The sequence below is a fragment of the Lissotriton helveticus genome, chromosome 1_1 (assembly GCF_964261635.1).
Source record: "Lissotriton helveticus chromosome 1_1, aLisHel1.1, whole genome shotgun sequence".
NCBI classification, from domain to species: Eukaryota; Metazoa; Chordata; class Amphibia; order Caudata; family Salamandridae; genus Lissotriton; species Lissotriton helveticus.
Window position 1 is genome coordinate 847,593,850 of NC_136057.1, and position 1,153,433 is coordinate 848,747,282.

General features: G+C 45.4%; 2 protein-coding genes and 2 long non-coding RNA genes across 11 annotated transcripts in view; 2 read left to right on the plus strand and 2 right to left on the minus strand.

Moving 5' to 3' along the window:
• Nucleotides 1-8,015: 8,015 nt before the first annotated feature.
• Nucleotides 8,016-142,755, minus strand: LOC144770964 (uncharacterized). 3 transcript variants are annotated; one of them, XR_013599075.1, is made up of 8 exons: nucleotides 142,559-142,755; nucleotides 83,022-83,110; nucleotides 36,023-36,067; nucleotides 35,554-35,628; nucleotides 20,737-20,772; nucleotides 13,532-13,970; nucleotides 10,759-10,974; nucleotides 8,016-8,428 (listed from the first exon to the last, which is right to left on the minus strand). It is a non-coding gene; the product is annotated as an uncharacterized LOC144770964 (long non-coding RNA). The 3 variants fall into 3 exon arrangements; XR_013599078.1 differs by lacking the exon at nucleotides 83,022-83,110; XR_013599073.1 differs by lacking the exons at nucleotides 35,554-35,628; nucleotides 83,022-83,110.
• Nucleotides 142,756-230,115: 87,360 nt separating this feature from the next.
• On the minus strand, nucleotides 230,116-309,550 carry LOC144818027 (uncharacterized). Its single transcript, XR_013607018.1, has 3 exons — nucleotides 309,457-309,550; nucleotides 237,569-237,728; nucleotides 230,116-230,798 (listed from the first exon to the last, which is right to left on the minus strand). It is a non-coding gene; the product is annotated as an uncharacterized LOC144818027 (long non-coding RNA).
• Nucleotides 309,551-309,625: 75 nt separating this feature from the next.
• GNPTAB (N-acetylglucosamine-1-phosphate transferase subunits alpha and beta) lies at nucleotides 309,626-851,864 on the plus strand. Its single transcript, XM_078675067.1, has 21 exons — nucleotides 309,626-309,905; nucleotides 374,052-374,137; nucleotides 393,681-393,800; nucleotides 398,689-398,730; nucleotides 403,227-403,432; nucleotides 423,041-423,105; nucleotides 460,590-460,724; nucleotides 514,980-515,141; nucleotides 531,721-531,900; nucleotides 539,889-540,059; nucleotides 564,478-564,601; nucleotides 570,670-570,873; nucleotides 607,048-608,171; nucleotides 669,344-669,543; nucleotides 687,331-687,550; nucleotides 706,861-706,974; nucleotides 719,317-719,402; nucleotides 746,741-746,839; nucleotides 785,857-786,024; nucleotides 824,095-824,185; nucleotides 849,479-851,864. Exons 1-21 carry the CDS (start codon nucleotides 309,777-309,779, stop codon nucleotides 849,554-849,556), a joined length of 3,804 nt encoding a protein of 1,267 aa, XP_078531193.1. The 5' UTR covers nucleotides 309,626-309,776; the 3' UTR covers nucleotides 849,557-851,864.
• A 100,767-nt stretch (nucleotides 851,865-952,631) lies between these two features.
• SYCP3 (synaptonemal complex protein 3) overlaps nucleotides 952,632-1,153,433 on the plus strand; it is a 1,302,221-nt gene continuing 1,101,419 nt past the window's right edge. The window contains exons 1-3 of one of the 6 annotated variants that reach the window (XM_078675094.1): nucleotides 952,632-952,907; nucleotides 1,086,340-1,086,855; nucleotides 1,117,059-1,117,206. In XM_078675094.1, the coding sequence (XP_078531220.1) occupies nucleotides 1,086,571-1,086,855; nucleotides 1,117,059-1,117,206 (433 nt within the window). In that variant the 5' untranslated portion in view covers nucleotides 952,632-952,907; nucleotides 1,086,340-1,086,570. Of the gene's footprint in view, nucleotides 952,908-1,086,339; nucleotides 1,086,856-1,115,072; nucleotides 1,115,139-1,117,058; nucleotides 1,117,207-1,153,433 lie in introns of all 6 variants that reach the window. The other 5 variants (XM_078675093.1, XM_078675124.1, XM_078675114.1 and 2 more) reach the window with 5 other exon arrangements.

Sequence of the window (1,153,433 nt, forward strand, 5' to 3'; positions counted from 1 at the left end):
TAATGTCAAAGCGCGCAGTTCAATGCGGGCCTGCTTACTCGCCCAGATTACACGAGTCACTAATGATGTCAGTCTGCGGAATACTTCAGTTGAAGGCGTGATGAGTATATTATTAAAAATATATAGAAATTTTGGCAATATAACCATTTTAACAATAGCTAGTCAGTCAGCTAACGATAAGGGTTGCTGCTCTAAAGGAAAATTCGTATTGTGAGAGTGTATGGTGTCAGTTAGTGGTATAATGAGGGATTTTGCCCAGTTAATCTGGAGACCAGATTGCCTCCCGAATTTAATACATTCCCGCAACAAAGGGGCTAAATTCTGTTCCGGGTCCCGCACGTATAACATCATATCATCTGCGTACAAAGAGATATGTAATGGTCGCTGTGGAAATTGGAGAGCAGAATAATGATGTCCCTATATGATTTTACAAGCCAACAGTTCAAGCGCTATTGCAAATAGCAATGGGGACAGCGGGCACCCTTGCCTTGTCCCCCTTTCTATTGACACATTATCCGAAATGTAGTTGTTGACTCGTATACGTGCTGTTGGCTTGGTGTACAGTATTTGCACCCATTGCAGAAATATAGGGGAAAAACCCATCCTCTGCAGCACCGCGTTTAGATACGGCCATTCTATAGAATCAAATGCTTTGGCAGCATCCAACAGAACCGCGGCCACCCTGGTGTTTGGGATTAAATAATGGGACAGTGCGAAAAGTGTTCTGGCGTTGTGCGCTGTTGATCTTGTAGGGATGAACCCCGACTGATCAGGTAGTATCAAGTTAGTCATGAGGGGCTGTAATCTAGTTGCTAGCAGTTTAGCTAATATTTTGGTGTCTACATTAATTAGTGATAGTGGTCGATATGAATCACAGCATTCTGGGGTTTTAGTTGGCTTGAGAAGGGCAATTAGAACCGCTTCCCTCAAGGTGGGAGGGAGCAACATCTTATCATATGCGTCACCATACATTGCTACTAGATGTGGAGCTAATTGGTCTACAAATGCTTTATAAAATTCACATGTAAACCGATCTGGGCCCGGGGCTTTACCCTTGGGGAGCGATTTGATGATCTCTGTTACCTCCTCAACAGTAATTGGTAGGGACAAGTACTCTCTCTGTGCATCTGATAACCACGCTATCATGACGTCTGCTAGGTACTCCATACCTTCGGAGGTTGAGGCAGTGGGCTGTGATTTGTACAACGCTCCATACGTTTTCATGAATTCCTGCAGTATGCCCTGGGCGTCATTACCCGTACACACAGTGTCATCTCTGATAGTTAGGCCCGTCTGTGGAGCGCAACCCTCACACATTTTAGAAGCTAACATTTTACCAGGTCTATCCCCTTCTCCGAATGACCTTGCAATAGTGCGCCTTGCTATATATTTAAGTTCGTCTTCCACATACGACTGGTATTCCGACATGACAACCCTAATGTCCCCCAGTACTTATATACTAAGCTGCCTACGGATATCTTTCAAAATTCCTGCATTTGTACTTGTGCAAACTCCTCGTATTGTAGCTTTAAAAGCCTCTCTCAGCAAGCTAGGGTCGTCAGTGGTGGATTAGTTTAACAGAAAGTAGTCTGTGATGGCAGTGTTGATGGTGTCCACGTATACAGAGTCTAATAGTGCCTTCGCATTAAAACGCCAACTATATGGGGGTGGTGTGTGATAAGGTACATTGACGGATAGCAGTACTGGGTTCTGATCGGACCATGTCCTGGGTAAGTGCTTTATAGCCCATGTCCAGAGCACTGTGTCATCGGTCCCTATCCAGTAATCTGCGCTCGACCAGCTGTTGTGCTCTTCTGATGTGTGTGTGGCCTCCATACGTCCCGGATTTTTGATCCTCCATATGTCGTTAAGATGCATTTCCGACATAATATCTTTCAATTTACCCATTGCCTTTCGATGTGGCTCCATAGTTGAGCCCGATCTGTCTGTGTGTTCATCCAGTACAAGGTTAAAATCCCCCCCCCCCCCCAAAATAAAGTCCTGCCTGTTAGTCCAAGCAATTTCTGCCAGATTGCATGATAAAAATCAGGGTCCTCAGTATTTGGGCCATATGTGTTTATGATTGCAATCTGCTGTCCTCTAAGTGTACCTGTAACAATAACGTACCTCCCCTGTTCATCAACTGTGGTAGCTTCTACAGTGAATTGTGTCCCCTTTTTTATTAAGATAGTGACCCCTCTAGAATATGACGAGTATTTTGAGTTATGAGTAGTCTCTGCCCATTTACGTCCAATGTGAATAACAGAGTGTGGCGCAATATGCGTTTCCTGTAAAAGGGCAATATCAATATGAAGCCTGTCAAGATATGCAAACATTTGCCTAATTTTCTTGGGGTTATTAAGCCCTCTGACGTTCCAAGTGATTAGATTCAGGTGTGTTGGCCTCGACTCATTAGTGGCAATTAAGTTAGATAGAGAGACATTTTGCAGTACACTGTAAGTGTCGTCATTTGCACTACCCCGAGGTTAGACATTTTGTGTGGAAAAGTATTGGCAACAGTATATATCACATAATCAGTCTGGATCTTTTCGATGTGTTTTAAGTACCATAGTCTGCATAACAGTTTCCAACTCCCTCCCACCCACTTCAGCATCTCAATTATGCCAAAAACAGACCCTAAAGTAAAAATACAACCAAACAAACTGCATGGAGAACACCCATGTGGGGGTCCACTAAGTGCACACAACTCCATCCAACGTAGTGGATGTGGTCAGGACTACATCATTAATGCAGATTAAACATTACCTAAAGGGGTGCTCCTGGCAACAAATCAAACATTATGTGAAGCAACTTATTAAACTTCTCAAAGCATCATTACCCTCCTGTTCACAATTGCAAAGTGGTCAACCAGGACTGATTCCCATATGAGAAATGTCATAGTTCACACACCCAACTACTCAGGGCTCCCAGAATCAAATTATAGGTGCGCATACAGCCCACTTTCCAAAGGGTATCTTACTACCGGCCAGCAAGCTTTATTGACTTCACAGTCCATTTTTATATATCTTATGGTAGATCCACTTCTAAAGTACTTTAAAAGAAATGAAATGCCTTCCCGGTGCACGTCAAGTTCGTAATGTTCAACCCACCCGCATCCAAGGAGTCAAGGGTACTCTATACATTACCACTACATGACCATCCTCTCCAGTCTCTTCTAAACAATAATGGTGGGTAGTCACATGAGGCTTGATCCATCTGGTTGCATGCGTGTGAAGTTCGCACTGTGCAGCAGAAAAAAAAAGGATTTTGGTTTTGCAGCAACTCCTTTACCAGTGAATTCTATTTCAAGTCTTGGTTTCGCTCATCTCTTTTCTGCTCTTTACGCTTATTAACAATTTTCTTGGCGAAGTCCTGAGCCGCTTTTGGTGTTTGGAGAGTCGTGGAGCGACCTTCCCATGTCACTTTCAAGCGAGCAGGGTAGAGCATTGCATACTCTATATCAAAATCACGCAATTTCTTCTTGGCTGGAGCGACTATTGGTCTCGGAGGTGCGCCTGGAGGTGGGCGTGGGGCCAGCGATCGGTGAGCACATTCCACTATAAGGACCGCTGAAAAATGGTCTGCACCAAATACTGAGAGAAGCATCTCCTCCACATACGTTTCCATCTGTCCTGTGTTGGTGGATTCTGGAATACCCGCAATCCGTATATTATATCGACGAGATCTTGCTTCCAAGTCTTCAGCTTTATTTTTTATGACCTCCAACAGTTTCTCCATTCCTGTACATTTACTGGTTGTAGCATGTGCTTCATCCACCACTGCCGCAATACGGTTCTCAGGTTCATCCAGGCGCTCCTCTTGCTTGTCTAGCTTCACCAACATGTTGTCTACTCGCTGAGTGAGGGTATCCAGCTTCCCATTGATATCTTACAGACTTTTTTGAATTGCCTGAAGAACATTATCCATCGCGTTACCAGTTGTGGATTCAGTTTCAAGTTCAGTGTCAGAATGGGCAGTTGCACCCTTCGTTTGTCTCCGGAATTCAAAAGAGAGTTTGGATTGCTGTCTGTCCGGTTTACCCATGGCATTGATAATTGGCACTCCAGAGTATGATAAGGGACGTCTTAGTGCTCCTCAATCCAAATGTAGCGCTATATGTAGTTTGCTCCTCTCACAGAAGTGGTTTCTCGATCCCTAGTTTTGCCTACCTCCATGTATTACAGTATTTCAGCTTAACTGGTGGTCCATTAGCAACGGGAGCAGCACATTCATATAGAGACAGCGTTATCCAGGACAGCCCACAGATTCACATTGTTAGGTACAACCAAAACTCCAACCGCAGTCTGCAGGCGTCGTTCGTCAGCAGGTCACTGAAGAAACACATTATGACCCACATCGCGTATCTTAGGAATAGCAGTTCACATCTTGGAATCTATGTGCTCTGTGTGTGGTCTGCACTAGTTGAACTAGTCAATGGCATTTAATTCTATGGGCTCCAACCTGGCACCAGAACAGCGTCGCTCCAGAGCAGCAGGGGTCGGAACTCTGGGTCCTTCAGTGGGTACCCGGCCCACTTTAACACTCCCACCTGTGTCGGCAAATGTAACGCAGGACTTGCCTCCCCCCTACCCAGTAGGCGTACCTCCCAACTATTTGTGCAGGACAACAGGTAGGATCGCCTACCGCTGTGTTGCACTAATGATTCATATACATTAGTGTTAGACCACAGCTATTAATGTGTTTTTCTGCCGGCCGCCATTTTGTAACTGGTGGTTCATGTTATTGCGGCTTGTTTTATTGTTAGTGCGCCGATCTGTACACATAACAGCCGCCGCTATCCTCTGCCCAGTGTTGTAGCTGGCTGTCTTGCCGCAGCCTTCAGCCACTTTCACTAATAACTCAGCCAATATTGAAGCTTAATTATAGTTCAGGGCGACGCCATTTTGCATCGCTCTTTCGTGCCATCTCTCCAGAGGTCACTCGTAATGCTGCCACCATCACCCCAGATAGTGACATCTCACTTCTGCACAGTATGGGGCTTAGATATAAAATTCTGCTTTCTCTGCTAATTTAACGCTGTCGGCACCAGCTTCTCACGCACTCACGCACCGCATTGTAATAGTCATGTGCAGTTGTAGTTCAGAGCACCACCATTTTACATAGGACTGCTGCACCGCACTGCCGGGGCGCACATAAAAATGCTCTTGCTGCCTTCCTACTGGGTAATACCTCCCTCCTGCTCAGTACAGCGTCCAGAGAATGTCCGTAGCACATGTGTCACTTTATCGCAATTTCCGATGTTGCAACACAACTCCCAGTGCTTATCTGCCGATCAGGTCCCGGACTGCCGTCATGTTACGCGACACCATACTCTCCGGGCCAGTCGTCTACAGGCACGATTTCACAGCCTCCTCTGCACCAGATCGGTTCCTAGGTCCGCTTACTGTAATCACCTCCTCTTCCGATGTCCATTGCTGCCTGGATCTTTCAATTTGGCATCCGCAGAAACACTGTTATTACCGATTAATGTGCCAGACCGGTGGAGCTGTCTTAGCAGGCAGCCATACCGCAGTGCGCCCTCTAGCGCCCCGGGGAGTTTAAATCTAGGAGGATAATTCACACATACCAGCAGATTATTCTCTCTTGACCCAACCAGGTAAGACTATATGGACAGGGAATCTACTGCACAAATTCCGTATATGGCATTTGGCCTATTTCTAGTGCTACAGACTGTAGTATCTGCAGAGGCATGCTAGGCATACGCTGTGCCATCTAGGTCTTGTGCACAGTATGGAGATGAGGTAGAGCAAAGAGCTTATGTACACTGCACCTCCTCTTTGGCCAGGGATTGATACTATATTACGTGAGAATGTCTAGATTTCTTTATTATGTTATTGGTGTTTAGTTGTTCAATGGTATAATGTTTGATTTGCGGCTTAAAGCCTGGGCGTCGGTGGTTCAGATGCCGCCAGTAGTCCCAGGTTTTACAGTTTGTTTCAAGAGACAATATTTGTGGTATTCAAATACAGTAGTAGATAGGGAAGTATAACATATACACACAACTTTAACACTCATATTGGTGAATTACTACCTCAGGAGGGCAGGAGAAGGCAGGTTTCTGGGTCAGATCTTTTCTTTTGTGTATATATCCAGTTTCCCTTGAACTCTCCATACACAATGTTCTTTTTTTTGCAGAGTTTTATATAGCGCGAACTTGACCCGAATTGGGTATCAGAGCGCTTTACATAGCACCAGTTATTTTACATGAGGACGCACATTCATTTTTGTTAGGCATGGGGAGATTAAGTGATTTGCCCAGAATCACAGGATGTTCAGCGTCATTGCCAAGACTTGAACTCAGTTCCCCAGATTCGAGGTCGACCGCCCTAGCCGTTAGGCCAACTCCTCTCCCCGGGAACCCTCAATATTCAGAAAGGCTTTTGAAGTAACTCATAAGTTATCCTATCAAGATATATCCCATTGAAGTAATTAGTGTGAATGCAGGGTTGAAGAAACATAGTAACTCACCCCAAGGCATCTTTGCAGGTCCACCCTGAATGGAATAACAGAGGAGCTCCCACTGGGATGTCACAGTACACAAAATCTCTAACAGTGATCTCTCTGAATAGGTCCCGCTTTTGGGACCTTATAAGTATTTAGTTATGCTGCACAATATCCTTGGTGCAATAATATCAACTGATGCATGGCTAAAAACGTATAAGGTCCCAAAGGCGAGACCTATTGGCTATGCCAATGTTTTTTTTATAATGGGGCTGGCATAAATAACAGGAGGGTGAAGGTTAATCAGTCAGTTATATAGGTAGTTAGTGAGAGTGATTTTCGAGAGTAAGTCAGTGAGGGAGAGTCGGTTAGTGAGAGAGTGAGAGAGTTAGTCAGTTAGTTAGAGTGAGAGAGTTAGTCAGTGAGAGTGAATAAGAGTAAGAGAGTGAGTTAGTTAGTTACTGAGTGTAAGAGAGTGAGTTAGTGGTATAGTAAGTTAGTGAGAGTGAGTCCGTTTTTTTGTGAGAGTGAGTCAGTCTTTTGAGAATAGACAGTTAGTCATTGAGAGTCAGTTAGTGAGAGAGTAAGTGAGAGTCAGTGAGAGAGAGTCAGTGAGAGAGAGTTAGTGAGAGAGAGTTAGTCAGTGAGAGAGTTAGTTATTGAGAGAGAGTGAAATATTGAGAGAGAGTCAATTAGTCAGTGAGAGTGACTCAGTCAATTAGTTAGAAAGAGTGGTACAGTCAGTTAGTGATAGAGTGAAAGAGTCTGTTAGTGAAATTCTGTCAATGAGAGTGAGTGAGTGAGCCAGTCATTGAGAGTGAGTCAGTTAGTTAGTTAGTTAGTTAGTGAGAGAGAGTGGGTAAGTTTGCCATTGAGAGTTAGTCAGTAAGAGTGATTCACTGATAGTAAGTTAGTGATAGTGAGTCAGTCAGAGTGAGTCAGGTAGTTAGTGAGATAGAGTGGCAGAGTAAGTCATTGAGAGTGAGTGAGTGTGTGAGAGAGAGTGGGAGAGCCAGTCAGTTAGTGAGAGAGAGTGGAAGAGTTAGTTAGTTAGTGAGAGAGAGTGAATCAGTTAGTGAGAGAGTCTGTCAGTGAGTTAGTGAGAGTGAGTTTTTGTTAGTGAGAGTCTGTTTGTGAGAGTGAGTCAGTGAAGTGTTTGAGAGAGTCTGTCAGTGAGAGTCTGTAACTCATAGTTTGTACAGTGTGTGAAAGGCACTGAATAATTGTTCCTGGGTGCGAGACGTTGCTACTTATGTATATGTAGACTTATTGGCAGTTTGTGATGTAGTAGGAGAGTGATCTATTGAGTGAGATTCAGCTGGAGATAGAGATAGTTATTGAGAGACCTAGTTAGTTCTTGAGTTCTAGAATGTGAGATCTATTTAGGTAGAATATGTGAGTAAGTTATATAGATTTTTTTTGTTTCAGATTTTAATAGATGAAGCTAGAATTTGTGATGTAGTTAGTGAGAGCAAGTTAGTGAGAGAGTTAGTGAGCTAGTGAGAGGAAAAAATAATTTAATGAAAGTGTTGTTTTGCAAACAAATAGGCAAATGAACATAATTTATTTTTGTAATGAGTAACAGCCGTAAGATTTTTTTTTTAAAATGTATTATCATAATTTGTAGATTGCAAATTTTGTACGGTAATTGTTTGCAGTAACTATTTACTTTGGATTGTCAATCATGGCAATTTACAACATTTCTTCTGGTGAAATATCTTTCAATATTTTAATTACTATCCCATTGCAAAATATAACTTCACATGTTTGTGGCAAATGGTGCATAAGATCATCCGCTAAGTCTTCCACATCTGTAGGAATCATAAACCAATCCATGAGAAGTTGATTGCTTATCTCCATTGATTGAAATGTTTCTGTGTTTTGTAATAACAGTACTTATTTCTCCTTCCGTCTTTTCAATGCCATATATTTATATTTTGATTGCGTCTGGTGGTGGTTCTTTTACCTGTGAAGTGATGTAAAAGTAAATATTATTTTTGCTGTTATAAACTTATTCCTTTGTAAAAGTTAGTTTTATCTAAACTTAGACCTCGATTATGATGGCGGACGGACCTGTGTCCGTCCACCACCCCCGAGGTGGAGGGACCGTCCGCAGGGGGGCAGCGGCGTTCCCTCCATGCCAATTAGGATGTGACCGCCACCCTGGCGGTCACATCCCGTATCGTTAACATTGCTGCGGGTGCTGCTTGAAGCAGCACCCGCCGCAATGTTAAAAATGCATGCTTTGCATTTGCATGCACAAAGCGGCAGGCACCGTGCGGTGCCTGCCGCTTTGTGCATGCAAATGCAGGGGGGTACCATAGGTACCCCCCATGTGCACCCCCACCCCCCCTTCACCCTGGGGGCCCGCAAGGGGCCCCCAGAAGCAAAGGTCCACATGCTTTTCCACGACGGAAAAGCCGCCGCGGAATAGCATGTTTTCACACACATCCTAATTTGGCTGACGGTGTCTTGCAGACACCGCCACCAAATTGCGGTCAACACCCCGCGGATCAGCTTCCACTGGCCCGGAGGATGCGGAATCACCGCAATCATAATCGACCCCATAGTTAGTGAGATAGAAACAGTGATAGTTATTAATTGTGATAGAGAGAGTTTATTAGTTTTTTACTGTGCAAGTGATATATGTTTGAAATTATGGATTGTGATGTAGTTGATATATTGTTAATTAGTTATTGAGAGATTTAGTTAGTTATTCTTTGAGTAAGAAAGAGAATGAAAGAGTGATTTTTCGATAGATTTTGAGAGAGAGTAAGAGAGTTAGTTAATGTGTGAGAGATTTAGTGTTTTAGTTAGTGAAAGGAGAGAGTTATTTATGGTGTGAGTGATTGAGTGAGTTAGTAAGGTAGGTATTGATTGCGATAACTGGTAAATTAGTTATTTACTTATAGAGTGTTTGAGTGAGTGAGAGACAGTTTGTAATTTAGATTTATTTTTATTTTTTAGTAAGTTATTTAGGGCCATATGTATCAAAAAGTCATTTTGCGATTCTCAAATAGCGATAATTTGCAAATCGCTATTTGAGAATCTCAAAATGCTATGTATGTAGGATTTGCAATACATTTTGCGAATCCTACATATTCCTTAATTGCGAATCTCAAATTGTGATTCGCAATTAAGGAATGCCTCCCCATTCATTCCTATGGGCCTAGAGGCCCATAGGAATGAATGGGAAGACATTCTCAATTTGCAATTAGCAATTAGCGAATCGCAAATTGAGAATGCAATTTCAAGGGTGCAAGGGTGTCAAAAGGACACCCTGTTGCACCCCTGAAATAAGCATGGGTGCACATGTGGCGCACATACATGCCTTAAGGGTATGTATGTGCTTCACATTGCACTTTGAAAAATTCAAAAAAGTGCATTTTTCACAGGAATCGCAAATTACCACCAACTTGAAGTTGGTGGTAATTTGCGATTTCTTGAGGCCAAATTGCACTTTTTTGGTGCTTCTTACATTGCATTTAAGGAATCGCCAAATTTGCGATTCCTTAAATGCAACTGCAAAATAAGGAATCGCAAATTTTGTGATTCGTTATTTTGCACACAGATGTGCCTCATACATACCACAAAGCAAAATTGCGATTTTTCGGCAATTGGCCCTTAGTGATCGAGGGAGTTAGTTACTGAGTTAGTTAGTGATAGAGAGAGAGTGAGAGAGACTTATTCAGTAAGTTAGTGAGTTATTGACAGTGAAAGTGAGTTAGTGATATTGATAGAGCAAGTTAGGATGTAGTTTTTTATGAGAGAGAGAGAGTGTTAGAGTGCTAGTTAGTTACCCCTGATAGATGGAGTCATTATATTGTGAGACAGTGACAGTTTGTGCGAGAGTTAGTGAGTTAGTGAGAGATATAGCTGTTTATGTAGTTTTTTAGAAAGAAATTTCTTAACTTTTTTTAGTGCAATTGAGAGATACTTACTGAGATAGGTAGTGAGTTATTTCGAGCTATAGTGAGTTAGTTATAGTGATAAAAATAGACTTAGTGATTAAGTAAACTAATTAGTGAAGGACAGCGTGTGAGAGTTAGTGAGTTAATGAGAGTATCTTTGAGTCTGTTATGTATTTTTTGTTAGTGATAGAGTTAGTGAGTGATATGTAGCAAGTTATTTATTGAGATACCTGGATTTAGAGTTAGTTTTATAAAGAGAGAGTTCTGTAATTAGGTAGCAATATAGATTATTATTGATTTTGTTAGTAAGAGCAAGAGTTAGACATAGAGTTAGTGCTACCATACTATATGTAGGGTTTATTATATTTTTAATTGTTATACTTACTTGCATTTGGCTGTGTCATGTTGTATTCAAGAATTTTGGGCCATTGAATTCATGTACAGTGACATGTGTTAATGTCACGTATTTTTCAATTTTTATCTCAAATTCGGTTGCCTCTCGCTATAATGTAACCTTCACAAAATCCGTGGCATCTTTTATGGTTATAGATTTTAGGCTAGTTTTTTGTCCATTGATGAAGACTGTTTTTATTTCTTCTCCCTGAAACAAAAAATACATAGATAAAGAGTTAGTTCTGTACTGATTTATTTTTTGAACGTTGGTGAGAGAGTTAGTGAGTTAGTTAGAGCTACAGGGAGTTAGTTAATGTAAGTGATATTTAGTATGTGATTTGGTTTTTGAATTAGTGAAGGAGAGAGTGTAAGAGTTTGTGAGTTAATGTGAGAGGGTTTGATTTAGTTATTTATTGAGCGTTAGTGATATAGTTAGTTTTTGATAGGAAGTGAGTTTGTTATTGAGAGAGAGGGATTTAGAGTTAGTATTTTTAAAGAGAGTTATTTTATCACTTTGTGTTATAGGTTTTTATAGATTTAATTTAAAATAGTAAGAGTTAGACAGATATCCAGTGATAGAGTTAGTGATACCCGACTTGGGGGTCGATTAGGATGGCGGACGGACAAAGTCTGTCCGCCATCCTGTCTGGGGCAGGGACCATCCGCCACAAGGGCGGAGGTACTGTGCCCTGAATTAGGATGCACCCGCCACAGTGGCGGGTGCATCCCGCATTTTTAACATTGCGGCGGACAGTCCTGAAAGCACCGTGCGCTGCAATGTCAAAAATGCATGTTGTGCGTTTCACAGCACAACATGACAGGCACTGCGCAGTGCCTGCCATGTTGTACTGTGAAACGCAGGGGGGTACCATTGGCACCCCCCATGTGCATCCCTCACCCCACCCCTTCACCCTGGGGGCCCGCAACGGGCCCCCAAAGCAAAGCCCGTATGCCTTTCTCGGGGCAGCAATGCCGCCACGGAAAGGCATCTGCAGCCCGCCATTGTAATATGGCTGGCGGTGTCTGGAAGGCACCGCCAGCCATATGAACCCTTTTCCACCCCGGCCGCAAGGCGACCGGGGCGGAAAAGCGGCGGACAGTGTTTCTGTCCGCAGCGGTCCACCCCGCCATTGTAATATGGCGGGGGGAATTGGTGGCGTACGGGCACAGATGGTGGACTGATCTCCACCACCTGCATGGCGGTGGCGATCCGTCCGCCATCCTAATTGGCCCCTTGGTTTTTATAGCCTGATGAAGTTTGAGATATTGTGTTTTTTATATAATGGTTGAGGCATATTGATAAATGGCAAAGTTTTGTGGCGGTATATATAAAAGGGTGTAAAGCTATATATTGAGATGTTTTTTTCAGTATTTTATTGGAAATTTGCAGTGAGCTAAAACTATTAATTTTTTTAGAAACTTGTATTTTGACTGCTACTGGGCGATATTTAGTTAGAAAGTTAGTGATGTAGTTGGAGTTATAGGGAGTGAGGTAGTTATTGTTTGCGATATTGATTAATTGATTTAGTTAATTAGTTAGTGAAGGAGAGATTGTGAGAGTTATTGAGTTCTTAATAGCGTATTTTTAAAATTATTGGTATGGCTACACTTAGTTATTGATATAGAGTGAAAACTTTAGTGTGAGGGAGGGATTTATAGTTAGATAATGAAAGTTAGATTTTTTTACATAGTTAGTGTTATACAGTTTTTCTATTTAGTTAGTAAGAGTAAGATTTAGATATATATTTAGTGTTTGAGTCTGTGATAAATGAATAGAAATGTAGTGTGAGATGAAGGATAGAGATAGTGTGTTTGAGGTAAAGGTAGAGGCAGATCGATAACTATAGAAGTGTTTTGTAGGTATATTAAGAAGGGGGTATAGGTATATTTGAAGTGTTTTTAAAATTAATTTTTGGGGGGAAGAGGGTGAGAGAGAGCCGTATATAGAGTGATCGACAGAACTAAAGATTTAGTTATTTAGTGATTTTGTTTTGAGTGCTTTTGACATTTATATGTCGAGTGAGAGAGTTAGTGAGTTAGTTAGAGCTTTAGAGAGTAAGTTAGTTAGTGTGTGTGATATAGAGCCAGTGATTTTGTCAATTAAGTAGTGAAGGAGAGAGTGTGAGACTTAGTGATGTACTGATTGAGTTTTTTCAAATTAAAAATAGAGTGTTAGTGATAGAGTTACTCAGTGATAGAGAGTGAGTTAATTAGTGCGAGAGAGGGATTAAGTTCTATTTATTTAAAGATAGAGTTAGTTTATTGATTATCGATATAGATTTTTAGTGATGAAGTTAGTTTGAGCAACACTTAGACAGACATTTAGTGATAGAGTTAGTGATACTTAGTATTAGAATTTTATTGTGATGAATGTAGAGATAGTGTATTTAAGGTAAAGTTTGGGGGCGATCGATAAATAGTGAATAAATGTAGTTGTATGTTAAGAATGAGCTATAGGTATTTATTGTTATGTTTTTCTAAGTATTTAGAGGTAAATGGAGTGAGGGCCATATATTGAGTTATATACAGATTGGATTTAAATATATAGAGGCAGAGAGAGAGTTAGGGGGAAAGAGAGAGTGCCCTAGATATTGTCCGATAGAGTTACTATAATAGAGAGTTATAGAGAGATTTTGTGGGGGCTTATTAAAGAAATAGGGTTTTGGAGATAAATGATGATATTGATTGTGTCAAATTTGGTTTGGGTAAAAGTAGAGGAAGAGTGAGTTAGAGGTATAGTAAGTTAGAGGGAGGTTGATACTTACTTCAGCATTTGTCCCGCAAACAGTCATAAGGCTTTTCAAACTTGCGTCTTTAATTGCCTTTATTGGTGATGCTGGTGGTGCAGGTGGTTGCAATATTTTTTCTGCTTCTTTCACCATAAATTCTGAGAGTGGCATTGCAGGAAATTTTGAAATTTTTGTTTGTTTGGTTAGTATGATTGTATTGTTTTTGTTTAAAAAATTGCGAATTTGTATACCATTGTTTTCCTTGGTTTGATTGTAAAATTCTTCATGGTAACATGTTGCTTTGATATTTCCAGTTGCATCTGCTAACCCCAAATGATGCACAACTTTGTTGTCCTGTTTTTTCATTTTTGTAGTATGTTTTGGGTGAACACTGTATAACGTTGACTCTGATTGGCTTTTGATACGGTTTGTTGTCTTCTGCTGGCTTATTAATGATTTCTTGAATAGTCATCATCTGAAATGATAGAAAAAATTTTAGTATTTTAAATTGATATCCATAAAGATTTATGATCACTATAATAGCATTCTAATGTTCCATAGCTTTGTAATATTTTATTTGTGTATGTGATCTAATAACGTTTGGTAGTTTGTTGTGTAACTGTCTATGATTTGTTTGCATTGTAATTGTAGTTCTATGAATGTTAGAAGTTCAGCAGTTTTTGTTCATTTTGTTTTTAAATCTACGTTAAATTCTCCCATAATGATATATTTATAGCTAGGGTAAAAGTTAGTTATGTTTAGGATTGTTTGCAATAGTGCATATATTCATATATATGGTGGTTTGTATACTATTATAAGTAGGTCATTAGTATTATTAATAAGTAATGTAAAATGTAAAATGTCAATCCCTTGTTGTGTTTCATAAATAGGTAGAATAAAAATCTCCCTTTTGTAGTAAATTACCATTTCATGGTTTGTATTTTATGTATGGTATTTATAAAATATTATATGATGATATTGTTCTATTGGAAAGTTGTGTTGGGTGGCTTTTTGTAGTGTTTATTTCTGTTAAGCAAATAATGTCTGCTTTTAACATGTTTTTATCGGATAAAATTGATTTAAAATGTTTTTGTATATTGTGTGCGATAATATTAACATGTGTACTGTATGTTCCTATTTGTGGTACAGATATTTCTAGTTGCATATGTGTCCTTAATCTTTGCATTTCATCATTTACTTTGTGATGTACTATAAATCTTTCCTCATTAAAGTTTTGAATATATATGTTTCCAATAGATTTTGCTCTGCTTAAAGCTACATATTGCAAGTGATGAATTTTACTGTTATTAATGTGTATATGAAGGGGTTATATAGTTTCACCTTGTGTCCTCCTATGTATAGCTCTTGCAGATGCTTGCCATAATGGAAACTGTTTGCGTATAATAGTTATACATTTCTTAGTGAATTGAAAGTGTCTTGCTATAGGATTTATTGGTGTCCATGTTGCTGAAATTTGTGAGTGATATAAGTGTTTATTTTGTTCTCTTGTTATTTTCCCAACAGTTTGATTATTAAATTCAACCCAAACAATAAATGGTGTATTATTAATGATTTCAACTAACTGTACTAAACCTGAAGCTCCATTTGTTAACCCATCATTAACATCAACAATACAAGTTAAATCATATCATAGTTTTAAAGCTATTTGTAATGTGTGTGCAAGTCCCATTATTTTTGTAGTATCTTTTGGTAATTGTTTTAGTATTGTTTCTATTACTTTCTCAGCAAGATCTGAACTGAGGGTATATTTAGCTATTGTTGTGAAAACGGGACATTGCGGGCTATGTTGTACTAAAACTTTATTGCTGTTGTCATTTACTTCAATATTAGTTGACATTATATATGGTATTATTTTGCTAAGACTGTCATCTGGTTTTATTTCATGCTATTTTATGTCTGAAATATCTTGTTGTATATGTTTCCCCCCTCTTAATCTCTTCGGTAATTCTGCAAAATGAAGGTCATTTTTTTGTCGCAATATTTTTGTTAGTTCAAATAGTTTCAAATGTTCTACCCATAAGTTAGTACTTAACGGTCCATATTATTATTTTCCTTCTTCAAAAATATAGCTGTCGAAAACTGGTTTCAATTGATAAAAGTCTCCAATAGCTATAATTTAAATCCCTCCAAAAGGTTGATTAGATGCTTTTTGTTTCTTGTAGCCTGGTATGTATTTAATTGAACATATTTCTCCCAACCATTGACATTTCATCAATAATTACAACTTTAACATGCATCAGTTGACTTTTCAGAGCCGTTCGTTGTTCATGAGTTAGCGGCTTATAATTTAAACTTTGTGATACAGGTATTTTAAAAGTGCTATGTAGTGTTTAACCATTAATAATAAGTGCTGCTTTGCCTGTTGGAGCTGTAAGTAATATATAAATATTGTCTGGATTTTCACCTGCTTTTGTAATATAATAACTTACTATTGTTTGATATAGTGCAGCAATTAGAAAGCTCTTTCCAACTACTGCCCCTCCTGTGCAAAATGTATAGCATGGTGTTTCTTAAATTTTTTACCAGTGCAAATGATGGTAAACAAAATGTAATTGTTCCTCGGTTAAATTATGCATAATGTATAGTATTTTTCATCTGGCAAGATGGAATTAGTTAGAGTTTGTTCTTCAACAATGCTTCTAATACAAGTCATATAGAATTTGCTGTTCATTATTGTATCCCTCATTGCCAGCTATTTCAGAAGGGATTGTTATTGGTGATAGAGGCGTGTTATTACTATTTCATTGTTTATTTCAGTATTGCATTCTGCAATCTCCCCATTACATTTATTATAAATATTAAGATGCATATCTACAAATTATTTTACTCTCTTCTCTCCATGGATAGTGATGCATTAATATTTCTCTATAATAATTTTCAGGGTCATTGTTTTTGTTAAATCTGCAGTACATATAATTTTAGTACATGTGCATTTAGTTAAGGTATGGTTAGTGTATATGTGTATATTTACTCCCTCATCTTTTTTGTTTTCTATTTCTAGTTCTGCCTCATCTGAGCTGTAAAAATTTGTTTCTGTGAGCAAGTTTTCACTGTCATTTTTATCTTTCCTTACTTTACTCTTATGAATGTAATTATAATCAGATGCATAATCAGCTAATGTGCATTGTTCAAATGCTTTTGGACGTTTGCTGCATTTTAGTATAATATTATCACATTGGATGTTAGCTGATGTATCTGGTAATGCATTTATACTATCTATATCTCTCATTAAATAAGTTCTTTTTTCTGGAGGGCTAGTATTAATAAATACAAATGAGCGATAACTTTTCCTTAATGGAATTTGAAGTATGAGGTATGCAGCTTCCTGACCACTTATTTCTGTACTGTTTAGGAATTTGTTTCCTATGTTTAAGTTGTTCTTTAACATTAGCATTGTAATTTACTTACTTATTTAGCAGCTTGTGCAATTAGTTTGCTCATTCCTCTTTGTGATTTACTAATATATGAAATAATGTGTACAGCACAAGCATAAGCATCCACTATAAACTGTCAGTCAATGTTTGCTCTCCAAGCTTCTAAAATAGTACAATTATAGTTATTAATAAAACATTCTGCTGGTGTTCTCTTTAAGAAAAGTGTTGTTTTTTCAACGATTGATCTTATACAAGTAATATATTGCTTATTATCCATTTTTATTACGTCTAAGAATTGTGTAAAATCTAGTGTATTAAAATCAGGATTATTCATAGCTTCATGGATTATTTTGATTTTTTCTTGCCACTCTTTATCTGTTTCGTCATGTGTTAAAGATTCTAGTACTATAGTGTGTAACATTGGATATGTAGGATATTGATATTTGCATGTCCGTTTGTTTTTCCTTCTGCAGTTTTTGGTGTGCCCATGCCTTTGTAGAGATATTAAAGGTTGTATTTCTGGCTGTTGTGATTTACTACATGTGATATATTTATCAATAAATGTAATTACTTCCTCTACGGTTTCTACACCGTATTGTGGTGCATTTTCAATCCATAGTAATGCATGTATATGTGGTAAACCTCTCGGTTGAAATTCTACTCTATAGAAGTAGTAAATTAATTTCCCAATGGGATTATTGTTATGCATTAAAATGCAATTAAATAATGTCCTAACTTGATAGTCAAAATGCCTTGCACATGTAATAGGATCTTGTTGAATTAATTTACACTTTGTTTCCCAAGGCATGTTTTGAAACTCTTCTTCTGTGCATTCCTTAATTTTTCTACTCTTAATAGTACATTTATTAAATGCCGCCATTTTGTTTCTACAGCATATAAGGTAAGAAAAAAAAGTTGGAATTTTAAGCTGTCTTATCATAGCAAACAAATCCTTATTGCAATTTTCCCAGTATGGTGGGGAACTGTGGATAGTTTTTAAAATGGTGTATCCTTCACTGTACTGTAAGACATTTTCTAAATTATACTTTGTCTTTTGCAGTAATACATTTACCATTATTAAAATGTTTCCTTCGTGAAATGTTAATTTTACCTTGTATTTGTTTAATGTGCAATTTTTTCAGCTTAAAGAAAATAAATATTAGTTATTGATTTTGCTACTCTTCTATCATAACTTCTTAATTCCCATTGACATATTGTACTATAATGTACAGGTGCATGTCTATCTTTATTGTTAGGTCTTCTCTCACCACTAAAAATTGTTGGGAAAGCTAAAAATTCTGAATTTTTGTCTTCATATAAACCTTTTGGTGTGTTATGTTCAGCAGGTGCTAAACTTTGCTAACAAAGGGCCCCAATAGGATGACGGGCGGATTGCCCCCGCCGCCATCCGCAATACGCCCGCCATCCGTGCACAAATGACCCCCCGCCATATTAGAATGGCTAGGGGGGTCCGCCGCATTTCCGCCCCGGTCGACTTGCAACTGGGGCGGAAAAGGCTGCAATATGGTGGCGGTGTCTTTCAGACACCGCAGCCATATTACAATGTGCCTTTAGCCACCACGGAAAGGCATGCAGAGTCTGCTAGGGGGGTCCGTTGTGGGCCCCCAAGGACTCCAGGGGGGCGTGCACATGCAGTTCCATGAACAACATGGCAGGCACCGCGCGGTGCCTGCCATGTTGTGCATGGAAGTGCACAACATGCCTCCCTAACATTGTGGCGGGCGGTGCTGAGTGCTCTGCCCGCCACAATGTTAGGGATGCAGGATGCGCCCGCCACTGTGGCGGGCTCATCCTAATGGCAGGCACGGGACCCCCGCCCTTATGGCGGGCGGTCCCTCTATACGATGGTCCGCCCGACATCCTAATGTGCCCCATAGTATCTAAATTTCCAGCTTTTATGTTGTTGGAAGTATCTGAAGAATCATTTGTTTCGGAAGTTTCACTGCAATCGTTTATTTGAGGTGGTATATACTCCCAATCAGGATTAACAGTGACTCCATATTCATTAAACATGTCACTATTGTTTGATACCCATATAGCAGTTTGTTTTACTTTATTTGGCCTAACATTTTCGAAATGTGTGTATGATTTGTACGCTAACTTCCTTTTAAATTTTACAGGAATTGTCATGGTGTATTAATTTGCCTTGGCAAAATGGTTACGGTTGTCGTAACATCTGCAGGTACATTAACAACGGCACCCGCTAAAGATTTTTGAAACCCAAGTGATAAAGTTCTAATTTGTAGGAATGGAATTCTTGGTGAACTAATCTTGCTTCTAAATTATGTAAATGTAATTCCATTGGCACATTTGGAAAATTCATCCCATTTAAATGAGAACATGGTGGTATTTTATCTTTAATAATGTAAGTAAAGCAAGTGTTACAAATATAATTTGTTTTGTTTTGCTAATGTTACATTGTATACACTTTCCCCATGTCAATATAATACGGGTATTCTTCAAAGAATTTTTGTGCCATAATTGATTACAAATAGTACAAATGTACTCTGGACCATATAATATTTCTTATGCAACTTCCTAATTACATTTCTAAATGTTTGTGTGTTTGTTTGCTTGGGTCACTTCTTTTTAACTACATTGTGTATGTTATGCTCCGCACGCCTTTTTTTGCTGGAAACTAAGTTGTCTGCTCTAGTAATAGTGCTTTTTCTTTTTTGTGTGTTTGGTAATAAAGCATTGCCTACACTATTAATATTTTTGGGCTTGTGTTTTGTTTGTATTATAGATATTTTTGTTGGTGACAGATGTGAATCATTATTCTTATTGCCACCTGTTTTATTTTCTATTATTTCTATATGTTCAGTAGCAGTGATTATTGTATCGATACCTGATTTAAAAGATACTTGTGTTTTATGTACCAATAGGCTTATTACTCTGATTAATCAGTTTTTTTTGTTATTTCTAACTGCATTTTGTAGAGTAGTACTTATATCTATTGGAGTTAATTCAAAGGCAACACATCCCTCATATGGAACTTTAATGCAGTGTGCAAGCTTTAAAATATAGCCCATTACTCCTACAAAAGTTTGGATTTCAATAGTAATGCATGTCCCATTAGGGTGCGGCATGCCTTGGTTATTTCTGCTATGTGAATCAAACATAAAGTATGTTTCCATATATTTAAAAATTGAAGCAACATACACACTCATACAAAGTAGTATGCCATAATGCCTATTTATAGTTAAATTTAACCCCTTGCATGCTGATGATGGCCCCCATCCGTCATGCACTACGGCGCTCGTGTGCTGATGACGGCTGGGGGCCGTCATGAACCCGCCCACTCGCGATTCACAGGCGCAGAGTCGAGGCAGCGTGCAAGGGGTTAATGCCGATTTAATATCTGGATATAAAGTATCAAAAGATTGTAGAACGTTACCATAATAAGGTTTCTTTAGCGTTATTGAATATATGTTATTATAATGTTCTATATATTTAGGTAAGTCATCTGGATGTATAAGCATTTCTTTGTTATTGGAATGCATTTTTATATATAAATACATCTCCAAGGTTCATTATATAATGTAAATCGTTTGAATTCCATGTAGTAACCGATTTGTAAAAGCTATGTAAAATGGCAAAAGTACTATTTGGTAGGCATTATTTCCCCTGTGAATTGCTACTAAATCTTTAATGACCTTGATGATAATTAGCTTGCAAACTGTTATGCATAGTGTATGTATTGGTGTTATGGAGTAGGTATTATAGACAGTTTCTGTTTATATTTCCTCTGCTGAAAGAAATGTGTCTTTGTAGTGAATACTATCCCCTTTTTTCACTGCGTGCTATTTTTTCGAAATCTCTTACCTTTTTGGTTGTTTGCGTTTCGCCCAACAAAGGAATCTGTATAGAAGTAAAAACAACGTCATGAAGATGCACATTTGTTGTAAATAGATCATTTTTTAACATACTTTATTAATGACCGTAATATCAAAGTCAGTGCAAGGAACAACATGAATAGACAGTCGTTTTGGACTTACAGAAATTACAGCAGATATATGTCATGAATCTGCCCTATTCCTTCCCTAATGGTTACCAAGAAACAGAGGATAAATGGTATCAGTAGGCAATGTAAGTAGCCAGCCATTGCAGGTATAACGGATAAATCTGCAGCATAAAGTAGTTATATTTCCAGTCAACATGAACAACAGATTCAAACTATGTCCCCTCCCACCCTAACCCACCCAATCCCTGCTCCTGGTCGGTCGAAGTCTACATTGGTCATTAGGGTCTGAAAGGGGGTGCCAGCAATGCGGTGTTAGGGGAGTCCGCAGTGAACATGGAACGTGACTTGTAGGTCAGGGTCCCGAAACCCATCATGAACGAGTCGTATTCTGACTCAGTGTATTATGGGGTCGGAGCATCCCCTGGGGGCAGTAGGTCAAGCGATTCAAACTCATGTAGCATGATCTCCCAGTCAATGGAAATGGGTTGTTTTCAAAGGCCCCTTACTTCTTCTCTATGAAGGGCTGCACCTTCTGCCTTTCCCCATTGTACCATCTCATCTTGCCTGCTGGATAATGTTGGGCATCTAGGGGATTTCCATCTCATGGTGAGGGCTCTAATTGCTAATATGAGGGCCAAGTCAGTGAACTTCAGTAGTACCTTCTGGACCTTCGAGCGTCTGCGGAGGCCCACGAGGCAGGACAGGGCATCATCCGATAGAGGAATATGTGTGACTTCAGACAGCGATTGACGAACCCCCTCACAGATTGTTGTAAATAGATAATGATGTAGCATAAATTTACAGTGTCTCAGCAGGTGTCTTTTTTTAGAATATATATAAGTGCTTTACAATAAGTAATAGTTATATATTAGAAGACTAGTTTAAAAAATAAGTGTATGTATATTTTTGTGTGAAAGCGTAAGAGACGCTAAGCTTAATAAGTTTTGTGAAGTTTAATAGGAGCATTGTAGCATAATATAAAATAATATTTAATGACAGGCATAAACAATAGGTACTCCCTTAGAAACCTTATAGGTGTTCTGCCAGAGATATTGTATTAGCCTAAATATTTAAGCTGTGCTGTCCATAAGTGTGTATCATGCTAAAAAGATCTAAGAAAGATACATTTTAGGTTTTCTGTTAGCGTCTATATATCACCAAAACATTATGTAAAACTCAATGATCATATTTAAAACGTATGAACAATAAATAATGTCTTACTTTTTTTTTGTCCTTTTAATGCTGTTATCTTTTATCTGCCCGTCCCAATGTTTGTTTGTGATGTCCTTTTATATTTTGGTGTGGCTACAACTAACATTTGTTCAGTTAGTGAGAGAGTTAGTTATTAAGTGTTAGTCAGTTAGTGAGAGTTAGTCATTCACTGTGAGAAAAAGTCACTTAGTTAGTGAGAGAGTTAGCCAGTTAATGAGAGAGATTGAGAGTGTGAGTAAGTTAGTGAGAGAGCGAGAGACGTTTAGTTAGTGAGAGAGTTTGTAAGTTATTGACAAAGAGGGATCAAGTCAGTGAGAGAGAGTTAGTCAGTAAGAGTTAGTTAGTGATACACAGTGAGTCAGTGAGAGAGTCAGTTAGTGATAGAGAGTGTTAGTTATATTGCACGAGACAGAGTTAGTCATTGAGAGAGTGAGTGTTTTGTATGTTCCTAAATTATATAGGTGCTATAAGGCACTAGGACTTCCTTCCCCATTAGTTAGCTATACGTTTGTGATTTGTTGTGGAGCAATTTTACTCAGAGTCCAAATGCAATTATTTTGCGGCCTAATGTTGGTATTGTTAGCCTGCTGACTTTGCATAGCAGTTTTTACAGCTGGCAGTAAACACAGAGGATGATGGCAGGAGTATATGTTGTGAATACCAAAAATATAGGTATTAATTAGGTATGCTTTTGCATTCATTTTCAGTGTTTACCTATCCTTTGTAACCCTATCCTTTGTAACGTTAGTTTTCTTTTAGTAAGCATTTTGTTTAGATAGAGACAGAGGCAACAGATAGATGCAGTGTGAAAGAAAGAGGTAGAGAGACAGATCAGGCTACGAATAGATAGAGTGAGACAGAGATAAAGACTGGGAGAGGCAGAGATGGATAGAGGCATAGATTGATAGAGGTATAGATTGATAGAGATAGATTTAGACAGATAGCAGAAGAGATAGATAGAGCCAGATACATTTAGAGATAGATACAGAGTTAAGGACAGGGAGAGAGAAATAGATACAGTAAAAGTGATAAAGAGGCATAGATAGTTAAATACAGGTAGTGACAGAGACACTGGAGAAGTGTGGCTCACTGGTTAGAGGAGGCAGACCTGGAAGCAGAGGTCAGCCCGGGACCAGGGTTCAATTCCCGGCTCGGCGGGGTCTTGAGTCCTAAAATGTCCATGGACTCGACAATTCTCGCTCCGGTGCCTACTCAATTCACGGGTTCACACTCTGCGACTCTGGGCAATAGCTTGCTTAATCTCCACAACGGCCCCTCGTGGCGGGATGCCTGGCTTTCACCTTGCAGATACCCAGCCAGGGTTATCTCACAGGGGAATACCAGGACGGGTTCCCTAAGCAAGCGCTTAGAAACCGCTTGGTGATTTGCGCTATATAAATTCCTGTACATTTACATTTACATTTACATAAATACATGGACAGACAGATAGAGGCTGAGGTAGGTATTTTCAGAGATAGAATGATGCAGATACAGATAGAGAAACTGATAGAAACTGACACAAATAGAGGCAAATAGATAAAAAAAAACACACACCGAGAGAGTCAGATAGAAATAGGGAGAGACAGCCAGGCTGTTGCTGACACAGATATAGTTAGACCAAGATAGTTACACCATAGTTACACCATAGTGCAAGGGTGCCTGCGTTCCAGGGGGTGCAAGGGTTTCTGTGTTGCAGGAAATCATCTCTGCAATGCAGGCACCCTTTCACCATTACGCAAGGGCATTTGTGTTAACGCTAGGTAACTATTTTTAGCGCAAGAGAAAACACAGGGGTGCACCGTATTCTTGTAAATGTGGTGAATTCCTGCGTCTTGACATGACACAGTGCAGCACTGCAAAATTGCTTACAGTGCTGCGCTATTTCCTAGTAAATATGCCCCATAGAAAGGAAAACGCCTCCAATGATTGTTTTTGGAAGATGTCCCTTCCTGCACAAAAACAATCATGCCAACAACACAGACATCCTTGCATTATGGTGCAAGGGTGCCTTCGTTGGCACAGGGCTGCTAATTGTGTATTGGCTGAAATGACAGGAATGCACTGTAAATACAGTGCATTCCTGCCCTTTCTAATTAGCACAGGGCAGCCCTGCGTCAATTCTTTGTAAACATGCCCCATAGTTTCCACAAAATATTTTCAGCGCAAACAATGTCTTGTGCTGCAAAAAGGTATGCGTAAAGAAAACTGAAAAACGATATGTCCTCAAAACTGGTGTTTCCGCACGCAATAAAAGTTACATACAATCCTAGTCTGCAAGTAGGGTGCTGTGTGTACGGGTGGTCCACCCACAACCTTGCCTCACTTCACAAACAAATCTTCACCGGGTTGTCTAGCCACCCCTTCCCATCCCCCCCCCCCCCACAATATTCTGAGAGCGCGGGTAAATCCCAACTAGCTCTAGCCTAAGAAGTCCAAATAGGCGCACTAAAATGGACATATGACTTGAGCACATTCCGTTCGGCACAGAGAGGTGCGGAATGGAGGAATGGACGGACATAGTATAGGATGGCTAGCCGATACCTGAGATGGGCAGATGGCGACTGCAATACGCAGAGAGACCCGGGGACTGCCAGACTAATCCGCGGTTGGCGCCTTGTATGGCAGAGGAAGCCAAAACCAGATTGATGTTGTCTGGGGCAGTCCGCTGTTACCGTCTACGCACAGACGGAGGCAGGCAGATGTGTAGACATCACCATGGACGGACAGATAGACAAACGAAGCATTGGGCAGACACATGGGACTCAGGACGGAGAAGGATCCTGCGGCCGCGCCTCCTTCCTGCCAGACTCGGCCCCGTTGGCGGCATCTTCGTTTGCATAATACCACGGCGGCTGCCAAGCTGAGATGGCGTTGTTTGTGGACAAACTGACTTCTCTGTTCCTGCTCAGTGTGTGTAATTAGACAAAGCTGGCCAGCATGCGTTACTCGAGGAGACACCGCGGCTGCACTGCATGAGGTTGACGGACAGGGCAACGGGGGTGTATGAGGGGCAAGTGGCAGGGCACGGCTGGATAATATGAGTGTAGGAGGGTGAATTGTCAGGACAAGACTGGGGAATAAAGGCGCCAGAGGATACTGGCAGGACACTGTCCGTCTGGGGGATGCATGAGGGTGAATGCCAGGCCAGGACAAGCTTGGGGAGTGGCGACGTGCAAGAACACGCGCGTGCCTCCAGCTAAAAGTGGGAGGGTTGAGGGGAGCACACAAAGCGTTTCCCTTGCGGGAGCGAGCCAGGGGCACCATGTGTTTGCAAGTTAATTACAAACATATGGTGTCAAAGCTCACTTCCGCAAGGGAATCGCCAAACATGCATGCGTTGCCATTTAAAGCAGTGCAACGCGTGCACGTTTTTGGGACACAAACTGCATCGATGGCTAAAGGTATTTTTCCTATGCAGCGCATGCGCGCTGCGTAGGCAAGACCTAAAGAGGGAAATGGAGAGAGAAGGAGAGAGACAGAGTGTGGAGGGAGATAAAGGGAGATAAAGGGAGACAAAGGGGGAGGGAGATAGAGCGAGGGACATAGACTGAGATTGAGGGAGACATATGTTAATTTAGAGAGATAGTTGTAGAAAGGTAGTTACAGAAAGAGAGGGAGACTGTGAGAGAGATAGAAAAAGTGTTATGGGCAATTGTGTTTTTTTGTCGCTTAGTGGTTGTATGTAGACACAGTAAGGGACTTGTCTCCTACTTTATGTTTGTTTTACAGTCCCAAAAGTGATACTTATTGGCTATGCCAATGCTTGTATGTGCAGTGGCTCTGTGGCTGCACATTGATCAGATGAGAGTAATGTAAGCTGCAGTATACTTCAGATTTGTGGCTGCTGTACACTGGTAATGTAACACAGAGAAGATTTGAGCCCTTATTAGCGTGACTGTTGGCGAAATGGAGACTTGCAGTTAATAGGGTGTATTTCATTGTTCCCCGAGGCAGCATCATATTGTATAGTTAGAGACAGGTAGTGACAGAGACACATAAATACATGGACAGACAGATAGAGGCTGAGGAATTTAGTGTCAGAGATAGAATGAGGCAGAGACAGATAGATTATATGTGCAGTGCCTCTGTGGCAGCACATATGACTAATTGAAGCAATGTGCGCGCTAAGGGTGCTGTGCGCTGACACATTTTTAGGTTTCGACCTGGCGAGGGGCACGCAGTGCCCCTCCCAGATCGAAAACTATTGTCTACAGTAGGGATGTCGGCACCGCCTCTGCCTCTCATTGGCTAGCTCCATAAATGGAGGCTAGCCATTGGGAGACAGAGGTTGTCAATCGCGCTTTCTCTTGAAAACGCGATTCGGGGGCGTTTCTGGTGCTTTTTTTAAGCCCCGCCCCTTTGTCCCGGGCCGCGCTGCGATTGGCTGCCGGCCCGGGACACCCCCGTGACGTCATTCCCCGGGCCGCGCTGTGATTGGCTGCCGGCCCGGGACCTGACTTGTTGCCGTCTGCAGCTCATCATGGGAAGACGCTGGCCTGCGGTGTCCCCTTGTGTATTCATCTGTCACGGCTGGGTGGGTGGCCAGGTGGACCTATTGGGCGTCAGACCAAAAGCTCAAATGAGTTCTCCAATTCAGACGTAGTTAAATGTTGATATTTGCGAAGGGCAAAATATGTCTGCCGTCGTGAAAAATTGGAAGTCATCCTAACCTCTCTGGACGACTGTCAGCACCACGACCCTAAAACGTCCCAAAAAACAAAGTGTGAGTGGCGCTTTTTAAAATAACATACTTGCTGAGCAGGGCCAGTGTTGGCTGCCCTACAAATGAGGAAGGATCACAAGTAAGGAAGGCCCTTTCTCTCTACAAGACGTCAGGCCCTTCTTGACAGCCCCATTGCGTGCACAACTATCGCTGTTTTGCTGTAGTCATGAGTTTTCACGGTGGTTCCCTTTTTTTCTTCTTTCCGAAATGATTCTTTCTGAATAGTCTTTTGTGAGGGGGGGGGGAGGGGGGAGTTAAAAAAAAAAGTGAGGCTTTGCATTTCGGAGCCACATACTTGACCTTAAAGCATCACTCTTCGACTGCAGCTTCTTTCCGCGGCGCAACTGGCGTGGAAGGACAAGTTGATCTGTCATTCTACTCAGCCTTCGCCTGCCTGTATTAGTTCAGTGTGTGTGAACCCCGTGCTGCCTGCCCTACCCATTTTTCATGGAGGTCCGTCAGGAGGAGTACCTTGTGGGTGTGGTAGGGAGCACATTTGTCTCCGCAGTGGGACATGATGTGACCTGCATAATAAAGCTCTAACTGAAAGGCCAAGCTTGGCGAGCTACTGGTGTGGAGATTCTTGCAGCCGTACACTAGCCCAATGTCATTCTCGGAACCCTTCCGACTTTATTTCTTACAGTTTAAATGTATTCATATTTTTTTGTAGAAGGAGCGGCCCAGTGCTGAATGCCACGCTATTGGAAAAAACCCCTCAGAAATAAACATGTTTGCACTGTTTGTTTCAAGTATGCTCTTTTAATATTCAGTAAAGGATCGTTTTTTATTGGGTTCTTAAATTAAAATGTGCACCTATAAGATTAAAGTGTTTGTAATACATTTACATTTGCTCATCAAACTGCGCAGTATTAGAAGACACAATTTGACAGCACACGAGCCCCCCCCTCCAAAGCATTCCCTGTAGACTTTTTTTTTGCCGTTCACCATTACGTCTAGTTTTGCTCTTGCTTGCCCATTACTGTTGTGCCACTGTGTCTGTCACATTCGTTTTTGAATTAATGTACTTTGTTTCTTACATTATTTACCCCGGCTTTGTGTTTCAGCAATACAAAAGGATCCCTGAGATACCTTTAGAACAGAGTTGACACACACCATATGATACACTGCCTCTTAATTTGTACCCGCTTGTCAAAATTGTATCAAACGTGCATTTGAAATATACGTTTTTAGGTTTTGCCTAGCAATGCGTACGAAGTACGCATGCGCTAGCAAAACCTCTTGAGTTCTATGTCGGGTGATGACCCGCCTCTGTCTATCATTGGCTAGCTCCATAAATGGAGGCTAGCCATTGGGAGACAGAGGCTGTCAATCGCGCTTTCTCTTGAAAACGCGATTCGGGGGCGTTTCGCGGTGGTTTTTTAAGCCCCGCCCCTTTGTCCCGGGCCGCGCTGCGATTGGCTGCCGGCCCGGGACACCCCCGTGACGTCATTCCCGGGCCGCGCTGTGATTGGCTGGCCGGCCCGGGACCTGACTTGTCTTTCTAGTTTACTATTTTATCTTCCTTCTTTGCGCCCATTTCCCCTAGTGCTTGAAGTTTAAATATAGAAGTGCAGGTACTCATCGTTTTACAGTACTTGTTTGCACCCGAGAAGCGCTGCTGCTCTCCCATTAAAAGGTTTGCACCACTGCGTAGTTGTGCTGGTAGAGTGTCCCTTTTAAATTTGTGCTGGTAGAGTGTCCCTTTTAAATTTTAAGACGTTCGTGTACTTGGTACGCCCCAGTGCCTGTCCATTAAAGGCACTGTTTTTCACTCCTCTCTTCTGTGTCTGTGCCTGTCTCTCGCTTCTCGGCTAAGCCACCCCACCTCCTCCGCCCACTCACCTCCCTCCTCCTCTCCCCCTGTCTCCGGCTCCCCCGGGCTCCGGCGGGTCAGTCTCTCCACGGGTTATTTATGACCCTTCACCCGGCGGCGCTGCGGCTCCGGGGCCGCCGCCAACAGGAGCTGTGGGGCGCTCTGGCATGGGGCCGTGAGGAACGAACGAACGGTGCCCAGGGCAGCGACCAGCAATAGCGAATGCGAGAGAGACCTAGGAAGTGACGGGGGCAAAGAAAGGGATAAGTGGAAAGGAGAGTAGGAGGTAATGAATCAAGATTCGTGTCCCTCGCAATACCTGGCCCCACCCGTGGCCCACTCCTCTTAGTACCTGCCCCTGTCCATCAGCCGTTTATTCGCACGCACGCGCCCCTCCTGCTCGGGGCAGCCATTTCCATCACTTCATTCAATTCTTCTCCACATCACTCTCCACTCTCCAATGACAATGCCATTTATTTATCTGTTTTCAAAACCAACACATAAATACAAATTTTGTAATTTACAATGCCAATAGCTCTAACTTCTCCAAAGGCGAAACCGTTGCATTGTAAATGCTTGTTATTTATAGACTGTAATAGATTAAATGGGAGAGCACTTGCAGGCGCTACACATGTGACTACACGACCAAACCTTGAGCCTTTGCGATGCCTGTCCTGAGTAATGTGTGAGTGGGGGCTTCTGCCATTGAGTGTTTGGGAAGGATGGTAAACATGAGCTGGCTGGAGCTTAACGTTACAGGGCAGCACATGCATTGTGGCATTTGTGCACAGGGAGTGCAAGAGAGAGGGAGGTCTGTTTGATCTAAATGTTCCCAGTTAGCGTTTTCTGCAGGACAAAATAGTTTTTTGGGCTAATGGTGGAATAAACCCTGGATGCCAGGGTAATTTTGATAGCGCAGCGCACAGGGGTTGCACTGTGCAGCTTGCGCTACAGGCGGTAGATATAACAGACCGACTGTCTGTGCCTATTGTAAGCGTACCATAATTGCACTACTGCCTTTTATGTCTGTCTGATGTAAGCAGTTGCTGTTTTCACTTTAATAGATGTTTAATTACTGTTTCACTGTTCATTAAATAAAGTGAAAGTTCAAAAAGTAACCGCTAATACAGACGAACAAATAACAATATATATATATTGACAGACTGGGCAAAACGCCAAGTAATTAACTAATAAAACCCAATCAAGACATAGCCGTGCGTGAGTGAATAAAAATTGGCAATATTTCCTAGCACACGCCAAACGTGTGTTTCTTCCAGTAAAAGACAAGCACGAGTGAATAAATAATGCTTACATTTTGAAGCCCACAGCTAATGTTCCCTTGGTCTTTTATATAAATACAAGTTAACAAAACAAGCACGTGTGTGGCGTGTGCTTGGAAATCTTTCCCTTGTTGATTCACTCATGCATGGCTAATTCTTGAATTTGTTTTATTCACAGTAAAAGAAAAGCTGTGCACGATTGAATAATTAATGTATAAATTTCAAAGCAGATAACGAACGTTACCTTGGCCTGTGGGAGAATTCCCCCCAAACCCCCCCCACCCCCCAAAAAAAAGAACATAGTGCGCGAACGACAGAGTGAGTGACTAGCTAATAAAAACAATTATTTAAAAAACGTGCAAAGGCTTTGAAAGCAAGTGTATCTAAAAGCACATTTTAGTAAGGCTAAGGCTTTGAAAGCAAAGCGGATATAAAAGCACATTGACTAATGGCGATATTTTCAAAAAGTGCGAATATAAGGCTAAAATCTGCAAAAAACTTCGGAATTGTTAAAGTACATTGAGAAGTGCATTAACTAATGATGATAAGTGCGTGCGTGTGTGCGTGCGCGTGGTCGCGGGAGTCTGACTAAGGGCGATATTGTTAAACAATGTGAATATAATGCAAAAATTTGCCAGCAATGCGGAATTGGTAAAGGACATGGAGATGCACATTCAATAATGGTGATAACTGCATGCGTGTAAGCGTTCGCGGGGACGCCGGAGGCTTCTCCTTTTCAAAGCACTGTTTTCACTGTATCATTCTATTTGCACCTTTTAATTTAGACTGGGGGATGTTGAGCGGTTTCCTTCCCGGAATGGGGTTCCTAATTGAAAAATGTTTTGGGTGGGGCTCACAAGATACCCTTTGAAGTCATAACAACTGATGTACGAGTTACTTACCTTAGGTAACAATGTATCTGGTAGAGACGATTCTAGCCGCAGATTCCTTAACGTAGAATTATCCCCAGACGTGAGACTGGACCCGGGAATTTTTTGCCCAGCATCCCTGCGTGCCGGGGGGACGGCATCACACGACTCCCCCCAGGCGTCGTCTGCATACGTGACGTCAGCGAGGTCACATAAGTCCCACCCCGGCGTGCCTACATCAGTTTTCTTCGAAGAACTTTTCCGCACCGCAACGCGGAGACATCAGACAAAACTGTGGGATTATGGGAACAGTGTGTGAAAGAGCAGAAAAAGTGGAAGAAAGATGGTGACGAACAACACCATAAGGACCAGTGTCAACACTGCAGCAGCCAAAGGCAGGGAAAAGAAAAAGAACAGAGCACAGCCCTGAGCAGCCGCCCTGCCAGGATGTAGACAGCCCACCTCTGGAGACAAGGAACACATGCAAAAATGTCACGACAACCTACAGCAGGACTACAACCCCAACCAGGAACAATGAAGGGGAACTGGTGGCAAGACAAACAGGAACGACAATTCTCCAGGGGAACCCCAGCACAGAGTGCGACAACCCCCCCAAGGAACAAGGGGAATGGCACGGTGAGATGACACCAACCCAAAGGGTAGCAGAGGGACCAGAACCCTTAGCAACCAAGGGGAGAGGGAGGGGGGGAGAAAGAGAAGGCAAGCCATAACCTGGACCAAGGCAGAGGGGCACAGGAGAACATATAACCCCATCCTCCCAGTGTCGAAGAGGAGGAAGGAACCAGAAACAGAACAAATCGTCCCGTTAAAAGAGCAAAAGAAAGCACTCGCAGAAGATACAGTCACCCACTGGGAGGTGAGTGCAGAAGACCAAGCCAAAGGCCCTCGTAGAACGGGGAGGAAGGCGGGCCGTGAAGGAATCTGCGGTTAGAATCGTCTCTACCAGACACATCGTTACCGAAGGTAAGTAACTCGTACATCTGATAGAGACTACTAGCCGCAGATTCCTTGACGTAGAATAGATACCATAGCCATACCCACGTGGAAGGAGGTCTACGAAAGGGCCCCGCTGACCTGGACATAACAGAGGGCCCCACAGGGGACCAGTCCAATGGACAAGGTGAGGAGACTCATCCCCGCAGGCAAGGGGAACCCCCACAGCAGAACGTCACCGTTCCCACGGGGGGCAGGGGAAGAAGAAAAGGGGAAAAGAGGAAGCCCATTCACACTCAACAGAGGAAACAAGGCAAGGCAAGGGGAGGCCAAAGCACCCCACGTCCTTACAGGGCTACAGAACCTCCATCCAAGGCCAAGGCAAGGAAGAGGAAGAAGATCAAGGCCCCAAGGAGACAAGGGAGAAAGAAGGAAGAGCAGCCCGGGCTCCCTCCCACCAGAACCCTGGTGAAGAACCTCCAAAAGATGATCCACGGGGAAATGGACAGCCGGATCTCCCATGCGCAAAATTCCCACCCTCTGTAGGGCCCCGCAGCGGAAAAAGCAGCTCCTCCGTGGGCAACTGCTGCAAATTAAGACGGCCATACCCTAAACCAAGCGGAGCGGGAAAGGGCCAGGCCCGGAAAGGAGAAAGAGGCGCCGAAGAGTGGGGGACCTGTGGTTCTTCTGGCGAAAATGAGCCGTCTTTCGATGACGTCGAGGAGAAAGCCACAACAGGGCGACCGGTCTCCGGCGAGGACAACACCAGCAGGCGCCCAACCTCTGGGGAAGAGGGGGCGTCCGAGGACGAATCCACCACCTGACGCATGTCTGGAGGTGTAGAGTCCGCAACCTGGAGCAGGGCGTCGTGGTCGTCCAACACCACAGGAGACGCCGGACAGGCCTCCACCCCATCACACGGCACAGGGGACCGGGGCTGGAGCCGAGGTGGTCAAGGGACGGTGCCAGAACAGCACCGACTCGACCCCCGACGAGGCAGCCGCCTGCGTGGAGGAACGAGAAGCACATGGAGAGCGACAAGGAGCCCCCCGCCAGCCTCAACCCATGGGGGAACGAGAGTGGTCCGCCGACCACGATGGCGGTGCCAAGGCTTACTCAACCTCCGGCGAGGCAGCCGCCTGCGCGGAGGGACGGTGGGCACCCGGGAACTGACAAGGAGCCCCTCACCAGCCTCGACCCACGAGGGGACAAGAGGGACCCGCCGACCCCATAGCCACCGCTGAGGCCGACTCATCCTCCGACGAGGCAGCCGCCTCCGTGGAGGGACGAGAAGGGCCTTGGAGGGACGAGGGGTCCCCCATCAGCCTTGACCCATGGCGGGACAAGATGGGTCCGCCGACCCCTGTGGCGCCACCAGGGCCAGCAGCTGCCGGTGCCGTAGCAGCATCACCTCGCCTCAGACAGAATTGCCACCTGTTTAAAGGGCCGAGTGTGGCACCGGGATGCGACCCGAGCCCCAGCGACCTCCCGTGACACCACAGGGAATCCCGCAGGAGTTTGCAGCAAAGCAGAGGCGCCGTTGTCTGAAGGAGGGACCCCCGAAGGGCCGCACCCCAACGGCACCACATCCTCCGAGCCTGGAGCGGAACCAGTCAGCGCCGGGGCCGAAGCCATCGACGACGACGCGGAAGGCCCCGCATAGCACAAGGGATCCGTCGACGTCCCAGGAGGTGAAGGAGGAGGAGGAGAAGCCAGCGAGACCTGCAAAGCCGCCACATATGTCTCCATCTGGGCTCTCGCGGACCCCTCACCGGGAAACGGTGGATAGGGGGACGATATGCGGGGCCGCCTCACCCGCGGAGAGCTCACGCCCCCAACAGGCTGGAAACCAGCCCTCGGGGACAAACTGTGACACTTACCAACAGGGGAGCGACGCTCTTGCGGCACAGGAGAGGGATGAGGACGACGACGATGACGGCCGCTCCGAAAACCTTCCGCAGAAGCAGGGCGAGGAGACGAAGCCGATCTGTACATGCGAGCCGAGAGAAGTTTCATCCGGCGTTCCCGCCGTGACTTTGGCTTCATCCATTTGCATGCCTCGCAATCAGTGGAGCCGTGATCCTCCCCGAAGCACCACACGCAAATGAGGTGAGGGTCAGTCGCTGACATCAAGCGTCCACAAGACGAACATGTCTTGAAGCCCGAAGGCATCAGCGCACTGTTCCCACAACACACAAAACATCGTAAGGAAAAGGCCTAAACAGGCCCAGAGCACAAACCTGATCCGCGTTGCACGCGGAAAAGGAAAAAAGTGATGTAGGCGCGCTGGGGTAGGACTTATGTGGGACTTATGTGACCTCGCTGACGTCACGTACGTAGACAACTCCTAGGCGGAGTTGCGTGATGCCGTCCCCCAGGCGCGCAGGGATGCTGGGCAAAAAAATTCTGGATCCAGTCTCACGCCTGGGGATAATTCTACGTTAAGGAATCTGCAGCTGGTAGTCTCTATCAGATATAACTATTTTGAATTCCCTTAGTGCTGTCCTTTGAACGCAAGCATTTATATGCGCTTTTATTATAGACAGACAATAGCGCTGTTGGCTGCTTTTTGAATCAGCATTTTACTGTAGCAAGTTTTGCAATCAAATCTGGATTCCGGCAAAGGGAAAGGAGTGCGGGGAGGAGCGGCACGAGCGGAACCATTGTAAGCGGGTGAGCTGCTTTCTGTTAATTGAAGTAGTGCTGCCAGGAGGGGCCGACCGGAGGAGCTAAATTATAAAATAGGGAGTTACTGGCGGTCGGAGGGGCGCAAGCGGAGCCGTTGGAAGCGGGTAAGATGAGTTTGGGAGAAGTGAAGTAGTGCTTTCATGAGGGGCACTACTAGAGGACCTGGAATATAGTGAATGTTATTGCCGCACCCGTAGAAGTAGAGGATAATCTCGAGTGACCATGGTAAGGGAGACAATGGGTTTGGTGTGCCGGACTGTGCGGGGCTGGGAGAAGGAGCGTTACGGTTGGATAGTAGGAGCACGAAGTGTGTTCAGGGAGAGGAAAAATTATGGGGGGTGAAATTTTGTGTTATAGAGAGTGAGAGAGATACGGCAAAACTGAAAATAATTGTGCAGATCAACATTTTGGCAAAGTGAAGGTGTTTTGAAAAAATGGGCCGACCGGAGGAGCAGGATTTTCGCCAAGTGAGGAAGCTGAGCTGTTGGAAGCAGGTGAGGAGCTTCTGGGAGAAGTGGAGGAGTGCTGCCAGGAGGGGTCGACTGGAGGAGCAGGATTTCAAACCAAAAGGATTTACTGTTGGCCGGAGGGGCGTCAAAGGAACCTTTGGAAGCGGGTGAGATGATTTTTGGAGAAGTGGAGGAGTGCTGCCAGGAGGGGGTCGACCTGAGGAGCTGAATTTTCGCACAGCGACTACGTTTTGGCAGGAAGGATGCGAGCGGAACCGCTTGAAGCTGGTGACCTGGATTTCAGTTAAGTGAGTTCTTCCAGGAGGCTTGGAGCGGAGAAGCAGCATTTGAACAAAGCGACTTACTGCCGGCCGGAGGAGCGCTTGCGTGGTGTACTTAGTGAAACTGTATAGAGTGTGTAATATACAAGGCATTGGTTTGCAACAAAGTGTGGTGAAAGTAACAGGATTTCCAGAGGGAGATGAAAGCAGGAGCAGCAATAAGTGAAAATGTAGAAAACGCTCAGGAGGTTGGTTTTAAAGATAGAGCAAGGTGTCAGCAACTGAAATATTTATGTTAAACTTCATTAAAAATGCTACTTTAAAGGAGCGCCTGAGGTAGGTGTTGTATATTTTTCGCAGTGCAAATGTAATACAAAAGTCCCAATAGTTCTATCAGGAAGGTACTTACAAGATTTGTTGTGTGGAGAGTACGGTCTAATCATTTTCCTGTGTTAGCGACGCTATAATTTCTCCCTTCTGAAATCTGTGATTTGGGCATGGGGTAAAACAAGTACAGTTAAATTGTGCAGATGCTCTTATTTCGCTGTATTTGAAAGAACATTTACTAGATAATAGTGAGCTCATTAAGTGAGAAAATAAAGGATGAGTATATAGTGGAGGAGCCAATAGTTTTGATTTGCTAGCGATTAAGTAAGTTATAGAGATGAAAATACAAAGTAGCGCATCAATGAGAGAAAATGTAAATGTTTTAGAGCCTATTCGATAAAAGTGACCAAGTCATTGGAGAAAGACAAATGTAAAAGCAAAATTTATATCAAATTATATAAAAGTAGAGCGTGAGCCTTAAGGTTAATTTTTATTATGCGTTAGAAAGGTTTCCCCCAAAATGTGCATTGTTATAATTTAGATGTACTTACTGTCTTTGTTGTGACAGCGGCACAGACGATATTCTCAGTTGAAATCTGTTGTAGGATGAAAAAGAAAGACGTACTGTTACCACGATGAATTGACTGTTTCCTTGTTTTGTTCTAACATATATATTGTACAGATAAGGTGTTGTATAATTTTGACTAAAACCACTCCAATTGTGGCTGCCCGCGGCCACTGCAGGAGGCCACTCAAGAGGGCAGCCCTCTAGTGGCATCGGGCTTCCCACACCCCCCTCCTGAGGGGGCAGGAACTCTGGTGGAGTCCCCTTCCTGGGCGCGGGCAGTGCAGCGTCATGTCCGGTGCGGGTGGCGGGGTGAGGGGTATATAGGTCCCCCGTACCTCGCTGACAGCCTCTTTGTTGCACCGGACATGCCGTGGCCACTGCCTCGCTGGACACGCCGTCTCCCACCCTACCGCTTACCCGGCATGGCTGGTGGCAGGAAGTATGGTGAGAATGTTGTGATGTTGTACTTTTTCCGTTGCAGGCGGAGTTACAGGGCGATCTGGAAGCAAATTGGTACAGAAGAGTACCTCTGCACGGCACATAGGGGTGCCAGAGCCAGAGTCCAGGAGCCTCATGGGAGGTTCCTGGAAACCGTGTCGGCGCCTCGTTAGACCTTCGGGCGGTTGTGGGCCTTAACAACTGGGGGCTTGCCTTGCTACGCTCTGCCCTGAAAGGGGCGTGAGTAATAAGGGACAGGTGTCACGTGATGCGGGAGGAGGATCACCAGAAGGGGCAGCACAGATGGGGTTCGCCCCAGTGCTGCTTGGCTCATCAGGCGGGCAGGTGGCGAGAATGTTGCATGCCCTTGGATCGCCCGTAAGATAACCCACCATTGTATGTAATAAACCTGCAGCATTTTTCCCAAAACAAAATCTGTGTGGTGTGTACTTATTTGCATACATGCTATGAGCCTGGGGGTGGGGAGTGTTGCCATGATGGTGCTATACTGTATACAGACTGATACTTTAAATATTAAATACACAGTAATGAGAGACATATCATGCAGTGGGAAACCAGCTGCTAGTTACATAATATCTACTTACAAGAAATGTAGTCGACTGAAAGTTCGAAGCTTAATGTTGTCTTTTCGTCCAGTAAGGAGGTAATGTTTTGAAGAGGAACTGCGTGTGTTAGGTGTTTGAATGCGAACAAAGAATCAAACGTTAAGTCGAGACCGATGTTCAGATAAGATGGAGCTAGACGTGGTGTGAAAGAGCTTGGAGTGCGAAAGCTTGCATTTGAATGCTAATCGCTGTGTTTTTTTCCATGTGACTGAGTCAGTTGTTAATGTGAGCTGCATCTGCGGTTGTAGATGTTCATTTAGGTTAGGTGCTAGGCGTAGTGTGAAGTACATGTTAATATTCAATTCTATGTGTATTTCTTTATTGTACATTACGTAAGCATTGCTGACATTCCACGGCGTGCACCTTTGAGGAATGTTTCCCTTCAAAGGTGCATCGCTCGTCGTACATGTTTCCCTGTGACTTCCAACTGCTGAATGCCCCATTCAGCGGTTGGAAATCACAGGACAGAGTTGTACTCCAGTGGTTATGCTGTATTCTTGAAGCTCATTAAACAACGTTCTTACTTTGATCCAACGTTTCTTCACTGCATTACTCTTCATTAATAAATGAAGAATTTGTCTTCTTCACATTTGGCGACGAGGGAAAAAGCAGCCTTCCACCAATCTTGTGCGACCTTTGGCGAAAGAAAAGAGCACCTCACCTTCCATAAACCTGCGTTGGTGTATCGGCGAAATTCCGGAAGAAAAACGGAACCGGATGAGTAAAAGGTGAATTTAATACATTTTCAGGCGTTTCCAGTTCCAAATTGGCTTCAGTTGCTGTCACTCATGACGTTCAGATATACGTCACAGCAGCAATCTTGATTCACGGAGAAAACGAGAAGTGCCGCGTCATCACGCTTCATAACGTGATCACGTCCCGGCGGCCATCTTTAATCCACAATAACAAGCTGTTTCTATGACAACACTTCTACGATCGGGTCATACATCGGAAACAGCTGTTTTCTTCGTCGATACACACATCAATGGGTAACAATTTTGAAATAAACCAAGCGCTTAATATTGAATCGCTACTTTCAGCATAAATTTTTCTTTTTATTCCAAAATTAAAGGAATTATTAGCGGTTTATCTCCACAACAAAGCCTATTAAGGAATTACTCTGATGTGCAAGTCCTACAGGGAAAAATAAAGACCTAAGGTACAGTCATCAGTATATTTACATTTATATCAAACGTATAAGACTCATATTAATTTAGAATTTACATTATAATTTCTATAATTTTTGGGATAACATGGCAACCAATCAACAAATAGTCAACTTAAATCACTTTCTTCCTAACCCTGGCAAACCCAAAGAAACGTGAAAGTTGTGGTTCAAAAGTTTTGAAAGCTACTTAATTGCACTAGGTGCAGATGAATACTCACCTAAAAGGAAATTAGCTATTTTATATAGTCATTTGGGAAATGCAGGACGACAAATCTTTGATAACCTTCCTCCTTCCCTCCCCCTCCAGGAAATTGGATGGATGGAATGAATGTACTGATGCGGTCTTGAGACTTAATAGAAAGTTTATAGAACAACCCAGTGTCATGTTGGAACGATTCAATTTTATGAAGAGGAAGCAAGAACAACATGAGTCTGTGGAGGAATTTATATCTGCACTCAGAAATCTTGCTGCAGACTGCAACTCTGGATCATATTTAGATACTGTGCTTAGGGATCCGTTTAAATCTGTGCTATCATAAGAAAATTCAGGAAAGAATCTTAAGTAGCCGTGATCCATCCCTATCAGAAGTAATAGATATGGCAAAAAGTATAGAAAGGTCTATTATTTAATCAAAATGTATTTCCGAAGGAAACACTTCATCTTTACAGAATGAGATAAATGTTAATGCTGTTTATTCTAGGAACAAAGTCACTAAACCTTTTCAAAAAAAGGTTTATTCGTTTTGCTACAGATGTGAGTCTAAAACGCACCTTGGAAATAGCCCAGTTTGTCTTTCACTGGGCAAAAGGTGTACATTTTGCCATAAAATTGGACACTTCCACACTGTTTGTAGAAACAAAAGAGTGATTCAAGTCAGCGCAATTTCCTCCTTAGAAAATAATGAAATTGATGCTTCATGCATTGAATCCTCTTTAGAAAATATTAAGATTAATACTGTTGATATTAATACTGTTGATACATATTCAAATGCTTTACAAAAGAAAGAAATACTTTCTATTGACTTGGTTGAAACATCGCCTAATGTTAGTCGTGTTAAAGATCCTACTTGTGAAGTCCATATTGATCATCTTCTCTTAGACATGATGGCAGATTCTGGAGCACATGTGACTATCATATCTGATGTTTTGTTCAATACTCACTGGTCCTCAAATGTACATTTACAACCTTTAGACATCATTCCCAAAGCATATGGTGGTAAGGAAATAGACATGGTAGGCTGTTTTTTAACTAAAATTACATGCTTGGGTAGATGTTTATTTACAAAAGTTTATGTAGCCATTGATGGGAAATGTATAGTTAGTTGGCAGGACCTTGCTAAGATGGGACTCAAATTAGTTCCTGGTTCGGATTCTCCTGTTCAAATAAATGAAGTTTCCATCTCTACTATACATAATATTGAGAAAACGGTGATTCATGATATAATTTCTGAATTTCCAGAAGTCTTTAATGACTCTGTTGGGAAAATCAGAAATTTTGAACAACACCTTAGTAGATTCAAGCCCAATGCTATTCCAGTCATTCATAAATTAAGAAATATTCCACTTAATGTTAGAGACGATTTAAAAATGGTTTTAGAAAAAATGGTGTCTAAAGGCATTATTGAGTCAACGGATTCATCACTTTGGGTCAGTCCGATTTTAGAAAAGACTCCAGTATTCGCCTATGTGCGGATCTTCGCTCTTTAAATCAAAATATATTAATTGACTGTCACCCTTTACCGAAAATTCAGGACTTACTTACTGGCATCTCTGAGTCGTCAAGTCTCTTTACACTTCTTGACCTCAGAAGTGCCTATCATCAAATCCCACTTACTAAGTGTTCGTCAGAACTTACCACATTCATCACGCCTTTTGGAGCATTCAAATATTTAAGGCTCCCCTTCGGGTTGGCATCTGCGGCGAGTGTCTTCCAGAAATTCATGGACACCATTTTTCAATGCGTCCAAGCATACCAGGACAATGTATTAATACATTCTAAAACCCAACATGAACATATCCAAATATAAGGAAAGTCTTATCACGCTTTAGGGATGCTGGAATAACTTTAGGTGAAAAGAAATGTATATTTTTGTAAAGGAATTAGATTATCTTTGGCATTCAATTTCTGCTGAAGGAATTAAACCCAAGCATTCACTTGCTCAAACTATTTCAAATGTTCCCATTCGTAAAGATAAACATTCCTTGAAATCTTTTTTAGGTCTGACAGAATACTATTCCAGATTCATTCAAAATTATTCTCAACTTGTGCAACCTCTTCAGGTTCTTCTTAAAAAGGATGTGAAATGTTTGTGGTCTCAAGAATCAGATTTAGCATTCAATCTGGTAAAAAAGGTTTTTGTGGAGGCACCAGCTTTATCTTCTTTCACTCCAGGATTGAAATGTAAAATTTCTGTTGGCACCAGCCAGAAGGGTTTGGGAGCTGTGCTTTGCCAATGGAATGGTGCTAAAGAGAACACCATTGGCTTTGCATCAAGATCTCTCAGTGGTGCAGAATCCAATTATAGCACCATTGAGAGAGAAGCCTTTGCCTGTTCTTGGGCTGTAGAAAAATTTAAAACTTACATTTGGGGCTCTCACATTACACTTTCAAGTGATCATAAACCCCTGCTACACCTTCTCAACGGGAATGGTACAAGGAAGGCATCTGCTAGACTTGTAAGAATCCTATCTAGACTCCATGAATACAACTTCACCATACAACACATTCCAGGAGGTAGTAACTTAAGGGCTGATGCTCTTTCAAAGTTGCCCCAAGAAAATGATAATGATGAAAATGTTGATGATATAGAATGTGTTGTAGCTTCTATAGAGGAGTTGGTTCTGTCACCTTTTTCCATTTCAGAATCTGATTGGATCAAAAGTTATTCTGATGATGCAGTTTTGATGGCTGGCCAAAGGTACACTCTCTTCCTGCATCCCTGAAATCTTATGCACAAATTTCTGAGGAGCTTTCCATCATAAATGATGTAATTTTCAGAGGTGACCAGTGTGTTCCCCCTTCAAATTTTCGGAAAAAACTGTTTCAAGCAGCTCATTGGGAATTGGAGGCACGTCGAGAAAATTGAAAGAACACTTTTGGTGGCCAGGCCTTGACAATGATGTTACACAGTGAATAAATACTTGTGACACATGTTTAGTGTCAGATAAACACTGGAAGACTTCTCATCTACCTTTACATAGTGTTCCTTTTCCAGACGAAGCTTGGGGCAAACTGGCCATTGATTTATGCAGGTCTGTTTGAAATTTTACCTCATGATAAACGTTATATCATATCACTCATTGATTATCACTCAAAATGGGTTGAGTTTGAATTTTGTGAAAGTCCAAATTCATCCTCAGTTGTTAGTTTTTTAGAAAAATATTTTCTTTCTGAGGGTTCTCCTAAGGAGATTGTAAGCGACAATGCATCTCATTTTTGCTCTTCAATTGTACAAGAATTTCTGAAGTTACATGATGTTAAACATCTCAGAGTGGCACTTTATTCACCTTCATCTAATGGTTTAGTTGAAAGGAAGAATAGGTTCCTCAAAGAAGGTATACAAACCGCTATTTCTTGTAATGTAGATGTTGAAAATTTTCTGTAAAAAAAGTATGGTCATATTTGGTTACTCCTCATTCCACAACAGGTATCTCTCCTTTCAGATTGTTAAAAAAAGGAATCCTAATGGGAACATATGCCCATCTTGGATTAAGGACTTATCTGCCAACAGTAAATCATGTCTAGCTTGTCATGATAAAGACATTGTTGAAAAAATGTGTCAAATCAACATAAGGTTAAAAAAAGGAACTTTGATTCTAAAGTATTACTTCTTTACAAACCTTTAGAGTTGGTGATTGGGTCATGATCAAAACTCATGACAGGGTCAAAAAAGGTATGTCTAAGTTTTCTCTTCCCACACAAGTTTGCAAAATTTCCAAGGGTTCTCTCTTTCTTGATAAAAAGGGGTGGTGGAACAAGCGAGTAATTGTCAAACTTACTCCTGAACAGGCTAACAGGGTGTTTAAAACACCTTGATGACAGTTCTTCTTGTTCTTATTTTCCCTCTGGATCACTTTCTGATAATGTTTCTCAACCTGTACCACAGGTGTTACACACTCCAGATGATACAAACTTACCTGGTTTGGATCATATTGTTGATTCTTTTGTTGCCTCCAGTCCATCCACTTCCTCTCCCACAACTTCAAATAGAGTACACAGAAATTGTTCTTTTTCTTCACGATTTAAGGATTACTATTTGTCATAACTCATTTTTGTGTTTCATTTGTGTTTTTTATTCTTTCTTTTGTTTGTAAAAAAAAGGAGATGATGTGAAGTACATGCTATATTCAATTCTATGTGTATTACTTTAATGTACATTACGTAAGCATTGCTGACATTCCACGGCGCGCACCTTTGAGGAATGTTTCCCTTCAAAGGTGCATCGCTCGTGGTACATGTTTCCCTGTGACTTCCAACTGCTGAATGCCCCATTCAGCGGTTGGACATCACAGGACAGAGTCGTACTCCAGTGGTTATGCTTATTCTTGAAGATCATTAAACAACGTTCTTACTTTGATCCAACGTTTCTTCACTGCATTACTCTTTATTAATAAATGAAGAATTTGTCTTCTTCACACGTAGATAAAAGTACCTAACTCGGTTCTTTTTCGGGTATGTTGTCGGCATTTATTTGTGGAATAATTATCCCTTTTTAACCTAATTCTATGTGTGTTGTAGTTACGTGTCTTTTTGTCCTTAATGTAGGGTAAACTTTTTGAATTAATTTCTACAGAGCGCAAGGTGGACACAAAGGGATTGGAGCCCTTCCCTGTTCACCAGTAGTACAGTAGCACAATTTGTTTTTGTATGACAAATGCACATGTACATTAAGGATGTATTTGGTGAAAGCGTAAATATTTGATGTCATTGTTTCAAGCCTTAACGTTTAAATTGATGATTTTTTTAAAGTACACTAGAAGGGCTTACTCAGCCACTCGTTATCTATTGTACATTAATCTATCCATGCACTCAGTATTGCATCCAACGGCTGACCTTTTCTCACAGTCAGCTATTCACCCGGAGAGAGACAGACAAACACATACGCACACACACACACATTCACTCGTTTAAGAAGCAGGTTTGCTTATAAAAACAGTTCGTCCCATTGGCATTGTCAATTTTTATTAAAATGGGAGTTCAAGCCAGAGCACGCAGACAACGAATTGCTAGAAAGATAGAAATGCCTTTGTAATGTGATTTGAGTCCCAGTTCTGTTTAGTCACCGAAAATACGTGCTTTTCTTTTACACACGCACACACACATACACTCGCCAATGAAGAAGCAGGGTCGCTTTTAAAAAGAGCCCGTCCTATTGGTTTTGTCATTTATTATTAATATGGGAGTTCAAGCCAGAGCACGCAACAAATTGCTTAATAGATAGAAATGCCTCCTTAATTTGATCTGAGTCCCAGTTCTGTTTAGTGACATAAAAAAGTGCTTTTTTTACCGTTTATGTCGTTGTTTGGTGTGTCCCCACACTATTTTAAACGATTCAGCTGCTTGTTTCCGGAGACAGCCGTGCACGTTAGAAAAAGGCCATGCTGCTGTCTTACAAATTATCCTTGTAACAAATAATGAATGACAGGAGATAGGTAAGTAAAAGCTTGTTTAATTGTTTATTGCTTTTAGACCCCCCCAAAAATATCTTACAGTTATATTTAAAACTGCACAGTACTGTAATGAGCTCGGCCGAGAGTCACCTTGTTTCCTGGGTAGTTTTTCACATCCTGCATGCAAGATACTAGCAAAATGGAGGATCAAATAAGAAAGAGAAAGAATGTAATGCGAAATGGCTGATGAATGTCAAGTGGGAGAGTGATTTAGCGAAAAGAGACAGCGAGAGGATAGAGAATAAAGGGGTGAGAGAGAAAGAAGGGTAGAGAAAGCGAATATAGGGGAGAGAAATAGAGGGAGAGAAAGGGTGGACAGAGAATAAAGAGTGGAGTGTGAGAGGAGAGAGAGTGAATTAGACCGGGAGGAGAGAGAGAGAGAGAAAAAGAGTGTGGGGAGAGAGACAGAGGGAAGACGTGATGGTCTAAAAGTATCAGCCAAAGTTGACGTGCCCTGTGCGAGATTTAAAAAAAATCCCCCAAAACAGCAGACTGAGTAATGCTGTGGTTGTGGCGAGTGATATTGTTGTGGCACTGAGTGATGCTGTGGTGGCACTGAGGGATGTACGACATTACAACGTGTTCCATTACAACGCGTGCTTTCACAACGCGTCCCTTACAACGCAAGTCGTTACCACAACTTGCGTTGGGGGCGGATTGAGAATAGTATAATTTACTATTCTAACACCAGTCCCCGTGGACACTAGGGAAGGTGTTGGAATAGTAAATATACTATTCTTAATCCTCTAGCGCCCTCCAGCGCAAGTAGTGGTTACAAATTGCGTTGTAACGGACGCATTGTGAAAGCATTGCGGAGTAAAATCCGCGTTGTAAAGGATGTTCCCCGGCGCTGAGTGATGCTGTGGTGGCCCTGAGTGATGCCGTGGTGGCAGAGTGAAGCTGTGGTGGTGCAGAGAGATGCTGTGTGGTGGCCTTGAGTTATGCAGTGGTGGCCATGAGTGATGCTGTGTGGTCAGCCACGGCCGGCAGTGGGAGTACCTGCAGGGCGGTGACGGGGGGAGGGGGAGGGGCAGGGTGGTGGGTAGTAATGTATGGATTACGGAGTTTTACAGGTAAGTAAACATTTAAATAAATAAAACGGATTTTGTTGCGCGCACTGCATCGCATTTGGGATGCAGTGCACTCAACGAAATTCGTTTTATTTGACTAATGTCGATATTTCAAAACACACATTCACTAATGCTGATAACTGCGTGCATGTATACGTGCGTGGGGACGCAGGAATTTGCTCTTTTCACAAAGCACATACTTGTGCTTGTGGCGCGTGGATGCGCACTCCTGCAAGCCGTATGCCGCCACAAGCATGAATATGTGCTTTGTGAAAAGAGCTGCACAACGGCTAAAGGTCTCCTATGCAGTGCATGCGCACTGAGTAGGCAAGAGCTAAAAAGGAAGTAGGTGCTGTCATTTCTTGGTACTAGGAGACCGGATATAGCTTTGGTGAAGGAAACGCACTTGACTAAATTGGAATGTGAATAGTTGAGTAGTGAATGGCTAGGCTAAGCATGCTATACATTTCCTACTGTTACAAACCTTAGTCACAGGAATAAAGGAGTGGCAATTTTAATCCATAAAAGTATCCCTTATACGTTACACCACACCTGGTCAGATGAAGCAGCTAGATATATATTTTTCAAACTGCAGATGTGAGACACATACATCATACATGGGTCAGTATATGCCCCAGTAGGTGACAAATCGGACTGCCTCTCCAAAGTGGAAAGACTGCTTTCTTCTTTTGGCAATAAAAAAGTATTGACCTAGGGAGACTGGAATGTCACACCAGACCCAATCTTAGACTAATCGGGTAAACCAGACCTCACACTCGTTAAAGATAGATCCTTCCTAAGGGACCTAATTTCTTACTGCGCCCTCGCTGACCCTTTAGCAACTTCTGCATCCCGGAGAGAGAGATTACACCGTTACCCCATACTAGAATTGACTACTTCCTAACAAAGTCTACTCTTACTACATGTGCTAGAGGCATTAATAATACCTGGAAGTGTATCCAACCTTGATCTGGTGGAGTTAAGACATGACTTAAACTTGGTTGCTCCACCTCAAGGCATGTGGCGCATGAACGTGCCCAAACATTGAGATTCCTTGGATAAAGAGAGGCTCCTCGCTCATGTCCAAGGTTCTGAGTAAAGCTGAAGGTTCGGATCAATCTTCATATATGCTATGGGGAGTGGGGCAGGCCTGGTTTAGAGGTGAGTTAATGAGACATTAGCCCAAAAAATTAAAGAATCTAAGAGACTATGATGGCCCGCGGTCAGACATATTACATCTGCTTATGCCAGTACTCCTACCCCCAAAATCCTAAGAGAAGGAGCTAAAGTTTATGCTGGTCAGGGCGAGAGGAGATGTTCAGAATTCATCAAAGACATTATGAGAGGGGCAAGAAGGCAGGCCACTTGCTAGCTGCCCAACTTAAACATGTGGACGCAAGTAGAACAATCCCTCCTATTCGTGATGGTAGAGCAGAATTATTGATGAACCCAGTCAACATCATTAAAGAGTTCCATGATTTTTATGAGAGTTTGTACAAGGAGAAGATGGGGCCCAGATCATAGGGAATGCATTCCTGGCCAGACTACAGATACAATGGCTGACAGTAAGTGAATCTGACCCATTGGAAGCATTAATTACAGAAGGCGAGATAGCCCAAGCAATTTATGACTGGGTGAAGACAGCTATCCTGTAGAATTCTATAAAATGACCAAACCTCTGGTCGTACTTCTATTAGGTGAGGATTTTTGAGAAGTGTTAGAAGTCCTCTGACTTTAATAAAGCTTGGATCTGATTGATTGCCAAGCCTGGAAGGGGCCTGCAAGAATGTTCCAGCTATAGGCCAATATCGCTTATTAAAGTAGATGCCAAGATATTGCCAAAAATATTGGCAACTCATTTGAAAACATACACTTCCTTCTTATTTCATCATATGCAAGTAGGATTTGTCTCATGGCATTCCTCGGATAATCACTTAAGGCTTCTATTTCATACACTTTCTTAGGTAAAGGGCGATATAGAGAAAGTGTCCACTGTCTATATGTTGAGAAGAGGTGGAGTGGGGATATCTATTCTTATCATGGGTAGAATGTCCATTGAATGTAATTTTATAATTTGGATACAGTGGAAATATCATGCACCCTCCGCATTGGTTAACTATGTGGGGGTTATATTTAGTCTTACTTACTTGCCCACTATCACCCTTATTGTTTTATAGACACTAGAACCACTAGCCATTCCCATAAGACAGGATAAACACATCTGTGGGGTGATGACGGTAGAGGGGGAACCAAAAGCGTTACTTTTCACTGATGACATATTGATGATGTTATTTCAACCTACGAGTTTGGCAGTGGCATTAAGGGACCTGATAGACCATTTTGCGAGATTCTCCGGCTACTGTATAAATTGGTTCACATGTGAAGCATTACTGTTGACATTGAATATGACTCAGACATCCCTGCATCACCTGCTGTTGAAGTAGGAATTTTTTTGTTGAAAAACTCAGGCATCTACCTTAAAAGAGGTTCGGTTGATATGGTGCAAGACAACATCGCCCCTCTCACTGACAAGACGAAAGCAGACTTCAAATGAGGAGTCGCCATAATCTCTTGGTATGGGGAAAATTAAAAGGAATGTGATGCCCAGGTTCAGCCGCCGATCCTCCAGGTCACCTCCAAAGGGATAGATATGGGCATTCGTGCATTCATAAGGGGAAATGCCCATGATGAATTGCACGCTGCAACAAGAATGGGGGGACTATGTTTCCCACCTATGGAATGTTACTACATAGCTGATCAATTGGCCGACTCCGAGTACATGATTAAAACTTCCAGAGAAACCCCAAAATGGGTCCATGTAGAAATGTAAATTTTGAACATGAAGGTAGATTTGATGGTGTATTACTCACATCCAATGGATCATCAACCCGGTATTACCGTCCTCTCGTGGCATGTGGAAGAGGGCACATAAACTAACTAGAGGACTAGAATTTCTTCATTCTAAAGCACCGCTCTGGCACAATACAAGAATCAGAATAGGGAGCAAAGGAAATTAGTAGACTTCATGGAAACACAACAAGATACAGTGTTAAGATGATCTGATCAACCAAGGTTCGATTAAGACATTTGTAGATTTTCAGTGCTCTATAATCTCCCCTCTACACAATATTGGAGATATATCCAGTGTCATGAATTAGGCACATTTAGCGAGACTACAGGTCCCAGAATGCTTGGTGTCTAGTCTGTTCTCACTTTCTTCTGCTTTCCTTTCCCGGCATTCTATATCTGCTTCCGTGAGTAAGCCCTCGGTGCTTGTCACCTGTGGTTGGCCGCTTCTCTGAATCTGGACCTTTGCTGGAGAAGACAAGTTTGTTTACAGTCCTAGAATCCCGATTGCCTTCCTTTTCACGCGGGGTTGCCGCGCTTCTTGGCTGTGTCTTGCCGAAGGCGTTTTGACCTTTTGAGCCGCGCTGAAAGCCGCGCTGAGAGCCGCGCTCAGAACGCTGTCAGTGCGGGAGAAGAATCGAATCCAGAATTCCTTAACCTCGAGTAATTACGTTTTATTGGAACTGAGACTAGCGGTGGGCTAGCATTGGGAGAGAGCTTTTTCTCTTCTATTTTTCGTTTGATTAACATCTTCCTGTTTTTTGGGGCCGAACATTTTGATTTTCTCTGAGCTGTTGGGAGGCTCGGATTTCTTACTTGAAAAACACTGCAGCAAGAACTAGGACAGTTCGTGTTGAACTTCCAGAGCCTACATTACACTAAGATAAGTAGTGTTCTTATTTGACTGTGAGTGACTACGGAGACAGTATCCTTCTCATTCTTGAACTGGGGTTCTAGGGCAGTTCCCTATTTCTTTTGCTATTTACTTTATTTTTCCTATTTTTGCCCTCTTTCTGATGGAATGACTGTGGAAGCCTTGTTATGTAAGTGTACTTTAATATTATAGTATATACATATAGAGGTGTTATTGACCTCCAAGGAAGAGTGTGATTTTCGTGTCTTTGTGTCTCTATACAGGAACCAGTACACAGATCCACGGCTTGGTGTCTCTCCTGTTGCCGAGCCCTGTAGATGGTTTAAGGCTGCCAGCCCTTTATGTTTTATTTATCCACTTTTCCCCTTCCCTGGGTGAGGTCCTCATAGGCGAGTGTTATATTAAGACTCACTTGGGGTGCCGCATCTAGGGAGGAGAGAAACTAGCAACTACATCGCTCCCACTGTACCTGAAGCTTAAGGTTAGTCAATCTGTATACATCGTGACAGAGTGGCAAGCCCACGTTCTAATATGGCCTGAGCGATGGACACTAACACGGTCCTTACTTCTATGCTAGGGACCCTTAACGCATTACGAGTAGAGGTAGATGCAGTAAGAGTGGAGAATCATGATATGAGGAATGAAATGAGTACTCTTCGACATGAGGTAGCAGGAATAGCACGATCCAGTCCCACCAGTTCTAGAGGAGCCCATTACATCAGGGAAGCCACGTTACCTCCTCCTCTTCAGTCACAAACCTCCGTTACACAGGGAGTTCACGGTCCTTCCACTATTAATGTCATACAACCAGTGCAATTACCATTGGCACCCCCAGAAAGGTTCTTAGGGGATCCTAAGAAGTTCAGTACATTTCTGGGACAGTGTAGGTTGCATTTTATGTGCAAACCCACTGTCTTTCCTGACGATCATTCCAAGACGGCCTTTATGTTGTCCTATCTAGGGGGTAACACGGCTAGCTGGTCGTTTCCTCTGATTGAAAGGAATGATCCAGTCTTGAATGACTTCGAAGAATTTTGTGAAGAAATGAGGAAGCTTTTTGATCGCAAAGCACACATGCTATCCTTAGATAGAGAGCTGATTACGCTTAAACAAGGATCTCAAGACCTGTTGTCTTATATAACACATTTTAATCGTCTTGTTGTTGAAACTGATTGGCCATCCAAAAAGAGAGTCTCCTTGTTTTACCAAGGATTGAAAGGGGAATTGAAGGACGTTCTTGCCCAGGTGGTGACTCTGCCGACTACTTGTGAAGAGTTAATAGACCTCACTGTTCAACTGGATCACAGACTGCAGGAATGTAAAGGCGACAAATATCGACACGATTTCCGTTTCCCCACATCCAAACCGAGTGCAGCATCAGAAAGCGCTCTTTCCACGGATACCACAGAACCCATGCAAGTAGGAGGCATAAGAGGGCCTTTGAGTTCGGAAGAGCGTACTCGCAGACGGAATCAGACACTCTGCATGTATTGTGGAAAACCCGGACACTTTATCAAAGATTGCAGAGCAAAAACTAAAGGTGCAAGAAATCTTCCTGCGGTAGAATATCCTGTCAATGCTTCGGGAAACGAGAATGCTCAAGCGAGTCCAAGACCCCTTGTTTGAGCCATTGTATGGAAAAAGAGGTCTACCACGCTGTAGCAAACACTATGCAACCTGCTGTGCCCCATATGAATTTATGTGTCACCATCAAATGGCCAGGGGAAACACCTGTGATGGTACATGCAATGCTGGACAGTGGAGCTACGGGCAATTTTATAGATCTTCAATACGCTAAAAGATTGGGAGTCCCGTGTATCCAGAAAGAAACACCCGAAGCTGTGAAGGCGGTGGATGGGTCTGATTTAACATCTGGACCAGTGTGTTATCATACCCGCCAGCTGGTTATGCAAGTAGGACAAAACCATTATGAACTCATTTCCTTTGATTTAATTGATGCTCCCCAGTTTAAATTAATACTGGGTATGCCGTGGTTAACGTTGCACGATCCTGTAGTGAAATGGGCTGCTCGTACCATCACCCTAAGTTCTGATTACTGTGCTGACCATTGTACCCTTCCCTGCTTTCAGGAGGAAATTCGGATGGAAACCCCTGCAAGTACTCTGGCAAGCGGAGGGAGGTCCTTGAGCGTGAACGCTATCTCTACCCTTCCTGAGGTCTACAGGAGGTACCAGGATGTCTTCAACGAGAAAGAAGCCAGCAAGTTACCCCCGCACAGGGATTATGACTGTGTGATAGAACTAGAACCGGGAGCTAGCATTCCATGCAGCAGGATTTATGCCCTCACGGAGGCAGAGAACATCTATCTTCAACAGTACTTGAAGAAACTTTTAGAATCAGGATTCATACCTCCCTCTACGTCCCCAGTCTCGTCACCTCTGTTCTTTATTCCGAAAAAAGAAGGGGGCTTGCGAACATGTATTGATTACAGAGCCCTCAACAGAGTCACCAGAAAGAACAGGTATCGTCTCCCTTTAATACCTGTTCTATTGGACCAGCTGAAAGACGCTAAAATCTTTACCAAGCTTGACTTGCGTGGTGTGTATCATCTTGTGAGGGTCCGCCGTGGAGATGAATGGAAGACCGCTTTCCACACTAAATATGGGCTCTACGAGTACCAGGTCATGCCTTTTGGCCTGTGCAATGCCCCTGCAGCATTTCAATTTTTCATGGATGAGGTGTTAAGGGGCTTGCTGGACGTTTCATGTATCGTCTATATAGATGATATTCTCATCTACTCTGCCACACGAGAAGATCACGTTAGGCATGTGATGGAAGTGTTGGAAAGGCTGCAACAACATGAGTTATTTGCCATATTGGAGAAATGCCTCTTCCATACCACAGAAGTGGAATTTCTTGGTTACATAATCGGTCCGAATGGGCTACGAATGGATCACAAGAAGATTCAAACCATTATACAATGGGAATCTCCTTCTTGTGTGAAAGCTTTGCAAAGCTTTCTAGGCTTTGCGATCTTTTATCACCGGTTCATTCAAGGTTTTTCTAACATCATCCAACCTTTAACTCATCTATTGAAGAAGGGAGCGATCTTCAAATGGACGGATCCTGCTGAACAGGCTTTCCAGGCTTTGAAAGCCTGTTTCACTACTGCACCTATCCTACGCCACCCAGATGCAACTCAGCCATTCGTGATGGAGACTGATGCCTCACATTATGCTATTGGAGGCATTCTATCGCAAAGAAATCCGGACACGGGCCAACTTCATCCAGTAGCCTACTTCTCCCGGAAATTGTCCTCCAGCGAGATCAATTACAGCATCACGGATAAGGAGTTGTTGGCTATAAAGCGGGCGTGTGAAGAATGGAGACATCATCTTTTGGGGGCTAGACACACCGTTGAAATCTATACCGACCACTGTACTCCTTTTCTTGAAAAGTGCGAAGGCGTTAACACCTCGCCAGTTGCGGTGGTCCTTGTTTTTCTCGGATTTCGACTTTGTAATAAAGTATCGCCCCGGCCCTCAAAACGGCAAGGCAGATGCCTTATCAAGACCGGAATCGGTAACACGGGATCAGCCTTTGGAGGTAGAAGATCCCCCCTTCCTTCTTAACAAGGCAACATTCAGTCCGTCTGTATCCGCTATTACATGTCCCACAGAATTCTTGAGACACGTCGAAGAGAAAAGCGACTTGGTAGATGCACCCTCCTGGATAGCCAAAGAACCCTTACAGAGGATACTAAAAGGCAGACTTCTCTTCAGAGACAAACAGTTGTATCTCCCAGATCATGAATTACAGAACCAAGTTCTGCAATGGACACATGATTCCTCTTTGAGTGGACATCCAGGAATCCTCAAAACGTGACAGACTACATCAAGGTACTTTTGGTGGGAAACAATACGGAAAGACATTGAAGAGTACATAGCCAAATGTCCTATCTGCAGCCAAGCTAAAGCACAACACCAAAGAAGCAGCGGATTGCTACGTTCTATACCGGTACCTCCAGCTCCATGGCACACGGTATCAATGGATGTTATCGTAGAAATGCCTCTCAGTTTCGGCAACAACACTATTCTAGTGGTAGTAGACCATCTCACCAAGATGGGTCATTTTATTTCACTGACCAAGTTACCCACATCAGGAGAATTGGCCTTAGTCTATTTGCAAAATGTGGTACGTTTGCATGGCATTCCCTCTGTTCTTATTACAGACAGAGGAACACAGTTTACCTCTAAATTCTGGAATGCTCTGTGTGAGGTTATGAAAATCGATGCTCGATTGTCAACGAGCTACCACCTGCAGACGGATGGTAAAACGGAAAGACTAAATCAGACACTAGAGCAGCATTTGAGATGCTTTACACTGCAACAGGAGGAGGAATGGAGAACGTTGTTGTGGATGGCAGAGTTTGCCTACAAAAACACGACTCATTCTTCTTCAGGATGCTCGCCTTTTTTTTGTCTTTCTGGTTATCACCCCAATTCCCTGCCTTTCGAACAGCCATGTCCTTCTTCCCATCCTACCATACAGCATCATCATGAGCATCTACTGTCTGTTTTACAGGATGCTAAAGAGCATTTGGCGGCAGCCAGAAACCGTGATAAAGCACAGGCCGACAAGAAGAGAACTCCTGAGCCAGCTTATTCAGTGGGTGATAAGGTGTGGTTGAGTACCAAACACTTGAAGCTTAAGGGAAATACTCGTTTGGAACCTAATTTTGTGGGTCCATACCCCATCATGGCCGTGGTTAATCCGGTAGCCATGAAATTGAAGCTGCCTTCTTCCTGGCACATTCATCCCGTGTTCCATGTGTCCCTGTTGAAACCATATGTGCAGGGTACCTGGCCGGTAGCCAGACCGCAGCCTTTGGACATAGAAGGGGATGTCGAGTATGAGGTGAGAGCTGTACTCGACTCTAGAAGGGTGAGGGGTGCTTTGCAGTATCTGATTGACTGGAAGGGGTATGGACCTGAGGAGCGCTCTTGGGAACCACTCACTAATTTACATTGTCCTGGGTTGTTGAGACGTTTCCACTCCAGGTACCCTTCCAAACCTGGTGGACCGCCGGGACGTCGGTCATTGAGAGGGGGTTCTGTCACGAATTAGGCACATTTAGCGAGACTACAGGTCCCAGAATGCTTGGTGTCTAGTCTGTTCTCACTTTCTTCTGCTTTCCTTTCCCGGCATTCTATATCTGCTTCCGTGAGTAAGCCCTCGGTGCTTGTCAACTGTGGTTGTCCGCTTCTCTGAATCTGGACCTTTGCTGGAGAAGACAAGTTTGTTTACAGTCCTAGAATCCCGATTGCCTTCCTTTTCACGCGGGGTTGCCGCGCTTCTTGGCTGTGTCTTGCCGAAGGCGTTTTGACCTTTTGAGCCGCGCTGAAAGCCGCGCTGAAAGCCGCGCTGAGAGCCGCGCTCAGAGCGCTGTCAGTGCGGGAGAAGAATCGAATCCAGAATTCCTTAACCTCGAGTAATTCCGTTTTATTGGCACTGAGACTAGCGGTGGGCTAGCATTGGGAGAGAGCCTTTTTCTCTTCTATTTTTCGTTTGATTAACATCTTCCTGTTTTTTGGGGCCGAACATTTTGATTTTCTCGGAGCTGTTGAGAGGCTCGGATTTCTTTCTTGAAGAACACTGCAGCAAGAACTAGGACAGTTCGTGCTGAACTTCCAGAGCTTACATTACACTAAGATAAGTAGTGTTCTTATTTGACTGTGAGTGACTACGGAGACAGTATCCTTCTCATTCTTGAACTGGGGTTCTAGGGCAGTTCCCTATTTCTTTTGCTATTTATTTTATTTTTCCTATTTTTGCCCTCTTTCTGATGGAATGACTGTGGAAGCCTTGTTATGTAAGTGTACTTTAATGGGGGGCGTGGCTAAGCACGCAATGGCGGAGGTCGCACTAGGGTAGAGCTCCGTGCCAAGCTCCCCTTCCCTGAGCCGATTCTCCGCCACACTTCACCGTAGCTGCCCGAAACTGCAGGCGGACCCCCCCCGGAACACTTCTCGGCAATCTGGCCGACTTTCACCTTGGGGCTCCGACGAGGCTGACTCCTACGGCCCTCCTGTGGGACCTGCTGCCTCCCGGCCGGCGGGGCAATCAAGAGAGGACGCTGCTCGGGCCCAGCACGCAGGCCCCGGCGGCAAGCCTCACCGCGCTGACTGCGGCCCCCTGGCCGACTGCCGCCGAGCTGGACACACCCTCCGGTGGCCCCGAAAACACCTCACATGGTTGCTGGACGCCTGCGAGGGGCCCGGACTGGGAGAGGAGCGGATGCCCGGCTCTCGCTTCGCGGCCGCCACACGCCTGATGCCCCGTGAGTGGTGCGAACTCGCTTGGTTTCCTGGCGACACACCTGGGGCAGGCAAGACACGGAGGACACCACTGGTAAAGCGCTAGTTAGATGGTGGACCCGGCTGCCGGGGGCTCCTCGCCGGGATGCTGAGCTGAGACCGGAACCACCCGGTGATTCCCTCTCGCGCCTACCGGCGTAGCGGAACCCGCGCGGGGTGGCCGCCTGGGACTTGCGTTGCGGGCCCACTGCTCGCGGAAGGGCTGCCCCGCCCCCCCACTTGGTCGCCACACCACAATCGACGGCAGACTGGCCGGCCCCCCGTGACGGAGGCCCACAACAGTGCGCTCCGCACCGGACTCGCCTGCGGGCCCCCCGCGGGGATAGCGGCTGCCTGGGGGACGGAAGCCATGCGAGAGGCCGCGACCTGGGCCTGGACCTGACTACCGGATCTGCCCGCAGCACCTGGACCCTTTGGGCCCACGCGCCGCACTGGCCCCCCCGGCCTCCCGCTGCACCTGGGGCGGAGTGGTGAAATTGCGCTGGGAGAGGGCGAGAACCCTCCCGACGGACCCTCCCCCGGCCATAACGACGACGGCCCCGGCCAGATGGGCGGGTGTCGGCCGACGGCCCCCCCGCCTGACGGTGGCGTGATCCCGGAAGTGCTGCTGGAGCGGCCCAGGTGGAGGAGCTGCTGGCCGGGCGATCCTGTCCATGTCCGGAGGGGAAAATATAAAGGGGGTAGACCCAAATGGTCACTGAGACCTGGGTAATCAAGGTACTGAAAGAGGGGGTCTCAGTGTAGAAACTATAATTACACTTAGTTACTTTAGAAAGAATTCATCAAAAACAAGAAATGAAGCCTCATTGTTTTAATTCACAATGGGGGACAATATAGCAAATATACTAACACTTGGTTAGAGCATATTATAGGTTGTACAGTGCCCAGAAGGGGGGGGGAGTGGTGATGTGAGGAATGTGTGGTATAGGATTGTGACAATAAAATCAATGCGGTATCACAGAATACATTCGTGTTTCAAATTACAATACAAAGAAGGAACAAAAGACTAGTAGTTCACAAAAGCGATGTAAAAGACTGTCATACTCCAATAGAGCAACCAATGTCAAATGTGTATATGGAGTTGACGTGAAGGGAGACGTTGTCGACGTTTCGACCCTCAAAATATCGCAGGGTTAGTTGAGCCCTTGCAGTGGGGTCTTCATCAGGACAAGGGACTGGGCAGGCAACCGTTATGATTGGCGCTCTATCCTTGCACAGCTTCCGTCATCTTGGATATGTGGATAGTTTAGTGAGGGTGAATTAGAGCGGCGGAGGGAGGGGCCAGCCCTGGGGCGGCGGACCGGTCGATTTCAGCGTCGTCCAACTGGATCGGCGTTGGTGCGAAGATATGGGTGGTTCCAACAGCAGTACATCTGTTGACCAAAAGCCGACTTGATCGGGTTTCAATCTGCACTCGCGTCTGAAGTGGCGCCACTTCAGACGCTGAAATCGACCGGTCCGCCGCCCCAGGGCACATTTGACATTGGTTGCTCTATTGGAGTATGACAGTCTTTTACATCGCTTTTGTGAACTACTAGTCTTTTGTTCCTTCTTTGTATTGTAATTTGAAACACGAATGTATTCTGTGATACCGCATTGATTTTATTGTCACAATCCTATACCACACATTCCTCACATCACCACTTCCCCCCCCTTCTGGGCACTGTACAACCTATTATATGCTCTAACCAAGTGTTAGTATATTTGCTATATTGTCCCCCATTGTGAATTAAAACAATGAGGCTTCATTTCTTGTTTTTGATGAATTCTTTCTAAAGTAACTAAGTGTAATTATTGTTTCTACACTGAGACCCCCTCTTTCAGTACCATGTCCGGAGCGGTGCGGACCCGCACCGGGACTGGTGGCGCCCCGCCGAAGGGAAAAACAGACAAGCTGCTAAATAAAATGGCCACCGACCAACTGACTGCGAGGCTGGACAACATACTAGCGGCCATGGAGCGCATGTAACAGTCGCTCCAACAGACCAGGACTTCCCTAGAGTCCAAAATAGACGGTGTCGCCGTGGACCTGACCCACCTAAGGGATGACCACAGGAAACTGTCCGATCGGACCAAGATTCTGGAGGGTACGGTGAAGGAGATTGAACCCAAGGTCGCCCAGACGGACAGGCAAGTGCTAGACCTACTGAACAGAGTGGAGTTCCTGGAGGATCGGGCCGAGGACGCGGAAGGGAGGGCGAGACGCAACAACATCAGGCTCGTGGGGGTCCCGGAAAAATGGGAAGGGAACCACCCTGCCCAGCATGTTGAAGACTGGCTTAAGACCCTGCTGCCCGAAGGCACGCTATCACCCTACTTTGTAGTGGAGCGAGCACACCGAGTGCCGACGAGGCCCCACACCACCGGCGCTAACCCGAGGCCGTTGCTCTTCAGGATACTGAACTATAGGGACCGGGACACGGTGCTGCGGGAAACCAGACGCCTCGGCGAAATCCGAATAGACAATGTCGTGATAATGTTCTTTCCCGACTACACTGTCCAAGTGCAACGTCAAAGGCACAACTTCATGGAGGTAAAGCGGAGACTCCGCACCGCAGGCCTTAAATATTCCCTGCTCTTCCCGGCAAAACTGAGAGTGGTGGCAGGGGACAAGACCCACTTCTTCAACACCCCCGAGGAGGTCAGTGAATGGCTGGACGAGGGCACGGACACGGCACCCAGACAGGCACGGGACGGTGAGGCGAGGCCTAGATCGCGCGGGCCACGGCGCCGCCGCAGAAACAAAACACAGCAGTCTCAGCGCCCGGAGGAGGGGTCGCGACACTCTCCCCCGATGGACCAAATGCTCCAGGAACAACAAGATGCGCTCCAGAGAGTCTCCCAGTTGAGTACTTCGCCATCCCAGGAAGCGGCCCTAGTTGACGGACAACAGACAGTCCCTAGCGATGACGACGAAGCCGTGTATGGGATTCCGAACTCTCAGATTTCAGTGGACCTGCCAGACGTCACACCGCAAACTGCTGACCTATTTCATTGACTCCGTAAGAGTCATCTGTGAGGTAGCTGCCATGGCGGGGGGGATGGCGGCAGGAACTGACTGGACGCTGAGGCGCGGCTGATGCCCGATGCTGCTGGGGGCGCCTTCTCCCCCCCCCCTGCCTGCCGACTGAACAGTGGACAGCTGGAACAGTGAGTACTGCCCCAATGGCACTGATGGACACAGGGTGTGGTGGCGGTGGGGTTGTCTTTTGGCCCGTACTCATCCTATACCACCTCTGACCGCAGGCCACGGTCAATGGGGGGCCATTCCTGCCAGGGGCCCGGGAAACGCACCACATTTCATTTTACCCTTCCTCTGCTGGGGCCGGCTTGGGCGGGGCCCCCCGTGGGCCGACTGGCGCCACGTTCCGGAACGCTGATGGTGGCTGCCAGTTGACTATCTCATATGGCTCAGGGAAGGATCTTGATCCCCTTCCTTGACTGAACATCTGAACTGCCGAGACTGTGCTTAGCACACGTTACCCCCTAGACTAGAAAGGTTGTCCCTCTCGATCGAGAGTATGGACGGTGGCCCGTTTCGCCACTGCCCTTTTGGTATTTTATTGGGGTTCACCCACAACTGGTTATTGTTGTTCTTTGTTTTTCCCCTCCCTAATGTCTTCCTGAACATTGCTGAGTGTACTGAGGGGGGTGGATGGGGGAGAGTTGGAAACAGGGATGAGGCGGACCTTGGTGGGGCTGCTGCTCATAGATGTGGTGGGGGGGAGTTCACACTGCTAGAATGTCTGCGATAACGATCTGCACCTGGAACATCAGAGGCATGCACACACCAGCGCGCCGCTATCAAATATATTCCTACTTGAAAAGGCAGCAGGTGCACATTGCACTCCTGCAGGAAACACACTTGTGCGGGGCGGAGGTGGCTGCGCTGCGTCGTAGATGGAGGGGACAACTGTATGCCACAGTGTACTCCTCGTTTGCCCGTGGGGCGCTACTGTGGGTGAGACCGGGCACTCCCTTCACAATGTCAGATGTCCTCACAGACCCGGAGGGGAGGTATGTATTGGTGAGGGGCCGCATGGATGGGCAACCAGTAGTTCTGGCGTCCATTTACTCTCCGAACACGGACCAGGGGGGCTTTCTGGCGCGCATATCGGAGAAGCTGGCACCCTGGCATGGTGTCCCCTGGATACTGGGGGGAGATTACAATACGGTACTGGATCCCATGTTGGACCGCTCGGCCCCACCCAGGCCGGACGCAACGTCTCTAGGAGCCACGAGAGCACTCACACAGTGGGCGGCACAGTGGGATTTAAAAGATGCAAGGCGCGCACACAACCCCAACACCATGATATACTCTTATTACTCAGGGGCGCACGCGCTACATGTCCGCCTCGACAGGTACATGGTGTCATCAGAAATGCTGCCGCACATCACTGATTCTCAATACCTTGGCCGGACACACTCGGATCATAATCCACACACGCTGCACATGGCCTGGGAACGCCCACACCCGCCCATCCCCACATGACGTTTACAACCTGCCCTACTGCCAGATGCCCCCTTTCGAGACTCCCTGCAGGCCTGCGTAGCACAATACTTCACAGAGAATTCGGGCACAGCGTCCTCCCCACGGGTAGAATGGGACGCCTTCAAGGTGGTGATACGGGGACACTGCCTGGGCACACAGGGGAGTATGCAGAAAACACTAGAAGCAGATCTACGCAGGGTGGAGGCGGACCTGCTCCGCCGGGAGCAGGAAGCGGTGGCTGGGACAGGTGACCACTTGAACGAGGCCCGAGTGGACCATGCGGCATTACTGGAACGACTGAGACACATCAATTATGCGGCCCACTCGGCGCGCGTACACCAACACAGCGACAAGCCCGGGAGATTGCTGGCCTGGCTAGTCAGGCAGGAGAACCGCACGGAGCCGGTGTCCGCCATCCGAACAGTTGAGGGAGAGATAGTGTACACACAGAGTAAGATACACCAAGCTTTTGTGGGGCACTACCAGGCCCTGTATAAGTCCCAGTTGAGGGTCTCCTCGGCGTCCATTTCAGATTACCTTACAGATGTACAACTGCCTTCCCTTACGAACGCGCAACAGGGGGACCTAGGAACACCATTCACCCAGGAGGAAATGCGCGAGGCCATTTTCGCCCTATCCAATGGCAAATCCCCTGGCCCGGATGGCTTACCTGCCGAATTTTTTAAAGCATGTTCGGACACATTGATCCCGGAGTTGCTCAAGGTTTATAACGCCGCGATCGAGGACTCGGCGCTCCCGGACACGCTTAATGAGGCCAGTCTGGTCTCGCTTTTGAAGCCAGGCAGGGATGAAACATGCATGGGGTCCTACAGGCCTTTGGCCATGTTGAACACTGACTATAAAATCTTCACCTCCTTGTTGGCCCGACGCTTGGCCTTAGAGGTCCCAAACCTAGTGCATGATGGCCAGAATGGTTTCATGCCAGCAAGGAGCACTTCCCGTAACATACGCCGCCTCTTCCGGGTTCAGGAAGCCGCCACGTTACACTGGCCGAGATCGGGGTGTCTAGTTTTAGACCTTGAGAAGGCTTTTGACTCCGTGGAGTGGCCCTATCTGGGGGCGGTGCTGGACAGATTCGGCGTGGGCGATGCTTTCGCGGACATGGTCGGACTGCTTTACCAGCGGCCCAGTGTCCGCGTGAGGACGGGCAGGTTGCTCTCGGAGGCGGTGCGGGTACGCAGAGGCACCCGACAGGGCTGCCCCCTGTCACCCCTTCTCTTCTCTCTGGCCATTGAGCCCCTGGCGGCACTGTTGCGGGACAGGGGAGCAGAATGGGGGATCCCGCTGGCTGACGGGGTGCACACAGTTTCGCTTTAGGCGGACGACCTGCTGCTGTATGTGCGGGACCTCACCGCGGTACCGGGCGCGCTGTCAGACATTTTCCAGACCTTTGAAGAAGTATCGGGTCTCAAGGTCAACTGGACTAAGTCCGGAGTGTATTCGTTCAGTCCGGACCTGCGGGAATGTGATGTGCACCTCGGAGGCACTTGACTCACATGGTATCCCACCACGTTCAGGTACCTCGGAATGTATATATACAGGGACACGCAAAGCATACTGGAGGGCAACCTGGTGCGCGCTATGTCCTCGTTGCGGGCCCAGATGGCCTTCTGGAAGACTCTGCCACTGAATGTGCCCAGCAGGATCGCACTATCTAAAATGATAGCCCTGCCCAGGCTACTATACCACTTTGCAAACATCCCACTGTATGTCCCCACAAAGATATTCCGTGACCTGGAATCAATGCTCCGCAGCCTGATCTGGAACGCTGGGCGCCCCCGCGTGGCACTGGCGAAGCTGTACTCCCCGACTGCTGAGGGAGGGCTGGCAGTCCCTAACATGGAGCTGTACTACCTGGCCGCACAGCTACAATGGGTGACACACTGGCTTAGCGGCTCGCACCTTGACGACACGGCTACCGCTGACTATCAATGGACCCACTCGCAGGTCTGCACCTTGTTTCACCCCCTGACCAAGGGACCCCGCCCTCTACCCCTGCACGTGGCTGTGGCCCGTAAATGCTTCATCTGTAGCCTAAAACTGACTCAGGAAGTCAGGCCATATGCCCCTGCACTCCCCCTGATGGGCACCCCCCGGAGGGGTGGAACGGTGAAACCACGTATTCTGGAGAGCTGGACTGCAACTGGGGTGGAGACCATGGGCGACCTCTATGCGGATGGGGCCATGCTCCCATTTGCGGAACTGTCGGAGGGCACGGGTCTGCCGGCGGGGCAATTCCTGCTCCACGCGTCCATACTGCGGGCATATACGGAGTCCTCGGGGGATATCCAGGATGAGCCACCGATTCACCACCTAATGCAGTACCTGCATGTTATGGGCAACGGCTCCCACATCATTCGCTGGCTGGCACAGGCCCTCCTCATGCACACACAAAGACCCACACAACCGATTAGGGACAAATGGGCGGCCCACCGCGGGAGGGATTGGACGGATAAGGAATGGAACCTGGTTCTGGCCAGCCCCGTGAATATCCCACGTAACTCCCGCTTCCGGACCATTCAGTTGTACATACTGCACCAGGCATATTTATCGCCAGATAGAATCAACAGATACTTCATGACCAACACTGCCGCCTGTCCCAGATGTGACCTGCTAGGCGCAGACATCTTACACATGCTCTGGCACTGTCCCTCTCTAGTCACATACTGGGGGGAGGTGACATCTCTCCTGACACATAGCACAGGCCCGGGGTTACCACACACGTGGGAGGCTTGTATTCTTGGGCTATACCAAAGAACCAAACTCAATAAGACACAAGCTCGGTTCTGGGATCTAGGCCTCATCACAGCCAAACGACTGCTCACTAAACACTGGAAATGAAGGGAACCGCCAATCCCCAAACACTGGTATGCATCCTTCACCAACTGGGCTAGAGCAGAAAGCACGGCACTACACCGGGAGGAGATAGCGGGCTTAAGGCAGTTCCCGATAGCACAACTCTGGGACAACATCCTGAGGTCCCTCCAGGGGGAGGGCACGGCCAGAGGGCTCTTATAGAGACCGCTGCGTATGGGATAGCACTGCTGGGGTAGTAGTGACGACGACAGGGATACAGGCTGTATCCCCCCCCACGACACCCGCCCGCCGGAAGCGCTGGAGATGTGGCGCCTGCGGCCAGTAGGCAGCCCGCCTCCCCCCGGACGCCCTGAGCAGCGGCTGCGCCATACGTCCGACATGCTGGCTATGGGCACGGACGGCCATCCACGCGAAGACTCACTAATCCACAACGGATTGAAACATACTCCCGGCCCCTCTCCGTGGCATCGCTCCCGCAAGTACACTCTCCCCTCCCACTCCCCATCCCACACATATCCCCATGTTCATTGTTTCGGACTCTTGTTTCCCAAACATAGCCATGACCTCCTTACACGCCACACCTGGAAGATGTACCTGGACACATGTCCGGCCACGAGACCGGACGCGGGTGGCGTCCTTCGAGAACACAGCGTGGCTATACCGTTCATCCGTTAGGCTCTTCACACACTCTGTCGACAGCCCGAGGGGCCCCACTGCTCTCAATGGCTGTCGCACACTATGACAAAGGCAGACTGTGCACATGCACTGCTAACCCCTACTCCATTGCCGTGCCCCCAAGGACTGACGCTCCGTTCTGTGGGTTTCAGTGTCATGGATGCCGGAAAAATACGCGATGGCGCAGCTAAAATTTGGGACATATCGATGAGAACTGATCTGTTTTGTTTGCAGAGTTAAACTGTTTACTTATAGGAAAAAAATGAAAAAATAAGACGTCACTTGCAGACATAACTGTATAATGAGCGCATGTGATACGTAAAATGTAATTAAAGTCTCATTCACTGAGGGTACAATAGATGGTACGGTGCACCTTTCTCTACACTCCCCTACCCTCACGTTACATCGAAATGTTGCAGCCGGCCCACAGGGTTGTAGGCTTCGCTATATGTACTGCTCTATTGAATAATAATAAATGTCTTTAATAAAAATTAAAAAAAAAATGTAAGTGTACTTTAATATTATAGTATATACATATAGAGGTGTTATTGACCTCCAAGGAAGAGTGTGATTTTCGTGTCTTTGTGTCTCTATACAGGAACCAGTACACAGATCCACGGCTTGGTGTCTCTCCTGTTGTCGAGCCCTGTAGATGGTTTAAGGCTGCCAGCCCTTTATGTTTTATTTATCCACTTTTCCCCTTCCCTGGGTGAGGTCCTCATAGGCGAGTGTTATATTAAGACTCACTTGGGGTGCCGCATCTAGGGAGGAGAGAAACTAGCAACTACATCTCTCCCGCTGTATCTGAAGCTTAAGGTTAGTCAATCTGTATACATCGTGACATCCAGCTATCACAGGTACAGGTATTGAAGACAAATTGGGGAAGCCGCACATCATAATAGCACTGTCACCCATGCATAAATACATATACGTACGGAAAGAATTTAGGTAAACCATATCAGGCGTCCCACTCGCATCTAAGAGACTGAGCTTTCTCACATGAAACGTCATATAAACTGCAAATATGGTGGCAAACTCATTTTAATGACAAAAGCAGGGTTGCTCTATTAGAAGAACATTATAAAGGTTTGAGAGAAGCCTGGTTAAAATATAGCTATTTAAAACGTTTACATTGTTGGCATTGGTCTCTATATAAGGCCCCCATCTGACACCATTCTCGATGCTGGAGATAACAATGGGGGGGCATTGTCCATATCCAGTGGGAATGTATGAAGGTGGAGGGATACCGAAAACAGGTGTGGGACAGATTGAATATGGAATTATAGATGACAATACATTTCAGGATAAGATTGCCATCCACTTGACACCTCAGTCTTCCCTCCGATATCTTTCCACGACAGATGATGGGTATCAACAACTTTAGCAACAGCTGTGGTTTGAATATTATGGTGGTTTGAATATCATGACACTAGAAAACAAGCGCAATTCCATCCTACCAACAGTGGCCGTAGGTCTTGAATGAGATAGCACCGTATGAAACACTGATATGCAAATCAATGATTGACTACCACAGTTTCAGGCAGTGGGGGGAATGCATAATTACTATTTATAACTCATTATACTCAATTATTCTGTTTTTCTTTCATGAAACAACGTCATCTGCCTCAGCAGCATCTCTTCTCCTCCAGTTCAGTTGCCCTTGCACCTAGTTCCTTGACTCCCTGGCACAGTTGATCAACGTCTGCTGTCAACAAAGTCAAGGCTTTAGTTGGTCTTTTGCAGACTTCCAATAGATCCTGCTGTAGGTCCTATGTCAATTCCATCCTTAAATCTTGCAAGAGCCCCCACAGGGAGTCCTGCCCTCAGCGTGTTCCCCTGCGTTGCCATGGCATCAATGGTTGGGAAGGAGGATCTATTTTTCTCTCCAGAGTGCAATATTGTGCAGAAACTTCCAGTGTCTTTTTGTCCTGTATCATAGGGCTTGTATGGCATTAACACTTCTGCTGCATCTGTCCTCACCTAAAGGGTTTGTCTGAGAAAATAGTTCTCAGTTGGGAGCTAGTTGCCCGTGTGAAAAAGGTCACAAAATGGGGTTTCCATTCAATTTCATCTCCCAGCTTCTCTTCCAGGTTAGCACAGCATACCTTTTTCCTCTTCCCACGCTCTTCACAGCTGCAGGATTTAATACTGCCCACTCCCATCCAAATCACCACCCTGCATTGTTGCTTTTGCAATTTGAGTTGAACCACTGGTTAGGGAGACACCAGTTCGGATTGGAAAACAATCAGAGTCAGGAATAGGTTGCATCACCCTCGAAACGCCCACTTGGCAGTGCTAAGAAAGATTGGGTGCAACAACTTGGTAAGATTGGAACTGCCTAAAATCAGACCGGTGAGGCCAAGAAATCTAATGGATCCAGAGGCTAGATGGAGGACTCCTTATAAGAGAAAATTGGAGGAGAATTTAAAGGACCAATGTGCTCATGTTGCTTCTGTGGGGTGAAGGAGGTCGGTCAGAGTAGGGAGAAGAGTTAACAAGAAAAGAAGTTCTTACCTCAAGGGTCAATAACCCTCCCCAATGGCTTATGCTAATGATCCACATTTTTGGTCCCCTGGGGGTTGTAGCATCTTGCCAGCTTGAGTATTCATCAATAACAGCACACAAAGAGTAGTTATACAGGTCTTTATTCCTCTGCCTGTAGGTCAGAACTCAACATTTTAAGCCTGCCTTCAACTCATCTCTCCAACGCTTACATCACAGGCCTAGAATGTACAGTGGGAACCAAAAGAGTTCCAGCGTTCTTTTAATTACAAGATACTACATCTCTCGCTTTGTTAAATAAAAAGTTACAACTTTTCCAAACAGATAAATAAGTAAATAAATTTAAAACACAAATAATCATAGATATACAGGCAATTCTTCTTCTTCAATTGAGTGTCATGGAGTCAGAATCACACGTCCTGATCGGGTCGCTGGAAATCGGGAACTGGCAGTCAAAGTGGCAGTGATCTTGACAAGTGATGTGGAATTATCAGTAGACAGTGACCTCAACAGTCTGTCGGAACCCAGTTTCTACATTGACATTGATGTTTGGTGAGTGATGGGCCAAATGTCGAAAATGAGAGGAATCTCTTGTATGGGGTTTCCCAAGATGTTGGGCAGTCACCATATGTCCTTTGATGTTAGTGATGGTAAAGGGTTCAGCCTCAAAAGGCGGATCAGACTTTCTATTTCTATGTTGTCAGACAAGCACTCGATCTCCTCTTGTAAAGGTGACATATTTTACATGACGTCATCTACCACCATATATTTTCATCTTCTGTTTACAACTAAAGACTGTAGCATGAATGTCTTCCTCATTCTTGGATCTGAGATTGGTCCAGTGAGACAGCTTGGTCGTCATGGTTTGTCCAAATATGAGATTTGAAGAGCTTTCTCCTTTTGTTGAGTGGGGGGTTAAACAGTAGGCTAGACGAGTAGTGTTCAAAACAACTTTGAGGTTGAGGTACTCCAATGCAGCACAATGAACCGCTTTCTTTAGAGTACTCACAAACCGTTCTACGAGATCACTGGCCTGGGCCTAAAGAGGAGTGCTTTTTTGATGCTTCATATTGAAGTGATTTGGAAAGTCTTTGACTTCCCGACTATTGAAAGGTGGGCCATTGTCTGATTTTAAGATTTCGGGTACACCCCATGTCTCCAAGTTGCCATCTAATTTTTGAATAATCTTTTCATGTGTAGTGGATAAAAGGTCTTATACCAATGGAAAATAGGAGTATTCATCAACAATAACTAGAAGATGATGTCCATTCTCAAAAGGATCAAAGAAATCAATAGCAATTTTCTCCGAAGCATGATGTGCCAATTCTCTCATGTTCAAAAGGTACTGAATAACTTAAGATGAAAGACAGCTGCATATGTGACAAGTCTTAAAATCGTTTTTGACCATTTCATCGAGATACTTAAACCAGACTCCATCACGGAGAGCTCTCTTAGAGGCAACTATTCCTCGATGTTCTTCATGGGCAACGTCAATTGCTTGTTGTCAGAGACTTTCAGGAAAAAGAATTTTGTACCTCACAGAATTAGGACCTCTTGAGTCACTGAAAGTACATCTTTTACATTTTTGAACTTAAAATACTCACTGTCATTAGTGATAAGTCCAGAGTGCTGGTTCCACGATTGATGAGCAGTAAGGTCTTTTAACTTTAACATGTCACTATCTTGGCTGTGACGGTTCCAATTCATTCTAAAGACATAGTAGCTGGTGTGCTTGATTTGACAATAAAATTGTTGTAGGCCTCCGCTGTCTTAGATGGGTTACCAGGGCATTGCAATGGCACTCTTGAAAAATAATCAGCAGGATTAGGATCTTTCCCTGAACGATGAAGAATTGTAAAGTTGTATTCTTGTAACCTCAACCCCCAATGGCAATTCTAGGAGGCATTTTGGCTTTGGAATTATAGAATATTTTCAATAGTGCTTGATGATCAGTCATTACTGTGAAGGGCTTTCCGTACATAAACACATGGAAATATTCGAAAGTCCAGATCACTGCCAAACTTCCGTTCTCAGGTTGCGAGTTAGCATGTTCCAGATTTTACTGGCCTATGCCACAATATGTCTCCATGAATTTGGCTGCCTGTTGTGCTGTGCAAGGATTGCGCCTACCCCGACAGGGCTAGCATCAACTACAACCTCTGTAGGTAGTGTGGAATCAAAGTAGGCCATTTCACTGGCACTCTCAATGGCTTGCTTGATTTTTTGGAAGCTCTTCTCACATTCATGTGACCAATGAAAAGACACGTTATTTTTGGTTAGTTCTCGTAAAGGTGCACTGACCATAGCAAAGTCTTGTTCTAAAAACAGTAACTGGCCATTCCAAGAAATGATCACAACATAGAAATGTTGTGTGGGGGATTTACAGTAGACTATGCTTTTACTTTAGCTGGATCTAGTTTCATACCCTCAGCCAAAAAGACATGGTGAAATATTTTTTCTTGTGTAATTCACATTTGTCAGCAGTCAGAATTAAGCCTGCATCTTTTAGCAAGGAACGTACTTGCATGAGAGCTCTGTCATGCTCTTTCTGTGTAGCTCTGAAAACCAATATGTCATCACTATAGTTAAATGCATTTTCTACAGGCCGTATGATACATCAAATGAGGTCTCAGAAAAGTCCTGCAGGAAAGGATGTACCAAAATTCAATCACTTGAAGCAAAACAAAGCAATATGCGTAGAAAAGTTTCTAATGTAACTGGATTTTTCTACAAGTTCCAATTGGTAATACCCTTTATTTAGGTTATCGAAAGAAGAACGTCACACCATTCAGCTGAGTTATCATATCAGCAATGTGCGGACCAGGATGTCTCTCACTCAATTGCTTGTTGGCCTGACGCATGCCAACGCATATGCGTACAGTTACTTCACTGTCTCTTTTAATCACTATTATAATGGGAGAAACCCATGGTGTCGTACCAGTGGAGCGTTCAGTGATGTCATGTTAAAGCAACAAATTACATTTCTTTTCAACAGCTTTTAGCAAGTGAAACGCAACATGTCTATGTCTTTGAGCAACAGGACATACATTCTCATTTATGTGTAACTTTACTTACATTGTTTTGAGTTTTCCTAACCCATGAAATGATGAAGTAATTTGACTTACAATGTCACAATGAACATTTATATTGTAGTTCAATGATATCAGTACCATATCAGCAGAAGTGTTGAAACTCAGCAAACAGGCACTTAAAGTACATGAATAGGCGCTGTTAGAAATTCAGGTCTCTGGTTGGCAGGGTTGTACCCCGTCCAAGTAGGGACTCTTCCTTCTAGTCAGGATAAGTGGATTTAACTTCTAAAATAACCCCTGCTCACCCCCTTGGTACCATGGCCAAAGCAAGCAGGCTTATCTCAGAGGCAAAGTGTAAAGCATTTGCACATAACACGCAGTAATACAGTGAAAACATTATAAAGACACCACACCTGTTTTAGAAAAATAGCTAATATTTATCTGTTAAAATAAGACCAAAACGATAAAAATCCAACATACAGTGATCAAAATAGGAATATTGAAAAAATAGACTTAAAACACAGTTCCCTGAAGTTGCTAGCTTTGTCCGGGGGCTATCACTGTCATGAACACACAAATCCAACAGTTGAGGCTGAACGCGAGGTCAAGTCCCAGCTACGGTGTCAGGAAGAGCCGCAAACAGTACCTTGGAAATGCAGGGCGTTGTGGACCTTGCGAGTAGCTCTAAAGAGGCGGCGTCGGCTGGCGTCGGTCCTGGAGGTCGGTGCAGGAGTTCTGAGGCCCTTGAAATCAAACACATTGTAATTCAAACCCCATTAGGCTGAAGTCAGGAGCCCCAACAGGCATCGAGGCTGCAGTACGAAGTGGAGCGGTCCAGCGGGCAGTGCCCTCAGGTCGCGGTGCAGGCAGTGTCTCGTTGATGGCATCCAGCGGCGTTAGTGAGTCCACGGTTGCTGTGCAAAGTGTGGCGGTACTCTCTGCGGTGCAGGCAGGTCAAGGTGCAAGCAGCGGTGTCATTATTGCCAAAGCGCTATAGTCAGTGGACGATCTGGAATCAATGGCGCTGGCATCGGTGTGCCATGGCTGTGGTGTATGATGGGGCGGAGCGTCGAGTAATGTACGAGCAGTGCCCCTTGGCCATGGTGCAGACAGTGGCGTCGATGTTGACGTGGAGCATCGTCATCAGGGATGTTAGGCAGCTATGTGAAGGGAGGTGATACAAAGTGCAATGCCCTCTGGTCACAGTGCAAGCAGCGGCTCTGTGGCGGTGTCAGGGGTCGCCGTCGGTGAGACTAGGGTTGCGAGGTGGTGCTCTTGGTGATGCCAACAGGTCACAGAGCTGGCAGCGGCGTTGTTTGATGGTGCCTTGTTGCTTTTTCTTCTGTTGCAGCACAAAACACACAATTCCCAGTGCTGGTAGCAGATAATCTTGAAATCTTTGCTGTTCCTGAGACTTCTTGAACTGGGGCCAAGCTCTACCTCAAGTCCTTGGAGAAACTCAGGAAAATAAGTTGTAGAAAGTCTAATCCAGTCCTTTTACTTCCCAAGACAGAACCAGTCACTGCAGGCCAACACAGCAAAGCACACAGCAAAGTGGTAGTTTCTCCTGACAGCTTCCCCAGCTCTTCTTCTTGGCAGGTTCCTTAGTCCAACAGAGTTCTAAAGGTTTGGGGTCAAAGCCGTAATATTTATGCTACTTTTTCCTTTAAAGTTTTAGGCAGCAACTCCCTCTTGCTCAGTAGAAACCAGTACTGACCTCCCTACTCCAGTTTCACCACAGGAGGTGGAGACAGCATTGTGCAGAGCAGACACAGCCTATTCAGGTGCTCCTCCCACCACTCTAAATGCAGAAAGGTCTATTCAGCCTGGTTATGAGTCACCCGGGAAAGGCAGTATATACCTTAACCCTGCTTGTGACTGTCATGAGTGAATGCTCTTGTCACTGCAAAACCAGACGGTGAATACACAAACAGGCAGAGGGACACAGGATAGTGAGGAAGGAAAAGCCCCCTAAAAGTGGCATTTTTAAACACACAATTTAAAATCCACCTTTACTAAAAGATGTGTTATTAAATTCTGAGCTCAGGGAGCCTAAACTCTATTTCTCTATATTTTCCCAATTGAAAATTACACTTATAAATTGTTACAAGTTAGCTCCAATGTTATTCTATGGGAGAATAGTGAAAAATGAAATGCACAGTATTTCACTATCAGGACGTGTAAAACACATCACTACATGTCCTACCTTTCACATACACTGCACCCTGCCCAATGGGGTACCTTGGGCCTACCTTAGGGGTGCCTCATATGTAAGTAAAGGGAAGGTTAGGGTCTGGCAAGTGGGTCCAGTTGCCAGGTCGACATGGCAGTTAAAACTGCGTGCTGGCACTGCAGTGGCAGGTCTGAGACACATTTGAAAGGCTACTTTCGTGGGTGGCACAACCAGTGCTGCAGGCCCACTAGTAGCATTTGATGTACAGGCCCTGGGCACATCTGTGCACAATACTAGGGACTTACTAGTAAATCAAATATGCCAATCAAAGGATAACCAAACTTAAATGAACTTAGTTACTAATATATTTTATTCCCCTTTTAAGCATTTTATGATGTCGTTTTTAAATTACAAAAAAGATGTAATTTTTAGCCTTTAATTTTGCTGCTGTCATAATGATCCTTTCTTGCGCTAAAACACTGATGCTCTTTGACTGACCAGTACTGCAACTGTAGATAGACTGTGAATGTTTATTTATAATGTCATGTCTTATTTGTATTGTGTGTTTGTAATTGTCTTGTTTTACGATGTACTTTGATGATTTATAGTGATCGAAATAAAGTTCTTGATGATGGATAACCAATCATAACACAATTTACAGTAGGAGCACTTGCACTTATCACTGAATAGCAGTGAAAAGGTGCACAGAGACACTAAGTCAGCAAAAACGAAGTCCAGCATACCATCAAAAACAGGAGGTCAGAAAGCACAAAGACTGGGGAAATACCCCAAAAGATGGCAGGTCTGAGAGGTGCTTGTACCACAGTTTTCTTTTGTTTCATTGTGGCTACAAATGAACCTTGACTTTTAAGAGCGTTGAGGCAGCCAATTTGTATAGTCTTTGACTTTGTAAGTTGTGGTAACAGAGATAATTCTTAATACTGCTCCTTAACCCCTTCCATGCTGATGACGGCCCCCGGCCGTCATGCATCACGGTGGGCGTGTGCTGATGACGGCTGGGGGCCGTCATGATCCCACGCACTCTTTAAAACGGCCGCACAGCGTCAAAATTCGCGCCGCATGCAAGGGGTTTAACATGATTTTTATCAACGCACGGCTGTCAATTATGAATGGCATCAAACACCCATTTATCTTTAGAGTGATCTTCAGACAATGTTTGAGCTTCTTTGGTGCTTTTTCCTGTTGATTTTTCTTTGCTTTGGATTTTTCCTCACATTCGACTAGTCCCACATGTGCATGCCTTTTTTAAGTAAACACCGGTATAGCACAATTATCATTATCACTTTCAGTAGAAACTGATACTGAGGAACTCTTTGTCGATGATATAGACAACTATCAAATTCATTTGGTGTTGATTTGCCTCTGTTGATGTGACTGCTTAGGTTTGTGGGAGTGAGTCTAACATTGCTGAGCTAGCGTTCGGTTGGCCATTTTGTCTTCACGCTCTGACGCGCTAACTTTTCTCTTTGTCTTGAACGTCGTCACAAAATGGGTCGCTTTACCACAGCCAATGCATATCTTTCCAATGGCAGGATATTTACCTTTGTGTGGAAATGTCAGTCTACATCTGTAACACATTTTCTTTTTATGTGAAGAGCTACACTTGTATCCCTGTACTTGTACCTTAGCTTACTTTTCATGCTCATAACTGAGGCACTTTGAGCGCCTCTGGCCTCCACATCAGTTGCTTGATGATCAGCACGCTATTCAGTGTGAGCAGGCTTGAGAGCTTGCTCCAAGCTCAGAGTTTCCTTCAGCATCCGTTGTTGTAAGGAATCTGACAGAGATCCATTGATTACTCTGAGGCGGGTAGCTTCCTCATCATTAAGTTAATTGAATTTACAGTGCTTCTCCGGAGCATCCAGTCTCTCAACAAACTCATCAATGGTTTTACCTGGTCTCTGGCACTCTTGTCTGAATATGTATCTTTCAAAATCCACATTTGGCCCTGGGTTAAACCTGACATTCAAGTCTGTTTTGATTTGTTTGTATGTCACTTCACCTTCTTGTGGTATCTTTTTCATGGCTTCTTTCACTCCTTCACTAGCCATGGTTCTCAGATACTTTATAATCTTTTTATAATCTGTTTCATCTATTGCATCTATGAAATCTTCAACTGTCTCTATCCATGCAGTCCATCTATTGCCAATATTGTGTTTTTTGGCAGTATCAAACGCAGTTGACAGTTATAAGAATGCAGCAGCTGTATATACATTGGTGGACAGTAGTGGTCTCTCAGGCATTTCCTGTGGAACTCGGCATGACAGAGCTTCTCTAGCACCTCCTGATGTGCTGGCTTTGGGGTCAGCCTTAATGACTTTTGGAACTTGGATCTCGCCCAGGCCTCCATCGGAGCTCTTTATGTTATGGCTGTCTACGGAGTTGTTCTGGGCTCCTATGCGGCAGCTTGGGTTATGGGCCCCTTTGTCAGGGGAGAACTCCAAACGCACAACCTCTTTCTGGGGCCACTCTGTAGCACGTTGTGGCATGAGGATTCATTAATGGTTCCGGTAAGTAGATAAATCTTTGTACGCTGCAAGTCCATGAAAGCAGATAGCATTGGTTGGCTTTGTGCTTAAATGTTTATTCACAAACATCTGGTTAATCTCTGCTTCGTAGCACATGAATTTCAATTTGATTTGTGATGAAATATTGCTGAGCTCTGCTTTCATCACCTGGTTGCATCCGCCTTTAGTGTTCCTACTCCGCATAGTGTGTTGCATTAATTTGCGCAGTGGCACTGTGCCTTCTATTTGCGTCCGTTTCATTCAGTTCCTGGCCACCGACACGTAGACTTTCAATGTTTTCTCTATCTTTAAGCATTTTATACAGGCTGGCATTGTGCTGAGACTCCACTGGTGCCAGCTTCGATCCTGCACTGCAGCACATGTGGCATACACGAGCAGTTTGCTGAACCACTTAGAGTTTCAAAGTTTTCTCTATCTTTAAGCATTTTATACAGGCTGGCATTGTGCTGAGACTCCACTGGTGCCAGCTTCGATCCTGCCCTGCAGCACATGTGGCATACACGAGCAGTTTGCTGAACCACGGCAAACGTTCTGGAAGAGTGCATTCAGTGTACGAGCTTTGTATCCCCTTATCTCGTCACCAGTTGTAGCATCCTGACAGCCCAGATACTCGCCAATAACCAAGCCACACACAGAGAGTAGTTGTACATGTCTTTATTCCACTGTGTGTGAGTCAGAACTTAACATTCTAAGCCTGCCTTCAACTCATCTCTCCAACGCTTACGCCACAGGCCTACATTGTACAGTGGGAACCAAAACAGCTCCAGCGTTCTTTATTCACAAGAGACTACAGGGGTTTCTGATCATTAGGCATATGGAGGTTGGTGTTTCCTGCATTAGGTTCATGCATAACTAGAACATCAGATATAGGGCTAAGGGAAGGGCTCAGTTGGTTAAGCGTGGTATGGGGGAAGTGTGAGTTTTTAATTTGGGTGCAGGGGGCGGAAGTAACAGAGACTATTGCAGCAGAAGGCACACAAACATACCTATAAAACCCACTTTCAAATCATCTCTTAACATAAAAGGCCTTAACTCCTCAAGGACACAGGAGCATCAGTAGAGATGCATCTGAAAAAATGTTCCAGTTATCATTCTCCTCCAGGTGCGCCACCTAGTGTAGCAGGAGGAATTCTGCATGTGCCACCAGCTTTACCCCAATCAGTTTTGGTATTTTGGGGACTGCAAGTCGGCATGGGTTAACAATCCTTTGTTAAGAAAAAAATATATTTTGTGGGGGAAAGCCAAAGTTAGAAGAGACAGCGGTGCATTATGTTAGGGTCCTTACACTTTCCTTAACCTCTATACCACAGATGCAGCCAAGGAGGCATTCTTGAAACAGTGCAAGAACAATTGGTAGAAGTGGAAGGGGACCTAGTGGTGGGTGGAGAATTCAGCTTGGCTCGGGAACCTGAGCTGGACCAGTCCCACAAGACTTCTTGAGATGCTGGAGCCATGAAGGCCGACTCAAGAGGGAAGTGGTGGAAACGGGTCTAGTGCATACATGGAGATACTTCCATCCTGTTGTCAGAGATTATTCATTCTACTCTCACACTCGCTTCACTTACTCATTCATAGACTACATATTTGTTTCACACTCACTTCTACAGACGCTTCTCGGGGTCTAAATCTCAGATGTATCAATCATGCCTATGTTGGAATCTCTGGACAGGAGTAGATGCCCAGTCAAGGTTTCACTGAAGATTGCAGGTGGGAATTCTTTGGCACTCAGTTCATACCGCCTCATTAGGGAAAGAGATTGAACAATTCTTCAAGCAAACATGTTCTGCTGATTCATCTCCAATAACAGTCTAGGATGCTTTAAAAGCAATGATTTGGGGAATGGTCCTCAACATAGAAACAGGTGTAGCAAAAGAAAAGCGAATCGTGGAAGTTAGCCTCACAGCTGAACTCAAAACCTAGGACAAAGAATCCCATATAAAACAGTCAGTATCTCAAGGCAATGATAAACTCTGGGCCCACAGAACCAACAGGTTGGCAATTGCTCTCTTGAGGCTGGGTAGTTTTTTCTTTGGGGAGAGGCACAAAAGGGCCCCCACTTAGACAGGAAACTGCAGTATCTGAAGGTATCAACAAATATTGAAGAGGTGAAAACATTGGATGGTGCATAGACAGTTCAGGAAAGAGACAAGCAGGAGGCATTTACTGACTTTTTCCAAGCCCTTTATTTGAAAGGAAAGGAGGACGACCAGGAAATACTGGACTATCTGGATAGGTGGCATGTCCATCTCTCTGAGTGGATATAAAGGAATCCTTGGAGGAAACTATTAGTGAGGCAGGGGTTAGTGAGGCTCTAAGAGCCATGCCCATATGTAAAGCACTGGGACCAGTCAGGAAATCTGTTGTCGTTTCTAAACTCTTTCTGTAACTGGATAAGCAGATTCCAGCTCTCTTTAACACTTTCACACATTATACAAGCCTGACCCCACCATGTGTGAGGTGGATACAGTGGTAATCCCCAAACAAGGGAAGAACCCAGATGACTGCAACACAGGTAGACCTGTAGCACTCTTAAACACTGACACTGAAATATTTGCAAAAAAGCCCACAGTGTAGATAATCTGTTACCAGACCTTGTGGATCATAATCAGGTCTGCTTCATAAAGCAGAAGCAGGTGAAAATTAACAGCAGGAGATTATTCCATCTGGTGAAGAAGACCACCAGAACAAAAATACCTGCATTGCTTTTCTTGCTGGGTGTGGCTAAAAAAAATGATCAAGCCAGCTAGGGCTTTCTATGGGCATCCTGTATACAAAAGGGTTGAGAATGAGAGACTGGATTCGGGTGGAGTCCTCCTCCCCAACAGCATCAATCCTCAAGCTTGCCCATCAAGAGGAAGGGTTACCCACACTCCCCACTAATTTTTACACTGTGGAGCCCCTGGGAATGAGTGTAATGGCCCAATGAAAGAACAATGAAAGAACATAGGCACCCTATTTTGGAGAAAGACCAAAAGTTCAATCTCTGCTGAAAAGTTCTTGCTGATGACGACTGACCATGAGGAGTCTCTACCAACAGTTCTCAAAGAGCTGGAGTATTTTGAGAAGATCTCAAAGTTTATGATAAAAAAAACTGCCAATCCTTAACTTGACCACACCTCCAGAAGTTGAATCCAAGAGTCTGTCGTCAACACCATTCTGTTGAGAACCATGCTCAGTCCGTTATTAATAAGATATATATGTTAGAAAAATGGAGAAGTGCCAATAGGCTGGCCCTCCAAAAACAGATATACAGCAATTTAAGGGGATGGCGGCCCCTCCATATATCATGACTGGGGTGGATAAATGTTTTAAAAAACGTATGTACTGGCCAGAATTCGCTACAGTTTCCAATCACTTCCAGTAAGCAATACTCTCTCAGAAATACAGTCCATGCAGAAACCCTTGATGAAGTTTGCATGAAGAGGTGGCAGGCCTAGAGTAGTGAGAAAGATTCTAGTGGCAGCAAGGAGCAGAGGGGGCTGCATTCTCAGATTTGCTTCAGAACTATAGAGAAAATACTCTCTGGATTATTTCAGAGTGGACACCAAGGAAGAGTGAGAAGAAATGTCTCTTCATAGTGTGGAGCACTCTCTGTGGGATTTGGTATGGTTGGGGAGCGAAGGGACAAAGCCTATGAAATGTCTATCTGGCTACCCGATGAAAATTGTACTGAAAGTTTGGGATGGAAGCGCTGGGAGAGCATTCATATCTTCTTTACCTTTTCCATTCTCCATCACAACCAAGAATTTTAATCAGTCACGGGAAGTAGAAGCCTAACTGGAAGAAGGGGGGGAGTGGAACCCTTATGGATTTGTTCTATCAAAGTCAAATCAAGTATTTTGTGCATTGTAAGGCAGACTATGGGATACTGACATCACACATGCTGCAGTACTACCAGTTACGACACTAAGCCTTCAAAGTCAGCTACCAGGGACTTAACCCAATTCAAAAAGCTTATTTGGACACACGTAGGATTTAGGGGCCTCAACCCAACATTTACCACATCCTACAGTTGATTGAATCAATGAGCAAGTGGCCTTCCAACATTGGCGGGATGGGGTTGGGTGGAGGGATAGGGGATGAGTTAAGGGGGAGAGACTCTGGGCCAACATTCCCAAAATGTTTACAAGTATTCCTCACACCGAATCAGTGTCCAAAGTTATATACCAGTGGTTCATGACACCAGCTAATCTCCACCGCATGACCCGGTCACTATGGACATGTGCAGTTTTTGGTGTGAGGATAGCGGATCTGTGATACATACTTGTGGTCTTGCATGGTTATCCAGTCTTATTGGAAAGCGGCTCTGGTCCACATAAATGGTGTGTTGGCGTTCCCAATCCTGAATGGTCTGACGATAGCAATCTTGAGATTGGGATCCTAATTTCCCCAAGAGTGGAGTTCACAGGATTGGATCTGTTGGTACACAAGCTTGAGGAGGCGAGGCAGTTCATAGCACTGCTCAAGAGGGAGCTGCCATGCTTTGCCCAATGGTTGAAGAAATTGTGGAAGCTTTTAACATTGAAATTACTAACTCATAACCTATGTCAGCCCAAACGTAAATTCATGGTGAAACGGTCCCTTCTGACCCATCAATTCTCAAAACAAGAATCGGTCTGCTAGGCTGAAATCTCTCCAGTAGTCCTAGTAAGGCAGGGGGGCCGTATTGCTGATGCATCCTTAAATCCCACGTACACTGGGGATGGGGTGGTAACTTGTGATTCCACACTGGTCGGTCAGACAGAGTGTAACAATGTCTTTCAAGTCTTTAAAATCATTGAATGATAATACTGTTGCACGAATGTGAATTTACCTTGAAAAAACAAAGACAAGAGGCGTTTGGCAAAACAGTTACAGAGTCGGGCCTGAGGACTGTCTCAATGGTACACTCGAATTGAGCGCCATTATATACATTTCTTTGAGCATAATAAAACAATTCATAGATGCTTTTTAGGAAGAAGAATGTAGGCCTAGTCATGGAGTCATAAATTACTATCACCTGATAAATGCAGGCGGGTCTCGACCTTGTGTGGACATAATGAGGGCCAGTGGGTAATGTATCCAGATGTCCGGCATGGGGAGCGCATGATCACTGCATGTGATGTGTGTACTGTGCCCAAATTGGCTGTGTGTTCCTAACTTCATGTGGCATCTAACGTTATGGTGTTTTGTGAATGCACACCCCTTCAGCCATGTGCGCTTTATTGAAGCTAATCTCTCCGAGCCATTGTGGTGTTGCTTCCTATCAGTGGGACTAATCTGGGTATTTCCTGTTTGCGCGTTTGTCCTGCTGGTTACATGCCACCCCACCTGTGATCTGTCAATTAGTTGCCTCAAGCCTAGATCGCCGGGTCTGCCTGACCATGTATTTCTGACATGGGGTTGATGGAGAGGTCATATCAGGGGATTTCGACAACAGTGATTTGATTTCGTTTTCATGCACACATGTAACGCTCCTTACATTGACATCAACTTTTTCAATATTAACATTATCTCTGATTCTTTTTTGAGTTGACATTTGTGATTACCGGCTTGGAACTCCTGCACCTTTTTTTGGGTAGGACCGCAGAGTAGAGGGGGGAGTTATCTAGTATGTGGCAGTTATAGGCTGCATAAAAAAGGTTTGTACCTTTTCTCATGTACAATTGAATTTTTTTTAATTTGGGCTCTTGTCCGACATGTATGGTTGACATATTAAAATCAATAAAAAGAAGTTGAATTAAAGCCACCGAGTGGTCCTGCAGCACCAGGAAACATAGATAATCCCAATCCAGTATGAGGACTTCATCCATCACTTCAAGGGTGGTCGTCTCATTACTACAAACCCCTGGACATCAGGACTGGTAGTTACCTAGCAGATGGTTATTGCAGTATATGCTGACAACTAAGATTTGGGTGCGATTTCGTTTAGAAATGAAACAGGAACACATCACTTGAATAAAAAGTACGGTTGAGTGTGGTAACTCTCTGGGAAGTCTTGTCCTGAGAACTATGGAAAAAGTAGGACTGAAATTATCTGTTTCAGAGTATAATATAGGAAAGTTACCAGACATAAATAAACATTTATCTCTAACTAAATGTTGACAATTTTATTTGAAAATGGATCTTCAGTTTCCTGATGCATGTACGGTCTATCAAGACATGGAGGATTTTTTAAATTAATTACCACCATATCGCACAATGAGAAATAGTTTCTTATAGCAACTTTGACAACTACCCAAGAAACATAACTACTAAAGGAATGGAAATCTCTCCAGGTGCAACCTTCTTAAAGTGCAATAAGCCTTTGTGCACATACTTGGTTAGATTACCAAGTACAGGATCTCATAAATTGGCACAGAGCAGTTTATAAAGATGCTACCTAACCAGTTATCTATGCTGAAACAGCTATAAACTGGTCAGTAATAGCAGTAACACGAACCTCAGAAAAGGTCCCAACTGGCAGTTGTATATCAAAAATATATTTTCATTTATCTTGAGTCAAACCCTTGAATATTTGGTAACTTTTGTGTTCCAGTATAAATAACCCCAGTGTTTTCATCAGAGTATAAGAAAAGGCAAAACGTATCTAAAATGATCAGATTAGTCAATGGGAATTTGATATTCACCACTTACTTGGAAATTGCTAGAAATATTTAAATCAAATATTTCCCCTTTTGCTTGTACAGAAGTGGAGCAAACTTTTAATAAAAATGCAAGGAAGGCATACAAAATGTAATAATAATTAAACACTTTACCAGCAACAGGGAGCACCAAAAAATAGCTATGTGGAAGTTTGAAATCAACGTGACAAATTGCTGCAGAGAACAACGCCCCAGTGGAAAAAAGCAAATGAAGTTTATGTTCCACGGTGATATCATGCATGTCTGCATTGAAACACTGACAAAGGTGAATTTATTAAAAACATGTGTTTGGAAAGAATGACAAATCAGGACCATATTTATCAAGGGGTTGTGTCTCTTTTGCACCACGCAACAGGGTGCAAAAGCAACACAACCCTTAAGATTGAATTTATCAAGCCTCGCAAGGACACCTTGTGTGGATATGAGTGGCTTGATAAATCTAGAGTAATGCAACGCAGAGCAGATCCCCAAGGGAGGTGTCCCATGGATGGTGCGGGGGTGTGCCCATGTAAAACCCCTGGATTTTGACGCATTCCCAGCTTTATTATAAGTGGTTCATCTGGAATGTGCGAAAACAGCTACACCTCCCCTGATGAGGCATCAGGGGATATGTTTAGTTTGCCTCGTTTTTTCCCCTCTTTCTTTCATAGAAAGTGGAAAATGCCTCGGAGGATTGTTTTTGGGCAGGAAGGTGCCACTTCCTGAGCAAAAACAATCCAATGGGGCCTGCGATTGGGATGAGAACATCACCCTCTACCATTCTGAAAATCTTGTCTTCCTCACAGAAACCCCCCTCCTTGCACTGGAAAGGGAACCTGGATGATACGGAGCATTACAGATTCAGAGCTGTGTGTATGATTGGTGCGATTTGGTATAACATTACGCATAGAAAAGTCACGCTATAATCTTTCACTCTGCTGCCACCTAGGGCTGAATGGGTAGAGCAGTCTAACTCAAAAGTGATGAATGCAATATATTCATTTATTCAATCCATATTAGTGGTTTTGACTCTGGAGTCATTGCATTCCATCGATTTAGGCTTTCCATATTACAGACAGGGACCATCCACATGCCAATCAATGTGGACCCAGACGTTAAGCCAGATTCAAGCACTTCCACACATGAGTCTTGTGGCGTCTAACTGTTCCCATAAGCATCGCAGGCACACCCAGATGCAGCTCATGGGGCATGCTGCATCACAAGGACTCTCGGGCTCTGGTGATGAAGACCAAGGAGCCTGAAACACACAGGAGGTTGCTGTTGTGCCCGTTCAGGGGGCCATTCCCTACCAGTTTCTGTTGAAGCGCCCTTGTTAGGGGTAGAGGGGAATATGTAACAGCGGCACAGACGAGCTACTAATTATGATGAAATAGAATGCATCACTCAGATGTAAGAAAGTTACTAAAACTGGACTGCTAAGATTCATCTGAATGGTTGTCTTTCTGAAGAATGGGGGAGGGGGGGGGGGGGGTGGAGGAGCCCTTTTCCAGTATGCCATTGATCATTTTATATACAAATTACAAGTTAGTACAGCATGAGTCACGCCACTAACTGAAATTAAGAAAGTGAGGACTTACCCAACTACAAACCCGGCAGTGTAAAAAAGAAGAAAACCCTACTGCCGACTGTACGTCAAGCAGACAGTGTAGATGACACAGAAAATAAAAAAACTATAATTGCCTTCCAAACTACTGTGATGTCCAATCACAATGTTATATTTTAAAAAAAAGCAGAGGCGAACATAAGCTTGTTGAAATAGAAAAGAAAGCAATTCCCACTTACCATCAGGAGAACATAGACTCAGAGAGACATTGGAGCCTGGTCATGGTACTAGAGGCTTCACCATGAAAGCCCCGTAGATAGTGACAGACAAGCCTTCTTTTTTGAATGAAGCATAATTTAATCAAATAGGTGACTTGTCTCTCCAGTGATGGTGAATCCTTCTCAATAAATTGCTTGAGTACTTTGAGCTGGGAAAAGTTGTTTTATGAATCAGGAAGCGAAAGCAATGCGTAGTGATACTATTTGCCTGAATGTCTTCAATTAATCAGAAATGTGATAAAAATCAAAATGTTTTACCCAATCCAAAAATGTCAGGGGAAGAAGTCAAAGGTACTGACAACAGCTTGAGTGCACTCAAATTAAACTCATTCACAAATAATACCCAATATTCAATGGTATTCTTACTTGGTGTGCACTCCCTAAAGTGGTTCCACCCTGCCACCAATTCAGAAAGAAAATGCAAACTAGAGCAAAATGTTCTAGACAGGATGTGCACTACCTAATACACTCATACATGCGTGTGTATTAGCAATTCATCAAAACTTATTGGAATTTTTCACAATAGAAAAACAATATTGTTCATTAATTAACATCATATCTATACCGCGTGAGTGCTCAAAAATAAACCATGAACCAAATCCAACTTGTTGATGTGCTTTTTTTTTATTTGCACGTGTAATGTAGATCTAAATCAAGATAAGTTTCAACAGTCCGTTGATCAGATCATAAACAAAGATGTAGGACTTGTTTCTCAATCCCAATGCATTTCGGGTGTAACCAACACCCTTCTTCAGGGGATCTCTACAAACAAATATATCACATTTGTCTCACAAAAATAAAAATAAACATTGCTATGTGGTTAAAACATGAAATGACGTTGAGTGGTAGACCTATATTATCCAGGGAGGTTCAAAGAAGAAGCGTAAAGTAAACTCAAAATGAACAAGTTAGTCAGTGGCCACGATACCAGATTACTGTGAGTAAGGCGATACTCGAACATCAAAGCTTGCTGAAAGTAAAAGTTCCAAAAGTACCAGTTCACCCTGTGCATTAAAATAAGAAAGAGACACTGTGCCGACAATCATGCATAACGAGTATATCTACCTAATCAGGGTCCAATAAGGGACTGTATCCAGACCCAAAGCTGGTCAATCGTAATAAACCAAAGAAAGCCAGTAGGACCAAAGGGATACAACCTGAGTAATAACATTGGCAATATACACATATCAGGCAAATAAACTGTAGTGCAAAAAGGAGTAAGTGACATTAAGAACACAAAACTCACCAGGCATCCAAATACGCCGCAAATGGCCGTGCCCTGTACTCTCCAACGAGCTGAATAAGGACAATGCCAGTCAAGCAGGAGATGTTAAGCTGTAAATGATATAGACCAACAGGTATAAGCTACAGGAAATTGCAGTGAAAGAGAGCAATGTGCTAAACACAAAGAAACTCAGCAAGCGTAAGGAAAAACACTAGTGGGGTTCCTAATGAGTCAGTCAATCCAGAATGCTACTGCGAAGTAGAAGATGGTTCTGAAAAATGATGAAAACTCTTTACTACAATGCTACAAATCCAGCCGTACACATGCAGAGTAAATGTACCCCCATGTTAAGGAACTTACGGTTATCATCGACCACTTTCCTTGTCCAAGCCAGACACCAAAGTTCAACCACCAGGCTATGGAGCCTTCGACATAAGTAAGCTCTACCACAGCAAACGCTAACCTGCTGCGTGCGCGTTTCACAAAAATAAAAAGAGGACTCTGGTTCGTTTCTATCAGAAAAGTGGCGGCCATATTTGAGAAGTGTAGATCCTACTGAGTGATTCAATAACGGATGCTCATTTAAAAATATTAAAATGCAAGACGAGGCGCACATAAAAAATATGATGAACTGTAATCACTAAAGAATATGAATCCTACTCGATAGTACAATAACGGGTGCTCACCCGAAAGTTTACAGAAGAAGTGCACATGAAAGTTATGGTGAACTATAAACACTTGAGTAGTGCAAGAGTGCTTACCCGACTAGAATCAAGTGTAGTAAGTGAGAAGAAGTAGAAAATATGGACTAATAGCATCACATGTTCTCAACTGTATAAAACAGTCGGCTGGATGGCAAATTGTCTGAATCGTCATGAAAAATAGGAAACAAATATTCACAGTCATATACAGCAATATCACAATCAATACGTGATCATGCCATCAGTGGCACCCTGTAAGACCTAGCACCATTGGTGTGGGTCTCCCTTCCATTTTTGCTGTTGCCTCATGTATTTTTGCTGGTGTTAGATGCTTTGGGCACTGTGCCACTGCTGTCCAGTGCCACAGTGCAAGTGCTCCCTATTGTAAATTGATGTATTAATCAGTGGTTCCATGTTTGGCTATTTGGTTTACTTGTCAGACCCAAGTACAGTGTACTGAGTGTGCCCAGGGGGTGTAAATCCAAATGCTGCTGGTGGGCTTGCAGCACTGGTTGTGCCACCCACAGAAGCAGCCTTGTAAAATGTGTCTAAGGTCTGCCATTGCAGAGGCTGCATGCAGTCTGGTACTGTCATGCTGACTGGGCAAGTGCACCCACTTGCCAGTCCCTAAACCTTCCCTTTTCTTCATATCAGTCACCCCTATAGTAGGCCCAAGGGCGGGGTGCATTGTAAGTATAAGGTAGGACATGCCCTGGTGTGTGTGGCATGTCCTAATAGTGAATTACAGCCATTTTCGTTTTTCACAATTGCAAGGCTACCAGTTCTCCATAGGCCAGAATGGGCTGTTAGAATTATTACATTTTATAATCCTAACTGACTCAGAGAACATGATAGAAATTCGAGTTTAGTATGCCTGTACTCAGAATGATAAAATGCATCTTTTAGTGAAGTTGGTTTTAACATTCTGTGTTTGCAAATACCACTTTTAGAAAGTAGGTACTTGCTTGCCTAACCTTTCAAGCCTGCCTCTGGTAGGTTGTGTATTCCTTGTCTGGAGTTTGTGAGTGACAGGGCTGGGGGATTCCAAGAGACAGGATGAGTCAGCCCAGTGGTGAATAGAGAGATCTGCATCTAGATGGGAGGAAGGAGTTGCACCTGGGACCTGAATAGGACTGTGCCCGCCCCCCACAGTGCTGGCTCCACCCCCTGTGGTGTGTCTGATGTCTCTGCCCTGCACTGTGAAAGAAAAGAAGGAATCATGTCAACAAAGTGCTCCAGGGCTGTGCTTTCCCTCCACAATGCTGGCTCCAGCTCCTGTGGGGCGTCTGATGTTTCTGCCCTGCACTGTGAAAGGAAAGAAGGAGTCAGGTAAACAGAGGGCTTCAGAACTGGTTTGGACTGGGCAAAGGCCCCTCTCCCCTCAGAGAACAAAGGATTTGGGGGTATAAATATTGGGACCCTGATCCCATGAATTTAGATCACTTTGGACTACAAGAAGAAACCTTTACTGAGGAGACGAACTTGAAGAAACTGAGGAGAGACTTTTCCCTAGCTGAAGTGCTGATTGGCCTGCAGTGGTTGCCTTCCTGCCAAAGGAAGGAGAAAGGAACTTTGTGTACTTTGCTTTCAACTTGTGAAGGATCTCCAAGGGCTTGGAAAAGAGCGTGCCTCCTGTTGAAGTCTCAGGGACAACAGACTTCAACCCCAGCTCCCCAGAGTTCTGTTGGAAGTGCCTGCTGCTGTTTTGGGTCTCCTGAGGAACTGCATGTCGCAGGGAGCTGGAAGTGCGACTTATCGAGAAGAAGCGTGTCACCTTCGCTGTGCCAGCCGTCGCAACTCCAAAGGAGGGTGTCGCCGCTGGAACTGTCGCACTGCATCGCATCCCCGGAGAAGCGTGCCGCATCTGGAAAAGCTTCACGTCTTTATTTCTTTGTACTTGAACTTTGCCGCATTTCCCTCACTGCGACATTGCTTGTCGTGAAAGCGCTACGCAACCTAAGGTACATTGACACAAAGTGTCGCATTTTAACCCCTTCCACGCTGATGACGAGCTGGGCTCGTCATGGCATAGCCTCCTCGTACGCTGATGACGAGCCCAGCTCGTCACGTAAAGTGCGCTTTAAAAAATCTCAGCGTACGAGCGGAATTCCGCCCGCACGCATGCGGTTAAGAACTGAACTAAACTAAGCTAACTCTACCATCTTGAAGTAACAGTATTGTGTATTTTTGTCGTTTAATGGTCTAGTGGTATCTCTATATAAAGTATACTTATTTTTTATATAAAAACCTTGTGTGGTGTCCATCTGTAGTGTTGTCACTGGCTTACTGTATGTGTCACAAATGCTTTACGCATTGCCTCTGAGATAAGCCTGTCTGCTCGTGCCAAGCTACCAAGGGTGTGAGCAGGGGTTATTTTAGGAGTGTAATCCCCTTATCCTGACTAGAGGCAAGGGTCCCTATTTGTCACAAGTACCTACCTATGCCAACTAGCGACCCCCAAATCTAACATTGGTCGTCAGCGGTGAGGATTCTGGACTTGCATTTGTGACTCATGTACAGTGATTGGTGAACACTACTTAGTGAGTGCAGACCATAACGCAACCACATACTTTTTGGTAGATTCGTTTTTGAATTTTCTATTTTTGAAAGATGCCTGCTTCAGTTGTAATAGAAAGAGCAGAATTCATAGCCTCTATTGATTGTGAATGGGAAGAAGAGAGGCTAGAAAGCTACAAAGTAAAACACCTGAAGTACTTTTGCAAGAAATTCAATGTCTCCACTTCTGGATTCAAAGTAAAGGAGGAGTTCTACAAGGTGCTGAGGGCCTGGGTAGACGCAAGGAAAACTCCTGAGATTGAGGAAGAGGATGACCTGGCAGTTGTACAACAGGAAGAGCCAGTGGGCTCAGGAGGAAGGAGAGTACCTTCCGCCCGGCATGTAGCAATGCTTCTAACAAAAGTCTGTCTCCAGAGGAGTTGGAGGACAAAGAGAGATCATGAAGGCATGAAATGGAGATGACCAAGTTCAAGGTGAATAGGCAACTGGAAATAGAAAATAGGAGGTTGGATATAGAGGAAAAGAAAATACAGTTTGAGCATGAAAACGTTTTGAGGGAGTTGGAGTTTAAAACCAAAAGTTTGGAGGTTACTCCCTCTGGTGGCAGCGTACCATCAGTGTCTGTGGAGAGTGGAGTGTATATTCCCAAAGATGTGGTAAAATAGTTTTACAAAAATGATGATATTGGTCAGTGGTTCAGAGCCTATGAGGTAGCCATGTCTTTCCACCGGGTCCCTGAGAGAGATTGGGGAGCGGCGTTGTGGGGAAGGTTCCTTTGTGAGAGGCGGGACACACTGTTAGACTTGCCTTCTGAAGTCCACAATTCATACAGCCACATGAATGATGAACTGATGTCTGGATATGGTTTGACCCCTGAACTCTAAAGACAGAGGTTCAGGAAATGCAAATAAATAGAAAACAGTACCTGGGTTTAATATGTAACTTTCTTTTGCAGAGCATTGGATGGTTGGGTGAAGGGCAGCAAGGTTCATGATTTTCAAGGTCTTTTTGATTTAATTGCATGGGAGCACTTGTCTGATAATTGTTTTCCAGAGCTGCACCAGCATCTGACAGATAGCAAGCTGTCTAACCCTAGGAAGCTTGCTGAGGAGGCAGACCGCTGGGTGAGCACCCGGGTCCACAAGGGTCACATGGGAGACTCAGCCATGGGTGGGCAGGGTCCCCAGCAGAAGAGTGGGGGGGACAAGGGTAAACAAAAGGAGTTCCGCAAAGGGCCCCAAAGTAGTCCCCAAGGGAACCAAGGGAAAGGTTCCCAGTCTCCCCCTGAGAGAAAACAAGGGGCCCGACAGGTAGTCCTGTTCCCCAGGGCCCCCATAAATGTTACAAGTGTGGCGACCTGGGTCATAAGTCGAATAATACCAGGTGCCCCCTGTTTGGTAAACCAGCACCCACTGGTGCTCCGCCCCGGCAGATGGCTAGTGTAGCCTTGGGGGAGGAGATTGATGTCCAAGGTGGGTGGGGTCCTGCACAGATGACCCTTGTCTCTTTAGGAGACTGTGAGATGGTCTCAGAAGCTCAGCTGCCCAAGAACACTAAGAAATATAGGCAGTGGATGACCATCAATGGCCAAAGGCTGGAGGCTCTTAGAGATAGAGGAGCCAGTGTGACAGCTGTCAGGTTTCACCTGGTGTCTCAAGAGTAGATCATCCCTCATGCATTTTGCCGAGTTGTTGCCGCCGACAACACAGAGACCCTTTGTCCAATGGCTCAGGTTCCCTTTGAGTGGGGGGGGTCTCTGGCACTCTTCAGGTAGCTGTGAAGCCTGCCATGCCTGTTGACTGTTTGTTGGGGAACGATTTGGAGAGCTCCCCTTGGGAAAAGGTGGAGAAGAGTACTCATTTGACAATTGTTGGACTGCCTGACTAGGCATGCGTGACCACCCGGTCAATGTCAGCCAGTAGGGGTTTCTAAGAGGACCTGGTGCCTGAGAAGAAGGCCCAGGAATCTGCCTTAGAGAGAAGTGGCGGGGGCACGGGAAACCGGCCCCCAAAGGTCTGCTTCTAGGGTTGGGGTTGGGCACACGGAGTAAACTGCTGCTGTTATTTGCGAATCCCCCTCCTTTTGATGCCCTTGGTCTGAACTGCGGATTGGATTCCCCGTCTCTGCAGGTGGTAGTACATTCATGTTGCGTCATTCCTTAGGCCTCCTGCAGACGGTGAGCGCAGAGCAGTCGAGGGGGGGGCTCTTGCCTCGTGTTGCCTTGTGATTACTGGCCACTTTGGGCATCGTCAGTGTCCCAGAGCTTGCTTTGGCCGGCTGCAGGCATTTGGCCATGGGTAAGCCGGACAACAAACAGCCGAAGCTGTCCTTTGACTCCCTGGCGGCCAAGAGAGGGTCGCGGATTGCGCAGGATGCGGGGGGCTCCCGCTCCCCCTCTGCTGTTTCTGACGCTGTTCCCCACCCTGTTGCCCCTGACTTTCAACAAATGATGCAGGAAATGAGGCAGGGGTTTGCAACTATAGTGGACAAAGTGGATAAACTGTTGCCGCGGATGGATGCAGTGGTGCAAAAGATGGACGTTCATGAGGAGCGCATCACAGCGGCGGAGCAGCGTATTTCTGACCACGATGACACGACGGCTACCCACACAACACAATTGGAGCGTATGGACAATGTGCTCCGGGTCATTGCTGCGAAGAATGAGGAGTTGGAGGCCAGAAGTCGTCGCAATAATATACGCGTGGTAGGTGTGCCGGAGACGACCAATGTGGGTAGGATGGAGACTTATGTGGAGAAGATTCTGCTTGGTGCGATTGGCTCGGAGGCCTTCTCTAAGCAATTCATCGTGGAGAGGGCGCACCGTTCCCTTGGGCCGCGACCTGCCACCGGAACCCCACCGCGGCCGATAATCGCCCGTCTCCTGAACTATCGGGATCGAGACACGGCTTTACGGGCGGCTCGCACCGCCCGCACACTATCTTCTGACGGGGTCAACTTTTCCATCTTTCCGGACTTCACACCTGTGGTACAGGAACAGAGACGTAAGTTCCTGGATGTGAAGAAGAAGCTTAGGGAGCTGCAGGTGGACTATGCCCTATTGTATCCTGCCAAATTGCGAGTGACGCATCAGGCGAAACAGCATTTCTTTACAAATCCGCAACAGGCGGAGGACTTCGTGAAGCGGCTTAAAAGGGAGCGTGCGACGAAATGGGGATGATGGGCAGGAGGGATTCCATTCGGCCAACGAAGATGAGTGATGCTGCATAATGACTGGTCGATGTTCGTACATTGAACCTCTATGGTCCCGCCATAATGTCTCTCCCTCTCCTTTTTCTGCTGCGGAGAACTGCGGGATGGCTTTATCGCGTACTGCCTGAGGACACTGGAAGAGCGCTGGACTGCGGTGGTAATGTACTCCAGGCACCCCCCCCACTACCTGGGCCGTGCCTACTTGTGACATGAGGATCAAAGGCGAGGTGTGGGGGGTGGTTATGTGCGCCTCTAGATTACACCCTGAAGGGTATTCCCCATTGACTTTGGTGCTTCTGGTGCAAATGTTGTGTTGGGGGGGTTTTGCTGCGGGAGGGTGGGGGCGTGGGGTCCTGGCATGTTGGGGTTGCTCAGGTGGGTGGTGGGAGGACGCACTTGTGCTAAAGTGCGATGGGCCCTTGGTGCTGATTCTTGTTGCTTTACTGTTTGTTACACTGCTGTGATCGAGACTGCATTTCTGAACCGTGGGTTTGGACATACTTGTGCCTTACCAGGCCCCACTTGTTGTGTCATGATATGGCATGGTCTTGTGCTTTGCACTCGGATCCGTCCCTACTACCAGAGGTGGTGGGTTGTTGCTGGGTGTCTGCTGAGGGGTGTGGTGTGGATGCTTGCCCTGGGTGCCATGCACTGCTTGCACTGTTTTTGGTTGGGGCCTTGTGTTCTGCTGTAGCGTGTACCTGGGGTGTGCTGGTTTGGGGTTGTCGAGTTGAGGGGGGGGTTCTTGCGGGGTGTTTGTGGTGCAGATTGGGTGCAGATGAGATTGCATAATGTTTCCTTACTATGCTGTTCTTCGCCTGGGAGGCGGCTTTGGTGCATGAGTGGGTCTGTGTTGATGGTTGGCTACATGGATGATGGCTGACGGCACACTGGATAAACTATCAATCGTGTCCGGGAATGTGCGGGGCCTTAACGATGCCAGGAAGTGTAGAAATGTGCTGGCGTACTTGGATAGACATCAGGTGCAGATCGCTTTTTTACAGGAGACACATCTGCGTCCAAGGATTGACCCTAAATTTGCTAATCATTGGGCCTGTGTTCGGAAATTTTCATCATATTCGTCCTATGCTCGTGGGACTGCTGTGTTGATTACAAAAACGCTTACTTTCCAGGAGCTGGGGGAGAGGTTGGATCCTGATGGGCGTTATGTGATTTTGTGGGGTAGACTGGGTTTAGATACTGTTGTGCTTGTGAACTGCTACGCGCCGAACGTTGACACTCCTGACTTCTTTATTACCCTCTGGGGCCACGTCATTGCCGTAGACGCCACACACATTATATGGGGCAGTGATTTTAACATAGCGCTGTGGCCTGTGGCGGATAGATCTGACGGGAGCAGCCAATATAACACTCAAGCGAGGGACATCCTACGGGGCATAATAGAAGATGCTGGGCTGGTGGATAGTTGGAGGTTTACACATCCTGACAGCAAGGAGGGCACGCACTTCACTACACACGCACGCACTTGGGCACGATTGGACTATTGCTTTTTGTCACGAGGGCTTAGCGTGGGCATACACAAGGTGGAACATCTCCCCAGGACTTACTCAGATCACTGCCCAGTTAGGGTTGTTGTGACGATGCCGGGTCTCAATAGGCCGCGTCCCCCCTGGAGATTGTTTCCCTCAGTACTGTTGGATCCCATTTTCAAGGCAGAGCTGGGGGAGGAGATAGAGGCGTTCTTTCCCCGGAATAAGGGATCAGTGGATAGTGTGGAGCTGCTTTGGGAGGCGTTTAAAGTGACGATTCGAGGGGTTACGATCTCTAAAAGCTGTGGGGTACTCAGAGATATTGTTAAAACCATAACGACACTGGAAGCAGACTTAAAAGACCTAGAGAACAGGATGATTACGGATCCGGACCCGGAGCTTCGCCATGCGTTTAGGGGTAAACTATCGGACTTTGAGGAGGAGGCTGCTAGGGAAGTTAAGTATAGAGGGAAGTATTGGACTGCTAGGAAATACTGCGAGGGTGAGAGGCCAGGTAAGGTACTCGCTGCGCTCACGAGACACCCACGTTTTAGCACTGGGATCCTAGAACTGGTACTGAAAGACGGCACCCGCTGTCAAGATGCGATAGGGATTCAGAAGGCCTTCATGCACCACTATGAACAACTGTACACTTCACAACAGACGGGGGAGGTCAGATATGGGGGCTTCCTTGACGATCTTGCATTGTGTTGGCTTTCTGATGGCCATAGAGCATTTCTCGGAGGTCCCCTGGAAGTGGAGGAAATAAGAGACGCCATAATGTCTCTGAGTAATGGGAAGGCGACGGGTTTGGATGGACTCCCTGCTGAGCTCTATAAATGTTATATTGATATTATGGCCCCGGTGCTTAAGGAGGTCTTTGAGGAGTCCCTGGAGGTAGGCATTCTGCCGGGGTCGATGAGAGAAGTAGCAATTACATCCCTATTAAAACCTGGCAAGGACCCTTTGGACACAGATTCTTACCGTCCCCTGTCGCTACTCAATTGTGACGCAAAGATTTTAGCAAAAGTACTAGCGGCGCGGCTGTCTCTGCTTATGCCCACTATAGTGCTTCCGGATCAGTCAGGCTTTGTACCGGGGCGTGCGACCACCCATAATCTTCGTACTCTATTCTCTTTGCTTCCAACTATAGCTCCTGAACTCCCTGTTGCCGCGGTTTTTCTAGATGCTACGAAAGCATTTGATTTGGTTGAATGGCATTACCTAGTCGACATCTTGTGTAGAATGGGCTTTCCCAAGATATTTATTGCATGGGTGAAATTACTGTACACCCAACCAGTAGCCAGAGTGGTGGTTAATGGAACTCTCTCCCCTCAATTGCCTATAACGAGAGGTACCAGACAGGGCTGTCCTCTTTCCCCACTGTTATTTGCTATCGCCATAGAACCGTTGGCGTGTCGAATCAGGCAGTTACATAAGCATAGTGCGTTTAACTGTTTTCAACGCCAAATAGGTGTGTCACTGTATGCGGACGACATCACCTTATATGTGAAGGATCCGCAGGTGAATCTCAACCCGATACTGCGGGAGCTTCTCGTTTTTGGCGGCATATCCGGTATACACAAGAACTGGAAGAAATCACAATTCTTCCTGCGGCTGTTGAGAGATTTCAGCTGGATTACCCCCTGGAGTGGTGCGATACCGATCTTCGCTATTTGGGTATAGTGATTTCACTGGATAGGGAAGAGACGATCAGGCTCAATTATGGAGTTGCTATCACTAAGTTGGCTGACAATGTTACGCGATGGATGTCTTTGCCACTTTCTATGGCGGGCAGGGCTTCATTGGTGAAAATGGTGGTACTCCCACGCTTCCTGTATCTGTTCCAAAATGTCCCATATTACCCCGGCGCCTATTTTTTTAGGCGCCTTCGGTCGGAACTCCTTAGATTGTTCTGGGGGGGCAAGCAACCGAGGGTGAAGTGGTCCACTTTAACGCTGCCTTATGACAAGGGGGGTTTGATGTCCCGGATTTTGAGGTCTATTATCTGAGCGCTCAGGCGCACTATGCCTATCATTGGATGCGGCCCACGCCCTTTATGCCGCAGATAGCAGCTGAAGAATGGATTGTGCATCCCCTCCCACTGGAAGGTATGGTACTGGGGAGAGTCAGTGATGTGGAAACGCAGTCCACCACGGTAACGTGCACAATAGATGCATGGACTCGAATTGCAAAAACTCTGGGGCTCATGCTGCTTTACTCACCGGCATTGCCACTTGCGTATCACCCGAAACTGTCACTGCTACAGGAGGCTGGGTTTCAAGCCATGTGCAAGCGGAACAAGGTACTCACATGGGGCGACCTCTTTCTTGAGGGCACTCTTCGTACAAGAGATCAATTCTTCCGTGGGGAGCGACCCTCCCCCTTGGATGTTTTCTATTATGTGCGACTTCGACAGGGGCTCCGCGCTTTGCTGCCTCAGTTCCCGGATTAACCTGGGGTTGCCTTGCCACTGCATGCCCTGCTGATGTCTGATGGTCGACATCTGGTCTCGAAGATATACAACACCATTAGGACGCAGCGAGATACTCCGTCTAGTCATGCGCGTGAACAGTGGGCTCTTGAATTAGGTGTCGATATCACTGATGAACATTGGGCCTATTGCTGTGGCGTTACTGTCAATATCTCGTCTAGCTGTCGATTAAAGATAATACATTATAAATTTGTCCAGAGATTTTACTATACTCCGGTTAGGAAATTCAGGTTTCGCCTGGCAGAGGATGATAGATGCGCTCGTTGTCGGGCAGAGGGGGCTGGTTTTCTTCATTTGGCATGGGAGTGCGATACGGTACGTGCCTATTGGATCCAGGTTCACGATGCACTGCTCATCATGACTGAGAAGGCTGTGACGTTTGATCCCCTGGTTATGCTATTGGGATACACGAAGGACATACCGGTGCCTTTCCGCAGGTTTGCAGATGTGGCTTTATTACTAGCGAAACGTAGGATAGCCTGTAAATGCGGTAGAGGCAGGGCTCCGAAATTCAAGGACTGGCTGGATGATATGATGTATTGTCAGGATCAATATAATGTATATGCTGACTTGCTGCCTGTGCGGTGTAGGCCTACAGACTTTTGGAGCCCATTGCAGGTTTACTGGCTGACCAGAACTGCGCAAAGTGAGGACTCTGATGGTGATGGCCGGGATGGCGTGCTGTAGGGATGTCCTCTTTGCTGACTTTCCATCGCTGTGATTGCAGGGCATCCATTGTCAATGTGCGCATTGTCTACACCGGAATGCCGTGATGGGTATGCAGCAGCTACTGACTACTGACACCTGGCGAGTTTCTGGACTGCTGCTGTCCACTGTGTCCCTAATATCGTGTATCTGCCTGAGATTCCTGCTGACTGATGGGGGTTGTCGATATTTACTGATGCTGTAAATTGTGTGCTATACTGTGCTGGGATCCTATGGCTGTACTGTCCTCCTTTTTACACACCGTGACCCTATTGTGCAATGCTACTTGCCTTTTATGCTGACCTGTACCGCCACATGCAATGTGTATTGTACAGTGTGAAGAACGTTCTCATTCCATTACTGATTCTAATATTGTGCCTGCTTTTCTCGTACCCAATCGTATGTGCACCACTGTATGGTTTTTGCTCTAATAAAGGTTTAAAAAAAAAAAGAAGATTTTTCCACCTTAGTGAAGAGAACTCCCAGGAGTAGGGTAGTTCTCCCCACATTTCAGCTGGAGGGGACACGTGTTAGACCTGGCACCATTGGCGTGGGTCTCCCTTCTATTTTTGCTGTTGCCTCATGTATTTTTGCTGGTGTTAGATTCTTTGAGCACTGTGCCACTGCTGTCCGGTGCCACAGTGCAAGTGCTCCCTATTGTAAATTGATGTATTAATCAGTGGTTCCATGTTTGGCTATTTGGTTTACTGGTCAGACCCTAGTACAGCGCACTGAGTGTGCCCAGGGCGTGTAAATCCAAATGCTGCTGGTAGGCTTGCAGCACTGGTTGTGCCACCCACAGAAGCAGCCTTGTAAAATGTGCCTACGGTCTGCCATTGCAGCGCCTGCGTGCAGTCTGGTACTGTCATGCTGACTGGGCAAATGCACCCACTTGCCAGTCCCTAAAACTTCCCTTTTCTTCATATCAGTCACCCCTATAGTAGGCCCAAGGGCAGGGTGCATTGTAAGTATAAGGTAGGACATGCCCTGGTGTGTGTGGCATGTCCTAATAGTGAATTACAGCCATTTTCTTATTTCACTATTGCAAGGCTACCTGTTCTCCTTAGGCCAGATTGGGCTGTTAGAATTATTACATTTTATAATCCTAACTGACTCAGAGAACATGGTAGAAATTCGAGTTTAGTATGCCTGGACTCAGAATGATAAAATGCATCTTTTAGTGAAGTTGGTTTTAACATTCTGTGTTTGCAAATACCACTTTTAGAAAGTAGTTACTTGCTTGCCTAAGCTTTCAAGCCTGCCTCTGCTAGGTTGTGTATTCCTTGTCTGGAATTTGTGAGTGACAGGGCTGGTGGATTCCAAGAGACAGGATGAGTCAGCCCAGTGGTGAATAGAGAAAACTGCATCTAGATGGGAGGGAGAAGTTGCACCTGTGACCTGAATAGGACTGTGCCCGCCCCCCCCCCCCCACAGTGCAGACTCCACCCCCTGTGGTGCGTCTGATGTCTCTGCCCTGCACTGTGAAAGAAGAGAAGGAATCATGTCAACAATGTGCTCCAGGACTGTGCATTCCCTCCACAATGCTGGCTCCATCTCCTTTGGAGCGTCTGATGTTTCTGCCCTGCACTGTGAAAGGAAAAAGGAGTCATGTAAACAGAGTGCTTCAGAACTGGTTTGGACTGGGCAAAGGCCCCTCTCCCCTCAGAGAACAAAGTATTTTGGGGTATAAATATTGGGGCCCTGATCCCATGAAATTAGATCACCTTGGACTACAAGAAGAAACCTTTACTGAGGAGAGGAACCTGAAGAAACTGAGAATAGACTAGTCCCTAGCTGATGTGCTGCTTGGGGGATTGGCCTGCAGTGGTTGCCTTACTGCCAAAGGAAGGAGAAAGGAAATTTGTGTACTTTGCTTTCAACTTGTCAAGGATCTCCAAATGCTTGGAAAAGAGCGTGCCTCCTGCTGAAGTCTCAGGGACAACAGACTTCAACCCCCAGCTCCTCAGAGTTCTGATGGAAGTGCCTGCTGCTGTTTTGGGCCTTCTGAGGAATTGCGTGTCGCAAGGAGCTGGAAGCACGACTCATGAAGAATGTTTCCGTCGCTGTGCCTGCCGTCGCAACTCTGAAGGAGGGTGTCGCTGCTGGAACTGTCGCACTGCATCGGATCCCCGCATCTTGATCGCATCCCGCATCTGGAAGATCTTCACGTCTTTATTTCTTTGTACTTGAACTTTGCCGCATTTCCCTCGCTGCGACATTGCTTGTCGTGGAAGCGCAATGCAACCATCTGTAGTGTTGTCACTGGGTTACTGTATGTGGTCACAAAAGCTCTACACACTGCCTCTGAGATAAGCCTGTCTGCTCGTGCCAAGCTACCAAAGCGGTGAACAGGGGTTATTTTAGGAGTGTAATCCCCTTATCCTGACTAGAGGCAAGGGTCCCTATTTGTCACACATACCTACCTGTGCCAACTAGAGACCCCCAAATCTAACACACCCCATCATGGACCAATGGTGACTGACAATGCAATGCTTGCTTGAAGGTTGAAAATGTTGTATGTGCCATACAATGATAGGTATCCAAAGGCTGCCTCACGAGTGGTGTGCTTTCAGAAATCCGTGCAGAATACATGTCAATTCCCTTAACTAAGTCTTATTTTGAGTTAACACAACTTATTCTTAGCATGAAGTGTACCTCGTTATGGAATCAGTAAATATGGGAAACAATGGAATTCAACAATACATAAGAATACAGTTCAAGTATTGGCACAACCTTACATTGGAATGAATACATGCCATGTTACAGATGCTGTAATTGTATAATCCACACAAATCAATGGTAAATAGAAATACAAATACAAATGAATGCCATTCATACTGTGGGCTATACTATTTGGTGAAAGTAAGTAAAACTCAATTAGAGCTAACTCAAATAAGAAGTGCTGTAAGTTACCAGTATCACCTTACTTCCTAGAATCCAGCTTGTGCGTATTTAATGACTGATAGCGGGTGCACTTCATTTGAGCTCCCAACTGCACCTCCGCTCCCTTTCTTCCTTTAGAGGTTTGGGATCCGCTAAATGGCATATTCAGAGCCTGACCCTTTTTGAGCACCTCTTTGTTGACAAGTAATACTCAGCTGTGAATTTTCAAGGGGCTTAGGGGCACCCTCTTGTATTCCCTGGCCCTGAGGGATATGATTGACTGAGGAGCTGCATACTGCGAGCCAAAAGAGAGCACTGTGCTACATTGGTGTTCCTCAACTCACAGACAGGGTCCCTCTTTAACAAGAGACATAACATTGAGACCAAGGGCCCCGGGCTTTCTCCGTCAACAATGAGTGGCAATTATGGACTCTGAAAGTGTCCTTCCCTCATTCAGAGATGAGTTTTTAAGGCACAGAATGTAGAAATACAAACTAAATTCTTGGCTACACCTCATGGGAGATATAAGAAAAAGAGTGGACAAAAACATATTTTTAAATCCAGGGCACCATCTTCGTGATCTTGGACAAAGAAAAATTGAAGCATGAATTTACGAATGGAAAAAGGCAGTGTTGAACTCAATCGAAGTCTTGCAAAATGATACAAGTACAAAGACCGGTAGTGCAGAACTTGGTTTGAAAGTGGTGTGGGTGAAGTTGGAGGAGGTGTTTGTTAGAGAAAATCCAAGGTAGGGCAGAAGCCTAACAAGAAGCCCTAGATATGTCAACTCTTCTGTGCAGCATGTGCAGGATATTAAACAATGCGCAAGTGTCACCACCATAAACCTGGAAGCAAGAATAGAAACCAAGATTTGTGTCCTAGGGATCTAGGTTGTGGTATGCGATTATGATTTTCAGACAATTTTGGAGAAGTGTATTGGTGTCCTCAAGGAGGACACGCTTTAAGTAACCATGCTGCAGTGCTAAGGGAATATTATCTGCCAATGAAGCCCACTAAAACAAGTGAACAATTAGAAGGTACACTCATTTTGAGAGTGAGATCGATGACAGGAGGGACAGCCTAATGCAGGCAGCTATGTGAAAGAAAGGTGCGAGATTTAGGGATTAATAGATCCTTCTTTTACTTGCCCTGTGACCCTAAACATTACTGAGGAAAAGGGCCATGTTAAAGATTAAAAAGAGTTTAATAACTTTGGGACTAAAGTGTATCTATTCTGTTTGATTGGAAGAGTTCTACTGACACATACCAAATCTTTCCTTGCTGATAGAGACTAATAAAGCCTTCTTGGATGATATTAAACTGAATAAAGTGTAATCTGTAGAGTACTTTCGATTCCTTTCAGGGGGCATTATCATCTGAGTTTTGTGGGTTCCTAGTTGAAGTACACCTTACTCTCTACCAAGACCCATCCTGAGGCTGCTTCAATAAAGGAGGAATATGTCCAATTGTAAGAGCATCAGCGAATATGCCTTCCTTTAGGGGCACTTTAATCAGCTGCAGCATAATTTACTGAATATCTCAAATGTATTATTGAAGAAGACAGCAAGGATAGTGTCTCCCTAGTAGAAGCTTGGGTTTAAGTTGTTTATATTTGTTTTCAAGATAGTTCTCATTTAGAGTAAAGCTAGTCAAGGCTTTTGTGTCTCTTGCATTTAATGGGGATGTTTGAGGTAAGGAGTCAACCATTAGAACAGAGTTCTTAATGATTTTGAGCTTACCAGTGAAGTAGTCTACAAATTTGTAACATTACCTCTGTGATTATTGATAGATGAATTCTATGGGGCAGCCAAATTGAGCTTCACCAGATTTGAAAGTTCTTTGAGCCAGTTTATAGTGTGTATTTTAGATCGGAAGAAGATGGCCATAGTGGAGATTACCTTCAGCTTGTGAAGGTTTATAAAATAATTTAAGGTTGAGAGTTACTTAGGGGCCTTTGAAGTTCTCCACAACCTTTCCAGTTTCCTGAGGCCTTTTCTTATTTTGAATAATTTGTCAGAGAACCATGGGTTTCTTCTGTTTTTTATAGACTTAACTTTTCTATACACCTCATTTCATGGGTTAGACGCAATTAAGTATACTTCCTTTGAAACAGCTCTGTTGTAGCTGTCAAAGGATTCAAAGACATCTTTAGAGATGGAGGTATATCTATTTATGTTATCGAGTGCCACTGAGCCCTGAAGATCAGAAATCCACTTTAGGTTCCTTTTCATTTGAGTGACAGAAGGTGAATGTGCCTTAGACAGAGGAGAGGAAGACTTTATTAGGAAATTAACCAAAAAATTATTAGACCAATGCTCCCTAATTGAACTTAAACAGTCAACTCTTTCTACATTGTAAATTACTAGATAGAAGATTTCCCCTTTACAGTGGATAGGGAAATTGGAGACTTGATGGGGGTTGATATGAAAGATATTTTTTTGGGCTTGAGTGTGGCTTTCTGATGGATGACTTCAATTATTATTAAAACCTCTCAGGTAAATATTTAGACATAATAACTGTTGTTCCCTTACAAAAATAGTAAAGCCATTAATGAAAGCTTTGTTGGCTCTAGGGGTGAGGTATACTAAATAAAAGTAGCTGGATCTGTTTGGAGAAATTTTCAAGGCAACTGAGAGGATTTTAAATGACTAAAATGTTTTTGAACAAATTATAACAGGCTGCAACTTGTCACTGGAAATTAGTGCCACCCCACCACTAATGACTTGTATCCTGTCTGTGCTCAATATTTGTAACCAGGGGTAACTACAAAGTCCAGGATGAGCTGCTAGTGAGTACTCAACCAAGTTTCAGAAGATTAAATCTAAATTTAAGGTTGACAGGGCTGGCTTTAGCGCCAATGGCACCCGGTGGGATAATGTTTGTTGGCGCACCCCTCAATGACCGCCTCTGCCACGGATTCCCTCACTGCCATCCCTTGACAGTGCCCCTTAAATCTATAACCACTCTCTCTCAGATGCCTTTAATTAGTTTTATATTTTAATCAAACAAGGGAACCCGAAGTGTAACCAAGGACCCTGGGTATCAATTATTTTAAAGAACAATGGTCCTTAGAGGATACGTATTGAGCAACAACAAAATACAATATAGACCTAAATGGGTACTATAATAGTTACGATGTCCAGCCGGACACCGAGTTCAATATGTAAATAGGAATAAATATTTACTTGGATGTTTGAATGAGGAAAAAATAAGATGGGGTGCAGTCCTGCACCCGATCTGTGAACCAGAAGAGCAAAACAACATTCAACAAAAAACATAAACAGAGAATAACAGGCAAAGTTTCGAGCTAATGGAAGCTTGTGTTAGAGATACAGTGAATCAAGCTATCCAATTATAGTGACCATATCGAGCATACATAATAGCAGTAAATGGCACTATTTAACATGTCGACGGCGTTTCGATCCTAAGCTCATTAGTTAATAGGGATCACCATCAGGACTAAACAATTGAATTGCCTGATTTTTACCACACTGCCTGTAGGGACAAGACATGGGAAAAAGAACAACAAGGAAACTGTCAACAACAGTTATTTCCAAGCATTTAACACCTTCACTGCGGCGGCTATTCCGCCGCAGTGCTACGGGTTTTAAGAGGCCGCGCGGTGGGCGCATGCTGGTGACGGAACCGCTCCGTCACCAGCGTCGGTTGAGCTGTGCTCGTGACGGAGCGGTTCCGTCACGGCCCGCCCCGCTCAATAGAACCCTCAGCGCAGGCGTGGAATTCGCGCCGCGCATGAGCGTTCTATCGAGCTGGGCGGGCCATGACGGAACCGCTCCGTCATCAGCACAGCGCGATCGCGGCTGATGACGGAGCGGTTCCGTCATCATGTGGTAAATAAATAATTAAATACCTGATCTATTTTTGACTAGATATACAATAACAGATAGCTCAATAAATAAGAGTCAAGATTCGAGGTAGCTGGAGTTTGCAGGTTTTAATACAGCATAAAGGACAGCAACAGGACAACCTGCACGGGAATAGGATGGCAGGGCCCGGCAGCTGCCGGGGCAGGATCTGGGATGAGCGCGCTAACTTTAATAACAGTGCACAACATATATATACTAAAACAATTGCATTAGAGTTCATACAGTAGGCGTAGCAGTGGGCGTAGTTAGTAACAGTCGCGAAAGATAAGGCTGAAGTGGGTGTAACAAGAGGCGTGAACAGGGCGTATACATAGACATGTGATGCAAACGTAACAGAATATGTCATAAATGGGGTGGAAACATGGAGGGGGCTACCTAAGGAGCCGGGACCTCTAACCTAGTGGTGCGCGCAAGCTGGCAATGACGTGTTACTAGGAGGAACTGGGGGCTATGACTTCTGTGCTAGAAGAAGAGACTGAAGTCTGGAGAGTCAGAGCGACATGTACCTAAACACTATCTAGTATCTGATGTTTAGAGAACATATTGATAGAATCCAAAAGTTATCAGGGTAAAGGCTAACAGACTCTAAGACTGGTGCATGCATTATTCTACATGTAGTGCGTGTTGAGGAATATTAAATGACCATTAATACAGTATTTCTCTTACATGGAGACATAAAAGCTAGACTGTGACGGAAACTATTGATGCGATTCAGTAGCTTAGGAATGCAGAGAAGGAGAGCTGGACTGATAACTAGAATCATAACATACTCTTGGCAGACTGGCAGGCAGAGCCAGGCCGAGCCGGGCACTGTGAGGCAGGAAGTAAGTGAAGGGTCAGGGATACAGGTGGGGGCTGTATCGCTCCTTGGAGAGGGTTCAGGAGACAGGAGCTGAATCTGAGTCCGGGCCCTTTTGAGGCCTAGAAACGGGGACTTTTCAATGAATTAACGTGCACACTGTAAAACGTGGCAACATAACTTTACATAGGCCTAATACTCGTAGCTTTTACGAGAACTGGAAACTGGCATACTAGAGTTGGACACAACTGTAATTGCGTCTTTAATCGATCATAAGGGAATACATATGCATATTAATCATGCACATATAGCATAAGATGGGGAACACGTAGGGACACAGAACATGGCAAAATTTACTTTTCCACATTCCCTCCTTGTCACTACGTTTCCATCAGGAAACATCTATATTCATGATACCATCTATCATTTCATACAGTATCATTTGCTCGTCTCGAATTGTCTTGGAACGGGACCTAGGACGGGACTTGGGACTAGGAATACAAGATGTAGCACAAATGCCGCAAATCGCAGGGCCACATTGTATACAGAGGCAGCAACTGAATATGATCGCTACTGCAATACCTAGAAATGACAATACTTTCCATCCCCAGGCAGAAATTATACTCCAGAACCAACCGGACCATGTCCAGGTGCCTGGATTCTGGTGTAACTGATGGGCAATTTTATGAAGTCTGGTTATAGCTGAATAAACAGACGGTGCGTTATTAGGAATGAAAATGCAGCAACTAGATCCGATGACTCTACATGCTCCTCCTCTATCGGCCAGTATGACGTCAAGAACGAGACGATTTTGGAGCACGACAAATCTCATAGCAGATTGCTCTTCGGTTAAGTTACCTAGAGCAGAAGTAGTCTCATTCACTACTGCTTCAAGGGTTCTGGTTAACCTACGGATTAACTTACTATTCTGGATAGGTCCTATAAAGAAGAAGAAACCTCTATTGAAATCTGTATATTGTTCTAGAGCAGTTTCAGTTTGATCGACAATCGGGGACTCGATCTCCCTTCTATGTCTAATGTGTACTAGATGTGTGTTTCTATGATAATCAGATGGGGCTAGAAAAACTGGTGGCAGTAGGAAGGCAATGTAACAGGTTCCCTCCCAATCGAGGGGCAGACGAACATATGCGGTCTGACCACAAACAAAATATGAATGACGTGAAGCTTTGAAAATAGATTTCCCACTGTCACTATACTCGACAATAGTAGTACAATCACTATGTCCTACATGTACAGAACCATTATTTCTGACACATAATTCGCCTTTGACTGGTAGTACTGAAATAGCAGGTAAGTCTGGAGTAGGATCAGACTGAACATTCAGGACCATAAAATTCGAAGAATAATTTCCCAAATTATAAACTTCATTTTCTAGATCTAACCCTGTTCTGTGGGGAAGACCTTGCTTGTCTGGAAAACATGTACTGTTCAGAAGGGACATATCTGTTGAGGATGACGTTAACATGGACCATGCTCCACACGAACCATTATGTGAAAACGGATAAGGAAACAGTGGCAGAACTCCCTTCGGTGTCTGGAAAGGGGGGAGTCGACCACACACCCAACAATTAGTGGCATTGCTGGTCTGGTGTGAATAATGTAACATACAGATAAATGTATTGTTGCGCATAGCAAGACGATAGGATAGCTCGTGAGGAGGCAGATCACTAAACGTGTGCTCTACTGTAGCATTAGAAAACTTATTTACATGCGGAATTGGAAAACATAAATGAAATGCATAACTTGTGCAGGTAACCATCAAACTCAGAAACAATATAAAACTTAGAAAAACGATACATCGGATTGAGTTTTGACTAACTCTCTCACTATGGGGGTCTATCTCATACATGTCAGATACCTGTCTAACCGTTTCACCCGAGGGGGACTTAGACAATTAAACTGGCTGACTTATTTTACTAGACCGGAGCTTACTTTTATACTCCTGCTGCGGAGTTTTCTCTAACAGGGAGGGCTTTGAATCAAAGTCAATAGCGGGACAGTCCTTGAGAATAGGGCAATTTTTAGACTCGGAAGTGTCTGTAGAAGTATCACTGAACGTTTTAGTTCTTAGTCCATGAAATTTCTTGACGTGAGACAGGTGCACCCAGCCTTTTCTGCCTTCCAACTTCACGGCCGTGCGGGTGGTCAGAAGGACTAACTTCGGCTCCTTCCAGCGAGGCTCCAGCGGACTTGAACGATCAAAGTTCCTGATTAGAACCAAAGTGCCGGGAAGGACCTCGTGTGGCTTGACTTCAGTATTGTCGGGAAATGCAGCGGCAACCTGTGAACGACAAGAGTGTAGGGCAGACATCAAGGAAGCTAGGTAATCTGTCAGCATATTACTAGAAACATCGGTAATACTTCGGGGTCTAGGTGTACCCCACATGTTCGGGGGGCGGCCGAATACAACCTCATAAGGGGACAGACCTGATCTGGAGTGTGCGACCATGCGCATATAAAACAAAGCAACTGGCAGGGCAACTAACCAGTCTACACCTTTTTCTTGACAAATCTTGGCAATACGGGTTTTCAAGGTTTGATTATGTCTCTCTACGAGACCGGCTGCTTCTGGATGGCGTACACAATGGAACTTCCACTGGTACCCTAACAAAAGGGAAACGTGCTTCATGAGTTCAGATGAGAATGGCTGGCCGTTATCAGAATACACGACCCTAGGGAGTCCATAGCGGGGGAAGAATTCACGAACCAACTGCTTGGCAGTGGTCGCGGCTGTATAATCTGGGACTGGATATGCTTCTGTCCACCTGGACAAAGCGCATACAACTACAAGGACATACTTGAAACCTCGACATCGCTCCATCTGAATATAATCCATCTGGAGGACTTCAAAAGGGTGGTCAGGAGGCTGGAATCCACCTTGTTCCACCGGGACACTTTTACCTGGATTGAATTGACAACATATCATACAGGTACGGACTTTCTGCTTGGCTGCAGCTCGTAAATGCTTGTTGAACCAAATGTTCTGGATACTGTCTAGCATGGCTTTTTCTCCTAAATGTGCAGGACTATGTGCGGTATTGATAATGACTTGAACCATAGAGTCGGGGAGAAACCATGTGGCCTTTCCCTTCGTCACCCATCCCTGATCTGTCTGGACCCCTCCTTGTTCGGACCATTTCTTGATTTCTTCAGGAGTAGCATGTGACTGGATATCTATGACATCTTGAGTGGGGTCCTTAACTGTCATACAAGTAGTCTGTTCTAGAGTGGATGTCGGTGTCTTGTTAACTGGAATGTCTGGTGTCTGTGCTGTAAGCTTGGCTGTTCGATCTGCTAGATCATTTCCTTGAGAAATAATGTCTGTGACTTTCGTATGTGCTTTGCACTTCATGATAGCGATAGCTGTCGGTAAATGTATTGCATCTAACAGAGCTTGAATAAGGAAACCATGCTAAATCTTGGTTCCATGAGAAGTCATGAAACATCTCTCTTGCCAGAGCACTCCAAAGTCGTGTACAACTCCGAATGCGTAGCGTGAATCTGTGTAAATGTTAACTTTCAGGTTCTTGGCGTGTATGCAGGCTTGGGTCAGAGCGACTAGCTCTGCTGCTTGAGCGGACAGGGTGTCAATACGGTGTGTCTCTATAACTTCAGTGTCAGTAGTCACTGCATACGCGGCTACTAGTTCTCCTGTACTTGTTCTCATACATGAACCATCCACATAAAGTGTCAGGTCGGGCTCAGGTAATGGAATATCTGTCAGATCTTGTCTTGGCTTTGTCATGGTGTTAACTACTTCCACACAATCATGTGTGGCAGGATTTGAAGTAACTGACAGTAACAGTGTAGCAGGATTCAGAACATTGCAGCGTCTGATTTCTATGTGTGGCTGGAACAGTGTCAGTTCATAACCTGTTAAACGTGCAATTGTCAAGTGCTGAGTCTGTGTTCGGTTTAAAAGAACTTCCACGGAGTGTGGAACTTGTACTGTCAGGGAATGTCCTAATACTATGGAATCACTGTGTCTGATAGCTAGTGCTGTGGCTGCAACTGACTTGAGGCACGCAGGCAGAGCCTGGGCTACAGGATCTAATGTGCTCGAAAAATAAGCACAGGGCTTGTATTGTCCTGCTTGATCTTGTGTAAGAACAGATAATGCTGTACCTTCACGTTCTGTGACAAAAAGTGTAAAAGGCTTACTGTAGTTCGGTGTAGCTAGAACAGGAGCTTGGCATAAGGCTTTCTTCAACTCATTAAAACTAAGTGTATGTTCAGATGTCCAAGGGAGGACAGTCAATACGGCTGCCTCCTGTGTCGTTAACTGTATCAGTGGCTTGGCTAGAAAGGCATACTGAGGAATCCATTGTCTACAATAAGAAGTGAGGCCAATAAAAGCACGTACCTCCTTCTGGGTCTTGGGCTGAGGAAGACTCGCTATTAACTGGATACGGTCAGGTGTCAACTGCCTACCCCTCTTGGACAGTAAGTGGCCTAAGTAGATCACTTGCTGGACACAGAATTGAAGCTTCGAAGGGGACACCTTGTGCCCCATCTCGGCTAGGAAATACAGAACTGTAAGTGATGCTCGCTCGCAAGCACGTTCAGAACGGGCTGTGATCAGTAGATCATCGACATACTGGAGCAGGGCAGTGTCAGTTGGCATGTGAATATTGTCTAGTTGTCTCTTAAGTGCTTGACTGTAAATACTAGGGCTTTCTGTGAAACCTTGAGGAGCTCGTGTGAATTTATAGCTCCTTCCATTTAAACAAAAACCGAAAAGGTACTGGCTGTCTGGATGAATGGGGACACTGAAAAATGCATTCTTGAGGTCTATTACTGTGAAAAATGTAGCTTCAGAATCAATAGCTGTCAACAGGGATGAGATATCTGGAACAACTGGGTACTGGGGAATGATACATTTATTGAGTTCTCGAAGGTCAATCACTAATCGATATACTGGGGGTGCATTTGGATCAGTACGTTTCATGACTGGAATGATAGGAGAATTACATACATTGGAGTCAGTTTCTACAACTACTCCTTGAACAATGAGCTCGTCAATAATTTTGGATAAGGCTGCTACAGCCTCAGGTGGCAATCTGTACTGTCTAATTCGTGGCAGGACTACACCTGGTTTCAGAGTCACACGATGGGGTGTGATTTGCATAAAACCAACATCAGTTGGACCTTGTGCCCATAGATGCTGCGGAACATTAGACAATCTCGGATCAAAATCTCGTAAAACATAGTGACCCTTGAAGTCACGCAAAAACAAACGTATTCCCTCTGGGGAACAACATATGACTGCACCTAATTCTTTCAATGTCTTAATACCTAACAAATTTTCCGGACATGATTTCGTAAGTAACAGGTCAGTAGTTCGGGACAATGGACCAACTTCTAGTTACTGGTTTGGATATCTCGTTAACTATTGGCTTTCCTGAAAATCCAAGGGAAACATTTCTAGAGCCTGAGAGCGGAGCCCCTGGAACCTCGTCATGACTGATGGTAGTCCTACTTGCCCCTGTATCAATCAAAAACTTTCTGTCTTTCCCTAATACTTGACTGTGAACATAGGGACCCTCTTGATCTACAGGAATCTCGATGAGAGGCAAGCCTACCTCCCTCTCTAGGCTGTTTCATGAATACGCTTGATACTCTGGATACTCTGTCTGGGCATACTGGTACATCTGCTGTGTAACATGCTGTGTTGCAGCAATAGGCTGCGGTGCTGGAACTGTCTGTTGTGCATTCTGTGGCTGAGAAGTCTGTGAAACGTGTTCTTGTCTAGGCGGACGTGGTCTTTCTTTAGTTTTACCAGTGGCTATATTGTGTTTCAGAACTGCACATTCGTTTATAAAATGACCTGGCTGTTTACAATAATTGCATGTCCCTTTAACGGGAGCTGCAGGATGACTGGCTTGATTCGGACCCCTCTTCTGACTGTCTTGAGGAACAGATTGTGCAACTAGTACTTTCATTTTCGTGTCTTTCATACGTCTTCTCTCGTGTTCTTGCTCTTCTCTGATTCTATTCTGGTGGTACTGGAGCATCTGTAACATCTGGGACGGAGTACTAGCTTGCCAGGTACTTTCAACTTTCAAAACTCGATTCTTAACTTGTGGACTTGAATTCTCGACTAATTTAGTAACAAAAAGATGAGGGTATGACTCGCTACTCGTCTTTAAACCACTGTTTATGATAAAACATTTCTCGAACCTGGAATAAAAATCACTAGTGTCTTCGTCTTGTTTCTGTTTACAGGCTGAGATTGCATCCCAGTCTTCCTTTTTAGTGGCCAATAACCTAGGCAAAACTTGTATCAATAATTCTGGTAATTCTTTACATTTGTCTCCAAGACCGGTACCTGGTACTCGTATCTTATCTTCAGCTTCTAGAGCTGTCCAATCGATCTTTTTCTCTCCCACCTCCCAATCTTTTTCCTTGAGTTTTTCATATATGCCCGCAGGCAACAGGACTTTTAGCATTTTAATAATATCTGGATACGTGTATTCTCCCATACGGAGCATGTCTTTTAATTCTCGGTGAAACCCTGCTGGATCTTTGTCGTGACAGGGAATTAACTTCTTCATTTCTAAGAGTTCCATCTTGGTAACTGGGGTGTAAACAAATACTCGTTGCATTTCACCACCCGCTGTCCTAACTGGGTGTACTTCTCGTAACGGATGCTGTCTGTCTATGTAAAACGGTTTACTTTCTGGAGGTGAGACATGAACAAAATGCGGGTTCAGAAACGTTCTATATTTGTGGCGCTGTTCTAGAATGACACTAATTAAATCGGTACCTAAACCTTTCCATCTATACTGGAGTAACTCGTTCAGGACATCAGGTAACGGACCTGGATCAGAATGTTGACCCTCATACAGTGTAATGAGGTGCTGGATCATATACATACCCACCAGTCGCTGCTCGGCTGGGGGCAGTTTCAGAAACATTTGTGCCACTATTTCGTCTGGAAAAGTGGTAGAATCAGTAATCCATCGGACTGCTGATCGGGCTAGTTCTTGTTCATGCATGGTACTAAGTTCACTATAACCGACTCGTGATTTCAGAATTTGATAGGTAGCTTGAAATACTTGTTCTAGAGAGCCTTGTTCTGGTGCTGGAAGATGAAAGACTTTCTTGTGTTCTAGGCGTAAATGTCGGTCTGGAAATCTAGATTTACCTACATACGCTATTCTGGCGGAATTCTCGTCGTCTACCTCTTCAGTAGGAGAGTCATTTTCTTTCTCGCTTCCTAGAGCTTCTTTGCGTTGTTCGTGTAACCTTATTATTTCTTTGCGTATTTTCTTGTACATACTCTCTATACTATTGAGTGTCTTGTGCTTACCCTCGGCTATATTATCACTCCACTTTGTCAGAATTTTCATTTCGTTCGGATCTTTAGTCGGGGAATCTTGTTCCCTAATTAAACAATTGATCAGAAACTTTAATAGCATGAACTGGATCTCAGATTTCCTGAGAGACATGACTTCACCAATACTTTCTGGATCTTGTCCTGTACGGATGAAACGATACATTCTGTCTAGATCTTCTTTCATATTCGGTAGGGTGACCAAATACTCGGACACCTGCCTTATATGTACGGAATATATAACCATACTATCCTCGCCTGGGACTGGATCATAACAGCATTCAGTAAGAGCTCGCCTGATTTCTGCAATGGACTGATATTTGGGCGTACGCTGTAATGCACGTTCATGTAACTCGACTACCCCTAGACGTCTATTTGGCGGCGGGGTACCAGGAGGACCTCCTCCCGCGGCCCCTGAACTGGAATCGTCGACTGATACTCTTCGTGCTGGCAAAGTGACTGATGTGGCGGGTACTTGTAATGTAGGCTGAACCGGGGGTACCGTAACAGGTGCTGTAACGGGTGCCCCGGTGACTGGAGGACCATGAATTACATTATTTACAGGAGCTGGCGGAACAGGATTTGCATATTCTGGGACTGTGTCGTCCAAATAGGATGAGAGAAAAATATCAGCTGCGGTCGGTTTGTGACGTAGCTTGGTCGGAACTAAGGGTGGCGGGAAATTACTGGATGCCTCCGGGGTTGCTTTTGGCAAGCCCTCGGCAAGAAGAGGATACATACCCTTAATGAGGGCATTTCTCTGTCTGTCTGACTGTTCGGTTTTAACTCGTTCACCTATTTCGATTAATTCCCTTTCTTGGGCTCTTTCTAAGGATTCTCTACTTAATTCTGACTTTCTGATTTCTTTTTCGGTTCTTTTATGAGATTCTTTGCGCCATAACTCTATGGCATCTTTCTGTGACTGTCTGGCTTTCTTTTTCCATAATGCTTCTTCTACTCGCATGATGCACTCGGCATCCCATGTACCCGATACGGGCCATCTATACTTTTCTTCTAACTGTTTGGTGTACTCCACCCATAAATCTAGATATAATATGGCACTTATGCCATGCTTATGATACATAAAATGACCTGGACTGTCCCTAGGCGGGACAGGAACTGCTTCTTCTAACAGACCTTTTCTAGTTCTTAACTGACGTAACTTGGAGAACAGAGGCATGACGTAAACTGGGATCTGGACACAGTACAATACACAATGAACACAATAATGACTTGAGACTGATCACTCATACCACGACATTGAAAACACACGACATAACATTAAAATAACAGTTCGGACAGAATACTTGAAAACAGAAACACATGAATTTCTCGAGACTAGAACTTACTAGAATTACTAGATGCACTGCTGAAACAGTACGAAACATACCGGTCTCATAAAGAGACACGTCAGGACCCGCATCCACCTAGGTGGACACTTCGTGTTGGATTTGCGTACCCAAACCCACGGACCAGAGACAAATTAATTGACCCTGTCTAGATACTACCCCAGCAACGGTACTCACCGGGCAGCAAGAACGGAAGGCCTCGGACTGGACTGGACTGCTACGACGACGGACGGACGAACTTCGGACTTCTGTTACGGGTGGGCCTCCGGGTACCTCGGACCTTGGACTCTCGGCTTGGGCTCTGGTCGGGACTCGCCGCGTTCCTCCACCGCCTCGTCTGGATGCTGGACCGCAACCTCCGTCTCCTCCGTGGGCCTGAGGGATACTTGAAGCAGAAATATCTGCACGTGCACGGTATGGTTCCGTCACGGCTGCAGAGGATCAGGGGGCTTGCGTGGCTTCACCGGCGCGTGGGGAAAGGGCAAGTCCCTATTCGGGCGCCATTATGTGGTAAATAAATAATTAAATACCTGATCTATTTTTGACTAGATATACAATAACAGATAGCTCAATAAATAAGAGTCAAGATTCGAGGTAGCTGGAGTTTGCAGGTTTTAATAGAGCATAAAGGACAGCAACAGGACAACCTGCACGGGAATAGGATGGCAGGGCCCGGCAGCTGCCGGGGCAGGATCTGGGATGAGCGCGCTAACTTTAATAACAGTGCACAACATATATATACTAAAACAATTGCATTAGAGTTCATACAGTAGGCGTAGCAGTGGGCGTAGTTAGTAACAGTCGCGAAAGATAAGGCTGAAGTGGGTGTAACAAGAGGCGTGAACAGGGCGTATACATAGACATGTGATGCAAACGTAACAGAATATGTCATAAATGGGGTGGAAACATGGAGGGGGCTACCTAAGGAGCCGGGACCTCTAACCTAGTGGTGCGCGCAAGCTGGCAATGACGTGTTACTAGGAGGAACTGGGGGCTATGACTTCTGTGCTAGAAGAAGAGACTGAAGTCTGGAGAGTCAGAGCGACATGTACCTAAACACTATCTAGTATCTGATGTTTAGAGAACATATTGATAGAATCCAAAAGTTATCAGGGTAAAGGCTAACAGACTCTAAGACTGGTGCATGCATTATTCTACATGTAGTGCGTGTTGAGGAATATTAAATGACCATTAATACAGTATTTCTCTTACATGGAGACATAAAAGCTAGACTGTGACGGAAATTATTGATGCGATTCAGTAGCTTAGGAATGCAGAGAAGGAGAGCTGGACTGATAACTAGAATCATAACATACTCTTGGCAGACTGGCAGGCAGGGCCAGGCCGAGCCGGGCACTGTGAGGCAGGAAGTAAGTGAAGGGTCAGGGATACAGGTGGGGGCTGTATCGCTCCTTGGAGAGGGTTCAGGAGACAGGAGCTAAATCTGAGTCCGGGCCCTTTTGAGGCCTAGAAACGGGGACTTTTCAATGAATTAACGTGCACACTGTAAAACGTGGCAACATAACTTTACATAGGCCTAATACTCGTAGCTTTCACGAGAACTGGAAACTGGCATACTAGAGTTGGACACAACTGTAATTGCGTCTTTAATCGATCATAAGGGAATACATATGCATATTAATCATGCACATATAGCATAAGATGGGGAACACGTAGGGACACAGAACATGGCAAAATTTACTTTTCCACAATCAGCACCGAAGGGGTTAAGCATGTGTCAGCAAGAGCATACACCATTGAACAGTGACTTCTGTGGGATCTCATTCTAGAATAATTTTCATAAACATAAGGACATGCAACAATAAGGTTGTGACTTCTGTGTTTTCTCTGTCTTGCCAAGTAAGGCCAGTTGATCCATGCGATTCAAAAGAGAGGAAAACGAATTTGCTAGCGGTGATGGGCTAAAATGCTGTGCTGTGCACATGCACGGATGGCGAGAATACTATAATTAGAAAAAACGATAATTAGAAAAAACAGGTGTTTCGAGGCGTGCTGACGGCGAATAAAGGGAAAATACGGCAAAGTGGAAATACTTAATTTGGCACAGTGAAATAGTTTCTATGGGGCGAGAAAAAGAGTGCAGGCCTAAGTTAATATCTAGAATAGTGCAGAAAGGGTTAAGCAAAGAACAGACCTCTGAGCGAAGAATTGAGGGGTTCCAGGGCGAGGTAAAAAAAGGGGACTCGATGGCTTGAACTGTAATTAGAGGAGTAAGCGAGCGGATAATTGAGGCCATGGGGCGGTAGTCCCGATTGGCGTATCATGGGGGTTGCGAGGATTTACCTTGAAAGGAGTCCAAAACCGGAATGGTTAAAGCGCGGATCCAAGGATTGAGGAGCCGGTCCGGATATTCGAGGGCTCAGTGGGCTGTGGGGGAATTAGGAAGGGATTAAGGATGTGAGCACAGCGGTGCGTGTGGCCAAGGGGGTGTGGACAGAGTACATCATTACCTTTAAGTAGTCACAAGATTACAACGTCAGCGGTGCATCTTGGTAGGGTACTCGTTGCACCATGAAGGTAAAAACGGATTATTGCCAGAGTCAGCGATGTCTCCGAGGGGGCTGTAGGGAGACCGGGGCGTTACTAATTAATCAAATTAGGGAAGACAAAAGCGTGGCACACGAGAGAACCAAAGTGGTTCATACCTTGTTATCAGCCTGCAGCATGAGTGCTGTGGTCCATACGCAATGGCAGGAACTGGAAATGACGTGTGAAGCGTCATTAATGAATAGTTTGGGCGCCATCTTGGGTGAGTGTTAAGTGAAGATAGAAGAAAGACTAACGTGCAACTGAGGGCATGTGTATGAGAAATTGTGCCGTGAAGGGAAAAAAGGGTGAAAAAAATGTGAAAGTACATTTTAATTAATATCTTCAGCATTAGTTACTATTGTAGCAGGAATAAGTCATACTTTAAAAAAAAAAAACTTACTTATGTAACATATATTTATACGTTCTGTTAAACATGTCGATCTTATTGTTAGGTAGTATGGCCGTGGCCAAAAGGTAGTCAATATAGGGCACTGCTGAAAAGTTGTATACTGGCCAAGATTCATTGTTCATTAAAATCCTATTAAGGGCAGACAGCTTTTTCAAGGAAGAGATCTTTGGCGGTACTTAGAGTAGCGTTGTCCAATCTTCACTCTTGTTGAGACCGCTCCTGATGGTGTCAAGCAGAATTATAGATTTCAACTCCTCTCTGTTCAGTAGTTTGGCCATGTCGCCGCCTCTTTGTGGTAATTTCAGTATTTTAAGAACTGTCCACTTGACATCGTCCTCACTGTGGTTTGCCCATGTGAAGTGCTCGACCAGGGGGGCATTTGGTGTCCTGCACTTAATCCTGCTACGATGCTGACAAATCCTTGTTTTTATCTTCTAGGTTGTCTGCCCGGCATACAATTTTAGACAAGGATATTGAATTAGATACACCACATTACATGTGTTGCAGTTTGAAAATGCACTGCTGCTCACAGTTACATTATTGAAAGTGAAGGATTTTCCTTCAATGGTATACTCGCAAACGTTACATGAGCCACATTTAGAGTGGCCACCCAAGGGAGCAAGACCCCAAAGTGTTTCAAGTGTCTTATGTGTGCTAGGGTTTGGAAGTGCTGCCCTACCCAAATGATCTTTCAAATTGCGGCTTTTGCGAAACGCAAACAACGGTCTTTCAATGTTTAGGGTACCTACATTTAGTATAGGCCAATGTTGGAGTATAGTTTTCCTTATTCTGTTTGAGACTGGCGAAAATGTGGTAACACATGCAATCCTATTGCAGTCTTTTTTGGGTTTAGGGCTTAGAAGGATGTCCCTGGGACAATACCAAGCTCTCTTAGATGCGTTCCTGACTATTCTCTTTGGGTAACCAGTCTTTTAATTTGTTAGCAAGAGTATTGGCTTCTCTGAAGTAGTCCTCTTTGTTGCGCCTTATTCTTAAAAATTGAGAATAGGGAAGAGAATCCCTAAGGGCCCTTGGGTGGTTGCTGGAATAGTTAAGCAGCGTATTCCGTTCCGTGGGCTTTCTAAAGAGGTGAGTAAGTAGTTCACCTTCAGAGTGAAAGATAGTGAGGTCCAGGAAAGCTATGGACAATTTGTCAGGGGTGATGGTAAATGAGAGACCTGCACAGTTATTGTTAAGCCAGTGTAAAAAGAGATGTAAACAGTCAATGTTGTGGCGCCAAATGACAAAAATATCGTCAATATATCTACGCCATAGGGTAATGCCAGAGAAAAAGGGGTTGTCAGTAGTGAGAATTGTAGATGTTTCTAGAGAATCCATGAACAAAATAGCCAGGTTTGGGGCAAAAAAAACACCCATAGATGTTCCTTTGATTTGCTGGAAGAATTGGTTTTCAAATGTAAAGAAATTTTTAGTTAGGTAGAGTTCAAGCAGTTGGAGAATGAATAGTGTGGGAACAGCATGGGGAAGTGGCCTTCTGTCTAGTACTCTTTGAATGACAAGTAATGCTGCAGTCTGGGGAATATTTTTATAGAGGGACTCCACGTCCATGGTACACAGTAAGTCAGTTTCAGGATTGTATGGGTTGTGTTCGACAAGATTAATCATTGACATACTGTCCCTTACGTAGCATGAGGTTGAAGGTACGAATTCTTTGATAAAGTAGTCTACGTACGACCCCAGTGGTTCTAGGACAGAGCCACAGGCAGACACTACAGGTCGGCCCGGAGGGTTACTGGAGTTCTTGTGGACTTTGGGAAGTGTGTCTATTACTGGGGTGCGTGGGGATACGACATTAAGGAATTTGCATTCCTTTTTTGTCAAAAAACCTTCATTAACTGCATCTGTGGTAATTTTGCCAATCAAGTGCTGTAGTTCTTTCGTGGGATTTCCTGGCAGTCTTTGATAATGTTCAGTATTGGATAGTTGCCGAAGAATCTCCTCCTTGTAGGCGTTTCTATCCTGTATTACTATTCCGCCTCCGCAGACAAAGGAGACGGAATAGTAATACAGTGTCAATTATTTCTGTCATTCCTTGTCAATAATTTCTTTCATATTTCCCCTCTTCCTTCCTATGCATGCAAGGAGAAAAATAAATAATTAATAGCCAAATGAAAAGAGAAATACAATAGCCAAAAATCACCCGACTAAAATGCTCCTACATTCTATCCCTTCAAATGCGGAACTAGGAATGGCAGGAAAAAAAGAGAAACATATACACACACAGAAATGTAAACATAAGAGCACTCTAAAGACACATCAGCTCAAGTGGACGTAGAAATCACGAACTAACGTTATAAATTGCTCAGAGAAAATCAAGTATTACCAGAGTATAGCGCTGCCCCTGACAATCATATTCATATAAATATTTTTACACAACAACATTTGTTGAAGACCATTAGTATGCTTTAAAGGGATGTATTCTTTGCTCTACTTAACGATGAATTAAAAAGAAGTGAAACGTCTCTTGGCAGTGACACTGTAGATAACAGCTCCTTCAACTTTATATAAAGATAAAGGCTAGTACTGTGAATTGGGAGATAGAAGGCAAAGGGCAGTTTTATGTCAGGCCGATGTATGCAAGCATTGAATACCAACATCGGAGACCTATTGGAACATTCATAGTGCAGGTTTCCTAATAGTGCATTGAATATAGTTGGATTTGAAGTATTTGATGATACATTTTAAAAACTGCTCTCCTTCCGTCCTTGCCTCCAGGCATGTACCCACCTACAAATGCAGCGCTGCTTAATAAGGTAGTGACGAGCAGGCAGCGAAATGTCAAAAGGCAAGAACGACGAGGCACAAAGTCTGTATACCATTTGCAAGATGTATAAAATAACTTTATACTTCCTGTTAATCAGAACCGTTTTGCTTTGTCGTACGACCACTACATTTCTGAGACCTTATAAATACACCAGCTGGAAATCGCTTTCCTTTTTTGCATTGTTCATAGGAGTGTGGCCTCAAGAACTAGGAATATCGTCAACAGGTAAGTGTACCTCTTTTCCACAAAGTTATGTTTTTGCTAACTGATTTTAGGAGCCACATGAGATCCACGGATCGTGCTGCTCAAGGCAACTGAGTGGCCTCTGCAAATAGTCACTCTGCCTGCGCTCATTCAGCAGGGTCTGTGAAGACCTGCTGTTCGAGTTCGGCGAGGCGTAGTATGCTGCTTGAAATAAGACATGCTCCATTGTTTTCGTATTCAAGTCTTGTGTCTCCATTGCAGGCAAAACTGAAATAACACCCTATACTGAGCCATAGATTATCTCCTGAACCACACCTTGGTGAATCCCTGCTGAGCTGAGGTGCCCACACCTCTCTAGACATCACGTGACCATGATCTCTTCTCCACCTAGGGATCCCTTCAAATCACCCATGCCTAGACCCATAAAGGATCCCTTTACCCTACATACAGACTATTTTGTGTCAGCCTCCACAGAAACTACACATATCAGGGTAGGACATTCTACAAATCCTAACATTTTATTTTATATTTATTTTTCTATTTGTACTTTGTTGGTAAAGGTGCAAGTTTGTTTAGTTAGAGGGACCCATGGAGAGGGGTCCATGAATGAATACAGTCACGCAGAGCTGGGGCATCCACCTGGGTTTCCATATCATGGTGTCAGCTCTGCACTGGGACCACAGTACATACAAGACCTAGCTCACGATCAGATCCACACATTAGCAAAGAAGCAGCCTTGGAAGCCAGGTGAGAGAGAGGCCAGAGTGCTTCATAGAGCATGGATTTGGGCAGGTCCGCACAGTATTTTGGTGATGTATGGAGAAGCTGGTATTGGGTAATCAGCTTCCTTGATGAGCTGACGCAATGACTGCTGCACAACTGAGACCTAGCTGAGGGTTGGGCCCACGTGCCACTGTATATATACATTTAGAAATACTTTTTACGTCCAGTTACCTTTTTCTGCCTTCAAACGCGTAGTATAAAAAATGTTCCTCAGTGGCAGATCTGTAATTAAGTTAAAATAGCCTTGTTTTTCCATGCGTAGGAAAGAGGGCGTTCACTTTATGGTGCTCGTCTCTTCCATTTCAACAATGCACATGCGAGTATTAATTATGCATAGGGTTCATATCTATTGAGACAAGATTCACAGATTTGGTACTTTGCCTGCTTAGTTTACTGAGTGCGGTGCGCTTGAAGCCACACTGGAGGTATGCCTACAGACCCTCCCTGATTTCTATACAGATGCAGTAACTGTTTAGTACTGCTTTTACATCTACATCTTCTGTATCTTTTATACTTTCGGTCGGGCAGAGCTTTGGAAGCTCAGGATATTGCATCACCAGGCTATGGAAAAGAGTAAACATTTTTCAATGGATCCTTGATGGTGCATGCATCTAGGCACCATCATACATCAAGAGACAAAGAGGAGGAAAAGGGTGCAGTTAGAAGATAGAAGGTTGATCCAGATCCTCCTCCTGCTTTATCTCAGCCACAGATTCAGACTTTGATCGAATCACTGACAGAGGTCTTACAGAGATCCAGGCCCACCTCTCTATTGAGGTAGCTATAAGGTACAATTCCACTGTGTGCTCACCGTCTTCAGTTTCTGGGGGGACAGATCTCCTCTCATATTCTCTCCTGAATATGTGTCAAAAGAGAACCTGGAGCCTAAGCTGGTGCAGAGAGGTAGGTTTAAGCAGTTTTCAGACATGCAAGCACGTTTCAGATACTTAGTGCATATTCTTCATTTTCAGATGGAAGAGGATATGCCTATTTACTTCTAGGCCTTGTGCTTATTCGTGTGTGAGGGATTCGCCCCGACCCAACCCAAGATGGCCGCCGGGCTGGACCCTACCAGAAGTGGAGTTGGCGTTCCAGTCGTCCACAAACAATCAGGCCGTGCAACGTCCGCTTTGTGGACACAAATGGCCGAGTATGCAGAGCCGATGCGAGAGGAGCAGGAGCGGGAGACGGATGACCGAGAGGAGAACAGTGAGGACGCCACGAGGAGGAGAGACCGAGGAGAAGACGCCGACAAGAGCGAGGAGAACAGCGAGGACGCCACGAGAAAGAGCGACCAAGCCAAGGACGTCGAAAATAACCCCAGAGAACGCGAGCGAGACCGGCCCCCTGAGGGAACCAGAGGAGGCGGGATCTCACGATACCACGGTCACCGGGGACCGTGGCAACAGGCGAGTGACGGGGGAGACTGGGAATTTGTTTAAAGGGTGGTGGACGGGCCGCCTGAGCACCTCACTGCGTCGCTAGCACGATACTCCCTCACTTAGACACTCCACAGTTAGGGACCGGTATATGGTGTGCACACATCCCCTTCCCTGAGTGAACAGAGTGAATCCAGAGACCCTGACGCTTGTGTTTTCTTTCCTTTCCTTTTCTCCATCCCCCCCCCCGGTTCTGGAGGCCGGTCCACATCCTCAACTCCGTGAAGCCAAGCCCAACCCGGAGAAGGGATCAAGAGTCAAGACCTTGTTTGGGACACCTATTTCATTTGCACCTGACTTCCCATGTAGTACATGGACTATAGTTTGTTTCCTTACTGATGCAGTGACTGTACAACTGAACCCTTCGTGCTTGTGTGAAGGGTGTTACTTTGTTCATGAGCCAACCAGAGCACGTAAAACCAAAAAAAAGCAATAAAGCTGGTAAACCCTACCCCCAGACTCGCTCATATCTCCATTTACCTAGGGACCGGGACGGAATCCCCGACATCGTGGTAGCAGGGGCATGACTGCACCAATGTCCCCTGGTTCTGTATTTGATTTGCCATTGGAAGCCAGCATTCAGGGATTTCAATATTCTAGTCTCAGTAGCGTAGAAGATAAAGAGTGTATGGCAGTGGTGGATGATCCCAGCCTATCTCCAAAGGGTTCACCCTTATGTCTCATCTGACGAGGGTGGGGAGTGGCACTCTGCTCTCTCGAGACTCAAGAACTTTGCCTTCCAGTTGTGCTCATCCAATTGAAGAGAATTGGTGGTAGTATTAAGGGCTTTGATGCATATTGCCCCTCAGCTTCAGCAACGAGCTATGTTAATAAGAACAGACAACACTGCTACGTTGGTGTACATAAAATAGGAATGAGTTTAGCGGCCCTAGCATCTCTATCTTTTTATGATAGCTTGTTGAGCAGAACAAAACCTTTGTGCCTAGATGCATCAAACTGAATTGCATTCGCAAATTGTGCTAATCGCAAAATTCGGCCGTTTGCGAATGCAATTCATTGTTTTGGGATGCATTACACTTTTTTGCTTTTTCGCAATTTATTTGCGATTTCTTAAATTGCGATTGCCTTTCAGAAATCGCAATTTTACGAATTCTTAAATGCAATGCATGATTATTTTTAAATTGCGAATTCGCAATTTGGAAGGGGTAAATTAGCATGAAGTTGAACTTCATGCTAATTTACCTAAAACTTTCAAACATGCAAATGTTACATATTTGAAAGTTTTAATTTACACACACACATGTCCTTGGGTCATGTGTGTGTGTAAATTGATCTTAAAGTTAAATTTCAGGGGTGCAGGGAGGGGTTCTTTGGACCCCCCCTGCACCCTTGAAATTGCATTCACATTTTGCGAATCGCAATTTGAAATTCGCAAAATGTGAATGCCTTCCCATTGATTCCTATGGGCCTTTTGGCCCATAGGAATCAATGGGAAGGAAATTAAATAGAACACAAGTTTACGCTGTTCACCCGTGAAGTCCGCCTCCCCCTCTGAGGGCTGTGCTATGCCCAAAAAAATTTAAATAAGGCTTACCTCCACATCTTTACCAAGTGCTTCTGACAAAGTCGTACCCACATTGTCACAGTATTCCTTCAACATTGGGCAGGTGGAGAGGAGGAGCTTGGCGGGCATCCGTGATGGCCGCGTGAGCACAGCGCTCTCCGGACCCCCGCCACTCCTGGCATGATATCCTGAACATATCCTGACTCTTCACGAGGATTTATGTAGAGGACGCTGGGCTGATCTTCCTGTGATATTTGGAAGTCGATTTGGACCCGGGCGCCGAAGATACGGCGATTCGAACTTTCGGGGTCCGCCCTCGGGGTACGCCCGGGACTGGGTGAGGCTCTCTGGCCGTCTTGGAGTTGAACAACAACGGCAGGGGGATTGGACTTGTGGGTCCCCCTCTTAAGTTTCGGTTTCGATTCTGCCTCAGACTGAGACATCTGGCCGGGGAGTCTGGCCTGGGCTGGTGCTGGCGCACGGTACGGCTGTTGGGCCTTTGGCTGGCTTATTCTCCTTTCAGGCTGGTCCTCTCCTAGTGGTACCCTTGCAGCGGCCTTTTGGTCCCGACGCCCTGTTTTCCTGTGGCCACTTCCATCGGGTCGAGTGAGTCTCCTGGCGACGCGGTTCCCGTCATGGCGGGCAGAGGGGACCGAGAGACACGGAAGACCAAGACGCCCCTGCGTGGGGGCCCGGTCCAGTCTAACGTTATGGACCGTTACACCCATGCAAAGGGGTCCCCCGGAACCGCCCTGCCTGGCTCAAGTGCGGTTGACCACATCGTGGACGCATCAACGGAACCGTCCCTGCAGGACATCATGGGCGCCATTTCTGGCATGAAGGAAACGATAGGTCAACAATATGAAGCTTTGGCCCACAAAATCGACACCGTGGCCATTGATGTGAACTTGATTCGGGCCGACTTATCTAAAACCAATGAGAAGGTGAAGTCATTGGATCTCAAGTCATCCAGCCTCACGGCAGACGTCTCGGAGATACAGACAGAGATTGGCAATCTCCGTAGGGTGAACGATTTCATGACCCGGCGCTTGGAGGACTTTGAGAACAGGGCACGTCGCTGTAATGTACGTGTGGTTGGCGTTCCGGAGAATCCAGAACCGCACTCTGTTGATCTCCTGGTTGAGGACCTGATCCAGAACTACCTCTCTCCGTCGGGGCTGAGTAAGTTCTTTGCAGTGGAGCATGCCCATCGAGTTCCGGGAGGCCAGGGTAAGCCTGGCGCCCCGCCGAGGCCTATTGTTGCGAAACTCTTCCACTATAGGGATCGGGACGCTATCCTGCAGGCATCACGCGTGAAGGGCCCGGTGGCCTTTGAGAATGCCACGGTGAACTTTTATCCGGACTTTTCCCAACAGGTGCAGAAACAGCGTATGGGTTTCCGTGGAGTCAAGAAGCGTCTCCGGGACATGGGACTGCGCTACGCTATGCTTTTTCCGACCAGGCTGCGAGTTGAGTACAATGAACGAACCCTTTTCTTTGATCGGTCTGATTCTGTGAATGACTGGCTGGACTCCCTGCCGGACCGACCTCCTGCTGCTGAGTCCGCCGCCCACCCGGGTGGTGCTGAGGGTGGTGTAGAGAGCTGAACTATTTGTTTATGCCCGGGTCCTCGTGTACAGTAACTTTTTCTGGGACTCTTTGCCTAAGTGCCTCTGCTGTCTGAGTGTTTTCTTTGTTATTTTTCTTGTTGGGGTGGCGGGTGGGTCAGAGCCTTTCCTCCTCTGGGGTCTTTTTGTAGAATGGGGGTTCTTGGGCGACAGGCACACTGCATGTTGGGGTGGCTTTTTGGCTTCTTGCAGGGGTGCAGGGTGGGGGGTGTTTTCTCGATTGTTGGGGGGTGGGTGGATGGGAAGTTTGATGTTTGTGTGTTGTGTTCTCAAGGCGATTTTATCTTGCTAATGATGTTTTTGATGTCATGCTCATTGGAGGGGGGTTGCGGCGTTGATGTGTGGGGTGGGGGGTAGCGGGTTGAGGTTTATTTCGTGGAATGTTAATGGTCTGGGGGATCGTATTAAGCGGGGTGTGGTGATGCGCTGTATACGACGTTTGTCTCCGGATATTGTTTTTCTACAGGAGACTCATTTGGTTGGTAATACATGTCGTGCACTGAATAGGTGGGGCTACCGCCTCGCCGCACATTCGGGGTTTACCACGGGTTCCAGGGGGGTGGGTATCCTTGTTCGGCCTTCCCTCCCCCTAGCTATTGATGATGTGATCCTTGATGATCGGGGGCGTTACGCCGTCCTCGTGGGTCGCTATGAGGGCCGAACCCTTTCCTTGTTTGCCGTTTATGTGCCCCCCGGTCTACAGACCTCTACCTTTTCTGATTTGGGCCGTGTGTTGTTGGACCTCCCTGATAGTATTCTCTTCATAGCAGGTGACTTTAATTCTGTGCTCTCCGGTCTACATGATCGTCACCCCCTAGGGACACCCCATTGGCCCAACAGTGGCTGGGTGGGTTTCTGGATACGTTCGGCTTGGTGGATTGCTGGAGACTTATGCATCCTACTCAGCTTCAATACACTTTCCACTCTGGGGCCCACGGGAGTCTGTCTAGACTGGATTACTTCCTGATGCCTGCGGCGCAGTCGCCAGCGGTTCGTGAGATTAGACACCTCCCCCGGGGCATCTCTGATCATTCCCCGCTCTGGCTTTGTTTTGAGGTGGGGGTGGAGGCGGCGGGCCGGGTGGCTCCTATCAACCCATGGTACCTCACCTCCCCCGAGACCCGCACTCTCTTGATTAAGTCTTTGGACGAATATTTTTTAGACAACGAGGGGTCCGTCTCCTCTGCAGTGTCCCTGTGGGAGGCCTTTAAGACAGTGATTCGCGGGCAGGCCCTTTCCCTTATTGCTGAATCCAAAAGGGCGAGGAATCGGGAGGTGGTGGTCCTTGCGGGGGAGATTGCTGACATAGAGGCTGACCTAGAATCGGGTGTTACGTCTGGTAAACTCCACGCCCTGGGTCTGAAACAATTTGCTTACAGGTCTTTGGTCACTGATGCAGCTAAATTGATGTTTCGGGAGCAACAGGGTCGTTTGTACGATGTAGGGGATAAAGCGGGTAAATTATTGGCATGGTTGGATAAGAAGGAGAGGGCGAATCGTGTGGTGCCTGTGATCCAGACTTCGAATGGTGTGGGAGTGACAGACCCGATTGGAATAGTTGAATGTTTTGCGGATTATTTTTGTGTGGTTTATACCCCTGTGTCTGAACGGGATGTTGATGACTCTCGCCTTTTGTTGCGTGATATAGCTCTGCCCAGTGTTTCCGATTTAGACAGCATCTCTTTAGAGTCCCCTTTCACTACAGACGAGATAGCGACGGCCATTCGCTCACTCCGTTCGGGTAAAGCTTTGGGCCCGAATGGATTGCCAGTTGAATTGTACAAGCTGCGTCCTGATAAGGTGGCGCCTTATCTTCGCACCATGTTTTTGGAATCCCGGGAGCGGGGTATTCTCCCATATGATCAGCGTCTGGCTACGATAGTTGTTATTCCCAAAGACGGTAAACCTCGAGACCTTTCTTTGTCTTACAGGCCCATTTCCCTGTTAAATGTTGAACCCAAGGTCCTGGCTAAGCTCCTGGCAACCCGCCTCTTGACGGTCATTGGTGGCTTGGTTCATCCGGATCAGTCTGGATTTATCCCGCATCGCAACACGGCTCTTAACCTACGTCGTCTCCACGGAGCAGTTGCGAGGGCGGGGCTTCTGACAGAGCCGGCCATTTTGGCTTCGCTAGACGCCTCGATGGCCTTTGACACGGTGGAGTGGCCCTATCTTTGGGCAACTCTTGAGAAATTCGGTTTTGGCCCTGAGTTTATCGGTTGGGTGCAGTTGTTATACACCGAACCCTTGGCACAGGTGGTGGTAAACGGTCGGGTCTCTGTCCCCTTCTGTCTTGGTAGGGGGACCCGTCAGGGGTGCCCCCTGTCTCCAATGCTCTTCGCGCTTGCTTTGGAACCGTTGGCTGCGTGGCTTCGCTGGGAACCTTCACTCAAAGGGATCCGTTGGTCACCAGATTTTGAAGACCGGGTTTCGCTTTACGCGGATGACATTCTTTTATATCTTACTTCCCCGCGTAAATCTTTAAATGTCTTATTTGACGTTCTTACTTCGTTTGGCACTAATTCGGGTCTGGTTATTAATTGGGCTAAGTCCTGTGTATATGTTCTCTCGGGTGTTTTGCCCCCATTACCGGACAGGTTTCCTATCCAGGTTGTCCGCTCTGGCTTCAAGTATTTGGGGATCTTTATTACGCTGGACTCCTCACTCCGGTTCGAGCGTAACCTCCTCCCCCCGCTTCTTCGACTGCGACTGGATGTGGCCCGTTGGCGTAAGCTACCCCTGTCTCCTCTGGGCCGGGCTGCCCTTTTTAAAATGATGTCTTTGCCGCGATTCCTATACGCGCTTCAAAATTTTTATGACGACATTCCCGCTACCTATTTCCGGGAGATCGAGAGTCTTCAAAGGCAACTGATCTGGGACGGACGTCCACGTATCGCCCTTGCGAAACTTACCATCCCTTGGTATGACGGGGGCATGGCGCTCCCCGATATCAAGAGATAATATTGGGCTGCCCAGCTGTCTGCCATTAACCACGCAATGTATTCCCCGGGTCGAGATCCGGCCTTTGAGATGGATAGACTCCAGCTGCCGGGAGGGAATTTTAATAGGGCGCTTTATTCCAGATCGGCTGGGCGCCTTCTTGCGGGCCCGTCCAGGATCGCAGTCAATGTGTGGCGCGCCGCGAATGTGAGTTTGGGATGGGAGAATCGATTGACAATGGCGACCCCGCTATTTGCTTCCGAACGATTGGGGTGTCTCTGGTTTACTAAGGGCTTTGACCGCTGGGATATGATTGGGATATGTAAAGTGGGTGATGTCTGTGTGAAGGGTAGAGTGAAGTCTTTCCAGGCCCTTAAGGCAGAATATGACTTGAGTGATAGGGAGTTTTTTCGATATTTGCAGGTCCGGCATGCCCTGGCCTCAGTTCTGACTCCTGATGAGACCCTGCCCGAGTCCTCCCCCCTTGAGGATCGTATACTGGATGGACACTTGCCCGATAGCACTATCTCCCTTATTTACAAGAAATTGATTAATAATCGCGCTGACTTATTGGTCCGACTTAGGGAGGTTTGGGTCGGTGACGGATTGGACTTGGACGACGAGGATTGGTAGTCGGCGCTCTCTTCTCCGAAAGAGGTCGCCATCCCCGCCCATCTCCGTTTGGTCCAACTTAAGATCCTCCACCGGGTATATGTGACTGGTCCGCGTCTGGTTGTGATGGGTTTCTCCCCGGATGGCTTATGCAAGCGTGGTTGCGGGATGAGTGCTACATTTCTACATATTCTTTGGGAATGCCCGGTGGTAGCAGCCTACTGGATTGATGTGCTTGCGGTGATGACTGTTGTTACTGGTATTACCCTGCGGCCTGAGGCCCGACGATGCCTGTTGAACATGTGGGAACCCACCGACTATTCTGTAGTCCAGACCAGATGGGCGACCTTGGGATACATGGTCGCGAAGCGAGACATTGCGCAACTCTGGGGCGCATCCAGGCCTCCCGCAGTTTCAGTGTGGGAAGATAATATGGACTGGTCCATGTTCCGAGAGAAGACTGTTTATGTGGCTAGGGGCAGACCCAGGGCGTGGACGAAGATCTGGGGTCAGTGGAATGCATATCGTGGAGATATTTGTACCCCTCCCTTGGTTGACACTCCCGATGTTACCCTGTCTCCCTAGGCTGACATTCCCGAATAATTTTTCATTTTGTTTTAGGATTTCCTGTCCTCCCCGCTGGCCCCCCCCCCCCGGCCATGCCGAATTTCATTGATCTGTTTTTGTCCTCCTGATTAGTTGCTTTCCCCTCCGCCTTCTGGGCTGACTTGACTAATGTGCATTCGCCTTGTTTAGTGTTTGTTGTTTTTATGATTAGTATAAAATTGTTCTGTCCTGTCCTATGCTTCGAGCGATAATTGGTATATGTTCTGTGCCTAGCCACGGGAATGATCGTTTGCTATTTCTGTTGTGCATTGCAATTAGCGGCCAGCCCGTGTGGTTGTAGGCCCATATCTGTAACTCTTATTTTATTGCTCAATAAAAGTCTTTAACCCAAAAAAAAAAAAAAAACATTGGGCAGGTGAAAAACATGTGGATGTCATCCGCCTTGTGGGTGCGACATCTTGCATCCCCTCTTCCCCTCATTTTGGATATCTTAATCGGATTTAATTAAAGGGTATAATTTTTCTAAAGATACTTGCCATAAGGTTTGCAGCTCTTCATCTGGCAAGCACTTCTCCCTGACCACGTAAGGAGGATCCAGCTTTCTGTCTGCGGCAGCAAGAAGATGATTGTCCCAGAGAGCTATCTCCTTTTTTCTTGGATTTGGATCTTGGAGATCATCCTCCATTGCATTGTCTGCAGGAAATTGCCAGTGTTGGTTCTTACACCAAGTTGAGATTTGGTAGTATTTAAATCTGGAGAGCCTGTCCTTTGTTAAGTTCTTCCAAGTATCCCAGGAAGCACAGCTATTTCCTTCAACTAGGTCGCCCCAACGCTGAAACCCCGTCTCTTTCAAGGGTTGAGATAAGGCATCATTCAGGAATTCAGGAGTGGCTGGAGAATCCCACACAGGGGCCCACTCGCTAAAGTAGGGAATACCTAAAGTAATACGGCAGTCAAACCATAATTTGGCAGCAGCGTATAAAACCTTCAGGCGGACTTTTAAAAAAAAATTTGAGGCGCCGAACTTGTACATAAAACCCACAGCTGGACTCTCCTGCAATATGCCCTTGAACATGCGACCAATCAAATATCATCTGGTCTGGATAGGAGCATCCTATTGTTCTTCAGTTGGTATGCCCAGCAATATAATTGTAGGTCTGGTAAGCCCAGGCCTCCATGTGCCAACTTCGTCTAAGCTTTTTCCACGATAGTCTGATCCCCTTACCAGCCCAATGAAAGTAGAAATCCTTCCCTGAATTTTATTTAGAAGGTTCTTTTCAAAAGTCAGAGGGATATTATTAAAAAGATAATCGAACTTGGGCAAAACACACATTTTGACCAGGTTTGACCTACTATAATGTGTAAGTGAAAGATTCTGCCATCTCTTCAAAAGAATATTAACCTCCTTAGAAACTCCAGCTATATTTGTTTTGGGGAGTTCAGTTAGCTCTTGTGTGATGGTTATTCCTAGATACCTTAACTCCTTTGAGACCCTGAAATCCTGCACATCTGAGTTCCAAGTCATAATCTCGGTCTTATTACTGTTAATCTCATAACCTGACATTTTTCCAAAGAACTGCACTTTCCTGAACAAACTGGGTAGAGCTTGATTGACATTAGCCATAAAAGTATCAAATCATCCGCATATAGTGCTAATTTCCTTAAAAACCCATTCATCGAGAAGGGGGAGATTTCTTTGTTTAGCCTTAAACTTTGAGCAAAAGGCTCTATGTATAAATCAAAAAAATAGGGGACGACGACAACCTTGTCTGGTGCCAGGCCCTATTGATATAGGAGCTGAGAGTTTACTGTTTACTAAGATTTGGGCTTGCGGTTCACTATAGATTTTCCCAAGAAGATCTCTAAAGAAGCAATAAAACCCAAAAGCTTCAATATACTGAAAGAAGCTTGTTAAGTGGACGTCTTAACATCTCCATGGCCTCTACTACTCCTTTATGCCTTTCCTTTCTTCCAATTCCCAGTAGAGAGATTCTCCTTACAATGAAAAGTGTAAGTCGCCATGATAGCTCGTTTTTTCCTCACATTGGGTGACTGCCCCTACTTAAAACAATGGCATACAGAGTCTGATTCCGATGACGGTGGGACCGCCACCAACAGCCCGCTAGTAGTGGTCCCACCGCAGTCATAATAATGTTTTCCGCCTGCCACATTAGGATGGCGGGCGGATGGGTGGCGGTCATAGAGACTGACTGCCACAGATTTGACGGGCTCAAGCCCGTCAAACTATTGGAGGGGAATCCAATACCTACAATGGTGGCGATTATGATGTCCCTCCCCGGCAGCCGTTTCTTGGAGGCTTACCCGCCATGAAAAGGCTGGCAGAAAGGGACATTTAGGGCCCGTTGCATGCCCCTCTTCCCCCCTGGCTCTTCCCCCCTGGCTCTCAGCTGTGGGTGCCCCCCTACATATGCCTGTACAATGGGCATGGTGCCTGCCACGTAGTGCAGGGATATGTGAAGTGTTCCCTTTTTGTACTGCAGCTTGTGCTGCAGCCAGCACCATCCGCCGCAATACGAAACATAGGCATTACGACCGGTGTGGTGGGGGTCGCATCATAATACCTATGGCGGGACCACCGACAGCCAGTCGGGCGGTCCCATTAAAGAAAGGATGGCGGTTGGACCTTCGTCCGACCACCATTATAATTAGCCTCAATGTTCCAAAGGGTTTCTTTTGATAGATCCTTGTCCTTTAGTGAGTCAAGAGCTGTCCCGTCTGTCTTTAAAGAGACTTTATCTGTCTGCATGGAAGTTGAACGGAGGAGTTTGTAAAATATCTCGTCTTCCTTAGCAGCTTCTATCCAAGAATCTCAAAGACGTTCTACTGATATTTCTCATGATCATCATTCCTTTGTTTCAAAATCATGCTATACATCACTGTACCTGTGAGAGTAGTAGGATTTTACAATTTCTCTAGGATAGTTTTGATATGGACTTAGCAGTGCCTGCCCTTGTAGTTCAGTGGGCAGTGTGTTTTCCTTTGGAAGGTGGCAGGGGGATTAGCTAACATGGATTGAATTCATAACTTTTGAAAGCCTTTGCATTGCAGAGACATGCTACCAAGTCATCAGTTGCATCTTGGGATCTATCGCTGATTCTTAAGGCTTCACAACTCCCACCCTTTAAACCATTAGAGGAGATACATGTCAAGATTTTGAGTTGTATAACGTGTTTGATAGTCTTCATCTCAGCTTAAATGCTTGTTGAGTTGCCTGCTCCTTCAGTTAGGATGTCTTTCCTGGCAGAATTGTTTTGCAGGTAGGGTCCAATGTTGATCCTACAGTGATTTCTAGCTTTCATACTGAACAAGAGACACCATTGTCTTCCTTTTTTCCCTCATTCTTATTTGGAAGAAGGGGAAAAGCTACATCTTCTTGCATAGCTAAAGCAGTTCATGTTTTCATCTTACATATAGTGGAGTATACAATTTGGGACAGTCTTTTTCTGAATTTTGAAGTCTTTTAGAAGGGTCAGAAATCTTCTTCCTCTACCCTGCGCTGTTAGATCAGGCCTGATATCTCCTTAGCCTGTAGGACACAGGGAGGCCCCTTCTGTGGTTCCATTCAAGAGTGATCCACTCAAATAATACCAAGTTTATGGGCAGAGGGTGGGAGAGCTTTTCTTCAAGACCTTTATTGAGCTGCTGCTTAGGCCACTTACGAGTCTGTTTCTCTTTACAGACTGGATGTAAGAGCTTTAAGAGCCATGGAGACTAGAACCAGTGTTTCTGCTGGTTATGGCGCTCTTTGTATAGCTCTTATTGTATTATGCATGATTAAATAAAACGATGTGTGTCATTAGAACAAGAGTGGTATATTTATTTTTTTGGAATAAGTTGTGATATACTGCTTTGATCTACTCTCAATTCTGTAAAGACTGGTACAAGGTAGGGTTGCGGAGGTAATGCCTTGATTACTTACTAGTTAGAAGGGCCACTGGAATTATGCAGCGGTGGAGGGACAAACTATGCTGCAGGGTTAAAAAAATAATGCAGGAAGACATGGCAAATTATGTGGCAAAATGCAGCACATTTTGTGATAGTATTACTTCATTATTTTATCATTTTTAAACTTGCTAACACAGTCTGGGCATTGGTCGCACCTCGTTAGTACCAGTTCAACACCCAAATTTAGCAATAAGCAACAGAAAGGTGACCAGTCAACCTTTACTTTACTTGTGGATATGTAGAGCGCAAGCGAATCATCCCCAGAGGGATCTCTTGGCGCAAAGGGTCTTCTGCTGCACGGCAACATGTCATTTCATTATTAGTAACTTTGGAACCGATTGAGCTAGGAATACATTTTTTTTAAACCTGCAGATTCTGCGGAAAATGAAGGATTATGTGGCAAATTCACAATTATGCGAAAAATGCTGCGGCCGCACAATCGTATATTTTCAGTGGCATTGCCGATCTTTATCCCAGTTCTTACATTCCCACCCTCTGGCCTCTTGATACAGCATTGATCCACAGTGCTTGGAGGCAACAGATTACATGAAGGGTCCCTAGGTGGAGGATTTTTGCTACATCACGTGATGTCTGAGAGAGGTGTAGTACACCTTGTTCCTATATGTACTGAGACAATGGAGGGTAAATGGAGTAATGATGTTTACAGGTAAGTAATCGGGACAAAACATGAGTTACTATGAATGGATCCTAAAGACATTGTGGTTACAGAGACTGACTAGCATGCAACATCTTATGTTAAAGTGTATTTGTTAACAAAAATACTAGAACTAGTTGTAGGAAGCTGAATTCTATATGGTATACCTAAAAGAGGAGTATAGTACAAAGAGTCCAGGTATTCCCTTATGAGTGGTCAGGGGCTGGCTCTAGGAATCCCAAGGTGCTCCTCTAGGGGGCAGTGTGGTCAAGCAGCCTTAGGCTTATCAGAGAGGAGTGTTAGATATCTGCAAAATACTCATGCAGTCAATAAATGATGCACATGACTCAATAAGGAGATCCACACCAATTTATAAAACTAACACATATCTTTATATATATTTAGACACCAGAATCAATACGATCAGGTAAGTACGTTTTGCAAGAGTAATACTTTTTAGTTTTTAAAGTCAACACTCAAAAGCAGTCATTTTAGCCTGTTGAGGAAAAACAAGTACTCTATTCAAGTTCTTTACAGTGACTTACGGGATCAATCTTCTGGACTTAAGGTGAGTTTAGGGCAGGGTTCAAGGCAGCACCAAAAGGCCACACCATGCGGCACAGGGGCAGGCGGGTGCAGAGGTGCAATACAGCGTTGGATGCTCAATGTTAGCTAATGGGGATCGGTTCGATCACAAAGTGGCTGCAGGTGGGGACTGAGAGGCTAGTCTAACTGAACTTACCAGGGGGGTCAGGTCTTGCAATGTTATGGGATGTGGGGACACCGTTGGGCCACTTCTCCTTTCGCTGGGGGGCAGTCAGGTGTAGAGGTGCTTTGAACTGTCGGGTTTCTTCATCCAGAAACACACACGGTTGAGGGGGTCTGCACCCAGAGGCTGCAGGCAGTACCGGGGAGTTCATGAGGGGCAAAACTAAAGTGGACTTTGTCTCCTGAGGGTTTGGTGACCACGTTGACACCATTGGACAACTTCAACTCGGGCTGGGGGGCTCGGGTGCAGTGGTCCTTGGTAGTGTTGGGTTTGTGGCTGGTCCAGAGTTCTGCAGTTCTTCTTGGGGTGCCTGCAGAATGCAGGAGGCAAAAGACACACAACTGATGGATGGAATGCAGAACAAATCAAAATATTCACCTCCAGTCAAGAGATCTGGGTTGAATCCATCATTATTTTGCTCAGCATGCAACCCCAGTTTAGACCTGGCCATATGCAAATCAGTATTGGTCCTGTGCCTCTTGGGAAAAGTCTGAGTATACTACAGGGGTAACCCAATTAACCAATAGGCCTTTGGGTATGTAACACAATTGGGAAAAGTCCAGCCCGAACTGCCAAGCCAGGTCCTCCTTGGACTGGAAACAAGCATCCAAGGACCGGTTTTGGGGTTTCACCCCTCATCAGCCAGGATAGCTTGAATCCAGTGGCACAGTGAGCCCAGAACCCATGTCTGGACATACCCGGCGCACATAGGGTGAGGAAGTAAAAGACACACGATTGATGGAATACAAACAAATCAAAACATTCACCCCCAGTCAAGAGCTCCGGGTTAAATCCATCAGCTCTGCTGCTCCATGGGAGTCCCTGAGTCTTTATTGAAGGCAGGCCGTATACCCAGACTTTGAAGGTACAACAGAATGCAGGACGAGATGACTTTGATGCAATTCGGTGGGAATAGAAGACAGGCTGGCACACTAGTGCCAAGTCAGTTGCTTCTTCCTCAGTCTTTGCTTTCACAGCTCTTCAGTGTTTTTCTTCTTTGTAGGTCCACAGGATCTGCATTTCTGGTGCCAGGGGCATCCTGAAATACAGGATTTAGGGGTGTTAGGAGAGTGTAGGGTAGTAGGCAATGGGCTATATATATTTAAAGAATTATAAAGCGCGCAGCTACCCAACAGAGTTTCCCGGCGCTGAGCAGAACAAGGCGCAAGCCGAGGTAGCAGATAGTAGAACAGAGAGGAATTATACTTAGTTGTAAAGAAAGGTCTTTAGCTTCTTACGGAAGGTTAACAGCGATTGACAGATCCTAAGTTCCAGAGGAAGGGAATTCCATAGTTTAGGTCAAAGGTAGAAAACAAGCGGCTTCTCATATGGCCTCTCATACGAATAAGCTGGACTTTGGCAACAGAAAGAAGAAAGAGCTGGCTGATCTCAACTGATGAGTGGGTTCGTGAGGTTTGGCCAGGCTTTGTATATAAGGGGGTGCCATGCCATGCTTAGCTCAAAACATGTAACATAAGGCCTTAAATTCGATGTGCTTGTTCACCTTGAGCCAGTGGAGTTGATGAAGCAAAGGTGAGACAGAGGCGTGTCAAGGCAATCAAAAAAGAATGAGCTGTAAACAGTGGACGGAGGCTTTATCAGCGCCCAGGTACAGTACATTGCCATAGTCAAGTCTGGAAATCACCAATGCCTGTATTATGATTCTCTGGGCTGCAGGTGGAATTAACCAAAGAATTTGTTTTAGCCACTTGAGAACCCACAAAGCAAGTTGCAGTGACTCCAGACACTTGGGCGCTGAGGGAGAGGTTGTTGTTAATAGTAAAACCCAAGTTTTTAATCTTACGGTTCGGAGCAAGTAAAGGTCCCCAAGTGTCAGGCCAATAGTCCTCTGTTTTAGAACCGTTCAGCTTCAAAGCGTACTGGACATCCAAAAGGAGATATTACGCAGTCCGAGCAGGAGCAAGGAAGGGTCCTGATGCTGAGCAGATGAAAGAGAAAAGATGATCTGGGTATCGTGTGCGTAGGAAAAACTGGTCAGTCCCGACTCTTCTGCAATGTCCGCCAGAGGGCGAACATAAAGATTAAAAAGCAAAGGGCTTAAAATCGAGCCCTGCGGTGCTCCTGACATTAATGTTACTAAATTCAATTTAGTGGTATGTGAGAAGACCTGAAACAAGCAATCTTTTAAAAAAGAAATCAGCCACCTCAAGGCCACACCTACAATGCCTGAGGCTTCAAGACGTTCCCCCCTAATGGGGTGTGAGACCGTGGCAAATGCCACATTTAAGTCCAATAAAATTAAAGCTGCCGTACCACCGCAGTCAAGCTGCCACCTAAGATACTCCGAACACCAAGCAAAGCCGATTCGGTACTGTACCCAGAACGAAAACCCGACTGTGATGGATGAAATAAATTGTGCAACGCCACATGCGAGGAGAGTTGGGGGTTGATATGTCTTTCGAAGACTTTAGAGAAGGCAGAAAGGAGGGATATAGGGCGGTAATTTGACCAGCAAAGAGGATCGAGGCCGGTCTTTTTCAACGAAGGGAGCACAAGAGCATGTTTCCAATTCAGAGGCTACTGACCCCTGGGGTCACTACGCCCCTTATATGACCACTTTCTCTGGGAAGTGAGCATAACCCTGTCACAGAGTTCCTAAGTTTGCCATCACCAAGATCGCAGACTCTGAAAAGAGGACTACACTCTAGGTAGCCCACCCTAGGGGTGGTACTGGCCTGGGGTGGACACGCCTATCTCTCTAACTAAATTTCCCGCCTATTCCAGGTGCTATAGGGCTCTGGACAAAGGGTGGGCGGCATCCTCTCCCGTGAGGGAATCCAGATTTGCATACCAAAGACGATGGAAGCTTTGACTCCACCTGCCTTGGAATGCAAATCTGCAGGCCATCCTGTGGGAGGGGTGTGAACACCCTCTGCCCAAGCAGGCTTTGATTCTGACCTCCTAACAGCAAAGGCTAGTAGTTATCAGGAAGCACCTCTAAGGAGCCCGGTGCGTACATGTATTAATAAATCCAACACTGGAATCAGTGAGGGCTTAAATAATACGAGATGTTTGATACAGTGGTGGCCAGCATAGTTCGCGGGTGGCGGGGAAGGTGCAGGGGCGAGGGGAGTCGAGGTGGGGGAAACGGTGCACAATTAAAGAAATATATATATATTTTTTTTTTAAACACTTACCTCGCTTCACCGGGTCCCGGGTCTCTGCTCTCCTCGTCAGACAGGCACAGGAGGTACAGCCAGGCTCACCAGACCAAACACAACCCTGCAATGCAGCAATGTGATTGGTGAGCACCCAGGCTCCCCTGACCAATGCAGTGTTGTGATTGTTTTTGAGGGTTCTGGTTCGACGCTCAACCAGGGAATGGGGTCCTGAGGTTGTTCTGCGCCTGCATGGAGAACGGGGAAAGTGTGCATGACTGGTTTGGGTGGCCTGAGAGGGCTGACCAAACAGTCATAGCGCACTTAGGAGTGGGGAAACCACTCCTACCCTGGCCTGCTTCGAGAGCACTCCACACCACTGGAATCAAGCTAGCCGGGCTGAAGAGAGGTGTTACCTCGAAACCGGTCCGGTCCTCGGATGCTTGGTTCCGTTCTGGGAAGGACATGGCTTTTGTAGTTCGGACTGGACTGTTCCCATGGGGCAACAGGGTCAGAGCTGATTTGCATATCGCCATTGTCTAACCCAGGGTGGTGTGGAGTGCAAAAAAACGATGGATTTGGGCCCAGATCTTTTGACTGGGGGAGTGTGTGACATTGATCCACATTCAGTCCATCACTTGTTGTTTTTGCAATTGCCGCCCTAAGTGCACTGGGGATGCCCAGACGTGGGTCCCAGGCACTCCACACCACTGGAATCAAGCTAGCCGGGCTGAAGAGAGGTGTTACCTCGAAACCGGTCCGGTCCTCGGATGCTTGGTTCCGTTCTGGGAAGGACATGGCTTTTGTAGTTCGGACTGGACTGTTCCCATGGGGCAACAGGGTCAGAGCTGATTTGCATATCGCCATTGTCTAACCCAGGGTGGTGTGGAGTGCAAAAAAACGATGGATTTGGGCCCAGATCTTTTGACTGGGGGAGTGTGTGACATTGATCCACATTCAGTCCATCACTTGTTGTTTTTGCAATTGCCGCCGTAAGTGCACTGGGGATGCCCAGACGTGGGTCCCAGGCACTCCACACCACTGGAATCAAGCTAGCCGGGCTGAAGAGAGGTGTTACCTCGAAACCGGTCCGGTCCTCGGATGCTTGGTTCCGTTCTGGGAAGGACATGGCTTTTGTAGTTCGGACTGGACTGTTCCCATGGGGCAACAGGGTCAGAGCTGATTTGCATATCGCCATTGTCTAACCCAGGGTGGTGTGGAGTGCAAAAAAACGATGGATTTGGGCCCAGATCTTTTGACTGGGGGAGTGTGTGACATTGATCCACATTCAGTCCATCACTTGTTGTTTTTGCAATTGCCGCCCTAAGTGCACTGGGGATGCCCAGACGTGGGTCCCAGGCACTCCACACCACTGGAATCAAGCTAGCCGGGCTGAAGAGAGGTGTTACCTCGAAACCGGTCCGGTCCTCGGATGCTTGGTTCCGTTCTGGGAAGGACATGGCTTTTGTAGTTCGGACTGGACTGTTCCCATGGGGCAACAGGGTCAGAGCTGATTTGCATATCGCCATTGTCTAACCCAGGGTGGTGTGGAGTGCAAAAAAACGATGGATTTGGGCCCAGATCTTTTGACTGGGGGAGTGTGTGACATTGATCCACATTCAGTCCATCACTTGTTGTTTTTGCAATTGCCGCCCTAAGTGCACTGGGGATGCCCAGACGTGGGTCCCAGGCACTCCACACCACTGGAATCAAGCTAGCCGGGCTGAAGAGAGGTGTTACCTCGAAACCGGTCCGGTCCTCGGATGCTTGGTTCCGTTCTGGGAAGGACATGGCTTTTGTAGTTCGGACTGGACTGTTCCCATGGGGCAACAGGGTCAGAGCTGATTTGCATATCGCCATTGTCTAACCCAGGGTGGTGTGGAGTGCAAAAAAACGATGGATTTGGGCCCAGATCTTTTGACTGGGGGAGTGTGTGACATTGATCCACATTCAGTCCATCACTTGTTGTTTTTGCAATTGCCGCCCTAAGTGCACTGGGGATGCCCAGACGTGGGTCCCAGGCACTCCACACCACTGGAATCAAGCTAGCCGGGCTGAAGAGAGGTGTTACCTCGAAACCGGTCCGGTCCTCGGATGCTTGGTTCCGTTCTGGGAAGGACATGGCTTTTGTAGTTCGGACTGGACTGTTCCCATGGGGCAACAGGGTCAGAGCTGATTTGCATATCGCCATTGTCTAACCCAGGGTGGTGTGGAGTGCAAAAAAACGATGGATTTGGGCCCAGATCTTTTGACTGGGGGAGTGTGTGACATTGATCCACATTCAGTCCATCACTTGTTGTTTTTGCAACTGCTTCGAGAGCAGAGCAGCCCCCCCCCCACCCTCAAGGAGGCAGGAGACATAAATGATGATAACTCTGAGTTATTATCATTTTATGTTCCTTCTTCATCCCATTGTTAAATGCAGTGGGGTTACCAAACATCTTTGGGTTCAGCGAAGCCATCATGTAGCTGGGGAACTCGTTTTCATCAGTGATCAGTACATGTTTTAACAAGCATTGGAAATGCAATCGGGCTCGGATTTATTTGAGTTTGAGCTAATGGCATTGTAAATGGCAATGTGTTTTCGCCATGTGTTATGGAGTGTGTGCATGTGGTGTGTAGTGGAATTATGTGAGTTAGATTGGAATTGTAGCAATGGTGGCATGCTGTGCTTTACATGAATATGTTTAAAAGTAAAGTGTACCATACTGACATTGCTACAATAGTTAATTGTGGATGCGTTAACAATTGATGCATGCACTGATGGCTGGTGGTGTGTTTGTGACTGCCTGTAGAAAATGTGCACTGATGGCTGGTGGTGTGTGTGCTTGGTAAAAGACTGCACTGCCGCCTGGAGGTGTGTGTGGCTGGTGGAAGGGTGCACTGACGGCTGGTGGGTGTGTGGTTGGTAAAAGCGTGCACAGATGGCTGATGGTGTGTGTGTTTGGTGAAAGCGTGCATGATGGTTGCTGGTGAGTGCGCCTTGTAAAAGAATGCACTGACGGCTGGTGTTGTACGCCTGGTGGTGTTTGTGGTTTGTGAAAGCGTGCATTGATGGCTGGTGGTGTTTGGCCCTGGTGAAAGCGTGCACTGACGGCTGGTGGTGTGTTGTTGTGTGTGTGGTTGTGTGCACCTGCTCCACCAATGGTAGCTACGCCTACACCACACTGGTACCACTGCACCTGCTCCACCAAATATACTTACACCACACCGGTACCACTGCACATGCTGCACCAATGATAGCTACGCCACACTGGTGCCACTGCACCTGCTGCACAATCATAGCTAAGTAACACTGATAACACTGCACCTGGTACACAACGCCATCTACCACACACTGGTGCCACTGCGCCTGCTGCACAATCCTAGCTAAGCAACACTACCACTGCACCTGCTCCACCAATGGTAGCTACCACTCACCGGTACCACTGCACATGCTGCACCAATGATAGCTACGCTACACTGGTGCCACTGCACCTGCTGCACAATCATAGCTAAGCAACACTACCACTGCACCTGCTCCACCAATGGTAGCTACCACTCACCGGTACCACTGCACATGCAGCACCAATGATAGCTATGCCACACTGGTGCCACTGAACCTGCTGCACAATGGTAGCTACCACACACTGGTACCACTGCACCTGCTGCACTCATAATAGCTACACCACACTGGTGCCACTGCCCCTGCTCCACTAATGATAGCTACACCACACTGGTGCCACTGCACCTGCTGCACAACTGAAGCCACCGTCTATATAAACACAGCTGTAGTCAGTAAAGAAAACCAGATCTGCATGAAAAGAGGAAACGCGAGACACAGAACAAGCTCGAACACGCGCCACTCACTGCAGACTGGTGAACGCGCCCCGACCATCTGGATTCTATTACGGCGGCACCCTGACAGCTCCTAATTGAAATTTATAACACTCCCCTGCGCGCGAAACCACACAGATTATGGCGGAAGTGCCCAGAATGATTTACACATGGCCTATTGCGTGAAGGCTACTAGAAAGACAGCACAGCGAAGACGAATCACTATGCAGATGGCAAAAAAAAGGACTGAAAAAGCTCGCGCACTGAGGAATTTTTCCTGCAAGATTCAAAAGCCCTTAACAAAAGGAGCTCGGAGCTCGGAGCTCCGCCCCCTGCTGACGCTGGGGGGGCGTAGGCCGAGCCCTAAAAATGGCTTTCCTGATCACATGAAATGCCAGTAATGGAACTGACCAGCACAGGGGCATATCTGCTTATGCAACTATGCCCTCACTTGTAATATCTTGCCATAGGGCTGTAAGGCCTGCTGGAGGGGTGACTTGCCTATACCGCTTGCAGTGTAGGCATGGCACACAGGTTGTGTGCCAAGTCTTGATTTTACTTTTCCCTGCACCAAGGCATGCAGCCTGCAGTGGCAGTTTGCAACAACTTGGTGTGGGGTCCCTTAGGGTGGCACAATTCGTGCTGCATCCTTTAGGGACCCTCTTCAGTACCCCAGGCCCAAGGTACCAAGGGTACCATTTACTAGGAACTTACCAAGGTACAAAAGAAATTCCTAATTGCCTAAACAATTGCACAGTGCTGGGAAAGAGATCTGGCACTCACTGGGGACCTAGTTAGCAGGAACGCAGTGCACTTTCATCCACAATCACATCAAATAACAGGCAAAACGTGGTGGTGACCACGGCAAAAAGGTGCACTTTTTTACAACAGTCAAAACAACCAGTTCCATTCGTAATGGTGTCCAACATAGTCAGAAAACTAACTTCTATTGAATAAACGTAAGATTTATAGCAAGTTTACCATTATCAAATATATTACCGATCGAGGAAATCTGAACTCTTCACCTATATCTTCTTCGCATGTCTGAAAGTGTTTGTAATCTCAGCTGCAGAACTTTGGAATTCCGAATACACGATCTAAATTCCGACTGGCTATTCAGACGTCTTGAATAAAATCTGAAGCCTAGGTATTGATTTCTATGTTGGAGAAATTCGACTAATCCTCATTAGATATGTTCTCATATCTGTCGATCCGTATTAATCTCTCTTGCAAGTAACGACTACAACAACCCAACAGCCTTGACCTGTAGCATCAAACTGAAGCAACAACTCCACCATGTGGTCAGATCACAATAACAGATTTTTATACGGAAGAAGTGTGCAGAACGTACACTTGAAATGTAGTTGTGTTTGTTTCCCTTTATAAGTATATACAATTGCCAGACAGACTCCACTTGGGAAAAAATCAGTGAAAAAAAGGCAACCAGAGTGAGGAAAAAAGAGAGTTCTATGGGGAGCCTGAAACTGAACACTGAAACCCTTTTTCTTAGAAAAAAGGTTTTTTTAAAAGATATAAATGTTAGGTATGTAAAATTCATGGTATCTGGAACCTGAATAATCCAAATTCGAAATCTCTCCCACATATACCCACCTTTATAACTCACACGTGATTCCAATGACAACTGGAGCAAACTAACACCCTTGACCAAGGCATCAAAGTGAAGCAACTGCGCCACCCACAGGGAGGATGACGATAACGTATTTCTCTACGCAAGAAGTGGGAACATTACATGATAGAATGCGGTGCATTTCGCTTAAAACCTGGATACAAGGTCCCGTGCATATCACATTTCCATTTGCCCACCTCCAGCGGCCAAAAGACCCGAGCAGGGTCTTCATTTGTTGGTCTCCTATCCCAGTCCCAAAGTGCTTTCATGAGTGTGTAAATTAAGCTCATGAGCAGATTTATTTTGTCTTCAGAAATGCATGTAGGAAATATCGGAAGACTAATTAATTGTGAAGATCCTTTAGCACTAACAGTATGTCGGACAGTTATCACTTCCATGTCCCAAGCAGGGCCTGTCGTCTGAGCTTGAGCCGTGGCCGCTATTCCACACCATGTGCTGCTGACTTGTCTACAGTGTGGCGAGAGCTGTTTCCTCCCAACGCACATTCTGAGTCAACGGCGTAGCTAGAGCTTGTGGCGCCCGGGGCTACCCTCAGATTGCCGCCCCCTACTTTGCTGGGGAAAAAGGACGGTGCGCACTTGAAAGATGTCCGAGTCTCCGAGAGACACGTAGTATTGCTGCCAACAGTTTACTCGATCATGCAAGTTACATGCACATACATGACACGGTCATTGGCAAAGCCAATAGCTCTGGCGAAATACGTGACCTATTGGCTATGCCAATGGTTGTTTTTTTTTTTTATAGGCACTGTGAGATCAAATGATTTGCCCAGAATCACAGGATGTTAATTGCAACCACTGGCAAGCTGCTAATATATAAAAGTGGTGGGGTTCCTATAGAATTCCAGGAGTGAAAATACCAGGAGAATGCAGCTCAGCAATTCAACTGCATCACGGAAAAACAGCAGCAGTGTAATTTACTAAAGGGAATGTTTTCTATCATCTACTATTTCCATCCATTTCCAATCAGTATGGCAATGGGTAACAGGGTCTACAGAATGAAAAGTGGGTCCACGTGAGACTAGATTAGCTGGAAGTGGAGAATATTCCCTAAATACTATTATCTGTACATAGCTGCCAAGGTTTCAGATTGCCATATGTGACATTTTCATAATTTCAGTGAAATTATGGGTGACATTTCAACGACTATGAGTGACACTTTCTGGCGAGCAAAATCATGCAATGAAAACGAGGGAAACTTATAAATATGAGAAATTATAGCAATTTGAGCAACAAGAAACTCCAAGAAGTTCTTGAAACTGCCACAGAGCACCAGAAATGGAAGGGCATTAACACTAGTGCTCCCTCCTGTAACCTGACAAAGGTAACAACACTACTAAAGTCAGTGGCAGGCTGGCTGCCTGACAAAAACTTTGCAGAGATGCATAACCTTGAGAAAGTTTGGAACTTCAGTAGGCAGACCTAATTAAAATGATGTATTGGCTCGTTAGCTACACAACGTATTCATCAAAGTGACCAGGGTAGCCCAGGTTGAAATTCAGGCCGATATTCCCACGGTGGATTTTGTATTTTCATTTATTTTGCTCTGTATTCATGACAGAGTATTGATGGACAACTTAAAGAATATTTAGTGTGTCTGTGTCTTCTGTCTGTGTTTCAAGTTTTCAGTGATTATAGAATTTGGTTGATAATGCTTTAAAAGACTGTCTGTAAACTCTGGTGGCCCTGCATGCTAAATGCTTGATTCACATGCTATTGGATCCCATCTGCACCGTGGGATTAAGTCGATGCCGGTCCACCTCACTTCCTGGCTGTCCTGACAGCCCTGTTACATCAAGGGAAGCACGCACTGCTCGGCAACACCTCGGAGGCCTCATGGCGACAGGGGCCGCAAGTGAGCCTGAGGCAGAGGCTATTGATTTATTTTATTTATTTATGCGGTTTTTATATAGCGCGGTCTTTACCCGAAGCATCAGAGCGCTTCACAATAGGACCAGTAATGATACATGAGGAGAAAATGAAAAGTGAACAAATTACAGATGCTGACGTTAAGTTACGAGGTAAAAGTGACAATTGTGAGCAAACAAAATTTATGAGGCAGCAAACAGTGCATTACAGGAGGAAAAAGTGACATGTGTGCAGGTTACAAAAGAGTACAACGTACAATTAGAGGTGTAATACTGCAATATATGCTAGAGACACTCAAGCACCAGAAGTGTGCCCCACATTGCAGTACTGTACTGGAACCCTCGGCTGCTATTCTCATTGTGCCTGCCTGCGGCGAACACCACTCACCGCACTATGGAGCTATCAGGTTACACTTTGACCTTTGAGTCATCTGCTTCTGCCGTCAACCCTGCTGGACAGCCAGCGAGTGCAACCCACCTCACCCCCATCTCATACCACCTAGGACTCACTCAGCTGGGGGGCGAATGGCATTGCTGCCTGGGAATGCTTCTTGCAGCATCTGCCCCGATACAACGCGGCTGGTGCAGATCGGCCCACAGCTGAGGTCTGACTGCGGCCTTGTTTCCATCGGCTCCCTGAAGCACAGCGAAGGCAACACTGTGCCTCCCTCCTGCCATCATTGCCCACCGGAGACCCTCCCCCTCCCCTCTCCCCCCCCCCCCCGCACTACTACTACTTTTATCTCCTCATGCTATATCTGCTCGGCTAGGAAAATGAGCAAAAGTAAAACTGCAGGAATGCCGGAATCCTGAGTACAGTGAGCAGTACAGATAGGCTCCAAATTAATAAATTAGGGTTTAATTCATACTAAAATGCAACTCACAATCCTCATGACGGGTAAGTCCCTGTGCGCAGGGGCCCGGTCCGGCCCGGTCCTTGCTGATCATTCATGCCTCGCCCTCAAGCACACTAACATGATGCCGCGCGGCCATGATGCTGACCAGTCAGTGGTCGGAACGATCCGACCCCGGCCCTGCCACTTCTTCTCCAGCCTCACTTTCAGTTCCAGAACGGACGTGAGGTCACATCCGACCCCGGTGGCGCCACAGAGCTGCCCATCTGCACACGCAACGAGTCACTGCAGATTTGCTACATTGTAGCAGAGCACCAAGGCACTGAGAGCTTTTCTTTAACTCTTACTTGTCTGAGCCTGGCAAGAAAACTTTGTGCTGCCTGGGGCCCGGATCGGCCGGCTGCACGGTACACAGCCAAATGACAAGGCACCAGTCTGTGCTAGAGTTCGCCGCGGCCGCAACGGGCCTCGGCCTCCAGTCAGTCAGTGCCGGCCGCCTCCAAAAACGTGCCGCCTGGGGCGGACCGCCCCCCCCCCCCCCCTACCCCCCTAGCTACGCGGGTGAACAGTTGTAATGTAAACTGTACACGAACATCACGTACAATGTGACAAAGACTATTTCCGACATATAATCGGTTATTTCTTGAAGGCTTTTTTTTTTCACTTTAGTGCTCTCCATTATATCATTACATTGAGACATGTTGAAAGTATTTAAACAGGCTGGCACTTTTACGCACCCCAAAGTCCCTGGCGACACTGCCAGGAGTCAACCAAGAGGTGTCACTTTGTCATGTCCCATGTATTTGTGAACAATATTGGTGTGTTGTACGTCGCGAAACATTCATTTCTTTCAAATCCACAAAATAAGGTTTTTATATATCTCAAACCTGGACTGAATTCCTTGAAACTAGTCTTATTGGGCCCTTAGTCACAGTGAGGCGAAATTAAATAAAGTGATTTGCATAGGATCACACAATTTGATCAAGTGGAGAATCTGGACATAATCCCAGGTTTCCTATTTTGTATATTTTTCATTTGAGCCGCTGGAAGATTATCTTATTTTGCGTCCAAAGGGCCCTGCTTTGTGTTCAATTATTTCAGGAACAAAATTGCCACACTATATTCAACAAACACAAGTATCACATGTCAAGGAGGGTGGTGCTGTCCAGCCGGAGGTGTTGAGCTATCCCCTCTATCTCACATACTCTGTGAGTCTCTGGTGCTTTCCAGAGTTTCCCTCACTTGTGGGGGTGGGAGTTTGGATGGGTAACAACTGTTTGGTGCCTGTTCTGGGGGTGGGTGGGTTGGGGGGAGAGTTGGGGGGGTTTGATGTTGCAGGGGTCTGTCAGTGTGCCACTAGGGTTGTTGAGGTTCTGTTGTAGCTATAGATTTATCAATGGTGGCTAAGTTGGAACTGAAATGTGTTACATGGAATGTGCGGGGGCTCAACTCCATGAGTAAGAGGTATAAGGTGCATGCATATCTAGTGCGCAGGGGGGTTCAGATAGCCTTTCTGCAGGAAACGCATTTGACTCTGGCGGAGGGGCGTGCGCTGCAGCGGCATTGGAGGGGGCAACTTTACTACACAACCTACTCCGCTCATGCTAAGGGGGCGTTGATTTGGGTTCGGGCGGGCGTCCCCTTCCAGCCCATAACGACGGAGATTGACTCGGAGGGGAGGTTTGCAGCGGTGCTGGGGAGATTGGATGGCCGGGACGTCACGCTTTGCAGTGTTTATGTCCCTTATTTTGACCAAGCCGCGTTCTTCTCGGCGTTGTCGAAAAGATTGGCGCCTCTGCTGATCGGTACGGTGTACATGGGGGGGACTTTAATTCGGTGGTGGATGTGGATTTAGATCGCTCTCATCCTCCCCTGGCTCAGTCGGCGGTGCGCAGGGTGGCCAAAGACCGGAGGGCCTGGCAAGAGCATTAGGGCTTCCTGGACGCCTGGCGCACGCTCCATTCCAACGATAGGGACTACTCGTTCTACTCCGCACCCCATGATCTCCATGTCCGTCTCGACACCTTTCTCTGTACTGCTGGGGCCCAAGAACTAGTGCGCAGCAGCGAGTACTTGGCGAAGACTATCTCAGACCACAACCCTTGCTTACTCACGGTCCTCTGGTCTAGACAGCGGCAACCGATTCCCACGTGGCGGCTGAACCCGCTGATGCTGGAAGACCCGGTGTTCCGCACGGAATTGCAGGAATGCCTTGAGCGCTATTTCCGGGAGAACGCGAGCACCGCAACTACCAGAGCGATTGAATGGGATGCCTTCAAGGTGGTGGTGCGAGGCGCGTGCCTCTCCTCGTCGGCCGGGGTACGTAGGACGCTGCTGGCGGACGTGGAGCGGGAGGAGGACTCGCTTCGGCGGGTGGAGAAGGCTAGCCACGCGGCGGGGAGCGATAGGGAGGATGTACTGGAGGCAAGGGAACGAGTAGCCGTCCAGGTGGAAAGGCTTCGCTGCCATGACTACCGGGAATATATGGTTCGGGCCCACGCTGAGAGGGACCGAGCCGGATCACTGCTGGCGTGGCTGGCGAATCCTCACTTTGGGAGCGCGCCTATTCTGTCCCTAGCCACACCTGCCGGGGCGCTGGTTCACTCCCAACAGGAAATTAATGACCAGTTCCTGGCTTATTATTCGGAGCTGTATCGATGCAGGCTGCCCTTGCTCCCGACGGGTTTGGATGCCTTCTTGGAGGAGGCCCAGCTGCCGCAGTTGGACCCAGAACAAGGGAACGCCCTGGGTGCTGCTGTGACGCAGGGGGAGATTAGAGCAGCGATTAAACACATGGCTCGGAAGAAGACGCCAGGGGGTGATGGTCTCCCGGTGGAGTTCTATGCTGCATTCCTGGACCTTCTGGCGCCACAGCTGTTACAGGTCTATGGTGAGGCGTGGGAACTGGGCAGGCTGCCGGAGTCAGCGAGGGAGGCGATTATTGTGCCGTTGTTGAAGAAGGGCGGCCAACCCACGGCGAGAACGGCATACCGTCCACTCTCGATGCTCACTGTGGACTATAAAATACTGAGCAGGATCCTAGCTACGCGACTGTCGACTCATATGTGTTCCCTCGTCCACCCGGACCAGGCGGGCTTCATTCCCACGCGGAATACCTCTGCGTGTATACGGCGCCTGCTACGGGTCATGGATGTTGAGGGGGAGGGTCCTCCGACTGCGGCTGTCCTATCAGTAGATATCGAAAAGGCGTTCGATAGCGTGGAATGGCCGTATCTGTTCAGTGTGTTGCGTCGGTTCGGGTTGGGAGACGGCTTCGTCCGCTGGACGCAGTTGTTATATGCTTCCGCTACTGCCAGGGTTCGCACGGGCCGTACAATATCTGCGGCATGTGCGGTGACGAGGGGTACTAGGCAGGGCTGCTCCCTGTCCCCGCTTCTCTTCGCATTGGCGATTGAACCACTGGCGGCGCGGGCGCGCCAGGGGCGGCACTATGAGGGGGTACTGCTGCGTGGTGTTCGACACCACATCTCTCTGTATGCCGATGACCTCCTGTTGTACTTGGCTGACGTGACGACCTCGGTGCGGGGAGCGCGGGCCTTGCTCCGAGAGTTTGGCGAACTATCAGGTCTCTGTGTTAATTGGTCCAAGACCTGCCTATTCCCCCTGACTCCCCGGTGTGCACAACCCGCAGACCTTGAAGAGCTGCGCTGGGAGCCGGAGTGTATGCCGTACCTCGGGGTCCACATTTATCATACCCATTCGTTCCTGTATGAGGGAAATGTGGGCAGAGCGCTGAGGGGCATCAGGGGCAGTATTGGATTCTGGCGTACCCTCCCCCTGTCTGTGGCCGGACGAATAGCCTTACTAAAGATGGTGGTCCTCCCGCGCTTGCTCTATTTTTTTTGTACACTACCGGTGCGGATCCCGCTCTCCTTCTTCCGGACTTTAAGGTCACTGGTGATAGGATTCATATGGGGCTCTGGCAGGAGGCTCGTGGCTCTCTCCACTCTACTTCGATCGCGGGAGGAGGGTGGGCTGGCTGTGCCGGATTTTGAATGGTACTACCTGGCGGCACAGCTGCAGTGGCTCACCCAGGCTGTGGCGCGGGAGTTTAGGGGTCCGGACGGCCCGCATGACAGAATTGTGCAGCGCCATGTCCTGTCCTTCATATTGCTCCAGCAGGGACTTCGCCTGGACCAGTTGTCTCTGGAGGAGCGCACCTTCCGCCACTGCTGGCTTCGTAGTCAGAAACGGGCAGGTATCCACGTTCCATATGCGCCGGAGATCCCCTTAGGCATGTGCACAGCCTTGCCGCACGGCGGGGACTGGTCGGGGCTAGCCACTTGGGAAGACTGTGGGCTCCACATGGTAGGAGACCTGTACAGGGATGGTGTCCTGCTGTCGTTTTCCGACCTGCAAGAGGCATTTGATTTACCAAGAGGTGACTTCTTACTCCATGCGGCTTTGGTCTCAGCGGTCCAGAGACGCTGGAAGAATGGTCGGGTGGAACCGCCTACGTCCTTGGGCTGCCAGTACGTTGTGATGGCAGCTGGCACCTTTAAGGCTATTACTTGTTTATATAGGAGAATGGCGCTAGATGCCCCCCCCCCCCTGGATAAGCTGCGGGAACGCTGGGAGACGGACCTAGGCCGACAGATACCGGAGACTACTTGGCCCCAGCTTGTGCGCCGGGCCTGGAAGGGCACGCGCAACGTCCGGTTCCAATTGGTCCAATACTTCACACTCCATAGAGCGTATTGGACACCGGCTAAGATCCAGCGGGTCTTCGGTGGGGCGCAGTCGGTGTGTCCCCGTTGTAATTCGGAGGGTGCTGACTTCGGACACATGTTTTGGGCCTGCGCGGGGCTTGCTTCATATTGGGCTGATGTTGTGGCCTGCCTGAATGAGATCACGGGACGTCAGGTTGAAACTGACATGGGGGTTTGCCTTCTACTCTGGTTCCCGCACACCCCAACCTCGAAGGTTACCAGTAAATTCTTCGACCTGGGGCTGATCCTGGCCAAGAGGGAGCTCACCCTACACTGGGAATCTAGGGGGGGTCCCAGCTTCCTGAGATGGCGGGGATGTTTTCAGCAATGGGCATCTAGTGAAGGGACTCTCCGCTTACAATTGGTCAACCGCGCAGCTAATGATAAAGCACTAGAAACAGCCAGGGCGTGGTGCGCGCTAGTAGCGGAATTACAGTCAATGTCAGAGTCAATGTCAGAGGTCGCGGAGGATAGTGAGGAGGAGGCGCACGCGAACCAAGGGGAGGAGATGGCAGCGGGGAGGGCGGGGACACCTGCGGGGGACATTGCATGCTAGGATTGCACACCTGCTGGCAGTCGGGGAACTGGATAATCACACCAAGGGTTGTGGAGATGGGTTGGGGCTGCGGGCACGGTCCTGCATGGCGTTTGGGCCTCACCTGGGCGTGGGAACTGCTACTTGAGTATTCAGAGGGGACACCTACCTTTTCATGATGAGTCATGATGCACTGTAGGACTGATGTTGGTGGCACACTGACATGGGGGGTGGGGGTAGAGAGGGTGGGGGTGGTGGGAAAGATAGGGCACTGATAAGTGGGGCATAATGTTTGATATATTGTTCTGTAACATGCAAATGGGGAGCCTGCTATCATTTGTTTGTTTGTTGATGTGAAAAATCAATAAAATTTTGTTTAAAAAAAAAAAAAAGTCAAGGAGGGTGGTTGGATTGCATAGAATCCTTGCCTCTGATCTTTTCTGGCTCATCAACCACCACAGGATGGACGCTGAGCCAGAGTGAGGTATTCAGCCCGAGCCGGGTTCGATATTTGCTTGGCTGTCGATCTCTATGAACTAGGCACAATCAAAGCACGAGCTCCCAGCTGCTTCCACCTGGCTCCATTTCCTCAGGTTTTTATTAATCAATGCCAATGTTTTTTAGCAAACAGCAATGTACAATGTACAAGTGGCAAATTCCGGGACTGCTTTTTTACATTATAGATATGGTTAGACAAGACCCACATTCTGTTGTTTGTGCAAAGATAAAGGAGCTTTAAAAAAACATAAGACTGAGGGGAAAAATCTAAGAGCAATTTATGATCTATATGGAATGGGGGATGAGTCATATGGATGAAGGCTGGACCAGAAAACAGTACCACTTTATTAGCAAAGAAAATGCTTTTCTGCTGGATACCTGTAATAATGTGATTCTGAAGCCCTGGCAATGTTTTTGCCTAACTACAGGTTTACTACACTTGCAGCGGATTCCACCATATGCTGCATACTTTGAAGATTTTTTAAAAATAAATGTCTCTACTTTAAATAGATAAATGGTTACTGAAAAAGTTTCCCAGGGGATCCCTAGGGAGGTCAACCTGAGCTTAATGGTTTGTCAGCTTTTAGTAGGTGACTATTGTATTCAGTTGCAAAACAGGTTTTATTTGGGTGAAACCTTGGCCCAGGTAGTATTAATGCATGTTAAAATGTAAACATAATGCTACAGAAAGTGTTTCAAAATGCTGCACGATTAGCCTTGAATTGCTATGTAATTTAGTCAAACCTGCTTCATTATTTGATACTCCATTGCTCCGTCATCTAATGGCCCTACGTTCATTACTCATTTGCTATCAAAACTCCCAACACTCTAGTATTCCAATGTGATGCAGTTACGACTATGCTCCTGATCTTCACTTTATCAACAAAATATTGTGTAAAACACATCGAGAGACATAAATATTGTATCAAAAATATTGCGATGATAAGAATATTGTGGGACAGGATATAGAAGGTAAGAATATCTTTTTGTTTGGCATTTTACATATTTTGTTAAAGCAGTTTTACATAATATCTAATTTTTTCAGTTAATTAGATAATGTTATAATATTTTTAGTAATGTAATCAATCATTTTAACAATACAGCAATATATTATTTCACTTGTCAATTGAATAATTGGATGATTGTTTTAGTTACTGTATTGTTTTTAGTTGGATATTGCTTATGGATTCTGTTTGTGTTTTCGTTTAATCATTAATTTTATAGTTTAATTTTATATTTAAATAATCCACATCGTTATTTTTTCGATTAATTTGTTTTTGTGGTTGGTTGGAAGTTTAGGTCAATAGAGTAGGAAGTATTTTAAATGTATCTTTTTACATTTTTTTTCATTTTCTTTTTATATTTTTATTAAGATTTTTTTACATAAGCAGCACAAAATCACATGACATATTAAGCCTTGAGGTTTAATCCAGTCTTTTTAACAATCTAAAAAATAGCTAGATTAGCATCCGGCGAGTCGCACCGCAGGCATCTAACTCCTGCGTGCACCCCCCCACCCCCCATTGTGCAATCCTCGCCAGGGTATAATAAAGAGCGAAGATATTTTTATAGTGCTGAGCTTGAAGCCCTGCCGAGCAGACAACCGTCTGACCCAGTTCTAAGGAGTCAGGAAACTTCTCCGGTTCTACACCCAACTGTTCCGCCCATTTACCCGCATCTTGCTTAAACACTACTAGTTCAGCATATATTGATTTTATAGTGCAGTTCCTACCATCTCTAATAACATCAATAACTTTGATTTTACCAAATGCATTAAGTCGCCCAACCTTCTTACTAAAAAAGCTTTGCAACTGCAGAAATTTTAAGAAATTACTCCTTTCGAGGCCAAACTCAATATATCACTAAATTGACGGATACCATCCATTCGTATTAAATCCCCAACATTCCAAACCCCCGTCCCGCCCACTCTACCATAATCACATCAGAAAATATTCCAGGAAACATAGGGTTTTTATACAGCTGAGTATAATAGTTGATCCTCCCAAGGCCAGTCTTCTTATGAAGTGCAGCCCAAATTTTGAAAGCTGCGAGCAAAGTCTTACATTTTGTCTTCTTCTAATAGCTGGGCTCACTAAATTTCATAAAGCAATTCATTGTTTGTTCGCCAAGCAATAACTTGTACACATCCGGAAGCCCTGCTGCGTCCCGGAGGTAAGTAGAGCACGTACCAAACAAAATACTCATATGTTGGAGAGTCGCCACCCAGTAATATGTTTTAAAATCAAGGACAGCAAAGCCCCCTCTTTCCCTAGGCAGTGACATGAACCTAAGGGCCCTCCTTGTTTTCCCTTGCGCCCAGATAAACCGGTTTACTATATTCTCCAACGCCGCAAACCAGTGTTTTTCAAATTCTAGAGCTATTGCCCTAAACAAGTAAAGTATTTTAGGTAAAACACAATTTTTACCACATTGCAGTGGCCCACTAATGACTTATGTAAATTATGAGATCTGTCAAAATCAGTTTTTGCCTTTCTAATTACAGGCTCAATGTTTCTTGCAACTAGGTTCCCCAGTTCCGGCGTGATAGCAATACTGAGATACACAGCTGAGTCTGTTACTCGCGGATCGACCATAATAACATGCCTGTTCTTGATTATCTGATTTTTTAGCTTGTTTATTGCATACCCAGAGAATCTGCCAAAGTCATGTGCTACCACCTCCACAGCACCTAGCACAGTTGAGGGATTCGCAGTGACGATGGCAACATCGTCCGCGTAGGCCAATACTTTGGTTTCCCAACCCTGGCATACAATAGGTTTAACTCCATTATTGGCCTCCAGTAGTCATATTAGGGATCTATATACATGGCAAAAAGGAGAGGGGAACACGGGCAGCCATGTTTTGTCCCTCGCTCAATAAAAAAAGGTGCGGTATAGCCCCCATTCAATCTCAGCCGAGCTGGTGGTGCTCTATACAAGACCTGAATGGCTTCAATAAACCCTCTCCCGAGGCCACACCATTTCAAAGTCTCCCATAGAAAGTCCCAGGAGACCCTATCAAATGTCTTTTCGGCATCCAAAAGCATAGCAGCCATAGGGTCCCCTGAGACCTCTGTTGCATCAAGGAGTGTTATTACTCGGCGAATATGCTGTGTTGTTCCCCTCCCTGGTATAAACCCATGTTGACAGCGGTGAATTATTTTCCTAATAATATAATTTAGTCTTGTCTCCATAGCTTTAGAGAATATTTTAACATTGCAATTTAGAAGAGTTATTGGCCTATATTACCCAGGTTCCTGGGTGGTTTGTCCTTTTTTTAAACAAATTACAATATCTACACCCGCCCATGACTCAGGAGCAGAGCCACCCTTTCGAGCTTGGCAGATAACATAAACCAAGTCAGGTCCAATTATATCCACAAAAGTTTTATAACACTCTAGTGGGATCTGATCTGTACCAGCAGCCTTCCTAGATGGTAAACTTTGCAATGCGACAATTATCTCATCCTGAGTCAGCACGGCCTCGAGAGTCTCCTTGTCGAGAGTCAACCCTCTGCAAGGGGATTTTGCTTAAATACTCCTGAATTAAACTCTGCACCTTCGGGGGTTCCTTGCTATATAACCATTGATAAAATTGATGGAACACCTCCCGAATTCCAAATGAGTCAGACGTTATACTCTCACTATTATTCATGATTTCAGGAATCTCCCCTGCAGTGCTCTTTTTTCTTTAATCCACCCCCTCATCTGAAGCACATATTGTGGATCTTTTAAAAGCCCCCTTTCGAAGGTCCAACCCCGTTCATGCCTTACCCCACCAGTGAGAGCGACTGTAAGAACTAAAGGGTTATGGTCCGAAAATATCTGGGGATATTTCTCTATCCTAAACATTGAAATAAAAAAATGTGACACAAAAAAATTATCAAGTTGCGAAACAGCCTTATGGGGTGCCGAAAAAAACGTACTACCGAGATCTTCGGATTTTAAATAAGGCCATGCATCAGTAAGTCCATTATTCCTGACTAAGTTCGTAAGAGCTTTAAAAACCCTTCTTTCCAGACCGGAATATCCACCTCCCAAGATACCCCAAAGCCCACCCTGCCCGTTGATATTAAAATCCCCACAGACTATTACAGGAGTGGGCCAAGTTGTAAGTTCAGTATCCAAAAATTCAAGAGCCTCAGGATCATCACCGGTAGATCCATAAACAGAGCAAATTGTGAATATTTCACCTCCCAATGAGCATTCAACCATAGCCCAACGGATGTATGACGTTACAACGCATGCTTTTACCACGCATGCTGTTACAACGCAAGTATTACAACGCAAACCTTTACAACGCATTACACTTGGGGGTGCTGGATAGTGAATAGTTTAATTTACTATTCCAACTCCAGTCCCCGTGGACACTAGGGAAGGTGTTGGATAGTAAATTAAAACTATTCCTTATCCTAGAGCGCCCCCCAGTGTAATGCGTTGTAATGGTTTTCGTTGTAGTACATGCGTTGTAACAGCACTGCGTGGTAAAAGTTGCGTTGTAAAGGTTGCATATCTAGCCCAACGGCTCCATCTATCAGCTAAGTTTCTTTTAACCTTTATATCCCTCCTTCGAGTGAGAATAGCAGCCCCTCTTGTACGAGTACCTTGCTTGGTATTTACCATAAGCTTATATCCAAGCTGTTCCAGAATACTGCCTCTAATACCCTCTATATGGGTTTCTTGAACACAGAGTATATCAATTTGCAGAGTTTTAAATAGGATTGCAGCCATTTGCCTTATGCCTTGGTCATTTAACCCGCAGACAGTAATTGAAGCAATTCGCAGACTCATTGTACTATGTTTTAACAATTCCGACGAGAAACCACCATAATTTCAGTTTTAATTCAGCGGAGATTAGTCTTGCAAAACTCATTTTCGGCCCATTCCCATAGCTCTTCGTAAAGATTTCCCTCCACGTGTTCTACTGTGCAATATTGTGCTGTGCCCTTACCCACCCCCTTTTGCCCCCTCCCCACTCATAAAACCACCCCCAACCCCCTACAACCCTTACAGGCATACAGGTCAAGCATGACCTATGTATTACAGCCGATCTCACATCTCGGGTCGCAGCAGCCCCACTCCTCCCCGAAGCCCCCTAACACCATATAAACCCACACCCATTTGCCATCCACACCTAGAAATATAAAAATAAAAGAAAGATAGGGGGTTAAACCTGCACAGATATAAGCTTCAGGTCACCACAGCACAGAAATCTAATTCAACATCAAAATCAATAATCATTCATCAGTCGTACCCCCGTGGGATATGCTGCCCGTTCTGCTTCTCCCCCTTGCATCTTCTACTCAGTAATATATTCTTGTGCCTTGATTCGGGTAAAAAATGTGCACCTTCCCATTCAGGATAACCATGAGCCGGGCGGGGAATAACAAAAATGCCTCACAGTCCAACCCCTGAAAGGGAATTATCAGCTGCCGGAGTCTCCATCTCCGCTCGACCGTGGTATGGCAAATATCAGGCAGAGGGAAGAAAGTATGACCCTCAAAGGACCATTTAGAGTCTGGTCTCGCTCAATCAATTATGGCCTGTCTTAGAAGGAAGTTCCCGATATAGATTAAAATTGCTCTGGGTCGCTCCGACTAACAGCGTTGGTCCTCCGAGTCACTGGAAAGCGTTGTGCTTGTTGTACCTCCATCTCCCAGTGGGCAAGATCGGGAAAGGCTCCTTTCAGCAGAGAGACAACAAAAGACATAATGATTTCCCCTTCCACATTTTCTGCCAGACCTAATAACCTTACATTGTTCCGGTGTTGCCTATTTTCAAAGTCTTCAAGCTTCCAGCACAAATCCAAGGATTGCTTTTCCTGATATTCCTTGAATACCTGAAACTTGCCAGCTTCCTCCTCCAAAGCATCTTTACATTTCTTAATTGATTTAATTTTAAAATATTTTATGTATCATTTTATAATGATTTGTTTTGTGCTTTTAGTTTTTAATAATTTATATAATTTGTTTAAGGAAATATAGTGTTTTTTTGTTTATTTTATTTATATGCAATTTATTTGATAATAATTTAGGACAGGGAAAATTAAATATAAGCTTTCTAAAGTTTTATATTTTCCCTACTGTTGCTTGAATATTTTAAAGTGTATATCTTTACGTCATGTTTATAAGTTAAAAATTATTTCTATATTTTTAAATGTAATATTACTGTTTAAAGCCAAGATATGTTTTAAAATTAATATAGTGTACAATAGATAAAATTCAATATACTTACCTGTTCTTTGACAATAATGTGGTCTTCTATATTTTGGCAATATTTTTGACCTTACATCCAAAATATATAAAGTTGATGTTTGTTTCCTCAATAATGTTTTGGTGCTATTTTTGCTTTTGATACTTTTTTATCTGCAATATTTCGTCAGACAGCCTGATATTCAGGGACAGATGCCTTGCAAAAATGCTTCTCACGCAAAATTCACCATATTTCACCACAGTTGTGGAATCACTGTAGCAAGACAGCACAGGAGCTTGGGAACAACAAAAATGTCGTGAACGCAAGCAGTGGCTGTTCGCTGCTCTTGTGTTTTTGGCACTGCTTTTTTGCGTGAAATGTGTCCTCCTCTCCAAAACGATATTGAGGATGCATTTTGTATTTAAATATAGCGCTATGTGCCAGATTTGTATTTCATATAATTACGCGTAATGTGAGCAATTTTTGGGGGGGATTTGCAAAATTAGTTATTTAGCACCAACCTAGTGAAAAGCGGGGGTGCTCAGTGTAGGGTGAAAGACACAGTCACTGCGAATGGAGGTAGCTGGCTTGGTTGTTTAAATCAATGCTGTTTGTAGGCCATAGGTTCTAGCCCTGGCAGGAAAGGTGTCTGGGTAATGTTCCTGCTTTACAGTTCTGTATTTAATCCGCACATTACATGCCGAATTTGTTGATGGAGGTGTTTTTCCATCAAAGACTGACAGCATGAGAACCACTGAGTATGGAAATGATAAGGTATTTGGCCAGCAGGATGGATAACTCACAAGTTCGAGTCCTCATCATTTTTGAGCTTTTCAAAGTGTTTTCATTGGGGGATGGGCATGTTGTGGAGGTTCAGTGAATCTGCTCTTTTTAGGTCTCGCCTAGCGACGCAGCACATGCGCTGCTCATGTAGCGAGATTTATTGTTGTGGCTTTTGCTTGCGAAGGGGGACAGGAGATGTGTACACATACGGCGTTGCTTCCCACATCGGTGTTCAGACATGCACGCTGGCCGGAGGTGTGCTCGCTGTTTGACCACAAGAGATGTGAACGCGTACGGCGTTGCTTCCCACATCAGTGTCCAGAGACGCATGCTGGCCGGAGGTGCGCTCGCTGTTTGAGGACAAGAGATGTGCACGCGGCGGCGCTGCTTCCCACATCGGCATCTAGACATGCACGCTGTCCGGAGGTGTGCTCAATGTTTGAGGACAAGAGATGTGCACGCGTACGGAGTGTTTTTTGCTGCTCAGCAGCGGAGCTGCTTCCCACACCGGTGTCCAGACACACACGCTGGCCGGAGGTGCGGTCGCTGTTTTATTATTAGCGAAGTTAGCAAGCACCTAATAAACACTCCCTGCAGCTCAGCCATGGCTTCCCGGTTGTAAGAGGCGACAAAGCGGGCTGGCATCCATTTGCGAACAAGTTTGTCACACATTCAAAGGAGGTCGTGTCACCAAGATCGAGGGTCTAAGGCTCAAGATCCAGGAGACCTTCAACGTAAGTGCAAACCGGCAGAGGTTCTTCTACCGTAGGAAGCAGGTAACAATGCCCGCCAAAGCAAAACAAAATCATTCAGGATCTCGGAAGCATGCCCTGGTTTGAACAAAAAAATACGTTTACAAATACAAAAATTCCTTTCTTTTCAGAGAGCTCCAAAACATGAGCCGCTTTTCTCTGACATCTCGACGGCAGTATCCTTTTCAACAAACACAGTATGCAATGACGGGGGCAATCCCTACGGTGCACTGGAATGCAAGAACGTGTTAACTGCTAAAAACTCCAGTGTTGCACAGACCAGTTACAGTGAATATCGCTCCACCAGATAGCAATATTGCCCGCTCTCCTATGTAAGTGTATCGCATCTATTTGCTATTTTTGTACAGACAGCAGGAAATCTTCAATAAGCATTCATAATTTGTAGCTGAAATACTGCAGATATCCTTGCATTGAATGTGAAAGTTTTGATTAAAGTGACTTATTCAACACTTGTTCAGTTGTCTACATATTTGGCTTCATGCATGCATCCTGCGCTGCAAGTGATATGATATGATATAGCATATTTATAGCGCGCACTAATACTCGAGAATGTCCTGGCGCGGGCGAGCTGGGGCAGAAGGGAAGGTCAGTTAGATGGTCAGACTAAACAGATGCGTTTTAAGGCGTTTTTTAAAGCGATGAAACTCTTGAGTCGACTGAAGATCTATAGGGAGCGAGTTCCAGGCTGCTGCGGCTTTAACACAGTGGCTGGCCTCCCATGCGGACTCTGTGGAAGCGCGGGACAGACACCCGGCGGAGGGAGGCAGATCGCAGAGGCCGGTTTGGCACATAGAAGGCAAAGCGCTTCCTAAGATAAGTAGACCCGTGTCTATGTAGGGCCTGGTGGGCCAGGGTGATAGCCTTAAACTGAACTCGCTGCGCCACTGGCAGCCAATGCAGAACCCGTAAATGTTGCCTAGCACTGGATCGACTTGCAGCATTGTGCAAGAGTCTAGCCGTGGCATTCTGTATCATTTGAAGTTTTTGCAACAGATAGCCAGGTAAGCATATGAAGAAAGCATTTGCATAGTCTAGCCGCGAGAGGATTAGAGCACGAGCAACTGCCTCTTTGGCCACTCTCGGGAGCAGGGGGAAGATCCTTCTGAGTATTTTGAGGGTTCCAACACAGACCCCAGTCAATTTTTTAACATGGTAAATAAACCCGAAGGTCCTTGCTGAACCACACCCTCAGATTTTTTACAGGTCCGTCATCAAAGCGCGGGCAAGGAAATTGGGACGGCCAAAGAGATTGTCTGAAGTCCGAGGGAAACTGGCCGTACAGGAGAACCTCAGACTTGTCCTCGTTGCACTTCAAAGAGGCCTGGGCTAACCAGCAGAATACTGATGCTAGGCATGACTGGGCGATGGTAATGTCCAGATCCGGGCCCTTCCATGTGAATAGCAGGTGAGTATCATCATCATATGCTATCACTTTAGCACCAAGCTTCTCCGCAAGATAAACCAGAGGGGATAAGTAGATATTAAATAAAAGGGGGCTCAGAGTGGAGCCCTGCGGAACCCCCGTAGCAAGGTTCCTAACCGAGGAAGAACAGGAAGCCATACAGACCTGCTGCGTGCGAGAGTCCAAAAAAGACTTGACCCACTCCCAGACAAGGCCAGAGATACCAACAGCAGAAAGCCGAGCCAGAAGCAGCTGGTGGGGCACCGTATCGAAGGCGGCAGAGAGGTCGAGTAAAATCAGGGCTGCCCTACCGCCCCCATCCAGACACTCCCTGATTGCCTCCAACATCTCCACCAGGGCCGTCTCCGTACTATAGGCAGATCTGAACCCCGACTGAGCTGGGTGCAAAGCACCTGAGGATTCCACAAAAGTCTCAAGCTGCCGAAAAACCACTTTTTCACAGACCTTGACCAGGGCTGGTAGTAGCAAAATCGGCCGATAGTCGGCAGGGACCGCCGGGTCCAAAGAGGGTTTTTTTAGAAGAGGAAGCAATTTCGCTTGTTTCCATTGTGCTGAAAGCAAGGCGGTCTGAAGGGAAAGATTCACAATGTCAGTGACAGCTAAACAGACCTCCTTGGCTACCCCAGCTAATACTCGAGCCGGGTACGGGTCAGCTGGTGAGCCCGACTTTAGGGAATTGAGGATGGCCAGAATGTCTGCCTCAGCTGCGGCTGTAAACGAGGTAAGCTGATGGGGAGCCGCACACAGCGAGGAGGGGGGCCCTGGGGAAGAAGGCCCCTCAATTCTAAGATGCGAGCCCTCACTGTCCTGAATCTTTAGTATCTTGTCTACAAAAAAAGTGGATAACTCCTCACACCATTGTTGTGAAACAGGGAGCACCCTTTGATCAGCGCCGGGGGATAGGAAGCTTTTAACAATAGCAAGGATTTCCTTGCCATTGTTTCGAGCCAACGCAATCCTCCCGGCGAAGTAGTTGCTTTTGGCTAACCTAATGGCCATGTAGTAATTCCTCTGAGCCAAGCGCAATGAGCTCTTGGCCGACGGGCAATACTTCTGACGCCACTTCTGTTCAAGTTTTTTGCACCCCAGCTTTAAATCCCTGAGCTGATTAGAAAATCAGGGCTGCGAGGGGAGAGAGCGCCGGTTACGACCATGCGTGGTTTTAGAGCTGGCGCTGACCCCCTGACTAATCCAGCGCTCAAAGTTATCAACCGCCCCCTCTAAATCGGAGGCGGGGTTGTGCACAACTGACAAAGGGCCTGCCTGCGGACCAAGAGAATCTAATCAAATGGTGGTCCGACCAGGTCACAGGCTCAGGCTCCTCTACCTTAATGGGAAAGTTAGTGCAGACCAAATCAATGAGGTGGCCGCCCACGTGAGAGGGCGATTCCCCGTATTGAGTCAGCTGCGCCAGGCCCAGGGAATCCAAAAGAGATCCCGCATCGCGGGTTGCTGGGGTGTCCAAATGAATATTAAAATCCCCAAGGAGGAGAAATTTAGAATAGCGGAGGGCACGTGGTATAATGATATCGTCCAGAGCCTTAAGAAACGCTCCAGAGGGACCCGGCGGACGATACACCAGAGTACCACCCAGTGTGAAGTGGGGTGAGAGGGTAAAGGCGAAGTCCAGGGCTTCTCCCCCCTCCCAGTCGCCAATGGCTGCACTGGTGAAAGACCATGTATCCCTGAACACCACTGCCGTCCCGCCTCCTCTCCCACTGCCTCAATCCAATCTAACAATTTTGTAGCCCCTCGGGACTGCAAACTCCACCACCGAAGCACAGGACTCATTGAGCCATGTCTCCGTAATGAAGAGAGCGTCCAGTTTGGAGTCGGACAACAGCTCGTAGATGTCTGCTGCGTGCTTGACCATTGAGCGCGCATTAATGAGCGCTGCCAGAATCCTGGGCACACCAAGGTCGAAGGTAGAGGGGGGCGACAGGTTGGTGTGGAACTGGAATTTACAGAGTGGGCAGCCTCTTGGGGGACCGTGACCGACATCCCACTGAGTACAACACGTTCCCTTTAATACTAACAGGTCGTCGTGAGTGTAGACAATCTTCCTGTAGGCCGGATCCAGCACTGCTCGACCAGAGTGGCTGGCGCTGGTCGCGGCCGGGGCGCGGACGGGCGCAGACGGGCTTGCCTTCGGCGCGCCCGCTGCCCACGTCCGCTGTGCGTCCAGACAGACATGTGCAATTTATGCCCAAGCCCCTTCCCCAGCTAGACCACTGCCTACGGTCCCGCCGGGATCTGGGACTCACACAAGATGGCGCCCTGCCCTCCACAACAAACGGCACAAAGAGCCGCGGTGGACCGGGGCAGGGGGAGCGTCAGGAAGGTAAAACTATTTCAAAATAGCGCACAATATTTAAAACGTTAAAAAAGTACAAGCAGTTTAAAATGCAGCTAGCAGCAAGGAGAGGAAGCAGAAGAGAAATCCCGACCATAGAATGACTCGCAGTCTGCCCCAAACACACGAGCGGATAGCGAGGAACTGCCACCACCCTTGTATTACCGTAATGAGGCATAATTTTAGCTGTGCTGGCTCCTGCTGATGTCTTGTAGACTTTAACTTTAAATCAGTTAGTGGTACCAATGGCAATCTTTTGTTGGAGTGTATTGCATTTTTAGGTCTCGCCTACGCAGCACGCATGAGCTGCATAGGAAAAAGACCTGTAGAAATCGCTTCGGCTTTTCAGCCAAAAACATGCACGCATTGCTTTCAATGGCAATGCGTGCACGTTTGGCGATTCCCTTGCGGGAGCGAGCTTTGGCAACATATGTTTGCTCGCTTCCACAAGGGAACTGCTGTGTGTTCTGTCGCACTCCCCCCACCCCTCCCACTTGTTAGCCCAGTACTGTTTCACTTTCGCGACCACGGGGCCGCGTTTGTGTTTCAGCGCTTGTTTTCATTTGCCAGTGTAGCACTCCATAATAGTACATCGTTTTGCAGGCTATTTTTACCCATCTCTACCTCACTCCAGTCGCTGCTTTGCCTCCCTCCTACCACCGTCATATCTTGAACTGTAGATCGCCCGCTCCTCTACCTGTCCTTGTTTGGTCTGGCCCCGTTGCTTTCCTTACTGCCTTCAAAGTGTTATAAAATTGAACACTGCCGACAAAATGCTCGGTATACCACATGATTGAGGGGTTTTATTATACAATTTTAAATATCACAATCTCGATCCAACGGTATTGGAGCACTTTACATGAGCACCAAATCATAGTACACCGGGACACATTCATTTTCTAGGCACAGCGAAGTTAAGTGATTTGCTCAGATTCACAAGATGCTGAGCTGAAGCCCAAATTGGAACATGGTTCCACAGTTCCAATGGTGGCAGCTCTGCCCCGACACCAAATCCTCTCCCGTACTGGTCCAAGTAGATAAATGTGTGGATTGAGCACAATTGACCAGTTGTTTAAAACATTTTCAGAATACTTGTGGAGAAATTGTAAAAAGGCTCATAATTTTCAATACATACTGTACATAATTGCAGCCAGCTTAGTCTTTAAAACTTGTGTTCTAATGCATATTGCTTTCAGTGTCTGTGACCAGAAGTGGTATGACTTTATTCAAGTCTGGTGGTGGCAAGGAGAACACTGCTGACTCTTCACTAACACAAATGGCACACAACTTATTGTGCTTTCTACAAACTGGCGATATCTCGATCACACTTTGTTTTGTGTTTCTGCTGAGCGAGAGAGGGTCCCTACAGGTACCGTACGCAGCCTTAAGATGCCACGGGAAGAGCAGCTGGCCAAAAATACACCCCAGGTAACCTTTGCATGGTTTCAGTAGTGCGTCCTCGAGATGCAGTCAGTAACTAACTGCGTATTTGTTGAGCTTAGAAATAAAACAAAAAGGGTAGGGGCAATTAAGTGTTCAGTATGACCTAAAAAATGAGTTTCATTACATACATAACTGCCCTAAGGGTAACTTATTGCCAAGAGGCTGGTAGGGTCACGGTGGGGGAAGTTGCAGTCGCATATTGAGCTTATGACTGACTCTTCTCAAGCCACAGACCTTCTAGAGCTTCCAACTGCTGCAAAACGGTCAGCTGGACCAGGCCTCATTTGCCCTCTTCACCAGGCTGCCTTTATCTATGCCCTTGCAACCTCATGTGGCCAGTATCGTATTGGGAAGACAGGCAGTCGGGCGATGGGGCCAATGCTTCAGGGTCACCTGTCGGCCGTTTTTCTAGGGCCTATGTAAACTGGCCCACAGATGCTTACTGTCTTCCCCGGTCCCCATCAGACCACTGTAATATGTCGCCAGTATCATGGGCCCTCCTTGCCATGCTGTCAAACTGAGGATGGGGGCCAGATGTTGTTCTGGCCCTAGGGCATTCTCACCTCGTCCCCCTGCCTGGTGTGACCCGCCCGGTCCAAAAGCAGTGTAATTCCCAGGTTGGGCCATCACTTTCAGACCACGGTGGGCATGAATTGGGTGGGAGTGTGCAGGGGCCTCACGGGGGTGGAGGGGGGGATTCTCACCGAAGCTCCCCTGCAGCAGCAGTGTGCTTTTCTTGACCCCCCCTTTGCAGGTCAAACCCTGAGGCTGTATCGGACAGGGGAGGGGTGAATGAGAGAAGTGGCCTTGCTAGGGGCCAGGTGTTGTCACCTCTTTCCCAGTGTTTTTTAGGCCTGGGTGGGGAGTATTTGCATAGGCCTCGCTTTGAGGTCACTTTTCCCAGAGGAAGGACAACATATAATGTAACTTTTTATGGTCACGGAGCTGCTGATGTTGCAGCTGAAGAAGTACTCTCAAGTTCTGGAGTCAGCGCAAATCCAGTGATTCTGAGCAAATCACTTAATCTCCCTACATTACGTAAAATTAATTTGATCTTGTGCCATGTAGCTGGTCCTCATGGTAATTGCTCCAATGCCTTTGGCCCGAGTTCAGCTATAGAAAACTACAAAAATAAACAAGCATTGGCATAGCCAATAGGTCGCGCTTTTGGGACCTTATAAGTGTTTAGTTATGCAGCACAATATCCTTGGAGCCACAACATCAACCGTTGCATGGCTAAACACTTATAAAATCCCAAAGGCGAGAGCTATTGGCTATGCCAATGCTTGTGTTTAAAGCTGTTATGCAACTCAAAGCTTGTTTAAGTCTAAATTGAGTTAACTTGCTGCATGTTTTTTTGTAATTTCGTCTTATAACCTGTTTTCCATTTGTTGATGTTCTAAAAGTGAATTTTGTTAAACAGTTGGGAGCAAAGAAGAGTGTCACTGCCAGAAATGTAAAATTAGTATTCTCACTGAATTCTTGTGTTATTTTCTTTTTGTGTGCCAGACCATCTCATACCGGCAAGCAAAGTCTATTTTTGTAATAAGCATTTGCAATGCAATAGGTCTCGCATTTGCGAGAGTTTTAGCTATTGGCATTATAAATGTACCTACGAGCAACAGGATGGCGAGGGGCACGAAAACGGCCATGTAGCTTGAGCGAGAAACCGGAAGTCACCGGTAGCAGCTCTGAGGGAGGAGCTACAAGATTAGCCACGCCACACTACAAAAACAGGGCCGCTGGCAGGCACTCGAAAGGACCAAACTCTCTGCTATTCCAAAAACCGTTAGACTAGACAAGCTAAGTTGTGAGATATTCTTAGACAGATTTTAAACAGTTTTAAACTGCACCATTGTATCAGTTTTTATCAGTTCTGAACTGCACCGATAACGCGTCTGTTAGCATTGCTTTTTAATTACATTGTTGAAATTGCACTGTTGAAACTGAACTGAATCTGAGGGGTGAAAGTAAAATTGATTCAGAATTATGGGCGGAAGTGTACATACGAGCATCAGGAGGGCGGGGGGCACGAAAACGACCAGGTAGCTTCATCTCGAAACCGGAAGTCACTGTTAGCAGCGCTGAGGGAGGAGCGACGAGATTAGCCACACCACATTACAAAAATGGGGCCGCTGTGCGGCCGCGAAGCAGGCGCGCCTCTGGCAAGCCTGTCTGTACCCGTCCACGCCCGAACCAGGCCAGAAACCCTGGTCCTTCATTGTCAAACAAAAACCCACCCCTAACATATTCAAAAGATAGTCTTCTAAACATAGCAGATGCACAAAAACAAGACATGCGCTGTGTAAAAGCATCTCCTACCGAGCTGGAAGGCCCATTCTCATGCTGTCACTGCAAATGGGGAAGTCAAGATTTATATGTCCAAAATTTACAGAAAGATGCAAACCCCAACCATAACACCCTGCCACTGAACTGCATCTATTTCAACTCTTGCTCACTCCCCAAACACAGCATTGAGATCTGGGAAACATTAGATGATTTAAGCCCAAACCCGGCTTTTGTCACTGAAACATGGCTAGATGACAATAACACTCATGATATCGTTTCTGCCCTACCACTTGGCTACAAAATACTAAGACAAGACAGAAAGGGAAAGAAAGGTGGGGGCACCGCCATCTTTTTCAAAGAGCACCTCACCTGCATCCTTATGACAGTCACTCAAACAGGCACACACAAGATCCTAGCCTTCTCAGTGTTTAAGGGAGAATATAAACTACTTGGAGGAGCTGTCATCTACAATCCCCCTGGCTACCATCCTGGCTTTGGCACTAACTTATCATCACAACTTCTCCCCCTCTGCCTAAAACAGAACCAGTTCTTAGTTATAGGTGATTTCAATATCCACTATGAAAACCCCACCAACCCGGGGGTCAAACACCTGGAAAATGACATGGCAATATTGCAACTAACCCAGGGGATCACCAAACCAACCCATGTGGCTGGACATATGTTAGATCTGTTGTTCTCTAATATAAAAACCATTAATGTTTATGAGATTAAACCACTACCTTGGACTGACCACTCCCTAATCTCTTGCTCCTTCCCCTATCTGATAAATCATCCAAGGCCGAAACAGTGCAGCTGTCAGGAAAAAGAGCCTGGAATCAAATCACTGTGGAGTCATTCTCCTCACACTTTTCCCACTATGACCCGCCACTCCTTTTCCTAATTCTGTTCACACATTAGCCGAACCCTTACAACAAGAGACTGAGAAAACAATTGATCAGTGCGCCCCCAAAATCAATAGTAAATCCACTAATAAAACTGTGGAGGCTGTCATGTTCAAAAAACGTCTGCCTGTTGCTTTGCCATCCTTCGCTCTCTAAGGAAAGTCCTGCCCCTCCTACCTACTTGTGCCCGTGCTCAAGTGGTTAGATGTACCATCCTTAGCAGGCTGGACTATTGTAATGCCGTCCTGCTCGGGTCCCCTGAGTTCCTGTTGGATAGACTCCAGAGGGTCCAATCAGTGGCTGCTAAATTGGTCCTGGGGCTTCCGAGAAGTTCTCATGGAGCATCTGCACTGGCAAAGCTGCATTGGCTTCCTATAAGGCAGACGATCCATTTTAAGGCCCTCTGTATAGTGTTTAGGGCTCTCCATGGAGCTGGCCCAGCTCCTTTGCAATCTAAATTTGCCTGGTATACCCCTACTAGACAGCTTCGATCCTCTGACGCTAAATTGGTAGTTGTTCCCAGATTCAGGAAGGTTAGAGCCGGTGGCAGATCCTTCGAAGTGACTGCCGCCAGACTATGGAACACTCTTCCCATCGAGATTAGGCATATTAGCGAACTCCTCCCGTTCAGAAGGAGGATAAAAACTTGGCTATTCCCCTGCTAGTCCGCTTCCCTCCGGTCTCTTTTTCTCTTAGCGCCAGGATGCCTGCAATGGTGATAGTTGCGCTTTATAAATGCTTAAAATAAATAATAATAAATAAGATAGCAAAGACAGACAAAAATATCTAGTTGAATTAAAAAAATTATCATTGCGCCCTAAAAAACGCTAAAACGAATTACTAGACAAAAAGGATTGAAGATAATGGTAGCTCATCTATAGAAATCTACAGAGTAATCCGTCAACTTTGCAAGCCCACCAGTGTGTCCCAAACTATGGCACCCACGATTGAGAACTGTGAGCTACTTAATAATTTCTTTACAAAGGGACCAAAATTTACGCATTCTTTAACAATCTCCCAGAGGACGATATAGACTGGGAAAATATGGCACCCCATCCCCTAGCTCAGGTCCATCTGGCCACTCTGACCCCCTTCTCAGAAGAACAAGTAGCTAAAGCTATGACTGAGGTGAAAGCAGGATCGCCACTTGATCCCTGTCCAAATTTAATCTTTTCCCGACTAGTGCCAGCTCTATGCCCAGATGTCACCAAAGTTTTTAACCAATCCCTAGAGCTAGCCTCCTTTCCAGACATTTGGAAGGAAACAGTGGTCTTTCCTCTACTAAAAAAATCAGGCCTGAAAATCTACGATCCAGCAAACTATCGACCAATCTCCCAACTACCTTATTTGTCCAAAGCTTTGGAGCGATTGCTCAATAGACAACTTACCACCAACCTATTGGACCTCTCGCAGACTGGCTTTAGGGCAAAACACAGCACCGAGGCCACCTTACTTGCGGTATCTGATAACATCAGATCTTTAGTTGATCAAGGCAGAGCCGTAGCTTTGATCCTTTTGGATCTTACCACGGCTTTCGATACTGTATCTCATAACAACTTACTATGAATCCTCCCCGAAAAAAGGATTATGTTCAAAAGCCCTGTCATGGTTCGCATCTTTCCTGAAAAATCGTACCCAAAAAATACAAATGGGATCTTGCTCCTCCTCCCCAAAAAGCATTAAATACGGAGTTCCACAGGGAGCCTCCCTAAGCCCCACCCTTTTTAATGCATATATCTCCTCCTTGGCAGACATTAGCAGGAAATGGGGCTTTGATATCTCCTCATGCGCCGATGACACACAATTAATAATCACCCTGGTTGATAGCCCAACCAACACAGATACTAAGAGCAACCTAATCAACTGCCTCACTGAAATCGCAGGCTGGATGACTGAGCACTGCCTAAAACTAAACGCTGGAAAGTCGGAGATTTTTCTTTTCAGGGGAGCGCATGCAATTTGGGATAGCAGCTGGTGGCCCCAAGCACTAGGCACCGACCCAGAACCCAAGCATGCTGCAAAAAACTTGGGCATTATTGTTGATGGTGCCCTATCTATGCAGGATCAGGTACGCACGCTGTGCAGAAAAAGTTTCGCCACATTGAAGCTTTTCAGGAGGCTTTTCCCCTGGATCCCCTTGAATTGCAGGAAAATTGTGACACAGGCCCTTTTCCTGAGCAGGCTGGACTATGGAAATGTGCTTTATGTTGGCATGGCAGAGTACCTTTTTCCCCGACTCCAGGTAGTCCAGAACGCTGCCGCTAAACTGATTTGCAATAAAAACAGATACAGCTCAGCTTCTTACTGCATAAAGGAGCTACACTGGTTGCCGGTGCGCCAGAGAGCCACATTTAGCTTCTTTGTTGCGCACACAGAACTCTACATAAGAAAGGCCCACACATTCTGCAAAATAGAATGGAATTCCACGTTCCGTCACGCAACCTGACATCGCGCCATCAGGCCCATGCAACGGGCAAACGTACAACCTTGGTCAGGATGTGTGACCGATCCTTCTCCAAGGCAGCTGCGGTCCTCTGGAACGTCCTCCCACTTGATTCACGCCTGACAGAAAGAAGCTAAAAACGTTCCTGCTCTCCGGATACTGACCCCCTATTCAATAACCCAGAATGACCCACATGTCTTCTCACTGCATTGCATTTGGTCCTAGCGCCGTGATGTCCTTTGGGATGAATGTTGCGCTCTACAAATACCTAAAAATACAAATACAATGCCTTTTATTTATGTGTTGCTTTTTAAAACAGTTAAATAAAAGGCATTGTTGTTTACAATGCCAATAGCTTAAACTCTCGCAAATACCAGACCTATTACATTGCAAATGTTTGTTTTTTTATTATGTCCACTACAGCAGTCATGCTTTCCTGTAAAAAATCTAAGAATGCAGTAGAGTGTACTTTTTAGGTCCCACCTAGCGTTGCTGCGCACATGGGCAGCTCGCTCAGCGAGATTTAATGCAGATGAGTACTTTCGTACTTTCTGAAAAGGGCTTGAAGCCCGCCCCTTATTCCCATTTGCATTCGGCACCGTTTATGTTAAACGGTGGGTTGCAATTGGGAATAAGGTTTCCAGGGCGCCTTCTTTTGGTTTTTTGTCCGGCTCTCTCATTGGGCCGAACAAAAAAGGAGACATGGGGATGCATGTTTATTTTTGCATCTCGCTTTCACGTTAAAGTGAAAGCGTGATGCAAAAATAAACAACTGATGCCTGGCCAGCGATTGTTTACTCTCTTCCTCACTCCCGTGTTACGTCAGAGAGCTCTTTCCATTTGCTGTTGTGCGTTAAATATATAAACATTGCAGTCCTATGATATCACCGCTTGCTTGCTTCCAGTTCTATTTCTTGGTGGTGAAGTTCCCCTTCTTCTAACTTTCAAACCCCTGTGTGCATAGAGCATGCGAGAGTGGCCACTGTGGAGGAGCTATCTGTGAAGCTTTTCAGCAGGAAACCTCATGGAGAGTTTCTTGCCGTGAAACGCTCTCTTTCATACAGAGATGATTGCTAGGCTGCTCTCTTCTGCATATAGTACCGTTCCTCTACCAAAGTCCTATGTAAGTAAGCCTTCCGCTTGCCGTTTACCTTTGTTCATCGCCCCCTGCCTGCATGCTTTTTCACCATGCTTTTAAATGTACTCTTGTTGTGTTAGCAGCATTTCACTGTTGTTGTCAGCAACCCTCTGACCCCCTTCCCTCTGCCCTCCTCTTCCCCCACACCCGCCCTCGCTTGAGTTTCACTGCAGTCAGAATCCAGGCATGTTCCTTCTTTTCTCAGCATGCACAGGTCTCCCTGGTGTCCACCCTCTAACTTCCATGAGGCGCCTCTCTGGAGTTCTACATTGAAATACTAGCAAGCGCTAAAACACGAGACACCAATCACTAGGAGCACCTGCCGTACTTCAGACAAGGATGAGGTCTAACGGCTAGACTGCCGACTTTGGAGATGGGAAACCAAGATTCGAGAATCGGGGTCAACTATACATCCTGTGATTCTGGGCAAATCACTTATTTTCCCCGTGCCTCCCAATAACAAGCATTTGCAATGGAATGGTCTTGCATTTACGCGAGTTTGAGCTATTGCTATTGCAAATGACAATGCCTTTTATTTATGTTTTAAAAACAAAAACAAAAATAAAAGGCATTGTAATTTGCAATGTCAGTAGCTCAAACTCGCATAAATGCAAGACCTATTACTTTGCAAATGCTTGTTTTACATTGCTATCTATATGCGACTGAAGATCCTCACATTTCTTTCCATTGGCATCATCACTAAGCAAATAATCTGTACGCGGTCGCCACTTGAATAATATAGCATTCACAGTCTCTAGGACTGAGAACCACTGGCTAAATAACATAGGCCCTTATTATGATGTCGGAAGGAAAGCCATCCGACAGCTCGTCCAAGGCTTTCCACCTATCATAGGTATACGTCCGACCGCAGTATTTTGATATTGGTGGTCGGAGGGGAACCCGCGGGAGAATTCCCCTCCGCTTCTGACAGGCTCACAGAGCCTCATCAGGGCGGCGGGCTGAACTGTAATCCCAAAAAAATGACAGGGGTGCAGGGATGTTTGAAAACATCCTCTTTTCTATTGCAGCTTGTGCTGTGGACGGTTTCCGGCCGCCACACAAGCTACAATAGAAAAAGTGATGTTTCTAACTGCCCGTAGGGCAGTCGCTTCCTAATTCTGCAGGTGGAACTGCCGACTAATAGTTGGGTGGTTCCATTCCCGCTACATCATAGTAGGGACCACAGTTGGGAAGACTCTGTCTTTGATGTTACACAAAGCACAGAATGATAAATATTTGCAATTTAGTTCCCGCACATAACAAAACAGCGCAGCAGAATGGACTACAAAGTCAATAACATTCTTCATCAACTCTGAAGATTGTATGATTTCAGCAAACCATCTAGCAAGTGGCAAGGATCTCTTACAGGGAAGCACTCCAGCTCAGGTATTGATTTTGACACGTCATCAAACAACTTTTTCATATACGTTGCTGAATCATTGCACATACAAATAAAATCACTCCAATCTTTATTGAACTTGGTAAGAACGTTTTGCAGCAGCATTCAAAGTGACACAGTGTTCTCTATTTCCCAAATGTCTGGTGTCATGTTTACACCACTATCCCAGATGATTGGTGACAGCACTCTATTCACATATACCTGTCAATATACCCTGCACTCAATGTTTAAAGTCTGGGGTGTTTGGCAATTCACTTACTATCAATATTGACTCGTGAGAAAAGGGGGCTGATGTATCAAAGAGTTTCACCCATTCTCTGTCTGTGGGTTAAATGGTAAATTTTGGGAAAGATTCTTATGAAACCACACATTTTACTTCAGTGAAAGAATCAAACGTACCTAAAATATCAAATATGCGTGGCCACTACGGCTCTGTCTTAAGGTCTTTGCCCAACAGCAAGAGAGTTAACAAACTGTTGAAATAAGTCTATCTCTTTTAGATAGAAAAAGTGGCAGGACTATTATTTCGAGAAATAAGAATTCAAAACTGTCACCCTGGTGTATTCTTATGTCTTTAAGGAGCTTCAAACGGTCAGGGTGACCACACTGCTTTTTGAAATATTATAGTGCCAATACATTAATAAGTGGTTCACATTCCACATGCACTATATGTACCCTTTAATTGTAGAGACAAAGGGAAAAAAAATAGAAATGGGGGCAAGAAGAAGAGTGGCAGTAGTAGAGGCAAGATAGAAAAACTTGGAAAGATGGAAGTGAAAAATGAATGACAAGTATAAGTTAGAAAAAAATACGAGTTAGTGATGGCTGTGGAAGTGAGAAGGAAAGTTGGAGTTGAGCAAGAGTGACTGATTTAGTTGTGAAAGAATGTAGGTTGGTGTGTGCGCCCCAGTTGAAAGTCATTAGGATATAGCCATTATGAAAACAGCCTATTGTCGGCCATCCAACTGTGCTGTACTGAAGTGGATAATACATTTTGTATCAATGGGAAGGGCAATAAACTGTTCTCTTTTACAGCAGCCTGTTGCTACTTAAATTTGACCTAATCTTAACCAACTCAATTGGTCTGTTTAAAGTTTATCTTTTAAAGATTCAGGTCTGTATGTCCACTAATTCTCAAACTAGAGAAAAAATTGAGCTACGTTTAATTAAACATTTCTAGCGGGTTTATGGACCTATGGCAATTCCAGTTACATCCTCTTCCAACGTCTGTGGTTTCTGACAAAAACGTACGAGTTCTGTTGAAGCACGAATTATCATTTGGTCTTTAGATCCAAAAGGTATGGTCCACTGGCTTCCTCAAGCTGAAGCTCTTGAGCAAAATGATTTGCTTGTGTGTGTCCTTTCCGATATGGGGTACTCTAATGCTATCTACTAAACCAGCTATATCTAAATTTCAATGCCTCGATTAACTGTCTGTAAGGTTGGTGTGCAGTTTACACATATGGGATTCTGTTTCAGAAGCCTGAGAATCCTTACCAGCCAAGCAAGGCTCACTGGACTGTCTGTCAAGCCAACAACCATATCTTTCTGTTGTGCATTGTAACTCTTAGATCTAAGCCAAAATTTTGAGATCAATTAAACATCTTTATTTACGGGCCACTTGCTTCAGAAGCATATTTTCGGGAGGTAGACCCTTATGTCTTTTTTCATCTCAGCAAAGGAACTCCCTACCAATCGAATAGCACAGCATTATCTATTTTCAGCGTTTCAAGTGAGCCTTGAAAACACCTCTTGTTAGCTTACTTTTTTTCTTTTCCTGCTCCCTTGATTGCTAGTGACAAGGTGCCATCTGGTAAACATGTCCTGTCAAAATAATTAAATGAATAAATAATGTGGGAGCTTTTTCAGGAGTCCCAGGGCATTCAGGAGGTTACGGGGCTTAGATTGTGTGAATCAGATTTGTTTACCACTAATGTTCCAAGGGTTAACTCTAATATTGAATCCAAAACTGATCACCAGGTACACGCCCTTTACAATTGACTCTCAGGGTAGCAAAGGAGAGTAGGCCAAGGCTTACTTAGTGAGATGGCCAGCCTTGGGTACTCAGAACGCAACAAGTACCAAACAGAAGTTAATAGATCGTGCCCAGTGAGCACTTTGTTTTTGGAAATGAAAAGTACTTTATTGCCATTCACCCAACTAAAACAACTATTCACCCAACTAAGAAAAGACTGGCATAATTCATAGAGGGTAATTCTTTCGGGCACTAATTTGAACAGTACCCAGCAGTTCAAAGTGAGAGTTTCTGGTGGTAACAATACAATAAACACACAAAGGGTAATGCAAGGGAAGCTTGCAATTTATTTAACAACAAATATTGTGTGGTTAGAATATTGTGTCAAAAATGTAGAGGAACATTAACCACGCAATGTATTCCCCGGGTCGAGATCCGGCCTTTGAGATGGATAGACTCCAGCTGCCGGGAGTGGATTTTAATAGAGCGCTTTATTCCAGATCGGCCGGGCGCCATCTTGTGGGCCCGTCCAGGACCGCAGTCAATGTGTGGCACGCCGCGAATGTGAGTTTGGGATGGGAGAACTGACTGACAATGGCGACTCCGCTTTATGCTTCTGAACGTTTGGGGTGTCTCTGGTCGACTAAGGGCTTTGACCGCTGGGATATGATTGGTATATGTAAAGTGGGTGATGTCTGTGTGAAAGGTAGAGTGAAGTCTTTCCAGGCCCTTAAGGCAGAATATGACTTGAGTGATAGAGAGTTTTTTCGGTATTTGCAGGTCCGGCATGCCCTGACCTCAGTTCTGGCTCCTGATGTGACCCTGCCCGAGTCCTCCCCCCTTGAGGATCGCATACTGGATGGACACCTGCCCGATAGCACTATCTCCCTTATTTACAAGAAACTGATTAATAATCGCGCTGATTTATTGGTCCGACTTAGGGAGGTTTGGGTCGGTGACGGATTGGACTTGGATGACGAGGATTGGCAGTCGGCACTCTCTTCTCCGAAAGAGGTCGCCATCCCCGCCCGTCTCCGTTTGGTTCAACTTAAGATCCTCCACCGGGTGTATGTAACTGGTCCGCGTCTGGTTATGATGGGATTTTCCCCGGATGGCTTATGCAAGTGTGGTTGTGGGATGAGTGCTACATTTCTGCATATTCTTTGGGAATGCCCGGTGGTAGCAGCCTATTGGAGTGATGTGCTTGCGGTGATGACTGTTGTGACTGGTATTACCCTGCGGCCTGAGGCCCGACGATGCCTGTTGAACGTGTGGGAACCCACCGACTATTCTGTGGCACAGACCAGATGGGCGACCTTGGGATACATGGTCGCGAAGCGGGACATTGCGCAACTCTGGGGCGCATCCAGACCGCCCGAAGTCTCGGTGTGGGAGGATAACATGGACTGGTCCATGTTCCGAGAGAAGACCGTCTATGTGGCTAGGGGCAGACCCAGGGCGTGGACGAAGATTTGGGGTCAGTGGAATGCATATCGTGGAGATATTTGTACCCCTCCCTTGGTTGACACTCCCGATGTTACCCTATCTCCCTAGGCTGACGTTCCCGAAAATTCTTTCCTGTTATTTTGGGATTTTCCTGTCCTCCCCGCTGGCCCCCCCCCCCCGGCCTTGCCGAGTTCCATTGATTTGCTTTTGTCTTCCTGAGTAGTGTCTCTCCCCTCCGCCTTTTGGGCTGACTTGATTAATGTGCATTCGCCTTGTTTAGAGTTCGTTGTTTTTACGATTAATACAGAAAATTATTATGTTCTGTCCTATGTTTTGAGCAATAATTGGTATATGCTTTGTGCCTGGCCTCGAAAGTGATCGTTTGCTTCTTATGTTGTGCGTTGCTATTAGCGGCCAGCCCGTGTGGTTGTGGGCCCATCTCTGTAATTTTTATTTGATTGCTCAATAAAAGTCTTTAACCAAAAAAAAAAAAAAAAAATGTAGAGGAACAAAATATTGAGAAGGTAAGTGCAAACAGGTAAGTGTAGATTTACCATTCTTACCTCAATGCACATTGAAGATATATATATATATGGGAGAAGCACGAGGCATGGGGGGAGGCCAAGACCAGTGGACAGACAATATCCTGCTATGGACAAGATATATAGATGACCTTTTTGTCGTCTGGCGCGGTAGTAGAACCTCGACTGAGGAGTATATTGCTGCGTAAACGACAATGTGTGGAATCTCAAATTTACCAGTACAATAAGTGACACCAGTGTTTACTACCTAGATCTGGAAGTTTATGTTAATAGGGGAAAGATTCAAACCCGTTTGTATAGAAAACCTACAGCGGGAAATGCTGCTTTGCATGCAGCTAGCCATCACCCCAAATGTCTTATTGCAAACGTACCCTTCGGCGAACTCTTACGCCTGAAAAGAAACTGCTCGGATGAGGAGGAGTACATTCAGGCGAAGGAGGAGGCCAAAAAAAGATTCCAGATCAGAGGATACTCCCACAACATATTGAATGTTGCTGTGGAGAAATCCAGGAAATCCAGGAAAATTCGGAGAGAGGAACTTTTGGTAGTTAAACCTGTGCAAAAACGAGATGAGATCCCCAGAATGATTACAACCTTCAATGTGAAGTCAGGAAATATCATGCACATTTTTCAAAAAAATTGGCATATCCTGGGCACTGATGAAATAATGAAAAAAGTCCTTCCAGAGCGACCAGTGATAACGTATAAGCGTAGCCAATCACTGGCGGACCATCTTGTACATAGTCATTTTACGTCCAAGAAAAAGACTGTCCAACTCTCAACTACAAAAGGATTTTTCCCATGTCGAGGCTGCAAGGCCTGTAAAAACAGTAAAACAATTCAAACGTACCCAGGTAGAACTGATAAAGATGAGCCAGAGAGAATAATAAAAAAATTACTTAATTTTAACTCTGACTACACAATTTACTGCCTCCTCTGCCCATGCGGAAAACGCTATATAGGTAATACTATCAAACCCACACAGATGCGAATCCTCGAACACATGCGGGCAATTGCGAACAAAGATAAGTCGTACCCTGTGGCACGACACTTCGCAGAGCTCCACCAAAGCGACAGGGACCTGCTCAGCTTTTATTGTATAGATCAGGTGGAGCGTACGAAAAGAGGAGGTGACAGGGTAAGATCACTCCGGACACTGGAGTCAAAATATATCATCGGTCTTAAAACAATGGTTCCCTGGGGACTTAATAACAATGAAGAGATGTGGGTACACCTTTAGATCTGTAATGATTCAGTAACAGCATTGATAATAACATCTTAGAATGCAAGAATTTAATCCTGTGAACACATACCTGTGTAATATAAATTTGAGCACTTTAACTGTTCCTTGGACCTAGATTGCCCATTCAGGGCTTAATTGAAAAATGTCCTTACTAGGAATTGAGATATGCCCATCCAGGGCAGCAATTAATTCAAGCGAGGCAAGAAGGAAAAAAAAAAAAAATGGATATGATGTAAAATAGAATATTACCAATTCTTAGCCTTGTCGAAGTGCTCAACAAAATTGGTCTCAAAAAATACGCAGAAATAATGAATGAGTAACTTGTTGCTACAATTGTTTTTAATTTGCACCCAAGCACTTTATTGTACATAGCGCCGTTTGAAAAATACACATCTGTTTGCTTATTTGCACTCTAAAAGATGGGCACTTTATTCGCCCTCTGAATCACAAACGAACCGTCATTGATGTTGTTGATGGAAATGTGAATAGTGGCTTTAAATGGCGCTTTGTATTTTTGCACTGGTTAACACTGACGAAGCCTGTTGGCGAAACGCGTCTGTTGTGGGGGTTAGGGGCTTGAATTAAAAAGTATCACTACGATATCGCTGTGCTGGTAATTTTTCTAGCCTGATTGGAGTGGATTGTGCGATAATATATATATATATATATATATATATATATATTACCTACTGGCGGTCGCCAGTAGGTATATATAGTTAGGATTTTTTCTCTATGGGTTTTTTGAAAATTCTATGTCTAATAACTTTGCCGTTTGTGGACGGAATTGGCTGAAATTTTCAGGAAAATGGCACATTTTGTTTCTGAGCAGCCTTTGAAAATTTGGGGGGGGTTCGTCAAGGGGGGGCTGAGAAAAAAGGGGGGTCCCAAAACGCGTTTTTCCCATGTTAATTTCCATAGGGCGGTTGGCCTCACTTTTAGCCCGAACGGCTGAATGGATTTGCACGAAACTTGGCAAAATTGTAGGGACTGGTAGCCCGATGTGCCTTTTGTAGGTCTCAATATATGTGCTCCAGTGGATTTTGAGAAATTAACGTTTAAAAAAAGATATATATCTGTAAGCGCGGACCAGGCAGCGGTCTGGTTCGCGGACTTTTCGCGCAACGGAGCTTTGTGAAGCGAAGCTGATTGGTTCTCCGGCGTCTGTCAACATTCCAAACAGTCCGTAGCGGCCGCCATCTTGTCTCTCGGTAGGATCGAGAGACAAGAGGAGGCGAAAGCGAAGGGGCAAATGACCATAAGGGGGAATAGTAGATCCTCGCTGACCCCCTAGGTTTGATGTGGAGGTTTTAAAAGGGACCCGCGGGGCAAAAAAAAAAATAATAATAATAATCGAACGGCTGAATGGATTTGCACGAAACTTGGCAAAATTGTAGGGACTGGTAGCCCGATGTGCCTTTGCTAGGTCTCAATATATGTGCTCCAGTGGATTTTGAGAAATTAACGTTCAAAAAAAGATATATATCTGTAACAGCGCTCCGCTTCGCGTACTTTTCGCGTTACGGAGGTTTGCGAAGCTGATTGGTTTTTCGGCGTCTGTAAACATTCCAAACAGTCCGTAGCGGCCGCCATCTTGTCTCTCGGTAGGATCGAGAGACAAGAGGAGGCCAAAGCGAAGGGGCAAATGACCATAAGGGGGCATAGTAGATCGTCCCTGACCCCCTAGGTTTGATGTGGAGGCTTTGAAAGGTTCTCGCAGGGCAAAAAAATATATACCGTTTTTTTAGTTTTTTTGCGTGGAGTGCGCTCGGTTCGCGAACCGGGAAGCGTTCTGGGGAGCGTACTTTCTTGAAAATTAGTGAAAAAAGTTAGAGTACAATAATAATTGTGAGTGATCAGATGTAGGGTAGCTCTGAGAAGAGCTTTTGGGTTTATGGTACATTTAGGTACTTATAAGTAGGTACCAATGCACATTCTTAAATTCAGAGTGAAAACTCTGTTGCCCTCATCTGAGAAGTGAACTCCATCTCCTCTGTAGATATCTTGCATGTAGTAACGCAAGTTATTGTTGTACAGGGAGCCCATTCCATGGTCTCTCATGTAAGCTGAAACAGATTTGTTTACATGCTTCCTCGATTTCGCAATTTGTGGACAAAATTGGTTCGACCACCTCCATTTCTGTCTTTGGCATAATTCAAAGCAGATCAGTGTGCATAAACACGAAAATGTTTTCACTTACCACGTACTTGACATTCGACAGCTTATGATATTTGCTATTAAAAAACCATTGAAATTCACTGAAAAAACCATAGGTTATAGACCATATATAGTTAGGAATTAGCATTTACAAAACCTTGAAAATTCACTGAAAAAACCATAGGTTATAGACCATATATAGTTAGGAATTAGCATTTAAAAAACCTTATTTTACTCACACAAAACCATTGAAATTCCATATATAGTTAGTTGCACTAACTATATATCGCGCACCCGCAATCCACTGCTGATGATGTCACATATTACATCATTCATGACATGGTCAGTGACATCACTGATGACATCACTGATGACATCTCAAATGACATCACTGATGACATCACTGATGACATCTCATTTGACATCAATGACCACATCACTGATGATATCATTCATGTGACAATACAATGCATCTCCTCACATTTTAATATAACCTCTGTTTCACCCAGTGTTAAATACAGAGTATAATTTTTGAAACCATTGACACACCAATACTAGTTACTACATACGCACTCACTGATTCCTACGTCTACACACACATTCACTCATTCACCCATACAATCATTCATACATACAATCACTCATCTTTACAACACTATCATATGCAGTCATACACCTATACAGACACTCACACTCTGCCACTCATCCATGGAGTTACTCACACACCTAGTCAGTCCTGTAAAGAATCAATCACACTTCCATTTTCTTGTCTATACAGTTAAACATAGAGCACCTTACATTTTCAAACATATACTAACACATACTTACTTTCTTATACAATCATTGATACAAGTACACATTGATCTGCACAGAGTCACACACCTCCCAGCCAGCCACACACACACTCAGTCTCCCATACAAATACTTGGATAATCAATCAATAACCCATATAGTTAATCATATAGCTACTGATCAACACATGCAGCAGTTTACAGAACAACAGACATAATGATGCACAAATTAAGACAGTTTAGTCACTAACCCATGCACTCAGTGAGACACATTTAATCACTGACTCATACATTCAGTCATGCACCTACTAAATCCTTCGTCCAGACACTTATACATCTACTCATCTATGTAAAACATATTTAAACTTTACAGAAACACACAGTCACTGGATGATGTCATCAGTGATGTCATCAGTGATGTCATTTGAGATGTCATCAGTGATGTCATCAGTGATGTCACTGACCATGTCATGAATGATGTAATATGTGACATCATCAGCAGTGGATTGCGGGTGCGCGATATATAGTTAGTGCAACTAACTATATATGGAATTTCAATGGTTTTGTGTGAGTAAAATAAGGTTTTTTAAATGCTAATTCCTAACTATATATGGTCTATAACCTATGGTTTTTTCAGTGAATATATATATATATATATATATATATATATATATATTCACTGAAAAAACCAAAGGTTTCAGGCCTGTTATAGTTAGAAATTAGCATTTAAAAAACCTTGGAAATTCACTGAAAAAACCATAGGTGTCAGGGGTGTTATAGTTAGCTGGACATTTCACGCGAAAAAAAACACAGAAATGTCACCGTTATAGTTAGTTCAGCTAACTATAACTTGCGCCCCTGCAATGCACTGCTCATGACGTCACATATTACATCATTCATGGCATGGTCAGTGACATCACTGATGACATCACTGATGACATCTCAAATGACATTACTGATGACATCACTGATGACATCATTCACGTGATAATCTGATGGACTTCCTTACACCCTAATATAACCTTTGAAACACCCATTCTAAAATACAGAATTTCAAAGGTTTTTTAAATGCTAATTTCTAACTACAATATACCTATAATGTTTTTTAAGTAAATGTTAAAAACACGTATACTTTTCATAGTGAAAACAAACTTAACAGTAGTCTTTTATAACTTATAAGTATGGCTCCTGGTTTTATGGTATTTATTTTTTGGGCATTTCCGTCTGTATTTATCCATATTTTTTTTAAATAATTGTATCTGTATTTACCCATATATATTTTGGGTTTTGTGAAAAAATCAATGTGAAATGAGTATATTTCCACATTTATTTGCCTGATAAATATGCACTCATAGCTGAAGGACTGACCGTTTGCAGTCATATAAACACTCTTAGATGATAAACTATACACAACCTTGATATTAAAATGTGAATGTTTTCTTATACGAGCATATATATTGCTCTTTAAGGCTCTTTACAAAAATTATTTTATTGTTTTAACCCTTTTACTTTTAGAGCGACAGACCTATTGGCCTAGTACTCATCATTGACAGCATTTAGAATTGCTCAAAAAAATAACCCAATTTCCGTTTTTATCCACATTTTAAAATAAATACAGAGAGGAAAATAAATACTTTTCTGTCGATATTTGTCTGTAAAAATCAGAAAAACGGAAAACAAGGAGCCCTACTTATAATTTAACAATGTTTTCAACTTAATTAGCAGTAATAAACATATAAGTGAAGTAAAAGTATGACGCAGCACCTATAATACCTGACTTCGAACAACAGCGTTCAAAGTTCGATTCCCAACACCAGCAGCATCTTAGCCCACCACTATCTCACTGTGGGTAACACCTTGCTTAATCTTCCCAACGCCCCGAGCGCCGGCACACCTTTCCGGGGGTAGCTTTACGCTTTACAAATGCTGGCATTTTTTTTATTTAACAGTATAGTTATGACAAATATTAGCACATTTTTTTTCTTCAATTGTGAACAATATTTTTTTTATGTCCTCTATTTAGATGGTTTTAATCATGAGAATGCAAATGACACAGTTTTCCGGGTAACAGTTTTTAAACTCTCCAACGTATGTACATATTAAGCACCTTATACGTGTTACGATGGAAATCGAAACCTTTACAGCTTCACAGTTTGTAACTTTTCCCAACACGTGCACAAGTTAAACAATTAAAACGTGAGCACGTGTAATCTATAAAACGTGACATCTAAATGGGCGGAGCCGCATCTTCCTTCCATAGACTAGTCAATAACCAAAAACTATATAAACCATACCCGTTGTGCGATTAGTTTCTTTTTTGCAAGTTATTTCTCCGTCCCATTCTGTGATGCAGGTTCCCTTTTCTAGCGTCGGATTCTTGTTTTGCGTCAACAAAACATATTCCGGAGTTGTAAATTGTTTGATTATGGCATAGTAGATATTTATAATGCGTAGCTATTTGTCAATATTTAAACATGTATATGTAGAAAAAAGTTTTTTGCATGTGTTTGCCTTTTTTTTCTGTAACGTCATCAGCTTGTTTTCAGTAACAGACAGATTACAGCAAACATTGCTCCTTTTCTGGCTCCTTTGAGCCCATATACTGTGACTTTGTATATTATAATATTGACACTGTACTTGACCTCAGAGGTGTTGGTGACCCGTCGGCCTAAAACCCTAAACATTTACAATTAACGTCACCACCCTCCAGTTGTTAGTCTGTTTTTCCGTGGGGATCATATATGTATATTATAATTAAGACTCCCGGTTTTCCGTTTAAACTGATTTTTACACATAAATACAGACGGAAAAATATTTTTCTTATGTCTGTATTTATAAATAGAAATGGAAAAATACGACCAAACCGGAATCAGAGAATTGTTTGGCAAACTGTGCTCCAGCCAAGTGGTTGCCTCGCAGCTCTTCCTGATTTCAGTGTGTGCCTACCCACATCAACACCTGCTGGGGCCATTAATCTTTGATTACGCGCAGGAAATTCGTTCCTATGAGGGTCTTGTATTGACCTCTGGCCTGCCCTCCATAGCCCTTTTGTTTCACTGTTTGCTCTTTATGGAGGTTGGTGACGGCGCTAACGAGTTGATTGCAGGATAGATTGTGAGGATCGGCAGGGTTACAAAGCATTCTAAAACTCCTTCAATCCTTTCTTTTACCTGCGGCATCAGTTATTTTCTTTTTTTTAAAACTGCTTATTGGAAGTGTGGCAATAATAAGTCATTAGCCAAATGGTCACTGAGTCTTGAAATCTTATTTATTAAAAGCAATACACAATATAGCCTATAAACAATAATTACACGAAAGATGGTAAATTGAATTATGTTAATATTCATAGCATTGTCCTGTAAGTCTGTGCCTTCCCAAACCCTAAAATAAACAATGTTTATGCTTGAGCCCATACAATGAAGTAACTGATACGTAAGGATTTGTTCAAGTTGACAGAGTGGAAGCCTGCGAACAAAACATTTATATGGCATGGCATTAGTTCTTAAAGATTCTGAAACTGTCATTTTGAAAATAAATTTCATATTCTACCAATGCCCCTCAGTAACGTTTTTTCAATGGCTGCTCCCTAAAAGGACAAAAAATACTTTCTGCACACCGAGTACTTCTGCTAAAGTAACAATCATAAGAACTTCCATTTTCCTGTTGAAGCTGCTCGTGTGGTTTTGCAACCCTTTTATCCTTAGAAATGTTTGGATTTAAACGGATACATCTGTGTTTTTCTAAATGTTTCGTTGGTAATAGTTGATTAAGTCTTGCTCCGTTCTAACCATTTACATTACGGCATGGTATGGGCCTGTAAAATCCAATTGATTTCCCCCTAAAACGTGTCTCATTGTCATTTGGATCCTTACAAGTAATATTAGGAGCTGGATAACATGGAGCATATGCTGTATAATTTTTGCATTTCACTGGTTCTTGTGTTGTGTAACTTGTTTCTGGATCTTTGCAAATATATTGTCCAAGCCAGAGCTCCTCGCACTTAAAGGACTCTGTGGCTTCAACAAGCGCTAAAATGAAACTGAAAAAGCATAAGAGTTTTAACACTGCCCACATCCAGGCGATCGCCACGATGTACTGTGCTAGGTATGCAAGCACCACCGATCTCCTTTAAGCTTCTGGTCAGTCAGCCACAACGTGCCATTATAAAGACCCCTTCCGACGCAAAAGCTTCTGAAGTTGGTGCAGTCCGTGTGCTGAGCCACTGTACGCGGGAGTGGAGGGGAAGAAATAAATCTATGAAGCCTTAGATGCACTCTAATTGTTGTCGGAAATGTATGATACTACACTCTCGCTTCAGGGCGGAGTCAAGGTCTGGTGTAGGAGAGGTAGGGTCGGTGCAGAGCTTTTGATTACCTCTCGGCACTCCTATGGAAGACTGGGAAGCGCTACAGACAAATTCCTGACCAGTGGCCCTGAGTCACGTTGAGAAACAAAAATAAATCTTTTGAATGTGACTCGAAAAGGGTTAAAAAACCAGCAGCATAAACACAGTAGGGGAATTCGGTCAGATTAACATTCGGATCCTTGCAGGCCATAAAACGAAACTTTCCACCCTGACTTTGGTTGGCGTGAAGAAACACAGCAAGAAAACAATAGCAGAATGTAAACATTCCTGTGAGGTGCATCTTGCCAGAGACAGCCAGGGCATATCTGTAAACTCTTTTCAAAGTTAAATCGGGTTTTGTCCACTGTGGCCGCAGTTAAACTGCGTGATATAGCGTACTAATGCACCGAAAACGTCTTCAACAAACAGAACTTTGTCTTCTATATTCAGTAAAAGGTTCAATGCTACTAGGCAGTAAAAGGTAAAATAAGGCAAATGATACACGTCTAAGGGCCAGGCTCTTCAATGCAGAGACTGTCTCTCCCTTCTGGAAAATTGATTTTGCATTAGCGAAGGAATTAGTTGAAAAAAAGGGATTCAAAAGATGCCAGCTCATGTGGGTGTTGTTCATTATTTCAGGCTTCAGAAGTGTGATGGAAATAGACCCCAGCAGGACTAATGCAGGACCTTTAATTTCTGAGGTGTGCAACTTTATTCCCACACCAGGCAGATGATTTATTCTCAAAACGGCCCTACCCATATGGGAGATCGTGGCGAAAGGCGGATATGAGAGAAAGGTGTTGGCATGACACTTTAAAGATGATAGGTGGTCAAAAATAAGAGCCCGCTGCCTCAAAGGAAGTTGTTTTCTCGCTCAGCTGTGGACAGCAACTTGCACCACAGAGCATGCTGCAGAGAGGTGCATGGAACTGGCAATAAGAGCAAGGAGGCACCCAAAATATCTTAAATTATCAAGAACGCTGTCAGTTCTTTCATGCCCTCTTTGGCCAGGTCACTGACAGTGCACAGGTGCACTCGTCGAAATTTTAAATGTGTTTACATCTAATAATCTTATCTAGTGACATAGTGTTTCCAATATTGTAACACAGCAACAGCTGATAAATGTATTGTATTCACTTAATTTGGCGTATATATAAATATAGCTGAACCTATAACAACCGTGTGCACTGTCTATTAAAATAAACATGGAAAAATACTAGCTCCAGAGTCTGATCTTGCTTGCGCCAAAAATAAATGCAGATATATACAGATAAATGACCAAAAAATAAAAATGGATAAATACAGACGGAAATGGTAAAAAAATTAAAACCATAAAACCGGGAGCCCTAATTATAATATTAACAGTCATTGTGATCTCAGAGGAGTTCATGACCCGTCTGCGCAAAGAGTAAAGATATATAAGCAACGTCACCAGCTTCTGGTTTTTAGTCTGTTCCCCCCTTTTGATCATATACTGTGAAAATGTATATTGTAATTTTCACAGTATAATGATCTCAGAGGAGTTTATGACCTGTCGCCATGAAGATCAAACTTTTCGACGTCCCGGAGAAAAGAAGCTCAGAAAATAATTACCGCTCAAAAGTATTTCATTATGGATCTTCTGTTCGTTAGATAACTTTATTTTCCTTTTCTTTTTTCTGTAACAACGGTGTCATTCGTTATATTGTATTAGATTGCCCTATTGTTACAGAAGAGGAATTGGAGATTTGTTGGCGCCATTACGAACCATTATAACGTACTTGTTCAGATATTTTTTCAGTGAGCATATTTTACGAAATTGCAGTATAAAAATATAGCTTTCATACATACTTTGTTACTTATTTGATAAACCCTACATTTCTGAATGTTATTTTCTAATTTCTTTTCTTCTCAGTTGTGGTTCCTATTCACGTTCTCCCTATAGAATATATAGGACCCGTACTGTATATTATAATAGTACTATCCTATATATTCTTAAATGAGTATGTGATTTGTTAGAGGTACAGTGTGTGACCTCTAAGCACAACGACAGAGCATTCCTGAATTCTACAAAATACAAATTTGAAAAATGGTAATGCATACATTTCTATCTAATATGAAATCATTTGTGTTTAACTGTTTTTTACTTGTTCTTCTGACCTCATATAATGTATTTCAGGAGTGTTTATTATAGCACTTCTTTTCTACTTTATCTGAAAGTAACTGCCCTCTTATATTATCAAGAATATGGGGCAACACTTTTACAAACTATAGCAGAAAAAAGGAGGGTGTCGCCATGCTTAACTGATGTTTTATGAAATTCCATTTTTATTTGTCACCCTTTTCATATATACAGCTTCAGTTTCCGAAGAAAGTTTATTTGTAATCTATATATATATAAAAACGTCTGTCTGTTTGTCCTTTATGCATTACTACACCATTCATCCGATCGCCATGAAACTTTGGGAAGTTGTTGAGTACACTCCCGTGAAGGTTTCTGGCATCATTTATTTTAAATATCGTCCCCCCAGGGCCCTCATAATCTTTCGAATACTGATGTACGCACTAGACGGAAAAACAAAAAATCGTGTATCCACAAGCACTCGAATAAATAAATAGAATTAAAACACCATTCATCCGATTGCCATGAAACTTTGGGAAGTTATTGAGTACACTCCCCCAAAGGTTTCTGGCATAAACATTTTTAAAATATCGGCCCCCCAGGGCCCTCATAATCTTTCGAATACTGATGTACGCACAAGACGGAAAAACAAAAAATCGTGTACCCACAAGCACTCGAATAAATAAATAGAATTAAAACGACACTTTGAAATGTTTACCATATTAAAATGAATAAGTTTCAATAACAATGACATAATGTAAATTGAATGTTATCATAACGAGTTTCCTTGAATTTCCTTTCTTCGGAGATCGCAGCAACGCGCGACGGGTAAGCTAGTTGCTAAATAAAAACAGCTTTAAACCTAGACTGAAATTTTTGCTGCGCATCCACACATTCCAGTCAGAAAAGTAAACACCACATTATAAGTAAATAGTGCTCCTGGGAAGTATCCCACCCGCAAACCTGATAAAAAGAAGACCGCAAGACATTGTTATTTTTCCATCCTGATTTGTACACCCTACGGCAATTATATAAATGGCCCTTAAAATATATAAAAAACTATTTTCACCTTCACATTCCCTGTCCACCACCTTGTGACCACTGTACAAAGTTAATAGTGTTCCTAACCTCCCCTCTACTAATTTGTTTTCCCGTACTCCTTTGGAAGTACGTCACAAAATGACTAACAACAGTGAACCGTTTCCACCCACTAAGGAGCAAACTTGTGCTCGGAACACTTTAGACAATAAAATGTCCATGTTGTTCCACAGAGGAGGAGGGAATGGCTGCCAACACTTCTACTTTGAATGCTTCACAGCCAATGAACATTAAGCTTCAGAAGGTCCCACTTGGAACACCTTACCCAATGAAATGTCCCTAATACTCCGCGGACAGGGAAGGAATCGCTGACAACATTTCTACTTTCAATGGTTTACAGCCAAGGTTAAGCTTGGGAAAATCCTCCTTGGAACACGTAGAGCAATCAGATGTCCCTCCTACTCCGCGGTGAGGAAGTGAATGGCGGCCAACACTTCTACTTTAAATAGTTCGCAACCAATCAATGTTAAGCTCTGGAAGCTCCTCCTTAGAACACGTCAGCCAATCAGATGTCCCTCCTACTCCGCGGAGAGCAAGTGAATGGCTAGCAAAACTTCTACTTTCAATAGTTCGCAACTAACCAAAATGAAGCTCTGGAAGTTCCTCCTTAGAACACGTCAGCCAATCAGATGTCCTTCCTACTCCACGGAGGAGAAGGGAATACCTAGCAACACTTCTACTTTCAATAGTTCGCAACCAATCAACAATAAGCTCAGGAAGGGCCTCCTTACAACATGTGAGCCAATTAGATGTCCATGCTACTCTACGGAGGAAAAGTGAATGGCAGGAAACACTTCTACTTTCGATGGTTCACACCTAATTAAAATTAAGCCTGTTGTTAGAACACCTCTGCCAATTAAACGTTAATTTTGTTCCGAGCACAAATACAGAACACACCCTCCCACATATTAATACATTTCCTTTAACAAAGTGACTCTATTCGTAACACTGCATAATAAATAAACATTATTCTACATTACATTAAAGAAAGGCCGCAATACAGCGCATTGTTGTTTTCCCAATATAATTTCCACAGCCTACTGCACCCCCCCTCCCAAAATGAGTGAAGCCCCGGGACTGCGGGGGGTCCCAGCGCGCCCCCGCTATTATTTTTTTAACAAATACCCCCGGGACCTATTTCCACAGCCAACTGCATCCCCCCTCCCAACATAAGAGACCTAGCCCACTCAGGGGCCTCATTAAAATAAAACGCAGGAACCCGCGACCCCTGCACCAATTGCGCCGTTTTTTTTGTTTTGTTTTGATTCTTTTTTTTGGGCTCTGGGGGTCCTTCTGGGTCCCCCTGAGCAGGCCTAGGGGGTCAGGGTGTTTCTACCCTGCCCCCTTCTCTTGTTTTATACCTTTGTTTCTCAGTTTTCTGGCTGCCAACACTTCCTGGTTTGGAGTGCTGGCAGTCAATCACAGTGAAGCTCGCGCACGCGACTTAGGCTCTGCCCAGATATCGAAACTTTTATTTTTCTAATTTCTCAACAACTACTGAACAGATTTACACCATTTTTAAAAAGCACTACTTTTCTGCCAAATTTGAAGTAATTCCGTTCAGTAGTTACTGCTGTCGCCTTGCACAAAGTTTCCAATGGGAAATTGATTTTTTTCACTCTTATTTTTGGAATTTCTCAAAAACTACTGAACGGATTTACACCATTTAAAAAAAAGGTCGCTTTCTGAACCAGGCTCTACCTTTCTGCCAAATTTGGGGTAATTCCATTCAGCAGTTCGGGCTGCAGCTCGTCGCAAAATTTCCTATGGAAATTAACATGGGGAAACGCATTTTGGGACCCCCCTTCTTCTCAGCCCCCACTCGACGAATCACCCCCAGACTTTCAGGATAGGAGCTGACCTGGATAGACTTTTTTGGGGAAGAATTTCACAACGATTCGCCAAACGACGCCAAAGTTATTAGTAAATCACAAAAATGTTTTTCCTTTGGAAACTAGGTTCTAACTATAACTACCTACTGGCGACCGCCATATATACATACATATATATATTCGAACCGGCTTATACACGGGACCCTGCTCAATCGAAGGTCGGCGACCCAATCGAATTATCCTCTCGGACTTTGTCTGCGAGTTTGCTGTAACTCCGGAAGGAGTAGGACGTCTGACCCCCACCAACCGGAAGAAAAACCTAACAGTGAGCGGAGAGACTGGTCGGAGCGCAACACTGCTCGGGCTCGGGCAGGGAACCGGAGGAAATCGAAACCCGGTGAGATATAGCGCCTGACCAAGTAAGCTCGTTAACTATTTTGGTGGGTGAGCGGCGGTCCGTGTCTGAGTGCTACTTACCCTGGCTGGTCTCTATCCCAGAGCGAGGTGAGGCGACGGAATGCAGAATATATAGCTGTGTTGAATTCGAACCGGCTTATACACGGGACCCTGCTCAATCGAAGGTCGGCGACCCAATCGAATTATCCTCTCGGACTTTGTCTGCGAGTTTGCTGTAACTCCGGAAGGAGTAGGACGTCTGACCCCCACCAACCGGAAGAAAAACCTAACAGTGAGCGGAGAGACTGGTCGGAGCGCAACACTGCTCGGGCTCGGGCTCGGGCAGGGAACCGGAGGAAATCGAAACCCGGTGAGATATAGCGCCTGACCAAGTAAGCTCGTTAACTATTTTGGTGGGTGAGCGGCGGTCCGTGTCCGAGTGCTACTCACCCTGGCTGGTCTCTATCCCAGAGCGAGGTGAGGCGACGGAATGCAGAATATATAGCTGTGTTGAATTCGAACCGGCTTATACACGGGACCCTGCTCAATCGAAGGTCGGCGACCCAATCGAATTATCCTCTCGGACTTTGTCTGCGAGTTTGCTGTAACTCCGGAAGGAGTAGGACGTCTGACCCCCACCAACCGGAAGAAAAACCTAACAGTGAGCGGAGAGACTGGTCGGAGCGCAACACTGCTCGGGCTCGGGCAGGGAACCGGAGGAAATCGAAACCCGGTGAGATATAGTGCCTGACCAAGTAAGCTCGTTAACTATTTTGGTGGGTGAGCGGCGGTCCGTGTCCGAGTGCTACTTACCCTGGCTGGTCTCTATCCCAGAGCGAGGTGAGGCGACGGAATGCAGAATATATAGCTGTGTTGAATTTGAACCGGCTTATACACGGGACCCTGCTCAATCGAAGGTCGGCGACCCAATCGAATTATCCTCTCGGACTTTGTCTGCGAGTTTGCTGTAACTCCGGAAGGAGTAGGACGTCTGACCCCCACCAACCGGAAGAAAAACCTAACAGTGAGCGGAGAGACTGGTCGGAGCGCAACACTGCTCGGGCTCGGGCAGGGAACCGGAGGAAATCGAAACCCGGTGAGATATAGCGCCTGACCAAGTAAGCTCGTTAACTATTTTGGTGGGAGAGCGGCGGTCCGTGTCCGAGTGCTACTTACCCTGGCTGGTCTCTATCCCAGAGTGAGGTGAGGCGACGGAATGCAGAATATATAGCTGTGTTGAATTCGAACCGGCTTATACACGGGACCCTGCTCAATCGAAGGTCGGCGACCCAATCGAATTATCCTCTCAGACTTTGTCTGCGAGTTTGCTGTAACTCCGGAAGGAGTAGGACGTCTGACCCCCACCAACCGGAAGAAAAACCTAACAGTGAGCGGAGAGACTGGTCGGAGCGCAACACTGCTCGGGCTCGGGCAGGGAACCGGAGGAAATCGAAACCCGGTGAGATATAGCGCCTGACCAAGTAAGCTCGTTAACTATTTTGGTGGGTGAGCGGCGGTCCGTGTCCGAGTGCTACTCACCCTGGCTGGTCTCTATCCCAGAGCGAGGTGAGGCGACGGAATGCAGAATATATAGCTGTGTTGAATTCAAACCGGCTTATACACGGGACCCTGCTCAATCGAAGGTCGGCGACCCAATCGAATTATCCTCTCGGACTTTGTCTGCGAGTTTGCTGTAACTCCCGAAGGAGTAGGACGTCTGACCCCCACCAACCGGAAGAAAAACCTAACAGTGAGCGGAGAGACTGGTCGGAGCGCAACACTGCTCGGGCTCGGGCAGGGAACCGGAGGAAATCGAAACCCGGTGAGATATAGCGCCTGACCAAGTAAGCTCGTTAACTATTTTGGTGGGTGAGCGGCGGTCCGTGTCCGAGTGCTACTTACCCTGGCTGGTCTCTATCCCAGAGCGAGGTGAGGCGACGGAATGCAGAATATATAGCTGTGTTGAATTCGAACCGGCTGATACACGGGACCCTGCTCAATCGAAGGTCGGCGACCCAATCGAATTATCCTCTCGGACTTTGTCTGCGAGTTTGCTGTAACTCCGGAAGGAGTAGGACGTCTGACCCCCACCAACCGGAAGAAAAACCTAACAGTGAGCGGAGAGACTGGTCGGAGCGCAACACTGCTCGGGCTCGGGCAGGGAACCGGAGGAAATCGAAACCCGGTGAGATATAGCGCCTGACCAAGTAAGCTCGTTAACTATTTTGGTGGGTGAGCGGCGGTCCGTGTCCGAGTGCTACTTACCCTGGCAGGTCTCTATCCCAGAGCGAGGTGAGGCGACGGAATGCAGAATATATAGCTGTGTTGAATTCGAACCAGCTTATACACGGGACCCTGCTCAATCGAAGGTCGGCGACCCAATCGAATTATCCTCTCGGACTTTGTCTGCGAGTTTGCTGTAACTCCCGAAGGAGTAGGACGTCTGACCCCCACCAACCGGAAGAAAAACCTAACAGTGAGCGGAGAGACTGGTCGGAGCGCAACACTGCTCAGGCTCGGGCAGGGAACCGGAGGAAATCGAAACCCGGTGAGATATTGCGCCTGACCAAGTAAGCTCGTTAACTATTTTGTTGGGTGAGTGGCGGTCCGTGTCCGAGTGCTACTTACCCTGGCTGGTCTCTATCCCAGAGCGAAGTGAGGCGACGTAATGCAGAATATATAGCTGTGTTGAATTCGAACCGGCTTATACACGGGACCCTGCTCAATCGAAGGTCGGCGACCCAATCGAATTATCCTCTCGGACTTTGTCTGCGAGTTTGCTGTAACTCCGGAAGGAGTAGGACGTCTGACCCCCACCAACCGGAAGAAAAACCTAACAGTGAGCGGAGAGACTGGTCGGAGCGCAACACTGCTCGGGCTCGGGCAGGGAACCGGAGGAAATCTAAACCCGGTGAGATATAGCGCCTGACCAAGTAAGCTCGTTAACTATTTTGGTGGGTGAGCGGCGGTCCGTGTCCGAGTGCTACTTACGCTGGCTGGTCTCTATCCCAGAGCGAGGTGAGGCGACGGAATGCAGAATATATAGCTGTGTTGAATTCGAACCGGCTTATACACGGGACCCTGCTCAATCGAAGGTCGGCGACCCAATCGAATTATCCTCTCGGACTTTGTCTGCGAGTTTGCTGTAACTCCCGAAGGAGTAGGACGTCTGACCCCCACCAACCGGAAGAAAAACCTAACAGTGAGCGGAGAGACTGGTCGGAGCGCAACACTGCTCGGGTTCGGGCAGGGAACCGGAGGAAATCGAAACCCGGTGAGATATAGCGCCTGACCAAGTAAGCTCGTGAACTATTTTGGTGGGTGAGCGGCGGTCCGTGTCCGAGTGCTACTTACCCTGGCTGGTCTCTATACCAGAGCGAGGTGAGGCGACGGAATGCAGAATATATAGCTGTGTTGAATTCGAACCGGCTTATACACGGGACCCTGCTCAATCGAAGGTCGGCGACCCAATCGAATTATCCTCTCGGACTTTGTCTGCGAGTTTGCTGTAACACCGGAAGGAGTAGGACGTCTGACCCCCACCAACCGGAAGAAAAACCTAACAGTGAGCGGAGAGACTGGTCGGAGCGCAACACTGCTCGGGCTCAGGCAGGGAACCAGAGGAAATCGAAACCCGGTGAGATATAGCGCCTGACCAAGTAAGCTCGTTAACTATTTTGGTGGGTGAGCGGCGGTCCGTGTCCGAGTGCTACATACCCTGGCTGGTCTCTATCCCAGAGCGAGGTGAGGCGACGGAAGGCAGAATATATAGCTGTGTTGAATTCGAACCGGCTTATACACGGGACCCTGCTCAATCGAAGGTCGGCGACCCAATCGAATTATCCTCTCGGACTTTGTCTGCGAGTTTGCTATAACTCCGGAAGGAGTAGGACGTCTGACCCCCACCAACCGGAAGAAAAACCTAACAGTGAGCGGAGAGACTGGTCGGAGCGCAACACTGCTCGGGCTCGGGCAGGGAACCGGAGGAAATGGAAACCCGGTGAGATATAGCGCCTGACCAAGTAAGCTTGTTAACTATTTTGGTGGGTGAGCGGCGGTCCGTGTCCGAGTGCTACTTACCCTGGCTGGTCTCTATCCCAGAACGAGGTGAGGCGACAGAATGCAGAATATATAGCTGTGTTGAATTTGAACCGGCTTATACACGGGACCCTGCTCAATCGAAGGTCGGCGACCCAATCGAATTATCCTCTCGGACTTTGTCTGCGAGTTTGCTGTAACTCCGGAAGAAGTAGGACGTCTGACCCCCACCAACCGGAAGAAAAACCTAACAGTGAGCGGAGAGACTGGTCGGAGCGCAACACTGCTCGGGCTCGGGCAGGGAACCGGAGGAAATCGAAACCCGGTGAGATATAGCGCCTAACCAAGTAAGCTCGTTAACTATTGTGGTGGGTGAGCGGCGGTCCGTGTCCGAGTGCTACTTACCCTGGCTGGTCTCTATCCCAGAGCGAGGTGAGGCGACGGAATGCAGAATATATAGCTGTGTTGAATTTGAACCGGCTTATACACGGGACCCTGCTCAATCGAAGGTCGGCGACCCAATCGAATTATCCTCTCGGACTTTGTCTGCGAGTTTGCTGTAACTCCGGAAGGAGTAGGACGTCTGACCCCCACCAACCGGAAGAAAAACCTAACAGTGAGCGGAGAGACTGGTCGGAGCGCAACACTGCTCGGGCTCGGGCAGGGAACCGGAGGAAATCGAAACCCGTGAGATATAGCGCCTGACCAAGTAAGCTCGTTAACTATTTTGGTGGGTGAGCGGCGGTCCGTGTCCGAGTGCTACTTACCCTGGCTGGTCTCTATCCCAGAGCGAGGTGAGGCGACGGAATGCAGAATATATAGCTGTGTTGAATTCGAACCGGCTTATACACGGGACCCTGCTCAATCGAAGGTCGGCGACCCAATCGAATTATCCTCTCGGACTTTGTCTGCGAGTTTGCTGTAACGCCGGAAGGAGTAGGACGTCTGACCCCCACCAACCGGAAGAAAAACCTAACAGTGAGCGGAGAGACTGGTCGGAGCGCAACACTGCTCGGGCTCGGGCAGGGAACCGGAGGAAATCGAAACCCGGTGAGATATAGCGCCTGACCAAGTAAGCTCGTTAACTATTTTGGTGGGTGAGCGGCGGTCCGTGTCCGAGTGCTACTCACCCTGGCTGGTCTCTATCCCAGAGCGAGGTGAGGCGACGGAATGCAGAATATATAGCTGTGTTGAATTCAAACCGGCTTATACACGGGACCCTGCTCAATCGAAGGTCGGCGACCCAATCGAATTATCCTCTCGGACTTTGTCTGCGAGTTTGCTGTTACTCCGGAAGGAGTAGGACGTCTGACCCCCACCAACCGGAAGAAAAACCTAACAGTGAGCGGAGAGACTGGTCGGAGCGCAACACTGCTCGGGCTCGGGCAGGGAACCGGAGGAAATCGAAACCCGGTGAGATATAGCGCCTGACCAAGTAAGCTCGTTAACTATTTTGGTGGGTGAGCGGCGGTCCGTGTCCGAGTGCTACTTACCCTGGCTGGTCTCTATCCCAGAGCGAGGTGAGGCGACGGAATGCAGAATATATAGCTGTGTTGAATTCGAACCGGCTGATACACGGGACCCTGCTCAATCGAAGGTCGGCGGCCCAATCGAATTATCCTCTCGGACTTTGTCTGCGAGTTTGCTGTAACTCCGGAAGGAGTAGGACGTCTGACCCCCACCAACCGGAAGAAAAACCTAACAGTGAGCGGAGAGACTGGTCGGAGCACAACACTGCTCGGGCTCGGGCAGGGAACCGGAGGAAATCGAAACCCGGTGAGATATAGCGCCTGACCAAGTAAGCTCGTTAACTATTTTGGTGGGTGAGCGGCGGTCCGTGTCCGAGTGCTACTTACCCTGGCTGGTCTCTATCCTAGAGCGAGGTGAGGCGACGGAATGCAGAATATATAGCTGTGTTGAATTCGAACCGGCTTATACACGGGACCCTGCTCAATCGAAGGTCGGCGACCCAATCGAATTATCCTCTCGGACTTTGTCTGCGAGTTTGCTGTAACTCCCGAAGGAGTAGGACGTCTCACCCCCACCAACCGGAAGAAAAACCTAACAGTGAGCGGAGAGACTGGTCGGAGCGCAACACTGCTCGGGCTCGGGCAGGGAACCGGAGGAAATCGAAACCCGGTGAGATATTGCGCCTGACCAAGTAAGCTCGTTAACTATTTTGGTGGGTGAGCGGCGGTCCGTGTCCGAGTGCTACTTACCCTGGCTGGTCTCTATCCCAGAGCGAGGTGAGGCGACGGAATGCAGAATATATAGCTGTGTTGAATTCGAACCGGCTTATACACGGGACCCTGCTCAATCGAAGGTCGGCGACCCAATCGAATTATCCTCTCAGACTTTGTCTGCGAGTTTGCTGTAACTCCGGAAGGAGTAGGACGTCTGACCCCCACCAACCGGAAGAAAAACCTAACAGTGAGCGGAGAGACTGGTCGGAGCGCAACACTGCTCGGGCAGGGAACCGGAGGAAATCTAAACCCGGTGAGATATAGCGCCTGACCAAGTAAGCTCGTTAACTATTTTGGTGGGTGAGCGGCGGTCCGTGTCCGAGTGCTACTTACCCTGGCTGGTCTCTATCCCAGAGCGAGGTGAGGCGACGGAATGCAGAATATATAGCTGTGTTGAATTCGAACCGGCTTATACACGGGACCCTGCTCAATCGAAGGTCGGCGACCCAATCGAATTATCCTCTCGGACTTTGTCTGCGAGTTTGCTGTAACTCCCGAAGGAGTAGGACGTCTGACCCCCACCAACCGGAAGAAAAACCTAACAGTGAGCGGAGAGACTGGTCGGAGCGCAACACTGCTCGGGCTCGGGCAGGGAACCGGAGGAAATCGAAACCCGGTGAGATATAGCGCCTGACCAAGTAAGCTCGTTAACTATTTTGGTGGGTGAGCGGCGGTCCGTGTCCGAGTGCTACTTACCCTGGCTGGTCTCTATACCAGAGCGAGGTGAGGCGACGGAAGGCAGAATATATAGCTGTGTTGAATTCGAACCGGCTTATACACGGGACCCTGCTCAATCGAAGGTCGGCGACCCAATCGAATTATCCTCTCGGACTTTGTCTGCGAGTTTGCTGTAACTCCCGAAGGAGTAGGACGTCTCACCCCCACCAACCGGAAGAAAAACCTAACAGTGAGCGGAGAGACTGGTCGGAGCGCAACACTGCTCGGGCTCGGGCAGGGACCCGGAGGAAATCGAAACCCGGTGAGATATTGCGCCTGACCAAGTAAGCTCGTTAACTATTTTGGTGGGTGAGCGGCGGTCCGTGTCCGAGTGCTACTTACCCTGGCTGGTCTCTATCCCAGAGCGAGGTGAGGTGACGGAATGCAGAATATATAGCTGTGTTGAATTCGAACCGGCTTATACACGGGACCCTGCTCAATCGAAGGTCGGCGACCCAATCGAATTATCCTCTCGGACTTTGTCTGCGAGTTTGCTGTAACTTCGGAGGGAGTAGGACGTCTGACCCCCACCAACCGGAAGAAAAACCTAACAGTGAGCGGAGAGACTGGTCGGAGCGCAACACTGCTCGGGCAGGGAACCGGAGGAAATCGAAACCCGGTGAGATAAATCGCCTGACCAAGTAAGCTCGTTAACTATTTTGGTGGGTGAGCGGCGGTCCGTGTCCGAGTGCTACTTACCCTGGCTGGTCTCTATCCCAGAGCGAGGTGAGGCGACGGAATGCAGAATATATAGCTGTGTTGAATTCGAACCGGCTTATACACGGGACCCTGCTCAATCGAAGGTCGGCGACCCAATCGAATTATCCTCTCGGACTTTGTCTGCGAGTTTGCTGTAACGCCGGAAGGAGTAGGACGTCTGACCCCACCAACCGGAAGAAAAACCTAACAGTGAGCGGAGAGACTGGTCGGAGCGCAACACTGCTCGGGCTCGGGCAGGGAACTGGAGGAAATCGAAACCCGGTGAGATATAGCGCCTGACCAAGTAAGCTCGTTAACTATTTTGGTGGGTGAGCGGCGGTCCGTGTCCGAGTGCTACATACCCTGGCTGGTCTCTATCCCAGAGCGAGGTGAGGCGACGGAAGGCAGAATATATAGCTGTGTTGAATTCGAACCGGCTTATACACGGGACCCTGCTCAATCGAAGGTCGGCGTCCCAATCGAATTATCCTCTCGGACTTTGTCTGCGAGTTTGCTATAACTCCGGAAGGAGTAGGACGTCTGACCCCCACCAACCGGAAGAAAAACCTAACAGTGAGCGGAGAGACTGGTCGGAGCGCAACACTGCTCGGGCTCGGGCAGGGAACCGGAGGAAATCGAAACCCGGTGAGATATAGCGCCTGACCAAGTAAGCTCGTTAACTATTTTGGTGGGTGAGCGGCGGTCCGTGTCCGAGTGCTACTTACCCTGGCTGGTCTCTATCCCAGAGCGAGGTGAGGCGACGGAATGCAGAATATATAGCTGTGTTGAATTCGAACCGGCTTATACACGGGACCCTGCTCAATCGAAGGTCGGCGACCCAATCGAATTATCCTCTCGGACTTTATCTGCGAGTTTGCTGTAACTCCGGAAGGAGTAGGACGTCTGACCCCCACCAACCGGAAGAAAAACCTAACAGTGAGCGGAGAGACTGGTCGGAGCGCAACACTGCTCGGGCTTGGGCAGGGAACCGGAGGAAATCGAAACCCGGTGAGATATAGCGCCTGACCAAGTAAGCTTGTTAACTATTTTGGTGGGTGAGCGGCGGTCCGTGTCCGAGTGCTACTTACCCTGGCTGGTCTCTATCCCAGAACGAGGTGAGGCGACAGAATGCAGAATATATAGCTGTGTTGAATTCGAACCGGCTTATACACGGGACCCTGCTCAATCGAAGGTCGGCGACCCAATCGAATTATTCTCTCGGACTTTGTCTGCGAGTTTGCTGTAACTCCGGAAGAAGTAGGACGTCTGACCCCCACCAACCGGAAGAAAAACCTAACAGTGAGCGGAGAGACTGGTCGGAGCGCAACACTGCTCGGGCTCGGGCAGGGAACTGGAGGAAATCGAAACCCGGTGAGATATAGCGCCTGACCAAGTAAGCTCGTTAACTATTGTGGTGGGTGAGCGGCGGTCCGTGTCCGAGTGCTACTTACCCTGGCTGGTCTCTATCCCAGAGCGAGGTGAGGCGACGGAATGCAGAATATATAGCTGTGTTGAATTCGAACCGGCTTATACACGGGACCCTGCTCAATCGAAGGTCGGCGACCCAATCGAATTATCCTCTCGGACTTTGTCTGCGAGTTTGCTGTAACTCCGGAAGGAGTAGGACGTCTGACCCCCACCAACCGGAAGAAAAACCTAACAGTGAGCGGAGAGACTGGTCGGAGCGCAACACTGCTCGGGCTCGGGCAGGGAACCGGAGGAAATCGAAACCCGGTGAGATATAGCGCCTGACCAAGTAAGCTCGTTAACTATTTTGGTGGGTGAGCGGCGGTCCGTGTCCGAGTGCTACTTACCCTGGCTGGTCTCTATACCAGAGCGAGGTGAGGCGACGGAAGGCAGAATATATAGCTGTGTTGAATTCGAACCGGCTTATACACGGGACCCTGCTCAATCGAAGGTCGGCGACCCAATCGAATTATCCTCTCGGACTTTGTCTGCGAGTTTGCTGTAACTCCCGAAGGAGTAGGACGTCTCACCCCCACCAACCGGAAGAAAAACCTAACAGTGAGCGGAGAGACTGGTCGGAGCGCAACACTGCTCGGGCTCGGGCAGGGACCCGGAGGAAATCGAAACCCGGTGAGATATTGCGCCTGACCAAGTAAGCTCGTTAACTATTTTGGTGGGTGAGCGGCGGTCCGTGTCCGAGTGCTACTTACCCTGGCTGGTCTCTATCCCAGAGCGAGGTGAGGTGACGGAATGCAGAATATATAGCTGTGTTGAATTCGAACCGGCTTATACACGGGACCCTGCTCAATCGAAGGTCGGCGACCCAATCGAATTATCCTCTCGGACTTTGTCTGCGAGTTTGCTGTAACTTCGGAGGGAGTAGGACGTCTGACCCCCACCAACCGGAAGAAAAACCTAACAGTGAGCGGAGAGACTGGTCGGAGCGCAACACTGCTCGGGCAGGGAACCGGAGGAAATCGAAACCCGGTGAGATAAATCGCCTGACCAAGTAAGCTCGTTAACTATTTTGGTGGGTGAGCGGCGGTCCGTGTCCGAGTGCTACTTACCCTGGCTGGTCTCTATCCCAGAGCGAGGTGAGGCGACGGAATGCAGAATATATAGCTGTGTTGAATTCGAACCGGCTTATACACGGGACCCTGCTCAATCGAAGGTCGGCGACCCAATCGAATTATCCTCTCGGACTTTGTCTGCGAGTTTGCTGTAACGCCGGAAGGAGTAGGACGTCTGACCCCACCAACCGGAAGAAAAACCTAACAGTGAGCGGAGAGACTGGTCGGAGCGCAACACTGCTCGGGCTCGGGCAGGGAACTGGAGGAAATCGAAACCCGGTGAGATATAGCGCCTGACCAAGTAAGCTCGTTAACTATTTTGGTGGGTGAGCGGCGGTCCGTGTCCGAGTGCTACATACCCTGGCTGGTCTCTATCCCAGAGCGAGGTGAGGCGACGGAAGGCAGAATATATAGCTGTGTTGAATTCGAACCGGCTTATACACGGGACCCTGCTCAATCGAAGGTCGGCGTCCCAATCGAATTATCCTCTCGGACTTTGTCTGCGAGTTTGCTATAACTCCGGAAGGAGTAGGACGTCTGACCCCCACCAACCGGAAGAAAAACCTAACAGTGAGCGGAGAGACTGGTCGGAGCGCAACACTGCTCGGGCTCGGGCAGGGAACCGGAGGAAATCGAAACCCGGTGAGATATAGCGCCTGACCAAGTAAGCTCGTTAACTATTTTGGTGGGTGAGCGGCGGTCCGTGTCCGAGTGCTACTTACCCTGGCTGGTCTCTATCCCAGAGCGAGGTGAGGCGACGGAATGCAGAATATATAGCTGTGTTGAATTCGAACCGGCTTATACACGGGACCCTGCTCAATCGAAGGTCGGCGACCCAATCGAATTATCCTCTCGGACTTTATCTGCGAGTTTGCTGTAACTCCGGAAGGAGTAGGACGTCTGACCCCCACCAACCGGAAGAAAAACCTAACAGTGAGCGGAGAGACTGGTCGGAGCGCAACACTGCTCGGGCTTGGGCAGGGAACCGGAGGAAATCGAAACCCGGTGAGATATAGCGCCTGACCAAGTAAGCTTGTTAACTATTTTGGTGGGTGAGCGGCGGTCCGTGTCCGAGTGCTACTTACCCTGGCTGGTCTCTATCCCAGAACGAGGTGAGGCGACAGAATGCAGAATATATAGCTGTGTTGAATTCGAACCGGCTTATACACGGGACCCTGCTCAATCGAAGGTCGGCGACCCAATCGAATTATTCTCTCGGACTTTGTCTGCGAGTTTGCTGTAACTCCGGAAGAAGTAGGACGTCTGACCCCCACCAACCGGAAGAAAAACCTAACAGTGAGCGGAGAGACTGGTCGGAGCGCAACACTGCTCGGGCTCGGGCAGGGAACTGGAGGAAATCGAAACCCGGTGAGATATAGCGCCTGACCAAGTAAGCTCGTTAACTATTGTGGTGGGTGAGCGGCGGTCCGTGTCCGAGTGCTACTTACCCTGGCTGGTCTCTATCCCAGAGCGAGGTGAGGCGACGGAATGCAGAATATATAGCTGTGTTGAATTCGAACCGGCTTATACACGGGACCCTGCTCAATCGAAGGTCGGCGACCCAATCGAATTATCCTCTCGGACTTTGTCTGCGAGTTTGCTGTAACTCCGGAAGGAGTAGGACGTCTGACCCCCACCAACCGGAAGAAAAACCTAACAGTGAGCGGAGAGACTGGTCGGAGCGCAACACTGCTCGGGCTCGGGCAGGGAACCGGAGGAAATCGAAACCCGGTGAGATATAGCGCCTGACCAAGTAAGCTCGTTAACTATTTTGGTGGGTGAGCGGCGGTCCGTGTCCGAGTGCTACTTACCCTGGCTGGTCTCTATCCCAGAGCGAGGTGAGGCGACGGAATGCAGAATATATAGCTGTGTTGAATTCGAACCGGCTTATACACGGGACCCTGCTCAATCGAAGGTCGGCGACCCAATCGAATTATCCTCTCGGACTTTATCTGCGAGTTTGCTGTAACGCCGGAAGGAGTAGGACGTCTGACCCCCACCAACCGGAAGAAAAACCTAACAGTGAGCGGAGAGACTGGTCGGAGCGCAACACTGCTCGGGCTCGGGCAGGGAACCGGAGGAAATCGAAACCCGGTGAGATATAGCGCCTGACCAAGTAAGCTCGTTAACTATTTTGGTGGGTGAGCGGCGGTCCGTGTCCGAGTGCTACTTACCCTGGCTGGTCTCTATCCCAGAGCGAGGTGAGGCGACGGAATGCAGAACATATATATATATATATATATATATATATATATATATATATATGCTCAAGAAACTCAAACCAAAGCTCCGGTGGTCTCTCAATAATCAGGGCGCTGCCGAAGAAGAAACGAGAACCGACCCAGTTTGCAGGTGATAAAGTTGTTTTTTATTCACTTCTATCCGCCATCAGCATAACGTATCGGCCTGCCCAGAGGCCTTGATCACACAACGCTAATCAGGGAACAGAGCATTTTTAAAGTGCAAGTGCAAAGAAAATCAGTTACGTGATTGGTTGCCACATAAAGTCCACCCAAAAGACATAGAAAACTCATTCCCAACAGAAGCTAAAATATTGCATCTTGAGGATCCAGTCCTTTGTAAAAAAAAGTGTTATTTCATATATATACATTTAAATACATTGTATGCGATAAAAAACGCTCACATGATAAAAAAGCATATCTACAGCATTATAACACTGAACAAGGAACAACCAAACAACTATGGCTCAGTTAGCGCTGTGTATTACACAGCGTTATTATCCTATTTACAAAGTGGGACATCCTCATAAAATATAACCCAAGTGGGTAATTTAATTGAAATGATGCTGCATTAGAGGGTGAGTTTAATTTACCAATATATTACGGGCAGCCCATTATGTGCAAAACCACAACATAGTGCAGAAAAATAGGTGATTGGTGCATTCAATATAAAAGAATCACTTCCTTTATAAAAATACATTAAAACCATATTTAAAACAATATGAAACACTGTACTGTGCCGGAGGAGAACAAAATAAAGCCTGTAAACCTTCCCCTGAAATAAGATGTTGATACAGTTAAAGGGGAAAGAAAATGAAGAAGAACAGCCAAGCAAAATGAGAAGGTAGTGACCAGGACAAATATGGGAACTATAGGCAGGTGTAAAAATCCTCACTGGCGTTAAGGCCAGAAGGATTCTTGCTATCTAGTTCCACTATATACCTAGTCTCCAGAGCCCGTAAAATAGCCTTGCAATTTCCGCCCCTCCTCAAAGGTGGAACCGCGTCAATGACAAAGTATTTCAACAATTGACTCTGGCTATTGTGGAGATCTTTAAAATGACGTGCAACCCGGTAAGGCGTGTCACCGGTGTGGATGGCCCTTATGTGCTGGAGTATCCGCTTGTGCACCTGCAGCTTTGTACTACCCTGATATTGCAGGCCACACGGACACTCCAGCACATACACGTGATGTCATTTGAGATGTCATCAGTGATGTCATCAGTGATGTCATTTGAGATGTCATCAGTGATGTCATCAGTGATGTCACTGACCATGTCATGAATGATGTAATATGTGACATCATCAGCAGTGGATTGCGGGTGCGCGATATATAGTTAGTGCAACTAACTATATATGGAATTTCATTGGTTTTATGTCAATAAAATGTCCAGCTAACTATATATGGTCTCTAACCTATGGTTTTTTCAGTGAATTTTCAAGGTTTTGTAAATGCAAATTCCTAACTATATATGGTCTATAACCTATGGTTTTTTCAGTGAATTTCATTGGTTTTTTAAAACCTAATATCTATAGCTGTAAAATATATTCTTTATTACGTGACGTATCACGTAGCCACGTGAGACGCCTCATGGCGCGTCGCATAACCGTGACGTATCGGCTCTGCAGCGCAAACAAAACCCGTAACGTAAGCGTGCCGGAGCACGCTTACAGATATATATATATTTTTTAACCTTAATTAGACAAAATCCACACGTGCACATATCTTGAGGCCTTGCAAAGGCACATCAAACAAACAGTCCCTACAATTTTGCCAAGTTTGCTGGAAATCTATTCCCTTAATTTTTTTTTTACTGTTTCTCTTGGTTTTCCCCTTGTTACGCTTACCGGGACGCTATCCGGTACGCGAACCGGACGCTCCAAAAACACAAGATGGCGGACTCCCGTTACGCTGCCGGTTAGCTGCCCGGTTCGCGTACCGGGAAGCGCCTCTACCGCGAAAAATCGCGGGGGACTTTAATATCCCCCTCATCAATCCTAGGGGGTCAGGAGGGGTTTACCTTGCCCCCTTTCCTTCATTTCCCCCTTCTTTTTTCACCACATCTTGTCTCTCGAACCTACCGAGAGACAAGATGGCGGCCGCTCCGGACTGTTTACAATGTTGACAGCTACGCTGCCGGTTAGCTGCCCGGTTAGCTGCCCGGTGAGCTGCCCGGTGAGCTGCCCGGTTCGCGTACCGGGACGCGCCTCTACGGCGTAAAATCGCAAAAAAAACTTTTTTAAATTTTTTGCCCCGCGGGGCACTTTAATATCCCCCTCATCAATCCTAGGGGGTCAGGAGTGGTCTACCTTGCCCCCTTTCCTTCATTTCCCACTTCGTTTTTCACCACATCTTGTCTCTCGATCATACCGAGAGACAAGATGGCGGCCGCTCCGGACTGTTTAGAATGTTGACAGACACCGGAGAGCCAATCAGCTTCGCTTCGCGAAGTTCCGTTACGCGTCAGGTACGCGAACCGGGGCGCTAACCGGAGCGCTGTCACAGATATATATATTTTTTTAAACGTTAATTTCTCAAAATCCACTGGAGCACATATATTGAGACATAGCAATGGCACGTCGGGCAAACCATATCTACAATTTTGCCAAGTTTCATGTAAATCTATTCAGCCGTTCGAGCTAAAAGTGAGTCCAACCGCCCTATGGAAAAATGAATGGGAAAAACGCGTTTTGGGACCCCCCTTTTTCAAAAATCCCATAGGAAAAAAATCCTAACTATATATACCTACTGGCTATCGTATATATATATTATCTACTGGCGATAGCCAGTAGGTATATATAGTTAGGATTTTTTTCCTATGGGATTTTTGAAAATTCTATGTCGAATAACTTTGGCGTTTGAGGACAGAATTGGCTGAAATTTTCAGGAAAATGGAACATTTTGTTTCTGAGCAGCCCCTGAAAATTTGGGGGGGTTTCGTCAAGGGGGGGCCGAGAAAAAAGGGGGGTCCAAAAACGTGTTTTCCCATGCAATTTTCCATAGGGCGGTTGGCCTCACTTTTAGCCTGAACGGCTGAATGGATTTACACCAAACTTGGCAAAATTGTAGGGACTGGTAGCCCGATGTGCCTTTGCTATGTCTCAAGATATAGGCTCCAGTGGTTTTTACGAAAATTAACTTTGAAAAATATATATTGGGCTACATTGGGCTATATATATGTTGGAGCCCAAATGTAGCCCAATGTAGCCCAATGTAGCCCAAAGATGGCCACCAGAGACAAAAAAAACAAATGTAGCCCAAATATCAGCCAGATGTAGCCCAACTATAGCCCAATGACAGAATGTCCCAGAGTGTTCTAAAGAACAACTAGAGTGCTAACAGTCCTACTTATTACAAAGGTATGGCACACCTGAAGCCATCTTGATTGGAATAAAGTGGTAACTCTTAAAACATTTAATTTAAAAAGGAACAAAATGAGGGGGTTCATTTTGCCATAGAAAGTATGATTAGCGAATATATGACGAAATCCCGCATGTACTATTAGGCCGCAAATTAAAATAACAAAAACTTTTAGAACGAATATGCCTTTAGCATACACTAAACAACTAAACTACCCTAAACCCTAAAACACTACCCCCAGCATGACCCTACACTACACAAACAGTACAACACTACCCTAAACCCTAAAACACTACCCCCAGCATGACCCTACACTACACAAACACTACAACACTACCCTAAACCCTAAAACACTACCCCCAGATTGACCCTACACTACGCAAACACTACAAAACTACCCAAAACCCTAAAACACTACACCCCAGCATGACCCTACACTACGCAAACACTACAACACTACCCTAAACCCTAAAACACTACCCCCAGCATGACCCTACACTACACAAACACTACAACACAACCCTAAACCCTAAAACACTACCCCCAGCATGACCCTACACTACACAAACACTACAACACAACCCTAAACCCTAAAACACTACCCCCAGCATGACCCTACACTACGCAAACACTACAACACTACCGTAAACCCTAAAACACTACCCCCAGCATGACCCTACACTACGCAAACACTACAACACTACCCAAAACCCTAAAACACTACACCCCAGCATGACCCTACACTACGCAAACACTACAACACTACCCTAAACCCTAAAACACTACCCCCAGCATGACCCTACACTACGCAAACACTACAACACTACCCAAAACCCTAAAACACTACACCCCAGCATGACCCTATTTATTTATTATTTATTTATTTATATTCCTATAGCGCGCATGAATCAGCCCCGAAGGGGTATCTCCGCGCGTAGCTTCTGTATGAGTCAGACAAACTTTATTGAGCAGATGACAGAAAGGGAAAAATAAAAGAAAAATTAATCTTGTGTGAACAGGTATGTTTTTAGTTTTTTTCTAAAGGAAAAGAGGTTCGAAACTTGTCTCAGCTGAGGTGGAAGGGAATTCCACAGCAAGGGGCCTTTAAGAGAGGGTGCTCGGCCACCCTGTCTCGCTCTAGTAACTTTGGGTACATGTAGCAACATGACGTTGCTGGATCGTAGAGCACGTCCGGGAGAGTAGGGAAAAAAAATGTCTTTTAGGTATTTGGGACCGGACCCATAGATGCACTTATGCATAATGCAGCAGAGTTTAAAATTTACCCGTTGTTGTACTGGAAGCCAGTGGAGATGGGAAAGGAGAGGGCGGGACGGGGTACGGGGGGGGGCATTCAGGATGAGTCTTGCCGCGGTGTTCTGCACCACCTGCAGTCTGCGTAGTTGTTCATGGTTGGCAGAGATGAGTAGACCATTGCAATAGTCTACTCGCCCAAGGACAAGTGCCTGTACCAACGTTTTCCTGTGGGTGTTTGGCAGGAAGGGGAAGATACGCCGTAGAAGACCAATTGTTCGGAAACACGTTCCCGTGACTTGGCTGACATGATCTTTTAGAATCAGGGTTTGGTCTAGGCGTACTCCCAGATTTTTGATGGTCTGTTTGGGCGCTGGGACAGGTCCTAGCTCAAGTGGCCACCAATCCGGGGACCAGAGCAAGGTGGCCCCTCCAAACAACATGACTTCCGTTTTAGTCACATTGCATTGGAGGAAGTTCTGGGCCATCCAACCTGCCACAGCTCTCATGCCATTTTGAAAAGATTGCATGACTGCAGGTGTTATAGTTTGGAAGGGAAACAACAGCTGAGTGTCGTCAGCGTAAGAGATTGGGGAGAACCCATAAGATCTTATAATCTCCGCCAAAGGGGCCACATATATGTTAAATAACGTGGGGCTCAGACATGAGCCCTGTGGCACACCCTTGGTAAGCTTTCTGCAGACAGATTTATGGGAGCCTAGCTTGACACCTTGTTGTCTGTCTTCAAGAAAGCTTTCAAGCCACGCAAGGGCGGTCCCTTTTACTCCCACTCCCTTCAGGCGGTCGAGAAGGATATTGTGCGACACCGTGTCGAAGGCAGCGGACAAATCCAATAGCACCAGAATCACTGAGCTCCCCCTGTCAAGTGACATTCTGATGTTATCTGTCACTGACAGAAGGGCTGATTCGGTGCTATGGTTGGGCCTAAAACCAGATTGTGAGTGGTCTAGGCCGCCCGCTGCCTCGATGTAATTGGACAGGTGTACGTTAACATATTTCTCGGCCAGCTTGCTGAAATAAGGCAGAAGGGAGATGGGCCGGAGGTTGGAAAGCTCCGTCCACGGGAGAGCCGCGTTCTTGCGGATGGGGTTCACCACCGCTCTTTTCCATTCAGTTGGTACTTTTCCCTCTTTAAGAGACTGGTTAATTACATCCTGAATGTGGGGGGCTAACAGGGTACTGAGGGAGGTTAAGGTTTTGACTGGGATAAGGTCATCCGGCGACCCAGATTTTACTTGGGTCATTAATGTATGTAGCTCTTCAGTGTTGATAGGAGGAAATGTAGTCAGCGTGAAGTTGATGTTTTCGTTGGGGGAGGAAACAGTCAGAGTATCACTATTTGTTTGGGATACTAGAATTTTATCATAGATGGATTCTATTTTATTTTCGAAGTATAAGGAGACTTCTTCACATAAACTTTGTGAGAAGTCATCTGGACTTACACAGGCCAATGGTTTTACAAATGTTTCAAGAATCCTGTACAATTCTTTAGGAGAGTTGCCGGCTTCTATGAGCTGTTGGCAATGTTATTTTTACGGGCAGCTTTGATATGTTTGTAGTAGTTGGCTTGAGCTGCACGATGTGCCTTTTTGTTATCCTCAGAATGTGATTTTCTCCATCTCTTCTCTATCCTCCTGCATTCTTGCTTCTCTTTTCTGAGAGCCTCGGTGTACCATTTTTCCTGTTTGGCCACAGGGAATTGTCTAAATGTTTTCAGGGGGGCAATTTTGTCAATGGCTACAGTTAGAGATTGCTGAAACATAGTTAGCCTATGTTCTACTTCCTCAGTATCTTTAGTATCGGGTTTTTCCCACACTTTTTGTAATGTCTCCAGTGTGAGTTTGTGCCACTGTCTGCGTATAGTGGGGGGTAGGGATTTCTTATGGGGACCTTTGTTGACTTTAAGAATAGTAAATTGTAATAAAAAATGATCAGACCAGTTGACTTGGTTAGGTTCGTGACACAATATATTGTCGAAGTTAGTGTATATCAGGTCGATGCAGTGTCCACCTTCATGTGTGGGACCCTGATTCTTTTGTGTAAGACCAATGGTTGTCATATCAGTAGACAAACTTTTGGCCCCGGTGGAGTCAGGTTGGTCGGTATGAATATTAAAATCTCCAAGGAGAAGGAAGTCCTCATTGGCCCGTATGTGTGGGCCTAACATTTCTAAAAGAGATGTAGAAAAACTGGGGCATGGAAGTGGTGGTCTGTATATAAGTGCTCCCTTACTAGTCTTTCTGTTAGGGAAGGTAATTCTGAAAACCATTATTTCCATTTCTTTGCAGCATTGTTTGTCTAAGATGTCTAGTTTGAGGTAGTCTTTATAAATTATAGCAATGCCGCCGCCTATTTTTTCGGGGCGATCAGAATGGTGAAGTTTGTATCCCATAGGTACTCCCAGGGTAATGGCAGATGCCGTGTGGGGCTTTAACCAAGTTTCAGTGATGAAACAGATATCTGGAGTCAAGGAGTGTATTAAATCCCAGATCTCAATTTGGTGTTTGGGCATCGATCGAACATTAATAAGGATACAATGCATATCATTAAAAGACATATTAGGTTTGTGAGAGTCAATAAATGTCATGAAGGAATAATGGCATTTTTTACATGAGAAAGGTCCTTCGAAGCAGGGTCTGTTAGCCTCTGTGTAGCAAGGGGAGGTAAATTGCCTTAATAGTAGTAGGGAGGAAGCCTCATACCTGATATATTTATCTGCATGAAGTGGCGCCATGGTATAGAGCTGCCGCCCCGTCGCCTCGTCCTGTCGCGGACGGGCGCAGACGGGCAGCTCTTAGGCTGGTCTTCGGCTGAAATGAGGCTGCGCGCAATCGCTGCGCGCTTCCTATGAGGCGATGGCTAAATAGCCCCCTGCTGACAGCTAGAGCGCTGACCGCTCCCGGAAGTGCCTGGCCCTCACCTGTCCGCCCTCCGCTCAACGGTAATGAATTACCGAGTCGGACCGAGGCGGGCAGGAAGTGGGATCGAGACCAGCACTCCGGTGAGGATTAAAATAAGTATTAAACTATTGCAAAGCGCTAATCGCTAAAAACGAGCACCAATCGTTTTAAAAATGACAGTGATTTAAAAAGCGGCAATGTTGGAAAATGCTCTGTCTGTCACTCGAAAGTTTCCCTTCTTGTCCAGCAAGCTAGCGGTGTGAAGACACTGCCACCGTCTTCTCCCGCAGCTGCGCTGTAAAGAGGCTCTGCCTAAATAGCCCCCTGCTGACAGCTAGAGCGCTGACCGCTCCCGGAAGTGCCTGGCCCTCACCTGTCCGCCCTACGCTCAACGGTAATGAATTACCGAGTCGGACCGAGGCGGGCAGGAAGTGGGATCGAGACCAGCACTCCGGTGAGGATTAAAATAAGTATTAAACTATTGCAAAGCGCTAATCGCTAAAAACGAGCACCAATCGTTTTAAAAATGACAGTGATTTAAAAAGCGGCAATGTTGGAAAATGCTCTGTCTGTCACTCGAAAGTTTCCCTTCTTGTCCAGCAAGCTAGCGGTGTGAAGACACTGCCACCGTCTTCTCCCGCAGCTGCGCTGTAAAGAGGCTCCGCCTAAATAGCCCCCTGCTGACAGCTAGAGCGCTGACCGCTCCCGGAAGTGCCTGGCCCTCACCTGTCCGCCCTCCGCTCAACGGTAATGAATTACCGAGTCGGACCGAGGCGGGCAGGAAGTGGGATCGAGACCAGCACTCCGGTGAGGATTAAAATAAGTATTAAACTATTGCAAAGCGCTAATCGCTAAAAACGAGCACCAATCGTTTTAAAAATGACAGTGATTTAAAAAGCGGCAATGTTGGAAAATGCTCTGTCTGTCACTCGAAAGTTTCCCTTCTTGTCCAGCAAGCTAGCGGTGTGAAGACACTGCCACCGTCTTCTCCTACACTACGCAAACACTACAACACTACCCTAAACCCTAAAACACTACCCCCAGCATGACCCTACACTACGCAAACACTACAACACTACCCTAAACCCTAAAACACTACCCCCAGCATGACCCTACACTACGCAAACACTACAACACTACCCTAAACCCTAAAACACTACCCCCAGCATGACCCTACACTACGCAAACACTACAACACTACCCTAAACCCTAAAACACTACCCCCAGCATGACCCTACACTACGCAAACACTACAACACTACCCAAAACCCTAAAACACTACCCCCAGCATGACCCTACACTACGCAAACACTACAACACTACCCAAAACCCTAAAACACTACCCCCCAGCATGACTCTACACTACGCAAACACTACAACACTACCCAAAACCCTAAAACACTACCCCCAGCATGGCCCTACACTACGCAAACACTACAACACTACCCAAAACCCTAAAACACTACCCCCAGCATGACCCTACACTACGCAAACACTACAACACTACCCAAAACCCTAAAACACTACACCCCAGCATGACCCTACACTACGCAAACACTACAACACTACCCAAAACCCTAAAACACTACACCCCAGCATGACCCTACACTACGCAAACACTACAACACTACCCAAAACCCTAAAACACTACCCCCAGCATGACCCTACACTACGCAAACACTACAACACTACCCAAAACCCTAAAACACCACCCCCAGCATGACCCTACACTACGCAAACACTACAACACTACCCTAAACCCTAAAATACTACACCCCAGCATGACCCTACTCTACGCAAACACTACAACACTACCCAAAACCCTAAAACACTACCCCCAGCATGACCCTACACTACGCAAACACTACAACACTATCCTAAACCCTAAAACACTACGCCCAGCATGACCCTACACTACGCAAACACTACCCTAAACCCTAAAACACTAGCCCCAGCATGACCCTACACTACGCAAACACTACAACACAACCCTAAACCCTAAAACACTACCCCCAGCATGACCCTACACTACGCAAACACTACAACACTACCCTAAACCCTAAAACACTACCCCCAGCATGACCCTACACTACGCAAACACTACAACACAACCATAAACCCTAAAACACTACCCCCAGCATGACCCTACACTAAACAACCACCACAACTCTACACTACACTAACACAACACTACACTACACAACACTACACTACACTACACAATCACTAACCCACGAAAAAATTAACACAAACCCACTTACCTCTCTCGTCATCGTGGTTTTCACAACGCAAATGCATTTACCATACATGCCTTTAAAACGTAATTCTTTGTAAAGGCATGCGCGATAAATGCACATGCGTTTTGAAACAATGCGGGATAATGGTATGCGAGGTCAATGACCTTGCGGGATAATGGTATGCGGACTGAAAGTCTGCGGGATAAAAAATGCGGGAAAATGGCTGCAAACCATGATTAGCAGCAGACTTCCCTGGTGAGCACTAGCTTTACTACAGTGATCTAATGAGCAACTAGAGTGCTAACATTCAGAATTTATGGCAAATGTGTGACACATCTGAATGCCTTCTTGGTAGAACCAAAGTAAACAAGCATTGAAAATGCAATAGATCTCGCCCTCGTTTAAGTTAAAGCCATTCTGTTTGTAATGAGGTGGCTTTTTAGCTTTGCTTTTATTAGTGTTTTTAAAACTTTCATGTAAATAACATGCATATGTATGCATATATGTATATGTATGCATGCATTTATATTTATATAGATATGCAGATTATATATGTTTATATATGTATATTACCTACTGGCGATAGCCAGTGGGTATATATAGTTAGGATTTTTTCTCTATGGGATTTCTGAAAATTCTACGTCTAATAACTTTGGCGTTTGTGGACGGAATTGGCTGAAATTTTCAGGAAAATGGCACATTTTGTTTCTGAGCAGCCCCTGAAAATTTGGGGGGGGGTTTTGTCAAGGGGGGCCGAGAAAAAAGGGGGGTCCCAAAACGCGTTTTTCCCATTCATTTTTCCATAGGGCGGTTGGACTCACTTTTAGCTCGAACGGCTGAATAGATTTACATGAAAATTGGCAAAATTGTAGATATGGTTTGCCCGACGTGCCTTTGCTATGTCTCAATATATGTGCTCCAGTGGATTTTGAGAAATTAACGTTTAAAAAAATATATATATCTGTGACAGCGCTCCGGTTAGCGCCCCGGTTCGCGTACCTGACGCGTAACGGAACTTCGCGAAGCGAAGCTGATTGGCTCTCCGGTGTCTGTCAACATTCTAAACAGTCCGGAGCGGCCGCCATCTTGTCTCTCGGTACGATCGAGAGACAAGATGTGGTGAAAAACGAAGGGGGAAATGAAGGAAAGGGGGCAAGGTAGACCACTCCTGACCCCCTAGGATTGATGAGGGGGATATTAAAGTGCCCCGCGGGGCAAAAAATTAAAAAAAAAATTTTTTTGCGATTTTACGCCGTAGAGGCGCGTCCCGGTACGCGAACCGGGCAGCTCACCGGGCAGCTCACCGGGCAGCTAACCGGGCAGCTAACCGGCAGCGTAGCTGTCAACATTGTAAACAGTCCGGAGCGGCCGCCATCTTGTCTCTCGGTAGGTTCGAGAGACAAGATGTGGTGAAAAAAGAAGGGGGAAATGAAGGAAAGGGGGCAAGGTAAACCCCTCCTGACCCCCTAGGATTGATGAGGGGGATATTAAAGTCCCCCGCGATTTTTCGCGGTAGAGGCGCTTCCCGGTACGCGAACCGGGCAGCTAACCGGCAGCGTAACGGGAGTCCGCCATCTTGTGTTTTTGGAGCGTCCGGTTCGCGTACCGGATAGCGTCCCGGTAAGCGTAACAAGGGGAAAACCAAGAGAAACAGTAAAAAAAAAATTAAGGGAATAGATTTCCAGCAAACTTGGCAAAATTGTAGGGACTGTTTGTTTGATGTGCCTTTGCAAGGCCTCAAGATATGTGCACGTGTGGATTTTGTCTAATTAAGGTTAAAAAATATATATATATCTGTAAGCGTGCTCCGGCACGCTTACGTTACGGGTTTTGTTTGCGCTGCAGAGCCGATACATCACGGTTATGCGACGCGCCATGAGGCGTCTCACGTGGCTACGTGATACGTCACGTAATAAAGAATATATTTTACAGCTATAGATATTAGGTTTTAAAAAACCAATGAAATTCACTGAAAAAACCATAGGTTATAGACCATATATAGTTAGGAATTTGCATTTACAAAACCTTGAAAATTCACTGAAAAAACCATAGGTTAGAGACCATATATAGTTAGCTGGACATTTTATTGACATAAAACCAATGAAATTCCATATATAGTTTGTTGCACTAACTATATATCGCGCACCCGCAATCCACTGCTGATGATGTCACATATTACATCATTCATGACATGGTCAGTGACATCACTGATGACATCACTGATGACATCTCAAATGACATCACTGATGACATCACTGATGACATCTCAAATGACATCACTGATGACATCATGACACACCAATACCAGTTACTACATACGCACTCACTGATTCCTACGTCTACACACACATTCACTCATTCACCCATACAATCACTCATACATACAGTCACTCATTATTACAACACTATCATATGCACTCATACACCTATGCAGACACTCACACACTGCCACTCATCCATGGAGTTACTCACACACCTAGTCAGTCCTGTAAAGAATCAATCACACTTCCATTTCCTCATCTATACAGTTAAACAAAGAACACCATACTTCAGTGACATCACTGATGACATCTCAAATGACATCACTGATGACATCTCAAATGACATCACTGATGACATCATGACACACCAATACCAGTTACTACATACGCACTCACTGATTCCTACGTCTACACACACATTCACTCATTCACCCATACAATCACTCATACATACAGTCACTCATTATTACAACACTATCATATGCACTCATACACCTAGTCAGTCCTGTGAAGAATCAATCACACTTCGATTTCCTCATCTATACAGTTAAACACAGAACACCATACTTTTCACACATATACTAACACATACTTACTCTCTTATACAATCACTGATACAAGTACACATTGATATGCACAGAGTCACACACCTCCCAGCCAGCCACACACACACTCAGTCTTCCATACATCCACTCATTCTTCAATATGTAAAACATATTTAAACTTTACAAAAACACAGACACTAGATGATGTCATCAGTGATGTCATTTGAGATGTCATCAGTGATGTCATCAGTGATGTCATTTGAGATGTCATCAGTGATGTCATCAGTGATGTCACTGACCATGTCATGAATGATGTAATATGTGACATCATCAGCAGTGGATTGCGGGTGCGCGATATATAGTTAGTGCAACTAACTATATATGGAATTTCATTGGTTTTATGTCAATAAAATGTCCAGCTAACTATATATGGTCTCTAACCTATGGTTTTTTCAGTGAATATATATATATACGAAGACAACCACCGAATGGAAAGCAGTTCAAGGACACAGAGGGGATTGCTTCAGGAATCCTTTAATCATGTGTTAAATAGCAGTGTAATGCATTTCAGCTTCACAGCCTTCTTCCGACGCCACTCTTTAATGGTTTTCACCTTCTCCCTCCTTTCTTTTGATATCGCTGCGGCGCTCCCATTGGTGGGAGAACAGCTGACCCTGCTCCTATTGGGACGTCTGTAGTCAAATGTCAGCCTACAGCTCCCAGCATGCACCAGGGTAGTATTGGACTGCAGCAGAGTCAAGTTACGCCCAATTGAGCGCTGTGTGTGCCTCGCAGAAAGGGGGGGCCATGTAGTGGCAGGTGCCAACCGTAGATCAGGTGTCCAGGATTCCCTCCGCTCCCCAACGTCCAGCCACAATCGTAGAACAAACCGGGCCGTGAAGTAAGGTATAATAAACTCACTTCCCCGTGAAGTCATGGTCTACCGCTGGCAGCGGCCACATGAATGGCCCATTTTCATGGCGGTCCTGGGAAGAATCAATCCCTTGATACTAAAAGTTCAGTGCCAGTCAAACTCCCAGGACTCTTGATGGACGGGTCCTTGTAACACGCTCCTGGCAGAGGTGGAAACATGCGAAGACAACCACTAAATGGAAAGCAGTTGAAGGACACAGAGGGGATTGCTTCAGGAATCCTTTATTCGTGTTAAATCGCAGCATAATGCATTTCAGCTTCACATCCTTCTTCAGACGCCGCTCTTTAATGGTTTGCACCTTCTCCCTCCTTTCTTTTGATATCGCTGCGGCGCTCCTATTGGTGGGCGAGCAGCTGACCCTGCTCCTATTGGGACGTCTGTAGTCAAAATATATATATATATATATATATATATATATATATATATATATATATATATATATATATATATATATATATATATATATATATATATATATATATATATATTCCAAGGCTAATCTCCATCTTGCGAGGCAGATTATGAGGCGACACAGCGGGGCTAAAAAGGTTCACCATTTTCATTTATTTACATTTAGGCATGACGCGTTTCGGAAATGTCCTTTATCAAATGCCTTTTGGTAAAAAGTTGCCACTGGAGTCTGCAGTTCCGATGTTGCTTTTCTGTGTATGCTGCCATCTCACTAAAGTAGTTATGGTCATCTGGAAATCACGGCACGGAGTCACCTGTTGCCCTGAATAGGACTACATCATCCAGCATGCAGTGTTTCTCTCATGCTGGCTTGTGGCTCCGTTTGGTCGGTTTGTTTGTTCCTCTCCCGTTGGAGACCCGACCTGCAGCGCTTCCAGGCAGGAACTGCCACACATGTTCTGGGCTATGAGGTGTGGTGTCCATATATATATATATATATATATATATATATATATATATATATATATATATATATATATATATATATATATATATATATATATATATATATATATATATATATATATATATATATATATATATATATATATATATATATATATATATATATATATATATATATATATATATATATATATATATATATATATATATATATATATATATATATATATATATATATATATATATATATATATATATATATATATATATATATATATATATATATATATATATATATATATATATATATATATATATATATATATATATATATATATATATATATATATATATATATATATATATATATATGAGACGAACTCCGTAATGCCCCAAATGCAGCTTCAGAACAAAAACGAAAACCGGACCCAGTTGGAAAATTGCATTTTTATTTTATTTCATCCTCGTGCAGAAAAACACGCCGCCATGACGCGTTTCGGGACCTCTGCCCCTTGATCACATCACATGGTCTGGCATTCTACCAATCAATTTAAAGTGCAAGTGCTTCATCAGCTGACCTCCCAGCCTGTGGACATAAAAAACAGACTTCAGCCTGGTCCAGGAAAAAATGCACGATACATTGCATGTAAGATTTCAGTGCATACATTAATCAGTCATGGTCCATCTGTGCTATTAAACAACACGTATACGTAAGAGATCAAACAGTTAAAGAAAATTATTGCTTTTTCAACACATGTTGACTCTTTGTCCTCATGTCACCCTCACGCATATTCCCATTAATTGAATTGATTCCAATATAAAATCAATTAAAAGAATAAAATGACACTGTATATTGCATGTTAAAATCATGACTAAAAAATATACATTCCATTAATTCTGTGCAAATTCGCTCTGTGATGTGCAAATTACGCAAATGGGAAAAAGCCTAAGTATATTGCTGAGGAATACATGTTTGAGGACCATTTCTCAAAATTGAGCCCAAGTGGGCATACCAACTCCTGTCACCACTGCGTCGACACTGCTGTTTACTGAGAGAAAGCTTCTAATGCACTCTAAACCGCTTTAACTTTTTCTTTAAGTCTCAGTGAATAAACATTACTTCCCAGAAGTTAAAAGTAACACTACACCCATCACCATAAAGAATTATTTGTTAAAAAGCCATCTAATGTTCGACATTATTTCATGTATATACAGTCTACTCAAACTTCATTACAGTACAGATGTTTTGCTGATCAAAAAACCCCCCACAAAATTGTCATATTTAATACAGACACGAATGTAAATCTTCAGTTTGGTTCAGGCCATTAGGAGTTTTTGAATTGAGCTCTAAGATGTATCGAGTCTCCAATATTCTAAGCCAGGCTTCCCTATCGCCCCCTCTTCGAAGGGGCGGAACCATATCTATAGCATAGTACTGGAGACACCCAGTGTCACCCCCGTGGCATGAATTCACGTGTCTAGCAACAGGGTAAGTCTCATCCCTGTTGCTAATTGCCCTTAAATGTTGAAGAATGCGCTTGTGGACCTGCAGTTTCGTGCTGCCCACGTAACGCAGATCACAAGCGCATTCCAACACGTAAACTACAAAGTCTGATTTGCAGGTGATTTTCTTTTTGATGCTCATCACCTCGTCACTGAAAGGCGTGGTATAGGAAGTACGGTTTTTCCCTATCCTACATGCCTTGCAGATAGCACATTTAATAAAGCCCTTACTTTTCCCAAGCCAGTTGTCATCAGCCACTTCAGGACTGCTGCTCACCAACATATCGCTCGTAGATCTGGCCCGACTGTATGTTATCGCTGGCCTATCAGCTAAGATCCCCCCAAACACCGGATCTCCCTTGATGACCTGCCAGTTCTTGCGGATTATGTTGTGTATCTGTTTGTGCTGCCGGCTGTAAGCTGTTATCAACCTAGGCTGACCAGACTCCTTGTCTTCTCGTGCTTGTGTTGGTTCAACATTGGCAATCATATCATGCCCAGAGGGTTTGTTGGCACGTCTTATTGCCCCTTCCACCATTTCTCTAGAGTACCCTCTCTCCACAAATCTTTCCCTGCTTGCACTCTGATTTGGAATGGTGATCGAGAGACACTAGAAGAGAATATTTGCATACTCAATCAACAAAGTCCCTGAATTCAATTCACGCACCACATCTACAAAGACATGATCAACTTTTTAAGACATTCTTATTCAGAATAGTGATACTGGTTTATCTACATCAGTTTATAAGAAACCAACTGACAGAAATAACGCACTGCATTTCTCCAGTTTTCATCCTCCAACTTTAAAAAAACATTCACCAGTATCTCAATTAATTCACATCAAAAGAATTTCATCTAATGATCCACAATAAGATGCAACCATACAGGAGCAATTTGATAGATACATTGAACAAGGATACCTGTTTGATATATTGGACTCAGCAAAGAATATTGTCACTTAAAAACATCGCAAGGATTTATTGTTGTGCTAAAATGTTCTCATCAATCATCTCAGATCAAAAGGAGTATCTTAAGGAGATGGGAAATTCTTGGTCAAAGGGAAATCTCTGGGTGTACGTTATGGCAAATGTGTAATTGTGTTATTTTATACCTTCAATTCAGTCATGCACATTGTTTGTCTACACAACTCAAGGATTAAAATAAAAAAAATAAAAAATAAATAAAAAATTATAAGTAGAAATGGATTTCCACACTAAAAATTGAACGTTCACAATCTTTCATTATTGTTCTAAAACGTAAAGACTCCTCTTCACACAATCATATGTTAAAATTTCAAAGACATTTTTTTTTCTTTGAACAGGTATCATAAAACATCACTTTATGAATCAATTACCATAAAGTTACACCGACAGTTAATAACAAATCATCACATATTACATAAACATAACGGTATCATATACATTGAAATTATTTGACGAGAAAAAAGGTTAAAAAAAAAGGGAACAGATAATCAATACAATTACAATATAAAATACTATTAAATTCTTTTCACAAACCCCCTACCACTGTGGCCTTAAGATTCTCCCGCCACTATTTATCTAGATCCAAAGGTCTTTCTTTTATATTAGTGGTGCAAAGAACAGTAGCAGTAAAATACAGATATCTGTTGCTTCCTTGACCTTGTTTGGATTCTAAAACATTTAAGAATGCGTCGACGCGTTTCGGTGTTATATCACTGGATGTTGTAACACCTTCATCAGAACATGCCGTCTCTTTGGGGTCACCGGCTTCTAGACTTATTGTTTAAAATCTCTGTATTGAATATATAGGGAGAGAAACAATATCACTATTACGGGGATATTTTGTTGATTATTCAGTGTACAATATATTCTTTATTACCTCCAGGAAGTCTTTGAAATTTTAACATATGATTGTGTGAAGAGGAGTCTTTACGTTTTAGAACAATAATAAAAGATTGTGAACGTTCAATTTTTAGTGTGGAAATCCATTTCTACTTATAATTTTTTATTTTTTTTATTTTAATCCTTGAGTTGTGTAGACAAACAATGTGCATGACTGAATTGAAGGTATAAAGTAACACAATTACACATTTGCCATAACGTACACCCAGGGATTTCCCTTTGACTAAGTTGTCACTGTACCCTGTTCCCTGGTGTCAGTGGGGTACTCTCTCTCGAGTTTACTTGATGGGAAATTCTTGAACAGGAAGTGGATTCTACCATGGTGTTTATGGATAAACCACTATTCGCACATTCACGTGCAAAGAATTTCAGAGAACAGGAAGTGGATTCTACCATGGTGTTTATGGATAAACCACTATTCGCAAATACACGTGCAAAGAATTTCAGAGAAATTTGAAAACTAAGGACTTAAAAGATTCACATACTCATACAGGCATGAAGAAAAGCTGGAACTGTGGTCAATGTGGGAATGTAATTATTGGTAAAACATTTTTATATCCTCACACGAGGAAAAGCATTGTGTTGAAACACTCCTCAGATTGCAACACTGAAGGAGTGATTTATGCAATCAAATGTCCTTGCAGATTGACTTATGGGGGTCACACTTCAAGAAAAATCAATATTGAATAGTTGAACATAAAAGCATGATACGTACAAAAAATAGTAATTCTTGCTTAGCTGCCCATTGGATTAACTCTCAACACAAGATACTACCGTTACGATTCACTATTCTAGAGAAGATCATCACACACACAAACATAGATCCACACATTCAATTAGCTCGTAGGGAAACCTTTTGGATTAAATATTTGGGGACTCTTACTCCAAAAGGTCTCAATGATCACTGTGAAATGTGTTTCCTCTAAGATACTGTGTTATCCTGTAACAGTTGCAGATAAAATGTTTATATACAACTGTTCTTTTTCTACTTCTGTGTCTGCATCCACTGAGACATCACTGACCCAAAATCACACTAGATAGGGATGAGGCCACTTTCGCAATTACATATACGTTCGTTTTAGTTTTCTGCACTTCTGTCCTTGAGCCGCCTGTGTCGAAACCGCATATTATGTACTTGAACCTCTCTCAGGACCCCGGTTTTGTTCATAGTTGAACCATCATGTTCATGTGGTTTGAACCATGGTAGTTGCATCCTTTGAGGGGGTGTTCCTATGCATCTACACTTATTGAATGATGCACGAACTGCTGTCATTCACTTACATCGATGGTTTACGGATGTTTACATGAGTATAAGGTCACATTCACAATAGTTTTTTGTTTATTTTCTAAACGTTTATTTGACAATTTTGTCACATTTCGCACAAGTGTGAATGTTGTTTCACTCTGAGTTACAGTAATTTATAACGTTTTCTGAGTTTGAGATCCGAAATCCAGGGGGGTTCCTCTAGGTTTCAAAATAAAGGGACGCTGTACATATCGCTGTCATGACGGTAACACGTGCTTTCAGACGCTGTTGCACCAAACTCTGGTGAGTGAGGTCGGTTGTTTCTCTGTTTCTGAAAAGCAGCATAAATTCATATTCTGGGCATTTTAATAGAGTTTATATCTAGTTTTTACAGACTGCCACTCAAACAAGTAATTGCGGCGCACATGAAAGGTAAGGTACCGCAAAATATTTTCACAAAGTTTTTTTAATATGGTTGCATGTCGGTCCTAATAACGTGCTCTCACTTACATGACAAGAATCGTTTCACATCTATTGTAATTCGGAACGTTTTTTCAATCAATTACTCAGAGGTACTCATTAACTTGTTTTTGGGATTTTTGAATTTGGCACGGTACGCACTTAAATTACAAGGCAGTGCAGCGTCATACCTGGTGTTTAGACTCCTTAGTTAAACATTAGGAAACCATTATGTTCACTTCACTTGGACAACATGTTTTCAATTGACGCCATTGCATTTTTTGGAATAGCACCAGACATTCACTATTTTTTGCACTATTTAGTGAAATAAGTTAGAACACTCCGATTACACAGTTGTTCTTTTTAAGCACATGTTAGTTCAGTAGCATGACACATGTTTGGGGAGAGGTTGCTCGCAGTGAGTGCTGACTAACTCTGGGCAAAGCACTACGCTACGCTTGCGTAGTTTGCAAAGTTTGCGCTACTTCGCACTATGCAAACTGCACGTAGCACAGTGCAAACACGCGTAGAGTAGTGCAGCGGTCCTTTTTTGCTTGCTCGCGGTCCTCAACGCCAAGTTGGCAACCGCGAGCAAGCAAAATGACATCCCGGCGAGACTTTTTCCTCGTTCGCGATCAGCAACATCAATTTGCCGATCGCGTGCGTGGAAAATAAACCTCCCGGCGAGATTCTCAATGCGGGGAGGTCAGATTTCTCATTGCGACCGCTCAAGATGAGAAACTACCAGTCCGCTTTGAGAAAGCTGCCGCTCGAGTTAAAATCTACTTGAGCGGCAGTAAAAGACAGCTCGCACTGTGCAAGATGCCGTCTTCAATGATTGCACAGTGCAGACAAGCATCCGGCACTGTGCAATCATTGCGAACAGGGTACTATGCAGTTCGCGTAGTGCTAAGTGTAGCTTGCGTAGTGCGAAGTGCACTTCGCGTAGCTTCGCATAGCGCTACTACGTGAACTACGCCCAGGGTTAGTGCTGACGCTGATATATCTGCATCTGATGTATCCCACATGTCATATTAGAACCTAAAAAGTCGTTGTTTCTGTTTTGTGTTCCGGCGGGAGGCCACGGAAGAGTTGTTTTACATTTCTGTTGGTTGAACAAAATTATTATCCCCCTGAAGAAGGGTATTAACCCGAAATGCATTGGGGTGGGGAACATCCTTTACAACGCAACTTTTACAACGCACGACCATTACGACACAACTTTTACAACGCAAGTTATTACAACGCATTGCGCTCGGGGCGCTCTAGGATAGGGAATAGTTTAATTACTATCCAACACCTTCCCTACAGTCCACGGGGACTGGAGTTGGAATAGTAAATTAAACTATTCACTATCCAGCGCCCCCCAACGCAAGTTGTTGTAACGACTTGCGTTGTAAACCTGCGTCGTAATGGCATGCGTTGTAAAAGCATGCGTTGAAACGTCATACATCCATTGGGGTTGCTTGACAAACCTGCAATATCATCACAATTGTTAAAAGCAATGCATTTATTTTCATGAATGTTGTCACTTGCATGATGTAAATATCATTTACATTGAAATTGCTTAGATATAAATTTGTTATAAACAAAAACTGATTGAAATCATTTTAGTTCTAAAATTGTAATGTTGACACCTTAGGGACTCTAGCTGTCCACTGTGAGCAGGAATGAAGTTTCTCCGCATCCTATTTTTCATTGTCCTTTCCATTCTTGCCACTTGGGGGAACGGGGGTACATCAAACGCAAAAAAGGTGATGCGAGGAATGCTTGCAATTTGTCTAATCACTCCAACCCATCGTTCTTTTGCTTACCATGCCACCTCAATTTGGACCGGGATCCGCTCGAGAGATCCAATATGGGCGCTAACTGTGGTTGAGAGGCTATGACGTCCGACAGACTAGTGTTGATGGGGGCGGAGCAAGGTGAAACACCGCCTAGCTGCAGCGTTGAAAAGAGGAAGCGCGAGGAGGGAGACGCCGACCAGGGAAGCGACCACAGTGAATATGTGGAGTGCCAAACAGGAAGTGACTTGATGCAGGGAACCCTGGCTTGGGAAGAAGATGACAAAATCGGCAGAGGATGACACGTTCTGCTACGCCGGAGGGAGACAAGAAGGAAGCAGTAGGTGGCCACAAGAGCACCAACACAACACAAACAATCCCAGCAGTCTGACAAGAGAAAAGACAATCTGGACACTACAGCCACGGCCCTGGAGACGGTTCGTAGCCAGAGGCAAGTGCCAGAAACCTTAATCATACAGAGGTGGAGGTGGTGGGCTAAAAGAGAGAGGGGGAAGAGTATCAACATGCCTTGAATATATTTGAATGGCAGTACAAAGTGGTGATGGAAACTACACAGGGTGGTTGTGTATAAAGCAGCAAACACTGTAAAGTGGTGGTAGCACGTACGCTCATCTTAGACAAGGTTTCGCCCTACTAATTTGATACTTGTGGATTTTTCCAAGGGTATCCATGCTCTGAGACTGGCAGCACGGGGAAGAGAACTGTCCTTGCACAAGACTAAGGAGGACAGCGAAGGCTGGGGAGCAGCCTTTTCTGAAGTGCCTCATTCATACTTTTATCTCAATCCAAGACTTGCTAAAACCCAGACGCAATAAAAATAATTGGGAAACCTTTAAACCTCATCCCTGGGTCCTTCCACTTATAACAAGTGGGTTCAGCAGTGGGATAAAGTGTGTCTGTCACCATGACACAACACGTTCCACTAAAGGACCTGATTACGCAATTAGGAGAGGTGCAACAGCACCTGCTGTTAGTTGTTGATCAGCAGGCCCAAGCTGTCCAACAGGACCGTGAGACATTCCAAGAGTTCTTAAAAGGTCAGGCTGAACTTTTGACCAGTAATGAGCAGGTCCAAACATGGTGATTTTGAGGCTAACGGATGCTATTATTAGCACAAGGTGCATCCAAATGTTCTGGGTACCGTGTTGCAAAAGTATCAGGAGGAAGACGACCCGGACTACTAACTTTGAACCCATCGTCTTAACGGCGGCTTGGCCTCTTGAGAAGTAGGGGCAGTATATAGCAAGTCCAGTGAGCTTTAGGCCGCTAATCAAGCAGACAGTCCGGCAGGAACAACGTCCCATGAGGATATTAAGAAAGCTATCAGGGAGAGGTTAGGGTGTGACCCTGAAAAGTACTGGGCCAAGTTTAGGAAGGAGAAGTGGTCCACAGGGGAATGAATGAATGAAAATATTTATAAAGCGCTACATTCACTCCAAGGAGCATCTTGGCACTAGCGGAAAGCCTTCATGAGGTCTGTAATATACAGCAGCGGGGGAGTCAAATTAAAAAACGAGGATCAGATGAGAGAGAGCACCATGTTGTCAGGGGCAGTGAAAATCCATGTTTTTAGCAGTTTCCTGAACAGAAGTTCTGATTGTGCCAATCTTAGCTGGAGCAGTAAAGTGTTCCAGGCTTTGGTTCTTAGTACAGCTATGGTTTTTCCTCTTTTAGTTTTCAAACGATAGCTGGGGCTGCTAGAAATTACCCGAAGATTACTGCAAAAGGCGTTGTGTGGAATAGGGGCGTATTCTGGACCTAAGATATGTCCGCCTTGATGCCTTTATGGCTGTATATGTGAATGTTAAAACTTTAAACAGGATCCTTTTATGAACTGGCAACCAGTGCAGGCGTTGGAGTGCTGCAGCTGAAGGGGATCCCCTGGGAAGCCGGAACACCAACCTGGCTGCTGCATTCTGGACCACCTATAGTTTTTTTAAAACAGTCTTATTTACTCCTGCATACAAGCTATTGCAGTAGTCCAAATGCGATAAAACCAGTGCAACAGATACTGCCTTCCTAGCATTCATAGGGGGTAAGTCTAGGAACTTTCTCAAAATCTTTATGGTGTGGAAGCACATACCTGCCACTGCAGGTGCTTGCCTGAGGAATGGGATGGATCAAACTTAATCCCCAAGTTCCGTACTGTATCTGCAGTATTTGGAGGTGGAACCATATTTGCATGCCACCATTGCTGGGCGTGAAAAGGTTGGCTTTCCCGAACAGCATGATTTCAGTTTTTTGACTATTACATTTCAGATGATTAAGTTTCATACAGGTCATGACTGCCGTTAGGCAGTGATGGAATTTCTCTTCCGCCACAGTAGAATTTTTGTCTAAGGTAAGAATGATCTGTGTATCATCTGCATATGTAATGGCTTCAACACCAAAAGAGTCCATTAAAAAAAGCAGAGGGGTCATATAGAGGTTAAATAACTTTGGGCTTAAGGATGAGCCCTGTGGCACCCCTGATGATAGCTTTTTTTTCTGTGGATTGTGGCAACCAATGGTAACTATGTTACGTCTGTTTTCTAAAAAAGATGAGAACCAGGAGAGCGCCTTATTGGTAACGCCGCAAGTCACAAGCCTGTCTCTCAAAATGTCATGAGAGACCATGTCAAACGCGGCCGATAAGTCCAACAGAATCAGTACTGCATCCTTGCCCTGGTCTAGGGCAAACTTTAGGGTTTCCGTAGTATGAAGCACCACTGATTCTGTTGAATGTCCAGGTCTGAACCCAGATTGTTTTAGATGTAAAATATTTTCTTTCTGCAAAAGTAATTTAGTTGCTTGTTAGCCAACTTCTCGACTATTTTACTCAGCCATGGTAACAATGAGATTAGTCTGAGATTAAAGAGGGTGGTAGGGTCCGCGATTTTCAGTTTTTGCAGGGATTTTACCGCCGCAATCTTCCAATTATCTGGTACCCTAGAGGATTCAAATGAAGAGTGGACTATTTGATTTATAGTTGGATTTATAATGTCCACAAGTGCATGTAGTACTCTTGGAGAGGTCAAAGGGTCAACCTGATTTACAGGAGAGAATGGCTTGCCTAGACTGTTCCATACAGATCTCTTGAAAACAAGGGAATTCTCCTGTAGCCCCTAAGGATATTGGCTTATTAGCCAAGAGAGTGGTCTCAATAAAATCTTTCCTCAGGTCAATGATTTTATTCTCAAAAAATTCTGCAATTTGATCGCATAAACCTTGTGATGGCTGGATTTCCTGGTCTAGTATTTTTGGGTTCACATAGTATTTCACGATGTTAAAAATTATTTTCTGATTTGCTGCTGCCTGGTTAATTTGGTTAGAGTAGTATGTCTACTTTTCCACTTTTATTTGATGATGGTAGTGTCGAAGGGCTGCTTTAAAGGGAATAAGGTCCACTGATTTTAGACCCAAGGGCTCCCTATTACCATATATGGGACCTGGGGAACCGAAGGCTTCAACCCAATACGGCCACTACACTGAAAAAGCATATCTTGAACAATCATTGATGCCTTACCTATGAGTGCACAAAATTGGGTCAAACAGCATCCCAACCTTACATGCACAACCACTGTGGAACTTGTATGCGCTTTTCATTGATCCCCAGAATTTAAAGCCAGTCCCAGTCTGACTCGACCCCCTTATAGAATAGAGCACCCGTAGTCCTCGAACCTCCAGCCAGAGTTCCACAGGGAAATAGTGGTCAGGGTCCACAGTGATTCCATTGTGCTGAGTGGGAACACATTGCCCATCAGTGTCCTCAGAGGGCCACAGAAAGTAGGGTACACCAGGGGTCAGATATTCCAAACTGGCAGTTGCCAGAACCAATACAGGAAAAAATACACCTTAATGGTAAACCCCAACCGGCCCTCTGTGATACAGGTGTCTAGTAGTGGTAACAGTTATCGCACCTAGTATGAGAGGAGCAGAAAGTAGAGTGGAAAAATGGTACAATTGGAGAAAATCAAAATAATGGCGAGGTGCTGTCATAGTTAGGGCAGCCTACTACCAAATGTGTAGACCAACACTGATAATGATATCAGTGAGTTAAACAAGAGTTAAATATGGAACCAAAGCACTCTCAAACGTATATATTAACCCCTTGCCTGCGCTGAACGTTCCGTGCTGGTGCAGAACGTTCTATTGCGCGGGCGGGGCCGTGACGTTCAACGGACGTGCGCAGCACTACCGAGGTAGTGCACGTGACGCCCGTTGAAGGTGGGCAGCACTCAAGGGGTTAAACAGGAAGTGAAATGTCCAAACAAAACAGACTTGCATAACAAGCACAATTCCTCATTTAGTGCAAAACATATGTAAGAGTTTGATTCACAAAAACATGTAATTTGTTACATATGAGTTGTCAGGCTTGTATTCTTCAGGAAAACGTACAGCCAACATGTTTTGTCACTTCATTACTTCTTCAAGACTGGAGAGTGTTTACAAAAGAACGTTTTTATTTGTACAAAGCATTTACAGTAACTGTCAGAAAAGAAAATACAGAAAAGCAGATAGACTAATAGCCCAAATCTGGGGAAAAAGTGTGGAAAAATATGTATATATCCCACAAAGCAATGCTCCAAATAAAAGGAGTATTTTGAAACAAAAATGCAGCAGTGTACTTTACACAAAGAAGTGTCAAAGTTGACTTATCGCAATATTTCTAAGAAGAAACAGACATTCAAGTGTCGTGGTCCTATACCACAGAACTTTACAAATAGGAAACCGTCACCCAAGTATATGAGACAAGTTTCTAAGTCGATGGAAGGTGAACATTAGTAGAGTGATGTGCCCATGTGCTAACCTCATTTAACCAAAGGTTAGAGTAGGTATGAGTAAATAACCCACCTAGAAGAAATGAAAAGATATATATATATATATATATATATATATATATATATATATATATATATATATATATATATATATATATTTCAGAATCCAATCACTCATCCATGGTACGCTGAAGTAGTCTTTCTAGTCAAGAAATCCTTGTGGAAGGTAAAGAGCTGAGTTTAACTGGAGAAGTCCAACAGAGAAAAGAGAATCAATATGGAACAGGAAAAGCACTGCCAAAGAGCAAGAGTATTGCCAAAAAACAGAGGGTGTATACAAAATAAGCGAAAGTTAAGTTTCTATGGGTTATCGTGGTCAAAGAAGTAAGTGGCTGAAAATAGCGCTAATCTGTTGTGAATTGACAAATAGAAATGAGTGGTAGGGCGATTTATCCCACAAACGAGAAATCACCGATTGTTCAATGAGACGTATTGAGGTGAAATTTCTGGTTAGGCTAGAGGGGAGGCCATGGTAAGCTCCACTGAAAAGTATATATAAAAAAGAGGAAGTTACACATTCCTATACCAAGCATATTTGTTGTTACCGGTCTAAAAAATGGAAGCATCAGCGAAAAGTAAAATCAATAGTAAATCAAGCAATGCATTGACTAGTACTGGCGTTGCTGGTGTAGGATATTGTATAAGTCAACGCTAGTCTGTTCATCAAGCTATATGCCACCCTCTCTTTAATTGGGTCATTGCATAGTCCGAACCATCACTAGTCGGATCGTGGAAATATGTGCGACCCTCTACAATCAGGGAACAGCTCACAGTGAGAGTACAAAAGAATAAACATTAGTTGCTGTGAAGAATGTTTAAGTAACAAAATCCCTGTTTCTCTATGATTTTTCCTGAGAGCCATGTGTCCGTGCCACCCTTCTTCTCTGCGGTAAAGTATAAGAATGAAGGTGGTATTGGTGGTGATATTTGAGAACACGTTGTGCATCGGCAGCAAAACTTAAATAGGTGTGGCGCTATGCCGGTCCTCGTCCAAAAGAGGCCTCTAAAGTAGCGGCCATATTTGAATGATGAATTAGGCTGAGCCTTATGTAAAAGAGAAAATGATGCCATCGTTAGTAATTAGTAACCCTGGTGAACAAAAAATAAAAAATACGATGTCTATAAAAAAGGATACAATTGATTGTCATTTGTTTCCTCAGTCGAGAAATGGTGGTCTGCACATTTTTAAAAGAGAGGGTGATGAGAATAACATACCAGATTGGACTTTTGCCAGAAGTATAAGAATGTGAGTAAGTCCTAGGGGTGACTGCGTTCGGTACACAGTAATATTTGACTACAAGTCTCACCCACGATGGTAAATCATTAATGGTTAAGTATCAGAAAATATACGCAGTCTAGTAATGTTCAGCTGAGGAAACAATATGCAGATAGGCCAGACATTGGGTCCTCATGGCTCAATCAATGCAGCCAAATGAGGACCTGACCCAATTCCTCAGCAGGGTGAAAGAGAAATGGATTCAAGAAGTAAGCCAAGGTTGGGAAGTAACAGGAGAAAATGCTGAGTTGTTTTATAATGTCGCAAAGAAAGGTTTACACTCTGATGTGTAAGATAATTTAGACAACATAGTGGAATTAGGAGCCAAACCTTGGATAGAGATACAGGCTCACAATATATTTTTGTAAAAAGAAACAGGAAAAAGAGAGGAACAAGCCGGAGGTTACGAGGAAGGCAACAGCCAAGTTAGTACAGCAAAAACTAGCAATTAAGGGAGCAGCAGAAGGGTATGTAGTATCTGCCACTGCTCAGATGACTGTGATATCTGTGGGTCAGGTCCCAGAGATTGCCAACAACAGTACCCTCAACAGCAAAATGATGTTAGGGCACAAGGAAGTAGTAGAGGAGGACAAAGAAGGGTAGGACAAGGTTGGATAGGCCCTCAGAGGATAGATCAGACATGCCATTATTGCCATAACTATGGGCATTTTATTAAAGACTTGAGAACCAAGAGATGGGATGAAGAAAATGGAAGAGCAGGTATACAATCAGCCAGGGAATGCATTAATGCAACCACTGGCAAATCCACAAATAATATATGTACCCCAGCCATCAACAGCTCGCTTGAAAAAAACCTCTAACTGTAATAAGAGAAAGATAAGTAAACACCATTTTCAGGATAAGATAAGAAACAATTAGTAAAAAGACAAACTGACATTTTACCTCTGTCCTTGAACAGACAGCAAAAGTGGCAATATAAAAACAAGATTTAAAGTATTCCTTATTGCTCATTCATTTTCTGAATGAACAGAACACCTGTTCCTTGCAGCTTAAGTTCACTTGCCAGATAGGATGAGTAGGCGCTACAAAGAGCTCGACCTTGCCATAGCGAGTAGACAAGTAGATTTTTCGAGGCCAGCACTGCAAACACTCAAACGTTAAAAGAAAATACACTTTGTTCTTGAAACACAGCCACATTTCGTTTAAAGGCAAATGGGTAGGATTTTTAAAAAAAGTTTACTTTATTTAAACCCAATCACTGGCATGTTGAAATGCTGACTCCACCGGGCCACCATCCCTGTGGTGGCATCCAAATGGAGTAAAACAAAATTTGCGATCTACCTCATTATGTTCATGAGGTAGGTGCAATTGTGACCCACTCTAACTAGTGAATTTCAAAAACCAACCTAATAGTACATAGTTTGGTTCACTCAATCTCATTGGATTCCTAAAATCTTGGTGAGTAATTTTTTGCGAATCCTCAACTGGACATGTCTAAAAATTAAGGGCCATATGTATCAAGCTAATTAGCATTCGCAAAGGCCGAAATTCTGCGAATTTCGGCCTTTGCGAATGCTAATTAGATAAATGGTATGTATCAAACATGTTTGATGCAAAATAAGGAATTGCAAAATGTGCTATTCCTTATTTTGCGATTGCACTTAAGGAATCGCAAATTTTGCGATTCCTTAAATGCAATGTATCAAACAAAAAATATTCAAAAATTGCCATTAAGGATTCGCAAATTACCACCAACTTCTAGTTGGTGGTAAGTTGCAAATTCTTTTCAAAAAGCTTTTTTTTCAAAAAAACAAAGGTGCCATATGACGCCCATACATGCCCTTAGGGCATGTATGTGCGCCATATGCCCCCAAATGTCTTTTTCAGGGGTGCAGCAGGGTGTTCTTGAGACACCCCTGCACCCTTGAAAAAATTCCTAATTTGCGATTAGCAAATTGCTAATCGCAAATTGCACTTTCATTCCTATGGGCCTCCTGCCCATGGAAATGAATGGGTAATTTGCGATTAGCAATTTGCTAATCGCAAATTAGGAATGCTAAGGAATCGCTATTGAAAAGCGATTTTGTACATACATACCGTTTTGCGAATTCCAAATAGCGATTCCTTAAAATTCGCTATTTGGAATTCGCTAAACGGAAGTATGATACATATGGCCCTAAATATGATACTCAATACCAGGCTTTATAATAAAGACTGACAAGCATTTTAATCAAACCAAAACGTTATTTAAAGATTTAAATGATTACAGAAAGCAAACAGATGTCTCAGATCAGTCAAATAGTCATTTAAATCAAATAATAGCATGATGCCCAGAACAAAATGCAAATGGAAAATATAATTCAGCTCAAATAAAACGAGTCATAAATCAGAGGTCAGACTAATGTAGAGTCGTCTCCTAAAGCTCAAGGCAGAGTGAGCCCAACACCCTCAGGAATGGGCTTCTTTTATAATGCAAAATACAATCAAACTCATAGATTAATACATTTATATTAAAATTGTTAGAAATTAGTTTTCTGGTTGGCAGAGGTTTGTACCCTGTCCAAGTAAGAGCCACAATCCTAGTCAGGGTAAGTAAGATACACACTAAATGTTAGCCTGTGCTCAACCTCTGGTAGATTGGCACAGAGCAGGCAGGCTAAACTTAAGAGGCAATGTGTAAAGTATTTTTGGAAGGCCAGGGTCAACAGCGAACTCCAGTGGCCGCACCTCTTAGTTACTTTCCCGTTGTTAATAATGATGAAGTCATAATTTGGTGTGCACAAACTGCTACTGCACCTGCTTTTGAAAGATGCAAACTGCAAAGCAGATATATAGCAATTGTGAACAAATGGAGTGGTGCACTACCCCCAATCAACTGTTTCAGTAACAACGAATGGTCTCTTTTCTTTTTTGAAAATTTTTCTTTATTAGGTAATCCAACAAATAGGTGCAATAAGCCTCAGCCAACGCGTTTCGTTCAAAAGGACTGAACTTCGTCAGGGCGTTTGTTTGTATCAAAAGTTTGCGTGGAAATACGAAGTAGAAATAGTCTCCTTGTAGGACTGGACCATGTCCGAGTAGCGGGGAGGTCACATATATAATGGCAACTCCAAGGCAAGAAAGAGCCTCCTTAATAAGGGCCCAAGTGATGCGTCTGGAGCCGTAAGCGACCTGTGCTCGTTCCTCGTACCGCCTCAAAGTATTTTTGCACCACACAATGACAAGACAATGAAAACCCCTCAAAAAGGCTCCACACAAGGTTAGAAAAATAGATTATAATGTTAGAAATAAATCAAGACCAAAATGACAAAAATCCAATATGTAGGAGTCGTGAAATGAATTTTGAAAGATTAAAGGCAGAAATAGTGCTGAGAGGTAATAAGCACCTAGTCAGGACAAAGTCAAGAGTTCAGGACGCCCACGATGAAGCACAGGCCACTTACAGAACACAGGCAGAGTCTCCTGAGCAAAGTACCTTAAACCTTGTTGCAGCACGATATGGGTCAATGATTCCTACACAATGGAGGTGTTGCAATGGATTTCTCCACGCAGCTGTGAAGATGTCTTGGGTCAGTTGAGCGAAGCGCAGGTTCTGAGTGCAGTTGTTCTGAAGGCGATGCACTGGGTAAATCCATGCTGGAGGGAATAAAGAATGTAGGTGTTCTTCTCAAATAGGACATGCAAAACATAAAAGTACATGGCCTACCTTTTACTTACACAGCACACTTCCCTATGGGCTACCTAAGGCCTACCTTAATGGTGACTTCGGTGTAATAAAAGGCAGGTTTAAGGCTTAGCCAAGGGTTTTAAAATGCCATGTTGAAGTGGCAGTAAAACTGCACACACAGGCTCAGCAGTATCAGGCCCGAGACGTGTTTGAAAGGGCTACTTGTGTGGGTGGCACAACCAGTGCTGCTGGCCAACTAGTAGCATTTAATTTCCAGGCCCTGGGTATATGGTATACCACTTTACAAGGGACTTAGGAGTAAATTGTATATGCCAATTTTGTATGCACTAATGTTACCATGTTTAGGGGAGAAACAAATGCACTTTAGACCTGGTCAGCAGTAGTAAAGTACTCAGAGTCCTCAGGCCAACAAAAAGAATCACCAAAAAGAGGAGGTACGCAGGCAAAATGTTTTGGGGAAGACCACCCTAAGGCTGATAGGTCTAGCAAAAATCATACAGATTGCACCAATCAGGTTAAAGAAAGAACTAACAAGTTTCTGAAATCACATTATTCAGCACTATCCCACAGATTCACACAATGCAGTTCCCATACCTGGTGCTTTTCAGGCATCTACAACAGTTATTACAAACAGACAGAAATAGAAAGAACACTGTGTGCTGAAAGATGGCTACGAGCAAAGTTGTCATTTTGAATTTGAGGCCTCCATTGACTAATGTTAGTATACGCGCAATTCGCTCAATGTTATATCTTTATTTCAATTAAATGTACATTATTTTGTGGTGTTAATGATACTTATGCATACAACTATAAAACTCTACATCAACACTCTTTAAACCAGTTTCCTCTATTTTCAGCTTCCTCCAACTCCTTCATTTACCATACATTTTGGATCTGATGTCTTCTAGCTTATAATTAGGCTGTATGGAAATCGGTTAAAACCGACTGTGCCCGACGGTGCTCCGGGGGCTTCTCCTCTCGAGGATCGAGTGCTAGATGGTCACATCCCGGAAAAGACTACCTCCTTAATATATAAGAAGCTGATAAATAATATGGATGACCCGTTGGAACGTGTTAGAGCATCGTGGGGGGCAGATGGATTGGAATTAGACAATGAGGACTGGGTAGAGGCAGTCTCCTCCCCTAAAGTGGTTGCAGTTCAGATGAGGCTCAGATGGTGCAACTTAAGATCTTACATAGGTCATATATCACAGAGCCTAGACTAGCACACATGGGGCGTGCGGTGAGCGGAGAATGTAGAAGAGGTTGTGGAGAACTTGGCACTTTTATGCATATCCTTTGGCACTGTGAGGGGGTGCAGAACTTCTGGGCAAAGATACACGATGAGATGAAAGAAGTACTGAGAGAAGAGATACAATTGGAGGCCCGAAGATGTATAATAAATATATGGAAACCCGCGGATTTGAACAGGTATCTGAAACAGTGGGTAACGCTGGCATGTATGGTGGCGAAGCGGAATATAGCTCAGTTGTGGGGAGCCAGCCAGCCACCCCGGATTACTAAATGGGTTGAAGATTTAGATTGGTGTATGTTCAGAGCAGTGTACGTGGCCAGGGGTTGTCCGGAGAAGTGAGGAAAGATATGGGGGGCTTGGAATAGTCATCGTGGTGAACTGTGCACACCCCCGATGCGGTAAACAGAAGCAGAAGCACAGGTACCCCCGTGATCCCAAATGTTATGCATATTGTAATACATGATTTTGTACGAATGGCAAATTGAACCTCATAATGATGACAATTCTTGTTCACCTGATGCTATTGTTTGTATTGTTTCCTTTGTTTTTCAATAAAAAGAGTTTTTTTTTTTTTAAATGACTGTGCCCGACAGTACCCTACCGGATGAAAATCCACTGACCCGGTTTAAACCGAGCGTCACTGATTTTTTTAGTTGTTGCGCTTTTTGCCCACTTGATGGAGCCAAAGCATTACAAACCATTGGCCTGCCTGTGGTGGCCTGGAGCGGTGTCAGGGGAAACTGCTTCTGCACATGGGGAGTCGAGGTGTGAATGGCCTAAGGGCCAGAGCAACACCAGGCCCCCTGCCTGGCTCAAGTGGGCGAGAGGAGCTGTTGTGGTCTGCCGTCTGTCTGACTGCGGCCGCACCCGAGTACTTCACAGGTTTTTAAAGAGACCATTTACTTAACGAGTAGATAAATTGTTTTCTTTCTAAAGCTAAGAAAATGTGCAGGGAATGATGACGTGCCCGCCGAACCACAGCCGGGTCATGGATGAAGGACTTTTCATTTAAAGAACTTAAAGAAAGGCACTACTATCCAGCCCGTCAGCCGAAGTACCGTCATACCCGGCCGAACCCATCAACAGAAGCAAACATTGCTTGCAAACACAAAATGGTGAGCAGAACCACATCGAAAACTCAGCAATAGGTGACAAGAGAAAGTTTTCTCCATTAAAGATTCACTTTTTACTTTCTTCACGTGAAACTCAATTCAGAAGACCAAAGTGTAATAACAGCTACCTTCCTGACTAAGGTGAGATCGCGCATTGTAGGCGCCCAAATTGCACTATTTGCAGGAAGCAGCTCATGACCCATCAGCAAACGGCTGGTGTTAAATCCTCTGCTGTACATTCAAAAGGACAGTAGGAAACACAACCAATCAGGATTAGCGCACCACAAAACTAGGCTACTTCTAATTGGACACCAACGTTGGTTTGTGGGTAGAGCCTTTAAAAAAAAAATTGCTCGCCACATGAAAGACAGAGTAATTCTTGAGGCGTTAGGTGTTTAAGGACCTTGTTAGCTCCCCGAATTGTGTTCATTTATAAAATGTGTTGCTCTTCAAGCTACCTCAGAACCCCACGAGGTGGAATACAGGCTTTATTTTTTCCGGCAACATCTCACTGCTCCTCAAAAAAGTTGCATGGGCAGTTATTTGCAAGTGCTTAAGATGGTAACTTAAAGAAAACTACAGCTGCCAGGCATCATTAATGGAAACAGACGATGAACTTCTTCATTGGAAGTGTCGTCTCTGCTACATGTATACTGTAGCTACAGAAACCATGTTGGGTCATCATGATCTGCACCAAAACTGCCCATTTTGTCCACCTTCCTGCAGTGCAATTGTTGTGATATTTAGCAGGGTGCTTAGCTTTGCTAGATGAGTACCAGGGAGAAAAAACACCTTGGAATGCATATTGTTTTGGACCTGGCCGCAGATCTAGCCTTCTTCCAATCTATAGACTTTGGGTACAAAATCGATATGATGAAAATTATTATATTTGTTCGATTTTAGTCTGTTTTCCATTTTACATTCCCGGAACACACAGGACAGTATGGTACTGTAGTCTATAATTTGGCATCATGTGAAAAAACTTTGTATGAATTACCTAGAGCCCCTTTCACATCATTATGATGATGTAAGAATTAGTTTGGGGGAATTTATAGTGTTCTTGTATGGTGATACAAGTGATCCTTTGCAGGAATCCCTAGAGGGTTTGTATCATGATGCAAATTATCCTTCAATGGAATAACTAGAGTATGTGTAAGATGATGGAACTGTTCCTTTGTTGCCATTTCTAGGGTGCTTGCTTGATGTGTAAGTGATCCTTTGCTAGAATCAGTCAGGGTATGTACATTTTGAACATTTATGGTATTGCCTGGGTTTTCCTGTATGAAGGCCACATTGCTCCACAAGTGACTAAGAATCATAAGCAGGCCAGGGGCAAATGAGGGAATGTTGCCATTCTTATTTTTAAAAAAGGGTCCCAGAAATGTACATCTTCCAAATGCAACAGCTAAATTGGATGTTTAATTTCGGACATAGAGCTGGATATAAACTTGTCTCGTGCCAGGTCGTCTTGGCCAGGTAGAGGATGGCTTAAGTGATTTCGACGGGGGACAGACCTGTGCTTGGACACCTGTTTGGTTGGATCACAATCACTGGGGCTTTAAGTTAGGGGATCCGGATACTAGCTCCTCTAATGTGTTTTAATGATGGAGAAGCACACTAATGCTATGATCATCATCTTTCATCCTGCTGAGAAAAAGGAACATCCTTGCTGACCGATGAGAGTTACCAGTTCCTGCCCATCGTCCAAACCTCCATCCATGTTTCGAATGAACATTACTTGTGTGCCCTGATCACATGTAGATCATTGGTGTGTTTTTGTGTTCTGTTCATCTAGCACCTGTGATGGGGAGAGCATTGGAGTGCAGTGAGTTGGTTGTTCCGTATGTGGTGAAAGTGATGGCCCATTTGGACTGTACCAAAGAAAATGTGCTGGCCGTATCTGCCTGACAGTGTGACTGGCACCTTCAGCCCAGGGGAGCAAGACTTCATGGTATATCTCTTTTGCCTTTTATTTAAAAAATAATAATAATTGTAGTTAACATAAATAAAGACCGGTACATTTCTACTGCCACATTCCCTAAAGAAAACCTTATTTAAAAAATTAATTGCAATGCTCGATTACAGCACCATTTCAATCAATTAAAACCTGGGCCAACTAGAGACTTTACATGATTGAATACACAGTTACAGCTAGGTGCTGTTGCTCAGAGCAATAGAGAGCCATTAAAGTTTCTAATATAGTTCTTATGCTCTAAAGGTGACTGCACCAGCCTTCAATCACCAATCACCAAGTCAATATGGGCAGAGGTAATATCTTGAAAGTGAATGGGAATATGCAGGCTGTAGGAAATGGGAACGTAAGTGTCCGACCGCGAGAACGAAGAAATATTAATGTGACCCAAGCCATAATAATAACGTATTGACATGTATACTGTATGACCACGTACAGATGGTAGATTTAGAAAAGCGAGATTCAATAATATCACATCGTCCGGTTTTATGTCGATGGTCACACATAGCAGCACCTGCTGAAAACATGCGCCTCACCGGTGTTCAAGGAAGGTGCTACTTCCATGCAGATCTGACTTTCATTTTTACTTTCCCTGTTTTCAAAGTATAGGGAGTCCAATTCTATATGCACAACACAGTCAAGTCTCATACGCACAGCACATCCATTCCTGGGGTGGGATCTCTCTGGGGGACTAGCACCTACGCACACTGGGCTCATGAGCGAATCTCTCTTCCAAATATCAATTCACTTTAATACCCATACAAATGGTAGCTTGTTTTATGTGGCAAGTCATACCGCACTTCTGCAGTTTCTAAGTGAAGTACACTTGTATTTCAGACACCTCGCAGTCGCAATAGACCTCACGCTCCATTCACGTTAGAAGCCACTGCAGTATTATATAGTGGGAACTCGACCCAAAGGTATTGGAGCTATATGTGAGCTGGGGGGGGGGACCCATATTTAGATATTGGCTCCTATGGCAGAGGCGGCCAATGGTACCCATGCGTAAACAACGCAGAAAATGCAATATATGCGTAGTCAGCCATTCCTTCGAAAGACACCAAATGAAGTGCCAAACTGCGCTTTGCGCACACAACACGTGTGAGGGCGCTATATCGATGATACAATGCAATGCAACACTCTCTGAGCAGGAGAGGGGTAGCGACTCTGTAACACAGACTGTAACTTCCAACTGGCTGAGTGACCAATTCACGCTTTCATTTAAAACAAGCATTTGCAATGCAATAGGTCTCGCATTTACGCGAGTTTGAGCTATTTACATTGCAAATAACAAGGCCTTTTATTTTTGTTTTGTTTTTAAAACATAAATAAAAGGGTTTGTCATTTACAATGGCAATAGCTTAAACTCACATAAATGGGAGATCTATTGCATTACAAATGTTTGTTAAATCTGAGCTGCAGAATCAAAGGACAATGGAAAGTATTTCATGACTACATTAAGCGTCTGAAATGTAGAGCAGTATACAATTTCTGAAGAAACATGGAAAAAGCAATAATAAATGTTCCATAAACACCTGTAAAACACTGTTTCAGTTGTTATTTATGAAAATGAGTAACCACTGAAAAGCACTGCTTTTTTGAGGTATTGAAATCACTGGAAAACACTGAAAAACACCAACAGAATTTCCCAAAATAGAAACTTAAAACAGGAAAGCCTATAATATTCCTGTTTTCTTTTTCTTCTGCTTGTTGCTGACAGCTTCATCGTACACCCAAAATCTGACCCTCCCTTTAATGAAAGGCATCTAACACTCATTACGCAAATTAAAATAATTTCTATAGGGTTAATATAATAATAAGATTCCTTCTCCTATATTTCCAAACCACTCACCAATCCTTAAGAACCGATTCCCAATCGCACTGAACACTGAGCTAACTCCCTTTTATGCACCTGATTCTTCAAGAAACTTCACCTCATGCAATGTTAGTGATGCTTGAAATATAACTGTTAATTTGATTACTATTATCAGGTACATACATTCAACAATGTTGTACACACAACATGCGGCAGATTCCAGCTTCCTCAGATTAATAACAACAGAAGGAATCATAGCATCGAATATATATATCCTAATACCTTATCAAAGCTATGTTTGCTTCTTTTTCGTTTTGTCATCCCTCTTACTAAATTCATTCACGTGATTGATGCGTGTAAAACGAAGTTTAGTAGCACAACTCACTCAATTACGGGGGAGTTTAAAATAGCCTGTTCTATCATACACATAATATATCTAATTCATAATGGGTTCTCGTCCAGTGAAAATCCTATTGTTTGCCATGTAATATTCTTCACAGACACTCAAACCCACTACTTTTGCCATTGTGTTCTGTTTCCTTTCACGTACTATACACATTTACCTCTTTCATAACTGGTCAAGACTGAGACTTGGGATAACCTTTGCATTTCCAACCTTCTCTTCTTCCTTTTCTAACTAAACTTCTCTCCAGCAACTTTCCACTGAATGTCGCCTTCCGTTCATTGAGCTCTTCCATGACCTCATTCTCACCTCTATTTAATCTGCATATAAATTGATTAACAACATTGTTAGTTTGATAAGTTTGTGTAAGGTATGCGATGTATCTAGACATAGTCCCATGCTTTTGCTTCTATAACAAGAATGAAATACTCTAACAATAAGCATCTTCTCCAAAGAAACATCATAATTTGAAAGATATAATTCTATAAAATCATGTTGATAGAATAGACATATAAAGACAGTGCATGTCAAGAGACAGTTAAGGGGAAGGTGATGGTATGGCACCCCCTCAACAGCAGATGCAAGCAAAAATGTGCAAAAATAAAAATCACATCCTTCCATGAATTTCAAATATTCATCTAGCAATCTAAAAATATAACATTTTCTGTAAAATGACCTACCGAGTTATCTCTGTGCAACGACACGGTATCTAACTTCTTTCATCCATTGTGGTCTTGTTAATTTTTTTTAAGGCATGCCCAACTGAAGTGCTAAATCCCATTAGTAAGTCAACTATGAATATTAATACCATCACCACCACCAAACTGTAATAGTAAAATTTTGCAACACATGTTCTTGCTGTGTTTTTCCGACAAAAAATGTATAATAACAATTACAAAATAAAATCAAAACCTGATAACTAAAATTTAAGGTGCCTAAACCAACACAACTTTTGTTCCTTTAAAAGTTCAGATGTCATTTAGTTCATAAGTCAATGTTCGAGGAACCTAAAATATTCAACTGGATACCTAAAGGAAACCCTAGTTATTAAATTGGATACCTAGGGTACAACACAAAACAGTTTCTGACTTCAAGATTTCAGTTTGAATCTTGGTTCAATATTCCATGAGGAAATTATTCACAGGTGATTGTTTTAGCTTTTAATCAGTTCATATTTATGGACGTTCTTCAAAAATGAAATGAAAGTCTATCAAATCGATGGTTTCTTCATCTGAATGTTCTGATTGTTGGACATCAACTAGATATGGCCATTCAGGAGATGCATACTTTCTATTACGCACTCTTAATCTCTGACCTTTTGACCTTTGGTTGATCACTATCACTGTTGCCTTGCTCTTCCTGCTCTGTTTCCTCTTCTAGTGCCTATGTTCTGTACACTTTTTTCAATATTCTCTTCCTTCTTCCATGTGATACACTCTTCCAACCGACGGGCTTACGACAGGCTCTGATTCTCAGTGCTCACTTCCTTCTTTATATTCATTCTCAACCACTGCTGGTGACCTTACTTCATTTGCCACAAGTTGAGGACTGTTTTTGATTTAATCATCTTCTCCCCTCAGCAGACAAAGACTTGTCAAGGGATCAGGAGATAGGAATCTTTAATCTCAATCTCTGCTTCTCTCCATGGATTTGAGACTTTTAAATATCCTCACCTTGATCTTGACCCTGTAGCTCTAGAACTTAATCGGTCAGGACTTGCTGACAGTCATACAGGCTTAAGTTGTGCTTCATCTTCTTCAGAGCCCTCACTCTGAGATGGGGGTTAATTTCCGTGAATCAGTGGCTGTTGTCACCACTTCTTCATCAGCTCGTTTCACCCTCTTTGAGTGCGACGGTTAAATCCACTGTGGTAATCTGGCACATTTCACAGCAGTGTTGGTCACAACGATCATCCGACGCAGCCCCTTCCAACAAGGCTCCAAATAGGTCTTAAAAACGTGCCTTTTAACCAAAATCCAGTCTCCTGGATTGAGGTTGTGGCACTGCTCCTGCACCACTAGTGGTACTGCCAAGTCGACCTGATGAGAGATAAAACGTACCACATCAACCAGTCTTTAGCAATTCTCAAGAACAATATTGTCTGTGATATTTATGAGTGCAGTTGCAGGGACAGAAGGGATTCTCATGGCTCTCCTCATCAAAACTTACTGGGGGAGAGTCAAGGTATTTTACGAGGTGTACTTCTGAGGTTCAATAAGATAAGTGGGAGTGCATTGGGTCACTTGAGTGAAGTGGAGGCGCAGCCCTTTGCAATTCTGGGTTTTAATGTACTGTTACTTGCTCTAAACCTCATGATGATTCTGGTCTTTAACTACATTGGAATCTCTGGTCAATTCTCAGGTCTGTACAGAGTAGATTCATGATATTATTCTTAAGATGGGCCCCACGATCCATTAAACTGATAGTATGTAATGCATTGCTGATACAAACGTTCAGCTCTGGACCAGAAATAGGTGTCAAACCAATATTTTTGAAATGTGAGACTCATCCCATACATCCCAATATGAGTAAGACCATTGAATTGTTGGACCATTGCATGCAACAGAAAATTGGGCTAGCACCTGCCTGTTATCATTTGAAACCTAATTGTCACTTGCATCTTTGATGCATCCTGTCTCACCCACTTCTAATTTCTCCTTCTCTGTTTTTTTGCTTTAGAGTTCTCTGAGCTCAACGAATGTCTGAACTGTGTCGAGAACATACTGGTCACATTGTCACTGTCAGTTTTACAGGATTAATCTAGATGAAATGAGCTGGAATTAAGAGCACAATAATTTACCACCTGATCAGCGTATTGATTGCCCAACGTGACCAGGTCATTGCCACTCTTGTGTGCAGCGCATTTCACAAAATACATTTCTCTAGGTAAGTGCAATGTTCCAAGACGATTTCGTATATGCTCCCCATTATGCATAAGAGAACCAGAGGAAGTCATAAGACGTGTTTGTGACCGTAACTGTCCGAAATCATGGACCATGCCAAAACCGTACTGGCTGTCAGTGTAGAGTGTAACACTCAAATCATTAGCCATAGAGTATGCTCTTGTTAAGGTGAGCAATTCAGCTATTTGGGATGATGTTACACTGCTCAAGTAGGATGCTTCAGCAATGCCAGATGTGGTCACAACTGAATATGCTGCTCTCGATGTTCAATAAGAGGCTTTCAGACAAGATCCATAATCAAATAATGTAAAATCTGCCAATTTAAGTGGTACATCCAGTATGTCTGGTCTTGATTTGGTGCAGGATTCTGTGAAACCCACAAAGTCATTGTCAATATTATCCTCATCATCATCATGGAAAAAGTATTGCAGGATTCAGAACATTACAGCTTTTGGTGGAAATATTTTCAGCTGCCAAGATTATTTCAAGCTTTGTCAAACGTTGTCATGTGCTGAGTTTGAGAACGAGTAAGTACAATTTCAACCGAGTGAGGAACCATCACAATAAAAGTGTAACCCATCACAATCCCCTCACTCTGCTGGAAGCCAACACAGACCGCTGTGACAGATTTGAGGCAACCAGGAAGTGCTACACAACAGGATCCAGTGTGGCAGGGGAAGCAGAGGACCGGGGTAGGTGTGATGATCGGCACTCGGGAACCCTGAGCACGCCTGAGCGCTGCACCTCTGCCCCATCCCAGGGGGAACCACCACTACCAGTCTTAGGTTGGACAGCCAACCCAGAGACAAGTAGATATCACTTATAGCGCACCTTTATCAACACAATTGTGGGGTAGGAAGAGTCACCCATTATTTCTGTCTTGAAGAAGCACCACAGAGCCTTCTGACCACTAGGGGCGTGAAACATATTGACTAGAGTTTGAACCTAACTAGGGTACGAATGTCAAGCTACTAGGGTACTTTATGACCCTATTAGTAGCATCTAACCGATCAAGGTTTTTTAATCTGACAGGGGAGTCAAGTAATTAAAGGTTTTTAGCGATATCTCTAATCAGTTTTATCTCATATCCTAAAACACTTAACACCACCCCACTCTTTCTTGCACTCATCATATGGCAATCGGAACAAAAGATCTCTGCCAAAGTGACCCTTCAGGGGACCCGGAGTGCAGTGCAGCACCGGTCCAACAAGGAGCAACAGCCCTCGGAATGTGTGAGGGCAACATTATACAGTCTTGTTGACTGTCACTCTATATGTGCCCAATCTTTGTTTAAACTGTTCAATCTGGCTATATCTCTCCTTTCTCCCTACTAGGAACAGTGACCCCAGTTGTTGTTGGTGACCGCTCAGCCCTCCACAGGGCTTGGTCGCCCCACTCACTGCTGCCGCTCCTGCCTGCCTTTGCCGCCTCCTGCCTGCAGATTCCTTCGCTCGCTGCCCGCTGCTCCTGGGAATTTCCGGTGCTCCTGGGAATTTCCCGCTGCCCGCTGCTTCTTGGAATTTCCCGCCGCTGCCTCCCTGCGGCCTCGCCCCCCTGTGATTCCATTCGCCGCCCCGCTCCCGCCACCCAGCTGCTCCTCCCTCCCGGCTCCTTACTTATGACGCCCCCGCTGCACCTGCAAGTTCACCTGCCTACGAACCTGCCCCGCACCCGCCAAGACAAACACCAGCAGCAACCACCTCAAGTGCATCCTGATCAACACCCGCTCCGTCCACAGACACACCGTGGAACTCTGGAACCTCCTTGACGCTACATCACCGGACGTCGCCTTCCTCACGGAAACCTGGATGAACGCCTCCTCTGCACCCGACATCGCCATCGCCATCCCGGACGGGTACAAGATCATCAGGAGGGACCGCATCAACCAGACCGGAGGTGGCATCGCCATCGTCCACAGGAACACCATCCGCATCACGACCGACGCCAACGACTCCTTCGCCGCAGCCGAACATCTCCACTTCCAGATTCACACCGACCCTAAGATGACCCTCAGAGGCACCCTCGTCTACAGACCCCCGGGACCACGCACACAATTCAGCGAAGACATCACAGACTTCATCAGCCCGCACGCCCTCCCCTCCACTGACTACATCCTCCTCGGGGACCTCAACTTCCACCTGGAGAACAACAAGGACCGCAACACCACCGCCCTGCTGGAAAACCTCGCCAACCTCGGACTCAAGCAACTGGTCAACACCCCCACCCACTACGCCGGCCACACGCTGGATCCCGTCTTCTCTTCCAGCAAGTACATCACCTTCAGCCACGCCACCGGACTCCACTGGACCGACCACAGCTGCGTCCACTTCAGCTTCAAAAGATCCACAACCCACCACCACCCGCAACAGGTACCTCACAGGAATTGGAGCAAGATCACCGCAGACCAGCTCACCACCTCCCTCAGCCAGAGCCCACCCGCCAACACAACGGACCCCAACGAAGCAGCCCGCAACTTCACACAGTGGCTGACCGCCTGCGCCGACGACCTCGCGCCACTAAAGAACCCTCCCAGCAGACCCAGAAGCAAGAAGGCATCCTGGTTCACCGACGACCTCAAGGACTCCAAGAAGACCTGCCGCACCCTCGAGAAAGCCTGGCTCCTCGACCGGACCACCGACAACATGACCGCCCTCAAACACGCTACCCGCAAGCACCACCTGCTCATCCGCACCACCAAGAAGAAATCCCTGAAGGAACGACTGGACAACAACGCCCACGACAGCAAAGAGCTCTTCACTATCGTCAAGGAGTTCTCCAACCCCCAGCACCGGCGCCAACGACATCACTCCGTCACAAGACCTCTGCGACTCCCTCGCCTCGTTCTTCCACCGCAAGATCGCCGACATCCACAACAGCTTCGGCGCCCCACCCACGCACCCAACCGTCAAACCAACGCCCCCCACCGCCACCCTTCGCACCTGGACCACAGTGACCACCGAAGACACAGCCCGCACGATGAACACCATCCACTCCGGATCACCGACCGACCCCTGCCCACACCACGTCTTCAACAAGGCCGACTCCACCATCGCACCCCAACTCCGGAACATCATCAACGCCTCCTTCAACACCGCCACCTTCCCGGAGAGCTGGAAGCACGCCGAGATCAGCGCCCTCCTGAAGAAACCTACTGCGGACCCCACCGATCTCAAAAACTTCCGCCCCATCTCGCGCCTCCCTTTTCCTGCTAAAGTCATCGAGAAGATCGTCAACAGACAGCTGACCGCCTTCCTCGAGACGAACGGATCCCTCGACCCCTCGCAGTCCGGCTTCAGAGCCAACCACAGCACCGAGACCGCCCTCATCGCAGCCACCGACGACATCCGGACCCTGCTCGACAAGGGGGAAACAGTGGCCCTCATCCTCGTGGACCTCTCCGCTGCGTTCGACACGGTCTGCCACCACACCCTAGTCCAGTGCCTCAGCAACATCGGTCTCCAAGAGAAGGCACTGGAGTGGATCATCTCGTTCCTCGCCGGAAGAACACAAAGAGTCCGCCTCCCACCGTTTCGCTCCGAGGCCACCGAAGTCATCTGCGGCGTCCCGCAAGGATCTTCACTCAGCCCCACCCTCTTCAACATCTACATGAAACCTCTCGCAGCCATCGCACGCCAGCACAACCTCAACATCATCTCTTACGCCGACGACACCCAGCTGATCCTCTCCCTCACCAGAGACCCCGACACCGCCAGAACCTGCCAACACGAAGGGATGAAAGACGTCGCCGAGTGGATGAAGGACAGCCCCCTGAAACTGAACTCGGACAAGACGGAAGTCCTCATCCTGGGATCTTCGCCCTCCGCCTGGGACGACTCCTGGTGGCCCCCAGCCCTGGGCACCGCACCCAAGCCAACCGACCACGCACGCAACCTGGGCTTCATCCTGGACCCCTCCCTCTCGATGACCAGACAAGTCAACGCCGTCTCCTCATCGTGCTTCAACACCCTGCGTATGCTTCGCAAGATCTTCCGCTGGATCCCGACCGAGACCAGGAAGACTGTCACCCAGGCACTCGTCACCAGCCGACTGGACTACGGAAACGCCCTCTACGCCGGAACCACAGCCAAGCTACAGAAAAGACTCCAGCGCATCCAGAACGCCTCCGCCCGACTCATCCTGGATGTCCCCCGACGCAGCCACATCTCCAGCCACCTGAGGAACCTGCACTGGCTCCCCGTCGACAAGAGGATCACGTTCCGGCTCCTCACCCACGCACACAAGTCTCTCCACGACCTGGGCCCCAAGTACCTCAACGACCGCCTGACCTTCTACACGCCCACCCGCCAGCTACGGTCCACCAGCCTCGCCCTTGCAGCCGTACCACGCATCCGAAGAGCCACCGCCGGAGGAAGATCCTTCTCTTACCTGGCTGCCAAGACTTGGAACTCCCTCCCCATCCACCTTCGGCTGACCCAGGACCATCTCGCCTTCAGGAAACAACTCAAGACCTGGCTGTTCGAGCAGTAGCATAACCCTCCCCCCAAGTGCCTTGAGACCCTCCCGGGTGAGTAGTGCGCTATACAAATGGCATGATTGATTGATTGATTGATTGTTGTGTTTTGCTGAAAAGTAAGCCACAAGCAGTTTCACTTCTTTGTAGGTCTGTGCCTACATCAAACCAAAATTTAACAAAAAAATTAAAAGGCAAAAAGAAACTGACTGATTTGTGATTTGTGTGTTTGAGATGCTTGCAACCTGGATTTTTTTCCTAAAGGGATAGGATTGGAACTTCCAACAGACGAACATTGAAGCAAGTAGCACCTGTATTGATCAAAAATGATGCTGGGTTGGTCCAACGTGTATTGCCATTAAAAAACTATTGAGAGGCGGATAAAACGGGGTGATTGCCTTGCCTGATAAACAAAAATACTATTGGGCGGGACAGCTCAATATTGTTAATCACTAAGTTCACCTTCCTCCAGAGGAACCAGCCTACCATATGGACAAACAGGTCCTATAACCGGGAGGACACCGTAGAGCCATCTGTGGCAGACCACGCTGCAAGTCTTTCCCATATCGGAAAGCAGTCACACTCACCCTTTGGCACATGGCGCTGAATGCACTGGGTTGGTGCAACAGAATTACACAAGCCACCCTCCAATGGGACATTGCAAAACTGGGCACAATAGGAACACACTCAGGTTTTAACAAAAAATTGAATCTAATTGGCCTTTCCAAGGTGGAAGACCTTTGGACACGGGAAGGTGTGATCCCGTTAGCTGAACGGCAAAGTGAGTTTCATCTAGTGCCTACTGAAACATATCCTTACTTACAAATTCGACATGCACTGCAGAAGGTGTTGCCGCGGGGGGAAGAGCTCCCTGAATCATTGCCACCAGAAGATAGATTGTTAACTGAGTATATGCCCTGCAAGGCAATCTCCCTCACTTATCAAAAGTTAATTAATAACTCTCTTTACACTCTACTACACCTACGCAAACACTGGTAGAAAGATCCTGGAGGCCTGGAGGACGAAGGGTGGCTTGAAGCACTGGCGTCCCCCCGAGAGGTCACCATAAGATCAAGATTTTGCTTAGTGCAGCACAGATCCTAATATGCATGCACAACCATGGTAAAGATTGGAAGGGCGACATCCGCATTATGCCACAGAAATTCTGGTCACATAGGTAGATTTTTTTAAATGCTTTAGGATTGACCAACCATAAGCAATATTGGGAATCAGTGGTTAATTGTTTGAATGATGTCTCTGGGGGGAACATAGGTGCTTCCGCAAAATGGTGCCTTTTAAATATCTAGGATGCCACTGACCTCACCTGCATGGATTTTATGGATGACATTGGGATTGATGATAGTTCAGCATAACATAGCGCGTCTATGGAGGGCAGGCTAGACAACATTTGGAGGACTGAAGGCGAAACATGGACTGGTGCATGCTGGCAGAGAGGGTGGTCTATGAGAGCAGGAGCTGCCCAAATAAATGGACCAAGATATGGGTAAAGTGGAATACTCACTGGGGAGAAAGTGGGACTCCACTGGAAATACCGGTGGTGATGTAATGGGCTCGGATCATCCAAGACTCGAGACGGTTTTGTGAGGCATGGAAGTGGAGGGAAGAGGGGGCTGTGGAGTCCTAATGGTTGGAGGGAAACTGATCTTGTCTGACAATGTCTCTGTGCTACAGTGCTTTCCAACTTGCGTTTCTGTGTATTTGTTTGCCCTAAATCCAAAAAAAGCTATATAAAGAAAAACGGAGACTGGGTGGCCATTCACTTCACTTTCTACATATGGGTCATTCTCGTCTACCTCCAAGACTGGAACATGCATACAATTCTCCTCCCCCTCAAACACTGTCATTGCGATTTGTTAAGGCCAAGACTAATGGGACTTTCCAAAGCAGCAAGAAACTGGGAAAAACTTCCATTAGTTATTAAAGGGTCTGCTGAAATCTAGGACCATGTTGAAAATTAAATCCCTCAGTTTGCACATTTTGATTCCTTATTTGTGGCTTGTCGCATTTTTGCATTGCATGGTCTCTGATTCTGCATGTTTTCATAGAGGTCAGTCAGGTTGGGGCTGCTGACTACATCACTCCATTTCGAACCATTACATTCATATTCTAAAACTGAGAATTCACCTGAGCATCATTCAGTACTCTAATAGGATTTTGTCTACACTCTCAGTTCCAATGTCCAGTCTTGTTTCAAATATGGCATAGGGTGTGATTTTTCAGGGTGCTAATGCTCACATTCACATTTGACTTATCAAAGAAACCTCTGTCTCCTTGAGGAATAACATTCTCTGCTGGTGGATACTTACCACCATCGCGAACACTTACTCCTTGCAATCCTATATTCATACTTGGAATGGAATCAAGATCCAAATCTACCATTGATAAACTCATCCACCCAGTAATCTTTCTCTGTTTGACCTCCTGAGTATCACTACAATACTTCTCAATCTTCAGGATTCAATCCACAGATTTTGTCTGGCAGCACATCACATTCTGATGTATTTGGGAACTAATGTCCAGGTGCAAACCAAGCATAAACAGCAAAACAAATCCATTAAGGCCTTCATGAGCTGGGTTTTCTATTATGCTGTCTATCTGTGTGAGAAGTTGGCCTGATGTGCAGTGTTCACTATTCTAGTGATCACTATATATCAGTCCAAACAACCCTTATTGATGATTGGTTGTAAGTCAACCTTATAGACCAGCTATCCTAGTAGCATGGATACGAGCAGTCTAAGGCTAAGACTCTAGAGGGCGTGTTAAGCCAGCTGTTTTACCATCACATTACCCCTTGAACACCCAGTGAAAGGACACCACACAAGTTGTTATGAAAATAAACAGTGTATTTATTTATAACAAGACTACCCTGGCTCTTTATGAGACAGGGAGCTAAGCACACAACAAAACTCTTACGAAAATACTTTTAAGTTAGCACGTTACACAAATGCCCGAGGGGCACGAAAAACCATATACGCTAAAAGTGGAATGCGAATTACTAGCAGGTAAGTAACAGTTCTAATAGGCTTTGGAATCGCTAGGACTGGACTAGGGAATCGTTAGATTACTACTAGGAGGCCCAGGGGACTCGGGTGCAGAGTGTGCACTCTCACGCGGGATGCGGGACAAAGTCTATGGAAGCTAGAATTCACAAAGTTAGTGTTCACGGGCGAACCCGACCTGGTGGGAAGAAAACGACAGTGGATCCTGACCCTTGGATAGTGAGGCTATGCTGGGACACCGGAGTGCCGAAGTTACCTAGCCCAGGGGCTGCAGCTGCATAGGTCTGAAAAGACGTCGGGGATCTCGTTGCCGGACCAGGAGCCTGGAAGGAAGAAGTTGCTGGCAGGCGACCAGTGAAGGAAAGTTCGATGGATCCAAGCCTGGATCAAGGAAGAAGAAAACCTGAAAGCAGAGGGGACCAAGTTCTTGAATCACTAGCCAGTGATTAAGTGGGCACCAGGATGGCACCGGGCGAAGTCACCGCAGTCAGGTGAGTGGGCGCTGCTGGGCTCTGCAGTCTCTCGGACCAGGAGGCGTTGTCGGCGACCAGGATGGAGGTGCGAGCTGTCCCACGAAGGATGAAGTCGTTGGCGTCGAAGTTACCCAGGATTGGGCAACAAGCCTTGGCTAATTCAAGCCCACGCGGTGGACTCAAAATGGCGTCTTGAGTGGACCAGGAGGGTCCGGGGTGCTCCTCTTCTGGAAGGGAGCAAGGGCCAGTCTGGAGCAACCAGATCAGCAGCAGAAATGTCGTCGGGCGTCGTCAGGAAGGCCACAAGCCAACGGGCTAGTAGCCAAACAACGCGGTGAGCAGCGGAAAGCAGAAGGGCCCCACGCAGATCGTGGAGATGCTGGGGGGCTGCACTTCGGAGCTGGAGCTGCTCAGAGTCGGGGCTTCTCGGACCCCAAAGCACTCACCAGTAGATTACTCGGCGGGCTTGCTGGAAAGAAGTCGTGCAGTCTTGCAGATGGCCGGTCCCTTGAGGTCTCGTCGCACCCACGGTTCTCAGCTGGGCTGTAGAGGTGGGTAGAGGTCAGAGGTGCCAGGGAAGCCGGTTCTCGTCGAGCTGGGCAGTCGGATTCCGGAGGAAGGACTTACAGCAGACCGCAGTGTTCTTGGATGGTGCCTGCGGATGCAGGGTGACTACTCCTTAGTCACAAGGGAGAAATCTTAGGAAGAAGTCTTGAGTTCCTTTCGCAGAAAGTAGTTTCAGGATTCGAAGATGATCTGATTTGGAAGGGGGCCAGTCTCTACCTTTATCCTGTAAAAAGGGGCTGGCACGCGACTAAGTCCTGCCCTATGGGTGGGACTAGGAGGGGGGTGGTTACACCCACTTCCTTGGCGGGCTTTTCCCCAGCACAGGGTCTGGAGTGACCCTGGAACTGGTTCCAGCCAGCCTATGCACAGTGAGCACCGGGGTGCCACGTGCAGTCACCTTCCTCTAAAGCCCTGCCTACCTACAATACACAAAACCCTGTCTGGGACGGTGCTGGCACCGCCCCTGGCAGGAAACCCTTTGTCCTTATCTCCTGCTCTGGGAGGACTCCCAGCAGCAGGAGGGCAGACTTGTGTCTCGGTGGCAGCATCCATTTTGTGGATGCTAAGCGTGGAGAGGTGTGGCTCACTGGTTAGAGGCGGCAGACCTGTAAGCAGAGAACGGCCCGGGACCAGGGTTCAATTCCCGACGCGGCAGGGTCTTGGACCAGGGTCAATGGACTCGATAATTCTCGCCTCAGTGCCTACTCTAACTAGGGAACACACTCGGTAACTCTGGGCATTAAGCTTGCCTCATCTCTACAACGGCCCCCCACAGATGCCGGGGATGCCTGGTTTCACCCTGGAGATACCCAGAAAGGGACCATCTCACAGGGAAAACCAGGACGGGTTCCCCAGCGGTCTACAGCGCCAGGACACTCGGGTAGAGTAACAGTGCGCTTTACAAGTATCCAACATTTACAAGTATCCAACATTTTAACCGGGTTATAGGCTACATGCATGCCGTGTCCCTCTAGAAGGGTGGAATGCTAACCCCGTCGCCAGAATTGGCGAGGGGTTAGTATTCCAATTCGTATGACACCTTACTCGACATGTTTTGATAAAGCGATACCAGAGTTGGCACATAACCGCGAGGATTATAATGCACTTAAGAGTATATGGTATGCGATATCATGGAAACGGCTAAGGGATGGGTCCCGAAAGCCGCAGACAGGCTCAGCTCATGCCAGAGCACCATCTCACACGATTCCAAGCACTCTGCCTTCAGGATTGTTAAGGCCCGCTATAGGAGTGACTGATAGGAGATCTGTGTGTCCATTTTTAGGGTTAGATATAGGTATACTATATCTAAAGCAAAGGGTGAGTACACCACCTTGCCCCAGCTGTCGTGCAGCCAGTTGTGTCAGTTTTAGTTAGTCAATCCAGGGGTGGCATAATACATGCTTCAGCCCCTGGGAGACTTCTGGGTGCACCTCAGCCCTGGGTACAGGGACTTGGAGAGGGCCCAGTGCCAATTCAGTACCTGAGTACAATTTGGGTAGAGAGAACAGCTAGGCTGTGGGTCTGATTAGCAGGCCCACAGCCAGGGAAAGTCGTAAACCAGTGCAGCAAAAAGCAAAAATCTGGGTGATCATAGGATTGCAGACCCTACTCTCCTACATGACCCCCCCCAAACTTTGGGACAATAAGCTAACCTTGACCAGGTGAGTCTTCTTGCTCTAAGTGGAAATACCTGGAGAGCCCATCAGCATTGCTGTGATCAGTCCCAGGTCTATGCTCCACTGTAAAATCCATCCCCTGTAGGGAAATGGACCACCTAAGCAGTTTGGGGTTTTCACCCTTCATCTGATTTAGCCACAAGAGGGGCTTATGGTCTGTCTGAATGGTGAAGTGAGTGCCAAACAAGTAGGCCCTCAGCTTCTTCAGGGCCCAGACCACAGCAAAGGCCTCCCTCTCAATAGCTGACCAATTTTTCTCTCTGGGTGTCAACCTTCTACTAATGAAAGCAATAGGCTGATCATTACCATCAAAATTCAGTTGAGACAGAACAGCTCCCACACCCAACTCAGAAGCATCTGTTTGGACAATGAATGGCTTGGAGTAATCTGGACTCTTGAGGATAGGTGCTGTGCACATGGCCTGCTTTAGGTCATTGAATGCTTTCTGACAGCTTGCTGTCCACTGAACTTTCTTTGGCATCTTCTTGCTTGTCAGGTCATTAAGGGGGGTCACTATGGACCCATAATTTCTGACAAACTTCCTATAGTACCCAGTCAGGCCCAAGAAAGCTCGAACCTGAGTCTGGGTGATTGGAGGAGTCCAGTCCTTGATGGCCTGTATCTTACTCTCCAGTGGCTGAACCTGGCCTCCACCTACAAGGTGGCCCAGGTATACAACCTGTGACTGCCCTATCTGGCACTTGGTGGCCTTGATAGTGAGGCCTGCCTTTTGCAGGGCCTCTAACACTTTCCTCAGGTGGACCAGGTGATCCTCCCAGGTGGAGCTAAAGACAGCAATATCGTCAAGATAAGCTGCACAGAAGTCATCCAGCCCAGTGAGGACTTGATTCACCAACCTTTGGAAGGTGGCAGGTGCATTTTTCAGTCCAAAGGGCATTACCACAAATTGATAATGCCCTCCAGGGGTAGAAAATGCTGTCTTAGGTTTGGCTTCCTCAGCTAACCTGATTTGCCAATACCCAGCTGTCAAATCAAATGTGCTTAAGAAGTTGGCAGAAGCCAATCTATCTATAAGCTCATCTGCTCTTGGTATTGGGTGGGCATCAGTCTTAGTGACTGCATTGAGGCCTCTGTAGTCTACGCAAAACCTCATCTCTCTCTTACCACCCTGGGTGTGAGGCTTTGGCACTAGAACTACTGGGCTAGCCCAAGGGCTATCTGAGGGCTCAATGACTCCCAGTTCCAACATTTTCTGCACTTCAGTTTTGATGCAGTCTCTAACATGATCAGGCTGTCTGTAGATTTTACTCTTGACAGGCAGACTGTCTCCAGTGTCAACATCATGGGTGCACCAATCAGTTTGGCTGGGTGTCAGAGAGAACATATGTCGAAAGGATTGCAGAACTTGCCTGCAATCCTGTTGCTGATGTTCAGTGAGGCTGCCACAAAAGACAACACCATCAACTGACCCATCATCAGGATTCTGAGTGAGCAGGTCTGGGAGAGGGTCACTCTCTTCCTCCTGTCCCTCATCTGTGGCCATGAGCAAGCTCATGTCCTTCCTGTCAACATATGCCTTGAGCCTGTTAACATGGAGCACTCTGAGAGGGCTCCTGGGAGTTCCAAGGTCCACCAAGTAGGTAACCTCTCCCTTTTGCTCAATGATGGTGTGGGGCCCAGACCATTTGTCTTTCAGAGCTGCTGGGGCCACCGGCTCCAGCACCCACACCTTCTGTCCTGGCTGGTACACAGTCAGTACAGCCTTTTGGTCATGCCAAGCTTTTTGAAGTTCCTGGCTGGCCTCAAGGTTTTTAGATGCCTTTTCCATATACTCAGCCATCCTGGAGCGGAGACCAAGTACATAGTCCACTATGTTGGTTGCAGGCTTTTTGAGAGGTCTCTCCCATCCTTCCTTCACCAAACACAGGGGTCCCCTTACAGGATGCCCATACAGAAGCTCAAAAGGGCTGTAGCCAACCCCCTTCTGTGGGACCTCTCTGTAAGCAAACAAGAGGCAGGGGATCAGGACATCCCATCTTCTCCTAAGAGGTTCAGGTAGTCCATGAATCATCCCTTTCAGGGTCCTGTTGAATCTCTCAACAAGCCCATTGCATTGTGGATGATAGGGTGTGGTGAACTTGTAGTTCACACCACACTCTTTCCACATGGCAGTCAGATATCCTGACATGAAGTTTGTACCTCTGTCAGAAACGACCTCCTTAGGGAAACCCACTCTGGAGAACACTCCAACTAGGGCTCTTGCCACTACAGGGGCTGTAGTGGTCCTAAGGGGAATAGCCTCAGGATACCTGGTGGCATGGTCCACCACCACCAGTATAAACTTGTGTCCTGATGCTGTCTGGGGTTCCATTGGACCAACAATGTCAATCCCCACTCTTTCAAAGGGAACCCCCACCACAGGTAGTGGTATGAGGGGGGCCTTTGTTGTGCCACCTGACTTACCACTGGCTTGGCAAGTGACACATGAGCGACAAAACTCCTTGGTATTCTCATTCATATGGGGCCAGTGAAAGTGTGAGACAAGCCTGTCCCAAGTCTTTGTCTGACCTAAATGACCTGCAAGGGGAATCTCATGGGCCAAGGTGAGAAGGAAACCTCTCAGAGACAAGGGGATGACCAGCCTCCTGGTTGCACCAGGCTTGGGGTCTCTTGACTCAGAGTACAGGAGTCCATCTTCCCAGTATACCCTGTGGGCACCTGTGGCATTCCCTGCAGCCTCAGCAGCAGCCTGCTGTCTGAGGGGTTCAAGGGAAGGGCAGCTCAACTGTTCCTTCCCCAGGTCTGCTCTGGAGGGTCCCCCTGAGCCCAGAAACTCAACTTGATCAAGTTCAAGCTCTTTAGGCTCAGTTTCCCTCAGCTCTTCTAGATCAGCCTCCTCAGAGACTTGATCCTCAACCTGGGGCAAGGGGGAAGGCAAAGCCTTACCCTTACTGCTCTTCTTCTTGGAAGGTGTCTGGTCCATAATTTCAGGATCCAGCACCTGTTCAGTGGGGCATCTTCTGGCCTGTGACCTAGTCACAGCAAGCACATGTGCTGGCAAGCCTAACATCTCCATGTGAGTCCTCTGCTCCACTTCTGACCATTGTGATGACTCCAAATCATTGCCCAACAAACAATCAACTGGGAGGTCTGAACTGACTACAACTTTCTTTTGTCCCTTCACTCCACCCCAGGAGAAAGCTACAATTGCCACACTATGACTAGTAGTGACATTGCTGGCATTGGTCACCAGGAAATCAGTACCTGGCATGATCTGTCCAGGGTCCACAAAGTTAGGTGTCACCATGGTGACACTGGCACAAGTGTCCCTATAGGCCTGAGCCATTTTGCCATTAATCAAAGGTGTCTGCCTGTATTTGCCCAAAGTATTGGGACTTATTTCAGGGGACATATCCATATCCCCTGTACAGACAAGGACAGCCTGAGTGAGTGTGCCAACTAAGTTGTCAGACCCCTCAGTACCCAAGGTTAACCCAACTAATGCCTTGGGAGTGACACTACCACTACTGACTGTACTAGGGGGTGCAGTTGCTTTAGGAGCTGTAGTGGCAGGAGTTTGTCCTCCTCCTCTTTTGGTGCACTCACTAAACCAGTGAGATTTACTTTTGCAGTACTGGCACCACCTTTTTGACTGGCCTTCTTGAGTCTTCTTCTTCTGGGAAGCCTGACCCCCACCCTCTTTGGTTTGTTGGGGACCTGGTGAAGACTTCTGGTCATTTTGCTCATTCTTAACATTACCCTTCTGGTCTGCTTTCTTCTGACCACCCTGGTTCTGGTTCTGCTTGATCCTTGTCCTGACCCATTTGTCTGCCTTCTTTCCCAATTCTTGGGGAGAGGTCAAATCTGAATCAACAAGGTGCTGGTGCAGCAACTGGTTCTGACAATTGTTCAAAATTTGTTCTCTCATCATTAGATTATACAATCCTGTGTAATCTGTAACCTTGCTACCCAGCAACCAGCCCTCCAAAGCCTTAGTGGCACAATCCACAAAATCAGACCAGTCCTGAGACTGAGTTTTCTGGGTGTCTCTGAACAGCAACCTGTACTGCTCAGTAGTTAAACCAAACCCATCAACCAGTGTATTCTTCAGGACCTGGTAATTGTTAGCATCCTCAACTCTTGTAGTGAGGAGCTTATCTCTACCTTTACCATCAAAGGAGAGCCACAGTATAGCTGCCCACTGACTCTGGGGAATGCCCTGCACAGTGCAGGCCCTCTCCAGAGCAGCCATCCATTTCTGGATATCATCCCCTTGCTTAAAGGGGGGCACTATTTTAGTCAGGTGTTTAGTATCTAAACCCTTCTCTCTATCTCTTGGGAGATTGCTGCCACCAGTGGGAGCTAGCCCACTCATCTGCTGCTCTCTTGCCAGGGCAAGCTTCTCTTTGGCCAGGGCAATTTCTTCCCTTTCAATCCTCAGTTCAGCTTGTCTCATCCTAGCCTCATGCTCCCTTCTCTGAGGGGAAGTAAATCTCCTCTGTGGAGGGTTCCTTCTCCCCTGAGAAGAGGCATTAGAGTGCAGAGATCTATTGGAGTCCCTAGAAAGAGATCTATCTCTCCTAACTCCAAGGTTAGGCCCACTTCGGGTTAGTACTGGGGGGCCCCCAGATCCTAGCCCAAGTAAGTCTAAGTTGGTCCTAGTTAGCCTTCTGACTACCTCAAGACCCTTGTCTACCTCATCCCCAGAGAGTACCTCCTGATCCTCCTCCTCAACTGCTGAATCAGTGTTGGGGAGGTCTGGATCCCCAGAGGTTCCCTCTAAGGCTGGCATGCTCTCATGTAACTGAGAGAGCTTTCTGGCATCATATGTCTCTAAGAGACCTATCAGAAAGGGAATGGTGGGGTTAGACCCCTGCTTCAGTTTCCTGGAGACACAGATTTGTCTCATCTCCTGAAAACTGAGAGCTGCATATCTTGAAGTGACCTGTGGAGGGTCAACACTGACCAGGGGAGTCTCAGTAGAGTCCCCCTGAGTCGACATGCTTTTCTAGTGAGGTGTAAGTGGTGCACTTACCTACACTATATGTTTGCCTACTGATCCCTTGCTAGAGTTGTAGTTTAGGGTGTGCTAGGCCCTAGGAGCTACAACAGCTGGTTCAGTAGAACTCAGAGTATTCTAAGCTAAGTTATATGTACCTTTAGTACTTATGTGATCTTTCACAAGATATTCTTAGGGCATGTGTGGTAAAACAACAGCAAGCTCAAATCCCAACCGCTGCTCACCAATGTGAGAAGTTGGCCTGATGTGCAGTGTTCACTATTCTAGTGATCACTATATATCAGTCCAAACAACCCTTATTGATGATTGGTTGTAAGTCAACCTTATAGACCAGCTATCCTAGTAGCATGGATACGAGCAGTCTAAGGCTAAGACTCTAGAGGGCGTGTTAAGCCAGCTGTTTTACCATCACATTACCCCTTGAACACCCAGTGAAAGGACACCACACAAGTTGTTATGAAAATAAACAGTGTATTTATTTATAACAAGACTACCCTGGCTCTTTATGAGACAGGGAGCTAAGCACACAACAAAACTCTTACGAAAATACTTTTAAGTTAGCACGTTACACAAATGCCCGAGGGGCACGAAAAACCATATACGCTAAAAGTGGAATGCGAATTACTAGCAGGTAAGTAACAGTTCTAATAGGCTTTGGAATCGCTAGGACTGGACTAGGGAATCGTTAGATTACTACTAGGAGGCCCAGGGGACTCGGGTGCAGAGTGTGCACTCTCACGCGGGATGCGGGACAAAGTCTATGGAAGCTAGAATTCACAAAGTTAGTGTTCACGGGCGAACCCGACCTGGTGGGAAGAAAACGACAGTGGATCCTGACCCTTGGATAGTGAGGCTATGCTGGGACACCGGAGTGCCGAAGTTACCTAGCCCAGGGGCTGCAGCTGCATAGGTCTGAAAAGACGTCGGGGATCTCGTTGCCGGACCAGGAGCCTGGAAGGAAGAAGTTGCTGGCAGGCGACCAGTGAAGGAAAGTTCGATGGATCCAAGCCTGGATCAAGGAAGAAGAAAACCTGAAAGCAGAGGGGACCAAGTTCTTGAATCACTAGCCAGTGATTAAGTGGGCACCAGGATGGCACCGGGCGAAGTCACCGCAGTCAGGTGAGTGGGCGCTGCTGGGCTCTGCAGTCTCTCGGACCAGGAGGCGTTGTCGGCGACCAGGATGGAGGTGCGAGCTGTCCCACGAAGGATGAAGTCGTTGGCGTCGAAGTTACCCAGGATTGGGCAACAAGCCTTGGCTAATTCAAGCCCACGCGGTGGACTCAAAATGGCGTCTTGAGTGGACCAGGAGGGTCCGGGGTGCTCCTCTTCTGGAAGGGAGCAAGGGCCAGTCTGGAGCAACCAGACCAGCAGCAGAAATGTCGTCGGGCGTCGTCAGGAAGGCCACAAGCCAACGGGCTAGTAGCCAAACAACGCGGTGAGCAGCGGAAAGCAGAAGGGCCCCACGCAGATCGTGGAGATGCTGGGGGGCTGCACTTCGGAGCTGGAGCTGCTCAGAGTCGGGGCTTCTCGGACCCCAAAGCACTCACCAGTAGATTACTCGGCGGGCTTGCTGGAAAGAAGTCGTGCAGTCTTGCAGATGGCCGGTCCCTTGAGGTCTCGTCGCACCCACGGTTCTCAGCTGGGCTGTAGAGGTGGGTAGAGGTCAGAGGTGCCAGGGAAGCCGGTTCTCGTCGAGCTGGGCAGTCGGATTCCGGAGGAAGGACTTACAGCAGACCGCAGTGTTCTTGGATGGTGCCTGCGGATGCAGGGTGACTACTCCTTAGTCACAAGGGAGAAATCTTAGGAAGAAGTCTTGAGTTCCTTTCGCAGAAAGTAGTTTCAGGATTCAAAGATGATCTGATTTGGAAGGGGGCCAGTCTCTACCTTTATCCTGTAAAAAGGGGCTGGCACGCGACTAAGTCCTGCCCTATGGGTGGGACTAGGAGGGGGGTGGTTACACCCACTTCCTTGGCGGGCTTTTCCCCAGCACAGGGTCTGGAGTGACCCTGGAACTGGTTCCAGCCAGCCTATGCACAGTGAGCACCGGGGTGCCACGTGCAGTCACCTTCCTCTAAAGCCCTGCCTACCTACAATACACAAAACCCTGTCTGGGACGGTGCTGGCACCGCCCCTGGCAGGAAACCCTTTGTCCTTATCTCCTGCTCTGGGAGGACTCCCAGCAGCAGGAGGGCAGACTTGTGTCTCGGTGGCAGCATCCATTTTGTGGATGCTAAGGCTCTGTCTGACTTTTAACCGGGTTATAGGCTACATGCATGCCGTGTCCCTCTAGAAGGGTGGAATGCTAACCCCGTCGCCAGAATTGGCGAGGGGTTAGTATTCCAATTCGTATGACACCTTACTCGACATGTTTTGATAAAGCGATACCAGAGTTGGCACATAACCGCGAGGATTATAATGCACTTAAGAGTATATGGTATGCGATATCATGGAAACGGCTAAGGGATGGGTCCCGAAAGCCGCAGACAGGCTCAGCTCATGCCAGAGCACCATCTCACACGATTCCAAGCACTCTGCCTTCAGGATTGTTAAGGCCCGCTATAGGAGTGACTGATAGGAGATCTGTGTGTCCATTTTTAGGGTTAGATATAGGTATACTATATCTAAAGCAAAGGGTGAGTACACCACCTTGCCCCAGCTGTCGTGCAGCCAGTTGTGTCAGTTTTAGTTAGTCAATCCAGGGGTGGCATAATACATGCTTCAGCCCCTGGGAGACTTCTGGGTGCACCTCAGCCCTGGGTACAGGGACTTGGAGAGGGCCCAGTGCCAATTCAGTACCTGAGTACAATTTGGGTAGAGAGAACAGCTAGGCTGTGGGTCTGATTAGCAGGCCCACAGCCAGGGAAAGTCGTAAACCAGTGCAGCAAAAAGCAAAAATCTGGGTGATCATAGGATTGCAGACCCTACTCTCCTACAATCTGTAAATCTGCATTATTCTCTCATAATAAGTATGTATTGATTCCTTGGGCTCTTGTGTGGCCCTCATCATTTTGGACCAGTTGGAGGGAGGGGTTTAGAGCTGACTGTTGTGATATCTGACAAAAGGTTCAGGGGAAGGATCACCTAAAATTATGCAATCCAGCGCATTAATTTTGGGTTTACAAACAGTAGAAAGTAAGCAACCATAGATCATTAAAGAGAATAAAGAAAAGATAAAGAAGCCCTTCAATTGAGAAGCAATATTTTCATGTCAAAAAATTATTATTTATTATACATAGTACAAAAAGAATTTTCTAAAAACAGTTATGCTCAAGAAACAATGCTGGTATACAAAAACACATATCACAACCAAACAAGTGGCAAACATAAGACGTTACATGTTACAGTGAAGGAACAACATAAACATAAATATAAATAATGTGTCCTTATTTAATTTGGCCACAAAAAAGCGTCAACAGCGTTTTGACTGCTGTATTAATATGCGGTCATCTTCAGGACTCACAGTTTTACTCGAGCGTTATATATCTGTACAGTAAGAAAATAAAATTATTTTAATATTTGTACATGTGTATAGATAGACTTCTTCGAAGGAAGAGGCTTCAAGGGCAGGAAAGACTGAACACCCCGTGACAAGTCAGTCAAGAAAAGAATCAAGTCAGCCAACACCAAACCAGGTGCAACTCAGAAAAAATAATAACTGAAAAGAAATAAAGGTCCGCCACCTAGATGCAAAAATTTCTAAATAGAATCACCTTCATAAAACATATGGACCAATCATACAATGATCGTCAACCCCAGGAGTTTCTCAAAAAGGTACTGGGAAAAAACAGAATATTACATATTTAATAGCGTTGATGATTCAGAAGAAAATTCCAAACCATCGACTGCATACAAACTTACTTTCAAAGGCGGATTAGGGACACACTGTATCCTGGATTTTAAATGGTTTCTGTCCGTGATGTCACTAGATCACCAATTTGTACGCCCAATCAATCGGCTAAAAATAAGAGAGAAGGAACTACATAATGCACGATTGAGGAACTAAAAAACACACAGTACTACTAGTGTGATTCTGGCCTCCTTCATAATAGACCAAAAAATGTCATAAGTTTCACATAAATAATTAAGTATAGACCCTGCGCAATTCACTTGGGGCAACAGTGGTAGTCAGATATTCCCATTGTACAATCAGTTGGGTACAATGTCCTATTTGTATCAACATCTTGAGTCTATGCGGACACCAGAAAAGCCCGTCCGCCTTGGACCAGGTAAAGTTCAATGTAAAAAATAAATGTAGGCGGTAACAGAACTCTGCACAGTACAAACATCACAAACGCCATCGCTGATCTCATAAATGGCAAACAAGGCAGACCCATTCACACGCGAAAAAACTACATTTGTAATTAAGCCGGGAAAAGCCTGAACTATGTTTGGAGTGGTATTTCTACTTACCCGCTCCAATTCAATATCCGCAAGAAGTCGCACAGTATGGGGGTTCAACCCGCTACGTTCCCGCCGGCCGTATTGCCGGAAATAAATCGGTCGTGTCCTGGGCCAACAACACTAACGAGGGGCAAAAACGGCGTGGCAAAAGGGCGTGTGAGATCGCCATCTTGAAGTGGTGCAAAAAGGTTTTTAAATACACTATCCTCTCTGCACTGGAGGGAAAACCTTGTAAAGAGGTCCCTACACTGAGACCAAAATAATCAACATTTATAATTAAGCCGGGAAAAGCCTGAACTATGTATGGAGTGTTATTTCTACTTACCTGCTCCAATTCAATAGCCGCAAGAAGTCGAGCAGGATGGGGATTCAGCCCGCTATGTTCCCGCCGGCCGCATTGCAGGAAATACATCGGTCGTGTCCTGGGCCAACAGCACTAACAAAGGGCAAAAGTGGCATGGCAAAAGGGCGCGTGAAAGCGCCATCTTGAAGTGATGCAAAAAGGTTTTTAAATGCACTATCCCCTCTGCACTAGAGGGAAAACTTTGTACAGAGGTCCCTACACTGAGACCAAAATAATCACCAAACAAACCAGGTAAATAAAGAGTAAAAAAGTGTTTAAACGTGTTTAGACAGGTATGTACATTGACAAATATCGAGTGAAAATTAGATTAAACCCCCCTGTGTGACCATGAAAAGATCAAACGGGTCTACAGCATGAACATCACCGGAGCCCTGTTAGATATACAATGCTAATACAATGACGACCTATCTGCATACGTGGCCAATACAGCTAGTATAATTTAAATTGTACCTAGAAAGCACTTTATTAGGCCCAAAACATAACATAGAGTATCAAATGAATCCATCTTGTGATAAGCTGCCGAACTATATATTGTCATATACAGTCAAAAATTCTTAGCGCACACATGCGGAGATTTGAAAACAATTAACGGAAAAAGAAGAAATTTGGAAAGAATATCTTATACACCAACATTCCCCAACTTGAAGGGATTCAGGTTATCCAGAAGGTCTCGGATTCTCGCACAGCTCCTGTGCCAGTTCCTACAGATTTTATTGTTGAGTTGTTGAGGATATCACTGACACGTAATTATTTTGAATTTGACGGACAATATTATTTACAGATTAAGGGTACTTCTATGGGGGCTTCCAATACCCCAAACTTTGCTATTTTGTTTGTTGACGACTTTGAACAACGATTTATTTTTGACTGTACTAATAATCCTTATTTTGACAGCGTTCGCCATTGGCGACGCTACATTGACGATATTTTTTTCATTTGGACTGGAACTAATGACGACTTGGATTTATTTCTCAATTGGCTCAACTCCTGTTGACCTGACCCTAAGTTCACTGGCAATTCTAGAAAAGATCAGATTGATTTTCTGGATCTTACAATCTTCCCAAATAATGGCAGCCTGTCTACTAAATTGTTTACTAAGCCCACAGCACGTAACACCCTATTGGAGTATTCCAGCAATCACCCAAGAGGGCTCAGAGATGGCTTGCCATTTGGGCAGTTTCTGCGGATACGTAGAAACTGTTCTTTTAAAGAGGACTATTTCTGTGAGGCAGAAATTTTGGCCAAGAAGCTTCAACAACCCGGCTATCCACGGAAATTTATAAAAAGATCCATGAAACGAGCTTGGTATAACCATCGCGAGTTTCTGCTCGCTCCTAAGATCAAGAAACAGACAACTCGCATACCTCGTGTGACCACATTTGGGACACGGAGTGACCAAATTTCCGGCATTATTAGAAAACATTGGCCCTTGGTTCTCTCTACCGGAATCACGCAAGAACAGCCTCTATTTTCCTACAAAAGAGGTAAAAACCTTTGTGATCATCTGGTCCAAGCAGCACTACCGCGGACAGAGAGCCCTAATCTAACATCTTTGTGGGACCTCAATAATTTAACAGGACATTACAAATGTAAGGAGTCTGACAGGCTGCTATGGAAAGAGAAAATTGGGGAGTATAAGATTGAGATTAAAAGGGTAAAGGCTGATCACTTCTCCTCTGTAATCTGTAACGCTTCTAATAGCTCTAGAAGCATATTTAACATTCTGGACAGTCTTATCAATCCCGACTGCTCCAAGAATGTAATTACACCCTCGCCAGAACTCTTCGAGAACCTGGATGGGTTCTTTCAGAATAAGATACAGCTGATAATTGACGATCTTATGAGTGGTCAGCTAGCTGCAGGGATTCCTGGCCTGGCGACAGATTGCACTATCATGCACGAGGTGGACGTCTCAGAGGAGGCTGTCAGCGACTTCTGTGACCAAGCCCTTGAACCACTCCGTGGGTTTTCACCCCTTACTGTGAAGGAGTTTGACAGCTTGGCTCAGGGCATCTCCTCTGGATCTCCCCTTGACCCAGTACCACATAAGATCTGGAAAGAGCATAATGAAGAGTTGTTCCCCGCCCTACGGCTGATCGTGAACCAGTCACTTACCAGTGGGGTGGTTCCTCCTCAATGGAAGCAAGCTTTAATCTCCCCTTGCTGAAGAAGCCTTCCCTTGATCCCGAATGTGCTAAAAACTACAGACCTATCTCTTTGCTACCGTTCCCGGCTAAAATTGTAGAACGGGCTGTTAGTATGACTCTCTCTTCCTATCTTGAACATCACAATCTGTTGGAAGAGGCTCAGTTTAGTTTTCGGCCAGCTCATGGGACCGAGACAGCTCTGTTGACCGTCATAGACGAGCTTCAGAGGCGGGCAGACAGGGGACAGGCAGCTGCATTGATTCTGCTTGACCTGTCTGCCACCTTTGATATGGTCAACCATGGGATTCTGTTGAGAAGGCTGAGTGAGAGTGGGGTTAGGGGCTCTGCCTTGTGGTGGTTCTGCTCCTTCTTACAGGACTGACATCAGGCAGTATCCCTCCCCCCCTTTCAATCTACCTTTTCCAAGGTGCTGCATTGGGTACCTCAGGGCTCAGCTATCAGCCCTATTCTTTTCAATGTGTACCTAAAACCTCTGATTGCTGTTATCAAGGCATATAATATCGATATCGTAAACTATGCAGACGATACTCAGTTGATCTTGTCATTTGACGGAGAGGAGGCAACTATAGTGGAAGCTTTTCACAACTGTTTGCAGGACACGGCCCGCTGGCTGCAGGACAACTCGCTACAATCCAATGCAGGAAAGACTGAAGTGATCTTCTGTGCGGCTAACAGGATTTCTCCTCGCCTTCCTAGCAACTTTTGGCCTTCGAGTACTGTGTCCTCAATTGAGCCGGCTGCCAGGGTCCGCAACCTGGGCATTATATTTGAAGACAAGCTTACTCTGGAAAGTTAGGTTAAAAAGACCACTTCCTCCTGCTTTGCGATCATCAGATCTCTCCGAAAAATGTTCCTACTACTTCCCTCCCAGGTGCGTGCACAAGTGGCCAGATGCACAATTCTCAGTAGGCTTGACTACTGCAATGCTCTCCTACTGGACTCCCCTAATTTCCTGTTGGACAGATTGCAAAGAATACAGTCGACAGCGGCCAAACTAGTGTTAGGCTTGCCTAGAAGCTCCTCGGCATCTGCAGCCTTAGCTGAACTTCATTGGCTCCCCTTGAGACAGAGGGTTAACTTTAAGTCTCTCTGCCTTGTTTTTAAACCCTTCACGGGTGAGGACCTGTGCGTATGCGCAAAAAATTCAACTGGTACACCCCGACAAGAACACTGCGCTCCTCTTCGTCTAGACTAGTCATGGTTCCAAGGTTTCGTAAGGTCAGATCAGGGGGCAGATCATTTGGGGTGGCAGCTGCAAAATTGTGGAATAGTGTCCCTTTGGAAATCAGGCAACTCAGAGAGATTCTTCCCTTTAGAAAAAGGGTAAAAACCTGGCTGTTTCCCAGGACCTAGTAGCCTATCCCGGTGTCTTGCACTCGCTCCCACTTGAGTTACGTTTCCAGAGGCAGGATGCCTGCTAGGTGATAGCGCGCTTTATAAATTGAATAAATAAAAAATAAAATAAAAATAAATGCGGCGGATGTCTCGTGTGGTACAAGTATGAACACACAACAGTTCATCCACAAAAACATTAAGTATGAATTATGAGACTTCTCAAATTGCAACACAACAAATGTTGTGTATGCAATTTGGTGCCCTTGTGATCTGATCTATATAGGTCAGACCACTCAAAAGATAAAAAGTAGACTTGGGCAACATAAGAGCCGAATTCGATGTCAAACTGAGAACGCTCCTCTGGTGGCTCACTATTTAGAGCCTAATCATGCACCCAGTGACATGCGCTGGCAGGTGATTGAAGTGATACACATTTCAGCAAGGGGTGGGAGTATTGTAAATATTTTTAACAAAAGTGAATGCCGTTGGATATTGAGATGTGACAGTGTAAATACTGGGCTTAATTCAATGGAGGAGTGTCATTCTGTTATAACTTGCTGAAACGTTTCAATATTTAAGTATCTGGTTTATAGGCTTCACTTTTGTTGCACACTGCCACACATTTTTCAGCTGTGTAATATTGACATGTGAAAATGGTTCACAATTGATAATGCTGCTATTTCGATAAATAGTATAACCTCTGAACATCTGTTGTATATATATCTGATAGATTTACTTTTGTCTAATATTTTCCTTTTGTTCTATTGATAATGTTATACAATTGACTATGCTGTCACTTTGATATATGCTTTCCGTGGTATGCCTTTTTGTAACTAGGCCTCTTCGATGGAAAACGCTTTTTTCAAGTTTACAGCTTTTCTCCCCCTTTTCCTTCTTTTTTTAAATATTATTTCCAAATTTCTTTTTACTTTCCGTTAATTGTTTTCAAATCTCCGCATGTGTGCGCTAAGAATTTTTGACTGTATATGACAATATATAGTTTGGTAGCTTATCACAAGATGGATTCATTTGATCCTCTATGTTATGTTTTGGGCCTAATAGAGTGCCTTCTAGGTACAATTTAAATTATACTAGCTGTATTGGCCACGTATGCAGATAGGTCGCCATTGTATTAGCATTGAATATCTAACAGGGCTCTGGTGATGTTCATGCTGTAGACCCGTTTGATCTTTTCATGGTCACACAGGCGGGTTTAATCTAATTTTCGCTCGATATTTGTCAATGTACATACCTGTCTAAACACGTTTAAACACTTTTTTACTCTTTATTTACCTGGTTTGTTTGTTGATTATTTTGGTCTCAGTGTAGGGACCTCTGTACAAGGTTTTCCCTCTAGTGCAGAGGGGATAGTGCATTTAAAAACCTTTTTGCACCACTTCAAGATGGCGCTTTCACGCGCTCTTTTGACATGCCGCTTTTGCCCCTTGTTAGTGCTATTGGCCCAGGACACGACCGATGTATTTCCGGCAATGCGGCCGGCGGGAACGTAGCGGGCTGAATCCCCATCCTGCGCGACTTCTTGCGGCTATTGAATTGGAGCGGGTAAGTAGAAATACCACTCCAAACATAGTTCAGGCTTTTCCCGGCTTAATTACAAATGTAGTTTTTTCGCGAGCGAATGGGTCTGCCTTGTTTGCCTTTTATGAGATCAGCGATGGCGTTTGTGATGTTTGTACTGTGCAGAGTTCTGTTACCGCCTACATTTATTTTTTACATTGAACTTTACCTGGTCCAAGGCGAATGGGCTTTTCTGGTGTCCGCATAGACTCAAGATGTTGATACAAATAGGACATTGTACCCAACTGATCGTACAATGGGAATATCTGATTACCACTTTTGCCCCAAGTGATTTACGCAGGGTCTATACTTAATTATTTATGTGAAACTTATGACATTTTTTGGTCTATTATGATGGAGGCCAGAATCACACTAATAGTACTGTGTGTTTTTTAGTTCCTCAATCGTGCATTATATAGTTCCTTCTCTCTTATTTTTAGCCGACTGATTGGGCGTACAAATTGGTGATCTTGTGACATCACGGACAGAAACCATTTAAAATCCAGGATACAATGTGTCCCTAATCCGCCTTTGAAAGTAAGTTTGTATGCAGTCGATGGTTTGCAATTTTCTTCTGAAGCATCGACGGTATTAAATATGTAATATTCTGTTTTTCCCAGTACCTTTTTCAGAAACTCCTGGAGTTGACGTTCATTGTATGATTGGTCCATATATTTTATGAAGGTGATTCTATTTAGAAATGTTTGCATCTAGGTGGCGGGCCTTTATTTCTTTTCAGTTATTATTTTTTCTGAGTTGCACCTGGTTTGGTGTTGGCTTACTTGATTCTTTTCTTGACTGACTTGTCACGGGGTGTTCAGTCTTTCCTGCCCTAGAAGCCTCTTCCTTCGAAGAAGTCTATCTATACACGTGTACAAATCAGATATATAACGCTCGAGTAAAACTGTGAGTCCTGAAGATGACCGCATATTAATACAGCGGTCGAAACGCCGTCTACGCTTTTTTGTGGCCAAATTAAATAAGGACACAATATTTATGTCTATGTTGTTCCTACACTGTAACATGTAACGTCTTATGTTTGCCACTTGTTTGGTTGTGATATTTTATCTGTATACAAGCATTGTTTCTTGAGCGTAACTGTTTTTAGAAAATTCTTTTTGTACTATGTATAATAAATAATACATTTTTGACATGAAAATATTGATTCTCAATTGAAGGGCTTCTTTATCTTTTCTTTCTTCTCTTTAATGATCTATGGTTGATTACTTCCTACTGTTTGTAAACCCAAAATTAATGCACTGGATTGCATAATTTTAGGTAATCCTTCCCCTGAACCTCTTGTTAGGTGTATTGACTGATTGTCCATGGTTCAGGGTTGTTGGACAGCCCTTGTGGTTGTTGATGTTGTGAGATCTGAGCTGCAAGTTAGCTGCATGGGTTAGCCGCATGGGAGGAGTGATCTACGTCTATGATTATGGTGAATGTAGGAAACTGGGTTTATGTTGCAGTAACCCCCCGTTTGCACCCTTTAAAAAAAAAAAAAGTTTGGACCAATTCAGTTCTTTGTCTGGGAACTTCAGTTTTAAATGTTCAGTCATTGCCCTGTATTTGATCATAATGTCAGGAAATGGACCATTTTGGGCTGTTCTTAGTTCTGGTTCTTGAGTGGGCCAATTCATCTCTTTGTACTCTCTCCACAAATTCCTGGGAATGACAACCTCAGTGTATTCAAATCTTCCAAAAACACCTTCAACACAGTCACAATCCTTTCAATATTTTCCTACCATTTCACCGGCTCTTCTCTCAGATTGGGAACGTTTTTGTGAATGAAAGAAGTTCATATCAACACCGAGCATATGCACATAGGCTCCTCCATGCACTTCTGTCAAAGATAACTTGGTAGACACTCTAATCTTCGACTCACTTCCACTAATCCTAATCTTCGACTCCCTTGCACTAATCTATTTCCCAGCTTCATCTGATAGATTTCATACACAAGTTTTAATTTCTTTTTAAATTGATAGCCTACTGTTCTCCCAGTCTTCATTCTCTTGGGTTCCCTCTCAGGGCCAGAATGCTACCATGCATTTAATTCTTCAAATTGAGCAGACCTAGCTTGGGGCTTAGTTACAAATATCACTTGTCTCAAATTCTCAATCTTTTGACCGTTAAACGTACCATTGAAGGGAAGTTGTATGCTCTTGTCATTAGAGGTGATCCTGTTCCAGTACCTAACCCACAAGCGTGTAAACCCTAGTTGAGCGCATTGGCATAGGGAGGTGTCCCTTCGGGTGGCAGATTCTCTCCCGTATAAATGGAAAGGGCAGGTTTCTTAAGTACAATTCCCCTTTTCCTCTAATGAACTCACCCTATTCAATCATGTATTATAAAGAGCAGCATTTAAAAAATCAGTGATAACTAACCAATCCTAGCGTGCACCAAATAACATAATTAGCCTACCACAATGTGGATCACAATATATTCAACCAATTGCAGCTAGTCCCGATCAACGTTTAACCAACAAAAAGAGTATCTACGGTCCCCCAACAATCAACCAAGGAATCGTAGTGTGACTTCACCGGGATGTGAAAGTTCAACACACATAACACACTTAGGGGGTCATTAGGATGTTGGGTGGATCGCCACCGCCCGCATGGTGGTGGCGATCCGCCCGACATCCGTCTCCACCCGCCACCCATTTCCCCCGCCATATTACAATGGCGAGGGGGACCACGGCGGACGGTAAGACCGTCCGCCGCTTTTCCGCCCGGTCGCAAGTCGAGCGGGCGGAAAAGAGTTTAATATGGTGGTGGTGTCTGCTAGACACCGCCATCCATATTATGATGGGGGCGGACACATGCCTTTCCGTGGCCGCAGAAACGCATGCGGGAATATCTTGCAGGGGCCCGTTGCGGGCCCCCAGGGATTCTGGGGGTAGGGGGTGCACCCCTATGGTACTCCCTGCATTTCAATGTACAGGGGGGTACCTGTCACGTTGTGCATTGAAATGCATGATGTGCATTTTTAGCATTACGGCGGGCGGTGCTTTCAGCACCACCCGCCGCAATGTTAAATATGTGGGATGCGCCCGCCAGTGTGGCGGGCACATCCAAATGGCCCCCACAGGACCCCCGCCCTAATGGCAGGCGGTCCCTTTTTACGTTCCTAATGTGCCCCTTAAACATTTGTTGTCTGCTTTACCAAAACGAAAAGGGACAGTCAAATCTCTTCTGAAAGAAATCACACAAACAGGGAAAGCATGTTCTTAGCCAGCGGTAACCTATTGTGGATTAATATGTTTTACTCATGTGCACCAAAGAATAAACAGTCATCAATTTAAATTAATAAGCACTGACAACTAGACCTTTAGCAAATCCTTTTCATTGTGTGACTGTGGAACTTCACAACACAAACTTTAACTTCAGCAGAAAAGTTACGAGAAGAAGTTTACATCTCAAGGTCTTAGATTTCCGACAAAAAATTATAATCAAACCTTACACAAAAACATTTAATAACAAAATATCAACACCACATCTATAATAAATGACACATAATCAATGATGACAAATAAATCAACAGAGAACACAATTTGTAAACACTGACAGTTCAACTAAAAAATTAGACAAAAACAATGAAAACCGCAATACCCAAAACTCCTACTATTCCGCCAATCAGAGCTGCATAGCCAAAGCACTCGCAACTAGCATACATTTTTATTGATACCAGAAACCCAAACTACAAATCACACAAAACACTGCTCAACATGCAATACTTTGCTTTCAATAGCACACTCTACCACAACATATCACCCTACTTATACTCACTTCTCCTTACTTCACGGATCAGCTTTGGAACACTGCCATTAATCCAAACAGGACCATTGGAATTTGGGAACAGAGAATGAATTAGGGCAATTTAGTGTCTGGTTCTAATTAGCCGCAGTATGCAGATCCACTCTCTAACCTGGCAGGCCCAGTTTATATCCATTCAGGTTCTGTTTCAAACCATCTAGGTTCAGTCTCCAAACATCCTTCCGCTACCAGATCTGTTTTTTTTCTAATTAGTCCATTTAAGGTGCTTTTGACAGAGTAGGCGTGTTAATTCCCTTTGGATTTTTTTGCCCTTCGAATGGACTTTTCCAACAATTAGATATGATACTCAATGAGAATTCCAACATAAATGAAAAGCACATTAGGTTTTACAATAACAACTGATAAGTGTTTTAATCTAACTATGAATATTTACTGAAAGAGTTAAAACATTACAGAAGACAAATAGATGGTTAGAATCAGTCAATTGGTCAATTAAATCAAATATTACTATAGTGCTCAGAATAAAATGCAAATGGTCAAATAGCAAAGTGGAATACAGTTCAGCTTAAATACAATGAGCCATAAATCAGAGATCAGACCAGTGTGGAGTTGCCTTCTAAAATTCAAGACAGAGTGAGCCCAACATCCCAAGGAATGGGCATCTTTTATAATGCAAAATACAATAAAAACCATTGATGAATACAGTTATATTAAAATCATACAGATTGAACTAATCATGTTAAAGAAAGAATTATACATTTTCGGAAATCACATTAATCAGCACTAACCCACAGATTCACATAATACAGTTCCCAACTCTGGTGCTCTTCAGGTACCCCAAAAGTTAGTACAAAGAACAAGAACTTCACATGAGAATCACACCCTGGTTCCAATAACCGAAGCCTTAGAAATATTCACTCTCAACAAAACATTGTGCTATAGAGTCCTAAGGAAAAGAAACATCATTCTGTACCTATGCATGCCAAATTTCCCAGGTCCATGTATGAGTTCAAAATTTGCGAACATTCGTGACAAGAATTTCCAATTCTATTAAGGACATGGAGGCGAGGATTATGCTTCTCAATTTTCTTTACTGAAAATTCTCAGCAACCAATCAGAAAAGTAAAAAACAAAGTACACACTACAATACCCATAAACCCCAGTGGGTATCACATGGTAACCATAGAGTAGACCCCTATATAAGGAGCATAAGAGAATACTACATCCTCTTTCTTTATGTGAAATAACAGTTAAGCCCAAGAACTACACAGTCTGATATCTGGCAACAACTGGAAAGAAAATCCATTCTTCATAAAGAAATCCACAGGCCAACGGGCAACAATGAAGACTTGAAGTCAGCTTCAACTTCAAAGATGAACGACAGCAAACTTTACTTGAGATCAGAACCTGAAATGTAAAGATAGAGCCGTAATACCACACTCCCAGGAAGAGAACTAGCATAAGGGAAGGGTAAGAAACAGCAGAAGGATACATTGCAGTATATAAACAAACTCAAATCAGACATCCCAGTACTGAATTATGGGTGGGATAATCCTCGCCTCCGTGTCCTTAATTGAATTGAAAATTCTTGTCACGAATGTTCGCAAATTTTGAATTCTATGTCAGGACCGGAGGCTGCGATTATGCTTGTTTAAAGCTGCGCCACCACAAAGATGCAACATTGACAATAGGTTTGTAATAAAATGTTTTAAATGTAGAGTCAGAGGACCAATCAGCTGTCTTCATAATGTCCATTAAACTGACTCCCACATAAAAGGCCTTGGATGCCATAGCGCCACGAGCAAAATGAGCACCAAATCTGGAAACATGAATGCCTGCTTCGCCCATGAGCCAGCGCACCCATCTTGCTGGTGTAGCTGGGGTCACTGGGCGAAAAGGCTTCTGCAAAGCAATCAACAATTGACCCGCCATATCTTGACATAAACCTGCATTAGTCACCTCATAATGGAGACATCCCAAAGCTCAGAATATTTAGAACAGGGTGGTTATACCAATTGGATACCTCTGATTAATTTACATAACAATGGATGCTCACCAAGAGGTTTGCCCTCAACGGCCACGTGACCCGCTGAGACAGCTGACCGGAAATTATTGACAGTGCGATAAGCAAGGCCTGAAGCAGCTAAGGATGCCAGGAAGTTCACTACCAAGGAGACATCTGCTGCAGCGTGATCCACCTCCCGTTGAGAGCACCAATCACACCAACATTTCCATGCTGTAGCATAACGTTCATGTGTGTTGGGGGACCAAGCTTCGCTGATAAATCTGGTAGCTTCTCTCAAAAGGCCTGGGATTTTCCAGCGATCAACCGAAATTCGCCAAGCGACCAGCATGAGTTGACCTGATGTTATCAACGGATGCGGAGAGTGGAGAGGATCTAACAACAGATTCCACCGCTGGGGTAGAAGGATCGGAACCGCACATAACATCTCCAGAAGAACCGGAAACCACGCTTGAGCCCTCCAAAGAGGAGTGATCAGAATCAATTCCGCCTGATAACATTTAGCTTGGGCCAGGACCTTCGGAATCATTACAAACGGAGGGAAGGCAGAGCAAAGCGCTGGAGGCCACACATGCAGAAAAGCATCCGTGGCTAGAGCCTCCGGATCTGGACGCCAGCTGAAGAACACTGGAATCTGTTTGTTGAGTCTAGAGGCAAACAGATCTATCAGACAAGGGCCCTACATCCTGTTCAATAATGGGAATACTCGAGGGTGAAGCCTCCAGTCGCTGAGATCCCCGAGATACAGGGAATTCCAATCGGCAACCTGGTTGCTTCACCCTGGAAGGTACTCTGCCATAACAAACAGCTTGTTCTGAAGGCAAAAATGCCAAACGTATTTTGCAATCTCCCTAGAAGTTGGGACCGGGTCCCGCTCAACTTGTTCACATAACGAACCGCCGACACGTTGTCCATGCGGAGAAGAATACAACAATTCGTCTGACGGGGTGAGAGGCACCGAATCGGAAAGGAACCCGCCAGAAGTTTCAGGCAATTGATGTGGAGAGTCAGTTCCTCCGGAGACCAACAGCCGCGTGTGGATGGTTGACCGCACCAGGCTCCCCAACCCCACCGACACACATCTGGAGTGTTGCCGAACAGTCCTTGTCTGTTCCACGACTCCATATGTTCCAGCCACCACAACATCTCCCACCTCGCCTCCTCTGAGAGAGGAATCTGATCGGAATACTTGAGGCCTTTCTGGAGATGACGTATCTTGAGCTGTTGAAGTGCTCGGTAATGAAGGGAACCCGGGAAGATCGCTTGTATAGAAAAAGCTAACAACCCGACGATCCAGGCTACAGACCTCAAGGACACAGTCTGCCTGTTCAAAATCAACCTCAACTCTCTCTTGATTGCTCTGATCTTCTGAGTGGGTAAGAGGAGTTAACAAATGAGTGAATTGACTAGAAAGCCCAGAAACTCCACAGACTGAGAGGGGATCACACAGACTTCTGAGGGTTGACTAAGAATCCCAGATTCTGTAATAGATCTATGGTCCAAGCAAGATGTTGTAATACCAGACGAGGACACTGACCCATGATGAGAATGTCGTCTAGATAAATGATGAGGCGAACACCTCTGGCACGAAGAAACTCGACCACAGGCCTCAGAAGTTTCGTGAAGCACCAAGGTGCTGACGAGAGGACAAAAGGAAGAACTTTGTACTCGTACCAAATTCCCTGCCATTGGAATTGAAGATGCGACGATGAGGTTTGCAAATGGGCACTGACTGATAAGCATCTTTCAGATCCAGGCGGACCATCCAGTCCCCTTCCTGAAGGAGATCGGGAAGAAGATGTGTAGTGTAGTTCCTATATTCCCAATAGGCTCTGCGCATTGGAATAATATAATCAGCAGTGTAGACGTAGGACTGAGGTCAACTAGGTCTCTACTGACTATATTAGACTTAATTAGTTTTGCCCGCTAGCTCAGAGGTCACTAGAAACTTTCTCGAATGTTCAGGAAAGAGTTAACTCTCCTGATTTAGACAAGAAGGGATTAGTTTCTGACAACCGCATAAACATGACAACTTTGCTCCCTCAGAATAAAGAGTATATCTCTAGAGTTGAGTGAAAACAATAGACGGTTATTTCACTCAGTCAATCGTGCATACTTACTTTCACCAGAGTGCAGAGAAATAGAGAGACGGGCGTTTTCAATAAAAGGTGTTATTTATTGAGCCGTCTTCTTTCTCATGCAAGAGAAATGAATTGCCACAATTGCAATACTTATCATGAAGTAAAGTGCGTACAGTAAAAGGAGTATTATAAAATAATACTGTAAAAGCATTGATATGGTTTCTTAGCCATATGATACTTTAAAACGGATAAAATATATACATACATAAAAACATTGACTAACGTACTCAACTGGTGCTTCTAAGATACGCCTACCCCGGTGTACCTGACCTATGCCTAATACTTGGGAAGGAGTAAGTAAGTTGCAGTTTAAGTTAAGTTGGTTGTTGCCAAGAATCTGAATCAAGAATTCTCTTAAGGATTTAGTCAGCTCCGTACCTTGGTAATAGAATGTAGGAGGTCTTGTATCACTCTCTCAGGACTCGATCTCCCAGCAACCCGCAAGGGTGACTGGAAACACCGGAGCTGGAATTTTCTCGGCTGGAGAAAAAGACAGCGTCTTTCTCAGTGCGTCAAAGGGGGAGGGGCGGCTTCCTTCGGCTCTCGCATCAGCTGGGCTTCGGGTAAGTAGATAGCCGCTCTGCTCCAAACCACCGTGTGTTTGCTTAAGGCAACGTCGGTATATTTATAACTGGAAGGTGCCGGGTTTGACGTAAGGTTGGACATAAGAAGTCACTGAGAACTAACAGTTCTTTCTGGACTCCAGGAGTTCTTGTGCAAATCAAAACAAAACAGGGGGATTTCCCGGGCTGCTGGAGGCTTGGTTTGTTTAAAGAACGCGTTGTACTTTCTAGGAGTGTATGGGAGTATCCTTGCCGTATTTGGACCGCATGGGCTATTACTAAATACGGATATGATTCTTATGCCTTTATAAGGATATTATTTGTTATAACCATATAAGGGCATAACTCGGGAATATCGAATTAGGGTCCTAGATAGAATCACAACAGATGGATCCCCTCCATCTTGAAGTGACGATATACAACCTGTCATGTTTCGGCGGGTTGCGGTTCCTGCCGGGAGGCGGAAGAGAAGACGCTCCGTATCGTTTACAAAGTCGGCTTCTCACGCACTTCCGGTCCATCGGGAGTCAGCAGTCTAGCTGTACTCCTGATGCTGGCAGCGACATTAGCGCTTCTGGGAGAAACCACTTAAAGACCCGTGGTTTCCACCCGCTGAGCGCTTCGGATTCCGGATTCGGTGATCCTCCACCGAGAAGCGTTTCCCTGCTTGCTTTCCTTCGGACATCTGCTGAACTCCAGGTATGACTCGCGCTGTTGCGCGCCCCTGTTCCTGTCCCTTGTCTTCAGCAGCGTGAGGGCTTTCCCTGTCTAGTCACGCTGGGGACGCTCTGCCAGCAAGCTGCTTACCTCCTCCCCTATTTGCGCAAAAGGGCATGGTTTTGTTCTCCTTTCCGCGCCAGTAGGCGTCTTGCTGACAATTTAGGGGCACATTGGTACGCCCTGAACTACACCGCGCTGGAGCGCGTTTGTTTTGTTTTTCCTTTCCGCGCAAGAAGGCGCCTTGCTGATTTTGTGGGGTATAACTACACCGCGCAGGAGCGCATTTGTTTTGTTTTCCTTTCCGCGCCAGAAGGCGCCTTGCTGATTTTGTGGGGAATAACTACACCGCGCTGGAGCGCATTTGTTGTTTTCCATTCCGTGCCAGTAGGCGCCTTGCTGATTTTGTAGGGGCACATTGGGGACGCCCTGTACTACTTAACTACACCGTGCTGGAGCGTATTGTTTTGTTTTCCGTTCCGCGCCAAAGGCGCACTTGCTGATTTTTCCACGCCAGCTGGGACAACCATACGTACTTCTCTCCAACCCACGCAGGAGAGCTGATTCCTTGTTTACGCCTGATGACTTCCTCCAGAGGTACATTCCTTGCTTGTGCATCAAAGGAGGAGTAAGGAAGGGGCTAGGTCGTCTGCTTGTGTTTTGTTGTAACAAGGGTTCTTATTTCTTCCTTTATAGTGATCCGTATACACGGCGGTCCCCAAACAGAGGGAGGTTCCTTACCAAGTTATCAAGTACATTCCAGCATTCTTTTGGCTTCCTTCCCCATGCCCATCAGCATCCTAACCTGTGTATAGCTAGCTTGGGGGTAGGTGGGTCCAGAGGTGGTGGCTCATGTCGTCTCTGCAGGATTACTTCGCAAGTCACAGGTAAGACTTGTGAGGCCCTTGACAGAATCCGAAGCCCAAGGATAACATCTTGCCCGGGCGACATGAGCGACTCCGAAGTCACCCTGCAGGACATAGCTGCTTTGTTAGCGGGGATCCAGGCAGAAAACCTTAGCCTCTGACAAGACATGGTAGCCTTGCAAGGACAGGTGGCGGCTGGTGCTGCTAACCCTTGGGGTAGGCCGTCTGTCGTGACCCGACAGATAGGGCGACAGGACATGGGGACACTAGGACCCTGTGGGTCATGAGGGAGGTGACCAGGTCACCGGACACCACATCCGGTCAAGGACAGGAAGGACAGCAGATTGACCAGGACGAGCACCAGGACAGACGTGCATGTAACCAGCTCCACGAGTAACCAATAAACAAAGCATTATATAACTAACCTGTGTCCTGAGCATGATGTGCTGACTGGCACCCACTGCAGAGAACACGACAACTGGCAACGAAGGTGGGAAGCGGATCGACGCGTGACGACCGCCATCGTGAAGAACAAGGTGCCCACCGTGGATGAGCGGAGAAAGGCAAGGGAGGGGAGATATCAGCGCGGGAGCCCACCCCGACTGCGTCTACAACAACTGAGGCCGATCACGGTAAGCGCAAAAGTGAAGCGCGAGTCCAAAGAGAGACGCGCGCGCGTTCGAACAAAGGCGCGAGATCTCACGAGAACAGCAAAATCTCGGCGGCCATTACCAGATCAGGCGGCTGGGGCCAATCACAGAAGAGGAGCGCTAAGGAGGCCATTTTAGGATCAGGAAACGCGAGATTTCGATCGCGAAATCTCGTGAGAAGAGCGGCGGCCATTTTAATAAAAGGACATAACAAAGAAACAACATAGAAACCAACAGGGCGGCCCTATTAAGGCCAGGCAAGACAGAAAACAAGCAAAATAGAAAGGAAAAAGAAGAGAATAAAAGGAAAAAGGACTAAGAAAGCCCAGAAGAGGCCAAATAAAGTCAAACAAAAGAAGAAACAAAAGAGAATAAAAGGGAACAAGCAAGATACAAGGTAAAGACAAGAACAAAGACAAAAAAAAATAAAGGGACTAAGACAGCCCAGAAGATGCTAAATAAAGTAAAACAAAGGAATAAAAGAAAGAGAAAAGAAGACAAAAGGCAAACAGAAAGAAAAGAGAAAGGAAAGAGACAGTAAAAAGGATAAAGAAGGAAAAGACATAGAAAAACAAAATAACAAGGAAAGGAGACAAAAGGAAAGAAATGAAGAAGATGAAAGGAAAGAAAACAAGCGGAAACATAGAACAACACACAAAGAAGCGACAGAACAAAAAAAAAAAAGAGAAAAAGCACATAAGGGCAAGAAGGCAAGGATGGCAGACGCAAAGCCCAGCGCACAATACAGGAGGCCACTGCCATTCAACTTATCGGAGCCACAAATTGGAATAAAGTGGGAGAAGTGGATCAGACGGTTTGAAAGATATATGGAAGCAACAGATGTAACAGACGGAAAGAGATTAGGGTTACTGCTGAACTTAGCAGGGGATGACGTCGAAGAACTTCTGGTGACGCTGCCAACAGATGAAACAAAGACCTATGAGAAGTTAAAGAAATGCCTAACGGCCAAATTTGACCCACAACGGAATGTTCACTTCGAACGATATACATTTACTATTGCGTGTCAACAAGTGGACGAGACACTGGATGACTTCGCAACAAGGCTGAGAAAATTGGTGACACATTGTGAGTTCGACAAGTTCGACAACGAACAAGCAATAAGGCTACGGATCATTGAAGGCTGTTGTGACACAGGATTCAGGGCAAGAATACTAAAAGAACCGACCTCATTGGAAAACATCCTATCACTGGCGAGAGCAGAGGCGAGAGCAACAGAACATGCCAAAGAAATGGAAAGAGGGAAGAACGTCGAAATCGAAAACACACACCTCATGACAAACAAATATCTCACAGGCCGGTGGAAGAATGACTGGAGGGAAGAAACAGAGGGGAGACAACCTGAAAGAACATGCTACAGGTGCGGAATGGAATTTCCACACAGAGGCCCGTGCCCAGCGTTTGGCCAGACGTGCTAAAGATGTAATGGAAGAAACCACTACGCCAGCATGTGTAAAGGCATACAATTAAGAGATGACAGAGGAAGAACAGGAAGACAACAAGAGTCGACAACAAGACACGTCAGGTATGTCGACAGAGAAAGGAGAAGTTCATCACGAGGGTCAGGCGAAGAAGAGGACGAAGAGAAAGTGGAAAGACTATACCACATGTCGGTGGTTCACACAGAACTGAGTGGGGGAGACGAAAAAGGAGAAACAACACACCCAACAGGCAGAAGCACCCAAGAAAAGACGGACTTGTCAAAGATAGGAGTAGGAGCACATGAAGCGGAATTTGTACTGGACAGTGGTGCAACATGCAATGTCATGTGTGCATCAGAGTACGAGAAGATGGAAGCCAAGCCGACACTGAGAGCGTCTAGGGTGAAGAATTTCACCTGGGGGTCAAAGGAACCGGTAACAAGCCTGGGAAAGTTCACAGAGGAACTGAGGCATAAAGACAAAAAGAACAAAGAGGACGTCCATGTGTTGAAAGGCGATGTCCCAGGACCATGCCTGCTGAGCAACAGCACCGCCCAAACAATGGGTCTCATAACCATGACATATGACACAGAAAAAATTAAAGACACACTGAGAGCAAGCAACGAGAAGACGCAGGGACCAGAGAAAGAGGAAGAGAACGAAAAAAAATCACTGAGGGAACAAACACAACAAAGGGCGGCCGTAGAAAGAGAGGAGACAACAGAGATGGCGCCAGCTGGCCCACACCATTGGGCACACGGCAAGGAGCTAGAAGGAGACGAAGAGAGGCTGGCAAGCGGAGAGCAGAAGGAGGACAAACAACAAACAGAAGCAGAAGCTGATGGCGGAGAACAGCGACCAAAGGGGGAGTGCAAGGGGACAAAGAGACTAAGTGATGAAACGTAGGATTCAGAGACTGGGGAGGCGGTCGACCAGATACATGGACTCTCTCTCTCTCTCTCTCTCTCTCCCTCCCTCTCTCTCTCGCCACAACGATGAGTAAATGCTGTAAAGGGGTGAGGGGGCGGAACTGATCAGTAGAACTGTACTATGAACATTTGTTTGCAACAAAGGGGGAGATGTCATGACCCGACAGATAGGGCGACAGGACATGGGGACACTAGGACCCTGTGGGTCATGAGGGAGGTGACCAGGTCACCGGACACCACATCCGGTCAGGGACAGGAAGGACAGCAGATTGACCAGGACGAGCACCAGGACGGACGTGCATGTAACCAGCTCCACGAGTAACCAATAAACAAAGCATTATATAACTAACCTGTGTCCTGAGCATGATGTGCTGACTGGCGCCCACTGCAGAGAACACGACACCGTCTACTCCTAGAACCAGGCAGGAAGGGCTGATCCATCCGCCTACGTTTACCTTTGATGGTGCTTCCAACCCTGGTAACCCTGACAATACCATTCAAGTGATAGCGCCACACCCTGTCCAGTTGGCACCACCTGAATGCTTCTACGGCGATAGTACCAAGTACAGCGTTTTCCTTCACCAGTGTCACCTCTGCTTCATGGCACGAGCAGCGGCCTTTCCTGACGTTGCCTATAAGGTAGCATTTATACTCTCCTACATGGGAGGAGACGCCGCTCAATGGTCCATTTCACTGGTCGAGAACGACGATCCCATGTTGTATAACCTTCCTGTCTTCAAGGAGACAATGAGGCGAATGTTCGCTCGTCATACCTTTGTGGAGGCTGCAGACAACGAGCTGCTCAACCTTACGCGGGGTAACATGGAGCTCCTTCATTATATCACCACCTTCAGCAGACTAGTGATTGAAGCACATTGGCCCGAATCCAAGAAGGTGTCGGTGTTTTATAGAGGACTGCGTGATGAACTGAAGGACCTGATCGCACAGATGCCTGAACCACCGGATGAAATCGGGCCTTTCATCGACCTAGTTGTGAAGGTGAATTACAGACTGCTGTGGAAAAGTAAATTTTGCCATGTTCTGTGTCCCTACGCCTCATCCATCATATGTTATGTGTGCATGACCAATATGCATATGTTATTCCCCATGTCCGATTAATGACGCAATTACAGTTGTGTCCACCTTTAGTATGCTAGTTTCCAGTCCTCGTGAATACTACGAATATCAGGCCTATGTAAAGTTACGTTGCCACGTTTCTCAGTGTGCACGTTATTCCATTATAAAGTCCCCGTTTCCAGGCCTCAAAAGGGCCCGGACCACAGATTCAGCTCCTGTCTCCTGAAGTCTCGCTGAGGAGCGATACAGCCCCCACCTGTATCCTCGACCCTTCACTTACTTCCTGCCTCGCAGTGCCCGGTGCAGCCTGACTCTGCCTCTGAGTCTGCCAAAAGTATGTTATAGTTCCAGTTATCAGTTCAGTCCTCCTTCTCTGCATTCCTAAGCTACTGAACTGCATCAATAGTTCCCGTCATTGTCTAGCCTATGCGGCTCCACGTTAGAGAAATACTGTATTTAATGGTCATTTAGTATTCTTCATCACACACTACATGTAGAATAATGCATGGTCCAGTCTTAGAATCAAGTTAGCCTTTCCCCTCATGACTTCTAGTTTATATCAACATGTTCCCTAAACATCAGATACTAGATAGGGTTTAGGTACAAGTCGCTCCGACCCTCCAGACTTTAGTCTCTGCTCCTAGCACAGAGTTCATAGCCCCCAGCTTCTCCTAGTAATACGTCATTGCCAGTTTGCGTGCACCACCAGGTTAGAGGTCCCGGCTCCTTAGGTAGCCCCCTCCTATGTTTCCGCCCCATTCATGACATATTCTGTTACGTTTGCACCACATGTCTATGTATACACCCAGTTACACCTACTTTTACTGTTATCTTTCGCGACTGCTACGCGTCACGCCTTCTGCTCCACCCACTGTTACGCCTACTGCAATGTAATGCTATGTGTTCGCGCTATGTATATAAGTTCATGTATTGTTATTAAAAGTTAGCGCGCTCATCCCAGACCCGGCCCCAGCAGCTGCTGGGTCATCCTATGCAGGTTGTCCTGATCCTGTCCTTATGCTGTAATAAACCTGCAGAAACTCCTACTACCTCGAATCTTGACTCTTATTTATTGAGCTATCTGTTATGATATATGCCTAGTCAAAAATAGGGTATTATTTATTTATTTACCACATAATGGCGCCCGAATAGGGACTTGCCCTTTCCCCACGCGTCGGTGAAGCCACGCCGACCCCCTGACCCTCTACAGTCGTGACGGAACTCTTCTGCGCAGTGGCAGATATTTCTGCTCAAGTATCCCTCAGGCCCACGGAGGAGACGGAGGAGGCGGTCCAGCATCCGAACGAGACGGTGGAGGAACGCGGCGAGTCCCGACCAGAGCCCAAGCCGAGAGTCCAAGGTCCGAGGTATCCGGAGGCCCACCCGTAACTGAAGTCCGAAGTCCGTCGTCGTCAGCCCAGTCCCGTCCGAGGCCTTCCGTTCTTGCTGCCCGGTGAGTACCATTGCTGGGGTAGTATCTAGACAGGACCAATCTAAATTGACTCCTGGTCCGTGGGTTGGTGGTACCCAGACTCACAAACGAAGTGTTCACCTAGGTGGATACGGGTCTTGATGCGTCCCTTTATGGGACCGGTATGTTCCGTACTGTTACAGCAGTGCATCCAGTAATTCTAGTCTGTTCCGTTCTCGAGAAATTCTGTTCTGTTTCTCAAGTATTCCAGGTAATATTCTGTTCGAACTGTTATGTTATGATATTGTTTAATGTAATTCCAATGTCGTGGTATGCCTGAATTGTTTTCCCAATTGTTATTGTTCTTCGTGTATTGTATTGTGTTCCGATTCAAGTTTACAATGCCGCTCTTTTCAAGATTACGTCAGCTAAAAACTAGAAAGGGTTTATTAGAAGAAGCAGTTCCTGTCCCGCCTAGGGACAGTCCAGGTCACTTTATGTATCAGAAACATGGCATAAGCGCCATATTGTATCTAGATTTATGGGTAGAGTATACCAAACAGTTAGAAGAAAAGTATAGATGGCCCGTATCGGGTACATGGGATGCCGAATGTATCATGCGAGTAGAAGAAGCATTATGGAAAAAGAAAGCCAGACAGTCACAGAAAGATGCCATCGAGTTATGGCGTAAAGAAGCGCATAGAAGAACCGAAAAGGAAGTCAGAAAGTCAGAGTTAAGTAGAGAATCCCAAGAACGAGCCCAAGAAAGAGAATTAATCGAGATAGGTGAACGAGTCAAAGCCGAACAGTCAGACAGACAGAGGCATGCCCTCATTATGGGTATGTATCCTCTTCTTGCCGAGGGCTTGCCAAAAGCGACCCCAGAGGCATCCAGTAATTTCCCGCCACCATTACTTCCGACCAAGCTACGTCACAAACCGACCGCAGCTGATATTTTTATTTCGTCCTACTTGGACGACACAGTCCCAGAATATGCAAATCCTGTTCGCGCTCCGCCAGTCCCTGTAAATCAGGCACTTCCCGCCCCTCCAGACACCGGAGTACCTGTTACGGTACCCCCGGTCCAGCCCGCCATACAAGTCCAGCCTACATTTCCATTTCCCACTCTGCCAGGACGTAGAGCCTCAGTAGACGACTCCAGTTTAGGGGCTGCAGGAGGAGGTCCTCCTCAAACCCCGCCGCCACACAAGCGTTTAACGTTAGCCGAATTACATGCACAAGCATCACAGCGTACGCCTAGATATCAGTCTGTTGCAGAAATAAGAAAATCCCTTGCCGAATGTTGCTATGATCCAGTCCCAGGCGAGGATAATATGGTTTTATATTCATTTCGCGTAAGAAAGGTGGCCGAGTATCTAGTCACCTTACCGAATATGAAAGAAGATCTAGACAGAATATATCGTTTCATCCGTACAGGGGATGATCCAGAAAGTATTAGCGAGACTATGTCTCAAAGGAAAGCCGAGATCCAGCTCATGATATTAAAGTTCCTGATCAATTGTCTAATAAGAGAACAAGATTACCCGTCTAAAGATTCCGCCGAAATGAGAATCCTGACAAGGTGGAGTGATAATATAGCCGAGGGTAAGCACAAGACCGTCGGTGCTATGGAGAGTATGTACAAGAAAATCCGTAAAGAGATAATAAAGATACACGAACAGCGTAAAGCAGCACAAGTAAGCGAGAAAGAAAGTATCTCTGATCCCGAAGAAGAAGAGGACGAGAATCCCGCCAGAATAGCGTATGTAGGAAAATCTAGATTTCCAGATCGCCATTTACGCCTAGAACCCAAGTCTATTTTTCATCATTCAGCACCAGAACAAGGTTCTCTAGAACAAGTATTTCAAGCTACCGATCACATTCTGAAATCACGAATCGGTTATAGTGAGTTAAGTACCATGCACGAACAAGAACTAGCCCGATCAGCAGTCGGATGGATTACTGATTCTACCACTTTTCCAGACGAAATAGTGGCACAAATGTTTCTGAAACTGCCCCCAGCCGAGCAACGACTGGTGGGTATGTATATGATCCAGCACCTCATTACTCTGTATGAGGGTCAACACTCTGATCCAGGTCCGTTACACGATATCCTGAACGAGTTACTCCAGTACAGATGGAGAGGTCTAGGTACCGATTTAATTAGTGTCATTCTAGAACAGCGTCACAAATATAGAACGTTTTTGAACCCGCATTTTGTTCATGTCTCACCCCCAGAAAGTAAATCATTCTACATAGACCGACAGAATCCGTTACGAGAAGTCCACCCAGTCAGAGGGACGGGTGGCGAAATGCAACGAGTGTTTGTATACACTCCAATCACAAAGATGGAACTTCTTGAAATGAAGAAATTAATTCCCTGTCATGACAAAGATCCAGCAGGGTTCCATAGAGAATTAAAAGACATGCTCCGTATGGGAGAATACACTTACCCAGATATCATTAAAATGTTAAAGGTCCTGTTACCCGCAGGGGTGTATGAAAAGCTAAAGGAAAAAGAATGGGAGGTGGGAGAGAAAAAGATCGATTGGACAGCTCTAGAAGCTGAAGACAAGGCTCGAGTACCAGGTACCGGTCTTGGAGATAAATGTAAAGAATTACCAGAATTATTGATTCAAGTTTTACCCAGATTATTGACAACTAGAAAAGAAGACTGGGATGCAATCTCAGCCTGTAAACAGAAACAAGACGAAGATATTAGTGATTTTTATTCTAGATTTGAAAAATGTTTCAGTATTAACAGTGGTCTCAAGACAAGTAGTGAGTCATACCCTCACCTTTTCGTTACTAAATTAGTCGAGAATTCAAGTCCTCAAATTAAAAATCGAGTTTTGAAAGTCGAAAGCACCTGGCAAGCAAATACTCCATCCCAGATGCTCCAGATGCTCCAATACCACCAGAATAGAATCAGAGAAGAGCAAGAACACGAAAGAAAACGTATGAAAGACACGAAAATGAAAGTGCTAGTTGCACAATCTGTTCCTCAAGACAGTCAGAAGAGGGGTCCGAATCAAGCCAGTCATCCTGCAGCTCCCGTTAAAGGGAACTGCAATTATTGTAAACAGCCAGGTCATTTTATAAACGAGTGTGCAGTTCTGAAACATAACATAGCTACTGGTAAGACTAAAGAAAGACCACGTCCGCCTAGACAAGAACAAGTTTCACAGACTCCTCAGTCACAGAATGCACAACAGACAGTTACAGTACCGCAGCCTATTGCTGCAACACAGCATGTCACATCACAGATGTACCAGTACGCACAGTCTGAGTATCCAGAGTACCAGCAGTATTCATGAAACAGCCTAGAGAGGGAGGTAGGCTTGCCTCTCATCGAGATACCTGTAGATCAAGAAGGTCCCTATGTTCACAGTCAAGTATTAGGGAAAGACAGAAAGTTTTTGATCGATACAGGGGCAAGTAGGACCACAATTAGTCATGCCGAAGTTCCAGGGGCTCCGCTCTCAGGCTCAAGAAATGTTTCCCTTGGATTTTCAGGAAAACCCATTATAAATGAGATCTCAAAGCCAGTTACTCTAGAAGTAGGTCCATTGTCCCGCACTACTGATCTGTTACTTACTAAGTCATGTCCAGAAAATCTATTAGGCATTAAGACACTGAAAGAGTTAGGTGCAGTCATTTGCTGTTCCCCAGAGGGAATACGTCTGTTCCTACGTGACTTTAAGGGTCACTATGTATTACGAGATTTTGATTCCAGACTGTCTAATGTTCCGCAGCATCTATGGGCACAAGGTCCAACAGATGTAGGTTATATGCAAATCACACCCTATCGTGTGACTCTCAAACCAGGTGTAGTGTTACCACGAATCAGACAGTACAGATTGCCACCTGAGGCTGTAGCAGCCTTATCCAAAATTATTGACGAGCTCATGGCTCAAGGAGTAGTTGTAGAAACTGACTCCAATGTATGTAATTCTCCGATCATTCCAGTCATGAAACGTACTGATCCAAATGCACCCCCAGTATATCGATTAGTGATTGATTTACGAGAGCTTAATAAATGTATTATTCCTCAGTACCCAGTAGTCCCAGATATCTCTTCCCTATTAACAGCCATTGATTCTGAAGCCACGTTCTTCACTGTCATAGACCTCAAGAATGCATTTTTTAGTGTTCCTATTCATCCAGACAGCCAGTTTCTTTTCGGATTTTGTTTAAATGGAAGGAGCTATATGTTCACACGCGCTCCTCAAGGTTTCACAGAAAGCCCTAGTATTTACAGTCAAGCACTTAAGAGACAACTAGACAACATTCACATGCCAACGGACACTGCCCTGCTCCAGTATGTCGATGATCTACTGATCACAGCCCGTTCTGAACGTGCATGCGAGCGAGCATCCCTTACAGTTCTGTATTTCCTAGCCGAGATGGGGCACAAGGTGTCACCTTCGAAGCTTCAATTCTGTGTCCAGCAAGTGGTCTACTTAGGACACTTACTGTCCAAGAGGGGTAGGCAGTTGACACCAGACCGTATCCAGTTAATAGCGAGTCTTCCCCAGCCCAGAACCCAGAAGGAGGTACGTGCTTTTATCGGCCTTACTTCTTATTGTAGACAATGGATTCCCCAGTATGCATTTCTAGCCAAGCCACTGATACAGTTAACGACACAGGAGGCAGCCGTATCGACTGTCCTCCCTTGGACATCTGAACATACACTTAGTTTCAACGAGTTAAAGAAAGCCCTATGTCAAGCTCCAGTTCTAGCTACACCGAACTACAGTAAGCCTTTTACACTTTTCGTTACTGAACGTGAAGGTACAGCATTATCTGTTCTCACACAAGATCAAGCAGGACAATCCAAGCCCTGTGCTTACTTTTCTAGCACATTAGATCCAGTCGCCCAGGCGTTGCCTGCGTGCCTTAAGTCAGTTGCAGCCACCGCACTAGCTATCAGACAAAGTGATTCCATAGTTTTAGGACATTCCCTGACAGTACAAGTTCCACATTCCGTGGAAGTTCTTTTAAACCGAACACAAACTCAGCACTTGACAATTGCACGTTTAACAGGTTATGAATTGACACTGTTCCAGCCACACATAGAAATTAGACGCTGCAACGTCCTGAATCCTGCTACATTGTTACCATCAGTTAATTCAAATTCTGTCACACATGACTGTGTGGAAGTAGTTAACATTACGACAAAGCCAAGACAAGACCTGACAGACATTCCGTTACCAGATCCTGACCTGACACTTTATGTGGATGGTTCATGTATGAGAACTAGTACAGGAGAACTAGTCGCCGCGTATGCAGTGACTACTGACACCGAAGTTATTGAAACACACCGTATTGACACCCTGTCCGCTCAAGCAGCAGAGCTAGTTGCTCTGACACAAGCCTGTATACACGCCAAGAACCTGAAAGTTAATGTTTATACAGATTCACGTTACGCATTCGGAGTTGTACACGACTTCGGAGTGCTCTGGCAGGAGAGAGGTTTCATGACTTCTCATGGAACCAAGATTCAGCATGGTCTCCTTATTCAAGCTCTGTTAGATGCCATACATTTACCGACATCCATTGCTATCATGAAATGCAAAGCACATACGAAAGTTACTGACATTATTTCCCAAGGTAACGATCTAGCAGACCGCACAGCCAAGCTTACAGCACAGACTCTAGACATTCCAGTTAATCAGACACATACTCCAGATCCGACTACATGCATGACAGTTAAGGACCCTACACAAGATGTCATAGATATCCAGTTACATGCTACTCCCGAGGAAATCAAGAAATGGTCCGAACAAGGAGGGGTCCAGACAGATCAAGGATGGTTAACAAAGGGTAGAGCCACATGGTTTCTCCCCGACTCTATGGTTCAAGTCATTATCAATACCGCACATAGTCCAGCACATTTAGGAGAAAAAGCTATGTTAGACAGTATCCAGAACATTTGGTTCAACAAGCATTTACGAGCTGCAGCCAAGCAGAAAGTCCGTACCTGTATGATATGTTGTCAGTTTAATCCAGGTAAAAGTGTCCCGGTGGAACAAGGTGGTTTCCAGCCCCCTGACCACCCTTTTGAGGTCCTCCAGATGGATTATATTCAGATGGAGCGATGTCGAGGTTTCAAGTATGTCCTTGTAGTAGTATGCGCTTTGTCCAGGTGGACAGAAGCATATCCAGTCCCAGATTACACAGCCGCGACCACTGCCAAGCAGTTGGTTCGTGAATTCTTCCCTAGATATGGACTCCCTAGAGTCGTATATTCTGATAACGGTCAGCCATTCTCCTCAGAGTTAATGAAGCATGTTTCCCTGTTGTTAGGGTACCAGTGGAAGTTCCATTGTGTACGCCATCCTGAAGCAGCCGGTCTAGTCGAGAGACATAATCAGACCCTGAAAATCCGTATTGCAAAAGTTTGTAAAGAAAAAGGTGTGGATTGGCTAGTAGCTCTGCCAGTTGCTCTATTTTATATGCGCATGGTCGCACATTCCAGATCAGGTCTGTCCCCGTATGAGGTCGTATTCGGCCGCCCCCCTAACATGTGGGGTACTCCTAGACCCCGAAGTATTACCGATGTTTCATGTAATATGTTGACAGATTACCTAGCTTCCTTGATGTCTGCCCTCAACTCATGTCGTTCACAGGTTGCCGCCGCCTTTCCAGACAATACCGAGGTGGCACCGCATGAAATCGTTCCAGGTTCCCTTGTGATGGTCCGGAATTTTGACAGATCAAGTCCGCTGGAACCTCGTTGGAAGGAGCCACGTCAGGTCCTCTTGACCACCCGTACTGCCGTCAAGCTGGAAGGCAGGAAGGGGTGGGTCCACCTTTCTCATGTAAAACTTTTCAATGGATTGAAACCCGTTTCTAAAAACATTTCCAAGGAGTCCCAGGATTTTAAAGACTGCCGAAATATTGTTCCTAAGGACTGTCCCGCAAAAGACATTGTTACAACCCCTTCCCTGTTAGAGAAAACTCCGCAACAGGAGTATAAGCAAAAACTACGGTCTAGTAAGTCAGTCAGTTTGATTGTAAAGGTCCTCCCCTAGGTGAAACGGTTAGATTGTTTCTGACATGTATAAAATAGACCCCCATAGTGAGAGAGTCAGTAAAAACTCAATTCAATGTATCGTTTTTCTAAGTTTCATATTATTCATCAGCCTAATGATTTCCTGCACCAGTTATGCCTTTTTCCTATATTTTCCAGTTTCTCATGTAAATAAGTCTGCTAATGCTACAGTAGAGCACACGTTTAGTGATCTGCCTCCTCACGAATATTCTTACCGCCTCGCTATGCGTAATAATTCATTTATCCGTATGTTATATTATTCACACCAGACCAGCAATGCCACTAATTGTTGGGTGTGTGGTCGACTCCCCCCTTTCCAGACACCGAAGGGAGTTCTGCCACTCTTTCCTTATCCTTTTTCACATAATGGTTCGTGTGGAGCATGGTCCACGTTAACGTCATCCGCAACAGATATGTCTTTTCTTAACAGTACATGTTTCCCAGACAAGCAAGGTTTCCCCCACAGAACCGGGTTAGATCTAGAAAATGAAGTGTATAATTTAGGTAATTATTCGTCGAATTTCATGGTCCTGAATGTTCAGTCTGATACTACTCCAGACTCACCTGCTATTTCAGTACTACCAGTCAAAGGCGAATTATGTGTCCGTAATTATGGTTCTGTACACGTAGGCCATAGTGAATGTACTACTGTTATTCAGTATAGTGACAGTGGGAAATCTATTTTTAAAGCCTCACGTCATTCTTATTTTGTTTGTGGTCAAACTGCATATGTTCGTCTGCCCCTCGATTGGGAGGGAACCTGTTACATTGCCTTCCTACTGCCGCCTGTTTTTCTAGCCCCACCTGACTACCATAGGAATTCCTTCCTAGTACATACTAGACACAAGAGAAATCTCCCGATTGTCGATTATACTGAAACTGCCGCAGAGCAATTCATTGATATAGATAAAGGTGTTTTCCCTTATTTAGGCACAGTTGTAAATAGTAAGCTAATTCGTAGGTTAACAAGAACCCTTGAAGCAGTAGTAGATGAGACTGCCTCCGCTCTAGGTAACTTAACTGAAGAGCAATCCTTTATGAGAATTGTCGTTTTACAGAATCGTCTCGTCCTTGACGTCATACTGGCCGATAGGGGCGGGGCCTGTAGAGTCCTCGGATCTAGTTGTTGCATTTTCATTCCAAATAACGCGCCGTCTGTTTATTCAGCTATAACCAGACTCCATAAAATTGCCCATCTGTTACATCAAGATCCAGGCTCCTGGACATGGTCCGGTTGGTTCTGGAATATAATTTCCGCATGGGGATGGAAATTCCTGTCCTTTCTAAGTATTGCAGTAGCGATCATATTTAGCTGCTGCCTCTGTATACAATGTGGCCCTGCGATTTGCAGCATGTGTGCTACCTCTTGTATTCCTAGTCCTAAGCCCCGTTCTAAGTCCCGTTCCAAGATAATTCGAGACGAGCAAATGGTACTGTATGAAATGATAGATGGTATCATGAAAATTGATGTTTCCTGATGGAAACGTAGTGACAAGGAGGGAATGTGGAAAAGTAAATTTTGCCATGTTCTGTGTCCCTACGCCTCATCCATCATATGTTATGTGTGCATGACCAATATGCATATGTTATTCCCCATGTCCGATTAATGACGCAATTACAGTTGTGTCCACCTTTAGTATGCTAGTTTCCAGTCCTCGTGAATACTACGAATATCAGGCCTATGTAAAGTTACGTTGCCACGTTTCTCAGTGTGCACGTTATTCCATTATAAAGTCCCCGTTTCCAGGCCTCAAAAGGGCCCGGACCACAGATTCAGCTCCTGTCTCCTGAAGTCTCGCTGAGGAGCGATACAGCCCCCACCTGTATCCTCGACCCTTCACTTACTTCCTGCCTCGCAGTGCCCGGTGCAGCCTGACTCTGCCTCTGAGTCTGCCAAAAGTATGTTATAGTTCCAGTTATCAGTTCAGTCCTCCTTCTCTGCATTCCTAAGCTACTGAACTGCATCAATAGTTCCCGTCATTGTCTAGCCTATGCGGCTCCACGTTAGAGAAATACTGTATTTAATGGTCATTTAGTATTCTTCATCACACACTACATGTAGAATAATGCATGGTCCAGTCTTAGAATCAAGTTAGCCTTTCCCCTCATGACTTCTAGTTTATATCAACATGTTCCCTAAACATCAGATACTAGATAGGGTTTAGGTACAAGTCGCTCCGACCCTCCAGACTTTAGTCTCTGCTCCTAGCACAGAGTTCATAGCCCCCAGCTTCTCCTAGTAATACGTCATTGCCAGTTTGCGTGCACCACCAGGTTAGAGGTCCCGGCTCCTTAGGTAGCCCCCTCCTATGTTTCCGCCCCATTCATGACATATTCTGTTACGTTTGCACCACATGTCTATGTATACGCCCAGTTACACCTACTTTTACTGTTATCTTTCGCGACTGCTACGCGTCACGCCTTCTGCTCCACCCACTGTTACGCCTACTGCAATGTAATGCTATGTGTTCGCGCTATGTATATAAGTTCATGTATTGTTATTAAAAGTTAGCGCGCTCATCCCAGACCCGGCCCCAGCAGCTGCTGGGTCATCCTATGCAGGTTGTCCTGATCCTGTCCTTATGCTGTAATAAACCTGCAGAAACTCCTACTACCTCGAATCTTGACTCTTATTTATTGAGCTATCTGTTATGATATATGCCTAGTCAAAAATAGGGTATTATTTATTTATTTACCACACTGCAAGAATGAAAAACCGAGAAGGCAAAAGGAAGCGACAATCGGTTTCTGTCGTACAAAGAAAAGCCTAAGGAAGAACCGACGACTTCCAACGTCGCACCGGAACCTATGCAAATAGGTGGTATCAGAGTGCCTCTTACCGCAGAAGAGAGGGAGAGACGGAGAAAGCAGAACCAGTGTCTTTACTGTGGCAAGAACGGTCATTTCGTGAGACAATGCCCGGTGAAGCCAGGTTGAGCAAGAGGCAGGAGACCTTTTGCACTGCCCATATCCCGAGGGACCAAGTCGGGAAACGAAGAAACCTAGTAGACGAAGGGGTTCAGCTACTGGGTTGTTCCTTTGATGAGACCGCGACCCCTGCCTTTTTTCGGGGCACTCAGCATCTGGGAGTGGAAGTTGTCCTGCGAGCACTCACCGGCCAGGAATGGCATGTCACCGCACTACTAGACTCAGGAGCAACCGGCAATTTCATTGACACCCGGAATATGAAGAATCTGGGAATGAGTGCCGTGCAATAGGCCAAACCCGAAACCGTCAAGGCAGTGGATGGTGCGGATCTCACCTCCGGCATTATTCGGTATCAAACCGAGGAAGTGATCATGACCTTTGAAAACCACCACTCCGAGGACAACTCTTTTGATGTTATAGACGCACCCCAATTTTGAGTGATCCTAGGTCTACCTTGGCTAGTACACCATAACCCATGGATCGGTTGGGCGTCTGGAAGCATGTCCTCGACTCTGCTGTATGCACTTCTTCTTGTTACACACCACCGGCGTCTTTCAGAAACCAAGCAGTACGGGTTCATGCGCTGCCCCTGACTGGAACTGGTGCGGTATCTCATGGCGTTGTACCTTTACGACTACCTGGATCTCACGGCCGTGTTCGACAAGAAAGGAGCAAACACCCTTCCTCCTCACCGCTCTTTCGACTGCAGGATAGACCTGATTCCTAGCTCCACGCTTCCTTGCAGTCGGATATACTCCCTTACTGAGAAAGAAAACGATCACCTCCTTTCTTATCTGGACGAGTATCTACGTAATGGCTTCATACGACACTCCAGATCACTGGTATCCTCTCCTCTCTTCTTCGTGAAGAAGAAGGAGGGTAACTTGAGAACCTGTATAGACTTTAGGGCCATAAACGCCATCACTGTAAAGAACAGGTATCCGCTTCCTTTGATCTCTAACCTGTTGGATCAGGTGAAGAACGCCACCATATATACCAAACTGGACCTAAGGGGAGCCTACCATCTTGTCAGAGTCCAAAAGGGTGACGAATGGAAGTCCCCATTCCGAACCAAATATGGGTTGTTCGAGTACCAGGTCATGCCTTTCGGACTCTGCAACGTCCCAGCAGCGTTCCAGTTCTTCATTAATAAAGCACTCAGTGAATACATCAACCAGTACTGCATCGTGTACATCGATGATATCCTGATCTATTCGCAGACCACAGCCGAACACATTCAACATGTCAGAACCACCCTACAACAATTAGAACTGCACGGTCTATATGTGAAACTAGAGAAGAGTGTTTTCCATGTCACGGCTGTTGAGTTCTTGGGACACATCATCACCCCCGCAGCCATCCAGATGGACAACAAAAAGGTGGAAGCTATCATACAATGGCCATCCCCGACCAGGGTGAAGCAGGTCCAGAGGTTCCTAGGTTTTTCAAACTATTACCATTGTTTCATCACCGAATTCTCCAGTATAGTGAGCCCCATCACTAGGCTGTTAAGGAAGGCAGTCCAGTTCTGTTGGGATGCCACAGCAGAACAAGCCTTCCAGGTACTAAAGGACAAGTTCACTACGGCTCTGATCCTGGTACATCCTGACTCCGAACAGCCATTTGTGGTGGAAGCGGATGCCTCACAAGATGCCCTGGGTGGTGTGCTCTCACAGAGAAACGTCGCAACGGGTCTACTACATCAGGTGGCCTTTTTCTCCAGGAAGTTGCAACCAGCTGAAAGAAACTACGCTGTATCTGACCGGGAACTGCTGGCCATCAAAACAGCGTTTGAGGTATGGCGTCACTACCTAAAAGACGCCAAACACCCGGTGACCATCTATACCGACCACCGGAATTTACAGTTCCTTCGCTCAGCCCGTGCATTGACCGCCAGACAGCTCCGTTGGACACTTCAACGAGTACAACTTCATCATCACCTATCGTCCGGGCATAGAGAACGCCAAGGCAGATGCCTTATCCCGCTTAGACGAGGACGAACATACCACACCACTGGCTAAACCAGTTTCAATCATACCTGACGGTTGCTTTCAAGGAGGGGTCTTGTCGTCAGCCTTCCTGACTCAGTTGAAGGAGTAGATCAGAAGGACGGATCCTGCTGTCTTGGTGAAAGAGCATGAAGGAATCACCCTAAGGAACGGCCTCATGTACAAAGGGGATCGTTATTTCCTACCATGGGTTGCCAATCAACAACAAGCCCTGTACTGGTGTCATGCTCATCCATTGTCCAACCATCCGGGTTATCATAAAACCCTGGACTTGCTACAAAGGCACTTCTGGTGGCCTGCCATGGAGACTGACGTGCACTCGTATGTAGCTCGTTGTGCGATCTGTGCACAGGGAAAGAACATGCCCGGTTCTTCTGTGGGTCTGCTACATCCCATTCCGGTTCCTCCCTACTCTTGGCACACCCTCTCTATGGACTTCGTGGTGGCACTGCCCTCTACCACATGCGGTTACACTACGATCCTGACCATTGTTGATCACCTTACCAAGATGGCGCACTTTGTACCGTTGAGGAAGCTGCCTTCCGCGACAGAACTGGCTGTTGTTTTCCTGCACAACGTCGTCCGTATCCGTGGACTACCATCAGTGTTGATCACAGATAGGGGTCCTCAGTTCGTGTCCTGGTTCTGGAATGAGGTCTGCGCAGCTCTAGACATAGACGTCTGCCTGTCGTCGACCTATCACCCACAGACCGACGGTCAGGCGGAAAGAACGAATCATACCATGGAGCAATACCTGCGCTGTATACTACTGGCAACAGATAAGGAATGGGGGGATGTACTGCGGATGGTGGAGTACACATACAACAATAATACCCACTCTGCTATAGGCATGTCTCCTTTCTTCTGTCTCCAAGGGCAGCATCCACATACAGTGCCATGGGAGGAGAAGTCAACTTGTTCCTTACCCTCCATACACGAGTACCACACCATGCTCCGCATCCTCTGGCAACAAGCTCGCTCTGAACTAGCAAAGGCCAAAGAAACCTACAAACACCAAGCTGATCGACATCGAAAACCAGAACCAGTCTATGCTGTAGGGGACAGGGTGTGGCTCTCCTTGCGCAACCTCAATGTGCATGGTCCCAAGAAGCTGCTGCCCCGCTTCGTGGGTCCTTTTCCCATCGAGCGAGTGATCAATCGTGTTTCCATGAGGCTCACTCTGCCCTCGCACATGAAGGTGCACCCTGTATTCCATGTCTCCCTTCTACATACTGTTCACCCCAACTGTGTCGCCTCCGCTCCTCCTGCTCCCATCCTTCGGGATGACCATGTGGAGTACGAGGTTGGGGCTATCCTCGATTCCCGCGGGACCCGGGGTAGGCTCTTCTATTTGGTTGACTGGAAGGGTTATGGTCCAGAGGAGCGGTCCTGGGAGCCCTTGTCTGTTGTGCGCAACGCCCCCGTTTGATTAGGGCCTTTCATCTTAGCCATCCCTTCCACCCACGCCCTGCCACTCCTGTTTGAGGCTTGGGTGGGGTGGGGGCTGTGTTTTGGTGGGGGGTGCTGTCATGTTTCGGCGGGTTGCGGTTCCTGCCGGGAGGCGGAAGAGAAGCCGCTCCGTATCGTTTACAAAGTCGACTTCTCACCCACTTCCGGTCCATCGGGAGTCAGCAGTCTAGCTGTACTCCAGAAGCTGCCGGCGACATTAGCGCTTCCGGGGGAAACCACTTAAAGACCCGTGGTCTCCGCCCGCTGAGTGCTTCGGATTCCGGATTCGCCGATCCTCCGCCGAGAAGCGTTTCCCTGCTTGCTTTCCTTCGGACATCTGCTGAACTCCAGGTATGGCTCGCGCTGTTGCGCACCCCTGTTCCTGTCCCTTGTCTTCAGCAGCGTGAGGGCTTTCCCTGTCTAGTCACGCTGGGGAAGCTCTGCCGGCAAGCTGCTTACCTGCGTCCCTTTTTGCACTGAAGCGCATGGTTTTGTTCTCCTTTCCGCACCAGTAGGCGTCTTGATGACATTGTAGGGGCACATTGGTACGCCCTGAACTACACCGCGCTGGAGCACATTTGTTTTGTTTTTCCTTTCCGCGCCAGAAGGCGCCTTGCTAATTTTGTGGGGTATAACTACACCGCGCAGGAGCGCATTTATTTTGTTTTCCTTTCCGCCTCAGAAGGCGCCTTGCTGATTTTGTGGGGAATAACTACACCTCGCTGGAGCGCATTTGTTGTTTTCCTTTCCGTGCCCGTAGGCGCCTTGCTGATTTTGTTGGGGCACATTGGGGACGCCGTGTACTACTTAACTACACCGCGCTGGAGCGCATTGTTTCGTTTTCCGTTCCGCGCCAAAGGCGCACTTGCTGATGTTTCCACGCCACGCTGGGACAACCATACGTACTTCTCTCCAACCCACGCAGGAGAGCTGATTCCTTGTTTACGACTGATGACTTCCTCCACAGGTACATTCCTTGCATGTGCATCGAGGGAGGAGTAAGGAAGGGGCTAGGTTGTGTGCTTGTGTTTTGTTGTAACAAGGGTTCTTATTTCTTCCTTTACAGTGATCTGTATACACGGCGGTCCCCAAACAGAGGGAGGTTCCTTACCAAGTTATCAAGTACATTCCAGCATTCTTTTGGCTTCCTTCCCCGTGCCCATCAGCATCCTAACCTGTGTATAGCCAGCTTGGCGGTAGGTGGGTCCGGAGGTGGTGGCTCATGTCGTCTCTGCAGGATTACTTCGCAGGTCACAGGTAGGACTTTTGAGGTCCTTGACACAACCCATCCCTTGAACTCTCTGAGTTTTAAAACAAGCCTGGATCCACCCCCCTTCTTCTGTACTAGGAAGACGTTGCTGACAAAACCTTGGGGATGACGAACAGTCCGCACTATGGCTCCTTTTTTCAGGGGAGACTCGATCTCGCTGGAGATGAATGCCTGATCCTGATGGGAAAAAAACATCGGACGAGGGGAAAGAGTTTGCGAGGGGGAATGAAAAAAACTCTATTTTGTAACCTTGCACTGAATCCAGGATCCACGCATCCTGCAAGATCTCTTGCCATTTGTAGAGATAAAACTGGATCCTGCCCCCCAACTGAACCTCTGAAAAAGGAATCAGGCTCACCTGAAGCATTGGCATCACGATGACCTCCTTGGTTACCACCATAGCGTCCCTTTTTGTTGTAGTTGCGGGATCCACGTGTTGGACAGCCGCGGCCCGTGGAGGGAGTTGTGGTGGGGCAGGCAGGCGGGGCGGGGATGGGGCAGGGTGGGGTTGATAAACACCGGAAAATGGAAGATTGCAGGTAAGTAAACAATTACAATAATATTTACTTACCTGCAATCTTCCATATTCCGGTGTTTATCATCCCCCACCCTACCCCTCCCCCGCCTACCTGCCCCACCGCAACTCCCTCCACGGGCCGCGGCTGGTGTTGGATAGAAGTTGGCGGAAGAAATGGAGTCCTGGTACTTTCCCCGTTGTGAGTTATAACCTCGCTGGTTGCCTTGTTGGTAACCTTGGCCAAACGACCGCCCCCGATGTCGTCCGGCCCGTCTAAAAACCGGACGAAAAGCTCGCTTTAAGGAACCTTGTGCCTTGTCAAGGCCACTGAAGGTAGCAACAAATTTTGTCAACTCTCTCAAAAAAGGTTGACCAAATAGAAGACCCTGCGCCAAAGGGCCTGACTCAGAGGAAGACAACTCCGCCAATTTAGGGTTGAGTTTCATTAGAATAGAGCGGCGGCGCTCACTGGACATGGCACAGTTGGCAATGCCCAATAGACATATGGCACGCTGAGCCCATCCAATTAAATCATCAGGATTTATTATCTGCCCTGAAGCTTTTGATTTGAAATCCAAATCCAAGATTTTTGTTAGGGGGGCAGTCAAATCGAGCAACTTATCCTGCCAGGACCTCCATGCACGATCTATACCTTTCTTTGGATCTTTAGGGTATTTCTTTAGATATGTAAGCATGGAAGGATCCACTTCCAGAGTATCTGCCACCTTGTCTGCCAAATCAAAACGTGGGCATTCGAACGCAAAACGCGCTCTGACATCTTTATCAAAAGGTTGACGCAAGTGGGATTGTACGTAGTCAGCAACCTCAGTAGAGGGAAGCCATGAGGAAGAATTTGGATGGACAATCGCAGTAGGATCAAATGTCAATAAATTAGGATGAGAGGGAGCGTCCACAAACCTCTCTTTGCGTTGTTTCTTAGCGGGGGGAGGAGAAGCCTCCGACTCAGATGTCGTACCAGAGGAGGTATTACCATCATCTCTGCGAGGCGAGCTAGAAGAATTATCTTTGGTTGAAGAACCATAAAAGTGGTCAGAAGACAAGGTTTGAGCTAGCTTCGCAAAATCCGAAGAATGCAGGTTTTTAGACCTTTTACCACCAGAAGAAGAACGGGACGTTGAGCCAGGAACCCAGCCCTGCTGCAAGGCATAATTACATAAGTGGCGCTTTAAGGGTTCAATAGCCCTGACCATAGCCTTGTTAGCAGAGTGCTGGACTCCCACATCCAGAGCCTCGACGAGCTCATGCTCCAAATACCCATAGAGCTCCTCCTCAAAATAGTCTGTTTCATCATAAAAATAGTCAGATATTTCAGGCACTTTTAAGTGACAAATATATACCCACAGGAGAAAAAATTGAGACAATAATCACTGTTTGCGGTGCAAACACCCTTAAAGGGAATGACAGCAACAAATAAAGGGGAGTGGCTAACCCCAGGCAAGCCAAGCAACACTGGAATGCAGAAATTCCAAAGTGTGCACAGATATTTAAATGTGGAGGGGGGGATTGCCCAGCAATTTCACTCTAGGCAGAGCCTATGCCAAATTATACAGCCCAAAGCCCTACAGAATGACTTGGGCATCACTGGGAGGCTGGCAAGGTTCGTGGGTACAGAGCAAGAAAAGCGCTGCTCCTGCGCTCCAGAAATACCGGTAAACAATGTGGAAAAAACACCCAGTATCAAAAATGGCTGCCGCGCATCCGCGGAACGGCCGAAACCTATACCAGAAAGAGGACTGCGCAGTCTCGAGACCGGCGTCCTTGCTCCCCGTCTCCCACTCCACAAACAAGATTGCGGGCACAACGCACCCGGGAACAGGGAGGCAACCAGCACTCCCAAAGGCATGAGCAGATTGAAAAACACCCACTGCTGCAAATGCGACTGCCAGAAAGCCTTGACAAGCGCAGAAAGAAACAGCGCTCGCGGTCGGAAGACTCGGAACGCTTCCGACCAAGCGCACACACAGAAATCAGCCTCCGCTGTAAATGCGGACAAAAGGCAGTGGAAACAAACGCGGAAAGCAGCACAATGAACAGAGCGCGAGGGAGCGCAAAATGAGCAGCAATCAAAGAGCCAGGAGCGCGGAAGCCCCAATCAAAGCCGCAGCACGCACAGGACCACAGCAGGCAAAAGCACAGGTAAAAGCAAACAATACGAGCGCATAGAGCGATTAGGTAGAAATAATAAGCATCATGAATGTACAGGAAGAGTAAAGGTAATGCACTTAACTGGCTGCGGAGCAGCAAAGAAAGAGGATGTAGTTTTCTCTTATGCTCCTTATATACTACTCTATGGTTACCATGTGATACCCACTGGGGTTTATGGGTATTGTAGTATGTACTTTGTGTTTTACTTTTCTGGTTGGCTGCTGAGAATTTTCAGTAAAGAAAATTGAGAAACATAATCAGAGCCTCCGATCCGGACATCGAATCCAGTTTGTTCTTTGAATGATGGGACTTGTACTCTTGTTTATTTCATCATAAAACCAGGACTACAAGTCCCGGAATTCAAAGAAAATCACTGGACTGGAGCAGTACACCCCACATGGACATGGGAAACTTAGCAGCTATGTGTACTTGTGAAAGCGACATTACATCTCAACACATTATATACAAGGTTACTTGGTGCAGAAATTGTCTGTGTGTAAGTGAGACAGAAATCAAAAGATGACTGTGGGCTGAAATACGCAGGCAGAGTTGCCATTTTGAACTCGAGGCCTACATTGACTAATGTTAGAAAAGTTAATTCCATCCTTGGATTATGGTTCTATTATTTTCCACGGCAAAGACGCGAACATTCTTGACGACTTTGAAATAAGGACATATAAATCCGTTTTTAGGATTCCTAGATATATTAGCCGAGCCAATATAAGACTAGAATTTGGTCTAAAAAGACAAATACTGGCCCGACAATCTACATTTTTAGAAACATTAATGTCATTGTCTCGTGCTGAAGAGGGTTCTCTTGCTAATCAGTGTTGGCATGAGATGATGAGAAGTGAATATGCGAGTAGTTGGCAAATATATTTAAATGAGTGTCTACGTAATTTTGATTGTCCAAATCTAGAAGACGAAATTAGGAGTCAAGTGGTTTATAAAAAATTAATTAATCAATCAGCCATTTTATTGTCGAGTATAATAGATAAAGATGAACTTAGGGAAAAAAAACACTTATGGTCAATGGCAAATTCCTTTGGTAAACTGGCACCCCAACCATATTTGCTGTTACATTTAAAACCCTTAATTAAGAACAAATTTATGCTACTACGGTTTGGGAAATATCCGACTAAAGACAGAATTCCAAAATGGGAAAATAAGTGGCCCTCTAAAATGTGTAGGTTATGTGGTTCTTGTGAGGAAACCTTAGTGCATATAGTAACTTTATGCCCCAAATTGTTAGAAGAGCGGAAAACTATATTAAAGTCTATTTTTAATTAATTGGGGGCAAGATCTTGTAGAAACGCCATCATCTTATGTTTAAATGGAGCCACCACCCGTCTTATTTCCCGATTTGTTAAGTTTGTTTTTATAGCTGATGACCTCCAGCTCGTTTTTGACCTTTCCTCCTCTTCTCACGCTCTATCCTTTTTTCACTCCACCATGGCTTTTATTTCTGGGTGGATGAGCGCCAACCACCTCAAGCTTAATCCAGATAAGACTGAGCTTGTTCTGATTGGCGGCTCATCCAGCCCCTGGTCCTCTGCTTTCTGGCCTTCCATTCTTGGCCCTCCCCCCACCCCCGTTCCCTCTGTTAAAACTCTGGGCATCAAGGTCAGACAGGACCTGTCCATGCATGGCCAGGTCAGTGCCGTGGTGTCCTCCTGTTTTCTTTCCCTCCGGATGATCCGGAAAATCTCTCGCTTTTTCTCTCTTGACTCCCTTAAGATTATTATTTTTGCCCTCATCACTTCCCGCCTCGATTATGGTAATAGCTTGTTCGCTGGCATTCCTGCCTATGAAACCCGCCGCCTACAAGCTATCCAGAATCAGGCTGCCCGTCTTATTTTTCACTCGCCCAAAACCCATCACATCACCCCCGTCCTTAAATCCCTTCACTGGTTGCCCATCTTGCAGAGATCCCTGTTTAAATTGGGGTGCCTTGTTTACCGGGCCCTTGACCACTCTGGACCGGCTTTCATCAATTCTCTGATCTCCCTTCACACCCCTGCCCGCACTCTTCGTTCATCGTCTTCTGCCCTTCTCACTGTTCCCCGCTTTCGTAAATCTCGCACTGGTGGAACCCGTTTTTCTGTTCTTGCTCCCCGGTTCTGGAACTCCCTCCCTCTCTCTATGCGTTCGATTCCTATTTTTTCTCATTTCCGTAAAGCGCTAAAAACTTTCCTCTTTGCCCTGGCCTACCCCCGCTAACCTCCTGGCCCTGTCTGTCCGGTTCTTTAGAGCTCTCAGCGCCAGGAAGCCGTTTGGCCATCGCGCGCTTTACAAATATTTTCATTCATTCATTCATTCATTCATTCATTCATTCATTCATTCATTCATTCATTCAGCTGAAAAGAAACTTTGTAATATTGACAATTGAAGTGAAGATATTTACGATATGAAAATTATATAAAATGCTGCAATCTATTTCTTGGGTTATGCACCAACAACCGTAGTTGTTAGGGTTTGATAGCCCAAGTGTACTGTTGCTGTTTGTTATATTGTTATTAAATGGTTTTAGGGATAGTGCTAGCATCACTTAAATTAGAATAGTTAAAGTCTGCTTAGCGGAAACACACACGATCTCTGAGGTTTGAACGATTGTATTCTACTACGATTTCTATTTCCTTGTCTCTGTTCACATTGGTATAAAGTATCTTTTAGACTAATGTATGGTATATTGTAAATCAAGTTGCCAGCATTAAGCAGTTTATTTTTGTTGCTACAGTCTATTATTACAAATGCACTTTATTGCTAACGTCGTTCCTTTTTTTTTTTTAATTCTTTTTATTAAAGGATTTTTATATATTTACCTCCCACTGGGACACAGAGGGGGCGTGGAACAAATAAACAATACAGCATAACCATGGTATATTCATACAATACCTCTCCATATAACAGACATAAAGTGAAATAGAACTTTTTCTTCATAACAAAATATAACATTAGTCACAATTAGAATTAGATCGATATCCTAAAACTTATATATTAATTTGCTAACCTTTTATGCATTAAGTATCCAGTAGTTGATACAGAGTGTATACAGTTTATATACAATTATATACAGAAGCGGTTTATATACATTTTCTATATACATCATCCTTCTTCCTTCCAATTCGTTATGGCCTCCCATATTTTCAAACCAAGTTTCCTCGAGTTTTTCCCCCTTCTTGAGTAGATTGCTCTTTCTAAATTATATATACTCAGCAGCCTGGCTAACCATTGCTGAAATGATGGTACCGTTTGATCTAACCATGCAGATGCTATACATAGTCTATACACTGCCATAGCAATGAAAATACAATATTTCCCTGCTTCATCTTCATTACTACCATCTGTGCCTAATAATATAGTCACAGGTGTTAAATTAACAACTAATTTTAAAGCCCTTTGTAAGAACATTTCAATTTCCTTAATTAATATGACTAAATTTGGACATGTTGCAAACATATGAATAGCATCCGCATTTGTACTCATACACCTGGGGCAATGTATACCATTTGTCGCTCCCCATTGTGCTAATTTAGCCGGGGTATAGTAAAGCCAGTACAAGGTCTTGTATTGCTGTGCCTGTAGTGATACAGAGCACAAAATATTTATCCCTAAGTCTAATGAATCTTTAAAACATTCTTGTTCTATACCCAACTTCGCTGCCCAACTTTCCCCCCATTTGGCCATGTCATCTAATCTATGCTCATTTAACTCTGCGTAGAACCTTTTAATAGTGCAATCTACTCCACTCTCTATTATTTCTAATATATTATTTTTTTCAAATCCTCCCGTCCCCCCTCTTTTATTCTGTAGGAAACTTCTTACTTGTAGGTATTTAAAAAAATGACTTCTTGGCAAATTAAATTTTTTCTGTATTATTCCAAATTGTTTCATCCCTTGTGTCCCCATAATGTCCCCCATTTTTATAACTCCATTTCGAAACCACTCTCTATATATTGAATCAGAAAATATATCTCGCGGAAATGCCATATTATCGTATATCCTCGTATACCTATTGAATTTACCCAAACCAAATTTTTTCATAAACGCCTTCCATAACTTATGAGCTCCAAACAAAGTCTTAAAGCGTGTTCTTTTAAAATATGCCGTGTCAAAATTTTTCAAAAAAATATTCTTGGTTTCTTCACCCATCAAAATACCATATATTGCTAATGAACCCAGATGATCCTCTCCTTCTGCTTCGGCTCCACCTATTAATCCTATCATATACTGCAGAGCAGCAGCCCAGTAATAAAGCTTAATATCTGGTAGTGCCCAACCCCCTCTTTCACGTGGAAGTGCCAGAAATCTCGCCGCCCTTCTAGTCTTGCCTTTGGACCATATAAACTTATTAATCATGTTCTCAATCTTTTTAAACCAGGCATTATCAAACCATAGGGGGATTGTTCGAAAGAGGTATAAAAATTTTGGCATGATAAGCATTTTAATAATGTTTACTCTTCCAACCAAAGTAAAATGGAGATTATTCAATCTATCGAGCTCACCCCCTACTTTCTGTATGATAGGATCAATATTTAGCTCTACTACTTTTTCTAGAGCTGAGGTTATAGTTATTCCCAGATATGTTCCTGTCAGTGCCACCCTAGAATCCTGACATAGAGCCTTGTCGTTTTTTATAATTTGTGTTTTTCCAGTGTTCAAGGAATACCCAGACACTTTCCCAAATTCTTTTGCCTCTTCTTCCACATATCTTATAGCCTCTGCGGGTGAAGATGTTATAACCGCCACATCATCAGCGTACGCCAAAATCTTGGACTCCCCCCTGAGTGTGACAATTGGGGGGATGTGTCTATTTAACTCCAATTTTCTTATTAGCGGATCTAAATAAATGGCAAACAACAGCGGGGAGCATGGACACCCCTGCCTTGTGCCCCTATCAATTTTTACTTTGTCCGTTAACCCCGCATTGATTCTAATTGCAGCGCTCGGGTCTCTATATAGTGTCTTTATCGCTGTCAAAAAACCGCTGCCAAATCCCACTTTTTCCAAGACACTCCATAGATATACCCATGACACCCGGTCGAAAGCCTTTTCAGCATCCAATAATAGTACCGCAAATGGATCCCCATTGGCCTCCGTCATGTCCATAAGTGTAATTAATTTCCTTACATGATGCGTAGTCCCACGCCCTGGAATAAAACCGTGTTGGGTAGTAGTAACTAACGGTGTTATTACACTGGCAAATCTAATTGCAAGTACCTTTGAATAAATCTTTGTATCTGTATTCATAAGGGTAATTGGTCTGTATGACCCTGGGTCAGTCGGTATTTTTCCTTTTTTGAGAATAACCACAATTTCAGCCTCAGACCAGGTATTTGGTATTGAGCATCCCTTCTGAGCCTGTTTAAAAGTATACAACATATCTCCTGCCAACTCCTCCCAGAAGACCTTATAAAATTCTAACGGGATTTTATCTGGGCCAGCAGCCTTTCCTGATGGTAAACTCTTCATAGCTGCTTTTACTTCCTCTAATTCTAACAAGGTGTCTATCCTCTGTTTCTCTGTTTCATCCAGCTGTCCCCCCTCATAGTCGTTCAAATACTCCATTATATCTTCATGATCTTTTATTTGATTCTCAGAGTAAAGCTTCGTATAAAAACTTCTGAAGACTTCCCTTATTTCTTGTACCTTAGTTACCATCGTCCCTGAGATATCTTTTATTGCTTTAATCTCACCAAGAGATGTCTTCTGTCTGGTTCTAGCAGCTAACATTTTGCCGACCCTTTCATTCAGCTCATAGCAGTTCTCTCTATTCACTGTATATTGTTTCGCAGCCCTTTCTGCTATGTACTCTTCTGCTGCCGTTCTTAGTTTTACAAGTTTCATATATGTAGAATCCATTGGATCTCCATTATCAGTTTGGTCTGTCCTAATGGTTAGTTCCTCCTCTGCCAACAACAACTCCCTCCTTATCCGCTCAGATCTTTCTTTTTCCTCTTTCCTTTTTCTAGCCCCAAAGCTGATAGTCTCACCCCTTACTCCGGCCTTAAAACAATCCCACACTATCCCAGCCGATGCTGTTTGTCTATTTATGCTCAAAAATTCAACTATCCATTTTTTCATATGGTGGATATATGCATTCTCCACGAGGAGTGCCCTTTCAAATGTCCAGTCAGAAGCCTTCCTTGCCACTTTCATACCCTTCAAAGTGACGATGAGAGGGTTATGATCCGAAAAAAGCCTTGGTATCCTTTCAATCTCTGCCCCCTCCATACGTTGGGTACTAATTAAAAAATAATCCAATCTAACACTTATCCTATGAGGCGATGAATAGTATGTGTAACCATCTTGTCCCGGGTTAAGAGCATCCCATACATCTAATAATCCATTATTCCTAGCTAGGTTATAAACTGCTTTAAAAACTCTTCTCTTCCTCCCTTTATATTTAACTGGAGGTCCTAACCCCAACCCTCCTGCTCCATTAATGTTGAAATCACCCCCTATCAATATAAAGGGTGCCCAGGTCGCCAACTCTATGTCAATTTCTTCAAAAATCTCCGGATCATCCCCTGTAGACCCATAGATAGACCCCAGAGTGACCCAAGTTTCTCCAACCATACACTCTACTAGAGCCCATCTACCCCATACATCCTCCCATTTTTTCCTAGTGCATATATTTCTTTGTTTTGCCATCACAGCAACCCCCCTATTCCTAGTGCCCTGCCTAGAGTGTGCTATGACCATCAGGCCTAACTGATCTAAAAGCCTGATTTCAGATACCTGTATATGTGTTTCCTGCAATATTAAAAAATCCAGTCTTAGTTGTTTGATCAAGGCTGCCGCCTTCTGCCTTTTTACCCTATCATTAAGACCACATACGTTCCATGTCATAATACGAATACTCATCCTGGGTTTTTAACAAATATAACCATAATTTTAATCATTTTAATCAAAAAAAACTTAACACGCTTTGTTGTCACGACTTTATACCACACAGATATTTCTTCCATTTCATTAATCTTCTTATTCCTTAATACCTCTTGCTTACTATGTTTCCAAATTCCTCCATGTTCCTTGCCCCCCCTGTGCCCCCCACCCCTAAGCCCCGCCCCGACTGGCCCACCCCCCCTACAGGCAAATAGGTCCAAGGGACCTATGTGTGACAGCTGTGTCTGCTTGGATCCCGCGCCCCCCTGCGCCCCCCGCACCTGTTGTTTACTGTCCACTGGCAAAAAAAAAAAAAAAGAAAAGGGAAAAAGATGTGCAGATTATTACTATCTTTCTACAAACTAAAAAATGCTAAACTGCTCTATTTCTGCTACAGCTTTTCTTAAAACTATATCCTAGAACCTACTATCTTTTTGCCAGTACATCTACCACCAGTTCGCTATCAGCGTGTGCTTGGGATTGTGGGTGAGTGTGTGAATTCTTTTCTTTCAACCATTCCAAAAATTCAGCTGCCATAATTTCTGAATGGAAAATTTTAAATTGGCCGTCTCTTACCACCTTCAATCTGCTAGGATACAGTAGATATGCCTCACAGCCAATTCTCTGGAACGGAGTTATTAACTCCCGCAATCTCCATCTACGCTCTACCGTCGTGTGACAAAAATCAGGTCTGGCGAAAAACTCTACCTCCTGATATCTACATTTTGTCTGTGGCCTTGCTTTCGCCATAATCTCTTCTCTCAAAAGATAATTTCCCACATATATTAAAATTGCTCTGGGTTTACTTGAGCCAGCCCCCTTCCTTTGTACAAATGGGAATCTGTGGGCGCGTTGAATTTCTGACTCCCAATCCCAGCCTTTCAAATCTGGCAATGCCCCCTTAAGAAACTCTATTATGTAGGCTCTGATGTCTTTTCCTTCTCTTCCTTCCGGAATACCTAGGAGTCTAACGTTATTCCTCCTCTGTCTGTTCTCAAACTCTTCAAGCTTCCATAAGACATCACTGTTAGTTTTTTCCTGATCTTGTCTAAATTCCTTCCAACCTTTCATTTCATCTTCCATATTCCCTGTTCTTTCTTCAACTTCCGTGAGTCTCCCTGATAATTCTGTACATGCCTTACTTACTTCCCGAAGGGAAGTTTGTATTTTTTTACTTTCCTGCCTGGCTCTCTGACTCTCTACCCTCGCCTCAATTTGGATTTGCTTGAGCATTGTGAAAATCATTTCAAGCCCCTTAGGTGAGTCTTGGCCTCGGGAATGTGACTGATTGTGAGTCTGGATATGAATCTGTGTCTGAGTCTGAGTTTCAGATTGCCCTTGCCTAACCCCCTCCTCATTCATCCGTGAAGAGCCCATGGTTTCATCTAGGCCACCAATACCCTCTTTATACATCCGGGATGTGGCTGCGTAATCCCAATCTAGCCTTTTTGCAACACTAATAGCAGCTGGACTAATAGACCCTTTCGCTCTTCTCCTTTTTTTGGTCAGGACTTTTGATTTACGTTTTAAAGCTATATCTTTGATAGAATCTGGTGTGGTGGTAGAGCCTACTCCTAGCCCTGACAGTGTCTGGTCGCTCCCCGATTCTACAATAGAGGGATCCGATCACCTCCCCCAACCGCCCCCACCTCCTCTCCTTCCTCTTCACCCTCGTTGACAGAAAAAAAGCATTCGTCACTAGGAGAGCCAGTTATGGTTATCAGTGCGTTAGGGTCGCTGGTAATCATATCCTTCCTGTTATTAAGCCCAATATCCCCGTTGTGATTAACATTACCATCGCCATCGCCATCACCATCACCATTTCCGTTACCGCCTCCTTTTCCAACCCCCCCATGCGAATGAGCATTTCTACTACCCTCTTGATTACTTTTCCCTATTGCGGGTAGATTGGTAGCATTCAGATTATGGATATTGAGGCTGTTTTCCCCCTCCCTTATCACCTCAGTCAATGCCTCTGTTATAGTCTCTGTTAAAGTCAATATATTGACTGCATCTGCTCCGGGAGGTAAAGCGCTCTCCTTAGCATTATTTATGGCTCTGTCCTCTCTCGCACTTCCAGTAACCTTATCGGTAACAGTGGCCACCTCGCCCTCTTTTACACATCCTCTTGTATCCTTCTCCAAGTCCTCTTTCCTTTGCTGAGGTAGATTTCCTTGTGACATTTCAGAGTTTTTATATGCTTTTCTACTCAGAATAGTCATATTTTCTGTCTCTATCTCTGTCAAATCGCCGGGTATCAGCAGGGTGCTATCTACCCCTTTCATAAGGGCGCCGTGTTCAGGGTCAGGGTCAAGGTCAGGGTCACATTCAGATACAAAATCCGGATGACCTATCCTTTCTGGATGAGCTATGTCCACATTAGTGTCAACCGCCACAGAGCCGGCAACAGCAACAGGGAAAAATGCCTCCAAAACTAATGGCTGTCTCGAGTTCCCTTGCTCTATCAATTTCCCTTTATTTCCTTTAGTCACCACAGCCCCTTTACTTTTCTCTTTCTCTTTCTCTTTTTTCTTTGATTTCTCCCCCGCACCGCTGCCGGTCTCCTTACTTCTTACCGCACTCCTTCCTTGCTCAGTAGCACTGACCTCCTCCTGGGTCCGTGCCGGTTTTTTTACGCGAAGGTTTGCTGCCGGCGCGTCAGACTCACTCCGTGCTGCTTTCTCCTCTCGCAAAGCTTTCGAGATCTTTGGCGCCATTACACGCCAAGCAACTGACAGCGCTGCTGCTGCCAAACTCTGCTGCCGGAGACGCCGCTGCCGCCGTAACTGCCGAAACTGCTCCCTCCAGGAATCCGCCTTCACCATCAGCTGACGAGCATTGTCCAATGCACGGGTCAGCGCTGCATCTGCCGCCGGGAAGGTTAGTGCCTCCGTCAATGCCTGTGTGAGCAACCACATCGGCTGGCTTTCTCCTCGCTTCTATACTTTCTTTTTTTTAAAAATCTGCCGCACCTACGCCAGTGCACAATGTAATGCAGTCCGATAGTATTTTCTACATCTTCTGCCGTTTTCCACCGTTTTCCGCCGTTTTCTGCCGATCAATCACCACATTGCTCTACCCAGGAGCAGGGAGCGGCAGGGAGCACGTCCTCCACCTACAGACTGTCAGCGGCCATCTTGCCTCTGCTAACGTCGTTCCTATTGCAATTCTACTATGGTTGGTTGTGTTTTTTATGTACCCTTCACTATTCTAAAGTTTCTAGATATATTGACAACTTTAGCTGCTAGCACAATGCACTTTAGTTTCCGCTGCTAAAAGTTTACTAGCACAATTGCACTTTATTGCGATAGCTGTTTTAAATGTTATTTTATTGGGCATTTTTTATCTTCACAGTTCCCATTTTTATAAAGTCTTTCTCAGAGTAATGTATTGTATACTGTAAATTATAGCTGCTGGCACAATGCACTTTACTTTTGCATGCTGATCATTTGCAGTTAAATAAACTATGTTAGGGCTTAGTTGTAGATTTTTGTTTAGTTATGTACACTGTAGCTGCTTATTTTTTAACCTAATTTTATTTTGCATATGTATGTTGCTGATTGTAATGATTTTAAGTAACCAACAAATAAATATTACTTACTTAATGTTAGCATAAGCACAATTAGCTCATATATTTATTCAATTACACGTTCATTTTGTTTCGTCATGTTAATGTTATTATGCATAAAATTATAAAACACTACATCAATAAGAACCCTAAGGTGTAGAGGGAATGGTAAGCCCCTAGCCAACACCACTAAACGAAACATGCAACAAGTTAGCAATGTGGACGTTCCATATTTGGAACACGTGTTAATCAATATTAGTTGCTCACATTCAAACGAGTATGTGGATTCTACATGAAGCTATAGTAAATGTGTTTTAATGTTTTTTTTCTGGCTTAGACTAAACTAAGCCGCATTTTATAAAATTGCTGCCATAACACGATCTTCCTGCTAGCGCACTGTACTTTTTAATTCATTCACAACTACGCACCAGTATCATGCAGATTATCCAAGCAATAGGGCTTCCACATAATGTTTTGGGCAAAATAAATGTAAATATAACAAAAAGTCACCATAGAACTTATATGTTTTCGCTGTAAAAAACAAATATGAAGATGCTATAATATTGGCCAATTGCAGTGGATACTTAGGCTCTTTTCTTTTAAATAGATTTCAGTTCGAGTGTAGAGGAAACATAACTATTTTCAAATCCGCTGATAACATTACCGATACCATTAGTGAGCAGCGGGTAGGCTAAAAGATAGTTTCAGACACCGTCACCAGGGCTTATCATTATAAACCGCAAAACGGCCGTTGGGCTGAGATGACAGCACTATGAGGCATGTGACTGGTGACTGTACTAGAGATCCATTCAACACTAGACCGAGCTGTATTAACAGCGAATCTGAGCGGCAGCCATGTTGGGTGAGGAGAACCTCAGCAGTAACCTACAGGGTGATTTGTCGTGTTACGCTACACCAAGATGGCGCGTTCCGTCCCACCCCACGGTCCTGTTTCACGGATGTGAACGCCGGCTTCGGTGATGTCCGGCCATGGTGCTGAGCGCGCTGCTCAAGCTGCTGCAGAGACAGACCTACACATGTCTATCCCACAGGCATGGGCTCTACCTTGGCTTCGCGGGGCTTGTGCTCATGATCGTGTCGGCCCTGCAGTTTGGAGAGGTGAGTGCAGATTCAGCTGACGGGGCATGTGACAGAGAGTACTGACCAAAGCCTTTAACAATACTGGACTCGGGACAGGTTATCTTTACTGGAGACCTTATTTACAACTCGGGGCCTTCCGTTTACATGCTTTGCTATGTGATACAGTTGCTTTAACTGAACAGTCACTACAACTCCCAGACTGCAGTGGTTAAGTGTCAGCCGAGGGCAGGAGACAGGACGTCCAGCATTCAAGTGCGATCTAGCTACCCAAATTATCGAACGCATGGATCGTAATTACAACAGGGGATAGGGAACCGCGGTTACAAGTCGGATGGAAAGCGTGCCTACGACAGGACATTGGGTGCTGATCATCAGATATAGAATGTCACAGGGCAGGTGTAAAGTATAAATCCTCAAGATGAAAGAAAGGCCATCAAGATTTATTTTGACACCGATATACATAGTGAAGCAGACAACGACCAGTCTTATCTCTTTCTCCAAGCGACGACTCAAGATTCCAGTTACACGTATGAATGTAGAACACCCAGAGAAGCACGCTCCGTGGAAAGCTAACAAAATACATGTAATACATGTATATACCTATTTACAAAAAACAGGGGAAGAACGCGGAGTATGCGAGCTACGAGTGTTTGGGTAGGGCAGAGGACAAGGGTGTCCTGGATCAGGGAATAAAGTCATGTATGGACTAAAAGGGAGGGGGATGTAGAGGAAACTCAAGGTAGGTCGTAGGTCCTGGAAAGTCAGTGTACAGAACGGTGTAGAAGACAGTGGGGTGCATGTTATGATGGTATACTATAGAGTAATGGGGCAGGCGGGGCTTTAAGTGGGCAGGTCTCAGACCATGTGATAATAAAAACAAAGCATTCGCATATGCGAAATCTGTTGGGGTTGTCAGTTTTTTTTAACATGTCTATACATCCCAGTTCAGCTGTTCATTATGAGCTGTAAGATTATAGAAGCTTTTCCTATTCATACCCAGCATATACAGTAGGAAGAAGATAAAGAGTTAAAAAAAGGGCCCTGGATCAGGGGATTACAAAAGCTGGCAATTAAATTTAATATACAATGTAAGATTTACGAAGGCATGTAAGTTTTATTCAACTCTGCCAAGCGTGGAGACATGTTTCCAGCTGTAATTCGGTTACAAAGTTAGATATCAATTAAATATTTGACATGCTGACAGGGACTCTGGTATCACTACAATTGGCTTGAGGCGTATGCATTATTGACAACGTGACAGATTCTCTAAAACAGATAGACACACACCCAGGTCTGCAGCTGATTACAGAATATTTTTTGTGTTTGTAGCAAAACTAAGATGTTTGCATAAGAGCGTAAATCTGCTATGTGGACATGCCTTTATTGATAAAACGTGAGCATGCACTCCGTATTTTCAAACATATCCTGCCGTCTCTCCCCTAACATCTGATTGCACGAGGCAGTTTATCCAATTAACTTGATGTTTGTTTGATTTGAAGTGGGCAAATGAATGCCGATCTTTGTCTCCATTTCAGGTTTGATTAAAAAAAAATACACTTACTTACATGAGACTGGAGGTTATTATTTGTGTTTAAAGAAAAAGAAAATACCCAGCTTGAAAAAGAACTCAGATTGTAAAAATGTAAAGTATAAATAAAAGCTAATAACTTACAGATTCTGTCAAGCAGTTTATTAAATGTGGTAAAGTAGTGGTGTGTGAAGTTGGCAGTTAATGCTGCGCTGGAGGATGGTCCCCTGGGCCTGTCTGGAGCAGACACAATGGAGGGATTAACATTATGAGGTCAACATGTAAGGGAGGGAGGGAGGGTGCTAGCAACTTATTTTATTATTTTATTTTAGTGTTTTATAGAGCGCGAACTTGGCCCGTGAGGGTATCAGCGCGCTTTACAGATATATCATGGTGTACAAACAAAGTCCAAGGTGCAGAAATAAACAGAAACTGTACAAAGGGATGGGGATGGGGAGGGGCAGGGGTGTGGGGACATAGGGGATATTGGGGATACAGAGGTAAGATCGTAGTCATAATTAGATTCAGTAAAAAATTAAACAGTGTGGAAAGAGCGCCTGCGAGGAGAGGAGACTGCCTACAGATGCACTTGTATGGAGTGCTAGATAACAAATAAAAAAGTACCTTCTAAAGTGTGTAGCCAGTGGAAGGACACTGCCCTCTAGCTAGTGACTGGAAGCTGTACTTGGGCCATGCTCCTCAGTATGGATAGGCAAAGCACCGCAGGAAGACATGCAAAGTGAAGGCGAATGACATGCTGAACAATCGTAAGCATGGAAATTAGAGAAACATTGTTTCAAACGAATGGTAAGTAAAGGTAAGTAACAGGCCGGTTCAAAGCCCCTTTTAAGATTTTTTTTAATGCAAGATATTTTACAAGCACAAGCGCTGTGCAGGCGATACCTAAAAACGACTGAAATAAAATCCTATCCGACTCTGTATTCCTGCCCTTAAGTTTACTGGGAAAAAACTGATAGATTTCTCAACAATGACTAAAAACCCTTTTGCTATTGTATTTTATCAATCCCATACTTGTTTATCATGATTTACTGTAAAAACCCTTTAGGTATTGCATGTCATCGATGCCATACCGCTTTACATATCACGTTTTACTTCATTTTGCTTTCACCAGATTTTTTATCATGAATCGTTTGATTTGCATAGGACATACTTTGGACTGAGTCGCCTCCTGGTGTCTGAGTGCGTTGGTGGGTGTTTATGACAGTGCACAGTTGAGACTTCTGAAGCAGAAGGCAATGTGAGTTTCACACAGTGATTGTCACTGGATCATGCTCAGCAAATCCTTAGCCTCTTAGTGAAGCAATCAAAGCGATAGGTTCATATGATATAGTGGTAACTGTGAAATATGCAGATCGAGGATTTCAGATTAGAAGTGGGGAGAAAAAGGGTGTACGTGTCTAATATAGGGTGACCAGATTTTCAGAATGAAAAACCGTGTTGGGCAGAGGCATAGAAATGGGACTAAATGTCCTATTAGGCCTCAGGGCTTATTATATACAAATATATGTATATAACATTATATATTTTTGTTTTCTTTAAAAAAAATCCACGTTACCTCCTGTTCTGCGAAGAGCTCCAGGGTCCGGCTGTGGTGGACCTGGCCTTGCCCAATAGCCCCTGCAGTCCTGATTCACACCTCATTAAATCCTGCTGTGCTGCTTAAATGAGGCAAGCAGCACAGCAGTAGAGTTTAAAGAAGTGAACTTGTCCCCGTTTCTAAGAGGGCCGGTCGACATGTGAGCCTGCATAACTGTGATTAACGTGCAGGTTCACCCTACCCTCCCTTAAAAACCGGGACATTTCTTTAAATAACCCAGGCACTCCCCTAAAACAGGGATATTTCTTCAATTTGGAGAACAGTGTCGGACACCGGGACATTTCTCCAAAAACCACGACAGTCCGGGGAAATCGGCGACGTCTGGTCACCCTAGTCTAATAGATGAGAGACTGCAGAATAATGTAGTGAGGAGAGAACCCGCTCCACAGAACTTAGTAATGTCTAATACACAGTGTGATATTTTTAGAATTGAAACCTTTTTAAGTCTAATTATTCACAACAACATTCTTTTGTTATCCTTTTAGCCCACACAGCTGACAAGCATTGGCAAATTCAATAGGTCTGTCTTGTTTTATGATGTGTTTGCTTCTGTGTTTGGATGCAATAACTTAAAACTCGTAGAGAGGCACCCGATGACTTGTCAGGGGGCACACTCTGTTAAGAACACCATTTTAGTTTACCTATTTTTTTTTTTAATAAATCTTTTTATTTGCAAAAATAAACTTGGTAGTCGGTACACACAGGGATTGCAGTTGTTACAGTGTTGCATTTACAGATTCTTATACAAATGTCACAGCTGGTGTCATAGCATACAAGGTGTTAGCAATACATGAATCAATAAAGGCGTTAATGGTTCGTCAAGGGAAGGGACAAGGGGAGGTTCACACAGATTGCCACGGTACTCATTCCATTTTGATCAAACTGCCACCCACTTCCGGGGGCAACCCCGGGCCACATAGACTGTCTTTTCTTGTAGCATGCACCAGTCCACGTCCTTCTTCCAAGCAATGAGTGTTGGAGGTGTTACCGCTCCCCATAGGCGTGCTATATTACGTTTTGAAATTGTAAGTTCCAGCGTCACCCATAGTCTGCCTTTCGCGGACAGATCTGTGGGTTCCCAGATGTTCAAAAGGCACCTCTTAACTTCGGGCTGCAATTCAACCCCCCAGACAGTACGCATACAGTTGTGCACCCGCTTCCAGTAGGCTTGTATTAAAGGGCACTCCCACAATATGTGAAGGGACGTCCCCACCTCCCCACACTGTCTCCTACAGAGCCCGTCCTCACTCCTGCCCGTCACTACCAATTGGGTGCCAGAGATATAGACTCGGTGTAATATTTTCAATTGTATCAGTCTCAATTTTGCTGATATTGCTACTTCTTTGGGAGAGGAGAGCGCTTCTCTCCACTCTTTGTTAGTTTACCTATTTTGAGCCACACCAATAATTACAGAGACCAGGCCTCTTGGAAAGGATTCCTTTTTATGCCTCCTTGGCCACTCCCTTATTAGAAACCACCCCTCCTCATTGTTTTCATCCCAGTTAAAGCACTTAGGACAAGGGTTGTCTCGTAGATGCTAAGGGACCCTATGTCATGTAATTAAATCATAGATATGTATAGTGTAATTAAATCATAGATATGTATAGTGTATTTGGTCAAATTCTCATGTGTGACATTTTCTGTCAGCGCCCTCTGGGATTTTTGATCCAATATATTACAACTTTAAAAGTGGAATGTTCAACTTACGACATGTTGTTGCCTAAAACGTTGGGACTGACTGAAGGTGTTGTGTCACACATGACGCAGTGCCGTTCCTAGCTTTGCTGATTGGGGAGCTGCCCGGTGCCTGGTCAAGATAAAGGCACAGCACAAAGTAGCCTCACAATACTCTGTGTATGGCACAAATGATGTAATAAAGGAAAAGCAAATATTTAGTACCGGTACTAGAAAGCACTGGAACTAAAAGTTGAGAAGCATTTTCTTTTTCCTTTCCAGAAAAACCTTTTAGGTTCTGCTCCGTGCCTTTCATGGTTGGACGCAAACTGCTGTTGTAAAAAGGAGCTCTGTCAAAAACTAAAGTAATTGTAGATACCAAGGGAGGATTTGCAATCTTTGCTTTGAAAATTCTTATCATTTGTGGAATTCTTTGCTCTTTATCAGAAAAATCTAGGTATCTATCACGATATTATCCATACTATCTCTAGTTAATTCACTGGAAAATAACTTTTGAATTTCCTGATAATTACTACGAGTCCATTCTTCTTAGTTCCAGTCATTACTGTGTGTGATTGTCCTATATGGAACACACATGAGACGGTCCACATTAGAATTTCAGAAGTGAATGGTAAACATTGGTAAAAGAACAATGAATGCCTATTACTCACAGAAAAGGTGGTGGCAAGTAAACTCTCCTACCATGCAATGAGATCATCAGTCTGTGGCTAAGCGAGGTTGTGATATGAATTAGTATCTCAATTGTTGGCAAAAGGGCATTGTACCAATAATTAGGCATCAGAAGGGGACCCACAATTTTGTATAAAGGGTCAGCTAACACAACACATGTTGGTATTAATACTGCAAAATTAGGTGGCATCAGCCTTACAACCATCCACCCTATTTAGAGTAGGTGGTTGTATGGCTTTGCTTTTTAGTGTGTGTCAGCGCATGTATATCCTGACAGTGACAGATAGTGGAAAAAGAAAATTGTCTCCTCCCACCAGACCATTAGATTTTTTTTCTTTCAGAAATAAACCCTTGCTTTGAGATTTAGTTTTGAAATTAAAAAAAAAAATTTGATGGCCAGCCTTCATGTTTGATCTAACCTCACGTCAAACTTTTCCTATATTGACATAAACTGCCATGAAAGCAGTTCTTGCCAGTGTATAGAGATGTCTGTGGGGCTCACGAACATCTCTTAAGTTTGGCAGCCGAGTGAGGACAGTAAACTTCTCTGCCACCCTGTCTACTTTTATTCTGTCTTCCAAACCCTAATTCAAGCACTCTGTCTAGAGTTGCACAGTGGGCAAAAAACAATGGTTTGCAATGTTACCCCAATGGATTGCCAGTGGTTACAATATTTGCATTTCTCCCATTACCTTTTGGGCGTTTGATGGGCAGTAGTAAACCTGGAAACCTGAGCAGACATAACTTTCCAAGCCTACTATTGCCTATGTTTGTGAATTCTAAAAAGTATTATTTGTAGCCATTCAATGAGTAATTCTTTGGTTCTAGATTTGATACTTTTTTGGTAAACTGGTAACTATATACATTTAAGTTCCTGATCCAAAAAATGAACAAGTTCAAATATGTTTGTGAAATCCGTTGGCCAGAAAAACAGACACAGACATAGCAGCCCGATGCCAACTACTAAGCCAATAATGCATTTATTTGAGAAATGTCATTCTTTTTAGTTTTTGATTTTTATAAAGTGAGTGGAGCAGATTGAGATTTGTGTGAGGCAAATAGCCACTGCCCTGAACAGAAGACATTTAACTTAATATATTGCTTTAAACTTGTTCACTCTGATCAATATGCAGTCCAACACTTCAATTCTGTGCGGCGAGAAGTGCGTATGGGCAGGAGTATTATCACCTTCAAAACAACTCTTTAGAGTTCAAGTATATACAGAGAAGAGATCAGTCTTAGACCATGACTTCCTGATCTTTGTATAGTAGTTACTGTCTGGAATATTCTGATATTCGTTGTCCAAGGAGAGATAACCCAAGGGTTCATCGCTAGAGAACAAGTTTAAATTGAAGTCTTCAGTGATGGACAGTCGCGGCTGGTCCCGCAAACGAGTAGTGGGACGGGTGTACAGAAGGGGAGAGGGGGTAAGACCTGGAGAAAAAAAAGGAGAAAAAAAATCACTTACTGGCTGGCTGGCCGCCCGCCGCCTCTCTTCCGTCCTCTTCCTGGATTCTGCTGAAACAGGAAGCAGGATAGACCCCCCTGAGCAATGCAATGTATCTTTGTGATTGGTCTGAGCGCTGTGGGTCGTCTCTTGGGGAATGGTAGCCTGGATATGTTCTCCGCCTAGGCTGTAATGCAGCCTGGGTGTAGAACATGCTCAGTGCGCAATAATGCTTGGACAGCCCCAGAGGGCCAGCCAAACATTCATGCACACATAGAAGGGTGTCACCACTCCCCCTCCTCCCCCCGCCCCCCTCCCCCGGTGCAGCCCACAAAACTGCCCCACCACAGAAAAATAAAATGATAATAACATCGCATTTTCATTTTATTTTTCCTTTTTTGCCGTGCTGAATTGCATTGGGGCGCTCCTCCGATTTAGCGAGGAGCCGCCCCTGGTGATGGGAAGGAGTCTATCTCCATAAGCTGCTCTCAGATCATATAATTTCTCTGTAAATTCTTTTATTATCTTCTTATTTAAAGTTGTTGCGAGAGTATGGCCCAGGCTGCAAGAGGCAAATATTAACAAATTATTTTGAACTGGCTTGTATAGTGGCAAGGGCACATTTCCCATACATATGAATCCCTAGTAGGTACTTTTAAGTCAAGACCTTCAGAAGCCCATGTGGTGAACATTGGCTATTCCAGTGAAAGGAAGAACCATGAAAGGTCTCAACCTTTTATTTAGGAAAGCCAAACTTAGAAAACTGAATCATGATCTAGAAGAAGAAATAGGAGTGCCCAGACTTAGCGATAGGAAGCTAATCTGGGTGAAAAAACGGAAAAGAGATGGCTTTACTTACACAAGTTCTGTCAGTGTAAATGCCAACATAAATATTGGCAATATGTGCACAGACTATTAAATTATATGAAGTCTTTCTATTGAGCAGATCGTTTCCCCCCTTCTGTGACATCCCGTATTTAACCTGCAGGAGATTACAATTACAAAATATGATATTAAAGTCATTTTAAAAACACTTTGTAACAATGGTGTCTTGGGCCAAATGGTGTCCTGGCCCCAATCTTTAAGGATAATATTGGCTTATGGGCAGAGTTGTTAACAACCGCTGTATTCTATTTCTTGTTAACAAATAAAATCCAAGATAGTTGCAAAGTTCCTTTCTGGTTCCCATTTATAACATGCATTGGCATAGCCAATTGGTCTCGGCTTTGGGACCTTATAAGTGTTTAGCCATGCAACAGTTAATGTTCTTGCACCAAGGATATTGTGCTGCATAACTAAATACTTATAAGGTTCCAAAAGCTAGGCCTATTGGCTATGCCAATGCTTGTTTTATTTGTCCTCCCAGGGGCCTCGGTATAAAATGACCGCTAATCAGGGGTATGTCTCAAATATGTAACCAGCGGATTAAACGGAAATCACTGCAGTAGATGCATTAGCAAAGTTAGTTATTTCCTCAGTATTTTTTCTTGCTGCATACAGACAGATCCATATGGAACAGTCCTTTGCATGGGCTGGGATAGGGGTGGAAGGGCATCGTCGGGGGTGGGCAGGGTGTTATACAGTGGAGCCTCACAGAAGAGGGGCTTAAAAGAAGAGAACCCAGATGTGGGGTTAGAAAGAAGGTATGGGGAACAGGAGATATATTGGGTTGGGGGAAGGGCATGAATAAGGAGGGGACTATAGCAGGGCACTATAAAAAGAAGTAGGGGGACTGATAGTATGCAAATGACCTCCTGACGTCACGTGCTGAACGTGTCCCGGTGTCAGAAATTGACACCGGGACATGTTCAGCATATTTCCGTGGGGCCCAGCTTCTTGGCAGGGGGGACGGCGTCCACCCTGTGAAAAGAGTGGGGGGATGCCGTCCACCTGCGTGGACCCCCGACTCGAGCCCTGGACTATAGGGAGTAATGATGGATGGAATTTATTAGGGGTAGTGAAAAGGGAGAATGTGGGGCTGAAAAGGACAAGGACAGGGTCCAAAGAAGAGTAGAAGGGGGATGAAGGGAATGGGACTAGACCGGGTAGGGAGGGAGGAGGGATTGGGTTATTGAGTGAGTAAGATAAGAAGAGACTGAGAACTAGGGATCAAATGCTTGGGGAAGCAGAGAGAGGGGACGAGGGTAAATAAGCAGGGATTGAAAAAAAAGGGGATGGATGTGAGATGTACACTGGGTTAAGAAGAGGGTGGAAAAAGGGTGAAGAGGTGTTTGGGAGGGGGAATGGTTACAGAGAGAGCTAGAAATGATTAGGGGCTCTGGATAGGGTTAATGAATTGGAGTGGACTTGAGAACAGGCTGGAACGGGAGGGGACCCAATGGGTGGGTCAGACAGAAATGTGAGAGAGAGGAAAGGCATGGCTGAGATACTCCAGTGGGTATAATTAAGAAGAAATAGGAGGAGAGACGTCCACAGGAGTGTGGGAATTAGGAAGCTGTTAGTATTAACGTGTATAGTTCGCAGAATGTGGAACGGTGGGGAGAAGATTCCAGGGGGGACAGCTGGGAAGATGAGGACTGGGATGTGTAGGGCTATGTGAGGTACTGGTGGCAGTTTGCATGGCAACTGAGTTAATAAATATCTTACTTGCACCAGACATCACCTTTTTATTGGGGACGAGCGGGAACTACTGGAAAGTAAATGCAGATGTTTTTGACAGTTTAGCAAGAGCTGCGGAGAGGGGCCGAGCTTTTCATTTAAGACGAGACGGAAATGAATAGAACAAGAGAGCAGTTTGGGGGACTGGGGAAGGAAAGTGACTACTGAGGGAGAAAGAGCGGTGAGGCTTTAGTAGAAGACTTGAGGTACGTGCTGATGAACTGAGGGAAACGGGAAGGGGGTACATTGGCAGTGACAGACATGGGGTGTGCAAAGGGGAAGAGAGTACTGTAGAGTAGATCGGAAAAAGAAATATGCTTGCAAGTTTATTTAGATTTGAAGTTTCCACCATTCTGTATGATGCAGGAAGGTAATTGGCCTTTTACCTCAGTTAAAAATATCCAGGCAAATAATCTAGTGAAGTAGACTAAACCAAGATGGAACTAGTACCAAACAATGCAGTATCAACCAAATAAGCAGTAAAGTTAGCAAAGAATGTACCTCTACATGAAAATATCCAAGCAGTCCGGTCGAGATTAATCACAGCTCATCTATGGTATTGCTGAGTTAATGTTGCAGCCCAAATGAACACAAAAAGTTACCATCAAGTTGCTTCTGTGGTCAAGAATGAACAAGCATTGTCCACGTGACGCGGGAAGCTTGTAGTAATGTAAAAAAAAACACGCTAGTGATGCACGCGCACAGCAGCCAAACACGCTAGTGATGCGCGCGCAGCAGCACCAAAAAGTTAGTGATCGTGGAGACAGATGGCAGCTGCTCGCGTGCACGCAAGCAATAGACCACCAAAAGCCTTGGCAGCACTTTTAAAACCCCGATACTAAATGTCTCGCAGCGCATGCACGCTGGCTCAGCGAGACCTAAAAAGGGTCACATACCCTGATCCGCCAACTATAGATTAATAGCCTTACTGGATATAGAGGAGAAATGGTTTGCCAAATCCTGCTTGCACCACATCTGGAGGATTGGCCCGGAAATAAAAATCCGATACCCTTCTATCAAATGTTCTTCCAAATAGGTGGTAGTACACAGGACAAACTACTGACACTGACAGTGCTTAGCCAGGGATCTATTGCCAACCACCATGTGCAACCTCCTATAGGCAGCCATTATTGAGTATTAAACAGAGCTTGACAGTATAGACCGGGGTGAATTATGGGGAAAGTTGGCAATCTGGAACTTTTCTCTCAGGTCTCTTGAATGCATCTATAAGTCAATACTCAATTTGGTAATAATCAGACTAGCCCCTGACATGATATATACGTAGAGGATTAACCTGTTCAAAGGTTTGAAGTGAGGCTGTGTTGTAGCCCCAGTGCTCTTTAACCTGTATATATCAGACTTGAGCGCAGCATTCCTTCTAACCTAAATTGTTCGGCCATTAAGTGAATATCCTGCAGTATGCAGATGACACTGTGCTCTGAGAGCAGTAGTTGGCATCCAGAGGAACCTCAATATACAGTGAATACAGGAGAAATCGTACCTTGAGCATAAATAACAAAATAAAAGTGACTCTCTTTGTAAGTTATCCAAAAAAAGTTAATTGGTAAAAAAAGTAATTGGTTTTTAAATGCCAGTCACCTAAAACGCCTTAGTAAATATAAAATCTCAGCTTATGGTTAAACGAATGGGGTGAGTCTAAGTGGAATCTGAATGGTATAAAAACCACAGCAGTAGCCTTAAATGCTTCATTCGCACAACTAATTAGTAAGCTGTCATGTCCATTGCTAACCTCAGCCATGCAATTGAATAGGAGCAATCTCATGCCCACATTATCATGGTCAGACAATTTTCTACAGGGAATTGTCAAAATGGCAAGATTGGACCCAATGCCTTTCCTACAAACTTTTTTCAGACTCCCATATAGTGCAACACATGCACAAATTTGTTTGGAATTTAATCTCCACAAATAAAAATACTTATTGAGCATGCTCTTTGTATAGCTTACTGTTCAAAATTACAAGAGGCATCCGAAGGGTTATTAACCGCATGCGCGCTAGCGGTTTTCCCGCTGTGCGCTGGGTTTTTAAAAAAACAGCGTTACATGACGAGCTCAGCTCGTCAGCGTACGACAGGCGTACCTCATGACGAGCTAAGCTCGTCATCAGCATCGAAGGGGTTAAAACAACTATTGTAGCAAACCATGAAGTACCTACTGAACACAAATACTTGGAGACATTACCTAGAAACCTCCTAAATAATTCTGCATTGTAAATCCATGTGGTCGACTGCCACTACAACAAACTAAAAGACTGGTAGTTAAACAAGCAAAAATAATATCTTTTGCAGAAGACTGTTCCGCTTTTTCAAAAAAGGAAATCCACTTGGATGGTTAGGCAAACGTTCTGGGATTTACCACTTGGCATTGAGAAGAAGTGGAGGTTAATCAGAGCAAGGCTATCCTAGTTACCAATGAAGGAGTTTTGCTATGGCCGCCTAAGAGGTGAAATGGAAATTACATGCAGATATTGTATAGCGGACAGATATATGCATTTGCACAGAATTACATGTCTGGGGAGATAACTGCTAAGACCAGCCTTTCTTCGGTTTAACATCAGGTGCTGCGCCACAGGTGTGAAAGCATGCCTTAGTGATGTTGACGCCATAACGGCCTGTTTTCTGAAATCCTGGAGACAAGTTTTCTATCTGAATAAGTTAAGGCCACAGAGGGTTTTTATTTGTTGAGATGAAATTCTTTCTTAAAGTTAATATTCTATGTTTCAATGATTTAAGATAATTGTGATATATATTGTGTGGGCACAGCTGGATACAGATAGTGCAACGATGGAGAAACATGCCCACTAGGAAGACGGTGGTTTGAACCATATAGATACACGGGCAAGGTGACTAAATGATTCTGTATACAACGTTGGGCATTTCCAGGTGCATTAATATCAAGACCCATATGGGTTGGTGTAAGATAATGATGCAGGGTAGATCAAGTTGTTCACAGAGCTGGATGGACAAATAAGGAATATTAATATGACATATAGTGTTCCCTTACAAGTTGTTGAAACGTCACAATTGACTCAATCCATTAATATTCTTGATTACAAAATTTTATTAAATTGAACAATCAATATCACATAATTCGAAAGAATAGATGCATAAGGCAAAACAATCGATGACAATATCACACAGTGCAAAAATCTATAGTCTGTCATGCTATTGTCCAGGACGGACAATGAAGAGATAACAGTAAAGAATCGAAGTTCTGCCATTGGAAATGTGTCTTAATGACTTTTAAGGGAACAGTGTCACAGTCCTGAAATAGCACACATCAGTGACTCCATCGGCAGAGGTATGTAACAAGCCCACCCATTAGCATTTATGGCTGGATAGCAACTATTGTTGGTTGCATTCTGTTATGTCTTGTTTGTTCACTTCAGTGAAGGGGGCGTGGCTTGGACGCCGACCGGGATGGCAGCGTGAGCGATCAGCTCCGCGCCGGATCCCGCTATTGATCCTGAAACTCACACAATCGGTGCTCCCTAAGGCGCGGTTTCACCGCACGAAGCACAGCAGGAGCGGAGGTGAGAGGCTGGGGGCCTGCTGGAGACCGAGCGCTGCGCTGCGGGCTGCTCCCAGAATTCGAAGGAGCCGGGCCGAAACAAAGGAAGATGGCGGTGCCAGGGAACTAAGGGGACGGCTATCGGAATGGGGAAAGACCCGAACGGAGCCGGAATGCCAGAGACTGCTAACTGCGGCAAGTGAGGCGGGGGCTTCACGAAAGGACTTTCCAGCGCTGGGCAGGAGACGCGAGAGGTTCTTACCGCCCCAGGGACAGACGAGCGCGGCGCTCATCCCCCCGCCCCCTGTAATGGCGGCCGAGTGAAGAGCGATCTGACTTGGGATCCGACATCTCCATCAGGCGGCTGCCGGGGCTTCTGAGGACACGGCCGGAAACCATTTGGGGAAGAACGGAGCAAGATTGCGGGTCCGGCCGCTTGCATAGGGGACGCGGATCACTAACACTGGTCCCACACGCAACTATAAGCGCGGACCCTGGTCGCGAACGAACCCGGGCTCTAACTGCCGAAGGAAAATGGCAGCTGCCGTATGTATTGAGAAACGATGCTAGCCCAGCACGAAGCACTGGCAGTGGCTGCGGGGGGCTGATGATGGGCGGTGATTACTACAGCGCTGAAGGGCTCACTGTGTGGTGGTAGCGCCGAGTGAACATAAACGGCGCAATACCCGTGGACGGGTAGCATAACCAGCTAGGGAGGACACTCGCCTACTTTATTGAGATCACATTGCTGGTTGCCTACATCTGAGCTGGACGCTCCCTGGACCTTGGGGTGGAGGTATAGCGAGACCGCACAGTAGACGGCCAGAAACTGTGGGGGGAACCCCTGGATCAGGAGCGCTCCGGGGGTGCGTGGGAAGGGAAGAAGATATACAGACAATCTTTGGCTGCGGAAGCTGGGCCCTTGCGCTGAACACGACTGGGCCCCGCTGGGAGGCATTAGCGAGCAGTGTTCCCGTGACAGGGGACCAGCATAACCCTTCGAGGCAACCCCGGGGCGGCGCTCGAGGAGGCCGAGATGGGCGCTACTGGTGGCGAACCCGGTATGAAACAAGGTCATGACGATGCGACCGTCCTGATCCAAGATGGCGGGGCCCATGCCCCCTCGGACGCATCGGCCCAGGAGCAGAGGCTGAATCGGCGACTAGACAGCATATTAGAAGCGATAACTGCGACGAAGGACTCGCTCCACCAGGACATAGCGCAGGTCGCTACGGGGCTGGGTCTCCTAAAGGCGGACCATGCCAAGCTCTCAGACAGAGTAAAGGACAATGAGCAACTACTGCGGGAGCTGAAGCCGGCGGTGGTAACTGCAGAACATAAACTGACCGATATCCTGGGCCGTTTGGCAACACTGGAGAGACGTGCGGAAGATGCCGAAAGTCGCAATCGGAGGAATAACGTGAGGGTAGTAGGCCTTCCGGAAAAAATTGAAGGGGACGACGCTGTGGCCTACATGGAGAACTGGTTTAAAACGGTTGTAGCACCGGAGGGCCTCTCTCCCTTCTTCTCCCTAGAACGAGCGCACAGGGTCCCGGCCCGCCCACCCCAGCAGGGCCGACCACCTAGACCGATGGTGGTTAAACTGTTGCACTATAAAGATCGTGACCTCCTAATACAGAGGGCACACTCACAAGGCCCTTTCCAAGTGGACAATAACAAGGTTACGGTCTTCCCGGATTATACACAGGAGGTCCAGAGAAATAGAGCGTCCTTCCTGGCCGTGAAAAAAGAATTGAGGGAAGAAGGGATTCAATACTCATTGCTCTTCCCGGCCAAGCTAAGAGTGATCCTAGATGGGAAAACACAATTCTTCCAAACCCCGTATGAGGCTTGGTCATGGCTTGAGCTTTACCGTGCTGGAACGGACCGCACTGGCAAAAGCGGAAGGGAAACGCAGAAACCGCTCCAGATAAGAAAATCACAGCGCATCCGTAAACGGAATAAACTCAAGAAAGCGATGCGAGATGCACAAATGGCGGCGGACAGGAAGGGTGCACTAGCGGCAACAGCGATCATCACGGGATCACAGCAAGAGAAGACATCGGAGGGATCGGACTCTGACGAAGAGGGAATGAAATCTGGAGGAGACGAGTCGGAAGCGGAGAGCTCGAAGGGACCAGCGGTCACCCCACAGACTTCAGATGGACTATTTAACGAGTGACTTCTCAGAGACATGACCAATTCTGACATTCATATTGGGGCAGTCTCTCCAGATGCTGGACGAACTATCATGAATGGGGCTGCGACTGCAGTATGGGATCGAGGGCGCGGGGTGGGAGCTCTGCTGGCCCTGGATAGGCGCTAATTCACCCTCTTGTGGCCCTTAAGGCCTTCTGTGGTGGAGACCACAGATTAGTGTAATGTGTGTTGTGTTACGAGTTTGGAACGGGGCTGAAGCTGGGTTATTAAGTCCTGTCCTGGGGAGAGTGGTTTGGGGAGTTTTATGGGGAATTATGGAGGGGGGACACAACTGCTGCGATGTGGGGGATAACGGGTTGTTGCTGATCCTATGCGGAGACGACTACTATGGGGACGTTACCTAATTTGAAATGCATTTCATGGAATGTCCGTGGACTTCGAACGATGGTGAGATGTCACAAGGTGCATGCCCACTTGGTGAGGCATGGCATTCAGATTGCAATGTTGCAAGAAACTCATTTGACCAAGAAGGAATGCACTGCACTACAGAGGAGGTGGCGTGGGCAGGTGTTTGGTACCACATATTCAGCGTTCGCCAGAGTGGTGCTGATATGGATAAGGGCGGGGATACCGTTTCAAGTCATGAACCAGCGGATAGACCCTGAGGGTAGATGCGTGGTGGTAGAGGGGAGGCTATACGGTCGAGAGGTGGCCCTATGTAGTGTGTACGCCCCCAATGCTGATCAGGCCCATTTTTTTGATAAACTAACGAGCTCGCTAGCCCATTTCCTGGCGGGCCCCATCATAATGGGAGGAGACTTTAATTCGATCACTGATGTGGAACTTGATAGATCGCACCCACCATTGGCCGATTCAACAGTGCGCAGGTTAGCCACTCACAGGAAAGAATGGCAAGAGAGGTGGGGACTGATAGATGTGTGGAGAGAGCAGCATCCTGAGACTAGGGACTACTCCTTTTTCTCAGCGTTACACGCATTACACGTCAGAATAGACTCGGTCTTCTGTAGTGGCCCCTTAGCTGCCATGATAACTCACACGGAATATTTGACCAGGACAATCTCAGATCATTATCCCTTATTGGTATCAGTGCAGTGGCAACAGGTGAGATCAGCGGTCCCCACATGGAGGCTGCAGCCTTGCACGCTAGAGGATCCGGTGTTTAGCGACACGGTCCAACAGGGCATTGAACACTATTTTGGGGTGAATGAGGGCTCCGCGGCCACGAGATCGATAGAATGGGATGCGATGAAAGTGGTGGTGAGAGGCGTATGCATGGGCAGGTTCTCGAATGCGAGGACATCAGTCTTGAATCATTTGGTAAAGGCTGAAGAGGTGCTAAGGGGATTAGAGCAGCGTAGGCCTGAGCGACCGGAACTACAGGAGCAATTGCTTGAGGCTAAGGAAATGGTGGCGAAGGAAACTGAGCGGCTGCGGTGCTATGATTATAAGCTGTACACCATCAAGGTACATGCGGAAAGGGATAAAGTGGGTACGCTCCTTGCCAAGCTCGCCAACCCGGAGCCTAGGGGGTGCCCGATCATGAGTATAAAAACGGAGACAGGGACATAGTTTACTCGCAATTAGCGGTCCTAACACGCTTTAAGTCTTATTACACAGGTTTATATGAATGCCAGTTAGAGGTGGAGGTTTCTGAGATAGGTGATTATTTGGAATCTGTCCCTCTGCCGGTGCTGGATGACGAGGATGCGGAAGACATAGGGGGACCCATAACGCTGTCAGAGATTAAAATGGCCATTAAACAGATGGCCAGAAACAAAACGCCTGGGGTGGATGGCCTACCAATTGAATTTTATGTAAAATGTATCGATATATTAGCACCCAGGCTATTGATGGTGTACTCGGAAGCTGGACAGAGGGGACACTTGCCCGAATCGATGAGGGAGGCACTAGTGGTTCCACTGCTGAAACCAGGCAGAGAGGCATTGGACGTGACATCCTATCGGCCCCTGTCTATTCTGACGGTGGATTATAAGATCTTAAGCCGTATCCTGGCCACCAGACTACTGCCATACATGACCAGACTAGTTCATAGGGACCAAGCAGGGTTTATCCCTACCAGGAACACATCCATGAATATACGCCGGCTGATCCAGATACTAGAAAGTGCCAGGAACTCACCTCATAGCCCGGTGGTATTATCAGTTGACATCGAAAAGGCTTTCGATAGCCTTGAGTGGCAGTACCTGGATGAGGTGCTGGTGAAATTCGGCATAGGTGAAGGTTTTAGGAGGTGGACGAAGGTTCTCTACTCCTCTGCTACAGCGAGGGTACGACTGGGGTCGGTAATATCCTCGACTTACCCTGTGCTTGGGGGGACGAGGCAGGGGTGCTCGCTATCTCCCTTGTTGTTCGCATTGGCGATGGAACCTTTGGCAGCATTGGCAAGATCAGGCGCCATATATCAAGGGGTAACACAGAGAGCGAAGTCGCATTACATATCACTGTATGCGGATGATCTGTTACTGTACCTAGCCGACTCCGGACGAGCCCTGGAGGGAGCAGTAGATATGCTATCTAGATTTGGTAAGATGTCGGGCTTAAGGTGAACTGGGCTAAAACCTGTGTTTTTCTGTTGCAGGAAGGCACACCGTGCCCCCCCCCCTCACGTTGGAGGTGGTTTGGGAGCCCTCCAGCTTCACTTACTTAGGCGTCCGCATATATCACGAGACCGCAAACTTGTTAGAGGGTAATGTGGGGCGTTGCATGCGCGCGCTGAGGGGTTGCATGGCCTTTTGGGCGTCCCTCCCCTTATCTGTGCTGGTCCGAGTGGCACTATTGAAGATGGTGGCACTTCCGCGGCTGCTTTATTATTTCCAGACATTGCCGATATGGATCCCACAGCGTATGTTTAAAGAACTGCAGATGATGGTGACTGGCTTCCTGTGGGGCCACGGACGGCGCAGGGTGGCGTTGAGTACCCTGACTAGGCCCAAGCTCGAAAGGGGGATGGCAATCCCCGATTTTGAATTATATTATCTGGCAGCACAACTGCAGATATTGACGCAACATGTAGCCAGGGAATTCAGGGGACCAGACCACGAACGAGGGTTCGGTATCCAGCGGCATGTCTTGTCTTACATAGTCATGCAACAGAAACTAGATATGAGGGACCTCACGATGGAGGAAAAAACACTCAGGCTCTGCTGGAACAGGAGTCTGAAGAGGGCGAAAAGCACCCGGTCGTATGCACCAGAGATCCCACTGGGGATGCTGACTGCGCTGCCGCATGGGGGCGATTGGTCCCCGTTATCCGAGTGGGAGGAGTTGGGATTGCAGATGGTGGGAGACCTATACTTTGAGGGGACACTGGTCCCCTTCCGGACGTTGCAGGAACAGTTTGGCCTGCCAGACGGGAATTTTCTGCTGCACGCAGCAGTGGTTGCAGCGATGCAAAGGCACTGGAAGGGAGGGCTGGCTGAGCCGGAGACGACTATGGCATGCCAGTACGTGGTTATGGCTGCGGGCACTACCAAGGCGGTGACCTGCCTCCATACTAGAATGTTACACGAGGGACTGGAACCGCTATTGGCGCTGAAGGCAAGATGGGAGGACAGTATAGGTAAGCCCATACCGGACACGACCTGGGGACATATTTTGAGACGAACATGGAAGGGCACGAGGAACGCCCGATTCCAGCAGGTACACTTCTTCATTATACATAGAGCTTACCTGACCCCGGAGAGGATTAAGCGGTACTTTCGGGTACATGACGCCATGTGCCCGGGGTGCTTGGCGCCTGAGGCTGACCTGGATCACCTGTTGTGGGGATGTCCAAAGCTGGGGACATACTGGCCTGAAGTGGGGGAACTCCTGAACATGGTTACGGACAGGGAAGTAGATTTCGACATGGTGACATGTCTGCTGCTCTGGTTCCCTCACACAAAGAGGACGAAAATCACAAGCAAATATATCGACTTAGGACTCACGTTGGCTCAGAGAGAGATCACCTGGCACTGGAAATCTAAAGAAGGCCCTTCAGTGAGGAGGTGGATGAATGAGCTGTTGAAATGGGCCGGTTGCGAAAGTATTCTTAGGATGCGACAGGCTGCCAAGACTGATAACGATAAAAGCATGGAAATGGCGAGAGCATGGGAAATGATAGTTCAAGCATTACGTGATTACATGTTAGAGGATGAGGATGAAGCACAATGAATGACAAGGGCTCCATGAGGCGTAAACGAGCAAAAGTTACTCCCGATTAGTGGCGTGCTCCATTACTACTACAGATTACATACACCCACATCAGCAGCAGTTGGGGAGGGTGGAGGGGAGAAGGGAGGGTCTGATAGGGGTAGTTAGGCACAGCAACACAGTTACGGAGGGTGCTGGGAGATGGGACCTAGGGCTGGGTCACAGTACTAGGGCCCCCGGAGGTCTAAGGCAGGAACCCGGGAGGCGAGATTAGTATATCCCCAAGATAGTCACCACAAGAGGAAATGATAGGACTACATTGCAATAGGGGCTACACACTGAAATTACCTCTGCAGGACGTTTGGTTGTGATTGGTGATGCATAGGGGGGGTGGGATTTTAGGGGGGTAAAAAGCGGAAACCGAATAGTGTTGTTAACCAACCACCCACGTGAGGTGAGCACTGTGACATCTTCTTGCAAATATTACCTGGCGCGCCGCCCGACCTCCGGGATGTGGGCTAAATGGCTGTGTACGATTTCCCTGTCGCCTATATGCTTTGTGATGTCGTAAGTGTACTGGTTGACCTGTTCTGAGGTCTTGTTTCTAATTCTGCAATAAAAACAACTTTAAAAAAAAAAAAAGATTGTTTGTTCACTTCAGTCACTTGCCAATCAAAGTCATTCTCTGAGTGACCACCACAGTTATAATATCGCTCCAAAGGTGCTGTGTTAACTCTGCATCTGCTCCGATTTATGTGTTGACAGAATCGTTGTTTTTCCATTTGTGTGGCTTGACCTGTCAAATAAGAGAGTAAACGATGTGAATCGCTTATGCTGAGCATTATCATTTGATTAAGATAACCTCTACAGATTCATTCAATATGCACACTGAAGATATTTAAGTTTTTAAATATTTCAAGGGTACACTTTCAGAATTGCCCTATAAATCTTATTGCATAATTTGGTCCTCTGTTTTTAAAACTATCAATGGGGAGAGCACCATAAGACACTTTTGCCATCCTGGCGCGCTTTTTTCACTGGCTCTGTCAGACTTGTTACCAACGTTTATGCCCTACCACTTATAGGAGTCACCAGCCTCCACTTATAGTGAGGGCAACTAAGTGCATATGATGGCTTGCGACCGTTGGAGGCCAGTATATTCTTGGTGGGCATGTCCTTTACTGATGATGTTCTTAAACCTCATGTACTATTGCACTGAAACAGAATAAACCGCCGCTTGAAGACTTTTCTTTTGTGTGCTTTGCCTATGGGACCTTAAAGGCTGCAAAAACGGAACCCTGACCTCTGTTGGATATCATAGTCTGCTGCCGAACTTGGGGCAAGCGGATTCCTTCGGCTTTCTTTCCGAGGGGAGACGGGCGGGACTGCGAGGCCCAGAAGTCCCAGCGCATCATCACCACCGCGCACCTGGCGCTTCTTCCTGCCCCTCCTCCCTGCTAACTCGACCCACTTAAACACCTTGCGGCTCCCGTTACATGGGCGCCGCTTGAAGACTTTTCTTTTGTGTGCTTTGCTTATGGGACCTTAAAGGCTGCAAAAACGGAACCCTGACCTCTGTTGGATATCATAGTCTGCTGCCGAACTTGGGGCAAGCGGATTCCTTCGACTTTCTTTCCGTGTGGAGACGGGCGGGACTGCGAGGCCCAGAAGTCCCAGCGCATCATCACCACCGCGCACCTGGCGCTTCTTCCCGCCCCTCCTCCCTACTATCCTGCTCCTCCCTCATTAGCTATTTGAGTCACGCCCACTACGCAACCGCGGGACGCGCGCAGGCTAAGCCCGGGCTAAGCCCGAGACAAGGGCGGGCCCGTTGTAGCCCGTTTGAGCCCGGGAGAGACCGGACCGGGCCACCTCTCTGGGCCCTCCCTGTTGGAAAAGCACACTTAGCATCCGAGTGTTCCGTCTCGCCAGGGATTCAGACACGCCAGGATTAACATACCATGACATCAAGGGAGACACAGAGTAAAGCTACGGCTACGTCCATCATGGCCACAGGTACTTTGGATAGCTTTCTTATCAGAGCTAACACTGTAGTAAATAATGAACTCTCGGCCTTAGAAAGACAGCTAGCAGATGGCATTGAAAGCACTAGCCACCCTAAAACATTAATCGTAAATACCGCATCCCCGGAGATAATGGAGGCTTCTCATCTATCCCTTTTGGATAGTATAGATCAAACAATTGAGTCTGTCCTACAACAGCTAAGGACTTCCTCAATTTCCCAATGTGATTCTCACCAGTCTGCACTTGAAGTCACCCCTCCTCCACTATCTGATCCAGCACTGATTCAGAGTGAAGGGAGCGAACTAAACCTATCTCATGTACGCGGTCTTCGAGAAGGTGCTATTCCTAAAAGGAAAAGAACTAGACAATCTAAGGCGGTTAAAAGGGCGATACTGACCATGTCCCTAGTAGTGTTGTTAACTTCCCTGATACCTTGGAACCCTCTTCTCTCACGACTGTTAACGAAATTGTGACTCCATTACAGCCTTCCCAATTGCCGGTGTTAGGGGAGGCGGGTCCATTCATTTTTGGTGAAGGGTCTTGTGGAGGGGGGGGGGGGGGGGGGATCAGCCTATATCATTTATTGCGAATGTGTTGCAGAAGCTTCTAGAACCCATTATTGTGCGACTCGATTGTATTGACACTAGACTACAAGCAATTGAAAATGTCACTGGGAATATGAAGGAACAACTAAGAACTTTGGGTAATAGCTCCGGTGCAACAATAACGAGTGTGGGGAGTTCTTCTCGCTCTAATCTAGTTACTACCCCAGCCACAGGACTTACTATATCACCTACGATAATAACTGTACCTATAGTTACTCCTCCCACCCCTGCCCCCGTGCCCCCTCCGAGGAAAGTTCCGCCAGTGCCATTAGTGCAGAAATCAAAGTTACCTGTGACCACAATCCCACCAACGCAAGAAAAAATGCAATCCAAGATCGGCGACTGCCCCGCCCAGAACATTTCCATCTTAAATCGGTCACACATAGTCAATCTCCCTCCTGAGGCGGCAGCCCATACTGTAATCCTGGACGGTGTACCGGAACTTTCTAGCTCTGTACCAAAACCCTTGGATTCCTTAAGAAACAAGGTGATTAGCTGGTTAAATATCCATAGGCCTTTGCCGCCAAATTTAAGAGGGAAAATACTAATGGTCAGGCGGGTTCCTTGGGTGGGGCATACAAGAAAGGAGATCAATGGAGATTGCATTTTGGTAACTTTCAGAGGTTCTCAGATTGCCCCCCACATTACCAACTGGTTGGGCAGTCTGGGAAATACTACTATCCAACTGCTATCATTGTCCTTTTTTATTCGCCTAGAAACCACAATTTGCATCCTAGGGTCAATGATGGTTGGACAAGGGTGGGTTTTGCCATTGATGGTACTAGGTATAGGCCCCCACGACAGGAAATGGCAATGCAGAGTAACTATTTGCATCCCAATAGGTATAGTTGTCTCGAAGAGGTGGATTGACTGCACCGAGATGTATGTGAGGGAGGAAGCGATAGGGCGGTGCTTTCTGCAGCAGTCCTAGAGACTGCTCCGGATATCACTGATAGTGAAAACTCTCCCGTTGTCCTTGTGTCTAATGGCCAGCCGAGTATTACTACTTTAGAATCCCCCACACATTTTCCAAAAACCGCTCCTAACTCCCATCCATTAAAAATTCTTTCCTGGAACATAGCGGGGCTATGTAATAAATTGGCCTGCCCTGACTGGGTGTCATATATTGACTTAAATGACATATGCTTGTTCCAAGAAACATGGGCACGGGAGGAACAACATCGTTTGGGATTCGTCTCATTTTCAGTTGCCGCTAAATGGGCGGGAAAAGGTCGCCCGTCCGGGGGGCTAACAATTTGGGTGGCAACCCATCTGGGCTGCAGTGTCAAAACCATGGACACAGCCACAGATGATGTCCAGTGTTTAATTTTGGAATGGCCGAATGGATTCAGATTGGCAGTGGTTAATATCTATTCAAGACCTGTGAGTGCCTCGTCTGAGTCTGGAACCATTGAGGAATTATCCTCCTTTTTAACCAACATCCCTGAGGGTCTTATGTATGTGGTGGGAGGTGATTTCAACTCCCAGTTTGAACCACTTAACGGTCTGTTAGATGCCATAAATCAGGAGGAGGATGATGCTTGGGAAATTCCTCAAGTATCAGGTCCCTCAGCAAGAGCATGGACTCCCCTAGCTCTACAAATTACTTCACTGATGCTGACCCATTCGATAAGGGCGTGTAACGGGCGCTCAAAGTCTGATACACCACCTGCCTATACTTTCAATCAGTCAGGGAGGAGGGCACGCCTTGACTATATTTTTGTGGAGTGCAGGGCTTGGAAAAGAATTCTAGATTTTAGGGTTACACAGAGGGGGGAGAGCGACCATAACCCATTAATCCTAGATCTTATAATTCCGGGTCCTGATAGGGGCGCTCTATCGCCCCAACCTGACATTCCTAACACGTCCACTCTAACAAGTAACAGACGAAGGGTAAGATGGGACAATTTGGCTAAAAATCCCAACGAGTTAGCCAAATTGTATACCCAGATAATCCCAGTATTGGAGGATGCTGCTGTACTAACGGAAGAGCATCCTATGGACTCTTTTCATGAAAAACTGGGAGAATTACATACTGTATTATTAAGCACCATAAAAGAAACTCTCAATCCCATAGGACCAAGCAATGGTGGGCTTCACAGGAATCCATCCTGGTATAATAAGGCATGCAGGCAGGCGAAAGGTGACCTCCTAGAGGCTTTAAAGCAGAATAATAATAGGGACCTCATAAAAGCCAGGAGACAAGTATACAGGAACCTTATACGTCATGCCAAGGACGAATGGGAAAATGAGAAATGGGTAAATTTAACCTCAGCACTTGCGGTCAAAGATGCACGTAAGTTCTGGTTAATTGTGAGCACTGGCTCCTCCGAGCCAGACCAGGCAGTAACATCTAATATTGCTCCTTAGGTATGGGAACAACATTTTGCCGACCTCTACAAGGAAGATACCCATGGTACAAATGCCCACATGCCGGATATAGTAAGCACTCTGGCCTCTGACCCGCATGACTTCAGGTTTTCCTTAGCTGAGGTCCGTGCGGCCATAGCTAAGCTCCCTACGGGAAAAGCCCCAGGGCTGGACAAGGTCCCGGGGGACCTTTACAAACCGGAACCCGAGATATGGGCCCCTTATCTTAAAATGTTTTTTAACGCAGTCCTCGGGGGAATGGCACCTCCCAATACCTGGCTGGGAGCCGAGCTGGTCCCAATCTTCAAGAAGGGATCACCTCTCCTCCCACTCAACTATAGGCCAATCAGCCTAATAGATGTATCCCAAAAACTTTTCTCAAGGCTGATTTTGGACCGTCTTTTAGATTGGGTTGAGGACTTAGAAATCCTGAGTGACTACCAGGCAGGCTTCAGAAGGAATGTATCCACCACTGACCAGATCTTTAGATTAAACATGCTCTATTGGAAAGTGGTCCAAGTCCAGGGCGGTTCGCTTTACACCGTTTTCGTTGACCTCCGTGCGGCCTTCGATTCGGTCCCACCGGGGAAACTTTGGAGCGTATTGAGGGATTTAGGCATTCCAACCCCCCTCTTAAATATTTTACTTCGCCTCCATTCACAGAATTTCGCGAGGATAAGGTGTGGGAGACATGGTATTTTGTCTTCTAGCTTCTCCGTTGGCAGGGGGGTAAGGCAGGGTTGTGTTTTGGCACCAACCCTGTTTTGCCTCTTTGTCAACGGAGTAATCAACCACTTGAACTCGGTCCCCAACAGAGACGCCCCAAGGCTCGCTGGTGAAGGGATCTCTGCGATTATGTTCGCAGATGATACCCTGTTGCTGGCTAAGACACCAATGGGCATTCAGCGAGTCTTGGATGCATTTGTCTCATTTTGCTATGATCGGGGATTAGAAATTAATAAATCCAAAACGAAGTTCATGATTTTTAATTCACCGAAAACATCCCGCCCGAATCCTGCTATAGGAGGTGTTCGTTTAGAGAAAGTCCACACGTGTGAGTATCTGGGACTAACTCTAAATGAGGATATGACTTGGGTACAGCATCAGATCAAAACCCAATTAAAACTCTCCCAAAAAGCAGGAGGGATCCTTAAACTTCTGAAGCAAACTGCCTCTAAACCTATTTCCTCCCCCCTTGAAATCTACAAGATGCAGGCACGGGGAGCGGTGACCTATGGTGGTGAGCTATGGGGCTACAATTGCAACCCCGAAATCGCCACTATAGAAAACAGGTTTCTAAGGCAGCTGGTATCCCTGCCAGCCAGCACGCCCCTACTTCCCCTTAGGATGGACCTGGGACTCAGACCCCTCAAGGAAGAATTGGGACTTAAACCTCTTACCTTCTGGAGACATCTCTGGGTAACACCGGAACTTGCCAGCTATAGGCGAGAGCTTGCAGAACTTTTAAAAACAGCAAATGTTTGGAACTTGCCCTGGCTGAAATACATTAGGCAAGAATTCGATAGCTTAGGATGTCCCTTATTATGGACTAATCCTGAAGAAGCGTGTAGAGGTCTATCCCGGCGGGAATTGGTTAGCCTGTATTATGATAAAAATATGTCTGCCTGTCTAAACAACGCCAAAACTGGAACATTGCAAGATCTTTTTTGGGTCAAAAGGACTTCTATAAACTGGAATCTGCTTTTGATATTATCAGCCCTAATGGCCATAGGAAGCTATTTCTCCAATGGAGATATGACTCCCTACCGATAAGGGCCTTGACCTCACGCTGGCATCCTAACGCCCCCAGAAATTGCCCTGCGTGTAGCGCTGAAATTGAGTCGGAGTTACACATGGTTTTCTTTTGCCCTTCCTATAAGATTTCTAGGAAAAAGTGGATCATTCCTATCTGCAAAAACCTGGGCATTAGGCAGTGTTCTCACTCCTATCGAATATTAAAAACTGATTTGTCGCCAATAATTGTTTTTGCGGTCACGAAATTCCTGGCGGCCATGTGGAATACCAGAAGAAAATATTTGGAAAAATTATATGCAATATAGTTGTGTAATTGGTCTAGGTGTTCTGGGGTCTGTGATGATATGAGCCCTTTTCTGGGGGATTGCGCTATGATTTGTTGTTTAATAATGTTTTTTACAATAATTTTAACATTAATGGAACTTGTTTTCCTTTTAACCATTGTAATGGTATACGATGTATTTTATTGTGCATTCTTTTATGACATTTTTTATGTCGAAATAAAGATGAAAATGAAAATGAATTTGTATACCTGAACACTGGACCTCCAAAGAGTAGCACGGGGGAACAGTCTTGGCTAACTTCAGGACACAGTAGAGTGTTTACAAGTCAAATACAGTACAAAACCTCAAATGGCAAAATAAACTGAAAGTAAGTCTTTAAAAATTAATAGATTTTGTATTGACCAAAAGAAAAGCAGGATAGTTAAAATTAAGTAACACAAAAAATATAGAAGGTCCAAGCTCCTTTTTTGCCAGTGGCACGTCCCCAAATACGATTCAAACAGTTATGTGGCACAACGTTATAAATCCAATAACACAGATTCCTATGGCCAGCATTATCCTATGGGTAACACTGAAAACCTCAGAAACCTTTAATCTCTGGTATTCTACTATGGTCCTTATTTACAGGTTAAACGTACCAGAGAGAACAATACGAAGTATCCCTGATGCTATGATCCGTCAGATGTTTGCTCAAAGTTTTGGTCAAGCAATAACTACATTTGTCCAGATTTCCATGTTGGGATTGACAGTGATTAGCAAAAAGGCTTGGTAACGAAGACAGACCCAACGTTCCACAAATGTAATATTCTTCAATTATCCAGTTAACTGAACCCTGGGGCGAGAGTTGATTGTGGAATCATCCTGAACTGAGCATGCTGGGTTGGCAAGAGCAAAACTCCAATCAATCTGACATCTACAGTTGTTATTGTTATTATTGTTAATTTAATTTATAAGGCGCAACAGCTACCCAAAAAGGGTTTCCTGGCGCCAACCAGAATGAGGAACAGAAACCAGTTAGAAGATTATTGGATAAAAAGCCAAGTTTTTAAGTATTTGCGAAATTAGACTTACACAGTTTCATTACGAATGGATATGGGAAGAGAGTTCCATATGGAGGGACCAAGACAGGCGAAAGATCGACCGCCCATCTGAGATAGTCTAATTCTGGGCACAGAGAATTTCACTTGAGCGGATGAGTGGAGGAGACAAGAAGGCACATAAGGAAAAATCAAGGACTGCAGATAATGGGGGGGCACTCCAGTTTTGATTTATAGCCCAGGACTTTGTACTTAATTCGGTTCTCCACCCTGAGCCAGTGAAGATAACGCAGGTGGCCAGAGATAGAAAGAGCTCTAGGAACCTGGCATAACAATCTAGCGGCAGAGTTCTGAACCATCTGCAACGTACGAATCACCCCCTTGTTAGTCCCCAGATAAAGAATGTTGCCGTAGTCCAGCATAGAGGTGACAAGGGCCTGGACTGCGGTTCTCTGGGTATGATCCAGCAACATCCAAATAATATTTTTAAGCCATTTCAGGATGGTAAAACATGTAGCAGCCACCTTAACTGCTTGATGTTGCATAGTTAATGAGTTATCGATGATGAAGCCTAAGTTATGAACCTGGCGGGAGGGCTGAGGAAGAGCACCCATTTCACTAAGCCAATACTGGGGACCCCAAAGACCTTTATTTTCCCCCAAAACCTCGGTCTTCTCTCCATTGAGTTTGAGACAATTTGCCTGCATCCACTAAGCAATTTTACCCAAGCCCAACTGGAGGGGGTGGGGAAGTCTCAGCCGCCCTCCCCACTGAGAGAGAAAAGATAATCTGGGTGTCTGCGTAAGAGAACAAAACCAACCAAGCTTCCTCTGAAACATCAGCCAAAGGTCTAACGTATAGCTTAAATAATAGAAGGCTAAGAATGGAACCTTGAGGTACCCCATAATGTGAAGAATGGGTATCGGAACTGGCAGTTCCAGAGCCTCATACAGTTGTTCCAATCAGTCACTTCCTAGTAGACACCTGCTGTTGAACTTGGACCTCTCTGTAGGGTCATCTCCAAACTTTTTTCCCTTAACGCTCCTGTTTTCTAAAACCGTTTTTGTTGGCCTTCAGAACTCTGCACACTTTGCCATTGCTAACAAGTACTAAAGTGCTTGTGCTCTCTCCCCCATAAATATGGTGAGATTTACTTATACCCAATTGGCATATTCAATTTACTTGTAGTAGTAAAGTGGTGCTATATGTACTCAGGGCCTGTATATTGAATGCTATTAGTGTGTCTGCCGCACTGATAGTGCCACTCACTTAAGTACCCTTTTAAAACATGTCCAGGCCTGCCATGGCAGCCTGCAAGTGAAGCTTTAAACTGCCTTTTTGACCTGACAAAATAAACCTTCCTTACTCACGAGATGTGAAGATCGAGCCGTTAAACCATTTTGGCAGGTATGATGATAGATGAGCGCTGCATAGTAAATGTTACTATCGGTTATTGATAAATAGATGAAAAAAGTGAAGGCAGTAAAGCATAGTGGGAGCAGCTCATTAGTCTTAAGGTTATACATACGAGTGGATAATTTGATTTAAGGGTTAAAGAACAGCAGGAGATTTAATATCGTGTTTGAGGTAAAGAGGGCGGCATACAACAAGGAAGGTGTATATAAGCGAACAGGGTAGGGCGAATTAAATAGTGGTAAAGCTGCTGCATGTTGGTCTAAATAACTCGAGTTACGCAGCTTTGAGAGACACAAGTAGGATATGGGAGAGAATGAGGGAGATTATAGTCTATAATTATTCATTTTTTGATGTAAGCACATATGTATTTCTATTTTAATAATTTCATAGGTGATATAGAGAGTTATGAAATAATAAAAATGTACAAATATACGTAGAAGTGAACACTAATGGTGAACTGTTTCACTTGTAGCCACCCCTGAGGAAGGACTCATGTAGTCCGAAATGCATTGGGTGAAAATAAAAGAACATGCCAAGAATGAATTGTGCTTCTGTCGTGTTTTTGATAGAGGTCCGGATGGTCACATCATCAGCATTTGAAACCTTGAAAAAAAGCATGATCCATCATGTGTGGAGAAAATGGAGTTGAGTTACAAAAGAGGACCTTGTAGAGAAGCATTGACGAACTGAATGAAAAAGCGATTAACTTTAAAAGAATGATTATTGGTTTATAAAGCTGTGCTACTGGTTCAGGGGCGTGAAAGTCGCCTCGTTCCCTTTTGAAAATAAACCTTTTGCCAGGCCCAAATACAACTTTTTAATGCACACAAAACGCCCTTAGGGTAGGACCTAAACTACCCATAGGGCAGGGGCAGTATATTTAAAAATTAGGACATGCACTTTAAATTTTTGCATGTCCTGGGAAACAGAAACTCTTTAATTAGTTTTTCACTACTGCAAGGCCTGTCTCTCCCATAGGATAACATTGGGTTACTTTTACATTTAATATGGGTTAACTTTCAATTGGGAGATAGGAAAATTGAGTTTGGTCTCTAAAGAATTGTTATTTAAAACCATCTTTAATGGCAAAGTTGGTTTTTAAGCCACACTTGGATAATGCAACTTTTAGAAAGTTGGCCTTTTCTGTCCCTAACCTTTTGGTGCCTGTAGCCTGTACCCTGGGTCACATGACTTGGTGGAGCTGGCAGCTGCTTTTTGAGTATTATTCCCATACCGTGAGACAAAGGTGGGAGTAGGTGTTGGCAAGATGGGCCATCTCTGACTAGATTGGGGCGGACAGAGTTGTCACCTACTACACTTGCACATCACAAAGACCCTGACTCAGCACACTGACAAGGGGTTTCACACTAGCCTTTTGTGCCCCCAAACAAGCTGGGGCCATGGCAGGGGGACAGGAAATTTCGGACACAGGTGAAGTTGGATGACTCTAGAAGCTTCTCCCAATCTTTTTCTAAATGGGGGCCATCCTATTAGTTTCAGAGCACTACCAGCTCTCCTACCATGCGGAGCCATTCTCACCATTTAAAATCATTCGGGCCTCACTTTTTATTCATGCGCAGGCTACCGCCATGCAGTGTTTACTTTAATAAGACGCATTCCACACCGCTGCGTTTTGCACTTTTTTTATTCTGGGCTATCCGCGTATTTTTATCAGTCCTTTCCACACGTGTCACTTGCATGTCGCACACCCATTCATAATGGGCCACATTACTTTCGTTTGTTTCTTTGACCGTCGCGCTGTGGGTCATGCTTATAGCTGGTCTGTTTTTCCTCTACCGATGGACGCTGGTTTTCCCCTGATTGACTCTGGATATTTAATTCATTTATAGCTACAGTCACATGCTTTAGCCGTCCTGTGATTGATCGATCCCTGATTTGCATGGATTACCTTTCACTGGCTCAGTGAGTTATTGTTTTGAATTAGAACCCTCACTTTTGTTTTCCATTCACTATGGAACATATTGCTGAGTCACCTTATCTCTACAGGTGTCTTCTCACTCTTGCCGCCATTTTCTGTGAGCAACGGAGCTTCATGTTTCTCTACCATTGATTAGTGAGAACTCTCCTTTTCACTCATGGTAACTATAATAGTCCAACCCGATTTATGGGATTTTGTTTAGTCTTTTTTGAGTATTAGCTTGGATATGACACTCCATCCCTTGTACCTACATAACTATTGGGGTCGAAACGTCGACATCTGAATATTGCCAGTCCTTTCAACAGTACTTACTTTACTGTGAACCTCGTGCTACATGGCAAAACTATACATGTACTTTGTACTAAGATGAAAGTGTATTTGACCACCTGTTGCACAGGCATATGAGGAATATATGCCTGAACTGCTTGTGATGTTCTGTCACCAACTTTTAAAAACGTACTTCACTACCCCACCAAAATCACAGCCCCCCCCCCCCTTTTCCTTCTCCACTTGGGGCACGGTCATGTTGAAAATATGTTAAAAATTTATGCTTTGCAAAACAACGATAATTTTCAGTGTGATTAAATAACACTGATATACCTAGAATGTTGTGTTTGCACAAATGTATTTTATTGTTATTTGTTTGACACTTTTGATGTTATAATACTGGGACCACCACATTGTATACTGTCTAGGACCCAGGTCCCAGTGATTCCGGGTTTACCCTTTTCCTTAAACAGACTACCACCAAGGTGCCAGAGGACTAACCGGAAAAATCGCAGATATTTCACATACGCAGCGGGCTCCCGCTCCACACTGTCTACAGTCGGGGCCTCAGCAAGTCGGTGGCTGCCACTGGCCCCCTCACTCGCCACATGATCCTTCTGTTGGGTGCCGCCATGCGCTTGCGGGCACTTCAGGTGCTGGGTGAGATCCCGAACATCTCATTCTCCCCACTGGCTTTTTCCATGCCCTGCAGGCAGTCAGACGCCTCCTATGCTTACCAGCAGGGGTGCCCTCGACACAGACAGCACTCTCCCCTTAAACCACCAACAACAAGGCGCCTGCACACACGGGCTCACCTGCTCGTCGCCTATATTATACTGCTGGCCCTATGCCCCAATCATAGATGATAACAACACAGACTCTGGTTGTTAGTGGGTAGAACTAGCTCAGGGCACGTGCGTCCGGCCCCTTTTATTGTCAGGGTCACATGTTCTGTGACGCCTGTGGTGGGTGGGTGTGGGGTGGAGTGTAAACCAGCCCTCTGGGAGTGGCTGGTACATAGAAACACTAGATCAGTGACCAGCAGGTCACTACACTAGCCAATCAAGACCAGTGAGGGCAGAGTCTGTCAGAGTTCCAAGCCCCTATTAAGGATGGAGACAGCGCGGTCGCACAACCCAAGGAATGTATTTCTCCTATGATCTTGGAGCCCTACATGCTAATACTCACCTCTTGGAGGAACCGCTGATTAAAAAAACTGGACAAACAAGGTCTTATAAATCTTAGCCCTCTACTCCCCTTACCACTGGAAAGACCTTTGTCAGCCTACCCCAGTGGAAATTTCTCCCAACCTACTATCAAAATCTAACAACGAAGAGCTTTATGTTGCGTATCTCAGCACATTATAGCGGCCTGCCCAGAGAATTTTTATACAGTAAATCTGACCAGACCTCAGAGCAAAGAAGTGGGGAGGGGTTGCAGCAATCATAAAAAAAAAGCACTTAAAGTTCACAAAATGTACCTCCTAACCGGTCTTAATGGGAGAAAATATGGCAATCAGATTAGATTCTCCCTCCTCCCCTCTGATATGCATGATCTCAATCAGAACTCCTGGCCATACGCCCCAGTTTCCATCACTGCTGACCGACTCGTTATTAGCTCTGGCCATAGACTATGCTAAAATTCTTCTTGGTGATTTTTATTTATGTTTAAATAAACCAAATGGCGGCTACACATCACCTAATCTGACCACTTTAAATTTCGCCCCAGCAGGTGTCCACAGCCACTTATATGAAGGTCCACAGCCTCTCGAATCAAGGTTCCACACTCTAGATCAGATATGGTGTCTCCTATCTGTTACCCTTTGCACTTGGTCGGATCACTATTTAATTAAATTTAGGATGCATGTCCCCTATTTTAGGAAGCCATCTTTCTGCCCTGGCACTCTTTTCCGTAACTGAAAATACTTTAATCTCAATGCCTTTTGCAATTCTCTGCACAGTCCCTACCCTCCCAGGCTGAGCGCCTTGAGAAGTTTGAGGGGACTTTTTCAGATTGGCTCAGAGAATCTAGTGATACGCATGCTCCTCTGCGTAGGACAAACTCCATTTGTTGCCATGAGACATCTAAATAGTTTTCAGAGGACCTTCAACAAGTCAAACTTGCTGTGCGCCAATCTGAGCGAACGTGGCGCAAAACCTATGCCCCTGACTGAAGGGATGTTAAGAGGTTTTGTAGAGCGCTTAGCTGCCCAAGGGCTTCCCAGCGCTAGGAGACCGATTACAATGCAGAAGTTAGAGAAGGATTAGTGATACTGGTGGAACAGCCAGGTTTTAATCAATTTTCGGGAGGGTGCTTCTGTTTCCAGAAGTCTAGATTCACGTAGGATACATTTGTTCTACAGCTGAAGACCTATAGGAAACTAATTAGGGCAGCTAGTTTCACCTACTTAAATGAAATTGTAATCTTGGAAAATTAAAGTAGTATTTGAAACAGTATCAGTCCTATCCAACCCGGACCGCTTAAATACTCCGGTGGTTCCTACACAAGATTTGTGCGATGAACCAAACGGGTTTTCAGTGAAAAAATGTGTACAAAGACCGTATCCCCTCCTATTTCCCCTTTTAGCCCAACTCCCTTGGAAAATTGCAACCCATATCACTTTAAAGTATTTCCATCATTCAGTAGAGATGCTCTGTCGAAGCTGTTGGCAAAGGATAAATCTGGCTTCCTTAACAACATTTTCCCCCCTTCAATGCCAAAGGCCATCTTTTCAGAGTTTCCTGATTTGGCGATTGGTATGCGACACCTTCTCCTTGAGTCAGTGATTGGTTCCCCTTACTTTTAAAGAAGCAGTAGTCCTCCCCATTTTAAAAATGGTTGGAAATGATCTCTCCATTGATTCTAAAGGACTATCGCCCAATTTCCCTTACATAGCCAAGATTCTGGAGGCCCATATTTTCCACCATCTTTGCTCCTTCCTTGAAGGTACCTCCTTTCTGAATCCCCTTCAGGCAGGATTCTGTCCTGCTTACCGTACTGAATCCGTCATACTTAACATTATTGATGATGTGCAAGTGGAGGCAGACAAAATTCAGGGTTGGACCTGGTCCTTCTGGATCTTTCAGCGGCCTTCAACACAGTGGATAATGACATCCTCCTCATCTGTGTTGAGGCCACCACCCTGCAGGTTTGCTCTCTGGATTGGATAAAATCCTTCCTATCAGACCGATTGCAACCAGTACGTCTTTTCCCGTTTTGCTCATCCAAAGTTGATCTTAGCTGCAGACTACCTCAGGGCTCCTCTTTATCCCCCTTCTATTCATTTGTTACACCTGCCTGTTGGTAAACTCCCTGCAAAGGCTTAAAGTAAAAATATATAACTATGCCGATGACATGCAGCTCATGTTCAACCTCGAAGATACTCCTAATTCTACTGAATTATTTCTGAAACACTATGATCATCATCCGGGACTGGATGAATTGCTATCCGCTAAAATGTAACTCTGATAAAAACCGGAGGTTGTGATGGTCAAAAACAAACTGCATTGCTGGAGTCTTTCCGTTTGACCTCAGGAGCTGGGCTCCCCTCCTTCTCCAAAAAAAAAAGCAGTTAAGAGCCTCTGCATACTTGTCGATGAAGATCTTTCAATTCAATGAAGCTCCATATTTAGAGCAGTGGCTGCTTCCTGCTTCTTTCAGCTCCGTAAAATAAAAAAACAGAAAATTCTTCTCTGTTGTGGCCATTACTCAGATGGTAATCGCACTTGTGATGTCCTTATCGATTACGCCAATTCTCTGACTCAGGCCCTTAGAAAGGCCTAAGTAAAAAGACTGCAGCTTGTCCAAAACTAAGCTACCAGATTGGTCTATCAACTACCTAGCTTGTTATGTTCCATATAGGTACCCTAATATAGGCTCAGGTCGTCACCTAACCTTTCACCTATATTCTCCCAACCATTACACTACATAACAGTTCTTAGTACTGACCTTTTACCAGGTTACGGTAATGTCCAAAGATGACATGGGGTTTTCTCCGAAAAGCTTGAGCCGTATTCATTATGCATGAGGATTTTTGGAATCACAGAAGGACAACAGGCCTACCATCTCCTGCATAAAAACAATGTACAAGTTACTTCCTTCTGTCATCCCAGTCCAACATTACACAGAAAGTTATATCCCCAGGGGGTAAACACTTGGGTATATATACACCATCTCTTGCTAAGGTAGTCAGAGGAGAAAAGGACTTCCATGCCGACACACTGACGCGAGACGCTGAGGCTCCAGCAATCAGACACTCCAGCTCTCAGTGGTCTGACATCCCTTGTGAGGTATCCAATTCGAGACCAAGACGGGGTCCCACAGTCTCTCACTTCAGGTAATGGGGTTGACTTTATCCTAGAGGGATTCTTGGCTTTACGCCCACGTACATGCTAGGTGCACTTAGGTACATCTAGTTAGGGACGCATCGTAGGAGTATGCATTCTACTGGCATGTATTTTATATACTTGCCTGTATTCAATGTTTTAGCATGATGGTAGAAATCTGCCATCCTTTTACTCTGTTAATACTTATTATCATTTATATCTGTTACTGTCTAATAGTTGTTTCAGCATACCTATTTTACACTAGAATGACACTGGTTAAATAAATACTTATTGGAAAACGTCCCCACCGTTTATTCTGTGTATCTCTCTGAGACAAAGTGAGCCTGAGTGACTAGGCGACTAGTTGCACTGTTTCCACGATCCCTGACGGGACAGGGTTGTCATGTTGATAGTTGCCAAGAACTATTCTCTCCTTGGTAAGAGGAGTGTCTAGTGGCACTGTGAGCTAGCTGGTATACAGGCTGACACATCCTGTAGGGGTGTCTAGAATCAGTCTGATGCCAATCCTACAGTATATGTTGTCTAAACGCGCAGAACCTATATAGGTTTATAGGAACTACACGACAAGATACTGCCACACTAAACCTTTGTAAAAGGACCTGCACTGGCTTCCAGTTGCTCAGAAACCCCTGTATGAAATGGGTTGTTTGATCTTTAAAATCTGCCATGGTAAAAGCCCCACTTTTGTGTCTTCTGTGATACGGAATTAGGTCCCCAGGTGCAATCTCAGATCAGCACACCACAAATTTTTAGAGGTTCTCATATTGAGGAGGAAATGACGGGGGAACCAGGTTCGCTGTGCTGGCTCCTGGTGTTTGGAATTCATTTCCAGACAACATGAGTCACTACCTCTTACGACCATTTTAGAACCCTGCTCAAACATCACGTAACTTGACGGAGTAAGACATCTGCCTCCATGTGGTTTCCATCCATGAAACTATAGGAATTCCTCGAGAAGCATTTATCGTCTCCATGTGTCTTTATCGCCATTGTGCGAGCGCATTGAAATTTAAAGAGCCTACTCTGGAGGCTGGGAATTGAACACGGCGATTCAGCAACAACCCGAATAACAGACCCCACATCAAAAAACGTTTGTGATTCTAAAAACCACCCGATAATTTTTAGCCTGAGAGTTTGAATCAGTCTGTGGAGGCGTCGAAATTTACAAGCTCCGTGTGCAGGAAGTTCGTGTTTCCGGGCAATACAGGCCCAATCTGCCATATTGCTGAGGCCCTTGTATATCGGTCTACTATAACACAAACTGCAAACTTAGCAGATTAGAATTGTGCACGAATTGAAGCAGCAATTCTATTTTAACCACCATATGGATCCCCACAGTGTGAAGTGCTAACCACTGTGGAGTGAATCGTTGTCTTATTTCACTTTGTTAGAAAGTTGTAAACTGTCTTGAGAAAGGCGCTGGCCGCCGAAACGCATCGACACACAACTTATTCACTCATGTTCACGTATTTTTTATGTATATATACTTTCTAAGGATGGTATATTTTTAATCATTGATGCAAGATACATGTATAATTTTTTATGTGACTGTAATACATTTTGTTACTACTTAGAAACTGTTCTGCTGCCAGTGTTGGTCTTTATAATATTGTCTGATATTTTGAAATACTGCCTAGGTATTGTTTTCCTCATGATCTTTAAAATCTGCCATGGTAAAAGCCCCACTTTTGTGTCTTCTGTGATACGGAATTAGGTCCCCAGGTGCAATCTCAGATCAGCACACCACAAATTTTTAGAGGTTCTCATATTGAGGAGGAAATGACGGGGGAACCAGGTTCGCTGTGCTGGCTCCTGGTGTTTGGAATTCATTTCCAGACAACATGAGTCACTACCTCTTACGACCATTTTAGAACCCTGCTCAAACATGTGTTTTCAGACAAGCCTAGTACTAATCTGCTTTGTCACTCTGCTGCTAGTCCTTTCAGCACCATGAAAATGGTTGATGAATGTGTGCTTTAGAAGTTCTGTATAACATAACAAGCTAGTGGTGGGGGCGTGAGGAGGAAGCAGTCGTAAGCAACTAAGGTAAAGACACAAAAGGCATTCGGAGTGGAGGTGTGGACAACAAAACTGGATAGCAGAAGTATGGTTGGCTGAGGTGTGGGCAACAAAATTATGGACAGAAGCATGGACTGCAGCGCTGTGGTGTGCTAGACGAGGCGTTGACGGGCCTGTGGCTTAACCATCAGAGAAGCACCCAGTAGATATGAGAGATGTATTTGTTTTGTTATATCTTTTTTTGCTCATTTGTAATGAAAGAGGTACATCCATTCAGAGATGTATGCAGCCCAGATAAGTGTAAAGTGCTTATGCAGCCCAGCAAGGGCACAGTTTTATAAAAGGTGCAGCTAAGGGGAAGTCAGGGCAACAGAGGCACAAGTAAAGGTAAACACCAAGATACGTGCCGCCAATCAACGGTGCAGTTTGTAGAGAAACAGGGTGGGTGCAACCAAGCAGAGGTCCTGCCTAGTACAACTACAAGCAGATGGAAGTATTACTAAACCAAAGGCAGTATCACACCGAACTAGTAGGTGATGTTAAATGCACGCATATATGCATGAATCGGAGATAAAGCAAACAAACCTATGAACAATCTGAGGGACAGACAAGGAGATGAGCAGGCAATGAAGACATGCATTCTAGTAGAGCTGGAGCCAGTGAAGAAACAGCTAACTGTAACGCTGCTTGACTGTATCTTCACTGAATACAGCTCTACTAGAATGTACCTCTTCTGCCTGGACCTTCATTGCCTGCTTGTCTGTATCTTCACTGAATACAGCTCTACTAGAATGTACCTCTTCTGCCTGGACCTTCATCGCCTGCTTGTCTGTATCTTCACTGAATACAGCTCTACTAGAATGTACCTCTTCTGCCTGGATCTTTATTGCCTGCTTGTCTGTATCTTCACTGAATACAGCTCTACTAGAATGTACCTCTTCTACCTGGATCTTTATTGCCTGCTTGTCTGTATCCTCACTGAATACAGCTCTACTAGACTGTACCTCTTCTACCTGGATCTTTATTGCCTGCTTGTCTGTATCTTCACTGAATACAGCTCTACTAGACTGTACCTCTTCTGCCTGGATCTTTATTGCCTGCTTGTCTGTATCTTCACTGAATACAGCTCTACTAGAATGTACCTCTTCTGCCTGGACCTTCATTGCCTGCTTGTCTGTATCTTCACTGAATACAGCTCTACTAGACTGTACCTCTTCTGCCTGGATCTTTATTGCCTGCTTGTCTGTATCTTCACTGAATACAGCTCTACTAGAATGTACCTCTTCTGCCTGGACCTTCATTGCCTGCTGGTCTGTATCTTCACTGAATACAGCTCTACTAGACTGTACCTCTTCTACCTGGATCTTCATTGCCTGCTTGTCTGTATCTTCACTGAATACAGCTCTACTGGAATGTACCTCTTCTGCTTGGATCTTCATTGCCTGCTTGTCTGTATCTTCACTGAATACAGCTCTACTGGAATGTACCTCTTCTGCCTGGACCTTCATTGCCTGCTTGTCTGTATCTTCACTGAATACAGCTCTACTGGAATGTACCTCTTCTGCCTGGACCTTCATTGCCTGCTTGTCTGTATCTTCACTGAATACAGCTCTACTGGAATGTACCTCTTCTGCCTGGACCTTCATTGCCTGCTTGTCTGTATCTTCACTGAATACAGCTCTACTGGAATGTACCTCTTCTGCCTGGACCTTCATTGCCTGCTTTTCTGTATCTTCACTGAATACAGCTCTACTAGAATGTACCTCTTCTGCCTGGATCTTCATTGCCTGCTTGTCTGTATCTTCACTGAATACAGCTCTACTAGAATGTGCCTCTTCTGCCTGGACTTCCATTGCCTGAACGTCTGCTTGTCTGTATGCCGCTCTAATAGAATGTACCTCTTCTGCTTAGGCCTTCATTGTCTGCATATCTGCTTCCAGTAGAGGTGGGGTGGGCAGATGTACAAGGAGCAGTGGCCTAACTAAGCTGAGGTAAGGGTGGCCGCAGCACATACAGTCCAGACTCTAGACAAACAGCCAAGCGGAGAGCGTACAAGCAACCAGCAGTAACAGAAGCAGAAATTAAGACAACAGATGTACAGCATAGCAGAAGCATTTGGACATAAGGGAGGTACAGGATATATGCTGATGTTGTTCATACATCGGCACTGACTCCGAATTTAGCTCTCTGGAGTCTGTGACAATAAAAGAAAGAAGCCTCAGGCTCCAAGATCAACAACTTTAACTGTGAGCTCTGTACGAGCGCCTCTAGTGGTGGAAGGAGGTTTTGCAGCCCTACTCTAGCATGTCTGCTATCAAACTTGACAGCAGAGCTGCACTGGAAGCAAGCTATACCCGACAGCTGAATCCTAACGGGTGAAACCGGTCTTGGTCTGCTTGTGTTCCGGTTCAGGGAGGATGTGGCACTAAAGGCTGAACTGTTTCCTGTTAGAGCTGGGTCAAGACTGATATCATCATGGCTGGGTCCGAACGGAGGTGGCATTTTGTGCAAAATTACTGGAATACGGCCTGTATAATTAACAGTGGCTGACATTAATTCAAGCATTCCTGTCATATCTTGTTTTGTGTGCTGCTGTGTCGTAGGCAGCAGATAAAGCGGGGACAACACACACTCACTCATGATAAAGCAGTCCTGTTTTCACTTTTTCTCACCCAGGACTCTCTCACACACTTGGTCACCCATGCACTCACTATCTCACCGACCGCACTCTCCAAGCGGCTCACTCAAGGCCCTCACTCTTGCTTTCATTGACATCGACACATGGATTCACCCATTCATACCAGTTTACCCACGGGCCACGACCCTCTCTCATATCAAGACCTGTATACTTTCAGGAACACTCACCAGGTATCCATTTATACACCAACTCACCCTTAACATGCACTGATTCGCTCTGTGAGGCCAAAGTGCATCCACTCACTATCTCAGAAAACACCCCCCCTCCCCACCCACCAGTCATGCTCTCAAGTCAATCCCTCTGGCAAGTAGCCCCTCACACCAGCTCACTCAAGATATCACTCAAGTATGCCTATCAACACACTTGTGCATTCACTCACTGTCTCTTCAAGCACATAGAAGGCGTCAGGTGATTGGCTGGCAGAAAGATAACACAATGATGACAGTAGATCAAAAGAGCCTGGATTCACATGAGTTGTGTAGTTCAAAAGCCCGTCTCAACAAATGTGCCTTCGCGTTCCGAAAACATCCGAAGTCAGTAAGGAAAAGCCTTGTGAACCGAGTGTTCTGCCAGTAAAAAAACAAACTATGAATCCGTTGTGGATTCACTGAGAGATGAGTTGCTCTGTAGAGCGTGAAACAGTGTAATCATTAGTTAACATAAAGATTACATCCGAACTGAATTGCAGTGTCCAACTCTCGGCCTGGTTATTGGAACTACAGGGAGAGTGAAGGAGACTGGTGTTTTTGGAGGGGGTGGGTTGTTTGCACTGAGGATGGAGGGGAGTCCAATGATAGTGGCGCATTCCAAATGAGATGAACGCTCCAGATTTACAAGGTAAAAGATTGGACCTCAGCCACCGCCTGCTTCCTTAATGTGTCTCCGATCAGCTTTCCACACAGACTCTGAGATAAGATTTGTCTCGCAGAATGTGATCACAAGGGCCTTTCTAGGACAGCACAGTTAAGGCACATTGCAGTGATTTAAACTTCAAAGAAATAATATTGTACCAGGAGTTAACAAAAAGTGGCAGAATATTAAAAATTACCCGGCAAACTACAATGAAAATCAGCATGACCCGTAAAGAATGAATATCGGTCGATTGGCCAGAAAACGCCCCGGACGGACCTATCCGACATACAGGAACACTTTCAATGTGCTTTGGTGCAGCCTTAGAGTGCGATAAGGGACTTTCACAGCCTTAGAACCCTTATGACGCAGCTCACACTGCAATCGTTTGACTGAACCCTTTGAGGCAGCAAAAAGGCTCTGCTGAGACTAAAAACCCAGCGCAATGTAACCACGGACGTTTATAGCTCCAACGACAATTGTATACTTTGGGCTTTGGCTTTCGTAACTTTATTAATGTTATTTTTCATTCAGTGAATAATCTATCACAGCGCTTTCACCAGTGATCCGCCTATCCCGGCTTCTCTCTGCTGTGCTGTTTGGCTCTTTGTTAAAAGGTATTTCACGTCCTGCATGAGAATGGCATTACTGTGGCATCGCTTCAGGGATTAGGGTGCGCTCTGACCTGCTCTGTGCCGCGGCGCACCTTTACCTGGGTGCAGACCTGCTCACCGCGCCCTGGTGCAGACAATGCGTAGCTCCCATGGAGGCAGTCCTGGCTGCCCTGGGGGTCGGGCATTCGTGAAAGGCGGCCGTCGGTCTGTCGTTTAGCAAGTAACTCAGCCTGCCTTTCAAACCAGGGTGGAAATCCGCCTCTAGGCAAGTGCAGCGAGTAACTGCTGCACCGCCCTTGCTGGGGGGTTCAGTGGCATAACAACTTGCAAAATACCTCCCACCCCCCCTACACTCCACCGGGCTTAAAGTACATGGAGGGGGACCCTCCTCCCTGGCCCACCACCTACCGCTTTTGCTGAGGAAGACCCTAGACCTTGGGGGACCCCGCTCCGCGGGGGCTGTAGGGGCTTTTGTTAGGCGGGGTGGGGGGGGGGGAGTTCTTGGGGACCCCCCTTTTCCTTTCTTGCAAAGACTGCACTCACTCTGCGCCGCATCTTTGTGAAGCACAGTCACTGCACCCTCTGTCAGCTTCTTGTGCCTGTGCGTTAGAAATGGGGTTTCTGGTTGGCTAGGTGTATGCACGTAAGCCAAGCAAAACCCACCACTCTCCTCAGGGTAAGGCAGTTACACAACCAAGATAATCCCTGCTCACCCCCTTGGTAGCTTGGCACAAGCAGTCAGGCTTATCCCAGAGGCAATGTTTAAAGCATTTGCGCAACACACACACATACACGCCCACCAGTGACCCAATAAATACACCACAAAAGAGACTCGACAACGTAGCATATAAAAATACGTATCTGTATTACATATAAACAAAGACCAAGGCCACATAAACCAATAATCCCCCTACCAACTAGGCAATTGTCATCACATCTCAGTTAGTGCAATAAGATAGACATATATTGCGCACTTCATAAAAACATCATGAAAGACCCCATTACTGAGCATATCATACCATCACATTATAGGTTACTCGTTATCCTGACTATGCAAGTGTGGCGGATCAGAAGGAGGGACTGAGACAACTGGACTGGGTAAACGTGGTTTTATTTTAATAAAGGTCTTTTTCTTTCTCTGGGACTGTCTTTCCCTCGCTAGGGTAGTGGGATCCAAAGTGTCGGCTAGGGCGCGGAATCTGCGGGGGCTTGTTCGTCGCCTTTCTTCCTCTTCGGGCGCTTCTCCACTTCGGTCTCGTGCCGGGTCCCAACGCCACATGCGGGAGATAAGAAATGGCTATTAGCGGTCTGTTTGTTAAGCGAGTACCCAGGGGAGGTAACCCTTGTGTAAGTGAGGACACCAGTGGCTTGCACTATAACTCAGACGGTGCACGACTCGTGAGGGGCAGGTGAGGAGAGGGAACAGGCTGGGGTGAGGGACGGTGAGGAGGACGGGAGAATTGGGTGACAACAACAGGGCTATGAACACGGCTATTTACACAACTAACGTCGTCCCAGCCAACCTGATACCCGGTCACGCACCTGGGTGAGCCACACTCCTCCGTGGGTGTGGCTGGGCGGTGCTTGGGAACGTTGGCATCCAGGCACAGCTGCTCTTGGTCTTGGCTCCTCGGGGACGTTCTTCCTCGGCTCCTCCGTCTCTTCGGTAACTCCGCTCCGACCTCCGTACTCCCTCCAGGTGTCGAGACACACCTTCCTGTGTTCTTCCGGACTTTTGTTTCCGCCTTCCAGTGAGGGTGGGTATCCGTCCTCCAATCCGATTCCTTGACCAAACAGAGTGTCAGATGGGGGAGTGCCCTCGTCGTCAACCTCGCCTTCCTTAAAGGCACAGTCTTCCCTAGAGGCGTGTTCTTGCTTCCACCACGCATCGGACTCGGTTTCCCATGTCTCCTGGGGCGATGAAACAGAAGAATTATCATCGGTAAGCTTCCACCAGTCTTTCTTTTCCTCTGTCCCGCCACCCCGCTACAGCAAGGCATACAATGACATATCCCTGTGAACATGAATTGCAGCATGTAATGCAACATGATTCATTCCTACTGTGCATGCCTGAAAAATGCAACCATCCAAATACACATCATTACACCAGGATACAAAAATCAGCAGTCCTCTTAGGAAGGGAAACACACAGATCACCAGATATCACCATAAGCATATGAGGCATGATAATTGTGCACATCCGGCAAGTTTTGCCTGCATACTCGTTATCCTGATATTACTAGAATCAAAACGATAGGCATCACAAAACATTAGGGCATGAAATGTGGCAGTAATGAATATGATACCCATGAGGCAAACACAGCCATAGGACACCGGTCCTCCTTTAATAATAGAAATACGGTAATATTCTGAACCTAGCTGAAATAAGCATACTTAAGCATGAACCATAGGCCACAGGAACTCCTGCACGCCTACTCTGTGTGACACTGTGATTTTAGAGACCCTCCAGGCAATCCGTTCCCATTCAGGGTCCTCCGATGAGGACTCCCCGTCAGTACAGTCAGGCTAATACCCCACGAAAGGGGGGAGCCACACTCACTGCCCACATTGGCGTGGAGACCTCCACTCGTAATGGCTGGCTGCCCACGACCATGTGGTGCAGCTACAGCAACTCGATATCTCCATGCCCCGGTGTCGCAAGGTTTCCTTAGGTTTGGGCACAGACATCTGCCTCCTGTGTCTCGTTGGAGATCCACAGTACCCTCTACAGCATGCTCCCTGGGGAGAAAGGGAACACTGAGGATACTAAGGGGAGACCTCGCCAGGTCCTCCCCTCTCCAACCAAAACTGGAGCGGCCGCTGCCAGACTGACAGGCGAGGTACCCACCAGGCCAGCAGAGTACCTCCGATGCAGCTAGGGTGACCACCCGTCCCTAAAGTTCACAGACCGTCCATAAATTGGACCTCACGTCCGTTGTCCGCGAGGATCCCTTTTATGGACGCCTTTTGTCTGTAATTTCGGGCCTTTCAGGGAGCAGAGCTGTTCCCCTGCGAGAGGCCTCAGCCCCCTGATGGGGCGCCTCACACTCCTCCTCGGAGCACTAGAGCAGCCCCACCCCGCCTATTGTCATTCTGTCTGCGGCTAATAGCCACATATAGAATGACAATGGGCCAGTCTGGGCTGTGAAAGCATGTGGTGGCCTCATCCAGCCTTGATCTAGGGCAGGGCATTCTGCCACATGGAAGTGCAAAAACGCCCATGCTGCTTCTACCTGAGAATCCAGTTAATCAAACGAAGGCGGTGAAAGAAGTTAAAAAGAACGGGTTATAGTTCTTTCAGAGTCTCATCCTTTTATAACTGACACATCAATATTATATTCAAGGAAGCCTTGGTTGCTGCTTTTTTATTCTATGCAGCTAACAACCATTGACAAAGCCAATAGTTCTGGCTTGTTGGAGGTGTAACGTTACTTGTTCTAGGTGTAACATTGTTGTATTATATATCTTGGTGCAATGACAGATAGACAGACAGACAGACAGTCTGGCAGCATATTATACCAAGCACAGATTTTTAGCTCGGGTGTTTTAAGCAAAGCCCTTAATTACATCAAACACCCCCTTTGGAGAGACCCCCCCCCAGTTTTTTCTTCCCACTTAAAGCTCTGGAAACAACACCATGTCACAGACGCCTCACGTCCGGGCACTGTGCATCATGCACGACTCATGCCTTTCACTTTTTCAGATTGCCTACGTGCAGGGGCATAGTGAACCCTCCCATACCCCACCCCACTCCTTGCTTTAGGAACTACAGCGAGGGTGGAATTCTTGATGGGTCTCTTCTGTCTGCAACTCTACATACCAAGGCTCAGCTCATAATTAATGTGAAAAGGTGAGTTAGTAAGGGATGGGTGGGTGGATGGATCAGTGAAAGGATGGATGGATGAGTGAAATGATGGATGGATTCATGAATTGATAAGGGAAAAGGTGAATGGATGACCGGATGAGTGAAAGAGTGGATGTACTGCTGGATGAGTGAGTGAAGGGGTGGGTAGATGGACAAAATGATGGAATGATGAATGAAGGAGTGAAGGGGTGGATGGATGAGAGAAAGGATGGATGGATGAGTGAAAGGATGGATGAGTGATAGGTTCAATGGATGGATTCATGAGCGGATGAGTAGATGGACGGATGGGTGGGTGGATGGAACGATGGACGGCTAATTGAAAGGGGGATGAAGAGAGAAAGGGAGGATGGCTAACTGAACGGGTGGAAGGATGAGTGACTGGTTGGATGAAAGAGTAAATGAAAGGATGCCTGGATAGGTAAATGGCTGGATGTATGAGTGAGTGAATGGATGGATAGGTGGAAGAATTGTAGTGTGTTTATCTAGGAACCTGAATCGATATTTCTATTTTACGCCCTTGTCCGGTTATAAATCAATAATATCCCTACAACGGCATAAAAACCCTATTCATAATTCAGTCGTAGCACATGCTGTCACATTAAGCAAGCCTACTCCTCCAGCCCCCCTAGAAAGCACACCGAGTTCTCTAAACAAACCAAGCCTCCAGCAACCTGGGAAAACCCCATTGCCTTTGTTTTGATTTCGTCCGAGAACTCCTGTAAAGCACTGTAAGAACGACCAGTTCTTTGTGACATCTTTATTGACGTCTTATGTCCAGCCTTACGTCAAACCCGGCACCTTTCAGGTATAAATATACCAATGCTGCCTTAAGCAAAGACACGGTGGTGGTGAATCTGGAGCAGCTATCTACTTGCCGAGAGCCCAGCTGATGCGAGAGCCCACGGACGCTGCCCCTCCCTTTTGACGCGCTGAGAAAGACGCTGTCTTTTCTCCTGCCGAGAAAATCCAGCCCCGGCGCTTCCAGCTTACCCTTGCGGGTGACTGGGATATCGAGTCCTGAGAGAGAGATACCAGTCCTCCTGCTTTCTATTACCCAGGTACTGAACTGACTAAACCCTTAAAGAGAATTCCTGAGTCCGATTCTTGGCAAAACAAACTTAACTTAAACTGCTACTTACTTACTCCTTCCCACGTATTAGGCTTAGGTCAGGTACACCGGGGTAGGCGTAGTTAGAAGCACCAGTTGAGTACGATTAGTCAATGTATATATGTATGTATCTGTTTTATCCATTTTAAAGTATCATATGGCTAAGAAACTATATCAATGCTTTTACAGTATTATTTTATAATCCTGCTTTTACTGTACACATTTTACTTCACTATAAGTATTGCAATTGTAGCAATTCATTTCTCTTGTATGAGGAAGGAGACTGCTCAATAAATAATACCTTTTATTGAAAACGCCCGTCTCTCTTTTCTCTGCAATCTGGTGAAACTAAGTACGCACTTTTGACTGAGTGAAATAGCTGTCTTTTGTTTTCACACAGCTCTAGAGATATACTCTTAATCAGGGAGAGCAAAGTTGTCATGTTTTATGGTTGTCAGAAACTAATCCCTTCTTGTCTATCCAGGGAGGTTAAACTCCTCCTCGCTTATTCGAGAAAGTTTCTAGTGACCTCTGAGCTAGCTGGCAAAACTTAAGTCTAATATAATCAGTAGAGACCTAGTTAACCTCAGTCCTACGTCTACACTGCTGAATATATTATTCCAATGCGCAGAGCCTATTAGGACTATAAGAACTACACTACATGGCGCCCAACGTTTGGTAAGGCGATAAATCTAACGCAAGACGTTAGAGTAACTCAGTAGTGCTTTTTCACACAGACCCTTTCTCCCGTAAATACTCCAAAGACGTCTGGAGTGGGTCAAAGGTTAAAATCCGCCGGAACTTAGTAGGAAGAGATTCCTATGTATGGTTTTTGGTTTATTCAACGTTGAAGGATACAGTGTTCCAAAATATTGTGCACCTAATCTTTGTTTCCTTGAAACTTGATCTGCAACAAAAACCCTTCTGTCAGTAAAATGTCAGACGGTGAAGAAGAAAGGGAGGCAGCTAGAATAGCAGCTCAACTCCTAGAGGATGACAATAGTCTCCTGCAGACCGACCCGAATGCTATACTCATTCCGGTCAACATAAGAAAAACTATAACTCTTAAACTTATAGAAAATGGACTAACATCGAGAGGTGGTACAAGCATATTCGTAATTGAGGCACATGAATATCGGCAGACAGAGGTATTCTATTAATGGCTAAACTTTCCAGCAGCAAACGCTGTCACACACGAATTCCACTATTACAAAATAGAGGAACCTCCGGATGAATACACTCCTTTCGAGGAGGTTGAAATCCCATTAAAATACCAAGAGCACCTGCTCTGGTTTAAAGGCGCCCTAAAACATACTAATCACATCCCCAGGCTCGGTCCACTAGGTAGACCAGGAGCAACGTGGCCGGTTCTAGCCAGCTACACACCACACCCCGACATAGAAAAAATGTCAGACCGAGAACTTTTAGCACAGCTAAAACAACTTATTAAAATACATAGACAATTAGTCCAATATGTAATGCGGACTTCAACAGTCCAACCAGCTATTAACATTCCACAGCTGACCCCTCATCAGGGAAACACAAACAAAATAACACCACAGAACATACAGTCATGTCTAGGTAAAGTACCCATAAAACGGGAACAAATTCCATTCTGGTTAGCACAAAAAATCACTCAAATTGAGGCAGTATTTCCGGATACTACCCCTATTGAGAAACACAGAATTCTGACTATCTGTCTTCCAATGGGGATCGCACCACATGTGGAGGACTGTGACACTTGGGGCACAGTCTTTGCTTCCATTTACACAAAAACACATAGTGTTCCGTCTATGGCGATAATACCAGATGTGCTAAAACAGATTCAAAATGAATACGGTCCAGAACCTGCTTTAACTCTGGGTATGAAATTACTGAAAGCATTCAAGCAGGTCTCAGCTTTATTATTATCCAACATAAAAGGAGAAGCAGCATCTGTGGCGATCCGCCAGAAATTGAAAGAAACAGATATAGCAGAACAACCATTTGAACTTGCCAGAATCATAGAAAAATCCTATGAAGAACTAGGAAGAGATAGTTTGGGTGGGAAACCAGTAAAACCCCAACTAACTGAAAATCCTGAAAAGATATTTATCAAAAATAATCTAAACACTCCAAAAAAGAGCTGGGATGGAAATAAACAATCCACTCCCAAAGAAAAAAGATTCCAGTCCAGAGGAAGGTCTCCTCGGCGGAGAAAAAGATTTCCGGACCAAGGACACAAGTCTCCCCAGAGGGAGCCCTCTGAGAAAAGATATAACCTTAGAAATAGGGATAATTTGAAGAAACCTGATAGATATCAAGATATTGATACACGTCCCTCTTGATCTTTTCAGACTTCCTCGCAGAAATCGGAAAGAAGAGGACGGTCAGAACAAAGGGAAGAGCACGTCAAGTCCAAAGACCAGGAACCTGCTCATCAAAGTAAAAAATTAAAATTTCCAAAAAAGAAGGTAGCCCGTATTAAAGTAATCAAACATGCCGAGGATCCTGAGGACACAGCTGAAAAACGGAGAGTGGGCTCAGACAATGCTAGACAGCGCAGCAGAAGTGAGCATAGCTCGCAAGATCCTGATGAATCATCTGGAGACAGTGGACACGAATGAGTACATTCAGGTGGAAACTGCAGATACCAGAGTTAGCAAACCTCATAAAATATACGAAATAACATTACGTATAGAGGGAGATAAGACTAGGAAAATAAGGGGTCTATTTTGGGATAACCTTTCAAAAGGCTATGACATCCTTTTAGCTGAAAAAGACTGGCCACCAGAGTTTGTCAGGGAGTGCCCTCATGGCGAAGAAATGATTATGCCTGCCTTCTCAAATCATATTCCAATTCATAAAAAATATACACTTGCAAGAAAGTATAAAAACCATGTAGGATGGGATGAGGACTCTCTTCCTCACAAAATCCAGTTAAAATGTCAACCAACTGCACAGAGGCAGTACCCAATTAAGCAAGAAGCTAAAAAACAGATCAGGGAGATCTTAGATCAACTTGAATTCCAGGGGGTGATTGAAACATGCACCTCACAAATGAACAATCCTTTGTTTTCTGTCTCCAAGCCAGACGATTCATATAGTCTAGTTTTGGACTACAGACATCTAAACTCATGTTGCAAAACTTTTGCAGTACAAAACTCACATAGTGCAGCACTAATGAATAACATCGTGCGCAAAAAAAACAAAACAACATTAGACATCTCTAATGGATTCTTTTGTCAAAACATAGCACCTGAAAGCAGGTATTTGACCGCTTTCTCAATAATGGGCTCGCAGAAAAAATTCTGTCGACTCCCACAGGGGTTCAAGAACAGCCCAGGATTATTCTCAGCAAGAGTAACAGAGTTACTACAAATGTATGATGATGAGGCATTATCTTATGTCGATGACATCTATCTAACAGATGATGACTTGGATACTCACTTGAAAAGAGTGAACACCATAATACTTGGGTTCGCAGCAGAGGGTTACAAATTCAACTTTAAAAAATCGCGAATTGCCCATCTAACTGTCCTGTTTATAGGATATGAATTATCAAGTGAAGGCAAAAGCCTGGCAGACAATTTCTTAGAAAAATGCGCTGTAATCCAAGCACCAAAAACGCTGAAAAACTTACAATCAATTCTAGGTTTCCTGAATTTCGGAAGAACTTGCATTCTAAATTATGCAGAGAGGGTTAACCCTCTCTACGAACTAATAAAACCAGATTTTAAACCAATCAATTGGACTCAAAAACACACAGAAATTTTGAGATCATTGCAAACAGACATGTTAGCTAAAACAAAATTGCAAACACGCCATAACACACGCAACCTTGTAATCCGAGTCATCCCAGGAAGATGCGGATTCACGTACCTAACCTGTAATGAGGGAGAAATGGTACCAATAGCATACAAATCACATTTGTACACAGAAGCTGAAAAAACATTGTCTTGCGGAAAACATTGTAAATGCGGTTCAAACAGCTGTAGCAAGAGAAAGAGCCCAAGCCCAAGGCAGACGGATTACTGTTTTAACAGCAGAATCAGCCTTTGAGGCATTAACAAGCCCATGTAATTTAACTACCGTGGCATTAGATCCAAAATGGATACAATGGGAAAATTCTCTTGATACAGACAAAGTGAAATACTATTTTGACCCAAACATGAAAAAACTGAAAAATCTAACATATGAAAAAGAATATCCTCTGCCAATCGACATTTTGCCCATACAACAGTACGCCTGTGTAATATATACAGACGGATATGCACAACCCTCGGTTTGGGGAAAACAAGCCTATAACGCTACGTGCGAGATTATTAAATGCGGGTGGCGCGGAGGTAAATTGAGACCTCTGGTAACAATGTCACAATCTGTAAAAGTTATGGGGTTGAGTGCATTACCACAAGTGTAAATGCATCCCTGCATATGGGCACTCTGTCGTGGTTCGTTGTAATTAAACGTCCGACTCCCGGTGAATATGGTTAGAAAATGCTTATTTGATTTCAGATGTTTAAATTATATTTGCAGGCTTTAGACTCATAGGTTCTCAGTTAAACAAATGTTCAAATATTATCATAATTCATGATTGATGATGAAACCAAAATTAGCCATATTCACCGGGAGTCGGACGTTTAATTACAACGAACCACGACAGAGTGCCCATATGCAGGGATGCATTTACACTTGTGGTAATGCACTCAACCCCATAACAGTTTCCTCGACGTACCCAGACAGTTACGTCACCTGCTGGAGCACCTGAAAATTATCTGAACCTCAACACCGCTCAACAAACATCCCTCCATTAACCCTGGCTGTGCGCCGTGCCTATTAATCCTCCAATATCAACAATCTGTAAAAGACAATTCAGATCAACAAACTGAACTAATAGCTTTGAAAATGGCGCTCGATATTGCCGATCGCGAATTCCCGACACTAATAGTGTGCGATTCGCATTACTGCGTCAAATCATACAATAATGACTTGCAGAAATGGGTTAAAAATGGTTACAAAGATGACACCGGTGCCACAATAAAGCAAAAATCGCTTTGGGAACAAGTAGTTCTTTTACAGAAAGAACTACAAAAGACTCACGTGATACATTCACTGAGTCATCAACGTGATGGCGTTCATGTTGCAGAGAATTAATTGGCTGAGACAGCCACAGCGGAAGCAACTAAACCGGATTCCGTAGCTACAAAAAAGCGTTCAGAAAAATACATAGACGGGGAAACCATGCTGGCGGTAAAAACGTCATCAAAAGGCGACTGTGCAGCATTACCCGTGAACTATCCACTCAATTATACATACGTAATCGATGCAAACTCCGTTCCATTTGCTCAAATCCCTGGAGTGGGGGATAGGGTAATTCCAAACACGAACAGGAGAGTCTTGTTAATAGCAGACGCACACATGGGTGAGGGTCTAAGACACCTTAAAGTGAAGGAATCTCTGAAAGAATTGCAATCAATATACTGGTGGCCTGGAATGAGCCTGCAACATCACAAATTTGCAATAAACTGCCCAGACTGTAACAGAGATCGCAGTGGCGAACCGGCCGGTGTATTGCCATGGCTCTTCGTTTAGACAGGATAAGGCTATCTATATGCAACACCCAGTAGGAAAAATGCGTCGTATTAATGTTTAAGACTAGATTCACTTAAAAATGCAGACACCAGCTCTCGGCTGACGCCAGAACTGTTATAAAAGATTCGCGAGTCTATATCGGCATATACGCAATTGGCATGCTACATTCTGACCAGGGTCCTGCTTTTAGCTCTCGAGCTTATAAAGAGGCCATGACCAGCATGGGCATTGCGTTGCGGTATTCTTGTCACTTCCTTCCTGAGGGAAACGGGATGGTGGAAAGAAAAAACCGAGACATATAGCGATCTATAACGGCAAAGGTATTAGGTTCGGGGGATGGGTGGGTCAAACATTTAACAAGTGTCCAACATAGTCTTAATAATCTGCCAAGAAATTCTCTAAAAGGTTTTAGTCCGTACGAACTATTGTTCGGGACTAGAATGCATATCCAGGACCTTGATAGTCAGACTTCAGTGGTAGAAGGAAAATGCTTTGATATCAAAAATCGTTTGGCTATTTTACAGGACTTAAAGGAAACAAGAAAAGACCTGAGCAACATTAAGGGTAAAACAGCAGCCAACAGCCACTGAAGAGAAACCACCTGTCCCAGCAAGGCCTGTCTGGATTCCAAAGATTGGGGATCTGGTCAGAGAGAAAATCGCGGTGAAGAAGGAATTTGGGCCTTCTTACAGAAAAGCAGTACCTGTCTTAGCTATCAACGGAACAAGATCAGTTGTACTACCGCCCCTTGCTGGTAAAAAGGAGAACCGAGTTGTATCCATCGACCTGGTTAAACCACAATCATGTGGCCAATAATAAGTAGTAGGCCAAGTGGACTCCCAAGAAATAGCAGAACACCAAAATTTGCTACAATACAAGAGGTTCAAACTGAGAGACCAATCACATTTGATAAACCTACAGTGAATCAACAAGGACTATGCAACAAATCCATGGAACTTATGCCTCTTAAAACCCAAATTGCAACAGCTCGTCAAGAAACACCAGTCTACAACGATGTAGCATCAGACTATGCTAATGAATCAAAGAAAATTCCAAAAGCAAATGAAAATCTGGAAGCGATTCCAACAATTGACAGAACTGCATCAGGCTACTTCATCAATTTCGATGACTTTTCTGAGGATCCAAGCGAACCTGAGGAACAGCCAACAAAGACTCTTAAAGACAAAGCAAAAGAACTCTTTCATCAACTCAAAGAAACCTATCTGATTTCTCCATGGATTGAATTTTGGTTTGTGCAAGGTGTACTTTTCCTCCTGCTTTGACTCATCATGGTACTGTGCTTGGGACATTTCATTGAGGGAAAATATAGTACAATGGACACAGCAAGTCAGAACATCAACTTGGTCCTAAAGCCACACAAGTCTTCACACATCGAGAAAAGAGAACTATCATCAGTAAATTTCACAGCCAATCCAATACCCGGTGGGGTAGCTTGGGACAAAACAGATTACGAAATGTATGGGCCGGTCGAACTCTTGAAGTATCCACATCAATTCAAGGTTTCATTAAGTGACTTTGTAAAACCGAGCACATTCTCTGAGGATTGGGACTTTGAAAGTATTAATGATATGATGTCAGATTTGGTTATGTCAGCAAAATTTACAGAACATGATTATTTACAGGGGTCATCAAATTATGAACAGATGTACTGCTACAATCACTATGCTAACCATTATTTGCATAAATCTGCTCAACCTAGAAATGTTTTTAATTATAATCAATGGGAACATTGTGCAACTCCACCAGAAGGCAGTTCAAAAACATTTTATGATAAATTCCCATACTTCTCAGGGTTTAACACAAGTGATGCAGAAACGTTTTATTTCAAACTGTTAAATAAGACAGGAATGAAAACCATGCGGACAAACACAAAATTAATCTATTCAGAATTTTTTTTGAAAAAATGAATACATTTGGTTTTGATTTTTGGAAAAATAACATTGAAACAAAAACCATCTGGGGTACCAGAGATTGGCAGGTCCAAGGTATAGAATCATTATTTAGAGCCTGCATGATCCCAGAACAAATTATATTCTTGAATGACACCATTCAACTGACAACCTGCCTTGGCCTAGCCAAAATTAAAGACTTAAACAAACCGTCTATTCCAAAGCCAACACCTGACAGTAATAGCACTACAGATGTTGAGATAGACGTATCCCATATTTTTAACCAAAACAGAACACATCCTGATTGGAAAAAATGGTTGATCTGGCCCACAGACACAAATAACTGTCAAGATAGATTCCTGAACAAAATACAGGGGTTCAAATTGACCAGGCCAGACCCTAGATATTCCCAGAGACAACATCCAGGGATACTTACAACGTACAGTGTAGGAAAACTCTGCCTCGAATGGCTACAGACATCCACACTGGCAGAAATTAAGCAACACTTGACTTTACTTAAAGAAGGTGCTGACTTGCGTGATTTCATAATGGGACCACGCAAACAGCGTCAAAAACGTTTCATAGCGGCGAGTATATATGCGGCATACAACGAAGCTTGGAAAGAAACGCAACTTGAAACAGCAGAAAAAATACGAGAAATTGACCGTATTAATTTGGAAAAATCACTTTCTGTTGTGGACAATGGGTTAATGACTCTGTCTTCCAGAATATATTCACTGGACAGTATTGTATCATCTGCTATTGATATAATAGAGCAGGACTTACTGATGTTACAACACGGTCAGTCCCAATTACGTTCTATTGTACAGCTTGGCTGGACGTTACAAAATCTGCGTTCAGGCTACGTGCCCTGGCGTTTAATCAACACAACGTCATTATTCTCTATCTTTAACCTTACTGATACACAAATCAGCTTGGCACAAAAAGGAGCGGAATATACAATTCTGAGCATTGAAAAACTTGAGAGATTACCATTGACAATGTCAGAACGACCTGTCATTGAATGGATAATACACGGAATCATAACTATTCCGATAACGACTTTCCAATTTCGATACTGCCAAGAGTATATACAAGCAGGCCAGTATGAAAGGTTGGGTAAAGGATACATTAAGTCATCATGGAAATTACCTTACACACACACATGTTATAGTGAAAAAGGACAGAATGTATTTCTTAGTGGTGATAATTGTAAAAGATCACTAAGTGGTATACTTCTGTGTCAGGGTATAAATCTACATGGGGCCTGTGAGGGGACTTCAAATAACCTTTCATGCCACCAGCATGGCACACCTGCAACTCGAATAGAGCCATTTTTTAGACGGCTTTCTAACGGGAGCTACATTCTAATAGTGGACCACAGATGTTGTGGCTTGGTGCCAGGAAAAGCTTATCTCGTAAGCGTCTCTTTCATGGTCACTTGCTGTATGCAAGTATTGTATCCGAACAACACTCCAGACAGGGAGGGAAAAATTGGGCCCATTTTGAATATCTCTTCTATTCGAATTGATACTTTAAGCAGAATGAAGTCTGTTCTTCTACAGACGACTGTGCCCTTGACGTCATCAAAAGAAACGTATGATCTCCAAGTTGCAAGGACATCGGCAGAGATACATGAACTTTTATCGACAAATTGCCCCTTACATTTCACGGAAATGCTAAGCCAAATCTTAAACATGTCCGATACGAATGGTATCCCACATGTATTTAAGACAATTTTTTTGGGACTGTTAACACCCTTCAAAGCAGTCCTGGGCATCTTTCCTAATTTTGTCCATTCGGTCTTTGGCGGCCTTCCACTCCTGTTTGGACTCGTAGCAGGCATTTTATTTTTGATTCTCCTGCTTCGTTATGGCAAGCCATGTCACAGGCAAGACTCCAGCAACAATGGAAGAAACGATCCTAGCTATACGCTATCGGGACCGCATAACTAAAGTCCTTGGATTAGCCCGGCTAAGAGATCTGAGTATGACCTGGTTTCTTTCATTCAGACCCATCTGGCAGAATTGTATCTTACCTGTGTTAAGATGTATGCTGTGCGGAGAAGAATGCGTGTTAGACGTCTGTCTCACACTACAATCAGAAGTACCATTGGATACAGATACCTTGCTAAGTCCTGTAACGACTCATGCATCGTGTTGTCCCCAGCGGTTACCTATCCTGATGACGGCATTCGTGGAAACTTCACCACTGCGATTAAAGGGTAGTGAAGTGCAAGATGAGAGCAGCATCAACCAGGCACGACCTTCTGTGAGCAATGCTGATCAATACATCACTGAAAGCAATCATGCTCAAGACTGCCTGATAGCGGAGTTTTCCAACTTGGTCGAACTTTCACCTGAAGCGGTAAACTGCTTTTTTGAAAGTCTGTCTGAAATGATGTTCTCCCCCGAACAGAAAGAATAACTTTAAAGCAAACAAGTACACAGCGTTCCCTGAACTCTGAATTTGGCCTTCGGCTTTGAAAAACAAAAGCTACTGAAAACATTTGGAACTATTTTTTTCTTCTTCCCCTGAAAAACGAAAATTTTTTTTTTCCCAGATTCCAAAATATTTACCTTTTTGGCACTTGTACTCTGCTTAAAGTAGAACTATTCTTAGAGAACAGAGCTTCTATTTTTAGGAACTCTAGAGACAATATATTACCTCAGCCTCTAGCATATTTACAAATAATTGTATTTATGTGTGATGAAATGGTCTCGCACTTCTTTTCTGTATTAAGAGCCATTTCATGTGTAATTTTCGCAAAATCATTCTGCTGATATATATGCATACTATTTTTATGAATGATTACTCTGCTTGAAAAACGTACAGTACCTATACTCATTTTCATGTATTTCGCATACACCATTTCAAATGCAAAATATGTATTTTGGGGTGGATCGGTATACACGTGCACCTTTAGATATGTTTACTATTGCTTAGTTTTTAGTAATGATGGACATTAATTTGTGTAGTGTGTTTATCTAGGAACCTGAATCGATATTTCTATTTTACGCCCTTGTCCGGTTATAAATCAATAATATCCCTACAACGGCATAAAAGCCCTATTCATAATTCAGTCGTAGCACATGCTGTCACATTAAGCAAGCCTACTCCTCCAGCCCCCCTAGAAAGCACACCGAGTTCTCTAAACAAACCAAGCCTCCAGCAACCTGGGAAACCCCATTGCCTTTGTTTTGATTTTGTCCGAGAACTCCTGTAAAGCACTGTAAGAACGACCAGTTCTTAGTGACATCTTTATTGACGTCTTATGTCCAGCCTTACGTCAAACCTGGCACCTTTCAGGTATAAATATACCAACGCTGCCTTAAGCAAAGACACGGTGGTGGTGAATCTGGAGCAGCTATCTAATTGCCGAGAGCCCAGCTGATGCGAGAGCCCACGGACGCTGCCCCTCCCTTTTGACGCGCTCAGAAAGACGCTGTCTTTTCTCCTGCCGAGAAAATCCAGCCCCGGCGCTTCCAGCTTACCCTTGCGGGTGACTGGGATATCGAGTCCTGAGAGAGAGATACCAGCCCTCCTGCTTTCTATTACCCAGGTACTGAACTGACTAAACCCTTAAAGAGAATTCTTGAGTCAGATTCTTGGCAAAACAAACTTAACTTAAACTGCTACTTACTTACTCCTTCCCACGTATTAGGCTTAGGTCAGGTACACCGGGGTAGGCGTAGTTAGAAGCACCAGTTGAGTACGATTAGTCAATGTGTATATATATATATATATATATGTATCTATTTTATCCATTTTAAAGTATCATATGGCTAAGAAACCATATCAATGCTTTTACAGTATTATTTTATAATCCTGCTTTTACTGTACGCAATTTACTTCACTATAAGTATTGCAATTGTAGCAATTCATTTCTCTTGTATGAGGAAGGAGACTGCTCAATAAATAATACCTTTTATTGAAAACGCCCGTCTCTCTTTTCTCTGCAATCTGGTGAAACGAAGTACGCACTTTTGACTGAGTGAAATAGCTGTCTTTTGTTTTCACACGACTCTAGAGATATACTCTTAATCAGGGAGAGCAAAGTTGTCATGTTTTATGGTTGTCAGAAACTAATCCCTTCTTGTCTATCCAGGGAGGTTAAACTCCTCCTCGCTTATTCGAGAAAGTTTCTAGTGACCTCTGAGCTAGCTGGCAAAACTTAAGTCTAATATAATCAGTAGAGACCTAGTTAACCTCAGTCCTAAGTCTACACTGCTGAATATATTATTCCAATGCGCAGAGCCTATTGGGACTATAGGAACTACACTACAGAATGGATGAATGAGTGTACGGATGGATAGGGTGAAAGGATGGATGGATAATGTGTGGATGAGTGAAAGGGTGGATGGAGGGATGGATGAGTGAAATGATGGATGGATGGAAGGATACGTGATGGATAGGTTTGTAAATGGTTGAATATGGACATGGATGGGCACACACATGGAAGGACAGAATGAATGGTGAAAGACTGAATAATGGATGAAAGTATGATTACACATTGTAAGCCGCATTATCTTAAGCAACATTTTCTATACATTAACTTTCACGTTTATATGAGTTATTGTCTCTATATGTGTGTGATGTAATGCACTCCGACACCCTGCCATACATACGTCGAATGAGTAGTGCTATAAAAGAAATTAAATACACATGAGAGAAGTTCTATGTGAAGATGAGGGGCACCATTGGAGTGTGGTAGCATGGCCCAAGTGGCCGGACCGAGCATGGGGCATCTCCCTGCGAGCTGGAAAAGTGGGGTTGGGCATTTTTGTTACCTCAAAAAAACCTGCACTTTTGCTTAAAGCTGCGCGCATACAGAAAAGCCATGAAGTGCACAATTGTCTCAACCTAATACAAACTTATTTTCACTGGAACTTAAGTGGTGGTCTATTTACTTACTTATATACTATGGCACAACCTCCTCTGATGTGTCTGTAAAACTTACCTTTTGTCCTGAATTTTGACCTACTGTCCTGAAATGTTGTCTTTAATTTTGACCCTTTGTCCTGAATTTTTACACTCACTGTCCTGAATTTGCACCCATGCCAGTTGGTCACCCTAGATGCAGCCTCAACGTCAGTGGGGTTCCTGCTCCTGGCTCATGCCCCTCCTACCTGGGGTTTCCCTCGCGGCTGCGATGGGTCTTTGGAACTGCAGGGAAAGGGGCCGCTTCTCTCCACGTTGGGGGTTGCTCCCAGGGGCACTGGATCGGCAGAGCATGAGACTCTGTGGTGCCACTTGAGCTGCCAGGGGCCTCGATGACTCAGAGTGATGAGTCGCTTGAAGTACTCTCGTTTCTCTCGCACCAACAGGAGCTGGGCTCGCTCCCCCAGTACAAGCACTCTCCACATGTTAAATGCTGACTTTAAACCAGCGCTACTCACAAGCTCAGAGGCCATAACGCGCTCTCCATGCGCTATTTTGAGGGTTCAGGTCTGCCAGCCTCAGAACCCTATGAAAAGAGGCCTGCCTACAAACCCCTGGAGAGCAATAGGGGTACCAAAAGCCGGCTGCAGGCAGGCAGACCTGCGCAAGCGTTCTTGTAGCAAAGTGGCAGTCCTTTTCTCAGCCCAACAGGCAATTAAGTCCAATGGTGGCTCCTCCTTGCAGTCCTCTGGCAAGGTGCAGCATGATGAGCCAGCAGAGTCTGGTTACAAGTCCCACGCAGCATCTAAAAACATGGGGTCAGAGCCCCTGTACTTATACTCAAAATGTCTTTGATGTGGAGGTCACTTTAAATGAACTTTAGAAGTACTCAACACCCCCATTTAATACCAGTCCTGGCTCCAGACACACTACAGAGGGGTGGAGACAGCATTGTGAGAGGACTGGCATAGCCCTATTCCGGTGTCGGTGACCACTGATCCCACCACTGTAGCTCAGGAAGACCCATCAGCTCATCAGGATACGCAGGGCACAGCTTAGCTCCCTTTGTGCGACTCTCTTGAGTGAATGCACAAACGGGCCCATCAGTCCATCCAAACCACACGTTAATTGGATTCAGGCTGCAAAGCACAAAGAGTCATAAGCACATAGAATTGCACACTTTCAAAAAGTGGCAATTCTAAAATAGTAATTAAAAATCCACCTTCACCAATAAGCAGGATTTATCACCACTATTCCAAACATACCAACACTACTACTTTCAGATCAGAAATTACCTCTCAAAAACATATTGGGGAAATACCAATGCAATTCTATGAGAAGAGCAGGCCTCACAGCAGTGAGAAATCAAATAGGCTGTTTGTACCAGGACAATGAAGGTACATCTCCTACCTTTTACCTACATATCCTACCTTTTACCTACATAGCACTCTGCCCATTGGGCTACCTAGAGCCTACCTTAGGGGTGACCTATATGTAGTAAAAGGGGAGTTCCACACTTGGCAAGTAACTTTAAATGGCAAGTCACTGTGGCAGTAAATTGCGCATGCAGGCCCTGCAGCGGCAGAAGCCCGAGACAGGTTTGAAAGGCTACTTCTGTGGGTGACCCAAGCAGCGCTACAGACCCACTAATAGCATTTAATTAACAGGCCCTGGGTATATGGAATACCACTGTACATGGGACTTACAGGTAAATTAAATAAACCAAACAGGTGTAGACCAATAATACCAAAAAGTTTGGGGATTACTCTGCAAAAAGGGCCAGGCCCAATACATTATCTATAATACGGTGTGGCCGCAGAGTCAAAGTGATCCCTAATTTGTGTGGGACCGCGTCACCATGTGTTGTATCCCTTTAAATGTGTTACATTCATATACATGTATTACTGTAATAGCATGAATTCATTTGAACGACATGAATGCTCACATTCTGTTACCCTGGTTTCTACCTTAGTTCAGTGAGGCATTCTGATCTTGGATTCCTGACTGTACAGCTGTGTCTCCAGTTGCTGCTGCCTGCCCTTCGTTGGCTTGTCCCCATTATCTAGTCAACATGGAATAAACTTCCTTCTACAATACCTCTTCTGTTCTGTGGAGTGACATTTCTCCACTTCACTTTTACAACACCATGTAAATAACGGCCTGCACCCTTGAGGTCGCTTTGGCCTACATGTAGCGATGTTGCAATCTGTTTTACAGAAGGAACTACACAAGGGTGATGGCGCGAGATTACCAGTTTAGGATATTTCTAAAACACCATACTCACCTGGGCACATAAACATACACTCTTTAAACCGGTAATCTATTTTCCTGCCTATCAGGAGTTTATTTTCTTTATTATGATTTACACCTGTATACCATAACGCTGCCGCTATAACCAATACTATACAGACTGTAGTAGGACGTCATCTATTACAATGAACCTATGTAAAGACTTCCTGTTATGCCGGTATACTTTGTGTAATCAAGTCAGTTTCACTGATGAAACGCGTCACGGCGAATTAAAACTTTGGTACTACTCTGAGTGCGAGTGCTTCTTTGAGAAGAATTTGTGGAAATATCATATATCATATATATATATATCATATATATCCACTACTCACTTTTCTTTGTATGTCATCTGCTGCCAACAAACTAGAGCGGACCCTAAAGTAAGTGCAATTATTGCAGTTTATTCACCGCATCAACAGATCTCCCCATAACATGTTTCGGCAATCGCCTGCCTTACTCACATGACAGCCTTTGGGATTCACTTTGCTGAATTTAAAGTGCTAGTGCTGTTACATTTACCGATGGACATTGAAAAAAAACTTTCAATAAGTCTTATGTACCTTCAGACATTGTCACAATTGATTGTTATTATATGCTTAAATGCATATTTTCAAATTACTTGAACAACCTCTTTGCATTAAAACATTGGAATTGTACATACATTTTAGTCTATATGGCTTTATCCTTTGTTCTTCACCAACCATTCTTAGCTTAAATGCATTAAAAACCAGGTGCTCAAGTTTTTTCTTTTTACATATTGCTTTTCCCTTATCCATCAAATCTAAACGTTATTCAATTATTATGTGTACCATAAATAGAAACTAAAATACCCAAGTGCATGTGCAAAAACGGAAGACCTAAAATCCCTTCCAATATATAAAGTGCAAGTGATGGTTAAATCAATATAATATAACCTTGAGTTTCCATAGTCCATATTCATATTTTCTGTTTGTACTGACGTGATGTCTATAACTATACATTGAAAACATATTCATATAGGTATGGCTATTGGGTGCAAATATTAACATGTGCAAATAAGCAATTTTATGTGGAGGGATTGATAGATTCATTATGCGATTAATTCCCATGTTTGCAAACATAGACATAAATATGTAATTTAAATAATCATATAAATATATAAATACATATATCTTAAAATACAACTCAATCATAAAATTCATCAATGATAAAATATTCCATAAAATTGCTATGTAAACATTCCATGTACATTTGATAGAATATCAATGCCTCCAAGATTCTATGAGAATTTTCCAGTATTTAAAGATCTATTTTTACCTTGATAATAGGAGATTCGTTCAATTTTGAATACATCATGATTATGATATAGTTGGCATTCAATTGGAGACAAGATTTGATTTTGTGCTTGAAAAGGGTTTTAATTCATTGGCTCTATTAAACATATATATTTCATAAAGGAAATATTCATAAAACATACTCCTATAAAATATATGGTTTTCATAAAAAGGTGTAGAGATCCTCGCTAGTATTTAGACCTCCCGGCTATATATAGGGAATATATATATATATATATATGTGTGTGTGTGTGTGTGTCTATGTGTGTGTATATATATATATATATATATATATATATATATATATATATATATATATATATATATATATATATGATGTGTGTACATAACCATAGTAATTCAGCAGTTTTAGTTACCTGAGCTAACTGTAATTCACTTCTTATGGCCTCACATATTACATCACTCATAATGAGGTCAATGACATCAGTGATGACATCTCAAATGGTATGTTAGTGACTGTATGGATCTGTGAGTGGTTTTGTGGGTGTGTGGCTGGGTGTGTGAGTGACTGTATAGGTGTATGAGTCACATTATGGGTGTGTGAGTGGCTGTATGAGTTTGTGAGTGGATGTGTGAGTGGCTGAATGGGTGTGTGTGTGTAGAGAAGACAACAAGACTACAAAGAGGTAAATCTCCACCAAACAAGTGTTCTTCCTCTTAACTATATGAAGTAAGTGCTTATTTGTTTGGTGGAGATGCCCTCCTATTCCTCAGCATCAAGAATGTATCACCAAAAACAGCAGGAAACATGCGGGGGCCTCTTGTTAAGCTGTCCATCCTCCTGGCAAAAGGCGGCAATACCTTTGCATATTGATTTGTGGGGCACGGCGGGACCAAACAGGTGGAGCTTCAAGTGATTTGCACAGTTGCCTACTCATAGTAATTTAAAGGGAGAGCCATAGACTCTGCTCTCACCTGGAGAGGCCAAGAAAGAACCCACTTGTCGCAGTCACTACAGATTGCGCTCCAAAAGATCACTAATGCATTCACCTCCACCAAGGATTTCAGATTGTTGTTCAGTGTGGGTTTGCCTAGAAAACACATTTGCTTTGCCTTCTTCAAGCACAGAAAGTTAGCATCATTTGTCCTTTCTGTAAATTATGTGACAGTCCTTGCCGGGGTACGTGAAGTGTGAAAGGAAAAGTTGCAGGACGTGTTTTTTTTTTGTAACTAATAACAAAATGTAAATAACTGTAAATGAACTGTACCCATTCAGCAGCTGGGAAAGCAAAATGAAGTACATGTTTTTTTTTGTAATTCTGAAGTATGATCGGAAGAAAGATTTTAATATGATCAGAGTAATCAAGACACTTTACTAGTGACCCAGTAAAAGAATTGCATTCTTTAAATGACAGCGCACTTCCACAAAAGTCTTTATTTATATTAAAATATCGCCTGCCTTCTATCCATGAAAGCTAGGAGGGTCGTGAACGTTTGTCATGCTAAAAAGTGGGTTGTGGTTGTAAAAAGTTTGAGAAACACTGATCTATAGCAAGTAAAGCCTCTTTGAACAAATTGAAACATTCTTGCCTTCTTTCTGCTAGGTCGTCCTAGAATGGAGCCGGGACCAGTACCATGTTCTGTTTGACTCCTACAGAGACAATGTTGCGGGCAAATCATTTCAAACTCGGTAAGATTGCTTTTTTGTCAGCTGCACCTTTCTGGCCTATACCAATAACTTCTGCCACCTGCATTTCTGAGTTTTCTGGACCCGGAATTATGGTTCTGCAAACTCCAGACTGGATAATGCCAGCTTTCGAGACCCTAAACCCTTTAACATGCTGTTGTTCACAGCACCGCTTGGCCCTCGTCTGCAGCAGCACAGGAGGAGCAGACAGAGCTGCATACTGCCCTTATGCCTTACCACCTCTCCACTCCCCACTCTTTCATGACCCACCTGCCTTCCTGCTGACATTTCGTGTTTGATCCCTGGAGGCAGAAAACGTCAGAGGTTTTATCCTCAGAATTGGGAAGAACTGCATGGTGTTGCTAGGTCCCATGTATTTAGCCCCTGTTCCAAGGAGAAAAGTTATAATCAATGGCATTTGGTTTGAGAATACCAACCGAAATTGGAGATTCCGTTCCCATGGTATACTCACACCAAATTCTGACACCCTCATAATGAGTGCCTTAGTTTCATCTCCGCCTTTGCCCCATTATTATGTTTAGTACTCTGTCTCTTTCCAATGCTTTGGTAAATAATTACATTAGTTTTTCTCCATTCATTTGCCACTCTTTCAGTTATTTTCTCACTCCTAAACTTTCCATTACAGGTCTTTAGTATAAGTCTTGGAGCAGTTCTGCTGCAATGTGCACATAGCTTTGTAATTCAGTTTCCTTTTAATTATTTAAAGATATGTAAATTATGTTTTAAATTGCTTGAGTTAAAAGAAATGTGTTCTTCAAAGGAAATAGGGCCTGCTGTACGTACAGGAAGGTCACACATGGCAGGTGTAATTTGACACCTACTTTCTGAAACCAGCCTATCATTAGTGAATGCAAATTATGTACTAATAACCTATTGCATATTAGTTGTCAGGTCACAGTTTGCGATTCCTCTGATATCCGTGTAGTACTACCGGGTCGAACCATCGACACCCCCATCCCTTGGTTGTTTCTTTGGTTCATTGAATGTGAAGCATGTGGTAACATTTTGTCCATCAATTGTTTCTTTTGCATATGTTGGTCTAAGTGGGAAGGGTATGCCCAGACGTGGGTCCTGTGCTCACTACACCACTAGATTCAAGCTAGCCTGACTGATGAAGGTTGATACCCTGAAACCAGTCCCAGGATGCCTGTTTCCGGTCCAGGGAGGCCCTGGCTTGGCGGTTCGGGCTGGACTGTTCCCACAAGGAACAGGGTCAAGACTGATTTGCATATGGCTGGGTCCAAACTGGGGTGGTTTGGTGAGCAAAAGAATGATGGATTTAACCCAGATCCTTGTGACAGGGGGTGAATGTTTGCATTGTTCAGTATTCTGTCCATCAATTGTATCTTTTTGCACAGTTTGTGTACAGTCTTGTCTGAACAGAAGTTTAAAGATCTCATCAATCCTGGGCTACTCAGTGTCTGTAAACATTCTTGTATATAATTATATATGTACACTTCCTCACTAGCACTTCATCATCTGCGCTAAGATTCAATGTATATATTCCATCTGATTGTTCTACTCAACAGATGAATGATACATCTGTGATAAAGAGAAAATAGGCTTTGGTTGTTTAATTTTTCCTGTGCTGCACTGTTTGTGATGTAACAGGTATGTCTAACATACATGTATGATTTTTTTCTGATTACCTTAGAGCAACAGAGTAGGTAATCTCACAAATCAGTTTTGATTATGCATGGTTACCCTAGTTTCCTTGGGTAGATAAGGTTGTCCTTGTAAAACTTACATACATTGGAGTCGTTGTGTTCATGTGAACACAGCTAATGTGAAGAAAGGTTACTACCCTCTTTTATTGATCCAGAACCTGCTGAATAGTATTTATTTCGTAGACCAATCGCTAGTTTATGGAGTGGTCAATAGGCTCTGTGCAACTGACTTCTTTAAGCCTCGGGCTTCCTCCCTCTGCTGACACAGGCACATGGTGTCACCCAAACAGCCATGCAGCCAAGAGGGCTGGCCAGAACCAATGAGAGATTTGGTAGGTAGGTGGCTTCCCACTCTTAGGATCTTGTAATATGTCCGTAGTTATAAAGAAAGGCTGTGTACTCGTGTCTTTGTGGTGCGCCTGCAGAAGAAGGCACGCTTTGTCGACAAGTCTAACATCTCTCTGCAGTGTGGTTCACTTGCAGTGTGATGTGTGGATGCAGGCGGGCGGTCTTAACAGCAGTGGTGATGAGCAGGACTTGATGTAGACCTTTCCACCTGGATTGAAGCAATGACCTTTACTGATGCACTTTTATATCAATCAGTCAATCAATCCGCGAATTGTGCGGCGTGTTACTCACCTGTGAGGGTCTCACAGTACTGGGGAGGTAGGGGTTGTGCAGCTATGAGTCAGCCGAAGAGCCAGGCCTTGAGGCTCTTCCTGAAGGTGTGCAGAGTCTGGGGGAGCATCTGATGCTGATCGGGAGCTCTTTCCAGGCCTTTGTATGTATCCAGTTGCCAGCTTACTGACTGTGGCAGGCTTCGGTTGTGCTGATTTATAGTGCTGTTTGGACCTCAGAATGGATGCTGTTAAGACAGCAGATCAGTTATTTGCAATAATTTAGAGTCACATGATCAGACAGGTGTTAATCAAGGAAAGCTGGCTACACTGGTGAAGGGACGGGGAGAAGCATGAAGATTTCATAGAAGCTCAACGTAATCTTGTGGGTCCTGGACATTAGGAATAAAGGTGGGGCATCCCGCAATTGAAGTCATTTTCATCAAATATCTTACACATAGTGTTTTTAATTGTTCTAGTAAATCATTCTGCCTTCCCTGAGTACCCTGTGATAAGTGCTGTCGAAATGGTATCGGATTGCTAAAGCTAGGTACATTTCCTGAACTACTGATAACACAAAATGAGTTCATTGTGCCTTCTTATCTTGAGCAGTATTTCACAGATAGGGGGAAAGTCTAGGATCATTCTTTTGATCGCCGTGCTATCATCAGCTCGGGCACAGGAGTATGCACCTATAGAACATATAATCAAAAACCCAACACAAAGGTAAGAGCAGTACCAGGGAATTTGAATGGAATATATGTGAATATGTACAGAGTGCCCCCAGGGGCAGGATGGGCAGCTTGTGTAGTTTTGGTGCTCCTTCCAACATAGTAAGCTTAGCAGACAGCACATAAGTGACAGCGCAGTTGAACAATCGAGGTTAAGTAAGGTGCAGGCCGGTGGGTGTTTACAACACGGATCATACCATCTTGAATGAAATGTGCAACACCATGACAAAAACTGACCTGATTCAGTAACAGTATTTTAGGAGCAGCCACTTTTTATTCTTGTCATTCCACAACCCATCCGAATGCTTGAGATACCTGTACCTTGTCTAAACTATGTTTTCACTTTCTGATCTTGCTGCTGTAGGGCTGTGAGATCCGGCGTAGTAAGCGTGAGAAGTACCTTGGGTTCCCTACTGGGTTACATCAGAATCAGGAGCCAAAGCGGAATTTTTAACAGCTTTATTAGCAAGTATTTCCGTGAATACTTCATCTTGGGTAGATTGGTGGGCAGCACGCATATCAGTGTCTACCTCTCTTGGCAGTTGAAGAAGTGCATTAGGCATTCCTTTTTCACAAGACCCATTCTTCATCAGAGTACCTGCAGAGGTAAAGAAACATTCTTCATATCATAAGCCTACAAAGTCATGAGCAACTAATGAAGGCATATTTTGAATCTGGTGTATTAGTAACATTTTTCTCAGTAGCTACAATATATGCATGCATAAGAGCAATTAGTTCATCAACTCATGCAGAATGTATTTTTTTTTTAATTCTTTTTATTGCAACAAACATAGGGGGAGGTCCGCACAAACAGAAATACATTTGTCACATATGCATCATTGGAAAACACAGTAGATACAGCAATTGTCTGGTATTAGACATTTCGAAGCAGTACAGGTAAGCAGCAGTTTACAGTACAATTTGGTCGTCAATGGGCGTGATACGAGGGGGCTCACACAGTGTACCTCGGTACTCATTCCAGTTGGACCACACCACCACCCATTTCCGGGGACAGTCCCGAGCCACGTACACTGTCTTTTCGTGGAGCATACACCAATCCATATCCTTTTTCCAGGAATTAAGAGTTGGAGGCATCACTGCCCCCCACAGCCTAGCAATATTACGTTTCGCGATTCCAATCCCAGGGTCACCCAGAGTCTGTATTTGAAGTAAACCTCCGCTGCCAACATTGTTGTGTAAAGTGCAGACAATGTATTCAGCATCCTGCTTACCATAATTATTTCTAAGGCAAGAAACAGCAACATAATATTCAATTTCGCAGTTTGGCAGAGGTGCATCAGTGAGATCAGTGCAGGGCTTTGTGAGGTGGGCAGTGGTTAGGATACATCCTTGAGGTTCCCCATCAGGGCTGTGGAAAACATGGAGGCTCGGTTAAACGCAGGACGTTTTTATCAAGGTAATATAAGAAGTATGATACAACAATGCTTACTAACTTTACAGCAGTAGGTGTTACGTTTCAGTATGAAATAATGGTGCTACCAAATTATGAGGCACAGCAACATTAAAAGGTGATACTAAACAACAAGGAGGGCATCAGCCGGTCCAGTGCTCAGACTTGAAAGCAGGCCTGCTGCTACATCAATGAGAGCAGTAGAATAAGAAGCAATTGGTTCAACTCGTCACAATAGTCCCGAGTCAACATACCGTGCAGGAGGCATTTATTGGTGTTCAAGATTTTCCAGTTCTGAATTGTTTGTAATTGAAGTTCTTTAAAGGAGCGGCTCAGGCGTGGCAAATAAAACATTGTATGCATAATGTGGTCTTGTAATGAAATGAAAGGTTTCTTATAGTCAAGCAAACCTAAAGTAGGGTCCGAAGATCATGCACTTTTCAGAGACATAAAGGTTTGTTTGGCTTCTGTGGATAGTCAATAATCAAAAGAAGAGTGTCTAGGGAGGTTTAGACCATCCTTGGGAGCACAAAAAACAGCCACATTGGGATGTGGATAGTGGCAAAAGGTTAGGGGTATCTTTTTTTTTTCTTTCAAAATCCAAAATGTTTCATTATTTTAGTGTAACCTAAAATCCATTGCTGGCAGTAATCTGCTGTTCCTAGAAGAGTCCTGGTTTGAGGTAATTACTGGACGGGATAATTTACAGATAGATTGAAAACAATCACAGACAGGAACCTCTCTCTTGCAGAGATGTTGTGACCTAGATATGAAACACGGGACAGAAGAATTGCAAATTTCCCCTACAGACTTTCAGCACTCACGTAGCTAGTTTAGTGAAGAGATGGAGGAAATCACTTTTGCTCTGGTCTTTGGAATCGGCCCCACCAACAAATCGATTCAATGAATCGGGGTAAAACCATATAAGAAGACCGAATTGTCTAAATTCTTCTTAAATGCTAATGAAAATATTGAGGGTGACTCTATACTCTCCTGGAAGCTGAGTCCTCATCATTTGAGTGCTGCTCGTTGAGAACACAAAAATGAGTAGGTTCCCAGGGTTATGGGACGAAAGAAAAAAGCAGACAGAAATGGTGACAATAGTAAAATGGGGCTGTGCGCCACAAGAGGGTAATAGCAAGCTGTGGTGCAACAGAGAAACTGGGAAAAAATAACTGCATTAATGGGTTGGTGTAGGAAATCGAGTTTTTGATTGCGGGGATGAAAACCCAACTCCAAGTAACGACCACAATCCTTCGATGGGTTAACCAAAAAAGTCACTAAATGAACCTGTGCTTAACCCACTTGTAGTTTGGCACGGAAGCATTCCGTTTTTTTACATAGAGGCACTATGTAAAGTATTTATTCAACACTAGCAATTAAACCTTAATAAAGTTAATACCTATTACAAGGAAAATTACAAACCAATTAAAAGAAAATAGAGTACTATTTAATAAATAAAATGATACCAGAAAAACAAAATCCGATCTGTAGAACCAAATATGTGAGAATTTCAACATTTTAGGTAGATATAGCATTTAAAAGCACAAAGTGCCAATCACCGTCATCTGGTCATCCTATTCCAGAGAAAGGTTACAAGTTCAGGCTGAGCGCGGGACAGAAACAGCGACCAGGTTAGACCCAGCTGAAAAAGTTATCTTCTCAAAGTCTGGCACAACGCACAGGTCGAGGTCTGTGAAGAGAACCAAACTTCAAAATGTTCCCTTTTTAGGTCTCGCTTGCGTTGCAGCGCATGCGCTGCTCGCCTTGGCGAGATCTATAGTCGCTGGTTTTCTGTCCGGCTTCTTTGGAAGAAGTTTGCGTCCACCCTGCCTCTCTTAGGCCCCTCCCAATCACCTAGCATTGCAGTGCATTCACGCTGCGTCTCTTCACGTTGTGTCCATTTATCTATGTATTTATGTTCGAGACAGAAATCGCTGTATTGCTCATGCCTGCCGATAGGAAGTGAAGGACTGGGCATGCGCGAGCTGTCCGGACACAGCATGGGAATGCACCTGGACAGGACATATGCATGCGCTGCTTTGCTTTAATTTTGCAAAGTTCCCTGGGCGTTTCCTGTAATAACAGCCTCTGAGCAGAACGCGCGCATGGCGCACTTTCACTTTCTTTACTCCTTGCGTCTCCACTGCTTTAAAGCTTCAAATACAAATGAAGCATTACCCCACAGTGTACTCCTGTTCCTGTGGATTTCGGCCCGCTACTCCGACATGGAGCACTCCTCTCTAACACACTGCCCCAACCCGCTGACTTCCCTGCCGTAGCACATTAATGCCGTTTTCTGACCCGATCCAGAGCGGACCTTCCTTTCCCGGCCCCTCTCCACGTTCGATGCCTCACTACGGTGCTCATTTCGGCACTTCCAGCCGCAACTCTGTGGGCCTTCAGGGCCTTGCCATGCTTCCCTCCTTCATTGCTGCACCTCCCGTCAGGACTACATGGAGTCTCCTTCAGAGTCCTGCCCCGCTCCCCTCAACCTTCTGCATCGCTGCACTGCCTCTCAAGCTTCCCGCCCGCTCCTGATTCTCGCATTCGTGGCAGTGTCTTCCATAGTGATCTGATTCACGTAGACATTACAGCCTGACACGCCGGTTTACCCCTGCATTCCTTGCACCCCCCCTCTTGTTTTCACTGGTACAGGCTAGTTCCACAGTTGTCGATGGGTTTGCCTGGAGGCACGTGGCAGCAACAGCGCCCCTTGTTTCTGGTTTCAACAGTGAAGCGCAGGTACCAGGTCCTCTGTTTGTTTGTCTGTCACCACATCTGGGTTGGCGGTTCACCAGATGCACGGCAGTCAGATCTAGGACGCTATGGACTAAACGTGTCACTTGCTCTCAGTAATAGGCATCTATAATCCTTCCAGATGTCAGTCTCAATGGATGCAATAGAGCCATAGGGAGGTGTTTGTTGCCTTCAGTGATCAGTTTCTTCATCCTAAAGTTGCCACATATTAACAGGTCTAGACACGGCGGAAAGCTGTTCTTCTCTCCTAGCAAGGCCCCTACATCCCAAGCCATAGCATCTTATGATGTGGGAACCTCACAATGACCCAAGGAGGACAGGCTCCCCACCGAAATCCCGGATCCGTAGGTGAGAATTTTCACTCTTAGCATCTGCACTGCTCCATCCCTGCAGCACCAGTCTGTAGGAGGAATGGGGCAGAAGAACTGACAAGCCCACCCCATCAATCTTACCATTATCCTGCTCTCTACTCCCCACTCCTCCCCCCAGCTCACGTTCCTTCTTCCTCAGGATGTTAAAAAGCTCAGTGGTACCATGCATCATCACAGCTCTACTGAGATACACAGAGATTCTCAATCTGCGACTGGTTACTGCAATTTATATGACATCATTTTCTACACGCTCATCTGTTGAGTAGTTTATTGGCTTGACATTTCCTCCAGTGTTTTTAACCTCCACCTATCGTCTCCCATGTGTGTTAGAAAATACTTTAGCTTTAAAGTGCAAAACCAATAGTGTTAAGAAAATTTGTGACCTTGAACCATCTGAATAGTTCTAAACTCTGATGCTCCTGGCATTCTCATGGAACTAGACAGAATGATGCATAAAAACAAACCAACCTTACACTATAAACAAGCATTTGCAATGCAGTAGGTCTCGCATTTACACGAGTTTGAGTTATTGACATTGCAAATGACAATGCCTCTTATTTTTGTTTTTTAAACATAAATAAAAGGCATTGTCATTTACAATGCCAATAGCCCAAACTTGCGTAAATGCGAGACCTATTGCATTGCAAATGCTTGTTTCTTGTGGAGGAGCTTTCTGTGAAGTTAGCCAAGGAGTCATTGGGGGTGTCTATTGAGGATCAGGACTCACTCCAGCAGAGGCCAGTAGCCAGGCTCAGTCAGGGTCAGTTGCAGAAGGTCAGCTGGGTAGTTGCAGGGAGGCCTCTGGAGCTAGTTGTGTCCCTGTAGCTTGGAACAGGAAGTCAGCCTATAGACCCTTTGAGTCACTCAGGTTAGCCTGGGATGAAGGAGGCAGCTTCAGTCTTCCTTTCAGAGGGCAGGACAGGCTGCAAACAGCAGGGCACATCTCTAGTAGTAGGATGACTGTCCTCTGGGGAACAAGGCAGTCCTACTTCTGCAGTGTCCACAAGTCCAGGAGAGTACTGAGTAGTGACTCTGGGGGATTTATGTTTTTACCTGCTGCCATCCTTGATTCCCTATACTATCCCCACATCTGGTTTTGGAAAGTTGTTCCTTTCCGCTGTGAAGGCTCCAAGACATCTGGGATGACAAAAGACTAGTGTCAGGTTCCTTTGTGTGTGCTGGAGGCAAGCCCTTTGAAGTGTACGTTGGGCAAGGCCTGACAGATGAGCCTATCCACTACACCCAGGTCTCATTGTTTACTGTCTGGGGCCCAATACAAAATCTTAATGGCCCAGGCATCTGAAAACTTCTAGAAGGCTTCAGAAACTTGTGGGCAGGAAAATGTCAACTTTCTAAAGTGGTATTTTCCAAATTCCAATCTAAAATTCGACTTTGCCATTGAAGAGAATTTTAAATTACACATCCCTTGAACCTAAAAATCATATTTCTACCTGCTGCCAATCCAAAGTTAGCAATTATTAATGTAATAAGGCAACCCAATGTAAATCTGTTGGAGGAGTAGGCCTTACAATAGTGAATAAGGAAATTCAGGAGTTTTTCACTACGAGGACTTGTAAAACTCAACCCACATGTTCCACTTTTTAAGTATAATGCACCCTGGCCTATGGGCCTTTAGCGGCTACCATATGGGTTTACAATTGTTAATTGTAATCCGGTCAGTTTTGGTAGGGCACACTTCCACAACTTTATTAAACTCAGAATTTCTAGCAGTGGCTAATGCATTATGGTCCAGAGGGTTTTTGTTGTGCCCAGTTTGCCTTAGTGACCAACTGGTCTCAGATTTCTCTTGGCATAGTAACACAACAATGAATTCATATCAGCTCATTTGGTATTGTTGCATTAACAGTTTGCAATTTTTCACTAGTATCTGGGGAGTCTCTTGAATATTGATGGAACTGTCTACTAATTTTCAGAAGGCCGTATGAGGATTAGGGGGTATTTATGGTGACACATCACCCCTCTCTGAGACCAAGATACTGTCTTAAGCGTTAGAAGGTATCTTGGTGGGTCCGAGAAGGGGAACTAGAGTCACCACTGTGATGATCAAGTAGAAACACTGTTTGCCTGCTGGGGTGTGGCTCAAGTTCCCGGTTTTTCATCCCTTCGTTCAGAAATTTCTTACAGACCATCCCAGGTAACAGTTAGACTCTGCACTTTCAAGCCTCAAGCCCACTCTTCAGAATGGTGAGGTTCTGATCGAGATTGCATTAGTGGTGACAATTAGACTGTTATCAGTTCAGTCTCTGCTGTTTCTAGGGATGGCTGCACTGCTGTTAATCACACTGCTTGCTGCTTGTGGTATTTCGGTGTTCGCTTGAGGCCCTTCAACCTGTGCTGACCCAGCTGGGGTCCATTTGGCTGTCCCATCAGCTAGTGCTGTGCTACCGTCAGACGCTATCTTTGGTGCGATGGCGGCTCCATCAACTGGAATGGCAAAACATACAATAGTTGTGAGATCCTTCTCTTTATCTTGCTAGGTATCATTAGTGATTTGGGTGAAAAGGTTTGAAGGAGGCATTGCAGTGGGGCTGCAAGCTTGAATCCTCTATCCCTCATGCAACTATTTGTTGGCATAATTTCTCTTAGGTGTTTTTAAGACCCCTCATTAGAGTTTCTTGCCAGTGTGTATGGCTTACTTGTATCAATTCAAGAAGGCCAACCACTGCTCAGGTGAGATTTTGTCTTTGGGGTCCTTTATCCTTTTTTTAAAATGATTTAGTTGTTTAATTTTAAAGGTACCTTCCTTGGGGGATTACCTGTTTTTATTGCACTCCATGCATTTAGACCAACTCATTATAAATGGTCCGTGCTTCTTTCATACTGGTTGAATATGTGGGTGGGTGGGGCAGGGTTGACTCCCTCTAGCTGGAACCTTCTTCTGTTTTGATTCTCACATTTCCATTTTCCGCTGCCATACAATCACTTTTGTCAAGAGAGGAAATATTTAGTAGTCTGATACATTTTGACACAGTTCTTTCCCAAGTAGAATATGGAAGAGGGGTTCAGTGTAGGAGAGGGGTCTTGCAGCTTTCTGTGCCAGCTCAACCATGAAGCTATGCTCAAAAGTGGACTTGTGCTTATCCAAGGCCTCCTGGCAATTGGATCACAACCCACAGACGATCCAGGACAGCTGCACCTAGGTGGATCTCTTTCATCATTGCTCATCCAGAAGGGTCTGCTCTAGGGACTTGAGCAACCACTCCTTCCCCTCTGAGCCTCCAGCTCCAAATATGTGGATTATCACTCATGCATTTATCCCCCAGTTCCCGGGATTTCCTTCTTTCTTGCCCATCTATTTTCTTCCTAGTGTCTCCTGACGATTTATATCCGAAACTGAAAGTTTAATCAATGAAGGTAAAAAGGACTACTCTTTCAAAATGGATTGCTTACAACTCTCTGGCCTCCACCTGAAGTCCTCAAATGAGAAACCTCCATTTTACTATGGCATCTTGAGTTGTCCAGCAGAGGCCGAGTTCAGCTCCAGTCACTGCTTCCTGCCAAGTCTGTCTCCTGTATAAGTTGAGCCTGTAAAGTGTTCATTGCATAAATTAAAAGTCTGTGATTGACAGAAATGTCAGCTATGGGCATCTCCATATGCCCTTAATTGAGACAAGGGAAGACCAATGTGTGTTAATTTCAAAATATTAAATATATCGCATTCAAGTGGAATAAGTAGATCTCTTATTCTTCCAACTACAGCTACCGTTATGTAATGTGCTCAAGCGTTAAATTAAAACATCTGGTTTATTGTTTCATCATGAGCCTGGCAAAAGCCCAAACAACGTGATGAAGGGAATGGCTTGAGCCAGCACATACTACCCACAGCGAATTTATCAGGGTATTTGAAATTTTTTCTGTCAAACACGCCGAAGGTGATAGGAGAAATGCTTGGAAATAGTCTAATCCACTGGCAATATCCTGGGCCATTGTTTTTTGGCCACTGTGACACATGCTAGACAGAGGCCCATCTTATCAAATCAGTACTGACCCTCCTCCTCATGGGAGCAGTCTATCCCTAACTGCCAGGCGAGGCCCCCTCCAGAAAGAAACACAGGGAACCCCAGACCATTTTCAGCATTATCAGGTCTTGTCAATGAGAATATAGCTGGATCCTGTGGCACAGCGGCAAGGGACTCATGTCTGGGCATACCCTTGACCACATTGGGGCATTACATAAAACACCCAAAAGAACTTTTTCTATGAGGGACAGGATCAGCATAAAGTGGGCCTCTGTGTAGAACGATATAGTGGGCGAAAACCTTTAGCTTAGGATGCTGTGGCATAGGGGGCAAAGGACCGACGTCTGGGTATCCCCTTGCTCTCTCTGTGGGTTACATGAAGCACACAAAACATAATGGGTTGGATGCTTGCAAATAACTTAAATCACTGGCAATTATTTTAGTGAAGCAGTCCAACCCATTATTTTTCGCCCACTGTGCCATTCTAGATGGAGGCCCACCTACACAAATCAGTACTGACACTGCTCCTCATTGAAGCAATCCATCCCAAACTACCAAACAAAGCTCTCTCCAGAAGGGCACACAAACAGTCAAGATTGTCTTCAGCCTTATTAGGCCTCATCAGTGTGATATAGTTTGGATTCCGTGGAACAGCTGCAAGGGATCCACGTCTTGATTTTACCAATGATAACTTAAGGCATTACATAAAACACCCAAAATGACTGTTCCAAGGAGGAGCAGGGTCAACATAAGGTGGGCCTCTGTATAGAACGACACAATTGCGGAAAACCATCGTTTGGAATGTTAGCTTGAGAGATTGCCAGTCGTTGAGACAATTTGCAAGCATTCTTCCCTCGCCTTTTGTGCGTTTTGATTCTTGTGACAAGCTGTCTAAGCACAAGATCCATTTTATTTCTTGTGCATTTTTAGTGGTATGCTATGGGCCTAAAAAAACACGTTCTCAAATAAAAACTGCATGCACCGTGATTATACTTTTTTCATCAAGTGGTTATTCCTGAAAAGGCTGTCTTGTAGTATTCTCTTCTACCTGCTCTCACCCTCCTATGTTAAGACAGTAAAATTAGCACTGTGTGCAAATATTAAATAGAGGTAACAGAAACCTTGCATACTGTAAACATTATTACACTTGTGTTGCCTTCTCTAGCAGTGTACCTTATTTGATCTTTAAACATCTTGGCCTATGGCACTTTGTTTAATGAACTACCATTACTGTTCCCGTAATGCAACTCCAGCCATATTTTAGTTGGAACACTCCACTCATTTTCACCTTCCCACTGTAACCTGGACTGAATAAGCCTAGAATTCACAGAAGGTGAATGTCAGAAGACCGAAACCAACCGGAAGGATAATAATAAAGAAACATTTTCTGTAGATACAGGGAGTGTAGAGGGGAAGATATATTCCAAAGGCCCTCACACATGCCTTGATCACACCCATACTAAGGAAACTTATAATATGACCTAGCAAACCACAGGCCTTCATGTGTTGTAAAGGCACTCAAACCCATTGTCTCCAGTAAAGTATCCACCCACTTGGAAACCAAACACCTGGTAAGCGAGTTCCAATTAGGCTTGATATCCATTAGTGGCACAGATACCATCCTAATAAACTTCAGGGAACAACTCCTTAATTTTTGTGATTAGTAACACCCCATGCACTTATTCTTATTAATCTCTCATCAGCTTTCAACACCACTGTTCGCCATGTACTCATAGAAAGACTTTCTGCATTGGATGCCATCGGTGACACTGGTTTGTGTCACTTCTTTGTTGCTATGCTGTATATATCAGGTCAAACTTAGCCCTTTCCTCTCCAAAACAGCTAACATCATGTGTGGGGTCCCTAAAGGCTCATCACTGTCCCTCTGATGTTCTGTATTTACTTGGCTTTCTTCTCCGCCACCCTAAACTCTTACAAGCTGTGTATCACATTTATGCAAAGACTTGGCTCCACTTCAAGTTCGAATAATAAGCTGACCACATATTCAAACTGGCCCATAGCCTTTCGCAGGCACATTGTGTTTTTTAAATACTCCTCACACACTAAAAGGGTCCTTGGTGTCATGCTTCATCATAGGGGTTATCGCACCCCTCTACGGAGCGCGGCGTGCTACTAACCAGCGGATACGCGGGAGCACTTGATGGTACCACTACGTGTAGTGTGTGAGGGTGTGACTGGTAGGATCAGGAGTAGATGATTAGTGAGTGTTAAAAAATACATGGCAAGTGAGAACTACAAGAATTAAATTAAACCTCCCTGCTGGTATTATTAAAAACTAAGAGGTGGAGGTTTGATGCATTTAATGTAGGGAATACTATGTATGGTATTATACTGTTTTATGTGAGTAGGGTAGGGATCTGTGTACCCATCCTGAAGAAAAAGCAGCACACTTCGAAACATGCTGACACAAATACACACAGGAGGTTTTGTACATTAAATACATCAAACCTCCACCTCACAGTTTTTATTAATACCAGCAGGGAGGTTTATTAAAATTCTTGTAGTCCTCACTTGCCAGGTATTTTTTAACACTCACTAATCATCCACTCCTGACCCTACCACTCACACCCTCACACACTACACATAGTGGTACCATCAAGTGCTCCCGCGTATCCGCTGGTTAGTAGAACGCCGTGCTCCGTAGAGCCCCTATGATGATCCGTATAACCCCTATGATGCAGCATGACACCAAGGGCCGTTTTGGTGTGTGAGAGGTATTTAAAAAACACGATGTGCTTCCCACCAAAGTATGAAACACACCCAACCCAAGCCCATATCTTGTTTCGCCTATTTCTTGTGGGCGGATTCCATTTTGTTTATTAAGTTATAGTATGGGGAGATTGAATCCGCTCCCTGTGTTCGGCCGGACACACTACCTCTCCACTCCCTCTTTTGGTATTTAAGGAACAATTGGCTATGCCTTAATTGTGACAAAACAGAATCCTTCCATGCAGTCAAGTCAGCTCCCTTCCCTTTACTGTGGCCTGCAGAACAGGTTACCCGCAACAAATCCTGCGAAGGTGCATGTTTTGAGTATACTCTTTGAAGGGGTCTTTTACCCCTTATAAAGACTTGGCCAAAAGACGGCGTTCCACCACTTTTGTCTTTTTACAAGTTGGTTCTACAGATGCTCCATGGCTCGCAGAAAATCACCTTTTCTTGGCCATTGTTAGTTCCACCTGGACTAATGCAACAGCTTAAAAAGTGGCCTATCAAGCAATTCCGTGTCTACATTTCAGAGAGTTCTAAATGTTGCTGCTCTCCAACTATTCTGCTTAAACCATCATAACCACATCATCCTGAGCCTGCATTTTCTCCACTGGCTCTGCTAAAGAGAGAACTTCAAAACACCTTCGCTTGTGCATAAGCTGCTCCATGGTCGATCAATAGACTACCTGGCAGAACTTTTCGCCCTATACCAATCACTCAGACACCCGAGGCCTGCTAAACAACAGCTATTGTGGATCCTGCTCTACAGACTCAGAAGATCTGGTGGGCATTTTTCCAATGCCTGCGCCCCTCTTTATAGAACTCCTTATCTACAAAATTGAGACTGGAAAGTGACTACTACCAAATCAGAAGTCTGTCAAAGACTTGATGTTTCACCCAGGCATTCAGATACTCACCAGAACTCACTTCTTCCCTCATTCCTTTATTAATATTTTCCACAACAAGTCAACACTGTTTGTACAATATTGGCTCACCCACACTGCACCCTCGGTCCCCTTTACCACCCAGCACCCTGGACCCTAGGAGACCCCACTGCAGTCCTAAGTACCTATGCTCAGAATATCCCTAGAACAGTCACTTGTTGATTCTCAAGTTAGGTCTGCGTGCTAGTTGGATTCCGTTATGGACGCCATCAGTTCCTGTTACATCCCTGCTCGTTCAAAGAATTCCTCCATTTTGTCATCAGTCCGGATCTCCCTCACCTGGTGTTCTTCCGCCAGTGCCCAAGCCACCATGTACCTGCTACACTGTGCATAAGTAGATCCTCGTGGGGACAGCCATCTAATAGCAATGCTATTTGCTAGTGCCAGCCCCAATTATACAAATTTACAGAATACCTTGCAACCTTTCAGGCTCTCTATAAAATGTAGCAGACCGTGCCGTACTATGTTCTCTATACGTATGTCAATCACCTACCGTAACTAGCGGGTAACCATGCTCCAGTAAGCTGTCAGGTCTGGGCCTTCCCATGACATATGCAGAAAATCAGCTTCAGGCCTCTCACATCTAGGACAGGCACCCGATCTGGTCTTTTATATTCCGTTCAGTCTCTTTGATGAGAGATAGGTTCCACGCAAAACATAAAAATTTGCCAATTTGAAGCATGCATTACTAGAAATCCCTCTCACCAGTGCACAAGCCCTCAACTAATCGCCGTCCACCAGGGATTCACTTAGGTTCGCCATCACACCCCTGTTTAGCCACCAACTGGGCCACTAGTCTGTCCAGCCGCAGTGCCCTAAATAATACAATAATGAGCCCTCGGTGGCTCCACCATTTAAGAGTACCTCTAGCATGGGCCGCAGGGCCTGTGGGAAACTAGGATAGATGTCACTGGCCATTTTCCTGCGTTTGACAGCGTGTAAGAACTGCCCACATCCCACATTGAATGCTTTATGTGCCTCCTCAAATGCAATGCGCGTCTCACCCGGGTACAGTTTCCCCAGTGTTTCACAACCACTCTCGATCCACGCTGTCGTAGACATGACCTCCCTGATCTGCAAAAGGGGCCTCAACCAGCACAGCGGGAGGTGCTTTGAAAAGGGGGCCTGGCGCAAGACACAACGGATTACCAGCTCCCTGTCTTAACCAAAAAATGGTTAAGAGAACAAGGTGACCCCAGTAGTAAGACCCGGGTAAAGTATGATACTTATGCAAACAGTGGTCTAAGAAGAGGCCCATGGTGTCCTCTGGCAGCCTGGGCTGAATATTTGACAATAGATTAAATCAGTTAAACAATTTCGTTAGGAGTCCTCGGAGGACTAGACTATTTAGAATGCATTGACACAAGGTTTTAAGGTTGTTATGACAACAAATGTATTCTCTTCATAAATTATCTTATCATATACTCCCTACGTAGTGTCAGGTGCTCACAAAGGGCTTTAGAAGAGCGTGAAGTGAAGGTGTATAGGTGACATTTTAAAAATACATCGCATTGGACAACAATCTTAGTTTTCAAAACTCCACAATTAAATTAAAGCGATAATGGAGTTTTTGTTGGGAAGGTCGACGGCATTTCGATCTCAAGTTACTGAGATCATCATCAGGACGTGAGCCTATGAGCACTGACAATCCAGTAAAAGGTTGCAGCGTATGGAGCTGTCTTTTGATTAGTAAGGAACGAAGGATGGCAGTGCTATTCCTGCTAGCGTGGTGAGGAAGAATTAACTTGTTCGCAAGTGCGTCCTGGGGCGTGATTTGGGTTGCCCCGCATGGGTCAGGAGAAGGGGACGGATGATTGGGGAGGACCAGCAATGGTCTGGGCGTTGGGCGTTGGGCGTCTGGGCGTAGGAGTGGATCCCTTTAAAGGGATTCACTCCTAGATGGAACCGGACAACTCCGGTACTCCCCGCAGAATATCTCTACAGAATCACAAGGTAATGGTGTGTGAATGAATGGAGCTTTCACCACAATGTTGATATCCTTGCAGGTGTTGTAGCTTTCAGATACCCTTCAGATGTTTTAGTTTTTGACTGTGTGCGGGTGTAGGTCTTCACCAAGTGATGTATATGATGTATAAGATTCTTGTGCTGTTTTAAAGTCAAAAGTGGAGTCTCTAGTTGACAGTTGGTTTAAGATTACAAATTGCCTATTCGGATTTACATCTATTCTAGACTTATGTGCACTTGGCTGTATATGATGACATGGATTACTCCTGTTGTTTTTCTTTCTGATTTGTTTCTCTGAGAGCAATACACAAGCTGTAAACCAAACTCTCTTGAGTTTCCTTCAACACCGCCACCTTCCCGGAGAGCTGGAAGCACGCCGAGATCAGCGCACTCCTGAAGAAACCTACAGCGGACCCCACCGATCTCAAAAACTTCCGCCCCCATCTCGCTCCTCCCTTTTCCTGCTAAAGTCATCGAGAAGATCGTCAACAGACAGCTGACCGCCTTCCTCGAGACGAACGGATCCCTCGACCCCTCGCAGTCCGGCTTCAGAGCCAACCACAGCACCGAGACCGCCCTCATCGCAGCCACCGACGACATCCGGACCCTGCTCGACAAGGGGGAAACAGTGGCCCTCATCCTCCTGGACCTCTCCGCTGCGTTCGACACGGTCTGCCACCGCACCCTAGTCCAGCGCCTCAGCAACATCGGTATCCAAGAGAAGGCACTGGAGTGGATCATCTCGTTCCTCACCGGTAGAACACAAAGAGTCCGCCTCCCCCCGTTTCGCTCCGAGGCCACCGAAGTCATCTGCGGCGTCCCGCAAGGATCTTCACTCAGTCCCACCCTCTTCAACATCTACATGAAACCTCTCGCAGCCATCGCACACCAGCACAACCTCAACATCATCTCTTATGCCGACGACACCCAGCTGATCCTCTCCCTCACCAGAGACCCCGACACCGCCAGAACCTGCCTACACGAAGGGATGAAAGACGTCGCCGAGTGGATGAAGGACAGCCGCCTGAAACTGAACTCGGACAAGACGGAAGTCCTCATCCTGGGATCTTCGCCCTCCGCCTGGGACGACTCCTGGTGGCCCCCAGCCCTGGGCACCGCACCCAAGCCAACCGACCACGCACGCAACCTGGGCTTCATCCTGGACCCCTCCCTCTCGATGACCAGACAAGTCAACGCCGTCTCCTCATCGTGCTTCAACACCCTGCGTATGCTTCGCAAGATCTTCCGCTGGATCCCGACCGAGACCAGGAAGACTGTCACCCAGGCACTCGTCACCAGCCGACTGGACTACGGAAACGCCCTCTACGCCGGAACCACAGCCAAGCTACAGAAAAGACTCCAGCGCATCCAGAACGCCTCCGCCCGACTCATCCTGGCTGTCCCCCGACGCAGCCACATCTCCAGCCACCTGAGGAACCTGCACTGGCTCCCCGTCGACAAGAGGATCACGTTCCGGCTCCTCACCCACGCACACAAGTCTCTCCACGACCTGGGCCCCAAGTATCTCAACGACCGCCTGACCTTCTACACGCCCACCCGCCAGCTACGGTCCACCAGCCTCGCCCTCGCAGCCGTACCACGCATCCGAAGAGCCACCGCCGGAGGAAGATCCTTCTCTTACCTGGCTGCCAAGACTTGGAACTCCCTCCCCATCCACCTTCGGCTGACCCTGGACCATCTCGCCTTCAGGAAACAACTCAAGACCTGGCTGTTCGAGCAGTAGCATACCCCTCCCCCCCCAAGCGCCTTGAAACCCTCCCGGGTGAGTAGTGCGCTATACAAATGGCATGATTGATTGATTGATTGAGTGGATACTATTTTTTTAAATAAAGAAGGAGCCGGAGCGGTACCTGAGATCCGCCATTACAAATGTGCATTACTGTCGTTCATTTAGGAGGAATATTTACGTGGTCAGCCCAGCAAGCCACTTTTTGTTTTGTATACAATACTTTCACAGTTTAAATCTTCTTTCACCACTTTTGTCATTCATGCTGTTTTTAAGCTTTACTGTTGCAGGTACCTTGACAAGATCCACAATTTGACATTTCTTGGAGAGATCGATAGTTCTTGGAGGGATTGACAGCCCTAAGTGTATGCTTTTTTATCCCAACGTCGCCTTTGATTATTATATCAAGATATAACTGAATCTGAAAAGAGAATTTTCTTTTGAATATATTTTACAGTTTCCAATAAAAATATTCCTAGTTTGATATTTTCTCCTGTTTTAATGTTTGTTTTTGGTCTGCAAGGATGTGTATGCTGCACCATTTGGCAACTTTATTAAACTCTAAACTCCGGGTTTACTTTCTTGTCTTGTGACTGTTCTAGACTGTGCCTGCCTATGCCAATCGATGTGGTGTACACTTGGGTCAATGGCACGGACACTGGCCTGATGAAAGAACTGCGGGTAGTGCGAGAACAGATGGAGGAAGAACAGAGACTACTGAGGTAAATCTTTTGGCTACAGCACCCTTATTGTTAATGAGCCTTTGGGGAGTTCTGACAAGAGAGGTAATGCAAAAATTCAGTATCAAAGTCTGGTTTGCTTCTCAGTGTTTTCAGTTTCTGCAATGCATCCCGGCCTATCTTTTCTCCATTCACGATGTAGTAATCTAGTACATCTCAAAGAGGCGAAACACCAAATTGGCACACATAATCAAAATACAACACATGGGAGATGTTCTTTAATTCAACTCCTCGATGCCCTGTTTGGTGTTTTTAGAACATGGGTTCTAGCAAACAATATCCCGGGGCCCGAAAGGTTTGGTCTTTGGTGTGACCGAGGGCCGCACTGATGGTCGAATGAGGAAATGGGGGATGTATAGTTGGTGTAGGGTAAGCGAAGGATGTATAACTAGTTGCTGAACTGAATTGCACAATATGGAACCAGAGACCTGAGGTGAATCCCGGCTTCCCCACTTCACCAAATTGTGTGATTCTATGCAATGGTTTCATTTCAATTTCTTCATTATTACATATAAGAGGACCTCTCAGTATAGTACTTCAGGATGTATGCCGTACAAAACCTTCTCCTGTGTTTGGATTTAATCACTAATGGCATTGTTGTCAGGTTGGGGGCGAGGGGAAAGTGATTGTTTCTAAATTCATGTTTGAAAACTATCACTTAAAAAAAAATACTTGTGAATGCACGACTGAAATCTGATTTACTAGGGTGAAACTGTTCTGCAGGTTAATGAAATACACCTTTTGATTTTTGTAGAGACTATCCTATTTTTACACATTTGTTGTCTTTAAAAATGAAGTTGTTCTTAAAGTGAAGGGGTGCAGTACACTAGTTACTCCCTTTCCAGTGGCAGCACCTCTGCTAAGGTGTAGGCGCGTCGCCCCACTGCTTTAGGAGAAGTGTAGCGGAAAAATAAAATGATAATAACTTTGTTATTATCATTTTATTGTTCCCTACGGGCTGGGCTAGGGTTATGGGGGAGGAGTGGTTTGCCCACTCAAAGTGCGCATGACACCTTGGCCGGCCCTCTTGCGCTGGCTAACCGTCCTGCGCACTTTGCATCTTCCTCACCAGGCTTGCTTTACTTTGCCTGGTGAGGGACATGCAAAGCCTCCTAGTCCCCGTCTGAGCACCAAACCACGGCGCTCAGACCAATCATAATGCTGCATTGCAGCGTTGTGATTGGCTTAGAAGAGGTAGACTGTGTGCTTCCTGCTGCCTTCTACTACTAAAGCAGATGAGAAGGCAGCTGAAGGGACTGAAGGGGAGAGCTGGCCAGCCACAAAAGGTAAGTTGATTTTTTTTGTTGTCTCCTCCCTCCCCCGGCCTGCCACCTCCGTGCCCTGCCAGCTGTTACTGTCCCTTTCCTTACCTGCAATAAACCTTTAAATAAATTAGTTTTATTTATTCAACATTTTTTTAATGTTTGTGCTGAATCGAATAAACAGGCGGGCCCGCATGTAAAGGTCAGGAGGGCCACACTTTGAGTATTACTGTTGAACGTGGTTTATGTGGACAGCAAATAACCATTGCGGGGAGCAAAACATTTAAAACTTTTTAATGAGCTTGCTGCCCTTGTACGATCCTCCTCTAGCTAATTCAAGCTCTCATGTTTTAACTACAAATTTATGCGAATTAATAAGGTTTCTGTGATATTTTTTTTTAGCGGGTTGGAGAACACAACACCCCACACTTCCACTTATGACCTTAACGTAACCTCTGTTGTGCTCGTGGGATGGCCTTTTGAGTACAAGCACGCGTGACTGGAATGATACATTGTTAAAGGTAGCTTGCATTGTTGCCATATTTCTGAGAGAAGAGTCAGAAAACATCATACTATATTGATGGATAAGCCATTTTTTTAATCTAGTTTGGGTTATCTAAGAACCCATCCAGACTATCTTTCTATGTTTGTTTGGCACTTTAAAGTCTACCATCCACTTTACATCAATTGTTTTGCATAATTATGTACAGGCCCGGCTCCAGGAATTTTTAATTGGGTGGGCCAAGGACGCATTTGGGTGGGCCACTGCGGGCTCGATTTGTCGCAAAAATGTCTAGGCAGGCCTGCTTCAGGGCCCTCCTTTACCCCTTCTCAGTCTTTCAAGGCACAGTAAAACTCACTCTTTTCCAAATCTCTTTTTAATGTTATCACTCACAAAAAGTGTTTTTTCTATGTAATGATCCTTTGATGGGAAGAGGAGGTTTCTGAGGTGGGAGTATCAGGCAAGTGACACTTCTCGTGCTCCCTCTGTGTGAGCCTTCAGAGAGAATCCCTCTTCATTACTACCTCCACCTGACCACGGACTCTTCAACGCACTCCCTTACAAGCTTGATTAGCCACTATTCCTCTCCAGTGCACCTTATCTCACAGATGACCTTGGGCTCCGCCCCATGTCAGGCACCATCTCCCGGTAAAAACATTAGTAAAATCACCTTCATACTTAAAACATTGATAGAGCAATAAATATAATTAGCACGCACTTTAAAGTATGTTCCACAGTGGCTTTTATGGCCCGACTGTTAATTAAATATACAAAAACAGAAAGGCCATGACAGGGCCGGCTTCAACGCTTATGCAAAAGTCTTTTTTGGCGCTGCACCAAAAACCTCTTTCTCCATAAATACCTTTACTCCCCCTCATGACCTCCTCCTTAGACTCCCTCACTACCACCCTCTACCAGTGCCCCTCATCTCTCTCCAGCTTCCCCCTCCACCCCATGACCTCTTCCTCGGATTCCCTCACTGTCATCCTCCAACAGTGCCCCTCATCGCTCCATAGCCCCTCCCACTACCTCCTCCTCGGATTCCCTCACTGGCACCCTCCACTAGCGCCCCTCATGTTTAGGTATCCCCTCTCTCATATGCATTTAATTTGTTGTATAACGCTGCTCATATCAATGTAGTGTGTGTCAGTACTTTACACCACGCACACACTTACAGAGACAATGAATCATGCAAGTATGTAAATCAGTCTACAGGGAATGTCACATAAGCCAATGAGGATTACAAGGTGTAGGAATCATAGGTCATCCATTCTGGTGGGTAGTATATTTTAAGAGGGTTTGGTCTGGGGAAACACAACCTTAGGATTTAACGAGTATTCCATGGGGGTCAGCTTTACTGATAAAAATGTATATCTGCCCAAACATACTCATTTTAGCAGCATTAGAATAATGAAAAGACTAGGGAAGTTCTAACTATATCACAAAACAAAAAAAGCGAAGTTCTAATTATACCATTCATGTTTGTTTGCAGCTCTTTGGTGGCAGTTCATTGTTCACTGCCTTTTGTTAGGATTGTAACTTCTGAAGTAACACAAGGATCTCTGTGACAAAGGCAGTAACCCACTGAGCTATCCACATAAAATACAGTGTGTCTGCATTTAAAAAATACTAACAGACAAACGATTGCTCTAAAGCAGGATCATTAATCACCAACTTTATCTGGGCATTGCCATTTTGTATTGTTTTATTGTTGACCAGCATCGGCTATGATGAAATGATAAAAACTGTTTAAATGAAGCACATACGAAGTATGTGTCCTGCTGGGCCTGTGCAGATTTTAAAAAGAATTTTTTTTGTAACACATTCTCTTACCTACTCCATTAGTCATACGTTGTGTCACAGCCTTATGTGATAAGCAGCTGCAGGGGTCAGGGGGGACTAGGAATAAACAGACCAGTTTTCCCCTGCGCTGCATAGAAAAAGAAAATCAACACAGCAGGACAGTAGGCAAAGGTTACCAAAGGTTACTGTTGTCAAATAAAGGATTTGTCCCCTTTCACCCTGCAGAGATGAAGGGGGTGAAAAAAGTAAACAAAGCCTAGTTAACTTGTTAATGGTCTTTTAAAGACCTGTTAAGTACTTTGGTGCGGCTGCTATAATCTTAAACTGTCTGTGTGCGCCCGGGAAGCTGTCCCGGGCTGACACACACGACCTGTGCGTTGCACGCCTGCCTTCAAGCCCTCACTGCGAGGGCCAAGGCTCCTGTTTGGGTGGGCCAGGCTTATCTTTGGGTGGGCCGGGCCCACCCGCTAGAACCGGGCCTGATTATGTAAATATGATGAAGACCTTCAGCGAGATGAAGCTGTCAAGCTCCTGACTGTAAGCCACAGCTGTGTACTCTCAGGTAGAGTTAGTCAAATGCTGCCATCTGGCCTCTGCAAGAGGTAATGCACGTGATACAGTATTGTTTGCAACTTGTCTCAATCGATCAAGAAGCCTTGTGAAAGTGGCTGTTACCTTTAGCAAACATGTTTGCTTGCTTGACTGAGCCCCGGCCATAAAACCTGTTTCGGCAAAGGTTCGTTGTTTAGTGGCAAACCTAATCCTGAGTACTGCATAGTAGGCATGTTAACAAACCTACACAAGATGCCATATAAAATCACAAGTAGCAATACGTCGCCAGCATTCATGTACGTATGTGTTGTATTTGTGAAGCACAACAGAGTCCGTGTACAAGAGAGAGGTTTAAGATTATAATCGGGTGCTGGGAAGGCGCTCGGATGAAGGAAGGATGGAATTTACTCGACACAAGGGGCCAGCAGGCATGGGCAATGGAAGGGACATGTCTTTAATAGAATCGCTGTAACATTTCAGGCACCCCATTTGGTAAAGCGGTGCTATATTTTTCTTTTCAGCATCCTTGTTTGAGATCCACAAGTTGATTTTCTAAGTAGGTGACATTGTAGAAAATATTCATGCCCGATAATTTGTCTTATTGCTTTATCGCATTGAAGAATGGCGATTTTTATTGTGGCAGTCTCTTCTGCACCCTGGTTTCATTTATTTTGCAGAAAGGAATCTAATGACTGTCTCTGTACTCCTAGTACTACACATGGTGAGATTTGTGTTTTTTCGTTGTTTTTAGAGAAAGTCTTGGAAGGAATGCAACAGAGCCAACGAAGAAAAGGTAAATATATTGGTAACTATATCCTAAGACTGTTTGTTGTAGTATGAAGGAGCTTTCACCTTTAATCACTAGATGCACAATGGTGTAATCCAGCACTTTAGCAAACAACAATTTGTCTCGGCTGAGACAAGGAATAGAGCAGCCTTTCTGCTGCTGTTACTTCAATTAATTGTGCAAGTGTACGAACGAACGGAGAGTGAGGCGTGCCGGCTTGTAGTTTCCTGGTTGATGGTCATCAACCAACAGCCAACCAACATGCTGACTCGGAATGGTGAACCAGTTTACAATAATATACACATCTTGAACTGTTTTTCGCCATCAGTTATTTTAGACCAGGGGTCTTCAAACTGTGGGGCGCGACCCCCAGGGGGGGCGTGGAGTAATACAAAGGGGGTCGCGCACTCCCATTCACACTTCTGCCCAGGCCCATCGAACTTTAATGGCTTCAGCCCCCCTGCTCCCTTCGTGTGTCTCAGCCGGGCTGCTGCAGCTGTGGGCTTGGCTGGGCAGTGTCTGGAGTCTTATCTCCGGCACTCCCGAGTTTTTGACAGGTCGTTAAAGAACATTTGCATATTTACTTGCCTTTCTAATGCTTACGAAGGCTTCATTCTTTTCTTCAGGTTCCAGCTTTCCTTGAGCCCCCACTCTGCCTATTCCTTACATTCAAACAGTTCTATGAAACACAGCTGTGAATAAAACTCCAGGAAGTTAAGAATGTCACCCTAGCGCTCAGAAGTGACAGAAGGGTGAAATAGCGCTGTACAAATAAGTGAATAAATGTTCATACAGACTTCAAGTCTCGTGAGCAAATCATTGAGGGATTGCACAACCTTTCCTTTATCTGAGGTCATTAAAGAGAGAGCCATTTAGCAGGGATCGTGTGCAGTAACACTTATTTTACATGGTGTTTATTGATAGTGCTTGTCTGAAAACAGCACATAAGCAAGTTGTCCCTTAATGAAACAACTTATCTGTGTATTTGTAAAGCACCAATATCCCACCTTTCATCTAATTCCCAGGGGTTCATATATCTTAAAAGGTTTTTTTCTGTACACAAAGTGTTTTCCACTTTTGCCAATTTCTATTATAAGAATAATTTATCTTATAAAAACATTATATGCAAGTCCCATTACATCTCGGCACTCCAACTTGTGAGAATTTGGTCCGGTGGAGGGGGGGGGGAGGGGGGTTCGCTTCTGCCTCCCAAGCAGCATCAGATGCTGCCCTCTTTAGTGACTATCAGCGCATTTCAAAATGAGCTCGCATGGGAGAAAGCGGGGATTCCCATTTTGGTGTGTAGTTGTAGAAATGTATACATGACTTTGGGCTCAATATGTATGTTCCGATTTTGGTGTGTAGTTGTAGAAATGTATACATAAAAATGCATGAATGATGGATGCAGGGTGGGTGCATTAATGATTGTTGGATGGATGGGTGGATGCATGAATGAATGATGGATGCAGGATGGATTGAGGGTGGATGGGTGGATGGATGGGTGGATGGATGGGCGGATGAATGAATGATGGATGCAGGGTGGATGGATGGGTGGATGGATGGATGGGTGGATGCATGAATGAATGATGGATGATGGATGCAGGATGGATGCAGGATGGGTGGATGGATGGATGGGTGGATGGATGGGCGGATGCATGAATGAATGATGGATGATGGATGGGTGGATGGGTGGATGCATGAATGAATGATGGATGCAGGATGGATGCTGGATGGGTGGATGAATGGGTGGATGCATGAATGAATGATGTATGGATGCAGGGTGGGTGGGTGGATGGATGGGTGGATGCATGAATGAATGATGTATGGATGCTGGGTGGGTGGATGGATGGGTGGATGCATTAATGAATGATGGATGCAGGATGGATGCAGGATGGATGGATGGATGCATGAATGAATGATGTATGGATGCAGGGTGGGTGATGGATGGATGGGTGGATGCATGAATGAATGAATGATGGATGGGTGGATGGATGGATGGATGGGTGGATGCATGAATGAATGATGGATGCAGGATGGGTGGATGGGTGGATGCCGGAATGAATGATGGATGCAGGATGGATGGATGGATGGGTGGATGCATGAATGAATGAATGATGGATGCAGGATGGAAGGGTGGATGGATGGATGGGTGGATGCATGAATGAATGATGTATGGATGCAGGGTGGTTGGGTGGATGGGTGGATGCATGAATGATGTATGGATGGATGCAAGGTGGTTCGGGCTCGCTCGCTGCGCTCGCTCGCTGCGCTGCAATATGCAAATTAGTTTACGTCCACCACTTTCAAATGTCACCAGCCGCCCCTGCCGGTGGATGTGCTGGAGTTGTAAAAATTTTAAAGCACTGAGTATGTAGGCTTAGGGAACTGTTTGTTAACCTGCGGCATTGGCAGAGCCATGAATCCATGCTTTTTGCCCACTCCTGCTCTGGGACCAAAACTTGTTGCGCTGCCTGGACCAGAGCTGGAGTTTGATGAATATGCAGATTTAGTTATAAATTCTTGGTGGAGCGAAGCAAAGGAGGGTGCAAGTTCCATAACTGTGCGGCCTGCACCAAAGCAGTGAGACAGACAATTCATGCCTTCCTGAACTAGGGAACAATAAGCAGAATGGCACATACCAGTCCGACCCGTAAGCTCCGTGAGGAGAGATGAGAGGATGAGACAGTTAGGTGCCAGTACGGAGCACCGGAAACCACCTGCTCAAATTAGGCACTGGTGCTGAGGTAACAGGGGAGAGGGACGTTGGTTCAAGAAGGTGTGGAAGAACAAAGGGGAGATGTGAAAGATGAATGGGGGACTGGAGAGTTGTAAGATACAAACAGACAAACATTTGAATTAAGAGACTTGAGGTGAATGGGAAGTGCTGAGGAGCACAAGAAGTGACGGGGCCAGAGAGGCGATGAGATAAATGCGATAAATGCGAGAGTCTGCTAGAGATGAGGGCAGTGAAAATACAGAATGGCAAGGGGTGATTAAAGGTGAAGTGAGAGGTTGCATGGGGAGAGTTCAGATGTTGTAAAAAGGGGTGAAAGAAAATGGCCTGCTAAGTGAGAGAGGGATCCAGGGTTGGGAGACGAGAGAAGAGAGGGATGGAAGGGAGGGGGTGAGAGGAAAGCAGCATTGGTAAACCGCTTAACTCTGCACAAGACCGCCAGGGTTTTAAGTTACCCCTGCTGCTCATGGCCAGGGCCAAGTGGGCTTCTAATGTAGCAGCATGTATTCCTGCAGAGTGGAGTGGCCTTCACAAAGTTTGACTAGACCTCATTCTGATGTTAATTGCTGTATTTTGGTTATAAACTGGTACTGATGTGGTGAAATCGTTCCTCAGTGTTACTGTGAGTAAAAAAAGTCAAAATAATGAAGCAATGCTATCCCAAAATACGCAGAATAACATAATATTATTTACGTTTTCTTCCCACACAATTTAGCCAAACCTGTCGCGTAATTTGGTCCTCACCTGCCCAATAATTCCAGTAGCCCGGCCTACAGGTTTAGACATTTTTGTCAGGAAGGGGTCCTCACACCTGAAAATGTTGAAAGGGGGGTCTCGGCATCCAAAAGTTTGAAGACCTCTGTTTTAGACGGTGCAAAAAACGCAGAAGCACCCTTGAAGTGTAGTCACACGATTCTTTGCTTCTGGTTTTAATGATGGAAAACAGAAAATGATTTTCACTTGTGATCCCTCTTGAATATGAGGGTCAAGCTAACCGCATTTAAATATTAAATGATCCCTGTGTCACATGATCTGACCCTGTGGAGTGGCGCGAGTGCTCTAAGAGAGTGTGTTTGCAGCACTGCAGGAGGCTGTAGCAAATATGACCATGATAGATGTGAAGCAATGTGGGCTATACCTAGGTTCAGGAGGTAAACGTATGGAATACCAGACACCAGCACTAGGACTTAGCCTGGCCAAAAGACTCATTGCGATTCGCTAAAAACGACCAGAGATCCCGAGGTTTGATATGTGGGGTAAAGAGGTGACTGAATGAATATTAGTGGAAGAATTGTCTAGGGACCGTGCAATCCTGAAACTTGAAGCAGACCATGAGAGATTGAAAGCAATGCATTGATCTATGTTGGCGCTGTGTGACTCATGTCGCTTTATAGTATTCTACATATCTATTCGCATACACGAACATCATTTGATTGTTATTGATTTGCGAGTGCACGCTGTGCCCTAACAGGCCTGGGTGTAGGTTTGCACCATTTACACTTCTGTTCTGTCTGCTTCTGATACTGTCTTTTGCCATTGTGCTAGCATGTGGTTTTTTGAAATCCAAAACAAAAATAACATGTTCAAATAATCTTTAATGCTTTTGATTTCAATGTCAACTCATATCTAACACCTTAACAGAAAATCATGAGCATTGTACTAAACAGTACTTCATATAAAAATGCCCTGTTCTTCTGAAAAATTCTCATTTAATGATTGGAGAACTCTGATGTTAACTCTCTTAATGTTCTATTTAATCTATTTTTAGTGAGAAACAACTGGAGTGTCTCTTGACGCATTGCATTAAAGTGCCTATGCTTATATTTGATCCGTCTCTGCCATCCAGTATCACACTGAAAGATCTTCCATCCATTCAGCCTTCGTTTCATTCGGCTTCTAACATATTCCATGTGGCTAAACCGAAAAATCCTTCCACCAATGTAACCGTGGTTGTCTTTGACAGACACCACCAGGGTAAGAACTATATATGTCTTTCTCATAACTGTAATATTCATTGAGTTCTAGCTATGCAAGAGGCATAGTACAGTAAAAACTGTGAAACAAAAGATTTTGTGTGTATTGGCAATGCTAATTTAACATAATCCGGTTTGTAGTTCTTTGAAACAGTTTTGTAGAAGGATTCTGTATTAAGACAAATCAATGCAACATCTTTACCCAACTACCTCTAACTTGCTGGTTGTTTAAATGAGTTCTTATGTACTTTTGTGAGACCAACATTAATGACGGTCAGCCTCAAAGATCGAACCCTTATTCTGGATTACAAAATTACCCTAATGCCACCGATTTCTTCTTTTATGGAGAGCATCATTGGGAAGCTAAACAACGTACAAAGTATGTATACTTTCTCCTCTTAAATAAAAGAGCAACAATGCTTTAATGTTCTGTGCACTGTAGGCCAGGTAACCGCTCTAAAATAATTTTTGGAGAGAGAAACAGGCAGGAATATATCAGGAAAGAACATAAGAGTCCCTGTGTTATTTTATTTCAAGTTAGTGTTGCCTTCCTGTCACCCACAGTAGCCAACTTCTAGAAAGCCCCGGTATATTGAGACCCACTGTTAAAGCTTTTATAAAATGTATTTTGAACCACATAAAATATGCTATCGTGAGCTAATGGATTAATTCTTCCAGTTCTGCCTCTCCCCTGATAGGCCCTTCAGTTGTGTACCATACCCCTACACCTCTGCATCTCTCTTCAGAGACCTGGATGATAATTTAAGTTCGTTTATCTTGACCTAAACTGCAATCAGTTAGCTTGTCATTTTCTTGTGGGATAACAAGCAGCTGCAGTTTTGAGTGATAAGCTGATACAAGTTTCAAAGCAACTCCGTTTTTTGCTAGGAGAGCTCTGACTATGTACGACATAAGACCCAAAGAACTATCCTAAGGAATGCACCATTTTCACCCTTAAACATTCCCACAGTAATGCTGGTGCACGTTTGTAAGTAGTCCTTACCAGTGCTCTGGAACCTCTTTCAACTGCTGACTATCTTTTAGAAATAAAATCTCCCAAACATTCCAAATTATTCCACATCCAATTCTACCCTGAAAAACTTGGAACACAACTTTACATTTTAGATCGTATATATCTGTGTGCATACATTTCTTTAAACTAAGGAACTATCCTACGTAGCAGGCAAGCTGACTGTGTTTGTGTCCCAGTCTTCACACCCTCTTATAATCTTTACAGTACTCGACCCTTACCACCAAGTTACTCTGGTGGGCATTTGTGAGCAGCCCGCTCCATTGTCGAGGGCTAGACGTCAAGTAGAATTCTTGATTCTTACTTTGACTGCGCCGAGGAATAGACTAGGCCCTTCAGCAACCAATTTGCTCGTCATGGATTTCTGTACATGACTGGAGCTTGGGGTCTGCAGGAAGGAGGCCTGAGTCTGGAGAAGAACGCCAGGTGGCATAAAAACCTTGTTGAGGTGAGCCTATAGGAGAATGTCCTTAGGCAGGGTGGAGGATTTGAACTGGAGCTCCAACAGAATGTTTTCAAGTGGAAGAACAAAGAGCTGCTACAGGAGCATAGAACTGTTGTGAAGCAGGATCTATGACTGTGATGCAACGCAGACAGACAGGTAGTTATGAGTCTCCTCATATACCAACCAGACAAGAAGCAGGAATCAGATAGTGAAGCTTACAACGATTGGTGAAAAACATATAGTAAGAATGGCTATCAGCCATCTTGGTTCATAAGATACTGGCATCCTCTTCTTGCCACATGATAGAACTAAAAAGTGCTGGTCAGAATATGGTGGCATATATGTAACACCTTCTTAGCTTTAAACCCTTTTCATTCAGTTAAAGGCTATCCAAACCAGTGTTTCTGCATTATCTGCCAGTAGTTCAAGGGGTGCTCTAACCCCAACCCCTGCGCTTGCCCACTTGCAATACAGGAAGGCAAGTTAAACGTTCAACTCTGCATTGGAAAGAAACGCAGCAGCTGCATTTCCTTAAGGTAAGGGTTCATTTTCCTGATTTGCAAATATGGCATTTAGTGCTTCTGAAACTAACTTATAACTCATATAACCCAAACTGGGTGCTTTCTTTGGTTTGGAAAACTAGTTACCCACTCAAATGAACCCACATGCGCTTGCTCATTCAGCCCACACAGATGAATTATTTTATCTCATCCTGGCCGGCTCTACTCTATACCCCCCAGCTATTGTCACCTACATAAGTGCTTTTTCCTGATCAAAGTTCTTGGGCTCAAATTTGGAAAGAGTAGCAGTCATGCAGCTCCACATAATTGCACTGTCTGTCTCACTGCCAGCCTCAGAAATTGATCTTGTTTTTCCATCAATTTAAATACTCTCAATCGAGTACCACCATAACCTGATTTTCATTGGGTCTTGCTGAGGAGTCTATAATCTTCCATCACTATTCTCTTATTTCTCAACCTGCTTCACACACATTAGTTCATCAAATATTCTCTAAAGCTTGTGCTAAGGTAACCTCCAGGTATCTTGCTTTGGGACCCCTAGAACTCTGATGTGAAAGCTCCCCACCCCCAGAGAGGCCAAAACCTGAAACTAAAGTGATTAGAGCATCCATTGCCTGGTCCTCAAAAGATTTAGTCTCAAACAAATTGGCGACCAGATCCTTCACCTGACACTCAATGTGTACTTTGCTCTCTGCCCTGTCTGTCTTTGCTCTACTACTAGTATGCTTCCAGACAGGCTCGCCAATATCTTTTCTAGCTCCTTCAGGGTCGACTTAATGATTACAATCTCTTTCTTCAGGTCATTGTGGAGGGCATGTATATAGTTAATTAGTGTTGGTTTGCCCAGCCTCATAGGCCTATTCTCACTAAGTATTTGAAATTGCGTCCACCCTTCGATGTTGCTTCCCAAGGCTCATAAACTAACTTTCTGTTTGCCATATCTGCCTAAAATTGAGAGCCTTATCAATTTGGTCAGAAGTCCTGCCAGCACCTATCTCAGTAGTGCCCTCAGTTAAGCTGGAGTGAAAACCACAGGAAGAGTCCGGTACTTCAACTCTGTTCCTCAGCAGCAGCTTGCCTGCAGGTCGACTTCTAAGATGCCCAGTGCCAAGTGGACCCTCCCACCTCATTGGAAATGGACATTCCGAGCCAAGAGAATAATGCTTTTCTACTCCTCCTTGTTTCCCGGCCCAGGCTCACCACTGCACCAGCTTTCCACGCTGTGGCTTCGGATAAGTCTGATCTTCTGTAGTGGCCTGCCGAGCTGTCTTCTGTAGGTGGCTCATGGGCTGTTCATCTCCTCTCACTCGGGGGATCGTAAATCTGAATTAGCCACCCGTGGCTCTTTCGTCAAATGCCCTACTGCACCAACAGTAGGCCTTTTAGATGGAGCTTTGTCAGCCTCAGACCAGTCCTATCTGCCTACACAGCTCTTTGGATGAGTACCCAGAAAATGAGCTGGGCGTCCCTGTAGCTCGCACCCTGGGATAGTGCCTACAGTGCTTTCAAGCAGACCAGAAAATGGGAGTTAAGTTGGGGACTACTGCGGTAAGCCGCCATATTGAAGCTTGTTTGGTCCCTCCAATGCCCCCTCATTGTTTAAACCAAATTGTCTGTTTTTTCAACACTAAACTGCAATTGGGTACAAGTTATTGGTAGTAGAGCGTTACCATTTGGTGTTCTCAGCATTAATTTAGACTGGCTCCAGCGAAGACATGTACTATGGTAAGAGAACAAAGTTGAAATAAACACATATTTATTTCAAATTCTATCCTAGTTCTTGTGAGGCAATCCATTTGTCTATTCTGCATCTTGTTAACTTTAACTTAATCTTTGTTAGCGGGGATAAATGTATGTACTTTGGGCTAAAATGCAGCCGCCTGACTACTCACATTTTGTCAACTTGGACAATTTCCTCTAATTTTACTAACTGTCAGGGTTTCTTCATATTACAAGCCACTGGCCTAAGATGGTTCTATCCGATAACGGGCAACACAGGATGTGGTTTCATTCTTTTGCTAGTGAAACCACTTTAGCAAGCTGTAAACCTCTATCAATAGATATGCGTGGAGCTGCTGTGCATTGCTGTAGTTCTACCACCTGATCTTCTTTGAAAAACACATTTTAAGTGCCTGCACTTGCAGTTACCTCTAGAAGGGAAAGTATAGAGCTGTAGATCTATGGTACGATATGTCCCTTTCAAATTAAATTGGTTCAAAAGGCAATGCACAAGTGTGCTGTTGCCTTCGGAATTCAGTTGAATTTTCCTGCTGCATCCTGGGATTTGTATGGTACCTAGAGCCAAATACTCCACTGATGTTGATAAGCCATTTCTGAGTTGGAACGCACCTCCCTTGAGGATACTAGGGAACAGTACATCGGTCTGGAAATGGTGGACTAGTACTAGAATTCTCAAACACTGTGAAAGGGAATGATTGGAAGACTTTAGGTTTTAAATCGGTACCACTTTCTGTAAACGTATGGTTTAATAAGATTGTACAGCTTCTGTCAAAAAACACTCTAGTGATAAAAGGAATTAGAAGGAAAATCAATTTGGGAACCATTCTGCAGCCTTCTCCTACCATTAGATCTCAAGTGCTGGTAGGGAAGTTTGTTCATTAACCTCTGGTATCGTCTCTTATAGAGGGAATAAATATTTCTTCGAAAGAAAGGTTTAAAGAAAAGATTGACAAAGCAAACTATTTGTCAGTTCCACCAAACAGTTATTTTGTGCTGCAAAGAAAAAAATCGGAACTGTCTTCAGTTCTCTCCTGATGATTTGCATTTCTCTTCATTGAGTCGTATATGGGCCATATACCTTAAGTTTTCATTAACAAGAACATGGTCATCCTTTAAATTTTGTTCAGACTACACAGTTTTCAAACATTTATTATTATTTTTCTGAGAGGAGAAACCGTAAACAGCACTACATCGAACAGGCAGCAGAAATAAAACATTTACATCATTGCATAATTCAACAATCCGATGCTAAAAGGTATTGTCTCCACGTTATCCTATATTTTTAAACTGCAGTGTCCCCACCATATATACTGTGTCTTATGCTATTTACATGGACAACCATGTGCCTTATAACCGTTCATTCTGCTGCATTACAAATATCTATTCTTTATGTCTACGGGGTTCAGACGTGATCCAATGTCTGGCAATATCACGTTTCGCCACCAGTATGTACACTGCCACGAGGTGACTAGCATCCGTACCATCTATTCCCTCTTGTTCCACCCGCAATATGGCATACTTAGGGTCACGGTATAAGGGGTAACCCACTAGTCCACTTTAGGTGGTGTATACTGCCAACTAATAACGGGTCATTTATAGGCATGTCCAAATCTTCATGGCAGTGCAGGCTTGAGAGGTCTTTTTTCTTACCCATAGACCAGAGTCTGGTGGGGTAGTAGTAAGTGTAATGAAAGTACTTAAATTGAATCCTCAATAATTTGGCCAAAATGCTAAGGCATCTGGCTGCCATTTTGATCTCTGTCCACCTATTATTGTCATGAAGACCAATGTCCGCTTGCCCTCATTCCCTGAGATGCAGAGGAGGGTCTGGTGTGTTTATCACTGGGGGTCTATGTATAAACAATATGCCTTTCTTTCTGAATGGTTCCATTACAGTTTGGGGATCTAGGGTGTCGTAGTTGTAAGCATCACAAACATCTAGAGACGCAATGCAAATTCTTCTTTTAATTTAGCAAATGTTTTAATATGTCCACCCTCCCACACATCTCTCATACGTGAGATGCCGATCAAGTGCCATGGCCCAGAGCTGGTGAGACACGAGACAACCAGGTACCCCTCCATAAGAGGGCTTTCCTTGTGATCATCTTGAACCATTTAATGTGTTTCAGTGCCCACTGCCAACAGGCCAGGGGAATTCATGAGGGTGCCGGCATACCCCTGAGAACAGAGGTGCCATTTAGGATGGCATCCAAGGTCCAAGTTTGTAGGAGAATCCCTTATAATTCTGGTCTTGAGTATCTCAATTTATCCAATCATTGCTAAGTTCTAACTGCAAGGCCCAGTAATATAGGTAGAGGTCTGTTATACCAAGCTCCCCGTCATATGGAGCTTGGATGCACCTGGCGAGAGCTACTTGGGGTATGCTGCAGATTTTTAATAAAGAAGGTACAGTTTACCAGAACTCTGATATTCAACATTTATCAAAATATCACCAATATTGCTTTGATAACTCCTTGATTACCACCTGCATTACTGCCAGCTATGAGGAAAACGCGACTTTTCCAATGCCTTTTCCGAAGGAATAGCCTTACTAAAAGGTTTCCCTAGTATCAAAGATGCAGCCATGCAATCTCTGTTTTCTGACCAGCTTCTTGTTGATTTGGATATTGAATTACAAAATAACTGTTCCATTATCTTTTATCAAGTTTACCTCCAGTTATATTATTTACTGCTAGCTTTTTTAGAGAAGTCTGTAGTTTCTTCTTTCTGTGAGCTGTACACTTCCCCTATCCAAACCTGAACCCGAAGTTTGGATAGCTTTTCTTGATTCATTATTAAATCTGTGACCGAATCTCTCTTCAGCGACCGGCGGTAAGTTAGATGGTGATTCGAGAGGAGAAGCCTAGGAGAGAAGGTGCGTCTTTGTAGCAATTACAAAGTGTGGTATTGTCCCTCCAAGCTGGAAGGGAGCAATTATTAAACCGATACAAAAAAGAGGTAGACAGAAGTCCTTAATAATTTTCACCTGCTAAGCCTCCTTTACGTTGGGACCAAATTGTACTCAAATATTATCCTCATTTCACTTAACAACTGGATTGAGTGCACTGATATGTTCCCAATGGAACAAGACTGCTTTAAACAAGGGTATTCCACTGTGGATCATTGGCTTAGCTATGGGCCCTGGGGCAAAAGGAGATGGAGACTTCAGGGAATCTGTTCTGTTGTTCTGTCGACTTTAGCTCGGCCTTCGATTTGGTTGATCGAAGTATCCTGTGGGTCAAGATACGGCAATTGAAAATACCCTCCAGCTTGTTTGCAGTTCTACAGGAATGGCACTCACAGAATTGGGCCCAGGTGTAGCTTGATTGAAAGGGGCACCTCTTGAATAGAATGCCTCTAGAAAATGGGCTACGGTAGAGCTGTGTCCTGGACCCACGTTTTTTTCTGTTTCTTGGTGTACTCCCTGGAACGCTTGTCTCAACCAGCTCTATCACTCTAAAAATCGGGGGCAGGCATAAATTGTGCCTCCTTAATGCAGATGATTTGGCTATTTTGTACTTGACCCCAGTAGAACTACAGAGGAAATTAAATAGTTTTAATAGATATTTTGAAGACGATAAACTCAAGGTAAACATGGAAAAAAACTAAGATAAAAACGTTTGGGAAAAACTTGGCATCTCGGTAATAGGATGGTGTAGGCGGTATCCTCGTACAGATGATAGGTCAGGGTATGTTCTCAAAAAAATTGACCTGCACTCTACATAATGATTTAGTGGAGACGCAGGCCGGCAGTATGTTTGGAAGGGGATTTGCAGGCCTGGAATTATTTGGCCTACAAATCAACCCTGCAATTTTGGGGCAAACTTTGGTGTTTGCGGGTTCAAAAGGTATCAGTCCCTTGTGCTAATGAAATTGTAAAGAGTGAAGTCAAATGGGCAAGGCAGGTTAGAAATAGACTAGGGGAAATCACTGCAGCCCTAAAAAGAAATGTAAGTTGTCTGAGGCCTCTCGGAAGGTGAATTAAAAGAGGCCTGCAGAAGAGCGTCTGGGTTGTATGATTTAGAGTATGTAAGGAGGAAGCCCTCAGTCAACTATATGTTTGAATCCTGGGAAAATCAGAGAGCATTCCCGTACATATCAACACTCCGAGACACTCCGATACGGTTATTATCGTAATACTAGGTTGCTCTTAATTTTCGGTACCTAAGGCCTGAAAGGTTTGATGCACTTTTGGATACTGAAAATAACTGCAGGTGTGGATTAAGGTATCAGAATGTTAATGTTAATCTTTTACTGGATTGCCTTCATTTCAATAAGATTCGTTATCTTATTTTAAATCCCCTTTTTTCATAATATGATCTAAAACATCGCAATGAAGCACTTTTGAATTTTTAGATGTAGCTTGGGCCTTAGCGAACTCTTTAAAAATAAGTTTGGGCTAACAGTGTGATTATTGCAGTTCCGAGATTTGTTGGGACTCTCGATGGCACATTTTAGGATTGAGAGCAAGAATGGACATATAGAGATGCACATTCTTTTAAGATTATTTTTTGTTTGTGGATCTGTGGGAATCATTAACAGATCTGGTAGAACTGGATTGTTATTGGATTTGTTATTTTTAATGAATCATTTTAATGTGTATTATTGTATTATGTTTTAAAGGCAAGGGTCTAAACATTAAAAAAAATTTCAACTGACATAAAAAATGAAATTCCTGTTTTAGTGCTTATTTCTGCTGAAGTTTATATTCCTAGTGGAACCTAGCCTCCTTCAGATCCTATCCCTTATCAAAATGGGAAAGAAGTTTTTTCATATTCTCCACTTAAGAAGCAAAATGTGAGCAGTGATGTATGTTTTCATGTTTCTTACGCTGAATAGGAGCCTTGGCATGATAATAAGCATTTTAATTTTTTTAAATGTCTACGGAAGTAGTTCCATTGAATTAGCTTCATCTTTTTAAAACTAATTCTTTAGGGTTTTGAATTTTGTGCACTGTTTACTTATAATGGTGTATTCACTGAGCAATCCGTTCACGTGGAGGTATCTTCAACTCAATTTTTGTGTTTTATGTATGATGGTGTTTTGTGTTTTATGTATGCATGTTGTGAGGAAAACCGAGGTAGATCTCAATATGCCTCTCATCCTCCAACTTCTGTTTTAGTTTGCGCGTCTATTCTCCTCTCTGCTTCCTCCCGTTGAGTAATCTAGGATAATGTTTCACTTCCTTCCATAAAAGTTTGACTTGTAACCCTAAAAGAAAGCATTAGTACTTACAAACTGGCTAAGTTCTAAAGTAAAATTAGATTTCATTGTTCTTTAGGGTGTCTCATTTTTTTGCTGTGCTGTTGTTGAATGAATTACTATTTTATAAAGCACAAACAAATACCCGAAGGCGTCAAGGCGCTGCAAACAGTTCCACTATCTGATAAGAGCAGAGAATCTTCATAGGTCAGTTTTTACAGGTCTTCAAGGCCTTTCGAAAAGGTAGATGTGGTTCCACACAGGAGATAAATGGAGGAAGAGTATTCCAAAGCTTAGCCGCTGCGACTAAAAAAGCCCTTCCTCCCCATCGTGACCTCCTATATGTGGGAACAACAAGCAGTGTTTGTTAGCAGACCGCAGTTGTCTAATGGGGACATATCATTGAAAGATATGCCTGATTCCCTCTGCTCCTGAATTATGTAATGCCTTGTGCACAATGCACAGGGCTTTAAACAGAATTCTTTTTTTCTGCTGGGAGCCAGTGTAATTTCTTTATGACAGCCGATATTGAATTACATTTAGGAATATCTAGGACCAATCTTGCTGTCACATTCTGCACTGGTTGTAGTTTATTGATGGAAGCCTTATTTATATCTAAGTAAAGGGCATTACAATAATCCATCATGGATAAGATCAATGCTACTGCACCTTGCTTCCGTGCCGCCAATGAAGGACACATAAATATCTTTCTACGGGTTCTTATGACCCAAAAGCAAGATGTCACAATCCTATCAACTATGACACCAAGATTCCTTACTGAATCAACTATGCAGGGACATGATCCCAGCATTTCAGGCCCCCAAGAATGTGTCATTGGGGATGCTGATTTCCAAATATTAGAACCTCCGTTTTGTCCCTGTTTAACTGAGGATAGTTGTTTTCCCTCCATAATGCCACTGACTTCTTGCGGTAGTTAAAATTGGCAGCCGTGGCCTCTGTCTTTGGTACTAGACACAATTAATTGTGTGTCATCTGCATAGGATATTATCTCCAACCCAAAGGATCTGACCAGTGTAGCCAATGGGGAGATATATATTAAAGAGGGTGGGGCTCAAAGAGGATCCCTGTGGAACTCCACAAGAATTTAAAGATAGGATCCGAATTGAATTGTCCATCTTGGCTTTTTGTATTCGGTCAGGAAAGAAGCTAGCAGCTTCAGGGCCGAATCTGTTACCCCAAATTCCTGAAGCCAGTCAACTAGCTTGTTTGGAGAGATGGTATCAAATGCTGAGGACAAATCCAATGGAATCAGCAGCACTGTTTTCCCTGCATCTACCAAGGTGCGGATATTATTTACCGCAGTTTCCATCCCATGGCAACTTCTAAATCTGTAATGAGGGGGATCCAGTAGCTGCTGTTGCTCCAAATACATTCTGATTCGTGCATTCAGATGTTTCTCCAAGATCTTAGCAGGAACCGGAAGTAAGGAAATGGGTCGATAATATTTAAATTCTGTAGAATCTAGGTTGTCTTTTCTTAATAGAGGCTTTATGACTGCTTTTTTTCAATGTAGTAGATAGCATCCAGAAGTGATGCCCAAATTGAGCGTCGCTGTAAGGTGAGGGACAATGATCTCCATACCTAACCTCATCCCCTTTGGGGAGCAAGGTTCCAACGGGGAATCTGAATTAATCCCTTCTAAAAACTGGTCTCTCTGTTCGTTTGAAAGAGGGAGAAAGGCAGATAGTGTTCCCTTCTCATGTTAGGAGAAGAGCTTAGAAAGGACAGATGAATATTCTAATCCGAGTTGAGAAGCTTGAAATGAAGATTCTCCAGGGAGGAATGCATTTTTACAATCTTTGAGTGGAAAGAGTTAGCCATTCCATCACAAAAGACCTGTGAGCTCTTGTGCTGTGATGGATAGACATGGGAGGGTTTGATAGAGAGCTAAGTAGACTAAAAAGATCTCGAGGAGATTTGAAGGATGATATCATCTGAGTACAAAATGATGATTTTTCTGATTTATTAGCTAGTTTATATTCCAGCAGCCTAGCTTTGTGCTTTCTTTTCTCCGATATGTCATAATGTTTACGTCAGATGCATTCTTGATGGTGACAGGATTGCTTAAGTAACTTAAGTTTTTCTGAAAACCAAGGGGATGTCGGCTTTTTCCTACCTATGTATACTTCTTTAAGAGGAGCAATAGAGTCAACTGCTGACCCAATCCAGTTTGAGTATTCTGTGACTGCCAGGTTAGGGTCACTATATTCTGTCCATTGGTATTCCTTAAGGGCTCGAGGGAAGGCTTCCTCGTTAATATGTTCCCCAATGTGGTCCTTGCTTTGTCAGTCTTGAAGCAGCATGCTAGTCTAGAAGCGGCATGCTAGTCTAGAGCACTGTAAAATCATGTCTGTATGTAGTTCAGGATCTTAGCTATTGCATGTCTTGGGGGTCTAGTGGGAACTGAATGTGCTCTCTCCACTACAAAGTAATTGGATATTTTTTGTGAGCCACACTGCTCTAACCATTGTTTCAAGTGGGCTGCCATGTTTTGGCTCTCTGTATCCTCTAGCAAGCCATCCACATGTACATAATTGCCCCTGACTGCAACTTAACGCCTTCCGCCTAGTATTCTAGAAGGAGCAGTAATATCTTTGCTACATCTTTAACTTGTTTCTGCAAATTGTTGGTGTTCGTTGTAATTCTGCTAGTGCACCCTCAGTTTTCTTCACTCTTTCGGCAAATTTGCATTGATCCTTTCTCAGGAGGCCTGCATCAATCGCCACCATATCAGTTTTATGTACTAACTTTCTCAGCTGTTAACGATAACCATTAAGCTCCTATCCAACTTCTCTTGCGTGATGATTTGTTCTGATGTCTCATAATTTTTTTTCGCCAAGTGGATTTCCCCCGTGCTTCTGGCGTTCCTGTGTCAGGGCATTGTCTTTCTGTGATTTTCTCCTTCCTTGTATTTCTTGATTATTAGACTCCTCACCTACAGCAATTCAGTTTATGGGCATCTGATTGGTGTTACACTGGTAGTCAACTAATGCTTAATATGCAAGTGTTATTCATAGGAAAACAAGATAATGAGGAGCCCAAATGATGGGTGGTGCATTACAAATTTCCCGTCTGCTTTTTCACTGACTCCTCTTCTATGGGAGAATAAAGTCAACTTTGAAGCCCGAAGTCTGTTGTAACCTTTCATAGTGGTCATATAATTGCTTCTACTCATCTGAGTATCCCAGCTACCACCTCAAGCATGGTAGATGAGAAAGTATATAGTGCCTTTGGTTCGGAGCAGGGGAGGCCCTCTCTGTTCACGTATCCATGCTAACGCAGGAGCACTGTGTCAGTGCAGATCACATCTCATTTTCTTTACTGACACTCCACTTGCCCGCACCTCACTCCCTTGTTTTACCTTCGGGTCCCCTAGCAGATTATTGCAGTACCACGTCAAGTCCCCCAGCTCACAGATATCTCCGCACACTGACCACTCTGCGTACAAACCTGTCTTTTCACCAGGACCTGGCTTCATACTTTCAAAGATGCCATCTTTAAGGTTTCGGCAGCCGGGTATATACCTGTGAGCTGCTGCCTACTGAGATGTCACTTCTTCCACCTCTCCTGCATCGTGTCGTTTAGCTATGAAGGACCTTGGCAGCATCACAGATGTCCCGAAAAAGAGATGATTCTGGATCGCAGTTAGTATTAGTGGGGACCGGCAAAGGGATCAGTCAAGAACATCTCACTACATTGGAGTTCGCTAGCTCTATCTTTTCTTGATTCTACTACTGAATTGTACCAGTGTATGCACAAATGGGACTGTCTCTGGGATGTCCAAGTCTAGAAGAGGTACAAGACTGCCCGCTGTAACTGATGCTTGTAGCACTGAAGATTGATCCACTCTCATTTCTGTTTGGGAGCAGTCCTGCTTAAAGAAGTAGCCCCTTGTCACCACAAAAGGCAACCATGGTTTATGCACGGATTACCTCATTCTCTTGATGGAACATCTAAACCTTAACCGTTGTCTGATTATGGATGAAATATCCACCTCTGTGCTGTTCTCTGGCCTTGCATCTATTGAAGCAAATCTCAGTCACCCATTACCTGATGTGGTTTCGGAGGTGGGACAAGGACGGGGTTGTGATGGTGTACAGACCAAGGCATATGTCTAGGAGCTACGACCGTCCAGTAATGCCCAAGAGTAATTATAAGTCTTGAGAATACATTTGAAAGTTGGCTAAAAAGGCCTTTCTCATTAACGGGGCTCTATCCCTAAAAAGAAAAGTTATTTCTTCGTATGTTTTTGTATTCTTTTATGAACATTTTGTATTCGTATATAAGGTCTTTATCTTGGCTTAGATGTCTCTTCAGCAGGGCTCAGTTTGGAGGTTCTGAAGCTGGTGTATGATGATGAAGAAAAGCTAGCAAGTCCCGATTTTGAGAGATACTTCTTGGCAGCTGCAGAGACACTGCTTTTTCTTAGTTCACTGCCCTCTGTAGCAGCTACATGTACACATTGAATGGGTCTCATTGGAATCTGGGATTATTGGGGATAGGCGAGAATCCAATGCTTATATTAATACTCGAGGTTTAGTTGGCTCGACGTAGAAGGAACTCGCTGACGTGTCTAGTCTGGTACTGCATTGCTCACCATTGCTGCCTTTATTCAGTATTACTTATGAGGTTTAAGTTATCGTCTGAAACGTTAAAGAAGAGGTGAGTGTGGTGACCTTTGGAGACTTTTATCATGTGGACATTAATAGGCAGCACACCCACCCAGATCCAAGTAAGCCAGAGTTGTAAAAAATACATGAGAAATAATGTACAACCACTTGCCATCCCACTCTGTTCTACTCTTGGAAATAATTAGCAACTAGAAGTCTTTAAACAGCTGGAATTTGTAGATCCAGCAGTTGAAGGCTGGTGCTGGACATCTGTGCGGCCGCGGCACAGTAAACAATATAAAAGGCAATCGAAACAGTACTTTGATATAAGTATTTCAGACTAAAAATAGACATGCACTAGTTTACGGGCTAAAAACGGAATTGCTTAGTTACAGGTACAAACTTTTAGGTTTTAAATCATTCCTCAATTTTACTACATTCCTAAAGTAACAGATTGTTTTGAGATGTCCAAGTAGTAGGTGTTCATAGCTATAACATTTTGCTTTAAGCTTCAAGCTGTCCATACATGAGACTTTTTATTGAGTAGTATGCTGCTTGCGTGGGGAACTTATTTCTGTGCTTCTCGCGCTGCTCTGATCTGGTTTGAGGGACAGATCACACATTTATGGTATAGAGGCTATTCTTTCACTGCCTGTGTTTAAGGGTAGAGCGATACAAAAGGGGATGATGGACGGAGCGTTTGTATAAATCAAACACTCACCCCCAGTCAACTGATCTGGGTTTAATCCATCACCATTCTTTAGTTCACTCAGCCACCCCAGTTCAGACATGGCTATATGCAAATCAGTCTGACCCTGTGCCTTATGGGAACAGTCCAGCCCGAACTGCCAAGCCATGTCTTCCCTGGACCGGAAACAAGCATCCTGGGACCGGTTTCGGATTCATAATCCTCATCAGCCAGGCTATCTTGAATCCAGTGGCCAAGTGACTCACGTCTGAGCATACCCTGCCACACTTAGGGCGAACAAAGCGATACAAAAGGGGATGATGGACGGAGCGTTTGTATAAATCAAACACTCACCGCCAGTCAACTGATCTGGGTTTAATCCATCACCATTCTTTAGTTCACTCAGCCACCCCAGTTCAGACATGGCTATATGCAAATCAGTCTGACCCTGTGCCTTATGGGAACAGTCCAGCCGAACTGCCAAGCCATGTCTTCCCTGGACCGGAAACAAGCATCCTGGGACCGGTTTCGGATTCATAATCCTCATCAGCCAGGCTATCTTGAATCCAGTGGCCAAGTGAACAAGGGACTCACATCTGAGCATACCCTGCCACACTTAGGGCGAACAAAGCGATACAAAAGGGGATGATGGACGGAGCGTTTGTATAAATCAAACACTCACCCCCAGTCAACTGATCTGGGTTTAATCCATCACCATTCTTTAGTTCACTCAGCCACCCCAGTTCAGACATGGCTATATGCAAATCAGTCTGACCCTGTGCCTTATGGGAACAGTCCAGCCCGAACTGCCAAGCCATGTCTTCCCTGGACCGGAAACAAGCATCCTGGGACCGGTTTCGGATTCATAATCCTCATCAGCCAGGCTATCTTGAATCCAGTGGCCAAGTGAACAAGGGACTCACGTCTGAGCATACCCTGCCACACTTAGGGCGAACAAAGCGATACAAAAGGGGATGATGGACGGAGCGTTTGTATAAATCAAACACTCACCCCCAGTCAACTGATCTGGGTTTAATCCATCACCATTCTTTAGTTCACTCAGCCACCCCAGTTCAGACATGGCTATATGCAAATCAGTCTGACCCTGTGCCTTATGGGAACAGTCCAGCCCGAACTGCCAAGCCATGTCTTCCCTGGACCGGAAACAAGCATCCTGGGACCGGTTTCGGATTCATAATCCTCATCAGCCAGGCTATCTTGAATCCAGTGGCCAAGTGAACAAGGGACTCACGTCTGAGCATACCCTGCCACACTTAGGGCGAACAAAGCGATACAAAAGGGGATGATGGACGGAGCGTTTGTATAAATCAAACACTCACCCCCAGTCAACTGATCTGGGTTTAATCCATCACCATTCTTTAGTTCACTCAGCCACCCCAGTTCAGACATGGCTATATGCAAATCAGTCTGACCCTGTGCCTTATGGGAACAGTCCAGCCGAACTGCCAAGCCATGTCTTCCCTGGACCGGAAACAAGCATCCTGGGACCGGTTTCGGATTCATAATCCTCATCAGCCAGGCTATCTTGAATCCAGTGGCCAAGTGAACAAGGGACTCACATCTGAGCATACCCTGCCACACTTAGGGCGAACAAAGCGATACAAAAGGGGATGATGGACGGAGCGTTTGTATAAATCAAACACTCACCCCCAGTCAACGGATCTGGGTTTAATCCATCACCATTCTTTAGTTCACTCAGCCACCCCAGTTCAGACATGGCTATATGCAAATCAGTCTGACCCTGTGCCTTATGGGAACAGTCCAGCCCGAACTGCCAAGCCATGTCTTCCCTGGACCGGAAACAAGCATCCTGGGACCGGTTTCGGATTCATAATCCTCATCAGCCAGGCTATCTTGAATCCAGTGGCCAAGTGAACAAGGGACTCACGTCTGAGCATACCCTGCCACACTTAGGGCGAACAAAGCGATACAAAAGGGGATGATGGACGGAGCGTTTGTATAAATCAAACACTCACCGCCAGTCAACTGATCTGGGTTTAATCCATCACCATTCTTTAGTTCACTCAGCCACCCCAGTTCAGACATGGCTATATGCAAATCAGTCTGACCCTGTGCCTTATGGGAACAGTCCAGCCCGAACTGCCAAGCCATGTCTTCCCTGGACCGGAAACAAGCATCCTGGGACCGGTTTCGGATTCATAATCCTCATCAGCCAGGCTATCTTGAATCCAGTGGCCAAGTGAACAAGGGACTCACGTCTGAGCATACCCTGCCACACTTAGGGCGAACAAAGCGATACAAAAGGGGATGATGGACGGAGCGTTTGTATAAATCAAACACTCACCCCCAGTCAACTGATCTGGGTTTAATCCATCACCATTCTTTAGTTCACTCAGCCACCCCAGTTCAGACATGGCTATATGCAAATCAGTCTGACCCTGTGCCTTATGGGAACAGTCCAGCCCGAACTGCCAAGCCATGTCTTCCCTGGACCGGAAACAAGCATCCTGGGACCGGTTTCGGATTCATAATCCTCATCAGCCAGGCTATCTTGAATCCAGTGGCCAAGTGAACAAGGGACTCACGTCTGAGCATACCCTGCCACACTTAGGGCGAACAAAGCGATACAAAAGGGGATGATGGACGGAGCGTTTGTATAAATCAAACACTCACCCCCAGTCAACGGATCTGGGTTTAATCCATCACCATTCTTTAGTTCACTCAGCCACCCCAGTTCAGACATGGCTATATGCAAATCAGTCTGACCCTGTGCCTTATGGGAACAGTCCAGCCCGAACTGCCAAGCCATGTCTTCCCTGGACCGGAAACAAGCATCCTGGGACCGGTTTCGGTCTCAGACGTGAGTCCCTTGCTCACTTGGCCACTGGATTCAAGATAGCCTGGCTGATGAGGATTATGAATCCGAAACCAGTCCCAGGATGCTTGTTTCCGGTCCATGGAAGACATGGCTTGGCAGTTCGGGCTGGACTGTTCCCATGAGGCACAGGGTCAGACTGATTTGCATATAGCCATGTCTGAAATGGGGTGGCTGAGTGGGCTAAAGAATGGTGATGGATTAAACCCAGATCAGTTGACTGGGGGTGAGTGTTTGATTTGCTCAAACGCTCCGTCCATCATCCCCTTCTGTATCGCTTTGTTCGCCCTAAGTGTGGCAGGGTATGCTCAGACGTGAGTCCCTTGCTCACTTGGCCACTGGATTCAAGATAGCCTGGCTGATGAGGATTATGAATCCGAAACCGGTCCCAGGATGCTTGTTTCCGGTCCATGGAAGACATGGCTTGGCAGTTCGGGCTGGACTGTTCCCATGAGGCACAGGGTCAGACTGATTTGCATATAGCCATGTCTGAAATGGGGTGGCTGAGTGGGCTAAAGAATGGTGATGGATTAAACCCAGATCAGTTGACTGGGGGTGAGTGTTTGATTTGCTCAAACGCTCCGTCCATCATCCCCTTTTGTATCGCTTTGTTCGCCCTAAGTGTGGCAGGGTATGCTCAGACGTGAGTCCCTTGCTCACTTGGCCACTGGATTCAAGATAGCCTGGCTGATGAGGATTATGAATCCGAAACCGGTCCCAGGATGCTTGTTTCCGGTCCATGGAAGACATGGCTTGGCAGTTCGGGCTGGACTGTTCCCATGAGGCACAGGGTCAGACTGATTTGCATATAGCCATGTCTGAAATGGGGTGGCTGAGTGGGCTAAAGAATGGTGATGGATTAAACCCAGATCAGTTGACTGGGGGTGAGTGTTTGATTTGCTCAAACGCTCCGTCCATCATCCCCTTTTGTATCGTTTTGTTCGCCCTAAGTGTGGCAGGGTATGCTCAGACGTGAGTCCCTTGCTCACTTGGCCACTGGATTCAAGATAGCCTGGCTGATGAGGATTATGAATCCGAAACCGGTCCCAGGATGCTTGTTTCCGGTCCATGGAAGACATGGCTTGGCAGTTCGGGCTGGACTGTTCCCATGAGGCACAGGGTCAGACTGATTTGCATATAGCCATGTCTGAAATGGGGTGGCTGAGTGGGCTAAAGAATGGTGATGGATTAAACCCAGATCAGTTGACTGGGGGTGAGTGTTTGATTTGCTGAAACGCTCCGTCCATCATCCCCTTTTGTATCGCTTTGTTCGCCCTAAGTGTGGCAGGGTATGCTCAGACGTGAGTCCCTTGCTCACTTGGCCACTGGATTCAAGATAGCCTGGCTGATGAGGATTATGAATCCGAAACCGGTCCCAGGATGCTTGTTTCCGGTCCATGGAAGACATGGCTTGGCAGTTCGGGCTGGACTGTTCCCATGAGGCACAGGGTCAGACTGATTTGCATATAGCCATGTCTGAAATGGTGTGGCTGAGTGGGCTAAAGAATGGTGATGGATTAAACCCAGATCAGTTGACTGGGGGTGAGTGTTTGATTTGCTCAAACGCTCCGTCCATCATCCCCTTTTGTATCGCTTTGTTCGCCTTAAGGGTAGAGCATTTTTCAGTGATTTGGAAGATGCCTAATGCAAATTAATATCACAAGTGTCAAGGCCTTGAAATATTTGGGCCATTATTAACATGTATTTGTAAGCGCCTGCCTGGGGCCTTGAATTAGGGGTAAAACACTAGGGTTTTGTGGTTATAAATCGGAAGCTTAATCTCATTCCTAAATGTCGATCATATTTCCTACTGTGTATGTAATTCCCATGGTGCAGTATATGGCATGGCAGGGGTTTGGTTTGTTTCAGTTTACAGATATATGTTCTCTTGGATGACTGTATTGTTCTTGTTGGTAAGTTCCACTGTTCACCTGTAAGTAAGTTACTTGAAGGGTTGTGTTAGCTGGGTTTTTGATGATGTCCAGAAGGTAAATTGGCACTTTAGTTGTTTTGTTGTGTTGTAAAAGTAGAAATAAATAAAATGACTGTTCAGTCTTTCCTCTTTACCAGTTTATCTGCCTGCCCCTACACACCTGTATGTCTGCTGCCTTTATGGGTTTTAAATCTGCTCTCTTCTGCAGCAGTAGTTCACTTCCTTTATTCCAGAAAAAAGAAAAGAGTCTTAATTGAGCAATTTTGTACTAGAAAGTGATCCATGAAGACAATGGAAGTGTTTTGATGTTTACTTCATCTCAGATTACCACTGCTGCAGCAAATGAAGATTATGTATAAAACACGATGAAGAGAATGTATTTTTGTCCTGTGAATCCAAAATCGAGGTTGTCGGCTACAGTTAAGGATTGTAAATGTAGTGTTGCCATATGTCTTTTCATAACCCTAATTCTCTGAAAGGTGATCAATGGATGATGGCTGACCACGCTGCAATTGTAAATTAGATATGCTTATTCTTGTTTTTGCTTTGCTTTTATTTGTAGCTGAAGCTGCACATTCTGGCGTTTCAGTGGACAACATCAAGCAGACAGTATGGAGAGGATACATGGTATGTTTGTGTGTATTTTCTATTTTAAAATAATTAATTTATATTAGCGGTGGGCGTAGTTCTCGAAGTAGCGCTACGCCTAGCTACGCGAAGTGCACTTTGCAAGCTACGCGTAGCACTACACGAACTGCGTAGTAGCATGTTCGCACTGTGCAAGATGTTGTTTTCAATGATTGCACAGTGCGGACAAGCATCCGGCACTGTGCAATCATTGAAAACAGCATCTTGCACAGTGTGAGCTGTTCTTTTCTGCTGATTGAGTAGATTTTTACTCGAGCTGCAGCTTTCTCAACGCAGACTGGTAGTTTCTCATCGCGAGCGGTCGTGAGCATGCACGACCACTCGCAACGAGAAACCTGACCTCCCCGCGTTGAGAATCTCGCCGGGAGCTTTATTTTCCATGCTCGCGATCGGCAACTTGATGTTGCTGATCGCGAACAAGGAAAAGGTCTCGCGAGGATGTTATTTTGCTTGCTCGCGGTCGCCAACTTGACGTTGAGGACCGCGAGCAAGCAAAAAATGACCGCTGCACTACGCTACGCATGTTTGCACTGTGCTACGTGCAGTTCGCATAGTGCGAAGTTGCGCAACCTACGCGAGCGTAGCGTAGTGCTTTGCCCAGGGTTACTTTATGTACAAAAAATCTTCTCCCTACATGAAGACTTAAATCATTATGAGCTTACGGTTCCTCTGAATCCTTTCCTCCTCATTCAGAAACTTGACAATTTGATTGTGGATAAAACACTGTACCTGTGAACTTATTGAGAAATTATATTTCAAAGAAAAGAAACTGCCATGTAAAAAACCATACCAATACCAAACGAAAGCTTATTAGTAACACTCCTTAGGTATCATGATAAAGATGGTTAATCAGTAATAGAGTACCCTGTTCAAATAACATCACTACTGAATCACCAGATGAAATGCATCAGATAATAAACCATAAAAAATACCTTCCGAAAATATGTAGTCAAATGCCTTAAAATTCTCCATAGTCTTTGCTGTAAATCAAGTGTTTTTGCGAAATTCCAAGGCCTGGCTTTCTAGACATTCTTTCTCATTTTGAACAGTCCCCTCTTGAGGAATTAGTCTCAGCTATCCAGAGACTCATTTGGATGAGGTACTTCACTTCTGTTTAAAAGGAATGCATCCCTTACGTTCTTCGCTGTATTGCTTACTATCTTAATAGAGCATTTAAGGTATGCAGGGTTTCATGTGTGTTTCTAAGTCAGCAATTGGTAGATCATACTATTGCCTCTACTCGCCCTCAACAGAAAACATCTTACCTGGTCTGTCACAGACTGTATAAAGCCTAAGAATGAGCATTATGCTAAGCACAACATTTACAAAAAAATCCTGCTTCACTCATGGACATCCTTATTATTACTTTTGATTGATTAGTGCCAGTATGCAAAAACTCATCTGCATTAAAAGGCCTGGATTAGAGTCCCCTTAAGGAAACATTAATTCAGGCATCAATTAAACTTAGATTTTTAAGTTGTACATGTATTTTTTTATGTCTAGTCACAGCCGAGACCTTTTGATATTACAAAATATCTCGTCCGCCGAAACGCGTCAAGGCTTCATCCATGGAATGACTGTAAAGAATATATATATATATATATATATATATATATATATATATATATATATATATATATATATATATATATATATATATATATATATATATATATACCTACTGGCGGTCGCCAGTAGGTATATATAGTTAGGATTTTTTCTCTATGGGATTTTTGAAAATTCTATGTCTAATAACTTTGGCGTTTGTGGACGGAATTGGCTGAAATTTTCAGGAAAATGGAACATTTTGTTTCTGAGCAGCCCCTGAAAATTGGGGGGGGGTTCGTCCAGGGGGGGTCGAGAAAAAAGGGGGGTCCCAAAACGTGTTTTTAACATTGAGTTTTCCATAGGGCGGTTGGCCTCACTTTTAGCCCGAACGGCTGAATGGATTTGCACGAAACTTGGCAAAATTGTAGGGACTGTTAGCCCGATGTGCCTTTTGTAGGTCTCAATATATGTGCTCCAGTGGATTTTGAGTAATTTAGGTTCAAAAAAAGATATATATCTGGGCGGAGCCTAACCACACATCTGATCTGATTGGCTGTCAGCACTTCATCCAAGAAGTGTTGGCAGCCATCTTGGGACCAATATACATGATAGCACCTCATTAAAAAGCATTGTAGTTAATAGAGGGTTTTAGGACTTTAGTTACATTATAAATCATTTGTTGATGGTACCATACTCGTTTTAGGAATTGTGGTGGGTTCTAAGGTGATTTTACCATGTGAAAAAACCTTCTGCTGTGATATCATGAATATTGTTTGAAAGAAAACTAATATCTCATGATTTTCCCACAGTGGTTTGGAAGGGGATCTATAAGCTAAACTGAAAGCATATTTTCTGTAAATTCACATTATCTTTCTCAGTCATGTGAAAATGAAGTCTGACATTCTCAGTAAAACATGTACATCCAACAAGGACAGAGACTGTCAGTTGATTCCTTTGTGTTCTACTGCAGCCTCCTAGAGTGTTCTAAAGAACAACTAGAGCGCTAACAGTCCTACTTATTACAAAGGTATGGCACACCTGAAGCCATCTTGATTGGAATAAAGTGGTAACTCTTAAAACATTTAATTTAAAAAGAAACAACATGAGGGGGTATATTTTGCCATAGCAAGTATGATTAGTGCTGCAGAATGAAAAATTAGGGCACATTTTGAGTGACTTCTCAAATCCTTTTCTATTTCATTAAAACATTCTGACATGCAGTCTCCCAAAATGGCCACCAGAGACAAAAGAGCCCAAATGTAGCCCAAATATCACCCAGATGTAGCCCAAGTATAGCCCAATGACAGAATGTCCCAGAGTGTTCTAAAGAACAACTAGAGCGCTAACAGTCCTACTTATTACAAAGGTATAGCACACCTGGAGCCATCGTGATGGGAATAAAGTGGTAACTCTTAAAACATTTAATTTAAAAAGGAACAAAATGAGGGGGTATATTATGCAATAGAAGGTATTATTAGTGCTGCAGAAAGAAAAATTAGGGCACATTTTGAGTGACTTTTCAAATCCTCTTCTATTTCATTAAAAAATTCTGACATGCAGTCTCCCAAAATGGCCACCAGAGACAAAAGAGCCCAAATGTAGCCCAAATATCACCCAGATGTAGCCCAAGTATAGCCCAATGACAGAATGTCCCAGAGAGTTCTAAAGAACAACTAGAGCGCTAACAGTCCTACTTATTACAAAGGTATGGCACACCTGAAGCCATCTTGATTGGAATAAAGTGGTAACTCTTAAAACATTTAATTTAAAAAGGAACAAAATGAGGGGGTATATTTTGCCATATGAATTATGATTAGTGCTGCAGAAAGAAAAATTAGGGCACATTTTGAGTGACTTCTCAAACCCTCTTCAATTTCATTAAAACAATTCTGACATGCAGACTGAAACATGCACTTTGAATACCAGCAGCAGACGTCCCTGGTGAGCAGTAGCTTTACTACAGTGATCTAATGTGCAACTAGAGTGCTAACATTCAGAATTTATGGCAAATGTGTGACACATCTGAATGCCTTCTTGATGGAACCAAAGTAAACAAGCATTGAAAATGCAATAGATCTCGCCCTCGTTTAAGTTAAAGCCATTCTGTTTGTAATGAGGTGGCTTTTTAGCTTTGCTTTTATTAGTGTTTTTTCAACTTTCATGTAAATAACATGCATCTGTATGCATATAAGTATATGTATGCATGCATTTATGTTTGTATTTATATAGATATACAGATGATATATGTTTATATATGTATGTATATATATATATTCACTGAAAAAACCATAGGTTATAGACCATATATAGTTAGGAATTAGCATTTACAAAACCTTGAAAATTCACTGAAAAAACCATAGGTTATAGACCATATATAGTTAGGAATTAGCATTTACAAAATCTTGAAAATTCACTGAAAAAACCATAGGTTATAGACCATATATAGTTAGGAATTCGCATTTACAAAACCTTATTTTACTCACACAAAACCATTGAAATTCCATATATAGTTAGTTGCACTAACTATATATCGCGCACCCGCAATCCACTGCTGATGATGTCACATATTACATCATTCATGACATGGTCAGTGACATCACTGATGACATCACTGATGACATCTCAAATGACATCACTGATGACATCACTGATGACAACATCCAGTGACTGTATGTTTCTGTAAAGTTAAAATATGTCTTACATATTGAAGAATGAGTGGATGTATAAGTGTCTGGATGAAGGATTTAGTAGGTGCATGACTGACTGTATGAGTGAGTGATTAAATGTGTCTCACTGAGTGCATGAGTTAGTGACTAAACTGTCTTAATTTGTGCATCATTATGTCTGTTGTTCTGTAAACTGTTGCATGTGTTGATAAGTAGCTATATGAGTAACTATATGGGTTATTGATTGGTTGCCCAAGTATTTGTATGGGAGACTGAGTGTGTGTGTGGGTGGCTGGGAGGTGTATGACTCTGTGCATTAATGTGTGAGCAGTTGATTCACTAGATGTATGGTTTCAAAAGTGCATGTGGAAACAGCTGTATGGGCGGTTGACTGTGTGCATGAGTGTATTGGTGAGTGAATGGATATCTCAGTGCTACATGTCAAAGTAAGTACATATGTAAAACACAGTACATGTGAGAGTTGACATATATAAATAACTGTGCATAAGAGCCAGTGAATGTGTGAGTGGCGGTATGGATCATTGTGAACTTGTATCAGGGATTGTATAAGAGAGTAAATATGTGTTAGTATATGTTTGAATAAGTAAAGTTTGTATAACTGTATAGTTGAGGAAATGGAGGTGTGATTGATTCTTTGCATGACTGACTAGGTGTGTGAGTAACTCCATGGATGAGTGACAGTCTGTGAGTGTCTGTTTACACTGATTGTATCTAAGGTTATATTAGAGTCTGAAGAGGTTCATCGTATTATCACATGAATGATATCATCAGTGATGTGATCAGTAATGTCAAATGAGATGTCATCAGTGATGTCATCAGTGATGTCATTTGAGATGTCATCAGTGATGTCATTTGAGATGTCATCAGTGATGTCATCAGTGATGTCACTGACCATGTCATGAATGATGTAATATGTGACATCATCAGCAGTGGATTGCGGGTGCGCGATATATAGTTAGTGCAACTAACTATATATGGAATTTCAATGGTTTTGTGTGAGTAAAATAAGGTTTTGTAAATGCGAATTCCTAACTATATATGGTCTATAACCTATGGTTTTTTCAGTGAATATATATATATATATATATATATATATATATATATATATATATATATATATATATATTACCTACTGGCGGTCGCCAGTAGGTATATATAGTTAGGATTTTTTCTCTATGGGATTTTTGAAAATTCTATGTCAAATAACTTTGGCGTTTGTGGACGGAATTGGCTGAAATTTTCAGGAAAATTGCACATTTTGTTTCTGAGCAGCCCCTGAAAATTGGGGGGGGGTTCGTCCAGGGGGGGTCGAGAAAAAAGGGGGGTCCCAAAACGTGTTTTTAACATTGAGTTTTCCATAGGGCGGTTGGCCTCACTTTTAGCCCGAACGGCTGAATGGATTTGCACGAAACTTGGCAAAATTGTAGGGACTGGTAGCCCGATGTGCCTTTTGTAGGTCTCAATAAATGTGCTACAGTGGATTTTGAGAAATTAACGTTTAAAAAAAGATATATATCTGTAACAGCGGACCGGGCAGCGCTCCAGTACGCGTACTTTTCGCGCAACGGAGCTTTGTGAAGCGAAGCTGATTGGTTCTCCGGCGTCTGTAAACATTCCAAACAGTCCGTAGCGGCCGCCATCTTGTCTCTCGGTAGGATCGAGAGACAAGAGGAGGCCAAAGCGAAGGGGCAAATGACCATAAGGGGGCATAGTAGATCCTCGCTGACCCCCTTGGTTTGATGTAGAGGTTTTAAAAGGGCCCCGCGGGGCAAAAAAAAAAAATAATAATAATAATCGAACGGCTGAATGGATTTGCACGAAACTTGGTAAAATATTAGGGACTGGTAGCCCGATGTGCCTTTGCTAGGTCTCAATATGTGTGCTCCAGTGGATTTTGAGAAATTAACGTTCAAAAAAAGATATATATCTGTAACAGCGCTCCGCTTCGCGTACTTTTCGCGTTACGGAGCTTTGCGAAGCTGATTGGTTCTCCGGCGTCTGTCAACATTCCAAACAGTCCGTAGCGGCCGCCATCTTGTCTCTCGGTAGGATTGAGAGACAAGAGGAGGCCAAAGCGAAGGGGGAAATGACCATAAGGGGGCATAGTAGATCCTTCCTGACCTCTTAGGTTTGATGTACCATTTTGCCAAGTTTGGTGTAATTCCGTTCAGCCATTCAGGCTGTAGACGTATGTAAATGTCCTATGGAAAATTGCATGGGGAAAACACATTTGAAAGTGTTGAAATTTAGAACCAATTAAAATGTTACTTTGGTTTTGTATTTGTGTGTGATGAAAGTTAATTGGCTATGTATATATGTCAAATGAGAGGAAACCACAGCCATTTTGTGATACTACTGTCTGAGGTACATTTGTGAGGAATTTTTGGTGGTGAATTTCTGGTGTTTGATTTACACAGTACTAACACTTCTCCTACTTTTAAAAAGGTGAGTTGTTAATTTGTAAGGGGAACTATGTTGTACACTTGAAGATAATTTGAAAAATGTTTTCTGTTATTTATTTGCAGTCCTTCTGTTATACTAAATACTTGATAAAGTTAGTTTTATATTATGTATTACTAAAAACGATAAATGAAAGTGATTATTTTTTTCTGCAATTTACAGCAAGCAATTTCAAAATAAAATGGCTCACAATGAAGAGACCGTGGCAATTTCTTTTGAATTGTCCACTACATTGATTGAAATTGAGAGCACCAATAATGAAATATTGTCACAAGGAGGAGATGACGTGTATGATTCCATTAGATTGATTGAAATGGACAGCACCAATAATGAAATATTGTCACAAGGAGATGACTTGAATGATTCCACTACATTGATTGAAATTGAGAGCACCAATAATGAAATATTGTCACAAGGAGGAGATGGCTTGTATGATTCCATTAGATTGATTGAAATGGACAGCACCAATAATGAAATATTGTCACAAGGAGGAGATGACTTGAATGATTCCACTACATTGATTGAAATTGAGAGCACCAATAATGAAATATTGTCACGAGGAGATGACTTGAATGATTCCACTACATTGATTGAAATTGACAGCACCAATAATGAAATATTGTCACAAGGAGGAGATGACTTGAATGATTTTTTTGATCAATCTGTTGATGGCGAATTTATCGAATGTTTGGAGACCATAGAGTTACAAGAATCATCATTGCAGACTTTTCATGAGGAAATTGCTGATGAGGACATGTTACTAGTTCTTTCAAATTTAGAAAATTCTGAAGAATAAATTTATATTTAGAAATCAAAAATTGTTTGAGACATTATTCATTTTTATTTTTAATTTATGAGGTTGTAGCGAAGTGATTGTAGTATAAAATGAGACTTATAGTATAGAGTGCAACATTTTTATGTTACATGGTAAGTTTACTCATATTTACTTCCCTTCTGCCACTATATTATCTCCAATGTGTATTTGACATCTCTTCTTCATCTCCGGCCTCCTTTCTCTCACTGTGTGTCTCCGATGCATCTTATCGCTGCTATTTTGTGTAATTACAGAAGAGAGTAAAATAAAATAGTTCGGAACGTGAAAAGGGGGCAAAGTAGAGTACCCCTCACCCCCTAGGCCTTTTTAGGCGGTCCCAAAAGGATCAGTTTCTGCTTTCCTGAGAGATTATGGTATGAGTTCCATATACCACAATAATTTGCATTACAACATGCAAGATATCTATCTCCTATTACCAACTTTGAGATATTCGCGCTAAGCGCGAATATCTCCAAAAAGTAACACCTGCCCTGAGCAGTTCTTAGCCATGTTATCCAATGGGAGGTGGATAACATGGCTAAGAGCATTAGCTCGGTAATGCATGAATATCGCTGACTTTTTAGCGATATTCATGCATTGCGGCCGTTTATTATCGCATTTGCGATAAACCTTGATAATAGCAAGGTTTATCTTCGATAATTTCTGACGATGCTTAGCGGTAAAAAATTCGTTGGTAAGCATCGTTAGCAATAAATATCGCTTAACTTTGGTAATATGCACCAACGTCTGTTAACGTTCGATTCGAAGGAAATGAGGAAGTGTTGAAAAACATTGTCTGCGCCATCTTGCCTTTTTTGAAATGCCACACTTTTGTCGTGCACGGCAGCCATTTTAGATGCCTTGACCAGACCCACTCTCTGCATGCTGTCGATTCGTAGCATGGCTCCCCACCCTCGCAAGCATCTTCCCCAGGCACTGGTCACCCCCGCTCTCTGTCTTATGCATCGGCAATAAACCTCCCCCCATCTGCGCTGCTCTTCCCTGAAAATCACACTCTGTGCCCGCCCGACACCTCCCTTTCGCCCTATTCACTACCGCACCCTCTGACACTCTTCTTCCTCTGTGTCCGATTGTCCAGGCTATCACCTAGCCCTGCAGATGTAGTTTATGGCCCCAGCTGTAAAGAATCACCCCTCTTCAAAGGAGTTATAGTAGATCAAGGCCCACACCCGATGAGATCCGTCACACCACACGTGTTCCTACTATCTGAAAACCATCCTGTATTGTGATTGGGGAGGGGACCGAGCCTGAAGCGGAAGATTCCAGGAATGACTCTTTGTACATCAAAGTTTTTACAATTATGTGTCACATTAAAAATATATAGCACTCCAACAAAGTAGTAGGAATATAAAACTTTAATAACATATAAATATATACAACAAAACAAAAACAGTAAAAACATTTAAACAACGACGAGACCGTGGCAATTTCTTTTGAATTCCTGATGAGGACATGTTACTAGTTCTTTCAAATTATGAAAATTCAGAAGATGTTGCCTGGGGGTGGGTCGTCAGTAGCAGTCTGTTGTGCGAATAGTTCCAAGGCAGCAGAACGCGCTGAAATCTAGATGGCACGAAAGTGATGTCTAGTAAGTTGCCGCCCAGCAAATAACGGCGTGGGGCGTTGCGGGGGTGAGTGAGTCCAGTAGGCACCACAGCTATTCTTACCGGCATTGCAGAATTACTGCTGGGGACAATGCCTGTGCTGTAGCAGGGTCACAGCAGAAACAAAAAGGATTCTGTTGAAGATGTTGTTGGTTTTCAATTTGAATACAGTTCTGGTGTCAACTGCTATGCTAATGTAGTGGTTAATGTTTTGTTTTCTCTAGAAAATGTAAAAGAGGGGGAGGCAGTCCAAAGTTCCGTTAAAAGGGCAAAGGAAAGGATCGGTGGTTTGAACTATCAGTCAAAAAGGGGAGGGGGTGCAACAATTTTTCCTACCGGGTCACACTGTGCTTTCACCGGAACTGAGGTCTGCAGGATTCTAGTAATTCAAAGTGAGGCTGGCGCCAGCATGGGAGCGCCGACGTCCCGCGGATACAGTTTCGTCACTCCACGGGCGATCATGGCAGTCATTCCCCATCGGGGGTCGGAGACTCCCGCGGCTCCTCTAGAATCTTCAAGGTCGTGGAGGACTACGGTGGTGGAGTCAACCAGTGACCGGGCCATTTCTTTATGCTGGGCCCGCTCTTGCCAGGTCGACCGCCATTTTGAGAGTTCGGTAGCTACTGGCGATCGCGGGGTCAAATGAGCGGACGGGCTCCACCCTGCCGGGCGAGACGTTGCAGCATGGCCACAGTAGAAGAACCCTTTTCCGGGCGCCTGGAGCGCTGAGGGTGCAGCTGGGAAGCCTCCACCTGGGGAGGCGGGAGAGGCCTGTTTGCACCGTCTCTCCCTCCCAGTGCACCCCACGGCGTCTCGCTTGAGATTTGTTATGGCCGGACCAGGCAATGAGGACGAGGGGGGGGGGGGTCGGAGGCATGTGCAAGACATCCCCCCCCAGTGTTGTCGCAGCCATTATTCAAGAAAGAAGAAGTGTCCCGTCCGTCTTCGGGCCGGGCTTCCGGTAGATGTCGGCCGGACGCCCCTGGCTCTGGCCCCATGAACGGGTTTCTTGGTTTATCGGCTGCAGCCGGATCCCGTCAGCCTCGGCCCCCCGACCGTTGGTGGCCAGACCGGAAGAGCATGTGGCGGGACTACCTGAAACTGTCAAGGGCCACCGCGGCCGGACTGGGAGAGAGAGGGGAGGGTCGAGGAGACATTCCCCCCCCCTGCAACTGTTCAGCGTTGTAAAGGCAATCCCCTGGCCAGGTCCCGCTGGCCTCGGCCTCTCCTCCGGCTACACCCTACGTTAGGATCTCCTGGCCGAGGCGTGGCAGCAGGACCCGCCTTATATGGGCTGCTCCCGGCTGGGCGTAGCCGCAACCCTGCCCCACCTTGGAAGTTTCCAGAGTGGGGGCGGATGTTCTACTGACTTGCATTTTCCCTAGTCTATCGATTTTTTTTGGCGTGGCAGGCGGTGGGACAGCGAAGGGTGATTTGGTTTCTCTTACTGTTTTTCTGGTCTCTCACCACTGGCATATTTTAACGTTTTCTTGTTTCTAGGACATTAATAGGTTTTATCATTACGTTATGTTATCGTTTCTTTGTTCGTTGTTTAATAAAAGTTCATGTTCATCAGTGGCCTACTGATTTTCGTTTTCCTATTCTTTTCTTTCCAGGTTGTTTCATGCTAAAGTTTCTGTTAACAGGATACAGTGATCACTTCGTTATTATTGCATATGTCCTTTTCACTAGGGGTGCTCTCTGGTCGGGCCACATGACGTATCTCTAGTAAATGGTCCGGGTGAAACAGGTGCATCAATCAGTGGGGAGTAGATAGGCATGACAGATTACAACGGGGGAGAAAGGTCCGCATTACGTACCCTTTCACTATTTGCAAAGATTTTCCTACGTATATTTGCAAACAGGGAATACCTCCAAAAAGAACCAATTCCCAAACAGTCAATGTTTGGGGAAACAATCAATCAATGAGGAACGAAATAGGCACGACGTGTTAAAGGTTTGCGTTACCTACCCTTCACTATCTGCAAAGGGAGAGAGAATATTCCTATTCTTCCTCGTTTGCAGGCAGAGAAGATTCTTAAGAGAATCAACTTCGAACAATTCAATGCTCGATTCAAACAATCAACAAGGGGTACTGTGAACACAAATGAACGCCGCTTATGTACATACACATTGGTATTATCAACAGGTTGTACCTAATGTTTCTATTTTAGGGAGGTCAAAAAGAGATCCCATTAGTGGCCTACTGATTTTGCTCGATTCCTTTTGTTTTTTTACACGATTTTTCGCTATCTGCAAAGACTAAACAGAGTATTGCGACTCTGTGCTTGTTTGTAAATAGAGAATGAACCAAAGAGAACAATCAATCAAATGGAGAGAGAAGCAGGCACGACGGATTACAACGGGGGCAACGGGGGCAAAGGCCTGCGTTAACTACCCTTCACTATCTGCAAAGAGAGAGTACTCCTAATAGAAATGAGGGGTGGGGGGCAGCATTCAAAGCAGATCAGTGTGCATAAACACGAAAATGTTTTTACTTACCACGTACTTGACATTCGACAGCTTATGATATTTGCTATTAAAAAACCATTGAAATTCACTGAAAAAACCATAGGTTATAGACCATATATAGTTAGGAATTAGCATTTAAAAAACCTTATTTTACTCACACAAAACCATTGAAATTCCATATATAGTTAGTTGCACTAACTATATATCGCGCACCCGCAATCCACTGCTGATCATGTCACATATTACATCATTCATGACATGGTCAGTGACATCACTGATGACATCTCAAATGACATCACTGATGACATCACTGATGACATCTCATTTGACATCATTCTTGTGCTAATACGATAAACCTCTTCAGACTCTAATATAACCTTAGATACACTCAGTGTATACAGACACTCACACACTGCCACTCATCATGGAGTTACTCACACACCCAGTCAGTCATGCAAAGAAACAATCTCACCTCCATTTCTTCAACTATACAGTTAAACACACCTTACTTATTGAAACATATACTAACACATGTTTACTCTCTTATACAATCCCTGATACAAGTTCACAATGATCGATACAACCACTCACTCATTCAGTGGCTCTCATGCACAGTTATTTATATATGCCAACTCTCACATGTACTGTGTTTAACATATGTACTTACTATGACATGTAGCATTGAGATATCCATTCACTCATCAATACACTCATGCACACAGTCAACTGCCCATGTAGCTGTTTCCACATGCAGTCTTGAACTCATACACCTAGTGAATAAACTGCTCACACATCTATGCATAGAGTCACACACCTTCCAGCCACCCCCACACAAACTCAATCTCCCATAGAAATACTTGGGCAACCAATTAATAACACATATAGCCTCTCGTATAGCTAATGATCAACACATGCAGCAGTTTACATCACAACAGACATAATGATGCACAAATTAAGACAGTTTAGTCACTAACCCATGCATTCAGTGAGACACATTTAATCACTCACTCATACAGTCAGTCACGCACCTACTAAATCCTTCATCCAGACACTTATACATCCACTCATTCTTCAATATGTAAGACATATTTTAACTTTACAGAAACATACAGTCACTGGATGTTGTCATCAGTGATGTCATCAGTGATGTCATTTGAGATGTCATCAGTGATGTCATCAGTGATGTCACTGACCATGTCATGAATGATGTAATATGTGACATGATCAGCAGTGGATTGCGGGTGCGCGATATATAGTTAGTGCAACTAACTATATATGGAATTTCAATGGTTTTGTGTGAGTAAAATAAGGTTTTTTAAATGCTAATTCCTAACTATATATGGTCTATAACCTATGGTTTTTTCAGTGAATATATATATATATATATACATATATATATATATACATATATACATATATATATTACCTACTGGCGGTCGCCAGTAGGTATATATAGTTAGGATTTTTTCTCTATGGGATTTTTTAAAATTCTATGTCTAATAACTTTGGCGTTTGTGGACGGAATTGGCTGAAATTTTCAGGAAAATGGAACATTTTGTTTCTGAGCAGCCCTTGAAAATTTGGAGGGTGTTCGTCAAGGGGGGGCTGAGAAAAAAGGGGGGTCCCAAAACGTGTTTTTAACATTGAGTTTTCCATAGGGCGGTTGGCCTCACTTTTAGCCCGAACGGCTGAATGGATTTGCATGAAACTTGGCAAAATTGTAGGGACTGGTAGCCCGATGTGCCTTTTGTAGGTCTCAATATATGTGCTACAGTGGATTTTGAGAAATTAACGTTTAAAAAAAGATATATATCTGTAACAGCGGACCGGGCAGCGCTCCAGGACGCGTACTTTTCGCGCAACGGAGCTTTGTGAAGCGAAGCTGATTGGTGCTCCGGCGTCTGTCAACATTCCAAACAGTCCGTAGCGGCCGCCATCTTGTCTCTCGGTAGGATCGAGAGACAAGAGGAGGCCAAAGCGAAGGGGCAAATGACCATAAGGGGGAATAGTAGATCCTCGCTGACCCCGTAGGTTTGATGTGGAGGTTTTAAAAGTGCCCCGCGGGGCAAAAAAAAAAAATAATAATAATAATCGAACGGCTGAATGGATTTGCACGAAACTTGGCAAAATTGTAGGGACTGGTAGCCCGATGTGCCTTTGCTAGGTCTCAATATATGTGCTTCAGTGGATTTTGAGAAATTAACGTTCAAAAAAAGATATATATCTGTAACAGCGCACCGCTTCGCGTACTTTTCGCGTTACGGAGCTTTGCGAAGCGAAGCTGATTGGCTCTCCGGTGTCTGTAAACATTCCAAACAGTACGTAGCGGCCGCCATCTTGTCTCTCGGTAGGATCGAGAGACAAGAGGAGGCCAAAGCGAAGGGGCAAATGATCATAAGGGGGCATAGTAGATCCTCGCTGACCTCCTAAGTTTGATGTGGAGGTTTTAAAAGGGCCCCGCGGGGCAAAAAAAAAAAATAATAATAATAATCGAACGGCTGAATGGATTTGCACGAAACTTGGTAAAATATTAGGGACTGGTAGCCCGATGTGCCTTTGCTAGGTCTCAATATATGTGCTTCAGTGCATTTTGAGAAATTAACGTTCAAAAACAAGATATATATCTGTAACAGCGCTCCGCTTCGCGGAGATAAAATTATATCTGTATTACCTAGCTGTTGCTAACACCAGTTAGCGACGGCTAGTAGGAGATAGCGACCATCTTGGGCCCCACTTTGCATGTGAGTGATGTTTATCACTAATGACATGCAAAGTGGGCATGCCAAGATGTTAGCGACTGGAAACAGTCGCTAACATCGCTATCTCCTATTATCAACTTATGGAAATATTCGAGATAAGCGCGAATATCTCCAAAAAGTAACAGCTGCCCTGAGCAGTTCTTAGCCATGTTATCCAATGGGAGGTGGATAACATGGCTAAGAGCATTAGCTCGGTAATGCATGAATATCGCGGAGTTTTCAGCGATATTAATGCATTGCGGTCGTTTTTTATCGTATTTGCGATAAACCTTGATAATAGCAAGGTTTATCTGCGATAATTTCTGACGGTAAAAAAATCTTTGCAATGCATCGTTAGGGATAAATATCGTTTAACTTTGGTAATATGCCCCAACGTCTGTTAACGTTCGATTCGAAGGAAATCAGGAAGTGTTGAAAAACATTGTCTGCGCCATCTTGTCTTTTTTCAAATGCCACACTTTTGTCGTGCACGGCAGCCATTTTAGATGCCTTGACCAGACCCACTCTGTGCACGCTGTCGATCCTTAGCATGGCTCCCCACCCTCGCAAGCATCTCACCCAGGCAGTGGTCACCCCCGCTGTCTGTGTTATGCATGGGTAATAAACCTCCCCCCATCTGCGCTGCTCTTCCCTGAGAATCACACCCTGTGCCCGCCCGACACCTCCCTTTCGCCCTATTCACTACCGCACCCTCTGACACTCCTTTTCCTCTGTGTCCGATTGTCCAGGCCGGTCCTAGGCTATCAGCTAGCCCTGCAGATGTAGTTTATGGCCACAGCTGTAAAGAATCACCCCTCTTCAAAGGAGTTATAGTAGATCAAGGTCCACACTCGATGAGATCCGTCACAGCAGAAGCGTTGCTATTATCTGAAAACCATCCTGTATTGTGATTGGGGAGGGGACCGAGCGTGAAGCGGAAGATTCCAGGGATGACTCTTTGTACATCAAAGTTTTTACAATTATGTGTCACATTAAAAATATATAGCACTCCGACAAAGTAGTAAGATTATAAAACTTTAATAATTTATAAATATATACAAGAAAACAAAAATAGTAATAACATATAAACATTTTTAGGGAAAAACAACGAAGTAGCGGTCGGCTGTGCGAACAGTCCCAACGCAGCACAACGTCCAGATTTCCGGCGTGGGGCGTCGCGGGGGGTGGGTCATCAGTAGCAAACTGTTGTGCGAATAGTTCCAAGGCAGCAGAACGCGCCGAAATCTAGATGACACGAAAGTGATGTCTAGTAAGTTGCCACCCAGCAAATAACGGCGTGGGGCGTCGCAGGGGGTGGGTCATCAGTAGCAAACTGTTGTGCGAATAGTTCCAAGGCAGCAGAACGATGGCACCAAGGTGATGTCCAGTAAGTTGCCGCACTGGTTTTGGTATCCTACAATGCTGCTCCGAATAACGGCGTGGGGCGCCCCGGGGGAGGCGGCGTGAACGGGCCTCTCCAGGTGGAGTCTCATCTGTTGTAGTGGGGCGCCCCTTTACCGTTTCAGTTGCCATTCCGTCCGTTTTTGGTCCACTGTGTTAAAAGCCGCAATTCAGCTGAGTTGCGCCCACTCTTGCGGTGCAGCGATAGGCGGCTGTCACAGGACTCTCAAAATGGCGGCAGGCTCTTTCCTTTTTGGGCCTGGTGCACTGAAATGGCCCTGGGACACCTTGGAAATCGGACGCTTGTCTGCTAGGTCTTGGACCCCATTCTCGAAAGCGTCCCATCCGCCTTGAGAATTCATCAAAAGTTTTGGGGGCCCCGACTCCTGCAGGCTTCTGGTGGGGAGCGGCTGCCATGATTGCTCGCGGAATGACCACGACGGAGCTACGAGATGGTGGTGCTCTCATGCTGATGCCAGTTTAGTCTGAAACATCCAGAAACAAGGTGGGGCTTTCATCGTTTGGGGAAAAAAAAAAGTTTTCATCCAATGAAAAGTGTTGTTTTTAGGTCATATGATCAAGCCTTCCATCATTAGGAAACCAAAAGTAAAATGAACCAATGAAAAGTTTTATAAACAAGTCACATGACCTGTTATGCGGCATAGGGTATAAAATGCGGAGAAAATACGTTGGCACGTCAGGCGGCGTCAGTAGCGGACTGATGTGCGAATAGGCCGAAGGCAATACAACGCGTCAAGATCCGGATGGCACCGAGGTGGTGTCCAGCAAGTTGCAGCACTGGTGTGGCCATCCTACAATGCTGAAAGTCGGCGTGGGGCGCCCCGTTGGCCTGTGAGTTTGCGTCAGTAGCGGACCGATGTGCGAATAGGCCGAAGGCAGCACAACGCGCCAAGATCCGGATGGCACCGAGGTGGTGTCTAGTAAGTTGCCGCAGTGGTGTGGCCATCCTACAATGTTGAAAGTCGGCGTGGGGCGCCCCGTTGGCCTGTGAGATGGCGTCAGTAGCGGACCGATGTGCGAATGGGGCCAAAGGCAGCGCAACAATATTTTCTGACTGACACCACAAGGCGCTGAGATGCCAAGATCCGGATGGCACCGAGGTGGTGTCTAGCAAGTTGTGGCACTGGTGTGGCCATCCTACAATGGTAAAAGTCGGCATGGGGCGCCCTGTTGGCCTGTGAGATGGTGTCAGTAGCGGACTGATGTGCGAATGGGGCCAAAGGCAGCGCAACAATATTTTCTACAATATTTTCGGAGTAGAAGACACCACAAGGCACTGAGATGCCAAGATCCGGATGGCACCGAGGTGATGTCTAAGTTGCGGACTGATGTGCGAATGGGGCCAAAGGCAGCGTAACAATATTTTTTGTATGGAAGATACCACTAGGCGTTGAGATGCCAAGATTCGGATGGCACCGAGGTGATGTCTAGCAAGTTGCTGTACTGGTGTGGTCATCCTACAATGCTGAAACTCTGCGTGGGTCGCCCCATTAGCCTGTGAGATGGCGTCAGTAGCGGACCGATGTGCGAATAGGCCGAAGGCAGCACAACGCGCCAAGATCCGGATGTCACCGTGGTAGTTTCATAGTTGAGAGGCACTTCATCTGCAGTGGGGCGCCGAGATCCGGATGGCACCGAGGTGATGTCTAGCAAGTTGCTGTACTGGTGTGGTCATTCTACAATGCTGAAAGTCGGCGTGGGGCGCCCCATTAGCCTGTGAGATGGCGTCAGTAGCGGACTGATGTGCGAATGGGGCCAAAGGCAGCGCAACAATATTTTCTGAAGAGAAGACACCAAAAGGTGCTGACATTCCAAGATCCGGATGGCACCGAGGTGGTGTCTAGCAAGCTATGCAGTTGAGTTGTGTGCGCACTTGCGGAGAATAGGTCGAAGGCAGCATAACAATGTTTTCTGAATAGAAGACACCACAAGGCGTTGAGATTCGGTTACCACCGAGGTGATGTCTAGCAAGTTGCCGCACTGGTGTGGCCATCCTACAATACTGCTCCGAATAACGGCGTGGGGTGCCCGAAGGGGGGGGGAGCCGGCGTGAATGGGCCTTACTAGGTGGAGGCTCGTCTGCTGTACTGGGGCGCCCCTTTACCGTTTCAGTTGCCATTCAGCTGAGTTTTGGCTGCTCTTGATGCTACAGCGACAGGCGGCTGCAAGAGGACTCTCAAAATGGCGGCCTGTTCTTTGGATTTGGGCCTGGTCCACTAAAATGGCCCTGGGACACCTTAGAACTCGGACGCTCGATTTTTTTTTCCTTTCCTGTACATGCAAAAAAAGGTAAATGCCCGGTACGTTACACGCTTCATCTGCCACGATGAACTCTCCAGAGGAACCGAAAAAAAATATAGTTGTGGTAACTATAACATGCATCGTCATATGGAGAGGTGGCACCAATTAATTATAGTGCTGCATAAAAGAGAGATTTGGAGGAGAACCCCTGACCTGCTAGTACATTCATCAAAGAAGTGGCACTGAGAGCTTCAGAGGCAAGGGAAACGGTCCCAAATATTTAGAAGAACTTTGGAAAGATTAAAATGACATGTTTAGATTGTGGCAAATTAATTTCATGTGGACAGATGAGTGTTACTCTAATAAATACAGCATATGAACATCATCATAGTCGATGGTTGGTAGAGACATTTTGACTATATCCTGGACCTGCCCGTCCTCGCCCAAAATGGCGCCGGAATAAATGGGACTCGCAACTCCTTGTTGTGTACTGGTTGCAGAACCTTGAAATCACGAGATACGTATGCAGTTTTGAAGCACATGGCGGGCGGGGACGAGAATTGATTGAATATTTCGACATCCCTATTGATATTAAGTTCTGATGTGTTATTGATTACTGTACTGTTGAAAGTTCGAATTAACGTCACCCATGGTACTTGCCCGCAAATGTATATCTAGATAATTTTATTGTAACTGGCCCTGTCGTATTTTAATTATAAAATGTACGTCCACCGATTCCGTAACTGTTAGACACCTTAGTTCTTGCAACCTAATGGCCCGCCCGTTACGTTCCTCTACAGTGTAAATGTCTATTCATCATATACGATTACAGTTTGCTCTGTGGCAGGCCCACGTGGTTATAGGCAAGTATTTGTATAATGAAATTTTCACAATAAAGGTTTTTAAAAGAAAACATGGTAGTAGTATATACATTGGTAAAGTTTTTAATAATAGTGACTGTTTTAGAATCATTAAAAGGCAAGTGAAATAAAGCAGACCAATTACATGAAGGGTAAAAGGTATAATACGAAGGAACGCAGTAAAGATAAATGGTCAAGGGCTGTTGTGTTTTCTATTCCTGCAACATAAAGTGATCGATAAGAATCTCATATTCAGGCGTATCGGCGACTAAGACAGCAGGTCGACCCTCTTTTGCTCAACGGCTCCGTCATGGGACGAAGAAACGCTCTTTTTCTCGAAAAAAGAATATATTTTACTTGCAGGACAGTTGTAAAATTTCCGGGAAAGTACATTAGCCTGGAACATTATAACATATATTTAAGAAAAAATAATGTTCGGAAGTAATGAAAAGCGTAATTTTTAGGTCATATGACCAAGCCTTTCATCGTTACAATAAGAAAAGTAAAATGAACCAATGAAAAGTTTTATTAACAAGTCACATGACTTGTTATGCTTACGTTACGCGCTGCGCGCCCCGGATGACTTCCGGATGCGCTAACGCGGCGCGTCATATGACGCATTACGCGACAACGCAGGTACAGAATATAGTCAAAATGTCTCCACCAACCAGCGGTCGGAACACAACCCCTTTCAGCAGGCTAAATAGTTCTGTTAAATGACAACAGAAGGGACAGGCAACAAGAACCATCAGTCAAAGAGGGGAGGGCTAGTTCTTCTCTACCGGGTTACATTGGGGCGCTACCGGAACTGATCGAATTGGTAGTCTACAGTGTTTCTGGATGTTTCAGACTGAAGCTGGGGTTAGCATGAGAGCAGCACCATTTTGTAGCTCCGTCGTGGTCATTCCGCAACCAATCATGGCAGCCGTTCTTTATCGTTATTTTGGGCGGGGTGGGTGGCGGAGCCGAGCTGTTTTGCAGCCATCATTGTGTGGAGTTCAGTTCATCTCACTAGTTTTGTATTTGTCATGAGGGGTTGTTCCTAATGTTTCTATTTTAGCGAGGTCAAAAAGAGATCCCATTAGTGGCCTACTGATTTTGCTCGATTCCTTTTCTTTTTTTTTTACACGATTTTTCGTTATCTGCAAAGACTAAACAGAGTATTGCGACTCTGTGTTTGTTTGTAAATAGAGAATGAACCAAAGAGAACTAATTCTAAAACAGTAAATACTTGGATAACAATCAATCAAATGGAGAGAGAAGCAGGCACGACGGATTACAACGGGGGCAAAGGCCTGCGTTAACTACCTTTCACTATCTGCAAAGAGAGAGTACTCCTAATAGAAATGAGGGGGGGGGGCACCATTTAAAGCAGATCAGTGTGCATAAACACGAAAATGTTTTCACTTACCACGTACTTGACATTCGACAGCTTATGATATTTGCTATTAAAAAACCATTGAAATTCACTGAAAAAACCATAGGTTATAGACCATATATAGTTAGGAATTAGCATTTAAAAAACCTTATTTTACTCACACAAAACCATTGAAATTCCATATATAGTTAGTTGCACTAACTATATATCGCGCACCCGCAATCCACTGCTGATCATGTCACATATTACATCATTCATGACATGGTCAGTGACATCACTGATGACATCTCAAATGACATCATTCTTGTGCTAATACGATAAACCTCTTCAGACTCTAATATAACCTTAGATACACTCAGTGTATACAGACACTCACACACTGCCACTCATCCATGGAGTTACTCACACACCCAGTCAGTCATGCAAAGAAACAATCTCACCTCCATTTCTTCAACTATACAGTTAAACACACCTTACTTATTGAAACATATACTAACACATGTTTACTCTCTTATACAATCCCTGATACAAGTTCACAATGATCGATACAACCACTCACTCATTCAGTGGCTCTCATGCACAGTTATTTATATATGCCAACTCTCACATGTACTGTGTTTTACATATGTACTTACTATGACATGTAGCATTGAGATATCCATTCACTCATGCACACAGTCAACTGCCTATGTAGCTGTTTCCACATGCACTCTTGAACTCATACACCTAGTGAATAAACTGCTCACACATCTATGCATAGAGTCACACACCTTCCAGCCACCCCCACACAAACTCAATCTCCCATATAAATACTTGGGCAACCAATTAATAACACATATAGCCTCTCGTATAGCTAATGATCAACACATGCAGCAGTTTACAGAACAACAGACATAATGATGCACAAATTAAGACAGTTTAGTCACTAACCCATGCATTCAGTGAGACACATTTAATCACTCACTCATACAGTCAGTCACGCACCTACTAAATCCTTCATCCAGACACTTATACATCCACTCATTCTTCAATATGTAAGACATATTTTAACTTTACAGAAACATACAGTCACTGGATGTTGTCATCAGTGATGTCATCAGTGATGTCATTTGAGATGTCATCAGTGATGTCATCAGTGATGTCACTGACCATGTCATGAATGATGTAATATGTGACATGATCAGCAGTGGATTGCGGGTGCGCGATATATAGTTAGTGCAACTAACTATATATGGAATTTCAATGGTTTTGTGTGAGTAAAATAAGGTTTTTTAAATGCTAATTCCTAACTATATATGGTCTATAACCTATGGTTTTTTCAGTGAATATATATATATATATATATATATATATATATATATATATATATATATATATATATATATATATATATATATATATATATATATATATATATATACATATACACACACCCCCAAAGCTTCGCCAGACACTGACAGCGCCTCCAGTTACCGTTTTCAACCGGAAAAGAATGACGATGAGTAGAACCCAATTTGGTGCCAGAACAAAGGTGCCTTTATTAGTGCATAATTCTGCTCAGCATGACGCGTTTCGACTGTCTCCACAGTCTTGATCACATGATGTGATTGTTATGCCACAAGTGAGATATAAGTAGTAAACACAAAGGGCGGACCATACCTTCCCGCCCTCCACATGTCATAGGTTAATTTCAAGGAAACAAAGAAAAGACTGAAGACAAAATGATAGCCCTCTGTCTAAAAGATGAATGAAACTCATAGTGAGTAAAGATCATACATAATTCACCATAAGAATATAAATGTGCAACAAATCGCAATGGTCATGTATCTGTACATATAAATAAATATGTAACATCATAAAACCATATATTGATAAAATCACATAAAAGATCTTGCGTTTCCTTGTTAAAAAACCCTTAATTGATAAATCCCAAGTGGGGGTTGGAATAAAGTGCTGCTACAAGGATTACAAATCCATATGTAAACTTATTTTCCATATACATCACTAAGAGTGACAAGGAGCAGTTATTGCTATATAGTGCAAAATGTGTAAAAAGTGCAAAAATTGAATGAATTGATTAAAATTCATATTAACATAGTATAAAAGAGAGGAGCCCCTCCCTTGCATATCAGTTGTTTTTAGATCAGCTAAAACCTTTGTTGAGCTAAATGGGGTCCTACTTGGTTGTTATTATAAGAAACTACGGTATTATTCTATATATATTGTACCCTGGTATTAAGGTTTGCCACCTTTCGTTCGTGTGCTGTTCAACTGTGTGGGCACTTGGAGCGTATATATTTAGGGCGGCTGCCCAGCCGCTGAACATGCACCATATATACATATACATACATACATACAGGGGTGGGAGCACACCGCTTCACCTCCACAGCACGGTTCCCCCCTGGCATTATGGTAAATGCAGTCTCATGTTACTTGCTTTGCTTAATATTTACGAGTGTTTCGCAACAGTTGGTGCAGATAGTGCTGATCTCTAGACATGTGTTTCTGGTTCTTTAACCGTCATCAGTAGAGATTACAGGCTTCAAATTTGGAGTTTGCTGAGTAGGCTGCCAAACATCACAACAGGTCAAGTACCTCTGACTGGCGCGCGGGTACTTCTTCCATGAGCTCGTCAGCTCAATGACTCACAGGAGTACTTTTAAAGAGGAACAGGGGTGGGAGCGCACCGCTTCAACTCCATAGCAAGGTTCCCCCCTGGCATTATGGTAAATGCAGTCTCATGTTGCTTACTTTGCTAAATATTTACGATTGTTTCGCCAGAATTGGTGCAGATTATGCTATGGTAAGTGCTGCAGTTAGGGGGTGGGGCCTCCGCCGCGATGCCGGCTTTATTTTATTTATATTTTACAAGGGGGGCTGGGTGGCCTACCTTACTTTTTATTCATTGCCCCCCCATCCCTCAGGGCCCCCCTCCCCCTCCCGAGGCCAATTTCGGCCACAGGGACCCCATCCCCTGGGGCATGACCACATTCTGCTTTTTAAAAAATATATATTTTTAAAGGAGGGTGGCTGCATGGCTCCCCTCCTTAGGCCTCTAAAGGCCTTGGGGACCCCATCCCCCGGGGCTGTGACTCATTAAAAAAATATATATATATTTTGAGATGGGAGGGCCGCGTGGACCCCTTCTGGGCCACTTCTGGCCCTGGGGACCCCATCCGCTGGGCCAGCCCTTTCCGTTGGGGACCGTGGGGTGAGCCCCAATGTCCCCACGGTCCCGCCTCCTGCAGGAGCCGGCATTGCTTTTCCACACGGAGAGCTGCTGACATGCAGCTCCCCTTGTGGAAAAGCAATCTGGTTTGGATTTTGTAAGCGAGAGCAGGAAAACTGCTCTCGCTTACAAAATCCAAATCAGTGTTTGCTATGACGGGGCTGGAGCCGCACGGCTCCCGACCTGCAATAGCAAACAGCAGTGTCCCGGGGTGGGCACCCCAGGACACTGCAGGAGCCGGCCCTGGGGCCTGGCAATCCCCAGGGCCATTGTGGGCTCCAAGAGGGGGGCCGCGCGGCCCCCCTCCCAACGTGTTTGAAGCCCTGGGGAGGTGGTGGTCCGCAATGGACCCCAAAATTTAAATATACAGTGCCCCTGGGGATGTGGTGGTCCCGGGGGCTGCGGGGTGCTGCATGCCCCCGCTACTCATAAATGAAGCCCTGGGGAGGTGGAAGTTCCCAGGGCAGTGTGGGGGGGATTTGGACACACCCACCCATATTTTTCAGTGCCTCTGGGACCTGGCCCACCAGGGGCCTTAAATACAACGAAGCACAGGAGCCCGCATTTCGTTTTCTTTTTTCTCGGCTGGATTCGCGACCCCAGCGCGAATTCAGTCGATTTTTAAGAAAAGAAATATCCTTGTGGGACCCCCTGAGCAGCCTAGGGGGTCATGGATATCTAAATCTTTTCTTTTTATAATTTCTCAGGAACTACTGAACGTATTTATTCCATTTAACAAAAAGGACTCTTTATGAACCAAGAGCCACCTTTTTGCCAAATTTGGTGTAATTCCGTTCAGCAGTTCGGACTGTAGCTTTCTCTAAAGTTTCCTATGGAAATAACAAGCGGAAAACATATTTTGGGACCCCCCTTATTTCATTGGCCCCCACTTGACGAATCACCCCAACACTTTCAAGACAGGAGCTGACCGGAGCGCCCACTAGTTTTAAAAATTTCTCAAAGGTTCGTCAAAAGGCGTGAAAGTTATTGAGAAAACAAAAAACACTTTTTCTATGGAAACTAGGTCCTAACTATATATATATATATATATATATATATATATATATATATATATATATATATATATATATATATATATATATATATATATATATATATATATTCACTGAAAAATCCATAGGTTTCAGGGGCGTTATAGTTAGATGGACATTTCACTCATACAAAACCATTGAAATTCCCCCATTATAGTTAGTTCAGCTAACTATAACTCGCGCGCCCTCTATGCACTGCTGATGACGTCACATATTACATCACTCATGACATGGTCAGTTGATTTCTAAGGGTTTTTAAATGCTAGTTTCTAACTATGCCTACAAAGGTAGGACAATTGAAGAAAGAAGAAAAGACACACAGAAAGAAGAAAAAGAAATGCAGAAAGAAGCAACAGAAGTCCTCAAAGACGAAGAAAAGTGCAGGAAGAAGGAAGACGTGCAGAAAGAACAAACAGAGGAGCAGAAAGAGGCCTTGTTGCAAAATCATCCTGTACCCTCAACTTTTCCAGATGGGTACTGGTAGTAACTGACTATGACTAACCAGTCCTAGAGCCAGTGCTATGCTAAAAGACACTTAGAATACAGTTAAAACATCTACATACACTAGGGAGCACTATGCTTTGGGGTACCCCTGTGATTACCATGGCCTCCTCTGTAAGACCCTAGTACATAATAGGGCTGGGGCAATAAAACTACGTCTTAAAATGTGCCACAGGGGACCCCATCCCCCATGGCCTGACCACTTTTTTATACATTTGGAAGGGGGCCGCGTGGCCCCACTCCAGGGCCACTGATGGCCCCAGGGACCCCATCCCCCGGGGCTGGCCCTCTCCGTTGGGGACCGTGCGGGGTCCCCAATACCCCCACGGTCCCGCCGGCTCCCCCTGTCCTGCGGGAGACAGCATTGCTTTTCCACATGGGGAGCTGCTAAGATGCAGCTGCCCGTGTGGAAAAGCAATCATCTTTGGTATTTGAAAGAGAGAGCAGATTTCCTGCTCTCTCTTCCAAATGCCAAAGCAGTTTGGTATGGCAGGGCGGGAGCCGTGAGGCTCCCACCCTGCCATAGCAAACTACACTGTAGGAGCCGGCTCTGGGGGGTGGCGGTCCCCACAATTCAAAGATTGCCCCCGGGATTTGGCCACCTGGGGGCTGATTATTAATGAAGCGCCGGAGCCCGTCCTTCCTTTTTTTTTTTTCGCGGCCGGATCCGCGTACCCTGCGCGGCTTTTGACGATTTTTAAAAGTTCTACAGAGGCACAAGATGGCTGCCAACACTTCCTGGTTTGGAGTGTTGACAGCCAATTAGCATACAGCTCGTGATCGGGAGGGTGCGCGGATCCTCTGTGGCCATAGATATATAAAGATTTTTACTTTTGATTTTCTCAGCAATTACTGAACAGATTTGCACCATTTAACAAAAAGGGTTCTTTCTGAACCAAGAACTACCTCTTTGCCAAATTTGGGGATGATTCCGTTCAGAAGTTTGGGCTGTAGCCGTGTCTAAAGTTTCCTATGGAAAATTGCATGAGGAAAACACATTTTGGGATCCCTCTTTTTTCTCGGGCCCCGCTTGCCGAATCACCCCAAAACTTTCAAGATGGGAGCGGACCGGAGCGGGCCATAAGTTTTGAAAATTTCGCGAAGATTCGTCAACCGGCGCCAAAGGTATTGGGAATAGAATGTTGCAAATTTCCAATGGAAATTAGGTCCTAACTAGAACTACCTACTGGCGACCGCCAGTAGATAATATATATCCACCACACCCCCCCACTTATAGGGACTTTTAGACAACACTCTTAATCATTTGGTCTGTTATTCAGTTATTCACTTTTTTCTTTCACCGACTACAGCATAGGGTAGTGGGTTAACCCACTTCAGCTATTGGTAAACTTGACTGAGAGTGACTTCATTTTGCCCTGTCCACAAGGGGCGCATCCACACACAAAAAGGTTGCCTCAAGTGGCAAGGATTTCTATAGCCTTGTGTGCTTTTTGAATCCAAAAAAGTAGCTTGTTTATTCTCAATGACTCCTCTTGCTTCTCTGAATATTCCTTTTTTTCTACCAATTTCTCTTGTTTGTGTTTATTGATAAGGTGATTTGAATTTTTTTTCTAGAAATGCATTGATAACTGGTCTTTCCACTTTTTTTTTTTTGTAAAATTTTTATTTTCAGTTTTGGAAAAACAAGTCACACACAAGAAATTCACCAAGGTGCAATACAATTCCTCTCGGGAGGGCACAATCTGAGGACATAGAGCATTACATTTTTGTAACAACATAGGCAAAGCCAGGTCGGAGTGTAGGCAGATAGCTGTAGGTGCTCAATGCAATAGTTCTGTTGATGGGCTTGTGCATCACACAGCAGAGCCTGTATGTCCATAGATCGACATGTCCCAATCAATCAAGCTATAGATCCCTCTCTATGTACCTCGGTGAATCATAAACCAGTAAAACAGAACTCCCCCCCCCTCCCATTCCCTCCCCCCACGGTGGCGACTCATTCAATCCAAATCACCTTCTGGTAACAAGACTAGACCTGAAACAGATGTAGTGACCTCAAGGATGCAGGGCAAACAGCGGACGGTAAGCCCTTAGATAGGAAAGTTACCAGGGGACCCCACTGAAATTGGAAGTTCTTGAAGTTACCAAGGAATATGTCCGCCATTCTCTCCAAACTCAGAAGCCTCCACAGTCGGGCGTGCCACAGCGAAATTGCCGGTGCCTCTTTCTGTTTCCAGGCAGCTGCCAGTGTAATCTTGGCAGCACCAAGGCAAAGCCACAAAATCGTCTTTTCTGCCCTGGTCTGGTGCTCAAGGCCGGGTTCTCGTAAGCCTAGTAGGACGGAGGCCATAGAATCCTCTATGGGATACTGAAGAATATCCCTAATGTGTGAGAGGATCTCCTCCCAATAAGGCCGAATCATTGGGCAGTCCCACCAGATGTGGCGAAAGTCCCCAAGAAACCCACATCCCCTCCAACATTTATCGGAGGTGGCCGGGTAGAAGCGATGGAGCCTGGTCGGGCATAAATACCATTGCATAAGAGTCTTAAGGTGGGCTTCCCTGAGGTGAAGCGAATGGTTAAACGCCGTCAAATCCCGCCACAATGCTGACCATTCAGTGTCTGAGATATCTCTCCCCAACATCTCTTCCCACTGCTCCATGTATCTAGGCCTAGGCGAGACTGCTGATTTAAGCAAGAGCTGATACAGGAAGGAAATGACTCCCTTCATTGCAGACGTCCGTAGTAGGAAAGCCTCGAAAGGGGAAGGAGGTCTCGTAGCTGCTTCTAGCACACCCGAAGACGTGGCCCAATGGAGCAGTTGTGCATGACGATATTGGTCAGTCTGGGGGACCCCATAGTCCCTCATGCAGTTAGCAAAAGTGAGGGGTGCCTGACCATGGAACAGGTGGGTCAGGGCCCTACAGCCTCCCTCCCTCCATGCGTCAAAAGTCCCCTCTCGATGCGCCGGTGGGAAAGCTGGGTTGTAGTGCAAGGGCGTGAAAGGTGAGGGGAACGTAGTCCAACGTTCGTCCCCAGCAAGGGGGTCCCACACCTTCAGTACGGTACCCGTAGGTGTACTTATATAGGCGTTCAAGGGACGGTCCTTCTTAGGCTTCCAAGCCAGATCCCATACCGATCTTCCCGCCACACTCCGGTCCATGTGCAGCCAATGTTTCTCCGACGTTTGCTGCGACCACTCCACCAGGACCCTCAATTGTGCCGCTTTATAATAAAGCTGGAAGTCGGGAAGTCCCACTCCGCCCTCGGACCTCGGCCTACGCAATAGCGCAAAGGACAAGCGTGCACGGCCCCCTTGCCACACAAATCGCAATATCTGCGACCTAAGACGCCGAAAATAGTCGCTGTCCAAAGGGATAGGCAGGGCCTGAAATAAATACAAATATTTGGGGAGGAGAACCATCTTCACAGCATGGATCCTACCCAGCCAAGACAGAAATTTAGGTTTCCATCTTTCCAATTCGGCTCGAGTCTTCGCTAACAAGGGGGGGGGAAATTGGGCGCGAATAGTTTGCCCACAGTCGAAGTCAAGTGGACCCCCAGGTAGACAATCGAACCATCAGCCCAAGCTAAGGGTGTCAGAGTGCGCACGCGTTCCATCTCCGTCTGCGATAGAGTAAGATTCAGGATATACGATTTGCTATAGTTAACCTTGAAGCCGGCCACCTCTTCATAGTGCAGCAATGTCTCCCTAATACAAGGTAGCGAACATTCCGGTTCCGTGACAGAAAGAAGTACGTCGTCCGCGAAGAGCGTGATTTTATGTTGCACTCCCGTGAACGGAATGCCCCGAATGCCCTCATGGTCCCTCACCGCCACCGCTAAGGGTTCGATGCTCAGCGCGAACAGGAGGGGGGAAAGGGGACACCCCTGCCTAGTACCTCTGGTATGCGGGAAGAATGCAGACAAGTGGCCATTGACCCCCACTCGAGATCTAGGACTGCAGAAGTTAGCCTTCACCATGGTGATGAACTTTTCCGAAAAGCCAAAGGCCGTCATCGTATGAAACAGGAAGCACCAGTCTACACGATCAAACGCCTTTTCGGCATCCAGCCCCACCAGGACCGCCGGTATGCGAAACCTGTCCGCTTTTTCAATTAGATGTACAACTCTGCGCGTATTGTCGTGAGTCTGGCGCCCCTTAATAAACCCGGACTGGTCAGGATGTATGATCGCCGGCAACAGATCCTGCAGTCTATGCGCCAGGATCGCCGAATATAATTTCGCATCCAAGTTAAGGAGCGCTATGGGGCGAAAGGAGGCACACCGGGTGGGGTCTTTCCCCGGCTTCGGTAAAACCGTTATAACCGCCTCGGCTAGGGAACCCGTCGAGGAACCGGACTCAGCCATGCCGTTAAAAAGGGTCACCAAAAAGTCACAAAGTTCAGTGGCGTACGTCTTATAAAAACGGCAGTATAGCCATCCGGCCCAGGGGCCTTGTGTAGTTTCAGGTTCTTGATAGCCTCGAGCACCTCTTCCCTGGTAATCGGTGCCTCCAAGAAGTCGTTCCACTCTTTGGACACCTGGGGGAGGGCCAAGCGCTGCAGATACTCCCTCTGAGACCTCGCGTCCAGCCTGTCTCCAGCATAGAGGTCCGCATAAAAACGGCCAAAAATGGCCGCCTTCTCCTCATCCCGGTGATGCATCCCACCCGCAGCATCTCGAATCCCTCCGATATATTCACGTTCCCGCCTATCCCGTAGTTGATGCGCCAGGTGTCTTCCCACCTTGTTCCCGCAGGAATAAGATTGCCTTCCTAATCTTAATAGCGTCAGTTCGGCTCTGTTATTGTAATGGGCTCTCAATTTCCCCCGAATTGCGGTCAAAGGTCGGAGGGTCACTCTAGAAGGGTTGAGCTTGTGAGCCTGTTCAAGTTTCGCCAATTCGGTCTCCAGATCCTCCCTGTCCTTGCGCCTCACTCTATTAAGATTCGCATTGAGGCCCAAGCATGTGCCCCTGATGGACGCCTTCAATGCATCCCAAGTATTAGAGACCGAGGTGTCCGACACTGGGTTCAGCTCGAACAATTCCCTGATGGCCTTTCGCAGCGCCTTACTAGAGACATCATCCCGCACCACTGAGGCCGGGAAGTACCATTTCCGCTTCCCATCACCAGGTGATGACCACCGGAGGCTAAGCACCAGTAGACTGTGGTCAGACACCGAGAGCGGAAGAATGACGGAGTCAAGGACATCACCTCTAAGTGCCTGGCTAAGGAAAATGTGATCCAGTCGGGAATAAGAATGATGGACATGTGAGAAAAAAGTGTAATCTCGGGAGGTAGGATGGAAGAAACGCCATCCGTCCACCAGCCCCAGCTCACCCACCAACTGCTGCGAGGAGGGAGAAAACACCCCCGTGTGTGCCCTATGGGTCCCAGAGCTATCCACAGTCGCATCCCACACCAAGTTAAAGTCCCCCAAGAGGAACAGGTTCCCTTCCGCAAAGTCACCCACTCTTTGCAACAAACCTTGCAGAAATTGATTTTGACCAGCGTTGGGGAGGTACACCACTACGAAAGTACAGAGCCGCCCTCGAACAAGCCCCTTCACCATCAGCCAGCGACCATCCTTATCACTACAGACGTCATTAGGTTGGAAGTGCAACGTAGAGCGGAATAGGAGAGCCACCCCCCTATGCTTTGTGGACGCCGAAGACCTGTAGATAAGGGGATATGCCTTATGTCGAAGGCGCAGCTCGTCCTTACGCGCAAAATGGGTCTCCTGGAGCCCCACAACATCCAACTGGTGATCAGTCACATATTTCCATACCTTCTGCCTCTTCTGTGGCGAGTTCAAGCCCTTAACATTCCACGTCCCTATACTAACAGGCATGATGATCCCACAAACTAGAACTCTCTGTAGCCATCTCTGGAGCCCCCCACCCCACAATCGCTAATCCATCGGGCAATAGTAACATTGAGAAGCGACCCAAAGACCCCCCCCACGCCCCACCATACTGACCATCAGCCTCCTTTAAAGCCGCCAACACCCCTACCTGCTCCCCACAAGCCACACTCGCACTCCTCCATTCCCACCACACGCGCCACATACCGCTCCAGTCGCCACCAACATTTCCCACCCCAACCCCCCCAACAGTCAACCCCCCCCCTGAAAGAAAAGGGAACAGTGATAGAATACACAAAACAGAAGCAGTGAGGATAATACTCATCAGTCCCAGTAGTCCAAAGTTCGCGAAGATCCGTCCACTCTGGAGACAGGTTAGGGAGATCAACTCGGTATCTCCCAAGGTCATGGTCCGGGGATGCGCTCCTTCACTTGAAAATCATGTACACAGACGAGGATGTCAGGGGGGGGGGGGCCCTCCTCTCCTGGGCAATCCAACTCGATGTACTCTATCCATTCTAATTTCCCGCATATCCTCCTCGTTCAAAATCTGCAGAAACAGTTCCTGTACGTATTCACGCAGGTCTCCCGCCTCGCCATCCCAAGGCACTGCCCGAATGCGGATGTTATTCCGACGGGATCGGTTTTCCAGGTCCTCCGCGTGGGACTGCAGGTCCAAGTTCTGGTCCGTGAGACGGATGATATCCTGTTTGAGTAAGTGCACATCATTGGCCACATTCAAATCATGGTCCTCTAGAGTCGCCACTCTCTCGCCAATCCCATCCACGTCTCTCCGTACCTCCCGGAGGTCGGACGCCAGTTGCGCGCGAAGTTCGGAGATATCTTCCTTGATGGAGGCAAAAAGGTCGGTCATAAAAGCCTTGGTAGCCGGGGCCTCATCGTCCGATAACCTCGATGAGCCACTGGCCCCCGGGGAAGCCGGCTGCTGCGAGGACTTAGATGCTCCATCCTTCCCTACACGCCCCTTGCGTACTGTGTTAGACATAATGCCGGGCAACCCCCTTCCGGGCGAACCTCTCACCAGAGACTCTCAAAGGCAAGCGTTATGGGAGCACCGGGCCCGCAGGCGTAGCTACTGTCCCCTCCGAGCAGCTCAGAACTCTCCCCTCTCCATCAGGCAGGAAGCCCCCAGAGTACCCTCGAGTGCCGAGACCCCAGCCGACAGATCTGCACCAAAGCCAAGGGTCAAGGAGCCTCCAGCCACCGATATTAATTCCCAGAGGGGATGGTGCAGAAGGGCAACGCAGTCACCAGCAATCCAGGCGCAGGCGAGAGCCACCCAATTCCAGCAAGAAAGCCGGACAAAATGGCCCCGATACGTGCCCTGCCCAATTCGCCTCCAGTCCTCGAGGCGCCGACCCCCCGTGTTGCCGCCAATCCGTCACTAGTCCAAAGCAAGGGACCGAGGCCTGCGCGTTCCCAGCCTCAGGGAAAGCTGTGAGGTGCCGCCGGTCCACTCAGACGTTCCACGCGTATCAAAGCCGGCGTCCAGCTACCTCAGATCTGCATCTCTCCCAGGCCTGCGTAGGCGGCACGACCGTGATCAGCGTGAGGAATTATGCCGCAGCTATCCCCAGGCCGCCTCCACTCTGCTGGCGGCCGTGTCGTCGTTAAGCTCTCTTACCAGGCCCGGGCCACTGGAGCGCTTCACACGCCTCCCCTCTATGCCAGGGCGTAAGCCCACTCAACGGGCTCTAGCCCAACAGCGTAACCCCGATGTGCGCAGCTTCTGTTATGCGCCAGGAGCCTCCACCGCCCCTCCGGGCCTGCTCCGCGGGGCCTCTGTGCTCCACCGAATCCGGGCCCCCTCCACTCCTCGGGCCGAAAGTGCCAGACACCTCTGAGGCTCTCCGGGAGGCTGCACCGCCTTCCGCTGGTAGTACGGCCAGTCCCCGTCAGCTGGCGCAGGGGGAAAACCCCGGATGGGCAGCGGGCGGGCCCCTCTCCGCCGCCGCGGGCACCCCGATCCACCGGCCGGCCCTCAGGTTACGCGAGGCCGGGGACCCCCAGGCCCGCAACGTCGCCGCTCCTGCAGCCGCCACAAGCGTCTCTACGCCCCGCTGATGGCACCGGACCACTCCGCTCCGATTCGGAGACCTCCGCCAGCCTTTTGGAGCCAGTCCGCTCACTTAGCACCGAGCTATCAGAAGCTATGCTGGATCGACGCCGGAGAGGCTCGGAGAAGCGTCCTACTCCGACGCCATCTTGGCCACGCCCCGTCTTTCCACTTTTTAATTAGTACATTAGCCTTGATAGATATATTTGTTTTAATTATTTTGTTTTTAAATAAAACCTTAATTCATAAATTATAACCTTTGCTTTTTGCATGCAGTTCCTTTACTGAATCTATCAACCACTAAATTGCTGTCCCCAAACTAATTATCTGTACCAAACAAAGGTGTTGTCCTGTGATTATTTTTACATTTTGCATTTTCTCTTTCTTTCTACAAGCAGTACCCCAGGTCGACTAATGCAGTGCAGAATGCTTCCATAACATTTACATACACACTACATAGTTAGCAACATTGCCTTAAATATTCTTGTTGTTGATATTATCATTCTTGCATATTGATAATTTGAACTTGATATTCAGACACACAAGCCTGCAAGATATCTGAAAAGCATTCATCTCAACAAAAGATATGTCCCTCTCTTTGGTAGCAATGTCTTGCACAGTAGCAGAGCCAATCCTTCCATCTTGGGAGTCGACTCAAAGGTAAAGGCAGTCATTGGACATCCACGTCAGCAAGGAAGCCTCTTGCTAACACAAAACGACGACTTCACTCCTACCCTTCCTTGTGTGCTGCCTCAGTAAGGAAATGATTTTCAAACCATACAGCACAGTGGTAGAACATCACAAAGGACAGATGATGGTGATCTTACAACATTGATATGCCTGAAGTTCAGTTCCCCTTCATGGAATTTAACTAAGAATATCCAATCATTCCTTTGTAGTCCTGCTTAAAGAAGAAATAAAATTCTTGTCAAGCAGTTGAGCAAGGCTTTACACACCAGAAAGTCAAACGGATACACCTCTACTATTTCCTGGCACATAGAAAGGCCCCAAGCCTGAATACAGACCCTTAAATACTAAATAAATGTGTACAAAAGTACGAATTAACAATACTAATAATTTACCAGATATTTCATGTGCCACATGAAGGAATTTAATGTGTGCAATAGATATTCAAGGTACTTATTTTTCATTCCATTTGCAAGACAATATTAAAGTTTTATATTTAGTATTTGGCTTAGACAGCTATCCTGCAAAGTTCTTATCTTTGGTCTAACATTGTCCAATTGTGTTTTGTTCAGTTAGAAGGCCATGGTGGCAGCAAATCTAAACTAAATGGTAATTAAATATTCAATATGCATACCTGAGCAATTGGGTAACCAGGCTGACCGCTGCTCTCTCTTACTGCAAGATGTGGGACTCCTGATCAACCTCAGCAAATGTATTTGGAATCCAGGGCCGAAAATAAATGTACTTGGAGCCACCCTGGACAAAAAAAGGTTTTTTTCATTCCGAGGCGGGGCTTTCATCTATCCTTGCTATTCCTAATCTTTTTGTCTGTATATGAGATAACTACAGCAGTCCGCAGAAGATCAATAGAGCCAGAATTTAGAAAACTGGAAGACAATCTGAATTGGTCTTTATAGTCTCCCCCATGGTAAAGTCAACCAAAGAATTTTCTGAAACTCCTTCCCTTCTGGCAATAGTTCCCATCACAAATAGTACTGATAGATGCTTCCATTATGTGATAGGAAGCCCACATGGTGAAAGCTCTATATCCAGGAAATATGGCCTCAGAAGCCTCTTATTGCATTACCTCCTCAACCAAATTCATACTATCAAAAGAACAAAATATGACAACGTGGTGTTACTTTAACTAAATTGTAGGAAATCGGTAGAGCTCCTTGTCGGTCCACACTTTGAGCTGGTTATTTTAAGAACGCAATGGCTGAATTCTAGCTTTTTCAGCTGTTAATGGTTTTAGGAATTTTTCCTAGACAAGACAGCACTTCATAGGCTGCTTTATTTAAAGGTTGTCACAGATTTCCATATGAATTTGTCCATGATCTTGGTGGTGATCTCCTGCCAATCTGTCTCTCCCAGCATGGTGAAATTTTCATATGCATTCAAGTACAATAAAAAGACAAAAGACCCTATTTGACCTATACATTTACAGACTGAAATATACTAACTGAAAATTACCCCATCCCATGAGAAAACAAAGAAAATAAGATAGTGTTATGCAAGGAGAAAAAAAAGAAGAAAAGAGGATTAGTCCTAGATTGCAACTGCAAAGAGTGAATGCATTCAGTTCTAAATACGTTACATTAGCTCATTATATTCCCAAAAATATAAAGTCCATTAATCATGAATACTTAACTTGTTTCAGGTAGTAATCCAGGTTTTTTTTCTCAGATAGGTCTTTTTATTGTTTTATTCCAAAAATGATTCATATTTTTGAATGCAGGAACTTCCATGTTTATCAACCAAAAACAAAATTGATTGTTTTGTGCATTAGGTTGTGACAAAGATATCATCCCTATCCAGTAGTGTGAAGGCTCACTGAAATAGAAATAATGCTACTACGGCTGTGCTGAGAAACAACCTGATAACCGAGATGTGTCCCTATCCCACTTGGTGATCTACACATGTTTCTCTGAGTATTTTTGCATTCCCTCTAGTGCCAGAGTAGTATCTAGAAGCAGTAAAACTGACGCTAAAACTATGACGTTAAAGGCAAGTGATTTTGTTTTCTAAATGGTATTTGTAGTTCTCCTTCAAGTGGATTGAAAGAACTTTGTTGGTGAATGATACTGTGGGAGCTGGCTAATTATCAGTCTCAAAGTGGTGGGTTTGTATTTCCTAGTGCAGCTTCTTTGAAAATGTTATATGAAAACACGTTTATGAGAGACCTGTGCCAATATCCTAATGATTATGGTGAAGGTACTCCTCATGGAGAGCTACGCTTCAATTCAAAAGCCTTCATACAAGAATCTGCCTCTCTTGCGCTAAAATACCTACACTGGCTACCAACCAGAAAGCACATTATTTTCAAGGCTCTGTCCATCGCATTCAAAGCTCTCGATAGAACTGGCCCGGAATTTCTAGAGCAGAGTTTCCAATGGAATACTCCGATTAGACCATTGCAGTCTGCCTCAGCAAATAATCTGGTAGTGCCCTAATACAAAAAGGCTGTTTGGGGCCTGTAGAAACTTCTTGTTAGGCACAACCAGACTTTGGAATTCCCTTCCCATGAAATCCTTTCCCCTGAAATACGAAATTGATCTTTAAACGTTCAGGAAGGTGCTCAGATTGTGTCTTGTAACCAGTAATTGTCCTCAATGCCCACTCCATCTCTCCAGACAGACCAAGGAAAGAAACACCTCACATCCCTAAAGAATCTGCTGTGACTTCCAGGGTACTTCCTTAAGGCACTTTGCTGCTGGCAAAGAAGGACCAAATGACTCTAGTGGACTCTAAATAGTTATAGATGTACATTTTTATCAGGGGCTCAACCTGGCCATAGGAGGAGGGTATGCTGTCGAGATGTATTTAATTGTAACATTTACTTTTCTTTTACTCCTGCTGCCCAAAGTTTCCATAATCTACCCATGTGGTCTTTACACACTTTTTGAACATTAGTGGGCACTCAATAACTGATGGAAAAAGGTTTTTTAGTTGCAAAAATGAGCATACAATATCATTTAAATGAAATAGTCATCCCAGGCTTTTGTTTTAACCTTATATTTCAAATGTGTACTTTACAAACCATGTGTTGCAAATATCCCATGGCCTCTATAGCAAGAGCAACCGTACAGTCCAAACTTCCCCACTCCACTATTCTACATATGCAATACACATGAAGTTCTTCCTTGGAAACCCATAGTTCAAATAAAGTGCCAGGATTTATGTATGATCAACTGTAATGTGCTGTAATTAATCTACATCAGTTTCTTTTGCTTCTTGAATCCAGTCGAACCAACTAACCGTGTTGTGTAACTGGTATGGATCCACGTAGAGTTGAGACATAATGCATCCCCATCCGCCTTCAGTTCAACCATTAAATGAGCATTTCCAAATAGGATTCAAAGGAAATCCATAAAGAGATAAACTTAATCTCCAGCATGTTGCTTGTGGGGCAAATTCCCTATCACTCCAAATCTACAGTTGCAGCATTTTCTTTTTTTATAGCCACCCTTTGAACACCTCTTAGAAATTAGTGTATGCATACCTTAAGATGCTTTGTGAGATAATTGAGGCCTAGATTCCGCAATCTAACTTCAAATGGCATTTTAGGGCTGCTTTTTCTGAAAAATAACATGTATGTGGTTTAGTGTTCAGAGATAAAAAATAAAACAAGAGGATAGGAGAATTGGTGTAGGTTACTACACAGTATAAAACTGTTGCTCCCTCTGCCAATTATATTCCAAAATTACTTTCTGTTTTTTGTGTTGGATTTCAAGACCCAAGTGATTTTCCTTTTTTAGCCATGGTGAGTCTGGTAAATGTATGTTCATGAGTGAACATCACATCTAATATCGCCGCACTGATATTACTCTTTTTTTTCTTGTAGACTACTGACAAAGAAGCTCCTGGTTTAGTCTTAATGCAAGACTTGGCATTCCTCACAGGATTTCCCGCAACATTCAAAGAAACTGAACAACTGAGAGCAAAACTACCTGATAACCTGTCCTCAAAAATCAAACTTGTGAGTATGATTCATAGCTCTGCAAATTGACAGTATATTATAGCTATGTTGTTGATTTGGTTGTTATCAGGGTGTTACTCGGCTCATGTTTACATCAATAGTGCACATTAGACATAACTATAGTACCTGCATATAGACCACATACTCCAAGCAATACAGTTGAATTGGCATTGTCACCTACACAACACATCCACATAATCTGGGAAAAAACGCCTCCAAACATAACCGCATAGGCCGAGCAATGTTAAGTCCGACAACTCTTCAGCATAAAACAAACTGCAGTGTCTTACACCCCCACATCAGTGCAGCTGATATCCACACATTTCCCCAACTGGGTTTATCCGGCTACTATTCAAATTAATTCAACTAGCTATACATTTGTCTTCTCTTATTTAATCAACCGCTGCCAGTATAACCCTCCTCTAACCGTATGAAACACAACCACATACAATGTCTGCAGGCCACTTTGACTCCAGCCAACAAATACCTCAGAGTCATAACACAGAAAACTAGATAATGAAAGTTTTGCTTGACCATACAGATTAACAGAGCAGTTCTACATGTATTCAATTTCACTCTCCCTCATTAAGTATTTCCTTGTCAATATACAGCATATGGGGATCCTCCGATTGTTAGTACATTGTTTTCATTTTTCAATAATTATCCGTTTTAAAAGAGGATTCACAACAATTAGGGTGTTGTTCCTTCTTTAAAATGACAAACATATTTTCTTTTCGAAGTATGGTATTATTTTATCCCCAGTCACTCTTCTTTGATAGGCTTGAGATGTCAGGCAGGAAAGATGGTCGAAAACTTTGCAAGGCAATTTTCGAAAAGAGAACGCCTAATCACATTTAAGGATCCATTCTTACCATGGCCCCTGTTACGAATGCTTAGCTTTCCCACCTCAATCCTCTTTCTTCTTCTTCTGTAGGGATTGGTGCTGTCTTTTATGAGCTAATCTGGGTGCACCAATGGAGTTATTTTTGCCATGGGTGTACTTTTTTGTAAGCATTGATCTTGCCTACTGCTGTTTCACTCTGGTTTAAAGGCGCCTCTTGTTTGGGTCACATATTGGTATTTGACCACCAAAGCCTGAACTTGCAGACAGCAGAATCGCCATAAAATTCCTACATTCAACATGTTCTTAGAAAGAAAGCTGAAAAGGTCCTTGCTCTTTTAGGAGAAGTCTTTGAGATTTATACTGCCAGGAAGTTCCATTTGTTGTTGTATGGATCTTGAAGAAAAGGAAAAGGAAATCTCCTGTTCGAGGCATATGAGCTGTAGATCGTATACTTGTGCATAGATCGCCATCTGGTGTCGGGCTCGGATGTTTGCACTTCGTTTTTGTCTTGGAAGAAGTCTTTGTAGTTATAAGGTAGGCGACTCCTCCTTAGGACAATAGTGCGCATGGGCATCCACTCCATCTCCAGATGTGTTTGTTTCCGCCATCGGGTTCGAACCTTTTTGACGCGCAATCATTACCCCTGGACAGTATTGTTTCGATCATGGGTTCCCCCTTCGACGCACATCGTTGAAACCCAACAACTTCGATCGGGAGCTTCGACACGTGCCGCAAGGCCTACCCGCGCTGACCACACCAGCAGTAGATGGAACGGACTCCGTTTAAAAAAATGCCCCGGGTGTGGTGCTAAATTTCCACACATAGATCTACACGAGGTCTGTTATCTGTACCTTTCCCCAGAGCACAAAGAAAGTAGCTGCGAGGCCTGTCGATCATTCCAATTGAAGAAGACGATTCATGACCGTCGGGCTCGACGTCACGGGAGGAGATGCAGCAATAGCCCGGTGCCAGACATCTTCGGAGAAGAGTGCGAGTCCCATCAGCACAGCGCCGAACAAGAGGAAGAAATCTCCTTGTCTGAAGCCGACGACTCCGACATGGAAGAAGACTCGCACATCACTCCAGGTCAACGAACTGTGAGTAACAAGCCCCAGGTCACCGAAAAACCCACGAAGGCTCCCGTATTACCTTCGCCCTCGGGCCTAGGGAAACACCAAAAACATGGTTCAGATGCCCCGGCTAAGCAACCGAAAGACAAAGTCTCCGGCTCTGGTTCAAGCCGTCCCCACGGTACCAAAACACCATCTCTGGCACCGAAAACCGGGCCCGATGCTTCGATACCGGCACCAAAGTCATCTTCGGCACCGAAAGACTCCTACCCGAAATCTCATAAACCGAGGATTTCGGATCCGGCAATACCTAAGCCCAAATCTTGGGAGCCGAAACCAAAAGATAAGCCTTCGGATCCAAAACCTGAAGCCAAACCTTCAGAACCGAATGTAACAAAAGACAAGCCTTTACACAAAGCTTCGGAGCATAAACAACGTGCACCAAAGGATTCGGAACAGAAAAAACAAACTACTCCTCTTAAGGCTTCAGAGACTATCCATAAAATACCCTCTGAAAGAACTAAAGAATAGGACATACCAGCTAAAGAACTTCGCTTACAAGAGTCAATGGATCCCAAGGAGAAGAAACTGCATATTGATCCAACAACTGGACATCTTGTAGCAACCCTTCCTAAGAAACGGAAATGGGACATTTCAGGGGAATACCATATACCTCTCAAAAAGAAGGATATGGATACTAGCCCCTCTCCCCCTTACATACCTCCCTCTCCTCCACCTGTTAATCCCAATTTACTAATATCTCCATAAAACTCACCACCACCTCATTTCTCCCCTAAACCACAGGAAAATAATGACACAGATGACAATGGGGCTGGGGACAGGGACGGGGATGGGGATAATTGTAATTGTAATTGTAATTGTAATTTATATTTATATAGCGCTTTATCACCAACGGTCTCTAAGCGCTTGAGAGAGGCAGCAGCTTTGAGTAATTGATTGGGAGACAGTACTTACTGTGAGGCCCAAGCTTCCTTATAAAGTAGGGTCTTTAGTTGTTTCCTAAATGGGAACAGGGCACGTTCCTTTCGGATGCCAACAGGGAGCCTGTTCCAGATCCGTGGAACACTGATGGAGAATGCTCTGCCACCAAGGGAAACCAGGCGGGAGCGGGGCAGACTAAGAGCCTGGCCTCCAAGGATCGAAGTGCTCTGGTTGGGACATAGTTGGCTAGGCTATCTTTGATATATTTTGGTGCCTGGCCAAAGATGGCTTTGTGTGCGATACAAAGTCCTTTGAGTTTTATACGTTGCCTGATCGGCAGCCAGTGGAGTTGACGCAAAAGGGGGAGGCATGGGTGCAGCGGGGGACCTTGAACACCAGGCGAGCCGCATCGTTCATAATAGTCTGGAGTCTGGCCAATTGGTAGTCTGGTAGCCCTAAATAGACTGAATTACCATTATCCAACCTGGATATGATGAGTGCTACTACCACTCGTTTAAGAGTATTCAAGGTAAGAAGGGGGGCCAGTTTCCTCAGTTGCCTTGGCAGGTTTGAGCAGACACCCACAGTAGTCGAGACTTGCAGCGCCATAGTTAATTTGTCATCGATCTTAATGCCTAGGCTTTTTACTGCCGAGGCTGGCTCGGGGTATTTACCCAATTCATGTGGCCAAAAGAGGCTGCTCCATGGGTTGGCGACAGAGGTGACAGCCAACACCTCCGTCTTATCTGGATTGATTTTCAGAGAGTTGGCAGTCATCCAATTAACAATGTATTTAAGAATATTCTGAACTCTAGTATGGGCTAATGGGGAGTTATCGATCTGGATAATAATTTGGGTGTCGTCCGCGTAATTATATAGTTGACACTCCATCTGATTCAGTGCCAGTAGCAGTGGTTGAAGGTATGCATTGAACAGGAGGGGTGACAACGCGATCCCTGTGGGACTCCGCATGGAAGTGTGCCCGGCCTAGACCATAATGACCACAACACCATACCACAGGACCCAGATCCATTGAATGATTATGATAAAGCATCAGATAATAGTAATGATCCAGACCTATATCTCTCCAGACCATCACCACCTGATGATGAGATTGGATTTGCACATCTTATCAATAGGGCTGCTATATCATGTAGTGGAATTACACACTGACCCACTAGAGGAGGATTTCCTCATGGAAACATTTGCTCTATCCAAACATCTTCTAAAACATTGCTAATGCTAAAAAGCATGCTAAAGTACACGAATGAAGTATTCAAGGACCCACTTAGAGCAAGAATACTCACCCCAAGGGTTGATACAAGAATTGATAAAAAATATAAAGCTGCTCCTACTGACCCAGTTTATATTCAAGGTCAAGTGCCCCTGAACTCCCTTGTTGTATCTAATGCCCGCAAGCGAGCCAATTCACAAGCCACAGGTGACGCCCCTCCTCCTTAAAGGAGTCAAAGCTTATAGACACTTGAGGCAAACTAATTGCGTCACAGGTCGCTAATAGTTGGCGTATTGCGCAAGTTCTTCTAGCATGCTATGACAGAGCGCACTATGACGAACTAGAAAAGCTAATACAGCATTTACAAGATCAATACAAGGGTAAAACCAATGACCTCATTCAAGAGGGTAAATTAATTACAAACACCTCTATAAAATGTGCACTAGATGCCGCTGATTCAGCATCCCGTGGCATTAACACCAGCATTTTGCTACGCCGCCATGCTTGGCTTTGAGTCTCCGGTTTCAAGCAAGAGGTACAGTCAGCTATACTAAACCAGCCTTTTGACCGACAACATCTTTTTGGACCAAATGAAGATTTCTCATTAGAAAAAATGAAGAAAGATACAGAAATTTATGGGACCCCCAAACTACCCTCTAACAGAGGCTCCTTTCATCGCTACTTTTATAGGGGTGGCTCCAAAATAATGTCATCGGAGAATACCGCCTCTACTTACAAAAAGCAAAATAAACCTTTCTCCTCCTGAGGATAATATCGAGGAAGATATAGAGGAAACAACAATAGGGGAAGAGACAAAAATAATTCCACCCACACTTCCCCTGCAACCAAGCAGTGACTTCCCCACCCCTGTTACCCCCTGACCATTCCGCTCCTATCTGGGGATGCCTATCACGGTACCTACCTGTTTGGAATTCCATTACAACAGACAAGTGGGTAAGACAAATTATCCAGTATGGTTATTGCCTGGAACTCACTGATACTCCATCAAACATTCCTCCCAGAGAACGCCCAATGTCAGCAGAACATCTCACTCTTCTCAAACAAGAGGTTCTCTCCCTGTTACAAAAACATGCAGTAGAGCCAGTCCCTTTGCCTCATCAAGGCACAGGAGTGTATTCACTGTACTTTCTAATCCCAAAAAAGGACGGCTCTCCCAGACCAATACTGGACCTCAGGCCATTAAATCTATACATTCAGTCAGAACACTTCCACATGGTCACTCTCCAACAGGTACTCCCACTACTTCAACAAGGCGACTTTCTGTTGACTTTGGATTTAAAAGACGCCTACTTTCATATTCCCATTCACCCCGCTCACAGGAAATACCTCAGGTTTGTGATAGACAGCCAACACTACCCATTCGGGGTGACCACAGCACCCAGAGGCTTCACCAAGTGCCTCGCAGTAGTGGTGGTTCTCTTACAAAGACAACATATTTCTATGTTTCCTTACCTGAACAACTGGCTCACAAAAGCCAAGTCACACAGCAGCTGTGTTCAACACGCATACAAAACAATCCAGTTGCTTCACACTTTGGGATTCACAGTCAACCTCTCCAAATCCCATCTCCAACCGTCCACGACACAACAATAGCTAGGAGCTACAATAAACACTTCAATAGCACTAACATATCCCAACCCAGTCAGAATAAGCACCATGCAAGCCCTCATATCAAAATGTCAGCCTCAACACTCATTACCAGCTCAAGTGTTCATGCAGTTAATCGGATGATGACCTTTTGCATTCTCATTGTCCCTTACGCAAGATTCCAGATGCGTCCCTTACAGGAGTGTTTGGCACGTCAGTGGAACCAGGCTCAAGGTCAGCTAACCGATCTGGTGTTGGTAGACAGCTGCACACAACACTCTCTGCAGTGGTAGAACACTCAAAACCTTTCCAAAGGGCGGCCGTTCTTCGACAAGGTTCCACAGATAGTGCTAACAACACAGGCATCGCTCACCGGCTGGGGAGCTTATTTTCAAAATCCTACCATTCAGGGCATGAAGACCTCTCAACAAAAACTCCACATTAATTATCTGGAATTGCTGGTGACCTTCCTAGCGTTAAAATCTTTTCAACTCCACCTCGTAGGCAAAGCTGTCCTGGTCCATAAAGACAACATAACAACAATGAATTACATACAAAACCAGGGGGGGACACTCTCTGCAGATTTCACACCTATCTCAGAGTATGCTTTGAGATAGGCACACCTATCTCAAAGTATGCTTTGAGATAGGTGTAAAAGCTGCAGAGTGTGTGTCTCCCACCCCACCCGTTGTTTTTGTATGTAATACATTGTTGTCATGTTGTCTGTGTGGACCATGGGCCATTCCACAAAACATATACCTCCTTGCAGAACACCTCTCAGGAGTACACAATCAGATTGCAGATCTGCTCAGTCGTCAAAGACAGCAGATCCATGAATGGGAACTTCATCCTCAAGTTCTGCTTCCATTCTTTCAAATGTGGGGCCACCCAGAAATAGACCCGTTCGCAACACACCAAAATGCCCAAGCTTCGCATCCAGGTATCCACACCCATTGTCCAAAGGCAATGCGCTATGGATGAACTGGTCAGGAAAATTTGCTAACGCTTTTCCGCCTCTCCCGCTCATTCCGCTAGTGGTTCGGAAGCTCAAACAGCATTCCCTCACAATGATCCTGGTTGCACCAACATGGGCCCGACACCCATGGTTCACAACCCTCTTGGAACTATCAGTAGTTCTTCATCAAAAGCTATGTCTCTCACCCAAGCTTCTCACTCAGAACCAAGGAGAGATAAGGCATCCAGAGCCCAGTCAACTCAACCTTGCAAACTGGCACCTGGAATCTTAGAGTTTGGCTACCTCTATCTCTAAATTAGTTACAGTGGCCGAGTTGCACGGCCCTCCCCCTAATAAGCGAAGAAGGAAGACGAGGGGAGGTAAGGGTAAACCTAAACTTTCCCATTCCGATTTTGGAAAACCCACTAAGTCCGTTCCAGTTCCCGATAAGTCTAGAGAAGTTATGGGTCCTGCTCCTATCCTTACAAATAACCTGCCTACTCTACTGTCCCCAGTTGTCCCCCAGGGGAACCTAGAATTCTTACTCAGATCTCTGCTGCTGCCTATCAGCGAGAGTATTAAGAGAGTGGAGATCAGACTCACTATCCTTGAGGCTACACTAAGTAGTTTGAATTCGCAGGTTAATACCCTTGGAAGACCCCCTGAGACTATGCCCCTTCCCACCCTGCCCCCTACCTTACAACCCCCCTTAGCTATCCCAGGACCAACTGTGGTGACTTCTGCCACCCCTCTTTTGCAACCCCTTATGGCTAAACCAGCTCTCCCATTCCATAGTAAAACTATCATTCCCCCACTACAATCCTCAGGTACAATTCCCCCAGTTATAAACCACAATGGGGCTGTAAATGGTGACTGTATTCCACCCCCTTTACCAGAGAAACCTGCCCCTAGAGTTCGGAGACCCGACCTTCCCCCTGAGGCTAACGACCTTATGGTGGTTATGGCCGGGGTTCCCCCCCTTGAGATGGGGGAAGGTGAGAATTTCTTCTCACTTAAAAACCAAGTAATTAAATGGTTGAACTGGAATATACCTCTTCCTGCATATTTTAATAATGAAATCGTGATGGTAAGAAGGGTACCCTGGCTGGGCAAGACCAGGAAGTCAATAGTAGGGGATAGTATTTTGGTGAGTTTTAGAGACCCAAGGACTGTTCACTACATCTGCTCAGGGTCAAATAGATCACCTGAATCCACCATTCGGACCCTGCCAGTATCTTTTTTCTTCCCCCCTGTACATATGCATCGTGACCAAGCTCAGGACAAATGGACAAGGGTTGATCGGAGGGGTAGATTTTGTGGGTATTCAGCCCAACCTGTTTTTCAACCACCTCTGACACCCTTCCTTAATCATAATTGTTTTAATTGTCTGAGTGGCCTCAATGGCGTTGATTGACTGCCCACTGCTGTAGACCCCAATATTTCTTCTTTTGTTAATGAGCCTACGGTAATGTCCGACAGTAGCCCTATTCCTGTCCATGATCATGTAATGTCTCAATTTGCCCCGACAATTCCCATGGCTTATCCAGTCTTATTGGACTATCTACCTGTTAATAACGTTTTAATTACCACAGTACCAGCGCTTATTCAACCCCCCTCCTGTTCCCTTGGTTTGAAGTTTGTTAGCTGGAATGTTGCAGGGTGGAGTAGGCAATCGGCATCTCTGGGGTGGAATGAGATCCTCACCGACTTTGATATTTTATGCTTGCAAGAGACCTGGGCAACTGCTGATATTAAACTTGATGGGTTTGTGTCTTATAATAACCAGGCAATAAGGTCAGGTATGGGTAGGGCTAAAGGGGGGTTAGTGATTTTTACATCAGTTAAACTCCCAGTATGTTTGATTTCCTACCTCCCTGTGGGACACCACTCCCAAATTCTAATACTAGAACATACTAAGGGCCATGTTTTAGTGGTGGTCAACCACTATAACAATCTTTTCAACGCCTCAGATACCTCAGTGGCGGAGGAGCTGGGCCCTATTTTGAGGAACTTGCGGAATGATATCAGTAAACCAATTGATATCATTTGGGGTGGGGACTTTAACCTCCGTACTTGCCCATACTCCTTTACTAGAATTTGTGGATATGATGGGGATAACGGGGAAAACAGAGCTCATTTTGCACATACTCCCCATGGTGACTCCCTTAATTCCCTCGTGTTGAACTTGGATCTTATGATCCATCCCCCGGCCTTAGATGCGGATGGTAAGTCTGTTCCAACTTTTGTGGGACCCAACTCGTCTTCTGCCATTGATCATCTACTGGTTTCTACGCATCTTACTCCACATTGTACGGTTCCCGTTGTCACTGATCTTGGAGGTAGCGACCACCATGCGATTACCATGCTTATTTCTGCATGGGGGCCTCTTGCTGAGAATGATTATTTGGTAATAGAAGATGTTACCCCATGTAGACAGAATGGATTCCGTATAAAGTGGAATTTGGATAACTCCGAAAGGTTGCAAGCTCAAATTATAAAAGAGGGGATCGCTGAAATTCATAGTTGCCTACATCCTGAGGCCCTTAACGGGTGCATCATAACTAACTTTGTGGCACTCGGTATTGCTGTAAAAAGATGCCTTACCATTACTAAAGCCCGAATTAGGAACCAAAACGTGGGTTGGTTTGACAGCCTATGTACTCAATCCCTGCGGGAACTTAAGCTGGCCTTAACAAAACTCCCGAGAGACAGGGAGGCCGTCAAATTACTCAGGCTTACCTACAAAAATAATCTCGTACGTAGGAAGCAGGAACTCAGGGAACTTGCCTGGGATGCCCTGAACCAAGCATCGGTGTTACGGGATAGTAGGCTTTTTTGGTCCACGGTTAACAGCCCTTTCCTTGTCAATGAAGTGTTTCCCAAACTGTCAGCGCAGGTCAGCGAAGCCAATTGGGTTTCCCATTTTTCTGGTATTTTTAACCCACCCGGGGGAGATTCTGTCGGCCCTACTATTCCGACGTCTGTAACAAAGATACCTTTGGATATTACCCTATCAGAGGTGGTTATTTCCTTAAGCCAGAGCAAAGGAGGAAAGGCACCGGGACCCGATGGGGTCCCGGTTGATCTGTATAAATCTAACCCCACTCTCTGGTGCCCACTCCTGACCCAGGTGTTTAATGCATCAGTCCTGGAGAATACCCCCCCCCCCCCCACGTGGAGTGAATCCCTAATTCTACCAATTTATAAAAAGGGAGATAGAGGCGAGGCAAAGAACTACCGCCCTATCTCCCTTCTTGATTCCTCCCTGAAGATTATGAGTAGGGTTCTCCTGATAAGGTTGGAGGAGTGGGTTGAGGAAAACAATATCATGGCTGAATCCCAATTTGGTTTTCGCAAAGGTCTGGGGACAAAGGAGCAGTGCCTCAATCTTGACCTCTTCATAGGGAAATACACGAGAGCGAAACAAGGTTCCCTATTTCTCTGTTTTGCCGACCTTTCGAGCGCCTTCGACCTTGTGGACCATAAACTCTTGTGGTCCACTTTACTGGCCATGGGCGCCCCGCCGGCAATCATTCACTTTCTGGCCCGTCTCTATAATAAGTTGTCGGCCCAGATACGCTTTGGTTCGTCGGGTGAATGTACTGAGAAGATTAGGGTTAAGTCAGGCATAAGGCAGGGCTGTGTACTGGCCCCCCTGTTATTTTCCCTCTTTATTAATTCTATTGAATCAGAACTTAAGAAGGTCCAGGCAGATTCCCCACAGGTTGGTGGACTCCCCGTACCAGTTCTGCTTTATGCCGACGATACGGTGCTTCTCTCACGTACTCCTAATGGGCTACAGAAACTTATGAATACTTTTTATAATTTTATTAATGATAGGAAATTGAAAATAAATAAAACCAAGACTTTTATTATGGCCTGTGGTAAACGGGTGAAGTCTGTTACGCCGTTCCATTTTAACAATCATAATATTGAGGTAGTGGATAGGTTCTGCTACCTCGGTGTTACCTTTAACAATAAGGGGACTTGGTCCCAGGAGATCTCAAATGTTAATGGTAGAATGGCCAAAAGCTCATCTGGTATTTTTCGTTTTGCTGCAAAGCTAGGGAGCCGCCGTATACCTGATATGGTAGACATTTACAGGCATAGATGTGCGTCTATTGCCCTGTACGGCTCTGGTATTTGGGGTTATAGTCAGCATAGGGTACTGCAAAATACCGAGAATGGGTTTCTTAGAAGATTGCTTTGCCTACCTCCTTCGGCACCTACTGTATTGTGCCATAGTGAGGTCTGTTTGAATTACCTGATTGATCTGACGGGATTAAGACCTCTTATGGTATGGAGGTCAACTTGGGCAAAAGAAGAGACCACTTTTTCTAGGAAGATTATCACCGATTGTTTGAAGTTGGACAAAGCCCTTAAGATTCCCTGGCTAAGTTATGTCTCTTCTACTTATGGCGATGTATTTAATTTCGACATCATTAAGGATCCCTATTGTGCCGTTACTTTATCAAAAAAGGAACTTAAAGATGTTTACATACAAACTAAGTCTGATATGCGTAGGTTAAAGAGTATTACCATGTCTACCTATGTATTCTATCATACCTTTAAACTCGAAGAAAAGGGCATGCCTATGTATTTAAAATCCATAACTAAGCAGTCCCATCAGTTTGTTCTGACACGATTCAGACTTGGTATTGTTCATAACTTAGTTGCCTTCCCTGAGATGAAACTTCATAGCCATTCTCCTTGTCCCTGTGACGGTCAGACTAGGCAAAGTACTCTGCATTTCATGCTCATCTGCCCACTCTATATGCATCTTCGCCGTCTCTATCTCAGACCTATGTTTTTAAGATTTTCAGTGTATACTATTACCCAAGCCATGGAATTGTTATTTGCACTTGACTCTGCAGACATCTGTTTTTTTACTGCTACCTTTTTACTCAAAGCCATTTCTCACAGGAAAAGTCTGGTGTTTTAACTCTCCGAAATTCTTCATTGCTGAGCTTTTGCTTTTATTTTAATGTTTGTATTGTGATTTACTGTACGCTTTTGTGATTGTTTTTAATAGTTGAATAAAGCTTGAAATGATGATGATGACTAGAACATGCTAAATGTCCTCCTTGGAGATTTTATTATTGTCCAGGTGTTCAGGTGTGAGTGCAAGCTGAAGAAAAGAGTGATTGCTAGCCTTCTTGTTGCATCCCAGCTGAAAGAGTGACCGAGGGGTTAGTTTGGATAAAAAGCTTCTCCATGATAAGAAACCCCACTTGCTGTATGATGTTCTAGGAGCCCAGGTCCCTACCGCAACTGCACATTTTTCAAAATGATGGAATAAAACCTTTAGCCAGGAGTCTATCTGTTTTCAGAAAGTTCTAGAGCCAAGGAATTCGTGTGGAACCTATAACTAGTGATTTAAGACCAGATAAACGAACTTAAAATTACAGATGGAGTTGGAAATGGAGACTCTTTGGTGCTATAATACAGGGTGACGAGGGGCATTGTGGGCATATGTCAACAAGCATTCAGGGGTGGTATGCTTTAGTTTTCTGTATATCAAAAGCTGTGAGCATTTTAGGTATGGATAAACCTCCTTACAGAGACACACCATAAAAGACTTTACATACAAACTGGCTGGCTGTATGAGGTGCAAAACCTCTAGAAGGCAAGGTGACGATGGACCTTCAATTAACCACGGAGTCCTTTCTCTATCAGAGCCTCAGTACACTTTAAAACTTCTTGCCATACCCAACCCAACCTCTTTGCTTGAGCTATTGCCTGTGCCAGACTCCTGTTCCTTAAAGCAGTTTGTCTGCTGAAGCATTTACTCTCCCAGTTCATAAAAATGTATTCTCTTGCACTGATTAAATCAGGGGCAGACGGACACTATATGGCCGAGCGTGTATTATGTATACACCACACACGAATTACAAACAATAACCATTTGCTGGTCAAAAATATAAAATAAATATTTTGGTCACTGTCACAATTCTCTTCCAAACATAATTAAAGACAAAAACCCTGTTACTACTCATCTTTGAAATATATATTGCTCCAAAGATGTATTATAACAATTCATTCTAACAATTATTCAATACAAGAAAAAAAGGAATATCTTTTTACAAACAATATAATTACCTATACATAACAATCTGTATAAATTAGCAGAGAAATCAAAAATATAAAATCCCACCTCATATCCATCCACGGCCACTCAGACCTAATGGGTGTGCCATGGAAAAAATCCATACATGAGGGCCAAAAATTCAAACGAGGTAATAAGATTGTCATTACATGTTTATGCTGTTTTACTCCTCCCACTGATTTAAGCTGCTTCCTTCATGACTAAATCAATTCATGTTTAATGTATGATTAGGGCTCCCGGTTTTATGGTATATATATATATATATTTTTTTTTTTACATTTCTGTCTGCATTTATCCATATTTATTTTTTGGCCATGTTATCTGTATTTATCCAGATTTATTTTGTGTGTTGTGTATAAATTAAGTTGTAAAACTGTACATTTGCATATTCATTTAACTGCTAGGACACTCGCTCATACTTTGATGTCTGTTATGATTTAGGTAGTTAAGCTAACAAATATTACGTAACATTATATTCACAGAATATTAACATTATACAGGGCACAAGTCCTAAAAAAAGAAGTGGGGGGGACTAACCTAATTAATCAGTATGCAAGTGGCATCGCGGCGCTTGACATCGCGGCCCATGAGGCGCGTGACATCACAGGAATCGGCATCACAAGAAGTGACATCCGATCTTAAGTCCTCACATATATGTTTAGCAGGTCTATCATGAGTATATTTGAGCACATTTCGTGTATATTTGTAAACCCTCTGGATTTAGGCAGAAGATTCACACTTTTGTAAGCTTCACATAAACTAATGTTGCCTTTTGTCAGCGTAAAGCTTCCTCTACCCATAGTGCTTTATAAGAAAAAATGTTGACATTTAAATTATTACAACGCCTCCTCAGGGGTAGTAAGCGCTATATAAATGCTATTTATTTTGTGCAAATACTGGGAAAGAGCAACACATCTGACTTCTTACAGTGCATGCATATCTCCTAAACTGAGCCTGAACAAAGTGAAAAGCTGCCTCTCTTAAGTATGTGTGAAGTGCTAACAAAATGTGAGCCTTTGTTTCCCCTCTCCTGCATTTGCTTCAAGGTGTGAGACTCCAGACCGCTGCCAGCCAGGAGACTCGAACAAAAGGAGGCCAGATCCTCCTCAAATTCAACCTCTGTTATGGACCCAGCAGAAGTAAAAATAAGAAAGCCCCGTCCCGTCTCCGCCTGCACGTTGTTGCTCATGGAAAGCAGATAACAACGTGCAGGCACTGCTGAAACTGTCCTCGTGTTTGTAAACTACACCGGGACGAATTCAGCATCTTTTCAGTGGGGCCAAACTTCTTGGCAGGGTGGACGCCGTCCACCCTGTGAAAATTGTGGGTGGATGCCGTCCACCCGCATGTACCCCCGACTCGTGCTCTGGCATTATGCCGCTAATGTATGTTGACATACACCATTATTTAAATACATTTCCTCCTGTTTTTACGTCTCGCGACCTATCAATGCGCGCAAGCGCATTGAGCGGAGCGAGAATTCAAGTGCTCGAAATCCTAGTGAAACCAAGGGTTTCTTGCGCTGCTGTTTTCATTAGGTTCACGTGAATCACGTGAGCAAACAAGCACGCTCATCAGCCTCCCTCTTACTCGTACTTTCAGTTTCTCCCGCCCCCATCCGGCCTCTCTCCAAGCGCATTGCGCTTTCGCCACACTTCTCCTCCCTCGCATTCCCACCCCCCCACCAGGCTCTCCCGCCCCCATCCGGCTTCCCTCAGGCATTCCGCCTGCCACACTTCTCCTCCCTCGCATTCCCACCCCCCCCCCCACCAGGCTCTCCCGCCCCCATCCGGCATTTGCTTTGCTTTCTTGTTTTTTTTGTTTTTTTTTATCGTGTCAGCACGTTAAGTTTCGCTTTCACCTTTCACCATCGCCGGCTTCCCTCAGGCATTCCGCCTGCCACACTTCTCCCAGCGCACGGCTACTCCATAGAGTGTCCCGGCGCTTTTATTAACAATCTTGCACTTTATCAGAAACAGGGCATGCCGTTTATCAACAATGGCAGTGGAAACGAGAGTAAAACGATAAATCTTACAGATGGCTTTTACATGACAGAAACTGACTGGCGGATAAAGTCTGTAGAGCTACAAGAGGCTACGAATGAAGTTGTTTACTTCAATGGGAGGTACATTTTGCCCACAAGACTTCAGCACATGCTAATACGTCCAGGCGGCTATTTATGCCTGTTCGGTACATCACACAATTGCTTTGTTGGCGTTGACTAGATACACATTCAAACAACGCTAGAGTAGTGCTGCTGTCAAGCCTACAACAGGTCGTTCCTGTTTCCCTGATCAGTCCTTAGCAAATCTAGTCCCCACCCTCAGCAGCGTCTCATTGAGTAAAGTTATCGCTTGTGTGTGTTTGGGCCGGTGAGGGGCTGTTAGCCGTGTGTGTTTTGGCTGAGGGAGGGGGCAAACATCCTGAGTTCGTTTACATTGCGACCGACATCCGTATACTAATTTGTCAATGATTTCTACTGTCACTGGAGAACAGACACCAGCACTGATAGCTTTGAGATGCAGTCTATGTATATGCATAGGTCCCTTGCGCACGCCAGTATACATACATACATACATACAGTGTCTGCCATTTTCACTTGGGCGCGCGCGCACAAACTCCATCCCTCTTGATCAGACACGTTATACGCCAGAGCTCATAGCCAATACAGATCCGGTTTTCAAGAGGCACCATTCGCAGACAATGTTGCACAAACCCTCTTTTTCAAGCAAAGAATACACACGCGGACATTGTATTGAGTATTTACTACTAGTGTTCTTCGGAATTCAAAGTCAGCAATGCCCCAAAATGTTACTCGCCTCAATTTTTTTCTACATGGAAGACTTCACATCCGACTAAATAAATCTCTTGGTGTCTGCTACTCTTACGTAAGCAGGAAACTCCTGATTAAAATGATAGCTAGCCCCAATGCTGATCTGACTACTCGTGCCCAGTGTCTGCTCAGCTTTTGTACTGTGTGGATTCCACATGCAATAAATACACTTTCAGGACCCAGCGATTCATCCAATCATTTATTCAGATGGATCTGTGCTTTTGTCCCTGCACGGTAATCTGGTGTTCGGCTTTGTGCTATACAAATACCACGTACACGCATTGAGCTGTTTGCTAATCTCAAGTAAATTTTTTTAATCTACTTTGAGGGACGTAAAAGCGAAACCGCATGATATCTGGCTATTACCTCTGTGAACATAGAACTGCCCTCATTGTTTAAATAACAAGCATTGGCATTGCCAATAGGTCTCGCTTGTGGGACCTTATAAGTATTTAGTTATGCAGCACAATATCCTTAGTGCAACATCATCAACTGTTGCATGCCTAAACACTTATAAGGTACAAGGTTTAGCCGTGCAACAGCTGATGTTGTTGCACCAAGGATATTGTGCTGCAAAACTAAATACTTATAAGGTCCCACAAGCGAGACCTATTGGCTATGCCAATGCTTGTTTTTATTTCCCAGGCTGTCTATCTGCTCAGCTGTTAGGCTAAAATTTATGAAAGACAGCTCTGAGAGTCATTTAAAAGGAGCACCATGTTCTGTATTTATCCACTTTTAAAAATAAATGCAGACAGAAAACACATTGTTTTATGTCTGTATTTATCTGTAAAAATCCGATAAAACTGAAAACAGGGAGCCTTATTTATGACCAATAATATTCCTCCTGGTCACAGAGTATTGTAGGTTCATTATACATTGCTACCTTTAAAAGTGACCTACATGGGCAGCAACGTAATCTGGTCAAAAACATCTCGGAACTATTCAATTCTCAAAATCCATGGTTAGGCGAGTACTGTTTCCATGACCTCCTTCTGATCATGGTTGTTCATTAAAAAACTGTTCTTTCTGATCATTCACTCAGCTTTTGAACAGGCTCTGTGTACCTTTGCTTTAATGTTTCAATACTTGAGGAAATCCGTGCAGATCTCCTTCATAAGCCAACTGGGGTGCAGGATCTGTTTCTTCAGAGTTGAGCATCCGTTGTCTCGATTGTTCATTTTTTTTAACCACAAAAGTGTTATCTTTCTCATTTTATATAATACATATTTAATGAATGTCTGTATTGCCTATCTGGTTTCCACCCCAATTTAATCTGTTCTAGTGAACTCATTGTAATGAATGCAGAGAGATCCGTATTGTTGTCAGATCTTGCTGATCCTAGAATCCCTACTCAAGGATCCACCGTAGTAGTGCCTTGAGATGAGGATTATGATATTGGGGCAAGCTGGCCGTACTTATGGTAGAATTGCCATTGCTGGCGGTAGGCAGCCCCTCTGTCAGTGTAAAGCAGAGTCAGTGTCTTTGGAACCAGATTGATTGGTGGAGCACATTCCAGTGGAAGTAGAGCGATTGTTGGAAAAGGAGCCAACTTAGGCCGCAGTGCCAAAGACGTTAGCAGCCACAGTGTCTCCACTGTTGATGTGGAAGCTGCGTCAAAGGAACTTAAAATTCTGCAGGCTATCTCTGAGGTAAGACTGATCCTGTCATTACAGAGATTTATCTTTGCTCGTTCAAGCATGAAAACGTAACTTATGTTATGTGTATTTGTATGGCGCACACCTCACCCAGGAGTGTATCCTGGTGCTGAAGCAGGACCAGTGTGGGCCAAGCCAGGGTTGGGACTAGGTGACGAGCCGGGTCTTTGGTTTCTTGCCCATTCAAGAACTGAGGAGGAGATGCTGATGTGCAATGGCAGGTTGTTAAAGGCTTTAGGGGCAATGATAAGTTTTGGTCTTTCTCATGGTGTGTCATCTGGTCATTTCCTGATGGACGAGGGTTTGCTGAGTCTTCTGGCAGTTTACAAAAGAACAGGGCTGTTTATTCAAAATCCCCTTCCAAGAGTGTGAGTTCTTCATCCTAAGTGACTCTTCAGGAGTTGTAGGGCCTGATTGTTCAGATGGTAGCTCTCACCAAGAGTGTCCCTTTCCATCATCGGGGGTCCTCCATAAAAAGATAAAGCTTGCTTCAGAAGGTGTGTCAAGATGCAGACTCACCAAAGAAGGAGGCCTTTGTTTTGGCCTCCTCTGGAAGGTCGCTTATTTGACCTTCTAGAAGTAGGTTTCATGAACTGCTGGCCAGATAATGATGGGCTGGTTTCTTTCTTCTTGGCCCCCACAGGGCCGATCTAGGCTTTTGATGGTAAATCTCTAAGGTGGAGAGCCGTGTAAAGAGACAACACATTCGAAGAGTACTTCTAAGGCCAGTATTCAATCATTCGCAAGGCAATAGGAAAAGATGATCTTGGGATAGTTACATCTCTTTGTCGATGTTAAACCAAAGTGGAATTTAGCTAGCTGGATTGCTGATGTGCTGCGGACATTTTTGCGTCTCTAATGCTGTTAGTTATCGGTCCTCTGGGTAATGGGTTAATCCTGGTTATGTTTTGCAGTGTGAGGGGGTTGCTGGGGAGAGATTCTGAAAATATTAAAATAAACTTCCAGCTGTAGAATTCCAGATGCTTTGAAGGGGCTCTCAAGAGCTGGACGTTTCCAGGCGAGTTCTCTCTCTGTCTGTTTGCCTGTCAGAGAGTACTAACCCTTGCTGTAACACTGTCTGCAGACCTTACCTCCGGGGTTCCACTAGATTCACCCTAAACTTATTGGTAATCAGTCACAGAATTCCAAGGTGCGATGCAAAAATATCACATTTCTGTACATTTCCAGTAAGAGCAGAAATATGAGGTAAGCACGTTCCTACCCAAGAACAGAGAATATTAAATGAGCCGTCGGTTGGAGAGTATTGATCTTTGTAAATAATCTAGAAATTATTTGAACCGGTGACCACTGAAGAATAAGGAAAGAATAAAGAAACCACTACATTTGTGTTAGACATGAACTTGTATCGACTAATTCCAGCACCCCGCGGTGCCAGCAGTAAAGATATCAGCCCTGAGTCCTCTTGTCCTTTCACTTTGGGTCCTTTAACTCTCTGCCCTCCCAGCTGGTGTCAGAGGTCACTCAGATCACCGGTAACATGCATGGCAGGCGCCTGTGCTTGCGTATGTTTGCGCTTGCAGACACGTGCATTGGGATGTAAAGCGGACAGAAGTAGTATGCATTTCGTAATTCTATACTGCAAGCATTCTGCGGGTTTCCGTGCTCTGTGGTGCCAGTGTCCTTTCAAACGGTTTCTCTTCTGCATCCATTGACTTTGTAGCAGGCCTGGTCTCGGGATCACACCCACGTGTTTATATGTCGGTGATCAGCTAGGCACGGGTGGGGGGGAAGATCTCATCAGGGGGTCGCGGCTCCCGCCAAAAGCCTCCAGGTTCATCCCAGTGCTCGCTTGACCCCCTAATGCCAACACTCCCGGCGCCGTGCTCCGGCGCCGCCCTTCAAAGGGATGCCGAGAGTGTGGGTAAGCGTGGGCATGCACGCCAACATTCCATAGCCGGGAATAGGATTTCTGACGTTTCAAAAATGCCAACTAGGACAATGACATCATTGGATTTGACCTTTCACACCGGCGCTTTACGAACATGTTCAACCAAGTCTATATAAGGGACAGATCTCGCAAATGAGTATTCACGACTCACGTTACAAGGAGATAGATTTCATCTAGCCGGAAAATACGGGTAAATGAGATAGCTCGGTGGGTGATATGCGCGCTGCCAAAAAAGTGCCATCCCAAATAGTTGAATTGAATTTAAGCAACAACTTGAAAAATAGTTATTTGATGAATAATAAGTTAGAACTAAAGAAACTGTCCCCGTAACAGGGAATTACCCTTGTTTTTTGGTCGAAGCCTACCAGACAGGGCAGCTGTGTTTGCTAAGAACATCTTGAGGACATTCATGAAGCTGAACTAGGAACATGCATTCCACCCTTGGCTTACCATGCATTGGCTTTGTGGTTTGTAGCTCATATTTTCTGTCTTTCTATTTGCTGACTTTATTTGCTATAGACTATCTAGCTTGAGTTAGTCCCTCCCGTTGCCAAACCCTGTTTAATGCATTCTTGAGGAGCCTGCTTTCTGTAAACAGGCCTTTACATCTTGTTCTTATTTTGTTATATTTGCTGTGCATTCAGACTGGGGTAAATGTCAAGCTCTCACTTCAGAGGGAGCTTGGTGTTTATTTTTCTTTCTCTGACTTCAATGTGAGACCATTTATGTGACCATTCTGCTGTGTATCCATGTAAGGGGAGAGGGTGTAGATTTTTTTTGCTAGCACACAACAAAAAAATGAACTGTGCTGATATTTCGGAATAAGTCAGAATTAGTACAAATGAAGCACATTTTTTTGTTCTGAAGTGTGGTGGAACAAATATTTGAATACAATTAAAATGCATCAATACACGAGGTGCAGACATTTGCACACATCATTTAGGTGCAGTAAAGCTGTATTTCGGTGCAAATGTAATGGCCATTTCAACTGAAAAAGTGTTGTATGTAATGGCAGTGAGATACCACACCAAGCATACTCCACACTACACCACCCCACTCTATGCCCTTCCACTCTATGCCATGCCACACCATTCTAAGGCACCCACACTCAACTTTACAACACTACTCCACTCTAGGCCCCTCCACTCCACACCTTTTTATATATTTATTTATTTATTTTCAAAGTTTTATATAGCGCGAACAAGATCTTCACAGATATCAGAGCGCTTTACATAGAGGGGTACATGAGGGAACATAGTCAAACAATAAATCGATAGATCATACAGTACAGATAGGTGGCTGCAAAGCCCATCACGTGAGTAATAAGACAACTCATACAAATAAGTAAATGGGTCAAGCATGTAGTACAAATCGGTGCAGGGTGTTAACAGAGTTCGAGATAATAGATCAAGTGTATTTAGCCATGAGGATAGCTTTTACTTCTTTTTTAAAGAGTGTAGTGGAAGAGATAAGCCTGGTTTCGGGAGGGAGTGAGTTCCAAATCCTAGGCGCCAATCCTGAGAAGGAGCGCTTGTATGTTTTTTCCTTCCTGAATCTTCGAGGTTTCAGCAGAAGATTGTTTGTGCCTCTCGTGTTTCTAATTCCCCCAGAGATTGTCAGTTTCTGAGCGAGGTAGCCGGGTGAGTTTAGGTGTACCGCCTTGTGTGTCATGCAGGCGATTTTCAGATGTATTCTGGCTTCAAAAGGCAGCCAATTCAGGGATTTCATGTCAGGGGTAATATGGGAGTGCTTTTTTGACCCAGTGATGAGTCTCGCTGCAGCATTCAGAGAAGCTCTTAGTGGTGCGGTTGTAGTTAGGGGGTGTCCGCAGAGGGCGGTGCTGCCGTATTCAATACGTGGGATGACTAGTGCTTGTACTGCGGTTTGGAAGTCTTTGGCTGGGAGGTAGGGTTTAAGTTTCCTCAGAGTATTGATCTGGAAGTTCGCTCTTATCTCACTCCACTCCAATTTATCACACTCTTCTCCATTGTACCTCAATTTACTGCACCCCACTTTGCTAGAATCTACCCCACTCCAATCTAACCCAGTCTGCTCTACTCCACTGCAATCTGCTCCACTCCACCTAGTCTCTCACGTCAGTCTGCCCCCCTCCACTACAATGTACCCCACCCAAATGTACCCACCCCACTCTACGCAACTTCACTCTACCTCACTCCAATCTCCCCCACTCCACTACAATCTACCCACTCCACTCAATCTGGCCCGGTCAACCCCGCCTCAGTCCAGTCTACCCCACTCCACTCCATCCCACTCCATCCCAATCTGTCGCTTTCCAATTCACACCACTCCAATATACCCCGTTCACTTTGCCTCAGTCTATTCCAATTTACCTCATTCTAATCTCCACTGCAATCTATCCAGCTCCTCTCCATTCTAATCTACCTCACTCCACTCAACAACACTTCACTCTACCCAAATCTGCCACACTCCAGTTCACTCCAATGTACCTTGACCCCACTCCAACCTAACCCATTCCACCCCACTCAATCTAACCCGATCTACGCGTCTACTACAATCTACCCCACTCCATTCTACCCTATAATCCCCCCTATCTAAACACTCCACTGAACCCAACTCCACTCTTATCTACCCCAATCCACCCCACTGCACTCAACCCAGATCTACCCCACTCTAAGATACCCCAATCTATTCCACTCAAATCTACCCCACTCTACCCCGTCTAACTTTATTCAATCTACCCCACTCTAGTCTACCTCCCTAATCTACCCAGCTCCCTCACCCCAATCTACCCCACTCAACCCCCACTCCAGTCTATCTAACTCCACTTTACTTCAATCTACCACACTCCAAACTTCCTCACCCCTCTTCACTAACTTTTAGTCATACCGCCACACTGGTGTACAACATGGCTAAAAGACATTGCCAAAGCCAGTAACTCTCGCATAGGCAAGGCCTATAGGCTTTGTCAATGCTGGCTGCTTCTGTCAGTAATTGTCTCCCTTCCAAACCCTCTCTCGCCATGACCATGTGCCTTCTGCGTTCACAACAGCATAAGACTGCATGGTAAAGTGGTTCCGACATAGGCTGACGCTACACTGATTCACAATTCGACCATGAGAATTGTAATCCAGATGGTAAACATTTGGCAGCAAACGGTCATATATACATTTTAACCCCTTGTGTGCACGCGTCACTGAGGGCGTGTGCGGAGGACGGCCCCCGGCCGTCCAAACCCCGCCCACTCATTAAAACCCAAGCACCGCATCGGAATTTTCGCCGCGGTCAAGGGGTTAAACTGGATTGCAAATATGGCAAAAAACTTAAAAAATGTTATTGTGGAAAATGATCGCGCTTTTTAGTGTGTTGCATTGTTTTGCAGCCCTAAATATGTTTTTTTTACACTGGTTCCTAACAATTGATTACTGATGCGTCAGGGACACAAAACTGCTTGAAAATATAATATATATATATATATATATATTTATTTATTTATTGTAACTGAGTTTTATATAGTGCGAACTTGACCCGGTATCGGGTATCAGAGCACTTTACATAGCACCAGTTGCGTTACATGAGGACACATTCATTTTTGTTAGGCACAGGGAGATTAAATTATTTGCCCAGAATCACAGGATGTTAAGCGTCATTGCCGAGACTAGAACCCGGTTCCCCAGATTCGAGGTTGACCGCTCTAGCCGTTAGGCCAACTCCTCTCCCCGAATCAAACCGATCAGCATAATTCTAAGATTGTGTGAAGAAGCAATTTTTTTAATAGTTGGCTTTTCCATTGTCTGGGCAGACTTTAATGATTTGTTTAGATACTCGGCATGTAGTGCATGCCATACTGAGACCAGGGCCATACCCTGCGCAGGGTCCGATTGGCAGAGCGGGCAGTCGGCCATCGCCCTAGGGGCCTATGGCAAAAGTCAGCTGGAGGGCTGTTTTTTTCAGCGCTAGATGAACTCCCATTGGCGCTCAACCCGAAAGACTATTGCAGCTTTCGAGCTAAGGTCAGTGCTCATTACAGTGGCATAACACAAAATGATGGAGCCCCTCTTTAAAATGTGATGAGGCACAGACCCCATCCCACCCCCCGCCCCCCTTCCTTCCTCCCCCTATGCTGCAGGTGGCCTGCCTAGGAAAGCAGAGTGACTTTCCCGAGCGTTTACCTATTTCTTAGTCCATGCCCTCTGGCTTTGGGAGGTGAAGGGACTGTTCTGTTTCAAACATTTACAACGTTGCCTCATGTAGTAATGTGAGCTGAGCCAATGTTCTGTAAAAGAATGTGTCTCCAGAATACTGGGGATGTTGTGTTTTAAGAAAGGAGCAGTTGGAGCTGAGCAGAAAAGAAGAGACCAGCTGCTCCAAGGGGTCATGGAAATAAAGCTTTCTTTAACGGCATTCAGATGGCTCAGTGGGTTGTGTAATGCTCACTGCAGGGACCAACTCCAAAACAAGGAACCCTGTGGCCCACCCGCGCTGTGGGGGGAGGGAGAGGGGGCTCCTTTTCGCCCTTGGCTCAGTATAACCAAGCTGAAATTACACAATTAAAGATGAGCCCGCATTAATGAAGATTGTTTTCTTCCTCTGCTCTATCTAAGCATTAACTGATTTGTGTATATATTATAAGTCACCTTTTGTTTGTTTATTAAAAACTACAATATCCTTATCTCTTTAACCATTTCTAAATGTTGTTCTTGATTGCTGCCACTAGGTGGGGCGCTTAGCTTGTGTATTGTGATATCACTTACCAGGGAAATATTCTACCTAACCTTTTGACTTCAGCTACAACTTTAAAGCCAGCAGATCTTGTCTTCGTAAAGCACACGCGCCGAGAGATGTATCTGTGAACACATTGACATAAGTCGCGCAAACATGCCTGTAGAAAGACAGGCTGCACGGCAACAGACAACACACCCAAAGACACCAAGTAACCAGAACTCCAGTGCTTTATATCCCATACACATTCATTGTTAATAATAAATGCCGTTACCCATGCAGTGCACAGAGCCTAGCAGGCACACGGGTATTATATATGCACAGACTTCCATCCAACATGCATCCGTGCACACAAAGCACCAGGTTACGTTCACCAAAGCTAACATGCCGTCATCCTTGCATACAAATCCAACCAAAGCGACCCACACAGACAACTCTTAGTCCGACACCACACAAGTAGGCCCAGATGAAGAGTCCGGGTGGAGCGGGGGACATGTGCGGAAGGACACACGGACGCGTCACTGTGCTCCACGCCCACTTTATATGCCAGTCTCTCTGGGAAGTAAATCATTTCCTGGGTGGAGAACGTATCCCTTGGCCTCTTTATGGAGAATGAGTTGTTTCTGGGTGGGGAAGGATCCGCCTGCATGCCCGGGCCGTCTTTGGGATACCCACGTCAGGGGAAGCGTGCTGTGCCCTCGGAATCCCCCAGCCCACCCTGCCTCTCAGGTTTAACGATCCACACACAGCACTGAGTGACTGTCACTTGTCAATGTAACTAACGTATGTCCCCATTTTCAGTAGGAGGCTGCGAGCCAACGTTACTTTTAGTACTAGGCCTCCCAGCATGTGCAGGTAACAAAGGGTGTGCGTTCGTAGGTCCCACCTCGTTGCCACAATGTAAGCCTAACCGGTGCGTAACATGTCTTGGTGCGCGTTTCATGCTATTTTGCGTTCACCAGAAGGGGCCATTGCTCTCCTTTGCAGGGTTGGATTGGATTGAAAATCGGACCAGGCACGCAAAAAAGAAACGGCCCACATTTGCATAATGCCTTTCCTCAAATGACTGCTTCGGTGTAATCTTATATAAAACAAGCATTTACAATGCAATGGTTTCGCCTTTGGAAAAGTTAGAGCTATTGGCAGAGCTCAGCAGACATCAATTACTACCACACACACACACACACCCAGAGCCACACACACACCCAGAGCCAGCCACACACACACACACACACACACACACACACACACAGACACACACAGCCACACACACACAGCCACACACACACACAGCCACACACACACACCCACCCAGAGCCACACACACACACACCCACCCAGAGCCACACACACACACACACACACCCACCCAGAGACACACACCCACCCAGAGCCACACACACACCCACCCAGAGCCACACACACACACACACCATGAGCCACACACACACACACACACACACCAAGAGCCACACACACACCCAGAGCCACACACACACCCAGAGCCACACACCCCCCCAGAGCCACACACACCCCCAGAGCCACACACACATCCAGAGCCACACACACATCCAGAGCCACACACACACACACCCAGAGACACACACACACACACACAGAGACACACTCACAGACACACACCCCCAGAGCCACACACACAGACACACACCCCCAGAGCCACACACACACACCCAAAGCCACACACACACACACCCAGAGCCACACACATCCACCCAGAGCCACACACACCCACCCAGAGCCACACACACCCACCCAGAGCAAAAGCTAACTGCGATAAATGTTGACATAAATCATGCAAACAGTCTATTCAAAAGAGGCAGCAGCTGAAGTGTGACACCCGGTTATCTTGTTTCCCGGCGCACTGTGCTAATTAACTCAACACAGTAGTGTGGTTTCTAAGCAGGCAAACACGGTTGTGGGCCCAGGTATACAGAGAAGGTTTCCAGTATGCTATTTTCGCATTTAAAACATATGCTACAAAATGTAAATAGATGCATGCTAATCAATATGGATATTTTATTTTTGGTCTGTGATGAGGAGCAGTGTGTGAATGTGTGAGGTAACAGGGACCCCCTGGTGCTAATAGCGATCCTGGGTCAGGGTGAGAAGTGTATGTGAACTAAAATACCCAGGCATGCACAAAAAGTACTAGCTTATTTCGGTGCAAGACATGATGTCTACAAAACCATTATACAAATATTTTTAAATTAAAAATTGATTTTAATATCTCAGGATCTATACACAAAATGTACTATGATAAAACTGTATATTCAATGTTGGAGGTTAGAACAACCTTAATACATGATTAACACTTAAAAAGGAATTTTTGAACTTTAAACAATATAAAAAATATGAAAAAGGGATGGTTTCCTGTTGACGCGTTTCGACACGTGGGGCTGTGTCTTCTTCAGGACTGTACCATCAAAGTTCTGTTAAAATGTGGCGGGGCATGGGGCCACAATCATAAAAATTCTTTTCGGATATTGAGGTACGCTGTACACGAAATGAGGGTTTGTTCATTCCTTTTTGTAACGTTCTTAAGGAGCGCTGATTGTGCCGTGCTTCATGCGCAAGGTTGCATATCAAATGAAAGCTGTTAGCCGTGCGTTTACGGTCGATAGGTGTTGTGGGACTTGTAGTTTGAGTAGACCCGCCCGTTGGTGAGGGATAAATGCTGCAAGAAATATAGCAGGCTAATCGACAGGAAGATGCGATGGAGCGGATAGGTGGTCAAAGTCAGGGGCCAAATGAGAACTTCCGGAAGATGACCAGACTTGTGCGGTGTCGGTAACAGCGTTCTCTCTCATGTAGACTGGATGTAGCGTCCTCGTTTGTTTGATGAAGAACCCCGGCGCACCGTGCTAATTAACTCAACACAGTAGTGTGGTTTCTAAGCAGGCAAACACGGATGTGGGCCCAGGTATACAGAGAAGGTTTCCAGTATGCTATTTTCGCATTTAAAACATATGCTACAAAATGTAAATAGATGCATGCTAATCAATATGGATATTTTATTTTTGGTCTGTGATGAGGAGCAGTGTGTGTCACCTGCTGTGGATTTTGTATGCACAATTTAGCTGCTTTGCCACCAGTCACACGTAAAACGATCAGAGCTAGAAAGTAGCCAGCCCAGACATGCAGAATCTTTAAAAGCATGATTGGTAGCACTGCCCTGGGTTTACGACAAAGAGGCACTGCAATTTGTGTTGGCATTTCTAATGTTAAAATATGAAGAGTTGGTGCTCACAGATAAACAAGCCTCTCCGTTAGCAGCTTCTAGTTCTGAAAGCAGGCTCAATATTTGAAACATGGAATATACAATACATTACAACTAAATAATGAAAGAAATCACAGTTACCTGTTGGAGCTCCTTGGCATATAGGGAAGCCTTCGCTTGAACTCCCACTAGCACTGGACAGTACCTGCGGCCCGTCATCTCCGCCACGGTCAAAGTCTTGGGGGACAACAAGGCAGTCATCAGGCAGGAGTACATGAAGACCTAAATGAAGTTAATGAAAGTCGGACAGGCCATTAGCACGTAGCGATACGCTGTTGCCCTGGCAACGAATAACCCGCCATAGCAACTACAGTTGGCTTGAAGCTCTTTTTGAAAGGATGTTGTACCTGCTTTTGTCTGTTTTCATGAAAATCAGAAGGCGCATGCTTTATCGGAGATGACAGCTCGAGGTCAGATGGCTTTGGGAGATTTAATCAAAATGCGGGCTTGGCAAACTGCAGGGCCAAATTGTTTCAAACCTAAAAAGCAGCGCCTAAATGGAAGGTGGCATGCTGCATGCCGAGACACCTAGTAATAAGGCTCGAATGCCTAGAGAGAAATCCATAGTTCTTAATGATAGTGAGCAAACGGAAAGTATTTATTTATGGAAGAATCAGTGCATGGGTCATGGCGCTACAAAATACGTGAACAGGATCCTGTGCCGTCTGGTGGAAACCTGAAGTAAAATCCTATTGTGGAAACTGTTGTGTATTGTTAGCGATTTCTAGCGCCTGCCAGTGCATAAACAGCGGTGGTTAAACAAAGTAACTTGCAGCGGAATCTCTGGGTCATCGGGATAGCTCCTGAATAAATTGTCGAGCAGCAGCCATCTTCGTAGATACCTAACAGCGCGCCCTTTGTGAAATACAATTGTCCATTCATGCGGGTTTCGGAGAAAATGATACAGATCAATGCCATTTAAACAAAGTGAAAACAAAAGTTCTGAACTGAAATCCTACTGTTAAGTATTGTGAGCGGTTACTAGCGCCTGCCAGTGCCTAAGCAACTGTAGTTAAACAAAGTAACTGGCAGCGGAGTCCGGGGTCATCGGTATAACTAATGAATGCATTGTCGGGCAGCCGCCGTTGCCGTGAATACTTAACAGCGTGCCTCTTTTGTGTGCCAGAGTGAGATATAATTAACCATACATGCGGGTGTAACCGGCAAAATGATGAGACCCGTGCCATTTAAAACGAGTCCTAAATTATTTCTCAACTGAAAGCTAATAATGACCCCGAGGGGTGTGTACGGGCCAAAACACTCAAAGTCTAAGAATACCTAACTCGTCTAAAGGACTTACCCGAAGCGGCAGGGCGCTCCTCTCCGAATGGTGAGAACGAGCCGCTTCAAACAGGGCATCTATTTAAGTGAGATGGGATCATGCTGGGCGCCGCGTGACGTCCCGCAGCAGGCAGCAGCTAAATGCCTGCCGGTTCTCGAGTCTCTCTTCACAGAAGAGAAAAGACTTGTGGGTGAGCCGCTTCAAACAGGGCATCTATTTAAGTGAGATGGGATCATGCTGGGCGCCGCGTGACGTCCTGCAGCAGGAAGCAGCTAAATGCCTGCCGGTTCTCGAGTCTCTCTTCACAGAAGAGGAAAGACTTGTGGGTGCTCGTAATATTGGTTAGGTATTAAACTGATAGGTGTTATCAACTGTATCTTAATAGCGCTGGAAAACTAAGATTATCCGAGCAGATGGACATCTGAAGGTATGGTTTGATTAGTAGGGTATTCGTGGGCACACGGACAACGGGAGGGGGTGTTAACGGGCACACGGTGGGAGCGGGTCGGGTCTGCGTCCTCACAGGGAGGGCCGTCCGGCTGGTGTGACGAAGGATGCCGAATAAAAATAAAAAAAAACGCCCACCGCCGCATGACGTGGGCAAAAAGAGAAAAATTTTACGGAACGCCCACGAATCGCCTCGGACAATGACAGACAAATCTCTGTTCCAATGGCTAGCCTCCATTTATGGAGCTAGCCAATGGAACAGAGAGGCGGGACAAAGGCCCCATACTGTAAACAAAAGTTTTTGCCTGCGCGAACGCTGCTGCGCAGCGGATCGCCAGGCGAAACCTAAAAAGCGGGGGTAAAAAAAATGCACACATTAGTTTATACTGCTGAAACACACCTGGAAACAAGTGAGGCCACTTCTACTCAGGCCCCCTGCCCCCGCTCAGTATGTTCACACGTTAATGGGCCGGCCAGCGAGACAAAGGGAGTGACACCTCTGCCTGTTGCTGAACCGGGGGTGGGGGACCGGCGGTGTTGGTGGCGGTAATGAGCGCCCATCTGCCTATAGAAAGGCCACTCAGGTACCCACTGGGCCGCTGGCTGTTCGAACAATAGAGACAGCGCCCAAATCGGCCCCCAGACTGCTAAAAAAAAGCAGCCCACAGCAGGAACTCGGACACTGGCCCCTCGGGCAGTGCCCGAATGCCCACGGTACCAATCTGACGCTGCTCTCTTGGGGTCCTTGACATGCTGCTTCCAAGCCGCCCTGTTAATGCACAGCACCAAGCTCTGGTGCGTCCCCCTGCTCGGCAGCCAATGACAGCAGCTGCCGTTTCAGTGTTTCCCTGTAAAGTTCTACACTCTACACAGCTATTGAGTTTCATTAATGCACTGACTTCATGCTAACAGGACACACCTTCCCGCTTTAGGGTGTAATGGAGAGTCCCTGGCTGTGCTGGCTTACTTTCACAATGATCTCTTTATGATTAGGTTATCAACATGCTCTTTATTCTGATTTACCGTAACGGGTATTGATGGCTGTCGTCTTACAGTGAACCTGAGGCTGCACATACCAAACAATGTCTTCTTGTTGATGGACAGTGGCACTGCAGTCAGGGTTGTATCTTATTGCAGCAGATCTGCCAAATCTATGCCTGGCCAGGGGTGCTTCACGGCTCAATGCAGAAATTGTTAGATATGTGGGAGCAGGAACGTCCACCTGTAAGCATGCAGTGTTGTGAGTGCAGAGTGTTGTGTGTGTGTGTGTGTGTGTGTATGTATATATATATATATATATATATATATGTGTGTGTCTATCATCTCCTTGTGTTTGCTTTGTGTGCTCTAAGTTGGCAGGGAATGCCCAGACGTGGGTTCCTTGCTCACTTTGCCACTGGATTCAAGCTAGCCTGGCTCATGAGGAGTGTCACCCCGAAAACGGTCCCAGGATGCTTGTTTCCGTTCCAGGGAAGACCTGGCTTGGCCGTTCGGGCTGGACTGTTCCCATGAGGCACAGGGTCAAGACTGATTTGCAAACGGCTGGGTCTGAACTGGTGTGGGGGAAGTGAGCCAAAGAATGATGATTGATTCAACCCAGATCTGTGACTGGGGATGAGTGTCTGAAAAGGTTCAGCGCTCCATCCATCATCTCCTTGTGTTTGTTTTGTGTGCGTAAATACACATGTATATATGTATGTACGTGTATGTTTAGTGAGAGAGAGAGAGGCATTACTGAGATTAATTTAATTTCTAAAGTGCCAGCCTTTTGCGTTAGTCAGATCTGCATCACTTTTCACAGGCTTCTCTGACAGAATACAATGTTTTCATTTTCAGCCTTGAAAAAGTCTTGCATTCATGTACCCCAGAAGGCCGAAAAGAAACAGTTAACCTTTTGTGATGTGTAAATTACCTGAAATTAAAGACCTGTATGTTCCCTAAAAAGGCATCGAAAGACCTCAAATGCATAGGTAAATTGCGGTATGTTCACATTCTGTGCAGTCAGAGGGAGAGGTGTGGCGCCGCGGCCAGGGCGACTGACGCTGGAATCTGGGGATCAGCGTTCGATCCCCGGCTCCGGCGGCAGGTTAGCCCAGCACCATGTGACTCTGGGCAATAGCTCGCTTAATCTTCCCGACGGCCCCCAGCGCCTAGAGACCCTTACGGGTGATTGTGCGCTTTACAAATGTGGACTTTACTTTACTTTACTTTGTGCAGTGGCGCTGGAATACAAATTTGGTTGTTGCATCACATTGATATAATTTTTAAAGGGAAGGGCCCGAACCTGATTGGTAATTTATTTTATTTTCAATTTAGTTTTGTTTTTACAAGTACAAATACGGCTCAGTCTTTCAGTACCCAGTGAAAGGGATAGACCGGCATGCAGTTCTTAAACCTCAAGTTTCCTAATCACGTTGGTTTCATAGGTTTGACAATGCCGTGGGTCCTTTAATAGAAAAATCACCATAATTGTATGTAAAGGGTGCTGAGTGAGCATTCAAAAGTTCTCTCCAAAATAGGAGAGTAAGTGGGCAGCTGATAAGATTTTGAGTGTGACCTTTATCTTTGCACTTTGCATTTAAGTGTCCTATTTCCCAGTGCTTCCATTTACTTGTCCGGAACCTTGCGCTTCACATTCCCTCATGAGGTATTACATCAGACTCTTCCTCTAGAGTTACTACAAACTGATATAATATAGCTTTTCCTTCGTTTTCCAAAATGTTTGTGGTCCACGAAGATTTCCACTTTTACTCATTTCTTCACGTCTTTTAACAATAGAGTACAGGGAGGGGCCGGAAGAGAGTATTACCTACCTAGCCCTGCCTATCCTCCGTTTAGTCAAGACAGACCCAAGAGGCAGGATCTTGAAGTGAGGGTCAGCCACAACTGCAAAATCCCAAACAATCATATCTTCAGAGATTCACCTCCGTGCAGCCCAAGAAACTAGCAAGATGGACCTCCGCCTCCCCTAGAAGGCCACAATCTCCTTGCAGGTCCACCACTTAGGCCAAAAATCAGCATGAGCTACTGCATGTCTGGGGCATCTGTACTGGGGTGAATGTTTGACATTGTTCTGCTTTCTGTCCATCAACTGTTGTTTTTGCAATTGTCACCCCAAGTGGGACGGGTATGCTCAGACGCGAGTCCCGTGCTCTCTATGCCACTGGAGTCAAGCTATCCAGGCTGATGAGGGCTGAAAGCCCGAAACCGGTCCTTGGATGCTTGCTTCCTGCCCAGGGAGGACCTGGCTTGGCAGTTCGGGCTGTACTGTTCCCATGGGGCACAGGGTCAAGACTCATTTGCATTTGGCTGGGTTCAAACTGGAATGGCATGGTGAGCAAAAAAACAAGGGATTTAGGCCCAGATCTCTGTACTGGGGTGAATGTATGACATTGTTCTGCATTCTGTCCATCAACTGTTGTTTTTGCATCCTGACCACCAGGCAGTGTTTATCTAGAGGACAACAGCAGGAGCAGTGTGCGCTCTCATCAGTCGCTATTATTAAATTAGTTTAAATCTTTTGTCAGGCAGCAGGGGAATCGACAATTGGAGGGCACGTGAAAAAGGTAGAAGATAAGTTAGGTTAGAGTCCTGAAGAGGAAATCAAAGTGTCTTGCAGAAGGAGTCGAAGAAGTCATCCCAAGAGTCATCGGGTGAGAATGAGCCACATTAAACATGTCTTTCGAATTTTCTGCTCCACCATGAATGTAGACAGTCCGGTAATAGTTTGTAGGACCGGGGCAGGGAGATTCGGATTCTGGTATCACTACCCACAAAGGATTGAGGCATTGTATATCCCTTTTTAGGTTTCGACCTGGCGAAGGCACGCAGTGCCCCGACCAGGGCGAAATCTTTTGAGTTACAGTATGGATGTTCGATCCGCCTCTGTTTCCCATTGGCTAGCTCCATAAATGGACGCTAGCCATTGGCAAACAGAGGCGTCCGTCATCCTGCGAGGCGACTCGTGGGCGTTTCTGAGACTTTTACTCATCCGGCCCCTTTTGTCACGTCAGTGCGGCGGTGGGCGGGGTTTATTTTTTGTTTCTGCCAAGCTTTTTTTTTGTCATTCCTCCGAAGATGGCGGCCGGGCAGTAGCCTTCATGGCGTGGTCCGCTTGTTTTCAGAGGTAATCAATGCTACATCCCTTGCCTATTAGTAATTAATGAGAATCCACATAACGCAAGCCAGAACTAAAAACCATTTGTTGTAAATGGGTTACACGTGTACATTTCCGCGTTGCGCTGTAGGTCTGCTGGGGGTTTTTGCCTGACTCCGTGTTTGCTGCTCTGCCGGGAGCTGGGGGTGTAACTCGGAAGAGGTCACGAGGTGGCGGGGGCATTACTCATGCAGTCTCCCACGGACGGGTGCAGTGTGTGCCGAGTCACGGCCCCGCCTCGCCGCAGAAGTGAGGAGAGGCGTCGGCCGTCCTGCTCTCGCACCGCAGTCTCCTCGGCCTTCACCCTCGCCCACCCCTGTGCCCCCACCCCCACTCTCCGTCACCCCCTCTCGCTTCTGCCCAGCCCTGCTTCAGTGGCCTGGTGTTGGCATCTCCGTCTCGAGTAGTCAGCGCTCCACACGTGAGACGCACTTCATCTAGAAATCCCCCCAGGAGCGGGACACCCCCACCACCCCCGACTGCGTGGCTCCCGCCTTCACTCTCAAGAACAGCCGGAGGAATCCCCAGCTGCACTCCCGCTAACACTACGGCACGGATGCATGTCTTTACTTTGACTGAGAGATTTTTCCGAGTGCTTGTGGACTGGTGTGAGCTTGGCGGTGGGGGCCAGCCTGAGTGAGGCATTTCAGACTGTACGCGACTCGGGGGGCCCCCAAGAGCGCAGTTGCGCACCCTGCTTCCCGGGTGCATTATAGTAAATAAATGCCGTGGGGATGGTCGTCACACAAATCCTTCTTCCTGACCCTGTCTGCGCGTGTCTCTTTCTCCTGGTGTCTGCCAGTATCCTTCGCGTTGTGTTTTCACTGTAAGCCCCCCCAGTCTGAAAAGGACGGGGCTTACAGCGAAAACACAACGTCATGGTGAGTGCTTGCTCCGTTCCTCTCCAGCTTCACACTATGATGTCAGATCAGCCCTCTGGCACTATCAGATTCCCCCCACAGGCCTGCCCAACCCTGTCTCACTTGGGGGCATAGTGTTCCTAGTGTATGAGAAGCATACCTCTCTTGAGGCTTCGATGACCCTGTGTCCGAGAGATGCACCTCTCTAGCATAAGAGCATATCAGATGTGAGGGTGGCATCCCGTCACAAGGAACTTACCCAACTCACATGAGGGTGGAGGCACTCTGAGGCATAAAAGTAGCAGAGGCCTGATTGTGAACTACGTGTTCCAAGGGCACCGTGACTTCACAGGAGGTATCTGCAAACACAGCCTCGTTAGCCCTGATTTCACTTGGGCCAGTTGCTCCTTGGTATAGGTTCATTACTAATAATAACCCTGATTTCACCTGGGCCAGTTGCTCCTTGGTATATGTTCATTACTAATAGGGTGCTTGGCTTTTTTTTGGGCAAACTCGACCCGAAGGTATTGGAGCGCTTTACATGTGTACCAGTTACGTTACACAAGGACACATTTACTTTTGGTAGGCACATGGAGATTAAGTGATGTGCCCAAAACAACAGGATGTTGATACAACGTTGAGGCTCGAACGTGGTTCTCCAGCTCCAAAGTTGGCAGCTCTGACCGTTAGGTCACATCCTCCCTGTCAGTGCTTCAAAAGCAGTGAATGCAAGCTCACACTACTTCAGAAAGCAATTCCATCACAAAGGAAGTCCTCCTACCAAACTCTTCGGTTCAAAGAAGGAGCTGGTTAAGAAATATCAGAGAGCCATTCCTCTACTTTTGGAAGCCACGAGTCTACTTTACTGAAATTTGCTGTTACTGCACCTATTATCTCCTCAAATGGTTACAGTAATATGTGCTTAGTGGGGCTCGCAGTGTGTGGGGGGGCTCGCAGTGTGTGGGGGGGCTCTGTGTGGGTGTGTGAGGGGGGCTTGCAGTGTGAGGGGGGCTCGCCGTGTGTGGGGGGGGCTCTGTGTGGGGGGGCTCTGTGTGGTTGTGTGTGTGGTTGTGTGTGTGTGTGTGGGGGGGCTCTGTGTGGGTGTGTGGGGGGGCTCTGTGTGGGTGTGTGGGGGGGGCTCTGTGTGGGTGGGCTCTGTGTGGTTGTGTGTGTGGTTGTGTGTGTGTGTGTGGGGGGGCTCTGTGTGGGGGGCTCTCTGTGGGTGTGTGTGTGTGGCATTTGCGAGAGATTAAGCTATTGGCATTGTAAATGACTGCCATTTATTTTTCAAAACCAACACATAAATAAAAATGTTGTCATTTACAATGCCAATAGCGCTAAACTTTTGCAAAGGCGAAACCGTTGCATTGTAAATGCTTGTTAAAATGTTGGAGTTCAAGAAGCAGCAGTATCGGCACTGTGAGAATCTGAGCCTGCCAGCTAGCTTCAGCCCATTATCTTGAAGTGAAGTTGTGTACTGCCTTGTGAACGATCCAGGCCGCTTTTCTCTAGCTTCAACAGGGAGCCAATTGAGAGTTAGATTCACAGGTATAATGGTGTTGTGTTTTTGGTACTAGAGACCGAGCGTGCTGCAAGCATGTAGTGCTGCTTTCGAAGGGGTAAGATGCACTTTGGGAAGTCTGGTCGGGAGAGAATTGTGCTGTAGCAGGAGCCCGTTTAGATAAGACCCTGTTTACCATCACACACAGGGCTGATCCCCGCTGTACTTCATCCAGTAGGCCAATGGACCTTGGATGTCGAATCTGAGAAAATCAGGAGCAAATCATCACATAATTATTAATCAGTTTTGATCGAAGTTAAGTCAATAATGATTTTTTAAATACATTTTTAAGGGTTTTATTATTTCAAAGTGTAGTAATTTATCTCTATTTAAAATCATGATTTTTATTCATATTAGTCTCGTAATAATTCATCTTTTACATAATTGCTAAAGATATAATGGTTCAGTCAGTCAAAATACAGTGCGTTAAGTATGTTCCACAAAGGAAGAAGATCCCTATTCTATCAAAGGGGCAAAAAGGTGTCCGAAGGAACTCATAAAGAGTTGAGATTCGAAGGAGAGTGAGAAGAACATGAAATTCAATAATATTCAAAATCAATTATCAATCAAAAAAAACTTCACATGAAGAGAGGTTCTCGAAACTCAGTGGAGTCTGAAAGCAATAAGGAATAAGGCAGGGAAAAGTGCACAGTAGCAACCACAATCAACAATGGAGTCTGGAAAAAGGCAAAAAGAAATGAAGGAATGGCGTTAACCTATTCTAGGAAGATGTACTATAATAAACAGTCTAAATCAATGTTGCAATTAATGTTGCGTCTTCTCCTCCTCTCGTCCAATCATCTTTGAGGGTTCTTCCCGGGAACAGGTTCACGCCTCAGTTTCTCACACGGGATACTATAGCGTTCAAACAGTAATCTTTTAGTATTCAACTTTGTTATTTCTTAATGCAAAACCATATAAGGTTTCTTTATTCTAAACATCCCTTCCAACGAATGGAACTCCATTTCCATTCTTCGAATGAAGCAAATGAGGTTTTAGTGAAAAATGGAAGATGTAAAAACCGGAACATTTGTAATAATGAAAGAACATTTTCTTCAATATTTAATCTGTGGGAAATAAGACAAGTATGTTAAAACAAAACACATTCAAAATATATACTACTTCTATGTGGTCATAATTCTTCTAAATAATACATTCTAAACAGGCATTTTTGAACTCTACTTGATAGAAGAAGAAACATTTTGCAGAGCTATGTGTGATATTGATTTAATAGAACATGATCATGAAAAGGTCAAGAACTTACCATTCAGAGTGTGCCTCAGCACATATTTATCGAACCTCTTTCTAACCAATGCTGCTTTAAACAGTTGCGAGACCTACCCTAGTATGTTTAAGTGGGGCTTTCTACTACATTTGCACTATTAAAATAGGCATTTTTGTGCATTTTAAAATCTGCACAATATTAGACGTGTCTTTACCGTATGAATTTAAGTTTTGCGAAAAACACCTCATCAGTTGCAATACGGAATGCTTGACAGCACCAGTGATTGGACAAGAGTCTAAGATTCTGTTCTGAGTTAACTTAACCTAAATTAAATTACGGCTTTTTCCGTTTTTCTCTTCCTCCGTCTTTCTACATTGGTTGCAACCCCCCTTTGTCTCGGGGACCGTCTGATGAGGACATATAAGTGTCTGTGCCCTGAAGAGAGTGCCGGTGGCTCCCACCGGCTCAAGTTAAGCACCGTGTAATGTCTGTCGAACATAAACCGGACACTGAATCCAGTATGCCGATGGTAACTAATACCCGTGGCAGTTCGGGGAGGAAGCGAAGAAGGTGTAAATTTATGGTCCTTTATAAGCAAGGTGTGATTTCCAGCTCACGGTCACACTGTTCCCGACCTGTAAGCAGATCTCCCAAGGCGAAGTGTTTTCAGGCGTGGTGTCATGGCGCCGGGGTTGTTTGAGGCAATGTACATTTCTGCGGGTCGCGGGACAGTTCCATGGCATGATTTGCTGCCAAGTGTTTGTCAACACGTTTATTATATCTCGGCAGGCTCCAGGCTTCGTGTTTTGGTTCTTAGCATAGGTGACTGACATTGCACCGAGTAAGGTGATGACGGGACACTCCAGAGCGGTGAGACGACACAGGGTCATGGAAGGTCGTCAGCGTCGAATGGAAGCCTCTACGGTACATGTTTAATTTGCTAATTAGCCATTGACACTTGCTTTTGTGAAGCAGCTCTCTGAAATGGCCCAGGTGAATTGTACAACCGTTTACAGAACTTTTTATTAAGTAAATATTAGAAATTCTAGGTCACTCTTTTGGTTCTTGTGTTTTCCCGACAGAATGTCACATTACCCGCGTTAATTGAGGATGAGATATTTCACGCAACAGATACTGACATGCCTCTAATATGATATGATGTGATGGACGGCTCCAAGGCCTTGGCAACTGAACTTCAACTTGGCAGCAGAACTGGGGCAGTTGACCTTTTTCTCGTGCCTCAGTAGGCAATTCATTTGAAATCAGATATTGTAATGCTAAGTTCTGAAAACAGCACTTCGAATGTAAATAATAATGGTGCCAATTTATGACATACTTAGTAATGAGTAACCTTACACCCCTCCCTTGACCTCTATCTTCACACTAGTGTATAGCTCTATTAATCTCGAATATCGTGAAACAAGCATTGGGGACAGGCAGCCAGCCCAGAAACAAGCTTCTTGGGGCCTGTGCCCCGCCCAATACCACGAGCACCACATACCTGTTGCCTGGCTCTGCCCACGTAACCCCCATATTAAATCATACCTGGCTGTTTTTAAATGATGTATTTGTGTTAACCGAAGGGACAGCGTGCACGTAATATGTGCCATGGTCTGCCTAAAACATTTTGTAGCTTTACTGACCATACACTTCCTAGTGCTGTGGAATAAAGGGTAGAGGCAACCTTGTCAACCGTTTACCATCAGAACCAACCACCAACTGCACTCTCAACAGCTTGCTGACCTTTAGACAATCTAGGTATTTGATGATGATGACCTGTTGTTTGTATGTGCTCTGCGATGTGAGGGGTTAAGAACAATTTAGGGCCCTATTGCCTGATTTGGTCTGTGCATGATGTGGTACTTTGAGTTAAATTCTCTGTGACAATCCATGCAGATTTGAGAATTACCGCAGTAGTTAGTTTTGGGATTACTCATAAACGTTTGAATTTTTATACCAAATTTATTTCAGCCCTTACTAGATTTCACTAGACTGTGTTAGAATGCATTGAGAGACCAGCTACGTACAGTTCAGCATTCAGCACCCTGTGTTTACCAGAGTCGTGTTGTGAAGCAGACTATATTTCGAAGTAACGGGAGCAATATATAGTGCTATGAACAAAGGTCCCCGGACTTTGTATGTATATCATAAACCCTGAACTGCTCAACCTCTACAACCTGGAAGCAAAGAATGGATTCCTGGTACTTCCGACGAAGTTCTCCCTACAGCTTAAGGTGACTAGAAACACGACGGGATGATCCCCGAAGACGAAGTTTGCCGGATAAGCCATAAATGAGGGCCCCTGGTGCTATATTATGAGAGGGTATGGCATGAGCGTTATTGCCTTACCAAAGCTAGTGCTTGGGAACTGGAGCAGTGTGAATAAGATATAGTGTGCTCAATGCAGTTGCTACTCAGTGTATACTGAGAGAGCGACATTCGATTAAGGACATCTCTCTAGATACTTCCCAACATATGATTTATAAACTGTATAGTGTGATGCATGGAGACCGCCTTAAATCTGTGTCATCAGAAAGGTTCTAAGATTGGTGGTGGCCTTCCGGCTGTGCTTTCAACCAGGAAGTGGAATTCTCGATATAAACACACCCAAACTCTATTATGGTATTTATGCATTCCTTTTTGTAACTGAAAATACACATAAATGAGAATATACAAGTGTCCAGTGTGTAGTAATGCAGAGACGCAGTACAAACATGCTTCTCCAATTCTGAAGATGAACCCATACATTAAAGCGCATTTTAATTGTGGCTTTACAATAACATCTTAATATTTCGATTTTAAGCTTTAGTTTGGTTGACACTGGCTATCTGTGGGGGATAATTAGTCCTTTTTGGGGCAAGGCGAGCAGATTCAAGTGAAGTGTTAGCCCCTCGCTTCCTGCCCAGGCAAGGCCATCAGCCTGCAGATGTATGTAGATGGGTAGTCAGACACACCTATCCTTCCTATGTAGTCGCTGTCTAGAGCCAATGCACAAAGTGTAGCTGTCACCCAGCCCAGACGTGTGTTGGGGACAGGCTGCAAAGCACACAGAGTTATAAGCACAGAGAAATGTCCACTTTCTAAGACGAGCAGGAGCAGAGACCCGTAAGCAGTGTTGTTTTGGAATGCTTCTGATAGAAGAAGGAAAATAACAACAGAGACTTGTTACTCTCCATCACATTCCGGTTCCATGTAAGGGACTGAGTGACAACGCCCAAAAGAATATTTTGCTATTGAAAATAAACTGCTTGGCACTCCGATAAACAATGTTCAAGACCAAGTACTGGTCCTGAGGAGAACACCCCAGCATGATGGGGCTCGAAACGCGTTGACTGCAGCTTAAGTAATAGGATCTACTGGGTGTGCCACAAGAGAATAATTTCCATCCTTTTACTCTGCAAGGACAACACCCTTTAAAATTACTATTCCTTTAGCATTAGACATGGGCAGGATAGTAGGAAAAAGCCTCTGTGAACAAACTTTTAGTGTCCGCCCAGTGCATATTACAAATAAGGACTGGTCATTTGAAATTTATTTCACAATTTATGATTATTTCATTTGCTCACTGTTATGTTTAAAGTGTTTTGCATTCTATTGTGCTGCATTAAGAATTGTTTATTCATGATTTGTTTGTAATTATAGAAATGTTATTTCAAAAAAAGTGTTGCCGACAAGATGACATGAAAATAATGGTTTAATCTTGTTCTTTAAAAATTCTGAAATAAGAGTGAAATAAAACACTCAGGCCTTTGAATTGAATTTCTACGGTCTTGGTTTCATTAATGTGTCATAAAGAACCTTTCTGGACATCTCATATGTTATATGGTATGTTAGTGGTCCAGTCCAGAAAGTGCAAGGACCCAAGCCTTCTTTGTTTAAAAAAAACACTTTCTAAAAGTGGCATTTCCACTGGATGTAGATGGTGGTTATTGTACATGCATATCCTCAGTTAAAACAATAAAAATGATTTAAACCATAAAAGAGGCATTTCTAAAATAGTAATTCTAAATCCAACTTTACCAGTAAGGATGATTTGTCATTACCATTCCACACATATGAAACATGACAAAGCTACTCCTCTCTGATCAGGAATTACTGCTTAAAAGTGCATTTAGGTATTCCCAATGCTAGCCTATGAGAGGAATAAGCCTCACAGTAATGAAACACGAAACAGACTGTTTGTCACTACCAGGACATGCAAACATTGAAGGTGCATGTCCTACCTTTTACTTACATAGCACCCTGCCCATTGGGTTACTTAGGTCTTACCTAGGATTGACTTATATGCAATAAAAGGGGAGTTTAAGGCTTGACAAGTAGTTTGAAATGCCAAGTCAAAGTGGCAGTAAGCACACACTCAACACCTTAAGCGTTTGGCTGGCTGCTTAAGAACACAAATCCTTTGCCACAGTTCTCTCTACCACGAAATAAACCCATTTATACTACAATACTTCCTCAAAGATTCTATAGGTTGATGAAGACTCAATTGCTTTGATCCTTCAAAATATGTCACAATTCATGCTGCGTTCCTTACTGCGCCACAGGCACTACTGTAACAACTACCCTGAAGTCACATTAAATCCTTTTGCAGGCCACATGCCTCCAGGAGAAGCTTGTTGGCAGGTTTGGGAACAGCAGATTGCACCTTGGCAGGTTTGGGGACAGGGGCCTACCTTCACAGTTCATGGGGAATTTCTGGTTTACTATGTACTACATGGTTTACTATGTACGGCACTAGTAGCCCAGCACGACCCTGTAATCAACATTTTTAGGAAACAGTCTCTTCCTCTCCTGACTGTAGCCACCTAAATCTAGCTAACTTAATCTAACAGAAGGGATACACTCCTGTCTCTCTTTAGGGCTGCATATCTTTTCTTTTCTTTACGGCTCTCCTGTGATGGCACTGGAAGGATCTATTCTGTTACTCATACTTGCTTCTTTTTGTAGATGCTTGGCATCACTTTTACCAACTTGTTCTTAAAGTTCAATTTAACTCCACCCTACCTTCTAAAAGTAGTGCTTCCTGGGTTTTCAGCCACTTTCTCAGCCTACAGTCTACAACTGAGAATATTCAACAGTACATTCAAGGCATTATACAAACAAAACCCTCTGACGTCACAAGTACCCATTACAGATGCCTGTAGGGAGAACACTCACACTCCGACTTCAGGGCTGAAGACTACCCTGTTCTGGATGGATATTGGCTATGCAACCGTAGGCTCACTTAATCTTCTGTGTGTTATTCAGTAGCCCTGCATTCATAAGGAAGGACTCGGGCACAAAGGTGTGTTTCTTGAAAGTTCTGAGACTAAGATGGCTATTCAAAGAATGCTTGTATATTATAAGTGTAAGTGGCATTTGGAAAAGATGTGGCGCGGTGACTGACTCCGGACTACTGGGTTCATGGTTCGATCCCCGATGCTGGCGGCAGGTTAGCCCAGCACCATGTGACTCTGGGCAATATCTTGTGTAATCTTCCCGGGACACCACTTCGGAGGTAGCTATGCGCTTTACAAATACTGGTATTTATTTATTTGGAAGATATAATATTTTATTTTGCAAAAAGTTCCCTTACTGAGGCCTTTTTCCATCTTGTTTGTTCTATCTGAAGAAGGTGTTTGGCAACTGGGCCTAGTAGGCACCATGGCTGAAGAGTGTTGTATTTTTACACTGACTCCAGATGGTGTAATATGATGGTGTGATATGCAGCAGCCACACTTGTCTTGCATCTCAAAAAGTATCAGCCATTTCTCACCTATCGCCAACTCCTTCCACAGGCTTCTATTAGAAAATGCACAAAACTTGAGCTGTTTTTCTTGACTTATAAAAACCCTGAAAGAATGCCCTCCAAATCTTCAAGGAAACCTCCCAGAACTCACTGAATAAATACTGAGATTTAATGAACCATTACCCCCTAAGCACTTATAACCCCACGCCTCCAGACATGCAAAAGGGATGACAGACACTTCACAGTTCAGGCGTCTATCCTGTGAAACAAACCAATGGTGTCCAAGGGTGCTAGGTGCCATTTTGTCTATCTGAACCCTGAAAGTCTACCTATTCTCCAGTATTGAATCTTTCATAGATTTACACGCTTGTATCTTCCCCGTTGTCATGGTGTGAGTCACACGGTAAAGGAAATAAATAGCAGTAAAAGAAAAAACTGCATAGATACCATAGAAAACGATAGATTTTGGTATCCCTGTACCATCGTTATGTGGACCAAATGCCAGTCAATGAGACGCCAGCCCTGAGATCACAATCCCCAGCAGAGCCATCATACGTCAGATTTCCACCCACCTTCGTGTAAGGAGTCTCACTGAGCTTTGCTCAGCTTGTTCCCTTGGATGAACTTTTGACCTGTATTTTACAGCATTTCCTTCTGGAACTGAGGTATTCTTTTTTTTTTCCTCAGTTTACTTCAAAATGTCTGAAAGCTCTAAAAAGAGGCTGTTCAGACCCTGTAGATCTTGTGGGAAGGACAGGCTCTTTTCTGAGGACCCCCACAAAGATTGTTTATAGTGTCTCCATCCAAAGCAGGTCCCTAAGGAGTGCAAACGCTGTAGGACACTTTCGGCAAAGACACTTAAAGATAGAGTGGCACGTTTGTTGTTGTGGCTCCAAAAGAAAAAGGCCACTTCAGAATCTGACTCTGAGGATGATTCTAAGGCTCATTCCTCTTCAAAACGCAAAGGAGAGCCTTCTGAGGCAAAATCTGATTTGAAAAAATAAAATTAGGTAAATCTAAGGACAAGGAACTCATCTTCCTCCTCACTGTCAAATACCCCTCTCAAAAAGTCCTCAGAGACAAGGGCTCCGTCGTCAGATCCGTCAAAGAAGATAAGAGTATCTACAACCATTTTGTCTATGAAGTCTTCGACGATGACAGTTACAATGACAACAGCCTAGTCGACGGTGATTACGAAGATGACACTGTCGACGGTTGGGCGGTTGACAACACCGTCAATAACGGAGACGACACTGTCGACGAATATTTATTTGACACTGTCGTCGGGTCGACGACAACTTTTAAATATCCAATGAAAAGATCGCTGACGACGATCTCTATTAAGAGGTTGCCACCGTCAATGGGCTCATCGACCAAGAGATCGGGCAATTCAGAACTTACTTCCTGGACAAAAATTTCCCTGCTTCCTCCTTCAAATCTTCTTGAGATGCAGGAGTCTGAAGAGAAAAGTCCATATGGGGTTGCATACAGTCCCTCCCAGCTGAAAATTAAGTCAGGACACAGATGAGGAGGAATTTCAAGAAGTGCAGGAGGATTTCTCTTTTAAAGATCAACCTCTATCCCGGGCAAAAAGATACAAGTCTTTTTAACAATCCTACAACTATGAGGAGGAGGAGGAGGCGAACGCCTCTAGTGTCAGAGAAGAGCTTATCCATGCCAATATCACTGGTATCAAATTTCAGGAGCATGATCAACGATTACTATTGTCGCTTCGCTGAACTTAATGCCTCTTCCTTGGACACTTCAAGTAAGCCGCAACCTGTCGCGCAGGCTCCGATTGTGAAACCTCCGCCTCCAGTGTAGAAGGTGCGCACTCCAAAGGTCATTACCATCAGGGATGACTTTGTTGACTGCGAGGTTGAAGACCAACCTGAGGAAGGAGAACTGATCCAAGACGATCCTACAGGCGACGAATGGGACCAATACATTATCCCATCTTCTCCATCGCAATCACCCTCTCCAGAGACATCTCCACCAGATGACATCCTGGGATTCCTTGTCCTCATGTAAAAAGCTTCTAAGAGGTTCGATCTTCCTCTTCCGATTAAGGAAACGGAGTGTTTCCTATATGATTTCAAAAAATCTTCTAGAAAATCAAAAAGGACAATTCCCATGGTAAATTATATATGGGAGGAGGGATTGAAAATTATGAGGTATCCAGCCTCTGTCGCAGCCTCGGTTCCCAGAATAGAAAAGAAATACCGGGCTCCCGAATCTTCTCCGGCATGCCTTATTGGTCATCCCCGACTAGAATCTGTGGTGATGCAAGCAGCACAAAGACGATCAAAAGTTCCATCAGCTACATGTTCAGCTCCTCCCGACAAAGAAGGGAGAAAACTCGATGGAGCAGGCAAACGCTTTGCAGTCATGGCAGCAGCATCTATCAAAGCATCAAATGCGCTCGCCATAATTAGCCGCTTCAACAGGCAAATATGGTCGGATGTAGCTCCTCTATTATCACATCTGCTGGAGGATAAGAAGGAAGAGGCTACACTAATTCTACTGGACGGGGCTAGAGCAGCCTCAGAATCCATAGACATAGCCATGGATATATCAGCAGTGGCTTTCAGACAAATGGCAGGAGCCATAGCGCTCCACAGGCAAGGATGGCTTAAAGCTACCTTGTTCAGTCCAGGAGTGCAGGCCAAGATAGTCGATATGCCCTTCGATTGAGAACATTTATTTGGCAGCCACATGGACGACGCCCTGCCGGTATTAAAAAAAGATACAGATACGGCGAGGGCATTAGGTTCACTGCAAACACATTGATTTCAATCCTTTCGTGGCAGAGGATCAAGAGGACACTATCAGCAGAGATAGTCCAATAGATACCAGCCGTACCATCAGCAAGGGTATTCTCAGTTTTCAAACACTCAGCAATTTCGATCCTCAAATACTTCTTACCAACAACAGTCCAGACGAAAGCCATCTGCTAGAGGAAAATTACAGGACACCAATCGAAGACGGTGACAATTCCAAGGCGCCAACCACCTCATCATTCCACAACCTCCATCAGACCCATTACCTCTCTTCCTATTACCACCAATGGCTGTCTATAACATCGGACAGGTGGGTGCTAGACATAATCAGTCACACCCTAGAGTTCCTCTACAAACCACCAGACCGTCCTCCCATTCACAGAAAACAGCAACATCTCTCGGCACTCAAGGTGGCAATTCTGTCTTTTCTTATAAAAGGAACAATAGAGGAGGGTCCCTCTTCAACAACGAGGGAAAGGATTCTACTCACATTTTTTCCTCATACGGAAAAAGCAAACAAACAAATGGAGGCAGGAAATGGATCTCAGAGGTTTAAACAAGTTCATCAGGAAACCATCTTTGCGTATGCTATCTCTTCAAGAAATTCTGATGATGCTGAGCAGAGGGGAATATATGACCTCTTTAGATCTTTTAGATCCATATTCCAATCCACGTAAGATACATACGGTATCTCAGATTCACGGTGGCAGGGCGCCACTACCAATTCAGAGTGTTGCCCTTTGGTCTCCGATCCGCCACAAGAGTGTTCACGAAATGCATGGCGCAGGTCACAGCGTATCTGAGGCAGCAAGGTCATCTGATATATCCATATCTGGACGATTGGTTGATAAAGGGTGCTTCGTACCAAGACACTTGAGAATTCTTGGAATGTTGCATGAATCTCTTCCACTTTCTGGGGTTACGAAAAAACATGGACAAATCTTCTCTAATTCCGTCCCAGTCTCTTCAATTTCTAGGAGCCTTCTTGCTAACAAGCGAAGCAAAAGCGTATGCTTCAGAGGAACGCATCCGAAAGATTTTGAAGCTGACTTCACAACTCAAGAAAAGAAAGTCCACTTCAGTAAGGATATTCAAATCCTTGTTGGGGATGATGTCATCCTGCATCCCCTTAGTTCCAAATCGTCGGCTTCACATGCGGCCTCTACAAGAACTTCTCAACCTTCAATGGGTGCAACATCAAGGCTCCTTCGAGGATCGGATCCGCATCAATCCTCAAATAAAGGAAGCACTGTCATGGTGGGGAATAAGATAGAACTTATCAGAAGGTCAAATCTTTGAGCCTCAATCTCCCAGTTATATAATGACAACAGACGCTTCCTTGAAAGGATGGGGGAGCGCACCTCCAAGACCTGGAAATTCACGGACATTGTAGCAAGCAAGAGGCTCAATTGCACATCAACTTATCTTATTGGAGTTAAAGCGGTGTTCTTGGGCCTCCAAGCCTTTCTCCCCAGGATTCACGATTCACCAGTACTAGTCAGAACAGACAGCACAACAACAATGTTTTATCAAATAAAACAAGGGGGAACAAGATCAAAGCCCCTATCATCTCAAGCAATTTGGAAATGGCTTTGAGTACTCAATATTTCTCTGCAAGTTCAACATGTTCCCGGAATTCACAACATAAGAGCAGATTCGCTAAGCAGATCAGCAAGTGTTGGTCATGAATGGGAATTGAATCAGGATCCACTCATTCGAGTTTTTCGCTTATGGGGCACTCCAGCTCTGGACCTGTTTGCCAATCGAAACAGCAAAAAGTGCAAACAGTTTGCAAGCAGATTCCCTCAGCCAGGATCTTGGGGGAATGCTCTTCAGCTTCGTTTCGCATATGCATTTCCCCCATTTCCACTGATCCCAAAGGTGCTCAGAAAAATGAGATCAGAACCATGTCACTTAATTCTGATATCCCCTCTATCTTCTTTTGGCATGCCCATGAATTGCCATTTGTTCGTAGTTGTGCCATTTAGAAATACGGGGTTTTATTGGTGCATTGGGTCTGATTCTTGCATCTTTATGTGCTTGGGTCACATCCAGGCGATTTCACTCATTGTTGGCTTGCGTTAGCCATCCCAATACATCCGCGGTTCCTCCTGGTCATCCTCATCAGCCTTTTTTTTTTGTAGGCTGACAACATCGTTTTAGGCTTTCAGGCCATTTTCACTGAGCAATGCTTTGTTCAGCACCTGCAAAGTGGCAATTTCTGTCTGGTAGCTGTTGAGCTATGCCAATAGCTCTAACTCAAATAAATGTGAGACCTATAGCATTTCTAATGCTTGTTTATACATATAAGGCACCCCTAAGCTAGGCCTTGGACAGCTCAGAGGGCAGGGTCCAATGTATTTAAAAGACAGGACATGTACTTTTAAGTTTTACGCGTCCTAGTAGTGAATAACTCTCAAATTCATTTTTCACAACTGCAAGGCCTCTTCCATAGGATAACACTGGGAATACCTTATTACATTTAATAAGTGTAATTTCCAATCATGGCGAGATAGACTTTTCAAGTTTGGTGTCTCTGGAATCACAGTTTAAAACAACAACTTATGGTGAAGTCTGATTTTAAATTGCAGTTCTGAAAATGCCACTTTGAAAAAGTTGAAATGTTCATACTTTAGCCATTTGGTGCCTGCTGCCTGCCTCTGATACACTTCTGAGGAGGATGACAGCTGGGCATTGTGTATTCCCCCATGACAGCTACACACATGTGGGTCCTGTCCACACCCAAAGGGATGCATACCCTCTTGTAGTGAGCCTGGAGCCTGGGTAGGAAGCGAGGACCCATGTGCACTTCAAAGGCTTGTCTTTGAAGTCTCCCTCTCTTCAAAGGCACAACTGGTATAAGTACTTCGCTTCACTAAGCAAATCCTGCATACATGGTGTCTAGCTGTTGCTGAAACATACAGTGAGGAAGAGAATGCATACTGCTACATATTGTGATATCATAAATAAAAAAGTGAAAAAGACTACTGTTGCTTTTGATGCCAACAAAAAGCAGTTTGTGTTGTATTGATGACCACTGAATGCATATACGCTTGTTCATAAATTATGAGCCTTGAGAAAGCCCAGGTCCAAATGACCTTGATGAGTGAACCACGTGTCAGCTGGTGAAGCTTTAGCAAAACGCTATTAAAGTCTCCTGACAAACAAGGATGCTATCACTGTATTGAAATTCACAAAGGGCTTTTTTAAACAAGGATCAAAAAATAAAAAACATTCCTCCAACAAGGATTTGAGATCTCGGTTTTTTCAACAAATAATAAGAGAAGGAGAGGTCTATTCTCAAAATCAGCCCCCACAGTTCTATTTTTGAGGCTGGGAAGGACCAGTTCCTCAAGTGAGCCCCTTCACACTGATCTACATTGATACTGGGCATTACTATCCGGGCCTGGGATCCCTTGACCTTACTAAACTGGTGGCAGCCAAACCCCCTTGTAGTAAGCCTGAAACCTGGGCAGGAAGGGAGGAGCTCTGTGCACTTCAAAGGTTTGTCCTTGAAGTTTCCCTCACTTCAAAGGCATAACTGGGTATAAGTACTGGACCTAAGACGCAACTACTCCAGTACACTTCTAGACCTATGAAGACTCTGCCAGGAAGGACTGCTGTGCTGCTGAAAGACTGCCACACTGCTAGACTGCTGCTTTCCTGCACTGCTGCCTTGCTGTGCTGCCCTGCTGCCTGCTGTTACCCTGCCTGGGTGAGAAGGACTGGACCTGCATCACTTGAACCCAGAGTGACTCCAAGGGCTAGCTTGCTGGTCTCCTGATCTGAAGTCTCAGGGCCATAAACAACTTCCACTTACCTGCTTCTTCACCTGGACTCTGCCATCTGCGAGTTTGCCCTGCCAAGTGGTGCCACCCTAGCCATGGGCCCTTGGAAGTGAGGTTAAAGGTGCTAGCTTCAGCGTTGCAGGGACTAGAGCTTGTGCATCACTCCTGTTGCGTGACCAGAACCGGTGCATCACCTCTGCTGCATGGATTGGCCCCAACACATCGCCTTTTCGGACCCACAACTGTACAAGGTCTTTGCATCGTCGTTGGCAGCATCCTCGACGAGACTGATGAATTTCCACATCGCAGCTCTTGGTTCATTGTATCGTTTTGGCTGTTGCGCGCATCTTCGACATGGACACAGCGAGGATGAAGGTACTTATGCTCAGCGAGTCTCACGGAGTCACTATATCCGCCCGTGCCTCTACGTGGTTGGCCTGAACTGTTGACTTTCTCCCGGTGTGGCGTGAACATATATCCCAAGTAAGAGCTTATTTCTTCTAAGTGCTATTTTACAGTTTATTCTCTCAAGTTGTACGTATTGGAAGTTTGATGCTTTGGCCTTGTTTGATTGTTTTTAATGCTTTCAGTGCTCATGATGGAATGGCTCCGTCATGAGCACCTGTGCTCATGACGGAACCATTCCGTCATGTGTACAGGTGCACAAATCCCTCTGTTGCAAACAGCAGAGGTATTTCCTTTTTTTGGGGGGCCACGGGAGGTGGGAAAGAGCTTCCCCAACCTCCTGAGGCCTGTTTCTTATTTTCAATGTAATGATGATCCCGCGCATGGCGGGCTGTTGTCATTACATTTAACTTAGTTTCAGTTTTAATGTTTCGGTGCTTGTGGGGCTATCTCAGCCCCCCGAGCACCAAAACACTTGGGTGCTGTATTTTTGGAAAGGGGAGAAGCTCCCCTTTCCAGTGGTACCCTTCTCTAGTGGATCCCTGCTGGATAGGGAAACGTTGGGGGATCCACGCAAGCCATACCTCACTGGACTACCCAGGGTGTCTAGTTTTCAGAAATGTGTGGGTTTGGTAGGTTTCCCTAGATTGCGCTGAGTCCGGGGCCAAAACCCAGGTGCCCCCCCTTGCAAAACCAGGTCGTTTTGTAGGTAATTTTGATGGTTCCACCATGCATTTTGGGCCCTTGCATGTCGCGGGTTCTTGACCCACCCACACAAGTGAGGTACCATTTTTAACAGGAGACTTTGGAGGATGCGGGGTGGGTGGAAGTTTGTGGACAACACAGATTCCAGAATTTTCCATCACAGAAATTTGGTTTTTTTTTTTTTTTTTTTTTTTTTTTTTTTTACAAAGTTTGAGGTTTGCAAGGAATTCTGTGTAACAGAACCTGGGGAGAGACACACAAGTCACTCCAATCTGGATTTCCCTGGGTGTCTAGTTTTCAAAAATGTATAGGATTGCTAGGTTTCCCTAGGTGCCGGCAGAGCTAGGGTTAAAAATCTACAGCTCAGCACTTTGCCAAGAAAGGGTCAGTTTTCACTGTAAACATGTGGTGTGTCCACATTGCGTTTGGGCCGTTTCCTGTCGCGGGCACTAGGCCTACCCACACAAGTGAGGTATCATTGTTATTGGAAGACTTTGGGGAAAGTGAGGTTGGTGGAAGTGTGTGGATCCACACAGATTTCAGAACTTTCCATCACAGAAATATGAGAAAAATGTTGGGGTTTTTTTGGACGAAGTTTGAGATTTACAAGGAATTCTGGGTAACAGAACCTGGTGAGAGCCACACTAGTCACCCCATCCTCGATTCACTGAGTGTCTAGTTTTAAAAAATGCATAGGTTTACTAGGTCTCTCTAAGTGCCGGCAGAGCTATGGTTCGAAATCTACAGCTAGGCACTTTGCAAAAAACGAGTCAGTTTTCACTGTAAAAATGTGGTGTTGTCCACATTACATTTTGTGCTGTTTCCTGTTGTGGGCACTAGGTCTACCCACACAAGTAAGGTACTGTTTTTATCGGAAGACTTTGGAGAATGCGGGGTGGGGACGCGGGGGGCGGAGACTTACCTGCGAAGGAGTTAAATTAAGTTCTGTTTTTCTAACTTGGTGTGGGATCTTTTTGTGTGGTGTTTTCACTGTTTTACTGTTTAATATGTTGCACAAATGTTTTACACATTCCCACGAAAGCTAAGCCTGCCTGCTCTGTGCCAGGCTATCTGACAGTAAGCACAGGTTAACTTAGGGTTTGCTGTTTCTTAGCCTGACTAGGATTGTGGTTGATGCTTTATTAGGGCTCATAACTGAGCCAACCTTCAACCCAATTTCTAACAATCTTCTTAAGTTTGTCATTACAGAAGACTTTTGACAATTGTAACAGCAACCTTCCTCCTGCTCCACAGCCGTCCACCACATCTACTTTTCACCTTTTGTACTCTATACAACTTTGTGTTGCACTTGTCCCAGCAACCTGCTTGAAGCCCTAGCAAAGCAGTGGGTTATCAAGTTAGTTCTCTAACATGAAGTGTGGTCCAGACTTTGTTCACCACTTTTTGATTGCCAGGGAAGGTGGATGATTCTTCTATTGTACAGTTTTGCGAGTTGAGGTAGTACGCTCAAAAACAACGATTCCATCCATCCTTTTTCGGTCAGTCCCGATGAGGTGTGATGTGAAAGCACTTTTAAAAATACAGCACCTCTGCTTTCTCATTAGTCAATTTCGGAAACTGTGATTAGAAGTTATAGAGGGTTGTTTTTTTAAAGTGCCTATTACAATACTTTATTTCTCTCTACTTCATATCCTACCTCAGAAAAGGAAGTTAATCTACTGAGAGCTAATGTTATGGGTCTGCTATACGGATTTGTGTTGGTGAATAAATAAATACAAGCAAATTCTTTTTGCTGTAACTATTTTGGTTAGTCTATGGCCTCGCCCAGTTTTCTACCTAACTTTTTGGGATTTGCTGTCCAGTCTATTTTCACATTATTTTTTCCTTTTGACCTGAACTGTTGGGCTAATGTTAATGTCAGCGCTCTTGTCTGCACCTTACCATTGCCCCCACACCGCATTTATTTGCCATTTATTTTCAGAAACACCTCTAATTGTTCTGTTGCTCATCCATTTGAACATTCTAGTCTGTCCTGCTTCCTGTCACAATACGGTTTAGGTTTTCAGTGAAGAACAACATTTTGCAGATTTTGTTTTTGTTTGCGGAAAGTTCCCCAGTATATTACTGAACAATGTATGCTTGCGTAAATCTGCGCTATGATCTCTGAACTTTGCGCCTATGAACTGCTCCCTACAACCAGTGGCACTCCCACAGGTTCTCCCCCATCTGTTCGGCCCATCAACTGCCCACTCTGTCCTGTGCATCTAGCATTGTTCGCTACGCACAAGGCCCCCCTACCAGTCATCACATGCCACTGCACTTGGCACGCAGCCGCTCTTAATCCCCGTCCGCAGACAATCTTAATGGTATCCCATTCCAAAACATTAATTCCGTAGTGCATGCCCCAGCACAAGCAAACTCCCTATATTTGACCCTTTTGCATTTTGTTCTCTGTTTTCTTTATTTCTCATTACAAAATCCTTCCCTATGTATTGGTGTGGTATCACTCACAAAATTAGCTACTAACACAGTATGGAAAACACTAGTAGTGGCTGCTACCGGATGGTGGTAGGGGGGTTAATCAACAAAAAAACACTTACCTTGGAACAGCGGACGCCACCTCCTTTTCCTTTCTGCAGTCCGGCAGCAGAAGGAAGCACCCGGCACACAGGCTCTCCTGAACCAATCACCATGCTGCAATGCAGCTTGGTGATTGGTCTGAGCGCCGTGGATTGGTGCTCAGACTGGAACAGGGAGCCTATGAATGTTCCTGACCAGATTGTGTAATGCTTCCTGGTAGGAACATGCAAAGAGCGCATGAAATGTCTGGTTGGCCCAAGGGGGCCGGCCAAACAGTTCATGCGCACTTTGGGAGTGAAAACCATTTCTCCCGTGTTCTAGCGAGCTCGCCCCACACAGCCAGTTGACTGCATGCAATAGGAAAAATAAAATGACATTAACAGTACGTTATTGGCATTTTATTTTGCCTTTTTGCGCAGTGGGGCAATGCTCCTCCGACTTAGCGGAAGAGCTGCCACTGGAACATACTTGCTATAGGCTGGACCCTGCTGGTACTTTCTTAATGACATATGTACTTTTCACTTCCTACTTGTACTTCTCACTAACCGTTCATGATATGGATGCTCTTGGTAATCACCATGCTTTATTATACCTGCAGAATGTAACTATGTAAACGTAAACATTCAATAAAATATTACAAATATATGGGGCACCTGTGCAACAGACTCTTTACGAAATACAGTTCACTGTATCGCTTAGATGTTATGTCCTTTATTAACTGGCTTTATTTTAATGCTTTCTTCCACTTTAGTAAGCCAATCTCAACTGTCAACAACTAGTGCTATTACAAAACATTTTTGATCTCCGTATCTATACCCTTTTTGCCCTCGTCCTTTCTTCCCTCGTCCTTTCTTTTCCTCCTAACTCCTGCTATTCTCCAGACATCTCTGAAGCACCTCTTACGTTCTTATACTTTCCTCGTCCCTCTCTCTCCTGCTCTCACTTTACCCTGCTTGCCTTCCTTTTCCCTCTTCCCGCCTCTTGATCTCCCCTTTCCTATTGCACATCCCCCCCTCTACAGTCCTTTCCCATCTGTTTGCCCCTTCCTCTCACCCTGCAGACCAGCAGGGTGAGGAGACTGGCACAAGGAGGGACAAAGGGCAGGACAGTTTGGAATACTCGTAAGATGACGACTAAAACAAGCACTCAGGCAGTGGCTGCTGGCATTACTGAGGTGCGAGGGGCGGGCGAGCAACTGGGTCGGTGCACGCCTGGACAAACAAAAAAAACAGTTAATTAAAAAGAAGGCACTTACCGGATCATGAAAGCCGTCTTCCTCACTCCGGACCTCTTCTGTTGGGACTGCAGTGCAAGCCCCAGAAAAATCCCTCGACCAATCCTGGGCTGTTCTACCAGCATGTGAGCAGCTCCCTGATTGGTGGGAGCAGCCTGCCTCAGTGCTCCCCAGCGTACTAGAGGCCTGCACTTGTTCTGAACCCAGCTGTCTTAAAACAACTAAGTTGAGAGGTTTCAATTGCATATGTCTGGTTTGTCATTGCAAGACAGCAAGGCAAAGAGTCTCTCTCTCTCTCTCTCTCTCTCTCTCAAGATCTTCTCTAACGATCTTCTCTAAAGATCTTCTCTAAAGATCTTCTCTTGTTGTGTTTTCTTGCCTGTAGTTGCAGTTGTATTCCGAAGCCAGCACAGCACTCCTTCAGCTCAACAACCCAAGGGGATTCCACGAACTGAGCCAACAGGCCAAAAAGAACATGACTATTGATGGCAAGGAGTTAACTCTCAGCCCCGCCTACTTACTGTGGGATCTGAGCTCTGTCAGCCAGGTATGTGTGTTTTTACAAGACCCTAAATTCTCAAAGTGAGCAGTACAAGTTTCATACTGATGGCAGGTGAAAAAATCTGAAAAAGAAAAAAATGAAAACGGTGCCCTTCTTTCTGACAAAAGGTAGTGCACTGGAGCGTAATGGTTTCTCATGCCTGGGACGAAAAAACTATTTGTCACAATCAGCACTACTTCTCCCTCCTACGGCCACTTGATAGGCACTTTCTTTTTAAAATATTTTTATTAAACATGGTGACAATAATTCAGAAATTACCGATTGATAATAGTGATGGTTACTCACATCATGGTACAGTATACAGAGATCAGCAAAGCAATTACATTAATTAGTCACATCTCTGTCCATACCTCTGCGTACTTCCAACTCCACCACTGGGGATATACACATGTCACCTCGATAAACATTACATTTGGTCCATTTTGCTGTCCCATTTTTTCGGGCACCCCGGGGTTATGAAAACTTCTTTCTCTGCAATCATGCCTCTGTCTAATTCTTTCATCCATAGAGATGTGGAAGGCGATGCGACCCCCCACCCCACCCCCTCACCAGTCCCCTCTTCATCAGCGTGTATCCCAGCATCACTAGCTGTTGTTCGATTTCAGTTAGGTCGGTGGCTGCCCAGATGTTTAATAAGCCCAGTTGCGGTGTCAGCCCTATCATCTTTCCCAGTGCAGTCTGTATATGATTTGTCGCTTCCTCCCAGAAGTGATGAACAGCCGGGCACTCCCAAAGAATATGATAGAAGGTAGCCGGTTGTCGGACGCCCTTCTAACAGAGGTCGTCCTGTCTTACGCCTATTTTAGCTAAGGTTATCCCTGTCATATAGGACCGATGCAAAATCCTAAGCTGTATCAGTCTAAATCTAAGTGTGATGGCTGCTTCCCTAGGTGACATAAGGGCCGATCGCCAATCCTCCTCATCAATCGATCCCAAGTCTCTCTCCCACTGCTCCTTAGGCTTGCCAAAGCTATCAGGTATATTATTACTAAGTTTCTTGTACGTTAAAGATATGGCTTAGGAGTGTAGTGGCCCATCTAGCAAGCGGTCTTCCAGTGGCGATGAGTCCGGTATGTCCTCAAAGCTTGGAAAAACTGCTTGTAAGGCATGTCTTATTTGCAGGTATTTAAATACCTCCCCTGGAGCCATCTTGTAAGGCCTCCGGAGGTCCTCAAATGTAAGTATTGAGCCCTTTTTAACCAAGTCTTTAAGCACTGATATTCCAATCATGTCCGATCTATCAAACCCTTGTTGATAGCACAGCATGCCCAATCTTTGAGTATACCACAGTGGTGTCACCTTGATGAGGGTGTTAGCCCAGCCCAACAGTGAATTAGCGTGGTGCCAAATCTTTATCGTGTGTAATGTTGGACCGATGTATCTCTTTTTCTTAGTGTGGGAGTATAGGGCCCCCAAGTAGCCCGAGCTGTCTGTCTGGTACCTATCCAGGTCATAGGCCGGGTCAGTGAGAAGTATAGCTGATGGTTCACAGCCACCAGCTGTGAGGCCCAAAGGTGCAGCTTGAGGTCTGGCATCGCTATTCGTCCGTCGTACCAACTTTTCGTGAGTTTTTCAATGCTACCCTAGGGGCCCTGCCATCCCACAGCAGCGTTCGTACCTCCCCCTCCACTGCTGCAAAGTATGCGTCTGGGACTCGGTTTGGGCTGTTCTGAAGGATATACAAAAAACGCGGGAGTGCCAGCATTTTGAAGAATCGCTCGGCCCCTTCAGAGATAAAGGTAATGACCTCCAGTGCTTCACGTCTGCTCGCAGCCTAGCCAACTGGGGTGCCAAATTACGACGGTAGGCACTTTCAACCCATTCATTGATGAATACCTACCTTTGTGATCCAGTGGTTCCAAGCCAAAGCTCACAGTAATGTCAAGTGTCTTATGAGTGATCTACGGCATGTACTTAAGCAAAAAAGAGAATTCTCACAATATCATTGAACTAACACAGCCAGGGCTTCTAGCTAAGAAAAAGAAGTGTAACAAATGTATAAATTAAGACACACTTAAGGTAACGGAGTATATATATATATAATTCTTTTTTTCTTCGCGATGAGGAAGATTATGAATCCGGGAGGATTCTAACCTTTGCCCGAAGGTTTGACGGACCCAGAAAGCAATTAAACCTACAAGCACCACAAGAAGTCTCATCAAGGTAGACATCTGAATCGGAGATAGAGGTCTCTGCAGGTGAACGAACAGCGCAGAAGGAAAAACAAGTGACACCGACTTTTTTACAGGAATACCAACTAATAAGACAGGTTAAGCAGCGACCAGTGGCACGGACTCACCCTCCACAGAGAGAAAGAAGAGAAGGAAAACAAGGAGGGGAGGAAAAAGAAAAAGTCTCTTCACCAGAACTGAGGGTGACAAGGAGCAAGCGTGGGGCCAAACGGAAGTAATGGATAAACAACCAATTGTAAATCTGTCCAGGAGGCAGCTAACAATGGACGAGGAGAAAGTTTTAGAATTAGGTCTCACATGTTGCCCGACAGCGGAATTCAATTATGCTAACGTGCGCATTGACCTTTACAGATTCGTAAAAGAAGCTAAAGCTAAGAAAAATACACCTCCTTCATCCTGCGAGAGCAAAACCACAGACTAGTGGTGTGACCTTTGAATCCACAACAACGGGAGCAGACATAGGAACTTTAAAAGCTCTATGGAAATTATAAATGGATGAGAGCATTCCAGAGGAAATGGACATGATTGAATTTCTTGAGGAAGCAGGGGTATCCCAAGTAGGAGCAACTAGTAATATAATGATGTAATCAAGGACAATCCCTCAGACTGCATACAATGCAATAGACACATTTCATAATATAGTTATAAATGAACTGAAGAAATTACAAGCAAAAGGCCCTAATTTTACGATAGAAAATATTTCAAGGGGACAATGCAAGGCAATAATGGACCTAAAGAATTATGAAAATCTGATGATAAAAGCATCCGATAAGGGTAGGAACGTTGTGTTGATGGAAAAGAGAATGTATCAAAATGAAGCATTGAGGCAACTTTCAGTGAGCGATTGCTATACAAAAATCACAAGAATGATGTATGAAACAAGCATCCAGGAGTTTCACAAAATATTGGACAAATGAATAAAACAAAGACATTTTGGGTGATATGGACTATAGATTTATCTATTGTGAAGTTCCAGAACTACCAACGTTTTACCACCTACCAAGGTGCATAAATGCTCGAGGAATCCGCCGGGACGACCGATTGTCTCATCTGTGAACAGTCTGTTGGAGAATGCCTCGCTACACATCAACTGCTTTTTAAATCCCCTAGTGAAGGACTTTAGCTCCTACGTGAAGGATACAAAAGATTTTTTGCGTATTATTTCAAACATAGAGTGGGAACCAGACATGATTCTAATAACACTAGATGTGACTAGTTTATATACTAGCATAAAACATGAAAAGGGATTGGAGGCAATAAAATTCTTTCTACAAAAAAGTATTATGGTCACAATCTGATGTTGTTGGAACTCATTTCCTTTTGCCTTAGGAATAACATTTTTCTTTTCGCAGGAGAGAGGTACCACCAAGAGCAGGGGACTGCAATGGGGACGTGCTTCGCCCCCAGCTACACAAATTTATTTGTGGGATGGTGGGAGAAGCACGTGGCCTGGGCAGGAGAGAATGACCAATGAATGGACAGGGTGGTGTTGTGGGCTCGTTACATAGACAACCTCTTCATTATTTGAAAGGGGTCAGAGGAAGAAGCTAGGATCTATGTTTCAGCCCTCAGCACCAATGAATATAACCTAAAATTCACTGAATGTATCAGCAAAACAGAGGTGACATATCTGGACCTACTGGTTTACATCAAGGACAACACCCTACAAACCACACTGTATAAGAAGCCAACGGCTGCAAACAGCACGCTACCCGCATGCTGCCTCCATCCGAAAAGTGTGATAAGTGGGGTCCCCTATGGGGAACTTGTAAGGTTAAAACGGAGCTGTTCAACCGAAAATGAATTTGAGAAATTGAAGAACAAAGCCTTTATTTGTATTTGTATTTGTATGTGGTATTTATAAAGTGCGAGCTGTTGCTCCGGAAGGAGCATCCTGGCGCTAAGGGAAGTCCAAGACACAGCTGTGAGCACTATATGGCGTCCATTACATAGGCAACAGGTAAATAAAAAATCCAGGTTTTTAATTGTCTCCTGAAAGGGCTTTCTAAATCCATGAGTCTAAGTTCTTTAGGCATGGCATTCCAAGCTTTAGAGGCCAAAACAGTAAGGGTTTCCCCCCCCTTAGTTTTGTAATGAAATTTAGGGATGGTGATGAGGTTACAACCTACTGATCTCAACACTCTGGTAGGATTGTAACGGGTGTATCTTCTTGAGAGATACCTGGGGCCGATGTTTCTAAGAGCTCGGAAGGTGGTCAAAAGGATTTTAAACAAAATCCTCTTGTGAAGAGGCAACCAGTGTAAAGTCCTAAGGGCTGTGGATGCGAAAGATTTTCTGGGTAATTTAAGTACCAGTCTAGCAGCAACGTGTTGGACGCTCTGCAGTTTTTTTAACGTAGCCTTTTTAACCCCTGCCATATGACCATTACAATAATCGAGACGTGAAAGTATGAGGGCCACTGCCACCGCCTTTCTTGATTTGGTGGGAAGGAAGTCAAAAAATTTCTTTCGAGATTTTATAATGTTAAAGCAACTTCCCGCCACGTTCCTTACATGATGGTCGAAGGACAATGCGGAATCAAAACAGACACCCAGATTTCTGGCTACTTCCACCGAATGGGGCGGTGCAGGGGTACCCTCTGGCCACCATTTACTTGGGCTGAAGTTGACATTTTTACCCATGGGCAATATTTCCGTCTTGTTATCGTTACATTTCAGGTGATTATTTTCCATCCACAAAAAGACATCCGTCAGGCAGTTCTGAAGATTCTGTTCCGCATTTGTAGAGTTCTTATCTAGGGATACAATCAATTGAGTGTCATCGGCATACAATGTTACTAGTATCCCATATGATTCAATTAAAGTGATGAGGAGCACCATGTAAATATTAAATAACAATGGACTCAAAATAGAGCCTTGCGGAACTCCAGAGGTGACCTTTTTTTCGTTAGAAATGAAGGGGCCCAATGAAATGGTTTATGATCTCTCGGATAAGAACGAATTTATCCAGTCAAGGGCAACCTCTGTAATACCTATTTCTCTCAACCTCCCAATCAATATTTTATGGGAAATAGTGTCGAACGCCGCCGTTAGATCTAGTAATATCAGGACGGCGTTTTTACCTTCATCCTGTAAAAGTTTGATGAAGTCGGTGAGTTCGATGAGGGCCATTTCAGTTGAGTGCCTTGGGCGAAAGCCCGACTGCTGAGGATGAAGAATATTATGCGTTTCGACAAAGTTCCTTAGCTCTTGGTAGACCATATGCTCTGTTATCTTTCCAAGAACTGGGAGGAGGGATATTGGACGAAGATTAGAGAGGTCAGTAGTAATTTTGTTTTGTTTTTTCATTAACAGTTTGACTTGCTTTTTTCCAGTCGGGGGGACAGTACATGAAGGAAGTGAGGCATTGACTAGAACATTTATACTGGGGTTAACTACGTCAATTATCTGGTGCAGGATCCGTGGGGGACAGGAGTCAGAGGGCGCCCCTGATTTGCTGGCCATAATGGCTTCGCGGGTTTGTAAAAGAGAAACCGGTTTAAACATGCTAAAAGTGTGGGCTTTTATCTCCGTAGTGTCACAGTGGCCTTGCATAGAAGGCAAAGGGATGGAAGGGAAATCCCCCTGTAGAAGTTTGATTTTCTCCTCAAAGTAATCAGCAATCTGGTTGCAAAAACCTTGAGACGGCAGTATTTCAGACTGGAGGGTTTTCGGGTGTGTGAAGGATTTCACTATGGAGAAAACAGTTTTTTGTTTTTGTTGGGCTTCTTCAATAGCTTAGGAGGTTTAGAGCCCGGGGGTATACAGAAGGGAACTTAAAAGGGGCAGAGGAGAAAGCAGGCAAGATAGAGGCAATTTGTTGTTAGTAAAATCTGAATTGCAGAAACAAACTCAGTACGAGCAAGGGACATTCAGGATGATAACAGAATACACAACTCGATCACCTGAGGTCTTTCAAATCCTTCAAAGGAATTGGAAGATTTTGAAAGCAGACAACGTAGTGGGCCCCACTATATCTGAGAAAACCATTGACATACAGGAAGGGATCTTCTTTAAAGGACCATTTTATAAGAAGTCACTTCTTAAAAATACCAAAAAAGAAAGATGTGATCACAGGCATTTATCCATGTAAAAATTGCAAAGCCTGTAAAAAAGTGAGAAAATAAAGGAAGTTGAAATTCCGGGAAGGTAACAAAAAGGAAAATCAACAGATTTATGAACTGCAATACGGAGCTCACATTTTATTGTCTAACCTGTCCCTGCTTATTAAAATACGTTGGAAGCACCATTCATCCAGCGAAAAAAAGAGTTCTCGAGCATATGCATGCCATAAAAAACCGGGATAACACTTATCCCGTGGCACACCATTTCCAAGAGAAGCACAAGTCTGATCTAAGCCTTTTGAAATTCTTCTGTATAGATCAGGTCTCCAGATGTGAGAGGGGAGGGGACAGAACGAGGAAGTTAGGCAGTTGGAGTCCAGGTACATTGTGGAATTACAAACAAAAACCCTGGGGGGGTCTGAATAATGAGGAGGAATTGTGGATTCACATTCCATAAATGAAGATCAATTTTAATTCATGCAGGAGGGCACATGCAAAATGAGAATAAGGGTGTGTATGGAGAAACATGGCAAAGGAAGAAGGTAAAATGCAAGCATGTTTGAAGAAGTCCTAGAATTAGGGTGTATATTCAGAAAGATAATGAGCGGAACTAGTAAAAAAGAAGAAGTCCCAAGAAGATTGCCCATCCAGGGCGTGACTGTGTAAGAGGAATACATTTATTGTGCTGTAAAGTGTCTGTTTTTAGGGCAGATATTCAAGGACTTTAAAATTCCTCGAGTACTGACAGGTGCTAGAATTTCTTTGAAGTTTAGAGGAATTCATATGTTATTAGGATGACATGGTGAGTGGGCACCGCATCTGCCAATGAAAATTAGTGTGAATCTAACACCCCCTCAGATTCCCACTGTTTCGCATGTGGTATCGTAGTGTCTTTATTGTTGAGGCAACCTTAGTTTGTAGAGTCTTAAAATGTGGAATGCAGAACCCTACTCAGAGAAGTTTGCTAGGGTTGGAATGTCGGTGAGTGAGTTATCAGTTGGCAGCCTTTGTGTGTGGCTTGTGTACCTCTGTATTAAATAAACTATTTTGGTACTTCTACTGCCGCCTCCAGTAGTGCTTCTCCTTCTGTACAATGGCGACAAGAATGGGATACATACTAACACGTGTACAAATGCCATGTATTTCTCGCCATTTTTATCCTTCTAGAATTCCTCATTTATCTTTTAACAATTTAGTTATGCCTCCTTATCATTATTCTCCTGATGTATTTCATTGCAAAACTCAATAAAAATTTCAACACAAAGCACAGTGGAGTTTTCATGCCCTTGCAAGTTTGCACGTGCCCTTGGAGAGCGACGATATTATCAATTTATGCTTAGGTTCAGTATTGAGAATGTTAAAGATGAGCTTCATAAGAAAGATGACCCAAAACTTGACAAGGTCTTATTGGTGGAAAAACGCATAGAACCCTCACTAGCATGTGTGGAAGTCATAAAAAAGGATAATGTCACAGTGGTAGGTATGAAAGTGCAGTCCGTGAACAAAGCAGTTAATAAAAGCACCAAAGGTCCCTGTACAACGTATGCCAAGAAAACTGTCAAATGAAGTGTTTCAAATGTGGAAGCAGTTCTCATCTGGCCAACAACAAGACTTGCCCTGCTGTTTCTGTTAAGTGTCGCAATTGCGGAAAGATGGGACACTATGCTAAAATACTGCAAGACCCAACAAAAGATACCATATTATAAGCTGCATATCAGACCATTGGCTTATGGTAGCCAACCCATAAAGCTATTAGGGTATTTCCTGGGTGAGTTTGATTATAAAGGTCGCTTGGCTGCTGGGAAAATTTACGCCTCATGCAAAGGGGACAGTAAAATAAGCTGGTTCCATCAGAAGGATCTGCAAATCAGAAAGTAACGAAAAAGAAAAATAATTTTGATGTTAGACATGTCACCTCTATAACTAAGGTGAAAGTGGGGGATACAGTGAATGTAAAATATCCTCAAAAGGCTGGCATCATGAAGTTCTTCTTATCGTTCAAGGTTGCCCAGTTATTTCACAGTGCAGTTAAATTTGAGGACAACCACATTTGAAATCATTTCTCCTGGTTCCACTGGTCACTAAATCCCTGAATGGGAGAATGTTCATAGCCCTTAAGTAAGGAGAAGTAAAAGGGTTGTGCGTCCTAGTTTTATGAAGGATTGTGTTTAGATATGTTTAATGTACAACTTTTCTATGTATATTCTTTTTGTGTCTAAGTTTAGTATGAGGGGAAGGTGTGTCGAATTGTAGTGTCTTTATTGTGTAGGCAGCCCTTAGGGGTTGATTACGAGGTAGTTCGGAAAGGCTCCAAATTGGATTCGGTACTGCAGAGTCCGATTCGGAACCAGTTTTTCCAACTGATTCGGAAAGCTTTCCGAACGACCGATTGCAATGTCCTGAAAGCGTTCGGACTGTCCGAGTCGGTTCCGGATGGCATTCTGAGTAAACTACTCGTTCAGAGCCTATTCGTACAGGTCGAAGGACCGTGTTTCTGAACGATTACGATGTCCGATTTGGACAGCCTTTCCGAATCGGTTGCTTCGACACGGATCGGCTGTTGGAATCTGTCTTGGTGTGCACTAAGCCTTCACCAGAAGCCTTCCGAATGGGTCCTGTGGGGGTACCAAAGGAACGCCCTCTTCAGACCATGCACAGTGTGGCAGGTACCAAGGGTTGCCCACCACAGGGTGCACGATTTTCCCACACCCACCCCTTTCTTCAATGCGAGCCTGTGTATTTGGTCAGAACACAGGCTCCCATTGAAGTCAATAGGAGTCTGACTGAATGGTATTCAGAGCCATCATAATCGGTCGGTCGGACTCCCTGTATCCCATTCATTCGGAAACTATTCTGAGACCAATTCGGTCAGAATGCTTTCCGACCAACATCGTAACCGAGCCTTTAGTATAAGCCTTAGTTTGTAGAGACTTACAATGCGGAACCCTGCTCTGAGAAGATTGCTAGGGTTGGAATGTCAGGGAATGAGTTATCAGTTGACAGCCTTCATAGATTGGATGTCTCTCTGTGTACCTCTGTATTGAGTAAACTATTGTGGTACATCTGCTGCCGCCTCCAGTCGTGCTTCTGTACACCACACTTCTGCTGTATGGTTCCTACAGGCAGGAGAGTGGTACAGAACAGATGTTCAAGGAGCCTTATGTAGAGGGAGTCAGACTTTACTGCCATGGAACAACCACAGCAAGCAAATTTTTTTGAGAACTAATAACTTCCCTCTTTTTAACACATTTTTCACACTAGATTATTAGCCACATTTAGACTATTTTTGCTACGGTACATGCAGATTGGTCAAGGAGACAAGAGTTATAGGTTGGGTCCAAAAACTTTTATTTACTATACAAAGTATCTCCAGTGCGCGTCCTTTGGCACGGGATGCACACTGGCCGTGCTCAAGCATAGCCTGGGCCAAGGGCAGGCCGGTCTTGCATCAGTCATCACCAGAAAAAGCCACAGCAGGGCCACACCCCCCCCGGCTCTCACCATAAAGTTTCCTACTGTTCCTGCTCTCTATATGTCAGTCAGACTGCCTCCTGCTACCTTCTCTGTCATCCTAGCAGACCCTGTGCCTATTTAAAAGAGAGGTCAGCTGGGCATAGGGGGCAAATTCATTGAGGCGTCTGTTTTTATTGAGTACACCCCGTGTGGGATTTGCCGACGAGTAACTAGTGCACATACCCTTCTGCTTTCCACTCTTGTCCATTGGCTGTTGTTTCTGGACCATTGGAGCCCTGCACCAGGAGATGTACTAGCTTTCCTGGACGGCCAATGAATTGTTCTGACACACTCTCTTGGAGATGGTGAGGCGCACAACTCTTCCTTCTAAGTGGTATTGTGTTCCACATTTTCTGTTATTTTTGGAGACTGCACCTCGGGGACTTTGAAAGAGTTGTAAGCCATGTCTCAATTGAGCTGAGTCAACTATTCACTCGTCGCCCTTCTGTCTTTAATGACCTCATTCTTTGCTGGGGAATGTGTAGCACAAACTTACCTTATCTATTTTATTATTGTTATTTTTATTTCATTAGGAGGGGCTCTTAAAGGGCGAAATGTGGCAACTTTTTATTTTACTTTGTCTGAATCTTTGGCTTTTTATTAGAATTCATACTGGCTGGCTGGGCTTAGACGAGTCTTTATTCATTGTAACCCTCGTCATAATTTTTCCATTTTACAGCTTGACAATTGGTGAGCTATAGACGTTCACAGTTGATTATTCTTTCTCATCTTTCTCCCTGAATGGTTTACTTCTTTCTGCTCTCTTTTCTTGATGTTTTTTCTTCTTCTTAAACTCTCACATACATTTGTAGTAGTATTATATTGATTTATATATTGTATCCTATTGCCCTTTGTCTGTGCTGATCTTTAAGTTGTTTTGTTGTACTTTATTGTTCACAAATGGGCAACAGGTAAGCTGTAGCGGGCTCTCTTGGGCCATAGAAGACTAAAAAAAAAAACCCAAGCCATGCTGTTGAGAACTGTACCCTAAAAGAGATTGGTACCCTGATTGATGAGGTGGAATCCCTTATTAGCAAGGGTAAATCGCAAAAAGGTGCTCCTAAAATCACCCACTTCTACAATAAACATGATAAAGATCCTCCATCAGCTCTGCCTACTATGCGTGTGTTGTCCTCGTCTCCTAAAGGTACTCCTTATCCTGTATTGGCTTCTATTGCACCATCCCCCATATGCAATGCAGTCCCTGCACTCACTAGTTCTCCAGTACTATGTAGTAATAGATTTGCAGTCCTCCAAGAGTAAGAGACTGGCCAAGCTTTACATTCCTTAATCCCCTCTGATCCTGGTAGCAACCCTGCACCACTCGTTCTGGACCACATCTCAGCACAAAAACTATTAGATAATATGACGATGATGAAAGATTAGACCCTTAATATAAAATCTCTGGTCTCGCAATTACCTTTGACCGACCAGTAAAATCTACCATGTTCATCCTGCATGAGGAATACCACCCTGTGTAGAAGTGAGCTATCTTATCTGCCTCACTGTTGCAGGGACACCCATAGTCTACGGGTTCACAAATGAGGATCGACACTGGAGTGGAACAAAACACAGGTTTATTACATCTCATGAGATGAGTCTCATCACTCAGACACTGCAAGTGCCGGAGGGAGGGGGCTAACAAGTACACGTTCAAACATGGCATTTATACTTTTCGATGCCTCGTGAAACAGATTGAAACCACTTTGTCATTGTTACATAATGCTTACACAACCCCTTTGTATAATGCTTACATGCTGAACTGTTGTATCCTGATAAACCCTTACCCACGTCATCTTTGTAGATAGGCAAGAGAGTTTACCGGCGTTGGTGGGCAAACAGATTAGACATCTATAAACGTAGGCCCTTCGGCAGGACTGTTTATTTTTACACACAAGCATTATAAGTACAACCAGCTTTCAGTAAACACGTAACTTCTGACTTTATGAAAGTCCATGCAGAAACACAAAAATGGGGGCTGGTAGACAAAATAGAAGAGGAGTAAAGGCTAACTTAACAGAATACATTTTTTTACCGTTCAACACCCTCTTCAGAGGATGTTCCTATCCATAGTCCCAGTCAGACATCTCAGGTTGCTCACCTTATTCCAAGGTTGCCCTACCAGACCAACTAGTGTGCAGCAACACAGGGAGAGCCTTGTACCCCCCCCAGTGTCCATAGAACTATTAGTAATGGATCATCGCAAACTTATCCATCCCCCTCTTGGCCTAGATCAAGTGTACTTCTGACTCTGACTAGACCATGTGATTTGCAGTCCCTTTCCTCTTCTTTATTGCTTAATCATGCTCTACCTATGCTCAATCCCAATTTAACTCAGCCAAATGCCACTGGATCCATGGTTAATGTGCCAAAGATGAGCCCTATGTCCTTTGAAGTTAACAACTCCCTTCTCAACAAGGTCATTTACTGGAATCGAATTCAATGGGAGTGTCTCTCTATCATTTGCCCAGACATCATTAGGGTACGCAGGATGCCAATGAGACATTCCCCCTGGATTGCATTTGTTTAGTCCTTGCTAACAAATTTCTTGTCTAGGGTTTCATCAGTCGGGACTTGCGATCCATAGCCATCATGCGATCCCTAATACAATTTTAACACGAAGGACAGACTTACAACCACCTGGCCTGACTTCTAGCTATACACCCTCTTGCTGGTATCCAGCTCCTGTTGTCTCTAATAAGAGAAGGGCAGTTAAAGGGCCTAGTATAGCAAACAATTTGAATCTTTTGGCTGGAATGTATATTCTCTCTGGCCACGTTTGCTAACGATGACTACCTCCCTTTGTCATAGCAAACAGATCTTAGTTAATCATTTGTCTTTTATTAGGCTCTTGAACATTATTTGTTCGGATCTTCTAAACCTCGCCTGCACAAACCTCCTAAATTGTCCCCGTGTTATGAACAACATTGCCGTAGGGACATGTTGCACCTCCTGAGGATGATTAAAGATCATCATATAGTTGTTGTCCGTACTGCCATCCAAACCTAGAAGAAGATTCTTACAGCCAAAGAGTGTAAATGGGAATCTGTGTGGCAAGACTTGCTTGAAGCTGCCCAGGGCAAGCAAGAGGCGCTATCTCTGGTGGGTTATAGCCCATGGCCACGCTGGTGCTAGTTCCACCAGCAGCCTGAACAGAGCATTTCTCAACTCTATCTGCGAACCCTTCTAATGACCACTCCCCTTCTGTCACTCCGCAGGTTGATTCTTTGGCGTGTAAAGATTTGTCCTTCTCTCTGCTAGATTCAGAACAGGCAATCAACAGCTTTCAACGAGGGAAGGCTTGTGGACCGGACGCTATCCCAGGCAGCCTATTAAATAGGAGCTCGACATTTGGGACCCTTACATCAATGGCCGATCAAATGAAATCCTTAAAGGTGCTGATCTTCCCATAACTTTGGCTTGGGCGCATAATATCCCTATATTCAATGGGAGAGAGAAACAAACCTAAAAACTACAGGCCAATAAGCCTCTTTGACAAACTCCCAGTTCTTTGTCAAACTTCAGGAGTGATTTGAGAAAGCTAAAATCCTGTCTCCCTTCCTAGCTGGATTCCATTGCAAGATTAGTACCTTAGATCAGGCCGTTATTTTGCTTCTTATCGTATGGGAATATACCATCTTATCTCCTCTCAAAAACTCCTTCTGATCTCCAACTCCTCTTAAATAAGTTTGAGGACTTTTGTGTATCAAGAGGTCTGGTATCAACTCGCAGAAGGGCAAGCTCATGGCATTTTCACCCCATATAAATTCAAGGTGCCAGCTAACTCTTGGCCTGATCCCCCTCGCAGTCTTTTTTGTGCACCCCAGGTTCTTAAAAGCAGCCTGATTATTCCTCACTCGGCTAGCATTTGAAAAATGCAGAAAACGTATCAAATTCAGGCAACAACCCCGTCTCTAAAGGTGTATAGAGCCAAAACACAAACTGCATTGTTTTATGGCGCTGACTTATGGGGACATTCAAATACCAACTTGCTAAAATCAAAAGAGCTTAATCTCCTTAAATCTTTGCTCAAATTCTCCTAGTCCACTCCCACTCTTCCTATTATCTTTGATAGTGCCTATAAAAGCATAGACTGTCTTGATGCCTTAAAACTCCTTCTTTTTGGATAAGACTTTGGTCCAATCAAGAATTGGACTTGTACAGAAGGAATGTCCTTGAAATTAGGAACCTTGATACAGGCAAAAAGATTAAGTAGTTCAGTCATCTTAACAACTGTTTTGCAAAACTGGGTTTGTGCTATTTTTATATCTCTCCTGAATTTATCACCTCCCATTCTAAGACTATCTTAAAGACACCTTACTGGAACTTCATAGTGGACAAGTGGCACCACTCAACTAATCTTACTTCCTTGTCACTTCTATTTGTGTCTTGTAAACCGGTCCTTAATTTTGAGGGTTACGTCGACAATATTACCCCCCTCCCCCCATTAGCTAAAAGCCTTTATATCCTCGTCCTTTTTGGCAGTCTGGCTTTGAGAGCCTTTACCAGGATCGCTCCATGATGCCCGCTTGCAAATTATGTGGCTACAAACGTGAAGATATTGATCACTTTATGTTCCTTTGCCCACTTTTTCTGTGCCCTTGTTGCAAATGAATCCGCCCCCTATGCCTCACTTTCAGAATTGACAGATTTCAGGGGGCCTGTATGATCCTTACAACTGATCTCTCAAGGTTTGTTGTATTTGCCTTTAGCAAATATCTTCTTGTGGTCTGTTCTTTAACCCCTTCCATGCTGATGACGGCCCCCGTCCGTCATGCATCACGGTGGGCGTGTGCTGATGACGGCTGGGGGCCGTCATGATCCCGCCCACTCTTTAAAACGGCCGCACAGCGTGAAAATTCGCCGCGCATGCAAGGGGTTAAGATCCAGGCATTTCCTAACAGATCCCAAGTGTGCATTTTAATCCCTGGTGGTCATACATGTTTAGCGCATTTATGATTGGACATGTATAATGGCAGGTATCCTGTTGAACCTGAATACTATATATTCAAACATCCCTGACCCTGAAAGGTCAGGATTCTGACATCTCTTATATTCACCTTTGCACATTTCTTAACCACTGGGTCATTACTATGTGGCTAATTGAGACCTTAACTCTGCTGCCTACAGTGGCTTTTATGAGTGCCAGGCACTTTTCCAAGTCATGTCCAAGTCCTTAGAGTTAACATCATAATTGTTGAAGCACATAGTGGAGCCGGTATTGTGGTTTCTGTCCTACTTTTTTGCCTTTTTACTCAAGATCATAGCCCACCTAGCCACTGTGTACTGGTCCCTGGGCGCGTATCCCCCAACGATGTTGCCATTAGCTGTATACTGCTTTGAAATGCTTTGTACAAATTGAGGTGTTAATTGCATAATTATTTTTGTGTGCCCTTTTTAGAGTATATCTTATTAACGCATAACCATTTTTTTATGTTGATGTGCCACTATGCATTTTATCCTAACTCCTTTTTCATTTTTCTTTGGCTACTACAGCAATTTACTGCTGTAATCTGTGCCTTTTAATCACTGTGATATTTATTTACCCATGATTGCTACCAAATATGTGTTTCTGCATTTATCTTGTACTTTTATGGCCTTATGGCCGAAATAAAGTTTTACTACCACTACAAAATATGCACATATGGTTTTGCTCAATTGATCACCAAAAAGATGACTGGACAGACCTACGCCAGGCTTGTCACAATGGAGGCAAATGTAATTTGGTTTAAATGAGCAGTAGTTTTGAAGCATACCCATTTAAAGATTTAAAAAATATCTGGGCTAAATATAAAATGTGACAATCACCTCAATGTTATTGCCTGTATAAGGAGATGATTCGTTTTATCTCCAGTAGCTTAGTAATTTCTTTTCCTGCTGCCATTACCAGATTCATGAACTATCTGTTGCCTTTTGAACCTTGTTCTAAACAACATTTTAGTTGAGGCCAAGAGGGTGCAAAAAATCATATGACAACCCCAGGCATTAGTATGGAAAACACTTTTGGGATAGCTAATACCCTTATTCTATATGCATGGTTTGAAAAATGAGTCCTTCAGTGTACAAACCATTTAACAGCTAGTATGCAAATTTTCAGAACATGCATTTTTAGGGTACCAATAAATAATTTGTTATTTTCCTTACAAAATACCAAAAGTTCACAGAAACCAGAAATACTCCTAAATTGATTAGTTATGGTAGCCCCTGGCCAATATGTCACTCACAGTTGCACTTTACTGAAAAAAGCGTACATTCGTGGAGGAAGATTGTTGTAGGTGGTTCCACATTATCTCTCAGCACCAAATGGATAATTTGCCATGAAAACTACCTCTTATAGCTCTTCAGTCACATCAGTCACTCATACTAATTCACAAAATTAATTTAAATAGTAAGCCTTCTTGAAGTGTATTACTTTTGACTACTTCTACTTTATCAGCAGCTCACATCTGAGATCTACTGAAAATGTCTACACTGCTGTAATAAAAACACATTTCTTTTAAGCAGAAAAAAAGATAATATTGAAATCCAATCAACTATTGACAAGTTGTAATTATGTGTGGTAGTTTAAGTTGTCAATAGAACCTTTTAACAAACAGAAATCATTTCAGTTGAACAACTTTGCCATTGTAAAGATATCAGTTATCACTCTTGGTTATAATGTTTGGACAATCTGTCTCCCAATAAATGACAATGGTTATCACAGTTCCTTGTTTGCTGTACCCTCTCAATTTTCACCATTTGGCTATTACTGGCAATTTGACTTTAATCTTCTCACTCATTTTGTGCTTTCAAAAAGTCTAAGCAGGATGAAGACATTTCACCTAGCCGATTTGAAGACAATGAGGAGCTGAGATATTCTCTGAGGTCAATTGAGAGGCATGCTCCTTGGGTGCGACATATCTTCATCGTTACTAATGGGCAAATCCCATCCTGGCTTAATCTGGACAGCCCACGCGTGACGATCATAACCCATCAGGTAAGAGTTGGGAATGAAGATACAAAGGAAGAAAGACTGGCCCCTTTTATTAAGCATTGCTATTTGAATATATGTGTGTGTTTTATCACAAGACATTTATTTGTCCAACTCAGAGTAAAGAGGCTGTTTACATGGGAAAGATAATTTGTAAGTTGTGTGCCTGGTTGCTGTTATTGTGCACTGAGATGCAGAACCTTGAAGCATTTTACTATGCAGAGGCTCACTGTTCCATAAGGAAAGAGAAGATTTGAAAGTTGCTCAACATTCTTGGCATGGCAGGGGCACCGTGTGTGTTTCACTATAAACTTTAAACTGCTCAATCAATATACACAATTTTCTATTGGAGGGTGTCCTATTCTCCCCAGATGCTGAATGTTGCATTTTAGGTTTGTAATAAAGAAATGTGAACGAAAATAGAAAGGAAGTTTGGCAGTGAAAAAAAAACCAAAACAATAAAGGCCCACCTGTGGACTAGTCGTTTAACGAAACTTTGTTCTGAGGTCCTTTTACATAAAGGAAGATTTTGAAGAAAACTGCAATCGATCAGAACTGTTAATGCAGTAAGCTGGATTGACAAGAAGTGAAAGTTATGGCAAAGTTAAGGTGTTCCGAAAATGGGTGAAAAAATAGGATTGTTTTGTATCAAATATAAAATATTTTCATAAATATCTGTGAATGGCAAGTAGGACTCTTTATAATAATCACACTATATCCCTCTTTACGAATGGCCTAGCTGAGGATGCGATCATTATTGCCTCTTACAAGTTCAGCTCTCGAAAATTGTACAGATTTTGGAGCCTTCTGCACCAAAATCCAAATGTACCAGATTTACTGGGCATTTCCCCCAGTATATTTCTGCATGCTCGGCCTGCAAAAATGTATTTGGGGAATATTCGGGGGATGTGTTAATACAACGCTTGAAATTATGATTGCGAGAGAGTTCAAATCTTAGCTACAAACTGGAGAAGACGCTATACAAAATTACACTTAATTTTTCCATATTGTGCCTATGTTTGATCATTTTGTTTAGTAATGTTAATCTTTCAGGATGCTTCACTAGCCTACATATTTATGAACAAAAACATTCATTTTTTGATCTTTTTTGGCGGATCCAAAAACATGCATGCATTAAAAGAACAACTTTGCATAGTATTCCCATGGCACCAAATGCAGAATGAGGGGGCCTCTTGACTTTCAACAATGCATGCAATTTTATGTGCTCCTCGACCAGGATCGGCCTAGTTGAAAGTATGTAATGAATTAAGCAAGGTAAGTTCGCTATGAAACTCGGCAGAATACGTACCTTAAATGTCACTGATAACTGCGCACATTATATCACATGTATGTTCTGGCCCTTCATGATCTAGGCACAGGTGAGTAATCACACTGAATGACCATCATGCAAAGAACTACTCCATCGAGGACTGCCCTCTGAGGACTCCCTATTACCGGTGTGACTGCTCATGTGTGACGGCTCATGTGTGACGGTTTACTACAGTTCTTCATTGAGCAATTAATATTCTGAATCTGGCTGTACCATGACAAATGTTTTTCGTCCCTCTTAAGTTTGGTAGGGATCAGAATTGCAACATCAAACCACAGGCCATGTAACTCTTGCATATTGTCCTTCACGTCCTGGTGGTACATGAGTAATGAAATAGGTGTATGGAAAAAGCAATAAAGTTTGTTTAAAAAAGAAAAAAAGTTCTGGTGGTACATAAGTCACATAATTATTAATATCCCAGTTCACATGAACTCTCTGGACAGCAGTTAAAAGCTGTTTATTCTAGGCCACAACCCTTGATGTCCTCTCTGTTAGATTTGAGCCTTTCAATCCCATCAAAATAGTACCCAATCCTTTCGTCCTCCAGGGCACTTGCACCTCATACCCACCTCAAGTAATGTAACTTTCTCTTCAGTGTAGTCAGAGGAGTCTTGCAGACCCTTATTTGTGGCCATAGTTAAATTCTTACTCTGGAAAGGCCCATGCTCTCGCTTCCATTTCTCTTTTTTTCTGATTTCTTTCTTGTGCTAAAGCATGCATACAGAGAGAAATCGGTATTGGCTGTGTATTTTTTTTCTTCTGCTTTGGTAGCATTGTGCGCCAATACGGCTCTTCACCTCCAGCCTACGTAATCTAGCTTGTCTTCAAAGAGTGCTGAGCAGTGGCCAGGCTCCAAAATGTAGCTTCCTCCGCAGCCTGAGTACCCGCAAAGGACTATGCCACACACAGAGCTTAATAACTTGTCTTTATTCTTCTGCGTGTAATCACAAACTCAATATTCTAAACCAGCTTACAGTGCATTCGACGCTAACACTTATGTCCCCGTTCTAAGGAGATTATATCTGCCTGTAAAACTCAATTGTGCTTTAGAAGTGGATTTTCGTTTCCACACGAAGGTAAATGTTTTGCTCTTTGACAAATTTGTAAAGGCTGTGGGAAGGAGAACCATTTTGTGACGGTTTGCAAAGTGAAGGAAAAGTGTGTGCGTCATGGCACAAAGACAAAATGGCTACTAAAAGGTTCCAGAAGCAATGCTCAACTTACACCCACAAGATCAAGTGGCGACATCAGTTTAGACAATTTGACACTGAACAAAGTTGATCGTCGTCTAAATCATTGTCAAACACTTCTTCTATATCAGTATCACGTGAAAGAGAAGAAAATTACTGTGCCATGGTGATGTTTACCTCAGAAAAGCATGCACATGTTGGTTTGGTCGCTTGTGAAGAAAAATGTCAGTCAAAGAAAGATCGAAATGCCAAAGCACCAAAGTCATTCAAACATGGTCTGAAGATTAAACTGAAAAAAATGGTTATTCCACACCTTTAATTAACGACAGTGGTTCATCGATAAACATTATGCCTGTGGAGAAATACAATGAATTAATTCCATTACAACAACTTACATATTCAAAAAACAAAGTGTAAACATTGGCTGCATCAACGTCATGGTTAATCTGTAATCATGGTTAATCTGTAGCAACAATGAAACTCAAGAAAATGAAGGTACAATTACCCATCCATGTGCTTCAAGGCCCAGTGCCTCTCTACTCTGTTTCAGCACAGCCACTGATATGGGACTGATTTCTGTGAATTAAACATGAATGCTCACCATGAAATTGTAAGTCAGTTCTTTTTGCTATTTCATGATTGGGAACAGCTTAAGACTATGAAAGTGAAGTTGCATATTAATGAGAACGTCCGACCTATTGCTCAAGGACATAGACAAATTGCTCTTCATTTGCAAGAAGCTGTTGAGAGAGAACTTGAATCATTACTTAAGCATGATAATATTGTGCGTCCCACTGGTCCAATGCCACCGGTTTCTCTCAGTAGTAGTAGTACCCAAAAAGAACAGTGAAGGATCTGTACACATAAGCGCTGACATGCGTCAAGCTAACAAGGCAATTGAACGAAAAAAACTTCCAGGTCCACACATTGCTGATACGATAACACAATTAAATGGTGCAAAGGTCTTCTCTCGAACTTGAAAAGGATTGCAGGTACATTACAATCTTTTCTACACATGTTGGTCTGTTGCGATACAAAAGACTACGTTTGGTTATCATCCTCTACAGACCTGTTTCGAGACCTCATTCAACGCATCATAAGCCTTTCATGAATGTGTCCAATTGCAGGGATGACATATTGGTTTTTGGAGCTGCACAAAAAGAACACGATAAGCTCTTGCACAAGTATGAAGTTTACTTGCTGAACCAGGTTTGACTTTGAATGCAGACAATCGTGAGTTCCATAAGACAAAGCTAAAATTCTTTGGCCATATCTTTTCTGATGGGGGTATGGCATCAGATCCTGCTAAAGTACGAGCGCTGACAAATGCTGATCCCCGCAATGACTCGTTCATGTCTTGGCATGGCCAGTTACTGCTCCAGGTACATACAAGACTTTGTAAGTGATCGTTTGAGAGACCGGACGAGAAAGAATGTTTAATTCCATTGGTCACATGAATGTGAGAAAAGTTTCAAAAAAGGTAAACAAGCCCTTGAGAATGCTACTACAATGGCATATTTCAATCTGAATCTGCAGACAGAGGCTTTTGTTGACACTAGCCCAGTCGGGTTAAGCGCTATCCTTGCAAAACACACTGGACACCCGAATGCTCAAAGGCATATTGTGGCAAATGCAAGTAGAGGTTTCTCCCAAACAGAAAGTACTTATTCACTACATGAGAAAGAAAGCTTAACTGTGGTATGGGCTTGTGAACATTTCCATGTATTCCTGTACGAAAAACCTTTTATGATGGTAACTGATAATCAAGCTTTACTGACTACATTTGGAAACTCGAAGGCTAAAATGCCTCCTTGCATTGAACGATGGGGACTACGGTTACGAGAACTTGATTTTACCCTTGTGCATCATCCAGGAAAGGATCAGAACCCTGCTCACTACTTTTCCAGAGTGTCTATACAAGGCCACAGTACTCCATCCAAGTTAGCTGAGTTCTACATCACTTTAATTGTAAATTCCAATACACTAGCTGTCATTTCGTTATCCCAGATAATTAGTACCACAAGCACATGGGAAAGCTGAAGGATATAATTGGTATCCGTCATGGCATGAACTCGCTCGACCATTCACCAGTGATGGTGAATATGAAAAGTACAAAAATGTCAAGGATGAACTGTCCTTAACTCAGGAAGGAGTTATATTACAAAGGTCAAGAATCATGACGTCTGAGACACAAAGTAATAGAGGTTGCGCATGAAGGACAGTGTGGAATTATTGCCACAAAATTATCTCTCCGAGACAGAGTCTTGTTTCCTTACTTGATGACTGGGTTTAAAAGGCATTAAAGTCCTGTCATTTATGCAACTGCCTTTCTATAAAAACAATTCACTACACCTTGAACATGTTGGAACTTCAAAAGCATGCATGGGAGAGAATAGCCATTTACTTTTTCGGTCCACGTCACAGTAGATATCATCTACTGGTATTTATGGATGAATACTCACGATGTCCACTGCTTAACCCCTTCCATGCTGGGCCGATTCTGCTCCTGTGCTGCAGATTTCAGCGCAGGTGTGGTCATGACGGCCCCCAGCCGTCATCAGCACACGAGCACTGTAGTGCATGACGGCTGGGGGCCGTCATCAGCATGCAAGGGGTTAAAGATCTTACATCTACAACTCAAGAACAAGTAATTGAAAAACTAGATGTCATCTTTGCGACATGGAGTGTTCCAGCCATAGTGAAGTATGACAAGGGCCCGCCTATCAATAGGTGAGAGTTCAGAGATTTCTTGGAGCATTTGAAAATAAAGCATCAAAGAGCACACCTCTGTGACCACAGCCAATGGATACGTTGAGCATTTTATGAGTACGCTAAATAAAGTAGTTCACTCTTGAGAAGCTCAATTTGAAAGCTGAACTGAATTCTACCTTGAGAGCTTATCATTCAACACTCCACTCAACCACAGGTGAAAGTCATGCCACTTTGATATTTGGGAGAGCAGTGAATATCAAGTTACCTCAATGGAGCAACCAGAGAAGGAAGGGTGAGACGACAACTCAGGAGAATGATTTTGTTAACAAGCAAAAGTTGAAAATGTATGCTGACAAAAGACATTGTTTTTAAGAGAGGAGATCGAGTGCATGTACGACAAATGCTGAAGGGAATATCTGATAGACATTTTGATGTATATCCTTTCCATGTGGTGTCTTCTAAGGGAAACATGGTGACTGCCCAGCACCCTGGGAAGTCTATTACTCAAGGCGCAACTCCTTTCAGCCACTTGGCTTACATTTCATGCATTCTGGGCACCTCCAGCCTCCATGTCTGCAGCTTGTCTATCGGCACACTCTTCAGCTCTGGCAGCCATCAACACTCGTTCCAGACTAAGAGTTTCTCTCAGCATTCATCGCCTGAATTCTCAGATTCCTAGCTTCTTCATCATTAAGTTAATAGAACTTATGATGTCTGAGTCTCTCCACAAATTCATCAGTGATTTTCCCAGCTTTCTATCGTTACTGGTTGAAAGTGTATCTATTTTAATCAAAATTTGGCATGGGATTAAACTTGAGATTCAACACTTTTTTAAATCTGACAATATGTGATTCTTCATTGGTTCATGGCATTCTCTTTATGACTTTGTTTACACTAGCACCAGCAAGATTTTTAAGATACTTGATAATCTTTGTTGTCAGCATCGATGAAATCATCAAATGTCTCTATTAAAGCTGTCCATCTATCACCAATATTTAGCTTATTGGTGGTATAAGAATGGTGGTGGTGGTTTCAGGAAAGTGGCAGCATTGCAGACCAGTGTGGAACTTAAGGGCATAGCGTCTGGATCGCTGTGGCTTGGTTTATGTGACTCAGCAGCAGCAAGGACTTGTTATGTGCTGGCCTCAGGTGCATCATTGATTTCTGGAAACGTGATATTCTTTTCTGCCAGGTGAAGCATTTCACTATTCCAAAGATATTCAGAGACTGCGGTGATAATCGCACATCTGCAGACACAACCTCTGTTATTGACCTGTGTTGCGGTGCCTGGTGCTGAGGGCGTACCAGCTCACTTCTGGTGAGTAAATAACTGTTTTATTCTTAGACTTTTTTTTCATGCTCTGACTTCACCACTTTCTAATTGTAACGTTATTTTGTACTTTGTGATTATCAACAACTGCTCTTTGAAAACCTGGTTTTATCTGCCTTTAGCGTTCATGCTCCGGATTACATATGACTGTATTGCGTAGCAGTGCAGTACCTTTACGTATGATGTGACCAGCAGGTTTTCAGTCATCAATCAGATCTCTTTGCAGTTCTTTCCTAATTTTTATCTTCTTTAAAGCGGTTGGAGTTATACTTTGACTCTACATTCGTTAATAGTCAGTTCCTTATTTTGACTGCAACACACTTGGCACGCACAAGCAGTTTGCTTGGACCATGGTAAACTGTCTCGGAGAGCACTGTCGATCTTCGGGTAACTTATTTTCTACCTCGTTGCCAGTTCACCTCCTCAGCCTCTGTACCCTCAAAGGACTACACCACACACAGGGCTTGGTAATACACATCTTTATTTCGCTGCATGTACCCGCAAACTCAACATTCTAAATAAGCCTTCAGTGCATTCTGCTGTAACACTTACGTCCGGTTCTGTAGAGTCCAACTGGAGCCAAAAGGGTTCCATCATTTCTAATTCGCAAGACACTACACAAAAACACCCATATTCTACCCCTCTCCCTTAAGGACCAGTTCTCCTTCATGTCACATCATCTCTCCACATAGGGGCCCCTTTCACTAGCATCTGATTCTGCTTAGGCAACACGTCTCTCTGCTCCCTGGCTCCTCTTGCTGCGGCTGTGATTTGTCACTCTCTCTGCTTTCCACCTCCACTGCTGTCAGGGCTTGTTGCGATGGGTGTCGTCATGATCACTGGCTGCAGGTATCTTTTCTGAGTGGGAGCAAGTTCATCCTGATACAGTTAGTAGACACTCAGTAATGGGATAGCAATCTCCGCCCAGCTCCACTCTAACACACCCTCCTCAATAGAATAAGATCCAATGTAGGAATGTATCCTGCAGGACTCTAGGCTATGCCACTCCACAAGTGCATATTTAGGTATTTGTACATTTTGAATTCAAAACATTTTAGTTTAGACATATGGAAAATCTTTGAAAATCTCTCCTAAACAGTGAGTTAATGCTCCAAGAACCCGCACTAGGACAGCCATATTAATTACATTATGATGTCTTTGATAGAGAACTGATTTTACAGATTTTTTTTTCTTTTTGACCTCAGATTTAGTAAAATGGACATTTCCTGAGCCACTTCCTGAGTCCTATCTACAGTGAATGCCTAGTTTTTCTTGGAGTCGGTGGTCTTGTAGAAAAAAAACTAATATTTGTGATTATTTATTTAAAATATGCAGTTTAACAATTATGCATTCTTCTTTTTAAAATATTTGGATAACATTGTTCGAATGAAAGAAAGCAACGTGTTCTAAAAGTTCTTTTTATTGTGATCAGGATATTTTCCAGAATGTGAGCCATCTGCCAACCTTTAGCTCTCCTGCTATCGAGACCCACATTCACCGCATTCCCGGCCTGTCTCAGAAGTTTATTTACATGAACGATGATGTCATGTTTGGGAAGGACGTTTGGCCAGATGATTTTTTCAGTCACTCCAAGGGTCAAAAGGTAATGTGCATTTTTAACACAAAGTAATCTTGGAACTTTGCAAGATAATGTTTGACTTAACTTAACGCACCGTTTGGTTTGCAACTTCTGTAGGAAAGAATTGTAAAAACAACAGATTTTTTTAGGTAATGTTATTAAACTACTGGTATTCGTTTGACTTCGCACAAACTTCTAGCTTTATAGCACAGGCTGTATGCAGTGCTGTTATGTGTAGCAGAAGCAATCTTTATAAAAATAAAACAAATCAAAGCGGGTGGATGATAAAACATAGGGATACATTTGTATTCACAATAATGTGGTGTGAAAATGTTTCACTACATTGGTAGCCAATGGGATCTGTCCCCCTGTTTGTTTCCAAAAGCTTCCAACACTCATAGGACATTTGACTAGAAATTAGGCAACTTATAGATATTTACTGTTAGATCTGGGGGTCTCTAGTTGGCAGAGGTAAGTACCTTAGACCAAGTAGGGACCCTTGCTTCTAGTCAGGGTGAAGGAATACACACAGTAGACAACCTCCGCTCTCCCTCTAGGTAGCTTGGCGCGAGCAGGCAGGCTTATCCCCAAGGCAATGTGTATAATATTTTCACTTAACACAACAATAATCCCCAATCCACCACAAACTGAGACCACACAGGTAAGTATATTTTATAAAAATATATATCTTTATCTAGTTGCAGGCAGTAAAAAGCAGTAATACACGATAATCACTTCTTCAGGTAAAGGTTGCACTTAATCTCAATGGTTGCAGGTATGTAGGAAGTCTCTTAATAAAAGATAGTCTCAAGTCTCTTGTCTCAGTGTTAAAAATAATACCTTGAACTCATATCACATCAGCTCTATAAAAATGAGCAAAATCTAGCAATGCCATAGGTGAATTACTCCAATGAATCAGCCCACAAAGCAATGGGCCTCAAGCGCTGCAAGCGCGCCTTACCCGCGGTGCGGGGAACTCCTTGATGCCAATCAGCGTGTCCTCGCGCCTCAGGCGCACCGCGCCGCTCAGAGCTTACTCGCTCTCAGCCCCGGCCGGTCTCAGCAGCCTCTCCGCCCGCTCTCAGTCCTTCGGGAGCGGCGGGGAGCAGAGACGGCAGGCCGGGGGCTGGGACACTTCAGGGTTTCCCTCGGCGGGGTCGGGTCAGTCTTCCCCGGTCCCGGCGGTGATCGGACGGCACTTGCAGAGGTCCCGGTGACGGGGACCAATCCTGTCGCGGCGTTTGGGGCGAGCCTCTCTGCACACCCGGGAGTCAGCCAATGGCAGTACGGCTCCCGGGACAGGCTCCCGATGACGCTCCGCTCCTCAGCCAATCACGGCACAATAACACTGATGATGCTGCGCCGCACGGGCCTATCCCGTCGTGGCGTTGGTGAGGGGGCTCGGCTCCTCCAACCAATGGGAGCGCGGCGGCTTCGTTCTTCGGCCTCGCAGCTCCGATCAGGACGGCAATTTGAAAAGAGGTTTTCTGGCCCCGGGCTGCGGCGGTGATCAGGCGGCAGATGGTTTTCGAGGGCGTCGATCACGGAAAGACGCCCTCTTGGCCTCACAACCGTTCTTGAGTAGATTCCACGAGGGGAGGCACCACAGACCTCCGACCCTCGCTGGGAATGTGCCGATGAGCACACCGATCCCTTCTTACACTCAGCAGTTCAGCACCACACGCTCCAGGTCCGAAATAGCACGGTCTTGTAGCAATTCTTGGCAAAGCTTTAGGAACCATTAACCCTGGGTTCCCAACAGGAGGCCAGTCTTCTCAGGCCCTTGGAGATTCAGTGAAGACACAGCACACAGCAAAGTCTTGGCAGTTTCAAGCAGGTAGGGTCACAGCACACAGCAAAGTCCCTTTCTCCTCCTCAGCTTTCAATTGCAACAGCAGAACAGGTCAGCCCTTATAGCACACAGCAAGGCAATCTTCCTTTAGTTCTCCAGCAGTCCTTCTTCCAGCAGAGGTTCCTTCTTGATTGTAGAATCTTAGAATCTAAACTTCTGTAGTCAGGGGTCCTTCCCTTATACCCCTCACAGTCTTTGAAGTCTTTGTGCAAGTGGGCCCTGAGCCCGGTCTAAACCAGTTCTGGGGGTTGCTGGAGCACTGAGGTGTTTCTGGTTTTCTTCTTCCTGTCAGCTTCAGGGTCAGAGGTGACAGTTGGCCGGCAGGAGGGGGAGCCAGCATGGTGGTCAGGCAGGCACAGCCCGGCACTATCAGGCGCTTCCTCCTCCCCCTTCCCTGGCAGCAGAGGCTGCCTTTCATCCACGGGCTGACCCCGACCCCCCTCCTCCAGGGGCTCTGCAGCCCCTGTCACACCCAGACCAGACAGTCAATCCACAAACAGGCCCAAGCACACAGAAAGGTTTAGACAAGAGAACAGCCACTTTCTAAAAGTACTATTCTCAAACACAGGATCTAAAAACAACCTTCACTAAAAGATGTGTTATTAAATTCTGAGTTCAGGGATATCTTTCACTTATGTCCCATCTTGTTCCTATGAGAAGATAGGCTGGGATCCATTGGGACCAGCCTCCCCCATGTTATTCTATGGAGCAAGATAGCCTTACAGCAGTGAGCGCACAAAATGGCTGCTGCCCACTACCAGAGCATGTGACCTGCACTAGTACATGCTCTACCTTATCCATACACTGCACCCTGCCCAGGGGGGTACCCTGAGCCTTCCATCGGGGTGACTGATGGGCACAGACAGGGAAGGGTTAGGCCCAGCCAGTGGAGACACTGGCTAGGGGGACAGGGCAGTCCACTGACTGCACACAGGCCCTGCGCTGGCAGGCCTGAGTCACCTTTTTAGGGCTACTCATGTGGGTGGCGCAATCTGCGCTGCAGGCCCACTAGTAGCATCTGTCATCACCAGCCCTGGCACACATAGTGCACTTTACTAGGGACTTCATGGTGATGCAAATATGCCAATCAGGTATATTTAATCAATATGGCAATTTACAGAGGGAGCACTTACACTCTGGCACTGATCAGCAGTGGCAGAGTGTCCAAAACATCTAAACCAGCAAAAACGAAATCCAGCACAGCATCAAAAATACATGAGTCAGAGGCAAAAAGATGGGGGAAAAACCACGCCAAGGGTGTCAGGTCTAACACGTGTCCCCTCCAGCTGAAAGTGGGGAGAACTACCCAACCTCTTGGGAGTCCTCATCACTAAGGCGGAAGAATCTGGACAGACCATCAGCATTGGCGTGTTCTGTACCAGGGCGGTGCTCCACCGTAAAGTCCATCCCCTGTAGGGAAATGGACCACCTCAACAGTTTTGGATTCTCACCCCTCATCTGCATTAACCATCTGAGGGGCCTGTGGTCGGTCTGAACACGGAAGTGAGTCCCAAACAGGTAGGGCCTCAGCTTCTTCAGAGCCCAGACCACAGCGAAAGCTTCTCTTTCAATGGCACTCCATTTCTGTTCCCTGGGGATTAGCCTCCTGCTAATGAAAGCCACTGGTTGGTCTCCGCCCTCATCATTGATCTGTGAGAGTACTGCTCCCACGCCTTGCTCTGAAGCGTCAGTTTGCACAATGAACTCACTGGAAAAGTCAGGTGCCTTAAGCACCGGTGCTGTGCACATGGCAGCTTTGAGGGTGTCAAAAGCAGTTTGACAGGCCTCAGTCCAATTCACCTTCCTGGGCTGATTCCTAGATGTCAGCTCTGTCAAAGGGACCACAATAGTGCCATAACCTTTGACAAACCGTCTGTAATACCCGGTGAGACCTAAAAAGGCTCTCACCTCAGTCTGGGTCTTGGGGGGCTCCCAAGCCAGAATGGTATCAATCTTCGCCTGTAGGGGCGCCACCTGGCCGCTCCCCACCTGGTGTCCCAAGTACACCACCGATCCCTGCCCTATCTGGCATTTACTGGCCTTGATAGTGAGGCCTGCCTTCTGCAGAGCCTTCAACACTTCAGAGAGGTGTTGCAGGTGTTCCTCCCAAGTGGAACTGAACACAGCAATGTCATCCAGGTAGGCTGCTCTGAATTGCTCCAGCCCCGCCAGTACCTGGTTGACCAATCTCTGAAATGTGTCAGGGGCATTTTTCTACCCAAAGGGCATGACACGGAACTGGAAGTGCCCCTCTGTTGTGGAAAATGCTGACCTCTCCTTGGCCCCCTCGGTTAAGGCAATCTGCCAGTACCCTGAAGTCAAATCAAAAGTGCTCAGGTACTGGGCAGCTCCCAACCGATCCACCAGCTCATCAGCTCTGGGGATGGGGTGCACGTCAGTCTTGGTGACCGCATTGAGCCCACGGTAGTCCACGCAGAACCGGATTCTGGGGTGCCACCTGGGGTAGCAGCTTTCTTAGGCACTAAGACCACTGGGCTAGCCCAGGGGCTGCTGGAGGGCTCAATAACCACTAGCGCCAACATCTTGGAAACTTCTTCCTTGATGCTGGCTCTGACCTTGTCAGCCACCCTGTAAAACTTCTGTTTCACAGGCAGACTGTCTCCAGTGTCCACATCGTGGACGCACCACTTGGTGACACCTGGGGTCAGGAAGAACAGGGGGGCGAACTGACCCAAGACTTGGCGACAGTCCTCCTGCTGCTCTGGGGTCAGGGTGGGGGAGAGGACCACACCATCCACTGACCCATCTTGCTCCTTGACTGCCAGGAGGTCAGGGAGAGGATCACTATCCTCCTCCCCTCCAGCATCTGTAGCCATGAGCATAGTCACTTCAGACCTCTCAAAGGGGGGCTTGAGGCGGTTCACATGTAGCACTCTCAGGGGCTGCCTGGGAGTCTTCAGGTTAACCAAATAGGTAACCTCGCTCTTGCGCTCCACCACCTCATATGGCCCAGACCACTTGTCACGGAGCCCACAAGGCTCCACTGGCGCCATCACCCACACTTTCTGACCAGGGTGGAACTCAACCAGAGAAGTGTTCTGGTCATACCACCTCTTCATTTCCTCCTGGCTAGCCTCCAGGTTCTCTTGAGCGAGCTTCCTGAAGCGCTTGGTCTGGTTGCGAATGGCCAGCACATAGCTGAACACATCCTGAGGGGTTTTCCCACGGGATTTCTCCCACCCCTCCTACACCAGAGTGAGAGGCCCTCTGACAGGGTGGCCATACAGCAACTCAAAGGGACTGAACCCTAAGGATTTCTGAGGCACCTCCCTGTAGGCAAACAACAGGCATGGTAACAAGACGTCCCATTTCCGCCTCATGGGCTCTTCCAGGCCCATAATCATGCCCTTCAATGTGCGGTTGAATCTTTCAACCAACCCATTTCCTTGAGGGTGGTAAGGAGTGGTGAATTTGTATGTCACCCCACACTCATCCCACAGGGACTTCATATACCTAGAAATGAAGTTTGTCCCCCTGTCTGAAACCACCTCCCTGGGGAACCCCACACGGGAAAAGATCCCCATCAGGGCACGGCCCACCACTGGGGCGGTGACTGTCCTGAGCGGGATGGCTTCCGGGTACCGAGTGGCATGGTCCACCAAGACCAGGATAAACCTGTTGCCTAGGGCTGTCTTGGGGTCCAGGGGCCCAACGATGTCGATGCCCACCCGCCCAAAAGGGGTGCTCACCACAGGAAAGGGTTGGAGGGGTGCCACGCACTTCCCTCCGCTCTTGCCACTGGCCTGACAAGTCTGGCAAGATTTACAAAAGGCAGAGACGTGCTTCTTCATCTGGGGCCAGTAGAAATGGGTGACAAGCCTGTGATAGGTCTTGTCTTGCCCCAGATGTCCTGCGAGAGGCACGTCATGAGCCAGACCCAGTAGGAAGTTCCTGAAGCGCTCCGGTACTACCAGCACACGGGCTGCACCGGGCTCAGTGAACTTAGGCTCACTATAAAATAAGTCATCCTCACAGTAGATCAAATGCTCCTTGGACCCCAGGCCTGCTGCCTGGTCTGCAGCCTGCTGCCGCACACCAATCAGAGAAGGGCACTCCTTCTGAGCCTGGCAGAATTCCTCCCTGGAGGGACCACCCTCTTGCTGCCACTGGGACAGCTCAGGCAATTCCCCCAGTTCGGCCACCTGCTCCCTTGTAGGTTCCAGGGCATCCCCCTCAGGGTCTGCTTCCTCCTGGACCGTGGGAACAGTGGGGGCTGGTTTCCCGCGCCCTCTACCCCTTCCTCTCTTGGCAGGTTCCTGGGCCATTGTTCCAGGCTCCAGCTCTGCTAATCCGCCCTCTCTGGCTGTCATTGCTCGGGTGGACACACAGATCCACGCAGGCAAACCCAACATTTCCAAGTGAGTCCTGTGCTCCACCTCTTTCCATGGAGAGCTCTCCAGGTCATTACCTAATAGACAATCTACAGGCAAGGCATCACTTACAAAAACTTCCAAAATACCGGAGACTCCTCCCCAGTCAAATGAAACATTTGCCAACCTGCAGAGGTGCACTGAATTGTCAGACGCCACCACAGGCCGGCGTACCTTGGGAATGATCTGCTCTTCAGACACCCACTGACACCTGACAGATGTCACGCTGGCCCCTGTGTCTCTCAGAGCCTCTATCTCCTTTCCATTGATGGTCACCCTCTGCCGGTATTTCTTAGTGTTTTTGGGCAGCAAGGTTTCCTGGGCCATCTCTCGGTCTCCTAAAGAGACAAGGGTCATCACTGCTAACCCCTCCTCCCCACTAGAAATCAAATCCCCTCCCAAAGCTACACTGGCCAACGCCGGAGCTGGAGCACCAGTGGGTGCTGGAGGTTTCTTTGGACATTTGGGGGCAATGTGCCCCACCTCCCTACAGGCATAGCAAGTAGGCGGGGGCCTTTTGTCCTGCGTGCCCTTATGGGGCCAGGACTTCTTAGGCTTGGGGGGTTGAGACACCTTCTCCTGGGAACCATTTTGGGGCCCTTTGGAAGACTCCTTTTGATTACCCGTGTCCCCCCCACTCTTCTGCTGGGGACCCTGTCCACCTTTGGCTGGGGTACTTATCACCCCCTTGTGGACCCTGGTGCTGGTCCAGCGGTCCGCCTCTTTAGCAAGCTCACTGAGATCAGTTAACTTGCTATCTAAAAGATGCTGGCGCAGCTCTGGAACACATAAACTACTTAAGTGCTCCCAACTAATCAAGTGACACAACCCCACATAATCAGTAACTTTGCTGCCCTTTATCCAACCTTCCAGTGCACGCGTGTACATACTCACACACTCCACCCAAGTACTTGAATCAAGCTTCTTGAAGTTCCTAAACTTCTGGCGGTACTGTTCTGAAGTGAGCCCATACCTAAGGCACAAAGCCTCCTTCATAGCGGGGTAGGATAAAGTACCTGCTGCTTCTAAGGGTGCCAAAACATCCCTCCCAGAGGCCTCAAAATGCTTCCACAATCCTGCCCCCCAATTCTTCTCAGGCACTTCATTCATCTTTAAGGCAAGTTCATACGCTCTGAACCACGCATAAATATCCTCACCCCTCTGATAATTCTGTACCAGATCCTTTGGTATGTATAACTTACCCGCCTGTACTGGTTGTGCGCTGCCACCATTAGAACTGGACTCCTCCTTTTTGGCTTTAATGTCCAGCTCCCTCATGCTCAACTCATGAGCCAATTGGAGTTTCTTCTCCTCCAAAGCGAGAGTATTTCTTCTCTCCTGCGCCTCTTTCTCAGTTTCAAGGCGCAGTCTCCTCTCATCTGCTTGTGCTTTGAGCTTAAAAAGCTCAATCTCATGGGCCCTAGCTCTCTGATTCTCCTCCACCTCCTCTGGAGAAATAATCCTACTGGAGTGGTTGCTGCCAGTCCTAGATGCTGGCTTCCTCACTGGCAATTCACTGGACAAAAAAGCATTCTCCTGTGTGCCTCCCTCTCCAATATCAGCTTCTGGATCACCATGTTTGGCCTCCCACCAGGCCCTCAGAGCTTTCTGTAGCTCTTCTTGTTTGAGCTGCCCTTCGCTGGGCATTCAAGCTGTTTGCAGAATTTCCTCAGTTGCTCCTTATTGTAGCTGAACAACTCCTGAATTTCAAATTCAAGTTCCAATTCTACTCTCCCGCTTGGCGCTTTCTGAGACATGATGCTTCCTAACCTTTTCAACTAAAAGGTTTCACCAAAAAGAAAAAATCTTGCGCAACCTGTGCTGCTAAACTAGACTAGTGATGTACAAGAAATCACTGTAGGTCAAGTGCAAATATTAGTTCCAAATCCGCACCGCTGTCCAACAATGTTAGATCTGGGGGTCTCTAGTTGGGAGAGGTAAGTACCTTAGACCAAGTAGGGACCCTTGCTTCTAGTCAGGGTGGAGTAATATGTAGTAACTTAGTCCACGCTGATTGTGGTATTTCAAGAGGATTTAATTAGATAAGTTACAGCATTGAAGTATAGATGAAATCAGCCCCACCAGGAGCAGCCAGCAAGGCTGTCAGCCCTTCTCCAACTGTCTGCTGCATGCCCCAACATTCTAGGTGACATCAACATTATAGAGTTCCACAGTGGAGGGTGAAAAGCATGAGGGTGAAAAGCATGTAAAACATTTTAACTAAGATATTACATATTCTATTCTCTTCCAAATGAAAACAAAGATATTACAGAATACACACAGTAGACAACCTCCGCTCTCCCTCTAGGTAGCTTGGCGCGAGCAGGCAGGCTTATCCCCAAGGCAATCTGTATAATATTTGCACTTAACACAACAATAATCCCCAATCCACCACAAACTGAGACCACACAGGTAAGTATATTTTATAAAAATATATATCTTTATCTAGTTGCAGGCAGTAAAAAGCAGTAATACACGATAATCACTTCTTCAGGTAAAGGTTGCACTTAATCTCAATGGTTGCAGGTATGTAGGAAGTCTCTTAATAAAAGATAGTCTCAAGTCTCTTGTCTCAGTGTTAAAAATAATACCTTGAACTCATCTCACATCAGCTCTATAAAAATGAGCAAAATCAAGCAATGCCCGTAGGTGAATTACTCCAAAGAATCAGCCCACAAAGCAATGGGCCTCAAGCACTGCAAGCGCGCCTTACCCGCGGTGCGGGGAACTCCTTGATGCCAATCAGCGTGTCCTCGCGCCTCAGGCGCACCGCGCCGGTTAGAGCCTACTCGCTCTCAGCCCCGGCCGGTCTCAGCAGCCTCTCCGCCCGCTCTCAGTCCTTCGGGAGCGGCGGGGAGCAGAGATGGCAGGCCGGGGGCTGGGGCACTTCAGGGATTCCCTCGGCGGGGTCGGGTCAGTCTTCCCCGGTCCCGGCGGTGATCGGACAGCACTTGCAGAGGTCCCGGTGACGGGGACCAATCCTGTCGCTGCGTTTGGGCGAGCCTCTCTGCACACCCGGGAGTCAGCCAATGGCAGTGCGGCTCCCGGGACAGGCTCCCGATGACGCCCCGGTCCTCAGCCAATCACGGCACAATAACACTGATGACGCTGCGCCGCACGGGCCTATCCCGTCGCGGCGTTGGTGAGGGGGCTCGGCTCCTCCAACCAATGGGAGCGTGGCGGCTTCGTTCTTCGGCCTCGCAGCTCCGATCAGGACGGCAATTTGAAAAGAGGTTTTCTGGCCCCGGGCTGCGGCGGTGATCAGGCGGCAGATGGTTTTCGAGGGCGTCGATCACGGAAAGACGCCCTCTTGGCCTCACAACCGTTCTTGAGTAGATTCCACGAGGGGAGGCACCACAGACCTCCGACCCTCGCTGGGAATGTGCCGATGAGCACACCGATCCCTTCTTACACTCAGCAGTTGAGCACCACACGCTCCAGGTCCGAAACAGCACGATCTTGTAGCAATTCTTGGCAAAGCTTTAGGAACCTTTAACCCTGGGTTCCCAACAGGAGGCCAGCTCTTCTTAGGCCCTTGGAGATTCAGTGAAGACACAGCACACAGTAATGTCTTGGCATTTTTAAGCAGGTAGGGTCACAGCACACAGCAAAGTCCCTTTCTCCTCCTCAGCTTTCAATTGCAACAGCAGAACAGGTCAGCCCTTAGAGCACACAGCAAGGCAATCTTCCTTTAGTTCTCCAGCAGTCCTTCTTCCAGCAGAGGTTCCTTCTTGATTGTAGAATCTTAGAATCTAAACTTCTGTAGTCAGGGGTCCTTCCCTTATACCCCTCACAGTCTTTGAAGTCCTTTGAAGTCTTAGTGCAAGTGGGCCCTGAGCCCGATCTAAACCAGTTCTGGGGGTTGCTGGAGCACTGAGGTGTTTCTGGTTTTCTTCTTCCTGTCAGCTTCAGGGTCAGAGGTGACAGTTGGCCGGCAGGAGGGGGAGCCAGCATGGTGGTCAGGCAGGCACAGCCCGGCACTATCAGGCGCTTCCTCCTCCCCCTTCCCTGGCAGCAGATGCTGCCTTTCATCCACGGGCTGACCCCGACCCCCCCCCCCCTCCTCCGGGGGCTCTGCAGCCCCTGTCACACCCAGACCAGACAGTCAATCCACAAACAGGCCCAGGCACACAGAAAGGTTTAGACAAGAGAACAGCCACTTTCTAAAAGTACTATTCTCAAACACAGGATCTAAAAACAACCTTCACTAAAAGATGTGTTATTAAATTCTGAGTTCAGGGATATCTTTCACTTATGTCCCATCTTGTTCCTATGAGAAGATAGGCTGGGATCCATTGGGACCAGCCTCCCCCATGTTATTCTGTGGAGCAAGATAGCCTTACAGCAGTGAGCGCACAAAATGGCTGCTGCCCACTACCAGAGCATGTGACCTGCACTAGTACATGCTCTACCTTATCCATACACTGCACCCTGCCCAGGGGTGTACCCTGAGCCTTCCATCGGGGTGACTGATGGGCACAGACAGGGAAGGGTTAGGCCCAGCCAGTGGAGACACTGGCTAGGGGGACAGGGCAGTCCACTGACTGCACACAGGCCCTGCGCTGGCAGGACTGAGTCACCTTTTTAGGGCTACTCATGTGGGTGGCACAATCTGCGCTGCAGGCCCACTAGTAGCATCTGTCATCACCAGCTCTGGCACACATAGTGCACTTTACTAGGGACTTCATGGTGATGCAAATATGCCAATCAGGTATATTTAATCAATATGGCAATTTACAGAGAGAGCACTTACACTCTGGCACTGATCAGCAGTGGCAGAGTGTCCAAAACATCTAAACCAGCAAAAACGAAATCCAGCACAGCATCAAAAATACATGAGTCAGAGGCAAAAAGATGGGGGAAAAACCACGCCAAGGGTGTCAGGTCTAACATTTACTCTACTGTGTGACCTACTCTTAATTGGAGTGTTTTTGCTATGCAGTGTTGGCCTGTTGTGGGGTACCGATTCTAGGTATCTCACCTCAAAAAGATATATTTTTCTAGGTATCTCACCTCAAAAAGAGCTATGTAAGCCTCACAACAGTATGTCTTATTGAAAGAAAACATTGGGTCTGTAATTACCCCGTATGTGCGTGTCTGCGCTTTGTAGCTTTAAGAAAACTGGTCTCATTGGCAGACAATTGCTCACGGTGTACAGCTGTTATTGTCACTTATCTAGCACAGTTACTACCTATTTGAGGACCAATAAGGACAGTTCTAGTGATATTTATTAGGCCTGGGCGGTAAATTCCATTCCGTTTGCGGAATTTGCAGAATTTGGGCAATTTTGCGTTCCGCAGAGAATGCAAAATTGCCCAAAATTCTGCGTTCCGCGACTTTGTGTAATTTTTTGCTTGTTCGCGTTCTCAAATGCGTGTTCGCAAGATATTTCCCCCGATCACGCAAACAGCGATTGCGAACAGTAAAAAAGCATCGCGAACAAGCAATTCTGCGTGTTCACAGAATTTCTGCGTGTTCGCGGAGATTTTTTACCGTTTTGTGGAGATTTGCGCAACGCGATTTCGCAAATTCCGCCCACCCCTAGTATTCATAAAGGGTTTGTTGCCCAGATGATTACTCCGGGTCTTTTTCAGGCTGAAACAGGGTAGAAACATGTTGACTTTACTTGAGACCTGGCTGTATCCCTTCTTTTAATTTTCTGGATATTGAGGGTACTAGTAAACGCAAAACCTACCACTACACAATTGTAATCATACGCCCTTAACATTGCTTACTACATTTCATAGTAATTAGAAACCAGGGCCAACCCGCTGTCCCAGCGAAACTGGGTACTGTGTTTGGAAACGCTAAAATAGTGGTTACTTCGGATTTACTTTTATGATTAAAAAGGGCTTTAATGAATTATAAAATGCTGTTTTGGAGTCGCAAAGCTGATGTTTTAACAAATTGGAGGCTTTGTGACAGTAAATTATTTCGATACAATAGGCCTTCAGTGTTGAGCAATTGTTAGTCGCACTGGCAGCAGCAAATGTGATGTCATTTTGCTTGATAAATTGCATTGTAGGTCAACATCTGACTCTCCCAGGGACAGTGCTATGTAGCAATGTTCCAGAGCACGGCTAAAATCGGTAGTAACATTTATATGTGCAAAAATATCATGCCACAATTTAATTACGGAGGCAAGAGCACCACATATGTAACCTGGTTCGAACCTGGTCACAGTTACTCCAACAATGATTTTTCATTTCAAACATTGGTTTCGCCTCAATTGAATTTGTATTTCTAAATTGTGTACAGCTTGTGCATAATGATACAAATTTAAGAAGTCTACAGAGGCTAAGAGAGAAGTGGAAGACCGGAATGGGGAGAGAGTAGGAGTAAAAGCCCACTAAATAAATATTGTGAAGTACAGAATGTATACTAATCGATTTAAAATGCATTTACCAGACTTTTTAGCAGCACATTAAATATTTTATTGTCAATATTGGTGCAAGCTACTGTAGATGTATGTAGGAGAATGCTTGATTACACGTCCGGTGCAGCGGTGTCCCTGGATCTCAGTGCCTCTCTGCCTCTACAAAGAACAAAATCCTCGAAAATTCCTGTAAACTGAAAGTAGGCATCACTCAGGCAAGATTGGCCTCCCTGCAATCTCTACTTATTAAAGGAAATATCAGTGGGATAACTGGCAACATGTATGCCTACTATTAGCCTCTGAGGTCTTGTCTTGATACCATGACTCTCTCTGCTCCTTGGAGGAGACATAGAAAGAAGCTGGTGACATGGGGACTTGGTTTTCCAATCTTTCATTTCCCTCTAGAGGCAGGTTATTTTGACTATCTCATAAGAAAAGGCATTGACCTTCCTTCTGTCACAGTGAACTTTCCTAAATGACTTCCTCCCATCACCCTAGCAAACTTTGACACTGCCTTATACTCATTTTCCTTGGACCCTACTTTAAACATCCCCACATCCAGGCCCTGCATTTATGTTACATTAAACCACTTAGTTCAAGAGATATGAATAAAGTTGGTCAGTCTAGCTGTCCTGGAGTGGAGTTTTCAACAACCTTTATTGACCAACTTCTCTATTCCCAGAATCCACTGTATGTTTTGTATTTAGGCCCTGTCTGAAGGAGTGTTGGAAGTTCTCCATTTCACCAGTATTGCCTTCTTTGCTGCTGACAAAAAATGCAAGATCATTTTGTGTTGATGCACAATGTGTATGTAGCAGTTGAGGGAAACCCTAACAACGAGACCTCTGGACATTCCATTAATCGTGATCATTTGATCGCTTAAATGGCAGCTCCAGTAACTCGCCGTACAGGCACACGCCCCAAAGCATGTGGGTCAGCATGCCTAGTTCTTCACATCCTCCCCTGCATGCGCTACATTTGGCCCTATGGATAACAGGAGCATAACTGGCATGTAGTACCATGTATATAGTTGTATCTTACATTGTTTCCTTGTCACTGGTGTGTGTCGCAAATCTGCTTACCTTTTTAGGTCTCGCACCTGGCGATTACAGTGCGAAGCGCTGTCTCGCCTGCGAGACCTATAGTTACCGGCTATGCTTTCAAGGAGATGGGAGATGGGCACGCGCAGCCTCAGGAATCGGATCAGGACGCGTGCACAGACACACACACACATGTGCACCCACATGTGCACCCACACGTGCACACACACGTGCACACACACGTGCACACACACGTGCACACACACGTGTACACACACACGTACACACACACGTACACACACACGTACACACACACGTACACACACACACACACACACACAAACACACACACCCCTCCCCCTGCCCCCCTCACCGGGCTCTTTCTGCTGCTACAGGCTCCCGGCATCACCTCACACGCTGCTCTTCCTGAAGAGTAAAGGTACAGCCTACCATGCTGGTTATTACGCCAGCCCGCGCGCCCACCCAGCGTTCTTATTAGCCAGGGGGCCCGTCATTCAGAAAGGTAACAAATCGCTGCTAGTTTTATTTTTCTGTCTGCTCCCTTGCTTCGGTGTATGTCTGGACAGCGGAAACTAAAGTAAATACGCAGTCTCTGTAACCGAGGTTGAGCAATTGTGCCCTTTGTGTGTGACGTGTCCTAATTTCATTTTCAGTTCCACTCTGACATGCCAGAAAAAAACACACTAGTAATGCAGACGTTTGTCCAGGTGAGTGAATGGTGCAAATATGATACTGCACTGGGCTGGAACGGGAAACAAAACGAGGTAAGAAAAGGTAGCAGAGGTGGGAAGGGAAGATGGAAAGCAAAACTCTCGCTTTCCTGCTCAGAGATGAGTTTTGTTTCCTCGCGCGCGAATCCTCCAAACACATTTAAGTCACACGCGGAGCCAGCCTCGCCTATATAACGGGGGAGAGCGGGGCACAAGTGATGTACCGGGGACCAGGACGCACCGAGAGAGATTCGGTCAAACGGAGGCGGATAAAAGGCGAGAAAAGTATCCTGTTCATACGAAGATCCCAAGGAGCACCTGGAACTGTAAGTCATCGTTCATTTATTAACAAACTGGACTTGTGAAATTTAAAGGACAAAAGAGGACGCAGATTGTGAGTGTGTGTCCAATTCAAGGAATGATGCAAGTAATCCTTACTGTGTAGTGTTTGTGAGGGAGCGGCATATGTATACAATGAGCAGAGAGGTGTCGGACAGAGTCGAAGAAGTCTGATAGGGCAACCAAATTGGTCTATCCAGGAGGATGCGGAGCCGGAGCCTGCTTGTTAAGGAAATGAGCACATGCGTTTCGCATTTTAACAATCCTGAAGAGATGTGTTGGTTCCATTTAGTGGATATGTTTCTGGAATATATGTTTCTGGACTACATGCTCAGAGAAGCAGACTGAGCTAGCGGTAGACTCGGCGATGTGCAGGTGATAGCACGTGCAGCCCTTTAGGGGGACTGGCCTGGGGTTGGATGGGCAAGGAGGAGGTTCAGCCGGTTATGGTGATTTGTGTGGGATACGTTTCATGACTACAACATTTAGAAAATCACAGGTTGGTGAGGCGCGGCGCTCGCAGGCACTGCAGTGCTGTCACTCACCTGCCTTGGTTGCCTCCCGATAGCTCTTCTCGGGCAGGCAGGCTCCTCGGGCGTGCAGTATGGTGTGCAGGGGCTGCTTTTTTGTTGCTTTGGCTGCCCCCTCGCGAGCCGCGCAACACTTCTCCAGCACAGCGGCGAACCCCGTAGGCCCGCCACTGGGCACGGCGTGCCTTTCACTTTCACTTGGTTTTTTTGGGATCCATTTCACGGCGAAGCGCTGACGTCTTGTTTAATTCTGACAGCAGCTCGGCCTGTGAGTTGTGCCTTTATGTGGATTGCTCATTCTGTTAGGCTGGTTTCATAAATTATCTTAAGAGGAGGGTAAAAAGAAGCATTTTGTGGCATCAGCTTAAAAACAAAATCCCTCCTCATAAAAAGTTACCTTGACCATTCTATTTAATTTTTCTTTTAGAACAATTAATGTAAAAAAGAATTTCCTCCTTGCCCATGCTCTTCCATCTCAAACATCATAGGGTTTATTTGAAGGGGGCGTGACTATGCATGATGGCGGAGCAGATGTGCTAGAGAACAGCGCCCTCACACCACGCTGCCATCCTGCTCCATCCTGATCTTAAAGGAGGTTGCTAGTCCTATCTGGCACAAGGCCATATTAGAAAAGTCTCTCCCGGAATAAGTGAGGTGCTGTGTGGCTGAGCAGCTACCTGAAGAGGGAGGTCGTTGGAGCCCCAGAGGAGGGGATGTGGCCGTGTGCTTGAGCTTATGCAACCCTGGACCACTGTATGTCTATGCTAAACCCCCTCACTCCCCAACCCCCAAACCCCCTAACCTGGACTGGTGCAGAAACCCATGGCCCAGTCGTCTTTCAGGTAAGTTTAGGAGCACTATCTCCCTATCAAAGTAGTGCCTGGATTAGGTGATTCCAGGGAGATGCGGATATGTTTCTGTTCAAAAGCCAGTCACTCTCTCAAAGTCCCTCATGTGTGATGCACCTCCCTGTACCCAGGCCTGGTTCCTATGGGCTTTATCTTTTCTACTCTCCACACCTCACCCTTTTTTCTCTGCCTCACCTTCCTCTCTCCCAACTTCACCCTCCTTTCTCTCCACTTCAACTTGCTGGCCCACTCACTTCACCCTTCCACCGACTCAATTACAATAACTTTTATTTAAGTATTAAGATTTTAAAAAAAATAAAAGCTATTCTTATTTGTAATATCAATACATCTAAGTCACGTAAATACAAGACATATTGCATTACAAATGCTGTAGGTGTCACATTTGCAAAAGTTATAACTATTGGCATTGCCATACACAATGCCAATAACTCAAACTTTAATGCTGCGAGACCTATTGCATTGTAAATGCTTGTTTGTATTTTCTCCTACTGGTCCTAATCAGAAGCAAATTCCAATTACCATGTTGCTGCCTTTGGGCACTTGAATCTTTTTGGCTAGTGAAGTAGATCACTCAGTGGTGACACAGCAATTAAAACATAATGAACTGAATGTCTGGGGCTGTGGTCAGGAAACCAGTGGGGTGGGGCTTGTGTCCCTCAATCTTCATCCTGTTCTTCCCAAATGTAAGCAGTTTCTTTAGGATTTTCCTGAACATTCTCTGTCAGTCCTGGAGAGACATTGACCACACCAGAAGTGGACTGTCAGCTGCCGCTGGACACAGTAAGAGGACTTGAGGCTCCAGGTTGTACTGGATCTGCTCCCAAGACGGCAGTTTGTGATGCTGCTGAGGAGGGTTTGACCCTCTCAGATCTTGAATGAAAGGGTGATGCTAAGAACTAGGGTTTTAGTGTAAAGGAACCACTGGCGCTCTGCAAGGTACATCATCACCAGACGTCGCCTTCCTCACAGAAACCTGGATGAACGCCTCCTCAGCGCCATAGCCATCCCGGACGGATACAAGATCACCCGCAAGGACCGCGTCAACCAGACTGGAGGAGGCATCGCCATCGTACACAACAACACCATCCGCATCACGACCAACCACGACGACACCTTCACTGCCGCCGAACACCTCCACTTCCAGATACACATCGACCCCAAGACCACCCTCATAGGCACCCTCATCTACAGACCCCCCGGGACCACGCACCCAATTCAGCGTAGACATCGCCGACTTCATCAGCCCGCAGGCCCTCCCCTCCGCTGACTACATCCTCCTAGGGGACCTCATCTTCCACCTGGAGAACAACAAGGACAGCAACACCACCACCCTGCTGGACAACCTCGCTAACCTCGGACTCAAGCAACTGGTGAACACCCCCACCCACTACGCTGGCCACACGCTTGACCCCGTCATCTCCTCCAGCAAGCACATCTCCTTCAGCCACTCCACCGGACTACACTGGACTGATCACAGCTGCGTCCATTCAGCTTCAGAAGAACCACGACCTACCACCACCCGCAACAGATTCCTCGCAGGAGCTGGAGCAAGATCACCGCCGAGCAGCTCGCCACCTCCCTCCGCCACAACCCTCCCGCCAGCACAACGGACCCCAACGAAGCAGCCAACAACCTCATACAGTGGCTCACCAACTGCGCAGATGACCTCGCACCACTGAAGAACCCTCCCAGCAGACCCGGCAGCAAGAAAGCCCCCTGGTTCACCGACGAACTCAAGATCTCCAAGAAGAACTGCCGCACCCTCGAGAAAACCTGGCGCCACTACCAGACCACAGACAACATGACGGCCCTCAAGCACGCCACCCGCAAACACCACCAGCTGATCCGCACCACCAAGAAGACAGCATTCAAAGAACGGCTGGACAACAACGCCCACAACAGCAAGGAACGCTTCAGCATCATCAAAGAGTTCTCCAACCCCAGCGCCGGAAACAACGACATCACTCCCTCACAAGACCTCTGCGACTCACTCGCCTCGTTCTTCCACCACAAGATCGCCGATATACACAACAGCTTCGGCACACCAACCACGCACCCAACCACCGAACCAACGCCCCCCACCACCACCATCTGCGCCTGGACCCCGGTCAGCACCGAAGACACCACCCGCACGATGAACACCATCCACTCCGGATCACCAACCGACCCCTGCCCCCACCACGTCTTCAACAAGGCCGACTCCATCATCGCACCCCAACTCTGGGACATCATCAACACTTCCTTCAACACCGCCACCTTCCCGGAGATCTGGAAGCACGCCGAGCTCAGCGCCCTCCTGAAGAAACCAACAGCGGACCCCACCGACCTCAAGAACTACCGCCCCATCTCGCTCCTCCCTTTTCCTGCCAAAGTCATCGAGAAGACCGTCAACAGACAGCTTGCCGCCTTCCTCGAGACGAACGGATCCCTCAACCCATCGCAGTCCGGTTTCCGAGCCAACCACAGCACCAAGACCTCCCTCATCGCAGCCACTGACGACATCAGATCCCTGCTCGACAACGGGGAAACAGCGGCCCTCATCCTCCTGGACCTCTCCGCAGCTTTCGACACTGTCTGACACCGCACCCTAGTACAGCGCCTCAACAACATCGGAATCCAAGAGAAGGCACTGGAGTGGATCATCTCGTTCCTCGCCGGAAGAACCCAGAGAGTCCGTCTCCCCCCGTTCAGATCCGAGACCACCGAAGTCATCTGCGGTGTACCACAAGGAACATCACTCAGCCCAACCCTCTTCAACGTCTACATGAGCCCTCTCGCAGCCATCGCACGCAAACACAACCTCAACATCATCTCCTACGCTGACGACACCCAGCTGATCCTCTCCCTCACCAACAACCCCGCCACCGCCAGAACCAGCCTGCATGAAGGGATGAAAGACGTCGCCGAGTGGATGAAGAACAGCCGCCTGAAACTGAACTCAGACAAGATGGAAGTCCTCATCCTAGGATCATCGCCCTCCGCCTGGGACAACTCCTGGTGACCCCCTGCCCTGGGCACCACTCCCAAACCAACGGACCACGCACACAACCTGCGTTTCATCCTGGACTCCTCCCTCTCGATGACCAGACAAGTCAACGCCGTCTCATCATCATGCTTCAACACCCTGCGCATGCTCCGCAAGATCTTCCGCTGGATCCCCACCGAAACCAGGAAGACGATCACCCAGGCACTCATCACCAGCCGGCTGAACTACAGAAACACCCTCTACGCCGGAACCACAGCCAAACTTCAGAAAAGACTCCAGCGCATCCAGAACGCCTCCGCACGACTCGTCCTGGACATCCCCCGACGCAGCCCCATCTCCGGCCACCTGAGAGACCTGCACTGGCTCCATGTCAGCAAGAGGATCATGTTCAGACTCCTCACCCACGCACACAAAGCCCTCCACGACCTGGGCCCCAAGTACCTCGACAACCGCCTGACCTTCTACGTGCCCACCCGCCAGCTACGATCGTCCAGCCTCGCCCTCCCCGCCGTACCACGCATCCGCAAAGCCACCGCCGAGGGAAGATCCTTCTCCTACCTGGCAGCCAAGACGTGGAACTCCCTCCCGATACACCTCCAGATGACCCAGGATCATCTCTCCTTCAGGAAGCTCCTCAAGACCTGGCTCTTCAAGCAGTAAAGGACCCCTCCCCCCAGTGCCTTGAGACCCTCCTGGGTGAGCAGCGCGCTATACAAATGCCCATGATTGATTGATTGAGAGAAACAGTGATTTCCGACTCTTCAGGGCTGGAATTGATACAAAGGAACTCGCTCAGTACAAGTTATACATAGTTGGATACCACGATTTCCGATAACCGTGAATCATCCAGCACTTGTGGAAACCAACATAGGAGGAGACTCCAGGAACTCCTGTCTGGGAAAGACATGGCTTGGTAGTTCGGACTGGACTGTTCCCATGAGGCACAGGGTCAGAGCTGATTTGCATATAGCCAGTGTCTAACCCAGGGTGGTGTTGAGCGCAAAAAAACGATGGATCTAGGCCCAGATCCTTGTACTGGGGTGAATGTATGACATTGTTCTACATTCTGTCCATCAACTGTGTTTTTTGCAATTTTCACCCCGAGTGGGCTGGGTATGCTCAGACGTGAGTCCCAGGCTCTCCACACCACTGGAGTCAAGCTATCCAGGCTGATGAAGGCTGATAGCCAGAAACCGGTCCTTGGATGCTTGATTCCGGTCTGGGAAAGACATGGCTTGGTAGTTCGGACTGGACTGTTCCCATGAGGCACAGGGTCAGAGCTGATTTGCATATAGCCAGTGTCTAACCCAGGGTGGTGTGGAGTGCAAAACAACGATGGATCTAGGCCCAGATCCTTGTACTGGGGTGAATGTATGACATTGTTCTACATTCTGTCCATCAACTGTGTTTTTTGCAATTTTCACCCTGAGTGGGCTGGGTATGCTCAGACGTGAGTCCCAGGCTCTCCACACCACTGGAGTCAAGCTATCCAGGCTGATGAAGGCTGATAGCCAGAAACCGGTCCTTGGATGCTTGATTCCGGTCTGGGAAAGACATGGCTTTGGTAGTTCGGACTGGACTGTTCCCATAAAGCACAGGATCAGAGCTGATTTGCATATAGCCAGTGTCTAACCCAGGGTGGTGTGGAGTGCAAAAAAACGATGGATCTAGGCCCAGATCCTTGTACTGGGGTGAATGTATGACATTGTTCTACATTCTGTCCATCAACTGTGTTTTTTGCAATTTTCACCCCGAGTGGGCTGGGTATGCTCAGACGTGAGTCCCAGGCTCTCCACACCACTGGAGTCAAGCTATCCAGGCTGATGAAGGCTGATAGCCAGAAACCGGTCCTTGGATGCTTGATTCCGGTCTGGGAAAGACATGGCTTGGTAGATCGGACTGGACTGTTCCCATGAGGCACAGGGTCAGAGCTGATTTGCATATAGCCAGTGTCTAACCTAGGGTGGTGTGGAGTGCAAAAAAACGATGGATCTAGGCCCAGATCCTTGTTCTGGGGTGAATGTATGACATTGTTTTACATTCTGTCCATCAACTGTGTTTTTTGCAATTTTCACCCCGAGTGGGCTGGGTATGCTCAGACGTGAGTCCCAGGCTCTCCACACCACTGGAGTCAAGCTATCCAGGCTGATGAAGGCTGATAGCCAGAAACCGGCCCTTGGATGCTTGATTCCGGTCTGGGAAAGACATGGCTTGGTAGTTCGGACTGGACTGTTCCCATGAGGCACAGGGTCAGAGCTGATTTGCATATAGCCAGTGTCTAACCCAGGGTGGTGTGGAGTGCACAAAAACAATGGATCTAGGCCCAGATCCTTGTACTGGGGTGAATGTATGACACTGTTTTACATTCTGTCCATCAACTGTGTTTTTTGCAATTGTCCTGCACTCTGCCAGTGAAATATTTCCTTTTGGTACTGGAGAGGCATTTACCTACAGGGGAGACGAGTGAAAATTGGATGCCTTAAGGGACGACAGTGGTCTGGTCGGGTGAAGTAAATACATGGCTCTCAGACATGGGCTTAATAGATAGCTTTGAAAGCTCTACTCCATGATAGATTAATAGATAGATAGATAGATAGATAGATAGATAGATAGATAGATAGATTTCGCACACATTTCAGAAGCTCCTAAAACCTGTGCAAGACTTAATGTTATGCTGATTGACCTCCGAATGAAGACCCCTTGGACTCAGCACCATATTATTTAATTACACGCCAATTCTCTATGTGACCTGCTTTAAGTGGAGAGAGAACGACCAGTGTGGCGGATCAGTGAACTTGGCAGGGGCCTTCTGAAAAGGTCAGAGACTGAGTGCCACTGGTAGTTGATCGATCATTGCACCCGTGACCTGGAACGCTCTGCCTCTTATCAGAGTTTCCTCCTCATTTCTTGAATTCCGCAAGCAGCTGAAGACCTGGCTCTTTGACTAACTCACCGATGCAGACTCGCAACACAGTCAGCCTCATGCTTACACACCTGTTACAGCGCTTGGGTATCCTCCCAGGTGAGTAGCCACGTTAGAAAAATCCACATAACATAGCATAGCAGAGTGCACTCAATGTAAGATTTCATGCCTAAACAAAAGATATAGCTCCAAAAACCTTTTCTTGTCACCATCAGTACATGGCTCTCTAAAGATATGGAATGTAGTTGAGGTTAAGTTAGACCTTACCAGCTTCCTATATCCATTAATACCCACTCTTCCAGAACATGGGTTTCAACGTAGGGATTTTGGTCACTGGAAGAGGGGGCGTTGTGTTAAAGTGGTAAATAAGCTCCTAACGGGAAAGATCAAACAATTCATAAAAATGAACAAGGACTATGAACTGGGGAATGTGGAAACTTCAAGGTATATACAAATTCGCCATTGGATTTTGCATGGATCTATTAAGTTAGGGGGCAACAAGGACCCACACAATATTTGAAAATCTGATACAAAAAGTAAGCAGAGACCAACACTTAATTTCTTGTTTCTGTAAAATACTGCTATACGATAATAAGGTGGATAGATGGCACTGTCAGCAGGCGTGGGAGGAAGAAATAGGGTCCCAAAGTATTTATGATGTAGCCAAAGTAATCACACATGCCTAGGGAATAGAGCTAGGCCAGAAGATTCTACTTAGTTGACAAATCAGGCCAACATGACTCCATCTGAGTCTTGCTGGTGGGGATGTAGGCAAGGAGGAATGATATGTGATTATTTGTGGGAATTCAAGCATTTCTGTGATGTTTGGGATGGGGTCTTAATTAATGTAGAAGAATATTAATGTCAAATTCCGAATTCAAAAGAAAGTATTTTACTAAGGAGGCCTGGGGTGAGGGGGGTGGAGGAATAGGAAAAACACTTAGAATTCACTCAGACTGCCTTGATAAACTATGTTGGGGATTGAGGAGGTGTTGTATGAAGTTAAGGGAGGCAAGCACCAATTTTGAAGGTTTTGGCACCTCATCCTACGGTTCTTTGCTGAAGCGCATAGAGACATAATGTCTCTAATGACTTGGTGCTTAACGCCGTTAGTGCTGATAGAACCTCCTCATACTACTAGGAGGTGATCATTTTGAAATGGAATCCTTGCTACTGGTCTCATCGTGTTCTCTAATTTAGACAGTTATATTTTACACTGCACTCTCACACATGCGCGTATCAAAGGGAGTACCGCTGAGCATATTGCTCCAAGTTATACATATGTTTGAGCATCTGTTTTTTGTTTTGTGCACTCCACTTGAGTGTTACTACTACATTTTTGTTGTCTGTCCCTTGGCTGTCTTTATCATTCACTTCATGACCGATACATGTTAGTACCAGCACACTGTCAAAGATAGGGCAGGGGTTGCCAACCCATATGCTCATATTTTTGTCTTGTCAATCCTCTCACACATGTCCTTTCCGTGTTACTCAGCAACCTAAGCCACCAAAATAATGCCTAGATTTTGTTGCTACCTCATCCGCTATCACGTAAAAACATCCTCTGCAAACAAAAACATAAGAAAGATTCATTTCTAATGTACATCATATACCAGTCAATTAAAACATGCCAGTGTGTACCTCACCGCCCTGTTTTATATTACATTTTATTTTAAAAAAAGATTTCGTATTAGAATATAATTTGTATTTATTTTGTAGTGGGCGATATTGGTAATTGATTTTTACAAGTTGATGTTTTCGCCAGATGCTTAAAAGATTGTGTGAGATGGTCTGTAAAGATCTAATCGCGTTGTTGGCTTTCATGTTCACTCCACAAAGTAAATGCAGCCTTTGTTGTACTCCAGGGGAAAAAATCCTGTTAATAGATGTTTGTCCGGTGAACATGGACATTCTACATGTTCACTCGAGGCAAACCTAGTAGATCTGCATTATCCCTGTTTAGAAACAGATTTATGTGTGACTAAAGACAATTTACTCTTGTGTAACTACTTATGTTCCTTAGTCCGGGGAAGTCCATTGCAATATATACCAGTGTGACTGTATTTATGCCTATTTCCTTTACCAGAATACACAAAGAAGTGGCCAATCACAGCAGAACTAGCCACACATCTACTGCAGTTCATATGATGGGTCTGTGTAGCTTTAAATAGAATGGGAGATGCATCATGAATTATATTTCTGGATCTTTATTGTGAATGGGTATGGAATACATTCAGTTGCAATGAAAATGAAAAAATAAGTTACCTTGGGAATTTTGGTTCATGCATAAATGTAAAAGCTAAATTGTAAACCTAAGCTAGGGCATTTGAGGTTGTATGTTCTTCTTGAAACATGGCGTTGTTTTGTTTCGTATACTTTGACAAATCATGTTTGGAAATCCTTAGGTTTATTTAACGTGGCCTGTGCCAAACTGTGCTGAAGGCTGCCCTGGCTCATGGATCAAAGATGGCTACTGTGACAAGGCCTGTAACAACTCTGCTTGTGATTGGGATGGAGGTGATTGCCTTGGTAAGAACATTTGAAACCGAATTAGATGAGGTTTTTTTAAAGAACGCATTATCACTTGGTGCAGCCTTAAGTGATGTTTCGAAACTATTACCTAGTTGTTCCTGGTATTAATGTTACCTTTCACCACATACCTCTCCGTATTACTACTATTGTATAATGTCACTGGCTATATTGTAATTTTTCTGTGGAAATAAAATTTTAATCCATTTAGATTCAGGATTCAATAGAGACATGTTGAAAATAAAACTGTAGCTCGATTACCGCTGAGAGAGCAGCTGAAGATCAATTGACTACTTAAGCTCCTTGTTAGCTGCTTCTGGTGCATAAAGAAACCAGGAACACAATATCAGAATACTTTGTCTGGACAGCCATGTTCACTCTGCACCCCTGTTTGCTAGCACAAACAGTCATCTGAGAAGTAGATAAACAAATGCCTACCATAGAGTAACAACAGAACGCTGTATACCGAGGAACCGTTTACCCAAGCGGTGGTCTGTGCGAAAAACGAACTGGAAGTAAATCATGGCAAAATAAAAATCATAGCTTGTGGAGTCAGACGCAAACATGCTACCAAATCTAAGGTGGTTCTGGAACAGGTGACATGTCTAAAAATCTGGGGATTAACTTTAACCTGCATGGTTCCCATGTTACACACCTGTCCAGTCTAAAAGATTCTTCTCTGTCAATGACAATGAGCTTTAAAAAGCTGGCCATAAGTATGAGCGGTCCTGATTTAACGGGCATCTGCAAAGTAATGAACGCCAAATGTATGCTAATGCTCACTTATGGCTCACTGATTTTTAAAGATCACATCTCTTCCTGGCTGGACAAAGCGCATGTTATAGACTTCTACTCAGTCTTCTGGATGCTCCACCATTTTCACAGATACAGCTGGAATTTGGTCTTTATAAACAATCTAATTTGCAGAAGCCCCGGTTTTTGAGATAGTATGTGAAGCTGGTAGGTGCACCCTCAGAGTCCTTGAAGAAAATCATAAGGTGAGGCATCTAAGTCAAAGAATTCATGTGGGAACCCTATTTGAGGTAGACAATGGAAGTTCTTGAGGCACAGAACACATTTAAACTCAATTTAATCCTGAAGCTTCCCACTAACTTGCTGGTAAAATCAGCGAAGATACAGTCTGGAAATGAGGACATGCAAGAGCTTTCTTGAAAGGCCCACGCCCGTATATGTGAGACTGTATACCAAGATCCAGGGGAAAGCATATTTATCCAGACCCTTGAAAATGGCTAGGAATAAAGATCTCTTGAGACCTTGAAAGGCCACAAAATCGGTCAATCAACCGGATCAATGGAAGAGAACTGCTGCCTATGTACGTACAAGGAGGAAAGCGTGACCCACTTGATATACGTATGTCCAGTCCTGAATAATTAAATATCATATTGGCTGAAACCATTGTTCCTCAAACTCTGCATAAGACAATGGGATGCAGCCATCACAATGTGCCTGAGTGGTGTGAATGTGCATCTATCAGTGAGATGTGTGAAATTCCTTAGAGAAGCACAAAAGCTACTGAATATACTTCCAGAGAGCCATTAATCTGGGGGATCTTATCTATATCCTTCTTTTTAACCTTGAAATCTCCTGACCTCTGCGAGTAGGTGATGCCGCGAGGATTCTGACTGCGGCCCTTGCAGCCCCATTCTGGTTGGACCTCATTTGGATCTCCGGTTCTACACCTCCAAAAATAGATACTTAGAGCATAGGTAAAAAGGATTTTTCCCATGCCACTGTAACAGCACTTTTTCTTTTAAATCATAACTTTTCACTTCAGTTTCTGGCTCAGCGACAGTGATGCTTGCTAGATTTGTTTGCATATGTCAATTTTAGGAGCTTATTCATCTTGAGGTGTTTAGGATTGCTCGTCCTGTATCTCAAAAGAATCGGACAAGTAGAGCACTGCCACAAAGAAGTTTGTCAAGCTGGTCGCAGTGCCACTTTATTAATCAAAGGTTAAAATTGCACTTTAGCTACAGGGTGAACTGCAGAGACACCAGTCACTTTTTAACACATGACACACTTTACCAACAACAACCAGTTTATTGCCCAAATGTTTTCTACAGAAGCCTCGGGCACACAAGTCATTTTGCTGGCCAAAAAAGACTACCTTGGCCCTGGAAACCTAACAAACCTCTCGGGTAGGGATTTAGTTGCGGTCCCCACTTCATTTAATTGGATCCTCCAAATGCAGGACGGTCACTTCTGAAGATAATATGGAATCGGTTTGGGCTCCAGAAGAGGTCTTAAGTTTTTCCATCTCCTTTGACCTCAACACATTATCCTGCCCCTTTCACCCCGAGGCTTGATCTGTGCCTTTGCCACTTTGTCGTTTAACATTTCACCATGCTCTTTAGTGGATCATGCTTATTATTGAGTTAATGATTTGCAGTACGATTGGCTAGTTGATCTTATCTGTTATATTATGTGTAGTTTTTAAGAATAATTCTGTTTTTATATTGTGGTGGTTTTAAATAACTTGATACTATAAAAATGTATCTATCTAGGATCAGCTGCAGTGGAATATCTGCTGCTCGTCTGGTGGAGGAATCCTGATTAGAGAGTTCACTATCTTCTCTTGTGCCAGTGGATAGTAACAGACAGCAGCAGTATTTCAAAAAGTAGGCAAAGGCAATGAAGAGCAAAAGGGAATGAGCAGCAGAGCTCCAGCATTGAGAATTGCACCTGTAATCCAACAGCGCAGGATCATGACGGTTTCCCAGAGCTCCGTGCACTGTTGGGGAACAAGTTGTCCCAACAACTTAAACAAGACTGTTGCCTGTTACCCTGTTGCTCAGGTAATAAGTATTTACAATTGTGAGAAAGTGGATTATCAGTTGGAGTTGATATAGATTCCCCCTACTAATAATGTCACAATTCTGTACCAAGTCCATTTAGATCTAATTTAAACATGAGCTCAACCCTTGTTAGCTGTAAAACAGAGCAGACAGGCCTAACTTAGGAGAAATGTGTTTAGATTTTATCAGTACAACCATTTACAAAGTAGAAAACACAGCCTAATAAAAATCTCACTTCAATTTATGTAATGTAATGATCAAATGGAGACCAAATTGGCAGAAAGCAGATGTAGGGATCCAGAGATATGATTTTTAATATGTTTTGAGATCCTAATAGGGCCTAAAAGCACAAAGCGCCAATCGTGGTTATCTGGTCCCTCTAGACCTGGTCCAAGTCAAAATTTAAGGTGACCACGATGAAGCATGGGTAGGATACAGGAACCAGGTTTGTCATAGTGGAAAGTTTACCTTCTGACTTAATCTTTTTTCTGGAATATAGTTCTCGATGACGACACCGTTGGCGGGTTGCGCTGCAGGGTAGATTCAAAGAAGGGCTACTTAACGGCAGCTGGCTGCTGAAGTGCAGGGCCTCAGTGGGAGCCTTAACTCCAGCAGGAAGTTGGAAGCTCTCAACGTTGAAGGCGGGAAAACTCAGAGCAGCCAAAGTTGGGGCCCAGGAAGGTGTTGGCATTGTGGTGTTACTGGTGGACTTTGGTCCAGTTTAAGTACTTGCGTTTGGATTTAGAAATTTTTCTGGGACTCAGGATCGTTTCATTGTGACAAACCAGCAAGTTGAGTTCGACTGGCAATTCAACATCGGCAGCTGTGACTCTAATGCAGTCCAGTGGTAGCCTCTGGTTCTTATAGGGAAAAACTCAGAAAAAGTTTTTAAGTGTCCAGTCTTGCAATTTTGAAGGGGTAAACAATACACTCTAAAACAAGCGTAGGGTTCAGGGCCTTTTGGGCATCACTTTAGGATTATGATTCGATCTCTCGGAACCCCCAGCAGGATTCAGGACAAATGCAGTTTGAAATGGTCAGCTGCGGTTAACAGAGATTTGGGCTTTTTGCAGCTTTTGTGTTCCTGGAGCTTACCAGGAGCTTAACAGGAGTCTAACCATCTAGCCCTTGGAGTCCACTCTTCTATTCCTGGATACAACTAGGGAGCAGGTCCACCCCCTTCTGCCTTCCACAGGTCCTCTGTTGTTCTGAAGCGGGTGCTGAGGATGCCACTTTTTTGCCCCTTGCTAGCCTGTGGTTGGGGGAAACTCCTGGCCACTCACTGTCAGTGGGGTAAAAGTTCCCACAGGTGCCCCTACACACATATGCCGCACTTCCTGTTTGTCTTACCGTAAACTACCCACAGTGGCCCTCTCTACATGAACCTAATATGGCAAAACCGTTATTACCTTGTCCAGAGCTCTGACGGCCCACCCAGATGTGTGGCTAGTTTAATGGGCAAACCCTTGTGGTCACTCTAAACTGGTTCTGGGGCAGCCACTCTCCTATTGAGATTGGTACGAGTTAGCTATTAGGACAATGACAGGGTTAGCACCATTTGACGTCTAATTAACTTCCTGGGAACAGCCCAGATGGCTGTCCTCTAAGGGGCTAAAACATCTCTCCACACCCATGCCTTTTGTCCACTGTCAGGGAGGATATACATCTCACTCTAAGAGAGCCATTAACAGTCAGGTAACACTGAACGCTGAGATTTTCATTGACAAAGAAGCTGCTGCTAAGCTCTACCAATGGTCTGCCCCTAGACAATTATTCATATGTAAAACAGTGGCCATTGAGGGTGGAAGGAGAGGCTGAGGTATGAATGTCTGATCAAGTATCAATCCTTCAGGACTCAGTAAGAACCATATAAACGGCCCACATGTTCAGATTGTTAGAGGTACTACTGCAAGTTAATAAAGAGAGTGCCAGGGGAAGGTGATGTACCAAGCAGCTCGGCAACCACGTCTGATGGCAACAAACATGCAAATGGTATACAAACTCACCCAACTGGGACCTTACAACTAACAGATTCTATGTGTTGTGGTACAGCAGTGAGAATGCTAAATTGTTTGAGCTTGGCAACCTCGAAATACACATATTGTACCGAAATCGTCATGATGTAATAGCTCATAACAAGGTTGTAGTAACTCCCGGCAAGCTAATAACACCAGCAAGTGCTCCCCCAGTTCTCCCACCTAATTCCTAAGGTAAGACTCGCTCAATAATGTATACCAAAGTCACAAATCGTTCAAGCCCTCTAGTGCTGGCTAACTCATTATTATGCCCAAAGCCAAGAGAGCCAAAAATAAATGCTAATGCCAATCAAGTCCTCCGCTGATTCTTCTGAAGGCCTTTAGCATTCTCTTATCCTAGTCTCCTCGTTTGAATGCCATATTTTCTTTATTAGCCTGGTACATTGTCCCAGTGCATAGGACAGTGATATGTTTACTATTTAATGGCTCAATAGCCCTAGCAAGGCTACGCCTGACATTATTATCTGTTTTTCCATCACACATGTCCTAGTGTATGTTGTATCTTGGTTTAAAATCCTACTAAAGGAGGGCACAGTCAAGTCGGATGTAGAAAGTCAAGTCTTGTATGCTTGCATCTCCAATAGGCTATAGCACAAAATGAGTTTGTGTGCATGCTGTGTGCCTGAAGACCCTGTAGCTTAGGATCATCATTGATTTGTGTGTTGTACTACACTCAGTATTCATTTGTCAGTGAGGGATGGAAGAAAGAAGAGTGTCCCATGACAGACGTAGTTGGCTGAGTAGTAAATGTAGATGTTCAAAATAGATGGAAATTAAGTTCTTCATCATACTTTCCTCTCTGGGATCTCTGTTTCCAAATTTTAAAAAATGGTTTTGGGAATGTTTGCTAAAACCGTGTTCTCTTTATTCGTACGGCAGTTGTGAGAAAGAGAAATCGGAATACTTCATAAGCTCATAAAAGACATCTTGTAAATGTTAACATTTATTACACACATTTTTCACTGGGCAGTTGAGATAAGATATTAGGCTTTAAATAGATACATTTCTGTTTCTTTGAAGGAAAGCACACAGTCATAACTAAATGCTAATGCACACAGATGTATGTTCGAACACAAGCAAATGGTTCATGTTCATGTTCAGAGACTAAAGATCTATACTAATTTATGTTTAGCATTTTGTTTCTCTATAATGGAATGGGTGGTGTGAACTTGGTCTCTAATAATATTTGTTTTAAATATGCTTGTCTTTCCTGCAGGTAGTACTGGTGGTAGTCGTTTTGTTCCTGGCGCTGCTGGAGGAGGAGGTGGTGGAATTGGCCAGCCCTGGCATTTTGGTGTGGGAATAAGCGGTGTTTCCTACTGTAATGCAGGATGCGCGAATTCTTGGCTAGCAGATAAATTCTGTGATCAGGCTTGTAATGTCCTTTCATGTGGATTTGACGCTGGTGATTGTGGCCAAGGTATTTATTATTTGCAATTGTATTGCTTTGCTGATATACAGATAAGAATGTGTTTATCCATCAATCCGTATGTGAAAAGTGTAATTTTAATATTATGGATGTCTCTGAATGATTTAGATTATGTTAATCTATAGAAACCTTTGGATGTAGGGTTCGTACAAACTGTAGACATGCTCACGATCATCTTATATCCAACTGTCAAGTAAAGAAAAGTTTTTTCCCAAGTCTGCAACTCCGATAGAACAGCCTCCCACTCTGCAGCCAGAGGGAACAGCCAGAGTCCCAACAGATCCTCCCTGCGCAGGGCAACGCTCTCTGCATTGGCCCAGTTAAGTGAGGAGCGATGCCACGCCGCAAACTGGGGGGCACCAGGTGCCTTCCATTGTTTAGGGATTAGGTGTTTGGGGACGACTAGGCCCAGATCTATGAAGCAGGAAGTGGCTCTGCACTTCCTCCCCTCCCAAAGAGATGAAGAACATAGGTGTAATATCCTGTTATTCCCAATGTGATGCCTTTCTACCATCTTTAGAATGTTCATAAGTGCAGCAGTCAGAATGTTGGTACTCTGCCTAGATAGTGACAGTTGGATGGGCTGAGCACTACAATAGGCTTCCCAGCTGAAAGGTATATCTCGCCCAGTACAGTAGGAAAGAGTATTGGCTTCTTTGTTCCAGTATGTGGTGTGGTGAGTTTGGAGCACTGCCAGAGCATATGTAATATGTCTGCGTCAGCTAAGTAGCATCTGGGGCAGGCAGCGTCTGTGCGACAGAAGAATGTATTGATGTTGGCCGGGGTGAGGTATGCTCTGTGGAGTACGAAGAACTGTATTTGGTGGAATCGCAGATTACGAGGTACACAGAAGGCGCTCTAGGATAGCTCTGAACTCTGGTTCGGTGAAGTCATGCCCCAGGGCCTCTTCCCAGTGCTCACATAGAGGGCTGAGAGAGGCAGCAGTGTGGTGGTGCAGCGATGTTGCAAACCATCTGACCAGGTAACCCCCGTCTCTCATGATGTGTAGATATTGTATTGTGTGATGTAGCGGGGGTCTGTGTCTAACGCACCCCATCGAGCAGATAGGGAGGCTATAAGTGAGTGGTGTGTGAGGACGAATCCGGGACGAAAAACGGCCCCTCGACCAGTTCGGCATGAGGGATTAGAGTTCCGTTGTGGAACAGATGTCCTGAATACTAGCCGTGTCCCAGCCGCGTAGCTCTGCGGCTGTAGTAACACGCGCGCCCCGGGGGGTGCCCTGTAGGAGTATGGTTGGGGCATAGAGTTGTACAGCACAGGTCATGAACAGACAAAGGCGAAGCACTTATAGGCTTCTGAAAGCAGCAGGAACTGCATGTGTTTCGGGCACGCACACGGGTGGAACAGGTACAAGAGGACGTGGCACAATAAAGAAGGGGAAGTAGTGGCCATATCCCCTAGATAGTGAGAGACCAACCACTTGGCAATCCACTGCACCTGTGCAGCTAAACAATAGTGCTCAAAATTGGGGGCAGCAAGGGCTTCCGTGTCTAGTAGGAAGGTAGAGCTTCTTAATGGAGACCCTATCCCTGGACGCCCCCCAATTGAAGTGTAACCATGCGTCTTATATCAAAAGGGAGGGAAGAGGATTCACGGTCCATTCAGTTCCCCTAGTTCAATACTGAATTAATCAAAGGTGGGAATGGACACTAGTGTCTACTTAACCGTCGGCTAAGCTTTGACAACCCTCATAGACCACCTGGTTCAGTTCGTTGCGGTATATCTTTTATCCGCCCCGCCAGGAGTCATGGCATAGTCATAGGGTTGCCAAATAACGTGCGGTATGCCTGCCTCACCCGAGGCTACCTCTGGTTCTGGTAGAAGTGTCCAGAAATCATAGGGAAGGGAAATGAGGGGGTTTTACATTAAGAACAGTGTGTCACCTTGAAAATTTCTTTAATGGGAAGGGTTGACACTGTATTTAAAAATGTCGATATATAAGGTGTAATCGAGTAACTAGATTACCATATATCTATATGTATATGGATGCGTCAACATGTTTCAGCTCTTTTGGCCCAGCCGGGTCTGGAGAGCTTTCGTCAGGACAATAAAGAACAAACAAACAACATATAAAAGGTACTCACACAACTAGTGTTGGGTCCTATTTAGCTATATTAGCTTATCATGTTTTGCCACCTATAATGTGGGGACACAAAATACCACATTTAGAGTATATCGTTTTTGGTGATTAGGCATTGTACTTTTAAGTAAAAGCGCGCATCCTAGAATTACTAGTTCAAAAATCTCTATGTATCTGATTCAGGATACATAAATTACGCAGGGTAGGAAGAGAATGAAAAAACTAGGTTTAAGTGAAGGTTAGGAGCAGTTAGTACATCGCGTTCATAAGAACATGGGGGAAAGTGAAGTACTGATTCTATTGCCACTTGCAAGTGGAGCGTTATGAAGTCACTTTATCTCCAAACAACAGGAAACAGCAGCCCAAAGAAAGAACGATGTTAATGTGCGCATTAAAGCTTAGAAAATACGTCACAAGGAAACATGCACGCAATTAGAGGGCGGAAATACCTTTTTAGGTTTGGCTTGACAGCGTCAGCAGGAGTGAAGAGTCGCTGTACGTGGTCTTTGCTAAAAAATATTCACACAATTAGGCAATAGTTACTCAGACTTCTTACCGGTATAAGGTCGTGTTGCAAGGGAGGTTCTTATGTTATGTTATGTTTCTTTTGTATAGCGCACGGCGACTCAAAAAGAGTATCCCGGCGCTTTCACAACGAGACCTACGAGCGAATAACACAACACAACGATTAAAACAGAGGGGAGAAAAATAAAAGGCGAAAAGAAAGGCCTATAAAGTAAACAACCAAGTCTTAAGACCTTTTCTAAAAGCCAACAGGCTCGAAGCGCCCCGAAGTGTCAACGGCAAGGCGTTCCACAGCTGGGGGGCACGCAACCCAAAGGAGCGACCCCCGATGCGGGCTCTTTGAACGCGCGGCACCACAGCCAAAAACTGTGACTCCGATCTGAGTGACCGGGCCGGATGGTAAAAGGACAGTCTCCTTTGGAGGTACTTTGCGCCACCAGAGTGCAGGGCCCTATAGGCCAGCGTCAGGGTCTTAAAATTAATACGCTTGCGGATAGGCAGCCAGTGTAGGGCCTGCAAGAGGCCCGCCACCCTTGCTCGCCTATTTAAGCCATAAATGGCTCTTGCCGCGGCGTTCTGCGTCACCTGGAGGCGCTGTAGCAGATACTCCGGCAGGCCCAGGTAGAGGACGTTGGCGTAGTCCAACCTGGACCCGATCAGAGCCTGCACAGTCAGTTTCCGGTGTTCTTCCGACAACAGGGGTAGAAACTTTCTTAGTACCTTCAGGAGACCGAAACAGGTGCCCGTCACTCCCAAAATCTGGGCTCTCATCGACAAGCCCTTGTCCATCTTCACCCCCAGATTCTTAGCGACTAGGGATGAGGAGGAAGGTGGAAACATGTCGATAGGCCACCAGTCATGCCAGTCAGGATCCGACGCACACCCAAAGAAGAGCACCTCGGACTTCTCGGGATTGCACTTGAGGCCACTCAAATGAAACCATCTGAAAACAGCCCCAAGGCAATCCCGGATGCTCTCCCCGTTAAAATCTTAAATCTTACCCGCGAGGACCGGCTTTCAGTCCCTGTGCTGACTCTCCTCCTGGTTACAGGCAGAGCTCAGTTTCCCGGGCTTAAGGCTAATGTCCCAAACATTGAGAAAGGACTAGAGAGTCAGCTAATAACATACTTCAAGATGGCTAACCCCGCAAATTATCTCGCAATGTTTTTAAAACAAGGTACAACATTAGATCAAACTCAGAGCATTGTTTTTTAGTACTCTTAGTGGAAATGCTCATAACTAAAGCACGCTGGTTAATTTGAGTGTCTCACTTATTAATATAATTTTAATGTGACTGTCATGATTTGTTACCCACAGTTATTAAGTGAACAGATACCTGATGAACAGATATCAATCTAATTGAGAAGATGTTATTATTTACCTGGTTCGTGAGTGTAATGAGCAGAAATCAATAGAACTGATTCCAGGGAATATTGTCGTTCATTCCTAGTGTATTGGTGCCAAGACGGTCCACCCACCTTTGTTCCTTTTCGAAAAGAACTTGCTCAGCATTGTTATTCTTGTTTTTTAGCATTTCAATTACTGTCCAACGTAAATCATCACACGAGTGTCCTGCACCTCCATTTTGTTGTTGTTGTCGACCTCCTTAGCCCGCCCCGCCTCCCAGCTGAAGCGCCCTCGCCCCTCCCCCTCCACCATCCATTTATGACAGTAGTTCCCGCGCGCAGCGTTCACACGCAGCGACCGCGCCCAATCCGCGCCGAAGGTGCGCCAAAGGTAAGCCCGTCTACGCCCGTCCGCGCCTGGACCGCGCCCAGCGCCAGACCCCCTGCCCCTCTCGCCGCCCCCCCCCCCCCCGCATTACCTACGATGCCGCCACCCTCCTAGCCCTTAACCCCGGCCGCGCCCCCACCTGCGTCCAAGCCGCTCCTGGACGCACCCATGGACCTTTCTCCTGCTACTCCTGCAAATTCAGCAGCACCGTCACCAACTCCGCTACGACCACAACACAGATTCCCGACCCCAACCACCTAGAATGCATCCTTCTCAACACCCGCTCGGTCCACAGGCACGCCATTGACCTTTGGAACCTACTAGACACCATCTCTCCTGACGTCGCCTTCCTAACGGAAACATGGATGAACGCTTCCTCCGCCCCTGACATCGCCATCGCCATCCCTGATGACTATAAGATCACACGCAAGGACCGCACCGACCATGCAGGAGGTGGAATCGCTATCGTCCATAAGAAAACAATCCGCATCTCAACCAGCTCTGATGCCAACCTCGCCAACTCCGAACACCTTCACTTCCAGATCCACATCGACCCCAAGACCACACTCAGAGGCACCCTCCTCTACAGACCACCAGGACCACGCGCAAAATTCAGTGAAGACATCACGGACTTCATCACCCCACACGCGCTCCCCTCCAAAGACTACATCCTTCTGGGAGACCTCAACTTTCACCTTGAAAAGATCAACGACCGCAACACCGCCACCCTCTTAGACAACCTCGACAACCTCGGACTTAAACAACTGGTCACTTCCCCCACCCACATCGCAGGTCACACTCTCGACCCCATCTTCACCTCCAGCAACCATGTCTCCTTCAGCCACACTACGGATCTCCTCTGGACTGACCACAGCTGCGTTCACTTCACCTACAACAAGCCGAAACCCATCATCCACCTCCAACCAACTCTACAAAGAAACTGGAACAAAATCACCACAGAACAGATCTCCACATCGCTCCTTCAAACCTCCCCAGCCCTCTCTTCTAACGCCAACGAAGCCGCCTCCAACCTCACCCTTTGGTTATCCAACACCGCCGACACCTTAGCACCACTGAAAAAACGTCAACACAAACTTGGCATCAAGAAGGCCGCATGGTTCAACGACGACCTCAAGAAGTCCAAGAAACTATGCCGCTCCCTTGAAAAGGCCTGGAAAAAAGACCCATCCACCAGCAACAAGGACGCCTTCAAAAGCGCCATCCGTACTCACCACCAACTGATCCGAAAAGCCAAGAAAACAGCATTCAAAGATCGACTTGACAACAACGCCCACAACAGCAAAGAACTTTTCAACATCGTCAAGGAATTTTCCAACCCCTCTGCCAACTCCAACGACATCACCCCCTCTCAAACCCTCTGCGATTCCCTAGCCTCTTTTTTCCACAACAAGATTGCTGACATCCACAACAGCTTTGACAACCAACCCGGAAGCCAACCCACCCTACCATCAGCTGACCATCTTCCCCCCGTTAACACCCTCAACGCCTGGAAGCCAATCTCCACTGAGGACACCATCCGCCTGATGAACTCCATCCACTCTGGATCCCCCACAGACCCATGCCCTCACCACATCTTCAACAAAGCAGACTCCGTCATAGCTCCGCACCTCCGAGACGTCATCAACTGCTCCTTCAACTCCGCTACCTTCCCAGAAGACTGGAAACACGCTGAACTCACCGCCCTTCTGAAAAAACCAACAGCAGACCCCACCGAACTCAAAAACTACCGCCCCATCTCGCTTCTTCCATTCCCGGCCAAAGTCATCGAGAAAGCCGTCAACAACCAACTCGCCGCCTTCCTCGAAGCCAACAAATCCCTCGACCCCTCACAATCTGGCTTCCGAGCCAAACACAGCACTGAGACCGCCCTCATCGCAGCAACAGACGACATTCGAACTCTGCTGGACAATGGAGACACAGTCGCCCTCATCCTCCTCGACCTCTCTGCAGCCTTCGACACAGTCTGCCACAGCACCCTTTTACAACGCCTCAGAAACATCGGAATCCAAGGAAAGGCACTGGAATGGATCACTTCGTTCCTCACCGGAAGAACCCAGAGAGTCCGCCTCCCACCTTTCAAGTCCGAGGCCACCGAAGTCATCTGCGGCGTACCACAAGGATCCTCACTCAGTCCCACCCTCTTCAACGTATACATGAGCCTCCTCGCGGCCATCGCCCGCCAACACAACCTCAACATCATCTCTTACGCGGATGACACTCAACTGATCCTATCTCTCACCAAGGACCCCAGCACCGCCAAAACTAACCTACACGAAGGAATGAAAGAAGTCGCCGAATGGATGAAACAAAGCCGTCTGAAACTGAACTCAGACAAAACAGAAGTACTCATCTTAGGTAAATCCCCCTCTGCATGGGACGACTCCTGGTGGCCGGAAGCCCTCGGAAATGCACCCATCCCGACAGACCACGCACGGAACCTTGGCGTCATCCTGGATTCTTCACTCTCAATGAACAAACAAGTCAGCGCCGTATCCTCTTCCTGCTTTAACATTCTTCGCATGCTCAGAAAAACATTTCGCTGGATCCCCTCCGAAACAAGGAAAACAGTCACCCACGCTCTAGTCACGAGCCGACTGGACTACGGAAACACCCTCTACGCAGGTACCACCGCTAAACTCCAGAAGAAACTACAACGAATCCAAAACGCCTCAGCCAGGCTCATATTAGACATCCCACGCATCAAACACATCTCTGGTCACCTTAAAGACCTCCACTGGCTACCCGTCAATAAGAGGATTACTTTCCGACTGCTTACCCACGCACACAAATCACTCTACGACATCGGACCAGATTGCCTCAACTCTCGACTGTCCTTTTACACCCCCTCCCGACAACTTCGCTCTTCCAGCCAAGCCTTCGCCACTGTACCTCGCATCAACAAGACCACCATGGGAGGCAGATCTTTCTCATACCTGGCTGCCAAAACATGGAACTCACTCCCCGCTTACCTTCGCCTCACCCAGAATCACCTAGCGTTCAGAAAGCAGCTTAAAACGTGGATATTTGACAAATAATCCTCCTCCCCTTCCTAAGCGCCTTGAAACCCTCTGGGTATGTAGTGCGCTATATAAATGTTATGACTTGACTTGACTTGACTGCTTCCACAAAGTGTGTACAAATCTTGGTGTTGTTTTTCTTCGTCCTGACCTTGCTCTTGTGTTCCCCAATTCTCAACTTGATTTTTCTGCAGGTCATGCCTATATATTGGCGTTCACAAGGGCAGGTGACCATATAAATTACATGCGTTGAGTTGCAATTGGTGTGTTGCTTTTGGGTCCATTTCAAGGTCGCTGTCAGTTGTAGAGTTTTTGTTGGTTTTGTTAATTTGCATACTCCACAAGTACCACATGGGTAGTGTCCTACTACAGGTTCCATCCTCATATCTCTGTTGACAGGGATGATTTGTTTTGTCTTTGGTCTCGTGTGGACCAGGACGTCTCTGATGTTTTTAGTTCTTCTGTTTGCAAATCTAGGTTTTGGCCAATTCAATTGTCCAGATGTAATTATCTGCCAATTCTTTCTAATGAGCTTCTGTACATCATTGGTCGCCGGACAGTAAGTGGTTACGCAAGTTACCAAGTCTTTTATGGGTTCCCTTTTGTTGGTTTGTAAAAGGCATTCACGTGGTTGATGTCTGGCCCTTTTCATGCATTTCTTGATCACAAGGGGGGTGTAGTCCCTCATTTGTAGTTTTTGACTCAATTCCTGTGCTTGTATTAGGTAATCGCTGTTCTTACTGCAATTCCTTTTGTGACGGAGAAATTGGCTAAAGGGAAGATTGTCCCGCAAAGGTCGTGGGTGGTAACTTCGATAGGAGAGCAAGCTGTTCTTTGCTGTTGGCTTTGTAAAAGTTCTAGTCTCCAATTTGCCTTTTTCATGGAAAATAGTCAGATCAAGAAAGTCTATGCTTTGGTTACTGGCAGCGAAGGTGAACTTGAGCCACCGGTCTCTTTTGTTCAGCCATTCCATGAATTTTAGAAGATCTCCTTTTGTATCCCAAATCAACAACACATCGTCTATATAACGTTTCCAGTATATAATACTGGAAACGTATGGGTTTGCCGTGTTCAGCACAGAGTCTTGTTCAAGTTGGCTTACGTAGAGCCCTGCCACCGAAGGTGCACAAGCACTCCCCATGGAGGTTCCATGACATTGCAGAAACAGTTGTCCATTATACTCAAAGTAGTTTTCCTTTAGGACCAAACGGCAACATTCCAAAATAAAATGGCGAGGAGTTTTGTGGAGCCATTCTTGATGGAAGAGTAGGTCTTCTAACATTTGCAAAGTGTCTTCCTGGGGTAGGCTTGTGTATAACTCACCGGGACGTCCAATCGTCTCGGGAATAGGGTCGTTGTTGGAGCCCCCCTCAAAATTTGCAGACGAGTACCTGAAAGAGCTGGTTCAAAAAACTCCAACTTACCTAAAAGACACCAGAGACCTCCTGATTCAGATTGCAGATTTAGAATTCAATCCTAACACAATGCTGCTGGTAGGGCTTGATGTTGAAGCCTTATACACAAGCCTACCCCAGGAAGACACTTTGCAAATGTTAGAAGACCTACTCTTCCATCAAGAATGGCTCCACAAAACTCCTCGCCATTTTATTTTGGAATGTTGCCGTTTGGTCCTAAAGGAAAACTACTTTGAGTATAATGGACAACTGTTTCTGCAATGTCATGGAACCTCCATGGGGAGTGCTTGTGCACCTTCGGTGGCAGGGCTCTACGTAAGCCAACTTGAACAAGACTCTGTGCTGAACACGGCAAACCCATACGTTTCCAGTATTATATACTGGAAACGTTATATAGACGATGTGTTGTTGATTTGGGATACAAAAGGAGATCTTCTAAAATTCATGGAATGGCTGAACAAAAGAGACCGGTGGCTCAAGTTCACCTTCGCTGCCAGTAACCAAAGCATAGACTTTCTTGATCTGACTATTTTCCATGAAAAAGACAAATTGGAGACTAGAACTTTTACAAAGCCAACAGCAAAGAACAGCTTGCTCTCCTATCGAAGTTACCACCCACGACCTTTGCGGGACAATCTTCCCTTTAGCCAATTTCTCCGTCACAAAAGGAATTGCAGTAAGAACAGCGATTACTTAATACAAGCACAGGAATTGAGTCAAAAACTACAAATGAGGGACTACACCCCCCTTGTGATCAAGAAATGCATGAAAAGGGCCAGACATCAACCACGTGAATGCCTTTTACAAACCAACAAAAGGGAACCCATAAAAGACTTGGTAACTTGCGTAACCACTTACTGTCCGGCGACCAATGATGTACAGAAGCTCATTAGAAAGAATTGGCAGATAATTACATCTGGACAATTGAATTGGCCAAAACCTAGATTTGCAAACAGAAGAACTAAAAACATCAGAGACGTCCTGGTCCACACGAGACCAAAGACAAAACAAATCATCCCTGTCAACAGAGATACGAGGATGGAACCTGTAGTAGGACACTACCCATGTGGTACTTGTGGAGTATGCAAATTAACAAAACCAACAAAAACTCTACAACTGACAGCGACCTTGAAATGGACCCAAAAGCAACACACCAATTGCAACTCAACGCATGTAATTTATATGGTCACCTGCCCTTGTGAACGCCAATATATAGGCATGACCTGCAGAAAAATCAAGTTGAGAATTGGGGAACACAAGAGCAATGTCAGGACGAAGAAAAACAACACCAAGCTTTGTACACACTTTGTGGAAGCAGGACACTCGTGTGATGATTTACGTTGGACAGTAATTGAAATGCTAAAAAACAAGAATAACAATGCTGAGCAAGTTCTTTTCGAAAAGGAACAAAGGTGGGTGGACCGTCTTGGCACCAATACACTAGGAATGAACGACAATATTCCCTGGAATCAGTTCTATTGATTTCTGCTCATTACACTCACGAACCAGGTAAATAACATCTTCTCAATTAGATTGATATCTGTTCATCAGGTATCTGTTCACTTAATAACTGTGGGTAACAAATCATGACAGTCACATTAAAATGATATTAATAAGTGAGACACTCAAATTAACCAGCGTGCTTTAGTTATGAGCATTTCCACTAAGAGTACTAAAAAACAATGCTCTGAGTTTGATCTAATGTTGTACCTTGTTTTAAAAACATTGCGAGATAATTTGCGGGGTTAGCCATCTTGAAGTATGTTATTAGCTGACTCTCTAGTCCTTTCTCAATGTTTGGGACATTAGCCTTAAGCCCGGGAAACTGAGCTCCGCCTGTAACCAGGAGCAGAGTCAGCACAGGGACTGAAAGCCGGTCCTCGCGGGTAAGAACCTCCCTTGCAACACGACCTTATACCGGTAAGAAGTCCGAGTAACTATTGCCTAATTGTGTGAATATTTTTTAGCAAAGACCACGTACAGCGACTCTTCACTCCTGCTGACGCTGTCAAGCCAAACCTAACAAGGTATTTCCGCCCTCTAATTGCGTGCATGTTTCCTTGTGACGTATTTTCTAAGCTTTAATGCGCACATTAACATCGTTCTTTCTTTGGGCTGCTGTTTCCTGTTGTTTGGAGATAAAGTGACTTCATAACGCTCCACTTGCAAGTGGCAATAGAATCAGTACTTCACTTTCCCCCATGTTCTTATGAACGCGATGCACTAACTGCTCCTAACCTTCACTTAAACCTAGTTTTTTCATTCTCTTCCTACCCTGCGTAATTTATGTATCCTGAATCAGATACATAGAGATTTTTGAACTAGTAATTCTAGGATGCGCGCTTTTACTTAAAAGTACTATGCCTAATCACCAAAAACGATATACTCTAAATGTGGTATTTTGTGTCCCCACATTATAGGTGGCAAAACATGATAAGCTAATATAGCTAAATAGGACCCAACACTAGTTGTGTGAGTACCTTTTATATGTTGTTTGTTTGTTCTTTATTGTCCTGACGAAAGCTCTCCAGACCCGGCTGGGCCAAAAGAGCTGAAACATGTTGACGCATCCATATACATATAGATATATGGTAATCTAGTTACTCGATTACACCTTATATATCGACATTTTTAAATACAGTGTCAACCCTTCCCATTAAAGAAATTTTCAAGGTGACACACTGTTCTTAATGTAAAACCCCCTCATTTCCCTTCCCTATGATTTCTGGACACTTCTACCAGAACCAGAGGTAGCCTCGGGTGAGGCAGGCATACCGCACGTTATTTGGCAACCCTATGACTATGCCATGACTCCTGGCGGGGCGGATAAAAGATATACCGCAACGAACTGAACCAGGTGGTCTATGAGGGTTGTCAAAGCTTAGCCGACGGTTAAGTAGACACTAGTGTCCATTCCCACCTTTGATTAATTCAGTGTAACCATGCGTTCCAGATTACCGAAAAACACAGGGGGCAAGTAATGGGGCAAATTTGTGAAATAGTATAGCAGCCGAGGCAAGATCACCATCTTAGCCAGCGCTATTCTGCCTGATACAGATAGCAGTAAAGTCCTCCAGAAGGAGATCTGAGATCCGATGGCTGTCCCTGCCCTCGTAATGTTTCCATCAAGAAGGTCGGTTGTGCTGTGGTATATATGTACCCCTAGGTAATGGAAGGTGACAACACACCATGTCACCGATTCGAAATTTAGTGAGTAGCCAGGGTTCGGGGTGTTTACTGAAAAAGAAAACGGCAGCAATTTCGATACATTAACGCGCAAGCCCCACACGGCGGCGAATTCTGACAGTATTCGACCCAACGAAGGGGGAATAGCATGCAAGTCTCTGACATACAGCAGAATGTCATCCGCATACAGGGATATTGTATGGATGGCACCCTACGGGGGGGGGGGGGGTCCACCTGTCCACCCGAGCCTGCCCGCTAGGGGCTCCACTGCCAAAGAGAAAAGCAGGGGAGACCGTGAGCTTCCCTGTCTAGTTCCGCGCCTCACAACTATGGCCTCTGAAATGTAGGGGCCCAATGTGACCTGGACAGTAGGACGCCTGTATAAAAGCCGGGCTAGTCCTAATAAGAAAGGACCTATGCCAAATTTAGCTGAGGCGGCCAACAGGTATTCCCATTTGAGAGAACCAAATGCCCGCTCAAGATCCATAACCCGAGCACGGCCAATCTGAAAGGGCATACTCAGCAACTCGAAAGTACCGACCGAGGTTAAGAGAGGTACCGTGGAGCCGGGACAAATCCATTCTGGTCGGTATGAACCAGCGAAGGGGTGCATTGAGCCAGTCTTATCAGCCAAGATTTTTGCCAAAATATTATTCGTATATAAGATTGCCAGGGATGTGAGTTTCTTGCCTGGTTTCCGAAGGGAGACCAGGTTTGTGCTACAAAAGCTGGAGCGCGGAGTCCTCAATGCGGTGGTAAAGAGTGTATGTAAGTGGGCCACCAGAGTATCAGCATATGCCTTGAAGAACTCTGCGGGAAGCCCGTCAGGCCCCGGAGTCTTCCGAGATGCCAGGGATGACAGTGCATCCTGCACCTCATTGAGTGTGAAGGGGGAATCCAATGCCAGGTGTTGGTCAAGAGTCAGCGTGGGTAGGCCGATCTCATCTAGGCAAGCTCCAATATGCTGGGGAGTGCCTTGACCCAGAGATGTATAAAGGGAGGCATAGTGACAAGCCTTGGCTGTATGGATTTCGGATTGCGTGCTTCAAAGGAAACACCAAGTCGTCTTGTATGGCATGAATAGGGCCAAGGAGGTGCTCCTGGCGAACAAGGTAAGCAAGCAACTTGCCAGCCTTTACTGCAGTGGCATGTGTGCGAGCGGAGTGGGCTAGAAAGTTGACATCTTAGTTGCTCCAAAAGCGTGAGACGCTTTGTCTTCATTGCTGTGAGCTTCGCCTTAGCCTCAGGACGAGCGACCTAGAGGGACTCTGCCAGAGGAGGTTCCTCTCGAGAGTTTTCAGAGAGGCATCTAGCTGCCTACGCAGAATCCACATCAGGCCTAGGCAATGCCCCCGTGTCACCACCTTGAAGGCCTCCCATTCGTTGGACTGGGAGTGCCTGGTGTCCGCGTTACACTCAAGATAATCCAGCAGGGAATGCCGTGTCCTCTGATGTGGAACGTTGCAACCTCCATCTGGGGTTAGGAGAGGGTGTCCTCTCCCGTCTAAGCGACAAATAAGGGGGGTGGTGAGCCGAGTGAGTGCGCCCTAAATATTCCGTATTTAGAATCAAGTGATGCAGAGCAGGCAAGACCAGGACACGGTTAAGACACACATGCAAGTCGAGGACAGGGGAGTAGAACAAATGTATGCGAGAGTCTGGTTTACAGGCTCTCCAAATATCACATAGGGACCAGTGTTCCAACCACGTATCCAGAGCTTGCGCTTTGGACGATGCCTCTGTGCACCTAAGAGGTGGAAATGAATGATCCAATGAAGTATTGAGTACTGCATTAAGGTCAACAAGACAGGAATTTAGACAAATCCCTCAGAAAAACACCTTGATCCACTTTGGGGGCATTGATAGAGCCTAGTACTATAGCCTGTCCATTCAATCTGCCCCAAAGGAACAAGTAACGCCCATCTGCACCTGTGACCACTTCTTCCTCCTCTCAAGGAACCCCAGCCTTCACGCAGACCAATGCACCCTGGGCCATGGATGAAAAGTTTGTACTGTATACTCTACCCTGCCATCTATGTCACAGTCTGCTTTCAGAGCAATCCGATCGGTCTCTTGTAATAAGGCGATATCAGAGGCTCTTTGGCGCATATATGCATAGATGGAATACCTGCGCGAAGGAGTATGACTTCCACGCACATTCCATGCGCGGCACATAATGATATCGATGTAGGCAAGATGCTTGTCGCAGCGGGTACGTGGCTGCAGCGTCCCGTAGATAGCCATCAAACGTGAACTGGAGAGAAAATATCAACTGTGTCATGGAACCGCATAAGAGCGAACCCCTAACCGGGGTTGACCCAAACTGGACGCCGTCACCACCTGAAGTGCCTCTTGCCGCTCAGTCTGGATCTGCACTGGGTCAGGTGCCTACACTGATGAAGCTCAGCTTATCGCACTTCCTCTGCACGCCCTCTGGTGATTATTTTGATTTTGTTGTGTTGCCAACTCCGATTCTGGTGGTGTGGGGGATGTCGTCAGTCCCAGCTCCTCCAGCCAGTCTCAGGCATCCGATGGCGTGTCGAAGAATAGGGTGGTGCCATCCTTCACCACCCTTAGTTGAGCCGGGAAGAGCAGGGAGTATCTCCGATCAAGCTCCCGAAGTTGACCTTTCACTGCTACAAAGAATGCTTGACGTTTTTGGACCTGGGCCATGTAATCCGGAAATAAGAGCACCGTTGCATTTTGTACCTGGACTCCGGGAGACTTCCGAATCTCTCTTAATATTGTGTCCTTGTAGTTCAGGACCTTGAACAGGAATGGCCTGAGCCAGCAGGAGGAAGGCGGGCTGGTACTCTGTGGGCCCGCTCCACCCAAAAATTAGGGGAGAGTGCATCGGGTAGGAGTAGATCTCTTACCTACTTCTCTATGTAATCCACTGGGACTCTTCTCCCTGTTCCCTCTGGAAGGCCAATCACCCGTATATTATTGAGGCGGGACCGGCCCTCCGCGTCATAAATCTTATGCCCGACAGTGCAGGCACGGTCCAATAGATCCTGCAGCGTCGCAGTGCGATTGCAGGTCTTTGGTTGTAGATCAGAGAGCGTGAGCTTGGCTGTGCTAAGCCGTTCCGATAATTTCTGTTGATCAGCATGCAGAAGTGTAAAGTCTGAGACTATTTGGCAATCCGGATTTCGAGGGACGAATATGTCTGCGCCAGCGTTGTGCCAATCTGTTCGACTGCCGCCAAAACAGTGTCGATCTCTGCAGGGAGAAGGCTGATGCAGCCCTGAACCTGCTGCACCCGAAGGTGCCCCTCCCCTGCATCTATGGAGGCTCCCGCCTGAAGAGACGTCAAGCGAAGGCGGCCCATGGCCAGCTGCTGCGCTCTAGGCATTAAGGGGAGGAGCAATAGAGTGCTAGAAGTCCCTGATGGAAAGTAATCTAGAGCGCCCGAGCCCAGGGGAGCTCCCGGCCGAGGTCCGTCTTCAGTCCCTGCGGTATATTGCAAACAGACTGTGTGTGTTGGGCTATGTCCTTCGGTGTTTCCGACGTCCTTCAACAAGTTATGTGGGATGTATCGCTGTCAAGCAATCTGTTGTGGCTCATCTATAGGTGAATGGCAATGCGGTACACTAAGTTCCATTCAGTACTCTCTGTCCGGACCAGCATCCCAAGTCCATAATAGTGTTTCAGAAGAAGGGAGGCACACAGGGCACACCAGGTGAACAGAGCTGAGTCTCAGCAGCCGGGCGCAATGCCCACACCGTCCCCCGGAGGCCCACAGAAACAGATCTGTTTAGGTGGACCAGCCCCTACATATGGATCTTCTGCAGAGGGTCCTTCACCATCTCCTCTTGTGGACAGGGGGAAAGAGGGCTCCTGCCGCGCAGGCAACAGGTCGGAGCCCGGGTCTACAAGATGGCGCCCTGTCAGTGCACACTGTCATGAGGGCCGGGAACAATGCCAAGTGGGTGCTATTAGAGAGGCCTCGCGGGCCCCCCTTCTCTCCAGGTCAATGTTCAGGTCTGCTTTTCCGCAGTGGCCAGCCCAGATGCCGTCCACCAGCCTAGCCCAACACAACAGATAATACAGCCCTGTAGGGGCTTATGCAGGGTTGAGGAGTGATAAGCTGCTCGCGTCCAACCAACCGCTCCCCGTATTCACAGTTGTTGGGTGTTGTAACTTGCAGGTCCAGGAGGACCCCTCACGTCCCTGGGGAGGCAAGAGGAGGCTTGAGGCTGCCTAGGCCTGAGCTGACCACTGTGCCGCCCCCCATTTGTGTCCCAAAGTCACGTTACTTCAGTTCAGTGCCGGGAGCAAGGGCGAGTGGGTGCTGCCAGAGGGTCCCCACGGGCACTCCCCTCCATCCTGGTTAATACTTGGGTATATGTCCCACAGTGGGCAGTCCAAGTGCAGTCTGCTGGGTTTATAAAATAGAGAAATTTGCCCAGGACGGGCACATGCGGGGCGAGCTGAGGCATAGCTGTCCGCCCGTTTTAAACAAAGCGCTCCTTGTGCTTGCGATCGCCTCAGGTCTTAGTGCGCGGGCTCACCAGGCCTCCAAAGCCTCTGGGAGACAAGAGGGAGACGGCCTAGGCCCTAGCCGACCCCCGTGCCACCCCCTCGCGGGTCTGCACTACCTCTGGTCCAGGCACAGCATGCAGCACTCTGTATTTGCTGCTCTCTGCTTGCATTCGCCCACCGCTGCCACCAATTGGGACCTAGGCCCCATCGACCCCTGAGAAATGCGCCCTCTCTGCTTCTCCGCCCCATCCGCCGGCTCACCTCCTCTCATCGGCCGCACCAGGCACAGGTTGCCGAGCTACACAGGCACTGTGCTCCCGCTCCACTCACCAGCTTGATCCACAGCAGCAATTAAGGTCATGCCCCCGGCTCATTCCCACTCCAGAGGTGCGTCCACATGCCTTGGGCCTCAGGGAACCCGCTCCGGTCTGTGGGCCATCCCCAAGGGCTTCCCCTCTCCGTGTCGTGATGATCTCTGGGGTCAGGACAAGGCTGATCCAGACCCTGCTCAGCTTCGATGTACACAGCACCGGTCTGTACTGCAATGTGTCTCCCTGTTCCAAGATGCCGGGGCTCTGCCAACCAGGCCACGCGTTCCTCCCCCCAGCAGGCCGCACTCTGACGATCAACGGCATCAGGGTGTCTCCAGCGGCATGGAGTTCACTGTGCCAGTCATTGGGGCTTAAACAGGGCTCGCCATGCTGTTCCGTGCTCCCTCCTTCAGCAGCACACCACAGATGGCTAGGATAACTGAAGGACGGCATACAGAGCAATCTCAATCCACGTCCTTCTTCTTTGGCTGTTAGCCCCGCCCCTGCAGATTCCTCGCCTGTTGAATGTCCCAGGCACTAGGCTTGATCTGGAAATGTCTCAAATAGCTCTCTCATGCCAGTAGGGAGTGCTGGCTCCATCAAGACGCTGGAGGCAAGGTTGTGGTGACTTCATTATAACTCCCAACCCTGCACCCTGATGTCTGTCCCTTTATCCTGTACCCCTTTAATGTTTCTAGAGCTCTCACCGTAGGTTCCCCTTCACACAAATTTACTAATAAACTTCAGTTCTGTGCTTTAAAAAAAGTCAGGGTAGAAACCTAGACCTGCACGAAGACTGTCTGGAGTGCCTAGACTGCTTGTTCACATGACCACTGCTGTAGCATGCTTCCTAATGCTAAGAATGAGTGTGAGACCAAATTGTTTAGGAATTGTGCCTGGGATGATCATAGGGTTCAGTTGCATTCTCGTTCCAGATTTAGGTCACACTCTCACTCTTTTCTATCATCAAAGTCTTCGAGAAAGAAAAAAGTAGGCACAAGAAGAAGCGAACGGAGGCACAAAGATGTCTAGCTAAATCAAGGTGTAAGTTTCCTTAGTATACTCTGCCTCAGGCAGAGGCTTCTTCTTCGGAGCCACTGGCACTGCTGATGCCGATCTCTACCCCAGAGCCTACCCCACTCTGCTGATTCTTCTAGGAATACTAGCACCAACCTAGCTTGAGTTTCCGGCACCCGTAGCAGGTTCCATACTTTTTCTCAATGCTATGTGCAAGACATTGTGGCATGCTTTGGCACCCAATGAAGCGCCTTGTCCTATGGAATCGTTTTGGGTACCATTCAGATTCCCATCCGTGCATTCTTCCCAGGCACAATTGCCTTATCGACTCCACACCCCTCACCAATTCCCCTGGTGCCGGCACCTATGCTGGTGCCAGTCATGGTGCCTTCTCTGCCTTTCTAGCTGCCTCAGCCGACACCCGCTCCTCTCTAGGAGGAATTGACTGGCCTAGTTAAGGCTCAAGAAGAGATTGATAGAAGAATAAGAATATAGAACTGATGGCTTGTATCTAGCCTACAAGCTCAGAAAGCATGAACCTTTCATCTTTGATTTGAATTCTCTACAAATGCCAGAGGGTCAATCCCAAGAAACAGACGACAGTAGTGACTAGTTGTTTCAACCTAATTCTTCAGAGACTGCAGACTACCTGGCACTGCAAAATGCTACTGGTCTAGAAAGCTGTCCGGATATTGACGATGATCAACCGCGAGGCACGGTCCCTTCAGAGATGGTGTCATTCCGCTCAGTGTTAAAAATAGCAGTGGAGATCTCCCTGCCATTTGTGCATGGGACATAATAGAATCTGCCCAAGCAGCGCACAAGGTTATGACATGTAGTAACTGGCCGGTAATGGGACCTCTGCTGTTCCTGTTGGTCTGCCGCTCACCAGAGAGCCTAGTGGTTTAGGTTTCCTGGTGTGACAAACAAAAACCAGTGTAATTTCCAGCTCTTCAATCTGACAGAGTCCAAGAAGCTAGAAGCCCTTGGGAAGTTGGCTGTTTCAGCAGGAGGTTTGGCACTTAATTCCCTAAATGCCGCATGCCTTCTGGAACAATACTCACATGCTTTATGGGCATGGCAACTATGATGGTACCCAACAGCCCTTAACAGCTCAGAGACCACTGTAGCGAAGTGTTGCGTGATGGTTAAGATGCATCTATATACATCATATGAGCAGGAGTGGACATAGGATCGCTGGCCAGGGCCATGGGCTAGTCTCTTCCATGCTTGGCTAAGATCATCGGAATTCTGGGGGATATAGCAGCTACTCTTATGAATGTGTCACATGACAAGGAGTCTCTTCTGGGACAAAGCGGATATGCCCTGGAAGAACTGGATTGGTTTTAAAGCAGGATCATCCAAAACCCATTCCCTGGGTTGACAGTTGCCGCAGAAACATTACTGGCATTTCAGAAAGTTTTGTGACTTCTTAAAGGGATTCCAACTTCATCACAAACAGTTCAGGTGCTTCAGCAGCAAAAACAGAATCACTTGGTCACACAGTACAGGGTCAGGGGCAAAGGAAGAGGGTGACCGTCTCGACAACTTACCTCCACTTCTTCCCTTCCAGCTGGTAAGCCTCTTTATCTGTCCCCAGAGGACATTCAGGATATGATTCCAATGTTTCAGGAGGGAACAGAGACTTCTGTCCTGTTGGTTCTTCACTGGCTTCGTCTGCAGACTTTTTGCATCTTTCTGGTCACCTAAATATGCTGGCACATGAGGGCTGTCCAGTGGTGGCACCATGCAGACTGTGGTTCCAGCATGAGGGAGATCTGTACAACAGCATTGTGATCTCCAGGGACACTGCAGTAGATCTTACTTGTTGGAGGAGCTTCTGTTCCCAAGGTATGGCTTTCTGCTCCCTGACACCATGGTGAGATGCACATGTAAAGGAACTGTAAATCAGAGGAGAAAAGTGATAGAGGGAGCTGGCCAGCCAAGGTGGCTGAGTGGATGCAAGCCACAGAGGCTCTGCCAGCATCAACCACAGATGACAGGCCAGACATGAAAAAGGGGCTGATTCTGATTCCGTGACAACTCCACCATCTGCCACCAACTAGTGCTGCAGAAGAAAGCGAAAACTCAAGGAAAAAATTGCAGATGATACCAGATGGTGTAGCTGCGGTCGGAGACTTTAGAGATTCACTAGAGCTATGGACAGACTCCCAAAGCATCAGCGACTCCACCCGGAGTGGTGAGGCGAGTGACAGGGTCAAGGGGGAGCACGGACAACCCTGTGGCTCAGTGTTCCGGTGAGTATGGCACTTATGGCTGACTGGGTCTACCCTCTTAGATGTCCTGCTGGGCCCCAGAGACTGAAGGGGAGACCCGCGGTGGAGAGGCGAGAGTTGGTCTTGGGAAGCTGGAGGAAGAAGTGGAGCCCGGGATACGGAGGATGACACTGGACGCCCCAGGCAGCATGGAGGGAGATTGCCTGACTCTGACATGGCAGCTGTATGACCGGAGACATGCAACTACCGACAAACAGGGAGGAGGGGTAAGGCACCCTCTCTGTGGAATAATAGAGATCACCTGACTAGCATAAGAGATCGGCTACCGCCTCAGGGCTATGTGGGCTGCTCTGAGGGATGGGCACCAACGGCTCCAGGCCTGACCCTAAGATGGTGACGGTGAAAGGATTCCGGTGAAACTACAGGGAATGTGAAGAGTGCTTGCAAGCTCCAAATTAACAAAAGAATCTTCAGCCCTGAGAGTCCCACATAAGCACCACATTGGATGGCGGGGAGCGGGGGTCCCTTCTTGAGATAGCGGCGGTTTGTCTCATTTCCCTGAGGAGGCAGTCCCCGAGGAGGCAGTGTAGGGAAGGAGTGATGCATATCATTGACCAGGCCTGATGGGGCCCTATCTATGCCAAAGACCCTAACAAGAGCATTTTTTCTGGAGGTGTCCTCCCAGAACATTCTAAAAGACAGCGGGGTCAATGAATAACAACCCACGCACTGCAGTACTTTCTTCGGATCAACACCCATGTTCCGTGGGTACATCTTGATGCAGCCCAAAAAGTCTCAACCACAATCCAATAGGGTTTCGAGCTACTAAATCAAAACTGATTCAAAGGAGAAATCAAGGCTGCTGGGGGCGAAGGAGGTCATGGCACTGACAACGGACGACACACTAACCTTCCTGTGAGAGTTCAAATGTGAAGACAGGCCTAACTCTTCCCTAGATGCCTTCAAAACAGAATTAAAAGGTAAGTTGAGCACCCTCCAGCAGGATGTTGGCTTATTCGGCGCAAGAATATTAGACCTAAAAACTAAGACGTCGAACTGGGAGTAGCGTACGCAGCGTGCAGATGGACATATACAAGCTCTCTACACTCCACTAAAAGCCACCATATTGAAAAATGAAGATTTAGAAAATAGATTGTCATGCCAATATCCAAATTAAGTACTTGGAGGAAAGAGTGGAGGGAGCCGACCTCAAGGCCTTTGTGGTGGGACTATTTGAGGAAATTCTTGTAGAAACGCACTTGAAAATCAAGGTGTAGAGAGTACCTAGAGTAGGGAGCCTTTGACGGGAGATAAAAAACGTCCACGTAATGTATTGGTGAAACTATGCTCATTCAGAGTTAAAGAGGCTATCCTGCAAGCTGTGAGAAAAAGAGACAGGGTGTCATTTCAGGGCTCCTCGTGCTCCTTATACCAAAACATACCTTAAGTAACACTGGTGTGAAGTCAGATATTTCGCCCACTGACAGAAAAGCTTAACAAAGAACGCATCAGGTATCGCTGGACATTTCCCTTTGGCCTAGCATTTGAATACTGTAACAAGGCCCACAATGTGTCAGACCTAATGGACCCCTTAACTTTGTCAGATATGCCTCCCCGGACGAGCATCAGCCAGGAGCGGCGCTGGGCTGTTTGTTGCAGGGACCTCCAGGGTCCCAGTGACCTCCAGGGTCCCAGGGAGAGGCTCTGTGGCTTTCCCAGAGCATAACAGCTATGCGATAGCGGTGGTCCCTGACTAACTTTCCTCATTGAATGTATTCTCTTTACACACTTACACATGTTGGGACCTGGTTGTCTGGAAGTTTTTTGGGTTGGGGATTGTGTTTATTGTTTTCTACTCAGGTGCTGCTTGGAACACAAACTGGCTACACACAAGACTCAGATCATATCGTAACACAGATGAGAGAACACCATGGCAGCATAAGGGGGAGCTGGAGATGGAGAGTGGAGGGGGTTAGGGTCGGTGAGGCGCAAGAGCAAGGTAGCACCGTCTTAAGTCTAGGGGGATGTCCTGGGATGTGCGGGAACTTAATGCCCCACTTAAACGTCACAAGATCTGGAAATACTTACTAGACTGCCATTTTGACATTGTGGCCATACAAGAGACTCGCATCAAACGTTCAGAGGATCACAGATTTAAACATATGTTTTATCCCCTGATCTATCGTTCCTCAGCATCAACTAAGCACAATGAGGTGGCATTGTTGTTTCATTCCGCCTTAAAATTTCAGCCAATGGGTTACAAAATGGATAGGGAGGGTAGATGGGTAATGGTCAAGGATGTTTCAAACGGAAACAATGCACATTTGTTTCATTCTACCTTCTAAAGAATCAAGCAACCTTTCTCCATTTACTTTTATCAGTGCTGGGATGTTTTGCAGAAGGGGAAAATATAATAATGGGAGACTTCAATTTGACATGGCACTCCAGCGTAGATAGTACGCACCCACACAGATCTTTTACAATTAGTTTCCTGAAGGGTTTAAAACTAGCAGTGCAAGACATAGGGCTGATAGATGCATGGAGATCTCCACATCCCACTGTTAAAGACTATACTTTTAACTCGCACACCTTCGCACATACTCAAGATTAGACTACATCTTTCTTACCAATTCCAAACTCTCCGAGCTGAGATCAGCGCCTGTATATCCTATTGTGATCTGTGACCACGTGCCGGTCTCAGTAAACTTAGAGTGGAACACCCAGTTATCCAACACAGCGAGGTGGTACTTTCCTAACCCCTTAGTGAGGGTTAGACTTCAGCGATATGAACTCAGCAAAGCAATTTGAGAGTACTTTTAATGAAACTAACCCCTCGAATACCTGGTCGCATTTAAAGCAGTGCTAAGAGGCACGTTTATACAACTTTTGTTCCAACTCAATGAGCAGAGAACACACAATAGACTGCAGCTAGAGAATGAACAGAAAAATGAGGAATTGTCACAGAAGGCGACTCCAACATTAGCTCTCATAGGGGGTTGGTTAATGTGTGATGTCCTATGGAACCCCAAGGAACAGCGCCCTCCCAATTCGTACTTAAGCACCTCACAAAGACCACTCTTAATACTCTGGATAGGGTGAATAAGATGGCTAACTGGACAACATTTCCCTCCCCATACACCCCATTTAATTATAACCCGGCTTTTCCACCAGGTGTAGAGCCTTGACCCTTCGACACTTGGTTGGAGGGAGGATGCCTCACTCTGGTAGATTTATTCCATAATTGGGATAGCCTGAAATTTGCAAACTGCAGGTGCAACTTTAGCCTGCCAGCGTCTGAGCATTTCCACTACCTACAGTTGAAGCACTGGGCATTAACACCCGAGGTTAGAGAAGCAGCGACAAGGTGCCTAACTCCCCTTCAGCAATTTGCAAAGAAAACTGGGACCTCCAGGGGCACCATTTCTTCTTCATATTCTCTTCTTCTTACTACACAACACTCTCAACAGCCAAGATGCACCTCGTTCTGGGAAAACATTCTGGGTACAAAAATAACAGATGAGAAATGGAGGAAATTAGGGAATGACATCCCCAAATGTAATTATTCACTAAGCTTGAGAGAAGCTCTTACAAGCTACTCTACAACTGGTACCTCTACCCAACAAAATTAAAGAAAATCTTTCCGGGAACCTCTGACCTATGCTGGCGAGGACGTGTCTTGCTGGGGGATTTTCATCACATCTGGTGGGACTGGGCAGAGATACTAGCACAGATTAAAGAGATGTTTGGTTACCCTGTTCCAGATACCCCAGGATACCCTGTTCCAGATACCCCAGGGTGTATTTTATTAGGGCTTCGAGATGACTCCTTGAAACCTCAAATTGAACATGACAGGGCTATAACATGGTTGTCTGGGAGCAACTAAGTTGGCGATAGCAACGGAGTGGAAAAAAACTGAGGGCCCCTCCCTTACACAAAGACATATGTGTTTATGGCAAAGCTCTAACTATGGAAGGGATGGTTGAAATGTTTAGGGATAATTTCAAAAATGTTGAATATGCATGGAGACTGCTGGTGACATTTCTCTCCAGAGGCCTTCCCCTCACTGGCTGTTCGGCCAGGACATGAGCACTGCATTTGTTCCAATTTTAGAGTTACATTCTCCCCATTATTGAAAAGATCACTTAATGGGCAATTGCTGAAAGACTAGAGCTCCTATACAGAAAGTTGGCATCTATAAAACGTTTAGGAACCTGCCATGCGCATCTAAGTAAAGTTGATTCATAGTTTAATTCAAAGGTACAGGGGGAACGGGTAGGGGGAGACAGGAATTATTTTTGAGACCTAGAGGTTCTGTAATCTCTCCCGTAGAAGGACTGTGTCCTGCTACTGTATGATGTTACCAATATGACACGCTTTCTTGTTATCTGCAGAACTGTAATGTACAATAGCGTATTTTGAAAGATGTATGCAAAGTAATGGATATATCCAACTTTGTTGTCTCACTCTAATAAAACGTTCAATAAAAAGAATTTTGAGAATAAAGAAAGTGATAGAAACTATAGTAGGTATATTTGATTTGTCTCCCTGGAGATTGTCCTTACCCGTATGAAAATAAGCATAATCCTTACTCTTCCTCAGACCCTGTTGGTGCTTTCCTCTATTAAATGAGGAAATTGTGTTTGTAAGAAGGGCAAGCACACAGAATACTAAAGATTTCCCTCCGCGACCTACATCAATTTTTCAATTGTCTTAGTTCATATGCCTTACAGTATTTTTACAAACTTGTAAACATTAAGAAAGCAATAGTGACTATACAATTCATCTCATTATTTATTTAGTATTCATTTTTTTCCATTTCATTTTTTTAAAGTATCATTTTCATTTTTTCAAAAACACTTCATTTTACAATTTATTCGTCTTCATATTCATTCATTGATTTTACAATCTTGAGTTACAAAATTTCGAAATAATTTGAAATAAAGATTTTCTACACATACCCCCTGGTGAACAATAAATACACAAATACACACACTCTCACCACTACCACATTCACACACTATCTGTATATAGTTGAGTAACTCTTGGCAAGATGATGCTCCTGCCAGTGTATGAGTCTCGGAAGAACCAGGAGACTCCGCACCAGGTCGACGCGCGTTTCGGCGGGCAACCGTATAAGCCACCTTCCTTAGGACCTATTCAGATATCATGCATTCAATTCCCAGGGGACCTATACAAATATATAAGATAATAAGCACTATTGCAATAATAAAACCAACATCATAATACATCTTTGATTGTTAGTGTTTGTTCTCACTGGTCCAAGGCACAAACAAACGACCATCACTACAATGCATATATCTTTCATTCCATGAAGAGAAAAGCCACAGAAAGTGCAAAGTGCGAAAAAAGTAAGATAAAAAACCAGTGTGGTAGTCCATGTTACAATTCACCAATAAGAAACATTTCAAGGAAACCTAGAAAGGCATCAAGAACCATCACCCTCACCTTGTGTTAAAAAAAGGGAGAAAATCCTAATATGAAAAAACGACTTCCTCTATATTCACTTATATCAAAAATCATGAATGATTGAATACCTACACCTTCATCTTGTCTTCTCAGGGTAGGTCAGTCCGTATGGTTTGTAGTTAAAATATCTCCCACAGTGGTTATTCAAAAATAATCCTAAAAGATAGATGTATGTGTTTTAAAACATACTATCTTTGATAGTGCTCAGAGAATTAAAGGAAATAGGAGCTGTTGTATCCTCTTACCCCATGGGCCTCATAATCACAACATAGATGTTTTCACTTCTAATATTGCTGCGGAACAACTAGAAGAATAATATTAAGAAGATTTTTACAATTGATGACGCTATTAGATATTAGCGTAAACTAGCATCAATTCTATTATTCTCAGAAATATACTGACCTGGTATTATAAATACTCCTGATTAACAGGCCAGAATATTTGTATTTCTTTCCGCATTAGTCCAGTTGGGTAGGGGATGGTACCTATCAGAAGACATCAATATTTCCACGATTTATATTATACTCTATCGAGATTAGGAAATGATAACAACTATATACTCTCAATTCTTTGTACAGATTTCTAACATGCTACTACTTTAAGCTTATATGTATTACTCTTACAAAATTACGATTTTCCTTACTTATCAATTTATATTATGGTTCATTCATATTTTAAAAATATTTCTAGTTGATCCTACCAGTCGTGTCCACCGCAAATATCGCTATTCTTCAAAGTGACGTACTCTGTGATTGTAATGCATCATTTCCAGCACAGATTGTTATTTGCTTGTTCAAACACAATGCAACCCCTTGCTTTATTTGGACCAATCATTATATTTTACCTGCAAGCAAATACCTGTGCCCAATCTCCCTCGAGAAATCTCCGAAGTGAGTATTAATATAATGGCGCTCTATTCTTAAAAGCCCAATATATAAAATACAACGGTATTTCTCTTTTACTCATAATCCTATCAGGTATACATCAATGAACTAGCGTTAATGACTTTGAGGCTCCCGGGGGGGGATATGACGGTTCGAGATATGACTCCTTAATGCACCACCCTCAGATCAGTATGGCTGGCGGACGATAAGCATTTATGATTATCTCTTAGTTTTTACTAGTGACCTCGTGTGAACATCTACCATAACCATAAGGATAGCAACTAACCTCCCTCCCGATCATCACTTACTTTTTCCGTTCGCATGGCGCATTTCTGCAATCCCGTCTCGCCTCACAGTGAGGGGTCAAAAATGGATGTGTCTTACCCGGGGTATTTAAATACCACACGATTCCCGCGTTCGAGCTCATTAACCAGATGTCTCGCGATGGTAGAAAATGATATTACACGCCCGGTATAGGTCTCTAGATAGAGATAGGACTAATTTTGGGCACCATTGCAGGTGAGTATTTTACCCTGGACAATCCTGATTGCACACCCGATATGGGTCTCTAAATAGAGATAGGACTAACTCTGTACGCCATTTTAGGTGAATATTTTACCATGGATATTCCCGATAACGCTATAATAGGGGTTACGCGATGGTAGAAAATGGATTACACACGCAGTGTGGTGCTCCAGATAAAAATAGAACTAACTTAGGGCGTCATTTAAGCTGAGTATTAAACCATCGACACTCCCAATGACGCGATAATACTCGAACAGTGTATACATACTTAACCAAATAATATAATATTGCGGTAATTCAAGCGACATTAGAAACTCAAGATCTAAGTCTATGTAAAGATAGGACTAACTCTCTCATCATATATAGTATCTAACTCCTCTTCATTAATAATACCCGATAGAGACTCAGCTTGGGAGGCTATCTTTCTAAAAGTGGACAAGTGAGAGACTGGAACAAACTCACGTCCATTTCCAAACTCAAATGAGGAATAATCATCCATAAAAATCCCCATATAAAAATGTCGATTACCAATGTAACTAAACCAAAGTCCTCTCCTGATTAAATACTAAACGTGGAAAAAATAATAACCATCTCTCATGTTTCCATTTCTCCATACCATAAAAAGAAAAAGACCCCTGATATATTTAATGAAATCCACATAGTCCATATTTCTAGATGCTACTGGGGGTAACTCAACATATCTCATATACATCTGGTATTAATCGGTGCTGTCTGGTGGGGCCAACCTTGCTCTGAATTACTATGTTCAGGCTTTGGTAACATACCAAGAGATATCCTCATTTAGGCCTTTACATGTAGTATTAAGTTGGAAAATCCAAAATGTTTCCTGTTTTTTACGAGTTATTTCCATCGGCTGACCTGGTTTTTGCTGAATTTTTTCTATTATGCACCACTTTAGTTCTAATTCTGTGTGGTGTGCTTCCAAAAAATGTTGGACTAGAGGTGCTGTAACTTTCTTAGTCCTAATCGCTGACTTGTGTTCGCTAAAACGTAGACGAAATTCCCGGCCTGTCTCCCCCACATATGCTAATCCACATGGGCAGAACAATATGTACACAATGTTATAACTTCTGCAGTTGGTGAGATATTTCAATTTCACCTCTCTTTCATTATATCTGAGTAGATCTGTAACCAACGCTGCTTCACATGCATGGCATGCGCCACATCTGTGGTTGCCCAGTATAACAGGAAGACCGGTAATAGAAGTTTGATTTTCCAAACTCTTGGTTTTGTTGTGTGTATGAACCAACAGATCCAAGAGGGCAAGCCCCTTTGTTGTTGATTGAGTTTCCAAGAAAGCTAAGGAAAAAGGTTTAAGAGCTTGTCAATCTAGAGTCTTTCATGTCTAGATTTCTGTGTTGGTTCCTTCATCCGATCTGATGGCAGAGCTTTAGACTCTTCTCTACACCTCCTTTTCTGTTTTGCCATTATTTCTAATGGATGAGGTGGTTTTATTATCTAAGTGGTAGTAGAGGTGGAAACATTGTGATTGATTGACTTCTTCATGATTTTAGATAGTTTTATGGGCTGTCCTTTGGGTTGTTGAATGACTGGTTTGTGTTTTTTTATTTATTTTTTAGCCTTTTGGTGTGCTTGTGGTGATGAAGTGTAGTGAATCTTTGTTCATTAGTCAACATTGTGTGGGTTCTGGTGAATAGTCAATTTACATTTTTGCAGTCATTTTGGGACACATGTATCAAACATTTTTTGCATTCCCTAACAGGCCGATTCTCAGAATGCATAAAGGGCGTTTTAAATGTAACAAACCCTATTTTGCAAATCGGTTACCTGTTACCAAATTGCAAAATGGGTTTCCAATTCAGTATTTGGAAGGGGCTTGTTTAGTGTGTCCCTTCCAAATACTGAATCGTAACGGTATATATGAATGTTTTGTGACCATGAATGCGGTTGCAAAACATTCGCAATTTACCACCAACTTCAAGTTGGTGGTAACCCTTTAACAAACCCCTCCCCCTTGGTGAATGTATGTCAAAACCTTTTTAGGAGCAGGCAGAGTTCCCACGGACCATTGCCTGCTCTTAAAAACACCAAAGGTAAAACTTTTATTTTTCATTTTTTCTAGCATCTGTTTTCCTATACGAAAAACAGGCTGATAAAAAAAAAAAAAAAAGCTTGCTTTATTGAAAAGCAATCCATGATATGGTGGTCTGCTGACCTCAGCAGGCCACCAACCCTGTGATTTTAGTGATTCCTAGGGGGTTGCAAATTGCGACCTACCTCATTAATATTAATGAGGTAGGTCTATATGCTTCCCCCTATGAATCAATACTTAAAACTCTTGGATTTACATACATTTGTAATGGCGAATACCTAGTTGCGATTCCCTGAAAATCGCAATTAGGTAATCGCCATTACAAATGTTGATATAGGTGGCACTATGTTCTAGTATGGAAGAAGGCTGTTGAAATTTCATAAGATGAGCAGTGTATGAAATAGTCTTGTATGGCATCTACTGGTTATTGAAATCTGGGTATTTAAAATGGCATCTTGAAACATTTTGCTTTTGTATTCATGACATGTTCCACTTCAGTGCATGTCTTTGTATTTTGGATGTTGCCAATCTTTCCATTTGTTTTTTTGTGGTGATCAAAGCTCAAAATGTTACCACTCTCGCCTTGACTTGCATAGTTAGCTTGCAAATATTGTCAGATCAAATTCTGAGAGGGAGTGATTAATTGAACTCCAGCGATTCATGTTTAGATGCTGTGAGCTAGAGATACAGAGGCCAGTTGCAATTTCTTTCCCAGTGGCTTGATTGCTTGTTTGATATATTTTACTTGGACAGTTCGTATTTACTTGTGATAACCATTTGTCTGTATACTGCTAAACTTTATTTGCAGTGGCCATTGAGTTTGTGATCTTTTTAAACATCAATTTTCAGTTTCTGTATAAGATAGACCATAGTATCCTTTGTTGTACTGCACTATGGTATTATACATTTTAAAGATGTTGTAATATAACATTTGTTTTATAATTAAGGCTCCCAGTTTTCCATTTTTACTGATTTTTACAGATAGATACTGACAGAAAACTATTTATTTTCCTGTCTGTATTTATTTTCAAATACGGAAAAATACAGAAAATAGGCCTTTTTTGGATGATTATTTCTACTGTCAGTCATGAATGCCTCCTCTCACCCTACCTGGGAGTTGCTGCAGAGTTCTTGCCACATCGCCTCTTGCCACTACGCCACGCCTCGCGGCCCCCGCTGCGCGGGCGCCGCTCGTGGGTTGAAGATCTTGCTGGGGATATCGCCATTGGACCGTGCCTGGCCATTGTAGGAGCCACGACCTCGCTGCTGACCCTCTGCCCCACACACACGGCCGGAGGCGGGACTGCGAGGACCAGCCTGCTCAGCGGCGCTGATCGGCCGCAGCTGGTCCTCTTCCCGCCCCTTCCTGCTGATAAGACCCTGTGGAGCGTGTGTTTGTTGGGAGCCTCCTCTCACCCTACCTGGGAGTTGCTGCAGAGTTCTTGCCACATCGCCTCTTGCCACTACGCCACGCTTCGCGGCCCCCGCTGCGCGGGCGCCGCTCGGGGGTTGAAGATCTTGCTGGGGATATCGCCATTGGACCGTGCCTGGCCATTGTAGGAGCCACGACCTCGCTGCTGACCCTCTGCCCCACACACACGGCCGGAGGCGGGACTGCGAGGACCAGCCTGCTCAGCGGCGCTGATCGGCCGCAGCTGGTCCTCTTCCCGCCCCTTCCTGCTGATAAGACCCTGTGGAGCGTGTGTTTGTTGGGAGCCTCCTCTCACCCTACCTGGGAGTTGCTGCAGAGTTCTTGCCACATCGCCTCTTGCCACTACGCCACGCCTCCTCTCACCCTACCTGGGAGTTGCTGCAGAGTTCTTGCCACATCGCCTCTTGCCACTACGCCATGCCTCGCGGCCCCCGCTGCGCGGGCGCCGCTCGTGGGTTGAAGATCTTGCTGGGGATATCGCCATTGGACCGTGCCTGGCCATTGTAGGAGCCACGACCTCGCTGCTGACCCTCTGCCCCACACACACGGCCGGAGGCGGGACTGCGAGGACCAGCCTGCTCAGCGGCGCTGATCGGCCGCAGCTGGTCCTCTTCCCGCCCCTTCCTGCTGATAAGACCCTGTGGAGCGTGTGTTTGTTGGGAGCCTCCTCTCACCCTACCTGGGAGTTGCTTCAGAGTTCTTGCCACATCGCCTCTTGCCACTACGCCACGCCTCGCGGCCCCCGCTGCGCGGGCGCCGCTCGTGGGTTGAAGATCTTGCTGGGGATATCGCCATTGGACCGTGCCTGGCCATTGTAGGAGCCACGACCTCGCTGCTGACCCTCTGCCCCACACACACGGCCGGAGGCGGGACTGCGAGGACCAGCCTGCTCAGCGGCGCTGATCGGCCGCAGCTGGTCCTCTTCCCGCCCCTTCCTGCTGATAAGACCCTGTGGAGCGTGTGTTTGTTGGGAGCCTCCTCTCACCCTACCTGGGAGTTGCTGCAGAGTTCTTGCCACATCGCCTCTTGCCACTACGCCACGCCTCCTCTCACCCTACCTGGGAGTTGCTGCAGAGTTCTTGCCACATCGCCTCTTGCCACTACGCCACGCCTCGCGGCCCCCGCTGCGCGGGCGCCGCTCGTGGGTTGAAGATCTTGCTGGGGATATCGCCATTGGACTGTGCCTGGCCATTGTAGGAGCCACGACCTCGCTGCTGACCCTCTGCCCCACACACACGGCCGGAGGCGGGACTGCGAGGACCAGCCTGCTCAGCGGCGCTGATCGGCCGCAGCTGGTCCTCTTCCCGCCCCTTCCTGCTGATAAGACCCTGTGGAGCGTGTGTTTGTTGGGAGCCTCCTCTCACCCTACCTGGGAGTTGCTGCAGAGTTCTTGCCACATCGCCTCTTGCCACTACGCCACGCCTCGCGGCCCCCGCTGCGCGGGCGCCGCTCGTGGGTGAAGATCTTGCTGGGGATATCGCCATTGGACCATGCCTGGCCATTGTAGGAGCCACGACCTCGCTGCTGACCCTCTGCCCCACACACACGGCCGGAGGCGGGACTGCGAGGACCAGCCTGCTCAGCGGCGCTGATCGGCCGCAGCTGTCCTCTTCCCGCCCCTTCCTGCTGATAAGACCCTGTGGAGCGTGTGTTTGTTGGGAGCCTCCTCTCACCCTACCTGGGAGTTGCTGCAGAGTTCTTGCCACATCGCCTCTTGCCACTACGCCACGCCTCGCGGCCCCCGCTGCGCGGGCGCCGCTCGTGGGTTGAAGATCTTGCTGGGGATATCGCCATTGGACCGTGCCTGGCCATTGTAGGAGCCACGACCTCGCTGCTGACCCTCTGCCCCACACACACGGCCGGAGGCGGGACTGCGAGGACCAGCCTGCTCAGCGGCGCTGATCGGCCGCAGCTGGTCCTCTTCCCGCCCCTTCCAGCTCCTCCCCTTGATAACGCATCATAGCCGCGCGCACGCGGGACGCGCGCGGGACTAAGGCCGGGGCGAAGCCCGGGCAAAGGGCGGGCCCTCTGTGGCCCTCAGAGGCACGAGAGGGACGGGACGGGCCACCCCCCTTGGTTCCTACTGAGCAAGGTACAGTGGAACTTTGACCCACATCTCTGCATATATTGCAGAGACACCAGGAATTCCATAGACTTTATTTATTTATTTATTTATTTATATTTTTTTTTTGCGGGACTCTGTTTGCTGCACCGTTGCCATGTCTTTTAAAGGGGCTTCCAAACTCAGTACTCTCCCAAGTGACTCTAGTAGGGGGAGGTCAGACTGTTATATAAACAGGGCTTTATCACCCGTGATTCATGATTTGGAAGATCTAGAAACCCGTTTGCCCCTTCATAGCGTAGATTGCAAACATCCCGAGGAGCAGCTAGTCGATATAGCATCAAGTCTGTCCTGGTTGGAGGATTTGAACGCCCTATGTCATATTCGATATGTACCAGTTGCACCAGTTGAAACCATACCAGTCACACCCCAAGTCCTACTCAGCCCAACACTTCCCGCACTTTCGCTGCCGGACTCTCTATTGATCGCAAATGATAACATTCTGGCTGCCCCACTCCTTTCCCCGTTAGTGAAAGTAAACACTAAACAACTAGGGAACCCTAAAATCCCTATGGTCACAAGAAAGCGCCCCGGGGACAACAGTATGGGGAGGGAAGCTAAACTGCTTAAGCCTTGCATAAGTTCCTTACCGTCCGTCAGCGCCCCACCCACAGCTTCCCAGGCCCGCGATAATCTTGAATCCTTTGTACCCCCCTACCAGGCCGCTCTTCTGGACCAGATTGAACGCTTGGTTACTTCTCTAATATCCCCTTTGACTGCAAAAATCAACTCCTTAGTGGATAGGTTACGGGAAATAGAGACCTCATTCAGGGCATCGACTCAACTTGACAAGAGCCTGGCAGGATTGAGCCAACCACAGCCTTTACCCGCTACCGTGGTTTCTAAGTTAGCTCCTCAAAGAAGTAGCAACCCCCCTAACAGACCCACGGTCCCACAGAAACGCCCATGCATCTCCTCGTCATCCGATACCGAGCCCATTATCACCAAGAGTATCTTTACTGATGTAGGGGTGCCAAATGTCTCTCCTCCCTATGAGGAGAAAACTATTAATCTAGATTATACCAAACACATACATCTGCCCCCAATTGCCGCCCCCTTTGTCTGTGTCCTCACTGGTGTCTCACCAATCGCAAAGGGAAAAACCGAGAGACCAGAGGATTTAAAACACAAGGTCATCTATTGGCTGTCTAGGAATAGACCCTTGCCAGCGAACATTGATGGTGCCATTCGAAGTGTTAGAAGGGTGGGATGGCTCGGCCCCCTTCCAAAAGATCTCCCAGGAGACCTGGTGTTAGTTAGATTCTGGAGCGATCGGGTGGTGCCTTATCTACAAACTTGGTCTTCACAATCAGGGGATGGCCCGATCTCTGTCTGGGGGCTCCATGATTTCTACCCTAGGTCCCGCTACCCTCGGACCATAAAAATAAGACCAGAGAGAAAACACTATTTTACTAACTACCGGCCGGACCGGAGTGTGTATGTACAGAATGGCTTCATCAACCCCATCCCAAATTTCTTTTCATGTATTGCTTTTTAGTAGTGGTATATTGTATTGAAAAGGTTCCTAATGAGGTGTACATAATGAGTTATGTTTTTATGGGTATTGTAAATATTGTTTTATAGGATGAATTCGTCAGTTAGTTTGCTAAATTTAATAACATTTTAACCATTGTATATGCTTAGTTATGTGTAGCTCTTTATTTATAATTGTGTGATGTATAATGATTACATGTTTTTGTGCTTTTATGACACAACTGTCGAATAAAGCTTATTTGATTTGATTTGCCAGCTTAGTAGGTGTACAAATGTGGAGGTAGGGGAGATTTAAAAAGGCAATAGATTTCCTAATTAAGCTTAATTAAGTGCAGATTTACAGTTGTTTATTCTAATTTATAATGCAAGTGTTTTCAGATAACGCTATTGCACTGTCTACTTGCTGGACATTCAAAGGCGAGTATACATTTATCAGTTAAATAAATGTGAAAAAACTATTGAAGCTCCATTTATACAGAAAACACAAAATAGATATGGATAAATACAGACGGAAATGCCCAGAAATAAATACCACAAAACCGGGAGCCATATTTATAAAGCACAATGGTACGCCTCATTGTATCGGATGTAGATAGCGAATTTACTTTCACTTTGTTTACAGGAGCCCTAAGTTGGTTATCGCCTAAATAAACGTTATGTCTACAGTCTGGGCCACAGTCTCCTTTTCCTTTGTTGTACTTCACTTTGGCATATTTATTGATTTTATGATATATTTGTTTTGTGATGCACAATGGTAATTTTCATGAATATAAATATGTACTTCATACACTATGTTTACTGTAGCCATGGAGTTGGTGATCGTGCAAATAAAAATTATCTTTACAAACAACATTTTTTACTGAGCCACAGAAACAAATATTGTTTAGCTTTAGTGATGTGGAGGAGCTTTGTGTTTTCTACAGTATTCATAAATCTATTCTTAATTATTCTGATGTGCCCAACGTAGCAATTTCTCAATTGGGTTGAAGCATTGCATCTTGTCTATAAGCGCCTTTTATATAGAATATATATGTAATTCTGCTACAGTTTCTAACCTAGTTGTTTTTTCTTTTTCTTGTAAATAGGTTTTTCGTTACCAGTCATAAATATGCACCATATGATAAAAATTTAATTTTAGAATTATTAAGCAATTCTTAGTAATGCTTGATTACCAACTTAGGTTAGGCCAATTACAAAACCGGTATTGTGAGGTGAGTAGCATGTTGGAGCCAGTTGTGGTATAAATAAGGGAGAAGCCTTTAGCACAAATGAAAGCTGCTGCGTTACATCACTTTACAAGATCTATGCAATTTTTGTAAAGCTATTCTTAGGACTTTACAGTGTAAATGTTCAAGCACAACAGGGATACTGAAAAATCAGTTTGCTACTACTTCAGCAGCTTCTTAAGGAAGACAAATACTGTTTTAAAGTATAGAGTGTATTCTATTGCAAAAGAAGCTCATTACTGAACTACAGCAGTAGTTTTGCAGCTTGATATTTTGGGAGATTTTCATGTGGCCCACTCTGTCCCCGTTTGGAGTTTGGAGGACAGTAAATGCATTCACACCTCTAGAGTTTTATTTAGCATGCACACACGAGGAGACAAAAAATGGAAGATGCCCTTGATGTACTGGGTATGGTCTCCGGGGCTGAAGTCACAGTGAGTCATTCCTGCTATGCCTATGGTTAACAAATTATTTTTGAGTTTTTTCACAAAATCGAGATGCAATTCCCGAACCCATCTGCTAGATGGTAGGGATTTGTATAGCATGTAAATCTGTAAAATACATTGTTGTAAAACATAATCTGTGGACAGGTAGCATTTGCCTTTCTTTTCCTAGAGGAAATAAATGATTATCTGCAATTTCTTTGTGTTCATGTTCGATTATAAGCAGAGGTGCTTAATCAGAACTACAGATGTTCTCCATATAAAATCAAAACACAGGTACCAATGTTAAACACTTTGAATACTGTATGACCCTGTATGTGCTTTTTTATTAATGTAAAACTAGTGATGGTGTTATGATGGGGAAGCATAATTCACCCATTTTTTTTTTATTTTAAACATGCACAATGATTATTTTCCTTTTTTTTATAGATCACTTTAACGAGATGTACAAGATAACCCTTCATCACAATCAAACCCACTATGTTGTTCCGAAGGGTCAATATCTGCCCTATTTCAATTTTGCCAAAGTAGCAAAGCGAGCAACAGAAGGTGCTTACAGTGAAAACCCGATTATAAGACATGCTTCAGTTGCCAATAAATGGAAGACCATCCACCTGATCATGCATAGTGGAATGAACGCCACAGTGATCCAATTCAACTTCACCTTCCAAAACGAAAATAATGAAGAGTTCAAAATGCGGATAACTGTTGCTGTTGACACAATGCAAGAGCCTAAGCTCAACGCAACTGAAACTCCAAAGCAAGAAGCTGAGGTCACAAAATCAATATCACCAGCACCTGAAGCTGAAGTCCTGTTTGAAGATATTCCAGAAGAAAAGCGTTTTCCAAGATACAGACATCGGCTGTCTAGTACCGTTGCCATGATTCATGAAAACATGAGCATATCTTTCCCAAATCAATCTCACCTTCCTCAAGAAGTCCAAATTGCCCTGAAGTCCTTGGACACTGAGCTAGAAAATGGGGATCTCACAATAAAAGGATACCAGTTGTCCAAAGCTGCTCTGCTAAAGCCTTTTCAGAACACTTCTCAACAGAGAACAGAGAAGCCCTTGCAGAAGATTCATGGCATTGGTGAAAAACATTTGCAAGCGAATGTGGAAGGTGCTGCAGAGAACTTAAGTAAGAATTCACAGAAGCCTTATAAAGACTTGAATGTGGGTGAAGCAAAAGTGTTGCCTGCGGAGCAGAAAATGCATGATCAGTCAAATTCTGTTTATTCAGTGGTGAGAAATGAGGAAACTGAGCTGAAAGACACATCCATAAAGAAAAATAATCACTCAGTTTCAAAATTTAAAAACGATGGGAATAACATGGAATCTCTAGAAGGAAATGTGGATGTGCTTCTGACAAAGCAAGTCTTGCAGTCCAGAGAGAAAAGAAATATTAAGAACAACAGAATAAAGGAGGATCATGCTGAAGGAGTCACCATAGGAAATAATGTTGTGCCAATTAGAAAACTACAGTATTATGATGTGGATTCTAAAGGATTTTTACCTTGGGAAAAGAAGAAGTATTTTCAGGATCTTCTTGATGTGAGTATAAAATGGGAAGAATGTCCTGCTGAATGTTAAATTATTTGGATATCCTAAGTTCCCCCTTCTGTTCTACATGTGAACTATTTTTCTCTGCTGTGTAAACTACCAGATTATTTTGCCAAAGCATTTGCGAAGCAATGGCCTTGCTAATCAGAAATGTCTTACCCCAAAACTGCAGGGCATTGCTTGTGGGTGTGTTATTGTGATAAAAAGCCAATCATGGTTTCTTTGTGCAGCAGTAATGTCCATCAGGCCTGGTGGATTACAACATGTACCAATGTTCTTTGTAATGCATGCCCCAGTGTTAAAGAATACTGTTCTTATATAGTGTACACACCTACCTGCAGGATCTGGTTATGTTGTCTCTCCATGAAAGTGTTGTGTTACTCCTAAATTATTGGTGTCACAAGGGGTGGATTTCCTAAGCTTCAAAAGGAAACTGACATCTTGGGAGAAAAGGAACACTGGCAAACATCTCTCACCCATCCTCACTGAGTTATGCTCATTTAGACAAGAACTTTAAAAATCATTGATAAGCTGTTAAAGAATTTCTTCTATGCCGATGATGTAATAGAGCCCCACCTTGAGCACCGAAATCAGTACATACACATTTATATATATTTTTTTACTGTATTGAGTTATGCGCATCTTGATAAGAGCTTTAGGAATCATTGAAAAGCTGTTAAAGAATCTTTTATATGCCGATGATGTAATAGAGTCCCACCTTGAGCACTGAAATCAGTACATACACATTTATAATATTTTTCTTTACTGTATTTAATGTATTGTACACTACTAGTCTACACATAATGTGAATGAGAATGGTTGAAAATATTATGAAAAGCCCAGCAAGTAATATACAAGTAATATACAGATCAAGGTTAAGAATAAATACACCCAAATCATATTTCAACATACGTCTCTTATTTGTTTTTTGTTAAATAGTTTTATTGAGGATATGTAGAACACTAACAATCATAATAACAGGTGTAACATTGCAATATAACAATTACAAATCAGAGGTATTGTAATTTGTAAAATATGGGAAATCGCTAAAAATTGTGAAATAAGAAAGAAGAATATTATTTAATATAAAAAGAAAGAAGAGAGAAAAAATAAATGAAGGGGTTGAGTAGAAAGCATATGGGACAAAAATTGAGGGAATTTATGGAAATAAAAAAAGATAGCTAATTAAGGTAACGGTCAGTGCAAAGATAAATAAATAGTAAAGGCTAACCAATATAAATCCGATTTAATTTTATGGCCTAATGATAACGAAGAGACAGAAGACATTCTATGTTTGTCACAATTAAAATTCCACCATGTTAACTCGGGGATCTTAGAGGCATCTTTCCAACACAATAGTATAACATTAAAATCAAGTGCAATAAAAAGAACCAATAACAAAGGTTTTGGGGGGGGGAGGTGTTTCAAGTCAGGCAACATAGATCCTAGGAAAACATTTTGGATTGTTAACAATACATTACAATTGAAAGATATTTAAATATTTAGACCAATAGTGTTCCAAAAGTCAGATACCTGAGAGCAACAATGAAGTGAGTTACAGTAGCATTGGAAAAATGAACAAGACCAACATGGTATGGAAGCAGATAAATCAAATTTGTAAAGACATTCTAGAGTAATATTAGATTTATTGTAAATAAGAAATAGAGATTTTGTAATACGTGCAGCTTTGGAAGTGTTAAAAGCTTTTTTTATTTATTAGTCAATCCATAGCGTATAACATAAGATATTTAAATAAATGATTATACATAGTCATTACACAGATATTTCTTCAAATAGACATGTTGGAAGCTTTAAGTCAAAATGGATATCCGTACTGAACAGAGAATGATGAGGAAAGACCAGTTTCCCATAACAGTTCAATCAGATTTGTGCGTGGAGAAGTTGATGATACAAGTTTGTGTTTGTATGTAAATATATATATTTTGAAACAATCTCCCACGGTTCGAGGAGCACTCTGAAGCAAACCCAGTGCAGACAGCCAGCCTTCCATCATTGAGAACTATATTTTCAAGCCTTATGCGTTTCGGAGTTTTATACTCCTTGTTCACAGGCATCATGTACAGCTGGACAGTTTAAAAAAAAAAGCAAATATCCCAGAATTCCTTAAGGTACGTCTCTTGTTGTGCATTCTGGGATGTATAGCACGATTTCCTTTGAAGAATGCTTCTTTTGATGATTGTTACCTTAGTAGGCTCTTCGCTTTGACATGCAATTATTTAAAAGTTGACATTTCCCTTTGGTGCGCCTCCAAACGAAAGATCCCAAGATCTTTCATTTGGAAGGAAGAGTGTTAGGTGTACACTTTCCAAGTTCAAACTGTCTACTCTTGAAAACGGAAAAGTAACAACAAAATGGCAATTCTTTACGACTCAGACCAATTATGGACTATTGGCAAAAGATCTCTCTATGTTCTCTGTATTGTTACAAAAAGAAAGGGTGAGTCAATTCATTAATGTTCTAAGATGTGCAGCCAGCTGGAAATATAGGTAATTTATTACATCTTGCATTCCTATTCCAGTGTGCAGTGTTAAAGAGGATTTATCTTTATGTGCCCGAGTATATTATCATTAGTGCAGAGCTTATCATGAAAGTTGGTGGTGCCAATTCCTTTCATGATGTGCTCTCTGCTGTTTCAGTCTTTGGTTATTTATACATGCGGTTATAATGAACCAAATGGGGTGCTATGCGTAGCTCATGATTAGGTTTATGCGGCACACGTTCAGTAGACACTAATTGTGCTGTAGTTGTGAGCTGCATTATATAGCTGGAAGCGGTGAACGCGCCCCGTACTCAAAGTGTAAAGGTGCGTTTTTTCTTTAGTCTGTAATGGTTCAGGTGCGCGCAGAGGTTATATCTAGCAGAATTCGGTATGGGCGCCTCGTTTTGTTAAATCGCTAGCGTGGTACAGAACGCTTACTCGAACCGAGTAATGCCTCCCTTCTGGTTTACTTAGTGCATACCTTATGTTTTACAATGCGGGCATCGTCAGGCGGCCAAACATTCTTTCTCCTGCTGAGAAATGAACATTGCACATGACTTATTACACCCGATGGGTTCATACGTTACAGTTTTGTTGAACGGAGTCCATTCGCCTGCTTCTACCTTCGGTGCTGCAGCAGCACTGCTTGTGCTGACTCTTCCTCTGGGGGCCCGGTTGCGCTTCACGTCCAGGTAGTGTGTTTATTTAAGAGGAGGATAGAGCTCAAGTAAAGACTATGCGGCGAGAATTTGCCACAATGTCTACAATATATTTTCAAAGAGCATATAATATTCACAACCGCTGATGTATAAAAAAGGGGTGATGCATGTACAGGGAATGGCAGACATTATTTCCTTATTAAGAGCTTTAGAAGATACCCTTATGCCTGATGTGATGCATAGAAATAGATAAGGGCAGTTGACAGTCTGGAGGAGATGTAGCCTTGATTCTATGGCAGTCTCATTGGTTTGCTCTTAACTAGTTTCAATTGGAGACCACTCATATTTCCTAGACCCCAGGGCCATATGAGGAGGTCTGCGTTCGTGTCCCATTTCTCCGCGCAAAACTAAAAATAAAGGGGAAATAATGTCCTTCCATCTCAAAAAAAGGGGTACTTCCTTGTTAAAAAGGTTGGTCATGTGAATGCATCTTGATGAGGGTCATTTTTAGTCTTACTTCTCGTATGGTCTAGTAGTTTAGGCTCAGTCACGGGATATTGTCATTGAGTCCTTGGGTATTGGTTTTGAGTTGGTGGACCCATCTCTGCTACTTTTCAAACAGTACTTTCTCTGCATTGTGATTTTTAGTTGCGAGTGTTTCCATAATGATCCAGTGCAAATCATCCACTGTGTGTTTTGCTTCAATGTAATGGTTACTCATTTTCGTGGTATTCGTTTGCATTTGACGTTGCTCCTGTGTTCGCATATTCTCTGTTTTACCTTGTGACATGTCATCCCTATGTAGCTTAGGGTACATGGTCAAGTGATCATATAGATTGCGTGTGTTGTATTGCAGTTTGTGTGGTATTTGATGGTCCATTTGAAATCAGGGAGAAGTTCGATGTTTTTTGTTGCTGTTGTTCAGTTGCAAATAGAACATGAACCACACGAGTAGTGACCAACGACCAGGGGGTTGTTCCAAAGTCGTGAGGGGTGCTTCTCCTCGTGTTTTTGGGGAGGTCTGGTGTGTACCAGTATGTCTCTGAGATTTCTGGTTCTCTTGTTTGCAAACCTCGGTTTAGGCCAGCACAGGGATCCCGAAGTCAAGATTCTCCAATTTTGGTTTATTAATTTTCTTTACTTTGTTGGAGGCTGTGTTGTAGGTAGTTACACAGGTAATTAAATCTTTTTCTGGTACCTTCGGTGTTGTATCTAGAAGGCTCTCCCTGGGCTGGTTTCTGGCCCTCTTTTGGCATTTGTTGATGATTTTCCTGGGATAGTCGTGGTTTTTTAGTTTTGCACAAAGATCTTCTGCTTGTCTTTTGTAGTCCTGAGTCTTGCTGCAGTTACGCCTGAGTCGTAAAAATTGACTATAAGGAAGGTTCTCTCTTAGTGGTTGGGGGTGGAAACTCTTGTAGGAGAGTAGACTGCTCTTTGATGTTGGTTTAAAGAAGGTTTTAGTATGTAAGGTATTGTTTTCAGCATATATGGTTATGTCCAGAAAGTCGAGTTTCGTTTTGTCTGCTGTGTATGAAAATTTTAACCATTCATTCCTGGTGTTTATCCATCTGTGGAACTCTTTTAGGCTTACCATATCAGCCTCCCAGATAAGGATGATATCGTCAATATAGCGCTTCCAGAATACAATCCTATGGTGGTAGGGATTTGAGATGTTCTGTATATGGGTTTGCTCGAAGTCGCTGACGTACAAACCAGCCACACTTGGGGCAAAAGTGCTGCCTACCGGAAGTTCCGTGGCATTGTTGGTATAGGGTATTGTACTCAAAGTAGTTCTCTGTTAGCGCGAGCCTACAGCATTCCAAGACAAAATGTCTCGGAGTTTTGAAATCCCACTGTCTTCTGTAGAGCAGTGTCTCAAGGGTGTCCAGGGTCTTTTGCTGGGGGAGGCTCGTGTGGAGGCTTTCTACGTCTAGCCCGACAAGTAACATACTCTCCTCTGAGTATCTCCGGTCTTTCAGAAGGGTTAGTAAGTCTCTGGTCTCCTTTAGATATGTTGGTGTTTTTTGTATCATTGGTTTCAGGTACTGATCAGCAAACTGTGAAAGAGGTTCCAGAATGGAGCCTATCCCCGAGACGATTGGTCTCCCTGCTGGGGGTTTTCGTTCCTTGTGGATTTTTGGGAACAAATAGAAATAGGGCACTCTTGGTGTTTTGGTCTGTAAGAATATTGCCTCATTTGAGATCCAGTCGTTTAATTCTGCCTCATCAACCATCAATTTTATTGTTCTATGTAGTCTTTTGGTCGGGTCTGTGGTTATTCTTTTATAGAATTTCTCATCTGTTAGTAGTTCAGCACATTGCTGGTCGTATCGCTCTTTGCTCAACAGGATGATTCCTCCACCTTTATCTACACGCTTAATTACGACGTCTCCCTTGTTTCGTAATTCATCGAGTGCATGTTGTTCTGCCTTTGATATATTCATGAAAGGTTTTTTGGTGATATCTTTTAGGTCATCTACCTCCTTCATTATCGCCTGTTCGAAGGCTAGTATTTCGATGGGAGTCTGTTGAGGACAAAACAGACGCCTAATCGCAGCAGACCTAACATGTGGCATACACCATACTATGGCAGGTGTATGCCACATGGAGCAGGAGAGGGGGCCAGTGGCGCTCCCAGTGCCAGTGGCCTCCTCTCCTGCTCCGCTGCCACGGCCATCTCCTACTACTCAGGAGCCGGATGAGGACTGGGACGGCTCCGAGGACCCCCTTGCGCGGCAGTGTGACTCCGAGCAGGATTGGGTGGATGACCTTCAAGATGCGGGTGAACTTGATGTGTCGTCTGACCTGGGGTTTGCCTCCCCTCCGCCTACTATGGAGGAGGGCGCTTCCTACACTCTGGTGCTGCGTTGAACTGCGGAGGCTCTCCATCTCGACCTCCCTTCAGTGACCCTTAAGACCAACCTCCTTACGGAGATGCTCCAGATCGTGTTTACGTCGTCGGAACCGCTGCTCCCTTTCAATGAGGCCCTGATCGAAATCCTCTTGAACACTTGCTTGCCGCCGGCCTCGGGGGCACCGGTGGATAAGAACGTCGCAGCCTGGGGACACTGCCTTCTTGACCACACTCTCCACGCCTGAGAGCCTGGTCATTCAGGCCTCGACGTCGCAGTGTGCCGTTCCCACAGCTCCGACGGATAAGGACTCTAAAAAGCTGGACCAATATGGCAAGAGGTTGTTCTCCTCTGCCAGCTTGGAGTTGCGGTCGGTTAATACCGCCTGCTGTTTTGGGCCGTTATGCCCACGCCGTGTGGGATTCGATGGCAGAGGTCCTGCCTCAGTGTTCTGGAGAGGTCCAGTGTTGTGTCCTTAGTGGAAAGACACCAGGAGCCAGGTTGTATATTCAAGACTTGTTTATTCAGTCTTCCGATCAGGTTACAACAATGATGACTCCAGCCAGACTAGTGTGGTACCAGCCCCACCAGGAGCAGCCTCCCTAGCTGCTCAGCCCATCTCCAACTGCCACATTCACCCACTCAGTCACCCAGGCATTCCACGCATCACAGGCACACCAACATTCTAATACCAAGACACACACTGGCTGAGCAGCTAGAGGCAGCAGGGCTAGAATACATGTTATATAATTATGTAGGATATAACATTACCTCTTTTTCTTTAAACAAAAGAAAACTATTACATCATATTACAATTACATTACAGATCTCAAAGATGGAATCATAAAAGTAATTCAAATCACCAATAGCTGTTACTCTCTAGGATGCAATAAAAGTAAGCAACAATGAAGATAAAATCATTAAAGAACAAATTTCTAATCTCAAGTATGCAGCGATGATAATAATACAGCGATGATAATAATACATCACAAGAGAACCATATACTGTAAAGGAAGGATGGTTAAGATAAAAACAATTTAATTGCAAAACCCCCCATCCCCCTTCATGAGAAGATAATAACAAATATCAGAACGTTGAATTAAGTTCCATAAATACTGTGACATGAAGCACTATGACCGAAAGGGTCGAAAGAACACATAACCCAAATGCCCAAAAGCATAACCAAAAATAGTGCTAAAGGTAAAATTACCTGTGACTCAAACCCAAGAGTAGGGAAAACAAAACAAATGGGTTGTCACCCATATTACCAACCATAAAGGTAAAGTGCACAACAGAGACAGAGATCAAATCTCACAACCAACCCCGCGTAGGAGTTAAACTAGATACAACAGATGGGAGCTAACCCATGACCCAACCCCTTTCTAGAGCTTACTTACCCCGTGTAGAAGTAACTCACTGTCCCATTGAAAACATCCAAAATGGGAACTGACCCAAACCCCCTCGTAGAGGTTACATACCCCACGTAGGAGTAACACATTTTCCCATAGAACTAATAAACCTGAAGTAAAACGGGAACTGACTAAAGGTCGACCACCTATGACTATCCCTGATGTAAGGGAACTGTGAAAACCACCACAGTTAACCTGTGGCTTCACTACCTAAAAAGGTTGTAAAAGTAACACCTTACACTCTAATAAATATTTATACTAGAATATTAGTACACCTTACAAAAAACACACTGGTACACGCCGGTGAGCGACCACTCACCCGAGTTGTGATAAAACACTTTCCCTGCAGTAGAAAAAACAAACAGCACAAAGCAAGCCCATGACACATTGCACTGTAAAGTATAGTCTCGTGCGAATTAACCTAAACCCATAGTAATGCCTAACAATGCACAAGAAACATAGCAATAAATGATGTAAAAAGGCATTCACTAAAGTGAAAACTGGAAGCATAAACTATTACTCCCAAAACAATTTCACACGAACATAGACACATGCTAGCGTTGTAAAAACCATTGTGTTAGAGCTGCAGCAGGCATGGCTTAACTTACCTAATACACCAAAAGTCATCTCTGTACCAATCCAGAGCTGCAAAGATGTCATTCATGGACAGTGATCTCTGACATACATGAAACGGAGTTTCACTACATAACAATTGCTAAAATTAACAGTACTTCAAAATGTTCAAAGGAAACCTCATTCACAAAGAACATTACCAGGACATCTTTGCACAGAAGTTTTCATAAGTAATTTTGCAGATGAAAAGCAGGACGTGTAGACTCCGCATTGTACCTGTACTTCCCAAGCACAAAGAAAATGTAATCTCGGCAAAAGAAGACAGCGTGAATGGCAAGATGCGTCCAAAGATGACTGGAATGCCTGTGTGGCGAATTGACAGCAGCCGACAAACACAAAATGGCTGCACGCAATCTCACGTCCCGCCGGAAGGCTCCAGGCACATCCGTGCATTCAACTTCCGTGATGACAGAGTGCAGTGCCCACGAAGCCACGTCACAGATAAACCGGAAAAGAGAGGTAAGAATGCGCTCGAGCAAGGTTGGCACTCGCCATCAATTTTAAATCAAACTTAGACGTTTGAATAACGATCAGAACTGAAGTCTCGGCAGGGCACAATATTTTCTTGAAACTAACAAGGATAAGAACACTCCGTTACACTTTAGATCTAGGCCCCTTTTTTTTCCCTTGCACACAAGACCATAGCAGCGCAAATATAGATAAAAAGAAAAATCCACTGCAATGCTTCGTAACGGTTCCGCTCGGAGACCGAGATTAGACTGTGAAACAATGTTGGACATCTTGGTGATAAAAAAAAAAATTCTGAGGTGTCCCACTGTATTTAAAGTCTTAAAATGTTCCAATAAAGCACATTCCTCGACTGTGAAAGACCACTGATCTGAAAGTGGATCAAAAATCAACATGCTGCGAATTTACAATAAAAATAGGAAAATTTCTATCTGTGCAGGAACAGCATGCTAATTGTTCCTTTCTCATTTATTTTCCTCACGCATAAGACAGTAAAGTACTAGAAAAACACTACTTGTGTAGTCACTGCACGCTATTAGTAATAACTGCTTTAAGACTTTACATCTCAAATTGTGCCTTGACTATAAAGACGCTATAAGCTCTGTAGAGCGCTGTGACTGTAACACCAACAACTGGTCCTTTTTGACTGTACATCCCCAAAAATTGTGCCATGAACTCTTTTAAGTCACTTTAACTAAAAGGCACTCTTCTCACTTTAGCGTGATGTGGCTGGTACTCCTACACCTGGTTGTAGAGACGCTACCCATCCAACTCACAGTCATTCTTGTACATTACCAAGTGGCTGGAACTCCAGATGAGGCTGTAGTTGAACTTCTCAACCAACTCCTTGTTCACCGCTGTGGCTGGACCACCCAAAATCAATTGTAGTTTCACTACTCCACCAGCTCACAGTTGCAGATGTATTCCCAGGCTGAAGTGTCAGTTGGTGGTGACACTGCTCGTTGGGGCTGTCCAAAGGAAGGACACTGGTGGGGCTGGCGCTGGCTTGCCTGGAAATACCTTCTTTTTTTTTCTTGAAGTTGCTTGTAGGATCTCTTGGTTACTCTCTTAGATCTTTAGTTACTTACTTACTTCGTTGCTTTGCTGAACCAAGAGTCACTGGGGTTTAAGACTGTCCTCGTCGCCAAAATGATGTTGTGTCCTTAGTGGAAAGACACCAGGAGCCAGGTTGTATATTCAAGACTTGTTTCTTCAGTCTTCAGATCAGGTTACAACAATGATGACTCCAGCCAGCCTAGTGTGGTACCAGCCCCACCAGGAGCAACCTCCCTAGCTGCTCAGCCCATATCCAACTGCCACATTCACCCACTCAGTCACCCAGGCATTCCACGCATCACAGGCACACCAACATTCTAATACCAAGACACACACTGGCTGAGCAGATAGAGGCAGCAGGGCTAGAATACATGTTATATAATTATGTAGGATATAACATCCAGGCCGTCCTCTCCCGAGTGATTGCAGAGGGCAAAGATGCGGCGAAGTTTGCCATCCGGTGTGGTCTGGACACGATTGATTCCTTGGGCAGGGTGATTTCCACGACAGTGGCGTTGCTGTGCCATGCCTGGTTGCGGTCTACCGGGTTTTCGCTTGATGTCCAGAACTCGCTCATGGACATGCTTTTTGATGGCTCTCGCCTCTTTGGCGACAAGGTTGACAATGCCCCGGAGCGCTTTAAAGACTCACGGGCCACTGCCAAGTCCTTGGGTCTTTCCACGAAGAGCCCTGCTATGCCGGGGTTCCGTTCCTTTCGTAGCCAGGGTAGAGGGGCCCATACGCGCTCCTCCGCAAAGCTTGCACAGAACTTGCCCCAGCGTGGTCGCGGACGCGGCTTTCGCATGGGCGGGTCTGGTAGCCAGCGGGTGGATCAGTCCACCTCCACACCCGATGCTTCCACCTCCAAGCCTTCCTACTCCGGGCTTCAAGGGGCACCCCACGCTGGTAGGAGGCAGGGTTCGCCTTCACCTCCATCACTGGCGCGAAATCACATCGGACAAGTGGGAGCTGCAGATAATCTGGCAAGGCTACTCACTCCCCTTTCTGTCCTCCCCTCCAGCCATGCCACCTCGGTACTACCGCATGTTTGGGGATCATTTGGTTGTTCTCCGTCTGGAAGTCACGGCCCTCCTGGCCAAGGGGGCTATAGATTATGTTCCCGCTCAGGAAGTAGTGAGTGGTTGTTATTCCCACTACTTTCTGGTCCCCAAGAAGGAAAAGGGAGGGCCTGCGCCCCATCTTGGACCTCCGGGACATCAATTACTTCCTCCGGAAGGAGAAGTTCAAGATGCTGACTTTGGCTCAGGTCCTGACTGCCCTGGACCCTGGTGACTGGATGGTAGCGTTGGATTTGCAGGACGCCTATTTTCATATCACCGTCCTGCCGGCCCACCGGCGTTACCTGTGGTTCATGGTAGGCCAGGAGCATTTTCAGTTTGCCGTGCTCCACTTCGGCCTTACCAGCGCTCCCCGGGTGTTCACGAAAGTGATGGCGGAGGTCGCAGCTCATCTGCACAGGTCAAGGGTGTCAGTCTTCCCCTTACCTTGAGGACTGGCTGTTGAAGGTGGGCACGCCCCAGGCAGTCGCCTCCCACCTCCAGACTATGGCCGACCTCCTGCTTTTGCTGGGGTTCTCCATCAATGTGCCGAAGTCACACATGAGTCCCTCTCAGAAGCTCCCTTTTATCAGAGCGGTTCTGGATTCGACGCTGTTTCGGGTTTATCCTCCCGAGCAGCAAGTCTGGGAAATTCAGGCTATGATTCCACTCTTTCAGCCTCTATCCCTGGTTTCAGTCAGGATGACCCTCCGGCTTCTGGGCCTTATTGCCTCCTGCATCCTGCTGGTGACGCATGCTAGATGGCATATGCGGGCTCTGCAGTGGGACCTGAAGCTCCAGTGGGCACAGCATCAGGGCAACCTGTCTGATTTTCGGAGGGCGCTGTACGACGGTTGCAGTGGTGGCTCACGAATCGCGACTGGGTTAGGGGCAGATCCCTCTCCCTCTCCCTTCCACAACCGGAGCACACAGTGGTGACTGATGTGTCCCTCCTGGGATGGGGAGGCCACATGGGAGAGGCGGAGATCAGTTGCCTCTGGTCTCCGATGGAGTCCCGGCTCCATATCAGCCTTCTGGAGCTGTGGGCGATCCGGCTTGCACTGAAGGCATTCCTTCCCTCTGTCCGGGGAAGTGTAGTGCAGGTGTTCTCGGACAACACCACCGCCATGTGGTATTGCAACAAACAGGGCGGGGTGGGGTCATGGACCCTTTGTCAGGAGGCTCTGCGCCTCTGGACATGGCTGGAATATGAAGGCATTACCTTAGTGGTTCAACACCCCGCAGGTTCACTGAATGCCAGGGCGGACTAACTCAGCCGCCAGTGCATGGTGGATCACAAGTGGCGTCTGAACTCGAACGTGGCGCAAGGTCTCTTTCTGCAGTGGGGAGAGCCTTGGTTAGATCTATTCGCCACCGAAGAGAACGCGCAATTTCATCAGTTCTGCATATTGGAATTTCCAAGGCGGCACTAGCTCGGAGACTCTTTTCGTCTCGAGTAGAGCTGCGGTCTGTTGTACGCCTTTCCGCCTATATCACTTCTGCCGAGAGTGCTGAAGAAGATCAGGCAAGACCGGGCCCAAGTTATTCTTGTGGCTCCGGACTGGGATCGAAGAGTATGGTATCCCGAGCTACTCAGTTTGAGCATCGATCTCCTGATCCGTCTCCATCTTCGGGAGGATCTTCTGTCGCAGCGGCACCCGAACCTGTCCAGCCTCCACCTCCTTGTGTGGAGATTAAGCGGCGACAGTTGACGGCTTTCGACCTTCCTCCCGAAGTCTGTAATGTCATTCTGGCAGCCAGGCGTCCCTCTACCAAAACGGTATACGCCTGCCGAAGAAACTGATTTGTGGCATGGTGCACAGCAAAGGCTGTGGATCCCCTTTCAGCCCCTCTTTCTGAGGTTCTTCTGTTTCTCCTTTCTTTGGCCCAGCAGGGCTCTGCTCTGGGCACTATCAAAGGTTATCTTTCTGCCATTTCCGCCTTCCTGAGGCTTCCTGATCAGCCTACTCTTTTTATGTCCCCGGTTGTTAACCGCTTTCTCAAGGGCATTACACACACGTTTCCTCCCGTGCCCTTCATAATGCCTCCATGGGATTTAAATCTTGTCTTGACTTTTCTGATGTGCACTCCCTTTGAGCCTCTTCATAACTGTCCTTTACGTCTTCTTACTCTTAAGACAGCTTTCCTGGTTGCTATCACCTCTGCCAGAAGAGTGAGTGAGCTCCAGACCCTTTCTTCAAAACCTCCTTTCTGTAGTAGGGGATCTCTGTGTATAGTCCTAATCTAGTGAATAGTCCCGCTCATGAGCGTGGACCCCAGAGCAATCAAAAATATTCTCTTAAACTGTCAAAAAATGCAAACCTGCAAAGACACTTAAGAGAGAATTTAAAGACATATAATGCAGCCTATATCCACAGGCTACACTGTCCAGCACTTCAACTAGACATTCCACATTCCACCAAAACCACAACCAGCCCAGCTTGCCAGGTTTTCTTCACAGAGAAAACTTCCCCTTTCACCAGTAAAGCCTCAGGAATGATGGAGAGGAAGGGGAGGACAGACAAGCCCCATAGGCTGCCATTATGTGGCTCAAAAAGGGATACCGTGCCTTTAAGAAAACTTTCTAGAACTTTCTCAGTATCCCAGAATGCTCAGCAGGTCCCATTTACTTTCAGTTCTTTTTTCCGGCTCCTGCTAGCACGACCCTGGAGCATTGAGCTCTCCCTTTTTTGGGTTTATTATAGAATTGTTTGCACTTTTAAAGTGTGTGAGTGTCTATATTCGACATATTTTGGTGCCCTCTTCCTCTTCTAGCGTTCTGTGCAGTTCTTGTTATCAAAAATGCCTGCATTATTTGATAAATGCCCGGAGTGCTCGAGAAAGAAGGCCAAGTCGGACCCACACTCTGTGTGTATCCTGTGCCTTCCTTCTACTCATCTCCCTGAGAAGTGTGAGATTTGCCAGACCTTCTCCTCCAGGACCCTGAGTGACAGAAAGAAGATCAGGCTCCAAGGACTGGAAGAAAGAAGGCTGCAGAGTCAAGGTGGGTCTGGGCAGGCGGGATCTGCTTCCTCTGCCATGCTGAGGCCTCTGGGGGGCTTCCCAGCGTCAAGAAGGCCAGAAAACGTCGACGTTCTCCGTCAATACCATCGACGACGGCGTCGAGAGGCATGACGGCGATCTGCTCCCCTTCTCCCCAGGGCTCTGGGTCGAGACGACGACGACGTTCGGCATCGAGGGGACTGACGAGACCGCCGGCGAGGTCGCCGCCGAAGACGTCATCATCTTCGACCTCATCATCATTGACGTCGTCGTCGACACAACGAAGTCGTGAGGATTCCAGACGGCGTAGGCGCTCGCCGTCGAGGCGACACCGCCGTTCGCCCTCGGCGTCAACTCGGCGCTCACCGTCGAGGCGACACCGCCGTTCACCCTCGACGGCGATCGGCGTCGAGAAGGAGGCGTTCGACGTCGAGGCGCAGATCTTCAGCGTCGAGGCGGTGATGCTTGCCGTCGAGGCATACGTCTTCGAAGTCGAGACCATGTTCGTCGGCGTCAAGGTGGCGTTCTACAACGCCGAAGGGGCGTTCAACGCCGAAGAGGATGAGATCACCCTCCAGGAGGCGTTCTGGAGCCAGGAGTCCTTCCAGGTCCTCAGGGGCACGACGGCAACGTCAGTCACCGACAAGGGGCGCTGCCTCTTGGTCTCCTACGCCGAGGAAGAGGATGAGGGAGTCACCGGGCTCGGTGTACTCTGTGGTGTACTCTCCTCCCAAGCCGAAGTCAGTTACTCCTCCTCCTCCACTGCCGAAGGAACCGCCTCCGCGCACTCCTCCGCCACCTCCTCCTCCTGTGCCTCCACATGCACCGCCATGGCCTCCAAGGTCGGTCTTGCTGATGCACTTCCCTATGCCGCCTAAGGGGGCACCTCGGCCGTGGTCCCCGGTCAGGCCACCACCGCAGGTTCCGCCGCAGGCACCCGCAAAACCGCAGGTGCCGCCGCAAGAACCCGCTGAACGTCCAAGGCCTAGGAGGCCCAGATCTTGCTCCGGATGGAGAGGGAGATCCAGGAGTCGCCGTCGCTCATCGACGAGATCAAGACGACGCCATAGGAGGGGTCGTTCTCGGTACAGCACGGCGTCGTCCAGCGCAAGGGACTATTCACCAACCCTGTCAGGATTCCCTCGGACGAGGGTGTCCCCTGTGGACGACGTGGTCTCCTTTCAGGAGGTCTTGTTGAGAGGTGCGAGCAAGCTGGGCATCCAACTTACAGTGCCCACGCCTACGACTACCGTAATCTTTGAGACTCTCCACAAGAAGCACCTATCGAGACCTCTGTTGCCTTTGGTGTTAGTGGAACCCGCTTTAGAGCTCTTCCTCACTCCGGCGGTGACAAAGGCAGCTCCCTCCAGGCTGCAAAAGAAGCATAAGGCGCCAGATGCGGACCCGGCTTTCCTCCGAATGGATCCACCTCCGGATTCCGTCATTGTGACGGCGGCAAGGAAGCAACACGCCACCACCCCGTCCTCCAATGTGCCTCCCGACAAGGAGAGTCGCTGGTTGGACTCAGCGGGCAGGAAGGTGTGCGGGACGGCCGCTACTTCTATGAAAGCTGCCAGCGCATCTGCGCTGTTGGGGCGCTATGACCTGGCGCTTTGGGAGTCCCTCCCACGGGACAAGAAGGAGGATTTTATGGAGATCCTGAATGAGGGGTTGCTGGTGTCGAACCAGCTGATCAGTGCTGCGGCAGACTCGTCGCTCCTGGCAGCCCACGGGTACTGCCATGGAGTTAATCAGAGGCGCCACGCTTGGCTCAGATTGACATCCCTGAAGCCTGAGGCCCAGCAGAGGGTGGCCAACCTGCCCTTCTCGGGCGAGACTCTATTCGGTAAACATGCCGACGATGAGATGGCCCGCATGAAGGCGGAGGCCGAGACTCTGATGGCTGTGGGCTTGGAGAAGCCCAAGGACCAAAAGAAGAACTACCGCCCGTTCCAAAGACGATACGGGGCGCAGGGCAGAGGGCGAGGTCAACAGTCTGGACAGCAGCAACAGCAGCTTCAGTTCCAGAGGAAGCCCTTCCAGAAACGTCAAAGGGGCAGGGTGAGCAGCAGTCTGCCACCGTGACCAAAGGCCTGGCCGGGTCTAGGCCCTGAGCGGTTACTTCCCCGTCATCCGTCACCCACTCCGGTGGGGGGAAGCGTTAAATAATTTCTTGCAGAGCGGAGAAAAATTACTCAGGACAAGTGGGTGCTGAATATTGTTTGCAATGGATACAGTCTTCAGTTCACCAGCCCGCCTCCAGCAATTCCACCGGTTTGCTCGCAGTTTCAGCTGCGCGAGCTCCAGGCGGAGGCCGATATCCCGTTAAGAAAACGGGCGATAGAAGACGTTCCTCTGTCCCAAAGGGGAAGAGGTCTGTACTCACGGTTCTTTCTAGTCCGAAAAAAGGACAAGAACAAGTTCAGGCCTATTCTGGATTTGCGACAAGCAAACAAGTGGATTCGCAGAGAAAAGTTTCACATGCTGTCTTTGCACCAGATGTATCCTCAGTTGCAAAGGGGAGACTGGCTGTGCGCGATAGACCTACAGGATGCGTACTTCCACGTGCCCATTGCACAGAAACACCGGAAGTTCCTGCGATTCCAAGTCGGCACCAATCACTATCAATACACAGAGTTGCCGTTCGGGCTGAAGTCAGCGCCCCGGACGTTTTCCAAATGCATGGCAGTGGTAGCGGCACACCTGAGAAAGAACAAGGTGTTTGTCTACCCGTACCTCAACGATTGGTTGATCAAGGCATCCTCCGTCTCGGAAGCGCAAGCGCACTTCCAGAAGACGTCCGTTCTCTTGAACAAGCTGGGGTTGCACATCAACATGTCCAAGTCTGTCCTGGCTCCGGTCCAATGCCTACAGTACTTGGGAGCCACCATCAATACGCTGTCTGCAAGCGTGTCTCCTTCGGAGGAAAGACGTTTATCACTCCTTCGGAAGGCTCAGGCTCTTATGACCGCTCCATCTACGACAGTGAGGACGGTGTCTTCTCTACTGGGATCGATGGCCTCCTGTATCTTCTTCACGCCACACGCACGGCATCACATGAGACCACTGCAGGAGTGTCTGGAGGATCAGTGGGACCAGAGGAGAGGTCACTGGGACAACAAGATACGACTGTCTCTGCATGCTCTACAATCTCTGAAATGGTGGTGTTCAGCGGAGAATCTCCTCAAAGGGGTTCCCTTCCACAAGAACATTCCCACTCAGACGATCGTGACGGATACTTCTCTCCACGGCTGGGGAGCGCATTCCGGAGAGTTACAGATACAAGGAACGTGGTCCCCGACGGAGTCCACGTATCATATCAATTTCCTGGAACTCAGAGTGGTTCACTTGGCACTGAAGGCCTTTCATCCGTCCTTCCAGACCAACTCTCTGCTTGTACAGACGGACAATACAACCACGATGTATTACCTCAACAAGCGGGGGGGCTCGAAATCGCGCACTCTGTCGCAGGAGGCGCAGGCGATCTGGTACTGGCTTCTTGCCAGAGGACTGACGATAACGGCTACTCATCTGCCAGGTGTGCAGAATGTTCAGGCGGTCGCACTGAGCAGGCTGATCCAGGAAAACCACGAATGGGTCATAAACGACGAAGTACTCTGAGACGTCTTTGACAGGTGGGGCCCGCCAGACGTGGATCTGTTCGCCACCGGCGAAAACAGCAAAAGCCGAAACTTCGCATCCAGGTATTACCAGCAGGGAACGCTGGGGAATGCGCTATGGATCGACTGGTCGAACAGCTTTCTGTACGCTTTTCCACCCATTACCCTGATTCCCGCGGTGCTCATCAAACTAGCCCAGTCCAGGGCGCGGATGATCCTGATTGCACCGAATGGCCCAGACAGTGGTGGTTCACGGACCTGCTTCACCGGTCCCTCCTTCCTCACATTAGGCTCCCCTGCCGGCAGGACCTTCTCACGAAGTTCGGGGGGCAGATGGTGCACCCCAATCTCTAGTCTTTGAGTTTGGCGGCATGGCTCCTGAGATAGTGCAATATGGCCATTTGAATCTCCCTGCAGATTGTATGGACATACTGAAGGAAGCCAAGAGACCTTCCACTAGGACATCTTACGCGTACAAGTGGAAGAGATTTTGCATCTGGTGCAAGTCCAAGAATTATGATCCGACGACATGTAAGGAAGACGTCATCCTTCCATACCTTTTACATTTGGCGCAGTCTGGCCTTAATTGTCATTCCATTAAGGTTCATCTAGCTGCGCTTACTGCCTACAGGAAATGCCCTTCACAGACCTCCTTCTTCCAGATCCCTGTGATCAAAGATTTTTTTGGAAGGCTTGAAGAAAGTGTTTCCTCCTGTCCGGCTTCCTTCGCCTTCATGGGAGTTTAATGTGGTGCTGTCCAGATTGATGAAGAAACCTTTTGAACCCATTCATAAGGCTTCGCTGCAGCACCTGTCCTGGAAGGCGGCTCTCCTCGTGGCCATTACATCGGCCCGCAGGGTGAGTGAAATTCAGGCGTTGTGCTGCCAAGAACCTTATACTGTATTTCATGCTGCTAAGGTTGTTATGCGTACTCACCCTAAATTTCTTCCTAAGGTTATTTCTGATTTCCATGTTAACCAGACCATAACTTTGCCTACGTTTTTTCAGAATCCTTCCTCTTCAGCGGAAAGATCTCTACATTCCCTGGATGTCAGGAGGGTGTTGAAATTTTATCTGGATAAAGCCAAAGATATTCGTAGGTCAGACCAACTGTTTATCAATTATGGGTCAGTCAGGACAGGTCTTGCTACCTCTAAACAGTCCATTTCGAGGTGGATTGTGTCCTGTATACAATTGTGTTATCAAAAGGCTAATAAGACCTTAGGGGGTAAACCTAAGGCTCATTCCACCAGGGGCAAAGCGGCTACAACTGCTTTGCTACGTAATGTTCCCATTGCAGAAATCTGCAGGGCCGCCACGTGGAAGTCGGTCCATACCTTTGCGAAGCATTACTGTCTGGACTCTGATGCCAGGGCAGATGCTCAGGTTGGACAGGCCTCGCTGCGAAATCTGTTCGCACAGTAGTGGTGTTGTACTCTTTCTCTCCACCGCCGCTTTTGTGTGGGGATGGGCTTGCCATTCTATTCACTAGATTATGACTATACACAGAGAACCCCCTCTACAGAAGAAGTAGTTTCTGTCCTGTAACTCCAGTTCTGTAGTAGAGGTATCTCTGTTATAGTCATAAGCGCCCGCCCTCCTCCCCGGTGGAGACAAATGTTTATGTTCGGAATGCTACAGGTCTGGTGTTATACGCCTTCAAAAAGAACTGAAAATAAATGGGACCTGCTGAGCATTCTGGGATACAGAGAAAGTTCTAGAAAGTTTTCTTAAAGGCACGGTATCCCTTTTTGAGCCACATAATGGCAGCCTATGGGGCTTGTCTGTCCTCCCCTTCCTCTATATTATTCCTGAGCCTTTACTGGTAAAAGGGGAAGTTTTCTCTGTGAAGAAAACCTGGCAAGCTGGGCTGGTTGTGGTTTTGGTGGAATGTGGAATGTCTAGTTGAAGTGCTGGACAGTGTAGCCTGTGGATATAGGCTGCATTATATGTCTTTAAATTCTCTCTTAAGTGTCTTTGCAGGTTTGCATTTTTAGACAGTTTAAGAGATTATTTTTGATTGCTCCGGGGTCCACGCTCATGAGCGGGACTATTCACTAGATTAGGACTATAACAGAGATACCCCTACTACAGAACTGGAGTTACAGGACAGAAACTACTCCTTCCTTTCCGTTCATCCGGACAAGGTGGTTTTAAGGGCCCGTCCTTCTTTTCTGCCAAAGGTTGTCACGCCCTTCCACATCGGGCAGACCATCACTTTGCCTACCTTCCTTCCACCTCCGCATCCTTCAAGGGAAGAGAAGAGGCTCCACCGTCTGGACCCAAAACGTGCGCTCGCCTTCTATCTGCAGCGTACACATCAGCATGGTCTTGGACTGCCGGCCACCTCCCCCCTTGAACACCGACTGAATTACCCAATTCAACCAGTCAACACATGGGGGTCTTTGGAAGTCAAGGGGGGGTACGGGGCCCCCCCCCTGGCCGTATTTATTAAAATATAAAAACAAATCAAAAATTTTAATCAAATAAACATTTCTGACAATTATTAAAATGCACACTTTTCAGAATATTAGATTGACATCCGTTTCGACATGGTATGATGGGCTAACCTTAACAAATAGCTAATACAGCGTGTCTCCTAACGTAATCTAATCATCCTGAAAATTAAACTGCATTCTAATATTTCCAATACTTTTTAATAACTTTTTAATAACTTTAATAAAGGCCTACGGCAAGGTCGCCAACCGGTGTCAGATCCTTTTACAGCTGCGCTCTCACGTTGAAGATGCGCATGCGCAACCCAGGGCACGTTTCACCCACGTGCGCTCCCGGAACTCCATTTAACCATAACAGGAGGGCCCAGACACTCGCGCACCTTAGTGACGTCATAGTGTTGTGAGGGGTGGCTACCAGCCTGAGGAAAGCGTAGACTCCCTCCCCCGCACCCTTTACAACGGGATATCATATCCTGCCCCTGAAGTTCTGAGAGAGACCAATGGCCCCTCCCGCGGGCGGCCCCTTTCGTGAATGGGTCCGCCCCCCCGTAAGGACCTTAAAATGCTGCTCACCGATTAATGACCTTACCGCCAGACACACATAATAAATACGACATTGCTATTCTAAAAGGAAAAAAGGCCTAAGGAGAAAATTGTTAATACACAGCAAAGCACAAAACATATACATATACAGATACTCCTGTAAGCGGGAAACAGGCCTAAGGAGAGAATTAGTTAAATATCATGGCACTGCACAAAATATTTACTTCTGTTCTACCTTCCAGTAGACGGGAACTTCAAGGCCTACTGGATCAAACCCCCTAAACCTATAGTCTGGCACATTGACCAACCTGATTCTCACCATTTGCCAGGCCCCAAGGTCTGCTAACAAGGGATGGAGGGTGGGGAAAATTACACGGCCCCACGGCGGGGCGAGGAGCGAGCCTGGGAGCGCGGGCACAAAGAGGCCGCTTCCCGCGCTCCCCAGGCTCTTAACCCCTTCGCCGCCGCGACCCCGCCCCCTCGCCCCGGAAGCACACCAGTACCTCCGGGGCGAGGGGGCGGGGAACGCGGCCCCGAAGGGGACGGGTTGTGGGAGGGACCGGGCCCCGCCATGCTTGCGTGGGGGCCTATTGGCCCCCCCTTGTATTTCCGGGTGGATGATCAAGATTTTGTTGAGCTGTGCACAAACGGACCATCTCCCGGTGGGTCGTTCTGTGCATTAAAGCATGGTACTCTTTGGCCAAGAAGGAGCCTCCTGCGGGGCTGTGTGCTTTGTCGGGCAGCTACGTGGGCCTCGATGCACATGTTTGCCAAACACTACTGCCTTTACAGTCGGGTCCGGAGAGACGGCTTCTTTGGCCGTTCTGTGCTCCGTGACTTTCTGGTGTAATCTTGTGCGCAGACCCACCACCGGGGTTGGTATTGCTGGGGTATCTATTCTAAGGTAAGGAATCTATCACTAACGTGTCTCTTTCAGATGCACAAGTTACTACTTGTGTAACGATATATCTGTTAGTTAGTTAGTGATCGATTCCTTACCGCCCTGCCCATCCTCCCCGTTCTGCGAACTGATTACTAGGATTAAGGTCATCCCCTTTTAGGGCCCTAGTTTTATGCACCTTCATCCCGGCACTTACGACGCCAGCAACAGGCACGGAGCTGCACGGCGCCACCTACTGGCGTGCAGAGGTACTGCTACGCAGAAAACTTTCCTGATCCAGGCTGACACCTGGAAAATATTCTAAGGTAAGGAATCTATCACTAATTAATGTCTCTTACATATTTATCGTTACACAAGTAGTAACTTGTGCGTTTTTACCCCGCATTTTTTTAGATCGCATATTCTTTTACAACGTATGCCTTTACCACGCATTGTTTAAATATTTATTTATATATATGTATATATAAAAAATGTAGTTCTAGGGAGAGACCCCTATACCCCTGAACTTACCTTAAATGCATGGTAAAGGCATACCTTGTAAAAACATATGCGTTCTAAAACCATGCATGGTAAAACATGTGTTGTAAAGGTACAATGTGGTAAAAACCTTGTTGTAAAGGCTGCTACCCCTTTCCATCAGCCTTTTCATGTCTGCCTTTCTGACATGGAAAGGCTGTTGAAAAGTGTCTTTGGGGCCCCCCTAAACATCCCTGCCACACAGTGAAAGGATGTTTAAAAACATTCATTTTCCAATGGCAGCTTGTGCTGCAGGCCTTTTCCACCCGCTGCACAAGCTGCCATTGGGAAATGGAGGTTTGCATCCAAATCCGGCAGTCGGCTATGGATCGCCCAACATCGTAATGAGGCCCATGGTGATATCGGAGAACCTGTAAGCACTCGTATATTGGAAGAAGAAAGGAAAAAAGAATAGAAAGTAAAAGGAAGGTAAAAGAGTGTGAAAAAAAGCCGCTGATCAAGCTTAGTAAGCCTAGATCTGAGGAGAAGAATCTGAAGATGCATCATGGGACGAGTCAACACCAGAACAAGAATGATTACAGAGAGATGAAAGATAAATTAAGATACAGAAACCATATATTGAATAAGCTATATAAGAAACAGAGAACAGGCACAGTAACAGAATTCCTAGAACTGTTGAACAGTAATGTCCATCGTATGAGGAGAAAGAGACAGAAAAAATGTTTTCAGCTTTGCAGGATCGTCAGAAGATCTTGTGGTGCCCTCATGTGTAATTTTGTAGAAGCAAGGATGAAGGATGTCATAGTGGATATTTAATTGTCGTATTTGAGGTCGAAGAGGACAGAAATGTTTCTTCTGGCATTAGTTGCATTAAAAAGATCTTGAGAGATAAAGATGTTAAGGCCAGATGAGGCTACTTTTTTCTTTTGCAGCTTTCAAAACACGTAAGAGGTTTTTGAATTCCAGGAACAGCAGAGTGATTCCTCTTACTTTGGGAGGATGAGGATGAGGATGGCTAAGATGATGTACTTGTGGAATGTTAATAGGAGGTGTAATTGGAAAACAAATAAGATCTGGGCAAAACTTCTTGAAGAATCGAAGAAGGTCAGGACCTTTGATTGCCTCTTGTAATCCATATATACGAAGATTAGTCCATTTATTAATATTGCCAAGGTTTTCAGTATGTAGTTTGTTTTAGGATTTCCTGTTCAACAATAGGGATTTTAGTGGCCACATCTTTCAGATTACTAACATTCTGCTCCATTTCGATCATCTTATTCTACATAATAATCCAGCGATCCTCAATAATCCTCAATTTGCTGAATCTTTTATTTGGTGGCACACATAAAAGGTTTTTGATCTCCCACTTCATCTAAAATAGTATCTTAAACAGGAGGGCAGAGCTTGCCACGAAGCGAGATGGCCGTGACTTAGGCGAGCTCCTCTCAGGCGCCTTAAATATCCTTCAAAATCCTACATGATGGAAACTTAATTACAGAGGAATAATGAGGCCTGAAACATCAGGTACCTGCTTGAACCGGGGAATTTCACTCTGCGGCACTCTACAGCCTGAAACGCGGCACAGGAGCACCTGTGGCCTGGCCTGAAGAAACTGAAACCACAACAGCGGCCTGCAGTAGGAAACGCGACCGAGACGCATAGCACGCAGCTCGGCCCCGACTAGAGGCCCTGCCCGATACGGTCGGAATGACACATTTGAAGGTACCGGAGGCAGCGAGATAACTGCGGCCTGACTGTGGTGCAGCAGCTGCGGAATGAGTGGTGGCGATGGCACAGGCTGGGAAAAAAAGGGGGAAGCACTGTCTTGAATAAGTGCACTGAGTGGAAACACTACGAAGGTATCGAAAGTGCCCCCGACTTATTTGGCGGACTGAACACTGCACACTGCCACTGGATGGGTACAAAGGCACTGTAAACGTTGCGCGGCAGAGGGGGGTTTTTAGATCTGGGGGTCTCTAGTTGGCAGAGGTAGGTACCTTTGACCAAATAGGGACCCTTGCTTCTAGTCAGGGTAGAGAGATACACACTGTAGATAACCCCTGCTCACCCCCTAGGTAGCTTGGCACAAGCAGACAGGCTTATCCCCAAGGCAATGTGTAGGGTAGTTGCACTTAACACACACAATGATTTCAGAGTGCACCACAAACGTACATCACAAAGGTAAGTATTTCAAAAATATATATCTTTATCTAGCTTAGGTAGTTTAGCAAAAAGCAATGCAGTACACAATCTCTTTATATTCCTGTAAGGTTGCACTATTCGCTAGGAAGTCTTTATAACCTTTAAAACTCAGTCTCTTAAGGTTCAAAAAGCAATTGTAGCAGGCTGTAACACTTAAAAATAACTCCATGCCGTCTCTAGCGCTGTTCTACTGAAGCGCCTGCACCGTGTTTGGAGCAAGGAAGTCTCCCCACATCGGAAAGGACCTTCATGCGGCCTCTGCCGGTCCTGCTAGCTCTCGGCCTGCTCTCGACAATCCAACGAGCGGCGGGGAGCCTGATTACCTGGAGGCGGGGGCGGCAGTCCAGGGATGATAGAGGCACACGGCTCCCTCGGCGAAGACGGGGCACTCCTCGAACGCGGCTCCACAGACGTGAGCGCTGAATCCTCACGATCGCCGGACCAATCCCAGCGCAGACTTCGAGTCGAGCCCTCGGCGATAGACCAATTGGAGCGTGGCACCTCTGCCCGGCCTCCGGCGATGGACCAGTCACTGCGCGAGCCTGGTGATGACGGGGCGGCCCGGGGGACCAATCCCAGCGTGGCGCCACCGAACCAAGCTTCCGTGTTGTTGAGGGGGCTCGTCTCTGAGATCCAATTAGGGCGCAGCTCCTTCGGTTTCTTCTACGTGGCCCCGGTGGGGGCGGCAAGATCTCCTGGCAATTCTAGGCCCCGGGCAGCGGCGGTGTTGAGCGGCACGGAGATTTTAGGGCGCAGGTCGTTGACAGACCGCCCACAAGGCCTCAGGATCTTTTGGGGCGATTCTTGACGCAGGGAGGCAAAACGATCCTCCGGTCACCCTCAGTTATGTGCCGATAAGCACACCGATCCTCCCACATGGCCAGCAGTTGAAATCACGCACCGGGGGCAAACACAGCACAGTCTTCACGGCATCTTGGAGTTTCTTGGGAACCTTTTAGCCCTGGGTTCCAGAACAGGAGGCCAGCTCTTCTCAGGCCCTTGGAGATTCTTACAGACACAGCACACAGCAAAGTCTTGAGATCAAGCAGGCAGGGGTCACAGCACACAGCAAAGTCCCCTTCTTCTCTCCTTCAGTTGAGCAGCAAAACAGGTCACCCCAGAGCACACAGCAAGGGCAGTCCTCCTCAGTTTCTTCAGCTGTTCTTCTTCTGGCAGAGGTTTCTCTTGATTGTAGAAATCTAAAAATCTGTTGTCAGGGGTCCTTCTCTTATACCCCTAAAAGTCTTTGAATTCTTTGTGCAAGTGGGTCCTGAGCCCAGTCTGAACCAGTTCTGGGTGTTGCTGGGTCACTTTGTTTACTTGGCTTCTTCCTTCTTTTCAGAGTGAGGGGCAGAGTTGTCAGCCGCCCAGCAGGAGGTGGAGCCAGCATTGTGGCAGGCAGGCACAGCCCTATTCACTCCCAGGTGCTATCCCCTCCCACCACTCTAGTTGCAAATGCAGTCATTCAGCCAAGGGCTGACTCAGACAACCTCCTGGGGGCTCCCCAGCCCCTGTCGCCCTCAAACTAGACAGTCAATCCACAAGCAGGCCATGGCACACAGAAAGGTCAGACAAGAGAACAGCCACTTTCTAAAAGTGCTGTTCTCAAACACAGAATTTAAAAACAACCTTTCCTAAAAGATGTTATTAAATTCTGAGTTCAGGGATATGAATCACTTATGTCCTATCTTTTTCCTATGGGAAGATAGGCTGGTAGCCATTGGGTCCAGCCTCCCCATGTTAGTCTATGGAGCAAGATAACCTTGCAGCAGTGATCACGCAACATGGCTGCTGTTCACTACCAGAGCATGTTACCTGCACTAGTACATGCTCTACCTTTCATATACACTGCACCCTGCCCAAGGGGGTGCCTTGAGCTTTCCATACGGGTGACCAATGTGCACAAAAAGGGAAGGGTTAGGCCTAGTCAGTGGGGGCACTGACCAGGAGGACATGGCAGTTCACTGACTGCACACAGGCACTGCGGTGGCAGGCCTGAGACACCATTTTAGGGCTACTCATATGGGTGGCACAATCAGCGCTGCAGGCCCACTAGTAGCATCTGTCATCATCAGCCCTGGCACACCCAGTGCACTTTACTAGGGACTTCTTGGTGATACAAATAGGCCAATCATGTATATCCAATCAATATCACAATTTCCATAGGGAGCACTTACACTCTGGCACTGATCAGCAGTGGCAGAGTGTCCAAAGCATCTAAACCAGCAAAAACGAAATCCAGCACAGCATCAAAAATACAGGAGGCAGAGGCAAAAAGATAGGGGAAAACCACGCCAAGGGTGTCAGGTCTAACAGGGGTCAACACGCAAATTAATCAAGACGGACCCCTTGGAGGAGAAATACCGCACTGGGAGCCAGAGACTATATTACAGCGCATACTGGCCACAAAATAGAGCGGCGGCATGGGCATAACACTCTGGGGAGCCTGGCAGGAGGGCCTGAACTTGTGGACCCCCCAACGTGCTACATTTGCGCACATCAGCTTTGGGGCGGGTTTGCGGCCTGGTCTCGAGACGCGCACGGGTGGTGCGAACCGAAATCTACATCCGTCAGCTGGGACCTGGGTGCTGCTGAGCCACACCCGGATACCTCTAAATTCAAAGACATTACACGACCCAGTCTCAGGATAAATTGGAGGTGGCACGGTGGGGCGACTGTCGCGCCCCCACTCGGCAGCAACACCAGGGGCGACAAACAGATCCCAGTAAAGGAGGGGGCTGCTGGGGCATGGTTTGCTGAGTGCGCGGAGTGGCGCACACTGGACGCCCTGGACCTTCAAGCCACACTGCAATGAAGGAGAGGAGGGACAAGAAATGAAGCCTGGTGTATTCCCAGAGTGTTAGCCTGTGAGCAAGGGGATCCACTGCGCCTAAAGTCTGCTCAAATTGGTTGCTTGCCCCGGTTGGTGTATTCGCACGCACCGTTGTGTGACATACCATAAAGGAGGTGCACCCACACTGAAACAGCCTCTGTAACAGCTCCGCTGCGCACCTGTTCGGAACCGCTCTCCTTTGAAGCGCCTGGCACAGGGGCTGAGCATAGTTGGAATTATGGGCAAGACGGACAGGACCCAGCCCAAAATCACTTTTTAACAGGCCAAAAAACAACCAGATCAAGGAGCAGAGGACCTGCCGCAAACTGCAACAGGCGCTACAAAACGACGACATGCAGGCCATGTTTACCACGATCCAAGCAGCATTAACAAATATTGATGGCAAAATAGACTCTCTACAGGGGAAGTATGGCAACCGTCTTGCACTCAGTATTCAAAATTCTTAAGGGTAATCAATTAAACTAGGTTTGTAAAAATAAACACTGCGTGCAGCGGGAAAATAGGCTATGCAGACCTATGGGAATTCAAAGCAAAAGAGTACCAGATGGAGATCTGGTAGTCCCGGTGCACTGCTATAAGTCACTCAAACTGAGTGTACTAAGCAAAACAGTAATTTTAATCACATTTCAGAAACATTTTAAGCATAATTTCAATTTTCAAAAAAGAAACATGTCAAACAATAACACATGTAGTCCTTGAAGCTTTGCGTAGAGTATCTTTATCTTCATTCATAAAGTTCAAAATTTGAGAGTTGAAATTCAGAGTGGGGTCCAAACAAGTTCGTAGGGGGTTTCAAATTACATGTCCCAATGCATTTCGGGCAGATAAAGTTCGCCCTTCGTCAGGGGAATCTAAGAGGAATAGTATGAACATGTCGTGAAGCTATTTACAGAGGCAACAGGCATGGTAACACGAAGTACATGATCCTATAGTAAAATGAATGAAGCCATCCAAATAGGTGTGCAAGAAACAAAGTGCGTAGCTACTAGACAATAAACGTGGGTTGAAGAGATTAAAAAAACGAAAAAAACAAAAAGAAAGGAAACACATCTTCGCCTAGTCCGTTTTTCATTTCCACTTCGCTGGTGAATACTAATGACTCTCTCCGATCGACACAATGCACACGCTGCTTTTTGGCGCCGGATATCTTGAGCCCCGTCTATCACTCTGATGGTGAGTTGTATATACACCCTTTTTCACTCGTGGTCTACTGTTTACGTTTTTAAGACTTCGTGATAACAGCCCATTCTTTCTCCCAGAAAGACCGGACTACTTCTATTCCGTGTATACTTGATACTCGTGCTGTACGCCTGGTAAGCCCTTCGCATTTTGTTTACTCGTTACTCTGTCCCCTCACTACAGTTTCTTAAGTGTCACGTTCTATTTTATAGCTTTGCCGCTATTACTGAACTTCACGTTCCCTTTGAATCGCTGTCCGCGTTGAAATCCACGGTAAGACCAAGCTCTTTTTAATCGAATCACCAGCACCCATGTTCATCTCGGCAAGCTTCGTTTTCACGGCAACCTAATAAGCATGCACTCTCTTCAACTATTGCACCATGGTACCCATTTCTCTCAAGGTGGCTCTGACCACGATACTAACAGTTTCCTTTCTTTTTGTTTTTTTGTTTTTTTAATCTCTTCAAACCACGTTTATTGTCTAGTAGCTACGCACTTTGTTTCTTGCACACCTATTTGGATGGCTTCATTCAGTTTACTATATGATCATGTACTTATTGTTACCATGCCTGTTGCCTCTGTAAATAGCTTCACGACATGTTCATACTATTCCTCTTAGATTCCACTGACGAAGGGCGAACTTTATCTGCCCGAAATGCATTGGGACATGTAATTTGAAACCCCCCTACGAACTTGTTTGGACCCCACTCTGAATTTCAACTCTCAAATTCTGAACTTTATGAATGAAGATAAAGATACTCAACGCAAAGCTTCAAGGACTACATGTGGTATTGTTTAACATGTTTCTTTTTTGAAAATTGAAATAATGCCTAAAATGTTTCTGAAATGTGATTAAATTTACTGTTTTGCTTAGTACACCCAGTTTGAGTGACTTGTAGCAGTGCACCGGGACTACCAGATCTCCATCTGGTACTCTTTTGCTTAAAATAGACTCTCTGACATACAGGGTTGATAGGATGTCAGAGCGCTTGGACTAGCACACGGAAATGGCCGAAGATGCACAGGTCCAGAAGGACACGAAGCAGGGGTAGATGGATAAACATCTGGCGGCGTTGGCAGCGAAAGCAGAAGATTTAGAAGCGAGATCCAGCAGAAACAACATTCGCCTGATGGGCATAGCTGAAACTACGAATACAGGACCTATGGAGTGATACGTTGAGCAACTTCTCATCGCAATGCTGGGACGGGATATTCGTAGTTGAGAGAGCACATAGATCCTTGGCACCCAAACCACCAGTCGGCTCGAGACCAAAACCGATCATACACGGATATTAAATCACTGGGATCGTGATTCAGCACTTCGGAAGGCTAGAGAGTTGGGGAAATTAACCCACGAAGGCATGGATATCTCCCAATATCCTAACTTTACAGTGTCTGTTCAAGAAGCAAGAAAGAAGTTTGGCCCGGCAAAACAAAAACGGAGAGACTTAAATATCCAATATGCCATGTTGTACCCCTCTAGACTAAGATCACAGACAGAGATTTACAATGAACCCAAAGATGTGCTGATATTTCTCCAACAGAAAGGTCAACGAGGATTGAGAAGGAAATCTCCAAGAGGGGATCAAGAAGAACAATCTACTACATCAGACGTTGAATAACCACCAATTGGAGGAGTCAGAGGTCAATACCTCCAGAATGAATAACGCTAACTGGACGTACAAGCCCGGAACTGGCAGCAGGGCGGGGTAGCTGCATGACACGAGTGCATTCATTCCCCCAAAACAAATAGTTACACGAACGCAGCAGTCGTTTAAAGTATGGAGCATTTTTTTCTTCTGGTCATGGTGAAGCTGCATTCGTCGCTAGAGACTGTTTGAGGGACATGAATGCTATGTAAAAAACAGATAAGTCAGATGTTTGCACTAGAGATTACCCTACTACAACGCTGTAATGTAAAACATGTCAGATCATATTTTAGTTTCTAGCCTCTTACGATGCACCAAAATATGGCCAATTATCTTACTGGTAATAATGTGTAGGTACGATGCGCTATGTACAGTTTCTTCGTATATAGGTTGATAGGGCGTCCGTCCATGTTGGATAATCCTCAGGAAATGGGCTGGCAGATCTCGCCCCTCTGTGTGGACCACACCAGTTTACTTTTTAGGTTTTTTTTGTTGTTTTTTAGGGAGGGAGGGGAAGTTGGATTTTATGATAAAACAATTTGGGATTGGCTCCGCCACAGGGGATGGGGTGGTGTGAGAGGAGGGGGGAACAGGGAAAGTAGAAAAAGTCTGGTCAACATTGGAAAATTGTATAAACAGGTCTTTCTCCATACTTGGAATTTGCAGTGGAGGTGGTTATTTTATATAGGGAAGATAGGTATGGCGGACCTTGCCTCGAATACCCGAAAGCGAACGTTTATAACGTGGAATGTTCGCGGGATTCAAAACCCGCAGAAAATACGTAAAGTACTGGCATACTTTGATAGACATTGCATAGATGTAGCATGTATACAAGAAACATACCTTACATCCATCACTGAAACACGGGTGGGCACAAGATGGGCATCATACCGCATGGCGTCCTCATACTTTAGTACGCTAGAGGTGTACTAGTGTTAATTAGGCGCAGCACCCCATTCCAACTTATTCACACTATTAAAGACGACCAAGGCCGTTATGTTACAGTACAGGGGAATTTTGGAGGTACAGTACTGACGATAATCACGTCCTACGGTCCAAACACCAACGACCCCAGTTATTATGCAGATATATGGTCAAAACTCCGGGAATAACCGAGCGAGACAATAATATGGGGTGGAGATTTCAATACATGCCTGGACCCTGCCCTTGATAGGTCAACTGGTACTGAAAGGTATGGTGAACAAGCGGCCAAAGTACTAAAAGAAGGCATGGAGACGTGGGGGATGACTGACATTTGGAGGTTGAGATATAGAGGGCGCAAGGAGAGAACATGCACATCGACACATAACACATGGTCAAGGATATACTATTGGCTGCTCACACATGATGCATGTACGTGGACAAAAACGATCAAACACCTACCCAAGCCGCAATCAGACCACTCACCTGTCCGCCTCACACTAGAGGGCCCTACATACGTACCTATGCAATTCACGTTAAGGATGCAATGGAGCGCCCTTTTAGACCAGGTGTTTCACAGCGAGCTAACACAAGCATTAGGGGACTATTTTGATTTAAACTCAGGATCAGTGGATAGTGCAGGGACATTATGGGAGGCATTTAAAGTTACAATTAGGGGCCACTGCATTAGCAAACGTGCTGGGATTTTGAAAGACATTCAGCAACAATTAAAAATGATGAGATATTAACCAACTTGAGGGAGAACATACACAAACGCAAAATCCCACTGTATTGGCGACAATCGGGGAACGGATGGATGAGTACCAGAAATATGCCACGGACGAGATAAAATATAAATCACAACGATACACACCGCATAATTACGGAGAGGGTGGCAGACCAGGACGTGCCTTGTCCAGCAAAATTAGGCCAACATCCACAATGTCCTACATAACGCAGATCATGGATGAAGGAAATCAAACATTCTACGATACCTCATCCATTCTGAACTGGTTCAAAGCTATTATTTCCAACTCTATGAAACAAGAACAAACGCCACCCCAACAGACGTTAACCAATATTTACAGGATGTAGCTCTTGCATGGTTATCAGACACTCACCGGAAATTCTTAAGCCATCATATCACTAAAGAGGAACTTAAAGATGCGATAAACTCCTTGCCAAATAACAAAGCTCCCAGACTGGACGGGCTCCCCGGTGAGTTCTACAAAGCATATCAGGACTTGCTGATACCACACTTAGCCGAAATGTACAAAGAGGCATATGAAGAAGGTAGACTTCCTGCCTCACTAAGGGAAGCACTTCTAGTGGCGCTCCCCAAACCAGACAAGGACTTAACCAGATGTGACTCTTACCATCCGTTATTGTTAATCAATATTGATGTTAAGATCCTAGCAAAGGTCATTGCTAGCAGGATACAGCTCCTGCAGGAGAAGCTAGTATTGGCTGATCAAGCTGGATTTGTAACAACTAAATCTACCACCAAAAACATACGTACCATATTTCCACTGTACCACCACCTGGATCCAGAGCTACCCGCAGCAGCGGCCCTGTTGGACGCTGTGAAAGCTTTAGATTCAGTGGAATGGACATACATGTTCACAGTATTACGCAGAATGGGCTTCCTGGAGCCGTTTCTGAGGTAGATAGAACTCCTATACAATGGCCCCACTGCTAGAATCAGAAGAAATCTTACCCCATCAGCATAAGTAGAGGGACGAGACAGGGCTGCCCGCTTTCACCAATCTTGTTCACGCTGATCTTTGAGCCATTAGCTTGAAAAATACATCAGCGACACCCAGAAGCCGCTTTTCAGTTTAATCTTCGCCCCCTTAGCATATCACTATATGCTGACGATATAGTGCTCTTCATTCGCCACCCTGTTATACATTTAAATAATCTTATAAGAGAATACGTCCGCTTTGAGCAATATTCGGGTTTGCAAATAAATTGGGACAAGTCGTTGATTATACCCCTTACATTGGCAACAACCTAGCCGAACTTAGATTATCCCCTGAAATGGCAAACTGACCCGGTAAAATACCTGGGCATATGGATACATAGGGACTCCGAACTGGTAATAAGAGAAAATTATGGAAGGGCAATGACCAAACTTGAAGAGCAGATAGATAGATGGATACGGATGCCCCTTTCATTAGCAGATAGGATAGCTCTGCAAAAAATGATAGTCCTGCCTACATTTTTATATCTATTTATTAATATCCCTATCTGGCTGACGCAGGCGATGTTCTCTAAACTACGATCGGCTATGCAGAGGCTAACATGGGCGGGTAAACAGGCCAGAATAAGTTAGAACATATTAACAAAACCGTACCACAAGGGTGGTTTCGGGGCACCAAATTTACAATTATATTTTTATTGTGCACAGGCACAACATGCTCATTATTGGCTACAACCACATGCGTACATACCACACATGGCAGTGGAAAGGGATAGTGTACAACCCACCACACTGATAGCCTATGTGTCAGAGCCGAAGTCCTTCACAAACAGAGACACTATTCAAACTGTACACTGCACTTCAAGAGCATGGTATACACTACCAAACCAAGCGAAAAAACTCCCCATTTACGCTCCATCACTCCCTATCGCGAACCATCCGAAAATATCAGTCACGCCAGAGAAAAAAATGTTACAACTGTTGGAGGAAATGAAGCTATCCACAATGACAGATGTCTTCACACACGGTAGATTCATCCAACGTGAGGACCCGTCATTAAGCATACATAACACACCTATGAAGATGTTTGCCCATTTGCGGTTACAAGTGGCGATCAGGGAACTATACACCTCCTTTCCAGAAGAACCACCGACATTGCAGGCATTGCAGACACTACTCGCTAAAAATTTGTCACATGCTTATACAACGTGTCACAGTCAGAACACAGCGGGATCGCAAACAGGTCACTTACTAATTGGGAAGCGTTAATAGGAGACATCATTGATGAACGGGATTGGGAATATAGTTGCACGTAGCTACAATTGATGAGATTAACCTGTAATTTGTGAATAATACACTTTAAATTCTTACATCAATTTTACTATATCCCGATTCAGTTATACAAATATGGACTTCAACCACATGACAAGTGTTATAGATGCGAATCACTGAATGCAGACTTCTTGCACATGGCATGGGCGTGTCCACAGATACATAGGTACTGGCAAAATATAATGGGAGCACTTACAACAATGTTATAGGAACTGATGCCGAATACCCCCTTGTGTGTTTACTAGGAATATACAAACTCAAGCCTGCAAAACGACGGAAATTTCTGGCTGTAGCACTTCTGTTAGCAAAACGTTGTGTTGCTATTAGATGGGGCAGCAAAAGCCCCCCTAGGTTCAAAGACTGGCTTACGGACATGTCCTATTGTAGAGAAACCATGAAGGTTTACCCGGAGGAATTGCCGCAGGCATCAAGGCCTCGTGATTTCTGGGAACCCCTGAAGCAATACCTCCAGTCTATACAGGGGGACGAGGTTTCGAGATTTGATGATAAATATACTTGCTTCCCTATGTAAAAAAAAGGTACAGATTGTTGTATATTGATGGGTCAAGTATGATGTGATTTTTACACTGTAAACAGCTGGCTCTACTGTAAATGTGCTTTGTAGATGTTGACCAGACATAATAAACAAAGTTAAAAAAAAAAAAAAAAATAGTATCTTAAACAGGATTCTGAGAAGACAGGATAGGTGACGGAGGGTCATTTTTCACCCTTTTAGATTTTGTGATAGAAGAAGTAGCTTTTGCAGATGTATGAGGGTCACACGTCAATTTGGTATAACAAATAGTATAATGTAGATATTTCTGGAATTATTTAGGGTCTGGTTACGGTTTTGGTGGGGCAGCACCAGGTCCGCTCCACTGCCACACAGTCAAAGCCGTGGCCAGACCGCCTGCCAGATTAGGAGTCTCCTCCGGTCTGGCGGGCTGGTTTTGTCATTCCCACAGCAGTGCCTCAGAAAATAGGCCCCGCTGTGGAACACCAAAAATAGTTCCTGCATGGCATGGACTGGAAAGTCCATGCCTTGCAGGAACTGGGGCGCATGAACAGGGGGGGTGCACATGTTGTGTGCCCCTGCATGCACCCCCATGCACAGGAGGCACAGTGGGCCCTGCAGGTCCCCCTTTGTTTCCTCTCCGCCACGGTGTTCATGAACCTCCATGATACACCGGTGGAGAGGAAACTAGTAATATGCTTGACAGGACTGCGGTGGTCCGGTAAGCGTATTGAGGCCTCTTGACTGCGCAACACCTCCAGGGAATGGCAGTTCCATGGGGGCTGTGGCGGTACGGCCACCTGAATTGTAATAGGGCAGTCAGGAGACTACCACTGCCGCTCCTCCACCGCCAGACTTGTAATCAGGCCTTTAGTCTTCTCCATACAAAGGAATATAAATTCAAACCGAGTGAGAGGAGAAAGCAGTAAAAAGAATGTCTGGTTGAGTAGTGATTTAAAATTGAATAGGAATAAAATAACCGGTGAGCTTAGTATGCAAATGGGAAATTTGAGCACATCAGCAAATGTCCCGGAAAATAAAAAACAGCGCTAGAAAAAGTCACTAGTAAAAGTGTACTACCAAGAGAATGTTTCCCATAGAACACCAGGCTTCAGGAAGGTTGAGGAAAGCCACCACATCTTTTCTTCAATAATACCGTCCAACTTGTAAATGGACCTTTACAGTTACAGAAGATTAATTTCTAAGGTATTGCCATGGCCACTAGGTGTAACTTGCAGCAGGAGGTCTTAGGTGCCCCAGAGAAATGAATTACTGGTGGTGTGTTTGGAAAAAACCAAAATGACGGCCGCTCGTGAGTAGAGAGAAGTCATCACCGCAGCTCCAGGTTAATTAAGGCAATATTAGGGAAAGGGGAGAACAGCAGCAAAAAGACCATAGACCTTCCAAAGCTCCATGCAGGTACACATTTGTGACACAGGCTAAAGGGAAGAAGGCCAACGCTGAGTGTCAGCGAACTGGCTGTGAAGACATCGTTTGGTGAGCATACAGAATGGCTTCTATAGAAACCTCATCGCCGCTGCACGGAGCATAAAGAAGGATCCATGCGTGGTACGTGTGAAATTCGCTTTAAAGCAGGAGGAATCGTTATGGATGCCCCCAGTAGAGGTGCGCTAGCTGGTAATGGCTGTTTTGATGAAGGAAGCTGTGTCGCTTAGGAGCTCAAAAGTCTGTTACCATCTTGCTTGCTTTGGTAGCCACCCCGCCCCTTCATAATACATCTCTAATCAGATAGTCCGCTCTATATCTAAAGTTGGAACACCTTATCGCAGCTTCTCTCCAGCAACTGGCTCATGTATTTAGCTTCCACATGGTGTTTTTTTAAGTGAGGAGGGGGACACATCATTCCCGACTCCTGTTTTACTATACAAAACGTTGATCAATACTCTTATTCCAATCACATGGAGTCCTACTGCTACAATATTACCTCAACTTCCTTCAAGATGGAACTTAGACGGTCACTTCTCCTCACATGTCAGCTACATTCTTTGTTAAAATCTTCAGAGAATGGAAATTTAATATTCTTTGACTTGTAAGCGTTAGCCTCAGATAACATAACAGCCAAACACATTTTATTATTTTGCAAAATTAGTTTGGCTCTTGTTAGAAAAATAAACAGGCCTGTTTTTTAGGTCTCGCCTGTCGATGCGCATGCGCATCGAGCAAGGCGAGAGTATTGCGAGTTATCCACTCTTTATCCACACTGCAAGGAATCGTGGCGATTCCTTGCAGTGCCCGTGACTTTTAAGGTCAATGCGCATGCGCATTAAGCTTATGCGCATGCGCATTGACCTTAAAAGTCACGGGCGCGTGCATGTCCGTCTTTGTTTACCGTGTCGCATTTCTCCTCCCCCCTCCCCTCTCTTCCCTTCGGCTTGTTTGTTGATTTGACCCGCTCCGCCCCCTCCCCTTCCCACCGTGTCGCATTTCTCCTCCCCCCGCCCCTCTCTTCCCTCCGGCTTCGTTTTTTTTTTTGTTTATTTTACCCGCCGTGTCTCCGATCCTTTCGCTTGTTTATTTGAATGAGCGTTTCCCTGGCTTAGAGCGGCACCCAATTCATGGGTGCCTTACTTTAATGTATACAGATGCTTGCTCTCCTCCCTTTGTGAGTGTTTCTCTGGCTCAGGCAAGCATGCTGCTGGCTTTCACGTTCCTGTAGCTGTACCCTTTACATCCGTGTTCCTAACCTTACTGCTTCAGACTATTAAGCCACCTTCACACCACCAGCCCCCTTTAGCAGCCCACGCATGCTCCTCCGCACAGAGGTTCCAATCACAGTAACTGCATGCCACAGCTTCTTCGTAACTAACGTCCTCCTGTGCCGTGAACCTCAGAGAACGAACAAGAAAGAGGTTACTGGAGGTTCTTTCAGTGGGTACACACTCTCCCTGAAATCTCAGCTGAGGGGCACCGACAGCGAAACTGGTTAATGCAATCTAGTAGCACAATTAGGGGAGTGATGATCATTTTTATGTGTTGATACATTTTAATTATTCAATGAAAGTTTTACTGCATTTTTTTTTTTGTTGGGTAGCTTCATCATTAACAATGGCGGCGCGTGCCTTTATTCATCTTTAATAATGGCGGTAGCATGCCTTTCTTTTGTTCTGCGCGGCTCGCCCATCTCTTTATTTACTTTGCTGTCATTCAGAAGCTGTCAGTGGTGGCCGCTGTTCAACAGCCTGTTGCGTTTTTGCGGTCACAGGAAACAAAGTTCCAAAACGTTCCTGGGGCCGTAATCGAAAAATGTCATGTCAGCATTAGGAATAGGCGTGGCAGAAAGCAGCATAGCTTTTTCACACCGCCTACAATGTCTCCAGCCTTATATCTGCTTTATTCGCTACAATCAGCAAGTCATGAATATTTGTTGGGCGAAGCGACATTTAACGCTTTGCAGTGAGTTATAGTGCGTGTGCATTTACACATGGGGAAGGGGGTTGTTAAGCGCCTGCTGCACAAAACATTGCTCTAGGAGCGCTGCGCAGCAGACAATGGAAATCCGATGGAAGTAGATAAGCACTAATCACTGGTTACATTCTCAATGGCTCCCAATGCTGATAAATAATGTTTAATATTTGTTATCAGACGCCACAGTGGAGCCGCTGCAGTTCTGTGTTCATTTCCACACAGAAAGCCGGCCCTCTTCTTTCTCTCACTAGCTCGCCTCCAACCCTCATCTCCCAATGTAATTTCATGTAATTCTTTTAGTGAACGACTTTATTACAATGATGCCAAATCCACGATAAGAAGACAAGCAGGTTTATTGCAGCACAGCTAAGGCGTCCGCCCAGGTTGATCTCCAGATGCAACTGGAGATAACTGAGTGGAATATACAGTTACAGGCACTCCATTAAGAATGTAGAACGCCATGTGAAAATACACAGAGCGCACAACAACCAGGCCTCATCAGCTGTACCTCAAAACAACCAGGACTCATCACCCCTCTCTCACAACAACCAGGCCTCATCACCCCTCTCTCACAACACTCACTCTCACTCACCCTCAACCCCTCAGCCTCACCCTCACCCTCACTCACCCTCAACCCCTCACCCTCACTCACCCTCACCCTCACTCACCCTCACCCTCACTCACCCTCAACCCCTCACCCTCACTCATTCACCCTCACTCACCCTCAACCCCTCCCCCTCGACCCCTCCCCCTCAACCCCTCACCCTCACCCTCACTCACCCTCACTCACCCTCAACCCCTCACCCTCAAACCCTCACTCACCCTCAACCCCTCACCCTCAACCCCTCACTCACCCTCACTCTCACTCATCCTCACTCACCCTCAACCCCTCACCCTCAACCCCTCACTCACCCTCACTCTCACTCACCCTCACTCAGCCTCAACTACTCCCCCTCACTCACCCATAACCCCTCACCCTCACTCACCCTCAACCCCTCACCCTCAAACCCTCACTCACCCTCAACCCCTCACCCTCACTCACCCTCAACCCCTCACCCTCACTCACTCACCCTCAACCCCTCACCCCCTCACTCACCCTCACTCTCACTCACCCTCACTCAGCCTCAACTACTCCCCCTCACTCACCCAAAACCCCTCACCCTCACTCACCCTCACCCTCAACACCTCACTCACCCTCACCCTCACCCACCCTCACCCTCACTCACCCTCAACACCTCACCCTCAACCTCAACCCCTCACCCTCACTCACCCTCACTCCCCCTCACTCACCCTCACTCACCCTCACTCTCACTCACCCTCAACCCCTCACCCTCACTCACCCTCACTCACCCTCACTCACCCTCACTCACCCTCACACAGTGCAATAGTTCTCAGACCATTTCAGTTAGAGCTTTTAGAAATGTTTATGGCTTTTTTTATTTGTAATACTTTAGCATTGGCTACAGGAAACAAAAATGCTAAACATTGACAAAAAAACCCCATAAACAATTCTAAAAGCACTAACTCTAATGGTGCGAGACCTATTGCATTTCCAATGCTTGTTACATCTTAAGCTTTCATCACACACTCCAGCGCATAAACGTTAGTATGTTCCTTCGATTCTGGATAGCTGGGGGGAGGGGCAAAGGTTTATAAACTACCACATCTAGATTATGGAATTGACTTCCCACCCGTTTAAAACAACTCCTCTGACTAGCTTTCTTTTAGGAAGACCCTTAATACCTGGTAGCCCATATTCCACAAGTGCTATGATTGAGTAACGTTAGCTTTTAGTTTTCATCTCGGGTTTTCCAGAGCCTAGACGCCTCCGGGTATTAGTTTGTGCTTTATAAATAAATAAACTAACATTGGTCACGTTTTCATAGGGCAAAGCCTGTGGTGTATACTACCTTATAAAATACGTTAAGTCATGACACACATGCCAGGCGCATGATCAGAAACTGAGAGGGTAAATATCACATTTGTTTCCTGACAGGTGCCATTGGAGTTCAGAAGAAATGTTCCAAAAAATAATTGACTAAGTAAAAAACGTTTTTGTGGTACCCAATCCAATGATAGGTTATTTTTGGATACACCTTTAATTTTGCTAAAAGAACATACTGCTCAAGCAATAGTGACACCAGTTATACCGCCATGTGCCATTGAAACTTAGCACTGGGCTTGCGTGTCTGGATGGCTTAAAACCCTGGATGGTCCTGATTAGGAAGGGCCTGCTCAGCCTGATAACCAAACCAGGATGTAGCCTTACGGCTAGAGCGGTTCTCAAAGCTGGGGAACCAGGTTTGGGTCTCTGCACCGACGCTAAACATCCTGTGATTCTGGGCAAATCACTTAATCTCTCCTTGCCTAAGCAAAAAAATAAATGTGTCCTTCTGTAACGAAACTGGTGCTCGTGTAAAGCGCTCTGATACCCGATTCAGGTCTAGTTTGCGCTATATAAAACACTCTAAAAAATACAAAATAAACATTCCCTAAAAAGCATGCTATTGAGTGCTGGTCTGACAGATTGTTCCGCACCTAAACCCACAGTGACTAGCACTGCAAAACCTGCTTCAGTATTTCTTATGGATACATCTTCCAACAGATTCCTTACCTTAAGTATATTTTTCCAGGCTTCGTGCCAGTCCGGACATTTTTTCCCTGACAATCGGTCTCCAGTGCACCTAGACCATGAGTCTCCAACCTTTTCAGTTATAAGAACTAGTTATGTTCAATTAAAATTATCCTGAGTAACTAATATCACTACCACATCTCACACAAACACATTAGTGATCACTATAGGTCAAGGTTACCAGCAGTAATGTAAAAACGTTCTGCCAAATTTGAGTGCCTCTGAATGAGTAACACTCAATGCTCATGACACCAAGGTAACAATATTAGTAATTAGTAATATTCTCCCCAATGCCACAAAATTCATCACTCAAATATCAGCTTAAAAGATGTTTTGGAAATTATGAATTCAGACTTTACACATGTTTGTCATCTCAAGTACATTAATTTCCATTTTGGTGTGCATAAATTAACGTAACCAAGCAAATGCTTCTAATTTAGTGGGCTGAGTGGCAGCTACTCGTTGGCGATGGTACCATACAGCTTTAGCTGTCCAGCACAGCTAAAGCCAACCGGCCCGCTGGACATGATGACATCAGAGTATATATGGCACCATCCAGTGCACTGGTGTCAAATACTGTGTGTTTGCACCTCATCTCTGTGGATCGGGAACGGTCTCAGTGCTTCAGATCAAATATCTCCTTAAAAAATCAGTCTAAGCCCTTTCACAAATGTTGCTGCAAAAAGTCCTTGTCAGGCCCACATGCCATCTGCCAGTGATGTTTAAGCTAAGAACATGAGGCTGCAGCCTGAAGCTTCAGTGCTTCAATGCACCTGAAAGCCAAAAGAGAGTTGGAGTTCAAACGTAATGTGGCCATGACCCTCAGGGATATGCCATAGTGTCCCTCCTCACCTTCAAGAAAGTCTCCTCACAAATGACGAAGTGCCACAGGAAGGAGTGATACTTTTCTTATGGAAACAGTTCACTGCCATGACCCTCCTGAACCTCGATACCAGACTCTCCCTCATCTTCAAATAAATCCAGACATTGAAAAAGACACGACCAGAGTTCCTGGCTCTGTTGACCAATACTACACAGGTTGAGGCTTTATGGCAGTGTTGCGAGACTTGTTCAAGACAGCTCTTCTAACTCTGGGCCTCCCACCAAAAATCAGCATAATACTGTGTGTTTGTTGACTCTAAACAGCTTCTCCTAAAGGTGCCTTTCCACAGCCTCTGGTCCTAAGAAAAAGTCAAAGCTAGCCAATGCACCATCTGCTACTCTGGAAGTCTCTTCATTCACCACTTTGATATGAAAATCTGTAAATGCAAAGTGTAACATTTTGACAGAGATTTTGCAGCTCTCTTCTTTTCAGTGGTGGAGCCCTTCCTCTTTTTGTTTCTGTCATTGTGGGGGAAAACCTTTTCCGGCCCAGCCGTTCATAGTCAAATATCCAGAGATCATAGACCTGTTCTGTTTGACCAATAATTTTGGTTCCCTAAACCTTCCCTGGAAAATCTGGCTACCAAAGCTTTTCCCTCGAAACGGAACCCAAAAGACCTTCCCATGACCTCTCCATATAGGGAGATGAATGGGCTTGAATGTGTGGATTGTAAAGCCTTTACCCCTGGCAGTATCACCCTCCACACAAGTGTTGCCTTTCACCTCAGCTGATGTTTCCACACCCTGTGGTAATGAACAAAACGTACCTTATCAATCTACCAGATCACATGCAGAAACCATTTACCTATTTGGTAAAAACAATTTGAGTACCTACAAATAGATCCTGAAGTTCTGTCTGGAATCTGAGGCTACCATAGGTCACTCCACAAGCACAGTTGTTGAACTCCTCTGCTACGCTTTTCAGGGGATGTTCAGGTAGCCCTCATGGACCTGGCCTTTTATTGTGAGTAGCTTTTAGGAAAGAAGGCCAATTTCTCCCTGGAACACTCTAAGAATAGTAGGGCTGCACTTCCTTTGCTGAGCTTTTCCTCCCAGTGCAAAACAACCCCAACAGAGACAACCTATTCAGCAGATCCAGGTACTTCATGAATATACCGGTCCTCTTGCAACAGGGATAGCTCTAGAGGATGCAAATAGTGTAGTATGAATCCATTTGTCACTGCAGTAGTAAAATACCCCAAATATTCACATCGCCTTGTGTGCTCTTTTGAACCAGTACATTATTATTATTGAAATAATTGTAACTAGCTTACAATCAGAGTAATGACAATACCTCTTAATCAGGAATAATGTCTAGATATACATCCACCTACAACATTAAAAAGCAGGGCACTTCATGGTTTGTTTTGACTTTCAGGTCTAGTGCTTGTGAAAACGCCTTGCCTTAGACAATACTCGCATCCTTTGGAGACCTTTAATACCAGAGACATACAATGGTTAACGTTTACCCAAACACCTCATCTATTACTGCAGCTACACATAGTTTATTTTGTTAATAATTTTAAATAGATTGTAACTACTAATCTCAGCTGTGCTCACCCCAACCCTCCATCTGGTTTAATCTTGGTCTTCAATCTGTGCTATCACAAATACTGAATTTAATAAAAAATTAATCAACTTTTAAAACTACATAACTATTTTCAATCTTCCACAAAGTTTCAGCTCAGGCACCACTACCGCCCACATTGTAGGAGATGCCCTCCTGTATCTTCCAACAACAAGAGAGGTAGGGATAAAGGCCACTCCTCTTCCCCATATACTAGCTCTAGAACAACGTAGGAGTGACTAAAAGTGCAAAAAATTACAACCCAAGGTGGTGGTGCCAGAATTTGCAGCTTCCAAATAACTCAAAGAAAGAAGATAAACAATACAAGGGTGTGTGAAGGTGTGGAAGGTAACCTTTGTTGAAAAGTAGAACCCTCACTCATCAACATGGTTAATGACATGCTTCATCATAGAGTTCCACCAAGGAGACCGAATGTCTCCCTGGTGTGCTGCCACGCCTGGATTACAGCGGAGCTGGTATGTAGAGGACGTGTGAGATGGTGCTCAAAAGGATGTGAATTAAAAGATGGCGGATTGAACTCCAAAGAAACTTTAATGAAGGGTCAGACCACGATCGTTAAAACCAAGTGATTCGGACACTATTGGTTATAAATCCGAACCAAATGTATCCTATGAAGTGACTAGGTCAACATGTTTCTGCTTTTAAACGCTAGCTCAGCAAAGCTTTCATCAGGACCAGAATAAAAAATGAAAGTAAAAACTCCCTAGGCTTTATACGCACCCTAAGGCATACCCTAACCTTGGGGATGTGTGTGTATGTAGAGGTAAACTCACGGTTCTACCCGGTGTAGGTACTCTCAGAATTTCCCAGGCCTACAGCTTTTTAACATTGGATTATGGTGCTACATGGGCACAGCGGCAGGGGATCTCTTCACGTCAAGGGTTATTTGTTCCTCGACGGCTCCCCACCGGCAACCTAATTATGGCACTTCCGCGGCCCGAACGATCCACAGATGATGATTACCCCTACCCCCTGATATTACTGGATCTCTCAGTTGCCTTTGACACAGTCAATCATCGCAACCTGATACATACCCTGGAGTCTCAAATTGGATTCACTGCCACTGTCCTTGGCTGATTCTCCTCCTCCTTTTTAATGACACCAGTTTGTTTACATTGCCGGCTCAATATCCCTAAAGATCCCTCTCTGACTTGCAGAGTTCCTCATGGTTCCATACTGTCCCCTGTCATTTTGATCCTTTTCATACATCCCCCCCCTTGAGTTCTTTTCACAGGTACACACATCTCAATATGCAGATGATATGCAACTCTACTTGAAAGTATACGCTGTTGCAGATATCTTGTGCCTCAAACAGTGCCATTACCTCATCCAGACCTAGATGTCCATTGGCTTGTTGAAGCCCACCAATACAGAATTTCTGTTGTTTGCCAAGAACAACAAGTGAGAGTTAGTACAAACCTGACTCAATGAAGTGTTCTTTGACAGCTTCGAATCCCAACTTTCAACTGATACTAAATCACTTGGATTCACCCTAGACATCAACCTTACCCTCAAGGAACAAATTGCCAATAAACAGACTTCCTCGTACCAGCTAGATCTTTTAACCCCTTGTATGCTCCCGTCGGCCGTCGCAAGCACTACCTCGCTGGTGCTGCGAACGGCCAACAGCCGACGCGGCCCTGCCCACTTTGTGGAACGCTCGCACTGCGGCAAAATAATCGCCGCAGTAAACGGGTTAAAGAAAGTGAAACCTGTTATTCTAGAAAGTGTATCAGAACTGCTGTGCATTTCGAAACTTGCTGGTTTAAAAGCTAAAAAAAAATGTATTTGTAATTCACTTGACAATTCCTCATTGAGGATTTTCAAAATGGTGCAAAAAAATTTAAATCTGGCAATGTAAACTATATACTCCAGTTCACGTTTTTACAACATAAAATGTTAGCACATGATGGGGCATGTTTAACCTCTTTGCAATAATTGCCTTTAGTAAATAAAATGTATTTTAGAAACTAAAATAATTATAACACAGCACAATGTGTAACATCTTAATAGAAATATTTTTAGAGTGTTTTCTTGAGTCCATTTTGTAGTTTGATCCCTTCAATACATGAATTGAAAAGTATATAAACTAGTTACATCAAATACAAATTAGATAAGAAAATGATCAAGCAGTTGTAATGTTTGCATTTGCAAAAGTAAGCTATCCGTATCCTGGAGTCGTGGACACATTCTTAACCCTAAATTAAAGACAAGTGTGTGTAGAACGAAAGGGTTCATAATACTTAATCAAAGCTGGCTATGATGAGTCTTTGTGTAGAATTACATAACATTTTCGGTATTTTTGCCACCAAGTAGATCATTAGAACTGTAGGACATTTATTAGGCTGATACTGTTTTGTCATCGATATTATCCCCTCGGTTTGTCATCTGCTTCCCACAAATTAGATATTATTTTAGAATATCTTGTTGTTGACTATATCGTATATATATATTATTGCATATGGAGGCTGTTGGACTGTTATGGGACTTTCACCAGTTGAATGAAAATAGCACTGTTCGTTCTTAAGGAGAGTCTGATATGGGTATGGAGTCAGGACGACTCACCACATTTGATTCATTGGACCACCATTTGCTACCATTTGCTGTTCAAAATCCGGAAGAAGAGAATACGATTTGGGAGCTCGCAAATAAATTATTGAAGCCTTCCTTCAAATTTTTTTATTTCTATTTCAAGCTTGCTAGTCTGAAGCGTTGTTGGAATCGGAGGTCTCTGGTTGGCATAGGTATGCACTTGTGACAAGCAGGGGCCTCCTCCTCCATCAGGGCAAGGGAACTACTCCGTAAGAATAACCCCTGCTCACCCTCTAGGTTGCGTGGCGCGAGCAGACAAGGCTAATCTTCAGGGCGATAGTTAGTTAAGTATTTATGATCACATACAGTAAACCCACTGACCCACCACAAACGGACACCAGTCGTTGAGTTGTATCAAAAATACGTAGACTTTATATAAAAATATTTCATATGCAGAATTATCACAAGACCATATAACGTTTAACGATTTGAGGGTCACCAGATTTAAATAGGCAATCGTTCTTTAGCGTTTCTTGGTTAGCAAGGTACGATGACAGGGAAAACAAACGTTGCGGACCCTGGATCTGATGCGAACTCGGGATGGAGTTCAAGTGTACCTTGCGTTGAGTGTCCGAGGCGTTTCAGGCACGGCTACTGGTGAGGGTGGACCCGGGGGGAGGCCAATGGTTCTCCACGGTGAGGAGGGTTGTGGCGATCCGGGGTCTGATGCAGCTTACGGGGCGAGGCGCCGTTCAGGCCTGCGGGGCGTACTACTTCTTAGCACGCCAAGTCGTGCCTGTGGATCTGTGAGGGACGTCGCGTTCTCGGGCAGACGGGTGCAGCACCAGGCTTCTGGTACCACTGTACGGGGAGGCCTTTCTTGAGGTGCGGCACGAACCTTGGTATGCAGGAGGGTAAAGCGAGACAGTCGGGTACGTTACGACGTACGGACCGTCCGAGGCTATCAGATGCGCTCCGTGCAGGATTCCGGCAGGAGAACATGAGAGGCGCACAACGCGCTCCGTAGCATGTGAGGTGACAGGAGAGCGGGCGGCCCGGCACTGAAGCGGAGAGCGACTCAAGCTTGAGCGGGGCTCTCTGCGGCGGGGCGACCAGGCTCCAAGCTGTCACAACTCCGACGAGGGAATAAGAACTAAGGCCCAACAGCAATGGGCACAGGCAGAATAGAACCCAATGGTCCTGGGGTTCCGTTCAGGGGGCAAGCTCGTGATCAAGTCCTTGGAGATTGTTTCAGGCACAAGTCTACAAAGTCCTCTCTGGTCTTTTCCTCTCCGTTCTCAGCAAGGCACCACTGCAGGCCAGTCCTTCAGGGCAGCGACCGGTTTCCTTCCTTCAGCTTCTCTTGGTCCTTCTAGTCAGGCAGAGGTTCGTCGTGGTCAAAACAGGATCTGATTTGTTAGGAGCGGAGCTCCTATATTTATACTCAGTTTCTTTTGTCTTTGCAGGCCATGGGGCCTGAGCCTGGTTCAACCCAGTTTTGGAGCACTCTGTTGACAGGAAGCTGCCGTCTTCTTTCAGGTTGCAGGACAGGGACATCAGACGCGCCGCAGGAGGTGGAGCCAGCATTGTGGTGGTGGAGCACAACCCTATTCAGAGTCAAGGACTACTCCGCCCACCCATCCTGGTGTAAGCACCCTATTCACCACCTGGTATCCCCGACTGGCCCCGGGAATTCCCCAGCCCTGTCACTCACACAAACCCAGACAGCAGATACACTTCCTGGCAGAGGCGGGCTGTAATAGTTAGGCGAGCAAATGCTAACTTTCTATAAGTAGCATTTGCAAACACAGGATATTAAAATAAACCTTGCTAAAGGAAGTATTTTATTATTCTGAGATTAGGCATACTAAACTCGACGTGCCACCGTGTTCCCTGAGCCTACCGGGACTATAGCATGTAATAATTCCGGCAGCTCACCTTGGCCTATGAGAACAGGCAGCCCTTCAATAGTGAAGAACGAAAAGGGCGGTAATTCACTACTAGGACATGCCACACACATCATGGTTTGTCCTAACACGGGTCCCCTCCAGCTGAAACGTGAGGAGAACTACCCTTCCCCAGGGAGTTCCTCATCACTAAGGCGGAAAAACCTTGACAGACGGTCAGCATTGACGTGGTCTATGCCAGGGCGGTGTTCCACCGTGAAGTACTATACCCTGTAGAGAAATGGACCACCTCAACAGTTTCGGGTTCTCACCCCTCATCTGCATCAACCATCTGAGGGGCCTGTGGTCTGTTTGAACTCGGAAATGAGACCCAAACAAGTAGGGTCTTAGCTTCTTCAATGCCCAGCCACAGCGAAAGCTTCTCTCTCAATCGCACTCCACCTCCGTTCCCGTGGAAGTAACCACCGACTGATGAAGGCTACAGGTTGGTCCCAGCCCTCCTCAGTCATCTGTGAAAGAACAGCCCCTACCCCATGCTCTGAAGCGTCTGTCTGCACTAGGAACTCTTTGGAGAAATCAGGAGCCAGGAGCACGGGTGCCGTGCACATGGCCGTCTTCAGGGTGTCGAATGCTTCCTGACAGGCGTCAGTCCAGGTCACTTTCCGGGGCTGCTTTTTCGAAGTCAGCTCTGTCAAGGGGGCAACGATGGTGCCGTACCCCTTGACAAACCTCCTGTAGTACCTGGTGAGTCAGAGGAATGCCCTCACCTCCGTTTGGGTCTTGGGAGCTTCCCAAGCCAGGATGGTCTCAATCTTTGGCTGCAGGGGCGCCACCTGGCCGCTCCCAACTTGGTGTCCCAAGTACACCACGGAACCCTGCCCGATCTGGCACTTGCTTGCCTTGATCGTGAGGCCTGCCTTGCGCAGTGCCGTCAACACTTCCCACAGGTGTCGCAAGTGTTCTTTCCATGTACCGCTGAACACTGCGATGTCGTCCAGGTAGGCGGCACTGAACGCGTCCAGTCCAACCAACACCTGGTTGACCAACCTCTGGAAGGTGGCAGGGGCGTTCTTCATCCCAAATGGCATAACCCGGAATTAGAAATGCCCATCTGGGGATGAGAACGCTGACCTCTCTTTGGCTCCTTCAGTTAAGGCGATCTGCCAGTACCCAGACGTTAAGTCAAACGTGCTGAGATACCGGGCAGCCCCCAACCGATCAATGAGCTCATCAGCTCTGGGGATGGGGTGCGCGTCGGTCTTCGTGACCGAATTGAGTCCTTCGATAGTCCACACAGAACCGGAGTTCGGGTGTGGCTACCGGCGTTGCAGCCTTCGGGACTTAGACCACTGGGCTGGCCCAAGGACTGCTGGAGGACTCAATCACCCCAAGAGCAAACATCTTCGAGAATTTCCTCCTTGATGCAGGCTCGTACCCTGTCAGTCACGCGGTAAGCCTTGTGCTTCACCGGCAAACTGTCTCCCGTGTCCACATCATGGACACACCAATCTGTGACACCGGGAACCAGGGAGAACAAGTCAGGGAACTGCCCCAGCAGCTGGCGGCAGTCACTCTGTTGCTCAGGGGTCAGGGAGGGTGAGAGGTTAACTCCGTCTACTGACCCATCTCGCTCGGAGGCTACCAAGAGGTCCGGAAGATGTTCGGTCTCCTCCTCCGTTCCGTCATCGGTTGCCAAGAGCATGCCCACTTCGGACCTCTCCAAGTGGGGTTTAAGCTGGTTAACATGTAGAACCCTCAAAGGGTTCCTGGGAGTTTGCAAGTTCACCAGGTAGGTGACAGGACTCTTGCGCTCCACAACCTCAAATGGACCTGTCCACTTATCCTGAAGTGCACAAGGCTCCACTGGAGCCAAGACCCACACCTTCTGTCCAGGTTGAAGTTCTACCAGAGTGGCATTCTGGTCTTACCACCGCTTCATCTCTTCCTGGCTGGCTTCCAGGTTTGCCTCAGCAAGTTGTCTGAATCGCCTGGTCTGGTTTCGGAAGGCCAGCATGTAACTGTATACATTCTGGGGAGGTTTCCTGGGAGATTGCTCCCAGCCTTCCCTAACCAGACTCAGAGGTCCTCGGACCGGGTGACCGTACAAAAGCTCGAAGGGACTGAACCCGAACGACTTCTGTGGCACCTCTCGGTAGGCAAAGAGTAGGCATGGTAAGAGGACGTCCCACTTACGCCTCATTGGTCCTTCTAGGCCCATGATCATGCCTTTCAGGGTTCGGTTGAATCTCTCAAACAACCCGTTTTCTTGGGGGTGGTAAGGGGTGGTGAACTTGTAGGTTACACCACACTCTTGCCAAAGGGATTTCATATATTTCCATATGAAATTGGTGCCCCTGTCAGACACCACCTCTAGAGGGAATCCCACTCGGGAGAAAATTCCCATCAGTGCTCGACCCATCACGGGGGCCGTCACTGTCGTCAGAGGGATGGCTTCAGGGTACCGGGTGGCATGGTCCACCAAGACCAGGATGAACCTGTTGCCCATGGCTGTCTTGGGGTCCAGAGGCCCCACAATGTCAATTCCCACTCGCTGGAATGGGGTACTGACGACGGGGAATGGTTGGAGGGGAGACTTGTTCTTCCCTCCACACTTACCACTTGCCTGGCAAGTTTGGCAGGTCCTACAGTGAGCATCTTAGCTCCTGTGCATTTGGGGCCAATAAAAGTGGGTGACAAATCTGTCATAGGTCTTGTCCATCCCCAAATGTCCTGCTAACGGCACATCGTGAGCCAACCCCAGTAGGAAGGCTCTGAACTTCTGGGGTACCACCAGCGCACGGGCTGACCCAGGTTCAGCAGCCCTAGGCTCTGAATACAGGAGATCGTTCTCCCAGTAGACCAAGTGTTTTCCGGACTGAACACCATTGACCTGGTCTGCAGCCTGCTGCCGCATACCCACGAGAGAAGGGCACTCTCTCTGCTCCTTGCAGAATTCCTCCATCGAGGGGCCTCCTTCTTGCTGCCAATGGGTCAGCTCAGGCAGGTCCCCCAGTTCGGCGATCTGTTCCCCGGTAGGCTCCAGGGCATCCCCCGCAAGGTCTGCTTCCTCTTGGGCCATGGGAACTTCGGGGGCCGGCTGTCAGCGCCCCCTGCGCCTTCTCTCTAAGGCCGGTTCCTGGGCCTCTCTTTCAGGCTCCAGGACTTCTTCAACACCCCTACTGGCTGCCATGGACCGCGTGGTCACGCACGCCCAGTCTGGTAGACCTACCATCCGCAGATGAGTCGTTTTCTCCACCTTTCCCCAAGGGGAGTTCTCCAAATCGTTCCCTAGCAAACAATCTACAGGCATGGAGGTCCTCACAGCGACTTGCAGAGTACCTGAGACCCCCCCCCCCCACTCGAAGGGAACTTGAACCATCGGACACTGCCTCTCAGAATTGTCAGCATTGACAACGCTACAGTAGGCGTGCGGTACCACCTGTTCTTGAGACACCAGGTGCTGCCTCACTGCAGTCACACTGACTCCTGTGTCTCGAAGAGACTCCGCCTTCTTACCGTTGATGGTCAGTACCTGCCCATATTTCTTAGTGTTACTGGGTAGGTAGTTCTCGGGGACCATCTCACTGTCTCCTAGCGAGACTAGGGTCATCTGTACGGGATCCCCACCCCCTTGGACTGCTACTTCCTCCCCAAAATTAACACTAGCCATTTGCCGAGGGGAGCACCAGTGGGTGCGGGTTTTCCAAATAGGCGACATTTAGGATCAGTGGCAATGTGACCCAGGTCGCCGCACCTAAAACAGGTGATGGGCCCTCTCTGAACAGGTTTACCTGTCGGGGCCCCGGTTCGCTTCAGGGGTGCAGGAGGCTGAGAACCTTTTCCTTGGTTCCCTTGCGGATTACTTTGGGGACCTTTGTGGAACCCTTTCTGTTTTCCCCTGTCCCCCCCACTCTTCTGCTGGGGACCCTGCCCACCTTTGGCCGAGTCTCCCACTGGACCCATGTGGATCCTGTTGCTGAGCCAGCGGTCTGCTTCCTCAGCAAGCTTCCTCAGGTTGGACAGCTTACTATTGATGAGGTGCTGGCGTACCTCAGGAACACAGTTAGCGGACAAGTGCTCCCAAGCCACTAAATCAAGAAGCCCTTGAAAATCATCCACTTTGCTACCCTTCACCCAACCATACAGCGCTCTGCAGAAAAATGTCACATTCTCCACATACGTACCCCCAGGAATCTTAGCACAACCCCTAAACCTCTGTCGGTACATCTCCGGGGTTAACCCAAACCTGGTTACTAGGGCATCTTTCATGTGCGGGTAGGAAGTGCACACTTCGGAAGGGAGATCTAGCAGGGTGTCCCGCCCCTCAGTCAGGAACCGCCCCCACAACCCCGCTCCCCAATCTTTCTCAGGGACCCGGTGGCAGGACATGGCTACCTCGTAGGCGCGAAACCACTGCCCAATGTCATCCCCCTTAAAGTACTCCTTCACTACATCTCTAACTTCACTGGCATTGTGCTGCCACCAGGAGCTGCGTCTAAGCTCTTGGCTTTCAGCTCCAATTCTTTTAGTCGTATCTCATGCTCTAGCTGGAGTTTCTTCTCCGCCATCGCCATCTGTCCGTTCAATCTTGCCATCTCAACTTCATGCGCTCTGATCGCGGGTCTGTCTACCAGCTTGTCTGGGGACAGGCTTCCGTGCACCTCGACAAGGCTATCTGGTGGATCCACCACCAGCCGATTCTCTGGCTTTCTCGATTCTTTCCAGGCTCTCAGTGCCTTGATGGTTTGGGCTTTGTTTTTGCACCCGGTTTGGGCGACTCAGAACTTTAGACAGTAACCTTTCAGCTGCTCTACTTTGTAATTTTCAAGCCTTTCCCAATCGACATCATGTTCTCGAGAGATGACAGAGGCTGCTCTCACGGGGAGTGAACCAGGCATCGTTTGAAGATACGAGATCTCTCGGCAAGACAATAAATCTGTGGCTTCGTTATAGGTCTGCTCTCACTACGTGGTGATCAGTAATTCACTGTACATAAATCATAAATGCAAATTCTGAATCCTCACCGCTGCCGACAATGTTAGAATCGGAGGTCTCTGGTTGGCACAGGTATGCACTTGTGACAAGCAGGGGCCTCCTCCTCCAGTCAGGGCAAGGGAACTACTCTGTAAGAATAACCCCTGCTCACCCTCTAGGTTGCGTGGAGCAAGCAGACAAGGCTAATCTTCAGGGTGATAGTTAGTTAAGCATTTATGATCACATACAGTAAACCCACTGACCCACCACAAACGGACACCAGTCGTTGAGTTGTATAAAAAATACGTAGACTTTATATAAAAATACTTCATATGCAGAATTATCACAAGACCATATAACATTTAACGATTTAAGGGCCACCAGATTTAAATAGGCAATTGTTCTTTAGCGTTTCTTGGTTAGCAAGGTACGATGACGGGGAAAACAAACGTTGCGGACCCTGGATCCGATGCGAACTCGGAATGGAGTTCAAGTGTACCTTGCGTTGAGTGTCCGAGGCGTTTCAGGCGTGGCTACTGGTGTGGGCGGACCCGGGGCGAGGCCAACGGTTCTCCACGGTGAAGAGGGTTGTGGCGATCCGGGGTCTGATGCAGCTCACGGGGCGAGGCGCCGTTCAGGCCTGCGGGGCATACTACTTCTTAGCACGCCAAGTCGTACCTGTGGATCTGTGAGGGGCGTCGCGTTCTTGGGCAGACGGGTGCAGCACCAGGCTTCTGGTACCACTGTACGGGGAGGCCTTTCTTGAGGTGCGGCACGAGCCTTGGTATGCAGGAGGGCAAAGCGAGACAGTCGGGTACGTTACGACGTACGAACCGTCCGAGGCTATCAGATGCGCTCCGTGCAGGATTCCGGCAGGAGAAGATGAGAGGCGCACAACGCGCTCCGTAGCAGGCGAGGTGACAGGAGAGCGGGCAGCCCGGCACTGAAGCGGAGAGCGACTCAAGCTTGAGCAGGGCTCTCTGCGGCGGGGCGACCAGGCTCCGAGCTGTCACGACCTTGGAGGGGCGAAGGCACCCGAGTCACAACTCCGGTGAGGGAATAAGAACTAAGGCCCAACAGCAAACGGGCACAGGCAGAATAGAACCCAATGGTCCTGGGGTTCCGTTCAGGGGGCAAGCTCGTGATCAAGTCCTTGGAGATTGTTTCAGGCACAAGTCTACAAAGTCCTCTCTGGTCTTTTCCTCTCCGTTCTCAGCAAGGCACAACTGCCGGCCAGTCCTTCAGGGCAGTGACCGGTTTCCTTCCTTCAGCTTCTCTTGGTCCTTCTAGTCAGGCAGAGGTTCGTCGTGGTCAAAACAGGATCTGATTTGTTAGGAGCGGAGCTCCTATATTTATACTCAGTTTCTTTTGTCTTTGCAGGCCAGGGGGCCTGAGCCTGGTTCAACCCAGTTTTGGAGCACTCTGTTGACAGGAAGCTGCCGTCTTCTTTCAGGTTGCAGGGCAGGGACATCAGATGCTCCGCAGGAGGTGGAGCCAGCATTTTGGTGATGGAGCACAACCATAATCAGAGTCAAGGACTACTCCGCCCACCCATTCTGGTGTAAGCACCCTATTCACCACCTGGTAACCCCGACTGTCCCCGGGAATCCCCCAGCCCTGTCACTCACACAAACCCAGACAGCAGATACACATCCTGGCAGAGGCGGGCTGAAATAGTTAGGCGAGCAAATACTAACTTTCTAAAAGTAGTATTTGCAAACACAGGATATTAAAATAAACCTTGCTAAAGGAAGTATTTTATTATTCTGAGTTCAGGCATACTAAACTCGACGTGCCACCGTGTTCCCTGAGCCTACCGGGACTATAGCATGTAATAATTCCGGCAGCTCGCCTTGGCCTATGAGAACAGGCAGCCCTTCAATAGTGAAGAACGAAAAGGGCGGAAATTCACTACTAGGACACGCCACACACATCATGGTTTGTCCTACCTTATGCTTACAATGCACCCTGCCCGTAGGCCTACCATAGGGGTGGCTGATATGAAGGTTAGGGAAGGTTTAGGGACTGGCAAGTGTGTGCACTTGCGCAGTCAGCGTGACTGTACCAGACTGTACGCAGGATCTGCAATGGCGGAACCGAGACATATCTTACGAGGCCGATTCTGTGGGTGGCACAACCAGCGCTGCAGGCCCACTAGCAGCATTTGTATCTACGAGCCCCAGCACTCCGCGTGCATGTTACTGGGGACTGACAGTAAACCAAATAAGCCAATCGTGGAAATCAATTACGGATACATTTTATTTTGGGAGCACTTGCACTGCGGCACGGATTGGCCGTGGCGCAGTGCCCTGAGCATCGAATACCAGCAAAACATCTGAGGCACATTAGCAAAAAGTGGAAGGGAGACTCACGCCAAGGTGCCAGGTCTAACAAGCGTGATATATAAATTTGTCTCACACTCATGTTGAAGTTTACATGAGATCACTCGCTGGACTCATCAAAGATTATCATTATGAATGTCTTGATTCTTGATGAGCATTTAGTGAGATGGTTGGAGACAGGAGAGGTAATAAGACTATTCTAAAGACATCAATATTTAGGTCAATCAAATTCCAAGAGATTTAAAACCAGGCAGTGAGATGAGGTGGCAGAAGTAGAGGGGGCTGACCATGCTCTGACAATGTGGGAGACAGATTTCAAGGGTAATAAATTATTCACATTTTCAGCTGCAACAGGCCTTGAACATCATCCACAATTCATAAATCATATGCCATAGAGGAAAGAGATTACCAGTCAATGCAATTGCCTCTTTCCAACCGATGCAGGATAAAGCTGTGAGATCCCGTAAAGATCAAGGTTTTGAATAAGTCCCACAGTGTGTTTTGGCGAGGAGCAATAATATTTCCATTGTGTCTTGGATAGATGCCGACTAAAAATCTGAAATCTGTCAGAGATAACCTCATAATAGTCTAAAATCATGAATTCCTGATCTAGTGTCTATATCCTAGTGGCCCAAAGTGCTAAGCTCTGCAATGATCTGCAAGCAAATCAATGAAAGGGGGAAGTTTAGCTGGGTTTAGAAAACCTCTGAAGACTGAGCTAATCTTAGAAGTCTGTACATTCTGGGCTGTATCTTTCAAAACTATTATCTTGTCAAGAAGATCTGTACAATTGCCCTAAAGCACCATTACTGATGCAAGTGGAATAGTGTACAAACTGAATTTAATATAACTGGATACAGACTACCAGCAGTGCCTTATTACATTAATCTGTAACAGATCGCTTGTCTGTGCATTCACTACGGTTTCAGGCAGGTATGACAGATTGTTATGGGGACAAAGACCTAAATAATAAGCAAGAGCAAGCATTGCTGATTTGCAGCTGTGTATGTGGCAAAGGTCCTCTTCTGTTTGCTGTAGATGGCTTGTTTTGACCAAAGCTAAACCACCTGTCCTCATTGAGGATAAGTACTTTTTTCATTTGCCAGTCTAAACCAGTACCTTCTGTTTTCCAACAATAGAGAGAGTGTTTGGGGCAGCAAGATTTCACTACAAGCCTATGTAATCAGGTATGCCATATTTGTTGCCACATATCTCAGCACTATCCACAGCTCAAGATGTCTGGGAAGCATGCATGGAGAACATGCAAATGCACACAGTTAATGCCTAGATGTAACATTAAAAAGTGAAGTCAAATAGCACTTCCTGTACTTTCCCCTTGCAAAAAGGATCAGCAAGTCATGGTTCTGTCTCCAACAGTTGATGTTCTTCACAATTCTGATATGTTTTGGTAATAAACAATAGCTGTGGAAGTTCTGTTTTTAGCAGACTTGAAAGGCATGATAACCGTTGTCATCCCTAAGGACAGGAGGCCTATTTATAGTTGCGATTTGTAGCCAATATCCTAAAGTATCTTTAGGACCAAAATGTTAGTTATAGTACTTGTTAAGATTTTTCATGTTGTGACAGAGCCAATAACCACTCATCAGACTGGCTTTTTGCAAATAGGTCAGTGTGAACAAGTGGGTTCTCACCTGCTTTAACCACACTAATGTTAAAACGTTCTGGTGTCCACAGTCTATTACTGCTTTCTTAAAATTTTTAAAGGAAGTGAAGTACCTTTTGATAGATGCATCATTAAAGCATTATCATCATCAGTATTGCAAAAACTTCAACGATTACCCCCATAGTCCTGGGTGAAAGGCTCAGCATAGTAAAGAATAAGAAGGAGGTATTATGAGGGCTAAGACTTTTGATTTTTTGTATGTGTTTTGTAAAATGTACTTGTACGGAATGTCTAGACAGTTAAAGAAAGTTTCATAAATCCTGTTACTAGCTCTCGAATACATTCATAACTAGAAATCCGACTCCACCACAAAATAAACTCTCTCTTGGATGAATAAACTTTCAAGAGTAATACACACACAGGGGTGTGGTTCCTCTGTCTCAAGGAAGGGGGTAAGCCACAATAGGTGGATCAAGACGTTATCTGGTCAGGGGATCCCAAGTATGGGGATCCGAGTGGTCAGATCAAGATACCCTCACACATCCCAGAAGGGTTTCATGCTTCACTTAGGGTGCACCTTGTCGGTTCGGGAATGCAATGCCCGACGGGCCCCTCAATGATAGCCCTATAGCAGAGATCTTTGGAATTTAAAGCCATATGGTGAGTGTGGGTGGGTGTTTGTGGGTGTGAGTGGGCGGTGCAGAAGTGTTTTAAAAGAGTCTGAGAGATCCCTAAAGGAATTTGTAATGGGATTGTGGTCCCCTTGACACAATAAAAAACAGGGGATCTATCGTGGGTAGCAATGTACTGTGATAGCTTTAGTTCTTGTTGAGTGAGTATGTTTCATGCCTAAATGCCTGGAGGGTCAGTGGCATTTCTTCTGGACCAGGTAAGTACCTACCCTACTGTGAGGGGGGACCCAGAAAAAAGAGTATGAAGCCTCCACTAAAAAGGTTTATACTGCATTTGCTGCGGTGCAGAAAGGGAATCCAACCTGTAGGAAACAAATGGGGTGCACCTATAAAAAGCCTGCTGCTGTTGCAGTTTATTTCATTACATTAGCAGGGGTGAAAAGAAATGCAAAGGCCTTACCTCACTGCCCATTGGTGCAGCCAGAACCTGTAAGGAGTGAAAGTGCTCTTGACAGGTAAGTAATAGCACAATTACATACATAAATAATCGAGCCATAAAATAAAACATATAATAGACCGTTCAGCAATATAAGAGTAAGTGCAAAGATTGGTAGCAATCATCATGTACCACAGAAATAAGTCCTATTAGACTGCGTAAGTAACAAGGAACCAGGACGGTCCCATATAAATAAAATAAGGGAAATAAGGGAGGGGTAAACTTAACCATAAGTTAGGAGAGTGATGGCCTTTAGGGAAGACAGTGGACTACACTTTGCTGCGGAACAAAAACCGGTACAGGAGATACCTACCAGTAAGTAAAAGTATTCCTCATGTTGGGGACAAGAGACACAAAGATCAAGAGGCCAGCCATCTGCCACCCAACCTTCAATTGCCGACAGACAGTCTCTTTGCAGTAGCTATTGAATCGTCTCGTGACATTTTATGATGGAACTCTTTTTTTCTCCGTAGAACTGTGACATAGGTGTCAGAGAGCAATACCATGAAAGCTTGTTTTAGAAAGTTGAGTTCACAGTTCTATGCAGCTGAATAAAGACATATAAATCTAAGCTGCATTTGTGGGGTAGTCCTTGGTGAATGCGTTAGCTGGGAAGATGCCAGAAATATGGTGACAAGATCTGGGATATGTAACCCGCAAAACGACCGTGCTCTCCCAGAGAGTTTGCCGTGGTCCAAGCAAACTACTTGTGCATGCCACTTGTGTCGCTGTCGAATAACGGAAGTGATGCTTCATGCACATGGAATCAAAGAGCAGCTCCAGCTGCTGTATAGTCAGTGAAGACAACTGAAGCGTTGCAAAGAATCTACACGTTGATGGTGGAGAAAATGATAATCAAGCCTTACATAAAGGTACAGCACTGTCACACAAGATAAAATTGTACATTAATCGGAGTGTTAATGTTGAAAGTGGATTCAACCCGGTTTATGAAGCACAGCTGCTGATAATCATAACTTAAAAGATAACTGCAAACAAAAGCGCTGCAAGGTTGAGATCAACCAGGTATTAGAAAATGCAAATAGACATTTAGAAGGAATAATAATTTGCTCACTAAATACACAAAAAAGGTTCATCATACTAGAGCACTCTGTGAAATTGGCTCAAGGAGAAGTGTTTGGGATTACTTTTAGGGGGCTACCATTCCTGAAGCGGTTCATTCACAAAGTTGCCGGGTGAGGCTCAGAACAATTCAACAGATCTTTGTAAAATAAGGAGACCGGAACGACTCTCGGAATTGTGAAAAGTTTCAGATCGCTGCAATGAAAGTCACCTTTCCAGTTCTCAATAAATATGAGTCAAAGGTCAGCATGTCACAATGTCTCACAGACAAGTTGCAGACACCAAGTCATAGAGATCCACCCAAGGTCTCAGTAAGTTCCACAGTGCTCTACAATTCTGCTGTATTCCTGAAACCACCACCACCTTTTGATACCACTAAAAAGCTGAATATTGACAATAGATGGACTGCGTGGATAGAGAAGTTTGATGATTTTATTGATATACATGAAGTACTGATAACAAAAAAATGATCAAGTATCTTAAAAATCTTGTGATGGTGTGAAAGAAGTCCTAAAGAAAATGCCACGAGCTGCCAAAATTGCATATTGTCAGATTAAAGAAACACTGAATCTCAAGTTCAATCCCGTACCAAACGTTGTTTACAAAATATACATTTTCAGTCAAGAATGCCAAAAAGCTGGCGAAACCGTTGATGAATCTATAGAGAGACTTAATACGCTCATCAAACACTGTAAGTTCAATGAAATTAATGATGAGGAAGCTATGGAACTTAAAGTTATTGATGGATGCTTGTCGGATTCCTTCAGACTACGAATCCTGAGAGAAACGAAGTCTGGAACTGAGTGTTTATGGCTGCCTGAGTTGAGCGTGCTGAGAGACATTCCACTGACATGACAGAGATGCTCAGTCATGAGTATAGAAAGTAAGCCAAAGCAGCAGACGCAAGGTGATGTCTACACTTAAACAGAAGTTTTGTTTTTGCTGTGGCTTTTCATTTCCACACAACCATTGGACAGATATGTAAAGGCTGTGGGAAAGAGAACAATTTTGTGACGGTTTGTAAAACGAAGAAAAAGTGTGTCACAGTGTGAAGACAAAATGGCCACCAGAACATTCCAGAGGCAACATGCGACACACCCTCACAAGGACAAGCGGCAAAATCAGTTGAGGCAAATTGACACTGAACGAAGTTGGTTGTCATCTAAATCATCATCATCAAACAGTTCATCTGCCTCAATATTAAGTAAAAGCGAGGAAGACGGTTGCGCCATGTTGTTGTGTACCTCAGAGAAACATGCGTATGTCGGACTGGCTGCATGTGAAGAAAAAGGTCATTTCCAAGAAAAGTGAACATGCCAATGCACCAAAACATACAAACATTGTGAGAAAATTGCATTTAACATAAATAGTTGCTCAATACCTTTCATCATCGACAGTGGTGCATCGATAAACATATTTTCTGAAGATAAATACAATTAATTATCTCCATTGCTTCGACTTACGCCATTGAAAACCAAAGTGTATGTTCTGGGCTGCATCTACCCCCATAAAAAGCCAAGAATCATTTGTAGTGACACTGAAACACAAGAAAACGAAAGTGCAAGCATCCATTTGTGTTTCCAGGTACAGCAATAAGTGTCTGTCATAAGACTGATTTCTGTGAATTAAAATATGAATGCTCACCACGAAATAGTAAGTCAGTATCCTTCATTGTTTCATGGTTTGGGAAAGCTTAAGACTATAAAAGTAAAGTTATATATTAATGGCGATGTCCATCCTGTTGCTCAGAGTCATAGGCTAGGTGTTTTTTCATTTTCACAAAGCTGTTGAACAAGAACTTGAATCATTACTTAAGCATGACATTTTTGAGTGTTTAACTGGTCTGACAACATGGGTTTCTCTCATAGTGGTAGTGTCCAAAAAGTACACTGAAGGTACGATACGCATATGAGTTGATATGAATCAAGCAAACAAGGCAATTGAACAAGGAGGTCATCCAGGTCAAATGGTGCAAAGGTCTTCTTTTGCCTTAATTTAAATAGAGATTATCATCATTTGGAACTCAAAGAAGCTTGGGGGACTATGGTTACAAGAGTATGATTGTGCATCGTCCAGGTAAGGTTCAAAACCCTGCTGATTACTTTTCTGTATCAGCTGCCATATCATTAGTCCAGATCATCACTGCCATGATAGTGACATGTTGGACGTTGAAAGATATAATTACAGATCAGTCGTAGAACAGACACGGTTGACCTCTCACCAGTGTAGGCGATTACCAAAACTTTAAAGGTTAAATATCTAGAACTCAGGAATGAGTACTGCCAGGGTCTTGAATCGTAATTTGAGAATAGAAAACTGAAATTAATTGAAGTGGCTCACAAAATACATGGTGGTATTATTATCAATCGGAGAACTCTCCAATATAGAATTTAGTTTCCATATTCAGATGAGAGGGTTGAAAAAGAACTCAAGGTTTGTCATAAGTGGAAATGCTACAGTCTTCAGGCAATTAGGACAAAAAAGTGAAGGCATTTCTTAAGGGATTCAATCGGGTTGAAACGCATCCCGGCTACAGCCACAGCTTGAGGTTGAAAAGATACTTCGGTGTCAAATTTGACCCCCAAATTCTTGGCAACTTTAGCCATAGCTGTTTGTGGTTGAGGAGGGACTTATACTTTCTCCATTGAAGCTAAAGATTGAAAACACTAGCTTAAAGCCATTGTTATAGAGATGTGATCCATCTTTCACATATGATAACCCTTACTTACATTTCATGTGATGGGGAACATGAGGCTGGCTCATCCCTTGCTGAAGGGTCCATCTTTGGGAAAGCAAGATGGCCGAGCAGGGTGGCTTGAAGCTGCCTATGAAACTTACTGTTAAAAAATGTTAATTGAAGTGAGCGGTTTCTATATTTAAAAATTATAACTGCATTTTAAATTAACTGTAAAATTGGATTTCGTTGTTGTGATACTTCAGCATAAAATGTAGTGAACTTTTTTCAAATATTTTAAAGAGTACAAAAGAGTTTTAAAGCACCAATATCAAATTGTTGATATTTGATTAATTGCCAATCCCTTTCGTTTTACCTCGGTTTAGGAAGAAACTGCCCTTAATAAATTGCTGTCCTACTCTGCGGAGGGAACACGGACTAGAAGGCAGCTGAAGGATACATTTGCCAATTCTCTCCGCTATGTAAATAAACTTCTCAATAACAAGTTTGGCTTTGCCTCAAGGAAAGTTCCTGCTCATATGCCTCACATGATTGACCGCATTGTTATGCAAGAACTTCAGGATATGTAAGTACTAATTTGCTTCTACTTAAGTGACCTCTAAATTGATGGAGCAAACCCTTGCTTTTATAGCTCTATCTGTAAATCATCAGTTTTGTGTGAGTTCTGATAAATATCCTTGTGTTTTTGAGTGTATCTGTCTTCATAGCAGAACCACATAAAAATTGTCTGGCTAGACATTCACCATAAAAAAGAAACACGCATTTGCAATGCAATAGGTCTCGCATTTGCGAGAGTTTAAGCTTTTGGCATTGTAAATGACAATGCCTTCTTTTTATTTGTCTGTTTTGATAACATAAATAAAAGGCATTGTCATTTACAATGCCAATAGCTCAAACTCTAGTAAATGCAAGACCTATTGCATTTTAAAGAAGCAGCCACCATTGTCCCGGGCTGCTTGGAAAGTGAAAGCAAGCTGCAGGAAAACATGTTGTGCCTTCAGTAGGTGGCACTCATTAACCCCTTCCCTGCGCCGTGAATTCCGGAGTGCCGCGGGAGGGGCTAGGGGGTGGGCGTGGTGCTCCCGTACTTATGACGGCTCCACGCCATCATGAGTCACGGGTGGCGTGTGCTCATGACGGCCCGGAGCAGTCAGGACCCCGCCCACTCACTAATTCGCCGGCACAGGCAGGGAATTAGTCCAGCGTGGGCGGAGCGGCAGTGGCATGACGGCTCCACGCCGCCATGAGCACACGCTGCCCGTGACTCATGATGGCGTGGAGCCGTCATGAGCACGCAACGGGTTTAAGAAAACAGTGCTTTCAGACTAAATAGGACATAGTGTAACAACAGAAGTAAAAGGGTCAGTCCTCATGGGAGGTTAAAAATGAAGACAAGGCGGTACTAAGGAGGGACTAACAAGCCTATTAACGAATCAGAAGCCAGCATTTACAAAGGACGACACAAGCCAATGACAAATATGGGCGGAAAGTGGACAGGACTTCAAGGCCATACTCGAATATAGCATGCCTCTCAGAACTGCATGCGCTATCCAGGCTCGACCTAAAAAGCGTGATTTGAGTGAGGAATGTTTACGTTGTAGTGAGGCATGGTACGGTGAGGAGTACATATAACTTATGGGCCATGGCGACATCTTACATCTGCTTTACTTTCTAGGACTCTCAGTAAAGAGGCTCAACGGATGCAAAGTTTCCTGTCAGTGTTTGTCATGTTTACAGTTTTGCCTAGAATTACTGATCTACTGCTGTCTCTCTATAGTCTACCTCATTGTGAGGGTCTTCCACCATCACCTCACCAGAGGCAGGAATGCCCCTCCTTGTGCTGAATATTTATTTAGAAAAGCTTGTGCCCGAATAGAATCCGCAAAATTGTGCACCTTACCTTAGAGTGTAAATCAGTCTCACCGGAATGAGCACAGCATATTGAATGCCTCGTTCCTGTAGTTTCTTTTTCGCTGTTGCATATTTTTAAACACTGTTTTACAAATGAGATATTCAGATTGGTATGCCTGAAGCTGAGTATTCGCATTCTTCCAAGTGGAAATATGCGTGTGTGCAATGAGACTGCACTGTGAATACCTGCGTATCTCTTTTAATGCCGTTGAGGCCTTTTGACTTTTCTCACTTGTTTGCAACTGGCCAGAAACAAATTTTGTATCTAGTGTGCATCCATGGTCCTGGCAGCAGCAGCTCATTTGCTTTTTTCAGGAAGTGCATAGCTGTCTTTTTTGAGATAGCCGATTGAGAGAGACCCCTTCCGACAGCTTAATCTCTACTAGAGCTACAGACCAATTTAGCCATGTCTGTCTTTGGCTAAGGGGATACAGCATGCTCCAAAAGAACATCCTAGCCATCAGGGAGATCATCCTTGCTTATTGCTTCTGCTTCTTCAAATGAAGGTGGTACTGGGGCCGATAAGCAACACTGCTGATGTACCCAGAGGTCTAGCCAGCTCTGCAACTAGCTGGCTAATTTCAGGATGTGGTACTCTTTTAGAGCTTCCCTTGCCCCATTCATTGGGCTGGGTTTAAGACTGTAGTGATGGGCACAATAAAATCAAATCTAACGAATACGTACATTTTGGTATTTTTATGAATCTGTCCATGTCTGTTTTGCTACATTTAAATGTAAGTAACCTGATACAATGGGGCGCTCCTCTGAACACTCGTTGTGGGGGGAAGAACACTCGTTTTGGGGGGAGGAATCACACCTACCTGCTCACACCTGCTTGCTGCTGCCCACGGGACATTTTGGGATCCTTGGTGTTTCCCCCCCGCCGCCGCTGAACTACAGGATAGCGGCCGCTGTGGGGTGGGGAAACTACATCCCCCAGACTCCTCTGCTGCTACTTCCGCGCCCGGAGGGGATAGAAAAAGGAGGACAGCCCTGGTGGAGTGGGCGCTCCTCTGAACACTCGTTGTGGGGGGAAGAACACTCGTTTTGGGGGGAGAATCACCCCTACCTGATAACACCTGCTTGCTGCTGCCCACGGGACATTTTGGGATCCTTGGTGTTTCCCCCCCGCCGCCGCTGAACTACAGGATAGCGGCCGCCGTGGGGTGGGGAAACTACATTCCCAGACTCCTCTGCTGCTACTTCCGCGCCTGGAGGGGATAGAAAAAGGAGGACAGCCCTCGCGTCGCGGGCTCGCGTGCTGGCTAAGCCCGGGCAAAGGGCGGGCCCTTTGTGGCCCTCAGAGGCCTAAAGAGGACGGGACAGGCCACGCCCCTTGCCCCCCCAAGAGGAGGTATAGCTACCAATTGACTTTTTTGTACTGGACAGTAGTATCTGCTTAATAAACTTCAATAATTTGATCACATCCAAGCCATACCATGACACGTAATGGGGTTGCCACTAAAATAGCCCTTCGGTCGGATTCTCGCCCCAGGATGCAAGACAAGCACATAAATAGTACATTTTTATCTACGCGTAGAGATGTTGATAAAAATAATTCCGTCCAGCTTATAGTCACCCCAACTAGTAATCAATCCTATTCACAAATAACGAGTGCAGCGTGTAGCCTCTCACTCTTGGAGGAATTAAATAGTCTGTGTAAGACCAGGTATGCCCCAGTAGGATTACCCTCCCCGATAAATAACATTATCCCGTTAGCGCCTAATGAGAGTGTGATGGAACCTTTTTCCATTTTCACTAAAGCCAATACCCAAAGTATAGTACCCGTTCGGGCTACATCTGCCAAAAGGAAGCATGACGGGGATAAATACAGTGGGAGCCAATCTAAATTACAAAAACTACAAAATGTGTCCCCAAGTCCAACTTTGCCACCTACCAATAACCCCCCAACTCCAGAGGCGGATAAAAAATTAGACGACCTAGCACCCTCTTCCAAGATGGCTTTATTGTCCATGATCGAACAACTGATCAAATCTATTAAACTCCCCCTGATCGACAAAATTAACATCTTGGGGGATAGACTGACGGGGATTGAGGAAACAATCAAACTTAATTTGTTACCTCCTACCCATGCTACAACATCTAATCATCCCTTGTCAACTGCTCCTCCTAATGCGCCTAAACTAACCACACAAAACACAGTTGCCCAAACCCTAGCACTAGTTCCCACCTCTTTGCCCTCAAATATTTCTAAAGCCCCTCTTAAACCCACTACAGCGCACAATATTATTCCCAGAGTAGAGCGCAATAGGGTTTCTCGAATTCATCTACCTCCAGAGGCCGCTCCATTCGTGTGCGTCCTCTCGGGAGTCCCGCAACTCAAACAGGGAAAATCAGAGAGATAACATTACTTGCTAAATAAGGTCAAGTTTTGGCTATCAAAAAATAGACCCCTGCCCCATGATCTTGACGGGAGGATTATGACTGTGAGGAAGGTGGGCTGGCTAGGTCCCCTCCCAAAAGACATCACTGGTGACTTGGTACTAATAAGATTTAGGAGTAGACATATTGTTCCATACCTCCAAACTTGGCCACCCAAAGAAGGTGATGGGCCCCATATCTACCTGGGATCTACACGATTTCTACCCAAATACCTCATATATCCCTGCTCCCAGACCAACGGCTGAGGATAATAACAGGCTGGGTAGAGGAGTGTGCTTACCGTATTGTTGTAGTATCCCCGTGCTTAACAGATTTGATTTACCGCATAATAGTCTTAAGCACTGCAACCCCTATCAACTTTCCTTCTGATGTAATGGAAGACCTGTTAATACGCGTCCTGTAAAGTATGTTATTACCAAGATAGTTATATTCACAGGGATGCAAATGTTTTTAATTTTTAATCCGTAGATAATTTGTGCTTTTATATGTATGTTCTTTTTAATCATGATTGTATTTTAACTGTACGCTTTTATGATTTTAAACAAAAATCGAATAAAGTAATTTGATACTGATACAATTAATACTAATGAAACAATACTTACCCACTATCCACCTGACGTGTTAACATGATTCCCTCTCTGTCATTTACTGTTATGATGGCTGCACCGTCCGCAACTAAATGTCACCTGAAAGAAATGCATCAAAACTATGCAAAGCATTTTGTACAGTGCAGTTGGTGTCCAGTGGGTGTCCTCCTCCTCTTAGCTTCAGCACGGCTCTTCGGTCCTTCTTCTTCTTTTCTTCTTAGTTGTTTGAGGAGGCAAGGCTCAGGGGTGTCCCTAAATACTAGATTAATGGTTGTTCCAGGTAAGTAAAAGTTGGGACCAGTGGGCCCCTTCCTTAGGGTGGGTACACCCGAAATATTATGCCACCATCCAGTGGGTGGGTGCATATGCCTCATTCTGGTTGGCTGGGTCCCCCCATCAGCAAGATAACAGTGACTGAAAGTTGTGCTTCACCTCGCCTCCCCCACCTGAGGGGTGGGGTTGGCAAAGGTGGGCCCACCTCCCTTCCTCACTTGGTTTTTCCACCGATTCTCCCGCCCAAAGTGGGGGTCAGAACCGGTGGGGACCAGTTGCTGGAGCAGCAAAAGACCTGGGGAAGCTCACAAGAGCAGCAAGCCTTTGAAACTTTCCCTTCATGGACCCTGCCCATTCTGGGGTGGAGGCTTGGCACCTAGTCCCAGAATGTGCATTGTTTCAGACCCCTGAGAGCAGCAGGCTCTCGACCTAGGGGTCCAAAAACATGTCTGGTGGTGGCAGCTGGTGAGCAGCCACTCATCCTGGACACTTGTGTTGGGTTGATTTTCAGGGGGCATCTCTAAGATGCCCTGTGTGTGCATTTTTCATTACATCCCCCCACTGGCATCAGTGTGGGTTTAATGTGCTGAGAGGTTTGATACCAAACTTCTCAGTTTTCAGTAAAGCCATTATGGTACTAGGGAGTTCGTAATGACAAAATCACAGCACCATATACTCCTAATGGCATTACTGCACTTATAATGTTTAAGAGTTGGCTTAGACACTGTAGGGGTACAGGGCTCATGCACCTCTACCCTCACCACTGGTATAGTGCACCCAGCTAGAGGGGTGGCTGATCTATGCCAGGGCAGTGGGTTGTAGGCATGGCACACAGGGATGTGTGCCATGTGGATTCTTCACTTTGCTCTGTACCAAAACACACCAGCATGCAAAGGCAGTGTGTGTGCGTAAAGGTACAGGGCCTCTAGGGGTGGCACAATAAGTGCTGCAGCCCTTAGAGGCCTTCCCTGGCCACAGTGGCCCTGGTACATGTGGTACCATTTACAAGGGGCTTACCTGTGGCCAGAGAGTGCCAATTGGGTTTTGTTTGCAATGCAGTTTTAGGGAAAAGACATAGCCCCTGGGTACCTGTTTGGCAGGGGCCCAGGGCGCACTCAGTCAAAGTACATCAGCAGTTTAGCAAAAAGTGGGGGCAACCATGCAAAAAGAGAGCACTCTTACAATAAATATTTTAAAAAGGGAGAGGACAAATTTCCTTCTATCCGAATCATAGAAGGGACAACAAATACAATATGCAGGCTCGTTTGGGAGAGTGGGGGGGTAACACCATCACTAGGGCACTGGGAGAGACCCAAGATGAAATGGCAATTTACGGAATAGCCCACCATCAAAGGCAAAAGATTGACTCTAAATCTGGTCAGTACATTACTGTGCTTGACGTTCTGAACAAGGATAAGATAGTAGTGCAAGCCCTCCTTGAAAGACATTGTGCTTATACCAGCAACTGATGTTTTTAAGATTTAAGATCTCTATGTCCCATCTTTCCCTCTGTGTCTTTAACTGGACAGGATGTTTCAGCTTGCCCTACGCAAGCATTCTACAGGAATCAGGTTTATTAAAAAGATCCGGGTAGCCGATCTCTTCACAGCATAATTTACATATGCCAACCATGGAATCTCGAGGCCATGATCTAGTGTCAAACTGTCCATAAGTATCACCTTATTCAAACCTGTTTCCTCTTGTGACCATATAGAATGCAAGAGTAAAAGCGGGGCCATCTTGATGCTTGTCTGTGATATGAGGCCCTCAATTTAGAATGCCAATGCTCTGGGTATTAGTCATGCCCCATGCCCCTGCACCAAAAGATGCCACTGCTACACCTTTGCTCTCATAAATATTCGAGAATTCCCTAACTGGCTTCACACCCATGATTTTCGTGGAGGAGTAAACTCCATTAATAGACTTTCCCATGTCGGCGCACCTATTTGATACCATGGGGAACCAGGAGTAGTTGCTGTCCAACAGGAACCCCAGATAAGAGAAGTAAGGAGCTTCACTCGTCCCTTCAGCGTAAAAAAAGTTGGTTTTTTTCTTGGTCTAACCCCACAGGTCCTACAATATGTCTTGGTGGCATTGATTATCAGGTCCAGCCGGGAAACACCCTTTCCATCGCGGTGATTACACCGCAATGCCATTTTAACACTGTCTTTGCAACTACCGCGTTATTAGCACGCAATGCCATTACTAAGCAAGTCATTACCTTAACTTGCAGTAGATGTCGTGGCAACATTAGAAATAATATAGTTTACTATTCCAACACCTTCACTACTGTTGCGTAGGCTGGAGTTGGAATAGTAACTTATATATTTCTAATGTCAGCGCTCCATCTACTGCACGTCGATGTAATGCCTTGCGTAGTAATGGCATTGCGTGGTAACAAAGTGGTCGTTGTAACGCCATGCAATGTTTTGACTCGCTTAGTAACGAGTCATAGTTGGTCCAGCCGCGACATAATGAAGATGTAGTCATCGATAAGGCAGTGCAGCCCTTTCTCTCTTCTAGCAATCAACACTGCATCATCCCGTTAGAGTAAAACAGGAAGAGAGCGCAATCCAATATAAGCCGTATCTCTCACCGGTTTCTTTAGGGTTGGCTCCACCTTGTTAATGTAGTGGGAAAACATGAAGGCAGCTAAATGCACCCTTGCCTGACCACCCTCTTGATTTTAAAGCTGCCCGTACACGATCTCTAACAAAACATACGTGAGCATTAGTGTCACTATACAATTGCCTGATGAAGGTAATGATACCAACCTCCAACCCTAACTCCTCCATAATTAGCCATAATTTTGCATGCGGGACGCAGTCGAATGCTGCTGATAGATCGATGAATGATAAAAAGATTGTACCTTTTTGGCCACTGTACTTTCCAATTATTATACACCAGTTAAAACATTAATGGACACATCAGTGTATTTTGTAGGAAAAGGGACTTAGATTTGTGCTGGTCAGGAGTTAGTAGGAATGGAGAATAGTCGCCTAAAGTGCTTCTCCAAATGACAATGTTTGAGACTAATATTGCCGGATATTTTGTGACCTCTTGGAAATATGGGAGGGCACTCTTATTTGATGTTAAGTCTACATTCTTTGTTATTCTTAGTGTTTTGTCTTGTGGTCGAAATGATGGTACACAATTTTTTCAAAGGCTTATGAATATATTCTTTTGAAATCTCTTGCCGACATGTTTCACTCTATGCCTTTGTGGGCCTAAGAACTTAGTCAAGGTTGTTTGATCGTTTCAATTTGTGAAAAATTGAACAGTGAACGTTCTTAGTACACGGATGTTACTGTCCTTCACCAGTTGTTTGCATTTGAAATGACTGCTAGTTTTTTTGCTCTATAAGTTACGCCAAATATAGATATTTTCTTCTTCCCCATGTGCGATTGATATATTGTGTAAAAAGAAAAAAACATTGATGTGTTTTAATTCACAAGGAAGCTGAAATACGCAACTCAACAGCAATATTGAGCAAAACCAACATATTATTCCTGATTTTTTAATTCCACATTGAAAAAAATCAAGCCTTACTGCTTGGAATGCAATACTGCATGCCCTGGGCAGACATCTATGAACAAAATAATTAACATACTCATCAGTGAAATATTGAGAATAAGAAGTAATTGCTCCCAAGAAGAGGTCTCGACTCACAAATATTTAACTACGGTTTGGAACAAAGATTTGCAATACTAATTCACTTCCCTATTAATATAAAACCCCAAAGATACAGGAAGCCACACACAATTAGTAAGCTTTAGCACAACATTATCTGCAGGTTAGCGGTGTGTACGATGCATACTGAGCAATAACTGAGACATGTTGATGAGTAATAAAACAATAAGACCCTTAACCCAAATTCTTTTTAAAGGCATTCAAGTTTCATAAAACAATTGATACTAAATGCTCTTTACCAAATTAGGATGAAATACGACAACCAAATTCAGCTTGAGGGGCAGGACATAAAACAATAGTTTAATAGTAATACTACTTGTTAATGAAAATGGAACTTTCACCTTCTGTGGAAATTAACAGAGAAGATGTAGTAGCAAAGGTGGCCCTTGAGGATTCTTCAAAACACAGTGATAGTCACACTGGGCACAGCCGAGCATGGACTAATCCAAGATGCAGAAAGGCACACATGGCTTATATTAAAATAGACAAGACCTCCAGCAGGTACAGGTCAAGGATGATCCCCTATCACCTGGTCGTTGGATGCTAACAACAGGTTGTTGTTGTTAAGAAACCCCTCACCCACCTACCTGGTAGGTGGCATGCTTCATCATGACCGAGTGCAGTCCAGCTGTGCTGCAACGCCTGTCTACAGCGGAGCGGGATTTCTTGTGAAAGTAACAGTGCTATGTGTAGTGAATTATGTGCTAAAAATGCCTATAGGAAATGCCCTTTTAAAAGTTTTAATGGAAGGGTCCTATGGCATGAGTAAAAACATATAGGCGGGATATAATTGAGGTAAAAATGAGCCTCTATATCCCTTTTAGGAAGTGTAGGTCTACTAGTTTCATCGTTCTACGATACTCGTGAGGCTTTCTTCGGGACCATAAGTGCGAGTGGCCTAAACTTTTGGACTGGCCACTGTGGTGTATAGTTATATCAGCGCGCACCCTAAAGCGCGCTGTGTATGTAGTGGATCAACATACTCACAGATCCTGCACGTAAAGTATCTGAAAAGAAAACAATAAATGCCAAGCATATCATCATAATCAGAATCGCTTATATAGTGCATGTGGAAAGCGAACAATGTCCAGATGGTGATACCTGCTTCTTTCATACATCATGCATGTCCGGGGAGCGGGGTAAATTACTCACGTAACGAAGTGCCGCTCGAGGTGACAAACGTGAGTAATTTACCCCGCTTCCGGGCGGATTGTACCTATTCTAGGCCCCAGAACCTCGGTATTTCTCTATCGCCTAAGCTAATGACTACTAAGAACTTTATTTTTAAACTTATTCACAGAGTCCCCTAGCACTTGTACGTGTGACAGGATCCATGTATCCAGACACTCGTAAAGATAATGTGAGCATCTCTCTTCTTTGTTTAGTGTTGTTTGTCCTGTTTGTCTCTGCACATGTAGAATAGATTCTCAATCATAAACCACGCGCCACTTTTCTGACAGAATTTTTAATATTTTAATATATCATTAATAAAACACAGGATGTGCCATAGCGATAGTTCTAGGCACAATAAGAGCATGTAACAATCATTCTAAGCTCGTAATACCACACCGTGGCACATTGTAGCCACGCAAGGTTTTTTACAGCGTTTCCATGCATGCCCCACCCACCCCGGACATGCATGATATATGAAAGAAGCAGGTATCACCATCTGGACATTGTTCGCTTTCCACATGCACTATATAAGCGATTCTGATTATGATGATATGCTTGGCATTTATGTTTTTCTTTTCAGATACTTTACGTGCAGGATCTGTGAGTATGTTGATCAACTACATACACAGCGCGCTTTAGGGTGCGCGCTGATATAACTATACACCACAGTGGCCAGTCCAAAATTTTTGGCCACTCGCACTTATGGTCCCGAAGAAAGCCTCACGAGTATCGTAGAAGGCTGAAACTAGTAGACCTACACTTCCTAAAAGGGATATAGAGGCACATTTTTTACTCAATTATATCCCGCCTATATGTTTTTACTCATGCCATAGGACCCTGCCATTAAAACTTGTAAAAGGGCATTTCCTATAGACATTTTTAGCACATAATTCACTACACGTTGCTGATGATCTGCCTAATTAATTCTTCGTAATTGTGACGCATTCTCTGATTTTTGTATTGATTGTGAATGGATTGTAACATAAGCACCATTGCTGCACCTAAGAGTTTTTATGTATGTTGATTTTGCAAAATGATAAATAAAAATAAAATAAAATAAATAATTCACTACACATAGCACTGTCAATTTCACAAGAAATCCCGCTCTGCTGTAGACAGGCGTTGCAGCACAGCTGGATTGCACTCTGTGATCCAGCTGGGCCCCGATGATGAAGCATGCCACCTACCAGGTAGGTGGGTGAGGGGTTTCTTAACAACAACCTGTTGTTAGCATCCAACGACCAGGTGATAGGGGATCATCCTTGACCTGTACCTGCTGGAGGTCTTGTCCATGTTGTTCTAATATATATGTCTGAGGAAAAGGACAAGTACTACGGTCTGTTTCTCTCTCTCTTGTTGTTACTTTTTATATTAAAATAGAACTGATTCAGTTGGCTCTACAATTTAATGCACAGCTCATCTCCTCCTTAGAAATCTAGTTTTTAACAACTGAACAAAGCATGTGGGAAAGCCCCTATCACTATTTATTCAGAGCTGATGGATGGATGTTTTAGGTTGATTTCTGATGGATACATCTCCTTGAAGATTCCTCACATTATGAATAATCATTCCAATCTTTAGAATTTTTTGGAAAACCTTTTCTCCAGCAGTGACTCGCCAGTGCTGCCACATGGTGTCACGTGACTCCAGCAGTGACCCTAGCTCTGCACGTTCCATTAGCAGAGTATATTAGGTGCCAACCAGAACGCTGGCGTCAGTTTCTCTTTTTATGAACCTCATCGGTGTGTTCTGAGGCTTTCTCTTACTAACCAATTCCTTGGCTTCCAGCAAAGACTAGGTGAAATATATCAACAAAGGACCTATGATTTCAAGCATCACAGATAGTGCTTCAAGAAGATGGCTTTCAGACACCGGCGATGACTATATATGGTGTCTTCGATTGGGAAATTATGCAGAGGTCTGTAACTTTTGCACTTCCATGCACCCAATGTCCATCAGGGAGCAGGACACTAAGTTATTTTTGGCTAAGGCCTGCATGTAGATGCCCACATGGGGTTCCTCTCCCAAAGATAAGTCCGCTTCCAGGAAAGAGTTTTTCCCACAAGAAAGTGTCGTAGGATAGAGAAGTCTCCTTCCTCAAAGAAGCAGACCTGGTCCAAGAACAGTACGAAGTCTCAATGCCATTCCTCGATGAGAAAATCTTCCTTGATGTCAAGTGATAACTACCTCTTCCCCCAGGCTCATAAAATATTGAGACCAGAGCTTCCCAAATCTATGGCCAAACCTTTGCAGTTCAAGCTATTCCGATTAGCGATGCAGTATCTTTGCCGGATGGTCCCGCAAACTCTGGGCTTCTACTGAAATGGAGTATCCGTTCCTCCAAGCTTGGCGGCTCTGTTCTTCGCACCAAGAGTCGATGCACTTGGCCCGTTTTTTTATGCTGATTTTAAAATTTATGGTGACGCTGCTAACAGACAAGACTCTATTGCTAGCCAATAGAGGTAACTATAAACCATGTGGCAACACAGTAGCAAAAGGCTAATTTTAACATTAAATCATGTCGGGGCCTCCCCAGAACCTAAAGGTTTGACCAGTTGTAGGAGACTTTCGATTTGAATTCAAATTAGAATCCAGGATAAGGACTAGAGCAGGACAGAGGAAGTTCATTTAAAAGCTGATCATCTGCCATCCAACAATACTGATGCTAGTATGTACTTGGACTTTTAAATTGCCTCTGGCTTAGTTGCTTCTCCACAAGGAAACATTTCATACACCTCTGGTTTTCCTTGGGAGGAGGACTCGTCCTCTACAACTGTCGCTAGGAAGGCATCAGGGACATTGGAATTGTCATTGTCTCCTGTGGAATTAAATCTAACATTATTACAGAAATCTTACAATCTTCCACAGCCATTGCAAAGCATTTGCTTCTGGTTAATGAGATTCTCCTAGACCCTTTAATGGCTTTATCGCAGAAAAACTATTTGGGCCCAGGAGTCTACAGGCCGATTGCCAGATGCCATAGGCCCACTCCAGGTGACCCAATCTTGTTGTCCTCATACCCGCCACCTAAGCGTATGGTGGGTCAGACATCATCTTCATAACAAAACCAAACACCTTTCCTGTGTCTCCCTAGACAGTTTTTGCCTTTGGCACCTTGGCTTTCCATTTACCATTTGCTTTTAAGTTACTATGTCTATTACTGCAAAAACTTGCTACTGTCAGCCGCCAAACCATATTTAGAAGCCATTCTGTGATCTGGTGAGTGATGGACTATATACATCAAAATAGATCCTGACTTTGACTCTGCTCCTGAACTATGGGTGTGGTGTGGCTGTCAAGTTGCTTCTGTGTGCTTCAGTGCATTCCACTGGGTTTGTGGCTAGTGGGTGGCGTGGCAAACTGCCTAAGATTGTGGACGTGCTCTGAACCTGCTCCTTACTCTTCCCCGATTATCCTGCACCATCAATGGGGTCGTAACATCCGATAGCCCATCCGCGGCTGTGGACATTGCCCTGCTGCTGCTACTCCGAATGGCGGTACAACCTGTGCCCCAGTCTCACCAGGATTGCTGCGGTTGGATGTGCGGTCCTGCCTGATGTGGATGCCGGGTCCTTCCTCAATCTTTCCTCCCCACCCTGGCCCTGTTGGTGGATCTGCTGCGAGCAAAGGTGGGCGGCGGACTGGTCGGCCCCAAGCCTGGTGCCTCCGATTTCTGCGGTCTGGCGACATTCCCGCATCTGAGGGCTCCCAACTCTGAGATCGCCACCAAGGCCTGCTTTGTTAGGGCCCGGGGCAAGTCTTAAACCATCGCGACTTGGGCGTTCCAGCCTTGTGTGGCGACCCGCTCTCCTGTGTCCAGGGGCTGACTCTGGGCTGCTGGCTCCCTTTTAGCGAATTGGCATGCAGAGAAGCAACATCTGTCTGCCCCCCCTTGGTCTCCAGGGCCCAGGCACCCACCACGTCTCTGTTCTAAGCATTTAATAAGCGCTATTCTAGCTTTATGTTGTTGAAGAAAGCAGTTATTTTTTTTAGAAACAAAATCTATAATAAAACCCCTCGCTGCAGCCTTGAAGGAATCACATAATATATGAAGGTTGGATCACTGTTCAGGTCAAAGAAATCATTAGCGAAAGTTATGAAAGAGGAAGAGAAAAGAGTGTCAAGAAGAAGAGAATTATTAAAACACCAAAAGGAGGATCTGGGATGTGGCGGGAGCAAGTCTAGGTCTGTTATGATTGAAGCATGATCAGAAATGATAATAGGTTCAATAGAGGAAGATAACACGTTTTGAGAAAGAGATTGAGAGAGAAAAATATAATCTAAATGAGAGAGAGTTGTGAGGAGGAGAAAAAAGAGAAGTCAAGAGTATCCGGGTGAGAAAGTCTCCAGGAGTCAAAAAATTGTTTGAGTTTTATGGGGAATGAAGCGAACCTGAGATTTACGGTCAATAAAGGGATCAACAACTTGATTGCAATCGCCTCCTAGTATAAAGTAATCATCTCTAAACTGAACGCATTTCTGCGTAATCACAGGCCAAAAGGAACAATCAGGATGAGTAGGGCTATAAACATTGAATACGGTTAAAGAAATGTTATTAATTAACAGCTTAGCTAACAACCATCTTCCTTCTGCATCAGTCTCTTGCGAAATAACTTTACAGTTCAACTTTTTGTGACATAAAATGATAACACTGCTTTTCTTATAAGAAGGAGATAATAAAACAGATTTTTTTTAAATTTTAACGCCTCACATTCTGCAAGGTGGGTCTCTTGTAAAAGAACCAAATCAGGGTTATAAGAGGCAAGATGGCAGAGTATTCTATGTCTCTTAATTGGGTTAATAAAACCTTTCACATTCCAGGAAATAACTGAATGCAAAACCATCAACAATATATAAAGAAATATGCAATAATAAAAAGATGAAGTAAGAGATAAAGATAGAGAAAGGGAAGAAAATAGAAGGACAGGGAGATTTTAAGATGATAGAAACGAATGCATGGAGTGGAAAAGACAAAAAGACAGATGAAAAAGAAGGCAAATAAGAAAAAAGGAAGAGGTGGAGTGTGACTGGATAAATCTTCGAAGGTCAACCGGATCCTCAAAAGTGGAAGTCTTGTTGAGAAAAGTGACTTTAAAGAGGCATGGATGGAATAAACAATGTTGTGAACCGAGGGATTGAAGTAATTCCTTGCGACATTTGGCGGTGGCTGAAGACACGTCTTGAGAGAGGAATACCTTGGTGCCAAGCCACGTTAGCTGCTTTTTGGTTTTTGCTGCAGTTAGGACTTGTAGGAGATCCGTGAATTGTAAGTATCACTCCATGGGTTTGGAAGTTGCCGCAGAAGAAGATAGACGAGGACCCAGTCTATGAGCGTGTTGTATGTTCAGTTTGGTGGAAGAGGGAAGGCTCAAGAACTGTGGTAAAAAGGAAGTAAAGTACGCAACAGGATCAGCATCTTCAAGGCCTTCTGAAAGGCCATAAATACAGAGGTTGTTGCTACGATTTCTATTTTCATGGTCCTCGATTGCCCTTCTCAATTGGAAAACCTCTTTCTCCAAAGAGGAAATTCTGGAAGAAGAGTCTTGTACCACATTAAGCTGCTGTTTCACCACCATGAGGCAAGATTTCATTGAGGACCATTTGTTATCCATGTTCTGAAGGCGAGAATTTGTTTCCTCAATGAGAGGTCGGAGAGCGCGGATTTCCTCCAGAACAGTATCCAGAGAGACCGGAGAGACAGCTTTAGGAGGAAAAGGAGTGTCCTGTTTAAGTCTCTTGGCATTGGCGGAAGGAGATTGAGACTTAGCTTCCATGGTCACTAGAGCTGTGGAGGAGGAGCGTGTTCCGACCGCAACTGTAGATATTTAGGAAGCAATGGGAGCTGAGAAGGTAGCACAATCAGATACCATAACATTGGACAACTGCTTCCTAGTGGAGTGAAGTAGAAATGTGCTCCTACCCATTAAACAGAGTACAAAACAACCAGGTGATGGGTAATAAGAAAGGCATTATAGAAATTACAAGAAAAAATACCTCATATGAACAGCCAACTCAGTAGTTTTCAAAGTGTCTATTGCTGAAAAAACTCCAGTAAAGAAAAAGGTGAAACAATTGAAGGAATGTAAAAAAAAAAGAATAATTCAGCACACCATGAGGAGTAACTTGAGGAGAAAGTGCTGATGAGAAAATCAAAATGGTGCCCAAAAAACGAGTAAAAATTCGCCTACATATTTCTGCAGGGAATCTGGCAAACAAAGGGTGGAAAAGGCAGACTTCTGTCTGGGAGGTGTTCCGATTCAATAATCTTCAGGCATGACGAATGTAGGAGCACTTAAATTGCTGAAAGTAAGTCACGGAGTCCGACGCGATGCGGAGCTCCGATATCAGGCGGCAATTTTGGGTCGCGGTGCATGCATATTCCATTTGTTTTGAAAATTGAAGAGGTCTTGGCATTTGGGTTTGTGAATCAGTTCACAAACTAAAACTGTAATCAGCCCTCGAAATTTGATTTGCTGAGAAGAGGTGGTGTTGAGTCTTCATTAGCCATTTGTTCGTTCACAAACCCCAAATGATGTTGCAAACCCCACCCCAAGGCGGATTCCTAGAAGGGATAAAAATGCTGTCATACCTCCATTGCATGCCCCCAAAGAAGACATGGCTAAATTTGGGCATGAAGTCCATGAACCCCACTTAAGTTGCACTAATCATTATGCACCTTTTTCCCTTTCCTCTAGAAACTACTGACATGTATGCCCCTTTCCCCTATAAACCTGCATATCATAGTCATCCTAAATCTGACTGTGTTGGTATTGTTCTGCTGTGCTCGCATGGTGTGGTCTAACATCACTAGACCTCCCTACTGGTTGCTATTGTTTTACATTTTAGTAGTGCAGCCAGGTCTAGAAATATTTTTTTATTGCTTACAATTCTGACTCCATTCAGAAATTTGCCCTATAAATGTCTAGGTTTTGAAAGGATATGTGCAGATGAATCAAGAAGGAAGAGGGTATAGATGGATTTACAGAAATGGTTACTGCTGAAGGTCATTGCTTGGATCCATTGGCCCACAACCTATGCTTAAGGTACAAGAGCATGAATAAAGACCATGCCATGTGAACACTGGGGGTATGTCGATTAGATGCAGAGTGTGGCTGTGCCCTGTATCTGGAGGTCACAAGTCCCAGGCCGAGATTAGACTGAGTGGGCCTTGGTGTTAGGCAGAGTAGGCACAGAGAGTAGCGGTATTAGGAGGGCTCTTTTAAGACATTCACAGGCTATGCTGAGCATCCACAGTAGATGATGCTGAGGTCTATGTTCACTGGCTGTTGAGGGATCAAGATAAAGCAACCTCCAAGAAAGTGTTATAATATCTTTTTGCAGACCCCAATAATTCACTGGAAATATTTATTGAGGGAAATTGTGATTGTCTACTAGGTTCAGTTATTAATCAGAGCAGTAAGTAAAAATACCTTAAAACACTCATAATCCTCCAGTTAAAGAGGCTTATTGTTATGATAAAAAAAGCCAAAATTCCTTCAATATATTTTGGTGTGCAGCCTTAGGGCCTCCTCAGCGCATTCCTGTTTGCCTCACACATTATATCACAGATCACAAAATAAGTGACTTCATTGATGACATCACTGTTGGTATCACATAAAACTTTAATGGCGTTATGTAAACTATGTACTCTTGTATTAGTACAAATACTTATAGGGGCGGGAAATGCATCATTCTATCTGTATGGAAATCTAGATGTAGGGCATGGTACTAGAGTTGTTTTGTTCAAAGGGTTTTATTGAATTTTTTATTATGATAGATAAGAAAAACAACATACATTAGTTGATACTAGACATTGATAATGATGCTCTGGGTACAATATTACAAGAATCACTTGTTAATTTGGGGAGACATCTTGGAGCGAGTTACAAATATATGTATGCAAAGAGGTGTTAATTAATTTTAAGAGACTACTTATTCTATGGAAAAAAGGGAAGTATCGGACATCATATTTGTGCTTGTGTGAGGCTTTTGATTAGGGTGAAACATTAATTAAAGAAGGAACTGTGGTGAATTTGTACCTAGTCTCCTGATGGTGTTACTTGGAGGAGTCCACTAAGCACTGGCATTGTGTGTCCAGGGAAAAATGCTGGAGGTTTGGGTTTTTCCACACATCTTGTACAATTGATTCAGCCTTGAACTCTTTCCTTCGACGTTCGGATTTCTGAGCACCATGAATTTATTGATTAGTAAAATTATTCCAGTTTGTTCAAAATGATAGAATATCCAATAAAAATGTCTGATTTGCTTAGTTTATTTATCATTATGTGCTTTCTGACCAAACTTCTGATTTACAGGTACCCTGACGAATTTGACAAAACATCAGCTCATAAGGTTCGCCACGCTGAAGACATGCAGTTTGCCTTTTCCTATTTCTACTATTTGATGAGTGCCATTGAGCAGCTAAACATCTCAAAGGTTTTTGATGATATTGATACAGATGGATCAGGCATATTGTCTGACCGCGAGATTCGTACTTTGGCAACAAGGATCCACGAACTTCCATTAAGTTTGCAGGTGAGTTTTTTTGTTTTAGAAATGCAGAGAACGTCATAGGTATGTTTTTTATTAGTAGTAAAGTGTAGAAGGAGAATTTTTGCAATAGAATCTAGTTAACTTGAATGACAGTAACACAACTAATAAAGTAAGTACACATACATTATAACTTGTCAATGGTAATAAATAAATGTACTTTGCTGTTATATGAATTCTGTTAATTCGGACTATAACACTTTGTTGTAAGTTTTTCCTATGACCTTACCACCTATTACTTTAACAAGTACATCTCGTCAAACAATTATGCTAACACACTAGAGCTCTTGTGCCCTGTATTTTTGCGTGTGGGTGTGTGTTTCCATTACAGTACTTATAAAAACAAATGCTGCAGATAATTGGCTCTGGGTCCAGGCATAGTTAAAGAGCACGTTCGGTATCCTTGGTGGATGTAATAGTTTATCTCCATTGTCGCATGTCCATTTCTGCAGTAAGTTAACCCAGACTCCTCACTCACTTTTTGAGGCGGTAGTAGATTTAGAGCTCATATAGTATAACAAAGTACTCGCATACAATAAATTCATTGTTGAATTGGATATTTAAAAATACATGAATACATATAAATTACGAATGACTTGCACAAAATCTCAGCTTTGCAGTACAGAAACTAAAATGTGTTAGTCTCTGGGCAGACTGTTGACATCAAAGCATGATAATACTCGTTAAACTTAAAACCCAGTGCACTTTAAATCATCAAAATATATTGTGAATATGATCAAGGTCAGTGTTGAGTCTGTGGTGTTATCCCTAAAATGTATTCACCTTTATTCACATTCAAAATAAGATGCAGTAGAACCAACATGAAGATCTGAGCATCTTTGTGGGGCAAGTCCAGACATAAGTATTAAACTCAAAAACAGTGAAGGCTAAATCAGCTACACATTCTTTAGGTCATTATCACAATCACTTGGAAACATTCGGCTGTTTGAACAAGAATTTCTGTTACTACAAGAGAGTCAGCGTGTAGTATAGTCTACTCTTGTATGCGGCTTACTTGTCTGGTTCTCTAGATAGCAGCATTAGGATTTGCCAGATTAACTCAAGGGTTTGTCTCAAAATTGTTGTCCTAAAACCCAACCAAAAGGTATCCATTTAATGGTAGAAATTTTCACCCTTTAGAAAGTTAGCTGATTGTCTTTCCTTTGCCCTTGTGCCTTCAGACACTCATTACAGTTGGAGAAATGTATATGAGTTGCTGCATGTCGACTGATCATTGCTTAGGATTCGCTGTATCCTTAGAGTCCCCAAAGGAATTTGTGGTTGGTATGCAAGGGTGTTGGTCATCTTAAAATGGGCCTGGATTTTAGTGTCAAGATTTACAGGGGCTCATATCCTAATAGATAAACCAAATTGTTAGATGGCTGTGTTTATGAAGAATAGTACATCATAGATAATTAATTCCAAAGCAGGACAGTCGGGAATAGCCAGTGACTGCGATACCAAATTCTCTGGACTGGGTGACAAATCAGTGTTCCAACAAGAGAAAAGACAGCTGAATATGCAATCCCTGGTAAGCTCCATGGTTGTTCCAAACGCAGGAGCTTTCTGGTGGTGAGGGTTTCCTCAAACTGCACTCTCAACACACAGAGCACAGACCCTAAGCTCAATGCTTTGCTAGGCAGAACAGTGTGTTGGTGCACAGTCAGTGTTTGTGCATTGATTCAAACTCATAACAATGATCCACTATTCTGTGCCTTGTCTTGTTTTTGTGATAGTTAGCTGGATTGGAAATTGGTTTGCTGCTCATGCTATCTTTTTTGAGATATATATATATATCTATATATTTCACCAATCCCGCTTCACTTTAAAAACGGGTCAGGCACATGCTGGAGTTGCTGAGCGGTAAATTTATTGCCACAAAGTTGCACAAGTAATTAAAACAATGTCCTCAGTCACAGCTCCTGGCAGACGCATTTCGGCGGTTGCCTTTATCAATGCCGTTGTAGCTGGATAGATCAAGGTGAGGCTTATGACAGAACGATGTTTAAATGTCTGTGGCGGGGAACGCAATTGGTTGACTCATGTGGTCGTGGAGAGAGGACAGGGAGAAATTCCATCCAGTAAGTACTTTTTTACTTCTCTCCAAATGTCCATTCCATATGATAAAGCATCATCAAAGAACAATAAGATAAAGCAATCAACAGTGGAGAATAAGCATACCTTATAGGGTACCTCAAACCCCGTCGATAATACATGACAAAATATAACATTAAGTAATGGTTAAACTTTGTCAAGCACAGCCCAGAAAACCCTCTGCCCCAAATCTTCCATTGTTTGGAGGCATATCCTCTTCTGCTGTAAATTTCTCTCTCTGCCTTGCAACCTATAGTCCATCCCTTTTTCCCATCCTAGGACGGCCGGGGACTGCCAGTTCCTAGCGATGTCTCTCCTGGTGATTATATATTCCTTTCCTGCCAGAAAACGCTAGCTTGTGCTATCTCTAATTCGTGTCTGATTCAGAGTGCATTTGTCTGCTGGAGTGGTGTCCTCATTGTGGTAGGTAGCTCCTTTGCTGTGAACACATTCTTTTTGTGCAATAGCACAGCACTGATTGAGGATCTCTACGTTATCTACAGGTTTGGTCCTAGCCTCGAGGTGCATGTCACTATAGTTTCTGCCACACTCACCATCAGGTGGCCTACATATCCTACTTTTGAAGTCCAGTGATACTGAGTACCAGTGGCTATTTTTCATTACTAATTTGGTTTTGGGGGTTAGAAGATTGCACACCAGTTTGTTAATATAAACTGCTCTTTTTAGTTTGAAGCAGTCCCATAGCTGGAAAGAGAGTATAGTTTTCAAGCTTCTTCTCAAATTCTCAAGTCTGAATAGAAGAGAATGCTGGTTTGAATTAGTTAGAACTGCTGTACATTTATCATGTCCAACATGCTGAAGAAGGTTACATCTGTAGTGACTGATCATTTTGTGCTCAGAGCATTGTTGCCCGCAAGCACTTGCTGGCCTTGTTGGGTTCAGATCAGCAACACAGTTATGGGCACCAAATTGAATTTACTGAGCAGCCCAGTAGATGGAAGGTCTGCCTGCCCCTGTGGTTATAATTATCACTTTTAACATATGTGAGACTCCTCATAGCAAGATGACAATGGGGGCTGTGGGGGGGTACCATTTTCAACTACATGTTACAAATACGTTTTGGTATCTCCCGCACTTCGACTGAGTCTGATACACTGCCAGCAAGCAACAAAACCAAAATGCTATAGCTGTCTTGAAGAAAAGTAGGCTCAACCATGCTTATTATATCATAAAAAGAAAGATGTAGGCCAAGGTACTTGATGGCTTCAGAGAGGATGGTGTTGAATCGAGTACAGAAAGAGAGAAAACAGGGAGGAATTAGTTAATTGAGGTATGTGGGAAGGAGAGTGAAGAAAGAGGTGTTATTATTAAATTATTAAATTACACTTGTATAGCGCTATCTACCCGGAGGCCTCGTAGCGCTCATGACTGACACTTTATTAGCGCGGGCTCAGGGCAGATCAGCGTACTTTCGCATACAAGTGTGTTTTAAGAGTTTTCCTGAAGGAAAGATGGTTAGTGGTTTCCCGGAGGGATAAGGGGAGGGCGTTCCAGAGCCTGGCCGCGGTGTGTGAAAAGGAGCGGCCACCCCATCGAGCCTTCTTGACTCTGACGGAGGTGGCCAGCTGGAGGGAGCCAGAGCGGAGGGAACGCAAAGGAACATAGGGGGTGACCAAGGTCTGTAGAATTGCGGGGCCAGTGTGATGGAAGGCCTTGTGTAGAATACACATAGCCTTGAACTGTACTCTCGCTGCAATAGGGAGCCAATGGAGTTCTCTTAAGGCATTCCTAGCTGACTGCCAGCAAGGAAAATTGTGGAGAAGGCGGGCCGCACTGTTTTGGGTGACTTGGAGCTTTTGAATAACAAAGGAAGGGGCTCCCATAAAAAGAGCGTTCCCATAGTCCAGGCGCGATAATATCAGGGCCTGGACCAGGATCCTCCTAGCCTGAAAAGGAAGCAGGGGGAGCACCTTCCGCAACATCCTCATCAACCCAAAATAGGTGGCTGCTATCTTAGTGGCTTGTACCGAGAAGTTCAAGGCTGAGTCGAACCAGATCCCCAGGCTTTTTATCTGGGGCTTGGGAGTGGGGGGCTCACCCAGACATGGTGGCCAGATGGATGCAAAAGCGGAGGGGGAAGAATTCCCCAACAGGATGACATCCGTCTTCTCCCCATTAAGTTTTAAACAGGAGGATTGCATCCATCTGGCGACCGCCTCCAGACAGGGACCTAAGGTGTGGGACGAACCCTCCGCGTGGTCTAAAGAGACCGCCAGTTGGGTATCGTCCGCGTAGGTGACAATACGCACACCGAAGGGTTGGACTATCCTGTCTAGAGGCTCCATGTAGGCATTGAACAGGGTGGGGCTCAGGGAGGAGCCCTGAGGAACCCCACACCTGAGTGGATGTTTAGGGGACACTGCCTCACCCTCAAAGACCTGGAAAAACCAGTCGGTCAAGAAGGACGTCAGCCATTCCAGGGCCGCGCCCGACACGCCCATGTCCGTCAGTCGTTGCAACAACGTGACATGGTTAACCGTGTCGAACGCGGCACTCAGGTCCAATAGGATAATGGCGACTTTCCCACCCTGATCCAGCACAGCTCTTGCTTCTTCCGTGACCGCTAGAAGAGCAGTTTCTGTCCCATGTAGCGGACGAAACCCTGTCTGAGAGGCACGCAGGAGACTGTTTGACTCCAGATAGTTCGTTAAGGTGTTATTTACGTGCCTCTCAAGCAGTTTGCTCAACCAGGGGAGCAGGGAAATGGGACGGTAGTTTGCAAGGTTACTTTGGTCAAGATTGGGCTTTTTCAGCAGCGCGCTTACCATTGCGCACTTCCATGGCGGGGGAACGGATTTGGAGGAGATGGAGGTGTTAAGAACATCCAATATGATGGGGCGGATCAAATCCATAGCCAATTTGAGAGTTTGTGGGGGTGCTGGATCGTTGGGAGATCCAGAGGTGACTTTAGCAGTCAGTTTATCTAGTGCCGGAGCATCCAAGAGTGGAATTGTGTCTAGCCTACAAGAAGCTAAGGCATCGGAGGTTGGGGGGGTGCAGGGTTCCAGCTCATTATTGGCATCCCCGAATGAGGAGTATATTGTTAGAATCTTTTGAGAAAAGAAGTTAGCCAAATCGTTGCAGCGGTTTTGAGCACCCTCAGTATCGGGGCATTCGGCAGGAGGGGAAACGAGGGATTTCATAATTTTAAAAATTTCCCTAGGGACATTGGCGGCTGCTTGAATTCTGCTGTCGTAAAAGGAGGTTTGTGCTAGTTTTATCTCCTGTTTATAGAGCCTAATATTGGCTCTATATTCATCCTTCCTGGTTTGGGAGTAGTCCTGTCTCCAAGCTCTCTCCCGCTTACGACAGGCTAATTTCATGATCTTAAGTGCGGGTGTGTACCATGGAGCAGCTTTTGTTTTTTTTGTAAGATTATTGTTTTGAACAGGAAGAACCATATCAAGTGAGGAGGTGATCCAGCCGTCGAAATTGTTGGCTGCTATATTGGCGTGCATCACCTTCCCAGGGGGGTCTCTAGCCAAAGCAGCTTCCCATGCAGGGAGGGAAAGAGAGGACCATTTCCTAGCTTGGTGTTTGGCGAGACAGTGGGCAGAGGGGAGGGTGTTTGTGCGCCAGATGAAAGGTATCACAAAATGATCCGTCCAAGGTAAAGGGATGGGGGGCTCCACTGTAATGTCGTTAATATTACTAAAGACAGTGTCGAGAAGATGACCTCTGTTATGCGTTACATGTTGGTGTTGGATGAAGAAAATGGCACACAGTGAATGAGCATGGACCAAAAGGATCAAGAAGGGAGATGAATGATGCTCTGGTAGCTTCATTTTGAAACCATTTATGTCAGTTTAGTTAAAGAGATTTTAAAGAAGGTGTTGAGAGGGTGAACATGCAAATTTGGGAGGGGTATCGGTGGTAAGGGGTTAGCTGTTCTTTAGAGATTTTTTCTGGAATGGTTGAGGAAAGAGGAAGCAGAGGAGGAAACTCCAATTTTCTGTGAATGGATGAAGACTGATGATGAGATAAACTGATGTGAATTCAGAAACATTCAAGGGCAGGAAACTGCAGTGGGTTAGCAGGACTGGCGCTGTTCCTAAATGAGTGGGTAGATAGCAGAACTTTTACTTTAAGTTGCTGAGGGTGATTGTAGTGTCAACATTATTGTTGTTGAGTAGAAGTGAAAGGAGGAGGTGGAGGACGGGAATGCTCAGGTCTAAAAATGTTGAGAATAGTGAAGCTTGTTAACAAAGCCGGTTTTTATTCCAAACTTTTTTATTAAACATGCATCAGTTGCAGTGTACAATGTTACATCAACAAACGCCTGGAGGTTTAAATACAGTCACCTTTACATCAGATTCTATAATTTTGTTGCAGCAATCATAACGGATCTTCACTCTCCCTCCCTATTATTCTAGGGTGACCGTCCCCACCCAGCTCCAAGTACCTATCTTCCCACCCTCCCTCGCCTCCTTGACGGATTCCTGTATGTCTCTCATTGGTTCCACACATTCTCCCATTTTTTGGGGCAACCCCTGATCTCATATACTGTCTTTTCTGCTGCACAGCACCAAGCGAGGGAGGGGCAGCCCTACACACCCTGGCAATGTTTCTCTTGGCCACCATCGCCGCTTCTAATAACCAGATTTTCTGATATTTCGACCATGCCTGGTCCCCCGTTACACACAGTATGTGCCATCTGGCCTCCAGGGATGGTCTGTCCAGTCACCCTGACATTACTCGTACCACCCTTCCCCAAAATTGTTGTATGGCTGTACACTCCCAGATAATGTGGCAAAAGATACCTTTTTGATTGCAGCCCTGTATACAACGATCCGTAGGAGTGCGCCCTAACTTATACATGATTGTGCTAGTAGAATAGGACCTATTGAGAATTCTTAATTGTATTAGTCTAAATCTCACCCTGATTGCTACATCTCTTGGGCTCTGTATGGCCTCCACCCAGTCATCATCTTCTAGTAAACCAAGATTGGCCTCCCAGGTCTCCCGTAAGGTCCTTAGCGGATTGGTGGAATTATTGATAATCTTCCTATATGTGCAGGATATGCCTTTTCTGGGATAGGGTCAAGTATGAGAACGTCCTCTAGTGGACTATATTCAGCGATTCGTTCCCCTTCTCTCATGCGTCTACTTAATGCATGTCCCAGCGATATATACCTATATCTTTGTGTCAGCCAACTGGTATTCCTTTTGGAGATCTTCTAACGGAATTATTGCCTGACCCCTCTATACGTTACTGAGGTGTGCTATATCTAGCAGGTTCCACTTAACAAAGCCCTGTAATTTGCCCTCCTCCCTTAGCATAATCACTCTCCCATAGTGGGGTTTGTTCAGTCAATATATTATCCCATCGAGGAATTTGTTAGCCCTCATCTACACCTCCAACACAGTCTCCGTGTGTGGGGGCATACGTTTCCTCTCCGCCCTCCGATATAACACTACTGGATATCCGCTAGTCCCCATTACCCAGTGATCTACCCGGTACGCCGGGTTGTTTCTGTCCACAAATATCCAGCCGTTAATCGTCATGAGTTAATATGCTCAGTAATATTTTTGGAGATCTGGTATGGCAAGGCCACCCTCGTACACCCCTCTCTGAAGGTTGGTCAGTACAATTCTTGCCCCACCCCATCCCACAGTATTTTCCACAGTTCGCCATCCACTACCCTGAAGTATCTTTCAGGTACTTGATACGGGGTGTTTTGGAGAACATATAGCATATGCAGCAGTGTCATCATTTTAAATAAGACTTCTCTCCCCATTAGGTAGATCGGCAGTGTCCTTCAGTGGGCGACATCTCGCCTAAGGCATTCCATTTGGAGCAGCATGTTTCCTTCCATAAATCCTGTTTCCGTCCTAGCAATGATTATACCTAGGTATTTAAGACCATTAGAGAGCACAAACAGAAGGGACTTGTCCCCATTAATTTGATGTCCTGAGTATCCCCCAAATAACTGAAAAATCCATTGGCTGGGGGCAAAGGGATATATGATTGAAAGCGAAGTGGGAGCCCACCTGTGTATGCTTGAAATTATGTAGAGAGTGAGGTACTGGGTTTTTAAGAACCGGCACAGAACCGGCAACCCAGCGGTGTCAGGGTATACCCAGAGACCTCGGGTTCTTCCTGATTCAGACCACAGAAACTCAGAGTCTTCTAGGTGAAGTCAAGGATCGATTTATTGGCTGCAACCAAGGTAACAAGTGTCCTAGAAGTACAACACACGGGGAAGTATATTCTCATGAGACTGCTCGAATTTACAAAGTCAGGCTTCTCTTTTTATACAGAATATTCAGCTTCAGGCAAACATTCTTCGAATTTGCAGTATATCATTTACAATTCTTTGTTACAAAAGGAAAAGCAGAGTCATGATGACATGTACATATTTCACGTCGTGCTGCCCACAACAAATCACCCGGCAGGGCCCAACATTTCATCAGATATCGGTGGACCCCCAATAAAATAGGCACCTCCCCACCATAAAGTAAGTGAAGCAAAAAGAGTAGAGACAGATGAGAACAAGATACGGCAGGTGTGCGCGCTGAAATGGTTTTATGGCTTGTTGAGCCTTGATGCTATCTTGTTCGGCCACTGGGAGGGGAACTGACCTAACGAGTTCGGCCTGGGGCAATGGTTCCAACTTGCACAGGTCATAGGAAAGTCGATTAAGGAGTATGTGTCTTTGTGGAATTGAATTCAGCTGGATTAAGGCCTATGTAAAGGGCAACACATAAATGGAAGCCAAGGGTTCAGAACGCAAATGACGATTTCGAGGTGAAATCGTCACTCGAATATGCTGAAAATATTTATACATGGTGTGTTCGTCATTCTCGGTCTTTTGATACCAAATTCGTCATGTTTTGATGAAGTTTAATTCTCGGGTTCAGAATGATTACACGAGTCCAGAATTTTCAGAACCACAAACCCTCCTTTTGATCTTACATAGGCAATTAATCTATCCTCATGTTAATCTGAGTCCAGATCTATATTCCTAAAGTCATTGAGATGTTGCTGTAACATCATTCTAGTACTCAGTTCATCTCTTGATACAGGCTTCCTTATACATGATGTAACGCAAAGGCCACATATTGCAGGAGCACACTGTATGCATAGACAGAACAGGAAAAGAATGGCTAAGACCATCCCAATGACCATTAGAATTTTCCATCCCAAGGCGGATATCAGTTCCCAGAACCATCCCATTAATGACCAATCTCCTTTATCCACATGAATAGATTCGGAAATCTTATGTAGTTTGGAGATGGCCTGGTACACTGTTGGAGCGTTATCTGGGATGAAAACGCAGCAACTCGATTGGATCAATCTGCATACCCCACCTGTTCTGAAGGGTCATAAGTCGATCCGACTGGAGCTCCGCAGTCAAGTTACTAAGGGCACCAGCAGTTTCAATCACGGTGGACTCAACTACCCTTGTCAATTGCCTTATGTTTCTGCTGTTAGCCATGGATCCCCAGAACGGCAGAAAACCCTTTGCAAAGTCCCCAAATTCTTGACCTGCAGTGTCTTCTGTACTCAAGACACCTCTAACTATCCTTGTCCTGTGGTAATCTGCCGCTGCTGTGTAGGTGGGGGGCAACAGAAATGAAACAAAACATGAGCCCGAAAAGTCAAGGGGCAACCATGTATAGGCTCTATCATGGCAGGTGAAATAAGTACCCTTAGCTGCTAAGAACGCGGGGGAAGTCTGGGCTGTGAAAACATATGTTTTAGTGCAGATACTCTTCCCTAACTGAGCCCTGGGATTCGTACCATTACTCTGCAGACACAGATGACCCTGATGGGGTACAATCCAAATCGGGGACGATCTCTTAGCTTGCTGTTTCTCACTCAGAGTAGCTCCATATCCAGTCATGTTCCATCCTATGTATACCAGTGTCTCATCTCTCGGGATAGTCTCATAAGAAATACCTTCCTTAATCATGTCTACTATACCCTTGACTAGAGCACTTTTTCTAGGATTGTCTGTTAGAACGTAGGGGGTAGATTTCGTGTGCATATATGAACATTGTCCTATATGCCCATACAGAACCATTGTGACTGAATGGCAGGACCAGATAAGGGATACCTTTATCCGTTGTGTGAGGCATAAGACCGCACACCCAACAGTTAGTTGTGTTCATTATGAGTTGGTGTTGGTGCTAGAGCTGAACAAAGGAGTTATTAATGAACTCCAATCTCCTATTGGATTCATGGTCAGGAAGAGGGTGGAAAGAATGGGAGGAAACAGTAGGAGGAGGTATGGGTGATGCCGTGGGTGCAAATGTTACACGAAAAGAAAATAAAACATAACTTATTAAAAATACCATTACACTAAATAGCATAAAAATGCACAATATTATAAAACTTTTCTTTGTCATCACGTTACATAATCTGCGCTTAAAGATCGTTCGTTTGGCAGGTCTCTCCACATCGGGAAACTCCATCCTCTCTAAAGTGCTGCCCGCGGTGGGAGGTTGCCTCTGCTAAGGGATGCTTCTGTCAGTCTAGGGCAACTCCCTTGGACCAACCAGAACTACCGACCTATCGTCGTTAGCTGCACCCCAAAGACTTTAATCAACCGTGGCCCTAGCAGCGGAACCCGGATGGCGGTTCGAAAAACAAAAATAAGCAAGTTTCTTAGATGGGAGAGCTGCACTTTCAAAAATAGTACTTGGGAGGAAAAAGAAATATCTGTTTATTAGTCCATGGATCTTGGTCTCAGATTGCAAAAGAAATCGCTTTTTATTAGTTCGTTTTTCTCGGTCTCAAATTATATCGTTGTTTTCCAGGTATTGTCTGATCCTGGAACAAAAGTTCAGACTCTGCAGTGTTCAATCGATTGGATGGCGGCACAGCCTTGTGCAAAATGTTTTCATTTTCTCGTTCAGAGTCAGTTCCTTTTACATGCAAATCAAAAGGGATGACATGTGGCACTGTTTTAGGTTCTGGGTCAGCGACACCCTTCTGGACCCACTGGTCATGAGGCAGAGGAAAAGGGATTTTCTTACAATGGATCCAGTGGACCCAGTTGGCCTTCCCCTCCACCCAAACGGCTGATCTTGTGGAAAGAAGGACAAGGTGAGGTCCGGTCCACCTGGGCTGGTCGTTCTTCGTTCTTTGAAAGTTTCTGACAAGAACCCAGGAACCAGGGTCAATGGCGTGACCCGGAGTCTCAGAGACCGGAGGCAGGGTGTCGTGAACCTGTTGATGCAAAACATGCAATTTAGCCGTCAATTCATAAAGATAATCAAGCAAAACAGGGTGTTCAAGCTCGCTGAACTTAGTGGGTCTAGGCACTCCCCATATGTTGGCTGGCCGGCCAAAAACGATCTCATAAGGGCTGAGTTTCACTCGCGAATGCACAGTCATTCTGGTGGACAGGAGTGCTAAGGGTAAAGCATCAGGCCATTTAAGACCTGTGCTCGCTTGGATTTTGGCCAATTTAAGTTTTAAAGTGCCATTGTAACATTCTACTAATCCAGCTGATTGGGGGTGATTTGCAGCGTGGAACTTCTGCCGAATACCTAGCCCTTCACACACTCTCTTCATCACACGACCCACAAATTCACTTCCATTATCAGACCAGACCATTCTAGGCATTCCAAACCTGGGGAAGTACTCTTTCACAAGGGCTTTTGCTGTGGACAAGGCAGTATTGTCTTTTAGGGGATAGGCTTCTACCCATCTTGAGAAGGCACAAACAACAACAAGTACGTAGTTTAGGTTGTTGCACCTCTCCATGTGGATGAAATCTAGCTGCAAAACCTCGAACGGATACGTAGGAGGTGCAAAATGACCAGCTGGAGTTGGGGTTCCCCTACCAGGATTGTGCTTCAGACATATCATGCAATTCTTGACAACATTCTCTGCACACTTGGGAATCCCTGAATTCTGCCATACCGGGGCCAACAACTCGCAAATCCCTTTTACGCTGATATGAGCCATTCCATGAGCCATTGTAACCACTGCAAGCACATATGCATCGGGTAACAACCATCTCTGACGCTCTGATAATTCAATCCAACAACCATTTGCATCCATTCTACCCGTACTTTCTCTCCACGTGCTCAATTCTTTCTCTGTGGACTCAGCTTGGATGGACTTCACACTCTCTATTGTGTCTTCACACATTCTAACATCACCAGTCCATCTTGCAGGGCCTGCAACATAAATTCGGCTTATTACATTCTTTGCCGTTTCTTTCGCGATCTCATCAGCAAATGCATTTCCACGACCAACATCATCAGTCACCTTCTTGTGAGCACTACATTTCACAATCGCCATTTGCAGGGGCAAGGTCAGTGATTCAAGAAGCTCATTCACCAACTGACCATGCTGAATCTTAGCTCCATGCGAAGTCAGGAACCCACGTTCTCTCCACAATCGTCCAAAACTGTGAGCCACTCCAAATGCATACTGACTATCAGTGTAGATAGTCACTTTCATTCCTTTAGACAACACACATGCTCTCGTGAGTGCAATTAATTCTGCTGCTTGAGCCGAATTATGTGGGACACGTGCAGCTTCAACAACTGTATGCAAAGTCGTGACAGCATATGCTGCAGTCGTGTCACCATTCGGAAGCTTGAAGCATGAACCATCCACCCATAATGTACCATCACATTCAGCAAGAGGAGTATCGGATAGATCTACTCTCCCTTTCGTCTCTTCCTCTGTTCTGAGAAAACAATCGTGCTGTTCCGAAACATCTGATTCCTCTGCAATTGGCAACAACGTAGCTAGGTTAAAGGTACTGCACCTTTTATGTGTACATGACTCGCTAACAGTGTCAATTCGTAACTGGACAATCGAGCACTAGTTAAGTGCTGTGTCTTGGTTCTATTTAACAACGTGTCTACTGCATGTGGGACCATCACGACTAGTGTATTATTCATTACTAGACCAGCAGACTGTCGACTAGAAACAGCTGCTGCTGCTGTGGCCCTTAAACAACTTGGCAATGCTTTAGCTACCAGATCCAAGGTCGACGAAAAATAGGCACATGGACGCTGCCTACCTCCAAACAACTGAGTCAACACAGACAATGCACAGCCCTCTTTCTCGTGGACATACAATGTGAAAGGCTTACTGTAGTCGGGGGTACCTAACACAGGAGCCGAACACAATGCTGTGCGTAATTCGAGAAAACTCTTCTGACACTCTTCAGACCAAGGAATGGGTTTGGGTGTATTTTTGCACGTTAATGCCACCAAGGGTTTGGCTAATAACAAAAAATTCGGAATCCACTGTCTACAGTACGATGTAATGCCCAAGAAAGCACGCACTTCTCTCTGTGTTCCTGGCACATTCAATTTCGCTATTGCCTGAATACTTTCTGGGGTCAGTTTCCTTCCCTCCTTCGATAAGAGGTGACCTAAGTAGGTCACTTCTTGTCGGCAATATTGCAGTTTGGAAAGTGACACCTTGTGATGAAGATCACACAGATGACGCAATAATGACAGTGTGGCCTTTTTACAAATTTCCTCAGTATCTGCAGCAATGAGCAAATCATCCACATACTGTACAAGAGCAGCACCTTTAGGTAGGACAATCTATCAAGCTGTGTTTTTGGAGCTTGACTGTATATCGATGGACTTTCACAGTAGCCCTGAGGAGCGCGTTTAAAGCGGAAGCTGCGACCTCCTAAACTGACGGAAAAAATATCCCTGCTCTCCTCAGCAATCAGGATGCTGAAGAAAGCATTCTTCAGGTCAATCACCGAAAACCAAGAGGCAGAAGCTGGAATCATAGTCAATAATGTTGTAATGTCGGGGACAACTGGGAATTGTGGCACAACTATTTTATTCACCTCTCTAAGGTCAATCACGAATCTGTACACAGGTGGCTGAGAAGGGTCAGTTTGTTTTAAAACAGCCAGAACTGGACTATTGCAAACTTTGCCTCGTGTTTCTTCAATCACATCCTTTTCAATCAATTCGTAAACGATCGCTAGCAAAGCTTTTTCACCCTCACTAGATATCCTATATTGTGGAATTCGTGGCATTTGAACATTGGCTTTCAATGTTACAACATATGGTGGAATTTCTAAAAGACCCACATCATTAGGACCAGCGGCCCAAAGGATATCTGGAAGAAACGACAATTCTGCTGGCAGTTTATCCCTCGACAAATACATGGGGGAAACCACTTTCTTGCCTAAAGTAAGTTGTACTCCTGAAGGAGAACAGTACAAAGTCGCATACAATCTTTTTAACAAATCCAATCCTAGCAAGTTTTCACCACAACCTGTTGTCAGAATGAGGGGTGCTTCGAATTCGCAAGGACCAACAGAAAGAGACAAAGGGTCAGAAATCGAGTTTCTAACTGGGGCGCCAGAAAAACCTACAGAAACGTTCATTTCGCCAGACAAAGGTGCGCCAGGGAGTTTGGAGTGCATAATAGAACTCTTTGTAGCACCAGTATCCAACAGAAAAGGCTCTGACACACCTGATGTAATCACCTCAACGTAAGGTCCACTCTGATCTACTGGAACTGAAACAACTCCCTCTCTTTGTCTATGGCTGTCCTAGCAATCATTACCCTCCAAATACTCATCTTCTGTATAGTAATCAACAACGTAGTATTGAGCTGTCCTGTCAGAGGCGTTGTTCTGCTGATCGAACCTATTCATAGAATTTTGGGGTGGAAAGGGACGTGTGTTCTGGGGGACGTTTCCACGTCCTCTACCTCTAGGTGCTTGCTGAATACCACAACCTCTTACACCAGAAGCACCATTTGCACGTTGTAACAAAATAGGACAACTATACTTGAAATGACCTTCTTCCTTGCAATACGAACACTGGTTGGGGCCTACAGGGACACGTGGCTGAGTGTACTCGGCTCTTTGCGAGTTCCTCTGATACTGTTGAGGCTGCTGAAAATTATTCTGATAGTTATTCTGACCATTATTATTTTGACCACCACCACCGCGTGGCGGATATGCTTGCTGCAATAAAACCTTCGTTTTTAATTCCTTAGTTTTCTTTTCTGCTCTATGTTTCTCGTCTTTGTCTCTATTCTCGTAATATTGTGCAGTAGCTAATATCTGCGCTGAAGATGAGACTGCCCAAGAACTTTCTGAATCCTTTAACTTTTTACATAATTCTGGAAGCAGATTGTGCACGAATTTATCGACAAACAATCTCTGACCACCTTCTGTGGTCATATCTTGACCGCTGTGGTCGACAAATGTTTCTTCAAACCTGGTGAAGAAATCTGAGACTGTTTCTTCTTTCTTCTGCTTGCATGCAGACAACTTATCCCAATTTACGCGTATTGCAGGCATTATCGTTTTCATGTAATCAACTATTCTACCAGGGAGTTCTGCTATCAAAGGCTCAGGCTTAGCACCACCAACTTGTCGGGCATCTGCAGCAGCAATATTAGCCCATGAGTCACCTAACTCCTGATCATGATCTGCATGACGAATTTTACCCCATAAAGGCTGTGGAACAACATTCCCAAATAGCATATCGATATCGGCTAAATTCATTATACATGACCCAGCAGTTTGTGACAACTCTTTGTAATACCCTGCAGGATTTTTACGCGGATCAGGTAATGTCTGTTTGAGCGCTAAAACTTCAGCTCGCTTCCATGGGACATGTACCCATACACGCTGAAAGTGTGGCAGAATAGGTGGGTTAACAGTTGTTGCCCTCTCTCCAGTGTGGTGGAACTTCTCTCATCGGGTATTGTCGCGCCTTTTTCCTACTAGATGCACCAGGCTCAGATTGTGACCCAGAACTGCTCCCCTTACTCCGATATGATAACAATATTTCAACCGCTTTCTCTACATCGGGACCTACAATCATGCCCTCTCCAAACCTAAACCGTACACGACACAACTCTTGCGGGTTGCATTCCAGATCATTGTCTTCCAAATCCTCACAAAGGAAAACTGTCTTCGTTCCATTTTAGGGGTCGTAGTAGGCAACCCAAAAAGAGGTGAGAAAAGGTTAGTAACAGTGCTGGCCATTTTCTGCCGAATGGAAGGTGAAACTGAAGGAAGAACGGGTGGAAAAACGGGGTGAGACAAGGCATGGGCAGAGACAATAGCAGAGGAGGCATCAGGAGAAATAGAAGGAGCACTAGGCAAAATCGTAGAGGGAGCATTAGGAGAAGTAGAAAGTACATTATGGAAAATCGTAGAAAACACAGGTGAAACAGGTGTGATCGGTGAGCCTTTAGGAGGCTGCACCATAGGGACAGGAGCCAGCTGGAGAACAGCTGGTGGGTGCTGCGGAGGAATAAGAGGCACAGGTTGCACAACTAAAGGTTGCTGGGGTGCCGTGGCATTTTGCGCATAGGGGGGTGGCGAACTTAATAAATGCGACATTAATGGATCCTTTTCACGCTCTTTTGCTGCCTCTTGCTGAAGAGACGGCAAAACTGGATAGCATTTATCCGTTGCCATTTTACGTTGCCTGTGCAACTGCTCACTCGTCTGCTCTTCTTCATTGTCTTTAAACTGCATAGCAGCTTGCATTACTGAAATTCCCCCTTCTCTCTTATTTTTCTTAGCTAATTTGATTTCTTTTTGTTTGGCTTCTTTACGCCATAGGCGGAAAGAGTCGAACATTGCCGGCCGGGCTTTCTTTTTGAAAAGTTTAACTTCAAGGTTGTCTAAGATTTCAGTATCAAAGCTACTACATTGGGGCCATTTTAAAACACCATCTTTCCTTGTGTACCTGATCCACACTTCATTGTATGTGATGGGGCCTACCCCATGTTTCACATATAACTCGTAAGTTGGAGTTCCAACCGGAGGAACCGGACATGAGTCCTCCAATCGGGAGTCCCTATTATTACAACCAAGACAAAACAAATTTCCAAATCTAAGACTAGGCATCTTTGCTCTCTAGTCTAGTTCCAAACTTCAAAGGATTATCGATTACGATATTTCTCGTGAATACACGAGTCCTTCGGTTTTGGTGCTTGCAAGTACCAACAATTATCCCAAAGGATACCCAAGACTAAGACCAACTAAGGACTGGGAGACGCTCCACTTATACTTAACTGAGATATCGATGACGTCACCAGAAGACTCGTCTTAGTGTTTCGCTCTACCAAACTTCAAGAGTCCAAATCAGGGCGATAGCCAGGGCAGCAGTCCTCTGTAGCCGTTGGGAAGCGGGGAACCTCGCAGCAAAGACCTTCGGACCACGTCGACATGCAGGGGTCGATGAGGTGGTTGGCCGTCCTCCGGAATTTTCACACGAAGCTCCTCACGAACCTCTGGCTGACTGGTACCACTGGAATCGCCCCAAACGTTGGGCGCCAGCTGAGGTACTGGGTTTTTAAGAACCGGCACAGAACCGGCAACCCAGCGGTGTCAGGGTACACCCAGAGACCTCAGGTTCTTCCTGATTCAGACCACAGAAACTCAAAGTCTTCTAGGTGAAGTCAAGGATCGATTTATTGGCTGCAACCAAGGTAACAAGTGTCCTAGAAGTACAACACACGGGGAAGTATATTCTCAGGAGACTGCTCGAATTTACAAAGTCAGGCTTCTCTTTTTATACAGAATATTCAGCTTCAGGCAAACATTCTTCGAAATTGCAGTATATCATTTACAATTCTTTGTTACAAAAGGAAAAGCAGAGTTATGATGACATGTACATATTTCACGTCGTGCTGCCCACAACAAATCACCCGGCAGGGCCCAACATTTCATCAGATATCGGTGGACCCCCAATAAAACGGGCACCTCCCCACCATAAAGTAAGTGAAGCAAAAAGAGTAGAGACAGATGAGAACAAGATACGGCAGGTGTGCGCGCTGAAATGGTTTTATGGCTTGTTGAGCCTTGATGCTATCTTGTTCGGCCACTGGGAGGGGAACTGACCTAACGAGTTCGGCCTGGGGCAATGGTTCCAACTTGCACAGGTCATAGGAAAGTCGATTAAGGAGTATGTGTCTTTGTGGAATTGAATTCAGCTGGATTAAGGCCTATGTAAAGGGCAACACATAAATGGAAGCCAAGGGTTCAGAACGCAAATGACGATTTCGAGGTGAAATCGTCACTCGAATATGCTGAAAATATTTATACATGGTGTGTTCGTCATTCTCGGTCTTTTGATACCAAATTCGTCATGTTTTGATGAAGTTTAATTCTCGGGTTCAGAATGATTATACGAGTCCAGAATTTTCAGAACCACAAGAGTTTTGTTAAGAGTTTTGTTATGAGTCCTATCTGGCCACTGTAACAGCACACAGTTAAAAAGGAAGTGTGTACTTTAAATCTCTGAATGGAGCACATCTCCAGTTTAAAAGTTCTAATATTAAGTTCTTGCCCAGTGATTTCTATGGTCTATACAGATCACCAACATCTTCACAACTTTCTCGTTGATGTATTCTTAATCTGTAAAAAGAGCATTTTAATGACTGATTAAGCTATTTTTAACTATAGAGATGTATGGTTGGTGAGGTAATCCTGAGGAAATTTCCTGCAAGAAATATGAAAACACAAACTTAGGGCCCCATTACGATGGCGGGCGGACAATGGAAAACGCGATCGACCGCCAGAGGTGAGGCGGTCTTGCGGGGCCAATGAGGATGTAATCACCACCCTGGCGGTCACATCCTGCACCTTTTACATTGTGGCGGGCGGTGCTGTAAGCAGCGCCCTCCGCAATGTAAAATATGCATGTAGTGCATTGCCATCCACAACGTGACAAGAACCGCGCGGTGCCTGCCACCTTGCGCATGCCAATGTAGGAGGGTACCATGGGTACCCCCCAAGTGCAGCCACCCACCCGCATCAGGCCCCCAAAGCCATTTACTGTATGCCTTTCCATGGCAGAGTCTCCGGCATGGAAAGGCATACACACCGCCAGCATCTTAATACCATATTGTGTGCTTTTTCCGCCTAGCCCGCAATCCGAGCAGCGAACCGTCTTTCCGTCCGCCGCTGTACCCCCCTCCATTGGAATATGGCAGGTGGTAAATTGCGGGCGGTGAAAGATGTCGGGCAGATCGCCACCACCAGTCGGGCGGTGCCGATCCGCACAACATCATAATGAGCCCCTTAGTTTGTTTAAACAGCGGATAGGGTAATTGCATTACGTGAATGTCATTGCATTGTGTGAGTGTAGTAGTTCTGTAATCGTAATGTAATACAAGTGAAATCTTGTTCCTAAAAACTATCAAAATAATTTTAAGTTTTGAGGACCAACAAAAATTCTAACATGTTCTTTTCTTCTAGGATCTAACAAGTTTGGAGCACATGCTGATAAATTGCTCCAAAACACTCCATGCCAACATTACTCAGATTGATATCAATCCACCAACTCAGGAGGCCTACTATGATCCCAATCTGGTAAGAAATGAGAGACTGCAAACAGTATACTCAAAACTGACAAACCAAGATCTAAATTTCAGAAAATCCTCCAGGAAGGAAAAACTTACAAAACCATGCATGATCCTCCCATAGGGGAGCGCCTTGGCAAAAGGCAAAGTTGCTGGATATTGTTGTTTTGACACTCTTTATGCCTTGTTATTTAATACTTTGCTGATAGCAAAAGCTAGACATTCATGTGTCTTGTAGTTATTTTAAATAGGATGTGTGCATGCTGTTGTAGTCTACCTATACTCGATAGCAGTCTTAGTGTTTCCAGCTTTCAAGTGCTTCATTTTGAATATTTTTATTATATTTTTAAGTATTCATTACCTTACATAACTCAAAGCACCTGCAGTATAGGAGTTGTTTCTCAGTGAGGTCTCTAGGGCTGTCGAGTGGTTTATGTTGTCATTGTCAATATTCATGGTGATAGTTGTATTTGCCTTTGTTTGAATACTATTGGTATTCCTATTAATGCAAAATGACTTGCTTAGTTTCCACCGCCTTCTTGTGACTAGTTCCTTTTGGCATGTTGCCCCGATACCTGGTCAACATGATCTTTAGGATGCTGAAAGTGAGTGTCATAGTACTGCTCTGAGCAGAGCACCGGCAGAATTAGTTACTTACCCACTAGCACCATTTTATACAACATATTTTGTCTTTGGGGATTTGTAATTAAAATATATATATATATTTTCAGCAGGGCTTTCCTTGTCATAGTTTATTGAAGGTTCTCTCCTTAATTGTCTTCCGTTGTCTGTTTTTACTTTTCATTCAGTTTGTGTCCATGCTACACTGTGGAAATTGGGACTTTGAACCTTCATGGTTATTTTGTGTACATGTAAATTGTTTAGATCATTGCTTGTCGTACCCTTGTCCTGCTGGTATCCATGCATATTGTGGTGTTCATCTACATTTTCATACATATTTTCTCTGTTATGATGCAATTTATCTACCTTCCTGTTTATCACTGGTCTCGTACCCTGTTCTTTTCATGTCTGTCCACTTTGCCTAAATTAAGCTCTACATATATAAAGAGGGCATTGAGAGGTGTATTTGTCTTCTAGTTGGTCATCATCTAGCGATCTGTGATGATTGTGCAGCTCTTCGTCTGATCAACCTTTGCACTGGATGATTTATAGATTTCTTTTCAAATATTAGGACCAACGGTTCTATTTGACGGAGCATTATTGAAGCCAATTGGAATGTGATTCCGCAGTCGGTTTGTTTGGGTGGTGTGGTTAGAATTTTCACTTTGTTTTGATACTTTCCGTGGTGCGTAGGTAGGTTACCCTACTGAGCGATAGGGTAGTAAAATATGAGTTTTGCGTGTGGTTCCTGTAGCTCAAGAATCACCCCTTCCTCGCACTCCTTTCTATTTTCCTTAATCAGTAACAAGAGTCAAAATAGATATATTCATTCCATTTTATTTTCAAATTTTTTTCATATTTTTTTCTTTATTCTGTTTTCATGATTTCTTCCTTGTGTAATATTGTCATCATATCACGTGTTAATCAGTTTATACTTCCCAATGCATTTCAAGCAATACTGCCCTTCCTCAGGGGATTCTCTTTTTCTCTCACGACGTATGTCTGCTTCCAAATGAGTCAGGACGGCCCCAGTTTCCTGACTCATTTGGAAGCAGACATACGTCGTGAGAGAAAAAGAGAATCCCCTGAGGAAGGGCAGTATTGCTTGAAATGCATTGGGAAGTATAAACTGATTAACACGTGATATGATGACAATATTACACAAGGAAGAAATCATGAAAACAGAATAAAGAAAAAAATATGAAAAAAATTTGAAAATAAAATGGAATGAATATATCTATTTTGACTCTTGTTACTGATTAAGGAAAATAGAAAGGAGTGCGAGGAAGGGGTGATTCTTGAGCTACAGGAACCACACGCAAAACTCCTATTTGACGGAGCAAACAGTGCAGTGATAAATATAATGACCACAAGTCACCAAATATTAGTTCAGTAAATCATTTTGCGGTGTGGACTCTTGATACCTCTTATACTTCAAACATTTGCACAATGAATAATGAATATATATTTCTGCAATAATTACAAATCTGTTTTGTGGTTATGGCAAAGCAGTAGTCGAACAACTGGAAGATGGAAAAATCCAAAATAATAATAATTGGTTTTTTAAAGGTACCGTCACTCAGGAATTCACCAAAACGTTGACCTCAGAAGAGGTGCCAAAACATCCTGTTAAGCCAGGTGATGTCCAGGAGTCTAGGATTCCTACCATTGTCCTAAATAGCCTCAATTTCATTAACTGAGGCCACAGTCCAGATATAACTATTGATCCATTGTTAGCAGGGCCACAGGTATGAATCATACTCTAGAATGCCTGATAGACTCCCTTGACGGCCTTGAAGAAGCCAGTGACCCCAGCTGAGTTTCAGTCGACATGAGGCAATTACTGTCCTTAATCTTGAGGATTAATCCCACCACAACAGCTAGCTAACAATGTGAAGGACAGTGCTGTGATTAAACTCAACATTTCCTTTAACGCCTAAATCCATTATCTTTGAGACTAATGCCCAGTAAATACTTACTTGTCCCCTGTTCTCTTTTGTGCCGATCTCTGGAGCCTTGTTTTGATGTTGCTTTTAGCACCAGACTCAGTGCTGGCATATAAATCCTGGCAAAAGAAATAGTACAATATACCAGCTGAATCTCCTCTGTTCATAGTTGAAAATCCCCCACCAGATTCTGTTGTGGTATCAGTGGTCAGGTGAAAATATCCACCCTCCTCCTCCCTTTTTTTATTTATTTTATTCTTTTTATTTTTTCCTGAGCAGAGCTTGCAGGGAAGATCATTTTCTAAATACATATTACAATAGAATTAGATCATTAATCTCTTTAAATGTAATTAAAAAACAAATCATCCTATGATATATCGAATTGTTCAGCTTGATTAACATAATACAAGAAGTTTCTAAACCGAAACTCTAATCTTTAACCGATCGACATTACTTATGTCATCCATTAACTATAAATTTAAGTTTCGCAAAATATTTCCAAGTCACAGAATTATTTTTAATTGCCTCCACACGCTTAGCATAAGCGTCTTCAAGCCTTTTAGTACGCCTCATCTTATTAAGCCATTTCTCATACAGAGGTGCTTCCACCAGTCTCCAGTTTTGTAAGATTAAAGAACGAGCGACCAGCGTTGATATAGCTAAAAAATATCTCTGATTTGGACAACTTAACCCCCGACTCGTTATACCAAAGAGATGAGCCTCCGCAATTGGAGCGTACGATTTCTGGATTGCCCAGCTTATATCCCCAAAAATGTTTTCCCAAAACAATCCCAAATTTGGACAAGTAAAAAATATATGCCTCCATCCCCCTTCAGTTGGGGTGAGACAACTGAAACACCTATTTTCCACCTCAGGATAAATACTGTTTAAGGCCTTTGGAGTGTGATAAGCCAACCAACGAGACAGAAACGCCATTCTTTTAAAGTTGGCAGCTCTTAAGGCCCTATTTCCTGTTATAAAGTTTGCCATTCTTGACTGGAAGAAGAACATTGGGTTTCTAAGGCAACTCACTCCAAAAACTTTTCCACCAATGGAGATTCGTTTTGAGATCGCAGAAGGCGGTACCAATTTCCCACCCCTCTAACAGTAATGGAGAATAAGGTGGTAGCTGCCTTAAAAGGGGCACGACTAAGTAGTTAATTATATTTATTTAAAAAATGTATAATTTGTAAGTATTCAAAAAAGAGTGGCTTAGTCCGATCGTAACACCTGGTCTGAACTTCTTCCCAAGTGATCACCCTTTCCTGAATAGAAAACTGACTCAGTACCTCCAAACCACAATCCTGCCAGATTTTAAAATGAGTGAAGTGAATATGGAGGCCCAGGCCTTTACACTCACTCAGTTTTAGAGTGTAAAGCCCAGAGAAACCACATTGTTTAAAAAATAACAGAAGTCTACTTGACAAATCCAGAAGCGTTTTGTACCTGTTTTTTTGGGGGAGTTTTGAACTTTTAAGAAAAGGGGGGATCTGTGTTCCCACTTCTTGAAACATCTTATTAATAATAAAATTATCTAATCGTCCTGTACTAGACAATAAGCATGCTACCAAATCAAAAAATGCTGACTCATAAAATGTTCACATATGAGGTAATGCTAACCCACCTAAATTAGTTTCTAATTGTAATACTGCAAGTTTAATTCTAGAAGCCTTCATATTCCAAATGAAGGATCTTATCATAGAATCGAGACCTTTTAAATAGCTAGCATTGATCTTATTAGTTCTGTTGGAAAAGAGAAAAATTAAAAGGGGTAGTATGGACATCTTGATGAGCGCAACGCGACCTTTCAGGGTTAACAGAAGACTTGACCATTTTTCCAATGATTTCTGAATTTTAATGCTAGTTGCTTCGTAATTTAACTTAAATTGCTGGCCATATTGACCGGTGACAAAAATCCCAAGATAACATATAGGATCAGTTTTAAGAGCCTGCTGTTTCAAATTATCTGGCAAAAACTCAGCTCCAGTATTCAATATTATAATCTCCGTTGTGATTATATTGATTCTGTATTTTTATTATTTATTTATTTACTTTATTTGTAATGTACCTTGTCACCTAACAGGCATCCTGGCGCTGGCAAACTCAGAGTACAGTATAGCGTGCGAAGAGAGGCAGAAGGCCACCTAGACTTTGGGGAACATCCAAGTTTTTAGTCTCCTCCTAAAAAGATGATCACTGACTTGTCTCAGTTCCAGTGGTAGTCCATTCCAAAGTCTAGCAGCTGCTACCCCAAAGGTTCTACCTCCCGCTTTAACTTTCCTGAACCTCGAAGTCTTAACTAATTCGCTGAAGAGGAGCGAAGGCTTCTAACTGGAACGTACCACTCAAACATCCTCTGCAAAGAAACAGGTCCCAGCCCATGCAGGGCTTTAAACACTAAGCAGAGGGAGTTAAACTAAATTCACTGTCCCAGCGGGAGCCAATGCAACTCTGCCAGGGCCTGAGAGGAAGAAGACCTTCCAGGCTGCCATGGACTGAATCCTAAGAAGTCTATCCAAAAGAAATTTTGGAGACTCTAACAGAAGGGCATTGCAATAATCTAATCTACTTAGAATAGTGCTCCGTGCCACTAGCGCACGTGCCTGGGGAGGCAGCAGGGGAAAGATTTTCCGCAGAGATCTAACAATTGCTAGGCAGCTGCCCACCGTTCTAGTAACCTGAGCCTCAATTGTCAGCTTATTGTTAAACATAATGCCCAGGTTACGGACCATATCAACTGGTCTAACTACGGTTGACTTATCGCTTGGCCAGAAATTACTGGGCAGCACCGAAGGTACCCTCTCAGCCGAGCAGTAGAGCACCTCAGTCTTGCCAGCATTAAACTGCAGTGAATTTCCCTTCAGCCACAGAGCCGTATCACGCAAGCAGCAATGGAACTCTTCCAATGAGGTTGACTGCTCTCCCTCCAAGGAGAGAATAAGCTGCGTGTCATCAGCATATTTTACAATGTTAATATTATGCTCTTTGATGACCGCAATCAGGGGTTTCATGTAGATGTTAAATAATCCCCCAATTAGTTCAAATTGTCTAAATTCGGCCAAGGTCCGGCCTATGTTTTGCTTTTCGGTGCTCAGATATAAAATGGTGTCGTCGGCAAACAGCTTTAGTTTTGCCATGCCATGCCTAGAATCAGGGCTTGAATGTTCGTGTTTTAATCGCTAGGGGGTCTATAAAAAAGGTAAGAGCCCCCGATAGACATTTTGCAGCATGAAGATGACTTGAACCGGAACACCAGACCTTTCAAGCCCATAAAATAAAGCGTCCCAGTTGACTAAATCGAAGGCTTTTTCCACATCAACCATCATGATGCCGGCTGGTGTCCTATTAATATTAAAATAATCTAATACTTGAATCAGATACCCTATATTAGAGGACATAGTCCGTCCAGCGACAAAACCCGTTTGAACGACATGAATTACTTCCTGGGCCAAAGGGGTAAATCATTGCGCCCATATCTTCATCAAGATCTTGTAGTCAGCGTTTAAGAGACTGATCGGTCTCTATGAGTTAACATTGTTGGGTTCCGTACCGTTTTTCGTAAAGCTGACCACGATCGCCGCCTTAAACTCCGAAGGAACAACACCTCCAGTTTTTATATGGTTGAATAATTTCTTCAGAAAAGGTATCGGCTCTAAATGCTGTCTTCTAAATGTCTGGGGGCCCAATGACCTTACCCACTCAGCTCAGGATTGGATGGCGTTGGGAATAATGTATGCAAAGAGAAATATAGCTAAGTCTTTGGGGGCTCAGAGTGTCCCGACGCTCAGGGATTGGTGTTCATATCTGGATGTTGCATGCTGGCTGAACGTACTGTATATGTCAATCGGAAATGCCCGCGGAAATGGCTCCGGTTTTGGGGGGCGTGGAATGAGTACAGGGGTAATTTGTGTGATCCTCCGACACTTGACACTGAGAGTGACTCTGAATAGGGGCTCGGGTTGGGACCGATTAAGAGATATGTCTGTACTTAACTGTCTTTACATGCTCAGAATTGCTGGTCACAAGATACTCCTTATATGTACCCTATTCAGACTACGTGATTGATGGCCTTAATGTCTGCACACAGTGATTTCTTGTATGCCCTATGACTGTTTTGTATTTTCTTTTAATAAAACTGTTTTAAAAAAGAAAAGAAAAGGTATCAGCTCTTTAACAAAAATGTTATCAAATTCGTTAGGTAGTCCATCTTCCCCACAGGCTTTTTTGCCCCAGCCATGGACTTTATATCTGTCAAAATCTCTGATGATATTATTTCGTTTTGCAGCTGATCAGCTGAATTGACGGATATCCTAGGAAGCTCTACCTCTGCAAAATATTCATGAATCGCTTCCTGATTGACCATATACTTAGTAGTGTATAGTTGTAGATAATGTTTGACAAAGACCCGAGCAATGTCTGATCTATCAGTTACTGCTGTTCTAGTCTTAGGGTATATTACCTCCAAGATACAGGCTGATTCCTGTCGTTCTTTAGAAGACCAAGCTAGCATTTTTCCCACCATTTGGCTTTCTTCATTGACCCGTTGTAAATAGGTCTGAGAACTATTAATTTCCTCAACAATGAAATAATCGCGCAACTTCTTCTTTGCTGCTTCATTCTGCCCCGTAATGGGGATTTTCGTAGTCTAGAGGTGCTTTCAAGGGATAACTGTAGTTCTGCAATTTTTTTCTCTTCTTTTTCTTGCCTTCCCTACTGTCACTGTAATAGTTTGTCCACGAGCCACCACTTTAAATCCACCCCAAACTGAGAAATTGTCAGCCTTTCCTACGTTTCTAGTATCCATTCCATAAATCTCTCAACCCACAAAAGATCTGCCACCTGGACCACCTACTCGTCACATCCCCAATTTCTAATTCTACTTGAACATAAGAGTGGTCCAAAAAAGCATTCACCCCAATTTCTGCCGCAGTAAGAATCAAAGAACGCGATGTTAACAAGAAATCAATGCGCGAGGCGGTGTGAAATTGGCGAGAATAGCAAGTATATTCCCGAACACCCTGATTAACCCTGCGCCAGGCATCAATTCATTGCAGATCCTGGGTCAAAGCTTAAAAAAAAAATGTTCTCTGGGGCGTCAAGTGTTTCTTATTCTTGTTTGAGGTATCAGTTCTCAAATCTTGTAATTGAAGTCGCCACCTAAAACAATCTGACCGGAGATCCCGATAAGAATCCTATGTTTTGTTGATAATGTGGATGTATCATCTGTAATAGGCCCATAATAATTAATACAATTCAGAATAGTCCCATTAATTTTCACCATGACCCAGATCCACCTACCCTGAGGATCTCGCTTTTCGTGAAGAAATTCCCAATCCCTATCTCTAGAAAAATAAATTGCCACCCCTCTCATCACCACCCCGGCCGAGGCAAAAAAGGCTCTAGAAAACATTCCCGGGATAAAAAGCTTTGGTAAGTTAGTTTTCACATGAGTTTCTTGAACAAACAGAACTTGAGGTTTTAGTGTAACAAGCCATTTTATTAACCCCCCATATTTTTGTCTATTCAGTATGTCATTAACATTAAACGATATAATACGAACTCTTCTAGTTGTATTCATATTTCCAGTATTGAAAGAAGTTCTTGAATTCCATTTGCTATTCTGCATTTCCCTCCCCTGTTTGCAACTGCTCTATTTTCTGACAAATTCACCCATCCCCCTACCCGAGCCCTGTGACCTCCCACCTCCACCCCCCCCACACCCCCCAAAGAAATGTGGTCTTCTCCGCTTTCCTCATTTCACCCCCCCCCATGTGGTGCCCTGGTCTTGAACCTATCCCCCCCTCAGATAATGCTAGACCCTGAACATAAACAAAACAGTAGAGGGAAAAAAATAAAAATAAAAAATTAACGACAACTGTTTCACTTAACAATAGAAATCCCTTTCAGTAGTTCCTGCACCTCCTAACTCGTGAAACATATGAAATTTCCCCTGCACTAGGACTTTGTTTGGATTGCTGTGCAATAGAGTCTTGCGCTCCTTAAGCTTTAAAAAGATACAAAGGTTTTACAAATTCCTTACGCCTTCGCGCAGCTGCAACAGACATATCTGCAAAAACCCGACATTTAGTCCTCTCATTATTATCGAATTGTCTCTGCTGAATTGCCTCGGTCAAAATAGTCTCCTTCACACGATAATCAGCAAAGTTAATTAATATTGTGTGGGGGAAGTTAGGTGGAAGATGAACTGGAACATGATGTGCCCTAGTCAATGTCAAGTCTCTGGAGAATTCTGGGAGCACCTTTTTCTTGATGAATGACTCCACCCATTGCAACGTGTTGGCCCCTTCGTTCCCCTCCGGGACCCCCACTAGATTTGAGCGACAAGAATGATTTGCTAGTTCTTCAATTTTGTTCTCCAGGGTTATTTTATCTTGCGCCGCCGAGTTGACTTGCTGGAGCATGGCATTCATTTGCTCCTCTAATTGGGAAATCCTCGATTCAGCTTCTTGGATTCTGATAGGAAAGCTAGTGACTTCCTCTTCAATTTTTCCCAATCGGAGGTGTAGTGCCGCTATCTCGATCTCTTGAGATTGCTTCATGTCTCGAATCACCTCTAATATTAAGTTCAGCATGGTCTTGATGTCTATCTGGTGCATATTGCCCCTGCTGATTTGAGCTTCAGATTCAGATTCTTCAAGTCTTGATTGGCTCACACGTTTATCCTTTTGCACAAGTTGCTCTAGGCTGCCCTTGTCTTTCATTGAAATCGGTGACGTTTTCTGGACCTGTGGGCCTTCCTCAGTATGTTGTTTCAAAATGGTTTCACTGGTAGACGAGTGCGGGAGCCGGACTGCTAAGACGAATGGACTTGTTTGGCAGCGGGCAGGACAAACTTCTTCTGTCAGTATCTCTCCTGCTACTGAAGCCTGATCTAAGATACCTGAAGGCGGCGGCTGTGATGGAGACATTAGTGGTGATGATAGTGTATTGGAGAACAGCGTTAAATCTGCTGATGGCTCAAGTGTTGCCTTCCCTGCCGAGCCTTGACTTGGTTGCAGAAGGACTTAAGCGGTGATAGGTAGGAGATCCTTTTTTACGAAGAGTGGAAAGGCCCTGGGGTTTTTTTACTCGTATTTTTTCATCCCCGGTGGTATCCAGCGTTATTTCCTGGTCTTTTTCCTTCTCCTCCATTACTAAGCACTCGATTGGAATTGACACATTGGGGTCCGACCCCTTGCTGTAGTTCAGACACATCTGCCTCCGAGCTCTCTGGACTAGAGCTTATCTCCACCTGGAGAGTTTCATTCCCCGCTTTGGTCAATGCTTGATTCAGTCTGGCTTGGACTAGGCTTTTTTTAGCCTTCGCTCCCACTGCGGCGTCCATTTTAGCAGCAGCTGACGCGAGTTTTAAATGTTTCCTGATCTCCACCAGCAGCCAACATGACTTAGAGGCACACCAGTCACTTTACCTCCTCTCTTCTCTTCTCCCTGTCTCACCGTTTTCACCCTCCCAGTCACCGCTCACAAAGTTCACCCCTCTAGCTTCTGTCGCTCCGCCTCTTCACCTCCTCACAGTAGCGGTAGCTTACTTGGATTGCTCCGTGCAAACTTAGAAGTCAGCGTCCAGCTTCCGTGATCCTGCCTTTCGCTTCTCCGCCCTTAGCTTTTAACCGCGCAAGGTGAGCCTGGCTACACTGCACATCCTCGCTCTTCTGAAACTCGCTGGAATTCCTCCAAAACTCACCGAGTGCGCTTACGATATGCACCACCACATTGCCCCTTAGTTTTCACTCACTTGCACACGAGCAAACTTCTCGGAGTGCAGAATCACGAAGTTGGTGCCCAGCATGTCCGGCATGCTCCATTACAGAGGGGAGGAGCAACAGTTACCTGAGGCTAGGTGGAGGAGGGGATCTCCACTGCCATCCTCCTCCCAGCCCTCCACTTTCCTTCTTACAAGTTAATCCGGTATATGGATACATTGTGCAAGAAGGATTTATTACTTATGCCATTTCTTTGAGAGCAGTTAGTGCAACAACCTTGCTGGAATGGTACAACAAATAACCTCAGAGTTGTACAAAAATTCTCGGAACACCTGCTCGAGATGAATGGGAGGATGTTATGGAAGTAGTCACAAAGGACTATAGCTTCCAACCAGCTGATTAGCTTGGCATATTTTTCAAAATACAGATGTTGCTTCTCCTATTTGTGTTCATAGGCTTGAAAGTTAATGCCCAATCAGAAATGTCACTGCATCTTTCTTATAAAACCTCTAGCCTGTTTGTACACCAACAGAAAAAAAACAGGTTGGACATGCTGAAGACAGTGAGCCTTAAGAAATAAACTTAGTGGCTCCTGTACACAGTACAAAGGCTTGCGAAGAGGGGAACACTTAGCTGTGGCTTAAAACATCCTACTTCTAATCCTGATTGGGGAGAATGATTTGCGTTCTTTGCTAGATAAACTTAATAAATCAAATAAGATCCATAGCAAAGAACAGACTTTTGATGATGTGAAATCTTAATTTAGCATTTATGTATGGGCAGTGAAACAAATAGTTAACTTCAGATTTTCTGCTAAACTGTCTTAGATGCAAAGACCCAATGTGCTACCAGTACAGTTAATTAAGACAACTGACAATTAATGTCAACTGCCATGGAGCGTATCGCCTGGATAATGTGGGAAAAGATTTTCTGCGATGGCGCTACCACCGTTAGAGAACCTAATTCTCTAACCATATTAGGGCGATACAACTGGCAAATGTGGCTAGAGTTTCTACTAGAGGACAAGAAGAATGAAGCAAAGGCGATTGTATAAGAGGGTGGGAGAACACTGTCTGCAATCATTGACACGGCCAAGGATTTTACCTACATCTGCTTTCGCCAGCTTGCTGGAGACTCCAAGGATGTCTCAAGGAAACATCCTTTTAACCCAGAGTTCTCTGGGAGTTTTACATCAACTCATCTTTCACCTTCTTTGTGGTGCAGAATGAGGGGCCAGTTATCTTACAGAAGGAACTTCCAGTCCTACAAATACCAGCCCTCCCTTCAACCCCAACGTACTTACCGCCAGCACATCCTGCTGCGGACTGGCAAGGTAGACCACCACTGACTGGCAAGGCAGTTTCCACGTAAGAGATCCACGGCACCGAACAGAAGACAAAACTCATCCAGGCATGTATAATAGCATCCTCATTGAGGCATGAACTCCTCTCAAAATATGTGCTGTTAAAACTTGTTACAATGGTTAAACAATAAGAAATAACGAAAAGATGCACATTTTCCTAATGTACTTTTATGAGTGTTAATGTAGTATATCATAGAGTTGTTAATTTGGTATTATGCTGGTAGGTTTGTTATAGTTTGGTTGCGCATTTTTGGGGAGATGACATTTACAGTATTATAGAAATGGTGATGCATACTTCGTTGCTGGGCGTTCACAAAAAATTGACTTCTCAACGCTATTTTGCACCTTCTTGTGTAGATGTAGCATTTACAGTAGCAATTTAGCATTGATACTTGTAGCATGTATTATGAAGCTTCTCATTATATATCTGTATAATTGACTTTATCTAAATACCTAACCCATCCTATATGCCCATTTTGCCTTTCTGTTGGAATTTTTAATTTCTAGCCTTTGTCGGACTTTGGTTTTATAGATATTTTTGGGGGATCTGTACTAAACTTTCTGAATGTATTTATTTCTTATAATTCATGAATAGATGTGACCGAAATTGTTCTTTGCAAATGTGTTTATTGTTGTAATATTTATATTTACATAAAATAAAAAGTAAATATAGTTCCAATACTGTCATTGTGTTTCAGCCTCCAGTAAGTAAGCAGCTAGTAATCAATTGTAAACCTGTAACTGATCGAATCCGGAAAGCTTACAAAGATAAACACAAATACAGGTATGCTCCATTTTTTTGTAATAACGTTGATGTTTCTACGTAAATATGGATTACTTGTTACCTATAGAGTATGTTTTATATAAAAATGATTTTCAAAAACTTTTAATCTGTTCTCAAACATACTTTCGAAGGGTGATCTTTAGATTTCGGAACAATTGCACCCAGTCAAGGGATGCAATGCTGCTCAACCAATTCTAATTGTTGTTTTAACACCACCCGTGCGTACCAAGTCCATTAGAGTTTAGACGGAGACTGTGGTTAAGAAGCATTTGGTGTTATTACACACTGCTATTGGGTTAGTTATATCAATGCAACATGTTGTTGCTTCTGCATTTTTAGCTCATTCCTATTAAATGGGGCATGGTCTATTTTGTTGAGACATGTTAGCTGACAGTGAGTTCAAAGTCTGCCCATTGTTTAGCATTGGTTGGCTTCATTGACACTCTTATTTGCTTGTTTCTTACTTTTTAATGTATGTGGGTTTTTCTTCCTCTTCATGTGTTTATCCCACTCCTGGAGCACGGACTCATTACGGTGTTCTTGCACTGCTTTTTGAGGGACTACTATTTTTGTTTTTTAAGCAATCAGCAAGAGTGCCTGTGTGTACCGAGGAATGATAGGCAGGAGGCAGGATGTCTTCAATTTAAGTTAAGACTTTTATTCAAGTCTTGAAAGCATGTCAAATAACGGACCCACGGCAGAACAGCACGTCTCAGTAGGAGCCCAGAGAAGAATGAATACAGAGTTCTAGAATAGAAGAATTGAAAGAGTAGAATACAAATAGAAGAAAGAAGAGAATGTTACACATCTTCCCCTTTTCGGAGAAATAATAAATGATACATTACATGAAACATCAAATAAATAATGTACAAGAATGCAACATTTAAAGAAATAAAATATTAAAATAAGACAAAATCTTTAAATCGAACAGGTAATTTACAATTCCTTTTTGAAGGTAAAGAGGAAGTAGAAACAGAAATCATATCCGAAGCATCAACAATATTTTCAGTAGTTGGAATAGAGACCACATTTCCTCTTGAAGTAGAAGATGTGGAAGCAACAACATTACTATGCAAATTGGATGATGTTACATTTGAGGAAGAAGTAGAACCTTCAAACAAAATATAATCATCCAAATCATGATTAATAGCAGTTTTTTTTATAAATCGCAGCTTGCTCATCAGAAATAGGAACAAGTCTATTCTTGCTCCACCATCTCCCATCATGAAGTAAACAAGAACTGGGACCAACTTTTGAAATTTTATAAGGAAAGGAAAAAGAAGATTCTCCCTTCTTGACAAGAAAAACAAGAAAAGTTTTCTTGATGAGGACATACGAGCCAGCAATAAAATCCGTTGATTTAGCATGTTTGCGAATATCAAAATGATATTTTTGCTTGCTTTGTGCTAAAGCAACAGACTCTTGTAAAACAGACTTGTTACTACTGGTTACACCACTTGAGGAAGAGTTAGAACAGAGGTCTTCAAACTTTTGGATGCTGAGACCCCCCTGTCAACATTTTCAGGCGTAAGGACCCCCTCCTGACAAAAATGTCTAAACCTCTAGGCAGGGCTACTGGAATTATGAGGCAGGTGAGGACCAAATTATGCGACAGGCTTGACTAAATTGCTTGAGTAGAAAATGTAAATAATGTTCTGTGATGCTGCGTATTTTGGGATAGCATTGCTTTATTATTTCGAAATGTTTTAAACACAGTGACACCGAGGAAAGATTTCACCCCATCAGTACCAGTTTATAACCAAAATACAGCAATTAAAATCAGAAAGATATCTAGTCAACCTTTGTGAAGGGCCTCCCACTCCGCAGGAATATGCGCTGCCACATTAGAAGCTCACCTGGCCATGGCCGGGAGCAGCAAGGGTCCCTTCAAACCCTGGCGGTCTTGTGCAGAGTTAAGCAGTTTACCCATGGCCCTTTCCTCTCACTCCCTTCATTCCATCCCTCTCTTCTCTCCTCTCCCAACCCCGGGTCCCCCTATTGCATTGCAGGCAAATAGTTATTAGCCCCAGGACACCTTTAGGTAACAGTAGCGCACTACAAATGTAAATAATAATAGGCAGAAGCAGGGGATCCACTAGGCCCGAAGGTCGGGGGGGGGGGAGGTTAACACTCCCAGCCAGGGCTGGCCCTAGCACTGGTTGCACAGTCTTTCCACCTTCTCCATGAATTCCCTCACTACCACTCACCAACAATACACCTCATCTCTCTATAGCACCTGTCTGACAAATATTTCATTTTTTTATAGCGCTACTCATAGTTTACTCACACTCAGTTCTGTGATGTGCATGGTACATCTTCTTTGTACCCGGCACTTTAACCTTCTGTACTGTGTGTGTGTGACAAGAGTGCCCATGTGACTGCACGGTGAGCAATGCAACAGTGTGAGAGTAGGGTAAAAGAAGTGACTACAGGGTGAGTGAGGTGACCATATGAATTTGGGTTCGGCTGTAAGTGCAGAGTGGGACGCATTAGTGCATAGTTAGTGATGGCCTTGTTTGAGTGAGCTACAGATGGAGCAGTCAAGGTGGGGACAGGTGAGTGAAGTGTCACATGAGTGCAGGGTGAGAAGTGTGATCATCTGGCTGCAGGGTGAGGTACAGAGTGAACAATGCAAGTGCATTTTTAGTGCAGAGTGATCACTGTGAGAGCAGTGTGAGCGGCTGAATGTTGTCAATCAATCAATCAGGAGTTTGTTAAAGCGCGACTACTCACCCATAAGGGTCTCAAGGCGCTAGGGGTGGGGGGAGTTGGGGGGTGCAGGTTCCATTCCATCAAGGAGGGGGTCTGTCGAAGAGCCAGGTTTTGAGGTTTCTTGCGAAGATGGGGAGCGATGTTGTCTGTCTGAGGTGGAGCGGAAGGGCGTTCCATGCTTTGGTCGCGAGGAAGGAGAAGGAGCGGCCTCCCGATCTGGTCTTTCTGGTGCGGGGGACCACAGCGTAGGAAAGCTGGGCTGATCGTAGGGTCCTTTGGGGTGCGTGGAATTTGAGTCGGCTGTTCAGGTATGCTGGTCCGGTGCCGTGGAGGGCCTTGTGTGCGTGGGTGAGCATCTTAAAGGTGATTCTCACCTCGACGGGGAGCCAGTGGAGTGTGCGCAGGTGCTGGGAGATGTGGCAGTGTTTTGGCAGGTTGAGGACCAGTCTTGCGGCGGCGTTCTGGATGTTCTGTAGCTTGCGGATGAGGTTTTTGTTTATTCCGGCGTAGAGTGCGTTGCCGTAGTCGAGTCTGCTGGTGACCAGGGCGTGAGTGACTGTCTTTCGGTGTTCGAGGGGGATCCATTTGAAGGTCTTACGAAGGAGGCGGAGGGTGTGGAAGCAGGAAGATGAGACAGAGTTGATCTGGCGGTCCATTTTGAGCTCGGAGTCCAGGATGATTCCCAGGTTGCGTGCGTGGTCTGTGGGGGTTGGCGGGTTTCCGAGGGCGGTGGGCCACCAGGTGTCACTCCAGGCGTCGGGGTTTGGGCCCATGATGAGTACTTCTGTTTTGTTGGTGTTTAGTTGTAGGCAGCTGTTTTTCATCCATTTGGCGACGGCTTCCATGCCTTCTCGAAAGTTGCGTCTGGCGGTGTTGGGCTCGTTGGATAGGGAGAGGATGAGCTGGGTGTCGTCTGCATATGACACGATGTTGAGTCCGTAGGTTCTGACGATGGGGGCAAGTGGAGCCATGTAGACGTTGAAGAGCGTCGGGCTGAGGGAGGAGCCCTGGGGGACTCCGCAGGTGATAGGTGTGGGGTCCGAGAGGAAAGGGGGGAGTCTGACCCGCTGCGTCCTGCTGGAGAGGAAGGAGCAGATCCAGTCGAGGGCCTTGTCCTGGATTCCTGCATCGTAGAGTCTGCGTATTAGGGTGCGGTGGGAGACTGTGTCGAACGCCGCTGATAGGTCGAGGAGGATGAGGGCTACTGTTTCTCCTTTGTCCAGTAAGGTGCGGATGTCGTCTGTTGCGGCAATGTTGTGAGTGCATGGGAATCAGTGTGAGTGCATTGTGATCACTGTGAGTGCATGACGATCGCTGTGAGTGCATTGTGATCAGTGTGAGTGCATGGTGATCAGTGTGAGTGCATGGTGATCAGTGTGAGTGCATGGTGATCAGTGTGAGTGCATGGTGATCAGTGTGAGTGCATGGTGATCAGTGTGAGTGCATTGTGATCAGTGTGAGTGCATTGTGATCGCTATGAGTGCACAGTGATCAATGTGAGTGCATGGTGATTGCTGGGAGTGCAGGGTGAGCGTGAAAGTGAAGGCGAGAATGAGAAGCGAGTTGTCTGAAAGCAGGGTGCATTCCCAGATATTTGAAGCGTAGGGTTTCAGATATAAGTTAAGCTATTGCTATAATGGCATTAACCAGGGATCGAGGGTGGAAGAAATAAATAATGTGCTGATCCTGCAACAAACTTCCAGTCTTATGATTAGGATTACCAGCTCATTATTTTGATGGCCCAGAAATAAGCAGTCGCCTAAAGCTGTATTTTTGGCACTTATCTGCGAATACTTAGAACAGCAAATATAAATAGAAAGCACTTTTAATTGTGTTCTAGGGATGCCTCAATGATCCATGACTGATAATTGAAGAGAACGCAGACAGAAAAGTCACATAACTATTAATACATATTTTTTTATTTATAACTCTATTTAGTGTCAAGAGCAGGTCTCTGCAGGCTCTTTAAACAACAAACAACAGGCATGTTTCTTTTGGCAACCCAACTTTATATTCCTTTTCATTAAATGCATTCTCACACTACAGCAGTAAGTGTAAAAATACAAATGTAAGGAATAGGCAGAGTGGGGGCCCAGGGGGTACTGGAACCATAAAAAAACAAAGCCTTGGTAACCAGTTAACAAAGGCATGTAAATATGCTAATGGTCTTTAAAGACCTGTGAAAAACTCGGGTGCTGGAGATAAGACTCCAGACACTGCCCTGCTGGGCCCCAGCAGCACAGCCCGGGCTGAGACACAGGACGGGGGAGGAGGGAAGCTGAAGCCCTGGAGGCCAGGGCAGAGTGTGACTGTGAATGCACAACCCCCTTCACATCACTACACGACCCCCCTGGGGGTCGCGCCCCACAGTTTGAAGACCCCTGAGTTAGAAGAATGTCGCTCCAACCAAGATGGAAGAAGCAGAGTGCGACATTTTCTACCTCTTAACAACTCAAAAGGGGTGAAATTAGTTGTTGAATGCGGAGAATTGTGATATGCATTGACCTTATTTCTAAGAAACAGATTTACATCTAATCCAGAGAATAAAGCAGTCTGAATCCCTTCTTTGAGAAAACGGTTCGCTCTCTCAACAAGTCCAGTAGCAGCAGGACTGTACAAAGCAACCTGAATGTGTTTAATGTCCATAGATTTCAAGAAATCTTGCATTGCATTAGAAACAAAATGAGTACCTTTGTCCGTAACAAGCTCTCTTGGAGGACCTTCAGCAGAAAAAACATTTTTAAGGAATTGTAAAACAAAATTGTTTGAGGCAGATTCAACAAAAGAAAAATAAATCCATTTATAGAAATAGTCAATCAAAACTAACATAAATCTTGACGAGGTAGGTAATAAATTAAAAGGTCCTGGACCTTCAGGTAATAAAACTGGACGTAATGGGTTTTGTGTTGTCCTCCAGTGTTTGTCCGATACAACACATTTTTTAAATACATCAATAAAACTCGAAACTTGAGAATTTAAAGAAGGCCACCAATAATTGTCTCTGAGTTTCTTACAGGTAGCAGTGACTCTTAAATGTCCTGAATGTGCAATTGAAATAAGTTTGCTCCTAAGAGAAACAGGAGGAATAATGCAACCATTCCTCGTACAGATGCCATTCTCCAAAGACAACTCTGAGGAGACTTGAGCAAATGGTCTAAGATTATGTGGAATATTACGAATGGGAGGCCAACCTATAACAATAAAATGTGAAATTCTATTCAAATCATGATCAGTGGAAGCAGCTTCAAGCCAATCTGTGTCAGAAATGGCACCATTAGATGAGGAAGAAATATCAATGGAAGCCACTACACAATCAAATTCATCAATGACATCATCAGTTGTAGAAGGTAAAGGAAGCCGAGAGAGGCAATCTGCCCTGAAATTTTTCCCACCTTGGATATATTTAATGGTAAAGTTGTATTCTTGCAACTTGGATAGAATACGTACAAGACGAGCTAAAGCTTTACCTAGACCATCTCCTTGCAAAAGATAAACCAGAGGTTTATGGTCAGTGTACAAAGTAAACGAATTACCCCAAAGATAAGTTTTAAATTTGGAGACAGCCCAAACACAGGCTAAGGCCTCTCTTTCAATTGTCGAGTATTTTGATTCTGCATGAGTCAAAGATCTCGATGCAAAAGAAATAGTGCGATCCTTACCCAAATTATGTTGTCCAAAAACTGCACCAAGTCCATTCAAACTGGCATCAACAGTAACTGTGCAATGATGACCATGAACAAACGGGCTGAGCGCAGGAGCATTGACCACCAATTGTTTGATATTTTGGAAGGCAGTATTAGCATCATCTGTCGAAATAAAACTAGTACCCTTCTTGAGCAAATTTCTTAAAGGTTGAACATATATGGAATACTCATTTACAAAACGAGCATAGTACTCGCAAAGACCCAAAAAAGATCTAAGATTATCTTTATCAGAAGGAGGAGGAGCTTTAAGAATGGCCTCAACATTGCAACATTTGGGTTTAATACCTTCAGCGGTAATAGTATGACCTAGATAATCAATTTGTTGTACCAAAAATTTACATTTGTCTGGTTGCACTGTAACCCCTCTTAATTTCAGAATGGAAAAAAGTTAATGCAAAATGCACAAATGTTCCTCCTTTGTCTCTGTGAACACAAGAATATCATCTTGATATACCTGGACATTTTTCATGTCTTTAAAAAGGACGTCCATGACCTTTTGAAAAACAGAGGCTGCCGAGGCCAAACCAAACGGCAGCCTCAAAAATTTGTAAGCTCCGAAAGGAGTAACAAACGTTGTAAGTTCTTGAGACTCGTTAGTAAGTAATATCTGGTGATATGCCGAACGGAGATCAATACTAGAAAAATATTTAGCATGACCAATGTTGGCAAGCATTTGTTGAATATGCGGGAGAGGATGACAATCCACAACGATATTGCGATTGAGAGACCTGAGGTCCACACAAAGACGAAGATCTCCATTCTTTTTTTAGCAAGAACAATGGGAGATACCCACTGAGAGGAATCAGTTGGAGTGATGACTTCATCTACAGTGAGTCTCTCCAATTGTTTTTTTAAATCACTTCTGACGCTAATCGGAACAGGTCTGACTTTGTGAGTGACTGGTGTAGCATTAGGTATAAGCTTAATAACATGTTCAAAACCTTTTATAGTACCAATTTTGTCATTAAAAACAGAAGAAAACTCTTTTTTTTAATAAATCAATAGGAGAAGGATCACTATCAATAGACAAAATAGGGAGATCTCCTAGAACAATCGGGTTCTTTTGACCAGGTTTTAAATAAATCCCTAATTTGGCCCAGTCTCTCCAACCAACCAAATCTCTGCCTTTGAGTGCAATGTATATCTTGGTTTCAATAGATCTTCCAAGGATTTTAAGCGAACCAATGAAGAAACCAAGAAGGTGAATATCTTTGTCTCCAAATGCTTAAGGCGAAATATCAGGAGCTGGCAAAGATATAGAGTGACCCCAAACATTGAAAAAGGTGGTGTCAGCTAATACTGTAATGGGAGCACCCGAATCAGCTAAAACCTGTAAAGGTTTGTCATTGATAAGGGCTTGACATACAGGTTTTTCACACTCAGAAGGTTCATCAATAGTTAAAAGCATATTTGAAAACATGTTGGAGCACTCAAGAACAGAAGCAGAAATTGAGTTGATAGAAGATTGCGAAGGAGACTCCAATTCAACATTATGTACTCTAACATTTTGATTCGGATATTGAAAAAAACGACGGGATTTGCAAAATTCCTGAAAATGACCTGACCTTTTGCACTTCCCACATCTTTTACCTAAGGCAGGACATGAAGGAAAATTGGCAATGTGATTTTTTGAACCACACCTAAAACAAAAGGTACGTTTAACATCTTTATCCTTATTAACCTTAATAGCAGAGATAGAAAACTCAGCATTTTCAGAAATATGTGAAATAGGCGAATGACCTTCATGTCCAGCTAAAGCTTTATTGAGCGCTCGATACTTTTACCAATATCAATAACCTCTGAAAGAGATGGATTACGACAAGTCAATAACCGTTCTTGCATCTTTTTTGAAAAGCAATTAAAGACGAATTGATCTCTAATAGCAGTGTCTGCATAATTGTCGAATTCGCAAGTTGAAGCAGGAACTCGAAGAGCGGCAACATATTCTTCGACAGATTCATCACTTCCTTGTTTCCTCTTGAAGAAGCTGTGTCTTTCCAGCATGACATTTGGTTCATCCGAAAATTGTTTCTTAAGTTTAGCAATAGATTCAATGTATGTGTTCCATGTGATGTCGCCAGAAGGTCTTGGGAAAGGTGGTAAATTGTTAAAAAATTTCTGCGCTGCAACTCCCAAATGATTGTAAAGTAGAGCATTTTTCCTTTGAGTAGAAAAATCAACTCCATCCATGGCAACCAAATAGTTCTCAAAAATATTTATATTAATATTAAAAGTTTATGATAACTTGCATAGGGGATCGGTCTGAGCCGATACAGACTGGTTCCTCCACAAAGTGATTGCTCTGTTGATAACTGTTCACAGTATTGTGGGCTTCTGACTTTTTGTACCGTTGCGTAGAGTTGAAAATAGAGTACTTTTCATTTTAAGTACAGCAGTGGCTAAATAATGATTTATTGATTATTATATGCTTAGCTGAGTTTGGGTTTCTACAGAACACCGCCTCCCTGAGTAAGCCCCTGGTCTGCCTGACACAACGAAGAAAGGCGGGCTAGCCACTTATCTCTAGGAATGGGGTTGAAATTATTAAGACAGAGCGGTTTCTTTGGTGTTGCATGCATTCAAACAATAGGTAATCATCTACGTCAGTTGGTATGAAGCAGCTCTAATTAAGTAACGAACAGCTCAAACTCTACACTTGTTGTATGGCATCAGGCATTTAGGATCAGAGCAAAAATTACCGATTCATGCCCTTATATAGGTATAATTCACATTGCCCTTATATAGACATAGAAATCATACCCATATTTAGACATAACCCATCCAGTCCAAATACAGGCATGGCTACTTCCACTAGTTCCAAAAAGCCACAACAATTTCTTGGAAAACTTGGCTTCAGCAGTCAGTTACTTGAATATTGATTTGTCCTAGAAATCATGAAGTTTTCAAAGAACTACCATTCTCTTAGGGTTCTTTGATGACGTTATTATGTCCGACTTTACGTCAAACCATGCACCTTCAAGGTATAAATATGCCTACACTTGCCCTAGCAAACACACGGTGGTTTGGAGCAGCTCGACTATCTACTTGCCTGACGCAGCTCGCTACAGCAAGTGCCGAAGTAAGCCGACCCTCCAGCTGACGCACTGACAGAGGCTGCCTTTCTCTCGCTGAGAATCCAGCTCCAGTGTTTCCAAGCTCCCCTCGCTGGGTGTTGGGAAATCGAGCCTAGAGACAGAGATACCAGACTTCCGACATTCTAAAACCAAGGTACGGAGCTGAGTAGACCCTAAGAGAAATCTTGGTTAGATTCTTGGCAAAGAAAAATTAAACCTATGCTACACCTCACTTACTTCTTCCCTCGTACTAGACTTAGGTTAGGTACATCGGGGTAGGCGTATTTGAAAGCACAATTTGAGTACTTTTTAACCTTTGTTATTTATGTATGTATTTATCTATGGTCTAGGAACCTGTTGGACTTGGCCCTTCTGGCAAGTTCACCCCTAAACTTTTTGCTTTTAATGGTGACCTAGTAGTAGTGATTTTTGGTTTCTGCGCACTTTCACTGTGCTCCAGTGGAAAGTGCGTGCATGTGGTAAGATAGGCCTGCCCTCCCATAGGAATGCATGAGGAATGTATGTGTTCCTGGTAGTTCCTGATGCGTGGGGTGTGCAGGCTCGAGTCTGGTATGTGCGGACTCGTGTGATTGAATGCTGCGCAATGGTGCATGCGCCGTGGATGTGTCTAGTGGGGAAGTGCCACTTCTAGACATGGCTGTGCGTGTGCTGTAAAGGTGCTGGCGTGTGATTGGCTGGAGCTGGCTGGGGTGCCAGGTTCCATGAGTCATGATGGGTCTGCCCGGTGGCGAGTGTTGAGATTAGCATGTGTGATGTGAGGGAGGAGTGCACCTGGGTCCTGAATAGGGCTGGGCTTTCCCCACACAATGCTGGCTCCGCCCCCTGTGGTGCCACTGATGACCCTAGCCCTGCCAGTGAATAGAGTGAGGGGCTGAGCACATCAAGGGTGCTTCCAGACCAGCTGCGACTGGTTCTTCCCCCACCCTGCACAAAGACAAAGGGTTTCACTGTATAAAAAGGGGCTGTGTCCCCTTACAAGTTGTTCTCTTCCAGGATCCTTTTGCTGAGGGGGGCTGTTGCTTTTGGGTGCCAGGAGGACCGCCACTTGGACTGCCTCCCTGCCTTGGAGGCCCAGTGAGCTGGCTCTGGGCCCAGCGTCGCCACCCTGCCTGCCTCCAAAACTTTGCTGGAGCTTCATTCTTGCCCCTAGCGCCTGGGAGCGCTTTGTTTTGTTCTAGCGCCTGGGAGCGCTTTTCTGGTCACCTAAAGCGCCTGGAAGTGCTTTAATTGTACTATAGCGCTTGGGGAGCGCTGCCATTGCTTTGGCCGGTGCCCACCCGGCGTTTGACCCGATTGTAAATTGCCGATTTTCGGCACGGCTGCCCATGCCGCATATTCGCCCTCTATTTGTCTGCAGCTCTGCCGGGTGCCCACCCCGGTTTATTATCCCGCACCTGGTGCCCGCCGTGACGTGCTGGTTTCCCCCCTCCGGGCTGCCGCGCTGCCTGCGACGACCCGGAAGAATTGTGAGCCAAACCGGAAGTCCCGTCCCGTAGCCGCGGAGCGAGAAGGGTCCGGCGGCGTTGGATCACTGGAGAGCCCCGAGTGAAGCCAGCGTTTGTCAACGAGGCTCCCCCAGCAAGAGGAGCCCCGCGCTGCCTGGGGGAAGAGCCGGCAGTGTTCCCGCCCCGCAGCACCAGCGAGGTCCTGGTGAGTGCGGGGACAGGGTCTTTTCATTTAGAGCGGCCCCGGTTGACAGCGGGCCGCTCCGGCGACCTGGGGCATTGTGATTTTGAGCAGCGAGGCTCCCGGGGGCATTGGTTCTTGTGAGTCCATGAGAGACTCCCACTACTAGGGGGCATATTGGGTAAGAGTCCCCCGTGAGGGACTACAATGGGAAACGCCACATTTGTCTGTTGAGCCCTAAGAGGCTCAGCGCGGCCCTTCGTATTTACGAGCCTGCGAGGCTCGAGGGGGCATTTGTTCTTCAGAGCCTGCGAGGCTCAGACCCGGCATCATTGTTACGAGCCCCGAGAGGCTCACAGCGCCATTTGTTCTTCGAGCCCACGAGAGGCTCACAGCGCCATTTGTTCTTCGAGCCCCGAGAGGCTCCAGGGTGCCATTCTGTTGTTTAGAGCCACGAGGCTCTTGGGGACACGAGTGTTCTGGCCCCATTGTTGTTCTTGAGCCCACGAGGCTCCAACGTTGGCCCCATCAGTGTTTTCAGCTGCCCAGCACTTAGTGGGCAGTTGCCACGTGTTGGCGCATTTCTTCTTGGCTGCCTACAGCCTGCCCCTGACTTTGGGACACAGGGCGTCCTAGCCCCAACAAGGCCAGAGGGCCTAGGGACAGTCACAGGTAGTGACTATTGTCAGTTTTGCGCAATTGTGTTTTCCTGCACCTCTGAATGTGTTTTTATGCGTCATGTGCCTTGTTCTTACACCTCTGAATGTGTTGGTTATACATCATGTGTTCTCCTGTGCTGCACCTCTGAATGTGTTTTGATGCGTCATGTGCCTTGTTCTTACACCGCTGAATGCAAGTTTATGCATCAAGTGTTTTCCTTCCCTACACCTCTGAATGTTTATGCATCATGTGTAATGTTCCTATGCTTATACCCCTAAATGTATGGTGATACTTAGGTGGTTGTTTTCTCCTAGTACAGGTGTTGCTAGGGAGGTCCTGGTTCCCTGCGCAATATTTTCCTAAGGTGGTTAGGGTTGCGTAGGTGGTACTTACCTGGTACCAGTAGTTACTGGTGGTGTGCTAAAGTGATTATTATTCTATGATCTACAACGTGCTATTTCTAACAGTATTTCTAGATCTAAAAGTTCTGATTCCTGACAGTGGTCCAGGTGGCCCGGTCTTGTACATATCCCCTGTAAATTCTGCCCGTGCCTGTTGGCACATTGTAAAGTGTGTGTTTTTATCTAATGTGTTTTGGTGTAATACAAAGGCTATTTTACACATAACCTTGTGTGGAGTTTCCTTTGTGGTGGGCCTTGGGTGTTGTTGCTGGGGGTGCATGCGCAAACACTTAACTCACATTGCCTCCGAGTTTAGCCTTACTGCTCGTGCTACGTTACCAAGGGGGTGAGCAGGGGTTATCTTGGCGTGTAACTCCCTTGCCCTGACGTGGAAGTGGTGGTCTCTGACTGACTTTGGCGCAAGCCCTGGCCAGCCAGGGATCCCATTTCTAATAGAACCATACAATGCTTTTACAGTATTATTTTATAATACTCTTCTTACTGTCCGCATTATACTTTGCAACCAGTATTATGATTGCAGCAGTTCACTATACTTGCATGAGAAAGAAGACTGTTCAATAAAACCTTTCATTGAAAACGCCCGTCTCTCTATTTCTTTGCACCTCTGATGAAACGAAGCATGCACGATTGACTGAGTAAAATATCTATCTATTGTTTCCACAACTCTGGAGATCAGTTTTATTCTTGGGGAAACAAAGTTGTCATGTTTATGCGGTTGTCAGAAACGAATCCCTTCTTGTTTATTCGAGAAAGTTTCTAGTAACCTCTGAGCTAGCTGGCACTCACAATTAAGTCTAATATATTCGGTAGAGACCTAGTAGACCTAAGTCCTACGTCAAATCTATAGGATATATTATTCCAATGCGCAGAGCCTATTGGGAATATAGGAACTACACTACACACTGACTTCTTTAACTCGATCAATCAATCACGTTAAGCGCTACTACTCACCCGTGAGGGTCTAAAGGCGCTGGGGGGGGCGGGGGTTCGCAGGGTCCATTCCATCAAGGAGGAGGGTCTGTCAAAGAGCCAGGTTTTTAGGGTTTCTTGTGAAGATGGGGAGAAATGTTGTCTGTCTGAGGTGGAGAGAGAGGGCGTTCCTGGCTCTGGCTGCGAGGACGGAGAAGGAGCGGCCGCCTGATCTGGTCTTTCTGGTGCGGGGGACTACGGTGTCGGAGATCTGGGCTGGTCGTAGGGTCCTTTGGGGTGCGTGGAATTTGAGTCAGCTGTTCAGGTATGCTGGTCCTGTGTCGTAGAAGGCCTTGTGAGCGTCGGTGAGCATCTTGAATGTGACTCTAGCTTCGATGGGGAACCAGTGGAGTGTGCGCAGGTGCTGGGAGATGTGGCAATGTCTAGGCAGGTTGAAGACCAGTCTTGACGCGGCATCTTGGATGTTCTGTAGCTTGCATGTGAGGTTTTTGTTTATTCCGGCGTGGAGTGCGTTGCCGTAGTCGAGTCTGCTGGTGACCTGGGCGTGAGTGACGGTCTTTCTGTATTTGAGGGGGATCCATTTGATGGTCTTGCCAAGGAGGTGGAGGGTATGGAAGCAGGAGGACGAGACCGCGTTTATCTGGCGGTCCATTTTGACTTTGGAGTCTAGGACGATTTCCAGGTTGCTTGCGTGGTCCTTGGGGGTGGGCGGACTTCCGAGGGCGGGGGGCCACCAGGTCTCGTTCCAGGCATCGGGGTGTGGGCCCATGATGAGTACTTCCGTTTTGTTGGTGTTTAGTTGAAGGCAGCTGTTTTTCATCCATTTGGCGACGGCTTCCATGCCTTCTCGGAAATGTACAGCCGTTTACTACAGACAAGTGCATGAATTTCTTTTATCCACTTTCCAAAATGAACTGCATCAAATCGAAAATGAGGATGGTTGACGATATAAAGTGTACAAACCATAACCTCCACCTCTCTCCCAGAAGCAGAATTTTCCCATGTACATTACCTCTGTAGCATCCTACATTCCATATGCTCTGTGATCAAAGATCACACAACACATCCTGTTACCATTCTCTCCAAAAGTAAAATACGTAACCCCGATTAAAGATAATTTTGTCCAAGCAACCGCACAGGAATCATCTTTCTTCAACCCAGTGACTCCTCTTCTACACATCCTATCAAAGCTGCCATCTTGACCTGTACTCTGCTGTCTCTAATGCAGCTTCCTTATCTGCCGATATCGAAGACCTTATCCTTGACCCACGGTAACCTAGTTCTTCTCATCCTCCATAAACCATCTTTCCATTAGGCTATAAAATCATCCCCTTGTACAAAACATAACAAGTGGTGGGAAAGTTGCATTTATCCACGAGGAGTTGCTTACTTGTAATCTGATTAACTCACTAAATTCCACCTTGTTCAGATGCCTCACTGTGTTGACTGCAAATTCGAATATCGCCAGTGGCAGCTGGTGACATGCATGAGTGGTGGGGAAAAACAATAAATCATTTTGACCCACTGTCAGACACTGTGGGAATGTGAGAATGCCTTTAGGGTCCACTTCAAAGCTCTTAATCATGGCGAGTTATAAACCGTGTTTATAATAGACCACGAGTGAGAGCTCTGGGGTTGAGGCTGAAGGCAGCAAGTTTCTCTACGTGCCTGCCAGTGGGTCATAAAATTACAAATAAAATATATACTTATCCACTGACTCGCCACCTCCTTTCCTCCTCGGTGTTCTTCAGTTGGGGAGCGCGTGGTTGCAGAGCTAACACCCTTAACCTCTCCAGATGCTTCTCTCATGCTGCTGATAATGTTGAGCACCACAAGAGAAGTGCTGGTATTGGTTGGAGCAGACTGTGGCCCTGTGCTTGCTCTCCACTCAAGACAGCTTGGGTTGGATATTTTTAAAGTGGCACATCAAAATGGCCATCGCAAGACAGTTGGCCAAAGTGACATGCACACTTTAAACTAAAGTGTGCACCACTCCTCCCCTGCTGCCAATCCGCAGCAACGGTTGCTCCGCCCCACCTAGAGGCTTGGCTCTGGAGCAGTTAAAAAAAAATGATAATATATTTATTTTATTGCCTTTTTATTTTTCAACTTTGCACCTTTTTTGTTATTCGCAGTCGGGCGACGCTCCTCCGCCCTATTGGAGGATCCACGGCTGGATATCACCCGCTTGGCACCATAGGTATTTTATTGATAAATACCTTGATTATAGCACTGACCAACTCTCCTCCTCTTGTCGTCAGATTCTCCTCAGAAACTTGAACATCCACTCTTAAAAAGATGGCACAACCGTCTGCAAATCCTTCCAGCCAACTAACACAACATTGCACTTTCCATTTTCACAATTCACAATTGGAGCTCCGCTCTAGATCTGCTAGCCAATGAAGAAAGAAGAAACACCACCACATGTCCCTAATTCTCTGAAATTTGGATTGGGTAGACCATTACTTCTCTCTAAAAATAATGACTTTAATGTACCCTCCCCAAGCAAAACGATAGAAGAAAATGGTAAAATCAAGGGACCACAAACATACAGAAAATTTACATTGGCAAAACCAATAAGTCAGGCTTTATTGTGCTAATATATTCAAACACCTGCAAGCTCACATGCGCATAGGCGATATGTGCAATGTCTCTGTGCAATCTGCCTTTCTATGCCTCTTTAGTCTGTTCCCTACTTTGTATTCCCAGAGCTTGCTGTCCGGGTGCCAGGCAGCACTGCAAGCTTAGGAAGAAAAAAGGACAGTGGCTGCTCCTCCGCTATAGTGGACGAACGTCACCCCATTGCTTTTAGGCAGTGCAAAGAAAGAAAAATAAAATAACAACAAAATGCTGTTATCATTTTATGCCTGGAAGCAGGTTTTCGGGCGGGGCTTGGCTGTCATTGCAGCCAGCAGGGGTAGGAGGAAATATGTGCACTTAAGTGCGCATGACTGTTTGGCCAGCCCTCTTGGGCCAGCCAAACAGTCATGCACACTTAGCATGTTCCCCACCAGGCTGTAATTCACAGCCTGGTGAGGAGCGTGCACAGGCTACCACTGCCTGTCTGAGCACCGAACCACAGCGCTCAGACCAGTCACAATGCTGTTAACAGCAGGGTTGTGATTGGCTTGGGAGAGCCTGTGTGCTTCCTGTTCTGGTCGGACCGGACCAGAGATGACGATGGAAGAGAGTCGGTGGCCTTACAAGGTAAGTGATATTACCTGCCGCGGCTGAAAAAGGGAGCACTGGCATAAAAGAAACACATAGGCAGGATACAGGGAGACACTCTGTGTGCACTGATAAGCGTGTTAAAGCTAGAAATAAATGAGTTTCCCAATGCTTTGTTTTAACTTATTTTTATTCAGTCTGGAACCTATTGAAAACCTATTGAAAATGCACATTGCTTTGTACAGTTTTGAGAGAGGTTTAAGAAGTTCAAGACATCAAGGACTTCGTCACCCCCCTTTTTAGGTCTCGCCTGACGTTGCAGCGCGAAGCACTGTCGCCAGCAAGACCTATTGTGGTTGTGATGCCTTCCAAGTGGTACAGACCGGTGCACGAGCAGATTCTGATCTGTGAACGCACTTCCCAGAAACTGTGAACAGCAAGTCAGCCTCTCTCAATTGCGCGCGCACACCCACACTCATGCATGCACACACACACACGCACGCACACACGCACGCACACACACGCAGGCACACACGCACGCATGCACACACACTCATGCTCACACACGCAGGCACACACACGCAGACACACACACACAGGCACACACACACACACACACACACACACACACACACACACCCGCCCTTACAACTAAGCCCCACCCGCCCCACTTACCGGGCTACCGGCTCCGTCACGCGGGGCTTCCCTCAATTGCATCGGAGGCCTCTGCTCCTCCTATATGCTTACAGCGTTTCACAGCCTCCCCTGGGGCGGGACTTCCGCCTTCTGCCCTTCTCGTCCAGTCACTTTGTGGGCGCGGGCTACCTGCAGAAGGCGGAAGTCCCGCCCCAGGGGAGGCTGTGAAACGCTGTAGGAGGCATATGCTGGTTATTATGAGTCGTGGCCTTATTGAACGAGGAATTCCGCTAGGAGATGAAGTTTGCTGTATAGATGCAACAGTCTTTTACCACTTCACTTCTGGGCAAATTACAACCCCATCCAAGGTTTGGCAGGACATGACAAGGTCGATTTGCCAACCCGCTCACCATTTAAAATAACCTTCTTCGACCTCCATTTTATGCTTTTCATTTGGATCAACCATTACAAATATCCTACAGCTCTTAAGTCGTTTAGTATGTTAGAAGTATGGTTGAAAGGGATTACCTGTGGGAAGTGATCACTTTACAGCTTTTTCTCAATGGCAAAATCACCAGTTCGCTTATATTAAGGCAACAGAATAAAAATATAATCCAAAACCGCCTGCCTATTAATGGAGATGCGCATCTATTGGCCGAGGGTCTGCACGTGCATCGCATCCCTCCCCTCCACATACCCACCCTCGGCCCTGCTGATTGGTTGCATAGAACCAGGCGTCTCCCTAGTACCGCCCCCCCTCCCGTTCACAGTCACTCACCCAGCGCTATGCTGACAGCAGCCCGGGGGCGGCTGCACGCCCTGACGCCCCCATGGCCGTGCGGCCAGGCTACAGCATCCTCATCCTCCCTCTAGGGAGCGACCTGTACAGCTGGGAGGCCCTCAACTTCTTCCTCTGGGTGAGTCTGGGCTGCGTAGGCAGATACGTGGGCAATGCATCTGCTGCCGAGATATGCGTGTCAACTACTTGTTTTTATAAGGCCATTGATATATCGCTTCATTTTGACCCGTATTTAGGCGTTTGAGCAATCGATGTTATTGGTATAGGTGGGATCTTGTGTCAGAGGAGGCTTGCTGCCGCGCCTCGCGTCATAGGTTGAGGTCAAGGAGAGCGCCTCGTGTGATCTATGGCGGATTCCTTTGTCTGCCTAAGGCGCTGCGAGAATGAAAGGATTGGGACAGCAGTGTCTAGAACTCCCCTTATGTCCAACAGGCCCCCTCCCGGCTCGCCCGGTTTGGAAATGACAGGCGATTGCAGCATGTTCCCGCTCTGTGTTTTTGTTTATTTTGGGACCGCTGCCGTTACCTCATGGGAAAAACATTTCCAAAGTGACGTGCTCTTAAAAATTGAATTTTGAAATATTCAGAGGCACGCGTTGCGTGAAATTAAGATTTCTTTCTATTACCTTTCATAAATACTGTGTAAACATTGGGCAGGGCCAGTGGAATTGATTCCGCGGCGATTCGAGGTTTACTACACAATTTTGCATTTGCCTCGCACACACAAACACTGCGCTGCCTCACACACACACACTGCGCTGCCTCACACACACACATTACGTAGTCACACACTGCTGTGTGTCACTCTAACTGTCCTATCACACACACTGCGCTATTACACACACACTGCACTGAGACACACACTGCACTGCCTCACGCACACACTGCGCTACCTCACACACACACTGCGCTACCTCACACACTGCCCTCCCTCACACACTGCCCTCCCTCACACACACTGCGCTGCCTCACACACACACTGCGCTGCCTTACACACACACTGCGCTGCCTCACACACACACTTCTCTGCCTCACACACACCGCTGCCTCACACACCGCGCTGAATCACACACACACTGCGCTGACTCACACACACACTGCGCTGACTCACACACACACTGCGCTGACTCACACACACACTGCGCTGACTCACACACACACTGCGCTGACTCACACACACACTGCGCTGACTCACACACACACTGCGCTGACTCACACACACACTGCTCTGAATCACACACACACTGCGCTGACTCACACACACACTGCGCTGACTCACACACACACTGCGCTGACTCACACACACACTGCGCTGCCTCACACACACTGCGCTGCCTCACACACACACTGCGCTGCCTCACACACACACTGCGCTGCCTCACACACACACTGCACTGCCTCACACACACACTGCGCTGCCTCACACACACACTGCGCTGCCTCACACACACACTGCGCTGCCTCACACACACACACTGCGCTGCCTCACACACACACACTGCGCTGCCTCACACACTGCGCTGCCTCACACACACACACACACAGCGCTGCCTCACACACACACACACCCTGCGCTGCCTCACACACACACACACACCCTGCGCTGCCTCACACACACACACACACACCCTGCGCTGCCTCACACACACACACACACACCCTGTGCTGCCTCACACACACACACACACACACCCTGCGCTGCCTCACACACACACACCCTGCGCTGCCTCACACACACACACCCTGCGCTGCCTCTCACACACACACTGCGCTGCCTCTCTCACACACACACTGCGTGCCTCACACACACTACGTAGTCACACACTGCTGTGTGTCACTCACACTGTCCTATCACACACATTGTGCTGTTACACACACACTGCACTGTGAGACACACACTGCACTGCCTCACACACACACACTGCCTGCCTCACACACACACACTACGTAGTCACACACTGCTGTGTGTCACTCACACTGTCCTATCACACACACTGCGCTATTACACACACACTGCACTGCCTCACACACACACTGCGCTACCTCACACACACACTGCGCTACCTCACACACAAACTGCGCTACCTCACACACACTGCCCTCCCTCACACACACTGCGCTGCCTCACACACACACTGCGCTGCCTCACACACACACTGAGCTGCCTCACACACACACTGCTCTGCCTCACACACACCGCTGCCTCACACACCGCGCTGACTCACACACACACTGCGCTGACTCACACACACACTGCGCTGACTCAGACACACACACACTGCGCTGCCTCACACACACACACACACTGCGCTGCCCCACACACACACACACCCTGCGCTGCCTCACACACACCCTGCGCTGCCTCACACACACACACACACACACACACCCTGCGCTGCCTCACACACACACACACACACCCTGCGCTGCCTCACACACACACACCCTGCGCTGCCTCTCACACACACACTGCGCTGCCTCTCTCACACACACACACACACTGCGTGCCTCACACACACTATGTAGTCACACACTGCTGTGTGTCACTCACACTGTCCTATCACACACATTGCGCTGTTACACACACACTGCACTGTGAGACACACAATGCACTGCCTCACACACACACACTTCCTGCCTCACACACAAACACTACGTAGTCACACACTGCTGTGTGTCACTCACACTGTCCTATCACACACACTGCGCTATTACACACACACTGCACTGAGACACACACTGCACTGCCTCACACACACACTGCGCTACCTCACACACACACACTGCGCTACCTCACACACACTGCCCTCCCTCACACAGCGCTGCCTCACACACACACTGCGCTGCCTCACACACACACTGCGCTGCCTCACACACACACTGCGCTGCCTCACACGCACACTGCTCTGCCTCACACACACACACCGCTGCCTCACACACCGCGCTGACTCACACACACACTGCGCTGACTCACACACACACACTGCGCTGACTCACACACACACACACACACTGCGCTGCCTCACACACACCCTGCGCTGCCTCACACACACCCTGCGCTGCCTCACACACACACACACACCCTGCGCTGCCTCACACACACACACACACCCTGCGCTGCCTCACACACACACACATAAACACACCCTGCGCTGCCTCACACACACACACACACACCCTGCGCTGCCTCTCACACACACACCCTGTGCTGCCTCTCACACACACACTGCGCTGCCTCTCTCAGACACACACACACACACACACTGCGTGCCTCACACACACTACGTAGTCACACACTGCTGTGTGTCACTCACACTGTCCTATCACACACATTGCGCTGTTACACACACACTGCACTGTGAGACACACACTGCACTGCCTCACACACACACTGCGCTGCATCACGCACGCACTGCCCTGCTACACACTGCGCTGCCTCACACACACTGCGCTGCCTCACACACACTGCGCTGCCTCACACACACTGCGCTGCCTCACACACACTGCGCTGCCTCACACACACTGCGCTGCCTCACACACACTGCGCTGCCTCACACACACTGCGCTGCCTCACACACACTGCGCTGCCTCACACACACTGCGCTGCCTCACACACACTGCGCTGCCTCACACACTGCGCTGCCTCACACACACACTGCGCTGCCTCACACACACACTGCGCTGCCTCACACACACACTGCGCTGCCTCACACACACACTGCCTCACACACACACTGCGCTGCCTCACACACACACTGCGCTGCCTCACACACACACTGCGCTGCCTCACACACACACTGCGCTGCCTCACACACACACTGCGCTGCCTCACACACACACTGCGCTGCCTCACACACACACTGCGCTGCCTCACACACACTGCGCTGCCTCACACACACACTGTGCTGCCTCACACACACACTGTGCTGCCTCACACACACACTGTGCTGCCTCACACACACACTGCGCTGCCTCATACACACACTGCGCTGCCTCATACACACACTGCGCTGCCTCATACACACACAGCGCTGCCTCACACACCCTGCTCTGCCTCACACACCCTGCGCTGCCTCACACACCCTGCGCTGCCTCTCACACACTGTGCTGCCTCACACACACACACACACTGCGCTGCCTCACACACACACTGCGCTGCCTCACACACACACTGCGCTGCCTCAGACACACACACGCTGCTTCACACACTGCGCTGCCTCACACACACACTGCGCTGCCTCACACACACTGCGCTGCCTCACACACACACTGCGCTGCCTCACACACACACACTGCGCTGCCTCACACACACAGCCCTCCCTCACACACACTGCCCTCCCTCACACACACTGCCCTCCCTCACACACACTGCCCTCCCTCACACACACTGCCCTCCCTCACACACACTGCCCTCCCTCACACACACTGCCCTCCCTCACACAGCCCTCCCTCACACACATTGCCCTCCCTCACACACACTGCCCTCCCTCACACACACTGCCCTCCCCCACACACATTGCGCTGCCTCACACACACACTGCGCTGCCTCACACACACACTGCGCTGCCTCACACACACACTGCGCTGCCTCACACACACACACTGCGCTGCCTCACACACACACTGCGCTGCCTCACACACACACTGCGCTGCCTCACACACACACTGCGCTGCCTCACACACACACTGCGCTGCCTCACACACACACTGCGCTGCCTCACACACACACTGCGCTGCCTCACACACTGCGCTGCCTCACACACGGCGCTGCCTCACACACACACTGTGCTGCCTCACACACACACACACTGCGCTGCCTCACACACACACTGCGCTGCCTCACACACACACTGCGCTGCCTCACACACACACTGCGCTGCCTCACACACTGCGCTGCCTCACACACGGCGCTGCCTCACACACACACTGTGCTGCCTCACACATACACACACTGTGCTGCCTCACACACACACACTGTGCTGCCTCACACACACACTGCGCTGCCTCACACACACACTGCGCTGCCTCACACACACTACGCTGCCTCACACACACTGTGCTGCCTCACACACACACACTGCGCTGCCTCATACACACACTGCGCTGCCTCATACACACACTGCGCTGCCTCATACACACCGCTACCTCACACACACACACACACTGCGCTGCCTCACACACACACACACTGCGCTGCCTCACACACACACACGCTGCGCTGCCTCACACACTGTGCTGCCTCACACACTGCGCTGCCTCACACACTGCGCTGCCTCACACACTGCGCTGCCTCACACACACACTGCGCTGCCTCACACACACACTGCGCTGCCTCACACACACACTGCGCTGCCTCACACACACACTGCGCTGCCTCACACACACACTGCGCTGCCTCACACACACACTGCGCTGCCTCACACACACACTGCGCTGCCTCACACACACACTGCGCTGCCTCACACACACACTGCGCTGCCTCACACACACACTGCGCTGCCTCACACACACACTGCGCTGCCTCACACACACACTGCACTGCCTCACACACACTGCGCTGCCTCACACACACTGCGCTGCCTCACACACACTGCACTGCCTCACACACACACTGCGCTGCCTCACACACACACTGCGCTGCCTCACACACACACTGCGCTGTCTCACACACACACTGCGCTGTCTCACACACACACTGCGCTGCCTCACACACACACTGTGCTGCCTCACACACACACTGTGCTGCCTCACACACACTGCGCTGCCTCACACACACACTGCGCTGCCTCACACACACACTGCGCTGCCTCACACAAACACTGCGCTGCCTCACACACACACTGCGCTGCCTCACACACACACTGCACTGCCTCACACACACACTGCGCTGCCTCACACACACACTGCGCTGCCTCACACACACACTGCGCTGCCTCACACACACTGCGCTGCCTCACACACGCACTGCGCTGCCTCACACACACGCACTGCGCTGCCTCACACACACGCACTGCGCTGCCTCACGCACTGCGCTGCCTCACGCACTGCGCTGCCTCACGCACTGCGCTGCCTCACGCACTGCGCTGCCTCACGCACTGCGCTGCCTCACGCACTGCCCTGCCTCACACACACACAATGCACTGCCTCACACACACACACTGAGCTGCCTCACACACACACTGAGCTGCCTCACACACACACTGAGCTGCCTCACACACACACTGAGCTGCCTCACACACACACACTGCGCTGCCTCACACACACACACACTGCGCTGCCTCACACACAGTACGTAGTCACACACTGCTGTGTGTCACTCACACTGTCCTATCACACACACTGCACTGTTACACACAAACTGCACTGAGACACACACTGCACTGCCTCACACACACTGCCCTGCTACACACTACACCGCCTCACACACACACTGCGCTGCCTCACACACACACTGCGCTGCCTCACACACACACTACGCTGCCTCACACACACACTGCGCTGCCTCACACACACACACTGCGCTGCCTCACACACACACTGCGCTGCCTCACACACACATACTGCGCTGCCTCACACACACACTGCGCTGCCTCACACAGACACTGAGCTGCCTCACACACACACACACTGCGCTGCCTCACACACACACACACACTGCGCTGCCTCACACACACACACACACACACTGCGCTGCCTCACACACACACACACACACACTGCGCTGCCTCACACACACACACACTGCGCTGCCTCACACACACACGGCGCTGCCTCACACACACACTGCGCTGCCTCACACACACACTGCGCTGCCTCACACACACACACTGCGCTGCCTCACACACACTGCGCTGCCTCACACACACACACTGCGCTGCCTCACACACATACTGCGCTGCCTCACACACACACTGCGCTGCCTCACACACACACTGCGCTGCCTCACACACACACTGCGCTGCCTCACACACACACTGCGCTGCCTCACACACACACACACACTGCGCTGCCTCACACACATACACACTGCCTCACACACATACACACACTGCCCTGCCTCACACACATACACACACTGCCCTGCCTCACACACATACACACACTGCCCTGCCTCACACACATACACACACTGCCCTGCCTCACACACACACTGCGCTGCCTCACACACACTGCCTCACACACACACACACTGCGCTGCCTCACACACACACTGCGCTGCCTCACACACACACTGCGCTGCCTCATACACACACTGCGCTGCCTCACACACACACACTGCGCTGCCTCACACACACACACTGCGCTGCCTCACACACACACACACTGCGCTGCCTCACACACACTGCCTTGCCTCACACACACTGCACTGCCACATAATTGCACAGCTCTCAATGCAACATACACTCCAAATACCACTCAGTGCCACATAGTTATATGCAACATAATTACACTGCACTCAATGCAACATACACTACAAATACCGCTCAGTGCCACACTGCGCTGCCTCACACACACTGCCCTGCCACATAATTACACAGCTCTCAATGCAACATACACTCCAATACCACTCAGTACCACATAGTTATATGCAACATAATTACACTGCACTCAATGCAACATACACTCCAAACAATATGACTCAGTGCCACAAAATTACACGCCACACAATTACACTCTACTGAATACAACATACACTCCACACAATACCACTCAGTGCCACATAATTACATGCTACATAATTACACTGCGCTCAATGCAACATACACTCCAAATACCACTCAGTGCCACATAATTACACGCCACATAATTACACTGCACACAATGCAACATACACTCCAAATACCACTCAGTGCCACATAATTACACACCACATATTTACACTGCACTCCATGCAACATACACTCCAAATACCACTGAGTGCCACACAATTACACACCACATAATTACGCTGCACTCAATGCAACATTCACTCCAAATCCCACTCAGTGCCACATAAGTACACTCTACTGAATGCAACACACACTCCACACAATACCACTCAGTGCCACATAATATGCTACATAATTACACTGCACTCAATGCAACATACACTCCAAACAATACCACTCAGTGCCATATAATTATATGCTGCGTAATTACTCTGCACTCAATGCAACATACACTCCAAATACCACTCCGTGCCATAAAATTCCTCAACTGAATACAACATACACTCCCCATATTACCACTCAGTGCCACATAATTACACGCCATATAATTACTCTTCTCAATGCAACGTAAATACACTCCACATAACACCACTCAGTGCCATATAATTACACACCTCATACTTACAGTACTCAATGCAACATAAATACACTCTATCTATCGCCCTCACTCTATCTATCGTTTCACCACAGCATCACCCAGCACCACCACAGCATCACTCATGGGAAGTACAACATCACTAGGCGCTACCACAGCATCACTGAACGCCACAGCATCACTCGTCACCACCACAACATCACTCAGCGCCACCACAGCATCAATCTGTGCAACCATTCAACAACTGGTTCAAATATGTTCTGTCAATGTTTCAAGCTTTATTACAAATGTCACAAAAAGCTGTTAATATTTCACTTCTGTTCTTGGATTTTCGTCACAATAAAATACAATTAACATAATCTTCACAATTTTTTTATACAAAAGTTTAAGCTATTGCTATTATAAATTACAATAACTTTTATTTAAGTATTAATTATTAAAAATGTAAAAGCCATTGTTATTTGGAATATCAATACATCTAAGTCACATAAATACAACACATATTGCAGTACAAATCCTATCGGTGTCACATTTGCGAAAGTTAAAACTATTGGCAGTGTAAATGACAAAGCTATTAAGTTTGCTATTTTCAAAACCAACTCATAAATAAAAAATGTGTCATTTACAATACCAATAGCTCAAACTTTCCTAATGCTAGACCTATTGCATTGCAAATGCTTGTTGTCAATGCGAGCACCTTCATCCTCATTGGAGACCTTAACTTTCACCTAGAAGACCGTTCTGACCCAAACTCTGAGGCCCTTCTAGAAAATGTTGAAAACCTTGGCCTCATCCTGCACGTTACCGAACAGGCCCACACTGGACACCTATTGGACCTGATTTTCTCCTCAATCGGCATCACAGTCGACAAGCCAGAAGCTATGAACTGGACAGACCACGCCCTTGTCAGTTTCAGAATACCCATCCCACGCAGGGCTACACACACACCTGCTCAATGCCAGGATACCCTCGCGGGTGAGAGTGTGCTTTACAAATACACACAATATAACAAATTTTTAGTCGAGAGAAAAGTGTTCAAATGCATAATTGAAACAATATTATTCTTGTTGATTTCTCCCTAGTACATGAGGAAAGTCGAATGCTTGCATCAGGTACAAGTCCTTTAGAGGCATACTTAGAGCAGCACCTTTGCTGTGGCCAGCCAGTAATCCAAAGTTCTAATTCATTATTTTTTAATTTTAATAGGAGTTGCAAATGTACTTAAAGAGTGATGCCTTTTGTTCCGGTATCATCTAATTATTGCATATTGTGTGTTTATGTAGGTTTGAAACCATGGGAGAGGAGGAAATTGCTTTCAAGATGATTCGCACGAATGTCTCTCATGTGGTGGGTCAGTTAGATGATATCAGAAAAAATCCCAGGTACTGTGATTTTGATTTTAGTTCTAAATGTAATGTTGATATCTTTGTTTGGTCGTTGCTCAGATTGTTTCACATCATGGAGAACATTTTTGGTCATTTAAAGGAGAGAAGCATTAGTTGCACCCACTTACATTTTGGATTAGGAATTGATACTCAGTTAATCCAATTTCCAGAATTGCCCTAACTATGACCTCCTTTGAAGAAGACCTCTGGTTAAAAAATATTGCCCACATTGAAAGGCATATGGTCAGTCTAATTTTCCAGCCACTTTTTCCTCACCAGCACCTCCAACTCAAAGAGCAGGACATGAGAAGGAAATATAATTCATGTGCTGAAGCTAGTACTTTGAATTAGTGCTATTATTTGTAAGGAAATGGGGTGTTTTATATGTTGTAGTTGTGCAACCTCACCATGTAATACACTTACTAACCTCTTAAGGACCCTTGGGTTTCATCTGTCAAACCTCAATCCGGGGTAGCTGTGGCACTGAGCAGCAAGGCTTACACAGAGAAACTAGTGGTACACATTTAAATAGCACCAAAACAATTGAAGAAGAAATCAACACGACACAAGAAATCTGACACCAATTTATAACAAGCATTGGCATAGCCAATAGGTCTCGCCTTTGGGACCTGCTGCATAACTAAATACTTATAAGGTCCCAAAGGCGAAACCTATTGGCTATGCCAGTGCTTGTTTAGGACTTGTACCCTGCCTACAATTATCTGAAAAGAGAAGTCTTCAGCCCCTTTCTGAACATGGCTTCCGAGCTGACCTTTCTCTTTTCTAACGGCAGCTCATTCCACAGCTTTGCTGCCAGTAGCCACAAGGAGCAATAGCCCCACAGGCTTTGCAGACTCTGGGTATGCAAAGCAGTCCATGATTAACAGAGTGAAGAGCTCTGGCAGGAGTAAATTCACAAAATCTGCTACTAAAATAAAGAGGGCTCTTTTTCTGGATTACTGTAAATGTGACCAGCAAGGTCTTGAAGCAGTGTTTAACTCGAGCCACTGGTTGCAGGTGTGGGACACCAGCACTTGTATTTCGGATTCGCCAACTATTTTCCCATATCAGATATTTACTGAGTGCAAGAGAGGGAAAATCACACAGACCGGAAAGATAAGGAAGAAAAAGATGGCAACACCGACCTAAACAGAAAAGGGAAATTGCAAGTGTGAGAAAAAGGGTCAGTTAGTAGATTAAACCTACCAACTTTGGTATTACCAGCGCTGACCTTTAATTGCACTGGCCACCGGCTTCTGAGCAGAGCTTCGAGCACCAACACTTTCTTTCACAAACTAAGCACTGCCTTGAAGTTGATCCTTTTATTGACTGGCAGCCAGATAAGTTGCTTCAGACCTGGGCGGATGTACTGCCAGCTAGGGCATTCAGGAATCAGATGTGCAGCAGCATTTTGAACCATCTGTAATTTATTTATTAGTCTGGCAGAAATTCCTAAATATAGCAAATTGGTGTATTCCAATCTAGAGATCACTAGAGCATGTACAATTAATTTCCCGTGTATGAGGTGGTAAGTTTAATTTAACTATTTCAGTACAGCAAAAGAAGTAGCTGTGATTGCCTGGAGTTGGTGTTTAAAAGAAATGTGACATCATTTGAGAAATAAAGTAGAGGAGGGGCCGACTATTATAGTACAATGCGTTGCATCGCCTCACAATGTACACTACACACTGGAAAATGTATATTAACAACACCCTTTTAAGTGGGAAGTATAGGCGCTCAGAAACTTCGATACTTTTGTCCTTGCCTTCAGGCTTCATAAAAACATGAGTATATTTGCAAGAGAATAAACAGTCGGTATGTGTGCTTGTTTAAGCAGGGAGAAGAGACTGCTTCAAATTCGTTTTTGTAGTAACTAATCTGTTTAAAGGCAGAGCTGGCTAACAGGACGTTACGAGGCTACACCGGCGGGAGATGGATAAGACTTGTTCAGGAATATGACAAATTAATGGCAAACAAATCCAAAACCTAACCTGACATATTGCAGGCGTGATTCACTCTAACAAAACTAGTTGACAGAAGAAGCTTTCCTTTTTGAGGGCTGAAAGAGCTCAAAGAAGAAAACCTTGACTCGTTGGAAGAAGATATATAATTCCAGAAAACCCTCGTAACTGTAATCGCCTGATGAATAGTTAGCCTTAATGTTCGGGACAACTAAAAATGAAATCTCAAAATGTAATGAACTTGTGACCGAAGCAGGGGTCCACCCTAGGGAAATTTTAAGATACCCTACCATGCAGTGGTTATAATTCATTTTGTGAATATCTGATTATTCTGCCAGAAAGGTCCTGAGGAAGGTGGTTTTACACCGCCGAAACGCGTCGACCTTGCGTATAATTTCGCGCTTCAACCTGCGATCCCTCAGACGCAGAATAAAGAGTGAATGGAGTATGAATGAGAGAGTCTGTTGTGTTCATTTGTAAAAATTGTTTAGTTTCATATAGTTTCTCTGCATGGAATGGTTATGTCTTTTATTGTCTTAAATGAACTACTATGTGTCTCACTAAATGAATTTTGAAAATGTACAAGTTAAAATGATAAATTGATGAGCGATATTTTGTACTCTAAAAAAGAATAAAAATTATAAATGAAAAAAGTTGATGTTGCCAATATGTGTTAAATAATAATGGTTAAAGTGTAGAAGTTGTCACTTTCAAAATTGTGGAGGTCGCGGGGGAATATTGCTAATCTTTATGTATTTTTGTTCCTCTCTTTCCCTGACCTGTAAAGTAAATATAGAGGGGGTCCCATATTTATGGTAATAAAGGCAGAGATTAGCCTGTGGTAAAACTTCTCAGATTCATGCTTTGTAAATTCAAATCCTAGAGTGACTTCAATTCATCAGATGTTGCCCTTCGTCAGATTGTAGAGGGTGAGTAAAGTGCAAGGAGGTGAAAATTGACATATGTGGCTACATACTGATATGTTCAGGTTTTTAAAAACATCCCCGGAAGCTTTGTGCAAACAAAAGCGCTAAATGGGGCGTTCTGCTGTAGAGTCATTCTGAAGTCATAATGAAAAAGAGAAATGCCACTCACAAATGAACATCAGATACCATTTAAATAACAATAAAAAGTAAAGCCAGATCGAGGCATTAGTCATAGCCTTCTCGCATAACTTTCTGCTTAAGGACGGGACCAAAAGCACTGCATAGCACTGGTAGCGCGTACCTTAGAAGTGCAGTCAAAGGCGGCACGCAGCTGCTCCTCCCTCCACCGGGGAGCCGGCAGCAGAGGGAGCAAAGGCTGCAGGGTGCGGGATGGAAAGTGACAAACAGCGGGGCTCGCCCAGGGGTGATGACAGGGCGTGAGCGAGACGCTGCCCGTGCGCTCAGCTGAGTGGCGCATGGCAGATCAGAAGCACATGTACTATAGCGCCCAAACTTCAGCTCTTTACGGGGTAGACGTGCAGTGCTGGGCTTCGCACACAACGGATATTCGGAACGGGATGCAGTTCACTTATCTTTGAAAGCGTAACGTCTAATTCGACCCTCTCGGGTACACACACACCATATATACTCCAATAACCAGTGCTCGTGGACCTCTGTTTAAGGGTCCCAATCTGTAACTCAACTATGAACTTTATTTTCAGCATTTCCGCTGGGTGACAGTATGTCATCCTAGCAAAACCACTGTCTTTTCATGTTTCCTTATTTACAGTAGTCATACTACTATATTAAATAATAATAATAATGAGTTTCGAGCAAACTGCTCCTCAGCCCAAAGGTACCGAAAGGGGGCTTTTATTGGATTCTGCTCTGTTAAAGCGTCGCCCTCACTTCACCCCCATGAATTTACTCTGAGTGTTAACTCCCACGGGTGGTCAATGCGTCTTCAGTGACCAAGAGACTAACAGCCTTATTCATCAACGGGCCGTTTTGCGAGCCCCAAATAGCGATTCATAGCGAATCGCTATTAAGGACTCGCAAAACGGTATTCATGACGGATAGCGAGAAAAAAACCGAATCGCACGCGGCCGCAAATACCGTTTCCGATCATCGAAAATCGCATGAAAATCGCTATTTCCGGCAACATCCGTGTCGGAATAGCGATATCGCTAATAGCGAGATCGTCAATAGCGGGACCGCAAAAAGCGCGAGATCGGGAAAACGGGAAGTCGCATTTCGAGCACAGTGATGACATCACAACCAGGAAGCAGCCAGTTCCCACCCCCATTCACCACAGTGAGGCAGACCTCGAGGCAGCAACAGAGACAGCTCCTGCAAGGACACCTGCTAAGTTGGACTACCACCTCCAATACCACTGCAGCAATGGCTGAGGAGGCAGTACCTGGGCCCAGCAACCACGGGCGCAAGAGGAAACTCAAGTTCTCGGAACAAGAGTTGGAGCACCTAATTGAAGGGGTGGTGGAGAACCACTCCAAACTTTTCGGGAAAGAATCAAGGAGGGTGCCCGAGCAGGAGAGGCGCAGGATCTGGCTCAGGATAGCGGCTGCAGTGAACTCTGTGGGTGTGGCCGACAGGTCACTGGATGACCTTAAGAAAAGGTGGTACGACCTCCGAGGTCGTGCCAAAGAGAGGGTCGCCGAGAGGCTGGGAGAGTCCCTGGGCACTGGAGGGGGAGGACCTACAGTCCCTCCAAACACCCCCCTGGAGGATCGCGTTGAAGACACGCTGGAGGAAGAGGCGTGTATTGGAGTCACCCGAATAGACTCATCCCGCCCCACCCAAGAGAGCCAAGGTAAGTGGCATGCAACTGCGACCCTGTCCCCTATGAATGGCCATGACCCTATAGCCTCCCATAATGTTCCAAAGTCATGCCATCGGTGCACATCAGTTAATGCCCTAAAGCATTGTGGGACATGTAGTGTGGCCACAATGTAGAAGTACCCCAATGCAGCCAGACAGGTCCAAAAGTACGCAATTCTATAGGCAGTCAGGGAATGTCACCCAGCATGCATGTAGCAACTGCACGTGTGACAGATACATGCAACTAATGTACGTCCACTTCCCCTCACAGGTGGCGCTGACAGCAGCGACAGCGAGAGGCTGCACATAGATGAGGATGCACAGGATTACGAGGAGGTGCTGTTATACACACAGCTTCCTGTGTCTGCCGCAGCAACTACACCTGCAGCCCGGCCCACTACCACTGTGCCTCCAGCCTCTGCTGCAGCACCAACACCTGCATCCCGGCACACTGCCACTGTGCCTCCAGCCTCTGCTGCAGCACCAACACCTGCATCCCGGCACACTGCCACTGTGCCTCCAGCCTCTGCAGCACCAGCAATGCCTAGCTTGACTCCACCAGCAGCTGGCGCATCAACATCAGGTCCCGCGACAGCGGCGACACAGCGGCAACCCGCTGTGGCAGGCCAGCAGAGCAGGCGTGGCAGGGCTCGGCTGCAGACCAATGCTCCCAGCACCAGGAGTGGGAATGGACAGCGGCTGCCGAGCATGAGTGTCGAACGTCTCATGCTCCGGATTCACCAGCTGCAGGCACGCCGGCAAAGGGCCATACAGCTGCAGCTGCATAACATTGGCCGCAATGTGGCAGGTGTGGGGGACCGGATGGACCGCATGACTGAAGCCATGGCAGGTGTGGGGGAGGGGATGACCCGCATGACTGCAGCCATGGAGGCGAACACAGCTGCAATGATTAGACAGCGCAACACGGACCGCCGCCGCCACAGTCAGCTACTGACCCAGCGGACGGCTTACACCCGGTCAAACTATGTAATTGGCAATGCCACCTCGCAGCTATTGCGCCGGTGCCTGGCGCAGCAGCAACAGCTCATTCAATGCTGCGAGGATGTTGCCAGGGTACTTGAGGGCCTGACCACTGCCGTGATGGCACTTCACCCTGCTGTACCTGACACTGTCGGGGGTGACGATGCCAGTGAGGGGACATCAAGTGTGAGCAGCCACTCTGCCTCACTCATAGGGGTGCGGAGACGCAGCATCAGGCCCAATGCAGGGACACGTGCAGTGGATGAGGAGGAGCCGGAGAGGCGCTTGGGTGCTTCGCGCCGGAGGCGCACCTGACTGAATAGTACTTGTACAGGCACAGGCTGAACATAAGCCTGCCCTGTGTATTGGACGCAGCAGTATGCTGAAATACTGTTTGCAATGAAAGGATGTCAACTGGAAACATTATTGTGAATCAAACAATAAGATTTAATTTGGCATCACACATTGGCGTAGTGTCATTATTAAATTTTGCATGCAATTGTGATTTGTTGGGTGAGGGGAGAGGGTGCACTAGAAACAGTTCATGGTGATGTGGTTGCGGCGTCTGTGGCCTTCAGCTGGGTTCTCCCCGTGTGCATGACGCCCATGTGCAGGTGGCCGGTCGTCCCCTTACGACTCACTGCCAGATATGTCAACAGGTATCCTGCGCTTGGTAGCAATGTTATGTAGTATTGCGCAGACAGCCACAATGCGGCAGCACAATTCAGGACTGTAGTACATGGCCCCACCTGTCTTGTGCAGTATGCGGAAACGGCTCTTCAGTAGCCCAAAAGTCCGTTCTATGCAATTCCTTGTCCGTATGTGTGCAACATTGTAACGCCGTTGCTGTGGTGTAGCAGGGTTGAGGTATGGGGTGAGGAGGTATTCACGCAGGGCATAGCCACTGTCACCTGAATGAGAGGAGCAGAGGGTGAGTGCCTGTGCTGCGCAGCTACTTCATTGCAATGTGACATTGTTGAAACAGTGTACTTACCAAGTAGGTGTCCTTCCCCAAAGTCTCCCCTGGCCAGTCGTGTGTGGAGGCCGCTGTGCCGGAATATGAATGAGTCATGGGTACTCCCTGGGTACTGGGCCACTATGTCCGTGATGAATGTCTTAGCATTGCAGACCATCTGTATGTTAAGGGAGTGGTAGGACTTGCGATTGCGGTACATGTACTCCGTTGCAGCTGGTGGGCAGATGGCGATGTGGGTACAGTCTATGCATCCTATCACATGTGGGAAATGGGACACATTGTAGAATTGTAGCTTGGTCAAGTCCAGATCCTGTTGGCTGGTGGGAAATTTGATGTGTCGGTGTAGCTGGGTCAGCATTGCGTCAACGAAACTCCTGAGGCAGCGTGACATGGTGGGCTGGGATTTCCCCCCAGCAACCGCTACTATCCCCTGGAAGCTCCCGGAGGCCAGAAGGTGCAGGCTACACAATACCTGGACATGTGTAGGCACGGCATTGGTCCACCTTGTTGGGTGCTGCATCAGGGGGTCAAGGTCCTGTATTAGCTGGATTATCATTTCCCCATTCAGGCGGTACTTTGCATATATCTGCTCTCTGGTTTGGCCCAGCAGGGTGACCCGCTGGCGGAATATCCTGTCCTGGATTCTGCATCTCCTCCATGCTGCTCGCTGTAGCCTTCGCCGCCTGACCACCATGTACATCCTGGCATTGTGAGACTCCAACTGCTGCTGCTGACTCTCCTTATGTGTGTTTGGTCAGGCCTGCCCCTTATTCCTGATTGGCCAACGTTTTTTCAAAAAAAAAATTCCAATGGGTTTTATGGTTACCACCTGCTTTGGGTTGTCCTTATTTTGCGCCTCGCAAACAGCGTTTTTGTTTTTTTTCGCTATTTGAGAATTTTCATGAATACCGATTGCGCTTGTATAGCGAATTCGCTATTTATTTTCGCAGATTCCGTGGTTTGTCGCACTCATGCAGGGATTCTGAGAATATATTTGCGATTTCGCTATTTTTCGATTGCGCTTTGGGTATTTTCTTGGTGAATGCCGATTAGGGAAATTGCGCCCGCAATAGCATTTTCGCAGCTATTGCGGGCACAATTTTGCTTCATGAATCAGGCGGTAAGCTCGCGCCAGCTCACAGAGATGGCTGGGGACGTCAAGGACCCGCTGCCCCAGAGAGCGGAGTTCCATTGCTCAGCCTCGGGCATAGTGTGTTTACCCCATAGCTACTATTATTGCAAACATACCCTGCTGCAGAGGCCCTTCTTGCTTCCTTTCCAGACACTGCTGTGCGGAATCTATAATGATTGGACCCCCTGCTAATGATGTTCCAAACTTATCAGAAACTAGTCCCCCGCCCTCAGCCAAAACGTTCGGAACGCTAGCCGGATAGAGCCAGCCACCTGCGCTCAGTCTGTGCAGAGCCGCCGTCACTCCACTGCACCAACACGCTGCCCGCCTGTCGCACTAACGACACAAGCCTATTCACCCCGAAACCTCATTAACAGGCGAAATGTCTGCACCGCAAGCAATCATCAAAGTAAATAACTTCGACAAACCGAGAGGGTCAAACCCACACAGCAGAACACACCAAGCTGTAGCAAGCTGCAGATTCCCCGTTCGACTTCCACAAGTAAGACCTGTCCCTTCTTAATTGCAACCAACAAGAAAACTTTGGTGCATGTGCATGAACTGGAGCCGAGATATGAAGAGGTGGCAGGCATACAGAGAGGTGAGGCAGAACACACACAAATAGCACTGTGAAGGAGAGATGGATTAAGGTAATTAACATCGCTCTGGGGCGCTTGGGGAGCACTTACCTGTAGAGTATGCTTATTAAGGGCCATATGTATCAAGCTAATTAGCATTCGCAAAGGCCGAAATTCTGCGAATTTCGGCCTTTGCGAATGCTAATTAGACAAATGGTATGTATCAAACATGTTTGATGCAAAATAAGGAATAGCAAAATTTGCTATTCCTTATTTTGCGATTGCACTTAAGGAATCGCAAATTTTGCGATTCCCTAAATGCAATGTATCAAACAAAAAATATTAAAAAAATGCCATTAAGGATTCGCAAATTACCACCTGTTAGAATTGGGGGTCTCTGGTTGGCGCAAGTATGCACTTGTGACAAGCAGGGACCCTCTCCTCTAAGTCAGGGCGAAGGATGACCCCTTAGAATGACCCTTGCTCACCCTCTAGGTGCGTGGCGTGAGCAGCCAAGGCTATTCTCCAGGCGTTAGTTAGTTAAGCATTTGTAATCACACACACAGTAAAATACACCAATCCCCCCACAAATGGACACCAAGCTGTGAGTATATAAAAATACGCTTCTTTATGTAAAATATATATATCTCTTAGGTCAGACTTATCACAAGACCAAATAACGTTTTTGTAGCACCACAGGTTGTAAATAGGCAAAGGTTCTTAGTTGTAGCTTTCAATGGTTGTTTGTTTGTTCCAAGAAAATAATTCAATTGCTTTCCTTCAGAAAAACAGTTCTGTAAGTGTTCTCTCCGTGTTATCCCCTTTCAAAGGATAGCCTCTCTCTGTTCCGGGGCTTTGGGACCCTCCCCGGGCCTTCGGAGCGCCTTGCAGCGCCTCTCCTGCCTTCAAGGGTGAAACTGACTCGGCCCCTACCAACTCTCACGCATCTCGCGGTAGGCTTTGAATGGACACCAGAGAGGGGCTTGAAAAACCCTGGGCCTTTTCCAGAGGTGGGGGCTGAGCTCGGAGCAGAGCAGCAAGCAGGCGATGAGAGGAGCCCCGTGAGGAGCAGGGAGGGGTGAGAGGAGCCTCGGGGTCCCTGACGGGGAGTGCAGACGGAGCACTCAGCTCTGACTCACCCGTGGGGGCTCCTGGGCACTCGGGGACTTCTCGGCTCGGCTCTCAGTCGAGCAACAGCTGGAGGGCAGGGAAGGAAAGCGTTGCGGGCCCCGAGCCCGAGGGAGACTTGGCAGAACACCTCAGTCACTTGGATCAGAGTCGGCACAGGCTTGTGCGACTCCAACGATGGGGGCACTCTCGGATCTTGACGCCAGCGGGCGTATGCAGGCAGGCAGGCGCGGCCCGCGACCCTGGGCACGACGGTGCGGGGGTCTCCTCAGCGGGGGCGGCGCGGCCTGGCCAACCTCGGGAATTGCGAAGCGGGGTCACAGGGCACGGACTGTGCAGCTGTCGACCCGGCGTGGATCACAATCCACCAAGGAAATTCCGGCGGGAGGGGTGAGAGCGCTTCAAGGCACTCCAGTAGCAGGCAAGGGGCAGAGGAGCAGGAAGCCAAGCCTGGGGGCAGAGAGCGACTCCGATCGGAGCGAGGCTCTCACAGGGCAGAGGCTGGCAAGCTCCCGAGTGCCACAGCCCTAGGAGGGGGCGATGAGGGGCGCAGTCTGGCTCCAGCAGGGAAGCACACACGGCTCGAAAGTCAAGACGAGCAAAAGCACCAAGGACCCACTAGTCCTGGGGTCCAGGTCAGGGGGCAAGCTCAATCAAGCCCTTGGAGAATGTTTAAAGCACAAAGAAGCAAAGTCTTTTCTCAGCAAGTCTTCTCCTCTCCTTTCTCAGCAAGGCAAGCAGCAGGCCAGTCCTCCCAGCGTCTCTTCTCCTTCTAGTCGGGTAGAGGTCCTTCGTGGTAAAACAGGATTCTGATTTACAAGGAGCAGGGCTCCTACTTTTATACACAGTTTCTTTTGTTCTCACTGGCCAGGGGGGCCTCTGCATAACTGCTCTCAGCTCCTGAGCACTTGTGGTGGGTACTTCAGCTTCTGCATTCAGTGTGAGGGCAGGCACATCAGCCGCTCCCCAGGGGGGCGGAGCCGGCATTGTGAGGACAGGGGCAGCTTGAGCACTTTGTTGACAAGCTTTGGTCCTTCCTGGGCCAGGTGCAGGCTGAGTCATCAGTCGCTCCCCAGGAGGGCGGAGCCAGCATTGTGGGGGCAGAGCACAGCCTGATGCATCATTCAGGGGAAACTCCCACCACCCACTAAGGTGTCATCCTGCTATTCACAACCTGTCAACTCCCAGCCCTGTCACTCACACAACTCAGACAGTCAGATACACACAAGAGCAGAGGCGGGCTGAAATGGTTAGACAAGCAAATGCTAACTTTCTAAAAGTAGCATTTGCAAACCCAGGATATTAAAATAAACTTTACTAAAAGAAGTATTTTATTATTCTGAGTTCAGGCATACTAAACATTAATTTCTACCATGTTCCCTGAGCCTGCTGGGATTATAGAGTGTAATAATTCCAGCAGCCCATCTGGCCTAGAGGGGAACTGGTAGCCTTACAATAGTGAAAAACGAATTTGGCAGTAATTCACTATTAGGACATGCCACACACATCAGGGCATGTTCTACCTTACACTTACAATGCACCCTGCCCTCAGGCCTACCATAGGGGTGACTAATATGAAGTTAAGGGAAGGTTTAGGGGCTGGCAAGTGTGTGCACTTGCCCAGCCAGCATGACGGTACCAGACTGCACGCAGGTTCTGCAATGGCAGACCCTAGACACATTTTAAGGCTGCTTCTGTGGGTGGCGCAACCAGCGCTGCAGGCCCACTAGCAGTATTGGCATTTACAAGCCCTGGCACTCCTGGTGCACTTTACTGGGGACTAACAGTAAATCCAATGAACCAATCATGGACATCAATCACATGTACACTTTACAGTAGGGAGCACTTGCACTGCGGCACGGGTTGGCCGTGGCGCAGTGCCCTGAGTAGCGGACACCAGCAAAAACATCTGAGGCACAACAGCAAAAAGTGGAAGGGAAACTCACGCCAAGGTGCCAGGTCTAACACGTGTCCCCTCCAGCTGAAGTGTGGGGGGAACTACCCTTCCCCAGGGAGTTCCACATCACTAAGGCGGAAAAACCTGGACAGACCGTCAGCGTTGGCGTGATCTGTGCCAGGGCGGTGTTCCACCGTAAAGTCCATACCCTGTAGGGAGATGGACCACCTCAACAGTTTTGGGTTCTCACCCCTCATTTGCATCAACCATCTGAGGGGCCTGTGGTCTGTCTGAACCCGGAAGTGAGACCCAAACAAGTAGGGTCTTAGCTTCTTCAGTGCCCAGACCACAGCAAATGCTTCACGCTCTATTGCACTCCACCTACTTTCCCGTGGAAGTAACCTCCTACTGATGAAGGCTACAGGTTGGTCCCAGCCCTCCTCAGTCATCTGTGAGAGAACAGCCCCTACACCATGCTCTGAAGCGTCTGTTTGCACTATGAATTCCTTGGAGAAATCAGGAGCCAGGAGCACGGGCGCCGTGCACATGGCAGTCTTCAGGGTGTCAAAAGCCTTCTGGCAGGTGTCAGTCCAAATCACATTCCTGGGCTGCTTCTTAGAAGTCAGCTCTGTCAAGGGGGTCACAATAGTGCCATAGCCCTTGACAAACCTCCTGTAATACCCAGTGAGCCCCAGGAAGGCTCTCACTGCAGTCTGGGTCTTGGGGGGTTCCCAAGCCAGGATGGTCTCAATTTTGGGTTGCAAGGGTGCCACCTTGCCACTCCCCACTTGGTGTCCCAAGTACACCACGGAACCCTGCCCAATCTGGCACTTGCTCGCCTTGATTGTGAGGCCTGCCTTGCGCAGGGCCATCAACACTTCCCAGAGGTGTCGCAGGTGTTCTGGCCAGGTACCACTGAACACTGCGATGTCATCCAGGTAGGCGGCACTGAACTCATCCAGCCCAACCAACACCTGGTTGACCAACCTCTGAAAGGTGGCAGGGGCATTCTTCATCCCAAATGGCATAACCCGGAACTGGAAATGCCCATCTGGTGTGGAGAATGCTGACCTCTCCTTTGCCCCATCGGTCAAGGCGATCTGCCAGTACCCAGACGTTAAATCAAACGTGCTGAGGAACCGGGCAGCCCCTAGCCGATCAATGAGCTCATCAGCTCTGGGGATAGGGTGCGCGTCAGTCTTGGTGACTGAATTGAGTCCTCTGTAGTCCACACAGAACCGGAGTTCAGGTGTGGCTCCCGGCGCAGCAGCCTTTGGGACCAAGACCACGGGGCTGGACCAAGGACTGCTGGAAGACTCAACCACCCTAAGAGCAAGCATCTTGGAGACCTCCTCCTTGATGCAGGCCCTGACCCTGTCAGTCACCCTGTAAGCTTTATGCTTCACAGGTAAGCTGTCTCCTGTGTCTACATCATGGACGCACCAATCTGTGACACCAGGAACCAGGGAGAACAGATCTGGAAACTGCCCCAGCAATTGGCGGCAGTCTTCCTGTTGTTCAGGGGTCAGGGTGGGTGAGAGGTTAACTCCATCCACTGACCCATCTTTCTCACAGGCCACTAAGAGGTCAGGAAGAGGCTCAGACTCCTCTTCCATTCCATCATCAGTTGCCAACAGCATGCCCACTTCGGACCTCTTCAAGTGGGGCTTGAGGCGGTTAACATGTAGGACCCTTAAAGGATTCCTGGGCGTCTTCATGTCCACCAAGTATGTCACTGGGCTCTTGCGCTCCACAACCTCAAATGGACCTGTCCACTTATCCTGAAGTGCACAGGGTTCCACTGGGGCCAAGACATACACCTCTTGTCCAGGCTGAAGCTCTACCAGAGTGGCATTCTGGTCGTACCACCGCTTCATCTCTTCCTGGCTGGCTTCCAGATTTGCCTCAGCAAGTTGTCTGAAGCGCCTGGTCTGGTTTCTGAAGGCCAGCATGTAACTGTATACATTCTGGGGAGGTTTCCTGGGAGATTGCTCCCAGCCTTCCTTTACCAAACTCAGTGGTCCTCTCACTGGGTGACCATACAGCAGTTCAAAGGGGCTGAACCCTAGGGACTTCTGGGGCACCTCACGGTATGCAAAGAGCAGGCATGGCAAGAGGACGTCCCACTTACGCCTCATTGGACCTTCCAGGCCCATGATCATGCCCTTCAGGGTTCGGTTGAATCTCTCAACCAACCCATTTCCTTGGGGATGGTAAGGGGTGGTGAACTTGTAAGTTACACCACACTCTTGCCAAAGGGACTTCATATATTTGGATATGAAGTTGGTCCCCCTGTCGCTCACCACCTCTAGAGGGAATCCCACTCGTGAGAAAATTCCCATCAGTGCACGTCCCACCACGGGGGCCGTCACTGTCCTCAGAGGGATGGCTTCAGGGTACCGGGTGGCATGATCCACCAAGACCAGGATGAACCTGTTGCCCATGGCTGTCTTGGGGTCCAGAGGCCCAACAATGTCAATACCCACTCGTTGGAATGGAGTACTGACCACAGGGAATGGCTGGAGGGGAGCCTTGTTCTTCCCTCCACTCTTCCCACTTGCCTGGCAAGTTGGACAGGTCCTACAATGAGCATCTGAGCTCTTGTGCATTTGGGGCCAGTAAAAGTGGGTGACAAGCCTGTCATAGGTCTTGTCCATCCCCAAATGCCCTGCTAATGGCACATCATGAGCCAGTCCCAGTAGGAAGGCTCTGAACTTCTGGGGTACCACCAGCACACGGGCTGACCCAGGTTCAGCAGCCTTAGGCTCTGAATACAGGAGGTCATTCTCCCAGTACACATAATGTGTTTTGGCCTGAACACCATTGGCCTGGTCTGCAGCCTGCTGCCGCATACCCACGAGAGAAGGGCATTCTTTCTGCTCCCTGCAGAATTCCTCCCTGGAGGGGCCTCCTTCTTGCTGCCAATGGGTCAGCTCAGGCAGGTCCCCCAGTTCAGCAATCTGTTCCCCTGTAGGCTCCAGGGCATCCCCCTCAAGGTCTGCTTCCTCCTGGACCATGGGAACAGCAGGGGCCGGTTTCCCGCGCCCCCTGCGCCTTCTCTCTAAGGCCGGTTCCTGGGCCTCTCCTTCAGGTCCCAGGACCTCTTGATCACCCCTACTGGCTGCCATTGACCGGGTGGTCACGCACGCCCAGTCAGGTAGACCCACCATCTTCAGGTGAGTCGTTTTCTCCACCTTTTCCCAAGGGGAGTCCTCCAAGTCATTCCCTAGCAAACAGTCAACAGGCATGGTTTTCCTCACACAGACCTGTAGAGTACCAGAGACCCCCCCCCACTCGAAGGGAACTTGAGCCATCGGACACTGGCTCTCAGAATTGTCAGCGTTGACAACCCTACAGTAGGCATGGGGTACAACCTGCTCTTGAGACACCAGGTGCTGCCTCACTGCAGTCACACTGGCTCCTGTGTCTCTAAGAGCCTCAGCTTTCCTACCATTGATGGTCACCACCTGCCCATATTTCTTAGTGTTAGAGGGCAGGTAGTTTGTGGGGACCATTTCACTGTCTCCTAATGAGACTAGGGTCATCTGAACAGGATCGCCACCCCCTGGGACCATTACTTCTTCTCCTAAGTGAACACTAGTCACTTGCCGGGGGGGAGCACCAGTGGGTGCTGGTCTTCCAAACAGGCGACACTTGGGGTCACTGGCTATGTGCCCCGGGTCACCACATCTGAAACAATTGAAGGGCCCCTTTGGAACAGGTCTACCTGTCGGGGCCCCACTCTGCTTTGGGGGTGGGGGAGGCTGAGAACCCTTCTGCTGGTTCCCTTGGGGATTACTTTGGGGGCCTTTAGGGAACCCTTTCTGTTTACCCCTGTCCCCCCCACTCTTCTGCTGGGGACCCTGCCCACCCTTGGCGGAGTCTCCCACTGGACCCTTGTGGACCCTGGTGCTGAGCCAGCGGTCCGCCTCCTCAGCAAGCTTCCTCGGGTTGGACAGCTTGCTATCAATCAGGTGTTGGCGTAACTCAGGAAAACAGTTATCAGACAAGTGCTCCCATGCAATTAAATCAAAGAGACTTTGAAAATCATTCACCTTGTTACCCTTCACCCAACCATCCAGGGCTCTGCAAAAAAAATTCACATACTCCACATACGTAGTCCCAGGACGCTTTGCACACCCCCTGAACCTCTGTCTATATAATTCAGGGGTAAGCCCATACCTGGTCATTAAGGCCTCTTTCATGTGGGGATAGGAAATCTGTTCTGCAGTGGGCAAATCTAGCAGGGTGTCCCGCCCTTCGCTAAGGAACCTCCCCCACAACCCCGCTCCCCAATCCTTTTCAGGGACCCGGTGGGAGGACATGGCTACCTCATATGCCCTAAACCACTGTCCTATGTCATCCCCCCTAAAGAACTCCTTAACCACATCTTTGGGGATGTACACCTTGGACTCTACCTGCACCGGCGTTGTGCTGCCACCAGAAGGAGTCGTTCCAGAACCTCTCAGCTCCAACTCCTTCACTCTTAGGTCATGGTCCAGCTGGCGTTGCTGTGCCTCCATGGCCAATCTTTGCTTGTCCATTTCCATTTGCCCAGCCAATTTTGCCATCTCCATTGAATGCGCCCTTTCTGCGGCCCTGTCTGCCAGCTCCTCTGGTGACAGGCCTCTGGGGGGCTCCACAGCGCCATCTGGTGGAATGATATCCACTGGGGTCTGGGGATCTCTTGACTCCTTCCAGGCTCTCAGCGCCTTGATGTATTGGGATTTCTTCTTGCACCCAGGGTGTGGAGCTCTGAACTTTATACAGAGGGCTTTCAAATCCTGTGCTTTGTAGCCCTCTAGGCCTCCTTGTTCCCAGTCCACATCATCAATTCCAGAAATGACAGAGGGTGCCCTTCCAGCAGGGAGTGAGCCAGGCATGGCTCCAACAATGGCAGATGTCTCAACAAAATTAAAAAAAAATGGAAACCTGTGGCTGCGTTATAGGTCTGCTCTCACTATGTGGTGATCAGCAATTCACTGTATGTCAACTACAAATGCAAATTCGCAAATCCTCACCACTGCGTCCAATGTTAGAATTGGGGGTCTCTGGTTGGCGCAAGTATGCACTTGTGACAAGCAGGGACCCTCTCCTCTAAGTCAGGGCGAAGGATGACCCCTTAGAATGACCCTTGCTCACCCTCTAGGTGCGTGGCGTGAGCAGCCAAGGCTATTCTCCAGGCGTTAGTTAGTTAAGCATTTGTAATCACACACACAGTAAAATACACCAATCCCCCCACAAATGGACACCAAGCTGTGAGTATATAAAAATACGCTTCTTTATGTAAAATATATATATCTCTTAGGTCAGACTTATCACAAGACCAAATAACGTTTTTGTAGCACCACAGGTTGTAAATAGGCAAAGGTTCTTAGTTGTAGCTTTCAATGGTTGTTTGTTTGTTCCAAGAAAATAATTCAATTGCTTTCCTTCAGAAAAACAGTTCTGTAAGTGTTCTCTCCGTGTTATCCCCTTTCAAAGGATAGCCTCTCTCTGTTCCGGGGCTTTGGGACCCTCCCCGGGCCTTCGGAGCGCCTTGCAGCGCCTCTCCTGCCTTCAAGGGTGAAACTGACTCGGCCCCTACCAACTCTCACGCATCTCGCGGTAGGCTTTGAATGGACACCAGAGAGGGGCTTGAAAAACCCTGGGCCTTTTCCAGAGGTGGGGGCTGAGCTCGGAGCAGAGCAGCAAGCAGGCGATGAGAGGAGCCCCGTGAGGAGCAGGGAGGGGTGAGAGGAGCCTCGGGGTCCCTGACGGGGAGTGCAGACGGAGCACTCAGCTCTGACTCACCCGTGGGGGCTCCTGGGCACTCGGGGACTTCTCGGCTCGGCTCTCAGTCGAGCAACAGCTGGAGGGCAGGGAAGGAAAGCGTTGCGGGCCCCGAGCCCGAGGGAGACTTGGCAGAACACCTCAGTCACTTGGATCAGAGTCGGCACAGGCTTGTGCGACTCCAACGATGGGGGCACTCTCGGATCTTGACGCCAGCGGGCGTATGCAGGCAGGCAGGCGCGGCCCGCGACCCTGGGCACGACGGTGCGGGGGTCTCCTCAGCGGGGGCGGCGCGGCCTGGCCAACCTCGGGAATTGCGAAGCGGGGTCACAGGGCACGGACTGTGCAGCTGTCGACCCGGCGTGGATCACAATCCACCAAGGAAATTCCGGCGGGAGGGGTGAGAGCGCTTCAAGGCACTCCAGTAGCAGGCAAGGGGCAGAGGAGCAGGAAGCCAAGCCTGGGGGCAGAGAGCGACTCCGATCGGAGCGAGGCTCTCACAGGGCAGAGGCTGGCAAGCTCCCGAGTGCCACAGCCCTAGGAGGGGGCGATGAGGGGCGCAGTCTGGCTCCAGCAGGGAAGCACACACGGCTCGAAAGTCAAGACGAGCAAAAGCACCAAGGACCCACTAGTCCTGGGGTCCAGGTCAGGGGGCAAGCTCAATCAAGCCCTTGGAGAATGTTTAAAGCACAAAGAAGCAAAGTCTTTTCTCAGCAAGTCTTCTCCTCTCCTTTCTCAGCAAGGCAAGCAGCAGGCCAGTCCTCCCAGCGTCTCTTCTCCTTCTAGTCGGGTAGAGGTCCTTCGTGGTAAAACAGGATTCTGATTTACAAGGAGCAGGGCTCCTACTTTTATACACAGTTTCTTTTGTTCTCACTGGCCAGGGGGGCCTCTGCATAACTGCTCTCAGCTCCTGAGCACTTGTGGTGGGTACTTCAGCTTCTGCATTCAGTGTGAGGGCAGGCACATCAGCCGCTCCCCAGGGGGGCGGAGCCGGCATTGTGAGGACAGGGGCAGCTTGAGCACTTTGTTGACAAGCTTCGGTCCTTCCTGGGCCAGGTGCAGGCTGAGTCATCAGTCGCTCCCCAGGAGGGCGGAGCCAGCATTGTGGGGGCAGAGCACAGCCTGATGCATCATTCAGGGGAAACTCCCACCACCCACTAAGGTGTCATCCTGCTATTCACAACCTGTCAACTCCCAGCCCTGTCACTCACACAACTCAGACAGTCAGATACACACAAGAGCAGAGGCGGGCTGAAATGGTTAGACAAGCAAATGCTAACTTTCTAAAAGTAGCATTTGCAAACCCAGGATATTAAAATAAACTTTACTAAAAGAAGTATTTTAGTATTCTGAGTTCAGGCATACTAAACATTAATTTCTACCATGTTCCCTGAGCCTGCTGGGATTATAGAGTGTAATAATTCCAGCAGCCCATCTGGCCTAGAGGGGAACTGGTAGCCTTACAATAGTGAAAAACGAATTTGGCAGTAATTCACTATTAGGACATGCCACACACATCAGGGCATGTTCTACCTTACACTTACAATGCACCCTGCCCTCAGGCCTACCATAGGGGTGACTAATATGAAGTTAAGGGAAGGTTTAGGGGCTGGCAAGTGTGTGCACTTGCCCAGCCAGCATGACGGTACCAGACTGCACGCAGGTTCTGCAATGGCAGACCCTAGACACATTTTAAGGCTGCTTCTGTGGGTGGCGCAACCAGCGCTGCAGGCCCACTAGCAGTATTGGCATTTACAAGCCCTGGCACTCCTGGTGCACTTTACTGGGGACTAACAGTAAATCCAATGAACCAATCATGGACATCAATCACATGTACACTTTACAGTAGGGAGCACTTGCACTGCGGCACGGGTTGGCCGTGGCGCAGTGCCCTGAGTAGCGGACACCAGCAAAAACATCTGAGGCACAACAGCAAAAAGTGGAAGGGAAACTCACGCCAAGGTGCCAGGTCTAACACCACCAACTTCTAGTTGGTGGTAATTTGCGAATTCTTTTCAAAAAGCTGTTTTCCAAAAAACAAAAGGTGCCATATGACGCCCATACATGCCCTTAGGGCATGTATGTGCGACATATGCCCCCAAATGTCTTTTTCAGGGGTGCAGCAGGGTGTTCTTGAGACACCCCTGCACCCTTGGAAAAATTCCTAATTTGCGATTAGCAAATTGCTAATCGCAAATTGCCCCTTCATTCCTATGGGCCTCTGGCCCATAGAAATGAATGGGTAAATTGCAATTAGCAATTAGCTAATCGCAAAATAGGAATGGTAAGGAATCGCTATTATATAGCGATTTTGTACATACATACCGTTTTGCGAATTCCAAATAGCGATTCCTTAAAATTCGCTATTTGGAAATCGCAAAACTGAAGTATGATACATATGGCCCTAAATCCCTACACGCTTAACCATGAAGGCTTCTAAGCCGTTGCATAGCTGGGAAGTTCTTGGAGTGAGTCTCTCAGGGAGTGCAAAGGGGGAGGTAGCGCTGTCCTTATTAGTCTCACTCCCTCTGGCACACGCACCCAGTGAGGGGTCCCTCCCACTCAGAGGAGGAAGCACATTGCGAGACGAGACAGGCAGCACATGCTCTCAGCTGGCGCACAGCCTCCGCCTGCAGCGCTAGCAGTGTTCACACTGGCCTTGCGGCGCTGGGGACACCTGGCAGCGCTGGTAATGCTTCGCCGCATTTCTGCGGTGCTGGCCTGCCCGTGCTGCACTTAACCGAAACGGGGAAAAAAGTAGAAAATGACCCAACCCTGCTGGCACTTAAAAACTGCTCGAAAGTGGAAATTCCGTTTTCTTAGCCTCAGGCCCGTGTTTTTTACAGCATAGGAGCTGAATCAGCAGAGAAAAGAAAGCGGAAAGGGTGAAATATATAAATGGAATGCGCTGCTGCATGAGGTTGGAATTTTGACTAGTTACTAATATTCAGTGGCCACGCTTACAAGAAGAGAGTTGTCACTTCATTTTAAAAAAAATTAAAAAAGGCAAGCGCTGAAAGACAACTGCGGCCCGCAGTCCATTTACAGCCTTTACCTTATGGGAGCTCCCGCAAGTTAAACGCCATGCATAAATGAGGGCTCATTGGGAACAGTGCACATGCGCACTGCTTAGGCGAGACCTAAAAATAGGTTGTATTTTTATAAACATTTAGATACTAGAATGAAAAGCATCCACTGGAGGGTTCCAGAGATATACATTTTACTAAAAATAATAAATCAGTGTAATTTCCCTCAATCACAAACAAGCCTTGGCAACTTCAACGACTTAGACACTTAAAAACGTTTTCTTTTTAAAACATAAGTAAGTGACAATGCGGTTGGTTAAAAGTACTTGGGGCAACCAACTCCAGTAGGGAGCTAGTCAGGGTAACCAGCAAGGTCCTCCAGAACCCAATATTGGGTTGTTTATGTTCTGGGTCAGGGAGGACCTGCCTGGCAGTTTGGGCTGGAGTGTTTGTAGTGGAGCAGGGTAGAGACTGATTTGCATATGGCTGGGTCAAAACTCAGATGGTGTGCAAAATAACGTTGAATCAGTATGCAGTCCGAGTAATTAACAGTGGCTGAGATTGAAGCATTACACCCATCACTATTTGGCATACTATGCAGCAGAAGTGTACAGATGTGTACAGGGTTTCCCTTGCTTTTGACATGTGCATGGGATCCTTGCCGATGTATGTGACTGATTAACACTGGCCATCTAAAGCAACAAGACCAGTAGTGGAATGGGTGTCACATGAAGAAATTAATATGAATATACAGGCAAGGAGGCTTCAGGAATATCTGGCAGTTGCCCTGGGTGAGGGGACTTCTCTGTGTGTTGGGAGAGAAAGATAAACCTCAGCATGTGGGTGAATCTGATCTAGTTTGGATACAATTTGGGTAGATTGTTGAAATACAACAACTTCGAAAATGTTCTTTTGCAGAGCTTGTCTTAGCCTTTTGAGGTAACATCAGAGAATTGCTGAAAGATTCATCAATACATGTTTCAGAAAACATAGATCTTCCCTTTCAAAAGGGTAGCCTTCCTCAAAATCTGTTTAACTAGTTTTAGCCCTGACATCCTTGGTTTGGTATTCCCCCAAACATTTTGCCTTCACTCCTCCTGTTTGCGGAGTTTGTTTTATTGGTGTTACGACTCTGTGTACTGTACCACCATTAACAAGTGGTAAAGTACTTGTGCTCTCTTCTTCAAACATGGTAAAGTTTACCTACACCTGATTAGCACATTGTATTGCTTCGCCCTCCCAAATAATAGAAAATACCTCCCTCCCACACTGAGGCAGAAACACAGCGGATCAATAAAAACATCTGGAAAGGGATTTCACTCTCATAAAATAAGGCACATCAAAAAACTGTTCTCAGAATAAGGCATGGCGTTTCATTTGTTCAATACTCTCTAACAAAATAGCTTTCCCAGATGTCAAATGAACAACGTGTGTGTGTGTGTGTGTGTGTGTGTGTGTGTGTGTGTGTGTGTGTGTGTGTGTGTGTGTGTGTGTGTGTGTGTGTGTGTGTGTGTGTGTGTGTGTGTGTGTGTGTGTGTGTGTGTGTGTGTGTGTGTGTGTGTGTGTGTGTGTGTGTATATATAGTAACACACCTATAAGTAAGCAAATGAAACTGTGAAATGCATGGAATAAAATACAAGCAGATTATAACAATACAAGACATCCACTGCAAGAAATAAGAAAGATATATACACTAAATACATCAGATGATTATAACCGCTGTAGACTTGAATGTGCACACAGACAAACTCACACATCACAATGCCAATACTCAAGAATTACACATCAGATGATTATAACCACTGGAGACTTGAATGTGCACACAAAGTCAATAATCAAAAATAAAACACCTCAGTGGCTGCAAACACTGCATCTTAGCCTACTCCAGACTGGGGAGATTCACAGTCGGGGTTAAGAGACAAGCCAGGTTCTGCTACACTGAAGAAGATGTGTCCGCCTTCCAGGTCCAAAATCCCGGTTTCCAAGTTAACAAACCCCAGTTTTATAATCTCAAAGCACCAGAAGTTTCTGAGAGTATGTCCTCTTCTCCAAGGAAATTACTGGAGTAGGCCACTCTCTATCCAAGATTCTCACGTATCCTTCTGTCTCCCACAAGTTCCAGTCCCTTATCTTAACAAAGCTTAGGAAAGTAGAAAACAATCTCCAAAAGTACAGAAAACATCCTTGAACGTGAATAGACTAAACAACTTGAGTAATCTCAGGGCCTGCCTGTGCGCAAAAGCTCAAGCTAGACTGAGTCAGAATTCAAGATTGCATGAGGGTATTTCAAAGCTAATAGTAATAACTTCATAATACTTACCAATATGCAACACAATGCACATTTGGGCACCACTACCTATAGCACTACACACTTCATCTCCCAGTGTACAACATAATGCACATTTGAGCATCCATGCTTAGAACGCTGCACTCCGAAACCAAGAAGTACCTCTCTCTCACTCTCCCCCGCACCCCCTCTCTCCCTCTCCCCCTCTCCCCACATCCTGTTCCTGGCATGGCTGTTCTGCTCTGTGTAGGCACTCCCACTCTAAAACTACAAGGAGACACAAAAGAAATCTTCAAGGTGAAAGTGCACATGCAGGAAAAATGATGTTGTACATTCAAGAAACACCTAAAGTCAATTAAAACAATGGTAGTCAAAGATCATCAAATAGTCCAAATATATGGAAGTGCCTCTGGCACTACACACATTTAATATACTTGTAAGTCCCCTACTAGGGATGGTACTACATGTCATCAGGGACTGGAAATTAAAAAACCTTCCTTTTTAATACATATGTCATCCCTGAGGAACACCCTAAAGGCTCATATGGCAGGGTGCACTGTATTTAAAATGTAGGACGTGTATACTTAAGTTTTGCATGCCCTGGCAGTGAACAACTTCTAAAGTATGAGATATTCTATCCTTTTAGCTGAGGCAGTTAATATATTGGTTAAATCATAATTTAAAATGTAATGATGTATACATTTTTTGTATCATTTTCTGTTTATTAATAACTTGTAAGGCTTCCACAATGCTGCTGAATAAAGTTTATAATTGAATTGAACTCTTAACCGCATGCGTGCGGGCGGAATTCCGCTCGCACGCTGAGATATGCGAAAGCGCATGTTACGTGACGAGCTGGGCTCGTCATCAGCGTAGCAGGAGGCTACCTCATGACGAGCCCAGCTCGTCATCAGCGTCGAAGGGGTTAAAGTAGTTTTTCACTGTCGTAAGGCCTATCTCTCCTATTGACTAACACTGGGGTTACTTTATTTCATTTAATAAGTGCTAACTTTGGATTGGCAGATGATAGAGGCTGTTTACACTCAAATTAATTATAATTTAAAATCCTCTTTAATGAAGAAGTTGCAATTTATAAAATTGTCCCAAACATATGCGCCTTCTGCCAGTGCCTTGAGTCACATGACTGTGAATGGCTTTGCTGTTGGGGTTTGTGTCTTGCTTCCAGACAGTAACACAAAGGGGGTTAGGTGTAGATCGGATGAGCCATCCTGGCAGGATGTCTGGTGAGTGGCTGTACCCAGCCCCACTTACACTTTAAAGGGTTTTGCCTCCTTCGCACACAAAGGAATCTTACAGCAGGCCTGTCATTTATTTTGTCTCTCCCAGACAGTTTGGAGCCTTAATGGAAGAACTTTCCAGATCCAGATGTGCGTGTACGATAGGGAGTCCTCCCCCCGCCCCCCACTTAAAAGCTGGCACCAGGTATAAATATTAAACCTCCAGCAACAGTAATCAGAATATTCCTCGGCCTGTGAGAGTTAAGGAAGAAGGACTGCCTTGTTGTCTGAGGAGGAAGACATGACCGGCGTGCCTTCTTCCCTGACTCAAGTAAGAGTTATCCAATTCACGAGCCAGGGCTTAAAGTTCTTGAATTGGAAGTGATATTAATGTACCATATAATCTGGGAGGGTAAGTCCTTCTTGTTTCACCGCAGTTACTTCCAGGTAATACTAGGTCCCTTAGATGCTCATATAAAACTACTAAACTTTCCTTGCAGCTTTTGTAGAGCCTTGGTTGGAAAGGACAACTGTATTGCATTACACAAGAATTTTAACAACATTGACCCTCAACTTTGACTCGGGCGGTGGTTAGTTGCTTAGTTGCGGAGCAGAGATAATGAGCTAACCTGTGCAGGACGTTTGATGATCCTACATTCTTGGGTAGCTTACAGTTAGTCTTGGCCGAGTGTCCATCACCCTATTTGTTTGGGGCAGTCTTTAATGTGGTCTTGAATAGAGAAAGCGATAGGACTTCTAGGTCCCCTTATGCAGGTATGGGTAAAACTAGGAACCTCTAAAGGACATGATGAGAGCTCTTGCATTAATATGTATATGGAGGAAAAATAAAGCTAATGTAAGAGGTTATACCTTTCTACAGTAAAAAGTATTGTCATCATTCGCTCATTTACTACTTTCTCTTAGATCCAGTGTCAACTTGCGCAATTCTGACAACACATGTTCCTGCAGGGTTATCCGATCATTCAGCATCCGAAAGGGGCCATGAAAAGGGACCTATTGTCAGATGCCGAACTCAGTGAAGCCTTAATTAAATAAAAAGCAGAATACTTTGAGACTAATTAGGAACAGTGCTGTAATGATATTGGAGGCATATAAGACCTATATTAGGGTCAGCAAAGTGAAGATTTTGTGCATGCAGGTAAGGAAGGGGTGTGACTTCCAGAGGGAGTTGAAGAGGAAGATTACGCAGAAGAAAGCAGAGCTAAATGAGGACGCAAAGCAAGGTTCAGAGCCCAGCTCTTCGCTGAGGAATAAATTAGAGTAGCTACTGCGTGACTTTAGGATCTACATAGACAGTAGGCTGAAAGCCAGTAGGAGGCTAGTAAGTTTCAGCATTTTGAGTACAGGGAGGACTGCTGGGCATTTTTAGCCTGTAAAACCAGATCAGAACTAGACAGGAACAATATAGAGGTACTCGTCCGGTCAGGTACAAGTAGGGTCTTGAGTTCTACGGAGGAGCTCAAACCAGGGAAGCTGCTCTGTCGGAGCGTAGTCTACAAAGAATTTCTAGACCCAGATCTCTTAATTATCAGTGATTGGCTTGGCGATAAATATCACCCACATCTTACAGAACAGCAGATGACTGATCTTGAGGCTGAGAATATGGAAGCAGAGTTTAAAGATCAAGTTAAGAACTTCGCTAACGGAAAGGCAGTTGGCCCAGGTGGAATACCAGCTGAATTGTATAAAAATTGATTAAGGTGTGGATTCCCTTCTGGAAATATCTGTTTAATGAGATGCATTTAATAGGGAATACAATCCCGCCCTCATGGTACGAAGCTACAATGGTGATGATTCTTAAACCAGGCAATGATCCTGAGTCAGCGGACTCTTATAGGCCTATATTTCTACTCAACTGTGATTACAAACTCCTCACTAGTTACTTTGAGGCCAATCCAGTTTAGAGCACAACTGGTAAAGCTACTTTGAGTTACATGGCAAACTCACTCTCACCCCCTCACAACCAAGAAAGCTATGTCTTTAATTTGTCAGTTGTGTCTGCAAGGTTGGAGATTGATCAGTTTAATCTGTATCAATCAACCCATTTGCTCTGTTTAATGGAAAATGACTAAGTTACTTTGATGTGGTGAGACAGAAAATGTGCCAAGAATACACTTGTCCTTCAGGAAGTCAAAGCCTCAGTCCTATTTACTGATCCATTCCAGGATAAATCATTTCATATTAGTTGGAGACCGAGACCTGAACAGGTCAATGTGACCTTCTAACTCAGTGCTCAGGCAAATCAGCTGTGATGCTTTTAGCAGTTACGTCATGTGAGTCCACCACAGCAAGCTTGTTACCAAGCATGTCCAGTGCAAAGCCACACGCATCACTCTTAAAGCCGTCCGCAGAGTAGGCCAAGAGGCCATTTAGGAGCAGGCCAAGAATATCAGAACTCCAAATTCAAGCTCTGTATTTCCAGAACCAAAACTGAAACAAAGGCAGCATAGCATTCTGAAATATGGATGCTTAGCTATGGGTTAAATTTTCATTTGATTGCTGTCTTGGATACTGACGAATGTTGACGCTGCATTCCCCTTTAGTCTGACAGCATCTTTTTGTGTTTACATGCTCTGAAACCACAATCCAGCATGTAGAGTGTTTCAGTTATTTAAATTAAATAATACGGCCAGGACGACTGACAGCAGGGTGTCAGGCACTCTATATCTCTTTTAAACACCAGACATTTCTCAAGCTTGTGTTTACTTCAAATGGATTATTCACCCTCCCCTTTGATGGAAGGTATGTTTTGTTTTTTCTCATAAAAGTTGCTTTCTCGTTGTAAGATGCATTGAAATTGTCCCGTCCCATACCACCACTTTCACAATAACTGTGTAATAGATAATTTCCACAGATGACCAGAGGTAGCCAGGTAGTATTTCCATGTATGAGGTTTATTGGTAATTAGTTTCAGGTTCCATACAAGTCTTTAGTAGGTCTTAAGAAGATCATATGGAAGGTCCCACCAGGAGCTGCATGGTTGCTGCTCAGCCCACTCTCTTCAACTGTCATTCTCCACACACAACCAGGCACACTCGCATTCTACTCTCTCAGTCATCAAGCATTCCAACATTCCACACAGACATCACATTCATTCTGGCTGAGTAACAAAGAAGGAGGTGATTCAAGGTACAACATACTGTTGCATAAATGAATCAACCAGAATTCCTAAAGTTATTTGCCAAACTGGGTTGTCTGTGAAAGTTAGGTGAGCAGATGTCCTCAAAATACCAACCCTGGAGATGTTGGACTTTTTCAGTTTAGAAAACTGCATCACTGCGTAGTACCCTTCTCCCCCATTACAACAGTGATAAGCGGGGTTGAATTGGAATCAAAATCGGCCTGGACACCCCATAAAAGTCACCCACATTGTGGATTGCTGCTTTTCTCTTCACTGCTTCAGGGTTTTAAGTAGTATGAAAAAAAGCAGGGCTGGGGTAAATCTCAAAAGGAGACAATGGCCAAAAAAGCTAAACTGATTTATTTCCAAGAAGCATTGTCCAGGTAATCCAGGATACCGACAGGAGGTGAGGTTGTTTCTTTGCCTAACGCACAAAGAACTCTGAAGCCCTGATGAAGTCCTTTCATTGGGATGAAACGCTTTGGCTGGATCTATCCATAATTTTGAAACTGGATTGGAAATGAAGAATATTTGAACATTCCAGCATTTGGAGAACACATTTTTGCCCGACAGAAATTTACTTAGGCCATGACCATGTGAGTAGAAGTGATTACAGCTCTAACTCCATGGAGATTTGCTGAAATTACTTAATAACTGTAGCCCTCCCTAGCAGTTTTTTTCCCCCTACAAGTTGATCGGAATTTGTTGGCAGTCAAAACTGTGGGAGGGTGCACAAAGATGTAAAAAATGTGGATACTGATCCGTGCATTCTTTGGAAATCACTACTGCAATTGGTTTGTGCATTAATTAAGGATGTGGTTTAAAACATGACAACTAAATTCCTGTCCCTGGCCGGTATTTGGGTAGCTCACTGTGAGTTTTCTGTTATTGCATCCAGACTATATTCCCAATTTTACCATTAGAAGATGAGCAAAAAAAATGAAAAAATGTTTCAATTAGGGAAGGCATAATCTGAGAGGGAGCAGCAATCGATGCTCCTTTTTACCCTTCTGATCCAGTTCCAAAATCCGTGCAGAAAAAAATGTTCTCAAAAAGCCTCAGAATATCCATTGCCTTACAAGTGGCCGCTTGTGACTGCAGTTGACATTACTATAACAATGCTTTATGGGGGACTGAACTGAACCTGTGATCTCTTGATGATGAACTTAATCATGCAGTGAGCACATTACCCCACGGGACTGTCAGTCTAGCTGTAAATATCTCCTAAACACATATTAACACTTTACTTTTGTTTTCCTAACTTCACTAAAATTAAGAAAATTGCAAACGTTGCCTGCACTCCTTGTGCACAGGTTCATTCACACAGGTGAACCACACCTGAAAATCAGTGAGGCCACTTCTGCTCAGGCCCTCTGCCCCTGTTCAATCTGCATACATTATTGTGCCCGTATCTTGCCTAAGTCACCTTTGTTATATTAATGGGTAGTGGACCTCTGGCCCTGTTGGTGGAAGGGGGTGCAACAGAGGCCCACCTGCCTATAGCTCTAGGCCACCAGAATGGCCACTCAGACCCCACTGAATGCTGGCCCCCACTGAGCGCTGGTGACCTCTGAACAGCACAGAGAGATCCCAGATCGACCACCATGCTCCAAAAAAGTGGCCCACAGCTGCAGCCTAGATACCGGCCCATCGCACATTTCCTGCCTGACCAATCTGACCCTGGTGATGAGGGCCATTCCAATGGGATGGAGTGCAAGAATCTGCCCCTTCATTGCAAGTGGATAATGGTTACTCAAAATGTATAAATTCGATATTTTATGGGTTGAAATTAGCCATGAAAGGATCTCCCCATTCCGCCCTTGACGTCCTTTTTAGGGCTCGCCTAAGCCATCGCGTTGCCGATGCTTGGCGAGATATTAAGTAGGGGCTTTCAAAAGTGCTCCCAAAGTGTGTATCTGGTACAGTGCATGTGCGCCGGGCGCACGCACCATTTGTCTGCCTGCTGATCACTTTCGCGGCCGCTTTGATGTTCCCAGTGAGCTGCGCGGCCACTGAGAACATGAAATCGACCGCGAAAGTGATCACCATTTGCCATCCGAAGCCCTCACTTTACTGCTTTGCTTGTTAACTGAGAAATGCATTAGCCTAGAGCAAACGTATCTAGTTTATTGCTCTGCCATAGCTTTGTTTTAAGAACCAGAAAACAGCCTAGTCTATGTAAGTGAACCACTTGGGTCCTGGCTGATGTAAGGGGCTGCCGAGCTAAAGCGTCTGTTTTCCCTATCTATAGGTAAGTATTGTGCTTGTTTTCCCAGTATGTTACCACCAGCTGCTTTAGTACCACGGTCTCACGCTTCCTGTGCTCGCAAACTCCCGTCATTGGTGACCTCATATGCTTGCAAAGATCATCTGACGTGTAACGCCCTGCACTCAGGGTATTAGTTAGATCTGCTGCAGTAAGGGCATTGCTGGAATACGTTTTGCGTTAGCTGGCTGGCCTGTCCAGCTGGACTGCAGCTGCTTTTCTTGACCACCTGACCAACCGCACACTTGTAAAGTGCCAGAAACACACATGGTTAGCTAGGCAGCTTTGCCACCGTTTGAAATTTTACACAACGTTGCCCCCAATTCAATCATGGTCTAGCTCACATTTTTAGGAGCCGTGTGACTTCTCCCTTTTGCAGGCTACTCAGTAATACTTGTGATTAGCCGAGAGAGTGAGTGCGCGTGTGCGCGTCCAGTTCAACTTCTCCATCTGAGGTGGCCTTCCCTAATTGCAACTTTCAGCGTTTTTTCCAAATACACATCTTAATACCCCACATAACTTCACTGAAGGCATTCAGGTCAAGCTAGGAAAGGTATTTAGGCAGAGGAGAGTGTTACATTTAAAAATATCCCCTCCTTAATTATGAATACCTTTTCAGGCCTGCTGCATTCTGTGCCACGTGCATGTAACGTCTGGGTGCAATTCACATGCAACTGAAAGAGTTGGGTGCCATGATGGGACCATGCTCTTCTCGGTTTATATTGCCTTTTACTCTGTTGCTGTTTCATAGCTAGGGTCACTGGAATAATACTATTTCGAGATGCGGGGATTTTGCACATAAATCAAGTCTTGAATGATTTGCAGATTTTAACAAAAAATGCTTTTTAGCTCAAACTGGTACTTAAGAGGTGAAAACTGCCCAGACACTGTTAACGTGTGTAAAACAAATATGGTGCTTTATGCCATATTATTTGAAATTCTCCCATACTTTAGCCAGCCATGCCACATATGTCTTCCCTTTTTGCGCAATTGGAGGGGGCCTGCTCATAGATGCCCATGTGAGCAACTAATTTTATAATTTGAAATAATATACCACGTTTTTCAATGTTATTCTATCTATCGCCCTCACTCTATCGCCATCACTCTTATCTATCTATCGCCGACACTCTATCTGTCTGTCTATCTATCGCCCTCACTCTATCTATCTATCGCCCTCACTCTATCTATCGCCCTCACTCTATCGATCGCCCTCACTCTATCTAGCTATCGCCCTCACTCTATCTATTTATCGCCCTCACTCTATCTATCTATCGCCCTCACTCTATCTATCGCCCTCACTCTATCTATCTATCGCCCTCACTCTATCTATCTATCGCCCTCACTCTATCTATCGCCCACACTCTATCTATTGCACTCACTCTGTCTATTGCCCTCACTCTGTCTATCGCCCTCACTCTGTCTATCGCCCTCACTCTGTCTATCGCCCTCACTCTGTCTATCGCCCTCACTCTGTCTATCGCCCTCACTCTGTCTATCGCCCTCACTCTGTCTATCGCCCTCACTCTGTCTATCGCCCTCACTCTGTCTATCGCCCTCACTCTGTCTATCGCCCTCACTCTGTCTATCGCCCTCACTCTGTCTATCGCCCTCACTCTGTCTATCGCCCTCACTCTGTCTATCGCCCTCACTCTGTCTATCGCCCTCACTCTGTCTATCGCCCTCACTCTGTCTATCGCCCTCACTCTATCTATCGCCCTCACTCTGTCTATCGCCCTCACTCTGTCTATCGCCCTCACTCTATCTATCTATCGCATCACCACAGCATCACTCAGCACCACCACAGCATCACTCAGGGGCACCACAACATCACTATGCACTACCATAGCATCACTGAACGCCACAGCATCACTCGTCGCCACCACAACATCACTCAGCGCCACCACAGCATCACTCAGCGCCACCACAGCATCAATCTGTGCAACCATTCAACAACAACTGGTTCAAATATGTTCTCTCAATGTTTCAAGCTTTATTACAAATGTCACAAAAAGATGTTAATATTTCATTTCTTTTCTTGGATTTTCGTCACAATAAAATACACTGAACATAATCTTCACAAAAGTTATTTACAAAAGTTTAAGCTATTGCCATTATAAATTACAATAACTTTTATTTAAGTATTAATTATTAAAAAAATTAAAAGCCATTGTTATTTGTAATATCAATACATCTAAGTCACGTAAATACAACACATATTGCATTACAAGTGCTATAGGTGTCACATTTACGAAAGGTAAAACTATTGGCATTGTAAATGGCAACGCTATTAATTTTTCTATTTCAAAATCAAGACATAAATAAAACATTTGTCATTTACAATACCAATAGCTCAAACTTTCCTAATGCGAGACCTATTGCATTGCAAATGCTTGTTTTCCTTGCAGCCTCCCATCTGCCTGGGTCTCCTTCATAGTGGAAAGTACAGCAGGTTGGTGCCTAATAGTAGACTTGTATAAACTATATGGATGAGACCTCATGCTCGTTAATCTGATTTAGGTCCTATCCTCCATAATGTAAGCAGATTAGCAATGTCCAGCAGATCCCCCGAATAGTGACTTAAATGTCCAAATCTGGTAACCAAGCAATCAGTTTTTTATAAAGTGCAACTACTCACCCGTAAGGGTCTCAAGGCGCTACAGCAATGCCACTAGCTGTTTCGTTGAATTCGAGTGAGGGTTAGGATAGAGAGGGACGTTCTTCACTTAGGCTACAATGTTGCACCCATGTATGGTCACTAAGATGTTGGCATAGGAAAATATAATTCCCTCCCCGATTTGCTGTCTGCATGATCTAGGTTTTGGTTACTGCACAGTATGCCTCTGGTCCCAGAGACTCAATGCACACTGGAGTATGTGGCAAATAAGCTTTGTCAAGTCTCCAAATCATTTAAAGGGTCCATTTTTTAGGGGGGCGTGCAAAACACGGCACACCAACCTTTCTCTCTGTGAAATGATTCCTCTAAGCTCACTTTTCAGCCCTGCGGTGCTATCTGAGCCTTGTGGTTGAGACAGCTCTTTGCCTTCTGGCCTGCACCATATACCATTTGCAGTAGACTCACATAAGCCTTGAGTTTGTGTAGGAAAGTGCCCTTTCTGCATGGATGCCCCTAACATTTTTGCCAGATACCTGATGCAATTTGACTGTGTGTGCCCTGAGTTCCTGCCAATCCGGTTCCCAGGGGCTGTGTTCTTTTCCTAAACTGTACCATTGCTTCCTCAATTGGCACAACACTGGCCTACCTATAAATCCCTTTTAAGGGGTACCTAGGCTGCAGCGTGTATTATGCCACCATCAGAGACCTCTCACCACAAACATGCACCACTGCCTTTGCAGCCAGCGTGTTTTGGTGCAGCTAAAAGTGAAGAGTCTACATACCACACATCCATGTGTGCCATGCCTACCCAGCACTGCATGAGGCCTAGTTAAGTCACCCTTAAGGTAGGGTGCACTTTTTGAGGGCCTATCTGCATGAGCAGACAGATATTATAAGTGCTCAGTAAAGCCATCCTGTGTATATGGTCTGGAAACTGGGCACTACCAGTTTCCTAGCACCGTAATAGCTTCACTGAATCTTGGTATGTTTGGTTCAAACATCTCAGAATAATAAATCTGCACTGATTCCAGAGTCAGACGTATTATTTCCTGCACTCACAGGTCCCTTCTAGAGGTACCCCTGAACCAAACCAGCCTTTGATGATTTTCTGACTGGTAGCCATCAGCCTGCCACCACAAGACAAGAGTCTGACCCCCTGGGGTGGGAGCCTTTGCTCCTTGGGCCCAGAAACAAAACCTTTTCTGGGCGGAGGTGTTCACAACTCCCCCAGGTCAGGAAGAGCCGTCTGTGGCAGGGGAGCTTCGAAGGCCTTGCCACCGTTGCAAAGCGACCCCCGGCCTCTCCTGCTATCAGGAGCAGGCCCCCTTCCTGTCTCACCCCCTTTTTGGAACACAGGTGGGAAAAAGTAGACCAGCCCAGAAGGAGTGCCCACCTCTGCCAACCCCACCCCTCAGGTGGGAGAGTCGAGGTGCAGCCCACTCTTCAGCGCCAGCCATCTTGCAGATGGCAGACACCCTCCAATCGAGGATCGGGTTGGTGCTCACCCCCCCATGTGGGGTGAGCATCCTAAGGATGTAGTCACCCTAAGGACAGTAGCCCATTGGCTACTATATCAAGACCCCTAAAATGCCCCTTTCATACAGTATTTAGGGGGCAGCCCTGAACCCAGCAGCTAGATTCAACTCGACAAGAAGAAGGACCGAAGAGCAGTGCTGCAGAAGAAGAGGACAATGACAGCTGCCATGGCCCCAGCCCTACCAGCCTGTCTCCTGCTTCGGAACCCCTGCAAGCTGAAACCGGCGTGTCCTGCAGCCAGCAGCCTCCAAGAACCCTGGGGACCTGCCCTGCCTTCCCAACGGACTCTGATCTCCCGTGGACACCGGAATTGTACAGCAACAACCCAAGCCAGGACATCAGATCCAGCTGGATCCGCGAGTCCTCACCACTCTGCACCCGACGCCTACAGCCCGAGTCTGAGTGGCCCAACACCCCAGCAAGATCTCCCCAGCGAACCTGACCTGTGATCCAGCGTTGGACGACCTACACCAACCTTCTCCTCTACGTCTGCAGCCTCATCCTGAAGAGTCCTCCTGACCGCGACCAGAACCGGTGAGAAGAACCCTACACGAAAAGATACCCCTGCACCCGCAGCCCCTGAGTCCTGAGGTGCCTGACCAACAGTGTCCTGGTGTCCAGCAACTCTTCAACTTCATCCTCCAGACGTTGGTTCCTTTCATCCAGTCTTCTTGCTCCAGCCTGCAGTCCTTTTCCTCGACCGGCATCATCTATAGGAAAGCATTGGTCTACAAACAACTCTTAAGCACCACGCATCCAGCTGCCCTTGCACCGCTAGTGGTGTCGACATGGTAATAACCCCCTTTCCCTTACCTTAACCCCAGGAGCTTGCCTCTCAAGACCAAGTGGCCTGCCCTTCAGCAGCCCTCAACCGAGGTGACCCCTAGCTTTATTGGCTAACATTGGTGCCCTTCCAATGCCCCCGGCAGCCCTAGTGCCGCCCCCGGCAGCCCTCGTGCCACCGACGGCGCACCTTGACTTCCCGCATGAACCTTGGGGAACCTTGGTTCTACCACACAAACTCCATTCCTAAAACTGTTTATTTACCTGCAAAACTAAGACTTTGTTTTTCTCCACAGGACTGTATGGTGGGTTTTCTTTGAAAAATCTTTTAAGTTCTGAGCTTGTCTTGTACTGCAACAAAAGTAACTAAGTGTCTTCAACGATTTAACCTGCTTACTGATGTCCTGTGATGCTTAGACTTTGTGAATAGTTTGTTGAATGCAAAAGTAGAGAACTAACTGAAAAGTAATAAAAAAGTGATCTAAAGTAAGTCAAGTGTTCTAGCGAGCTTATAACCCATTTTCTCGACTGCAAAGGTAATTTCTATGTTCCTTCAAAACCAATGCACACTGTATTTGAAAAATAACATTGTATGAAAAGTTTCACTTACCTGCTACTGAGTAAATCTTGGTTCTGGTAAAAAAAAATAACAAAGTAACAATTGATCTGGATTCAGTCTTTGAGTGTGTGACCTCATTTCTTGCCTGAGTGTGTACAACAAATGCTTAACACTATCTGACTGCTCAACCATACTACCCCAAAAGAGACTAAATTTACTTTAGCCACTGCTATACCTCTGGGGATCCACTGGACTCTGTGCACACCATACCTTACTTTTGTATAGTATATACAGAGCCATCTTCCTACAGTTTGTTTAATCCTTTTTATTACCCTTCTCACGGAAGGTCACCGGTAAACTTTTATCCACCACCTCGGTGTATGCATGTCCTGCTGCAAGAAAGAACCATTGAAAATCCATGCAGTCCAGAGGAGGCAGTAGAGTGGACCTTCCAGGAGCTTTGATCTAGCCTGGCCAGCCTTCGCCCTGCTTTCAGTGTTTTGGAATGGGAGCTAGAGTTCAAAGTGGGACCACGGATAATGCTGCCATATTTTAACCTGGTTGGCTGCAAGGAAAGCCGTGAATTGTACCACAAATTTGTCAGAAACCATGACTTTATTGCTAGTAGCCATCTTCTTTCATACTCTGTATTCTACATTATGGCCCTAAAATTCAGATGTTGCTGTGCACTTGTTCTGAGAAAACTAGATTGCTGCAATAGCCTTTTTTGTTGGTCTTCCCTGTAGCGTTTCTGTGTCACATGCACCCTATCAATCTTCTTAGGAACACCCTAATGTTTTACTACTGTCACCAAGTTCACTTGTTTTCAAGCCATAAATAGACTATATCCTACCTACCTATTTCAGAGGTAGACAACTAGATATGTGTCTCCAGACAGTCTTTGCCTGACAATCTTAACCTTTGTCACTCCTAAAGGTTTTTTACATTTTTGTGATTCCGCTCATTCCGTTGGCTGTCCTAACTTAGGAAACAGTCACTTTCAGTCATTGTTGAACTTGGCCCTTTTTGCAGGGTCATCCCTGAACTTTTTGCCTTCCTCCTGGAATTTTTTTCTGACCTGGTGTTGGTGGTTTTAGGACTCTGGGCACTTTATCACTGCTGTCCAGTGTAAAGTGCATGTGCTCTCTATGGTAAAACATGGTAAGATTGGTCTACACCTCTTTGGCTTATTTAATTTACCTATCAGACCCTTGTAAAGTGATACCCAGGGCCAGTAAATTAAATGCTACTAGTGGGCTTACAGAGTTGCTTGTGCCACCCACCAAAGTAGACTTTCAAACCTGTCTCAGGCGCACAGTTTACTGCCGCTGTGATGTGGCACATAAAGTGGTTGCCACGTCTGTGACTCCCCTTTTACTACATATCAGTCACCCCTAAGGTAGGCCCTAGCTAGCCCTACGTGCAGGTCGCAATGTAGGAAAAGGTAGGAGATATGCCTTACCTGTGTGGCATGTCCTGGTATTGACAAACAGCCATTTTGCTTTCTCACTACTGTGAGGCTGCCCTCTCATAGGAATGCATAGGGACTTCCCTGATCAGTGTGTCAGTGGCAATTCCTGATCTGAGAGGAGTAGTATGATCAAATTTGGTATGTTTGAAATAGTGGTAATAAATGCTGCGTGATGGTGTATGCAGATTTATTGTCACTATTTTAGAAATGCCACTTTTAGAAGGGGGCATTTCTGTGTGCTGTGTACTGCTTGGGGCTTACTTGCGGCCGGTAGACTGCTGGACTGCCAGGAGATACCTCCACTGGGGATTGACCTGCTGTTCGCTGGGAAGGGGAATCTCCAGGACTTGCCCTCTGCTAGGAGACCTGGTGTGCTGGCCTGCCTGTGCCCAGCGCGATGTACTTTCTGGATCCAGCGCATGGTGAACGCTGGAAATTCACTCTGCTCTCCCCAAGTGCGTGTGGCGCGCTGCACAGGGTATGGAGAGTGCTTTCCCTTGCTGACCATCTTTTTATTGGGGGAAAGAGCGTGCCTAGCCTTCTGGTGGCTGGACAGAAAGCACAGGGTGAGCGCTCTAACTCGAGCCCAAGACGGGGGCTCCAACTGTAATGCGACCAGGAAGTCAGGCGTATGGCCTGACTGTGGGCGCTGCCGTCTTCCTGAGAAAAGGAGCCAATCCCGCAGGGACTTCCCTCCAGAGGCCGGAAGTCCGGCAAATCCACGCCTGATTGTGGCCGGGGCCCACAATACCAAGAGGAGCAAGGATCGATGGAGGGTTCGCTCAGTGTGTGCTCCTAACCAGAGGAAGCTGCGCCACCTCTGTCCTCCAGCCAGTGCAATCCAACCGGAGTCTTCCCCCTGCAAAGGAAGGTGAGCGGCAAGGACAGCACCACAAGTTGGCGGGCCGCTCCCGACATTCCATACTGGCACCAGTGGGGTACCTGGAGACCGGATAAGGCTAGGAGAGGTCCCGGTGAGCGAGGTCTGCAAGGCACACTGCTTGTGCCTGATTTCTGCTAGCTGCACCGGAAGGAAGCCCTGGTGACTGGGGCTGGGAGGGCACACTGTTGGTGCCGATTTTTGGTTGTATAGCTGCGCCGCCAGATCGCGGGCAGCTGCAACGTGGGGCACGTGCTTAGAGAGGACAAGGTTGAGTTGCACCCTCCTGTGAGGATGGTGCCCAGTAGTGAGTGCTGCATTGGCAGCAAGGAGAGCCCTGACTTTTGGGCAAAGGGCATTTGGGACCACCCAAGACGGGCCCCAGAGGAAGGCCAGTCGGCCTGGGGTTTGTCCCTTGTTTTGGTGGAGCGTAAGGCCCTAAGGTGATGTGTACACCGCAGGAGTGTTACTGTGGGGCACTGCTAGGTTAGGGTGTTTTGCCTAATATGTTTATGTCTAAGATGTGATGCATAATGTGTTTATGCTACCTGTAAGCTTACAAGTAGTTACTGGGTGTTTTCACTACTTATGAGTGGTGATATGATGACAGTGTCCCATTTGGCCCTGTAAGTGTATATATATAACCCCTGTATAGTAATACCTAGCACCAGCTGGCACAGTGTATATATCTGATTATAGTCTGATGTGTTCTATGGATAATATAAAGGCTATTTTTACATAACCTTGTGTGGAGTTTCCTTTGTGGTGTACCTAGTGTGTTTCTGCTGTGTGTGTGTGTTGCGCAAACGCTTTACACATTGCCTCTGGGATAAGCCTGACTGCTTGTGCCAAGGTAACAAGGGGGTGAGCAGTGGTTATCTTCAGTGTGTAACTCCCTTGCCCTGACTAGAGTGGTGGTGTCTGCCTGGCTTAGGCGCTTGCCCTAGCCAACCAGAAATCCATTTTCTAACCGTCATCTTTACTCTCTCACTCCTCTGCTTCCCTTAAATCCCTGTTGTAAATATGTATATGCTATGCTTGTCATGCCTGTGTATTCTCTCAATCAGTCATTAAATCAAACACACAAAAGAAGCCTGCTTAATGTTAGGGGGTACTGCATGGCTCTCTTCAGAACGTCGAAGGTTGGATGCCTTGGAGTATTCATTAATAGAGGAAACCGTAGTGCCGTCAGAAACCTACCCTGGTGGAGACCATTGGGTATGAAATTGGGTTATATTCAAGAAGGTCTGTCCTGTCTAATCAGCTTTCTCCCATGTCTGTACCATGAAGTGAGAGCACAACATATGGTCCTTTACTAAGGGTGAGTTGTGGAGGGAGGCCAAGAGAGAAGGGAGCGGAGGGTTGTGATTACCTTCAGCTGTTGATTCAGGGGAGCAACGAAGATTAAGGTCTAGATAGCAGGCTGTACATAGATGCTACTAGAGTTCGACGTTACTCAAGGTACGACTCGGATTGTTGGTAAATAGGCTAATAGAAGTACAAAAAGTCACATCATCTAAAACTGTACCCTGTTATAAAGGAGTAATGTTATGAAATCTTTTGGGGCAGTTGTTTAGTGTTGGAGGTGATGTTTGGAGGAGATGATGAAAGAACGTTCCATGACGAAATTCCCATCTATGGCGACAGCAGCAAGTACATATCTGGTTAGCGCACGCATTGATAACCATAATTATTATTGTAAAAAGAATCAATGATGTTTACTATGTTTTTTTTTTTTTTACTTTATGAAGCACCCAAGTGAAATTATGAATTATAATAAATGCATTTTAGGACATTTAAAAACAGTAGTATGGCAGGAGGTTGTACAATATTATTATATACATTTTGGTGGTAACTGGTGCATCTATCAGGGTATTGCCAAATGGTACTGGCAGTTCAAGATTGTTGTTTTGATAGTGGTTGTATTGTATTTTATTACTGTTCATTGTTTTGTGTACTAAGAACAATTGATAACAACATTGTGTGTTGGCCGGTGTGTAACAGCATGCTTCTGTTTTTTAGAAAGTTTATATGCCTTAATGACAACATAAACCACGTCCATAAGGATGCTCAGACAGTAAAGGCTGTGCTGCGAGACTTCTACGAGTCCATGTTCCCCATACAGTCTCAGTTTGAGCTGCCAAGAGAGTATCGGAACCGGTTTCTCCACATGCAGGACCTTCGTGAATGGTGAGATTATTCATTTTCGAATTTCGAATGTATCTATATTACCCCAATCATCTAATGTTTGATAACAGTGTACTGTAAAGCACTCTGATAACCTCGTGGATCATCGCGCTATAAAAAAACCTTATAAATAAAATATTGCTATGGTACTTTGTGAAGCATCTTTGCACTAGTCATATGAGTTGGAGAAAATCTGTGTCGATAGTTGAGAAAAAACAAATCACCCTGATATTGAGAATGCCTATTTCAACATGCAGAAGTAAAGGAAGTTTGTTTCTCAGTTACGCAGTTAAGTCATGAATCCTCATCCTCCAGGTGACCCATTGCGCTGAACTTTTCATACAGAAAACAGGAGTGCTGTGAATGTTTCTTCTTGCAGCGTATTAATCTTGAAAAAGGAAAGATTGGAGACCGACAATGGGTGTAGTCCCTCTTTTTTTAACTCTAAAGATAAGTCTACTGTACCTCAAAACTGATTACTTGTAATAATCCACATTTTTGTAAAGCGCACAATCACCCGTAAGGGTCTCTAGGCGCTGGGGGCCGTCGGGAAGATTAAGCAAGCTATTGCCCAGAGTTACATGGTGCTGGGCTAATCTGCTGCCGGTGCCAGAGATCGAACCGTGATCCCCAGATTCCGGACTCAGTCGCCCTAGCCGCGATGGAAGCTCATTAATTGCGAAATATTAGCCTTTAGGAAACTTTGCCATTAAATTGAGTATTAGCACATATGCTGCTTACAGCAAGCAGAGGTCTCTAGAATGTCAGAAAATTGAGGAAAGAAATTGTAGTTTTCATCACATGAGTGATCATCCGTTCCTTGCTGGATGAAGTGTCTATGAAATTGAAATGGCAGGATCAGATTATACTAGTGTGGTGATCCAGTACTCTAGTGTGTAATACCACTTTGGGTTTGAGAAGACTTCCAAGCTCAGGGCCACTAAGATTCTAAAATATTATTGTGATTAAAGCCAAAAGAAAATCACTTTTTTTGTCATAAAGATTTGGATGGTTTTGATGCCCATCAAGAAATCCATTACATGGTGACCAGCAGTTACACCACAATCCATTCTAAAATCAACCACAGTGCTGTTTGTTAAAGATGATACTGGAGTTGCTGATATCTTATAATGACTAAACCCAGGCATATGTTTAATAACAGGAGACTGATCAGGGCATGATGTGTGAGAGCACAAACAAAAGAACTGAATTGTCCCTCTTGTGTCACTTCATTTCTTTCCTGTAAATAAAAAGTATACGAATCGAAGGTCATGCCACCGAATCATTCCTCAGATTACAAACTCTTGAGCAGGATGTTATCTTTCATTTCAGATGTCACCAAGAAATCCACAAGTTCCTGCCTGCTAGCTGAAACTAATCTGGATGCCCAGTATTGATTGCTGGCTTCCTCTGGGTGTGGACATGTCACTGAATAGCTTGTATGTATGTATGTATGTAACTGAACTTGTAAAGCGCCTGGTTACACTAATCAGTGTGTGCCCGGGCTAAAGTATCAGCGCCCCACAGCCTCCCCCCCCCCGCCATCATGTCACCCATTTCCAAGCAAACCTCTAAAATCTATCCCCTAGGGAATAAGTGGGTTTTCAGCTCTTTACGAAAATCCAACTACGAGGTTTCCAAACGGAGCTTGAGGGGTAATCTATTCCACAGTTGGGCTGCCAGAAAACTGAATGAGCGCCCTCTCATTCATGCTCTTCTGACTTTAGGAACATTCACTAGACCCGCCCCCCTAGATCTTAATTGCCGAGTCGGGTTGTGTGGGGTTAGCAATTTGAGAAGGTACCGAGGTCCTTTACCCTGTGTGATCCGGTGACTGACACGAATATGTGACGTTATTCCGTGGGATAATATCCCGCATACCATTACTCCGCATTTTTTATAACACAAGTGTGTTTACAACGAAATACCATGACCCCACAAACATTTACTCCACATATACCTTTACCACGCATGCCATTACAACGCAAAGGCATGCGTGGTGAAGGCATATACTTTGTAAAAAGTACTTTATTTAAATAAATATTTCTCCAGTATTAGGGTGTCTTTCATAGATTCACATGCTTGAATATTCCCCGTCGTCGGAGTGGGAGTCCCACGGTAAATAAAATAGCAATAATATACTATATATATCGCTCACCTCAGGTTGCGATTCTATCGCTCCCATGAGGCGGGTCACTTCAAAGCGGGAGAAGGATGCTAACCTATGGTTCAATGAGGACCTTAAAACCATCAAATTAACGGTACGCAGAGCGGAGCGTGCCTGGAGGAGAAACTATTGCCCCCTACTCCGATTGGAGTTTATTAACACCCTGACCTAATACAAACAGGCCATTTTGGTGGCAAAAACCACCTATTTCTCCTCCAAAGTCCTCGCCGCTGAGAATCAATCGAGGGAAATATTCTCGATTGTGCACAATTTGGCATTTTCCGATAGAACCACCTTGAAGCCCACCCCCTCTCTGGAATTATGTCACTCCCTTAATAATTTTTTTATTCAGAAAATTGTTACCATTAAAGCTAATATCCCCCCTCCCTCCTCAGCCTTTGTAGACCCCCAGTACCCTTCCTCCAAGGGACAAATCGTTGCCCTTCCGCCTCTAACCAAGGAATCCCTGGCCTCTATAATCCTGCTAGTTAAATCTGGCTCCCCTCTTGATCCTTGCCCTTCTCATATTCTCCGTCATATATTTTCCACCTGCTCTGACCCCCTCTTCAGCTTCTCAACAGCTCTCTTTCTCAGGGCGTTGTTCCCGCTCCTTTGAAATCAGCTATCATTGTCCCTACCCTGAAGAAACCGGGTGCAGATCCCACGGCCCTTACCAACTACCGCCCTATCTCCCTCTTGCCGTTTCTGGCAAAGGTACTCGAGCGCCATGTCACCCGCATTCTTTTGTGGAGACGCATGGGATCTTAGCCCCCCGTCAGGCTGGCTTCCGCCCCGCACACTCTACGGAGTCCGTAGTATTATCGGTCCTGGATAACCTCAGGGAGGGAATGGATACCAACCAGACTCAGGCTTTGGTCCTCCTCGATCTCTCAGCCGCCTTCGACACGGTTGATCATACCATCTTACTTTCCCGTGTCGGAGCGGCGGGGATCGGGGGCACCGCCCTGGTATGGTTGTCCTCCTTCCTGAGAGACCGCACCCAGGCGGTTCGCCTGGGTGATTTTACTGCGGACTTCCGGAAAGTTCAGTGCGGGGTCCCCCAAGGTTCTTCCCTTTCCCCCCTTTTGTTTAACCTCTACATTGCCCCCCTTATTTTTTCACTGCAGCAGATGGAGGTCTCCGTGTTTAACTATGCGGATGACCTCCAACTTGTCTTTAATTTGTCTTCTTCCTCTTCCTCTGTTTCTAACTTTCAATCCATTATGATCCATATCCGAGACTGGATGAGCCACAACCATCTGAAACTCAACCCAGACAAGACTGAGCTGGTGTTGACGGGTGGCTCATCCAGTCCCTGGTCTTCTTTGTTTTGGCCCCCTTCCTTAGGGTCCCCTCCTGTTCCCTCTACCTCAGTAAAAACACTAGGCATTAAACTTAACTCCCAGCTCACCCTTCACTCCCAGGTTAGTTCTGTGGTGTCTTCTTCCTTTCTTTCACTGCGCACTATACGCAAGGTGTCCCGTTTCTTTTCCTTTGATGCCCTCAAATTGATTACTCTGGCAATGGTTATATCCCGCCTGGATTATGGTAACGCCCTATATGCCAGCATACCTGCATATAGTTTAAGGCGATTACAGCAGATCCAGAACCAGGCGGGGCGCCTAGTGTTCAAGTTGCCAAAGTTCCACCATGTCACCCCCTCCTCAAAACCCTGCATTGGCTTCCTGTCCGTGAACGTGTACAGTTTAAGCTTGCCTCTCTTACTTTTCAAGCTCGACTGGACACGGCACCGGCTTTTATCTCATCTGTGATTACACCCTATATTCCTACTAGGGAATTACGTTCTTCCACCAAATCCCTTCTTACAGTTCCCCGGTTTCGGAGGAAGAAATGGGGAGGATCGAAATTTGCGACTCTCGCCCCACTCCTTTGGAACTCCCTACCCCCAGAACTCAGAGCCTCCACTCTTTATCTGCAATTTAGGAAACAGCTAAAAACTTATCTGTTTACCAAAGCTTTTAATTAGTCTTTTTAGTCTCAGTTCCCTTTTTTTAGTTTCCCTTTTCCCAACATGTTATTTGTTAAGTTATAGCGCCATGAAACCGCCGGTGTCCGTGCGCTTAATAAATAATTTTAAATTCAAAATTCAAATTCATATAAGTAATAACATAAAACCTGAAATATGTACAAGAAAAAAGGCATAACCTGCCTACACATACTTCACCATAGGAATGCATGGGGAAAGGAAAAACTATATGCAGTCTATCCTTGTCATTATGTTGGTCCAAACTGCAGCCAATCAGGCGACAGCAACCCTCTAGAATCTTCTCCTCAGAGCTCAGCACCTCAGATTTTCTACCGCACGTCTTGTGTAAGGGAGTCTCCCTGAGCTCTGCTCAGTTTTCTCTTCTCTTCAGGGTTTTCCTGGTTTTCTCAAGATGTCTACAAATAAGAAGTCTCTTTTTAGAGAGTGTTCTTTTTGTGGAAAGCTAAGACTTTTTTGAGAGGATCCACACAGTAAGTGTATTTACTGTCTTTACCCGGACCATGAGGTGGGGAGCTGTAAGTTCTGTAGAACATACTCCACAAAGACTTTAAAGGACAGGGAAGGCCGTTTACTCCTCTGGCTTCAGAGACTTAAGGATAAAGATCATGTACTTTCTGATGCTGAAAGTCTTATTTCTGGCCATTCCAAAGCAGCCTCAAAACGTGGTAGTGTGCAGGAGTTGCCTTCTCCATTTCTAAAGAAGAAGTAAACCTCTCTTTCCTTGGCCCCTGCGGTGTCTTTACGACTTCTGGGCCCACGAGACCTGGCTCTCAGGCTTCTGCTGCGACTTCCTCAAGTTTTTCTGTGAAGAAAACTGATTTTCCGTCGACGACGGTGTCGTCTACAGTCCCGTCGACGAGGATGGCTGTCTCTGGTTCGAAATAGACGACGACGGTCACGACGACGCTTGCTTCTGGATCGTCTACAGCCCTTTTGTCGACGTCCCAGTCGTCGATGAGGGTAATTCTCACATCTTAGACTGTCGTCGATTATTCCAATTTCATCGTCGTCGACGAAGAAACCTCCTCCGTCGACAGTTAAATCATCGTCGACTAAGGGTGTTAAGATGCTGGTTTCGACGACGAGTGTTCCGACGAGTGTTCCGTCGACGAGTGTTCCGTCGACGAAGAAAGTGAAGAAGCCATTGCTGTCGACCAAGGTCCCGTCGACGTCTACGAAGGTTCCGTCGTCTGCACCATTGCCGTCGACGACGTCACCTTCGACGACAGCCTCGTCGGCGAAGTCACCGTCGACGAGTTCAGTAATGATGAGGAGGAACAGTATGGCCAACAGGATGAGGTTCCGCCTCAAATTCAGACTGCGACGTTACCTTTGTCGCTTATCTCTAACCTCCAAAGTATGTTAGACGATTATAACAGGCGTTTCCCACCATCGCCACAAGTGTCTACTGTTCCTTCTGTCTTAACCCCTATTACGGAGCCGTCAGCTGCTCCTTCCTTACCTCCACCACCTGCTGTCATTCAGAGACACACATCAATTCAAGTGAACGCAACTGTATATCCAGATGATGACGAGAAGAATCCTCCTGATCGAGAGGTTGGGGAGGTTACAGATGTGGATGGTGATTATGATAACATGGCGGAGTGGGATGACTATCGGGCACAAACACCGTCCCCATCTCAAGTAACGCCGGGGGATTCTCCTCCAGTGGATATTGCAAGCTTCCATCAGTTAATGGACAGAGCGGCTCAGCGTTTTAAGTTACCACGAGTCCAAAGAGAGGAAGATTGTTTCCTATACGATTTCAAGAGTCAACCATTCAAACAGATTCATACTGTTCCAATTATAGATTTCATCTGGGCTGAAGGGGTGAAATTAATGAAAACGCCAAATTCTTTGCCTGCCCAATTACCACGATTGGAAAAGAAATATAGGGCGCCGGTCGGATCTCCAGCATACCTCATTGGCCAGCCGAAGCCAAATTCGGTTGTAACACAAGCAGCGCAGCGGGGATCCCGGAATCCTGCATCCACTATTACAGCGCATCCGGACCGTGAAGGCCGCCGCCTGGATGCTATAGGGCGCAAGTTCTTGACGATGTCTTACACTACGGTGAGAGCGGCTAATGCTATGGCCATCTTGGGTCGATACGACCGTCAAGTTTGGGCTGATATGACCGCCTATGTGGCATTGCTTCCGGATGCTTCTAAGGCGGAAGCATTGCAACTTCTTCAGGAAGGGGAAAGAACGTCTGAAGAGTTGATTGATTGTGCAGTAGATGTAGCCTGCACTGGATTCTGACAGCTCGCTGGTGCGGCTGTTTTACGTAGGCAAGGCTGGTTGCGCTCCACCTCCTTCCGTCAGGAAGTTCAGACAAGAATTCTCGATATGCCATATGACGGCGAATCACTATTTGGAGCACACATTGATGAGGCGTTACAATCCATAAAAAAGGACACGGACACTGCAAGTGCCTTGGGAACTTTTCAATTTAAGAAACAGCTTTTTCGTGGTGCTCGAGGACGAGGCACCAGTTCCAATTTTCGAGGAGGAAGCAATCAATTTCGCTCCTATAACCAAAACAACCAGCGTTACTCTGGTAACCGACAACAGTCGTCTCGTCAACAGCCGGCCAAGACCTATAGAGGGAAAACCTCTTACAGAGGATCTTCTAATAAACGACAATGACTTGCCCTTAACCCAGCAGATTGGAGGTCGAATCTCCCTGTTTGGTTCTCAATGGTCCTCGGACCGTTGGGTGCTAGACATTGTAGAAAAGGGCCATGCATTGGAATTCGTCAAGATCCCTCCTCCAACTCCACCTTCCGGACCGCCAACTCCTCACATCAAGGAACTTTTCCATCAAGTTCAACTTCTGATTCAGAAGGGTGCAGTAGAGGTAGTGCCAAAATCTCAAAGAGGACAGGGGTTTTATTCCCGTTTTTTCCTAATCGTCAAGAAGAACGGGGAATGGAGACCAATATTGGACTTGAGAGCGCTCAACCACTATCTCAAGAGTCAATCCTTCCGCATCCTAATCCTTACAGAGATCTTGCGTTTGCTCTTAGTCGGAGATTTCATGGCTACTGTCGACCCCCGAGACGCCTACTTCCATGTTCCAATACTCCAACGTCATCGGAAGTTTCTGCGATTTCGGGTGGGACAGAAACACTTTCAGTTCAAAGTGTTGCCATTTGGCCTGCGTTCCGCCCCTCGAGTCTTCACCAAGACATTGGCTCCTGTGATGGCCTACCTACGCCTCCAAGGTGTCCAGATATTCCCATATCTCGACGATTGCCTCCTGAAATCACAGTTTCGCGCACAGCTGCTTCACCATACATCCCTTTGTCAGAAAGTGTTCCGCTCCTTGGGACTATCTCTCAACCTGGAAAAGTCGCAATTACGCCCAACTCCTTGCAAGGATTTTCTAGGGGCCACATTGGACACCACTCAGGCCAAAGCATTTGTGTCCCCGGAACGTCAACAAAGGATTCTTCGTCTAGTATCTCTTCTACTATCAAAGCAGTACGTTTCAGTCCGGCTGCTGAAATCATTTCTGGGGATGGCGTCATTGTGCATCGCACTCATCCCACATTGCAGACTGCGGACACGTCCCATTCAAGAAGAGTTAGACGGACAGTGGCATCAGGTCACCGGATCCTTCAACGATCTAATTTGTGTCACGACTCGCATGAAAACAGCGCTCAAATGGTGGTCACAGCCAGTACATCTTGCAGCAGGGACATCATTCCTATCCGTCACCCCAGATCTCACGCTCACGACGGATGCATCGTTAGAGGGGTGGGGGGCACACCTCCAAGACCTGTCCATAAAACGGAAATGGACTCTGCCTCGGAAAGCCTGGCACATCAACAAGTTGGAGCTCATGGCTATATTTCTAACGCTCAAGTCTTTTCAACCCGTACTTCAAGGGGAGTCTGTTCTCATACAAACAGACAACACAACCTGCATGCATTACATAAGCAAGCAAGGCGGAACAAAATCTCCGGTACTGTCTCATCTGGCGCAGTCAATTTGGGACTGGTCTCTCAAGCACCAAATCACAATCGCCTCAGTTCATCTCCCAGGGATATCCAACCTCCTGGCGGATTCCTTCAGCAGATCCCGATCATCAACCCACGAGTGGGAACTACATCAATCAACACTCAACATGATCTTTCGTCGCTGGGGGCGCCCGCCACTGGATCTCTTTGCCACTCCAGAGAACGGGAAATGCCCAGCTTACGCAAGTCGGCATCCCCACAAAGGGTCACAGGGCAATGCCCTTTTGATAAACTGGTCAAATCTGTTTGCTTACGCCTTCTGCTCCGATCCCTCTAGTGCCTCGGGTACTCTGGAAGATGCGGAGAAAACCTTGCCACATCCTTCTCATTGCCCCCAGGTGCCCTCGGCAGGCATGGTTCTCGGAGTTGATTATTCTGTCCCAGTGCGAGCCCATTCTTCTACATCCTCGGATGGATCTTCTTTCCATGGACAGGGGTCTAAATTATCATCCAGACCCCTTTTCTCTGAGCTTATCAGCCTGGAACCTGAACACTGCGAATTTGCCATCTAGCCATTCCACAGGAATGTCGAGACGTCCTTGCTCAGGCCAGAGCTCATTCGACTATAAAGACCTACAAGTTGAAATGGAGAAGATTCTGCCATTGGTGTGCTGTTGCCGGTGTTCATCCCATACATGCAACGCCTGCACAGCTCCTCCCTTTCTTCTTTCAATTGGCTCAGTCAGAATTGTCTCATGCCACTTTAAGGGTTTTTCTAGCAGCAATTTCACGCTTCCGCCACAATTTCTCCACCTCCCTCTGTTCTTCTAGGTTAATACGCCAATTTTTCAAAGGACTATTTCGTCAATTTCCACCGATTCGGCGCCCTCCTCCAGCTTGGCGCCTTAATATTGTTTTAACAGAATTAATGAAAACGCCATTTGAGCCCATACATAGAGCTGACCTCAAGTATCGCACCTGGAAGGTTGCTCTTCTCCTTGGATTAACGTCTTCTCGTAGAGTAAGTGACATTCATGCATTTACGATCAATCCTCCTTTTCTTCAGTTTCAGTCACTGTGTGGTGCTTCGCACAAACCCTACTTTTCTGCCTAAAGTACCTTCAGATTTCCACATCAACGAACCAGTTATTCTGAAGACTTTCTTTGCTAACCCTCAGTCTCCTGCGGAACAACGCTTGCACTCCTTAGACATTAAACGGTGCTTGAAGTTCTACATCAGAAGAACGGCTCAGTTTCGCAAATCTGACCAACTCTTCGTAGCTTATGGACATTTTCACAAGGGGCGTCCAGTTACCAAACCTACTGTAACCCGTTGGGTGTCTTCAGCCATTGCGTTCTGCCATCAAAAGGCTGGTAAGCCTCTGCAATCTGCGGTGAGAGCCCATTCTACCAGATCAATGGCGTCCTCCACTGCTTTATTTGCCGGCGTCCCGCTGCATCAAATTTGCAGAGCAGCCATGTGGTCCAGCAGGCACACGTTTACGAAACACTGCTGTCTGGGTGCCATGAATGAAGCGGATACCGCAGTGGGACAAGCTGTACTGCGTAATCTTTTTCAATAAGGTGAGCCTCTGTTCTACCCTCCTCCTATTGGTTTCCAAGTAATTATTGACTGTTTGCTCTATATATGTATTCAATACATGTGCTTTTCAGTCTCTTCATATGCTTTGTAATTATGGAAACTTTTCTCTGGTGCTCACTGCTATCTATTCTATATTCAAGCATGTGAATCTATGAAAGACACCCTAATACTGGAGAAGAACAATTGTTACCTGTAAACAGGTGGTTCTCCAGTATTGGTGTCTTTCGTAGATTCACATGCGACCCTCCCTCCTCCCCTCAGAGGCTCTCTTCTCCCTATAGACTCTTGGGTCACTCTTGTGCTATGAAAATCTGAGGTGCTGAGCTCTGAGGAGAAGGTTGTAGAGGGTTGCTGTCGCCTGATTGGCTGCAGTTTGGACCAACATAATGACAAGGATAGACTGCATATGGGTTTTCCTTTTCCCATGCATTCCTATGTAGAAATATGTCTAGGCAGGTTATGCCTTTTTTCTTGTACATATTTCAGGTTTTATGTTATTACTTATATATATATATATATATATATATATTATATTATATTATTGCTATTTTATTTACCGTGGGACTCCGACGGCGGGGAATATTCAAGCATGTGAATTTATGAAAGACACCAATACTGGAGAACCACCAACAATTGTTCATATATATATATCCATGTGAACAAGGGCTTTGGCAGCCCGAAACGCGTCTTGCCCTCGCTATTTTCAACCCCCTGCACATTAAACAGCTGTGTATCCAGTTCGTGGTCCGTCTCCTTATTGCCTGGAGGGTTCTGATTCTCACGAGAACCAGTAGTAGCTGTTTTTGGAGTTTGCGCTGATATATATATATATATATGTGTATATATATATATATATATATATATATATATATATATATATATACAGATTCAGAAGGAGACCGGATATTCACCACTCCTTCTCCATGCTCAGCTGTTATCGTGGCAGGCGAGGGGGTGCGGAGCGGGTGATTATCAGCGGCAGAACAGGATCCCTGTTTAGGACTGCGATACACGCACTAATAACAAAGACAGCCTACCTGTTCCAGCAGACACCGCGGCATCAGCCCAGCCCGCTAATAGGGGCGTGTCATGTATTTAAACTGGACTTGTACCTGATCAACACCATATGTGATGTTCGTCATTTCCCTGAGGAAGAAGGAACAGAACCTTCGAAACGCGTCGGAACTTGCAAGACGAACCCTCGGCCTCTGAATCCTCTGAGGCTGTTCATGGACCCTGTAGCTATTCAGCAGGCTGCTGCATAATAAACACCTGTCTCTTCTTCACCCCCGTGAGTGTGGCGTGTTTGTTAACACAGGAGCCTCAATATATATATATATATATATATATATATATATATATATATATATATATATATATATATATTTCATAATTTTTAAAAAACATTTAAATTGAATTATTTATATTTGTGTGTGTGTATATATATATATATTTTGTTTAACAAAGGCTCTGCAATTGGAAATCACTCGACAGCAGTGAGGTAAACATCCCTCTTTTAATCTCATTGCGGTGATGATCATACAGCTGTCATTTTTCTTGTCTGCCCGACGCCTCTCTGAGCTGTCTGCTCCTTCCTCATGGGCACTCTGGCACAGCGGTATTGCAAGGCTCGAACAGTCCCATTCCTTAACTGCCTATTGTAGAAACAGCCTCAGGTGTTTTAGCTTAGTAGCTGATATATATATATATATACATATATATATATATATACATATATATATATATATATATATATTTATTTATTTTTTCTATGTATATATATTTATATTTTTTTTTAATTACCCTGTACACCCTAATAATAATCTCACCCTGGTCCCTTTAAATACCCCTGCACCCCATAATCATAACCCACCCTTACGCCTTAAAATACCCCAGCACCCTTAAACAGTAACCCATCCTCACCCTAAAAATACACCCTGCACCCCAAACATAGCCCTGAACCCTAAAAATTTCCCTGTACCCCAAAACCCAAACCTAGCCCCGAACGCTAAAAATACCCCTGTACCCCAAAACCCAAACCTAGCCCTGAACCATTAAAATACCCCTGTACCCCAAAATCAATACCTAGCCCATAACCCTAAAAATACCCCTGTACCCCAAAACCCAAACCTAGCCCTGAACCCTAAAAATACCCTTGTAACCCAAAACCCAATCCTAGCCCTGAACACTAAAAATACCCCTGCACCCCAAAACCCAAACCTATCCCTGAACACTAAAAAAACACCCTGTACCCCAAGGCCCATACCTAGCCCTGAACCCTAAAAATACCCCTGTACCCCAAAACCCATACCTAGCCCTGAACCCTAAAAATACACCGGTACCCCAGCACCCATACCTAGCCCTGAACCCTAAAAATACCCCTGTATTCCAAAACCCAAACCTAGCCCTGAACCCTTAAAATACCCCTGTACCCCAAAACCCATACCTATCCCTCAACCCTAAAAATACCCCTGTACCCCAAGGCCCATACCTAGCCCTGAACCCTAAAAATACCCCTGTACCCCAAAACCCATACCTAGCTCTGAACAGGGTGGTGGCAGCTCCTTGTCTATTGCTCGTGAGGCGGGCAAATTGCGAGGGAATCCTCCTCTGCTTTTTACTTTACCCCAGCTGGAATTTTTAAAAACTGCTTATTACTGTGTTGAAAATCTGTGTATTTAACTGTACCTTTTATAACATCCTCTGTGTGTGTGTGCATTGCTCCCTTCGCCCCGTTCCACCTCGGCTTTTGCATGCCGTTTGTTGTGGAGGGCAGGGTCGGGCGCCATCTTTCTTGAGTCCCGGATCCCGGCGTGACCGTAGGCAGCGGTCTAGCTGGGGGAGGAGCTTGGGACATAAATAGCAATGGCAACTCGGATGCGCGCAGCGGGCGCGCTGTTTGCGCGCCGAAGGAGCGCCAAAGGAGGGCCCGTCTGTGCCCGGACGTGCCTAGTGTCATACCCCTTGCTCATCCACTCTTGATGCGAAAGGGTGCTAGGAAAAGGTATGCTCGTAATGATTTATTGGCACTTAATCCATCAAGATGTGGGGTGGGAAGCCCTTGGGTGGTTGCTGACTGCTCCTCTAAGAAATGCCTAGCCTGTAATTTTAGTTTCCATCCCACTGCCATTAGTTCCGCACCAGAAAGTACTAATCTTACTCTGATCAGAGCAGGGCTTATCAATGCTCGGTCCCTGGTTAAGCATGCCGCCGATGTCTTTGAGATTTTAGCGGATAACCAATTGGACCTTTTTTTTATCACCGAGACTTGGCTCAATGAGACTTGCGCCCTGGTGGTTGAGCTAGCTGTTCCCAGGGGCTTTAAAATTACGAGGGCAGACCGCCTGTTAGGAAGAGGAGGCGGTGTTGCCGTGATATATAGGGACAAATGGCTCTTCTCCTACGAGCCCTCTGATGATTTGGGTGATGGGGAGATGCTTCATTTGTCCCTCGTGCTTAACCCTCACTTCATGTTGGGAGGTACGTTGGTGTACCAGCCTCCAGGATATGCTGGCCAATTTATTGATGCTCTAGAGGAGGTTATTGTGCCCCGGGCTCTGAGATTCACGAAGTTTCTCCTCTTAGGGGACTTCAATATTCACGCGGATGCCTCAGATTCTACGGAGGCCCGTCGTTTAGATGACGCCTTGAATATTGCCCAACTTAAACAATGGGTTGAGTCCCCAACACACGTGGGGGGGGCACTTACTAGATCTAGTCTGTTCTCATTTTAAAATTTCGCTGTCATGCCCTGAGTCCGTGACTTGGTCGGATCACGAGTTAATTAGGTTTTCCTGGTCCTTGGATAAATCCACAGGGGCCGGGGATACTCTTCCTAATGTCCACCCCCAGAAGATCAATCTAGCCGCTCTTGCTGACACCCTATCCCGTGACCGACCTCTATTGGGCTCTGAGGTGGGTGAGGCTTTAAGGAGCTTTAACACATGGGTGGAACAGGGGTCGGCAGCCTCTGTGAAACAGGGTTGTATTCGCAGAATGCGCTTCTCTTCCTCAAAGCCATGGTTTTCACATGCTCTACGGGATCTGAAATTAGGTTGTAAAAAAACTCGAACGTAAATGGAGGCAGGGCTATCAGCCCGAGGCGAAAACGGCTCTGCGAGCTGCACAGAGAGACTATTATGCTGCAATTAAGACTGCAAAAGGCAGCTATTACGCAGGAAGAATTGCTAAGGCCAACAATAATAGTAAAGAAATTTTCTCCATTGTACAGAGTTTCTTATCGCCCTGTGCCGCACAACCTCGGTTGCCCTCTTCTGGAAAATGGTGTGAAGAGCTATCCTCCCTTTTCATTGAGAAACGTGCAAAGATTCAGGATGGTCTGATTACTGCTTGCCATGACCATAAGACCCCATCGGTGCTGCTTTCCTTGCCTGCGCTTAAACCTGCTGATTAGTTTGAGGTTTTCTCTCCGTCTGCAGAAGCAGATATTCTGGTAGTATTAAGGTCTATGAAGTCAGGGTCCCCAACAGATCCTTGCCCGGCCCGAGTGCTTGGGGGAGTGGCCGAGACAGTATGTGGGGAGGTCACTCAGATAGTTAACCTCTCCTTTTCTACTGCGACTGTCCCAACCTGTTGGAAGCAGGCTAAGTTATTGCCGCTTCTAAAAAAAAATCCGGGATGGATCCATCCGCCCCGTCAAGCTACCAGCCTATTTCTTTGCTGCAGGTGTAGGCTAAAATTTGCGAAAAAATGGCGCTGCGCCAATTGGACAATTTTGTTGAGACCTCGAATGCCTTACATCTGGCCCAATCAGGGTTTCGGGCAGCATACAGCACCGAAACAGCCTTGGTTGAGGTGTCGGAGGCTATTCGGGAGTGCCTGGACGGAGGCGGCAGAGCGGTTCTGATTTTGTTGGATCTCTCTGCCGCCTTCGACACGGTGCCCCACGGGCTTCTCCTCACCAGACTGTCCGCCATTGGCATTACTGGCTCGGCTCTAGACTGGCTGGCGTCATTCCTGAACAATAGGACTCAGCAGGTCTGGATGCCACCGCATGCGTCATCGCCGAGAATACTCTCTACTGGAGTTCAGCAGGGGTCTACACTTAGCCCCTTGCTTTTTAATGTTTAACTGACCCCTCTGATCTATCTGGCTGAACATCTGGGGGCAAAAATAATTGCCTACGCTGACGATACCCAACTTCTGTTTACCTGGCCAGGTGACAATTTGGATACGTCAGCTTTTCAGCTCTGTCTCTCTTCTGTTTTGCGCTGGCTCGCACTTGCACAGTTAAAGTGCAATGAGGAAAAGTCTGAAGTCCTCTTTTTTGGAACCTTCCCCAGAAACTTTAGAGATCATCTATGGCCACCTGATATTCCTTGCCCCAAATCTATGGGAGGCCCGGCTAAAAATCTGGGTGTTTGGTTTGGAGATAATTTAAAATTTGAGGACCATATTAAAAAACTTACAGGTATCTGTTTTGGCACCCTGAAAACTCTGCGCAGATTTTTTCCTCTACTTCCAAGGGAAGCTAAAGAGTCAGTGGCGCGTGCCCTCATTCTATCTAGGCTCGATTACGCCAATGCTTTGTTCAGTGGCCTTCCATCCTACCTGATCAAACGACTCCAGGTGGTTCAGAATGCGGTAGCTAGACTCCTCTTTAATATTCCTAGGAGGTCTAGCGTCCGCTCCCACCTGTGTAGTCTTCATTGGTTCCCGGTGGCACAGCGCATTTTGTTTATTTATTTTATTTATTCAGAGTTTTATATAGCGCGAACAAGATCTTTACAGATATCAGAGCGCTTCACAGGAAACAAGGGGTGAGGATAGCATGAGGGTGACGCAACATAATATTGGATGCAATATAAAATTCAGTAGCGTGATCGGATAGCAGTCAAGTTCTAGTAAAATATCAATAAACAATCAATTAAGCGATAATATAAGACGATACAGAGTCTTTCATACAACTACGATAAAAATCAGGAGAAATTGGGCTAAAGGGATGGCTTATGACAGTATCTAAAAGTTACGGGGAGCAAGGGGAGGGGCATCGAGAGTCAGTAGGCTACCGTGAATAGTCTAATAATAGATAGTGAGTGAGTAGCATAAAAGGCTCGACTAACCATCATAGAAATTGTGTCAAACAAGAAGAATAAACTAATCTAAATCACGAATAATATGACATTATTTGACATTAGACAAACATGTAACCAGTAATACCCAAGCGGTGCGAAGTCTCTGAGCAACAGACATTAAAGTTCAGGTGAACTTAGCCATGAGGATGGCTTTCACCTCTTTCTTAAAGAAAGCCGTGGAGGAGATAAGCCTTGTTTCGGGAGGGAGTGCGTTCCAGATCCTCGGTGCCATTCCTGAGAAGGAGCGTTTGTATGTTTTTTCCTTCCGGAATCTGCGCGGTTTCAAGAGTAGATTTTTTGTACTTCTATTGGATCTCGAACCTCCTGATATAGTCAGCTTTTGAGTGAGGTAGTTAGGTGCCTTGTGGTGTACGGCCGCGTGTGTCATCACAGCAATTTTCAGTTGTATTCTGGCTTCAAGGGGCAGCCATTTCAGAGATTTCAAGTCAGGGGTTATATGAGAGTGTTTTCTTGAGCCAGTAATGAGTCTCGCGGCAGCGTTCAAGGAGGCTCTTAGGGGTGCGGTTGTTGCTAGAGGGAGACCACTGAGGGTCACAATTCCATAGTCTATGCGGGTGATGACGAGGGCTTGTACTGCAAATTGGAAGTCTTTGGCTGGTAGGAAGGGTTTCAGCTTCCTCAATGTGTTGATTTGGAAATTAGCTCCTTTCGTTGCTTTGCTAATGTGCTGTTGCATGTTGAGCTTTGCGTCAAGTGTGATACCTAAGGATTTAGCGGAATCCACGATGGTGGGCCGGACATTGAGTGCTGTTAGGTGGTTGAGCCAAAGTTGGGTGGTGGTAGATTTCGCAGGGGGTGATATCAAAAGGAACTCAGTTTTCAGAGCATTTAGTTTGAGGTGATTGTCGGCCAACCACGATTGGGTCTTTATAAGAGTGTAGTTCAGGAGTTTGATATCATCCGGGGATTGTACCTTTAGGTAGAGTTGAGTGTCATCGGCATACATATGGAAGTATACATTGGGTGCTTGGAGCAAGGTGGCAAGTGGTTCCATGATGAGGTTGAACAGTGTGGGTGAGAGGGAGGATCCTTGTGGAACGCCTAAATCTACCGGCACAGGCGAGGACAACACATTGTTGATCTTGAACTTCTGAGACCGGTTATGTAGGAAGGAAGTGAACCATTTGAGAACAGTCCCAGATAAACCCCCTGCTGGTTCCAACCTCCGTAAAAGGTACAGCGCCTCGGAAATACGGAAACTTTGTCCCACCCTAGACCATCCCTGCCGACACAGCATTAATGTAAATAATCTAGAGAAAAAATGCGCTCATTGTGCCTTCTCCGTAAACAGAAATCTGGGATCAAGGCAAAAAGGGAAGATATTGAACCTGGCTCTACTAAACTGCCGCTCCCTAGGAAAACACAAGATGGAGGTGCATGACTACCTTACAGATGGCCGAACCGACGCCCTCTTTCTTACGGAAACGTGGCTTGACGCCACCTCGGCACCTGACATTTTGATGGCCCTCCCACCAGGATACGACATCAAAAGAATAGACAGACCAAAGGGAAAAGGGGGTGGGATCGCCATAATTCATAAACAGGACTTGACCTGTATGTTAGAGGGAAGGGATATTGATAAAAGCGAAACTGGTTTTTTCTCCATCTCAGTTCACCAGGGATATTGCATCAGGGGATATCTTATATATCGCCCACCTGGCCCCGCAGCTACTTTTTCCACTCAATTGTTGGAAACCCTTACGCTCTCTGCTCTTGAACATGAAAGACTTCTCCTGCTAGGGGATTTAAACTATCATTTTGATGACCTCAAGAATAACGAGGCTCAGGAAATTAAACAGGAGTTAGCTGGCATCCAGATGCTACTCAAATCAGAACAACCTACTCACTGTCAGGGACATCTCCTAGACCCCATCTTTGCCAGCTGGGATGCCCTAACCATAGACCCTCCCACCCCAGTCATATGGTCCGACCACCACCTAGTAACTTTCAGGGTATCGGTACCAGATGATGGTCTACACAAGGAACCCGCCCACTTCAACAAACGCAGGAAATGGAATAAGTTCTCCACTGAGGCCTTCAATAGAATTATAACACTTGAAGCCCCCCCTGGAGACAAAGATTTAGAATCCGCCTGCTTAAATCTTAATAAAATGATAATGAAGGCGCTGGACCACACAGCACCATGGACGGATAAGGCCCCGGTTAGACGTACCAAATCCGCCCCTTGGTTCAACGGTGAACTCCGGGACCAAAAAGCAAAATGCAAAAACTACGAGAGGATATGGCGGTCACATTACCATGAGGCAGACAGAATAGAGTACAAGAACAGGCTCAAAATATACCACGCACTCATTCGTAAAACTAAGAAGTCCTACCTTTGCAACAGAATTAAAGACGCTGACAATTCCATGAAGGAAATGTTTTTAATTTACAGGGAACTTTCCGACCTTACCTCACTAACCACACCCATGACGGGATCAGTCAAAACATGCGATTTAATAGCAGAGTTTTTTGCTAACAAAGTGGACAAAATCTATGCTAGCTTCCCAGACAAAGCCAGAACAGGCAGGGAACAGGAAGACAACTATCTGCATATACAGGAGGATAAATGCCTCTCAGCATTTACTGTCCCGTCTAAAGAAATCCTTCTCAACATAGCTAACAGTATCAAATCTGGCTCACCTAGTGATCCAGCAACCCCTAAAAGACTCTACGGTAGCATCATCACCCTGGAACCCCATATCCGACACATCCTGGCTCTCTCTTTCAATACAGGACAAGTCCCTACTACATGGAAAAAAGCGACTGTCCTTCCCCTGAGGAAAAAACCCAATATTAGCATTGACAAACTGGATAACCTCAGACCCATCTCTCTCCTGCCCTACTTCGCTAAAATTGCGGAGAAAGCTGTAAATACACAGCTTTCAGCTTTTGCAGAAGCAAGTGGACTCCTCCATCCCTCTCAGTCGGGTTTTCGAGCCCATCACTCGACCGAGTCAGCCCTGTTATCCTCAACAGAAGCCCTACGAGGATATGCTGACAAAGGCCAGACGGCGGCACTAATTCTTCTGGACCTGAGTGCCGCTTTCGACACTGTAGCCCATCACACCCTGCTACAGTGCCTGAAAAAGGGCGGAGTGAGAGGGAAAGCTTGGGAATGGATGAAATCCTTCCTAACAGACCGAACCTTCCAGGTCGCCCAGGGACAGTTCAAGTCTAAGGAAATAGAACTTAATCAGGGAGTACCACAGGGCTCCAGCCTCAGCCCCACCCTCTTCAATCTATATGTAGCCCCCGTAGGAGGAATTACAGAAACGTTTGGGGTTGAAATAGTGTCGTATGCGGACGACACGCAACTGACTGTAACCCTTACACAACCTGAGAAGCAAAGTGCCTCCAACTTTGCAGCCTGCATGCAGAAGGTGGCACTCTGGATGGCAGACAATTGCCTACGATTGAATGGCAATAAAACGGAGGTACTAATCATAGGCAAAGCTCCATCAGTATGGACTTCAGCGTGGTGGCCGGAAGAGCTGGGAGATCTACCCACACCCACTCACTTAGTGAAGAACTTAGGGATCTGGATAGATAAAAACCTCACGCTCGACCACCAGACAAAACAGGTAGCAGGAACCTGTTTCGGGACACTACGAGTCCTCAGGAAAACGCTCGACCTCATGCCGGTATCAGTGCGCCAAACCATAGTACACAGCCTAATAACGTCTAGGCTGGACTACGGGAACGTCCTGTACCTTGGAGCCACCGAAAAAAGTCTTTCCAGACTCCAACGGATACAGAACGCAGCGGCCCGTCTGATCCTAAAATTACCCAGGAGAGCCTCATCAAAAAAAGCCCTGAAAGCCCTCCACTGGCTCCCGATCAGAGAACGGGTGACTTTTAAGGCCTTATGCACAGGCCATCGCATCCTGCATGACAAAGGTCCGAAATACCTTCACGGTTTATTGCAATGGTATGAACCTACCCGACATCTGAGATCACGTGGGACAGGACAGGTACATGTCCCGAGGGTCCAGACAGCCAAAATGGGGGGGAAATCCTTCAGAGTCCAAACGGCCAAGAAATGGAATCAACTTCCAGTGGAACTGCGAACGGAACCATCTGAGTCTAAATTCAGAAAAGACTTGAAAACTCTACTCTTCCCCAAAAACTAAAATCGTAGGAAGCATCAGCACTGAACATCATCATTAGCATTTACAGCGCGGGGACACACTTGCTAGTGTAACCAGGCGCTCTACAAAATACTAATAAATAAATAAATAAACCCATTCTAGTGTTTAGCAGCTCAAGAAGGTTCTCGTGTTTGACCGTGTCAAAAGCTGATGAAAGATCGAGAAGGATGAGGAGGCATGAATCATTGCGATCAAGGATTTGGAGGGCGTCATCAATTATGTGAGTCATGGCCGTTTCTGTGCTGTGTTTCGCTCGGAAACCTGATTGATGAGGGTTGAGGAGATCAAACTTGTCAATGTGTTTTGTTAGTTGAAGTTGTACACATTTTTCCAGCAGTTTGGCCAAGGTGGGGATGTTTGTGATGGGACGGTAATTGTTTAGGTCAGACGGGTCAGCTGTAGGTTTCTTGAGTATGGGCGTGACTTGCCCCACCTTGAGTGAGTCAGGGATGAGACCTTGTTGACGGGAACTGTTAATGATTTTAGTCCAGAGTGGGAGGAGCATGGTGGTGAAGTCTTTTACCGCGTTAGCAGGCAGGGGGTCTGTGAGGTGATTAGAGGGCTTCAAGGTACCGAGCAGTCTGAGTATTGCTTCTTCAGAGTAGATGTCGAAGGAAGCCCATGATGCGCTGTTTTTTGGCTGGGTGTTAGACATTCTGATGTGAACAGGGTGTATGCTTACATCATTGAGGAGATCATTTCTTATGTTGTCGGTCTTTAGCTTGAAGAAGGCGGAAAAGTCTTCACTGTGTGGGATATCGCTTGTTGGGTTGTTTGATTGTATAGATAGGTAGATAGATAGAGGGCATTACTATAGTCCAGCCTTGAAGTAACCAAGGCATGGACTAAGGATTTCCTAGCTGTAATCGGTAATAAGTCCAGAGTCTTTCTCAGGCCTCGAAGAATGCCAACGCAGGTACCCGCATCACGTCTAATGTGATACTCAAGTGAGATTTTGAAGTAAATCCAGATCCCCAGGTTACTAACTTGTTCACTGGGTGTGGGAAGCGGTTCAAGCGTCTGTGTCCACCATGCTGAAGTCCATACTGACGGAGCCTTTCCAACAATCAGCACCTCAGTTTTATCACCGTTCAGTCTGAGACAGTTGCTGGCCATCCAGACCGCGAGGTCTTGTAAACAGGAGGAGTAATTACTGGCTACACTCTACGCTGGCTGTGCCAAGGCCACAACCAGCTGAGTGTCGTTGGCATATGACACAACTCCCCCCCCCCCCCCCCCCCCCCCCATATTTGTCAGTTATCTCAGCCACAGGAGCCACATACAGATTAAAAAGGGTCGGGCTGAGGCTGGATTCTTGAGGGACCCCTTGATTCAGGCTTATGGGTTTGGACATATAAGGTCTCTGTGATACTTGAAAACTACGGTCATGGAGAAAAGATTCCAGCCATTCCCACGCCCTCCCCATCACTCCTCCCTTTCTTAGACACTGCAGCAGAGTGTCGAATGCGGCACTTAAATCAAGAAGAATAAGTGCCACCGTTTGACCCTCATCCACATATCTACGAAGAGTCTCCGTGGAGAAAAGCAAAGCTGACTCCGGAATGCGCGGAAACCAGATTGCGTGGGATGAAGCAGCTTATGAGTGTCTATCGGGCAGTCAATTGTTGATTGACCACCTTCTCTACAATCTTGGCGAAGTAGGGCAGGAGCGAAATCGGCACAGGTTATTTAGCTGTTCCATGCTTACATTCGGCTTTTTTTTCAAAGGGACCACCACTGCCTCCTTCCAAGTTTTCGGCACCTTGCCTGAACTGAAGGAGAGTTCTAGGAGATGTCTAGTGAATGGCTCTAACGTCTCGTAGCTCCCTCTCAAGATTTTAGCAGGCAAGGGGCCTTTGGGTGAGCCGGATTTGATGCTAATCGCTATCTTGCTCAGCATATCCCCCGCCGGAACCCTGGACGCCCTCAAACAATCAGTTTCAATTAAACTATTGGGTGCCCTATCTCTCCCATGCCCATCCCTGGCTTCCACAGGAAAGGTAGCATAAATCCTCTCCACCTTATTGGCAAAGAATTCTGCCACCTGATTACAAGATACCACAGATCCTGTCACAGGTGCCTCTATGCTCGAAAGCGAGGATATTTCTTTGTAAACCAGGAACAGCTCCTTATTTGAGCAGTCCGCCTTTCCTAACCTCTCAGTGTAGTAGGATGTTCGTGCTTTCCTGATTAGGGCTTGATATCCTTTAAGGCTGGTTTTATATTCCGTTCCATATATTGGCAAGTAGCCTCTTCGCCAGCGTCTCTCAAGGCGCTTGCATGCTGCCTTCGCCTCCCTCAACTCCACACCAAACCATGGGGCAGATTTCATCCGTCTCTCTGGCCTTTTGCTAGATCAGGGTGCCGTGCTGTCAAGAGCTTCCAGGATTAGTCTGTCCAGAGCCTCACAGGCTGAGTCTATCCACAACCCACCCGGAGTTCCACCACGCACCAGGGCCTTATGGAAATTCTCGGAGGAAAAGCCAGCCCATCTCTTCTGTCTCCCCTTCGCTCCCACCTTCACAGGTATTTTTTCTGCTGTTCCCATAACCCCGAAGGGGATCAGAAAATGGTCAGACCATATAACAGGTACCGGGGGTTTGATTTCAAGTGTCTCACAGTTACCAAAAATTGGGTCCAATAAATGTCCCAACTGATGCGTAGGGAGCCCAGATTTTAACGACATCTGCAGAGTTATTAACTCATGCCGGAGCTCCTGGGCCACTGTATCGGAGGTGTCATCTAGGTACAAGTTCAGGTCCCCCAACAAAAGAAGCTTCTCATATCTGAGGGCAGGCTGCATTAAACTTTGAATAAGGCGTGTCGCAAATTGCGTTGCACCTCCCGGGGGTCTATAAACTTAGAATCCCTTAATAACATAGTTATTAGAGACGGAGATAGAAAAGAAACCTGCTTCACTGTCTGCAATATCAGCCGGCTCTAAAATGCATTGTAAATTGTGTTTGTAGATCATGGCAATCCCTCCTCCCCTCCCCGTGGGTCTGTCTATTCTACAAATTCCATAGCCATGGGGAAGTGTCTCTATAATTTCCAGGACCGACTCCTCATCAAGCCATGTCTCTGTAAGGAAGAGTAATTCCACCTGACTATCCACCAGATAGTCGTGTATCTCAATTCTGTGCTTCCTAAGCGATCTACAGTTAATCAGGGCGCAGCTGAGTAACTGGCCGGAGTCCCTAATCCTCAAATGGGGAGTAGTCGTGAAGGGACAATGCCTACATCTCATATTCTTGTCAAACTTCTCAGGGTTCATGCTGTGTTTGCAGAAGTCCTTTACCCTAGCACCTAGAGCTACTAAGTCCCGTTGAACATATTGTTTCCCTACCTCAAATCCTGCAGGGGTTCTGGCCCCTGGCCCCGGCCGGGCGCAGGCGGGCTTGCCTTTGGCACACTGGCGGCGTGTCCGCTGCGCGGTCGCTGGGGCATGTGAGTTTTATGCAGGATCTCCCCTGCGACTAGACCGCTAACCGCAGTAGGCGGAAGTGCCTGGCTCTCCCTACCCCGCCCTCCGCGCAACGGTACTAGCTACCGCGTCGGACCAGGGCGGGAAGGACACAGCACCGAGCTCAGGCCTTCGCGTTAGGGTAAGTACTCAACAATACACCCCAATCCTTCCCTACGTCCCCCGAGCAGTTTCCAGGCTCCTCGACCCCAAAGTTAAAAATACATAGGAAATTCTTTTAAAATCATAAGTGGTGAAAATGATGGCACTAGGAACCTGTGTGGCCATACAACGATTGAGGAGGACACTGCCACCGCCCTCCTTCTTCGCCTTTCGGAGCTTTCGGAGTCCCTGAGTGTTTTGTGCTGTTTCTATGGTATTAAACCTATCCTTTTGGAGGATCTTGGTAGCAAATATCACAATATACGTAGGTGCATGTGGGAACGTAAAAGTCCCTCGCATGGTGATGGACGTGCACCCCTACCCTGAGTGCCCCAGCTGCAACGATATCTGGATCCTAAAGCTGATTTTTGTTGTCATAGGCAAACAAAGATTATGCGTGTGTGCTGTGACATGGGCCTGTCTCTCAGATTGTTGTCTTTTTTCCCCAGGAGGGGTACCCAACGCGCTACCCACATAGTGGTGAAAGGCTTCTGCCTTCACCTGGAGTTAAGGATCATGAGATCGGGATGAATTGTGCCACTGGAGTTGAAGCCTACAGGCTCACTCTTTCAAATGTCTGCTGCTGTGTGCTTAACTTACCTTTAGTCTACATTGGGTTTGATGTGCTGTGTTGTGAGTGTAGTACACATGTGCTTGGGTATATGCGTGCTGTGAGTGGTACAATACAAGTATAATGCAATGCGTGTCTATTTTATACATGTGCTGGGTGTACGTGTGCCTGTGAATCGCACAATACACAAAGGATTTATTGCTGTGCAGTGAGTGGTATGACATATGCATATACTTGGTGTGTATGTGCCTGTTAATGGTATAATACATGGAAGTCTCTGGGTTCCATTTTGGGAGACCCAGGGCTGACTGGAGGAACATGAGTTGAGCTGGGTGGGACACACTGGAGGAAGGAGAGCCAGGCTCTTCAGTAAACCTGGGCGGAGTTAGCGGAGTTCTGTAATGCGAAACTCCACGAAGTGCAAAAAACCTCTGCCACGCTATGCAGTGCTCTGCAAGCGGCGGATTGCGTTGGATAAATGCTGTTCATGGTGATTTTCAGGGCCAGGCGTTTGTCTGCTCTGTGCAATCATTGGGAATGGCACCATGCACAGCGCTGCTTCCTTTCTGCCGCTTGAGTAGATTTTTACTCGAGCTGCAGCTTTCTCAATGCGAGCGGACAGTGTTTCAGCGTGAACGATCACGAGCATACGCGACCACTCACAATGAGAAATTTGACTGCCTGCGTTGAGAAATCTCCGTGCTCGCCAACTTGATGTTGACGATCTCGTACGGGGAAAAATCTCACCCAAGGTGGATTTTCTTCGTGCTTGCCAAGTTGACGTTGACAAACGCGAGCAGGGGAAAAAACTAGCATAGCGGAGTTTTTTCGAACTCCGTGAGGTCTGCGTAACGCGAAGTGCGGAAATCTCAGCAAATTCCGCGAGCGGAGCGGAGTTCGCCACCCAGATTTACTCTTCAGTATGCTTCAAAAGGTGCTCTTTGTTTCTTGGAGAAGTCACAGGAAGGGTCCTGGGCACATCTCAAAATATGGAGATGTGGCTGTTAAGAGGATGATGGAGAGTGGGGCGGAAGCGTGGGGTAACCTTTTTATACACATATCACTGTGGCTGACATCCAAGTGTGAACCTCTAGTCACAACCACAGGGTGTGTGTGTGTGTTAGTGTGTGTTTGCGTTCGATTTGGAGTTGCTCCTGCTGTGACAGACTGATTTTTGGACTGAGTGAAGGGCACTTCAAAAGGAAGCAGACCCCAATATGAACTTCAAAGACCGAGTACTTGATTCACAAAGGGCCTCCGCACTCATGGGGAGGCCAGGCAGTCGTCGTACTCTGGGAGGAATCTCTGCTATGAGAATTCTCATTGCGGAGATTCCGCCCCGAATGTGGACACTCACCCACGAGCGTGGGGCCTCCACTCCACTCGACCTGTAAGCGGTGCGTAAACACGCACTTTGTTCTTATAGTCCTTGCTTACCAGAAGCAAAGGATGGCAGTAAAACAGGTGCAGTTATTGCCGGCCTTAATTCTTGTAAGCAACGACTATTAGTCAAAGTGTGTGTTTACGCACCTCTTGCACATTTTCAAAACACATAAATAAAAGGCATCACCATTTACAATGTCAATAGCTCAAACTCTCGCAAATGCCAGACCTATTGATTTGCAAATGCTTGTTCATAAAAGCAAGCATTTGACTGGCCAATCTGTTATTGCTGAGCGTACTTCGATTTACGAGTCTGTGTTCACCCCCCTGTGCACAATCCGTCTCTCTCTCCCCCATGTCGAGAAGCATAGGATTGCTCAACCTGCGCTACCACAGAGTTTAGTGCTGAAGGGGTCCTTTGCCCCATGGCTCAGGATCTGTAGTAGGCCGGGACTCAGGACATCAGGATTCAAAGGCCTCAACCCTGACGGTTGGCGTAGTAGCTCCTGCTTGCCCCCTGACCCTCTGAATGGGGTATAGACTGTGAATCTTTAAGAGGAGTGCAGACGTAAGGCTGCCTGATTTACAAGCAACGAAATAACACACAACTCACATCAATACTCACATCACTTCCTTGCCTATTATTAGGGCCGTTTCCTGATATGGGATGCTGAACTGACATCAAGGAGTGACGTAACTCTATAATGACCAGAGTAAATGCCAGGAACACTATGTTTATGTGTATGTTTGTGCAATTTTTAAAGCGCGCAAATACCCGGGGGTGTCTCGGCGCTGAGAAATACAGAACCATCGCTGCGGTGATAAGTTATGAAGAGAAGAGCCATGTTTTTAGTTTCTTTCTGAAACTGAGGAGGGTAGGGGCAGTTTTAATGTGGGGAGGGAGTGTGTTCCAGAGTTTGGCCGAAGAGATGGGGAAACACCTGTCTCCCCAATTGACCCTTTTTGTTCGTGGAAAATTTGAGCAGGTGAGCAGAGGAGGAGCGAAGTGTTCTTGAGTGCTCAAGCGGACAAAAAGCAGCTCTAAGGAACTGTGGACCTACATTGTTGACTGCTTTGTAGGTAATGCACAGAGCCTTAAATATTGTCCGGTTCCTAACGGGGATCCAATGAAGTTGACGGATGTATGGAGAGATGGATGTGAACTTGGGAACGTTCAGCAGGACCCTAGCTGAGGCGTTCTGGACTGATTGCAGTCGGTTGATGGTTTTTTTCTGGGCATTCAGGAGAAGGGCGTTGCAGTAATCAGTTTTAGAGAAGACCAAGGTACTGATTAAAGTTTTGCCAGCTGAGGATGGGAGGTAGGGCAGGAGTTTTTTTTATTCTTTTCAAGATATAAAAGGATGAGGAGACTACTGAATTGATGTGGTGATGAAATGTCATTTTGTCATCGAATATGACTCCAAGGTTACGAACCTTGGTAACTGGCTGAGGGGGGGCTCCCAACTCCGGTGGCCACCATTGAGGGGACCAGATGGGGTTCAGCTTCCCGAATGTCATCACCTCTGTTTTATCAGAGTTTAATTTGAGGCAGTTTGATGACATCCAGGAACCGATAGCCCGCATTCCATTTTGGAAGTTTGCTGCCACTGATGTACCATCACTGTGCACCGAAAGTACCAGTTGTGTATCATCGGCGTAGGTTGTCAGGGCAATACCAAAGGATTTTATTACTCTCACTAAGTCCGAAACATAAATGTTGAATAGTGTCTGACTTAGCGAGGAGCCCTGTGGTACGCCACATGGGAGGGTGAAAGTGTGGGAAGTGAAATGGGCCATTTTCACTGTTTGTGGACGATCAGCCAGGAAGGATGCGAGGAGTTCTTTCGCTTTATTTTGAACTCCTATGGCTGAGACACGGTCGATCAAGATGACATGATCGACAGTGTCGAAGGCTGCAGAGAGATCTAATAGTATTAATACCGCTGCTCCTCCTTTGTCCAGGGTCATCCTGATTTCATCTGCATCTTTAAGTAACGCGGTCTCCGTTCCGTGACCCTTCCTAAACCCAAATTGGGTCTCATCCAGTAGGTTGTTATTGTCTATGAAATTAGATAGTTGTATGTTCATAGCTTTCTCGAAAATCTTTGCTGGAAAAGGGAGACAGGCAATGGGTCGGTAGCTGACAGGAAGGAGGGGGTCAAGAGTATTTTTTTTTAGAAGAGGCTTTATAATAGCCTCCTTCTAGACTGAAGGATAAATGCCCGTTGTGAACATGGTGTTACAGATGGACGTCAAAGCAGGGGAGATGGCTTCCGGGATCATATTAAGAATGGCAGGAGGGCAAGGGTCTAAAGGAGATCCTGACTTGGTGCCCAAGACAAGTCGATGGACTTGTTCCTCCGTGACAGCTTCAAAGACCGTAAGGCTGGGTGTGTTGTTATGGGGCAGGAGATTGGGAGTGGTAGTCGGGGGTGCGCGGGTGAAGGCTCCAAAAAATATCTGTAACTTTGTCTTTAAAAAAGTTTGCAAGAGAGTCGCAGAGGGATTGGGTTCCATTGAAGCGGGGGGCAGGTGGGTTGGAGAGGTGGGTGACCACCTGGTACAGTTCTTTTGCAGAGTTTTTTGCCTGGTTGATTTGGGAAGTGTAGTAGGATGTCTTTTCCATAATAAGAAGATCTTTGTATTTGGAGAGGGCGCTTTTGTAGACAGTTTTTTCAGTGGCGTTGTAATGGCGGCACCAGCGTCTTTCCAAATTTCTGCAGTGTTGTCTCTGCAGTCGAAGGGATTCTGTAAACCATGGGGCCGAGGGATGAATTCTGGTTCGATAGGAAGTTTTAGGGGGAGCTACATTTTGACAAGCTTTATTTAAGCTATAAAGGTAATTGGTGGATGCTATCGAGGGGTCCTGTTCGGACGTGGTGATGCTGTCAAGCAGCAAAACAGAAAGATGTGAAGGATCGATAGTTTTCCAGTTTCTAAAAGTAATAGGAGACGAAGATGTGGAAAAGGATGGCGGAGAAATCAGTTTTATGGAAAAACAAACTGCTGAATGGTCGGTCCAAATAAGAGGGATCACCTTTGAAACAGCAATGTGTGGATTATTGGTGAATAATCCATCTACAGTGTGTCCGGCTTTATGGGTAGGCTGAGTGACAATTTGTTGTAGGCCGGCCGCTGCTAGATCGTTAGTTAGTGCCGCCGTATCAGGGTCGCACATGGTCTCAAGATGAAAATTGAAGTCGCCCAGTATGGTAAAATGTGGCGCACCTGCAGAGGCCTCAATAAGGTTATTGAGGTTGTTAAGAAATTTTGATCTGGACCCTGGAGGGCGGTAGAGTAATATGCCTGTGAGTGATTGATTGTCAGAGAGGCTCATAGTAAATGAAAGAGCCTCACACTCACTATAATTGTAGTCGATACATTTGACTTTGCGATCGTTTTTATAGAGAATGGCTATTCCCCCCCCTTTCCTTTTTGTTCTGTCTAGTCTACATACACAGTAATTATCAGGAGTGGCAGCTTTGAAATCTGGGCCTGAGGCGTCGTCGCCCCAGGTTTCGGTAATGAATAAAAGGTCTAAACTGTGTGACTCAATAAAGTCTAAGATCTCAGTTTTGTGCTTAGGTACAGATCGTACATTGATGAGTGCTGCTAGGATGGAGGTTGAGGGGGTGGGAGTAGTGCAAGATGGACATTTGTGAGGACCTATATTAGGATTGGTGTATAGCAGATGCGGTAGACAATGCGGTACATCTGCTAGGTTGTTCAAATTTCGGAGTTGGTCGGAAGTGTATATGAGGTTTCTTGATTCACGAGCCAGATGCAGCTCCCTGGTGTCAGGGGGGGTGGCCCTTGGCCCAGTCTCGGCGCGGACGAGCGCAGACGAGCTTGCCTTAAGCGCACCTTAGGCGCGCAATCGTCATGCCCGCTGCGCTCGTCCGCTGCGCTTCCGGTGGGTGAGCATGATTTATGAGGAGGGGGTAGTGACGTGGCGAGGAGGCGTGGCCAGCGTGAGTGGGCGTGTCTGCTGGTCGAGGAATGGCGGAATAGTTACACCAACACTCACCCGCAGCAGCGTGCAATCGGCTGGGCGGGGTGTCGGCAATGAGAGGCAGTGGCCGAGGGGTAAGTGACAGTAAAATACAAGTTATCACACAGTTATTTTAAAAACAAGATCGCTGTGAAAAGCTCCCGGCTTTCCGCCTCAGGAGTGGGTTCAGTAAACACTGCGCTAGCAGTCAGCGCGCGTTTAAGTAGTGTGGCGAGGGGGCGTGGCCAGCGTGAGTGGGCGTGTCCACTGGTCGAGGAATGGCGGAATAGTTACACCAACACTCACCCGCAGCAGCGTGCAATCGGCTGGGCGGGGTGTCGGCAATGAGAGGCAGTGGCCGAGGGGTAAGTGACAGTAAAATACAAGTTATCACACAATTATTTTAAAAACAAGATCGCTGTGAAAAGCTCCCGGCTTTCCGCCTCAGGAGTGGGTTCAGTAAACACTGCACTAGCAGTCAGCGTGCGTTTAAGTAGTGTGGCGAGGGGGCGTGGCCAGCGTGAGTGGGCGTGTCCGCTGGTCGAGGAATGGGGGAATAGTTACACCAACACTCACCCGCAGCAGCGAGCAATCGGCTGGGCGGGGTGTCGGCAATGAGAGGCAGTGGCCGAGGGGTAAGTGACAGTAAAATACAAGTTATCACACAATTATTTTAAAAACAAGATCGCTGTGAAAAGCTCCCGGCTTTCCGCCTCAGGAGTGGGTTCAGTAGACTACCGTAAATTAGATTTGTAGGAATGTCTCCAGACACTCGGAGACTGGAGATAAACATGTGGGTGCTATAATACCTCTAATCTCTTAAGTTTGTACGGTTATTGAATCATGGAAAATATTCTCATCACTACATTTAGTTTTAGCGAATAACAATTTGTGTGATATAGTCATCAGACCCATAAAATACCCCTGAGTGGGAACAAAAACTGCAGTTATTGACTATTCTGTTACACTTGTGAGGTCTTACTCTTTAGTCCCTAAACATGTTTGGCGCAAAAGAGAGTGTAACGTACATAAACCTGCCTGGTGTAGACGGGTCAGGTAAGGCCTTATTGCCCTCAATCCCCCGTTATATATATTGTTATATGTCTCTGCCTCAATTAGCTACAAAGGAGGCGAGGTTGAGTCTAGAAGTCAGGCCCTTACAACAGTCTCATGAATGGGTTAGCCTAACTATTTCTATGCCTTAGTACCTGCTATTAACATTTTAGTTCCCGAAACATGGGTTAGTGGAAGGAGTGCAGGCTGCCAGAAGGCCTTCTATTATGAGCTTCAAGAAAGGGATAAAACCTTATAAACATCGTGTTTGTGGTCATCCATCACGCCGTGTTAAATTATAACACTTTTCAGCTGCTTTATGTCCCGGAACTTCTCAATTCAAATTCACACAGAATGTCTACTTTCTGCTAAGTTGCTGTCTGCGTAGTGAAGTAAGGCTTGTAAAGCTAACTAAATTAAATCTATCCTTGGAGAATACAATTAAAATCTGGAAAATGCTAGTATTTTTGTAAACATCGGCATTTCTGTTAGGACTAGCCCACATTTTGTAACAATTTTAAATAAAGTCCCTTTACACAGTTTTATCTCCGAGTTTAATGTCTGCTAAACACAACATGAGCTAGCTTTAGTCTGCCGTCTCCACACGCAGTAGTGCTCTGTACTTCCTTGTTCGGCCATAATGGTTTGGGAATATCATTTATAACCTAAGTGTGGTTTTACAGTTTCCCCAAGTGGCATGCCGTTCTTGATAGGGAAAAAAATAGCAAGCCCCATGTGTAAGGAGCTTTGAAATGTTTGTTTTCTTAGACTGACACTTCCAGAATGATTTCTCCCTCGTTTGTTTCATTATAGAGTCAGGTGACTGAGTCTCAAGTTCACGTCCCTCAGGGCTCCACTTTGAGTCCTTCGCTATTTAATATCTATATGACCCCCTTGATCTTCCTAGCAGAGGACCTGGGCGCTAAAATCTTGGCATACGCTGAGGACACCCAGCTACTATTTACTTGGAAAGGCTCCGACCTGGACACTGGCATTGCCCAGAGGTGCCTTTCAGCCATGTTTACATGGCTAGCACGGGCCCAACTCAAGTGCAACGAGGAGAAATCTGAGGTACTTTTGTATGACCAGTTTCCTCCATTCTTCAGAGAAACCCTGTGGCCTCCGGATTTTCCATGCCCTTGCTCAGAAGGTGGCCCAGCGAAGAACATGGGGGTATGGTTCGGAGATGATCTCCGGTTCTCAGATCACATCAAAAAACTCACCGGTGTCTGCTTTGGCACCCTTAAGACCCTTAGAAGGTTTTTCCCTCTTCTATTGCGGCCTGCTAAGGAAATGGTTGGTCGGGACTTTATCCTCTCCCGGCTCGATTATGCCAGCGCTTTGTTCATCGGCATCCCCGGCTATCCGATGAATAAACGACAAATGATTCAGAATGCGGTGGCCACACTCTTATTTAATATCTCTAAGAGATCTAGTGTGAGGTTGCACCTGCGCGATCTGCACTGGCTTCCCGTGGCTCAGCAGGTGCAGTTTAAGGCTCTCACCCTGGCCCATAGAGCCCTGCATGCCCTGGGGCCTTCTTACATCAAGAAGCGCTTTGCTTTCTATAATCCCAGCCGCTCTCTGCTTCTCTTCGCCGGATGACTACTCCTCGGTTTCATCGCACTAGGCTGGGGGGGCCAGTCTCTTTCGGTAAAAGTATCCATCTTATGGAACAATCTTCCTGATGAGCTGCAGCACACCCAGGACTTCAGCATTTTTAAGAAACTACTTAAAACTCACCTTTTCAATCAACCCATCTAATTAATCTTTACTCTCTAGGCCACAGTCTGCCTATGCGCCAGGACACTCCAGAGTATTTGTGCGCGTTACAAATCATCTATACATAACATGTGAGCACTGAATTCTTTGACTGGTAGTTTGGAATGTTCTTGGGTTATGAGGTGACCGATAATCATGCCTTTGAACCAGTGCTTAATTTGTGAAAAATGAAGTGCCAGGGCTCTCGTCAGGAGGCTACTACAGTTTGCCCCTACCAGCGCTGCCAATGATGGTAACAACCCAACTACAAACCATCACACTCCTACAGGTATGACAATTCGGACTATTTCAGGCCCCAAAGCTATAAGAATGGCTTGGGTGGCAGGTAATGGTGATTTTTGATGTGTGTTGAATTAATAAGCAACTGTATTTGTGATTATCTCTAAATTGTCCACACAGCGCCACCTCACAAGTACCAGTGTTAATAATTAAGTACCGGACACCACTGGCTCAAATTAAGCACTGCTTTAAACTTATTAGTGAGTCTTCTGCCGAAGTCAACACCACATCAATCTAAAGACTAATGGCTAGCTTGGCATACCAACCGCATAGGTTAGCTAACTTAGTTGCAGGGGGTTTTATATATACTTGGCTCCAAAAAATGTATGAACATTTTGCTTAATCTAGTTTATCAGTATTTCCTTCTTTGTCTCTACTGAGCATCTGGTTAAAAGAGAATATACCAGTGGCGGCTCCTCTGCTAAGGCGGAGTGTCGCCCCACGGCTTTTCAGCAGTGTAAATAAAGGAAAAATAAAAGGATAACTCCATGGTATCATTTTATCTTTTCCTGCTGCGGCAGTTTTGAGGGCTGGGCGGGCTGCTCTGCAGACAGAGGAGCAGGGGAGGAGTGGGGGCATTTTTTAAGTGCGCATGAATGTTTGGGCGGCCGTCCTGGGCCGGCCAAACTGGCATGCACACTTTGCATGTTCCCCACCCAAGCTGAAATACAACCTGGGTGGAGAACATGCTCAGGCTCCCAGTCCCCGTCTGAGCACCGAACCAAGGCGCTCAGACCAATCACAACGCTGCATTACAGCATTGTGAATAGCTTTGGGGAGCCTGGGAGATTCCTGTTCTGGCCAGAGCAACGACGAGGAGAGACGCGGGGAGGAGGTACGTGTAATTTTTTTTCTTCTTTATCCCCCCCTACCCTCCCGCGACCGATCCATGCCAGCCGCCACTGATTATTTCCTATCTGATACCCTGGTGACTTATCCATCCTTCTGTTGCCTCCAGTAGATAGGCACTGCATGCGCCATGCCAACTGGCATTGGGGACATTACACATGCTATTATCTTTATTTTCCTATCGTTCTCCAAACACAAGACCACCCACTGCTGTGTACGAGCCAGCGATATCCTGTGAGGCTAATCATTTTTACGACAGGTAAAGGCTTGTTCATTGCTAAATGCACTCTATTATGTGGCATCAAAGGGTCTAAATGATATCCATTCTCTCTATTTTCCTAATCTAATTTCAAGGAGTGTAAAGGATTATCTCTTGGTTCCCCTTCTGCCTTGCGCCATATCTGGGTCGCCGAAAACCATACAAGACATTGCTTTTCTCCATCCAGGACAAAATATCCTATTTTCCTTCTGACAAATCTTTGATGGTTCCAGAGGCTTCTTATGCTTTGGTTCATAGGCATGACTTTGAATATGGGCTATCTGCGGACAAATAGATTTTGATGACTCACTGGGTTCGGAGTATTTGTAAATGGCAGCACATGTCAGTGATGTGGCCTTGCCTTAACCACATTAAATAGACTACTGTTATCATAATCTCCTGGATGTAGATTGACAGTCAGTTGCACCAGTTGTCTTCTAGTCCCAAAAGTCTGCCTCCTTTGTCAACTTTATTAGTGCGTTGAATGGGCAAATGTATTTGTACAAATGAGAAAGGTTTATTCAAGAGATGTAATGTGTGAATTTCGTGATACGCTAGGTTGGGTTTTGCTCAAGACATATGCTGTGGGTGGGGCACTTCATCTTAAAGAGACTGTTTTCAACACACAGGTGTCTAATGGCAGGGGCGAGGAGGCATGGTCGTTTGAATCAGTGCTGATGAGCTCATCTTGAACCTTTCATTAGATTTTCCTCTTTTGATTTCTTCTTTCACAGGCCTTGATCACCTTTGATTTTTCATTGATGTGTGAAGTGTTTTGTAAGTAGCTGTCAATCAATTACATGATATGATGACGTGCCATCCAGCATAAATTGTATGTAGATCAATGCCATTTTCCCTGCTCAGTTGTTTTTTCTGGTTGTATGACAGAGGCACGCATGGCTAAACCACGCATGCCTCTACTACGCTGCCTAAACCATGAATGCATCTGAACAACACATTCCTTTCCCACACATGCCTTTACCATGCAAATTCGTGGTAAAGGCTTGACTGGTATAGGGATCTGTGGTAAAGATCCCACCCTATGCCACCTGCCCTTAGCCCTAACTACTACCCCGAGCCCTAAGAAGTACCCTGACCCCACCATCAGCCCCAAAAACTAAACTGATCTTTACTGATCCCTAAAAACGTCCCCCTTGAGCCCTAAAAACGAGCTAGACCCCAATGCCCCAAAAAGTACCCTGCCCCCAAGCCCTTTAAACTGCCCGACCCCTCCAAGCCCTAAAAAGTACCCCAACCAAACCTTTAAAACTACCCTGCTCCCCAAGCCCTAAAAAGTACCTCAACCCCTAAAAGCAACTCCGACCCCCAGCCCTAAAAACAACCCTGAGCCCTAAAAACTACCCCAAACCTTAAAAACTACCCCCAAAACCCAGCCCTGGCCCCTTTTACCTCACCGTGTCCTCTCCCAATCCTTCCTGTTCCTGGGCCTGTCCATTTCAGCATCTAGAACCATGCATATGCCTTAACCACGCATATGCTTCGTTAAAGCATATGTGCAGTGGCGGCTGGTAGGGAACTGGGGTGGCAGGGCGGGGTTTTTTAAAACACTTACCTTTTCTGTTATCTCTCCTCGTCGTCTCCCCTTCTCTTCTTTTCCCTTCCTGACTCAAGTCCAGAAGAAGCAGTACAGGGACCCTGCGCATGTTCCACACCAGGCTGTGCATTACAGCCTGGTGGGGAACATGCAAAGTGCGCATGACTTTTCTAGTCGGCCCAAGATGGCCTACCAAGCAGTCATGCACACTTAGTGTGCACAAACCACTCCTCCTCCCTGAGCCACATTCCCCGCCCCGCCCTAACACAGCCCCGCAGCAACGAAAAATAAAATGATAACTTTGTTATTATCATTTTATTTTTCTCTGCTTTAAGTGCAGTGGGGAGACTCTTCTCCACCTAAGCAGAGGAGCCCCCCCCCCCTACATACGCGTGGTTAAGGAAAGCATGGTAGCGCTTGCCTTGGAATGGTGCACATGACTCTGCCCTTTTTGTTCCAACAATTTTCTGTTTATTCCATCAGGGAAAAGCATGCACGCTTCTAGTTATAACATCCAGAAACTAGGCGAGAGGCGTACTTCGTGAAAATTAAGGAACACCCAGTCACAACCTCCGGATTTTTCCAGGCAGGTTTGTCTTCATCAGATCTGAGAAGTAGAGACCATATGTATGTTTTCCCTTCTCTTTAGTTAGTCTCCAGATATCCAGAAATTACCATAGTTACTCTCTAATTTTTAGAGACTGCATTTTGTTTGCTCTCTCCGCTGTTTTTCTTTGATATAAGGTGGCACTGCGCCCCAAATTAAATCTTAAGACCCTGTGAAAGTTCCATATCAATAGAAAAACAGTTGCTATCTTGCCTACATAGGTTGTTTAAATCTCACATTCAAAACCAACAAAAAATATCTATCTGAACGAACTCCCACCGATATTTTACCGCCCAGTCTCAATTAAATCAGCGTTGAGGCTTCTATTGTAGCATTAAAAGATACTACTGAAAGAAGGATGACTTTTAAAATACCTCATGCTGTACTTCTCCAGTTGCTGGCCTTTGCAAAGCCTACCAGTGCCAACGGGCACTTTAGTCGTACTGGCTCTTGTTTCTGTTATGGATGTGTGGGGAACAGCTCATTGGGCTAATTTCTGAATGTCTTTTGGAGCCCTGATTATTGGAGAGAGACACTTCAGGCAATAGCAACAGAAAATCATGTTTGGCTGAATCCTAGCTGCAATGATTGATCTCCCTACCTCCTTGTGTTTCTTGCTTTGAAATCTCTTTCGATCAATTGGGATGGAAGAAAGATGGCTGCAGAATATAAACAAACCTACAATCTTTGTGAAACCCTTAAGGTTTCTTCTATTATTATAACCCACCCTCCATCCACTGACCGGTGAGTGGACCTGTTCCTGAATGGAATTAAAGTGGTTTACTTGCACACATAGGTTTTGCATCCACGGCACTGGCTGTCTGCCAGTTTTATTTTTAATATCTTAACCGTGCCTCGTTAACAGATACCAAGAGTAGTCAATAAACGACATCTGATGTACAGTTATGTTTCAGGTGTTCTCAAAGTTTTCAGATACCTCTATACTTTTCATGAGCTGACTGAACTACATAATACGGGATTACACAGCTTATTTTAAGGTAAGCGTAATAACGACCTACTGGAATAGGTGCTTGGTTTAGGCAGGTATTATTCTGCTGATATGACCTAAGCAACGCGTAACCCTGGCAACTAAAGGCAGTCTCAGCAGTGAAAAAGGGAATGGTGAAAATTCAAGAGAATCTGATGACTGCCAAACCTCAAGCTTTCAATTCGTACCCTTTCTTAAAATTACGTTATTAACGTCAGTAAGTATAACTGGCTTGACCTCCATGTTCCTGATAAAGGCAGATTGTCTTCATAGCCAACACCCCCTCAAGAAGCAGTTTCAGGGTAAAACTAAGCCTTGGCAGAGTTTGCGGAGTTTTACTCACTGAAACTCCGCAAAGTGCCAGAAAAACTCTGTTGCGATCCGCGAAGTTCCTCCAGCGGCAGAGTCTGTTAAGTGTCTCCACTCGCACTGATTTTTAGCGCATGGAGTTTGTCCCCCACTTACAAATCAGCGTGAATGGCACTACACGTCGTGTTAGAGGATACTGCTGCATTATGCCAGCTCGAGTAGACATTCTGCTTGAGCGGCAGCTGACTCAATGCGAATGGCAGATTTCTCGTGACCTGACGCGACCACCCACAATGAGAAATCTTGCCGGGAGGAAGTCTAGAGCATGATGTTTTCTCGCAAGCGCTCGCCTACTTACCGATGGCAAGCAACTCGAGAGAAAAAACACTGCTCCCTGTCACTGCGAGTAGTTTTTCAGCACTCCGCGCAGAGCATGGAGAGGGCAAAATTCTCAAACTCTGCCGACGGAGCGGAATTCTTCGCCCACCCCTAGACCTTGAAACAACCATGGAGGAAAGGAGCTAGGGGGTTATAACGAATGCGAGAAATCACAGCTCTATATTCTCCTGCCTTCGGTCTTGCATCCCCTAACCTAGGGGCCAAGGCAAAGTTGATATAGTGAAGTATAGGACTATCTCCTTGGGGTAGCTTGAATCTGATTAATAGAATTATCCCTATTTCCTGACGAACGTCCACAGTTGGCTCCTGTGGACTTCTTAACTGAGTCAATAAAGGGCTTTATGAGAATTTTACGTGGCATTTCCATTCTGTAAAAAGAAATAAGCATGTTTTCTCCATATTTACTTCCACAGGAGGCTGTATCGCGACAAGTTAAAATTTTGGACCCATTGTGTTTTGGGGACCCTGATTGTGTTTACCGTCATATCATTTTTTGCTGAACAGGTGAGATTATCTTTAACTACAAAAATTTGAAACCATGTTAATTGCATATATTGTTTAATATGTAAAACTATTTGTATACGTTAGTACAAAAAAAGTGCTAATTAACAGATTGTTTAATCAGACCCAATACATTTGGACACTTTTAAAGACTTTTTTTTGCTTTCTTTGTGGCTTGTTTAAATTGTGCAATGGAAAATAGCTGCCGGTTTTCCACACAAACGTTTGAAAGGACTCGTGCCTAATTTTTATCGGATACTAAATTTGAATCTGAGATTCCTTAGTGCAACTACCAGTTTGAAATCTTATCAGCAGCTTCATTGACCAAAAGGTATTGCCCCCCCCAACCGAGGAATAGATTACTTTAGGTTAGTTTAGTCAATAATATTTGAGGGCTGTGAGCCTCCAATCTCCCAATAAGTGACTGCAGCATAGCCTCCTAAACAAGCACTGGTAAATGCATTTGTTTTTGCCAACTTAGCTTAGTGAGCAGTTGAGCAATATGAATTAAGGAAAGCGTGAATGAGGCGGTAGAAGGTGGGGCGTAGGGAGGTTGAAAACACAGGAGAGTAGAAAGATGGTGGGAGGAGGGTGAGGTGGTTTGAAAACAGCAGCAGAGGTCAATATAAGAAACAATATGCGCACTCATTTTATATTTGGGTTAAAAAATGATTTATATAAAAAAATACTTTAGAAATGTTTTTTGTGCGTAAAGTTGCGCTGCACTATAATTTTCCTGTAGGAGAAAATACTCTTCCAAGATGACCGCTGTGCTTTCATGAAAAATTATGTGGTGAGCAAAAGAGAAAGAGGGTGAAGAGGCTTGAGTGAGAGGAACTAGTAGGGCTGGGAAGTAAGTGGAAAGAGTGGAGTGGAGGGTCTGGCAAGGTAGAAGATCTGATAGTCGGACACCACAAGATAGAGGGGAATATAAAATGCATATTAAGGCACAGTAAACTGAATTGGAAAGGCACACTGCTAAATGTGTCATTTGTCAAGAAACAAGAATTTTCTTTCGACTCCTACTTTGGTAAAGGCAGACAGATCAATGTAGGACAGGGAGGACAAGCAGAGCAGCCCCAGCACTAGCCTTGGTTTAGCAACAGTAGACTGACCTGATGGTGAACAGCAGCACAAGCTCGGCAGCAGACTAGGACTGGGGAAGGGAGTTCAGGGAGACCTGGCTCGCCAACAGTAGCAGACTAGGCTAAGGATGCATGAACGGCTTTTAGAGTCTAAATGAGGAACAGCAATTACAAATTCCACATGGGAAAATGTGTGAGATAGCTGTAAAAGCTTCAGAATGCTTAGCGACATGTAACAGCTTAGGGCAGCCAAAACTTACAGGAAAGTTTAATGCCACTGTAAGAAATTGGGTTACTGATTGAGGGGGATGAAACCCTACTTAAGCAGGAACCATATTTCTTGTCAGGGTGAAGTCACAAGCAAACTCCAAATTAACCAGTTCTCAACCCTCTGGTAGCTTGGAACAGAGCAGTCAGGCTTAATTTAGAGGCAAGGTGTAAAGTATTTATGAAGCACATCAAACATTAATAAAGTGAAAACAAAACACAAGAAAAATCCTACACCAATTTAACAAAATAGAGTACATTTTTATAAATAAAACAAGGCCAAAACGACGACAATCCAATCTGGAGAACTGGAGATAGGCAATTTTAAAGACTTATATGAAAATAGCACCAAAACGTACAAAGTGCCAGCTGTGTAGATATCTGGTTGCCCTAGACCATGACAAAGTTACAAGTTCAGGCCGACCACAATGGAACAATGGCCGGCTACAATGAGCCATTAGGCCCACTGAACACGAGTACCCTAAATTATTTGCGTAGTGTTGCATAGTTCCGCATCGAGGATGCATTGTGCAGCAGCAATTCCTAGGAGCTGCAATGCGAAGTCCTGTGTCATCGTGGAGGATACAGTCGATGAGAGGCTTGCAATGCGAAGTTCTGCATCAAGATGCAACGCGCACTGGCTGGTTCTGAGGAGGCTGCAGTGCTTGCGATGCGAGGTCCTTCGTTGTCAGTGAGGATGTCATCGACCGAAGCCTACGTCGAAGATGGGTCACACAGCGGTAGTTCCTGGTCGCCGGCGATGCGAAGTCCTTGTGCGGGGAAATCCATGCAGCAGAAATGATGCACAGGTTCTGTTCGGGGCTGCACCGCGCAGTGGAGGAGATGTATCCAGTTCTGCTGAAACCACAGGTGGGCTGTCAAATCACCTTCAGGCCTACTTCATAGGGTCCAGGACTGAGGTGGCACCACTTGGCAGAATAGGGCTCACAGATGGTAGAGTCCAGGTGCTGTGTTCAGGTTTTCAGAGCCTCCTTTTCCTGAGGCTCTAGTCAGGAGGCCAGCCAACCAGCCCTTTGAGTCAATCTGGGCTCCAAGGTTTAATAGATGCAGGTCCAGTCCTTCTCACCCAGGCAAGGGCAGCAGTTCAACACAGCCGGGCAGCAGTCCAGCAGGGTGGTAGTCCTTTTAGCAGCACATCTGTCGTTCTTCCTGGCACAGTCCACAGGTCCTGAAGTGTACTGAATTGTTGGGCCTTGGGGTCCAATATTTATACCTGGTGCCCACTTTGACGTGCCCATCCCCTGAGGTGTCTGGCATCCCCTTCCTCCCTATCCTGGCCCCAGCTTGTCTGGGGCACAAAAAAACAGTGTCAGACTCTGCGTACACAAGCAGAGCCTTTGTGATGTGCAAGTGTGGTAGGTGACAGCTGCTCCTCCTTGTTAACTCAGAGTGACCCATCCTGCCAACACCTATCTTCCCTTTGTCTAATTTTCTAGGAGCAATACACAAAGGCCAACTGCATCTAGTCATGTGAGCCAGGACACAGGCTCCCAATCTAAAAAGGATTGCTGCCTTAGTCTGCTCCAACCAATTATGGATCTACTCTCATGCTAAAAATGCATGAGAGCAACTCCAGGATAGGTTGGTTTTGTTGGCTCTCTTCCTGTCTTCAAAGTACAATGAAGAATTACTGCGTGCTAAAGCATGTTCTGGGTTCCATTGACTGGCAGTGTATGGGGACCAGTAATGTACTGAAATACACAGGAGCAGAGGTCAACTGTGCTTTCTCTGGAGACACCAATGGTTGCAACCGATGTCGGTAAGTAGTACTTTTCGTTCTTATCATGTCCGAATTATGTCATCCACTTTAATATGTGCTGTTTCAGTTCCATGCTTGGACTAGAGAATCCAGACTGGATGCCATCTAAGAGGTTGTGTGTGTGTGGTTTCTGATTTAAATGTGGCTGTTTTCCAGGTTTTTGATCTTGATGGGCAGTAGTTGTTTGCATACACTGCATGGGGCATAGCTTTTTGAGTGAGGAGCTGGGGGGGGAGGGCGTAATGGCTCAGAAGCTCCTTGCAGCATTGTAGTGCTCCTCTTTTAGGCAGTGGAGGCTGTGTTCCAAAATCACCACACAACCCCCTGTTATAGGGGCGAGAGGCACAGCATCACCCTTGCCTCTTCTCAGGTTTACAGGGTTTGAAGGTGCAGGGAGCGGATTAGTTTGGTTTCAAAGCCCATTCCATGCTTGGTGCTGTTTGTGCCCCTTATTTACGGCATATTGAGATCGAATTACTCGAGGGCCTTGTTAAATCTAAGCCTTGGAATGCATTGCTGATGACTGCAGTGTGTGCGTCATGCGCTGCAATTGTGAAGTAATTAGCAGTATCTGTACATACTATTGGGTTAAAAGCATGCTCATGTACTTGTCTCCACCAGGACTGTTTAAGTGCCACAACCCAACACTGTGATCACTCCCACGTGACACAAAAACGCTCTCCACATAGTCCTCGCAAACACAGCACCTCGAAACCAAGCACAGCCCCGTGATTTAGCGTACCACCCAGGTGCAGCTGCTCACGGTAAGCAGCAGTGGGGCAGGGAGGGAAGGGATTTTTTTTTTTAAAACTTACCTGCGGCTGCCCGCTGCCCCTCTCCTGCGTCCTCTTCCTGGCTTCTTCTCTGAAAAAGAAGCAGGAAGCACCCGGCTCCCAGCCTCCCAATAGTTAATCACAATGCAGCGCTGTGATTGGTCTGAGGGCTGTGGATTGGCACGCAGCCAAAGAATGAGAGGCTGTGCATGTTCTCCATGCAGGCTGTAATGCAGCCTGCATGGAGAACATGCAAAGTGCGCATGAATGTTTGGTCGGCCCCAGAGGGCTGGTCAAACATTCATTCGCACTTTCATAGTGCCCACCACTCCTCGCCCTGCTCTAAGAGCAGAGCAGATCTGCCCCCTTCCCCGCCCACCAAGACGCTGCAGCAGGAAAAATGAAATGATCATGTAGGGTTATCATTATATTTTTCCCTTTTTTTCCACTGTAAAAAGCAGTGTGGCGACACTTCTCCGCCTTAACAGAGGAGCCATCACAGCTGCCACTTTTCCAATATGGTAGAGCAAGCTGTAATCAAATGCATTTATAATTGCAATTTGTGATGCAGTCATTCCCCATGGCATGTGATATTACCAGCATGACTGCAGCGTCTTGATTGGCCTAAGCAACCTGGTTTGCCATTCAAACAGTGCCTGGAAGTGTTCTCATTTCACTCTCTCATTTATCCCAAACCCCATACCACTACTATGATAGCCAAAATAACCCTTTCTAGACTCTCTCCTACTCTACCCCTCCATGCATCATCTGACACCTCTTTTACTATTCCAATCCTCTAAAACAAACATTTTTTTAACTCTTCCCTCTGAGTCCTCCCCTCCAAAACTCCTTTTTACTCATCCAAAAGCCTCCTCCTACTGTTAAGACCTAAAAAAACAAAAAATCCTTCACTCTTTTTATCTCTCCACTATCCTTTTCAATCGAAATTAACAGACTAACATGTTCACTTCTCAAATTCCATATTAAACTATACTAAAATACTACCCAAATAACTGAATAACATGTCCACTACTCAAATTACTTCATATTTTTTTACTACAGTCATTTTCAATAGTAATCCTTTATGGGTTCCGGAGTGGCATGCTACTCGCCAGAAAAGCGCTTCAACACCCATCAAGGGTAACAAGTTCTATATGAATGCAAATCTTTCATAAAAGTATAAAGTATCTCGTCAGCCGCATTGCATTATATCCTAATACGCTGGTTATAAGGCGGACTGGATATCCGTCATATTTGTGAAAGAGCAACCGTCCGACAAACTCTGAATCTAACTAACCCTATGCAGGGCCGGTCCTAGGACTTCTGAGGCCCCGGGCGGAAAGGAAAATGTGAGGCCCCTATAATTGCATATTGCATCGCAAGAAGTGACATCACAGAAAGTGACATTGCAGGACTATTGATCTTATTTGACATCACTGAAGCGACCTAATGTGGATATCAGTTATACAGACAAAAATATGAGGGGATAGAGAGCAGGTAAGCTAATATCAATTTCTGAAAAGGAAAGATTGCAATCAAACAATGAGGAGAGAATGAACACATGAAAAGACAATTCCAGTGAAACATAGAGTAACTCCAAACGTTCTACATTATTCTCATTGAGTGGCTCCCTGGCATTGATTCATTTAGGGAAGGCCAAGTATCTGGGTGTGTCTAAAGTGAAGTTGTGCTGCAGATTCAAGGGGTTTTCAATTCACCATTTTTAATTTGGTGTTAGAGCTGTAGGAAATGCTAGAGGCAGGATCTCAGGATTCTGATGTCAATTCTCAAACTCCCCAAAAAGACAGCACCATTGTTGTTTATATTTCAAACTTTATGGGGTTGTCCAACTTGGGGAAAATTTGGGTAGGGATAGGAATGGAAAAAAAAAAGAAATGCCCATCTTCATATCATGTCCAGTACGCATCTGGAGGTCACTGGCCGCATCTGCTTGTTTCGCCTACATCCTAATACAAACATATACATATAACAGGTTATCAGGAAGTTCATTCATAACAAACGGAGAAATAATACAAGGCAACAAAATGAGTGTAACACTCACTGGCTCCTTCAATGATTAGTTGGTATAAATCCTCTGAATGCATCAGGATACGCCCCCAAATTCCAAAGGAACCAGAGTGTCAGGAAAACATCAGCATACATTTCACAGCTGAATCTGAAGGAGGAACAAAACAGGAAACATAATTTGAACTCTGAAAAACAACACAGTAAAGAGCCCAATGAGTTCTTTCTTACAGGGAAATATTGAATAAGGAAATTCGTTGCGACAAATCAATATCTCGTGTGTAGCACTACATGCTAAAATGTGATCTTCGTAGCCTTTCCTCTGCTAAATGCATCAAACATTTCACTGTAGTCCAATGTTGCTGCAATATCTCCTTCAATTGAAAGAAGGTCCAATCCTGATAGTCCTTCCTGGGACATCGTTGAGTGTAAATGAGTCTTTATCAACTTGAGTCGTGAGAAACTGCGTTCGGCAGATTCTACTGTCACTGGAATTGTAAGCAGAATTCTTAGGGCAAGCACACAATTTGGATAGATGTCTTCCAATCTGTTAATATAAATATACTGAAGAGCCTCTAACATATTTAGTTTTTTAGGAAGGCCTTGAGCAAGAAGGGAAATCTCCTGAAACAATTCAATCCCACCTATGTCAGAAGATATAGCTCCATCAGCTGGGCTGTCTGATAAAAGATGATGCAGTTCATTGCAGTGCTTTTGTAGTACTCCACTTTTCATGTCTTTTAAGCTGGAAATATTATAAAGAAAGACAAATTGCTTGTGGTGATTTTCAGCTGCTCAAATCGTCTGTCAATGCACACAATTGCTGTATCAACAAGAGCATTAAAAACCTTGATGCGAAATTGCTCTTTTGGGTCCGTTATTGGCATTTCCGCTCCCTCATATCCAAACATTTTCTTTTTCTTAGATATTCTTCGATCACATTTGAATTCTTTTTGAATTTCCAATCTATCTGCAAGTTCATTTGCTGAGATCAATGCAGCTGCAAGTCCTTCATGGTGATACTTTGTAAGAATGCAAGTAGTTCCTGAACATGTTTCACAGTTACATCAAGCTGCAGGTTTTCACTCTGTATCAGTTTACTGACTGTGTTGATTCTCATTAAAATATCATACCATATGACCAAACATAGGATGAATTCATATGATTCAAGCTCTGATGCTAGCTAGGATGTTGCTTCACTTCTGGTTTTTACATCTTTATTCATTTCAGACACCTGCAGAAGTGCTTCATGTATTGGACTCATCTGAAATCAGACCGCTTTGACGCTTTCCAGACGGCATTCCCACTGAGTTAGCAGAGAGGCTTTTGAGGGAAAGGGCTACTCCAGCTTCGGTTAATGCATTCCAACTTTTTGTTGTTGCAGAGAACAATGAGTAAAGTCATTGAATAATACCAGAGAAGTAAGCAGCATATGTAGATGAAGCTGCAGCATCTCCCAAGACCAGGTTCCAAATGTGACAGGCGCACGGTGTAAAAAAAAGCCTGTCTGTTCTCTTAAGATTCGAGCTTGCACACCACTGTATTGTCCACGCTGCATAATTTGGTCCTCGCTGCTGCATCATTCCAGTGGCCCTGTTTATACAAGAACACCCCACCAGACAGCACGTTAATGACTGTGCTGTCTTACTGATTAAACTACAGGCGTAAACACTTTCACTGGCTTTGTTTGAAAGAGCTTTGTATTAAAAAACGGAGTACATAATCAAACAGTTGATCTCTCTGAAAAATAATAACACTTTCTGTAGGACTGTCCTTTGACTACGGTCATTTAAAAGCTGCAATGGCGTGGCACTAAAGCTCAGGAAACTCATTGCCACGGCCATCTGCTGACATAGCCTCTCAATTAAAGTGCCAAATCTGCAAGAGACTGGTAAGGCAGCGTTTTGCTTTCCAGTTAAATGATGGGTTTGAGACAGGAGATGGGTAGAGCAGCGAGGATTCCATGACTGGCCACCATGAATGGGAGTGTGGTCATCCACTGCGGAGACAAAAGCAGAACCCTGTTTATTGCCACCATCACTTCCCCTTCCAAGAGGAGTGAAAATTCTGCTACTAAAAAGCAGCATCTCCCATGGCGAGGCCGCACCATCATACCACAAGGCCAGGGCAGGAGCACACAACACATGATGGCCCTTCCGGGGCTGGCCCATTGTCATTCTATATATGACAATGGTCTGTGATAATCTGTGCTGGGTTTGAAAGGGGCTGCTGAGGCCTCTCGAGTTCACAGAAGCAGAGGACGTCCAAACTTTAATGAGCAACAAAATGGCCCACATTAAGCCTCCTTTCCCAATCCAACCCTGGCACTACATGATGTATATAAGGCCCAGGTAAGGGGGCCCCACACCTGGACCTTGCAACTGGATCCAGTGCATCAAGGCACCCCTCCCCTGGGCCTTAAAACAGTAACGAGGCACTTCCCAAAAACACTGTCTGTTAATTAATCAGCAATAACATGCATACAAATGAAAAGTTGATGCGGAGAAGAGGACAGATTGCAACTCGTGTGACAACTGAGCAATGATACCGATCTACCAAGCACATGACAACCTATGTTGGTAGAGCTGACCCCAAAGTAACCTCAAAAACTTTCTATTATATGGGAGGTTTCGAGACACCATAAAGGAGAGGAAATCTGTCACTAGTGAGTGTGCATGGGAGGCCACTATGGGAATGCAAAATGTTGCTCTGCAGGTTCATGACCAGTTCCTTTAACACTGCAATAGCAAGCCTATGACACTTGAGCTGAAAAGGACCGATTGTTGGCAAAAAATACCAGTGGCTTAACCCCTTCCACGCTCATGACGAGCTGGGCTCGTCATGCAGTAGCCTCCTGCTACACTGATGACGAGCCCAGCTCGTCATGAATAATGGTGTTCCTGTATTTACAGCACAGGGGAAAAATCCCTATAGCGTTCAAGTGGTTAATTGGATAACTCCAGCATTCATCATCCGCTCAGAATATGAACATCCAAAAACTCCTGCTTTCTCAGATCACAGGATGCTTTGGTGAGGAGATCGTATCTTTTTCTAGGTAGTACATTACGCAATGGTGTGATTTTCAGGTGTCACCTTAAAATATGTATACACGCCTCCTCAGGGGTAGTTAGCGCTATATATTTGCTATTTACAAAAAAAATGCATCAAAATAACAGACTAGGAAGCTCATATATAAAATTATTCTGCATGTTATAGTCAAGTAAGCACTTTACACAAGGAGGAATCTCCGTTGTTTTTGCCCATGAGCAGCTTCACCAGGGGAGCATGGTCAACCTATTAGAACGCAACAATGTCACTGGTAGCTGTGTAAAAACACCACAATGACACAGATTCACTTAACTGACATACACACCCATCTCCCCACTATGGAAGGCTGCTGCCCTCTTTCTTTTTAGAACCAGTAATAAAGTCAGAATGTACTCCTGTATTTTTTTATAAAATAGGTTTATGTAGAGCATGAGGTGGTGTCTTGTGATTTAATTAGATTGACTGTGTTAGTATGGTTTTGCAAAAAGCAGTGTTTTTAGTGCAGGTGTCTGTGCATAACTCAAAGAGGATGTGTCCAAGTACAGGAGGTGTTTAGCTGGCAGCCAGGCTTCCTCCGTCACTGCATCCCAGCTGCAGAAGTCTACTCCCTTGTCACCACGCTGGGAAGTATCCCTCTTTAACCCCAGGGAGGCTTCAAACGCCTACTTCAAATTAAGCCATCTACCTGTAAACCGTTTGCTGACTCTGCAGCAAAAAGCCCAAGGGTGGATGCTGTGCTTCATAAACTCATAACAAATACCAAAAAGACATATTTACATAATTCCAGCGACGACCACAGAAACAGCTGCAGCAGGCAAAGTGCAAAAGTAAAGAGCGCTGAAGACCAGTGCTGTCAACCATGAGACCCGCAAACACAGTGCCCTCAATGCATGGGCATGCTGGGGAGGTGCCTGGGGACCCCAAAAGCATAGGGCCCCCATGCAGACCAGAATTTAACACTGATTATCTTTTAAACATTTGTATTCCTGAGAGTAGTTGTGTAGGCAGGGCTCAGTGCACTGCTTTGCAGGAAGGCCTATAAGGCTGTTAAGGCAGCCCTGCACAGACATGGCAGTGTGTGTAATAGTTGGTCATAGAGTTCAATATGCAGTGATCACTCCAGATGTTTTCAGCAGCTCTGCCAGTGCTCAATTTGGGTCGGTGGTTTCCGGTGCTCTGAACCGGCACTTCATTGTCGACACCGGGGCTTGTGAGAGTCTGCCACAAGGTGGCGCTGTCTATCTAATTTAGAGATGGCCACAACAACAGTTAATTAATAATTCAATATACATTAAAAAATATTATTACCTGCCACCCAAGCCATTCTTATAGCCTTGGGGGCCTGAAATATCCTGAATTGTCGCACTTGCAGTAGTGTGATGGTTAGTAGCTGTGTTGTTATTAAAATTGGCAGCGCTGGTAGGGGCAGTGTGTAGTGCAAGCTGCAGTCACCTCCTGATGAGGACCCTGGTGTTACAAATTAAGCACTGACTGCTCTGCTCTTTGAAAATGTTCTATCAACGATAAATAAACTATTGCAGATCACTGCTGGCTGGGTGTGTTTATTTTTGTCTCTTATATTGAAAGGCTGCATGCTACATCGTGCGTTTTTGTAAAAAGACAGGCCCTGTACCATGGAGCGATATACCCACTTAATACAGACATGCAGATGGTATTGTCCGACTTCTCTCTCTTTTAAATTACAGACAAAAAGACTCAGGCAAATCTCATTTATGCAGATCAGATAACTGGTCTGGGACAACAGGCTCCTAATCCATGACTCAGCGAGAACCACAAGGGACATAATACTTAAATATGGCTGCAAAATAATAGTTTTTGGAAGTTCTAAAATTAATAGAGAGGTGAAGTCTGTCTCTCACTTGAAGTGCCAGATGTCATGCAAGGCGAACACACTTTGGATCAAAGGTTACACAGAAGGATGAGTATGTTATGATAATTCTCACTGAGTAATTGTAATGGATGATTTCAGCTCCAAAGGTGGACAGTGCTATCACTGGCACTCTGTGCAACTAATATGCTTATCTAGACTTAGTGGGCAGGCATCAAGCTGATACTAAGCTCTATAGTTGCCTCACACGTGTGCATTCTGGAACCTGTAGTTTTACTTTCCTTCAAAGTCAGTAAATGAGATTCCCTTTGGGCATATTAATACTAAGGTATTCACTCACAAATATACACATAACATAGTAATATCAAATTAAAAAACAAAGATGTACCAATTTAAACAACAAAGAGGCAATGCAAAAACCATATATACAAAAGATATACTTCACAGTTTATTCAAAACAAGTGCAATAAAAACCAATGTGGTTTATACTCATCAGATCTGATGAGTATTAATTTGGTACATCTTTGTTTTTTAATTTGATATTACTATGTTATGTGTATATTTGTTAGTGAATGCCTTAGTATTAATATGCCCAAAGGGAATCTCATTTACTGACTTTGTCTTGCTGGTACCCTATCCCTTTGGTAATTGGGTCCCTCTCTTTTATTAGAGGTTTTACTTTCCTTCAGCAGCGCTCTGAGTGCCAGAAGGAAAAAAGCATTCACAATGCAATAGGTCTCGCATTTGCGAGAGTTTAAGTTATTAGCATTGTAAATGACAATGCCTTATATTTATGTTTTAAAAACTGAAATATAAATAAGTCATTGTCATTTACAATGTCAATAGACATATTGCATTTCAAATGCTTGCTTTACATGGAGCACCAAGAATCAAGTTCAAGTTCAAAAGACTTTATTCGAATTGAGATCACAATTCATACAAGTGTACAGATAAAAATCACAATTAAAATTTCATTTTTCATTCTGGATTAAACATTACTAAGGTTTGATTTCTTTACAATAAAAAAGGAATAAAACAGTACGATCAGTTAAAATACATAGTGGTTAAGAGCATTTAACTAACTCTTATTATCCCATGACGATGGTCCTTCTCACTCTTAAAATTGTGTTCAGAAAGAGGCTCACTGTACTGATAGTAAGACAGTCATCTAAGGACCTAAGTTTATTATAGGCATCTCTTGCTTTCCTTAGGCCCCAAGTTAACAGGAGAGGTTTTGAGATTTGTCGTCTGGAATGGCTATACAAAGTGCAGAAAAGAGTACAGTGTATATTAGATTGAAATGATTTGTCATCACAAGGACACCGCCTTTTTACCCTCGCCCAGTCATTGCAGGTCGGGAATGATATGAGTCTATAGAAGGATTCCAGACGAAAGTATGTCAGGAGCCTACGGTGCTGTAGGGGGTGATCTATAACAAGATACAACTGGAGACCCCTCTGAGATGTCACTTCATCGTGGCTCATGACAGTTTTTTTGGTCCTTTCACCCTTCCACCTTTGTAGTTCCAAATGTTCCAGCAGCATCTTTTTGAGCATAGATCGCGAGAGTAATTCCAATGAGGCTGGGTCAGTAAAATATTCAGGATGACCAATCTCACTGACAAAGTTCTTAATGTAAGTAAGCCATTTGATGTTTTTCAACCCATCACAGCTTAAGCAGTCCTCTATGATGGATCTGTTCAGTTCTATGGCAGGGTTGGTCCAGACGTTATGCCAAAGTAAAACTGGGGCAAGTTTTATAATGTCCGTGATGAAAATAAGAGCAACTTCGGCATGTAATACATATATAGGAGTACTCCTCGGTGTAGCAGTTATAAATCGGAGGAACCTATTCTCGATTCGCTGAATCGCCTCCACTTGCTGCCAGCCCCAGATGCCAACCCCATAGGTCCCAATAGCCACACATTTCGATTTGAATATTTGAAGGAGCTCCTTAACTGGCCTGTTTCCTATTTTTTTTGCAAAATTCATAAGAGCACCAACTGCTCTATTAAATACCACGGCCCTTGCATTCACAGCAGACTTCCAGGTACCTTGCCTATCGAAGTGAACCCCCAAATAGCAGAAGATATCGGCTAACTACACCTTCCTTTTGTTTAAAACGATTGGGCATGGTAATCTATGTTTGTTTGGGCCGCACGACATAGTAAACGTCTTCGAGACGTTTACACGTAGCCCTCTGGTGTTCATGAAGTTAGTGAAGGTCTGTACGGCTTTCTGGAGACCCACCTTGGTCTGTGAGAGGATAGCCGCATTGTCAGCATAAAGTAAAATGGGGATGGGTTTCCCATTGATTACGGGGTAATCATAATACTGTTGTGTTAGGCAAGAACCCACTCCATTGATATATAGGTTAAATAGCAGGGGAGCCAAAATGCAGCCCTGCCTTACCCCTCTATTAATCTTAAAAAAAACTCTGTGCATTCCCCCCTCTGACCGTATCTAACTCGTGCACCTGCCTCCACATAGAGTTCTCTGATGTAGTCTATTATTTTATTGTCCAACCCGATATCCCTCAGAGTCTGCCAGAGATTGTCATGCAGAACGCAATCAAATGCAGAACTGAGGTCCACATAGGTCACATACAAATTCGATTTCCTTGCATGTATATATTTCGAGATGATTAGGGAGAGGTTTAGCCCCTGCTCAATTGTCCCCCGCCATCCCCTGAACCCATACTGGAAAGGTGATAGGACTTCCTGTCCCTCCACCCAGTCCTGAATGCGAGCAAGAATGACCCTGCCTGCCATCTTCATAAAGCCATCTAACAGAGAGATGGGCCGATAGCAGGCAGGATCATTCCTGTCCCCCTTTTTGTATATCGGGACCAAAATTGCCTCCTTCCATGTTGGGATAAAACCTCTTTTGGCCATGCAGTTCAGGACTCTGGTGAGTAGAGGAGCCCACAGGTCTGGATACATTTTTAACACATCAATAGGGACAGAGTCTGGTCCTGGTGCTTTCGAGGCTGAACTTTCCCTTAGAGCTTTATATACCTCCTCTAGTTTAAATTGAATGTCTAGAGGGAACGGGGAATCCTCCACTTCCGTAGGTATTGCTGTTTCGGAAGCAAGTACAGGCAGAACCGTAGTGCCATACAAGACTTGGAAGTGGGATACCCACTCCTGAGCCGTGATGGCATTGTCTAGACGAGGACCTTGGTCGTCTTGATAAAAAGGAGCATTCACAGCCTTCCAGAAAGCAACAGTGTCCTTTTGTGTTGCTGCTGCATGGAGGGCTTCCCAGGTTTCAACTTTTAGAACTTTCTTTCTTCTAGTCAAAGCGGCACGGTACTTAAGCCTTGCTCTTTGAACCTGTGCTCTATCTAGTGGGGTAGCATGCAATGCATTTTTGAGTTCCCGCAATGCCCTGGAGCAATTTGGATCAAACCACCCTGGGGTTCTCTTAACTATATTACGCGGATTTCTAGTCAGGAGATGTTTGATTAAACAACAGATTTTATTAAAGGAGGCCAGAACTTGTTCTTCATTCTCTTCTAAAGTCAAACACTTAATGATTTATTTGTGGGAAATGGTCACTAAATTTTTTTGAAAACTCTCTGGTATTACCTTCTCCCATTTAATGCAAAATCCGTTACGCTGACCAAGAATAGGGTTAAAATCATAATTACATTGAGTATTAAGGGGCCGCGTATCCAGATTTAGCTTAAAAGTAACTGAGATGGGGTAATGGTCATTAATGCCACTTGTAAGTGTCTCCCAATTATTAACTAATGGAGCATAACGTGACGATAGTAAGGCAAAATCAATAATTGACTTAGCCCCTCTTGCATTAAATGTAGGTGCAAATGTTTTAGGCACTGAACAAGCCTCGTTAATGAATGCCATAGAATGGTCCACCACTAAATTATTAAGCAAGTCCTCTAGTTTTGTATGGGCAAAGTGGCTTGTTGGCCCTATAGTTTCATCTTCCCAACCACACACTCCCTGTAGGCTCCTTGAACATAATGGACAATTAAAGTCCCCTACCCACAAGAGGGCCATATCCCCTGAACAGCTACCTACGATCGTCTTGAGGGTACTTGACAATTTCTTCATTGTGGTTTCCACTTGTGCTATCGGGATGTTATTGTAGAAGTTGATGATAGCTAGATTTTCCAGTGCTCCCCAGGATACCCTTAAGATCTGATATTATGGGGAATCCAAGAAGCTCCCTAGGACCGTGGGACCTGAACAGATAGACAAATACATAGACAGACCTCCCTTATGTCTACCCATTTTGGTGGGAACTGCCGGAGTAAAGAAAGTTTTAAATCCCAACAAATGGGATTGCTCCCTAGCCCATGTTTCCTGGAGAGCTATAATTGAGTGGGTCATAGTTATTGAACGCCAATCTGCATCATTGATTTTTGGGGCCAAGCCCGCTATGTTCCACGTTATTATGCTGCCAGGAACTTCAATGTTTATTGGGGGTGTTACAACCGTAGGTATCACAGGGGCTGGATCCATTATGTCACAGGGCAGATTCCCAGACAAATTATCTAGCTGGGGGAGTAACGTTATTTCTTCCCCAGATACTTGTATTTCAAGGTGAGGAACTATCACAGGGCAGGATTCTGGCGTGATCGTGGTATGTACAGGAGCCTGAACATAACTTTGGGCACTCAAATTATCTTTTTTGCCTTTTGTCCTATTAATTGGTGACATATTAGCAGGGGGCCCCAACCGTCATTCGCAGTCATCCAGGCCTGAGAATGCTTCAAATCTGTTAGTGAGGTCAAAGGGGGTAAATGGCAACAAATGGTCCATTCCCCTGATTCCTTGTAAGTGGTCTGGCCCACTGTAGTTATTTCCATGCCGCTCGTGTGAGAGACGCTGCTGTTGCCCTGCTCGCATCGCCCTCGCTACAGGAGTAGCTCATTATTCTCTCTTTGTGCTGCTGGACCGGGTAGGAAGTCTACCAAACACCTCGTGGCCGCAGAGGAGGGAGAGGCGCTGGCCCCGGGACTGCGAGGACCAGCATACTACACCTTCAGCTGGTCCTCTTCCCGCGTGAGCCGTGCCCCCTCCCAGTGCCACGCCCCCAGCCAAGCCCAATAACTTCTCGCGGCCCCCGCTTCGCGGGAGCCGCTCGTGTGAGAGACGGTGCTGTTGCCCTGCTCGCATCGCCCTCGCTACAGGAGTAGCTCATTATTCTCTCTTAGTGCTGCTGGACCGGGTAGGAAGTCTACCAAACACCTCGTGGCCGCAGAGGAGGGAGAGGCGCTGGCCCCGGGACTGCGAGGACCAGCATACTACACCTTCAGCTGGTCCTCTTCCCGCGTGAGCCGCGCCCCCTCCCAGTGCCACGCCCCTACAACCAGTCACACTATTAAATCAAACCCCGCAACACGCACCGCGGGACGCGCGCGGGTCGGAGCACGGGGCGAAGACCGGGCAAAGAGCGGGCCGTTTGAGGCCGTTCGAGGACCTGAGAGACTGGACTGGGCCACTCCCTTTGTAAGTACTCATTTCATCTCCCCATACACCCGCCTTTATAACATTGTTGTAGTCCTAGTACCATTTACACTATTTCGATCTCCAACTTCGTACCATGGTAGTCACAAGAGGAAAAAAGACACTGGCTCCTGGGAGCGTTGGAAACCTATTGGGCCCCATGGACGACTTTATCACAAAAGCAAACTCGTTCATTGACCAAAGTATTTCTTTAATGGAGAACAGGGTCTCACTGGACTTAGACTTCGGTAAAAGATCATCTCTGGGAAATCTCGCTGAAGCAAGAACACCTGTCCAGAATACCAACAAAGAAGCACTAAGACCTGTGGGCGAGGGTAGATGTAGCCTCCCAAATAATGTAGATTTGTCTGTATCCGAGCTCGCAGATTCTCCCTTAGGCTCAGAACTAGAAAAAAACCCTGAGCTACCCCCTCAATCTCCCTCCCAAACAATACCCACGGAGGATATCCGAGCTAGAGGAAGGAGGGAAGGAGCAATTAGCAAAAACAAGATTACCCAAATAAACCCTAATATACCTAAAATTGTTCCCCCTCCTAACGCTCCACACATCCCACTGCCAAGACTAGATCAACAAGTCGCCACTGCATTGGTACATCATGTTCACCAGGAAGGTGCTACCCCCATACTACTGGACTCACCTATCCAAATATCTACAGATAAGGGCCAGATAGACCAAGACAATCCTATTACGCTACATAACCTAGCCGAACTCCTTAAACAATTTCTACAACCTGTAGAACAAAAACTTGCTAAGTTGGAGACTCAGATTTTGAAACTCATTACTATGTCACAACACAACCAGGGGCTTGCCCCTCAGAAAAAAGGGGCTAAAAATCCACTCCATATCTCTCTCCCGAATCCTTCGGGTGCCACTGCAAAATCCACAACTCCCCAAATAATCACCCCAAAGACAGGAGTGTCAATAGTATCGTCCCCATCCCAACACCCCCAGTCACGTCTATCTTAAACACAGTAAATACTATCACCACTGCACCAACCACATCAAAACAAGGTAATATTGTGGCATCAACAACTACCTCGTCACTACCAGCACCAAGAAAAATTGCACCCCCTAAGACCTCGGCACATAATTCCTTTTTCCAACCAACCCAAAGAAATACATCAAGAGGGCTTGGAGATGTTAGAGCTCATTTTGAGCTACCCCCCGAGGCTGCCCCATATGTAGCGGTTATGATTGGCGTACCTGAGCTAGCTCCCAACACGGTGGAACCCCCATGGTCCTTAAAAAATAAAGTACACCATTGGTTGCAGACAAATCGCCCCATGCCACCAAATTGCCACGGAAGGATTTCCTCATTACGTAGGACCCCCTGGGTGGGAAAAGGTAGCAAACAGTATTCAGGGGACTGTATTGTCATCACCTTTGAGGATTCCTGGGTGGCAGACTACATCACCTCCTGGGATCAATCTAATGTCAACGGAGGAATCAGAATCAAACCACTTTCCTTCTTCTATCCTATTATTCAAACTAATAATAACAACTTCTTTGAGGACCCTGTTCTTTCCTGGGCTGAACCACCCTTTCGCCAGGCTACATTTTATGATAACAGACAATACGGAGCCCCTCATCTCCGAGAGCAGGAGAACCCATGGCATATAGTAAAACCACGCCATCAGGGAGCGAATTGGGGGGAATGGGGGCATCAACAGCAGAGGATGGTTCATAGAGAACCCCCCCCGATGGGACCCCTGGTATAACATCCCACTAGCAAATAGATATAGTGCCTTAGAAATGGTCGATTGACCACCAACGGATATAGAACATCCTAATTCTAACTCGCTACATCCCCCCCCCCCCTAGGTGATAATATGACGAAGGCTTCACTAACATTAGTTCCAAAACCTAACACTCAGATAGTACCTCTTCTATTCTGGAACGTGGCGGGTCTACGAACAAAGATCGAAGACCCTGTGGCAGTGAACTTTTTAGAACAAGGCGAAATAATCTGCCTTCAAGAGACCTGGGCAATATCAGAGCTTCATCTTTTGGGGTATAAAACCTATTCATCCCCAGCTACTTGTAGCGCAATAGGTAGACCCAAAGGAGGGCTAACAATTTATATTGCTAATACCCTATCCCTCCTAAAAGTGTCTAATCTATTTACTGATCCTAACTGCCAGATATTATCTCTCTCCTTTGCAAATAAAGACATTATTATCCTAGTTAACTCATACAACAATCTAGTGGAAGATGATTTTTTGATCTTCGTTGGTAACTTGCAGGAGAGATTGAGAAGCTTACTGCAGCGGGAGGACAATTCCAGAATGACTCATCTCCTATGGGGAGGCGACTTCAATCTTCACCCATGCCCTATGATAGATTCTCAACAATGTGGGTTTGTGGACGAACACGAGGTTCCACTAGCCCATTTCGTCCACAACAAATCGGGAAAAGCAATGAACAACATACTATCAGATTTTGACTTAGTAATTGCTAATTCCCCAAAGGCGGAGAAAAATCTGTTTAACCCAACCTACGTGGGCAGAGGCCACCAAACAACAGTGGACTATATTCTGCTGTCTCCAGGACTTCCTACGATGGCCAAAGATTATCAAGTTATGGTTAACACACTAAGTGATCATTGTGCACTAAAGATGGAACTTCATATGCCAGAAACTAAATCTAAGGTCACTGATATAGTTAATGCCCTCAGCCAAGATAGACTAGAAATAGGAAAACACAATGGTTTCTCTATAAAATGGGAAAAGATTGACCCGCAAAAGCTCACAAAAAAACTAGTGAGCCAGACATACCCAAACATAATTAATTGCCTGGATCCATCGCTAAATCACGCAGAGGTACTGATGAACTTTGCAGAAATCTTGGAAGTAGCTAAGGGACTGCTTACCGGAAAAACAACAAACAAACATCCAGTGCGGAAAGGTTGGTTCGACCACAATTGCACGAGAGCCCTAACTGACCTAAAATCTGCCCTTCATAACAAGCCAAGAGATGCGGGCCTTATTCAACTGCTGCGACGAAAATACATAAAGGAACGTAAGATAAGAGTACAACAAATGAAAAAGAAACTCTGGGAAGATCTAGAGAAGAGCTCTCTTTCGAAAAACAGTAAGGACTTTTGGAGAATGGTCAGATCCCCATTTCTCACAGATAACAATTCCCCCAGGATAGAGGTGGCCATAGATGAGGATACTTGGGTAGCCCACTTCGAAAACATCTTTAAAGATCAAGGGACTGTAGACCATCCATTGAACACTCACAAGGAGGTACAATACCCAATTCCACTGTCTTTTGACATATCTGAAATCTTGGTGGCTTTGGAAAAAAGCAAGACAGGAAAAGCCCCCGGTCCAGATGGCGTCCCTGTTGACCTTTTCAAATTTAACCAGGATCTCTGGGCACCTATTCTCACAAGAGTATGTGCAGCTGCAGCCAGTGAGGGTATTTTAGATTCCTGGACTAGATCAATTATGGTCCCCATTTTCAAGAAAGGGGACCGCCAGGATGTGAAATGTTACCGCCCCATCTCACTTCTGGATTCGCTCGGCAAAGTGGTGGGGAGGGTCATTTTGGAGAGACTTCAACAGTGGAGCGAGGAAAGAGCCATCATCTCGGACCTACAATTTGGGTTCCGAGAAGGCTTTGGGACAGTAGAGCAGGCACTCAACCTTAGTCTAATAATGGCCAAATATATGCATGCAAAGAAAAGCACGGTATACATGGTCTATGTGGACCTGTCTGCCGCATTTGACTGTGTCTCACACTCCAAACTTTGGACTGTCCTAAGACAAATGGACGTGGACCCCTCCCTGTTAGACCTTTTGAGAGAGTTGTATTCAGGGGCTTCGGCGAAAGTCCGCTTCGGAAAGAATGGCGAGATGACGGCGTCATTCGGAGTGGAGCGGGGAGTCAGGCAGGGTTGCGTCCTGGCCCCCTTTCTCTTCTCACTCTATACCAACGGCCTGGAGGGGGAGATGTTGAGGGGGGCCCAGGACCTCCCAAAAGTAAATCAGCGACCGATTCCAGCACTGCTTTATGCGGATGACGCTGTCATCCTGGCCCGAACTCCGCGCGAACTCCAGTACTCGCTAAATAGATACACGACTTTCATGAACGCCTTGGATCTAAAGGTTAATGTAAAAAAAAGTTTGTCATGATCACGGGGGGGGCGAAGAAAGGCACAAAAAACATCTTTCTCGATAAACAAGCACTTGAGATCACCACACAATATCCATACCTCGGGATCATGGTAGACGATAGGCTAACATGGAAACCAGCAGTAGAAACGAGATGCCATCTATTTAAGCGATCGATAGCGGCCTTGCAGACTTTCTCACGGAAACTGGGGAGGAGGCCTCCAGTAGAGCTGCTGAAAATCTACAATGCCAACTGCCAGGCCATCGCTCTCTACGGAGCAGGAGTGTGGGGTTAGACAGACGTTGGAGACCTACAGATAATTGAAAATACATTTATAAGATTCCTTCTTGCTACACCAAAAGGTTCATCAACTTACGCCTCCCACATGGAACTGGGAATTCCCTACCTACAGGATCTTCTTAAAATCCAGCCATTGATGTTGTGGAGGCGTATCTGGACATCTGACAAGAACACACTAACGCAGTCGATAGTGGCTGATACAATGTCACTTGACCACTCCTTTAGACTGAAGTGGCTCCGCTATATTAAAAATGTTCTCACCGATCTTGGTCTTGAGAAATACTATCTCCAACCTGAGATGATAGTCGGCCTGCTAAAAAAGGAGCTCAAGGAACTAGCCCTACGACACTTGGAAACATTAAGATTGTCAACTGATGCTGCAAAACCCTCAGTTATTCAAGCGAATATAGTCCAGCTAACATTTGGTATTCAACCATATCTTACCTTGCACACTAAAACATATGAGAGGATGCTGTTGACTAGGCTTAGACTGGACCTTTTTTTCAGACTGGTCGTTTTCCCAACGAACAAGGCCTGGGAATCAAGCATGCTCCCATGTCCCTGTGACGGCAAATCAACACAATCTAATATGCATGTGATTATGTTTTGTAAATTTTACCATCCCCACAGAAAACGTTGGATTCTTCCGATATGTAGGCGGTGGGGCCTTAGACAGTGCCGACCGGCCTTTTACCGACTGCAATCCCTAGAGTCTGAAGAAGTGTGCTACCTAGTCCTAAATTTTTTGAAATGCATCATGAACCACAGAAGAAATCTTTAGTAATGTATCCACGAAAAAACAATGATTCTCTAAATGTAATACTTTTCTTATAATATGTTTGTTTTTATTCATCGTTTAAAGCCTTTTATGAAATGTTTTTTCTTATAAGCTGTATGGATTTCGCTTCTGACTGTGTCTTTTATGGGTTTCTTTGTGATAAACCGAATAAAGAAAAATTATTATTATTATAATTATTATTATTAGTTATTTCCATGTCCCCTGTATGGAACGGTGTTCCACCCATAAACATTTTTTGGCATCATGGGATTGGGAGCCTGCCACATGTATTGGTTATTAAATGTTATGGGAGGATTATTCCATAGGCCAGGAGGGACCCCTAGAGACATTAAGGGAGTTACCTGGGATCTTGGGTAGAAATAGGTTAGGTCACAAGGAGCAATGGTTGTACCATTGGTCCTTGACTTCCAATTTAGGATGTAGTTGACCGCACCTGGATCTCTAAAGTTTATAATTATGAGAGAGTCGCCGAACATGGACGATCTCACCATTGATGTTACATGGGCGCGGTCTGTGCTGGCTAAGCCAATATATGGCTTTGTTTTTCAGTTGACTAAAGCCTTCCCTCCTGCCATCTTGTAAGGTGGGGACGCCCGTGAGTACAACCACATAGGGGACCGCGTCAGGTGGTAATTCGACTTGGCGGCCCCTATGGTTTCCTGGTCTATCTGGATGTGCCCTCCCCCCAAGCTCGTGCTTATTTCCTCCATGAGCTATACTTGCCCTCTTCGGGAATTCCTTAGGGATATGTGGGGAGAGTTGATGGGTGGATTCGCCCCTTGGTAATTGCGGCTCACAGGATTACTAGATGGATTTACATCCTTTTGGGTTGCAGGGGTAGAGGATGGGACTACGGCTGCGGGGAGTAGAACTGGCTTAGCTGAAACTTTCGTTAAACTTGCTTTGTTAGTAATGGCCATTTCCAAATCCCCCAGCCGCTGCTCCAACCTCTTCAGCCTCTCCAGTATGGGAGTTGTAAACGACTTAAGTAAATGTTTAATGCTGTCGAGGGAGACAGAGGACAATTGTTCCTTGGTCGTACGGTTCCCGGTAGATGTTGAGCCAGGACTGGATACACTCAATGTGGGGGTATTTATAGACGATATTATTTCGTGTGTGACCTCCTGACCTAGATCGGGAGGTAATATAGCCTTTGTGGTAAGAGCAGATGTATCAATAGCCTTATTTCCCTTCCCAAAGTCAGTATGGCTGATCTTAACTCTTTGTGGAACACCTCCCCTCCTCCTTCTCTTGTTTGGTGGGGGTCCAAAGACTTTAACGGCTTCCTGTTTCCCTGCTTTCTTTTGTATATTCCCCACCACTACTCGGGGAGTATTGGGTATGATTTCTATAGCTACGTTAATGTCACTAGTAGTTAGAATGTTATTTTGTTCCACGCTATTAAGGGCAGTCGCTGAGGGAGGCGTATCTCGCAGGAGCATAGGGATACCCTGCGTAGATAACGGATCCTCGTTTCCTAATATTGAACCTACACCCGCTGGATTAATCTGAGATGGTACGACCATAGGGAGTCTGTTTTTAATAGCTTCAATCGAGCGGCGCCGCTCTGCCCTGCGATCAGCCAGTGAGCAATCCCTTTCCATATCGGGGGGAGGTTTTCTAAAGTAGTCATCCAGGGTACCTGTGCTATTTCCCACTGCTTCAGCTAGCATAATTTTTTCGGGGTTAGCGCCATAGGTGCTGATAAAATCTATGTTAGAGATATATTGCAGGACTAATGTAGTTTGTTGATACTCCAAAGGTCAACTTCTAGTAATGAGAGTGAGAACCCCAGATAAGTTCCCCTCCAACGTTGTTGCCCAATAGATGAATATTGTTGGAGGCGCAACCAGATCAGGGGCCCTTTGGGTGATCACTGAGAAAATAGGACTTGGTAAAAAGTGGCAATCAAAAGGACAGTTACTATACGTAAATGTAGTATAGGCACATAACAAGGGTGCTCAATATCAAAGAGGTGGCAAACTTACTACATAAGGTGGTGGCGTTTAAACAATATTAGAGAATGGGCCCAGCCCAGCCTCTTTCAGCCACCGAACGGCCACAAAACGGCCCGCCCTTTGCCCGGGCTTCGCCCGGCGTCCCGCTCGAGTCCCGCAAGACGGGGATGACGCTGGTTTTAAGCGCCTCCCGGCGCGGAAAGCTGACTCTGGATGCCGCTAGGGCTGCTGGGGATTGTAGTTTTTTGGCTCCGCCCACGCTCCGCTCGGCGGCCCGACTCCACGGTGAAGCAAGGAGTAGGGAGGCGGGCAGGCAGAACGCTGGTCTTCCCTGGGCAGGAGCAATAAATCACAGGGGAGGCAGAAAGGATCGGACGCAACAAGGTTCAACAAAGTTCCCCCACTCGACCGGGATGATGCTGGTTTTAGGCGCCTCCTGGCGCGGAAAGCTGACTCTGGATGCCGCTGGGGCTGCTGGGGATTGTAGTTTTTTGGCTCCGCCCACGCTCCGCTCGGCGGCCCGACTCCACGGTGAAGCAAGGAGTAAGGTGGCGGGAGGCGGGCAGGCAGAACCCCAGAACGCTGGTCTTCCCTGGGCAGGAGCAATAAATCACAGGTGAGGCAGAAAGGATCGGACGCAACAAGGTTCAACAAAGTTCCACCAAGAATCAATATTTAAAATTAAATCCATGCCAAAAATCCATTCAGTTCTTTTGCTGTTCAAGGACAATCGATAAACGAATTATTTATATGAAAATGGGCCGTGGAAGGAGCTGCTGAGGCCTCTCGAGTTCACAGAAGCAGAGAAGGCCTGAACATAAATGAGGGGAAAAACACAGCCCACTTAAGCCTCAGGGACTGGGCCTCCTGGTGGAATACCTCTCTTCCCAATCCAACCCTGGCACTGCATAATTACTAGAAGGCCCAGGGAAGGGGCCCCACACCTGAACCTTGCAGCTTGATCCAGTGCTTCGAGGCCCAGGGAGAGGGGCCCCTCCCCTGGGCCTTGAAACAGTAAGGACACACTTCCCAAAACAGGCAGTTTAGACAGAAAGAAAGGTCAAAAGCCAGTTGATCTGGCTGCCCCTCCTCCCCTCACCCACCTCCTCTTACCTGTGTCCGGCTGCTCCTGGAAAGAAAGGGGCTTTCTGTCTCCTGGATACAAAATGCACAAAGAGCTCCTAAATGACTGGTACTTAACCCCTTTTGCTGCTGGCCCGTTTCCGCCGCTGTGCGGTAAACAAACGAACAGGGCGGGGCCGTGACGAACCCCAGCCGTCATCAGCACACGAGCACCGCGGAGCGTGACGGCTGGGGTTCGTCACCAGCATGCATGGTGTTAACAGAGGCGCTGCCTCGCCCCTGACACTGAGCCAAGATAATTTCTGACCCAGCTGGTGTGCTGTCCCCCATTCTGTTTGTACCTTTCCCCCACCCCCAGGAATGTCACCACGGCCTGGCCAGCAAGGTCAAGACGTGATGCGATCAGATGCGGCAGGGGGCCTTGCAGGAATAGGTTGGCTAATTGTTAAAGTGTGGCCTTTCACACTGATGAGGGGGCCCCCTGTTTTTTGGCAGAGCGCGAGCCCCTGGGCAGCTGCCCATGCCTAGCGCCGGCCCTGACCCTGTGTGTTAATTCTGAATAATGGTACCTTGTGTTAACGCGTTAGAGTAATAAACTTCGTTTCCAAGATTTACTGTGGGATGCACTGGGTGGTTTCCTAATGTCATTTTGTCTCGTGCTTTCATCATCCATCTATTTTGTATATAATTGAATTTTCCTTTTCTCTTACAGCTTATTGCACTTAAGCGAAAGATTTTTCCAAGGAGAAGGACACAGAGTGAAGTTGTGCTCGAACGTAGCAGGGTGTAGCAGAACAGTGCCAAAAAAAGAAATCTACCTCAGCGTTTGATTTACAATGCGTATTGGCGTGAAGCTTTGCTCAAACAATAAGGGCATGACCCACGCCGAGAAGGAAAGCAAGCAAACTGTTGCCGAATTTACCGCGAATTCCCTGATGGCGCAGCACAAAAAACAGCCGCTGGGGCCGACGCGCGAGTGAGGTGTCCGCGGTCTGCCTGCAGCTCGTGTCTCATTACAGGCATTAGCTCGCGCTCATTCCATCGCTGCCTCAAAGTCTCTCTGGGGGAGGCGCTGCCGCGTTTCGCCGCGAGACATTTGCCAGTGTAATATAATGTTCAAAAGGGGTGGTGAACAGCCAGCAGCGTCCCTGAAGTTTCCAGTCCAAAGCAGCGAAGTTTCCAGTCCAAAGCAGCGAAAGGTCAACGGCTCCACAGTATATTTTTGCATCATGACGGGGTGGGCACGGATACGCACGTCCCCCACCCCGCCAATAGTCGTGAGATCTTTCATCAGTTCCTCAGTCGGAACATAGTTGGTAAACAACGCACAAACAAGTTCCCCTGTAAAAATAGACACTCGCATTGAGGAAACAGTACCAGTCGCGAGTTTTTTTTTTTTAATTTATGTGGTTGCTCCTATCCCCTGTGATGATTAACAGTCACGGTGTGATTTGCTGCCCTCCTCCTTACATGAAGGCAAGAAAACGATGAACTGTCAACAGTAATTTGGAATCTTTAAAACAAATGTATGCGGGGAGAATAAGAAATTACTACTACATTGTAGAGATTGTTTTACTGGTCAGCTGTCACTTTTTACCTTTTTGGGCGGCAGATTTTCGGCAGCAACGGTCCTGGGCTTATGGAGGCAGTGTGTTTGGTAGTGAAACGGGTTGGAATGACTGAGCACACAGCTGCGGTTAAGTTTTTGAAGGTTGGGAATATTTGATGGTGGCAGAAGGTGGTCACGTTCACAGTCCACAGAATCACCTTCAGAATTGTTTTACTTTTTTATCTATCTTTGTCATTTCCAACTTATGTAATGAAGGCAAAACTTCTTCGGCCTCTCCATCTGGGTCACCCTTATTCTGCCCAAGGCAACTGATTATATGCACCTGAGAGGCAACTCACGTAATTTGCAAGTGATACAAATATTTATGCTGCAAATGCCGCTATTTTACACTCCACAGCTCTTAGCTTTCCTTTCCTAATTGAAAGTGGTGGCAGGGCGCCAGCACGAGGTGACCAGAATTAAATCTGGATGTGGCCTAACTAATAAAGAGCTGTGTCTATGTTTACTACACTTTCTGTTGAAATTGTATGAACTGCACTGTGTGTTGCAGCAAGGAAGACTTACAAATCTTTCTAAAGACAGTGCTTGACCAGCTAACTCACGAATTGTTTGTATCCGTGAATTAAATTGCGTCCTTCAGTTGTTAAGGAAGAGACTGCGCTGCTGGGTGGATTTTGAATGATACTTAATTCAAATGAAAATTGCATTAAGATAATCAGTATTAAATTTGACTGATAAACATTGGCGTTACCTTTTGAATCAGTTATATGTTTTCTAAAGAATGATTGCTTTGACCAAATTCCTGTGTAAGATAGTCGCGCCCAGCTAACCAGCCTGTAAACGTTCAGTTACCTTTCTCTGTGGCGGCAGTGAGATTTGTCTTTTGGAAATTAAGTGGAGATAAATATTGTCCTTTGAGGATTGAGATGTGAAATGTATGCTACTGGTACAGACAGAGAAATAAACAGACCTATTTTTATTGAAATGAATGTCCTTGCTTTGTAGTTGCAATTCTGACATTGCCTTGCTTTCCTACCTTACCTATGATGCCTCAATTTCTGATGTTTTGCATAATGGTTATTTGTAAATTGACTGCATCACATTTTCCTTAAAACATTTTTAAAAACAATATTTATGTTCATATTTGTTGGTGGAAAAAGTTACATTTTTCTTTTACAAAGTCGATGTGTTGACTCAACTCTATATTTTCTGTACCTTAAAGAGCAATGTGCAAATTTTGCACTTTACATTTCCCTTCATTATAACATTTCACAAAACCTGGCCATGCTATTATGATTAGAACCAGCCTATAAATGTTCAAAGCACCAGCCTATAAATGTTCAAAGCACCAAGGTCTTCTGATAATCTATGATCTCCACTTTTAGCTACGCTAACATTTGTGTTTTTTAACATACCATTGAAATGGTTGTACAACATAATTCCAGGAGTAAAAAAAGCAGGTGGATTAATCGAAGCTAGCAGCTTGGCTGCATGAAGGTGTTGGCAAATAAATATTTTTCTATATTTATCCCTTGCAGCTATGTTCTTTGTTCCTAAGCTACTAAAGCACACCTAATGCTAGAATCTGTACGTCTATGCTCAGGGCTGAGCGCCAATTGGTACTGCTGTTCTTATTTTAATGATTCCCTATGGTGTTTCATTGGATTTCTTAATTAAAATATAATATTTCCCGTCTCATGCATGTTCTTTGGCCATTTAAGGAACAGTTGTGATGCCCGGATGCTGTTGACTACTGTTGGGGGATGTTTTAATATCCAGATATAGACTTTGATAAAAACTGAGCCTGAATGCATCCTCTGGCAAACCTACTCTGTAGTCCCTTTTCCGTTGGCATTATTTGACCAGGTCAGTTTCCACACTTTTCCTTGCATGTCATTGTAAATGATAGGGGCTGGCATGTCCCACTATAAAAAATGTGCCTAGAAACTATGAAAAGGTATTTCAAACAATTTGCAACCAAAACTGCACAGGGAATCCCAGACTTTGCCTGTTCTACTGAACACAGGGAATACGTCGAAGATGGATCTGTTTACCCTGGGACCTCTGAAAGTGGAGTTGGTACTGAATATGGAAATGTTAGGGATCAGGCTCTGTTTTTAAGTGAGAAAGTGTATTCCTTTGAGGAGAGCAGGGTTCATAGATGACATTGGTAGAAGTTTGTAAACGAAGGTAAGGACACCTTCACAAATACACAGGAATCGGTTAGTGATGAGTGTTATACATTACACAGTAAGTACAAGTAATTCTGGTACAAGTTACACCTTCTTGCGAGTCAAATGCAGCATTGGGTTCTAGAAGGAAGCAAAGGTATTCCAGTGTGTTTGCAGTTGTGGACCGCTGCATTGTGTGCAACAATGCAACACAAACATGCTAAGATTTTTGTTGCACTTCGTGTTGCAAGAGCTCCACTTGACCTCTTGGTGTTCTTGCACCGAGTAATACTGTTGCAAGAAGTCCACTGGGTACAATCTTTGCCAAAGGTCCACCTATCCTTTGGGAGTACTGCTGTACATACACCAAGTACTACCCATGCAAGAGGTCCACTTGTCCTTTGGGAGTACTGCTGTGCATGCACAGAGTTCTACTGTTGCAAGAGGTCCACTTGTCCTTTGGGAGTACTGCTGCGCATGTACAGAGTACTACCGTTGCAAGAGGTCCACCTATCCTTTGAGAGTACTGCTGTACATAATAATAATAATCCACATTTGTAAAGCGCACAATCACCAGTAAGGGTCTCTAGGCGCTGGGGGCCGTCGGGAAGATTAAGCAAGCTATTGCCCAGAGTCACATGGTGCTGGGCTAATCTGCTGCCAGTGCCGGGGATCGAACCGTGATCCCCAGAAGCCGGAGTCAGTTTCCCTAGCCGCGGCGCCACACCTCATACATACACCAAGTACTACCCATGCAAGAGGTCCACTTGTCCTTTGGGAGTACTGCTGTGCATGTACAGAGTACTACCGTTGCAAGAGGTCCACCTATCCTTTGAGAGTACTGCTGTGCATGCACCAAATACTAATGTTGCAAAAGGTCCACCTATCCTTTGGGAGTACTGCTGTGCATGCACCGAGTACTACTTACAGCACCGAGTACTACTGTTGCAAGAGGTCCATCTATCCTTTGGGAGTACTGCTGTGCATGTACCAAATACTACTTACAGCACCGAGTATTACTGTTGCAAGAGGTCCACCTGTCCTTTGGGAGTACTGCTGTGCATGCACCGAATACTACTTACAGCACCGAGTACTACCGTTGCAAGAGGTCCACCTGTCCTTTGGCAGTACTGCTGTGCATGCACCGAATACTACTTACAGCACCGAGTACTACTGTTGCAAGAGGTCCACCTGTCCTTTGGGAGTACTGCTGTGCATGCACCGAATACTACTTACAGCACCGAGTACTACTGTTGCAAGAGGTCCACCTGTCCTTTGGGAGTACTGCTGTGCATGCACCGAATACTACTTACAGCACCGAGTACTACCGTTGCAAGAGGTCCACCTGTCCTTTGGGAGTACTGCTGTGCATGCACCGAGTACTACTTACAGCACCGAGTACTACTGTTGCAAGAGGTCCACCTGTCCTTTGGGAGTACTGCTGTGCATGCACCGAGTACTACTTACAGCACCGAGTACTACTGTTGCAAGAGGTCCACCTGTCCTTTGGGAGTGCTGCTGTGCATGCACCGAATACTACTTAGAGCACCGAGTACTACTGTTGCAAGAGGTCCACCTGTCCTTTGGCAGTACTGCTGTGCATGCACCGAATACTACTTACAGCACCGAGTACTACTGTTGCAAGAGGTACACCTGTCCTTTGGGAGTACTGCTGTACATCCACCGAGTACTTTTGTTCACACAATTTGGAATACTGCACTGACTTGGTGCTCAGAAAACAGCAACACCAACTAATGGCCACCATGCCATTTTGTGCTTTAATGTGTTTACAACTAAATGAGTTGCTAGTATTTTGATTTCATGGTAAAACAAAGAGGAGCCTCACAATTATGTCTTTCAAGATGAAAATAAAAAACGTGGTTTCTCTCTATAGGATTTTCAAGTGGGATTTCCCCACCCCATGGTTTGTATCCAGAATTCTGAAAGGGTCTGCCATCGGTTACTGAGGTTACATCTGCGCAGTTCCTGCTTTGGGTGAATGCACATCAAACATTCCGTGGCGCTCCTGTTGAGTCACAGGAGAGATGCCACAGGGCCTACGTTATGCCTCTTGGACCCCTGCACAGGTTTACTAGTCCATATCACCTGGTGAGGCCATAAGGGAACATGTGGGAGAGTCCAGAAGCAACTCATTCCCTTTCAGGGATTCAGTGAAATATGCATGTGTGGCCTTTTAATAGTAAAAAACAACGAAGACATTTTTATAGCACCCATTACCCTCTAGGCCCCGAGTGTTCACCACAGCTCAAGGAGGGTTGGATCCATGACCGACATTCACCACTGACTATAAAGGATTTTCATTTACTTTCTACTATATAAATGGATCTTCTTTGACTATATTGAAAGACCCCACCCTCCTGGGCCAAAGCTGGACACCCCTGCTGTAGACACTCCAAACAGGAGTTCTTTACCAGCGTTAATTGGTCAGTATCGCAAGGGTGACCATATAATTGGACCTACCAATATTCAAATCTGTGGCGTTGATTTTATATAAAAAATCTGCAGGGGGTCCTACGCATGGGGGTAGGGGCACTAGAATGCTCTGCTAAATATCATGGCGCCGACTTTAGCCTTCTGCTGCCGAACAATTCCAGTCAATCCCTTTCATGTGAGGTGACATCATTTACAAAATATCACTGGCGGGTGCAGTAAATAGGACTTCGTGCTCAGTGTACCTGGGATGAACCTAGCTCCTTGCTGGCTCTGTGACGTCAAGGTTTCTACTTTATTGTCCAGGTAGCAATCTTTTATCGATTATGCTTAGGAATCTGTGTTGAAAATGATTTGTTTACTTTTTTAATTTAGAGCGGCTTGTCTTTCTGTTTTTAACAGATTTTGCTGTACAAAATCATTAGTCCTTAGGATGGCGAGTGGATATTTGAACAGTGGCGATCGAAAATGTCGATACAATTTGTCTACAGAAAGAATGTTTACTCCAATAATGTAGAATATTTTTACATTTGATATTTCTAAAGCCTCAAAAGGAGGGCGAAAGGGAAAATATTTGTTTATATGCGAAATAACCGTAAATTAAAGGGGCCAGGACCAAAATGTGCTTGAGTCGAAAAGAGAACAAAATAGCTATTCGGAAGGAATAGCAATTGTAAAACATAAGGGGAAATGGTGGAAGGCGGAATCGTGTAATGAAGGCTGTAGTGTTCAAATCTAAACTCACCCCAAAAATTAAACGTTTAAAAAATCTATTCCTTTATCCTCTAAAACAGTCTTATGAAATGTTTATTAAATTACCTCAAAGTTAATTTCATTCTATATTTTGATCAAGATGTTCACATAATCCATTTTAAGTAATTTGTTTTAGCTTTTGAAAAGACCAATATTTCCTTGCGTCTGGTTTTGAAAGATGGGCAGAAGCGATTCACCAAGTATACGACCAGCCAGAACATATTTGTATTTCTTTTATTAGCTCTTTTAATTCAAAACTTGTTTGTGAACCACAGCATTGTTAGTAAATCCGTAGGAAACTTGAATTTCAGATAAAAAAACACGGGCTTTGACAAGTTAAAGATTTTGCTTGAGAGTTTTTTCGTTTACCTCAATAGGTGGCGCTCCAGTTATTCTTCTCGAGCCACAGTAAACAATGAGCCTAAACTGCAAGTCTATTAATTGGCAAATCAACTAAACACACCCCGTACTTTATTAATGTATGTATTTAATGTCGTCTATAGCGTGAATATGGATTTCGGAACGATGTACAGGCGGGTAGAGCTTTGCAATGGCAAAGAATGTATAGCAACATCAAACCGAGGTATGTTATGTGTATTTGTAAAGCACTATCACCCGCGAGGGAATCCTAGCGCTGAGCAGGTTTGCGCATCGCCCTGCCTATGTTAGGTTGGTTAATTGAAAAGTCAGGTCTTTCGCTTTTTGCGGAGTTAAAAAAGAGAGGAGCATGCTCCCATGTGGGGTGGTTCCATGCTTCAAAAGCAATGTGAAAGAACGCTCATCCACCTGATATGGTTCTGTTTATGCGGGTATCTGTGCAAGTAAGATTCCTGTGGACTAGAGATGTCTGGGTGGTTGATGGAAGGTGATGCAACTGTTCAGGTAGGTGGGGCCTAAGTTGTATTATTCATTGAATGTGTGTGTGAGGAGTATGAAATGAGCACATTTATGTACAGGGAGCCACAGAGATCCCTGAGGTGAGGTGAGGTGTGGTGTGGTGTGAGTTCGGTGTGGGAGGTGGAGGATGAGTCTGTCTTGAAAGGTCTGGATGGTTTGTAGTCTTGTAGTGAGTTGTGTTATGATCCTAGCATAGGGACCTACCCATAGTCCCACATGCTGGAGGCAAGGGCATGAGTGCATTTTTTTTGTAGTGTTGCTTGGGAGCAATTTAAATATCTTTATCATCTTCAGGGTGTGGAAACAGGATGCAGAGACAACGTTGACTTGTGAGGTCGTGTCCAGTTTGCTGTTGATGATTATCCCGCGGTTCCTGGTTTGGGTGCTGGGTGTGGGCGCTGGGTATGTATGGGCCAGAGTTTGTCTTTCGCGTGTCTTGCGAAAGATCTCTACTTCAGTTTTGAGCTTGATACAGTTGGCTTTCATCTAGTTAACAACTTCAGTCATTCAGGTGTGGAACTTGTTTCCTGTATCGGGGTCTTGTCTGAGAGGGTGAGTACGAGTTGCGTGTCATCTGATTCGAAGATGATTTTGATGTGTGCATCGATGACGTTGGCCAGAGAGATCATGGATGCGTTGAAAAGGATGTGGCTGGTGGCGGCAAGCGTCAGATGGTGCCCCCAAGTGGATGATCTTCATGGTAGCAGCAATTTTGATGGTGGTGATGCTGGTCCACAAGGTCAGGATTTGTTCTTTGCCATGATGGGAAGTTGAGTTGGGATGGTGATGGGGGTTCAGTGTAAGGAGAAGTGTGGCTCTAATGGTTAGAGCGGCAGACCCTGATGCAGAGGTCTGGCCTGGGACCAGGGTTCAATACCCGCCTTGGCGGGTCTTGGGCTCAATTTCCTCTGACCTGACAATTCTCGCCTCGGTGCCTATTCTAATCATGGGTCCCACTCTGCGACTCTGGGCAATAGCTTGCTTAATCTCCACAACGGCCCCAAAAGCGCTGGGATGCCTGGTTTCACCCTGGGGGTGCCCAGGAGTGGACACTTACAGGGAAAACCAGGAAGGGTTCCTAAGCGGTATATGGACAGCGCCGGGACACTACCTCAGGGAAGTAGCTGTGCGCTCTATAAATACCGGTACATTTACATTTTAGGGCAAAGTTGCTGTATATGGAGGTGATTTTTATTACAGAAGAATTCCGAGAGTTTGTTGCAAAGGTCATCTGAGGGGGAGAGGTAGCTGGGGTATGAGGAAGGGCAGTAACATCTTTGATGATAGCAAGTATTTCTTTGCTGCTGTTAGCACTGGTGTAGATGTGATCTGCAAGAGCTGTATCCTCTGTGGTTTGTATCTGCTGGTGGTAGAGTTTTAGGGCTGATTTGAAGACATATTTATCTGTGGCATCTTGACTTATTTTCCATTTGCGCTCCAGTTGCTTGTAGTGGTGTTTCATTAGCCCAAGTTCCTTTGTGTACCAGCTGGCTTGTGGTTGGGTTCTTACCATTCAGTTGCGCTTGAGCAGAGCCATTGTGTCCGTGAATGCCGTGATCCAGTTATAGAGGTTCTTGATGGCTTTCAGCAAGTTGCTGGTGTGCTTGGGCCATGCGGAGAGAGGGCGGAACCTACTTCTCTTCTCTGATGCTTTTCCAGCTGTGGTCGGCAATTTCAATCATTGTAGGTCTGTGGTGGTGCAAGATGGGTATGCTGAAACTGACAAGGATGTGGTCTGGCCAGGTCATTGTTACTGAGTTGTTGACTGTGATGTTGCTGATTGGGGACAAAATCTGGTCCAATAGGTGTCCGGTCGCATGAATGGGATTAGTAACTTGCTGGGTAAGGCCAAAGTTTGCAAGGTTTTCTAGAAGGGCCGTAGAGTGTGGGTCGAGTGGTAGCATGGACGTCCCCTGCCCTCACAAGTGGGAAAAGCAGTGCCAAAACAGAAGCAAACATATTCCTGATCAACACTTTACTTTCTACAGTTCCTACATGGACAGTACACTTCCAGTTCTATAAAATAAATTCAGCATGCTTTGAATCAGATCATGAAATCAAATAAATAACAAATAAACACTTGTTACCAGTTTTTAATTCCCGTCTTTCCTACGCATAAACGACAGTGCCTTGCAATTGACCATACATTTAATTAAAATGATAGGAAGTAAGTCAATCCAGGATGTAGTTTACATTTAATATATGGTTGATATGAATTAATACAGGTAGACATGACCACTGTTGTACATCTTTTTTTCTGTTGGTCACCCTGTGGTTTATCAAAGCATTTTCCCATAGAGGCATACACTGATATCTATTATTGTGATATTCTGGTTATGTAGGTTCACTTCCCGAGGCTTATGGTCATAGGATGCTTAGAGTGTGGCACACTAGCACAGTGTCATTCTACCATACAATAAGACCAAAAACAAAATTCATACATATATAGAAACGGCTAAAATATAAAATTGTAATAATTCTAAGCTAAGCGAGCAACAGTGCTACAAGGCAATTAGGAGCCAGGCCAGGTAATGAAACCACTGTTAAACACACAAAAGTTGATGGGAGGATGCATACAATAAGTCTAATCATTGACGGTTGTTTGGGGGTAGCATTCCAACTCATTGTTCTTTTGCCCACCATGCCACCTCCGATTAGACCTAGCCATATGCACTCAGTTTTTACCGTGCTCCAATAGGAACAATTGATCCTCAACTGGCAAGTCCTCTCTGAACCGGAACACCAGCAACCCAAAACCAGTTTCTCCCTGATTGGGGCTATTTAGTCAGGTGTAGCTTGGTTCCAGTGCCACAGGGAGCAATTGATCCACGTCTGGGCATATCTTTGGCCACTTAGGATGGTACAGCAACTGGTTTTGGGTTGCTTCTGTCCCGTTCCAGAAGGACCTGGGCTGGACTGTTCCTATTGGAGCAGTGTCAAGAATGATTTGCATATGTCTGAGTCCAAAATGAAATGGCATGGTGAACATAAGAACGATGGGTTCGGATGCTACCCGTAGCGATAGCAGGTAGTTAGACAAATTGCAAGCATTTCTCCCATCACCCTCTGTGTGTTTAATCACAGTTCTCAAATTTACAAGTTAGTAAAAGGTGCGGCCGTCAGCAATGCAAAGCTCTAAACTAGGTTATAAATGTAAGTTGGCATAGAAAATATGAATACCAAGAATTGAGCTACGAAATGGGTGTGGGAGAGTGTAGTAGGGTTGACCATTAAATGAGCAGGGGGAGTCGTGGTTTGAGTGAAGAGCAATAGGAGGCAGAAAGAAGGTGAACGGGTATGGCTTGTGCCTTAAGTAAGATAAGATATTTACATTTTACAGTTAATGTCACTGAAACTCTAGTGTGAGGTAAGTGTATAGGAATATCAACAGATTTGACCCACCCAGTGAGTAGGAGACAAGTGAACGAGGAGCTTTACTAACTTGGTCTGTAGACTTAACATAAGTATCCAATTGCAGAAGTTTCCCAAAGGTAAGGGTGATTTAAACATTTGAAAATATTCTGGGCGAGTTGTCAAAGGACCTGTAAAACAAGGTGAGTAGAAACCTATATTTTTTATCTTTGCTAAATATGTCCAGGAGGCTCCTGGTAAGTATAGCTTCTCTGAAAGGTATATGGGGACTTTGAAGCTCAAAGCTTTGTGCGTGAGGCATTCAGTTCTTATGAATTTGAGGTAGGCGCGAGCTGATGCGATGGGATCATATATTTTGATGTTGAGGAGGACCCTGGTAGCAGCATGAAGATGAGCTCTTTGTGTGGCACGGTTGCTTTTAGGAAGTTCATGATGAGGGCAGAAACGTAGTAAAGCTGGAAAATAACAATGGCATCAACTTCAAGATTCAAATCTTGAGCGGGGAGAATTTGTTTTCATTTTTCAGTGAATGAAGGTGGATTCCAGCAGACTCATGTGCCGCACAAGAAAGAGATTTTCATCAAAAAGCTAAATTCACCGCTATGCGCAAGTTTGACATGCCTTGCAGTCGGCAATGCCGGTGGAGGAGGAGATATCCGAGGCCTCGCCATTGGAGGACAGGATATTAGATGGGCACTTACCGAATAGAACTATCTCCCTCATTTATAAGAAATTGATCAATCACAGAGTAGATCTTCTTGTAGAGTTGAGGGCCAAATGGATGAGGGATGGTATTGAACTTGATGATGAAGACTGGCAGGCGGCCGTGTCCTCCCCGAGGGAAGTTGCGATTCCGGCGCGATTGAGGCTAGTCCAATTGAAAATATTGCATAGAGTGTATGTCACAGGCCCACGCTTGGTCCGGATGGGGCATTCTGAGGAGGGTTTATGCAGGAGAGGATGTGGACAGGTGGGCACGTTCCTAGATATCATCTGGGAATGTCGCTATATGAGGGATTACTGGAGTTCGATACATGCTGTTATGCGAGAGGTGCTGGGGGTAGCAGTATTTCCTGAGGCAAGAAGATGTCTCCTTAATATATGGGAACCCACGGATCTAAACGCAGCTCAGACCAAGTGGGCCACTCTGGGGGCAATGATAGCGAAACAGAATATAGCACAACAGTGGGGTTCCGGGAGACCGCCCACGCTTGAGGAATGGAAAGAGAGCATGGACTGGTGTATGTTCCGAGAGAAGACCGTATACCTGGCCAGAGGCCGACCCCTTAAATGGGTAACTGTTTGGGGGCTGTGGAATCGGTACAGGGGAGAGATCTGTGTACCACCAGTGGACCCTCTTTTGGACATACTTGCATCCCCGTGACCCTAGTATGTAACAGTATTTCGGCCCCCCCTCCTTCTCTCTTTCACATATGTTGTAATGATATGTGGGAATGTCTAACCTCTGTTTTGTGCACCCATTTGAATGCCTTGTATCAATAAAAAGAAATATATATATATATATATATATATATATATATATATATATATATATATATATATATATATATATATATATATATATATATGTATATATATATATATATATATATAAAAAAAGCAAAATTCAGGGACTTTGAGGTCTCAGATACTTTGGGAGTGATGTCAGCAGTCTTCCCTCCATTGGTGTATGTAGTAATACATGTAAATTTGGCTCTGAACTCTGTTTTCAGGGGATGGAGACATGTATTCCTACACCTTGGCGTACATTTACACTTGGAAATGGTGAGAAGCCGAAAGTTGTAAATGTACTCCAAAGTGTAAGAGTAAATATACATATGTAGATTTACTCATGTGTAATTGTCCCCCTTGCGAATAGGCCCCCCTATTTTCAAACAACTATATGAGTAGACATAACTATAAAAATAAACACAAAAAAGTGATTAATAAACATGCAAAAAAATTGTAACATTGTGGTGGTGCTTCAATAATTCAGTGCATTATGATGAAATCAGTCGTTAGTTACCAACCTCTCTCTTCTAGCTAAACATTTTTTGCATCAACCATGCCCCTCTAAACTTCTTAGATGGCCAACAGCTCCCATAGCTTAGCTGAATAGCAGAATTGCTGTCAGTTAACATCTGTATTTGAGAAGATGTATTCATTTATTTAATGAGTTTTATATTGTGCTGGCAAGACCCGTAGGTATCAGAGCGCTTTACATAAGGTTCCACAAAATTACACAGTACATTAGATTCGGGTAACATCAGTCACTAGAAAAACATTTTAAGAGCATGGAAGCAAAGAAGGGTAAGGGGGCAAGGAAGGGGAGGTAGGGGAAGACAGGACAGGGAGACGAAGATCGTTCTCTGTCTGAGTTATTGAGTTTACAAACTTATAAGTACTGTCTCTGGTGAGCTGATGGCCTTCGTTAGGGATGTTTGCAGCACAGCTCTCACAAATCTCCCACAAATAGTTAAAGATGCCTCTCTGCTGAAAATATGCCTATACCAGGCTTTAATGTACTCCTAATTATTATGAAATGACCAGACATTGTGATGAAGGACGAAGAAGGCATAAATTAGCATATGAATTCCGTTGCATAGTTACTAAATTCGGTCACACATTAATACATACATATATATATATATGGATGCAGAACATTCAAATGGAGGGGCATGTGTAATGTGCTGACTACGCCTATGATGAAGTTCGGAAGCACTGAAACGCGTCAGGCGTTAAGAACTGAGCAGACAGGAAGACTCTAATGCCGCTGCAACCTGCCGCATGCTGCCAATGTTTTTACCTGTGACTAGGAAGTTGGGGTGCGTTTTCAAGTTTGGGACAAATTCGGAGCGTTGATATATTGCGATGGTCCAGCCGCAGAAAATGCACCACCCTGCAAAAGTGGGGGCCATGGGACTCCTGATATTACAGAGCCTCAATAGGGGAACTGCCACAAGGGATAGTTAACAGAACAACATGCCGCAACAGAAACCACATGTCCCAGAATTCCTTCTGGGCTCAACCGAGCCGCTCTTAGGATGCAGAACATTCAAATGGAGGGGCATGTGTAATGTGCTGACTACGCCTATGATGAAGTTCGGAAGCACTGAAACGCGTCAGGCGTTAAGAACTGAGCAGACAGGAAGACTAATGCCGCTGCAACCTGCCGCATGCTGCCAATGTTTTTACCTGTGACTAGTGGGAGTTGGGGTGCGTTTTCAAGTTTGGGACAAATTCGGAGCGTTTATATATATATATATATATATATATTTTTTTTTTTTTTTAAATTTTTTTTTGTCCAACTCCCTTTCATCAAGGGAATGAGTCCGCACTCACAGAAATGGTTATTTCCCAAATTCTTTATTTTCCAATCGTCAATGCTCCAAACATCAGCACAAAACCAACGCGTTTCGCAACAACAGTCGCTTGCTCACGGTCAATTAGCAATGTATTTGCTCCTCCTATATTTCGAGGAACCCGCCATGACTTATGATCTCACTCCCTGTTGGTTTACAGGAAGCGAGATGGGAAATGTAGTTTTCTTTCATTCAATAGATAGTGATTTCTACAGTTGGTGAGATTTAGACGATTTCCGATTTAAACATAAATGTGGGTAAACAATTTTTTAACATGACTCATTATATTACTACACTTATTTGTGTGAATATTTACATTCCGAAACATATTCCGCATTGATTACTCAATTGATTATTTCAATAAAGAAAGGTCGAGTTCCTGCCCTCTGGTGGGCGAATTGGATACAAATACTCTTAATGAAAATCTCAAAAGAACATTTCAAAAAAACATTTGATCTACATTGAAGCCCTCTGGTGGGCATATTTCCACATTTCATTATATTAATCCATTCAACTCTCCGTGATAATGAATACCATTTTGAAAATCGCATTACTCATATTATTCTCATTTGTAAATAATCACATTTGTTTCTATCTCCCACTAAATATACCGATTTGCCTTTTTATCATGAAAATCAACATTTATCTCATACCATTATGCTTATCATTATTATATTATCTTTTCACTACAATTTTTATATCAAAAGTTTTTGTTTAGTCTCTATTGCTTCCTCTCATTTGGACAAAGTATCAAATTCATTTCAGACACAATATTTCATCAGACTCTTATAGATGTACATATAATTCTTCGCTCTGATTTAATCCCCAAGGGGTCATTGTTCGGAAATTTAGGATTTGTCTGGATTCTCTACATCTTAATTGTCTTTCCTGATCTCCACCCCTTTCGCGTGGCAGTATACATTCAAGTGCATAAGTTTTAAGCAATTTCCAATCACTATTGTGTGCCAATTCCATATGTTTCGCGACTGCATTACTTCGATCCTTGTTTGCAGTCGCTCCTATATGTTCCAAGATTCGTTGTTTGAATTCCTTTTTAGTGCTCCCAATATATTTGAGCGAACACGGGCACTCAATTACATACACTACGTGTGTACTCTTGCAATTGATCAATTGTTCTATTTGCCACATCTTTTTGTTAGGTAACATCACTTCCTTTACATTGATCGCAATCTGGCAAACCTTACAATGTTGACACTTTATGAATCCTTTGGTATTCAACCATTGTATTCCTTTTTTCTTTTTTGTGTGGTCTTTATGGTGTCTTTATGGTGACTTTGGATGAGTCTGTCCTTTAAATTCCTAGCTCTCCTGAATGTGACCAACTTTTTATTTTTTGCATAATTGGCCATAGTTTCATTTTCTTCAAATGTTTTTGCTAACTTTATTTTTCTGATATATTTATATATATCAATTCTAGTTTGTGCCATATCCATACATTCGGTCGGGCAGAAATGTATTCCTTTTTAGGGCTCGCCTGCTGTGCACATGTGCACAGCTGGAAGCTCTATAGGGGCTTATCCAGTGTTTAACCACCACTGGCGATTCCACTGGCGATTCCTTTGAGTGCATGTGCTTTTTAGGTCATTGCGCAAGCGCAAGCCCTAAAAAGCGCGTGCACAATGCCACCAGCCGCCTGCCTGCCTGCCTCGCATTACCACATCAAAGGCAGCCCTCCCAGCGCATTTGTCACCACCTAATTATTCACGGCCGCCCGGCCGTACTTTCAGTTTCACGGCCGGAGGCCGTGTCTCCTTTTAAAACCTGTTTAACTTGTTTTGTGTTGTACAGTGCTTTGCTCTTCCTTGAGCCTGCACTCTAGATTCCTTCTTGTGTTCTGTATTCTGGAGCGCTCTCCCTGCCTTCTTGGCAGTTGGAGCCCTGGTCGGACTTGGAGCTGACCTACTGTCTCTGTGCTGCAATAAAGCTCAATTTAAGCTTACCTGTGCCTGTGGACCTTACTTGCATTTTACATCATTTGGCGACTTGATGTGGTGTGAACTCCGATCACTGTCTCCTGTGTCCGCTGCAGCCTTAACTCGCTTTCCAGAGAAGTAGTGCCGTCTCTGTGCTGCAATAAAGCTCAATTTAAGCTTACCTGTGCCTGTGGACCTTACTTGCATTTTACATCATTTTGCTTGTTGTTATTCCAGCCAGCGTGTCACGGTGCCTCCTGTGTTTCCTTGTCCCCGATGCCTTTCCCTCTGTGCGCTTGTGTCCATTAATCCTATGCTTCCGGAAGCATCTGCCTATTTGTAATTGTGCCCTACACCTTAAAGCAGTCGCCGTCCTTCGTCCCTCCGCTGCTTGGGTCCCATGATCTCAGGTCGCCTTTCCTCTTTGTCCTTTTGTTTCCTTCTGCCTATGCGGACTGGCTCCCCTGCCCCACCCTCTGCTCCGATTGTTCCTATGCTGCTTCGCACCTGTGGACCCCACTTTACTTCCTGGTCTTTATAGCGCCTACTCTCCATGCTCCATGACCGCCATTCTCTGTTCCCCTCTGCTATGCTCCCTGGCTCATGTTTTTTTTTTCTACTTATGTGCCTTATTCTTCTGGTCCGTGTACCCTTTGGACCCCCTGACGCTTTTACCCAAGTAGCACTACGTCACTTTTTGTCACAATTATCCATATTCTGTTTGCTTTTGAAGCCCTATAGCGCCTGGTCCTTGCCCCAAACCATTTATCCCGCCGTGTGTCGCACTGTGCGCCCCCGAGGATGTCTGCACAGTGGCCGTCCTGGAGTGCCACTCTCTGCACACAGTGGCCTCATTAGCGCCTCGGAACTGGAGCCCCTCGTAGGGTTCGTTAGCAGCTCTGGTGCCCGTGCACACGGGCCCGGTAATTAGAGTGCCCCCGCCCCCGGGATTTCAACTGCACAGCGCACGGCTAATTGTATTCTGCCTGCAGCCACGCAGGCCTATTATAGATGCACAGCTCCCGCGAAGCCTGTATTTTGGGGAAACATGTTTGGTACATCAGGCTCCAAGTCTGGAAATGTGAGCATCCTTTATTTTGAGATATGGCCACAGCGTAGTGCAGAGCAGATGTGGCCATCGTCACTGCAAAGGTACACCAGTGCCCTCATTGCGAAGTATGCTCACATTTCGTTAACATGTGTTTACAGTGAATTGTGAAACTCATTGGAAGCTATGGCACACATCTCCCGCGCTGATCCGGCATCACATACCAGAGAAGGCCTTGCAGTGATCTGTGCGAACTCCATGAGTAGAACATGCTTCATTTAATTACACTGCGGTTTTGGCGGAATATGTGATGCAATGTGAGGCCCGGCACTAGCAGAAACGGCAGGCTGGTCACCCATGCCACAGCCCTTAAAGGGCAATCTCAGAAGCGGGCCTAGAAATGTATGAGGCAGGACAAATAGAATGATAGCAATGAAACTGCTGTAACTTTCAAGGAAGTGACATCATCTTTTGGCAATGTTCCATGAAACATCGCAAGGAATGTAGAACATTCTGGCTTAGTGTATTTTTCCACCAACTAATCTCACACACACACAAATACACATGCTCTCTCTCCCCTCATTTTGGGATTTAAACAAAGAAATAGTTTGGCCTGTTTTTTTGCAGTTTTATGTAAAGCAAATTCGACCCGAAGGTATTCGAGCGCTTCACACAAGCACCAGTTACATGACACAAGGACACATCCTTTTGTTTGAGGCTCGGGCAGTTTAGTGATTTGCCCACAATCAGATGATGATGAGCCGACGCCGAAACTCGAACAGGGTCTCCCAGTTCCAAATTCGGTAGATCTGGCCTTTAACCAATGCTCACATCCTTGCCCCTTGTTCCCTTAATTGTCACAGAACTGTTTGTACGACTTTAAATAGTTTCACTCTCGATTTGCTTTTTATTTGTGTATTTGGAAACGAGATTTGCTCATAGGTTACTCCGGATAATGTGGCTTTTTCTAAGAATGTATTTTCATCTTTCTACAGAACTATCAATTGAGGAATTTGAGCGTGTGAAAGAGTGTAATTAACTCTGCCACACACACACATAACCAAACACACACACACAACCACAAACACACAACCCCACACACACAACCCCCCCACACACAAACCCGCATGCACACACACACACCCACACACACACACACACACCCACACACAACGTCCCCATACACACAACCCCCCCACACACAACCCCCCACACACACACAACCCCAGACACACACAATCCCACACAACTCCACTCACACACACAACCCCCCCCACACACACAACCCCACACACACACAACTCCACACACAACCCCCCCCACACACACACCCCCACACACACAACCCCACCAAACACACAAACCCCCACATGCACAACCCCACACACACACAACCACACACACAGACACAACCCCACACACAACCCCCCCACACACAACCCCATACACAACCCCCCCCACACACAACACCCCCACACACACAAACCCCCCAAACACAACCCCACACACAAACCCCCCCACACACACAACCCCAGACACACACACAACCCCACACAACTCTACACACACACACACACAACCCCACACACAACCCCACACACAACCCCCCACACACACAACGCCCCACACACACACCCCCACACACACAACACCACACACACACACACCCCCCACACATACAACCACACACACACAAACCACACAACCACAAGCACACACACAAGCAAGCACACAACCACACTCAACCACACACACAACCCCACAACCACACACAAAACCCCACAACCACACACACAACCCCAAACACTACACACACACAACCCCAAACACACCACACACACAACCACACACACAACCACACACACAACCACACACAACCACAACCACACACACATCTCTATCTATCTATCTATCTATCTATCTATCTATCTATCGCCCTCACTCTATCTATCGCCCTCACTCTATCTTATCTATCCATCTACCTATCTATCTATCGCCCTCACCCTATCTATCGTCCTCACTCTATCTGTCTATCTGTCTATCTATCTGTCTATCTATCTATCTCCCTCATTTTATCTTTCTATCTGTCTATCTATCTATCTATCTATTTATCTATCTATCTCTCTATCTACCGCCCTCACTCTATCTGTCTATCGCCCTCACTCTATCTAACTATTGCACTCACTCTATCTATCTATCTATCTATCTGTCTATCACCCTCTATCTATCTGTCTATCGCCCTCTATCTATCTATCCATCTATCTATCTATCTAGCTAGCTATCACCCTCACTCTATCTATCTATCCATCTATCTATCTATCTATCACCCTAACTCTATCTATCGTTCTCACTCTATCTGTCTATCTATCGCCCTCACTCTATCGCCCTCACTCTATCTATCTATTTATCTATCACCCTCACTCTATCTATCTATTTATCTATCACCCTCACTCTATCTATCTATTTATCTATCACCCTCACTCTATCTATCTATCGCCCTCACTCTCTATCTATGTATCTATAGCCCTCACTATCTATCTATCGCCCTTACTCTATCTCTCTATCTATCTATCGCCCTCACTCTAGCTATCTATTGCCCTCACTCTATCTATCGCTCTTACTCTATCTCACTAGCTATCTATCTATCGCCTCACTATATCTATCTATCGCCCTCACTCTATTTATCTATCTATCTATCGCCCTCACTCTATCTATCGCCCTCACTCTATTGCCCTCACTCACTCTATCTGTCTATCTATCGCACTCACTCTATCTATCGCCATCACTCTATCTATCGATCGCCCTCACTCTATTTATCTGTATATCTATCTATCGCCCTCACTCTATCGCATCACCACAGAATCACTCAGCACCACCACAGCATCACTCAGAGGCACCACAACATCACTATGCGTTACCTCAGCATCACTCGTTGCCACCACAACATCACTCAGCGCCACCGCAGCATCAATCTGTGCAACCATTCAACAACAACTAGTTTAAATATGTTCTCTCAATGTTTCAAGCTTTATTACAAATGTCACAAAAAGATGTTAATATTTCACTTCTGTTCTTGGATTTTCGTCACAATAAAATACACTGAACATAATCTTCACAAAAGTTATTTACAAAAGTTTAAGCTATTGCCATTATATATTACAATAACTTTTATTTAAGAATAAAATAAAATAAAAGCCATTGTTATTTGTAATATCATTACATCTAAGTCACGTAAATACAACACATATTGCATTACAAATGCTATAGGTGTCACATTTGCGAAAGTTATAACTATTGGCATTGTACATGACAAAGCTATTAATTTTGCTATTTTCAAAACCAACACATAAATAAAAAATGTGTCATTTACAATACCAATAGCTCAAACTTTACTAATGCGAGACCTATTGCATTGCAAATGCTTGTTCTAATAGGGATATTTCACTTGTGCTCATGTCTCGATTGGACAGATTTACAACCAGAGATTTCCCTTCTTTTGCACAATTCATTTCTGTTTCTTCTGACGCATGGCTCTCGTTTAGGTTCCCACTTTTTCTGAGCCATCTTTTTCTTTGCCCTCTCCTTGTTGTTTTTTTGGGGGTATTCCTGATCTGGGCACCCATCTGCGTCCTCGTCCTCTTCCTCTTGTTGTTTGATTCTGATTGAATTCCCAGGATCGTTGTTGGAGGACTAGCCTCATATCCCCTAAAAAATCCTTGCTGGTTTGATTTATGGATTCTACTCCTTCCTCACTTGTTCCAGTCGATGTTAATGATGTGACACTTGACGCACTTTGATAGTTTGACCCTTTATTTCCCTGATTTTTGAAAATATCATATTTTCTAGCATATGTGAAGATATATCCTTGTGTGTAATCTTCCTCATCACGTTGGAATTTTGATTGTTTGCGGTTTCTTACTACCTCCTCGTGCTTACTCACATATTTTTCCAGATCCTCCTTTAGTTTAATTTGTTCCGGATTTAGTACCAAGGTCGCTAATTCTTTTTCTAATTCACTCAATTCTTCCTTTATTTTCATCAGAGCAATCTCCAGATGTTTTATTAAGATCTTGATTAAACCCAATGATGATTCTAGAACATATTCTCCCCATTCACGTAATAACTCATCAGACACATCTTGTTGACTGGGCATTAAGGAAATTCTCAATCCCCTAGGAACTCGTTGTACTTCCACATATTTTTTCAGAGTTATTAGTTCCCACCATTTGTTAATTTCTTTCTTACTTAGTTTCTCCCACAACTTGAGTTTGCTTTTCGTATCTGTTTTATGATTATCATCTTTGTTTCTACTTTTAGTAGTTGCAGCTGACCTTTGTTCAAAAAACCGAGAGTCTAGCAATTGGGTTCTCTCTGCATCTCTTTTGTCCATTATTTTGTTCACTAATTGTGCTAACAGTTTGGAGACCTTATATTTATCTTTTTTTCGGTTTAGACAATAATAGTAATGTACAAATCTCTCTCACTGTATCTATTTGAGATTTATATCTTTTGGGAAAATATTGTCCGTGCGCTTCGTCGATTGAAATAAGGTTACTATTCCGCCTCAATCCGCTTGGTTATATCTTCAACACAATTGCGGTAATTTTGCCAGTACCTTCGAATCGCTTAATATCGCGCAATGTAACCAAAGTCTTTAGATTCTCTCACAGCTTATTCGGTAACAGACACAGGGTAACGCAACACGCACCTCCGTGCTTACCTGCACCTTCCGATGTAAGTCCGCCGGGTCGCGTCTGCGTCCCCTGTCTGCCGCTTCCTGATATCAGCTGTTTGATCACAAGTTTGGCGTTCACCAGGATTGTATCTTACATCCACCGATTTGGCTCAGTTTCACAATCCTCTGGCGCTCTCTCCACCGGTGCAGCGACTCCTAAGCAGAGCCCCGCTTAAACAATGTTTTGTCCAACTCCCTTTCATCAAGGGAATGAGTCCGCACTCACAGAAATGGTTATTTCCCAAATTCTTTATTTTCCAATCGTCAATGCTCCAAACATCAGCACAAAACCAACGCGTTTCGCAACAACAGTCACTTGCTGTAGATAAAATGTTTTTTTGAAATGTTCTTTTGAGATTTTCATTAAGAGTATTTGTATCCAATTCGCCCACCAGAGGGCAGGAACTCGACCTTTCTTTATTGAAATAATCAATTGAGTAATCAATGCGGAATATGTTTCGGAATGTAAATATTCACACAAATAAGTGTAGTAATATAATGAGTCATGTTAAAAAATTGTTTACCCACATTTATGTTTAAATCGGAAATCGTCTAAATCTCACCAACTGTAGAAATCACTATCTATTGAATGAAAGAAAACTACATTTCCCATCTCGCTTCCTGTAAACCAACAGGAAGTGAGATCATAAGTCATGGCGGGTTCCTCGAAATATAGGAGGAGCAAATACATTGCTAATTGACCGCGAGCAAGCGACTGTTGTTGCGAAACGCGTTGGTTTTGTGCTGATGTTTGGAGCATTGACGATTGGAAAATAAAGAATTTGGGAAATAACCATTTCTGTGAGTGCGGACTCATTCCCTTGATGAAAGGGAGTTGGACAAAACATTGTTTAAGCGGGGCTCTGCTTAGGAGTCGCTGCACCGGTGGAGAGAGCGCCAGAGGATTGTGAAACGGAGCCAAATCGGTGGATATATATATATATATATATATATATATATATATATATATATATATATATATATATCTTCACACGCGGTTCCTGGTTTCCCAACCTTGCGAGCGCTCAGTGTGGGTGCGTTCCCTACGGCGGAACCTCGCCGTTGATTATTTTATTTGCGGTTTTTAAAGCTGCCACCAAGCCTCCCTCATATCAAGTATCCCATTTGGGGAGTTCCTTCGGATCAGAAGGATATGCAGTGAAGACTCTGAATGGCAGAAACACAGTAGTAAAACGAAACAAAGGTTTAAAAACCGCAAATACAATCAAGGAAACATCGAAAAGTGTTGGAAAAAGGCAAATGACAAAACAAGACAGGAATGTTTGAAAAAGCCCAGCGGAAGTGATGATAAAACTGAACCTGAACCCATCCGACTCATCATGGATTACTTGGAAAACAGCAAAGAACTTGTGAAAATCATGAGGAAAAACTGGAAGATACTGCATTTGGATGACACAGTAGGAAAGATAGTGGGCCCACATCCAGTTGTAACGTACAGAAGAGCACCAAACCTGAAAGACCAACTGATCCACAGCCACTGTAAAACAAGCAAAAAGAAAGACTGGCTGAAAACTACAGGCTTTGTAAAATGTTACAACTGTAAAATGTGTCAAATTGCAAAACCAACCAAGGAGATACCATTGCCTAATAACAAAAATTGGCAAATACGACAACTGATCTCATGCACGACAGAATTCACAATCTATGGTATTGTATGTCCTTGTCCCCTGATGTACGTGGGCAGTACCAAAGGAGAACTGAAAAAACGAATAATGGAACATGTCAGAGCCACAACACATAAAGACAGAGCGAATGCGGTGGCTAAACACATGGAGCAAAAACACAATGGAGACTGGCTGAAATTGAAATTCTTCGGCATTGAAACGATACCTAAGAACATACGTGGAGGAGACCGAGAGAAAATCATGCGCAAAAAAGAATCTCGCCACATCCTAAACTTCAGAACCCTAAATCCACACGGCCTGAATCAGTCGGAGGAGTTGTATATTCATCTCGTATAAAATATCAAAATGAGCTTGTGAAGTGTAAAACTGCATTCAAAAATAAAACCCTTAAGAAAACAAAGGGTCTGGCAAAATGGAATTTAAAGTGACAAATCCCACTGGAGGGATGGAAAAGGACAAGAAAACAAATATTACATGTGCAAAGATGAACAACTTGGGTTCCAAGAAGTGGACTCAAAAGTGATAGATCCCACTGGAGGGAAGGAAATGGACAATAATCAAATTTGTAATATACAAACTTAATAAAAAAAGTTCATGGCATAATGAACTAATCAAGGGTCACTGAGTTTTCCCCATGCAAATTGAATGGTTTAACTCCACTAAATAGACTCTTTTTAACAAAAACTACAAATACCACAATGCTTAGAGGAAAAACAGGATATGAGGTAACATCCGATATCATTGGTTGCTTTAAATGCAATGAAAAAACGAGAGAAAAGTGATTGTGAGCAAGGTGCCAGGAGCACTGAAACGCGTAGATCGTTTGTTTGTTTTCATGCTGAAATATAATTAAATAAATCAATTGTGGAAAATCAGCGCGAGTGCGCCCATTACTTTCGTGTTGGCGAAGGAGTGAGAAATATATATATATATATATATATATATATATATATATATATATATATATATATACACACACACACACAATTTATGTTAAAGCAGGTGTACAGTCCTCAGCAAATTTATGTGCTCAACTGTTCCACTCTAACTGTACCGGATTAAGACCAAATTTGTAATAATATTGGAAAACATTGCATTTGGAACAGCTTGCAATTTGTAGGACTTTTTGTTCAGACTCTAAGAAAAACCCAATAAATAAAGCTGGTTAAAAGCAGACGTACGGTCAATACTAAATGAAGCACAGGTTTATAAATGAAAATTATGCACTCGCATACACGACTATATTAAGTGTAATGGGTGCTTATCAGCAGAAAATGCAACGCACATGTCATCCACAGAATGATAGACCAATAATTCTAATGCATATATGTGTACATCAATGTGTGTTCATTGATTTATGAAAAGCCAAGAAAAAGCTACATGCCTCTTTAGACTGCAGCATAGTAAAAAAAAAAACATTAATCCAAAAGGGATTTAAAAACTGATTTAATAAGGCTATACAGACAAACAGAAGTGACTACATCTTATTAAACGGAGTTCATTTCATTCTGAAACCAATGGAAACTTTCAAATCTGCAACATTGAAGAGAGTATTCGTAGGGGAAGACGATGATATTCCACAAGTCTCACTTGTATTAGGAAAGTCAAAGATGTTGGAGCCCATTGCAGAGATACAGGTACTCTCCAACTGTAAATGATGACGACATCAGGATGAGATTGATCCGTGGAAGACACAGACGACATCAAAGGAGGAGTCAAAGATGCAGCTGCAGAAGTTCATTAATTTCATGAGTGACACAAAATGCATCCAAAAATTGTGATATCAGCAGCCCCATACAATTTGGTGCATCTGTCAGACCAAGTGAAGATTTCAAAGTAGTAGCTTTGATAATGGGCCATTTCATTGCAAAATACGTGAATTTTTCTCATAGATCGACTCAGCTCCCAACAATTTACAGGAAGCACAGCATGTTGTTTCAATGAACCGTGCAAGATTACAGTTTGGAAACAGGTCTAGCACAAGGAAGTTGATGTCTGTGCAAATACAGAGTCCAACGTGCACTCATATTAGCAAGTAGTTTCTCAAAGAACTAGAATTGCGTGGATATGCAGCAGTGGATTTTAGTTGAATATGGTGTATTGGTGCTCATTTTAATCTTGATCTCTTCAGCAAAACATAAACGAAATAGGTGCATCCTACGATGAGAATGGTTGTTGATCTTCCACCAAACAAGCTTGAAAACAAAACCGAAAAAGGCAAGGATGGTTCCAAAAATAGATTTTAAGTTAGACAATAAGAAAGATACAAAAGTTTTAAAAATGTGTAATGTCAGTTGTGTTCGAAACATGAAACATTGTGTAATAGATCAGTGAAATGAGATGGAAACTAAGTTTGTAATGGTCATTGTACATCAGAAGTTTAATTTGCTGTTTGAAGAGCAAATGTGTCCACTGCAGAGATCAATGGCTCCACCTTCTGTGATTTTCCGCTACTAAACATTTTAAAAGATTTTTATTGAAGGAGAATAAAATGTAATTCCGCAACATTTTACTACTTTTGAACAGTTAATAGACGAACAAACTTTGGGCTAACCCACAACAGGAATAACTTGTTCAAATTGCATAGTTGCCATTATTTAACAGCGTGTGATAGAAGAGCATGATTGAAGCAGGTGTCGTAAGGAGTTTACAAGCAAGGCAAGGCGTCCTATGGTTACAGGCCAGTGGATAGTCCTCAAGGTGTGTGCTAACTAAAGGATTAGCACATGATGAACAAGTGCTAATGAAGTAGCATTGTTGTTAGCTATACAATGGAATTCAAAAGTCAAACTCCAAGTATGTTGTAGGAAGGTATTGTGTATGCGTTCATACCATTCCAGAGATGTAGAATTCTGACAGCCATAGAAATTGAAAGCAGTGATAGACAAATACATTTCCCCATGCAGCAACCACATGAGAAGTGGATCTTAAGTGATTGAAGAACGCATGCTCTTTACCTGTTCAATCAAGAGAAGCCTTTAGGGTTCCTATTTTTTAATAGATATTATCGGTCTTGCAGTGAGATTGTAAGGAAGAAAGCTTCTTTGTTGATCATTGACCGAGGTACCTTATGGTATCTGAGTGTTCCAATGGCCAACTTAATGATGTCAATGCAAGCGTTCGATCTTGACGATGTATAATGGAAATAGCATAGATGTGTTTAAATAAAGTTTGAAAGGCATTATCAACAACTTTGAATGTAGTATTTATCACATAATTTTTGTATCAGTTTTCCTGATTCTTTCTGCAACTTCTCGCTCTAAATATGCTGGCTCTTATTTTATAGCTGTGTAAATTAGCTATGAATCTTTTGTTCTTCACTGGATGTGGTCCTAAAGGAAAATCTCTCTATTCCATATCGTCACTTATTTTCCACGTATATGTTTTCATAGCATTCAGAATATATTGTAAAAACCACCTCTGGTGCAATTTCCTTACATTGGAAGTAGTCATTGTCATAGAAGAATATGTGTTATACCTAGCAACTGGTCTATTTGCTAGTGGACCTGTGGCAATACCAAAAACCTCTACAGACACATATCAATATCTGTTTGATATAAGGCTATTTCGGCTGTACCAACAATGTTTTTTTTTTTTTTTTAAAGTTTATTGAAATTTAAACAACAAACAGCATTATACACTTCACAAGGCAGATATTCAATTCCGGGAAACATGAGGGGCGGGGATTAATTCCATAGCATATGCATACAATATTACAAACATCAATTCCGGGTTGAGGGGGGGGCAGCGAGGAAACCACGCAATATATTTATTTAGTTAAGGTGGGAGGACCAGGAATGTCATCTAGGGAGACAAGGGGAGGTTAAGAGTAAAGTCTTGAGGGGGCGTACATACATTCCCACGATAATCATTCCATTGAGACCAAATTCTAGTCCATTTCTTAGGTCTGCCCCGTGACAAGTACACCGTCTTTTCTCTGAACATGCACCAGTCCATGTTTTCCTTCCAAGCCGATATTGTGGGCAGTCTGTGGGAACCCCATAACTGCGCAATGTCCCTTTTCGCGATCATGTTACCGAGGGTTGCCCAACAGATCTGCGCCATGTTATAATCATTCGGTTCCCATACATTAAGGAGACAGCGTCTGGCCTCAGGCAGGAGTGCAACCCCCGTGACCCTTTCCATGGTGGTATGTACTCTGGACCAAAACGCAGCCACCTCAGGTCATTCCCACAGTATATGGAGGAAGGTACCAATCATACCACACCCACGTTTACACAGACCATCCACAGAGTACCCCATTCGTACCAGACGCGGACCAGTAACATACACGCGATGAAGGATCTTGAGCTGGACAAACCGAAGGCGGCAGGGATGGCCACCCCCTTGGGAGAGGACACGGCCATTTGCCAGTCCTCATCGTCCAACTCCAACCCATCAGCAGTCCATAAGGCCCTGAGGCGCACAAGCAAGTCGACTCTGTTGTTGATGAGCTTTTTATAGATCAGTGAAATTGTGCTATCAGGTATGTAGCCATCGAGGATACGGTCCTCGAGAGGCGAGGAGTCAGGGACCTCCGTCCCCTTGGGGAAGACAGACAACAAGGCGTGCCGTACCTGAACATACCGAAAGAATTCCTTGTCTTCAAGCTCATATTCAATCTTAAGCGCCTCAAAAGTCTTAACATTCCCTTTAGACCAAAGATCGTCAACCTTGCTTATACCTATCATGTCCCATTTATCAAAACCTTTCGTCCTCCACAAATTGCCCAAACCATCTGAATCATACAACGGAGTTGCACGGGACAATCTGTCACACCATCCCAGAGCAGCATTTGCATCACGCCACACTCGCACAGCAATTTTTGAGGGTCCAGCCAGAGTCTTATAGGGTCCCTTAGAGTATAGTGCCCTGTTGAAATTCCCACCTGGCAAAAGATACTTATCCATTGCAAAAGCTGGCGTTTGACCGGGGGCATAAGTTACATGATTGACCCCACTCAGCTGGGAGGCCCAATAATAACGTCTGATGTCTGGGAGGGCAATGCCGCCATCGTACCATGGAAGAGTGAGTTTGGAGAGGGCAATGCGCGCACGCCCATCCCAAATCAGCCGTCTCTGAAGGCCCTCCACTTCACGAAAGTACTCAGGAGGAATAGGATCAAAGGAGTTCTGGAGTGCGTATAAAAATCTGGGTAGCGACATCATCTTGAAGAGAGCCGCACGTCCCAAGGGTGACAGAGGCAGCCGGCGCCATCGTACAACGTCAAGCTTGAGCCGCTGAAGAGGGGCCCGAAGGTTACGGTCGTATCGAACGGCAGGATCCAAGGAAACATAAATACCCAAATACTTAAAGCCGGACGTAGCCAACTGAATCGGGAATCTACGGGGCAACGGAGGGAGCTCTCCGGCCAAAACATAGACACATGATTTGGTCCAATTGATGACAAGACCCGAGTTCTTCCCGAAGGAGGTCAGAACATCAAAAAGCACATTAAGGGACTTCCGAGGGGACGTGAGGTAAAGGAGGATATTATCCGCATATAGCGAGATTCGGTCCTCAAAGTCGGGAGTCCACCGAATGCCCTTCAGCGAGGGCTCCCAATGAAGCCACTCAGCTAGCGGTTCCAAAGCAAGGGCGAAAAGCAATGGGGACAATGGGCAGACCTGCTGAGTACCTCGCCCAAGCGTGAACGTGCTGGAGACCATCCTGTTAACAACTACCTGGGCCAGCGGCCTTTCATATAGAAGCTTCACCCAGGCAATGAATGTCGGACCGAACCCAAACTTAGTGAGAGCAGCCCAAAGATATGGCCATTCTATGGTATCAAAAGCCATAGTGGCATCAAGGGAAGCTAAAATGGCCGGCTCAGTCAGAGTCCCAGCTCTCGCGAGAACTCCATGGAGCCTACGAAGATTAAGGGCGGTGTTCCGGTGCGGAATAAAACCAGATTGATCCGGATGAATCAAGTCACCGATCACCCCAATCAATCGAGTGGCTAACAATTTAGCAAGTATTTTGGGTTCGGCATTGAGTAATGAAATGGGCCTATACGAAGCACAACGATCACGTGGTTTACCCTCCTTGTGAATTACGATGGTAGCCAGATGCTGATCGACGGGGAGGACACCAGAATCAAGAGCCTCAAGGAACATGTCCCTTAAGTGAGGCGCCATTTTGTCAGGCCGCAGCTTATAGAGCTCAATGGGCAAACTGTTGGGGCCCATGGCCTTACCTGACCGGAGGGCACGGATGGAAGCTGCGACCTCGTCCACCGTGATAGGCGCATCCATTAAGGCCCTATCCTCATCAGAGAGGCAGGGCAAGGCAATATTGCGCAACAACAGCAGAGAGTCACGTTCATCCCTTTCACTGACCGAGGCATACACCATCCGAAAATGATCCACGAAACACCCAACAATACCCACCGGGTCAGAAACATGTTCACCAGTCGACCTCTCAATCACTGGCACGACCCGATTCATTCGCTCTTTCTTGTCCAACCATGCAATCAGCTTACCCGCTTTGTCACCCACATCATATATTCTACCTTGCTGCTCTCTATTCATGACTTTCGCAGCGTCAGTCACAAGGGCTCTATAATCGGCCTGTTTCAAACTAAGGGAATGCAGTGTAGCACAGGTAACATCACCATCGAGATCGCTCTCAAGCACAGCTATTTCAGATTCGAGGCGCACAAGTTCTTCGTATTTAGCCTTTTTGGCAGCAGCAATCAATGACAATGAATGCCCACGAACCACAGTCTTGAAAGCCTCCCACAATGAGATAGAGGAAGAAACAGACCCCACATTCTCATTAAAGTAACAGTCAATAGCCTTTACCAGGTCGGAACGGGTCTTGGGATTCCGAAAGTACCACGGATTTATGGGAGCAACTCTACCCTCGCTACCCACTCCAGCCTCAACACTGAACCACAGGGGGGAATGATCAGAAATGCCCCATGGAAGGTGACGGATCTCCCTGATGGAGGACGAGTGCGCTGCAGGCATGAGGAAATAATCTAGTCTGGAAAGGCTACCATGGGCCCCGGAGTGGAAAGTATATTGTAACTGTGTGGGATGCATGAGTCTCCAACCATCCGTTAGCCCAAAGGTTTCGATCAGCTCACTGAGCCACATTTGTGATCTAGGTAAGTCCCGAGGGGGGTAACGATCAGAAGTGCCGGAAACCACAGAGTTAAAATCCCCGCCAAGAATCAGAAAACCTTCAGGTAGCCCCAGTATAAGCCGCCCGAGGTCAGCAAAGGTGGTGGCCTGTAGGCCCGGAGGGACATAGACGGTGACTACGGAAAGTGTCTTACCCTCCCATCTCCCAGAGAGCGCAGCATAGCGACCCCTGTCATCGAGCATTATCTCGTCAATTTCGAGGGGGAGAGAGGATCTGATCAGAATGCCCACCCCTCTGGAGCCAGATGTGAATCCGGCATGTGCGACTAGTCGATACCCACGTCTATTCAACGCCTGGCAAGCATTGCCAATTAAATGCGTTTCTTGCAGTAGAACAATATCAGGGGAGTGGCGTCGAAGGAACTGCAGCACAACCCCCTCGTTTTATTCTGTCTCCCAAACCATTGACATTCCAGGACAGCAGTCTCAACTCACTACCCCCCATCCCGAGAAAGGACCAGAGCCCCGCCCTCATGAAGCCCCGCAGGAGAAGGAGCTAAGCAAGCAAAACGATGCCATGTGAAGGAAACAAAAAAACAAACACTCCCCACCCCCCAACGAGAACCCGTTACAACACCCCCCCACCCTGCACCCCTGCATTCGAACTGGAAACCACCCCAACTTGCAGTGTGCCTGTCGCCCAATCATGAAACTAGCCTACACGAAGAACCCCGGAGGAGGAAGAGTCCCTTACACCCCCGCCACCCTTGGACCCATCAAAAAACAATAGTAAAAAGAACAAATAGCAAAACTCAGCTGACAAACGATTAGAAAGAACAGACGTCGGGAACCATAATGTCACTCTTGATCTGGTGTGCCCCTCTCGGCGCCACCGGGGTGCTCAGATCGATCATCCCTTTTCGGCAAGGAATTAAGCCAGTCACTGACACTGTCCGGACGGTCAAAGAAGAAGGTTCGTTCCTCATATTCGATCCGCAGCCGGGCCGGAAACAACATAGCGTACTTGAGGCCCAGGTCTCGCAGCCGCTTCTTCACACCCTGAAATCCCTGTCTCTGGACCTGAGGAGTAAAGTCCGGATAAAAGTTCACGGTGGTATTATCGAACTTCAAGGGGCCATGCTCCCGAGAGGCTTGGAGAATTGGTCTCGGGGGGCACCTGGCTTTACCTTCCCGCCCGGGAAACGGTATGCATGCTCGACCGCAAAGAATTTGCTGAGTCCGGTGGGAGCTAGATGGTTCAGGACCAGGTCCTCTACGAGGAGGTCGACAGCAGAGTTCTCAGGATTTTCCGGCACACCAATGAGGCGCACGTTATTGCGCCTGGCCCTGTTTTCATGCTCCTCAAGCCGACGGGCCATCAAGTCGTGTGATGATCTCAGGTTGCCGATCTCAGTCTGTGCGTCCGTAACATCAGTGATCAGGCTGGAGGTCTTCAAATCCAACGCCTTCACCCTCTCATTAGTTTTGGCCATGTCCGCTCTAATCAGCGTAACATCCACGGCCACAGTGTCGATTTTAGATGCAAGAGCCTCGTATTGCTGTCCCATAGAGGCCTGCATACCCGTGATGGCACTCATGACTTCACGAAGAGAGACATCCGTAGGCGCGGTCGAGTCTGCCCTGGGGTCGTCAAGAATACGGCCGGTACCACCGGGGGTTCCCATCGGTTGGGTGTATCGGTCCATGACGTTGGTCTGAGTATGTCCCCCGCGGACCGGCGTCTTTGTCTTGCGCTTCTCGATTTCTGGTTTGGTGGCCATATTGGAAGCTATACCCCAAAGGGGCCCTCTAGACCTTGTAAAAATGGCCGATCTTGGTGGGGCCAAGAAAGACCAGAAATAGGCCAAAAATGGTGAAATGCCAATGGAGCAGGAGGCCAACACCCTCAGGAGGGGCAGAGCTCGACAGCAGGGCAAAGCCGCGCCGAATCCGGGATAAGTCTGGGAGAGTGTCGGCCACTCGGGGCTCGAAGTAGAAAGCAAAACCGAAAGTGAGGATGAGGCTGACTGGGGAAATCCCTCCGGCCGTTGTTGTACTCCCCGGCCCGTGAAGCAGCAGTCCGGGGCAGGCCGAAAAAGGTGAAGTCGATGTAAAAACAGCTCCAGAGTCCAAATTCAATTTTGAAAAGGATGTTGAGGTCAGCAAGAGTTCGTCTTCAAAAGCCCATATTCAGAATAAGGATATGTTAAGGATATTTGCGGAAGGGCGGCGCGGGTCTTTCGGGAGCCCCCTGCTCACGCGACCATCTTGGATGCCCGCGTAGCTCCTCTCCCCAACAATGTTATTAGTCACATTCTGAACCACCTCATTAAGTTCAGTTCTTTTTCCATTTTCAACCAGCAAAACATGTGAAATTAGTTTTTTGCAAATAATGGTGTCTTTAATTCTGAAAGAGAAGCATGTCGCTTGCTACAATTTCATTAAAAAAGATTATTTTTCTAGGAATATCAACACTCTAAATGATATCAATACTCCTAATTTGCCAAAATGTAGTTCCCCAATCAATTTCTGCAAGATAGTTTCCTTCCAATATGTGTAACCATATTCTAGATATGAATAAATAAATTGTGGTGAATATATAAATATATCATGGGTAATTAAAATCTTTTTTAATGTGTAGATGAGTTTGATTTATGATCACTATTAAAGTTGGAACATCTTTTCTGAAAACCTGAAGCACTTTATTTTGGCAGGGTGCCACAATGCTCCTAGTGTGTAAAATGGTATACTCTCCTTAACTATTTGATCAATGAATGTAGTGGGGTCCATAGTAATGGTGATTAAGCAGCACATCCTGATGATTATCTGAGTCAATATATGGACCTTCATTGCCCAATGAAGCAAAAGAACTCTAGTCATTCTTCAGAAGTTTAACATTATTGATGTTCCATGAACCTACAAAAGTACCTAGATTGAAACTGGAGAGACAATCATCCAGTGAGAGTCTCAAAATATAGGGAGTTTGAATAAGTTCTGTAGAGCTCATCATGTTATGTGGAACCTTCACCAAAACGGCTCTATCAAATAGTGGATGTACCGTGAGGTATTCTTTTCATGTTCCCTCAAATTGTAGCCACCCCTATCGGATTACTGCTTAGGATGTGACACAGTCCTTGTTTTCTGTTTAGTTTTATACTTTTTATTTGTTTCTGTGTTATTGTTTCACTGATTCCTCACATTCATTTTTTGGTTTGAGTTGTGATTTTGAGGTGAAGTATCTCAACCTACAGCAGTGTATACTTCTCATATAATGTTAGATAGTTCAGTCTTGTAAAGGAACAGTACCCAAAAGGTGATGCACACCTAAAACCGCGGCTTCCTCTCAAACGTTACTAATAATTATCAAATAAACTATTTTAAAGATACCAGTCAACTAAGCCCAAATCAACTCCCTGAGTAGCTCCATGCTCGTTTTATATTTCTTTTAATTCCTCAGGTAGCCCCACCAAAGAGCATGTGGCATGCATTTGAGTGTAAATACCAGCAAATGTAGTTCTCCAGGTAGTGTAATCCACAACAGGTTGTACCATACCAAGTGGACCACACATAGTTAACATTCTATGTTTGTTTTGGGGTGTAATGTGAGGATGTACAACTTCCAATTGATTAGCTTTGCCAGCAATTCAAAGTGGAATCTCATCCCATTTTTGGGGGGCAATTTGCTCAAAACTGCATTCATTGTTTATGAACTAATCGTCTGCTCTGTACCATGTGCTGGTCCAGCAAGAGGAACTAAAATACCAGTACCTACCTAATTCCATTAGTAAATGTCCTAAATCCATGGCAGTCAAATGTCTTGCATCTTTAGTATAATCAGACAATAGGGACTAGGTAGTTCCTGAATTTCCTAAGGGACACATTCTAATATTTTCCACTAAACGTGGTAAGTGCCCCTTGAATCAAATTTGATGTTGCTGATATCCTATATGAATTTTGAGCCTTTAATAAGGTTCAGATTCAGCAAGAAGCGGGTCAGCTTTATAGGCAATAAAATCTCTAGTGCTTGGATCTACAGGATCAAACTCCATACAGGGATCAAATATTTAAAAGGGGCGTGCTATATGTGCATTAAGTATTAGAATTACTCCAGCATAACTTCAATGAACCCTAATCCTGCAAGGTGCCCTGTCAGCAGGTCCCTGGCTTAAAGTTTACCCTCATAACAACAGGTTGTTCCGCCATTGAGACCGATTCATAATGAGATTCAAAATGTAATTAATTGGGGAATCCCTTTTACTAGTCAAGTGTCTAACGAACCCTTAAGCAGAGAGGGTGCTAGGGTCTAGACTGCATACAATGGACTTCTCTGCATTAGTAATATCAGTATGATCTTCTGTGTCTCCCTGGGGTATTTAAACCTTTCTCCTGAGTTGAGCCCCCTGATGCTTTTTTTTTTAATTTAGAAGTAAATATGGCCCAGTTTTAGAAACGTTAAACCTTTGGCAAAACGTAGGCTGAACCAACTTGAGGATTCTGGCAGACAGTAACCTTCAAACCACTTATGCATTACTTGCGGATGGTGCACAGAGGTCTACAGTACTATAAGGCTACAGGATTTTTAGGTCGAGCCTGTCCCATTCCGCAGGAATGGATAGGATCGAATTCAAGTGCTCGATCGGCTAGTGAAACCACTGGCGTTTCTTCACAGTGCATGTGAGGTCACGTGGCCACAAAGCGGGTCACGTGACCACACAAGCACGCGCATCTCCCTAATCTGCCTGCCTCCCCTCGCTCGCATTCACGCCCCAGGCTCTCCCACCCCCATCCGGCTTCCCGGCTTCCCTCCTCGCTCGCTCGCATTCACTCCCCAGGCTCTCCCACCCCCATCCGGCTTCCCGGCTTCCCTCCTCGCTCGCTCGCATTCACTCCCCAGGCTCTCCCACCCCCATCCGGCTTCCCGGCTTCCCTCCTCGCTCGCTCGCATTCACTCCCCAGGCTCTGCCACCCCCATCCGGCTTCCCTCCTCGCTCGCTCGCATTCACGCCCCAGGCCCGAGGACCTTCGTTTTTTTTCCCGGAGAAATGAAACAAGGCGCTTTTGTCATTTAAGCTTACAACTAAGAGCTGCTCTAAGGATCGAGGCTCGACACCAGCTGCAAAATCTTGCCATCACTCTTATGTCGGACTAACTAAACGATGACACGGTTTACACGGCCACATCCCCAGGCTCTCCCACCCCCATCCGGCTTCCCTCCTCGCTCGCTCGCATTCACTCCCCAGGCTCTGCCACCCCCACCCCCATCCGGCTTCCCGGCTTCCCTCCTCGCTCGCTCGCATTCACGCCCCAGGCCCGAGGACCTTCGTTTTTTTTCCCGGAGAAATGAAACAAGGCGCTTTTGTCATTTAAGCTTACAACTAAGAGCTGCTCTAAGGATCGAGGCTCGACACCAGCTGCAAAATCTTGCCATCACTCTTATGTCGGACTAACAAAAGCGATGACACGGTTTACACGGCCACATGGCAGTGTCGCATTGAGATCCATGCACAGCCCATGGGCCTCCCACCAGAGCATGAGAAACCCACACATGTCCCTTCGCTCTGACTATACCCGCACCTGCTCCCCATGTAGCGCGCTCTGCCCTGGTAACCCCTGAAACAATGCCACGCTCGGGTGGCTCCCTCGCCATCTTGATTTATTCTATCCTCTCGCAGCTTCCTGTCCAGACTGCTTTATCTGGGTGGGTAAGGGAAGGGGCTGGTCGGAGCATGTGTCGCCTCAACGCCAGGCAAGCTCCAACAAGGCACAGCCTCAGATGCGAAACAGCACAGAACGTGAATAAATATACATGTCCAGCAGAAGGTATGCACACCGTAATGTAGCCCAGCAAATAATTTATTTTTACAAATATCACTTACTTTAAATCTCGAAGTTTTTCAACCGTAGTTATTTTAATAACACTGTGATGATGAAAAGCTTACCCAACAACGCTTTAAAAACACAAAAATAAATAAATGCTTTTATTTGAAGATGCAATTTACAGATTGACCAAAGTTCTGTAAAACGGATGCACAGCCGACCACACTATCTTACTGGCGCAAATTTAAATCTCTCATCCAACTGTAGCCCTCTCAAAGTACGTGAATGCAAACCACCATAATCTCTATATTTCAAAACAAGCGTATATTGTACGACCCGTTCAAATGTGCTTTATACATCAAATAAATCACGTTAGTGCCACTCGGTTGCAGGAAACTGACATTTCAAATAACTACAGTTAAAAAATAGAAAAAATGTTTTAAAAAAAATTCTCAACTGCAGTACTTAGTAGAAAATAAATATTTCCTGTTTTGAATGAATCCTACAATTTCATATTCACTCTCATTCAGTCAGGTACCGTGAAAGGAAACAATTTCCTTTTATCACTGCTCAACAAAGGATTGCAACTAATTCTATATGAACATAGATCTGAGCAAACACAATCATTGCCCGTTGCAAAGTATTACATGCAGATCTACCCAAGATATCCACTGACAAGATATACAGACCTGCTGCAAAACATAACAAGCATTGGCATAGCCAATAGGTCTCGCTTGTGGGACCTTATAAGTATTTAGTTACAAGGATATTGTGCTGCAAAACAAAATACTTATAAGGTCCCACAAGCGAGACCTATTGGCTATGCCAATGCTTGTTTTTATTGTATTGGTGAGTTCTGAAACTATTTTCATTATAGATGGAGAAGCAAAAGAAAGCCACAATATATAATGCTTTATTAAAAACGATTTCTGCAAACTAGTGCAGATTCTATTACTGTACATAACTATGAAAATAAACACCAGTGGCTCTGAAAGTGATGAATAAACACAATATTAAAAAATTCTGGTTGAGGCATAGCCAGCCAAGATGGCCATGTGGATGTGATCAACAACGGCTCTGCTACCACCAGCAGGGAAACTAAGGGTCGTAGCCATCGCATAGCCAGCCGAGATGGCCATGCGGATGTGATCCAAAATGGCTCTGCTACCACCAGCAGGGAAACTAAGGCTTGCAGCCATCTGATGTGGGAACTCGGTCAAATATTGCGAAGTAAACCTGCAGCAAGCCAGATTCTTTGCTGAAAGTGATTATTGAGGAAAATTTCTTGCCAGTTGACAGCTAATACCTGCGAGAACGGTGGTGTGCAAGTCGTAAACGCGGGCCCTCTAGGCCGCTGTCCAGCACTGAGAAGGAGCTGGAATTGCTGCAGAGCTGCACCTGTGCCTCCGACTGAAGTACACTGCCATCACACTTACCGAGGGCGAGAGAGGGACATCGAAGCCACAAAGACCCATTGGCAAGTGTGAACATGGGAAATGAGCCAGGTCGGCCAACAAGTGATTGCCCATGGCGAGGCCCCCCAGCAAAGACAGGAGAGAAAATAAGGGGGACGCGGCACATGGCGATATTCAGTAGTGCAGCTGGGGGACCCCTGTAATGAGACAGGAGAGCGGACCAACTGGGAGCCACGGCCTGCCAGACTTTAAAATGGTGGCTCAGTGGCTTTGACCTGACCACAGGAGGGGAATGAGAACGGGCACCAGATAAGACCAAGCACTGTGCCCTCAGTTTTGCAGCATGAATCTTTCTGGATTCACTATGCTGTGCATTATTCCGACATCTAGTGGTTGGGTCCGGAATTGTAGTCTCTTTTCTCTTTTTTTATTTTCGTGGCCCAGGTGGGCGTCGCCATACCATCATTTGGTCGCCATCTTCAGATTCTTTTTTCTGCCGTTCGGTCTGGATCGTTGTCGAAGAGTTCCAGAGTTTTGGAAGAGGAATCAAGGAAAATAGTAGAAAATCGACAACAAATCAGGTTTTCAGCTACACCGGACTACAGGTCAGGTAACCGGGACGACAAGGGAGAAGGTTTTCGACCGAGATCTCGACGTTCTCCGGAAAATGCGCTTGCAGGGGGCTCCCTGAGCGCGGGGATGGACAAAACACCGTTCAAGTTTTGCACCAATTGCCACCACAAATACGCTCAGAAGGACCAGCATCCAGTCTTCAACCTCTGCCTGCCGCTCGACCACAGCAGCGAAGACTGCAACGTGTGCCTCTGCATTCACACCCAAGACCCTCAGATTAAGGGAGAGGCAGAGAAGGGCGAACCACAACATGCAGGGGCAGCCTCCATTGCTCCGAGATTTGGGCCTCTCCAGTGGAGAGGAGGACAACATCGCCGAAGGACTGCACAGTAGTCGAGGTCCATAAGAAAACGTCAAAGGAGGTAAGGGAGTCGTAGACCCCTAGACACTCGAGCGACACTTCGAAAGGGTGAAGCTAAAGCCCCGAGCGACACTCGTAGGAGTGAAGCTAAGTCCTCGAAGAGAGCATTGCCGCCGAAACACTTGACGAAATCAACAGCAAATAAGGACAGTCAGCCGAGCGGATCCTTCGAAAAGGACTCCCAATCGGCGAAAGCCCTCAAAAAACCTAGGTTGCCCTCGAAAAGGATACCTCGGCGCCGAGAAACGAGGGACTACATCGAAGTCAACGGCCTCGAAGCGAGGCGCTCCAACCCTCAACGCCAAACATGCCGCCGAGATGGAGAGGAAGAAGAGGAGGCACGAGGCCGAAATGGGGAGCATCCTGCAGCGGAAAAGGGACTTTGACGAGAAGATGAGCCAATACACCATCCCGCCGAAACACGCGCTCGAAGTCGAAAGAGACGACAATGGTGCCGAGCCGACGAAAAAGCCTGAATCGGTCGAGGAACAGGAGGACGAAGTCTATTATTTCGAGGGCGAAGGTGACGAGGATCAGCAATCCTACCGTCACTCGACTTCCTCGGAGGCACAAGACTTTGAATGGCAAGATGTCGACGCCAAATCGCCGGAAGAAGGGGTGGACACTTGCCCTTTGAGGCCCTCGCCGCCAGACGACATAGGGATCTACAATATGGTGGTCCAAAAGGCTGCACAGACGTATGGATTGAAAATTCAAGAGAAGCCCAAGGCATGTTTTCTCCTGGAAACTCTACTGCCTCAACAAACTAGGAGCCAATTCCTGCCCATGCTGCCTGGTGTGCTGGATCAAGGAAGAGAGGCCTTTAAGGAACCAGCAGTATGCAAGGCTGTGACTCCAAGAACAGAGAAGTATAAACATTCATCAAAGGACCCTGAATACATCCAAGGGTCAGTACCAGCCAACTCCATAATTGCAGCAACGGCTAGGAAGAGGGCCAATGTGCCCACTAATGCCGGACCACCTCCAGACAAGGAGAGTAGAGGATGGATCTCACAAGGAGAAAGGTGGCGAGAAATGCGGCAATCCATTGGCGCATCGCAAACTCCAACGTCCTGATCTACAGGCACGCATACCAACACTGGGAGGAAGTGGGGCAACTCCTAAAGCATCTACCAGACCTGTACCAACAAAGAGCGGCTCACCTGGTAGAAGAGGGCAAAAGCATGGTGAGCACATGCTTAAAATCAGCATTGGATGCAGCAGAAACATCTAGCAGACTAATGATGATAGGAGTGACCGAGAGAAGACACGCATGGCTCAGAATTTCATTTCTGGATTCAATCCAGAGGTGTAAAGCAACATCCTAAATACACCTTTTAATGGAGAGCAACAGTTTGGCACATCAGTTGACGACAAGTTGACGCAGGTCAAGAAGGACAACGAGACAGCAAGGTCCATGGGAGCATTGCAGTTCAGAGGAATGAGAAGGGGTACACCCACAGGAAGGCCAGGTGGTAGGGGAAGCAACATGCCTACCACATCGCACCAGACGTTCCAGAAAGGCTACCAAGGGAACAACCAAGGCCAGCAGCAGCAGAACTGGCAGTACCAGCCCCGGGGACAGTCCTTTCGAGGGCGCGCAAACGGACGGGGACAAACACGAAGAGGAGGCCAACAGCCTTCATCCAAGAGACTTCACCAGGAAACAAACACCCACCCTAGCAACAGCTCTGGGTGGCCAGAGAGACATAAGGAAAAGCTGCAACTAAACGTTCAAACAGTACCTCGAACACACAACACCAGTAGGAGGCAGAATAAGAGACTTCATCCAGGAATGGAGGATGGTCACATCAGACAAATGGATGCTAAACATCATACAATACGGATACTGTATAGAGCTAGAGAAACAACTTCCAAACAGAAAACCAAGAAGCATGGCACACTCAGCAAGGGAGCTCTCGCTCTTGCGCCTAGAGGCACAAGAACTGCTCAGCAAGGAGGCAATAGAGGTAGTGCTGCAGAACTAAAGGAACACAGGGGTTTACTCAACATACTTCCTGGTACCAAAGGTGGACAAAACATTAAGACCTATCCTAGATCTAAGGCTCCTGAACAAATTCATAAAAACTCAAAGATTCAAGATGACTTCCCTACAAGAGGTAATACCACAATTACAACAAGGGGATTTCATGTCAACTATAGATTTAAAGATCGCATACTTGCACATCCCCATCAACCACAAATCCAAATGCCTACTAAGGTTTGTGATCAACCAAAGCCACTACCAGGTCACAGTACTGGCATTCGTTCTAAAATCCACACCAAGGGTGTTTCCAAAATGCCTAGCAGCTGTCGCAGGGTATAAAGGGGGGGGGGGGGGGGGTTTACCCAAACATAGTCACTGGGACCTGGGTGCAATAAGTACTGAGAGGACGGAGTCCCAGTGTGTGTGAAAATTATTGTTATACAATCAAGACAAATAATCAGCAACACATTGACTGAGTCCACACTGTTTTAATCACAACAGGACTGGGTATATTAAATATAAATGAGAATAAATCAATAGGTACAATTGGTTGTACAGTGCCCCAGAAAGGATAGGGAGAGGTGGTGGTGAGGATAAGGTAGTGAGGAAAATTTAGTGTCAGTAACCGGACGCCACTCGCTGTAGCAATGGCGCGCCGTAGTTCCTGTTTGTAATATCACCATGGTGATGGTATCACGTGGTGAGTGCACGAAGTGCCGACGTAGAGAGAAGACTGAACGCGATCAGGCAGGGGAACTAGTGACGTGGATGCAAATAATCCTATTTACCACATCACCATCTTTGAAATGTAATTAAATGGGGAATATACAAATAATAATGAATATTGAACGTCCCATTGGAAAAACGTAGGTATTGGTAAACAAATAATGAAATGCATGCCGTTGGTTACAAACTGGCGCAAGAAAGTATAACGATGTAGAATGACATACACCATTGTGAATCAGTTTACACCATTGCTGCCGTAGCATGTACAGTCAGAATAAGCACTTAAAGCAAACAGTTAGTTACTGATTATGAAGATGGTGTACCTCCAACAGTGGGGTATAGACCATTCCTAAATAACTAACAATCATGTTAGCTTGGGCGCACCTCTCGCATAAGGGTGTAAGCCAAAGCATTTCATGATGATGTTTGTGCATAGTTAGATGGAAATTTAAATTGACATTGCCTGAAAATGTAATTAAGCGTTGCCAGTTGTGAAAAAGAGCTGTCATGCTCATTCAGACCTGTCTCAATTGAGTCAAAGAAATATATCCATTTCAGTTCACGTGTATTCAAGATGCCTGTGATGTTCCCGCCCCGTGGGCCCAATGTTGCTTTCTCTATTACCACCCATTTAAGGTTGTCCGGTGAGTGACCTGCACCCTCAAAGTGGTCTACTAAGGGAGCCCCCTGTACGTGGCACCTAATCCTGCTCATGTGCTGAAAAATCCTTGTTTTTATTTTCTGCTGTGTTTGCCCAATGTAGATCTTGTCACACGGGCAAATGATGGCATAGATCACATTGGCCGAATTACAATTGCTGTGTGTCTTGAGCCTGATTTTATGTCTGGAATGCTGGAATTCCTTAGTCTGGATGGTAGTGTCACAGGCTTTACAATGTCCACATCTGGTATGCCCAACCACAGGGGGTAAGTCCCAGAGTGAGGTGATTGTCGGCTCCTCTGGTGTGGGAAGTAGTGACCTTACTACGAAATTCTGGATGCTTTTAGCTTTCTTGAAAGCATGTAGGGGAGTTTGAGATTGGTTAATATCCTCCGATATGACCTGCCAGTGCTGATTGATTATGCGCTTGATCTTGTTGCTTTTCGTGTTGAAGGTAGTCACACAGACAATCCTGTTGTCCGATTGATCACATTTGTCTTTGACTGCGAGTAATTCATCTCTGGGGTAGTACCAGGCACGTTTGCGTGATTTCTTCACCAGACGTCTTGGGTATCCACGTTGATGCAATCGGTTTGCAAGTTCATCTGATTGTGTGAAGTTGTTCTCTTTACTGGAACAATTCCTACGGATCCGTAAGAATTGCCCAAAGGGCAAATTGTCACGGAGCGCCCTTGGGTGATGACTGGTGTATTGCAGCAATGAATTTCTCTCAGCCGGTTTCCGGTACAATGTGGTCAGCAATACCCCGGACTCCTCATAGATGGTGATATCTAGGAAATTGATGGCGTGGTTGTCCGACTGAATCGTGAATTTGAGGGATGTGGACTGGTGATTTAGCCATGTGAAGAAGGTGGATAATTCCTCTTGACTGCCATTCCAAAGAAAAAGAATGTCATCTATGTATCGCATCCAGAGACCCAAATGGTCTCTGAATGGATTTACTTGATTGAGAACAGTGTCTCCCTCAAAGGCAGCCATGTAAAGTATCGCCACATTCGGGGCGAAAGGTGCCCCCATGGCTACTCCGGAGGTTTGGAGGTAGAAGTTGTTTTTGAACAAGAAGAAATTCTTAGTCATGGCAATTCTTAGTAATGCCACAATGAATTCTGATGGCACTTGTACCGGGGCAGGTCGTTGTTGTAAGCAACGTGATATGACACTGAGGGCTTCTTGTTGGGGGATGCAGGTGTATAGTGATACCACATCACAAGTAGCTAATCTTTGAAGATGGTGGTCGAACGGTAGATTGTCGACGATATTGATCGTGTGCATGGTATCTCTGAGGTAAGTTTGGGTAGACTCTGCCAAGGGTTTTAAAAAGAAGTCAATGTATTTTCCGAGTGGCTCAAGAATAGAGCCACACCCCGACACGATTGGACGGCCAGGGGGAGTTACCATATTTTTGTGTATTTTAGGTATAGTATATATCGTTGCCAGTCTTGGATGTTTCTGGTTAAGGTATTGAAACTCATTGTCCGATAGGAAACCCTGGTCGAGACCAGCTTGGGTTACCTCTAAAATCTCTTGGGCAATGGCCTTGGATGGATCGGAGCGTAGTTGTTGGTAGCTGGAGGCATCACCCAATTGTCGTAGGATTTCGGATTCATAAGCCGAGGTGTCTTGGACAACTATCGCCCCGCCTTTGTCCGCAGGTTTAATCACGACTTGAGTGTTACGGGCGAGCGATTGTAGTGCAGCCTTCTCACGTTTGCTGGTGTTGTACTTGGTGAAGGATTTAGTATGTAAAAGTGCTTGAACGTCTCTCCAAACCACTGCCTCATAGGCTAGAATCGTATGGCTCATTGTGCTAGTGAAGGGGACAAAGGTTGAGGGTATTCTCAATCCAGTAGTTGATGGATTATATGGATTGATAGAATTCCGGAAAAAATATTGAAGCCTAATCTTTCGAAAGAATTTGAATAGTTCAGTCCGAATGATGAATTCATCAGGTGTATGCGTTGGGACATAGGAAAGCCCTTTACTCAACACTTTCAATCCGTCCTCAGTGAGTGGTTGTTTGGATATATTGACAACTGGGCTTAAGGCTGAGGCAGTCTCTACCACCGGTAAGTTTTGTTGCGAGTTGTCCTCTCACCATGTTGCTCTGATTGAAAGTGAACCTGTTTCAGGGGTTGGCCGCGTCCTCCATCCCAGGCAGTCGAATTCTGTTGGGGAGCCCGTTGTTGTCCTCTCCGCCAGTTGTTCCCTGTGCCTCGGGGTGGACGCCATGAACCTTGGCGTTGTCCTAAAAAAGGATTGTATTGATGTTGTTGATACCCGTATTCTGGGTAGTTGTACAGATTGCTGGGACCTGGTTTTTCTTGATCCCCTTCGGAACTGTATGACGAATCTGAAAAGGTTTGGTAATTTCGTCTACCTCTGTAGGATCCCCGGCCTCTATTTGAAAAACGACCTTGGGTATCCTGACGAAAGCAGTCCTCCTGTAAGTATGGATACGTTTTTTTCTTATCGTACAGGCGTATGTCACGGGCTAATTTCTCCAATTTCCGATTCTGTGTCGTCAGGTCGAAATCCTTAAGCGAAGCCTGCAGGTTAGTTAGTGTCTCCTTGGCGCTGGCAAAGTTGGCATCCACCGATATCTCCGCTTTGAGTGCCTCGATTTCTGTGGTGATGATTTGAACTTGTTTAGCGGCTGTTTCCACACCAAGGAGCATCCAATGGCGGGAGCAGTTATTGGAAATATGGCTGAATCCCTCTTTGAATTTTGGTACCTCAATGAATATAGCCGGTTCTGTCTTAATCTGTAAACCCACAGGGATGATGTTCTCCTTCAGATACCTAGTTAGAAGGTGGCCGTGCCACCGGGTCCGGACTAGTTTCTTCTCTAATCGCTCTAGGCGTGATATTTTATTCTTCAATGTAAAGTCAATAGTGGGGTCCTGATGAAGACCCTACAGCGAGGGCTCAACTAACCCCGACATTTCCTAGAGGGTCGAAACGTCGACAACTGTCCATTTGTTTTTCAGCTTCACGCCATCATTTGTTTCATTTACTGTTCAATGTGAAGTATGATTCCCTGAACCAATTGGCATGAACTAATTGTCTATTGCACTGTATACGATTTACAAATACATTCTTCGTAATTCATTGATTTTACTGTCACTACATTTTCCTCACTACCTTATCCTCACCAGACCACTCACCACCACCTCTCCCTATCCTTTCTGGGGCACTGTACAACCAATTGTACCTATTGATTTATTCTCATGTATATTTAATATACCCAGTCCCGTTGTGATTAAAACAGTGTGGACTCAGTCAATGTGTTGCTGATTATTTGTCTTGATTGTATAACAATAATTTTCACACACACTGGGACTCCGTCCCCTAGCAGCTGTCGCAGCACACCTACGAAGGCAAGGAATCCACGTATACCCCTATCTCGACGACTGTTTGAAGTTTGTACAGCCAATGCAAACAACATGTCCAGCAGGTCCTACTAACGCTGACACGAATGGGGTTCTCAATCCATTGGGAAAAATCGTCAACAGAACCACAACAAATCAAGATATTCTTAGGGGCAGAGATTGACACCATACAGGCCAAAGTGTTCCCCAGCAGGAAGAGAACATTGGCGATACTGAAGGAAACGCGTCATTACCACAAGGGGCAAGTCCTGACAGTGAGGATGGTGAGCAAGCTGATGGGAATGATGGCGTCATGCATTCACCTAGTCCAAAATATTCGACTACACATGAGACCATTCCAGGAATGGATACAGCAGCAATGGTCACAGGCAACTGGGAGTTGGGAAGATCTAGTGGTTGTCACACACGCAGTGCATCAGGAAATAGCGGGGTGGAACAAAGAAAACATATCACAGGGGAAATCATTCACACAACCAACACAACCAACTCCAACAGTGACCATCACAACAGACGCCTTCCAGCTGTGGTGGGGCGCGCACATGAACAAGCTCAAGGTGAGGGGGCTATGGACGCAACAGGATGCGGTCAAGCACATCAATTACCTGGAACTAAAGACAGTGTTCCTAGCCTTAAAAGCCTTTCAGAAGGCGCTGTACCGAAACAGGTGATCCAAACAGACAACACCATAATCATGTTCTACATCAACAAGCAAGGAGGAACACAGTCAGTAGCACTATCAGGGCTAGCACAGGAAATATGGACATGGGCCATTCCACTGAAGATAGACTTACTAGCAATACACCTCCCAGGGAAGGACAATGTGGAAGCAGGCAGACGTCAGCATCCCACGAATGGGAGATCAACCAACAGGAAATACGGAAAGTATTCCGGAAGTGGGGTACACCGCAAACCACAAATAGACCTATTTGCAACACACCAAAATGCCAACACTTCGCATCCAGACAACCAGACCATCGGTCATAAGGGAATGCGCTATGGATAAGTTGGTCAAAGACATTTGCATACGCTTTTCCCCCCAATACCACTAATACACAGAGTATTCCGCTATGCTGACAGACAAGACGGCTACTACTGCGAGGCGAATGGATCAGGCTAGGAGTTCGAACCTGCCGTCAGGCCATAATAGCAGCCCTCAATCTTGAACACACCAAGCTGAACATTGGGCTCACTAAATTAGCCCACAAAGCGTCAAAGCAGCTGGAAGAAATTAGCGCTGCCAAATCTCTCACTCCGCAGCAGTGCGGCAGCCAGCCTGCCGGTTTAACAACAGAAGCTCAAATTGCTAACATCAGCTGTACTGTTCCCGGTCCTCCAGGTGAAGACAATCTTCCCACAATGCATTGAAAGGTTTTAAATACCCTATAACATCTGCATTCTATTAAAAAAAAAACTTTTTTATATGCTGACTATCATTTATTGAAAATGCTATTGTGGGTTTCTACTCAGCGGTCCTTTTTATGATGAACTGATCAAGTTTTAATTTGTAATGGTTTTTAACCAAACAATAAAGAATATATATATATTTATACTCTGCAAATGCAGGATCAGCAACATGTCGCTGATACTAATAGCACCTCAGTGGGCCAGACAGTCATGGCTCTCACAAATAGTAGAGATGGTGCATGCACCAGCACACAGATTCCAAAAACGAAGGGACCTGTTAACAATGCAGAACAAAAGGGTGCTACACCCAGAGCCAGAGAGCCTCAGCCTAGCGGCATGGCTCCTGAAGACCTAGAGTTTGCACACCTGAAACTACCGGCGAGCACAATGGCAGTGCTCAGGGAGGCAAGAAAACCTACCACAAGGAAATGCTAGGTAGCAAAATGGAAAAGATTCTCCGAATGGTGTATTAGGGCGAAACTGCAAAGGAGAATCACAAAGGAGTCAACCATACTAAAATACTTAACACATCTACTGCAAAGTAAACTAAGCTACACATCCGTAAGCTTACACTTAGCGGCGATAGTGGCTTACACAAGAGGAGAAACGTGGAAAAGTTTCTTCACCTCTCAAGTAGTAAAGAGATTTCTAGAAGGAGCGAAGAGAATCGCACCTCCATACAGAATGCCAGCACCAGCATGGAACCTCCACCTAGTGCTAACTCAATTGATGAAGGCACCATTTGAGACGATTCACAAGGCTACACTGCACATGCTCACGCTAAAGACGGGCTTCTTAGTGGCTATCACATCAGTACGAAGCGTGAGTTGCAGGCGCTAACACTTCAAGAGCCCTACCTGCAGATACACAGTGATAGGATTGTAATGAGAACTTATCCACACTTCATGCCAAAGGTGGTGTCTCAGTTCCACATCAACCACACAATCCAAATATCTAGTTTTTTTCCAAAAGCCAACCACAAGCACAGAAAGAGCGCTGCACACACTGGCCACCAGGAGGGCTGTGATGCACTCTATAGAGAGGACAAAGGAGTGCAGAAAGACCAAGCAACTCTTTGTTTCCTTCGCCAGCAGTTTTGTGGGATGACCAGTTACCAAAAACACCATTGCACGGTGGATTGTCCAAACCATACAACTATGCCACAAACAAGCAGGGCAACTATTACAAGGAGCAGCGCATGCTCACTCGACAAGGAAGAAAGGAACAACAATTGCGTTTCTAGCCAACACACCAATTCAAGACATTTGCCAAGCTAAAACATGGTCTTCAGTGCATATATTCACTAAGCACTACTATGCGGATATCCAAATGAACAAAGAAGAGCAAGTGGGACAGACGGTCTTACAACACATATTCAGTAATCAGTGCTCATCTTCCTCCCAGCCACCAGAATAAGGACAAATGGCTACAAAGTCTAAGCACAGCAGAAAGATTCATGCTGCAAAACGTATACTTTCTTACCTGTCGGTGTAGTGTTGCAGCTTGAAGACTTTCTGGATTCACTCGCGCACCCACCCTCCTCTGCCAGAAAGATGAGACAGGAGGAAAGGGATTAAAATAAAAAGGCTTTAGAAAATAAGAGGGAAAACACGAATAACACAAAGACAATAAAAAAGAATCCAAAGATGGCGACCAAAGGCGGGAGCTTCCGGAGGAAGCACGTCGACGTCACAAAGGACATCAAATGGTGGTATGTCGACGCCCACCTGGGCCACGAAAAAAAAAAGAGAGAAAAGAGCCTACAATTCCAGACCCAACCACTAGATGGCGGAATAATGCACAGCATAGTGAGTCCAGAAAGTCTTCAAGCTGCAAAACGACACCGACAGGTAAAAAACGATACGTTATAAACCCTCTGGTGGCCTTGGCAGTCAGATACCCTACTGAGGAGCATACATTATTGAAGCTACACAGCATTCGATGCCTGACGTTTCAATGGCGGCCCGGTTGACCTCCACGAGGCAGATAGACGCTTCAGATGGGCAGACTAGATGCAATGTATGAAGGCTCTTCTCAGAGTAAATGGTAATGAGGAGAAGTGGGATGCAAACCAGTGTTACCCCAATTTCACGGGGGAAGTAAAGCTCACAATCATTATAGCAGCCTTGCAATCAAATTAGGATGCAATGAATACCTCACACATGGAACTTAAATATCATATAAAGGTTGAACGGATCCAAGGGCATTTGTGTCAGAGACACTACTGTAAAGACTCCACCCTGGGTAGTGACTGCCTCATATTTGCTTCCTCTGCTGATTGCTCAATAACAAAGCTCTTTTGATGTAAGTATCACTTGAGATAGTGAGCCTCACAAACACTCATGCTCACTGAAACTACCTTTATGCCGCCAAACAAAACAGCAAAATAATAGAGTGTCCAGCTACTTACCGCCACAAAGTCACAAGGCAGCTGGTAGACTATAGAACAAGGCGAAATCATGTCTCTCACAAAAGAAGATATCCTCTGCTCATTGCAAGACTTTAAGAAGGAGCTGAAAGAGGAGCTCAAAGCAGATATGGCCTATTTACTAGAGACATTAAAGGCTGACGTAAATGGTAAACTAACCATCCTACAATAAGACGCAGACTCCGTGGGCAGAAGGATGCTAGATATGGAGGCTAAAGCGCTTGAACTTGAGAAACGTACTGGCCAAATGAGAGAAATCACACAATCGCTCCAAATGCAGTTACAAGCATCTATTCTAAAGAACGAGGACCTGGGGAATAGGTCAAGAAAAGGGAATATATGAATCAGGAACCTGGGAGAAGGAGGGGTGGGACAGATCTAGAAGCCTCTTATCGGAAGTACTTGGCACGATGCACATGAAGATCGAACTAGAGAGAGTGCACAAATTTTGGAAACTGATAACGGGTGATAAAAGACGCCCACAAGACATGTCGGCTAAACAATATTATTTTAAAGTTAAGGAAGCTATCCTTTGGGCCACCAGTAAGGTGGACGCTGTGACATTTCCGGAGGCCTCATGCGCGCTCAATCAAGATATAGCTCCAGGGACCCTAGCCGGTCGCCAACAGTTTAGGCCTGTCACGGTTAAACTAAGGCAAAAGAACATCAAATATCGCTGGACCTATCAGTTTGGCCTCGCCTTTGACTTCCAAAATAAAGCATATCACATCACTGACTTGGCGGAGGCCATGACACTCTTAGAGATACCCACTTCCGAAGGACATCACACAACAGAAGAACCAAGTACCTCTAGAATTGATGCCACTGGAAACCGTAATGGAACTATCTGTCTTTCACAGCTTCACTCACAGCAGCAAAATAACGCTAAACAACCCAGGTTTCAGAATCGCTCAATCAACTTTCAGTTCAGGACACAATACAGAGGCCAAAGCAGTAGCCTCTGCTAACAGTTGGGAAACCTCTACACATTTGAAGGCACACACTGGAATACCGCGAACTCGCAGTTCAACAAACTCCTTAGTAATACTTTACTACCATGACACCAACAGTCAAGCCATAGTATCATTACGGAGCACCATATTTGCTATTTATGCCAGATTACTAGAACAGACTGGGGACACTTTGTCCCTGTAAGTTATGTTTTGGGTTTTATGTTAATTTTTTCTCAGGTACTTGGAGGACGCACTTGCACACAGACAGGGTGCAAAAAGTCTGGCCAAAATGGAAGTACGGAGCTTATGTGGGGTCTGGGGGGAGGAAAAGAGATGGGCAACGAGGAGTAGAGCAGTAGGACACAGGTCTGGAATGGCGAATTCAGATGCTGGGAGGGAGGAGCCATTTGATATCATGATGATCACTGCACTTCCCTGGGCGAATTGGCCTGTTGCAGTAGGAGCGGGTTAGGCTCTATGGATCTTCTGGGCTGGAGAGTTGTTAATGTGATGGGTACGAACCCTCTAGGGGGCATTTGGGGGGGGGAGTTGTGGTTGTGAGTACAGAAAATGCGGAAACAGGATTGTGTTGTTGACCTACCGTCCCTATGTGCCAAGCGGGGAGACTTCTCTTGCACACTGATTTAACGCCGCCCTGCCTCCGGGATGAGGGCTGATGGGCTGTGTACTGCTGAGGTTAAATGTGGTGTCTTATATGGGGACGGGGCTGGTGGTTGACATTCTCGATGTTTTATCTGTAATTCTGCAATAAAAACATACTTTCAAAAAAAAAAAATGATGATCACTGCACTTTCCTGGAACGTTAGGGGGTTGAATGCTTCAGCCAAGTGACATAAAATATTGAAATACTTGCTGGATCAGCATTATGACATAGTCGCACTGTAGGAGACCCACCTCAAAAGATAGGAAGACTACAGATTATAACATAAAACGTACCCTCCGATTTACAAATCCTCAGCTTCTACAAAACATAATGGCATATCGCTATTATTTCACTCCTTTCTAAAATTTCAGCTGGAGGGCTATAAAACAGATAAAGAAGGGGGGATAGTCCTTGTGAGAAGTTGGCCTGATATATGATGCTCACTAGTTCTAGTGATCACCTTGTATCAGTCCAAACAACCCTTATGGTGATTGGTTGTAAGTCAACCTTATAGACCAGCTATCCTAATGGTAGCATGGACAAAGCAGTCTTAGGCTAAACTCTTTTGGCATGTGAAGCCAGCTGTTTTACCACATATAACCCCTTGAATACCAGATGAAAGGACACCACACAGGTTGTTATGAAAATAAACAATATATTTATTAATAACAAACACCTCTGAACTCTTTATGAGATCAGAGGGCTAAGCACATGACAATCTCTTGGGACAAATACGATAAGTTGCGCAAAATTACAATGGTACCCTAGGGGCACAGCAAACCATATACTAAGTAAATGGTATAAGGAAATCGATAGAAGGAATGGAGCTGTCCAGAGGCTGTAGGATCGCTGGGACTATGCTACCCTAACTTTAGGTAAGTAATAGGAGGCCCACGGGACGCGGGTGCAGAGTGTGAACTCACACGCGAGATGCGTAACAACGTCTATGGACAGTACAGTTCGAGAAAAAGGTCAGTACGGACAATCCTGACTAGTTAGGACTAAAACGACTGTGGAACTGGACACTAGGAGAGTCAATCTACCCTTGAGCCTGAAATGCTCTTGTTACCTCACCCACGGGCTGCGGGTGCATAGGTGCAAAGTCGTGTTCGGTTCCGGCGTTGAAGTATATGGAGCCTGGAAGAAAAGATGCTGCAGGCGACCAGGAGGAAGATGTCCGGTGCGATCCAAGGGTGGATCAGAGATGCTGAAGACCTGAAAGCAGAGGGGACAATGTTCAAAGTCACTAGCCAGTGACTGGAGTGGAACCAGGAAGGAACCAGATGTCGTCATCGCGATCAGGTGAAGAGTGGACGCTTGACTCTGCAGCCACGTGGACCAGGAGGTGTCTTCGACGACCAGGATGGAGGCACGAGCTGTCCCACGCAGGCTCTCGCTGTCGGCGGTGTTGGTTCCGGATTTGGCGTCAACAGGCCTTGGCAAAGGCAACCCACGCGGTGAGTGTAAAAGGCGTCTGGTGTGGACTAGGAGAGTCCGGGGTGCCCCTCTTTTGGAAGGGAGCAAGGGCCAGTCTGGAGCAACTAGACCAGCAGTGAAGATTTCAAGGTTCGTCATCTAGGAGGCCACTAGCCAGCCGGCAAGTGACCAGACAACGCGTCGAGCAGCAAACAGGCAGAAGGGCTCCATGCAGATCTCGTGGAAGCTGGAGGGCTGATCTTCGGTGCAGGAGCTGCTCGGGGCTGGGGCTGCTCGGGGCTGGGGCTTCTCAATCCCCAAAGCACTTGGTCGAGTTTACCTCGGGAGTCGTGCTGGAAGCGAAGTGCAGTTTCTTTCAAGATGGCCGGTCCCACGTGTCTCGTCGCACCCACGGGTCTCAGCTGTGCTGCAGATGTGAGTTGAGGTCGGAGAGGTCTGGGAATCCGGGACTCGTCGGGCTCTGAAGTCTAGATCCTCGAGGGAAGACGACAAAGTGAAGCCGCTGGACGCTTGATGGTGCCTGCAGTTGCAGGGTGGACACTCCTTGCCCACAAGGGAGATTCTTCAGTCTTCTGTGGAGCAGAACGTCGAAGTCCAGAGTTTCTTCTTGTAAAGTTGTTCAGGGTAATCTAATTTGGAATGGGACCAGCTCCTACCTTTATTCTCCTAAAGGGGGCTGCATTACTGACTAGGTCCCTCCCCTGGGTGGGACCAGGAAGGGGGGTGGCTACACCCCCTATCCTTTGTCCGGTTTCGCGCCAGAGCTGGGGCAGGGATGCCCCAGCAACTGGTTTGAACCGGTGTATGCACAGGACACCTTGTGTGCCCCAGGCATGTCTCATTCCTTTCAGGCCTGTCCTACCCAATACACAAAATCCTGTCTGGGGTGGTGCTAGAACCTCCCAAGGCAGGAAACCCTTGGTCCAAGCCTCCCTCGCTGGAAGGACTCCAAGCAGCAGGAGGTCAGACTTGTGTCTGTGGTGGCAGCATCCATTTTGTGATGCCAAGGCTCGAGTTAACTTTAACCGGGGTTCTCAGTTACATACATGTTGTGTCCCTCTAGAAGGGTGGAATGCTACCCCCGTCGCCAGAATTGGCGAGGGGGTAGTATTCCAATTCGTATGACATCTTACTCGACATGTTTTGATAATGCTATACCAAAGTTAGCATTCAACCGCGAGGATTATAATGCACTTAAGAGTATATGGTATAGCGTTATCATGGAACAGCTATTAGGACTTGGTTCCGCAAGCTGCAGACGGGTTCAGCTCATGCCAGAGCACCATCTCACATAATTCCAAGCACTCTGCCTTCAGGATTGATAAGGCCTGCCATAGAAGTGACTGATAGGAATATATGTGTCCATTTTAGGGTTAGATATAGGTATACTATATCTACAGCCAAGGGTGATTACACCAGCTTGCCCCAGCTGTCGTGCAGCCAGTTGTGTCTGTTTAGATGGCCAGCCAGGGGTGGCATAATACATGCTTCAGCCCCTGGTAGGCCCTGGGTACACTTATGTCCTGGATACCTAAGGTACACTGTACAGGGATTGATAAGGTGGCCCAGTACCAATTGGTAAATGCACCTAAAGTACATGGTTGTCAATTTAGAGAGAGAACAGCTAGGCTGTGGGTCTGATTAGCAGGCCCACAGCCAGGGAAAGTCGTAAACCAGTGAAGCAAAAAGCAAAAATCTGGGGTGACCATAGGATTGCAGACCCCACTCTCCTACATAACCCCCCCCCCAAACTTAGGGACATTAAACTAACCTTGACCAGGTGAGTCTTCCTGTTCTAAGTGGAAATACCTGGAGAGACCATCTGCATTGCCATGGTCAGTCCCTGGTCTGTGCTCCACTGTAAAGTCCATCCCCTGTAGGGAAATGGACCACCTAAGAAGTTTGGGGTTTTCACCCTTCATTTGATTTAGCCATAGTTGTGTGTGGGATACTTGTAAAGCGCACTGTTACTCTACCCGAGTGTCCTGGCGCTGTAGACCGCTGGGGAACCCGTCCTGGTTTTCCCTGTGAGATGGTCCCTTTCTGGGTATCTCCAGGGTGGAACCAGGCATCCCCGGCGTCTGTGGGGGGCCGTTGTAGAGATGAGGCAAGCTTAATGCCCAGAGTTACCGAGTGTGTTCCCTGGTTAGAGTAGGCACTGAGGTGAGAATTAACGAGTCCGTTGACCCTGGTCCAAGACCCTGCCGCGTCGGGAATTGAACCCTGGTCTCAGGCCGTTCTCTGCTTACAGGTCTGCCGCCTATAACCAGTGAGCCACACCTCTCCACATAAGAGGGGCTTATGGTCGGTCTGAATCTTGAAGTGAGTTCCAAACAAGTAGGGCGTCAGCTTCTTCAGGGCCCAAACCACAGCAAAGGCCTCCCTCTCTATAGCTGACTAACGTTTCTCTCTAGGGGTCAGCCTTCTGCTTATAAAAGCAATGGGCTTGTCATGACCATCAATATTCAGTTGAGATAGAACAGCTCCCACACCCAACTCAGATGCATCTGTTTGGACAATGAAGGTTTTGGAGTAGTCAGGACTCTTGAGAATAGGTGCAGTACACATGGCCTGCTTTAGGTCATCGAATGCCTTCTGACAGATAACTGTCCACTGAACTTTCTTTGGCATTTTCTTGCTTGTCAGGTCATTAAGTGGTGTCACAATGGACCCATATTTTTTGACAAACTTCCTATAGTAACCAGACAGGCCCAAGAAAGCTCTGACCTGTGTCTGGGTGGTTGGAGGAGCCCAGTCCTTTATGGCCCGTATCTTGCTCTCCAAGGGTTGAACCTGGCCTCCACCTACAAGGTGGCCCAGGTACACAACCTGACTCTGCCCTATCTGGCACTTGGTGGCCTTGATAGTGAGGCCTGCCTTTTGCAGGGCCTCCAAAACTTTCCTTAGGTGGATCAGGTGATCCTCCCAGGTGGAGCTGAAGACAGCAATATCATCTAGATATGCTGCACAAAAGTCATCCAACCCAGTGAGGACTTGGTTCACCAACCTTTGAAAAGTGGCAGGTGCATTTTTCAAACCAAAGGGCATCACCACGAATTGGTAATGACCTCCTGGGGTAGAAAATGCTGTTTTGGCCTTGGCATCCTCAGCTAACCTGATCTGCCAATAACCAGCTGTTAGGTCAAATGTACTCAAGAAAGTTGCAGAAGCCAACTTGTCTATAAGTTCATCTGCCCTAGGTATTGGATGGGCATCTGTCTTAGTGACAGCATTGAGACTCCTGTAGTCTACACAAAACCTCATCTCTCTCTTACCATCCTGGGTGTGAGGCTTTGGCACTAGACTTACAGGACTAGCCCAAGGGCTCTCTGAGGGTTCAATGACTCCCAATTCCAACATCTTTTGGACTTCTTTCTTTATGCAGTCCCTGACGTGGTCAGGTTGCCTGTAGATTTTACTCTTGACAGGCAGACTGTCACCAGTGTCCACCTCATGGGTGCACCAGTTTGTCTGACTGGGTGTCAGTGAGAACATTTGTCTAAAGGATTGAAGAACTTGTTTGCAATCCTCTTGTTGATGTTCAGAGAGGCTGTCAGAAAAGACTACACCATCTACTGACCCATCATCAGGGTTCTGAGTGAGCAGGTCTGGGAGAGGGTCACTCTCTTCCTCCTGCCCCTCATCTGTGGCCATGAGCAAGCCCATGTCCTCCCTGTTGACAAATGCCTTGAGCCTGTTTACATGAAGCACCCTGTGGGGGCTCCTGGGAGTTCCAAGGTCCACCAGGTAGGTGACCTCTCCCTTTTGCTCAATGATGGTATGGGGTCCAGACCATATGTCTTGGAGAGCTGCTGGGGCCACTGGCTCCAACACCCACACCTTCTGTCCTGCATGATAAACAGTTAGGACAGCCTTTTGGTCATGCCAAGCTTTTTGAAGTTCTTGGCTGGCCTCAAGGTTTTTGGATGCCTTCTCCATGTACTCTGCCGTCCTGGAGCGGAGACCAAGTACATAGTCCACTATGTCAAGCTTAGGCTTTTTGAGAGGTAACTCCCATCCTTCCTTCACAAGACATAGGGGTCCTCTTACAGGATGTCCAAACAGAAGCTCAAAAGGACAGTAGCCAACCCTCTTCTGTGGGACCTCTCTGTAAGCAAACAGGAGGCAGGGTAAAAGGATGTCCCATCTTCGCCTAAGCTTTTCAGGTAACCCTTTTATCATCCCTTTGAGGGTCTTGTTGAATCTTTCAACAAGCCCATTGCACTGTGGGTGATAGGGTGTGGTAAATTTGTAATTTACACCACACACCTTCCACATTGCAGTCAAGTATCCTGACATGAAGTTTGCACCTCTGTCAGAGACAACCTCCTTAGGAAACCCACTCTGGAGAAAACTCCAAGTAGGGCCCTGGCCACAACAGGAGCTGTAGTGCTCCAAGTAGGGCCCTGGCCACAACAGGAGCTGTAGTGGTCCTAAGGGGAATAGCTTCTGGATACCTGGTGGCATGATCCACTACCACCAGTATAAATCTGTGCCCAGAGGCTGTTGGAGGGTCCATTGGTCCAACAATGTCTATCCCCACTCTCTCAAAGGGTACCCCCACCACAGGTAGTGGTATTAGGGGGGCCTTTGTTGTGCCACCTGATTTGCCACTGGCTTGACAGGTGACACATGAGCGACAAAACTCTTTAGTGTCTTCAGACATATGAGGCCCGTGAAAGTGTGGGGCAAGCCTGTCCCAAGTCTTGTTCTGGCCTAAGTAAGTGACCTGCAAGGGGAATCTCATGGGCTAAGGTGAGAAGGAAACCTCTAAGAGACAAGGGGATGACCAGCCTCCTGGTAGCACCAGGCTTGGGGTCTCTTGCCTCAGAGTATAGGAGTCCATCATCCCAATATACTTTGTGGGCACCTGTAGCATTCCCTGCAGCCTCAGCAGCAGCCTGCTGTCTGAGGGGTTCAAGGGAGGAACAGTCTAACTGTGCCTGTCTCAAGTCTGCCCTGGAAGGTCCCCCTGTCCCAAGAAACTCAACCTGTTCAGGTTCAAGCTCTTCTAGGACAGTTCCTTCTGGGGTCTTTGGGTCACCCTCCTGTGAGGGCTGATCCTCAACCTGAGGCAGGGGGGAAGACTCAGCCTTAACCCTACTGCTCTTCCTCTTGGGTAGTGCATGGTCCATTCTTCCAGGATCCAGCACTTGTTCAGCTGGGCATTTCTTGGCATGTGACCTGGTCACAGCAAGGACATGTGAAGAGAGACCTAGCATTTCTACATGAGTCCTGTACTCCACATCTGACCACAGTGAGGAGTCCAAATCATTGCCCAAAAGACAATCTACTGGGAGGTCTGAACTAACTACAACCCTTTTGAGGCCAGTTACCCCTCCCCAGGAGAAATTAACAACTGCCATACTGTGATTGGTAGTGACATTGCTAGCATTGGTCACTAGGTAATCTGAACCTAGGATGATCTGGTCAGGGTCCACAAATGTTGGTGTCACCATAGTGACACTGGCACATGTGTCCCTGTAAGCCTGAGCCATTTTTCCATTGATTAAAGGCGTTTGCCTGTATTTGCCCAGAGTACTAGGACTTACATTAGGGGTCATATCCATGTCCCCAGTACAAACAAGAACTGCCTGAGTAGGTATTCTGACTAAGTCAGAACCCACCTCAGTTCCCAGGGTTAACCCAACTATAGCCTTGGGAGGTACACTATCACTACTAACTGTACTAGGGGGTGCAGGTGTCTTAGGGACAGTAGTGGTAGGAGTTTGGCCTGTCTTGGTGCACTCCCCATACCAGTGAGTTTTACTTTTACAGTATTGCCACCATGGTTTCTTAGGACCATCATTATTCTTCTTTTGGGAATTCTGGGACCCACCCTCCTTAGGTTGTTGGGGCCCTGTTGAAGACTTCTGGTCATTTTGCTTATTCTCATTATTACCCTTCTGGTCTGCTTTCTTCTGGCCACCACCCTGGTTCTGGTTCTGCTGCTTGACCCTGGTTCTGACCCATCTGTCTGCCTTCTTTCCCAATTCTTGGGGAGAGGTCAGATCTGAGTCAATCAGGTGCTGATGCAACAACTGGTTCTGACAATTATTTAAGATTTGCTCTCTCATAATTAGATTATACAATCCTGTGTAATCAGTAACTTTACTACCCAGTAACCAGCCTTCCAAAGCCTTAGTGGCACAATCAACAAAGTCAGTCCAATCTTGAGCCTGAGTTTTCTGGGTGTCTCTGAACATTAACCTGTACTGTTCAGTTGTTAAGCCAAACCCATCAATCAGTGCAGTTTTCAAGACTTGGTAATAATTAGCATCCTCATCTCTAACAGTGAGGAGCTTATCTCTACCTTTGCCTTCAAAGGAGAGCCACAATATAGCTACCCACTGACTCTGGGGTACCTGCTGTACTTTGCAGGCCCTCTCCAGAGCAGTTATCCACTTGTGGATATCATCTCCTGTCTTATAGGAGGGCACTATTTTACTCAGGTTTCTAGTATCAAAACCCCTTTCTTTATCCCTAGGGATATTTCTGCCACCAGTGGGGACTACCCCACTCAACTGTTGCTCTCTAGCAAAGGCAAGCTTCTCTTTGGCAAGGGCAAGTTCTTCACTTTGGATCCTCAGATTAGCCTCCTTCATCTTTGCTTCATGTTCTCTCCTCTGAGGGGAAGTCATTCTCCTCTGAGCAGATGCATGAGAGTGCACAGATCTGTTGGAGTCCCTAGAATGAGATCTATCTCTTCTGACCCCAAAGTTAGGCCTGCTTTGGGATAGCACTGGGGGTTCCCCCGTTCTCTCCCTATGCATGTCTAAGTTGGCCCTTGTTAGTCTTCTGACTAAAGGTTGCCCATTTTCTGCCTCATCCTCAGATAAGTCTTCCTCTTGCCTCCCATTGACATTCTCTGTCTCTGGTAGGTTAGAGTCTGGATCATCTGGATCACCTTCTAAGGGGGGCATGCTCCTATCTGGATCAGAGGGGCCTGTGTTAGAAGCCCTTCTAGCACCATATGTCTCTAAGACACCTAACAGAAAAGGAGTGGTAGGGTTGGAACCCTGTTTCAATTTCCTGGAGGTACACAATTGTCTCATCTCCTGGAAACTGAGTGCTGCATATCTGGAAAGGACCTGTGGAGGGTCACTAACCACTAGGGGAGTCTCTGAAGTCTCTCCATGGGTAGACATGCTTTCTAGTGAGGTGTAAGTGATGCACCTACCTACACTATGGGTTTTCCTACTGATCCCTTGCTAAGAGTTGTAGTCAGGGTGTGCTAGGCCCTTTCTACTACAACAGCTGGTTCAGTAGAACTCAGAGTATTTCTAAGATTGTTATATGTACCTATGGTACCTTATGTGATCTTTCAAATGATATTTCAAGATTATATTTGGTAAAAACAACAGCAAGCTCAAATCCCAACCGCTGCACACCAATGTGAGAAGTTGGCCTGATATATGATGCTCACTAGTTCTAGTGATCACCTTGTATCAGTCCAAACAACCCTTATGGTGATTGGTTGTAAGTCAACCTTATAGACCAGCTATCCTAATGGTAGCATGGACAAAGCAGTCTTAGGCTAAACTCTTTTGGCATGTGAAGCCAGCTGTTTTACCACATATAACCCCTTGAATACCAGATGAAAGGACACCACACAGGTTGTTATGAAAATAAACATTATATTTATTAATAACAAACACCTCTGAACTCTTTATGAGATCAGAGGGCTAAGCACATGACAATCTCTTGGGAAAAATATGATAAGTTGCACAAAATTACAATGGTGCCCTAGGGGCACGGCAAACCATATACTAAGTAAATGGTATAAGGAAATCGATAGAAGGAATGGAGCTGTCAAGAGGCTGTAGGATCGCTGGGACTACGCTACCCTAACTTTAGGTAAGTAATAGGAGGCCCACGGGATGCGGGTGCAGAGTGTGAACTCACACGCGAGATGCGTAACAACGTCTATGGACAGTACAGTTCGAGAAAAAGGTCAGTACGGACAATCCTGACTAATTAGGACTAAAACGACTGTGGAACTGGACACTAGGAGAGTCAATCTACCCTTGAGCACCGAAATGCTCTTGTTACCTCACACACGGGCTGCGGGTGCATAGGTGCAAAGTCGTGTCGGGTTCCGGCGTTGAAGTCTATGGAGCCTGGAAGAAAAGATGCTGCAGGCGACCAGGAGGAAGATGTCCGGTGCGATCCAAGGGTGGATCAGAGATGCTGAAGACCTGAAAGCAGAGGGGACAATGTTCAAAGTCACTAGCCAGTGACTGGAGTGGAACCAGGAAGGAACCAGATGTCGTCATCGCGATCAGGTGAAGAGTGGACGCTTGACTCTGCAGCCACGTGGACCAGGAGGTGTCTTCGACGACCAGGATGGAGGCACGAGCTGTCCCACGCAGGCTCTCGCTGTCGGCGGTGTTGGTTCCGGATTCGGCGTCAACAGACCTTGGCAAAGGCAACCCACGCGGTGAGTGTAAAAGGCGTCTGGTGTGGACTAGGAGAGTCCGGGGTGCCCCTCTTTTGGAAGGGAGCAAGGGCCAGTCTGGAGCAACTAGACCAGCAGTGAAGATTTCAAGGTTCATCGTCTAGGAGGCCACTAGCCAGCCGGCAAGTGACCAGACAACGCGTTGAGCAGCAAACAGGCAGAAGGGCCCCACGCAGATCTCGTGGAAGCTGGAGGACTGATCTTCGGTGCAGGAGCTGCTCGGGGCTGGGGCTTCTCAATCCCCAAAGCACTTGGTCGAGTTTACCTCGGGAGTCATGCTGGAAGTGCAGTTTCTTTCAAGATGGCCGGTCCCACGTGTCTCGTCGCACCCACGGGTCTCAGCTGTGCTGCAGATAATAATAATAATAATAATAATCCACATTTGTATAGCGCACAATCACCCGTTAGGGTCTCTAGGCGCTGGGGGGCCGTCGGGAAGATTAAGCAAGCTATTGCCCAGAGTCGCATGGTGCTGGGCTAACCTGCCGCCGGAGCCGAGGATCGAACCCTGATCCCCAGATTCCAGCGTCACAGATGTAAGTTGAGGTCGGAGAGGTCTGGGAATCCGGGTCTCGTCGGGCTCTGAAGTCTGGATCCTCGAGGGAAGACGACAAAGTGAAGCCGCTGGACGCTTGATGGTGCCTGCAGTTGCAGGGTGGACACTCCTTGCCCACAAGGGAGATTCTTCAGTCTTCTGTGGAGCAGAACGTCGAAGTCCAGAGTTTCTTCTTGTAAAGTTGTTCAGGATAATCTAATTTGGAATGGGACCAGCTCCTACCTTTATTCTCCTAAAGGGGGCTGCACTACTGACTAGGTCCCTCCCCTGGGTGGGACCAGGAAGGTGGGTGGCTACACCCCCTATCCTTTGTCCGGTTTCGCGCCAGAGCTGGGGCAGGGATGCCCCAGCAACTGGTTTGAACCGGTGTATGCACAAGACACCTTGTGTGCCCCAGGCATGTCTCATTCCTTTCAGGCCTGTCCTACCCAATACACAAAATCCTGTCTGGGGTGGTGCTAGCACCTCCCAAGGCAGGAAACCCTTGGTCCAATCCTCCCTCGCTGGAAGGACTCCCAGCAGCAGGAGGTCAGACTTGTGTCTGTGGTGGCAGCATCCATTTTGTGATGCCAAGGCTCGAGTTAACTTTAACCGGGGTTCTCAGTTACATACATGTTGTGTCCCTCTAGAAGGGTGGAATGCTACCCCCGTCGCCAGAATTGGCGAGGGGGTAGTATTCCAATTCGTATGAGACCTTACTCGACATGTTTTGATAATGCTATACCAAAGTTAGCATTCAACCGCAAGGATTATAATGCACTTAAGAGCATATGGTATAGCGTTATCATGGAACAGCTATTAGGACTTGGTTCCGCAAGCTGCAGACGGGCTCAGCTCATGCCAGAGCACCATCTCACATAATTCCAAGCACTCTGCCTTCAGGATTGATAAGGCCTGCCATAGGAGTGACTGATAGGAATATATGTGTCCATTTTAGGGTTAGATATAGGTATACTATATCTACAGCAAAGGGTGATTACACCAGCTTGCCCCAGCTGTCGTGCAGCCAGTTGTGTCTGTTTAGATGGCCAGCCAGGAGTGGCCTAATACATGCTTCAGCCCCTGGTAGGCCCTGGGTACACTTATGCCCTGGATACCTAAGGTACACTGTACAGGGATTGTTAAGGTGGCCCAGTACCAATTGGTAAATGCACCTAAAGTACATGGTTGTCAATTTAGAGAGAGAACAGCTAGGCTGTGGGTCTGATTAGCAGGCCCACAGCCAGGGAAGTCGTAAACCAGTGAAGCAAAAAGCAAAAACCTGGGGTGACCATAGGATTGCAGACCCCACTCTCCTACAGTCCTAGTAAAAGGTCGTCTCAGAGGTAAATTATTCACTATTGCGGCACCATATGTGCCAAGCACTAACTAGATAGCCTTTATAAATTGTTTGTTAACACTGGTAGTGTGGGGGATTGGCGGAGGGCAAAATAATACTGATATAGGATTTTAATCTCACTTAGCACTCAAGCATAGACCGTAATCATCCACATAGATCAACCACGGGTAGTTTTACGAAAAGGCCTAAAACAGTCCATGTAAGATCTAGGACTATTAGATGCTTGGAGGACGATTTACCCCAAAATCAAGGATTATAACTTCTTCTCACACATTTCTTGTACATACTCACAGCTAGATTACATATTCCTTAGCCAAGCCCTCGTCAAAATCTTGAGAGAGGTGACTATTCACTTTATTACCAGCTCTGACCATGCACCAGTGGTCGTAGCCCTAGACTGGATTAACTCAATACTAAAACATAATCGTTGGTTCGTCCCTAGTGTTCTGGTCCATGACAGAATGCTTCAGGAGGACTTGTGAAAGGCCATCAGAAAACATTTTCGATTGAATAATTCCCCAAGACACCACACCCACTAATAGCTGGGACGCATTCAAGGCAGTACTAAGGGGTAATTGTGTGGTGTAAATCTCCACACTTAACAGAGGACTAGGGACGACTGGCTGTCGATGGTGAACTGAAAAGGCTAAAACAGTCCCACAAAGCTGCTCCTACATTAACCCTACAATGGAAAGTCACGACCATGAAGGGGAAACTCAATGCAATCTGTCCCAATAGAGAAGAGTTGACGCTCCTACGTCTCAAGCAAACGTCCTACACTCACAGCAACAAGGTGGGGGCACTTCTGGTGCGACAGCTTAGGATAAGGAGAGAAAAGAAATATACTAGAGAAATAACGCAGAGAATCAGGGGAACTAGAAACCTCAGATGTGGAGAAAGCCAGTGTTTTTCTGGACAGTTCTATGAAACACTGTACACAGCTGATCACACCATTCCCCGAATCCCAACTTGACTACCTCACAACAGTGGAGCTTCCGCAGATAACATCCACCCAAAGTGAGCAGCTAGGGAATCCCCCACCTGACCTCTCTTTTTAATCATATCACAAAGCGTAGACCAGTTACACCCACTATGAGTGAGGCTCTTGTCACGGTCAAACCGAAACCTGGAAAGGATCCACATCTTTGTGGCTCATACAGGCTCATTACATTGCTCAAGCTGGATGCCAAACTATATTCTAAACTACTGGCCTCAAGGCTAGAAGATATGATGCCAGACTTAATTCATCCAGATCAATTAGGCTTTATTAAAGGCAGACAGACACATGATAATGTGAGGTGGGTGATCCATCTGATTGATGCTACTAAAAAACACATTCCAGCAGTATTGCCTGGTTTGAATGCTGAGAAGGCATTTGATCGGGGGATTGGCCCTTCTTATTTCACACCCTGAAGCGATTTGGCTTCTGTGATGCCTTCAGAGCCATGATCTGAGCTAATTTCACCATGATTCACTCCAGAGTCCTGGTTAATGGTGTCAGTTGGGACCTATTTCACCTGGGAGGGGGGACGAGACAGGGATGCCCCATTTCCCCGCTCAGTATAGAAACCCTCCCAGCGGAGATGAGGGCTATGCCGGTGATTAGTGGCATCAGGTTTGGATCGGTGGAACATAACATTTCACTATTCACTGTTGGTATCTTAATAACTCTCAGTGCTCCGCAATGTTCCATAACTACTTTACAGGACAAGCTTTGACTCTTCGTGGAAGTAGCAGGACTGCGCATTAACCTGACTAAGTCGTTCCTCCTTAATCTGACACTATCTGATACAGCCATGGAGGTACTTGTGGCCTCGAACCCCTCCCAGTGGACAAAACCAGAGCTTACTTACCTAGGCATCAAAATAACTCCCGAATTACCTAACTTGCTCCAGGTAAAATATCCCCCATTCCTGCGACAATTGAAGGATAACCTCAGAAGATGGTCCCCCATGTATATATCCTGGCTAGGCAGAATACATGCGATGAAGATGACGGTCTTTATCTTTTTCAAAGTCTCCCCATTGACCTAGGCCAGTAGTATCTTCCAACGCTACAAAGTTTGCTCACACATTTTATTCGAAAGAATAAAAGAGCTTGTTTACCCTTCAAATTGCTTAGGAGGCCAAAAGATGAGGGGGGTCTAGCACTCCCGGATTTTCATCTTTATTATAAAGCAACCCAATTATGAGTAATTTCTGAATGGTCCCTGCACAAGTGAGACAATCATTGTCTCAATATGGATAGTGCAATAGTGGGGCGAGTTATCTGGGATGTCCTTTGGAAACCAAATACAGACCATCCCCAAAATGCCTACTTAAGCACTCCCAGAAGAACTACTCTTAAGACCTGGGACAAGGTGATTAAGTTAGCCGCCTGAATGATGTTCCCTTCCCTGTTCACCCCAATACACTTCAATCCGGCATTTCCTCCAGCCACACAAATCTAGCCCATTTGATGCTTGGCGGGAAGGGGGCTGCCGCACCCTGTCCAACATTTTTCATAATTGGGACATATTGACCTTTGAACATTGTCCACAGGACTTTAACCTTCCAAGCTCTTAATGCTTCTATTACCTACAGCTGAGGCCCTGGGCGCTGCACCCTGAGGTCCGGTAAGTGGCCAGTGAGAACGCGCACCAATAGAGCACTTCTTGGGGGGCTTGGACCTCCAAGGGTTCCATCTCTTTTTTTGTATTCCTTATTGCTTCGCACACTGCATTCCCTGCACCCACGTCATATTACTTTCTGGGAACAGACTTTGGGGCAAGACATCACTGGTAGACAGTGGAAGACATTTTGGAAGGACGTATCACAACACAACTACTCATTAGGCCTGGAAGAGGCTCACTATAAGATATTATATAATTGGTACTTGTACCCCACCAAACTAAAAAAGATCTTTCTAACTCATCAGACCTCTGTTACAAGAGATTGTGGGCCTCTGGGCAACTTTCACCATATTTGGTGGGACTGCTAGAGATCGCAGGTCACCCGACCAATAATTTCGCCACTTCTGGCTTCGGGCCCATATACTTTACTTTATCATATACATTGATCAGATGACCACACAATCTACTATCAATAATTGTGAGTTCCCTTTCGATTTATTTCCAGTGTACCCAACTTACCATCCACCGTTATGGGTACCTATGACAACGATGGGTCAGGGAGCTAGCTGTAAAAGGAAAAGCAGTATAATATACTATTCAACATATGACTTTACTTTTCATGAAATGACCACGGACAACTGGAAGTTTTGAAAGTTTTATCTTAAATTCAAATAAAGTGCAATCATACAGTTTTATCAAAAGAATGCTAGTGCGACAGGGAACCCGCAAAGTGGGAGGAAAAATAAGATAAGGGCAAAGTGAACACGCTATAAATCTGAGTTACTTTAGTCAGTTTACGAGAGGAAAAACCAAGATCATAACAGGAAGTTGCAAACTGCAATACAGAAATGATTTCTAAAAGGTAGGGTAACATAGGAACACGCTATGAAATAAAAATGCAAACGATTTTATGAAATGCAATGGTTGCAGGAGAAAGCATGGAAAATTATTCACGTGCAAAGGTATGTCTTTATTAAAGCAAAGACAGAAAAATAGAAAGGTGCAGTTTAAGAACTCAGAGCGATATTTACCTAGACTGGTGTGAAAACCAACCCTGGCCACGGGTCAGTTAAGGACAGGAAAAAACCCTCAAGGAAGGATAACCCTCAGTGGGACAGCCGGTGCAGAAGGAACACCCCAGGATAGGACAGGAAACCCAGATTCGGATCAGGACAGGACCACCAGGATACGACCTGCACCCGCAGTTCGGAAGCAACGCCTGCGCTCCACCCTCTCTGCAGCTATCAGTCAGGACCCCGATTGGGTCAGCGAATTCCCCAGCAAAGTGCTCTGCCAGCACTTAAGGTTCAGTAAAACCTTCAGAGTCTAAAGTCAGATTTCGGACAGAGAGCTCCGCAGCACCTCTGTATCAAGTCACCTATTGAGTGCGTTGGGTCTGTGACAGGTCAGCTATTCAGACAAGTCGGACAATTTCTCTAGCTAAACCTAGGCTAGATATACTGTTTTGGGACAGGGTACCACCCCCCAAATGTTGCAAAGTGTCAGAATCCCCAATTTGGATTGGTCCTAAGGTAGGATTTAGTTAACACACCGATCAGAACAGACTATTCTAAGGCCTAATTTGCATTTTTGGGTGCCGCCTAGCAAGATTGGGGTTCCCACGAGAAGTCGCACTGAATACAATGAAAAATTATACATTTGTAACAATATAGGAACATTGGCTCCATCCTCCTGGGTCAGAGGTAACTCTCTCAGGAGCATCTTGACTGTGGCTGCCAGCTGGCTGAGTTCCACGGTCCAAGTTTTTCTTTGGCCTCGCATCTTGTGCATGCGCAGAAAGGACCTTCAAAATGGCTCACGACCCATTCGGACCCCCATTTCCCGTGATACATGAAAAGTAAGCAAAAACAAATTAAAACATAGAAATGAATGAATGTATTACATGTCATGATTTCACATTTCAGGTTTCATCATTATAAAAATATACTATGCATTAATGGTAAGTGCAACGAACAATGTCACAAGAGCAGCAGCACAAAGCTTCACCACGTTATCAAAGCACAGCCATCTTATTGCTTATTACGCATGCGCACCCTTTCCCTCCAAAACTATCTCTACACGAAGTCACGTGAGTGTGACCGACGCATGCGCAGAAGAGGAAAGTCAAGCAGCGGCCATTTTAGAATTACAAAAGTTATTCGTATTAATAAAACACATAAGCAAGCTTCTCTATCATACATATATATAGGAAATAAAAGATTTTAGTAAAACGTACAATTCGTTACGAGGTTACAACGGTTTCGAGGTTCATGAATCGAGCAAGTCGCGATGCGAAATCTTGCTCTATCAATCCCCTCTTTGATGATATTTTTTATCATCACAAAAAATGGAACCAGATGCCAACTTTCTTTCACACCTTGTACATTTCTATCTCTTCCAACAGGCGATTCAATTTTTCTTTCTCATTTAAGGTAGGGTGAGAATTTTTCACCTTTTTATAAATCTTATTATTCATTTCTTCCAATTCAAGCTCATCCGCACTCCGTTTCACTCCTCTCGCATTCACTTGGTATTTCTTTGTGTGTTTGCGACATTTGCAACAGACGAATATGAGAAATAGGATAAGACCTATCACTCCAATTGGCATCAGTACCTTTAACAATAAGCTTTTACCTAAACTAGCAAACCAATGACCTACATTGGAGAGACCATCAACTAGTCTCTTCCAGGCACTGTCAACCTCGAGTGGTTTGAGTTCCTTTTCCAAATTAGTAATGTTTTTCACATATCTTTTGAGCTGTACGCTTTTGTCCGGAATGTAAGTGCAACAATGTTGCGCCTTCAACATCCGGCAGACTCCGCCCTCTTTTGCTAATAATGTGTCAAGAGCAAGTCTGTTCTGCAAAACCATTGATCTGATCGCAACCATTTCGGTATTGACCAGCAGAAATCCATGAGCTGTGTCAGTAGACAACACATCCACTATTGTGGACAATTTGCAAATTCTGTGAGTGTTCAGAACCACTCCCACTCCAGGTATCAGTGCACTAAAAATACTACCCATTATTTCACCTACGCTTTCTCTTTTACTACGCACTAAGCCATTAGTATTTTCATTGCTTCCAGCAATTTTATTCACATGGTATATTTTCGGGAAGACAATGCCAAAATAGCAGCTTCCATACCAGTGATCCGGCAATTTGAAATAAGCCTTGTCTCCACATATATAATAAATTCCAGGAAACACAGGCTCTGACCCATTTTTGAATCCCCAACCTCCAATTACCTTGTAATTGTGTTCACATTGACTGGAACCAATGAAAATGTTATTATAATAACTAGTCTTCTCGCGATGAAGACAGAGTTTCCCTTTCTTCTCGAAATCCAGCAACAAAGCAGGCTCTGCCCCGCCATTTGAGGTGCTTTCCATGTTCTCAGCCCATTTGGGTGTTTTCTGCCTTTTGTCATTTGCCTTCCTTTGGAAACTCTCCCTTCTCTTCTCTGCCATGTTTAAAAATATCTTTTCCTGTTCATGTAATGTACAGGTCAAGTTCTCTCTGTGTGCTTCAGCTATGTCTATATTGCCTATAGTCAGAAAATAGTCTCCCATATATCGTATTACGCCACTTTTGGTATGTACAGGATTCAGATTTCCACGAATGGGAAGTTCAGAAAAGATCACGTCATTATTAGAATAATAGTACTGTAACGGTCCTCTTTTGTAAAATAAGCTTGCTAAAATACTACAGGAGATTCCATAGGTCAGAGGTAGATGATGATATGTCACGCCTTCAGCCACAGAAGTAGGTAGCTTCATGCAGACATAGCAATCTTCTATTTCCATAGTTTCTACATAATGCACTAACAAGTTTGCGAAAACATTTAAGTGTGTCTTGTTTCTAATTCCGTGGTAATGTAGTCCCTCCTCATCTGATGCTTCTAAGTCTCGTTTTGTCTGTCTGAGTGCTTTTTCACGTCTTTCTACACTTCGTGTTGTCAGTTCTTCAGTGTCAGTAATCTGAGTAGGGTCAATATTAGTATTTTTGCTTACCATAAAAGGAATAAAAACTGTTAATCCTATCCAAATTAATATTACTATAACTATACTACATATACACACTTTGCAGCATGTTTTGCAACAACTGCGGCTAGGTCTACCACTCACGTTTGTATCAGACATTTTGGCTCAGAAGGAAATTTTAACCCCTCTTTGCAGCTTTTCCCAGGTAATTTTATTGCTGACCAATTTCACGGAGGTTCTTCCTCTTCCTCTGCAGCTGAGCTAGTAATCTGTTCTCCGTCGCTTTTGTCAGTAATATCAAGATCCTCAAAGTTTTCCAAGATTAAGTAGGTCCACTCCGGATCCTAGTATTTTTCGTTTTGTTTTTTTATTCTTTCACTCCTTCTCTTGGAGTTATCTTCAGGTATTTCTACAATTCGGGGACTTCTTCTTATGTCTGCAAGTTTCTCTTGGACTGTTTTTATTCTTAATTTTAGTCTCTTAATATACCTTGGCTCAATGTGCTTCTTTTTTTTGAGTCTTTTAGCTGGCACTGTTATTTGGCTTTCTTCTAATGTCCTTTTATTTTCACTTGTTTGTGGCACTTCAATTCCTGCCTTCTCCCTTTCTGTCTGACTAGTCCCAGGTCTCGTATCTATTTCTTCTGCCTGGTTACTAAGCTGGCCTTGTTCAGGTGTATTTTGTGTTTCGCTGTCAAATGTCTCTGTTTCTATGTCCTGAACATGTTCTCCTAGTTCTGTCTGATCCTGCTCGAGCACTTCGATCCCTTGGTTTTCTTCTGCTAGAACTATTACACTATGTCTAGTCTGTCCCTTTTCGATATCAGGAGTCTGTGGAGGAGTATCGATCACTTGTTCTGTCCCTGTGTGACCTTCTTCTCCGTCCTCAGATTTGATGTGAATCTCAATGATCTGAGGGTCTTCGCCTGTGCCTTGCTCGACCTCTCTATTCCATTCTCTGTCTTCTCTTATTCGCTCTCTTGTTCTCAGTGGATCTCCAGTAAGATCTATTATGGGTATCCAATCCTCTGGCCAAATCCTTTGCAGCTCGTCATCAGCTACTTTCGGACCAACGCCTGTGGGATCCTCGGCAGTACTGGTGCTTGGCCATACGTCATCGACTACCTCTGGACCACTGCCTAAAGGACCCTCAACGGGACTGGTGCTCGGCCGTCTGTTATCAGCTACTTCAGGACCAACGTCTGTAGACCCCTCAGCTGGACAACCTTCAGCTCCAGGCTCCTCGTCTGGTATCACCTTCTGGGTATGGCTGGCATGGATCCACTTGGGAACGCCTGCACACTTCACTGCTGTCGTCGTTACCAGGATTACTTGGCGCTTTTTTCCCCACCTTGGCTCAAGGCAACTTGAACGAGTATGCTTCTTTATCTTAACCCAGTCACCAGGAACCAATTTGTGAACTGGAGTTGTCGGGTTGGCGACGGCGTCTGCCCCAATCTGGCGAGAGATAGAACGCACTTGGTCACCCAGTTGCTTGCAGTATTCAAGTACCAAATCATCAGAAATGCTTAACAGTTTGTATCCTGGTACCCATGCTTGCCTCATCACTCTTCCCATCAATATCTCATGGGGGCTCAGGCCTGTTCTTCGATCTGGAATGCTTCTGAGTCCCATCAGAACAAGAGGCAGGGCATTTATCCAGTTCAAGCCAGTAGAATCACATATTTTTGCCAATCTATTTTTTATAGTACCGTTTATCTGTTCTACCACTCCAGAAGCCTCTGGATGATATGCACAGTGCAGCTTTTGTGTGATCCCAAATGCTTTACAAAGCTGGGCCAAAATTTCATTCTGAAAATGTCCGCCTCTATCTGAGTCAATAAAGACTGGAACCCCGAATCTAGGTATCAACTCTTTTAGTAGGAGCTTAGCTACTGTTATGGCGTCATTCTGTGGGACAGGGTAAGCTTCCACCCACTTTGAAAATAGGCAGACAATGACAAGGACATACCTTTTTCCCTCACAACGAGGCATGGTAATGAAATCAATTTGTATTCTCACAAAGGGACCCCCTGATCTCCCAATTTTCATCAGTTCAACTTCTGTTTTCTTGCCAGCGTTGAACTGCTGACAGGACAAGCACCTCTGGCAGAGAGATTCTGCTACCTTCCTGAATTTCTTGTTGTACCAAGTCTGTTGAAATACCAAAACCATGGCGTCCCTCCCAATGTGTGATCCCGCATGTATCAATCGAGCCATTGGGGCAAGCAGGTGTCTTGGTAACACAGGCATACCATTTGAGCCCACAATGACACCATCCTCACGTCTCTGTTTATAACCTGTTCTTTCCATTTCTCTTTCTCTTCCCAGGGCGTCACATGCTGCCATTCTCTCACTTCATCCCAAGTAGGCACTTCTTCAAACATTCTAAGTTGGCAGCTGTTTCCAACCCCACCCCGATTGGGATTTATTCTCAGTCGATCCATAGCACATTGTTTTGCCACCCGATCAGCGAAATCATTTCCCAAAGATACAGGGTCAAGGCCCTTCTTATGAGCAACACATTTGACCACTGCCAATTCTTTTGGTAATTGGATTGCCTCTAAAAGGTCTTGGACAACTTTTCCATTCCGAATGGGGGTACCTGAAGAAGTCAGGAATTCTCTTTGTAGCCATAATTGGCCAAAGTCATGCACAACCCCGTAACAGTACTGACTATCAGTATACACTGTTACCTTTTTGTCTTTTCCCAATTTGCAAGCTCTTATCAGGGCGATCAATTCAGCTACTTGTGCAGACTTTACTCCAAATAGATAAGATGCTTCTTCAATTTTGCTTAACGTGACCACAGCATAGGCAGCACTTAGGCCTCCTAGTTCATGTCTTAGGCATGAACCATCCACGAACCATTCCTCATCATGCACAGGCAAAGGAGTTTCTTTGATGTCTGGGCGAGGTTTGGTACTGAACTCTGTCAGGTCAATGCAGTCATGCTCATTATCTCCCTTATCTTCCATTACCATTGAGTCAGGAAGTAGAGTGGCAGGGTTTAAAATGTTACATCGGGTAATAACTATATTTGCAGCCCCCATGAGAATCCTCTCATATTTAGTCAGCCGACTAGGGGTGAGATACTGAGTTTTTGTACGAGTCAATAGTATCACAACTGCATGTGGAACATATACAGTTACAGGATGTCCCATAATGATAGACTCACTTTGTTCTAAACTGGTGCAAGTTGCAGCTACTGCTTTCAGACATCCAGGTAATCCAGCAGCCACTGGATCCAAAGTGGCAGAAAAATATGCCACAGGCCTTCTGGTCAACCCATGCTCCTGAGTCAGGACTGACAATGCACAATTGTCACGAGTGTCACAGAATAAGCCAAACTCCTTGGAGTAGTCAGGCATTCCCAGAGCAGGGGCTGTACACAGGCAATTTTGCAACTGTGTGAAAGCTGTTAGGCTCTCGTCATTCCATTCAACTGGGTCCTTTGCTCCTTTCTTTGTCATTTGTATCAAAGGCTTTGCAAGAACTGCAAATCCCACAATCCATTGCCTGCAATAACCTACAACTCCGAGGAACATTCTGATTTCTTTCTGAGTACGGGGTAACTGCATATTTTGAATTATTCTTACTCTCTCTGAGGTGACTTTTCTGATACCTTTTTCTATCTGGTGTCCCAGATATTTCACTGATTTCGAACAGAACTGTAATTTTTCAGGGGCCACTTTATGTCCCTTTTCACTCAGGTGATTCAGTAGGGCAATGGTGTCAACCACGCAATCCCTATGGCTTTTAGACGCCACCAATAGGTCGTCAATGTACTGTACCAGAACAGATTTTCCCGGTAAGACCAAAGTTTCAAGGCATTTTTTCAAGATCTGATTAAAGATAGAGGGGCTTTCTGTGTACCCCTGGGGGACCCTATTCCAGACATACACGTTACTGTTGAAAGCAAATGAGAAAAGAAATTTGCTATCTGGATGCAATGGGATCGAAAAGAAAGCATGACATAGGTCTATCACAGTGAACCATTCAGCATCCCAGGGAATCTGATACAGGACTGCTGGGTTTGGGACAATGGGACAGCAAGGAACCACAATTTTGTTTACCTTTCTCAGGTCCTGCACTACTCGGTACTTGCCACTAGGCTTCTTAATGCCCATAATGGGTGAATTACACGGGCTACTCATTACTTCCTGTATGATGTTTGCTTCTAGCAATTTCTGTATTTCAATAGCAACACCTGCTCTCACTTCGGCACTCATTTTGTAAGGCTTAGTGTTAGGGTAAACTGCATTTTCTTTCATTGTTATCTGTATTAGATCTATATTTTTCATCAACCCTACATCCTTTCCAGTAAAGTCCCACACTTCTGACTTCACTGTCTGCTGGAGTTCTTCAGGTAAGTCCTGTATAGTCATTCGTTTTATTTCTGAGTCAGGTCTAATTAGCATTAGCTTGTAGATACCGTCTTCATCTGGGGTTTGAATTTCGACGCCCTTTGGTGTGCAAAAGATGGTACAATTCATTTTGCACAGCAAATCACGTCCCAGCAAATTTACCGGACTGGTATCACAGACAACAAATCTGTGCATTTGTTTAAAGTTTCCAATTGAGATCTCCATGGGTTCGGTAACAGGTGTACTAATTAATTGATTAGATACTCCTACTACTTGGATTGCTTCTCCCGAGAGGGGTAGGTTTGGAACGTCCACTGTTCTCACAGTAGAACGGGTAGCACCAGTGTCCAATAGAAAGGTGACATCATTTCCATCAACCTTTCCTTCAATGTATGGCCCTGACTGGTCTACCGGCAAAGAGGCGCCAAGTACGCACTCCTCGTCCTCCCCTCTCAGGCCCCGTCAGTATTGGTCATCACAGAAAAAGGTGTCGTTCAACAAATACTGCGAAGTTGCTGTATTTCTATCCTCATTGCCTCCCCAGACTTCTACATCATCTCCCTGTGGTGACTTCCCTTTAAATATAGGCTTTGGCGCTCGAGGCACTTGAATCGTTTTTACCTGCTGCTGGGTCTTTCTTTGCTTTTCATTCTGCGTCTGTGGAATTAAATCAGGTGTTTGGGCATTATCATTTTGTAAATACGGACACTCGTCTCGCCAATGTCCAATTTCTCCGCACTGATGGCAGGAAAATTTCTTTTTGGCTTCCTCTCTACTCATTTTAGGTCGGGGCTTTCCTCCATTCCCTCCCCCAGGACCTTGGTTCTGAGTAACTTTATTTAATTTACTCAGTTGCTTTTCTTGCTGTTCTGCGAGCTTTACTTGAGCCCATATCACCTTCTCCTTCAGGGCCTTTTTCTTTTCTGCCATTTCGTCCTCACAGTACTTTGCGTACCGTAGGACCTCATCTATCTTTTTGGTATGCCAACAGATTTTATTATCCTTTATCCACTGACAAATTTCGGGTCTTTTTTTTTTTTTTAAAACCTTTATTGAATCACAAAAGCATACAGACACGGGCCTACAACCATTGTGGCCGGCCTCAAGAGCAATATGCAGCACAAATGTAACCATAGAACGGCTCAACAGTCTACAGAGAAAGACCAACCAGTGGTCAAAATGACACATATGAAAAGGTGACCGTCGAGCACAGGATAAATCAGGTTAAGTTTTAAATTTATAGTTGAAAAATATATCGCCATACGATCCGCAGTCCACAAAGAGGGGGCAATGAACCCAACAAGTTATCAGCAATGCCAAAAGTTGCAACCGGAGGATTAGCTAAAAAATACGTTATCAGGATAAAATCACATTTAAATCAAATAAAGATCAGAAGGCCATGAAATAACCTCCAAAGGTCAAGTCATCGTGCATCACAGGATCGTGACATTATAAACTCCAGCGATGCCAGCAACAATAAATCAGGCTAGACGATCAGAATCGGCCGCAGTTGTACAGGATGTGAGAGGCGTCCAGTTCAAATAAAATTGAGGAATCAGATTAAATGCAACAGTACGACATCATTCGCTATACAATGCACATATATGGACAATAGCCTTCAATTCAGCGCAACCATGAGAACATAACAAGAGGATATAAGTCCGAAAGCAGTCTATCAAGGCACAGGTATCCACCCACTAAGCGAGTAATACGAACAGGATCATGTAGCAAAAAGACACAAATAACCATCCACTCGAGGAACCTAAACCCCCGACTCCAACTATAAAGTTAGAAAGGAAGAAATATTAAGACATAAGAAAGAAAGAAAAGGAAAGAAAAAGCAGGCCATAGAGACAAAGAGAAACGAAAAAACACACCCCACCCCCACCCTCCACCCAGCATGCAGCGGAAGGCCACGCCCCCCCCCCCCCCCATAGGCATGCCTGTCGCCCTAGAAAACCCGAAAAGGGAAAAGAAAAAGGGGAGAGAAAAAAAAAAGGGGGGAGAAAGGTTATCACGAAAGTGTGGAGGAGGGTCATATACGTAAGTCCAAACCAGTTATCATGGAAATCCTCGGCCGCCCATCCCCGGCCCCCGACCCAAAGCAACGATATTCAACTCCACCGTCCATCTCCCGCTGCCCCAGCAGTACCAGCCACCACAGTCAATGATAAGGGAGCGGCCTCAACCCTGGCCCCTCCGAACGGGGGTAGCGATGTAGTCCAGCCGCACGGTCGCCATCTTGAACAGTACAATGAAACGAAGTAGCCCCAGCAAAGAAGGATACTGTCCAACAAAGTCTGTCCATCTTAATGCCAAGCCTGCGACGATGATAGAAGGGGGGGCAATGCATTGCAACAGGCCACCAACGTCCGCCAGCCAAGGCGGTAGCATCCGAATCAGGAGAAAGTCATAAGTGTCACCAGCAGAGCACAAGGTATCCAGGATTAGCTTCCAAGGACGAGACTTCGGGCAGTTCATAAACCCACCTTCCTCAAACTCCGCGAACCGGTCAATCGACACAGAAGTATCAGCGGGTGCACGCACTCGCAATACCCCCGAGAGTGCCCGGGCAGGCACTCCGCTGCCTTCGGGAAGCGGATGTGGCGCATTGTCCTGCATTCGAAAAGCAACTCTTCCCACCGGGGGCATGTAGAGGGAAATAGAGTCCAGCCGGAACCCCAAGTCTCGGGTAACACTTTGTAGATCAGATCTCAAAGTACCCAAGGCACATAGGATGTCTCGGATCCCCGGTGGCGCGGCATAAGGAAGAGGGGCAGCCGGTCCCCGCACACGGGATCCTCGAAGGAGCTGTGGGTCCGGAGGCTGGTCTCCATCAGAAGTGCCGCGTGGCCGGTCGCCCTCTCCGAATTCAGAATGACCTGGCCTGATTGAGGGTACCGGAGTAGCACACATCATGCCTACACAATGCACGGTACCAGAGCGATCTGGGCTGTAAAACATCTCACCGGCAGCGACCTGGAGAAATCACAGGCGTAGGGGACACCGCCATCAATATGGCGTCCACCGCAACTCCGGAAAGGATAGGCAGTCCATCAGCGCCGGTCGCGGTTCAGAGCAGAGACACAATGTTGCATGTTTAAACACAACAGTCCCCAGGCGCGAGAATAAGCATAACGGCAAATCTCCTCAGTGGTTAACCCAGCATAGTAGCTGATCCCGCTGGTCGTGTCCGCCCCGTTGCAGCATCAGATGAAATGGCAAATATGGCCGGCCATTACGAAACAAAGACCCAGGCAACAGCAGCCAGCGCCGAACAGGGAGTGAGAGCGCTCCGGTACTTCCACCGCATGGGGCGCGCGAAGAGATACACCGCCGGAGGCAGAATCGCCTCCCGGTCCCGAAAAATCAACTTAGAAGCAGGATCGGTGGCAGAAGGAGGTGCGGGCCGGGAGGACGACGGAGAGGTCGGCGGAGCCGAGAATTCAAGCGGCCATCATGGATCTCCGTTAAGCCCCTCCTCCAAAAATTTCGGGTCTTAAACCATTTACAAACCTGTAAATGAAGTGGGTCATGTCCTTCATCTCGATGTTATCTATACCACTGTATGTTTTAAACACCTGCAACAGCCTTTCATAAAAGGAATGCACAGTCTCGTCCCTTTCCTGCGTGGTTCTATCTATCTTAGTCCAATCAGTTTCCTTTGCAGGTACTTTTATTTTCAAATGTTGAATTACTTGTTCATACTTCCTCATCACTTCCTTCGATGGTTCCCCTGTTTTGTCATCTCTCGGGTATTCCTCACTAGGCCAGGCTATGGCTATCTTACACTCAGTCCACAGATCCACAGGGACCACTATGTCGAAGAACCCATCCAGGTCTTTCCATAGGCATTTCTGCACTTTTACGAATCTTTCTACCTGCCGGTACCAATCGACTGGCTTTTCTCGTAATTTTGGGAAGTCATTGGTAAAGGACACAATATCCTGCCGGGACCATGGAACGTGTACATACTTTCCACCTGGCACTTCGCGCATAGGGCATAACTGTTCTGGTTTGTCTGCTTCCTTTAGGACAAATTCGGGAGTTACCTGCTTAGACCTGGCCTCATCTTTCTTTCGGGCCCACCTGGCTTTCCACCTTTCTACATCTCCCCATTTCTGTAACACTGTCAATAGTTCCTTGACCTGTGCCTTTTTCCCTGACACATTCAGGTTTTCCAAATCTTTGTCTGAAAATTCTGCTCGGTATGGTTTCTGCAAGGGTTTCGATTTTGAAATGTCTATTCCCATACTAGCAGCAGTATCGGTCAATTTTTCATGAAGTACTCGGACATTGCGGGTAAGACTTTTGCACATAAACAACAGCTCTTCTTCAGAGTAGGTATTTAATCTGTCTAATCCTACGTTTCCTGCCATTAATTCTTCTATTTCTACTCTCAGTTTGTAGAGGTCTAAAGGTTTTGTTTGCGAAGTTTGTTTCTCTAATTCTTGACTCCATCTTTCAATTTCTTCAGGTGTGACCAAAGTGACACTTCTAGTACCTGAAGTCGATTCCATTTGAATCTCCCTCGCATTGAAAGGATTTTGTCTTTTCTGCATTCTTTTCCCTGTATTTCTAATGGGCAGATCCATCAGTGAGACTTCAGATTCACACTCACTCGTCTGTTCATCTACAATTAAGGGTTCTGGTCTGGGTTGTGCTATTACGGGAGTAATGACTGGAGGGTTTGGACTTTCATGCCGATCCCCGTACAATGAAACTACGGGTCCGATTGTTACTGGGATTGTCAATGCTTCAGGACTGGTATTTAACTGGGTCATTTTCTGAATGATCTCAGTTCTCTGTTTTGCAAGAACCTCCCGCTCCTTTTCTTCCAGTAATCTCTCTATGGATTTGTCATGTAACACCTGCGGGGTTAGTGTGGGAGCATAACTTGGGGCAGTGGGATGAGTCTCACTAGGTCCTTCACCATAATTTGTTCTTGGGAATAAACTTCCTGTACCTAGAGATCTTCGTTCTTCCTCATACTGTGACTGTAATAGCGGCATTCCTGAACTTGAGGGTCTCATCTCGCCTCCGTAGGGAGGTCGAGAACAAACATTTCTTTCACGGGAATATCCTGTCTCCCCACTAGCTGACATTCTGGGGTAAATGTTTCTGGTATCCACTGGTCCTAGACTCTCGGTATAGGGAGGAATGTGGTAACCCCCTCCTACACTTGCGGACCTAACTTCTTCCTGAGGAGGAAGTCTTCGGGAAATACCTCCTGTACTGGAAGGTCGATGTCCTTCATTATAAGGAGGCGGACTTCTCGTACATAGGTCATCTAATAATTCATCATCCGACTCTCCGATGGGTACCCAATGTTTAGATTTTTCCAACCGTTTCTTTTCCCCAGAAGGATCATCTGCTGGCAGCATGGGAAACAATCCCTCCACTATCATATTCTGCCTCCACTGTTTCATCTTTTTAGCTCGTGCTTCCTGCTTCAACTTTGGATAAAATTTAGTTAACCCTTTATCCATCCGTGGCTTATCCCTTTCGAAAGCCTCGATTTCCCATTCCTCTAGCGCTTCATACTGCGTTAATCTAGGTCTGGGATGTAAATCATTCATTCGGGTTCTCAAATTAAATAGAATTCTGCTGTTAAATGTTCCATCTAACGGAAAAGCCAATACTCCGTCATCTTTCGTGTATTCCACCCAATTCTCCAACCATACACATGTGTTGTACCCTTTATCGAACATCATGAAAGATGCGGGAGTGTTAGGTTGCGGTATGACAACACCTTCTCTAGTTTTAATCGGCTTGTCCTTTTTGAAATAATTCTTCACCTTATTTACAAGAGATACTTTTCTCTTAGTTCCGTACATAATGTCGTTTTTAACTCCTTTCCACTGATCGTTCTCAAATCCCATATGCCGTGGATCAGGTCTGGTATGCGGTCTATACAAATGCCACATACGATTTTTTATTTTTTTTTACGAGTGATTTTGTTTACAAATCACTTCCAATCCGAGTGCGTCTTTTATTTTCGTACGACCAATGAAATGCACGAGTTCAAATAATCTCGACCAATGGGTGCGCGGCCCTTTCGCGAGACAGTTCCCACGCTCCGGCGCTCGCCCCTCCTTTACAATTCCAGCTCCGCTACCAGCCTGCTGCGTCTACCAATCCCAGCGCGGCACAGGGTGACGTCAGAGCAGCTTCGCGACTGACTCCCTCCTTCACAAGGTAACGGAAACTTTCTTTCTTTCTAAAGTGCTTGGTGCTTGGTTATTTTACAACGAATACACATTCGCCACCGTGCTCAAGTGTCTAGACAGGAAAGAATTTGTTTCACTACAGGTAAACTACTTCCATTTACCTTTCACTTACTGCGGATAGATCTCTTCTGCCTACCCTTCACTCTAGCATTGGAGAACCTGCTACTTCCCTAGTCTCATCCACTTCTCCAGGATATACCTGAGACTAAGGTTTCCCCCGCGAACCCCTTTGCTTTCACGCAAGCTCCGATGAACCCGCTACTCTTCCGATGTGACCCTGACTAGGTTACGCCACAATGGTAATTTTGCCAATGAACCTCGTTACTAACATTTATTCAATCATACATTCAGAGAAAAAAAAAACCCTAGTTAGTGCTTCCAGTTCTGCCTAACCTGCACCAACCTTCCTTAGAGCAGGTGACCTCAACGCGAATGGATTCTATTCACCACTCGCTATTCAATTCCCCGGGGATTCCTAACAACATAAAAGACGTTTTACGTACGAATGGATTAATACATATAACAGTATGATAAGAAGAATAACAATTTTAAAACATTTCATAATTTTTCAAAGTAAACGATTTTCAAGTGAGTGATCAATTTCCCTTGAAGCGCCTACTCTTATAGCAGCATCCGACTTAGCTAGACTAACTAGTCCTACCTATCCTTTAACTAGTCCCTAACCATCACTCTGCTACCAGAAAATTACTGCTAGAGATCGCAGGTCACCCGACCAATAATTTCGCCACTTCTGGCTTCGGGCCCATATACTTTACTTTATCATATACATTGATCAGATGACCACACAATCTACTATCAATAATTGTGAGTTCCCTTTCGATTTATTTCCAGTGTACCCAACTTACCATCCACCGTTATGGGTACCTATGACAACGATGGGTCAGGGAGCTAGCTGTAAAAGGAAAAGCAGTATAATATACTATTCAACATATGACTTTACTTTTCATGAAATGACCACGGACAACTGGAAGTTTTGAAAGTTTTATCTTAAATTCAAATAAAGGGCAATCATACAGTTTTATCAAAAGAATGCTAGTGCGACAGGGAACCCGCAAAGTGGGAGGAAAACTAAGATAAGGGCAAAGTGAACACGCTATAAATCTGAGTTACTTTAGTCAGTTTACGAGAGGAAAAACCAAGATCATAACAGGAAGTTGCAAACTGCAATACAGAAATGATTTCTAAAAGGTAGGGTAACATAGGAACACGCTATGAAATAAAAATGCAAACGATTTTATGAAATGCAATGGTTGCAGGAGAAAGCATGGAAAATTATTCACGTGCAAAGGTATGTCTTTATTAAAGCAAAGACAGAAAAATAGAAAGGTGCAGTTTAAGAACTCAGAGCGATATTTACCTAGACTGGTGTGAAAACCAACCCTGGCCACGGGTCAGTTAAGGACAGGAAAAAACCCTCAAGGAAGGATAACCCTCAGTGGGACAGCCGGTGCAGAAGGAACACCCCAGGATAGGACAGGAAACCCAGATTCGGATCAGGACAGGACCACCAGGATACGACCAGCACCCGCAGTTCGGACGCAACGCCTGCGCTCCACCCTCTCTGCAGCTATCAGTAAGGACCCCGATTGGGTCAGCGAATTCCCCAGCAAAGTGCTCCGCCAGCACGTAAGGTTCAGTAAAACCTTCAGACTCTATGGTCAGATTTCGGACAGAGAGCTCCGCAGCACCTCTGTATCAAGTCACCTATTGAGTGCGTTGGGTCAGTGACAGGTCAGCTATTCAGACAAGTCGGACAATTTCTCTAGCTAAACGTAGGCTAGATATACTGTTTTGGGACAGGGTACCACCCCCCAAATGTTGCAAAGTGTCAGAATCCCCAATTTGGATTGGTCCTAAGGTAGGATTTATTTAACACACCAATCAGAACAGACTATTCTAAGGCCTAATTTGCATTTTTGGGTGCCGCCTAGCAAGATTGGGGTTCCCACGAGAAGTCGCACTGAATACAATGAAAAATTATACATTTGTAACAATATAGGAACATTGGCTCCATCCTCCTGGGTCAGAGGTAACTCTCTGAGGAGCATCTTGACTGTGGCTGCCAGCTGGCTGAGTTCCACGGTCCAAGTTTTTCTTTGGCCTCGCATCTTGTGCATGCGCAGAAAGGACCTTCAAAATGGCTCACGACCCATTCGGACCCCCATTTCCCGTGATACATGAAAAGTAAGCGTAAACAAATTAAAACATAGAAATGAATGAATGTATTACATGTCATGATTTCACATTTCAGGTTTCATCATTATAAAAATATACTATGCATTAATGGTAAGTGCAACGAACAATGTCACAAGAGCAGCAGCACAAAGCTTCACCACGTTATCAAAGCACAGCCATCTTATTGCTTATTACGCATGCGCACCCTTTCCCTCCAAAACTATCTCTACACGAAGTCACGTGAGTGTGACTGACGCATGCGCAGAAGAGGAAAGTCAAGCAGCGGCCATTTTAGAATTACAAAAGTTATTCGTATTAATAAAACACATAAGCAAGCTTCTCTATCATACATATATATCGGAAATAAAAGATTTTAGTAAAACGTACAATTCGTTACGAGGTTACAACGGTTTCGAGGTTCATGAATCGAGCAAGTCGCGATGCGAAATCTTGCTCTATCAGGACTGCCAGACAACTTGACCCTTTTGATCTGAAATTTTAGCTCAAATTAAAGAGATTTTGGGAGACCCAATTCCAGACACTCCTGAATTCGCACTCCTAGGCCTACGAGATACATGTCTGAAATATCAAACTAAAGGTGATAAAGCCATAATGTGGCTCTGCTTAGGGTCGGCGTAGACGACGATAGCTGCTGCCTGGAAGAAAAATAATTTTATAGAAAAGAAGGAGTTTGGCCCAAGGGGACGAGGAACAGGCAGGACCATATAAATAAATAATAAAAAGTTTGCCTGAATCTCTACTTCTTACAAGCTTTTATAATTTATGCTTATAAGCCAAACACATTTCTTTATGTTTGTACCTGTATTTTATTTATACCTTTTTTTTGGAGGTCTTGTTTTTATTTTTTCATAAGTTTTTTTCTGTGAAAAGGAAAACGAGTGCACAATTTACACATATTACCAAAAATGTTTAAAAAAATGCATTTACATTCATTTACATTAGACATACTATACATACTACATCACAGTACACAAATATATACAATAAACACAATAAACCAGTTGTGGCCTTAAGTGCAAATTATACAGTGAGTAAATCAATGTCATAGATTTTTAAAGGAAAAATATCTATGTATCCACAAGAGCACGGAGTCATTATTCATATAATTCGTCAATGTAGGAAAAAATCCCTTATTTTTCTGTGCTCTTTTTGGTCTGCCGACGCGTTTCGAATCTTAGGTAATCAATGCCTAGATTCTCATCAGGGCTTTCTGATTCTCTGTACAAGGATGTATATAAATAAAAATTAATAAAATCATTTTAAGTGAGGAGGGGAAATTTCATTCTTTAAACACTTCTACTCGCTCTACACTCTACTCTGTTTGTACCTGGAAAGATGTGAGTGAGTATTCCTCATCAGTTGTGTCTCAGATAACTCTCTGTGTTTCTCTTTTAGTTGAGGATTCTCTGTTGAAATACAGTGAATCAAAATCAGTGATAGTCACAAAGGATGCTTTTATTTATATAGGCACATTATTTACCCATATCCTACCTTCTACGATCCCGTGATCGACGAGAGGCCATCTATCCAATTTCATTGACATGGCTGCTTATTAACAAGTTGGAGTATTTTTTGTTCCTCCAGTATTATGGGCCCACGCTCTTCCTATCTGTAACGGGAAAAAGGTTTATTTAAAATCTATTCTCGTGGACAATGTGTCCCTTTTTTAGGTCTCGGCTAGCCGCGCGGAAGCGCGTCCCTGCCGAGAACCTATTGTGGCCGTGTCTGCTTCCCAGGAGACACTCCTGGCCGCGCGCAGGCGATTCCAAACTGGCACGCGCACAAGTACGAGCGCTGCGCGAAGCACTCACACAACACACGCATGCGCATACACAGAAACACACACACAAGCGCACACGCACGCACATACATACAGAACCCCCCCCCACGCATACACACACGCGCACACACACACACACGAGTGCAACGCACCCCCCCCCTTTTAAAGTTACTGTGGCAACCTGGGGTACTCCGCTCTCAGCACGGGCAGGCAGAGTTGACGCTGCGGCTCTTGGCAACTCCTTTCCCTCTTGGTCAAGGGAGCCCCGCAACACGTGCGCAACCTCCTGTTGTTGGCCCCGGGGCTCTCCACCGCTCACAGGAGCCCCGGGCCACTCGACGCATTTCCTCCGCCTGCCTCCTCTTCCGGTCAGGACGCGGCTCCGCCCCCGTCACAGGCGACCTTGCCTGACTTCCGGTGCGGCCGCGGCGGGATTCCGGGGGCAGTAAGAGTTATTTGTTTTTCAATGCTGTTTTATTTCCGTCGCACGTATTTATATATTTATTAACATGCCGGTTCTTAGTAAAGTACATGTCAAAGGGTAAGAAAAGTAGGTTATTGCAATGAACTATATTAATAATGGCAAACCCTTGTTTTTCAATGCTGCTGTGAGTGTGCAGTGAGTGCAAAGTAGTGAGTGCAGAGTGAGTGTGCAGAGTAGTGAGTGCAGAGTGAGTGTTCAGAGTGCAGAGTAGTGAGTAGTGAGTGCAGAGTAGTGAGTGCAGAGTGAGTGTGCAGAGTGGTGAGTGCAGAGTGAGTGTGCAGAGTAGTGAGTGCAGAGTGAGTGTGCAGAGTAGTGAGTGCAGAGTAGTGAGTGCAGAGTAGTGAGTGCAGAGTAGTGAGTAGTGAGTGCAGAGTGCAGAGTAGTGAGTGCAGAGTGAGTGTGCAGAGTAGCGAGTGCAGAGTGAGTGTTCACAGTGCAGAGTAGTGTGTGCAGAGTAGTGAGTGCAGAGTGAGTGTTCAGAGTGCAGAGTAGTGAGTGCAGAGTGAGTGTGCAGAGTAGAGTGCAGAGTGAGTGTGCAGAGTAGTGAGTGCAGAGTGAGTGTTCAGAGTGCAGAGTGGTGAGTGCAGAGTGAGTGTGCAGAGTAGTGAGTGCAGAGTGAGTGTGCAGAGTAGTGAGTAGTGAGTGCAGAGTAGTGAGTGCATAGTAGTGAGTAGTGAGTGCAGAGTGAGTGTGCAGAGTAGTGAGTAGTGAGTGCAGAGTAGTGAGTGCAGAGTAGTGAGTGCGGAGTAGTGAGTGCAGAGTGCAGAGTAGTGAGTGCAGAGTGAGTGTGCAGAGTAGTGAGTGCAGAGTGAGTGTGCAGAGTAGTGAGTAGTGAGTGCAGAGTAGTGAGTAGTGAGTGCAGAGTAGTGAGTGCCGAGTAGTGAGTAGTGAGTGCAGAGTAGTGAGTGCAGAGTAGTGAGTGCAGAGTAGTGAGTGCAGAGAAGTGAGTGCAGAGTAGTGAGTAGTGGGTGCATAGTAGTGAGTAGTGAGTGCAGAGTAGTGAGTAGTGAGTGCAGAGTAGTGAGTAGTGAGTGCAGAGTAGTGGGTGCAGAGTAGTGAGTGCAGAGTAGTGAGTAGTGAGTAGAGTAGTGAGTAGTGAGTAGAGTAGTGAGTAGTGAGTAGTGAGTAGTGAGTAGTGAGTAGAGTAGTGAGTAGAGTAGTGAGTAGTGAGTAGAGTAGTGAGTAGAGTAGTGAGTAGTGAGTGCAGAGTAGTGAGTAGTGAGTTGAGTAGTGAGTAGAGTAGTGAGTAGTGAGTAGAGTAGTGAGTAGAGTAGTGAGTAGTGAGTAGAGTAGTGAGTAGTGAGTAGTGAGTAGAGTAGTGAGTAGAGTAGTGAGTAGTGAGTAGAGTAGTGAGTAGTGAGTAGAGTAGTGAGTAGAGTAGTGGGTAGTGAGTAGAGTAGTGAATAGTGAGTAGAGTAGTGAGTAGAGTAGTGAGTAGTGAGTAGAGTAGTGAGTAGTGAGTAGAGTAGAGTAGTGAGTAGTGAGTAGAGTAGTGAGTAGTGAGTGCAGAGTAGTGAGTAGTGAGTAGAGTAGTGAGTAGTGAGTTGAGTAGTGAGTGCAGAGTAGTGAGTAGAGTAGTGAGTAGTGAGTAGAGTAGTGAGTAGTGAGTAGAGTAGTGAGTAGTGAGTAGAGTAGTGAGTAGTGTAGTGAGTAGAGTAGTGAGTAGTGAGTAGAATAGAGTAGTGAGTAGTGAGTAGAGTCGTGAGTAGTGAGTAGAGTAGTGAGTAGTGAGTAGAGTAGTGAGTAGTGAGTAGAGTAGTGAGTAGAGTAGTAAGTAGTGAGTAGAGTAGTAAGTAGTGAGTAGTGAGTAGAGTAGTGAGTAGTGAGTAGAGTAGTGAGTGGTGAGTAGAGTAGTGAGTAGTGAGTCGAGTAATGAGTAGAGTAGTGAGTAGTGAGTAGAGTAGTGAGTAGTGAGTGCAGAGTAGTGAGTAGAGTAGTGAGTGCAGAGTAGTGAGTAGTGAGTGCAGAGTAGTGAGTAGTGAGTAGAGTAGTGAGTGCAGAGTAGTGAGTAGAGTAGTGAGTAGTGAGTGCAGAGTAGTGAGTAGTGAGTAGAGTAGTGAGTAGTGAGTGCAGAGTAGTGAGTAGAGTAGTGAGTAGAGTAGTGAGTAGTGAGTAGAGTAGTGAGTAGTGAGTAGTAAGTAGTGAGTAGAGTAGTGAGTAGTGAGTTGCGTAGTGAGTAGAGTAGTGAGTGCAGAGTAGTGAGTAGAGTAGTGAGTAGTGAGTGCAGAGTAGTGAGTAGTGAGTGCAGAGTAGTGAGTAGAGTAGTGAGTAGTGAGTAGTGAGTGCAGAGTAGTGAGTAGAGTAGTGAGAAGAGTAGTGAGTAGTGAGTAGAGTAGTGAGTAGTGAGTAGAGTAGTGAGTGCATGGTAGTGAGTAGTGAGTAGAGTAGTGAGTAGTGAGTGCAGAGTAGTGAGTAGAGTAGTGAGTAGTGAGTAGAGTAGTGGGTAGTGAGTGCAGAGTAGTGAGTAGTGAGTAATGAGTAGAGTAGTGAGTAGTGAGTAGAGTAGTGAGTAGAGTAGTGAGTAGAGTAGTGAGTAGAGTAGTGAGTGCAGAGTAGTGAGTAGTGAGTAGAGTAGAGAGTAGTGAGTAGTGAGTAGTGAGTAGTGAGTAGAGTAGTGGGTAGTGAGTGCAGAGTAGTGAGTAGTGAGTAGAGTAGTGAGTAGAGTAGTGAGTAGTGAGTAGAGTAGTGAGTAGAGTAGTGAGTAGAGTAGTGAGTAGTGAGTAGAGTAGTGAGTAGTGAGTGCAGAGTAGTGAGTGCAGAGTAGTGAGTAGTGAGTAGTGAGTAGTGAGTAGAGTAGTGAGTAGTGAGTAGAGTAGTGAGGTGAGTAGTGAGTGCAGAGTAGTGAGTAGTGAGTAGAGTAGTGAGTAGTAAGTTGTGAGTAGAGTAGTGAGTAGAGTAGTGAGTGCAGAGTAGTGAGTAGTGAGTAGAGTAGTGAGTAGTGAGTAGAGTAGTGAGTAGTGAGTAGAGTAGTGAGTAGTGAGTGCAGAGTAGTGAGTAGAGTAGTGAGTAGTGAGTGCAGCGTAGTGAGTAGTGAGTAGAGTAGTGAGTAGAGTAGTGAGTGCAGAGAAGTGAGTAGTGAGTGCAGAGTAGTGAGTAGTGAGTAGAGTAGTGAGTAGTGAGTAGAGTAGTGAGTAGAGTAGTGAGTAGTGAGAGCAGAGTAGTGAGTAGAGTAGTGAGTGCAGAGTAGTGAGTAGTGAGTTGAGTAGTGAGTGCGGAGTAGTGAGTCCAGAGTAGTGAGTAGTGAGTAGAGTAGTGAGTAGTGAGTGCAGAGTAGAGAGTAGTGAGTAGAGTAGTGAGTAGAGTAGTGAGTAGTGAGTGCAGAGTAGTGAGTAGTGAGTGCAGAGTAGTGAGTAGTGAGTGCAGAGTAGTGAGTAGTGAGTGCAGAGTAGTGAGTGGCTGGCCCTGTTTCTAGCTCAAGCGGCACCGGCACCTGTAGTCTAAAGATAATACCTCTGCCTCAAGTGAAGTACTCTGGTACCCAAGGATGACCAGCAAACAATATCAATCACAACGTTGCTTACTATTCAGCAACATTTGACAGTTTGCAAATCATCTTTATAAAACAATTCAGAGTTTGATAACAAATTAATGCAACACATTGTAATATACAATGCCAATAGCTCAAACTTTAATGCTGCGAGACCTATTGCATTGTAAATGCTTGTCTATTGAAGAGTTAAGGGAAATTCATACCTTATAGTTTATTCAGGGTTTATAAACAATATTCACTCTGCTCGTGAAGCGCGTCTCGAGCCAGCGTTCGTCTTTCTGCGGCCGAAAGAAAGCTACGATTAATGATCTCTGTTTTCCCATTACTCAAACGAGTACCTCGTTAGAATGCAAAAGCGGGTCGCGTCGCTTCTGAGTGCTTCAGGAGTTTTTGATTCAAATCGCAATTCCTACAAAGAGGACACAGCGTTAATATGATTATAACGTGCATTTTCGCCGCATCTAGTATGCATTTTAAGTTTTAATCCAGTATTTACCTACTTTAATTCTTGGTTGTATTCCTTATCAATCTCTCATTCCTCGATGCTGTGGCAGACATCTTGTGAGGAGGGGCTTAGCTTTTTTATTTTCTCATGCACCGTTCCTATTGGTAACTCAGTCACAATGCATTTTGGGGCATGTAGTTAATATGATTGTATGTTCTATCATATTGTCACCCACTGGAATTTTAATCAGTCTATCTTTTGCATCTAATATTTAATTGATGCAACAAATTGTTTCACCCAGTGTTGACCTAATTTGATTCTTAACTATATTCGTGTTAATCTCTCATTCCTCAATGCCATAGCGGGCGTCTTGTAAGGAGGGGGTTCGTTATTTTCTTTTGTCATGCACCACTCCTATTGGTGATTCCTCGCAATCCATTCTGGGGCATGTAGTTACTATGATTCTATGGTCTATCATATTGTTACCCAATGGAATTTTAATCAGTCTATCTTTTACATCATGTATTCGATTAATGCAACAAATTATTTCCTTATGTTTAAGGGTCTCACCGTAATTCAAAGTACATTACTGAGAGCCTAGTTCAACTGATAACACTGGCACTACTATGTCGTTCTATTGTAGCCTCTAGATGTTTTGGTCAGTCTAGTCTTTCAACATGCATGACAGGGTCTCGTCATATTCTTGTGATTTCAGACATATTATTCAATCCAGTTAAGGCACTATTGAATTTTAAAATTAAATATGCCTCCTTCTGGAGCAGTGCTTTTTCGATGTCCAATGGATGTTTTGCTGCGTTAATAGTGGCTAGAATTGTCCATTTAAAATCATTCTCCGCATGCACCTTCTCAATAAATGTTTGACCATTGGGGCAGTGAGTACTTTCTTTTTGAGCCTTGACCTGTGCTGTGTGATCCTTGTGTTAGCCTGCTGGTTTGTTTTCCCTATATACACTTTCGTGCAGGGACATATTATGGCGTATACTACATTCCTAGTTTTACAATTTGTAAAACCGGAATGCTTCCACTTCACTCCTTGATGAGTAAATTCCATACCTTCAATTGTATTAATGCATGCCACACAATTGCCATACTTATGATGGCCTTCGACTGGTTTTAGATTCCATTGAGATAACAAATCGCTTCTAGGTTTTGATAAAGAAATGCCTGCTCTCACTATTTGCTGGCCTATACTCTGTTTTTTTCTCATTGCGAATATTGGGTTTGGAAAAGGACACTCGAGGTTCTCAAGGAGGTGCCAATTTTTTAGTACAGTTTTCTTAAATGTATTAGTGTCCGGTCCAAAAGTTGTCACACAAACCAGTTGGGCAAGTTCTTTTTTCTCCTTTACCTGTTAAAGAGTTTCTCTTGGTGTAAATTTGGCTCTTTTTAAGAAGTGTTTCAACAATTTTTTGGGGTAGCCTCTTCGGCTCATTTTGTTGCAGAATTCTGTCGCATGTAGTTAAAATTCTTTTATATCTGTGCAATTTCCCCTTATTCTAAGGAGTTGCCCCTACAGGAGATTTTCCTTCCGACTCCTAGGATGGGCTGGTTTTCTACACTAGTAAATCCAAAAAGGTCATTTTAGTTTTACTCCATTGAATGGAGAACTTAATGTCCTCATGTCGGTGATTTAGCCACTCGTGGAACGCCACCAACTCCATCTGGCTCCCCTGCCACAGGAACCAGATGTCGTCAATGTAGCGTACCCATTGCTTGATGTTTCCTTTGAAGGGATTATTACTTTCAATAAATCTTTCCTCATACTGCTCCATATAGAGTACTGCCATTTCTGGAGCATAAGGACATCCCATGGCGGTGCCTTTCAACTGCACAAAGAATTGATCATCGAATTTGAAATAGTTTTTTAAGAGCTATTTCTGCAAGTTTTATAATAAACGAAGTTGGAACCCTATGAGACCGTTCTCTGCTGTCTAGATACAACTCCATCACTTCTAATGCCTCGTTTTGGGGGATCTGTGTATACGAAGATGTCACGTCTAATGTTACCATCATTTGTGTTTCTTCCTCAAAAGGCATTCCTTCCACTCTGTTAAGGAAATCTGTTGTGTCTCTTAAGTATGAGTGTACGTCTTTCAAGAATGGCATTAGAAAGAAGTCCACATACTTTGAGATGGGCTCTAATATGGAGTCACACCCCGAGACGATTGGTCTTCCCGGGGGTTACTTCAAGTTTTTATGAATCTTGGGCAGGAAATATAAAATCGGGGTTCGGGGAATTTTATTTACCAAAAAATCATATTACTTTGGACCCAGAAATCCCCCTTCAATGCTATGTTGTACGGTTTTGAAAATTATATCCTGTATTGACTGGACTGGATCTTCTTTGACATGTCGGCACCAGGTTTTGTTATTCACCTGGTTCCTCCCTTCGTTAAGATACATGTCGAGGGGCCAGATCACTACTGCCCCTCCCTTATCTGCCTGTTTAATAATCACTGAGGTGTCTGATTTCAAACTTTGAATTGCTGCTTGTTGTTTTGTACTAATATTCCTTTGAACATATTTCTTAGTTTTTTCTAGTTTACTGATTGATGACAATATTGTTTGTTCAAATGCAGTTATCTGTTTTGGAATATTTTGCATTGGAACAAATTTCGATTTATTCCTCAAACCAGTTACCTCTCTATTTATAGTTGGTTCTTGATTAGCAAACAAGGCTTTTAATCTGATCTTCCATCAAAAAAATTGCTTCTAATTTGAGTTTTGTGTAGTCCGTTTGTTTACATAGGACACATTTTAATCCCAAATTCAGAACAGATTCCTCATCTTTAGGAGTGTCTTTTTAGATAAATGTACAACAGTAGATGTTTCTATGATTTGTAGAAGCGGTTCCTGGTTCTCATTTCCCATGGTGGTTTGAACCGTATGTTTTGTTGTTGGCCCTGGTCTAAAAAAGACATCTGTTTTTTGGAATTGTTCCCTCTAGATTCTGACCCTGAAGAATCAGAAGACGATGTAACAGAAAAGGTAGAAAACCAATTTTTGACATTCCTTGATAACTAGTAAGGGCTTTGCGAAATTCTAGTAGAGTGTAGTAGTCTTCCTTCAAAAAAGGATACAGTACCTCTATGTTAAATGATTTTGAATCTTTTTCAAATTTAGCACTCTTGTTATTAATTGTAGTGTCCTAGAAAACCTGAATGTCCTTTTCGATTTTATCAAGAAGAGCCTTTGCCTCTGTGACAGATTAATTAGTTCTGATAGCTTGTGTAAGTTCCTCAAGTTCTTCGAATTCTTTCTTACAAATTCTTTGTGCCGTTTCTATCATGTGGACCATAAGGTCCCGGCTGCACTTTGTGTTAAGAAAAAGGAGGCATCAGCCTTGACACAATGCCACTCATGTTTATGGCAGGTGGTCACAATGGAAAGGAAAACCGATATTGTTTTAGATGACTTCAAACACTTTGAATACTCCTGGGGTACTTTGATTATCTATCTTTCCTAGGGACTTACGTATAGCCTCCTTCTCCCTTGTGCAAGCATTGCACCTGTTCCAGTTCTGAAAAGCGGCACTACTAACATAGTGAAATATCTGTACAATTAGCATTATCTCTCATGCTACCTAAGTATCTTTATATTGTTATTTCTTTTACTGTTTACAGGAAGTAGGTTGGGAAACAGGTCAAGAGGAGGCTAATACCTGAAGGGGGGGTTATATGAGGTCCATTTAGTTTCTTAGTTTAAAAGAAAGTTTATTGTATAGAAAAATAAATATAACAGGAATACGATACAATGTATAAATCAAATAAATTGTGAAGAAAAACTTTTCATATAGGGGGAAGGGAAGGAAGGGAGGGAGGGTAGAGAGATGGGAGGGGAAGAATACACTATCCGATAAAACTGGTCTTACAATTCAACTATATCAATTGTAATTATCTATAATAATACCTTATGTTATATTCAAGATATAAAATAAGTGATACAATAAGTAGGAACCAGTAACTTCAAGGTGGTTTGGGCACTTCTTCATTGTTAGGATTATGTAAGGGTAAGGATTTTGCAGATGTATTTAAGAAATTAGTAATAGGTAACCATAATAAATCACGTTTAATAGCCAGTGTAATTGGGTGAACATACGCTCTGTCTAATCTATGATTATAACAAACTCCATACCACCAAGCTTGAAATGAAACATTAGAAGCATTTTTCCATGACTTGGTGATTTGTTGAAATGCTGCAGCAAGAAGGAGATCAATAATGGAGATGTTAAAATTGGAGGAGGACCATACTTCTGAGATTCTACCTAGAAAAATATGTGAAAAGGAAAAGGAGATATGAGTATGAAAAATTGTATTGATCTGTCGCCATACTTAGATCCAAAAACCATGAATAGATAGGCAGGTGACTAACATATGTTTAAGGTCTGCTACAGGAGATAAACAGGACCAACAAGAAGAGGGAACACTAGGGTCTATGCGATGTAGTCTAGCTGGAGTGAACAAAAGTCTATTATATATGAAAAATAAAGTCTGTGTAGTTTTAGCTGCTCTAGAGGACTTCCTTATTTTTGCCCAAATGTTATTCCATATTAAAATAGGAAAAGAGTAGTCTAAGTCAGATTCCCAGCTACATTCTACTTTATATTTATCACGAGTGACAGGGATATCTCTTAATTTCTTATAAATTTGAGAAGCAGAGGGAGAGGTATGTAAAAGTTAGATCATGGTAGAGGAGGGTTAATATGCATAGGGGAGGGAGGAAACGCGTTATAGGAAGTTTGAGCTGTTGTAATCAGTAACTTATATTTGGAATAATAAGAGAGAGGTAGAGAGAAGCGGGTTTGAAGTGTAGAAAAAGGGATACATATGTCGCCATGAAAAAGCTGATAGGTCCATTTAATACCAAGAGCTAGCCAATCTATCCAAAAAAGAGTTCTATTCTTAATTTTAATATGTTTAATTTACCAGATTGGAGAATGTAAAAAACGGGTACGATCATCAAGACCATTGAACAGGAGGGGGTGAAAACTTTTTGGACTATTTTTAAGAATGGGGAGAGACCACCTCATTGGAGTATGAGAAATTGAGACAAACTCTTCAAAATTGAAGGGGTGGAAGAAAGAAGTTTCAATTTCTACCCGTAAATGTTGGGAATTAGCCTCAGTAGTATTACTAGATAATAGAGGAGAGGAATGTCTGAGATTGCTTAAGTTTAGAGAAAGACATTCTAGCTTTTTTGTTTTGCCATAAAAATGTTGATAAAGTATTGTAGATATTTTTATAGTGAGATTTAGGAATATTGATTGGAAGATTAGATAATAAAATAAAACTATGGGAACTAACATCATTTTAATAGAATCTAATCTACCCCACCAAGATAAAAATAAGGGATGCCAACGTGACGTGGAGCTGGTTAAAGTTGAGTGAAGGTTTTTTAAATTTAATGCTACAGTATCTTTAATGGATGGTGTGAATCATAATCCTAAGTATTTGATCTTAATTGGGTTCCAGTGAAAGGAGGAGGCCAAGAAGCCAGCATGAAATCAATGTTTGTTTAAAGGGAGAATTTCACATTTATCAACATTGAGTTTGTATCCTGAAACTAAAGTAAAATCTGAGACTTCTGATAAGAAAGACGGTACAGAAGTTTGAGGATTGGAAATAAATAGAAGAATGTCATCAGCATATGCTGAAAGTTTTAGTTGTTTATCAGCAAATGGAAATCTGGTAATGTCTTTATTCAAACAAATTTTTGTTAGGAATGGTTTTAACGCCAAAATAAATAATAATGGAGAAAGTGGACAACCTTGACGAACTCCTCTGAAAAGGGGAAAAGAGGAAGATACCTGACCATTAGCTAGAATAAAGGATCTAGGAAAAGAGTAGAGTAATGAGACATAAGAAAGGAATTTAAGACCAAAACCAAACCAAACCAGTGTTGAAATTTTTTTTCTCCCAATTAACCCTATCAAAGGCTTTTCAGCATGTAACGCAACAGCTGCTAATGATTGTTTATAAGAGTGAGATTTACTAAGGACATTAAAAAAGAGTCTAGTATTATCAGAGAGATGACGTCCTTTTATAAAACCACATTGTTCTTTGCCAATTAATTGAGGTCAAATATTGTCTAAGCGGAGAGCAAGAATTTTCGCATCCTATAATCTAAATTAATTAAAGAAATTAGTCTATAGTTCTTGCACGGAGTGTGATGTTTGTTTTCTTTTGGGAGAAGACCGATCAAGGCTTCTTGAAAAGAACCTTCAGATTTCTGGGAGTTTATAAAAAAAACTAAAATAATTGGTGTAATTTAGGAATGAGGAGGCTAGAAAAATGAGTGTAAAATTCTATTATAAAGCTGTCAGGTTCAGGAGCTTTTCCTTTTTTGAGCACTTGAATGGCTTTTAGAATGTCTTCATTTTGTATATCAGCTTCCAAGGAAGACAAATCTACGTCTCAAGTGGACGGATGGGGAATGGAAGCTAAGTATTGTGAGATATCAGTTGGCCGAGGAGAAGATTCCGGGGTATAAAGTCTTTGGTAGAAATTAGTAAACTCTAGTAAAATATCTTCATCCTTATGAACAATGTTATTAGATGAATTTACAATAGATTCAATTTTAGTACGTTTCTTTTTAATCTTAAGATAATTGGCCAGAAGGTTGCCGGATTTATTTTGTGCGCAATAGTATTTAGCACTCGACTTAAGTAAATATAGGTTTGCTGATTCAGTAGAAAGTTTATTAAAATTGAGTTTAACCTTAATCAGCTCATTTAAATCAGATTGGCTCTTTGTTAAATAATAAGAATGTTACAATGTTTTAATTTGTATATTGAGCAATTGAGGAGATGATTGAGGGGACTCGTTTTCTGCAAAAGATACTGTTGGAAAATCCAGAAAGGCTGGTGTGAACGTAGAATGTAATAAAAGGGAATTATTAAATCTCCGTCCTTTAGTTCCTTTAACTGGTGGGAGTAAATCTAAATTTAAAGAAACTGGGACATGGTCCGAAATTAAAATAGAGCCTATATCAGAGTGAGAAATGTGTTGAATTAGGGCTTTGGAGACAAAAAGATAATCAATTTGAGATTGAGAAGAGTGTGCTGGCGAGTAATATATATATATTCTTGAAGGGTAGGGTGGCACAATCTTCAAGAATCTACAAGAGACCTTTGAGATTTTGTGGAAGTAAATTGAGTATGCATGGGAGATGGTGAGAATCTAGAAATAGATCTTCTATCTATAAAAAAAATCCATGACTAAGTTACAAGCACCACCAAAGATTAAACAAATCATCCTTACATTGCATCAAAGAGGAGAGAATTTGAAGCCAGAACAATTCATCTTGCTTAGTAGGAGCGTAAACATTAAAAATGGTTAAAGGAATCTTGTTGATCAGTAAAGATACTGAAACCCATCTACCTGCAGTATCATTGTCTTGATGTAAGAGTTGAACATTTAAACGCCTATGGCAGAGAACAGCCACACCATTACGTTTTCCTGAACCCGGTGATGCAAACACATGACCAACCCAGTGACGCAGGAGTTTGGCTATCTCAGTATCTGTTACATGTATTTCTTGCAATAGAGCAACGTCCCCCTTCACACTCGCAATATGTGATAAAACTCTGACGTTTAATGGGGGAGCCCAAACCTTTAACATTCCAAGAGATAATGTTTCCTGATATCTAAAAACAATGATCAACTTCTAAAAATTTAAACATAAACATTCTTAAATCTATGAATATAGAGGAGCATCATATGAGAAAATAACTGGAGAAAATAACTGGAGAAAATGTCATAAAGAAGAGCGGAATAAAGAGGAAGATAAGAGTATAGTAAGAGAAGGAAGAAAAATATGGTATATAGTGAGGTGAAATTAAAGAAAGTAGAAGAATGACCAGTAAGCAGAATAAAATTAGAAATTAGGGGAAGAAGATGAGAAGGGTGGATGGGGGAAAGCGAGGCAAAAGAAAGAATATCAATAGGACAGAGAAACAATTCAAACCAAATAGTTAATCGTGAAAAGAGGTAACAAAAAGGACATACCACAAACATATAGTAATAAGATGGGGTTAGTGGAGCCACATGGGGGAGACTGCACGTCAAAACGAGAGGTTCCAGAGTGACGACAGCAAGGGAAGGACACCATTCAGGTGAAACATAAACCAAAGCATCACAAAACTGCAGCTGTTGGAGAAAAATAAAGAGGTTATCAACAAGAGAGACATACCAGAACTACAAAAGATACATCAGGGAGAGGCTAAAGTATGGACAGCCTCTTAGCAACTTTGGTGAATAGTTAGTCGGGTAGTCCTAGAATTGTGTTGGCTGGAAAACAGGGAATTCGAGTATCAAAGACAGTATCAATGTTGTTCAGAATTGTCTCCCAGTATTGTGCTAACTTGGGACAGTTCCAAAAGAAATAGAGAAGAGTCCCTGTCTGTTGTGTTGAGGGCCCAAGGCCCACACACTAGTAAAATTATGACATGGGTAGTCTGGGTGTGGAAATGGTCATGAGCACATGCTCCCAACCTCTTCTAATAACAGTCATGCGACTGGTGACGCCTGATTTGAATGGGTGTGTGGTAGGTGTAAGCACTGCCCCTAGCGAGGGGCTGCTGCACATGTCATGTAGGACATTACATACCTCCCAAAATCCAAATAAAAAGAATGAATACAACCTGTGGAAACAAACAAAATAATCTAGACACCACAGAGTCTTTAAGTCTCTAAAGTCGATCAGCAAGATATCAGTTCTCAGACGTGAGTCCCGTGCTCTCCATGCCACTGGAATCAAGCTATCCAGGCTGATGAGGGCTGAAAGCCCGAAACCGGTTCTTGGATGCTTGGTTCCAGTTCAGGGAGGACCTGGCCTGGCAGTTCGGACTGGACTGTTCCCATGGGGCACAGGGTCAAGACTGATTTGCATTTGGCTGGGTTCAAACTGGAATGGCATGGTGAGCAAAAAAACGATGCATGCAGTCCCAACGCAGACCACACAGTCTAATGGCAACCCATCCAAGGGGCCTCCACAAGCGCAAGAGATGACCTTGACACCTCCCCACTGACAGATTCCAGATGTTAGCAAGGCCTTGCAGTAATGACTCCAACAGGTTGCAGCATGACAAGACTGTATTCAGCTAAGCAACATCACCAAAGTAAGCTTTCTGATAGACGCTTTGTGGTAGACTCCAACAACCCTCCTGATGCACCATTTGAATTTGTGGCACCAATTACCCTGAGCATTAGTAGAGTAGATAAACTCCCCACAATGGACATGAGTCCGGCTAGCATGTGCCCAGGAGGGTTTGGACTTCTTTGACCCAGTGTTTGTGTCCTGTTTCACACAGGTTAAATCATAATGGTAAGCAAAGCTGTCCTGCTCCGGCCATTATCATCAGTTCAGGCTTGGAATTAGAATGAGGATTGTTGGTTGCAGAGCCATTTGGTGTCAAAGGAGTAGAAATTACCTCCTCCATATTTTCTTGTAACACGATGAAAGGGTTGTACTTCTCTAATAAAGTAAAATTATTGGGTTGAGCGCTGTTGCGACTAGAACGTGGTTTCGCCATGAGTTTGTGTGAGAAAGAAACCTCTTGGAAATATTGTGGAGAATTCTTATAAAGAGCACAAGAGATGCGGTTGTTGATGAGGAAAAAAGAATAGTCACATATTTAAGTCCAATAGTATATAATGCCCTTTACCACATTTAGCACTGTATGGTATTAGTAAAAAGGCAGAAAAAAACGATAAAAAATCGTGATGCAGACAAAATTCTATGAGGAAAACGGATCCTGAAGTATTCAGTCAGTGAAGCAGGAAAGAATGGCAGAAAATCCTAAATGGCGGCTGCAACAGCGACGTATCCGCATTTGAAACACAAAGTCAAATAAGGAGCCTTAACGCTCACCCTGCTGAGTTGTAAAGGTGACCAAGGCTGGAGCCGGAGTTCCGCTGCATGTGGGCACAATTCTGGGGTCCAATGACGAGAAAATGTGACCTGGAGGCTGACCGACGCCTCACGTCGTCACGTTGAACCCAGCCATATGCAAATCAGTCTTGACCCTGTGCTCCATGGGAACAGTCCAGCCCAAACTGCCAAGCCAGGTCCTCCCTGAACTGGAAACAAGCATCCAAGGACCGGTTTCAGGCTTTCAGCCCTCATCAGCCTGGATAGCTTGATTCCAGTGGCATGTAGAGCACAGGACTCACGTCTGAGCATACCCGTCTCACTCGGGGTGACAAATGCAAAAACAACAGTTGATGGACAGAATGTAGAACAATGTCATACATTCACCCCAGTACAGAGATCTGGGCCTAAATCCATTGTTTTTTTGCTCACCATGCCATTCCAGTTTGAACCCAGCCAAATGCAAATCAGTCTTGACCCAGTGCCCCATGGGAACAGTCCAGCCCGAACTGCCAAGCCAGGTCCTCCCTGGACTGGAAACAAGCATCCAAGGACCGGTTTCAGGCTTTCAGCTCTCATCAGCCTGGATAGCTTGATTCCAGTGGCATGGAGAGCACGGGACTCACGTCTGAGCATACCCGTGCCACTCGGGGTGACAAATGCAAAAACAACAGTTGATGGACAGAATGAAGAACAATGTCATACATTCAGCCCAGTACAGAGATCTGGGCCTAAATCTATCGTTTTTTTGCTCACCATGCCATTCCAGTTTTAACCCAGCCATATGCAAATCAGTCTTGACCCTGTGCCCCATGGGATTAGTCCAGCCCGAACTGCCAAGCCAGGTCCTCCCTGGACTGGAAACAAGCGTCCAAGGACCGGTTTTGGGCTTTCAGCCCTCATCAGCCTCGATAGCTTGATTCCAGTGGCATGGAGAGCACGGGACTCACGTCTGAGCATACCCGTCCCACTCGGGGTGACAAATGCAAAAACAACAGTTGATGGACAGAATGCAGAACAATGTCATACATTCACCCCAGTACAGAGATCTGGGCCTAAATGCATCGTTTTTCTGCTCACCATGCCATTCCAGTTTGAACCCAGCCATATGCAAATCAGTCTTAACCCTGTGCCCCATGGGAACAGTCCAGCCCAAACTGCCAAGCCAGGTCCTCCCTGGACTGGAAACAACCATCCAAGGACCGGTTTCAGGCTTTCAGCTCTCATCAGCCTGGATAGCTTGATTCCAGTGGCATGGAGAGCACGGGACTCACGTCTGAGCATACCCGTCCCACTCGGGGCGACAAATGCAAAAACAACAGTTGATGGACAGAATGCAGAACAATGTCATACATTCAGCCCAGTACAGAAATCTGGGCCTAAATCTATCGTTTTTTTGCTCACCATGCCATTCCAGTTTGAACCCAGCCATATGCAAATCAGTCTTGACCCTGTGCCCCATGGGATTAGTCCAGCCCGAACTGCCAGGCCAGGTCCTCCCTGGACTGGAAACAAGCGTCCAAGGACCGGTTTTGGGCTTTCGGCCCTCATCAGCCTCGATAGCTTTATTCCAGTGGCATGGAGAGCACGGGACTCACGTCTGAGCATACCCGTCCCACTCGGGGTGACAAATGCAAAAACAACAGTTGATGGACAGAATGCAGAACAATGTCATACATTCAGGCCAGTACAGAGATCTGGGCCTAAATCTATCGTTTTTTTGCTCACCATCCCGTTCCAGTTTGAACCCAGCCATATGCAAATCAGTCTTGACCCTGTGCCCCATGGGATTAGTCCAGCCCGAACTGCCAAGCCAGGTCCTCCCTTGACTGGAAACAAGCGTCCAAGGACCGGTTTTGGGCTTTCAGCCCTCATCAGCCTCGATAGCTTGATTCCAGTGGCATGGAGAGCATGGGACTCACGTCTGAGCATACCCGTCCCACTCGGGGTGACAAATGCAAAAACAACAGTTGATGGACAGAATGCAGAACAATGTCATACATTCACCCCAGTACAGAGATCTGGGCCTAAATGCATTGTTTTTTTGCTTACCATGCCATTCCAGTTTGAACCAAGCCATATGCAAATCAGTCTTGACCCTGTGCCCCATGGGAACAGTCCAGCCCAAACTGCCAGGCCAGATCCTCCCTGGACTGGAAACAAACATCCAAGGACAGGTTTTGGGCTTTCAGCCCTCATCAGCCTGGATAGCTTGATTCCAGTGGCATGGAGAGCACGAGACTCACGTCTGAGCATTCCCTTCTCATTCGGATGACAAATGCAAAAACAACAGTTGATGGACAGAATGCAGAACAATGTCATACATTCACCCCAGTACAGAGATCTGGGCCTAAATCCATCGTTTTTTTGCTCACCATGCCATTCCAGTTTGAACTCAGCCAAATGCAAATCAGTCTTGACCCTGTGCCCCATGGGAACAGTCCAGCCCGAACTGCCAAGCCAGATCCTCCCTGGACTGGAAACAAGCACCCAAGGACCGGTTTCGGGCTTTCAGCCCTTATCAGCCTGGATAGCTTGATTCCAGTGGCATGGAGAGCACGGCACTCACGTCAGAGCATACCCATCCCACTCGGGGTGACAAATGCAAAAACAACAGTTGATGGACTGAAGGCAGAACAATGTCATACATTCACCCCAGTACAGAGATCTGGGCCTAAATGCATTGCTTTTTTGCTCACCATGCAATTCCAGTTTGAACCCAACCATATGCAAATCAGTCTTGACCCTGTGCCCCATGGGAACAGTCCAGCCCGAACTGCCAAGCCAGGTCCTCCCTGGACTGGAAACAAGCATCCAAGGACCGGTTTTGGGCTTTCAGCCCTCATCATCCTGAAGACGGCTGATAGCCAGAAACCGGTCCTAGGATGCTTGATTCCGGTCCAGGGAAGACATGGCTTGGCAGTTCGGGCTGGACTGTTCCCATGAGGCACAGGGTCAAGACTGATTTGAATATGGCCATGTCTGAACTGGGGTGGCTTGGTGAGCAAAATAACGATGGAATAAACCCAGATCTGTGACTGGGGGTGAATGTTTTGCCATTGTGCAACATTCTGTCCATCATCTTGTGTGTTTTGCTGTTCACCCTATGTGGGAAGGGTATGCCCAGACGTGGGTCCCGTGCTCACTAAGCCACTGGAGTCAAGCTATCCTGGCTGAAGATGGCTGATAGCCAGAAACCGGTCCTAGAATGCTTGATTCCGATCCAGGGAAGACATGCCTTGGCAGTTCGGGCTGGACTGTTCCCATGAGGCACAGGGTCAAGACTGATTTGCATATGGCCATGTCTGAACTGGCGTGGCTAGGTGAGCAAAATAACGATGGATTAAACCCAGATCTGTGACTGGGGGTGAATGTTTTGCCATTTTGCAACATTCCGTCCATCATCTTGTGTGAATGTATTTCCTGTTTACAACAAGTTACTGTTGTTTGATGTATTTAATTTTGCACTACATTTTATACGTGTTTGCAAACATACTGTCTCGCATATAAAAAACTGAAAATAACAGGGATCAAAGTGGTTTGTGGAATGGGTCATGGTTTCGCCATCTAATTTAAGTAATAATATACTCTCAGCTGTATGTTAAAAGGATAGTGAAAGTCACCTCAGAGTTCTTATGAGGAAACAGCTGTCTGCCTTGTTCCTCTAAATGGCCATGGAGTTTCTCAGTTACTATCAATATCAGTATAATGTATTGCAAGGATTACTTTATTCCATATGGAAATGCTATAGTGCAATACATCCCATTAGGAGGTTGTAAAAAATCTGGGTATCATTTGAGGAGGGTAGATACCCATCTCAGGTAATAACCACAATTCTTGCATTGATGAACCCTCAACCTCACTAAATTAACCTGAGCTCAAAACCCTGGTAGCTATGGGTCTGAGCAGACAAACGTAACTTAGGGGCAATGTGTAAAGTATTTATGCAATACTAAAACAGTAATAAAGTTGAAATGCAAAACAAACAAAAATCCTAAACAAATTAGAAAATAGAGTAGAATGTAATAAAAAAATTGACAAAAATTCAATAAGGCTATCGGCCATGCTGCTATCCGATTTCAGCCCTGTTCTTGGGAGGCTAACTGTAATACTGAAATTATATTTGCCGGCATATCCTCGAACATTGGGGGTGAGGGGTATTATGCTATTTGTTTCTTTATGCTAAAACTAAATTTAGAGATATTAAAAAAGAATTCCAATTAGGGGAACCTGTGATAACATTTTTTAAAGTTTTAAGTAGAAATAGCGCCAAGAAGCACAAAGTACCAATGATAGTCAATGGTCTTCGGCGCAATCTGATGCTGACCACGATGGAGTGCAGGATCTGATATATTAAGCAGATTTATCCTGGTCGAAGATTTGATCTTCTATCTTTGGAAATCTAATTCTGGTCCTGTATCCCAGAAACCATGCCCGGTGATGTCTTTTATTATGCGATTCTCAATAAAGAATATAGAAGCAGAGGTGAGCGAGCCAATAAATTAACAGGGATAGCCAAGCCAAGGGTTTGTCTTAGATTTTAGAGTCTGTGCAGGAGCTAAGCCCTGAAACTGTTTCCTATGTAAATCATACAACAAACATCACATGAAATATGATAAAGTCTCTTCAAAATTAAGAAAAAGTATTTGTGAAAGAAAATATTTCCCCAAGATCACAGTTTACGAGGGGAAAGCTGCTATTTATCCAGGTTTCACTTTGTACAAATTCAGCCACTAAATTAATATTTGTGTTTCCTTACGTTAAGGCTTTATTTCCACCTCTTTGTACATTTTTCTCCAATTGTTTTTAAAAGCGCGGGCTGGATCCGAAGCACCACTTACATTTAAGAACATTGGTTTGTAAAATCAGGGTAATTAAGTGATTTGTCCAGAATCACAAGGGCCAACTCGAACTTGGTGCCTAAGAGTCGACAGCCCTGACCATTATGTCACATCCAGGTAACAGGGAGATAAGCAGGAGGTTTTGGGATCTCGACTAGAGCCAGGCTTCAGGCTCGAGCTTTCAGTGGCTCCCCCTCCTGTTCACAGAAGGGCTTCATTTTAGATTAAATCAAATAGTACGCCCACGATCGTGGGGACAGTTGCGTTGGGTATTCTGGAACGAACGGGATTTTACACACCTCAACTGAGTGATAACCACCTCTATCTACTACGAGGAAATCGGGGAAAAAAAATCTTCCTTCTCAAAATACCACATGACACATACATCTCGCGAGAGAACTAGATTTTGAAAGTAGCAGAGCAGTGAATCACGGAGTTATCGCGAGAAGCGTGTTGGTGACATTAGCAGGCGATCACCTCACGTGTGTGCTGTATTCGACAGACTGTAAAATCCGGTGAGACATTTAAGGTACTAAGCATGCGTAAGGGGATCTAGTGGGTAAAGACGCAAGTACTAATAATGTCCGTCGCCCGACAACTCTTAAGAGAGTTGTGGGCACCGCAGTGACGTGAGGCTGTCTGTCAAGGACTCCCACCTCATCTCCTGAGCCCTCGTTCAAACCGAAACACGCGAAGGTTCAATATCGTGACAGTGGAAGCGTTGTATCCGCTCTCCGAGCTATACATCGGAATGCGGGGACGCAACAGTTAGTATAGAAACTTATTGATCTACCGAATTGGCGTATGACTCCGAAGTTCGGTATGAATTTGCAGAGTTGTAGAAAAGTGTACCCAAAAATGAATCGTAGCCTTTAGCCACGACCAAGGGATACCGTGGGCAGAATTAGACTGGCCATTCACTTTTTATGATTAATGGCCGATGTGCCGAGTTGTATTAAAGTCTACCACTGGTCGTTTAATGCTGCTTCACTGCAGGGTTTTACGTTCTTTCCTATTAGCTCCCGGAAAGGTAACATACGCGTCTAGACAGCTGTATCTGTGTATATGTGTGTGTGTTTTGGGAGGCGGGGGGTGGGGATCATCTTTGCTGCAACTGTTCCTTCCCAGGTACCGTGTGTTCAAACGATCATTGTTTGAAATGGAAATAAAAAGCGCTGGTACTTACTAACTGCGGGTATTATGGAATACTCCGTATGGAGACGTGTACGTACTGTCCCATTTTAAATATTGCAAGCTAGATATTAAGTGCAGTACTAGCCCTTTTAGCCAAAATAAGTGCATGTAAATTTAAGTCACTGCAAACGTGGGACCTTCACAGTCACCTCGTAGCCCTTGTTCAGTATTCTGGGCATCACGGCTTCAAATTCGTCCCACAGCGAGGGTTTGTTTATCTAACCTACTTTAGTCCATTGAGGACCCTTATGGGCGCGTACCAGTAAACTCTCATCTGTAGGAGATTACAATTGATGGAAACTAACACCGACTAGCATCCACAACAATGTAAACCCCCAGTTTTCCGAATACAATGCAGAACTTTAGTTCGTTTTTTCCATTTACACGATTTATTGAAATCATGGTAAACATTACAAGGTAAAAGTACCCAAAAGAAAAAAACTATACAAATCCAATAAAAAAAGTAAACACAAACAAGGAGAAGTAAACCTCATTAAAAATATGTAGCATAGCAGTGGCAGAGTAGCCGTTAAAACTCACAGCACCCAGAAGGTCGCTAGTGGTCTTAAACAAGTACGGATAAGTGTGATTCCAGATCTATGTCTTCCACAAAGGGGAAGGACACTCGTCCGGCAAGTATCACTGTTAAAGTGCAAAAAGTGCTGATAACTATTGACTGTAGGGTCATTAACGCTATCAAATGGGAAACTTGCCGAACCTGACCGGTGTTCTGTAATGGAGTATTAAACATTCAACTGTACTTTCATGAGTCACATTTTTTTGCATGATTGAGGCAATCGCCATGAACATGGTGAATCTAGCACTCAACTAGCACAAGACGCCTTTTAGACATTCGATATCCGCCGTATTACATGCCCTGATAACTCAATTGTCTAAAACTTTAATCAGGAGTTAATTTGAGGCAGATTATAAGGTTTCAAAAGGCGATTCAATACAAATGTATAAAAAGGCTGTATTGAAAATACTGACTGCTCGTGGAAGTACGATCAGTTTTTGCTTTGGCACAAATTGATATTGAACAATGTCCAGAGTAACTCCTCATAATCTAATGTTGTTTTTTTGTTTGAGAACATTACGTGCCCTAATCAATGCAATTATAAAAGGTTTTACTTAAGCAAATATGGTTAATTAATGCAGAATTCTCCTCGTATTTTAGGACAACAGCTCATTTTGATAAGAATGTTATCCTAGAAATATATCAACCTCAAATATATGCAAGTAAATGTCAGTAAAATGTATCGACCTCAGATATATGCAAGCAAATGTGAATAAATACAAACTACTCCTAGAGTGACTGGCAAAATATTGGCTTGCATTGAAAACTGAAATCTACAGGGAATAACTCACAAGTATTTGATGAATGCCACCATGACTTATACTATACTAGGGAAGAACTCTCTTCCCTCTCCAGCCATGTTCTAAAGAAAGTATAGGTGGACCAAAGGCATGTATGTAATCCACAGCAGATCACCAGTATTCAGAGTCCTGTGCTAATATTCCCCTGGAAAATAAAGCATCTGCCTACTCCTATTAGTGATCAACTAGAGGGAATCCAGTGTAGCATGCCTCCCCTGAAAGAGAGCATGCTGTTTCAAAGAGCAAGACTGCCAGATGAGATTGAGAATCATGCACGCGATGAGAAGACCTCCTCAGGTTTCAGAATCCTCAGTGTAGTTAAGACACATCCTCAGTGCAGTTAAGGCACACCGTTACTCAGAAATGTGATTGAAAACTTACCGTTCCAAGAAATCTACTTCAACTAAGAATGCTTGTGGACACCTGTTCCATCCAAGGCCTGACACTGAAGAAAAGCAGGAAATCCAGCAGCTGAAATGGTTTAAGCCAAAAGCCCGCACTCAATAACTTATTTTTTATGTTTTTTTGCATAATTGATGACAGGAGCTCTCACTGCAGACATCTAAAGGTGTCTATAGCCAGACCTAACCAGGAAATGCCTATCCATAAAATCCATTTGAAACAAGAAGGCTTTGATCACTTGTTTAAGTCCATTACGTAAACCAGTCCTTGCCCAGATTCCCAACTCCTCTGGAAACTATGATGTGCCGGCCTTGTGCCTAAATTCATTAGAAAGGTACGGGTCTGCTCAGCACCAAAAGTTGTGAATCAGTAAAGCGCTTCCCTGGTGCTCGCTATTTATTGGCGTAGGACTGCCTCCTTCTCTAGTCCATTGAATACAATGAGGTATCTTCCACTCAGAGGAACATGCTCTTCTGTAATCCATTTTATACAGCGGTGACGCATCCTAGTTCTATAGATCCTTTGAGGGCATTGTATCTTGTTTTGTTATTGGCCTCCTGTGTGAGCCAACCTAGCTCTGTCAACCTACTGAAGCAAATAGAATCCTTTTCCCATTCCTAAACTTAAGTGGAGATTGTCCGCACTTGCTTCCGCCATAGGTCGATTAGCGAGAGTCTAGGCTTGTACCAAGTTTCCATATTATTAATTCCTTAGAGAAATTGTGCGTTTGCCTCATTCTGCAAATTTATTAAAGACCGCGAAGAGATAAATGGACTAATTTAGTTACTTACAAATATTTGCTTTTTAGTGTATCATTGAATGTTTATGTATTTAATGAATGTGTTTCTGGGAATAAGTAAAAGAAGACACTTGATCTTGCCTAAGTGTCCTAGAGAGGCATGAGGCTCATTTAGTCTGTCCTGAAAATACAAATATTTTGCTGTGGTGCCAGTTCTTATTTGAATTGCATAAAAGGAGCATATGCAAGTGATGGATGTCTCAAAACACGTTTGCTTCCTTATTTTTAGTTGTGTTTTTGTCCCCTTGCTATTGTATGTCCCTGATTTTTGCTTTTTGAACTTGGATCTTCCACTGGATTTACTTTTGCATATTCTTCATCTCTCTTTCCTTTTTCCCTGAATTCAGAATGGGATTGATGCCTTGCCATTAACGTCTGTCTTAATCTTCCAACAAGATATATAACAGTACAAGAATTTATTTTTAAACGCTTTGTTGTTTTCCTTCAAACTGGGACTCTCTTAAGAGACACTATACTCCTTTCACATGTAATATAAAAGCAGGGTGACACATTGGCTACTGGGAGGGTCATCCTTTCCTCAGATATTCAAAAAGACTAAACAGACTTCTTAACGCCTGGTCCTTGACAGTTTTAGACTCTTTATTGTTTGCTTTCTGAGGCACTGTGTAGAATTTAGGTGTATGGTACCTTCCGTAGCCCACTAGAGTTTAGGAAAGAGATCTGTCGGGAAGGACAAGAGGCAGAGGTTTAAACCTTGAAATGGATTGGTTGTTCAATGGCCATTGATTGCCATTCTCACAGAGTGCCCAAGACATTGTTTAACTTTCAGAGGTTCCACACCATCTTGACAGTGAAGTTCTACGTTCACTATGAAGTTCACAGTAGGTATTCAGACGTTCTCACGAATATTGCAATAGCCGAATTTGAGTTGGACCTATACCTGAACCATTGAGGTATTGTTAGCTTTGGGAGATAATCAAGGTTTAAATCAGAAGTTGAAACAAGTAAGAGTAGTAGCTGTCGATAGTATTAATCTTTGTATTCAATTCTTCACAGTGATGCTTTCACCCCATACAGGAAGACCATAGGGCGCTGTTCTAGCTATGTGTGTTATTCCCCAAGGCAAATACCATGATCTTGCCGCGATTAACTGGAAGGTGGTTGTGGTCCAATTCGTCTATCCATTGACAAGTGGCTGCCCAGCGTGCCCACACTTTCAGTGCAGACATGTTAGCCTGCTGTCCAGCTTAGTAATGACCTGTATGTCGCATTGTAGAACTGTACTGTTCAAGCACCACTAATAAATAATAGTGGCATCCCTGTCATGTGGGCACACCTTGGGTTCTCATGAAACAAGATTCCATACAGGTTGATGTCACAATTTATTAAAATGTAGTCATTATTCTTCAATTCCATATGATCTTCAATAGGTGTAATAAACATTCTTTAAATCCATCAAATTAAAAAAAAATGCCAATGCTCCAATGCATTTTGGGTCATTTTACCCTTCATCTGGGAGCTCTATAATATAAACATAAAGATATAGCACTGTGTGTGTATAAGAATATCATAATTAGCGTAGCGGGCAGGTGGGAATCAGTGGGGAAGTGATATGAGTGATCGGCTTCTAAAATCATGGCGTGTACACAAAAACTGTGAGTGAATATTAATTTAGGAATTAAATGAAACGTCAACTGGAGCATAACGTGCACGGGGATATTAATGTGGCTATAATCGACAACAGCTTTTGCGGGACACAATTCAGCACACTCACGTGACAATCGGTGATGGAAGGATCTAGAGATAAGAAAATAAACCCTAAGTTAGACAACGTGTCCTAGCTCATATAATAGTGGTCTGATCTTATACCAAAAAAATGCGGCACAAGTGTCGACTTACTTGATAATTCCTGGGTTGTTCGCCGAAGTTTGTATCCATCGGCTGTGACGGTCGCGGTTTTCAACCCGGAAGGGGAAATATAAGTAAAGGGCAATGTAGTCATAGACAGTGTGAACGGACTAAGGTGGAAGGCAGTGTGGCGGCCATATTGCATGAACATCGAAATACATGTTAAAATGCTGAAATGGGTCAACAAATCGACAACCAATCCACAGAAATATTTCAAGTGCTAAAAAACAAAACATTATACCCAATATACATATTCAAATGCAATTATACGGTGACATAATAAATATTAACATCATTTTCTTGAAATGAAAAGTAACTTTTTCTTGAAATGAAAAGTATAGTACTGCAGCACTAACGGAAGTTCAGTATACGACCTACTATACCCATAGGGTCTTTAAAGAAAACATGAAAATTACAATCGATCGTTAAGTCCCATCGATTTCATGGATTGCATCTTAAAGATCCATGCGATTTCTCTTTGTAACAAGTATTTATTGTTGTCAATACCCTCTTGTTTATTGACAACTTCCAGAATCATGAACTTGAATTGGGAGATGTTGTGTCTACTTTCATTGAAATGTACTGCGACATTAGATTTAGTGTTCTTTAATCTAATGTTCGATTTGTGCTCGTTAATACGAGTCTTAATCTTCCTCTCAGTTTTACCTATATACATCATCCCGCAGGGACATTTAATCAGGTATATTACATTAGAAGTGTCACATGTAGCATTTACACTTAATTTGATGTTCGTTCCTTTCATTGGGTGATTGATGACATTGCCTCTGATAATGTTATTACAGTTCCCGCAATTCATACAGGGTACTGTGCCTTTAGATTTTATTACAGCGGGGGTCTTCCTATTCAGAATTTCCTTGAAATTTGCATTGCGGGTGTACGCAAAAATAGGCAACTCTTTAAAGGTATTTCCAAAGTCCGGTTCAGCACTCAGTATAGGCCAGTGTCGTAGAATGATCTTTTTATAAGCTACGCTCAGAGTAGAATGTTTCGATACCAGGATCATTCTGGCTTCCGTGTTCCTAATAGTTCTTGTGAATAATTTCTCTCTTCTGGTTTGTAGTGCACTTTTTTTTAGCCTGTTCAGTAAGTGGTTCTGGATAACCTCTATTACGAAATCTTGTACCCATTTCTTCAAGGCGTTGTACAGTATTAGTCTGATCAGACACGATTCTTCTAGCTCGAAGCATTTGTGATAGCGGTAGATGTTGTTTAAGGGACCCTTGGTGAAAACTTGCGTAATGTAGAGTGTTGTTTCTGTCGGTTTTCTTCCGAAAAAGGTCAGTTTCAAAACCTGTCGGTGTCTGTGATTTTTACATCCAAAAAGGTTATTGAATTTGTGTGACTCTCCCATGTGAATTGTATGCGTTCATTCGCACAGTTTAAAGTGGTAAACGATTGTGTAAGAGTTTCTTCTGTGTTTTTCCAGACAATGAACACATCGTCAATGTATCTGACGTACATTTTTTGGTTGTCAGTCCAGTTGGGACAGTTATACATATTTTCTTGTTCAAAGTATTTAATGTAGATGTTAGCGTATGTCGGTGCGGCACAGTTCCCCATCGAGGTGCCGGATAACTGGAGATACCAATTATTATCATGCTGGAAGTAACTTTTTGGTACAAGGGAAAATCATTTACTCCATCAGGAATTGTGGCATCCCAGGTTCTATGTCGCTTTCAAGCAGTGCTTTTTCTATGGCCTCTATTCCTCCTTCATGGGGGATAGAGGTGTATAGGGAGCGGACATCCGCTGTACATAGCATCAAGTGATCATCTTCTGTAAGTTCGATTTGCGCCAGTTTAGTTAAAAAATCCGTTGTGTCCTGGACATAACTGTTCATTTGTTTTACAATAGGTTGTAAATACCTATCAATAAACGTGCCCACCGGTTCATGAAGTGAACCTTTCGTTGAGACAATTGGTCTGAATGGGGGGGGGGTCTTCCAGACATTTATGAATCTTGGGAGTCATGTGTATGGTCGGGCTTCTAGGAAATGGTTTTAGTAAATATTTTCTGGTTCTATCTTCAATGATACCCATGTCGAAAGCTCTGTTGTCAATGTTTGTCAGTCTCTCTTTGAATTGTGCTGTAGGATTATTCTCAAGTCTCATGTAGATTTGCTCATCATGAATATGTTCATCGATTTTTTTGGTCGTAAATAGTGAAAATTCCAATCGATCGTTAAGTCCCATCGGTTTCATGGATTGCATCTTAAAGATCCATGCGATTTCTCTTTGTAACAAGTAATTATTGTTGTCAATACCCTCTTGTTTATTGACAGCTTCCAGAATCATGAACTTCGCACAAATCAAACATTAGATTAAAGAACACTAAATCTAATGTCGCAGTACATTTCAATGAAAGTAGACACAACATCTCCCAATTCAAGTTCATTGGAATTTTCATGTTTTCTTTAAAGACCCTATGGGTATAGTAGGTCGTATACTGAACTTCCGTTAGTGCTGCAGTACTATACTTTTCATTTGAAGAAAAAGTTACTTTTCATTTCAAGAAAATGATGTTAATATTTATTATGTCACCGTATAATTTCATTTGAATATGTATATTAGGTATAACGTTTTGTTTTTTGGCACTTGAAATATTTCTGTGGATTGGTTGTCGATTTGTTGACCCATTTCGGCATTTTAACATGTATTTCGATGTTCATGCAATATGGCCGCCACATTGCCTTCCACCTTAGTCCGTTCACACTGTCTATGACTACATTGCCCTTTACTTATATTTCCCCTTCCGGGTTGAAAACCGCGACCGTCACAGCCGATGGATACAAACTTCGGCGAACAACCCAGGAATCATTAAGTAAGTCGACACTCGTGCCGCATTTTTTTGGTATAAGATCAGACCACTATTATATGAGCTAGGACACGTTGTCTAACTTAGGGTTTATTTTCTTATCTCTAGATCCTTCCATCACCGATTGTCACGTGAGTGTGCTGAATTGTGTCCCGCAAAAGCTGTTGTCGATTATAGCCACATTAATATCCCCGTGCACGTTATGCTCCAGTTGACGTTTCATTTAATTCCTAAATTAATATTCACTCACAGTTTTTGTGTACACGCCATGATTTTAGAAGCCGATCACTCATATCACTTCCCCACTGATTCCCACCTGCCCGCTACGCTAATTATGATATTCTTATACACACACTTAGTGCTATATCTTTATGTTTATATTATAGAGCTCCCAGATGAAGGGTAAAATGACCCGAAATGCATTGGAGCATTGGCATTTTTTTGAAATTTTATGGATTTAAAAAATGTTTATTACACCTATTGAAGATCATATGGAATTGAAGAATAATGACTACATTTGAATAAATTGTGACATCAACCTGTATGGAATCTTGTTTCATGAGAATCCAAGGTGTGCCCACATGACAGGGATGCCACTATTATTTAATAGTGGTGCTTGAACAGTACTTAATCCACGGACGTGTTTTAGGACTGACACGCCACCTGGCTGGAGCACCCCATTTGCCTTTAAGTTTTTTCTCTAGATACTATAATTACATTTCTGGAAAACAAGCGGTGCGTCCCCCATTTCTCCTTTTGGCATTGTAGAACTGTAACTGAAGGATGTAATAAGATTAGCTTGAGACTGGGCATAAATGATAGAGTATAGATTTCAGGTAGAAATGGTTATATCATCCCACGCAAAATCACTGACTTGTCCAAACTGAAGGAACGGAATGGCCAACTTGTCTGATTTGACGGAAGGGGAGCAAAAAAGTCTGAAATTGCGTGTCTGAAATGACTCAAACCGTTTCAACATCATGGCTTCCATGCCAATCTTGAAGACACGCTAGCTTAATATCTCATGCTCATTAATATTGAATGTGGCACAGAGATGAAAGAGGATCAACTATGCCATATCGTCATCAAGTATTGACCTTATCTGGTTCAGGGCATTGATCAGTGCTGACTCTGCTGTGACGAGGGTGAATTCTTGATTGTCAAGTATCCAAGATGTTACACTCTTCCAGTTTGAGGTACTAGGTGGCCAACTTCTCTTGTAACTTTCCCAAAGTGGATGGAAGGGTGATGGACAGTTAGTAGTTTTGTCACACCGTCAAGATTATCTTGGGTGAAGACATAGCCCCATCTCTGTAGAGGTCTGGATCTATCCCAATTGTCAAACTGATATTAATCAACAAAGCACAACTTCTGGCTATACTGAGAGGCTATAGTTGTGCAACGACCTTTGTGGGAGCTGGAATTGGTCCGAAAAATAATCGTCAGAACAACTGATTGTGAAGTAAGGCTAAAAGTTTTAAAAAATGGACCAGACTAAGCTGTTTTACCTGTGCACAGTTCTCCAAGTATTTCATTGCAAAGTGCTCTTGAAGATAAAAAAACAAACAAACAATGGGAGCACTGTCATTTGCATAACATTTTATTCCATTTAGCTTGTTACAACTAAATCTGTATTAAGATACCACTTCTTTTTTACCGACCATAGTCGTCAGGTGCAGAATAGTATTATCTACTCGTAAGATGACATGAAGTATACCTCAGGGCTCCTCCTTGTCACTGACATTTTATTGCTGTTGGTCACTAAATTATTACCAAATGCTTTATTGTTGAATGTTGGAGAATTTCCTCTGACAGTATAATCAAAATTCAAATGCTATGTGGAACTACACCCGTATACAATCACATTTGACTGTAGATTCACCTTTGTTAATTTCTGAAAAAGTATGTAACCTAGTGATACTTTGTCATAGAGCTCTCCTTTGGTCCCCAGATGAATGCAGTGTTTAAGGGCATCGATTTTCAGCTTTCCATGCGTCAGAATATTTTCTCTCCTCTAACTCCACTATAGAATAGTAATTAGTGGCTGTTTCGGGGTGTGTGTTGCATACTGGAACATCTTATAGAAAGGCCTTCCCAAGCATCTCAGTGGAGAAGCATGCCCCCATACTGTGTCCTAGCACCAATAAACAAGACCACGTAACTCTTGATTTGATGTCTGGCCATTGGTATCTATGTTAAGCCAAGGATTAAGTTCTAGAATATGTGTGCCATTATGCAGTATGCTTTAGGGATGGCAAAGTGTACAGTGCTGGCACCAAACTACATCTGTGTTACCATACTCCACTAAGTCACTGCAAACCTTACCAATCAGAATGTCAAAAGACTAAAATATGATTCCTGTGAGTACTAAGTCCTATACTCTGAAATGACCTGCTGCCTAAATTGGGGGTAGACTCCAAACACCGATGATTCAGGAAACCACACAACTGTTCAGGTTGGCATTTGACTGAACATCTTTTGTCAGTAGGCATTGGTTAAAGAATAGTGGAAAGAGAATGCTTGAATGTATCAAGTTGGACCTTAACTACGTTTGGTAAATTTCTGTTACCCCTCGAATTCTTAGTGCACCAGAGTAACTGTAAAGCATCTCTAGCATTTTATAAGAATAAACACACCGGAAACACTAGAGTGACCCACTTGGAGGTTAATTGCATTTCATATGCCGTCATTTGGATACTTCCTGTCTTCATGAGCTTCAGAAGAGTGACCATCACCGAGGGACCAAAGCCATTGCCAGGTCACAAGGTAGATAGACCCAGTATAAATAAGTTTCGTGTAAACATTTACTCTTGACTTTTTTTTGTGGGGTTGTAAAATGTATTGATAATAGGTGAACATTTCTCTACTAGAATTACGTTGTTCCATCTAGGTCAGACTAACTACACCTTTAGAAAACCTATAGATATGCTGCCCCAGAGAGATTATTTAACTCTCTAGGGCAGCATTGTCTAGTTCCGTTTGTCTATATCATTAAAGAAAAGGAATAGATCTGCTGCCCCAGAGAGTTTATTTAAAGTGGTTCTAGTCTCGTCCCTGAAAATGAGAACACAGTGCTCCTCATGCAGCTCTCTATATCCTCCACCTCTTCCATGAGCTAGTATATGACCAGCCATTGTTTTCAAATGCATCATAAAATGTGTCTTGTTCTTGTTTAGGGAAACTTGGAGTTATAGTGTTCGTTGCTTTAGAATTCTGTGCGTGGTTTTGGTGGTTAGGAGGTTGAAGTGTTTGTGAGGTGGCTTGCTGTATTATCCTGGAGTAACCATGCTCCAAGCTTAAGCTAATGTGTTGCCTCGCCCTTAATTGCCACACCTCTTTCGGGCCATACGGATCTTCCAAGCCACCGCCGTGCCTCTTTGAAATTACACATTTCTATTCAGTGAGGCACCTATCATAATGATTTGGAGCAGGAACAAACTGGGAGTGCTGTGGAGGCGGCTTCGTCCCTCCGATTGCTTGAGGGTACATCTGGAAAGTGGCAGGTGGTGCAAATACTGATAGATGTAACAGTGGGTTCCTTTTGATTCATCTCAGTGCACACAGTGTGATGCAAGCCTCATTTGATTAGTCCTGGTACAATGCTGGATGATGCTTTCTAGTTCCAAGCCTTGTTTCGCCTCTTGATGAAGTTAGTGGCTGCTGCTTATTAACATTTAACAGTCATGAGGAAGCCCTTCCTTGCGTGCTTCAGTGTGCGGTGATACGCACACCCGATAACACTGATAAGTTCTATTTTGCTTCAACTCTGTCTGCATGCAGGTATACGCATACTTAATACTTTGGGAGAATGTATTTTGCAGTAAATGGTGTGTGGAAATGCACTTGCACAAGAGCACTGTACAGGGGTTTTACTTTAAATAAGTTTAAGATCATAAGCAAGCTTTTAATTTAAGAGAAAAAAAACAATTGTCATCCTAAATATAAACTATAGACAAGAACACATACATTTGTTTTATGCCTGTTGCCTGCAGGGGCTTACATTTGGTCATTATTGATTTTAATCCACAACATTAGCTATCCACTGGCGAGACACCTAGTGCTTAATATGTGTATCGCCCGTTGAACCATAATTAATGGTGAGGCGCATTGTAGTAATTCAGGACTTAATATAATGAGCGTAGGAACCACGTTTGGTATACATATAATAACTAATTTATTATAAAAGAATAAGAGTACATAAATATGCATACAGCTCCGTGGGGATCTGCTGGAAGAATGAAACATAACATTCTCAAACCAGTAGAGAATAATACACTAATTACATATACAACATTGCATTACATATTGATAATTCTTTCACTACATTCCTTAAGGGAATAAGCGATTACTACACATCTCCTTTCTTAATAAACTTTAAATAAAGAAAACAACACAAAAATTTAAAAAATTAAAATTTAAAAACGGACAAAATCATTAAATTTCTTTGGAGTAAGTAATAACTGGTCTCCCAAATCTACTAGACTTATTTACTACACCATTGTCTTCCATAACCATCCCTTTCTGCAAAGCTGAATCACCCACAGGAAATGGATTGTGAGAATCAGAATGTTGCACTTCGCTCCCAATATGATCATCACAACCTTCCTCCCTTACAGAAAACGCAACACACCCACCAACCTCCGAACTCTGTGCTTCAAATGGAGACTCTAATGAACAAGGATTTTGTATTTGGAGACCCACCTGGACTCCAGACTCATCCCCCTTCCCAAAACTTGCTAAAGCTTCTAACCACCAATAATCTCTTCCCATATCCAGAGCACCTTTTTTCCCCATAAAGGTAGCACCAGATAATGCAATACGACTCATATGATGTATACTACCATCATCAAGTTCAACTGTGTTTCTCATGACTTTAGTAACCACCATGGGATCAGAAAATGTAGACTACAATTTTCCAGATTTTCTTGCCGATTTGACTCTGACACACTGGCCCTACCTTAACATTCACTTCTTTGGTCCCATGCTTTGCGTCAAAATACAATTTATTCTTACATTGAGAATTGATGGATTGCCTAACTTGCTCAGAATCCCACTCTACCTCCTGCTTCTACCAATCCATCCTGGATTGATTTTGCAATGAGGAAATCTTCCACACATTAAACCAAACTGACTTTCTCCAACAGTATCATGTATAGTAATTCTATATGACCAAATCAACTTATTATGCTCATCATCCCAGTCCTTGTTTCCTTTTTTTGCTAACTGTAACACACCTTTAATAACTCTGTTCACTCTTTCCACAACAGAATTACCCCTGGGATGATGCAACGCTGTAAACGTTTGTTCTATACCAGTATTGACCATACATTTTTTCATTAAATCAGATTTAAATTGAACTCCATTATCTGTTAAAATGGAAGCCGGAAAACCCTCTCTCAAAAAACACCTATCTAAAAAATGTATTACACTTGGTGTGTCTACCTTAGTAACCACTTCTATTTCAAGCCATCTAGAAAAAAGATCAACAAGGACCAAAATGTACTTAGTGACACCATCTTGCCAAACTACAGGTCCCATGAGATCTAAGGCAACATCTTCCCATGGTAAACTCGGACAACCAAGTGATGACATGGGCGGATTAAGTGTCTGTTGTGCTTTATCAGAACTCGCACAATTGATACAAACACGAACATGTCTTTCTATATCCAAATCAATTTTAGGCCACCAGTATAAAACTTTTATAATTCTTTTGGTGCGAGATACACCGGGGTATCCCTCATGACCCATGTCAGCGATTTTTTTTCTCTTGCCTTAAAGGAGGTATAATTTTCCCAGCTCTGCAAACAAAATTTTAATCCACACTCAACTCATCGCGAACTTCCCAAATGGCCCTCAATTTGGGATCAAGTTTTCCATCCTTGGACCAACCATTAATGATCCTATCTTTGACTGAATGCAAAATGTCATCCTTTTTGGTCTCTTCTTCCCAAACGCCCTTAGACAAACCAAGGGTGTCACTAACACAGCAGCTACACAAAAATCACTCCAAGGATCAGGGTCAAATTCTCTAAGGGGTAAAGAAAGTCCACTAAGCGATAAAAATTTTTGCACCAGGGACATATTGCACCTCGTACACAAAATCTTGAATCCTCATGGACATCCTGGCAATCCTTGCTGAGGCCCTGGAAAGGCCTTCAGTGGTGAGTAATTTGGTCAGAGGTTTATGGTCAGATCTCAACAGAAATTTCTTTACCCATATGAACTTTCTAAAATGCTCTATGGCCCATACACACGCTAATATCTTGCGTTCTATAACAGAATATTTCTCTTCTGCTAGAGACAGAGAACGAGGCGCAAAGGCTATAACAACTTCTTTGCCTTCTTTGGTGACTTGTGAAAGAACACCCCCTAGCCCAGTACCGCTAGCGTCAGTCGTGACAATGGTGTCCGCTTGTGGATCAAAACCCTGTATGCAGGAGCATATGCAATGGCTTTTTTAATGCTATTGAATGATTTTTGACACATATCACTCCATTCGAAAGGACTTTCTTTTTCATTAACAAACGCATTTCATACTTTTTTTGTGAGAAATTGTTCACAAACTTCGAATAAAATTCTGCCAATCCTAAGAAAGATCGCAATTCATCTTTTGACTTAGGCAAAGGAGCATTGAGTATAGCTTCTACCAAACTGCTTTTGGATTTGATGCCACAGCCTCCAATTTCGTGGCCTAAGTATGTGACAGACCTTTCAAAACATTTGCATTTGCTACTCTCAGCAATTAAACCATTGTTGTTGAGGATGAACAAAACTTCTCTTAGAATGGAATCAGGTTGAGCCTTGTCCTTTCCCATTATCAAGATGTCGTCCTGAAAGAAAACGACGTCACGAATGTGGCTAAACAGGTTTGACATCAGTCTCTGAAATACCGCAGCGGCTGACGCCAAACCAAACGGCATGCGATGATCTATAACAACCAAATGGTGTACAGAAAGCTGTGAATTGTCTGCTGCTTTTGTCTAACACCACCTGGTGATACGCAGTCGAAAGATCCAAAGTGGAGAACCATTTGGCATTGCATGTCAAAGAAAGCATTTAATCAATTCTGGGGAGTGGAAACTGGTCGACTACGATGTTGCCGTTAAGGTACCTTAAATCCACACACAAACTGGCTGTTCCATTGGAGTTACGGGCTACGACCAATGGAGAAACCCATTTGGTTGCCTCCACAGGCTCAATGACCTTATTGGCAAGCGTTTTTTCCAACTCTCCTTTGACTTCGTCTCTGATAATGAAAGGAATGTTTCTTGCCTTATGAATCTTGGGAATAGCTCCTTCCTTTAAGCAAATTTGATGAGTGAAGCCCTTTAATTTCCCCATCGGACTCTCAAACACTTCTGGAAACTCCTGCAACACCCATTTCTTAGAGTCCTCACTCTCACAAGATACTAAGACCTGTTCCTTACTATTTGGATTAAGGATGATATAAGTAAGTAATATATAAGTAATATTTATTTGTACATGATAAAGTAAAATCTTTACAAAAATATAAAATACCAGTAGCAACATTAAAACCCATACTGTAATTAGAATTAAAAAGAATACTGCATTACTGTGAGCAGAACCAAAATGTCCTCAGGTGCTAGTGAAGAACTTCAAACGATGTCAAGTCTTTTTTTTAATGAGTCAAAGAACTTCACAACCTGGCAGTTAAATTTTGTGTTGCTAGAAGTAAAGCATAGTATAACTGCCTGCCTACAGGTCCGTACAGCATGTGACTTAAAAAATGGAAGCAGGAGATTGCGCCTCAGGTCCCTCAGTCTGGAGCATATACATATCACGTGGACAATATCCTCCGTGCCAGACTTGCACAGGCGACACTGTTGCAAAGCGGGTGGTCTCACCCAGGGTGGGAGGTGTGGCAATATCGGGATTACACCGAGGCGCAGTTTCAAGAACTTTTCTTTGACTTGTATTTTCATCCCGATGTTAAGGTATGCTTGTGACTGTATTTTACCATATCCACCCAGGGTTGTCCATCCGTGCGCTCTGTTTGCTAGGACTTTCTTGTCTTCAATCGCAGAAATGATGCGTGCTGATTTTTTTAGCCAGTTTTTTAAAGGACTGGAGGTCTGTAGACGTATCCCAGGTGTCAGACAAACCTAGGACTTCAATTGATTCAAAAAGATAAACTCTATGCAGCGACGTGCGGTGCCGTAGTATGTTGGCGTTTAGGGAGTCTGCTTCTGCGTTGTGGATTTTGCGCCAGGTTGCTACATACACACTCCGCCTTTCTAGAGTTTGTTTGATGATGCCGAATTCCAAACGAATCTGGGCAGGGGAGACATATGTAGGAAGGTTGAAAATGGCCCTATAGGAGTTGGCTATGACCGTGTCAAGCAGTTCGGCATCCTTCCCATAAAGTGATTCACTCCCATACGTGAGAGTTGGTTGTAGTTTCGCACGCAAGATTTCAAGAAATGGTTTTAGTGTGAGATCAGGGAGTTTTGCCTTTAGAGATTTTAATGCCCGGTAAATCATTGTGGCTTTCCCTCGGATGGAATGGAGTTGAGGCCTAGAGTTGTTGTTTGAATCCAAGAGGACACCCAGATATTTATATGAGGCTACCCTATCAAGTTTTTCTCCATTCAGGTACCAGCCAGGGTTCAGTTTTTTCCTATAATTGACCGTCATGGATTTTGACTTATGAAGATTTATTTGGAGGGCGTTCTTTGCTGAGAAGGCCTAGGTTGCGTTCAAGAGGTGCTGGAGGCCTACTTGGGAGCGGCTTATCAACACAAGGCCGTCGACGTACAACAGATTTGAGAGGGTGATGTTCCCTAACTTGGGTGCGTGATTACGGCATTTCTCTAATTCTGCAGGCAGATCCGCTAGAAAGAGATTAAATAGGATGGGCGCTAGAAGGCAACCCTGTTTTAATTCCTTTGTCGTCCTGATCGGCTTCGAGACGTGTGTGCCAGCACCAAGCTTGATTTTAATCCAGGTATTGGAGTGGAACAGTATTAGAACGTCTAGGAGGCGCTTCGGAATGCCCCAGTTGTAAAGTTTCAGCCAAAGTTTGTTGCGATCAACGTGGTCGAAAGCTGCAGAATAATCGATAAATGTAAGGAATAAGGGTGACTTAGCAACTTTTGCTGCGCTCATCAAAAGGGACAGAGCCATGATGTTGGTGATGGTCCCTTGACCTTTGCAGAAAACCGTTTGGTTCAAGGGAATGATGGCATTTTCGGAGGCCCATGATGTTAATTCCTCCAGGATAAGTCCTGCAAAGTATTTTGCTTCAACGTCAAGCAAAGCAATGAGACGGTAACTATTTGGATGGCTCTTGTTCCCGTGTTTGTAAATAGGACTTATGACGGACCCATGCCATGAGTCAGGAATTGTCAAAGTGGAGTTTATGTTGGTAAATATTGGGGCCAGAGATGCACTCCAAAAATCTGCATCTGATTTGTACAACATAGATGGTATTCCATTTGGTCCTGGCGCTAATTCTAATTTCTAATTTAAAATGCTTGTAAAGCGCAGCATACACATTAGGTCTCCCTTTTTTTATTTGCCGACTGATGTATGCTGGGATAATTTTCATTCGCTCTTGCTCGGCGCCCTTTGCTAGACTTTCTTCCTCTTTTAGATAGTCAGATTTCGTTGGCCTTATTACATCACCCTCCCATGTTTCCTGTATGCTCGCGATCTCGTGGTAATTGAATTGTTCCTTGTTCCCAGGCCTTAAAGGTGTTAAGCCAGGAGGCATTGTTGCCGTGACACCTAAAGCGTCATTATCATTGAAGTGTGATGATAGGTATTTTGTCCATACTTCCTCAGATATATGAGAGTTTTGCCCTAAGTGGTCGGGGTTCTGCAATCTTTTCACCATTCGCCAAAACCTGGAGCTATTTTTCTGCTTCCCCTCGTGGACAAGTTTTATCCAAAAATCGTCATTTCTTTGCTTTTGACTTTCCCATTTCATCCGTTTAAGCTGTTTTTTAGCTTCCCGGAGAACTGTTTGCAAGCTACAGTTTGCCTGGTCCTTTCTCATTAGTCTCAAGGTTTGATTTATTATTCGTTTTTGTACTTTCATGTCCATGGTTAAGTGGTTCCCGATCGAAGAACCCTTTATTTGTCCTGGATTTTTGGACGCCATACCTTTCATTTTCTCCATCATGGCGTTGCAGAAGTTTTGCCTGAAGCCCGTCAGCTTGGTGGAGGACCCAGAGATTTGAGAAAAAAGGGTTTTCGCGGTGAGGCTGATGGAGTCAATGTTGCCGGGGTTACACCGTAGCCGCTTTAAGTTTGAACTAACATCTGTAACTGGGCCAGTAAAGGGCGCAATTTCCAGATTCGAGCTAGGTCTTATTTCAGCCACTAGGGGCAGGTGGTCGCTGAAGTCGCTCGCTCCAATTTTGAAGGAAGAAACCCAACAAAACATGTTCAGAGAAACGAAGATGTAGTCGAGATGCGAGGAGTGCAAGTTAGTGGAAGGTGGCTACTGGAGGGTCGTCTTCGGCATAGCGACCGTTTAAGGCCCTATTAAGGATGATATTCAACAATTTTTGATCTTTCCATCCTAAAACCGATGGCCCTCCCTTAGCTATGTACAATTTACCAACGGACTGTCTTTCTTTAAATTGGAAAATTCTAAAACCTAACATGTATATTCTTTCACCAGTAAAACTTTCAGCAGAGAAGTCATTGGGTTCTAACCATTCTCCACTCTTATTGACAAACTGATTCTTCCATACATCATGTGACACAATGGTAAAAGGAGACCCTGAGTCTGCTGCTAGTTGGACTGTGATTCCACCCAGCGAAACATGACATAATGGTTTTGAAGAAGACTTACTAGTGATATTTAGTACAAATTTTTTCTTTCGGACTATATTGACCTGCACTTCACTATCACTCGAAGATGTTGAACTAATATCATCCCCATCATGTACACAAGCAACTTTGCCCTTTGACTTTTTTTAGATTCCTGGTTGCACACGCTAGAGAAATGTCCAACTAGACCACACTCCATACATTTTGCAGACTTAGCCGGGCACTTCTTGTAGGCAGCAGAAGGAGAATAACTACCACACCTGTAACAAATTAAATTGCTAAACTTTTTCTGTTCAATCCCCTCAAATTTTTTCCTTTCAGGATTACTCGGTTTCTTTTTTTCAAACTTCGCATTTCTATAGTTTTTGTAAGAAACCTTCTTTTCAACAACCTTTCCCATAATTTCTTCTGGACTTTTTTTGTCTTGAGAAAGTGTAACTTTAGCACAACGTTCGGAAAGTTCAGCTTTCTTTACCATGGCAATAATGTCTTTAAGACAGTTATCGCCCTCCACCCACAATTTATCTTGTAAACTTTTATTCATTTTTTTTTTTTTTTGAAGACCTTTATTTGCATTATTAGGTTAAACATGTATGGGCCTACAACCAATCCGGCCGGCCACAAGTCAAAAACGATCAAGAATCAAAATAAGCGACACAAGGCCAGTTGGCAGGCAAGCAAACATATTGGACAATGCTAGAGACGGGATAAGCGGCAATAACGGCCCAACATCAGGATCAGTGAGGTCTATTTTATAATAAGGGGACAAGGCTCATGACTGACTCACAAATACGGAAAAATCCCAAAAACAGGATTACACCCATGCCAAAACGAGCGGAGGGGGGAAAGGGTGGGGGGGAAGAGGTTGTAAGGGCACGATATGACTGTAGCACAAAACAAACACAAAATATAGTGGAGAAGCATACAAGTGCTACCAAGATCTCATGACCCCCACCCAATAACACGCTAACGGAGGCAAGGGGAGCGGGAAACTGTACGAATCGAGCCCACTTCTTTCAATACGAGCCTGGGAAAAAGGGGAAGGGGGGGGGGAGAAGGAATGGGGTGGGGAAAAATGGGAAGGAAACAAGGGGTAAGAAACCAAAAAGGGACAGAAAGGGGGGGAAAGGAAGGGAGAAGAACAAAAGAAAGAAAAATAAAAGGAGAAACACAATCGTGCGAGATGGGCGCCACCCCGGGCCAGGCGACCCACGGCTAATAGTACAGAAGAAATTGGAAGCTGGCGAAAAGAAGGGTATGGCAGTTACGACGAAGCATCAAAACCGAGAAAAGTGGCATAGCAACAGACCCCAACCCACCCATGCCTGAGAAGCGAGGACAGAAGCGGCACCGCTATAAAGGGATAGAAAAGGGCCATAGAACCAAAAGAAAACATCTGAAAGACCCCACCCACCCACCCGTCCCACCCCGCACCCCTGCAGAAGGCTACGGCCTACCCTCCAAACAGCGTGCCTGTCGCCCTAATCCGAAACCCGAAATATAGTGAAAAGAAAGGTAGAGGAAAAAGACAAAAAGAGGAGAAAAGGAAATACAAAACAAAAAGAAAATATGAGGGAGGAGCCAGAGGATATGAGCAAACACATTTGGCCACGACCCACCCCCGACCAACAAATGAAGAAATATCAAATCAGGTCTACACCTTCACATACAGCAAGAACCACAGGGAGGGGGAGGGGGGAGAGATTGTAACGTTTCACCGTGTCGGGAATACAAACATCAATACAACGAGCAGGTAGACCAGCGGACTATCATGTCGTGCAACTCACCCCCAACCCTTCCTGACCACGAAACCAACCCAATAAAGGATAATGTGGAGCGTACCACCCATCACAAAAGAATCGTAACGTAGTCCAGAGTCACGGCAGTGATATAAATCAGGTAGAGCCTTCGTACGGAGGGAATACAAAAAGTCAATTAAACAAGTCAATCGTAGCAGTAACGACAAGGCAAGCAACGGCAAGCCGGAGTCCAGGTGCGCAATTCGACAATACAAAGGTACCCCTCCAGAACAAAAGTTCGAATCCAACGTAGCGGGAGCAAACAGCGGCCCACCATGAGTTCCAGGTACCCGGGAAGGAGCAGATCTCCGCGTCGTGTGGAAGTCCTCGAAATCCAGGCGGCGAGGAAGCAAAGGATCAAAAGTCACCGGCCCATCATACGGCCGAAGAACAACAACAGCAACTCCTGGCGCAGCCGAAGGGGGCGAAGCAATGGCGGCATCAGGACGACAGGGGTGCATGAAAGAGCGGCGGCCCAAAATGGCGGCGAGCCGCATGGGGTCGGCAGAGGCACCGGGGGCCAAGACAGCGTGCAATGACAGCAAGGCTTCCAGGACATCTGCGGGCGTGGGCGCCCGAGCATACACCCAGGCCTCCGCACAATCCGGCCGGTAAGGAGCGTCGGTGCAGAGCGGAGCACTCCCCACGTTGTCGGCAGCCATCTAGTGAGTTTCGCCGCCCCACACTCCACCGTGGGCCCCCAAACAGTTCCCAAATGTAGGACTTTACAGACCTCTGGAGGTTCCCAACAACGGCCTCACCGGCACAGGATGGTCGAGCGCCCGATGGGGGGGGGGGGTCCCCTCCAAACAGTGGCAGGCCCCACAGACGAGAGCCAGGCGCGGGGTCCAGGACCGCCGGACAGGACAAAGGCGAAGGGACCCCTTCACACGGTCAGCCCCCAACACATCTCGTCCCCCACCAGCTGCACGGCTCAGTCATCGGGGCCGGTCCAGGATCTCCGGGGCACACGCACAACGGTTCCCACCAGTGGCTCACTTTCGCGGCCGGGGCCGGCAATCTCTTCTCCGCCGGTTGGGTCCCGCAGGAATCTCTTCTCCGCCGGTCGGGTCCCGCAGGCGAGGTCCCGGTCTCGAGTGCCCGGAGGCCTCAATCTCACCGAGGGCACAGCTGCGGATCCACAGCACACAGGGACCTCCGGACCAGACGGTGAGTAAGAGTGGGTCTAAGTTCGAATTCTGTATGGAAGTAGCGTCGCAGTGCAGGATATATGGCAGGATAGTCGAAGTTAGCCGGAGGGCCGACGGAGCCGAGCTAAAAGGCGGCCATTACGTCCTCGAGCTAGGCTCCTCCCGTAAACTTTTATTCTTAGTGTACATGACAACTTGGTCCCAAATGAGTTCGTCATGCAACTGTGCAAACTTACATTTACTCGCTAACTTCTTTAATGCTAATACATACTCTTCTACTGACTCATGCTTTTCTTGTTTCCTGTGAAAGAAAGAATGCCTGGTGACTGCTATACAAACTGAAGGTGAAAAATGGTTTTGAGGTCTAACAAAGTTGCTTTAAATACATCTAAATCCCCATCCGATCTTTCATGTTTATGCAATTCATTAAAAATGCGTACACCTTCAGGACCCAAAGAATACAAAAGCATTCTTTTTTTTCTTTCAGGAGAGAAAACACCATTAACATCTTCTAAATTTGCTATATAATTGAGAAAATATTCTTTCCAGTCTAGCTATGACACAACAGGTTCTCCAGGGACTGCCAGAAACTCTATCGGAGAATTGATCTGAAGATTAGATAAATTGGCATCTCATGATGAGTTTGATCTCGAAGAATTTGCTTCAGTAGACCTATTTCCCTTTATTTATTTTTTTTTACTAAAAATATGTAAAATTTCCACAAAGGTGAAGATATCCTGAAATAAGAGTCACCACTAGTCAGGTATAGAAGAAAAAAAAATCAATGACGCTGAATGCACAGCCACTTAAAAAAACCTCAAGAAAATGGTGCTGCATGCACTTGCCCAAGTAGAAGAAAGTACTCTTAAAATAACTAAATACCGTGTTGTTCTGATGAAAGTTGGTATACTGATGAAATCGCCGGCAATTATTAGAAATAGCTGGTAATTATTCAAAATCGCCAAGCATTTGATGAGAAAAATGCATCTTTCACGAAGAAAATGCTAGATCCGGCACGAAGAAGACTGCAATTACCATGGTGATGGAAACAAATATGTCCGCCATGCGTGACCTCCCAACGTGATGATGTGCGCTGACCCAAGCGTCATGAGCGTCTACACGTCACCATCCAGAATGAGCGTCCACACGTCCCCATCCAGAATCAGGCACTCGCGACAGACACTAAAGATGTGGGGCTTGAAAGAATGGAGCGCGGACAGTGCGGCATTTAAAAGTAAGTTTGTTGTCCAGCCGTGAGTGCATGCGGTGGTTGCGAAATTCTACACCACTCTACCAGTAAATGCAACGCGAGCAAACAAACCAAAAACCAGTCTTACTCATAAATATTTCCAAGGCTCACCTTGACAAGTCGCTACACAGTGGCACAAACTTCCCAATTTGGAAGAAAACTTTCTTGGATGACCTTACCACACACTGGCCGCTTCAGGTATTCACGGGGCGTCCTCCTCTAGTATGAAGCGTCTTGTACAAAGCTTCCGCCTGTAGCACAAAGCGTCTTGCTCAAAACTTCCGCCTCCTTTTCGCATCCGATACTGATCCCAAGCGATGTCAGCGCTGAAGTGTTCAAACTCTAGTCACAAGCTCTCACGATCCCAGCCCGTCGCCAAAAATTCTAGTAATTCAGGACTTAATATAATGAGTGTAGGAACTACGTTTGGTATACATATAATAACTAATCTATATATATAAAAACGAAAGTATGTCTGTCTGTCTGTCCTTTATGCATTACTACACCATTCATCCGATCGCCATGAAACTTTGGGAAGTTGTTGAGTACACTCCCGCAAAGGTTTCTGGCATAACATTTTTTAAAATATCGGCCCCCCCAGGGCCCTCACAATCTTTCGAATACTGATGTAAGCAACAGACGGAAAAACAACAAATCGTGTATCCACAAGCACTCTAATAAATAAATAGAATTAAAACACCATTCATCCGATTGCCAGGAAACTTTGGGAAGTTGTTGAGTACACTCCCGCGAAGGTTTCTGGCATAATTTGTTTTAAAATATGGGCCCCCCAGGGCCCTCATAATCTTTCGAATACTGATGTACACACCAGACGGAAAAACAAAAAATCGTATATCCACAAGCACTCGAATAAATAGAATTAAAACAACACTTTGAAATGTTTTCCATATAAAAATGAATACGTTTCAATAAAAATGACACAATGTAAATTGAATGTTATCATGACGAGTTTCCGGGGGGCGTGGCTTGACCACCGACGGGCATGGCTGCTTGAGCTCCGAGCTCCGCGCCTGCCTCTGCGTTTTTTTTTCCTGAAATCGTGCCTACGGCGCGGCGCCTGGGTCCTGGAGGGGCTCCCTAAGCAGTGCTGACCGGAGGAAGACGACGGGGCCTGCTGACGGCACCGGAGTGAGGATTGCTGCGGGCCTACAGTTGGGCGATCGGCCATCTTGGTGGGGCCTGGTTCCAGCGCTGCATCCCCGGCCTCGCGTGATTGGGAGGCCGTCGCGGAGGCGGGGCCGCCCACTGGCAGCCGGACCGGACTTTTCTTGCCGCGGACGGCCGCAGCAGTGGAGTGACAGCGGGGCCGCTGCCTGGACCCGGTCAGCTGTGGGGGCCCCCCACCGTGGCCTTGTGGCGTTACGGGGAGTACTTTGTGGCGCTCTGCTCCGGCCGGGCCCTGGGACTGGGGTTACCTATATCCCTGGCCGGCTTATATGCCCGATCTCGAGCGGGGCCCCTAACTGGTGGAAATGGGTCGAGCCTGAGCAGGAGGCTCCTCATTACTTGCGGATTCACCCGCCGTTGGAGCTTCATGGTTGGGCCCTGGCTGCCTGACGGGCTGGTCGATGGCTGAGTGGCGGACAGCGGCGCTTCACCGATGGTGTGACCGGACCATGCGCCATCTGCAGACGGGGGGCCTGAGAGGGACACCCCGGTGGGAGAGATAGGCCTGCTGTCTGGTTCTGGATGACGACGGTGAGGAGCATGACCTGGCTGGGATCACGCATGGGAGGCCTGGAGTTGCGGAATGACCCCGGATCATAGTTGCCTGGGGATCAGGCGGCACCGTTTCAGTCTGTGCGGAGAGGCGGTGGCTGCACCGAGGTAGCGGTATCCTGACACATCAAGGCCAGAGACGCCATCTGGGGAGACGGCTGCTGGGGGATCGCACCTTGCGCCTGTGATACCCGCCAGTGCCAGGGGCAGCCTAGTGGTGAGGTGTCTGGCACGGACATACGACTCTGGCATGGCGAGGGGTGAATGAGCGGCCTCATGTTTCTCTTGTTGCCACGGAGGATTGAGCGTTGTGTGACCCCCGCTTGAAAGGCCTTGGGACGTACATTTGCGGCTTGAGAGCAAGGGAAAGCCGAGGGCAAAACCTGGGGTGTCCCCTCCCGATCCCGTGGAGGAGATGTCGGTGGGCCAAGATCAGGAGTCCGCCGGGGCGCAAGCATCGGGACTACAGCAGCAACAGCTGGAACAGATCCTGAAAGCTATCACAGACACAAGGGAGGCGTTGCATCACGACATTTCGCAGGTGTCCACGAGCTTAGGGCTACTGCGGGTGGACCATGGAAAGCTGGCCGGCAGAGTTAAGGCCACGGAACTGGCTTTGGAAGTACTGGAGCCAGCACAAAAGGTGACTGATGCAGCGGTGGGGGACCTGTTGCGAAGGGTGCAACACCTGGAGAAGAGGGCGGAGGACGCTGAAGGCCGCAACAGGCGGAACAATGTCCGGGTCGTGGGCCTGCCCGAAAAAATCGAGGGGAACGATATGGTTGCCTACCTGGAGACCTGGCTACGTGAGGTGGTGGCCCCTGAGGGTCTGTCGCAATTTTACACTCTGGAGCAAGCCCACCGGGTACCTACCCGCCCGCCGGCTGTTGGCCGCCCTCCCCGGCCTGTGGTGGCACGGCTGTTACATTTTAAAGACCGGGATGTTATACTGCAGAAGGCACGAGCGATGGGTCCCTACCGGGTGGATAATGCGACCATGTCCATTTATCCCAACTACTCATATGATGTCCAGCGCAGCCGCTCCACTTTTCTAGCGGTCAAGAAGGCCCTCCGTGAGGAGGGCTTACAGTACTCTCTCCTTTTCCCTGCACGCCTGAGAATACTGGTGGATGGTAAAACTTACTTTTTTGACTCCCCTGAGGATGCTTGGAGCTGGCTGGAAACGTATAGGGCTGGCAGGGATGGCGACGAGATGGCGGAGAAGATGGCGGAGAAGACGGCGGAGACCAGCCCGAAGCCTCGTAGAAGGCGGCGGCCCAGGGGATGTGCGGCATCTACCAGACCGCCGTCACAGTCACAGACGGAACTGGACCGCCGGACGGCCCTCCAGGCGGTTTCCGCCATTTCGGGAGTGGCGGTCGCAGAGCCTGTGGTGAATTCGGGATCCCAGCCGGGTTCGGAGGACCTAGTGACTGAGGGTTCTGATGTGGACGGTCAGGCCCTGCCGCACGTCACGCCGGGAACTGCTGATGGCCTCATGGACGAATGACTCTGGTCTGCCCAGCTTATGTGTACAGTAAGGGGGTGTTACCTGGAGTTGGGATGTCTTGATGGGATGAGAGCCGGGGGGGTCTACTACCGGGATGGGTGAATATTCCTACTGTTTTTTATTTGTGCTGGAGGGAATGGCTGCTGTCGGAGTTTGCTGGGGGGGTCCCTCTGGGGCGGGGCGATACGGGCCTAGGGGATTTATGTTGGAGGCTGAGCGCTGACAGTGCAGGGTGGTATCATCGCCTAGCTCGTTCAGGTGTAGAGTCACCCCCCCCCCCCATACTCACGCTAGTTGTGAGACTCTGGTAGTTGCCAGAGAATTCCCGCTTTCGGGACCAAGTTTGGATGGGTAACTGCTGTCTAGCGCCTGTTCTGGGGAGGGGAGGGAGGGGGGTTAGTTGGGGAAGTTTAGGGTTTTGGGGAGCTGCCAGTGTGCCCGCTTGGGAGAGGGAGAAGTTGGGCTTTGATGTATTCAAATATGGGGACCCACCTTGCATTGAAATGTATCTCCTGGAACGTGCGGGGGTTGAACTCCATGAGGCAACGATATAAGGTGCATGCGTACCTGGTGCGCAGGGGGATCCAAGTAGCTTTTTTGCAGGAGACCCATATTGTTCAGTCTGAAGGTCGGGCGCTGCAGCGTAGATGGCGAGGTCAATTGTTTTATACTATTTATTCTGCGTATGCGCGAGGTACATTGATTTGGGTGCAAGCGGGTGTGCCTTTCCAACCTTTGACCACAGTGGTTGACCCAGAGGGGAGATTTGTAGCAGTACAGGGGCGTATGGATGGAAGGGAGGTGGCCCTGTGCAGTGTGTATGCTCCGAATGTGGAACAGCCGGCCTTTTTCTCGCGCCTGTCTGGGAAGCTGGCGACCCTCCTGACTGGCACGGTGTTTTTGGGGGGCGATTTTAATTCGGTCGCTGATGTAGACTTGGATCGCTCACATCCTCCACTGGCCCAGTCGTCGGTACATAGGATAGCGAAGGTGCGGCGAGACTGGCAGAGTACATGGGACCTGGTGGACGCGTGGCGGGCACACCATCCAACGGATAGGGACTATTCGTTCTACTCGGTACCACATGATTTACATGTGCGAATAGATGGTATCCTGTGCTCACCGGAAGCCCAGGGAATGGCCTATCAAGCGAGTATCTGGCAAGGACGCTTTCAGATCACAATCCATGCTAGGTTGGGGAGGTCGAATGACGGCCTGTCATTACGTGGAGAGGCCCATTACATTTCCCTATACGCTGATGATCTATTGATGTTCTTGTCGGGAGAGGATGAATCATTACGGGGTGCCAGAGCGCTGCTTTGGCCATTTGGTCCTCTGTCGGGCCTGCGTGTGAATTGGAACAAAACCTGCATATTCCCTTTGACCCCGGATGGGCGGCAACCTCCGGCAGGGGAGGACTTGAGGTGGGAGCCCTGCTGCCTGCCTTATCTGGGCACCCGTATTTATCACACGCAGTCTGATCTCTTGGAAGGTAACGTGCACAAGGCGATAAGGGGCCTTAGGGGAAGCATGGCCTTTTGGAGCTCTCTCCCTCTGTCGGTTGCAGGCCGAGTGGCACTTTTAAAGATGGTGGCGTTGCCGCGCTTGCTTTACTTCTTCCGCACATTGCCTGTGTGGATCCCGGCCTCGGCCTTCTGGATGCTTAGGGCTATGACTACGGGTTTTCTTTGGGGCTCGGGTAGGCGACGAGTTGCACTTACCACCCTGATGCGATCAAGAGCTGATGGGGGATTGGCGGTGCCTGATTTTGAGTGGTACTATCTGGCGGCACAGCTTCAGTGGCTTACGCTGGCGGTGGCTCGGGAGTTCCGGGGACCTGAGGGACACTGTGGCAGAGTGATCCCTCGACACGTTTTGTCTTTCATAGTCCTCCAACAAAAGATCAATCTTAGCCAGCTCACTCTTGAAGAGCGCACTCTCCGTTTGTGCTGGAATCGGAGTCAGAAACGGGCTGGTTGTCCCTCCCCGTATGCCCCGGAGATACCGTTGGGCATGTGTACGGCCCTCCCCCACGGGGGTAACTGGACTGCGTTGGCAGTTTGGGAGGAGCTAGGCCACTGTATGGTGGGAGACCTGTATAGAGATAGCGCATTGTTGTCATTTCAGGAATTACAAGACATCGTCGGGCTGCCACGGGGAGACTATTTATTGCATGCAGCATTGGTGGTGGGGCTGCAGCGCCGCTGGAAGACTGGGCTGCAGGAACCTCCAACTTCGCTGGGTTGTCAGTATGTCACCATGGCGGCGGGTACGTTTAAGGCCGTCTCTTGCCTCTATCGATGCCTGTCGAATGAACGGTTATCGCCACTAGTTGAAAGGTAAATGGGAGACGGACATCGGCAGGGCCATACCGGAGACGACGTGGCCCCACTTATTGCGGCGGGCCTGGAAGGGTACGTGTAACGCCCAGTTCCAATTGGTACAGTTTTTTACACTGCATAGGGCATACCTGACCCCGGCCAAGATTCTGCGGTATTTTGGTGTTTCCCGCTCAACATGCCCGAGATGTACTACAGACGGTGCTGACTTCCTGCACATGTTCTGGACCTGCGCAGGGTTGGGGTCCTATTGGGAAGAGGTAGTGACTTGCCTGAATCGCGTGACGGGGCGGGCATTGGAGGCTGAGATGGCGACTTGCCTGCTGCTCTGGTTTCCACACACCTCCCGTACTAAAGTTACTAGTAAATTCTATGACTTGGGGCTGATCATGGCAAAAAGGGAACTCACCATGCATTGGAAATCTAGGACGGGCCCTAGCTATCAGAGATGGCTAGCGAGCTTCTTGACCTGGGCGGGTAGCGAGGGAACGCTCCGCCTGCAATTAGCTAGTCGCTCGTCTAATGAACGTTAGAAACAGCGAGGGCATGGGAGGCAATGGTGACCGAACTGCAGACCCCATCTTCAGATACCAAGGAGGAAAATGGAGGGAAGAACGCTGGGTCTACTCGGGGGCGACTGCACGCCAGCACCAGACAGGTAGAGAATGCATTGAGTGAGGCTGAGGTGTGTGAACAGGAGGGGTACCCGACGGCGATCCAGGATTGATGGTGTTTGTGGATCTAGATGGGGCTGTAGGGCCATGATTATCTCTGTGACGGCACTTTGCCTTGATGCTGCATCTGATTTTCGTTTGTTTAAATGGCTACGTAGCTGGATAGTTGGTTGCTATTCCTATGATCGACCTAAATGGGGCACACTGGGAAGGAGAGGGCGGGGGGTTGGGGTATCTGGGGGGAGGGATGATTATTTGATATTTTCTTTTATCCTGTGGCAGCACGAGCCATCTGTGTAATGGCGGCCTTTGTACTGCGGTTTCAATGGTTTTCTTGCAAAAACGAATACATTTTGTTTAAAATAAAAATAAAAAAATCATGACGAGTTTCCTTGAATTTCCTTTGTTTTGGAGATCGCAGTAACGCGCGACAGGTAAGCTAGTTTATTATAAAAGAATAAGAGTACATAAATGTGCATACAGCTCTGTGGGGAATTGCTGGAAGAATGAAACATAACATTCTCAAACTAGTAGAGAACAATACACTAATTACATATACAACATTCCATTACATAGTGATAACTGTTTCACTACATTCCTTAAGGGAATAAGCAATTACTACACGCATCTCATGAAACAGTCTATCACTGTGACAGCGCACAGTGTTAGAGAAGAGGGTTTAAAAAAAGAAAATTACATTTAATCTTGGTGAATTCAGTTTTTCACTGGGGATTGATTGCATGTTGATTCAATAGGGCTCTGTTTATCTGGTTTGTCGTTGATATGTAACAGCACAAAGTAAAAACTCACCACTGTGACTTGTACAATCAGCACACATTACATACAAATACATAGAGGCATTCCTGGGTGAAGTACTAAGAAGCCTGCTCTTAGACAGTGACAGAGGGATGCAGTCCAGCTGTTTAACCTGTGCAACCATGCAAGCTGTTAACCCTCTGCTTCTGTTTCTAGGAGTCCCAGGGGACCCACCCATAACAAGTGACTGGGTGCTTTTGCGACTTAGCTCGAGACAATTCTCAGCCTGGAGAGGACCAACTTCTTCCTGCTGCATCCTTTGAGTTTTGAAGGAAGGACACTTTTCATACAAAAAGGGAGTTGCCTGATCAATATCGAGAAGCTCTTAAGAAATTAGATAACCGATTTTGCTATGCAGCCCAGCTTAGTAGTGTTGGGGTACATAAAAAAAAGAGATCATAAAAGGAGAATGCAGATACCTACATTACAGCTCTGGGTAGATTGCTGTGAATTAGAAATGTTCACAGATCAGCTTATGTGAGTTCAGTTTGTCAGTCAAGGGTTAGACAGAAACAGCCACCAGAAACTGTTAACTGTAAGAAACCTGTAATTGAAGGATGCTATCAAAACGTGAACATAAAGATTTCAAAGATCTTAGTGAATTTCGTTCTGAAGCTATGTGTGTAGTGCAACTGAAATACAAGAGTTAGAGGCAACAAACTCGGAGAAGTTAAACTAAGGAACTTTATTTTAAATGTCTGTCAAGCCCATTAAAGGAGGAAAGCTGTTTTCCACCAAAAATGTTGTACATAGATCCCGCAGATAAACTGGACATTTTCCTAACGTTTGTCAGAGTATGGAATCGAGCGAGAAAAAGGTAGCTGCTGTGGTTCAGGAAACGATTTGGCCAATCCAAAGTGAATAAAATGGTGTTGATTATCTTAGAAGATAATGTTGGAACTCTTGAGAGATTAGTGGATGCAATATGCAAACCGGGTGTTATTGAACCTTTGTCACGCTGCGGATTTCCTCTCTTGAGGTTGCATTCTAATGTAGTGGTGAGTTGAAAGTTTGTGTGGAACTTCAGTCTTAACAAGATGTGGTTGGATTCACATTGCCTTTGAAAAAAGAAGGGAATTGTTGAGTATTCTGAACGGTTTACCAAGATTGAGCCTCCAAAGTGTGGGACTGGAGCCAGAATCTAGCCATTTCTTGCCAGTTGTCTGTCCCATTTGGTCATTTCAGTTCCGCAGGATGTATTTTGGGCTGACTTCCACAGCTTGTGTTTTTAAATGAATTTTTTTCCCACTTCCTTAAGGATGTTGGAGGGGTGACAGTCTTTCAAGATGATATTCTAATTTATGCTGGCAATGTGAGGAATATGATTGTATTTCGGACAATGTTGACAATTTTGTGAGACAGTGGAGGTATTGTGAAGTAAAAGAAGTGTGCTTCTTAACCCCTTCCATGCGGCCGCGATTCTGCGCCTGTGCGGCAAAATCGCAAGTGGGCGGGTTTATGACGGCCCCCAGCCATCATCAGCACACGAGCCCCGTAGTGCATGACGGCTGGGGGCCGTCATCAGCATGGAAGGGGTTAAACAGAGTTGAGTTTTGGTTCATGTGATTACAAAGGATGGTCTTTAGTCGTGTCCAGGGTTGGTCAAAATTGTCTACACCCTGCCTCCTAAAGACAAAGATGGGATAAAGTCCTTTTAGGGCTGTGTGAGCTCCATTATAGGTTTATTCCAGAATATGCCTTATATGAAATTTTTGAGTGCAAGAAGGTCTCATTTCGGTGGGATCGGCAATGTTAGACTACTTTTGATTGGGCTAGGAAGTGCATGACCGATATTAAGGTCCCGAAACAATATGATCCCAGTCTACCCTGTTGCATCTCTGTGGATATCAGTAAATTTGGGGTGGGGGCAGCCCTATCTCCGAGATGTGGTAAAGATGAGGTGACAGTGGGTTTTGCGTCCAGGGTTCTTAGAAATGCTGAACTACATTAGTCCATTATTAAGAAAGAGTTGCTTGAGGGGAGACTAACCTAACCGTCAAGCGAGATTGTTGTGAGCCTTTGACGCTCAGTGCCTACAGCCATGTAAAGCTCAGATGTAGTCAGATAGCAACTGTGGGGCACTGCATTCCAGCACCAGCGTATTGCAAGGTAGTTTGGGAATGGTTTTCCCCATCAGAAACTGCCACTATTGCTGGATTGCAGTCACCACTGACAGCAGGGCCAGAGCAGCATCTTCACCGCCCGTGAACTGAGTGGCAAATAAGTTATTGGCCCAAGTCTGGAGGTCATCAAAAAGGCAGTGGCAAAATAATCCCACTCAACTGCAGTACACTTGTGACTTGGGAAGCGGCAGCGTGAGAAACCCTGAGTGCTGCACTGGAGGAACCATACCAGTGAATTCATTAAAGTAAAGAGGACTGGCTGAGTTTATTACAGAGTAGTACCGGACTGCAGAGATGACAGTAGGTGCAACTGACACCGGGACACATGAAAAAATGTGTCTAATCTAGCCCTCGTCTGAGCAGTAACCCACGGGGAATTCCATCTCAAGCAAAAACTACACAATACAAGTTGTATTGTGAACAAAAAACAAAAAAAGAATTGCTATGATATACTGTTAGTATCTGCTACGTATACCCTGGCCGTGCATGCTATAGGACACGTGCACTACATTTCACTGGTCCTGAGGAAAGCCACGTTGATCCTCTGGGGCTACTACAAGTGGTTGAAATATGTAGACCACACCCAGGATAACCTAAGTAAGGATACATGGGATCAATCTAATATCCCATATACATATCGACCATCTATTTTTAACATTGACTGGGAATCGAAATTTGCCTAGCTAGTGTGACGGTAAGTTTCAATTCTATTAACACTTGGATGCTAAGGCTATTTGTTGTCCTTCATGTAATTTCCATTGAAATCAATGGAAACTCCATGACGAGTTACCCTTGTCATTAGCATCCAAGTGGTTAAGGACACGAGGCGAGGATTATGCTTTTCTTTCTCCGCCATTTATTAAATAGAAAACACACAGGAGCCCAAGAAAAGCTCTAATTGGAACAAAACATCATCTATATCAAGAAAAACTTGTGAAAAACCACCAAGTATTATAATATAGTGCAAATGTCCCAGACTTTAACTACAAGTCCCAGCACTCCAACTTGTAAGGACCCGAGGGTAGTCCTTTCACAGTGTCCATTATCCTTAGATAGGAAGTCCCCTCTCTCTGTCCTTCCTCTTTCTTCGCGAATTACGCTTCATCCTCACTGGTCCTGCTTGGCACCATCATTTCCTAGTGAGAAAACACATCCGCGTCAGCGTTGTACAACCAGATGTATGTCAGCAAATATAAGCAGAGACAACATCAGGCATGAACTCAACAGTACCAAAAACTGGAAACCTACGTACGTACTGAAATACGGGTGGGACGCCACTTGTGGACGATCTGGGTGGGATAATCCTCGCCTCCGTGTCCTTAATAGAATTGAAACTTACCGACACACTAGCTAGGCAAATTTCGATTCTATGGCAGGACTGGAGGCTCGGATTATGCTAGTTTAAAGCTTACTCACCACCAAATGGGCAATATCCACCACTGGCTTGAAGTAAAACTTCTTAAAAGTGGACTCCGAAGACCAATCCGCTGCTCGCATCAAGTCTTCCAATCGTGCACCTACTGCAAAAGCCTTAGAGGCCCTGGCCCTTCTGGCAGAATGAGCTCCGAAACGTTTAGTATCTATGCCTGCTTCCTGCATGACCCAGCGCACCCACCTGGCAATGGTGGGGGAAGAGACTGCATGGTGTGGCTTTCGTAAGGCAATCAACAACTGACGTTCGCTCGGAGGGCGGAGATCCCAAGTGATGTCCTCATACGCTTTCAAACAGTGCACAACACACAATTTTGGAACATCCACAAAAGCAGGATACGTAATCGTCCTGGAGCCAGGTTCGTACGGCGGCCAACCGTAAAGGTGACGCCCTCAGGCGAAAACACCTGTGCGGACACATCCAGTGCTCGAACATCGGACACTCTGCGACACGACACCAAGCATAACAGCATGGCCAATTTGGCCGAAAGCTCCTTTAAAGACAAATATCTATTAGCTTGCCAGGACAGAAACAAGTTCAACACTACGTTCACGTCCCAGAGGACGGAGTAACGAGGTTCCGGCGGCAAGGACAACCGGATTCCTCGTAAGAGCCTGCACACAAAAGGATGCTCACCCACTGGGGAGCCGTCCACCGGCAGATGCGCAGCAGAAATCGCTGAACGCATGGCATTAATTGTGCGATATGCCAAACCCGCCGTAGCCAATTCCGCTAGAAAGTTCAGGATGGGAACCACTCCGGCGACCAAGGGATCCAGACCTTGTCGAAGACACCAACGCACCCACTTAGTCCAAGCGGATTTGTAGCGCTTCGACGTACTGGGAGCCCAGGCTTTGGACAAAAGTCCCTCAGCCGGTCGCGAAAGCCCTGGGAGCGACCAGCGTCCCCTGAAAACCTCCATACCATGAGATGGAGAGAACCCTGCACGAGGAGGTGATGAGGTTTCTGATCTGGACTGAGAAGCAGGTGAGGAAACTGGGGGAGTAGGATTGGAGAATCCCAAGAAAGTTCCAGTAGAACTGGAAACCACACTTGAGACCTCCAGAACGGAGTCACTAGGACCAGCTCCCCCTTTTGACGGCGAAGCTAAGCCCCCGTTCTCGTTATCATGGAGAAGGGAGGAAACGCATAAGGAGACTCCCGGCTCCAGTCCTGAAGAAACGCGTCCGTGGCTTCCGCCGCCGGATCCGGCCTCCAACTGAAGAACCTTGGGAGTTGATGGTCCAACCGAGAGGCAAAGAGGTCGATCGAAAAAGGACCCCAAAGGTTGTTCAACCATTGAAAAACCGGAACATCCAGCTTCCACTGACTGAAATCCCGCAGATATCTGGAGTGCCAGTCCGCCACCTGATTGGACTGGCCCGGTAAGTATTCTGCCTGTACTGACACATGATTGTCCAGGCAATAGGTCCAAAACTCCTTCGCTAGATTCGCTAGCGCACGAGACTGAGAACCTCCCAAATGGTTCACATACCGTACGGCTGAGACGTTGTCCATCTTCAGCAGGACTCACGACTGCACCGAATCCTTGGTCCAGCAACGAACGGCAAAGGACCCCGCCAAGAGTTCCAGACCGTTGATGTGCAACCTCTGCTCTTCTGGCGACCAGGCGCCGCCTGTGGAAAACTCTCCGCAGCGTGCGCCCCAACCGGCTCTGCTGGCATCGGATTCGATAACCAAATCTGGGACCGACCCAAAAATCGCCCGACCATTCCAGGCCTCCATGTGTGAAAGCCACCACAACATCTCCTCCTTCACCTCTTCCGAGAGAGGAACTACTTGATCGTAAGACAAACCTCTGCGCAAGTGAAAGGCTTTGAGGCGTTGGAGGGCCCTGTAATGAAGTGGCCCTGGGAAAATCGCCTGAATGGATGACGACAAAGGCCCACGACTCTGGCGATCTACCTCAAAGACGTGTGGGATCTCCCCAACGTCTGCCGCAACACATGCCGGATCTTAGACAGTTTGCGGGCGGGAAGACTGAGGTTGGATTCGACAGAGTCTATGATGAAACCCAGGAACTCTATCCGTTGAGAGGGAACAAGAACCGACTTGGCCTCGTTGATAACGAACCCCAGCTTCTGTAAAAGTGACACCGTCAGCTGCAACTGCATTCGCAGCCTCTGAGGGCATTGGTCTAAAAGCAAAATGTTGTCCAAATAGACGATGAGTCGAATGCCTTGACCGCGCAAAAACTCTATCACCGGGTGCAACACTTTCGTGAAGCACCACGGAGCGGAAGACAGACCGAAAGGAAGGGCCACGAACTCGAACACCTGACCCTTCCAGAGAAACTGCAGGAAACAACGGTGCGGGGGATGAATGGGAATCACCAGATAGGCGTCCTTTAAATCCAACCGCACCAACCAATCCTGTGAGAGAAGAATGTCGCGCAAAAGATGGATCCCCTCCATCTTGAAGTGGCGATTCACCAGCCACCCGTTGAACTCTCTGAGATTGATGACTGGGCGACGGCCTCCGCCAGGCTTGTCCACAAGAAAGAGGTTGCTGATGAACCCCGAGGGATGAGGTGTTGAACGACGAACGGCTCCTTTGCGAAGCAAGTCCGCAACCTCTTCGTCTATCAACAACGCATCGGACTCTAAGAACACCATCGGAGGAGGGGCACTTACCTGAAAAGGCTGATCGTAGAATTCTATATGGAAACCGCGGACGGTTTGTAACACCCACGCGTCCGCCGTGAGATGTGCCCACTCCCCCCAGAAGGCCGCTAATCGGCCGCCAACACGAACCTGGTCCGCAGGAATTACACTCACCGGTAGCGGAGTTGTTTCCGGCACCCTTCCTGAAGCCACGACATCCAAAGCGCTGTCCTCTGGTGGGATAGAAGTTTGTATAGTTGGCAGATGTATTATACTGCCCTCGTCCGGAGCCTTGCCCTCTGTTGCTGGCATTCTGTCCACCATGGCCAGTCGCACGGCCCCTGCTGCGACCAGCCCCGGAGGAAAAACGCTGTTGGAAAACACGTTTAATGCTGGATTGTGCTTTGTCCAGCGAGGTAAAGGTGGAGACGTATTTGCCCAATTCTTTAATGAAGGGCTCGCCAAAGAGACCCCCTTGGGCCACAGCCCCCGCCTCCGAAGAGGCTAGATCCCCTAGCTTCGGGTCAAGCTTAATTAAAAAGGACCGTCGGCGTTCTGTGGATAGGGCGCAGTTGGCGTTACCCAAGAAACTAACCACCCTCTGCGCCCAATTTGACAGCACCTCAGGGGAAATGGTCGCACCCGTGACCTTTGCTTCCTCCGCCATATCTAATATTTTAGTGATCGGACCCACCGCGTCCAACAACTTATCTTGGCAGGACCGCCAAGAACGGTCTATGCCCTTGCGCGGGTCCTTCATGAACTTTGCCAAAAAAGTCGCATCTTGGCATCAAGGTCTGGAGTCATGGCCACTTTGCCTTCTAAAGATGGTCTAGGGCATTCCCCCCGTAAACAACCTCTGGCCTCCTTTTCCAGTGGTTTGCGAAGCCTGCTCGCAACGAACTTGGCTACCTTGTCGCCCGGGGCCCACGCAGCTGACCGCGGATGAATAATTTCATCCGGGTCCAACATGCCCGAGCTATCCCGAGACAACTCTGCAACCGAGCCCGAAGGACACCAGGAACGACTGATCATCCTCATCCGAATCCGGGGAATCCCTGTCAGGGGAAGAAGGTGCAACCTCCGAAGGTGCCACCGGGACAGGGGCAGCGGGCTGCTCCGCGGGGGGCGCGGTCGCCTTAGCTAAGAATGCGTCCCTAAGACGCTCAAAGGCGCCCTTATCCACCCCTTGGGCACACTCAGACGGCCCTTCCCTGCAAGGTTTCTTTGGGGCTGGGGGACCCTCCCCTGAAGGGCCTGGAAGGTCAGCGCGAGCCAACTTGGCGCACTCCTCTACAATGCGCGCTGAAAGGCGGTCCTCCATAGGGCCAACCACCTCAGTCACACACCTGTAAATAGAACTATCAACCGCTTGATAGAACTCCTCATCATTCAGGTAAGAATGGGATTCTTCATAGTATTCATCCTCCATGATTATAGTCACCCTGAGAGACACTTCCCCGTACACGTGACCTAGAGTACACCTAAAGGGCTCCCAAACACTGCCCCAGCAAAATGGGGGTCAAGAAGTATTCAAACAGACCGAAGGACTGCACAGCTTTTGGGCGTCAGGGACTGACCGCAATTAGGGCGCACTCAGACCCCTCACAGCGCGCTGACCCACCACAAGGGACCAGGTCTTCCCCCCACAGCGCGATACCACACCAGGAGCTAAGGAGTGCTTAAACCGGCAGAAACGCGGTAAAACCGCAATACAGACCCTCAACAGGGCGTAGAAGTGAATAAAATCACTGAATCAGGGCTACAGACCCAGACAGAACCGGGCGTAATTGAGGGGGCACGAGGGCAAGGCTCCGCGTTCGTTGGTCTCCTCAGCGCGGCTCCTCTGAGGAGAAAACCGCGCTGAAGACCAACGAGACGCCGCAGTGCCCTCTAGCGGCCGATACATGCCGCGCAACAACAACGGGAATTAAGGTCGTGAAAGGAGCGGAAAAACCGCTCCCGCGACGCCCTCGGGACTCTGCAAAGAAAAAGCTGCCACAGCGCTTGCACAGACCCCGAAAGATTAACCAGTAAACCCCAAATGTGAGGCAAAATCAGCAAAAAACCCAAGAGCAAAGAGAAAACACTTAACTGGCTGCGTGAGCAGCGAAGAAAGAGGAAGGACAGAGAGAGGGGACTTCCTATCTAAGGATAATGGACACTGTGAAAGGACTACCCTCGGGTCCTTACAAGTTGGAGTGCTGGGACTTGTAGTTAAAGTCTGGGACATTTGCACTATATTATAATACTAGGTGGTTTTTCACAAGTTTTTCTTGATATAGATGATGTTTTGTTCCAATAAGAGCTTTTCTTGGGCTGCTGTGTGTTTTGTATTTAATAAATGGCGGAGAAAGAAAAGCATAATCCGAGCCTCCGGTACTGCCATAGAATCCTTGAACCCCAAAATAATCGAAATTTCGTGAGGCCTCCGAGCCAATTTTAACTTTTCATCACATCACTTGCACCCAGATTGCAAAAACAACCAGCCCCGCAGTAATTCTGGCATTGTAGCATACCCTGGAAGCAATGATGAACCATGTCACCAACTAGGTAGGTGAGCGAGGGTTCTTTTTAAAAAACCCTGAGGGTTCCTGTGTACCCCAGAAAACAAACACAAGAAGGGACATAAAAGGATCGAAGAAAAAACACCAGGTGGCTGATCCGTTCTATTTTTGTTTGGAAGTATTATAGTTTTGGTAGACCCGAATACCGCGTCTTGTGCCGACGCTGTATATGTTGTTAAGATGACAGAGCCTTGCGTGTTGTGGAAATCTGTCCCACTATAAGCCCGTGATCGCATACCGTGAAAGACCTCCTTCTCTGGATGTAACGGTCAAACTACGACCCCTGAGTAACCTTTTGCCTTTCAACATAACGGCGATTATTGTGTGCCGTTTATAGCAACTACATCTGAACCCCGCTCCCTGTGGTGTCTCTCCTCTTAACAGATTTCCACAACACGCAAGGCTCTGTCATCTTAACAACATATACAGCGTCGGCACAAGACGCGGTATTCCGGTTGACAACTAGTCACCGAGAGACGTTGTCTATAGCAAACCGGTACAAGCATATCAGATGCAGCCAGAATACCGCACACTTGGGAGCCTACCGTTATTGTACTTAACTTATTGCATTACTGCACCAATTTAAGATCAATTGCCCCATTCTTCACATCCCTTGTCCGGGATGAAGACCCTCTAGCAAGGTTTACACTACGCCTGCATCTACCTGGGTCGAAACGTCGACACTTCCTCCTGTGTTCAGCCTCTTCCTTGGCTTATCATTTGTGATTCTACTTTGTTTTGAGGCATGATTATTAAATCAATTGCTGAGTTATTTTTTCCAATGTGTTAACTTATTATTATTTCTGATGTACTCAGGTCTTAGTGACCCTTTTTGTAATTCCCATACCTTCACTATCCCACCACTACCTTTCCTCCTTTAGGGGCATCATATGTGATTTACTATGTATCTATTTTATGAATGATTTTCTACGATACACGTTGTGATTAAAAACAATGTTGTTATAAATGTCTTTGTATTCACTCTAGTGATTTTATTGTTGAGTCAATTGTTCGATTATCTGGGACCACTTTGTCGGTATCAATGTGGAGGTGGTCAGCAGATTTGGGACTCTTCCTGGTGGTCATCACCAAAGATAAGGAAAGTTGCCAAAAATATGGGTGTTCTGATGGACGAGTCCTTGTCTATGTAGGAGCAAGTTATTGCCACTTTTGGCAAATGTAATGGCTTTCTCAAACTTGTTAGAAAACATTCATTGGATCCCAGTAGATTAGTGCAGGACCATAATCCAAGCTCTTGTAATTAGCAGACTGGACTATGGGAATGCTGGCTATAAGGGAATGGCCAAGCAACTTTCACACAATTAAAGGTGATTCAAAATATGGCAGCTAAGCTCATATGCAATAAATACAAATACTGATCAGCCTCGGCTTACCTAAAAACTCTTCACTGGCAGAATACTGGCAGTAGAGTTCTTACTAAAGTGGATTTTTACACCCCCCCTATCCCCCAAGAAATCTGAGATCCACCAATTTTGCTTTGGCTAAGAATACACCGATCAGAAAAGTCAGTAACTGGGGCTGCTCTTTTACATACATGCGGGTGGCTCATTGGAATTTGTTACCCGTGAACCTTCGCCGCATAGACGATTATCTCAGTTTCACTAAGCAGCACAAAGCATGGTTTTTTCCTTGTTAAGCATCTTCCTATCTGTTCTCTTCCCCTGTAAGATATTAATTGAATGTGTAGCTTCTGATAGCGCTGTGATATCCCTTTGGGGAGGACTGCTAGCACTTTATAAATATTTCTAAATAAATAATGGAACATGAAACAGAATGTGATATCCTATAGGCACCTGGGGTGTATGAGTGAGTACAGAACATCAATTGTATTTTTTATTTTATTTATAGTTTTATTGAACATCCAATTACATTCATTCACAACAAAACAATTCATACAAGGTACACCATGGTGTTGCAAAATACACTGGTTGGTTATACAGCATAAAAATATTCATAAAGGAAGCAGGGCGTGATCAGAGGTCCAGCCATTAGTCGAATCACCAGGCAAGTGATCACTGTGACTTGTCAGCAAATAAGCGGTAAAAGAGGCCCACATGTCTTTAGGTCTTGATGGCTATGGAAGTTCCTCCGCGTATTGAATTAACTGATCTCTACAATATGCAATATCCAGCAACCATTGCCGCAATGTGGGGACACCCCTAACCTCCCAGTATTGTGCCACTTTCTGTTTTGCTAGAAGAAGTGCAACCGCCACTAGTCTCCGATTCTGTTGCTTTAAATGTCTAATAAGTCCCACCAGACACACTTCTAGGGTGCAACCCACCGATACAACCAAGTAATCAGTTTTGTACGGGAGGCGCTAGTCAGCATAGCCTGCAAGGGCGATAGGGTTAACGTTGCGGCTGGGTGTAGAGGATTTAGGGTTTTAAGGGCCTCTTTTAATGTATAGTATGTAAACACCAATAACGAGGTGTCAGTGCCATGGGCCTGGATGGACTCCAGGGTGATGAACATAACTTCTGGATATACATCTCGCATGCTAACTATTTCTGCGTCTGATAAAAGAGAACGCGCTCTAGGTTCTTGTGTCACAGTAATATCAGGGTGATGTGCCAGAGATAAAGCATGGGCGTACTGAGGCAACATGCCCGCCCTCGCAGCCAGCATCTGCCAAGCCTTTACAGTGCAATTGATCGTGCTATTCCCCTTCTGTGGCCCTATTATGTGTGCTCGCAACAACATAGTGGAGAGAGGCAATGGATATGCCCCATCCCCATACACAGCTACATGTGGTAGGAAAGGCAGGGGATAATACCAATAATGTGCAAAATGCGCTTGCGCACACAGGTAATATAATTAGAAATATGGATCCCCAAAACCTTCCTGTATATGTGGCCTGACAAGGACCTCCCAGTGACACTGAGGTTGTCTGCCAGTCCACACCATCTCAATTAGAAAAGAGAGCAAAGTGGTAAAAAAACTTTAGTTGGGGTATTGGGACATTCATAAATAAATAAATAAAATCGCAGAAAGACAATTTTTAGAACCGCCACCCTGTCCCATAATGACAACGGTAGTTTAATCCAGCGGTGACTTGCTCCTCCAAATTCACCATCGCACGGCCAAAGTTTTCTTTTGAAACCAGTTCAGATGCCCTATGAATCCACACTCCCTGGTAATTAACTGGATCCATGCACCATTCCAGCGAATTATCCAACTGATAGGGCACCATACCAGAGGTCAGTGGGCAAATGAATGATTTATCCCAGTTTAGACCAAGGCCCAAGAATCGTTCGAAAGTGATAAATTCCCATATCGAACTGTTCAGGTGCTCTTCCGGATTGCGAACATACAGCACTATATCGTCAGCGTAGAGCAATATAGCCAGCATACGTTGCCAAAACCGCAATGCCGTATCTGTGTGTCTCTGGCGCACTCTACATGCCAGGGGCTCCAGGACAATAGCGAACAGTAGAGGTGACACCGGGCAACCCTGCCGCATCCTCCTACGTATTGGGATGAGCACAGAGTGACAGTTATTTATCCGTACCCGGGCCACCACGCCTGCATAGAGCAGTCTAATCCACTGCCTAAATGCGGGCGACATCCCCATCTGATGCAGCACAGCATACATAAAACTCCATTATGTGGAATCAAATGCTTTAGCTGCATCAAGAAACACAGCCATATTATCCGGATCCAGTTGCTGCAGGACAGCAAATAATGTATGCAAATTGTGAGTGGTGGACCGAGCCAGCAGAAACCCCGACTGATCCGGGAGTACCAAAGCCGGCAGGAACGGGCGCAATCTGGACGCTATGACCGTAGCAAGGATTTTTGTGTTGCTATTCAGAAGAGAAAGAGGCCTATACGAATCGCATCTTGCTGGATGTTTACCTGGCTTTAAAAAGGTGACCACTAATGCTTTCCGTAGTGTTGTGGGGCGCTGATTGACCTCATAGCCTTCGGCATACAGATTGTGTAAATGTTGAGCAAGCAAATCAGCATACATTTTATGAAACTCGCTAGGCAACCCATTGCTACCTGACGCCTTGCCACCAGGCAACGCTAAAATGGCCTCCTATTCCTCCGCCACTGTTATTGGTTGCACTAAAAGTTCTCGCTGCCCTGTGGGGATCCAATCGAGGGCAATTTCCTCGAAGTAGACAAGTGTCTCATCCCCAGTAGCAGCCTCTCTGGAGCCGTAGAGGTTGGAATAGTAGTCTACAAATTGATTCAATCTGTCAGGCGTGTTGTAGCATTTAATCCCATCCCGACATTCTACCTCCGTGACGAGTTTATGTGCAAGCGATGGCCTGATTCTGGAAGCTAGACTATAGCCTGGCCTCCCGCCCTCGCCATAGGTTCTAGCCACCCAGTGCCTAGACAGATGCTTTATTTCTTGCTCCGTAGTCTCTTTATACTCTGTAATCAGCTCTCTAATTTCGGCCAAAGTTTTCATGCAATTGTTCACCTTGTATTGCCTTTCCAACCCCGCTAATTTTGGACATCAATCTTCAAGGAAAGGGCCCCATATCGCTTGGAATATCTGAAGGTTATTCATTTAGCTTATAAATGAGGTGTTCAAAACTTGCTATATCATACATTTTATCCAACCAGTTCTGAAAAGTGGGTATTCGGGTCGATTTCCAAAGTTGCTGAATCACCAATTTAGCCAACCCTACGGCAATGGAAAGCCATCTATTATCATATTAAGTCACAGAAGGGTGGTCAGAGGTATCATGCAAGAGCACATCCGGGCGGAAAATGGTCTATCTACCCAAAGGCCTTCTCTCATATGATCCCAAACCTGCGACCAGAAGGACCTCCGTCAATCACATTCCCATAAAATATGGACTATGTTGCAGTCCGAAAGGCCGCATCTCCAAAAGCGCGAGTCCACACTAAGATGGCATTGTGTAACCTTGCTGAAGACCAGTGCCAGTGTTGAGTGCAGTTAAAACTTTGTGCTCTCTGCCACCATCCTGTTCCTTCCGTGTGTGACATAGAGGGAGCTGTTATTGTACACCCTGCCCCAATTTCCCATCTCAGTGTAAGTTGTGAGAGGGGTGGAGGGGGCTACTGCAACACTTCCCTGCAGCAGCCTGTTTCACAGTGCTTGACAAGGAAAAGAGACTGTTAAAGGTGGCTGAGACGCTCTCATACTTGCAGTGTCCTGACCTCCAGCAGTCTTTCTCCTTTTTGTGCAAGCTCAGAGCAGCTTGGCTGTAGGTTTTTAGGGGCAGGCCCTCACCTCCACAAAGCTAATAGTGCCATCGCAGAGCAACACCTCTCTTCCCCACCCTTCCTCTCCTTATTAACCTTGCACTTCTGAGCAGGCTCAATAAAATGTGGGACACATAAGGTTCCACATCTTGTTTTTTAAGACTTTACCAGGGATTTAGTAAAAATCAAGGGGTTTACAAAAGTTTGAATTTTGCAGTTTTGTTTTTGCGAATCACGAATGCACTAAATCCTGGAGGGTTTGCATAATGTCAGTGAAGGAGGGTGTGTACCATTGGGTATGAGATGGCAAGATTACCCCTTATGTGTAAAGGGCCTTGCTTTGACTGCTTGAAGCTGGGGCACAAATTATGGAACTCGTCTTCTACCCTGGAGCCCCTAGTGGTGGGCTTGTTTGAGGAATAACAAGTCCGGGTTGTGTATAGCAAGTTTATAAATGGGGTAGGCTTAGTACTCCCTAGTTTCTCTTTGTTGGGAGTTAGACCATGAGGGCAGATTAAAAGTACCTGTGAGAACTAAAAAGCAAGCCCACATGAATAAGAACCTGTTCCAGACAGATGGTGGTATTGGAGATTTTGGTTTTCCCCAGTACATTACTTGAAGGGTCAAGTCTGCGGGGTCAGGAATATCTATGGTATTGAGCAGGATCATGTTGTTGATATGGCTTGCGTGAGATGTAGGGGGTTAGTCGCTCTGAGGAAAGTGGCTACCTGTCTAATTCTGCATTCTAGGCAGTAAATTACCACTGTTAGAAAGGAAACCTGTTTATACGAACACTGAAGTTGCCCCAAAGAGAGATGATGATGCTTTCAGTAGGTTTAGGCTTCAGATATCCAAGAGGAGAGTAATGGGTACGAGGCAGGTGCAACTTGTACTAGTAGGGATAGGGGTTACCAAATAGCAAAGGGCCCTAAGACTTGTGCTATATTGGAAACTTCTGAACTTGAGATGGCGCCTAGTCAATTGTAACTAAAGGAGCAGTAGACCAGACAGACTCCTGGAAGGCAGAGCTAGATGTGCCCAACCTTTTTAAAAAATATTTTTTTTATTTTTACTCGGTCAAGCCCAGAAAGAAGACTTCATGTTACAGATATGCATACAATCGGTTACATTGCATGTCCGGTTAATCATGGATACATGCAATTATGCAGTTATCTACAATATCCAATATATTACAGGTTCACTTTATACATAGAATGAGAGGGTCAACATAAGATAACAGGTATCCAGTATGCAAAAGTCTTCCAAGTGTCTTGTTAAGCAAATAGTCTACCACCCCCTCTTTTTGTCCCATCATCTTGCTGGGGTAAACACAAGATACCGCATACTGCAATTTCACTCCTTTTTCCATTCCACAATCAATCCGCAGTGTGTGTGGAATCTAGAAATTGTACTAGTGGTTCCCAAAAATCCCTCGGACGAGAAGCCTGTGGTAACTCTTCTGCATATTTCCAGTTGTGTTTTGCAGTATATCATATCTGCTATCCAATCTTTGCATTTCGGAGCAGCCTTGCTACCCTATTTCGTTGCTATACTTCTGTTTGCTAGCAACAATGCTATTGCTAGGAACCTGCGTATACAAGCAAACCTGATCTTATACATGCCTAGTAGACCTATCTGGGGCGTATTGGGTATCAGTCTGCCAATATGGTAGTAAGTGTGTTGGTTACCTCTGCCCAGTAGGGATGGAGTTGCTTGCATGACCAGGCCACGTTCAAGACATCCGCTGCGGTAGCTCCGCATCTGCGGCATTTGTCATCGTCCCTCAAACCATATTTATGGAGTTGTGCAGGTGTGTAATACACTTGATGTAGAAACTTGAAGTGTATTATTTTCAAGTTGCAATTGGAAGTCAGTATCTGCAGTTGCATGCAGCTGTAATCCCAGTCTCCTGCGGTGATGCTTTCACCTAATGTGTCTTCCCATCTTGTTTTGGGTCTATTCGGAGCATGGAATTGATCCCGTTGGGCTATATTATATAATTTCATAATGAGGCCCTGCCACGTCGGAGACATCAGCAGGGTCTGCAGCGTATAATGTGTCAGCGGTTCATCTGGGAATGTGTGATATAAAGCGCGCAGTCACATATATGCAAAGATTTTCAGTCGAGTATGATATGAGCACAGGGTGACATCGTTTTGCGATATAAATGTCCCATGTGGATAAACATCCCCCATTTTATAAAACCCCATCTCGTTTAGTAATTGTAGCATTTTGGTTTCTTGCATCACTGAGTTGTGGATGGTGAGTTAACGGAGCGCTGGTGCATATGTTGGGAGTTTGTGCGCTTGTTTTGCTAATGTATGCCAGGCTTTAGAAGTGCAAGTCGCTGGGTATATCCCCGTAGACTGAGTATTTCGTTGGGGAGATGAGATAAGTGCAATTAGTGGAGTGGGAAGCATATTTTCATGTTCCGCAGCTATATGTGGTATATGTCCATGTGGGTGTAGCCAGTAGTGAGCATATTGTGCCTGTGCACATTAATAGTAGAGTTGTAGGTCTGGGGCCCAGAAACCTCCTTGTGTGTACGGTCTAGTAAGCTCCTTCCAGCCTACTCGTGCATGCTTTCCCGCCCATGTCAGTCTAAGTAGAGCTGTACGAAGTTTCGCAAAGAGCACTTGAGGAATCCATGTAGGTATATTCATAAATAAAGAACCCATTTTTTGTACGGCTATTCTATCGGCGAGTGTTAGGGGCAGGTGGATCCATCTGTCAACCTGTTCTTGTAGTTTAGTTATCGCTTTCCCATAATTCTCTCTCAGAACCATGTCTGGATCTCTGTGTATCCAGACCCCTAAGTATTTAACAAGTTCTGTTTGCCATTGTAGGGGATAGTCAATTGTTGGTTTGGTTGTCACTGGGATAAGCGGGATCACCACTGATTTATCCCAATTTATACTGAAGCCGGAGAAGTATTCGAATCCGATATCTTCTAAGATGAGTTTCTTTAAATGTATGTCTCGGTGTCTCGTGTAGAGGACCATGTCATCTGCATATAGTGATATTGTTATGGGCCGTAGATGAAACCGCAGGGCTGTATTGGCATGTTTTTGACGAATCTTACATGCGAGGGGCTCTAGCGCGAATAAGATAATGGGTAGCCCTGACTCTTGCCACAACATATAGTAATAGGATCAGACTTATTACCATTTATACGTATTCGAGCACTGGGTTGTGTATAGAGTAGGGCTATCCATTTCAGAAATGGTTCTGGGAATCCCATTCGTCTCAAAACCTGAAACATAAAGGGCCATGCCACAGAATCAAATGCCTTAGCGGCATCAAGTAGAGTCGCAGAGGTCGGCAGGTCCGGGTGTAAGTGATGGAACATGGCAAATATAGTCCTTATATTTTGTGTAGTTGAGCATGATGGAATAAATACGGCTTGATCTGGAAGGACTAGGTTTTGCATCAGCGGCTGGAGTCTAAGGGCAATAATTTAGGCCAGTATTTTAGCATCTGTGTTGATTAATGATAGTGGGCGGAAGGAGTAGCATCTAGCCGGATCTTTCTCAGGTTTGAGGAGTGTGATTAGAAGTGCCTCACGTAGCAAGGGGGTTAATATGCTCTCTTCATAAGCTTCCTCATACATTGCTGCTAGGTGAGGGAGTAATATATCCTTATACTCTTTGTAGAACTCTCCAGGTAAGCCATATATACCTGGTGCCTTATTTGGCAGTGAATTTATAGCTTCCCTCATCTCATCTTCCGTTATGTGGTGGCTAAAGTATTCCCCATGAGCATCAGAGAGCCACGCCAGGGCAGTATCGTCTAAGTATTTATTTATCTCAGTTTGAGTTGCATTCGTCCTGGCAGTGTACAGGTGAGCGTAATGGTCCGCGAAGCAATGTGTGATGAAGAGGGTGTCCTATTTAAGTGTATCTTGGCTATCTATAATTTGAGTAATGTACGACACAGTGTTTGCAGGCCGTAACTTACTGGAGTGTTCTACCCGGCCTACCACCTTCTCCATAGGCTCTTGCTTTGTACTTGCGTAAAAGGCATTTAATTTCGTCATCAGCCAACTCGTGATATCTATCTACTTGTCTTCGAATTTCAGCCAATAACTTAGGATCTAATGTGATTATATATGTAGTTTCTAGTTTCGTAATTTCTACTTCATTTTGGACTATTGTCTTTGGATGTCTTTGAGTATACCAACATGATTACCTATACAGAAGCCTTTAATCGTTACCTTCAAAGCCTCCCAGTGTACTTTAGCACTATCCACTGAATCTACGTTGTGTGCAAAGTATTCAGTAATAGCCGGTCGCAGTTCTACTCTGAATACTTTGTCTTGTATTGCGCTAGGAATTAGGCGCCATGTATTTTGATGTGGTGTGTTGGTGGGGATGGTTAGTTCTAATCTAACTGTCGCGTGATCTGAAAGAGTTTTGGGCATATGTGTGAGTGCAGTCGTCCAAGCATTTAAAACCGTTGTGGCTAACCAGAAGTCTATTCGCGACCAGGTGCTGGGTGGTGGATATGCAAGTGCCCTCTCTACGAGAAGGGTGGCGCATCCTCCATATATCTAACATAGCGTAGTTATCCATACCTTCCTTGAGTACCTTGGTACATTGTTGACCATATCGATCATTACAGGTGGACCTCTCCATTGTGGGGTCAATGCACAAATTAAATTCTCCGCCCATCAGGAAGGAAGGAACGTTCTTGCATACAGTCTGGTGTTGTGGATCCCTGGATCGGTTCTGGAGGGGGGACTTGGCCTGTTCATCCGAAGTATTGGGGTGGGAGCTCCCACGTACGCCACAGTTTGCCTTGTTGCATGTAATGGATGGGGTGGGTGGCAATGTGTACAAAAGGCACCTGATGCAACTTGGCCTCATGTTGGCCAAGAGGGACATTGCTAAGGCGTGGAAAGATCCACTGTCCTGTGGAAAAAAGGGTTTGACTTTTGTATGGGGTTGGAGCAGCAGATCTTCATAGACAGGGGGTGCCCGCGAAAACATTATACAATTTGGAAACGCTGGGCTGATTATAGGGGCCTGTGGCTTGAGCCCCCCGTGGTGCTAGAAGATCTTCTGGGGGAGGGATGGATGGGTCGTGTGGCACTGGGGTAGGGTTTGTGGGGGGGCCTGGGAGGCGGGTGTGCATATACTGTTTTTTTCTGTGCATTTTACACTGTCTGTGGGTAGAACTTGGTGGACCTTGTGCGACTTTGGGGGAGGGAGTCGGGGAGAGGGGGAGTTGGGGGGTTGGGCTGTTGGGAGGGGGGAGCCGTAGATTTTTAAGTATTTGCTTGTTCTTACTCACAAAGAAAAGTCGATTGCCTTCCAGCTGATGTAATGTTTAAAACTGCAGAAGTCTCTGGTGTGCAGAGCCCTGCAACATATGTGCAGTCTGACGATAAAGTATGTTTAAAAAAAAAAAATCTCCGCCCATTAATATTGCAGAAGGCGGAAGCGTTTGTAATTTGGCCCATATGCCCGTGAAGAAAGAGGGGTCATCTACATTTGGTGCTTATACATTGACTATAGTCAGGACAGTTCCTCCAAAATTACCTTGTACAATAACATATCTCCCCATATCATCTTGAATTGAATGGAGCAGAGTAAAGGGAACATGTTTTTTAATGAGTAGTAAGGTGCATCTCTTGCAGACAGGCGACATCTACTTTGTGACGATCTAAATATGCAAAGACCTTTCGTGTTTTCTGTGGATTGTGTAGGCCTCTTACTTTAACGCCATAAATGTAAGTTTCCTTGTGGTTATCACCCTGCTATTCATTTCTGACTACGGTGATTACATGAGCCGGATATCCTCGTCTAGATCTGCATATCCTAAGATAAGAAGTAACAGTTGTCTCTCTGCTGACCAGTTTTTTGTTTTTTCTGCCCTTCCCTCCCCCCTCCAACTACGCCCGTCCCAATTATGGCAAAGACAAACCCCTTAAACTGATGAATATACTCGTTCCCCTTGAACATTACTTACTAAAACAAAATTCAAGGTTGTGGTGTACACAACGGTGGCGGGAGTAGCCAGCCCTAATCCCTGATGAACAAGTCATACGGGAGGTCATGTTACCACTTGTTAAGTGTTATGGTTTTACACAACTCAATGTCGGCGAGTAGAAATAAACCTAAAGTGATCCACTGGAGGCAGTGACATATATAGTTCAGGCAGTGACATGTTGGACAGAATCGGCACTAAGCAGGATAGTGCACAGCCAATCAAATATAAATGTTACTTATCTGAGTCCACAGTATATCGGTATAGGAGGCCACCTGTGGATTCCACTTTAGAAAAGTCCAAGGTGATCTTATTTAGTGTACACAACATTATTCCACATCTGATGTAGTCCCTGGTTCATCTTGTGCACCTCTAGGGGATCTCTGACGTGGCTGCTGTGACGCTTTAGTTTTCAAGTATTTAAGTACTTCTGTAGGCGTCTTGTAGACTCTACTTTTAATGTCATCTGTTATTCTCAAACGTGCCAGGAAGATCATTGCATAAGGAACGTTCATTTCTTGTAGTTTCCTTTTTACGTCGAAAAATTTCTTCCGGCTTTCTTGGACCTGTGTAGTGAAATCAGGATAGATTAAATCATGAAGGTATGACTATCTCAGAGTGCCCAGTTCCTGAGCCTTACGGAGTGCCGCATCGCAATCCTTGTAGTTGAGGATTTTGGCTATTATGGGGAGCAGTCTCGACGCCGATGGCGGCGGAGGCGCCAAATATATGTGTGCCCGCTTCACAATAAAGACATCCGAGAAGGTTTCTCTGCCCAGTAGTGTGGTTAGGAGGGATTCAATAAAGTGTTTCATGTTGCCTGTGTTTGTTGTCTCTGCAATGCCCATTAAGCGCAGGTTGTTGCGGCGCAACCTCGCCTCCAAATCTCCGGTCTTTGCTAGTTTCGCTGTTAGGGTCTTGTCTGTTTTTGTTGTTTGTTTCGTTTCCAGTTGGTGTTGACAATCTTCCGTTTCCGAGATGCGGCGCTCCGCCATATCAATTCTTTCTGTATGTCTATCCAGCCGCTCTGACATGCGATCAACATGGTATGTTAAGAAGTCTATTTTCCCATCAATGTTTGTCAGTGTTGATTGGATCATCGTGTAAATCCACCAAGTCCATAGTTCCTGTTGGTGTAGGCGTCTGGCTCCCAGATGCTTCATCTGTTGAGCTCTGTTTTTATGGACTGTTCAAAGTGCAGTTTGGGTTGGTTTTTGTCTGGTTTACCCATGTTTGATCTCCTTATAGCTCTTAATGAATGAGGGAGCAAGTAGTTGGCCATGTCTCCACAGTACGCATCACTACAGCTCATTCGTGTGTCCTAGCCACACTTCTGGTATCTCACCAATCTCCTCTAGGAGAACGGAACACCAGGTCCCAGGTCCCCCAGAAGCAGCCCTGGGTAGGGGGCCACTGTGTACGACTGTGGCTCCAAGATTTTAGAGCTGCAACTCCACACATCCATGGATTTTCGCCGTCTCACACACGTCTCATATGCCCCATGTGCCATCAATACACAGATTTTGGCCGGTGACTATATCCATTCACGCGCTATGATCAGTGCTGTGTCCAGTATATTTCACCGATATCTACCACAGTTGTTTAAGCCCCAGCTGCCATTTCTCAAAGGTGGCATCAGTATCTCTGTGTGTAGGCCAATGTGTGAGGGCCTGCACCCTACACGCGCCAGCAGCACACTCTGTATTATGGGATGGACGGTGGGTAGTTTGGTGTCCATTTGGGTTGCCCCCAGTGCTCAGCAGAAGATAGTAATAGGCGCTGGTGTTGTGTTGTATGTATGACGTGAACTGCGCCATAAAGCCTCTCCGTTATTTCTGCACCGTGTGTAGTGACATCTAATGTAGCATAGGTGTAATCTAGCCGTCGCAGCCTTGGGGCCACATGTGGGGTATTTTTACAATGCTAACTCACTAAGGGCCCGATGTAGGTAAATCTTTTTTACCACTTATTAAATACCGATTCATACCGAATCGGTATTTAAGAAGTGGTAAAAAAGAGGAGGGCAGATGTAGGTAATTTTATTTTTATAATTACCGAATCGGAAGGAATCGGTATTTACCGATTCGGTAAATAACGAATCGGTAATGCCCATTGATTCCTATGTTGTAGGAATAACAGGAGTGTAACCCATGGACCAGGTCAGGACTGGGTAGGTAAGATGTAATTAGAACACAATGTCCTGAGAGGTAGAAATTAGCTAGACAATTATAAATAGCATGCACATAGCATTACTAGGGTGGACAAGAAGGAGAATACTCATTTTTTAGTACAAAAGATAGTTACTCATCTTTATATAGCTACAATAGTTGCAAGGTCGGACATATACAGTTAAGAACAGCACTGCATAATTTGTAATAATGAAAACCACATAAGACTTGGTGCAAAAAACGTGTACAAGGTGAAAGTGGCGACGCAAGTGAAGGGTGAACAGCGTTGACTGCGCACTGTGCATAAAGTGCAAGCTATTTACAGTGAGTGGCTCAACGGCGCATGTGACATAGTGATATCACAGTGGGCGCGATTGATTAAGTTTGAAATTAAGGCCACAAGAAAGAGGTGCGCCTATAGATCAGGCTGCTAGGTCGACGGCGTTTCGATCCGGATTATTTAGGATCATCATCAGGACTGGTTGTCTGAATGAAGGAGTGCTTGGAGGATCCCGATTGGATGGAATCCGTGTAACCAGCAATGGGTGTTTTTTTTTCTAGGCGATGCGCAGAACCATGACGTGGATCGGGTCTGGGCTGCGGGCGGGAACTTAGTTAGTAGTCTTAGCGCTTTTTGGTAGTGAGCCAGCCCTTCTGAACTATCAGGCTAATGGTCAGTCCCCTGGCACAGATCCTAAGCTGAAGTAATAAAGCGATGGTTAGAAAATGATGCCTACTTGCAGGTCACTGTTAAGGAACAGGATGCATGACTCTTGGGAGCAGGAAATAGTTTCCTGATTGAGAGGATATCAGGGAGCGCCTGCCCACACTGCCTTTTTGGGGCCACAGGTGAGCTAACTAGCCCTTTTTCATGTATACTGCACCGTAGCTTTTTGTAGGGGGCCTTGGGGGTTAACACCAGCGTAGTGGATTGCAAGAACTGGGAGTACTGCTGTCACTGCTGATTCAGTTTTCAGGTTGGGTATGCAGGGCATAACCTGGTGTCCTGCACAGCTTAATGCAAACAGATAGGAGCCTGCTTCTGCACTGCAGACTCATTCTGTAATCTTTATGGAAAAAAGTAGCAGCGTGCTGAAGATCCTAGTACATTTTTTGTTATGCTACATACTGGAAATGCTTATGCTTTGTTGCAAATCTAGTTTTGCGTCTTTATATTTGTGTGTTTAGCGGGTACATCAAACAGTATATTTACTTAAATTAGCCTTATGTCTCTTATCTCCAAATGTACGTTTTGTCAATAATACATATTATAAAAAAGTGGTGCATGTTTGTAGGTTAGTATGCAGGAAACCTTATTTTAGATAAGCGACAGTTAAAACAAATAAATTATATCTTAATGTCTTTAGAGTCTCTAGTTGCGTTTGTAAGATGTTTTTCCAGGAGATAAAATATAGTTCACAGGATACATATACATACAGAGTCAAACAGTTCATCTTAATCAGAGGTAAAAAAAAAAAAAACATGCAATTCACATTCATATTATAAGCAAGATTCTCTCCAAATTTTTAATGGGGCCCATAAGTTTTTCCCTAGTTCACTCATTCTCCTACCTCTTCCACTATATAGGGCTGTCTCGATATTATAGACCCCTAGCAGGCGAGAGAGCCACATCTGAAAGGAGGGAGCCGCAATATCCTTCCAGCCTGCTGCCAACATAATCCGGAAGATAGCCACAGATATAAACACAAACCCTTCTTCCTCTTTATTCAGATTTAGTTTACTGTCATGCCCTAGGATTATTAGGGTAGGGGATAGGATGATCTTAATACCTAGAGCCCCTCCCAAAATTTCTGGGTATTAATAAAAATCTCTGATAGTTTTTCACAGTGATAGAACATATGGGCAAGATCAGCTGGCCCCTCAGAGCATCTAGGACACTTGTCGTCTTCCCTCTTACCCCACCCAAATAACTTAGCCGGGGTATAATAAAGATTGAATACTGTCTTATAATGCTTGGCTCTCCAATTTGTAGAGCGGAACCATTTCCCAGCTAATTCGAGGGCCTTATCTAGATCAACATCAGGATCCCCCAATTTCGCCATCCAGGCTGTTTCCATTTTATTCACATCATCTTGGAGAGTTGCAATTAGCACTTTGTAAATCGGGTTTATTTTGAGACCTCCACACAACACATAATCCACCACCTTATTTTTATCCCCTGCATTGCTGGGTAGTCTTAACCTTAATAGTGTTTGATGTATCTGCAGGAATTTAAAACCTTGCGATTCGGGGATTCAATATTTTCTGTGAATCTCATTAAAACTCATCATCATGTTCCCACCAAACAAATCTCCCAATCTTCTGATTCCATGACCCTCCCACCTTCTCCACAGTTTATCCATACTAAGATAAGGAAACCAGCTTGAATTCCAAAGTAAGGTGTGATAATTAATTTTCGGAATTCCCAGATGCCTCCGAATGGATTTCTACACCTTCTAAGCACTTTCCAAAATCTTGTATCGTTTATTATAATAACGTTTGTCCGTTTTACGCAGCAAAACACCAGTAGTTTCTTTACCTAGCAGGAACTCAAAAATAGATAGGGGGTATTTTAACCCTAGAGAGAAGTCGGATCTATTTGATATGCCATCTAATAAGATTGCCATCTGGCTAAAAAGACAGCTCAACATATAAAATCTTCTATTAGGAGCTGCTAACCCCCCCTTGTCTAATGGGAGTGAGAGAGATTTCATAGAGCGTCTAATTTTCCGATATTGCCAGATAAAGTTAGCAAAGGCTGCCTCTATAGGTTTTAACATTTCCTCCCCGACCACCAATGGGATAGTACGAAAAAGGTACAGTATCTTGGGAAACATGGACATTTTAATAACATTAACTCTACCTATTGTAGATGGGTGTAAACAGTCAATTCTTTTCAACTCTGCAGTAATTGTCTTAAGTATGGGCTCGAAATTTTCCTCGTCAATTAAGTCTATCGTAGAGTTGATCCTAACCCCCAGATATACTGCTGATTCCAGATATCTATCATCCCTCTTTAGAATATTATTTGAACAAATTATCTGGGTTTTTGATTCATTAAGATGATATCCTGAATATTGTCCAAATTCCCAAGAAATCCCTATAAGGGCTGCCATAGCCTGCTCCGGGTCTGGCGTTATTATAGCCAGGTCATCTGCAAACGCCAGTAATTTAGTTTCATAACCATTGCACACCACAGGATTGATATTCCACAGTCTAAGATCTTTCTGACCAGAAGATCAATGTATAGTGCAAATAGAATTGGCGAGCAGGGGCACCCCTGTTGGGTCCCTCGCGATATTTTGATTTCCTAAGAGCCATCAACCATTAGTTGGACTTTTGCTACTGGCTCGACATACATGGCTTTAATAGCCCTCAAGACCTTAGGGCGAAGGCCCTCTGCTACAAAATCCTCCATAAATAGCTCCAGGTGACGCGGTCGAAGGGCCTTTTCTGCATCGAGAAGGCTCATGGCGATCCGAGCCCCAACCGCAGCCTGAGCATCGAATAGTGTGATCGCCCGCCTGATGTGATCCGCGGTGTCTCGACCCTGTACAAACCCATGCTGCCATGGTGAGACTAAACCGCCAGTGATCTCTCCCAGCCTCTTGGCCAAGACCTTCGCATACATTTTGGTGTCAGCATTTATGAGGGGTATTGGGCGATGGGAGCCTGGTTCTTCCTTGTCCTTACCCTTCTTATGAAAAACAACGATATAGGTGCATTTCCAAGAGACCGGAACAACTCCTGAGCACATTACACCATTAAATAGATCCAGCATAAATGGGCCCAGCACATCCTGCAGGCACTTGTATACCTCAGAGGGGATATTATCAGGCCCTGTAGCCTTCCCCGTCACCAGATCTTGCAAAGCGTCTTCCACTTCACTTATCGTCATGTCGGTCTCTAGCATTAATTTGTCCTGATCTGATATCTTATGACCTAAATTACCCTCCTCCAGACCTGCCCGTCCGACTGGTGTTGCCCCATCCTCCTCACTATACAGATGTTGATAGAAGTTTTTAAACACCCTACGAATATTTGCTGGCTCTACAAACACCTGATCTCCTTCAGGATTTTTTAAATAATATTCCTACTGCTTTACTGCTTGATTTTCAATGCCGGAAGCTTCCTGGCCTGCTCAGCCGTTTCGTACATTTCATCCCTGTGCACCTGATATTCAACAGCATTTCTCGGTACTATCCATTTGTTAAGATCAGCCTTAATGGACGCAATTTTTTGAAGGTTTTGATCTGAATCCTTTCCCGCTATAATATCACTTAGATGTAATGCCTCTGCCTTCATGAGCTGCCCAACCAAATCCTCATGTTCTTTTTGGTCTGCTTTCCTCTGCATAGCAGAGAAGCTAAACCTCTCACCCATTAAACTTGCTTTAAAGGTATCCCAGACGCAATTGCGGGAGGCACTAAATCTATTTACATCGAAAAACTCTTCAGCCCACTTTCTTAGGTGGTCTAAATTTAGGATTAGCCAGAAGTCCCCTACCAAATGTCCATCTGGAACCAACCTTCGGGGTGTTTTCTACTTCGTAAAATTAAACCAAAGGATTATGATCCGAGATAAGTTTCAGAAGTTTTTTAATCCCCACCCTAGACAATTCTGATGATGAGATAAAAAAATAATCTAATTTAGTGTATTTCTTGTGCGGGTGTGAGAAATATGTAAACCCTGGGTCATGTTGCTCTTTATGCCCCCAAACATCAATTAGACTATACGAACCAATCAAAGAGCACACAGCTTTATAGACCCTGGGCTTACTTCCCTTCTATATACTGGTCCCATCCCTATCGCTAAAATCGACAGCGATATTAAAGTCCCTGCAGCAGATAATGGGAGATTTCCAATTCGCTAGTTCTATTTCTAGCTTGTCGAACAGCTCCGGGTCATCCTGGTTATATCCATAAATTACACTCAACGTAGGCCCCGTCTTAAGTTCAACGATTGCCCATCGCCCCCAAGAATTTACTAGGGAGCGGCCAATGCCTCCCAAACATGGTTTCCCCAGGATTGCCACCCCTCTTATAGTGGATGTATGGGAGGAACATGCCGACAAATCAAAGCTTTTGATATTTAATACGTTTTTTTTCCCCACGGTAGGTGGGTCTCCTGTAGGCAAATTATATCTAGCCGATTTTCTCTTGCAAAATACCCCAATCTTTGTCTCTTGGACCAATCATCCTACATTAACGGAGCACATCTTAAGCCTCCCCATTGCTTCTTGGTATTGAACTGCCTAATAGCTGTCTCATTTCAAAACAATATGATAGTAACACATAAAGCATAGTGGTCAACAAATATAAACCATAGTACCAGGTAATATTTTTCCTCCCCTTAAGAGAGCTTTCCAACTCCACTCCAACCCTCCCACCACCCAACCCCCACACACCCACTCCCTAACTTGAAACACCCTTCCACCCCTCTAGGACGCTCAGACAATAGTCTGTGCATGTGATGAAGCTGTGAGAGTGGGCAGTGGTTCCCTCAGCGTATTTATCTAATCCTATCATAACCCTTAAATCATCAAAAGAAAGAAAAACATTGTCATACCTAACCCAAAGTGAAAACCCCTCACACATCACTCCTGATTGCTATTCCCAATCCCCTCATCCACCTGCCCCCCACTCCACCCCTCGACTGTAATATGTATTCAGACATAATACCGGTCATAATACTAATTTCCATAAAGTTGCTCTAGCTGCCCCCCAAAATTCGGGTGCTCCATATATATAGGTCCCTAGACAATGCGACGACTTTATTTGTCCAAGGAGTCCAGATATTCTTTGGCCTTGATCTCTGACGTGAAATATAGAATAGTAATGTTATTCGTCACTTTCAATTGCGCTGGGTTAACCAAAAACACCTGTATTTTCTTATCTTGGAACGGCTTGATAAGCTGTCTCCGCCTCCAGCACCTCTCCACTGTTACATTGCATTAGTCGGGACGAACAAAGAATGAGACCCCTCCGCTTGACCCTCTCGCATCAGGCCTTGCTTTATCATATATCGCCTGTCGCAGAAGACAATGTCCCAAAAAGACGAGTAGAGCCTGTGGTCTATCCCCAACTTTTGCCAGTGCACGAGGTTTCAGCGGGATGCGGTATGCCCTCTGGATCTCTACTGCCCAGTTCCATTCTGACAGTTCTGGGAAGGCCCCTTTAAAAAGGTCGATTACATATTGTCTGGGATCAGACCCTTCGAGACCCTCCTGCACACCAAGCACTCGAACATTATTTTGTCTCTGCCTATTTTCAGATTCTTCGAGTTTCCACTGAATAACTCTAATCTGTGCGCACTGAGCCTCCACCATAGATGTAGCCTTAGATGCATCCGCTTCTGTCTGAACAATCCTGTCCTCCAGGTTTGACACTCTGTCTCCCAAATTTGAGAACACCTTTGTCAGCTTGCTCACAACGCCCTGCATTTTCCTCATGCCTGCTTGGGCTTTCCCGCTGTCTTGCCTGGTTTCTTCTCTATGAGCCAGAATGGCCCAGGGAATTGTATCTAGCGTTGGGGGAGCTCCTTCCTCAACAATAGATGTCTTCCTTTGATCTGTGCGGGTGGTTGCGGGAGAATAATAGAGGGCCGACTCCTTTCTACCCTTGCTATAAGCCCCCATATTCAGCGTGCCTTTCTGCTGTACCGGTTTTATAGCCGTTTGAGGGATCACCGCCTCGCTGTCCTCCCCATCTGACTCTAAACTACTTCCCCCTTGTGATGTGTTTATTAAGTCATCAGACCATTCCGCTCCTTCAGATAATGAAAAAAGCAATCGCTAGGCTCCTTCTCCTCCTCCTCCTCCTCCTCCTCCTCCTCTTTATCCTCTTTATCCACTTCTTTACCCCTTTGGTCTGCCAATACAAGTGGTATATTCTTAATAGAATCAGCTAGTGATTGATCAACAAACTTTTGAGCATTTCCCGCCTCCAATCTTCCACCTGCGGACCTCCCGGAGTCCTCAGACTGCTTTTCCGGGGGGGGTACGAGATAGCGGCTGCTTAGCTGGCCGAGTGCTGAGGCAGTGGTAACAGATTCAACCCGATGACTCTACAGCAAACTACCTGTACCCGATGGTGAAGCCGATTCTAACCACCTTACACCCACCTCGCACCCACCTCTATGCTTTGGAGGCTGTATAGGCGCAGTGTCTGGGGGTCCCCTTTCACAGTCTCACGCAGTCGTTTACTTGAGAGCCTAGTCGAGGGCTGTCTGCGAAGGCTCCTTGCGCGGTTGACTGCAAGCAGCGGCGAAGAGGAAGTGCCGGAGATGGCTCCGAAAATCATGTCAGCGGCAGCCCGCAAGACGCATGTAGAAGGTGTGGCGGAAGCAGCAGCACTTACCGGGAGCCCTTCATCATTATCAAGAAAGCTCTCCCCGGGTCCAGACTTGGTCCACAATCAGCAAACACCGTCGCCGCTGCCCAGAAGGGAAAGAGGCGGGGCTAAAGATCGGCCTGCGGGTCCTTCAGTAGTCGAGCTCCTGCAGAGAGCCAAGAGCTCGAAGGATACAACAGAGGCCTCAGATGGTGCGAAGGACTCAAACAAGGATCTGGCAAACGACCTGGAGGGACCTGAAACGATGCTGGAACTAATGGAAGCAGCTCCCTGTCTGACGAGATGAGGCAAACTGACATGAAGAAGGCCCCTTCACAAAGTGGATATGAGGAAAACAGTGGAGGGAGAAATAGACCGTCTGACATTGGTCTGCCCCCCTTGCCCTCTTCCCCTCTCCCACCCTCAGTGGTTACCCTCTCTGAGATGTCCGAGATATCTGCAGGAGCAAGTGCAAGTGCTATGTCTCTGTCCCCCGTAGCTCAACTTGGGTCCACAGATGAAGGCAGTAGGAATAGGGATGAGGGGGAGAGTACTGAGGCATCCAGATCTTTTTTAACCACTTCATGATGGTGAAACATGTGGCAGCTACCTTAACAGCTTGATGATGCATACTTTAACCTTAGAATACGCAGGCTAAGAGTCCTTGCTCTTCTGTAGGCTCTGTTTTGCACTTGCACTTTTATTTCTTTTTTTTCTCCCTCCTGTCTCCTGTTGCTGCTCGTATGAATTGGGGTTTTCGCTACTATTTTTATATATTGTTTATTAATTATGTGGATATGTGTACTTTTTCTTGTTTGTGGTACCTTTTATAATTGGCACGACAGTCTTTTAATATTCTTGTGCGTTTTTTATTGTATGCTTTGATTTTCATTAATCGTGAAATCAGAATAAACTTTGGAGACACTGGTGCTCTTTTCTCATCTCCAACACGCTTCCAAAATAAAAAAAAAAAGGAAAAAGCTATGTTTTTCAACCATATACTACTTGCCAGGTGGGACTGAACACTTAGTGGAACAAAAAGACATACTTGTATTTTCAAGGTGCAGCTGACGGTGAACATCCCTCCAAATACCCCTTGTGGATATACCATGGAGACCTGTGAAGAGCCATTGATCTTGTCCAAACTAACTTTTGCTGTGGGTGAATATTCCTTTGGATGGCACGTGGAATGCATGCAATGAATACTCTTTGATCTTCCCTTAGTTCATTCCCACTGATTTTTGGACATTGTGTAATATCTGTTACAAGGCCTCAAACATTCTTGGCAAACCCGATCAGTAGCAGGCTGAGGACAAAGAGACCAGGACGGTTGAAGCAAGGTGGTTGACACTCTAAAGAGTATATAATAAGCTTGATATCTTAAATTCCCAGAAATGGAGTTGTTTCAATTAACACCGTGGTGACACCAGAGGTTCCTGTGAAAGTACTTAGCAAATGGAGACAATCATTGTCAGATAGACTTAGGGCCTGATTACAAGTTTGGCGGTCTCAAAACTCGAGAACTGCGTCCGCGCCAGCCAGGAGCCCACAGCAATGGCAGTCTACAGACCGCCGTTTAAAAGTTGACCACGGTGCCGGAGGTGTGGATGCAGTGATCTTGCGACTCTGATGAGAACTTTCTCCAAATATATCGATGCCTGTGTGTACATTTCGACTGCATATGTTTCGGATGCACACATTTGCATATGTGGAAAAATACCATCTACTCATTGACGGAGTACGGTCCATATGTGGGCAGTCCTGGCAATGGGTATATAGTATGAAAATGAATCACCTGTACATAGTCGCAAACAGGGGTGTATTCCTCGGGGTGAAGATCCTGCTGTGAAGGGGACCCGGAGAAAGGGATCCACTTTGGACTCCTGGAAAAACAAGAAAGGGGTGAGTATGCACCCCAGATCCTTCATTTCCGCCACATTGACGCAGACAGTCGGACCGCCTCGGTCCGCTCATGGAAAAGGCAACTCGTAGTATGGACAACGGTGCAGCTTTTTGGTGCTACCCTATGGCGGCTGCCTTTCTCTGACCAAGAACCTGGAGGTCTCGGCGTTTCAGCAGCAGTTCTCGCAAAGGCAATCTGCACAACTCATAATACAATAGTCTGACCACAGAGCTCTCCTTGGTCAGAATGACCCTGCCGGTACCATGCTCTAATGACCGCCAAACTTGTAATAAGACTATAATATTAAGGTAGTCAAAATATACCATAGGAAAGAGATAAAAGATTGTAATTACAGCACAGTCTAATCAAAAGTATTGGTGTATGTAAATTCATTTATTAAGAAGATTGCCATTGGAAACCGCGAATCATAGTGGGTTAAAGCGTGCTCAGTGCTTATTGTGGATCAGATGATATAGTGAGTCGAAGTGTGACATAAACAAACCAAAATATCAGTACAATTTCTCATAAACATGCATGGATCAGTCATTCATGAAATGTAAGGTGTGTTTTTAATTTTTGTGGGCATTTCAAGTGTAATAGCAAGTAATGTTTCAAGAGCGAATGCAGAGAATTCCCCCATGATTGTACTACAATTGTATATTCACAGCCTGGGTTTGAGGACACTTGTAGACAGTTATGCAAAATCCCTCTAATGTATACTACTTGTTTACACGTGGAAAAGCCGTCAAGAGTGAGGACTGTTGACTGCCGCTGGGTAACGCCTATGTAAATATAACATCAGCGAGTTTCAAAATCCCCTTAAACTGAGCTGGATATGGACTCATAATGTCTACCCTAAGACAGCACGCTTGTTATTGTATACAACAAAGGGCTTGGAACCCGCCCTTAGCTTACCATTAGTTGACTTTGTCATTCTTATTTGCTTCCTCCTAATTGGACGACTTCTTCTTTTGACTGGTACATGGATCAAGTATTGATTGCTTCATCTTTAGTTTTGTAATGCTGCTGCTTGTGCTTGATTGAGGTACTATTTTCCTCTTCCCCTGTCGTCCTGGTTCGTATTGCTTCTTCTAGTCCAACCCGACTCTTATCTGTCTGGCTTCTTCCCCTCTAACAACCACCCTGTATCATCATCTTACCACTACTATCCATGCTTTATGACCCTTCAGAGGCATGAGTGTTTGTCAGTACTAGCATTTTAAAGCATTGCAAATCTATGCTCTACAAGCACTTCGTAGCTGGGTGTATGACTGTACCACGCATGCTGTTAACACGAATGTCGTTACAATGCGGTCTAAACCATGAATAAGTCTAAATCATGCACCTCTTTACCGCGCACACCACTGCTACACATGTCCGTAGAGATGCAATAAAACTACCATTACCACACATGCCATTACAACGTAAGTTTATTAAACATGTTAAAGGTTTCTGCACTGCTAAGTATATTTGTAGAGAAATAAATATTTTTTTTATATTTTCCAAAATGTAGTGAATTTTACAGCTCAAAAAGGGTGTGGTGATGAACAGAGTGTCTGAATTAAGCAGACCACTCTTACCCAGTCCAAAGACCAGGGCTTGATCCATCACTGTTATTTAGCTCACTGCCCCATCCCAGCTCAGAACCTGGCTATATGCAAATTAGTCTGTCCCTGGCCCAGTGCATCATGGGAACAGGGCAGACCAAACTACCAAGCCAATTCTTCACCAGAAAGGAGACAAGCTACCGGGGACCGGTTTCTGGCATTTCAGCCTCGTCGGCCCGGCTTGCTTGAATCCTGATGGAGCAGTGAGCAAGGGACTCATGTCTGAGTATACCCTGCCACACCTATAGTGGCCAAAAACGATTCAAAAAAGGGGGTGGTGATGAACAGAGTGTCTGAATTAAGCAGACCACTCTTACCCAGTCCAAAGATCAGGGCTTGATCCATCACCGTTATTTAGCTCACTGCCCCATCCCAGCTCAGAACCTGGCTGAATTTTACAGCAACGCAGTTTTTTTACTTTCTAAAAACATTTAACCAAAAAATATTTTAAAAATACACTAGCCACTTATAACTTAAAGCCATACATCAAAAATGATCCTGTTACAACTGTAGTCCTTCCTTTGTTTTCCTGCTTCTAAACCACCTGAGCAAAACGAAAATTGTTGTCATAGTACGTGACGACTTTAGAAAATGTTTTCCTCAAACATTTCAAGTAAATACACTTTCAGTCAGGATATTTAACACATTAAAAGGTACATGTCAATACATACTTTTGTTCGAAATGTGGTTACTCCTATAAAAAGTGCCGTCCACCATTTTGTGATCAGTTGTACACTGACACTGCTCATGACCACCCGTCTCTTTGGCTCTCTCAGAACAGTGATAGTTTGCTGTGGAAACACTGCCATCTACCAGGTAAAGTAATTACAGCGGTTAGGTAAACCGCCTATTCAGTACAAGCTTGTTAGTCCGAATGATTAATATACATTTTTTTCTCCATTATTTCTCAGATTTTGACATCCCCTAGAATTCTTTTTTTTACCCACTACAGTAATCAGTTACTGTAATGTGATTAACCATTAACTCCATTTTTCATGAAAGTAATAAGAAAACATTCGAAATTTTCTCAAATTAATAAAAAGAAAGAACTGTTCTAACCACCAGGGGGAGACCTTCAAGGCTAATGCTAGACCGAGACTGTAGGCTAAATTACTATTTAACTTTTCTGTGAGCATCCCTCTGGATAGGTGCTGGAGACTGACTTTTTCCGCCCATCGACGGTCGACGTAGAGACATCCTTCGTCGGCGTCTCATCATCGACGCCCGACGTCGAGGCACTCACCGTCTTCGACAGGACATCGAAGCTCGACGTCGAGGCATCCATCGCAGTCCAGTCGAGGGCATTCAGTGTCGAAGCATCCTCCGACCGCGCCCAGTGATCTTGTGCTCGGTGTCGAGAAGGCCTCCGTCGACGTCACCTCACCGGCGTTCGACGTCGAGGCATGGGACTCCAGCACCAGTGGTGGCTCAGCACACCGAGACGTCGAGTCGGCCGACTCCGTCTTCCAGTCATGATCCTCCGTCTCCGAGGTCATCAAGAACTGCTTCAGCTGCGGAAGGTGCCCAGGGCTCTCCAGTGAGCATCGGTTCCGCGGTCAAGAGGAAGAACACCGGAGCATCGTAGTTCTCGCAGTCGCACGGCTTCTCCTGTGAGCCTGTCTTCCTCTTCAGTTTCCTCTTCTGGTCCTGATGTGATCATCTATACATCAGGCAGCGAGGGCGCAAGGCATTCCCCCCTACTCCTCCACAGGTGCAAAAGGATGTACCTCCTGCACGTTCTCCAGTGAGGGACCCCGCACAGCAGTCTGCTTCCATCAGATTATCCCCGCGATGGAACAGGCCACTGCATCATTGGGCTCCAGACAAGGAGACAGCGGCTCGACTGCAGCAGTCAATCTCTAGGCCTAGAGAGCGGTCACGATCTCTGGTGAGACCCATAGAAAGATCACATTCACCGGCTCGTCATAGAGAAAGATCACGTTCTAGGGTGCGATCCTCCAGGCGTAGATCAAGATCTAGGAGCAGGAGGAGGGAACGAAGATCTCCGACTACCTCTTCTTCTTCGACACGCTCTCATAGAGACTACTAACCCACTCTGACGGACTCTCCACCATCAAGAGTATCCCTGATTGATGATATTTTCACCTTCCAGGACATACTGGGTAGAGGAGCGTTGAAACTGGGAGTTCCCTTAACAACTCCGCAGGTTAAGACCTCAGTCATTTTTGAGACACTTCAGCACAGGTCTGCACCCAAACCCCTCCTGCTGTTAGTGCCTGGGATTATAGATCCGGTAATGGAGGTGTTCCTCACACCAGGAACGGTCAAGGCGGTCCCGGCGAGGATCCTTAAGAAATATAAATCTCTAGAGGAGGACCCTCTGTTTCTCAGAGCGGATCCGCCGCCGGACTCGGTCATCATCGCGGCAGCGAGAAAATCCAGTGCGGTCTCCTCTTCCTCCACTGTCCCTCCAGACAAGGACAGCAAGACGCAGGATTCGTGGGGGAGGAGAGTCTGTGGGTCTGCAGCTTCCTTTTTCAAGGTGTCCAACGCAGAGGCCCTTCTGGGGCGTTACGACAGGTCCCTGTGGGATTCTCTGCAACGTTTTGCGGAGAAGCTTCCTCAAGAAGACCATAAGGACTTTGGAGACTTGACTGCCCTCCAGAAGAATCTCTTCAGCCAGGTTATTAGTGCTGCAGCGGATGGGGCAATCCTGGCGGCGCATGGATATGCCCACGGAATATCAGCACGAAGATCATCCTGGTTGCGCCTAACGGCTTTAAAACCAGAGGCTCAGGCGCGCATTTTGAACTTGCCCTTCTCAGGGACTTCACTGTTTGGCGCTAGCACTGATGAGGAGATGCAGCGCATGAAAGCAGAGCTGGATACTCTCAAGGCGGTAGGGCTTGAGAAGAAGGAGTTCAAGAAGAAGTATCGCTCCTACAACAAGGGCTCTTCAAAACAGCGGATTCAAACCCCGCCTTGGCAGAAGAGTCAAGACCAACAGGGACAACAAAAGTCCCAGTTTAGAGGAAAGCGTAATCCCAGAGGAGGAGGGACAACAATACCGGCAAGACTCAGTCGAAACAATGAGTCTTTTCTTCCCCCAGTGCCGTGGACCACTCCAGTGGGGGGAAGCCATGCGAATCATTTGAAAGAGTGGAGAGACATCACAAAAGACAGATGGGTGTTGTCTACACTTCAGAATGGGTACTGTCTTCGTTTCATTCATCGGCCTCCACCTGTTCCCCCGATGGCAACATCGAACCGTCACTTACACCTTCTGCAAAAAGAAGTGGCCACTCGCCTCGAAGTCAGCCATCGAGAGAGTGCCAATGTCTCAAAGGGGAAGAGGAGTGTACTCCCGTTATTTTCTGGTCAGAAAAAAGGGCCAAAAGGCAGAATACAGACCCATTCTGGATTTGCGAACTCTCAATCTATGCATCAGAAAGGAAAGATTTCGCATGTTGGCACTTCACCAAATATATCCACATCTCAGGAGAGGGGATTGGATGTGTTCGCTGGACCTCCAAGATGCCTACTTTCATGTTCCAATACACCCCCGTCACAGACGATTTCTTCGGTTTCGGGTGGGGACCTCCCACTACCAGTTCAAAGTCCTGCCGTTCGGGTTGAAGTCGGCCACCCGGGTGTTCACGAAGTGCGTTGCAGTGGTGGCAGCCGCTTTACGCCACAGGGGAGTCTTCGTATACCCGCACCTGGACGATTGGCTGGTGAAAGATCCTTCCCCAGACAGCGTAAGAAGTCAGTTCCAGATTTGCCTACAGCTCTGTCATCGCCTGGGGCTGTAGTGTAGTTCCTATCTTCCCAATAGGCTCTGCGCATTGGAATAGTACCTACAGCAGTAAAGGCCTTGGCCAGACGTTAACTAGGTCTACTACTGTCGATACTAGACTTAATTTTTGGGTTTGCCAGCTAAGCTCAGAGTTCGCTAGAAACTTTCTCGAATGTTCAGGAAAGAATTACCTCCCCTGATTAGACAAGAAGGGATTTTGTTTCTGACAACCATAGAACATGACAACTTTGCTCTCCCCTAATCAAGAGTCAATCTCGAGAGTCGTGTGAGCACAAGGCAATTATTTTACTCAGTCAGTACGTGCATTCTTAGTCTCATCAGAATGTAGAGAAAAGGAAGAGACGGGCGTGTTTAATAAAAGATGTTATTTATTGATCAGTCTCTTTTCTCGTACAAGAGAAATGGATCGATATTATTGCAATACTTATAGTTAAGTAAAGTGCATACATTAAAAGCAATAGTATAAAATAATACTGTAAAAACATTGATATGGTTTCTGAGCCATATGATGTTTAAAATGATTTAAAATATATTTACATACACATACATTTGACTAAACGTACTCAACTGGTGTTTCTAAATACGCCTACCCCGTGTACCTGACCTAAGTCTAATGCGTGGGCGGGAATAGAAAGTTACAGTTTTAAGTTAAGTTTGTTTTTGCCAAGTGAATAACTAAAGAATTCTCTAGGAGGGGTTATTCAGTTCTGTACCTGGAATTTAGGATGAATGAGGAATGGTATCTCTTTCTCTGCTCTCGATATTCCAGGCTGCCTGCGAGGGCTACCCGGAAGCGCCGGTGCTGGGTCTCTCGGCTTGAGATAGCAGCGCGTCTCTCAGCGCGTCAGGAAGGCGGGGCTGCTGCCAGCGGGGTCTGCTTCTGCTCTCGGCTTCGGCAAGTGTGGCTGCTCCGTCTTGTCACCACGCGTGTGTTTGCATAGGGCAAGGTCGGCAATATTTATACCTTAAAGGTGCCGAGATTGACGTAAGGATGGACATAGGTACGTCAATAAAGATGTCATACGACTTGCTCGTTAGCACATTCTTTTGCAAAAGTTCTCTGTGAAATCAAAACAATGGCCGCACGGATTTTCCAGGTTGTCATAGGTTTGATTTGTTATGAGAACGTCGTATGCCTTATCAGGGGCTGGAGGAATGTCGCTTGTCTAATTAGATCTCAAGCGTTATGACCTAATCAGATAACACGTTCCTGTGCCGTAGTGTGACTGCGTCAGATAACGGTATCTGCATCATGGGGGATTTCTTGCCTCATGGGCTGACTGTTAGTTAACTAGCTAGGTAGTTTAACCAGAATAGGGTCAGGAATAGGGGGATCGATTCAGAACCTATAGAAATACACGACACCCACTCCACGCTAACTATGGTCATATCTACTAATCTATGCATAGTATAACATAGTACAACATACTATAGAGTATAGTGTATACCTTACCACCCCAAAATACATAAATGCATTTCGAAATTTTCAAATATACTGAAAAATTGCAGTCATATATATTGTATGCACTTAAGCTATGAATTAAATGCAAAAGTAAACACGCATTGTTATGCATTATTGCTTTTTGGTATATGAGAAATACACATGAAATGGCTCTTAATATGGCTATACAGAAAGGAAGGTCGAGACCATTTCATCACATAATAAAATATTTGTGAACATACCAGCGGGCAGCTAAAGTCTATATAAAGTATCTAAAATAGAAATCTTAGTTCTCTAGGAATAGTTTCTTACTTTAAGCAGAAGATCAGTGTCCCGGGGAAAAAATATATAGAAAAATATTTTAAGGGCTTGCTGAAAAAAGTTGCTGTCCGTGAACTGGATTGTAATTGTTCATGTGACTTTATTTTTAAAGGTTGAAGGCCGAATTCAGGGAACGCCGTGTGCGAGTTTACTCAAAAGTCTCTATTTCTGTTCCGGAGAGAACATCATATCATTTAGGCTTTCGAAAAAACTGTCAACAGCTTCATGGGAAAGTTCCACTAAGTCGGAAATAGGGGTAACCATGCATTCGTGCGCATGATTGTCTCCATTGACATTCTGATTAGCATTGCTGACAGAAGGTCGTACCTGTTCGATGCTGCTTTCATCTTGAACTTCACTACTCTTCAATCGCAGTGGTGAAGATTCCAGGAATGCCGTCATCAGGATTGGCAGCCTTTGAGGGCAGCACAAAGCGTGAACCTTGGTAGGAACCAACAGTGTATCTGCATCCACCGGCGCATCCGATTGTAGCGTCAGACAGGTGTCTAACACGCATTCTTCTCCGCGTAGCAGACACCGTAGTACAGGTAAAACACACCTTTGCCACATTGGTCGAAATGATAGAAACCAAGTCATGTTTAGGTCTCTAAGCCGGGAGAGTCCCAGGATTTTTGATATCCGGATCCCGGTATCCAATGGCTAGGATCGTATCTTCCATTGTCGCGAGAGTTTGATCTGTGACATGGGTTGCCATAACGAAAAATAAGGACTAGGAATAGGATTCCTGCAATTAGTCCCAGGATCAGGGGAAGTCCGCCAAAAATCGAATGGACGAAATCTGGAAAAATACCCAGTATGGCTTTGAATGGTGTTAATGCCATCGAAAATACTGTCTTAAATACCTTTGAGACCCCAGTGGTATCAGAAATATTCAAGATTTCGCTCAGGATTTCCGCGAAATGTACGGGGGAATTAGTTGATAATAATGTATGTATCTCTGCAGTCGTCCTTGCGACTTGTAGATCATACGTTTTTTTAGATGACGTGAGCCTTGTAGGCGTCTGAAGAAGCACTGTTTTCATTCTGCTTAAAGTGTCTATTCGAATAGAAGTAATTTTCAAACCGGGCCATGCCCTTGCCTCCCTGTCTGGTAAGGAGCTGGGAAACAAAGAACGTCCACAGCACTTGACCTTCGCCGTCGTGGTGAGTCCCGGGCATAAGACTACAACATCTGCGGTCTACAATAAGAATGTAACTCCCATTATAGAGTCTTTGAAAGAATGGTTCTATTTCAGTTGCAGGTGCGCCTTGCTGGTGACATGAAAGGTTGTATGAATTCCCTTCACAGGCTCCGTGCAAACTAATACCGTTACACAGAAGCGTGCCGCTTAGTGACATAGCACAATTGTTGCCACTAAGAAACACTTTCTGTCCTTTGTTACTGACACATGCATGTGAATAGGGCAGGTTCCAAGTTGTTTTAAGGTACCCCTTTCCCAATTTCTCGTACATGCCAGCCTGTATATATTTTTGGCAGTATTGAAACCTGAAGGTTGAGATTGGAATATTTATGATTCCGTGGATTATCCATTCACTGACAGGTCGTTCTGACATTGTCATTGGTAATCTTTCTAGTTTTTCAATGCTCAAGATTGTATAATCAGCACCCTTCTGCGCCATACCGATTTGTCTATCAGTAAGGTTAAAGATTTGGAATAGTGACGTTGTGTTGATTAAACGCCAAGGCACATAGCCTGAACGCAGATTTTGTAACGTCCAGCCAAGCTGTACAATAGAGCGCAATTGTGACTGACCATGTTGTAATAACAGTAAGTCTTGCGATAATATATCGATTGCTGAAGACACAATGCTGTCCAATGAAAATATTCTGGAGGACAGAGTCATTAACCCATTGTCCACTACAGAAAGTGATTTTTCCAAATTAATACGATCAATTTCACGTATTCTCTCTGCTGTTTCAATTTGAGTAACCTTCCAGGCCTCATTGTATGCTGCATATACAGAGGCTGCTATGAAACGCTTTTGACGCTGTTTGCGTGGTCCCAGTATGAAATCACGCAAGTCAGCACCATCAGTAAGTAAAGTTAGGTGTTGCTTAATTTCAGGCAGTGTGGAAGTTTGTAGCCATTGAAGGCATAATTTGCCCACACTAGGTTGTTATTATCCCTGGGTGATGTCTTTGGGGATATCTAGGGTCTGGCCTGGTCATTTTGAAACCCTGTGTTTTATTCAGGAATCTATCTTGACAGTTATTTGTATCTGTGGGCCAGATCAACCATTGTTTCCAACCAGGATGTGTTCTGTTTTGGTTAAGTATATGGTTTATGTCTATTCCTTCATCTGTATCAGAGTTATTGCTAAACATTGTTGGCTTTGGAATAGACAGGTTATTTAAATCTTTGATTTTGGCTAAGCCAAGACAGGTGGTTTGTTGAACAGTGTCATTTAAAAATATCATTTGTTCTGGGATCATGCAGGCTCTAAACAAAGCTTCTATACCCTGTACTTGCCATTCTTTTGTACCCCAAACACTTTTCAAATCAACATTTTTGTCCCAATAATCAAATCCAAAAGTATTCATTTTTTCAAAGAATGAATCTGAATATATCAATTTCGTGTTGGTTATCATGGTTTTCATCCCTGTCTTGTTTGACAATTTGTAATAAAATGTTTCAGCATTAGTTATGTTAAAACCTGAAAAATATGAATATTTGTCATAAACGGTTCTAGAGCTCCCTTTTGGAGGTGTAGCACAATGTTCCCATTGATTATAATTTAAAACATTTCTAGGTTGTGCAGATTTATGCAAGAAATGGTTACCATAATGGTTATAGCAATACATACTATCATAATTTGTAGAACCTTGCAAATAATCATGTTTTGTAAATTTAGCAGACATTACTAAGTCAGACATCATATTGTTTATACTTTCAAAGTCCCAATCATCAGCAAATGAGTTTGGTTTTGCAAAGTCACTCAAGGAGATCTTGATTTGGTGTGGATATTTCAGGATCTCGACCGGACCATAAATTTCATAGTCAGTGTTGTCCCAGGCTACCCCACCAGGTATTGGAATTGCTGTGAAGTTGGCTGAAGAAAGTTCTGAAGAAAGTTCTCGTTTCTCGACGTGTGAAGATGTGTGTGGTTTGAGGACCAAGTTGATGTTCTGACTTGCTGTGTCCATTTTAGCATATTTTCCCTCAATGAAGCGTCCCAAGGTAAATACCATGATGAGCCAAAGTATGAGGATAAATGCACCAAAACCCACCCAAAATTCAATCCATGGAGAAACCAGATATGTTTCGTTCAGTTGTTTCAAAAGTTCCTTAGCTTTGTCTTTAAAGGATTTTGATGATGGCTGTGTCTTTTGTTCGCTGAAACCTTCAGAGGAATCATCGAAGTTGATGAAGTAACCAGATGCAGTTCTGTCAATTGTTCCAATTGGTTCAGGATTCTTGTTTTTTGCATTGTCACTTGGTACTTCAGTATAGATTGGTGTGTCTCTGCTAAATGTTTTTATTTGGGTTTTCAGAGGTCTTAGTTCTATTGCATTGTTGCATAGTCCTTGTTGTTCTTCTGTAGGCGTTTCGAATGTGATGAGCCTCTTTGATAGGACCTCTGTACTGGTAGCAAACCTTGGTGTTCTGCTACTTATTGGGAGTCCACTTGGCCTACTGTTTGTTATCGGCCACATGTTGTGGTTTTACCAGGTCGATGGATACAACTCGGTTCTCCTTTTTTCCAGCAAGTGGCGGTAGTACAACTGATCTCGTCCCGTTGACAGACAAGACAGGAACTGCTTTTCTGTAAGAAGGCCCAAATTCCTTCTTTACCGCGATCTTTTCCCTGACTAGATCCCCGACTTTTGGAATCCAGACAGGTCTTGCTGGGACAGGTGGTGATTCTTCAGTGGTTGTTGGCTGTTGTTTCAACTGTATGTTGCTCAGGTCTTTTCTTGTTTTGTTTAAGTCCTGCAAAATAGCCAAACGGTCTTTGACATCAAAGGTTTTTTCTATTACCACTGAAGTCTGACTATCAAGGTCAGAGATCAACATCCTAGTTCCGAATAATAATTCGTACGGACTGAATCCCTTCAGAGAATTTCTTGGCAAGTTATTTAGACTACGTTGGACACTTATTAGATGTTTGACCCACCCAGCTCCCGAACCTAATGTCCTTTCCATTATAGATTGCTTTCTGCCTTGGTTTTTTCTTTACACCATCCCATACCCTCAGGAAGGAAGTGAGAAGATTCCCGCTGGGCTGTGCTCATTGGGCCATGTTTCCCCCCCAGGCTGGATTGCCTGAGTGAAAGAAATGGTCGAACGTAGCATGCTCTTAGCGTATATGCCATTTAGACTCGCAAATCTTGTATAACAGTCCGTACGTCAGCCGAGTGCTGTGGATCTACATGATAAGTGGAACTAGCCTGTGTATGTTAATCGCAAGCCATTCTTTTTGTTGGTAATATTATCTGCCTTGCTACGACGAGGTATTAAACTGCTTCTCTCCCCACTGCGATCTCTGTTGCAGTTTGGGCAGTTTTTTACAAACATGGTGTAGTGCAGGCTCATGCCTGGCTACCAGTACCGTGATTGTAATTCTTCCAGAGAATCTTTTAATTTAAGGTGTCTGAGACCCTCGCCCATGTGTGCGTCTGCGATTAACAAGTTTCTCCTGTCCATGTTTGGAATCACTCTATCCCCCACTCCAGGGATTCGAGCAAAAGGGACGGAGTTTGCATCGATTATGTATGTATAATTGAGTGGATAGTTGATCGGTAACGCTGAGCAGTCGCCTTTTGATGACGTTTTCACCGCCAGCAATGTTTCGCCGTCAATGTATTTTAATGTACGCTTTTTTCGATCTACGGGAGCCGGTTTACTGGCTGCCGCTGCGGCTGTTTCAGCCAATGAATTCCCTACAACGTGAACGCCATCACGCTGGTGACTCAGTGAGTGTGTCACGTGAGTCTTTGGTAGTTCTTTTTTCAAAAGAGCTACTTGTTCCCAGAGCAGTCTCTGCTTTATTGGTGCATCTGTGTCATCTTTGTAACCGTTCTGAATCCATGTCTGCAAATCCTTGTTATATGCTTTGACGCAGAAATATGAATCTGACACTATAAGTGTCGGGAATTCGCGATCCGCATTATCTAGCGCCATTTTCAAAGCTATTATTTCAGTTTGTAGTTCTGAATTAGTTTCTACTGAGTGTGATTTTGTTAATAGAGGTTTTAGTTTACCTCCGCGCCACACTTCTTTTGTAATCTCACATGTGGGATTGTATGCATGTTCTCCCCAAACGGAGGGTTGAGCATGTCCGTCTGTATAGATTACACAGGCGTAATGTCGTAGAGGCAGAATGTCGATTGGCAGAGGATACGTCTTTTCATATTTTAGATTTTTTAATTCTTCTAGTTCTGGATCAAAGTAGTAGTATACTTTGTCCGTTGTGATTGAATTCACCCATTGTATCCATTCTGGATCCAATGTTGTTGATGGTAAATTACACGGTGTTGTTAATGCCTCAAAAGCTGATTCAGCTGTTCTGACTGTGATATGTCTACCGTCAGCTATGTCTTTTTCTCTAGCTATTGCGGTTTGAACTGCTTGAACAATTTTTCCTTTGTTGCTGAATCTCTGTTCAGCTTTTGTGTACAAGTGTGATTTGAATGCAATTGGTACCTTTTCTCCCTCATTAGAGGTCAGGTATGTGAATCCGCATCTCCCTGGGATGACTCGGATCATAAGGTTGCGTGTATTATCACGGGTTTCTAATTTTGTCTTAATTAGCATGTCTGTTTGTAAGGATCTCAAAATTTCTGTGTGTGTTTGAGTCCAACTGGATCTTTTAAAGTCTGGTTTAATTAGATCATAAAGGGGTTTGACCCTTTCTGCGTAATTTGCAATGTATGTTCTTCCGAAATTTAGGAAGCCTAGAATTGACTGTAGGTTTTTTAGTGTTTTAGGAGCTTGGATAACGGCACATTTCTCTAGGAAATTGTCTGCCAGGCTTTTACCTTCACTTGATAGCTCATATCCTAAGAATAGGACCGTCAGATGGGCAATTCTGGACTTTTTGAAGTTGAATTTGTAACCCTCTGCAGCGAAACCAAGTATTATGGTGTTCACTCTTTTCAAGTGAGTCTCCAAGTCATCATCTGTTAAGTAAATGTCATCGACATAAGATAATGCTTCATCATCATATAGTTGTAGTAATTCTGTTACTCTCGCTGAGAATACCCCCGGGCTGTTCTTGTACCCCTGGGCTAACCGACAGAATTGTTTTTGAGTGCCATTTACTGAGAAAGCTGTTAAATATCTGCTCTCTGGTGCTATGTTTTGACAAAAGAATCCGTTGGAGATGTCCAAGGTAGTTTTGTATTTTTTGCGCACTATGTTATTCATTAGTGCAGCACTGTGTGAGTTTTGCACTGCAAAAGTTTTGCAACATGTGTTAAGGTGTCGGTAATCCAAAACTAGGCGATATGAATTGTCTGGTTTGGAGACCGGAAACAAAGGATTGTTCATTTGTGAGGTGCAAGTTTCAATCACCCCCTAGTATTCTAGCTGATCTAGTATTTCATTTACTTGTTTTTTTTGCTTCTTGCTTAATTGGGTACTGCCTTTGTGCAGTTGGTTGTGATTTTAACTGGATTTTGTGAGGAGGAGAATCCTCATCCCATCCTACATGATTTTTATATAAAGCAGGTGCTAAGGCCACTGCCCACTTTCTAGCAAGTGTATATTTTTTATGAATCGGCATTTGATTCGAGAAGGCAGGCATAATTACTTCTTCGCCATGAGGGCACTCCCTGACAAACTCTGGTGGCCAGTCTTTTTCAGCTAGAAGGATGTCATAGCCCTTGGAGAGGTTATCCCAAAATAGTCCCCTTATTTTCCTAGTCTTATCTCCCTCTATACGTAATGTTATTATCTCGTATATTTTGTGGGGCTTGCTAACTCTGGTATCTGCAGTTTCCACTTGAAGGTATTCATTCGTGTCCACTGTCTCCAGATGATTCATAAGGACTTTGCGAGCTATGCTCACCTCTGCTGCGCTGTCTAGCATTGTCTGAGCCCACTCTCCGTTTTTCAGTTGTGTCCTCAGTATTCTCGGCATTGTTAACTACCTTGATACTGGCTACCTTCTTTTTTGGAAATTGTAATTTCTTTTTCAGTTGAGCAGGTTCCTTGTCTTTGGACTTGGCGTGCTCTTCTGATCGTCCTCTTCTTTCCGATTTCTGCGAGGAATTCTGAAAAGATTAAGAGGAACGTGTATCAATGTCTTGATATCTATCAGGTTTTTTAATATTATCCCTATTTCTAAGGTTATATCTATTCCCAGAGGGGTCACTCTGGGGTGACCTTTGTCTCGGGTTTGGAGATTTCTCTCTTCGCCTAGGAGACCTTCCTCTGGACTGGAATTTCTTTTCTTTAGGATTGGATTGTTTGTTCCCATCCCAGTTCTTTTTTGGTGAATTATTATTATTATTATTAAAAAACATTTTTTCTGGACTTGTAGTCAGTTGCGGTTTTACTGGTATTCCACCTAGACTATCTCTGCCTAGTTCTTCATAGGATTTTTCTATGATTCTGGCAATTTCAGCTGGTTGGTCTGCTATATCTGTCTCTTTTAACCTCTGGCGGATCGCCACGTTTGCTGCTTCACCTTTTATGTTGGCTAATAATATAGACGAGACCTGCTTGAAGTCTTTTAGTAATTTCATACCAAGAGTTAAAGCTGGTTCTGGACCGTATTCATCTTGAATTTGTTTTAGCACATCTGGTATCACCGAAATGGATGGAACACCGTGCGTTTTTGTATAGATGGAAGCAAAGACTGTACCCCAAGTGTCACAGTCCTCAATGTGTGGTGCGATTCCCATTGGGAGACATATAGTCAGAATCCTGTGTTTTTCTAATGGGGTGGTGTCAGGAAACACCGCCTCTATTTGGGTAATTTTCTGTGCCAACCAGAATGGTATCTGTTCCCGTTTAGCTGGAACTTTACCTAGGCAGGATTGGATGTTCTGTGGTGTAATTTTATTTGTGTTCCCCTGGTGAGGGGTCAGCTGTGGAAGTTTAATCGCTGGCTGAATTGTTGAAGTCCGCATTACATACTGAACTAATTGTCTGTGAATTTTTAGTAGTTGTTTTAGCTGTATTAACAGCTCTGCTGCAGGCATTCTTTCGATGTCTGGATGTGGTGTGTATCCGGCTAGGACCGGCCACGTTGCTCCTGGTCTTCCTAAAGGACCGAGCCTTGTAATGTGATTGTTATGTTTTAGGGCGCCATCAAATAAGAGCAAATGCTCTTGGAATTTGAGTGGTACTTCCACCTCCTCGAAAGGAGTGTACGTTTCAGGAGGTTCCTCTACTTTGTAATAGTGGAAGTACTTTGTTACAGCATTTGCTGCTGGAAAATGTATCCATGTATAGTATACCTCTGTCTGCCGATATTCGTGTGCCTCAATTACGAATATGACTGTGCCACCTCTAGGTGTCAGTCCATTTTCTATAAGTTTTAAGGTTATAGATCTCCTTTTGGCGACCTGGATGAGTATTATATCCGGGTCTGCTGTTTGCATGGTAGCATCAGCATCTGCTATTTCAGTAGCTAATCTAATTGCCTCTCTTTCATCATCACTCTCTGCCATTTTACAGACAGGATGGTATTATGTTTGTTTGCAGATCAGGTTTCTTATGGAAACAGAGATTAGATGCACAATATTCTGGAACTGTTTTATCCTTCAACGTTGACTAGACCAAGAACCATACATAGGAGTTCCCTCCTGCGAGGTTTTGGAGGATATAATAACCTTTCACCCACTCCAGACGTCTTTGGAGTATTTGGGAAAAGGGGTCTGAGTGAGAAAGCACGACTGAGTTACTCTAAATGTCTTACGTTAGTTTTATCGCCCTTTCCAAACGCGTTGGGCGCCATGTAGTGTAGTTCCTATCTCCAATAGGCTCTGCGCATTGGAATAGTACCTACAGCAGTAAAGGCCTAGGCCAGACGTTAACTAGGTCTACTACTGTCGATACTAGACTTAATTTTTGGGTTTGCCAGCTAAGCTCAGAGTTCGCTAGAAACTTTCTCGAATGTTCAGGAAAGAATTACCTCCCCTGATTAGACAAGAAGGGATTTCGTTTCTGACAACCATAGAACATGACAACTTTGCTCTCCCCTAATCAAGAGTCAATCTCGAGAGTCGTGTGAGCACAAGGCAATTATTTTACTCAGTCAGTACGTGCATTCTTAGTCTCATCAGAATGTAGAGAAAAGGAAGAGACGGGCGTGTTCAATAAAAGATGTTATTTATTGATCAGTCTCTTTTCTCGTACAAGAGAAATGGATCGATATTATTGCAATACTTATAGTTAAGTAAAGTGCATACATTAAAAGCAATAGTATAAAATAATACTGTAAAAACATTGATATGGTTTCTGAGTCATATGATGTTTAAAATGATTTAAAATATATTTACATACACATATACATTTGACTAAACGTACTCAACTGGTGTTTCTAAATACGCCTACCCCGTGTACCTGACCTAAGTCTAATGCGTGGGCGGGAATAGAAAGTTACAGTTTTAAGTTAAGTTTGTTTTTGCCAAGTGAATAACTAAAGAATTCTCTAGGAGGGGTTATTCAGTTCTGTACCTGGAATTTAGGATGAATGAGGAATGGTATCTCTTTCTCTGCTCTCGATATTCCAGGCTGCCTGCGAGGGCTACCCGGAAGCGCCGGTGCTGGGTCTCTCGGCTTGAGATAGCAGCGCGTCTCTCAGCGCGTCAGGAAGGCGGGGCTGCTGCCAGCGGGGTCTGCTTCTGCTCTCGGCTTCGGCAAGTGTGGCTGCTCCGTCTTGTCACCACGCGTGTGTTTGCATAGGGCAAGGTCGGCAATATTTATACCTTAAAGGTGCCGAGATTGACGTAAGGATGGACATAGGTACGTCAATAAAGATGTCATACGACTTGCTCGTTAGCACATTCTTTTGCAAAAGTTCTCTGTGAAATCAAAACAATGGCCGCACGGATTTTCCAGGTTGTCATAGGTTTGATTTGTTATGAGAACGTCGTATGCCTTATCAGGGGCTGGAGGAATGTCGCTTGTCTAATTAGATCTCAAGCGTTATGACCTAATCAGATAACACGTTCCTGTGCCGTAGTGTGACTGCGTCAGATAACGGTATCTGCATCATGGGGGATTTCTTGCCTCATGGGCTGACTGTTAGTTAACTAGCTAGGTAGTTTAACCAGAATAGGGTCAGGAATAGGGGGATCGATTCAGAACCTATAGAAATACACGACAGGGCTACATGTCAACTTCGGAAAATCAGTCTTTCAGCCCACTCAAAAGATTCACTTCCTAGGGGCTCTGCTAGACTCCGAGGCAGGAAAAGTGTTTCCTTCGGAGGAGAGACAGTTTTCGATCACCCAGAAATGTCAGCTGATACTTCGGAAAAGGACTCAGAAAGTGCGCCGGATTGCCTCCCTGCTAGGGTCGATGGCATCATGCATTTTCCTGGTTCTGAATGCCAGACTTCGAATGCGTCCTCTTCAGCAGGATCTGGAGGACAAGTGGGAGCAACGATCGGCTCGCTGGGACTATCACATCACTCTCTCAGACGCAGCTCGAGCTTCCATTCCATGGTGGACCAAAAAGCAAAATATGCAGGTGGGAGTTCTGTTCCATCAACCCCCCTCCTGTACAGACACTGATCACGGATGCTTCCCTTCTGGGTTGGGGCGCACACAAGGGTCAAATACAGGTGCAAGGTCTGTGGTCTCACAAAGAAAGCACCTATCATATCAACATGCTGGAGTTGAGGGCAGTCCACCTAGCTCTCAAGGCGTTCCTTCCCTCGATTCGCGAAGTTTCAGTGCTAGTACAGACTGTCAACACCACCCCCATGTGCTACCTGAAGAAGCAGGGGGGAACACGTTCACGAACTCTATCGCTAGAAGCACAAAGGATCTGGCATTGGCTTCTGGCTCACAAGTTGTCCATCACAGCAGTCCACCTCCCAGGGGAGCAGAATGTAAGGGCTGACGCCCTAAGCCGTCATTTCGACGACAAGGAAGACTGGGTCCTCCACGATGCAGTGGTAGAAGAACATTTCCAATCCTGGGGTCGTCCCACCATAGACCTATTCGCGGACGACCAAAATACCAAATGCCAAGACTTCGCCTCCAGGTTCTACCGGCCAGGATCCAGAGGGAATGCTCTTTTGATCGACTGGTCAGTGGAATTGTGCAGTATACCCTTCCGTTGATCCCAAAGGTGGTGAGCAAGCTAACACACTCGTACACAACGATGATTCTCATCGCCCCAGACTGGCCGAGACAATGGTGGTACACGGACCTGCTTCACCTGTCAGTGACTCCTCACAAGAGGCTCCCATGCAGGCCGGACCTATTGTCCAAGATGGATGGGAGGATCCACCATCCCAACCTTCCTTCACTGAGCTTGGCAGCATGGCTCCTGAGGTCATACAATACGGCCATCTAGGGCTGCCAGAGGACTGCATGTTCATTCTAAAAGAGGCGAGACGTCCTTCCACAAGACATTCTTATGCATGCAAGTGGAAGCGTTTTTATATGTGGTGTATGCAGAATGGGCATAATCCAGTGCAATGTCAGGAAGAGGTAGTACTTCCTTATTTGTTATATCTGGCTAAGGCAGGTTTAAAGTTTAACTCCATCAAGGTGCACCTAGCTGCTATAACAGCTTATAGGAGGTCCCCTTCTCAAACCTCTTTTTTCCAGTCGCCATCTGTTAAAGATTTTCTGCAAGGGTTGAAAAAAGTGCGTCCTCCTTCTCCTCCCTGGTAGTTGAACCTGGTGCTATCAAAGCTAATGGGTCCTCCTTTTGAACCCATTCATAAAGCTACTCTGCAACATCTTTCCTAGAAAGCAGTTTTTTTGGTAGCTATCACGTCAGCTTGTAGGGTGAGCGAGATTCAAGCTCTCTGGTCCTCTGAACCCTATACGGTGTTTCATCTGAATAGATTGGTGCTGCGGGCGCATCCATCTTTCCTTCCTAAAGTGGTGTCAGATTTTCATGTGAATCAAACCATTTCTCTGCCCACTTTCTTTCCCAATCCCTCTACTCCAGCTGAGAGGGCTCTGCATTCTCTAGACCTGAAAAGAGTTTTAAAATTCTATCTAGATAGGTCTAAAAGTATTCGTCACTCTGATCGCCTTTTTGTTAACTATGGATCGATCAGGACAGGTCATGCTGCCTCGAAACGTTCTATTTCTAGATGGATCGTTTCATGTATTAAACTTTCTTACCAGTTAGCGCAGAAACCCCTGGGGTTTTCTCCAAGAGCGCATTCCACCAGAGGGAGAGCTGCGACTGCGGCTTTCCTCAATATTGTACCCATGTCTGAGATCTGTAAGGCGGCGACTTGGAGGTCCGTCCATACATTTACCAGACATTACTGTCTTGATTCTGACACGAGAGCAGATACCCAAGTAGGCCAGGCCTCCTTGCGGAGTCTGTTTAACAGATAGTTTTGGGCTCTTATGATTGGTCTTTTTAAGTTGGGTCATGTACTTCTCATTTACCTGCAGGTGGTTGATGGGCTTGCTATTCTATTCAGTGCTTATGACTATTGATGAGGATCCCCTGGAAGAGAAGGATAAGTTACTTACCTGTAATCCTAGTTCTCTTCCAGGGGTATCCTCATCAAAGTCATAAGCAACCCACCCGCCTCCCCAGGTAAATGAGTTATACATCTCTGATTGTGGTGTAGCCCTGACTTCAGGGTTATGCAAAGAACAACTGACCTAACTGTCAGCCCTGAGGCATGATGGGAAGCCTGGGGTCATGGCTGCCTTAAAGGCACAGTGCCAGTTTTTAGCTGAAAATGCTTTCAGTTTCTGTGTTCTTACATTTCAATGCAGCTTATGGCTGACAATGTCTCTTATGAGCAATTTTCAAGATCTATGAGTGTTTTTACTCATTAAAACACAAAGTTCAAGGACTATTTGACATAATGTGTTTTTTGTTTCCTTTCTAATTGCTGTACATATACAAGTATTTACATTGTCTAGCCTTGGTTTTGGGGCTGCATTGGTGTGAGAAAAATGATATATGTATTTACATATATTGGGAGCGAGATATGTGTTTTTTACATATATATTTTTATATTGTTTTTGGGGTCCCGCACATGGGTGGGAATATTCAGTGCTTATGACTTTGATGAGGATACCCCTGGAAGAGAACTAGGATTACAGGTAAGTAACTTATCCTTCTCTGTTTTATCTATTAAGTGAAATATACTCTTGTTGTTGTCATCTCACATGCGTGTAGGCATAAAACCTGATTGATCAATCAAACCTGGTATGAGAAGTCCCAGTCTGGTTGCCAGTATCCCAGTAAATAATTTAGCGCCAATGTTCAGCAAATATATGGGGCAGTAAGAGAGGCACCAAGTTGGGGGTCTTTCTCCTGCTTTGGTTAAACTATGATAGTGGCTGATTTCATGGATTCGGCAAGGGCTTCCTCTACACTAAAAGAGTTAATTAGGTGGGCCAGGATGGGGGACTGCTGAGTGGCAAACATTTTATAGAATGCTGCAGTGAACCTATCGTTGCCTGTGCCTTTATCTAGCTTAAGTTTCCCTATGGTGCCAACCACTTCTTGGATTGTGATATCTGACTCAAGTGTAGCCGCCACAGAATCTGGGAGCTTTGTAACGGGGGCCTGCTCTTAATATGCGGCACAGTCGTGGGAGGAAAGTGGGTCTGCACTACAGAGCTGTGTGTCTGAATTCTGATGCTATTTCTGAATCTTACGAGAGGACAAGAAGCTTGGTCTAGGACCTTGGAGGTGCGCTGGTTTGTGCCTGTGCCCGTAGCGTAAGTGCTAACATTCTTACTGCTTTATTTCCCCTCTGCATAATATCTTTTGTTTGTGCAGAGTAGAGCGTATTCTGCCAGGTCCATATCTAGAGAGTTGGCGACGTATCTTGTGGGAACCCACTTGTCTGCGTCTCTTCCATTTCCCTTGCTTATAGCTCTAACTCTACGCGCTTCGCTTTCCTATTCCTGTTTAGTTGTGAGGTTATTGCTATGCAAGTCCTCCTTACCACTGCCTTGAGGGCGTCCCAGAGCATTGCCATCTTAGAGTCTGGTATGGTATTAATCTCAAAGTAGTTTATTATTGATTGTTCTATATTCCGGGCTGCTGGGCCATAGGATAGTAATTTAGGGTAAGGCGCCACGTTCTACTGCTGGGACAAGAATGGGGCATGCATAATTTAATTGTAATGGTGGAATCATCTGATATAGAGACTACCTTGATATCTGTGTGGGCTACATCTGGCCGGAGGTTGGCAGATACCAGAAAATAATCAATTCTTGCTTAGGACTAATGTGCCACCGAGAAAAAGGAGTAGGCTCTTGTGTTGGGGTTCAGCGATCTCCATATGTCAGATAGCTGTGTGTCCGGTACCAAGTTAAAGTCGCCACCTATGAGGACTCTAACTTCCAGGAAGGTGAGAACCATTCCCACTCTGCGGCAGATAAAGGTGGTCATTGGGTGCATAAATGCATGCAACATTAAACATACGATGATCAAGTGTAACTCTCAAGGCTTGCATGCAACTTGCTATTTCAGACTGTACCTGAAGCACTTGCCCCTGGAAATGATTTGAAAGTAAGATTGCCACCCCTGCCTATTTCCCCGGGCCAGAGGACCAGTACTGGCGGTCGAACCATCTTGACCACATCAATTCCAATCTTTTTTAAGCAGGTGCGTTTCTTGTAGAAGACATGTCACACTGCGCAGCTTTCAGTTGCGACAGTAACAATATCCTCTTTGCTGGGGCATTCAAACCTCGAACACTGAAACTCACTATCTTGACCATAGATACAAAGGGGGTGTCTGCCAGATGTGCTCGCTAGTAAGTGGGGGGACATGTGTAAATTCCATGTATATGTTGAGGTGAAGCAGTATCGCATGTCAAGAGAGTGCCTTAGCAAATAGTGAAGGCGTAATTCAAAACCACAAACATAACTAAGTACACCAACTGCTGTTAACCAGACAAACTTGTAGAAGGGGGACCATGTCACAGGCCGTCCGCACTGGGCAGAAAAGGGTTAGAAAAAGATTTGGATTACTTCCACCTCACCCCTCTGTTGTACTCTATCAACATGAGGGGCCAGGGCTCACGCCGTATGATCGATGTCAGCAGGAACTCACAAAAATGTCATTGCTTCTTGTCGCCAGCTGCTCTCCTTCGATTGATTCACATACGTGAAGGGAGGGAGATTGCGCTACAGCTTAATCACTCGATCGCCTTCTCTGGAGATTTGTCCTGACAAGTGAGGTGCTGTAGAAGGGCCGTCCTCTCTTTAAGGCGCTACATTGTGGTTGGTTTGTGCATACGCCTCAGCGTTTCGGAATTGAATGTCCTTTTGGGTTCCTGCCATTGGGGAGCTTATGGATGTTGCTGGGAGGACTGGGTATCTTCTTGCTCCAGGTCCAGACCCAAAATTGTTGCTGCTTTTGATGGAGTGCGGACTACATGCGTTTCTCACTCCCAGACAAAGATCAGGTGGAACGGATTACCTCACCTGTATCTGATCCCCTTGTCTCTCAGGTAAGAGGTCACTGGCTTCATGGATCGATGGCGCTGTTGTGTGATGAAGGAAAGATCTTGATAAAGACATATTTTGACCCCTTTGAATAGGACGTGAAGTAGATTGCACTCCTTCAACCTGATGAGCTTCTTTTCTTTGTAGCTGTGAAGTCATGCAAGTATGTCCTTTGGGGTACCAGGCTCCCCAGAGCGGCGTTCCGCTCGATATGTGCAGTCCTGGAGAAGTTATTTTCTGGCCAGCTCCGGGGCAGTGTGCTGGAAGAGCCGCAGCTCATATTCCCCCAGCTTGTCCGAATCGGAAAGTGATGGGACCCCTTTAATTCTAATATTGGATCCACGGAACCTATTTTCCAAATCTTCTAGATAGTAGGTATGGTCGATGTTCAATCTTTAAGTTCCATAATTTCGCTGCAACACTATTCTAATTCCTCTTACCTAGCGTTGACTCTTTGCTCCAATTCGCCCATGTCGCACCGGAGGTCTTTCACTTCTTTGGTCATTTCCATTATGAGGGGGCTATGACTTCCCTCAAGGTACCAAAGAGAGCCTCCATCAAGCCGCGTGTGACAAGCGCCTCATCTCCATCCAGATCCATACTTTGGAGGTGTGCGGATGGGCGAGCCAGTGTCCTTAGTAGGCCTGGGTGGCAAATTCCGTTTCGCTCGCGGAATTTTGGTAATTTTGCGTTCCGCGGAGAACGCGAAATTGCCCAAAATTCGGCGTTCTGCGACTTCGCGAAATTTTTTGCTTGTTCGCGTTCTCAAAATGTGTGTTCGCAAGATATTTCCCCCCCGAGCATGCAAACAGGAAAAATGCATCGCGAACAAGCAATTCTGAGTGTTCGCGGAATTTCTGCGTGTTCGCTGAGATTTTTTACACTCTTAGTGGGCTCTGTGTGTCCACCACACTGCTCCCCTCCGCACTCAGACTTATCAGGCGATCAGGCCTGGCTAGGTTAAGTCTTCCACCACTGACTCCAGAGACCCTAGTCCGCCTGTGCCGCTAGAGGAGGGGAGGAGTTTACTCACCTCTATATCCCCTCTAGGCACCAATTGGTGTGCTTTCCCCTGTATGAGTTCTAGTCGATGTCTCTCTGTGGTAGGGGCCTCGTCCTGTGAGATCTATCCCCAGTACAGTGGACATAATTTGGCAGAGGTAGAGGGATCACACGTTCGCCACAGGCCAGCACTGGGCCCATTTGGACACACCTTCTGAGGGGAACCTTCTTACTTTGTGCGTTAGCCTAGGCCGTTCCACAGGCTTTGCTTTGATTTCCCCTTGCAGCTTCCTCTCCATCTATACCTGGTGTGCTTCCCATCTCTACACTCACTGGGGGTCTGCCGTCCATTGGCTGGGGCCCTTGCTCCCATTCACTGGAGAGTTGGGCGTCAGCGGACTATGCTGCTGATCTCTGTCTGTTTTCCAATTAGTACTCAGTCCCGGCCCCTTCAGTGTACCGACTTATGGAGGCTCACCTCTCAAGGACTGCTGCTGTGCCTCGCTGTCTGCGCCTTTGTCTCTCTGTCTGGGCCCCGTCTCTGCTCTAGCTCTGCATCACCCGGGCTCCTCTGCTGCTGTGGCTCAGTCTGGCACTCCATCCAGTACTGGGCCGTCTCTTAACTAGCTCACCTGCTAAACCCCCAGTGTGCTGCGAGGAATCAGTGCCCTATAATTGGCGTATTTGAGCAGGACCCAGGGGCTCGCTCAGTTGGACACTTCGTCTCACGCGTCGCCCGTTAATTGCGTATGAGCCGCTCACCAGTTCCAGCCTCCTTTGGCAGGGCCGGTCCTAGGACATTTGGGGCCCTGGGCAAAAGGAAAGACGTGAGGCCCTTCTAATTTGCTACATCCAGGGCCGGCGTCAGTGCTGGTGGCCCTCGGTGTGACAATGTTTGTTGGCGCCTCGCCAATGAGCTCCTTCGCTATGAAGTCCCTTACTACCACCCTTTAACAGTGCTCCTCAAGTTATGCTATGCAGATTCATTCTATGCAGATTTATAAAGAGCATAGCCGCCTGAGGGCTTCCCAGTCCTGTGTGAGTCACTGTGTACACTAGCGGGATTCTTAGGCAGTACATGTCTAGGGCTAGTGGGGGTAAAGCCATGTTTTAAGCATTTTTCTGAATTGGATTTCATTCATGTAGTTTCTGAGCTCAGCGGGCATAGCATTTCAAAGCTTAGGGGTCAAATGCGAGAAGGATACACCCCCCCAATCTGATCCCTTGCACCTTTACCAATCAAGCATTGGAGGATGTTACGGTCCTGCTAGGAGTATAAGGGACCAGAAGAGACACTATCAAGGAGGCTCCATTATGGTATATTCCCCATATATGCCAAGTAAAGTGCCTTGAATTCTACCCTTTTCTGAGGTATGTTTGGGAAGCTTGCCGATAGTCCTTGCTGCTGCACTTTGGTCTAACTGGAGTCTCTTGATAATATATTCGTGTGAGCCCATATACAGGTAATTCCCAAGCGAGAAAGAATCAGCACTTGGACCACTGTTCTCCCAGATTGTGCAGGTAGGAGATCTAGGATTTTCCATACGGTTCTAAGAAGGCCAAAGCTAGATACTGTAAAATGTTTTACTTGGGCCTCCATATATAGAGAGCTATCCATCCACATACCTAAGATCGTAATGGGGGAGGAAGGGAGATTGGCGGTGCCCCCAGACACTCTGGCCATCTGAGGGTTGTTTGCAGTGTTAGCTTGTTTCCTAAAATCATCAGCTTGGTTTTGTTTCCCTTCAATTTAAGTGAGCAGTTAGCCCTCAACCATGCAACTTTCTCTAGACAAGGGGCTAGGTGTTATGGTAAACCTGTTCCCGGGTAAAGGGAGACTACCAGTTGGGAGTCGTCAGCATGGGAGACCATCAACACCTAAAGTTCCTTGACAATGTCTGCCAATGGACTCAAACGTTGAAAAGTGTAGGCTTCAATGCAAAGTCCTGTGGAACCACACACTTCAAAGGGAAGACATCTGAATAGTAGGGAGGATCGCAATTTGAAAGAACTTTTCTTTTTGGAACGAGGAAAGCCAGGTCATAGCACCATTTTCTATTCCTATTTCACTCATCCTGAGCACCAGAGACTCGTGATCAATGATGTTAAACGCTGCCCACTGGTAGAGAAGAATAATTGTCGGAGAAACTCCTTTGTACAGCAACATTTACAGCTCCTCTGTTATTGCTAATAATGTGGTTCCGTGCTGTGTTGTGGACGGGAACCAGTCTGAGTTGAATTAAGAAGAGAGGTCTCCAGCTGGAACAGGGAGAGGTTTTGATTGATATGTTTTTCCAGTACCTTCCACCTGGGTGGAAGCAAGGGGATGTTGCAGTTCCCGGGACATGAGAGTTCAATGTTGGGTTTCGTTAGCAGAGATTTACCCACTGCTTGTTTCCAAGTTCAGGAAACTACTCCAGTGGAAATGGATAAATGGAGATCAAGAAGTGTGGTGAGAATATCGTGTGCTCCTTGTAGCAGAATGTGAGGTGGTGCCGGGTACACAGGGGATCCTGATTCAACTTTGCTAAATAATGCTGGGAGTGACTCCTTTGTGTTAGGGGGCAGTTTGAGATGCATGTAGTCTTCTCATGCAGAACATGTGTCTCTGGCTGAATAGATGAGGCGTTTTTGTCTGTTGTAAGTTACTGTAGATAACATAAACTTTATCTTGGAAGGACTCTGCAAGTTTGTTGCAGGGTACTACTGTAGGGGTAGGTAGCGTATTTATATCTTTTGAAGTAGTGAGTGACTTAACACTACGGAAAAGTTCCCTCAGGACATTGACTATATTTATCATTTCAGCTTCCTAGTATACTGCCTGTGCTTTTTAAATTTCCTGATGGAAATGTCTGATAGCCAGCCGGTAGGAGAGTTTTAGGTTTATTAGGGAGACCAGGTGGCCGGTGAGGCAAGGTGCTGATTTCTCTTTATTTCCATTCTGTATAGTAGTGACTGGAATCGTTTCATCTAGTGAGTCCTTCATCCACTCTTCAATTATGGATTTTGCTGCCGAGGGATGTTTACCTATGGACGGTTCTTTTGAGGCTATGGAGGTCATTCATATTTCTTCATTCAGTTTTGACCAGCGTCGTCATAGGCTGATAATGTTCTTATTGCAGTAGCGGCCGGTGTCAGAGGAGAGGGGAAGGGCCAGGGGTAGAGACAACAAACAAAAAAAGGATAAAAAAAGAACTTACCTGCCGCATCGCCATCTTCTGCTACTCTTGTGCCTCCACTGCAGGCAGCGTCTCCCAGACTCCCCTGCGCCCAATCCTGAAGCTGCTCTAACCCAGGGGAGCAGCTTTAGGATTGGCCTGAGCAACGATGATTTGCGCTCCCAAGGGGACTGAGAGCCTGTGCTTTGCTGTCTCAAATCCAGCAAAGCAGCTAGGGTGCAGAGAGCATTAATGCTCATGATGGTTTGGCTGGCCTTAGACAGCCATCTAAATAGTCCTGTTCACTGATAACAGTGGATCCCATTTTAAATCTACTACAAGATTATGTGAGGGCGAATAATGTTGAGGCCAAAAGTTGATTAACAAAGGCTACCCTATGACTCACTGTAATAATCCTGGACCCTGTTTTTAACAACTGTAACGTAAGGATTGGTTAATGCCCTGTTACAATAAAAAAAAATTAAAAAACAAAAAAACAGCACACCACTCTACTTGGACAACTGTTGCCCCCCTGGCCCCGCCCCCCAGACTCATGTAAACAAAATAAAACTATAATAAACGCAGGGAAATTATCGTTTTATTTTTATTTATTTTTTACGCTGCTGACGCTCCTCCCCCATAGCGGAGGAGCTTCCCCTGTCTTATTTTCCAAAGGTCATCGGACATGGGTTTGCAATTTTTGTTAGTGTCTTTTCTAAACACTGGATCTAGAAGATGTCCTTTGTCATGGGTGGGACCTGCTACTCTTTAGGTGAGCTGCAGACAGCCTAGGCCATGTAAGCTGCCTGATACCTTGGAGTTGTTGATTTCATCCACATGAACATTGAGATCCCCTAGGTGATTAAATTTGTTTTTTCGATGGCAATGCTAGCTGCTGTCTCAAGTAAGGCTTCTGCAAAGTTAGTACATGTGCCTGGAGGTTTATACATTAGTAATCCTGAGGAGGAAGCAGTGGGTGACAAGTTTATAGTAAAATAGAAATTCTCAGAGTCTGGGATAGACGAGGAATAACATCTACATCTATGTGTGTCTTTTAGGATGATAGTGATACAGCCACAGCTTTTGTGCGCGCAGTTTTTCCCACATCCAGAATATCCCGGGGGGAGCACTTGATTGATGTCTAGTGTAGAGATGTCATGTAGCCACATTTCTGTTAGGAACAAGACATCTAGTTCATCATCCATTAGTGTTAGTAGCTGAAACTTATGACTGGACAGGGATCTACAATTGATGAATGTGATATTCCATTTTATGAGCTCAGGTATTTTAGCTCTGACTTCTCGGTATTACAAATCGAAAAAACTACAAAGGGGGCTGCTCAAATCCCCGTTCCCTGCCGGTATTGGGAATAGGTGAGCAGGGAAGGTTTAGGCATGAGTGAGTATTGATTGAGCTGTGAGTATAGGGATTGAGCTGAATAAGTTACCATCTTCATGGAGATTCAGGCAGGGTTCCTTGCCCCTGGTCCCATTCGGGCGCGGATGAGCAGAGACTGGCTTGCATTTGGTGCGTCTTTGGCATGTGGAAGGGGTAGTGGCCTTTAGAGTGACAGAATCATTCCTCTTCTCACCACTTTCCTCTGCCACCTCTCTGCGAGACTTACACTTTTTTCCACCCACATCTTTTTGAAATCTTCCATCTACATATTTCAGCCCTCCTCTTTCTTTTCTGAACCCTCTTTTCACTTGCTCCTTCTGCACATATTCTCTTGCATCTCCTTCACTTTACCATTCTCCACCACAAACACACAACACAGCCATTCACTTATGAACACTGTATTTCCATTTGGCCGTTCAATTTTCAACAGGTGCTTTGTACCTCCTTCGCACGCTTTTACACATAATTACAAGTACAGTTAGTACATACCACCATTGCCCTCTGCCCTCCAAAGAGGAACCAAACAAGATTGGTTGAGCAGATATTCTAAACACATTTGCGTCCCACTGGCAGGCACTGTGAGAACTGCGCACTACCTTTAGACTTCACTCCAGCACTCTGAATCATGGCCAATTTAACTCCCTTGCCCTCAACCTGAACTAGCACAAACACCTATAAGTGAGTTGATAGTATGCTGAACAATATGTTGATATGTTGTATAGCAAAAATACAGAAAAAGAAAATGCAGGAAAAAACTAGCACACTTAGGGAAGCAAATTAGGCAAGACGTGAAATTTAAATAGGGGCAACCTCATTGTCATGATTGACATTGGTTATTGTAATGTTCTTTTACAGTCATTGTTGAGATATCCATTAGTGTTTGGCACTCTAAAGCATATCAAAATGGAGCACAATATAGACTCCTTTCAAATCCCTACCATTTAATGAATATTTTTACCTGCCCTGGACCTCGCTGCATAATGTAGTAGAATGAGGCCCTGGAGAAGGGCCCTCCCCTGCACCTCACAGCTCTGGATAATGAGCACAAGCCCTGTAGAGCCCCCCACCACACACCAGGCCTCATCGCAGAAATGATCTAATGCTGTGTTATGAAAGGTCGGGTGGCCCCTCTCCTGGGCCTCGCAGCGCTCGAAACCCGGGGTACGGAAAATCATTCAATAAAAGGCAGAGCTGTACCAAAGCATGGTGGGAAGTGTAAACCCAGAGTTATGGATTTCATTGAGGCAGTTTCTCTAAGTCTCAAGAACCCCCAGTAATTTGGATCAGATCTGTATTCACATCCTTTGCAGGGTAAAGCGCTGGTTGATACCTCAACAAAGACAGTCCACAACATCAAGTTGCTCCATCAGCTGTGTGGCCCAGAGGAGTGGGTTTCAGCCACTGGGCATCGCAGCCATTGTGTAGCACTGTGCAGCCCAGGAATGGGTGGCTCCCCTCACTCGGCCTCACACCACTGGATATTAGCTGCATGGCCCAGGCAAGGGGGGGGGGGGCAACCCCTGGACTTCATAGCCATCATACCCTGTGTGAGAAGTTGGCCGGATATATGATGCTCACTAGTTCTAGTGATCACCTTGTATCAGGCCAAACAACCCTTATGGTGATTGGTTGTAAGTCAACCTTATAGACCAGCTATCCTAATGGTAGCATGGACAAAGCAGCCTTAGGCTAAACTCTTTTGGCATGTGAAGCCAGCTGTTTTACCACAATATAACCCCTTGAATACCAGATGAAAGGACACAACACAGGTTGTTATGAAAATAAACAGTATATTTATTAATAACAACACCTCTGAACTCTTTATGAGGTCAGAGGGCTAAGCACATGACAATCTTACGAAAAATACGACAAGTTGCACAAAATTACAATGGTGCCCTAGGGGCACGACAAACCATATACTAAGTAAGTGGAATGTGAAAGTCGATAGAAGGAATGGAGCTGTCCAGAGGCTGTAGGAGCGATGGGAACACGCTACACTAACTCTAGGTAAGTAATAGGAGGCCCACGGAACGCGTGTGCAGAGTGTGAACTCACACGCGAGATGCGTAACAACGTCTATGGACAGTACAGTTCAAGTAAAAGATAAGTACGGACAATCCTGACTAGGTAGGACAACAACGACTGTGGAATTGGACACTAGGACAGTTAGACTACCCTTGAGCACCGAAATGCTCTCGTTACCTCACCCACGGGCTGCAGGTGCATAGGTGCCAAAGTGTGTCGGGTTCTCGTGTTGAAGTCAATGGAGCCTGAAAGAAAAGATGCCGCAGGCGACCAGGAGGAAGATGTCCGGTGCGATCCAAGGGTGGATCAGTGAAGAAGAGGACCTGAAAGCAGAGGGGACAGTGTTCAAAGTCACTAGCCAGTGACCGGTGTGGAACCAGGAAGGAACCAGATGCTGTTGTCGCGATCAGGTGAAGAGTGGACGCTTGACTCTGCAGCCACGTGGACCAGAAGGTGTCTTCGACAACCAGGATGGAGGCACGAGCTGTCCCACGCAGGCTCTCGCTGTCGGCGGTGTCGGATCCGGGATTGGAGTCAATAGGCCTTGGCAAAGGCAACCCACACGGTGAAGGGAAAAGACGTCTGGTGCGGACTAGGAGAGTCCGGGGTGCCCCTCTTTTGAAAGGGAGCAAGGGCCAGTCTGGAGCAACCAGACCAGCAGTAAAAATTTCAAAGTTCGTCGTCTAGGAGGCCACTAGCCAGCCGGCAAGTGACCAGACAACGCGTCGAGCAACAAACAAGCAGAAGGGCCCCACGCAGATCTCGTGGATGCTGGAGGGCTGATCTTCGGTGCAGGGGCTGCTCGGGGCTGGGGCTTCTCAATCCCCAAAGCACTTGGTCGAGTTTACCTCGGGAGTCGTGCTGGAAGCGAAGTGCAGGTTCGTTCAAGATGGCCGGTCCCACGTGTCTCGGCGCACCCACGGGTCTCAGCTTTGCTGCAGATGTGAGTTGAGGTCGGAGAGGTCTGGGAATCCGGGTCTCGTCGGGCTCTGAAGTCTGGATCCTCGGGGGAAGACGACAAAGTGAAGCCGCTGGACGCTTGATGGTGCCTGCAGTTGCAGGGTGGACATTCCTTGTCCACAAGGGAGATTCTTCAGTCTTCTGTGGAGCAGAACGTCAAAGTCCAGCGTTTCTTCTTGGAGAATTGTTCAGGATAATCTAATTTGGAATGGGACCAGCTCCTACCTTTATTCTCCTAAAGGGGGCTGCACTACTGACTAGGTCCCTCCCCTGGGTGGGACCAGGAAGGGGGGTGGTTACACCCCCTATCCTTTGTCCGGTTTCCCGCCAGAGCTGGGGCTGGGATGCCCCAGCAACTGGTTTGAACCGGTGTATGCACAGGGCACCTTGTGTGCCCCAGTCATGTCTCATTCCTTTCAGGCCTATCCTCCCCAATACACAAAATCCTGTCTGGGGTGGTGCTAGCACCTCCCAAGGCAGGAAACCCTTTGTCCAACCCATCCTCGCTGGAAGGACTCCCAGCAGCAGGAGGTCAGACTTGTGTCTGTGGTGGCAGCATCCATTTTGTGATGCTGAGGCTCGAGTTAACTTTAACCGGGGTTCACAGTTACATACATGTCGTGTCCCTCTAGAAGGGTGGAATGCTACCCCCGTCGCCAGAATTGACGAGGGGGTAGTATTCCAAATCGTATGACACCTTACTCGACATGTTTTGATAATGTTATACCAGAGTTAGCATTTAACCGCGAGGTAGATAATGCACTTAAGAGTATATGGTATAGCGTTATCATGGAACAGCTATTAGGACTTGGTTCCGCAAGCTGCAGACGGGTTCAGCTCATGCCAGAGCACCATCTCACATAATTCCAAGCACTCTGCCTTCAGGATTGATAAGGCCTTTAGGAGTGACTGATAGGAATATATGTGTCCATTTTAGGGTTAGATATAGGTATACTATATCTACAGCAAAGGGTGTTTACACCACCTTGCCCCAGCTGTCATGCAGCCAGTTGTGTCAGATTTAGATGGCCAGCCAGGGGTGGCATAATACATGCTTCAGCCCCTGGTAGGCCCTGGGTACACCTATGCCCTGGGTACAGGGACTGATAAGGTGGCCCAGTACCAATTGGTAAATGCACCTAAAGTACATGGTTGTGAATTTAGAGAGAGAACAGCTAGGCTGTGGGTCTGATTAGCAGGCCCACAGCCAGGGAAAGTCGTAAACCAGTGAAGCAAAAAGCACAAATATGGGGTGACCATAGGATTGCAGACCCCACTCTCCTACACCCTGCTAAGGGGCAGGGTAGAGTGGGGCTCCCTTCCCTGGGCGTTGAAGCTGCAGAAGCACTTTGATGATAAAGCCTGGGGTGAGCCCTTTCATGCTGGCTGCTCCCTCCTCCACTGACTCACCTCTTCTCATCTAATTCACACGCTATTGCATATATTTACAATTACAATTGGCATGTTACTCCTGCTTTGTGTGCTCTGGAGAAGGCCAAGCATGATTGAATGAACACTTGTTCTAAACACCTGTGTGACCCACTGACAGGTCCTTGCGAGAACTTCCTACAGCTTTTATACTCCACTCCAATGATCTCAAGTATGGTTCACTACACACCCACCCTCAACCTGAACTCACACAGACTCCTATGGGCAAGTCAGTTCACCGGAGGCACAGTACAAGATTCATATGCTGCATTAACAAAGACACATTAAAACGAAACCCTGGAAAAATGTAGTGCTCTTAGAGAAGCAAATTAAGCATGTATGAAATATAAATAGGAGCAACCTCACTGGCATGACTGACATGGATTACCATAATGTTTTTTACAGTAATTGGTGGGATATCTACCGGTGTTTTGCCCTGTAAAAGATATCAAAGTAATAATCAGATTTTAATTACTGCAGGGCCTGAAGCACAGAGGCACCAGCCTCACGGAAAGCCCTGACCCTGGGTGCTGCCCATCTCGCTTTGGCTCAGCGTTGCCTTTTAATGAATGCCTTTACCTGTCCTGGACCTTGCAGTGATAATGCTGCAGTATGAGGCCAAGGAGAGGGTCTTTCTCTCCTGGGCCCTTCTCTCCTGGGCCTCACAGGCATAGATCATGTCTGCAATTAGCATTAATGTAGGGGGCCCCCCCATCTCCTGGGCTTGGCACTCATCAACCGGGGATGCCAGGCCCAGGGGAAGGGTCCTTTGCCTGGGCTTCGTAGCAATACATTATGACTGTACGGCCCTAGGATATTCAGTAACACGAAAGGCTGTAAAAAAACAAAGTAAACAGCCTAAACCCAGGGTCAGGGCTTTCAGGTCCCTCTGGATTTTAGGCCACGTAATAATTAAAATCTGACTTTGAAAGAAGGCCTATCACTCTATATTGATGTCCTTTACAGGTCAAAGCACTAATGCAAATAGGGACAAATTATAAAAACCCCTGCAAAGAAGCTGTCCTAGATTAACGGAAGACTTGCCCCAAAAAATATAGTGAATCAAGATATCACTATCGGCCTTTTTATAGTGCTATCACTATCACTATCGGCCTTTTGATAGTGATATTCCCTTTTGATAGTGAATCATTGATCTGCTCAATGATTCATTGCTTTGAATGAAAAAGCAATGATTTTTTTTGTAGTAGTAGTAGAAATGGACACAGCATTTTGCTTTGAGGATTTTTATTCTTAGGTCACATTCCCAACTGTTGACGTTAAGGATAATGCCTATCATAAATGCATTGTTCCTCCAGTTCCTTCTGCATATCGCTCATATGCCCTGACTGAAATTTCACTTACAGTTTGGGAACACCAGACTTGGTTTATTGGCACCCTTCCCCATGTCCTTGGGACTGTTTGTATGGGCCAATTAAGTATTGATGGGACCACAAGGCTGGCACTAGTGGGTTATACCCCATTTCTGGATTTAGCTAATCTAAATCTAGTGCCGACTTGTGCTTTGTATAATGTAATGTTCTTATCTTATGTAGGCGCATGACTCATTTTATTTCACATGCCCTGCATCATCAGGTGCCTGCTGCTCTTGTTACAAGTCCTAGAACTGTTAATTCAGGTATGGGCATACGACCCGCGAATCATGAAGAAAGCCCTAAAATAGATCAACTTAAAACTATGTTTCCCCTTATTGGACCACAAGACAAGCACATGATTCTTACTATGTGCTTATTGAAAGGACTGGTTCCGCCTTTAGTCGACTGCAATACCTGGGGGATTCTTTTTGCCACAGTTTAGACTTCATCATGGCACCCCATCAATGTCCGTTCTACCAAACGTCCACAAACAGATACAGAATAAACATGGGTAAGTCCTGCCCTCGATTTGGAGATGAAGCTTGTGGGAAATTTCCCCGTTGACTCCGAAAAGATTCTTTCTAATGTTAAAGGTGAAGTAGCATCTTTAGCTATAAGCCAGCGACTTGTGGTGGCTGTAGCTGACCGTGAACGCACGTTGCCTGTCATTAGTGCTAATGATTACACGTCTCTAAGATGTAATGATTTGGAAGCTAGGCCTATTGTTCCGTCACTTGGCAAGCATAGTTCAGACAAGGATGCTAGGCCTGCCTGGGACTTCTCTAAGAAACCATGGGATAAATCTAAACGAACAAAAAATAAGACTATGTGGAGGTACTCAACCCCCGGATTCCCCTGAGAAACCTTACGATTTTTGTGATTGCACTAAAATCAAGACTCCTGATAGGTATTAGATTCCTAATAAATGTTCTCCTTTTTCCTTTCAGGACTCCTCTGACTGACAGAAAGGACTATCTGATTGCAGACAAGGAGTGTATGTGCAACTGAAAAGGGGGACACAACGCTCGTCTGATGTGAAGATAAAGGAAGAGGATTCACGTCCTCTATATAAAGCCCCTTTCCAGAAAAAAAAGTTGCAGCATTAACAGTTAAATGTGCCGCAGATGGTGAAAACCCTCCTCCTGAACAGGAGTTGGGCTGTGACTCTCCTCAACAGCATGGCAGAAGTCCCCATATTATGCCAATTTCCACCAATTTCTGGTAACGAAGGCAACTATTACTGTTGAAACCTCTTCCCTGATGAGGTCAAACAAGCTAATGCTTCTGAATGGGCCCTTGCCTTTGCAGTAGGACTTTACCGCAATCATATGCTTTGGCATGAGGACTCCCCTTACCATGTTATTCCGTTTTGGTCTACACTTCCGTTACAGCCACTGTATCCTATTAAACGGGTTACTAAACCTCCAGTTATAGAAATTCTTTCCCAACTATAGTACCAGGGAGTAATTGAACCATGCATCTCTCCAATGAATAATCCTCTTTTCCTTGCCCTGAAACCAGATCATTCCTATCACATTGTCTTAGATTATAGAAATTGGAATAGTCATACTCACACATTTGCAGTGCAAAATACTCGTAGTGGGGCACTGATTGATTAATTATGTTGTCCATAAAAAATACATAACGACCATGGACATTTCCAATGTTTTTTTCAGTCACAATTTTGCTCCAGAGAGCCTGCGACCGGTTCGCATTTAGCGCCCTTGGTTTTCAGAGACGCTACGCCCGACTTCCCATTTAAAAAAAAAAAAAAAAACTCTGTTTATTGGTTTTCGTGCACAAACATCATATATACTGATGGCCAAACATCTCTACAGTGAACATGACATTACCAAGGTGTTGAAGAATCATACAACAATTGGTGTTACATTCAAGGCAGGATAACAGAAAGTAATCCAGTTGTTAAGAATTCCACTGCCAATGTTGTAGCCCACAATAACATCAAGGTTACTATAAGAATCCGCATACGTATGCCGTAATGCCTAACTTAACAAATCCACTTACATTCCTTCCCGCATTTCCCCCTCCTCCCACCCGCCCTCCCACCGGCGCGTCGATTATGAGACTGAGTATAACAGAATAACAAATCATATCCATGACATCTCCGCATGTCATCCTATTGCAGTAGTATCAAATTTTATGACTATTACGGAAGTGGGGGAAAAGCCCTCACGCGCTATTTCTCATTGTCGCTTGGGGCAATCATTTTATGGGTCTTCGTCTCCAGCTAGAACACGCCACTCCGAATCAGAGTCCATATCTACTACCTTCAGTTCTGCAACCAGGGCTTCCCATGCTCGCGCCGCCTCTAACGCATTGTCATTGTGGGTCTTTTGGGCCTGCTGCACTCGAACCATGCTCTCGCTTCCTGCCCATACAAATAGCACAGCCTTCCATCTAGAGAAACTGGACCCCTCTGCGGCTTTCCAATGGGACGTGATTTCCCTCTTGGCTAGCACTAATCCTAAGTCTAGGAATTTATTCGTCAGTTTTGTCTTACTAGTGTGTGGAAACCAATGTAATAATTAGGCCTCCTTGTCCAAAGTAATCTGGCGCTCTGTTATACTACAAAGTAAAGTAAGTATGTCCTCCCAGTATGTTCCCAGTTGTGGACAATCCCACAGCATGTGCAATAGATTTGCACCCCTCAGTCTACAGCGGGGACATTGTGTTGTATCTCCATGGAAGTATTGGTTGATCTTTGCCGGTATCCGATATGCCCTGTGCAGTATATAATAGTGGACCAATTGGAATCTGGCATTTCTAGTTCCCTTCCACGCCCTCTTAAGTATGTGCGACCAAGCCAAGTCGGGTATCTCTCTATCCATATCCGTCGCCCACTGAGTACGCATCCTCTGCAGTGGTGACAGCCCCTCGCCGAGCATACGTTTATACAAGCAGGTGACCGCTTTATAGGTGCCTGCCGCCATCACTACGTATTGGCACGCCTCACTCACAGGTGGCTCCAGGAGGCCGGTGCCCCAATATTTTTGAATGGCAGTGATCAGAGCCGCATGGAGTAAGAAGTATCCCCTCGGGAGCCCAAAGCTCTCCCGGAGCGCCCTAAAGGGCATACAAATCCCCCACCACCTGCAACCCTAATGTCTCTCACTCCGCAAGGGCAGACCAATCGCCACCATGTGGGAGAGCCGTACACATACCCAATGGTATCTCTGGGGCATAGGGTCGCTGCACCCCAATTCTATTGTGGTATGGTTGCCAGCAATGCCTCAGCGTGCTTTACACAACTGATAGCTCATCTGCCCGTAGTTTTTGTTGTAAGACCACAAGTGATAATACATGCCGCGGCACATCCGGCTCGAAGTCCTGCTCCGGTCCCCTAAATTCCTGCGCCACCACCTGAGTAAGTCCCTGAAACTGTGCAGCCAGTTAATACAACTCAAAGTCAGGGACTGTAAGTCGCCCCTCAGCTCTTGGGCGCATTAGTGTATCCAGTGCTACCCGGCGCCTCCCCTTCCCCCAGATAAAACTGCCCACCACAGACCGGAGATGCCGACAAAGTGCGTCAGATATCTTTACCGGCAACGTGCGGAAAAAGTATAGCCGGGGAAGCGCCATCTTCAACAGGGCCACCTGGCCCGCCACCGACAATGGCAAAGTTCCCCAGAACTGCATGCTACCCTTAAGGCCCCTTACTGCTCTGCCAATATTACCTTCGAGCAAGTCGTCCTGGGTGTGGTAAATATGCGTCCCCAAATAAGGGAGGCAACGGGGTTCCCATGTAATGTCAGGCAGAAACGCAGGTGGGTCGCACGCTCGGAGCACCGGGAAGATGCAAGTCTTCGTCCAGTTGACCCTTAGACCAGAAATATCCCCAAAACGGTGAAATAAAGCTCGTGCTCCTTCCAAGGCCTCTCCGGCATCCTTCAAAAACAGTAAGAGGTCATCTGCATACAATGAGATGTAATGCATCCGGCGGCAAAGACCCAGGCCTTGAAATGCCCTCCCCAGCCTAGCCTGCATCACCAGTGGTTCTATGGCAAGGACGAACAGCAAAGGGGAAAGCGGGCAGCCCTGCCTAGTACCGCGCCCCACAGGGTATGAGGATGGGATAACCTGTCATATGGGGGAGGAGCCAGGGCTCGACTCAGAATTATATAGTCAGTTGTGAGCATAGATAATGGCCGATACGCAGACGGGTCCGTAGGGGTTTACTCCGGTTTAAGTAGGGGGATGATGATGGCTTCCCTGGTCGAAGTCGGCAGTACCCCTAGCTGTTTGGCCTCCTTATATATCCATAATAACCTAGGAGCTAGGACATCAACGTAACCTGAATAGAACTCGATGGGTAGTCCCATCAATTCCCGGGGTTTTGTTGCGCGCCAACTGTTTAATAGCGCATCGAATTTCAGCAAGCGTGATATCCTGGCCGAGAGAATCCGCCTGCTCCGCTTCCACTGTAGGCAGTTCCACATCCACAAAGAACGCCCGCATTTCCGCCTCTCTGGCCTGCAAGTAGCTCTCATATAGGTCAGCGTAAAAGTTACGAAATCAGTTATTTATCTGATGTTGCGTGTACTCTAACTGCCCCGACGGGGAGGTCAGCGCCAAAATAGGAACGCATTTAGGGAGGGGGTTGGCCAACCATGCCAGCAGGGTGCCCACCTTATCCCTTTCAGCATGTGCACGGGCTAAATAGGCTCTGTGGTTAAAGCACCTCAGCCGCTTCACGACCACTGCTACTGCCTCTTTCAAGGTCTGAACCGTGTCTCGCGCCTCAGAATTAACGGAGTGGGCCTGCTCGGCCTCCCGAAGGGTCTTCTCTGCCGCGTCAATCTCCTGCACTAGTAGCTTCCGCACTCACACCCATATCGTTATACAAAACCCACGGATCACCACCTTGAAGGCATCCCACTCGAATGAGGTCGTCGTAGCCGTGCCTTTGTTCTCATCAAAATACTCCTCTATCCCCGTTGCCAGCTCGGCACGGAAGGCCGGGTCCTCCAGCAGTTCCGGCCTCAGCCGCCAGGTCGGAACAGTAGGGCGCTCCAAAGCCCAACAGAAACTCACCAACAGTGGATTATGATCCGAAATGGTGCGCGATAAATATTACCTACCAGCTACCATAGTGGCCAGACCAGGACTGCACAAAACCGCATCAATCCGCACATGTAAATCATGCAAAGCCGAGATGTAAGAATAATCTCGTTCGCCCGGGTGTTGCGCACGCCAGACATCTACAAAGCCCCAGTGGTCCTGCCATTGGGCTCTAACCTTCGACAATTTATGAATTGGGGCAGTAGGTAGCGGAGGATGGGATCTGTCCATAATCACATCCATGATGGAGTTAAAGTCCCCTCCCATTAAAACTGGGTCTGTGAAATAACCTGCCAGGGTATCAGATAGGTGCGCAAAGAAAAGCGCCTGTTCTATATTAGGGGCATAAACACTGCAGAGGGTTACATCCCGCCCATGAAGTCGCCGCCTAACAGCAACATAGCGGCCCTCAGGGTCTATCAGTTGATCAGTCATTTGGAAGGGGACCCCGGCTCTAATCCTAATCAACACTCCCCGCGCGAAAGCTGAAAAAGTGGTGTAGTAAAGCTCCCCTCTCCATCTGCGCTGCAGCGCCAGCCCCTCTGCCCTAATTAAATGTGTCTCCTGCAGAAATGCTATCTGCGCGCCCCTGCGTACCAAATAGGAGTGGACTTTATATCTGCGCTGCATAGAGTGTAATCCCCGCACATTCCAAGTCACACATTTTACATCAGGTAATGGACCCATAGTACATATGCAAAAAACACAGGATCTCTCTGTTCTTCCATAGACGCGCCGGCGAGTACCATCTCCCATTCAAAACAGTCTCGTCCCACCCTCCGCATTGCCCTCCCCCCAAGAATAGGCACTAACATAGTGAATCCCATCCAAACCAGCCCAACAACAATCGCCTCAAAAAGTGATAAGGCTTAATAACTGGGGACCATCTGGTGGGGGCTGAATAGAGCCTGGTGATTAACCTGCAATCATTCAAAACAGCACCCAGCTACCGCTTCGGGAACCCCACAAAAACACGAACATTCCCAATACCCCCCATTCAAATTCTGTACTTTTTAACCATCTGGTCAGCATTCAGTTGCACCATTAGATAGCCTGGCCCAGTGCCCCACTGTTCTACATTACTAAATAGCATCATACGAAGTCAACAGCAATATCCACCCTTCTATCTCCAGTTGCTGCGAACCCCACACACCCTCATATGATACAGTTTTTACTCATCCAGCAGTCCATCCGCCGTTCTCAGTGTGACCAGTGGCAAATGCACACTATCCGATGCCGAAGTGTCCGCATCCGATTGCTCCTTGTCCTTCTCCAGATCTGAGCCTCTCGGCGAGGACTTGCCGACACCGCTCCTCTGAGTTCCATCTCTGTTTGCAAAGTCGACAGTCTCTGCAGTCCCCAGCGCCGTATCCGTTGCGACTTACGGAGCTGAGAGTCTCCATCGAGTTCCCGTACCTCCTGTTCTAGGCCATCCTTACCAGCTCTGTAAGATCCCAACCATGACCATGCATCCTCCGGTGTGTCCTGGAAGCAAGTCTTCCCATCCAGAATTATGCGCAGTTTGACCGGAAATAACAGGGAGTACTGGATACCCTCCGTCACGCAGTTCATTTTTGACTGACTGGAAGGATGCGTAACGCCGCTGAGTTTTAAAGGTATAGTCTGGGAACAGAGTGACCTTACTATTGCCGACCTGGAATGGGCCATCTGTATGGGCCTTCTGAAGAAGCAAGTCTCTATCTCTGAAATGCAACAGGCGTGCCACCACCGGCCGGGGAGGGCGCCCCTGCTGCGGAGGTCTCGCAGGTACACGGTGTGCGCGTTCTAGAGTGTAGAAGGTAGATAATCCCTCAGGAGCCACCACCGTTCTCAGCCAGTCTTCTAAATAGGGCACCATGTCCGTCCTCTCTGATTTTTCAGGCAAACCCACCACGCGAATGTTTTTCGTCTGTTTCTCCCTTCCGCATCCTCTGCACTCCTCTCCAGCGCTGCAGTCTGATCCAGGGCATTTGTCATCATTGCAGTCAATGCAGTCTGTGCAGGCGCCACGTCCTGGACCACTCCTTTCACGTGCTTCACCCTGTCCGCCAACTTAGAGTTATCCGCCCTCAGAAGGCCAAGACCTGTCGCCACCTGCGCAATGTCCTGCTGCAGGGCAGGGTGAGAGTCCGCGATGGCAGACAGGGTCTTATCAAGTTGTTGCTGTAGTCCAGGATCCTGAGACAGTTAGTGTGCGGCTTGTTCCGTTTGGGATGGGGACTCCGCGTCCGAGGTTTGGCGAGCCTCCTCTTTTTTCCCTCTGGGCTTGCCCATATTTACGTGTGCTAGGGCGCGCCCAACAGGCCTGCAATGCCAGGTCACCCATTCTGTATGAGGCGACCAGGAGGGCCAATCACCAGGAAGGCAACCCCAGGCATCACCTGGTTCTTACTTCCGCCGCTGACGTCTCTTTTATTAATGTTAATACGTCTCTCCTATTAATGTTAATACTTAGGGCCCCTTGATTACTGCACCATCTGCGTGGGTTTCATCAGAGCAAGAACGGCAGTAGTGCACCCTCCAGCATGCCCCTGGTCATGATGCTCGCGCCTCTCTCGCCATCTCGAAAGGGATCCATACTTGGCCCCTCATCCAATTCCCACTGTTGCGGCGGCTCCAGACCCAAGTTGCCACAGACCCGTCCTGGTGTACCACCTCCGCACCCCTTGGAAGTCTTCGGTCCACAGCAGTGCTCCAATCGCAGTCTTCCTTACTGGGTGTATGCTCAGCCCCTCATGGTGAAACAGGTTCTCCCTCCGCCGCTGCTCCAGGTCTCCTAGTACTTCACCACCTCCTCTGTGCTCGCTCCCGAACACGTCCAGGCCTCTGCAGTTTCAGCCCCGCTCGCCCCTTCCCGGGTGTCCGCAGAAGCCCTCAGTCGCCAGCCTCCGTCTCCGCTCCGGGATGCGGATGCAGACAGTAGTGCCCCAGGGCCTCCCGTCCGCCTCTGCGGCCCGCAGCTATAGTCCCCACTGCGCTCCACTCACCAGCGCCGGGGCAGTGCACTCCCGCCCTCCAGGATGCTCCCGGGCAACAGCATCCGCCCCTGTGTCCTCCAGTGTGGTTTTCTGCTTCCGGGGGGGAGGGGGGGGGCAGAACTTCTACACCCCCAAGCCACGCTGTCACGCGGCGCCAAACGAGTCGCCCGGAGCGCCAGCCGACACAGGCGGTCCCCCGCGCCACTGTCCCCTCACTCGTCCGGGCACCAGCGTCGCTCCTCGTCCAAAGAGGGCCCCCTCCGCAGCAGAGGGTGATACTGCAGGCCCCGGCCCGAGCATCGCAGCACAGGGCCCCCTCGCCAGCCCGGCCCTGGAGCTCCAATCGATGCGGGCTGCCCCCCGCACCGCAGCCGCCTATCTCGGCTTGTCACCTGCGTCGCTCCACTGCCAGAGGCAATCCGCCTCACAGCCCCGCCTAAGACGGCAGTCATCTGCTCCAGCGTTGCCTCCCGCTAGCTCGGCGCCGCCATCTTGGGTATTTCACCAGCTATCGGCGCTGCTCAGGAAACCTCTCGAGTACCAGATTTCGCTGCCAGTGATGCGAAAATACTCCGGCGCAGCTCCCCTCCGTCGCCTCGTCCCCTGTTGTCATGGGGGGGGTCAAGGGATCAGTTTATCAGGATATTTCCGGGGTCCCCCAGCAGAGCTCGGCACTCACGCTGCCGACCTCATCGGCTTCCAAGCCACACCCCCGCTACGCCCAACTTCCCATGGGCTATAAGAACAGCCCAGGAGTCTTTGCTGCACGCATTGTTTTGATTCTTCATGAAATCGAACCTGATGAACTTTCCTACGTTGATGATGTTCATCTCACAGATGATGAACTAAACCCCCACTTAAGAGTGGATAACAACATTTTCAATTTGCTGAACTTGGTTACAAATGTAACTTTAAAAAAATCTCACATAGCTTTTCTCTGTGTCCTTTTCTTGAGGGATGAACTTACAGATGAGGGAAAAAGCTTAACCCCTCTTTTTCTGGAAAAGTACAGCCTCAGAGCACACTTAAAAAAGTGAAGTCTATGATGGGATTTTCGAATTTTGGCAGAACATGCATAACTGATTATGCATATCATATTAAAACACTTTACGCCTTAATATGCCCTGATTTTTTTACTGTATGCTGGACGACCGCTCACACTGCAGCACTTCGATCTTTACAATTGCATTTGCTTGAAACACATAGTTTACATGCACGCATTAATACTACTGACTTGGTCATCCTTGTATTACTGGGTGGCATTGGATTTACAATTGTGACCTTTAACGAAGGTGAATCAATCCCTATAGCATATGTCACACCAATATTCTTCTGCTGAATTGCGTTTTGCTGCCTTTGAAAAAATCCTGACTGCTGTATAGATGGCCATCCATAAAGGATAGCCACTTGCGCAAGTCACAAAAGCTAGCGTCCCTAACGCAAAAGCCCTCCATCCCAGATGGATACAATGGGCTACGTCCTTAGCAGCCTTGTATGTTGACTTTGTCTTTAAACCTACTTTGCAAACTCAAGAATTTTTGCAATATGAACACGTTTATCCATTGCCTACTTCAGTCCTGCCTCTTGGTAAAATACATACCTCGGTTACCCTGATGGTTCAGCTCAATCTGCTATAGGTTCTAAGCAGCAATATTTTGCCGCATGTGCAGTCGTTATTGCCACTAAGTCCGATGGCGTTTTTCACCCCTAAACAACAGATGTAGTCTCTTGGAGACTGTGCAGTGCAGTGGGCTGAACTGAAGGCTATGCCTCTTGTACTTGAGAATATGATTCATGATTTCCCCACCCTTATAGTGTGTGATTTGTATTGTTGTGCACAGTACTTTAATGATAACTTACATTTTTGGCGACAAAATTATTTTAAGGATTCCAAGGGTTACACAATAAAGCACAAACTGCTTTGGGGTAAAGTGACAGATGTTAAGGATACTTTGCCACAAACTCATGTTATACATATATTGAGTCATTAACGTGTCTGAGCAAGTTTTAGAGAATTATCTGGCTGTCGAAATAGTCAATCTGCAGTTGCCACAGCTAAAGTAACAGTAGTAACACCCTCTAAAACTCGTTTCGATAATGATATCTTGGTTGCCGTGAATGTGTTTAAAAACGGCTCCCCTTTACTGAAGGGCTTTCCTTCAAAATATTCCTATCATTTCAATGATCAAATAGTTCCCTTTGTGACAATTCTGGGTGTTGGTGATCATGTGATTTCCAACACAGACCTGATCTGATTATGGCATCACACAAAGGTGTAGCTTCTCTGCCAGAGTGACTGCCTATATTTTGCTCTTACAGCAACTGTATTGATGGCAAGGTTTATACCAACAAACAGAAACTGACCTTTGTCAACAAATCAAGAGTTCCAGTGAGTCTCGTCCACCACAGACATATCTTTTAATTTCCAGACAGCCTTTTGGCTGCTTTTACTTACATCATTGTAGTGCACTGATCTCAGATACTGCCTTCAAATATATTTTGGTTGCAGTCGATTCTTGCTCTAGGTTCCTCTGGATTTATCCACAGCGCTCGGCTGATGTTCAAACTGTTATTAAAGACTTGCAAGTCTTTATCGGTACATGTATCTGTTGCCCATTCCAATGGTACCAAGATCCGCTTTCGCTTCTAAAGTGTACTATGATTCGATGAAGTCCATGAGTGTGCAAGTGCATTTTTCTTCTCGGTATAGACCTGAGGGTAATTCTGTTGTGGAAAGAATGAACTGTGACTTAAAGCAGTCCTGAACAGCTAGGGCATTGGGTACAGGGCTTGGTTGGTTGCACCACCTCTATGGGGTTCAACAAGCATTAAAAACCCTCCTGAAAAGATCTCTGGGTGGGCGGGTCCCAAATGAAGTGCTTTTAGGCATCTAGATGTATGTTCCAGACCTTGATGGGCCAGACGTGTGGCTGTTTCCGCAACCTTTGACGTAGATAACCATTGTGCTGTCTTACAGGACCTACAAGCATTTGCCTCACTATTCTGTTGCTGCGGATAAAATTCTGGTTTCAGTCTGGCTTCTAAAGATTGGAGATCTATTTCAAGGAAAGGTGGCGAACAGGAAGGAATTTGGGCCAATGCACCATGCTCCTGCTGATCCAGTTATTGCCATTCAAGTAATACGACCTGTGATTTATTTTTTAAAATATTTTTTACTGTAAGGGGAATAGCGGATTAAGAGTTATTTGATTCTGGCCGCTGGCAAAGTGGAAGTTTTTGAAGCTCCATAATTGCTTGAAGGAGCCTGCTGGTAACGACCCTCAGAAGGCCCCTGCTGGCTCCAGCAAGTCGGGAGAGAGGGGGGGGAAGGATCTGCTCAGAGCCTGGTGAAAGGAAAAAGGGTCAGATTTAATGCAGAAAAGATGAGGAAAAACTAAAACTGAGCTAAGCAAGTAAGATCAACGCGAAGGAGGCCATAATTCCAGTCATCCGCACTAAACTGTATTTCTCAAAGAGTACCAGTCAATCAATCAGTCAATCAAAGACATTTATAGAGCGCACTACTTACCCGTAGGGTCTCAAGGCGCTAGGAGGGGGGGGGTGCCGCTACTGCTCGAACAGCTAGGTCTTGAGCTTCTTCCTGAAGGAGAGGTGGTCTTGGGTCAGGCGTAGGTCGGCCGGGAGGGAGTTCCAGGTCTTGGCGGCCAGGTAGGAGAAGGACCTTCCTCCTGTAGTGGCTCTACGGATGCGTGGGACGGCGGCGAGGGCGTGGCTGGCAGATCGGAGGTGGCGTTTGGGAGCGTAGAAGTTGATGCGGTTGTTGAGGTAGCTCTCCATTATGCTCTCCATTATGCTCTCAGGAAGAACGAGAGGAGCGCCAAAAGCCGCTCGGCGGAAACAGAAGCAGCTTGATGGTCTAGCCTCAAATGCTTTCCATGCGGACACAGAGGGAGAGCTTGGCCTTGTAGTTCAATAAGAAGGGTTTGTATGTTCCCACCTCAAAACCCCAGCACTTAACCTCGGTCAGCAAGAGAATGCGTGCAGGAAATGGGATTTTTTTTTTTAATAAGAATCCAGTTGACGCTTAACTTACTTATCGCAAGGATATTCAATTAAATGTCCTTCAAAGCCCAATACAGCCATACTGGCGGGACCATTCCATCTTAGATCACATTTAGCCTTTGAAGTACAAGCAGAAGTACCAGTCTCCACTGATGGCTCAAAAACAAAAAAAGGTCCTTTCCAATGGGAATCTTGGGCGACAAAAAGCATCAGAGTACGAGAGCACAGGAACAGAGGAGATAGAGTGGCATTACAACAGGAGTTGATCAAAATCCTGGACGGAGATACCAATATAATAATCTCAATAGAAAAACACAAAAGGGGCAAGAAGGGGAAAACACAATCTTCAATTCAAAGCAAGGACATCCAGGTTACAGCAGAGGTGCATTATCATACCCCCTTAATACAACTAGCCCTAAGCCCAAAACTAATGGCCCGGATGGTAGGGATCCTAATCGGGGGCCAGACTCGCAAATTGACATGATTGATCAGTTGTCAAGTCACTACATCACCACCACGCCCATGAGGGCTGAGGGCCAACTAGGCAAGGTCATTTTATCGCCTCCGGGGGAGCCCTAGAGAGTATAAGTGGCATCACCTGGGCATTATTCAGACACAGCTAGTTCTCCATCTTCTGACCCCACATGACAGTTTTTTTCAAGCCAGTATTCCACATGATCAATCTGCCACGGAGCAAGGTAAAAAAAGTGATTCTTGGGATATTTTGCAACATTCATTTCAATCACTAGTTAATGCTCTGCATATCAATCAAGCAAGCAAGCTTGATATTCAGGTGGATCTTTTAAATACAATGGCTCTATATATTACTGCAATCAACTAAAAAATCAGAGCACTCAACTCCCTAGCGCAAAGGGTGCAAATCGATGCACAGTGAGCTTCCACCTTTGCCTGTAGCACAGTACTGGACAAACTGACATCGCTTCCAGAGATGTTAGAAACTGTGCTTGCAGAGATTAAGGGTCCGCTACATAACTACACTATAGTAACGGATACTTTATGGCGAACTAATTCTGACAGAAGAGACCCTGGTAACACCCGCTCCTTAGAAGGACATCTGAAGCAGGAAATGCCATGGGAATGACAACTAACTCGGCGAGGGATCAACAGGAGATGGAATTTAAAGAGTCAACAGATTACCAACTTGGACACCAGCTTTCGACACTCATTACAACGAATCTCAACGCGCCAGAAAGGCGAGCCTTAGAAGCACTTGCTGTGCCAATATGTACCGCACAGGGGGAAGTGGGCCAGCTTTCGGAAAGACTCATGAAAACTCATAATAAGAAGGTTAATCAATGCCCAAATGATCCCCATGGCGGTCAATCGGGCAAAGTCTACTCCATTTTTCTAACAAAATCAACAGCTACTGAAAAAACATGGAGAACCTGTAGAGGAAGTACATACCAATGAAATGGGGCGTGATTTCGAATCTGCCCAATTCAGAGTACCATTAAGAAGGAAGGCAAACAATCGACAATTGGTCCAGAATCAACGGGAATCAGCCCACTTCAGATTAGGAACGAAGTCGCCAACTACAATATTGGCTGAATATGATCGAAAGCACCTCTGCCGAAAGATTCAGGCTGGTAGCACGCAAGGTAGTTTAAACGCGGACAGCAACACATGAGATCTGCCTCCTAAAGGTATATTTCAACTAACCAACATCGATAAGTTTACCTCCCACAAAGTTGAAATAACAAACAAAAATGCAAACGCAGTGCCAGAAACTAGTCTGTGCAGCGCTTCAACAGTGTCAGCAAAAAGGACAGCAGGGCTCGGACAAACCAGTAGTAGTTCAGTTAGCTTAGCCAAGTCTAAGAGCTCCTGACTGCTACACCAATTCACCTAATAACCTCTGCAAAGCTATATTTTGGGGGGAATATCAGGCAAGGGGGTAGGTTTGACAGAATAAATAGAGGGACAATGATACATGTAGCCAAAGAAATACCGGCGTTAAGTCACATTGATACGTCTGACCTTTATTCTGATAAATTTTTATATGCTTCAACACGGGGCAAAGAAGAATAGACTTTTATCACCTGGGCAACAAGTGCCTTAGCTGATCAGGTGTGGTGATAAAAGGAGGCATTTGCAAATTGGGGCATAGTAATTTCAGGGGAAATGGAGGAAGACTATCCACAGTTCCTCCTTCCGAAGGCCGTGAGGCTAGTGCCCCCGGTGAAGGCCTGGAGGGAAGACCAGGCCCTCATGGTGCGACTAAGGGCCGACAAAATCCGGTGAACAATCTAAAAGGAGCAAGGAGTCCATCAATTTCATCATGTACTGTCACCACAGCTATCTTGGAGGAGAAATGCACTGAGGAAGATACAGCAAGTCAGTCCTCACACTAAAGTTCAGACTGGTCTTTGTTTCCGGGCGCTCTCTTTTCGGGGACACTCAAAAAAGCACAAACATGATGGGAAACTAGCTCGCTAATTGGCCAACAAGAGAATAATGTTGCAGTCTGTGCTTGGAATGTTGAGGGTTTTTGTGGCAAAGAGGGGATGATAATGATTTTTTATCCTTTATCAGAAGATTTCAACTAGTGCTCCTGCAGGAGACCTGGGCTCAAGAAGCAATTGATCTTGTTTATGCAACACTAAACCAGCATTAAAAAGATACAATGGGGAGTGCTGCAGGGGGTCTAGTGCTGTACATATCAGTGGATCTCGACGTTATAACTGAAGAAATAAAGATAGATCACCCAAATGTACAGGCGATAAAGGTTTGGTTCAACCACTCTCTTAATGAACCTCCCTTGTTGATAATAAAAGTCTATATTCATCCCCATTCAACCAGAAATCAATAATCTATCGAAATTATATTAAATTTTATATCAATTCAATCTTCAATTAATCCAGCAACCCTAATTTTCTTGTCTTGTAATTTTAACATGAAAGTTTGCCAAGTCACGTCTAGGGATCAAATAATGGACATTATTTATTTATATTTGGCATGTTCCGCCTATCCAAGCGCTTAATCAATGGGCAGACACAATGGGGAATGAAGCAGCAAGCAACCTTGAGCACGTGGGATTACGAGTATTCAACGGCCACGTGACACCGGATATTCCAGCCCAGCTATCACACCACTCGGTGAAATCTTACTCCGTTATAGATTACTTTTTAGTATTGGTCCCTTTATATCAAATGGTCAAACATTTCAGTCTTGGTAAAAGGTTGGAAAATGACCACCAGCTGCAAATGATCAACTTTAATTTAAATTTCACATTCCACGAACAATCCGCTCCACAAATAGGCTACGCCACAACCCAAAATTATAAAAAAAAAAAAAAACTACAGTGGTCTGTAACTGGCATCGCGGAAGTTCAACATCAATCTAGAGTTTGGTGGGAAAAGCTACAAGAGTCATGTAAAAATCCATTGGATCATTGGGAAGAATTTTCCATGCTCCTAGTAGAGGAAAATGCCATTTGTCCTACAGACAGAATAACATAGGGAATTCCTTTCCTAGAAAAACTTCAGTGCAACTCTCCTTAGCTAAAAAGAAAACTGAGCCATGCTCTGAGGGTATTGAGAAACAAGCTGTCCTCAAGTGTACAGAGAGAGACTTTACCCAAACTAAGGATGTTATATAAAAAAAGAGAAGGTCACAATCGAAAAAAAGAGTTTGACCAGTACTGGTGCAAAATTCTCCATGCCTCCAAACACAGACTCCAGAGAGTTCTGGAAGTTAGTTAATCACTCTGCTAAAGGGGAATCCCAGTGTTCCACATCAAACATTCTAGAAAAAACCTGGAGTAAACACCTGGGGGATATGTACTGGGGGCATCTATTGTAACAGGATCTTTAAAATCGGAAAGTCAAAACCGCATCAGGAAAGTTCTCTCCATGGTGATTCAACTTAGAACAATGGAAATAATAATTAGTAAAAGTCGTGGGGATGGGGCTCCGGGGCCGAATGGCCTACCTCAATCTCTTGATAAAGAGCACCTGCAATTCTGGGCAGAGAAACTGACAACACTATTTAATCGCATCCTGAAGATCTAAGAAGTTCCTGATAAATGGAGGGGAAACATTTTGGCCCTAATTTACAAAGCTGGATAAACTTCGGACCCCGCCATTTATCGACTAATAGCTATTATAGACTGTGAGGCTACGTTTTTTTTTCTCTCCAACTGTCGGTGTAATCTAAAAATCAGACTGGGTTTATCAGGTGTCTGGGTACATCGATTAATATTCAAATGCTGGCACTTACTATTGAGCAAGCAAAACATTGCTCAATTAACTTATATTTGTGATCTGTGGACTTTCGATCTGCTTTTGATGCAGTACAGAGGAACATCCTTTGAGTTAAGCTATCAAATTGCGGAATTTCTTCCAATCTCCTTCGAGCTATACAACTACTGTTTACAGATATTTCGACAAGAGTTAGACTGGGTCAAGGCACATCATTCTCGAAAAAATACCAACAACTTATGGCCTAAAACAAGGCTGAGTCTTGGCCCCCCTCTTCTTCATTTGTGGCTAGCTGTAAGGATTCCCACCTTTCTTATGCTGACGATATTATCTTACTTAGCTAAACAAAGGTGGGGCTTCAGCGGTTAATTAGTAAAACTGCTTGGTATGCCTTGTCCCACGGGCTAAAAGTTAATTTAAGTGAAACAAAAACTATGTTCGTGACAAAGGGAATTGTTCGCTACCCAAAAGTTCTGTATAGAAGGGATCTGGCTTGAGTCAGTGCAAGAGCACAAATTCCTGGGGATTTTATTTGATGCAATAGGCTCATTTAAGAAACAGTGTGCAGCGTTACAAAGAAGGAATAACTCTTTAATTGCAGCATTTGCTTCCCTGAGAAATGCCCTAAAAGGGCCTGTCACACAAGCCACTATTACAAGTAATGACCGGTAAACCTGTTCCATCTCTAACATACAGTGTGGAGATTTTGAGAAGGAAGGCCGATTAAAATTATAGATCACTTGTGGTAGTAGAGGCATATAATTGCATATTTAATGTCCCACAACAGGCTTCGCCAGCACAAATCCGTTTTGGGTTCGGCCTAAGAAGAAAACATGTAAACAGTTTGTTGGCATATTTGAAATTTTGGCATAAGCTAAGAAACGATAATACAACAACCCTTATGACTCGTTTGGGAGCCTATAAGCGATAAAAACATGTGATTGCTTATGAATTCTTTAAACTGGTCATAGCTACTTTCAATGCAGGAGAATTATGGGCCTACCTACCTCTTTTACAATATGCTTTAAATAGAGTGATTAATGGTGTAGTAAAAAAGTGTCCTCGCTGCTGGACAGAGTGGCACTAGCAAAAAGGTCACAAGCGTGGACGGGAATTGCCACTTATGGCCAACTAAAACACCAGAATTATCTGAGGGATCTGAACGGACTAAACGCGAAGCTAAAACTTCGAAGACTTTGACTTGGCCAACTCCAATTTAGTAGTCCCGTTCCTGGGTGGAAAGATCTGAATAAGACAACTGCCTCTGTAATTACATCAGAGAAGACTTTTATCACCTAATTTGTCGATGCCCAGCATTAATAGCCGAAAGTAAAAACATGCTAAAACCAGATTTCAATCAATATGCCGTCCGTACATGTCGTCAAGCAGTAATAGCAGCTCTGCTGGGAATTTTTTTAATGTTTTACTGGCAAAAAAATTATGTTTGTTGATATTGCAGTGGGTAAGCTAGCTAAAAGTGCACAGTAAGGGTTTTGTTTGCTCCTCACCATTTTATTATTTTACCAAATTAGGAATGTCTGGTCAGGAGGAGAGCCAATCAAAGTAAGAGTCAGGTTGGCTTATTTACATAGGAGCATCTAGTATAAAGTGAAATATAAGGGTGTAAAAAGTGTAAATTTACAAAATGAGTTTACAAACAGCACATTGCACTTTAGATTCCTCTTATGCTGTAATCTTCCTTTACCTAATGCAGGTAAATTAAAATAAAAAAAATGAAAGGTATAAGTTTACCAGCAGGCCATTCCGTTGTAATTGATTTTATTCCCCTGCTAAATGAGACCACTTATACAATATAGCACGATTAACAACAAATAGAGGAAATTGGATACACTGTGGGATACAGCAGAAACAGTAGGTGTAAAAAGCCCCTTGTAATCGCATTTAGGTAGTACATGCTCAGGTGGTTTTAAGTAACAAATTGTTTTAAATTTAGGATCACTTTGCTAATGTTTTAATATTGCGCTTTTTTATAAGATTGTTACTTTGTGATTATATGTATTGTAAGATGTGCTAAATTGCAAGTTTTTATTAACTGAACAATAAATTATCTTATTTCAAATTGGTTCCCACTCCACCCAAAAAAAATATGCATACTCAAACTAGGCTTATATGTATTGCTATGTTTGTCAGTTTATTAGCAGTGAAAGGTTAGGATTCCTGAAGGACACCATTGGTTTGAAATCCATATGGGGAATGAAAACCTGGCAGGTTCAGGGAACAGAGCCCCTATTCTGAGCGTGTTTGATTCCCATGCAATTGGTCTTTTTGAATTAAACAATCCAAAGGTCTACCTGTCTGATATTGGCAAAAATTAAAGAAATGAATACCCCGACAATTCCTTCAGTAGCCCGCTTTGAGAATTGGCAGAGTTTAACAAATTATACTGAAGAATAACTAAATCTCATGGTGCAGAATGGCACAATTAAAAATCCTCATTTTCAGGTCCTAGCGAGTGGTTGTTATGGCCAGTGGATACGAATGGGTGTCATGCTTGTTGTCTTAATTCCACACCCAGGTTTAAATCAAGCAGACCTGATCCCCGATGTCCACTATCAACACATTCTATTGTTACGACCTATTCAGTGGAAAAATGTGTCAACATGGTCTGCAGTGAACCAACCTCTTTCTCTCCTGTCCGGGGACATGAATTTATCACATTTTCTTTTAGGTCCTAAATACTCACGTTCTTCAAGATTTATTTACGTCACTTATAATGAAATTTGGAAACATCACAAATGGAAGTTGAAGCACGGTTAAGACCAATTGATCAGGATAGTTTGGATAAAATGCTAGCTGATGTTGATAATAGTGTTAATACGTCCTCTCTGATTTACAATTTTAACAACATTGTGGTGTCTGTTATTGATATTGTGCAGAGTGACATGTCAACATTATATCTTGGACAAAGTCAATTTAGCTCTATTATGCAGTTCAGCTGGACGCTTCAAACGCTTAAAAAGGGGAGCATTCCATGCCATTATTTACATTTTACCGAGTTATTTTCACCTTTTTAATTTGACACGCAAATAAATTATGCCTATGAACGGCACAACATACACAATACTGCATTTAGAAAAAATGGAACCACTCCCATTCACTATAGATTTGACTCTTTCGGTAGGTAATACAAAGTGTTATTTCACTACCCATCTCAATATTTCAGTTCACAGCTTGCATGAAACCTTTCCCCATAGTAGATATGAACCCTTTGGGCGTAGCTTCATACATGAGTAATGGTCACTTCTCTTTACTCATCGTTGTTTATTCACCAATAAGGACGTTTTTATAACTTGAGAAGAATGCAAATCTGCCGACTGACATTCACTTGTTTGCAAACAAGTTAAGATCCACAGTGCTTGTATTACATGAGCGCCTAATTTAGCTTGTCATTTAACAGAAATCCCAGCTCCCGCAATCCCCCTTTCATAACAGTACTCTCAAATGGTAGTTATCTCATGCTGAGTGATCAAGACTGTTGTGGAATGCGGGCGGGAGTCCCGTATATTTTGTCCTTTTTTAGGTCTCGTAGGCGTTAGCCGCGCGAAGCGCGGTCTCGCCAGAGACCTATTGTCAGCGAGTCTTCTTTCCAGGAGAGGGGACAGGAGCTGGCCGCGCGCTCGGAATTGAGCGGGCCACACGCACGTGAACGCGCTTGCTGTGGCCAACTCCTGTCTCCTCTCCTGGAAAGCTCCAACACGACACACGCATGCGCAGACACACACACACACGAGCGCCCATGCACGCACGCACGCATACAGACACCCCCACCGTCGCACACATACCCACACACACACACCAGCGCACCGAGACCTCCCTCCACCACCCGCCTCCACACCCCTCCACCCCCCCCCGCCGCCCTAGTGTTTGCACATGACCCAGACGAGCGTTCAAGAAACTCTGAGTCCCAAAAGCACACAGTGATACACGAGAGCACGTACCTGCCCCTCCAGCTGCACAGGTCCGTGGAGTAGGAGCCTAGCACAGAGTGCACGATCCCGAGGTACAGGAGGAAGGGTAGCCAGAGCATCTTCACGCCAAGCCCCTGCGCACGACACACGGCATCAGCCTACACCGGCAGCTTGCATGGTGCCCGAGGATCACAAGAGAGAGGCGCCGAGACTCGCGGAAACACATCCACCACCAACAACCGCTGCTGCTCGGCTCCCGGCAGGGCAAGGGGAAAGGGGAGCAGGGGCCGGCCAATCGGACAAGGCCGGACAACTTCTGACCAATCAGAGACCGGCGAGCCTGGAGGGGGAGATAAACTTCACGAGTCCGGGAGGCGGGGCGGCAGGTTTAGTGGGAGAGGCATGTGCATTCCTCGCTCCTCCTCTGACAGTGAATCTGATCCCATCCGAAGAGTTTATTTATTTATTTAGGTGTTTGCCGAGCACTATTGCTTCGAAGCACTGTTGACTTTGAGTCTTTAATCAGGAGAAAGACAATATTTGGCAGGTAAGGATGCCTTCTCTAGGCATCTGGCCACCCACTGTCTACTCCCAAGCCGGGCCGAAGAGAGTTGTGAGCACCTGATAAAAAAAAACACACACACATTTTCTTTATTTTTGTGCGTCACGTAAGTTTGCAATGAAATTGTACACATAGTGCAAAAATCAGCCGGGCGTCTTCATGGGTCTTTTTAAACTAGTTTGCTTGTTTCTTAAATTCTAGGGTGCTGGTGTATACTCTTCTGTTGAAAACTAGGTCATGCTTGCGTAGCGCTAACATTCTCCTATGGGAGCGTTCAACCCACTACAAGTTTGATCTTAGGCTGAAGAAAGTATCCAAAGGCCTCTCAAACAGAATCAGTTTCATTTCGGGCTTCTCAGCACGTCTATGGCGATCAGAATCCCAGCGCTTGCCTGACGCTTGGTGTGATCCTCCTCTATGGACAGGGGCAGCCTACGATGGGGCCTTCGGCTACCCCTGAATTGAGGGTCACCAAATGTACATAAACCACTCCCCTTCTCTCCTCGCTGGCCATGGCGGACAGCGGAAGTCACATGCCGGTACCAGTGATCCCTTGATTGGCTGGATAGAAGCTGCGGACGCAAGGCAGCTTGAACCCGGAGCCCTCACACCGGCACTCGGCATCACTCCGGCGCCCAGGCCACCTGCAGCTAACAACCTTGCTGACAGGGGAGCAGGTAAGTGAGGGTGTAGCGCCCAGAGGATGGAAACAGGTGTGCGAGGCGCTTGGCAGGCAAGAGCGGCAACCCAGTCTGTAGGCATTGTTGTAGGCATATTGGGGAGGAGAGAGGTTCTTTTCTTTTAATAATGCACCTAACCCTGTTGGAGATGTTTTTCTTTGCCCAGAGGGTACACAGCTTTGAGGTTACGAAAGGATGCTAGCGCCTTGAAGCACAACCAGTTTCAGTCACGCGCATTGTTTTTGTCAAACTTGTTGTCAGGTGTGGCACTCCAATTGGTTGCGTTTAAGTTTGCGAAGACTGCAGTCCCCAGAATGCATCTGCTTGATGATGGAAAGCCCGTGCTTGTTTTAGCTCTCGTGGCCACTTGATTGCTCCTTACCGGTGCTGGATTGAGAACAGAAGGCCTTGAAAACTGGTCATTGGAATCACAGGTGATGTGCAGTAAGTTTCCATCGCGGGCTTTGCCACAGAATTGAAAAGTATTCCACCCGGGGGTTAGCTGTTTCGAGAGTAATTCATACCAAGGTAGTCCATTTATATGGTACAGTAGTAAGGGACATACAGGCAGATGCATCAAGCAAAATACCTCCCGGTAAAATAGCGAATCGGTAAAACTGGCCGATACCGACCGCAAAACCCCTAAATGCAATGCATCAACACAAATCAGTAAATAATAAAGAATTGCAAAAAAAATCCCCTCGGTAAATTACCGATTCGCTATCCAGCCAATTGGTAATAACGAAAACCAAAGCAGGCCCCGGTAATACCGATTCGGTAATAAAGAATCGCAACGGAATGCATCAAAAATCGCTAATACCGAAAACCTCAAAAATCGCTATTTAGCATGAGCAAAATAAGGGGAATCTCAAACTGGAGGTAAAGTTAATCGATTGAAGAAAAAATAAAAAATAAAATATTTTCTGACAGGTGCTGACAATCAGTAACCCTTTAAAAATGACCCTGGAAACCCTGTTAGTCAACCAAAATGGCTGCCCTCTACGTGCTTGCTCGGAGGAGGAGAATCAATGCCCTGGCCCAGCGAAGGAGAATGATCCAGGATAGGGTCTTCAAGGTGCGCATCACATTACTCGGGCAAACAGAGGAGCAGGTGTACGATAAGTACAGACTCAGCCCTGCCATGATAATGCGTGTAATAGCAGATCTGGAACCACAACTCCAGCACCAGACCCTTAGGACCCACGCAATACCAGCCCATGTCCAAGTCATATGCAGCCTGCACCTGCTGGCGTCTGGAAGCTTCCAGGGGGTAATAGCAGAAGCCGGAGGCGTGTCGCAAACCGCACTATCCACAGGTTCCTGGACGCCATGCTAGCATCGATACATCGCCACATCACCTTCCCCACGACCCCCCAACAGTTGAACCGCACCAAGCGTGAGTTCTACCAGGTGGCACAATTCCCCCATGTGATAGGGTGTGTCGACTGCACCCATGTCCACATCTGTCCTCCCTCAGCCACCGAATACTTCTACCGCAACCGGAAGTCATACCATTCCATTAATGTGCAGGTTGTGTGCAATGCCAAGCACATCATTACGGACCTCGTAGCCCAATTCCCAGGGAGCACACACAACGCATACATCTTCCGCCACAGTGGCACGGTGAATTTGGAGTTGGACACCTACTAGGCACGTATTGATGCAACACCATTTAATCCATCCCCACATGTACCATAGCATTCATGCCGCTAACCATTCTCTCCCCATCCTGCAGGTGACAGCGCTTACGCCTTGCGTGAGTATCTACTCACTCCCTACCTCAACCCAGCAACACCGCAAGAGCAGCGCTACAACAGAGCACACATCAGCACAAGGAATGTTGTAGAGCGCACATTCGGCATCCTCAAGAGTCGCTTCAGAATATTGCACAAGACAGGAGGTGCATTGCAGTACGACCCAGTGACCTGCTGCAAGATCATAGCTGTCTGTGCCATCCGGCATTATGTAAAGAAACAGGAGCCCCCTGGTGCGAATAGCAATCCTGGGTCAGGGTAGAAAATATATGTAAACCAAAAATCCCAGGCATGCACAAACGTTACTAGCAAGTACACATGCAGATAAGATTATCTACAAGAACATTGAACAACTGCTTTCTCCAATAAACTTGGTTTTAATTTCTTTTAGGTATTCATAAAAAATCATACGATAAAACTGTTTTACAATGTTCAGGGGAAATGCAAACTTCATTGTAAATATACATAATTTGTCATAGATAAAAATTTCATTAAACACTATAAAAATGGATGGTTTCCTGTCGACGCGTTTCGACACGTGACTCGTGTCTTCTTCAGGACTGTACCATCGATATTCTGTAAAATGATAATTATGAGCATTACAATTCTTTTCGTAATGAAGCAGTTTTCAATCGTTCATTTCATGTTAATTGTACCGCTAGTCAATCTTTCATACATGTTGATGTACCGCATTAGTGCTCTAAAACTTTGTAGTGAACCCATTTAAATACATCTATTATTCTCTATAAACATTGGCATCCTTGAGATAGAACATAAACATGCTTCAAAACTATTTACAATGTCAACATTTGTTATATAGCATCCTTAAGATGGAGCATAAACACGCTTCATAGTTCTTCACATTGTCAACATTTGTTGTGTATAATCAGGATTTTCTAGTTGTTAAATAGGAACTGGATGATAAGCTAGTATCAGAACAAACTGGCATGGGTGTATACTGTGCTACACATATATTTTTAAATTCATGCAGAACAAAGAAAAGGAATTACCCATTAGGGATTACTATCGTATAAGTCTGCACAGTCATGGATGGAGTTCTACCGACTGTACAGAGTAAAACGCTAACATCAACCAGGTATGCAACGGTGTATTGCCCTGCGGGAAGAAGTATCCATCATTGCATTGCATGGTATGCATACTAATCCAATGGTGGGTATGTGCTAAAAGAAATTAATCTTGAATGTGTATCTAAACCTGGATATATGGGGTTATCTAGACATATTGATATTTAGCCTATACCTTTTCTTATTCTTATTTTGGAAAAAACACTCCTATTAGTATATCAGGGTGACTTTTCTATCCCCTTTATGCAGTAGCCACCTTTTAATTTACTTTTCATATTCCCACATTCAAGTGTCTCACCTTTTAGTGCGTCAAAAACTTACGAGGATATATTCTAGGTGTATCTTTTTAAAAACGGGTGAAACCGTAGGAGTGAGCAGGTCACAGAGATATAGAGAGACTTAATATCTGTAATGATATATAAATAGTAAATGTCATACAACGTATTCTGTTTTACTTAAGATGGTACAAATGCATTACATTATGGCGCTGATGTTAGTTACCTTGAATTAGGTGATTCGTATTTAGTTGCATATATTGTCAGGATAATAAATGAAGTGTCTTCATTCAGTCTCTGGCTTATCTAAACGCTGAAAACACGCTGTTATCCGCCCGTTTGGCCGACCCTGAAGTTTAAAACATTAGCTGTTTATGGCGTATATTTTCTTTTGCCTAATTCTAAGATTAACCGGCACTGTAGTTCTTACCGGCTTGGCATTATCGACCAATCTGCTCAGAGAGTTTGGCGTAGCACGTTGATATGCAGGGGAACGGCCAGGCTTAACGGAATGAAGTTCTCGTAAGTCCCGTGGCAGATAAGGTAAAGAAAGACTCTATGGTAAAAAAGGGGCAGCTGTAAAAATTAAGTTGTGATATCTCTAACCTCCCCCTCAACGTAATGGACATGTGCAATGTATGAACGATTCTTACCGGTAAACGTATACAGATTTAGTTGTTTGTCTGGGGCGGCGCAGCGTGAGGGTTGATAACAACAGCGTTTATCTGTATCATGAAGCGAAGGGAGAAAGGATGTTACAACCGCGGGTTTGCAAACTAATCATTTTGCGAAGAGCGGTCAATGTTAAAGTTGCCTTTCTTTCTCTTACCGGTATGTCTGGTCTGTGAACCGCGTGTGCTGTCTTCCTTCGTAAGGTTAAGGTTCAAGTGTGTGATTACCCGGACCTTTTATGTGAACCGTCTAACTATTGGTAGATACAACCCGTTTTATTTAAAGGGATACAGCGTCTTTTACAAGGTGCCGGTCATTCTCAATGATAACCTTCTAGGCGATTACACATTCATAGAGTTAGATTATATTTTCATTACGTGAATGTAACGTTATATATCAAACTCTTGGGGTTAGGTTATATTTTTATCAAGTGAATATAACATTATATATCAAACTCTTGAGGAGTTTTGCATTTCTGGATTTGAGACGAACCTACCTTGTAAATATCATTTGACATTAGTTAATATGTCATGGACCGACCTCATTCTAATAATGCTGTTTGGACTCATAGAGATCTCATTCAGAAGTAGTTGTGTTTTTGAAATATTATTCAAATTACAAGATGGCATTCGACCACGGTAAATCATTATTCAGGCCCTGAGAAAATGTCTTAAGCAAAAAAATCCAGAAGACTTCTTTCTTATTTTATCGCCACCCGTATTATCGGGTGTATGTATTTTCTCAAGAATGCGCCATCTAATGTCAGTTGGAGCATGGCGATATTCTATGTAATGGCTCACTAAAGGGGAGGTCAATTTCCGTGTCTTAATCGCTGATTTATGTTCCGCCAGTCGTGTTCTGATCATGCGGGCAGTTTCGCCAACATACCCTTTATTGCAAGGACATAAAATCAGATAAACAACATTGCTTGTCTTACAAGTCCAGAGTTCCCTTGCTGTTATTCTGAAATCATTATGCATTAGGGTTTCTCCTGGAATGATTCCATCACAAGATTGGCATGTACCACATCGAGAGGTGCCTTTGTAAGCATCAGTACCTGTTATTGATTTTTGTATAAAGGGGGTTCTTGCCATTGGGCTGTCAATCCGCGATCTAACTACCAGATCTTTCAGGTTTTTATTTCGCCGATGCGCATACATCGGCTTGGCAAGTTTGGGTCTGGTTGAATCTGTATTTAATAGATGCCAGTTGGCATTAATAGTTTGTCTGATGGTGGCATTTAGTGTGGAGTGCTTAGTAATGCATACCAGTTTTGGTTCTTGTGTTGGTTTATTCTGTTTGAGGAGACTCTCTCGGTTGTAGAACCGGGCTCTCTTGTATGCTTCTCGCACCAGACGTCGTGGGTATCCCCTATCTAAGAATTTTTGTTTCATTTTTATAGATTGTTGGTCGTAATCTTTAATGTTGGTGCAATTTCTCCTGACACGCAGGAATTGAGAAAAGGGGATTCCATCTTTTTGGCACCTGGGATGGTAACTGGAGAAGTGGAGGAGGGTATTCCTCGCGGTGGGCTTCGCGAATATATCCACCTCCAGTTTGTTTGATTGATTCCTAATGTATATATCGAGAAATTCTACCTGGGATTCATGTACATGTGCAGCAAACCGAAGGTTACTGTCGGCCATGTTAATCCATTCCAGGAATTCTCGCAGAGTCTGTTCCCCATTGGTCCAGATGAAAAAAATATCATCTATAAACCGGTACCAATGGGAAACAGACTCATAGAAAGTGGCCATTTCATTGTATATATGGTGGGCCTCGAAGAGGGCCATATATATATTCGCTATGGACGGAGCCATGGCTGCCCCCATGCTCACGCCCTTAGTCTGCTGGTACATATGGTTACCAAACTGAAAGACATTTTCTTTAAGTACCAAAGTGAGGCATTCACAGATAAATTGTTCATTGCATGGGATGCTATGTAGATCAATGAACCACATAGCAGCCTCCACTGCTTCCGTTTGGGGAATGTTGCTATACAGCGCTTCAACATCAAGAGTGACTAGAAGGTCACTATTGGTGTTGAAGGGAAGATGTTCTATCTTGCTGATAATCGCTCCAGTATCTTTAATGTATGATGGAGATAATGATACATATGGTCTTAAGATGTTATCTAAGTATTTTGAAATGGCCTCAGTAGGGGTGCCTATGGTGGATACAATGGGACGATAGGGTGGATCTATTTGGTCCTTATGCATTTTAGGCATCCCGTAGATACATGCTATCTTTTTTGTGATTTGTTTAGGAACTCATATTCCTTTTTGTTTATTATGTTTTCCTCTAAGGCCTTCGTGGTGATTTTCTGGATTTTATTAATTACTCTCATAGTAGGGTTGTTTGTTACTTTTTTATAGAAGAGGGGGTCATTCAACATCTTTAGCATGTTGGTTTCATACTGTGCTGAATCTATAAGGACAATGCCCCCTCCTTTGTCGCTACTTTTGATTACCACAGATTTATTGTTTTTCAAGTTGTTCAAGGAATCATATTCATCTTTAGATATATTATACTTTGGTTTCGGTATATATCTAAGAGCTTGTTCCAACTTAGTTATAACCACTTTCTCAAAGATAGCCACTTCTGGGCCTAATTGATCCAAGTTTGGGGTGAAAGTTGAGGGTAAGGCCACAATATTGTTAGTCCCCATGTCTACATCAGTGTCAGGTTTATCTTGAAAGAATTTTTGAAGTCTTATCTTCCTGAAAAAGGAATGTAAATCCTGATGGAGTTCAAATATATCTACGTTTGTATGGGGGACGAAAGTGAGCCCTTTCGTTAGAAGAGATACATCTGATGTTTCCAAATGGTATTTGGAAAGGTTAAAGATCGGTATTAAATCCATTGTTTGTGGTATTGTTTGTGACTTGTTTCTAGGTAGTTCTGGTGTTCTGGAGGATGTTGGTGTGTCTGATATTGACCTCGGGATTGGGATTGGAACCGAAGCCGTTGTCGGCCCCGTCTTGCCCCGCGGTGGCCTAAAAAAGGCTGCCGAGTGTTTCTCCGTCCCTGTTGGGGATTATATGGGCTATCTTCTTGATAATTTGAATCTATGTCTGAATCAGGGTCTGAAGAATCTGAAAAGTTATTTATTCTTGGTTGGTTATAGTTGACTCCTCCCGATTGATAATCAGTATCGTAATAATTTTCTGTTAAGTAGGGATAAGTACGTTCTAATGTAAAGAACCTTTTATCTTTAGTGAATTTTTCGCCCTTTCTCTTAGAAAGATATTCTGCAAACGACGCAATGTCCTTTTTAAGGGCTTCTAATTGGGTATCTGCATCTTCAATTGTACTAGATCTTTTAATTTTTCCCTCAAGATCTTCTATTTCTTTTTTTATGTCAGCCGCTAACTCTTTGGAAGTTGTTACAATAAGAATCATGAGGTCCCTCGAGCATCTACTCGCAATCATGCTCCATTTGTGTAGGAAGGCTTTAATATCTACGAATAGACCAGGAATATTTTTAATTCGTAATCCCATGGGTATAATGCCTGATTTCAAATAGTTTAACATAAATTCCCCATGGGCTTCTATTCTTATGAGTTTCTTTTTAAGATTGGATAATTTACCCACATCACTATTGTTATGTGTATTAGACATGAAGCCTCGACTAGAGGATGCTGAGGTCCCTACTAGTGTTTCGAAATCTGCATCTGAAAACCCAAATGTTTCCATTTGTGCCATTTTAACAGGGGATGGGAATTAAGGGAAAGGGAATGTTAGGCGTTAGATAGGTGCAGCACAGTAAAACTGAGATAATGCCAGTTTAAGAGGTTCAGAATTAGTGAGCAGTAGCGGTAATATAATAACAGAACTATAACCCCACACGGACCAGCCGTGGGTAACACTATCTAAAGAAACAGGAGCCCCCTGGTGCGAATAGCAATCCTGGGTCAGGGTAGAAAATATATGTAAACCAAAATTCCCAGGCATGCACAAACGTTACTAGCAAGTACACATGCAGATAAGATTATCTACAAGAACATTGAACAACTGCTTTCTCCAATAAACTTGGTTTTAATTTCTTTTAGGTATTCATAAAAAATCATACGATAAAACTGTTTTACAATGTTCAGGGGAAATGCAAACTTCATTGTAAATATACATAATTTGTCATAGATAAAAATTTCATTAAACACTATAAAAATGGATGGTTTCCTGTCGACGCGTTTCGACACGTGACTCGTGTCTTCTTCAGGACTGTACCATCGATATTCTGTAAAATGATAATTATGAGCATTACAATTCTTTTCGTAATGAAGCAGTTTTCAATCGTTCATTTCATGTTAATTGTACCGCTAGTCAATCTTTCATACATGTTGATGTACCGCATTAGTGCTCTAAAACTTTGTAGTGAACCCATTTAAATACATCTATTATTCTCTATAAACATTGGCATCCTTGAGATAGAACATAAACATGCTTCAAAACTATTTACAATGTCAACATTTGTTATACAGCATCCTTAAGATGGAGCATAAACACGCTTCATAGTTCTTCACATTGTCAACATTTGTTGTGTATAATCAGGATTTTCTAGTTGTTAAATAGGAACTGGATGATAAGCTAGTATCAGAACAAACTGGCATGGGTGTATACTGTGCTACACATATATTTTTAAATTCATGCAGAACAAAGAAAAGGAATTACCCATTAGGGATTACTATCGTATAAGTCTGCACAGTCATGGATGGAGTTCTACCGACTGTACAGAGTAAAACGCTAACATCAACCAGGTATGCAACGGTGTATTGCCCCTGCGGGAAGAAGTATCCATCATTGCATTGCATGGTATGCATACTAATCCAATGGTGGGTATGTGCTAAAAGAAATGAATCTTGAATGTGTATCTAAACCTGGATATATGGGGTTATCTAGACATATTGATATTTAGCCTATACCTTTTCTTATTCTTATTTTGGAAAAAACACTCCTATTAGTATATCAGGGTGACTTTTCTATCCCCTTTATGCAGTAGCCACCTTTTAATTTACTTTTCATATTCCCACATTCAAGTGTCTCACCTTTTAGTGCGTCAAAAACTGACGAGGATATATTCTAGGTGTATCTTTTTAAAAACGGGTGAAACCGTAGGAGTGAGCAGGTCACAGAGATATAGAGAGACTTAATATCTGTAATGATATATAAATAGTAAATGTCATACAACTTATTCTGTTTTACTTAAGATGGTACAAATGCATTACATTATGGCGCTGATGTTAGTTACCTTGAATTAGGTGATTCGTATTTAGTTGCATATATTGTCAGGATAATAAATGAAGTGTCTTCATTCAGTCTCTGGCTTATCTAAACGCTGAAAACACGCTGTCATCCGCCCGTTTGGCCGACCCTGAAGTTTAAAACATTAGCTGTTTATGGCGTATATTTTCTTTTGCCTAATTCTAAGATTAACCGGCACTGTAGTTCTTACCGGCTTGGCATTATCGACCAATCTGCTCAGAGAGTTTGGCGTAGCACGTTGATATGCAGGGGAACGGCCAGGCTTAACGGAATGAAGTTCTCGTAAGTCCCGTGGCAGATAAGGTAAAGAAAGACTCTATGGTAAAAAAGGGGCAGCTGTAAAAATTAAGTAGTGATATCTCTAACCTCCCCCTCAACGTAATGGACATGTGCAATGTATGAACGATTCTTACCGGTAAACGTATACAGATTTAGTTGTTTGTCTGGGGCGGCGCAGCGTGAGGGTTGATAACAACAGCGTTTATCTGTATCATGAAGCGAAGGGAGAAAGGATGTTACAACCGCGGGTTTGCAAACTAATCATTTTGCGAAGAGTGGTCAATGTTAAAGTTGCCTTTCTTTCTCTTACCGGTATGTCTGGTCTGTGAACCGCGTGTGCTGTCTTCCTTCGCAAGGTTAAGGTTCAAGTGTGTGATTACCCGGACCTTTTATGTGAACCGTCTAACTATTGGTAGATACAACCCGTTTTATTTAAAGGGATACAGCGTCTTTTACAAGGTGCCGGTCATTCTCAATGATAACCTTCTAGGCGATTACACATTCATAGAGTTAGATTATATTTTCATTACGTGAATGTAACGTTATATATCAAACTCTTGGGGTTAGGTTATATTTTTATCAAGTGAATATAACATTATATATCAAACTCTTGAGGAGTTTTGCATTTCTGGATTTGAGACGAACCTACCTTGTAAATATCATTTGACATTAGTTAATATGTCATGGACCGACCTCATTCTAATAATGCTGTTTGGACTCATAGAGATCTCATTCAGAAGTAGTTGTGTTTTTGAAATATTATTCAAATTACAAGATGGCATTCGACCACGGTAAATCATTATTCAGGCCCTGAGAAAATGTCTTAAGCGAAAAAATCCAGAAGACTTCTTTCTTCTTTCTTATTTTATCGCCACCCGTATTATCGGGTGTATGTATTTTCTCAAGAATGCGCCATCTAATGTCAGTTGGAGCATGGCGATATTCTATGTAATGGCTCACTAAAGGGGAGGTCAATTTCCGTGTCTTAATCGCTGATTTATGTTCCGTCAGTCGTGTTCTGATCATGCGGGCAGTTTCGCCAACATACCCTTTATTGCAAGGACATAAAATCAGATAAACAACATTGCTTGTCTTACAAGTCCAGAGTTCCCTTGCTGTTATTCTGAAATCATTATGCATTAGGGTTTCTCCTGGAATGATTCCATCACAAGATTGGCATGTACCACATCGAGAGGTGCCTTTGTAAGCATCAGTACCTGTTATTGATTTTTGTATAAAGGGGGTTCTTGCCATTGGGCTGTCAAACCGCGATCTAACTACCAGATCTTTCAGGTTTTTATTTCGCCGATGCGCATACATCGGCTTGGCAAGTTTGGGTCTGGTTGAATCTGTATTTAATAGATGCCAGTTGGCATTAATAGTTTGTCTGATGGTGGCATTTAGTGTGGAGTGCTTAGTAATGCATACCAGTTTTGGTTCTTGTGTTGGTTTATTCTGTTTGAGGAGATTCTCTCGGTTGTAGAACCGGGCTCTCTTGTATGCTTCTCGCACCAGACGTCGTGGGTATCCCCTATCTAAGAATTTTTGTTTCATTTTTATAGATTGTTGGTCGTAATCTTTAATGTTGGTGCAATTTCTCCTGACACGCAGGAATTGAGAAAAGGGGATTCCATCTTTTTGGCACCTGGGATGGTAACTGGAGAAGTGGAGGAGGCATAACATCGCAACAAGAAGGGGGATACCCATAGAGGTGTACGGTGAGGACGAGCTACGTGCACAGCAACCCCCCCCCCTCACTGATTCAACTGAGACTCATGCTCGTCAGTATATGTATGACCCAATGAAGCAATTGGCCTACGTTAAGTTTCTACTTTTAACACTTCTTATGATAATGATATCGAAAACTGAACATGTGTGAATAAATACTTTTGTACTGCACAGAAGATGCTTTAAATAATTCATCAACACAGCAGAAGGGCAAAGGAGGCGGACATACATCACACGGCATCACTTCTGAGACAGGTAAGAAAGAGCCATGACAAGATGATATGCATTGCAAGGGTTTAATGCCCATTAACACCTGACCAGTGCTGATTAATGTAACAGAAACATGACGCAGCATAAATGAAAACTAAAGAAAAAATGTCCATTGACAACACAGGTGCTGCATGTGGCACTACAGTTGGCCATGGTTACCTCACCATGGCCAGGGAGCCATTGCATCATGGCTATTTAAGTTTGCCAAGGACACCCAGCCTCCTGTCCCGTGACTCCTCAACATCTCTGTAATCACTCACAGTGGCTAGTGCACTGCTAGCGCTGCGCCTCCTCTCGCTTGTCTCAGGCATGGTGACGCTGCTCACACTTGAGGCTGCCTCACTCGCCTCATCCCCTCCCGCACTGCTGATACTGGCAGTTCCAGACTGCAGGTGCTCCACTGCAGTGGTCATTCTCTCAAGGGTCCTTGCCACATCCCCACAATAATGGCCCATGTCCACCTGCAGGGACACCGATCTGCGGGCTACCACAGCTGTGGTGGTGCACAGCTTCCTGATGGCCTTAATTGAGGCACTGGTACTGAGTGAGTACTGCTCATGTCTCCTGCGCTCACTCCGTTGGCCTGCAACAACAGCGCGTGTTAGTTCCTGTAGGCATGCCTTAATGTCATTGTTGCCCTCTGCAACGGCTGTGGTCAGCTCTCGCACTGCATCAGTCATTGCAGAAAATCCGTGTGACATCCTTGCCATGCTAATTTTCATTGCACCCATGTGTTTTGCCTGCAGGCGCTGAACACGCAGCATCCGGCTCTCCACGACTCCATACACATGTGCAGGATCTGCTGTTTGTCGCTGCAGCCCTACCCAGGGATCCTGCCCGCTGTCTAGCTCGCAGACGTGCTGCTGTTCGTGCGGTTGGGGTGACGACAGCCTGCTGCTGTACATTTGTGGCTGCTGGCCTCAGCTCCGTCTTCATCTCCTGCAGGGAGGGGACATTTGCCCTGCGGCTATGTGTGGTTGGCAGGACTTGTGGAGGTGGAGGTGGTGTTGGTGTTGCTGTCCGCGGTGGGGTAAACAACCTTTACAACGCAACTTTTACATCGCAGAGCCTTTACAACGCAAACTATTGCAACGCATTGCTCTGGGGGGCGCTCTAGGATAGGGAATAGGTTAATTTACTATCCAATAACCTTCCCTAGTGTCCACGGGGACTGGAGTTGGAATAGTAAATTAAACTATTCACTATCCAGCACCCCAAAGCACTATGCGTTGTAATGGACTGCGTTATAATACTTGCGTTGTAAAGGCATGCGATGTAAAAGCATGCGTTGTAATGTCATACATCCCCGCGGTGGTGGTGTTGGTGTTGCTGTCCGCGGTGGTGGTGGTGGTGGTGGTGTTCTTGTCCGCGGTGCTGGTGGTGGTGGTGATGTTTGCTGAGGTGGTGAAGGGGAAGGACTGCCTCCATGTTCCAGCGTGTTCTCCGCATCAGTCACCACTGGGGTCTCACAGATGACTAGGCGGGCGCTGTCATCTGATTCCATGGGGGAGGCATCTGTGTGTGAAACAGAGCATTGTTATGATTTTGTGGATATTTTAATTTTATGCTTTAGTCATCTACATAAAGGACATATGGGAACTGATATTTGGACCTTGACTGCTGTTTTCATGTCATGCACCTCAGGGGTCAGACAGGAACCCTTTCATGTTATGACTACAACTCCCATGAAGCATTACTCTGTTGAGGGATTGTGCTTAAGGCACGGCTACTTGTGCACTGTGTTTGGCTTGGGGAACTGGGCAGGGGTTGACAAGACGCTGCATATCTGCGCTGGCATGCATCTTACCTTGTCCGCCTTCCGCAGCACCTGAGGTGTCCAGTTGGGTGACCCCCACAACAGCTTCCGGTTCGATGGTCGACTCCACAAGGTCCTCGAGGGCTGTGTTCGGTGTCACATTTGAGGACCCACCACCTGTGCCAGCCGCATCCTTCACCCTTTCCGCGATCTTCTCCTTAGCCCTTTTGCGGAGGTCGTACCACCGTTTTTTAAGGTCCTCGATGCTGCGGTGTGTGACTCCCACAGCATTCACACTGTCCTTGATGTGCAGCCACATCCTGTGCTTCTCCGCCTCTGGCACCTTCAAGGACAGTCTGCCAAACAGTTTTTCATGCCTGCTGCTGTCAGAAAACTTGCGTTTTCTCTTCCTGGTGTTGTCCTTTCCTTTGGGTGCTTCTTTCTCCATGATTCACTGCTGGCTGTGTATTGCTCCTCTGCTCCTGTGCTCTGCCTCCTCCTCTGAGCTCCTCAGGGCACTGAGTGAAGCATGGGCTGAGCTGCTTCCTGGTTGTGACGTCATCAGCCTGCTTCCGGAGCGCCGCGTGTTTTTGCCGATTTCGCTAATACCGACTTCACTAATACCGAATTCGCAGATACCGAATCGGTATTTGCTATTTCGGTATTTGCGAAATCGGTATCTCGCAGTCATCTCGCAACGTTTTACCGATTTTTACTGATTCGGTAATATTTAGCGATTTTATTGATGCATCGCGGTTTGCATGTCCTTATTAGCGATTCCTTATTTTTCGCTATTAACGACTACCTATACCGATTTTTTATGCATTCTGCCAGTTAGTCTATGTCATATAGACACAAACAGGTGACGTCGTTTAGTGGGTTTTTACTGTTATAACTAGAAAAGCGACTTGTGTTTATTTTCTATAAATACATGATTAAAGGTTTTGTTTTCTTTATATACACGTTTTGTTGTTTTTATTTAGGCCTCCTTAGTGTGATGAAAGCAACTGTGTTTTTGTGCAATTGGGCGTGGTAGCATTGATAGAAAAAGAAACTTGATTGGGGACGGAACGAGGGAAGCAACTAAACATTGCATCACTAAACTGCAAATGTGCTCATTTGACGTGTTTTGCTGATTGAGAACAAGGTCTTGGGTTACATTGTTAAAGCAGCAACCCTGGTTGGGCAACTAGTGTTCTGCATATCCACGAAAAGAGTGTTCTCCTTGCCTTTGTGTGTTTAGCGCCGACCATGGTAAACGGAGGGGTACTGTGCACTGTTGTGAATTAAAGAGGGCCATAGTGCTGTACGCTTATCAACTCTACTTTTGTGCAGTGGTAAAAGGAGACTAAAAACAAAACTGTGCTGGGGAAAGTGGGCTTTGCTCGATGGCATCTTAAAACCTTTTTTTTTTATCTTAGACACATGTGGCTGTATCAGTTTTGTAGCTAGTAGCAAACGGGAAAGGAGGGTTCCCATTTAAAATGAAGCAGAACTTGCAGTTCTGAAAACTACTTTCAGAAGGAGAAACCCAAGTGAAACAATACAAAAGCGTATTTTGAATGAGGATTATTCAGAAGCCACTTTATACACTTTATAGCGTTTCGAATGGGGGCAGAAAGCACCAGGCTCGTGCTAATCTTTATGGTAAAGAGACAGGTTTATTTAGTTTTTTTTTTTTTTTAGCTTTGTATAGCCTCTTTACACCACGTAAGCAGTCTGGGGACGGCGAAGGGTAAAATCTGGGCACATTCTATCATTTGCATACAAAAGAAATACGTATTTTACATTTCACCAGGGCTTACTTTTAAAATTTGTGTAGCGACTGCATTTTGCCTTAAAGATACTTCAGTTAGCACGAGATGGATCACTTCACCTACAGGGGGTCTATCTGGAGAGTTTCTTTAAACACGTGTCTTTAGTGTAGCGTCAACCGTGCTACGTTGTAAGCCCCCGTGAAAGGTAGGAAAACAATAATGAAGGGACAGGCATTACAAATAGGATCACTGCAAGTGCAAGGGTAATTTAATGATGTCTATAGGAGATTGAGTATTCACAAATGCATCAAAGGCTGTAAAACTGTTCTTGGGTACATTGTTTGGATCCATAATGTTGGGTAACTTGGAGTTGAACATGCATTCCAAGTTTGACTTTACTTGAGGGAACTGGAGTCGCAGCAAATCAACATTTAATTCTACGTGTCTGCATAGTCTGAGCAAGGTTTCTGTATTTACTGTACTGATGCAAAGACAATTTTGGCTTACCAAATGATTTACATGTGAGAGGCTCTCTTTAAAAATGTAGCGATTATCCACATCCCTGAATATTTTGATTTTGTTGTCGGCTTACAAGTGATAACCTAAATTGTAGTTCTGTTCATCATTTCACTAAGATGGAAAAACAGAGTTCATGTGAATCCTGCAGGTCTCCGTAGAAGGCCACAGTTCTTTTGTATGAGCAAAAGTAACCTATTTGTATCTGTTTTGTACAATTTACTACGAATGACCTAAATGAATGCATAGCTATCGCCTCTGTTGATTGGGAGGTCATGAACCAGGGTTCACTGTGTCCAAGGACGCCAATCAGTTAGTAAAGATCTAGAACAGAGTCTTGGCACTGGTCCTTGTTGATATCATTAGGTAATCTTGGCGCTTCTGCTTGGAATTAAGTAAAACTGGAAATCACAGAGAAAGGGTTATTTTTTTGGGTGGGCAGAGATCTGGATAGCGATCACAGTTTCAACAAACATTTGCAATGCAATTGGTCTCACTTTTTTTAAATGTATTTATTAGTTTTCACTTTTATATAGCGCAAACTTTACCCGCAGGTATCAGAGCGCTTTAAATCAGCATGCGTATAACAAGCAAGCCTAGCACTCTATATTACTGCCAACTTTGCTTAGCATAAGCAACAGATAACCATTCGCAAACAATGTTTATATACCAATTGCAAATTAAAGAAAAAAAATTAATGCAAAGCATTGTCATTTACAATGCCAGTAACTCAAACTTTAATGCTGCGAGACCTATTGCATTGCAAATGCTTGTTCATTTAGTCACTCTTTGCAACATCTTATTTTCCCCCTCTACATGGATTAGTAGATAGCTTGTTGTGGCTTTTGATTCCAACTTTGAAGGCCGATTTCAACAAGCTAAGCAACGTGTTATTGTTCCAACAAGAAGTAGTTCTCACATCTGCCTGCGAGACCTTTGAATTGCTGGTGGCTAGAACTTCTAATGAAATCAAAACATTGTTATACAAACCTTCCCCTGCATTTCAGAGAATTAGTACATCAAATCTCTAATGCATCCAGTACGGCCAACCTCGCCCACCTCTTCTAAGGTTGTATTCACTAGCGATGTTACTTTACTTCAGACCATCTTTGGAGTAATTCTGGCTTTTATCCCCTCCATTTTTTCTAGTGTGGCCGGAGGATTCCTGTTGCTGTTATTCTTCATTTGTGGCATTTTTATCCTAGTCCTGATTCCGGCATCGCTCCGACACTGCCGAGCTACTACAAGAGCTGAATCTTGATTGGCCCCCAATATTTTGACCTGCCCAGTTTTTCAAGCGTGCAACCCATTTTCCACTATATCTGGTGCCCCTTCGAATGGGTACTGGGCATTTGCCTGGCTTCGCAAATTCCTGCTACCATGGATTTTGGGCTGTTGGTGAGACCCATTTTCAGAACTGTTCTGTTTATGGCTTCTTTACAAATCAAGGTTTCGAACTATCAGCCTATGGAGCAACATGTGCATCGGCACATGGACCACAGGATGTGGGCTTCAGTAACATGGGATGCGTATTGCCCAGCAACTGTGTTGCCATCGGTTGAGTCCCGAGCTCATGTTTGTTCTTTGGAGCTCATGACTGGGGCAATAAACCAATCATTTCATGCAGAATTGCGTTCCTTTATGGAGTCTTTGGCCTTCGAATTGGTGAGTAGCACAATGGGTTCCTCCTCCACACCATAATTTGACTGCTTTTCCAAATTGACACTTTCATCTATTCGTTTTCAGTACATGCTATTTTTATAAACCTATGCTTTGAGTATGTTTTCCTTTAAACAATATATCTATATTCCATTTGCTATTCTCTTTAGTGCTATTATTCTGACCATTATTCTGACCAAAGGGAGTGTGTTGTGTGTTTCCTGCATGGCCCATTGTAGTTTTCCCTACATTAGCCTAATTGTGCATGTTGTAGGCTTCATTTTCCTTTGCACACTTTACTTTATAAACACACGCTTGCTTTTGTGCCACATCGTATTTTCACACAGAACCTGCATCTGTATTTATGTTCTGTTCTTTACCAGGCATTTTGTCTGCACACCACAGACCAGGTCAAACAACACTTCCCCTTGTTGTTTTCTCTGGTCAGGCAGTAGTACCTAGACCTAACACGAGAATGCAGCTGTTGAGCAGCTCCCATGTCTTGTCATACAGATGAGCACAGAGGTCCAAAAAAGCCACATGGAACCTGAATTCTGAGACGAGCACTGTCAATTAAAATGTAGAGCGTCCATCTGTGTATGCTAAGGTAAGGGGTCTGCCACTAATCCTATAGATCTTTGATATATAATCATTCAGCTTCAGTGAAAGAGTGAGGGGAGGGGTTAGACAGTTCTGTTGTATAACATGACTGGGCTTTTCATAATATACTGATTATTGACCATGCAAACAGTATTTTCAGTTTGCATTTGTTTTCTAATTGTGGCATGTATACTGCATTTAATAACATGATAGTTTAAATAAATATTCTAAACTTCTTTCGTGTCCCTGAGAGGGTCATGAAGGTTGTGTTCTGGGGTGCAAATTAACTTGTTATGTTATGTTTAGTTCATATTTATAAAGCGCACGGCTACTCCCTGGAGTGTCCTGGCGCTGAGAGCTGGTCATACGTCACCTAACATCAAGCACACCGACCACGATCAAACGGCTTATTGCTGAAAAACCCATCTAATGGGGAGGGGGCGGCTGTTCCATAGCCGTGAAGCAACCACATGAAAAGATCTCCCACCCGTCCGAGACAATCTCGCCCTAGGAGTGACAATCAGAAGCTGTGATGAGGATCTCAGGTTACGCTTTGGGAAATAGGGCTGAAATGTGTCCCTAAGATAGGGTGCTCCAATCTTGTGAAAGGCTTTCAAAACCAGGACCAGGGCTTTGAACTGGATTCTTTTCCGTACAGGAAGTCAGTGTAGTGACGACAGGAGCAGGGTGGTATGAGTTTTGGGGCTAGATGTAGGAAAATCTAAATTACCGATTCATAAATACCGAATTTTACCGATTCGGTATTTATGAATCGGTAACTCAGATGTAGATAAAAAATCGGTAATTTTTACCGATTCGGTAAGAATCGGTATTTACCGATTCAAATTGGTATTTGCTATTGAATCCTATGGGCCTTGACGCCCATAGGATTTAATAGCAAATACCGATTCGGTATTTACCGAATCGGTAAAAATACCGAATTGCAAAGGGGGACAGGGTGTCACTTTGACACCCTGTTGCACCCCTGTAACTGGCTTGTGCGCCATGTGGCACACATGCATGCCCTTAGGGCATGTCTGTGTGCCACATGGCACAGGTGTACATGCACAGATGTGCATGTACAAAAGAATTCGTAATTTACCATGCAATTGTATTGCATGGTAAATAATGAATCCTAAAGGCCATGTTGCAATGTAAAAAGTGCTACCTACATAGGGAAATACAGATTCGGTAATTTTACCGATCGGTAAATTTACTGAATCGGTAAAATTGACCGATTCTGTAATTTTACAGAATCTGTAATTTTACCGAGTTGGTAAAATTACCGATTCGGTAAAATTACCGAATCTGTATGTTTTTCTAAGCCCTACATACCAATGTCCAAATACCGGTCGGAAACGGCCGAAAATCGGTATTTTCGGCCGTGTTTCTGACCGGTATTTGGACACCTACATCTGTCCCCTAGAGTCTACCAAAAAGATGGCTCTAGCTGCTGCATTCTGAATGACTTGTAGCCGGCCCAAAAGACATTCAGGCAGGCCGAGATACAAGGAATTCACATAATCTAGTCTGGATGTTATTAACTTGTCTCTTTGGTAAGGTTAGGAGGACAAGTGAGGCACTATAGCTAGTCGGACTCTGGTGGTATGGTGACTCAGTCACTACATGCCATGGGTTTTAAAAAAAATATATTTTTAACACATTTATTTCGATCTTCACAAGTGACACAGCCAAATGCCTACAACCCTGAGGCCGGCAGCACATTATTAAACAGTACGTCTACGTTGAACAAAGCTTTTTATACCGACATCCCGGGGGACCGGCAGCAAATCATAAGTCATTGCATGTAATTTAACCAACATGTGCACATTGAGAAGTCTAAAAGCATATAGTCAGATATCTCTACTTCAACTTTATAGAACAGATAACCCCACCCCATCCCCCCGCCATGTCAGCAAGTTTACAACTTCGGCACCACACTGCTCCTAATGAACCAATAACCACTTTCACGCATACACTCTTTTCCAGTCACTAGGGACCATATCCCTATAAGACCTAGGGACCAACCACTGAGCTAGGGTGACACCACCGGGTGGATACAATGTGCCATATTCCTGTAGGCCAACAGTTTTTCAAGAGGTACGATCGGCCTGGAGGTCAGAAACCCCCTTTTCCAACCAAGTCACGAATGGTGCCCATATATCCAGTGGTCTAGATCTGCAGGGCATTAAGTCCCAATAGGTCAATAATTGATCCTTATAGTATGCTACCGTGTTTAACCATTCCGCTATTGTAGGTGGATGTGACTTTTTCCAGTGTATTGCCACCTGCCGTTTGGCAAGCAGGAGTAACATGGATGTCAGTTTACTGGGGCCCTTAGGAGCCGCTAGCACAAAGCCTAGCAATTCTACAAGGGGGGTGATCTGCAGTGTGACATTGGCAATGTTCCCAATGTGTCTAAAGACATCCGACCAAAATCGCCCTCTGGGACTGCAGAACCACGCTAAATGGATAAACGTTGCATCTTTTGCCCCACATCTTCAGCATCTCGCATCTCTTTGTAAGCCCATCGGGTGTAGCTGAATCGGTGTATGATAAACTATGCAAATATTTAAAATGTATAAGTCTTAACCTATAGTTCGGCGAAAGATGTTCTAGTTGAGAGCAATAAAACTGCCACTGTTTGTCTGTCATGACAATCTCTGCTTCCTTCTCCCACTCTACTTATGATGTATTTAAGAAAACGGGGGATGGCTCTTGCGTTACGCTATAGATTCTCGTTATCAATTTCCCAGGGGAAGGATTGGCTAAAATATTTTCTAAGGCTGGTCTTGAAGGCGGAGCTTTTGGGAATTCAATATATCTCGCCTGACATGCCGCCCTGAGTTTATAGTATAGCAACATATCAGAAGCTGTATGTGGATGGGGTTCACACATCTGCTGAAGAGATAGAAATACATCTTATGGATATAAATCCTGCCCCACCATCAATCCTTGCCCTCTTATCCGTGAGAAGGCCAATCAGCGTATTGCCCCACAGTGGCATAGATGGAGCACATAGTTCTTCGTGTCCTGCCCTCTTCGCTATGTTCCTCCATGCCTATCTTGTTGTCTCTACTGTGTTTATGTCTGAATGAGATCACTTATAGGGATGATAAACTGCTGTATTGAGAGGGGTGGGAGCGGCCATATCTAGCTCAATCGCCACATGGGTCTGATATGGAGTAGGATGGTGCCAGAAGTGCAAGTACTGGGCCTGCGCACTATAGGCAAAAAGCTCAAAGTCAGGAGCTTCTAGACCTCCCTCTTGGCTGAATGGTAGAGTTAAAAGCTTCCAAGACACTTGGGGTTGCTTACTTGCCCATACCAGGTCAAGGATCTCTGTACGCAGTCGCTTAAAGAAGTGAGTATTCAAAGGCATGGGTATGTTCACAAATAGATACAACAACTTAGGAAGTATAACCATTTTAGTGATAGCAATTTGTTCAGTTAAGGAAAGCAGTAGGCGCTTCCACCTCTGTATCTTATTTTCCATCCAGTCTATCACTTTTCCGTAGTTGGCTAGCCATAGCTCCTGTAGTGATCTGCTTATCCATATACCTTATTTCGCCTGACGCCCACTGGGTAGGGAACTCAGTGTCACATTGAGTGGTAGTATCAATGAGTGGGAGCATCACTGTTTTAGCCCAATTTATTCCCCCCCCCTTCAATCCCCCATATCTAACCAATTTTCTCATGACTACATCAAAACTATCTTCAGGGTTAACTAGATAAATTGTCATATCGTCTGCATACATAGATATCAACAGCCCTCTGGAAGTGAAACCAATGCTTCTTTGCGTATGATGTCTAAGCCTCGCCGCCAATGGCTTGGTAGCGATCGCAAAGAATAGGGGTGATAAAGGACATCCCTGTCTCGTCCCCCTAGTTATTGCGTGAAATGATTCTGATATCTGCCCGTTAACCTTCACTCTCGCCGTTGGGCGAGTATATATTATTTGGATTTGTTTAATGAAGACTGGACTAAATCCTAGCCTAGTCAATAGGGTGAATAGAAATTTCCATTCCAAGGAGTCAAACGCTTTAGTAGCATCTAGCAGTGCTGCTACCTCCTGAACACGTGGTGCTAAGAAAGGCAAAAAAGCACTCTCAAATTGTGTGATGTTGATCTACCCGGTATAAACCCTGTTTGGTCTGCAAGGGCTATCTGTGGAAGCATTGGCTGCAATCTGATATCCAGGAATTTCGCATAATTTTGGCGTCTAGATTAATCAATGATAATGGCCTTGTGAGGAGGGACTCACCGGTGTATCCCCATCGGCAGAGGCTCCCCGTGGTATGCATGGGACTTGTGGGGCTTGTGACGGCCGGAGAACTCCATATCCAGAAGAAACCAATCCATGCCTCTTTCTAGTCTCTCTACAGAGAGCCGCCGGCAAGAACCCGGAAGTGGGCGGGCGTGACACAGGAAGTGATCAGGCGAGTCCAATGAAAGGGGAGGATCACGAGGAAGAAGGCGTTCAATCGTGTGGAGCGGGAACCGGAGAGAAGATGTCGGGAGGGGAGGTGAAAGAGAAGAATCCCTGCAGAGAAGCCAGCGTGAAGGAACCAAGGACAGGAGACGCCGTGGAAGAGGAACCGGACGAGCCTTGGTGCGAGGAGTGGTGGAGTCCTCCGGAGGATGCCGAAGAGCAGCCGCAACTCTGGAGAGTTGCGGCAGAGCCGGTGAGTGAGGACGTCCCACGGGAATTGGAGGGAGGAACAAGGGAGGCGGGTAGGGAACAGAGGGGTGCGTGAGGGTGGAGATTGGATGCAAAGTACTGGGTGGGGTATTACCAGGTAGTTCACGCTTTTACCCGTGACCCAGACAGCCTACACTTTACCTGTGACTCATAAAAACTACAGAAAGAGGTCCTAGGTGCAAGATAACTCCTACCCTGACCAGCGATACCAATAAAGAATCGTACTTTATTTTGGGGGGTTAAAGGAGATAGAGCCTTTGTTTTCAACCCCGGATATAGTCATTTGCTTCCCCTCACAAAGTCCTTTCCCTAGGCACAGAAATCTTTCTTTTCACAACCCACCTACCCTAAGAAGCTATATTTTGTTTCAATTTTTGGAACACTTCGCGGTGTGGTGACGGGATAACCCTTTTAGATACTCCTGAACTTGTGTTCTGACGGCTGCTTCTTTTTCCTCTTTTATGAGCCTCCGGGGGAGCCCCTTGGACTCCGAAGACGAGGAGCCGGAAACATCGCCCTCAACACCACCATTAGAAGAGGAACCTGAAGAACACTATTTTGACTCACAAACATTTGTTTCTCCTGAAAATAAACCTCAATCTGTTCGCAAATACATAGAGCCTCCTCGCCTGTATATCAAACCTGCGCTCCCACAAGTGGTGTCAGAAGTGGGATTGAAAGGCACTATGGAGGCTGCCCTTGCAAAAATGGCGGAAAGCCAGGAACATCTGGGGAAAGTAATGGAGCGTTTCCTGACTGTAGTGGAAGAAGACCGTGGGAAATTACAGCAAGTCCTTTCTGGTCAAAACCAAACCCATGGAGCTGCAATGGATAAACTGACAGAGGCTTTAGGACAGCAGAGAGGTCCCACCACCCTACCCTCGGTGGTGTTACACCGCTATGTGAGTGGGGAAGATCCGGATTATTTTTTTAATAACTTTGAAAGAATGGCGACTGCAGCATCTTGGCCTGCTAAGTGGGGTCAATATTTAGGACCTCTCTTGTCCGGGGATCTCCAGGCTGCCTATCAGGCTGCAACAGTTCAAGGAGGGGTTTCCTATGCGGAGATAAAAAGATGTATTATGGAACAACTGAGGGTTGACGATGAATCCTACTAACAGAAACTTCAACAGATGAAAGAAGAACCACAAGAGACACCCCGGGCTCTGTACTTCGGAGGGAAGGATATGGCGGATCGATGGTTCAAGCCAGCTACCACCGACAAGGATGGGATTATGGCAAAAATCTATCTAGAACAGTACTTATCTTCTCTACATCCTCCTATTCAAAAATGGGTGCGTCAAAAGGCTAACCTTACCCTTGAGACTGTGGTGGAGATCGCTAGTGCTTATAGCAGAGCCCAAGAACTTCAGAAAGGGCGGGATGACTTTCCAGGGAAAACAGGAGGACCGGAACCTCATCGTCCTCCCCGACCACCAGCGGTTAAGAAACCTGAACCCTTGACCATTGTGCCAGGAACCCCAATCCTTAGACCCCCGATGGGACCACAGTGTTTTCAATGTGGAGGAATCGGACACATTGCTCGCTTTTGTTCACAGAAAGAGGAACCCATGGAAATCGGGATGGCTCGTAACTATTATTGTTCCCCTTCGGAAAGAAAGCAACCGCCCTATCATTGTACTGTTTCCGTAAATGGACAACCTAGCAGACACAGGATGCTTACATAGCGTAGTTAGTCCTCAAGATCTGGGCTCTAATATTGGTCCTATCGATTGAGTTGTTGCTATACGATGTGTACATGGGGATACTAAACCATACCCTACTGCCTAGGTGAGAATACAACATCCTAGAGATACCGGAACCACCCTGACAGTTGGTTTGGGAATGATTACCCAAAGTTGTCACAACTGTTGAATGACATACCTACAGAAGAGGAAGACTGGTGGTCCACTGCACCGTTTGCACAAGAAGAAGGAAAAAAATGGCCAGTAGCCAAAGCACGAAAGAGCAGAAAAGACAAAGAACCCATTGGTGCTACCAGTGTTACAGGACAAAAATCCCTGGGAAACAGATAGAAGTTTTCATGCAGCTCAACGAGAGGACCCCGTTCTGCAAGAAGCATGGAATCAAGCCCTAGAGGATGAGGATCCCCAACATGTATGTCCTTATTTTTTTAAGAGGAACGGGTTGTTGTACAGGAAAGGAACCCCCACGAAAAAAGCACAATTATTGGTCCCTGGACCTTTTAGAGAGAAAGTGTTGTATTTAGCCCACCGCCACTTATTAGGTTGACATTTTGGGGCCGATAAGACAGAGAAACAAATCCTGGAACACTTTTATTGGCCTGGGATATATCAACAGGTGAAGAGGTACTGTAGAGAATGCCCAGTGTGTCAGCGGAATAGTAGATACCACCCGCCCAGAGTACCCCTACAACCCCTCCCTATTGTAGGTGAGCCTTTCCGTAGAATAGGCATGGACATAATAGGGCCTTTGTTACCTTCCCGTAGTGGATGTAGATACATTCTCGTTATGGTGGACTACGCCACTCGTTTTCCAGAAGCCATACCCCTACGCAGACCTGATGCATCAAACATCGCTAAAGCTATGATCACTGTTTTTTCAAGGGTAGGGTTTCCAAAAGAGATCTTAACTGATCAAGGTACAACTTTCGTGTCCCGATTAATGAAACAGGTATGTACCCAGTTGGGAGTCAAACAAATCCGGACGTCTGCTTATCATCCGCAGACGGATGGTTTAGTCGAAAGGTATAATGCCACCATAAAGATCACCTTAAAGAAACTTCTAGCTTTAGAGTCCAGGAAATGGGAAGACATGTTATCTTTGGCCCTTTTTGCTATTAGGTGCAAAGAACAGAAAAGTACAGGGTACTCGCCCTTTGAATTGTTGTATGGCCATAAACCACGCACTTTGTTAGAGATGGCTAAAGAAAGATGGGAATCCGAACCACACGATTCCAAACCCATCACGGAGTATGTATCTAACCTATGCACACATTTGGGACAGATTAGGGCTATTGTTGGGAATAACCTTGAGGAAGCACAGGTGGCCCAAAAGAGACATTACGATAAAGGAGCCAACGAGAGGACCTTCCAAGTAGGGGAGTCCGTATTGCTTATGCTGGCTTCATCCGATCATAAGTTGTTGGGACAGTGGCAGGGTCCCTATAGTGTAGTCGAACAGGTTACCCCTGTGACTTACCGCATTGAAACCGATCCGGTCAGACATACATCTCCGGTATACCACATTAACCTATTAAAAAAATGGGAAGGTCCCGTTCCGGCTGCTGTGAATATGGCGCAGATACAGCCGACCCTATTCGACCAATGTGTAGACCCTGAGTTGCCCTGTTCCCTACGAGATAACATATCCCAGGTTTTACAACCCCCACAGGATACTTTTTCCACCTCTCCTGGTAGGACATTTATTGAACATGCGATTAAAAACTCCTCTAGGGAAACGGGTACGCCTAAGTCCCCATCGTATTCCAGAGGCCCTTAGACAAACCATACGAGAGGAGATACAGAAAATGCTACAAATGGACATAATTAGACCCTCTGTAAGTGAGTGGAATTCACCAATCGTCCTGGTACCTAAACCAGACGGGTCGGTGCGTTTTTGCATCGACTTTAGAGAGGTCAATAAAATCTCAGAATTTGATACATACCCCCTGCCTCGGGTAGACGAAATGGTGGAAAGAATAGGTCAAGCCAAATACATTAGTACCCTGGATTTATGTAAGGGTTATTGGCAGATACCCCTCAAAAAAGAGGACAGAGAAAAAATAGCGTTCTCTACACCCGATGGGTTATACCAATTTAGAGTTTTACCCTTTGGTTTGCACGGGGCACCAGACACTTTTCAGAGGGCGATGAATGTAATCCTACTGCCTCATGAGAAATATGCTGGTGCATATATAGATGACATAATCATCTATAGCGAGACCTGGCAACAACACCTTTGTCATCTTTCCAGTGTGATACAGACCCTAGGACAATACGGTTTGAAGATAAACCCTGCTAAAAGTCATTTAGCTGCACAAACCGTCCTGTATTTTGGCTATGTATTAGGAGAAGGGGTTATTAGACCACAAGCCTCCAAACTAACTGCCATATCTCAAATTCCCTTGCCTCGCTCTAAAAAGGACCTACGAGCCTTTCTGGGATTACTTGGTTATCACCGTAGGTTCATCCCTCGATTTTCACAGATGGTAGCCCCCTTAACGAATTTGCTGCAGAAAAATTGTAAGACAGAAGAGATTCTCAAACACCCTTCCTTAGAGTTGGTGCGAGCCTTTCAGTCCCTCAAAACGACCTTAACGTCTGACACAGTATTAACCAGTCCAGACTATTCCCTCCCCTTTATCTTACAAATCGATGCTTCGGACCAGGGGTTAGGGGCAGTCTTATCCCAGGAAACACCTCAGGGAGAAAAACCCATATTATACATTAGTCGCAAGCTTTTTCCCAGAGTGAAAAATTATGCCACTATAGAGAAAGAAGCCTTGGCTATCAAATGGGTTATAGACTCTTTAAGGTACTATCTTGAAGGTAGAGAATTTACTTTATATACTGTCCATGCCCCTCTTGAATGGTTAGCCAGGAATAAGGGCCACAACGAGAGAGTACTCAGATGGTTTCTTTCCTTACAACCTTACTGATTCCGAACCAAACATAGAAAAGGAAGCGACCAAGGAAATGTGGACTATTTATCCAGGTTTCCCCGGGATCTGACCCCAAGTAGAAGGACAGCAAGGGAAAGGAGATGTGAGGAGGACTCGCTGGTGTATCCCCATGGGTAGAGGCTCCCCGTGGTATGCATGGGACTTGTGGGGCTTGTGACGGCCGGAGAACTCCAGATCCAGAAGAAACCAATCCATGCCGCTTTCCTGTTTCTCTACAGAGAGCCGTCGGCAAGAACCCGGAAGTGGGCGGGTGGTACACAGGAAGTGATCGGGCGAGTCCAATGAAAGGGGAGGATCATGAGGAAGAAAGCGTTCAATCGTGTGGAGCGGGAACCGGAGAGAAGACGTCGGGAGGAGAGGCGAAAGAGAAGAATCCCTGCAGAGAAGCCAGCGCGAAGGAACCAAGGAGAGGAGAAGCCGTGGACGAGGAACCGGATGAGCCTTGGTGCGAGAAGTGGTGGAGTCCTCCGGAGGATGCCGAAGAGCGGCCGCAACTCTAGAGAGTTGCGGCAGAGCTGGTGAGTGAGAGCGTCCCACGGGAATTGGAGGAAGGAACAAGGGAGGCGGGTAGGGAACAGTGGGGTGCGTGAGGGTGGAGATTGGATGCAAAGTACTGGGTGGGGTATTACCAGGTAGTTCACGCTTTTACCCGTGACCCAGACAGCCTACACTTTACCTGTGACTCATAAAAACTACAGAAAGAGGTCCTAGGTGCAAGATAACACCTACCCTGACCAGTGATACGAATCAAGAATCGTACTTTATTTTGGGGCGTTAAAGGAGACAGAGCCTCTGTTTTCAACCCCGGTTATGGTCTTTTGCTTCCTCTCACAAAGTCCTTTCCCTAGGCACAGAAATATTTCTTTTCACGACCCACCTACCCTAAGAAGCTATATCATGTTTCGATTTTTGGAACACTACACGGTGTGGTGACTGGATAACCCTTTTAGATACTCCTGAACTTGTGTTCTGATGGCTCCTTCTTTTTCCTCTTTTATGAGCCTCTGGGGGAGCCCCTTGGACTCCGAAGACAAGGAGCCGGAAACATCGCCCCCAACACCACCATTAGAACCTGAAGAACACTATTTTGACTCACGAATATTTGTTTCTCCTGAAAATAAACCTCAATCTGTTCGCAAATACATACAGCCTCCTCTCCTGTATATCAAACCTGTGCTCCCACAGGCCTATAAGAGTCTGGTTTAACAGGGTCCTTATCCGGTTTTAGTAAGGTTATTATGGTGGCCTCTCTTTAAGTAGGAGGAAATATTCCTGTTTCTATTGCTTCCAAATAAACCTGCAGAAGCCTAGGTGCAACAATATCCACATATTCCTTATCAAAGGCGGCGGTGAATCCATCCACTCCTGGAGATTTGTCCGAAGGCATGCCAGAGATTACCTGCCTCACGTCCTCTACCTCTTTGGGCAATTCCATATATTCTCTTGCACCATTATTGAACCACGCCAGAGCAATGGTATCCAAATAGTCAGCGATATCAGAGTGGGTCGGGTCTATAGGAAAATGTACAACAACTGGTAAAATTGGGCCATAGTATGGAGTATATCCTGTGGAGTTCTGACAACCTCCCCAGCCTCTGTGTGCAGTTCAGTGATGTACTCAGTACCTCTAGGGGCTCATAGTAGGTTAGCCAACGTTTTCCCAGCCCTATCTCCATCACCATAGCGCCTGGCCTGTGCGTGTTTGTGCAGATAAGCTGTCTCCCTCTCTGCCTCCTCCTGAAATTCAGTCAATTTCGCCCTAAGTTTAGCCGTAGCAGCATTTGACAGGCACTCCTGGTTATCCCTTTCTAGGGTCTGGATATCACGCTCCAATGTTTGTAACGTGTTACGTATAGCCCCCAGTACTCCTGACTTTATCGCCATGCAATATCCTCTGGTGACAACCTTAAAAGCCTCCCACAGAGTCCCGGGCGATTCCACCGATCCCTCATTAGTCTCAAAATATTCAACTATTTTCTCCCTAAATTCTTCCTGAAAAACCTGACCCTGCAATGCTGAAGAAGGGAATCTCCAGCTAAATGGTTGTATGTACTGCGGTGGAATCTGCAATTGTATCTGAGCGGGTGCGTGATCAGATAGTGTGCGTGGGTGATGTGTAGCTTCCGTTACCCAAGTGTGTAGAACCCTAGACACCAGCAAATAGTCCAGCCTGGACAAAGTGCTCCTATTCTGTGTCACACAAGTGCCCTCTCTCGCCTTCGGGTGAAGAGATCACCATGTATCTATCAATTGTAATTCTTCTATAATATCCAACAACATGGCTACTTCCTTAGGATGATGCTTGCGAGCCGCCCCCTGTCTATCTGCTGTGGGCGATAGCACTACATTGAAACCGCCCCCCATAAAACCGCTGCCGTCACCAACGACTGAATTCCTTGCCACACTTGTTGAAAAAATGACGGGCTATCTGTATTAGGACCGTAGGTGTTTACTATCACAACTGGAGTGTTGCAGAGCGTCCCCTGCAACAGGATATATCTGCCTTCATTGTCAATCTGGGAGTGGTGTGTTTTCCAATGTAGTCCTCTATGTATTAAAATCGCCACCCCCCCTTGAGCTTATCTATTGTGTCTGAGTGTATTCATGTTTGCATACATTAAATAAGTCTCCTGCAGTAGACAGATGACCTCTTTATGCCTAATCAAGTAAGAGTGGACCAGCCTGACTTTCCTCCTGTCGTTTAACCCTCTAACATTCTATGTAAGACATTTGATGGACATCATGATCGATGCAGAACCAGGTTATATTTGTGGCTACGCATTCTATCTCTCGTGTTCACAATGAGTAATCTATGCATAGTAACCTCAGTGTGCATTGTGATGTGTCTACCTCTCTGAACTAGCAGCTGATAGGTACCCGTGCAGTCCAGGCATAATTGACACTTCAGTTGCGACATGTAACATGGCAGGTACAACAAACAAAACAGAACCCCACCCCTCCTCCCCTCTCCCACACCAACCCCCCAGTCAGGTTATGAGTCACCCTCCCTCTGCCCCATGAACCAATAACATTCAGTTTATAGTGTTAAACATAAGGGAATCATCCCATGGGGTAACGTGAGTTCGCTGGCAAACCACCCCATCTCTATTGGTGGTGTGGCCGAGACTGTAACACATAGTCGCAGCCCAGAACAATGAGCTAATCTAATATACAGGAAGTCCGTCAATAGTTCTCAACCATGCAACTCTAATAACATAGTCACTCCCACCCAGCTGCCCTCAGATCTACCATGATACCTGAAAGAACGCTTATCACAGTGCAGTTTATCCATGGCATACAGTTATCTGTGTTTCCAACGTATATGACACGGATCTTCAATCATTGTCACTCATGGACTTTTCCGTCTGAGAGTCATTTACCGCACCCAGTTGTTTATGATCTTTTGCCATTTGCTTTGCATACGCAAGAGCAGCTTTAGCGCCCGTAAAAAAAAGGTGGGTTTTCCCTGGCCTTGAACTCTTAGCTTGGCAAGATATATCAATGCATATCTTGTCCCGATCTGTTGGAATATTTTTTTCGCAGGAATTAATTCCCTTCGAGCCTCCTGAACTTGGAGCTTGAAGTCCGGGTACAATGCTATGTGATTTCCTTTTTATTGTACATCTCCTTTCTCCTTTGCGAGCCTGAGGATCGTGTCCCTATCCGTGTAGTTAAGGACTCTTGCGATGACCGGTCTCGGCGGCGCACCCGGTCTCGGTCTGGGACCCAGTGAGCGATGTGCGCGTTCAATGAGAAACATAGCGGACAGGTCAGGACCAAAGAGGTCTCATCATCTCCTCAATGTATTTTTCCATGTTTTGGATATCTGTCGACTCCGCAATTCCCGTAGTGCGTATATTGTTCCTCTTTGATCTATCTTCCAAATCTTTGTTCTTCTGCCGTATTAACTGCAGTACACCATCCATTCCTCACAGTTTCTCTCGGTTTGACCTTCCTCTGTTTCCGTGATCCTTGTCTCCAGTACACTCATGCGGCCTTCTTGTTTCTCGGCACGTTGCGTGATTCTGTCCCTCCTTTCCGCCAGTGAGTCCATCTTAGTGTCTATCCCTTGCAGACTAGACGTTAGATCTAGAATTAGATTTAGGTCCTACTGGCCACCATCATTGTCCGCCGCTTTATTAGATTTTTTATAAAAATTTATCTTCGGCTGCCGCGTTTCAGGCTTCCCCATCTCTGTGGTCTGTGCTGGCTTGATCGAGGAATGTAGAACAAATCAGCCGAGGACCGATCTCCACCACGCCGCACACCGCGTGCACAGCGGGACCACAATCAAGCACGTGCTCCCTATTTTCCTGAACCTCCTGTGACCACCGCCCAAGGCCGTAGCGGTCGGCTGCTGCCCCATGAACTGTAGACTTCAGCCAATGGCGCCGTCATTGCGGTGCTATCTCATACGTACGCCCCTCCGTTATGCCTTAAACGATGCCCGCAGTCTATCACCCGGGGAAGATGCACACTCCTCAGTGGCAGCTGGACCCCAACACCGATGGTCAGCACGATGGGCCTCTAATCCTTTGCCAGGATGCCCGACCTCCGTGCTTTCCAGAATGTGTTTTCAGGAACCCGTTCCTGTATCCGGCTACTGAACAAGTCTACGTTTTTGCACAATAGAATTATTGCCAGCGGGCAGATCACCGTGCGCAGTGCACCACTTCCAGCTCTGAACAGACCCTATGCGCATCCTGCGCTATAATACGTTCGGGGCAGGCACCCCTACATCATTTCCAGCCTCCACTTCCTTGCCCCCACCTGCCCCGCTGCACCGCAGGTAGACAGCAATGGCGATGTTAACCTCGATGAGTCCTACACCGCTGTACACCTTCCGTCGCTGATTCGAGTTTGCCCTGCCCCAGGCTGCAGATCTCCCAATCCAAAAGAGGAATGAAAAGTCACCTGAGCGATCCTGTCATTCACAATGCCCGCTGTCTCCTCCAGCGTAATCTGCTGCAATCAGTTGCTCCCATTTATGCCTCACCGTCACGTCTCCTAAGATGGCTGCAGCCCGGTCTCCAGCATCCCTTTCCCCTTCACAGTATAGGGCGCCGAGCCACCGCCCCGCATTCACCCTGTAATTATAGAAGTGTTATCTGGCGCTGTTGATCTTGCCGCACTCCCGGTCTGCCCCGCCTTGGCCTCCAAGAGCTCTGCGACCCCCGACGAGGTGCGCCTCCCCCGTCCAGGGCAGACCGCGCCAGTGCCTCCTCACCTCGGCTGCGCTGCTTCACCTCTACCTCTGCCAGTAGCTGCGCCGGCCTCCTCCGTCTCCAATCTGCTACCTCACGGAAATCCGGTGTCAGGTAGTCACCGACCCTCAACCTCGCGACCACCGACACAGGGGTCGACACGTCGGGGGTCGCCAAGCCAAACGCTGGGAGTCGCCCTAAATAGAGTCCCCGCCGCCACCAAGTATAACAGAAGGTCGGCCTCCAATCAGCGATGCATCCCCAGGCTCCGTTCCAGCTCATTGCCCAGTGCAAACACAGTCAAGGCTCGCTGGGCTGAAGCGACGGCTATCTCGACACAGTAAGTAGATGTCCAGCACGGGTTGGATGGATAAATACAGGATTTTTCAAGTCTCCGCCAGCAGAGCCGCTTTAGTGTGCGGCCATTTCGCTGCACAGCTTGGCCACGCCCCCACTACATGCCATGGTTCAGTGGTCCCAAGCGTAGTTCTGTTTCTGAGCAGAATCCCTGCAACACTGTTTGGCAGAGCTATGCACCCTGTCCAAGCAGCAACCACAATCCTAAACTGGGTAAGTCAAATACACACCCTCTGGTAGCTTGGCACAGAGCCGGCAGGCTTAACTTAAGATGCATTGTGTAAAGTATTTGTACAACACTTAAATATTAAGTCAATAGCACTGGGAAGCAATAAGCGCCTATGGGGGTTATCTGGTCGCGCTGGAGCAAAGTCAAAAGTTCAGACCAACCGCAATGGAGTGCGGGCCGGGTACAGGAGCCCAGCGAGGCCTGCTGAACAAGGTACCTTATGCAAACCTCTGTGTGGGGACAGAACACTGCCCATTTAGATTTCAGCTCCACCCTCCTATCCTTTCCAGGGTGACCCATCGGGAGGCAGATGGCCACTGAGTCACACCTAACCTTCCTTTGTGTATGGTTCTTCAGAGGGAAAGCGCAACGTCCAGCTGTCACCCACCCTAGATGTGTTTTGGAGGGAGGCTGCATGCTCACAGAGCTTTAAGAGAGATGCCATATTTCTAAAAGTGGCATTTCTTAAATAGTAATGTTGAACCTAACTTTGCCAGCGAAAAGGATGTTTCATTACCATTCCAATGATATTAAACATGTCAGAGCTACTCCTTCAGGAATTACAGCGTAAAAATGTAATAAGGAATTCCAAGTGTTAACCTATGAGATGGGAAGGCCACACAGTAGTGAAAAACAAATGTAGGTGTTTTTCGCTACCAGGGCATGTAAAACTTAAAAGTACATGTTCTACCTTTTCCTTACATAGCACCCTGCCCTATGGGATACATAGGGCCTACCTTAGGGTTGACTTGTATGTATTAAAAGGGGAGTTTAAGGCTTGGAAAGGGGTTTCAAATGATAAGGCAGAGTGGCAGTGTAAACTGCACACAGGCTCTGTAGTGGCATGCATGAGATGTGTTTCTCAGGATTACTTATGTGGATGGCATGATCAGTGCTGCAGGCCCACCAGTAGCATTTAATTTACAGGCCGTGGGCACAGGAAGTGCACTCTGCTAGGGACTTGCAGATAAATTCAATATACCAATTGTGGATAAGTCAATGAATCCATGTTTAGGGGTGAAGCACAGGCACTTTAGAACAGGTTAGCAGTAGTAAAATGCTCAGAGTCCTATGGCCACGTGTGTCAGGTCTAACAGTCTCTTTGACTTCTTGGATCAAAATAGGTTGATCTAGGGTGTCCTTCTCCTGCCTTTAGAAACAGGGAAGCAGGATATCTCACAGGACCCTCTCTCATATCCTCATGAGTGCTGTGCTCAAGTCGGTCATATAATCTAGTATAGCATGCATCATGGCCCGGTTTATTGCCTCTTGGGAATGGTGCAGGGCCCACCAAGTGTCTTTGATCCCAGTTGAGGGTTGACTCCTACTGTACCACCTAGCTAGCCATATTAAGAGCGTGCCTCTCTTATCTCCTTCTGCATAGTAGGCTCTTTAGGGGAGCATATTCCTGCAGCTGTTCCCGTTCTCGGATATGATTGCGCAGCGCGTGACCCAGCTCCATGTATCTGTATCTTTCTGTGTCGGCCATCTGGTATTCAGCTTGCAGGTCTTCAAAAGAGATTATGGCCAGTCCTCTTCAGACATCCCATAGGTGATCTATTCCCAGTAGCCCCCACTTAATAAACCCGTACAGGCTCCTAGGTTTGTCGTTATTTTTAGCTTGGCAGGGAAGAGGGTGTTCTCCAGTATTGGGGTGTCTTTCATAGATTCACATGCATGAATCATTCCCCGTCGTCAGAGTGGGAGTCCCAGGGTACATAAAAAAGCAATCATTTGTATATAAGAAAACCAAAATTCTTGGTAATACCAACCAGGAAGTAAAGTAGCCGTAAGCTACAATGGAAAAAACGTCCACACTCAGGACTATCCTAGTCATTTTGTATAGACCAAACTACAGCCAATCAGGCGCTAGCACCCACTAGAATGCTCTCCCCAGAGACTCAGGCTCTCAGATTTTCTACCGCACGTCGTGTGAAAGGGAGTCTCCCTGAGCTCTGCTCAGTACTTCTCAACCTGACTGTTTTTTCTCCTATTTTTGGAATGTCTTCTTCAAAATCTCTCTTCAGACCATGTGAGTCTTGTGGGAAGCTTAGGCTTTTTGAAGAAGATCCCCACAAAAAGTCCATTTATTGCCTATATTCAGACCATGAGGTAAAGGATTGTAAGATCTGCAGGACCTTTCCTCAGAAGACCCTCATAGACAGAGAAGGTCGTCTTCCACTATGGTTGCAGAAGATTAAGGACCAGGATGATCCTCTATCTGAGGTAGGAAGTTTGGCTTCGGGGTCTTCTATAACTTCCAGAAAGAGAAAGATTGAGGAAGAGGTATCTTCTCCTGGGGTTAAGGTGTTGAGAAAAGCTAAGGATTCTAGCTTGCATTCCTCTTCTACCGAAAAAAAGGCTTCTCCACCTTCTAAATCTGGACCTAAAATGCCCCCGAGAAAATCTGCTAAGTCTTTGCCATCTAAAAGACTGTCAGAGAAAAAATTACCTCAGAAAAAGACCTTGTCGACTACTTCATCGTCGACGGCTGCTCCGTCGACGGTTCCTCCACCTCACTGTTACTTTCTCTTCGCCAAAGCCTCAGATGGTGATGTCGTCGGCTTCTTCACCGTCGACGATGGTCTTGGTTTCAGTGAGACCCATCTCGTCGACGAAGATTCAACCTTCAAGCGTCGACGTTCCTTCGTCGTCGAAGTTGAAGCTGATATCGTCGACGAGTACAACGTCAACTAAGATTAGCCCGTCGACGAAAGTCATCCCGTCGACGGGTCCCTCGTTGACGAAAGCAGCTTTGCCGTCGACGACCACACCGTCGACGAGAAGTCCATAGTCGTCGAAGATTCCACTGTCGTCAATGACGACTTTGTCGTCGAAGATTCCACTGTCGTCGTCTAGTTCCTCGTCGGCGAAAGTTCTACCGTTGTCGACAGCTTCGTCGTCGACAAAGTCAACATCGTCGTCGACGAAACTAACCTCGTCGTTGACAACATCGTCAACATTGAAAGCCCCGTAGACGAAGCATTTAATATCTCCGTCGACGGTCCGTTGACGCCTCTTCTGTCATCATGTACGGATCTGCAGGTTTGGTCCGCTGCTCCGCCTGCTGCCTCTTTTATTTCACCGTCGACGGGGGCTTCATTATTACAAAGAAGAGGCTCTACTCTACTGCCTCTTTCACCCCTAAAGTTGCCAGAACAGCTTCTGGATTCAGAGGAAGATGACAATCGGGAGCAATCTGATGAGGACGACAATTTCCGAGCAGCCAGAAGTCCGTCAGAACTATTAATAAAGACGCAGGAGGATGATCATGAAGAGGAAGAGTTTTTTCCTGCACCAGTTGCTCAAGCCCCTGCAGCAGTACCAACAGCACAGATGCCATGAGACCTTCTTACAAATTTACAATACATGTTAAATGACTATTACCGCCGGTTCCCTCCGTCTGAGTCGGCAGACTTGCTTCCGGCGACACCCATGACTCAAGCACCTGCCTCAGCCTTGAGAGTCACAAGACTGTCTCCTTTGACACCAGTACCTGAGGTACAATCTTCTAATCCACCTTCTCCAGCACAAACCCACCATACGTGTGACACCACTGATGACGACAGGGAGGAAGGAGAGGTGGACGACCAATCAGTAATGTCGGAGTAGGATAATTATCAGACGCAGACCCCATCACCTACTGCTCCTCATACGGCAGACTTTCCACCTGTTGATATTGGATGATTCCATCTTGTAATGGAAAGAGCAACAAAAAGGTTTCAGATTTCCATGGAAGCTAAACAGCAGGATTGTTTTTTATATGACTTTAAAGATCAGCCACACAAGCAAGTGAGGACAATCCCGATAATAGATTTTATTTGGAAGGAGGGCCTGAAGGTCATGTCCACTCCTAATTCTTTACCAGCAGTCTTACCTCGAACTGACAAAAAAGTACAAGGTGCCCATTACATCACCTGCATGCCTTATCGCATAGTTCTTCAAACTGTGGGGGGCGCCCCCCTGGGGGGGCGCAGCATCCCTTCAGGTGTGGCACGCACTTCACCCCACCACTTCACCTTCACGAGTCATGTGTCTCAGCCCGGGCTGCTGCAGCTCCTGTTGCTGTGGGCCCGGCTGAGATTGTCTGGAATCAGAGGCCAGAGGCGCAACAGGTGGAGAGGGGGGGGGGGCTAATTCTTCCAGCAATAGGAAGAGTAGACATGCAGGGGCTCTTAAGAATGGGTGAAAAAAATACAAAGCCTCGTTAACGCGAATTGGTCTTTTAAAGACAGCTTCTGAATTGCACAGATTTGGATTGTAGTTTAGCCCTGCAGTAATAGTAGTCTGTGATGGCAAACGATCATGTTTGTAACACCTTAGCAACTTTCACATGATTCAGCGAATTGTATTGTACCTTCCACTGCATCTACTACTTCACGAATGGCATTGTTTGTAAAGGTGGTCACAGAAAAGTCATTTTAAATTAACTTGCTTTGACCAAGCCATGGTTGGCTGAGAGTGTCTGGAGTCACAGGCCAGAGGCGCAATAGTTGGGGAGGGGGAGGGGGGGCTAATTCTTCCAGCAATAGGAAGATTAGACATGCATCTAAGAAGGGGTAAAAAAAACAAAGCCTCGTTAACATGAAATGGTCTTTTAAAGACCAGCTTCTGAATTGCACAGATTTGGATTGTAGCTTAGCCCTGCAGTAGTAGTCTGTGATGGCGAACGATCATGTTTGTGTGAAGTACTCGGGTGCGGCTGGCAGCTCCAAAACTGTCTGTGTGTGTGCCCGGGAAGCTGTCTCATCCCGGGCTGACAGACATGACCAAGCCCTTTGAGCCCTATAAGCGTTGCACACCTGTGAAGGCATTTGTATCCCCCAGGTCTTAGTCAGAAGCCCCTTTATGGACTTTGGGGATCCTCTTGCACCCACGAGGTGTGTCCGAACTGCGACCCTTTGCAAGTCGAAACTGGTCAGACAGGAGGTCCTGTATGTTTTTTAAGGCCTTTGACATGACTGCCGCCACCGATTCAGATACTGTTGATTCTCACATGATGATCAAATCCGTGTCCATAACATATCTTACTGTTGTGTCCTGCCTCATGTACCCAAGCTCTTCAGCCATGTCTGCGTGGAGGTGAGTGACAAAGGGGGACTACGGATTATCAGTGTTTAGCAATGCAATCAGACCCCTCGGGCCGAGCTGCTGTTGAAATTTGCAGGGAGGGCAGAGATTGAAATGGGACCGCTCAAAGGGGGGACTGCCCACTGGAACTCTCCTCGAGCCATGTGACGTCTAAAACCGGAAGCATGGCAACACCTGGCCGTACTCCACATAATCATGGATTTTTCAATTGTGTCAGAAAGCATGTTTTGTGGAACTTCTTTTTCTGATATCTTGTTTAGGGGCAAGGATGTGGCACAACCGCCAGAGCTGATGACTGTAGAGCTGGGAAACCAGGTTCAATTCTTGATATCTGCTCAACATCCTGTGATTCTGGGCAAATCACTTAATTTCCCTGTGCTTTCAAAAAATTAATGTGTAAAGTGCTCCAATACATTTGGGTCAAGTTGGACTATATAAAACTGCAAAAAATATATTACAACATTTTGTGAGCACTCCCATTTCAAGGCACTGCTCAAGACTGGAACTGGAGCTCAACCTAAGTATGGCAGGAGCAAGAATCCATCCACACATTGTCTCTGTGGAGAAAAACATGCACTCCCACACCTGTGTTTTGGGAGCGTTTTTGCTAATTCAGCCTAAATTTTGTGTTTTATGTGAAAGAAAAAGCACCAATGTAATTTGTTTGTGCTAAATTTTCTTGGAAACTTTTCATTTGAACTTTAGAATAAGCACATGGACTACCAAAAACTTCAGTTTACTAAACACTCTATCTTTATTTAATATTATTTGCCCTATATGACTCTCTGCAGGAGGGAATGGCCATCAGTGATGCAGAGGGCCAGCTTCCAGAACTTTTTTGTCAGGTGGTGGTGGTGGCGGTGGTAGGAGGGGCTCGACGTGTTAAAAGGTTTAGATGAGGGGGCTCGGCCGACAAAAGTTTGAAGACCTCTGCCTTATCGGACAAGCTAAGACAGTCCGTTGTCACTCAAGCGGCACAGAATAAAGCCAGAAACCCGTCCTCACTAGTGACTGCCCCACCTGACGGAGATGGAAGACGTCTCGACTCCATCGTGAAAAAGGTATCAACAATAGCTGCGACTACTATCCGAGCAGCAAATTCCCTAGCAATACTAAGGAGATATGATAGACAGATGTGGTCAGACATATCTCCATATCTCAAAGCTTCCAGAACCGGAGAGGTCAGAAGCAAAGAAGGTGTTACATTAAGGGGAGTGCGTCTCTGCAGAGATGATTGACGCAGCTGTGGATGTGGCAACCACAGGCTTCCGTCAGTTGGCGGGCGCGGCAGTCTTAAGGAGACAAGGTTGGCTGAAGTCAACCTCCTTCCGGCAAGAAGTCCAGGCAAAGATAATAGGAATGCCTTACGATGGAGAATATCTATTTGGCCAGCACATTGACAAAGCCTTGCAGGCCATAAAGAAAGATACAGACACCGCAAGGTCGCTGGGAAACCTGCAATTTCGCAAATCGTCCTTTCGTGGCGCCAAAGGACGTGGGTCCAATTCAAATAGAGGAGGATATTCTCAGCAGCGCTCGTACCATTCATCACAAGGTAATCAGCGATATCAACTGTATCAACAACAGACATACGGACAGCGAAGCAACAACTTTTCGCAAGGAAAAAGAAAATCCTCCTATCGGGGACGAGATTCTGCTAAAAGGCAAGGAGGGTTTCATGAGTGCTAGTTGCAGTTACAGCTGACAAATCTAAAAATGGCACGTTTTTGTGGGTTCTTAAGAAATGTTCTGAAGTATCTCATCAGAATGTGTTTGTCTTCTGTGATATGGAGTAAGGAGGGTAGTGCACATTCCAGTATTTGTTTGTGCGAAGGAATGTCATATTCAAGTGTTCTCACTAAATACTCCTAAAACTATTCACACATTTATATGGATCTGGTTAAGAGCTTGGGGAAAGTTATTCAGCAGTGTTCGGAATTGATGAGGAAACCTTTAATCTACCTAGGATAGAAATAGATGGTTATAAAGGCATGAGATGGTAAGGGAGAGGTGATTATGGCAGATACTGCTACCTATTTTGCTTCTATGTCGGATCTTATTCTTTTTCTTCATGGTGAAGGTAGAATATTTGCATAAGAACAATCAACAATTCATTTCACGGGGCATTTTCTGGCAACAATTTGTTTTCATAGCAGACAGATTTTTGAAAGGGCATTTGTTGCAATCAGTAGTCAAGCTGTTCTATGTTGACATCACCAAGGCAATATGGGAACTAAATTAAATCCTAGTGTGAAAAACCATGTGTTCTGTGCAGTTGTTGAAAAGTCTGCATATTGTATGTTATCGGAAGATGACCAATGGTACGATTAGTAGATAAACATGTTTGTTTTTTTACAAAAATGTAGGAAAAGTTGTGGGGTTTCTTTTCACTCAACTTTCAGCTTAAGGAGAATGAGCATGCTACACCAATTAAACATAACTTAAGGTATGTGCATAATAGTGCAAAGACATTTTTATCATAGATGATTTTAGAAATGTGTTCAGGTGGTATTAAATCAGTTGGTACTGCAGAACGGAATTCAGGAAACTTGAAATTGTGTCTCCTGCAATGTATCCAGGAGTTAATGGCAATATGGGACACCATTTTTAGCACCTTGGACATCAGATCAGCTTATCAGCAGAGTGACCCTAGTCACCATTTCTGCCACATTTTTTACTCTTGATGGGACTTTTTTGTTACACCAGAATACTGCTTGATTAGTCCATGCCACTTTGCTATTCCACAAACGCATGCATATACTGTTTCAGAATATCAATGTGATGGTAGAATTCCAGGAAGACATCTTGATCTTTGCTTGATCTGTTGAAAGACACACCAGAACACCAGGTGATCCGTCAAGCACTGAAGGCATTCCTTCCTTCTGTCAAAAGAAGAGTAGTGCAGGTGTTCACAGACAAAACCACCGCCATGCGGTGCTGCAACAAACCGGGCGTGGTGAGGTCATGGACCCTATGTCCAGACGCTATTCTCCTTTGGACATGGCTGAAACATCAGGGCATATCCATGGTGGTTCAACACCTAGCAGGTTCCCTGAACGCCAGGGCGGACTAACTCAGCCGCCGGTGCATGATGGATCACAAATGGCGTCTTCACTCTGAGGTGATGCAAGGTCTCTTTCAGCAATGGGGAGAGCCTTGGTTAGATCTGTTCGTCACAGAAGACAATGCGCTATGTCAGCAGTTCTGCGCGTTGGAGTTTCCAAGGCGGCGCTCGTTCAGTAACGCTTTTCGTCATGAGTGGAATTGTGTCCTCCAGTACCCCTTCCCGCCTGTACCACTTCTACCCAGAGTGCTGAAGAAGATCAAGTGCGACCGGGCCCAAGTCATTCTTGTGGCCCTGGACTGGGCACAAAGAGTTTGCTACCCCAAGCTCTTGAGCATTGCATGGCCATCGATCCTCTGATCAGACTTCCTCTTCGGGAGGTTCTGCTGTCGCAGCGGCAGGGACAGTCCTCCACCCAAACCTGTCCAGCCACTACCTCCTTGCATGGAGATTGAGCGGTGATAGTTGACAGCTTTCGACTTTACTCCCGAAGTCTGTAATGTCATCTTGGCAGCCAGGCATCCCTCCACTAAAACGGTATTCACTTGTAGATGGAACAAATTTGTGGCATGGTGCACAGCAATGAATGGATCCCCTTCTGCCCCTCTTTCAGAGGTTCTCCTCTTCATTCTATCTTTGGCCCAGCAAGGCTCTGCTCTGGGCGCTGTCCTTACTTATCTTATGGGTGCTTCCTTCTATCCACTACATAATTGTTCTCTTCATAGTCTTACTTTGAAGACCGTTTTCTTGCTTGCCATCACCCTTGCAGGGTGAATGAGCTTCAGGCTGTCTCTTCCAAGCCTCCTTTTCTTGCAGTTATATGGACAAAGTGGTCCTTCGCACCAGGCCCTTTTTCTGCCCAAAGTGGTTCTCTCTTTTCACATAGGCCAGACCATCACATTGCCCACCTTCTTCCCGCCTCTGCACCCTTCCAAAGCGGAGGAGAGACTCCACCGTCTTGTCCAAAAACGTGCACCGTCCTTCTACCTTGATCGCACTAAAGATTTCTGGGTGGACGATCTTCTCTTCATGGGTTAATTGGGCGCCAAGAAAGGTCGGGCCTCACACAAACGTACCATCTTTCGATGGGTTGTCCTATGCATTAAAATCTGCTTTTCTTTGGCAAAAAAAGGAACCTCCAGTAGGACTGCGTGCCCACTCTTATCAAGGCGATGGCAGCCTTTACTGCTTTGAGACGTGGATTTCCGCAGATTGAATTCTGCCAGTCAGCCATGTGGATACCCGTGCACACGTTCTCAAAACATTACTGCCTGGGTAGCCAAGTCCGGAGAGACTGTTTTTTTGTCCGTTCTGTTCTTCAGGACTTTCTGGTGTGAGTTTAGCTCGCAGATTCACATCCGGGTATGGCATTGCTGGGTTATCTATTCTAAGGTAAGGAATCTATAATTCATGGTTTCTTTCAGATGAACAAGTTACTTACCTTCCGTAACAATGTATCTGTAAGAGACGTACATTAGTTAGAGATTCCTTACTGCCCCACCCATCCTCCCCATTCTGCAAACTGACTTATAGGGATTGGGACTCCCTTTAAGACCCCTAGTTATATGCAACATTGGTCAGTGTCTTGCATGGCTCTGCGCTTCTTGCGTGGAAAGTCGTGTCAGAACTGACATCAGCGCGCCTGGGTGGCGTCTAAGTAGATACCGCAACATCATCCCAGCGTCCACGAAACCGACGACGGACGCGGAGTCGACCAACTGACGGCGCCTACCGACGCACAGGGGTACTGCTATAGAAAAAGTTCTCCAGATATAGTCTGATGCCTGGGGGTAATTCTAAGGTAAGGAATCTATAACTAATGTATGTCTCTTACAGATACATTGTTACAGAAGGTAAGTAACTTGTTCTTTAAAGTTGCCAAAATGGTTTTATGTCTGGGAGGTTGACCAGACTTAATCATCAGCAAGTTCACAATGAGTTGGAACTTGCTGAACATCTACAAGGTCTCTTGCCTCTACTCCTGGCAGACTTTGAGAAAGTCTTCGATTTGGTCAGTTAGAATTGCCTGTTCGAATTACTGTCTAGAATAGTATTAAGGCTCTGCTGCTCAACGTATTTTTTTTTATATTATAGACAACCCATAGTCGGTGTCCCAAGTCAACAGACTGTTTCAACAGAGATTCCCTTTCAAAAATGTTACCCGAAAGGGATGCCTGCTCTTTTCTATTTTTCACAGTCAATATAAAACATTTGGCCGAATGGTTGTTATATTTGAGAATTATTTTGGGCTAAAGGGCTGGAGGATGGGGTATCATCATCTACTTCTTTGTCTTCCTTACCACCCCAGGTAATTCTATTCTTCAGGTGATGGAGATCATAAACCAATTTGGACAGGCTTCACGTATTTGTGTTAACTGGTCCAAATCAATAATTTGCCTGATACAGGAAACCCTGGCAGAACCAATGAAGACTTCAGATCTTAAGTTGGTGGAATTGATGAGTTTTAGATACTGGGGTGTGTACAATCTCAAATTTCATGATACATTACTGCTCTGGCCATTGGAACCCCCCCTTGTAGGCCCCCTCTCTCTTTACCTCAGCAGAGATATCTGGTAGATACTTCCTCCATCCCACTGTCCCTCCTGGGGATGAGGCAATCACCAAAATAATATTCCGACCGAAAATGTTATGTGCACTCAAAACCTGTTTCACTTTCTAGCTGCCTTCTTTCAGACTGTTACCACACTGCTAAGAAATGTCCTCTGTGACCGTAAAATCCAGTGCCTCTCAAAAGTCAAATATATTAACTTTGATTTGAAGGGGCATTGGCGCATGATGGACATCCTCGCCTACTATCGGGCCTTACACTTTTTGGTTATAAATGAATGGATCTATGGGCTACAAAACAGTCCTGCTTATGCCACTGAGATCTGGAAAATTGAGGATTATTCTCTCCTGCATTACATATGAGGTTGACTTCGCCATGTGCCTTCTGCTACCAAAGCTGTTCTCATCGTTTGTCAGGCTTCACTTCATGAAATCCAGTGAATGGGTGGGGTTCACAGGTAAGACATCCCTGTGGATCAGAAATCTTATGCTGGAGGTTTCCACCTTTGAGACTTCTCGTAGTTGGACACAAAAGGAATCTTTCAGTTGCTAAATAACTTTTTGCAGACTTATGACGTCCGTTGAACACAATTATTTAGATATATGCAGCTGCAACATGCTCTTTCTGCTTATCTCAAAGGTATTGGTGAAATTATAGACTTTGACCCCCTAGAACCTAAATTGACACTTGAAGCACTACAGGATAAGATTCATGAACTCTCTTAAGTACCTAGTTTTTAACTTCCTAGATATCATCTTCCTATGGTGCTTGCAGGGTAAGTATCCTATGTGCGATTCACCAGAAGAAGGCTAGGGAGATGCACATTTTTGTCTCGTATAGAAGAAGCCAGTCTGCAAGATACCACTTAATCCAACTCCGATATTTTACAGAATTTACTATAATTGAGAAAGGCTGTGGAAAATGGGTAGGGACTGCTTTCACATGTGTAAAATATGCTGTTCCAAAATTAGAACCTTCCTAAACACGGTTTTTGAGTGTCTGTGCATTCAACTATTCTGGAAGGAAGTCTTTTGAGTATTTGAAAGTCTTAATTGATTTGAGACTGGTTTTTGTACAAAGACTATTGCTCTAAACTACAGGGCTGAATCCCCTTCCACTCTCTGGATGCCGAAGAGACATATATAGATGGGAAGGATGGTGCAAGCGTTTAGGGCATGGGCTTTTCCTCTTACTACTCTCATCAATGTATTTAGTTCTGCATCAGATTGCTGTACCATGCCGTGCCTAAGGCATGATTATGAAAATAATGTGTAACTAAAACTCTTTAATTGTACCTAGACTTGTATATTCAATACATATTATTTAAAAAATGGCATATTGAAGAAACTAGTACAAAGATGAAGGTTAGGGCTACATTCTGGGGACTGTACATGGATGAGCAACTATCTGCTTTTTTAAGTAGTTTGTTGCAATACATCGCACTAGAGTTTAATGTTACGTCCAGTCAGTTATCTAATTCTATGTTTGCTGATGCCCCTTGGATAGAACTTGGTGTGGATTTCCTAGATCTGTATGAACGCTGGACTCTAAGAAAAATGTATGCTAAAATTCTTATAGGTTTTCTTAATGGGCAGAGAGCAAAGGGATTTCCAGCCCCACTACTTTAGAGTTCTTTGAAAAGTGTTTTCAATCAGAAAGTTTCCCTCACTCTTTATTAGTTTGGACAGTAGGGTTTAGCTCATGTCACAAAAGTTAACTAACCTTTTTTTTCTAATCTAGGTATTAAACATAAACACACGGACTTGTGTGCGCCTCAGATAAATGGTTTAGGTGAAATTAGCCCAGGTATGTGGAATTCTAAAGCCAGACACCCACGACATATTGTTTTGGGGTCACGGGCAACAAGTTTTCATGTGTATTTTTTCCTTGGGACAAGTAGGCCCAACCGCCTGCAGCACAAACCCTTTGACTGCCAGTTTGCAGTAATACATTATGGATCAGGGAAGGGCACTGTCTGCAGTTAAGGTAATATTTGTGTCCATGTGTTAATGCTGTTCAAACTTGTATTTATGGTTTATTAATTGAAAGCCTTTATTATTAGGGTGAGCGGTCTAAGTAAATGATGTAAGCTCTGACTGCACTACTGACAGTGGTTCCAGTATAAAAATGTGTACACACGTTTTAAAAGTTTAGCAATATCAGGCAATCTATAATACTCCCAGAATGCTCTCTGATTGGATGCAAATATTTGCAGAAGCTTAAAAGGAAGATTAATGATTATTTGCTTACAAAATAAAATGTTCATAAAAAATGACAGTAGGAAAAAACATTAGCTAAACTACTGTATAATTTCAGGTGCCATTTCTATGCAGCACCATTTAGTAAAATGTGTTGATGCATGCTAATATTTCCAGAAAATATTCATAAGGGAAAATCAGTGTAAACAGTTTCAAAAAGCTTATGGGAAAAATAAAGTAAACAAGCATTGGCCAAGCTAGTAAGTCTGAAATTGTTGGTCAGCTTTTTAGTTATTTCAATATGTGACTTGTTTTGGCACGGTTTTTGTAAAAACCTTACTGGTGTGGAAGCGGTTGGGCCCTCACCATTATAACAAACATTGGCAAAAGGAAAAAATAAAAGGTTTTGCTCTCAAAAAAGCAAACAACTAGTTACTGGCACTTAACAAAACTACTTTGTGTGCCGATATGTTCCTTGTGAAAGAGCAGAATGCTTTCACAGTGAAGCCAGCCGATACAGAGAGAGAGAGAGAGAGAGAGAGAGACGGAATTTCAATAAACTCAAAAGGTTACAGTTAACGCCAGACCAAATTTGGCGTCCAATTATTAAAGAAAGTCTCACAAGTGTACCCATGGTAAATATCCTTGCATGAAGTGCAGCTATACGGCTTTCATGAATTCACAAGAATTTACAGAAGTAGTGCAAGAAATAGAACCCCTAGAAAATATTTGTGAACTGCAATTTCGCGTGAGCAAATATGCATGTGTAGAGTTGCTCATACGAAAATCTAAGTGTTTGCAACTTTACCTTAACTCCACCACCTTTTTCCCTAAATCTGGAAGAAGGTTTGTGTCTGCCATTGTCAGGAGTAAATTTGCAACATTTCTCAGTATGGGAAAAGATCGGAGAAGATTTGTTGAAAATCCTTAAAACATGCAAGTTTGTACGCTCAAAAAGGCATTCCAACCCTGAAACTATTGCTTACCTCTACCTTCAGCCCCAGTATGAAGCTCTGTGAAAGCGTGGCAACATAAGGCGATTGCTAGTATTCAAACATTACTATGGTATGAACCCTGGCATAATCAGAGAGGCTATATCAGAGCTCTTATATAATGAGATTGCTGCCATAATATGTCGCCGCACTACATGGCACCACAGGGACAGGTGGATTTTGTTGCAGGACAAGTAGATTTATGAAGCAACCTGCCCCAGGGACAAGTAGATATTTTATTAAATTCCACACCCTTGATCTCCAACACAGCACTTAGTACGCTTTCACTAGAATCGGATGTAACAAATTGTCTACGATAGTTAAGGTCGAATAAGTTGCCCAGAAAATTTCTAATGTTTTGTGTTATATCCAGTTGGCGCCGGCTGTCTGCCTATGCTAATGTGTGGTGCGTTTTCTCTTAAATTGAAGCACTTACGTGATGTATTCTGGTCTCATTAGTACACCTGTGTTCTATGTAGTAGCTACAAAACATCTCTGCGTACAACTTTAACCAATGGTATGCATTCGTTTGATAGAATTCATCTCTGAAAATGCCCCCATCAGGAAGAAAACAGACCGCAAAATCTGTCAAAGCTGCACAGGAAGAAGAGGCTGTTTGCCCCTATGAATTTCAGGCAGAGCAAAAGAAAAGTCCTAGTGGATCTGAAGAGGACATCAGGGAAGGTGTAGTATTCCGAAATATGTTTCATGATATTCTAAAATTGATATGCACATTATTGCACACGATTAGTTCCATCTGAATTAAATGAATGAAATATCAAATATAAGCATGTCACTTTTGTACTATGCTTCCAAATGTGAAAGTGTGCTATTGATACCAAATAAGATGTGATTTACTTTGACTTCAGACAAGCGCCAGGAATCAAATAAGGTGGGTTGAATAAACAAATACTGTTTTCCAAACTGTCGAAGGAATAATCTCCATTAAGCGACACAGAACATTTCTTCTCCACAAGGTATACTCCCTACAATCGTAAGCTTGGATTAACTTTCCCGACGCTCCAATAAATGTAAAGTAAGAGAGGAATCTCAGAATGCATGCTCCAAGAAAGTGAGCTTTGAAATAAGCAACTAGCAGGAACTGGGGTTAGGATATTGATGTTTAGGACAATAGGGATACATTTAGAAAAATACAGGATCCCTTGGATAAACTATGGAAAAGAACTCATCAAGTGTCCTAATAGCGTACCATGTGATTGTTCATTCCCTCGTAGAAATTAGCATTTGATTAACCTGAACTCAAATATTACAAGGCTTCCCTTACAGGACAAAAACTACATTTGGTCAATAAATAGTGAACATTAGTTCCTGGCTGGCTTGTGTTTTTCACATGGGACACATTGGTTTCATAAATCCATTTGTCCTTGATGTTTTTGGAAGTCATATAAAATGCATCTAGATTATTCAAGGGGAGGGAACTCCTACATAGGCAGGGAGTACTAAAATGAGTATTGTTCTCCAGTTGCTGGAGGATAAAACAGTTGAAGCTGAGGCTATTTTGGATGCACAAGAATTTCTCAGTCAATTGAAGATGCTCCTCCATGGATATTGTGCCCTTTCAGCATGGTCAGTACCATACTGCTGTGGAGTCAAATGGAGTCCCGGATGTCGGCCCTGTGACCTACTTTTCAATAGTTTACTCTTCTTTACTCTTGCAGATGTCCTTCTCAGCAAGACGTCAGTCCACGAGAGGTCCTAGATAAAGAGGTGGACGTTTCTTCCATCCCCTCTACCCAAACAGGCAGAGCAGTGTACGCGACTGCAGGTTTCGGCGCCCTCTCCTACATATTACACTGGTCAAGAACAGGTTCCAGTGCGCCCTCCATCAGAGCATCCAGATGAGAGGCAGGGTTTAATACCGTGTTACTTCATATAAATCATTCTATTTTCTTCCCAGCATGTTTTCCAAATCCCGCGCCTCTAGCTAAAAGTGCTCTTTCTAAGCTAAATAGGATTAGAGCAATGAATAACAACATTGAAAATAAGTCTTTCACATCGTCTAGGCTTTGCTGAGTGGTTAATACACAAGAGATAGCTGGGAGTTCCATTTTTAAACACACAGCTTCTAGATGGATTTGAAAGCTCCTGTCTGGATACACGGGTGGTGGAGGGCAAGGGCTATTTGTGCAGAGGAAAGGTATTCACAGGAGCTCTTTTTTGTAACATTCCGCTCCACAAGGGTTAAAGTAGCGACTTCTTACAACACATATTTGCGCACATTTCTTAATGGATTTGGATGGGAAAATGGGTTTCCAAGTAAGTAAGGTGGTTCTGTTGCTTAATTTAACCGTTCAGTGTACAGCTCCCATGTTTGGTGCTGCTATAAATTTGTTTAGCTAAGTTTCTCTCGTAGGGGGATTTCCATGATAAGTCATAAGCATTAGAATAGTCCTTTCCACGTTTGGAAACACCGGAGCACTTCTTTAGGTATATCTTCTTAAGTGGACATTGTTTGCCTTTCTTCAGGAAGGCCTTTAAAGACACAGAGATGGAGAGAGAGATGGAGAGACATATCATGCAGCTTAAGTGCAGAGGCTACACTTGCAGAAGTTTTCATCATGAAGTGAAAAAGGTGCCAGTACACTATTTGTTTTAAAGAATTTGAAATGTTTAGTACACAGAAAAAAAAAATCTCATTCACAAAATCCTTTTTCATGACAGAGATGCATAAGCATATGACAGAGTAGCCCCGTAGGCTGCCATTATATGGCTCAAAAAATAGACTGTGCCTTTAAGCACCCCTAGAACACCAGTACCCCATCATGCACAGCTGGTGGCAGTTTCTTCAGTTTTTTTTCTGGCTACTGCTGACAACTCTAGAGCATGGAGCATGGAGCTCGACCAATTTTTGTTTTTCTCTTCAAGATTCACTTTTGAATTTCACTAACCCGGTCGACGTCTAACTGATGTCAAGAGGAAGTACTGCGCTGACCTGATCGCTGTCGATCCAGGGCTCAAAGTCAAAGAAACGTCGTTGATCTACATTGAGGCAGAGAATACCGACGGTCCATGCACCCCGTTCGACATAAAGGAGCCCGGTGCAAAGGGCGACACCTTTCAAAACACCAGCGAAGTCTTTATTAGCATCGATACATCACAATCGATCGACGTCGACACACACCAGTGTAGTCTATTGACATCCAGACACCGCCGGCTATTGACATCCAGACACTGCCGTCTATCGGCGTCGAGATGTGATCCGCCATCGAGACATAGTCACCAGCAAAAAGTAAATTGACGTTGAGGGGAACAGAAAGGTAGTCTTCTAAACTGTCAGCCTCCTCAAAACTTCAAGAAGCGCGCAGAAAGAGAAGAGTAATCTACACATCACCAGATTCGGATTATTCCCATACCTATTCTCCATCATGGGATGTCTCATCTCCACATCCAGTGCTTCCTCTTCCGCAGCCTCCGCCCCCTTCAATAGATATGGAACCAAGGCTTCCAACGCATCCACCATCGGTCTCAGACTCTGCATTTGTCTTGCACTCCACGTCTTCCAGGCTCTCCCATCATCCGCACCATGAAGGTAGGTCTTGTTTAAGACATACTAGAGACACCTGAAACATGGGGCGGTACACTCCGACTCTCGGACTACTCAATTCATCGGTGGACGACATCTCTACCTTTCAGGTTCAGGACATTCCGGTGAGGGGGCCTTAAAAGTTAAATATCCCAGAGTCCAAACCGACACCTACAAAGTGGATAATTTTCAAGACCCTGCAACAACGATCAGCTTAACCGCCTTTGCTGCCTCTCGTTCCATGTCGTTTTGCGCAAGCTATTGACCTTTTCCGTACACCTTTCTCTGTTAAGTCAGCTCCATCCAGGCTGCAGAAAAATTACCGTCCCCATGAGCAGGACCCTGCCTTCTTTCGGACGGACCCGACACTGGATTCTGTCATTGTGGTGGCTGTGGAAAAAGCAAAATGCCACTGCTCCTACCTCGACAGTTCCACTTGACAGAGAGCCTCAAGCTAGACTCAATGAGGAGGAAGTTCTGCAACACAGCACCAAAGACTATGAAAGCAGCCGGCGCCACAGCCTTGCTAGGCAGATACGGTGGAGCGATGTGAGAGCCGCTCCAACAGCGGGGACGACTCTATGGCACTCACACCATTAAAGAGCTGGCCAGAATGAAGGCAGAAATGGAGACGCTAAAAGCTGTCGGTTTGGAAAAACCTAGCAAACAGCGGAAATCTTTCAGGCCTTTCCAACGCAATTATTCCTCACAGAGGGTTTAAACCCCTCATTGGTATCTGGGTCGCCCGGTGGGTACACAACAGTACCAACTATCTTATCTGCCATATTGAAAGAGAACGGTCAAGCCAGCAGTTTGCGCACGGAGGCAAACTGAAGGAAGTGACCTGCTTGGGGTCACCTCTGTCCACCTCTCGGCCTTCCATACCAAATGAAGAGTCGAAGAAACAGTGGAGATTATACACCAATGCATGTTTATTCTTAGCACTCAGAGTGGGTCTCCATCTGTCCAGTCTCGAGAGAGTGCTGCAAAGGGAATTGTTACAAAAAACACAAAGACATGTTATTTGCATTTCACAGTTGACGAATAGCCTGCCCACAGTGGAATTTCCCAGTCTGGCATGGAGCAGGTGCAGGCGAACAGTGAAGGACTAAAAAAACTTTCCACCCTCTATTTCGCATAGCCCGAGACTTTGTTAAGGCCGTTCTACCTTGTGTTGCCATTAAACTGCCAGACAGGTGTGGGAGTCTTGACGTAGACAGATACACATGGTAGCTGCACATATCTTGTACGAGAAACAAAACTTTGCCAGCAACAGTACTCGGAATTGGATTATGCCTACACATGAAAAGTGCATGAAATGGCAGTTAGAATACAAAATGGCGTAGCAAATGCTAACTTACATATGTTACTAATGAACATGTTTCTACAAAACAACCCACAAGATCGAAACCCGGAATGTTTTCTTTCCCCTCTTCCGTTACTCACTCCGGTAGGGGGAAGCATCCAACATTACCTGGCAAAATATTGCTCAAGACTCCTGGGTGCTGAATATTATCCGCAATGGATACTCTCTCCGATTCATCAGCACTCCACCGTCCATACCTCTGAAACCATTCAGGTACCATCTGCAACACTTGAAATTGGAAGCCAGCATTATATTATAGAAGCAGGTGGTGGAACCTGTCCCTCTTCTCCAACGAGGCACAGGGTTGTAGTGAAGATTCTTTCTCGTCAAAAAGAAAGATGTTCAAACCCTTTCTCGACCTCAAAACACACACAGGTAGGTTTGGCAAGGTCTTATAATAAATACACATTTTTATAAATGCACTGTGTGGTTCTTTTTCACTTAATCTATACCAATAAGATTATGTTCTGGTTAAACAAGCTGCTTTACACTCCTTTTGGTCTAGGCCTGACGGCTGCTCTCCACACATACCACTTAGAGAGTTTTCCAAGGTTGTCTAAGACCACTAAAATCACCATATGGCTTGTCTGGATTGGTGCACGGTGTCCACTTACATAAGTGTGCGTCATATACCAAGCCAGCTTCTCACAATCTCGATCATGAAAAATTATTTTCTGATGGAGATTTTTTCTGTGTAAAAACACTTTAAATCCTTCTTAGAAATAGTGTACTCTCACCTTTTTCACTTCATGATGAAGACTTTGGCCAGTGCAGCCTATGTACTTAGACTGCATTATTTGTCTCTCCATCTCTGAAGTGTTTTTACATGCTGAAGAAAGGCGAACAATGTCCACTTAAGAAGATATATCTAAAGAAGTGCTCCGGGGTCCCCACACGTGGGCGAGGCTATTCGGGTGCTTATGACTTGTCCTGGAAATACTCCTACGAGATAACTGGAGTTACAGGTAATCTGAGGAGGATCCTGGCTAGAGAAATGAAAGGCCCTTACTTTTAACAATAGTTCTCCCTCGAGGGGTGCTCCCCAGTGTTCTATTCTGCATAAATTTGGTTGAAAAGGATGCTTTCAGCCTGCTCTAAGAAGGTGGGAAATGGCAACAGGTAGGCCAGTAGGGTCCTGGACGAGGATTGAGGCATGGGTAGGGTTTGGGTAGCTCCCGGAGCATGGTCTTCTCTCCCACCTTCACTTTTGTGCATTGAAATGTGGGAGGGTCCACTCTCCTCTGGGCTCTGCCATTGGCCTGGGACTATTTTTCCTAGAGGAAGAGTGATTCTCTCAGACATTGGCCAGGAGCTTTCGTTCTTGGTGGAGAGGAGGTGGGAAAGGAGTTCGGGCAAGACCTGGGCCTGACTAGAAGGTGCTTTGTATAATCACCCCCATGATGCTGCAGGTAATCGGGAGGGGGTTGAACTGTCCAGTCCCTACAGCAGTTTCACTGGGTGTTCATCCTCTTCAGGTGTGCCCTAACCTGAAATGATCCTGTTTGGTGTTTGTTTACCCGGGTTTACCTGATCTGGAATTCGTAGACTCAGTCATGCAGCGGCTGGAAGCACTAGGCCGCCTGTAATGGCTTGTGGTAAAATTCTTCCCAAGTTACTGCTTAAGGTGAAATACAGCCATTCCCACTGAGGACCTTAACAGTTTCACACTCAATGCTTTCTTTTTTCCTTCAGTACTAATACTAAGTTTTTTCCTAAAAGAATTAAACTGCTAAGAGGGACTCTCCTCAGATATGTCACATCTGGTATAGCATCCATAGCACTTTCTTGTTTTCATCATAGTTTGTTAGACATTATGTTCCATGAAAAATGCACATAAACAATACAAAGACTTATTATTATCTAAAACTGTACAAGAGGCACATAAATTCATGATTCTCTGATTATCCTTACAATGGTGTAGAATTTATAAAATATTTGCCTGCCCAATGGATGGAGTACTTTAAAAATATCCTTGTCCTGTAAAGTTTTATGTCATGCAGTGAGGTGACAAATTATGCAGTGTTTTTCATTATATCTTTGCACTGTTCATGCAAATTTAATTATCAGGCTTTGAATTCTAGAAAGCCTCTATTTCCACATTTCTGCAAATCTATGTAAAGGGGCTGAAGTAGCTGGGAAGCAGTAGTTCCAGGACTGGAGTACCCTGTGAGTCCAGTGACAGCTGTTACGGAACAGGGGTGGCAGGGTGGGGGCGGAGAGGGGGAGTAAGAAAGGAAAAAAAACACACTTACCTCTGCACGCCGCCGTCGTCTCTCCTCCCGGAAGCAGGAAGCACACAGGCTCACCTAAGCCAATCACAACGCTGCTGTCACCAGCATGACAGCAGCGTCGAGATTGGTCTAATTGTTGTGGTTCGGTGCTCAGACAGGGCCTTGGAGCCTATGCATGTTCTCCACCTAGGCTGTGCAATTCAGGCCGTGGATAACATGCTAAGTGCGCATGACTATTTGGCCGGCCCAAGACGGCTGGGCAAACAGTCATGCGTACTTAAGTGAACATATTTTCTCCTCCTCCTGCTGGCTGTGACAACATCCAAGCCCTGCCCCAAAACCGAATTCAACATGGATGAATAAAATGATAATAACATGTTATTTTATTTTTCCTTTTTGTCACTGCTGAAAAGCAGTGGGGCCACAATCCTCTGCCTTAGTGGAGGAGCCGCCCCTGCTGTGAGTCTGTGCACACCCACTAACTTGCATCTTGAAGTGTATTTACCAACTCCTCTTCAATCGCTTCCTACACTATAAAAGGTTGTAAGTTTACTTTTGACAAGGTCGTGAGTAGAAAAGGATTTTCCAGGGTCGGGGAAAATGGGGGTGTGATTTCTCGGCAGATTTTCCCATGAGCATACGTAACCTAGATTTGTAAAGCGCATGTTCACTCTAGGGAGTTTGTTGTCCAACTCAATGATAGCCTGTTAACCTCAGAAAGGTGAAAGATTTAGTGGACCTGCTGGGATTCGAACCTGTGACAATGTTTATTTTCTCATGCAAAAATGGAATTCACAAACGTTTGCTAGGAGTACCCTTTTCATGTATGAGTCTGTATACGTTTGCAAAATGCTGAAAGTCGTAAATCTATAACCAGTACAAGTATATATATTTGTGTGTGCATGTTTGTGTCTTTCTTTCAGAATTGGGCCCCTTTATTACTTTCATGTTCCCATCATGGCTTTACACTGGCACACTGATTTGGCCCCATTTTTTTTTTTTTTATGTTGGTATGCTTCAAACACATTTTACTAAATCATGCCCCATATAAATGGTATCTATAGTTTAGCAACAGTTTAGTACATTTTTAAGTTTAAATTTTAGGTGAACATTTTATATTAAAAGCAAAACAATCGCGATTGAACAAACAGCTAGCTTATCGGGGGATGGATGAGGGGGGTGTAGGGATTCCCAATCTACAACAATACGTTCAAGCGGCGCAGTTGAGATTTCTAGTAGAGTGGCACAAGCCTGAATCAGAGAAGAGGTGGCTCTTCCAAGACAGGGCTATGGCCCAAACCTCCTTGTGGAAAATACCATTCCTTCGCCGTGCACACAGACCGCACTACCTTCAGAAACGAGGTTTGAGAAATCGCTAGTTACAAAAGACTCAGACCGTGGCCTGATAAAAGATCTTTATCAGATGCTTTCCCCTCCCCCTGAGGCGCATCATCCGGCTGGACCGAGGCGTTGGGAAATGGAGTTAGGGAGAACTTTGACGCTACGAGACTGGCAGTCAATATACTACAGGGCCAACCATACTGCTAGGAATACAGCGGGTAGGGAGATGGCTGTGAAGATTGCTGCGTATTGGTATCTCACCCCTGCTAGGCTGCACAGGGCAATCCATCCTGGAGCCCGTACTGTTGGAGAGGGTGTGGTGAAGTAGGCACTCTGGAGCACCTACTATGGGATTGCACAGAAGTCAAACCACATAGACAGTTCCCTAGATACCGAAATTCCAAGGTTCCCAGCCTACACCATCCTAGGACTTCTGAACACACTCACTTCCCTCTGAAATCCACTAGGGGGCGACAAATGGGTCTGGCACTGCAGGCAGCCTCCCAACACATCCGATCTCTTTGTGGTTCTAATATGCGGCCCACTCACACGGGCTGGTTGCATAAACTTTGGTATACACTTGGGATGAAATGTATTCAAGCCACACTCACGCAGTCCACTGCCACATTCCACACGGTCTGGCAACCACTGCTAAAGCTCCTAGCCAAGGTATTTAATGAAATGACATGTCCAAGGTACCTTCGCCTGCTGCGCCTGACAGATACAACTCAAGCCACCACTGAATATGGGACAGAGGTGCCGTGAGCCCACGAGGCATCCGCTTCACACTCATCGGCACACTGGTTGGGGAGGCGGAAGTTTCCGGCGGTGGGAGGGGGGATTGTTAATTTTGTTATTGTTAATTTAGCTTCACGATAGATCTTTGTCCAGTGCCACAAACTCCTGTGACGGCACTCCCTATTGCACTGTATTGTATCTGTTTTTTCTCTGAACCCAATAAAAATAAATTTCAACCAAAAAAAAAAGGCAAAACAATTACTAGTCATGATATTTGCATTTTATAACAGAGAATTCTTTGAGGATTAGAAGCAGTCTCCAATTGTTACGTTTTGCAAATAAGTGTATATGGTTTGGTAATGAAACCACAGCCGGTAATGGACGTTGTGCCTACAACGCCCTAATAGTAAAGGTTTTGCATTAATGAATCATATATGCACATTTGAACCGTTTACACTTCAATAGAAATATTGTTTTAGTGGCAGGCAATCCTTTCCCAGATTGGTACCGAAAACGGACAATCAAAGGGTGTGTGCTTCAGGGGCCTGGGCCTACTAGTCCAACAACAAAGTAAACATTAAAACGTGTTGCTCTTTACCCCTAAACAATGTATCCTCTGCGTTGAGGACCGGAATTACACAGCCATGTCTTTAAGAATGTAGCACCAATTAACACAGAATAATTTTCTAACCTTAACAATTTCAAATGCTTTTTCTACTGTATAAATACATGATGATCATAAAATTGTAAGAAAAATAATTTCCTCAGCTCCTACCAGTGGGGACAGGCAACTCGTTAACAAATGCTGGTATTCCTAAAAAACTTTATGCAGCTACAAAGGCTAATATTTACTCTTTGATTGCCGCTTTTTCTATTGCTTCTTTTTGTAGTGCAGTCGACCAGCTTTCTTTAGGTGCTGAACTGCTTGTGAGCACCTACAAAATGCAGCTAAGTCATCGGTGCCAGCTTTAGTGGCATCCGAGGCCTGAATGGATATTGTTCGGCTGTGTACGTTTTTTGTTGTGTTGTTTGCTTTGTTCTTTAGACTAACCACAATTTTCAACTGTGCTCTACTCAGATAAGTATTGGGTATTTGAATGTCTACTCAGGTTCGATCACTGCTCTCAGTACAGCTTTGGCCTTTGTGAGTGTCCTTCCGATCGCAGGTGGAAGAAGGAATTGAGAGAAGGGTGAAGTGTTTTAGATCATTGCCTCTTGCCACGATGAGTTAAAAAGCATGTATGCAGTAGGTACGGACTCACTATTTATAAACTAGTCATTCATTCATTCATTTAAATCTTCATTCGGCTATCAAAGAAAACAGCCATAAAAGTACAAGCAAAATAGTACATATAAAAATACAATTAAAAACATATAATTACAGTGACAATTATAAAAAAATCCGTTCATTTGTTGCACTTTAACATGATACTTTTCCTCATATTAATCGATTTCAAGATAAACAAAGCGACATTATAACATTGAAGAATCATTTAGTGTCACCCAACATTTCATTGCTACTTTGTGTGACCGAATGTTCTCAGCAGCAAACAATGGTTTAAGATAAAAGGACCTAAATTTATGATAACATTTACAAACCCATAGAAAGTGCAATGTGCTTTGTATACTTTTGTCGTCACTAGGGCATGGTACCATATCAGGTGGGTGGGACTTTATTTTTAGGTCTCGCTGAGTCAACGCATGCACTGCTCGTCGAGACATTTAGTCTGTGGGCTTTCAAAGTCCTACCAGACGCTTTTGCTGGCCACGGGCGTGCTGTAATGCGCACAATGACGAGCAGAGGTGCCATATTGCTTTCCTCTCGTCATTGTGCGCGCACATCGCACACCACTCGCCAGACGTGCAGCTGTTTTTTTCACTTTTTCCACCGCGTACGCACCACTCGCGTGCTTTTTTTTTTCTTTCAGTGCGCGCGCACACAACTCCCGGGCTTGTTCGATCTTACTGTTGCTAGCCTAAATTATTAAAATGGCGGCCTGGCCTCCGGAGTGTGAGGTACGGTTCTTTCCTGTCTGCGTCGCCCCCAGCTTTCTTGCCTGCCCCGAAGATATGTCATGAAATGCCAGCTTGCACTTTCGAGTCCCCTTCTCCATTTAAAATATGGAGAGCTATTGACAGGAAATGGATCGTTGGGTAATGCACACGATGCGGAGATCTGTGCCTAACTAAAGGGTTGAGGCTTGTACTGACTGAAAGACATATATTCTTTTCAAAGTCGAGAAACAATAAACTCCCTTGAGCTGGTGATACCGTGTCTGTTTTGCAGCGCGTAGGCACGCCTCTGGAGTTTAAACGCTATACAAGTACATCTTATGATGATATGTAATAGTGCGATTCTTGGGCAGAAAAGCTGAAGGCTCGACTCTGCCTGACGCGACACGTACATGTAGGTACGAAATACCTCGGCTACTAATGGGGCTGGAAATGTCAACTCTGAAAAGTGATGTGTTAATGAGGTACATATTTTCTGTCCGAGCTTTGAGTCTGCAGTGAAATGCCATAAGCGAGATCTGTGCAGTCGAGGGTCTGTCTGTCTGTCTGGTCTATAGATATTTTGGAATCTGTTGCATGCATTGCAAATGCAAGTCCTTGCCCTCTCCACCACTTTTCCTTAGTTACATTTACTCCAGTATTGGAGCTTTCATAGATTCACATGCCTGAATCATTCCCCCTCGTCGAGACGGGAGTCTCCGGTATATAAAAAAGCAATGCTTAGCAGTAAAGCAAACTGAAAGAGCTCCTGACCCTCTAGAATCCTCCTGAGAGAACCTTTTGCCCCTCAGATTTTCTACTGCACGTTGTGCTAGGGAGTCTCCTTTGAGCTCTGCTCAAACTCTTCAATTCTACTCACTTTGACTGGGATTTGAGGTTCTCTCATTTTCTATTTTTTTCTTATTTGAAGTTCCTTATTTTTCTACCATGGCAAGGAGAAAAAAGGGTTATTTAGAGCTTGTGCCACCTGCTCTAAAAAAAGACTTTATACAGATGACCCTCATAAAGCCTGCATATACTGCCTCTATCCAGACCATCAAGCAAAGGATTGTAAGGTATGTCGAACCTTTTCAAATAAAACCTTGAGGGATCATGAGGGAAGACTACTACTTTAGCTCCAGAAGGTTAAAGCCAGGAAGGAGATCCTCTCAAGTGAGAGTAAGGAGGAGTAATCTTCGTCTAGGAGATCTCAAAAAAGAAGCAGATCTCCTCAGGTGAGAGACCTGAGAAGGCCCTAAAAAAGACCACTCCAGGGTCTTCAGGGCGCAGTCCCTCAAAATCTCCTTCAGACAAAACTAAGGGGAAAAAGGGTTTTACTTCAGAGGTGAAACAGGTGAACAGGACTACCTCAGAGCCTTCAAAATCTCTTCCCAGAGTCAAGATTACCATCAAAAAGGCTTCCTTCACACCTTCTGAGGAGAAAAAAAAAGGATCTACACCGTCGACGGGAGCGTCAACGAGAAAAATGTCATCATCAATGACGAAAGCGGCATCATCGTCGACGAAGCATGAGGTAAAGGCAGTTGCTAAGACACCGTCGACACTTTCAACGGTTTGTCGACGACGACCGTGGCTGCATCTACATCGTCGACGGGATCGTCGACGACGGCAACGACCACGGGAGCGTCGACGAGGGAAAAACCCCCAGAAAAGAGGCCTGAAAAGAACAATAACACCAGAAATTACATCTCCAAGCTAGGTGTATCCATTAGTCCCTTCACACCTTCTAGAAGAAGAGGGCTCAGAGGACGAGGATGAAGGTGGTCCCTTTGGATATGCGAGTAGTCCTTCGCAGTTAAGGGTGAAATACCAGGAGGAAGACTCGGAGGGAGAATATGGGGATTTTCAGGATCATCCCCAACAACAGCAACAATTCCACCAGGAGCATCACAAGGAGATGACAAATGTGCCATCTTCTTTACTGAAAGGTCTACAAGGCATGTTAGAGGATTATAGGGGAAGATATCCGGTGCCTCAGGCCTCTAAGGAAATTCCTGAGGTTACACCTCGACCTCGCTCTGTCCAGTACACCAGTGCGAAGAAGGGAGATGTTGCCCGAGTCCATTCCTATGTCTCCACCACCAAGATCTCAGCAGGATCCAGATACCACAGATGATGACAATGAGGATGGACAGATAACGGACCCTAGTAGTGAGTGGGACGATTATTTTGTGATATTTGTGGGGTATTTCTAGAGCGCGGCGTTCGCTCCGGAGGGAGCATCTTGGCGCTGAATGATCCTGAAAAAAACCAATCCAAGAGGAATTAGATGGAGGCTTTAGAGTAATCGTCAGGGAGAGTAAAAATCCAGGTCTTAAGAAGCTTTCTGAACGGTTTTTCCTGGGTCAGTTGTCTCAGGGTTTTAGGCAGTTTATTCCAAGCTTTCGTGGCCAGGAAACTGAGGGTTTTACCACCCTTTGTTTTCAAGTTGTATTTAGAGGGGAGGATGAAATTGTCATGGGTTGAGCGAAGGTGTCGACTGGGGGTATAGTGGGGAAAACGCCTGGTGAGGTATGTAGGGCCAGTTTTGTTGTATGCACGAAAGGCAATGATCAGAATTTTGAAGAGGATTCTTTTGTGAAGGGGTAGCCAGTGGAGGGATTGAAGCGCTGCAGTGATGGAAGATCTGCGGGGTAGTCTAAGGACTAAACGCGCGGCTGTATGTAGTACGCTTTGCAGTTTCAAAATTGTGCTCTTTTTGGCCCCTGCGAGCAGGCCGTTGCAATAATCCAGGCGTGAGATTATGAGTGCCACTGTCACCGTTTTTCTGGCGTCGATGGGGAGAAAATCGAAGAACTTTCTGAGAGATTTGATCGTTCCGAAGCATTTACCTGCGACGGTGCTGGCATGCTGATCAAAGGAGAGGTCGGAGTCAAAAATTACGCCGAGATTCCTGGCGGATGACACTGTCTGAGGGGGAGCAACAGAATTGTCCGGCCACCAGAGTGCTGGACAAAAGGAGGTGTTTTTTCCGATCGGGAGGATCTCCGTTTTACTCGAGTTACACTTCAAGTGATTGTTGTCCATCCAACGGAAGACTTCGGTCAAGCAGTGTTTAAGATTGAGTTCTGCTTTAGTGGATTGATCCTCTAGTGGCACAATGAGTTGTGTATCATCGGCATACGAGGTGACAGGTATGCCGAATGATTCAATCAGGGTCAGGAGGGGAATGAGGTAAATGTTGAAAAGGAGAGGGCTCAGGATGGATCCCTGCGGGACACCTGAGGAGACCAGCTTATCTTTGGAGTGGAAAGGGCCCAGAGCGACGGTTTGAGATCGGTCAGAGAGGAAAGACTTTATCCAGGATAGGGCGGAATCGGAGATGCCAATGTCCATAAGTCTATTGATGAGGATGGAGTGGGAGATGGTATCAAACGCCGCCGTTAGGTCGAGAAGGATGAGAATGGAGTTTTTCCTCTGGTCTTGTAGGGTTTTTATGGTGTCAGACAGTTCGATTAGTGCGGTTTCGGTCGAATGTTTGGGCCGAAAGCCCAATTGTTGGGGATGGAGAATGTTGTTATTATCCAGGAAGCGTTTTAGCTCACTAAGAACTAGTTGTTCCGTTATCTTCCCCAAGGCCGGCAGCAGCGATATAGGGCGAAGATTGGTGGTCTGTCGGGGGTTTATTAGCCTTTTTCATGAGGGGTTTGACAATTCCCTTTTTCCAACGGCTGGGTACTAAGCCTGAACAGAGTGATGAATTGATTAGATTGTTGATGGTCGGGTTAACCACGTCAATTAGTTGGTGAAGTATTTTAGGGGGACAAGGATCAGACGGGGAGCCCGATTTACAAGCCAGGATTGCTTTTCTCGTCTGCTCTAAAGTGACCGGTGAGAAGCTACTAAGAAAACAACCTTGAGGGTCCGGAGGAGGGGGCCCAGGAGGAGTAGCTGGAGGGGGGAAGTTGATTTGAATAGAGGCAATCTTGTCCTCGAAGTAGTCAGAAATTTGGTCGCAGAATGTCTGAGAAGGGGGAATTTCAGGCAGAAGTGCTTTGGGCTGCGTGAACGATTTTACTATCGCGAATAGCGCCTTTTGATTTTGGCCAGAGTTTTTGATGGCGTTAACGTAGTATTATCTTATTCCTTCACCTTCAACTCATACACCGAAACTGGTGGATTCTCCAGCAGAGGACATTGGTGGTTTTCAAAACTTAAAGAAAATTCCTGAGGTTACACCTCGACCTCGCTCTGTCCAGTACACTAGTGTGAAGAAGGGAGATCTTGCCGGAGTCCATTCCTATGTTTCCACCACCAAGATCTCCGCAAGATCCACATACCACGGATGATGACCATGAGGATGGACAGATAACGGACCCTAGTAGAGAGTGGGACGATTATCTCATTCCTTCACCTTCAACTCCTACACCGAAACCGGTGGATTCTCCACCAGAGGACATTGGTGATTTTCATTACTTAATGGAAAGGGCCACTAAAAGATTGAACTTACCATGGTGGAAGATAAAGCAGAATGTTTCTTCTATGACTTTAAGGAACCCTATCGAAGATCTGTTCAGTCCTTACCTATTGTAAGTCATATTTGGGAAGAAGGCCTAAAGGTTATGGAAACGCCAGCTACAGTGACTCCGGTGCTCGCCAGACTGGATAAAAAATATAAAGCGCCTGCAGATGCTCCAGCATGTCTTTTGGGTCATCCCAAACCGGACTCAGTTATTACACAGGCGGCGCAACAGAAATCGAGAAATCCGTCAGCTCCAATTACGGCATCACCAGACAGAGAAGGTAGGAGGCTAGACAACGCAGGAAAGAGGTTTTCCTCAATGTCGGCTCTTCTGGTTAAAGCTGCAAATGCCCTTGCTATTCTAGGAAGATACAACAGGCAAATGTGGTGCGACCCTTCGCCATATATTGACCGTGTGCCAGAACCAGAGAAACAAGAAGCCAGAAAAATTCTTCTGGAGGGTGCGAGGACTTCGGCAGAAGTCATAGATTGCGTTATGGATATAGCGACCACGGCATTTAGGTCTCTGGGAGGAGCAGCAGTTCTGCGCAGACAAGGGTGGTTAAGAGCGACGGCTTTTAGACTGGAGGTTCAGAATAAGATCTTAGACCTTCCCTTCAATGGTGAAGGTTTGTTTTGGCATACATATTGATGACACACTACAGAGTATCAAGAAGGATACTGATACTGCTAAAGCATTAGGAACTCTGCAATACAGGAAGGTTCCTTTTCGAGGCTCTAAGGGTAGAGGGCAATCATCTTACAGAGGAGGATATCAACAAGGGAGATATTCCTCTTACTCCGCCTCATCTCAGTCCTACCGCCAGCAGTATACACCGTGGCAATCAGGAGGTTCTACAAAATCAACTCCGAAAGGCAAAGGAGGTCATCAGGGGAAAGACAACACCTGACGACAATGACTACCTTCAAACTCCGGCTACACCAACGCTTCTGAGATCAGATGCTCCCCTGGGTGGAAAGATTGCTCATTATTTTCAAACTTGGCAAGAAATAACAACGGACCAACGGGTCCTGAACATTATTCAATTCGGCCACACTCTAGAATTTCTACGGACGCCTCCTTGTACACCACTGATGCATCAAAAAGTCAATCATTTGCATCAAATCCGGAGGGAGATTTGGACAATGCTCCGAAAAGGAGCAATAGAACCGGTGCCGAACTCCCAAAAAGAAAAGGGGTTTTACTTCCGATTTTTTCTGGTCAAGAAAAACATCCTCTAATGGCGTCCTATTCTGGATCTCCGGTCCCTGAACACCTATCTCAAAAAGCAGTCTTTCAGGATGGTGTCTCTTCAGGACATCCTTCTACTATTGAACTCAGGAGATCATATGACCATTTTAGACCTACAGAATGCGTACTTTCACGTCCCTATCCATCCTTCACACAGACAGTACCTTCGGTTCATGGTAGCCGGAGAACATTACCAATTCAAGGTACTGCTATTCGGCCTAAAGTCAGCGCCAAGAGTGTTCACAAAATGCCTGGCTCCAGTGGCGGCGGTTTTAGGGAAACAAAAACATCAAATATTTCCTAACCTCGACGACTAATTGGTCAAGGCACCATCGGAAGCACTAGCTCGAGCGTCAACGAAGGCCTGCATAGACTTGTTTGCCAAACTAGGTTTGACTCGACACAAGGAAAAATCAACCCTTCAACCGAAAAAGCTGATCACGCTTCTGGGAGCAATACTAGATACGGAAAGGAACAAGGCATTTCCCTCCAAAGAAAGACAACTGAAGATCGTGTCTCCCTTCCAAGACTTTATAAAAAGAAAGTATCTTTCAGTACGCAGGTACAAGTCATTGCTGGGCATGACGTCCTCTTGCATTCCCCTCGTGCCTCACTGCAGGTTAAGAATGCGCCCGTTGCAGGAACAGCTCGATCTTCAGTGGCGTCAAGTGGAGGGATCCTTCAAAGACATAGTCCAAGTAACACCAGTCATGGTCCAAGCAGCGACAAGTGGACGCAAAAAGAAAATGTCTCTCAGGGGCTGTCATTTCTTACAGTACCAGCTCAATTGGTAGTGACTACCGATGCGTCCCTAGAAGGATGGGGAGCATTTCTTCAAGACCTTCAAGTCAGCGGTCATTGGAAGTTGCACGAGCAGCAATTACACATAAACCTGCTGGAACTCAGGGCAATCCGCCTCGCATTGCAAGCTTTCCTGCCAAGGATAAGAAGCTCATCGGTGTTAATAAGAACGGACAACACGACTGCAATGCACTACTTAAACAAACAAGGAGGAACAAGCGCTCTCTCCCTGTCTCAGGAAGACAAGAAAATATGGGAATGGGCGCTACAGCAAGGGATATCCTTGACAGCGGAACACCTCCCAGGAGATCAGAACATCAAGGCAGATACTCTCAGCAGGCTCAGGTTGTCCTACCACGAGTGGGAGCTGGATCAGGGGATCCTGGACAACATTTTTCGAAGATGGGGAAAATCCACAGTAGACCGCTTCGCCACAAGGGAAAACAAGAAATGCCGGTTCTTCGCAAGTTGGCTTCCCCAGAGGGGGTCTTGGGGGAATGCGTTTTCCATGGCATGGTCCGGCGTCTTTGCTTATGTTTTTCCTCCAATTCCTCTCCTGCCCCGAGTGCTTGTGAAGATCAAAAAAGAACCGTGCAGGTTGATCCTGATAGCCCCGTTGTGGCCCAAACAACACTGGTTCACAGAACTCCTGCTACTGTCGGAGGACCGTCCAGTTTGTCTCTGACCAATTCCATCCCTTCTGACAATGTCCCAGGGACAAGTGCTGCATCCGGACACGAAATCCTTGTGCTTAGCGGTCTTTCTCATAGGCACTGTGAATTTCAACATTTGAAAATCTCAGAGGAATGTAAAAGAATCCTGTCCAAGGCTAGAGCGGATAGTACCAACAAAACCTACAGAATGAAATGGAAGAGGTTTTGTCTATGGTGTCAGAGAAATAAAATTCATCCTCTAACGGTGGCACCTCATGAAATTATCCCATACATCTTACTTTTAGCCAAATCAGGGTTGGCTCACGCTTCTATTAAGGGGCATTTAGCTGCATTATCCCGCTACAGGAGGTCTGCCTCGGGCCCATCCTTATGGTCGGCAACGATCATCAAACAATTTATGAAGGGATTATTCAGAGTTTTTTCTCCGATAAAATCACCCCCACCACTTTGGCGTCTAAATATAGTACTATCACAGTTAATGAAACAACCCTTCAAACCTATACACAGAGCGGATTTGAAATTATTATCATGGAAGGTGGCGCTTCTCATCACCTTGACATCAGCGAGGCGAGTTGGAGAACTAAAGGCTCTCACGATCCAAGCTCCTTTTTTGCAATTTCAAGAAGACAGGATGATTCTTAGAACTAACCCAAAGTTTATTCCTAAAGTGCCAACTGACTTTCACCTAAATGAGCCATTAGTATTGAAACGCTTCTTTCCTCAACCAGCAACAGCGACAGAGAGAGTTCTGCATTCGCTGGATGTGCAGCGATGTCTAAAATTCTATTGCAAGAAACTAGGAGCTTTCGCAAGTCCTCACAGCTCTTCGTGGCTTATAGCGTACCCAGGAAAGGTTTCCCTTTATCAAAACGTGGGATTGCCAGGTGGATTTCCAGTGCAATTGTCTACGGTCACCAAGCTGCTGGAAAACCTCTCAATGCATGCTCATTCAACGAGAGCAATGTCCACATCCACTGCGTTGTTTGCAGGAGTGCCAATCCAGGACATCTGCAGGGCAGCAACCTGGACATCAACACATACCTTCACTAGGCACTACTGCTTAGAAGCAGCTGCTGACACAGGTGTGGCAGTGGGAGAAGCGGTTCTGAGAAATATCATCCAATGACGGTGAGCCCTCTTTACATCCCTCCTTACTTTTTTCTTGATCACAAATGCACATTTTTATTTCTTACTGTGTATAAGATTATTCATACTGTCTTACATGATGTTGAAATACAGAAGACAAATGTGCTTTGTTATATCACTGCTCGCTATTCTGATTCAGGCATGTGAATATATGAAAGCTCCAATACTGGAGTAAGAAAACAAGTTACTTACCTGTAACTGTAGGTTCGAGGCATGTGGGCTGCTGAATTCATATCTTATCATAGATCGCCTAGTGTTGGATCCGGATGTTTGCACCTTGTTGTCTTGGAAGAGTCTTCGAAGTATCACAAGATAGGTGACTCCTCCCCTGGACTATAGTGCGCAAGGGCATCTTCTCCATTTTCCGCCATCGGGTTCGGATGTACTTCGACAGCTCCAACTTCGGGACCGAAGTTTTCCAACCTTCTACGGCCAAAACCTTTCACATTCCACGGTATTGTTTCCGCTCGGTATCCCTTGACTCGACAACACTTCCACTTCTATCCGGTCGTCGACGCGGGCCGTTGGGCCTTTTTGATGCCACGTGGTTTCCTGCTAATGGAAAGGACCCCGTTTAAAAAAAATGCCCAGAGTGTGGATCCAAATTTCTACACCGCGACAAGCATAGAGTATGCAACAGGTGCCTATCTCCGGAGTACAACGAAGAACACTGTCCAGCTTGTGCTCTGTTCCGGTCAAAGAAAGCTATCCGGAACCGAAGAGCTGCTCAACGAGAGATGCAGCGGCAGGCACCAAAACCGGAAAACATTTTCGACAACGAACATGAACTCCCAGAGGCGGAGGGCTCCGAAGATCTGGAAATAGTCACCGTAGAGTACCTACCGGATTCAGATGACCAGATTACACCGGGGCAAACCGTGAGTACCAAGGCCCCTCCCCCGCCTCCACCTCCACACAAGGCTCTTGTCAAAGCTTCGCCTAAAAGCCTTAGCCGCGGCCGAAACACCGCTTCAGAAGCCCCGCCTTCCGGCTCGGCTCCGAAGACCACACCGAAGGCTTCTGGTACCCTGGGAACGAGCAGAACAGTTCCCAAAGAGGCCTCAGCATCGGGCAAGGACGCTCAACCCAAAAAAGTCATAGACCATAAAAAGGCAGTCGACCCAAAAACGCCCGTCGACACCAAGGAGGTGGTCGATCCGAAGAAGGCCGTCGACCCTAAAAAGGTCGAAGATCCGAAAAAGACCGTCGATCCCAAGAAAGTCATCGATCCGGAAAAGGGCGTCGACCCCAAGAAGGTCATCGAGCCGAAGAAGGCCGTCGAGCCGAAGAAGGCCGTCGAGCCGAGGAAGGCCGTCGAGCCGAGGAAGGCCGTCGAGCCGAGGAAGGCCGTCGAGCCGAGGAAGGCTGTCGAGCCAAAGAAGGCTGCCCATCATACAAAAGACGTCCAGCCTAAAGAGACATTCGACCCGAAAACAAAGAATAAAAACAAGCAGGCGACCAACCCAAAATCCTCGGCGCCAAAGCCACAGACAGTAGAGGAAGAGCTTTTTCATCCAGATCCAGTTGACCCAGAATAACAAAGACTGTATATAGACCCTGATACAGGTCATGTAACCGTCTACAATAAAAACAAAAGAAGACGGGACACTGAAGCCCCTTTTCCTGTTCCTCCTAAGAAAAAGGACTTTGGCACATCCCCTTCAAGACCTTTCACACCTCCTCCTTTCACTCCTAACATGCCTTATGCTCCATATACTCCTCCACCTATAGATTATGATGAGGAAGAAGGCATGGGTGAAGATCCTCAGGATGATTTTATAGAACCTGACGATCAAGGAAACCCGGATGACACATGGAGTGACCATAATGATCCTGATGACACAGATTATACACAACCCATACCCGATCCCTCTCCATACCCCACAAAGCCATCTCCTACTGACGACACTGTCGCTTTTAACCAACTAATGGACAGAGCAGCTCAGTATCATGGCGTTCATATGCACACTGTCTGTATAGAGGAGGACTTTGTATTTAACACCTTCCCAACATCAGAGATGAGTGTATGTATATTACCTATGCTAAAAGGAGTACTAAATCACGCACCAGACATCTTTAAAGATCCAGCCAGAGCACGTGCCCTCAATCCAAGAATTGAACAGACCCCACTTATATCAGATCTCAGCTACCACTAGACTCCCTAGTTGTATCTAATGCTAGGAAAAGAGCTAATTCACAAACAGGTGATGCCCCCCCCCTCCTGACAAGGAGTCAAAGATTTTAGAGGCATCAGGAAAAAGAGTGGCATCTCAGGCAGCAAACACCTGGAGGATTGCCAATGCCCAAGCTCTCATAGCACGCTATGACAGAGCACACTATGACCAACGGGAGGGATTATTACAACACCTACCAGAACCCTATAAAGCAAAAGCAAACAACCTAATACAGGAAGGGAAATTCATCACTAACGCATCCATAAAATGCGCCCTTGATGTAGCTGATACAGCCGCTAGGTCTGTCAACACTAGTGTATTGCTACGCCGGCATGCCTGGCTCCGCATTTCAGGATTTAAAAATGAAGTGCAATCTACCATACTCAATCAACCTATTAATCAGGATTTCTTATTATGACCTGCGGTTGATACCATCTTAGAAAAAATGAAAAAAGATACTGACTCCGCTAAGTCCATGGGTGCACTTCAATTTCAACAATCTAGGAGCTCTTTTCGTCGCTCCTCCTTTCGAGGCTCAGGCAGAGGCAACACATCCCAAACTTATTCATCATTCAAGAGCACTAAACAAGGCACCTTTAATAGAGGCTCCAATAGAGGAGGTTATAGAGGGAAAAATAACAAAGGCAGAGGACGTGGTAATAATAACACCCGAGCCTCCACCGCCAACAAACTGTGAATTTTTCACACTCCCTCCAGACCACTTAACACCAGTCGGAGGCAGAATAACACAATTCCTACCAGTCTGGAACGCTATCACTGCAGACAGGTGGGTGAGACAAATTATCCAGTATGGTTACTGCCTGGAACTCACTTCTACTCCACCCAACATACCACCCAAACACCGTCCAATGTCCAAAGAACACATCACACTGTTACAACAGGAGGTGCTATCCATGCTAGAAAAGGGTGCCATAGAGCCAGTCCCATTACAACATCAAGGGACAGGGGTATACTCTCTATACTTCCTCATTCCCAAAAAAGATGGCTCACTCAGACCAATATTAGACCTCAGACCTTTGAACCAATACATACTCTCAGATCATTTCCATATGATCACTCTACAACAAGTACTCCCACTACTCCAGCAAGGCGACTTCCTCGCCACATTAGACCTCAGGGATGCATACTTTCACATCCCATACATCCAGCTCACAGACGATACCTCAGGTTCACAATAGAGGGTCAGCACTATCAATTCAAAGTTCTCCCCTTCGGGGTAACTACAGCACCAAAGGTTTTTACAAAATGCCTAGCAGTAGTAGCAGCACACCTCAGAAGGCAACACATCCATGTGTTCCCCTACCTCGACGATTGGCTCATAAAAGCCAACTCATACGCACAGTGTGCCAGCCACACCTCACAGACAATCCAGCTACTGCACTGTCTAGGATTTTCAATAAATTACCCAAAATCTCATCTGCAACACTCCCACCTACAGCAATATTTGGGAGCAACAATAGACACCTCCGTAGCAAAAGCATATCCAACTCCAACCAGGATAGCCAACATACAATCTCTCATTCAAACATTTCAGCCACAACACTCCCTACCAGCTCGAGTGTTCATGCAGCTTATAGGCATGATGGCCTTCTGCATATTCATCGTCCATCATACTCGGCTTCAAATGCGCCCCTTACAGGAATCCTAGCACGCCAGTGGAACCAAGCTCAAGGACAACTAAAAGACCTAGTGTTGGTAGACAGTCGCACTTACCGCTCTCTGCAGTGGTGGAACCCACAAAACCTTCCCAAGGGGCGACTGTTCCAAGAGCCGGTTCCACAGGTAGTACTAACAGCGGACGCATCATTGACAGGTTGGAGAGCCCATCTCCTTCAATATACAGTCCAAGGTCTTTGGACTGTCAAGCAAAAGACATTACATATAAACCACTTAGAATTACTAGCAGTATTCCTAGCAATGAGAGCCTTTCAGAAATACTTACGCAACAAGGCTTTGTTAATCCGGACGGACAACATGACAGCCATGTACTACATCCAAAAACAGGGGGGGGGGCACACTCTCTACAACTGTCTCACCTAGCACAGAGCATATGGAAGTGGGCAATTCCACAAAACATTGATCTCCTGGCAGAACACCTCCCAGGGATAGACAACCAGATAGCAGACCTACAAAGCCGACACAGTCAGCAAGTACACGAATGGGAGATTCATCCTCAAGTTCTCCAACCATTCTTCCAAAAGTGGGGACATACAGACCTAGATCTGTTTGCCACAAACAAAAACTCAAAATGCCCGTCCTCCGCCGCCAGGTTCCCACACCCGTTGTCACAAGGCAATGCGATATGGATGAACTAGTCAGGCAGATTTGCGTACGCTTTTCCACCAACCCCAATGATTCCATTAGTGGCACGCAAACTAAGGCAACAGTCACTCACAATGATCCTGGTTGCTCCCACATGGGCAAGACAGTCATGGTACACAACGCCCCTAGAACTCTCAGTGGTTTCTCACCAAAGACTGCGCCTCTCGCCACAACTGCTAACACAGAACCATGGAGAAATCAGGCACCCAGATCCCAATCAGATGAATCTAGCAATCTGGCTCCTGAGATCTTAGAGTTCGGATATCTTAACTTGCCTCCAGACTGTATGAACATTATCAAGGAAGCAAGGCGTCCCACTACCAGAGCATGCTATGCAGCTAAATGGAAAAGATGTGTTATTTATTTTAATAATAACCAAATCAATCTATTGGATGCCTCCATCCAAAATGTAATATGTTACCTGCTACATCTTCAAAGATGTCATCTAGCGTACTCATCCATAATGCTACACCTTGCTGCTATAGCAGCATATCTTCAAAACAGACAACATGTGTCCCTATTTAGAATCCCACCTATCAAAGCTTTTATGGAGGGACTTAAAAGAATTATCCCTCCAAAGCATCCACATTCTCCAGTCTGGAACTTAAACATAGTACTTACAGACTCATGGGACCCCCCCTTCGAACCACTTCATTCATGTGAACTACAATTCTTAACATGGAAGGTGGCATTTTTAATTGCTATTACCTCCCTCAGGCGAGTGAGTGAGCTACATGCACTAACCATTCAGGAACCTCTCATGCAAATACACCACAATAAAGTAGTGCTTCGTACAAACCCTAAATTTATATCCACTTTCCACATCAATCAATCCTAGAATTGCCATTTTTCTTTCAAAACCCGCAATCCGTGGCTGAAAGAGCTCTTCACACACTAGATGTTAAAAGAGCTCTGTTATATTACGTTGACAGAACAAAATCATTCAGAAAGACAAAGCAACTATGTGTCGCTTTTTCACCACAACTTAAGGGTAATCCCATTTCCAAAGCAGGAATAGCCAGATTGATAATTAAATGCATTCAAATATGCTATCAAAAGGCAAAGCGCACTTTAATAGTTCCCCCAAAAGCACACTCAACGCGTAAAATGGGGGCATCCATGGCTTTCCTAGGAAATATTCCCTTAGAAGACATATGTAGGGCAGCTACATGGTCTACCATACACACTTTCACCAAACACTACTGTGTTGACGTGCAAGCTAAGCAACAAGCTGCTGTGGCCCAAGCTGTCCTTAAAACTCTTTTTCAAACCACTGCAGCTGATACAGGAGACCACCGCTAGAGGAGAAACTGCTATACAGTCTATGCTAAGATATGAATTCAGCAACCCACATGCCTCGAACGGCAAATGCTACTTACCAGTATTCATCTGTTCTTGGCATGTAGGGCTGCTGACATTCATATACCCACCCTCCTCCCCAGTGCCTGTCACAGCTGCATGGTTATCTTCCTTACATACATTTACATGGTCATCTCTTACTTTCCTATACTCCGTCTTTGCCACAATGGCGAAAAACAATCTGAAGATGGAGAAGATGCCCATGCGCACTGTAGTCCAGGGGAGGAGTCACCTATCTCGTGATACTTCGAAGACTCTTCAAGACAACAAGGTGCAAACATCCGGACCCAACACTAGGCGGCGATCTACGCTAAGATATGAATGTCAGCAGCCCTACATGCCAAGAACAGATACATACTGGTAAGTAGCATTTGCCTTCTTTAGTATTGGAAGCTTTCATAGATTCACATGCAACCCACCCTCCTCCCGAGAGGCTCACCTTGGATTTAGCACGGAAAGTGTTTTATGCACCAGTGCGCGAAAATCTGAGGGGCAAAAGGTTCTCTCAGGAGGGTTCTAGAGGGTGATTGGTTCAGGGAAAAGTGTGGTCCTTTTTACATAACAAGTGTAATGGGTTGCAAAAGGGAAATGGGCCTAGGCCTCTTTCAGTTTGCTTCACTGCTAGGCATTGCTTTTTTATATACCGGAGACTCCCGTCTCGACGAAAGCTTCCAATACTGGAGAACTACAGTTACAGGTAAGTAACTTATTTTCTTATTAGTCATGGCTGAGCGTTATTATTCTCACTGACCTTCGCATGACGAACCCCAAAATACAAGGAATGTAGGTTAAAAATAATATATCCATTTAAAATATGTTTTAAAAAATAAGGGTCATCCAGCTACAGTACTCCAAGTACCAGAATTCAGAAGAAAAAGGGTAGTCTAGCCAAAGTACCCAGCGTACCTGAAGTGGTAGTTCTTTAGGCCTTCTTGATGACTTGGCTGCACAGCAGAAGGCCTCTCCACTGGTCATTGCTGTATGCATAACACACCTTCATTACTTACATCCCTCCACTTTCAGACTCCCTACTTCCCGCTAGACTGCTTAATCACAACTACTGTAGTGCAGCACAGTTCACTAGACTCAAAACTACCTCAGAGTTGCTCACCTTTACCCTCCTGACCGCTCATGACATCACCAAGGCTGCAAAAGCGTGTAGCCACTATAAAGGTAGAATAACCCATGGGCACTGAAAGTGTCAGGAATATATTAGTAATCTTCTTCTTCTCTTGATATTGCTTAAAATATTTATTAAAAAAATGTAAGCAGTAATGACAGTGGTTCAGAATTCCGCTTTCTGATGTTTTACCCCTCTGGGCCTTCCGTTAGTAATAGTGACGTGGTTCTGCAAATGCATGCTTCAGGTTTTTCGCATTCCAAAAATGGGCCTGATATAAATGCTTTAAGTAATATTAACCGAAAAAGGAGAAATTAAGGATTATATTGACAAAAGGGAACCTCAGTGGTGAGGTGACATTTGGTGACGCCATATGTAAGAATTAATATATAAATAGAGAGGCTCTAAAAAATTCAAACTCGATGATTGTGTGTATTGATTGGCTTCAGTAGGATGAGATGTATGTGCAATATGTCTTGACGAAGGTGGGGTAGGCCTGTGATTTCACCAAAATGCTGTGTTAAGTTTGCTATTTTCCCATCATATCAAATTGAAAATAATAATTGTAAATATGAACTTTAATAATAATGAATGTTTTATGACATGGGAAGAAGTGTGTATGTAGTTTGTTTTTAATATAGGTGGATGTGTGAAATGATAATTTGTAATATAGTGTACAGAGTTACATTGAAGGAAAGAATTTTCTTTTTGAAGGCGCTTATTAAAATAGAGGAGAAACATTTGAATACAAAAACTTGTAGGCCAGTATGATCATCGGCAGACCCATGCGCTGCTTATATATTCAAGATCATCTTGATGAATAGCTCTTCAGTTAATAATACTGCCAACAATCTCACTAGCTCCTTGGATAAAGGTATCTTCTCCATATTGGATCTTTCATAGATCTGCATGCTTTTGTCATCCCCACCGTCGAGCTGGAAGTCCCACTAGTACACCCTCACAGCAAATCTATGTTAAAGTAATCCTAAGGCTGAAACAAATACTGTTTAGTATCCTTATAACATCATTTAAAAATAAACAAACTTCAAACAATCAGAGACAACTAGTCTGAAGACCACTCACTGTGAGGCCACCACCAATCTCATTTCTGTCGTACCTCGTGTGTGAAGGTAGTCCCTTGAGCGCTGTTCATTTTTCTCACAGATAAATGACTTATCTTTCAACTTCCACTTTTGGTATTTAATGAAGATACATTCACATTTCAGAAGAATTACGATCTGAAATCCGACAAGGTCTGACATATCTACAAAAAAGTATTTTCATCAAGTGGGACTGTGGTAAGAAAAGATTACACATTGAAGACCCTTACTGCCTAATCATAAGGCGAAGGAGTGCAAAATATGCTGCACTTTGTCATCTAAAACTCTAAAAGACAGAGAGGGAAGACTTTTAAATCGGTTGAAGAAAGTGAGATGTAAGGACGCACCATCTTCTGAAGAAAACTAAATAATACTTCAGATAAGCTTAAAAACCATAATTGAAGACTCAAGAAACAACCTAAATCCTCAAGCCTGGAAACAAATATTTTATGGAACCTCCAAAAAATGTTCAAGAGATTTCCTCATTCAGAGAATATAATATAAATCGAATTGAGAATTCAGGACACAAATCAGTGTATGAATGATCAATGGCAAGACAAAAGCTCCTCATAATCTTTGCAAAGACTCATCATTGATGAGACTGCCATCCGGGGCAAGCTTTAGCACTGGTGGCGCCCAGTGCAACAATCTATGTTGACGCCCTTCCAGCAAAAACCTTCTTCTCCATGAGCGCCATTCATCTCTAAAGCCCCTCTCTCACATACATTTCATTTGTTTTATAGCACCACTCATTTTTCTTTGTTTACATTTGTTTATTGGGTTTTTGTTTACATTTGATAATCAACATTACAGTAATCATGAAATAAAGACAATGCATGACCATAGGTACACATTTTCAGATATCTTCGCTTAGCGGCCTCCCTGCTCCAGGGAGCCCATGCCACACGACCGCATCCCACCGTGTGTTCCAGTGGCGTTCACTTCCAAACCCTCATGGGGTCCCCAATATGCCCCCAAGGGGGAGGTCAGTACTGTCCGTGGTGTGCGGCCTACTGTTGTCAGCTAGGTGATGGACTCGTGATGTGGCAGTTGTTATGTGGGTGTCTCACGGAGCAGTGGCTATGTCGGCGTGATCCGCAGGTGCGTATGCTGCCGTGTCGCTGTTATCTGTAGGTCCTCCCAATGAACCATAGGTGGGGGGGGGGAAAGGGCCCCCCGATCTAAACTTACTAACTCTTCCAAGAACTTCGGGATGAACTGGGTAACAAGGGGGGGGGGAGAGTCTAGGGGGTGAGCGGAGGGGATAGGGTCGCTGTCTCTAGGGCACCGTGGCGGCGCTCCTGGATCGCAGAGATCGTCTGTGTGTGAGGAGTTATTGACTCGCGTCAGATCACAAGTGTTACGGGGGCGCTACTACTGGCGGTGATCTGGTAGGGTTCGTAGCCGCGTCATGGGGTAGTGGGGGCTGGTGTGGCTAGGTGTGTCTGAGACTGTGAGGCCATGGGTGATGCATCAGGGCGTGTCGACTGTGTAAATTTGTACAACAATTGAGCCCACTCTAAGGATATGGGGTGTTTGCGGTGTCCCCGTACCTCCTCCTCCCGGAGTATCTCCTCCTCTGTTTTGCCCCACTTATGCACTGCGTCTATCCACGCCGCCTCCGGCGGTCCCGTGGGGGACCTCCAGTGCATGGCTATTCCTAGTTTCGCCAGAAGGATGGCCAGGGAGAGGAATCGATTCTGTACCTTCTCAGTTTTCCGTCTACGGAAGATCCCGAGCGCGCATGCCTCCCATGTAGTCATAGACGTTATTGCCGTAACCTCTGCAAGGGTTCGATGGACCAAGTCCCAGAATCCCCGGAGTGTGGGACAATCCCAGAACATGTCTGAAATCCGCTCCTGGGGTATGACAGCGGGGACACTCGAAGTGAGTGTCGGGGAAGAAACGTTGCAGGCGGTTCGGTGTGAGGTATGCCCTGTGGAGGACGTTGAATTGTATGTTACGGAATCTGGCGTTTCTGGATACTTTTTTGGGGTACTTCAGGGCCGTTCTCCATTCTTTATCGTGGACCACTCTGCCGATGTCCGTCTCCCATTTCTGGCGCAGGGGTTGGTGGGATGGAAGGACTAGTGACCGTACTGCCTTATGGAGCCAGGATACTAAGTGTCGCCCTACCCCCATGTGTAGAAGTGTATCACTGGATGTGGTGTGGGTTCCCCTTCATCCGGATTCCAAAACCTACGACTGCTGTCTATTAGTTGCCTATGGAGTACAAATTGTCCGGGGGGGAGATCGTAATGCTCCATCATTTGTGCGAATGTGTTTAACTGTCCGTCCTCAAATAAGGATTCTACCTCCGTGACCGACAATTCTGTCCAGACTCGAAGCGTTCCTTGAGTGTAATATATGTCTCCTCGTGGAAAGCCCACCAATGGCAGCAGGGGTGAATATGGCGGTTGCGTTTTGGACATGCGATGGATACGCATCATACAGGTGCGGGCTATAGATAGTTGTAGTGGTCGAGTTCGTATAGGCTTAGTGCCCGGTAACAGCATTCGATGGATTGCTGGTTGTGGCATTGGGCCAGTGGTTATGATAGTCTCCCCTATGTGGCGCCCTGCTGTCCAGTAGGACAGCCATTGAAGTTGGGCCGCCAGGAAGTACGCCTCGAAGGCCGGGGCTCCCAGTCCTCCCTCTGTAGTGGGCAGGTAAATTGTGGACAGCGCCACACGTCGCCGACCTCCGCCCCACGCCAGCTCTGTCAGGAGGCTGTTCAGTTCTGTAAAGAACGATCGTGGCGGAATCACCGGGAGGTTCACGAAATGATATAGGAGCCTGGGGACCATGACCATTTTCGCCAGGGCCACGCGGCCGATAGGTGCCAGCGGGAGCGTTTTCCAGAAGTTCACCGCCTATCGTAGGCCGGCCAAGGCCTTACGATGGTTTCCCTCATATGTCTTCTGGGGTGTGGTATAACCGCACTCCTAAGTAACGGGGGGCTTCAGCATTCCATGCTAGTGCCCGATTGCCTATTTGGGCTTCGAAGGGGCCCATGTGGGGGCTCAGCGGGTATATAGAGGATTTCCCCCAGTTAACCTTAAGGCCCGAGATGACCGCAAACTCCTCCAATGTCCTCCAGATGCAGGTCAGATCGCCCTTAGCGTCCCTGACATAGATTAAAAGGTCGTTGGCGTACAGGGACACACAGTGCCAAGTGTGTGCCAGGAGAATACCCCAGTCCTCGCCCTCCCGACGCAGGCGTATCGCCAAGGGTTCAACCGCCAGGGCGAACAAGAGGGGTGACAACGGGCACCCTCGTCTGGTCCCTCTCTCCACCCCGAACTCCTGTGATCTGTAGCTGCCCATCCGGACTCTGGACGTGAGCTGTGTGTAGAGGAGTCTAGTGTATGCGGTCAGGCGTGGGCCAAAGTTGTTTTTTCTGAGGACCTCGAACAGATATGGCCATAGGAGAGTATCAAACGCCTTTTCGAGGTCTAATATGAGGCAGGCTGCGTTGGGGAACCGTTCACTCGTCATGTCTTGAACATGGAACAGTCTGCGGAGGTTGTGGGATGTGTTGCGGTTCAGCACAAACCCATTCTGGTCGGGGTGGACCAACTGGGGTATGACCTGGGCGTATCGTTCCGCCAGCATTTTACCCATGATTTTACAGTCCGAGTTAAGCAGCGTAATCGGTCTATAAGATGACGGGAGCTGGGGGTCTCTGTGTGGTTTCAGGAATGAGACTATTACCGATTCCCTGAGTGATCGTGGCAAGGCCCCTGCCGCAAGCGCGTCATTGAACACGGTAGTCAATCGTGGGGCAAGGAGGGCCGAGAACGTACTGTAGTATTCAATGGGGAAGCCGTCCAGACCTGGGGCCTTATTCCTGGCTAGTGCTCCTATCGCTACTTTGATCTCGGTAGGTGTTATTTTCCGGTCGAAGTCCTTCTGCATTTCTGGCGAGATTTGGGGGATTGGGAGCGTGAGGAAGAAGCGGTCTGTGGCGTGGGTTTTTTGCTGGCTCGGGGCTTGGTATATATATGAATAGTATGTGTAGAAGACTTGCATGATTGCGAGTTGGGAGGTTTGGAGCCGACAGAGCTGGTCTATAAGTTCCGTGATGGGTTGCAAGTCGGGCTCTCGTCTAGCTAACCAGGCCAGCAGGGTCCCCCCCCCGTTGCCCTCCCGGTGTACCCTGGCTGCGTATTTCCGGAAGTTGTACTTACGCAAATCCCTCAGTGTTTCAGCGTATTTTGTTTTGGCCTCAGCTACGCGCTCCTGGGTCGCTGCGCCGCGATCATCCGCCTTTAGCAGGGTAGCCAACGCGCATTCTGCGTCCTGTAGTGTGCGTTCTAGGACCTTGCGCACCCCCACCACCTGTTGAATGCAGTGGCCCCTCGCTGTAACTTTGTGTGCGTCCCACTCGATGAGGCTAGAGGATGCGGATCTTACATTTAACATGAAATGTTCTTGCAGATGTTCCCCGTGATCGTGTGTGAATATCTGATCTGAGAGACACTCCCGAGGGAGTTTCCACGTCGGCACTGGGGGGTGGGGTGGTTTCCATCTAAGGGTCAGCACGTGAGCGTCATGATCTGAAAGTACTCTCCCAAGATAGTCTGCGTGTTGTGCTTTAGTATGCAGAACTGCCGAGCAGAGGAATCTATCTAGACGCACTCGGAGGTCGTGCGGGATGGAATGGAATGAATAAAGTTTTGTATTGGGGTGTAATGCCCTCCATGTGTCAGTCAATGGCCAGTGTTGCACCCATGTATTGAAAAGTTCCGTTTGTTTGTGAAGCGGTGAGCGCGGCGGCGGGGGTCGGGACTGGTCAAGGGTCGTGTCTAAGACACAATTATAATCTCCTCCCAGTATCCAGGGGGCATGAGTGTGGTGTGCCAGCGTTTTCGTGAGGCGATTCCAAAATACGTGTTGTTCTACGTTAGGGGCGTATATGCTGCCCACTAGGATTGGCTGCCCATCTAATTGTCCCTCTAACAGTACATAGCGCCCCTCTCTATCTACCACCCTGCTCTGCTCTCTAAAAGGTACGCCCGGTCTGACCCAAATCAATGTCCCCCTGGCGAATGCAGAGTACCCTGTGGCGCATACTATGCCCCTCCATTTTTTCTGAAGCCTTCCAACTTCTGTCGGCGTCAAGTGGGTCTCTTGTAGGAGGGCTATGTGGCCCTGCTGTCTTTTCAGATATGCATATACCGCATAGCGCTTACTCGCCGTGTGTAGACCTCTAACATTTAAGGTGATGAATGTGATGTCTGTATTAGGGATTTTCGTCATGTGATGCTGCTAGATGTGAAGGTCGGTCCTCTCGCCACCCGCTGCCCAGGGCCAGATCCCTTCCCGCTTTCATATTGTCCCCACACATGTGTAGTCCGAGACCATCTGTCCGCTCTCGCTAGGGTGTCAGGGATAATTGGGGTGGGGGGAGAACAAGAACAATGTCCGGGAAACAGTCCCAACAATAAGGGCCTAATGCTTGGCGCAATAAGTCCAAACCGTACATCTCGTACTGTCTCTAGATCGTTTGATGCGTGGGGGCGGGACTGCTGCGCTGTCATGCAGGGTCTGGCCGCCCGTAACATCGTGTCTCTGTGGATGTAGTTGCTGCCATTTTTACCTTAATCGGTGAATCGCGATGTCCCCCGTAGGTTAATCCGTCTGGGTTTCCTGATCTTTCCACTGTCTGTGCTCGCCGCCTTCAGATGAGCGTGTCCGCCGTCTGCGGAGTTACCAATGGCGGAGAGGCTGAGCCGTCTCTGGATGTGCGGGTGTCACTCTGTTCACCTTCGTCAGATGTAAAGATGTGGGGGCCCCGATTCTCCTCCGGGTCGACTTCTGTCCGCAGGACCTCCGTCGCCGCCTGTAGGGCCCTCCGTCGATCCGCTATGATCTGCTCCAGGTCTGGGGCCCCTCTGGAGTTGGGAGTCGAAGGGCGGTTCATTTGTTTGAGGGTGACTTTATTAGAACGCAGCCTGCGCCTGCTGGATGAGGAGCTCGACGGCGTAGACCCTCGCTCCGACTGAGCCTGGTTGTGATGGTCTAACCAGCGCCTCGCCTCCGCGGGGTCAGTGAAGAAGTGTGTCGAGTCATCATACAGGATTTTGAGGCGGGCCGGAAAGAGGAGGGCGTACTGTATCTTGCGTTGGCGCAGGGTTTGCTTCACCGCCTGGAATGTGGCACGTTGGCGGTGAACCGCCTGGGAGTAGTCAGGGAACACCATCACGTTCTTATCCTCCACCCTGAGTACTTTCGCTTGTCTGGCCGCCCGCAGGATCGTGTCCCTGTCTTGGTAGTGTAACAGTTTTAGCAAAAAAGGTCTGGGCGGGAGGCCAGCTGACGGTCGCCGGGCTGGAACCCTGTGTGCTCTCTCCACGGAGAAGAATGGTGTGAGATCTTGGGTCCGGGTGAACGTTTTTATCCATGCTTCAATGTACTGAATGGGGTCCGTCCCCTCCACTCCTTCCGGCAGGTTGAGCAGGCGTATGTTACTCCAACGGGAGCGCCCCTCCAAATTGTCCGCCTTGCGTTCCAGAAAGTTTGTCCCTCCTGGTTCACCCTATCCGCCAATTTCCTGTGATCATCTCTTAGGAGGGAGATGTCTGAGGCCAGTTCTCCAAATTTGGTCTCCATGGACATCCGGGAGTGTTCAATAGCCGCTAGCACTCTGTCAAGCTTTGTGGACATATCTGTCTCTTGCGGTGGCTCTCCGGTCTTTAGCTTGCGCGAGGGGCCCGGGGAGGGCGAGCGCCTCTGGGCCGCCGCCGGCGTCGTATTCGGTATTCTCTGAGATCTCCCCATTGGTGTAGCGGGTGGTCTGCCGACTCAGGGCGGCCCACCGAAGGTGCTGCGACCCGTGTACTCCCGTGGGCCATGCCCCCTACGGCAGCGTCGTCAGGGGGTTCACTAAACCCCAGTCACACGGTTCCCCACAGTGATAATTGCCGGGGCCTCTCACTCCGCCCGGCGAACCGATTCAGGCGTGCCGGAGCTCCCCCCGCCACACTGCCACGTGGGCCTGCTCCAGTGTTGCGCTCGTGTTGTGGGCCGTCACTGGGTCCACACTCGCCCCGCGTGTATCGCCTGGCGTGCTCTGGGTTGTCCAGGTGGGTCGGGGGCTGGGAGTGCCCGCCGTCGGTGTGTTCCCCTCTGGCTCCGCCACTCTGCAGGGGGGCGATCACGGTGGTCCCCAGGGGCTCACTGACCGCCGCTTGGGCCGTCAGGGGCCTTGGTGCTAGTGGTGACACTCGGGGGCCTCTCAGGCGGATCCCAGGTACCGCAGGACCGTTGGTATCAGGGGTGTGTGTGCTCTCCCGGCTGCTTGTCTGGTGTGTCCGAGGTGATCATAGGGGACCCAATGACCGGGACGCCCCCGGGGATCTCCGGCGCCACCGCCCTCGATCCGTGGGTTCCCCGGGTCTCACCGTCGGGCTCCTCCTCGATGCAGGCTGTGTGGCGCCGCTTTCGGGCTGGTTCGTGCGGCCTCTACCTCACCACCTCACAGGCACCCCTCCGGGACTTCGCGGCCTGGGGGCTGCAGGAGCACAATGAATGGTACTCACAGGGGTGTCCACAAGCATCACTCCCCCGGTGCTCAGCTCGCCCTCCCTCGCCGTCCTGAATTGGGGCAGCAGCGCCTGCAGGGCACCCGGGGGTGTCAGCTGTTGCTCGACGGGGGAAAGCGGAGGCTGGGTCCTGCTTCTTGGGATCTCCGGCTTCTTTAGCTGGGCACCGCCATTTTGGATGGGTCTCGGCGGCGGCCGCCTCGGGTCACTCTGGGCTCACTCGGGGCTGCGGGAGCACATTGAAGGGCGCCTACGAGGGTGCTCAGAAGCGCCACTCCCTCGGGGATCCGTTCACAACCCCCCCCCCCCCCCCCCCCCCCCCCGCCGGCGGCCTCACGAGCGCTCACTCGGGCGGGTCCGGGAGCGGGACGTCTCGTCACCGTCCACAATTGGGGCGGCAGCGCCTGCAGGGTGCCCGGGGGCGTCAGCTGTTGCTCGACGGGGGAAAAAGTGGATCCTGTCCCCCGGAGGCTGGGCTACGTGTCTCGGGGTCCCCGGCTTCTTTAATTGGGCGCCGCCATTTTGAAGGGGTCTCGACGGCGGCCGCCTCGGGTCGCTCCGGGTTCTCCGTGGCCGCGCGGTCCCCTGCATCAGCGCCGGAGGAGTGTATCGGTGATCCTCACTGGGGCGAGGGGTATTTCATAGGCATTCTGGCAGCATATACCCTTGGTGTCATGGGCAGCCGACCGGAGCACTAGAAGAGTGCGTCCACCATCTTGGCTGGCTCGGCCACGCCCCCCTTTATAGCACCACTCATACCACTGTAGAGTGTCAGAGCGCTTTACATCACACACACGTTATACACAGCCAATTAAGCACATGTGTGTAAATCATTCTGTAAGAAATGTTACATAAAGCAATGAGGATTACAAGGTGTAGGAGTCACTCGTTAATGATACTAGTAGGCAGTATATTTTAAGAGCATTTGGTCAGAAAAGCACAAACTCAAGATTAACGAACATTGGCATAGCCAATAGGTCTTGCCTTTGGGACCTTGTAAGTGTTTAGTTATACAGCACAATATCCTTGTTGCAATAGCATCAAGTGTTGCATGGCTAAACACTTATAAGGTCCCAAAGGCGAGACCTATTGGCTATGCCAATGCTTGTTGTGAATGCGACTGGGTAGTGAACAATGTCACATCAAATGTCTTAGCACAAAACGATGTTGTGCATTAGTCATATATGATAGGTATTTATTACCTCCCTTCTCCAAATTAAAAGATTTATACAAGGCGACCATTGGTTTATTCTGCTTGACCATTGATCTACGATCCAGTCCTTGCTGGAAAAATAATTATTTGATACCTTTCTTGGTAAGAGACAATATTTTTGAAGAATCCGACCAAACGGATATCTTAAACAGCCTTTCGAGGGAGGAGTTAATATACAATAACAAGGGAATACTTAATGCATCATTTAGGGTTAATTAGTCTAAAATAATTGATCTGGTAAAAGTCGTTCTCCTCCAGAGGATACTCATCAATAGTCATAAGCACTGAATAGTCCCGCCCACTTGCGGTATCCCGGAGCAATAGCCTACAATATGCATGTGTATATATATATATATATTCACTGAAAAAAACATAGGTTATAGACCATATATAGTTAGGAATTAGCATTTAAAAAACCTTATTTTACTCACACAAAACCATTGAAATTCCATATATAGTTAGTTGCACTAACTATATATCGCGCACC

Coding starts and splice junctions, on each gene's coding strand:
- GNPTAB (XM_078675067.1), top strand. CDS start 309,777: ATGGTGCTGAGCGCGCTGCTCAAGCTGCTGCAGAGACAGACCTACACA. Junction 309,906..374,051: donor CGGCCCTGCAGTTTGGAGAG/GTGAGTGCAGAT, acceptor TCTTTCTGCTAG/GTCGTCCTAGAATGGAGCCG. Junction 824,186..849,478: donor TATCATTTTTTGCTGAACAG/GTGAGATTATCT, acceptor TTTCTCTTACAG/CTTATTGCACTTAAGCGAAA.